At 45.6% G+C, this 1153433-nt stretch overlaps 3 protein-coding genes, 1 long non-coding RNA gene and 1 pseudogene across 7 annotated transcripts; 2 read left to right on the top strand and 3 right to left on the bottom strand.

Moving 5' to 3' along the window:
- Window positions 1–272343: 272343 nt before the first annotated feature.
- CD151 (CD151 molecule (Raph blood group)) lies at window positions 272344–449565 on the bottom strand. 2 transcript variants are annotated; one of them, XM_085644883.1, is made up of 9 exons: window positions 449401–449565; window positions 378181–378263; window positions 328891–328993; window positions 325513–325704; window positions 310538–310612; window positions 306508–306612; window positions 305699–305857; window positions 304549–304635; window positions 272344–276383 (listed from the first exon to the last, which is right to left on the bottom strand). In XM_085644883.1, exons 3-9 carry the CDS (start codon window positions 328969–328971, stop codon window positions 276324–276326), a joined length of 759 nt encoding a protein of 252 aa, XP_085501009.1. In that variant the 5' UTR covers window positions 328972–328993; window positions 378181–378263; window positions 449401–449565; the 3' UTR covers window positions 272344–276323. The 2 variants fall into 2 exon arrangements, with proteins under 2 accessions (XP_085501009.1, XP_085501010.1); XM_085644884.1 differs by lacking the exon at window positions 449401–449565 and adding an exon at window positions 413810–414057.
- Window positions 413964–674058, top strand: LOC146860885 (uncharacterized). The gene is made up of 3 exons (XR_014978885.1): window positions 413964–414076; window positions 438124–438199; window positions 673103–674058. It is a non-coding gene; the product is annotated as an uncharacterized LOC146860885 (long non-coding RNA).
- On the bottom strand, window positions 616844–968264 carry CRACR2B (calcium release activated channel regulator 2B). 3 transcript variants are annotated; one of them, XM_085644882.1, is made up of 11 exons: window positions 968129–968225; window positions 792267–792370; window positions 739646–739902; window positions 733788–733899; window positions 717736–717904; window positions 688733–688879; window positions 687841–687931; window positions 685936–686031; window positions 628513–628700; window positions 627924–627995; window positions 616844–620256 (listed from the first exon to the last, which is right to left on the bottom strand). In XM_085644882.1, exons 3-11 carry the CDS (start codon window positions 739850–739852, stop codon window positions 620103–620105), a joined length of 1236 nt encoding a protein of 411 aa, XP_085501008.1. In that variant the 5' UTR covers window positions 739853–739902; window positions 792267–792370; window positions 968129–968225; the 3' UTR covers window positions 616844–620102. The 3 variants fall into 3 exon arrangements, with proteins under 3 accessions (XP_085501008.1, XP_085501006.1, XP_085501007.1); XM_085644880.1 differs by lacking the exon at window positions 792267–792370 and having other exon boundaries at window positions 968129–968264; XM_085644881.1 differs by lacking the exons at window positions 792267–792370; window positions 968129–968225 and adding an exon at window positions 753855–754312.
- On the bottom strand, window positions 888756–890481 carry LOC146860884 (18S ribosomal RNA; annotated as a pseudogene).
- On the top strand, window positions 904152–905492 carry LOC146860883 (uncharacterized). The gene has a single exon (XM_085646177.1). The coding sequence runs from the start codon at window positions 904152–904154 to the stop codon at window positions 905490–905492; it is 1341 nt and encodes a 446-aa protein (XP_085502303.1).
- Window positions 968265–1153433: the final 185169 nt, after the last annotated feature.

Here is a 1153433-nt window from a genome sequence, read left to right as displayed (position 1 = left end):
GAGTGTGGGGGGCTGGTCTTCGGTGCAGATGGTGCTTGGGGTTGGGGCTTCTCAATCCCCGGTGCACAACTTCGAGGGTACCTCAGAAGCTGCGCTGTAAGTTACTAGCCACTTTTCCCAGGTAGCCGGTCCCACGTCGCTCGTCGCCTCCACGGATCTCAGCTCTGCTGCAGATGTGGATGAGGGTCGGAGAAGTCTGGAAATCAAGGCTCTGGTCGGGCTCTGCAGTCGGTTCCTCGTCGAACGTTTCACAAAGCAAAGGGTAGTCACTTGATGGTGCCTGTTTGCACAGGGTAGCCACTCCTTGGCTACAAGGGAGATTCTTCAGTCTTCTTCTTTCGTCGAATGTCGAAGGTCCAGAGTTTCTGTTCAGTTTTGCAGGTTCAGGATAATCTAAAGTCTTGAGGCCCAACTCCCACTCTTATACTAATCTGGGGGGCTGGGATACCTGCTAGGTCACGCCTTATGGGTGGGACCTGGGAGGGGGTGGTTACACCCACTTCCCTTTGTCCAGTTTCGCGCCAGAGCTGGGGCTGGAGTGCCCCAGCGCCGGTTTGAACTGGACTATGCAAGGAACACCTTGTGTGCCCCAGGCATGTCTCATTCCTTTCAGCCCACCCTGCCCCAATACACTAAAGGCTGTCTGGGGAGGTGCTAGCACCTCCCCAAGCAGGAAACCTATTGTCCAGGCCTCCCTGGCTGGGATCCCTCCCAGCAGCAGGAGGTCAGACTTGTGTCGTGGCAGCAGCATCCATTTTGTGATGCTGAGGCTTTGGTCAGAGGCTAACAGTTGAAGTATGATTTTAACATGTCTTTCCCTCTAGAAGGGGGGAATAATATTCTCATGTCCAGAAATGGCATGGGGGTATTATTCCCGAGTGTTAGACACCTTACACGACATGCTTTGATAAAGCCAAACCATAGTTACCATAACCGTCTAAGATTATAAGGCACTTTAAGAGTATATGGTAGGCTATATCATAGAACAGCTATAAGGACATGGTTCCGAAAGCTGCAGACAGGCTCAGCTCATGCTAGAGCACCATCTCACATGGTACCAAGCACTCTGCCTCCAGGATTGTCAAGGCCTGCCATAGGAGTGACTGATAGGTACACATGTGTCTATATGTAAGTTAGGTATAGGAATACTACACCTAAGCAAGGGGTGATTACACGACCTTGCCCCAGCTGAGTGATCAGCCAGTTGTGTCAAAATGGAAGGCCAGGCCAGGGGTGGCACAATACATGCTGCAGCCCCTGGTAGGCCTAGGGTACACCTATGCCCTGGGTACCTAGGGTACACTGTACAGGGGCCAATAAGGTGATCCTATCCAAATGGGTTATGCACCTAAAGTACATAGTAGTAATTTAGAGAGAGAACAGCAGGGCTGTGGGTCTGATTAGCAGGCCCACAGCCACATCTAAGTCGTAAACCAGTAAAGCAAAAGCAAAAAGTGGGGGTGAACATAGAAAGCAGACCCTACTCTCCTACACAACCCCCCCCCAAACTTAGGGACATTAAACTAACCTTGACCAGTTGAGTCTTCATGTTCTAAGTGGAAATATCTGGAGAGTCCATCTGCATTGGCATGGTCAGTCCCAGGTCTATGTTCCACTGTGAAGTCCATCCCCTGTAGGGAAATGGACCACCTAAGAAGTTTGGGATTTTCACCCTTCATCTGATTTAGCCACAAGAGGGGCTTATGGTCTGTCTGAATCTTGAAGTGAGTGCCAAACAAGTATGGCCTCAGCTTCTTCAGGGCCCAAACCACAGCAAAGGCCTCCCTCTCAATAGCTGACCAACGTTTCTCTCTAGGGGTCAGCCTTCTACTTATAAAAGCAATGGGCTGGTCTTGACCATCTACATTCAGTTGTGAAAGAACAGCTCCCACACCTAACTCAGAAGCATCTGTCTGGACAATGAACTCTTTGGAGTAGTCTGGACTTTTCAGAATAGGTGCACTGCACATGGCCTGCTTCAGGTCATCAAATGCTTTTTGACAGCTTGCTGTCCACTGAACTTTCTTTGGCATCTTCTTGGAGGTCAAGTCATTAAGTGGTGTCACTATGGACCCATAGTTCTTAACAAACTTTCTGTAGTACCCAGACAGGCCCAAGAAAGCTCTGACCTGAGTCTGGGTAGTTGGAGGAGCCCAGTCCTTTATGGTCTGGATCTTGCTCTCCAGTGGTTGAACCTGACCCCCACCAACTAGGTGGCCCAGGTATACAACCTTGCTCTGCCCTATCTGGCACTTAGTGGCCTTGATAGTGAGGCCTGCCTTTTGCAGGGCCTCTAAAACATTCCTCAGGTGGACCAGGTGATCCTCCCAGGTGGAGCTAAAGACAGCAATATCATCAAGATAAGCTGCACAATAATCATCCAACCCAGTAAGGACTTGATTCACCAGCCTTTGGAAAGTGGCAGGTGCATTCTTCAAACCAAAGGGCATTACCACAAATTGATAATGTCCTCCTGGGGTCGAGAAAGCAGTTTTGGCCTTTGCACTCTCAGCTAGTCTGATTTGCCAGTAGCCTGCTGTTAGGTCAAATGTGCTCAAAAACTTAGCAGCTGCCAGTCTGTCAATGAGCTCATCTGCCCTAGGTATTGGGTGGGCATCTGTCCTAGTGACAGCATTGAGACCTCTGTAATCCACGCAAAACCTCATCTCTCTCTTACCATCTTGGGTGTGAGGTTTTGGCACAAGGACTACAGGACTAGCCCAAGGGCTCTCTGAAGGTTCAATGACTCCCAGCTCCAACATCTTTTGTACCTCAACTTTTATGCAGTCCCTGACATGGTCAGGTTGCCTGTAGATTTTACTCTTCACAGGCAGACTGTCACCAGTGTCCACCTCATGGGTGCACCAGTTTGTCTGACTTGGGGTCAGAGAGAACATATGTCTGTAGGCCTGCAGAACTTGTCTGCAGTCCTGTTGCTGATGGACAGTGAGGCTGTCAGAAAAGACCACACCATCAACTGAGCCATCATCAGGGTTCTGAGTCAACAGGTCTGGGAGAGGGTCACTCTCTTCCTCCTGCCCCTCATCTGTAGCCATGAGTAGCCCCATGTCTGCCCTGTCAACATATGCCTTCAATCTGTTGACATGAAGCACCCTGTGGGGGCTTCTGGGAGTCCCAAGGTCCACCAAGTAGGTGACTTCTCCCTTTTTCTCAACAATAGTGTGGGGTCCAGACCATTTGTCTTGGAGTGCTGCTGGGGCCACTGGCTCCAACACCCACACTTTCTGTCCTGGCTGGTAAACAGTCAGTACAGCCTTTTGGTCATGCCAAGCTTTTTGGAGTTCTTGGCTTGCCTCAAGGTTTTTAGAAGCCTTCTTCATATACTCTGCCATCCTGGAGCGGAGACCAAGTACATAATCCACTATGTCTAGTTTGGGTTGTCTGAGAGGTCTCTCCCATCCTTCCTTCACCAAACACAGGGGTCCTCTTACAGGATGCCCAAACAAAAGCTCAAAAGGGCTGTAGCCAACCCCCTTTTGTGGGACCTCTCTGTAAGCAAACAGAAGGCAGGGTAAAAGGATGTCCCATCTTCGCCTAAGCTTGTCTGGTAATCCTTTTATCATTCCCTTTAGGGTCTTGTTGAATCTCTCAACAAGCCCATTGCACTGTGGGTGATAGGGTGTGGTGAACTTATAGTTAACACCACACTCCTTCCACATTGCAGTCAAGTATCCTGACATAAAGTTGGCACCTCTGTCAGAAATGACCTCCTTTGGAAAGCCCACTCTGGAGAATACTCCAAGCAGGGCCCTTGCCACAACAGGAGCTGTTGTGGTCCTCAGGGGAATTGCTTCTGGGTACCTGGTGGCATGGTCCACTATCACCAGTATGAATCTGTGCCCAGATGCTGTTTGTGGGTCCATTGGTCCTACAATATCTATGCCCACTCTTTCAAAGGGGACCCCCACCACAGGTAGTGGTATGAGGGGGGCCTTTGTGGTGCCACCTGATTTGCCACTGGCTTGGCAGGTGACACAGGAGCGACAAAACTCCTTAGTATCTTCTGACATATGGGGCCAGTGAAAGTGAGGGACAAGCCTGTCCCAAGTCTTGTTCTGGCCTAAATGTCCTGCAAGGGGAATATCATGGGCCAAGGTTAGAAGGAAGCCCCTGAACTTCAGTGGTATGACCAACCTCCTGGATGCACCAGGCTTGGGGTCTCTAGCCTCTGAGTACAGTAGCCCTTCATCCCAATACACTCTATGGGTACCTTGAGCATTCCCTGCAGCCTCAGCAGCAGCCAGCTGTCTGAGGGGTTCAAGAGAGGGGCAGTCTAATTGAGCCTGCCTCAGATCTGCCCTGGAAGGTCCCCCTGTCCCAAGAAACTCAACCTGATCAGGTTCAAGTTCTTCTAGGACAGTTCCTTCAGGGCTCTCAGAATCATCCTCCTGGGAGGGCTGATCCACCACCTGAGGCAGGGGGGAAGGCACAGCCTTAACCCTACTGCTCTTTCTCTTGGAGTGTGACTGGTCCATAGTTTCAGGATCCAGCACTTGTTCAGTGTTGCACTTTTTGGCCTGTGACCTGGTCACAGCAAGGACATGTGCATCTATCCCCAGCATTTCTGCATGGGTCCTATACTCCACTTCAGACCAAACTGAAGTTTCAAGATCATTGCCCAGTAAACACTCTACAGGAAGGTCTGAACTAACAACAACTTTCTTGAGGCCAGTTACCCCTCCCCAGGAGAAGTTAACAATAGCCACACTATGGGAGGTAGTGGCATTGCTAGCGTTGGTCACTAGGTAATTCTCACCTAGTATGATCTGTCCAGGGTCCACAAAAGCAGGTGTCACCATTGTGACACTAGCCCCAGTGTCCCTGTAGGCCTGAGCCATTCTTTGGTTGATAAAAGGTGTCTGTCTGTACTTGCCCAGGTTACTGGGGCCTACAGTAGAGGACAAAGCTAAGTCCCCATCACAGATCAGGACAGCCTGAGTAGGCACTCTGACTAGGCCAGAATCCTCCTCAGTTCCCAGGGTTAACCCTACTACACCCTTTTGCTGGGAACCACCACTTACAGCTGAACTAGGGGGTACAGTTGCCTTAGGGGCAATGGTGGCTGGGGGCTTATCCTTTTTGGTGCACTCACTAAACCAATGTGAGGTAGACTTACAATAGTTGCACCATGGTTTCTTTTGGCCTTCTTTCTTCTTATCCTTTTTGGAACCACCCTCCCCCTGAGCCTTTTGGGGGCCTGGTGAAGACTTCTGGTCTTTTTGTTTCTGCTCATTACCCTTCTGGTCTGCCTTTTTCTGATCACCGCCCTGGTTCTGGTTGTTCTGCTTAACTCTAGTCCTGACCCATCTATCTGCCTTCTTTCCCAATTCTTGGGGAGAAGTCAGATCAGAATCAATCAGGTGTTGATGCAATAGCTGGTTTTGACAGTTGTTAAGTATTTGTTCTCTCATGATCAAATTATACAATCCTGTATAGTCCTTAACCTTACTTCCCAATAGCCAGCCTTCCAGAGCCTTAGTGGCACAATCTACAAAGTCAGTCCAGTCCTGAGTCTGTGTCTTCTGGGTATCCCTGAACAACAACCTGTATTGTTCAGTGGTTAGGCCAAACCCATCAATCAGAGCACTCTTCAGGACAGTGTAATTATCTGCATCCTCATCACTAACTGTGAGGAGCTTGTCTCTTCCTTTCTCAGAGAAGGAGAGCCACAAGATAGCTGCCCACTGACTTTGGGGTACCTGCTGTACTTTGCAAGCTCTCTCCAAAGCAGTTATCCATTTGTGGATGTCATCCCCACACTTGTAGGGAGGGACAATCTTGCTCAGGTTTCTATTATCATAGTGCCTGTCTCTATCTCTAGGAATGTTGCTGCCACCAGTGGGTTCTAACCCACTTAACTTTTGTTCTCTAGCCAGAGCAAGCTTCTCTTTGGCAAGGGCAAGTTCTTCCCTCTGAATCCTCAGATTAGCCTCCCTCATTCTGGCTGCATGCTCCTTTCTCTCAGGTGAAGTCATTCCCCTGTGAGAGGAAGCATTAGAGGTGTTAGAGACATGGGAGTGGATGGATTCCCTTGAAGGGGATCTGTCCCTCCTGCTTCTCTGTGAATGTCTACTTGTGGGTCTGTATGGGGGGACCCCATGCAAACTCCCATGTAAACTTAAGTTAGCCTGGCTAAGTCTCCTTACTTGGCTCTGGCTGTCTACCTCCCCATCTGAAGGCCCATCTGACTCCTCTGTGGTGGGTAGACCCTCCTCTGCGCCTAGGGCACCTTCCTGTGATGCCCTCTGAGCATCATACTCCTCTAGGAGTTGTCTTAACTGAAGGAGGGTAGGGTTTGCACCCTGTTTTATTCCTCTGGAGGTACACAATTGTCTCATCTCCTGGAATGTTAAGGTATCATACCTAGAGGGGGTCTTCTGCAGACCTGCCCCTCCTGAGAGAGCATCTACTTGATCTCCTCCCAGAGGCATGATCTAGTGAGGGTGTGGTGTGTGCACCTACCTACACTAGTTGTATCTACTAAACCTTTCTAGTAGTTGTAGTCAGGGTGTGTTATTCCCTTCAACCTACAACTACAAAGTCCAGTAGGACTTAAGTATAATAATCTATGTTATATGTACCTAGACAATATCTGTGTGATCTTTCAATTTAGTATCTCAAGATTACAATGGTATTACAACAGCAAGCTCAGATCCCAACCGCTGCTCACCAATGTGAGAAGTTGGCCTGATGTATGATGTCACTAGTTATAGTGTACACCCTATATCAGTCCAAATACCCTTATGGTGATTGGTTGTAAAGTCAACCTTATAGACCAGCTATCCTAGTGGTAGCATGGACAAGAGCAGTCTTAGGCTAAACTCTGAATGGCATGTGAAGCCAGCTGTGATACCATATATAATCCCTCGAATACCAAATGAAAGGACACCACAACAGATATATATATAAAATAAAGTGTATTTATTCTAAGCAAACCCTCAGCACTCTTTATGAGTTTAGAGGTAAGTACAACACAGTCTTATTAATGCATACAGTAAGTCACACAGGTAAGTAATACAGTTAGGCCCTAGGGGCCACGCAAACCATATACTAAATAAGTGGTATAAGAACCACTGTCACGGAAATAGAATAGGCCTAGGCCTAGGGAATCGCTGGGGCTACACTACACTAGCGTTAGTTAGGGAGTGGGAGGCCCACGGGATTCGTGTGCAGAGTGGAAACACTCACGCGTAATGCGTAAAAGTCAATAGCGATGTTACAGTTTAGAAATAGATAGATTTAGGACACTTCCGGAGTAGCTAGGAAGTTGAGACTTGAAAACTAGACACTAGGATAGTCACTATCCTGATGAGCACCGGAGTACCCAAGTTACCTAGCCCACAGGCTGCGGGTGCATAGGGGTGAAGATGCGTCGTTTTCGTCGTCGACTCCTATGGATGCCTGAAGAAAGATGCTGACAGGCAGTCAGGGGAGAGTGTCCGGTGGATCCCAAGGCTGGGATCACGAAGAGAAGAAACCTGCAAGCAGAAGGGACAGAGTCAAGGTCACTAGCCAGTGACCCCGTGGAACCAGGAAGGAACCAGGCGATGTCGTGAAGAGTTGCAGGTGAAGGTGAAGCTTGTCGCTGGAGCCAGGAGGACCAGGAAGCGTCGAGGACGACCAGGACCAGGAGGCGAGCTGTCCCACGAAGGCTCTTGCTGTCGGCGGCGTCGAAGTTGGACTAGGACTCACCAAGCCTTGGCAAGCGGAACCCACGAAGAACAAGGGACTTGCTTCTGGTGCAGACCAGGAAGGTCTGGGGTGCTTCTTCTTTGCAGAGAAGCGGGAGCCAGTCTGGAGGAGCCAAACCAGCGCAGAAGATTTTAGGGAGCGTCGTCACAAAGGCCACTAGCCAGCGGGCAAGCAACCGGACAGACGCGGCAAGCAGGAAAATGCTGAAGGGCCCCACGCAGGACTCGTGGAGTGTGGGGGGCTGGTCTTCGGTGCAGATGGTGCTTGGGGTTGGGGCTTCTCAATCCCCGGTGCACAACTTCGAGGGTACCTCAGAAGCTGCGCTGTAAGTTACTAGCCACTTTTCCCAGGTAGCCGGTCCCACGTCGCTCGTCGCCTCCACGGATCTCAGCTCTGCTGCAGATGTGGATGAGGGTCGGAGAAGTCTGGAAATCAAGGCTCTGGTCGGGCTCTGCAGTCGGTTCCTCGTCGAACGTTTCACAAAGCAAAGGGTAGTCACTTGATGGTGCCTGTTTGCACAGGGTAGCCACTCCTTGGCTACAAGGGAGATTCTTCAGTCTTCTTCTTTCGTCGAATGTCGAAGGTCCAGAGTTTCTGTTCAGTTTTGCAGGTTCAGGATAATCTAAAGTCTTGAGGCCCAACTCCCACTCTTATACTAATCTGGGGGGCTGGGATACCTGCTAGGTCACGCCTTATGGGTGGGACCTGGGAGGGGGTGGTTACACCCACTTCCCTTTGTCCAGTTTCGCGCCAGAGCTGGGGCTGGAGTGCCCCAGCGCCGGTTTGAACTGGACTATGCAAGGAACACCTTGTGTGCCCCAGGCATGTCTCATTCCTTTCAGCCCACCCTGCCCCAATACACTAAAGGCTGTCTGGGGAGGTGCTAGCACCTCCCCAAGCAGGAAACCTATTGTCCAGGCCTCCCTGGCTGGGATCCCTCCCAGCAGCAGGAGGTCAGACTTGTGTCGTGGCAGCAGCATCCATTTTGTGATGCTGAGGCTTTGGTCAGAGGCTAACAGTTGAAGTATGATTTTAACATGTCTTTCCCTCTAGAAGGGGGGAATAATATTCTCATGTCCAGAAATGGCATGGGGGTATTATTCCCGAGTGTTAGACACCTTACACGACATGCTTTGATAAAGCCAAACCATAGTTACCATAACCGTCTAAGATTATAAGGCACTTTAAGAGTATATGGTAGGCTATATCATAGAACAGCTATAAGGACATGGTTCCGAAAGCTGCAGACAGGCTCAGCTCATGCTAGAGCACCATCTCACATGGTACCAAGCACTCTGCCTCCAGGATTGTCAAGGCCTGCCATAGGAGTGACTGATAGGTACACATGTGTCTATATGTAAGTTAGGTATAGGAATACTACACCTAAGCAAGGGGTGATTACACGACCTTGCCCCAGCTGAGTGATCAGCCAGTTGTGTCAAAATGGAAGGCCAGGCCAGGGGTGGCACAATACATGCTGCAGCCCCTGGTAGGCCTAGGGTACACCTATGCCCTGGGTACCTAGGGTACACTGTACAGGGGCCAATAAGGTGATCCTATCCAAATGGGTTATGCACCTAAAGTACATAGTAGTAATTTAGAGAGAGAACAGCAGGGCTGTGGGTCTGATTAGCAGGCCCACAGCCACATCTAAGTCGTAAACCAGTAAAGCAAAAGCAAAAAGTGGGGGTGAACATAGAAAGCAGACCCTACTCTCCTACAGCTCCAAGCTGAGAAGATGAGAAAAAACTGAGCAAAGATTAAAAAACAGACTAATTGCCATTTAGATTAAGCAGGCAGAGTAAAAAAGGTGAAAACTTGCTGAATAAAGTATTTTAAGTCTAAAGAAATGCACTGTGAGGCGACATACCGTGCATAGATTACCACAGGACGTGCGGGTAGCTGGAGGTGCATAAAATGGCGGCCGCGACTCGGGGACGAGCCGCGATTATAACGAGGGCCGAAAAAATTGTTGGGAGCTCACCCCGCATCACCGCATCAATGCTGAACCATGGTAGAGGAATTCCGTAGCCAGGGGATACGGCGTCAATGTCCACACAGCGCCGGTATGCGCCCGGAGGAGTCCTGCCGCTCTACGCTCTTCCGGAGCTTCCCAAAGCGGAGGCCATTCCCTACGGCGCCTAAGCCACGCCCCTTCTGGGGATGTTTTTTAAGGAAAAAGTTGTGTAGTAAAAGTTGTGTAAAAAAAGTTGAAAGACTTGCTAGTGCGTAAGGAAGCACAGTGACCCCGAGTCCTGGTTGAACCAGTCAGTCGAAGAACACGTAGCAGGAGCAACGTAAATGTTTAAATGAGGTGCAGTCAATGTGCAGTTTGCTGCACAGCAGAATACATTTTCAGTACACGAGGCAACACAAAACGTCCATAAGCAGCATGTGTGATGATGGGGAGTTCCAAATACCCACACAGTGAACAATGAATAACAGCCAGTTGAATGAACTCCCCTCAATACTGGGGGACCCCTCATTGATGTCCAAAGGGATGTTGAACCCAATGGTGTGAAAGTGCGTCTGGCACCAGAACAAATGTCTCGCTGCTGGTGGTTAAAGCGTTTGAGAGCTCAAACATTATAAAATGCAATAGCACTTCAAAAGTGTTGTTCTGAAGAATAAAGCAAATTCATTGTCTTACAGGTATGATTAGTATGACAGCACCTTAAATGACAAGAACAGGTGACAATCTGCTGAATACATTATTCCCCATTAAAGTGGTCCCCGAAATGATGGAATACCCCCAAAGCACAGATTTATAGGTAGTAAAAACATGGGCTAAACATGTACTATTGGAAGCTTTGAAAATGGCACCAAGTGGATCAGCAAAATGAGTTGGAACTGCATTTTTAAGAGATGCTGCATTATATATATATAATTTTTTAATTCATTTTTTATAAAACAAAAATATTGAATTTTAAAACGATTTAGCTGTAACTGCCATCAAAGAGGGACAGAAAGACTAGGTAAAGGTAAGAAATTAGGCTGCACAAAGAGACTGAGGAGAATATTTGCATAAATGCAATCCTTTGAACATAAACATAATTTTGTTTCTTTAGTTTTGTTGATGCCTCTAAGTTATTGACAGAGTAAATATCTGCACACGTTATCCTTTTCATGATAAAACACATTTAGACCACTAATTGTGTAGGGCATCTTAGCCTTGAATTTGGAGCATATTCTAGACAACTGTATTTCACCCTTGTTGAGCTTCCGACGGAAGAGACTGCAGAATACCAGCGGTCTGTCTCTCTCATCTGATTGAGTCATGAGCACTTTGAAATGCTAGTGATATCACACACATTAGAAGATATAGTTGATGCAACTGATCAACTGGAAAACCCTGGACACAGATGGGATTCATCCTGAATTTGACATCACGGCGACATCTAAACTGGCCCTGAAACTCTCGAAATGTCTGAAAATTCATATGAGATTGGAATATTACTAACAACTACCAGGAAAGCCTCTATTGTGGTCTTACCGAGAATGGGAAGGGATCTTCTTGATGTATGTTCTCACAGACTTCCCTCTCATCTAAATAAAGACTATAAAATTCTTGGTAAATTTATCGCTGATTGGCCGCTGCCAATGATGCAACACCTAGTACAATCAATCAGAGTGGGTTTATCCCAGGCTGTAGTACTCATATCAATTTGAGATGTCATGGAAAGGGCTCTACATGAGCACGAATTTATAGAGGTAGTATCGTTAGACCTAGAGAAGTCTTTCGACATGCTCCGTGGGCATTGCGATATTAAGTAAGTGAAACATATGGGAATGGATGCATGGTTTTGGAGGTGGATCGCTCTACTGTAAGCTCAGACATTGGCCATGGTCAGTGGAGGACATACCTCCTCAGAACAATGGCCTACTCATATGGGCATGATGCAGATATATACCTCTCGTTGTTACTTGTTGCGTTACCAATGGACCGCTAGCATGTATCCTTGGAGCGAGGGAATGAGGAATACATCTGATAAGTTGAGTACATATAATCTCGCTCAATGCAGACGACTCATTGCTATTCCTGAGAGACCTATCACAGGACCTACCTCTGCAAATGTATTGGAACTATACATTTATTGTATGCTCTATGATTCCTGAGTGAGGAGCTTGGCTTAGGTGCAGAATTGTTTATGACATAACGAACTGAGAAGAGCAGTGAAACTTGCATGGGAAAAGAAGGCAATGAGCTGCCTAAAGCATAATCATTAGCCATAGTATTGGCTCATGGAAGGGTCAGATCTGCGATTACCAGATTCTATACAGCATTGGCAAAGCCCATCATGCGGACATTTCTGCGCTAAAAATGAAATGGGATGAAAAAATAGGACAGGCACTCACGGTGAAAGAGAGATTCACAGCACTAGAATATATGCAAAAGGTCACTAGAAATTGATGTTTTAAGTTTAATTATTTAAATTAGACATATCTACATCCATATCTATCTCGGAGCATCTCATGATTGCCCCAGATAACGTGTCACAGGGGGAATTTGTTCACACAGTATGGGAATGTGATTTATTTAAACGATTTTTGGGAAATGTTCTGTTAACAGAGATAACAGATAAGTGATTGGAACTATCTTCCATGCTATGTATGTTTGGCCTCATGCATAAGATTAAAAATGTTAGGCAAATTTGTAAGCTTATTGACAGGGCCCTAGATTTCAAATAATGGCTACAAGATTTGTTAAAAGGGGCAATGGCTGAAGCAGTGGTTCTGAAGATCCTATGTAATCAACGAAGTAATGGCAAAGACTACAATGACTGAAGCACCATCATATTAGCTTTTTAAAGCAGAGGTCCGGCCACCTTGAAGATGCTCTTATTGATTGCAATTGTTTAGTTGCTAATGCTTACGTTAGTATGTTATTAATGATAAACCTACTGTGGGATTGTATGTAGAGGCATTCATCTGAAGAACTGGCGAACCTGTTAGTGCGATGGTTAACTCAAAGATGTTTTAAAGCATGGGCAAAGTGGCCGCTGGCCCAGGCCCCTAGCTTTTCAGGGGGTCCCCTGATAGAGTTTGCTCTGTTCTCCAGAGAACCTTGCCCTGATGACCTTGAATAATCCTTCAAGAATTGTTTTTAAATACTGTTTTCCTTTAATTGATTTTCAATGTGGGTGATCTGTGGGAGTCTATTACAGACATTTTACAGAGAAATGTTGTGCTTATGCTTCCTGCAACATCCATAAAAAAGCTTCTTTTAGAGCACAACCGGAACTCACGTAGAAGAAATGGGAGGGGGTTCACAAATATTATTTGCAATAATTTTAGTGAGCTGTTGCAGTATTACAATATTGAAAACACACATCACTACCCCTGAATATTAGATCTGAACACATTTAGAATTTGGATCAATGTGCCTGTGCTCTGTCAGTGATCTGCCCAAAGAGGGCATGAAAGAACTGAAATTGGATCATAAATTCAAAGCTGTTCCGAACAGGGCCCCCCCATAACATGTTTGGTCCATTGCCCCCAAAATCCTTAAGATGTCCCTGCTCAGGAAGTGATAATATGACTTGACAAGTCAAAACTAGTCTATATGCAGATGCAGCTTTGTATAAGAATATATGATGATGTACTGGCTGATTGCAGAATGTTGTTACCATTCTAGTTTAATGATGTGTGGGGTTTAAAGATGTTAAATTCCAGTGTGCTCTGATGTAATTGTACTAGTGCCAATATCGGCCACACTCACCAGCCCTCTTGCAGCAACATACAGGTAGCATACATAAGCAGACAAGACAATTTTTTGGTGGAGAAAATTGCTGCAGGTTTATTAGCATACCAAATATGCCAACATGGTGGGTTATCTTACAGGCGATCCAAAGGCCAGCCGCCCCTTGCGGCCTACCACCTGATGGGCCAACTTGCATCGTGGTCTTAGCCAATCGGTGCTTAGCGGTTGTGGTGAGGGGATAGCCCCTCCCCCTTCCGGTGAAACATTGATCCACCATATAACTCATGCCCCCCCTACGAGGGGCCGAGCGTTCAAGCGACCCCCGGTTGTACAGGTTTCCAACCGCCCGTAGGACAGATGGGGCGCTGTCGCACCCCAGGGTCCACCGCACAGACTTCCTGGGGATATTCGGCCTCAGCACCCTTTGTACTCCTGAAGAGGGTACCCCTGAGTACCTTTCCACCTCTGGATCGCCATGTAACTCCGCCTGCAACACAAATAAAGATATTAGAGCATCCTTCCTCCCCTCACCCTGACACGCCGGGTAAGCGGTAGGGAGGGTGTTGGCGTCAGAGCGAGGGAACAAAGAGGCCGCCAGGGGGGTGGGGGAGGACTATATACCTCACCCTGACCCCCCACCGGCCGGAAATGACGCACAGTGGACCCCAAACGGGGTCTGTGGAAAACACTAGGCTGCCCAGTGTGCCATCTTGTGGCACTAAAGGGGCTGCCCACTTATGAGGGTCCCCTGTGGGGACAGTCAGTCAGCCCGCATAGTGCCAATATCGGCCACACTCACCAGCCCTCTTGCAGCAACATACAGGTAGCATAAATAAGCAGACAAGACAATTTTTTGGTGGAGAAAATTGCTGCAGGTTTATTAGCATACCAAATATGCCAACATGGTGGGTTATCTTACAGGCGATCCAAAGGCAAGCCGCCCCTTGCGGCCTACCACCTGATGGGCCAACTTGCATCGTGGTCTTAGCCAATCGGTGCTTAGCGGTTGTGGTGAGGGGATAGCCCCTCCCCCTTCCGGTGAAACATTGGTCCACCATATAACTCACGCCCCCCCAGGAGGGGCGGAGCGTTCAAGCGACCCCCGGTTGTACAGGTTTCCAACCGCCCGTAGGACAGATGGGGCGCCATCGCACCCCAGGGTCCACCGCACAGACTTCCTGGGGATATTCGGCCTCAGCACCCTTTGTGCTCCTGAAGAGGGTACCCCTGAGTACCTTTCCACCTCTGGATCGCCATGTAACTCCACCACAGCCCTGGGTGTGGCGACCGTCGCAGCCAGGGCCCCCACCAAGGCCTGCGCTCCTATTTGCATCCCGCTGTTTCCAGGGCCTCCCCTAGGTCAAGGAGGAACAAGTCCATGCCTATTCTGGAGAGATGTTCCCCATCATCCTAGAAACACCCTATGGATTTAGCATGAAGCAAATCATGCCTTATGAATCCGAACCCCATTTGTTCGGTGAATTTACGCATCGCGCAATTGACTCTCCTGCGCGCAGCCTCCATTGCTTCCCCAGATCGAGCTCCCTGCCACAGGAGCCGTGGGGTGATCTCCGACCACCACAGTTCACATGTCCCTAACTTATGGCTTAATATGCAAAGAGTGGCTTTCATATTTTGAAGCAATGTCCTCTTGCCCAGTGCCATCAGGTCGTTGCCCCCCAGGTGAATGACCAGCACGTTTGGGGCACTCGTCACTCCCCCCAGTCTCTGCTGCAGTTTGTCCAACAACCCATTCCATCGCATGCCCTGGTACCCCAGCCAAGTTACCTCGGCGTTTGAAAAGCCATGCCTCCACTTCCTGCTCGCAGCCCACTGTGCCAACCTGCGGACGCCAGAATGGCCAATCACCCAGACCTTTGTTCCTGGTAAATAAAGAAATGTGATGTTGCAAAACGTTTATTACCAACACAGCACGCCATAATGAAACATTTAAAATACACTAACACCACACTTCCGTCAGTACCCGGAATACCGGTTCCTGCGGGCAAACCAAATAACGTGGCTCAAGGACATGCAAATTGTACACAGTAATTTAAAACACAAAGCCCCCCATCACATACCATGACCGGGCTGCAGAAAAAGGCCCTTAAAGTTTGTGGGCTCATGGACATATGTACCTTTTGAAACAGTGGGATTGCCAGCGCCCCACTTGTTTGATGCCCTCTGCTGGCAAGCCTTCCTTAAATGCTGTAGTTGCTGCCCCTATGCGGAAGGAGTGGCTGCAGAAACGTTTGCTAGGGTCCTTGTTACCAGATAGCGACAGGCACGCATGCATGATGTGTTCCACCTGGTACCTAGTAAGGGGCGAGCAGTCTGCATGTATGAAAAGATAAGCGTCGGCTGCTGGACGCAGGGCCGCATAGGCGGAGAACAGCCTAACTGGGCAATACCTCCCGTCCCCCAAACTGTGCAGCCAGAACACCCTGCCCTTGCCGCTCTGATCTGTCTTTGACCTTCGTAGTGTTACTTTGAGGGAATCCCCAGCGAGAACCACATCCTGCCAGTTCAGAGCCACCCCAGACTTATCATTCTTCGCTCTGGCCACCAACTCACTAATGCGAAGTGCCCCAAAGAGAGCCAGGCTGAACGCGGCAGCAAACAGTGCTGCCTCAAACTGTGAGTGGGTGGCCTTGTGCATCCAATCTAGCAACCCTTGGAGTGTCTCAAAGTCTATAGGGGACCTGTTGTCCGGTGCCTTTGGTTCGCTCCTGGCCCACCCTTTTAATGCCGCTCTGATTACAAAAGAACTCGTTGGGTCTGACTCCCCCTTGAGTCTAGCGTGGTGGCTGATTGCTGCAAGGTAGCCCGATGTCCAGGAATGACTCTTCCCATTGTCTTTAGCCCACAAAATGAAGGACTGCACTCTGGCTGCTAAAGATAGATCGCCTCCATCCCATGGGCCCGTCACTGAGCAGAATTTATTCACACAGGATTTATATCTCTTGTTAGTCCCCGGCGCTAGGGATAACTCGCCCAGGCCCCTCATACGTTTCGCCACTTCAAAAGGAACCACAGGTGCGCTGGGAAAGGTGTCCCCTCCTCTCTCGCTCTCGGCCATGCCTCCCGGAACCGGTGCCACTGAAAACGAGAGACAGCATCAGCCGCTGTGTTCTGCACACCCTGAATGTGTCGCGCCCTGCATTCAACTTTGTTGTAAAGACAAGCCCGCACCAACTCCCTCAAGAGGCACAGAACCAGGGGACAACTTGCTGACTGGGAATTGATGGTCTGCACTACCGCTAGATTGTCAGACCAGAAAAGGACCCTTTTGGCAGACAGAATTGTGGGCCATAAATGGAAAGCCACCACAATGGGGAATAACTCCAGCACTGTGATGTTGGTCGTGATCCTTTTCTTGTGCCAGGCACTGGGCCATTTCTCCGCACACCATTCCCTGTCTAGAATGGCTCCGAATCCTTCCCTACCTGATGCATCTGTGTGTAAGGCTAGGTCCGGGCTGCCTGCCCAGGGGGCCCTTCAAATTACTGAACCATTAAAGTTGGCCAAAAAATCCGCCCACATGGCCAGGTCAAGTCTCATGCCTTTGCTTAGCTTGACCATGTGGTGCTTTTTTAAGACCCTGGCTGTTGCCCTGGCTAGCCTTCTGCCAAATACTCTTCCAGCTGGAATGACCCGCGCTGCAAAGTTCAGTTTCCCTAAGAGTCCTTGAATGCATTCTAGAGTGGCCTTGCCCTGCGCAACCACAGACTGAATGTGTTGTGCGAGGTCGCGTACCTTGTCTGTAGGTAATCTGGATTCCCCCGAGATGGTGTCTAGCTCTATCCCTAAAAAGGTTAAGACCTGTGCTGGACCCGCCGTTTTACCTGGTGCAAGGGGGGACCCCCAAGTGCCTGGCCAGCTGTTCAAAATCCTCAAGGGCTTGCTTACAGTCCTGCGTGCCCTCACTCCCAATGAACAGGAAGTCATCTAGATAATGGGTCACCCCTGCCACCCCGTAGGTATCCTGGAGGGCCCATTGCATGAAGCAACTGAACGCCTCAAAATAGGCACATGACACCGCGCAGCTCATGGGCATGCATCTGTCAAAAAAGTACCTGCCGTCTAGCCTGAAACCCAGCAGGTGATGGCTGCTCGGGTGGACTGGTAGCAAGCGAAACGCAGATTCTATGTCCGCCTTTGCTAACCAGGCCCCTCTGCCTGCCCTCCTGACTAGGTCCAATGCCACGTCCAGAGTACAATAAGCCACAGAGCAGGTGCCCTCCTGTAGCCCATGGTTAACTGATGCCCCTTCAGGGTAAGAGAGGTGGTGAATCAGTCTAAAAGCCCCTGGGTCCTTCTTGGGCACCACCCCCAGGGGAGAGACTACAAAGTTGTCGAGCGGGGGTTGCAGAAATGGACCTGCCACCCTGCCCAAAACCCTCTCCTTCTCCACCTTTGCCCTAACTACCTCCGGATGCTCTCTCGCAGACCTGAGGTTGTCGGCCTCTCTCCTGCCCAGGGGGCCCACGTAGGGGATTTTAAAACCTTCATTGAACCCCAAAAGCAGTGTGTGGCTATCTGTTGTGTTGGGGTATCGTCCAAGAAGGGGCGTGATGTTAGCCAGGCTGACAGGGGAAGGGCCTTTGGAGAAGAGCCCGTGGGAAGTTGGACTGACTGCGGGGAGAAGACAAGTGGGGAGGGGGGGGGCATTGTGATGTTGGACTCGGTTGTGTTCCTGCCTCAACTTTGTTGCCCACCTTTGTCGGCTGGCTGCTTATCCCGCTTGGTATGGCAGGAAACCACTGTGTGGGGCCCGCCACATGTGCTACACGCATGCTGGAACTTGCACGTCTAACCCCAGGAGCAAGATCCATTGTTAAAAAGGCGGCATGTACCCGGGGGGGGGGGAGGGGACCTCCTGAAACCTCCCCTCTGTCCCCCTCCCCTACGTGCCCCACGAAAGGACTGTTTGCCCCTTCTGTTTGTTGGAAATGACCCCTTGGAAGATGATTGTCCACCCTGTGTATTTCCCTGGGTGCCTACACTTTGCTGTGAACGGGAACCCATATGGTCCATCCAAAGCTGGACCTCTTTTTGGTCCCAACCCATCTCCGGGCATTGAGACATCTTCCTCCTGAACTCCCTGTCGTAGTTCAACCATCCATATCTACCCCACCTCATAGCCTTGTTATGTATGGTCCTGGAGTATTGCACCAACCCTAGTCCCTGCTCCGGAAATTTCTCCGTAGTGACAGATGCTAGGATGGAGAAAGCCTCTAGCCAGTTAGCTATGTTCTTCTCCGGCCAAGGCTGGTACTTCACTTTTTTATCATCCTCCTTCGCCCCCATTTTCCTGGCGTCAAGCCCCTCTTGTCCCAGCATCAGCAGGGTAAAAAAGTCCACAAAATCCCTCCTCCAAATTCCTTCTTTGGCTGCCTGGGGCACTTGACAGGCTAGTGAAGAACGCCCAGACAGCAGGGGTGCCGTCGTGACTTGCTGTACCAAGTTGGGCAAGGGAGCGGCTGTGAGAGCAGTCGTAGGTTGTAGTATCAAGGTGGGCAAGGGAGCGGGCGTGATGGAAGACAAAACAGCTGTGGCCCCCGAACTTATATTGACTGTGATAGTACTCGGGCTGGCCGCTATGGGGGGGAGCGAGACGGGAGTTGGTGCTGTGGTAAGCACCCCAGACGTAGGTGTAGGACAGTGGTTCCCAAACTTTTTCGACCCATGGCTCCCTTGACCTATTGGCCGTTGGCCACGGCTCCCCATTATTTTACTTTTTTTGTGGGTGAAGGGATGTAAGCCCAGCTTTGGGGCTACTTCCGTTTTTCACCCTGAAAATAATTGGGATGAAGCAGATGAAGGCCTTATAAATCATAGATGTAACAAATTAAAAATATGACAGCTGTTTAATGAAAAACTTGAATTGGTTAAGTAAGCCAGAAACATTAATCTGAGGTCTGCATATGAAATTTCTAAAAACTAACTTTCGTTTAAAAAAATTGCCTCTAAAGGGTCTCATTCCAGGGAGCCAAGGGTGGAGGACGACTTAAATATTTCTCATTTACACCTTTCGCAAGATTGCGTTAATCTGCCAATGCAGCATGCCAGCAGCAGTAGAGTGAACGTAGAGTAGTTAGTCAGCAAATTATTTGTCATCCAGTTCAATGCAAGCACTCAAGTGGACATGAATAAATATACCCAAAAAGCCAATGGATGAACACTCCACTGGGCAGAGCCAAGACACGAAATGACACCTTTGTGCAATGCCGCAAGCGCACTGAAGGTCCCAAACTAGCACTATGTTAGTAATGATGAAATGTTATGTTGTAAGAAAGAGATCACACTCCAAAATTTTCATCAGAAAATTGTTAAGTAAAGGTGCCTAAAATGTGTGTTGTGCTGCAGTTCAGGACACCACTTACACAACCGGCGCATGACCTACATTTCCGATGGGGCGCTTTATGACAAACTGCATGATGGAGGTGGAAGCTCAGTGTCTGCAGACAGACTGGGCCAAGAAAGAGAATCCACAAAGTAAATTTTTCACCGAGATACATATTGGTCAGAAATAAATTGAGTGCTATCAAGTCAAAGTACAAATGCCAGCGTGTGTTACAGATACTGGGAGAAAGATCGAATCACTTGTTCCTGGAGAAAGTAACTGCATCTGACCCCTTTGGGTTGATAGTTCAATTTGGACACAGGTCACTATTCATCTAAATCGGTCAGAAGTAGTACAGTACTTGGTGGTCTGTGTGCAGTGCACAAAAGCAAAAGTGGCAAAACTTGGCACACTCAGAAGAGAAGGTAAGAGACTGAGCAAAAGAGCATTTGCCTCTCAAAAAGCTATTAACTTTACGGGGTGTTTATTTCCAGTGGCTCTGAACAAAAGCATTTTTTTAAAGATACAAAACCCACACCAAAGTTCACATAGTGCCAAGAAGTAACTCAGTTCCGTGAGTGTGCTGTACAGACTGCTCACTCAGAGTTACTAGCATCCACCTAAAGAGCTGTAGCTTTAGGCTCGCTGGACCAATGCTGCTAAATTTCACACCAGATGAAACTCGTTTTAGCAAACCGCCTTCTGTCCAGTCCACTACACAGCTCCAGGCCCTGCTGTTCATATACAATCCTTGAGACAATTAGGAGCTTAGCAGGGAAGTGTCTGTTCTTTTGTGCAGTGTATCATACCCAAATCCCCCTCAACATGCACAGCTACCAAATAAAACACTGATACCATCTATGGTGGGAATGACTTGACTCTGATGTTAAGATAAAATAATTGGTGCGTTTCATAGTACGTGAATCACACCCCGAATTTGTGATACATGCTGAGACGTTTGCTGGAATCTCCCATCCACCCCAACCCAGGCCTTCAAACGCCCCCCTTGGTCCACGAGGCCTGCTGCAACATCTGTAGCTCGATTGGCTCCTGTAAGACACAGCCCTCTACTGACGGAAACAATTTCACTCAGCCATCAACAAAAATCAGGAATTTGGGTGCAGCTGGAGTTAAAATGACTAACAAACAGCAGCAGTAATCTGTGCGTGTGAGTAATGCAACCTACATTCTATTGGTGTCTATTCAAGGCAATTGGTTTCATGTTGCGAGGTAAAAAAACTTAACGTGTATTTTGCAGTGAAATACTGAAATACTCCTTACCAATGTGCTGCAGCTTCTGCCTCAGAGTTCAAACAGCCTTTCACACTGTTGCATTTGTTGGTATCTCAGCGCGCCCGGGATGATGGGAACTGTAATTTGAGCTTAAAGTTTGCCCGAGACTTTGACTGAGAGGACGCACATTATTAATATTTACAGCATCTGTTCGTGGCGCCCCTGTTTACTTTTAAAGGCGCACCAGGGTGCCGTGGCGCACAGATTGGGAACCCCTGGTGTAGGAGGAAAGCCCACTGCCGGAGTAGGTCTAACCTGCCCCTCTGGCTCCCCCACACCTCCTGCCCATACACTTGTTGCTGCTAATGTGGCTCCTTCCTTAGTGCCCCCACTGGGGCACAAAAGTGCGGGGCTGGTGGACACAGAACCTGCTTGAAGCTGAGACATGAAACTGTTCATGGTGTCCAAGAGTTTGGCAAGCTTATCCCTAGTGGCGTAGTTACCTTGGGCCGCGGTACTGTCCAATGGGGTAAGTGGCCCTGGGGGCGTGGGCGCACCCAGCGCTGAAACTACCTCCTTGGGGGCCTGAACTGCTCTGCTCCTGGGTGGTGGCAGCGGATCTGCCGGGAAATCCCTGGACGTGGGTTTGCAGACCCGCTTGGGCCTAGATGGGCCTGCCTCTGCACCGGGCTGTTGTTCCGTAGGAGGAGAATCGCCGACGATCCCAGAGTCCTCCTGATCGGGGGCGTTCAGGATGCCATTGGCCCATGCCAGGCCTTTGATCTTGGCCATCTCAAAGAAATTGGCCCACTGTGCGTCCTGCGAATTGCCCGGCATCGTCTCGTCCACCTGGGATCTCTCCGGGAAAAGGGGGGGTGAGCCCTGGCTATCCATGGCGACCTTCGACTCCACACGGGCCCCTGATCTGAGGAGATAAATTTATGGGATCAAAACATGATAATGCTTGGTTGTTTATTGCGGACACCTCAAGCCCCCTGCTTCCCCAGACGCTCCTTGCCCCCCAAATCCCCTATACTTACTTATTGAGCGATAGCGGGAGTGGACCTGGGGCGTGACGCGCCTGAAGGCTGCTCAAAGATAGCCTTGCGTGTGCTGAAGAAGTGGGAGTGCTGAGGGGAGAAAAGGAAACGTTAGCGGGGGACCCTGGTGCGCGAACGAAACCCTAAACGCACGCCCCCATAGGTCCCGGTGGTCCCCCGTGGGACCCGGACCCGTCTCTCCTGTTTCCACCCGAAGATGTGATCCCTGACCAATACCTTGTTTCTCAAGCTGTCCAACCTCTTGTGTCAGACTCCTTGTGACGTCGCCTCCAACCTGACTTTCTGACCTGGAATGAAGAAAAGATTTATTAATGCGCCCTGGACGAGGCCACCGTCAATGACCCCTCGCGCCCTGTCACATCTTCGCTGCAGGCCCCTATGTCCCCTGGACACCGCTGCGGCCGTGGAGCCATCGTACCACCGTGCAACTGTACCCAAACGAACGACACAGCACCTGAAAAGGAGACACGTTAATCATTCCCATAAAATATGTAAATATGTGCTATTGCGTCCAACCACTATGTCCAAGCTGGGGGGGGGGGGGGATGATGGGAGGAAAGCCAGGCGAGCGTATTAGCCCTGCCCCCCACCACCTGCGTTAGCCCCCTCCCATAACTGCCCTAGAACAAGCACATGGCATAGCGTTCCTAAATTATTATTATTTTTTTTTAACTTTACTTACAAATTGCGCTAAAATAGCAAACTTCGCAATTATAGGGGAGACCCCAAGATCCGGCGCTGCCTGCTATAAGATCTTAATTTGCCCGCATAAAATGGGCCTAAACTCATAGCAAAGGCTCCAGCATCCTGTAGATCCCATTCAGGCCTCCCATCCAAGTGCTAACCAGTCCCGACCCTGCTTAACTTCCAAAACGGACCCTGAACGTCCGACTTCCTGAGGATACGGTAGCGTGTGCAAAGCTGCACAACTGAACTTAAAACACAATCCACCACAAACGTCGAGGGCCTGAAGGGCAACACAGGAGGTTGCTTCACAAACACAGCAAAACACACTCCGCTGCGCATCATGCCTGCTGTGCGTCATGATGAGAGAAGCGGAGAAGTCGGGTGATCGAACCTGAGGCGTCATGCATGCATAGCATGCGCTCTAACACTGAGCTACAGCATCCCAATATAGCTCCCGCCGGGCCGCGCACACCCACAACATATAGAAGAGAAAAGTTGCCTCCTTGCCGGCGCGGCAAGCGGAGCTCGAGGCCTGAATGGCAGAGAAGCCCCCGGGGGGGTGGGGGCGGGGGGGGGCGGGAGGGTATGGCCTGTTGACGATCCGGCTCCCTGCCTCGCGCAACTCGGCTCCAAGATATTGGAGCGCGGGGGGCTTACATTCTAGCGCGACTCGACTCCAAGGTATTGGAGCGCGTGGGGGCTCACATACTAGCGTGACTCGACTCCGGTATTGGAGCGCGGGGGGCTCACAGTCTGGCGCGACTCGACTCCAAGGAATTTGAGCGCGGGGGGCTCACATTCTAGCGCGACTCCACTCCAAGGTATTGTAGCGCGGGGGGGCTTACATGTAGCGCGACTCGACACAAAGGTATTGGAGCGCGGGGGCTAAAAGTCTAGCGCGACTCGAAGGTATATTGCGTTTACAAAGCACCATATTTACATTGCATATTCCGGCCCCGAGGGGACTTTAGATAATTGCCCAGAATGTTACAGGATGAGGACGCGACCTCGAGGCTCGAGCCCTGGTATACAGCCCCAAAGACGGCAGACTAGCCGTTGGGCTGCCGAGGCATATACACAGAAACCTTGATCCACTACTACCCCTTCGGTACATGGCCTGTTTGGCTCGCTCGGCCGCCGAATCTCCGCCCCCTGGGAAAACTCGCTAGACTCCTCACAAGCGGTGCACAACACTGCCTAGGCCCCCACCGTGCATGCAACCACGAGCCCCGGGAGGCCTATCCCGCAAAGGGGGGGGAGCTGCGCGGCCCTCCGGGAGACAGACCCAGGTTAGCGACGCTGCTGGGCCTTGCCTCGCCACCTTGTCACACCAGAGGGGGCAAGCCTCCCTCCACCACCCGTGACGCCGAGAGCTGCCCCGACCCCCTTCCCACGGGCCGCCACCGGGCCGTTCAGCCCAAGGAGCTAAACGGGACTTGGGAGACCGGGCGGGGGGGAGAAGGGGGGTTGATTTGCACTCATCACGCTGGAGATGCCGCAGCTCAGGGGACACGACCGAGTTGGTGTCAGGGCGAGGGAACAAAGAGGCCGCCAGGGGGGCGGGGGAGGACTATATACCTCACCCTGACTCCCCACCGGCCGGAAATGACACGCAGTGGACCCCAAACGGGGTCTGTGGAAAACACTAGGCTGCCCAGTGTGCCATCTTGTGGCACTAAAGGGGCTGCCCTCTTATGGGGGTCCCCTGTGGGGACAGTCGGTCAGCCCACATTTCTCATGAAATTTCAAAAACTCAGTAAAGAGCTATTTAAAAAAATCTGTGGGGGGACAAACACACAGTACTTCAACGTTCAGTGTTTATATGCCATTTAACAGCTGCCAAAGCTGTACTAATGTTCCTTTTATTAAAAAAAAATCTCCGCAGTGGAGTGTTGCATTATGGTCCCACATGATACTTACCTTGCAAAAAGTTTTACGCCATCTCCTGCTCAGCACCAACAGGTAAGCTGGGAGAGTGCACATACATGCAGATTAGAGTGAGCCTTTGACTCCTGTGGTCATTGGGCACAAACAGAACGGTTAAAGCACAATGCAGAGCATAAAACAATGTCCCCTGGCTAAACATAATATCTCATGCTTATGCGTTTCCATTGTTCGTGAATGCTAATGTTGCAAACCTCGAAACAAATAACAACCCGAAGCAAGAAATGGACAACATCATGAAATATGGATGGGGCCGTTTTTTCTTAAATGAGTCCAACTGCTGTATAAGAACCCTGGATTCGGGCTAGAGGAATGGTGTCGGAACAGTTTGCATTGAACCGGGGTACCCAATAGGGTTACCCTTTGTTGCTGCTTCTTATTGGGGTGGCAGTGGAGCCTCTGGTGGCGATTATAAGAGGACGGATGAGCGAATGGGTTATATCGCTTGGGGACACCAATCATGTGGTTTCATTATATGCCGATGACACATTGCTATATCTGCCAACCAGCACAGTCGATACCGGTTCTTCTCACGGTGCTGAAGAGATTTTGTGCAGCCTCCAGACCAAGATTAAATCCAACAAAAGCCAAGCTGATCCCGTTCCCCCACCTCTCCTCTGCCCCCACACCGCAGATATGGGCTATGGACGGCCCCATCAAACATTTTGGTCTATACATTAATTCTATGCCAAATAAACACCAGTAACTCCCAGGATATTGCCATCTAAACCCTTAACCGTAATCATCTGCCTACTGGCTGCCACCAAACCGCAGTGCCACCCGCTATATCAATCCTCCATACATCGTGGGCCTGCGAGTCCCCCAAAATCTGCCAGCATAGCCACCCATACCCCCATATCATCCTCGAGCTTGTCATCCTTCCGGACTTGTTTCATGTGGATCAACTCCTAGTTGCCCATTCACACAAGTCCCATTGCCATGCCTTAATCCCTGGCGGTTTAGAGCCCATCCATTGCAATATGTCTTTTTGCCAAGACTAACCCCAAAAGGACGAACCATTTACTCAATTTCTTTGTTTTGGGAGTAGGCAACAATCCCAGCAAAACTGATCTAATCTCCCTGGGGATTGACCATCCAGTAGCTTTTTGCAAACATGCAAGTACAGCATCCCAATATTGAGTTAGGGTTGGGCATGTCCATACCATATGTAGAAAGGTTGCGTCCGCCTCTCCGCACCGGGGGCACGCACCTTAACCGCCTGGGTAAAGTTTACATAAGGTCCACGGAGTGAGATAGACCTGATGTACAATATTGTATTGTATTAACTTGAATCATGCATTAGAACTCACCTCCCGGACCCCCTCATGAATTTTCGCCCATAATTGCTCCGAGAGAGGCTCCCCAATCACCTCTTCCCATCGCGTCTGCACCGGGATAGTCCACCCAAAGAGGTAATCTCGGAGCACCCTATAAAGATGGGATAGTGAACGCCGCCCCTGTGCTGTATAGAGCATCACAGTTAATCTATTAGTGTTGGAGGGCTCCTCGGGAAAGAACAGCCATAACTGTCGGGCCACCTGTGATATCTTCCATATTGCCCTGTTCCTAGGTTAAAGACAGGCTCTGCAGCTTCTTGTGTTAGAAATTGACCATTGTCGTAGAGTTCTCCCATCGTGAGGCATCCGCCCTCTTTCAACCTCCGTATCGACATGGACGCGTGTCGCATCACCCTTCTTACCACGGGCTCCCAGATTGCGATCACATTCACAAACAGGATGAGATTCGCTTAAATACAAGCATATGTAATGTATAGATGAAGTATAATGATAATATTTACCTGTGGATATAATGTTTTGTTATATTTGGCTGCTTAATTTGCTAAAACTCGACAGGCATCAAAGTGCGAGTGCGTGTTCATCAGTTAAATAAATATGGAAATGTACCATTTTACAACTCCATGTATTCTCAAAACACAAAACAAATATGGATAAATACCAATAAGATGGCCCAAAAATAAATATGGATAAATACAGACGGAAATCTTAAAAAAAGAAATACCATAAAACCGGGAGCCCTACCTATGAATTAAGGGCACAGTTTCTCAGAGGTTGTATGTGAGAGCATAGTTGTGGTAAATCAACCTAAGGGTGCCATATGGCACACTGGACAGCTACCCAAGAGCATGGAATCTAAGGGAGGACCAAAAAGGTATAGATGCAGGGGGTCAAGTAGGAGCAACCAACTCTTTAGTCAAGCTCAAATGTGCAGGTCTCTTTGAAGAAAAAAAATCTTTGGTTATAGGACAAAAAATCTTCACTAACCCTTAGGTGACATTCTTCATCATCTGGTTCCTTTTCCCACCAGTAACCCCAGTGGTAGTATTTTGGGCTACAGCTCTCCCAAAACTGGAGAGGAGCACTTGTATGATGTACATGAGGTTACACCAATGTGAGCTGTTTGGTGTTAATGATGGTAGACAGAGTAAAATGCAAAGACAGTGATACTATTGTTATCATTCCCTGAGATTTACTGTGCATACAAAGATCTATGTAGCAGGTGCCTTAACCCCATAAGATATATTAACAATACAGACTTGGCAACAAAGTAAGCAGAAAAGATTTCCTGCAACGTCTATCCGTGTTGATAATTTCTTTATTGCAGAGTTTTAAAATAATCTATACATTGAAGCCCAGATTTTGTGTCCGGATTGCATTACTTTTTCAGCACAACTCCAATGCAAAATTTAACTTGCATACTACCTAACTTGGTTAATCCCCCACTTATTTTTTCTAGGACTTGTGCCCTGGTTCTAGGGACGCCAATTAGCATCCAAACATCGAGACCACCCTCGAAATTATGTGAATTGAAATCCCAAATATAAAACGATCTCCAACTGCCAAAAGGTAAATACACTGCATAACTTAGTAGTGGTTTAAGGAACCATGGGGCATATGTACAAGCCCCTATCGCCACGCGAACGTCACTTTTTGTGACGATTCTGTGACGATAGGGGCTTTGCCTTCTTTACAAGGTAGTGTTAAGCCACTTAATGTGAGTTAACGCTGCCTTGTAAATAAGGCCCCCTTTCACGCAATTCTTAGCGGGAAAGGTGTGGGCAGTGGGTTTTGCAGTGGGCGTTCCACCACAACACCCATTGATTTTGACGCTGCCCCCTATTTACAAGGGCAGCGTAAATAGGAGGCAGCGCCAAAATTAAGACCAGGGAAAATCTGGTCTTTAGTTGGCCAAATGAGGAGAAATGCTTTATTTCTCCACGATTTCGCTTTTTTCATGTGTGCTGCCTTGTGTAGCACAAATGGGAAAAGCAAAAAGGCTTGGATTGTTTATGTACAGGAAGGCCCCCTTCCTGCACACAAGCAATCTTTAAAAAGAAATGAAATGTTGTGACTTCCATGTGTGCTGCATTAAGCAGCACACATAGAAGTGACAAAATGTCATTTAAAGATTGTTCATGTGCAGGAAGGGGGACCTTCCTGCATATAGAACTATCTTCCCCTGCACGCAGACACCTTTGCACTATGGTGCAAGGGTGCCTGCGTTGGCGCTACATGGCTAAGTGTAGCACCAGCGCAGGGGGAAATGCAAGGCTGTACCATATTGTTGCAAATATGGTGCAGCTTTGCATTTCTAAAGTGGCAGAGTGAGGCGTTGAGCCATGACGGCTAACGCTTCACTCCGCCACTTCCTTGTACATAAAAAGTTGGGTAAAGTCACTTAATTTTCATTTGCTGAAGCCTGCTGGTCACTGGAAAACAAAATGGTGAGGCATGAGTATATCTGATGTCTCAAATGAAGCCCAACATCATGACCTTCCTCAGAATGCTGGGAAGTGTAGTCCCTAATGTCAAACAGTCTCCAAATGGCAAAAAGTTAAAAAAAATCACTTAATTTCTGTTCGCCCAGCATGTTAGTCACTGTTAAGTAAAGTGAACGGAGATGAATAAATTAGATGTCTCAAAACGAAACTGATATAATAATGCCTGAGCCACTTGCCAGTACGGTAATGATTGACACACTCGGCTATAAAGGCACTAAAAAGGTTCCTAACATTAAAGCAGTCATATTGTTCACATCGAGAGTCAACGATTATCAAAGGTATACAGATAAATGGAAGAGCTTCCACTGGTACAAACCATGTTGAAAGGAGCAGAGGCAACACAGAGGAGTATTAGGTTCATACCAGGATGTTTCACGGGATATCATCATTGATCACTCTGACGTGGGTCTTAAACCTGTAAAACCATTGTTGCTCTGTTATATAGGGAGTGCTGTCCCTCAGAACCTGCAGAATTTCGACAGGACTTATCGTGTGATCTGGCCGGCTGTGAGGTCCACCAGTCATTTCAGGTCAAAGTGGGTGAGTTGGTCTAGAGGGCAACCAGTCTTTATCACTTGCACAGGGCTCAGCAGATGTTTGTGAATAATGCTAGACAATGACTTCATTTATCTCATTCCCCTGTGCCATGTACAGTATTGCTATCTAAGGGGGCCAAGAACATCAAGCATGCAGGGCGCTTACACCGTTCTGATTATACTACATACCTTTGACCTGGTCACACAATGCTCTCATGCAGGGGACCACCTAAAATTAAGGAGAGATGCATTCATGCTCATAAATCAATGCAGAGGACCACCTAAAATTAAGGAGATATGCATTCATGCTAATAAACCAATGCAGAGGACCACTTAAAATGGAGGATAGGTGCATCCATGCTCATAAATCAATGCAGAGGACCACCTACAATGGAGGAGAGATGCATTCATGCTTATAACTCAATGCAGAGGACCACCTACAATGGAGGAGGGATGCATCCATGCTCATAACACAATGCAGAGGACCACCTACAATGGAGGAGAGATGCATTCATGCTCATAACTCAATGCAGAGGACCACCTACAATGGAGGAGAGATGCATCCATGCTCATAACTCAATGCAGAGGACCACCTAAAATGGCGGAGAGATGCATTCATGCTCATAACTCAATGCAGAGGACCACCTAAAATGGAGGAGAGATGCATTCATGCTCATAACACTATGCAGAGGACCACCTAAAATTAAGGAGATATGCATTCATGCTCATAAATCAATGCAGAGGATCACTTAAAATGGAGGAGGGATGCATCCATGCTCATAACTCAATGCAGAGGACCACCTACAATGGAGGAGAGATGCATTCAGCAACATATGCAATACGTTTACAGATAAATTGATAAAGAGAGAGAAAAGGAGCTGCTTGGGAGAACTAGGAGGGTAGAGGGGATAACAGGATGAGCGGAGGACAAGTAAAGTTGGGGAAACAGTGGCGTAACGAAAATTGAGGGGGCCCCCCTGCAAGGTACATGGAGGGGCCCCCTCTGAGCACAACAGGAGCTCTCCGGCCGGAGTACTCTGCTGAGGGGGCTCCCTGGAGCTTGAGAGACCCCCACTGAGGGGGCTGCGGGGGCCTGTGTACGCCCCTGTGGCAAACATGTTAGCTAAAAGTAAGAGTTGTATAATTTACATGTTTTGTGATGTGGCAAGATTGTTCAGTGTCTTCTGGTAAATTGGTTATTATATATTGTTTGGATCTTTATAACAATCTATTTTAACAAAAAGATTAAGAGAGAGGGGTAAACCAATGTCCAGATTACTTAGAGCTAACGTTAATCACACTAACTCATATCTTTCCCGTTAAGCAATGAGCTAAATCCACTAGGATGTATCCGGAATAACTGTTTCACCGTAAGAAAATGGTGAACTAATAGGTGATCGAACTGTGGGTGATAATAAGAACATGTTCCTTTATAAACTATGCCTAGGTGGACTGAGATGCACCTTATGAGGAAAGGGATGAGCATTTGTCCTGTAGCTAAGACCATAGATTCCCTCATTTTATCATCATATTGTCTTTCTACAGCTGTCCTCTACACAGTAGCTGAGTGACAAAAATACATCAGCCTGTAACACTGCTGAGAGCTCCTTCCAGTTGCAAGATTGATTTGACTTGATTCCTCACCAGAGACCCCCTTTTTATCCATGTTTGTATGCATGGGGATTTCCAGTATGTGAACTTAGCTACAAATCAATGGATTGCTGTGCAAACATGGAGTTAGAGGGATGGTGCATAGACAAAGGGATGTGAAGGAAGGGGTGCAGGTAGAACACTGTGATAAGCAGGTAGAGGGCTTCATCCACATGGATGTTCGGGTACGAAGTGTTGCTTGAAGAGGAAGATCTTCAGTTTCTTCATGAAAAGCAGGAGTGAGGAATCATACCTAATCTTGGTGCAAGTTCCCTTTCCTATGAGTGCAGCAAGAGAAGGATTGGGATTGTATTTCTTGCGTCATGCATTTCACTTTATCTTGAATCTCATGAGATTACAGCTGTGAGGGCTACGTAATCCTCCATATAGTCTATTTGTGAAGTACGGTGGAATGCTTGAGTTTATCATGTATGGTGGAGCAGATTCTGAAGGATGTAATGACTAGTGGAGGGAGCCAGCAGAGGTCTTTGAAGATGCAGCGTGAAGACCACTCCCCATGGGAGTGAGATGTGGTTTGCGAAGCTGTGATGAGATGGGACCATGTCATGTGAAGATGTTACGAAATATTTACCAGTAGTGCCAGTTCTCCATCTATTCATGCATTTCCCTAGCCCTGCGTTGAGATGACATTCCAAAGAATCCCTGTTCTACTTACTGTATCTTAGACTCAAAAAACTAGTGCCCAGGCAACAAAAGTAGGACTTAAGCAAGCATCCCATGTCTATACATTCATGCCTGGTGACAGTAATGAAATAGCTTTACAAACCCCACTGATCGCCACTGCCAAGCACACTAAAGCCACTGTTTTTTACTGCCAGTCTCCCAGTGCTCTCCTGCTCTCCGTAACTCCCCAGCATGAGGCCCAGGCACCAAAGAAAATAGTGAAAATAGAGGTAGAGGTGCAGGTAGGGGCTTCTCAGCCTAACCCTTCAAAATTGACTGCTACCTTCCAATGTCTTTTAGCTCCTTATTATTTCAGCTGCCCTATGTGTGTCCCGCCATATAATTTAAGGCCACCAGTAACCACGTCTAAGCCCACCCAGTCTCCTCACCTCGTAATGCAACGTGGCTCCCAGGCACCATGGGCCTTAGAAGGCCAAGAAGTGTGTAAAGTGCTTTGAAGAGCACTGCAAGGTCCTCGTGGCTCTCTGCACTACTTGTCAAAACACTTCACATTCAAGGGAATTGTTCTAAGTCTATAAAACATGAGCCCACAAACAAAGTACACAAAATGCACCTTGGTCTAGGTTAAATACCTGCTCCAATCTATGTAAAAAAAATATTACCATGAGTTTCTCACAGCAGGACTAGTCCACTAAGATGCCGTAGATGATTATGGAGGGTGCAAACAAAATCGCAGGGAAACACATAACACTTTTACACCAAAATAAACACAATTGGGGCTGAGTAACAAGAAACTGATGCATCTATAGACATGCGTCAGTTTCCCTGCGCCAGCCTGCTATACCCTTGCGCCACCATGGATGTGCCGTATTTGCAATACGGCGCACCATGGCGCAAGGCTTGACAGATGCATCAGAAATTCTGATGCACCTGTTCGCCCAAAAGTCACGCTTTGCTGGAGTCATGTTGTAAGCATGATGCAACTCCAGCAATGCATGTTGAGGCCTATACTTAATGTACTGGGGCTTCAAGCAGGCAAAAGGTTTTGAATCAGTGGTGTCCTAGAAGTGGCGCAGTGAACTCTTTTAGATTTCACTGTGTCACTTTTACGAAGCTTTCCTGCGTGGGAACGCCCACCCTGCTACATTACCTCACACAGGGCTTTACATCGTGACGCTTCTCCCTAGATGCGTCACGTTGTAAATTGGCCGTATTGTTTAAGCTGCCACTGCATCACAAAAGTGACGTAACTGTGCACAAAAGTATCGCAAGGGGCTTGTAAATCTGCCCCATTTGAGTTTATTGCCTTAAAGGTGACAATTTGGATGTATGGTTCGATCGTTTTTAATGTCACATTTTGGGTTTAATGTTCAATGTCTATTAGCTGACCCTTGTACCAAGATAAATAACTGTGACGTTTCTTCCTAAGTGTTCTGTTTTTTCTTTTTTATATTGCATGTTTTCCAGATAAGATTGATGGTGTATAAAATAAAGGGGCCATATAATAAAAAGTGGATTACCCATGCAGAGATATCTATACCGTCGATAAGGAATCAGGTGCTGTGAGATATATTGTTATAAAACCTTCCTAGGCAAACGTTAACACAGTGCGAGACTACATCCCCTTTAAAGACAACAGCATCCAGGCAGTCAAGTCCTCCTTTTATGAGTAATTACAAGAATCCGGAAGTCATGCAGGATCAGATGCTGCAATGCCAGATGCTGTCCCTCTCAGGGTACCATCAGCATAGATGCAATTTGTGTAATGCAAGTCACAGCCCAAACATATCGGTAAATATGCATTTACACTCTTGCATGGGTAGCACATATTTGTAAACTTTAATTTAAACATTTCCTAGACTACTCCCGAAACCAGTGACAGTTGTAGGTTTCCATGAGTACCTCAGGTAAGGTTTTAACCAATTTACTCCTGTCCTTGATAGAAGATCATCTGTGGCTGCTTCCATGGAGGGTTGGAACATGCACACTTTTGTGAATACCTACAAACTCGTGAATACTCGTGAGTTTGACGGTGTTTCCGAAATTTTCAGAACATCCCATCGCTGAAACATCCACTCCTCTGATAGGATATCTACACATGCACCACATTACTTTTTACTGTGGACATTTTATGTATGTGTAATTCAATTTCACCTTTTGTGGATTTTTTACATTTGTAAATTAAGCCATTTCACAGGTAAGCTGAATGTGTGTGTGAAAAGTTTTGTGTATAGGACTGCCTACAGGAAAGACATCACATATTTTTCCAACCTCTGCTACGTGCTGCAAAAACACACTTGTGGTTTCAGTGCACTTGTACGGTCTATTCGGCTTGAAATAAACATGCACTCTTAGTACTAATCTTGGATTCTCATGCACCAGAGTGAAGGACGTCTTCTGCCATTGTGCCGTTCAGGGGCGTAGCTTCTACTGGTGCAGCAGGTGCAGTGGCACCGGGGCCCACATGCCTGGGGAGGGGCACAGAACCCTGATTATTGCTGTAGGTATTCCACAGTTCAAACAGAGGCTGGGGACCAATTCCTTCTTTGCACATGACACACAACACACTGGCTACGCCAGATTATGTTTGGTTATTAAATATTCATCTGTCTAGGGTGTGTTTATGAAGGACTTGTATTTGTTAGCATACAATCCCTGTGAGAGATCTATGCCATGTACCATGGGTATACGCGTATCAACCTAAGGATTTTGCAGATTTAAATTGACTGCCATGATGAGGCTGCTTTGTTGTGCGACATCTTGAGTCAAATATTTATATATAGCTTTTAGCCAGTAGAACATGTGTAGATGTGGTTTATGGGAGAAAACGTGTTCAGCATAGTCTGCTACGTATGTTAATGTTAGAAAAAGAGTGTACTGCTGACGAGGCTATGTTTGCAGCAGCTGCAGATGTGCTGCGAATGTTCTTGAGGCAGCCAGAAACCCCTCTGCAGCATAATGAAAGGGGCTGTATGTCAAAATATTGAGCCACTCACTCACCCATACTTCCAATCCCAAAGACACTCACTCTTCAATAAAGCCACTCACACACCAACTCACTCAACCAAATACTCAAACAGCCACTCATTCACCCATACAGCCACTTAGACACCCACTCACTCACTCATACAGCCATTCAGACACCCATTCACTCACCCATACAGTCACACACACCCATACAGTCACTGACACACTCACTCATTCAGTTACTGACACACCCACTCACCCATCCACACATCCACTCACTCACCCACCCATAAGGCCACTGAGACACCCACTCACTCACCAATACAGCCACTCACCCAGCCACTATGTCATCCACACAGACACCCAGGTATACACCCATACAGCCACTCAAACACCTGTACAGTCACTCAGACTCTCACTCACAGATACACACAGTCACAGAGCGACTCACATAAACTATTTTAAAAAAGGAATCACTCATTAGTAGTACACAATGTATACTAATTTAACTTTTGTGGTACCTTAGTATATACGTTTAACACAAAAACATTTAGAAAACACAATCACTGGATGATGTCATCAGTGATGTAATTTGAGATGCTATCAGTGATTTCATCTGTATGACCATGTCATGAGTGATGTAATATGTGAGGTCATAAGCAGTTCATTGCAGGGGCGTAAGTTACAGTTAGCTCAGGTAACTATAACTGTTGTATTTCACTGGTTTCGTACAAGTGAAATCTGAGCCTAACTAGAATGTCCCTGTAACCTTTGTTATTTTTCAGGGAATATCTGTTTCTTAAAATTCTATATACTAACTTTAATGTCCCTGTAACCTTTGTTTTTGCCTGTGAATATTTACTAAACTACACACACACAAGAGCGCGCGCGTGCGTGTAGTTTAGTACAGTAAATCGATGCTTCCCTATTTAAACATACCTTCACAATATTTGTGTAGCCAATATTCTTGCTACAATATTTATGTTGCACTATATTTAAATTCGATATTCTAGAAGTGCAGATGCAATCCCCTTTGGGTGAGAGAGGGAGAGTACGATTTGAGTTTATTTTCTAACTCCTTTTGAAATGGTGTTTTCTCAAGTCTTTAGCCTCAGTACATAATGTTTATCCTAGCCTCCTGCCACGGCAACAAGGCACTTAAAAGGACATTACTGTCCTGGCCCTGTTAAATATGCCTGGAAAGGACTCCATGGCAGGCCCGAAAAGCTCATTAAACTTGTGTTTGGAATCTGCATTGGCAAGAGCTGCATTCATCTCTTTAAAGCAAACTCTCTCCTCTGGCCTCGAGACAAAAATAACAACCGCGGCTGGTGCGCTCTCTGCCTTCACCCTGCGCTGCGAGGCAACGTTTCTGCAATAAATACGTCTCATTCCAACGAGAAGAAAAGTATGCCTGGCCTGGGAGGCATGCTCAGATTTACTGATGCCTCCCACGCCCCTTTGCCTGCCTCGGAAGGTTTGTGGGGCAGGGGGAAGGCGTGGGCAAGGCTCGCACTTTCCCACACCACAGTTGGGCCCAGAGAGCAGTTTCAGGGGGGTTGAACCCCCCAATAAATGTATTTTCTGATGAATAGTTGGGCACAGGTGCTTTCAGCCGGGAATGGTGAGGTTTCTGTCGGATGTCACCTGGTATTTTTGCATGCACACACTGACAAACACCCCCCCCCCCCCACACACACACTCATCTCTGTTTTGAAAGCCCTAAAAAATGATGATTATTTTATCAAATATTGTGTTTTTCTAACTACTCCTACCAGCCTGCATTCCTCTCCCTTTTCACTGCCTCCTAGGCTCCTCTCTTGTTTTTTAATGTATTTTAACATTATATGCCAGCATAATTGTCAGTAAATATGAAGCTCACATGCCGAAATCGTACTGACCAAGCTATGCCCCCGGTTGGGCCAAAAGTAGGACAGCATGAGTGTGCCTACACCTGGGCTGATTCCAGGCGTGTCATTCATTGTGCTGATCTAGGCAGCCATGATGCCTCCGTGGCTGTCTTTTCAAGTGCAAGAGACACCGTCATGAGTGAGGGAAAACCCACTCCCCACTTAATAGCAATGGTAAATGGGGACTACCATGGGTTCATACTCTCTCAGCATGGGTTTCAGTGTAGGGCCGGACAGTTCTGGCCTAATTTCTCACCAGGGATTTCCCCAATAGGCTGGAGCCCCTGGAGAATGGTTTATATGGCAGTGGGACGCCCCGGCAGCTTCTGTCATTTTCCACAGCTCCCCCAGGTTATAATTGCAGCAGACATAGGGAGGTTTCAAGAGGGAGAGAGAAAGTGATCAGAGAGGGAGAAGAGAGAGAAGAAAGGAGAGAGAAAGATTAGATTGATGGAAAGAGAGAGATTGAGCGAGGAGATGAAGAGAGCATTTTAGGCTTTTCCTGCACAGCGCTTACGCTGTGCTTGTGAAATCTCTTGTATACAATATATCTTAAAAGGGGGCTCTTATCAGTTCCCAATACCGAATTACTGTGTTCATTCGCTTTTGTGAGGAACTTTTTGTTGTTAACTTCCCCTGGCTGTACGCATTTATGATACTGATACTAAAGCTATTCAGACTGTTTAAGCCCCATTCACTGTCAAGATATGATCTCACGGAAAAGGCAGACAGCTTCTAACAGTGTGCTGGAATGCTTGCTTTTTATTACGCAGGGGCATATCAGCAACGAGGCGATATAAAACTATCGCCGCTTTTGCGTCCGTTTTCGGGCGAAAAGCAGCGATAATTGTATCACCTAATTAGCAAGGTCATGCTATTGCGTGAAACCTTGCATTAGCGCCCGGATTCTTAACGCCCACCTTTGCATCTCTAATGAGATGCAAAGTGGGCGTTCCTGACATGACTGGAGAAATAGTCGCTAAGCGACATTTCTCCTATCATCAAGCCCCACGCTATGAAGCATAGCGGCAAGAAAAGTAGCGATAACCCCTGTTATCGCTACTTTCCTTACGCCTGCTTCAGGACTGACTTAGCCATGATATCCTATGGAAGGTGGATATTATGGCTAAGTATGTGAGGCCCTATCATCAAGCTAACGCCAAACTTCGTCAGAATATCGCTGGGTTTCCAGCGATAATCTCACGTTTGGCAGTTAGCGCTAGGATTTTTATCGCTTTTGAGATAAGCTTTGCTAATAGCACGCTATCTCAGCAATAAAAATACACGTTAGCCGGCGATAATTATCCTAGCGCTAAGTGCGCTTAGCGATAATTATCGCCGGTTGTTGCTGATATGCCCCCAAGTTGTGTAAAGCAGATGCTTTAGCCTTAGAACATTTGTGGCATTTCTTATTCACGCCTCAGTACATTTCTTTGCACTTTGTAGGCAATATCGTATTGATTTTTTCAACTTAATCTATTTGCTCATTATGATCAAATTCTAAATGTTGTAATACACATTGCACGTTAAAAAGAAAGTTAATATACAAGAGCTATGCTATAGTTTACAACTAAACAGGCAACCACAAGTGCAGTTACCTTGCAGACAACAAGGGTCATGCTTTGATTGGTGCAGCAGGTGCAGTAGCAAGGGGCCCAGAAGTTGTTAGAACTCCTCAAAACACATAATATTGCTATATTTGACTACTAAACAGGCAGTCACAATTGCTGTTAACTTGCAGTTAAAAGGGACTTGATTTGAATGGGGCAGCAGGTGCAGTGGCACCGGGGTCAAAAGCTCCAGGGATCCCACTAAACCCAGATTATTGCTAAAATTTAAAACTAAACAGGCAGTCACAGGTGCAGTTACCTTGTAGACAACAGGGTCATGATTTCAACAGTGCAGCAGGTGTAGTGACAGCAGGACCAAAAGCTCTAGACATCCCACTAAACACCTAAAATTGCTACATTTTACTACTAAATAGGCAGTCACATCTGCAGTTACCTTGAAGACAACAGGGTCATGATTTGAATGGTGCAGCAGGTGCAGTGGCACCGGGCCCAAAAGTTGTCCAAACTCCTCTAAACACCTATTATTGCTATATTTTACTTCTAAACAGGCAGTCACAATTGCAGTTACCTTGCAGTTAAAAGGTGCTTGATTTAAATGCTGCAGCAGGTGGCCCAAAGTTGCCATAACTCCACTAAACGCCATATTTGCAATATTTTACTATTAATCAGGCAGCACAAGTGCAGTTATCTATCAATCGCTAGGGTCATGATTTTAATAGTGCAGTAGGTGCAGTGGCACCAGGACCAAAAGCTTCAGGCACCCACTAAACACCAATTATTGCTATACTTTACAACTAAACAGGAAGTCACAAGTGAAATTATCTTTCGAGCAACAGGGTCATTATTTGAATGGTGCAGCGGGTGCAGTGGCACAGGACCCAAAGGTTGTCAGAGCGCCTCTAAACACCTAATATTGTAATATTTTACAACTAAAAAGGCATTCATAAATGCTGTTATCTAGCAAGCACCAGGGTCATGATTTCAATAGTGCAGCAGGTGCAGTGGCACCAGAACCAAAAACTCCAGGCACCGCCGTAAACACCTAACACTACTATATTTTATTCCTAAACAGGCAACCACAAGTGCAGATAATTTGTAGACAACAGGGTCATGATTTGGAAAGTGCAGCATGTGCAGTAGCACCGGACCCAAAAGTTGTCAGAACTCCTCTAAATACCAAATATTGGTATATTTTATCACTAAACAGGCAGCCACAAATGCAGTTATTGTGCAGGCACTAGGGGCATGATTTGAATTGTGCCGTGGCACCGGGCCCAAAAGTTGTCAGAACTCCCCATAACACATAATATTGCTATTACATCAATTAATTCTAGTATCTCTCTCATTTTCATTTTTAAAATGTTGCTATTACCCTCCCACATTACACGATTAGTAACAACATAATATATTGCCTTTTTGTACATAAACAAGTCATAACACTTTAACAGACTTTCTGTAACTTATATTGTACAACTACTCAGCAAGCTACAACTTACAACAAAAAACAGCTTATTATTAATCTCAAAAGCAAAACCTAATGCATTTACCAATGCATGTTACAGGGGCTGCTTCGGGTCCTCAGCCAGGCTCTAGTCAGCTGCTTATCTGTCCTCTGATAGCCAGTTTGTCTGTAAGTTTACCAAACCTGTATATTGAATAAACTTGAAACACAATATTTTTCACCACAATGTGTTTGTGTGTTATTGATGGTGCATTACAAAATAACCATGTTTTTGTTCTAGTCCTCTCAAGAGCTCAGGACATCAATATTATGCAGCCAGCCAGGCCACCCAAAATGTGTCTATAGAGGGGGACGCAATACGGAGCTGCTCCTTCACTGCAAGGGATCTTGTGCCGCCCTCCAATGCCACAGAGAAGCACAGGTTTGGTGTATGCCTCCCTCCCTTAGTGAGGTTGTGAATACGGAGGGATAGTGGACACTACGAGGAGACAGAGGCGGCTCCTCCGCTAGAGTGGAGGAGCGCTGACCAACTGCTTTTTTAGCAGTAAAAAAAGAAAAAGAAAATGATAATAACATTATGTTATTATCATTTTATTTTTCTGTTCTTAGGCAGGTTTACAGGGAAGGGCTTAGCTGTGTCACATCCAGCAAGGGGAGGAGTGGTGGACACTTAAGTGCGCATGACGGTTTGGCCGTTTGTCTTGGGCCAGCCAAACAGTAATGCGAACTTTGGATGCTCCCCACCAGGCTGTAATACAGAGCATGGTGAGGAATATGCACAGGCTCCCTCTGACTGTCGCTCAGACCAATCACAATGCTGCATTGCAGAGTTGTGATTGGGTTTGGGGAGCCTAGGTGTGCTTCCTGCTTCAAGCAGGAACAGAAGAGGAAGAGGCGGGGTGAAGCGGCAGTCCGGCAGCAAGGTAAGTAATTTTTAATTTATTTTTCTTCCTTCTCCCCCTCCCCGCTCCACCCGTGCTTTTAGGTGGCAGCCACCACTGCTAGGAGAATGGCCTCTTTGCGGGTAGTGTTTTCCTACCATGCCAACTAGAGAATGCTGGAAAATGTTCTGCTTGTCTAACAATCTTGCCAATTCAGGTCCCAGAGAGTCATTACAGAGGAGTCCTGATGTAAACTTGGCAGAGCTCCTTAAATCTGTAGTCCTTAACATATGTGAAGCTGGCCTGGGCACACTCTGGCTAGCTGAGGAGCATTATCACATACATTTTGGAAACGTTTAGAACCTCTTATATTTAGCAAGCTTTGCATTAATGACAGCACTAAACGATGGTTACTACAGGCTAATGCTGCCTCAGAATGGGTGTCAGCAGTTTAGTCTCTTTGGTGACTCCCGGAATACCTCTAAGTTTTTCAAAACTGTGAACTTACTTTCCACAACAATGAGTTTCTGTCACTGTACAGTTTATAGATCTCACAGCAGAGTATAACCATGATTATAGTTCTAAGCTTCTCACAAGCCAAGAACAACTATGCTATGAAAGACATTCACCAGCTTTGCCACAAAATGCTGGCAGTGTGACAGGCTGGTATGTGCTTTGGGATGAAAGGACCGTCTCGGATGAGAGGTCATCGTGGTGAGGATAAGGGTGTTATAGGGAAGAGAAACGCAGTGAAGGCCTCTCACCCCCAAAGTTAGGCTCTGCTTTCCCCGACACTACATCATTGCCACTCACATACTTTCTAACTCTTCCTGGGAAGAGTGTGGAGGAAAAAAATCAAACCTTCTATGTCTGTATGTATGTGATATTTGTGTAGCACAACCTATCCAAATGCAAGTGTAGAGCTGCACATGGTTAAAGGCCAGCAACAAGTGGTAAGAGAGGTAGCTGCATTTTGGGTACTGTATTGGACTGAACTCTACTCTAAAACAGAGGTCATTTTATTCGGGAAAAACACCTCCTTTTGGAATCCCTCATGGTGGCCTGACAAATTGGGTTCACTCACGGTCTCAGTGACAAAGGTGAGAAGTCTGGGTATCCTGATTGACGATAAATTAACATATAAAAAACAAGTCACTAAAGTAACCTCTACAACATTTTTTATTCTGCAGAGTATCAGAAAAATTGCACCGCTTCCCCCCCCCCAAACTTGCAGAAAACAGTGGTCCTCTGCCTTGAAATGTCCAAATTAGACTATTGCAATGGACTATATGTAAGTTTACACAAAGCTCCTTTGAAAAAGCTGCAGACTTTGCAAAATACAGCAGCAAGGCTGCTGCTGAAAATCCTGTGGTATCTGTCGGCCTCTCACGCTCTGGTGAACCTTCCTTTGCTACCTGTGCACCAAAGGATTAAGTTGAAAATACTTTGTATTGCGTATAAGGCGCTACTGAGGCAAGGTCCAACCTTTTTCAAAGAAAATTCAGATGCTACTCCCCTAACAGAATGCTTAGGTCCTGCTCAGCCAGGAATTTGATTGTACCATCTTACAAGCTCCACTCTTGGGGAGGTAGAAGCTTTATGCTCTGCACAACCAACAACTGGAATTGCCTTCCCTTAGAGATAAAATCTGCCCCTTCTCTTTGGAGCTTTCGTAAATTAATAAAAACTTGGCTCTTTTCCAATCCCAAACTGACATCACTTCCCTGGTTCTTTTTAGCGCCGAGACGCCATAGGGTAATTGTTTGCACTTTAAAAAATCAAATCAAATCAAAAGTGTACTGTTACTGCATTATGGTGATGTATTCTTTAAAGAGGTGTGGCTTCAACTTGTTCCTTAATTGAAACAGCATGGAGGCATCTCTGACAAATAGGTGAATGTTGTTACAAATACTGGGTGCTTAGAAGAAAAGGCCTTTTTCTTTTTCAAATTTCTTAGTCTCCAGTCTGATGGTGTCCTATCTGCTGGGGTGTCGAGAGCCACAGGAGATGGTGGCTGAATACAAGATAAGCGGAGTGACAATTGTTATGGTTTTGTAAATGATGCAGCTGGTTTTAAAGACGGCAAGGAAGCCAATGTAGTTCCTTCAGGATGAGGGTGATGTGATTACATTTGTTCAGGCCCTGGATGAGAGGGACTGCAGTGTGTAGGATGTCCTTGGTGGGGAGGCAGTCTGGGAGGATATGGAGCAGAGTGTTACCACCATCCAGATATAAGAGTAGGCGGGCTTGGACATAAGTTCTGAAGTAGCTTCTGGAAGAAATGGTTTCACGTTCTTTAGAAGATTGAGCTGGCACTATACTATCTTTGTTTTTTTGTTGATCTGTTCCTTTAAGGTGAGGTTGGTGTAGAGAGTGCATCTAAGTGACTTAGTATTCAGTGAAAGTTTGGGCTCAAAGCCATCAAGGTTCATGTCATTGATCCAGGTTTGTACTATTTCTTGCTTCTTGTTCTTGGCAAATAACAGAAATCCTGTCCTGGTGGGATTGAGCTTGGGATAGAGGCTGGATGGACATCCATGTCTGGGTGAAATGCACACAGTGTTTGAGGCATCTGATATCTGGAGTGGAGACGACTTTCAAGTACAGTTTTGTTTCATTGGCATATTGTTGAATTTTGATCCTGTTATCTCTAAGTAGGGCCCCAAAGATCTCCATGTAATGACTGCAGATAACAGGGGACACTATAGACCCCTTTGGGACTCCCCCAGGGATTGGGATCTTTTGGTACCTGGAGGAGTCCATGGGAATGAACTGGTGTTGGTTGTAAAGGTAGGAGGAGAACCAGTGAATGGCATCACCAGTGATTCCCACTTTCATCCACTCTGTGGATGAGAGTGGGAAGGTTGACTGTGTTGAAGGCCGCTCAGAGGTCCAGCAATATGAGCAGCATGAGTCATCTTTATCTGTGGTCAGGAGCGCATCATTTACAATGTGGAATGTAGCGTACTCCATGTTACAGCATGATTGGTAGCCATACGGAGATGGCTAGCAGAAATGCTTGGTTAGTTTGTGAGCCTGTATAGAACACACAAAGTGAAAGAGCTAACACATCAAAATTCACCAAGCTTGACATGTCGCTATAATTCACTAGGACAATGAATGCACTTTAAAGAAAGTCAAAACTTGATACTGCATGCAATGTCTCACCATGAGAATTTGTACAAAACTTCAAAGGTTCACTTAAAATAGTGAAAATGTGTGTTTTACACTTAAATCTGAATAGTCTAACTAAATATGGCAGTTCAACAAACTGCCGTCCTGAAAACCTTTTACTCACAAAACCCACCATATATTATCACTTTTAAAAATAAGAGTTTACTTTTCAATGTGCCCTTTTTCTCATTGAAATTACAAAAATCAGAAACAGCAATTAACAATTTACACTCACAACACAGTGTTATGATAAAAAAATGTTCATTAACCCGTATAGTCATCTGAAGTAATTGCAGTATAGAGTGCAATATCAAAACAACAGTTTATAATTGTATGTATAAAACTAAAGCAGTACAATAGTGAATCAGGAAAAAAATCAGGCAAATCTTATTGAACATATCATGTGATATGCTTTGTAATAAAGTAGACATACATTTTTTAAATCTGATATTAGGTTTTTTATGATACTGTGGGTTCTTTTATGTTCCAATTTAGGTTTATGCATATAGCTATGCAAATTTTTGATGTAAGTAACATACCTGAAACAAAATAGCAAACTGTAAAAGAGGAAAATAAATTCACCTGTGGATAACTACTTTGTATTCATACAGCAAACTACACATCTTAAAAAAAACACAACACAAAAATTAAACAAACTTTTAAAATAATATGAAGGTATAAAGCACAGAACAATGGCAATATTAATCACACAGACAGCCTTTTTTTGTTTACAGTACAACTACAAACAACAAGCCAAATTATACAAAACAAAGCAGCACATTAAAAAAACTCAAATACTCATAACTAACTTCACAATAAATTTAAAACACTATAAATAATTATACACAATATTCTAGCAATATACCATAATACAGCATGACATTAAAAATGACCTCTGTTTTACAGTACCTTTATATGTCACGTAACACAATGAAATGGCCTGGGGAGGGGGAACACGAGCATCATACTAAACAGGGCATCGGGGCAAGTGCGATAAATTTGAGCAGTATGCAACCAAAAGACGCTTTCCTTTGTCTACCAAATGCCACTGAAGAAAGGATTAGGTTCCTGAAACGCGTCTGGCCCAAGATTTGATGTTGATTCCTGCAATGTTCCTGCTGGCAAGCTGTCATTAAATTGATACGAGCTTAACCTACCTCCGTGTGGCTTTATTCCAAATGGGTTCCTGTTAGATGTGGATATATATATATATATATATATATATATATACATATATATATATATATATATATCACCTACTGTCAGTCGCCAGTAGGCAGCTATAGTTAGGATCTAGTTTACATAGGAAAAGCATTTTTTATTTTGCTAATAAAAGTGGGTCTCTTTGACGAATCTTCACGAACGAAACTAGTTTGCCACTCACTTCAAGTGCTGTTTGAAAAGTTTCGGGGTGATTCGTCAAGCGGGGGCAAAGAAAAAGGGGTGCCCCAAAACAAGTTTCCCTCATGGAATTTTCCATAGGGATTTTGGACACGACTATAGTCCGAACCTTAGAACGGCAGTACACTTTATTTGGCAGAAAACTTGACCTTGGTCCAGAAAGAGTGCTTTTTGTAATTTGGTGTAAATCCATTCAATAGTTTTGAAGTTATTAAAGAAAAAAGATGTATGTATGTCTTTGGATGCAAATTCTCAGTGGCTCCAAAACATCTCATTGTGAGATCTGATTGACTACCACCACTTCAACCAGGAAGTGTTGCTATCCATCTTGGGACTCTGTACCCAGCCCGAGTCCCCAACAAAATGTTTTTAAAAAAACACAAGGGGGCAGGGTAGACTACCCTGGCCCCCTAGACCTAGTGGTGGGGTCCCACAGGGACTCCACCTAGGGCCCAAAACACTTTTTAATATTTTTCCCGCAAATTCACAGAGATGCAGCGAATCTGCGTAAAAAAAAAACACAAGCACAATCTCCCACACTTGTTTTCTTAAAATCCCCCTAGGCGGGCCAGGTTCTGAGGGATTATAATAAATAAAATTAGGGGAGAGTGTGATGCTCGTGTTCCCCCTCCCCAGGCCATTTTGACCCAGGGGACCCCATCCCCTCGGGGTCCGGCCTACTAGAAGGGGAAGAGGGGCCATGCTGCCCCCCTCCCGGGCTGATTACAGCTCAGAGGAACCCATCTTCCAGGGCCTGGTCAGATCAATAAGTGGGAGGGGGCATGCAGCCCCCCTCTCATGCCTATTTTGGCTTTAGGGAACCCATTTCCTGGGGCCCGGTCTCACACATTAACTGAGAGGGGGGTACGCGTTTGCACAGATATCTTCCCCCCCTTTTTTAAAACAAAATCCCCATAGTATTTTTTTTATTTCTACTATAAACTGCTATAAGTGGCCCCTCCCCTCCAACCCTCCTCCTGTCACATTACCAAGTTATAAGGAGCATTGGCGTAGCCAATAGGTCTTGCCTAAGCAAGAGCTCTTGGCTTTGCCAATATGTTTTAGCAATGTTGTACATCAGAGTGGCTGCTGTTCAGCATGACTAAAAGTTTGTGGGGTGAAAGAGAGTGGCGTGGAGCACAGTGTCATAAAATGGAGTGTTATGGAGTGGCATACAGTAGATTTGAGTGGAGTGGAGAGGAGTGAAGTTGAGTTTCATGGAGGAGAGTACAGTGTTGTGGAGTGTCGTGGAGGAGGTAGAGTGTCATAGAGTGGAAGGGTATAGATTTGAGTGACATAGAGTGGAGTGCCGTGTCAGAGTAGAGGTTTGTAGAGTGGAGTGGCATAGAGGGTGTTGCGTAGAGTGGAGCAGAGTGTTGTAGAGAAGAGTGGTTTAGAGCACAGTGGATTTTCATATTGTGTAGTGCTACAGAGTGGAGTAGTGTGCCGTAGAATAGAATGGAGTAAAGTAGCATGGAGTGTCGGAGGGAGTTGCATAGAGCATCGTAGAGTGGAGTAGTATCATAGAATATTATAGAGTGGAGTAGAGTGCTGTATAGAGTAGTGGAGAAGTGTAGAGTTTATTGGAGTAGAGCATCAAAGAGTGGACTATCATAGAGAGGAGTGTCGTACAGTGTAGTGGAGTAGAGTGAAATAGAGCGGTCTAGAGTGAAGTGGTGTAAAGTGCATTGAAGTAGAGTGCAGTGACATAAAGTAGCGTAGAGGGCAGGGGTATAGAGTAGAGCTGTGCAGAGTAGATTTCAGTGGCGTAGAGTGCAATGGCACAGAGTTGTGTAGAGTGGCATAGCGTGTAGTGGCATAAAGTGGAGAAGTGCAGGGTAGACTTGAGTGATGCATAGTAGAGTGCAGTTATGCAGAGTGCAGTCATGCAGAGCGCAGGGTCATTGAGTGCAGTCATGGAGTGCAGTGGTGCGGAGTGCAGTAGAATTGAGTGGTGCAGCACAGAGTGCAGTCATGCAGAGAGCAGGGTTGTAGAGTGCCATCATTCAGAGTGTATTCTTGTAGAGTGCAGGTTCATAGAGTGTAGCCATGCATAGTGCAGTCATGCAGGGGGACAGGGTGCAGAGTAGAGTGATGCAGAGTAGAGTGGTACAGAATAGAGTGGCATAGAGTGCAGTGGCAACAAGTGTATTGGTTTAGAGTAAAGTGGGGTTGTGTAGTGGCACAGAGTGCAGTGATGTAGATTGCAGTGGTGTGGTATGGAATAGAGTGGTGTAGCCTGCAGTGGCATAAAGTAGAGTGTATCAGAGTACAGTGAAGTGGTGTTGTGTGCAATGGTTTAGAGTAGAGTGTTGTAGAGTCCAGTGGTGCAGAGTAGATTAGAGTTGATTGGCAGAGTGCAGTGGTGTAGAGTGGAGTGATGCAGAGTGCGGTGGCGTAGAGTTGAGCGATGCAGAGTTCAAGTGGCATAGAGGTCACTGGCGTAGAGTGGCCGAGTGAAGTGTTGCAGAGAATACTGTCATAGAGTGCAGTTGTGTGGTGTATAGTAGAGTGGCATAGAGTGCAGTGGTGCAGAGTAGAGTGGCTTAGAGTGCAGAGGCACAGAGCAGAGTAGTGTAGAGAGTAGTGGGGAGGAGTACAATGGTGAAGAGTAAAAAAGAGTGTTAAAGAGTGCTCTGACGCAAAGTAGAATCGAGAGGTGTAGAGTGCAATGATACAGTACAATGGCATATAGTGCAGGGTTGCAGAGTAGGTTGGCATAGAGTGCAGTGGCGTAGAGTGGTGCACAGTAGAGTGGATTGGCCATGAGTGCAATGGCACCGAGTGCAGTGGCGTAGAGTAGATTGCTTCAGAGTAGAGTGCGGTGGTGCAGAGTAGAGTAGTGTGAGGTAGGGTGTATTGGCATAGAGTGGAGTGGTGTAGAGAAGAGTGCAGTGACACAGCGTGGAGTGGAGTGGCGTGGTGTGGAGTGGTTCAGAGTAGAGTGGGGGTAAGAATGGTATGGTAATGTACCGCTATTATAAACAACACATCTTCAATTGAAATTACCATTACATTTGCAAACACATACAGTTTTACTGATTAAACTATACAGCGCACAAACGATAATATGTGGAAACTTCATCACCCAAAGTATTGATTAGATCATCAGCACAGTTCATTGACAAACATTTAAATTTTATTGTGTGCTAGGAAAAAAAAGAACATTGTACAGCCTTCCTTAAGCAGATCCCCAGTAGCCAGCATGACTGTCACATAAATCCTCTCACTTTGAAGGCAATGAAAGAAAAATAAACACCAAGCTCCCTGGAAGATACAGCCTGATATTCGACCTCTGTCTTTCAATGCACAGCAAATGTGACAAGAAAATAACAAGATTTAAAAGGCCTGTTTACAGAAACCAAGTTCATAGAAGAACACAGTAAAGAAGATTCAGGCAACGGGAGGGACAAACTCGAGCTGGACAGCCCAAAGCGAATAAAGGCAGCAAATAGAAACCCAGAAAATGTGAGTTACAAACCGCAAATCCTTTGGTAAGCAACAGGTGGAATGCATTCCTAGGCCAACTTTCTGAATGTCCCCAAGATGTCTTTAGCTAACCGGACATCTGTGCCATCTGGTAGGCTGCAAGATAACAAGCTGAGTCTGGGCTGTTCTCTCCATCCTTCCTGAAGAAGGTGTTCTACCCAGCACTGCCCTCTAATCTTTTTGCAGAAGGGGAGAGGATGTAGCCTTATGGCTAGAGCGGTCGACCTCGAAGCTGGGGAACCGGGTTTGAGTCTCGGCAACGACACTCAACATCCTGTGATTCTGGGCACATCACTTAATCTCCCAGTGCCTAACAAAAATGAATATGTCCATCTGTAACGAAACTGGTGCTCATGTAAATCGCTCTGATACCCGATGTCTACGGTGTAGTTTGCGCTATATAAAACTCTAAAAAGAAAATATACAAAAATATGCTGACGCCCAGTGGAGTGCTCGGAAATTGTTTGTTATGCTGATGATCTTTTTCAGTTTGTTGTGAAATTGGCAGTTGTCATCCTAGAGCACTTTCGCTGCAATTTGGAAGGTCTTGATCTGATCCTCCGCCACTTCCATAGTAAAAAAAAAAAATGCAAAAAATCCCGCATAATATGAGCTCTAAGTGAGTCTTTCTACAGTTGTCTCTGTCTCTCATTCACTGCACCTCCTGCACCAATGAAATGTATGCCCCTGCTGCTTTGTTTGTAATTTTAGAAACCTCTCTAGTGATTCAGAATGTCTGGGCCCTGGAGTAAAGGCTGCTAATGCAGTATTGATTGTGGGGTGTTTAGGGCTCTGGTCCCTGGCACCATAACTGCGAAGCACAAAAAATAACAATGTAGAAGAGACCTGCCCACCCATACCAGAGTTGCCTGTAATCAATACACGGGAGGGCGTAAAACTGAATTAGCAGCACAATGATGACATTAGTGGTTCCATGAAGTTATCTCCCAAATAGGAACCTCAGCTCTTCTTTGTTCCCAGGCACAGGACGCCACACTAATTTGATCTGTTTCAGGCAAGAAAAATATTCGGGAGGTGGGGGCCGGGCGGACCCTGAGCAGAGCTGTACATCCAACGCCGAGGAAGAAACACTGAAAATGGGAGAGGAGGATAGATAAATTGTGCAAGTCTCAATGCTCTCAGTTTGGAGAACATATGAGGTTGTGTGGGATGAGGATGAGAAAGGTCTGCCTTGGGGGATAGGAAGAAGCGGCGTTGCAGAAATATATTTTTTAAAGCACATCAGCCAGACATCTTGATCCATACTCATATTTATGGAAGTGGTTGAGTTTCACACGAACGAGAGACAAGCAAAACGAGTTGGAGAGGGCACTGTAATGAAATGGTACAACTACAACTGAAAGGAAAATCAAAATGCTGGAAGTGAGGTTTCAGCCGGCCAGAAAGAAAAAAAAAGTAGTACCTGAATCACGTGGGGAGCAGCGGATGGGCACTAATTAAATTCAGTTGTGGCATGAATGACTCGTGGGTGGGGGTTGCGTGAGAGTTCTCGCGGGGGGGGCAGTTTAAAGAAAAAAACTTACATTACCGGGTCCCGCGCCGCCTCCGCTCCTGGCCGGGTCCCGCTTTCAGCAGTAACAGGGTGCATGCATCCTCCCTCCCCTCCCCTAAGCCAATCACAACGCTGCAATGGCAGCATTGTGATTGGTGCGGACAGCGCCCAGCTTGGCACCTGTAGGGAGGCCATTTTCTCTATGTCCTGCATGCAGCCTGCATAGAGAAAATGTAGAGTGAGCATGACTGATTGGGTCGGCCCTGGAGGGCCGACCAAACAGTCAGGGCCCACAACAGTGGGCAAGCCACTACTCCTGGACCCGCCCACCCGCCCGCCCCTGACCAAGCATATCCTCCCGCCCGCCTCCAGCTAGGCATACCCTGTCTTCTGCTTTCTTGCAGCACAAGAAGCAGAAACATAAAATGGTATTTAAAATACCATTTTATGTTTCTGCGTCTCGCACAGCGAGAAAGCAGTGGGGTGACGCTCCTCCGTCCTAATGGAGGAGCCACTCCTGATTAAATTGAGTCAATCTGTGCTTGGTCCCTGCTCCACAGCAAATGGCAGAAGTGACATTCCGGCAGCACTGTTGAATTAAAACAGCTGCAGAGAAGAGTGATACAGAAGCAGACAAATGGTAAGCATGGGTGGGCTCCAAGCCCTTTACTGCATACAACTACATCTCACAAGCTAGATGCATGCACTCATAGGCTCGACCCTAAAAATGGAGTTGTAATCTGGGAGGCGGGGGGGGGGGAGTGGACTGGGATGAAGAGGATTCCTAATTGGGGTAATGAAGATTACCGGTAAGTAATCGGTTCATTAAACCCTCATGGATTCCTCCACATCACAGCCCTAATTAAATGAGAAAATCACAAGTTGATGACTTGCACCAACATCTCTAGATGCAGAATATTTTATTTTCCTTTCAGCAACTGCAGTCGTGGTGTAATGCTGTGGGGTCTAGGAGAATGTTTACCTCACCTGGGGCTCACAGCGCTGATTCATGGCTGTAATAATTACTTGTGTACGGGAGCCCCCTTTTCTGGTCCTAGGTGCCAAGTCCAGGGGTAGGAGGTGCTTTGTCTATCATAGCTCTACGTAGTGGCTGAAAGTCGCAGGGTGGGGAGGGTTATTCATTGAGGGGCAGGGCTGTACCAAGGCAAAGTGTGCATCATGGGCTCAGTATCCTGGCTTTCAGTGGGGCAGGTCCCTCCAGGTCTTGGGCCCAGTAGTGGTTGAAGCCTGACTTTGAAAGGGGTCCCTCCTACTCTTTAATGGTATCCTATAAGTGGCACAGCACCGATGCAAATATAGAACGATTAGAAGAACCCCAGCAGTGAAGCATTTCTAGATCAAAGGGGGCCTGGTCCACAACATATAGTGCAGCCAACACACCCAGCTTTCCCCAGGCTGAGTTTAAGTTCTTAAAATGTCCCTTGTACAGCCTTCAGAATTCTTAAGATGCTTTTGACTAACACTCATAAATGTTTTTATCACCCTCTCAGGGCCATGCTTTATCTGCTGCTCCAGTCCGGATTTTTTTTTTAATTCTGAGATTTGTAATCCTATTTTATAATGGAATAAACGTGACTGGACGTTCCAGAATTTAGAGACATGGACTAGACCGGCGCATCCTGCATGGACCCAGGAAACATGGCAGGGCTGACCTCTTAGTGGCCATCAACCAAAATCCATGCCACCCTGTTCTTACTCCCCTGAGCCCATTTGTATGTGTTTAGATTTTGTTGTGTGTTCAGAAACAAATGTACCCTATAGCCATCCCTTTCTTACCAGCAAGATTGTCACATAGTTCAATCTCCATGTTAAAAGAATAAGCATCAATTTATCTGAAGACATATTCTGACATTTGACGTCAGCCTTTCAACGCAGCAAATATGACAAGATATAAGCAAAAGTTCAAGGAATCATTTTGCTCTGAGAAAACCGGTATCAGCGTGAACAAGGACGCGACAGGCCTGGATGGTGCTGCTAAACTAAGCACTCTTACCTATGTGACTACGGTTTCCAAAATAAACATGCAGAACTTTGGTTGAAAATTAACACAATGATTGGTTAAGGAACTAAGGCTACCTAAGGCGTGTAATTGGACCGAGAACAGCTTTCGGACGATACATGGAAGCACGCAATGAAGCGTTTGGAATGGAAACAGTCTCTTAATTGTTCTCTATGTGGTATATGATCTAACTCAAGAGTTGCGGTGCCCTAAAGAAGCCCTTGTGTTGGGGCGAAATGCATTGGCTGCATCGTTTTGCTATTGAAATTTCGAGTGTGAAAAGAAGAAAAAGGAACAATAAATTATGAATGTTCTAACAAAAATGGAAACCATGGACTAACTTGTATATTGTATGGAAATTTGACCGACACCAAAACAAATTTGGTTTGGGATTGTGTTGCCTCTCATCTTTATGAAGGAATCATGTTGCTCCTTCACTTTGGAACTGCAGCATGGTTATTAGCACAGTTGTGTTTGGGGTGCTGTAGCACACCCCACGGCTGTACTTCAAGCACCTGTGGAAACTCCTCTGTACTGCCTACTCCATAAATGTGCAGAGAAATTAAATCCTCTGCTGTGTTTCCCAGTGACCGCTCGGTATGGACTCTGGAAGCAACAGTGCCAGAACATGAGTTGATTGTTACATTCCTTGCAGGTTTTTAAAATATATTTTAAAGTTTATATTGCACAAATTCAGCTCAGGGTCTTTGGAGCCTTTTTCATGGGCACTAGTTACATTGCAAAAAGTCAGAATGTTTTTTCCAGACATGGGGATTTGGATGATTTGCCAAGAATCACAGGATGTTAAGCCGACGCCAGGACTTGAATCTGATTCCCAGTTCCATAGTATAGCACTGCAGGGCCAAGGAGAGGGGCCCCCTCCCGTGGCCTCACAGCACAACATAATGGCTTTGAAGCCCAGAGAAGAGGGTGGCGCACACCTGAACCTTGCAGCCTGAAAGAGTGCTGAGAGGCCTAGGGACAGGGGCCCATCTGCTCTAAGCCTTGCAGCACTGGATAATGCCTGCAAGGCCCAGGGAACAGGCCCCATACCTGGACCTTCCATCCTTGTCTAGTGCTTTGAGGCCAAGGTGATGGGGACCACCTCCACGTGCCTTGAAGCAGTAAAAGGAACTTTGCTAAATACTGCCCTACCATGCCAGTTTGATCTGGCTGCTCCTTCGTCCCCTAACCCACCTCTCCTTCAAGAATTCACGTCAGGTATTTTAAAAGAGGCGCTGACCCACACCTGACATTGGTAGCCAGCATAATTGCTGGCCTTGCTGCGGTCACGTCCCTCACCCATGCTTTACCTTCCCCACCCCTTCTTTCTCTTTCCTCAACCCCTGCACACTCATGAATGCCTCCACGCCCTGACCAGCGAGGTAAGGACACCTAACTTAAGCAGTGCAGTGCGCGATTGTCTTCCCCCATGGGGACATCAGAAGCCGGTGTCACGTCCAGTGGTTGTTTGAAGTCATGGGAAACAGTTTGTTTACTTATGACACAGTTCTGGGTGTGTCTAAGGCAGGCCCCAAACTGTAAACAAAGCAGTGCAGTTACTATCTGCTCCACGATACATGGCGAGTTCTGAGAAGAGCCAGGATGGTCTCATTAAACATACCTCAGCTCTGTTGAGAACTGCTTGTCCCAGAAGCAGGTGCCTCATTGAGCAGCGTTGGTACTTCACTAATAAATAAAAATTAAATGAAAAAAAGTACAAGTGATCTGCTGACACTATCATAGGAAGTGTAGTAGCCTTGCCAATATGTGCCTTTATCACCAATGAAGACCAAACTTAAAATACAAGTGCCAATCCCCTCGTAAAAAAGCCAAAAACAAGTATGTATTCTACCAAAAGAAACCCAAACCACCCCTAACCATTGAATATCACTAAACATTGCCCGTAAAAGAACTCAAAATTAAAATACATTACTTCTGTAAATATTACTAATGATGTGATTGCGGCACCGACTGTAAGAAGACGATTTACAGGCTTGTTTGAGAATTGCTTGGAGCAAACATGAACAATAGTGCCCGTGTAAAGCAGTATTAAGCAATTAAAAAAGTAATCCATTAATTTGTACCTATAATATCTGCTGTGTATACAGATTAGTAATTGGCCGGTGCTCTCAAGAAAGGCTCAACACAGGAAGAGATCTGACACATGCATGCCATTGACAAATGGAGATAAAGATTTGAAGAGTGATGAAAGTGGCAGAAAACGGGAAGCCTATGGACGGGCTGAGGACCACAAAGCAGATACAGCATGTCTCGGTGCAAGAAAGCTCATGCTCACCGCCTAGAGCCAAGACCTAAACATACAATATTAATACGTCCGGTGAAAGGGGCCCTGTGGAAGCAGGTGGGCTGATTACGAACGTGCAACCTTTCACACGGAAGCGTGCCCATTAATGTTCAGCTTAGCATGGGGCCCTGGGCAGCTGCCCACACTCCCCGTGCCTAATGTCGGGCCTGTTGGGGCTGGCATGTCATTCATATTTTTAAGCAGCGACATTGGAGACTTTAAATGTGGCATAATAGGGTTCACATTTGGTGTCTGTCTTTCACTCAATTTGGAATAATGCTTTCTTGCATTGTGACTGCATTAGACAAATGCATATGTTCGAACAACAGGTAGCAGGAATGGAATTTCCCAGATCTGTGGGCGTTCATCAGGAGGCATTTTCCAGATGGTTATGATATAATGTGACGTGGCTGAATCTATACAAATTGACATTTGTAATGATCATCATTTGTGGCCATCTAGTGGTTTGTAAGACACAAAATAACCTCGGGTCTGAACAAGAAAGAGTATGACTGTAGAGAGACATATGCAGACTAGAGAAGGAGTCCTATATTAAGGACGTAATCCCATCACCCACCGAGGTGGCATGCTTCATCATCTGGGATTCTCCTCTTGACGAGGACCCCTAGCCCCATCAAGGGCTACAACCCCTTCACTGTGAGGGAGGAGCTAGGGATGTTTTAATCCTAATGGGGATGTGCTAAATCCCGATGATAACTAGAACTTTCAATTCGAGTGATTGGCGCAGCGCAAAATCAAAAATAGAAATAGTGATAACGTGATGGGAATTAAAACTAGCTATCAGGAGCGACAAGACCTTTATTACTTCGCTACAGGTGCCAAGATTAACAACAGAGCATATTGCAGTTTGAAAAAATAACTGCATATGGTAGACGCACTCTGGTCAACATGCTTCAGCCGAAAAAGACCCAGAACGGTGTCATGGCTTTCGTCAAGACCATAAAAGGATACTGCTGCGTTGTAAAACAATGTTATAAGGAAAAGAGAAGAAATATTCGCAATACAAAACCAGTAATCTCCCAGTGGTTGTGGTCGATATACTGGGTGTACCCGTAGTTTACGGATACACTACCTCACCTCAACCTGGCAACGGCTCAGGGGAGAGGCACCGCTCTATCCGTCGGTACCCCGGGTTGCAAATGAGTTGTGACCGTCTAGTGGTTTGCTCATTGACCGGTGTAGGTGCAATTGCCCATATGCTGACTATCATGTAAGAGAAAGTCTGACCTATCCTCCACCTTGATTTGAATAAGGCTCCCAGGTGTGCTTTTAATATTGCTCCATTATGAATGACACAGTGAGCGCCTGTTTTTCTTTCTCCACTGGGAGTAGACACTCAGGCGCTCCACTTTCATGCACGAGCAAAGGTTTGTACTTTTTTCCATAGTGCACAATTTGAACTGTGTAATCAGTTTCACAAAAGCCTGTGCATGTACAATCACAAATATTCAAAATATTTAAATTCCATTAATTCCACAAACAGTGTCAGTGTTCTCGGATTTCAGCATAAAGTGATTCGTTCAGTTTAAAAACAGAATGTCTAGTTGACTGCAACTACAAGCACTGTCTCATGGTTCAGAACCGATTTGGGATGAACCTCCTTTCAAATGTATTTTGGGAAGAGGGGGCAGCACAGACCACTGACATAAGGATTGTGTGAAAAAGGCCATTTTATTTTTACAGGTGCACATTACAACATACCGTGGGCTTTTTGCCTTGCAAAACTATAACATCTCTATACATCTTTATTTATCTATGATCAACTACCCCCACCACTAAATTAAACCTCCCTCATACGAACTTCAAACGTCAATAACATACTTGCATCAGAGCTGATCAACTGTAAGTGGGACCTCTAAAATACTTTCCCATTTCCTACCTCAACTAACCTTTGAAAAGCATTCAACTTTCTACCTAACCTTGAACTTCCTATGTCGTCCCGGCGTGAACTTCCTATACCTCCCCCTTCATCCTGAACTGCAGTTGACAAACAATAAACTTCTGTAAATCATGGTAACTTCTGAGCCAACCGCCACCCAGAGAAAGATGGAGAGGAGAGTGAGGGGATTCCCATCATTGGTGAGAATACAGACCTCTCCTGCGCTACCAGGACAAAATGATGGCCCCCAAAATGGCAGTAATATATATATATATTATCTACTGGCGGTCGCCAGTAGATAGTTATAGTTAGGACCGAGTTTCCATAGGAAATCTGAAAATTCTATTTTGAATAACTTTGGCGCCGGTTGTCGAATCCTCGTGAAATTTTCAAAACTAATGGGGCGCTCCGCTCAGCTCCTACCCTGAAAGTCTCGGGGTGATTCGTCAAGCGGGGGCTGAGAAAAAAGGGGGGTCCCAAAACGCGTTTTCCCCATGCATTTTCCCATAGGACCTTTAGTCGAAGGTACAGCCCGAACGGCTGAACAGAATTACTTGAAATTTGGCAAAGAGGTAGTCCTCAGGTCAGGCATGTGCCTTTTGCATATATGGTGTCAATCTGTTCAGTAGTTCCTGAGAAAATTGCAGTTAAAAGCACATAAATATCTATAAGCGCGCACCGTGCGTGCACGGTGCGCGCACCCTAACGTGCGCGAGCGTAATTCTGATTGGTGGTTACATGTCAGTCAACGTTCGAATCGGTCAAAATCAGGAAGTGTCGGCCGCCATTTTGTGTGTTTTGTGTGTGACAGTGAAACAGAAAGGTGGAGAACGTGAAAAGGGGGCAGGGTACAGAGTTCCTGACCCCCTGCGCGCGTATAGATATTGATATGCTTTTAAATGCTATTTTCTCAGGAAATACTGAACAGATTTACACCAGACCTGCAAAAGGCACTTCCTTGACCTTATGGCTACCTCTCTGCCAAATTTCACATAATTCTGTTCAGCCGTTCGGGCTGTAGCTGCGACTAAAGTCCCTATGGAAAAATCCATGGGGAAAACGTGTTTTGGGACCCCCCCTTTTTCTCTGCCCCCGCTTGACGAATCACCCCGAGACTTTCAGGGTAGGAGCTGAACGGAGCGCCCCATTAGTTTTGAAAATTTCGCAAAAATTCGTCAACCGGCGCCAAAGTTATTCAAAATAGAATTTTGAGATTTCCTATGGAAACACGGTCCTAACTGTAACTATCTACTGGCGATAATATATATATATATATATATATATATTCACTTAAAAAACCATAGGTTTCACACACGTTATAGTTAGGTGGATATTTCACTCGTAAAAAACCAATGAAGTTCCCCTGTTATAGTTAGTTCAGATAACTATAACTCGCGCGTGTAGTGTGTCTAACTGCATAGGTGAGTAAATGGGAGTGTGATTAATTATTTGCATGACTGACTAGGTGTGAGAGTACCTCTATGGATGATTGGTGGTGTGTGAGTGTCTATGTAGGTGTATAAATGCATATGATAGTCCTGTACTTAGTGACTGTAAGTATGAGTGACTGTACAGGTGAGTGACTGTATGTGTGTGTAGATATAAGAGTCAATGAGTGGGTATGTAGTTATTGGTATTGGCGTATCTATGGTTTTGAGAATGGACGTCGGAAATTTTGATTGAGTATATCAAAGGGTGTGAGAAGATGCACTAATTTATCACATGGATGACGTCATCAGTGATGTCATTTCAGATGTCATCAGTGATGTCATCAGTGATGTCACTGACCATGTCATCAGTGATGTAATATGTGATGTCATCAGCAGTGCATTGCGGGGGCGCGAGTTATAGTTAGCTGAACTAACTATAACGGGGGGATTTCTAGGGTTTTGTACGAGGGAAATGTCCAGCTAACTATAACGCCCCTGAAACCTATGGTTTTTTCAGTGAATATATATATATATATATATATATATAAATATATATATATATATATATATATCTACACACACCACTTTTAAAATAACCCCAAAGACAACTAAAGCTGAACTTGAAGAGCTCTGCCCTCCAGCCATAAAAGAAGATATAAATAGCATAGTACAAGAACCAATCACTGGATTGGTAAAGCTATGACTCAATTAGCTCCTCTTAAGTAGGTGAAGTTGTTTTATAGGATATCTTCAGCTCGCTTATACAAAGAAAACCTTAAAGCACTTAAACGTGAATCCAAGGGTCTAGGGAGGGCGTGACACAAGAATATCAATGTAGGATGTAATGGTAATTATGTGGAGAAATATCAAAAATGGTTAAGGAAACAAAAGCAGCATTTTATGCTTATAGAATGAACACAGCAAATAACAGAGTGAAAGAGGTTTTTAAAACTAACAAAGAACTTTCTAACCCTAGCTGCTGCAGACCCCTGGCTACATGAATGTTCATAATTATGTGAATAATTAACTCAGTATTTTCCAGTTAGATCAAAATAATATGTTACTCTCTTAATCAGTACCAAGTCATCTTCAATCAGTTACCTGATTGCAAATCCCATGTGACATCAGAAGACCCAAAGGCTTCGCTGACAGAATTTGACACAGTTTCAGTAAAGGAGGTGGAACATGTAACGTTAAGAGTAACGTCTGGCTTTCTACTGGATCCCTGTCATGTTAAAATATTTCATCTAGCTATGGAGTCAAAAGCCTCTCTACTAACAGAGATACATATTTCAAGATGGCAGAAGACTGGACAATATTTGGCCAATCTATTTATGTCCAAAGTGGCAGAAATGCTGATGAATAACAAACTTTCAGAGTTCAAAAGTGAGTAAGTGTTTCTCAACTCATCTGCCCCTAATACCTAACAAGAGAGATTTCTGATTACTTTTCTAGATTGTATTCAGGATGTACATGCAGGTAAACTGATGTGGGTTGGTAATTTAATTATTAGATAGCAGACAGGTATGGATAGGCACCCACATGGCAGATACTCGATATATGGAGGAGTATGATTTTGTTGGAGATGGAGTGTCCCTACAGCTCACATAGGCATCACCCTTTTTACAGAATTGATTTGATTTAGGGTAGTAGTGAATTGCTGTTCTTGGCCGATAAGGCTGATTACCTACCCAGATCATGACCCTGTGTGCTGGAATGGAAATCTGGGGCACATGCATAGGAATTATATATGGTTAAAGTCATCATTGCTAAAAAAAACAAAAGGCTGAATGAATAGGATTTTAGTGTGGGATAGACGAGTAATTTAAGCTGAATAAGGTGGATGGGTTCTGTCAGGCAGTGTTATGGTATGACTTTAAGATGGTCATTAGGGGAAAGTGGCTTGCATAGCAGATCAACTGGAAGTCTACTTTGGTGCATCACTGTGGAGATACTCTGGGTTGATCTAGTGGAGGCTGAGAAGAAATATCGAGAGAGGGGTTCTGTTAGGATTCTTAAAGATTTGAGAACTCTGAGAGGATTGATCAACTTGTTGTCATAGAGCATAAAAGGCCTCTTTTGTGACTCAAATAGCACTTTTATGAAAATGCAAATACAATTATCAAAACCTTGGTGTTGAGGCTTAGAACAGCATGGGAGAAATCCAGGAACCCCAATGTTTTATCTAGCAAAGCGAAATTATCAACATGAGAGGAAAAGAGAGGCATTGGGTGGTTGTACAGAGGTGAACCGTTCAAAACTAGCGATCTTAGGTTTTTTTCTGGATATTAATTTCCATAAACTAGGTCACAGTGAAAGAGACTGCCTGGAACAGAAAATTACACCAGATAAGTTTGAAAGATCCATTAAAGGCCTCTCAGCGTACAAAGCACTGGGCCTAGATTGGCTGACAAACAGGTTCTACAAGAAATATCTTTTGAAGTTAGCTACCAAATGGCCAAATTATACAATGCATTTGGGATTCTACATTAATCACAGAGTTTATGCTGGAAGCTGATAAAGCATTAGAGAAACCAAGAGACTCATGTACCATTTATAGGCCAATATCATTGTTAAATACTGATTCAGAAATGTATACGACAGTATTAGTATCACAATTGGAGTCACTGATTCATTATTTGATTGACCCAGATTAATTGTGATTCATAAAAAATAGGCAAACCTTCAATAGCATTAGCAGAGCATTGCAGTTCATTGAAAGTAAACATGAAGAAAGTCTTGCTGGTGATGATCATTTTTGCCACAGATAAAGCCTTTGACCGAATCAACTGGACCTTTTTTTTAAATACTTCTCAGATAGGATGTGAGTCACACTGGTCATGCAGGCATTGATTTGTTTAAGCTACAGAGAACTTAGGACAAGAACTATAACCAATGTATAACAAATGGGGTCCCTATGGCTAGGCAGAAGCACAAGACAGTGATGCCCTTTGTTACCAATTGTTTTGTCCATCTCTATTGAGCCCTAGGTACAAACAATTAGTCAGACAAGGAAGATTGAAAACTTCACCTTTTGGCGGCCTCAACATAACATTTATTTATTTGTGAATCATATTCTGCTAACATTGGTCAAGCTGAAAGAATCCATCACACTGGTACTGACCATGTTGAGGAACTATTTGTCCAAATTAGATTTTAAGCAAACTTTGATAAATCTGAGATACTGGGTGGGTCTGAGGGCCCTAGCCTGTGTGAAAGGCTAGAGGGACGGTTTCCTTTTGGGAGGGTGAAGGAATATATCATATCTTAGGTGGTTAATATCACAGTGCTGTTACAGGGGCTATAAAGGGCCAGTTACACTCCACCATGAGAGATTTAACTAGATGATGCCCACTAAACGATGGGTTTTTTCAAAATAATAAAGATTAATGTGTTACCATGACTGGCATATTTTTCAGGTGTTACCGGATCTAATTTCCAAAACAAAATTATGCAATTTTGCGGCAGGATTGTGAGAATTTTACTTGGGGAAGTTGGAAATGGCCATCCATATGTGGCTCAAAAGCTTCTAGATTGAGAGTTGGACTGTGTGTTCTGAAGGTGGAGAATGTCAAAATTTTGAGGCATTACGAAAAAGATTTGTAGTTCAAAGAATTTGCTAGCCTAAAGTATCTTATGGTTACAACCAGAAATATTATACCCCATGCACAGTACCTCCTTTTAAATTCTATTTTCCATATACGATATCACTAGGAGGGACATCTTGAACATCTATCCCACACTGATGTAATTCCCAATGCCACTGAGGTGGCCATTTATATCTACTTGGAGTGCTGCCCTGAATAGACAGATGATTCTCAAGGAATGGCAGAACCCTTGGTTGACTATACCTATGGCCTGTAGGAGTATCAAAAATGCTCTACATCCAAGCAATGCACATGCCTAGCCCTCTCACTATCCTGGGTGGACAGCTGCTCAATTGAGGACATTCATGACCCTTATCCTCTATTGATAATTTCATTTCTTTGCTCCTACTCAGCCAAATCCAATTACTATGGCAACTATACTTCAGGGTTCCACTGTGCCTCCAGCACAATTTGGACCACTCTAGCAGGGCACAGCAGGGTTCTTTAAGTGGGTGAGGGGCTTGGAGTTCTGGTAAAACTATCTAGAAACATTTTGCAGTGTCAATTATTTTAATCATTGGTGTCCCCCTTCCTAATCTATTATGTCCTCAGATAAATTGGGCAACATGAACTGAAGGATTCATGATGCAAACATAACCTTAATCAGAATAAGTGATTGCTGGTATACACCATGATGAGCAATGAAAATTAAAATAATATAAAATTAGTTTAAAAAAAGTCCATCAACCATGTGTGTGCAGCTGCTACCTCCAGAATCTAACTGTTTTACACAGCATGTTTCATGGAAAGCTGATCACTCCTGCTATGCCCAATGTCCTACATTCACCTACTTGTTATATATCTCTTGTTCCTATGTGCATTAAATACCCTTTTGAGACACCAGACTCAATGTACCCCTGAGCCTCCCAATTTTGCCCTCTTAAGAGCCTCAGTGCCAACTATTTTTATGATTTTGTGCATGCTCAACTCAGCTGTGCTTCATTCCCATTTCTGTGAGCGCTGCTGATTACAGATGTTTTGGTTGAGTCTGTATCCACTGTATAAAATTCCAGACCGCAAATCAATGTATTACCTCTTGATCGGTCCCAAAGGCATTGTGGAACTGCTTGATAACACACTGCTCTCAAATTTGCCTTCCCAAACCTCTCAGCCTAGGTACAAACATATATTCTATTTTCATGCATGAAGGACTGTGTCCTCTATCATCGAACATAGTCTTAGGTTTTAATGCAATTGGTCCATGTGATGATAACAAGCTTGACTCTGCAAAGATATTTGACTGTATGTTCAAAGAGGAAATGTTAAACCACACATGTTGCTTTGATATACATCAACGGGACAAGGTAGACATGCACCTTGATGAGAGGTAAGTTGATGGTTTCTGGCAAATGTTGGGGAGCCTAGTCAGTTACCTTTCTGAAATTAGCTAAATATATTGATTTTCTAGTGGGAAACCCATGAACATTAATACACAGTACCACTACCAACCTGGAATGATAAATGGAATATAATGTGTGCAACAGCTGCAATATATGAGACTTACAAAGTTCATGTTGCTCAATAAGCATGGCATTCAATGATGCATTTGGGAGGCATGCTTTAAAGTATTTTCCTGAAGATCCACCATGGTTTGGTGTGTTAGAGTCAGACCTGCTTTTGATGCTGCTGAATGATGTATGTAGAGCTGAATAAATAGTACATTTCAGTTTCACAGATAGTTCCACCTTGCACTAAGGTATGCCATCATGTAAGACAGCCAAAGTCAGACTGGTGTACTGAACTAGTGATACACTTGAGTGCCAAGACAACCAGTGTACTGCTGTAGAGATACTAAAGCACACAACACATAAAAACTGTCCTCTGGATATGGTCTCATGAATGGAATTTGGTTTTCAGGACCCTCAAAGTGAAGCATGGACATACACACACCATCCCCACTTCAAATAAGTGTCTCAAATATCAGGAACACAAATGATACATGATGCTAATCTTCCTAGAATGCTCGATAGTAAATCTATCATGTTTTGTATGGTCATAACTTTTGCAGCACCACTTGGATGTGACAGCGAGAACTCCACTTCTCACCTCTGCAATTAAGCCTTCTTGCCCTCACATCTTTGTAGTTAAATAAAGAGCTGACAACAGATCATTCATTTTTATGTGTTTTTGATCTGTTTTGAAATTGGAAATTCCCCCTCTTTTTCTAGATAAAATCTGAATGTTGAAACGTCTTCCTTGGCTGTAATGATACTTGACACTTTTGATGCAATACCAGTAGCCTTCCTTGACTTTCTCGCTCTCTGTATGAGTAATTTCTGTATGGTAGTCTCATCTCATTGCATTTGATATTTAAAAGAGTTCAGCACTTCTGTTGCTGAACTTTTGTGAATATTGCCATGATGTGTGTCTGTGAGTGGATACAGTTTGTTTTATCCCAAAACCTGCAGTGTGTGACTAAAGGGAAGCCACCTCCTACCACTCCTTGTGGGGCACGAGCGAGCTCACTTAAAAGTACTTTTGGCATGGTTTGCGGAGTTGAGCACTGTATAGACTCACAAACACACTTCTTGGCAATATTTACAGCCATGTTTTTGACTTTTGCACTCTTAAAGTTAGGATGTAGACTGTTATATAATGCTCACATGTTCCAGCTATTTCTTATCGACACGGAGAGTCCAGAAATGTACTCATTTACCAGCAAACTAGACTTCACAAGTGAGATCGCGTTGATCTAGGTTTCACAGATTTTGATCCACTTTAGACAGAAGTAATGCAACTCTTTACTTCTCCCCCCAGACTGCATTTGTCTATTTAAACATGAGTCCATGGGAGTACAGGACAACAGTCACATCCAATGACCACATATTAACTTGTCTGTACCTGCCCTCCATGGGCTCTAAATTTTAACAAAAATGTTTTTGTACACAGTACCATGATCACTTCACTTTTGGTAACAAGCATTACACTTAGGATCAACATGGTGCACACTGGGTCAGGACATATAGTGTCCTTTTACATAGCAAGCAAATAACTTTATTTTGGTTTATTGAACCATAAAAGTACAGATACAAATATTAAAGCATAATAAGATGCAATCTATGCTGTTTGATTTAAAAATCAGAACTAATCAAACAAATAAAATGAATTTACAAGCATTACGGCCTTTGGTACCTAGGCATGTACCTGCTGTGGCAACCCTGACAAACCTCAGCAAAAAAAAACCTGTAGGTGCACTAGAAGAGGGTCCATTGTGCTATCTGCAAAGTCTGGGCTGGTAACAAATTATTTTAGCCTTAGGCCAGCATGTGACACTTGAGATGGACAGATCAAAAATACCTAATCATTTTTCTGGCGGTTTGCCATGAAACACAGTTAAAAAACACAGTTGAATACATTTATTGGGAGCTAAGGTGCCTTTGGTAAGATGCATGAAATTATTAAACACATTTTAAATAATTATAACATTTTTATACAATATGTCATAACCATATGATCAGTATACTCTAACCTCCTCTAGAAGTAAAGTGCTGTACAAATCAGGTTGGACAAAGAGCCTCAAGAGTGTCATGGGATTGGCTGCGGTCTCATCTTTTGCCTAATCTTCCACACAATTCACTAATATCATGATATAGCAAAAACAAGGCTTTGCCTCACATCTGATTTTAAAGTACAAAAGGCCTCTGCAAATTTTGTGACTCCTAGGTTCCTACAAACAGGGACTAACCATTTTCTCCTTCCATTCAAGTACAAAAGTACAAAGCATGCTCTTCTGTTTCCTTATTATATCCACAAGAGGGGCATGCCAACCTGGCTGGCTCATGAATATTGGCCTTTTTGGCAGTGAAGGAGACAAGCAGTAGTGCACTGTAGTGAAATTGGAGATATACCTTCCTGGATGTTGGAGGTTCAACTTCTTCCAGAAACTGTTCTAACTTAAATCCGTCCTTCATCAAAAAAAATAATCGGTCAGGGTGACAAATGAAGGATGAGCCTGCAGTTGAGTCAATTTACTCTGCCCATAAGTCCTCTTTCAAATTAATTTACTGGTTGAGGCAGCTACCTGCAGATCATCCCACAGGTTCCTACACCCCATCTTAACCAGTGTCTCTCCACGTACTTGATCCAGGATATGCTTTCCTACCCAGGGATTCTTAAGACTTTCTTTAACCCTTCATAATAGGAGTGGAGCTCAGGAATAGCCCAGATACATCTCAAAAAAGGATTGGTCTCACTCCAGCCCCGTCTGAGATGTGCCTGAGCCCCATATCTAGCCTTAGAGGAAGCAGAGGGACACTCGTTGGTAAACCCTTCAGCTGTAGTCGAAATTGATTTTCCACTATTACCATTTTTGTCATATCCTTATGACCCCAAAGCTCCGCCCCATAAAAAGCTGATCCTACGGCCTGCTGTTTATATATTTGGATTACTGGTGAAATTGGGCAAAAGGGGGATCCTTGTTGCACTTTAGCCAACCTCCCGGTGATTTGATCTAGTTTAAGCCTACACCTTTCGATAGGGCGCTGCCAATCTAGCTGTTCTGTGAGGGTCAGTCCTAGGTATTTAAAGGTATGCACACATTCCAGAAGGGACCCTTTGAGTTTAGGATTAGACTTCGTAGAGTGTCAGGGGTTTTGGACAATGTATTTGTATTTTGCTATGTTTATTTCCTAGCCACTTTTGCTGCAAAAGTTCTCAAAATAGTCTAAGATGTTTTGAAGCCCTATTGGTGATTTGGACAGTAGCAATGTGTTGTCAGCAAACATTAAGGCATGAACCCTAATGCCTGACAAATGTGGGATATCACCATTACAATGGCTCAGATATGTGGCCAGGCCAAGGACATATAGAGTAAACAGGGTAGTGGCATGAACGCAACCCTGTCTTACACCTCTGTTTAGAGGGAATTTCTCAGTCAGCTCACCCAGTTGGCCACAGTGGACCTGGGCATAGTTATGTTCATGGAGCTTCATTAGGATAGCTAGGAGCTCATTGGGTGTGCCCATTTCGGCCAGAACCTGCCAGAGTGTGGACCTAGGGACCAGGTAGAATGCAGACTGCAAGTCACCAAATACAACACCTAAAGTGCTGGGGGAAACAGTGGAGGTGAAAATGTGGGACCAGGCAAGAAGAATGGATGGGGACAGTGCTGAATTTAAGGTGGTGGTTGCCACTGGGGGAACCAGCACTTATTTTTGGGTGTCAGCACTTCTTTTTCCATATCATTTATTTACGGAGGACAAGAGAGGGAAATCTCACAGATCGGAAAGACAGACGCTTAGAAAGAGAAAGCTGGAAACCTCTGGATTAAGAATAAGTGGGAGGGAGTGCCTGACAGTGGATTAAAGAAGTATGAGATGGTTTTAGAACTAACAGCCTTGGTATTCCACCTGTTGACATTTAATTCTACTGGCCACTGGCTTCTGAGAAGAGTTTTAGGCACTGGCACTCTTTCTTTCAGACATTAAGCACTGGGGACAAGATTGAAAGAATTTGTAAGGTCATTCTGAATGCTATTATGTCATGGATGCTAGCGCAATTTGGCTTATAGCATTGGTTGGGTACAAGAACATATATGTGAACATTTTGATTTTATTGACAGGAGAGGAATATAGTGAATTTCACTACTGCATTTCTATAACATTACTAAACTCATTGTCCATTATAAACTCAAATGTCTGCAGTGTCCCAACCCACAGATCGGGGAATTTTCTCAACAGGCAAAAGTTCATAGATGTTTCATTTACAAATGTGGACCACTTTTTAGTACCCAATTCAGAGATTATCTTGAATTCCCCTTTTCTGAAAAAAAGAACATGGTGTGCTTTGTGAGCTACATTTAGAAATGTGATATAGTTATTCAGCAGGTGGAAATGTTGGTCGCTTTGTCACACCACACTTCACTTATCAAAATCTTCAAAGCCACGGTCATTCCAACATTATCTGCTGATGATGATGTACCTCTACCTGCAGGTTCAAATTGACGGTATTACAAAAAAAGTATATACCTTTCACAGATTCTACAATGGCAATTTTCCCCATACTAAAAATTGCTACACTGTAATTTCTGTTTACTGTAAGCTTTTTCATTGCAGATGCATACTTAGGACATGTTAATCTTAGTACATGTCATCCTATTGACAACTTCATGTGCTGACTTTGACTGTAGAACTATCAGTCATTCCCTTGAGGAATATGCAATTTAGAATCTTGGTAAATGTTCAGGTGAAACCCTGTCTGGAGGCCAGCAAATCACCAAGGTGGTCAAGAACATGAATTTGTACCTAATGTTTCTAAGAAGTAAAATTCATCTGCTCCAAGTAACTCATCAACATTTGACTAACAAGGCCATTGGTACTTTGAAGTCCTGATTACTGTAACACTGTGTATGAAGGAACACTTCAGAGCTTGCAGAATCAGGAGTTGGGTCACTAAAGGGAGGTAGAACCACAGAAGCCCAAATGGCTCTTACTTTCAAACAATGTGGCTGAAATATTAGGTTGATATGCTGTGATTTTTTTTTACCTGCCTCCTACAAAATATTCAAGAGTTGAGCCAGAATTTAAAACCCGAATACTGGCTGCAACACCCAACTGCAGCATGTGATCAGGAAAGCAGGCCCGATACTGGATGCATTGTTGCTTCATAGCAAGTGAAGAATGATTCAAGTCCTAAGATTGAAATGTATCCTTCTTGGTGTTGGTTCAATAAACTTTTAAATTGCAAACTCTTTGTATGCTCAAGACTTTTAAATGAAAATGGGAATTTAGTTGTTGACTTCATTTTTGGCAAAATAAAATGGGGTGGTTTATCCTAGTTGCCACCTTAGACAGCAAGGCAACAATGAGCTTCTACAGTGTACCACTAAAATAGAAATCATATGTATACTAACAGCACTCAATTACAATTAAATAGCTTTTGCAAAAACCCTCTCACTACCCAGAGCAATGTACAGCCTCAAACTACAGAATTTCATTGTAGGCAAAGAAATACAGCATGCCTGACTTTTTATGTTATATGTAACTTTCATGAAAATCAGATATATCATGAAAGTAGTGAGCCGAATCTAAAAGGTATTCCCAGAAGTCTTTCATAAAATGTACATCTTTTAAGCTGTATATACTATTTTTCCTCTATCCAAAGAATTAAACTAACATTTATAAATAAAATAAAATACAACATATGTCAGTGCTAAAAAATATTAGCATGCAAGTGAAGAGAAACAACTATCCAAAGTATTTACATTAGGGGCTTGTTTATATCTTGGTGGATGGAATAATTATCATCACCATGGTGGGGTTCTTTACTCCTGCCATGGCGAGGCTATTCCACCAACTGTATTTAGAGATTTCTGCTGCCTCTGCATATATCTCTTGCATTTGGATACGCAACAGTGATGGAGTACCCTTTCTGCCAACATCTAAATCAGGCCCTTAATTATTTTCCAAACAAAGCCCAATACACATATGGCTGGTGACATTCCAGTGGTGACCAATGCTATTGAAGCTTTACCACATGCATTCTTGAACCAAAAAGTGGAAACTGTAGGTAAATTGAGATCAGAAACATGTGACAGCATCTCTCCAATTGGTGAACTCTTGATGTAAACTAATGTTTTAAATTAATGAAAATCCTAACAGTAATGACTCATTGTTGTCCTTAAGAATTTTGACATCTTTTCATTAGAGGTCAGACTAAGCTCACTGGTAAGTCAAAAAGGATTAGGAGGCCAACATTACATTGTAGACAGTGGATTAGTGCCCTGGTTAGTGAGGAACACCGGCAGCCTCTACATTGGCGGCTACTGTGGAAAGGTGGTGGCAGGGGGATGAAGAATAAAAATAAGGATCATTTACCTGTTCATGCCACACGCTTCTTGTCATCCTCTGCTCTTCCTTGCTGCCAGAAGCAGGAAGCACTCAGACTCCCCTAGGTCAATCAGGACGTTGCTGTCACCATGACAGCAGCGTTGTGATTAGTCTGAGCGTCCTGGTTCAGCGCTCAGATGGGGACTGCGAGCCTGTGCATGATCTCCGCCCAGGCTGTGCATTACAGCCCGGTGGAGAACATGCTAAGTGTGCATGACTGTTTGGCCGGCACAAGACAGCTGGCCAAATTATCATGCGCAATTAAGGGGCAAATACCACTCCTTCTCCTGCACTGTGACAGAATCCCTGCCCGCCCCGTCCATCCTGGCTCCATAGAGACAAATCAAATGATAATAACATCCTGTTATTATCATTTAATTTTCCTTTGTTGCACTGCTCAGAAGTAGTGCGGTGAGTCTACTCTGCTTTAGCGGAGGAGCCAGAGCTGAGTCTCTCCATTGTTATTGCCAGGTTTCCATTCCAAGAGTAAAGGTTGGGGGAAAAGTCTGACACTTACAGTTGCTTACATCTTCACTTGCTCTCTGAGGTGAAAGAGATTGCTAACTGAGGGCCCAATTCACAAAGGTAACCTCAGAACTCAAGTCTAAGTTTAGACCTGAAGTCAAAGGGCCTGATTCACAAATGTAAAGTTACATTTTTGTTTACATTTCGTTTGTTTTGAAACTGACAAAAGTGCATTTCAATAGTAAATTTAGGAGAGCGGAGACTCCGCAGTTGGGGCTGAGAACTCCACACATAAAAAGATGCAACATGCCTATGTTTTTATGTGCGAAGTTCTCTTTCCCGACTGCGGAGTCTCCGCAGTTATAAACTTTTCAAATAAAATGTTGACGCTTTCATAACAAATGTAAACTTACACAATAGTGTAACTTTATCTTTGTAAATCAGGCCATGAATGCCTAATAGCTGTTTACACACCAATAAGAATCTGGCGGAACATAACTGCCTGTAACATGTCGATTCTTGCGAATCAATGAGCTTGAGGTGATTAGAAGGAACTGTTTTCCAAACAGTCAATGAATGCAAAATGGTGTACACAACATTTTTTATATAAAATAGTTTATGCCAAAGAAGTGTAGACTTAAAAAAATACAGCGTCAATCGTGTAAAATGTCCATTAAACTATTTGAACAAACGTACAAATTACTGCATTATTTTGAAACACTGAATGCAGTATTGTGGTAATTTATCCAACTACCTGAGTAGCAATACTGATGTCTTTGTGTTTACATACACATTGTTAATCAAACATGTAAGTTGTTTAATGAATTAATATGATTTACATACACAAAAACAAACCATGCTCAGCCCATCCTTCTGTTTTTGTACAGGCACAGTAACAGTGATTGTGAGAGTAACTCGTGTCAATGAATTTAAACCGGTGCCAGGGAACAATGTATTCACCGTTGTGGAAAATAGTGCACTGGGGACTCTGGTGGGGACGGTCAAATTCACAGACGACGACTGGCCTTTTAACAATCTGAAGTACACCGTTGTAGCAGGCGACATTGGAACCCCTCCGAAGTTTTACATCGAACCGAACACAGGTACTTATGTGCGAATTATATTGGGCGAATGAAATTTCTTATCATCTCTGCAGTTTGGTGCAATTAACAACATTGTTTAATATTCTTTAATGTTTTCAGAGTTTGCATAGTTCTTAATTTTACACAAAATGCAAGAATAGGGATAAATTAAGAACCATTTGTGCTTCCACCTCAACCACTTTCGGCCTCACATGTAGAAAGTGTGTCTCTGATCACTGCAATCTTAACCTCTCAAATGTAGAATGCGAATACATGTAGAACCCTAGAGTAAAGACATTTTTAATCTTACATATCTGATTTTATCATGCACAGCCACAAAAATAAAGAATTGTTTGTAATATCCTATTTGGCTCCATAAATCAAAGCTAGATCAAAGTGTCTTCTCTGCTGATCATTTTAAATGGCAAGTGCTATAAGAAACTATATTTACTTTATTTTTTTATTAAAATATAATTATTGTTTTACAAACCAATACTCAATTATTCAGGCATTTCATTTTAGAGGAACAATAGTAAAATATTTAGAAAGTCTGTAACGTACATTAATCATAACAGGATTATACAATACAATAATAGCCTATGAAATTGTCACAGTAAGTAAAAAAAAAAGCACACAAAACAATACATGAATCAAGTACAACATAGACACATAAGGAAGTCTCTGTCTCGATAGTGTTAACCCCAACATTCCATTACATTTTCTTAATAGATAAACCGCACATTTTAAAATTCAAACTTCGGTGTCCAAATTGGCACGAAGACAAAACTGCATCTTCTCTTACTTGGCAACAAAACAAACTGTTAGAATCCTCTAACTATAGGAACAATAATAGATGTAAAGATCTTTTACTTACTTATTTTATCCAACATATTTTTAACTGTGCATGTGATGTCATTTATTGAGTGTCAATAATAGCAAGTTCCACCTTAAACCATACACTAATTTATAATTGTCTGCTCTAATTGCAGTAATTTCTAGTTGAGAGATATATATTGTAAAGTACCAGAAGGCATTTGAGATATTTCATACCAATATTGAATGATTTGTACATAGAGCTGCAGACTTTGAAGAGGGCTGGCATGTTTCTTTTGCCCATAACCTTAAAAAAATGATATATCCCTATACCTATCACTACAGCTTCTGAAATGTTTGTTTGAACATTGGAACATATAGAAAAGTAATTTGTAAATAATTCTAGTAGATGTGTATGAGCTGGATGTATTAAGGATTTTTCCCCTTGCAAACCACATGATTTGCAAAATCTCTTTCTCTGATGTATCAACTAATTTTGCTATTTGGAAGTTAAATATTATCTACTAGTAATTCTAGCATTAAAGTCCTACAAATCATAGACAAAATTGCAATTGTAATTCCAGTATCAAATTAAGTACAAGATCCACAACTGTCATTTGACCCACTCCCGGAGGGAAATAAACACTACAAATCAAAACAGTAACTACTCACTGAAGCCAAGACATAGTTAATTTAATCACCATTAAGGGTCCGATTACGACGTCGTTAGGAAACTGTCCCGGATGAATCGGTTCCAGAATAGTTTCCATACGAATCGGGTCCTGTGAGTCCGGATAACCAATTATGATGCTTCCCAAAATCGTTCGGTCGGACTCGCATTGACTTCAATGGGAGCATGAATTCCAAACGAAAACACAGGCTTACATTGAAAAAAGGGGTAGTTGGGGAAATCCTTGCACCCTGTTGCGGGCACCCTATGTTGCCTGCCACATTGTGAATGGATGGAAAGAGGGGTCCCTTGGGTAACCCCACGGGCCCCATTTGGACTCCTCCGGGTGAAGGGGGGCCTGCAACAGGCCCCCAAAGACATATTCCAGCAGCCATTTGGTCTTAGGTAAACCGAATCGGAACGACTCTCCAAATCAATCATCGTAATCGCTTGTTCGTAAACCGTGTCCATAGATCTGTAAAATCATCTCTGAAAGAATGGGGCTGTCCGGATGCCTTTCGGAACAGATTCGGACTGCTCAATGGTTTCCAGGCATTGTAATCGGTTGTTGGGAAATCTGTACGATTCGGTAGGAAACAAGGGTTCCGAATTGGATTCTGCAATACCGAATCCCCTCCGGAGCCTTTCCTAACAACATCGGAATCGGCCCCTAAGTGGTTACAAGAGAGGAGAGAAGGACTGGCTCCCAATTAAATCCCACTCTTAGTGATATAGCTAACCCCCCTTTTTTATAGCTCTTATTTCATTTTATTCATTAAAAGAGTAAACCATATACTTTACTAAATGTAAATCAACCAATGGTCAAGTTTTCACCCCCTTTTTACATTGTGTTTCTACGATGTTAGTCTCCTTTATGAAATACAAAAATCCTTCAGAAAATCAAACAATTCTGCTTAGAAACTCTTTCCGTGTATAAGTAGCAATGCTCAATTTCCGTCATCAAGAAAGTCCTTTTGATCATATTTCTATAAATTTGTATTTTTGGTGGCCCATGCTACTCTAAGCATGGAAGCATATTTTCCCATTTCTTCAACTAGAGTATAACCATAACATCGGATGAGCTTCTGACTTGGTAGATTTACAAACATTATCCATCTGTTTGGTGTTCCCTTAGTTAATTGCATGGATATTACATCCAGCATCAGCTTGAAAGAAGATCGACCAGTGCCACTGCACCGGGCTACAAGCTATAGTTTTGCCATTTTCGCTCTGATCGAAATAAGCCCTTTTGTCCATCTTCCATCTCTTTGACATTGGTAATCCTGGAACCAAAGGTTGGGCAATGGTGCTCACACGGTTGCTCATAGCATTTGAATTGACAGTTTCTACATGAGAGATCAAAATTTGGAGACAGTGACTTATCGAATGGGTCCTGGGGATGCCCCTGAGAATCAGCACACTCAAATATCATGTCTGTTTATTAAAGCAGCATTCAAATGTATCTGTTTGTTCCACTGACAGAGATAAGCCCTTCTGACAGCTGTTATAGAGGTACGAGGGCCATATTGTTTTGATCCAGACCCTTGCTGTCTTCCAAAAAACCCAATAGTTATAACTTCACTGTATAGGGGTCAGTTGCACCTCACCCTTCAGCCAAATACCCCCCATGCTCTGGTGTATAACAATGTGCTCAGCTCATATTGTAGTTTACACTGTGCAACTGCTCCTTTTGTTGCTTTTGTTGCTATGATTATCACCCACACAGAGCCATCACATTTGTCATTTCTTAGGTCTTTTCCATTTAAACTTTCTTTCTGCAAAGTCTCAGATGAGCTCTTTCTAACGCATAAAGCATTTGGAAGTCTTGGGATGAAGCTCTCAACAATGTTCTGTGCAGTAGCTTGTGCAGAGGCTGGATGATAAAATAAAGAAAGTTAGGAAAATGTACATGTAGCTACACAGTAAAAGCATGGTAATACCACTTTAAAATCTTTATCTTCAATGGAATCTTCCTTATTCATGAGTTAAAAGGCTCAGTTTCTTCAGAACTATTCCCTTGCGTTATAGTTACTTCTAAGACCCTCATTGCAAGTCATTTTTTACGACGTGTAGTCAATTTGCATGGACCAATAAAAATACTGTGTCTTAAATCTGTGGTGGGAATCGCAGATTGTGACTTTTTACCAGGTCCCACAATATTGGATTTATCATGTGGGCACCGTATACATATTATTCAGTGTTCGCACAAAATATTGATTAAAAAACATCGAGAGACAGAAAGATCTGAGTTGAAATGTTGCGACACACAAATATCATGATGCAGAAATATCGTTGACCATATTTTTGAGATAAGTAATATGGCTGTAAATACTATAGATGGTTTTTATATAGTTTCCACTAATATAGTGGTTAGAAATACAGTTTACTAATTATTTGAATGAATTTTCGTTGATTTATTAATTGTATGTGTTACTATTGTTTATATACATGCTATTAATTCTTTTCAAAACATAGCTTGTAATTTTAAGTGATTTAGAAGCTCTTATAATTTTTGATGGTAATTTATATTGTTGTAGTGGGTTGTTGGGTTTGTAGGGGATCGGGTGGGAAGTTAATTAGGTGATAAATATTTAAGAATTATTTAATAACTTGTATTTAATTATATGATTGATCTTTATTAAGTGAATTATGTAACACTAATTTACTTTCAATGTATGTTATTTGTGGGCTGTTAGGTTTGTAGGGGTATAGGGTGGAAAGTTAAGTAAGTAATAGCTCATTAACAATTAATTCATCATTATTTAATCAAATTTAATTATGTAATTTACGGAATAATTATTTTACTCATATTTTAGTTGCCGGACGATAGGTTTGTAGGGTGGAAAGTTGATTAAGTACTAAGTAATTAACAATTTATTATTAATTGCTAATTATTTAATTGATTTTTTTTACAATAAAATGCGGAAAATTGATTTATTTTACTTATATTTTATTTGTGGGATGTTACGTATGTAGGGGTATAGAGTGGGAAATTAATAAAAAAAATAGTTAACTATTAATTGTTATTTGTAAACTAATCATTTGATTGAATATTAAATATGTAAATTGTGGAATACGGATTTAATTTCAGCCTATTTTAGTCATGGGAGGCTGGGTTTGTAGGGGTCTAGTGTGGGTGGTTTATTAAGTAATGAATATTGAACAATTAACTATTATTTAATATATGTTACATATGTAAGTTATGCAACAGTTATTTTTGTAGCTATACTTTAGGTGTTGACGGCTATGTTTCTAGGAGTACAGGGTGGGAAATTAATGAATTAATAACTAAACAACAATTATTTACGAATTGATAATTCATTTTGTATCGAATAATATGTAAATTGATTCATTGTTTTTAGGTATATATATATATATGTATTCACTTTAAAAACCATAGGTTTCACACATGTTATAGTTAGTTGGATATTTCACTCGTAAAAAACCAATGAAATTCCCCCGTTATAGTTAGTTCAGATAACTATAACTCGCGCACCACCAATCCACTGCTCATGACGTTACATATTACATCACTCATGACATGGTCAGTGGCATCACTCATGAAATCACTGATGACATCATCCTTGTGATAGAGTGGCGGTCGCGGGAGTTATAGTTATCTGAACTAACTATAACGGGGGAATTTCATTGGTTTTTTATGAGTGAAATATCCACCTAACTATAACATGTGTGAAACCTATGGTTTTTTAAGTGAATTTGCAAGGTTTTTTAAATGCTAATTCCTAACTATAACGTGTGTGAAACCTATGGTTTTTTCAGTGAATTTGTACGGTTTTTTAAATGCTAATTTCTTTATGTGTTTTTTTTAAATATATTTATTTTACAATAAACTACGTATTAAAAAAATGTTTTGGGGGGTTTTCACCGTGCGCGCATGGTGCGCGCACCCCCGTGATTTAAAAAAAAAACGGAGAAAGTACAGCAATGTCTCGCAGGCCGCGGATCCATCATTGAGGTTCCGCGGGGTTGGAGGTCCATCTATTGCGGGTGAGGATTACATTTGCGAGACATTGCTGTACTTTCTCCGTGCCAGCCCACTTGGGGAATTCAGTTTTTATCACAGAACAGACGGCTACCACTAAGGCAAAGAATCTCACTTTGGGAATAAAACTCGCTCACCCAGAATGCACTAATCATTGAAGGTGGAGTTATAAAATGCAAGCAGCTGTGAGACTCTGTGTGTTTGCCAGTGATCAAGGGACATTTCACCCGAAACATGTTTGGCGCTTTTTTGACTCGGAGTAATTGTACGCTATCTGGCATTTCCTGCAATAAAGAAAAGGATAATCCTCCTATCGTCTAGGCATTCTCAAGCAGGGAAACCTTTTTGTGTGGATTTGAATAGCGGCGCTCCTCGTCGCGAGAATGCCCCCCGCATATCCCGCAGGCCGCGGATCCATCATTGAGGTTCCGCGGGGTTGGAGGTCCATCTATTGCGGGTGAGGATTACTGCGTGACATTGCTGTACTTTCTCCGTGCCAGCCCACTTGGGGAATTCAGTTTTTATCACAGAACAGACTGCTACCACTAAGGCAAAGAATTTCACTTTGGGAATAAAACTCGCTCACCCAGAATGCACTAATCATTGAAGGTGGAGTTATAAAATGCAAGCAGCTGTGAGACTCTGTGTGTTTGCCAGTGATCAAGGGACATTTCACCCGAAGCATGTTTGGCGCTTTTTTGACTCGGAGTAATTGTACGCTATCTGGCATTTCCTGCAATAAAGAAAAGGATATACCTCCTATCGTGTAGGCATTCTCAAGCAGGGAAACCTTTTTGTGTGGATTTGAATAGCGGCGCTCCTCGTTGCGAGAATGCCCCCCGCATATCCTGCAGGCAGCGGATCCATCATTGAGGTTCCGCGGGGTTGGAGGTCCTTCTATTGCGGGTGAGGATTACATTTGCGAGACATTGCTGTACTTTCTCCGTGCCAGCCCACTTGGGGAATTCAGTTTTTATCACAGAACAGACTGCTACCACTAAGGCAAAGAATCTCACTTTGGGAATAAAACTCGCTCACTCAGAATGCACTGATCATTGAAGGTGGAGTTATAAAATGCAAGCAGCTATGAGACTCTGTTTGTTTGCCAGTGGTCAAGGGACATTTCACCCGAAACATGTTTGGCGCTTTTTTGACTCGGAGTAATTGTACGCTAGCTGGCATTTCCTGCAATAAAGAAAAGGATATACCTCCTATCGTGTAGGCATTCTCAAGCAGGGAAACCTTTTTGTGTGGATTTGAATAGCGGCGCTCCTCGTCGCGAGAATGCCCCCCGCATATCCCGCAGGCCGCGGATCAATCATTGAGGTTCCGCGGGGTTGGAGGTCCATCTATTGCGGGTGAGGATTACATTTGCGAGACATTGCTGTACTTTCTCCGTGCCAGCCCACTTGGGGAATTCAGTTTTTATCACAGAACAGACTGCTACCACTAAGGCAAAGAATCTCACTTTGGGAATAAAACTCGCTCACCCAGAATGCACTAATCATTGAATGTGGAGTTATAAAATGCAAGCAGCTGTGAGACTCTGTGTGTTTGCCAGTGATCAAGGGACATTTCACCCAAAACATGTTTGGCGCTTTTTTGACTCGGAGTAATTGTACGCTATCTGGCATTTCCTGCAATAAAGAAAAGGATATACCTCCTATCGTGTAGGCATTCTCAGGCAGGGAAACCTTTTTGTGTGGATTTGAATAGCGGCGCTCCTCGTCGCGAGAATGCCCCCCGCATACCCCGCAGGCCGCGGATCCATCATTGAGGTTCCGCGGGGTTGGAGGTCCATCTATTGCGGGTGAGGATTACATTTGCGAGACATTGCTGAACTTTCTCTGTGCCAGCCCACTTGGGGAATTCAGTTTTTATCACAGAACAGACTGCTACCACTAAGGCAAAGAATCTCACTTTGGGAATAAAACTCGCTCACCCAGAATGCACTAATCATTGAAGGTGGAGTTATAAAATGCAAGCAGCTGTGAGACTCTGTGTGTTTGCCAGTGATCAAGGGACATATCACCCGAAACATGTTTGGTGCTTTTTTGACTCGGAGTAATTGTACGCTATCTGGTATTTCCTGCAATAAAGAAAAGGATATACCTCCTATCGTGTAGGCATTCTCAAGCAGGGAAACCTTTTTGTGACGATTTGAATAGCGGCGCTCCTCGTCACGAGAATGCCCCCCGCATATCCCGCAGGCTGCGGATCCATCATTGAGGTTCCGCGGGGTTGGAGGTCCATCTATTGCGGGTGAGGATTACATTTGCGAGACATTGCTGTACTTTCTCCGTGCCAGCCCACTTGGGGAATTCAGTTTTTATCACAGAACAGACTGCTACCACTAAGGCAAAGAATCTCACTTTGGGAATAAAACTCGCTCACCCAGAATGCACTAATCATTGAAGGTGGAGTTATAAAATGCAAGCAGCTGTGAGACTCTGTGTGTTTGCCAGTGATCAAGGGACATTTCACCCGAAACATGTTTGGCGCTTTTTTGACTCGGAGTAATTGTACGCTATCTGTATTTCCTGCAATAAAGAAAAGGATATACCTCCTATCGTGTAGGCATTCTCAAGCAGGGAAACGTTTTTGTGTGGATTTGAATAGCGGCGCTCCTCGTCGCGAGAATGCCCCCCGCATATCCTGCAGGCCGCAGATCCATCATTGAGGTTCCGCGGGGTTGGAGGTCCATCTATTGCGGGTGAGGATTACATTTGCGAGACATTGCTGTACTTTCTCCGTGCCAGCCCACTTGGGGAATTCAGTTTTTATCACAGAACAGACTGCTACCACTAAGGCAAAGAATCTCACTTTGGGAATAAAACTCGCACACCCAGAATGCACTAATCATTGAAGGTGGAGTTATAAAATGCAAGCAGCTGTGAGACTCTGTGTGTTTGCCAGTGATCAAGGGACATTTCACCCGTAACATGTTTGGCGCTTTTTTGACTCGGAGTAATTGTACGCTATCTGGCATTTCCTGCAATAAAGAAAAGGATATACCTCCTATCGTGTAGGCATTCTCAAGCAGGGAAACCTTTTTGTGTGGATACACATATATGTATATATATTTTTTTTTTGTGCTCTCTGTTTTTTACAGCTGCGGAAAGGCTGCTGAGTTGTAGAATATATATATATATATATATATATATATATATATATATATATATATTCACTTAAAAAACCATAGGTTTTACACAGGTTATAGTTAGGTGGATATTTCACTCGTAAAAAACCAATGAAATTCTCCCGTTATAGTTAGTTCAGATAACTATAACTCGCACGCCCGCAATCCACTGCTCATGACGTCACATATTACATCACTCATGACATGGTCAGTGGCATCACTCATGACATCACTGATGACATCATCCTTGTGATAGAGTGGCGGTCGCGCGAGTTATAGTTATCTGAACTAACTATAACGGGGGAATTTCATTGGTTTTTTGCGAGTGAAATATCCACCTAACTATAACCTGTGTCAAACCTATGGTTTTTTAAGTGAATTTGCAAGGTTTTTTAAATGCTAATTCCTAACTATAACGTGTGTGAAACCTATGGTTTTTTAAGTGAATTTGTACGTTTTTTTAAATGCTAAGTTATGTATTTACAAAATTTTTTTTTTTCAAGGTTTTTCACCGTGCGCGTGCTTTGGGTGCACGGTGCGCTGCACGCACCGTGTGCGCGCTTTGGGTGCACGGTGCGCTGCACGCACCGTGCGCGCACCCCGCAATTTTTTTGGGAAAAAAATTAAATGTTCTTTTCCCCCTTGGGGGTCCTTCTGTGACCCCCTGACAAAGGCTAGGGGGTCAGGAACTCTCTTCCCTGCCCCCTTTTCACGTTTTCCACCTTTTTTCCCCCTTTCCTTTTCAGAGACAAAATGGCGGCCGACACTTCCTGATTTTGACCGATTCCAATGTTTACCGACATCTAACAACCAATCAGAATTTCGCTTGCGCACGGCATCGTGCGCGCACGGTGCGCGCGTATAGATATTTATATGCTTTTAAATGCTAGTTTCTCAGGAAATACTGAACAGATTGACACCAGACCTGCAAAAGGCACTTCTCTGACCTGAGGACTACCTCTCTGCCAAATTTCAAGTAATTCTGTTCAGCAGTTAGGGCTGTACCTTCGACTAAAGCTCCTATGGAAAAATGCTCGGGGAAAACGCGTTTTGGGACCCCCCTTTTTTCTCGGCCCCCGCTTGACGAATCACCCCGAGACTTTCAGGGTAGGAGCTGAGCAGAGCGCCCCATTTGTTTTGAAAATTTCGCGAGGATTTGTCAACCGGCGCCAAAGTTATTCAAAATAGAATTTTGAGATTTCCTATGGAAACACGATCCTAACTATAACTATCTACTGGCGACCGCCAGTAGATTATATATATATATATATATATATATATATATATATATATATATATATATATATATATATATATATATATATATATATATATGTGTTGGGCTACAACCACAGTCCAAAAAGAGCACCAACCCTCATGCAGTCCCATGGACTGCACCACTTCCCCAAAACCCCTGGAGGGCAGACCTCTCTGTTGTCAGCTGCCCCCCAAGACCCCATTCCAGGCTGCTCTCCAGGCACACCTTGGAGTGCCCTTTCCTCTAAATCATCTTTTATTTCCACCAACCATGTACCTGACCGCCCACTAATGGCCACAACTAAGACCCTATTTATTATTTCCATCATAAAAAAAACTGGAACAACTACGTGGAATGGTTTGCTTGAGCCCACAAGGCTAATGCCAATAACTAATAGTAACCAATATCACTGGACTAACCATTAACCTTGGGTTCCAGACCAGTGTGCTGCCCAGCATAAAGCACTCCAACACCTTATCAGGGGTAGTAAGCGCTATATGAGTGTAATTACAACTATCCTATGATTTGCACATGCATCATTATTAGTTCAGAAGTGTGCTAAGTGTCTATGAACCCAAATGCCCCACAGCAGTGATGTAGACCTAAAATGGCTGCTATATCTGGCCCCCTTAAGCCACTACAGTGGCATGTTGCAGCTTATAAGCTATTTTACAAACACTATATATATATGTCTGGGCACGCTGCTGCCGGAATCACTTAAAGCTAGGAGTTTCAGTATGGTGTCTGGTTGCAGTTGCCACTACTGCCTGGCTATGCTAAACAATAACAAGACATGGCGTCCCGAGGGACTCCATATATTACCATAACCAGCTTTCTGTCTAAATCATGTCTGCATCCCTCTTGAAGCTGCACAATCCTACACCGACTCCAAGAATAGAAGGACGCGAAAATCTGGGTTGATTATTCTTACTGAGGACAAAGATTTCCAATATAAAGGGATTGCTAAGGTCTCAAAGAGGCTCAGGGTGGAAAGAAATGTGAGACAGAGGTCGAGTGACGTAGTCCCTGCAGGAAGAGAGCATGCTCGCGTTTAGATAGAATATTTCAGTTTTGGAGGGCTGAGCTACACAGCCACAGGGCGTTTTGGATGTAAGAAAGAGCTACAAAAAGCGCGCTTGAAGGGGGGTGTTGTTTGACAGTAGAGCGTTTGGAATGGCGGGCGCGCGGCAGCTGCAGCTCTGATCGTTCATACACCGTGTTTTCTGCGACCATTTTACGTCGTCATAGAAGAGTAAACAACAGGTGTTATTATTACCCAACCTTCATTTTCCTTTCCTCGCCGCAAGGGGTGGAATGCTGAATCGGTCCATTAAACCACAGAGCTATCTTACCAGCTTTGCAATGCAGCATCTACCAGGGGGCAATTAAAGAGTTTATTCGTCAGATGCTCTCATAATTGATCCAGTCACTGCACAAATGCACTTGATTGTTGCTGCTCCAGGTTTTTCCATTTGTGTGGAGAATCAGTGACGTATTGTTAACATGAATAACCACTGGCAAAGCCAATATGCCTGGCTTTGGAAAGCCTGCAGTCTTTTTTGTTGTGGTAGTTTTTATTTATTCTGCTTACACATGCAAAAGGCATTAACAGTTTAGTAATAAGAACAAGTAATAACAATGTTGTCCTCTAGAGGTGGCGTGCCTAGCTTTTCCAAACTATTTTTTTAAAACGATGATCATAACAAATACGTGAAAAAAGCACAAGCCTGAACGCTGAGGTGGACTACTTTTTAGGTGGATGTGCATATGTGCAAGTGGAAAATGCTGTCACTCACAGTCAAGAGAGCCAATCGGTGTTAGGGGCTGACTTATTGACCCATGTTGTAGGCCACAGTGGGTAGAAGCAAAATATGAATGGCACTTGAGCAGACAAATAGATGAAAGGGCTGACAGAAAGAATATATAATATTTGATTATTGTGATGTTGTTTAGAAAATTCAACCCTGGCAACACAGCTAAACCTACCTCGAAGCAACACCTTAAACACATCGGGGCAGATTTATGACGTCTGGCGCATCTCTGCTAATCAGCAGAGATGCGCCAGAAGAGTTGCGACGCATCTGCCCACCCGTGCGCCACCATTGATGCGCCGCATTTACAATGCGTGGAGAGGTGTGGCTCACTAGTTAGAGGCGGCAGACCCGTAAGCAGAGAATCGGCCAGGGACCAGGGTTCAATTCCCGACGCGGCAGGGTCGTGGACCAGGGTCAAAACGGACTCGATAATTCTCGCCTCGGTACCTACTCTAACCAGGAACACACTCGGCAACTCTGGGCATTAAGCTTGCCTCATCTCTACAACGGCCCCCCACAGACGCCGGGGATGCCTGGTTTCACCTTGGAGATACCCAGAAAGGGACCATCTCACAGGGATAGCCAGGACGGGTTCCCCAGCGGTCTACAGCGCCGGGACGCCCTGTTGCTGGGGTAGCTGTGCGCTTTACAAGTCTACAACATTTAATGCGGCGCACCGTGGCACTTGGATGGGCAGATGCGTGCGCATCTCCTGTCGGAAAGGCGGCGCATTGCTGGAGTTGCGTCGCAAGCGCGACGCAGCTCCAGCAAGGCTCGGGGTGCCCTATCCCTTACATGCTGCGTCAATCCTTACACCTGCTTCAAGCAGGCGCAGGGTTTGGGACGCAGCATGGCCTTAAAAGTGACTGAGTGAAATCTTGTAGATTTCCCTCAGCCACTTTTAGGAGGCGTTCCTGCGTTGGAACGCCCCCCCCTGCTCCAGAACGCCTACATGTGGCGCAGGGCTTTACAACGTGACGCATCTGCCAGATGCGTCACGTTGTAAATACCCCGCAGCATGGTGCAGGATTTGCGCCGCCGCTGCGTCACAAAAGTGACGCAACGGCGGCGTAAATGAGGCGCAAGGGGCTCATAAATCTGCCCCATCATTGTCATTCTGCCAATCATATGGCATTTGACTGGGCGTGTATCAGAGTTACTCCAACGCCTTGTCAATAACTTTGGCTGCGGTGCAGTGGCAGACGAGGGCTGTTCCAGACTCTTCATTTTATACTATTTATTTTATTGTAGGCATTTTATATGGTGTTCACCTACAACCCCATATATGAGTAGCCGCACATGCTACGGCTCAAGAGGTCCTATTAAGAGCAGATTACAGAAACCAGGAATACAATGGGGAGGAAAGAATGTAATTGAAACGTACTGTACAGCACTGGGTAGCGGTGGATTTATAATGCATTTATTTACCCACACTTATTTACATCGCAAATATTTTCAGTTTACAGTTACACTACAGATATTTACCCACGGGGCAGCACATTATTAAAAAAAAGACAACAATGGCTACAATGCATTTTGATGAAACAAATGGTGATTTAATTATCGCATCTTCTGAATTGGCTGATCGTATTAATAAAGCTGATAAACTTGTGATCCTGATTAATTCATCCTTCTAAGCTGCTGATCATGTTAAGATATTGATTTGTGTTCTCGTTAATGTTTTTGTACTTGAGTAGTCCTTTAATGCAGCTCTTGAGACTACTGTTCATGCAGTCGACACTTGGCAAACACTCTTCACTGTCACAAGAGATAATTACTTCTCGTGTAAGTAGCACCTCCTTTTATATTTAAAGTTACCTCACTAATTAAAAATACTATTTCTGTTGGGTCAAGAAACACGCTCTAATCAGGAGAGAAAATACATCCTCTACATCGAGAGCGTCTGCGTAGCCGCAAACGCTGCTCTGGATCAGACTTTTGCCAAAACAATAGAGAAAAAGTGAATTTAGTTCATAATCTCTGGAGTGCTTTTTCCTAACACACAGCAGCATTTGCATCACAGCCCTCCTGATATTTGCCAGCACGTCAGTACACATCAAATGAGGGAGTACACATGCTCTACCACCAGCACACAATGCTGATTGAAGGGCAGATTTCCCTTGGTGTCCATGCCAGAAAACCATTCACTGAAGAGAAGTGAGCCACTTATTAAGAGCCATAAATATGTGTTAAAAAAAAATAGCTTATAGAAACAAAATTATGAGGCAATATTGGTGTTAATAAAATAAAAGGGGTTAATAAAATAAAAACAAAACTTTTGAGACATTGATATATGTTGGCGGACCATCAAAGCAGTGAGAATGGGTTGGGGCGGTGCAATTGCGGCATTACACTGAAACAGGACAAATATTTATACCTCAATAGGCTAATGATAAAAAGTAACATGAAACTGAGATATATAAATCCCAAAATATGAAGACATGAGGTTAGAGAAGATGATACCCGAATGACCACCAAGCCAGGGGATGCGAGTGTGATATGGATTCCGGAGTAGCGTGCTACTCGCCGACAAAGCGCTTTGACGCCTCGTCAGGGGTAGTAAGCACTATATAAATGCACTTACAATACAATACAATACAATACAATATGTGTTTCTTCTATAATATAGAGATTAACTACAATTCGAGAGAACCTGTACCATGCAGAAGTCTGACTTTCTTCATCTATTGCCACCAGGGCATATACCAGTTCAGCCTGATCACATTGCGAAACACAACTGCAATGCGGCACTGATCATCTGAAGACCTCTACGCAAGTAGAAAATGATATCGGGGTGTCAATCTTCAAACAGAACTACGGTCATTCATTTTAAAGTGACTGTAATCCCAAAGAATTCCGGTATCTAATAATAATGTGGGGACAGTTTTGCAAAGTTCCTTATTTGCAATACGCCTAGGAAGGCTCTTACTAGCTAGCAGGTATGACATGGATATCCTCAAATCCTTATGGCTGACAGAATACATCTACACTGCAGTGGCGGTTTCTCTGTGTGGGCGTCGGGGCTCCGCCCCAGGTAATTTCCCAGTTAATTAATTTAACAAGTTTCCTTTGATTAAAAAAATAAATAAATACCAGTACGTTTCTTTTTTATTAAGAAAATAAAAAAACGCAAAGAAAAAGAACACATCGCCGCAAACTTTAACATGGGGCACTGTCGTCAGTCTGCTGCCTCCCACTGTCAATACCCCCGCGCTGCACCACCTGCTATGTCTTTGCCGGCTGAGAACCTCACAGCCCTGAAGGCTGTGACGCCATCAGCAGGCAAAGACATAGCCTGGAGGCCCAGTCTCCACCCCCTGATGGCGTGGAGATTAAGTTAGCCCCGGGCGTTTTTTACACAAGCCCGGGATTGCTAACATCTCCACGTCAATCAGAGAGTGGAGGAGACAGGAGAGTGTGAGATTCACCCCCACCCCCTCCCAACTCGTCACAGGGCGTGGTGAGAAGTGAACCACCTGTCCCTGTGACGAGTGGATAGGACCCTCTGCGCAGACTCGGAGTAGTTCTTCCCGCGCATGTAGCAGCAGCCGCCATTTTCGGGACGGACTGTGTCGTGTCAGGAGCGGTGGAGACTGACTAGTGAGTCAAGGTCGGGGCCTTTGAAAAAAGAAAGCGGACCGGTCGTGCTCTGTAGCAGCAGCCAGCCTAGTCCACCATCCATCCATTTGGTTGCACTTGCAGGAGGTTGCTGTCAGGAGGACCGAGAGTGAGACGTGTGTGAACTCGGGCAGGTAGGGCCTACCGGACCGTTCTCTAATGACATCAGAGATTAATCTAAGCCTACCCTAGGGGAGCAGGGCGGAAGAACCAGCACAGAGCATACGAATCACCGCGGGGTATGAGAAGGAGACTGTGAGCGATGCTAGCACGCTGCATTACAGAGACATTTATGAGGCCTTCCTTCCCGCGCGAAACGTAATTAAATACAGCTGCGAGGTTTCGCTAGCATGGAATCCAGCCTAATTGAGGGTTCTCACTGGTAACCTACAGTAACATTCTATACATTTTTGTTTAGGGAGTATTTTAACGTTTGTATGAGGCATATTATGTTACATTTGTTTCCAGGAATTTAGACATAAGTATGTTGTGAGGCTGGAGCAGTAACATATTGTATTTCACAAGTAGTGCGTTTGTGTGCATGTGTGCTTTTCAACCCTCCTCCTTCGCTTGAGTGTCTGTTTTTTGGTCGCGTTCCGTTGGAAGCCTCTGCTAGGTAATCTTTTTAAGTCTGGCAAAACAAGTCGGTTTCTATGGGTGAGCCTAGGGGCATTGTCGTTATCGGTATGAAGTGACTTGGCGGCTGCCTTGACTCCTAAAGCAAATTGATACATCTAGGTGTGACATCGTTTCGAATTCAACTAGGAGTCCTACAAGAGTAACATAAAACAGAGCCGGACTCAGACAGAAAATTGGGCGGGGCACCAAAAACAAAGTAGTCCTTTCTAGCGAATCCGATATCTAAAAAAAAAGTAGTCCACATTTGCAACTGAAGCCAGTTTTGAACTTGTAGCTGTATATGTGTTTTTCCAAGATATCTGTAATTGCATTCACATGTGCTTGCTGCAGGCAATGTTTGTGGTATTACCAAATAACAATTCAGCCACAAGACTATTAAAACAGGCAACCCACAAACAGCCAATGAAACGGCCAGCCCATCTGGCGCTGACAGAGTTCGCTATAGGCCAGTCCGACTGTGACATACAATGAAACCCACACTGGAACTTTTAGATGCATCAAAACCTTTTACAATCAGGTTTTAAATCCATTCATGCTGTGGTAGGAATGTACATCTGTGTTTGGGTCCCATAGCCTTCACAAACGTTCTTGAAATAATTGTTTTACAAGATATAAGATTGGATTATTTTTTTCTTCAAATGAATATTTCTATCTGTAGCCAATTATATCATATGAAGATTTCATTCACCTCCTGTGTACTTGGCTTTGAACAAATGATTCATAAAGGAAACAGACAAGCACAGGTAGGGGAAACATTTTATGTGTTGCATGCATGTATATATTTTATCTCTGTATGCTTATGTGTTTTTTGTTTATACATGGTGCCTTTATGCATGCTATTGAGTTCCAAAAAATGAACACTAACCAATATGAGATTCAATTCTATATGGAAAAAGAAGGCATTTTACTCTGATGGGCTACCTTGAATGCAATTTTATCTCAAGTAGCCACTTGGTCAGTAGGCAGATCCAACCTATTTATGCAACATTGTTAAAATTAATTGTGGTTTATTGCAATTTAGAATGGTTTATTCATGAGGCCTTGGAACTGATGATAGTTTTAGGGGAGGCAGTGGCCTGTTTCTGTTAAGCACAATGGCTTCCGAAAGTCTTGAAAATCCACCATTTGGCTGCTAATTTTTCAAAATTTTCTCGGGGGGGGAACCCCCCCGAACCCTCCGTAGGTGGTTCGGGCTCGCTCGCTGCGCTCGCTCGCGCGCCATTCGACACCAAAAATTTTCAGCCCACCACTTTAAAATCTCACCAGCCGCCACTGCTACACTGTACATTGACCTCAATGACCAACAGAAGAGGTGGTATCAAAAACATTATTTAGGGACCAAACCATACAGCATGGATAACATTAAAGCACAATAATGTTATGTGTTTAACTGAACAGGTATTCAAATATGTTGTGTTTCATTAAGAGAAGATAAATGTCTTAAAGGTATTCTCAATAGGGCTGATTTACAAAGTTGAACTTAAGTGCTCGAATACCTCAATTTACAAATTCAAAGTTATATTTTGTGTTAAAAAACATAAATATATACAATAGATTTGCAAACACATATCACCTCAAGCTTGTGTAATTATACATGTGAACAAATTGGCACCCAGGGGTGGATTGTGGATGCTCAAACCAAGGCTGACGAGCAGCCACTAACATACAGATTTGTGGGTGTTTACAAACGTTTGACAGGGACATCACAACTCAGTGGGAGGACTCCAACGGTGAGGTGCAGAAGTCAGCTTGTGCCAACGGTGGCAATGAAGAGGACACACCCAAATATTGGGGTGGTGTAGGGGAAAGGGGTTTTCCGTGGGAAAACAGTCTCCTCATGGAGAAAAAATAGAAAGCATAGTAAATAAAGTTACAGTTGAGCGCCACATTTACATAGAGATACATATGCACCTGCTACATATATATATGAGAAAATGATTTTGAGAAAGCGTATCTGGAAATTCACAAAGTAATTCCAGAGCTACTATTGAGAAACAGCGACTGTTGCAGCTTTCCATCACTGCTCCTGAAACCCACTGTGAACTTCAAAACGTTGGACATTTACTGGAAGCATAGGTGTGAGACTACAGAAAGACATCTCAGACTTATTTTGAGAATCATGCCTAAAATGATGCAGCAACGTAATCCAGTCTACGTTTTATATGTTACTGCATGTGATGTACAAGTTACTTCCCTCCTGGAACATTTTCACGATGGGCATGATAGCTCTCACCGATTCCTTACATTAATTCATTTTCCCAGTTGCCAAATTGGATAGAAAATGTTCTGAAGCAGTGGCTAATCCCCAGCGCTAGGAGGCGCTGTTCTGTTCAGCATCATGCTTCTCTAGGGAAGTTACATACAGAAGATAGTTGAGTGGCAGTAACATCAGCTCCATTTAGGTTTTCCCACATCCTCCACAGGGACAACACCAAGCAACCCCTTTTCCACCAAAAACACGCGAAAGTGCAGGATGTGACTCTGGGTCGACTGCAAGGAGGTCAGTGATTTTGTACAGCCCCAGGATCCACACACAGCCCATCTGCAGGAATAGACAGTCCTTCTGAGTGATTGCCTAGACAACAGCAGAACATCTAAGACGTCCTCTGGAAAGTTGTTGGAAGAGATAGCCACTCAGGGTACATGCATGTAATTTGAGAGTTGTGAGATTGGGGTGAATGATCTGTCATTGTTCTTAGAAAGGAAGTCCTTGGAGACGCATTCAGGGACCGGACTGGCTGCCTGCAGAAAATCGGGCTACCCTGAGCATCTGGCACGGTTGAGAGTTATCAAAATCACTCACACTTTGTGCTCTCTGAATTTTTATAAATCACAATTGCAGACATTTTCAAAACCAACCCACAGATGGGGTGGGAAAGCCCACATATGGACCCTGTACGCAATTGCCCTAGTACATTGTAAGCGCTACGCATGTGCCAGGAAAGAGTCCTTCAGGTTTATGTGGAATCCAAGATAGTGACTGTAGTGGAGAGATTGTCCTGCAGAAATTGTTGTGGGGTATCTTCAATCTAGAAGCAAGGGTAGATAGCAGTTTATACGAGCTGCCGCTACAGCAATTGTCTAAGACTTGCCAGGGCCAAACCGAAGCAAGAAATACAAACTGGAAATGTAAATTCTCCCTTGGCTCTGAGAGAGGAACTCTTAGGGGCATATTTACAAGAAAATGGCGCAGTGCAGCAAGCAATTTCGCTTCGCCGAGCTGCGTCATTTTCAAAGTACAGGAATGAGCTGTATTTACAACAATGAGGTGCATTCCTATACTCACCCCTGTGCCTGCCCAAAAAAGCAGCCTAGCACCAGGACAGGCACCCTTAACCATGGTGCAAGGGTGCCTTACTCCTTCTATGTGTAGAAAGAGCAAAAAACGAGGATAAATAAAAGTTTTTCTCCTCAATGTGAACAAGGAGGCGTACGTTTTTTTCATGCTTCAGCTTTACAGATCCTTGTAAATCTGGGAGGTGTCAAAAAGCAATGGGTGTTGCATGGGAACGCCCACAGCAACACCCATTGCTCGCCCCTTTGCTGCAGAAGACGGCATCAAGGAGGACCATGGTTACAAGGTCTCTCTAAGCCAGGCAATGTGGCTTAGCGCCACCTTGTAAATATGGAGCAAGGCACAGCACCACTGGAGCGTCGCAATATGTGACGCTCTGGTGGCTCAATGTCCTTGTAAATATGCCCCACAGTCATCAAAATGTTTATGTGTGAGTGGAACAAGAGAAACTCGGTGGTCTCCACATGAACGGCAGAGAATAAACCAAAGTTATCAACAGAAGGACCCACTGGTCTGAGGTAATTCTCTGCCAGTCTGAAAGAAATGGAGACCACTAGCTCCCCACAGGCATCTCCAGATGCAGCACAGAGAAGTCCAAGATGCTTATTCAGAAGTGAATGAAGCGGAATTCCACTGATGTTCTCTGCCTAAGACCCTTCCTGTGAAGAGATGGAAAGACTGCTGTTACAAAACTGTATCTGTATCTGTTGATGGCCAACCTGATGGCTGTACCCGTAGAATGTCCACTCCTGGTGGTAAAAGCGCTTCACATGGAATAATGGCATAAAGGCCCGGCAGCTACCTTGCTTTCCATCTCCCACACGGGGAATGAGTCTTTCTTATCACTGAAGAGGTGATGTCCATTGAAGGACATGTCCAGTAATTGTCCCTGGGCACTCTCCAAAAAGCTGTGGTCCTCACCAATGTGCAGATCGTCTCTGAGCCCATTGTGTTTGAGACAGAAGCCAGAGCGTCCAGCCCTGTTTGCAAGGACTGTTTCACAGCCATCGCTGCAGAGTTTTGCAAATGTTTTTCTTATTTACTTGAGAAAACTGGGGACAGTGAGCGCAGCCATGTTTCAGATGGTATGCCATTATCTGACTCGAGGACATGCAGTTTAAGAGGATTTTAGTGCCAGACCGCTAGAGATGTAGATCATGTGTCCAAGATAACTGTGGGCCTAATTTGTGAGGCACCTTGCGCCATCGGAACGTCCTTTTTGTGAAGTTCCGTGGCACAGGAGCCTGCTCCATATTTATGAGGCAGCATTGAGCCACTTTTTTTGGCTTAATGCTGTCTCGTAAATATTGTCCCCTTTAACGCCAGTGTTCTGTGTTAAAGGGGTATGCAATGGGTGTTGCTGGGGGCGTTCCCAGCAACAACCATGCAATTTTGACACAGTCGCAGATTTACGGGAAAACATGATTCTGAGGCAGCGCCAAAAACCTACACCACCCCAGGGGAGGCACACATAGAAAAAGGAAAAAGCCTATTGTGATTGTTAAAGACATAAATGAAGCCCCAAGCATCTTGGATTCCCTTTTTACATTTGATAGAGGAAGCCTGCACCAGCAGGTTCTCTGGAGTCCTTCCTCAAATCTACATGGGAGACTTCTGGAATAGACTGTGGTTTGTCTCAGGCTGAGGTCACATGGTCTGTGAAGGCTTCTGTAAATTACAGAATGCCCTCTGCAGTGTGTTTCCCAGATCAAATCTCCACAAAGAGAAAGGTTCTGGGTTCTACATGGCGATGTAAAGTGTATTGGTTGTCTTGTTTATCACTGTTGAAAAAATATCTTGCTCCTCAGAGGCTGGTACTTCTCAGATGGGAATGGGGTTTCGGTGGCAACTGGCAGGGAGGCTCACAACCCCGGGGTTTTTGGGCTGGGTGGTGTGGTCCGAGCCCAATTGGGCTTGGGTTGGGCTCCCGTTGGGCTTCGGGGCGGGGGGTATTTAGGCGGGCATTACAGGAGCCGTGGCACCATTCTGGAAGGTGACACAGCTGCCGTTTTACCGCCAGATCAGGGAATTTTTTTGATAGTTCAGAGACATTTTCTCAGTTTCAGTTCTCTGTCCGGATTTAGTAGTTGTTGGTCTAGCATTGCACGCAACGCCGCGTGGGTTCAGGAGGCCATGAGGCTCCTGGCAGAAGCCGGCCGCATGGACCTCATCCGAGGCGTGGTAGAGCGCACGGCCTGGCCGCCGCAGCCACAATTTTGGCATGTTCGCCACCGCGAGGCAGCAATAAGAGCAAGACTGAGGAGGTATGTGGGGGGCCACAGAGTGGGGAAAAAGGGGGAGGAGCGCCACGAGGCACCCCCTCTGGCATTTTTGGACAAATACTAGGATCCTGGGGGGATAGAGCCTGTGGGGGTTATCTCTGATCTGGGGGGCCAGGAGAGGTGTGGTGGGAAGGTAGAGAGGGGCATACAGGCAGCTCCTGGGCTTGAGGAGGGGGGCGGGGAGAAGAAGGGTTAAGGGCAGGCAGGTGGATGTCGGGGGGAGGCTGGGGTGCCCCAGGTGTTTAGAGGGGAGGAGGAAGGAGAGAAGGGGGGTCCAGGGAGGAAGCTGTGGCGGCCCTGGACTTTAGAGGGTGGTTAGACAGGGCCCCATGGGGGGTGAGAGACAAGTGGTCAGTGGAAGGGGGTGGGTGCAAAGGGCCTGGGGGGGGTGGGGGGTGCCTGGGGGGGAGGGAGGGAAGCCGTGGGGTCCAGACTGGGGAGGAGGAGGCCAGTTTCCCTGTTAGAATGGAGTGAGGGGGAAGAGGAGGGGCCAGGGAGGAGGAGGGAGAGATCCCCGCCGTCCCGGGTATACGGGCGTAAAGAGGACAGGAGGGGGGTGGGCCTGGCAACAAGGGGGGGGTCACTCGGCAGGGCCAGGCAGGTGAGGGATCGGAGTAAGGGGGGTGAGGGGACGCATGGGGGTTGGCACAGTGGTGCCCGGACCAGGAGCAAATAAGGACACTAACCATGGCATGCCGGACCTTCCATTTCCTTTGAAGGATCAGCAAGCGCAGGGTGCGCACACTGCGGGCGAGTCGCATGCGGCTCCTCGCTACCGGGAAGAAGTGAAGGCAGGGTCCAGGGCGGCTAACTTGAGCACTTCGAGGAACCATAGTGGCAAGGATGAACGGAGGTCGGAAAGGGTCACGGCTAGGCGACAGCCTAGTGGGGCGGAGGTGCCCACTAGGGCGGCAGTGACAGTGGGCGGGTAAAAAGGGAAGGCTGCGGCAGGCAGCACTGCGGAAAAGTTGGTAACTGAAAAGGTGGTACATGGTGAAATGGTCACGTCTGGGCGACAGCCCGGAGGGGCAGAGGTTCCATCTAGCGCGGCAGTGACAGAGTATGGGCAGAAAAGAAAAGCCCAGGCCACGATAGACAGATTGTTGCACGAGGCAAGGCACACGTGGGTAATAATAATTTTGTGCTTAGTGTGTTACAGGAGGTAGGACCGGATGCAGAGTACACGGCTAATCCTTGGATGACTCAACCCTCTGCGACACTGGTTAGGCGGTTGGATCCGGTGAGGACACCGACCTTGACGCCAGGTAAGAAAGTTGGGCGGGGTAGTGCGGCTAGACCAAAACTAAGGGTTTCCATGGGGATGGATGCCAGAGGGGATGAGGGGGGCAGCGGGTTAAAATTATGCAAGGGAAGATACGATAGAGACACGGGGTGGAAGAATGAAAAGGAGACAGAGAAGGGCAAGTCGCAGGGGGACGACGGACGACAAGGCACAGAAGGACTCTGTAGCGAATAAGGGTGCAGGGGAAGACAAAAGCGAAGGGGGGTTTGGTCAGTTGACGGAGGGAACAGAGAGTTAGGAGGTCATATTGCCAAAGCTGCCGTACATGGGGGTGACAAAACCATTGGGAGCTCACCTCATGTTAGCCCGAAGGAAAAAATATGGAAGGGCGAGTATGTAGACAATTTGAAGCTGCTGCATAGGGAATTGCGATCCAAGGAGGGAACGAAAGAAGAGGAGCTAGAGTTATCCCAATGACCTAGGATGCCCAAGACAATAGAGAACTGGACGGCAGCCTTTTTAATTTTTGCAAGTGTGTACTGCGAGAAATACCCAGATAGGACCGTGGCTTTGTTTAAATACATGGATGTAGTTAGGGGGGCACATCTGACATACGGGGGTTACGCTTGGTCACAATATGATGAGGAGTTCTGTGCCAGATTAGCATGGGACCTCGAGACAAAATGGGGTGAGATTGACTGGGATCTGTACCAGCAGACAATGGGGGCAGTAACATTTGTGAAGACACTGTACATGGCCAGTGGGTTGCCGTTAGTCTATTGCCCCTTTCAAAGCCGTCCCACCCGGGGGAGGTGGGATACACTCCAAAGCCCACAGGGGGAGGTCCAGGGGCCTGTTGAGACTACAACAAAGGCACATGTGTCTGGGACTATTGAAGATTTCGGCACAAATGCTCAAAATGCTCTGGAAGGCACTCACTGGTACAGTGCTTCGGGCCAGGGTATGCAGGACTGGGCCAGGCAGGGGGGCAGGAACTGCAACATCAGAATACCAATAGCGGACAGCAGGGAATGGGAGGCAGGGGATGAGGAGGGGCGCAGGGTTATATGGGCACAGGCTCATACACCTATTAAGCTGGATTAATTAGAGGCCTGGCTAGTACATTACCCACAAAAACAGGAAGCACAAATTCTCAGTGTGGGTTTCAGAGAAGGCTTTAAATTGGGGTATGAGGGACCGAGGTTGGCAAGATAGGCAGAGAACCTGAAATCAGTGGCGGCTCACAAATCAGTCAGGTGGAAAAAATTTAATAAAGAGATAAGGGAGGAACGCATGGAGGGGCCATTTGCAGTTAGCCCGAGGACTTACAGTTGCTGGGCATTCAAGTGGATGGACACACCTTTGTGGATAAGGCTTTACCCTTGGGGTGTTCAATGTCAAGTGCGCAGTTTGAGAAGTTCAGTTCATTCGTGCAGTGGGGTTTTTCTTGGAAACTGGGAAAAGAGACAGTAACACACTACCTAGACGGCTTCTTCTTGGTGGGCCGTCCTGGTTCGATGGACTGCCAGCAGCAGTTGGACAGTTTCCAGAAGCTCATGGTGACACTGGGTGTCCCCTTAGCACTGGAGAAGACACAAGGTCCAAGCAAAGTGTTGTCATTTCTGGGGATTGAACTAGATTCCGTGGCTATGGAGGCCAGTCTGCCGGAGGATAAAAAACTGCACATGAAGTTGTTGATCGATGACATGCTGACCAGAAAGAAAGTGACAGTAAGGATGGTACAAGTGTTACTGGGGCATTTGAATTTTGCATGCAGAGTAGTGAGAGCGGGACGGACATTTTGCAGGAGACTGAGCAGGTCACTGGCAGGCCTCACGCTACCACACCACCACATGCATTTGTCGGCAGGCACAAAGGAAGACTTAAGAATGTGGTGCAGATTCTTGGAGGAATTCAATGGGATACCCATGTCTGCTCCAGATGAGTGGGAATGGGATGGTCAGATATTCTGAGCAGGCGGATTTGGTTTGTACTGGCGGAAAAGTGGCCGCATCATTGGAAGAATGGGGGCAGGAGAATTGCTTTCCTTGAATTGTTTCCACTAGTAGTTGCGGTCACACTGTGGGAGTGGAGGCTAGTGCACAAAAGGGTCACTTTCAGGGTAGACAACATAGCAGTGGTACAGGTGGTCAACAGGCAGTCTGCAAGGGATGAGTAGGTTTTAAAGTTATTGTGAATATTCATGTGGAGTTGCTTAAAGTACAACATTCAGTTCAGAGCAAAGCACATCCCGGGCGTAGACATTGCAGATGCTTTGTCTCGTTTGCAGTAGGAGAGGTTCCATGGGCTGGCCACAGAGGCGGAAACTCACAAGATGCCAGTGCCCGAAGGGACGTAGTCTGTAGGAGAAAAAGGATGCTGCAACTGGTGGTAGGGTGGTCGTTAGCGCTTTCCATGAGGAAGGCCTACAGACTAGCGTGGCAGGAATTTCTGCAGGGAGGTGCGAAGAGGAGGCCCGGGTCGTGGGCAAGGGAAGAGGACGTAATTCAGTTAATCTTAGACTTGATCGAGAAGGGTTTGTCGAAACTTACCATAGTGGCAAAGGTGGCAGGAATAGCCTTCATGGGCAAGTTAGTGTGGGGATATGCCCCAACGGCAGGTGAGCTGGGTAAGAGGTTTCTAGAGGATTGGGCCAGGGAGACGGGTAGGGGACAGTGGGTTAGGTTACTGGTGAATAATGTGCCGTTGGGCAGAATGATAGAGGTGTTGCCAAATGCATGCTGCTGCCTGCAGGAGGCGATATTGTTTGCGGCGTTAATGTTTTGGTTATATTGCAGAGCATTCCGGGTTTCGGAGTTGGGACGGAATAGGGCGCCAGGGCTGCAATGGAGGGAAGTACAGGGATGCGAAATAGGAAGTGATGCAGTCTCCATCTTCCTCGGGTGCTTGAAGACAGATCAAAAGGGGATGGGGAAGCCAGTGGCACTATGGGCTAGAGAGGATACCATGATCTGCCCGGTACGATGGGGGTGCCTTTGGCGGGGGGGGGCTTTCCCGGAGAGCTGGAAGCACGCCGAACTCAGCGCTCTGCTGAAGAAACCAACAGCGGACCCGACCGACCTCAAGAACTTCCGCCCCATCTCGCTCCTTCCTTTCCCCGCCAAAGTCATCGAGAAGGTCGTCAACAAGCAACTGGCAGCCTTCCTCGAGACGAACGGATCCCTCGACCCATCACAGTCCGGATTCAGAGCCAACCACAGCACCGAGACCGCCCTCATCGCAGCCACCGACGACATCCGAGCCCTGCTCGACAACGGCGAAACAGCGGCACTCATCCTCCTAGACCTCTCCGCAGCATTTGACACTGTCTGCCACCGCACACTAGTCCAACGCCTCAACGACACCGGCATCCAAGGGAAGGCTCTGGAATGGATCATCTCATACCTCTCCGGCAGAACACAGAGAGTACGCCTCCCTCCGTTCCGCTCCGAGGCCACCGAAGTCATCTGCGGCGTCCCGCAAGGATCGTCGCTCAGCCCCACTCTCTTCAACATCTACATGAAACCCCTCGCTGCCATCGCACGCCAACACAACCTCAACATCATTTCCTACGCCGATGACACCCAGCTAATTCTCTCCCTCACCAGAGACCCCGACACCGCCAAAGCCAGCCTGCACGAAGGGATGACAGACGTCGCTGAATGGATGAACATCAGCCGCCTGAAACTGAACACGGACAAGACAGAAGTCCTCATCCTGGGACCATCACCCTCCGCATGGGACGACTCCTGGTGGCCCCCGGCACTAGGCACCGCACCTGAACCGACGGACCACGCACGCAACTTGGGCGTCATACTGGACTCCTCCCTATCGATGACCAGACAAGTCAACGCCGTCTCCTCAGCTTGCTTCCACAACCTCCGCATGCTCCGAAAGATCTTCCGATGGATCCCAACCGAGACCAGGAAGACGGTCACCCACGCTCTCGTCACCAGCAGACTAGACTACGGAAACACCCTCTACGCCGGTACTACGGCCAAGCTTCAGAAAAGACTTCAGCGTATTCAGAACGCCTCCGCCCGACTCATCCTGGACGTCCCCCGACGCAGCCACATCTCGTGCCACCTGAGAGACCTGCACTGGCTCCCGGTCAACAAGAGGATCACGTTCAGACTCCTCACCCACGCACACAAGTCCCTCCACGACCTAGGCCCAGGGTACCTCAACAGCCGCCTCACCTTCTACACGCCCACCCGCCGGCTACGTTCCGCTAACCTCGCCCTCGCCGTCGTCCCTCGCATCCAGAGAGCCACCGCTGGAGGAAGGTCATTCTCCTACCTGGCAGCTAAGACTTGGAACTCCCTACCCGTCCACCTGCGGATGACCCAGGACCACCTGGCCTTCAGGAAACAGCTCAAGACCTGGCTGTTCGAGCAGTAGCAGACCCCCTTCCCCAAGCGCCTTGAGACCCTTACGGGTGAGTAGTGCGCGATATAAGTTCCATGATTGATTGATTGATTGAATGAAGGAGGTGGGGGACGTTTTTTACAGAACCTCAGGGCGGAAAGTCACGATGGCACAGCTTCTATGGGTCATGAGGTGGGCGTTAAAATTACTTGGAAAGGTGCCTGAGGCGTTTGGCACTCATTCTTTCAGGATTGGGGTGACTTCTGAAACGGCGAAGATGGGGTGGGGCCCACAGAGGTTGAAGCAACTGGGACAGTGGTCATCAGATTGGTATAAATGCTATATTAAGACGGGGAGGGGTGAGTTGGGAGGAAGTTGGGAATGTGAATTTTATCTCACACATGTATCTTTTCAGGTGCAGTGGCGGGGACAGAGTCAGAGGCGCTCGCTATCTGGATAGTCGGGCACTCTTTTGTGACATGGGTGGAAAGACACAAACAGAAAAAAGGAAAAGGCGTAAATCTAAGTTTGTACCCGGGATTGTCTGAAGTCAGTTGGCACGGAAAAGGGGGCATTCGTTGGCACAAGCTTTTTTCCCCTTTTAAATAAGTTACTTTGTCGCCATGTTTGTCCGGATGTGCTATTAAGTCACTTGGGGGAGAATGATTTAGTGGTGTGTAAGGGGTTGTCTCTTCTGAAGCAGATGAAAAGGGATTTGCAGGAAATCAAGAGGCAGTGGTCTGGGTGCTTTGTGGTTTGGAGTGAATTCATTCCCAGAAGGCATTGGTGGGGGGCCGAGAGGCCTGTTGACATTGATAAGGCCAGGAGGAAGGTAAACAGGGAAATGAGGGTGTTTAGCAGAGAGGCAGGTTTTGGCAGGGTGGAGCACCCAGAGCTAAAGTATTCGGCGGTGGATCAGCCAGAGCAGAAGTATTCGGCAAGACATTTTTTCAGGGATGATGGGGTGCATTTGTCTTGCTTCAGGATGGAGCTATACTTGATTCAAATAAAGGAAGTTTTAGATTTAGCCCCGGATATCAGACGTTATCCTAGAAGGGGCCTGGAGGTTGGGGGGTCAGAAAAGTCAGAAGGATTATTTCAGAGTGGAGTTGGTTACCTAGTTTTGGCCAGTTTTTACTGTTTCATTTTATGGTTGGGGACAAGTAGGTCATGAGGTTAGGATAGGTTATACTTAGTAGATAGATTTTTAGACAGGTAGAGAAGTGGGTACAGGGTTCAAACGGTTAACAGTTATTGATCGAGTAGATACATCTTTAGACAGGTTGAGAAAAGTGTTGTGATCTGTACAGGATGACACTTGTAGCCATGTTGTAGGTTTCAAAGCCTTCTTTATTAGGTCCAGTTCCAGATCACTTCAGACAAGGTTCAGCCACGTACCAGCTTCATCATTAGCCTATCTTAGGCCCTTGTTACAGCCTCTATGTCAGCCCATGTAACAGCCCATATCACGGCCCCACCAGGAGCAGCCTGCCTAGCTGCTCAGCCCATCTCCAACTGTCATCACTCACCCACACAGGCACCCAGGCATTCCATTCATCACAGTCACACCAACATTCCGTTACCATCTCTCATTCTGGCTGAGCAGCTAGGAAGACCTAGGCTGATTACAATAAATGTAACACTCAGGATATAACAAAAAGGTTACAAGGTTTTAAAGGGGTGAAAGTTATTGATCAAGTTGGGGTCTGTTAAATAAATTGGAATTGTGTTTGGGGAAACCTTAGGGGTGGGGGAGGAGGATACGTAGATGAAGTTTGTATAGTTAGCTATAGTTTTGTGAGGCAAAGGCCAAGGTTATGTTTTGTAAGGTGCACCTGTCTTCAATAAAGTGGCCTTTTTCACACTTATGGTGAGTCAATTGTGGTTTGTTCCGTGCACTGCGGCCCAATGGGGCTGGGGGGGGGGGCACTGGCTGGGAGGCTCGCACCCCCGGGGTTTTTGGGCCTGGTGGTGCAGTCCGAGCCAGATTGGGCTCGGGTTGGGCTCCCTTTGGGCTTCGGGGCAGGGGGTATTTAGGAGGCCATTTCGGGAGCCGTGTCAATATTTTGGAGGGTGACATGGCTGCCATTTTACCAGCAGATACGGGAACGTTTTTACAGCCCTCCCACCCATTTTAAAGGAGGAGGGGGAGGGTTTTTTCTGTTTTGTTTGACAAATGTGCTGGCATGTTTTTCATTGGGGACAGGTGCAGCAGGGTTAAAAATTATATGTACTTTGGTTGTCGCTGGAAGCAGGTGCGTGGCGTCTGTTACCTAGTTTTGGCCAGTTTTTACTGTTTCATTTTATGGTTGGGGACAAGTAGGTAATGAGGTTAGGATAGGTTATACTTAGTAGATAGATTTTAGACCGGTAGAGAAGAGTTTACAGGGTTTGAAGGGGTAACAGTTATTGATCGAGTAGATACATCTCTAGACAGGTTGAGAAGAGGTTACAAGGTTTTAAAGGGGCAACAGTTATTGATCAAGTTGGGTTCTGTTAAATAAATTGCAGTTGTGTTTGGGGAAACCTTATGGGTGGGGGGAGGAGGATACATAAATGACGTTTGTACAGTTAGCTATAGTTTTGTGAGGCAAATGCCAAGGTTATGTTTTGTAAGGTGCACCTGTCTTCAATAAAGCAGCCTTTTTCACACTTATGGTGAGTCAATTGTGGTTTGTTCTGTGCACTGCGGCCAAAATCACCGAATGTATTAAGGTGGCTGGCATCTTGTAGGTCAGTGAGTAATTTTGGACTAGAGTCAATTGGAGATAGGAGAGTATCTCCTTCACTGTCTTCATATACCTCAGTGCTGCGAGAATGTGATGGAACCTGGATGGCAACAGAAGTCAAGCATTTGAAGTATCACTTGTAGCTTTGAATTGGGAGGCAGCTCAAGGAACTGTCTCTCCTGCAAGTAGGAAACTGTCCTAGCCCTAGCCGTGTCCAAAATCTATCAATGTACTAGACAATTCCCGAATCACAACAGGATCACTATTACCATCAGTCATCTAAAGGCTTTTTGGGGCCCTGGGAAAGACATCACTTGGGGGCCCCTGTTTGTAATTTTACCTTCCATTCTCTGCTAACTGGATCCCCGCATGATGGCAAAAAAGGTTTCAGAAACGAGGTTAACACAAAAACAGTTTAAATAGGTCTTTCCAAGGCCCCCAAACATCCTTAATATACCACTTGTTAAAGCAGGAGAGACTCAGAGGTGGAGGTAGGCAGATAGGAGAGAGGCTGAGATCTGGAAATAGGATGAGATAAGATAGATAAAGAAAAAGTTTACTTTTCAGGGAGTCCTGGGCAATTGCCCACTTTGCCCATGCCTTAAAACATCTCTGATTACCGGTGTTGTGGAGAGTATTATGTAATGTCTAGAAGGAAACCTCAATAGCAATGCAAAAAGCGGCTTTGCAAGCGGTGGGCAGGAGAAGTTAGTGGAGCTAGCACCTGAGCCGGAGTCAGATACGGAAAATGAGCTGAAGTGTAGGTGTTGTGGAGGCCAGTGGAGGTGCATCAGAGGAGGTGGGCGAATATAAATGTCGTGGCCTTTTTAAAAGCTTCAGCCTTCTGATGAGCCATACTTACCATCAGAAATATAATGTTAGGCAAAAACTGGCTCCAAAATTGGAAAGTGGTTGGAAGAGGAAGAAGAGCTCCCCATGGAATGATTCCTCTTCTTACCATGATGAGATGAGGAAAGAAACCACACACGCTCTTCATTAGTTTTATAACTTTGTGGGCGGGAGAGTTGCTCTGGGTACCGGATCAAGTGACTTCTTCACCTGGAGGGAATCTAGACATGCTCTCCAAGGATACAGTCATTAATTTGAACATATGCTCTTGAACGGCCTTCGAGAATATCTGACCACATGGGATATGTGAGGTGAGAAACCACCTTCGGGTCTCTCACCAATATCTGGCTGCAAAAGGTGATGCAGGGCTTACAGCTCAAAGATTTAGGTTAACAGATGCCCCAAACTTAAATGGAAAAAAACTTTGTAAAATAACCAAGGACAACATCAGCGGCTCCGGATCCCACGTTTGTGAAACTGATGTCACTAGCGTTTAAAGGCCATGTATACACTTACCTCTCTGCCAGTGGAATTGAATGAAGTTGAGCAGAATGCTGCATAGTGCCAACTGGTGCTAGTGGCCTGTCACTCCTTTAAAAATCCAGTCTGGCTCCAGTGGAAAGGGGTTTATTTAGGAACTCTGCAGGAGAGGCTGCCCATTAGAAAAAATCTTTGTTAAAGTTTAAAAAGATTGAGGGAGGAACATACAAATGCAGAAAGAAGAGGAGCGGTAGTGACGTTAATCTCAGGCAATTTATCCTTTTCAGTGCCCTAAATAGAGGTGTGGTACAAATTGGGCTCCAGGATGGGCACATCTCTGCCAGGCTCCTACACTCCTGCAACACTGGGCCTTTGACAGCAGCAGGTGGTGACTGAGGTCTGACATTCTCACAATCTTGATCATTAGAGACTTCTGAGCTCTAGTCAGTCCAGGCCAGATGATCTGTCTTTCTCTTTCTTTGTCTAGAATCTGCTGTGCAGCAGACCCCTCACCCAACCAGCCTAACATCTTCATCCCAAATCTTGCACCATGCCGCACCAGAGTCTGATGAGAGGCCATCTTGCAGCATCTATATAAACATTATGCCAGATGTGAGCACCATGAGCCAGAAAGATAGGAAAGGACTCCAGCAGTTTTATTGATGTGGATCCTAGATAACTGGATACAGGGGTGGTCACGTCTTCCTACCAGGGACCCAGTGTAGCGATGGTGTTAGTCTAGGGAGCAGAAGAGTATGTCGGTATAAGGCTATGATGGGGCTGGAAGGCACTTGTGAACCAGACCTGCCTAGGCCTTGAATAAAAGTGCCTCAGTAATTAACAATCGCAACAAAACCATTGTCTATGGGATCACAACTACCAGGCGGAAGAAAGGGAACACCTTTGGATTTCTCTCCTCAATAATTTTCAGTTGTTCAAACCTATGGAGATTTAACAGGGGAAAAAGCCAGGAAAATACAGTGCAACCTGACTTTGATGCAGGAAACACAAAAATCTGCATTTTATGAGACCTCAGCTTGTAGTCTTGTAATGGTATTGTTTACATCTGTTACATTCCTTAAACCCCGATCCCCTGTACTAGTTTTTGAAAGGTGTGATAAATAACACACTACTCTTTAGCTCTCTTTATTGAGGCCATAGTGTTTGCCGTTGGTCGGTTCGCGCTGGACTGTTTCTATTGGAGCAGGGCCAAGACTGATGTACATAGGGCAGATCTCTGACTAGAATGGCACAGTGGGAGTAAACTAATGGTCTGGAATGCAGCCCGAGCGATTGCGAGTGGCTGAGATTAGTTCAAGCATTCCTATCATCACCTGGTTGTTTTTGCATCTTAAATAGTGAGGCCTGTTGGATGTTTCACTTTGGAGTTGAGGGCTCACTGATTATTCCAGGTGTGCCGAATGTATCAAGGCACAACACATGCCATTACAACGCATGCCATTACTACGTGGTTGCAACAATGCTAGTGATGTTCCAATGCATTACCATTACAACGTAAAACTTTACCACGCATATGCCTTTACAACGCATGCCTTTACAAGGAATTGCATTGTAAAGGCATGATGGTGAACGCATATGCATGATCAAGGTTACGTTTGAAAATATAAGTATTTTACAGGTAAATATAAACACATTATATATGCATAATAGGTTTATATTTCCCCATAAAATACTTAAATGTCCGTGGTAAAGGCATGAATGGTAACGGCATATGTATTCTTTACACTTTACAGGTACGTAGAAACCCTTTTTTAATATATATACACATAATTTCATAAAAATGTGTGAAATATATATATATATATATATATATATATATATATATATATATATATATATATATATATATATATATATATATATATATATATAATGGCTCCAACTGCACCTCAGACCAGCGCACTCATGGACGGGTGCTTCGTAACGCGGAGGTGCATCCACGTCTAATGTACGCGCTCACTCCCTTCTCCTTTACGGTATAAAGAAAGCACTCGCAGGGGTCTTTGCCTTTCAAAGTTACTTTTAATTCATCCGCTTCCCTGTCAACATGACGCGTTTCGGCTAACGCCTTAGTCTAATGTTTACAGATTACGCGCCAAAATGCGGCAAACTTTAAAATATACGTGTAGGGTCACATGATACATTCCTCATTGGAAGTAAAGGAAGGACCACTCAAATTTTACATTCAGGCGCCATATTGGGGTATATAACCTCAAAGCAAATCCCTATGACAAAAAGCAACAGTTTTAAACATTGCTAAGTTATTTAAACCATATAATATGTAATTTTGTCAAAAAGCGTGTCAATTTCATTATTTGGAATCAAAATTGAAATCCATAACACACAATTTTCAATTTTCACGGGATCAAACAAATTAATTACGCCATATATCGGCTGCGATTCCTGAAATGAAGTCCTTCACATTATGCCGTGTATCGGCTTAAACTTCTAAATAATAAATTTCTCAAATTGCACTGTGGACCATAACATAAAAAAAGGCCATAAAAAGGTACATAAATCTGACTTCATGGTTATATTGGGTAATCATAGAATCACTTACTCCAAATGAATTTAATCACCTAGATGAACTGCTAATTCTCCCCCTCCATTCATTCCTTTAGGTATCTTAGTTCCCAGATCAATGATGTATCTCAATTCCAATCTACGCAACTGCTTAATCCTATCGCCTCCCCTTATATTCATGAGGATCTGGTCCACCCCATAATATCGTAACAGCTCCCTGTTACTATCATGCTTCTCAGAAAAGTGTCTTGCCACTGAATAAGTGGCATCGTTTTTTGCTATTGCCCTCATGTGTTCTAAAATCCGTACTTTTACGGGATGAATAGTGCTGCCGATATAACGCAGTCCACATGGGCATTCAAGACAATATACCACATAGGCGCTGTTACATGTGAGAAACTTTTTTATATATTTAGGCTTCTTAAGACCGGTTACCTGATATGTGAATGTCCTTTTGCTACCTACACAGGCCTTGCATTTGCCGCAAGGGTAGAAACCTTTAAGCTCCCTTAGGGTCCCCCCTGTGTTAGGTTTGGTGTGTAGATGGCTTTGGACGAGGCTATCTCTTAAAGATCTGGCCTTTCTGAAAGTTAGCAAGGGGGCAGGTGGAATGTCCGAACCTATGATGTTATCTGTTTTCAAGATATGCCAGTTTTTCTTCATAATTTTTCTCAATTCATTGGCATCACTTGAAAAAGTAGTTATCATCCTAAATTTACTTACCCCCATCTCATCATTCGTCTTCTTCTCTTTGGTAAGAAGGGTTTCTCTGGACATATTCCTAACCTTATTAAGGGTTACATCCAGGAAATCCCTATTATAGCCTCTGATCGAAAATCTAATAACACTGGCTTGTGCGGCTTCTTCAAAATCTAATTCCCTAGTGCTGTTGCGTTTCAATCTCAAAAACTCCCCGTAGGGGATGCTCCTGACCAACCTGGGTGGATGGTTGCTTGCCGCATGCAATAAAGAATTGCCGGCCGTTGGTATGCTCAAACCCGTATTGACCTTTTCAAACTGACCCGCAAGTTGAAACTTCACAAGTACTTCAAGTCCAAACCTAACTTTTTAAAACAAAGGAAACAACTGAGTAAACCAAGAACAACGGATGCTCTGACTGGTGAAGATCTGGCTGCCTTAGAAATAATGGAGCGATGTGGTTAACAAGGGGGACCCGATAAAGGTAGCTTAGGACCACGGGTATTCATGTATTTTAAGAACAATGGTCCTTAGCATAATCTAAATTAAGGTAACTTGTTTCAGCATAGACTTCAATGAGACCTATGTGTATTCCTCCAGTGTCCAGCCGGACAAAGGAACATTTATTCTTGAATTTCACAAAGTTTGAAAATAGGATAGTGAAGAGTGATGAAACAAGGGCACAATCCTGTACCAAGTTTTCACCAAAAGAAAAGAAAGTCAGATAAAAGTAGAAAGAAATGGCAGGCAAAAGGCTTTGGGAGCAAACATGGGGGCTTACAATATGAAATGTGAAAATGTATTGTGGTTTCTGTTGGTCTGAGCTTACTTAAAGTCGATTATTGTATTGTAAGCCCCCATGTTTGCTCCCAAAGCCTTTTGCCTGCCATTTCTTTCTACTTTTATCTGACTTTCTTTTCTTTTGGTGAAAACTTGGTACAGGATTGTGCCCTTGTTTCATCACTCTTCACTATCCTATTTTCAAACTTTGTGAAATTCAAGAATAAATGTTCCTTTGTCCGGCTGGACACTGGAGGAATACACATAGGTCTCATTGAAGTCTATGCTGAAACAAGTTACCTTAATTTAGATTATGCTAAGGACCATTGTTCTTAAAATATTAGAAATAATGGAGACAGTGGTCCCTGAGAAATTAAAGAATATTAATACAATGAATATAGCCTCAATCAGTGCTATATTTGAGCCAGTGTCCAGCCGGACAAAGGCACCTTTAATATATAATATTTCAACAATAGTACATAGAATGTAAGTTAATTGACAGTGGCATACAAGCCTGTATCCGAGGACTTACATATCACACAAACAGTGAGGTACAAAAGGCTCAGGCAGTTTCGTGGTTGTTTCAGTCAGTAAATACTTAAATAGCGAAACAACTAATATACAAGGGGTCACCTTCACATTAAATTATGTACAATGAATAATGTGTGTAAGGCTGACAACTGTGTCGACGGTGTTTCGATCCTAATCAAGAGGATATCGGATCATCATCAGGACTATCAAATAAAATTGCCCGTAAACAATTGCCTTGGATAACAAAACATAGAGAGCAAAATAGGTACAAAAGGGAAATAAGAAGGGGGAGAGAAGAAAGCCATAATTATGGAATTAGTTTTTGGGTAGTATACATTAAAAACAATACAATGTGACTGATTAAATAGAAACAGAAATAGGAGTCAGATACGTATGTGCTGAGACGAAATGATAACATTTTGAATTTAAGAGGTGGTATACACTGTGGGATGTAAAAGAGAACTTAGCGTGAATACCAGAACTTAAAAATTAACAAATGGTCTAAATTGCGGGATGTAGAGTAAAAAAATGTTTGGTTGACAAGCATTACATCAAAAGCTGTTCGAGATTATTATGCGATGGTGAGGTGGAAAGATACTAGAAGGATATAGCAAGAGACGAAAGTAAAGCCTGGAAAGTCCGTGAATGTGCGGGAAGATAAGGCATACGAACTGCGAGCAGCGATGTGAACGGGGTGAGCGAGGAGCAGAAGTATACTAAATAGTTACCTCAGACGGCGTAGTATTTGAGTAATGAACACGAGAGCTGGCGGTAACGGAAAAGGGACATTTTAGCCCGGTCGGGTGCGAAGCATCCCGAGTGAGGGGTGATAGTCGGAGGATAGAAGGTCCGGGACCTGCGGGGAAAGAAAGCGGGAGTGAGGGGGAGAATTATCGCGGGGGTGGGTGAGTCGAGTGTTTGCGGTGATGGCACTTACCTTGAAGGTGGAGGGTGGGTAGATCGTAGATGACCAAACCTCGCGGTGGAGGGACACGTCTGAAAAAACGAATGACGGTAGAGTCAAGGCAAAAGGGAGACGATGTGCCCGAGGCTGGTGAAGGGATCAGGCGGGTAGTGAAGGCGCTTACCTCATGCAATGGAGAGAGTGATTTCCGGCAGCTGAGTTCAAGTGGAGTTAGATGGAAATGAAAGTAATGTTGGGTTAAGCGTCATAAGATCGCGAGTGTGGAGTCATGTGACCAAGTGGGTGGAGTCATGTAACCAAGTGGGTGGAGTCATGTAACCAAGTGGGTGGAGGGATGAATGCAGCGGCCATCTCGGAGTGGCTTAATACATGCAGTGAGCCCAATAGGGAGAATTTGTAGAAAGGAGAGAAGTCGTAAGGATAAAAGACATAATAGTAGTATGACAGTCGTATTCAATTTAAGAAACGAACGTACCAATGAAATGAGATACTTAGCATAAAGGGCAAGTATTGAAACCATGGAGGATCTTCATTAAGCAGTTAAGGTGGAGAACAATGCATTGCCAGATAACCAAAGGTGGGGCACAATTCATAGTGGCACAATATCATGATTACAGCAGTGTTGTCCAATCTTCAAGACGGTTTAACCCTGTGTGAATACTGCCCGTTTTAAGGATCCATTTCAATTCCTCTTTGTTTAGTAATTGCGAGAGGTCAGCTCCCCTTGGTGGCATTTTGACCACGCTTATCACTGTCCAACGTATGTCATCTTCAGTGTGACCAAAAATTTCAAAATGTTCAACCAAAGGGGCATTGGGCGTTTTGCAGCGGAGTCTGCTCCTGTGCTGGCAAATTCTGATCCGAATCTTTTGCGTTGTCTGACCTATGTAGATCTTCTCACAGGGACATAGAATGGCATAAATAACAATGCTTGTATTACAATTGGAGAATTCTCTGTGTACATGTTTTATAGTGCCAAACACAAATTCCTTACAATCAGAAGTAAATCTACATGCTGTGCAATTTCCGCACTTTGTGTGTCCGGTTAAGCGTGCTAGAAGGCACTCTCTTGGGCGTATCAGTCTCTTAGGGTACCCTCTAGTTGTGAGTTTAACCAGACACACAAAGTGCGGAAATTGCACGGCATGTAGATTTACTTCTGATTGTAAGGAATTTGTGTTTGGCACTATAAAACATGTACACAGAGAATTCTCCAATTGTAATACAAGCAATGTTATTTATGCCATTCTATGTCCCTGTGAGAAGATCTACATAGGTCAGACAACGCAAAAGATTCGGATCAGAATTTGCCAGCACAGGAGCAGACTCTGCTGCAAAACGCCCAATGCCCCTTTGGTTGAACATTTTGAAATTTTTGGTCACACTGAAGATGACATACGTTGGACAGTGATAAGCGTGGTCAAAATGCCACCAAGGGGAGCTGACCTCTCGCAATTACTAAACTAAGAGGAATTTAAATGGATCCTTAAAACGGGCAGTATTCACACAGGGTTAAACCGTCTTGAAGATTGGACAACACTGCTGTAATCATAATATTGTGCCAATATGAATTATGCCCCACTTTTGGTTATCTGGCAATAAAATTGTAAAAAAATAAAAATTGTAAATTGATACTTGTATAGCGCACTACTCACCCGCAAGGGTCTCAAGGCGCTTGTACGAATACCGCTGTGGAACCCATCCTGGCTTTCCCTGTGAGGCGTCCACTCCTGGGCACCCCCAAGGTGGAGGCCAGGCATCCTTAGCGTTGTGGGGGCCGTTGTGGAGATTAAGCAAGCTATTGCCCAGAGTTGCAGAGTGGGACTCCATGATTGGAATAGGCACCAAGGTGAGAATTATCAGGTCCGTGGAATTTTTTGAGCCCAAGACCCGCCGAGGCGGGGAATTGAACCCTGGTCCCGGGCTAGACCTCTGCATCAGGGTCTGCCGCTCTAATCATTGAGCCACACTTCTCCACAATGCATTGTTCTCCACCTTAACTGCTTAATGAAGATCCTCCATGGTTTCAATACTTGCCCTTTATGCTAAGTATCTCATTTCATTGGTACGTTTGTTTCTTAAATTGAATACGACTGTCATACTACTATTATGTCTTTTATCCTTATGACTTCTCTCCTTTCTACAAATTCTCCCTATTGGGCTCACTGCATGTATTAAGCCACTCCAAGATGGCCGCTGCATTCATCCCTCCACCCACTTGGTCACATGACTCCACCCACTTGGTCACATGACTCCACACTCGCGATCTTATGACGCCCCACCCAACATTACTTTCATTTCCATCTCGCTCCACTTGAACTCAGCTGCCGGAAATCACTCTCTCCATTGAATGAGGTAAGCGCCTTCACTACCCGCCAGATCCCTTCACCAGCCTCGAGCACATCGATTCCCTTTTGCCTTGACTCTACTGTCATTCGTTTTTTCAGACGTGCCCCTCCACCGTGAGGTTTGATCATCTACGATCTACCCACCCTCCACCTTCAAGGTAAGAGCCATCACCGCAAACACTCGACTCGCCCACCCCCGCGATAATTCTCCCCCTCACTCCCGCTTTCTTTCCCTGCAGGTCCCGGACCTTCTATCCTCCGACTATCACCCCTCACTCGGTATGCTTCGCACCCGACCGGGCTATAATGTCCCTTTTCCGTCACCGCGAGCTCTCGTGTTCATTACTCGAATACTACGCCGTCTGAGGTAACTATTTAGTATACTTCTGCTCCTCGCTCACCCCGTTCACATCGCCGCTCGCAGTTCGTATGCCTTATCTTCCCGCACATTCACGGACTTTCCATGCTTTACTTTCGTCTCTTGCTATATCCTTCTAGTATCTTTCCGCCTCACCAACGCATAATACTCTCGAACAGCTTTTGATGTAATGCTTGTCAACCAAAAAGTTTTTTACTCTACATCCCGCAATTTAGACCATTTGTTAATTTTTAAGTTCTGGCATTCACGCTAAGTTCTCTTTTACATACCACAGTGTATACCACCTTTTAAATTCAAAATGTTATCATTTCGTCTCAGCACATACGTATCTGACTCCTATTTCTGTTTCTATTTGATCAGTCACATTGTATTGTTTTTAATGTATACTACCCAAAAACTAATTCCATAATTATGGCTTTCTTCTCTCCCCCTTCTTATTTCCCTTTTGTACCTATGTTGCTCTCTATGTATTGTTATCCCAGGCAATTGTTTACGGGCAATTTTATTTGATAGTCCTGATGATGATCCGATATCCTCTTGATAAGGATCGAAACGCCGTCGACACAGTTGTCAGCCTTACACACATTTTTCATTGTACATAATTTAATGTGACGGTGACCCCTTGTATATTAGTTGTTTTGCTATTTAAGTATTTACTGACTGAAACAACCACGAAACTGCGTGAGCCTTTTGTACCTCACTGTTTGTGTGATATGTAAGTCCTCGGATACAGGCTTGGATCCCACTGTCAATTAACTTACATTCTATGTACTATTGTTGAAATATTATATATTAAAGGTGCCTTTGTCCGGCTGGACACTGGCTCAAATATAGCACTGATTGAGGCTATATTCATTGTATTAATATTCTTTAATTTCTCAGGGACCACTGTCTCCTGTAACAAATCAGTTCCCAAGGTTCCTGACCGATTTCCTTTGGGTGCCCTTGTTCTTTATATATATTAGAAATAATGGAATCACTTAGACTAGACAATCAAGATGAGAATAACCAAAAGGGGGATCAAGTACAAAGAACGTTCCAATTAGGATTTGATCAAGAAAAAGCTGTGAGTCACTTTAAAACAACTTCACAGTTTTTGCCTCAGTTACCCCCAGATGCAATTGATGTATTTGCAGAGGCAGTAAATAAAGATCTTCTAATGTTGCGAGGCAAACAATCACGATTGCAAAAAACCCAAAATATAACTAAAGAACAACGGGAGGCTATTGAAAGTTTAAGTAAGGACAATACGATAATTTGTAAACCCTCCGACAAATGGGGCAACATAGTCCTACAAACTAGAGAGAACTATAGTGCTGAAGCACTAAGACAATTGTCTGATATTAATTGCTATCAAAAGATTTCTAAAGATGTTTACCTTGACAGCATACAAAGATATCATGAGTTGATTAAGTTATGGTTTGACAAATCTATGCCTGATATGGAAGAATATCTATTCCTTCGATGCTTTAAACCCAGTGGTACCTACTTTTTATCATATTCCGAAAATACATAAAGACAGTGCAAAACCGCCGGGGAGACCAATTGTCTCCTCGCAGGGGGGACTCACGGAACATTTATCTACTTTCATTGATTTTTTTCTTTTTCCTTTGGTTAAGACTTTGCCCGCATATATTAGAGACTCACGGGATTTCCTTATGCGTATTGAAAAACAACAATGGGATCCGAAGTACAAATTAATTGTGCTAGATATTACGAGCTTATATACTCGGATCTAGCATGAACATGGTCTTGAAGCAGTAGCACATTTCTTGAAGAAGAAACCTTTGAAGTTCACTGAACATAATGAAATGATTCTTCAATTCACAGAATTCTGTTTAAAAAATAACATCTTTGTCTTTGGCGAGGACTTTTACCGTCAGATCTCTGGCACTGTGATGGGCACCTGCTTCGCCCCCAGCTACGCGAATTTATTCGTGGGCTGGTGGGAGGAGCAGGTGTCCAGGACGCCTGGTGACATCAATATGGGAAGAGTTATCTCATGGTATCGTTACATAGATGATCTATGTATAATTTGGGATGGATCATTAGAATTGGCCAAAGAATTTATTAGTAGTTTGAATAGGAATGTAGTGAATTTGGAATTTAGTGGTGAAATCAGTTCTGAAACAGTGAATTTCTTGTATCTTAAAGTGAATGTAACTGACAACAAATTACATGTGTCACTGTATCGTAAACCAACGGCCGGCAATTGTTTATTGCATGCGGCAAGCAACCATCCACCCAGGTTGGTCAAGAGCATCCCCTACGGGCAGTTTTTGAGATTGAAACGCAACAGCACTAAGGAATTAGATTTTGAAGAAGCCGCACAAGCCAGTGTTATTAGATTTTCGATCAGAGGCTATAATAGGGATTTCCTGGATGTAACCCTTAATAAGGTTAGGAAGATGTCCAGAGAAACCCTTCTTACCAAAGAGAAGAAGAAGAATGATGAGATGGGGGCAAGTAAATTTAGGATGATAACTACTTTTTCAAGTGATGCCAATGAATTGAGAAAAATTATGAAGAAAAACTGGCATATCTTGAAAACAGATAACATCATAGATTCGGACATTCCACCTGCCCCCTTGCTAACTTTCAGAAAGGCCAGATCATTAAGAGATAGCCTCGTCCAAAGCCATCTACACACCAAACCTAACACAGGGGGGACCCTAAGGGAGCTTAAAGGTTTCTACCCTTGCGGCAAATGCAAGGCCTGTGTAGGTAGCAAAAGGACATTCACATATCAGGTAACAGGTCTTAAGAAGCCTAAATATATAAAAAAGTTTCTCACATGTAACAGCGCCTATGTGGTATGTTGTCTTGAATGCCCATGTGGACTGTGTTATATCGGCAGCACTATTCATCCCGTAAAAGTACGGATTTTAGAACACATGAGGGCAATAGCAAAAAACGATGCCACTTATTCAGTGGCAAGACACTTTTCTGAGAAGCATGATAGTAACAGGGAGCTGTTACGATATTATGGGCTGGACTAGATCCTCATGAATATAAGGGGAGGCGATAGGATTAAGCAGTTGCGTAGATTGCAATCGAGATGCATCATTGATCTGGGAACTAAGATACCTAAAGGAATTAATGTAGGGGAAGAATTAGCAGTTCATCTAGGTGATTAAATTCATTTGGAGTAAGTGATTCTATGATTACCCAATATAACCATGAAGTCAGATTTATGTACCTTTTTATGGCCTTTTGTATGTTATGGTCCACAGTGCAATTTAGGAAATGTATTATTTAGAAGTTTAAGCCGATACAGGGCATAATGTGAAGGACTTCATTTTAGTAATCGCAGCCGATATACGGCGTAATTAATTTGTTTGATCCCGTGAAAATTGAAAATTGTGTGTTATGGATTTCAATTTTGATTCCAAATAATGAAATTGACACGCTTTTTGACAAAATTACATATTATATGGTTTGAATAACTTAGCAATGCTTAAAACTGTTGCTTTTTGTCATAGGGATTTGCTTTGAGGTTATATACCCCAATATGGCGCCTGAATATAAAGTTTGAGTGGTCCTTCCTTTACTTCCAATGAGGAATGCATCATGTGACCCAACACGTATATTTTAAAGTTTGCCACATTTTGGCCCGTAATCTGTAAACATTAGACTAAGGTGTTAGCCGAAACGCGTCATGTTGACAGGGAAGCGGATGAATTAAAAGTAACTTTGAAAGGCAAAGACCCCTGCGAGTGCTTTCTTTATACCGTAAAGGAGAAGGGAGTGAGCGCGTATATATATATATATATATATATATATACACATATATATAGTTAGAACCTAGTTTCCATAGGAAAAGCATTTTTTTGATTTGCTTATAACTTTGGCGTCGTTTGACGAATCTTTATGAAATTTTCCAAAAAGTTCCTCATTTTAGGTCAGCTCCTATCCTGAAAGTTTGGGGGTGATTCGTGAAGGGCGGCTGAGAAAAAAGGGGGTCACAAAACGTGTTTTCTCAATGCAATTTCCATAGGAAACTTTAGACAAGGCTACAGGTCAAACTGCTGAACTCCAAATTTGGCTGGGAGAAAGGTCTTGGTCCAGAAAGCACGCTTTTGTTTAAATGGTGTAAATTTGTTCAGTAGTTTTAGAAAAATATAAAAATTTACAGATATCGATATTTGAGAATTCTGACATTTGATTGGACGAGGCGTTACGAGCACGAGCGTGTGGCTCATTGGCTGCGAACTGTTGAAACTAGGAAGTGTTGGCAGCCATTTTGTGACTGAGTTGAAAGGCGTAGGGCGGAAAAAAAGAGAATAATTGTATAAGAGGGTATAGTAGGAACACTGTGGTCTTAGTTTAAGCAGTCTGTACGGTGCAGAGGCAGGGAGTTAGAATGTTGCTTAGGCCTTGGAAATTACGTCCGCAGAACAACGGTGCGCGGTATTGCGGCAAGGTTGCGTAGGCTCTGGAAATCCCGTCGGGAAAACAATGCGCCGTATTGTGGCAAGCAGTGTGTAGGGTGCACACACAGGTAGTGTGAATGTGCGATATTGCGGCAATGTTCAGTAGGCTGAGTAACGGTGCATACACAGGTAGTGTGAAAGTGCGGTATTGCGGCAATGTTCAGTAGGCTGTGTAGCGGTGCACACACAGGTAGTGTGAATGTGCGGTATTGCGGCAATGTTCAGTAGGCTGTGTAACGTGCACACACAGGTAGTGTGAATGTGCAGTATTGCGGCAATGTTCAGTAGGCGTGTAAATCATATCGGGAAAATAACAATGCGCCGTATTTCAGCTTTCCTTTAATATAATGCGCAGTAATGTTTACTTAGAATGCGGTGTTCACTTTTATGACGGACAGTGTAACTTTCTTAGACGAAATTTAATATTATGTGGGAGGGCGTGTTCTGTCCCTGTGCACGGAACAAAATTAACGTTTAATTGGCTGAGGTGTTCCAACAACGAGCTCAATGTTCATTGGCTGCAAACCTTTGAAAGTAGAAGTGTTGCCAGCCATTTCCTCCCCCTCCGCGGAGCATCAGGGACATCTGATTGGGTAACGTGTTCCAAGCAGGACCTTCCCAAGCTTAATGTTCATTGGCTGTAAACCTTTGAAAGTAGAAGTGTTGGCAGCGATTCCCTCCCCCTCTCCGGAACACCATGGACATTTTATTGGCTACAGTGTTCCGAGTACAAGTTTGCTCATTATTGGCTGGGAACAGTTCACTGTTGTGAACCATTTTGTGACGCACTTCAATGGAGTACGGGAAAACAAAGTAGTAGTGGGGAGGGTAGGAAGACTATTAACTCGATATATTTTAAGGGCCATTTATATAATTGGCGTTGTGTGTACAAATCACGGTGGCAAAATAACAGAGTCTGTTGCAGTCTTCTTTTTATTGAGTTTGCAGGTGTGATACTTCCCAGGAGCACTATTTACTTATAATGTGGTGTTTACTTTTCTGACAGGGCGCTGTGGTTGCACAACAAAAATTTCAGTCTAGGTTTGAAACAGTTTTTACTAAGCAATTACAAATATACTATCTTCGGAAACTGAAGCTGTATATATCAAAGGGGTGACAAATAAAAATGCAAGTCATAAAACATCCCTTAAGCGTAGCCACACCCTCCCTTTTTTTCTGCTATAGTTTTTAAACGTGTTGCCCCATATTCTTGATAATATAAGAGGGCATGAGTTACTTTTAGATAAAGTAGAAAAGAAGTGCTACAAGAAACACTCCCGCACTACATCATCTCAGGTCAAACAATAACAAGTAAAAACAGTTAAACACAAATGACTGTATATTACATACAAATGTACGCTTTATCATTTTTTAATATTTCTATTCTGTAGAATTCGGGAAAGTTCTGTCGTAGTGCTTAGAGGTCGCTCACTGCTCCGCTAACAAATGAATATGTTCAGAGCTTCTTTTCTCCTGGACTTCGAAATCTTTCATCTTCGCGCCAACGGGTCATAAACTCCTCTGAGATCACAATGACTGTTGATATTATAATATATATATTCACAGTATATGATCTCAAGGGGTAATCAGACTGAGACCAAGAGGCTGCTGACGTTACATATACATCTTTATTCTTCGCGTCGACGGGTCATAAACTCCTCTGAGATCATAATGACTGTGAATATTATAATATACATATTCACAGTATATGATCCCAAAGGGGGAAACAGACGAAGAACCAGAAGCTGTGGACTTTGCATATAAATCTGGAGTCTTCGCGCCAACGGGTCACCAACACCTCTGACGTCAAGTTCAGTGCCAATATTATAATATACAAAGTCACACTGTATGAGCTCAAAGGAGCCAAAAAAGGAACAATGTTTGCTGTAGTCTGTCTGTTTCTGAAAACAAGCTGCTGATGTTACATATTAATGGCAAAAACAATCAATAACACTATTTTCTAAATACAAGTGTTTAAGTATTGACATATAGCTACGTATAATAAATACCTACTATGCTATAATCAAACAATTTACTACTCTGGATTATGTTTTGTGGCCGCAAAAGAAGAATTCGACTCTAGAAAAGAGCACCTGCATCACTGAATGGACACGCGTAAATAACTCGGAAAAAAGAAACAAATTAATCAACAGGTGTGGTTTATATACTTTTTGGTTATTGGAAGGAAGATGCGGCTCCGCCCATTTAGATGTCACGTTTTACATTTGACACGTGCTCACGTTTTAACTGTTTAACTTGTGCACGTGTTGGGAAAAGTTACAAAATGTGAAGCGGTAAAGGTTTCGATTTCGATCCTAACACGTATAAGGTCCTTAATATGTACATACGTTGGAGAGCTTAAAAACTGACACCCAGCAAACCGTGTCATTTCCATTCTCATGACTAAATACATCTATTAACTGCCATAATTCTAAATAGAAGACACAAAAAAAATATCTTTCAAAATAGGAGAAAAAGAACCGTGGTAATATTTCTCATCACTATGGTTTTAAATTAAAAAAATGTGAGCATTTGTAAAGCGTACAGCTACCCCTGGAAAGGTGTGCCGGCGCTCTGGGGCGTCGGAAAGATTAAGCAAGATTTTGCCCATAGTGACATAGTGGTGGGCTAACGTGCCGCTGGAGCCGGGAATCCAACTGTGAATGCTGTTGTTCGAAGTCAGGTATCATAGCTACTGCTTCACATTTTTCCACACTTAAATGTTAATTACTGCTAATTACGTTTCAAGCATTATTAAATTATAACTTATAACAGACTACTGTTGCAGTTAGTTTTTCACTTCAAAAAGTATACACGTCTTTTTAAATTTTACTTAAAAACAATATAGGTTTCAGGGACATTGTAGTTAGAAATTAGCATTTATAAAACCTGTGAAATTCACTGAAAAAACCATAGGTTTTACAGTCTTTATAGATAGAAATTAGCTTTTAAAAAATCTTTGAAATTCACTGAAAAAACCATAGGTTTCAGGGGCGTTATAGTTAGCTACACATTTTACATGTACAAAACCATAGAAATTCCACCGTTATAGTTAGTTCAGCTAACTATAACTCGTGCCCCCAAAATGCACTGCTCATGACGTCACATATTACATCATTCATGGCATGGTCAGTGACATCACTGATGACACCACTGATGACATCATCCACATGAAAATCAGATGCACCTCCTCACAGTCTGATATAACCTTTGATACACCCACTGTAAAATACAGACTACTATTTTCTAAACCATCGAGACACCAATACTAGTTACTACATACGCACTCACTGATTCCTAGGTATACACACACATCCACTCATTCACCCATACAATCACTTATACATGCAGTCACTCATCAATACAACACTATCATAGGCACCCCCTTATACACCCATACAGCCACTCACACACCTGTACAGTCATTCAGACACTCACACACTGCCATTCATCCATAGAGTTACTCACACACCTAGTCAGTCATGCAAATAATCAATCACACTCCCATTTACTCACCTATACAGTTATACACACACCACCTCACTAATTCAGACAGATATTAATGCATACTTACTCTCTTATATAATCACTGATACAAGTAGACACTCATCCATACAGCCACTCTCACAATCACTCACTCTCACGGACAGTTATTTATATACACCATCACTCACATATACTGCCTTTTACATATGTAGTTACTTACACATGTACCACTGAGACATCCATTCACTCACCAACACACCCATACACACACTTACTCACCCATACAGCTGTTTCCACATGTACTCTTGAACCCATACACACAGTGAATGAACCACTCACACATCTATGCACAGAGTCACACTCCTCAAACCCATCCACACACACACTCACTCTCCGATACAAATACTCAGTCAAACAATCAATAACCCATATAGACACTCATGTAGCTACTGACCAACCCATGTAGCAGCTTACACAACAACAGACAGACTGATACAGACATTCGCACAGTTTAGTCACTAACCCATGCATTCAGTAAGACACGTTTAATCACTCACTTATACAATCAGTCACACACCTGCTAAATCCTCCATCCAGACACTTATACTCCCACTCATTCTTCAATATACCTTGGCATATATATAAAACATACTTTAACTTTACAGAAACACACAGTCACTGGATGATGTCATCAGTGATGTCATCAGTGATGTCATTTGAGATGTCTTCAGTGATGTCATCAGTGATGTCACTGACCATGCCATGAATTATGTAATATGTGACGTCATGAGCAGTGCATTGCGGGGGCGCGAATTATAGTTAGCTGAACTAACTATAACGGTGGAATTTCTATGGTTTTCTTCATGTGAAATGTGCAGCTAACTATAACGCCCCTGAAACCTATTGTTTTTTAGATGGTAATTTCTAACTATAACGTACCTGAAACCTATTGTTTTTTCAATGAATATATATATATATATATATATATAAACAATCACAGTCGGGTTCTTCCGGGATAAAGCCCTTGTCAGGTGGTGCGTTGTCCGACGAACCCAAAGCCGGATAATCCAATAACAGTTCTGTGAAGAAAAACGCACTCTCGGAGGTCAATCGTTATTTAATAAACATTCGCTATGCGTTTCGACACAAACTAGTGTCTTGCTCACACGATGTATGCATTGTGTCCAAACGTACATATATACAAATAAACATGAAAGAAGTACTAGCGTATTCCTCAATCTACATTGTCGATGCATCGGCCATTTTGGAACGGGTTACAAACTCATACTCCTGAGTCAGTACATACATATTACCTTGATGATTAGTATACAACAGAATGTAAAACAAGGTAATAATTACCATTACTTGTTATAGTAATGTATAAACACATTGCTTATTAAAGTAAACAGTCCGAGTTTTCTCAACATAACACCCGATATATTGCATGTAAGAACGCATTGACTTTGTAAAACTTTATCGATTGCATACCAGCACACAAGGAATTACAAAAAAGAGGGTTTTACAGCCTCATACTAAGCTATACACAAACCAAGCGGACTAGTGCCGCGTGTGGGTACATTTTACGTGCTGCTATGTAAGGGTAAATATCAGGAAAACATGCTTATTAGACATTTATATAAGCATGTGAACAAAACCCAAAAGGGGTTCTCGGACTCCGAACCCGAATAATGACTCGTACCAGGACTAGTGCCCCCACGTCTCTTGCCGACATGTAGGAACAGGAAATACCTCTGCATAAATACCTCAAAATGCCAAATGGCAAAATAAAACTAGGAGCAGTTAGTACTTCTAAATTAAGACCACAACGTGCCACACTAGAAGGAATTGGCAATACAGTCTGTCCGGTTGCTTGCCCGCTGGCTAGTGGCCTCTGTGACGACGCACCCTGAAATCTTCTGCGCTGGTTTGGCTCCTCCAGACTGGCTCCCGCTTCTCTGCAAAGAAGAAGCACCCCAGACCTTCCTGGTCTGCACCAGAAGCAAGTCCTTCGTTCTTCGTGGGTTCCGCTTGCCAAGGCTTGGTGAGTCCTAGTCCAACTTCGACGCCGCCGACAGCAAGAGCCTTCGTGGGACAGCTCGCCTCCTGGTCCTGGTCGTCCTCGACGCTTCCTGGTCCTCCTGGCTGCAGCGACAAGCTTCACCTTCACCTGCAATCTTCACGACATCGCCTGGTTCCTTCCTGGTTCCACGTGGTCACTGGCTAGTGACCTTGACTCTGTCCCTTCTGCTTGCAGGTTTCCTTTCTTCTTGATCCCAGCCTTGGGATCCACCGGACACTCTTCACTGACTGCCTGTCAGCATCTTTCTTCAGGCATCCATTGGAGTCGACGACGAAAACGACGCATCTTCACCCCTATGCACCCGCAGCCTGTGGGCTAGGTAACTTGGGTACTCCGGTGCTCATCAGGATAGTGACTATCCTAGTGTCTAGTTTTCAAGTCTCAACTTCCTAGCTACTCCGGAAGTGTCCTAAATCTACCGTTTTCTAAACTGTACTATTGCTATTGACTTTTACGCATTACGCGTGAGTGTTTCCACTCTGCACACGAATCCCGTGGGCCTCCCACTTCCTAACTAACGCTAGTGTAGTGTAGCCCCAGCGATTCCCTAGGCCTAGGCCTATTCTATTTCCGTGACAGTGGTTCTTATACCACTTCCTTAGTATATGGTTTGCGTGGCCCCTAGGGCCTAACTGTATTACTTACCTGTGTGACTTAATGTATGCTTAAATAAGACTGTGTTGTACTTACCTCTAATCTCATAAAGAGTGCTGAGGGTTTGCTTAGAATAAATACACTTTATTTTATATATATATCTGTTGTGGTGTCCTTTCATTTGGTATTCAAGGGATTATATATGGTATCACAGCTGGCTTCACATGCCATTCAGAGTTTAGCCTAAGACTGCTCTTGTCCATGCTACCATAAGGGTATTTGGACTGATATAAGGTGTACACTAGAACTAGTGACATCATACATCAGGCCAACTTCTCACATTGGTGAGCAGCGGTTGGGATCTGAGCTTGCTGTTGTAATACCATTGTAATCTTAAGATACTAAATTGAAAGATCACACAGATATTGTCTAGGTACATATAACATAGTTTATAATACTTAAGTCCTACTGGACTTTGTAGTTGTAGGTTGAAGGGAGTAACACACCCTGACTACAACTACTAGAGAGGTTTAGTAGATACAACTAGTGTAGGTAGGTGCACACACCACACCCTCACTAGATCATGTCTCTGAGAGGAGATCAAGTGGATGCTCTCTCAGGAGGATCAGGTCTGCAAAAGACCCCCTCTAGATATGATACCTTAACATTCCAGGAGATGAGACACTTGTGTACCTCCAGAGGAATAAAACAGGGTGCAAACCCTACCCTCCTTCAGTTAAGACAACTCCTAGAGGAGTATGACATTCTTAAGGCATCTCAGGCAGGTGCCCTAGGCACAGAGGAGGGTCTACCCACCACAGAGGAGTCAGAGGAGACTTCAGATGAAGAGGTAGACAGCCAGGGCCAAGTAGGAAGACTTAGCCAGGCTAACCTAAGTTTACATGGGAGTTTGCATGGGGTCCCCCCATACAGACCCACAAGTAGGCTTACACAGAGAAGCAGGAGGGACAGATCCCCTTCAAGGGAATCCATCCACTCCCATGTCTCTAACATCTCTAATGCTTCCTCTCACAGGGGAATGACTTCACCTGAGAGAAAGGAGCATGCAGCCATAATGAGGGAGGCTAATCTGAGGATCCAGAGGGAAGAACTTGCCCTTGCCAAAGAGAAGCTTGCTCTGGCTAGAGAACAAAAGTTAAGTGGGTTAGAACCCACTGGTGGCAGCAACATTCCTAGAGATAGAGACAGGCACTATGATAATAGAAACCTGAGCAAGATTGTCCCTCCCTACAAGTGTGGGGATGACATCCACAAATGGATAACTGCTTTGGAGAGAGCTTGCAAAGTACAGCAGGTACCCCAAAGTCAGTGGGCAGCTATCTTGTGGCTCTCCTTCTCTGAGAAAGGAAGAGACAAGCTCCTCACAGTTAGTGATGAGGATGCAGATAATTACACTGTCCTGAAGAGTGCTCTGATTGATGGGTTTGGCCTAACCACTGAACAATACAGGTTGTTGTTCAGGGATACCCAGAAGACACAGACTCAGGACTGGACTGACTTTGTAGATTGTGCCACTAAGGCTCTGGAAGGCTGGCTAATGGGAAGTAAGGTTAAGGACTATACAGGATTGTATAATTTGATCATGAGAGAGCAAATACTTAACAACTGTCAAAACCAGCTATTGCATCAACACCTGATTGATTCTGATCTGACTTCTCCCCAAGAATTGGGAAAGAAGGCAGATAGATGGGTCAGGACTAGAGTTAAGCAGAAAAACCAGAACCAGGGCGGTGATCAGAAAAAGGCAGACCAGAAGGGTAATGAGCAGAAACAAAAAGACCAGAAGTCTTCACCAGGCCCCCAAAAGGCTCAGGGGGAGGGTGGTTCCAAGAAGGATAAAAAGAAAGATGGCCAAAAGAAACCATGGTGCAACTATTGTAAGTCCAACTCACATTGGTTTAGTGAGTGCACCAAAAAGGATAAGCCCCCAGCCACCATTGCCCCTAAGGCAACTGTACCCCCTAGTTCAGCTGTAAGTGGTGGTTCCCAGCAAAAGGGTGTAGTAGGGTTAACCCTGGGAACTGAGGAGGATTCTGGCCTAGTCAGAGTACCTACTCAGGCTGTTCTGATCTGTGATGGGGACTTAGCTTTGTCCTCTACTGTAGGTCCCAGTAACCTGGGCAAGTACAGACAGACACCTTTTATCAACCAAAGAATGGCTCAGGCCTACAGGGACACTGGAGCTAGTGTCACAATGGTGACACCTGCTTTTGTGGACCCTGGACAGATCATACTAGGTGAGAATTACCTAGTGACCAACGCTAGCAATGCCACTACCTCCCATAGTGTGGCTATTGTTAACTTCTCCTGGGGAGGGGTAACTGGCCTCAAGAAAGTTGTTGTTAGTTCAGACCTTCCTGTAGAGTGTTTACTGGGCAATGATCTTGAAACTTCAGTTTGGTCTGAAGTGGAGTATAGGACCCATGCAGAAATGCTGGGGATAGATGCACATGTCCTTGCTGTGACCAGGTCACAGGCCAAAAAGTGAACCACTGAACAAGTGCTGGATCCTGAAACTATGGACCAGTCACAACCCAAGAGAAAGAGCAGTAGGGTTAAGGCTGTGCCTTCCCCCCTGCCTCAGGTGGTGGATCAGCCCTCCCAGGAGGATGATTCTGAGAGCCCTGAAGGAACTGTCCTAGAAGAACTTGAACCTGATCAGGTTGAGTTTCTTGGGACAGGGGGACCTTCAAGGGCAGATCTGAGGCAGGCTCAATTAGACTGCCCCTCTCTTGAACCCCTCAGACAGCTGGCTGCTGCTGAGGCTGCAGGGAATGCTCAAGGTACCCATAGAGTGTATTGGGATGAAGGGCTACTGTATTCAGAGGCTAGAGACCCCAAGCCTGGTGCATCCAGGAGGTTGGTCATACCACTGAAGTTCAGAGGCTTCCTTCTAACCTTGGCCCATGATATTCCCCTTGCAGGACATTTAGGCCAGAACAAGACTTGGGACAGGCTTGTCCCTCACTTTCACTGGCCCCATATGTCAGAAGATACTAAGGAGTTTTGTCGCTCCTGTGTCACCTGCCAAGCCAGTGGCAAATCAGGTGGCACCACAAAGGCCCCCCTCATACCACTACCAGTGGTGGGGGTCCCCTTTGAAAGAGTGGGCATAGATATTGTAGGACCAATGGACCCACAAACAGCATCTGGGCACAGATTCATACTGGTGATAGTGGACCATGCCACCAGGTACCCAGAAGCAATTCCCCTGAGGACCACAACAGCTCCTGTTGTGGCAAGGGCCCTGCTTGGAGTATTCTCCAGAGTGGGCTTTCCAAAGGAGGTCATTTCTGACAGAGGTACCAACTTTATGTCAGGATACTTGACTGCAATGTGGAAGGAGTGTGGTGTCAACTATAAGTTCACCACACCCTATCACCCACAGTGCAATGGGCTTGTTGAGAGATTCAACAAGACCCTAAAGGGAATGATAAAAGGATTACCAGATAAGCTTAGGCGAAGATGGGACATCCTTTTACCCTGCCTTCTGTTTGCTTACAGAGAGGTCCCACAAAAGGGGGTTGGCTACAGCCCTTTTGAGCTTTTGTTTGGGCATCCTGTAAGAGGACCCCTGTGTTTGGTGAAGGAAGGATGGGAGAGACCTCTCAGACAACCCAAACTAGACATAGTGGATTATGTACTTGGTCTCCGCTCCAGGATGGCAGAGTATATGAAGAAGGCTTCTAAAAACCTTGAGGCAAGCCAAGAACTCCAAAAAGCTTGGCATGACCAAAAGGCTGTACTGACTGTTTACCAGCCAGGACAGAAAGTGTGGGTGTTGGAGCCAGTGGCCCCAGCAGCACTCCAAGACAAATGGCCTGGACCCCACACTATTGTTGAGAAAAAGGGAGAAGTCACCTACTTGGTGGACCTTGGGACTCCCAGAAGCCCCCACAGGGTGCTTCATGTCAACAGATTGAAGGCATATGTTGACAGGGCAGACATGGGGCTACTCATGGCTACAGATGAGGGGCAGGAGGAAGAGAGTGACCCTCTCCCAGACCTGTTGACTCAGAACCCTGATGATGGCTCAGTTGATGGTGTGGTCTTTTCTGACAGCCTCACTGTCCATCAGCAACAGGACTGCAGACAAGTTCTGCAATCCTACAGACATATGTTCTCTCTGACCCCAAGTCAGACAAACTGGTGCACCCATGAGGTGGACACTGGTGACAGTCTGCCTGTGAAGAGTAAAATCTACAGGCAACCTGACCATGTCAGGGACTGCATAAAAGTTGAGGTACAAAAGATATTGGAGCTGGGAGTCATTGAACCTTCAGAGAGCCCTTGGGCTAGTCCTGTAGTCCTTGTGCCAAAACCTCACACCCAAGATGGTAAGAGAGAGATGAGGTTTTGCGTGGATTACAGAGGTCTCAATGCTGTCACTAGGACAGATGCCCACCCAATACCTAGGGCAGATGAGCTCATTGACAGACTGGCAGCTGCTAAATTTTTGAGCACATTTGACCTAACAGCAGGCTACTGGCAAATCAGACTAGCTGAGAGTGCAAAGGCCAAAACTGCTTTCTCGACCCCAGGAGGACATTATCAATTTGTGGTAATGCCCTTTGGTTTGAAGAATGCACCTGCCACTTTCCAAAGGTTGGTGAATCAAGTCCTTACTGGGTTGGATGATTATTGTGCAGCTTATCTTGATGATATTGCTGTCTTTAGCTCCACCTGGGAGGATCACCTGGTCCACCTGAGGAATGTTTTAGAGGCCCTGCAAAAGGCAGGCCTCACTATCAAGGCCACTAAGTGCCAGATAGGGCAGAGCAAGGTTGTATACCTGGGCCACCTAGTTGGTGGGGGTCAGGTTCAACCACTGGAGAGCAAGATCCAGACCATAAAGGACTGGGCTCCTCCAACTACCCAGACTCAGGTCAGAGCTTTCTTGGGCCTGACTGGGTACTACAGAAAGTTTGTTAAGAACTATGGGTCCATAGTGACACCACTTAATGACTTGACCTCCAAGAAGATGCCAAAGAAAGTTCAGTGGACAGTAAGCTGTCAAAAAGCATTTGATGACCTGAAGCAGGCCATGTGCAGTGCACATATTCTGAAAAGTCCAGACTACTCCAAAGAGTTCATTGTCCAGACAGATGCTTCTGAGTTAGGTGTGGGAGCTGTTCTTTCACAACTGAATGTAGATGGTCAAGACCAGCCCATTGCTTTTATAAGTAGAAGGCTGACCCCTAGAGAGAAACGTTGGTCAGCTATTGAGAGGGAGGCCTTTGCTGTGGTTTGGGCCCTGAAGAAGCTGAGGCCATACTTGTTTGGCACTCACTTCAAGATTCAGACAGACCATAAGCCCCTCTTGTGGCTAAATCAGATGAAGGGTGAAAATCCCAAACTTCTTAGGTGGTCCATTTCCCTACAGGGGATGGACTTCACAGTGGAACATAGACCTGGGACTGACCATGCCAATGCAGATGGACTCTCCAGATATTTCCACTTAGAACATGAAGACTCAACTGGTCAAGGTTAGTTTAATGTCCCTAAGTTTGGGGGGGGGGGTTGTGTAGGAGAGTAGGGTCTGCTTTCTATGTTCACCCCCACTTTTTGCTTTTGCTTTACTGGTTTTCGACTTAGATGTGGCTGTGGGCCTGCTAATCAGACCCACAGCCCTGCTGTTCTCTCTCTAAATTAATACTATGTACTTTAGGTGCATAACCCATTTGGATAGGATCACCTTATTGGCCCCTGTACAGTGTACCCTAGGTACCCAGGGCATAGGTGTACCCTAGGCCTACCAGGGGCTGCATGTATTATGCCACCCCTGGCCTGGCCTTCCATTTTGACACAACTGGCTGATCACTCAGCTGGGGCAAGGTCGTGTAATCACCCCTTGCTTAGGTGTAGTATTCCTATACCTAACTTACATATAGACACATGTGTACCTATCAGTCACTCCTATGGCAGGCCTTAACAATCCTGGAGGCAGAGTGCTTGGTAACATGTGAGATGGGGCTCTAGCATGAGCTGAGCCTGTCTGCAGCTTTCGGAACCATGTCCTTATAGCTGTTCTATGATATAGCCTACCATATACTCTTAAAGTGCCTTATAATCTTAGACGGTTATGGTAACTATGGTTTGGCTTTATCGAAACATGTCGTGTAAGGTGTCTAACACTGTGGAATAATACCCCCATGCCATTTCTGGACATGAGAATATTATTCCCCCCTTCTAGAGGGAAAGACATGTTAAAATCATACTTCAACTGTTAGCCTCTGACCAAAGCCTCAGCATCACAAAATGGATGCTGCTGCCACGACACAAGTCTGGCCTCCTGCAGCTGGGAGTGATCCCAGCCAGGGAGGCCTGGACAATAGGTTTCCTGCTTGGGGAGGTGCTAGCACCTCCCCAGACAGCCTGTAGTGTATTGGGGCAGGGTGGGCTGAAAGGAATGAGACATGCCTGGGGCACACAAGGTGTTCCTTGCATAGTCCAGTTCAAACCGGCGCTGGGGCACTCCAGCCCCAGCTCTGGCGCGAAACTGGACAAAGGGAAGTGGGTGTAACCACCCCCTCCCAGGTCCCACCCATAAGGCGTGACCTAGCAGGTATCCCAGCCCCCCAGATTAGTATAAGAGTGGGAGTTGGGCCTCAAGACTTTAGATTATCCTGAACCTGCAAAACTGAACAGAAACTCTGGACCTTCGACATTCGACGAAAGAAGAAGACTGAAGAATCTCCCTTGTAGCCAAGGAGTGGCTACCCTGTGCAAACAGGCACCATCAAGAGACTACCCTTTGCTTTGCGACCGTTCTACGAGGAACCGACTGCAGAGCCCGACCAGAGCCTTGACTTCCAGACTTCTCCGACCCTCATCCACATCTGCAGCAGAGCTGAGATCCGTGGAGGCGACGAGCGACGTGGGACCGGCTACCTGGAAAAAGTGGCTAGTAACTTACAGCGCAGCTTCTGAGGTACCCTCGAAGTTGTGCACCGGGGATTGAGAAGCCCCAACCCCAAGCACCATCTGCACCGAAGATCAGCCCCCCACACTCCACGAGTCCTGCGTGGGGCCCTTCAGCATTTTCCTGCTTGCCGCGTCTGTCCGGTTGCTTGCCCGCTGGCTAGTGGCCTCTGTGACGACGCACCCTGAAATCTTCTGCGCTGGTTTGGCTCCTCCAGACTGGCTCCCGCTTCTCTGCAAAGAAGAAGCACCCCAGACCTTCCTGGTCTGCACCAGAAGCAAGTCCTTCGTTCTTCGTGGGTTCCGCTTGCCAAGGCTTGGTGAGTCCTAGTCTAACTTCAACGCCGCCGACAGCAAGAGCCTTTGTGGGACAGCTCGCCTCCTGGTCCTGGTCGTCCTCGACGCTTCCTGGTCCTCCTGGCTGCAGCGACAAGCTTCACCTTCACCTGCAATCTTCACAACATCGCCTGGTTCCTTCCTGGTTCCACGTGGTCACTGGCTAGTGACCTTGACTCTGTCCCTTCTGCTTGCAGGTTTCCTTTCTTCTTGATCCCAGCCTTGGGATCCACCGGACACTCTTCACTGACTGCCTGTCAGCATCTTTCTTCAGGCATCCATCGGAGTCGACGACGAAAACGACGCATCTTCACCCCTATGCACCCGCAGCCTGTGGGCTAGGTAACTTGGGTACTCCGGTGCTCATCAGGATAGTGACTATCCTAGTGTCTAGTTTTCAAGTCTCAACTTCCTAGCTACTCCGGAAGTGTCCTAAATCTACCGTTTTCTAAACTGTACTATTGCTATTGACTTTTACGCATTACGCGTGAGTGTTTCCACTCTGCACACGAATCCCGTGGGCCTCCCACTTCCTAACTAACGCTAGTGTAGTGTAGCCCCAGCGATTCCCTAGGCCTAGGCCTATTCTATTTCCGTGACAGTGGTTCTTATACCACTTACTTAGTATATGGTTTGCGTGGCCCCTAGGGCCTAACTGTATTACTTACCTGTGTGACTTAATGTATGCTTAAATAAGACTGTGTTGTACTTACCTCTAATCTCATAAAGAGTGCTGAGGGTTTGCTTAGAATAAATACACTTTATTTTATATATATATCTGTTGTGGTGTCCTTTCATTTGGTAGTCAAGGGATTATATATGGTATCACAGCTGGCTTCACATGCCATTCAGAGTTTAGCCTAAGACTGCTCTTGTCCATGCTACCACTAGGATAGCTGGTCTATAAGGTTGACTTTACAACCAATCACCATAAGGGTATTTGGACTGATATAAGGTGTACACTAGAACTAGTGACATCATACATCAGGCCAACTTCTCACACAATCGATAAAGTTTTACAAAGTCAATGCGTTCTTACATGCAATATATCGGGTGTTATGTTGAGAAAACTCGGACTGTCTGTTACTTTAATAAGCAATGTGTTTCTACATTACTATAACAAGTAATGGTAATTATTACCTTGTTTTACATTCTGTTGTATACTAATCATCAAGGTAATATGTATGTACTGACTCAGGAGTAGGAGTTTGTAACCCGTTCCAAAATGGCGGATGCATCGACAATATAGATTGAGGAATACGCTAGTACTTCTTTCATGTTTATTTGTATATATGTACGTTTGGACACAATGCATACATCGTGTGAGCAAGACACTAGTTTGTGTCGAAACGCGTAGCGAATGTTTATTAAATAACGATTGACCTCCGAGAGTGCGTTTTTCTTCACAGAACTGTTATATATATATATATATATATATATATATATATATGTATACATAATCGCATGATAATCAACAGCAGCTGTTTCTTTCCCCTACGAGCTTGCCATTGAGAAAGGGAGAATCGCTCCAGAAACGCGTCTGGCATGAAGCTTTTAAAGACTATGCAGGGATTAGTGCGCTGTGATTTCCTGCTGCCTTCCGATAAATAAAGGTTTAAATACAACATTGTGTGTGGCGCTTCACTCTTCGAGCACCTTTCATTTGGATGTATAGTGGCTTGCTCAGGCCACGAAGCTGCCCCCCTGCTGACAGTGCGGGTCTGGTTACTCTCACGCTGGGAGCACCATGAAGAACGATGTTGCCTAATCGGACGGCATGAAAAGAGCATGAAATGCGGCACAACGAATATCCAGCAACCTGAAGAAATTCATATTTGGGAAGGTACGAGTCACTACTGCTGCCACTTAAGGATTTCTACTCACCTGAAAACTACGTTAACCAGAATGCACTCTATGCACACGCCCATTGGGGCGGGATGACGAACTTTAAAAATCGCATGATAATCAACAGCAGCTGTTTCATTCCCCCACGAGCTTGCCATTGAGAAAGGGAGAATCGCTCCAGAAACGCGTCTGGCATGAAGCTTTTAAAGACTATGCAGGGATTAGTGCGCTGTGATTTCCTGCTGCCTTCCGATAAATAAAGGTTTAAATACAACATTGTGTGAGGCGCTTCACTCTTCGAGCACCTTTCATTTGGATGTATAGTGGCTTGCTCAGGCCACAAAGCTGCCCCCCTGCTGACAGTGCGGGTCTGGTTACTCTCACGCTGGGAGCACCACGAAGAACGATGTTGCCTAATCGGACGGCATGAAAAGAGCATGAAATGCGGCACAACGAATATCCAGCAACCTGAAGAAATTCATATTTGGGAAGGTACGAGTCACTACTGCTGCCACTTAAGGATTTCTACTCACCTGAAAACTACGTTAACCAGAATGCACTCTATGCACACGCCCATTGGGGCGGGATGACGAACTTTAAAAATCGCATGATAATCAACAGCAGCTGTTTCATTCCCCCACGAGCTTGCCATTGAGAAAGGGAGAATCGCTCCAGAAACGCGTCTGGCATGAAGCTTTTAAAGACTATGCAGGGATTAGTGCGCTGTGATTTACTGCTGCCTTCCGATAAATAAAGGTTTAAATACAACATTGTGTGAGGCGCTTCACTCTTCGAGCACCTTTCATTTGGATATATATATATATATATATATATATATATATATATATATATATATATATATCGAGCACGATCCAGCATTAATCCAGTGAACGAAAGAGCAGGAACGGACCACCACACAGCCAAGTATTTTTTCAAATTACAGTGCTTTATTCCCTATTTTCAGCCAGCATGACGCGTTTCGACCGGGGAACCCGGTCTCGATCACATGACATGCCCCGATCACCTACGTGTTTAAATACAGGTGTAATTGAACATTAGCCCCTCCCAGGAGTAAATAGAGACAACAGACTAAAAACTCTCGAGTTTTCTTGTTGCATAGTCGCTGTTATGTGTACACATCTAATCCAATATATATTTTTTGTAATTGCAGGAATAGATGTGTGAATACAGACAATTATAAATATAATTATAAACATAATGGTTTTTAAGTTTTAAAGTTTTAAAGTTTTAAAGTTCTAGTGGGCAAGTGCCCATAATTCAACATATATATATTTGTTTGAATCAAAAAGGAAGCATAAATATGCATATCAAAACAAATATAAACGTAATAACAATTATGTTATAATGGGCAAGTGCCCAATATTTAACATATGTATCCTCGTCTGTACACAGGAAGGGGAGCATGTATATTTATATACCTGCATTTTCTCTCTCAATTGCTTTTCTGATATAAAGTGCCAAGTGCAAAAACCAAAAATTATCTAAGTACAACACATTAAGAGTTTCTTCATAGGGGTTTAGCATTAATACTAAGATACCTGTGATTAAATTTATAACTGATTATTTCAGCGAAAATCATGTCTCATGTTCAGTTTCGCTAATTCTTTTAGAGCTCCTTAACAGTACAGTGCATGAAAATGGTAAATAAATAAGGATAAAAAACCGTGTGCAAACAGCAATTAACAAAGCCACCCACCTCATAAATATCAGATAAAAACCAGTAAAAACAAGTAAAACTAGTTAAAATCCAATAAAATGAAGATCGTAGCTCATATAAAAATCATTCTTACACGATTAAAACATCAATCCTAAAAACCATTATCATAAATAATTATTAATAGACTTCTAATTCTTTGATCAGGTCATTTGCAGCAGGTTTAAAATACAACGTTCAAAGACCAAATTTTTGCCCTCTCACGAAGTCCTTAAATAAAATTGTACAAAAGATACTCCATAAATTATCTACAAGAAGTTGTGCAGGTCTTCCCCAGTGTTTAAACCGTTTGGCATTTTAGTATCTAATTGTATTATATACTGGCTTTCTAATCTGCGTAATTGTTTCTCTCTGTTACCACCCCTGATGGATTTTGGTACGGCATCTATGACAAAATACTTAAGGTCATTTAAATTGTTCTGATGCACTAGTTTAAAATGTCGAGCCACAGGGTAGTTGGAATCAGAGTTGACAATAGCCCGTAAATGCTGAAGAATGCGGTTAAAAACTTGAAGTTTTGTACTGCCCACATATTTTAATTGACAAGTGCATTCCAGGACATAGACCGCATAGTCAGTTTTACATGTAAACTGCCCTTTAATTTTACATGTGTTTGTGGAGAAAGCGTCTAAAAACTCAGTTTTATTAATGCCAAATTTGCAAGCCCTGCATGAGCTACATCTATAAAAACCTGTCTTATTCGTTAACCAGTTTGTTTTTTCTTTTTGTACTTCTGGGCTAGTCTTTACAAGTGCATCCCTCATAGAGGGTGCTCTTCTAAATGTGATAGATGGTGAATCCTGTATTTCTGATGATAATGAAATGTCAGATTTTAAAATAGGCCAATTTCTTGTAATAATACCTCTGAATCGTTTATGATGACAACTATACATGGTTATTAATCTGACTAATGATTTCTCTTTATTGGATTCATCATTGGTGCTCGGAGGAATCACATCTTTTTCAATATTTGTTGTTGTGTCTGGAGGGCTTTGTATTTTGGCTAAAGCAGTTTGAAGATCATGCATTTTATAACCTCTTGTTAAGAATCTCTCTACTGATTCATTTAGGCAAATAGTTAGGTCTTGTTCATTACTGCAAATTCTTTTAATTCTAAGAAATTCCCCATAGGGAATACTTTTGATCAAATGTCCAGGGTGGGTGCTGCTAGCATGGAGAATCGAGTTCCCCGCAGTTGTTTTTCTATGAAGTGTTGTGCCAATAATATTGTTAGTAATATATATCTCAACATCCAGGAACTCAACTCTCTCTTTGCTAATGTTTGCTGTAAATTCCAGGTTAAGATTGTTGATATTGATAGTATCAACAAATTTTTGTGCGGATTCAGTGGTGCCATGCCATATTATGCAGACATCATCAATGAAACGCCACCATCTTACTATGTTAGATATGTCTGAATTTTCCAAGATGTGTTTTAGGACATGCTCCTCCCACCAGCCTACATGGAGACATGCATAGCTGGGGGAGAAGCACGCTCCCATCGCCACGCCCCGTAGTTGTTGATAAACTTCTTTGTTGAACAAAAAATAATTGTTATTTAGGCATATATGTATCATAGTCAATAACATTTTGTTATGTTCATTGAATTTTACATCCCTGCTTTCGAGATATTGTTTTGTGGCTTTAAGGCCATCTTCATGATTAATGCTGGTGTAAAGGGAGCATATATCCATCACAATAAAACAATATTCACTGTTCCATGTAATCTCCCTAAGTTTGTTTAAAAAGTGGCCAGTATCCTTTATATATGAAGGAAGCATTTCTACAAAATCTCTAAGAAAAAAATCAACATACTTGGACATAGTTTCTAATAATCCACGTTGGGCAGATATTATAGGTCGCCCAGGTACTGGGTTTATTTGTTTATGTACTTTAGGTATGAAGTACAATGTCGGAGTATATGGGTGATCAGTTTTCAGGAAATTATATTCTTCTTTGCTAATAAGACCCATTCTTTTCCACTGTGCTAGTTCCCTAAAGACCAGATCTTTTACTGCTCTTAATTCAGAAAAAGTTGCCTTCCGATAACATAATGGATCCCCAAGATGTCTATAGGCTTCTTTAATATAGGCATCACGTGGCCAGAGCACAATATTGCCCCCTTTATCTGCATTTTTCACAATTATGTTGTTATGCTCATTGATTTTCTTAATTAATCTCGAATATTGTTGTTCATTATAACTTCTGTGTTTATTTTCACATAATATATTTCTGTTCAACGTTTTCAATTCATCAACAACACAGTCACTGAAAATGTCTATAGCATCCCGTGGCATAATTGGAATGAAAGTTGATGGGGGACGGAAAGGGCTGGTGGCTGGGCTGGTACTGATAATCCCCATTTCACGAAGCTCCTCCTGTGTATTCCCCATTGTTTCATCTGCATGGCCTGCTAATGAATAGACATTTCTCAACATAGGCACATCTGATACCTGGAATTGATTACTCGGTTGATTCTCTATATTAATCGCTGTAGCTGTATTGGTTGCTCTCCTAAGTTTGTGAAATTTTACAAGTTTCAGTTTTCGTATAAATTTAAAAACATCAATTCGCGATTGTATATATTTAAATCCTGATTTGGGGCAAAATGAAAGTCCTAAGGCTAAGAGTTGAGTTTCTGCCTTGTCCAGGTTCAAGTCAGTCAGGTTAATTACAGTGTTATTATTTTCTTGATTTTCTTTACTTTTTACTTCTGGAGAGGTCTCCCCCTTCCTCTTTTGCCTCCCCAATTGCCTCTTCCGCTTGCGCCTCTCATTGCGGCGCTTGTTTCGTTTAATCCTTTTGGTTTCTGTTGTAACCTGGGCCTTAGGGTATTTTTCCGGTCCTCTATGATAAACCCCAATTCTTCAGATGGAGTAAAACTGGCAGAATTGGTTATTCCTTCATTTGAAAGACTGCCTTCATCTGATTCACCACTGCTTACCAGAGAACTTGCATCTGTATCAGACAAAACAATAGCATTGTCTTCATTTTGTGTTTGGGTTGTTGGTACTTTTTGACCCAAAGCTTGTTTTTTCACAGATTCAAATTTTTGGGAGAAAGTGAATATTTTTCCCATCTCATAATCTTTTTTGTCCCTGGCGAATTTAAAATTTTTTCGCTCCTTGATGACAGTCTCATGTTTATCTAAACGTTTCTTAATGTCCTCTTTTCCTTTTTTGATTACATCTTGTTGATCCATGGTTTCGAGTTCCTGATTTAGTTTATCTATTTGTTTAACTATTTCCGCTCTATCAATTTCCGCGTATTTTATCAGTATGCATACCATGTTCATTGATGCATCAAGATTGTTTGTGGCCCATTCTTGTAGCATTAGGGGGTTGGGGTTCTCAAACGATGGTGCAATTAGGACCCGCAACCCCCTTGGAACTCTTCCTGCCTCTTTAAATTTCTGCAGGGATTTTCCTTCCCACCATTTTGTTAGTTCCGTACGTTGTAGTTTCTCTAATTTCCTCAAAAGTACTTGGACATTTTGTTTCTCCCCATTGTCGGTATTCGGATTGCTCTTAGTGTTCATATTACTACTTTCCGGTACATTTAAATACAATGCGTCCGCAGCTGCCTCGCGGTCACGGAGCACGTCTGCTGCTGTAGCCATCGCGGCGTTCTTCGTATGGAACTTAAATTGTGCACTATTCGCCGAAGAGTATATGTGCTTTTACTCCGCTCGGCTCGTGTTACTTGTTTTGGACTGTGTTGAGTCTCTTCACCCTCTCAAATGTCAATGTTTATAGACACTGTTCAATGCAATTGCATGCGCGCGGCTCACCTCAGAACATCCCGGTTTCACTTCGGTCAGTCCGCCCGACTCCAAAGCAATTCCCGCGTTGCTCCTGCGAGGTTTTATATATATATATACACATACATTATATATATATATATATATATATAAATATGTATTCACTGAAAAACCATAGGTTTCAGAGACGTTATAGTTAGTTGGACATTTGACTCATATAAAACCAAAGAAATTCGCCTGTTATAGTTAGTTGAGCTAACTATAACTCGCGCGCCTGCAATGCACTGCTGATGACGTCACATATTACATCACTCATGACATGGTCAGTGACATCACTCATGACACCACTGATGACATCTCAAATGATATCACTGATGACATCATCCAGTGAATGTGTGTTTCTGTAAAGTTTAAATATTTTTCATATATATCTATGCTAAGACTGGGCATCGTGCTTCGCTTCGCCCACGGAGTGCACGTAGCGCTGCCTGCTTCGCCGTTTACGAAGTAGGCGTAGCAGGCAGCGCTACGCACACGCCGCTGCGAAACAGAGCTGCCCACCACCCACTGTGATGCACCTCAACACACAAACTTCTGAAAAAAGCAAGCAGCAGGTAATATCGGACATCATCCATTGTGGGATCAAGACACCGTTCCACAGTTGGGACCTAAAGTTGGATGAACCTGATCGAAGAGCGTACCTTCATCTCCACCGTTCTACTTTTGGAACCTAGAGTTGGTTGCAGCTGGTAGAAGGGAATACCTCCATCTCCACTCTCAGATACAGTTCTAACATCATCCATTGTGGGATCAACACACCATTCCACTGTTGGGAGCTAGAGTTGCTTGCACCTCATTGGAGGGGGTACACAGAAATCATAACAAACTGTAATCATATAATTAAGACCCCATTTCACTGTTTGGACCTGTATTCCAGCAATACCAGTCAACTAAGCCCAATAACCATGTGCAGCACTTACTACAGAAGCACAGAATCTGATGCACCTCAACAGACGGAGTTGTGTGAAAACCAGCAACAGCTAATATCGGACATCGTCCATTGTGTGATCAAGACACCATTCCACTGTTGGTACCTAGAGTTAGATGCGCCTCATCAGAAGCTCTACACAAAAATCATCACACACTTTAACTTCTGACATCCTAAATCATAGAATTAAGACCTCGTTTCACTGTTCGAACATGCTGTACCGCTGTGTACTCCAGCAACTGCAATAAACCATGCCTAATAATCATGTGCAGCAGTTAACTACAGAAGCACAGAGTCTAATCCACCTCAACGGAAGGAGTTCTGTAAAAATTAAGCAGAATGTAATATCGGACATCTTCCATTGTGGAATCAAGACAACATTCCACTGTTGCAACCTAGAATTGGTTCCACCTGGTCAAAGGGAGTACCTTCATCTCCACTCGCAGATGCAGTTCTAACATCATCCATTATGGCATCAAGACACCGTTCCATTGATGTGACCCAGAGTTGGTTGCAGCTGGTTAAAGGGAGTACCTCCATCTCCACTCGCAGATACAGTTCTAACATCGTCCACTATGGTATCAAAACACAGTTCCACTGTCGCTACCTGTCAGACTACTGTGTTACTATTATACAGAGCACTCCACACTCCTGGGCCTCAGGCTGGGCTCTGTGTGCCTGTGTCGCGGTAGCCAGCGTTAATCTCAGGAGCCTTCCGAGCTCGCAGACCTCGGCCCAGGACCTTCCACCGGCACGTGGTCGACCCTCTTTCACATACAGCGGTGTCGAAAGGTGACCTGTGGGGCATATATGCATCACAGCGGCCATGACGGTTTCTGAGTATCAGCAGGCTGAGAGCATCATTCACACACCCACCTTCGCTCACAGCATCAGCCTCGTGGTGGTGTAAGCTGCGCATACCTGGCAGACACATTCACCAATCCGGAAGAGAACCACACCCAAAGAAACGTGCCTTTTATTCATACGCCTACACTAGCCTTACGTACGGCGAGCCAGCCCACTTCCCTAAACATTTGGGGTGGGGGGAAGGCACGTACGCACTACCATTCCGTAATCTTCCCTACTGACTGTACTATCATGGTTGCGTCCACTGTCCACTTCACTCAATAGACCATCAGTGTATGTTGACATGTCTGTGCTCTGCATCCTCAAGTCTGTCCGGCACATCCCCTCAAGACTTTGCATTGTATACTTTTACAATCGAGAATTACTTGCCACCTTCGCACATACTTTGCTCTCATCTCTCCCCACATTCTTCATAGTTAGGCAGAGGTGCCATGCCATGTTTAGTTTGTATACATGGCTAGCCACGGTTCCTACAGTATTTAGTGTCATTGAGTCTGCTACGTGCACATGTTGAATGTCATTATATAAGGTAGCGCGTTTATTCACGGGCTTATTCCATATATATATCGCTGTCTTAAAGAGCATACAAAAGTTTTTCTCACAGGTGAATAGTGCGACCACAATGGCAGTCAGTCATTACTATCCAAGTATGTCCAACTACACGGCGCCTCTAAGCTTACAGCCACCAATCTTGTGTCCTTTCTTAAAAGGACGCCAACTCCCACAATCACACCAACATTCACACAGTTTTCTAACAACAGTTATCTGCTTCTCAATAACATACACTCCTATGGAATATGAGCTGGCATACCACATGTCCTTACTGTTTCAAACACAGTAACTTCCTGTGGCAATATCTATTCCCACCCACACAAACTAACTCCCAAACTTCAACTTGGCCTTCAGTTCCTAGTTTGAAAACACATTTCAAGAAACAAACCAAACTAAAAGCACCTTTGTTCAGAATGGAACTCTCCCTCACTTCTGCAAAAGAAATGTATCGACTGCAGATACCACGAACTTCAAATAAAATACACTCCCTTTTAAATACGAACTGCCAATTACACTTTGTGACTTGTTACAAAATTTTCAACACATGTCACACTCAAGGTCTGGCACACTTTTTTAACACAGTCTCCTACAGCCTTCTAACACGCTTTCAAACTGTTCTTCTTTTAATACCAGACTACATTCAGACATTCTTTCGAGCATCTCTGGAATAACAGGAACAGTGCTCATAATTCCCACCCTCTTTGCGGCCATCCTACTACTAATTCTACTTCTAGAAATGGCTATGCTCTCTATGGTAACAACTATGTCCAACAGAATACGCCTCTATGCCAAGCTACATCAATACTGTAAAAAAATGGAAAAACTTTTCGGTGACCTGCCTCTATCTATTATCGGAGCTAGCTACAACATAACATTTATCTACACTTATGCAATATGCATACAACCATCGTTTGATTGCAAAACTCGCCCATTCTACTGGCGAATGGATGTATGCCTTGCCAACATCTCAACAATCGCTCCAGATATCCAGCAGGTAATGGAGTATCTTGAAAACCATGAACGTGATTGTTCTGGCAGCAGAGCAATGGCGAATGTAATGCAAAAAGGAATCGCAGCGCAATGGGATTTCTGCGCAGCTACGAAAGATCTCCTGCAACGTGCGACCTTTCACAACATCGCAGATTGCCTGCCCATTCAAATTACCACTCCAACATTCGAGGAACATTACTGTCCCTTCGAGGATATGAATTGGATCGCTTCGCTTTTCTCACACGATGGCAACAATAGCCTCTTGGAACATTACGCATCTAAAGGAGCTGAAGAACTTCTGGACTGGAATCTCCAAAACTTGTAAGAAACTCACATTATTCTTGAATGGATTTTTTGACTTTTTGCTTTACATTTTTTATAATACACTTCAATCCTACTACTTTGATATAATAACTTTCTAAGTATACTCAGACATTTGAACTCTATCCTCATTATTCCCCCTTACGTCACCAGTCTAACCAGGAATCGGTGATGTATGGCCTATGCAAATACGCTATTTACTTCCAAAATTAGCCTAAACCCGACACCCATTTAGAAACCACGTCTATTCGTTGTGCACACACCTCTCTGCCTGCCTGTTATTCACAACGCCCTTTCACACAATTTTACTCAAAGTCAGCCTCTGCTCAGAACGTCACGATAAAAATGTAAAAAGACGACTTTGTTTAGGAACTGGTTGGCACAGTGTGGTAATCGTAAACTACCTTTATTTTCATAATTCAATGTATTTATTCATGTCTAATAGCTATTCTGTAGGTCACTTAGAACTGTAACATATAATGTGCAATTCACTAATGCAGGAGCTTCGATTTGACTACAGCAGAAGCAATTGGAGTTTGTCTAAACTCGATGCCTTAGCTCTCTACATAAGAATGTTTTTTTGAAACAGCTGAAGACAATAATGTACGGTTTGACTACAGGTACTGAATGTGCTTCTTAGAAGCAAAATGTTTGTATTCATCCTCAAAGTTCCAATGTAGGTAGAACTAGTACCAATTCTGACACGCACCACATTGAATCTACTGTACAACAGATTGCTAACCATTCTACTGTTGTTAATTTTCTGTTACAAAAAGCACTGCCAAGGTACATAAAAAGTTTGATGACTACATTTTGCAATTTCTTTTTTATTTATTTCTTTTCTTAAATGATACATGTGGTAATCGTATCCTACCTTTATTTTCTTTATAGAATGTAGAGTCATTCAAGTGTAATAGCTATTGTTTATTTCACATGCAACTGTAACATGTAATATACAATTCACTGATGCCGGAGCTTACGTTTGAATACAGCAGAAGTGGTTCAACTTTGCATCAGCTGGATACCCTAGCTCTTGCACCAGTGGGTCCAATTATGGCACTTAAATAAAGAGACTTTCTATATAATTTTCAAACTCCATCCCTTTATTACACACAACCACTTTCTTAGACACAACTCATTTTACCATTTTCCTTCTCTGGCATTGCAACCTTCTGCATTATATTCTTCACGATTATTCCTTTATTCCTGCTTCCTAAACAACTACATTCGACTCTTCAGATCAATAGGGATAAGTAGTTTGTTTCACACTCCCTGTATAGAATAAACGCACACTAACACTACTTACACAGGTATGCTACAGCGGCCAGTATCCTACAGCGCCCACAGCACATCACTTCACAGCAATAAACTCACGACTTACACTCACAGTTTCATCCCGAGTCTTCATACCGATACCACTAAGTACTTTGCTTCCCACTGTCGCTATACTCTAAACGCATACTAACACCACCTGCACAGATATGCTACAGTGCCCACTATGCTACAGCACCCAGAGCACATCACTTTACAGCACTCAGCTCACAGTTTAGATGCACAGTTTCATCCCAGAGTGTACCGGCACCTCACCCCAGCACCATCTCACAGTGGGCAAAACAGCACTTTCACACCAGTAGGGATAAATAATTCACTTCACACTCCCTCTATGGCGCACCCTACCCACCCTACAAACCTCACAGCGCTCCTACCTTCCTCTTTCCCACTTTTTTCTCCCTTGTTTCCCCTTACTCGCTTCAACGGAATCACAAAATGGTGGCCAACACTTCCTAGTTGCAACTGCTCGCACCGCTCGCAGCCAATCACCAGCAAGCTCTTGCTCGTAATGCCTCAGCCAATCAGATGGTAGAATTCCCAAATATCGATATCTGTAAATTTCGATATTTCTCAAAAACTACTGAACGGATTTACACCAAATAAACAAAAGCGTGCTTTCTAGACCAAGACCCTTCTCCCTTCCAAATTTGGGGCAATTCCGTTTACCCGTTCGACCTGTAGCCTTGTCTAAAGTTTCCCATGGAAATTAACATTGAAAAAACACGTTTTGGGACCCCCCTTTTTTCTCGGCCCCCTTCACGAATCACCCCCAAACGTTCAACATAGGAGCTGATCTCAACAAAGAGTTAGTTTTGAAAATTTCACGAAGATTCATCAATCGGCGCCAAAGTTATTGTGAATAGAATGTTGCCATTTTCCTATAGTAACCAGGTCTTAACTATCACTATATATATATATATATATACTGTTAAACCACACAGCCCTTCAAGCTATACCCACCCTAATACCCTGAAATTACCCTTGCCACCCAAAAACCCATACTCCACTATTAAAAAAATATATAGACAGGAAACACATTTTTGAAAAACTGGGAGACTAAATCAGGGTTTAGGTCCTGTTAGATTCTTAGCCTTAATAAAGAAGCATGTGCCCATTTACACCGGCATCATGACATACACATGCATGCGTATCAGCAGCCAGGTTAGAATTAGGTTTCCTGAAGGGAACTAGTGGCCCAACACACAAGTAGTGTTGGGTCCATTGTGCGTTTTCCCTCTGCGGGACTGCCATGCATGCATTTTGGTCTCAAGGCAATGATGATTATGGAAAACAAGTGATGCTTATCCCACCCTAAGTAGAGCGTGGTCACTGTCACCATGAAATGACCACCCTGAGGCAGAAGGGCCACTAGGCCATCAGGATTACACTGCCTCCATCGCTTCTTTAAATCAATTGTCCATCTGTTATAGTCAAGCAAGATCCCAACATTAACAAACTATACGCAAAACACTCCAACTGATCATTCTCATTGCTCATTTTGGATACATACAAGGCACTTGTCTACAAATATGCCTTGTTTCATTTTGATAGGTGTAGCTGAAACATTCAAGCACTTAGCACTAATCTTTCAACCTAATTCTAATAAGATTGCTCCCACCCAACAACCTTTGAAGCAGCTTCACGTCATTACTGCCAATGTGCCACAGATGGCAATGGAACATAAGTGCATATTATCAACCAAATTGTCTGTATGATGTGGAAAACAATATATAGCAGAACTCAGATTTTGTTCTCTATGGTCCTCAACACGAGGAAAGAACATTCTTGGTCGTATCTGCATGTAATGCTTTTAATAAATGAACTCAAACATGGTCTCATATTTTCACTCAAGCTCTTTCCACATGAATGTATATTAAATCTGGCTACTCTGTCCACTCCCAGGTATGTGAAAATCAGATGCAGATTTAATATTCCTTCTTCTGCAAGATTCTGGTTCGCTACATTTGGGTAGCCCTGTCACAGGAGAAGATTTGTGGATCCCATCTCTCCCACGTTTAGCTGCTGAAATCCAGTTATGTATGTTCTAATTGGAATTCCAACAGTTGAAAGGCAGTAGGCCCTTCGCATCTCATATGTCTTTACCACATGTCTCTACCAAACATTATGGTAAGTATGTTTTTTAAATTGAATAATTAAACATTTTTTAAACAATTTTAAACATAGCTAAAAGAATTTAAAAATGATGTTATAGGAGAGGATGAAACCGACATAGGGGTAATGAGTGAGGCAGTGTTTTAATACTCGTGTTCTATTAAAAAGACCTATGTATTAAATCATTAATTAGAATTAATTGCACGTTAAACGGTAATGCTTATTAATTTAAAATATGCTGTAACATACTTTGGGGGAGGGGTGTTAGGGATATAGGGGTTTTGGGTGGGAAGTGTTATAATACTCGGGTATTAATTAAAATACGTGTGCATTAAATATTTTAATTAAATTATTATTCATTTTTTTAAACAAACTTTATTGGTTTTATTGATGCACAGTACTTTTTGTGCCCACTATTGCTTAAGACATACAATTAATCCCACCTGTTGCAAAGCATTTATGCTTCTCCATAGATAAGTTTACAGGAGTAAAGTCCATGAGCAGATGTGTTTTTGCAACAACTAGTACATGCTTAATGCAATATGACATATTCATGCATATTCAACAATAACAGACCCCGCTAATCCACCCCTTCCCTCCGATAAATTAAATTATTATTCATTTGAAGTAATATTATTGTTTTTTTTTTAACTAATATAAATTTATGGGATGGGATGTAAGATATATAGGGTAATGGGTGGCGAAGTGTATAGATACTCAGGTATTAATTAAATATCTGTATTAAATTATTATTTATAATTATTTTTAAATACAAAAATTATGCACATTAATTTAAAACATGCAGTAACACTCTTGAGGGGCAGGATGTAAGGATATAGGGGTATTGGGTGGGGAAATGTATTAATACTCCGCTATTAATCACACTACCTGTGTATTAAATATTTAAATTCAATTAATATTAAGTAACACAAACAATGGCATTTATTGTTTTAAAAACCTAATATATAAGTTTTAGGGTAAGTATGTAAGGAATATAAGGGGAATGGATGGGCCAGTGTGTCAATACTCAGAAATTAATTTAAATAGCTGTGTATTAAATAATTAATTATAATTATTTTTAAATAAAAAAATTATTCATATTAATTTCAAATATGCAGTTACATACTTTAGCAGCGAGATGATAGCGATACAGTGGTACAAGGTGGAAAAGTGTTTTGATACTCGGGTATTAGGGGACCTCAACTTACACCTGAACAATGCAAAGGATCCCTCAGTGCTATCTCTTACCTCACTCCTGGAAGCAAATGAGCTAACCCAGCACTGCAAGGAACAAACCCATGACAAGGGAGCCACCCTTGACGTAATCCTCTCCAAACACAACGTACTCGCCCTGCAGTCTATCCTACCATCAGACTGGTCTGATCATCATCTAATACTATTCCAGCTCAATACCTTCCAGTCAAAGGCCCGTCCCAGACACGGTTGTCCCAGGCGATGGGTGAGGAACTTCCAGTAAATCCCCCAAGCAGAGTTAGGATCTCTCATCAACTCCCAAATCCGACCTCCACCAGGTCTCTCCTCCACCAATGGCCTTACCGACTACAACAACAAAAAAATTACAGAACTCGTTGGAGCAATCGCCCCTCTGAAACTCAAGAAGTCAAGAAGTATCCCCTCCAGATCAAGGTTTAATAATAACTTAAAGATTGAGAGACGTCAACTCCGTGCAACAGAAAGAAACTGGAGACAGCAGCCGTCTGAAGCTAAACTCTCGAACCTCCAGGGTGAGCGCCAAAAATACAAAAAACATATCATCAGAGAAAAATCCTCCTTCTTCCAGGAACAACTGAACCAGTCCAAAAAGAGACCAAAAGATCTTTTCAACATTATAAAGCAACAAACATCCTCTTTCCCTCAACCTGCAACTAACAACATAACCGTATTCTGTGAAGAATTTGCAAACGTTTCTCTGAAAAAGAATCCATCATCAATCTCACCCTTGAGCCGCCACTTAACACAAAGGATGCCCTCTATAGAAAAGGCACTCCTGAACCCCATCTACTAAATGCAGCTCATATCCCCTCCCTCTCAACACAGCTCTTCCCTTCATCATCACAGCTCCCCAACTTCAAATGCCTACAATTGAAACACAATGCCACCTAGTCTGAATTCAATAATGTCCATGATGAAAATGTCCAAAAACTACTTGCAAACATGAAGCCGGCATCTCACATCTCAGACCCTGTCTGGGCACTACTTGTAAAAAGGCTCAGTCACATCATCAATCCTATATGGGCCAACATCATTAACTCCTTCCTTTTGAGTGGCTCTATGCCGGCACCCCTTAAACACAGGCAAGTAACACACCTCATCAAAAAAATGGATGCCGACCTGAATGCCCTTAATAACTACAGACCCATAACTAACCTCCCTCTCCCCGTGAAAACCACAGAGAAATACATGCTGGAACAACTCAACAACCACATTGAAAATTGCAACTTACATGACACCTTCCAGTCAGATTTCAGGAAAGACTGAAGTACAGAGACTGCCATACTGAACATCATAGACGATCTTTACAGGACTCTTGACGAAGGTCAGGCTTGCCTCTTAGTCCTCCTGGATTTATCAGCCGCCTTCAACACTGTCAACCATGACATACTCCTAAACACCCTCTCTAAGAGAGAAGGCATCAATGGAACTGTCCTTTAGTGGTTCGCCTCCTACCTGAACAAGCGCACACAGCCAATCAAATTCAACAACAAAATCTCAAATGCATTGCCAGTCCTGCAAGGGTCAACCCTGTCACCTGCCCTATTCAACCTCTATATGAAACCTCTCGCAGTGATCCTAAAAGAAGCTAGAATTGCCCATCACCTCTAGGCGAATGACGCCCAACTCTACATCAAAATCTCATCCAACACGTAAATAGTATTCTTCACACAGTTCAGTCCTAACTAGCAACCACCTCAAACTCAGCCCCAACAAAACAGAACTCCTCCTCATTCAACCCAAAGAAAAATCCTTTTCAGCAGCAGACTGTTCATCTCCAACTTGGTCAAATCACTGTGAATCACACTCGATAGTCTCTTAACTATGAAGGATCATATTACCACCTCTACGAAAAGTGCATTCTACTCAGTTAAAAATCTAAAAAAATTCAAACCCTTCATACCCAGTGAAGACTTAAGGGCCGTAGTACAAGCCCTTGTCCTCCCCAAGCTGGACTATGGTAACGAATCGTTGACAGGCATTCCAACAACATACGTACACCCCCTGAAATAAACACTCCATGCTGTGGCCAGGCTTCTATTGGGAGAGAGGCGACATGACCACATCACACCCACTCTGAACCAGCTTAACTGGCTCCAATTAGAAGCAAGGACCATATTCAAAACTGCATGCATAACCCTCAAAGCTATCCACAAGGATAAACCATCCTACCTCTCAAATAAGCTCTCAAAGGCTGGGCAAAAGAGAACTCTATGAAACTCTCACAGCCTTCTGATTCCACCTAAATTCAAGAAAGAGAAATCTTTTGCCTGCTTCTCCTCTGAAAATGCCCCCAGAATCTGGAACGCTCTTCTATAAGACTTATGTGAAAATCATTCTACTCACTTCAAGACTAAACTGAATTTCCTTCTCATTAACAAATATTTAAGCACACCATACTAAGCTCCTGCGGCCAATCTCAAAGCCAAGTCTAGCCTTAGTAGCATTCTCTCTGGGAAAACACTTATGCCTCCACACCACTAAGAAGTCCGTCCATAGCTACCTGTGAAATATCTCACCCATTCAACTCTATTGCACTTCGCAGCTCACTCTGAATTATAGGTCTTATCTATGGCTACTTAGTCCCCGGATAACCTGGGCAAAATGTATCTATGCTTTGCTACCTCAAAAACGCTTGCGATATTGTTCCTAATGTCTTCCTATAATTTGCCTACATGCAATGCAGCCCAAAGTTAATAGTTGACCAATTGTTTGTTTACTTACTCCTCATGTTACCCATTGCAAATGTATCCAAGTATTGCCATATCCTTATATATTCATTTATGCTTTCACTACCTCATTACTGTATCGGCCACTGACACTGATACATTTATTTATTTCTCTTACGTACTGCCATTGTGTCCACCTCAGAAATGCATTGCTACTGATCCTTGTGCCCTCTTATGTATCACCTATGTACTGCAATTTTGCTTGTATGTCTACCCTAATATGTTTTATGTAAACTACATATATCAGTACCATGTATACCCTATGAAGCACTTGAGTGCCTTATGCACTCAAGCCGAGCTAAATCTATATAAAACTCTACTAATAAAATAAAAATAAAAAATAAAACAATACTCCTGTATTAAATATTTAAATTGAATTAATATCAATTTTTAATAACATTAATAATTGTGTTTATTGTTTTGAAAATCTAATATAAGTTTTAGGGATGAGATGTAATAGGTGGGTAAGTTTATTAATACTCAGGTATTATATAACATATCTGTGTTTTAGATAATTATATTTATTTTTAAATTGAAAGGTGAGGCATAAGAACTTAAAATATGTCAAAACATGCTTAAGAAGGTGGATGTATGGGATATATGGGTATTGGGTGGGAAAATGTGTTAATACTCAGGTATTTATTAAAATACCTCTGCATTAAATACTTAAATTAAATTAATATGAAAGTTAATATTAATTGTGTTTACTGTTTAAAAAATGAGTATGCGAACGTTGTTGTGGGACGGGCGGCCGCGAATAGCAATCGCTAAGTTGACGCTTCCATGGTATGATGGGGGTATTGCGCTTCCAGACATCCAACGCTACTATTGGGCCACCCAGCTGAGTGCGATTAATCATGGTCTCTATGGCCCTGCCCTCAGCCCTGGTTTTGCCATGGATAGGTGGTTGCTGCGTGGTGGTAACTATCACAGGGCGTTGTACTCGCGGCCCTTGGACTCGTCCCTCACGGGGCCCACTGGGGTGGCGGTGCGTGTGTGGAAGATGGCAACTGACTCGCTGGGCTGGAAGGATAGGCTCACCCTCGCTACCCCGCTGTTTGAATCTGAAAGATTGGGTAGGCTTTGGCATACAAAAGGTTTTGATAAATGGGACCTGATCGGCATCTCCAGGGTCGGAGATGTGCTGATTAAGGGGAGGGTGAAGTCCTTTGAAGAGTTACAGAAGGAGTATGAGCTGGGGACTTCCGAGTTTTTCCGCTATGTTCAGGTGCGTCATGCCCTCCGGTCAGTCCTAGTGGAGGGTGAGAAGGTGCCTGAGTCTTCTCCTTTGGAGGACCGGATCCTTGATGGCCATATGCCTGAGAGCACGATCTCGCTCATCTACAAGAAATTGATAAACGTCCGGGCGGATGCGCTTCTGGGGCTGCGGGACCAGTGGACTAGGGATGGACTCGAGTTGGATGACGAGGATTGGCAGTCTGCTGTTTCCTCTCCCAAGGAGGTTGCGATCCCGTCGCGTCTGAGACTGGTGCAGCTCAAAATACTGCATCGAGTGTATGTGACGGGGCCAAGGCTGGTTCATATGGGATTCTCTGAGGAAGGGGATGTGGTATGGTGGGTACTTTCCTGCATATCATCTGGGAATATGGTGTCATCGCGGAATTCTGGAGGAAAGTCCATGTAGTGATGGGGGAGGTGACGGGCATTGCTATGCAGCCGGAAGCGCGGTGTTGTCTCCTGAATGTCTGGGGGCCCACAGATCACGATGCGGCACAGACCCAATGGGTGACTCTGGGTAACATGGTCGCTAAGAGAGATATCGCGCAATTGTGGGGCTCCGCGGGGCCCCCCACGTTGACCGCGTGGAAAGAAAATATGGATTGGAGTATGCTCAGGGGGAAGACAGTATATTGCGCTAGAGGCCGCCCTCGGAAGTGGCACGCCATCTGGGGGCGGTGGAATCAATACAGGGGGGGAATATGTCTTGCCCCTGATTTGGATCCCCCCGAGGAACAGCTTTCTTCTTGACATTCTTTCCAGCTCAGTATATAAGATGTGATGATTAATTGACTTCTTGGGCCTATGCTGTCCCCCTTCTTCCTCTTATCACAGTACTGTGACTGTTAGATGATTGGGGTCCGGCCTCCCCTGGGGGGCTTTCACCATGGGCATTCAGTGTTTTTGCCTTGCTGGGGTTTGTTGTGTGTTTGTGTTTATTTAAAAATGGAATCTTTTCACTGCTCCTTTAATGCAATGTGGACGCTTCTTTGTCCTTCTCTATCGAAGCTGCCGAACCTCCGGGTTGTCGGCTGAATAGCTGTGTCCAGACTCTTGAAGAAATAAAGGTTTTTTAAAAAAAAAAAAAAAAAATGAGTATGCGCTTTAGGGCTGGGATGTAAGAGATATACGGATAATGGGCGGGGAAGTGTATTGGACGTGTATTAATAATTAATTAAAGTACTTGTGTATTAATTATGTAATGTAATTGAAAATTACAAAAAATAAATAAAAGATACAAAATGTTGAACTTCTACTTTGTAATAGTTAAAATATATTTTCCCATATTTTAATTTGAATAATAACACATTAATGAATACAAAACTATGTTAAATAATAATCAAAACACATCGTTTTTGAAAATTAAAAATAATTGTATTTAAATCTAGTTTAAAAATATAAACATATTTATTAATTTGTATTATTGAAAAGATATGATTTATTATTATAAATCTATTAAGCATGTTTAAACACACAAAACTACTATTGAAGAACACTATTGATACATTTTCCCATGATATCTTATTCATTTCAATGGAAGAAATTGTCAATTTTTAGTTTTTACATTTTTGAGGTTGATGTTTTTGGTTGTGTATCTGTTTCTACAGGCAGTGGAGTGTTACGGTCAAGATTAGAAGCTCGGAGGAGCTGCGGTCAGGTAAGGTCAATTTAATTGACTAAAAGCAACATATAGATTAGGCACTTTATTGTAAGGAGAGAGGGGGAGGTAGTTAGATGTTAAATGTGGTTAAAATTGTTATTTTTAACCAGTTTTACATCCCTGTGCAGGTTGTATTTGAATATGCACAACAGACCAATTGTTATTTTTTTATTTATGATTAACAAGAAGAAGAATCAAATTTAAAATACTTATTTTAAAACCTAAATGAAAAACGTAACTTTTTAATTTTTTCGTTGTGTTTTTTAATCATTGTTCCCCTTTTAATGAAGAAGACATCGATCAAGAAGAGAGAAGACTATATCTTTGGATTGGATTTATTTTTTATTTTTGGGGGTATAGATGATGTTTTTGTATAAACTTCAGACATTTTTCAAACTTGCTTGGAGAGATTTTTGGTGCATTGAAGAAGGCACTGTATATATTTTTGTGCGGTTTTAATTTTTGTGGGGGTTTTTGGATAGGTATTACATTTTATGGACTATTGGATTAACTGAGACTCTTGAGGGTTTTTTTCAGATATCGCCCAGAGTAGAAGAAAGAAGAGAGCTTCAGAGTAGTAATGACTGTGGGTACCGCTGACAGGTAAGAAGAAATGTTTATTCAAGATACCATCTGGGAGCTGCCCAAGAGGTACGCGTAGGTACCGAGCCACTCCTAGGACAAGTCAACAAGTTACTGCTAGATTCGAACGTAAATATTCTACTTGTCAATAACTATTGTAGAAGCAACCAGAACTGTGCAAGGCTGAATATTCTATTCAGAAACTATACAGTACTTATAAAACTCACAATGAGATATATCACATCTTCCCTTCTCAGGACATGAAAGACTATGACCTAACAACACACCACATTAGCACAAGACACAAAGACAATTTAAAGGACTAACACAACATAACAACACTAGGAACACCCACAACACCTACCACCACAAAAAAACGCCCAGAACCACAATACAACCACACCAGCACATGAACACAAATATTCACATGAATAAATGAGAACAAATAATGGATCAGCAACAAAGCTGAATTTCAAGAACTCCTATGTAGAGGAGGAAGAATCAATTCACCCACTGGATTATCAGAAGCAAAAATTGCCACTAGAAAAAACCTGGGAAAATCCTTTTTCCTTTGGGAAACACCTACAACTTTAACTCTTTCCCCACCTTCACCTCACATGAGAGATTCCACAAATGACGTCCAGCCACTCTAATTGCACTGTCACTCTTACAGGGTCACTAAACTTGTTTCTTCCTTTCTGTCCATGACCGGCGGACTTAATGCGCCTCCAGTCCCCCACTTATATCTTCACAGTCTTCACACCTTTCTTCAGATCGTACCAACTTTTCTGTTTATTTTGGGCATGGCCAACACTCTCTCTGAGCAACACCCTCAGGCTTTCAACATCAAATTCACTCTTCAACTACTGGGACATACATGCTGGACAAAAGATGGTTTTGGCCTTACTACCTCTCAACAACTCAAACGGAGAAAACTTTGTGGTACATTGAGGACTAGTTCTGTTAAACCACAACATGCTTCTGCTTGAGACCAGCCCTCAAACACACCTTACTGGCATCCACAATGATTCAACAAGGTAGTGAAGGATCAAAAGTTTTAAGAGCTTTTCTTTCACCCAACTGAGCCTTGATCCAATCAAATGCCTCAGAAAACGCTTTGTCCCAGCGCATTTTTTAACCTTTCCTGAGAAAATTACTTATAGGCCTAACTCTAGATGCATAATCAGGAATAAATTGTGAGTAAAACTAACATAGGTTTAGAAAAGATTTAACTCCACACTTGCCAGTCAGAGGCAACGCATCTACAATGGAATTTGTCAACCCCAGTCTGGATTTGATGACTTCTTTGGAAACATGTTCTAAATACTCTACTTCGTTACACAAGAATTGACATTTCTCCATTTTAAGCACAGTCCCATGATCTTTGAAGATATTCAGAACTCTTTCAAGGATCGCATTGTGCATAACCACATCTTCTGTAAAATTCAGTATGTCGTCTTGGAAAACAAAGACCCCTTCAACCTCTTTCAGTAAGTTGTACATTATCCTCTCAAATACCAAGGCTGCTGAGGCAAGCCAAAAAGCCATGTGGCGATACTGAAAGGTACCTATTGGAAAAATGAATGCTGTAAAGTGTTTTGACTCTGGATGCAATTCCACTTGACGATCTGCAGAGGCAAGATGACGTTTTGAAAATAAACTTTCCCCTTGTTCATACAATGTTTTAATCTCGTTTTCTAAATCATCCCTAATACTAAAGGATACAAAGAATATACAGATGGGTGATTTGATGGGTACTGGTGTTAGGGAACTTATCTCACTTGGGGGGAGATTTACTAAGCTTTCGCGCCGTGTTTGCATCACAAAAGTGAAGCGAAATGATGCAAAATCTTTTTGAAATTTACTTTCCAGCGCTAAACTTGTTTAGCAATGGAAATAACGTAAAAGTAATGCGAAGCAGCGTATTGCGCTGCTTCCCATTACTTTGCGCCATAGGGTCATACCAAGTGTGGTGCATGGGGGTTCCCATGCAACCACCCAAGGTTTCTCACGCTAAACCCAATTTACTAAAAACAGTAGATTGGGTTTAGCGTGAGAAAACTGCGCCCTTTTCAACTAGGCTCAAGGAAGGAGAAATGCGTTCATTGCGCCTTCCTTTTCCAACTTTGCATGCGTGCTGCACTGTACAGCATGCATACAAAGTGGGTAAAGCTTTCCCTTGTGTCTAGCATAGTATTTTGTACCGGAAGGGTACCCTTCCTGTGCAAAACCTATTCTAGACTCATGCACACACCCTGGCCCTGCGGCGCCGAGGTGTGTGCATGGCACACGGCAGCTGTAATCAGTGCCGGTGCAAGGGAAAGGGGAGGAGATAGCCATATCTTTGAAGATAAGGCACTCTCCTGCTCCCTCCCTGTCACACAACGCAGCGCAGCCTCGCGGGGGGCTGCGCTGCGTGACTTTTTCGTAAATCTCCATATTGGTGTGTTGACAGATTGCGTGATATTCACATGCGGTGCTTGAAGAGGAGGAAGCGATTCACCCTACTTCCCCAATCCCGATTCACAAGGATCGTACCATGAACATGAAAATGCTAGTAAATGCAATAGTGAGTACAAATATTATATAATCAGTCCAGTGGTAGACATTGAAAACAATGTTTTCCTTCACTTTTGTTATATTTCTTTTTTATTTTCGGCCCACTGGCCTCTTTTCTTGTTTCTATAGCCAGCCAACATGTGTTTCGTCCTAGAGGGAGTACCCCAAGTCTTATTCAGGGCATCAGACATAACAGTGCATAAATAAGCAATTTGAAGATTTCTTTTGCGTCCGTCAAAATAAACTAATCCTCGCCACCTGAAGTGGCTGATCATCAAGCAGTTTGTGTTTGACCGGAAGGGCTCCCTCTTTGACCCTGATTTTATGTTTGCAACCTTTGATCTTGCTTAGGGTCCCAGAAAAACTTCTAGAAACTTGTGACACCACTCTTTTGCAACATTGTCACACTCAAGTACTAGAACCTCTGCTTGAGCCAGGTCTAAGTACCATCCCAAGCAACCCCTGGTAAAACCACACCAGAATCTTCAAACCTTTGAACACAGAATAGATATTTCCTTCCATTCTCCTCTACTTGAATTCAAGAACATCTTCTCTGTACCCTAAAAGATCAATTTTCCGTCCCTCACAGGAAACAGTAGAGCAATCACGTGGCAATAAATTCCTATGACCCCCATGCACCCTTGAATAATCATTTGGTAATCATTGTGATTCTGTCTTCAGTATCTACCAAAAGTTCTGAAGTTTCATCTCCCAGTTGAGTTTCAAGAATGGAATCAACACACTCTGAAGGGTCTCCAGCAACAGGCTCACCCATTTTATGGTTCATAATGGTATCATGGATGGTGTCTTCTTTCCCCACCGTAAGTACCAGATAATTTAGGCTGTCAACAACTGAGTCAGAATTGTCATCACCCTCTATTCAACAACATACGCTACAGACTTACTGACATTTTCCCTTTTCTGACAAACCTTTGCAAAATGACCCAACTTTAGCAAGGATTACATATGTCATTGTTAGCTGGACATGTTTTTGCATTTCTACCACTCTCAGAATTTTGGGGGAATTTTCCTGAATTGACTGCATTCATGGATTCTGTAGGTTTATCTCCCAATTGCTTGACTGAAATTTGAGAAATGTCTATACTTTTTGTGATTTATATTGTACATCTAGAGACGGAGTTCCCAAAGATAAAAGTTATTGATGAATTGTTTTGTTGTTACAGTGGCTAACAAACTGGGACCTAATCAACTGATCAGTGAAATTATCAAACTGACACACTGAAATTAATCTGCATAAAGCTGTGATATAGGTATCCAGATCATCACCTGTCTTTTGTGGGCGAATATAGAACTTATGTTGTTTATCAAACCTGGCTTAAAGTTTTTTTTACTACAACTTAGAACTCGTCAAGATCTTCACCCTCTTCCAATACTAATTCTGGTAAGTAATTGAAAGTAGATCTCCCTTCGAAATCTAAAGAATGTAAAAGGAAAAGTTTTCTTCTTTCTGGTCTGAATATTAGCACCCCAATTACACAAGGATGGTGAGGGATTTGTTCAGAAATCACCAAGATTTGTAAAAAGAAGACAGCTTCAGGTAGGAGATACAAAAAAGACTTTATAAAAATCATTTACAAAATGGCAATTTAATTTAACAGTTTCGCCAAAACAGTAGAGCAATGCAAGTTAAGGTCTAAGAGATTAATACTGTTATATTTTGAAATTAGTCTGAACCTCCCAGCCTAAAAAACATTTTGATTTTGTCCAATAGTCTTCCTTACATTTGTTTTACATTTTTTTTTAACTTGTTGTTTCAGACTACCTGTTAATGATTACACCTGTCACATTTCCTGAAAACCGTGTTCCTTTTTCAGAATTTCCAGAAAATTATTCAGGTTGGGGTGATGTTTACCAATAGAACTGGTAAAAGAATTATGCCAACCCTTGATAGTATTGTTTGTCTTTGCACCGCTCTCTATGCAGGTCAAATAAGTGTTCCACCATTCAATTGGAAAGCGTGGTTTCCTCTTGTGACACTGACCTGCTTGGATGGCCAATCCATATGTCTTCAATGTAATTTAGACGGGGTATCAATTTGTCTTCATTTTGTGTAAAATCATCAAATTGTATAAATGATGTGTAGAAGTCATCTATATAATCAGGAGGTACAAAACACAAAGCTATGAGTTTTCCAAGCTCAAATTGAAGTTTACTGCTTGACATGTAATCCTCAGCTAAGGATGCCTCTGATTTTCTTTCCAATATGCCTGCGAAAAAAGAAAAACAAACATCCTTGAAATTGTGCATCTTGATATGTTTTAATCATAGTGTTTATCATTTGTAATTCAAAGTCAAGTATTATTTTCCTTGAAGTATTGTTTACAGTTTTAGATTTTGAAACTGGTAAAAATTTAGTATATGTGGAGGAATGCTTTTCAGGGAGTAAATTTAGTGGGATAGGAGTGTTATATATGTTGGCACGTATGGTGTAAATTTGTGTGAATGGATGGGGTGTGGATTTAAAGTTGCCATCTATCATCTAAATTTCAATATTTTCAAGAGACACAATGTTAGGAAGGGTATTAAATATCAGTATACACTTTTTAGGGTGTTTGTTATTATACAGAACGAAAGATTCATGGAAAAAGATTCAGTTAGTTCTGAGGCAATGTTATTATCAGAATAGGTATAAGGGGTTCTTAGCTGAGGACTACACACCCGTTTTTCATCATTGCACCAGTCTTCATATATTTGGGATTGTTTTTCTACTACTAGCAACATGCATGGCGATGTCCGGTGCTACCTCTCTCAATATTGAGCCTCAGTGTTCATTGGAGGTGGCACCAAGTGATTTATATGCTGGACATTTTCTCTTACGTCCAACTTCATTGTAGTGGCAGGTGGTTATGCTTGGTAGTCTTTTCCACCACATCATCTAGTGTAACAGCTCTACTTTTGCATTCGTTCAAGAAGTAGCCCATACACCTCCAATGACTCATGAGCTCAGTAAGTCACTCCTTACAGTAAAGGTACCAGTGCCGGCTTTATTATTATTCAGCATTTATTAAGCGCATAGCTACCCTATGACATCCCATCACTAGCGGCCGAACAGGAGGGAGACAGAGAAAATTATACGGTCGAATGTTGAAATAACCATGTTTTAAGACGTTTTCGAAAGGGGAGATGGCAGGATTCTGAGTGAAGGTGAGGGGGCAGGGTGTTCCAGAGTCTAGCTACATTAAAAGAGAAGGATCTACCTCCACTTCTTACCCTCTTGATTTTGGAAATGACACACTTTAGGGCAGTGTGACTAGTGCTGCCGCACTGGCCGCTGACCTGGAGGGGAGGTATGGACCTTGGGGGAATGGGTGGTGCTATGTGTAGCAATAAGTAAAGATTTGATAGCACCTGCTGCATAGTTCGTTGTGCATCCAGCTTTCAGGCAGCAATAAAAATGTCTATATAAATCTTGTGATTAATGTTCCTGCTAGAGAGAGAGATCTTAGTTTTGTCTAGTGGCAGGTTTGACTTGCCATAAAGTAGCGCAGAGGGTTAATGTGCCTGCTGTGAAGAACAGATCTACATTTTATGATGCTAGTGGAGTGGATTAGGAAAGCCAGCCTTTATCAGTGCTTTAAAACAAATGAAATGTCTGCAAGAGAAGAGTTATGGAGGGATGAGGGGCACTTTTGCAGGGGCACTAGAGAGGGAATGCGAGGAGGTGGTCAAGGGGGAGGCTAAAAAATATTGTTGCACCGGGCGCCACAAGTGCTAAAGCCGGCCATGAAAGATGCCCACCATATTTACGTAGTCTACTTCCTCTTTTGGATCTTTATATATTGTGTTGGCGTTGATTCTCCATGTTTTGCTGTTCTGAAAGAAAAAAAAAAGGAAGTCATCATATACAATGTTTAGAAACTTTCTTGCTGTGCATAATCATGGTAAAAAAAAGAAAATCTTGTTCATTTTTAACACCTAATAAAAGTAAAATGCTAGTGGCTTGAATTCTGCTGGAGGAAAGATAGAAATTATATTTATTTCCCCATCTGGGAAAATTCATTAATGTTTTTCTTCTGCAGGCAATGTGAACATGTTTTTCTATTGGTCTTGAGTACTGGTACATTTAAAGAGCACACAGAGAGGCAACACAAAAATATGCACAAAATGCACAGTGAGTGACTCAGTCCAGACTCTTCAATAATATGCGGTGTATTCTTTTTTATGTTGCAAGATGATCAAACACAGCAGCCGCAATACAGCCAACGCGTTTCGCCCCAATGGGGCTTCCTCAGGGCAATAGTAGATATCCAATCTTACTCAGATCGCTGACGTACCACGATCACTACTTGATTCACTTAGCAATGGTACGGAAATCTTTCATCAGTCCCCAATGATAAATATGAAAGATTCCTCAATTTGTTGGACACTTGAAGTTAGTGGTTCGCAATTGCTTAAAATATATAAAATCCTCAATTTATGTTGCAAAATCCAGATTTCAATATCTCTTGTGTTCACTATGATAGGTGAAACTCCAAAACATTGAAAGTTACTTCATCAATGACCCCCGTAAGACGCCGTGTCCCTCGACCCGCCGCCGGCCTTCAAACATATAGCGGAAACGCTACATATTTTAAGCAATTGTGAACCACTAACTTCAAGTGTCCAACAAATTGAGGAATCTTTTTTGAATTGTTGATTAGAATTCCTTTTGGCTTCTCGAGATTGCCCCCTGCACTGCCCAGCACCTTCCCCAAGTTGGTCCTAATCGGAGTTGGGAATAATAAATCTGTCCCTTTCCCCCCTCCCTTTCAGTGTCTAGCAGATACCCCGAGTTGGCACTGACTGGAGCTGGAAATAGTAAATCTTCCCTGCTTGAGTGTCCTTTGCCTTCCAAGAGCTGGCCATGACTTAGGGGATGATTACGATTGCGGAAGGCCCGTCACCGCCAGTCATGCGGTGGCGGTCCTACCGCAATCGGACCGCAATATTCCCCCGCCACATTACAATGGCGGAGGGAATCGCGCTCGGTCCATGGTGGACGCAAAGACCGTCTGCCATGGGACTGCCAAAAGCAATCTTACAGATTGCCTGGCGGACGGTCCAGATAGCCTAAAATGGTGGCGGTGCCTAGCAGGCACCGTCCACCAATTTAGGATGCTGGCCATGGAAAGGCTAGTGGGAATTTGTTGCGGGGGCTTGTTGCGGGCCCCCCTTGTGTTGGGGGTAGGTGAGGGTGCACTTGTACATTTCAAAGCACTACGTGGCAGGCACCGTGTGGTGTGTGCCACGTATTGCAGTGAAATGCACAACATGGCATTTTAACATCGCGGCACCCGCCACAATGTCAAAAAGCAAAATCCGGAGGAGCCAAGATGGCGACTGGGACGGCAGCGTAGACTCCCGGCTCCGTGAACCTCCGCACCCCGCACGGATATCCTGCCTGAGATCCTCAACTTGTGCTACGTGATCGTGTTTCTGAAGGAGAGGGGCTCCCGACTGTGTGCCTCCGAGGTTTCTAGCCGTGCTATCGCCGGAGAAAACTGCATCTGAACGTTGCGGCCTGTGCGGCCCTAGAGCCGGGACATCGAGTGGGCGCCGTGGCCGGGTGGCAGTGCGACAACAGCGGCCGGTGGTGACTGGGTGGAGTCGGCCCCCCGAAGCGGTGTTAAACTCGGCCTACCTTTCGGCGTGGTCACTTCTACTTCCCAGTGTAGCTGACCGAGTGCATGACCGGGGGTGCAAATCTTAGATCCTCCGGTGACTGCCCCTGCCTTGCTGGTGAGCTGCCCGGCCGCCGTCCGTATCCTGCCCCGATCATTGCGGGCCGCCCCCAGATTTCCACGGGAGCTGGTCCGTGGTGGGGACGACTGTTGCCCGTGACCGCGGATAGTTTTTTGCCTGCCCCCGGAACCCGATCACCCGCGACGTGGACATCGCGACGCTTGTCCCGGGGTCCCGGCCCCGGTGAGGGTCGGGCATACTTGGCGGCCATTTTGGGTCGATGAAGCCTACCATCCTGTCCGCTGGGCCGCAGCGGGCCTGTGAGCGTACGATTCTTGGGAGTGTGGCGGCGAGATCACAGAGAGCTGAGCTGGGGTACGGCGACCTCCTCGAGGCTCTTGGTGCTCTTCACTCCTCCTTGGTTCATGGTTTCGTGATCTTGGGGAGTAAGCTCGATGGTGTGGCGTCGGAGTTGGGGCAGTGGCGGCCCGCCTGTCTGCACGAACACAGAGTCTACCCACACTGCGCGCAGGAGGACGCTGTGGCGGCCCCCCCTGAGGTTAGTACACGACTGGACGCCCCGGCCAGGATGCTACAGTGTGTTCGACCTTCTGAGGGCCTGATCTGTCCCGGAGGCGTTGGACCTGAGTGGGATGTGGTGGCCTCATCCCGTGCATGCCCTCCTGCGACCCACAGACAACTCCAGCAACTAATGTCTGTTTTGGCTGCTTCTGCCTTCCTGAGCCTTGCGTGCAGTGCAGACCCTAGGGCAGCACTGGGAAGCCTGTTTCCTCACGCGGCGGACTGTGTTGATGCTCAGAGACTTCCACCCCACCTGTGTGCGTCGCTTCTCTGTCATTGTTGGACATTCCTCTGCCTAGGAACATTGGGTATGGTGCTGGGTCGAGGGGTTGGCATGGGCAGCATTCCACAGAGTGGTCAGGGATGAGGCTGGCCCCTCGGGGGTGGTCGCCTAGTGGACGGGCGGGCTTGGGGTGGTGTGCTCTCCTGACATGGCTGCTGGCACAATAGGTGCATAATGCTCCCCATTGTGGTTTGAGAAGATTGTTTTTGTGCTGTTCCTTGTTCACTTTAGGGGAACCTTACCGTGCGGGAGGGAGAAGCCGGGGGTCTGTTATGAAGGCCCTCCTCCAGTTTATAAATGCTTTCTCAACCCCCCCGTCTGGTGGGGGTCCTTTCCTACTTCTTTTTCCCTATTCTCCTACATTTCGGGTCTGGTTCCAGGGCGACAGGCACACTGCTGGGGGGGGGGGGCCGTACTCATCTGCAGAGGTGCAGGGGGGGGGGTTGGGGGAGGGGACTCTGTATTCCTTCATCTTTTTCCATGGCCTCCTTTTTCTTCTCTGATTCTTTTTGTCTTTCTTTTTCTGGGATCAGCGTGATACACCTCCTTTTGCTATGCCTTGTTGCCGTTCCATGTGTTCACAACTTCCGGGGTGTTCTTGGGGAGTTCTGGCGGGGGAATGCGGGCGCAGCTGTAGACTATGTTTTTCCCCATCCTGATGTTCTTGTATTTGCGCCATTGACCGAATAGATTGCTGTAAATCGCCAACGTTCATTACTCTGCATATCCGTGATCGTTGTTTCAAAATTGCTTGTCACCTGATCCTTCTGCCTTGTTTCATCATAAAATGAAAACCTCTTTCTCCTGGTGCCCTACTTACGCTGTCCACAGTATAAGCAGTACGATTTTGCTCCCCGAAGTGCTGCCTGTGTTTATACTTGTCGTTCTTGCTCTGATTGCTTAGCGGCCGGCCCTGGGGGGTTGTAGGCCCATACTTGTTCTTCTTGAACTGTCAATAAAGGTTTTCAAAAAAAAAAAAAAAAAAAGCAAAATCCAACGCCATGGTGGCGGTTGCATCCTGATCATGTGTGCGGGACTGCCGCATGCATGGCAGACGGTCCCGGGTCCCACCAGGATGAGCAATCCTAATGACCCCCTTAGTTGGAAACAGTGGGGCAGATTTACAAGGAACTGACGCATCTGCATAGATGCGTCAGTTGCCTTGTGCCAGCACCGAATGTCCTTGCGCCACTATGGATTCGCTGTATTTACAATGCAGTGCTCCATGGCGCAAGGATTAACAGATGTTTCAGAAATTCTGACCCATCTGTTGGCACAAAAGTGAAGCATTGCTGGAGTTGCTCATGAAAATGACGCAACTCCAGTAATGCGCCACAATAGATGGGTGAGTCCCATTCAAAAAGCCCTGCGTCATTCCTTACGCCTGCTCTGAGCAGGCGTAGGGATTTTGATGTAGCAAAGGCATAGAGTGTCGCAGTGAAATCTTGTCGATTTCACTGCGTCAGTTCTACATGACTTTTTGCGTGTGAACGCCCACTCTGCATACATTATACCTGACGCAGGTATAATGTGACGCAGGGCTTTAGAACATGACGCATCTCCCTAGATGCCTCACGTTGTAAATGGGCCGCAACATATACGCCACGATCTGCGTCACAAAAGTGAAGTAACTGTAGCAAAAAAGTCACGCGAGGGGCTTGTAAATCTGCCCTCCTTCAGTGTCCAGCACCATACTCAAGTTGACTGAGATAGCAATTACAAGTTAGCTACGTTCATTGACATTCTTCATTTATTTTTATGAGATTTTTTTTTAAATAGGTATAACCAGGTAATTTTATTTCAGAAATATAATTGAAAATATTTACATTGTTCTACTTACTTCTTACAGATATTTTAAGCAGAACTGTGATAACTGAACACTGAAGTGCAAATTAATTTATTCTCCTTAGATTAGATGACGATTTAGCCTGTTTTAAAACAAAAACAATAGTTTTCTTACTTATTAATAGTGTGAGATTCTATCATACACATCATATTGAAGCATTACTTATTTTGGAATGTCGGAGGCTCTGTTTTTAGATGTAGTGTCTCTCATAAGGCAACACTCAGGAGTAGGTTTGGTCATGTCAGATATCAGTGCACCACTAAACACAAAGGTGCCGATTCCAATCCTGGAAAAAGGCTGTACGAATCGTTGTACGGAGCGTTTTCTCCGTACGACTCGTACCCGGTAAACTTTCTGTACAACCTAGGAAGTACGATTCGTACAGAAAGCCTATTTCCGTATTTTTCGCACAAAAGCCTGCACGGGTAAAAAAAACCTACGATTCTGATCCGGAACAGCTTGTACGCGACGTCCGGACGTATTCAGGCAGCGGTTTCTGGCCCAGCAAGTACGATTCGTCCCTACGTCACTCCGTACGGCTCTTTTTTTATGGGAGCCAAACACAGCCGGAAAAGCAGAGTCCTACGCAAACTGCTACGCAACGGAGCCCCGGTACGCGACGTACACGCCATGAACCCCATCGTACGTGTCATCCCGGTCCTCCTAGCCTACGACCTGGTGCATCGGACCCGACGCACACGACGCAGAAGGTGAGAACAACACCCAGGGGCCAGGGTGGGGATGAGGGGCAGGAAACATACCCCATACCCAAAGCCAAACCTATAATATGGAGCCCATATATTACCACCAGGGTCTGGTCACTTGGGGGGGCGTGGCCAGCAACCCCTGCGTACCGCAACAACGGAAGTGGACGTGTACGGTGCGTTGCACACGTACCCCTACGGCACCAGTACAATAGTGATACGGACGATACACACGCAATGAATGCGGGGTACGGTGCATTTCACACGCACCCCTACGGCACCAGTACAATAGTGATACGGACCGTACACACGCAATGAATGCGTGGGTATGGTGCGTTTCACACATACCCCTACGGCACCAGTACAATAGTGATACGGACCGTACACACGCAATGAATGCGTGGGTGCGGTGCGTTTCACACGTACCCCTACGGCACCAGTACAATAGTGATACAGACCGTACACACGCAATGAATGCGTGGGTACGGTGCGTTTCACACGTACCCCTACGGCACCAGTAAAATAGTGATACGGACCGTACACACGAAATGAATGCGTGGGTACGGTGCGTTTCACACGTACCCCTACGGCACCACTACAATAGTGATACAGACCGTACACACGCAATGAATGCGGGGGTAAGGTGTATTTCACCCGTACCCCTACGGCACCAGTACATTTGGGATACGAAGAGTACACACACCAGGAATGTGGGGTTACGGTCTGGCCCTGCATGATACCTTCATATTGGTGTGTGTGTAGGTCCAGGACAGCAGTGTACTGCTCCAAGGGGGTGGGTGGGTGGGTGGGTGGGTGCAGAGGATTCCCAGCAGTGGCCAGCCATATGGGGGGGCTGCAGATCAATACCAGCAGTGTCCAGACATGTAGGGGTGGCTGTAGAGGACTCCCAGCAGTGGTCAGCCATATAGGGGTGGCTGTAGATGAATACCTGCAGTGTCCAGACATATGGGGGTGGGTGCATATGACTACCAGCAGCGGACAGAGACATGGGGGTGGGTGCATATGACTACCAGCAGTGGACAGAGACATGGGGGTGGGTGCATATGACTCCCAGCAGTAGACAGAGACATGGGGGTGGGTGCATATGACTCCCAGCAGTGGCATGCAATATGAGGGGTGGGTGCAGAGGACTCCCACCAGTGGACAGAGATATGAGGGGTGGGTGCAGAGGACTCCCAGCAGTGGACAGAGATATGGGGGTGGGTGCATATGACTACCAGCAGTGGCATGCAGTATGAGGGGTGGGTGCAGAGGACTCCCAGCAGTAGACAGAGACATGGGGGTGGGTGCATATGACTCCCAGCAGTGGACAGAGACAAGGGGGTGGGTGCAGAGGATTACCAGCAGTGGTATGCAATATGAGGGGTGGGTGCAGAGGACTCCCAGCAGTGGACAGAGATATGGGGGTGGGTACATATGACTCCCAGCAGTGGCATGCAAAATGAGGGGTGGGTGCAGAGGACTCCCAGCAGTAGACAGAGATATGGGGGTGGGTGCAGAGGACTCCCAGCAGTGGACAGAGACATGGGGGTGGGTGCAGAGGACTACCAGCAGTGGACAGAGACATGGGGGTGGGTGCATATGACTCCCAGCAGTGGCATGCAATATGAGGGGTGGGTGCAGAGGACTCACAGCAGTGGACAGAGATATGAGGGGTGGGTGCAGAGGACTCCCAGCAGTGGACAGAGATATGGGGGTGGGTGCATATGACTACCAGCAGTGGCATGCAGTATGAGGGGTGGGTGCAGAGGACTCCCAGCAGTAGACAGAGACATGGGGGTGGGTGCATATGACTCCCAGCAGTGGACAGAGACAAGGGGGTGGGTGCAGAGGACTACCAGCAGTGGTATGCAATATGAGGGGTGGGTGCAGAGGACTCCCAGCAGTGGACAGAGATATGGGGGTGGGTACATATGACTCCCAGCAGTGGCATGCAATATGAGGGGTGGGTGCGGAGGACTCCCAGCAGTGGACAGAGACATGGGGGTGGGTGCATATGACTCCCAGCAGTGGAAAGAGACATGGGGGTGGGTGCAGAGGACTACCAGCAGTGGCATGCAATATGAGGTGTGGGTGCAGAGGACTCCCAGCAGTGAACAGAGATATGGGGGTGGATGCAGAGGACTCCCAGCAATGGCATGCAATATGAGGGTGGGTGCAGAGGACTCCCAGCAGTGGACAGAGATATGGGGGTGGGTGCATATGACTCCCAGAAGTGGCATGCAATATGAGGGGTGGGTGCAGAGGACTCCCAACAGTGGACAGAGACATGGGGGTGGGTGGATTTGACTCCCAGCAGTGGACAGAGACATGGGGGTGGGTGCAGAGGACTACCAGCAGTGGACAGAGATATGGGGGTGGGTGCATATGACTACCAGCAGTGGACAGAGACATGGGGGTGGGTGCAGAGGACTACCTGCAGTGGACAGAGACATGGGGGTGGGTGCATATGACTGCCAGCAGTGGCATGCAATATGAGGGGTGGGTGCAGAGGACTCCCAGCAGTGGACAGAGATATGGGGGTGGGTGCAGAGGACTCCCAGCAGTGGACAGAGACATGGGGGTGGGTGCAGAGGACATCCCCAGCAGTGGACAGAGACATGGGGGTGGGTGCATATGACTACCAGCAGTGGACAGAGACATGGGGGTGGGTGCATATGACTACCAGCAGTGGCATGCAATATGAGGGGTGGGTGCAGAGGACTCCCAGCAGTGGACATAGATATGGGGGTGGGTGCAGAGAACTCCTAGCAGTGGACAGAGACATGGGGGTGGGTGTAGAGGACTCCCAGCAGTGGACAGAGATATGGGGGTGGGTGCAGAGGACTCCCAGCAGTGGCATGCAATATGAGGGGTGGGTGCAGAGGACTTCCAGCAGTGGACAGAGTCATGGGGTGGGTGCATATGACTCCTAGCAGTGGACAGAGACATGGGGGTGGGTGCATATGACTCACAGCAGTGGACAGAGACATGGGGGTGGGTGCATATGACTACCAGCAGTGGACAGAGATATGGGGGTGGGTGCAGAGGACTACCAGCAGTGGACAGAGACATGGGGGTGGGTGCATATGACTCCCAGCAGTGGACAGAGACATGGGGGTGGGTGCATATGACTACCAGCAGTGGACAGAGATATGGGGGTGGGTGCAGAGGACTACCAGCAGTGGACAGAGACATGGGGGTGGGTGCATATGACTCCCAGCAGTGGGCAGAGACATGGGGGTGGGTGCATATGACTCCCAGCAGTGGACAGATACATGGGGGTGGGTGCAGAGGACTACCAGCAGTGGACAGAGACATGGGGGTGGGTGCATAGGACTACCAGCAGTGGACAGAGACATGGGGGTGGGTGCATCAGACTCCCAGCAGTGGCATGCAATATGAGGGGTGGGTGCAGAGGACTCCCAGCAGTGGACAGAGATGTGAGGGGTGGGTGCAGAGGACTCCCAGCAGTGGACAGAGATATGAGGGGTGGGTGCAGAGGACAACCAGCAGTGGACAGAGATATGGGGGTGGGTGCAGAGGACTCCCAGCAGTGGACAGAGACATGGGGGTGGGTGCAGAGGACTCCCAGCAGTGGACAGAGATATGGGGGTGGGTGCAGAGGACTCCCAGCAGTGGCATGCAATATGAGGGGTGGGTGCAGAGGACTCCCAGCAGTGGACAGAGATATGAGGGGTGGGTGCAGAGGACACCCACCAGTGGACAGAGATATGGGGGTGGGTGCAGAGGACTCCCAGCAGTGGACAGAGACATGGGGGTGGGTGCAGAGGACTCCCAGCAGTGGACAGAGATATGGGGGTGGGTGCAGAGGACTCCCAGCAGTGGCATGCAATATGAGGGGTGGGTGCAGAGGACTCCCAGCAGTAGACAGAGTCATGGGGTGGGTGCATATGACTCCTAGCAGTGGACAGAGACATGGGGGTGGGTGCATATGACTCACAGCAGTGGACAGAGACATGGGGGTGGGTGCATATGACTACCAGCAGTGGACAGAGATATGGGGGTGGGTGCAGAGGACTACCAGCAGTGGACAGAGACATGGGGGTGGGTGCATATGACTCCCAGCAGTGGATAGAGACATGGGGGTGGGTGCATATGACTCCCAGCAGTGGACAGAGACATGGGGGTGGGTGCATATGACTACCAGCAGTGGACAGAGATATGGGGGTGGGTGCAGAGGACTACCAGCAGTGGACAGAGACATGGGGGTGGGTGCATATGACTCCCAGCAGTGGGCAGAGACATGGGGGTGGGTGCATATGACTCCCAGCAGTGGACAGATACATGGGTGTGGGTGCAGAGGACTACCACCAGTGGACAGAGACATGGGGGGGTGGGTGCATAGGACTACCAGCAGTGGACAGAGACATGGGGGTGGGTGCATAAGACTCCCAGCAGTGGCATGCAATATGAGGGGTGGGTGCAGAGGACTCCCAGCAGTGGACAGAGATGTGAGGGGTGGGTGCAGAGGACTCCCAGCAGTGGACAGAGATATGAGGGGTGGGTGCAGAGGACACCCAGCAGTGGACAGAGTCATGGGGTGGGTGCATATGACTCCTAGCAGTGGACAGAGACATGGGGGTGGGTGCATATGACTCACAGCAGTGGACAGAGACATGGGGGTGGGTGCATATGACTACCAGCAGTGGACAGAGATATGGGGGTGGGTGCAGAGGACTACCAGCAGTGGACAGAGACATGGGGGTGGGTGCATATGACTCCCAGCAGTGGACAAAGACATGGGGGTGGGTGCATATGACTACCAGCAGTGGACAGAGATATGGGGGTGGGTGCAGAGGACTACCAGCAGTGGACAGAGACATGGGGGTGGGTGCATATGACTCCCAGCAGTGGGCAGAGACATGGGGGTGGGTGCATATGACTCCCAGCAGTGGACAGATACATGGGGGTGGGTGCAGAGGACTACCAGCAGTGGACAGAGACATGGGGGTGGGTGCATAGGACTACCAGCAGTGGACAGAGACATGGGGGTGGGTGCATCAGACTCCCAGCAGTGGCATGCAATATGAGGGGTGGGTGCAGAGGACTCCCAGCAGTGGACAGAGATGTGAGGGGTGGGTGCAGAGGACTCCCAGCAGTGGACAGAGATATGAGGGGTGGGTGCAGAGGACACCCAGCAGTGGACAGAGATATGGGGGTGGGTGCAGAGGACTCCCAGCAGTGGACAGAGACATGGGGGTGGGTGCAGAGGACTCCCAGCAGTGGACAGAGATATGGGGGTGGGTGCAGAGGACTCCCAGCAGTGGCATGCAATATGAGGGGTGGGTGCAGAGGACTCCCAGCAGTGGACAGAGATATGAGGGGTGGGTGCAGAGGACACCCAGCAGTGGACAGAGATATGGGGGTGGGTGCAGAGGACTCCCAGCAGTGGACAGAGACATGTGGGTGGGTGCAGAGGACTCCCAGCAGTGGACAGAGATATGGGGGTGGGTGCAGAGGACTCCCAGCAGTGGCATGCAATATGAGGGGTGGGTGCAGAGGACTCCCAGCAGTGGACAGAGTCATGGGGTGGGTGCATATGACTCCTAGCAGTGGACAGAGACATGGGGGTGGGTGCATATGACTCACAGCAGTGGACAGAGACATGGGGGTGGGTGCATATGACTACCAGCAGTGGACAGAGATATGGGGGTGGGTGCAGAGGACTACCAGCAGTGGACAGAGACATGGGGGTGGGTGCATATGACTCCCAGCAGTGGATAGAGACATGGGGGTGGGTGCATATGACTCCCAGCAGTGGACAGAGACATGGGGGTGGGTGCATATGACTACCAGCAGTGGACAGAGATATGGGGGTGGGTGCAGAGGACTACCAGCAGTGGACAGAGACATGGGGGTGGGTGCATATGACTCCCAGCAGTGGGCAGAGACATGGGGGTGGGTGCATATGACTCCCAGCAGTGGACAGATACATGGGGGTGGGTGCAGAGGACTACCAGCAGTGGACAGAGACATGGGGGTGGGTGCATAGGACTACCAGCAGTGGACAGAGACGTGGGGGTGGGTGCATCAGACTCCCAGCAGTGGCATGCAATATGAGGGGTGGGTGCAGAGGACTCCCAGCAGTGGACAGAGATGTGAGGGGTTGGTGCAGAGGACTCCCAGCAGTGGACAGAGATATGAGGGGTGGGTGCAGAGGACACCCAGCAGTGGACAGAGATATGGGGGCGGGTGCATATGACTCCCAGCAGTGGCATGCAATATGAGGGGTGGGTGCAGAGGACTCCCAGCAGTGGACAGAGATATGGGGGTGGGTGCATATGACTACCAGCAGTGGACAGAGACATGGGGGTGGGTGCAGAGGACTACCAGCAGTGGCATGCAATATGAGGGGTGGGTGCATTGGACTCCCAGCAGTGGACAGAGTCATGGGGTGGGTGCATATGACTCCTAGCAGTGGACAGAGACATGGGGGTGGGTGCATATGACTCACAGCAGTGGACAGAGACATGGGGGTGGGTGCATATGACTACCAGCAGTGGACAGAGATATGGGGGTGGGTGCAGAGGACTACCAGCAGTGGACAGAGACATGGGGGTGGGTGCATATGACTCCCAGCAGTGGACAGAGACATGGGGGTGGGTGCATATGACTACCAGCAGTGGACAGAGATATGGGGGTGGGTGCAGAGGACTACCAGCAGTGGACAGAGACATGGGGGTGGGTGCATATGACTCCCAGCAGTGGGCAGAGACATGGGGGTGGGTGCATATGACTCCCAGCAGTGGACAGATACATGGGGGTGGGTGCAGAGGACTACCAGCAGGGGACAGAGACATGGGGGTGGGTGCATAGGACTACCAGCAGTGGACAGAGACATGGGGGTGGGTGCATCAGACTCCCAGCAGTGGCATGCAATATGAGGGGTGGGTGCAGAGGACTCCCAGCAGTGGACAGAGATGTGAGGGGTGGGTGCAGAGGACTCCCAGCAGTGGACAGAGATATGAGGGGTGGGTGCAGAGGACACCCAGCAGTGGACAGAGATATGGGGGTGGGTGCAGAGGACTCCCAGCAGTGGACAGAGACATGGGGGTGGGTGCAGAGGACTCCCAGCAGTGGACAGAGATATGGGGGTGGGTGCAGAGGACTCCCAGCAGTGGCATGCAATATGAGGGGTGGGTGCAGAGGACTCCCAGCAGTGGACAGAGATATGAGGGGTGGGTGCAGAGGACACCCACCAGTGGACAGAGATATGGGGGTGGGTGCAGAGGACTCCCAGCAGTGGACAGAGACATGGGGGTGGGTGCAGAGGACTCCCAGCAGTGGACAGAGATATGGGGGTGGGTGCAGAGGACTCCCAGCAGTGGCATGCAATATGAGGGGTGGGTGCAGAGGACTCCCAGCAGTAGACAGAGTCATGGGGTGGGTGCATATGACTCCTAGCAGTGGACAGAGACATGGGGGTGGGTGCATATGACTCACAGCAGTGGACAGAGACATGGGGGTGGGTGCATATGACTACCAGCAGTGGACAGAGATATGGGGGTGGGTGCAGAGGACTACCAGCAGTGGACAGAGACATGGGGGTGGGTGCATATGACTCCCAGCAGTGGATAGAGACATGGGGGTGGGTGCATATGACTCCCAGTAGTGGACAGAGACATGGGGGTGGGTGCATATGACTACCAGCAGTGGACAGAGATATGGGGGTGGGTGCAGAGGACTACCAGCAGTGGACAGAGACATGGGGGTGGGTGCATATGACTCCCAGCAGTGGGCAGAGACATGGGGGTGGGTGCATATGACTCCCAGCAGTGGACAGATACATAGGTGTGGGTGCAGAGGACTACCAGCAGTGGACAGAGACATGGGGGTGGGTGCATAGGACTACCAGCAGTGGACAGAGACATGGGGGTGGGTGCATAAGACTCCCAGCAGTGGCATGCAATATGAGGGGTGGGTGCAGAGGACTCCCAGCAGTGGACAGAGATGTGAGGGGTGGGTGCAGAGGACTCCCAGCAGTGGACAGAGATATGAGGGGTGGGTGCATATGACTCCCAGCAGTGAACAGAGACATGGGGGTGGGTGCATATGACTACCAGCAGTGGACAGAGATATGGGGGTGGGTGCAGAGGACTACCAGCAGTGGACAGAGACATGGGGGTGGGTGCATATGACTCCCAGCAGTGGGCAGAGACATGGGGGTGGGTGCATATGACTCCCAGCAGTGGACAGATACATGGGGGTGGGTGCAGAGGACTACCAGCAGTGGACAGAGACATGGGGGTGGGTGCATAGGACTACCAGCAGTGGACAGAGACATGGGGGTGGGTGCATCAGACTCCCAGCAGTGGCATGCAATATGAGGGGTGGGTGCAGAGGACTCCCAGCAGTGGACAGAGATGTGAGGGGTGGGTGCAGAGGACTCCCAGCAGTGGACAGAAATATGAGGGGTGGGTGCAGAGGACAACCAGCAGTGGACAGAGATATGGGGGTGGGTGCAGAGGACTCCCAGCAGTGGACAGAGACATGGGGGTGGGTGCAGAGGACTCCCAGCAGTGGACAGAGATATGGGGGTGGGTGCAGAGGACTCCCAGCAGTGGCATGCAATATGAGGGGTGGGTGCAGAGGACTCCCAGCAGTGGACAGAGATGTGAGGGGTGGGTGCAGAGGACTCCCAGCAGTGGACAGAGATATGAGGGGTGGGTGCAGAGGACACCCAGCAGTGGACAGAGTCATGGGGTGGGTGCATATGACTCCTAGCAGTGGACAGAGACATGGGGGTGGGTGCATATGACTCACAGCAGTGGACAGAGACATGGGGGTGGGTGCATATGACTACCAGCAGTGGACAGAGATATGGGGGTGGGTGCAGAGGACTACCAGCAGTGGACAGAGACATGGGGGTGGGTGCATATGACTCCCAGCAGTGGACAAAGACATGGGGGTGGGTGCATATGACTACCAGCAGTGGACAGAGATATGGGGGTGGGTGCAGAGGACTACCAGCAGTGGACAGAGACATGGGGGTGGGTGCATATGACTCCCAGCAGTGGGCAGAGACATGGGGGTGGGTGCATATGACTCCCAGCAGTGGACAGATACATGGGGGTGGGTGCAGAGGACTACCAGCAGTGGACAGAGACATGGGGGTGGGTGCATAGGACTACCAGCAGTGGACAGAGACATGGGGGTGGGTGCATCAGACTCCCAGCAGTGGCATGCAATATGAGGGGTGGGTGCAGAGGACTCCCAGCAGTGGACAGAGATGTGAGGGGTGGGTGCAGAGGACTCCCAGCAGTGGACAGAGATATGAGGGGTGGGTGCAGAGGACACCCAGCAGTGGACAGAGATATGGGGGTGGGTGCAGAGGACTCCCAGCAGTGGACAGAGACATGGGGGTGGGTGCAGAGGACTCCCAGCAGTGGACAGAGATATGGGGGTGGGTGCAGAGGACTCCCAGCAGTGGCATGCAATATGAGGGGTGGGTGCAGAGGACTCCCAGCAGTGGACAGAGATATGAGGGGTGGGTGCAGAGGACACCCAGCAGTGGACAGAGATATGGGGGTGGGTGCAGAGGACTCCCAGCAGTGGACAGAGACATGGGGGTGGGTGCAGAGGACTCCCAGCAGTGGACAGAGATATGGGGGTGGGTGCAGAGGACTCCCAGCAGTGGCATGCAATATGAGGGGTGGGTGCAGAGGACTCCCAGCAGTGGACAGAGTCATGGGGTGGGTGCATATGACTCCTAGCAGTGGACAGAGACATGGGGGTGGGTGCATATGACTCACAGCAGTGGACAGAGACATGGGGGTGGGTGCATATGACTACCAGCAGTGGACAGAGATATGGGGGTGGGTGCAGAGGACTACCAGCAGTGGACAGAGACATGGGGGTGGGTGCATATGACTCCCAGCAGTGGATAGAGACATGGGGGTGGGTGCATATGACTCCCAGCAGTGGACAGAGACATGGGGGTGGGTGCATATGACTACCAGCAGTGGACAGAGATATGGGGGTGGGTGCAGAGGACTACCAGCAGTGGACAGAGACATGGGGGTGGGTGCATATGACTCCCAGCAGTGGGCAGAGACATGGGGGTGGGTGCATATGACTCCCAGCAGTGGACAGATACATGGGGGTGGGTGCAGAGGACTACCAGCAGTGGACAGAGACATGGGGGTGGGTGCATAGGACTACCAGCAGTGGACAGAGACGTGGGGGTGGGTGCATCAGACTCCCAGCAGTGGCATGCAATATGAGGGGTGGGTGCAGAGGACTCCCAGCAGTGGACAGAGATGTGAGGGGTTGGTGCAGAGGACTCCCAGCAGTGGACAGAGATATGAGGGGTGGGTGCAGAGGACACCCAGCAGTGGACAGAGATATGGGGGCGGGTGCATATGACTCCCAGCAGTGGCATGCAATATGAGGGGTGGGTGCAGAGGACTCCCAGCAGTGGACAGAGATATGGGGGTGGGTGCATATGACTACCAGCAGTGGACAGAGACATGGGGGTGGGTGCAGAGGACTACCAGCAGTGGCATGCAATATGAGGGGTGGGTGCATTGGACTCCCAGCAGTGGACAGAGTCATGGGGTGGGTGCATATGACTCCTAGCAGTGGACAGAGACATGGGGGTGGGTGCATATGACTCACAGCAGTGGACAGAGACATGGGGGTGGGTGCATATGACTACCAGCAGTGGACAGAGATATGGGGGTGGGTGCAGAGGACTACCAGCAGTGGACAGAGACATGGGGGTGGGTGCATATGACTCCCAGCAGTGGACAGAGACATGGGGGTGGGTGCATATGACTACCAGCAGTGGACAGAGATATGGGGGTGGGTGCAGAGGACTACCAGCAGTGGACAGAGACATGGGGGTGGGTGCATATGACTCCCAGCAGTGGGCAGAGACATGGGGGTGGGTGCATATGACTCCCAGCAGTGGACAGATACATGGGGGTGGGTGCAGAGGACTACCAGCAGTGGACAGAGACATGGGGGTGGGTGCATAGGACTACCAGCAGTGGACAGAGACATGGGGGTGGGTGCATCAGACTCCCAGCAGTGGCATGCAATATGAGGGGTGGGTGCAGAGGACTCCCAGCAGTGGACAGAGATGTGAGGGGTGGGTGCAGAGGACTCCCAGCAGTGGACAGAGATATGAGGGGTGGGTGCAGAGGACACCCAGCAGTGGACAGAGATATGGGGGTGGGTGCAGAGGACTCCCAGCAGTGGACAGAGACATGGGGGTGGGTGCAGAGGACTCCCAGCAGTGGACAGAGATATGGGGGTGGGTGCAGAGGACTCCCAGCAGTGGCATGCAATATGAGGGGTGGGTGCAGAGGACTCCCAGCAGTGGACAGAGATATGAGGGGTGGGTGCAGAGGACACCCACCAGTGGACAGAGATATGGGGGTGGGTGCAGAGGACTCCCAGCAGTGGACAGAGACATGGGGGTGGGTGCAGAGGACTCCCAGCAGTGGACAGAGATATGGGGGTGGGTGCAGAGGACTCCCAGCAGTGGCATGCAATATGAGGGGTGGGTGCAGAGGACTCCCAGCAGTAGACAGAGTCATGGGGTGGGTGCATATGACTCCTAGCAGTGGACAGAGACATGGGGGTGGGTGCATATGACTCACAGCAGTGGACAGAGACATGGGGGTGGGTGCATATGACTACCAGCAGTGGACAGAGATATGGGGGTGGGTGCAGAGGACTACCAGCAGTGGACAGAGACATGGGGGTGGGTGCATATGACTCCCAGCAGTGGATAGAGACATGGGGGTGGGTGCATATGACTCCCAGTAGTGGACAGAGACATGGGGGTGGGTGCATATGACTACCAGCAGTGGACAGAGATATGGGGGTGGGTGCAGAGGACTACCAGCAGTGGACAGAGACATGGGGGTGGGTGCATATGACTCCCAGCAGTGGGCAGAGACATGGGGGTGGGTGCATATGACTCCCAGCAGTGGACAGATACATGGGTGTGGGTGCAGAGGACTACCAGCAGTGGACAGAGACATGGGGGTGGGTGCATAGGACTACCAGCAGTGGACAGAGACATGGGGGTGGGTGCATAAGACTCCCAGCAGTGGCATGCAATATGAGGGGTGGGTGCAGAGGACTCCCAGCAGTGGACAGAGATGTGAGGGGTGGGTGCAGAGGACTCCCAGCAGTGGACAGAGATATGAGGGGTGGGTGCAGAGGACACCCAGCAGTGGACAGAGTCATGGGGTGGGTGCATATGACTCCTAGCAGTGGACAGAGACATGGGGGTGGGTGCATATGACTCACAGCAGTGGACAGAGACATGGGGGTGGGTGCATATGACTACCAGCAGTGGACAGAGATATGGGGGTGGGTGCAGAGGACTACCAGCAGTGGACAGAGACATGGGGGTGGGTGCATATGACTCCCAGCAGTGGACAGAGACATGGGGGTGGGTGCATATGACTACCAGCAGTGGACAGAGATATGGGGGTGGGTGCAGAGGACTACCAGCAGTGGACAGAGACATGGGGGTGGGTGCATATGACTCCCAGCAGTGGGCAGAGACATGGGGGTGGGTGCATATGACTCCCAGCAGTGGACAGATACATGGGGGTGGGTGCAGAGGACTACCAGCAGTGGACAGAGACATGGGGGTGGGTGCATAGGACTACCAGCAGTGGACAGAGACATGGGGGTGGGTGCATCAGACTCCCAGCAGTGGCATGCAATATGAGGGGTGGGTGCAGAGGACTCCCAGCAGTGGACAGAGATGTGAGGGGTGGGTGCAGAGGACTCCCAGCAGTGGACAGAGATATGAGGGGTGGGTGCAGAGGACACCCAGCAGTGGACAGAGATATGGGGGTGGGTGCAGAGGACTCCCAGCAGTGGACAGAGACATGGGGGTGGGTGCAGAGGACTCCCAGCAGTGGACAGAGATATGGGGGTGGGTGCAGAGGACTCCCAGCAGTGGCATGCAATATGAGGGGTGGGTGCAGAGGACTCCCAGCAGTGGACAGAGATATGAGGGGTGGGTGCAGAGGACACCCAGCAGTGGACAGAGATATGGGGGTGGGTGCAGAGGACTCCCAGCAGTGGACAGAGACATGGGGGTGGGTGCAGAGGACTCCCAGCAGTGGACAGAGATATGGGGGTGGGTGCAGAGGACTCCCAGCAGTGGCATGCAATATGAGGGGTGGGTGCAGAGGACTCCCAGCAGTGGACAGAGTCATGGGGTGGGTGCATATGACTCCTAGCAGTGGACAGAGACATGGGGGTGGGTGCATATGACTCACAGCAGTGGACAGAGACATGGGGGTGGGTGCATATGACTACCAGCAGTGGACAGAGATATGGGGGTGGGTGCAGAGGACTACCAGCAGTGGACAGAGACATGGGGGTGGGTGCATATGACTCCCAGCAGTGGATAGAGACATGGGGGTGGGTGCATATGACTCCCAGCAGTGGACAGAGACATGGGGGTGGGTGCATATGACTACCAGCAGTGGACAGAGATATGGGGGTGGGTGCAGAGGACTACCAGCAGTGGACAGAGACATGGGGGTGGGTGCATATGACTCCCAGCAGTGGGCAGAGACATGGGGGTGGGTGCATATGACTCCCAGCAGTGGACAGATACATGGGGGTGGGTGCAGAGGACTACCAGCAGTGGACAGAGACATGGGGGTGGGTGCATAGGACTACCAGCAGTGGACAGAGACATGGGGGTGGGTGCATCAGACTCCCAGCAGTGGCATGCAATATGAGGGGTGGGTGCAGAGGACTCCCAGCAGTGGACAGAGATGTGAGGGGTGGGTGCAGAGGACTCCCAGCAGTGGACAGAGATATGAGGGGTGGGTGCAGAGGACACCCAGCAGTGGACAGAGATATGGGGGTGGGTGCAGAGGACTCCCAGCAGTGGACAGAGACATGGGGGTGGGTGCAGAGGACTCCCAGCAGTGGACAGAGATATGGGGGTGGGTGCAGAGGACTCCCAGCAGTGGCATGCAATATGAGGGGTGGGTGCAGAGGACTCCCAGCAGTGGACAGAGATATGAGGGGTGGGTGCAGAGGACACCCACCAGTGGACAGAGATATGGGGGTGGGTGCAGAGGACTCCCAGCAGTGGACAGAGACATGGGGGTGGGTGCAGAGGACTCCCAGCAGTGGACAGAGATATGGGGGTGGGTGCAGAGGACTCCCAGCAGTGGCATGCAATATGAGGGGTGGGTGCAGAGGACTCCCAGCAGTAGACAGAGTCATGGGGTGGGTGCATATGACTCCTAGCAGTGGACAGAGACATGGGGGTGGGTGCATATGACTCACAGCAGTGGACAGAGACATGGGGGTGGGTGCATATGACTACCAGCAGTGGACAGAGATATGGGGGTGGGTGCAGAGGACTACCAGCAGTGGACAGAGACATGGGGGTGGGTGCATATGACTCCCAGCAGTGGATAGAGACATGGGGGTGGGTGCATATGACTCCCAGTAGTGGACAGAGACATGGGGGTGGGTGCATATGACTACCAGCAGTGGACAGAGATATGGGGGTGGGTGCAGAGGACTACCAGCAGTGGACAGAGACATGGGGGTGGGTGCATATGACTCCCAGCAGTGGGCAGAGACATGGGGGTGGGTGCATATGACTCCCAGCAGTGGACAGATACATGGGTGTGGGTGCAGAGGACTACCAGCAGTGGACAGAGACATGGGGGTGGGTGCATAGGACTACCAGCAGTGGACAGAGACATGGGGGTGGGTGCATAAGACTCCCAGCAGTGGCATGCAATATGAGGGGTGGGTGCAGAGGACTCCCAGCAGTGGACAGAGATGTGAGGGGTGGGTGCAGAGGACTCCCAGCAGTGGACAGAGATATGAGGGGTGGGTGCAGAGGACACCCAGCAGTGGACAGAGTCATGGGGTGGGTGCATATGACTCCTAGCAGTGGACAGAGACATGGGGGTGGGTGCATATGACTCACAGCAGTGGACAGAGACATGGGGGTGGGTGCATATGACTACCAGCAGTGGACAGAGATATGGGGGTGGGTGCAGAGGACTACCAGCAGTGGACAGAGACATGGGGGTGGGTGCATATGACTCCCAGCAGTGGACAGAGACATGGGGGTGGGTGCATATGACTACCAGCAGTGGACAGAGATATGGGGGTGGGTGCAGAGGACTACCAGCAGTGGACAGAGACATGGGGGTGGGTGCATATGACTCCCAGCAGTGGGCAGAGACATGGGGGTGGGTGCATATGACTCCCAGCAGTGGACAGATACATGGGGGTGGGTGCAGAGGACTACCAGCAGTGGACAGAGACATGGGGGTGGGTGCATAGGACTACCAGCAGTGGACAGAGACATGGGGGTGGGTGCATCAGACTCCCAGCAGTGGCATGCAATATGAGGGGTGGGTGCAGAGGACTCCCAGCAGTGGACAGAGATGTGAGGGGTGGGTGCAGAGGACTCCCAGCAGTGGACAGAGATATGAGGGGTGGGTGCAGAGGACACCCAGCAGTGGACAGAGATATGGGGGTGGGTGCAGAGGACTCCCAGCAGTGGACAGAGACATGGGGGTGGGTGCAGAGGACTCCCAGCAGTGGACAGAGATATGGGGGTGGGTGCAGAGGACTCCCAGCAGTGGCATGCAATATGAGGGGTGGGTGCAGAGGACTCCCAGCAGTGGACAGAGATATGAGGGGTGGGTGCAGAGGACACCCAGCAGTGGACAGAGATATGGGGGTGGGTGCAGAGGACTCCCAGCAGTGGACAGAGACATGGGGGTGGGTGCAGAGGACTCCCAGCAGTGGACAGAGATATGGGGGTGGGTGCAGAGGACTCCCAGCAGTGGCATGCAATATGAGGGGTGGGTGCAGAGGACTCCCAGCAGTGGACAGAGTCATGGGGTGGGTGCATATGACTCCTAGCAGTGGACAGAGACATGGGGGTGGGTGCATATGACTCACAGCAGTGGACAGAGACATGGGGGTGGGTGCATATGACTACCAGCAGTGGACAGAGATATGGGGGTGGGTGCAGAGGACTACCAGCAGTGGACAGAGACATGGGGGTGGGTGCATATGACTCCCAGCAGTGGATAGAGACATGGGGGTGGGTGCATATGACTCCCAGCAGTGGACAGAGACATGGGGGTGGGTGCATATGACTACCAGCAGTGGACAGAGATATGGGGGTGGGTGCAGAGGACTACCAGCAGTGGACAGAGACATGGGGGTGGGTGCATATGACTCCCAGCAGTGGGCAGAGACATGGGGGTGGGTGCATATGACTCCCAGCAGTGGACAGATACATGGGGGTGGGTGCAGAGGACTACCAGCAGTGGACAGAGACATGGGGGTGGGTGCATAGGACTACCAGCAGTGGACAGAGACGTGGGGGTGGGTGCATCAGACTCCCAGCAGTGGCATGCAATATGAGGGGTGGGTGCAGAGGACTCCCAGCAGTGGACAGAGATGTGAGGGGTTGGTGCAGAGGACTCCCAGCAGTGGACAGAGATATGAGGGGTGGGTGCAGAGGACACCCAGCAGTGGACAGAGATATGGGGGCGGGTGCATATGACTCCCAGCAGTGGCATGCAATATGAGGGGTGGGTGCAGAGGACTCCCAGCAGTGGACAGAGATATGGGGGTGGGTGCATATGACTACCAGCAGTGGACAGAGACATGGGGGTGGGTGCAGAGGACTACCAGCAGTGGCATGCAATATGAGGGGTGGGTGCATTGGACTCCCAGCAGTGGACAGAGATATGGGGGTGGGTGCAGAGGACTCCCAGCAGTGGACAGAGACATGGGGGTGGGTGCAGAGGACTCCCAGCAGTGGACAGAGATATGGGGGTGGGTGCAGAGGACTCCCAGCAGTGGCATGCAATATAAGGGGTGGGTGCAGAGGACTCCCAGTAGTGGACAGAGATATGGGGGGGTGTACATCATTATCAGATGACCACACCTACATGGTGGTATGTACGCATCCCTAACTTTGGACTATGATGACAGTGCCATAACAACACATCACTGAAAGCAGTGTCCCACTCCCAGGAGGATGGATGTCTTTCACCCACTGCATGACACACCACATGTGGGTGTGAGGACAAGTAACACATGCATACCCACCCATGGCGGATGCAGCACCATACACACCCTGATATCATGCCACAAGACTGTATAGTCATTTAACTGCCTACAAAACGAAGATAGCCAAAGGGAACACACACTGTCACGCACATCCCAGGACTGATAGGAATGTCCAGGTGCTTGTCCAGCCACCAAGATGTTGTCTCTCATGGAAGGAATAGGGTGGAAGACCCCTAGATACACACAATTGTGAGTCACGTGCCCAAATACCCTGCATAACAAGTACCATTTGTGTGGTAGGCTGTGATTACACACATGCATAGTGCTGAAAATTGTGAATTTGTCCCTGAAGGCATTTCGACATACTCAAAAGACAAGTACAGTGACAAGCAAGGATGGCACCGACGATTCAGCAGGAGACATCGGTGAGCAGGGATGGCCATTGTTGAAGGGATCCGTCACCAACAAAGGAAATGTTGACACAGGTCAGCACAACAATAGTGCAACTGTTTGCAGGGAGGATGTCAGGTGCCACAGAGGAAGGAACACTCCTTGGGACAATGTCTCAAAACAAAATGAACACTCACTACCAATGATTCTTTGCAGAGACAATGTGATGGCACACAGATACCATGGTCCACCTCATGACCATCATACAAAAACATTTCTCAGAACCCTAACACATTACCAGGACACCAACTCTAGGAGCCTCAGCACCAACATCAAGTACCTGAAATGCAATAGTGTTGAAAGTAAAAATAAAGGCTTTATTCAGCACAAATTGTTTTTACCAAAAATAGACTATTTACAGAGGCCAATGGCCAGTCCATACGGAAAGTCCAAGGGGGGACGTAGGGGACCGCGTCTATCTCTAGCTTGCCTGCACAAATGAACCTCCAAGTTCGTCAGCCGGGGGTGGGGGGCATCATCTGTGGCAGTACCAGGCACCTCAGGGACAGGAGGGAGAAGGGTAGGTGTGGTGGGTGCAGGGGTGGATGTCTCCACCACAGGGGGTGGGGCAGCGCCAAAGGTGGAGGTGAGCTCGGCGCTGCACACCGCTGCCAGTGCCTCCATCCGAACCCCTGCACCTGAGGATTCCCCTAGGTCAAGGGAGGGTGTGGTGGGTGAGGTGATGGGGTGCAGCGCTCCTGGGGGAGGGGGTTGATGTGGTGGGGGACACAACTCCCGTGCCCCGGGACTTCCTCTCCCGCTTGTGGGGTGGTGGCTCAGCGGGGGCGAGGTCCAGCACACCCAGAAAGTGCTCCTTGGGTGACCGTTTCTCAGGGGAGCCAAGGGGAGTGGTTTTGGAGGGACAGGGTTGTGAGGACTGCGGACTGCGACTGTGGCTGAGTGTATGTCGTCTGTCCCCAGACCCTGTGGGTGTGCCTACATCCCCCTGAGTGTGCGTGCCAGGAGGTGTGCGCTTTGCCTTACTTAGGGGTGTGCTGCCTGTGTCTGGTGAGGTGCGTGATCGTGAATGTCTGGGTGTGCGTTGGACAGGTATGGGAGAGGGAAGTGTGGATGGGTCCGGGGTAGGGGGGGGGCGGAGCACTGCAGGAGAGTAACTGCTGCCATCAGGGAAGAGTCCATGGATCGCAGAATCCTGCATTGGTCAGACATCGTTGCTGACATGCCCTCCATGAACGACACCATCTGTGTAAGCAGTTTAGTGTGGCCATGGAGGACATTCAGCACCGATGCCTGCCCAACCTGCAACTGCCGCAGTATATCCACAGACTCTTCACTGAGGGCAGCAGGGGTGACAGGGGCACGGGGTGCGGTGCCTGGGCCGTAGGAGACATGGTGGGCCTTTGCACGGACAGAAGGGATGGGAGCAACTGGGAGGGCGGAGATGGTAACGGAGGAGGCGGGGACAGATGTGGGGATGCTGCCAGGTGGTGTTGCAGCCTCCACCTCCTCGAGGAGGTCAGCTTCGGACCCGTCGGCGTCGTAGCTGGTATCGCCTCCAGACAGGTCCTCGGACTGACTCCCCTCGCCCTCTGTGCCACTGCCTCCTTCTGACTCTACAGCACTGGTGGCACTGTCGCTGGGTCCCTCCTCCAGGTCCATGCAGGTGTCTCCTTCGGTTTCCGATGATGATGCTGGTGGCAAGGAGAAGAAATAGAAATGCATCAGTCACCTGTATACATCTGACACATGAGCACAAAAACGATAGGTCACAGTGCATATCAGGCAATGCATCATGAGTAACAGCTAGATTACTCCGCACATATGTAAGCCCTGTACTGCCCAGTTGGTAGACCCACTATGCCACTTGGACACAAGGAAAAAAAGAACACACCAGGCCACAACTTGAATGAGAAATACTCTGAGAAGCTAGTGTCTGTGAACAGGTGAGCACAGCAATACAATGAAGTCATGCTACCTCTTGTTTACCCTGAAAGAAACAGTAGTGGTGCACCCAACGTAAACTAACACACCTCACTACTCAAGGTGTCACCACACTCAGAGACCTGTAAGTACTTTGGAAACAAAACGGAAAAATGTTGTTAACTTGGGACTCTCAATACTTTACACAATCGACATGTATTGAATGTGACAATTTGCCATTTCGTGAAAAGAACACTCATGTGCCTGCATGAAAGATGTCTCCCAAGGAAGTGCACACAAAACTACATTTACACTGTCATTGAAGAAGCTGGCACCTTTTTCAAAGAAGCCACTGTTAGAAATAAATGGTGTTGCAGAAAGTACATATACATGGGCCCACGGAGGTCTTGATGTCTTGACACACGTTAGTTTGTATCACCAACAACAAAGGAGTTTCACAAAATCAAGACCACTGTGGGAACATGTACACAGAGAATCTGCAACACCATTTAATTCTAACAGTGGCTTCTTTGAAAAGGTGCCAGTGTGTTCCATGAAAGTGGAAATGTCGTTTGGTGTGCATTTCCTTGGGAGACATCTTTCATGCAGGCACATTAGTGTTTTTAACACAAATCATCAAATTACCACATTTAAAACATGAAGAACTGTCGACAAGTGCTGTGAGCGCCAAGGTACAAACATTTTTGACTAACAACTTGAATTATGTCAGTTGTCACATGGCCATCCGTTACCTGATGACACAGTTGGCTACACATATGACCCACTGCCTGTCATGTAGAGTGGCACACATGTCCAAACCCAGGACAATGCATAAGCTAATGGGCCTGCAATTGGGTTGTAAAAAAACATAGCTGTACTGTGGAGACACTCTCATGGCAAGCCAGAATGTCCACACAGATGTCAGCACACAAAGACCAAACTGCGTTGCATCTGAACCACACACATGTGCCAATAATTTATGAGCAGTATTCATGTTGTTAAAAAAATTACATAGGCTGCAAAGCACAAACATTAAGCACTGGCCACCACCACAGGGGCACTGCACGGTGATTCTTTGTACAGCCAATTCTCACACACAGGTCAGACCTGGCAAGGAGACATCTGGGGTGCCCATGTAGGCCTCTTCCGCACAACCCCCCATACCTGAGTCAATGTGATTGATACAGATCAAGAAGTGACACCTCCTAATCAGGGTTTCAAAAACTGTGCAGCAACAATTGGTAAATTGACACAACATCACCTCGTGGGGCTGCCAACACATATTTGTGACAAACAACCATCAACAGATAGTTGTGAATAGCCACACAGGCACTACCCAGTGTGAGTATGCACAAGCCAAATGGTGTATCCCTGTCCAGTGGACACATGTAGCACACATTGGAAATCTACAAACTAGGCCAGGGAACAATGCCACAGAGGCAGACCTATGCTGAACCCACAGAGAATGTGCACAGTGTTGGATGACACACATGATTAGGAGGCCAGGGTGTCTCAGGGGACTGTAGTGGGCACACTGCTCCGTGTTCCTGGAATGAGCTGACTGTGCCATGAGCAACCGTCATGGCACTATGCATATCTCCCACTCATGCACATCATGTCTGAGGCCACAACATTGGTCATTTATGCTGCAAGGGTGTTCAGTTGAAACCTCACACTCCTATGTTGAGACTCGTCATCAGTGCCAACAAATATGGACCCCCAACATAGTGAACAGGTCATGGCACAGGCAAGGTACCAACACATGTCACAGACCACCCTCCCACATGATGCGGAAAGCAATGTGCACTTTGATTTTCTGGCACCCTAGATGACCATGTGCAAATGTGATTATACACAGACCCGGGGACATATGTCAAGGAGGGGAAGGGATGAAAAAGAGCACCAGGTGACATTGGGGAAAAGAAAATGCACTGCACATATAAACTATGGGAGGTATCCAGGCTACAGAGCACTTCCAAAAGCTGGTGACACATAACACAACAAACAGCCATGTACCTACCCCCTCGTTGCTGCAGTCTCTCCTGTAACTGCCTATCGAGGTCAGAGAAGACCACCGCCAGGACGAGGGTAAATGTAAAATGTAAATTTGATACTTGTATAGCGCACTACTCACCCGCAAGGGTCTCAAGACGCTTGTACGAATACCGCTGTGGAACCCATCCTGGCTTTCCCTGTGAGGCGTCCACTCCTGGGCACCCCCAAGGTGGAGGCCAGGCATCCTTAGCGTTGTGGGGGCCGTTGTGGAAATTAAGCAAGCTATTGCCCAGAGTTGCAGAGTGGGACTCCATGATTGGAATAGGCACCGAGGCAAGAATTATCAGGTCCGTGGAATTTTTTAGCCCAAGGCCCACCGAGGCAGGGATTGAACCCTGGTCCCGGGCTAGGCCTCTGCATCAGGGTCTGCCGCTCTAATCATTGAGCCACACTTCTCCACCATTGAGCCACACTTCTCCACAGGTCATGTGGGAGGTCAGGCGTCGGCGCCCGCCGTAGGGGCGAGGAGGGTCCAGCCCCAGCTGGACCCGGGCGATCCGCCGGGTCCAGCACCGGATGTCCTGCCACCGTTTTCGGACCTGTGGTAGGCGTTGACTGCGATCCCCCGCCGATCTCACGGCCCTGACGATGTCCTGTCAGATCCCCATCTTCTCGTAGGCAGTTACCTGTCAGGATGACAAAGTGAGATAACATCACTACACCTGCTCCATGTCCCAGAGACACACATTTGAACATCTTTGATATGTTGAACAGTGCATAGGATGCTGACAGGAATGGCATCATTCTCAATGAGAAATTGGCCTGTGTGCAAGCCCCAATGCACTACATGCATTGAAAGTCAACAGGTGGCATAAGGGGTGCGACACACTCACTGATCATGGCACACACTGTGCAGCACATGCAACAGCAGGCAGATGGACAGCACGTGCCAAGCAGTCACATGTCCCAATCCACTGATGCACCCTCAGCAGACTAGACAGACACACCCAGGCACAGATCACTCGCCTGTCAGTGACAACAGCGGATACAACCCTCACTCTGCACATGTGCCACTTGCCTGTGGGGTATCACAGGTGTCGTGCTAGCTCTGCAAGTGAGACACACAGCACGGCTTACTTGTCACATCAGATGGGTAGAGCTGTTTCCTCCTCCATGCAGCTGTGTTGCAACACTTCACATAGACACTCACCCACATGACAAGGAACATTCACACACATCAATGTCCATGAGGTCGTACACATAATTTAGACACTCTCACCACAGGTCCACTCAACTCATACACATCTGTGGGTACAGTCACCTGTCACACCGGGGGGGACCACTGAATCACCTCAGGACAATAGGAAAAAAAGACACCAAGGATTTGCCAGGCTGAATGTGTCATGCACTCTGCAGTGAATGTCACAGTAAGCACAATGCAAGTGAGGAGTGCACACAGGAACTACCTCATGCTCTGCCTGAGAGACATAAGCATGTCCCCCCCCCCGGGACCCACTCTAAACAACATTGCATGTCTGTTACACCTGGACACAATGCCAGAAGTGCAGTCACACAACAGGTGCATAGGGAAAGGTAGTGGAGTCAGCACTCACCTGCTACCCTGGTCCCCCATACAGCTTGGGGTACTGTGGGAGGAGGACTTCCAGCAACGCCTCATTCTCCTCTAGGGTGAATGGCTGGGCCCTCTCCACAGTACGGTCCAGAGGAAGCAGAGACAGCAGCAGTGTGGTCGACTGGAAAGTTGTGCAGGCAAGTGCCCTCTTATGGGTTCTGGCTGCCTTATATCTGTCTTGCTGAGGGGCATTCATTTAGAGGAGTACATAGTGATTGGTCAGACTCATTCGCATCATACGTTTACTCCAATCCCTTTAAACATACACCAATGACTTTAAACATACACCAATGACACGCATTTGCATCGTTCAAATTTTGAGCATCATGTCAAGTCAACAACCACTTTGCAACATTGTATTATTTGGCCAACTGACTGTTCCAGGACACCTGATGGACACATTGCAAATGAAAAATCTGTATCCATGACAACCAGCATGCATTTTGGGCCTAATACTTGTCCCCTATGTGTCCCCTATGTAATTTTGAAATCCACACACATGTACGGTGCATTTCACACGTACCCATACGGCACCACTACAATAGTGATACGGACCGTACACACGCAATGAATGCGGGTGTACGGTGCGTTTCACACACATCCCTACGGCCCCAGTAGAACAGTGATACAGACCGTACACACGCAATGAATGCGTGGGTACGGTGCGTTTCACACGTACCCGTACGGCATCACTACAATAGTGATACGGACCGTACACACGCAATGAATGCGGGTGTACGGTGCATTTCACACGCTTACAATGGTGATACGAGGCGTACACATGCCAGGAATGGAGGGCTACGAGTTGCACAAGGATGTCCATCAAGTACTTGTCATTGCATACTTTCATGTGCAGGCCCTAGGTGTGGCAGCCAGTGATATTGCACAGGTCATCTCATCTAGTTGCACAATTGATGTGTGATGACCTGTGGACACATGTCATGTGTGATGGGGCACTATGTGGCACGCATCACCTTGACACTTGCCACATGTGTGTCTGTAGTCCAACTGTGTCATGCACAGCAGCAGTGGGATGGCACAGTCATCAACACCCGCACCTGTCTCCTGATGCCAGGGACAGGGACACTCTATCAACTGACATGTCACGATCAGCGTGCCCCTATGTGACTATGTCAGGTGTGTGTCACGTGTTCCCATGAGCTTGCTGTTAGTGTTCCGTCAACTGCATCTGCTGTTGGTGCATCCAACATGGGTCTGTGTGGAGATGGGCATGGCACACATCTACGCACACCATGCCACATGTGGATTCCCACAGCTGTAGGGTCTGTGTGCATTGGACATCATATTTTCCCAGGCATACATGTCTGCGTCGTCTCAATGGCTGTGTTTATTTGTTGTCACGTGTACCCCTTCATCGCAATGTGTTTCATATGTACATATGATATTCCATGTGACCTGTGCGTGTGCCTTGCAGTCAACTGTCTGAATGAGATGACACCCTTCCAATGCTGCTATGTGGATGTGTGTCACTTCGGTGATATCACTGGCTGTTCACTCAGACTTGCCCCCAGCTCATTTCAGAGCATGTCATGTAGACTTGACAATCAAAAGGTGTATCCGGCTTTTCGTAGGAGTGCCAGCAAGCTGGCATATGTGTCCTGGATGTATTGCACACACCAGACTGCATAGTTACCTGATGTTTAGTAGCAGTTTAGCATGTGCTATGTTCATTGACATTGATGTTGGCAGACTCTCAATCTTCATTATTCCTACCAATGTCTTGCAGGGCACCACCTGTCCCAAGAACAATGCCAGACTTGGCTGCCATGAGGGAACGTGCCTGCATCCGACGTTACAGATTCACTCAACAGTTGATTGAGGACTTGACCGACAAGCTGGCACCACACCTCCAACCTCGACACAGGTATCCTACTGCGCCCACCCCAAAGATGAAGGTGATGGCAGCCCTACATTTTTTTTGCCACAGGTACGCTTCAATTGACCATAGCTGATGTTGGTGGGATGTCACATACAATGTTCAGCCGTGTCCTGCGTGATGTTTTGGCAGCCATGTTGGAGCACCTTGATGAATTCATCAAATTTCCTACTCCTGAGGAGTTGCCAGATGTGAAGGGTGAGTTCTATGCCCTGGGAGGGATGCCCATGTCAGTGGGTCCATTGATGGGACACATGTGGCTTTGGTGCCACCACAGGCACAGGAGCAAGCCTATCGCATCCGTAAAAATTACCACTCAATAAATGCCCTTGTGGTGTGTCTTGCTAACATGCTGATTTCCCATGTCTGTGCACGTTTTCCAGGATCAGCACATGATGCCTACATCATGAGGCGTAGCAGGGTGCCACAAATGATGCTGCGGCTGCACAACGAACGAGCATGTCTTGTTGGTGGGTATACTCTGTTGGTCCTGTGTGTTGCGGTATCTTTGGCTCTTACCGCATCTCCTGACCCACTTATTTACATGATGTTTCCATGTAGGGACTCTGGATATCCCAACATGCCATGGCTAATGACACCTCTCCGCAACCCAAGAACAGCTGCAGATCACAGGTACAACAATGCACACGGGCAGACCAGGCGAGTGATTGAGAGGACGTTTGGCCTCCTGAAGAGCAGATTCCGGTGCCTTGACAAGACAGGCGGGTCCCTCCCATATGCACCGGAGAAGGTCTGAAAAATCTTCATTGTGTGCTGCATGCTGCACAACATGGCCGTTGAGAAGGCAGTGCCACTAATCCTTGATCCTGATGAGCAGCAACACCCACCCGTGGAGGATCCAGGGCTTGGTCACGAGTTAAGTGATGAGGAGGAGGAGGATGATATCCAGAGTCATCTAATACGCAACTTCACCTCATAATGGTGAGTCACTGGGTATGAGTGTGCGAGCTTGTAGCATTGAGTGGCATGTGTTGCAATGTGTGTGTCCAGCTGACTGAATGCAAAGTGACTTTGATGTGTGTACTGATGTGTCACTCGAGTGATGATGTCATGCCACACAGTTTTGCGGAGAGACTTTCTTTGAAATTTGCATGTGTCCAACATTGTTCATGTTTCGTAACTGACCATGTGTGCGGCGAGATTTGTTTTAGGTGACTTCTTGTGTGTCTGTCATTCCCAGGTTTTTGCGCCTGTTGTCTGCTCGTGTCATCTTTGTCCTCCTGCTATTCCTCATGAGGATTGCAACGTGTGCTGAATCAGCGTTCCATGCACGAACATGTGGAAATGTCAGTTTGGGTAAGGATTGCAGCAAGGCTTTTTGGTGGTGGTACGGGTTGGGAATGTGTGGGGACTGCTTCTGTGCATGTTGTGGTACCATGCATACATGTCGTCTCACCATGGAGCATATAACATGTAGCATCACTCCCATGACATGTTAGTCACCCTTCTTGACAGTCATCTGTAGTGGAGAGTGGAGTCTGATGAAGGCATCAATGTGCGTAAACCTTTCCTCTGAAACATTGTTGATGCTACGAGAATGAATGTCCCCAGCCCTCGTAAACACTTTTCTATAAACAATAATGTCATAGCATTTAGTGAGCAATGTTAGAAAACAGTCAAATAAAGATTGGTGTCTTTCTTTCTTCGTTTTTCCCTTTTATTATCACGTTCTTCTGGGGCTTTTGATACAAGTGACTCATTTGCTTTGTATCAGTATACTCGCTAAATCTCTAATCTTACCCATTGATAATGTTCAACTGTTGCAAATACCTTCTCATTATTATTGAGCATGGGTACAGAATAGGACAGCTTATTGTGCAAGCTTTGCCACACACATTTGAATTTGATTAACCTTGCATTTGGAATCTGGATATTGGGTGTTCTTATTTAATGTGCAAACGCGTCCTGTGACACATCTTTGAAACACTTATCCAACATTGATTCCAGGACACACGCAAGTCTTTTCCAGGGACACAATTGGACCCATGGTCATTTCGCCGTACAATAGTGTGACGTCGCGGGGAACAGAACCCATTATTGTGGGTTGGAATTATCACCACAATACAAGTAGGTTTTAGGTGCTTAATTTGGGCTTCACAAGCTAACACATGACCTCACTACGCACGACCTTCATTCTAATTAACTTATTATTCATAAATTTTAGATCACTGTCAAGCAAGACAGAGGTATTTATATTTGCAAAAAAACTTTTCCCTGCACTTCTCTCACTGAATCTTGGGCTTAAGGGTCGACGTTGTCTTTTCTTGACTCCATCTTCAGTTGCACCATCCAAGATCCTCTCACTTTTATATAGTCCCATTTGCGAACGTGTCACGGTGTAATCACAAACTCACGCCTTTTACTTTGGGATTCTCTCTTCCGTCGCTAGCATAGCCGGTCAGTTTGCCCAAATTGTTAATTTGGTTTTTTGGCCTATCACGCATTCTCCGCCATTTTGCTTGTGGTTGATTTTGAACACATTACTATGGTGTTAGTTTGATGTACACCTGTAATATTGTAAGGTGGTAAATTGTTTGTTTTGTTTATTTATACAGCCTTGATAAAGTCACGGGAGATTGCCCATTAGCGACGAAACAAGTGTTGGCTGTGGCTGTCAGGCTGCCAGAAGAACGTGACAATAAAAGGGAAAAACGAAGAAAGAAAGACACCAATCTTTATTTGACTGTTTTCTAACATTGCTCACTAAATGCTATGATATTATTGTTTATAGAAAAGTGTTTACGAGTGCTGGGGACAATCATTCTTGTTGCTGCTGGCTACGGCTGGCAAACCGTAAAGGGATTAGTGGTGTCCCTCACCCTACAGCACCGGTATTAATCTAGATCAAACCGACACACATGTATGATAATCTCCTGAGTGGCGCCATTTTTCCTAAATCTTCAACCACTACCATTGAATTACAATTGCTGATGCTACGGGTGGACATAGTGTGGGACATCACAACAACAGGCTCTATGGTGATTTGCAGCCTCTCTGTGTGCAGCAGGATGTGCTTGGCTCATCCCCTTAACTTGTGTGCCAGTTCATTGGGATTTACAACATCCGTGTTGTGAAGGGGGTGTCCAGCGTATGTCCCACATGTTCTGTCAACTAACCTGTGAGTCTGTTCGTATGGATGCATTTCCCTTTGTGTGAGTTTGTGCAATAAAGGTGTTCAGCACAATCCAAAGTGCCTCATCTCTGTCACTGCAGATCTCTTGCTAGTTTGCATGCGTCATCTATGGCATAATTGTCAAAGATTGAGCATATGAGTGTATGTGTACTTCGGCAACATGCATGCATTTCTTCATGGCTAATAATCTCTATTGTGCATTAAGTACCTGGTTGTGTATGTATTTGTGCAGGTTGCTCCCCACAACGGGACGGCAACGCCTGCTGACGGTGTGTCTCCTGTGCGCAGCTCCGCATTTTGTTGCCTGATCCTGTGGCCGTCATTTTTGTTGATTCTTCATCCATTTTCTCGGAGTGACCCATGAGTAACCTGACACTCCTTCCTTTACATACACCAGTTGCACTGTGCCTTTCTGGCCTCCTTGTTTTTGTGTGCTACTTTTTGCCTAGTTTTTCACCCCTTCCGCCTGCTGCTGCCTCACCTGCGGCACCGCCCCACCGAGTGCCCTGATTCTGCAACCCACAGGCCTCCAAAATGCTCCTCCATTCCCCCCTCCACCCATTCTTAATGCAGCCAGCAGCTTGTCTGTGCCACTGTTGCGCCAACGCCGTGCCAAAGGCAGGACCGTCTGCGCCTGCAACGTGCACAGTGCATGACCCTCTGGTCCTTGCATGACCCACGTCACACAACAGGCTCATGCTGCAGCCATCCCTCAAAGCAATGTCCACCAGACAAGCAACCGCCTGCTATCAGGCAACCCCTAAGCGCACACATGACACCTTTGCATGCTGAGTGTGCAACTCCAACTGCCTACACAGCGCTGCCCCGCCTACCAGACCCTGTCAGAACAACCAGGTCATGTGCCTCCTACTCCACACCCGCTCCGTCCACCAGCATGCCATTGGACTCTGTTATCTCCTCAACACAACAGCCCCACACATCACCTTTATGACAGTAACCTGGATAAAAGCATCCTCAGCACACAACTTCTTCATTGCCATCTCTGATGGATACAAGATCACCCGCAGGGACAGCCCCAACAATCCTGGCGTACATCTGCACGCACGCCCTCACCTCCACAGGCTACATGTGGCTGGGGGCCAGTAACTTCTTGCTGGAGGAGAACCACACCACCATCCATCATTGGTCCATCAACATTTGCATCCACGTCTCCGACAAGCAACACACTGCCCCACACCCCGCTACCAATCCCCCAAAGATTCTTGATGTAAGTCACTACAGACAAGCTGTGTGGGACACTCGAACCAACACCCCCGCCACACCCTGCAACCTCACACACTGGATCAGCAACTGATCCAACAATCTTGCCACATTGACGGACTTTCCTGTGAAGCACAACAGCAGTTAAGCCACCTGAGACAAGGCAGACCTACTGGACACATACACATCTAGCCGGACTCTTGTGCAAACCATGCAACACAAAGACCCATCAGTTACCTTACAGCCCTGGAAAACGCCACACACAGCCATCACCATATCACAAGTGGAGATCCTTCAGATAGGGCCGAGGCACCACAACACACGACATAAAGGAGCTCATCAGCATTGTGAGTGGACTGACAGCAGCTCTCTATCCAAAAGACACCCCACCCTTGCAAGGCAGATCAAATCCCTTGCAGATTTCTACCACTGCAAGCTCATGGACATACACGACAGCCTTGGCACACAGAGGCAGACAGCACTATTATCCGCAGGACAAACCCCCCTCAGGTTCTGGACTCCCGTCAGCAGCAAATACACCACCTGGCTCATGTGCACCATCCACTCTGGCTCTACATCAGGCCCCTTCCCACACAACATCTCAACCACATCATTCCCCATCCTTGAAGCCCACATCCAGCACGCCATGAATGTCTCCTTTGAGTTTGCAACATTCCATGGGAGCTGGAGGCATGCAGAGACCCAGGCTCTTCTTAAACAACGGACGGTAGTACCGCCGGAACTCCTGGAACATCACCCTGCTTCCCTACCCAGCAAATGTAATCAGGAAGACACTCAACGAGCAACTGACAAACTTCCTTCACGCAAACAGCTCCAGGCAACCGGCACCAGACCATCTTCCACAGTAATCACACCACTGCAACCGTCATAATTGCCACCACCAACGACAACATTGGCCTGCTCAACAATGGTGAGACCACCCCCCTTGACCTCTCAACGGCATTGTACACCATGTGCTACCACACTGTCAGCTCACACATCTCCAACACTGGTATCCAGAGGAGGGCCCAGGATTAAATCAACAAGTAGCTCACCAGCAAGGCCCAGGGAGTCTGCCTCCACCCTTCCGCTTGTGGTACACTGGGGTCATCTGGCCCATGCCCCAGGGCTCATCTCTCAGCGTGACGATATTCAATGTCTCCATGACCCCCCTCTCCACCATCACATGTGCACACGTCCTCATCATCATCTCGTATGCCATTGACACCCAGCTGATCCTCACCCTCACAAAGACCCAGCCATTGGCAGATCCAACCTTCAAGAAGGCATGAGATCCGTTGACAAATGGCTGAACACCAACCCCCTGAGGCTGGACTTGGACAGGACTGAGGTCATCATGTGAGGATTGTCCCCTTACGGCTGGGTCAACTCCTTGTGTCCCGCCGGCCTGGGCACCGCACCAGCACCCAGTGGCTAGGCACGCAAGCTGGTGTTCATCATGGACTCATCGCTCACAATTATTATGCAACTCAACACCATCTGTACCTCATGCTGCAACACCCACCTCATGCTGCAACACCCTCCGCATGCTGCAAATGATCCACAGATAGATCCACTCCAAGGCAAGACAGACTGTCCCCCAGGTCCACGACACCAGCCGGGTCAACTACAGCACCGCCCAGTACGGAGGGACAACAGCAAAACTGCAGGAGAACTTGCCCACATCCAGGGTGCATCCGCACACCTCATCTTCAACATCCCCCGCCCCAGCCACATCACCATCCACCTGAGATAGCTACAATGGCTCACTGTCTGCTGCAGGATCACCTTCAGACTCCTCATCCACACTCAGGAGGCAGTCCACAACCCCAAACCCAAAACCGACCTTGGACGTCTGTCATCCAACACCCCGTTGGCCCAACTCCGTGCAGACAACCTTGCCCTGGCCACCATTTATCACATCCACAGAACAACTGGATGCAGGTGATAGTTCTCCCACCTCGCCAAATAGACCTGGGACTCCCTCCCGGGCACCTCCACATGACCCATGACATTTACGCCTTCATGATACTCTTCCAAATTGGTCTGTCCGAGCAGTATTGCAAGCCCCCCCTCAGCAGCTTGAGGCCATCACGGGTGAGTATTGGGCTCCATGTCTGTATTTGATGATACATTGTGACCCATGTGTGTCCTCGACCGGACTCAGATACCAGTGTATGGATGGCTGGAGTTAGTTCCACACTCAGGCATACTTTGACATATCCCCACACTTATGTTGTGGACTCATGCGAAATGACTGCAACATCAAATTATTTTTTTTTGTTTTTATTATAGGTCTGGGCCGTGATTTGTGCAAGAAAAAGGTGCAATACAGGGACCATAGAATCCAAAGTTCCCAGGGGGAGATGGGATCCTTGGCATTTGAAAGCAGCAGAGTCCAGACCACAGTGTTTGGCATCATTGGTCAGACTGTGACCAGCAAGTCCATGTGGCAGAGAATGTCTGTCAATGAGGTGATGCTGTTGCACATGAAGGCCAGGTGCCAGGCCAGGTGACCTGGGAGATGTGGATGGGCCGCTGCCTCTCACGGTCTTTTCCGTGGACGACCCATCTTCCTCAGGGGACCCTCAGATGCAGGCCTTGACGATGCTTGGGACGCTCCATCGGACAAATCCTCCTCCTCCTCCCTCCCTGTGGCTGGTGGTTGTCTTCGCCTGGTGGCACAGGGAGGGTTGCCCATGTTGTCTGCGATCCGACGGAGTGAATGGCTTATGTCCCTTTGCACCGCTAGGAGCTCAGCCAGTCTTGCCTCCATCCGTCCTTGGTGTTCTTGTTGACTGGCGTGTTGCTCGGCCTGCTGGTTCTTCATCTCTGTGATGATCCCCTTTATCTCTGTGAGTGTCCCAACTACCTGGCTGATCTCCCTGGTGTCACGCCGGTATGCCTCCATGATGTTGTGTATGTGTGACATACCGGTCTCTTCAGCTGGCTGGTCAGGTTCTCGCCTCCGCCTGCCTCCACTCCCACCACCCCTGCCCACACGAGCCTGGCCTGTCGTTGTGGGCACATCGGGTCTATGGGACCCCTGAGGGATGGCAGTGGTGGTGTTGTCTGCTTCCTCCTGAGTGCCCGGCGAACCTTGTCCCTCCTGGTCAGACTGGCTCAGTTGTTCACTGCGGGCAGGGCTCCTCGGTGTCTGTTGGGATGTGGCAGGAATGGGGGTGGTGGTTGGCACAGATGTTCCTGAACCAGGTGCTGCAGGGGCTTGGACAGCAGAGGGTCCAGGTCGGTCGGGGTCATCCGTGGAGTGTTGAGAGGCGTCGCTGCCGGTGGGATCAGGTTCCTCCCGAGCCTGGAACTGTGATTCTTCACCCCCATTGTTGGGGGGAGATTACTCACATTGCCCTGTGTGTGAGAGACATTCAATGATGCTGTTTCATGCAACATCCATGTTTCATACACATTCTAGTTGGCACTGTTCCTCCAGGTAGTTGTATGTGCCTAGCATTCTCCTCAATGTTCACTTGTGGATGGGTTTGTTGCGGGGGACAGATTGATATGTGTTCCTGAGTCTTTGAATTGTTGATTTTTGGCTTGGATGCTTCTTCGGCTATGTATTGGTCTTGTTGTGTTACATGTCCATTGTGACAGTGGGTAAATCCATTGCCTGTCCCGGGGGTGTCTGCTTGTGTAAGGGGTGTGTGTGACAGGGCCTGCTGGTGGGTGTAGTGTGATTTTGCACTGGGGCTCCCAGGTGATGTAGCTGTCCCCCATGGAGCATGCTGCCATGACAGTGAGTGTGAGTTCCTGTCCTAGATGTCTGACCTTGTTGTCTTGGTGTTTGTGTTTGCACTGGTCATAGGAGGGCCTTGTGCTGCCTACACCAGGGCCCAGTGTCAGCTATCTTATCAGTACTTTCACAGTCCCTGTGCATTGAGCATGGTGCATGGGTATGTACCTGGGCCATATGGGATGAGGGCAATTGTGTCTGGTTTGGAGTTCAACAATGCGTTTTGTGACACCCACCCTCCCAGCATACCGGACATCCATTCTTGGGTTAGTGCTTCGTGTAGCATGGAACATAGCATGGCCTTGCTTTCTCAATGGGGCATACACATGTTAGTGGCATTGGTGTTGTTTTTGACTATGGTTCTGGCCAGTGAGTGTTTGGAGGTAGTTGCGTGCATTTTGTGTAGTTGGGGTGTGGATGCCATTACCCCCATGTTACATAAGTTGTTTGTGTACTCACCAGGCTCTGGAACTCCTTGAAGTCCATGTACTCCCACCGGCGGAAGCAGGGCCATCACCTTCTCCTCCCAGAGATGGAAATGTACAGGTCTGCGGGGCCCACCACCTCCAGTGATGTTGCTCTGGGCGTAGTCGTCATTCATTTTTTCGCTTGACTGCCCTCCGCAGATCGTACCACCTGGCTTGGCATTCAGTCCTGGTCCTTCTGATGGGTGCAACAGCATTCACCCTATCGACGATCCTCTGCCATAGGCGTGTTTTTTCGGCTATGCTGGTCTGTCTGACCAATGTTCCAAACAGCTGTGGCTCGACTCTGATGACTTCATTGACAAGGATGTCCAGCTCCTCCCTTGTGAACTTTGGATTATTGTCTGTGGGCATGGTGTGGGGTGAGGGTGTGGATGGTTGTGGGTGTGTGGGTCTGAATGTGAAGTTGTGTGTCTGAATGTGAAGAGGGGGGTATGTGTGAAGGAGGTTGTGTGAAGGTGTATATGTTAAGGTGGATGGGTGCAATTGTTGGTGTGTGCTCTCTAGCTGCAGTGAGTCTGTTGCAAAGGCTCATGGTTTGTGTGTGTGGGCCCTTTTTATTGGTCCATTTGTGGGTGGGCCTCAGTTTGAATTTTTGGTGGGTGTGTTATAAGGGGTGGTTGTGAGTTTGGCCCGCTGTTTGCCTGTTTTGATGTGGTCAGGTCAGTCATTTCCATGTTTTGTGCACTGTAGACGTGTTTTGTGGAGTTGTGCGAGTCGAATAGACCCTCCTTGTGCTGTTTTACATTGCCTATATATGGTGCGTACATACGCGATGTTGGGGTACGCACCGTACAGACGCGATGATGTTGTTGTGAGGTGCATACATACGCGATGTTGGTGTACGCACTGTACATACGCGATGATGTTGTTGTAAGGTGCATACATACGTGATGTTGGGGTACGCACCGTACATACACGATGATGTTGTTGTAAGGTGTGTACATATGCGATGTTGTTGTGAGGTGCGTACATACGCGATGTTGGGGTACGCACCATACATACGCGATGTTGGGGTACGCACCGTACATACGCGATGATGTTGTTGTAAGGTGTGTACATACGCGATGATGTTGTTGTAAGGTGCGTACATACGCGATGTTGGGGTACGCACCGTACATACGCGATGATGTTGTTGTAAGGTGCGTACATACGCGATGTTGTTGTGAGGTGCGTACATATGCATGGGGGGCCTGTACGACTCGTACCCCTGTACGACTCACACCCCGGAACTACTTATCCCGGGATACGAGTCGTACAATGTTTTTTTTGTAGCAGGTGAAGTCATTTCCCATGTACGGGACGTTTTCCGTACGAATCCTAAATCGGTAAGCCGGTCCCGATCGTACTTGTACGGTCATAATGTATTTTTAGGCTTCGTACGGAAAAGTGTCCGGGTCCGTCTCGTACAACTTTTCCCGATCGAATTCGTACGGATCGGGCCGATCCGTATGTATTTTTCCCGTACGAATCGTACTTCACGAGTGGAACGGGACTTGTACAATTCGTACGGGAAAAATTACGGATACGAGTCGTATGGAAAAAAAAAAAATACAGGATCGGAATCGACCCCAAAATGGTGGTCACCTCTTTTTATATATTTTTGAAGGGTTTACTACAATTTACAAGAAAATCATTGTTAAAATCTTTATTTAAATGTAAAAAAAATATTTGACTAAACATTTATTTTTATTCAAAGTGCATTTATCGTGCTTTGTGATCTTCACTATGGAAGGTGTTCATTAAGTTTTTCTCTTCAAAATGAGTCTTGTGTGACTTTTATTATATTAATGTTGTTTTTGCACAGTGTTTCACAACATGATTGTACACAGGATTTAAAAATGATGGTTAGTGTGATAGGAGAAAAGGTTGTTAAACGTGTTTACTGAAGTAGTATCAAGTTTTAAATGTCAACATACACAAATATCGAGGTGGAAATATCATGATACAGAAATATCGACAGTAAGAATATCGTGGTCAGGAAAATCGACTTTAAGGAAAGAAATATTGGTTTTGAAAACATCGAAGTCATTAATATCGTTTGCAAAAATATAGTTGCTTAAAATATCGATTTTTTAATTAATGTGATTTCTATTAGTATGTATTTTAAAAGTATGTGTTCTATCTTTTTGTAAAAGTATTGCTTTTGTTTTTTAATATATGTGTTACATTTTTAGCAGTTATTAATTTTATGTTAATAAATTATGCGTTTTTTAAGTTCTGTAGTGGGTTGTGAGTTTATAGGGGGCTAGGGTGGGAAGTAATTTAATTATAATATATTTATTAATATTTTTTATTTGTAAATATTTATTGAAGTTATATTTTATAGTGTTAATTGTTGGAATTAATGTATTGTTATTTATTTATTAATTAGTTGTTAATTATCATTAATTAATTAACTGGTAATTATGTTACTTGTGTAATTTGTTTAGGAGCTGGTTGTGGGTTTATAGGGGAATAGGGTGTGAATTAAATTATTTTTAAATAATTAATAATTATTTGTCAATTAATGCTAATTAATTAATTACATTTTAAATATGTTTAAATTAATATTGTTTAATTAATTAAATTGAAATTGTTTAATTAATTTTAGATGTCAGTTGTGGGGTTTATAGTGGTAAAGGGTGGGAAGTAAATCATTTTAAATTAATTAATAAGTTGTTGTTAATTGATATTAATTTATTAATTTAAAATTGGCCATGGAAGTTGTGTAATGATTTTTAGGTGTGGGTTGCGGTGTTTATTGGGGTAGAGGGTGGAAGGTAATTTATGTTTAATTAACTAATAATTAGTTGACCATTAATATTAATTAATCAATTGATAGATAATTTGATAATTGTTTATTTTTATTTTGTGTGTGGGTTTTGGTGTTATAGGGGTAACGTTTGGGAAGTAAATTAATTTTTATCTGTTTTTATTTGTTTTTTATTCAATAATATTTCTTTAACTGATAGTTAATTATGTTAATTATGGAGGTACTATTTTTATTTGGATGTGTGTTGTACATTGTGTGGTGTTATAGGCTAGGAAATAAAAAAGATCAAATTTATGTAATAATTAATGTTTTTGTTCATAAATAGTTTCTATTTAAAAATAGTTGTTTGTTTGTAAATTATTTATAAATTGTTTTAATATAATCTTTCTAGGTATTTGTTAGATCTTTTTAGCATTATAATATGTTTCTATCTTTGGTAATTGTTCATATTTTTATATATGTTTTGTTTTTTTGTTTTTTTAAATCTTTTGTGTTGATGTTGATATTTTGTTTGTTTTTAATTTTGAATTGACTCTAGTGGAAGTATTCATTTTTACCCCTCAGCTATCTGACACTTTCCCTATTATTGCACTCACTGGAGTAGGAATAGTATTTTTTACCTCTTTGCTAGCAATCACTTTCCCTACTGTTGCAATCACTGGAGTGGAAATAGTACATTTTACTCCTCCGCTATCCAATACTTTCCCTACTGTTGCATTCACTGGAGTGGGAATAGTAATTTTTACCCCTCCACTATCTAACATTTTCCCTACTGTTGCACTCACTGGAGTGGGAATATTAAGTTATATCCTTCCGCTATCCAACACTTTTCCTACTGTTGCAGTCACTGGAGTGGGAATATTAATTTTCACCCCTCCGCAATCCAACACTTTCCCTACTGTTGCACACACTGGAGTGGGAAAAGTAATTTTTACCCCTACACTATCCAACACTTTCCCTACTGTTGCACTCATTGGAGTGGGAATAGTAATTCTTACCCCTCCGCTATCCAACATTTTCCCTACTGTTGCACTCACTTGAGTGGGAATAGTAAGTTTTAACCCTCCGCTATCCAACATTTTCCCTACTGTTGCACTCACTGGGGTGGGAATAGTCATTTTTACTACTCCGCTATCCAACATTTTCCCAACTGTTGCACTAACTAGAGTGGGAATAGTAATTTTGACCCCTCCACTATCCAAAAATGTCCCTATTGTTGCACTCACTGGAGTGGGAACAGTAATTATTACCCCTCCGCTATCCAACATTTTCCCTACTGTTGCACTCACTGGAGTGGGAATATTAGGTTTTACCCCTCCGTTATCCAACACTTTCCCTACTAGTGCAGTCACTGGAGTGGAAATATTAATTTTCACCCCTCCGCTATCCCACCCTTTCCCTACTGTTGCACTCACTGGAGTGTGAATAGTAATTCTTACCCCTCCGCTATCCAACACTTTCCCTACTGTTGCACTCCCTCCGCTATCCAACATTTTCTCTACTGTTGCACTCACTGGAGTGGGAATAGTATTTTTACCCCTCCGTTATCCAACACTTTCCCTACTAGTGCAGTCACTGGAGTGGAAATATTAATTTTCACCCCTCCGCTATCCAACCCTTTCCCTACTGTTGCACTCACTGGAGTGTGAATAGTAATTCTTACCCCTCCGCTATCCAACACTTTCCCTACTGTTGCACTCCCTCCGCTATCCAACATTTTCTCTACTGTTGCACTCACTGGAGTGGGAATAGTATTTTTACCCCTCCGCTTTCCAATAGTTTCCCGACTGTTGCACTCCATTGAGTGCAACATTTAAGTTTAGATACTATTAAATAGTTTATTGTTTTAAGTTTTAATTTATAATATAATATTTCTTTAATTAGATTTTGGGGCCGATTCCGATCTCGGTCGGAAGGGCACCGAATAGGGTTCGGCCGGAAAAACTACGAGCCGTACGCGTGTTTTCTGGCCGACACGTACAGCTGTACGAGCAAGCAAGTACGATCCGAGCTACATGAAATTCACCGACCGAGTCGTTTCCGGGTCCGAACCGCTCCGTACGTCCCGGTCGGAAGCTAACCGCGGCGTGCAATGGATGCGATTTACAACCGAGCCAGTACAATGCACGCGTCGGACAGCCTGTGCGAGCCGGAGTGTCCGGACTTTGGGGGTCCGCGTCGGACCCCCTGACACCCACAGCCCTACGACTCGGACACAGGGGGAGACCTATGGGTCTCCCCAACACAGGCATGTACGGTGCGGGGATGTATGACGTTACAACGCATACATTTACATCGCGGTACATTACATTGCGGTTTTGACAACGCAAGTCGTTACAAGGACTTGCGTTGGAGGGCGCTGGACTTAGGAGTAGTATAATTTACTATTCCAACTCCAGTCTACGTACAGTAGGGAAGGTGCTGGATAGTAAATTATACTATTCCTTGTCCTAGAGCGCCATCTAGCGCAAGTCGTTGTAACGACTTGCGTTGTAAAAACCGCGATTTAATGGCATCGCGATGTAATCCCCGCGTTGTAAACGATGTTTCCCACGGTGCGGGTGGCACCGACGCGTACCCACTGTAGGGGGCGCACTTGTTCGAGACGTACCCATTCAGTCAATGGGAGCCCATGTATGCGTCGTACGACCGGCTCCCATTGACTTCTATGGGAGTCCAACCGAACCGAGTCCGACAGCATACATGCGCATCGTACTCGCTCGGTCAGACTGTAGGGGTCCGGCTCGGTCGGAAAACACTCCAGATCCGACTCGATATTTATATATAAATATGTAAATTAATTTTAATGTATTTTATAATGTTATAAATATATACAAATTTACACATATATATAATATATATATATATATATATATATACACAGACATCTATAACATAAAATCTAATTAAAGAAATGTATTTATATTTATTTATTTATATTTATTAATTTAATTGTTTTAACCCCTTCGCTGCTAGGCCTTTTCCATCCCTGTGCTAAGCCTTTTTGTGGCTATTTGGGGTAGTTCGCGCTTAGGCCCCTGTAACTTTTTGACCACATAAGTTATCCACGCCAAATTTGCGTCCTTTTCTTCGATCATCATGAGGATTCTAAAGGTACCCAGGGTTTGTGGATTCCACTGGAGGGGAACCAGAAATGAGCCAAAATACAGCTACATATATTTTTTTTAAAAATGGGAAAAAAGTGCTGCAAATGAAAGCGGCTGTTTTTTTCCCTGCAAATGGTATCAACAAAGGGTGTGTGGGGCTGAAATCACCGATTTCCCAGCTTTCAGGGACTGACAGACTTTTGTCAGAAAACCAACATTTTTTACACAGTTTTGGCATTTCACTGGGAAATAGCCTATTTTTGCTATTTCTTGTGCTTTCAACCTTCTTCCAGTTAATGGTAAAAATGGATATGAAGGCAATAATAGATCCTGGAAAGCTATACATTTTACAAACGTAGACAAAATTCTAAATTCAGCAAGGGGTCATTTGTGTAGATCCTTCTAGGTTTCTTTATAGAAACTAACAGTTGAATATAGGAAAAATTGAAACTTAGTTGAAAAAAACAGCCATTTGTGCCAACGTTTTCACCTGTAACTTCTTCTAATTACGACAGATATTTGAAACCAATATACTGTTACATCCAATAGACCGTTCTGGTTGTGGGGATATATAGGACTTGTAGGTTCACCAAGAACCCATCGAACCCAGAGCCAATAACTGAGCAGCGTCTTGCAATGTTTTTTTATTATGTACTGGGTATATAACAATTAATTTGGGAAAAAATTGGGATGAAAGACACGTATGTATTTCTGAAATTGGAACAAAATATAGAGTTTAGAAACAGTAGCTATTTGCACATTTCCGAAATTGTGAGTACCCATACTAGCATGAGAATTATAGGACATTTTTCAAAGTGACTTCCTTTTTACACATTGTCTTTCATTTGGAAGGCAGAAATGCATCGAAAGTCAATAGATAATAACAGTTGCTCTACAATTCTGTGTTACCCTAAGTGTTCCGATAAAAATGGTACCTCACTTGTGTGGGTAGGCCTAGTTCCCACAACAGGAAACGGCTCAAAACGCAACGTGGACACACTTTATTTTTACAGTGAAAACTGACCCTTTTTTGCAAAGTGCCTAGCTGTAGATTTTGAAACCTAGCTCTGCCGGCACCTAGGGACACCTAGCAAACCTATACATTTTTTAAAACTAGACTCCCAGGGAAATCCAGGATGGGGTGACTTGACTGGCTCTCACCATGTTCTGTGACACAGAAACCCTTGCAAACCTCACACTTTGTTAAAAAAACACATTTTCCTCACATTTCTGTGGAGGAAAGTTCTGTAATCTGCATGGATCCACAAAATTCTACCCACCCCGCATTCCCCAAAGGCTTCCGAGAAAATTGGTACCTCATATGTGTGGGTAGGCCTAGTGCCAGTGACAGGAAACGGCCCAAAACGCAACGTGGACACACCACATTTTCACAGTAAAAACTGAACCTTTTTTGCAAACCTCTAACTTTGTAAAAAAAACACAGTTTCCTCACATTTCTGTGTGGAAAGTTCTGGAATCTGCGTAGAGCTACAAAATTCCACCCACCCTGCAAAGTGTCCAAGAAAAATGGTACCATGGGTAGGCGTAGTTCCCATGACAGGAAACAGCCCAAAACGCAACGTGGACACACCACATTTTCACTGTGAAAACTGACCCTTTTTCTGCTAAGTGCCTACCTATAGATTTTGTGAACCCTAACTCTGCCGGAACCTAGGGAAACCTAACAAACCTATACATTTTTGAAAACTAGACACCCAGGGAAATCCAAGATGGGGTGACTGACTGGCTCTCACCAGGTTCTGTTACCCAGAATCCCTTGTAAACCTCAAACTTTGTAAAAAAAAAAAAAAACAACATATTTTCCTCACATTTCTGTGGTGGAATGTTCTGGAATCTGCGTAGATCCACAAATTTCCTACCACCCAGCGTTCCTCCAGGTCTCCCGATAAAAATGGTACCTCACTCATGTGGGTGCCCCAAGTACCCGTGATAAACATGGGCCCAACACGTATTGAGGAGACATCAGAATGACCTATTTCAAAACAACCTGGTTTTGCAAGGGGAGTCACCTGGGTTTTTGTACCTAGGCTCGGTAACCATCTTGGGAAATCTACCAAACACACATATTTCTAAAAACTAGACACCCGGGGGAGTCCAGCAAGGTAAGGCGTATGTGGGTCTCCCAACATTGTCCTACCCAGAATCCCCTGCAAACCTCAAATTTAACTGAAAAAAGCACTTTTTTCTCAGAATTCTGTGTGGGAAAGTTCTGTAATCTGCGTGGATCCACAAATTTCCTACCACTCAGCGTTCCCCTAGGTCTCCTAATAAAAATGGTACCTCACTCGCATGGGTGATTCAAGTACCCGCGACAGGCAAGGGCCCAAAACGTATTGAGGAGACATCAAAATGACCTATCACAAAACAACCTGGTTTTGCAAGGGGAGTCATCTTGATGTATTGCCCCGGGCTTGGTGGCCATCTTGGGAAACTACCAAACCCACACATTTCTGAAAACTAGACAACCAGGGGAGTCCAGCGAGGTGCCATTTTTATTGGGAGACCTGGTGGAACACTGGGTGGTAGAAAATGTGTGGATCCATGCAGGGTTCAGAACTTTCCCACACAGATATTTGAGAAAAATTAGATTTGTTCTGCTAAATCTGAGGTTTGCAGGGGATTGTGAGTAGGAAAACGTTGCGGGGCCCACGCAAGCTATACCTCGCTGGACTCCCCTTGTGTCTAGTTTTCAGAAATGTGTGGTTTTGGTAGGTTTCCCAAGATGGCCGCTGAGCCCGGGGCCAAAAACCCAGGTGACTCCCCTTGCAAAACCAGGTTGTTTTGTGATAGGTCATTCTGATATCTCCTCAATACGTTTTGGCCCTTGTCTGTCGCGGGTACTTGACCCACCAACACAAGTGAAGTACCATTTTTATCGGTAGACATTAGAGAATGCAGGGTGCATGTAAGTTTGTGGTCCCACGTAGATTCCAGAACTTTCCATCACATAAATGTGGGGAAGCTAGCATCACACTTCATTAATGATATTTGTAGTTCACCCAGGCACATCCCTTCCCTCTTCCCAAGTAAGTAGTTCAATCAATCAATCAAATGATCTTTATTCGGAATTTTGATACATCCATAAAAGTGCATACAGAATAAAACACATAAAATGCATAGTACATAATAAGGATATACATTATCCTTCCAAAATAATCATACAGATCCAAACACACATATAATTGATTCTATATACAATTAATATCAGAATGGTAAGGTGCAATGTGCATTCAATGACCGTTATGCGTGTTCCATACTTGCCCTAGATCTCACACAGACTTTTATAAAACAATTTACAGTATGTATAACCTCGTCTGTTGGCAACATTTGTAAAAATCTCAATGCCAGATTAAAGTCCCTTAGATTATATTTACGGAAAATCGGCATTAAATATTGACGGGTATACAACTTATAATGCCCACAGAAGAGAAAAAAGCAACAGACTTTGTTTTCCACCCTCTGCACAGGGGCAATCCAGCTCTTCTAAGCTTTTGTTATAGCCAAGAGGGAAGCTTAGTAAATTGACAATGCTTCCTTCCCGGAACCTAAATAAAAGGCTCTGGTTCCATCTTCCTATTGGGATTGACAGGTATCTACAGGGCTTATTTAGGTTATCAATGCCTGGATCAGTTAATGGCAAATATTTAATGACAGTAGATTTTACCAATTCGGATCTCCTTCGTTCCTCCTTATATAAATCAAACAGTGCCCGTTTTACACTGTTCTTGTGAGCAGGGGCAATGGTATTAGGGAAGCTAAACAAAGAACCATGTCCCACGCTCAACAGGCTATTATTGACTGCATTTAACCAGGGTATGAGGTGGAATTTTTCATACAATAAACAATCAGATATTATACTGCGTGTTAAGGATGCAGCTGGATTGGACCATATTTTTATCCAAAAAAGCACGGGCCTTGACCTAATAAAATCAGCAATATATGGCAGCCTAAGTTCATTGTGACAAATAAATGTGGGCGCACAGGGAACTCCCCCCAGCACCCTTCTACAAAATCTATTTTCCTCCAACTGGAGAGATGTGCTGTTACAATAACCCCACACTTCTGCTCCATATGTCCCAGTTGGTTGGCATTGGGTGCGATAAATATTGAGCAGGGGAGAAATGACATCAGCCAGTTTGGGTTGACGGAGAGATAAAATTGAATTGATTGATTTGCCAATTTTATTTCTCGCATAGGCAGCATGTGGCTGCCATGAGCCTGTATTAGAAAATAGTAACCCTAGATAAGGGAAAGTGCTGGTGCATTTTAATAAATTGTCCCCTGTTTTAATTGAAGTAATGTTGTACTTTTTAGGTCCACAGTTCATAATAAAAGATTTATTAAAATTGGTACTTAAGCCCAAATCGGACATAAAAGCAACAAACCCAGTAATTAAAGTACGTAAAGCATTCGGGGTACGCCCCATTAATACCGCGTCATCCGCATAAAGTAGGGTAGAAATGGAGGAACCATTTATAATTGGTACATCCTTAGTGTTCTTGCTCAAGGAGCAGCTCAACCCATTAATATATAAAATAAAAAGCAGTGGGGCGAGTACGCAGCCCTGTCTAACTCCTCTGCTAATAAAAATATCCTCAGATAATTCACCATCATTATTAATACGTACTCTTGCCTTTAAATCCCTGTGTAAATAGGAAAGAAAATATACCAGTGAGTCATCCAAACCATAATCAAGCAAAAGTGACCACAACCTAGAACGATTAACAAAATCAAACGCGGAACTCAGATCCATAAAACCTAAATAAAGTGGGGACTTTTTAACAATAGTATATTTGGCCATAATCAAATTCAAATTAAGGCATTGTTCGACAGTGCCCACATGGCTTCTGAATCCCAATTGACTGCAATGTAAAACATTATTATCCTCAGCCCAATTCCTTATCCTTTTAAAAATTACCCTTCCAAGAACTTTGAGTGTATTATCGATCAGTGAAATCGGGCGGTAACAGGCAGGATCCGACCTGTCACCTTTTTTGAATATCGGTACGATGACACTGTTCGACCAGGAATCGGGAATTGAGCTGTCAGCCAAATTATTAAATAGGTTACATAATAAAGGGGCCCAAAAATTGATTTCAGATTTAATCTGGTCAATAGAAAGACCATCCGGGCCGGGGGCTTTATTACTAGCGCTCTCAAATATAGCATCCTCGACCTCGGATATTGAAAAGTTCAATCGGTCAACGGTGTTGGATAGGGGGACAGTGTCTAGAGAAGTGGGTGATATAGCATAAATTTTGGAAAAGTGCTCTGCCCACACCTCGCCAGTTATATTGCAATTGATTGGTTTGATGTTAGAACCAAAGGATCTGAGGGACTTGACTTCTCTCCAGAAACCTGTTGTGTCTTTTAATGAGGCAGTGCGCGTGAGAGATTCCCAGTGATTAATCACTAGGGCCTCAGATCTAATGCGTAACACGGATTTATATTTTAATCTAAATTCTCTCACAAATTGGGCGTCCCTAGGATTGGTTTTTAAGGCCGCCCTCAGGTCCCTATTGGCCTTAGAGCAGGAGGAGTCAAACCAGCGAGGGCCATGATCTATATTAGGCCTAGCTGGTTTAGAAGATTCTCTTTTAATAGCCCCACAAAGATTACCAAAGGCAATAACCACATCGTCGCCTGGGCTAATATGCGACAGACAAGTCTCTACTATCTTAGGGTGTTTTTTAATTACTCTAGCTAAAATATCTTTATTGTCCACCCCTTTCCATATTAATCTTAGTCTATCAGTAGATAAAACCAGATTTTGTGCCCCAAACTCTGCTCTCGATGCAACCTTCGTGATCTGTGGATTATCTAAATATATTCTAAGCGGGTAGTGATCACTGTATGCGGAACAGATGACTTCTGCTTTTAAAATTATATCACACAAAGTCGGGCAGATAAATATATAATCTATCGTAGAAGCGCAGCCCTGGCCAATATATGTAGGTGTTAATATATTGTTTGCACTAGAACCAGCGATTTCCATTGCGTTTACTAAATCATGGGAGGCTAGATGGTTTTTCAACTCTTCGCCGTTTCTACATGGAGGACTATTGCGGTACATATGAGCATTAAAATCCCCTCCGATGCAAATGCCATCAAAGGGCCCATACTTCTGCCCCTCCATAATTTCATCAATAAAATTAAACAGTGACAAAAAATTGTCATTGGGACGAGTAACAAAATCATTATTATAAAAGTTGATTATACATAGTTTCATCCTGTTAGTGTACTTCATAGCCATAAAACATTTACCCGGTGTAGGGATCAATTTGGTTTGTACCCAAGTAAGTAGTTGTTTACCACCTAGAATAATTTTAGATGAAAAGGGTAAGCAGCATGTACAAGGGTCACCGTGATCCTAGGAGCTACATGCCAGTTATGATTCATTTTTAACAGCTAAATGGTACAGTGGTTTTACTGCAGCAAGAAACGTTATTGTAATGCCTTTCTAACCCTCAAAGATTACAATAACCAAAATGTGGTAAACGTTTGTTACACGCTTTGGAAACTATTAATTGTGTCCTTTATTTAAGTTTGTGGAAAACTCAAATCATTTTTTTAGGTTGCAATAGTATGTGGTAACTATAGCTTGCAATATAATTTCATGTATTGATATATGCAGGGCAATATGCCTTCCAACCCGGCCTATAGGTCACCTAGGATGAAATGGCTCAAGCCCACTTGTTACAGCCTAGGCACAAGATCAGCCATGGAGGCCCTTAGAATCCTGCAGACATGTACCCAGGAACCCATTGTTGTTGCCATGGCTAAATTCTTGAGTTGGGCATGGGCGATTCGGGCTAACAAATTAAGGGAACACTGATTTGTTTCAACCCTTTTTATACCAACTTTAAGAGATGTGTGGTAGATTGAATATGCTACCCTGTCTAGTCTTGATGCAGGGCTTAGTGATTTCACCAAAGACCGGGGTAGTTATCTGCCTAAACCACTGCCATAGGTGCTTTGGCCTTATATCACCGTTTTGCCAACAAACCACTGCTGGGTGGATATATCTCATATCACATCTCTCTAAATTTATGGCCTTTTATAGTGTATTAGAGTATGTTGATCTGCTGTATTAATACTTAAACTCCTGTATCTTATTGTGGCCACCTCACATTAATGTCAGCTCTGTCTTGACCTGATCTTTTACAATTTTGTATTTTTATCTGTTTTAATTTTTAACTGACTGTAATGTCTTTTATGATTTTTAAAATCGAAATAAAGACTAATGAACTGAACTGCCTAACAACCATGTTAGATAAGTTGGTGCAGTGGTCTCACATTTGGGCGGAGCTCGAAAGAGAGACACTGGGGGGATACTCCATGCTGCCACATTCAGGATGATCATCCAGTTTGCACCATCACAGAGTGGTCAATATCCTAAGGGGCACACGCATCAAGATAAGGAATTGCGATTCCTTAATAGTGATTTTCAAGGAGTCGCAATTCCTTATGCATGTAGGAATCGCAAGAAAAATTGTGATTCGCTATTAGGGAATACATTCCTATGCATTCCTGTGGGCCTAGAGGAATGAATGGGAAAGCATTCTCAATTTGCAATTACCATTGCGAATGCAATATCAAGGATGCTAGGGGGCCTAAGCCCCCCTGATGCACTTCCAAAACAGGTAAGTGTGTGCCACATGGCACTTTGAAAAATGCAATTTTGTGCATTTTTCTAAGGATTTGCAAGTTACCATCAACTTGAAGTTGATTGTAATTTGCGAATCCTTAATGCAAAGTCGCATTTTTTGCTGCCTACATTGCATTTAGGAAATCGCAATTTGCGATTCCCTAAATGCATTAGCAAAATAGGTAATCACAAAAATTGCAATTACCTATTTTGTGAATGCGTTTTGGTTTGATGCATTAGAAATGCCTTTTCACCGGTCGCAAACGGGCCGATTCTGCTGATCGGCCGGTTTGAAACCAATAAAAAACTTGATGCATGTGCCCCTATGAATTTTGTAATGGACTGTGTTGGTTTTGGCGTGCTAATAGTGAATTTTTAAACAGTTCTTTTGTTTCCCCACAGTTCCAAATACTCCTTCCTGCTGGTCTCATCCTCCAATCCTGGACTTCCCTGCCACCCAGGTCTGCTGGACTTTGTCCCTGGCTCCTCCCTGCCCACCTACCCTCCAATCCTGGACTTCCCTACCACCGAGGTCTGCTGGACTTTTCCCCGGCACTTCCCCTTCCATGCACCCTTTTTTCTTTCACTTTCCTGGATCATCATGTGCGGGCATCTGCACCTCACCTTTCCCCCACCTCATCTTCCTAAACCAACCTTCAAAGGCATTGTGCCTGTGCATTCAGGTGAATGGCAGAAAGATTAAGGGGCTCCTCCTTTTTTGGTCATATAAAGTCCCGTCAAGGCTGAGGGCTAGTGTTCCTACTGCTTTTCTGTCCATGTCCAGGTAACACCTTATCAAGTCTAACTACTACTTGTTAAAGGACTATCATTCTCACCTCCCCTGTAGGTATCCCTAACAGCACTATCTGCTGTGGTACTATGGCCTACCTTGAGTTTTGTGTGGACACAATACCCCAACTAGTGCGGTGAGTGCAATTGTCCTTTGATTGTACCATCCTAGCTTATGGATGCAACTTTTAGACTCCCTACTGCAGTGTCTCTGGATGACCTTGGGGTGAGCCATCTCTGCTTCTGGGTGACCTTCTCACTGTCGCGTTTATGGTTGTCCATGGGTTGCACTATGTCTTCTTCTGGGTTCACCCCAAGGACCCACTACTGTGGTGTCTCTGGTTATCATTGGGTTGTTGCACCTCCTCTTGTGACCCACCACCTTTGTGTCTGTGGTGATTCCTGAGCTGCAACCAGTGCTGTGGTGTCTACGATTGTCTTTTGAAAGCTGTACTGGTGATCCTGGATGAGCCTAGCCCTGTTCTCATAAACACATACCCAGTTGCCAGAAGAAGTAATTTATATGGGGTAACCATGGTAGGTATACGCAAATCCGACTATCTCACACACATTCTTGACTACAGACCATGCACCTCCAAGACTCCGGCGCCTAAATTGTTCCACACTGATCACTCCGAAAAAACAACACATTACTAACTATGCATAATAAATGCGGAAGGTACTTACTCGTCGACCCGGAAAGCACTACTAGCTAAATATAGGGTAGGAAAGCAATGTAATATGCAAAAAGCCATTCACATTAAAATACACGATTGGTTAAATATGTGCTTTATGAAAATGTAAACAAGTAAGGTGTACCTTTTTTTTTATAATAGTGCTTCCAAGATCAGTTTTCCAGTTGTGATGTGGAAGAAGAGTAAAGTCTCGATTGCATATGCCACATTTTCTTTTAACGATTTCTGTTGTTTGGCAGTTATTGCAACTGACAATTACATTTTGTGGGCGAAACTCGGAAAATGTGCTATTTTTCACTCCTGATCAGTTCTGAACCCCATGAGGGGTCAGATTTTATGGGCTGTGATAAATACCGCACACATCAGCAACTCCTAATCCAGGCCTGACACACTTCCAAACATAGCCGAGTTTCTATTTTCACGTTATAAATTCAACTGCTTTGCACATCCTGCCATCTAGTGGCCATCTTAATTCAGAATAGTCTTTACAAGTTTTGAAAATAAACCTGTAAAGATATCCCACATTCTCCTCTTTTCAGTTCATTTCCTGGTTGATACATTGACCTCATGGTGAGTTTGGGTGAGTCGTTGACGAGTTTGTAAGACACATTACACTGCTCCGCTTCCTTCAGGCAATGACTGGTTACCCAATAGTGTAACCCTTGTATTTCATGCAGTTTTCATGCTACACTGTAGGTTGAAACAATGTTAGATTTTAGTGTGGTTTATTTAAAAAACATTGTTGTATGTAGAAAGTGTTTTTTGTGTCATCTGCTGTGACCTGAGTGGTGATCTTATCATGTTATCTGTTGCTGCTCCTGGACCAGAGGACTGAGAGACAGAATGCGCTTTATATTATTTTTGGCCAAAAGGGGGCGCAGCACAGACCACAAAAAGCTCTATATGTGTAGAAAAGGCTGCTTTATTGAAGACAGGTGCACCTTACAACAAACATTTCCCTTAGCCTTTGCCATACAAAACTAAACCTCACTAAATATGTTTCCTCCTACCTTGCCTCTCACTCCCACCCCTAACGTTTCCCCTTTTCCCTTTGCAACAATTTATAACCCCCAACTCGGTCATTCCATGCTGCCACATTAACCCTGTAACCTCTTCCTACTTCCTAAGCTAACTATCCAACTAAACATTTCCTATGCTACCTTCCCCTTCCTGCCTGCTCCCGGAGTAACTTTTTCCAAACCTAAACATAACCTGTAAACAAAATAAACAACTAGTTACCAAGAAAAACACCAGCACCTGCTTCAAGCGACACCCAATGTACACATTTCCCCCCTAGAGCACCTGTGTCCAATGAAAAGCAGCCTCCTGAAGAAGAGGGGAACCCCCCCCCCCCTTCAAACAGAAAGGGAGGGCGGGAGAAAAAACCTTGCCACCCACGCTCCCAGCTAGCCCCAACTGGCCGCCGTGTCACCTTACTGAAATGGTGACACGGCACCCTAAAATAGCCGTTTTTATCCCTAACAGCCCAAATGTCGCCCAACGAGTCCAATTGGGCTCTGGGCTGCACCAAGGTCCAAAAGTCACCGGTGGGGCAAACCTCCCGGTGGTTGGCCACCCCCCCAAGCCCTATTGGGCCAAAGGGGGTGCAGCATAGACCACAAAAAGCTCTATATGTGTGGAAAAGGCCGCTTTATTGAAGACAGGTGCACCTTACAACAAACATTACCCTTGGCCTTTGCCTTACAAAACTAAACCTCACTAAATATTTTTCCTCCTACATTGCCTCCTGCCCCCACCCCTAACGTTTCCCCTTTTCCCTTCCTTTGCAAAAATTTATAACCCCTAACTCGGTCAATCCATGCTGTCATATTAACCCTGTAACCTCTTCCCACTTCCTAAGATAACTATCTAACTAAAAGTTTCCTATGCTACCTTCCCCTTCTTGCCTGCTCCCGGAGCAACTTTTTCCAAACCTAAACTTAACCTGTAAACAAAATAAACAACTAGTTACCAAGAAAAAAGCCACTCCAAAAAGTCCCTGCCTTTTAGACATTTTTGACCCCCCCCCAACTCGGGCCTAGGACTTCTTCGGATACCTTCTAATGTCCAATGCTCCGTCTAGTACCTCCTTAATTTGGATGATGTACAATTCCCAACCAAAATGTGACAAGTGCACCCCATCCTGTCTGAAAAAATAGATTGCTGGGTATCTAAGTTTGGGGTGTTCCACTCTCCTGATGCCCTCCTTTTTGCAAAACAGTCTCATTTCCCTGTTCATTTTCCTCCTGGCTTTATCTATTGCTGCAGGTCTCTTCGCTCCCCTCCAGTGCCTTCTCGGGATGAATTCTGACCATATGACATAACACCCGGACCATTGCTGCTTAATTTCCAATAAGTCCCTCTTCATTTGCTTCAACAGGGCCAAGCCCTTACACACACCAAATCGTTCTCACCCAAGTGAATGATCAAAACATCTGGGCAAATGCTATCTCTAACTAGTTTATTCAACACCGAAACAACTCATGCCATCTAATGCCCCCCTTCCCGTGCCAAGAACACTTAAACAAAGCTGTGTCGAGACCGAAGCTCAAACCTTTCCCTTTATCCCACTCGTGACGCTCGGCCCATTTAACGAAGGAATGGCCAACAATCCAAATGTACGACTTCGCTGACACTGGCCCAGCCACCGCACCTAAAAAGACACATGTGAGAAAAAACACTGGAAAATGTTATGCCTCTTCATCCCTGCCTCCAAATGCCGCAAATTAATGTATTTTTTAAAGTAATCCGACTTCCATCCTCCCAAGTGCATAATCCTGTCCCTCTCCCAACCTTGCTTGGCTGCATCCCTTGTTACTCCTATGGGGAAAAAGTGAGTACCAAATTCGCTTGGCGACTCACCTATGCACAATAGCGCTTGTCTCATTATCCACAGCCGCTGTGTCGCTGTAACCCAATTGCCTATTCCCCTACAGAAAATCGCCCCATTGCCTGGCACTTGCCCCCTACTCAAAGCCCTTCCCCAAAGAACTGGACATACCTCTCTGTCATCTGTGGCACCCATAACCACCCACCTCCCCGTTCTTCTTTGGTCTGTCTTGGATTGTTCGATCCTTAATGCCACCTTCTCTTCCCTCAAGTCTACTTCACCCCACTGCACTCCCTGCACGCCCTGCCTACCCAAAAGTTCTGACACCCGGAAACCCCCGAAATACATCCAAGACATTAGAGTGGAAAACATAACGGCCTCCTCCTGGTTCCGGCAGATCCCAGGCAGCCGGGCAACAAAACCTTAGACACCGGTCTCCTCACCTGTGGCCTGATGCCCTTTTCTCTCACCCAACCCTCTAGTGTGTGGCTGCCTAACTCCCCTGCTGAAGGAGCATAGCCCAACCACAGTTTCCCCATAAAAGCGATGCCTGACAACTTGCCTGCGATAGTAACCTTCGACAAACCTCTGTCAATCAGTGACAAAATAAACTAGACCACCTCCTCCTCCCTTGCCCATTGTTCTGATCCTCTCTTTGCCCCCCCCCCTTTCAGCAATTCCCTCCATGCCTGAGTATATGCACTCCACGTGGATGCTGCCAGAGACCCTTACACCAGGTGGAGCATTTAACATTCATCAAGCATAATACCCAAAAATTGTATAAATTCCCTATACAGATACAACATAGCAGAATTTTTTTTATATCTATATATATATATATCCTTTCATCAATCAATTAGATTCCTGGTACATGATCCACCATTATTAAGGATTGACATTAAAGGTCACACAATGGCTTGGATAAGTGAGTAAGAGAAGGTGATCAAATCAATGTGGATATATGATACTTGATTCAAACAATAAGATGCATAGGGAACAGGGGCTTTTATTTCCCAGTTCCTCGTGGGCGTTCGCGGATTGCCGGCTCTGCCGATCGTTTTACTGACATCCATTATCCTGGTTTCTCGGAGCATCCAAATCAGTTATATAGACTGTTTGTATTATCGAATTGTTCTTCTATTATCCAAACATCAAAAACCAAGAATTACAGGCCACTGCTGAACACAAGGTGCCAGCAGGCTCGACAATGAATGTTAAATGTGTTTTCACAGTTAGAATGGGTTATGTGAGTGCGAGGGTGTATGAATGAATTGAATGTAAGGTAGTCCATGGGAATTTTCATCACTGAGGCCTAATGCTATTTTGTTGTATATATTTTATGATGAGAATAGCAAAACTAAAATAAAATGTTTTGATCAATCAACCATCTTTTCTTCGTTGGCTTGAGCACATGGTATAGCTGGAGTGGTATATTTGACGACTTAATTGCGTTTTTTTGAAAATAGACAGGTAGTGCAGACTTATTTGTTGATACTTTTGATTTTCCCCCATTGCTCTACCTTGATCGTCTCAGGGGTCCCCCCTTCTCTTAGTGGTTGCTCCACATGGTGTCTGGCCACTTCTCCCCAATCATGCTGCTTGTAGCTGCCCCCTAAGCTACCTGGGCACGCGGATCGAAACCAGCCCAGCCCCCGGTCCCCCTGCTGGTAGCTCCCTGCTGCCTTCCTTTTACCCTCCCAGCTCTCGCCCTGGAGTAGGACCCACCCCCCCCTTCTGCACATCTTGACGGTCACGCGTGGCTGCCTCGACCTCCCCTGACTCTTTTGTGACCCTGCCCGCTCCAGCCATGAAAGCACGAGCGGATGCCGTGAGGCGCCCCGCCCCCCCCCCTACCGACGCCATCCCTGCACCTAAGCTCCAAACCAAATACAGAAAAAACCTTGCCACCCACGCTCCCAGCTAGCCCCAACCGGCTGCCATGTCACCCTACTGAAATGGTGGCACAGCACCCTAAAATGGCCGGTTTTATCCCTAACCGCCCCAATGTAGCCCATCGAGCCCAAGTGGGCTCTGGGCTGCACCAAGGCCCAAAACACCCCGGGGGGCAAGCCTCCGGCCGGCCCATCAAAGTCCTATTGTGTCGCTTGTAAGGTTTTTTTTTTGTTGCAGATTTATATAGTGCGAACTCGACTCGAAGGTATTGGAGCTCTTTGCATGAGCACCAGTTTTGCGTTACACAAGGTCACATTCATGTTTTTGGTAGGCCCCGGGAGATTAAGGGCCAGATATATCAAAGTGTTTCACCCATCCTGTGTCTATGGTAAAATGTGTTGGTACATACAGCCCTAAGTGATTTGGCCAGAATCACAGGATGCGGAGTCAACCCCGAGGCTCGAACCTTGTTTTCAAAGCTCCACCGGCAGGCTAGCCATCAGACCACATCCTCTGCCCTAAAGTTGAGTGTTAACTATTTGAAGTGTTTTGATGTCACAAGAGCAGAGTATTGGATCGCTCTTATCATGTCCCTATGATCGCGTAGATCCGCCAATGGCTTGAGTGAGGAGGAAGTACTGAGACATAACTGCGCACGTGATTGTGTGTTGTGAATAGACTCAGGTTCAGCATTCACTTCTTTAGGCTACTTGTGTGCTCGTTTGGATATGTTTATTCATCAGTGTAACCTTACACCCTCTGTTAGACAAAGCCAGGCTTTTTGTCCTTTCTGAATTCCAAGTGATTGAGGATATCTTTCGTCTTATGCAGGAGGGACTTCCATAATGTCACTACTTGTCTGGAGATTGAGGTTCCAACAATAGATTCCCTCTGATAGGTGGCGATGATGAGCCAAGGCTCCTGTCTTGAGTGGAGCTCACTGTAGGATCTTTACTTGAAGCATGGAGCCTCCCTGTGGATGGTCCGGTTGGCCATGCAGTGCCTTGAAGTTAGAATGACTGGTAGTATGAGTCCATTGGCGCACTGGTGAGAAGGGTTCCGAAGGGGGAAGGTGTAAGAATGGTCTCACTGTCATGTTAACCCAGCCGCGGCGAGCGGCGCCCCACAGGAAAAATAAAATGGTAATAACACCATGTTATTTTCATTTTATTTTCAGTGCTGGCTCTGTAGGTGCAGGGGTGGGCTGCCAACAGAGCAGGGGGAGGAGGGGTGGGCATTTTCTAAGTGTGCATGATGGTTTGGCCAGCCGTCTTGGGCCGGTCAAATAGGCATGCATTCTTAGCAAGTTCTCCACCCAGCTGTTTGCACAGCAGAGTGGAGAACATGCACAGGCTCTTGCTACCTGTCTGAGCGCCAAAACAGGCTGATCAGACCAATCACAACACTATTGGCATGCTGATGACAGCTGCACCGTAATTGGCTTAGGGGAGTCTGTGTGATTCCTGAATCAACCGAAGAGGACGGAGGAGAGGCAGCGTAGGCAGGTAAGTGAAATGTAATTTTCTTTCCCTTTTCTTCTTTTTTTTATTTTTTAAACCCACCCTACCACCTCTGCCCCGTACCAGCCGCTACTGTGATAACCATTTGTACGAGGAGAACACCACTAGGTAGAGACTATTTGGATAGTCTAGAAGAGTCATACTTTTGTTACCTTTCCTGGTTATCAGTAATCCCCCAGCAGTGGCGTGAGAAAGGACAGCTATGCCATCTCTATTTGTTAAACTGCTGTCTCATTTGCCATCTGTCAAGCACTGCATAGTTACCTGCTAGAATAGCAAGGGGGACACCATTTGTAGGTGGACACCAGGGAAGTGTTCTGAACATATTTTGTGGACTGTGGTGAAGGTTAATGGTAATGTCAAGCTGCCTCGGATTCCTACTCGGCTAGAATTCGCATATAGAACGTACGGCCCCAGTGCAGCCAAGCACTTTACATATCCTGTGCAGATAAATAAACAGAGGGCCCGATTCACAAAGGGTCTCCGCACTCACGGCTTGGCCCTCACCCATGGCAGGTCCTCTGCAATGAGAAACTGCAGTTCAGAGTTCCCACCACTAGACTGACCCCCCTCCCCCCCCCCCCCCCCCCCCCCCACCCCCCAAGCCCCCTCTCCACGAGCACGGAGGCCCTTTGTGAAGCGGGCACAGAGTCTAAACAGCAATAAAATGGCAAAATAAGATTAAACGGGGTGAAGGTTCAAAATGTGCAGACGTCAGCGCGTGCCCAGTCCTACGTCAATCTAAGCTCTATCCAGGAGCACCTTGTCATAAACAGCGACAGAACACATAATCCCAGGTGCAAAACGCTGGACGACATTGCGAAGTCAAGAGCGATAAAAGAAAACAATTGTCATTCATCTGCGTTTTGGTCTCTACTATGAGCATATTTATCAAGCATGAATGATGCGTAAAGGACAGACCAGGGCACGATCACCAAGGAGTCCTTCAACTAGGAGGAAGGCAGAACTGATCAAGATGACAATGTGTCAGCTAAGTTTTCACGATAACAGTGCAGATTGCAGGAGGAATGGAGACTGGGTGAGCAGCCAGACAAAGGGTGGTTGGAGGAATAGTTTATATTTTAAGCAGGGGCTTCAAGTAGAGTCCTAGATATAGAGTTGGCCAGAGCCCCAGAGATCTTCAGTTTCTACTTCTGGTGGCGCTTCTCTTCAAGGAGCTTTTGTTCTCCTTATTGAGTTCCCTTGTATAGCAAGACACAGAGCATCTACGCTTTGTGCTTTTGGCCTTTAGAGGGGAAAAGTCATTAAGGATTTTAGTCATTTTAGTCATACCACCAAAGCTGTCAATAGCTCCATTAACCGCTTGATATTTTGCAGGTCTCAGAAGACAGGACACAAGTCAAGCCGCAATATCAGTGTGATTGCCGTTTTTGGGGAGTTCAGGCTCTGGGGTTTAAAGACAATTTCATCCAGCAGCGGTTTTAAACAAGTAGCTCAAAATTGCAATGAGTGTCCAAATGACTCTCCTTAAATGTATGGAGAAACTGGCAACAGGTTCAGAGTGAAACCAACTTTTCAGGCATGGGCCTCACATGCTGGCTAAGGGTGTCCATTTTTTGTTTGTTTTTTAACAGCATGGGTTTTGTGAAGTTCTTGAATCTTTCCTTGCATCAAATTTCCTATTATACCTTACCCCAAACAGTTTTTTTTCCTGCACTGCACTATAACCTTCACCACTAAGCAAGATCATTTTTACCCCAAGCGAATTCAATCAAGCTAGAAAATGTATGCATCTTTTTTCTCAGCAAGTACATTTTTCTAACATTTTCTATGTACAATGGTAATTGTTTACAATATTTTCTATGCAAATTTACGTTTTACAAATTGTAGGGGGTGCTGTGGAGACCGGTTGTCGAAGCTGCAGGGCAACCTACATCCTGATTAAACCCAACCACAGGGTGAGGCCAAGAGATGTGATAAATAACCAAATCGAAATCTTGCCAATAAAAATCTGTCTTTCTTGTTGGAGACCTGTACTAAATAGTGCTCCATGCCCTGGGCCTATTATTAGGAGCATATGGTCTCTCAGCGAGGGTTTTTTAGTTCAGCCTCTTCACAGGTTAACAGTGCCTACTCAAGAAACAACCCTTTTACAACCTTTAAATCTTGGGATGTCAAAGAATGGGGATTTAGAAATATATGTCCACTCTTCCTAAGGAGGCAAAAGCTGCCTTCACATTGGCTAACCAAGTGATGCTGTGCGCAGCATCAAGAGACCAACTATCGGATAAAATCAGCCCATTAAGCTGTAGATCCTCCCTAGCCCAGATCTTTATCGAGCAAAGTAAGGGACTAAGGGCCTCATGTAGGTGGCCTGGCATTTACCACTTCACAAATACCGAATCATACCGATTCGGTATTTATGAAGTGGTAAATGCTATGTAGGTATTCATTCGGTAAAAATTACCGAATCGTAGAAATTCGGTAATTACCGAATCGGTATTTACCGATTCGGTAATGAGGCATACCTTCCCATTGATTGAATCAATGGGAAGGTATGCCTCATTACCGAATCGGTAAATACCGATTCGGTAATGGGGGGGTCACAATCAAGGGTGGCAGGGTGTCACATTGACACCCTGTTGCACCCCTGATTCCTGCATGTGTGCACATGTGGCACACATACATGCCCTAAGGGCATGTATGTCTACCACATTGCACACTTCTAAGCACTTGAAGATGCTTTTACAGAGCCATTCTTCATTTACCACCAACTATTAGTTGGTGGTAAATACCGACTCCACACGACACCCACACACTCCCCCTACATATCATTACAGGATTCGGTAAATTACCGAATCCTGTAATGTGCCCCCTACATTGCAAAAGCCTAAATACCGGTCGGTAACGGTATAATTACCGAAAATCGGCCGTTACCGACCGGTATTGGGCTACCTACATGAGGCCCTAAGAGAGACTGGTTCATCGATGCGATGGCAACCCAGCTCTAGATGGACTGAAAAAGCCATGGTGCATTGGGGAACCTAGACCAGTTGCCTTAAAAACTTTTTTCTAATACCTGGATTGTGTTTTTTTTTGCACACCCCTCCAGATCTCGCCACCCTATCGAGTCTGAGACATGCATTTAGCTTGGTAGATCTTAAGTAAGATCTGGGGTTACGATGAGAACCACCCTGGTTGCAAAACTGGTCAGAGCCCCGATGGTTTTGGCAAGATCAGCAGGCTTTCCCTCCAAAAGGGTCTTCTTACTTTTGTCATCAAAAAGAACCCCTAAATAGGGGAATGACGAAAATCTGCCTAGAATGTGCAGGCCCACTTTAAAGGACTATAAGCATATAACAATTCCAGTGGTGACCTGGTGCCTACCCTTGGGCATTGCGCCTTAACCGAAAGAAGGGGAATTCTCAAGCTCATCAACATAGAGGGTGAACAAGAATGGGGCAAGGATACAGCCCTGCCGGACTTTCCTGCTGGTCGGGGAAGACAGAGTATGAAAAGTTATGAAAACAACGAGAGAGGAAGGGAACACAACACGACTACTCCCCTCAAGGGAATGAACTCAGAAACAACAAAGTCAGTGTAATAAACCACAGGGGGCTTCTTTAGGTCAAAAGAGCATAGATCTACGAGCTCAAAACAAACACATATGTTGTTGAGAGGAAAAACCATCTACACAAATCATGCAGGTTTTGTATAAAGCCCTCACTCGCCAATCTTCGTGGCCTGAATGATAATATACCCTGGACTACCATATTATAAGTCCCTGCCACCTCTTTCAGAAACAGTTATGTTGAGCCTCTCATTCTTGTTGAGCCTCTCGTATATCTTTTTCCTTTACCCAGTACAGGCAATACAGTTTACACACTTGCGTGCCTGATATGCTATTCTAGATGAACCCCACCTTGGAGGTCCCCACTATGCTCCATCAGACTTAGCACTCGCAATATTTTTGCCCATGATTTAAACATTATTTCATTTACAGCGTCCTCGCCTTTGGTGAGAACGCATCGGTGTGTGGTGAGGGGTGATTTCCCTTTATCTCCTTAGTTGGTTTTCCTTCTCTGCCTTTGCCTGCGATCCCCTTTCCACTCATGTATAACCTATGAGTTGATCGGCGTCTATTTCCCACGCCTAATAAAGTTTTCCTTTAAAAAATTTCCGCTCGCTATTTTGCACGGCTTCGCCGTCTCCTTATTCGAGATCTGATTGGCCCTTGATCCGCCATTCCAACCTATCACGTCATAGTGGTTACTGAGTCTGTCCAGTCTCCATGGTTTTCTCGTTTCGCGGTCTCCTCGCAAAGTGACACTCCCTCTTTACTACTTATACTAGCCCCGCGCTACGGACTTCCACACCCTGGACCCGGGTGCAAGAGGCGCTGTAGGTTCACCACGGGTGCTGAGCAGCGAGGGCGTGAGTAACCTTCCCTTTTCCCTCCCGTTTCCCACGGTAAGCGGTCTAAGTGTTGTTACGCTCGTGTTTGTCATTTCCTTTTTTCTTCTGCAGGGTGTGCCATATTGCTCCCACCCCCTCCCGGGATCCCTGAGGCTTCAAACGGATATGCCTCTTAGTAAGATTGGTTTTCCATTCTTTTTGTAGTATAAGTCGATCTTTGACTTACACAGGGGCTCGTTTTGCCGCGCTCCAGCCAATATGCTATTCTAGCATTCCACACAGAGTACATCTTTCACGTGTGTCTCGATATTTGCTTTTAGACACGCTATTCAGGTGAAGCCCCAACGAGCTTACCTGTCACCTATATCCAAGTACTTTTAGGTGCACTGTTCTCACATTTTTTTGCACCTGAGGTACACGCTAAGGGCACTTCTTCTATTGAGCACCAAGCTGTCTGTTTGGTTGATTCTACAAAGTCTGTTTTACGAGTTGACCATCAACATTTACAACTCTTTCATGTTTTGTCTTTTGTTTGTGTGTCCTTTTTAAACCAGAATAAACTCGTTTCTCTCCACCATGAAATCTCCTGGCGGATTTTCACTGTATATATATTTTTTCACACAGTAGTCCACGGTAGGGTGAACCTTAGCGCGTTCACACCGCCGGGACTCTGCACGTCCACTCTGGTCCTGACGAAAGCCTGTTGAACATACATTTAGGCAGAAACATGTTGACCGCCACTGAGTGGTAATATTCCCAATTAGCAAAACTAAAAAATTCACTTTTTGACTCAATTGGAAGTTTTTAAATTCACTGTCACCTCACACGAACCCCGCTCCGCAGTAACCTGGCGTTGCAGCACACTGGAATGGCATTCGGCCATACCCAGTGGAGCCCGATGATGAAGCATGTCACCAACCAGGTTGGCGAGTGAGGGCTTTATACAAAACCTGCATGATTTGTGTAGATGGTTTTTCCTCTCAACAACATATGTGTTTGTTTTGAGCTCGTAGATCTATGCTCTTTTGACCTAAAGAAGCCCCCTGTTGTTTATTACACTGACTTTGTTGTTTCTGAGAGTATGAAAAGTGCCATTGGAAAAACGTACTGAAGCAGAAGTGTCAGCGTGAAGAACAGCTCATAAAACCACAATGCTTGTATCTACCTCTAGCTCAGTTAACAGGGACCATAATTTCCCATGATTCACCAGGTCAAATGTGGACATTAAGTCCATGAATGCCAGGTGGAGGGATTCTGACCGAGTTACTGTAAACTTATTGATTACTAGGTAAAGGTTCATATACTGGTCAGAGGTGGACCCACCTGTCCTAAAACCATGTCGCTATCTTCCACCCACAGCAATAACCTACTGGCAATAACCCTCCTGAGGACCTTAACTATTGCATCAATCAGGGAGCTAGGGCGGTAGCACTGGGGGTTGTCCTTTCCACCCATTTTAAACACAGGTGTAATGACAACTGTCAACCAGGAGCGCAGCACCCCTCCTCATGCTGCTGCATTCAGAACCTGTGTCAGTAGGGGGCCCCAGAGTTCAATGTCATTCTGGAGCAGGTTGGGGGGATGCCGTCATGACCAGGGGCCTTATGAGCAAGCATGCTAATACCCGCCATTACTTTGTACAGGGTGAAGACCATGGGGTCCCTTGCCAACACGGCATCGATTCTGGCCTTTCTCACCGCTACCTCACCAGAATTATAGGTCCCTGAAAAATGATCAACGCAATGGAGTTCGCAGATATGAGTGCATATTGATGGGCCTGTGCCTTCCTCAAAGCAAGGCCTATTTACAAACCTCCAAAAAAGAGCTGTCTCCACTCTCTCTAATGGGTAAGGCCTTCCCAGGCTAGTTCCTGCAAGGTGGGTTTAAGATTGCTTATCGCCCGCCGATAGGCCTGCCTGCAGGGTTCTAGGACACTCCTATCTCTTGGTATCTGCTTCAGAGCAGCCTTCAACTGCTGAAGATCCCTATAGCGGTCTCTGTTAAACCATATGGGTATGGAGTACTGACAGTAAATCCAGAACTTGGTGGACAATACCCTCAAACGATGTCCGGACAACCTTATCCGGGGCATCTGCTTCTTAATATGTGGCAAACTCCTGGGCACAACCCGAAACTAAAGACTATTTAAAGTGCAATGGGTCCACCTGGGACCACTTAAGTCTCCAGCCTTGAACAACAAGAGAAAGCCCATTGTGAACCCGAACACTTGAATTAGTAGTAAACATAACCCTCTCTAAAGCTAAGGACAAGGAATTATGATCACTGAATGATCTGTGAATAATACTGAAATCAGCAATAAGCAAGAAAAGGGGAGCATAAACTACCCTTAAAAGTTGGGACAATGCAGAGATTAGCGAGTTGAGCAATTTATCCAGCGCAAACACAAGGTTGTGAGATTCAAAAATCGCACCAAGCTCCAAGCCAGCTTGAGAGTGAACAAAATTAAGCCTTTTGGGTAACATACATTTAGATATAGGTACATCAGATGCTAAGGGGCTATCACACAGATGGCAATTAAAGTCCCCCACTAGCATGATCAGCTCACTCCCTTTGCCCACCCCAATATCCATCTTGGATGTCAATGTCATATTTAGACCTTGGAGGCCCCATCAAAACCTGTCAAGAATTCCAGTCATGCGAGGGGAGGAAAACGGTAACCAGCGAAAAAGGACTACATCTCCCAGGATGCTTAGCGGTTGAGAGGTTATGTAAACAGGAGAGCTGTTACATAACTCAAGGAAAACACGCCCTTATGTAAACAGGAGAGCTGTTACATAACTCAAGGAAAACACGCCCTTATGTAAACAGGAGAGCTGTTACATAACTCAAGGAAAACACGCCCTATAAAGGGAGGAACCGGGAGGTACAACGCTGTCGGATATTGTGTTTTACACCGACGTACCTGCTTAGTGAAGAGCAGTGTTCCGGAGTGGTGCTCCAGTAAGGCAAGAACGGAGGTAGGTCGAGTCGTTACTCCCTGGGCCGTGTCTTGCCCCATCGTCACCTGGGAAGGACCCGGAAGCTCTACCGGATAACCATTGAGCTTCGCTTTTTGACTCGGCTGAGTCAAAGCGCAGTTGCGCTTTTGCTGGTTGGAGTCGTAACTCCCAGCCCGACCAGAGATACAGGGACTGCCAGCTGTAACGCACACCAGGAGGTGTTTGCCGCGTTACAGACTCGGAAGTCCACAGGATCGATCGAGCGGCTGCTCTCGGTTCAGTCTTCTTTGCTTGTGATTGGGGTATCGGTGACGCATCACCAGGAGGTGACTCCGCGTCCCGGTGCAGTCTGAGGAAGAGGTTGAGCGGCTGCTCCCTTCAGGTAGAGACCCCGGCTGGGTGTTTCCCTGACTCCTCGATTCTCCCCAATACTCTTCGTGCCCCTCACAGCCTACCGATTGGCATTGTCGGCCATTTCATTTCTGCCCTCTGTTGGCATACGCCGGGATCGGCGTATATGCAGAGGACGGCTAGGACCATCCGTGCTGTGGGCTGGTAACGTACTTAGCCTGGAGGATTCCAGTGACTATAACCTTTGTTTATTCCTTGTATTATTTTTGCCTTCATTAAAATAACTAAACCGTCACAAGTGGTTGCGTTCTCATTATCGTGTCTGTTAAACGATCCTGAGACGTTCAGGGCGTTACAAAATATCCGACCTTAATAACACTAACTGTCTCCCGGTCGATAACAGACATGGCAACACTTGATGATGTGCTGGCTGCTTTAGCGACCGTGCAAATTGAATTGGCTGCCTCCAGGCAAGAAACAGCCGATGTAAAAGCCAGACTGGATGCTATCCAATTGGACCCGCTCACGCCCAGCACCTCCCTCACGAACCAGACCCCTGCGGAAGTAGTGGAAATGCCGGTAGCCGTCCCCTTGGCAACACCAGAGAGGTACAGTGGGGATCCTAACACAGTGCAGGTATTCCTCACACAAGTGGCGCTACATTTATCGTGCACACCAAGGGCGTTCCCCACGAGTCAGGCTCGTGTGGCTTTCCTTATATCCTATTTGGCTGGAAACGCGGCACAATGGGCCGTACCTCTGGTGAGCAGGGACGACCCCATCTTATGTGATTGGGGTGCTTTTCGCGAGGAATTCCTGAAAGTCTTCGACAGAAGGGCTGACTCGTACACGGCGGACCGTGAAATGCTTGAGTTGAGACAGGGATCCAACGACCTGGTGCAGTATCTCAACGCGTTCCGAAGGCTGGTTGCGGAAACCAAGTGGCCTGTTGCAAAACAGACGGCGCTCTTCCATCACGGGCTGTGCGATGAGCTCAAGGACGCCGTGGCTCGTATTGACCCACAACCCAAGACATGTGAGGGCCTTATCAACCTGGTATTACGGCTGGAACATAGGCTAAGTGAAAGAAAGGGGGATCATGGGAGAAAAGGAAACTCCCTTCCATCCTATGTGACAGTGGGAAGTCCTGAAACTTCCACCGCATCCAAGGGGGAACCCATGGACATCGGCGCAATACGAGCGAGCCTCACAGCCACGGAGAAAGAGTCACGCCGTAAACAAGGATTGTGCCTATATTGTGGCAAAAAAGGCCACTACGTACGTGAATGCCCTGCCAAACTGAAGACGTCACGTTATCGGGCCAACCGGTCGGTAACAGCCGTGGTGGACGTACCGGCGGAAAACTAGAGGACTCCCAGACCAAAGAAGGGGCATCTCGGAGTCACTCATCCATCCCTTCACTTTCCAACTCGGTCACTAAGGGACAACGACACCTGTTTCTCACGGTGCACGTGGGAGTGCATGACCAGTGGATACCCGTTGTGGCCATGGTGGATTCAGGGGCCACTGGCATGTTTATGGACCACAACGAGGCATGCAGGCTAGGGCTAGTGCTTCTTCCCAAAGCTGTACCCGAAGACGTCTATGCTGTAGACGGAAGGCGATTGGTGACGGGGCCCATCGGGCAGCACACGGGGGTCCTTCCGATGAGATGTGGGAGGAACCATTTGGAACAAATCGATTTTAACATCATCCGAGCGCCCCAATATGGCGTCATATTGGGATTGCCGTGGCTACAGAAACACAACCCCTCTGTGGATTGGCCAACACATCGCATCGAACTGACGTCACCGTATTGCATCCTGCATTGTGGAATAAGAACGGAATCCCTTGACGCAGATGAGAGCGGGAGTCAGACGGTGGCTACAGCGGCAGAAAAAGATGTGGCTCTCCCCCAGGCTTATCACAGTTTTGAGGATGTATTTGATGAGGTGAAGGCGGAAGTGCTACCACCACATAGACAGTTTGACTGCCAGATCGACCTGGTGCCAGGGGCCAGCGTTCCCAGCGGCAGGCTGTATGCCCTGACGGAGCCTGAAAACGTGCATCTCCGGGGGTACCTGGATAAACTCCTCAAGCTAGGATTCATCCGCCCGTCCAAGTCTCCGGCCGCCTCGCCACTCTTCTTCATCCCGAAGGCTAATGGGGAGCTGAGAGCCTGTGTGGACTTTAGGGCATTGAATGCGATAACCGTAAAGAATCGGTACCCCTTGCCTCTCATCAGTGTACTTCTGGAACAGGTCAAGAAAGCTCGTATCTACACCAAGTTGGATTTGAAAGGGGCATACCATCTGGTGCGCATGAGGGACGGAGACGAGTGGAAGACCGCCTTTGAGACCAGGTTCGGCCTTTTTGAGTACCTCGTCATGCCGTTCGGTCTGTGCAACGCCCCGGCAGCCTTTCAGTACTTTTTGAATGAGGTATTCAGAGAGGAGTTGGATATATACGTGGTCGTATATATCGACGACATCCTCATCTATTCGTCCAGTGTGGAGGAGCACGTACACCACGTCAAAGCTGTGCTCCAAAAGCTGAGGGAAAACATGCTGTTTTGTAAACTCAGCAAGTGTGACTTCCACGTCACATCCGTGGAATTCCTCGGAGTGATGCTGAGTCCAGAGGGACAGGAGATGGCAGAACGAAAGATCAAGGCGGTGAAAGAATGGCCGGTGCCCCAAAGCGTGAAGGACGTCCAAAGTTTCATTGGCTTCGCCAACTTTTACAGGCGGTTTATAGATGGATTTTCAGGATTGGTGGCCCCAATCACACAGCTACTGAGGAAGTCCAAGGAGTTTGTCTGGTCCCCTGAAGCGAACAAAGCCTTTGAGGCCCTGAAAAGCGCCTTTGGTAAGGCGCCGGTGTTGGCTCACCCCGATCCGGATCTCCCCTACGTGGTGGAAGCGGACGCATCGGATGTGGCGCTGGGGGCTATCTTGTCCCAACGCAACCACGACACAGGGGTGCTTCATCCCGTTGCGTACATGTCCCGCAAACTCAACGACGCCGAACGCAACTACCATATTGCGGAGAAGGAGCTTCTCGCAATCAAGGACGCCTTCACCGAATGGAGGCATTGGTTGATGGGGGCAAGACATGTGGTATCGGTGTACACGGACCATCGGAACCTACAGTTCATGACGGCCACAAGACACCTTTCTCCCAGACAGCTGCGGTGGATGATCTTCTTTGCGGGGTTCAACTTCCGCATCACATATCGGCCGGGGACGGAAAACCGGAAGGCGGACGCCCTGTCCCGTCAATCTGCAGTTAAGGAACCATTGCCTGCGACCGAGCATTCCATCATTTCCCCGAGGATGGTATTGGGGGTTATCCAACCGGATACTTTCCTGAGGGGAATAAAGAGAGGGATCAGGTCATTCGCATGGCGGAGGTGGCTCCTCAGTCACAGAGAATGGCAGCTGAAGGACGGGATACCCCTGAAGGGTAGGTGCCTATTGATACCCACGCCTAGGCTAAGGAAACAAGCATTCATCTGGTGCCATGACTCTCCATGCGCAGGTCATTTGGGCTTTGAAAAAACGGTGGCTAGCATGGGACGGCATTTCTGGTGGCCAACCATGAGAGTGGATGTCAGGAGGTGGGGACAGGAGTGTCCTACGTGTGCTACCATGAAGGCCGACCATGGCCGATCCCAAGGGCTCTTACATCCACTTCCGACCCCGGATAGACCATGGGATAGCATATCACTGGACTTCGTGGTGGGCCTACCGGTAGACCAGGGGATGACGGCAATACTGGTGGTGGTGGATTACTTGACGAAAATGGGGCACTTCATCCCCTGCAAGAGAGTCCCTACGGCCGGGGAATTGGCGTCACTACTCCTAAAGAATGTGGTACGACTGCATGGATTACCTGGGGTGATCGTGTCGGACTGGGGGTCGCAGTTTACTGCGCAATTCTGGAAGACTTGGTGCACTGCGCTGCATGTTAAGACCGCCCTGTCCACCAGCTACCACCCTCAAACGGACGGCCAAACCGAGCGCCTGAACCAAACGCTCAAACAGTATCTGCGATGTTTTGTGGACCAGGGCACGGAAGAATGGGTCGACTTGCTATGGGTTGCAGAGATAGCCTATAACAACGCCACTCACAGCTCCACACAGGCATCTCCGTTCTATAGCAACTATGGCCAACATCCCAGGTTCTTGCCATTTCTACATCCGTTCAGAGAGGACAGGATTCCCGCCACAGCGGACAGGGTGGCACACATAAAAGACACGTTCATGCGCTCAAGGGCTGTCCTAATAGAGGCCAAGAGAAGATACAAGGCTGCGGCAGACAGAAAGAGAAGGCCCGGGCCACTGTACCGCACTGGAGACTACGTCTGGATATCCACAAGAAACATGAGGTTTCGAAAGAACAGTGTGTTCCATCCCAAGTACATGGGCCCCTGTCGAATTACCAAGTGTATGGGTCCCGTGAACGTGAAGGTGTGCTTGCCCCAGTCATTGCGGATACACCCTGTCTTTCATGTATCATTGCTCAAACCAGCGCCCTCCAAGCCGTCTGGGACACCTAGGCCGGTATGCGTGGAGTCGGAGGTGGAGTATGAAGTGTCGGGCATACGGGCGTCCAAATGGCGCAGGGGGAAGCTGTGGTACCTGGTTGCATGGAAAGGCTATGGCCCGGAGGAGCAGTCATGGGAACCGGCTGAAGGGGTTCATGCTCCGCGCTTGGTCTCCTTGTTCCATCGGCGTTTTCCTGCCAGCGCTGGACCCGTGGGGAGCCGCTGAGAGGGAGGATGTACTGTCAAGAATTCCTGTCATGCGAGGGGAGGAAAACGGTAACCAGCGAAAACGGACTACATCTCCCAGGATGCTTAGCGGTTGAGAGGTTATGTAAACAGGAGAGCTGTTACATAACTCAAGGAAAACACGCCCTTATGTAAACAGGAGAGCTGTTACATAACTCAAGGAAAACACGCCCTTATGTAAACAGGAGAGCTGTTACATAACTCAAGGAAAACACGCCCTATAAAGGGAGGAACCGGGAGGTACAACGCTGTCGGATATTGTGTTTTACACCGACGTACCTGCTTAGTGAAGAGCAGTGTTCCGGAGTGGTGCTCCAGTAAGGCAAGAACGGAGGTAGGTCGAGTCGTTACTCCCTGGGCCGTGTCTTGCCCCATCGTCACCTGTGAAGGACCCGGAAGCTCTACCGGATAACCATTGAGCTTCGCTTTTTGACTCGGCTGAGTCAAAGCGCAGTGGCGCTTTTGCTGGTTGGAGTCGTAACTCCCAGCCCGACCAGAGATACAGGGACTGCCAGCTGTAACGCACACCAGGAGGTGTTTGCCGCGTTACAGACTCGGAAGTCCACAGGATCGATCGAGCGGCTGCTCTCGGTTCAGTCTTCTTTGCTTGTGATTGGGGTATCGGTGACGCATCACCAGGAGGTGACTCCGCGTCCCGGTGCAGTCTGAGGAAGAGGTTGAGCGGCTGCTCCCTTCAGGTAGAGACCCCGGCTGGGTGTTTCCCTGACTCCTCGATTCTCCCCAATACTCTTCGTGCCCCTCACAGCCTACCGATTGGCATTGTCGGCCATTTCATTTCTGCCCTCTGTTGGCATACGCCGGGATCGGCGTATATGCAGAGGACGGCTAGGACCATCCGTGCTGTGGGCTGGTAACGTACTTAGCCTGGAGGATTCCAGTGACTATAACCTTTGTTTATTCCTTGTATTATTTTTGCCTTCATTAAAATAACTAAACCGTCACAAGTGGTTGCGTTCTCATTATCGTGTCTGTTAAACGATCCTGAGACGTTCAGGGCGTTACAAAACCAACGTTAACATTGTAAATGTTTACCAGTAAAATATTAGCAAATCCTGGAAGCGAAATCCTTAAACCCTGCATCGTCTGCACCCCCTCCCCCCCCCAGTGCAGGTCGACAACAAGCCTACTCAGTTCCACAGCTACGAAGGTTATCAGTCCTCTGCAAGCCCTCCTGTGAGAAGCTGGCCTGGTATATGATGTATACTTATGTAAGTGGACACCTTGCACCAGTCCAGACAACCATTATGGTGATTTAAGAGGTTTTAGACACCCTTAGAAAGCTCAGTAAGTGGTAGATGTGGAGAGCAGCCTTGAGGCTTAGTCCAGAAGGAGTGTAAAACAGCTTCTTTTACCAGAATGCAATCTTATAGTATAGATAAAATGAAAAAGAAATACACCAGGTATTTATAAAAATATGTATTTTTTATAGAATACTCTCTAGAATGTTCAAATATCTCCAACATGGAGATAAACACAATGCATAGAATATTTTAGTTAGAAATGCAGTGAATAGCACGATCTACACAGTGGACCCTGTGGGAAACCCAAACTATATCTATCTATCAATATATATATGTTATAGGTAGGGAATATGTAAGTTGATGTAATACACCTGTATTAATTTTGGAACAAGTGGTCAGAAATCCCAGGGGGGGCAATAGAAATCTGAAACTCAGACAGAGAGAGTCTAAATTGATTGTGGAGTTCCAAACAAAACATCCAGGAGGTTTAAATTACGATGAGGAATTGGCAATCCATTTGAAAGATGACTAACATCATGATGCATTCTGTTATGATATCCCCGTAGAAATTTGATGTTGCATACACTTAACTTTAGGTCGCTCTTGTTTCTCCCTCTTTCTGTGTACTTATAGAAAAGTTTTACTCTATTTTAATGCTATTTTATTATGATATGTCACTAACAGTATGCTCCTTGTTTCTTTTCTTTTATTTACAGGAGGAAAGGAAGGGGCCCACTTACCGGTACGCACCTTCACGGGCCTCCTACCCTTTCCCCCTGTTATCCCACTATCACAATCCAGGAACAGGCAACCCAAAGGACACGTCCGTATTATAATAAGGGACATGGTAGGATAATTTATGTGCAACCCTTCTTAGGCCTCAGTCATTTGGGATATTGCCCTCAGATTCTCGGAGGGACTCCTGGGCACTGGCCCAAGAGCTCGTCATTCCCACATGCCTTTTATCTACCCTTTGATGCACGCCGACTTTAGGCACACTTGTGCACTATTAACTTTCAATTTTGAATGTCGAACTATCTTTGGTCTTGTATGCATTTATACGTGACATATGTTTAGGTATTTGATCACATTATCAGTTGCTATTTTTATCATGTTTCATTTTATTTTATTTTAACCATGTTGGAGCTGTCAGCCCATTCGCATTTTGCGATTGAATACAAGCACTATTCTCTGCATAATCCGTAACATTCTTTGTTAGGCATGATTGTTGAAGGTTACTGTCAGAGGCTTGAATGCCTGAGCTTTTCTGTGTTTCCATGTGCATCACGATATGCTGCCTGCCAGTGTCGTATATTGCAGCATTTGAATCTGCAGACACGCATTGTAACATTGTCAACAATTCAGACTGATAAAGTTATCAAGTTTGTATGTATTTACACGCATTATGATATGTTGCGTGCTAGCGTTTCGCATTGTCTGTCAGTGTTTCACTATATTAGACTGCACTGTTGCATGCCTCTTATTCTGGGGGACAGTGGATTTCAAGACTTGTGCTTACACACAAGACTCTTATGAGCGGCAGTCCATTACGATATACGATGCTCATTATAAGATGGCCGCCATATGACTTTACCTACCTATGTCCCTCATTTATGTTCATGACTTGACATATGCTTTATTTGTTGCCTGGTAACTTGTGCACGTTTCATGTGATCAAGGCCTCGCTGTAAGCCGAAACGCGTTGTGGTGAAATAAACACCTTGTGGAGACTATATGGTTACGGAGTCCGTCTTTACTGAGAGAGCACATATGTTGTGGACTTATATATATCTATATATTCATACGGGTGTATTACATCAACTTACATATTCCCTACCTCTGCACAGCAGAGGTACAAATTTCACTTCTCATAGGCTATTGTTTACATCTCTTCCTCTGTTCGAACATTATCACACAAATTACATATATCACTGTCACGTTTTTCAACTGTGAATAACAATAACTTTTAACTCATTTGCACTACCCCGTTCATGAGATGCTATGCTTTCACCGGAAATAGAGAACTATATCCTTATTAGATACCTCATCTTTCTATGCTATTCTCAGGTACAGGAGAGACTTCAGGCGCCACCAATATATCACTTCTTTCCTGCCCTGACTGCAGTGGGTCTACTTCCCCCTCCGGGGGGGTCTTTCCCCTTAAGTATATCTGCTATCATAAGGTACCAGGCCCTCGCATCTTCTTCAAGCTTGTCATCACGTCTAACTCTTTTCATTTGAACTAGTTCTGCTGTGGCCAATTCCTGCATGTCCCTGGGCCACCTCTCAACTGTGGGGGGATCTGGGCTCAACCATCTAATTGCTATCCTTCTTTTTGCTAATACCAAACCCAGTTGGAAAAAATTTTATACTGCGTTTTTTGGTTTTTGGCCTGGGGTGAAGCCCCAGCACCACCCCTTTGATAGTGGCTGGTATTTTCCATCCTGTGGCAGTTTGCAGGTTATCTATCACTTTCCCCCAATAGTATGTAAATTTGGGACAGTTCCATACCATGTGAAAGAAGTGTGCATCCGTGTACCTACATCTGGGGAAAATGGTTTGTGTGCTCCGGATAGATTTTATGGATTACTAGAGGGGTTAAGTATGCCTGATGTATTACATTATATTCTATAAGTTTGAACCTTGTGTTGGAGCTTATCCGTTTGACCCCTTCATGTACTTTCTTCCATTCTGTCGCTGTATGGGGCTCGTCCAGTACATTGTCCCATTTTGTGTGAATTGGGAGGGGACTGGTAGGAAGATCCTCCTGGAGCACTCTGTATATATGCAAGACCAATCAGCGCCCTCCTGCCAAGGTCGTTATCATCTGTAGGACTGTTGTGATGGGTGGTTCCTGCGGGAATGCCGGCCACAGTTTCCGGCCCACTGCAGAAATCTTCACATTTTGCAAGAATTGCCCCCTGCCTAGCTCAAATGTATTCTCTGCCTCCTCTCTCGTTTATGAACCACTCAGCAATATATAGATTCCCCCATCGTATGACAGCCTCCTTCCGTCCACTTATTGAGGTTCATTGTTTGCCCTATCTTTTTGAAGGGTTTTACTACCCATAGCGGTGTATCTGGGGCATAGGGTGCTCGCTTAACTGCCTTCTGTACAGCTAGTTCCCAAAGCGAGGCGACATGTCTTATGATATATGGAAAAGATTCAGGCCCTCTGGATCCCAGCATGAGGAACTCCGGGAGAGGGGTCCTCTCGTGCGTGCCCGCCAACAACCGCTTCTCCCAATTGTCCTGTTCATCATACCAGTGTACCGCGTGTTGGAGTTGTGTGGCTATATAGTGTAATTCAAGCCGTGGGACCTCCAGTCCCGCCTGCCCCCACCCCCTCTGCAAGGTGCTCAACTTTATCCTCTTCCATTTTTGTCCCCACATTAATTCCACTATCAGACTTTCAAGTTGAGAGAAATACCTGTGTGGGACTCTATACAGGGAATTTTGAAGGGTGTAGAATCGCAGTAGAATGACCATTTTTGTCAGTGCTACTCTACCCATTAGGTACGCCAAACCATATAATAAGAAAGGGGTATAGGAACCACGACTCGAGTCAGGACGATGTCTAGAGGATGTAGAATTGCTGGGGACCCACAGAACCACCCAAGGTAAGTAGATAGGGACCCCACGGAGGAAGTGTGCAGTGTGGCAACACAACCGCGTGCTCCGTACAAGTTTATGTAGACGTCGCGGATGGTTTTTTAAAGATTAGGGACCCTTCCCAACGGACCCTGAAGAAACCCAATCGAAGTCAGAAGGTTGGAGAGCCACCCCACTGTGGATACCCTAGTACCCACGTTACCTACAAAAGGGACGACGGGTGCACAGGGATGAAGTGGTGTCGGAAACCGCCGCCAAACCCAATGGAGGACTTCAAGAAAGTGCCGCTGCTGGAAGAGGAGAAAGTGTCCGTGGGAATCCCAATGTAAATTCTTGAAGATGAGTACCTGAAAGCAGAGCGGACAGAGTCTATGTCACTCGGGAGTGACCAGGAGACCTGGAAGACAAATGCCCTCCGATGTTGGGTGCTTCAGAGACGATGACCTTTAACTCTGCAGCTGCAAGGACCAGGCGACGCTAAGGACAACCAGGATCCGGGTACAAGCTGTCCCACGAAGGATGCTGAGGGGTCAGTGCCTGGCGGGAGCACCAACAAGCCTTGCAAATGCTACCCACGCAGGAAGTCCAGAAGGTGCAAAGTTAGGACCAGCAAGGTCCAGGGGACTCACCACAAGCAGGGGAGTCAGGGCGGGCCTCAAGCAATCAGGGGAGCCCAAAGGAAACAAAGGTGACCCTCAAATGGACCCACAGGCCGGAGGCACTGGAGTCACGAGAGGACCTCGAGCAGCTCACCAAAGGAGCAGGCCACGGTGCCCACATGGTGGTGTGGCTGAAGATCTGGTGGAAGAAGTTGCCAGAGGTTGAAGCTACTTGCAGCCCAATGCACTTGTCCCAAAGTTGCCAACATCCTTTGCACTTGCAAAAGCATGCAGTGCACAGGGGTTCGGTTATTACAGCCCCCACGGGGGATACTGGCCTCAAACTCAGTTAGAGGACAACTCGGGCCTCGAGAGACATAGGAAACGACCACCTGTTTTGTTGAACCCTTCAGAGTCCGCTGGAGCTCAAGATCAGCAGACCAGTCAGAAGACCAGTCAGCAGTGTTAAGGTGCCTGCTTATGCAGGGAAGTGGCTCCTTCACTTCAAGGGAGATTCCTTCAAGTGTCTTGGATGCTCCACAGGTCCTGTACGGATCCTGTATGGTGCACAGGCACAGACGATGCAGCAGACTGGGAGGAAGATTAAGTCAGGCCCAAACGAAGTCCAGAGTGCCCAGACGGTAGAAGTGCAGTGATGTGAGTTTAAATCTTATCCCACAACGAATCTAGGCCCCAAAACCCTGGTAAGCCCATAAGTACCATAGGGTAAGGTTTGGGAAGATGCAGGGGACCCTCCCAGGGGAGGGTCTGGACAGGGGGAGGATACTCCAATGTCCTTTGTCCAGTTTCGAGTCAGAGCGGGAGCCAACGGCACCCAGAAATGGTTTGAGCTGGACTATGCACAGGGACTCAAAATGTGCCCCTCACGCAGACTTTCTGGCGCTGGCAAGCGCACCCACCGGGTCCCCATACACTAAATCCTGTCTGGGAGGTAGTCACACCTCCCTGTGAGAGTATGCCTATTGTTCCACCTTCCTTTGCTTGAGCTTGGCTCAGCAGCAGGAGGGCAGACATGTGTCACTGGTGGGCAGCAACCATTTTGTGCTGTCCGCGGCTAGAAGGTTGGCACCGGGAATACTGAGAGCCTAACGGAGGGCTCTGCGACTGCCTGGAATCATACCTCCCACACTGTTTACGGTGTGGGGGTATGATTCCAACATGTTTGATACCAAACCTGATGGAGTTCGTTGCAGCCAGTTTCGAAATGGTCATCACATAATTACGCGATGTCCCTCCATATAGTATATGGCTGCTTCCCGGAAAACCCGGGAGAACGGACTCTGTAGACTGCAGGGGTGTCCTGCTCATGCAGGGGCACCCTCTTTATTAGAACCAAGCACCCTGCCTTCAGGATTGCAAAGGCCTGCTATAGTGGTGACTTATAGGTTTTAAGTGCAGTGAGCCAAGATATAGTAAACCTATATCTTTAGTAAGTAGTGTAAGCACCAACTTACACAGGCAGCAATGACAAGCCTGTAGTTTCATTTTTAATGGTCTCTCATGGGTGGGATAATACATGCTTGAGCCCATGGGAGACTTCTGGGATACCTATGCCCTGGGTACCTTAGTACCATATACTAGGGACTGATAAGGGTACACGAGTATCCAATCTGGGATGTACCCAAGTACAGAACACAACAATTTAGGGAGAAAGCAGATAGACTGGGGTCCTGATTAGCAGGATCCCAGTCAGACTAGTCAAAACACAGCTTAATACCAGGCAAACAGTGGGGGTAACCATGCAGAAGGATCTTACCTACCTCCTCCCTACCACCGAGGGCCGCGCAGGTGATAAATAGGTTAGCCCTCTAAAAAGAAGGTGTTCTTAACTTCCCACGTCTCCTGGAGACAAATAATTTGAAATTATTTAACAAATATCACCCATTCAGCATCCAGAACTTGGTGAATATCCCAGCAACATTCCATGACAATACACCTAAATGAGAATCAGCCAGGGGCATCAGGCTGGGAGCACCTGTGGAGGTGGAAGGCCACGGGGCAGCTGCCAAATGCCTGAGGGAAAGAGACAAAGAGCAGGATAACTCACTAGCTCCCAGTCAACCACACTGCTCCATGTTGCCCAAAGGGGCAAATCGATTTGCTGCACGATTGGCATTCAAAACTTATCCTGGGATCCCTGCCTCTGCCACCCCATGACACTAAAGGACGGCACGCCTTCTCAGGATTATTTTTTTTAAACAATGGGAGAGCTACAATGCCATGTGGCTCAAGAGGCCTGTGTTTAGAAGAGATATCCAAAATGTATGACACAAACAAGGGACTATCAAAGTTAAACACCACACAGTCCCCGCCCATTTCTTGCTGTCCACGCCCACCCAGGTGACTACCAGCCATGATAATGACCTTGGAAATCCCCGTGCCAACATGGAGGTGCCAGTAAAACCAATGCACCGCCTTATTTTGCAGCTCATGAAAAGATTCAGGTGGCAAACTAGTACGAGAGGGGACAATCCCGAAACCACGACATATGGGGGTCACCACTGGAGGCAAATTGAGCACATCCCCATTAGGCACTCGAGGGGAAACTGGGCCTCGAGGGGATCGAGCCCGCCTCTCCATGAGACACGTGGGTTTGGGGAACCAAAGAGGCATTTTTAAGGCCTCTGGGGGGCTCAGTGGTGCCCGCCTCAGCGATAGTTACACCCCGGGCCCCATTAGAACTATGGGCATTTCCCTCTAAGACGGGGACCACGTGGGGTGGTGGGGTGGTGGGGAGGGATTGGGTGGCTAACTCTGAAACAGGGGTCGTCCCAGACATCAAAGCCCTCCCAGAGTAAGAGCGTGCCAAAATTTCACAAACTCGGCAGTCAATGACATTAAGCCTGGACACAATTGGGTCAAGCATTAAAGTTAATGCTGCCGTAAACTTGAGCAGCACAACTGTGGAAAAGAGACCACCCCCCCCCCCCCCAAGTGGCAAAAGGGGAGGGGTTTGGCCCGAGCCTCCCCCTGGAGTCAGGGCCTACTAGGAGCCTCCACTCCGCCTCGCTTCCTCCTTTTACAACTAGGACTAATGTGGCTGGTGGAGCAGGGAGAGATTATAGCCTGGTCCGTAGCTCACCCTTCCCCCACCCCAGAGCAGGCCTCGATCCTCAGGGGCCCTCCCCCATTCCCCCGCCCTTCGATGCACACAGAACATTCAATCCCTCCACCCCTCTTGAATCTACAGGAAAGAAAGTGGGCAAGAAATGGCAGCAAAAATTGGTAGGAGAACTACCCCTTGGCAATGATAACCTTCTTTCTGCCAGCTCGGTTTCTTTAGAAACCCCCGACACGGCTCGTGTGAAAAGCCCTCTATTGTGGAGACTCTGGGTGCAGGGAACAGGATGGATGGTTTAGATGTGGGAACGTTTCTCTTCCCCTATAATAATGACTCATCATCTATGTAACGTCTTTTACAAAAGAAAAACTAGCCAATACTGCCTCAGTACACCCTGACCTCTATTTTGTACCCTACCCCGCGTACCTGGATGTGGTCTTAAATCATAGGTAAAAAGACAATCCGAGCCCCCATGTCTATATGTAAACCCAGGGTCACATGGCAATGTTGTGCAACATGCTACAACACGCTTGCAGATACCTTCTGCGAAGGGCACCAGCATACCCAGATCCCAGAAATGTAATCACAACTTAAGGACCCCAATATTGCGTTCAGTAATGGCTTGTGTAAATGTGTGTACAGACTGCACCTCTGTTGAGGTTATGTGGTTGGACATCTTTAAGGTGTGAGGAAGAGGGGGAGGGGAGAGAGGAGAGAGAGACTGACATTACCTGCAACAAAGACTGGATATCTCTTCAAGAACAAGTTACACACCTTTGGTTACTCTCTTTCTGGTGAATACTCCTATCTAATCACAGATTCCTCACCTTAGAATATCCCACAGGATTTTTTATAGCAGTGCTCTCACGTGCTACTAGGTGGTGCTGTACAGCGTAGCACGGATTCCATACTGCCCCAGAAGTGACAGAGCAGATCTGCATATAAACACCACCCCTGTGTGCTTGTCAGTTTCTTGCCTTTTTCTTTTCACACCTTCAGATGTAAAGTGTGAGCAAATCTTGGCAAACGCGTCATGAACACTAAATTGGAACCTTTTCAGATGTTAAAAAGAGGTCATTCAACAGAATGGAGGGATGGGAAGGCAGTGAGAAATGCGTAGTTAGGTAGAATATCCACCAGAAAGGGCGTTACAGAAGGGAAGTAATTTGTTCTTCCGGTGGATGCTTCTAACCACTGATACTTCATCCTAGAATAGAAGCCAAAGCAGTACCTTTCCAAGGTGGACAGTTTGTGGAGTGGACTCAAACTAAAATGTCTTGCCAAACCAAGTGGGTGAAGTGTTCTTCTCACCAGTCCAGGCTGTAGTGCTTCCTAAACATATGCACTCCATTCTACTGTAGGCCAATGCAATCTACCCCATACTACTCTACTATGCACCATTGCACTCTACACCACTCCGCACCACTCTACTCTATGCCACCCTACTCTGCAACACTGCACTCTACATCACTTTACTCAAAGCCAATGCACTCAATGCCAATCTACTCTGCACCAAATCACTCTACGTCACTATACTCTATGCCACTGCACTCTACGCCACTCTATTCTAATTTGCATCACTGTACTCTGTGTGCCACTACACTCTAGACCGCCCTACTCTGTGCCACTGCACTCTATTCCAATGCAATCCACGCCACTCTACTACACACGACTGCACTCTACGACAGTATACTCTGCAATACTGCACTCTCTGCCACTCTACACCAATTTACTCAATACCACAACACTCTACGCTACTGCACTCTATGCCAATATGCTCTGCACCACTGCACATCACTATACTCTAAGCCAATGCACTCTACACCATTACACTTTACGTCACTGTACGCCACTGCACTCTACACAAATTCACTCTACTCTGCACCACTGTATTCTAAACCACTCTATTCTCTGTGCCACTGCACTCCACACCACTCTACTATACATCACTGCACTCTACGACAGTATACTCTACAACACTGCACTCTCTGGCACGCTAAGCCAATGCACTCTGGCACGCTAAAATGCACTCTATGGCAATCTGTTCTGCACCACTGTATTCTATGTCACTTTACTCTGCACCACTGTACACCACTACACTCTACTCTACACCACTGCACTTTACGCCATTCAGCACTGCACTCTATTCTATGTCAATGCACTCTATGCCACTCTATTATGCACCACTGCACTCCACACCATGCACTCTATGCCATTACTCTATACTACTCCTCTCTACCCTACACCACTGAACTCTACTCTACACCACTGCACTGTAAGCCACAAGGAAGTGGATCGGTCACCCCAGCGGGATCTGCAAATCCTGGGAAACTGTAGTAGGTGGGCTGACAAAGATCTGAGGGTTCTCCCAGGGAGAAATGGGGAGGCTAAAGATCCTGATAAGGAGGAGCCCTTTCTATTGATTGCCAAGTGCATGATGCAGAGGGTCTTAAATTGCACTCGGCATTCCATGCCACATTAAACTACTGTGCACTACTGCACTCTACCCCACTCCCGTCTAGGAAACTCCACTCTGCACCACTCTGCAACACTACTCTATACCACTCCACCCTACCCTGCATCACTCAAACAATCTACTCTACGCCACTCCAATCAATGCTGCACCACTCTATGCTACTGCGCTCTTTCCTGCATCACTCCACTCTACAACATTCTACTCTGAGCCACTGCACGCTGTCACTCTACACCACTCTCTTCTACTCTGCACCATTACACTCTATGTCACAGCTCTCTGCACCACTCTACAACCCTGCACTCTATGACCCGCACTGTAACACTCTACATGACCGCATTCTACGCCACTTTAATCTATGCCACTCCACACCATTCTGTAACACTGTGCTCTATGCCACTCCACACTACCCTCTAGACTCTGAAACAATCTACTCAACGCCACTGCATGCTATGCCACTGCGCTCTACACCACAACACTGCAATCAATGCCGTGCCACTCTATGCTGTGCCACTCTATGCTACACCACTCTACTCTATGCCATTGGGCTCTATCCTGCACCACTCCACTCTATTCTGAAACAATCTATTCTATGCAACTGCTGTCTAAACTATGCCACTGTATTCTATGCCATTGTATTCTAAACCACTGCATTCTACACCACTTTACTCAAAACCAGTGCACCCTTTGCCACTGCACCTACATCAACTACTTTGCATCACTATGCTTCATGCCATTTTTCTCTACAACATTCTACTCTGTGGCACTGCATGCTACATCACTCTATTCTACTATGCACCACTGTACGTCACTGCTTTCTGCACCACTCCTCCACCCTGCACTCCGACACGCTACTCTGCATGACTGCACACTATAGCACTACTCAACTCTACGCCACTCCACACCATTGCACTCTCCTCCACAGCAATCTACTCTGCACCACTTTACTTTGCTACTGCACTCTACGCTATTCTACGTCTCTGCACTCTACACCACTTTACTCAAAACCAATGCACTCTACGCCAGTCTACTCTGCAGCACTGTACTGTACACCACTTCACTCAATGGCACTCTACTCCACTCTATAATGCTCTACTCCAGTGGTTCCCAAACATTTCACTCCTGAGGACCCCCATCGAGTCACCACTGGAAGCCGGGGACCCCCAAGCAATTTGTATGATTTGAATATCAATCATTAAAACAGTAATTCGAAAACAATAAACACGTGCGCACACAAAACAAATACTCAAATTACTAAGGATTTTAGTATTTCATATTGAAAGAATTTGCAAAAAACAGGAAGGTTAGTGCTGCATGTCCGTGACTAACTTTTAAATGGTTGGTTTTATTTTGCAGTACGAGGCTCCTGCCAGGGCCAGACTGGAAACCCAAAGCAGCTCTGGCAAATATTTTCAAACCCGGCCCCATACAGTGCACACCAAGTGCAGTGAGTGAGCCTGACCTCTACAAAGGGGGCTTTGGAAGGCTCTCCCCCCAAGAAAATGTAGGAAAAAATTGTGCATTCTACAACAAATGTATCATTATATATTGAATTGTGTCAGCTTTTAAAGAACATTAAATTATGACCTTACTATGCACCAGGATACGACAATCTTTGTTGGGGTTCTTCAATGATTCCCTTATTGTCAACCTCCAACAGTGCCTCTCATCTCTCCATAGCCCCTCTGTCACATGTATTTCATTTGTTTTATAGAATCTCTCATACCATTGAAGGATGTCAGAGCACTTTACATCACACACATATAGGGGCAGATTTACAATCCCCTTGCGTCATGGGTGCATCACAAAAAGTGACGCACCAGTGGCGCATTTTAGTGCCCCATATTTCCAAGGCAGGAAAAGCCACCCTGCGTGACTTTTCCTGGTCTTGTAAATATGGCCCATTTACACACAGCACTTTGCGTGAAAGGGGTGTTCCATGAGTGTTGCTGTGGGTGTTCCCACGCAACACCCATGAAACCAGACACATTTCCAGATATACTAGTAATCGTAAATCTGCAAATGTGTCCGAATGCTACGCCTCCCTAGGGGAGGCGTAGGGAGGCGCAAAGAGGAGAAATGTATTCATTTCTCCTCGTTTTTTTCCTCTTTCTATGCGTGTTGCATTCTGCAGCACGCATAGAAAGAGGATATCACCTCTGGTGATTGTTTATGTACAGGAAGGTGTCCCTTCCTGCACATAAACAATCAGGAAAACAATGACGTTTTGTAAGTTCTATGTGTGCTAATGCAGCACACATATAGGTTGAAAAACGAAATTTCTGATTGTTTATGTAAAAAATCTCCCCACGACTCAGGAATCCTTGCACCATGGTGCAAATGTGCCTGTGCAGGCGCATGGCAGCCGTTTGTGCGATAGCACAGAGATGCAACATATTGTTGTAAATATGTTGCATCCCTGTGCTTTGAAAGTAACTCAGTGCGGCGCAGCCAAATGGCTTGCAGCACACACTGAGTCACTTTCCTTGTAAAACTGCCCCATAGAGACACTGATTTATATGTGTAAATCAGTGTATAGAAAATGTTACATATGGCAAATGCGACTACAAGGTGTGGGATTCACATGTCATTCATACTGGTAGACATTTTTAAAGAGTGCTTGGTCTGGAAAAGCACAAACTCAGGATTTAGAACACAGTGGTTAGCATTGACTAACAATAAAAATGTATTTCCACCCAAATAAACCTTTTTAGCAGCATCAGGATAATGAAAGACTTGGAAAAAAACATATGTTTCTAACTTGTACCATGCAGGTTGCAAGCAGCTCTTTGATGACAGTTTATAGGTCACTGTGCTAGATTACGATCGTCACTTATGAACTGCACAATAACAAAAGAATCTTGGTTACAAAAGCAGTAACCCACTAACCTACGCACATAAAAACAGTTTTTCAAAATGCATGGTACACGTTCTTTGCAGTAGGCATATTGTTACTCTGTGCTACATTAGATAAGTCAAAGCTGCCACTTGACAAAACTCATCTCTCTCCAGCAGGTTCATTAATCACGGACGTTATCTTGACACTTTTATTGTTAATGGAAAACTGCTAATTCTACAAGGATCTTTGTTGTGCTTTTAAAATGTCTGCCTGAGAACCCCCTGGGAATGTGTCACGGACCCCTGGGGGTCCATGGACCACAGTTTGGGAAACATTGCTCTACTCATTTAAACTCAAGTCCTCGCCATTTTACGACACTACTCCACTCTACAAATCTCTATGCAACTTCCTCTAGGCCACTCCATGCCACTTTACTTCACTCTATGACACACTACTCCACTCCATAACAGTCAACTCCGCTGTGCGCCACTCTACTCTACTTTGATCTACAAATACCCTCTACGCCACTCCATTCTGCTCTACACCACACCATAACACTATGCCACTCCACTCAACTCTGACACTGTGCTCCACTACCCCACTCCACTCTATGACACACTACTCCCTCCACAACACTGTATGCTACTCCAGGACACTCCACTTCACTCCTCTCCACACCAATTAACTCCACTGTACGCCACTTCATAACACTCCACTTTAGGACACTCAACATCACACCACTCTCCTTTACCCTACTAACTTTTAGCCATGCTGAGCAGATGCCACTCTGGCATTGCTAAAACATATTGGCAAGGCCAATAGCTCTTGCATGGGCAAGAGGTGTTGGTTTTGCCAATGCTTGTTTTATTTTAATGTACCCTACTTCTCCATGGCTATCACACACGTCACAGTTTGTATATTCTTGCAGGGCCCAGCAGCTCCCACTTCCTGGTGGGCTGCTCCGCTTTTAGAAATGTACTTTTGCGCATGCTGAAATTTATATTTTTGTATTTATTGCTCCATCTTGGATAAGTAAATAAAATAACGCCTTCATCAGTAAGTGCGTCATCACATCCATTTTTTCTGGCACAAATTGGGACCTATTGGCTTTGCCAATGCTTTTATTGTTCATTGGTTTCTTATACTGTGCTTTTCTGAAGGCTTGTACCGTGCGTTGCCTCTGCACGGATGAGCTCGCTATCATGTTTGGTGCAGTCTGGCTTTAGTAAGTTAACTCACTCATACTGCACGTGAAGGCTTCTTGTGAAGGGCTTGAACTTTGACTGGTAATATTTGTGCTGTGTAAAATAATTTAGTACACTGATTTTTTTTTTTAAAGATGCGGCGACCAGTGTTTGGTTAAGCCTGCAGACATTTATTACAAGATAAAGGATTATTCAGCTCAAACATAAGCATTATTACCAAAAACCAAACTATTCATGTGGAGACAGAAAGCGTGCTCTTTCGGACAGACGCGGCATTACCGACAGCAATCCATTATAGGATTCAGATTGTAACAATGCTGCGACTGTTATCCCCTGCTCCTTCGACATCCGAGGGAGTGGCCAGAAAAACGGAATAACTGACTCTTTGAAACGCGCCCCTAATGAAACGGAGGGATGCGGTGCGGCAGGGGAGGCGGGGGCGTGATGAGGTGGCTCCCGAGGGAATTTTGAAAAACATGTGGTGCATTTTATATCTCATCGCCCAAAAAATGTTCAAAGACGCTTTCCGACAAGTTCTGTATGGGGGACTCATGAATGAATCTCTAGTTTTTATCTTTGTCCAATTTTCATATTTCTGTTTTGCCTTTTTCGTCTTCCTTTCCCGATTGCTGCCCTTGTTTCAATCTTTCGTTCCATCATAACTTCTGTCCAACTATTTTCTTCATCTTTAACCCCGTCCAGGCGGCGAGCGCTCCCTCCCCGCTCCCCCCCTGTTTGCTGCCATCTCTGCGCGCTTTTCCCTTAAGTACCACGTGACCACTTCTTGGTGCCTGAAAAGGTCGCAGTTTTATTTACAACAAACATTTTTGTAACATGAAATCTTCATATTTCAAATTTCAACATTCATGGTCTTACTATAGTCCTTCAACGACCATGTTTCACTTTTATCTATTGTTCATTATTTTCTCTATTCCCATTCTGGACCCCAGCCGCCCCAATTGCCTGGGAGAGGAGGGAGGGGCCCCAATCCCTGTGTTTCGATTCGCGGGTCTAGGCTTCAACTTGCTACCGATTAGGAGGGTGTCCCTTTCTGGGCATGCCCGGGCTGCAAGTGCCGTCCCGCTCGTCCTGTATCTTTTCGGGGCCCTCCCTTCTCCCAGGGGTCTCTGCCGTTTGGCATCCCAAGGACCTTACTTGAGCATCTACTCTATTTTCTTGCGGCTGGGTCCTTGTCATCTTCTCCGTCTGTACCCCTGCCGTAAGGCATCCCCGGGGTCCTGCAGGAGTGTCATCTCTGTTCTTTCTCTGGCGGCACGCCGCCCAACGGCTCCCCCAGTGCCCCTGGCGTGAGGCATCCAAGGACACTGTGTGAGCCTTTCATCTATCTCCTAGTACTTTCGTTCTCTACTAGGTTCCTCGTGTCAGCTCCGCTACCCTTCCGCCCCTACGGCTGCGACGCCCGTATCCATAGGTGTGGGTGGGTGGGCTTTTCTTCTTCTTCTTATGCGGCGAGGGGGAGCCTTGAAATTGAATTTTCCTGGGCCGTTGGCCCCTTTTAACCTCCCCCTTGCCTACCTCTCTCGCCCCCTGATTGGGGGGGGGAGCTTCCATTGTTTGTGGGCCTATCATGCCCTCCCCGGCCTAGCCGGGTTTTCTAAATTGCGGGGGCGTGGCGTGGAGGGGTCCCGCCGCCGGCCGGCGTTCCACCCTAGGCCTCTATCGGGTCCGGCTTCGCCTTCCCCGGCCTGGGTCCTAACCCCGTCCAGGCGGCGAGCGCTCCCTCCCCGCTCCCCCCCTGTTTGCTGCCATCTCTGCGCGCTTTTCCCTTAAGTACCACGTGACCACTTCTTGGTGCCTGAAAAGGTCGCAGTTTTATTTACAACAAACATTTTTGTAACATGAAATCTTCATATTTCAAATTTCAACATTCATGGTCTTACTATAGTCCTTCAACGACCATGTTTCACTTTTATCTATTGTTCATTATTTTCTCTATTCCCATTCTGGACCCCAGCCGCCCCAATTGCCTGGGAGAGGAGGGAGGGGCCCCAATCCCTGTGTTTCGATTCGCGGGTCTAGGCTTCAACTTGCTACCGATTAGGAGGGTGTCCCTTTCTGGGCATGCCCGGGCTGCAAGTGCCGTCCCGCTCGTCCTGTATCTTTTCGGGGCCCTCCCTTCTCCCAGGGGTCTCTGCCGTTTGGCATCCCAAGGACCTTACTTGAGCATCTACTCTATTTTCTTGCGGCTGGGTCCTTGTCATCTTCTCCGTCTGTACCCCTGCCGTAAGGCATCCCCGGGGTCCTGCAGGAGTGTCATCTCTGTTCTTTCTCTGGCGGCACGCCGCCCAACGGCTCCCCCAGTGCCCCTGGCGTGAGGCATCCAAGGACACTGTGTGAGCCTTTCATCTATCTCCTAGTACTTTCGTTCTCTACTAGGTTCCTCGTGTCAGCTCCGCCACGCTCCCTACGGTTTCTCGATCGGAGGGAGCTCCCCCCTTTGCTCGGCCTACCCTCGCTACCTACTCGCCACCTCCTAGCTCGAATATGCCCACGATGTGCCGCCTGAACTTGTCTCTTCCTGTCCTCGTGCGGTCTGCCCTGACTACTACCAGTTTTATGCACCCGTGCTGCTTGACATCCACCCCTGGGCCTTGTAAGCTTTGTCCCCGGAGATGATCAGCTCTCTTCAGGATTTTTTTTTTTTTTTTTTTTTGGCTTTGCCTCCTCTAACTACGCTTGCTGCGTGGCGCCGGTATACTGGGCTAACTTTTCGTAATTGACATTGAGGAAACTGGGGGGGGGGGGGGGGGGGGCTCTCCCCTAGCCGAAAACACGGATTCCCCGGGGCCTGGTCTTGACCAACGCCCTGACCACGGGTGGCTTTTGCACTGCCCTGTCCTGGTTGTGCTCTTACCGAAAATTATAATATGCCACATGCCAACAACACTTGTATTGTCCTACACCCTCGGGGACACATATCTATCATTTTGTTTATGCCCCAATCTTGCTGGTACCACCGCCCGCTATGCGTCTTCGTTTCGTATCGGAAGTGCAGCTGTACCTCACTGGATGCTATACCTCTGGTTTGTTCTAGCTGGGGAAGGTATCTCCATAGCTAAATCTCCCTGTGTACTCCACGTAATTGAGTTTCTCGCTGTAATATGGTGATGCAGGGTGAGACTTTTCTGAATGGTACTTTGTAAGGTATTGGGACTTGTGGGGTGAACCACTGCAGCAGTTCACTACTATTACTGCAAATACTCTCGGTGATTCCCCTCCACTAATCACCATTGGGGGCCCTGTTTGACCCCAAAGAAACCTTTTCTTGAGTGCTGCCTGAAATATTAACCCAACTGTAACACAACACTTCTCTGCCCCGTGTCTAAACTGGACTCCTCTAGACCTGACCTTTAACTAAGCAAAAGGGGCATCCGTATTTAGACAGACTGTTTTTCCGGACCTTGCCCTACCTCTCCTATTACCAGTACTGCCAAGCAATGGGCTCGAACGTGCTCTTGTAGCCTGAACGAAGGGATCATGAAGCTGTGCCTGTGACTGCTGCATTGTGAATGAACCCAGTGTTTTGTCTGACAGCCCTTAAACGTACACCGGTGGGAGCCATTCCGCCCCACCTAGCTTTCAACACCCAATTGCCTTGTAACCGGGCCTACCGACTTTCCTAGGTGTGTAACTCAGCGTATACAAAATGTTAACTTACACACAGGACAACAAGGGGTGAATTTGCGCGGTGTCCACACAGGCAGCCCGTATGGTTGGAAAGTGCTTGGTCTGAACCAGCACAAGGCCTGATTTTCACCTGTAACCCAGGTGAACCTATTTTGCGACATTAGAATAATGAAAGTCCGGGTATTAACGTACCTAAGCTCTACTCCATGCCTTGCAATCTGCATGCTTTTGACTCCGAAAGCAAAGCCAATGCATAGTTCTGTCTGTGACTTTCCGAGCTTGCCTACCCCTAGCCGCCCCTCGCGTGTGGGAAAGGCAAGCACAACCAGTAGGCATGTTTGAAATCAGTGACTTTTTTTTTTTTTTTTTTTTTACAACCTATACATTATTAGAAACTTCAACCATGCTGCAAAAGGAGTAAATTTGGCTATCAAACGATTCCTATTCTCAAAGAAAAACTCCCAACTGCGCTGTTTCTTTTCGCCTCTGCGTGCTTGCTTCCTACGCTTTCCGTCCTTTGGCTTATTTATCCTTTCCTATACCCGTATTCGACCTATGCTTGATTGTCTCTGTGCACTGCATGTAAAGTGCTCGTGTAAAGCGCTCTGATACTTATCGCGCTATATAAAAGAAAAGAAAACATGATATTTATGTCAGTATTCTGTCATGCAATCGCTGCTGCCAGACCCCTGCGCACACACCTACGCCGCATCAGCTTATTGCAGCTTGCCCTGGAAGCCTCTACAAGCATAAGAGCATCCCGGGGGCTTTGGTATGAAGGTCGATCCTTCGGCGGGTAGATCGCCCCCGTCAAACTAGGTCATGGAGAAAATCCACCTTGGAGGGGAAGATGCAGCAAAGATTCTGCAAAACCACTGCCTCTCATTGGAGCCTTTGTGCTCCCAAATGTACAAGATTTATATATATAGCCAAGAAAGTAAAAGGGGTGACGACGAATGCTTGCCCCAGCCTGACACATTACAGGCAGAGGACACCTCTCGATGCTTTAATGGCGTGATTCAACGCCTGTAAAACCTGTTGCGTTTAGATGCCTGCATGTGCGATGCCCAGTGCTCGGCCCCCTACACTGGCCGGAAGGCGCTATATAACAAATTCGGCGCCTCTGCGAGCGTGTGGACCTGGTGACTTGTTCACTGTTACAGGGTGCCAGCGAGTGCGTGGTCATAGGGGCGGGGGGCGCCCACAAACATTATCACCCAGGGCGCCCCCAGCACTACAAACCGGCCCTGTTGTCTCCCCGGCGTTTTACAGCAATCGGGCCCATTCCGTGAAAGCTCGGGTCTGTTTTACCGGGCTCGAACCCCTCTCCACCTTTCGTAACCGCTGTAACATCTCCGTTCCTCGTGAGACGTGTGCGATGGCAGATGCTCGGGCCCCTATCGCGGTATGGTGGTGCGGTGCGACCGGTGCTGCCGCACCGGGTGATGGCTTCCTTAAGGCGAATAAACTTTCTTGAATAAACCTTTTTTGGTTCAAACTGCCTGAATTCAAGCAGGAGTGCCCACCCAATCTTTATAGTGAATCCCTTTTCTGTAACGCAACCATTTGGGGATCGAATACCAAGACCTACCGGACAGCTGAGTATGCTGATTTTTTTTTTTTTTTTTTTTTTTTTATTTTTTTTTTTATAGTCAGTTGCGCCCACCAGACCACGGTGAGTGCATTTTCCTAGGCGAAGATACTGCAGAGGGTTACTATGCCTGCTGCCAAGAACCTGTACCCCGTAGATTACCGCCTGCATATGACGTAAACCGAACCGCAGACTACTGCGTTCAAAAGAGATATCTTTTGCTCCTTGGAATTTACCACTTAACTTTCCACTATAGAATAGTGAGCTCTTAACTTTCATCCCGGAACTGCCTATAAACCGCAGAGCAAACCTTATTAGACCCTTCCTTATTGTTCTAAAAAACGGGGTTACTGTGCTCAATGCCGGGGGCGGGGTCTTAGCGATTGTGAGTAGGCTGGCCGCAACCCTGGCTTACCAACGTGATTCGGCCGTACCCTAGCCTCGCGCAGCCCCGCTCCTTACCTCTTTCACTTAATTACGCGTCCGGGCTCGCCATGGGGGCACCGCCGCCCGCACCAGTCTTCCGCCTTTCGGGGGCACCGCCGCCCGCACCGACCCTCGGTGATTTTCCCCGGTTGCTCGCTCGAAGTCGCCAGTTGCCCAGCTTCGATCCAGCTCTTCGCCAACCCCTGGTCGTTGCCCCTGGTGATCCGGGCACCGCCGTATTGGCTCCAAGTGCCCGTGAGTCTGGATTCTGTTGTGGACCCTGCCCGTCCCTCGACGACAGATGGGGCGGGGGTGATCGCCGCATTCTTTCCCTTCCGACGAAAAAGGCGCGAAATGCCATGTAGCGTCCTTGCGCCCTCCTCACCGGTCCGGTTGGCTTCCCCGGCCTTAAATTCTGCCTTCCATGCGATGGCGCGGCCTTCCTTTCCGTCTTTCCTGCGAAGGCGCGAAACCCCCGATGCCGTTGTTCCCATCATTCTTCTACACCTTACGAAGGCGATTGTGGGGACCTGCTGCAGTGGCTTTCCTCATTGGCTTGCTCAAAGCCATTGTGACTTTCCTAGTCTGGAATCGTAGGTCATGGGATCCCACAAAGTCCTTGGGTCGTCTTATGTGGTACTGGTTTGACCTCCGAGTAATTGCCTGGCATGGTGCCAGGCAGCGCCGGCATCTGGAAGTTGACTCCCAAGACATCCGTTGTGTCGAACACCCGGCCAGAGAGGGACCACGGAGAAAAAGGGGATCCTGTCTCTTTAAGAGGGCGCGTCCCTCGGTCTCTCGCTTCCTCCAATGGCCTGGCTAAGTTGCGCGCTCACGCTCGGGGCTGTTCCCGCTGTTCTCCGAGCGTGCGCCGAACGACCCCTGGTGGTACTCGCGCCTGCTGACTCCCGGTCCGGAAAGGGTGGGTTTCTACGTGAACCTTAGCGCACCACGCAAGGCTCAACCAGCGGCACGTTCCGTAGGGTGTCCGCTCAACTTGCAAGGGCCGCAGGCTTCGTGTCCTTCCCGCGGTCCCCGTCGCCACCTGTTCCTCCCGGTGGCTGTTGCTCCCCTCCTTTCGTGCCCAAGATGGCGGGGGCCGCGCTGTGAAGACGGCGCCGTGCAGGCAATCTGCTGCTGCTACCTCCCCCTGGGCTTCGCTGCTCGCCGTCCCTGCCGCCCCTGGGGACGATGTTCCTTGCCCCGAGTGGGCCCTGTCGCCGCTGGCTCCCGACGAGGTTTTCCGCCGTTCTGTTTGGCGCCAAAAAACTCCGATGGATCTCCGGTCGTCGCTGGCCGCCTCTGCTCGTCGCTGGTTGCCGCAGGTCGCCTCCGGGTAAGCCTTTGCTCCTTGCACCGTCCTCAGCTCGAGGGGGGGGGGGGACTTTTCTTCTTCTTCTTATGCGGCGAGGGGGAGCCTTGAAATTGAATTTTCCTGGGCCGTTGGCCCCTTTTAACCTCCCCCTTGCCTACCTCTCTCGCCCCCTGATTGGGGGGGGGAGCTTCCATTGTTTGTGGGCCTATCATGCCCTCCCCGGCCTAGCCGGGTTTTCTAAATTGCGGGGGCGTGGCGTGGAGGGGTCCCGCCGCCGGCCGGCGTTCCACCCTAGGCCTCTATCGGGTCCGGCTTCGCCTTCCCCGGCCTGGGTCCTTTCTCCTCCTCTTTCCATCTTCATTTTATCTCTTCTCTTACTTTTCCGTCCTTGCTCCTCTTATTTTCCTTCTTTACTTCAATATTCCTGCATTTCGAGCGTTATTTCCTTCATTTTACCTCGTCATCCTTTCTGCCCTTTTAATTACCTTATGTACCTTTCTCTAGCCACGTACAGATATGTTCCGAATTCCTTGCGGATGACGGGTATGAGAGACACGCATTACTCCTTGGCCTTCTGAGCGGAAGGGATAGGGGGCAAATGAACAATTTAGATTTTTTTAATGCATTTAGCTCGCATAATAGCCCAAAGCCCCCCTAGCAAATTGCCCGTCTTGCGTGCCATATCTTTCTGCGCTCCAATGGAAGATGAAAAACTCGTATTAGTTTTATTTCCAGAGAATTCTTTTCCCATTACTTTAACTCCTGTACCTCACTGTATGCGCAATTTTTTAATACTACAGTCCTAGCAGTACCGGTGCTACGGTAAGGCTGCTGCTAGTTGTGGGCGTCCCCGTACTAAGGCTTTCTCTTCATGAGAATGTGTTGAAAAGTAACAGTTTGCTCTGTGAAAACAGACTCCTGTTTTGCAGGGGGCCTTATTTGCTTGGCTGAGCACTTGGGAACCAACTTGTAAGCATAACAGGGGTAGATAGTAAAGCAGAACTTTGAACTAACCGTTTGTTTCAGGGGTGTCATCATTTGTAAGTGGAATCCTCTGGGCAGAAATGGGTTCTTCCACAGGAGGAGGGAGCAGAGTTACAATTGGATCTGAACGCCAAGGCGATTTAGTATTTGAAAGGTTTGTCTGAGGAAACAAACTGTGTGACTGGTGTGAAAGATAGGGGTTTGTACCTAGTTGCTAGTGGAGTGATTTGCTTGAGGTACTTTGCTGGAGAATGTGTCAATCAATCATGTCGGAGTGTACGTATTAATGAACAAGTTACCTTTGGTAACGATATATCTGTAAGAAACATTAGTTAGTGATAGATTCCTTACCTTAGAATTATCCCCAGGCGTCAGACTGGATCCGGAAAGTTTTCATCAGCAGTACCCCTGCACGTCGGAAAGGTGGCGTCGTGCGGCTCTGCGTCCGTTGTTGTTGTTACCGAGATAGATGACGTCGCGGCAGCTACTTAGACGCCACCCTCACGCGCTGACGTCAGTTCTGTACACGACATTCCGTGCCAGGAGCTCAGAGCCATGCAAGATAATGACTGGTGCATTGAAACTAGGCCTCTGGAAAGGATGACCTTAATCAGTTCGCAGAACGGGGAGGATGGGTGGGGCGGTAAGGAATCTATCACTAACTAATGTTACCGAAGGCAAGTAACTTGGTCATCTGAAAGAAACACGTAGTGATAGATTCCTTACCATAGAATAGATACCTCAGCAATATTAACCCCTGTGGTGGGCCGGCAAACCAAGATCACACCAGGATGTCCTAGAGAACGACCAAAGAAGCCGTCTCTCTGGACTTGGCTGTCCAGGTAATAGTGCTTAGTAAAAGTGTGTGTAACTAGGCCCACGTAGCTGCCTGACAGATGTCTTGTAAGTGGACACCATGTCCCAATGCCGTAGTGGCAGCCGTCGCCCTTGTTGAATGGGCGCGCAGCCCCACCGGAGGGTCTTTCTTCACCAGAGAATAACACGTTTTTTTTTTACATAAGACGACCCATCGGGAGATAGTCCGCTTGTGTACGGCCCGACCTTTCTTGGCGCCTACGTAGCCAACAAAAAGCTGGTCATCCACCCGGAACTGTTGTGTGCAATTCAGGTAAAATGAGAGCGCACGTTGTGGGTCCAGATGGTGGAGCCTCTCTTCCTCTCTGGGATGAAGCAGAGGCGGAAAGAAGGTGGGCAAAGTGACGGTCAGCCCGATGTGAAAGGCAGTAACAACCTTTGGTAGAAAGGATGGATGTGTTCAGAGCACAACCTTGTCCGGATGGACAGACAGAAAAGAAGGTTTACATGAAAGAGCCTGGAGCTCACTCACTCTCCTAGTAGAGGTGATAGCAACCAGGAAAGCAGTCTTCAAAGTTAACAGACGAACAGGACAGTTGTGAAGAGGTTTAAAGAGGGCACACATTAAATATGTGGGAACCAGGTTCAAGTCCCACTGTGGCATTACGAAGGGAATAGGAGGGCAAAGATGAGTAATGCCTTTGAGGAATCTATTTACAACAGGGGACTTGAAAAGAGAGGGCTGATCAGGAAGCCTGAGAAAGGCCGAGATAGCAGAAAGGTAGCCCTTGATAGTGCCCAGAGCAGAGCCAAAGAAAGAAGGAACAGTAGGACTTCTGAAAGAGGGGCAGAAAGGGGATCCACAGCCTTTGATGTGCACAAAGCCACAAATTTGTTCCACCTGCAGGCGTATACCAACTTAGTGGAGGGACGCCTGGCTGCCAGAATGACATCACAGGCTTCAGGAGGCAAGTCGAAAGGAATCAACTGCCGCCGCTCAATCCCCATGCAAAGAGGTGGAGACTGGACAGGTTTGGGTGGAGGACCGTCCCCTGCTGCTGCGACAGAAGATCCTCCCGAAGAGGCAGTCCGATCGGGGGATTGATGGTCATACTGAGTAGCTCGGGATACCAAACTTTTCGAGCCCAGTCCAGAGCCACAAGTATGATTTGGGTCCGGTCGCGCCTGATCTTCAGCACTCTGGGCCGAAGTGGTATGGGCAGAAAGGCGTACAACAAACCGCAACTCCACTCGCGACAAAAAGCGTCGCCTAGCGAGTGCCGCCTTGGTAATTCCAATGCACAGAACTGCTGACACTGCGTGTTCTCTTCGGTGGCAAATAGATCTAACCAAGGCTCTCCCCACTGTCGAAAGAGACCTTGCGCCACGTCAGAGTGAAGACGCCATTCGTGATCCATCATGCACCTGCGGCTGAGTTCGTCCGTCCTGGAGTTCAGTGAACCTGCCAGGGGTTGAACCACCAGGGAAATGCCCAGATGTTCCAGCCATGTTCAGAGGCGAAGAGCCTCCTGACATAGGGTCCACGACCCCACCCCGCCCTGTTTGTTGCAGTTCCACATGGCGGTGGTGTTGTCTGTGAACATCTGCACTACTCTCCCCTTGACACAGGGAAGGAATGCCTTCAGTGCAAATCAGATCGCCCAAAGCTCCAGAAGGTTGATATGGAGCCTGACTCCGCCGGAGACCAGAGGCCTCTGATCTCCGCCTCTCCCATGTGGCCGCCCCATCCCAGGAGGGACGCATCCGTCACCACTGTGTGCTCCGGTTGGGGAAGGGAGAGGGATCTGCCATTGACCCAATGCCGGTTCGTGAGCCACCAGTGTCCTCCGAGATCTGGACGTAATCGGACAGGTTCCCCTGATGCTGCGCCCACTGGAACTTCAGGTCCCACTGCAGAGCCCGCATATGCCATCTGGCATGAGTGACTAGCAGGATGCAGGCCATCAGGCCCAACAGCCTCAGGGTCATTCTGACCAAAACCCAGGATAGAGGCTGAAAGATCGTAATCATAGCCTGAATATCCTGGACTCGCGTTCGGGAGGATAGGCCCGAAAGTACGTCATATCCAGAACCGCTACGATGAAGAGAAGCTTCTGAGAGGGAATAGAGTGTGACTTCTGCATATTGATGGAGAACCCCAGAAAATGCAGGTCGGCTGTAGTCTGGAGGTGGGAGACGACTGTCTGGGGCGACCCAGCCTTCAACAGCCAGTCGTCGAGATAGGGGAAGACTGGAACCCCTGATCTGCGCAGATGAGCTGCGACCACCGCCATCACTTTCGTGAACACCTGAGGGGCACTGGTAATGCCAAAGGGGAGCACGGTCAACTGAAAGTGCTCATGGCCTACCGTGAACCACAGGTAATGCCTGTGGGCCGGCAGGACGGGAATGTGGAAATATGCGTCCTGCAGGTCCAACGCTATCATCCAGTCTCCAGGGTCGAGGGCAAACAAGACCTGAGCCAGAGTTAACATCTTGAACTTCTCCTTTCAGAGGAAGCGATTGACGTTCCTGAGGTCCAAGATAGGACGCAGGCCCTTGTCCTTCTTGGGCACCAGAAAGTAGTGGGAATAACAACCACGTCCTACTTCTGCCGCAGGAACGCGCTCGATGGCCCCCTTGGCCAAGAGGGCCCCGACTTCCTTTTGAAGTGCCAAGTGATCCCCGACATGCGGTAGTACTGTGGTGGCATGACTGGAGGGGTAGTCTAGAAGGGGAGGGAGTAGCCCCTTCGGACTATTTGTAAAACCCACCTGTCCGAAGGGATGGTGCACCAGTGGGGGAGGTGATGGCGAATCCTACCACCCACTAGCGTTTGATGGGCCTGAAAAACCGTACTAGGAAGGTTTGGAGGCAGTGGTGGCCGAGGTGGAGAAGTGTGGCTCAATGATTAGAGCGGCAGACCCTGATGCAGAGGTCTAGCCTGGGAGCAGGGTTCAATTCCCCGCCTCGGCGGGTCTTGGGCTCAAAAATTCCATGGACCTGATAATTCTTGCCTCGGTGCCATTCCAATCATGGAGTCCCACTCTGCAACTCTGGGCAATAGCTTGCTTAATCTCCACAACGGCCCCCACAACGCTAAGGATGCCTGGCCTCCACCTTGGGGGTGCCCAGGAGTGGACGCCTCACAGGGAAAGCCAGGATGGGTTCCACAGCGGTATTCGTACAAGCGCCTTGAGACCCTTGCGGGTGAGTAGTGCGCTATACAAGTATCAATTTACATTTACTAACCCTCCCGCTGGCCCCCTGACCCATCTCTGCAGGTCCCACGTCCGCAGCCACGTTGAGACTGTTGCTGCGCAGGCCTGTGGTTCTGAAGCGAACGTGTCGGGGCGCCTCTTCCGTGGCCACGAAAGGAGCGAAAAGCAGAAGGCGGAGGAGGGCACGTGGCGGAAAGGTCCAAGGACCTAGCCGTAGCCTGCAAGTCCTTAAAGCGCTCCAACGCACTATCTGCTTTGTTGCCAAAAAGGCAAATGCCATCAAAGGGCATGTCCATCGGGGTGTTCTGGACAGCCCCAGAGAAGTCCTCAGTCCTCAGCCAGGCGTGGTGACGGAGCGCCACTGTCGTGGAAATCGCCCTGCCCAGCGAGTCGGCGTTGTCAAGGCCACATCGGATCGTTAACTTTGCTGCATCTCTCCCTTCAGCAATAGCTTGAGAGAGCACTGTCCGGGCCTCCTTCGGACACTGAGGCAGCACTTGCGCCACCATATCCCACAGAGAGTGGGAATAACGGCACAAGAGGCATGCGGTGTTCACAGACTGCAGCCCTGAACTGGCGGAAGACAAAATCTTCTTAACGAACTGCTCCAGTTTCTTGGATTCCCTGTCCGGGGGGTGCAGTAGGGAATGCGCTTGGCGACGCAGTGGCTTGGAACACCAAGCTCTCAGGGGTGGGGTGTTGGGAAAGAAAAATAGGGTCCCCCGGGGCCGGTCGATGGGGTCGGGCCACGCTCCTATCCACAGGAGCCCCTGTGTTGGAAAAACAAGGTGCCCAAAAGAACGTCTGAAAGTGCATCATTAAAAGGCAGCAGTGGCTCCGCAGAGGTAGCCGCCAGCTGAAGCACTTCTGTCAGGAGGTTAGTCCTGACAGCCACTGTAGGGAGTTCGAGGTGGAGAGTCTCAGCCGCCTTATGCAACACCACTGCATAACTTGCACCCTCCTCCGTAGCCACGGTAGGAGGAGTTAGCATGCTAAGGTCAGGAGAGGTATCTAGACCACTGGCATCCCCAGCTCCACCGCCCAGTCCGGGTCAAACTCACATTGTGCTGTGAGAGGGTCCTCAGAAACCCTCCCAGTCTTCCCCTTCCTCAGAAGGCTGATAAACAGGCAGAAAATAAGGAGGCTGGACATAGGGGTAGAAAGGCCCCATCGGCTTCGGAATCTGCGTCGTGTCCACATCAGGGCTGAAACCAGGGACGTCGTCGTACGGGGGCACGGGCCACACCAGAGGTAGTGCCGGTGGGGTCAACATCGATGGAGGTGTCACAAAGGTCAACTGGCATCGAACAGGATCCAGGCCTGATCCCTGGAAGCCCTGCGGCGCCAGGGCCGACAGCGATGCTGGAGCAGCCGACCCTGAAGGGCAAAGGCCCACTGTCGTGCCCGCGGGCCCGAAAGCTCGCCGGCAGGGCCCAATGGCCCAAATAGGTGGGCCATGGCTGACAGAAATTCCTGCAGCTGGGCCGGAGTCGCCGACGAACCTGGGAAGGGCGGGTAGGCCGACAGCGACTGCGTAGGCTCCGCCAGAGCCCCAGGGGAGGCACCACCTGTACCCTCAGCTGCGTCGCACGAGGGGAAGTCGGAGAAAGATGACACTTCTTCGACTTCTTGTGATGCTTCGTCTTACCTGACCCCGAGTGCGAAGACTTCGATCCCGTCGAACAATGGTGGTGGCTCCTCGACCTCCCACAGGACCGGGACCTTGAGCGGCGCGGAGCAGAGCAGACTGCCGGACTTCAAGCAACTTTCGGGACCACTCCCGCAAAGTCTTCGGCGCCATGGCCCGGCAGTCGGGGCACGACTTGGGGTCGTGGTCACGCCCCAGGCAGTAGAGACACACGCGGTGCGGGTCCATCAACGACATAATGCGATGACAGTCCCCGCAGGACTTAAAGCCGGGCATCCCTACAGCAACAGGAGTCGATCGACTCGAAAAATAGAGACAAAGGCCTCGAAAAACTCAGTCAAAAAGTGACTGGGGGTACCACTCTCTCCGGATCTGTGCTTTCTGGCGCGGAAAAAGAAAGAACAGACGTCAGCACGCGAGGGCGGCGTCTAAGTAGCTGCTGCGACGTCATCTCTACGACAACGACACCAAAGACGGACGCGGAGCCGCACAGCACCACCTTCCGACGCGCAGGGATACTGCGGACAAAATCTTTGCAGATCCAGTCTGACTCCTGGGGGGTAATTCTAAGGTAAGGAATCTATCACTACATGTTTCTTTCAGATGTCGAGTCTGAACCAGCGAGTGTGAAGAGATGAGCCTGAGGCAGGGCAGATTCTGTGCCCTGCGCTATCAAGAGCTGTTTCTGAGAATGACCCCAAAGAGAGATTGTTTGAGAGGACTCCGCCGGGCACCCTGGGCCTAGCTTGCAGATGGATCCCCCAAGAGCAGAACACTTTGATAATTCTGCCATTATTGGGCCACTAGCAGGAATTCCAGGGGTACAATTCTGGAGGATTGTACCTCCATAAGAAATAACAAAAGTGACACTACTGTAAAAAAGTACATTGAAAACGAGGTCTATCCTTTAAGCTAACGTGAACTAACTATACAAGTCTGAAAATATACACATTAAGACAACGCTGCTACAGCACAAGCTTAGGGACTGATATGCTGCGATGGCTTTCTTATACTCAAATTATAATTTAGAGCCACGGTGTCAGGTAGACTAATATGGCGGGGAAGACCGATGAAGATGATATTTTCAAAACTTGAGAAGCATTCAAGAAATAATGGGTTGTAGATTAGGGACGGTTTTGTATTTTTTTCTTCTTTTAGAGAACGTATAATCCCCACAACTAAGTATTTACAAGTGATACATGAGGGAGGGTTTCCAAGTGGGAATAATTTCACGTACCTCTGCCGTGTGACAGTCCACTTTCTAGTTTCAGTAGGATGCGCTGTGATTATAACATCCGGTATAACACTTTCCTACAAGACATTTTTACTCGAACCAACTCTCCGGTAGGAGCACAAGTTACTTACTTGTGTAACGATATATCTGTAAGAGACATCAGTTAGTGATAGATTCCTTACCTTAGAATATCCCCAGGCGTCAGACTAGATCCGGAAAGTTTTCGGCAGCAGTAACCCTGCGTGTCGGTAGGCGTCGTCGTACGGCTCCGTGTAAGTTGCTGGCGTCGTAGCCGCAGAGATGACATCGTCAGAGCTACTTGGATGCGCCCATGCGCGCTGACGTCAGTTCTGTACACAACTTTTCCGCGCCAGAAGTGCAGAGCCATGCCAGAGACCGACTACTGGTGAAATAGAACTAGGGCCCTGAAAGGGATGACCTGAACCCTAGAGAACAGTTCGCAGAACGGGGAGGATGGCCGGGCGGTAAGAAATCCATCACTAACCAATGTCTCTTACAGATATATCGTTACACAAGTAAGTAACTTGTGCATCTGAAAGAGACACGTTAGTGATAGATTCCTTACCTTAGAATACATACCCAAGCAATACCAACCCTGGTGGAGGGTCTGCGAAGTGAGATTACACCAGAAAGTCACAGAGAACAGAACGGCCAAAGAAGCCATCTCTCCGGACCAGACTGTCAAGGCAATAGCGCTTAGTGAAAGTATGCAACGAGGCCCAAGGGGCCGACTGACAGATGTCTTGCAGGGGGTCACCGCTTCCCAATGCTGTGGTAGCTGCTGTCGCCCTGGTAAAATGGGTGCGCAGCCCAACCGGAGGTTCCTTTTCAGCCAGAGAGTGACAGGCTTTAATGCACAAGACAACCCATCGGGAGATAGTTCGCTTGTGCACAGCCCGGCCTTTCTTAGCACCCAGGTAGCCAACAAAGAGCTGGTCATCCACTCAGAACTGTTGTGTGCGGTTGAGATAGAACGAGAGCGCACGTTTTGGGTCCAGACGGTGGAGCCTCTCCTCTTCTCTTGAAGGGTGCAGAGGCAGAAAGAAAGTGGGCAGAGTTACAGTTTGCCTGAGATGAAGGACAGAGACTACTTTAGGTAGAAAGGAGGGACGAGGTCAAAGCACAACCTTGTCCGGATGAATCGCCAGGAAAGGAGGTTTGCAGGAAAGAGCTTGGAGCTCACTCACCCGCCGAGCGGAGGTGATGGCCACCAGGAAGACAGTTTTCAAAGTCAATAACCGCAAAGGTGAGTTATGAAAAGGCTCAAATGGAGCGCACATCAGATATGTGAGAATCAGGTTCAAGTCCCATTGAGGCATCACAAAAGGAATAGGAGGAAAAAGGTGAGTAATGCCTTTAAGAAATCTATTGACAACCGGGGACTTGAAAAGAGAGGGCTGATCAGGCAACCTAAGAAAGGCTCAAAGAGCAGAAAGGTAGCCCTTGATAGTGTCCAAAGCAGAGCTCTGCTGGGCCAAAGAAAGGAGGAACAATAGGACCTCAGAAAGAGGGGCAGCAAGAGGATCAACAGATTTTGCTTTGCACCATGCCACAAATGTTTTCTACCGACAGGCGTATACCGTTTTAGTGGAGGGACGCCTGGCTGCCAGAATCACATTACAGACTTCGGGAGGCAAGTCAAATGGAATCAGCTGTCACCGCTCAATCTCCAAGCAAGGAGGTGGAGGCTGGACAGGTTTGGGTGGAGGACCGTCCCGTATTGCTGCGACAGGAGATCCTCCCGAAGAGGCAGTCAGATCGGGGGATCCACGCTCATACTGAATAGCTCGGGATACCAAACTCTTCAAGCCCAGTCCGGTGCCACAAGAATGACTTGGGGCCCGGTCGTGCCTGATCATCTTCAGCACTCTGGGCAGAAGTGGTATAGGCGGAAAGGCATACAACAGACCGCAACTCCACTCGTGACTAAAAGCGGCGCCTGGTGAGAGCCGTCTTGCAAACTCCAACGCTCAGAACTGCTGACATTGCGCGTTCTCTTCAGTGGCGAATAGATCTAACCAAGGTTCTCCCCACTGCTGAAAGAGACCTTGCATCACCTCCGAGTGAAGACGCCATTCGTGATACAACATGCACCTTCGACTGAGTTCATCCGCCCTGGCGTTCAGGGTACCTGCCAGGTGTTGAACCACCAAGGAAATGCCTTGACGTTGCAGCCACGTCCAGAGACGTAGAGCCTCCTGACATAGGGTCCACGACCCCACCCCACCCTGTTTGTTGCAGTACCACATGGCAGCGGTGTTGTCTGTGAACACCTGCACTACTCTCCCCTTGACAGAGGGAAGGAATGCTTTGAGTGCAAGTAGGATCGCCTGTGCTCCAAAAGGTTGATATGGAGCTTGGACTCCGCCGGAGACCAGAGGCCTCTGATCTCCGCCTCTGCCATGTGGCCGCCCCATCCCAGGAGGGACGCGTCCGTCACTACTGTGTGCTCCGGTTGGGGAAGGGAGAAGGATCTGCCGCTGACCCAACGCTGGTTCGTGAGCCACCACTGCAAGTCCTGTGCAGTGCCCTCCGAGATCTAGACGTAGTCGGACAGGTTCCCCCGATGCTGCAACCACTGGAACTTCAGGTACCACTGCAGAGCCCGCATATGCCATCTGGCATGATCGATCAACAGGATGCAGGAGGCCATGAGACCCAGCAGCCTCAGGGTCTTCCTGACCAAAACCCAGGACCAGGGCCGAAAGATCGGAATCATAGCCCGAATGTCCCGGACTCGCTGTTCGGGAGGATAAACCCAAAATGGCACCGTATCCAGAAATGCTACGATGAAGAGGAGCTTCTGAGGGGGAATAGGGTGCGACTTCGGCACGTTGATGGAAAACCCCAGCAAATGCAGGAGGTCGGCCGTAGTGTGGAAGTGGGAGACGACTGCCTGGGGCGAGCCGCCTTCAACAGCCAGTCGTCAAGATAGGGGAAGACTGAAACCCCTGATCTGCGCAGATGAGCTGCGACCACCGCCATCACTTTCGTGAACACCCTAGGTGCGCTGGTAAGGCCGAAAGGGAGCACGATGAACTGAAAGTGCTCGTGGCCCACGTGAACCGTAGGTAACGCCGGTGGGCTGGCAGGAGGGGGTTTTAAGAAAATAAGCATCCTGCAAGTCCAACACTACCAGCCAGTCTTGCGGGTCTAGGGCAGACAAGACCTGAACAAGCGTGAGCATCTTGAACTTCTCCTTCCGGAGGAAGCGATTGACGTTCAGGAGGTCTAAGATAGGGCGCAGACCTGTGTCCTTCTTCGGAACCAAGAAGTAGTGGGAGTAACAAGCACAACCTACTTCTGGCGTCGGAATGCTCTCGATGGCCCCCTTTGGCCAAGAGGGCTGTAACTTCCTACTGGAGAAGTGCCAAGTGTTCCCCCGACATGCGATGGTACTGAGGTGGCATGGCTGGAGGGGTAGATTCGAAGGGGAGGGGGTAGCCCCTGCAGACTATTTGCAGAACCCACCTGTCCGAAGTTATGGAGCGCCAGTGGGGAAGGTGATGGCGAATCCTGCCACCCACTGGCGTCAGGTGGGCCTGCAACACAGGACTAGGAAGGTTTAGGGGAGGTGTTGGACTGACCCGTCCGCTGTCCTCGGGATTCACCACGGCGGGTCCCACGTCCGCAGCTGCACTGAGACTGAGGCTGCGCAGCCTTGGGGGTCTGAAAAGAACGTGCCTGGGCGCCCGACCTCGAAAGGACCGAAAAGTGGGCCCCAAGGGAGTACGCGTGGTGGCGAGACCCAAGGACTGGGCCGTAGCCCGAGAGTCCTTAAAACATTCCAGGGTGCCATCTGCCTTATCACCAAAGAGGCATGTACCATCAAAGAGCATGTCCAACAGGGTGTTCTGGAAATCCCCAGAGAAGCCAGTAGTGCGGAGCCAAGCATAACAACGGAGTGCCACAGTTGTGGAAAGTGCCATACCGAGAGAATCAGACGTGTCAAGCCCACAACGAATAGTAAATTTTTCAGCATCTCTCCCTTCGGTAATGGCTTGGGAGAGAACCGCCCGTGCTTCCACAGAGCACTGAGGCAGCACCTGTGCCACAGTGTCCCACACAGAATGAGAATAGCGGCCTAGCAGGCACGCAGTGTTCACTGCCGGCAACCCAGAGCTGGCAGATGTGAAAATCGTTTTCCCAAATAGCTCCAGTTTCCTAGATTCCTTGTCCGGAGGAGCAGAAGGGAACACACTCGGCGAGGCAGAAGCCTGGACAACCAGACTCTCAGGCGTCGGGTGTTGTGTGAGAAAGCTGGGATTGCCCGACGCCGGGCGATGGTGGCGCGCCACATCCTTGCCTACCGGGACTCCTGTGTTAGGTTTAACCCAGGTGCCCAACAGGATATCAGTAAGTGCTTCATTGAAGGGCAGTAATGGCTCCGCAGAGGAGGACTGCGGCTGCAGGACCTCAGTCAGGAGATTGATCCTGATAGGTACAGAAGGGAGCTTGAGGTTAAGGGCCTCAGTTGCCCTGCACAATACCACCGTAAAAGTCCCAACCTCCTCCATGGCCATGGAGGAAGGGGACAGAGTACCATGGTGTGGAGAGAAATCCAGATCCGCCGGACCTTCTACATCGCCTTCCCATTCAGGTTCATCCTCGCATTGAGCTGCAAGAGGGTCCTCAGACACCTCCCAGTACTCCCCTTCGTCCACCAGTTGATGAAGAGGCCGGTAAGGACGAGGTGCCCTGGGAAATGGGATAAACTCCCCTCCAAGAAATGGAATGGGAGGATAAGATACCAGTCTCGGTTCGGCGCCATCCGGCGTCAGTTGCGGCGCAGCGCCTGGCGCCGAAGCTGGATCCAGGGCCGGCGCAGGGGTCGCAGTCGAGGCCCGAACCGAGCCCGGAGCCGGTGGCGCCGCAGGCTATGGTGCCGGCGTAGCCAAGGCCAGAGGCGGCGGCACGGAGGCAAACCCTTCAGACGGATCCACGGGGCCCAAAGGAGCTCCGGAGAGACCCGGCGGGGCAAACAAATGGCGCAAGGCAGACATGAATGCCTGCACCTCGTCCGAATTCGCGTGCAGGTCCACAAAGGGTGGGTGGACCGCAGGCAACAATGGAGGCTCCAATGGAGCCGCTGGGGAGTTGCCACCCGCTCCCTCCACCGCGTCCCGTGACCGGTGAGGGGTAGAGGAAGAGCGACTTTGTTTCTTCGACTTTTTATGGCGCCTAGACTTACCTGTTCCTGATTCAGACGAGCGATGCTGATGACTCCACGGCTGGTCCCATGACCTCCCACGGGATCGGGACCTCGTTCGGCGCGGAACCGATTGCGGGACCTCCAACAACTTTCGGGAACACTCCAGCAAAGCTTTCGGCACCATGGCCCGACAATCGGGGCACGCCTCGGGGTCATGGGCGTGCCCCAAGCAGAAGAGACACGTCGTGAGAGTCCGATACCGACCTGTTTCGACGGCAGGCCCTACAGAACTTCAACCCAGGCATCCCTATTAGACCAGGAGTCATGTATACGACAAAACAAGTTGTCAGAATCCAAGTTAAAACTTTTAACTAGGGGTACCACTCTCTCTCGGATCTGTGCTGCTGCGCGGAAAAAGAAAGAACTGACGTCAGCGCGCGTGGGCGCGTCTAAGTAGCTCTGACGACGTCATCTTGGTAGCTACGACGCCAGCGATGTATGCGGAGCCGTACGACAACGCCTACCGACGCGCAGGGGTACTGCAGACAAAAACTTTCCGAATCCAGTCGGACGCCTGGGGATATTCTAGGGTAAGGAATCTATCACTAACGTGTCTCTTTCAGATGAAAGCTATGCAGCTTGAGTAAGCCAAAGGATAAAACGAAACTATGCAAGCTACATGTAGACCAATAACGAATAGCTTCTAACCGGTCGGTGTAGTTTTGCTGCTTGAAGAATTTTCTGGATTCACTATGCTGTGCATTACTACGCCATCTAGTGGTTGGGTCCAGTTTGTAGTATTTCTTCTCTTTTTTGGGGGGGGCGTTGACATAGTACCATTTGGTGCCCTTCTCCCATCTTTGGTAGACATCTTCAGATTTTTTTTCTTCCTTTATCCTCCTTATAGTTCTCTTCCTTGGCGAAGGAGGGTGGGTTCGCTAGTGAATCCAGAAAATTCTTCAAGCTGCAAAACTACACCGACAGATAAGAAACTATTCGTTTTGCAGCGTGAATCTTTTCTGGATTCACTATGCTGTGCATAGACTTTGTAGCGGTTTGCTAGTCTTGTGGTGGCTGGGTGGAAGATTAACTTTGGTTTGTAAATAGATGCTGTAAGACCTTTTGTCATACTTGTGCTTCTTTGTTCATTTGAATGTCCACACAGTAATGTTTGGTAAATTTGTGTACAAAAGACCATGTTGTTGCCATGCAGATATCTTGAATTGGAGTGTTAGAAAGAAATGCAATAATAGACCCTTTCTTCTTTGTTGAGTGCGCCCGTGGCGCAGCTTGTAAAGTTTGTCCTGCTTGCTTGTGGCACAATTGTATGGTTTGTGGTATCAATCTTGCAATTGTGTTTTTGGTTACAGGTCTTTCAAGAAAACTTTTCGCAAAGGATACAAATAACTTGTTTTTCTGTATTCCTCAGTTCTTTCAACGTAATACACGACTGCTCTTCTTGAGTCAAGTGTGTGCAAATCTCTTTCCGCTTTGCTCTTTGGATCTTGAAAGAAACTTGGTATCTGTATACTCTGATTTATGTGGAATCTTGATACCACCTTTGGTATGAACTGCGGATCTGTTCTCATGACAATCCTGTTACTATGTATTTGGAAGTAGGGTTCCTGTAGTGTTAGTGCCTGTAGTTTGCCAACTCTACGTAGGGATATTATTGCCACTAAAAATGCCATTTTTATTGTGAACATTTGTAGCGTTGCTTTTTGTAGTGGTTCGAAAGGTGCTTTCATCATTTGTGCTAGAACTATGTTCAGATTCCATGTTGGTGCTGGTACCATTTTAGGTGGTTCAATCCTTTTTGCTCCTTCTAAGAATCTTTTGACTACTTGTGAGGTGAAGAAACTCTTCCCTGTTTCCCCCCCTTGTATACGCCACAATTGCTGCTAAGTGTACATTTAGTGATGTAAAACAATTTACTTTGTAGTAAATATGTCGGGTATATTAGCACTGTTCTATCTTTTGTAATCTTCCTCGAAAGACGCTTTTTAAGACACCCATTGTGCTTTCTGGTAGTTTGAGACGTGCAAATTCTAAGTCTTCAGGAGCCATGGCGATAAGCCTAAGCTTTCTGGTTCTGGATGAAGCACTTTCCTGTTTTGCATTGTTAGCATATCCTTCCTTTTTGAAAGTTTGTGCTTTGTTCCTTGAGAAATTTCAATTCGTTCCGAGAACCAAGTCTGTGGTGCGATGAGAATCATTGTAATTTTGCTGATCCTGCATTTGCTGATCACTTTGTTCACTAATGGTAATGGTACTGGGGGAAAAGCGTACGCAAATAACCCTGATCAGTCTATCCATAGCGCATTCCCTAGGGACTGGTTGCAAGGTCACCTGGTTGCGAAGTTTTGGCATTTTGCACTGTGGGGTGTTGCAAATAGGTCTATTTGTGTTGTACCCCATTTCTTGAAAATTCTTTGCACCTCTGTTTGATTCAGTTCCCACTCGTGGGATGATGTTGTTTGCCTGCTCAGTCTGTCTGCTTCTATATTCTTTACCTGGTAGGTGTATTGCTAAAATGTCTATTTGACTTGGGATTGACCATCTCCAAATCTCTGGTGCTAGAGATGAGTGCTACAGACTGATTCCCTCCTTGTTTATGTAAAACATTGTTGTAGTGTTGTCTGTTTGTATCAACACCCTTTTCCAATAGAGCTCTTTCTAAAAGGCTTTTAAGGCTAAAAACACAGTTTTTAGTTTCCAAGATATTGAGGTGTTTCACCGCTTCCTGTGGTGCCACAATCCCCTTACTTTGAGATTGTTCATGTGTGCTCCCCATCCTATTAGGGACACATCTGTTGTTATGGTCACTGTTGGAGTTGGTGGTGTGAAAAGTCTCCCAATGCTATGTTTGTTTTGTTCCACCATGCCATCTATTGATGAACTATGTTTGTGACAACCACCAGATCTTCCCAACTCCCTGTAGCCTGTGACCATTGTGTCTGGAGCCATTCTTGAAATGGTCTCATGTGTAGACGAATGTTGGGAACTAAATGAATGAACAGGACCATCATTCCTAGCAATTTCACCACTGTCCTCAATGTCAGATGATGCCCCCTCTGGTATAGATGAGTCTCCTTCAATAGGGCTGATCTCCTTTTCTCGCTCTGGAATGTTTTCCCTAACAGTGTTAATCTCTGCACCTAAGAACACCTTTATGGATTCTGGTTCTTTTGATGACTTTTCCCAATGTATGGAGAACCCCAGCTGGAATAGTGTCTCCATCACTTGGTGTATATGCTGTTTGCATAGGATGTAAGAATTTGCTCTTACCAGCCAGTCGTCTAAGTAGAGGTAAACATGAATTCCTTGCCTTCTGAAATGTGCTGCTACTGCTGCCAGAAACTTTGTGAACACTCTTGGTGCTGATTTCAGACCGAAAGAGAGTACTTTGAATTAGCAGTGTTGTTTGTCCACGACAAATCGAAACAATTTCTTTAGTTTTTTGTTCATTGGGATGTGTAAATACGCATGCTTTAAGTCTATTGTTGCCATGTAATCTCCCTTTTGCAATTGAGGTAGCACCTCCTGCAGTGTAGTCATTTTGAATCTTTGTGTTTTTATAAACTTGTTTAGAAACCTTAGGTCTAATATGGGCCGTAGTGTTCCATCCACTTTTGGAATTAGGAAGTATGTTGAATATACTCCGTTGCTATTTTCTCTGTGTGGTACGTGCTCTATTGCATGTTTTCCCTGAAGCTCCTGTACTTCTTGGACTAAGTGAGATAATATTTCTGAATGTGTCCTTTGCATTTGCCTCCTGTTTGGGGGCTGTTTTGTTAACTCTATGCAGTAACCGTATTGTATTATGTTTAAAATCCATTTGTCTGTGGTTATTTCCCTCCATTTTTGCAGGACAAATCTTAGTCTGCCTCCTACTGGGGTGGTCTGTTGGAGGAACTGTAAACTGGTTTCGTTATATGCTTCTTTTTTGTTTGTACTCTCACAGCTGTTGTTCGTGAGTGTACCTCTTTGTGAGCGCAGTCATTTAGTAGAGGTTTGTTGTCCACCTCTTTGTGGCGAACCTCTGCCACGGGCACGCCCTCGAAAAGATGATCTTCTTTGGTATTGCCAGCTTTGTTGCTGTCCGTGTTGTGTGCCCTGGTTTCCCGTTTGGTATGTTTGTTGGTAACCTTGATGTGAGGTAGCAGGTTGGTGTGTACCTCTCCCCGCTGGTCTCCTTGATGGTGTGCCTCTATGGATGCCTCGGAACTGTAGAGCCCCCATGGATCTTGCAGTTTTGTTGTCCTTCTTTAGTTGATTTAGCTTTTCATCAACCACACTTCCAAACAACTGTTTCCCATTGAATGGTGAATTAATGATGTTGCTTTGCACTTCTGGCTTGAAGCCTGAGATTCTAAGCCATGCGTTCCTCCTTTCAGTGATGCCAATCATCATTTGTCTGCTAGATGTTTCAGCAGCATTAAAGGCTGATTTCAAACATGTATTTGCAATGTTTTTACCTTCTTCTACCAGGTGGCTAGCTCTTTTCTGGAATTGCTCTGGTAGATTTTGGAACCGTTCTCCTCTTCCTTGGTAAGCATGTCTGTTCAATAATGCATTTGAATTAGCTATGCGCCATTGATTAGCTGTGCTTTTTTGCACCTTCCTTCCTTCAAGGTCCATCCACTTGCTTTCCGTGTTTAGCACATTTAGTCTTTTTCTTGCTGTTGAGGCCATGATAGAGCCAGCTGGCACCGATACCCTGATGTATTTATGATCTTTAGAGGAGTGTTTAACCTTTTTTTCTGCCCTTGATGTTATAGCCTTGAATGTAGCAGGCTCTTTGAATGCCTCTTTCCCCTGGTCTAAGACACTCTGCAGCATTGGGAGGAATTGATTCCTAGATTGTCTAGGCATCAGTGTCTCTAATATAAAACATGATTGAGGTTTTTCTTCCTCTAGCTGAACCCCATAAGTTTCTGCAGCTTTTTTTAATCAAACCAGATTGGTCGCACACTGCTACACCTACCAGGCGTGTTCCCCCAATGAAAATGGTCCCTGAAGGTCAGCGTCGGCGGATACACCTATGCTCGAGTGTGAATGCAAGTATGCGTGGCGTGTGCCATCCCTGGACACGTGTTTCGAGGTAGTTGCCTCTCGTCAGCAGGGAGTAGGAAAATGTGTGGGGTTGCTGTGTAAGCTGCTAAAATCGTATCAGGTCTAGTACCTCTCGTAGCGCGCAGGTGCGTAACCATGAGTCCGTCGACTCCACCGGCTCAAGGGAGCCTGAATATAAAGTTAAACCAGATTGGTCGCACACTGCTACACCTACCAGGCGTGTTCCCCCAATGAAAATGGTCCCTGAAGGTCAGCGTCGGCGGATACACCTATGCTCGAGTGTGAATGCAAGTATGCGTGGCGTGTGCCATCCCTGGACACGTGTTTCGAGGTAGTTGCCTCTCGTCAGCAGGGAGTAGGAAAATGTGTGGGGTTGCTGTGTAAGCTGCTAAAATCGTATCAGGTCTAGTACCTCTCGTAGCGCGCAGATGCGTAACCATGAGTCCGTCGACTCCACCGGCTCAAGGGAGCCTGAATATAAAGTTAAACCAGATTGGTCGCACACTGCTACACCTACCAGGCGTGTTCCCCCAATGAAAATGGTCCCTGAAGGTCAGCGTCGGCGGATACACCTATGCTCGAGTGTGAATGCAAGTATGCGTGGCGTGTGCCATCCCTGGACACGTGTTTCGAGGTAGTTGCCTCTCGTCAGCAGGGAGTAGGAAAATGTGTGGGGTTGCTGTGTAAGCTGCTAAAATCGTATCAGGTCTAGTACCTCTCGTAGCGCGCAGGTGCGTAACCATGAGTCCGTCGACTCCACCGGCTCAAGGGAGCCTGAATATAAAGTTAAACCAGATTGGTCGCACACTGCTACACCTACCAGGCGTGTTCCCCCAATGAAAATGGTCCCTGAAGGTCAGCGTCGGCGGATACACCTATGCTCGAGTGTGAATGCAAGTATGCGTGGCGTGTGCCATCCCTGGACACGTGTTTCGAGGTAGTTGCCTCTCGTCAGCAGGGAGTAGGAAAATGTGTGGGGTTGCTGTGTAAGCTGCTAAAATCGTATCAGGTCTAGTACCTCTCGTAGCGCGCAGGTGCGTAACCATGAGTCCGTCGACTCCACCGGCTCAAGGGAGCCTGAATATAAAGTTAAACCAGATTGGTCGCACACTGCTACACCTACCAGGCGTGTTCCCCCAATGAAAATGGTCCCTGAAGGTCAGCGTCGGCGGATACACCTATGCTCGAGTGTGAATGCAAGTATGCGTGGCGTGTGCCATCCCTGGACACGTGTTTCGAGGTAGTTGTCTCTCGTCAGCAGGGAGTAGGAAAATGTGTGGGGTTGCTGTGTAAGCTGCTAAAATCGTATCAGGTCTAGTACCTCTCGTAGCTTTTTTTAATCACTTGATTATACATGCCAATGTCATCTGGAGGTGATGGCTTTGAAGGATATGATTCCTCAACCTTCTCAGGTGATTCGGTGTCAAGATCTTCCCATTGGAGTGCTTGATTCTCCGAGTTCGCCAATTCTGCACATGTTTGTTAGTCTTCCTTGACGTCTTCCCCGAAGAAGAATGAATCTTCCTCTTCTCCTTCGAACGGTTCGGGGTTTTTGGGCGGAATTGGTATTTCGACAACCTTTTCGCCTTCCGTATTTATTGTTTTCGGCGGTATCTTGAATTGCTTCAAGCTTTCGTCTAAGTCTTTTTTTCCGTTGAAGGATATTAGCCATTTCGGCTTCGAGTCTCTCTATCTCGGCCGCGTTTCGGTGTCGAGATTTTCTGCTTTCCGTTTTTTGACTGTCGACGCCGATCCGGCCGTCGAGGTTTGTTTGGGCCTCTCTTTTTTCGACGCCGAGGCATCCTTTTCCAGACTGTCTTTCAATGTCTGTTTTTTCGAGGGCCTTTGCCGTTACGGAGTCCATATTCAAGGATCCTACGGTCTGTTTTGGTTTAGATGCAGCTGCGGTCGCCGAATGTTTAGACGCCGAGGATCCCTTCGGAGGTCTAGAGTCTGATTTTCGAGACTCTTGTAATTTTTTTCGAGGTCAACAACTCTCTTACCTCCTTTGTAGTCTTCTTCTCGACTGCCACGACCAAAACTTCTCTGTCCTCGTCTTCTGGCCCTTCGGCGACGTAATTTTCCTCCTCACTGGAGAGGCCCAGGTCTTGCAGCGGTGGTCCTTGGCCTTGCATGTTGTCATTTGCTCGTCGCTGCCTTTCTCTCACCCTCAACTTCTTCGGGGTGAAGACGGAACAGGCATTGCAGTCGTCGCTCTGATGGCTCAGCGGTAGGCACAGGTTGCAGACTGGGTGCTGATCCTTTTGAGCGTATTTGTGGGGACAGTTCTTACAAAACTTGAACGGTGTCTTGTCTATTACCGCACAGAGGAAGCCTCCTGCATGCGCATTCTCCGATGGTCGAAGATCTTGTTTTTCTTTCTTCATCTTACTGTGGTCGTCTTTGATTTAAAGTGGTAGTCTTTGATTTAAAGTTGAAAGTGAAAGACACCGACCTACCAATTTTTTCCTTGATTCTTCTCTCCAATCTTGGGAGCTCCTCCGCATCGATCCATACCCAACGGCGGAAAAAATGAATCTGAAATACAGCTACCAAAGGTGGGAGCTTCCAGAGAAAGCCTGTCGACGTCACAGAAGGGCACCAAATGGTACTAGGTCGACGCCCACCCAAAAAAAAAAAGAAAAAAAAAAAAAAAGAAGAAATACTACAATTCCGGACACAACCACTACATGGCGGATTAATGCACAGCATAGTGAATCCAGAAAAGAGTCACGCTGCAAAACTGGTATATACACAAGATTACAAATACATACTAATAATTACACCCACTCCTGCTGTAGATGACATTTATCAAGGCGCAAAATAAAAGAATGAAATATGGTGTTTTAAGCCATCTTCAATTTTAGTAATTTGCCTTTTGTACACTAATCTAAGGGGGCATTTAAAATAAGTATTTGGTTAGATTTTCAATGCACTTATCCAACAAAATAGCTAAAAAACAAATGTATAGTGAACGTGAAATAGCTGGGGAACAACAGGGACTGAGAAGAAAAAAGGCAAGTTTATTAAAAAGATTCTCATATTGCCAATCTCCAACCAAGCTCTGCAGCACCTCAGTGAATTTTTGTTCCCCCCCAAAATATACCCTGTTTATTGTACTCTAATATAGCCTTAGAGCCTGCCGTAGCGGGCTCTACCAGCATTTAAAGGCCCTCTCCAGCGGTAAAGGCCTGAGCTGCAGGCTAGGGCCTCTAATAAGGGAGTGGGCCTTTAATGGCCCGTAGAGCCCACTGTGGAGGACTCAAAGGCTATTAGAACATTCCGCACCTAGAGGGCAGAATGTTCTAATTAGTAAAAACAAACACCTCTCTGAGCCAGAGGTAGTTTAAATTCCATGTTCATGTCAACAGCTGTGAACAAAGTCACACATTGGAATGTTGGAGCTCCAGGCTTCTACCAGCCATTAAAGCCCTGAGCACTCCATTGTTTTCAATGGAGTTCCCATCATTCTAATGTCCTAATACATATGGGGCGGTCGTGCATTTCATCTGTGCTGTAACAGAACTGTACTGTCAATGTACACAATAACATAAAATGAAAAATTGTTACTTTCACTCCAGATTCCCATAGATTTAGAGACAAAAGGCACCCAATGGATCCAAATTGTTTTATTTGTGTGATTTAAAAACAGTAACAGAAATATTAAGCAGGTTATCCACAGTTTCACAAAAAACAAATACACAGAGTTCTCTAAAAAGAGGGGCACATAATCATTTGATGCCATCATCTTCCCTCTTCCTAGAAAGTGAGCAGTTAAGAGACACATCCTTTAAAAAAAATATTTTGTATTATTGTTTTAATGTCTGCTGAAATTCCCATTCAAAAACTTTCCATTTATATTTTTAACTTTTTGTAGAAAGCACCACAAAGCTATTGGTTTGACCACACCTATATAAATGAATGAACGAGTCACTGACTATTCCCCTCAAATCCAACTTTAAGCTTTTCAATTACGTGGATGAACACATGCATGATGAACTTTCTAAAATTTTCAATTTAAAAATAAATCTTTGCCCCAGTCTCTTAAATTACTTGTTTGTATACTGATAAGAAGCACAACATCAGACTCCTAATGAAGAGCTAATTTAATATGCTCCTCCAGGAGGTCGAAACACATACAGATACATGTACTGAGAGATTAGATTAACATATAGAAAAGATAATCTTTAATTGGCCTCATCAACAATTAAACCAGATAGGTAAGGCCATTACTCCTTCAGCTGTAAAACATTTTTGAAAGGATAGAACTGAAAAAAATGCATGATTGATGTTTTATCTACAGATCCTGTGGTCTCCAATCTTTGCCTTTTTAAATCAAAACAAGAATGTGCATACAATGAAAGGTTGAGCACCGTCACGTGGACACTATAAAAAACAAAACAACCCAAAAAAAAAAAAAGGTAAACTATTTTTAAAAACCTATCTTTGGGAGATCTAGAGATGGGTGGGGGTTGTCATGTTGTAGTTCAAAATAACAGTTCAGCAACGGATATCTACATGTTATAATTAACTATTAAGGCATCTTTCTGCTTCCAGTGTGCTCCAATTTAGGAGTTGCTTTCAATCTGTCCTGAAACAGTAGGAACAGCAGAAGGGAATGAGAAATACAGCCTGCAGATCTCCTACAAACTCAAAGGTGCAATGTAAATGACTGCACATCTTTGTTGGTAGAATCTAAAAAAAAAAAACTCTTACTTTCGCTTATTGTGGCTGTTGAATTCAATATGAAAACTGAAATTCCCTATCCTCTTCTGTAATTCCTATCTTCACGGTCTAAGCAAAAAAGCTTACAAAAAGTAAAGAGAACTTAAATGATAACTGTTTTTGATTGGGAAATCCAGTAATAGCTGAAACATTAATAAAATGGAAATATATGTTTTATTTTTGTACTCGCCAATGAATCCATCTCTGACCAACACACATAGGCATTTAAAGACACTGATTACAAGTTCTGGGCTAAATTCCGATCCCTCTGGAAACAGGACGTTATGCAGGCATGAGAATTATGAGCTGTATGATAATCATTACACCCCTTCAGAATTCCACTGAAGGCACAACGTGCAGAATTCTGCGTTTCATATAACGGGTCTGCATGCTACACCCCATTTCGAAGCTGAAAACTCAGATAGGAAGTATTTACCACAACAGTTGGTTAACACCTTGATTCTGCAGATTAATTTCTGGGTGTGGTAAATATCCCACCGAAGCCTGCACTACTTGTAATCAGGGACAAAGTAGCACTATTGCCATTTTGCTAACTTGAACACACTCCTATAAGAAAACATTCTCTATCATTTTATAAAAGTAAAACCGTGATTAGTGTCTGTGATTGTACAAAATGGACCAAGTATTCCGTGTTTGGCAAGCTATTTTTTTTATGAAAAGGCACGGACCATTATGTATAAGTCCCAACACAAAGCAATAATAGACATTTAAAAAAATAATTAAAAATGAAGTTTCAATGTCAGGCACTTCAGTAGTATATACAGGTAAAACATCTCTGGCTGCAGTGATTAGGCTTCATACTCAGTAGTTTATACAGCTGCTGGGCACCCATCAGCTTTAGATGTGTGGCACTTGCTTTGAAATGATTGGGATGAAGGCGCAAAGAGATGACATTTGGTTCAATCCACTAGCTCAAGAGACAGGTTTCTGGATTGGGTTGGCAGGCTGCATGCAAGCACTTGGCAAAACACATTGTATGCTAGGTGAAAGTAGCAATGCTCACTGGTTTGAACTGTTAGGCAGGCAGTGAAGCTTTGTAATAAGGCTGACTGGAAGCTGAGGTTCTGGACCCCAGAGGCGGCCATGGTCATCTTCACTATTCGATCCCCATAAACATAAAAAAGGCACAAGAAAACATTAATAAAGTGACCGCAGCAACACTAGGTGCACATACTCAAAGAAAGATTCTGCAATCCACCTAGCACTGGGACATTTATGGCACATGTTCTTAAACACACAGAGGAACCCAAAGGTTTCCAATGTTTAATGAAGCAGTTAGCACAAAAGGCCACCCTCAGTGTCACACAGGTTAAGTTCAGATCCTCTTTGATTTGAATATTGGATGGAAGAGGTCTTTAACTTAACATACTGTTTGTTCAACCTTTGTACCCCACACCCTAGCATTGTGGATTGATGTTGAGTGTCAGACACCTGAAGACACTTATCCTCACTGTGACATACTGGCTGCATGAGGGGAAACGAAAACCAATATATAAGAAGTGACTGGCTCTGACAAAGTCCAACAGATTTTTTTTAAATATGCCTACAGGGAAATGCCCTCAAAGCTGTAGAGGCCGGCATACCTCTGCACATTTTTTACTCTGGTGAACGGGTCAGGCTTGTTGTCTGTGGATACTGCAACTTGTTTTAGTGGGAGCCTAGTTAAGCGTCAAACCAACTGAAAAATAAATGAAAGGCCCCAAATCCATTCACCTTCATACACTTTTCAAAATGTCACAGATGACGGAAAAGACACCAAACATCTACTGAGAAAGACTAGCCCAACAGTAGAACAGGAGCTCCAGATTGTGTACAATATGAATACACTACAATTGTCCATGCACCAGAGGGCAAAGAAGGGCAGCCATTCTGCCTCCACAGAGCAGCCCATTAGTCAGCATCCAGCAGTTTTCAAAGTGGTAAAAAGATTCACTATAGCCTACCAAAGTACCCCTTCCAAAGGCAACTGAGGGACATACACCATAAATAGTTGCCTTTCTTCTAACTTTGAAGTGTTACCCAGTTGCATCAAGATTTTCATCCTTCCAGAATTGATCGCCTTAACTTTATCTCTAAAGCAAGTACCTTCTTTCGTCTAGCACCTTATAATTAACAATATGAACACTACTTATAGAACATACAATATAGGTTTTAGAATAGGACTTTGGTGTTTTCATCTGAGGTGTTTGTTTTACTAATTTTGTGATTTATTTCTGTGATTTATTCTTGAAGTTTAATTCATTTGATTTAAATATTTGTGTTTTTCCAATAAATACTGCAGTAGATTAACAGATGTATTATTTTTCAGGAAATACGTAAAAAATGTATATCCGACTAAGTGGTGCTCGCGTCTGAGAGATTAAGGAACTACGTGAATGAAAGACTTCCATCCTGTCTCACCGTTGGAAATGATCATAGGAAAAAACCAAGGTTGAATAATACTCTACACAAAGAAGGCAAGCACACAGCTGCACGTGTCCTGCACATCATTGATCTTCAGTCAAGCATAATATCTTAAAGCAAATCCACTCTGCTGTAGTCTTTGCTGGCCCGCGGATACATCAGCGATAAAAGAAGCACTGCAAATAGAAACGCTAGTTATCAGAGCAACTAGCGTACCATTTGTCTACCTGCCACCGATAAGATGAGCACAGGTAGTGTGTCCTGAAAGGGCCTTGGATCCCGATTCTCCACTCTCCAGCAGGGTATGGTTTTGCATAGTAGAAACGGGGGCAAACATAAGAACATAGAGTCCATAAGGAACTGCTGTTCAATACTGTGAGGTGTGGCAGGAAGAAGAAGAAAAGAGTTTGGGGGCCAAGAAGAGCTGCTGTGGTGGTGGAGCTTCTAGTAGCGTTCAGCCTTTAGGCTCTTGTAAAGGCAGCAGGTGAAGATCATCCCGAAAAGCTAAGAAGAAAAGAAACAGAATGGGGTTAGAGCACAATGGTAGCGCACAGATGTTTCCAAGTGCATAACAAGAGGGAACCTATGGAGACAATCCTCGCCATGCACTTCTATTTAAGAATGGCTGCTTAGCTCGCCCCACTTCCTCTTACACAGAGATAGGTGGGACCATATGCCTTACTTCCTCCATTTTCCACAGAATATTATTCCCTCTATTAATTTTATATACATAGCTATGGTCACAATACCTTAAAATAGGTTTTTAAAAACCTCTTTCACTCATAAAAACCGCAATTAAAGTGCAAATGGTTACAAATTAATAACAAAAACATCACTGAAATTTGCGAGATATGATTAGGATGGCAATGCATAACCCATACAACAGCCATGCACACCATAACTCACAGAAAATGCAATTATATTTTCAGGCTTGATGTGTCAGGTGTAATTACAAATGTCTTAAATAATCTTACAGATTAGATTACACATCCTATTACTCATAACACTGTGAAAGAGACGTCCATGAAAGTAGTATCATTTAATGCTTTCAGTATTGTCATTTAATTACGCTGTGCTTCAAAGTAGAGTTACTTATAGGACATTTTAGGAGCACTGTTGTGGGGTCTATGTAACTTCAGGACAAGGGGTTTCCCAGAAGCTGCACAAAAGGAAGAATCACCAACAAATCTCTATTGTCCTTTGCAAGATTCAGGTGAGAAATTTTCCTGTGGCTCAATGCGCGCTTCGTTTCTCTCCGATCTGGCCAGTGCTGCAGGGAAACCTGTGTATGCCCCTAGCCTTGACCAGAGGAGGAGTCATAACATCTTCCTGGGATGTAGAAAGTAAGTCCACAATGCCCCAGTACATGCTCGCCATCTTAACATTTGTTTTCCTTGTTGTGGCAATATTTGGGTTTTATTGCTTTACTCTACTTTTTATGGCCTTGTTCGAGACTAACTTTGAACCCAAGAAGATCTGTATTTTCTGAGGATAAGGGTGCCATTTCTCCATGTTCACCCAAAATCCCAATGCATACATTGTTTTCATCACCTAGTCTATCCTGTTCTGGCACTGCTTGAATGACTTTGCCTTCAACAGACAGTCCTTTAGGTAGGGTACACATGTATTAGCTGTTGCTTCAAGTATGCTGCCACCTCAGTTAGACATTTTGTGAATACTCCTGGTGCTGACCTTATCCCAAAGGGTAATAGTCTGAATTATTAGCGAGGGCTTTCAATTACAAACCTGAGAAATGGTCCGTGATTAATGTTCATGGGGATGTGAAAATTAATGTCTTTCTATATCTTTAATGACCAAGAAGTCTTCTGTAGCAGTGGCATCACTTCCTGAAACATGGACATTTTGAACTTTTGGATCTTGACAAACTTGTTTAGGAACCTTCAGTCCTCTATTGGCCATAAGGGCAGATCTTGCTTTTAAACAGAATGAATCCCCTGGTTGCCATTTCCATTTAGTACATTTTCTATTGCCCCATCTCTTCATGTAACAGCCCAGGTGCTCTGCTTGGCACTTTTAATTTTCTAATTTGATGTTGTGGGTAAATTCTTCAACTCCGTACAATAGCCATGTTTCATATTATTATGACCCACCATTTGTCAGAGGTAATATTTTGCCATTCCTGGAAAATAAACTCCTAATCTGCCCTCTACTGGTGATAAGTCCTGGGGGGGGGCACTCGGTCAAATGTTATTGGTTAGATATGGCTAGATCCTCTTGGGTACTGGTCCTCAGACTTTTTGCTCTGGCCCAAAAGGAGCATCTCCCTTGTGCAAGATACTGCAACTGTGGACCTAACTACCTGTGCTCCTTATCATAGACCAATATGAGTGTGCTGCTGCTGTTAGTAGGTCTATGGATGCCCCTAGCTGGTAGTGCTCCCACTGCTTTCATGGTTTCATTATCCTTTTTGATTTGCTGCATGAATTCATCCACTGTTGGTCCAAATAGATTCCCCCCTGTGAAAGGTGAGTTGATGACAGCTATTTGGACTTCAAGATTGAAACCTGTGACCATGAGCCAAGCAGGTCTCCTTGTTATGGTGCCCATATCTAGTTGTCTGTAGCAGCCAAAGAGTATATTAAACCTATTGTAATGTTTGCAGTCCCCTCTTGAATGACCATGTTTGCCATTTTCTTGAACTGTTCTGGGAGGTGTTGCAGTAGCTCTTCAATCTCATCCCACTCTTAGTGGCCATGTCTCCAAGTAGGGCATTTGTGTTGGTAACACAACATTTTATGACAGTTACCATTTCACTCCTAAAACTTCCTTTTCCAGCCTTTTCATTTCCCTATCAGGCAGTGCTCCAGTGGATGAAGAAGTATTAGCGCTCGTTCGAACTGAGGACACCATTACAGAAACAGCTGGTTTACTAGTTTATATTACAGAGGGGGCTGTGGCTTTAGGACTTGAATTTTTTCTACCCTTTGCATAATTACCTTCAAAGAGGTTAAAGGTTTTCTTTCACTGGTCGATGATGCTAAGGAACATGGTTAAGAATAAACCAGGTACTTGCGTATTATTATGGTTTTGTAGCATGAAACTCTTCTAGATTCACATGCTTTGCACAATCCCTCTATCGAGTGGTTGGGTCCGGAAGTGTTCCCACAGTTTTTCTTAAGTTTAGAGTCGACATGGGCGGAGTTCCTAGGAAATTGACCGTAATCCCAAAATGCCCATGTATGTGACCACCATTTTAGATTCTTTTTTCTTTTCCACAAACCTCCTGCTAAGGTGAAACAGGAAGGGGGTATGTGAATCTAGAGGAGCTTCAAGCTGCAACATCATAAGTAATTGGGTTTTTTTGCAGCATGAACTCTCTTCTAGATTCACATGCAGTGCACAGATTATGTAGGGGTACGGTTTGTTTTGTGGTGGTGAGTAGGAGTGGAAGCAAAAATGTTCCTTTGCACCGCCTAACCCACCTCCATTTCTTTGCGTGAGTAGTAATGTTTAGCAAACGATGCTGCAAGGACCAAGTGGGCCTTTGTATATATATGAGTCGCTCACAAATAATTGTGTTTTTCTGATACTCTGTCACTTGCGTGCATTAGATGATTGCTCGCCTGATGTCTAAGTTATGTCGGGCATTTTCCACAGCATTTGAAGGTTTTTGAAAGAACGCGGATATAGTTATAGTCTGATTTATGTGGAAAGGAAAAATAATCTTCGGTAAGAACTTCGGGTGTGTCCTCAATTATCTTATCGCTGTGTACGACTATTGAGGGTTCCTGCGATGTTAAAGCCTGAAACTAAATAGATCTCCTTAAAGGCTTAATAGTAACCTAGAATACTGTTTTCAGTGTATGGTGTCGGAGCGTGGCTTTATACATTGGCTCAAAAGGAGGCTTCATCAATCCTGTCAACACTAGCTTTAAATTCCACTGAGGAGGGGGAATCTCTCTTGCTGGAAAAAGTATTTTCATTCCTTACATAAACCTTTTAATCAATGAGATTGAGAATAGGTTTGTATGTGTAGGCCCTTTAGGTATGCTGCAATAGCTGATAAATGTACACTTCGCGAGGCATACAAGAGTTTACATTTTGTTAGTTAGGTCAAATACAAGATTATTACAGTGTCCTGATAAATCATATGTTCCAATTTTATTGGATTTACACCAGGTAACATATCTCTTCCATTTCAGGGCATAACCTCATGGCAGTTGACCTATGGGCGTCTCTGATAATCTGTAGCTTGTTCTTTGTCAGATGCAGACGCTCAAATTCGTCTAACACAGGAACAGTGTTGTCAATTGCACCTCCTCTTAGTTTGGATGGAATACCCTGGCTTGTTGCAGGGTTAGGGTGTTTTTGTGTGTTGGGAGCCCCATGTGGCGTTGTTTCAATAGTTGTATTAGATGTGAGAACCATGGTTGGAGGGCCATCGTGGTGCTATGAGGATCATTGTCCTGTTTGAGATTTTGCACGTCTCTAAAACGTCTGGGATCAGTGGTATAGGTGGAAAAGCGTATGCAAAATCTCGCACCAACTTACTGACCAGGCATTCCCCAGTGATTCTGGCTTTTAGCGCCTAGATAAGAAGCAGTGGCATTTCTTGTTTTCTTCTGTTTTGGAGAGATCTAGGGCTGGTGCTCTCCATAGACTAAACATTGTTTCTACTACAGACTGCTTTACCTCCCATTTGTGTGTGCAGTTTGTTTGCCAGCTTAGGCGTTCTGCTTAAAAAATGTCTACTCCTGGGCCATGACTCGCAATGAGTGACATCTGTTCGGCTATGGCCCACTTTCAAATGTTCTGAGCTAATTGTGCGTGCTTGTTGATGTAGAATATTGCTGTGGTATTGCCCATTGATCTGACTTTGGAAGGCTTTCAGAGCTATGATTTTTGTTTTCAGTTCCAGGAAGTTGATGTGTTTCATGGAGTCCTGCTCTGACCATAATCCCCTTACTCTTAGTGTGTTCATGTGTGCTCCCCCAGACAACTAGTCCACTGGTAATGATGGCTTGTGGTAAAGGAGTCTTGAATGACTCCACTTAAGCATGTTCACTGTATTCCACCACCTCAACTCCTTGCTGACCATGTCTGATATAACTGCTAGATAGTCCCAAGCGCCTGAACCCTGGTCCCATTGATTGTGTAACCATTCCTGTACTGGTCACATGTGAAGCCTGGCACTGGGAATGAGGTTGATGCAGGAAGCCATCATCCATAAAAGTGTAATTACTTTTTTCACTCTCAGGTCTTTAGACATCTGGTAGAGGCAAATTTCAGTGAGAAGGGCCTGAATACTGTGTTGTAGGGTAAGCCCTTGCCAGTTGAGTGTTGAGATCTGCTCCCAGGACTGTATTCCTGGTTTGTGGCCCTGTGGACGATTTCTCCAAATTCACTGTAAACCCGAGCGTGTTCAGTAGGGACACTACCCTAGTCACGTTCTCCTGGCAGAGTTCTGCCTTTACATCTAATCATCTGTTTATGGGTAGATATGTTAACCCTGTCTTCTGAGGTGTATGGCTACAACTGCCAGGGTCTTAAAGACTCTTGGTGCGGACTTTATTTCAAAGGGCTGGACACTGAATTGATAATGTTTCCTCTCCAGTACAAATCTGATGTACTTTCTGTGGCTATGTGAATGGGTATATGAAAGTAGGCATCTTTGAGATCTACAGTCGCTAAGTAATCCCCTTCGTCCAGCAGAGGGATTATGGCTTGTAATGTAGTCATTTGAAATCCTTCTATCTTTTTATACCGGTTTACAACGCGCAAGTCTATGATAGGGCGCATGGTTAGGTCTTGCTTTGGCACAAGAAAGTAAACTTGAGTACACCCCTCTGTTTCTCTCCTTTTGTGGTACTTTTTCAACAGCATTCTTTGGAAGAATCTATTGGACCTCTCTGCATAGAATTTGCAATTGGTCCTTCTTGTAGTGTTGGCCTTTTGGTGGCTTTTTTTTAGAGGCTTCTGTATAAAATCTATGCAGTATTCGAAACAAATTATATTTACAGCTCACTTGTCCATGGAAATGGCTTTCCAGATTTTTTAGGAAGTCCTAAATCCCCCCCCCCCCCCCCCACCCCCCGAGCTGTGTTGTGACTGAGGGGATTGAAACTCGAGCAACTTTAAAGTGCCTGAGGCGGAACCACCAGAGTTACCGCACCTCTATTTCCCCCAGCTCGAAAGGGACGTTTTGGCTGTTGTTGCCGCTCTCCATGACCTTGAAACTGACTGTATCACAGGGCCAAAACAGCCAGGATCCAAACATTTGACTTCCCTGTGCACTTTAATCTTGAAAGGTGCCTCTTTTACCCTTTCGGTTTTTAGCCTTTTACCCCTCGAATGCTAAGCCCTGTTTTGGCTATTTGGTGCTTAGGCCTCCATAACCGTTCCCCACATAAAACCATATTTCCATCCTCCTCCCCCACCCCCCAACATGCTGGAGATTACAAAGGTATCCTGGGTTTGTGCATTTTTCTAGAGGTGACTGAGGAAATAGCTAAAATATAACAAAACATTGGTTTTGTTGGGAAAAATAAGAAAAAACTGCTCCACAAAACTTCTGGTTTTCACCCTAACAATCGCATCAGCTAAAGGTTTGCTGTGCTAAAGTCACTATTTTCTCGGCTTTCAGGATCATGCAGAGCTGAATGGAAACAACTAATTTTTTACAACTATCTTGGCATTTTTCAAAGAGGTAGTCTAGCCAGTCTTTCCTAATTTTTGTGCTTTCAATCAACTTCCAGTTTCTGATGGAAACCAGGGGGAAATCCATGGGTGATCCGTGAAAGCTATAGATTTCTGAAATGTAGACAAAATCCTAAATTCAGCCAGGGATCATTTGTGGAGATCTCTCAAGGTTTTGCCAAAGAAGCTAACTGTTAAAATAAAAAATAAAAACGGTCATTTGTGACAGCATTTTTATTTGTAACTTCTTGTCACGATGGACAATTTACAAAAGCAATATACCATTACGTCAGCTAGACCCCTCTGGTTACGGGACTATATAGGGTTTGGATTTTCTCCAAGAACCCGAGGTACCCAAAGCCTACAAGTTAATTGCACCTTACAGTGGTTTTTTTATTGTGCACTGGGTATAGAGCAATTCCTATGGTAAAATATAAAGACTGAAAAATGGGTACTAAAGAAACATGTGTTTCTGAAATAGACACCAAATACAGAGTTTTTGAGCAGTGGTTATTTGTACATCTCTGAATTTGTGGGTACGCATACTACCATGTGATTCAGAGGGCATTTTTCGAAATGTCTTCTTTCTTACACACTGCCTTACATTTGGAAGGCAGAAAAATACAATTGGTAATACCAAATGTTCTCCGATTCTGCATTTCCACATGTATCTCAATAAACTTAGTACCTCACTTGTGTCAGTAGGCCTAGTGCCTGCGACAAGAAAGGGCCCTGAACAAAACAGGACACGCCATTATTTTTTCTTCTGAAAACATACCCTTTTTAACTATGGGAAGCTGTGGATTTTGGACCCTAGCTCAGCAGGCACCTATGGAAACTTAGCAAACCTGTACATTTTGTAAAACTAGACACATAGGGGAATCCAGGGTGGGGCAACTTGTGGAGCTCCTACCAGGTGTTCTTACGCAGAAACATTTGCAAACCTCAAACTTTTATTAAAATACAAGTTTTCCTCACATTTCTGTGAGGTAAAGTTCTGGAATTTGAAGGGAGCCACAAATTTCCTACCATCCCTCGAAGTCTCCTGATTAAAATGTTACCTCACTTGTGTGAATAGGCCTTTCCCCTGCAACAGGAAAAGTCCTAAAATACAATGTGAAATCGACACAAAATACAGAGATTTGAGCAGTGGTTATTTGTACATCTCCGAATGTGTGGGTACCCATGCTACCATGTGATTCAGAGGGCATTTTTCGAAATGTCTTCTTTCTTACATACTGTCTTTCATTTGGAAGGCAGAAATGCAGAGAAATACAATTGGTAATACCAACAGGAAAAGTCCTAAAATACAATGTGGAGACATCAACATTTCCTGCCATCAAAGTGATCTGGTTTAGCAATAGGGTAGCAGTGTCTTTTTTTTATGGTCGGGGATCAACAGCCACCCAGGGAATCCCACCAAACCCGGACATTTCTGAAAACTAGACACCAAGTGGAGTCCATGGTGATATGATTTGCGTGGATCCCACAACGTTTTCTTACCCATAATGCCCTACAAACATCAAACTTTACTTACATTGGAAATTTTCCTTGCATTTCTGCGACATAAACTTTGGGAATCAGCAGGAATCCAAAACATTTCTATCACCTAATGTTCTCCTACCGATAAAAATGCTACTTCACTTGTCTGGGTGGGCCTAGTGCACGTGACAGGCAAGCATCAAACCAAGGTCAAAGCAAGTATGAAACCAAGGTCAACGGGAGTATTGCAGAGAGACTCTAATTGACCCTGGTTTGATTTGTGCCTGTCGAGGGGAATTGGCAAAGTCACAAAAGTGGGACAGCATTTTTATCGGGGCAAGTGGGAGAATGCTGGGTGGTAGGAATTGTGTTGGTTTTATTCTAATTTAGTCTCAAGACCTGTTGTGCTTCCTCCCACAGTCCAAAATACATGAGGGCGCAGGCTCCACATCAGATATTTTTCTACTCAGAGGGTGAGTAGTCTAAGTGAAGTGTCAAGTACAAGTACATGTGTGTTGTGTATTGTGGATGGTAAAAGTAATTGAAAAAGAAGATCAGACACTTGTCATCACAACCCACTTCTGGGAAGAAAGGTGGCCGCATGTTAATCTACAGCACTGCATGCTACAAAGAGATGCTTACTGGGTAATATTTGTCTCTAGAAACTCATGCTCTGCTTGGACTGTAAAGCAGTCCTTCACCCACCCTCAAACCGGTGGCTAGAGGGCAGATGATACAGATGCCTGGAACAAAGTACTTTGTACCAGCTGGACATCCTACGCCTATTGGCAGTCTAGAATAGTAGTGTTTAGTGAACCTGAAAGTGTTTCCCAGGTGGCTGCTTTGCAGGTGTCTGCTAACTGGATTTACCACAGGAAAGCCATGGTGCTAGCCTTCTGGCGGATGGAGAGTGCGGGGCGAGGGGGGGGGGGCGGTCGGGGGACGTGTTGTCGGTTGGCACAGGAGTGTGTACTTTAAATCATCAAGTATGAATGCACTTAACGATCCGTTTCACAATACTTATTTAGAGATGGGGGGCCCATATAGGACTTGTCAAAGGCTACAAACAGATGGTTTGTTTTATGAAAGGACTTGGTTCAATATAGTACATGACTGAGTGTTTTCAACGTCTAGAGTGAGTATTAAGGCTCTTTCTGCTACAGAGTCTGGCTACAAAATGAAGACTGATAGCTCAATGGTTTGATAAATGTGAAAAGGTGAGACTTTTGTAGGCAGAAACTTGGATGAACGGTTCCTAGATTTTTAGAGCTAACTGAACAAGTTACTTACCTTCAGTAACGCCTTATCTAGTAGAGACAGTATCGAGCGGCAGATTCCTTACCTTACAATATCCCTAGGCATCAGCCTGAATCCAGAAGATTTCAGAACCATACTCTTGCGTGCCGTTGTTCGGCTCGGAACAGGAGTCATTCGCACCGGACATGATGTGTGCAGTGCCTATAGAGGTGCCACCCCAGCGTGCTGGCGTCAGTTACTTTTGCGACTTTCTACGCCAGGAGCGTGGAGCCATGATGAAAACTGACCACTGGTGTGGAAAAACTAAGGCCCTGAGAAGGATGTCCCCGGCACTACAATCGGCTCAAAGTGTAGGGAGGATCAGTAAAGAATCTACGGCAAAACAGAGTCCCTGGGGGGCGTGGCCAAGCCGCGGACCGAGATGGCCACTTGGCATTGAAGCTCCGCCAGCCATTCCACCGACACTACTAATATCCCCCATTGAAACGGAGCAGATCGCCATGAGCTCACCACCATGAGACCTGTGAGCGCTTCCTGAGCCCAGCAACCCTTGCTGCGTGCGGATCGGAGCCTTGGTGATCGTGATCTCCGATGTTTGGGACGGCTAGGACGATCCACAAAATGGCAGCGGCGCCAGCCTGAAGCACCCGAGACCCGTGAGTGGAGTGTGAGCACTGTATCTACATCGAGCTGCGACAATGGAGCGGAGGGGCGGTGAGTGCGCTGGGCAAGGGGCTTAATCATCCACCTTTCTTTACAGCATTGATCTGAGCCCAGAATATGCGACGGTCCGTTTGACCGCTTGCGCCCTGGAAAAAGAGCTCTCCTGTATCCCTCTGAGCCTCGCGGGGACTGGGCCCGCGGGATTTTTACAGATGGGCCCCCGGGCCAGAGTGGGCTCCCAGTGTCATATCTACAGAGTAACGCCACAGCCTGCACCCAGCTGACCGCCCCCCCCCCCCCCCCCCCCGGTGCTATTGCCTTCAACGGCTCGCGCGACCGCCTCCAACGGCCCTGCTGAGTGCTTATGACTCCTGCGCCATGTTGGTTCTCCGTCACGGTCTCGCCACCTACACTCGTTGATCTACACAGTTTGCTTACCTCTGCAAGTGGGCCCAGCCACGCCGCAACTGCTGCCTCCTCTTCCCCCACGATCGCATTACGCTCTTCAGCTTGACCTCACTTGCACCCGCTTCCCGAATTGGTGTCTGTACCTGCTGGCCTGCCAGGCTACTGCTGTCCACACTGTCCTTCTGTGCCCACGCAGGTCTCCACAGTTGCTGGACTTCCTCACGCACCCAGCCTGCACTGCCCGCCCTCCCTCTGGACCATCCTCTCGTTACCTACCACTTGTGCTAGGGTGCGGCATGGGCCGCAAAGACCCAAAGCAGAGGACTCTCCCCTTTGAAAAAGTTGTGGAGACGGTCCCCTGAGAACAGTTCTGACATGGCAGAGGGCGGACAAGAAACGATGCGCCTCGATGACCCCCATGGGACAGGTTGGCTCGCTGCTACAAGAGATGAGAGCAGGGTTTAAGGCACTTGATGACAGGTTTGACACTTTAGACAAGAACCATGCGGATCTCGGCGCTAAAATCCAGGTGCATAACAGACGCCCGCATACCGGACATTGAAGACGGCACGCCACAGTCCCTCAAACGGCTTGAAAGGGTAGAACGTATACTAAAGACGTGGCAACGAAGACCTGGAAGCGCGCAGTCGATGGAACAACGTTCGCATTTTGGGAGTGCCTGAGTCGACCGCCACAGGCCGTATGGACGTCTTTGCTGAGACACTTCTGACTGATATGTTTGGGAGGGACTCCTTCACCCCTGGCTCCGTGGTGGAGCGTGCCCACCGTACGCTGGGCCCCCGACCTAACCCAGGCTGCCCACCTAGACCCATCATTGCACGGATTATGAACTTCAGGGATAGACACTGCGCTGCGCCTGGCTCGCGAATGTGGAGACACCACCTGGCAGGACTTCAAACTGACACTCTACGCGGACTTCACCATCATGGTCCAGGAGGCCCGCTGCAAGTTCAATGGCGCCAAAGCTGCACTCAGGAACCTCGGTCTAAAGTATGGCATGCTATATCCAGCACGACTACGCGTGGAGGTCAACGGCAGGGCCCGCATCTATGACAACCCCACTGAAGTTCAGGAATTCTGTCGAACATACAAAAACAACACTAAAACGGACGCAGATGGATCTGGACCTCCTCCCTCTCAACGTGGTTCAGAGGCCAGCATGGAACTTTTCTCGGGAACTGGCCTTGGCTGATCTTACCCTGATGTTTTTTTTCTACCGACTCATGAGAACACTGGGATATCGCATTTCACTACTCACCGTTTCATATCGCTGGTTGACTGTCGTGGCGTTGCCACTCCGTTGGTGTACACCATGATTTTACTTTCTAGCTTACGGATGTACCTCTTTTGGGCTTTATGCATTTTCTTGTTGCCTCGATTGGTACTTTTGACATATTTGGAAATATTATTAGTGCCTTACTTGTGGGTTGTAAGGTTGGGTGGTGGGCGGGGGACGATTGCTATTGTTGAGTCACGTTTGGGTGCTCATATGTTTGTTCACAGTCAAAAGCTGCATTGAAATACTGCCCAATACTGTTTGCATCCTGGTTACGACCCCTCCATGGCCCAGGTAGATTGCGTTAGTGGACCCTCTGACCTATTTTTGATGTCATGGAACGTCCGGGGCCTTAACGATAACCATAAAAAGTGCCATATCTTACATTACTTACTGCGCCATCAAATTGATATTGCCTTTCTGCAGGAGACACTTGCCCATGTCTGACCCCGCCCGCTTTGCTTCCAGTTGGGGCGCGCACAGATATTTGACTAATTTCAGCAACTACGCTAGGGGCACTGCCATCTTAATTCACAAGAGGGTCCCCTTCAAACTCCGCACTGTCATACGCGATAGGGAGGGCAGATATACCATTGTGGTTGGGTCATTGATGGGGCACATGGTGGCACTGGTGTGCGTATATGGCCCGAACACGGATTCCCCCGACTTTTTTCATTCTCGGCTTCTTCTGCTCCTAAAACTGGGTCTGATGGCTTTTCTAGAAGGAGGGGACTTCAACGTTATTCCTGACCTAGCCTTGGATAGCACCTCCACTGCTTCGAATTCCAAGATTCGCGCCTGCCGAGTGCTTATGTCCTTATGTGAACAATTATCTCTGATTGACATATGGCGCACACGCAATCCCACTCTCACGGACTACACTCACTACACAGGTTATCACAACACCTGGACCAGAATTGACTACTGGTTGCTGTCCCCAGGCCTTCCCAATTGGTGCCACTTGATTAAGGCTCTCCCGAGAACATATTCAGGCCACTCCCCTGTAACACTGTTTTTGAAGGTCCCCTGCCCGGAAGGGTTCGAAAGGCACTGGCGCTTCCCGAGCCGTGCTATAGAGGATGACCTGTTTCAACATGAAATTCGGGAAGCAATTGAAGATTACTTTACCATCAATACTGGCCCCGTAAATACAAGGGGTGTTCTTTGGGAGGGATTCAAAGCATACATACGGGGTGTATGTATTCCCAAACATGCTGGGGTGCTCCACGACATACGCACCACACTGTCCCGATTAGAATGCAAGCTAACTGACTTGGACGCCACCCTGGCACGAACCCGCAGCCCAGACACTGAACAGACCAGAGTAGCCCTGCTAGCGAATTATAGAGACACTGCAGAACGTGAGATTCTTTTCATGGGTAAATATCAAACTGCAAAACAGTATGGCGAGGGCGAGCGACCGGGGAGGGTGCTAGCGAAGGTGCTCCGACCCCCATACAGTAAAGCCTATGTCACGGAGTTTCAGATGTCCACCGGCAAGCTACATACCGGTACTACAGGAATTCAAGACAAATTTCTGTCCTATTTTACAACTTTATACACTTCCAGAATAGGAAATGATCACACTGCCCTGGAATCATACCTGTCCGAGATAGCGTTAGTTTACCTCGAGAAAGTTATGCAGGACTTCTTAGCAGAACCCATCTCCGAAAATGATGTATTGGGGGCCATTGACTCCCTACGGTCATCCTCTGCCCCTGGGCTGGACGGGTTTATGGGCGACTTCTACAAGGCCTACAAAGACTTATTGGCGCCGCAACTTATAGAAGCATATGCCGAGGCCCTTGAGAGACAAATCCTACCTCCCACTCTTCATGAAGCGGTCATAATCCTCCTCCCAAAACCTGGCAAAGACCCACAATTACATGGCTCCTACAAGCCTCTGTCATTATTAAATTTAGATTACAGAATCCATGCTAAAATTATCACAGGGCATCTATCTCAATTAATGGTGTTCATCATCTCCCCTCCCCTGCTTTGTTCCCCGCCATTCCACATCCCTGAACCTCAGAACTCTTTTCCGTATTACACAGGATAAATCCTTAACCACCAGCGGCTGCCATTTTACTTGACACGAAAAAGACTTTCGATTCTCTAGAGTGGCCCTTTTTTATGTCAATCATGCGCCGGATGGGAATGCTTATAGGTTTCATTGCTACCACGGCGTTGCTTTACTGCCTCCAAACGACGAGTCTCCGGATAAATGGCACGCTCTCCCGACCCTTTTCACTGTTGCGTGGCACACAAGGCTGCCCGTTGTCACCCTTGCTATTCATTCTTGCTATGGACCCACTTATTAGGCATTTCCAAGAAAAACATCTTCGGAGAGGCCTGCAATTTAATACAGGCCCCCTGCTAGTCTCCCTTTATGCTGACGACACCATTCTCTATGTACGTGAGCCACGTGTCAACCTTGACCCCCCTCATACGAGAGATACTCAGCTTGGGCCAGCACTCAGGCCTGGGCATCAATTGGCACAAGTCCATGATTATTCCCCTAACGCGCAGCACGACCCCCCTGGGACCTTGAGTACCCACTGGAATGGTGTACAGATTCGGTTAAATATTTAGGGATACAGGATAAAACGAGGTGTGGTCCTGCAGTTCTTGAAGCGAATTTCGCCCGATATAGTTTTTCTGCAGGAGACACACCTCATTGGCAACTCCTTTCGTGCTATGAATCGACGGGGCTACCGCCTTGTGGCCCATTCGGGCTTCACGTCTGGTTCAAGGGGTGTGGGCATTATGGTTAAGAACTCGCTCCCGTTGGAGATTGATGAGGTGCTCCATGACGACAGGGGACGTTACACGGTTTTGGTGGGCAGAATGGAGGGCAGAGTGGTCGTTTTTGTGTCAGTATATGTCCCGCCGGGGCTGCAGACGACCACCTTTGCGGACCTGGGGCGCCTCCTCCTTGGCCTTCCGGAGGGGATTCTAGTGGTGGGGGGGGGGGATTTTAATGCTGTGGTTTCCGGAACGGTGGACCGTCACCCCCCTAGGGATCTCCCCCGGGCCCAGGCGTGGTTGCCTGGCCTCTTGGATACCTTGGGGCTGGTGGATTGTTGGCGTTTGAAACATCCCACGCAGCTACAGTACACCTTCCATTCCGGGGCTCATGGTAGTCTCTCACGGCTAGATTATGTCCTGGTTCCGGCGGCTCATGTGGGGAGGGTGGGAGAGGTGAGTCATTTGGCACGGGGTATCTCGGACCACTCCCCGCTCTTGTTGCGCTTTGATATTCTTCCGAGGGGAGAGGGTAGGGTGGCCCCGATTAATCCCTGGTACCTGCGTGACCCCACCATTCGCGCGGAGCTGGTTAAATCCCTTAAGCGCTACTTTGACGAGAATGTGGGGTCTGCGTCATCGGCGGTCTCACTGTGGGAGGTGTTCAAAACGGTACTCCGGGGAGAGGCCCTGTCCCTCATTTCCCACTCCCGGAGGCGCGAGCAGGAGGAGGTGACCCGTGTTGAAGCTGAGATAACAGAGTTGGAGGGTGATCTAGAATATGGGGTGACGGATGATAAATTACATGTTCTCCGACTCAAGCAAGCGGCCTATAAGGCCCTCGTCACGGAGGCGGCCAGGGGCCTCAGTAGAGAGCAACAGGGGAGACTGTATGATGTGGGTGATAAGGCTGGTAAATTGATTGCGTGGCTGGACAAAAAGGAGAGAGCGAGTCGAGTTGTCCCTTTGATTGAGAAACAGAATGGTGTGTGTGTCACTGAACCGGAAGAAATTGTTTCTTGCTTTGCAGACTATTTTCGTGTGGTGTATTCCCCGGTGTCCTCCCGCTCTGAAGAGGATTCCCATGCCCTGCTCAGAGATATCGCGCTGCCTTCCCTTTCGGAGGAGGACAGAGTGTCGTTGGACGCCGCTCCAACTTCTGAAGAAATTGCCCTCGCCATACGCTCGGTCGCTTCCGGCAAGGCCATGGGTCCTAATGGTCTTCCCATCGAGTTGTATAAACTGCGACCGGATACGCTGGCACCACATCTCCGTGCTATGTTCCTTGCGGCCCACTCGACGGGTTCCCTCCCACTAGACCAGCGTCTGGCTACAATTGTGGTTATCCACAAGGAGGGGAGGCCGCGGGACCGAGTCACATCCTATCGGCCCATTTCGTTATTGAATGCGGAGCCCAAAATTCTTGCCAAAGTGTTGGCCAATCGGCTGGTCAGCGTAGTGTGTGACTTGATTCACCAGGATCAGTCCGGCTTCATCCCCCATCGCAACACAGCGCTTAACCTGCGGCGTTTGCATGGGGTGCTCACACGTGTCCCGTACATACGGGAGCCGGCCATCTTGGCGTCCTTGGACGCCACTATGGCGTTTGACACACTGGAATGGCCATATATTTGGGCGACGCTCGCGAAATTTGGGTTTGGCCCTGGGTTTATCAGTTGGGTTAAATTGTTGTACTCTGGCCCGCTGGCACAGGTGGTTGTGAACGGTAGAGTATCGGCTCCGTTCGAGCTGGGCAGAGGCACGCGGCAGGGCTGCCCGTTATCGCCGCTCCTTTTCGCGCTCGCCTTGGAGCCCCTGGCGGAGTGGCTGCGGTGGCATCCTTCTATCCGTGGTCTCCGCTGGACCCCGAGTATGAGGACCGCGTATCCCTATACGCTGATGACATTCTCCTGTACCTGGCTTCCCCACGTAAATCACTGATAGTACTGGTTGATGTACTGCATTCATTTGGCCATAACTCCGGCCTTGTCATCAACTGGGCTAAATCGTGCGTGTATGTTCTCTCCGGGGAGGCTCCTATCCTTCCGCGGGGCTGTCCTATCCAGATCGCCCCGCGGGGATTTAGGTACCTGGGTATCTTCATTACCCTGGATGCGGAGGCCCGATATAGTCAGAACTTGCTTCCCCCCCTCCAGCGCCTGAAGGAGGATGTCGCACGTTGGAGGCGCTTGCCGCTCTCGCCGCTCGGCCGGGCGGCATTGTTTAAGATGATGTCGCTGCCGCGTTTCCTGTACGCTCTGCAGAACACAATGGACGTCGTCCCGGCGCGCTACTTCCGCGAAGTGGAGAGTTTGCAACGCCGCCTGTTCTGGGAAGGGAGACCGCGTATCGCCCTGGCGAAGCCGACGCTCCCGTGGTATGACGGGGGGATTGCCCTCCCGGATATCAAACGGTATTATTGGGCCTCCCAGCTGGCTGCGATTAATCACGGCCTGTACGGGCCCGCTCTAAACCCGGCCTTTGAAATGGATAAGATGTTACTGCCGGGTGGTGATTATAACAGAGCGCTTTACTCCAGCTCGCTCGACGCACGTCTGACGGGCCCCACGCGTGTCATGGTACGAGTGTGGCACGCGGCTAATGTAGCGATGGGGTGGAAAGATCGTTTGACCCGGGCGTCGCCACTATACGCATCTGAGCAGTTGGGCACCCTGTGGACTTCGAAGGGCTTCGAGAGGTGGGACATGATAGGCATCAGCAGGGTGGGTGATCTCTGGACTAGGGGGGGGATTCAAAACGTTCGAGATGCTGCAGACGGAATTCCAGTTGCAGGACAGGGAGTACTTTCGGTATATGCAGATCCGTCATGCGCTATGCTCCGTCTTCCCGGATGTTGCCTCCATCCCGGAGTATTCCCCTCTGGAGGACAGAGTGCTAGATGGACATGTACCGGAAAGCACGATTTCACTAATCTATAAAAAACTTATTAATGACCGCGCGGGATTGCTAACTAGCCTTCGTGAGGCATGGGTTGCCGATGGATTGGAGCTGGACGACGAGGACTGGGTCTCTGCGGTGGCCTCCCCGAAAGAGGTGGCCATACCGGCCCGCCTTCGCTTCGTCCAGCTCAAGATACTCCATAGGGTCTACGTCACGGGGCCAAGGCTATTGCGTATGGGCTATGCTGTGGACGGGCTGTGTAAGCGTGGGTGTGGTTTTTTGGGGACCTTTCTTCATATTTTGTGGGACTGCCCGGAGGTGGAGCGATTCTGGCGTGGTGTGCATGAGGTCCTGCGGGTGGTTACGCGTGTGTCGCTGCTGCCTGAAGTGAGGAGATGCCTTCTGAATGTGTGGGAACCAACCGACTACTCGGCGCCACAGACGTGGTGGGTGACTCTGGGATATATGGTGGCCAAACGCGACATTGCCCAACTGTGGGGTTCCCAGAGGTCGCCGACCGTCTCGGCCTGGAAGGACAACATGGACTGGTGCATGTTTCGGGAAAAGGTGGTGTATGTTGCGAGAGGTAAGCCTGGGACATGGGTGAAAGTATGGGGCCCCTGGAACGCCTACCGCGGGGGAATCTGTACCCCGCCGTTATTGCCCGATCCGTCTCCGGCCCTGTCCCCTTAGCCGGTTCATCGCCCCGGTACCGGGCACTGAGTCCAACTAGTCCCTGTCCTGACCTTTTCCCCCCCTTGATACTCCTATGGATTGGTAGGGTCCCCCTTCTAGGGGAGCACATGTTGCTGTTTCCGATTGTGGGTTGCCTTGTGGATTTGTTTTCTGTTGTTATTTATATCAAAAAGAAACCGTTATGTGGGGTCCGGATGGTGTGGCTATCAACGCTGCTAACTCATGTGCATTTCCCTTTGCCGCAGCATGCGCGCTATTGTTTGTACCATATGCTCCTTCTGTTTGCTAGCGGCCGGCCTGAAGGTTGTAGGCCCATCTTTGTATATTTTTTTAATTTTGTAATAAACGGTTTCAAAAAAAAAAATAATAATAATATTTAGGGATACACATACACTTAGGCACTGAGATGATCGTGCGCCTCAACTATGGGCAGGCTGTCACCAATCTGGAGACACAAATTGACAGATGGCTGAAGCTGCCATTATCTATGGCAGGCAAGGTGGCCATAATCAAGATGGTTGTCCTCCCCAAATTCCTATACCTTTTCAACAATATTCCCACACCCCTGCCAAAGAGTTTTTACTAAATACTCAGATCACACTTGATACGGTTGGTCTGGGGCGATAAACGGGCCAGAGTATGCTGGCAAGTACCCACTCTTCCCTATGACAGTGGCAGCTACGGAGTCCCTGAACTCCATTTATATTATCTCGTAGCTCAATGTAGCTATGCTTACGCTTGGTACCATCCAGATGCCAGGATCCCGTTCCTTCGGCTAGAATCTAACCTTGTCCTCCCCGAACAATTGTCCACAGTCCTCTCCAAGGGCCTCCCTAGAGATCCTAACGATATTCAGACAGTCTCGACAACTAGTTAGGCCTGGGAAAAGTTACAGCGGTTCACCAACACGGCCACTCTATATTCAATAGCCCTACCACTCCCTAATGCCCGCTGGCTACCCATCTCGGGTGAGAAAGTCGTACAGCGCACCTTAACCAAAGTCGCCATCGCAAAAACAGGCGATTTGTTCCCAGATGGCCATGCCTTTGCAGTGAGCGATGACACCCGCTTCCCCAACGCCACATTCATGGACTGGTTTGTGCTCGGGCGAATTCAATCAGCATTGCGCGCCGCACTACCCGGCTTTCCCTTGGAACTGGACTCGTTTGCCCCCTTATCATTAGTTATTGAAAGCGAACTGGGGGCCCACCTCATCTCCAAAGTATACAAAGCTTGCGCGAGACTCGTCCCAGTCAATGATGACAAGATCCGAAGGGACTGGGAAGGGGATTTGGGCAGCACGATAACGGACGACCAATGGGCTGCCTGCTGTGCAGTCACCAAAGATGTCTCCCTCAACAGCAGACACAAACTACTCCACTTTAAGTTCCTGCGCAGAGTCTACATCACACCTGCCAGAGCCCACAGACTGGACCCTTCCAGGCCACATTGCTGACGCAAATGCGAGCCCCCCCAAGCAGACTTCACACACCTAGCATGGACGTGTCCTTGCTTACAACCATATTGGGGAGCGGTGTACAAAACACTGGGCTACATTATCAACTCACCAACTGACCCCTTACCTGAAATCGCTCTCCTAGGCTACTAGGCCAACTTTTCTAAAAAGGTTTGGAAATGTTTGTGGATCTTAGTCTGTTATTGGCCAAGAGAGAGGTGGCTATACACTAGGGCCGAAAGACAGTACCTACGGTTCAGAGTTGGTTGGGCAGCTTGGCTTCCTGTAACACTACTAGTGATATGTACTCCACAACAGTCCCGTCCTCATCACGTCCCTGAGACATATGGGGTCCATTCAGAGCATATCTCGCAGCGCGACAGCGGTACTCGGCCTCACAGCTAGAACAAGGCATAGTTCCGACCGGGGTTGGTTAAAGATGCGCTAACCCGCAACTTGTGGATTGTAGTGTTTGGCTCTTGTTTTTTTTTTTTTCCCCCCAGAACACCCCCTCCTTTAAAACTACAGCTCTTATGTTAGGTTCTCGAATGAGGTAATTACACAATGAGATGTGATGCTGCACTTTTTCAATTTTAAGGCTACTGAGTAATAAGCGTTCCCACTTGGCAAATGACATTGAATACATGGAGATTTATAAATGTGCATTTTCTTTATTTCTTTTACACATTATTAACAACTTTGTATACTAATGCATATGATGCTGCCTTTGTGACAAAATGTTAAATAAAGTCTTTTTTTTTTTTTTTTTAAACAGAGTCCCTACCAGATAAGGAGTTTCTGAATATAAGTAACATCTTCTAATAGATACTTTTGGCTGCAGATTCCTTACCTTAGGATAGATACCCAAGCAATGCCTTACCCCAGAAGTAGTTCTGAGAAGCAAATTCTAAATCAACAGTACTTTATGACCAAACGGTGAAATTGCCTGTCCCAACAAACCAGACTGTCCAGGCAGTAGTGTTTGGTAAACGTGTGCAAGGATGCCTATGTTGCTGCCTGACCGATATCCAGGACACGAACACCGTGGGCCAACACAGTGGTTACAGTCTCAGCTGTGGTGTAAGGAGCACGCAAACCCTCAGGGGTTTGCTTTTTGGTATATGCATAGCAGATCCTTCTGCCGATAGCTGATGTTATGGCCACTAGAAAGACAGCTTTGATGGTCAAGAGCCTAAGAGGTCAATTGTGCAGAGGCTCAAACGGGGTACACATCAAGAAGGTGAGAACCAGATTCAGATCCCACTGGAGCATAATGAATGGGCTGGGGGAAACATGTGCTGCAAGCCTTTAAGAAACCTAGCCACAACAGGTGACATAAATATCGAAGGTTGGTCCAGCAATCACAAAAACAGAAAAGCTGAAATGGCTGAATAATAAGCTTTAACCGTGCCCAGAGCAGAGCCCTGCCAGGCTAAAGAGAGAGCAAATAGCAGAACCTGGGATAGAGGCGAAGAACAGAGGGGGTTGATGTTGAGGGAATCACACTATGTCACAAACTTATCCCATCAGCAGGTGTATACCAAATTGGTGGAGAGACCTCTGGCTGCCAGAATTACATCACCAACTTTGGAAAGAAGCTTGGAAGCTGTCTACTGTCACTGCTCAATCTCCACATATGAAGGTGTAGGGTGCGCACTTTGGGTGTAGAACCCTCCCCTGCAGCTGCGACAGAGGTTACTCTCGAAGGAGAATCCTGATCGGAGGACCAACTGTCATGCTCAACAGCTTTGGATATCAGACATTCCATGCCCAACCCAGTCACAAGAATAACCCGGTCATTCCTGATCTTCTTGAGAATTCTGTGCAGGTATTGGCAGCAGTGGAGGCCGGCATTAATCGCGGGTGGGGGAGGGGAGGGTCGCGTTGCAGGGGTATTAAATTTAATAATAATTTTTTTTTTTTTAAAACAACTTCCCTGTCTGCCGGCCCGGCCAAGCGTTTTAAAAGCTCCAGCTCTGGCGCCTGCTCTCCTCTCCTGCCTCCGGCAGGAACAGGAAGCAGGCAGCCTCCCTCCCCTCCCCGAAGGCAGGAACAGGAAGCAGGCAGCCTCCCTCCCCTCCCCGAAGCCAATCAAAATGTTGCAATGGCAGCGTTGTGATTGGTGGGGACGCCATTTTCTCCATACATGGAGAAATGGCAGAGTGCGCATGACTGGTTTGGTCGGCCCCAGAGGGCCAACCAAACCAATCATGCTCACTCAGGAGTGGACACACCACTCCTCCCCTGCCCAGCCCTGCTCGTACAGCAGCCCTGCCCGCCCGCAACCAAACACTTCTGCTTTCTCATGGAGTTTCCGGGCAGGGTTCCAGGTGTATGCCTCTAGTCTCCGCCCATTCCTTCCAAATCTGATAATGCTTTTTGGGGCACCTTCTCACCTTGTATATGGGGCGTACATAGCCTAGACATCAACTGATGGGACGATATCCTACTTCCAAGCCCTTGCTATATCTCTCTTGGCTACTATTAGGCCCAGCCATAAGAGTGCCCTCTGGGAGCGTGAGCCCCCTAGCTTATCCGTCACATGAAGTAGCGCCAGTCTGGGGTCCCTTGGTATTCCCAAATCCCACACTCTCTCCAGAGTCCCAGAGACCCCTTCCCAAAAGGGAAAAAGAACTGAGCAGTGCCAGAACGTATGCGATAGGTTATCCAGGGTACTCCCGCACCTCAAGCACCCTCCATGGGTATCAATTCCATGCAGCAGAGCTTGGCCCTGGTATAATATACCCGGTGGAACAGTTTAAGCTGTAGGGGTCTAAACTGTGAAGCTATACCTACCTCTATAGGAGCCTCTTGTGCCTCCTTCCTATCATCATCATCAAGTTCTCCTAGCTCCCGTTTCCATGCCCTGCATACTGCCACCATGTGGTCCGGTACATTCCTCAGCAGCATCTTATATGTCTGGGATGCTTATGTTCTTTTATGTTCCTAAGAAGAAGTTTAGCTTCCAATAAGGAGAACATCAGTACCTCGGTTGTGGCCTGGAGTGCTGGCATCAGCGCATGTCAGAGCTGCAGGTATCTGAAAAACTGAGTGATGTAAGGTATATTCCTCCTGTAGTTCCTGGAAGGATTTCAGAATACCCTCATGGAGAACATCCTTTGCACAGCCATAGCAAAAGAGGCTCCCTGCTCCGAAGCGCGGTAGGAGGAAAGAGCAAACCTGTGTCAGGCAAAGTGTTGAGCCCACTAGCCTCCGCCAGTTCCTCCTACTGATAGCCCCAAGGGATGCTGGTAACCATAAGGTTCACAGAACCCTCCCATTTCTCTCCCTCTCCAGGCCTATCAAGACTAAAAGGGACTGGCTCCGCACTGGAGAACATGGCCCTGGCCAGCCTGGAACAGGTGTCAGGCAACCCTCATATGGCTCTGTGTCTAGGATCGGGATGGCGCAGCCATGGGGCAGTGGCACTGGAACGGGTGTCGAGGAAGGTCTTCGTTTCACCAACAGCTCTGATTTGAATGCAGCAAGGGATCCATGGGGCCCAACTTGCACGGAGGGCGAACCTGCTGGCAGGGATTTAGTAAGGGCCTCTATGTGGGGCCTAAGAGTGCTCCAGAGGAGCATGGCCTCAAAGCAAAATGTTACTTACCCTGTAAGCATCTGTTCGTGGCATGAAGGGCTGTAGATTCACATGCTATACATACAGTCACTATTCAGTGTTGGACTTGGATATGTACAACTGTACTTCCTCGAAGTAAGTCTTTTCGAGTCACAGGACCTAGTGATTTCAACTATTAATGGCATTGTGCATGGGCCTCGGCTCCACAGTTTTTCCCGTACAAAGAGCGAGTAGAGATGGGGACTACAAATACAGTAAAGATGCCAATGCAAAACAAAGTATTAATAATGAAAGGAAAGAGCATCTGCTACAATGTCAGCCAACCGGGGATGAGGGGAGATGCATGTGAATCTACCGCACTGTAGGAAAGTGCCCCATTTTAACATACCCGCCCCCACTTTTTGCCTGGTACCGGATGCAATTTTGACAGAAGTGCACTGGGTTCCTGCTATCCAGGTACCCAGTGCCAAATCTGTTTACGTAAAGACTGTACAATTGTTCCCCCAATTGGCCATACCTTTAACTCACTGCAAGTCCCTAGTAAATGGTACCTCGAGCACCCAAGACATGGGTACTAAAGAGGGTCCCCTAAAGGCTGCAGCATGTACTGTGCCACCCTTAGGTGCCACCCCCTTTTAACTCGTCCAGACTGCCATTGCAAGCCGCATGTCTTGGTGCACACAAAAATAAAAACATGACATTGCACACATCCCTGTATGCAGTACAGGTAAGTCACCCCTAAAGCAGGCCATAAAGCCCTACGGTAGGGTGCAATATTCTATATGTGTGGGCATATCTGCGTGAGCAAATATGCCCCTGTGATGTCTACGTCAATTATTAGACCTCACAAGTGAACAGGGAAGCCATTTTAAGTGCATGTGCTGGACACTGGTAAAAACGTGTTCCCCAGCTACACGATGGTTTCACTGAAATCTATTGTGCTTGGTATTAAAAACCTTGCATTAATAAACCCACGCTGATTCAAGTGGTAGATGTATTAATATATGCACCCAGAGGGCACGGCACCTTAGAGGCTGGTAGGTTTTCAGGGGGCACCTCTATCTAGTGTGCTGGCTGACTGGTGTCGACCAGCCTGCCACCACAGATAGGTTTCTCAACCCCTGCAGGTGAGAGTCTACACTATCTGAGGATAGAAACAATACCTGCTCTGGCTAGAAGTGTTGTCACCTCCTCCAAGCAGGATGGCTAAGTAATTAGAATATCAAAGCAGGAGGCTTCAAAGGTCTCTGCTGCCTTTGATATGTGACCACGGCTTCCCCATACAGGAGAAATGCCAGTCCTCTGCGTCTGGCTCATTTAGCACCAGGATAGACGGAAAATCATATATGCAGGGAGGCGTGATGCACTACCAGGCCAGTCACACTCCTAATATGAGCTGTCTGATGTGCCGCCCTTTAGGAAATTCCACCATTTTAGTGATGGCAGAATTAGGAATTCTGGGGCAGCGTAATGCCCACTTCCCACAGGTAACGGTCAAATATGGGATGTAGTGACCCCAAGGGTAAGTAGCCCATTGGCTACCACTCTTCATTCCCCTTAACACCCCCAACTCTAGTATTTAGGGGAGCCCCTGGCACCAGGAAAGCAGATTCTGATGACCTAAGAAGGAGGACTTCGAAGAGCGAGAATTGAGGAGCAGCAACTGACTTGGCGTCAACCCTTCCGGCATGCCTGCTGTCCCCGACAATTTCACCGAAGAGGACTTGTCCTGCAATTGCTCTGCCTCCAAATGCTTGGGAGGACAGCCAGAACTTTAAGGAGCAATCAGCATTTTCGGTGGAATAGCGAAGCTACCTCCCTGCACCCTGCAGGCACCCAAGATGAACCGTAAGGACTCGGGACCGTGAAAACCCGACACCGGAAAGCACCACCAGCCCGAGTCGAAGTGGGCCAGCGAGGTCTCGAGACCCACAAGAGTTGAACCCCACCTTGGGTTTCAGACTTTCAGTTTCTGCCTGCAGCCTCTGTCTGCAGGCCCCCTCAACCGCCTGCAGCACGGACCAGACACCTAAAGACACCACTGCACCCTGGTTTTACAGCCCAAGGAGAATGTGGACCAACAGTGTCCCTACGTGCTCGAGCATCTCAAGGACCGAGCCCCTCTGGAGGTTCAACCAGATTGGCTCCCACAGTCCCAGCTTGCAGTCTCTTTCTCCCAGGACCGTTTCCCATTGTACATTCCCTTTTATTCACCTAACTATCCAGTGCCTTGCAAACATAATCCACAAAATATACCAAGGCAACTTTTGGCTGTCCCTAATTGCTTGCCTACGTTTCTGGAGTGAACCCATACTTTCTGACAAGGGAGTCCTTCTTAAGTGTATATCTCATCCTGTCTCCCTTTCCTAGGGCTAACAGTTCCTCCCTCCCTTCACTGGGAATGTGTCTCTAGAGACTGGCTCCCCAATGCACCCTCAGGGACCTTTTGCATCTCTAAGGCATCCTTCGTAGGCCTCAAAACATTTGTCACTATCCTCCCCCACAATAAAGTTAGGCACCAGGTCCTTCGGGTGTGGATCCTCCTGTCCCCACTGGGGTATCGCTGCTACCACTGCTGCTGGAGTCTGAGGCTTGTTTGGCTTTGATGTCCACCTCTTTAAGGCTCACTTCATGAGTCAATACGAGTTTTCTTTCACACTCCACTTTCTCCTTCTCCAGGGCCAGCTTCCTTTTCTTCCAGGGTCCTGTCAGCCTTAACCTCCTCCTTTGTAAAGGATCTCTGCCTCAGCTATGCTCTCCTCGGCAGCCCTCAGGGCAGCTGCCACCTTCATTTCCAGTTTGGCCATCTTCAGCCTGAAGTCCCTTCTGCTTTCCTGTCAATCTCCTCTGAGGACAGGTTGTGGCAAGAGATACTGCTGCCTGCTCTAGATCTGGTAGGAGACCTCACTCCTGTGGGCCCTCCGCTCTCCTCTGGGGCAACAATTCAAGGGTTGTCACACTCACCTTCCATTTCCTTGTACTGCTCCTCTAAATCCATCGCCTCATCCTCCTGTCCTGTACATTTTAACAGGAGGGCTACCTCCCAGACCCTGAGGGTCTTCTGGAGCACCTACTTTTTGTTTGCTGGAAGCCCCTTTCCCTGCAGAATCCTTTTGAGCGCCCCCTCCCCCCCTTGCAGCTCTCCAGTTTGTTGAGCTCAAACTCCATGCTTTCAGCAGGCAGCGTTCTAGATGCACAAAGTCAGGTAGAACGGAAGTGAATTTGAAAAAAGCAAAGAGGCCAATCAAGGAGAATTTAAAAAGAGTTTGAATCTGGTACCAAGTTATTTATATGGGATGTTAGTATTACACAAAATCACTGAGTAGCAATGCGCAAACACAAGCACTGAATCCCACTACTGAACACCAATGTAAGAAATTGGGTCTTTGAAGGGGGTGAAAACACTTCAAGCAACAACCACAATCAAGAGGGTACAGGGAGGCTTCAAGCAGCGGAGCACGTCTCTGGTAGCAGCACCACAGTTGTTTAAGATACAAAACAGGCATCAAGCAGCAGGGCAGGCCTCTAAAGAGTAAGGCAGTCCTTTTTATGAGCCCTCCGCAGGTCCAGAAGTGAACTGATGAGTGGCACAAGAGGTTTATACCTAGTGCCAACCTCTGCAGTGGGGAATCTTTTAGCTCAACCCCACATCTGGTTCTGGAAAGTTCCTTACTTCCTTCCTTCCCCTGTCCAGGCTCCATGTGGTTCCTAGGGGGACAATGGACTGGTTTAAAGTTATTTTTTTGTATGATGAAGGCCTGTCTTTCAAATGTAAGTGGGGTAGGGCACAGCTCCAACCCTCCCATTCTGGCAGGATGGTCCTCTCCCAGCTACACCCAGGTGCTACTGGTCACTGTGTGGGCCCAATAGGCATTCCTGGTGGGGGAGCAATTAACAGGCCTAGGCAGCAAGAAACTCCTAGGAGTCCTCAGAAAGTTTAGAGAAGGAAAATGCTAACTTTCTAAGTGACATTTTAAAAATGGCCATCTAAAATCAGACTTTACCATTCAAGAAGATTTTAAATTACACTTCATTTGAGCCCAAACATTACACTTCTACCTGCTCCCACTTGTTCAATGAAATAAGGTTACCCAATGTTAACCTAGGAAGAGGTAAGCAATACTGTAGTGAAAAACATATTTAGGAGTTTTTAACTACCAGGAAATGTAAAACTTAAAAACGCATGCCCTACTTTTTAAGTACAATGCACCATGCCCTATGGGCTGTTACGGCCTGCATTACTTTAGGGGTGACATATATATTAAAAAGGAAGGGTTGAACCTTTCAAAAGGTTTATTTTGCCTGGACAAATTAGCAACTTAAAACTGCATTACAGACTGTAGCGGCAGGACTAAGACATTTTAAAAGGCTACTTTAGTGGGTGGCATGATGAGAGCTGCTGCCACTAGTAGCATTTAATTTTCAGGCCTTTGGTACCGGTGGTACCATATACGAGGGACTTACAAGTAACTTAAATGTACCAATCAGGTTTTAACCAATTGTTCCATGTTTTAGAGGGAGAACACAAGCACTGTATTCCCTGGTTAGCAGCGGTAAAGTGCACAGAGTGCTAAAGGCCAACAAAAACAAGTTCAGAAAACAGGAGGGGTGAAGGTAAAAAGCTTCGGAGTGACTGTAGAGAAGACCAAATCCATCAACCTCATTCAGGAATGTGTGCACAAGGTTACATTAACCACCATGTTATGTATCTGGTGGGTTCAGACTAACTACCTGGAGGCTTCTTGCTACTAAAGCCAGATGGAGAAGATTTGAAGGCAGATGCCTGCCTGTTTAGGTTCTAATATGGAAGCAGCTTTTGCTGCACATCTCACTTTCTATACTTCGCCTTCCATTCTGGTTAAGAATCCTCTGATTCCACACTGGCTACCTATTTATTGTCCAGCCGATGAATGACTCGTGCGTGTTCATTAAGGCCATATCATCATCTCAGGGCACAATATTCTACCAATGTTATACCAATAAATGACTCGAGCATACAAGTGAAGACCCACACCCAGGTCCAAATTATTTTATAACCTCCTCACCTCAGTGTGCTGTGGAGCAGGCTGACTCTGCAGTGCATAACTGTCTACATAATAAGTCTGTGTGCTTCCACTTCCCTGGTTTAAGCTCAACCTCTGGCATAAGGCCAGACATAATCATCTCCTCACCAACACTTTATCAACCCGCCCAAGATCTGCAGGCTGAGACTCTAAGCCTACATGGGGACAAAGCTACAACACATGTCATCAGCAAATTTAAGGGCACTGGCTCTGATCACGTACGTAATGTCACCTATAGACCACTCAGTCAATCTTTTCAATTTAAAAACAGGAATGCGCAAATTGATTTGTGAATTAACATTGTTTGCAATACTTAAAAAAGTATCTATATTGTATTCCCGCTGAATATGTACAAGCTACTTCATTTAATTCAGCTTCATAGCAAACAATAGCAACTAATATACAAAGTATACATAAAGTCCTGAACCATTAGATGGCAATCTCTCCTCACGGATCTTACTTACCTGTACAAAAGCAATGCCGAGCCCTACTGCCCCTATGATCTTTAAGTGGGCTTGAATGAAGTTTTCCAGCTTGGCGATGCAGCCGCCCTGTGGAGAGAAGAAAGTCAAGAAAACCTGATAAACTGAGCGTGTAAAGGAAGAACACTGTGCAAATTATACATTCCACACAAGAAGCCTGAGAGAGAGAATATACCTCCCCCCCGCCAAGGACCTCTTGCCTATGGGAGTATGTGTCGTGGGGAAATGTGGGGTTCAGTAGGAGGGTGCATGAGAGTGTCTGCCACCAGACTAATCCCAAGATGCAGCATTACCTTGGAGTGCTGCTAGGTTGCATTACGCCATGTGGCTTAGTAATGTCGCTACGCCCAGCTCATTTACCTGCAGATTATGTCTTTTGGATTGAGGTAGCGGAGCATGTGACAAGCCAAAACAAAGCGGCCAGCGACAATGAGGAAGTTCAGCTAATCGAGCAACTTTTAAAGACGTGGAGTGCAGCAGGTAGAGAATAGTCTACACATGTTTCCCACAATTTCTACCCCACCTGCACCCGTTCCATTCTCGATTAAGATTAAAAATGCATATAGCATGGTTGAGGCATGGTGACGTTTTGGGAGTAACTGCAAAGTTATCACTTTGTAGGGGACCCACTGATTTTTACTTTGCTGGGGAATGGCAAATATGCCTTCTAATGGTGGAACAATTGTACATGTAAAACTGGCTTCCTAAATCAACTAACAGTTCTACCTCAATATTCCATACAAATGCGAGCTTGGCTTATGCATGTAAAATGTTTAGGAGGTCAGACCCTGGTCTGAACTGTCTTCCAGCAATGGCTCTATTGATAAAACTATCCATATCCTTTCACTAGTGGCCTTCTCCTTCATATAACATACAAAATGTTGGGTGAAACATCAACTTCTCTGAGGCTATTATTTCACAAAGCTCTTTGGGATGTGGGTGCGTTCATCATAGCACTTGCTGGTAAATATTTCTTGCAAATGCATAAATGAGACCTGCAGTAAAGTGCTGTGTACAGAACAAGAGATAGTTATAAAAGGAAAGGAAAGCAGACAAAATACAAGTAGAAAAGTCACCTACCACGTTTCCTGCCCTCAAAATCAGAAGTAACAAAAACAGGAGTGATATTTACCTCTGTTTTGTAGATATTCGAGGGATGGTCTCTCATCCCACACTGTGGGGTCAGCGTCTTGCAGCAGCTGTCGGGGACAAAGCGGCCTTCTGCATCTGGTGATTTTATCCAATCGCTGCCACTCCAGTCAGAAGAATTGGCACTACCACAGCACTTAAACTAAGCACACATGAAAAATAAGGCTGTAACTGATATCATCGAAATCAGGACTTTCGAAGCACAAAATTCAAACTGCTAATGTCAACACAAATTTCAGGAAGTTGGTGCACTACAGATACATCTAGTTTAACATCTTATCCATCTCATCAAATGAAGGCCTCTGCTTTACCCTGATCACAAAGGACCTCAAATAGGCACAAAGCCAAACATTCTTGGCTTGTTTGGGACCACAAATCCCTACCTGCCCTTGCTACACATGGCCCCAACCTCACCATATTCCACCCTTAAATGGCCATTCAAGATTCTCGCTAGTTCCAATCACACAAAGAACTGACCTTTTAAGCAAAGAAAATCATTTTTCAGATGTGCAGGCTTAAGGGAACAAAGTAAAGTAATCTGCTAATGTGCTGGATGCAGCAAAGATGGGTGTCAGGGGAGTGATAGGGGCATGCTTGGACACTCAGGATCACACCACAGAGGAATCAAGCAAACGGCCTGATCTGCATCTGAATAATAAGGCCTAGTCATTAAGAAGTAGTTTATGACTTCGGTAGTTGAGGCACATATTCGACGCCTCTGGCTAGCGCTTTTTCTGGCAAGCGTGGATAGCAGTTTCAAACATGCAGTGCACTCTCCATAGTGGCCCCTACCTCCTGTTGCAGTTTGTCAACAGCATTGGTAACCTTTTCCTGCCCACTCTGCTGGTACTTCATGGTCATGGTGTCCTTCAGATTTTGTTTGAGCTCCGTGTTCAGCTGTAAAGGCAATCAGACAATGAGGGAGTGACCAGTAAGAGATGTCAACACTGAGTTTTGTCAGGCCCAATTCATATATCTTAACCAGAAGACATAAGTAGTAAAGGTTTAATCAGGGTACACCCCCAGTGCGGTCTTCATGACTACCATCTCCCTGGAATATCAAAGTCTCAAAACATAGTTGTACATCTGTCTGTAGTCTTCTTAATTTTTACTGCAACACCTACCCATTGGAAGTAGAAGGCGGGCAAAAGCAAGCAACCACATGCAGAGATGTGCAGGCACTGGCAAAGAGAGAGAAACACAGATGCTAACAGAGACATTCATGCAGAGCTACCGACAGAGAGGCATAGCTCAAAGCAGAGACATACAACCAATACCAGAAATATACAGAGAAAAGGAGATACACCAATGTACAGGCAGAACATTCCAGAGAAGACAACGGAAACAGATAGGAAGCACCCAAAATACAATCAGACACACCCCTCTAACAAAGACAAGCCAGCACCCACAAAGCAGAGACCCGGTTCATATATGCATGTTTCCGATGGTTCACAAATTGTCTTACAGATCCTCGGACATAGATTATTTCCCAGAAAGCTTTGCAGCTTTAAGGTTAGCTCCTTTTATCATGAAAAAGATGGAAGAGTTACTATATGCATTCCCCATGCTTGCCTCCTCAGACTAACTGCATAATGAAGGCTGAAAACGGTAGCTCATATATAGCCATGTATGGCAGCTACCATGGCACTCCGCCAAGCCAAAAGGATGAGTTTAAATGACCCAACACCAACCATGCAAACAAATACAAAGTGGAAGATGGCGGCGGAAGTAGGGGAGTGATCCTGAAGCACTAAATGCATTCACTTCTTCTCTCAGTAACAGCCAAAGCACAGCAAGTCAGAAGAGATGCATTGTTACCTGTGCACAAACTGGAAAGCACTGCAGCATTAAAACAGACAGCAAAGTACCCTGGGTTATGCACAAAGCCACACTGAGCAAAGATACGAACCACAGCGAGAGAGAGCGGTAATGCTAGGAAAGTGGAATCATCAGATTTTAGTGCAACTGGAGAGGGAGGCATAAACTGTAGCCTAAGGTCCTGTGAAATCAGTTAAGCGCACATACAGTCTGTGAACATGCAAAGAGGGCTAAGAAGCAGCCTCAACAGATGCTTGAGCATGATTAACTAGGTTGGTTCCTGTGTTTCAAATAGCCAATTTAGAATCCTTGAAAGAGGTCACACTTCGTTTTACTAACTTCCGAATCATCTCTCCAGGCACTTATGGTGCTACTCAATCACCATCACTTACAGCGTCCTCGTTACTAAGGCCTTCAGAAGGCCATACTCTGCAAAATTACGAAACCCTTGAAACATAGATAGCACAATGTCCATACCACTAGCTTTCAGGTGGAGCTTACCTGCTGATAATAGATCCAGTCCAGTAAGCGGAACAGAATCTCCAGCAGCACCCCCACCCCGCCTTCAGTATTACAATTCAAGAGCCTGGTTCAACACACTTCAGAACTAGACCGAGCACATGTGAAGTCTCTATAAAATGCAGTATGCTTGTATAGGGGGTCTCCTCCCAATTGCTCAGCTTTTTAAATACTCAAATGTAATAATTCGGTCACAGTTTTTACAGGTGAACTATGTGAATATTAACTAAGGAATCTAAAGTGTATTTTTTACAAGTGACTCGTTTTTGAGATATTTATACACCTGGCCATGAGTTTCCTGGTTTAAATCTTTACCTGACTAGCACACACGTGTTAAGTGCAATATCACAAAAGGGCATCTAGGGCCAGTACAAATGGTAGTCAACCAAATGGAGAAAATGACATGGTTATACACATTTTATTAAATGGGATTTGAAACAAACGTTCACAGGCTTTCCCAGTTTCTTATAAATGAGCAATATGTGACATAAAATAACTTTTGAATGGATGCCTTCGCTTTCTTTTAGAAAGCCTTCACCAACTATCTATTATCGAGTGAGTCAAAAGTCGAAGCCCACTGCTTGAATTCCCTTCTCTCCCTCCACAGGAAGGATCATAGTGAAATGTTATGCAAGTCCTTTATTTCCATATGCATGTTTTCTATGCATTGCGTGGAATGGATCATGCCTTTTATCGGACCAGTGGAAGTAACATACCAATTTTACAGATAGATATATAAACTTTCAGGCCACAATAGGAGTCTTTTTGGACATGAACAGGACCACTATCCTTTTTTGCTGGAATCCCTACAAGAACTGCTTTACAATGGTTTCACCATTAACCCACAGCTTCCCTAAGCCTATTCTAAAGTAAAACTTGAGTATCTTCAAAGCAAGGCAGAAATGTACTACTCTAGGAAAGGGCAGAATGGTGGTTTCAGAGGTTCAGATATTCTTCTACTGTCTATTTGACTTTCCTCAGTACCCTGAGGAAAGTCAAATAGACACATTCTCTTCAGTGAACAATCTTGTGAAAAAAAGCAGTACTGACAGATACCACACAAACAGTGCCACTGTTCGTAAAGTAGATATTTTGGAAAAACAATAAATAGATCTCAATTTCTGCAGTCGCAACCAGTGACCGACTGGGGCAGAAGTAAACCCCCAAAAAAATGGAAGTTCTTTATGACTTCTGCAAGCTCTCTAAAAAAGCACCTTGGCAACGGCAGTGGCACATGGATGAGATTTTAAAATAGGAAGAGTTCTAGATCATTGCACTGTCTCCAGACTACAGTTTGGAACAACAGTGGGGCGGGTCCAAGTGCTCACGACAATGTGAGACTTAGAAGTGCCAAAGAACCTAGGGCCCAATTTACAAATGGCAGATTGCTGTTGATTTTGGCCCATAACTAGTTTGCAACCTGCCCTTCATTTTCCAATGTGACCGGAAAAGCAATGGGCCATACCTGCTTGTTTTCTTAGAGAACTCACCATATTTTCCACTAAAACTGTTTCAACACAGGGGTATCATTTTTATATTAAGAAGACCCTGTTAAACATTCTGTTCACTTCATGTGAAACAATTTCAGCAAATCTTTTGCTTCCTGTGTGGGCAGCGAGGACTAAATCGGTGTCTCCATGGTCTGTAACAATGTAGCAACCAGCTCAAAAGAATCACGAGTACCCAAGTGGTGGTACCATTACAGAGGTAATATTCAAATTAGGTGCAAGGCTTTAGTGACAGTGCCAGCCTATGAGAATTTAGCCTGCTAATTATTAGAAGTGTATTTGAATTTACAGATTAATTGAACCTTTCTTTGCATTTAGCCCTTGTGAATTATTTATTTATTGATTTCGCACCATGTGAGCTTGGACAGGGGGGTTCTACTTTCCGAGCATTTAATCATCTTACCCGGGGTTGCGTGCAGCATATAATCATCTTACCCGGGGTTGCGTGCAGAAGAGCTAGAACATTTACAATAAGAATTTCTGGAGCCACATTTTGCTTCTATAATCCTGATAGCCTGTTCCCAAGTTGTCTGCATACCCTCAAAATATTACTGAATCTCCCAACCATTCCATCACGTACACCTAATTTCTTAATATTTAGTTTACGATCTGGAAACATCTGCATTATTTTAGCACTTTTTAAAATTTTACTTTTTTCTATAATCTTCCTTTACAATAGAAGCATTGTGCATGGCTACATGCTATCAAGAAAGATGAGTGAGTCAATTGGGTGACTTCAAAGGAACTGAGCTGAATCTAAAAAAAAAAAAAAAAAAGTTGCCCCCACCATGGGTTAGGTCAACAAGACATTAAGGTTACTCTTGGGTTTAGTGGTCTTGGCGAAGAATGTAACATCTCACACAAGTGGAGATATGGAGGCACAAACATGGACATTAGCTAACATGCACTCACAAACAAACTCAGAAGCATAAAACAACATACAATATCCCCTCCCCCCGCCTCTTGCTGGAATGTACCTGCTGGTAGTAGATGTAGGCTAGGATTCCTGCCAGGATCTCCAGCAAGAATATACACAGCAGCAAAATGAAGTACTGTAAAACAAGAAAGACATGCGGCCGGTCACCACTTGAAATCAATATTTATGCTTACTATTAAGGTTTTAGGTTTTTCAAAGAGTGCAATTTACGGATTTGGCTGCAAATATCTCAGCATTCAGGCCCAACACAGGTGTATATTTGGGAGCCCGATACTAGTAGAGCTTCAGGATTAAGGGCTGCTTTTAGAAGATCCACGTGGATTTTGGGTATGCCGGACAGTAGGGAGGTTCCATAGTCAAGCCAGAGAACTAACAATTGTACTATGGTCTTAAAGTGCTCAGCAAGGATCAGAGGCCTATTTTACTATGAGGAATTGGATTGACTAATGTGCTACTTTAGTTAGAATGTATATAGCGGAGTGTAGGCTTGGATTCGCGTCTAAGAATTGGAATGATCCACACTAACGGACTTGTAGTAGAGCAATTTTGAGACAACAAGTGAGACTTGGGTTGGGATGTTACTGTGGGGAGGAAAGAGTAGAAGGAATTCAATCTGTAGGGGGTACAGGTAAAGATGGTGAAGTGCCATTCATGATATTATGTACCCCATGTTTTTTTTTACCAGATCTGCTCTGTCCTTCGGAGACGTGACTTTCAAATACAAATCAGTCATTAGCATACAGATGAAAGGCAATTTTAGTACAACAGGGGTTATACAAGAGGCTCCATGCTCCAGTTTAAACATTTTAAAATTAAATAAAATCACATTTGTATTGCTTGTGTTTTTGATGACTGTCATAGTAAATGTATCAGAGGACAGCCAGAGGATATCTTTAGCAATACGTTTTTTGCTGTCGCTCCCCTTTCTCACCCAGATATGTAGTAAAGAGTAAGGATGCTCCAGTTTAAAACAATCAATAGAAGCAACACCTATCTCTAACTCCTACCTCCATAACATGACTGCGCATCTGTCCTTGATGGGCCTTGTGATCCTACGCGGACACCTTTGCCACCATCATCAAGGCCACCACATATAAAGGCGACATCTTGCCATTTACCATAAGAAAGTACTTCTATGAGAAAGCACTGCACCTTTCTTCAACTAAGTGCCTACTTTTCTTACACAAGGCATCTTTCCTCACACACTACTACATGAATGATCCTTCCAGTTTTAAACAAATCTATCGCATCAGCTGGCGTATCACACATCTAACATTCCTCAGGAAGAGGACTGAGAAAGCAGATAACACTTGACTACAAGTCCAAATCGAAGCACCCACCTTTTATTGGAGTACCAGTACTCATTTGGATCATCCTGCTAAGAGACGCCAATCACCCAAGTTGTGGGTGACACCTCACATCAAAGAAAGGGTTGACCATTGACTTTTAGTCCCACTTGTGCTCTTACTCAACCTTGTCCCTCATCACACCCGGATACCCGGTTTATAACATGCATAGGATTCGTACGGCACTACAGAGATTTTTCCCCTACCTTTCCAACAGACAAAAGTCAGTTTCTCAGCACCTACCTCAAGCTGAACCAGACTAAAATCTAATATATCCTCACAGGCAACAGCACTATGCAAGCACCAATCTAAGATATTCCTCCTACATGGAGCTGGATAGATATATTCTCAGCTATTTACAGGCAACACATCACCCAGATTAGGCCACCCAGGGCTTTTCCTTAAAAACCTGCCTTGCCCAGAAAGCAATACAATGTGATACCAGCATAATCTTCTACAAATAATAAAGATGTACTTTGCTGCTTAAGGCTTTGGAACTATAGTCCAAACATTGGCCCTCTCTGATAAGGACACTGGTCAGCACCTCAACTCTACGATGACCCAACTGCGCATCTTACACAATATCATCTTTCTTAAAGGGGTTAAGACTTATGATAACATCTCTCCCACATGGGTAAAACTCCAGGGGCTACACACGGAGGTCTGATTCATCTTAAGTAACTGCTGCATCACACAAGGCAGGAAGGACGAGCCTACAGGGTCAAAACACTGAACAACTCATGAGTCAATGCAACAAGAAAAATGAGATTAGAAGCTTTGAGGTCAAGATATGCAACCAAAAATACAAGGAGACAAGCTCCTTTAAGCCGCCCACGCAGCATCTGAAATAACATCTCACTTCATGTCATGCATACCTAAACACTTAGGCAGTTCAGAAAATAGACACTTACCCCTTCAAAGCCACCTGAAAAGGCAACCAAAGAGGATACCTTCAAACAGTGCTGTCATATGCATAAACTTGAATGGTTTCTCAACATGCAGTCTTATATTTAACGGTTCGCTAGTTATCCCCGTGAATACAGTTCATAGCTTCCTGACTAAACATCTGTGCAAATAGAAACTGTGCAACATACTCGCCCTGCTGGGTACTGGCCATCCTTGTGTATGGAATCTGCAGCAGTCAACATCTGCCTTCGCTAGGCTATTATACGAAGATCAGGAAAGTGCACCGTTATGGACTTTGGATAAATGTACAAGTAATGACAGAAGCATGCAGTTCATCGCAACAAATCTAAATATTTAGTTGGAAGATTCGCTCTGCAAATCACTTTATCTCCTTAACCCTCATTCCCTTATCTGCAGCAACTGAAACGGTTTAAAACAGGTTATACAAATATCAAGCCAGGATATACTGTAAAATTTTTACTGGAACCAATCTTAGTCAATAATGTTAGTGGGTGATAACCTGATATTTCCCAACAAGCAACAGGGTGTCCCCAACTAAAAAGGACAGGAGGCAGGGTTTGCCCGCACAGGTAGAGTAATTGGCTGGGCTAGAGGAGTAGCTGTGATTTATTTAGCCAGTTTCATCCTTGGTGGCCTTATAATATGGATAGACACAGAAGCCACAGCACAGGTTAACACACCAACTAAATAGATTGGAGCGGTGTCGCATACATAAGGATACCTGCAGTTGTGTCTAATGGGTACTGTTGTCGTGGAGCAATTAATTAGTTTAATCTGATCTGGATGTGTTGCTGAGGTGGGAAACGCTTAAACCTCTGGAGCTGTTTTGTGTGCATGATGGTGCCGGGTATTATGTTGAAAGTACTTTTGGTGTGGTGTAGCTGTTCTGCTTACGAAGAATCTGCTGGTTGTAGGGTTGTCATGTGTAAAGAAGCATAAAGAGAGAAAATGCAATCTCTATGCATGGTCTTAAATGCACAGGTCCCACATCAGTCATTTAGTAGGTCAATACATTAACAAACATATTAAATAAATAACCTGAAATGGGTTGCCCTACTTTTGTTGGTGGACATTCACAAGAAAGAAATTAGACACGCAGGACCAACCTGCTAGGCAAGGGTGTCAAAGACCCTTTCCCAATGGAAGCCCACCTGCTCAGTAACCTCTCATCCCTCCAATGTCCTCAGCAGTGCTGGTAATCTTGCAAGGAGACCAGGATGTACAAAATGTTGAATGTACATAGTGTAGAGATTTCGGCTTAACAGTGCCAGATAGGTGCAGAGACAGACTGTCAACATAAATTAATCAGTAATTCCCTCCCAGGACAATCACCCTCCAAATCTCAGAATTATCGTGTGAGGTCAATAACCCAATAGAGTGTTAAAACATGCCCCCAACCTCATACCGCTAATCCCTCGTCAACCAGCTACAATATCGAATGCACTAGAAATAGGTGGTTCAGAAAATGCCATCAAATGATGGAGACTCATATAGTCTCATACTCGTGGATTCATCAGAGAATGGTACTTTTCCCCATCCACCCATTTATAGCAACCCTACGGACACAGTAAGTAGGCTACTGAATCTTTTCTGGAAGACTATGGAATTTTTTTAGCTATTTTCAGAAGGCTGCAAAGGAAATTTCTAAAAGGATATAGGCGGATACCGGAGCAGAAGGGAATTTGCAAGTAACCTTCTGGAGGCATATATACAGACATGAACACGTGCAGGTAAACTCCTACTGATCTCTTTACACCACGTAATCTCTCTCACTGGAACACCAGAACGATGAAAGCAAGATTTAATGTTCTTCGATTCGTCACTGGCAGGCAATAGAGCATGTATACAATCTGGAGCACTGATTAGCTATTGATAAATCAGGGCTTGAAGGGGATAAGGTAACCAATGGAACATGCACATTAAAAAACAAAATGTAAACACTTAACGGGGTTTACGACTATCAAACAGAATTTTATTTTATAAGCCTTAGAAAAATTAACTATGGAGTACAAATCTGGAAGGATCGAAACTTAAGTATTGCATGATTCATGCTGCACTTTGCAGTTAGTGCACAACACATCATGCAATTTTGCTGTGCTTGTCACTTGAAACCCACAGGTTAGACAAGATCTCTGCAATAAAGGCATTAACGCACTGAGCTATTTTACATATTCTATACACAACTGTGACATAGTGTTTGTGTGACTACCTTAAGTACCTAGGATGGACAAACATCCTGGATTTTCGAGGACCCGCCCAATATTTTGCCATCAGCCCGACAGATTTCGGTAAATTTAACAGCGCATTTTGGAGAGAGAAAGACAGTTTTTGGTTCTTAAAATGTGGTCACCCTACATTAACTACCCAAGTTATCCAGCACCAGTCAGTCATATTATTGTCAGTGTTCCACAATAACACAATGGCGTTCACTAGTTGTGCCACGTTTTCCAGGTCTATGTGTGAATAGCTGCTGCATTCCAAATTTACTCTTGCACTCTGGGCCTTCTAGTCTGGTTTATCCCATTATAATACCAGGACTACAAGCCCCACAATGCAAAGAAAAAAAATTCACATGAGCAGCTTTTCACGCAGATTTTATCACAGCCTTGGTACCACCACACAGGCCCATGGCCCCTCTGTCACGCAGCTTTGTCTCATCCGAAGAGCTAGGTCTTCAGGCTCTTCACGAAGGCTTGCAATGTGGGGGTTTGTCTGATGCGGAGAGGGAGTTCGTCCCAGGTCTCGGCTGCGATGTAGGAGAAGGATCGCCCTCCCGCTTTGGCTCTGCAGATGGTTGGTATTTTGGCTTGGGCAAGATCGGCGGATCGAAGGCTTCTCTTAGGTGCGTAAAAGAAGATTCTTTCGTTGAGGTATTGGGGTCGGATGTTGTGGAGGGACTTGAAGGTGTGAGTGAGGAGCTTGAAGGTCACTCTTTTCGACGGGGAGCCAGTGGAGTTCTCATAAGTGTTGGGTGATGCGGTGTTGTTGAGGGATGCAGAGGTCCAGTCTAACTGCAGCGTTCTCGATAGTCTGGAGTTTGAGGAGTAGAGATTTGTTTATTCCGGCATAGAGGGTGTTCCCATAGTCCAGGTTGTTGCTGGAGTGCGTGGGTGACGATCCTTCTGGATTCAGGGGGTAAGGGGACATACATTTGAAGGTCTTGCGAAGGATGCAGAGGGTGTTGAAGCATATGGGGGATACGGCGTTGATCTGCCGGTGCATGGTGAGCGAGGAGTCGAAAATGATGCAGAGGTTACGAGCATGGTCTGTGGGTGTGGGAGGTTCACCGTGGGTGGTGGGCCACCTGTTGTCCCATGCTGAGGAGGTGGATCCGAGAACGAGGACCTCCGTTTTCCGAGTGGAGCTTTAGGCAGCTGTTGCTCATCAAAGAGAAGACGTCTTTCAGACCTTCCTGGAAGCTGTGACTGGTGACGTTGGGTTCGTTGGTGCGGGAGAGGATGAGCTGGGTGTCGTCTGCGTAGGATACTATGCGGAGTCCGTGTTTTCTGACGGTGGTGGCAAGAGTGGCCATATAAATGTTGAAGAGCGTGGGCCTGAGTGAGGATCCTTAAGGTACTCTGCAGCTGATTTCTGAGGGTTCAGACAGGAAGGGTGGGAGTCTGATTCTTTGGGTTAGGCCAGTGAGGTAAGAGCGAAACCAGTTGAGCAGTTCCCCGGATGCCAGTGTCTTGGAGTCTGGCAGTTAGTGTGTGGTGAGAGACGATGTAGAAGGCTGCTGAGAGGTATAGTAGGATGAGGGCTGCCGTGCGGTCCTGGCCCAGGAGGGTGCGGAGTCGATCGAGTTGGCTTCTATGAAGTTAGTCAGCTGGTTGTTGATGATCTTCTCTGACTTTCGCTGCAAAGTGGAGGAGAGAGATGGGTCGGTAGTTCGTGAGATCCGTTGGGTCTACGGTGGGCTTCCTGAGGAGGGGCTTGACCTCTGCGCGTTTCCAGTTGTCGGGGAAAGTGCCAGTTTTGAGGGAGCAGTTTATGGTATATCGTAGTTCGGGTGCCATGGTGGGGGCGGCTCTGTGGAAGATGTGGGGCGGCAGGGGTCGTTGGGTGCTCCCGAGTGTATACTTCTCATGGTCTTGGCGGTGTCTTCTGTGGTTACGGGGGTCACAAGCAAAGAGGCAATGTCAACATGGCTGAAAGTAAAAAAAAAAAAAAAAAAAACAACAAAACAAAAGCACTATGATAAAGCCAGCGTGTGTCACCCTGAGAATATAATTTAGCAAATGCAACTTTGTGTGTCTGTTAATATATGCAAAAATATATTTTTTCGAAATGCAAACCTGCAAAAAAATTTTTTTTTTTAAAGCTTATCACTTAATTATTTTATTTTGCTGAGGGTAGTCGTTGTTTGGTGGTGCGCCGAAGATCGAAGCCACATCCGGAGGAGATTGTACTTAACAACGTGCAGTGATGACCCTCCGCTTTTCACCAGCAGCCTTCTGTAACTGCAAGCGACCGGTGTCATCCAATCATAAAGTATAGTGGGTAAACTGTTCATTTTGAAAACTGAGCATCCGCGCGCTTCTAATTCCACTGACGGCACTTCACCAAGATGTCTTGTGATTCTCGCCAAATCAGTGTGCTTCAGATTCTCATAGGTGTAGGCGAATATGCCTGTTTTCATGTTACAATTACATGTTTGTAAAACATAGTCATTATTGGAATCTCGTCATTTTCTACATGGTGCTCGATGCATAGCCCCCATCTTTGCGAGCTTCCTTATACCACACAAACAAAAATCCGCAAAAAGATAGTGGCGAAATCTAAAAACGGTCACGTAATATGATTCTTGATGCACCGGCCTAAACAATTACTTTTAGAGAAGGGCTACCCCAAGAAAACAGTGACCAGGGCCATGAAAAGAGCTTGGTTCTGCCCAAGAGAAGCCACACCCACTCCATGGACTAAGGAAACCAATGACAAAATTGTGATGGTCAGTAGCTTTTCACCTAGGAGTCATGCAACAAATTGTTAAAAGGAACTAGCCGTTGGTCAGTGAGACATGCAAGGAGATGCCTCTATTTGTGCTTAAATGCAACAGAACACCAGAGACCACACTGTCAGAGCGCACAGGGAGCCACCAAGGAACAGTGACTTAAGGAGCTTATTGGGCCTGCCCCCACTGGTGGGGCACCATAAATGCGGAGGCTGTGCAGAATGAAATTTCACTGACAATACCAAGGTTTTAGAAACTAAAGTCAGAAAATTCACACTTAAATCATTCTCTAACTGTAACACCAAGAATGTTATTTATTTGGTCAGATGACCATGCATGAAACTGTGTGCTGGACAGATAATGCAAATGATCAAACACTGAATTGCTCAGCACAGGAGCAGAATTTGCTGCAAGGTGGAAGGAGCACCGTTGGTAAGACACTAACAGGAACTGAAGCACACAGAGTATGATCTATACTGGCAACAGTGGCTTAAGACAGGCCCCGCAGCCCCCGCTGTATGGGGCGGGCCCTGGCTGCAGGGGAACCCCCTCAGCACAGTACTTTGGCCGGAGAGCTCCTGATTAAATCCGGAGCGGGCACCTCTATGTACGTTGCAGGGGAGCCCCCTTATGTTTTGTTACACCATTGCCTGGCAAGTGGCGGAGGTTGTAAACCTGGGTATACACCACAGAAATATATAAGATGCTCAACAGTAGAGAATGCAAATGGATTGACATGCTCAAAAGCTCTACCATGGGACTGGATGTTGATGAACTGAGACGTCTCTCAATCCTCCCCATGTAATGGGTTCTAGGTGCGCCTTCACATGATATGGTTCCCTACACACACCCATTGTGGTAGGTCACATTAGCTCGTTTTTGCATTTCCAACGATTGTTGATAGTGTAATCCACATATGTCTGTATATAGGTTGAAGGACAAGTTGACAATCCAGTACGTGTACGATTGCATTTGTATGTGATGCCATGGATATGTACATACATGCCAGTGCACTGTCATACAGAGCGCACACACACTGGACATACCGAGCACTATGATACACCGGAGCCGGTTGGGGTTCTTTAACACATTCGTGAACATATGGTAACCATATAAGTTGCCACATATAACATGACAGATACACAAAATCCTATACAACCTGTATCTCTTCAATGGCAGCTCAAAGTGCTCTGTGGACTGACCGGAAACAATTTAATTTAAGACCAGATATGCCTGTTGCCTTAGCATATTATTTTATTTTTTGTTATTTCTAACCATTATTAACAAAAAATTGGCGCATGATGCTATACATTATCATTTACAAACCCACAGTATTGTGCATTATTTACGCCTTATTTGATTTCTTCAACATCAAAACACATTTTCATAAAGAACACACCATTTTTTGCTTTTTCTTTAAAAAACCTTTACACATTTAGCTGCATTTGGCATGTGTACTTTATTACCGCATCATCCAAACACTTAAGCAACCTGAAAGAAGCCTATGACCTAGGAGGCCTGCTTACCATAAGATAATGAAGAAACCACACAAGGAGAAGTTATACTTGGAGCCTGCAGCACCCCATTTGAAGTACAGAAACTCCATAAAATCACCAAAACGTGCGTTGACTTTTTGTGAGAAATACTGGCCCGCAACACAACTGCAGAAATTGGAGATCTTTTCCCATTGTAACTCACAGGGTATGTGAGGAGCGGCTGGGACGGGTATGAATAGCATGTATGAGAGGATGAGCGTTTCTATGTGAATGAATGAGGGAGTGGCATTGTGTTATGGGGTGAAAAAAGGTATACATGCTAATTGCAGCTAATGTTTAAAGTCTTTGTTTATAGAAAAAGTATTAAAAAATTATGTTTTCTTGTTTCTGAAAATGTGTTATGATTTTGAAGAAATGGAATAAGGCACAAATAATCAACAACCCCACTGTGGATGTGTAAATAATAATATTGATGATTTGAAGCTTACAAAGCACATAGCTACTCCCATAGGAGTGTCCCAGCGCTAGAGGGTCAAAGATCCTAAACAAAATCACGGATAGCACAAGAACAGCAGATACCTATTTAAAAATTCTAGTTTTTAGAGTTTTCCAAAAGAGGAGTTCAGTCTTGGAATGCCTTAACTGCAGAGGGAGAGAGTTCCAAAGCTTGGATGCAAGGAAGCTGAAGGAGCTCCCAGCCATACGAACTCTCTTCACCAACGGAACCTGAGCTAACAATGCCTTGGAAGATCGGTGATGTCTCAAAGGAGAGTAAGGTGTTTACTAAATGACAATGGCTTCAATTATGGCCTTGTCACTCCGTACTTGTAAAGAGGACACCTGTAAATCAGATGTTTTGTGGATACTAAACAAGTGCAAATTTGTGTCTCACTGTGTGATCTGTGGCCTATACATATAGTTTCTCCACGCACACCCGCAGGAATAGCTGCTCCACACCCTGCAACCGGTGAGCAGAGTGGATGTTTCATTTTCTTTTCTTCTGAAAGACCACCATGGAGGAGAACTGGTGCTATGTAAAGCGTTCTGATACCCGATTCGGGTCAAGTTCGTGCTATATAAAACTCAGTAAAATAAAAAAAATAAAAAAAGATAGCAAGGAGCCAGTAAAATTAACAAGACGCAATGTCTGCCTTGCTATATGGAGACCTGCCCTCGGTCCTGGAGCGGTGACAGTGGCAAAGAGCCCTTAATATGGAACAGGAGATCTGAAAAGGGAGAGGGGACTCAAGGTCATAAACAACAGCTAGAAGAGTTCAGAGGAAAATGGTCAGCCAGCAAGTATACGTAAAGTGGTAGTAGCTTAGGACACCCTGATTCCTTGGCAACGCAGCAAAAGGGCTCCTCACCACTGGCCATTGCTGTTCGCCATAAGTTGGCAGGGTATGCTCAGACGTAGAGTCCCTTGCTCACTTTGCCACTAGATTCAAGCAAGCCTGGCTGAAGCCAGCTGAAATGCCAGAAACCGGCCCTAGGAAGCTTGTTTCCGGTCCAGGGAAGACATGGCTTGGCAGTTCGGGCTGGACTGTTCCCATGAGGCACAGGATCAGACTGATTTGCATATGGCCATGTCTGAACTGGGGTGGCAGCGTGGGCTAAAGAACGTTGATGGATCAAACCCAGATCTGTTGACTGGGTGTGAGTGTTTGATTGGTTCTGATGCTCCGTCCATCACCACCCCCTTTTGTACCCCATTGCTGCTTGCAAGGCATACTTGAATTGCTTCCCACACACTAGTTTCAGTCTTCCTCTTTGCCTTTCCCCTGCTCAACCACAACTCCATTAGCGCAGCTTTGTCAGCAGGAGTCTCTCGCCAGACTAGGCTAGCAGTCCCTATAAATAGCTTGACCTGATAACATCTGACTCACCATGTCCGCCTCCCCTGCCTCAATGCTCTATATTGCTCTTCCTCGTGTGCTTTTCTCTAGGGTTGGGGGGTAAACTACACTTCAGCGGAGTTCTGCCCACTACACGCTCTGTTTGGAGTGCAGAGTTTCGGGACAACTCTGCCAACTGCAGCGTGGCAGAGTTTCTTGCCAGTTATCTGCCAACAGAATGTTGGCGAGTGAAAAATCAAGTGCCAGACTGCCTTCCGGCAAGATTTTCACCACAGGTCGCTACCGCTCATGTTCAGAAAGTGGTCGCTCGAGTAGAAAATCTACTTGAGCGCCAGAAAAATGCACTGCCCTCTGGTACAACGCGTGGCGCAGTTCACGCTGATTTTACGGCGCGGGACAAGCTTCCGGTGCCAAATATCAGCACGAGCAGCAGCAAAACTCCACCGCTCGCGTGACTCCGCAGAATCTCGTGGAGTTTTTGGGTAACTCCGCGGAGTAAAACTGAGAGTTCCACCCACCCCTACATTTCACCACCTCACCCCACCCCATTCCCGTAACTCACCCCCACCCCTCTTCCATTGCATGGTGATGCATTCAGAAGTCTATAAAAAGACGTGCAACATCATTCTTTTTTTTTCTTTTTTTCTTTTTGACGGATGGTGCACAGCTTCAGCGAACAGCACTGGCAATGCCATGTGACTTTGCAAATACTTGTTGTTTAGTCTGCCAATCCCTGCTGACTGGAAATATTTGGTTGACCTCCCCTCACCTCTAAAGGACGTTGTGTACCCTGCAGAGCAACTTCCTAACATTGCTTTAGTTTAGCGACTAAGTTACAGGTCTCTCAAACTGCAATGCAACCTTCACAGCACGTTGTGGCGCCAATTCTGTGTGAAAGACTATATATACACCTCATGCTTTGTTAGGCAGCACACAGGCTTCTTATGGCATTTGTCAGAAGAGGAGGGTGTTGAGTTAAGGCAAACTCTTCACCAATCAAGAAGTGTTATTACAGCCCTTGTTAATGACAAGCAGAGACTGAAGTGGTAGTCACTTGGTTCCATCACACAGCGGTTGATTATATACTGAAGTGATGTAGCGCAGCAACTGCTAATGTGTAGAGCTTTCTGCGTACTGCAAAAGAACAGTGGTTGTAAAAGCAACAGAGTAGAACAGATTACTGTAGCAGTAGGAGAACATCTCTGGGAAAAAGAAGACGCTGACCGGGGCTTTTGTGGAGTGGTTAAGATAGAGGGGAGGAGTGTAAAGCAACAAAGGAAATGGGAGGGGGAGCAACACGCAGTGGAAAGGAGGGGGAATGTAATACAAAACAAGCAGAGTGGCAAGAAAGAACACATGCATGCCCTTGGAGTGCGCAAATAAAAAGTAGTTCCCAAAATGGGAGCAGTGAAAGGAAGCAAATCAGCCAGTCAATAGGATGGTGAAGAGGGACAAACATAAGAAGGCAAGCCATTGAAGAGGAAGCTAGTAAATGAGTGCCAATAAAGTCAACCAATGGTGACCAATAAGCAGGCTCTAAGCATACTGTAAGGTTTGGTATGGTCCACAACAGCCTCTTACTTGCAGACAGTTAAAAGCGGTGTGGCAGGGGAGACCTAAAAATATTTTTTCCCTTTATTTATTAGAAAAGGCAATCAGTCTTCAAATAGCCGCCTACAGAATCGAGTTGCATGAGACTTTGATAGGCAGTGGAAGTAGGCGGGACAGAGGAGGAAATATCAAATTCTGACATCATGCTGGGTTTGTGTCAGCTGGCAGTGAGCAGACAAAATGGGCCTGCAAGTCCTTGAATCAGTTGAAACTGGACACCACCTGAAAGAATTTGCAGGAAAAAAAGTTGAATATATAACTGAGAATGTGGCAAAGAGCTTTAACAAACAGAGAGACCTGTAAAAGAGCAGTTTAGGGCTCCAACAGACTAGGCGGCCTGAACGGTCTCTGCGGGTATTTTAGGGCATTATCAACACAGCTTTTGGTGGGGGTGGATCACGTTAAAATTAAGCTGACATTACGAACACAATGTATTCAAACAAACACGTGAAATGGAATAAAGCTGGTGTGACCCGGAGCTAGTCTGGTTTGTGGAGCTGGAGCCATGAGCTGGCTCCACGCATGGCTCCACGCATGGCCCCAGCTCCTTCCCCTTCCTCTAAGTTACATTAGGGTGGTTCAGACAGCAGGCTGACGCACCAGAATGCCCGGCACAGCTCCCAACACATTAAACTGAAAGAGATCGAATAAAACAAAAGCTGCCAGAGCCCAGGATAATGTGATACAGACCTGTCAGGGGCAGCCAGACACCCATTCCACTCTGACCAGGGCCCAGCTGTGCGTCACATGAAGCCAAGCAATGCCACAGAGCTTAGAGGCAAAACTTTGGTGCCTCAATAAGTAGTGTAAATTTAAACTCGGATAAGGCCAGCATTCTTCCGCACTGAATGTGTAATTCCAACTGTTCTGCACAACCAAAATGCGTCCCTCTCTTTCTACATGGTGCACTTTAGGATCCAGAAAAGAATGGTGCCCAGTGTATCCCAACCTGGAAGGGATACTAGTAGCACCCAGGGAAGGTAGGACACCAGAGTGATTGGAAGTACAGGTGGAGGGGTGCAGTGTATAAATAGTGCTGGGGAGCTGGGCACTGGTTCAGCCCTCAATCCAAAACGGAGCACAGTTCGAATTTCAGGGTCCAATCTCAACTACATAAAACCACTTTCAAAGGCAAAATCCTGGGAAAGACACTTCCTAAACTGGGTTATGTATTCCAGATTTTTGCACGACAGAAACAATACATGGGCACGGATAAAATGGCAGGGGCTATGTCTGGAAAGGGTTCAGGTTGACAGTATGGCCTTTAGTGGTCAGCATCCAGAATAAGTAAAAACAGCCCACAAAACGAGATCTCAGTCATTCATTATAGCAAAATTACTACAAACTCAGGTGGAAAGAAAGGTTTTTTTTTTAATTTAAAGCCCAGTGGACTTTACACAGGGTCGCCAGTAGGCCTGCCACCTAAGACACAAAAAAAGGTGATATTCCTCCGATATCGGATTTACAACCAACATCCTAGAAGCCTCTTCATAACAAGGTGAAGTTGATTACAACTTTGAAGAGACAACTGGGGGCACGTTGGATGCCCAGCCACATACAGCCTTAAGTTCTGTTGGCATTCACTATCCGTTTTAACAAGTAGGTTATGTGGGTCACAGACCACATGGAAAAATTTGGAAAAAAGTGAAAAACTGCAGCAGACCGCTTCTACCAACCATTCTGGGCTTTTGTCTTAACAGGAGGGTCTAGGGAGTCTGGACACCTACTCCCCAAAATATGCTGCTTGTTTACAAAGGGTGAAACGGAATTGCGTGTTTAAGTTGTGATTATGAAACGAATTCTGGCTTTACAGACACGAGAACACAGCGGTTTTCCAAATAACAGTTTGTGCAACAATTACCTAACCAAAATTCGAAATGCTCTATAAAAAAAAATATAAAAATGAAAAAAACAGGACTGAAGGCCAACATTTCTCGCTAGATACAAATGTGCACCCTTACTGAACCATGGCTGCATGTCCCATTAAGTACTACAAACCAATGTAACGGAAAAACCGCAGTTTAATGATTAGTTATTACTTTAAATCCTTTCACACAGCAGATGTCTATCTTCGAAGCGCTGCTTTACAGTTCTGAAAGTTAAGGACTGGCCATCATGATATAAAGACGACTGCAGCATATGCTCAGCCCACTGAGCGCTTTCATTGTGTTGATTTAGAAGAGAGCTGCTGGGCTGACCTAAAAGTTTCTCCTCCTCTCGCCTGGAGTGGATACCACCCCATTTTATGGATGGGGATTTTCAGGGCACATTTATATATTATAATGAGCTTAAATCGTAGAATTACTGCATCAACTGCAACATTAAGTTGAATTGATTGTGAAGATTTGTGGTGGCACCATTTCTTTTTTGCTTTTAAACACTCCTACCTGGATAACCATTGAAAATAAAGGACATAAAAACATGTACAGAGAGGAAATGTGGAACGAAACAGGAGGAAATGACGTGTTCTGTGAATTAATAAGTAGGAGGGTCAGGGAAGAACATCCCTTCAAACATATTAATAAAGGTGTATTCCACTTTACTTAAACCCAGATTTAAGCAATTTCATACACTCTTACGTAAAAACAGTAGTCATGTGACGGGAGGATCCACACAAGAGAGGGAGAAAGTAAGCAGATAAAAAAAAGAATAAGAGTGGAAGGAAAAGAAAGCATGGGAGGTAGAGTGGACATAGCATAAAAACAGAGATATGTTGGTACATCATTTATGGGCTCCCAACTTTACAACTCTTTACAACAATAGACAACGTTCTGAACCAGACAAACCATCTCCTAATCTATGAGTTGTGGTGCAAAGGGGTCACTCACCGTTCTCAAAAGGTTCCTCCTCTCCTTGAAGGTAGCGCAGCAGCCCAGGATACCTGTAATCATAACTATGACCCCAGCAATGACAAGGATGTATGCAGTGGCTGCATAGGTGCTGGACGACAGCAGGCTGATATAGTCGCTCTTTTCCACGAGGGTCCAGATGCCCACGGCCATGACGGCACCACCAGCCAGCTGGAAAATAAACAGTGGGCTATGATGCCGAGCTCAGAAAGTAGAAATACACTATAGGAGGAGGTCGGCTGATCGCAGACCATCGTCTTTTCCCAAATGTAACAAAGTGGTATACCATTATGCTTAGCTAGGCTACCACCAGAGATGTGTGTACACTAAATGTAGAGAAGAATAGCTCAAAACTTCACTTCCAGTCCCTCAATGCATCAAGAGAGCTGATTTTACTTCATAAGTTTGAAAACAACTACTACTGTTCACAATTCTTTTGTTTAAGTCACCCATTATGTAGACTAAGCCATGTAAATGATTTCCATCTGTCCTAATCTATGCATACTGTATTGGATGAATATCCAGTCTTCCTGAGTAAGTTTTGGAGGGGGGCAAAGTGTTTCTTTTAAATGGTGATGTGCGTCTTTGGTCTACTGCAGTCAAGCTGGTGTACAAGTCCTACTTTTTACGTGTCCCTGCCTCATCTTTTTATCTTGTGTGCTGGCATGGCTCAGCGAGATAGATGATCCACAAAGTAGTGCTGCAAGTAGAAACCCACTGTGTATCTAGCCCCGACCTCTTCCGCGCCCCCCGCCGGTGCTCCGCCAGTGGCGGCCGCCGGTGAAGGTCAATGAGTCTCCTCCTTTCTGCTCCCACTCCCCCTTGTTTCTCAATGTCTTCCCTCTTCACACGTGGTGCTTTTCACGGTGGTTCCCCTTTATCGTTCTGGTGTTTCCACAAATTATTTCATTTTTTTTTATTTTCAGTGGTACATGTATGAGGTAACCTTCGCTATTCCCTATCGTATAGCTGTGCATATTATTTTGACATGGTGTAATTTTGTAACTTTGCTGTTGTTCAATCCTCAATAAAGTTTTTTGAAGAAAAATAAAATGCTCTTAATACTCAATTTACAGCTTTGTATGTCCTCGATTCACAAAGATTCTGCTCAAAGTATTTGTTAGTAACTTTTAAAGAACTCTTGTCTTACTCCGTAAGTGCTCCTAGCTCACTCCGGAATTTCAGGCTGAGCAGTAGAGGAAAACATTGTGGCTGCTCAGCAAACTCTGGGCCTGATTCTCAAACTGCAATTTGTCGTATGTTTAGTAATATTACAAAATGTACTACAAAATCCAATTTACAAATTACTCCGCACTCCTGTATGCGGAGTTCTCTGCTCTGGCTGTGGAATCTACGGGTGCGGAGAGCTGTGCATGTATGGGTGTGGGGAGTGCGGAGTCATAAAACTGCACACATAGTTTGTGAATACTGAAAAAGAGTAAACTTACTGTAAAGTTTATATTCACCTTTGAGAATCAGGCCCTTTGCGTCTTCACAGGAGCCACCACGGCCACCATGGGGCAAATCACTAAATGTTGAAGGTGGCCATCCACCAGGTTGGCAGAGGTTATAAACTCACATGCTGGAGGGACAGCGGGTCACCCACCAAATGTTAAACAACCCCATAAATTGCAGCAAACTCTTGTGAATTGGGCCCTTGGTGTTTAAAAATATCAGATACGATAAAGTTTTAACACAAATTAGTATTAAAGACACATTTTATGTTTATACAGTTTAAAAAAAAATGGGTTGTTGGCAAATGCACTATGAAAGTTTACCCATGTTTCAAACTCTCAAAAAATGCGTTTTTTTTTTTTTTAATTAACTCGAAAATCAGCTGTATGCGAATTCTCTACAGTGGCCTTATCGTCAAAGAGGGTTCTGGTTGGCATTTTCTTGTTACCCATCTCCCATATCTGAAACATGGGCTACGAGCTCCATGTATCAGGACTAAGTGAGGTTACTACAAAATGGTCACACGGTTGTTACTTCATGGTCTAGCAGGACATGGTTTGGGCAGGCACCCCAAGGTTGCTACATATCATCAAGGGTTTTTTATTTTTTTATTTCCTGATTGTAGTTGAAGTGCAGTTGCTTTCACCCGGATAGTGGGAAAAGAGGCACTGACTAAGAAACTATAATAGTTCATATCCATTATGATTGGAGACTAAAAAGAACGCCTGCCAATCTGCTCCGCTCCTAGACCTGCCACAAAAATGTACTTGCATTAAAGTGGCGCTAGTACTATGAAGAACATCACCTAGTCAGTACGATCTCTGTAGATGGGACACACTGCAGACCAAACTCAGATTACACACCTGTGCTCTTGAATCTCCATTATAAGTAGTCCACCTCTTTAACATATCACTCGTCAACTGTGACCCTCCTCTGTACAATCAAGGCTTGCAGGATGATTGGGGCATCTGATGACAAGACCAGGCCCCACAGAGTAAGTATTGCAGGTGGAGCGGGCTTAGGGATTTACCCACACAGGATGGCTTTCATAAATTAAGCTAGTGGAACAGAGTTCTTCTAACCGGTTGTCCCATCTGGTATGGAGTTGGTATATTTTAGCGTTATTTTCTGCATCGCACGTTGCAATTAAGGTGCAACTGCTTAACGTCTAGCTTGCTTTGGAATCTAGTGCATGTAATCCAGAGTTCTTGTCATCAGAATTTCAGGTACTTGTATTCAATTTCAGAGTAAAAGAGTATTACATATTTCCAATGTATTCCCATTATCAGTGAGCATTGCTCCAAAGGTTTTGGGGTGGATATAAAATGGGTTGAATTTTTGTGGGTTAGGATATACCAACTTTGTTTACAAGTGTGTCGAGAGAAGAGAAGAAAATTAGCTTGCATGCAACACACATGTACAGGTATCGGGTGACAACAAAGGAATAAGTCACCTCTTTTTTGTAACGCAAAATATTTCAACGTGGTTGCGTACAGTGACTAGTGGTTGAGGCATTACTGACCATCTAGTTCTTTCAGTAGTGTCACTTGCTCACAGTCAAATATAAGGCGAGGGAACCTAAAAAAAATATAAAGTGAGTCCTTGAACTGCAGGGAATGCAGCAACAAGAAAACTCAGAGTATAAAATGCAGATCATACACGCTAGAATAAAGACTGTATTGCATTGATCACCGATTAGGGTCAATGGTGTATAGAAACATTCCAAAAATCGCAGCAGCCCAAGTTCTGAGTGGGTAGTCAAACTTCTTCTGTAACAGAGATTTCCTGTGAATGAATTAAGATCTAGTCAAGGTAATATTGTACACGGGAAATGGTGTGGCCTAAGAGGCATAGACATGGTTACAGTAAGGGAAGTCAGGTGTAGGTGATTAAGCGCCTTACCCAGAAGAAAAAGTTGAATGTGAAGAGTAGGTACTTTAGGCAGATGGTACCACAGGTCTCCTTTTCACCGTATTCCCCCATGATTCCTGATTAATGAGCACGTCTGAAATAAAAAGTAGAAGATAAGTTAGTCAGTAAGAGCAGTTGGTCCACCTGACTGTACCACGTCCCCTCCCAGTCACTCGTTACAGACTAATGTGTAGCAGGGTAACAAGGAAAGTTATTGAGAACCTCAAGTACTAAAAGGAAATCGTAAATTGCGACAAATACTGATTTGCAATTTGAGATTTCTTATTTGGAATGTATTATTATGGACATGGTAGACGAGATAGCAATTTGTGCACAGACCTCTACCAAATGCATTGGTATTTTGTATAACCTATGTATTTATAGATTGGTTCACAAAATATCCGAATCATGGTGGGTCACAATTCCTCATTAATATGCATGATGTAGGTTGGAAATTGCGACCCGACCCACTACAATTGGCTAGTGTCACAGGCATGGTGGCCTGCTAGGTTCAGCAGACCACCGTGTCTCTAATTGCTTTTAAATAAAGCATTTTTTTAAAAAAAAAATGCATCCAGTTTTCCTCAAAGGAAATGGAATATGTTTTAAAAAAAATAATAATCGGCAACAGTGTCTAAGGAGTATGCAGCAGTCCCAAGGACTACTGCCTGCGCCTGAAAGAATGTTTTTGTCCACATTCAGAAATGGACCCCATCCAGCTTGCGAATGGTTACCACCTCCTTTGACTGAATAGTAAAATATTAATGTTTTGCGACCGGATTTCAGTCACAAAACATTATACATAGAACATCCACCAAGAAATCAACAATACTTGGTCCATGTCCCATTGAAAAAAACAAAAAACACAGTGAAGCAAAGTGAATCCGACATGCGCTCATGAATGAAAAGGAAGAAAATAGGATCGTCAATGAATCCAACCAATAGCTAGTAATGGGAGAGCTAAAAGTCCCTTATTTTAGTTTTTCTTTGTTTATTGTTGAAGCAATAGATTGTCAGAAATCATTGCACATGCACTTTCTCATGCGAGCCATAAAAAGCTGAAGAAATCAATCATTTACCACAATGTAAATAGAGAAACAACAGTCTTCAATTTGACAGATAAGACATTTTGCCATAAAACTAACAGAAAGCTAACTATTGCCTGGTGTATCCTAGAGATGCAAGGCCCACAAAAAGAACAATTTAGGAGCGTGTAAAGAATTTAGAACAATAGGAGCTTTCCATCCTTTTACTGCAAAAAAAAAAAAATACAATTTATAAAACTCTAATAACCAGGCCTCTTCCAGACAATTGAGTGCAACAGTTTGCCAGAAAGAACTCAGAATAAAGATGGAGGAAAATATGATACCGCCTTTGCTTGCTTTTGAACCAATAGTTGGAAAAGGCATCGCTCAGCTGGTGGATACCATCAAATTCGTAGCCTCTGACACAGACAAGTCAATTAGTAGCATTTTTCAACAAGCAACATTGATATCTGCAGTCAGCTGCATTCTAAATATGGTTAATAAGTCCAAACGAGCTTCTTGACCCCATCATTTCTCCTTTACAAGAAGAAATTATCAAGAGACCTGCTCAGTGTGGCAAAATGTTTGCATAATCTTACATCCTATTTCTAGAAAACTCCCTAGAAATGACTGCAATGTGACAACTGGAACCTTTTATTGCACCTAATAACTTAATTTATCACCAAGACATAGGCTTTACATTGAATTATGCCATTGAATTCAAGTTATTAGCCATTTTAAATCACTTAAAATCAGCCAGAAGTAATGTCATTTCTCTGATGGTAATTCATATGCCAGCAACCTTCGATACAGTGGATCATGATATTGTGACACACTGATTAGCTAGTCAGTTATAGGCAGCCGAAGCTGGTGTCACTCCTTTCTGAATGAACATGACTGTGGTTTATTTTAGATTACTGGGAGATTACAGCTTTCAACTCCCTTTTACTGCGTAACTGCAGGCTTAATTTCTCTCATTGGGTTCTTTGGCTTGCCACCTTCTAATTACACAGAAGATACTCAACCGCTAGTACTCCTATTGACCTTGCATACAAAAAAAACATAATTTAACACAGATATGTTAACTACTGGTTGCAAACCAATAAGGTTAAATTAAACCTGACAAATTATGAAAATGCTTGGGAACGGGCAACATACCAACTTAGTCTTACAACCTCTGGTTTAATTAATGGAGAGAATTTCCATCATCACCTGCTCAGTATGTCTAAAATCTTGGAATTCTTAAAGATGAAGAATAATCTATGGAAGCCTAGATTTTAGAAGTAGTTAATGTCGGCCACTTTCATCTAAGTCTCCAAGGCGATCCTTCCTATATATTTTAGTTACAAAAGAACTTCTGCAGTAATGGTGCCTAGTCATTTGTGGAGGAGTAGGCCAACAGTGTATACATGGGCATACATTTAAAGTCTGACATTCTTTGCCCTCCCGACAAAAAACTATTATATGGAGAAGCCCATATTGGCGGAAGATTTTTCCTGAGCTTGCACCAAAATTGTGGCATAAACAGCCCTCGACTCTGAGCAAGAAGGACAATTTTATAAAGGGACTTAAAATTAGTTTCTTTCAAGACCATGATTCTATGGTTTGTAAACTTCACGAAGCCCGCACTCTCCGCAGATCATAGTAATATTTTCTTTGCAGCATCAAAAGTCTGAAAGCAGATGAGTGATATAATAAAGATGCCTACCATAAATTAACTTGCACGATCTGAGCAGGTGAGATGTGATCATCTGTATTACTTTGAAGTTGTATATAATCGTCTTCAGAGCATTGAAAGCATAGATCTCTCTTTATTAGGAGGTGGTGTTTAATTATTTTCTTTAGAGAATCATGTCTCTTAGGTTCAGTGTTTCAAAAACGTTCAAAGGCACTACACTACAACAAGCACTGGGTGGGCACAGTCTCAAAGTATTGCCAGGGTTGTGTCTCGCTCAACATGCCATAGATGTACAAAGGCTCCTGCACTTCTCTGGTCTCGCTTGCAAGACTTCCACAAGATGCCTGTTGGCAAAGAGACATACTGCAGCTATTTTTCTGATCATCTCTAGAGGAACGAGTCACTAAATGAAAATGATGTGGCCTTGGCCTAAACTGTACGAGCAACACCACCATCGACATTAGGCGATTCATCACCCGGGATTGTGTAACAGTTCACAATACAGGAAATCATCCAATTAAAAGTTCCCAGACTTTCCTTCCTTGGCCAGGGCGAGCATTAAAGGCAACGTCTTTCTCTATGTCCTGAAATACTTTGTACAGTTCAGAGAGAACAATGGAACTCTAACATCAAAAAACAAAGGGTTCTCGAGTGATTAAGAGATTTGGAGAAAACATCCAGTCTCACTAGACAAGCCAAAAACAACAGAAAAAGAGAAAGATCTTTGATCAACGTATTCCCCATGAAGCATCATAATACTGGCTCTTAATACGAGTGAAGCCTGCAATATGATTATACTTGTGGGAGATTCAAATGCAATGTGAAAAGTGGGCATGCCACCAGTTAATGGGCACTGCAGGCCTTGTTTGAAAAGGAGTATGGGGTCTATAAATAAGGGCGGCCCAGCTTATCAAAATTACTTGAACACATTTTTTTTGCTGTGAGAAACATTCTCATGGTGTGAGTCACTGCAGAAAATATCTTAATCATTCCGCTTGAATCCTGACCAGGACACTTGAAAAGAAAAACAAGGGGTGGAATGGATTAATACACTTCTCTAGTGCAGAAGATCAAAATCGGACCCCTTTGGCACATTGCGATAATTGGTAGATTGCTTGGTGGCTGTATTTAAAAATGTAAGTGTCCTTGAACAAGCCCTAGAGTAATGGCTCAGTGTTTCAGAAAACAGGCAGCTACACGGGATTAGGTGGTAACTTAGATTGTTGTCCAAATAGCCCAAAAATATTGTCAATCCCATTCGTGATTACAACAGAAAGAATTGTGGTATTCCCCATGCTTTTACCATACAATCAAGAATCTACCTGGTGCGGAAAAGTTTCATTTCCTTTTGCTCTGCAGAGTAGAATGAGAGCTCTGACATCTTTCATAGTGAGGTATCCAACTGGCCTTACTGTTTTGTCCATAAGTACAAGGAAGAGTCGCATCTTGCTGAACCAGTCTTCCCTCCACCACCTAAAAGTCAACCTCTGAATCTCTTTCTGGAGTACCAAGACTAAAGAGGTGGCAGCCTTACAAGGAACCCATCCACACAAGTGCACTGGATGCTCCAGACAAATCAAATGTCATTTATAAAGCGCCTGGTTACACATACGGTGTTTCCCCATGCTAGAATCAGACCAAGGAGAAGTGAGAACAGGGCCATGGGGTAAAGAATAAAGTACAGGAAGGACACCGAGTTACGCGAATAACCAGGTTTTCAATTGTTTGCGGAAGCTATATTCCACTGAATGAGATTGCAACATCAAGGGTAGGGTTCCACATTTTTGCTGCAAGATAGCTGACAGAGCAGGCATCCATTTTCACTTTACGAAATTTTGGGCACCTTAGATTGAAGGGTTCCACTCGATCTGGGAGTGCCGGAAGGAATATAGGGCGTGATTCAGCTGTTGCGGATCTGGGTGCTGAATTTCTCCATGGTTCTGCGTCAAATGCGCGGGTTTGATCCGCAGCCTTTGATGCGGCACCACGGAAAGTTCCAGAAAGGTGGTGTACCATGGCTGGCGTGCCCATGTTGGAGCAACCAGGATGAGTGTCAGTGAGTGTTGTCGCAGTTTGCGTGCCACCAGCGGTATCAACGGCGCTGGGGGAAAAGCGTACGCAAATCTGCCGGACCAGTTCATCCATATCGCATTGCCCTGCGACTGTGGATGTGGGAACCTGGCGGCAAAGCTTTGGCATTTTGCGATTTCGCTTGTGGCGAATAGGTCTATCTCTGGATGACCCCACTGTTGGAAGTACGGTTGGAGTACTGACGGGTGTAGCTCCCACTCGTGCATCTGGTGGCTGTGTCTGCTGAGCAGATCCGCCATCTGGTTGTCCTTGCCTGGGAGGTGTTCCGCCATGAGGAATATGTTCCTCTGAATGGCCCACTTCCACATGCTCTGAGCCAGATGAGACAACTGTGGAGAGTGCGTTCCTCCCTGCTTCTGTATGTAGTACATGGCAGTCATGTTGTCTGTCCGGATCAACACGACTTTGTTGCACAAGTGTACTTTGAATGCCTTCATGTCTAGGAAGAATGCCATCAGTTCCAGAACGTTGATGTGCATCTTCTTTTGTTGTATTGTCCATAGTCCCTGCACTGTGTAATTGAGTACATGAGCTCCCCATCCCTGGAGAGACGCGTCCGCTGTCAGTATTATTTGTGGAACAGGCTCGTGGAACGGTCGGCCCTAGCAAAGGTTTTGTGGATTCCACCAATGCAGAGAGTTGTATGCCCGACCGCTCACCAACACTAGGTTTTTTTATTGCCCGTGAGCCTGATTTCATTGACGTGCCAAGCACTCCTGAAGCGGGCGCATATGTAGTCTCGCGTGCGGGACTATGAAAATGCAGGAGGCCATCATGCCTATCAACTGCATGAACACTCGCGCAGGAAGGGAGTGTTGGGGTTTGAACTTTGAGATCAGCATTTGCATGCTGTTGATCCTCACTAAATTTGGCTGAGCTGTGGCTGCCAGTGTGTCTATGGTCGCACCTAGGTACTGTTGTACGTGTGCGGGTTGGAGATGTGATTTTGGGTACTTTAGTGAGAATCCCAGACTGTGAAGAAGGTGAATGGTGCGGGACATGTGGCTGGCACATTGCTGGGCTGACTTTGCCTGAACAAGCCAGTCGTCCAGGTAAGGGTAGACGTGAATGTGTTGCCTCCGTAGATGTGCAGCCACAGTAGCTAGGCACTTTGTGAAAACTCTGGGTGCTGTTGTCACGCCGAAGGGAAGAACCTTGAATTGGTACTGCTGCCCCTGAATAGTGAACCTGAGATATTTTCTGTGTGACGGGTGTATGGGTATGTGGAAATACGCATCTTTGAGGTCTAGCGTGGCTAGGAAGTCTCCCTGTCTGAGCAGCGGGAGAACCTGCTGTAGGGTGAGCATGTGGAAATGCTCTGAGAGAATGTAGTGGTTGAGGGGTCTCAGGTCTAGTATAGGTCTGAGTGACCCGTCCTTTTTTGGTATTAAGAAGTACAGAGAGTACACCCCTGTCCCCTGCTGGTGGACGGGCACGACCTCTATTGCGCCTTTTTGCAGCATACTTAGCACTTCCTGCTGTAATAATGCTAAGTGCTCTGAGGACATAGGACGGTGCTTTGGCGGTATTGTGGGTGGAGTGGAGGTTAATTCGAGGCAGTAACCGTGTTGGATAACATCTTTGACCCACCTGTCCGTGGTGATGGTATTCCACGTGGACAGGAACCGCTGGAGTCTTCCCCCGACAGGTGTTATGTGGTCGGGGGGAAGGGAGAGGGCGTCACTGTTTGTTTTTGGGGGAGGACCTGGTATTGCCGTAACCGCGTCCTCTGCCCTTTGTGCTGGAGCCACGATATCCACCTCTGGTGTTTTTAATCATAGGTACTTTCTGTGCCCCCTTTATTGTAGGTTTGCTGTGACCCTTGTCCTCTACCCGCTCCTCTATTTCCGGGGCGACGAAAGGAGCCACTACGAAATGTCTGCGTTTGCAGAGCCCCCATTGACTTTGCAGTGTCTGTGTCTTTTTTTATCTTTTCTAGGGTGGTGTCAACCTCTGGTCCGAATAAGTAGTCGGGGTTGACAGGCTGATTGAGGATGTTATTTTGAACCTCAGGTTTGAATCCGGAGATTCGTAACCAGGCATGTCGTCGTAGCATGACGCTGGTGTTTATTGCTCTCGCAGCTGTGTCGGCGGCATCCAGTGCACACTTAATGGATGCGTTTGTGAGAAGTTGTCCCTCCCTGATGAGGAGCTCCGCTGCCTCTTTGTACTCGTCTGGTAGATGTTGGAGTAGGGTCTCTAACGTGTCATAGTGTGAGCGATCGTAGCGAGCTAGGAGCGCCTGTGTATTGGCAATGCGTCATATGTTTGCCGCCTGGGCTGCAATCCTTTTGCCGGAGGTCTCTAGAACCTTGGACTCTTTGTCCGGGGGAGGTGCATCACCAGTTGTCTGCGAGTGTGCCCGTTTGCGAGCATTAGCAACTACGATGGAGTCCAGAGGTAACTGGCCTCTAATGTACGTAGGGTCCCCAGGTGTGGGCTTGTATTTTTTCTCGATCCTGGGGTTTATTACCCGTGCCCTGGTGGTTTCTTTGAAAATGTCCTTTGCTGGCTTGAGGACACCTTTCAACATGGGCAGAGTCTTTACAGTCCTCTCTGAGGATGCGAAAGTGTCCACCAAGAAATCGTCCTCGATTGTGTCTGAGTGGAGTTGCACTCCATGATTGGCTGCGGCACGTTCAATGAGGGCGTTGAATGCAGCAGTGTCCTCTGTGGGAGACGTTTTTGCGCCATAAAGCTGCGTGTCCTGTGTATCCAGAGCGGCACCTGGGTCTACAGGGTCATCCCAAACTTGATCAGGGTCCTGCTGGCCTTCAGGGTCCATATCCCTGGGGTAGGTGGTGTCGTCACCCATGTAGTCCTCTACTGCATCCGTGTCGGAGTGCGTCGGAGAGAAGGACTGTGGATCTGGGTAAGAGGTGTGGAGGCGTTCATAAAGAACTGGTTCCGATTCCGCCGGCAGTTTTTGCTTTAGCGGGATCCTGTAAGAGTCCAAAGCCTGCTCGGAAGTGATCTTCCGCTTTCGGAGCATGAGCCTGCCGGTGTCGGCGTCGATGAAGTGGGACGGTGATGTCCCAGTAGGAGAGTGTTCAGTAGATGGGGAACTTGTCTGGGTGACACGTGTTCTGATCTCGAATAGTTTCGGCGCCGTGGATGGCGGCAAACCAAAGGTGATGTTGGTTGGTGCCGAAGGTGCCTTTTGAGCCTTTTTCGGCTCGGAGCCCAACGTGGCCTGGAGGGCTGCCTTTTCTCTGATGCATTGCAAGGACGCTGCAACTTGTCGCACCTGGAACGCCAACGGTTCTTTGGCGCCGAGTGGTTCCGTAGAGGTAGGTGTGGACTTCTTTGGAGCCACAGGGTCATCGAGTCGAGGAGAGGTAGTAGCTGTCGACGGCGTCGATGATTGGACCGTAGTCGCTGCTTTCGAGGTGGATTGCGATGCAGCGGCCATTTTAACCTTGGTGGTCGGTGCCGATTGTTTCGGTGCCGGGGGCCGAGGCGCTTTGGCGGTACCGATGGCCTTTCTCTTTGGGTCGGCGCCGACATCGGCTGCAGCGAGTTCGGCACCGAAGTCCCTTTTGGTGCGGTCGGAGCCGACGGGTTTGGCTGGCGTCTAAGGTGTGGTGGTCCTCGAGCCGACCAGTGTTAGTTTCACTTTCGGTTTCTGTTGAACCGGTGCGACGATTGGTTTCGGTTTCGTGGAAGGGAAACCAGTCTTTTTGCGTAATAATGGCTCTCGCTGGATGTCCGAGGCCGGGCCAGAGGGCGGGGCCGAAGAACTGCGGGATTGGTCTTGGGTAAGGCCCGAAGGCGATCCCTCGACTGGAGCCGTAGACTGACGCACTGGGATATCCTCCGTTTGGACGGGTAGGCCCTGCTCGTCACCAGAGCTACCTTCTTCGGCCCCTAAGGCCTCATCGTAGTCTCCTACCTCATCGTCGGCTTCTTCCCTGTGAAAAAGCTCTTCATCTACGTCTTCCGATCTGAAACCGTGTTCGGAAGCGTGGCTGGAGGGTATGTTTTCCACGCTTTCAACATCTTCGTCCTCGGTGCTGAAGATGTTGGTCGGGGCCGGTGCCGCTTGCTGCGCTTCAAGTCTCGCGGCTCGTCGATGCCGGAGAGTCTTCTTGGATCTGAATCGGGCACAGGCCATACATTTCGATTCGTCGTGATCCGGTGAGAGGCATTTGTTGCACACCGGGTGGACGTCGATATGTGGATATTTCGCGTGGCAAACAGGACACCGCTTGAATGGGGTCCTCGATTCCATCGTCGATGTAGGGTCGATGGTCGGATATAATGGATCCGAAAAAGTTGTTAAAGTCGCTAAACTAGCCAGTAAACTGTCTATACCGATCGGGAACAGTACCGACGAAAACTAAAGGCCTTTTGGCCTGAAAACTAAATTTTCCTAACTTGAGTCAAGATAAGCACATCCGAACCCAATGGCGGAAAAAAAACAATCTGAGGATGGAGAGGATGCCCATGCGCACTGTGGTCCAGGGGAGGAGTCACCTATCTCAGGATACTTCGAAGACTCTTCCAGGACAACAACGTGCAAACATCCGAACCCAACACTAGGCGGCGATCTATGCACAGATATGAATTCAGCAGCCCACATGCCTCGAACCAATAAAGATCTTTAAAATTTTAATGATTCCAAAACACTTAGCCGCTACTGTCCTAACTTGATTATCAAAGGAGAGTTCCGAATCAAACCAATCCCCAAGATTTTTGGTTACCGCTTTGGGGGCGGGGGTTTGTCCCAGGGAGTCAGGCCATCAGGCAGAGGTCCAGATAGAGGGTGCCTTCCCTACAATCAGTACCTCAGTTTTATTGCCATTAAGTTGAAGACAATGGTTGGCCATCCACGTAGCTAGCTCTTCTAAGCATAGAGAGAAATGTATTTGCTGAAGATTCAGAATCTTGCCATACAGTGACAATAAGCTGTGTTCATCTGCATAGGACACAAATGTCACATTATGCCTTTCCACAATGTCTGCAAGGTGGCCAATATAAAGATTGAACAAAGAGGGGCTTAAGATGGAGCCCTGCGGAACCCCTTGTGCTAAAGGCAGCTTGTCTGATAGAAAAGGGTTATGGGAGACCTAAAAGCTTCACTCATGGAGGAAAGAGCAAAACAATGGAGAATCCAAAGTCAGTTGAGACACCTGATGCTCAGTGGCCATAGTACAGGTAGGTGTGTGGAATTGGGTGATATTCAAACGGGGCAGCAGTTCTTGGCGAGGAACGAGTGTCATCACAGGAATGCCCCAAGAAATGATTAATTGACTGTATGGAAGAATGAGGACAAAAATTTCATAGTGGCTAAAATTACAAATCAAGAGGATCCGAGATTCATGTTAGTCAACCAATATACACATAACAATGTTCTTAATGCATTGAAATCAAACAGCTCATGAGAATTGGCTGATTTATTGAGAACTCCTCCGGTGAAGTTTTTGAATTTATGTGTAAAATATAATTATGCACATTCCTCAATTCTATTTGACATTGCTAAAAAAAATAATAACTATATGTAAAGTCAACAAGCAATTGAGAAAATCACATTTTGAAAAAAATTACTATCACAGTACAAACATTTCAGGTTGTACCCATCATTGGAACAATTCCATACATGTAGCGTAAACACAAAACCATAAACACACTTGGTTGAAGCATTGAAAAAATATTCTCCTCAAATGAATGCAAAGAACATAAGTGGTAGATTGTTTATTGATTTTTTATTTTCCGTGCCCTGTAATTTAACCAGAAAGATGCCATCGCAGCAGAAGAAGCTTCAAGACTTCTGAAAAATCCACATGCTGCCTCCCATCCCCCAATAGAAATGTCTGGTGAAATCCTTACCTTTAAAAAAAAAAAAATTTCTGCTAGTATCCAGTCAGAAAGATGCTATGCCTTACACAAGAAATACATCCCACTCCCGACTAAAAGCTATGACAGAACTTAACAAGCATTGGCATAGCCAATAGGTCTCGCCTATCGCTTTGCCAGTGTGTTTTAGCTAGGCTGTAAACTAGTGTGGTTGCTATTCAGCATGGCTAAAAGTTATTGGTGTAAAGTGGCGTGGAGTGAAGTGCTCTAAAGTGGAGAGGAGCATAGTGTTATGGAGTGGTTTGCCCCAAAGGAGACGCTGAGGGACCCGTGGGTGGGACACTGTGTGCACACCCCACGGAACACTCACCAACCATTAAGGCCTATACTTTATATAAACAGGAGGGGTAATGCCACGCACACTCAAAGCACCAGTCCCCTTTCGCATGAGTTGGTTAATCCTGAACACCAGCGGTTTCAATGAACGGTAAAGCGCCCACAAAATGGTGGCTCTCTGTGAAGGGCAATTTGAAATGGCGGGTTACCTTAGCAACAGTGTCCAAACATTGCAGCCCCACAAGCGGGAGGTACCCCCTCCATTCAGCCATGGTGGCTGGTGTGAGCGCCCCTGTAGAGTTCTGTGGTGATGCTGATTGACATGGCAACGTACATGACTCGGGCTCGATCGCAGGGGCAGGACTGCCAGGTCTGACATATGAAACAAGCACTATGTCCCTTGAAAACAAGCCTGAAACACGCTTACGTAGCCAAAAGAAGCCCAAAACCAACACCACATAATACAAACATAATGTTAAAAAATATATACTAGATGAATGGAAGGGATCAAAACCAGGAGAACTCAACAGGAGCAGATAGGAACACACACATCTATTGGCTTTAATGTACAATTTAGAACAGGCGAGCGCCATTCAGAAAAGTAAAGGAGCACAGCCTCCCGAGGCGACTGCCATGCTGAAAGATGAAGAGCAGCAGCAATGAAGCGGGCGCCACACTGATCAAGGGCAACGAAACACGAACGCTTGAGTGAAGTGCTTTTTCAGAATTAAAAAAAAGTTCCGGAGCCAGTAACTAAAATGGGACTAATCGAAGGCTACAAGTAATTGGGCGCTGATCTATGGGAGTGATCAACCAACGAAAAGGAGGGACAAATTGGAAAGATTAACCAATTGAAAGCAAGGATTTTTAAATGACACTGAAATAAACAAATAAAAAGCAATGGGCGAGCGGTAAGTCAAAAAAGTATTTACAACAAGTCTCAAACACAGCTCCAGCGCTGTCTAGGCTCAACCTAAAAATGAAAAACACAATGGTAATAAAACCAGAAAATACCAAACAAGCATTGGCATAGCCAATAGGTCTCGCCGTTGGGACCTTATAAGTGTTTAGCCATGCAACACTTGATGTTGTTGCACCAAGGATATTGTGCTGGGTAACTAAACACTTCTAAGGTCCCAAAGGTGAGACCTATTGGTTAAGCCAATGCTTGTTTTGAAACCCGTTGTCCAATAGTTTACAAATTGTTTATCACCTATCACATATACAGTAAAGAGAAAGCTAAACTAAAAAAGGACACAGTAAGTTTAATTACAACAACAAAAAATAAGAAGTGAGGAGGTGTCTTATTTATATTTTGGGTGGTAAAGGAAAGGAAACTACAGTATGAAGTCCTCACATCTACATCATCTCTTCAGTCATTAGAATATGATTGGTAAAGGAAATGCTGCTGCATAAGAAACAGCTAATGAACGCTCTTGCATAGGGCATTCTTTACCTTAAAAGATGTTTATAAGTGGCAAAAAGTGCCACACACTTTTTATAAAAATAAATAAATGAATAAATAAATAAGGAAATATTTAGAAAATTCCATCCGGAGCGCTGGTTGAAATATTATGTTTTCAGACTGCTGTACCAGGAGGAAAATTGCCATTACCATTCTATGCCAGAGAATTAATACCCTTAATAAAGCAGAGGCAGATAACAGTACCTCACAAGGGAGACATGTGCCACAAGAAATAGTGTCTATTTGTTTCTGGACAGCAATAATCTTAATTACTTCCAATGTGATTAGAAACGTTTGCGCGATATTCTGTAATAACTGGTTGTGTACTGCGAAATATTAATGTAAAAGGATCAACTAAACCAAGGAAGCATTCCACGATGGCGCCTATTAGAGTAGATTATGCAATATGCCCCACCAGTAATTGGCAACAGGACTGTAAACCTGTTTGGGTGCAGGCTTCGGGCACCTTAAGTCTGGTCTATTACTCCTGCAATGTAAATTCTAGTAAGTCAGGAATCTTGCAATGAAATTTAGCGATCAGACTGAAAAACACAACACTGTTTTTTCACACAGCATACGATCCTGCACACGATAAAAACATTCAGGGTAACACCTGCTAATGGGTGCAGAAAACTTCTGGGAAATGTGATTACTGTTAGTTATTTCACATTCATATGCAGAAAGACTACACTGTCGCGGCACCGGCGCTTTACTTTTAATGTTAAAAGTAAAGCGCGGGTGCCTCGTACCAAACTTTACTTTTGCTATAATCGTGGCACCCGCGCTTTACTTTTAACATTAAAAGTGAAGCGCGGGTGCCTCGTACAAAACCATAGAAATTGCCCCGTTATAGTTAGTTCAGCTAACTATAAATTGCGCCCCCGCAATGCACTGCTAATGACGTCACATATTAAATCACTCATGACATGGCCAGTGACATCACTGATGACATCTCAAATGACATCACTGATGACATCACGGAGGAATTTCTATGGTTTTGTACGAGTGAAATGTCCAGCTAACTATAACTTTCCCTAAAACCTATGGTTTTTTAAGTGAATTTCTAAGGTTTTTTAAATGCTAATTTCTAACTATGCCTACAGAGGTTGGACATCTGAAGAAAGAAGAAAAAACGCACAGAAAGAAGCAAAAGAAATGCAGAAAGAGGCAACAGAAGTGCAGGAGAGGCTAAACATGTCCAGAAAGAACCAACAGAGGGGCAGAAAGAGGCCTGGTTGCAAAATCATCCTGTACCCACAACTTTTTCAGACGGGTACTGGTGGTAACTGACTGACTAACCAAGCCTAGAGCCAGTGCTATGCTAAAAGACACTTAGAATACAGTGAAAACACCTACATACTCTAGTGAACACTATGCGTTGGGGTACCCCTGTGATTAGCATGACCTCCTCTAAGTCCCTAGCACATAATAGGGCAGGGGGATTAAAACTACCTTTTAAAACACACCACGGGGCGCTTTTGCACAGTGGTTGAGGGAGGGGGGTCCTGAGGTAACATGTGTGCAAACTCGCCCTATGCTGTTTTAAGTTGGGAAATTAAGTCCCCTTGAATCCTGCGGGTCCCTGGGGTCCAACTAGACCACTAGGTACCTCCAGTAAGCGCCACATAGCAGCGTTGCACAGAGGTGTAAAAAGGGGCATGGCCTGGACCACCTCTCTGCAACACAGGCCTGTGGCGCTTACTGGAGGTACCTGGTGGCCTAGTAGGCCCCCAGGGGCCCTCAGGATTGAAGGGGACTTAATTCCCCAACTTAAAAATCGCTCCACAGGGCGTGTTTGCACACGTGACCTCTGGCCCCGCCCCCTCCCTTTACCACTGTGCAGAGGCGCCCTGTGGCACATTTTAAGTTGGTGGATTAAGTCTCCTTGAATCCTGAGTGTCCCTGGGTCCAACTAGCTCACCATGTACCTCCGGTAAGCACCACAGAGCTGCGTTGCAGAGAGGTGGTCCAAGGCCATGCTCCATCTTACACCTCTCTGCAATGCAACTCTGTGGCACCTACTGGACGTACCTGGTGGGTTAGTTGGCCCCCAGGGACGCTCAGGATTGAAGAGGAATTATTTCCCCAACTCAAAACGCGCCACTGGGCGTGTTTGCATACATCACCTCTGGCCCCGCCCCCTCCCTTTACCACTGTGCAGAGGCGCCCTGTGGCACATTTCAAGTTGGGGGATTAAGTCCCCTTGAAACCTGAGGGTCCCTGAGGTCCAACTAGCCCATGAGGTACCTCCAGTAAGCGCCACAGGCCGCGTTTGCAGAGTGTTTTTGTGAGGGGGCGGGGCCTAGACACGATCTTCCAATTTTTTTAAATAAAAAAAACACGCGAGGGGCGGTGTGCCCCCCCCCCCCCCCCTCCTTCCTTTTACTTTTTTGGGGCCCTGGGGACCCTATCCCCCAGGGCCTGACCCCCAAATAAAAAAACAAAAAAATGTTAACGGGAAGGGGGCCGCATGGGCCCCCCTCCCGTGGCCAATTCTGAGCCCCAGGGACCCCATCCCCCGGGGCATGGCCAATTTTTTTTATATCATTATGGAGAGGGGCTGCGTGGTTCCCCTCCTCAGGCAATTTATGGCCCCGGGTACCCCATCCCCTGGGGCCGGCCTTTGCACGTTTCTTTTTCATCTCAAAATTATTATTTGGAGGGGGGCCGCCTAACCCACCCCCCCCCCCCCCTCCCTGGCCACGAGGACCCCATCCCTAAGGGCCTGGCCACCTCGTTGGGGACCATGGGGGGAGCCACAATGCCCTCACGGACCCTGCGGGCTCCCCGCGTCCTGCGGGAACTGGCATTGCTTTTCCACATGGGGAGCTACTAACATGCAGCTCCCCGTGTGGAAAAGCAATCTGCTCTGCTTCATTGAAGCGAGAGCAGGTTTCCCTGCTCTCACTTCAATGAAGCAAAGCTTCCACCCAGTCATTGCAAACAACAGTGTCCCGGGGGTGGGCACCCCGGGACACTGCAGGAGCCGGCCCTGGGAGGTGGCGGTCCACAGGGCCATCACTGGCTCCAGGAGGGGAGCAGTGCGCCCCCCCTCCCACTTAATGCAAAGCCCCGGGGGGTGGTGGTCCCCAGGGCTCAGGGGTCCGCAATGTACCCCCTAATTTGACTAATTAGTGCCCCGGGGAGGTGGCGGTCCCCGGGGCATGTGGTGGGCGGTGTGCCCCCCGCAATCAATTAATGAAAGCCCCGGGGGTGGCGGTCCCCGGGGGGGCGTGAACCCCCCGCAATCAATTAATGAAAGCCCCCGGGGCAGTGGGGTGGGGATTGAGAAACCCCCCCCCCCCAACATTTTTTTCTCTCTGCCCCCGGGACCTGGCCCACCCAGGCGCTAAATATTAACGAAGCGCGGGAGCGCGCGCTTTGTTTCTTTTTTTATTTCGGACAAAATTTGCGCTGGTGTTTTTTTTTTAATGCGTTTTTTGGCCCTGGGGGTCCTTGTGGGACCCCCTGAGCAGGCCGAGGGGGTCAGGGTGTTTCTACCCTGCCCCATTTTCTTGTGTTTCGCGTTTCTTTTCTGTTTTCTTGTGCCGTGGTTCTACCGAGGCACAAGATGGCTGCCAACTTCCTGGTTTGGATTGTTGACATACTACACAATCGTGGATGGTATCTGGGGGAATCTGCAAATTCAGATCGTAATGCCCTCACACACCTGTTAAGGTGTCATGCTTGATCATCGGGCGCTCCTCGTCGGACCGGCGCTGAAATGTCCGACGGGCCTGGTGGCATCTTTATCGGAGATCTTTTTGATCGGAGAACACCGTTTGGTGAGTGAGGTGTGTGGGGCTCTAGGAGAAACAAGGTCTTCTAAAGTGTGCGGAATGTGATTTAAAATATCCCCTGACCTCGTTGTTTCACTTTATTAAGTAATCAAGGTTGGGACTTATTAAAAGGCAGTGAGGCTACGTGTAATAAGTAAGGGTATTCGAGTAGCCTTTAGTTGATTAGGTCAACAGGTTTTGTGTCTGGTGCTCTAAAGTAAAGCGACACTTCTTCAGAACCGAAATAACCTGACCGCTAATGGACAGTCAAGGGATGTGATCTCCCCTTCTTAATGTCAAGATCCTTAGATTAGGGTTCTTGATCTGGCGTTCCACCTAAATAGAAAGAACCAACAAGGAAAGAGGGGGGAATGTAGATACCATCAGAGACTCATAAGGGTGGACTAGTCAGCTAATTTAGAAACCAGTACATCACCCTATATAGACCAGAAAAAAACGGTCTCATCTAGTAACAATTAGTTCGTGGAGAAGAAGATTACAAGCATAATGAACTAACGCTAGGTAAAAGTTAAAACATAACATGACATGACGAAGTTAAAAAACATGACATGGCAGAAGTGAGAGGTAACACCACATTCAAAGGGGAAAGAGTCGTTATCAGGGGGATAGAAACAATTCTTACCTCATAGAGGTTGAATGGAAGGCCTCATAGATGAGGGAAGGCGACCCGACCACTTGAACGGGTATACTACATGACAAGGAGTAAACTAGTTTGTAGGTAACATATGAGAACATGACACTGTCAACTCAGACAACAAACGGATACAGTAGAATTAAACCAGGCGATTGTGAACTAGTAATTCTCATGCCTATGGTGTATATCAACGTTAGTTGTACACGTGTCACCGGTGGGGGGGGGGGGAGGGGGGGGGAGAATTAGTGTCCCACCTACCCGTGGTGCATAGCTCGTGTGGAGGGGGGTAGATAACGTGAATGCCTCTATGCTAAGTGAAGAATGGTACAGATTCGCCGTGCGTGTCTCGTCAAATGACAGAGTGGACGAACTAAGGGTGAGAGTCACAAGTGTGCTGTACCGGGAAAATAAACATTTTATTTATTGTTTACCGTGCTCAAGGTGTAATACATCCCCCGGTCTTGTGTAATGTTAGTGGTAGTATTACAGTCGGAATAATGGGGGACGCGTAGAAACAACGGTCTCAGAGTATAAACCGTGAGCTAACGCGTAGAAGGTGAAATGCACTAAGCCGACATGCTGCGGCTTCATCCTAGCAGTTCGCGTAATATGCCCAGTGGTCTTGTGTATTGTTAGAGGTGGTATTACGGTAGGGAAGTGGCGCGTTTACACAAGGGTCTCAGGGTGTAAGACCATGAGCTGACAACGCGTTGGTGGTGAAAGCAGAAAGCCGACATGCTGCGGCTTCAACCGAGTGGATAGCATAACTAGCGTCTATCGTAAGGGAGCAGGGAGTGCCACGAAGAGTATGCGGGGGCAACAGACTTACCCTAAGAAGGAGGCGGGTACATTGTAGATCCTATTCGTCTTCGTCCCATCCGGATGTTACCATAGAGAGTCGGATCCCGGGATTAAAAGTAACGCTAGAACACCGAGATCTCGTGAGACCTTCCCACCCCTGTGCGCCATCTTGTCCCAAAACGGGATGCCTGACTCAGTGCTGACAAGCTAGCGATTTTCACAGGGCTAAATATCGAGTGCTCATTAATCATAGACCACGAGCAGAGCAATAATATTCTATACTAATCAGAGGTTTCAGTGGTCCCTTGATAAACAATATAGTGATGTTGTAATCACGCCAGTACCTGGTCACGTATATGGCCATAAGTTGGTTGACAACTTCTTAAGAGGGGCTGGAAAAGCAAAGGTTCAAGTCATTATAGTGACGGTATGGGGAGTCATCATGTTGTTGTGCTATTGACTTCTGTCCATGAAATATCGTCGTTAAGGCCCTGTTTATGTGTAGAAAGGTGGAAAATCCACCTTTGTTCGGTTTCAAAAAGTTTTTGACAGGACCAGGCAGGGTTGCTTTCAAGTACTGTCCAGTGTAGTTCATTCGGTCCGTGTGGATTAGCAATAAAGTGGGTACTCATTTTTGTGGTGGTTCTCCCACATCGTACATTGCTCCGATGCTCCAGGATTCTTGTTTTCACTGGACGTGAGGTCATGCCTCTGTAGCGGAGGTTACACGGGCACGTAATCATATAGACACAATTTCTGGAATTACAATTAGTGTGCTTTTTTTGAGTCCAAACTTTGCCTAATTCTAAGTTGAGTTCTTTTGTTGCCTTTGTCAAATTACATACTCCACATTCTCCACAAGGGTAGTGACCTCTTACTGGCGATGATCCCCATAGGGTACCTTGGGCTGCTGCTTTTGTAGTTTTTGGGCGTGTATGTACCAAGATGTCTCTTATGTTACTTGTGCATTGTTTTCTAGCAATTCTTTGAAAATACTTCAAAGTACATTGATTACTTTCTGCGTCCATTTGTTCAAGCTCTTCCTTCGTATTTGAAAGACACTGGAGATTTTTTTAAGACTAATTCAGAATGTATAGTGGGATCAAGACATGTGGCTCATGACTCTAGATGTCAATAGCCTGTATACATGCATACCGCATGAATCAGGTATCAAGGCAAATGAACATTTTCTAAGACAAAGGGATCTCAGTTATTATTTGCATACTGAAATGTTTATCAAACCACTATTTCCTGTTTGACCATGACATCTATTGCCAGACCCAGGGAACGGCGATGGGAACCTGCTTCTCCCCCAGTTATGTGGGTCTGTACCTTGGCTGGTGAGAGGAGTAGGCGGCCAGTAACATCAGGGCCTTTACCCAGAACGTCGTCCTCTGGGCCAGGTACATTAATGACGTGTTCTGCATTTGGAGGGGGGGGGGGGGGGGGGGAGAAAGAAGAAGCTCTGGAATTTGTAAATACATTGAATGACATTGAATGTAATCTGAAATTCACGAGTACTATACACAAAGAAACCATTGAATTTTTGGATGTGGAAGTTAAGGTACATGATGATAAATTGGAAAGCAAGCTGTTTCGCAAAACTACAGCTGGAAACAGCTTGCTACATGCAAAGAGTTGTCATCCTAAAAACCTGATTCACAGTATACCTTACGGCAAGCTCCTTCGAGCAAAAAGAAACTGTAGCTCAGAACAGGCCTTCCAACAAGAAATATTAAACATTAAAAATAGATTCCTTGAGAGAGGGTACCCCCACCAAAGTGATAGAGCACGCCTGCACCAAGATTAAGTTGGTTAAGAGAGCAGAGTTATTAAAACCTAAACCTGCGGTATTGAATGAGGAACAACCTATACAATTTATAACGACATTTAACAATCAATCGTGGCAAGTCAGAAAGAGTTTAGAGAAATACTGGCATGTTTTAAACACGGACTCTATTTTGCGAAAATATGTGGGAAACCAGCCTAAAATAACTTTCAGAAAATGTACAGCTCTTAGAGACATGCTCTGCAGTAGTACACTTCAACAGGTGAGGGATTCCAGAGATAACAGCGCTTCTTCACTTGCAATTCATGCAAAGCATGTAAAAACAGTGTTAACAAAAAAAGAGTTTAGTTTGTCTAAAAATCAGGAGCCGTATGTCATCACTAAACATCTCACGTGCAAATCAGATTACTGCGTCTATGCACTTAGCTGTCGCTGCTCACTAGTATATAAAGGGAGTACCATCCATCAAGTAAAAAAGCAAGTGTTGGAGCATACTAGGGCCATCACAAACGAGGACAAGCAATATCCATTTGCAAGACACTTTAAAGATCTGCACAATAAAAATACCAGTCTTTTACAATTCTGTGCCCTAGACAGAATTCCAAAATCTGAGAGAAGCAGTAACAGAGTGGGAGAACTAAGACGTCTGGAATCAAAATTGATCATTAAGTGTGGCACAGTACATCCTTCAGGATTGTACAAAGATGAAGAGTTGTCAGTCCATTTGGGTTAACTCCGCTTTTGATGATTATTGTTAAAATAATGTGTCATATCACAGAATGATCTTGTGTATATACTGGAAGTCAAGTTTGTGTTTTAACTTTCACCGACATATTGATGATATTATTATGTTTTATTTTTTAGGAGACGAAACTGTCAGCTCACCTTGTTGAAGAAAAGCAAAAGAGTCTATTGATATCGCCTGGCACTCAAAACAATGTGTAAATAATTCCTTCTAGAACTTACTAAATTAGCAGTTTTTAACAAAAGTTGGACAATTATATGGATGCAATACAGTAGCATTACCAATAAGCCCACTAGGGCCGGAAGAGAGAAATGTATTTTTGTCTAAACAGGCATGAAGTAGTATTTTGACATAGTAATGTGTGCCCACTGTAACGCCCTGAACGTCTCAGGATCGTTTAACAGACACGATAATGAGAACGCAACCACTTGTGAAGGTTTAGTTATTTTAATGAAGGCAAAAAGAATACAAGGAATAAACAAAGGTTATAGTCACTGGAATCCTCCAGGCTAAGTACGTTACCAGCCCACAGCACGGATGGTCCTAACCGTCCTCTGCATATACGCCGATCCCGGCGTATGCCAACAGAGGGCAGAAATGAAATGGCCGACAATGCCAATCGGTAGGCTGTGAGGGGCACGAAGAGTGTTGGGGAGAATCGAGGAGTCAGGGAAACACCCAGCCGGGGTCTCTACCTGAAGGGAGCAGCCGCTCAACCTCTTCCTCAGACTGCACCGGGACGCGGAGTCACCTCCTGGTGATGCGTCACCGATACCCCAATCACAAGCAAAGAAGACTGAACCGAGAGCAGCCGCTCGATCGATCCCGTGGACTTCCGAGTCTGTAACGCGGCAAACACCTCCTGGTGTGCGTTACAGCTGGCAGTCCCTGTATCTCTGGTCGGGCTGGGAGTTCCGACTCCAACCAGCAAAAACGCCACTGCGCTTGGACTCAGCCGAGTCAAAAAGCGAAGCTCAATGGTTATCCGGTAGAGCTTCCGGGTCCTTCACAGGTGACGATGGGGCAAGACACGGCCCAGGGAGTAACGACTCGACCTACCTCCGTTCTTGCCTTACTGGAGCACCACTCCGGAACACTGCTCTACACTAAGCAGGTACGTCGGTGTAAACACAATATCCGACAGCGTTGTACCTCCCGGTTCCTCCCTTTATAGGGCGTGTTTTCCTTGAGGTATGTAACAGCTCTCCTGTTTACATAAGGGCGTGTTTTCCTTGAGTGATGTAACAGCTCTCCTGTTTACATAAGGGCGTGTTTTCCTTGAGTGATGTAACAGCTCTCCTGTTTATATAAGGGCGTGTTTTCCTTGAGTTATGTAACAGCTCTCCTGTTTACATAACCTCTCAACCGCTAAGCATCCTGGGAGATGTAGTCCGTTTTCGCTGGTTACCTGTTTTCCTCCCCTCGCATGACAGGAATTCTTGACAGTACATCCTCCCTCTCAGCGGCTCCCCCCGGGTCCAGCGCTGGCAGGAAAACGCCGATGGAACAAGGAGACCAAGCGCGGAGCATGAACCCCTTCAGCCGGTTCCCATGACTGCTCCTCTGGGCCATAGCCTTTCCACGCAACCAGGTACCACAGCTTCCCCCTGCGCCATTTGGACGCCCGTATGCCCGACACTTCATACTCCACCTCCGACTCCACGCATACCGGCCTAGGTGTCCCAGACGGCTTGGAGGGTGCTGGTTTGAGCAATGATACATGAAAGACAGGGTGTATCCGCAATGACTGGGGCAAGCACACCTTCACGGGACCCATACACTTGGTAATTCGATAGGGGCCCATGTACTTGGGATGGAACACACTGTTCTTTCGAAACCTCATGTTTCTTGTGGATATCCAGACGTAGTCTCCAGTGCGGTACAGTGGCCCGGGCCTTCTCTTCCTGTCTGCCGCAGCCTTGTATCTTCTCTTGGCCTCTATTAGGACAGCCCTTGAGCGCATCAACGTGTCTTTTATGTGTGCCACCCTGTCCGCTGTGGCGGGAATCCTGTCCTCTCTGAACGGATGTAGAAATGGCAAGAACCTGGGATGTTGGCCATAGTTGCTATAGAACGGAGATGACTGTGTGGAGCTGTGAGTGGCGTTGTTATAGGCTATCTCTGCAACCCATAGCAAGTCGACCCATTCTTCCCTGCCCTGGTCCACAAAACATCGCAGATACTGTTTGAGCGTTTGGTTCAGACGCTCGGTTTGGCCGTCCGTTTGAGGGTGGTAGCTGGTGGACAGGGCGGTCTTAACATGCAGCGCAGTGCACCAAGTCTTCCAGAATTGCGCAGTAAACTGCGACCCCCGGTCCGACACGATCACCCCAGGTAATCCATGCAGTCGTACCACATTCTTTAGGAGTAGTGACGCCAATTCCCCGGCCGTAGGGACTCTCTTGCAGGGGATGAAGTGCCCCATTTTCGTCAAGTAATCCACCACCACCAGTATTGCCGTCATCCCCTGGTCTATCGGTAGGCCCACCACGAAGTCCAGTGATATGCTATCCCATGGTCTATCCGGGGTCGGAAGTGGATGTAAGAGCCCTTGGGTTCGGCCATGGTCGGCCTTCATGGTAGCACACGTAGGACACTCCTGTCCCCACCTCCTGACATCCACTCTCATGGTTGGCCACCAGAAATGCCGTCCCATGCTAGCCACCGTTTTTTCAAAGCCCAAATGACCTGCGCATGGAGAGTCATGGCACCAGATGAATGCTTGTTTCCTTAGCCTAGGCGTGGGTATCAATAGGCACCTGCCCTTCAGGGGTATCCCGTCCTTCAGCTGCCATTCTCTGTGACTGAGGAGCCACCTCCGCCATGCGAATGACCTGATCCCTCTTTTTATTCCCCTCAGGAAAGTATCCGGTTGGATAACCCCCAATACCATCCTCGGGGAAATGATGGAATGCTCGGTCGCAGGCAATGGTTCCTTAACTGCAGATTGACGGGACAGGGCGTCCGCCTTCCGGTTTTCCGTCCCCGGCCGATATGTGATGCGGAAGTTGAACCCCGCAAAGAAGATCATCCACCGCAGCTGTCTGGGAGAAAGGTGTCTTGTGGCCGTCATGAACTGTAGGTTCCGATGGTCCGTGTACACCGATACCACATGTCTTGCCCCCATCAACCAATGCCTCCATTCGGTGAAGGCATCCTTGATTGCGAGAAGCTCCTTCTCCGCAATATGGTAGTTGCGTTCGGCGTCGTTGAGTTTGCGGGACATGTACGCAACGGGATGAAGCACCCCTGTGTCGTGGTTGCGTTGGGACAAGATAGCCCCCAGCGCCACATCCGATGCGTCCGCTTCCACCACGTAGGGGAGATCCGGATCGGGGTGAGCCAACACCGGCGCCTTACCAAAGGCGCTTTTCAGGGCCTCAAAGGCTTTGTTCGCTTCAGGGGACCAGACAAACTCCTTGGACTTCCTCAGTAGCTGTGTGATTGGGGCCACCAATCCTGAAAATCCATCTATAAACCGCCTGTAAAAGTTGGCGAAGCCAATGAAACTTTGGACGTCCTTCACGCTTTGGGGCACCGGCCATTCTTTCACCGCCTTGATCTTTCGTTCTGCCATCTCCTGTCCCTCTGGACTCAGAATCACTCCGAGGAATTCCACGGATGTGACGTGGAAGTCACACTTGCTGAGTTTACAAAACAGCATGTTTTCCCTCAGCTTTTGGAGCACAGCTTTGACGTGGTGTACGTGCTCCTCCACACTGGACGAATAGATGAGGATGTCGTCGATATATACGACCACGTAGATATCCAACTCCTCTCTGAATACCTCATTCAAAAAGTACTGAAAGACTGCCGGGGCGTTGCACAGACCGAACGGCATGACGAGGTACTCAAAAAGGCCGAACCTGGTCTTAAAGGCGGTCTTCCACTCGTCTCCGTCCCTCATGCGCACCAGATGGTTTGCCCCTTTCAAATCCAACTTGGTGTAGATACGAGCTTTCTTGACCTGTTCCAGAAGTACACTGATGAGAGGCAAGGGGTACCGATTCTTTACGGTTATCGCATTCAATGCCCTAAAGTCCACACAGGCTCTCAGCTCCCCATTAGCCTTCGGGATGAAGAAGAGTGGCGAGGCGGCCGGAGACTTGGACGGGCGGATGAATCCTAGCTTGAGGAGTTTATCCAGGTACCCCCGGAGATGCACGTTTTCAGGCTCCGTCAGGGCATACAGCCTGCCGCTGGGAACGCTGGCCCCTGGCACCAGGTCGATCTGGCAGTCAAACTGTCTATGTGGTGGTAGCACTTCCGCTTTCACCTCATCAAATACATCCTCAAAACTGTGATAAGCCTGGGGGAGAGCCACATCTTTTTCTGCCGCTGTAGCCACCGTCTGACTCCCGCTCTCATCTGCGTCAAGGGATTCCGTTCTTATTCCACAATGCAGGATGCAATACGGGGACGTCAGTTCGATGCGATGTGTTGGCCAATCCACAGAGGGGTTGTGTTTCTGTAGCCACGGCAATCCCAATATGACGCCATATTGGGGCGCTCGGATGATGTTAAAATCGATTTGTTCCAAATGGTTCCTCCCACATCTCATCGGAAGGACCCCCGTGTGCTGCCCGATGGGCCCCGTCACCAATCGCCTTCCGTCTACAGCATAGACGTCTTCGGGTACAGCTTTGGGAAGAAGCACTAGCCCTAGCCTGCATGCCTCGTTGTGGTCCATAAACATGCCAGTGGCCCCTGAATCCACCATGGCCACAACGGGTATCCACTGGTCATGCACTCCCACGTGCACCGTGAGAAACAGGTGTCGTTGTCCCTTAGTGACCGAGTTGGAAAGTGAAGGGATGGATGAGTGACTCCGAGATGCCCCTTCTTTGGTCTGGGAGTCCTCTAATTTTCCGCCGGTACGTCCACCACGGCTGTTACCGACCGGTTGGCCCGATAACGTGACGTCTTCGGTTTGGCAGGGCATTCACGTACGTAGTGGCCTTTTTTGCCACAATATAGGCACAATCCTTGTTTACGGCGTGACTCTTTCTCCGTGGCTGTGAGGCTCGCTCGTATTGCGCCGATGTCCATGGGTTCTCCCTTGGATGCGGTGGAAGTTTCAGGACTTCCCACTGTCACATAGGATGGAAGGGATTTTCCTTTTCTCCCATGATCCCCCTTTCTTTCACTTAGCCTATGTTCCAGCCGTAATACCAGGTTGATAAGGCCCTCACATGTCTTGGGTTGTGGGTCAATATGAGCCACGGCGTCCTTGAGCTCATCGCACAGCCCGTGATGGAAGAGCGCCGTCTGTTTAGCAACAGGCCACTTGGTTTCCGCAACCAGCCTTCGGAACGCGTTGAGATACTGCACCAGGTCGTTGGATCCCTGTCTCAACTCAAGCATTTCACGGTCCGCCGTGTACGAGTCAGCCCTTCTGTCGAAGACCTTCAGGAATTCCTCGCGAAAAGCACCCCAATCACATAAGATGGGGTCGTCCCTGCTCACCAGAGGTACGGCCCATTGTGCCGCGTTTCCAGCCAAATAGGATATAAGGAAAGCCACACGAGCCTGACTCGTGGGGAACGCCCTTGGTTTGCACGATAAATGTAGCGCCACTTGTGTGAGGAATACCTGCACTGTGTTAGGATCCCCACTGTACCTCTCTGGTGTTGCCAAGGGGACGGCTACCGGCATTTCCACTACTACCGCAGGGGTCTGGTTCGTGAGGGAGGTGCTGGGCGTGAGCGGGTCCAATTGGATAGCATCCAGTCTGGCTTTTACATCAGCTGTTTCTTGCCTGGAGGCAGCCAATTCACTTTGCACGGTCGCCAAAGCAGCCAGCACATCATCAAGTGTTGCCATGTCTGTTATCGACCGGGAGACAGTTAGTGTTTTTAGGGTCGGATATTTTGTAACGCCCTGAACGTCTCAGGATCGTTTAACAGACACGATAATGAGAACGCAACCACTTGTGAAGGTTTAGTTATTTTAATGAAGGCAAAAAGAATACAAGGAATAAACAAAGGTTATAGTCACTGGAATCCTCCAGGCTAAGTACGTTACCAGCCCACAGCACGGATGGTCCTAACCGTCCTCTGCATATACGCCGATCCCGGCGTATGCCAACAGAGGGCAGAAATGAAATGGCCGACAATGCCAATCGGTAGGCTGTGAGGGGCACGAAGAGTGTTGGGGAGAATCGAGGAGTCAGGGAAACACCCAGCCGGGGTCTCTACCTGAAGGGAGCAGCCGCTCAACCTCTTCCTCAGACTGCACCGGGACGCGGAGTCACCTCCTGGTGATGCGTCACCGATACCCCAATCACAAGCAAAGAAGACTGAACCGAGAGCAGCCGCTCGATCGATCCCGTGGACTTCCGAGTCTGTAACGCGGCAAACACCTCCTGGTGTGCGTTACAGCTGGCAGTCCCTGTATCTCTGGTCGGGCTGGGAGTTACGACTCCAACCAGCAAAAACGCCACTGCGCTTGGACTCAGCCGAGTCAAAAAGCGAAGCTCAATGGTTATCCGGTAGAGCTTCCGGGTCCTTCACAGGTGACGATGGGGCAAGACACGGCCCAGGGAGTAACGACTCGACCTACCTCCGTTCTTGCCTTACTGGGGCACCACTCCGGAACACTGCTCTACACTAAGCAGGTACGTCGGTGTAAACACAATATCCGACAGCGTTGTACCTCCCGGTTCCTCCCTTTATAGGGCGTGTTTTCCTTGAGTTATGTAACAGCTCTCCTGTTTACATAAGGGCGTGTTTTCCTTGAGTTATGTAACAGCTCTCCTGTTTACATAACCCCTCAACCGCTAAGCATCCTGGGAGATGTAGTCCGTTTTCGCTGGTTACCTGTTTTCCTCCCCTCGCATGACAGGAATTCTTGACACCCACAGGGGCAGAATTGTAATTTGTTGCGAACAAGTTTGTCCGACAATATTGGTTAAAGATACGGATTAAATCTAAGTTATAAAGTGTACAATAACACAGATATTATAAGCTTGCCTAAATTGAGTAACAAAGTTAAACACTATTAGGCGATATCTGAGAGCTTTAAAGTAAGTGAAGATACATCAACTTTACCACTCTAAAATGGATGCCATGTTTGTATGCTTTTCATCATGGTTTGGGACAGGTAGTCCTACTTTAATTTTGATTTGCACTATTTGTTTTCACTATGCACAAACTATCGTTGACCCGTGACCAAGGTGCAGCCGCACCGAAACGCGTCGGGTGCTATGTTTGCCAGCTGTTTGGAATAAACCACGCTATATGGATTTGGGCTCAAGAGTATTTTGTGATAAGCAAAGTAATTTTGGATAAATAAATAAATAAATATATATATATATATATATATATATATATATATATATATATATATATATATAAAATCTTTTCTGAGAAACATAAGGCTCGAGAAAGCTAGAGTTATCTTTAGGGCAGACCTAAAAATTGTAAAAACATTTTTTTCTTTTAACGAAAGAGGATGAACAGGACGGGGCTGGCGGCAACTGGGCGCAAGCTGTACACAGAGTGCAACCAACAAAGCGGGTGTGGGTAGGGGGCCTGAAACACACAGAGGGTGTGGGTCAGGAAAAGCAAACGAAACAAAGCAAAGTGGAGCTAGTGAGAGAAGCGTAAAAACAAGAAAGCAACACGGAGCAGAGGAGTAGGACAGAAGCACAGAAATGAAAAAGTGAAAGAAGAACATGGACCGCTGTGGATGGAGGGGAAGATAAGTAGATTAGGGAGACAACTGGGAAACACATGAGCTCTCATTGAGTGCTTAACTAAAAAGAAACCAGTAGCAGTCAAAAAGCTGGTAGTGAAGAACACAAGTATTGCATCCATGCTCCAGTGGAGGGATAAACACTAGAAGAGTAAGGAAAGCCTACAACAAGCTAACAAATAAGAACTAAGCATATGACAGTGAAACAGACTAATGGTAAACAATGGGTGCGCTCTAAGTCCAATGTTGGCTAACAAAACATCTTGCAACAGACAGCCAATGAACTGTCTTGCAGTGACACCTAACAAGGCAAATAGCAGGGTAAAAAGTCTACCAGAATCAGATAAAGAGACATGAAGTGCAGGATGGTGGAAGAAACAGGAATGAAGTGGAACGAAGATTTGGAGCCTTGGCATTTGGCACCCCGGAATTGGCATAGTCGGCGACAGGCTCCCAAGAAAAACATTAGGTTCATACACTTATCTATTTTTTTATTTTACAAATTATCCACCTGATGGTATAGCGTAGTGTTTAACAATTTGACTTCTGTGAACACCCCCACTTCATTACTAAACCCAGGGACACATAACGGAATCAATATTGGTATTGGGGTATCCCGACTGAGTCATTATTGGAAGCAGGGGTCCACGGCCTGAGCATTTGATGATTTGAACCACAAAACAATACCAAAACAAAACCACAGAAACCAGCATTCATCAAACAAATATAGGAATTCTGAAATTGTGTATTTAATTCGGAAATGTATTTGAAAAAACAAGATTGCAGATATAAATAGGAAAGTTTGAGCTTTTCTACATTCAATTGAGGCCGCCCATCGTCCACACTATGCGCCTGATTACTATGTCGGTTGGACTTTCATACGTCCGGGAACCGTGGCGGTAGCAGGACCGTCCGACTAGCTGTCAGTGGTCCCGCTAACCGCATTAGGCCTTGAAGGCGGTTGCAATCTGGTTTTTTTTATTGCGGTGTGTGCTGCGGGCTGCAGCACATGCTGCAGTCCAAAATATACACTTTTGAAACATCCCTGCACCATGTGGCGGTGACTGCCACATGGTGCCGGGATGTTTGGGGCAGCACCATAGGTGCCCCCAGAACCTATAGCGGAGGACCAGGTGGGAAGGGGGGCCCGCTAGGGGCCCCAAAGTCACTTTTCGCCTACCTATTAATGGCGGGTGAACCGCCATGAAAGAGCAGGAGGAAAGGGACATTGCAGTCCCTACGGTGGTGCCTGAGCAGGCACCACCACTATTGGAGGGATTGCAGTCCCACGCCCATCGGAAGCGTGGTGTGCAGTCTCTATGTCAGCCCACCATCAGCATTCCATCATAATGCAGTGGACGGACCTGCATGGGCAGAAGGTGGTGGGACCACCACCGATGGTCTGTCGGAGGCGGTCCCACCGCCATCGTAATCAGGCCCTATATTCCGTTTGATGCATTTGCCCTGCTCTCTCAAATCAATCTGCGGATACCAACTTAATTTTTAGCCTACAATTTCAAATTAATTCCCATTTACAATGTGTTTAAAATGTTCAATTTACATTCTGTTTATTTATATATATTTTATTAATCAGTTTGTTTTATTAATCAGTTTATATTATTTAATTTGTAAGCATTCACGGTCCCCCGGAGAAGGCGTTGGGGACCCCCAGGGTTCTCTGGACCACATTTTAAAAACTGATGGTATAGATCAGATTAGAGCGTTAGTGGCTTAACTCGAGACCTTTGTAGCTACAACTCCGATTGGTTAACTTTATGCCACAAACTGCTTTCTGTGCCAAAATCAAGGATTCCATCCACCGCCATGTTATTCCCGCTCAGTGAATACAAGCTCCGGGTAGCCAGGGAGGAGGAGTCAGTGTGAAGTGTTACAGGTACCTCTTCACCCCTGGCTCTGCCTGCAGCAACACTGCTGCTCCGGCACTGAACCGCATCACACGGCACTGAACCGCATCACACGGCACTGAACCGCATCACACGGCACTGCCGCGACCTCCTGCACCCCCGATATTTATTGAAGTACCGAGAAACACACAAAACGCTCCTCCGGTGCGCATCTTTTCTGATCTTCGGTACTTCTGCTTTTCCAGTACTGAGACCCATACATACTAGGGTGAGCAACTGGCATTGCTGCAAATTCAGGACGGTGAGTGTAAAAATTCAGGACAAAGGGTCAAAATTCAGGACACAAATTTCGGAGAGGAAGTCAAAATTCAAGACAAAACTTCAGGACAATAGGTAAGTTTTACGGACACATCAGAGGAGGTTGCACAATAGTATATAAGTAAGCCCAACCATATCCAAACATATTCAACCATTTACAAACCTATCCATTATGTATCCTTCCATCTATCATTTCACTCATCCATTCCTTCGTCCATCCGTTCACTCATCTATCCATCATCCACCATTTCACCCTATCCATCTGTACATTCATCCATCCACTCTCCTACCCATCCATCAATTCACTCTCCTACCCATCCATCAATTCACTCACCCACCCATCCACTCACTCATCCATCCAGCCATTTACGCTTTCACCCATCCAGCCATCCTTTCACTTACTCCTCCATCCATCCACCCAGTCACTCATCCTTCCACCCATCCACCCTTTCAGTCATCCATCCATCCTCCCTTTCCCTCTCCATTGACCCTTTCACTTAGCCATCCTCCCTTCCATCCACCCACCCATCCACTCATGAATCCATCCATTGACCCCATCACTCATCCATCCTTTCTCTCATCCATTTATCCTTTCACTCATTTATTCATCCTTTTGTCCATCTACCCTCCCTTTCACTCACTCATCCATCCTTACATTCACCCTTTCACTCATCCATCCATTCATTCATTCTCCCTTGCACTTATCAATTCATCAATCCATCCATCCATCATTTCACTCATCAATCTACCCACTCACTCAATCATCCACCTTTTGACTCATCCACCTTTTCACTCATCCATCCATCCACCCTTCCACCCATCCAGCTACCCTTCCACCCATACATCCAGCTATTTACCTTTTCTCTCATCCATCCTTCCACTCACTCATCAATCCATCCATCCATCCATCCATCCATCCTCTCTCATTATCCATCTATTCAATCTTTCATTAATCCATTCACCCTTTCACAAATTCATCCAGCCATCCACCCATCTCTTCACTTGCCCACCTTTTCATATTAATTTTGAGCTGAGCCTTTTTGAGAAGAGGTCCATCAAGAAATTCATCCTCGCTACAGGAGCAATTCCAGGACTGGGACAGAAGCCACCCAGGGCTGAGACAGGATCCACCACAGGGGGGACAGGAGCCATCACAGGTGGGGGGGCAGGAGCCATCACCAGGGAGGGGGGGGGCAGGAGCCATCACCAGGGGGGGGGGGCAGGAGCCATCACCAGGGGGGGAACAGGATCCACCAGGGTGGGTATGCAGTATTCTAGTATCATCTTGGTCTCTTCCAGGGTGGGGTTGGGGCTCCTCACCCCCTCCTGGACAAGACAACGAGAAGACAGGCTCTCTTTCCAAAATGTTAGTTTTGCCATCCCCCACTGTGATGTACAGTACTTAAAGGAGATACTCCAAGAGAACTGTTTGTCCTCCATACTTTGTTAATCAGTGTGGGTGCGATTGTGCCATTTCTTTATTTTATTACATTTAGACTGCATGTTTGAAGAACAGAGGTTTGCTTACAATTTAGTGACAGTAATTAAGCTCTGTGAAGAGAACCAAGTGCTGCCTCAGGGTAATCAGGGCCGGTTATAGGATGTTTGGGGCCCTGGGCAGAAAGGGAATGTGTGAGGCCCCTCTAAATTGCAGAGACATTACGCATTCAGGGCTGTTTGCATCTGAATTGATGCCCCTGCTCCTGAAGCTGCAGCCCCTTCCTCTCAGTCACCTTCAAACACCTAACAGCTCGTCAAGGGCTGAAGGTGTGAGGGTCGCCATCCCGCTGTGCCTCTCCAATGCTGCTGGGTATCTGAGCTTTGGTACTGCATCGGAGTCTGTTACACCCTACCTCGACAGCATCGGAGTCAAGCAGGCAGGTGGGTGGAAGCTGTGCCGGCTTTAGGGTGATGCGCCGGTGCCCGGTTAAAATTACGGACAAATGGCGTCCGTTAAATAATCATTCACGGACAACGGACAGACGGCCGAAATTCCGGAATGTCCGTGGAATTTACGGACGGTTGGTCACCCTAATACATACTCCGCGCTCTGTCAATGCACCCCCTCACCCCCATTCCGGCCTTCAATACCCCGGCTATGTGATTGCGACCCGCACTCCGTGCTCTTCAAATGTTCTTCGCCCCTGACCCTTACCAGCACTCCCAACCACACTGAACGCCCTACCAGTGTACCTCTTACCCGATCTGCAGCACGGCTGCTTAAGACAGCACGGCTGCAGTACTGAGAACCGCCGTCAGCGCTCCGCCAATGTACCCCATTCCGCAACTCTTCAAGTAGTGAGTACGCCCAGCGCTCGGCAATGTAGCTCACCTCTGCCCTCGGGCACGGCCGCTGAAGGCCAGCACTGCTTCTGCAGTGAAAATCACAAAGAGCTCTGCCAATCAAGCCATTTCTGCCCTCCGCGTCTAATGAAGTCAGCACTTCTGCACTACTGAAACCTGCACTCAACTGTCAAGAGTACCTCTTTCCCGACATGTAGCGCCTCTAGTATGTTGGAATTGAAAACCACACTCCATGAAAAGCCAACTTCCACCCACCATCCAAAGCCCAGGTTACTGGATTCTAGCGGAGGCAGGAGAGCATAGACCGGGTTAGTTCCACTGCAGCTGTATCACTGTGCCATCTCCACAGCATAGTGTGTAAGGCTCCTGCAGTCTTTCTCCGAGGCAATCAATGGACAAGGAGGACCCAGGGGTGGGCTTAGACTGGAGGATAACATGGTTGGAACGAAGGTCCTTTGTCGGAGCAGAGCTGGAGCTACTAGCCCAAGTTCGACCCAAGTGCCTTCTCCAGTGGTTCATGGGGGGGAAGCCCCATCAACCAGACACCCAGCTCCGGCCTTGTTGGTTCGCTTCGAGAGGGTACCGCGCCTACGGCGCTGCCTTTGCTCTCCAGCACTTCAGAATCTTTTTTAAAGCATGATTTTCTGGGAGCCAAGGCAAGTTTAGTGTCATCGAAGGTGCACACACAATATACAGTGATGCGGGGTGTTTGTACAGAACAGATGGGAGTTGTGGGGTGTAAGTAAGGACGCTTTGGTTAAAAGCCTGGTTTTAGGCCTCTGGGACAACTCCAGCGCTAGGACGCCAGAGCCTCCTTTGCGTTACTTCCGAGAGGCATCTTGGGTTCGCCACCGACTGGGTGTAAAAGTGGCGAGGGCTGCAAAGCCCCTGGGACAGCGGATGTCTAGGAAGAATACATTACTTCAGGTCCACAAAGTACTGGAAGTCCTGAAGAAGCACTGGTCGCTCGGACGCGTGGCCATCAGTGACACTCACTCCTGAATCTCCTGCTCGCGGCCGTACTTTAAATGCACAGACTGTGGAGCCAGTAACCGATCGCTGCCACTGGTGGGAAGGGCGTTCTATAGTGAACTGCAAGCGAGGCGGTGCTGGGATGCGCTGGAGTGCCGCCAGTCCAGAGAGTGCGACAAACACACACGAAAATGCAACTCCCCCGAGAGCCCTGTGCATCACTCTGTCTGGGTATTTATTAGCAATGCTCATTTTTAGCAGACCTGATGTCGGTCACAAGGAGCTACGGTTGGCAGCTGCTGCCCCTCATTTGTCCTTTACTGCCCCCGCACTGCCAGCGCTTCCCGGGCCTCGCAGTTCACACAAGGCATCAGCAGGAAGGGAAAGTAAACGGGGCTCTCGAAGCTATATTTGCTTCTGCACTTTCCACTCCCTGCTCTTGCCTTAACTAACCCAGCAGCAAATAGGAGAGTACGGAGGTTCGAAGGGCGGGAAAAGAATGAACCCCTTTTACGTCACAATATTGGGTTCGGGGAGGGGGTAAAGAGTGCACGATGTCACTTCCACTACCCTGACGCTTTTATTTTTAACGTGGGCGTCGATTTACAAAACACAAAGGAGTACACATTGTGCGCAGCTCCTAGGGGCGGCATGGCAGTCCAGGAACAAATCACTCCTTGTGTTTGAGCTATGAAGGAGCGAACACAGTTAAGGCGGGAGCGGAAACCACTGGAAAGGCAGGAAAGGAGGTGAGGTTGCACAACACCGCCTGCCACCGAAGCTATAAACTAGCTTCCCTGTAGTATGGTTCCCTTGCTCATGCCAGACAGGGCCTAGCTGTCCCTTGGAGGCAGGAGGGGTCTGCAAAGCACCATGAGTCAGTCAGGAAGGAAGGAGCAGTGAGTCAGCCTGAGCTATTCATGGCTGAGCTCAGACCTATACAGAGCCCTCACCCAGGGCTGACAAGCACTCCCCTGGAACAGGCATGCCTTCGCGAGATTCATGGCCCCTCCGACGCATCACAAATTCCTGAGTGATTGTTTATCACAACTCCTCTACCACTACCTCACAAGTGACTCATCAGCACAATCCGGCTACCTCACCTTGGCAAGTGATATCTTGACACAACTACTCCACCACCTGACTTATTTTCACAACTCCTCAATCCGTTTCACAAGTGAATTTATCTCAACTCATCTACTACTCCTTCACAAGGGACTTCTTATCACAACTCCCTACTATTCACAAGTAGTACTCCTTTTGCAACACCTCTATCACTCCTTCACTATCACTATCACTCCTTCAATAGTGACTGCATATTACAACCACCGATACCACTGACTTCCCGCCCACCACACCTGATAAACTGTCAACAAGCATTCGATCATCGCCACCACACCTTCCAGAGTGACAGCTAGCAGCCGCAGCCACCACCTATCTTCTGGAGTGACAGATATCCACAAGCACTTAATCACCACCACCACACCTTCCAGAGTGAAAGCTATCCACAAGCACTCAATCATCACCACCACCACCACCACCACCACACCTTCCAGAGTGAAAGCTATCCACAAGCACTCAATCATCACCACCACCACCACCACCACCACCACCACACCTTCCAGAGTGAAAGCTATCCACAAGCACTCAATCATCACCACCACCACCACCACCACCACCACCACACCTTCCAGAGTGAAAGCTATCCACAAGCACTCAATCATCACCACCACCACCACCACCACCACCACCACACCTTCCAGAGTGAAAGCTATCCACAAGCACTCAATCATCACCACCACCACCACCACACCTTCGAGTGAAAGCTATCCACAAGCACTCAATCATCACCACCATCACACCTTCTGCAGGACAGCTATCCATAAGCACTCAAGCACCACGACACCTTCCACAGTTCCAGTAATACAACAAGCACTAAATCGCTGTCACTATTACACCTTCTGGAGTGACAGTTATCCACAAGCACTCGTCCACCCTATCACCAAAATGTCTGGATTGACTGCTTTGCACAAACCTAGACCCCTCCTCTCCATCTCTCCGCAACAAACCTAGAAGACCGGAGACTCCTTCAAGAGGGACTGCGTTTTAAAGGCCCATGTTAAGAATCTATTTTCAAAAACCGTTCAAACCAAATAATGTGCTATGAATCCCATTGAACAAACCTGCCTTTAGACGAATTTAAATGGGGCCTGCTTCTAAAAGCAACCGTATCCGTCACACCCAGGTTGGGTGTTCACTACAGCCACACCCGACTTCTCCCCGAGTGGCTGGTCTGAGCACCCTCTCCAACACATTTGACTCACCAGTTACCATGGAAAATTACTGAGTAACTACAATTAGCAAACACCACCACACCCCCTTCAGTGAGGGCTTACCTCAGTGCTTCGAGAACCCTTTAAAGTCGTCAGCGAACCCTTGGAAAAAAATACTATTGTATCCGACGTTTGTGCCTCAGAAACAAATAAAAACAAAAGCTCAGGTGAGGTGGAAATGCCAGTTTAAGCTACAGAGCGGAAGTACAGATGCATTACTACCGTGTTACTACGTAACAGCCCGGGTTCATCCCACATTGAGTATGGGCACTCTAAACTGTTTTTTTCCAAATACTTCCTGCAAAACCACAAGTACATTTGCCAGAAAGGTGGTACCTTCTATAGCTATTCAAGTAGAGAGGTCAACAAATGAATGGGCACAGAGTCTTCTTTCTCAACGGTTAGAGTTGGTTTGTTTGATTTTCAATAGCAGGGGTGTGGAGAACACACGCCACCCCACTAATTCTATATCTGAAATTCCCCATGGACGTACTGCAAGGTTTACACTGTACAAGGAAACTGTAAAACACACGGGCAGGGCTATAGAAAGGTCGGCACGATGCCAAAACTAAGCACCTGTGATTAAGGCACCAGATAAATGAAGGCTTTCTTGCGGTGCGGCGCCGTTAGTGCAGACACCGCTGGTGTAGGAGAACAAAGGGCGGATTGAGCCAGCCCCGGGAGAACCCCGACCCCGGGGCATGTCTGCTGGGCCGCGCCCTGAAGCCCGGCTGCTGAGGCGGGGCCTGGGCTGCCACTCGGGTGGAGCACAACGCGCATCACGCCTCTTAAAATACAGGATGGCTCGCCAGCAGGTCCCTTAATCTAATTTTCACGATGAGACAGAAGAGAAGGAGCTCAAAGCACTAAAAGGCCTCCTGTGGTGCAGGATACGACAGTGGCCAAGATTCCAAGCTCAGGGTGACTGCAACTGCAGCCAGATAGCCTCAGGCAGAAAATAAAGACATTTTACCCAATTGCTCTTACAAGCATTGGCAAAGCAGATAAATCGCGCATGTTTCGACCAATGGGATTTGCCAATGTTTTACAACAGGTTTCTGCATTTATTTGTGTCACAAAGCCGGAGACCTTCTATTCTTGCAATGGCCCTGAGCGGGAAACAAAGTGACCACAAAGTATTAGCACGTGTGGTGTAATGGCAATGGAGGTACCTGGCTCGAACAAGAGTGATTTTACTCAGTCCCGTCCCATCCCAGGGTTGGATTGGGAGAGAACGTAATATTCCACGTCTTCCCCTGTTGGGAGCTATTAGACTCGGAATCTTCCCCACACAAATTGCACCAGGTTTTACTTTTTCTGTATTGAAAAAAGCAGCGTTAGAGTTAAATCACGGAGTACTTACTCCTTATCCCATTTTGGACACACGCTATAATTTGCACAAGAATCATGTTTATTGGGGCACCTGTAATGAGACCCCGAATGCCCCAAGGCATCAGCGCTGTTCTGATCTCACTAAAAGGACTCTCTCACTTATGCTGGATGCTGGTCAATGCATTTACTACTCTGTGAAAAGCGTTCATTTTGCTCCCCACACATGTGCTCAGTTACTCACAAAAGAAAGGCCACAACGCGTGCTTTAACACTACCCACATCTCTGGAGAAACGTGCGTACTAGTGTGTTAACACAGCCTGTTCATAGCAGCATGGACAGGGAAAGCTTCACAGCAGAAAAGCGAAGAAGCCGACAGTTCTGTGAGGATTGATACAGATGTTGCCTCTGTGGAAGCTGCCTGCAACATAAACCACAGTCTGCAGAGAACAGTCAGGAGCAAGGAAGCACAATACAAACAGTCAATACAGAAGAAGCAGGGAAGCAAGGCAATACAAGGTTACTAAGGATAAAACCCTCCTAGGATCCCATGGCACTATTGGACTAAGTGCACGCCGACACAGAATGCGTCAAAAAGGCCCACGCCCAGGCTGACCCTCAGCCACGCTCTAGGATATCTGGAACTGCGTCAAGAGGCCATGACAACCCCATACAATGTGACATGAGAGAATCAATTAACTTAAAAAAAAAACTAACAAAAAACACATAAAAAATATACTTGTCTCACAGCGTTCCTGAGAACAAACTACACCTGCGTGGCTTTATCTCATGAACTACAAGTAACTTTCAATTGCTCTATCAGGGTACAACCGCATGGCTAAACTAGGTCACACAGTCCACACCCCGAGGCCAGGAATCTTCTAAGCAGACACTTGCAGCATGTGAAACCCAGGTCAAAATCACCCATGTATTTAACCAGACCCGAGGCTGGACTGAGCTCAAACAACCTTCAATCAACCTGCACAAGCAAGGTCCCACCCAATCACCAATAAAGTGACCTGCATGCACCCTGCCCCCAACTCTAGTCAACACAAGGGCTGCATGGAATGTCATTCAGAAGAAAATATCCTAAGTATGTGACTGGGAGGGACCTGACCTCAGGAGATGAGAGGCATTGAGGTTGCTGGGCATAGGCCATTCTGAAGCCGCATTACATTCAGAGCAAGTCAACATCACAAGTTGCAACCACGGAAAAGCCCACCTGATCGGTGAACATCTCCGATAGGTCCACATTTAGCTCACACGTTGATGACTTTCAACCTCTGGAGTAAGAAGCAGACGTGTAGTAGATGACATCTCTATTGCTTCTTTTGTGGTTTGTTTTGTGATTCTAGGTTAAAATTAGGCAGACGGCTGCAAGAAGAATTTGTTGGTTGTGTGAAAAATCACTTGTCAGGTAGCACTACTGCCTGATCAATGAGGAGCCCTTAATATGGATTGCAGATCTCAATAGGGCACTGATTGCAGAACACGTGCTGCTACAAGACAGCACACAAAAGAACCCCACAAGTATTAACTCTCCAGACTGGCAAAAGTATTTAACATACGTATAATCAAAACTCCACCACACCAAACGCAGCACCAATCCTATACAAGATTAATACAACTCCTCAAGCCTGCCACTATTCCCTCCCACCCCCCGACGGACACTAACCGGGGCTGACACGGTTCGACACTTCACATCCTTACCCCACTTCACCCTCAAATCTCCCCCCTTCTAAAACAGGGCGGAAAGCACAGTTTTGCTATACCTGCTCATCGAAATAGCTACACCACGGACTAATTTCTCCCATGCACAAAGAACAGTGACTCGAATCCAGAGCCTCAGTCTTAACTGCCGCGTCTGCAAAGGGCTGGAAGTTGAGACCAACAAGACTTCTGAAACCTGCCAAGAAGGGACTGATGAAGGTGATGCATAAATAGTAGTTTTGAAATGCATCATGTGTACCTTACTAGATGTCGGTACCACATACATAGTCCATACCAGTGAAAGTATGGTTTTGATTACTTATTTAAATTACTTTTACATACACACTTTGAGCAGAGTGACATATAGCTTTGGTCCTGATGAATGCTGAGAACCGTTTGTTTTATATAGGCAGAAACATGTTGACCAGATCATAATGTAGGGGAACATCTATATCCCTATTTCACTTAGCTTGGTTTTAGCCTATCCATTGAGGGTACCAGAATAAAGATTGTTTTCACCCACCAAGAGATAGTTTTGACTCACACATTTTGTTTTGCACCCTGCCTCTCTCAAATCTTAACTTGGATGACAAAAAACACCTCCTGCTACTATCCCAAGGGGGAGTTGTAGCCCACACTGGGTACCTTGCGGTCTCAGTGTAAAGAGGGGACCCAATGATGAAGCATGTCAACCTAGGGCAGAGTTCGTCAATCTGTGGGGCGCGCCTCCCCAGGGGGGCACGACAACATCTCAGGGGGGGCGCGCACTCGAGAATAAGATCTTACCTTTGTTAGTCTTTAACTGTACCGCGTCGCAAGTCCTCACCCATTTCAAATGGGATTTTTTTATTGGAGAACTCCAGTAACAGAGGGCTGGAGGGGGGAGGGGAAATAGAGAAGGCACAACGTGCCCATGCATTTGTCATGTAAAGAGCTGAGTTTACTGTCACAGGAGGAGGTTAATGCTTCAGCTGCAGGGGAGGGCAGGGAGTCTCCTGCTAAAACCGAAAGCAAAGGAACAGACAGTCCTGTTACTGTTCCTTCGCCTTTGATTTCATAGCAGAGTAGACTCCTTGCCTCCCACTGCAGCTAAAATGACTGTTCCTTGCTTTCAGTTTTAGCAGAGACATCCTGCCTCCCACTGCAGCTGAAGCATTTCAGCTCTAGGAGTTTAACCCCATCCTGGGAGGGTTAGCTTTTAGCAGAAAGGAGACAATGTTTCTTTTAAATTTGCACAGGCAGGCGCACAACGCCCACAGGCCTTCAAGTTGCCAAAAGAAAAATGCCAGCCAGCCATGTTTTGTTTAAACAGCCTGGAAATTGCTTGTCTTGACACTAAATATGCTTATAAATAAAGACGTATGTATACATTTCTAATGTGACTTTTCTGTCTTTGTTACATTTTATTATCAGTCATGGATCATTCAGGCAGCCCTATAACACAATTAAAGTGCTTCTATTTATATTTGCTGTTCAAAGTATGCACAGACCAGTGCGGACCATACAGATTTAGGTGACTGATTATTTTTTTATTTTTGTACTGCCTGGGACATCAAAATAATGAGCTGGCAACCCTAATCACAAGACTGTAAGTTTGTTGCAAGGTCAGCACATTTATTTCCTCCACCCTGATCACTGGTTAATGCCATAACAGCAATAGTTTAACTTCTATCTGAAACCCTACGCTGCCGTCAATAACCTACTGAGTCACTTCAAATGTCTGGGAATGCACCTTTCATTCAGACAACTCGCTCCTCATTCTCACCCTTCAGTTACACGCTCATCCTGCACTCACAGCGATCACGATGCACTCACACTATTCACCCGCTTACCCTGTACTCGCAGTGATCACTCTGCACTCACAATGCACTTGCGATGTTCACCCTGTACCTCAACCTGCAGTCACACGAGCAAACTACTCACCCTGCACTCATGTGACACTTCACTCACCTGGCCGCCTTATCTTATCTTAAGTGCCATTTGTAAAGCGCACTGACGCCGAAGCTTCCCGGCGCTAGTAGACAGAGTGGGTAGGGAGGGAGCATAGAAGGCGGAGTTTTAGCTAATGGGGAGGAATAGGTGAGTTTTTAACAATTTTCTGAAGTTCAGAAGGGAAGAGGAGGATTTTATTGGAAGAGGAAGGAGATTCCAAAGCACAGGAGCTAGATAGGAGAAGCGGCGACCGCCGAATTTCTTGGTTTTGCTTTTAGGAGTGATTAACAAATCACGGTGGGCTGATCGGAGGTTACGTGTTGGGCAATGAGGATGGATGAGAGATTTGAGGAACGCAGGGCCAGAGCAGTGAAGGGCTTTGAAAGTGAGGCATACCACCTTGAAGGCAGTCCTTTGGGCTATCGGAAGCCAATGGAGGCTGTGGAGCAGAGGCTTGGCTGATTGCCATCTGGGGGTTCCATGAATCAAGCGGGCTGCTTGATTTTGGACGACTTGTAGGCGATGTAACAGGAATTGTGGAAGACCGTGATAGATGGAGTTAGAAAAGTCCAAACGGGAGAGCACAAGTGAGATGACAGTTTGGGTGAGTGCTGTTGGGGGAAGAAGGTGACGGACTTTGCGGATCCTCCGGAGTTGGTACATACAAGATGAGACTACCGCTCCAACTTGGGCTTTGAGGGAGAGTTCGGCGTCGATGATTACACCCAAGCTCTTTACTGTTTTTGCTGGAATAGGGGGGGAGCCAAGCTCCGGAGGCCAGAACTGTGGGCCCCAGTGGGCATGACTGAGTCCAGGGAGGAGGAGCTCAGTTTTTCCGGGGTTCAGCTTCAATTGGTTCAGATTCATCCAGAGTTGGATATGAATCATGACTGCGTGGAACGTTTTGATGGCATGTGGTGAATTGAGTGAGAGGATAATTTGTAAGTCGTCGGCGTAATTATAGATAATGATGTCCCATTTCCGCAGAGATTGAATCAGGGGCCGGAGGTAAAGATTAAATAGAAGTGGAGAGAGAGAGGAGCCCTGGGGGACTCTGCAGAGCGAGGGTTTTTTTTTGGCAGTGTAGGGACCCAGGCGGACCGCCTGTATTCTTCCAGTGAGGAAGGACCTGACCCACTCGAGAGCAGTGCCCTGGATGCCTGCCTGCTCGACACGGTGGAGAAGGATGTTATGATCCACCGTGTCGAACGGGGCTGACAAGTCCAGGAGGACGAGGGCTTGGGGGAGCCCCGCGTCCGCATTGCTCCGGAGTGTGTCAAGGACTGCCAAGATGACTGTCTCTGTAGAATTGGCGGGTCTGAAGCCGGCTTGGTTAGGCTCGAGATGACAGGAAGATTCGATAAAGTTTGACAGGCACCGGGTGACATGGGCCTCCATTAGTTTTGAGAAGTATGGAAGGAGGGAGATGGGGCGATAATTCGACGGCTACGCGGGGTCGGCGCCGGGTTTTTTGAGGCGGGGCACTAGGATGGCCTCCTTGAAAGAGGTAGGAAAGGTGCCACTGCTAAAGGATCTGTTAAGTAAGTGTAGAATACGATCTGGCAGGTTGAGGCATATACTCCGCAGGACCGACGGTGGACAGCAGTCGTTCGGGGAGCCAGATTTCACGCGGTTGGCAAGTTCCGCTAGAGAGGTAGGATCTAGAGCAGGGAAGGTGGTAAAAGTCAAGGAGTTATTAGAGGAAATAACCGGTGAAGGTGACTGGGGAAGGCGGGGAATAGACTTTTTAATTTTTGTGATCTTTTCCAAGAAAAAAAAGAGTTCAGGGTGTCGCAGGCCTCCTGAGTGGGGGTCTGGGCTGGGAGGGTTCTATCATCTGTGGTTAGCTCGTTCAGGACTCTGAACACCTCCTTAGATTTGTTGACTGCCGAAGAGAGCCTATTGGAGAAGTGTTCCATTTTAGCTGAGCTGATGGCTGTTTTATAATCTTTACGTGCGGCCAGATAGGACTGTCTAGCAGAGTCAGAATAGTCACGTCTCCAAATACGTTCTAGCTGGCGAGTTTTTAATTTCTGAGCCTTAAGGTCGTCAGAAAACCACCTATGGGAGTGCCGATGCCTGGTGCTGGGGAATTTGACTAGGGGAGCAAACAGGTCGCTGGCCGATTCTAACCAGGAACCGATGTCTTGTTCTAGTCTGTCGATGTCATTGGGGGGTGAGAGACTGGGCAGGAGTCGGCCAGGGCAGTGAGGAAGCCCTGAGAGTCGTATGTGCTCCATTTCCGTGAGAGGCCACCGGCCATCAGGGGGGCAGGAATCTGACCGGCGACTGTGATGGTGGTGTCCACCAGGTAATGGTCGGACCAGACACAGGGGAGTATGTCTGGTGAAGATATGGCCAGATTGCAGGTCCAGATCTGGTCGAGGATATGTCCCTTGATGTGGGTGGGTAGGGAGGCGTGTTGAGTAAGATTCAGATTTTTTAGAGTCTCAAAGAGCTCCGTGGCATGGGGGCCGGCATTGGTGTCGTTAAACCAGTAGTTTAAATCGCCGAAGATAGCGAAGCAGGAGTGCAGCGTTAGCAGAGAGGACAGTTGTTCACTCAAGATGGAGGAGAAGGATGGCATAGAATGGGGGGGTCGGTATAGGAGGAGCAAGGTAAGGGGGCCGGTATCAGTTTGTATGCTGATGAGTAAGTTCTCCACCTCGGGGAGGGGAAGAGAGTAAGAGGAAATTGAATTCAAGCGTTTAGATATAATGGCTGCCACCCCACCACCGGGTCGGTCACCAGGGCGATCGGCATGGAGAATATAATAATCAGGGGGAAGGGCAGCCAGGATGTCTGGGAGGGACTCTGGTGTTAACCACGTTTCCGTGAGCTGGAGCATATCAGGATTAGAGTTGGATAGCAAGATGAAGATGTCTTCGGAGTGTTTCACCAACGAGCGGGTGTTCATATACGATACCCTGATGGACGTGGTGTTCCTGATCGGCATAACTGGAGGTGAGAGTCCGTGTAAATGGAGTTGGTCAGGGCGCATAAGGCCAGCAGAGAGTATGCGGCGAATAGCCGTTGGGGATGGCGTGATGGCAGTGTATTGTAGATCTCTGAGTGATTGAGGTGAGTAGCTGATAGGATGGTCAGCGTGGCGTGCCCTAGGGCCCGTCCTGGCGTGGACGGGCGCAGACGGGCTTCCCTTAGGCGCGCCTTCGGCGCACAAACGGCGCTCCCGCTGCGCTCATCCGCTGCGCTTCCGGTAGATGCACATGATTTATGCTGGGAGGAGGGGATTGGATGGGCGTGGCTTAAAAAGGGGCGTGGCCTCTCTCGTGGCCGGTAATGGCGTCAGGGGGGAGTGTTGTAGGAGGCTACGTGGCAGCGCTAGAATCCGCTGTGCGTGCCTGTCCAATTCGAGCGAGTGCTCTGAAGGTGATCTCGCTAGCTGGTGAGTTTTTAAAAGTACAAGTTTATTCGTGACAATCAATTTTAAAAAAGCGTAAGTAAATGCTCCCGGCTTCCGCCTCAGGAGAAAGGTCTGTCTGCTCAATCTGCAATCTCCCTCAAATAAGACCATCACTAACCATACATTCATTCGTCCCACTCTGCACTTACATCCGCACCCAAACTCATATCGTCACATACCTCACCCTGCAGTCACTCCTCTTACCCTACTCTCACACTGTTGCATGGCTCACCCTGCACTCACATGGGTACACCTGCCACCCACACAGCGCAGAGGTTTAATGTGCCTGCTACAAAGAATGTGTACCATGCAGATCAAAGAACTGAGTGAAAGGTAAACGAGTAGTGCTATAAAAAAATGAAATGTTTGCCCATGAAGTGTTTTCCTCACTACCCCTGGTGAGGGGTAGTGAGGAAATTCATGGAGAAGGAGGAAATGGGGGAGGGGGCGCCAAAACAGACTGTTGCACTGTATGCGACCAGTGCTAGGGCAAGCCCTGGCTGGGAGTGTTAGTCCCCACCCGAAGTTCGGGTCTAGTTGTGCCCCTGTACACAAGTATGGGCAGGTCGTGCCCCATCAAGGTTTCCGTCCTAAATTACAAAAGGACTCATTTACATGCACTGCAATCTAGCCTTTCAGGGGGCCCCTTGATAGAGGCAGCTCTGTTTTTGCCCTGATGGCCTGGAATAATTCCTAAACAGATTCTTGAAAATACCGTTTTATTTCATTTCTTTTTAATGTGATTGATGAGAGAGAGCCTATTATTTGCTGAGAAATGTTTTTGTTTCATGCAACAACCATAAAAAGTTTATTTTAGATCAAAACGGGTCCTCACATATGAGAAATTGGAGGATGTCACAGATATTATTCGCTGTAAAATTGGTGGGCTGTTGCTTTGTTACAACACTGAAAACACACATCACTATCTCTGAATATTAGATGTAAATACCTTTAGAATTTCGACCATAGTGCCTGTGCACTGTTAGTTGTCTGGTTAAAGAGTGTATGGCAGAGCTGAAAGTGAATCATTGAATCTTAAAGCTGTTCTGAACAGGGGCCTCCAAAATAGTAGTGGCCCAGGGCACCTAAAATACATAACATGTCCCTGCCACCACAAAGTCTGTCAGACAACATTGCTCGGAAGTAAAATAGGCAACATCATTCATTTATTATCAGTTCTATTTTTTTTTTTAAACATAAGCCAGACGTGTCCTAAAGCCCACCGTTTCAGGCAAGCAACTTATCGTACCACTAAGAAATTCTCAATTAGGTGTTCGCTCAGCGCCCTCTGTGTACTTTTACCTTTATCTTCGGATTCATAACTGGCTGGTGGGCAATTATTCCATTATAATGCTGGCTAAAACGTTTGTTAATGGTTTCTAGAGAAGAATTGTTTCTCGTGTACCAACTCTGAGCTAGGTTGTGCTAGAAAAATCTGATAACACGGTCTCCTTTACAGTCACTGTTTTGGCTGAAAATGTCTGCAGAATATTCAGCTTTGAGAGAAACTGCTATCAAAACTCCCTTGCCTTTCAGCTCGTCCTATTTATGTGAGATTGGGTTCCCAGCTCTTGCTGTATTAACGACTAAGTACTGTTCAAGACTGGATGTAGAGCACAACCGGAGAATGGCAGTAGCAAAAATCCATCCACAGATTGACAGTCTATGTGCTAAAAACTGGCACACCCGTCACATTAATGTTGGTTGTGTTATTATTAATCTATGTCATGTGTAAAACAAAGCATCCTAGTAAAAACAATTTGCGCACATTTTATCTTGGAAAATTGTGTTTTGAGCTGTGTAATAAGCCTCTGTCATTTCACCACACCCACTCACAAACCTGCAGTTTACTAAACACTCTTATTGTGTTGAACGTTATTTGCCGGATATGGTCCATGATATGCGCGTGGCGGTCGATTATGTAGTGTACCAGTTTCTAGAAATTTCTGTCAGGTGGGGGGCCAAACATCTAAAAAAATTCAGCTGGGGAGGGGGGGGGGGGGGGGGGGGCTCAACCTACAAAAGTTTGAAGACCTCGGTCCTAGGGTGAGTGAGGGTTCTTGTTTTAACACAGTAGTGCTCCCAATTTTTACGCTTTCTCTCCCCCCTTCTTGTTATACCATCCGCGTACATATATGAGATTGATTTTGTGGAGTAGTACAGTGGATGGTGATAATCACTCCAATGCGACCCTTTATTGTGAGATATTACTTAATGATCGTAAGCAAGTTCGAACTCAAGTTTGCAATGTTTAATAGTGTTATAACAGAATGTTACATGACTGTCAACAGCTTCATATATGGGACGGATGTGGCAAATGTAATACTGCTTAAGCTGTAGTGACATATTATGCATACCTTCCACTGCCTAACAGGCCACGAGTGCTAAATGGAAGGAAAAAAAAACAATTATCACTATTGAATTTTTGTTAAATTATTATTATTATTATTATTTTTTTTAAAGTCAATGAAGGAGCCCTTTGGGTTCTTCCAAAGATTCAACTGGTTACACCTCCAAGGCAGATGCACTTTAATTCAGCGGTCTGTGCAATGGCAGAACAGAGACAATGCTTGCGTCCAGTAACCTGCTTTTAACAATAGCCCAGACAACCTGTCCCCACTTATTACATGGCCTTGCAGACCTTTCACTCAACACAGACCTTGACAGCAGGACGGCACTCCAGACTCGACTAGACTAGACTGCTCATCTTGCATTCAATTCCCACAGGACGCATCGCATGCCTTTGACAACTGATGGCATCAGACAGTTGTCCTCTTGGCCTATCTATTGCCCATCAATCGCCTTCTATTTCTCACTGTGGGCAATAGGAAGGCCAAGGTGCAGAAACAACAGAAAGTAAACACAGCTCTTTCAGTTCTGTATAACCAACTGGTTTTAGACACAGAGCATATAATCTGTATGCAAGCAGAACTCTGTATTACTGTTAGGAAATCTGCCATGATAAAATTGTGTCTAGAACCAGTTGGTTATACAAGCACACCGCTAATAAAATGTGGACAGTCTATGAGCTTCGGAATAGGCGCACGTATGGCAATTCCAGTTTGACCTTAAGGCCTATGCAGATGCTCGCTTTCCAATAAATATATGTCTACCAAGTAAATAAAACACAGTTGTTGAACTTGGACAGTGTGCAGTTGTTTCTACTATTAACAGGAAGGGACGCTCTCCCCAGTTTACTCCTAATCACTTAGGAATACCATGCTAGATCTCAGATGGTTAATTTCCTTTAACCTAACTTGTACCGCAAGAACATGAGAAGGTAAACATTTTCAATAATGCCACACCTCTTTCTCTTTAATTAGGTCACATGACTTTACAAGATTTGGGTACGTTTGAGCTTCAAATCCTGTGTGTTTTATTCATCTCTGCATACAAGTACCCATTTGGGGGGTAGGGTAATTTTACCCAAAAATTAAATTACTTGTATGACTAATGGAAGGTGTAACTCTCTCTCCGTTCCCTATGGCATTGATGACAAACATATGTTCTCTACAATGCAACGGCTGTTCTTGACTCACCAAATATGTTTCCTGACCCACATTGGTTATTTGAATTCCCCAAATTGGGATAACATGAATAATAACGCCATGCGACCCTTGCTTATCATATGGATATATATGCGAACGGATCAGTTTGACAAAATGTCTTAATCTTAATGTTTTGATGAATATGTCTTGATATTTTGTGTTTCATGTTTCTTACTTGTTCAATGTTGCTCTTTGTTTGTTTTGTTTCCATCTCTGCAATCATCTCTTTCACAAAAGTTTACGCACCTCTTGATTGATTATGTTTTCACACAGTCAATTTGGGTCTACTGCAGTTCACACCTTGCTATATAATTTATCACTTGGTTGTTACTGTGACAAACAGCCTTGAAAAAGCCCTTGGCCTATTTAGCCCATGGGCGAAACACGTGTTGGTTGTTGCCTCAACACTTTATTTTCTTTGGATCTGTTCTGAATACATGAACATGCAAATCAGAGAATGCATTTTAGACTACATTATTACAGGACACTATGACTGAATTTTTGGGCACAATTTCCCCCAACCACATCTCCATTAAATTGCATAACATAGTGGTTCTTGGGTGTATCCACTTGAGAGAGAAGTGCCAACCATAAATTGGGGTCCTGTCTCTGTTTGTTGCCGGAAATTCCAAGCAGTGCCCACCCATTCATCGATAACCAAGTCCTAAAATGGCTGTCAACACCTCCTGGTGGAAGTGTTGGCAGCCAATCAGATCTCTGTTTGAGCTCAAGAGTATTTGCGAATTAGTACCAACCCTACATATACAAATTTGGATTTTCTGGAATATCTCCAAAACTACTGAATGGAGATACGCCAACCAAAAAACATTCTTTCTGGACCAAGAGCTACGTTTCTGCCAAATGTGGTGTAATTCCGCCCAGCAGTTGCGGCTGTAGTCATGTTCAAAATCCCTATGGTAATTAACACGGGAAACACTTTTTTTGAACCACGTCTCTTTTTCTCAGCCCTCGCTTGACAGATCGCCCCGAAAAGTTCCATGTACAACAAGCACATCGAGGATACTTTTTTGTAAAATATCATGAAGATTCAGCAAACAGCACCAAAGAGATAGTCAAGTCCAAAAAGTATTTTATTTTGGAAACTAGGTCTTAACTAGGACTATGTATGCATGTGTGTATTTATATATATATATACACACACACACACACACACACACACACACACACACACATATATATATACAGCCGCAAATTAGGTTCACATTCTGCGCGTTCAACTTTGGGTGCTGGCGTAGGGCTGAACCATGAAGCCACAAAAGAATCCTCAAAATGCAAATACATGCCGCACACAATAAACCATTGATATTACCGATATATATTTTCGAAATTCCTCCAAACCTCCTTTCCACACCTGGAACTCGGCAAAGGACAGCACAACAGCCAGTAAACAATCTAAAGTGCTTTATTTAAACCATTGTGCAATCACGAACGGAAGAGGACAGTCTACGCGTTTCAGCTCCCAGCCTTCTACTGGACCATATATATATATAAAAAAATATAGCACCAGCCACACAAGATGTGAACAAACTAAACCTTTCTACAAAGAACATGGTTATTCTGCTAGGGAACTTGCACAAGAAAAAATTACTCTGAGGCCAGAGGAGGAGCTTTATTGCTTAGGAAAAAGTTGTGTATGGATCGAGGAGTTACAGGCGCTTTACGCACTGACCTTTCACTAGGTATCCTGCAGCAAAGGTGATCTTCAATGGTACCTCCTTCTGACACGCCTGTTCCTGCTTCTTAGGTGTAACACTAGAAAGAAAGAGAAAGAACCATGGATACTCATACTGACCCATCAGACAGACTCCACACAGTTATAGCGTTTGAGTTAGGTCTGAAGTGGCTGCTCCTACCCACAGTTAAAGACTATACCAGAATCCTTCACCCCAATGCAACTAACCCTCTGTAAGGATACTACTGAGACAACTCCAGTTGTGGATCTTAAGTGGGGACTGGTACTACACTCCTCTTGAAGTTACAAGTTGCTGCTGAAGATCCGTGGCTCATGTCACGTGAAGGGGTAGGGGTGGTGGTGAGGGGTGGGGGTAGGGGTGGTGGTGAGGGGTTGGGGTGGGGATGTTGAGATTTGAAATCAATTCACTGTTAATCAGGAACACACAAAAGAGAAGAAGCGTCTTTTGCCCAACAGACAAAATATATGGAGCAGTCTTCGAATCAGTGTGTTCTCCATCTTGATTATAGGGAGAGACCCCTGAAATATGGTTCTCAATCCTCCTTTCCCATCTCCACTACTATTACAGAGTGCATGGACAGGATGTTCAATGCTCTTTTGGTGGCACTGTGACCACAATAGTGCAGCTGCATTTAATCCAAGTGAGGGACATATCACAGTGGCTTTCGGCATGTACAAGGCAAAGCACCAAATCCATCTGGTGGCTCACTGTATTAATGACATGTTGGCACACATCAGATGCTTCATCCTGTTCTGGAATGATTGAACTTGCCTTGAGACGTCAGTACGCTGAAACATACTAAAAGGGTCCTTAGATGCCCTACTTATTCCTTGATGTAAACAAGCCTATCAGTTGTCCAAATATTTGGGCTTTGACTTACTTCTTCTCACAGGGGTCAACTAGGAGACTATCCCTTACCCCCACCTCCAGCTCTTTTTACAGCACAACCTTTATGCCACTACGGAATCAGTGTAACAACAGGGCATCCTCGTAACATATTCTCACCCTAATTCCAGACAACCACTACAGTCCCACCACAGGTCCATTCCTCACAAACTGGTCATCCAGACAAAAGTACTCAACAGACCACAGTAGGTGCCCAGCCAACAACTACTTGAAAGGCCAACACACAACTCTCCTTTACTTACCCTGAGCAACTCACTTTACTGTTATTTCAACCAGGAAGAACTTACATTTTGAGTTTATTACACTTGTTTGTACCTGTACCTCATTTGCTTTGAATGCATATCTTAAATCTTGGCAGAACACCAACCTTCGAACATGAATTGAATGGGCTACCCCAATGCCAAAATGTTAGAGCAGAGGGATTGTTGCAATTCCAGAAAATATAAGTTTAAAAGTAAAGGGCAACAGAAGTGTGAGACTGGATAAAATCTTTAAAGAATTGAGGTTTTCCAATCTGAACGGGCATTTCCAAACGGGACCATCCTACTTGGAGTGCACATATTAAGCTGAAGCACAGGGGCCCTACTGATTAGTTTTACATATCGATGGAACGGTTTTTCAGATTTCAGGTAGAAAGGCAGGATGGGAGGGATCACTTAGCTCAGTAAATAAAAGATAAAGATTATAAAATTGTTTGCCCTGCTGGATTAGCTGCTTTACTAAGAGCTAACGTGAAAATGTATACCACATTATCACATACAGAGTACTTCTTATATATGTTGAGCATAGTCCGCACTCCCTACTTTTGTATTCTTTAATAAATGTTAATCTGTCACCCCCCGTTGTGCCTGAGCAAGGTTCATATGCTTTATTCCCCACATGTATCCCATTTATTACAGGATACTAAAGGTCTCTGCCCTTTCACATTCCCAAGAATCTGGTCAATTCCCACCGCCAAGTCTCTCCGCTGTTTTCCAAATAGAGGGTCATCAGCCTTAGATTCTGCTAGTGTGTTCATCATTTCTGCCCAATCTGTTAGATCCTCTTAGGCTTTCTTGTTCCTCTTACACTACCTCATTTGTAACTCTTCAGCAAGGAACCATTCCAATATCCCCCCCCATACATTTTGTGAGGTTCCTAGGGACACCAATATATTGCCAGCAGCAGGCCTAATGCTGCAAATCTGCGATGCATATTTTGGGAATAGGTAAAGCAGCTAGCAGGCAGTGTCTGGTGGTCACCTCAATATTCATTCCTGCTGAAATATACAGACAGACAGACACACACACACACACAATCTGGCAGCAGATCGGTTATTCACCTGCTTACTGATCCCAGAGTAGTCTTTTTGTGCAATGCTTTCCTTCAGAGCACTGAGAGGTGTGCAGCTAAATAACAGACCAAGACCCCCTCATGGTCTGTCTAGTTTAAAAAGATCTAGTTCTACACTAGTCACTACTTACTCTTCTGGCCCACGCTAGTGAGATCAGAAGACTATCGAGTTCCCTGAAGGTGGATCTTACAATTGGGCACATAGTGTTTTGAAGTATGTACAAGCAACTGGGAGAAATACAATTTATGCCATCACTACCTTCTCCATTATGGAGAGCAGCAAGGTCTTCAGAATCAAACAGAGGTTTCTCAGACTGAGAAGCATATTGCTGTAATGAGTGAGTCACTTACATCCCCAAATAACAAAAGTAATCTATTTTATATTGTAAACTCATTACTGTAAGCTTTTCTAAGAATTTCCCTGCTAGGTTAGATAAGGAATACAGGATGTTCTCATTTCTGTTGACTGTATTGACCGGAGGTGGCTGCACCATTTTCTAGTTCTAGTAGTAGCAGTAGCAGGACGAACGAGGTCTGTGTCTGATCTGAGTAAAGCAGTGCATCATCAGCGTACACGGATACCATACGTGTCAAGAGTTGGTCTTCTTGGCAACGCCTGGAGAGTATTTTTCAAATACAAGAAAGGCCTGCTATCTCCAGAGGCAACACAAGATAAGATACATAAGAATTTTTATTGAACAATTAATTAAAACCATTACAATAGAGCCCCAAGTTCCTTTGCAAGTGCAATATATGTTTAGCTGCTAACAAGTGAGTACTAAAAGGCCACATTTCAATGGGCAGTTAAAAACAACAATAGTTAAAAAATAAACCCTTTAAATACAATGCCTGAAATGTTAGCTTTTCCTCGGGTGTACATTCCAATGCTAAGGCCTAGGTAAGGTGCACTATGGTAAGGTGCACTATGTTAAGGTGCTTTCAGTGCCGAAGATACTAAGTTTACCTCAAGTATTAAGTTCCAATGCTAAGGCCTGTGTGAATGAGGTGTGTGTAAACAGCAATGTTTTAACTGCATGTTAAGTTGGAGGGCCTACCTTGGAGATAGAACTACCTGACCTTCCAGGGTCAGGAATGTTCTATTTGCCTCTGTTGTAAATTCCCATGCTAATGACAAGGTAACGTGCTATATGTTTAAAGTGCACTGGTTTGGACAGCCTGTTCAATTGACCTGCTTTGGAAGTACTAGTGCCTTGCCTCCAAAGGCCAATATTGCCTTATTTGCCCCGAGTAGATGGACAAGACTAAGGCCTACGTGAAGTGCAAAGTGTGTAGCGGTATATTAACTTAAAAGTAAGTTGAAGGCAATTAACCATAATGGGTTCAAAGGCCTACGACGGGGTAATATCTGGACTCATGATCATAAAGACTTCTAGAGGCATGAAAAACTCAAACTGGGAATCTAGTATTGCTGCAGAAAATAATATCCAGTAGGAAGGGGAAAAACTGGAGACCAGAAAAAAGTTTCAGCTGGCCAGGACAAGAAGCAAGGTGAGAGCAAGAACAACCAAAAACTGGAGAAGGTGGAAAATTCACGGAGTCTAGTGAGCGAGCAAATTAAGCAGGAACAATTGTGAAACAACTGGACTGCAAATCTACTCCCCTTTTTCGAGTACAGGTCAGGGTGTGATATCATCAGAAAGTGGTCCCCCTATCATGAATTAGGAATTATAACTGAATTGATATTCAGATAGCTTATAATGTGAAGCAAGACAGGATAAAGAAGCATTAAAAATGCCCCAAGAAAGTAGTAACGTTCTGAGGCAAAAGAAGTAGAAATGCTGGACAGCCCACAGAAAAGAGAACAGAACAGGAGCAAGGAGAGGCTTGGATGGAAGTAAAACCTCCTTGCAGCTGCACAAGTTTAGATAGGCAAGGGGTGGTTGATTAACTCTTACCTCAATTCCCTGCACAAGATGGAAGCTTGTTATTTTCCCAGCTCCTTTGACTGACGAACAGTACAGGAAAAGAGCCCAGAAGAGGACACTTCTCTATGCTGCCCTGATCTTTCAACAGGCATAGGACCTCTAATAAAACCCACTTGCATGGCTCGTCTTCAGGATCAGAGGTCTTGAGCGATGTCTTAAGTGCTGGTTTGGAAGGAGGTTTACACCGAGATGGTTTGTGATGTTCCAATCATCGTTCTTAAAGACAATTGTCGATCTGGATGGTTAGCACAATAAGGTCTAGTAAGATGCTGACCTAATAACTCTCGAAAGTTAATCATTCAAGCCCTTCCAAAGCAAGGAGAATTAAGCGGAGTCAGGCCAGTCAATATCGCTAGCTGAGCTCTTGAACTTGGAGATGAAAGTATGCAATTCAATGGATCCATGGCTAAGTACCAAAATTTCCTTTTGGGCGGAATACTTTAGATCTTGACGGTCAAAAATCTTCTCAAGTTCCTCAGAGAAAGCATAGAAATTATCCAGTAGTGGACTGAATCCGAAACTAAAAGCATAGCCTAGGCAAAGGCATTTCCAGTAGCCTAATTGTTTATAAAGTCTACATTAGATCTATCAGTGGCTTAAAGGTGAAATGGATCTGGCATGTGTCGAGAAAGTACTTTAGTTTTATGAAATTCCCATCAAATTTAAATTCTCCCAAGCCATCCAAAAGAGGGTCTAAAGAGACTTCTTGCAATACAGCAAGAGTTTGATGGCGTGAGGTATTTTTTAGTGGTCAGATTTTGGACTTGAAGAGTCAGGTTATTGACTATTGTCAGTAGATCAATCTTTGGATTCCGCTTTCATCATCATCTGTCAAGAGCTGATCTTCTTGGCCACATACAGACACAGGTCTTGGCTAACTACAAATGCAATCAGGGGCCCAATTAATAATGAAGGTTACAAAACTACGCCCATGATATATATTCTTACATTATTATAGATTTACGACTCTCATGAATAATTCACAAGAATTTACAGAAGTACGCCTGGAACCAATTCTCCTAGAAAAAGTTTGTGAACTGCATTATAACATCAGAAAATATGCATGCGCATGTTTGTCATTTGGAAATCTGATCAATGTTTGCAAGTTCACTTTCCCTACAACCCCTTTTATACCCCAGTCTGGAAAATGCTTTACTTCTGCCCTTGTCATGAGTAAATTTCCAACCTTTCAAAGTGTGGGAAGAGATTAGAGATTTGTCGAAAACTCTTAAATGTGTAATTCTGTAGATGTGCACAGCCTCAAACAGGCATTCCAATCCGGGAAGTACCACTTCTTGCTACTTCTAGCCGCATTAGGTAGATTTGCGGTAAAGTCATGTCATTGCTAGAATCCTGCTATAATAGGAGTCCTGAAATTATCTGAGAGGCTACTATCAGAGCTCTGATATAATGAGAACACGGTCATGTCACCTCACTGCATGCACCATTGGGAAAAGTATTTTATTTTGTTTGTTTTTTTAACAGCACAAGTCGATTTATGTAGTACCTTTTCCGATGGACAAGTACATATTTTATACAATGCAACACTCCTGACTGGGAATCAAAACTGAGAATTCAGAAAATAAACAGTAAGGTGAAAAATAAAAGGAATTTCCACTGAGTTACAGGACATCTAAAGAGATGTAATAAAGGCATATCATGACATTTATAAATATATGATCTGATTGTTTAAATCTTCCTGTATGTGGCATTCTCAAAGCCAGCATGCAGGAATGAAATGGCCTAGAATGTGCAGTGCAACAGGAAGGAGAAGCACTAAAAATGGCTCTAGAATGCTGTTGCGTTCTGAGGCACATAAAGTAGAAACCAGGGCAGAGCAAGGGGAAGAGAAGAGCTGCAGCGTCCATGTCTGATCACAGGCCACAGTAGATGGGAGCTGCACCGGTTGCACCCGACCGTGGCTCGCAGATGGGAGAAACAGTGTTGGCTGCACCAAACCATGATGCTGAATGGTAAGGGAGAAAACCCTTAAAATATGCATCACCTCTCTTATTTTGATCACCAACGGTATGACCACCAGTGCAAAGAGTAGAGGGAATAAAGGGCAGCACTGTCTGGTGATCTGTATGTTCCATTCTTCCGATATTAGAACACCAGATATGAACTGTGTCATAGGCTCTTCGTGTAGTAATTTTACTCCGGTCATCCAGCAAAGCCTAAAGCACATACTGGTGAGGACTTTGAGCATCTATTCTCCATCTAGGGTACCAAATTCTTTTTCAATATTGAGCGCCACCTGGGCACCCTCCACGGTGGTGTTCTCAGTTTCCTGCAATATAGGATTAAGCCTTCAAAGGTTCATGAGGAAGCTGCGGCCTCATACAAATCCACATTGATCCTCCTGTATTAGGTCCCGACTACATTCTGCAATGTATTTGCTAGAATTTTATATAGTAGTTTAGTGTCCACATTTAAACAAGCATTTGCAATGCAATAGGTCTCGCAGCTCCGAGAGAGTTTCAGCTGTTGGCATTGTAAATAACAATGCCTTTTATTTATATTTTTAAAAGCAAAACAAAAAAAAGGCATTATTATTTGCAATGTCAATAGCTCAAACTCGCGTAAATGCGAGACCTATTGCATTGCAAACGCTGGTTTCGCTTCTCTCAGCTCCAGTTAAAGCGATTCCTCAGCGAAGCTCACTACCAAAGCCCGTATTAATTAGAGGGCATGTGTTAACCTCGGCCTTCCTCTCAGCAGTTGCAAATACGCACTGGTACCAGCAAGCAAGCATTGACAAGTTTAAATACTGTTCTCCACGAGAAGCTACAGGTATCACAATAGGGAAATACAAGCATCTCTGTACAAGGAACCACAGACTTCCTTTCTGAGGAACCAGATGCGTCACCGTTACAGACCTCCCCATTCTGAGGCTATATAGGCTGCCCGGCATAACGAACTTGACGAGAAACCAATCACTCCATCCAAAGAACTACAGACACCCCCTCACTACGAAACACAGACATCGATCCTTGAGTAGCTAGCTGCAGGCATTCCACCCGAGGAACCACAGACATCCCCATTTACAGACAATAAAGGTTACCCTCCATGCGGATCTTGCTGAGGAACCAGCCAATCAAAAGAACATCAGACACCCCCGTCACAAGTAAACACAGGTATACCTACTTGAGCAGCTACAGACAACTTACCCTAGGAACCCCGCTGCAGACATATCCATCTGGAGGAAATACAGACATCAAGCACACTCATTCCGAGGAAACGCAAGCATCCCTAACCAGCACCACAATACAGACCTCCCCCAAGGAAATAGAGAAACCCCCACCACAGAGAAACACAGATATTAAAGGCTGCCCTGCAAGCGGATCCTGCCGAGGAACCGATCACTCGAACAAACTTCAGACACCCCCGCCACAGGGAAACAGACCTTCCTTCACGAGCAGCTGCAGGCACACCTACCGAAAAAAATATAGACCCCTGGTACAGACACCACGTCCTGACGAAACAAAGAAGGCAAGGCATCCCTGAGTGAAGAACTACAGACACCATTAAATACGCACTCCTTAGAACAATAAATGCACCTAATCCAGACAACTACAAGTGTCAGATGTGCACTATTAACCAGTCGAAGCTCGCAGTACTCGCTGGGGGGGTCCTGCGGGACGGAGGGAGAATAAAATTAAGAAAACGAAAACTTACCTGACTGCCTCTGCTCCTGGTCCGAGTTGGCAATGGCGCCTCTTCAAACACGAACAGCACTGGATTGGCTTAGGGCATAGTTACTCTTCGCCCGCCGCCTGCCCATTAGGAGACCAAGGGGCTTCTAATGGGCATGCGCAAGCCAGTGGAAACACAAGTGCGCATGACTGGGCACGGGCGAAAAATTCGCTCACCTTCCACACTCATGCGCACTTGTGCTGCTGCCAGTCCCTGGCTGGTCGGACAATGCATGTCAGTCAACACGACGCCGGACCGCCCACCCCCTTCGTCAGACCGCCCACCCCCTTCAGACTCTGAAGGGGGTGGGCGGTCAGACATCATGCTGACTGACATGATTGTCAGTTCTCCCTCGGCGTCTCTGAACTTAAGTAAAATAAGTTCAGAGACGCAGAGGGAGCTGCGGGGGCAACGCCCCAATGGACGCACCGCGCCTGTTCTAAAGAACAAGCCCACCGGAAGTTGTCAAGAAAAAGTGGAGGATTCAAATTAGTTAACGAGCATGAACTGGAACGAGCATGGAGTTGTAATGCAACGAGAAAGGAATTCGACCAGGATGACAAAAAACAAGCTTTTTGTTATAAAAAGGTAAACTTCTTGATACAACAATAACTGAAGTTCAAATGGCAATAGAAAAGTTTACAAATCAGAAACAATGTAAATGGATTATAAATACGTTTCCGAATATAAACAAATCTTGTGAGCCACAAGGGATTGTTGTTATTAAGTGTTGTTTGAGTCACGGTGCAGTATGCTTTTAAATCTATTATCTCCTATTCCCTGGGGAGTGCTCTATTGGAAACGGGTCCTGTCACATAGTCAATTGGAAAGGAAGAGAAGGCTCCTTGGCGTTTTGTATAGACAACTGAAATCCTTGGCCTTTTTAATTTTTACAGGTGGTCGTGTTAGAAGAGGTATTTATTTCATTTGTGTAATAGCATGAATATAGCGCTGCCCCGCTAGGTCGCTGCGGAGCGCTTTACACACTCGCCAAGATGGAATAATTTATCCTCCAGGACGGCACCCGAATAAACAACCGACAGGCAGGAGTCCGCGCCTTTCCTGACAGATGCGGCAGATTAGGCGATGATGACATTCTTTGCCTCTTCTGAAAACAATGAACATTTTTTCCCGTCTGTGTGATTACAGTTTCGACAATTGTTTTAAATGTGTTTCTATGCTTTTACTGCACCCTGGGGACATGCTTCTAAGCACTTCGTCTTTGAATTTTCTTACTTTACCCCATAAAGCAGAACTATTATACTCTTGGAAGAGTGTTTGAAGGAAAAAAAAGACGGTGTGATTATTGCGCTCCCCCTCGCTGTTCATGTTCGCTACAAACCTGGCGTGCTAACCTCAGCCGGGAAGAGAACTCTTTAAAGGGACAGACACTCCATCAGAACAAGCATTTGCAATGCAATAGGTCTCGCATTTACGCGAGTTTGAACTATTGACATTGCAAATGACAATGCATTTATCCGTTTTTAAAACTTGAATAAAAGGCACTCATTTGCAATGTCAATAGCTCAAACTCGCGTAAATGCGAGACCTATTGCATTACACTCTCAGAATCCGGACGTAAACGATAAATGTAGTGCAACCGAACTTTTACGTTAGAGGAATAAAAGCTGAGTGAGTCAAAAGGACTACATTTGCATTTCACGCTGTCTTGACGCGAGTGTGTGTATGATGCGGTTCGGTTTAAAGTGAGGTGAGAGAAGAATGTGCATTTGTTAGAGAACCAGTCCTGCAAATGAAATCCTTCATGCATGCATGTTCCAACTGAAAAATTACATGTATGCACCGGAATTTCATGCACGCTTTCAAGTCTGCGGGCCCAAAAGCAGAACATACGCCGTCCTGTGTGTGGTCTCCCACACTCACTGTCTGAGCGAGTAGTTAGACGTGTTTCTGATGATTTTGTGTGTTTCACTTATAGTGTGCATATATGTGTGCAGTGCAAGGGTGCACAGTTGATATGCAAAGCGCAGTCACATTCCAAAGCAGATAATTCTTCGGCTGGTGTAATATTCACTGTATGTGCACAGCGCAGCAGCCGTCCTACGGCTGTTAATAAGGGATGGCGTTCGTCCGTGCCCTTCCAAGTTAATAAACTGTGCTCTTCAGGGCTGCCCGTGAGAGTGAACCAAGGACCCAGGTCTGCTGAAGGATTTTCTATCGTGCGAACTGCGAGCATGGAAAGACCAGAAGCGAGCAGGGGAAGAGAGATGGTATTAGAATGGGGCTCCTTGTCGGAAGAGCACACACTTTTAACTGCCAGTGGCTTTGGCTACAGTGAAGTGGGCATCACACAGGGGAGCAGCCTTTGGCAGTGGTGTCCTGTTACAGGGCATGGCTGAGCTAAGGTGGGGGATGGCATGCGAAGACGCCTGGGTAGCCCACCGCTGTCGGCAGTATGTCTTGTCAGCACTGTGAGTATTCATCTGATCTGATATGAATGCATACCCAGGTCCTCTCCCTATGGGGTTGTGGTACATGCAAAGACGAAAGAGACACGATGGTTCAAAATTGTAGTGGAGGGCACACAGCAGAGTAAGCCAACAACAGTGTCACTTTAATCTCGCTAAACGCGGGCTTTGAAGCGGCAAGGGGCGGGGGAGCGTATTCCAGGCGGGGGAGCGGACCCTTTGAAGTAGGTGCACGCGCCAGTGGGCTGCAGCGCTTCCCAAAAGTGGATTGCATGGCGGCACGATGCACGTGATTGTGCGCGTGCTCGCCATGCAATCCACTTTTGGGAGCACTTTTGGGAGCCCCTTACTAGAGTCTCGCATAGCGATTGCTACGCAATAGCTAGGCGAGACCTAAAAACGGGTTCTGTAACAGGAACGGGAAGGAAAACAAATCACGCCCTGTAATGTGCAATTGAGACCAGGGTTAACTTTGCATGATTAATAGATGGTGTACTGCTCGATTTTCCCGGCCTTCCGGTGTTGCAGAGCAATCCATATGACTTCAGTCTCTTTCCATCCGAGTCTAAGGACTGGTGTAGTGAGTAGGGCCTATCTATTAGACACTTGTGACATCTTCCCGTGCTCCTACCCTTAGCTCAGGGCCTATATACATAGCCTAGGGAATAGATTCGTTAGCCTTGAGGATAATTTGCCCTATAGTGAGGTTGTTTCATGGAGCTGTGTTGAATTCAGGCCTGGTAGGCCTCAAACGGGAGAGACTCCATCTTTCTTTCTGCTCCGGCAGCCCGGGACCTTTCCAGAGGGAGGGGGATGTTTTAGTTATGAGGTGTTATTCGCTCGGAGAGAACCGGTCCAGGCCGGCCCTTATCGAAGGATTGTATTTTTCTTCATGCCGAAGACACTACATCAGGCCGGCCGGCTGGGAAAGTGTCCTTGGTACGGGGAGGTACAGGAATTTGGTGGGCGGCAGGTTTCGAGCTGGAAATTTCCATGAGGGAATGCACTTCTATATTAGTGAAAGTCTGAGTGAGATAAGGGCACTTGCTTCTAGACCATAGGCGGCATCTGGCCGTTAGCAGAAGAGCTATTACTTATTCCAGGGAAGACTGATGATGAACTTGAATCCAAAGAGGAGAGGGTAGCCGATAAGGACGAGTTTCCAGTGACTCGGAGAGGGAGAAGGGAGCAGACCCACAACTGCAGAGGGGTGACTTCCAGGCTAAGCCGAGGCATAGACGAGAAGGGAACCTAGATGACCATTGAGTACAGGCGACGTACCCTCAAGGTGAAGTCGATCCCTTTTTCTTTGAAGTGTATAACTTAATCTTTTACTTTCCTTGCAGGTTATATATGTATGATGTGTTCCGTAAATGTGCATGTGGCATTTAAATAAAGTATTTAGCTTATTGTACGTTAGCATGTGTTGTGTACTTTTGTATAGGAGGATAGCCTATTCTTTAGTCAGAGTTTCCTTAAAATGAACAGAGGTTAATCCTGGTCAGGTAAGTGGTAACTGGATGAGGGGGAAAACAAGCCCCTCGAACTAGAGAACAGGTTGTGCTCAACTAATAGTCTTTGTGTGATCTGATATATGGTAACCCCGATTCCCCTGTTGTGTACCGCAGTAACAATAGGATGAGCTCGTGCTAAGGCTGCCGGGTAGGTAGGAGATTCTGGGTCTGACTGAGGCCGCGAGATCGTGTGTGTCGCTGCCGAATGGGTAGGAGATTCTGGGTCTGACTGAGACCGCGAGACTTTGTGTGTCGCTGCCGAATGGGTAGGAGATTCTGGACCTGACTGAGGTCGCGAGATCGTGTTTGTGTGTCGCTGCCGAATGGGTAGGAGATTCTGGGTCTGACTGAGACCGCGAGACTTTGTGTGTCGCTGCCGAATGGGTAGGAGATTCTGGGTCTGACTGAGACCGCGAGACTTTGTGTGTCGCTGCCGAATGGGTAGGAGATTCTGGACCTGACTGAGGTCGCGAGATCGTGTGTGTGTGTCGCTGCCGAATGGGTAGGAGATTCTGGGTCTGACTGAGACCGCGAGACTTTGTGTGTCGCTGCCGAATGGGTAGGAGATTCTGGACCTGACTGAGGTCGCGAGATCGTGTGTGTGTGTGTCGCTGCCGAATGGGTAGGAGATTCTGGGTCTGCCTAAGGCCGCGAGACTGTGGTTGCTGAGATTGCGAGGCTGTGAGGTATATAATAGGAATTCCCTGTCCTTAGGTGGTACATATATATGTGGTTATTTGGGTGTAAAAAGACCCTAGGGAGGGGGTAACGTTCTGTTTTGGGCCAGAAGGGCTCTGTAGAGCGGGTTCCACCCGATCCGAAAACCCAAGCAGAACAGATGGCAAATAGTTTTTAGATGTTCAAATGACACGCTGCGGTGACCAAGGTGGTATAACTACTGGAAAAATTAGCCAATCCCTCAGTGTCCTTCCGCGCATCGCACAGCCCATCCCAACAAACCACTTGTAAATTTGGCATGTCACTCGTGATTACTGCCCGATTTCCTAACTTCAGGAATGTAGAAGTAGCATATGTCCGATGTGTTGTAACTAACCACCGGCTGTGCTAAAAGAGAAGCTTTTGAGGGAGCGCCACCTTTCTCCGGGCATTTCTATTATCACGTTGTTGTCTCGCGTGCTAACCTCCTCTTCACCTCGTCACAACCCATGGCCGGAATAGTGTTTACTCTGTGGGGCTGACGTGGTTTCAGTGGCTGCTGAAAGTGAGATTTGGTTCGAGCCGCATCAGACATAACCCGCGGTCGGAATCGCGTTTACTCTGTGGGGCTGACATGGTTTCAGTGGCTGCTGAAAGTGAGATTTGGTTCGAGCCGCATCAGAGACATAAATCGGTGAAACCGGTTCCTGCTCTTTTTTTGTCGCGCTACGGCACACCAGGGCATATGTATTCCTCTTCATGCTTGCAGGATGCGTACAAAGGCCCCGGAGGGGTGGGGGAGCAGGAAGGGCTGGGGCTACGCTGCTTGCAAGCTGATATGATCAAGCAGCTGTATTATTCAGTACGGCTAGTGTCATGGTACAGACAAGCGTTCGCCATGACGCTTGTTTGGCTTTTTCTGCCGTACCACTTGGACGGCCTCGCCTGCTAAAAGGTTTCTTATCTTTATGGGGCCATGTGTTTGGCCCCATAAAGATAAGAAACCTTTTGCGACGCAAGGAAGGCAGACGAGCCCGTCCAGATGGGACGGCTCAAAAAGCCGAACGAAAAAGTCACTACCAACTCTTTTCCAATGGCTGGCCACCGTTTAGCATAAACGGTGACGCCAGCCAATGGAAAAGAGGGGCGGGGCTTAATGCCCTTTTCACAATACACCCAAAATCATTAAATCTCGCCAGCGAGACTGCGCATGTGCGCAGCCTACGCCAGCGAGACCTAAAAAGATAACACGCTGCATGAGCTAGCTTAGTGTCCACATTTAACACAGATAGCTTGTGCGAGTTTGGCCCCACAGGGTCTTTAGCCAGATTCAGTGCCACGACTATTATAGTGTTCCTCATAGTTTCCAGCAATCATCCTCCTGCCTAGCTTCCATGTGAAATTCCAGAAGTATATCCAGGAGCAAGTCTAAAAATTAGCGATTAAACGCTCGAGAGAAGTCAGCCACTCACAGAGATTTATTTTTTTCGGGGGTAGCTTACGTGTTGTTGAAATTTGTTCCTTCTTTTTGAGATCTAGGTTGACTGATCTGCAGCGAATCGCGAAAATGTCACCCTATCTAACAATTTCTTCAAAAAAATCAGTCAAGTTGGTACTCGTCATTTATACAGATTTGCCAAATACTGAGACAGTGTGTCATTAATACTAGCCTGCTTTGTCACTATTGGTCCAGCAGGTTTATTTAGAGTCAATATTATGGAAGAGGGTCGTTCTCTTTTTAATAAGTAGGTTAAGATTCTCTCCAATTTATCTCCCTTATTATGTACTTTTTGTCAATTTGGTAAGGGTGAATCTATCTAATGCATCCCATGTCATCTCTACTTCTCTTTTAGCCTTTATTAGTTCTATTTTATGCTGCGAATCCCAGTGTTCCTGTTTCTGCAATACTGCTAGCTTCCCTTCTTGTTGCGGTAGATTGTGCTGCAGTCGTCACTTTATACCATACAGTTTGGTCATACACTCCCCCCTTACCACAGCTTTTAAGGCTTCCCACTCATTGGCCCTGGGGCTGGTCATTCAAAATTATTTTTCAGGTAAGTATCCAAGGTTGCCCCTATGTCTGTAAGAAAACATGTGTTCAAGGCTTCTGTGTTTTATCTCGAAGTTGGGATTCAGGTGTGCTATCTATCTCAGTATACTTTTTTGGGAGTGGCGAGTGCTCGGAGAGAAACTGATTTATATACTGGGCGGTCTGAATTGAGAGATTGGGATTCTGTCCAGCCTCGTATATGTGAAGGGAGTTGCTGAGCAACAGGAGTATTCTTTGCGCGGGGCATAGTGTTCTCCAGATGTCATTATAGGCGCCTCCGACATTGCACCCATTTCATGTGAAGTTGGGAGGGTATCACCCTACATTTCTGTCCAGTATGCAATTAAACTCTTCTGCCCACACTAGGAGTTTATCTATGTAGGGGAGGACTGAGTACAAAAAACAGATATAGGCCTGGTCATCATTGTTCGGGGCATATGAGTTTAGGAGACATATTTCCACCCCGTCCAGAAGATCATGCACCAGTATGTGCCAACCCTCAATGCCAGCTTGTGGGAACCTGTGTTGGAAGAGCACCCCAGGTTGCACCTATATCGATACCATACCATTCTCGCATATGTTGAATATGTTGAGTAGTATAACTAGCCTCTCCATTTTTTCCGAACTTTGGTCTCCTCTGTGTTTGTCATGGGTTTTTTGAAAGAAGAGTATTCAAAGGGTGTGTCTTCTTAGGTATGTGTTCTGACCTCTTCGTGTAGCCATTAAGGCCCCTTACATTACATGTGGTCAGTTTTATTTTTCGAGTGATATGTCTTGCCAAATAATCACTGTAATGTGGGCGTGTTGTGAATTTCCAGATGTCCTCTTTATCCCTTGCATTTCAGATCTGTCAACCTCAACCCTTCTCCTTATGTAATGCCAGTGTGTATGGTGTGCAGTGGTCCGCGAGCTGGTGGGATGCCCCTCCAGTATGCTATGCCTATAGAATAACCAACATTTATCCATGGGTCCCAGTTAAACACTCTAAAAGCTAAACAATTGGTGTCTTCCCCATTTTGTCCCTTAAAACTGAATATTCAAATTTTTACATCCTATATTAGTCTATCTGCACTTACAGTATGCTATCTTAGATGATACATGCAGAAGGGCAAAGGCTTCCAAAGTGGTCAGGCCTAAAGGGTCTGGCTGTCCAGCAAAGTGAAGCCTATCCTCTCAGCAGACGTACGCTAAAGCACTACCTCTACCGGTGAGGGAAGATAGCCTGCCAGCTCTGTTGTCACTACTTCTAGGGCTTCCATTCACCTTAGTCTCTGGTGTCCTCAGAGCACCCTGCTTGTCAGTGCCTAAAGTGCTAGACCATTATTTAAGAGTCAATGTATGATGATTCACTTGGTTCCTTCTCTATAGTGAGGGAATTGCCAGAGCGAAGGGTCTCTCTTTGGAGTCTTCCTGCTCTGCTAGACGTCAACACCATTCCAGTTTGCTGTCCATTTCCAGCCAGTCCCATACATCATCAGGAGTCTGGACCCCAGTAGGTAAGACCTAAAAAAATGTGAGTGTACTGTGGTGGGGTTTTGGAAGCCCTGAGCTGAAGCACGTTTCCTTGGTTGCACGTGGCTCCGTTTTGTTGCATTAAAATATACTTCACCAGCTTCTTAGTTTACAAAGCTTTTTAAAAATGATTAACACCTTTTGGCCAAAAAACACAGGACTGGCTGGAGGCGCACACGTGATGTTAGTCCTCTTGCAAGCAGAGTATGATAATTTAAAAAATAAAAGGAAAGAATGAATATCAACTGTCCACATTTCTTTCACCCCCTTTAAACTCGCACATTTAGGCTGTATCTACGAAAAACGGGAAGCTGGAACATTGATTTCGGACAAGTCTTCATATGTCCCTCTATCTCAGTTGTTGCTTTTCATATATCACTTGATTCCTAGGTTCTAAAAATTGAAAAAAACTACTGCAAATCAGATTTGCCTATATTAGAGCCTGTGCCCTCGAGCCAAATAAACATCTGTAACATTTTTTGTAGTATTTAACATTTTAAGGATAATTTTGAGTATTTATGTTTATTATTTTGTGAAGTCCCGAATTAAATCGTTTCGTAGGAGGGCTGGCGCATTGAACAGTTTGATGGCCATGCTTTATTCTGTAGTGGGTGAAGGTAAAATGTGAATTACAGTTGAACTGATGAAGAGGGCTGACCCAAAGCCCCTCTATGTATGTGTATGAGCCATATTTTGTATTTACAACTTGGATTATAGGAGTCTGGAGAAACAACTAAATCTCTCTACACCAGATGTAAAAAGAGCCGTGCCAACAGCCAACGTCTAGAAATAGTACGATGCCTACAGTGCAGTCTGTCTGCCTACCCAAACTAACCACATAACACAAGTTCGTGGCAATTGCCCTCTGCGTATCTGGGTACACTTTGGCTAGCATATCATTTAAAACACTGTGCAAAAACGTAGTAGAAAACAGTTTCCTGGTGTATGCTCAGATGCAGCCAGATCATCGGACAGGAGCCTGTCTGATCAGGCACGTACAGGCGCCTCCGGCATGGAGAAAAACGTAATGTCTGAGCGCCCTCCTGGCAGCCCTACCCGTGGAAACCTCAGACATAAGCGGACAAGTCTGTGCAGCTCGCCGTGCAAGGCCTCACCATGTGTAGCGACTGGGATTTCCCTCAATGGCGCGACCTGCGCCGGGGTGCAGCGTGCACACTGGTGAATGGACTTCCGCGTGGGTTCTGCCGCGAGAAGTGCCAAGCGCGAGGACAGGGGTGTTACCTGAGGGGTAATCTCAAACTGGGACCGCACGTGGTGGGAAAGTCACACGTTTTGTGCAGGTAGTCAGAGTCCTGTCGGCATGTCCCTGAACATCACTCTGAGCAGGGCTTCACTGTTGCTAAGGCCCAGGAGGTAGGTCACGGGAGGTAGGCGCGAAATGCAGGACTGGAATATCGGACACTTTCGCAGGCCTTAGCATGGCTTCTGGCGGATTGTTATCTACCGGCAAAACTCACTCATAGGAACACGTCTCAGAAACATGATTTTCAAACAAGTTACCGACCATTAATCAGTTTGATGTTAATCGCACTGGAAGGATTTGCGAGCTCATCTAATGATACTAGCGACATTGAGATCCACACATCTCTGGAAGGAAAGAAAGCAAAGCTCTGAACAAGAAATGTGAAAGGATCGCACATGGTTTGCCGAATCTTTCATAGGAGTAATAAACATTCACAAGGAACGCCAAAGCCAACAGGTCTGGTTTTAATGTGTTAATGCATGTAAAGGTAGGAATTACCAATGAGGAGCGAGCAATCTGTCAGCTGTAATCAGGATCCTTCCGATATTGAATTTGTTAGTTTAATTCAAATTTAACTATTGAAAAATGTCTGCCTGGGTAAGTGACAATTTGAGAGTCACAGCTACAAACATACTTTTGGACTATAAATTACAGTGCAGTTTGGCCAAACCAAAGGCCATACATACCTCACCTCCCCAAAAATAAGGGTAACTTCAGAGCAAGTATGTCACATGCATGGGGCATTGTCCCGCCTCTTCATCCCAGTTATTTTATTGCCAATTTGCACAGCGCACCATCACCCGGGACTGGATCCTGGCGCTGAACAGGTGTGATTCTAGGCACACCTAAAGCCTACTGGGACTACTGGAAAAGCCAGGTCTGAAGCTTCTTGAGGAATTCAGTAAGTGAGGAGGAGGCTCTTATGTGTAGCGGAACGTTAATCCGCGTTTTAAGAGCGATGTAGGAGAAGGCGTGACTGCCAGATCTGGTTTTACGTATGCATGGGATGTGTGCAAGTAGGAGTCCGGACGAACGCAGGTGTCGGGAAGATTTGTAAAAGCACATGCGATTGTTGATGTATGCTGGGCCATTGATAAGTAGTGCTTGGAAAGAGTGGGTGAAGAGTTGGGATTGTGCTAGTTTGTGAATGGGGAATCAGTGGACCTTTGGTTTTTGCTTTGTGCACCTTCAGGTGTGGCATGATGTGAGTGCGGATTAATAAACCAGGGTTGTATTATAATTTAGGCTCCCTGATTACCGTTTTTACAGATAAATAAGGACAGAAAACGATTTATTTTCCTGTCTGTATTTACTCTTAAATGTGGATAAAAACAGAAATTGGGTGCTTTTTGACTGATTCTAACTACACTTTGCCAAGACTGCCAGGCAAATAACTGTGTAGATTGATATGCAAGGGGTTACAAAAAAGGAATTTTAGTAAAGAGGCTTAAACAGCAGTACATATGCACAAGGTGGATGCTGAAATGTGCATATTTTCATTAAAGTGCATAGATTTATCTTCTGCTGGTGTTCATAGGACTGAAACCCGGCAGGCATTCAAGCATGACCATATTTATTGGTTATATAAACGTGGAAATATACCAGTTTCAGCTTTATTTTTTTGACAAAACCCATAATAAATATGGATAAATACAGATATAGTGGACTAAAAATAAATATGGATAAATACAGACGTAAATGTCAAAAAAATAAAAACCATAAAACCAGGAGCCCCAATTATAATGCATCAGTCCAGGACACAAATACACTATACACTGACCACATGTCAAAGTTGTTGCGATGTCGCATCCTGTGAGGTAATTGGGTCAAATACCATTTATATATCACCCTTATGACAAAGGGCCTTTAATGTCACATCTGCCACCCCTAGATTATGGTGAACTGACGTCCATGCTCGTGTGTCAAGTGCGCAGGCTCCAAGGGGCGAAAACGGACTACGGTCTCATTAAATTTTGGCATGTCAGTCACCTATACCTATAGTTAAAGGTTACTTTCTCAGTACTGGTTGGGCTTCCTGAACACATATGTAAAGCATTCAATGTGGATCAGTCTGACGTGTACTGCGTCTGTTGCAACGCTCGGATTTCGCCTCCAGCTCACATGTTTTGTTATTGCTTCAAGTTTTTAGTAAGCACCCAAACTCAGCAATGTAAAACTAACACAAAAAAATGTGTTGTGCAGCATGCTGTCTTCTCTCCCCACACATACATTTATCAAACGGAGTCTGCTGAGCCAGTGAAGCTGCAGTGTAAATTACAGAGTGACTGCAGCATCATCAATTCAATCAGAACCACTGCTTCGAGAAGCAGCACGGTTCACCAGTACCGCTATAGTGATAATTTAGCACAACTGAGGGAAACGTACTGTAGAGGCATTACAGGAGCGGGGCGTGGGGCACAACTGAGATTATGCGTCACACTTACAGTCTGAAAAATGTGTTCATTGCTGCACATTGTGCTCCGGGGCATGCAGGCGTTAAAGTGGCACATGAACGAGTTTTTGGCAATCTAGCTCTAAAAGGCGTTGCTCTGGGACTCTTGTATCATAAATAATTTTTCATAAGGACTATATATGTTGCTCATTCTAACAAAAGATATAAAAGTGTGCAAGCAATCAGCACACATTGTGGAAGCAAGATTAGAGATCATACACACACGACGCCGGTTTCAAGTTCTCCCAAAAATCTTGTCGAAGCCCTGACATGGCTTAGGTTAGGTTCTTAATGACAGACGGTTGGAGCGTTACCATAGAAGGGCACATTTTTTATGGAACCAATCTTTTTATTGGTAAGGAGTCAGAACAAAAGAACACAGCTTCCTGCCTACATCCAAAGGCCGGCAGAGCGCACATCAAACAACGTTACACAGCTATAGGCCTACAACCCTGGGGCCGATAGCGTTATAGAAGGCATGGCCATGCGCAGTAGACAGTGACTTCTTACTTTTACAATGTAAAATACAAAAGAAAAGCAAAAAAGGAGGAACATTCCCAAACCCAAATCCCTCCCAACCCTTCCCCATCCCCTGTCCGCACCAGTCTACCCTCCCCATTCAGCCCCTCATACCTCGGTCGCACGGGCTGCGTGCAAGCCATCCTCAATTAGCTGCTATAGGTGTGGCTTTGGTGATGCCCTTTGGCAATAGTTTAAGAACTTGTAGGTATTTAAGGCACGTGATTTCTCTTAGTTCTTTGGATAAAAGATGTAGCAAAGGGGCCCACAATTCAGCATAGACCTCCCCTCTCTGGCCTACGACTAGGGATAATCGCTCCATAGCTAGAATGTGCCAGAGACGATGTAGCCATGCCATAAATTCTGGGACAGTGCTTGTTCCCCACTGGGCTAAAATGACTTGCCTCGCTGCTAGTAAGGCTAGTGCAATTTGTCTGCCTCTCATGGTGCGTAGAGGGAAAGCACGGGGATGTGACAATCCTAGAAGGGTATAGTCCAGTAATCTGGGCATAGAAGTGTCAAATGCCCCGTCAATGTTATCTAGGACCTCTGGGCCGCACAGTAACCAAAGCCAACAGGCTAGGAGGCTGCTTGCTTCGCCCACTCCTTTGGGTGCCCCAATGGCGGCTTTTGATGCTCATGGCACATCTGGAAGAGACATGTGAGGCCATTAGGTTTCCAGAAACAAGCCATTGAGGTCACCACATGATCAGGTCTCACTGGTCGATGGTACATGGATCTGAGAGACAATATGCGTCTCTAATGTGCAGAATGCGACTATCAGAGAGGGCATTATCTACAGCATGAGACTGCTATGGGCAATCTGGCGCCATTATGGGCTGTCTACTGGCACTATAGACAGTGTGAGGACAACATTGAGGCTAGCACTCGGAGTGTATACCAAAAACTGAGCTGAGGAGTACTACATAGAGCCTGGGAGAAGTATGGGCAGTGATCTAAATAATATATATCACCTAAGAGTATCATTTTTTAGTCTTCGAGTGACATGCAGTCTGAGTGCACTATTTGGCACCTGTGAAATTACGTTAGGCCTTAGTGTACCCTATGTAGCCTAAAGGTATCATACACCGTCTGTATGAAGTGGAGATGGTCTGGGTGTGCTGTAGGAGGTCTGGGTGCACAGAGACGGTTCTACAGACCTACAAACAGTATCCAGAAGCTGGAAGACACCGAGCACTGTAACCCCTCCCAGAAGCAGCAGACAGCCTGAGAGCCCTAGAGAGTCTGTGGACGCTTCAGGGACTCTGAGGATACTCAGTACTGTACACGCTCAGAATACTACACACAGTCCAGGAGATAACTGGCATTCTATAGGACACCTGGGCCATATATTAGATGTGAAAACTATACAAAGTCTAGCAATACCAAACATAGACGGCACTACAGAGAGAACCTTTCGGCCAGGTTCATGCTGTACAAATGCTACATACATAGCGGTGTGGTGCCGCGGTCAGGGCGGCTGACTCCGGAATCTGGGGATCACGATTCGATCCCCAGCGGCAGATTAGCCCAGCACCATGCGACTCTGGGCAATAGCTTGCTTAATCTTCCTGATGGCCCCCCAGCGCCTAGAGACCCTTACGGGTGATTGTTCGCGCTTTACAAATGTGGATTATTATTATTACACACAGGCATACACACAAACACACACATACACACAAACATGCATGCATACATACATACAAACACACACACACACACGCAAACATGAATACATACACACACATACACACAAACATGCATACATAACATACATACATAACATACATACATAACATACATACATTTAAACTGAGACTACTGCTGATTGCCCTGATTACCAAAGACAGCCTGGGACGGAAACAGGCAACGTGAGAGCATTACGTAAAACAGGAGAACACTCTAGACAGCCCTCGAGTACTTTACACAGTGACACCCATAGACTGCACGAGAGTCCCGTACACAATAGAACACCACAGACAGTCTGAGGACACTGCATGCGCTGTCTGTGTGTCGTACACAAAGACAGCTCTGGAGCACCATGCAAGTACCTCTGACCTGCAGCAGAGAAGATACACCCTTGCACACCCGCAGCTTGCACCACCCACACATGTTTACAGAGTTCAGTGGCGAGCACCGCCTACCAATGGAAAGCAGAACTCAAACACCACCCTACAGTGGTGCCGAGGAGAGGACAGGGAAACAGCCGCCCCACCGCACGAGTGTAATATGTGAGCACCACAACACAGTGCACCGACGGAGAACAGCACCCAATGGGGCAAGGAAAACAGCACCCAATGGGGCAAGGAAAACAGTACCCCCTCCCCCCCGGGTCCAGCGCACACGGAACATAGAGCACAGCACCCTCAGATATATGCGCAGGCAAACGTGCACTAAGGAACTAACACTGCACATGTGCATGAGAAAAGACAAGCACTGATTGACAAGCGCGGCCCAGCGGCCGCGAAAGTTAAAGAGTATAAAGGATGAGACACGCACAGCGTTTCCCTTGCGGGAATGCGCAGTGGCACCATCTGTTTCAAAAGCCCAAGCAAGATAATTAATAACAGATGGCGCTGCTGCTCGCTCCCGCAAGGGAAATGCCAAACGTGCACGAGTGCCAATAGAAATCAATGCAAAACATGCACTAGTTTCAAGCAAAGTCCTGAGCAATTACAAAAGGTACGCTCCTAAGCAGCGACTGCGCGCTGCGTCGACGAGACCTAAAAATCTTAAAAGCGGATTCCGCCCCTGCAGTGTTGTGTGCTGTGTGTGGTAAAGTACGTGGATCCCATTCTTTGGCAGTCATTGGCCTCCCCAACTCAGTTTCTCAGCGGCTTTGTGCCTTTGTACGTTGCCCTGTGCGTTTTGCAGTGAGCATAGAGTACAATTCGGAGATAAGGAGTCGGTCGTCTTTTTTGTATACTAACCACTTCTCGAATGTTGTGAGAGGTCGGGACATCCTGTTATAATCGGGTGACATTGGGACCCAGTGATATACCTGGCGGTAAGCAAACTCGTCAGTCACTAAGAGATCGTAGTCTTGTCTAAGCTGGTCAAACGGAATCAGCCCTTCAGTGTCAAAGAGAGATCCAAGTCTCTTGCATCCCTCTTCTCTCCACCATTGGAACACTGTTGAATTCCACCCCGTTGGAAAGTCTGATTGTCTACAATTGGAGTCATCGGCGAGGGAAAAGTGGTCCAGCCATTTTTGAAGGCCACTATATCCCATGCCTTCAATATTGGGGAGGTAACTGGTGAAGTGAAGAGTAAAGCCTCCAGGCTTTGTGCTTGCAGGGCAACCAAATCTCCTGCCGGATTTCGATTCCCGCCACCGTCTGATCCATGAAGTTCCAATGCTTACCAGACAAAGGTCTGTTCCACTCCATGATGTATCGGAGGTATGATGCTTGATAATACCCTCTAATTAAGGGAAGGCTGACTCCCCCATATTTTTTCGGACGGACTATTTGGGCTAGTGACAGGCAAGGTTTCTTCCCCCCTCATACGAATTTGTTGATAAGGGTCTGTAGTTGGGCTAGCGCCTTCGGTCGAGGGGCCATGGGGATTGTTTGGAATATGTTAGGAATGTGGGGGAGCACCATCATTTTGACAGCCCCAATTCTCCCAAACCAAGCCAGTCGTAGTCGTGCCCAGGTGTCCAACGCTTTAGTTGTGTGTTCTAGCAAGGTCGTATAGTTTAGGGCCACCGTACGTACAATGGTTGGTGCGAGGCGACTGCCTAGGTACGATATGTCTTGCTGGGTCTATTGGAATGGGTATTGGTGCTGTAGGCAGTCTACCGTAGCTTGAGGGATCGATAGATTCAGAAGATTTGATTTGGTCAAATTGACTTTAAAACAAGATGTCTCCCCAAATTTGTGAAGTTCCGAGAGAAGAGCAGGCAGGGTCGTTTGAGGGTTGGTGAGGGAGAGAATCACGCCGTCAGCGTATAGGCTGACCTTGTGAATATCCTCCCCGAATTTCAGGCCTTCAATTTGCGGGTCGGCCCATAGGCGTTGGGCCATTGGCTCTATGTAATGAGCGAATAAAAGGGCGAACAGCGGGCAGCCTTGCCGTGTGCCCCGCGATATTGGGAAGGTAGAGGACCTAGTCCCATTAACTCTTACTAAAGCCCTGGGCTCTCTGTAGATGCATTTAATCCATTTGATGTAGTTATCCCCAAACCCAAAGCATCGCAGGGTATCGAACAAGTAAGTCCAGCTCACCCTGTTGAATGCCTTTTCGGCGTCAAGTGATAAAAGAAGGCATGCTTGCATGATCTCTGAACACTGTCCATGAGCTGGAAGAGGCGCTTTGTGTTGTCTTCCCCCCACCTGGTAGGGATAAAACCCGCTTGGTTGGGGTCGATTAAGTCTGCAATTAAGGGATTTAGGCGTGACGCGAGAATCCTGGCGAACATTTTCGCATCAATGTTTAGTAGAGAAATGGGCCGGTCGGATCCACAGTCCCTAGGGTCTTTGGAAGGCTTCAGAATGACCGAGATAGCTGCATCCGACATGGAGTCTTTCACCGCACCCGACTCCAAGAAGAAATGAAATAGTTTTGTTAAAAAGGGTACTAGCTCAAAGCAGCAGGATTTATAGAATAGGGCTGAAAAGCCAGCCGGGACCGGTGACTTACCAAGTTTTAATCAAGATATTGCTGAGATTACTTCCTCAATGCGAATGATGGAATCAAGCTGTTCCGCCGTCCCTTTCTGTAGAGGGGAGATCGCACAGCTCTCTAAATAAAGAAGAGGGTCTAGTGCTGGTGGAGCTTGCTCTATATAGAGAATATGATAAAAGGATCGGAAGGCCTCCACTATTTGCGCGTCTGCGCTACTCACCTCCCCATTCAGATCTCTGATCGCCTGGATCAAAGATGCCTGTCTTTTAGCCCTCAGCCGTTGAGTTAGAAGCTTGCCACACTTGTCGCCACTAAGATAGAATTTATGGCGTAGTCGAAGTGCATGCTCTGCCCTGTCACGATCCAGACGATTCAAGAGACACCTATGGTTCCCCAACTCCCTCCACACCCTTGGCGCCCCTGTTCTTTTATGGATGGACTCCATTTCCGCTACCCCCTTCTAAAATTATTGGCGCTTTTCTTTCCATGCCTTGTTCTCTGCCGCGGAGATCGTGAGGAATTCGCCCCGCATTACCAATTTTAAGGCTGCCCAGCCAGCAGACAGTGACGCAGAATCCACATCGTCAATCTACAGATATTCAACTAGTTTTTGTTTAATGCTCGTCACCGTCTTTGGAGAATGCAGGAGACCCTGCTGCAAACGCCAGCCTGGGGGAGTTGTGTGTACGGGTTGGGCGGGAACACTGACTGCAATGAGTGCATGGTCCGATAGAGACCAAGGTTCAATAATAGCATCTAATAATTGGCGCGCTAAGGAGGTGGAGGCAAGAAAGTGGTCAATTAGTGCATACGATTTGTGGGCCGCTGAGTAGTAAGTGTAATCCTTCACCCCAGGGTGCTAAGCACACCATATGTCCTGTAGCCTATTATCTGTCAGCCAGTCTAAGTCCAGAGAGGAAAATGCCCCAGACTTATTCGGCCTTTGCCCTGATCTGTCTAGGTCCGCATCCATTACCAACTTAAAATCCCCTCCGATCAGTATTGCAGTGTCTTGGGTCGCGAGTACTTGTTAGAGCTTTGATTATAAACGGTTCCTGTTGTGTGTTGGGCGCATAGAGCGAAGCCATTGTGATGCACGTACCATCCCATTGTATCCTAAGCGCCAGCAAGCGACCATTTCCACAACAATCGCTACGACTTTGCCTGGGAAGTGGGCTCTGACTAAGATCGCTACCCCATTTTTCTTGGACGGGCCGGAGGACCAGAATTGTTGTGGGAAGCGCCTAGAGCGCATGCGGGGGGTGTCTTTAGAAAGGAGAGGAGTCTCTTGGAGAAGACAAATATCACGGTCTGAATTTTCCAGCAAAGAAAGGATGGCTGCCCTCTTTACCGGGTTATTTAAACACCGTACATTAAGGCTGTCAATCTTAAGGGTCTTCCCCATGGTGAGTGGGTCGGGATGCTATGACCTGCGGTGCGCTTATCAGACTGTCTTCCTCTAGATCTCCGAGAGCCGCTATACATCGGCGAGGATATATCGGACGAGTACTGACTGGTGCGGAAGCCCCAAAAAAGAAAAACTATAACTTTCAATGACAATAAAAAAACCTTCAGCTACCCAACTACTAGGAACAACGGTAGAGAAAAAACCAGGGGGGTCATGGCACGAGCATCGGGTTGTGTGATGGAGTACCTGGTCTGCATCATGTGGCAAGAGAATATCTTGCTAGCAGGGGTCAGGAAACGTCCTCACGTGCCCCTCCAGCAGCCCTCCAATTCACCCCATCCTGAGCAGACTGATTGCCTAGTTCAGGGGGTGTCCGGGCGCTCCAGGAGCTGAGCACGGGAAGTGAGCACCGCCTCCCGTTCTTTGGCCATCGTTGCTGGATCCGGCTTTAGTTTGGATGCAGGTTTGCCAACCAGCTGCCAGCACGACAATCACCGGGCAGCACGCTCTCTAGGTCCCTCAGTCTGTTCCACTGTTGCAGGGCTCTCCAGGCCCAGTACTTTGAGTACCTCGGTGAGAGAGCAAATCTGTCTCAGTTTTCTTTTGAGTTTAAAGACGATGCGGACGGGATGGCCCCAGGAGTATGGAATCCCTTTCTCGCGAAGATGGTAAGTGACCACCCTAAATTCTCGCTGTTTGGCTAGCGTGGACGTCGCCAAGTCCTGGAAAATAGCAGGAGCATGACCCTGAAACTGGACAGGATGAGACTCCCGGGCTTTACGTATTATCTTTTCTTTGAGCTGAAAGTCATGCATATATACAAGTATGTCTGGTGGCGGAGCTTTGTCTCTGTGAGCAAGGCCCACCCTATAAACCCGGTCCATTTGTATGACCTTTGAGTCTTCTTCACCCAAGACTTGCTGAAAAAGGGCCCTGACACAAGACCGGAGATTGTCTCCTTCCTCCCGCCAAGGCACTCCTCGAATCCGTACGTTATTTCTCCGAGAACGATTCTCAAGATCCTCGGCATGCGCCTGCAGGTCCAAGTGTTGTTCCTGGAGGCGGATTAGGTCTTGTTGCATCTGATGAAACTCCTCTTCTTGGCTAATTTCATGTTCTTCCAGGGTGGCCACTCGCTCTCCCACCTCATCTATGTCGCGCCTGACCTCTTGTAGATCAGCGGAGAGTTGACCCTTCAGGCACTGGATATCTTCCTTGATGGCATAGAACAGTTCCATCATGAAGGCCTTAGTGGCCGGGCCGTCGCCCCCTCCAGTGTCTCAGCCCGTCTCTCATCAACAGGTGCGGTGCTTGTGGCGCTGGCAGTCCCAGGCTGTTTCAGGAGCATCTCTCTCAGGGTCCTATCTTTTTTGGTGCATGCCGCCGCCAAGTTGCGGACTCCGGCCATCCAGTGCTCCTGTCCAGACTAGTCAGTGGTGAGGACCCAGGGCTGACCCAGGGTCACTCTGGCCACCCCATCCGCCCCCACCCCCACCAATTGTTCCCTTGAGGGCGCTTCACCAGAGACCAGCTGCGTCTGTCCTAGCTCTGCAGTCCGCACGTGCGATTTCCAGTGGATGTAGCCACACCTAAGATCCGCTGGGCGTGATTCTTTGCTGGCCAGAGGCGTCCTTCTCCACTAGGCCCGTGCCACCTAGTCGTGGGGCCCTAACGTGTTGCGGGTCACTGCCAGGGCATATACGCTGGCTCCAAAGCCTGTATCTGGACCAGGAGCTAATGTGTGCCGGTTGTGGATTGTCCCTAGTCTGTCCTCTACGCACGGCGGCCTATACGCCTCGGGCCCCTTTGGTGGTACTGTAGTCATGCCTGGGCGCAGCGGAGGGGGGCGGGGGGGCAGGGGGGGGGCGATCAGTCTCTTCGGCTTGAGGCGGTTATCAGCAGCACCCTCTGGCGCCCCGAGCTCCCGCAGTCCTGCGGCTTCTGACTGGGAAGGGCCCTCTGCAGTCCACCCTGTGCCTTGTCCGCCTCCTCTGGATCCCTCCCTGCCGGCCAGCCGCCGTTCAAATCAAGCTCGCCGCGCAGCCCAGCGCCAAGCAGGTAGTCCGTTCAGGAGTAGGCCAGCCGCCGCGCACTGGAGCACCAGACCGCTGATGCTCTGCAGAACAGGATCATCAACGGTCGCTTTCCCGGGCTGGATGCATGCGGAGTACAGTGGGGCACGCACAACCTCAGGGGCTCCCCCACCTCCGAGTGCCCGGGCGCCTTAGGTCTCAAGCCGCCGGCCTCCAGGCAAAGATGGCCGTTCCCCGGCTTCTCGCCGATCGCCCAGTTTGGAGTGCTGCCCCGCTCGGTTTTGTCACTTCCTAGGCTCAGGCAGCGAGACAGTCAGCGCGGGATGTCTACTGTCTACCTATCACGCCGCGGGCGCAGTCTTACAGCAAAATGGCGGGCGCTGTTTAATCACCGATCAGGAAGGCCGACAGGAGTCAGTTCAGCGGCTGCAGGGATCGCAATCCGCAGGTACTCAGCAGTATGCTCTCTGCAGGCTCTCCGCCACCTTTGCAGTGCTGACCCCTCGGCCGCTCCGGGGTACACTGGTGTTCCGATCCAGCCGTCCTGCAATGGACCAGGCGCTGCTCCCACTGAAGTGTGAGTCAGTCCTGTGAGGGCGGTCAATCCACCTAAAAGCCTCAAACTGGCTCCCCGTTACTCTGCACCAGTTTTGGGTACCCCCAGCCGGAGTGTGCAGTCCGGAGAAGGGTTGCAAATCACGGCTAAGCAATGGCGATGCTGGAGGAGCACAATCTTGTGTCCTATCCAGCTGCCATCTTGGCCAGGCCCCCCCCCCCCCCCAGGGCACATTTTTTAGTTTGCCATAAACGATTTCAGCGTTTTGAGCTTGCCACAGTGAAAGTTTGTAGCTATTATCAGCGTTAAAAAAAAAAAACTACATATTTACTCCAAATGAAATAACAAATTGATCTAAATACACTACATTGGAAAAATGTAAAAATAGGTTAACATGCACTCTGGGTGAATTGTACTCTCCAAACAGTTGTTAATGTTTTGGACACCTTAAAACAGAAACCTATGACGTGTGGACTAACGAGGTGCAGTTGCGAGAAGTTGGTCCACCTTTCATTCATAAATCATACAGTGGCTCAATCCCTCATTAATTTGGCTCACATATTTTTGCAATGTTTGCAGTAGTGCGCAGTGTAATATTCCACTAATTTTCAGAGATGAGAGAAGGAAACTGGCCCTACTGATGTATGGATTGGACAATTAGCAGTAAAAGATATTGAAATATACTTTTCATGGACATGCCTATTGCCTGTCTGTTGACTCCACTCGCCCACGCACGCCTCAGTGAAATCGATCAGTACTTCTAACTTTTTTACCGTCCAATCTAACCAGCTTCTAATTTTCCCACCTACATCCCCCTTTATGCCTGCTCTTATCCATTATTCCACTGTCTTCATTAATCAAACCCGTACTTCTGTTTGCTTGCCTCGAACTACATCTATCCTCCTCACTACACCTCCTGTTGCCATCCTACTCGGCCCTCCCTTTAGCTGCTTACTCCTCCATTTCCAGAACATTCGCCTCGCTCACTTCTCCTGCTCATCTTGCACTATCATTCCAAGTTGGTATCTCCCTCCATCTTCCCTATTTCCTTTCCCTTCATTTCTCTTGCTCCAGTGCTCGCTTTCTCTCACCTTCCGCTCTTTTCATTCACACCCCTTGCATCTCCTTCTCTCTGACCTCTTTTTACCCACATTTTTATAATTTATTAAAAAATGTCCTTAATAAATGTTCATCCAGGCTCGCCAATGCATTCCAGTGAAAAGTTTAAGTTGGACCAGCATTTCATTATCATAAAACTACAACACCTTTGACAAGTTGAGAGCTGATGCTCCCAATGATAATGATGCATGGTGTTTAGGAGACCATTCTAAGGAATCAAAAAACTAGCCAAAAGCCGAAACTATTGGATTCAGCACGGACTGTTTGTCCTTCCCACTGCACAGTAGTATCGGCTATGGCATCCTCCGTTTGGATTAAATCCACTATATTGGAAAGTGCCAAAAGGCATGCATTGGCACAGATGGGAAAGTATTAACTCAATGACCATCCACACTCAATGCTTAAAGGTACAACTGGTAGACGCCACAAAGATGCTCAGAAGTTATCAAATATGTTTCAAGCAGGTTACCTGCAGCAGAGACCAGCCAGGTGTGAGTGCCTCCGGAGACCATTGCCATGCTGACCACAATGCTTGCCAGAACCCCAGGGGCAGGACATGGGATGCCTTAGTCAGCCAAGACCTTGTTGGTACCCAATAGAAAATACATTTATCTGCTGCTCCACTATTACAATCCAGATGTAGCCGATGAGGTCCCAGACTTCGAAGAAGGTAGCCAACGAGTGGGGGGAGGTTGAGTGACCCAGGTGCCAAAAAGAGGACTACAACTGCGATGACAAAGCTAGAGCTAGAAAGTTGACATGTTCTGACGCCACTACACTGAGAAAAGTGTTTGGTAAGTCTAAACTGTAGGCAAACCCACCATAGAGCTGTGGTGGAAAGCGAAGTAAACGAGGGCCCAGATGGCCCATTAAGTCCCGTGGGCTGAGGCGGTTTGTCCAGATCGTCCCAGATCCTACAAATGTTTTACATGTGGCAGGAAAAGCCAGTAAGGCTGGTCGAGGGATGCAAGGAATACAGTGAGCTGTGACACCTTACTGAGCCCGCTAAGATAATGAAAATGGAATGGTGAGATAAAAGGCTATTAGGAGGAGGCAATAAGGAGGCTGGAGTTGCTGGACGGAGGAGGTGTAAAGGTGTGCACCACATGGCGTTGACCATCACTGGTGGCAAATGCAATACCAGTTAGCATATTACGATGTATGCTTTGGAAGGAAATATTTAAGAACTTTACTTTACTAAGGTGGAAGAGGACTGCGGTTCCAACCTAGTGGTCTGCTATGACAATCGGACCACAAGAGCACGGGGAGCTGCTGTGGAAGCACTTCTGGCTTACGGTATAATTTGCTAACCCAGAGGTACCGCCTCACCTTCATCACCACGCTAGCAGTCAGGAGGAGGCGGAGGATGAGTGGTGGTGGTGGTAATGGCACACACTCACCCAGACGTCTACCTCTTTCTCCATCACGCTGCTTCTCTCCCCCTAACTTCCGGTCAGATGCCAATGAGGCATTAGTGTTTTAGGGAAAACGTTCAATCCACAAGTCTCAAGAACTCATGTCCACTAATCCTGTACGCTCCCTAACGCTTACTGGTCCCTCTTTTTGCATTTATTCCCCCCCACCGCGTGTTTGGAAGCTTGGAGTGGCTGACAGCGGAACACAAAGAACCAGGTGACATAACACAGTTGTGCAGCAGCTGCACTGTGCGGGTACCGATGTCCCCGCGGCTCAAGAAGCTGCACAAACGCTCCAGGTCAGGTTGAAGCAGCTGCCTTTTTCATCACATATGCTCTAAGTGCTACTGCAAGTGTTCAGGCAGATACACTATTCAACGCTTGCGGAGCAGACTCATGCAGCTGCACGGTGTGCAAGCAAAGCACTGTTCACAAGCTGCAGCGCACTGAAAGAGCTGTTCAACAACAATAGTGCACTTACAAACCACTGTACTGTACAGCAGCAGAATGGAGCACTTGCACTGGTCTGTTGCAATAAAGGTTCGGCCTGTTGCACTCTCCATCCACTGCTCCACAGGCATAAAAAGGTGAAACTGTTGAGCAGCTGCAGTAGCTTTAAACTGCAAAACTGCTCATTTTCAATAAAGGGGGCTGAAAACCCTGAGGCAGAGAAACACCTGGGCAGTGGGCAAGGTAAAGGACACGCCTACAATCATCTATAATAAGAAACAGCAGATTAGCACTAGAAAATCCAAAGTAAACACCTGCTAAAATCTTCTGCTTCAGCACATGGGTCTCAGAGCACCCGTTGGCAGTGTAAACTCTATGAACATTTGACAGGATCTATACCTCCCAGACTAGTGCATTAGTACAAGAGCAGTTAGTTATTCGATCTAGTCACACTCCGTTGAGAAAGCATCACACTCCATCCGCATTCGATCAGTCATAATTATGTGGCATGGGAAGATTAAATTATGTAATAGGGTCTGATAAATTATGCAACAAGAAGAAAAAAAAATAGTGGCATAATGCAGCACATATTGATGGATTGATACTCCACTATTTTGTCATTTGTATGGTCCGGCATGACAGTGCAGCTGTCACCAGAGAATTTATGTGAGCATCACCAGAGAGGGGCTTCGACTACGCTCACAAGGTGGTAGCCAGGAGTACATATTTTGATTGGGCAGAAATTGTGTATTTCCACTACAAAGTGCTTGTCCTACACAGCAGTGAATGTTTGTTTATTTATCCAGATGCCTGAACTTTAACGTTCAGGGAACACATAAGACATTGATTGCATTGCTATTAGGGGGTCTTAGATAACGAGATAATGTATATTAGAACATTGGAATGTTGGCAGCTCCATTGAAAACAATGGAGTGCTCTGGGCTTATAATGGCTGGTATAAGCCTGGAGCGCCAACATTCCAATGTGTCTTTGTTCACAGCTCTGGCTGTGAACAAAGACTTCAGGGAGCCTGAGGGGATTTGAATCCCCTCGCGCTCCCTGAAGGCTTCGTTTTGTTAGAACATTCTGCCCTCTAGTGGCAGAATGTTCTAATAGCCTTATAGCCCTTCGTAGCAGGGCTATACCGGCTTTTAAAGTCCTGCTGCTGTTGTTAAAGTCCCTCGCCTTCGGCTCGGGCCTTTAACGCTGCAGCGGGCCTTTAACAGCCGGTATAGCCCGCTACGGCGGGCTATAAGGCTATAGTGTTTTTCTCTGGAAGCAATACAGATGGGAGGAGGGCAGTCATTAACACACATGATTTTTAGGTCTGGCTTGACAGTGCAAATGGCATCTGACCTTTTAACCTACACCAATATTATTTAATAATTCTTTTCTTCCACATAAATACATATCCATTCCCATGATAATTACTTGCAATGCTTGAAATTACCATACAACCTTATTTAAAGCTGACCTATTGGCATTACCAGTGCTGGTTACACATGTAAACACTATATGGTAAAAGGCTTCACCTTATTAATACCCATTTAGCACCTAAATGCAGCTAACGGCAACTGAAAGGTGGCCTGCCTCCTGTGGTAGCGTTTAACTGGTTTGGCTTGACAGCACAGCTATCACTAATTAAGTGAGAATCACCAGGAGAGGTGCTTTAACTCAGCTCACAAGTTGGGAACCAAGGTTACATGTTTTGATTGGGCAGATGTTGTGTGCTTCCACACAAAAAAAGTGCTTGCCCGGCACACAGCTGTTATGATTGTATTTATTTATCCAGCTGCCTGACTTTGAACTTTGAGGGCCACACACATGACACTGTAATGCTATTTAAAGTCTACGATAACTAGATCATTTATGGGGTGCTTCCCTGGCAGCAGCACAGAAGGATATTCCACACATTGGATGTGCCATGCACTCTACAACATACATAAAAGGTGTGTAATGGTTAAGAATAGTCTAGGCATAGACTTATAATGAAAAACTATGCATCGGGTACAAGTTCTATGCTAAGCAGCAAGCACACACTTTTGCATCATGGTGCAAAGGTTATGTGTGGTGAAAGGCAGCCTGTTTGTGTGCAAGTGCAGTGGTAGTGCGCATCAGTAGTCCATTTATTAATAAATATGGGTCTGCAACACTGTCTCCCTCTTGTGCAATGCAGCGCAGCAACCGACTACTGCGCTGTGCTGCACTGAAAAAAACTAATTTGCCCGTTAGTGTGCAAAACCTTTTCTTGCATTTTATTTAATAAACTATAATGTTGTTTGTGTATAATGGGAACCTAGCCCAAAGAGTGCACTTAACAACTGACTTGTATTTTAGTTCACTATTGGCATTGTTGACAGGGTGGGGGGAGGGGGGGGGGGGGGGGAGAATGAATGTCAGGTTTGAAAAATATTGCTTTAAAAAAAACTAGAAAAAACTCAAAGCACTTTTATAATATGATGTACTAAGCTGAAATGGGTCTGTATGCTAACAAACACACTTTTTGAATTTTCAAGAGATTTAATCATATTTTTACACTTTGGTCCAAGATATCTTTAAAAATAAAGGGGTTTCTAAAGTTAAGCAGTGCAGGATCACCTAGCTACTTCCTATATTTATGTTATTTTGTTTTTGTTGGTCTATTTATAGAGCGCAGCTTATCACACATGAGGGTATCCAGGTGCTGTCCATGGTTTGGGGGAGATTAAGTGATTTGCCCTGAATCACAGGATGTTGCGCCAAAGCCGAGACACTAACCTGGATCCCCAGCTCCTGGATCGGCAGCTCCAGCCGCTATGCCACATCCACTCCCCTACTCTAACTTTAATTAACCTTTACATAAAGGCTTGCCTGTTTATTTAACTCATTTTGCAGTGCTAGTGCAGAGTCCAGTAAACAGCAGCCCAATGCTGCTTTTGACCAGGGGGCCGCTTCAATATCAAGCACTATGTATGTGCATGTCATATGTTGAGATTATGCATTAGTCCACTAAACATCTAACAGGTCACCCTTAGCATGGTTTTCGTACAATGAGAACAAGCTGGTTAGGCATGGACTTTCAGAAACCATGCTGCTGTCCCACGAAAAAATAATTGATGATCCAAACTCGAAAACAAAAGGCTTTAACAAGGCTTCTTCAAGCATCCTTTGGTACTAGCTGGCTGGTGAACAGATTGACCTTATGGCTGTTTATGCGTGCGCGTTTCTGAAGATTTGGCATAGATTTCAGTATTGTTTGGCATCGCGAGGGCTTGAATGAGCCAAGAGGGGGAGATAATTGTAAACAGGTGGTCACAAAATATACACTGCCCGGGCCCCTAAAACACTTAAGATGTCACTGGTGTGCTGAGAAACACATTCCTAAGGACATTCCCCACCCTACAAACGACCCACCCACAGTAACTAGGATTGGGTGGTAATCACCTGCGGAACCACTGCTGGATGAAAACCACTGCCACTAAAAACTTCTCTACAAAGTGCCAGGACTGGAGCCCCATTAACTAGCAATGGCAGTGCTATAAAAACACCGGGTGACGTAACATAACACCCTCCCATAGTAGCAAAAGCAAGCAGAGCTGGCTGCAGTGAACAGCAGGGCATTGGGCTCTGCAGTAGAACAGTCCCGGGGTGTGCTGGCCTCAAATGCTGGCGCGCACATATTTAATTGAGTGAAGTTACCGCAGACAACGTCGCATCGAAAATCCTTTCCATAATTACCTTTCATCCGAGAGTGCAGCGATAGCATTTCCCAAGAGAGGCGGACCAGGCCGGTTCTTTCTACTGAGGAATGTGGGTGGGGCTGCGCGGGGCGTGGGGGGCAGGGCCCTGTGAGACCAGGCGCATACTCCGCATCGCTGCCCCGTGCCCCAGCATTCCCAGAGGTTTAATGCGCTCGGAACGGTGGGTTCCGCATCAGAGGCGGGCTGGCTCGTACCAGAGATATCAAGTTCTCACAAGAGACGGCTGACACCTTTGAACCAAAAGGTAACGTTTTAAACAGAAAAAAGTGGGATTTCCCGGTGGGAGAAACAAATAAATTCGACGTGGACATGGACACTGGTCAGGCGGAGACTGTCAGACAAAGAGAGCTGGAGCTGTCGCCAACTAAAAGAAGTTAATTTCCCTGGCGTACAGTTGGGGCCGAGACTGTCTCATGCAATGCTTATGAATAAAGTAGGGTGATAACAGTATGACAAAGGCGCTGGCGTAGGACACCCCCAGTTCGCCTGGAGCTATGGATTCGCCTCTGTAAACTAAGTGCTTGTGAAAAATGCCACCCCTCTAGCAGTGACCGAGCCCATGCTTATCCGCTCAACAAACAGACTAGGAGGGACGCCCTCTGGGCACAGGCGCCGACCTATTTATTGTTTGCCGACGCTCGCTCTACACTCGCTGAACTGACGCGGTAAGAGGCTCGCTCCAGGCCGACTCAAAACCTATCGAGCTAGAAAAGAATGCCAACAGCGCTGTAGCACAATTTCCATTTTACAGATTTCGTAACAAGCATTGGCAAAGCCAACAGGTTTCGCCTGTGCTATATCTATGGCTGTGTCAATTTTTTTACATGTTGCACAGTTGAGCTGCTGCAACATGGCTTAAAAAAAAAATGAAACAGTAAGTGCTATGACGCGATCAACGCTGGCCGCGTCATAACGCTTTAAAAAAAAAACTTTAAGCCATGTTGCAACAGGTAAAAAACATTGACAAAAGCCAACAAATTTGGCATAGTCGAAACCTATTGGCTTTGCCAATGCTTGCGGTGCTGAAGAGATATAATGGAAGAAGGAGGAGATAAGTCGTAAAGCAGCAGAGTGGTATGTAGAGATGCGGGAGGAAAGAAAGAAACAAATAAGGTGAAGAGAGGGGTAGGGAAGCAAAGAAATATGGCTGAAGTGGGGAAGGGGAAAAAGAGAGAAGAACGTTATGTTCCAAATGTGCACTTGGGCTGCACTCAAACAAGGACAACGGTACTCTGCACAACGAAAACTAAAAGAAAATACAATGCACATGGAAAGACCATCCAGTGACTTAAAGCTTGTCTGATGTCATTGGGAGTTGCAATACATGGAACAAGTATCAGCTGGTATGGCAGCTGGATAAGGATCTCGCACTCAAATGCAAAATGTGCTGAAATTATTTTTCTACATCTGCAGTGCTCTGTGCATGTTATCAATAGCCACTGCTGCTACAAAGAATAAATCAATAATTCTTTAACTGTGGGAATCTTTCCAGAAGACCTAACAAAGGTATACATATGTCCATTATTAAAACAAGCCTTAAACCGCATGACCCAAATAACTGCAGAGCAATTATAAATGGGCCTTTCATGGGCAAGCTGATAGAAAGAGCAGCATTCGCCCAGATGACACAATTCAGTGAAGATAACTCCATACTTTGATTACCAAATAGGATTCCGCCCAGGAAGAGGCTCTGAATCTGCCCTCATGGTCATCTGGGATGACCTTAAAAAACACAGTAGACCGGAACCAGGTTGCTGCACTACTTCTCGGCTGCCTTTGACACAGTTGACCACGACACTAATACAAGGACTCAAGAAGCCGGCAGAGGGGACTGCTCTAGACTAGATTACATCATACCTTCAGAACAAATGTAATCCATACTTCACCTGTCATCCAAACCATACTTCTCAAAAGCAGGGATCCATCAAGACTCATCTCACCCATTGTTTTCAACATCTACATTAATTCATTACCAGCAATGTTAAATCAATTTCAGCTCACATGCTACAACTATGGAGATGACACACAAAGACTCCTTAAACTGGAAATCCCCAAAGACATTGGAAAATCAACAAGCATTGGCATAGCCAATAGGTCTCGCCTTTGGGACCTTATAAGTGTTTAGCCATGCAACAGTTGATGTTTTTGCACCAAGGATATTGTGCTGCATAACTAAATACTTATAAGGTCCCAAAAGCAAGACCTATTGGCTATGCCAATTCTTGTTGATTTTCTTGCTGCAAAAAGTTAACAAAGGGGGCACCAGATTTACACGGTAGAGGCCCTGCTAAATACAAGCTGTAATTTCACTGAGTATTTACGCAACAAGAGCAGCCCTTAAACCCATGGGAACCTGGGAAATGGCAATTATTCATGAGCAGTGGTTCTCATTGGTATCATTCATGCACAATTTTATGTTCAGCAAAATCACTGAATGCAATTAATGCCTCACAACTCAATGAAACACACGACCAACACACTCTTTATTTTACAAGGACAGTCTTTACATTATCCAATAATCATTGTCACAACATAGAAGCACGAAAAACGAAAAATCACAACCAAGACTAACCAAAAAGTAGTGACCATAATGCAAAATGTTGTGTCTATACCAAACAACGTTTCATAGTAAACAATAACTCATAGGTGTACTGTAGTTGGTTATCCTATATTGTTGACGCCGTTTGGACCCTCAAGAGATACCAGGGTCTCATGTTGAAATGACTGTTGCAGGGACATACGGGCCATGTTCATGGTGTGTTAATATGGACTGGTCCGACAGTGGTGACACGCATGGTAGTGCTCACCGGTGATGATTAGTGCATGAAAATACGCACCATGGGGTGCTAATGTGCAACTACTACTGGGTGTTGAGTCGGTTATTTCAACCAGATACTATGATGGATTGACACGTTGTTCGTCATTTGCTTAGGATGATACAGTTCTGCACATATTGGTACCCTTCTGCAGGTGGCAGGTGTGGCCTCCACAAAGGAGTTGGGTTCCTAATGGCTGGAGTTTGACAGTCCATTTTCAGTCAAAATCAAAGGTGCAGTGACTTGGCTTGGTCACAAATCACAAAGGGTCGACACTTTCAACTGCAATTAGCCCACTTCATCAGGACATTGAATGCATTGTTGAGGGGTGCGGGTTACACCGCCTGGAGCAGACAGCAAGGGGTCATTGGATTCAAAAGAAGAATGACATCACATAAATGTCCTGGAGCTCAGATCTGTTAGATTGCAATCCTACAATGCGGTCTGACTAGACTCATTTGACATTTGCAGTGCAGCATATTTGATCTTATCTGTGACTTGGAGCGCCATCAAGGTGTAAACTGCCACTTATCATGCAGTCCCAAACTGCTTCCCTGACCGATCACACCTAATCCTAAACAAACTGACCCTGCCATGAACACTTCTGTCGGCAATGTACAATGTACTGAAATCTTTTAGCGCAGTGTGCGAGTGAAGAGAGCTGCATTACGCCCCGCTTACCTCTTGCCATTAAAGGAGCCAAGGCAGTCTCTGCTCCTTGTCCCGGGATGTGAAAAAACGGCGAGCCGAGCAGAAAGAAAGGTGCGTGCCACCTTTGTTAAACTGAAAGCGCGCTGAAAATAAACAAAAGAAGTGCCCGCCATTGCTCAGGCAGCAGCGCCACTGCTGAAGTGCGAGTGCGGAGCTGGTGGAAATAAAACATGATTAATTCAAATACAAGGAAGCCTACTGTAAGGAAAAAAAGCTGTGGCCGCCATTGTTTGTATTGCGCCCGTGTTAGTGGCGTGTGGTGCTTTAGAAAAGCGGGCTCCAGCTGTGAAGGCAAGCAGCAGCTGTTTTGAAGCACTCATGCTTCTGCTGGCATCCGCCTTGCGGGATAGAGCAGCGGCGGCGCGAGAGCCATATGTTTTCAATTAACACGCGCACCGCTGCTCGCTCCCGCAAGGTGGATGCCAGCACAACCACGAGTGTGCTTGAAAAGGAGCAGACTGATTTCTGAAGGTCACCTCCTAGAGCAGCGAGACCTACAAATCTTCAATTGCCTCAAAGCCGTTGATCAGTGGATGATATGGACCCATCTCAAATTGAATCCTTCCAAAATTTAAATACTCACATGTGGCGACTGGAAAAATTATGACTCACTCTGCACCTGGCCCGACGATCTGGGACCACCTCCTGAAGTATCAAAGGAAGTAAGAAACCTTGAAATTACCATGGACTCCAAGTTATCAATGAATGCCCATGTGGAAAAATTAACAAGATCAAGCTTCAATACTATGAAAACTCTGCAAAACATACTTCCCTCACCTCATAACCCTACCACACAAAAAAAAACATAGGTGGTACATCTTGCTCTGTAACCAAACTATGGAAATCATGAACCCCCAACACAAGGTCCACGAATAACTATCTAATCTTCAGAGACCTACTCAACAGTCAGCTCTTTCCTACATAACCACCATACTAAACAAGCATTGGCATAGCCAATAGGTCTCACCTTTGGGACCTTATAAGTGTTTAGCCAGAGCTTTTGGCTTTGCCATCGTGTTCAAGCTGTTGTGGAGTATGTCGAAAAGTTAGTATAAAAAAGTGTTAAGCATATTTGTAAATTTATATTAAGATATTATGTACAACTGAACAACCCTATTAAAAAATAATTAACATAAAAATGTTTTCTAGTTTTGTGATGATTGTCCTACTACGTCGCCAGCGAAATTAAGATTTATTTTAATGGATGTGTGTTTTCAGTGGCAGATGAGTTATTATAATGTAGCTCACGTTTTCAAATAGGGATACATGTTTTAATGAAAAAACAGATATATGATTAAAATCCAAAGAAAAATGGGATAGTGTGTATAATATGGACAACAATGTTTCTTAGAAGGGCTGGTGGTGTTGGTGTAGTAAGTTTCTTTTTACAACTGTTTAGTAACACAAACAATCCGTTAGGGAAAACAGAGAAGCTTTGCACAAAACCAGAACTTCAACAGCAGTTGTAAACAGGCAACTATGAGATGTCATTTTAAAAATATAATTGGTGTGCTGATGACTAAAATGGCAATATAGTCACTTATAATGTAGGGCGTTTTTAGGGGCTTCGAAAGTTTCTAAGTAGGATGACAAAACTGGGGGGAGGGGGTCTCTCACCGGGGCGTGGCCGATGTACGGTGCTGAGCACTGGTCAGACCCGCCCCACATAAAGCCCTGCTTGTAGCAAACACACCTAGATACGTTTTTTTTATGCCTGAGCAGTAAAAGCCATTTGTACTGTGAAGAATCCCAAACGCTTATTTATGTTGAGCTGCATTGTATTCCCTCGCAATACTTCTGTGAAAAGAAACATGTGTGCCAAGAAACCCAGAGTGAGTGTACATTTCCAGAGACTCTTTTTTACCTTTTTTTTTTTATTTTACACAAAGTTTTAACTGTAAAACGGGTGGGTCGGGGAGGGTTTGAAGCAAAGTGGCAGACAAGGAGAAGCACACATTCAAGGCAGGAATACTAGGGGCACAAAGAATAACAGTGTAGAAGGCTGTATGGGTGTAGGAAAGTTATGGGGCAGAATTGCTAACGCGTTCATAAATCAGACTTTTTCATTTGTGGTAAACATTGTATTTTGACCAGGGGCAGACAATGTCAAATTCCACCACTTGTGAAGCAGCGACACCACAATCCCGCTATCCACCAAGTGGAGTAGCAAGGGTGCAGTGGGCCCTAAGGCGGGCAAGGAAAATGGCCGCTGTGCTTAAATTGAGCCGGTGGTTTCCGGTGCTTGTCACCATCACCGCGCACTGACCGCTGGATGGGTAGTAAAATACAGCAATAATTAAGGATCAGTTGGCTCCATGCATCTGATCCCGGTGCCACTGCACCTGCCTTCGTCCCAAAGTACGCAGAGGCTTTTGCCATTCCAGTTTCTTTTGCATATGTCGCCCTAAGTGGAAAGAGTATGCCCAGACGTGGGTCCTGTGCTCACTACACATCTGGATTCAAACTAGCCCGGCTGATGAAGGGTGATGCCCTGAAATCGGTCCCAAGATGCTTGTTTCCAGTCCAGGGAAGACCTGGCTTGGCAGTTCGGGCAGGACTGTTCCCACAAGGAACAGGGTCAAGACTGATTTGCATATAGCTGGGTCCAAACTGCAGTGGCGTGGCGAGTAAAAGAATGATGGATTTAACCCAGATCATAGTGACTGGGGATGAATGTTTGCATTGTCCAGCATTCCGTCCATCAACTGTTTCTTTGCATAACATATATAGGTCACGGCATAGTTTTTATACAAGTTATTTGATTAGATGCTTATGGGTAGCTGTTTATCACAATATGCAAATATTATCATAACTATTTTATCTACAAGTGCTTCACTATTGAAATTGAGGAAAATATACAATCAAAATAAAATAAAGAAAATTAGTTATAAAAGTAACAAATACATTAGCTTTAACCCCTTCAGCGTGGCGCGGATTACCACGCTGAAGGGTTCGTGCGCAGGCGGGGCCATGACGCAGCGGTTCCGTCATCCGCACAGTGCAACCGATGCGCATGACGGAACCGCTCTGTCATGCGCATCGAAGGGGTTAAGTATGGCAACACTCGAAAGTCTGGGTTTATACAATACAGCCTTAAATCTCAATATATTATCTTTCTTAAACATGTATACCCTTTCTATGTAATTATGTACTTATATATTTGTTATTTTACTCCTAATGTAGAAAAAAAAACGTTGGCTCTCTCCAATGCACTACTCTATGTCTCGCCCTATACCTCTCTCAATATATCCTCTACCTCTGTTCTACAACTCATACCAAAACTCATTCTACAACTATAAACTCCAAAATGATCCTTTCTAGACTGTTCCCTCCTCTATCCCTCTGTAGCTCACCCCAAACTTTATTTTACTACTATGATCTCCCAAACAACCCCGTCTAAATTCTTCCCTCATTTATCCCTTCTTGGACTCCTCCCAAACCTCATTTATTACCATGATCGCACTAATCCCTTTTTAGAGACTCTGCTTTCCTCCATCTCTCTATTTACTCACCCCAAACCTTATATTCCTACTATGATCTCCCAAATAACATTTTGTAGACTCTGGCCTCTTCTATTCCTCCATTATCCTATTCAATCCAACGAACAGGCTTGCATGCCCACTGCTCAAATTAACTCCTATTTCCCTATACAAATGCACCGCTAATCCCTTTTGGGTCCCGAAGTAGCGTGCTACTCACTGAAGAGCGATCCAATGCTGATCAGGGGTAGTAAGAGCTATATAAAAATAAATTCTAACACTTCTAGAGCTAGCGCATTGTCTCTGCCAAGGTAAACGGTGCCAGGTCCCTGAGAGCGTTGTGAAGAGGGAAACTGTATGTGATGCAGAGCTTACCGGCAGAACGTTGCACATTCTTCGTGCACAAACAGTAAACGCAGACCGATGATTATAAAACCCCGCGAGCGTGACAGGACGCTCTGTTCTAGGACAGCCTCAGAAGTACCTTACTAAACATGCAGATCCTTACCAACATGGCATTGCCTACATGAGAACTGATGCACATGCAAATGGATTATACAAGAACTCTAGTTTAAAGAGCTGTGGGAGTCGTTTAACATGTTTCAGATATTTGAATGCTATTGTTAATGGCTCATGCATAAGCCTCAATCCACTGCAGTCTGTTCACTAAAGGCTTCACTAAATAACAACAAGGTTAGAGGCACTCTGTGGATACCACTCGGACAAACAAGATGAGAGAAGTCGATATGGTGTTGTCATTTATGGCGTTAGGCCAGCAGTAAACGCACACTGAAACAATAAAATAGCAAGCATTGGCAAAGCCATCAATAGAAGATGCACTTGTAGATAAAAAAAAAAAAAAAAAAAAAAAAAAAAAGTACCTTCAGAGAGTGTAGCCAGTGGAAGGCCATTGGCCACTAGCCAGTGACCGAAAGCTGTACGTGGGGCAACCTGCAAGCCTCTGCAGTGACAGGCAAAGCAGAGCAGGAAGACGTACAAACTGAAAGCAAACGAAGTGCTGACCAATCACAAGCAAGGAAAAGAGTGACGTCGGAACCAACCAATAGTATGTATAGGTAAGTAAGGGATGGGCTTGAAGCTCGTTTTTAGCTTTTTCTTTTAATTTACAAGAGATTTCGCAACTGCTATGCAAGTGAAACCTAAATATCAGTTGTATGAGGTGTGGGGTCTGATCGTACTGTACAGTAGACAACATACCATAAAATAAAACCCACAAACGAGTAGGGCAAAAATACAGGTCCACAAAATTACGAGACACACTGCCAACAAATCACTGATGTTGAGCTTGAAGATGTGACGTTTTATTCTACTTTCTATTATCCTTCCATTTTTCGCTCTTCATAAACACCAATTCCTTCTTTGCACACTGACAGAAGGCCAACAAACAGAACACACTTCACCCCTTTAAACAACTGAACCACACAAACATGGGCAGAGGAACGACAGAACACTGCATAATGCAGCCTTTCCCACTAAGCACAAGAATAACAATCTGACCCTAGTGAAAACTGAACATGACCAAGTGCCACTGTTCAATTAATGAATGGTAGGTAGCCAGGGGATAAAAGCAGGCTGACTTCTCAGCTCAACCCCTTTGGCTCTGCCCCAATTTTGGGAACAAGGAGGACATGTTTTGATTGGGCAGAAGTCATGTGCCTCCACAAAATAGTGCTTACTCTCCACGTAGCTGCGATAATTTTGTGTATTTATCCAGTAGCCCGAGGTTGAACTTTCAGGGGAATTTTGTAATGCTATTAAAGTGTCTTAAGATAACTAGATAATTCATGGTGTTTGTCTTTCTCTGGCAGGAGCACAGATAGGAGGAGGGTATTAACCTATATGGATTTTTAGACCTGGCTTGGCAATGCAACTGTCCCCTGAGCTTTTAACCTATACCAATATTATTCTACAGGTCTTTGCTTCCACACAAATTCATATTATGCCACAAAATATTCGCTCACTGGCACCAGACCATGTTATAATATAAAGGTAGGTGGCAAACATGGTCCTATGGCAAATATTTCAATGACAGATTTGGCATTATCTAAACAGCCTTCTTAACATCGCTGAGTCAGAATTCTTGGCCTGCCAGAAGAGATATTTGTAGCAAGGATGACCTCAAGTCAAGCTGAAAAAGGTATACGAGGATTTCTATTGAAGACTAAAGACCTGTTGCAAAGCAGCAGCATATCTTAACTAAAGCAATCAAATCTATCACTCTTTTCACTATCCCACTCAAATACCACCACCTTTGCCCCCTGAAAGAATGAGTATCAATAGTCAGGGAATCTGTGCTTTTCCTACAGACACAAACACACATTTGACTCAGTTCTTGGGGCCATGGAGAAAACAGGGAATGCTGGGCTACAAAACTGGAAGGACACAAGTAGGACCTCATACAGAGGCTAGGTCAACTGGGTTACACATCTCAGAGGGGCAGATAACATTGCACTACAGAAGTCAGCCTGGAGGCCAGCAACCAGGGGGATGTGGAAGTCACTCGACCCGTACCTAGACTCTTACGAACCCCCATGAAACCATTTCCTCTTGGCGACACCACCACCCCCACCCCCCCCCCCTCGGTAGCAAGAGAAGATAAAGCGCTACTACCATGGCCCTACGGGGAGACGGGTGGGCTGACTCGACTACCAATCTCGCCACAAGCAACCCAGCGGGGTGATGGCTTTGTCACGCAACTAAGTCCAATTACTCTCATTATTACAGAACCTTTCTTGTATCCTTCTTCACTTCCTCTTCTGCTTCTTTCTTTCTTTCACCCTTTTCCTAATTTTCAGCAAGTCAAGTGAGAGGGGATTAGCTAAACACATATTTCAAAGCGCCTGTAAACACTGCTCTACAAACTACGCTTGGCTAACCTTGTAACAGAAATGCTAATGTACTTGCTTTAAAATTAATAAAATACTTTGAAATCAAATGTAACAGCTGAGGTGGCTGGACTCTAACATCCAGGGTACAGTCTCAAACCAAAAGCACAGGTGCACCACACATTAAGAAAATGGGAAAGATAATAATATAATTCATTCCCGACGTCAAAGTTATTCAAAAAAGTTCATTTTTTATTCAAAAGATTTATAATAGTTCTCATTTTAAAACAACGGATTGTAAATACAGTCTGTTCTTGACAACACAGCCGACGCGTTTCGTCCTTGAAGCGGACTTCTTCAGGGCATGTAATAAGGTGCACGAGTTATTCAATTCTATTCTGCAAGGAAAGGAGCAATGCCAATCCAAAAGGTACCCGTGGTGAGATTCCCCGGATTCTTATATGTGCCGAAACTGTATATGAGCGTAATATTCTTATACGATCACCATAGAGTTTAAAAAAGGATGACCAGGTCACATCATTCCAAGTTCTTTCAAGTATATTCTTGTTATGTGAAAAGAGAACAGTCTTCACAGTCAGAATACGGCTGTGATGAACTCCCGACGGTCTCGATAATAACGGCTGGCGGGCAGCAGGAAGTGTGGAGAACACTTCCTGCTGTGAAGACTGTTCTCTTTTCACATAACAAGAATATACTTGAAAGAACTTGGAATGATGTGACATGGTCATCCTTTTTTAAACTCTATGGTGATCGTATAAGAATATTACGCTCATATACAGTTTCGGCACATATAAGAATCCGGGGAATCTCACCACGGGTACCTTTGGATTGGCATTGCTCCTTTCCTTGCAGAATAGAATTGAATAACTCGTGCACCGTATTACATGCCCTGAAGAAGTCCGCTTCAAGGACGAAACGCGTTGGCTGTGTTGTCAAGAACAGACTGTATTTACAATCCGTTGTTTTAAAATGAGAACTATTATAAATCTTTTGAATAAAAAATGAACTTTTTTGAATAACTTTGACGTCGGGAATGAATTATATTATTATCTTTCCCATTTTCTTAATGTGTGGTGCACCTGTGCTTTTGGTTTGAAATTGTTAGGTCCGCTTGGACTTGCATTGTATCAGTGGGTGCGATTCAGTGTGCACACTGACCCCTAGCAACTACATAGGGACATGAATACAGAAGGGATAGCAGCTTAGGTGCTGGCCTATAGAGGGCTCCACTGATCTGGTATGCTTCATACCTTTCTTTTGCATATATCCAGGGTACAGTCCTACTGGGGTTTTGTAAAATAGGTCAAGGACAACCACTTCAGCACTTGACTCTCCACTGTAATGTTGGCGAGCAAGCACAGGCTTCTCAGCAATAAGTGTGGGGGTGCTCAGAAGTCAACAATCAACCAGCAGCAATATAATGGATTGACCAACCCAGTGCTTCTCGGATAATGGCTGCGTCAAACTGGTGTTTGGTGATAGATGTGGGAGGACAGTAGGATTACCCTAGCACAGTCCCCAGCACTCAGAGTCCACGTTTAATGTGACCGAAGACTTTCACCATTTGAAAATGTCCATAGTGGGTAGGAGTGGCTCCAGGAACTTTTACTGCCTTGGTAAGGGTGTCCCTGTTAGAAAGTGGTTCTGACACTATGGGCCGCCCGGATTTTTCGCTTTTCGAGCACCTTATTGTTGAGCTTTTACTGTGGGGGAGCCTCATAAGTTGGGACTCACCCACAGTGAACTCAGGATGGAAGAGACATGCCAGGGAAAGTCAGTGTGTTTTACTGTGTTTTCACTTCCTTATTCCCCTATGGGAATGTGGAGCCAGGGGCTAGATTAACTTCAATTAGGCCTACAGATTCCAGACACACACTTAAGTCAAATGTAGCAAATGTAAAAAAGAAGTATTCTACAGAGTCCAAAGTCATATTTGTACTGCTTTTGGGTCATCCAGAACTGTCATATTTCTCTGAGCCAGCCATGACCAGACCCAGGCTGAGGGCTGACATCAGCTGGAGGGATTGATAACCTTTCTTCCACAAGCTAGGGCCTCCTCTCCACGAAGAGAAGATGGGAGGGGCTACAGGCTCATCAATTAGCAGCTGTCACTGGGTGCCAGGCACCAGGCTGCACCAAGGAGGGAAGGCAGCATGGAAGGAGTTGGGTTTCAGAGCCATGTGGCCAGAGACACTGGACGCCGCCATTTTGAACAAACCCAGAGGCTGGACAAGAAGGAGGGAGCAGGGGCAGGAAAGTGATGTGTCTCTGTTTGATAGGACCAACAGGGACTTCCTGCCAGCCCCCTACTCAACTTTTAAAAAGTGCTTGCACAGGAAGAGAAGCTCTCTGGGGTGTGGTCAGAGGAGGCTGAAGGTGCTGGAGCCTGGCGTAATGGGCAGTTGGAAGGAGAGACCCCCTGACTGCCCCCAGAACCCAAACAGCACCAGAAGAAGAGTCCAGGACTGCTGCGCAGGAGCAGTGGCCTCTGCGCAGGGAGAAGTGAGGCCCCGAAGGAGAGCCAGGCGAAAGGCTGGCGCAAGGAGCCAGTGAAGACCGTTCCCTGCAGAAGGCACCCTCTTGGAGACCCGGAGGGCGAAGGAGAGTGCTCTCAGTGGCTGGGGGGCGCCACCAGGAGCAAGATGACGCGAAAATGGAGTAGCTAGGGCCCCTGGGGGCTGAGATATGCCCCCCAGAAGGTACACGACCTTTGATGGGACCGACGACGAAGCACGTGGGGCTCCGCCACCGGTCTGGAAACTGCCCCCGGGGTGGGTCAGGTCCCAGGGGCTGCCCCCCAAGGAAGGAAAGTCGGGGTGCGCCGTCGCGCACCCCGTGAAGAAACCCCCGCGGGGTGCCAGGAACCCACCCTGGCCCCCGCCGAAAAAGGAGGATGGGGAGCGCCGTCGCGCTCCCCGTGAAGGTGGCCCTTGGCAGGGGGCCAGGAGCCCACCCTGGCACCCACCGATGCAGAGTGAGGGGGAGCACTGTCGCGCCCCCCCCCCGAAGATGTTCGGGGGCTCGGGACCCCATCCCTGGGCCCAGAGTGTGGAGAAGGTGGGGGGGAAGTGCCGTCGGACTCCCCCCGAAGAACCGCTCCCGGAGAATGATGCGTGTCTGCCCGCTGGAGCGGGCAGACGAGAAGAGTCGTGCCGGCTCCTGCGGCAGCACGCGAGGGTGGTGGGCTCCCCGGGCTGCCCTCCATCACGTAGGCAGGCATGGGGCTCCCGGGTGGGACCGGGACCCCGAAGAGGAAGTCAGAAGGTGCGAGGGGCCTGGGTGGGACCGGGCCCCAGGAACCGGAAGGAGCGGCTGGGGGTGGGCTCCCCGAGCCGTCGAACATCACCTGGGGGTCTGGGTGGGACCGGGCCCCCCACCGGAGGGAGAAGAAGCGGCGAAGCTGCCAGCACCACCAGCGCGGCTCTCCCCGGCACAGCGGGAGAGCCGCACATCGATTATGCGTAGGAAGGAGCTCAAAGCGCCCCATAATGCCTTGCAAGGCATGGGGGAACATCGTTTTTTTGCGCCTGGTGGCCCCCAGAGGAGGGGGTCACCCTCATGTGTGGAAAGAAGGGCAGGGGGGGCTGCCGGAGCACTGAGGTCTCCCCCTGCATAAAGGAGGACAGTCCCCCCATAAGTTTCATGGGGCATCTGAAAGAATAACCCCTCAAGGGCTCAGCCAGCATTTATCACTTTCTGGGCTGGAACTTATGTTCTACAGCTGAGGGTGTACGACGATGTGCATCATGGACTGAAGGGCTGAGTTGGGGATGTCTGGAGAAGGGCATCCCCTGGAGGTGAAGTGGTGAACTGCACCGAAATGCATTTACTAATAGTTATTCTTTCAGATGGACTGAAGTTCATTTGTTTAATGTGATGTGCTGGTGTAAGGTGATGTCATAAGCCAAGTGGGGTTATGTTGTCAGACAGTCCTGCTAGGGTGTCTGGCTGTATATGCGTAATCCTGTGATTTCATCTGTGATGCCTTTAGGGGCTGTAATTGCAATGCATTCAAATGATCAACTAAGGTAATGAGTACTGTCATTCTAAAGTGTGCGTAAACATGGATTCTTGCTGCTGCGCTTAGGTGAAGACCCCAGACTGCTAGCCCTTAAGATATAGAGGTGCATACCTTATGGTCAGTAGGAGATGCTCAGTCAGGGTCATGTGTCACCAAGGCAGGTGTACCCTTTTTTAATGCTTGTTGAGGTAATGGGGTGGGTCGCCACTGGGATGGTGCCAGTGCGCAGGGCCCTCGCTCTAGGTTGTGTTCAACTATCTGCATTGGGGGCAAGTTGATGTGGATACATGGGAGTGGTGGTACTAGACCCCACCCCCCCTTTGCGGGAGGGGTGGAGAGGTTATGCAATGTCACAAAGTAATTCCAACAGCTTATGTATATTTGTAAATTGGTGCATAGTATTGCGTAGTGTGTGTGTTTAATAAATGTACTCTTACTTTTATAAAGCAAAGTACAGACTGGACAATCAATTATTGAGTGTTATTTTTGTGCACCTGCAAATGGCGATTACTAGCCCACACCACCTCTCTTGAGTAAGCCTCAGACTGCTCTGCAATGCTACCCTCTGAGAGTCAGGTGCTACAATTGGGCGTTTGGTTCCCAGTGAAGGACAAATGTAGTCATGTTATTTGTGCAGGCCTCACAGATGCTGCCTCGTTTTCCAACAGTCCCCAGGAGTCATTCCCACCCAATAGCTCGAGTCAGGCATAAATGTGGCATCTCCAGGCACCCACTTCAGAACACGGCTGACCTGAGGAAAGTAGAAGGGGACTGGACCTGCTGTCTGTTACTTGAAAGGAGCCCTGAAGGACTGGACCTGTTCCTTCTTGAATCCAGGACAAAGAAGGGGACTCCAAGGGTCATAAGTCTGACCACCTGTTAAAGCTACAGGGATACAAGCTACAAGAGGCCTTTCCTGCAACAGCCCATCAGACCAGTGACAAGTGGACCTGTACTGGACCTTGCTGTTGGCCTCTGCCTGACACCCTGTGAGTCTCTAAGTGCCTCCCATGAGGTGCTGAGAGCTTCAGAAGTTCTCTCTAGGATTTTAAAAACTAAAGTCAGAAGGTAAAATCTTTGACCAGAACAAACCTGGTTGGTGTATTAGGCCCGTGTTCCTTCGCGGGCAGCATCAAATTGTATCTACAGCGACCACTGACTATCATTGGCGCTTCTTGGTGCTATTGTCACTTAAAAACTTTAACGATCCATACATATTGGATTGCTATAAAATTGCTCATTTTTCTATGGGGGTTCTTAGCACTATGGGTAGATTGTTCTGATGGATGTTGCCTGCTCACCCAAAGCTGGCCATTCTGTAAAAGTATTGGTGGGGGGAGACTTCCATCTCAACATATTTTTTACATATATTTTCTGTTCACCAACGTTCCCAGTAATATGAATGAAAAGTTGCATTGTAGGCACTGCCCATAACCTCCCATTCCTGCTTTGCATATTTTGCCACAGAGAGAAGTCCGTACAGAAGAAATAAAGACCCATGTGCAAGTGCAAATTTTGCTGCTGCACGGGGCAAATATTTTACCCACAGACAATGCCCTTCTACACTCAACAAATCTGGAAGGCAATAGGTTTCCTTTTGAGGAGGGAAAAATACACCACCAGCCTTCCACAGGAGTCGATCTATGATCATTTCCATTTCAGAATATCCAAAAAATGTATGTGGCGGTTCCTAAATTTCCTAGGCAAACCATGCCTTAGAACATCACCTTTGACTAGGATTTATTAGTGTGGAACTCACAAATCTTCACACTCTCGGTGGAGATCTCCGCCGTCGTAAAATCATTTACTGGGCATCCCTTTGAGAATTCCTGGGAACAGTGCTTAATTTAAGTCAGTCGTTGCAAGTGGGGCTCCCCTGCATTCATTGTGAAGACTGACAATTATTTTCTTCCTTATGAGACTTTGAACAAGAGAAAGAAAGAGAAAACTGCAAGAGTGAGCTAAAGGAGCAGGAGCTTTTAGCCACAGATTAAAGAGGCATGAGGTGAATCAAGACTACGGAGCCATGATATTCCACACGCTGACACGCAATAGTGCCAGCCACGGCTTCGAGGCACAATTTTGGGCCCCAGCACTTATTCTTTTACAAATTAAATGGGTAAACAATTGTAAAAATATAATTAAAGGGGAAAATAACAAAAGCACCTAGTTCAAGAGACTGTGAAAAAGTCTGAAGGAATGAGAGACTAAGATAGACAATGAAAAGACATACATACAGAAGGAATGTGATGGCAAACTAGGAGAAAGAAACAGTGAAAGAAACCATGAGAAAAAGGAACAAATCTGACAGATGGCTAGGAAAGAGAGAAATAAGAGACCTTTTGGCACTGTGAGTCATGGAGTGGTCTGGCACGGTGTGGTGTGGCATGGCATAATGTGGTGCGAAGTGGCACTGTGTGGTGTGAAGTGGCATTCGGTGGAGTGGCATTGTGTGTGGCATGCAATGGCATTGTGCGGCGTGGAATTGCATTGTGCGGTGTGGAATGGCATTGTTTGGTGTGGAATGGCATTGTTTGGTGTGGACCGGAGCGGTACGGAGTGGAATAGAATCCTGCAAAGAACTTCAACGCATTCTCAGGGATAGTAAGACCTATGCAAATACAATTGAGTGGAGTGGCATTGAGTGGTGTGGAGTGGCACGGTCTGGCATGGCATGGAGTGGAATTGTGTGGTGTGGAATGCAAGCCTCGAAAATCATAAACATTTTACCAGATCAGCAGATCTACGGACTTCAATAATCTACTCAACCTGGGGAGGAGCCTAGCGCGCATCCAAGATGGTCGCGTGAGCACAGGGCTTCCCGGACCCTCGCTGCTCCTCGGAATTTATCCTGACTTTATCCTGACTTGGTCGATGGAATCTGGGAGACGAATGCTGGCTGAACACTAAACTCCTTTCGGAAATCAAATCGGACCTGGCAATCCTGAGTTATGGTGGTTTGAACTTTTGAGGCCCAACCGATGGCTGTGCCCGATGCGAAGGTGATCTGTGGAGCCGGGGCGTAGTTGAACAACAACGGCAGCGGGGCTGTGCCAGTGGCCGTCACATCACTTTCGGTTTCACTTTTGGATCTCTGAGGGGCTGGACAGTGGACTTGCTTGGTGCGACTGGGCTTTCTCTTTGCCTTCGCTTGATGCCTGTGTCTTCGCCTGCTACCAGTGTGCCCATCGACGGTGGTCCCTTCGCTCCGCCACATTGCGGCCTCTGGTGCGGCCCGCGTCTGCTTGGCCTGTGCCCCCTCGACGCTTCCTCGGTGGTCCCCTTCGGCGAACGTGGTTCTCATGGGAGGCAAGGGAGACCCCGAGAGGCGTAAGACCAAGACATCCCTACGTGGGGGACCGGTCCAGACGAACAACATGGACCGCTACACTCAGGGTAAAGGATCCCCTGGGACGGCCAGTGTCCCCCCGGGTGATGCCAGGGGTGGCCCGTCCGTTTCTCCGGATCTGTCCCTGCAGGACATCATGGGCGCCATTAATGGCATCAGGGAGACCATCGCTACGCAGTACGAGGCCTTGGCCCGTAAAATCGACACGGTGGCCATTGATGTTACGCTAATCCGGGCGGATCTCTCTAAGACCAACGAGAGGGTTCAATCGCTGGATGTGCGGACGTCCTCCCTTGGTACGGACGTGTCGGACCTGCAGACTACTCTCGGCGATCTCAAGTCGGCCAACGATCTGATGGCCCGGCGGCTGGAGGACTTCGAGGGACGGGCTCGACGCAATAACATCCGCGTCATAGGCGTTCCGGAGACCTTGACAACCGCCCGGTTGATCTCATGGTTGAGGAGCTCATCCTCGAACAGCTTGCCCCCGCTGGCCTGAGTAAGTTCTTCGCCGTGGAGCGGGCCCATCGAGTTCCAGGTGGTCGGCCGCGACCGGGGGCCCCCCCGAGGCCTATTGTAGCGAAACTTTTTCATTACAGAGACCGAGATGCGATTCTGCAGGCCTCACGGGTCCATGGCCCGGTCCGATATGAGAACTCGTCCATTAACTTTTTCCCGGACTTCACCCAACTTGTCCAGAAACAGCGGATGGGCTTCCAGGGGGTGAAGCGTCGTCTCCGGGACCTCGGTCTCAAGTACTCTATGCTTTTTCCTGCAAGGCTCCGAGTGGAATATGAAGATCGGACTACCTTTTTTGACTCTCCTGCGACTGTGAGTGACTGGCTGGATTCGCGGCCGGACCGGGGTGACCGGACTGGGCCCTCTGCCGGTACCGAGGGTGGCGGGTCTCCTTCGGAGTGACTTTTGGTCCTTGACTTTGCCATTTTGTACTGTTCGGCTGGGTTCTACTTCTTTTGTGCATTTTGTTTCATTATGATCTGTGTGGGGGGCGGGCGGGGACGGGTCCCTTTCCTCCTCCGGGGTCTTTTCGTAGAATGGGGTTTGTAGGGCGACAGGCACACTGCAAGTTGGGGTGGTTTTTTGGACCGCAGGGGTGCAGGGTGGGGGGGGTTGGATTCGGGGGGGGGTTGTTTGGATTTGTGTTTTTTGTTTTCAAGGCGAAGTATTGGCTATGGTTCAGTTTCGGGTGTTGCGCTATTTGCTAGGGGACCTTTGATCTACTGGAGGGGATGGGGGGGGACGGGTTGAGATTGATGTCTTGGAACGTCAATGGATTGGGGGACCGTATCAAACGGGGTGTTGTGCTGCAATATTTGCGTCGTCTGACTCCTGATGTGGTGTTCTTACAGGAGACGCATCTGGTTGGTAAGGTTTGTCATGCCATGAACAGGGGGGGATACCGACTCGTGGCCCATTCTGGTTTCACCACTGGTTCGAGAGGGGTAGGCATTCTCCTGCGATCTTCACTTCCGTTAGAGATCACCAGGGCAGTCCTAGACGATAGAGGGCGCTATGTGGCTCTGACTGGGAGGTGGGAGGGGCAGTCCCTTTCCTTGATCTCGGTCTATGTTCCCCCGGGCCTCCAGAACTCCACCTTCTCAGACTTAGGTCGTATGCTGCTTGGGCTTCCTGACAGTCTTTTGCTTATGGGTGGGGACTTTAATTCGGTTGACTCGGGTGACCTGGATCGCCACCCGCCCAGGGCCCTCCCTGCTGCCCAGGCGTGGCTCGGCGGACTCCTGGAGACCTTCGGTCTGGTGGATTGTTGGAGGTTAATGCATCCGACACAGTGTCAGTACACATTTCACTCTGGGGCCCATGGGAGTCTCTCCAGATTGTATTATTTCCTTATGCCCGCGGCCCAGGCTGCTCGGATTCGAGAGGTTAAACACCTGGCCCGGGGTATCTCTGATCATTCCCCACTGTGGTTGCTTTTTGACACTGGGACGCGGTCCGCTGGGCGGATCGCTCCTATTAACCCTTGGTACCTGCGAGACCCCAAGATCCGTGATAGCCTGATTAAGTCGATTGATCAATATTTTCTTGAGAATGAGGGGGTCGGTGTTGTCCTCGGTATCCCTGTGGGAAGCTTTTAAAGCAGTGCTCCGCGGGCATGCCCTGTCCCAGATAGTGGAGGCTAAGAGGGTTAAGAGAGAGGCGGTGGTGACACTGGAGACTGAAATATCGGGGCTGGAGGCAGCCTTGGAGGCGGGTGTCACTCCGGATGGGCTGCATGCCCTCAGCCTGAAGCAGTTTGAATATAAGTCTCTTGTTACGGACGCTGCCAAGACCATGTATAGGGAGCAGCAGGGTAGGTTGTATGATGCCGGAGACAAGGCGGGTAAGCTGATTGCCTGGTTGGACAAGAAGGAGAGAGTGAATCGTGTGGTCCCGGAGCTTCGGGCTTCGGATGGAGTGTGTGTGACTGAACCTGGTGAGATTGTGGAGTGTTTTGCTGACCACCTCCGGGCTGTGTACTCCCCGGTGTCTGATAGAGATGAGGACGACTCTCGTCTTCTGCTGCGGGATATTGCCCTGCCCGGCTTATCCGTCGAGGACCGCGAGCTGATGGATGCCCCTTTGTCTGTCGACGAGATTGCTACTGCGATTCGCTCCCTTCGCTCGGGCAAGGCTATGGGCCCCAACGGCCTGCCGATTGAACTGTATAAATTACGCCCGGATAAAATCGCGCCTTTCCTCCGTCATATGTTTCAGGAGTCGCTCGAGAGGGGTTCCCTTCCCGACGACCAGCGTCTGGCTACTATAGTGGTGACTCCCAAGGATGGTAAGCCACGTGACCGCTGTGCCTCATATAGGCCTATTTCCCTACTAAATGCCGAACCCAAAATCCTTGCTAAGGTCCTTGCTAATCGCTTGCTGAGCGTTATATGTGACTTGATACATCCGGATCAATGCGGCTTCATCCCACATCGTAATACCGCTCTCAACTTACGGCGTCTGCACGGCGTCCTCGCTAGGGCGGAGTACTTCTCTGAACCGGCCATATTGGTTTCCTTAGATGCCACGATGGCCTTTGATACCATTGAGTGGCCATTCCTTTGGGCCGTCTTGGCGAAGTTTGGTTTTTGGGAGGGGTTCCTTAGCTGGGTGAAGCTCCTTTATGCTGGACCAATGGCTCAGGTTGTTGTCAATGGGCGGGTTTCTCGGCCTTTCGCTCTCGGGAGGGGAACTAGGCAGGGATGCCCGTTGTCCCCGCTGCTCTTTGCTCTCGCCGTTGGGAGCCCTCGATTAGGGGGCTCCGGTGGGCCCCGGGCTTCGAGGATCGGGTCTCATTGTACGCGGATGATATTCTCTTGTATCTCACCTCTCCGCGGAAGTCGCTCAATGTTCTCTTTGATGTCCTTACTTCCTTCGGGAAAAATTCGGGTCTGATTATTAATTGGTCCAAATCTTGTGTGTATCCTATCTCTGGTGGCCTTCCTCTCTTGCCGCCTCGGCTTCCGCTCCAAATATCTCAGTCCGGCTTTAAATACCTGGGGGTGTACGTTTCGTTGGATCCGGCGGTCCGCTATGAGCAGAATCTCCTGTCTCCACTCCGGCGTTTGAGGGCGGATACGGCTCGGTGGTGTAAGTTGCCCTTGTCTCCACTTGGTCGCGCGGCGCTGTTTAAAATGATGTCCCTTCCCAGATTTCTTTATGCACTCCAGAACTCCTTCGATGTCATTCCGGCGGCCTACTTTAGGGAAGTGGAGAGTTTGCAGAGGAGACTGGTTTGGGACGGGCGAGCGCGTATCGCTTTGGCAAAGCTGACTCTCCCCTGGTATGACGGGGGCATCGCGCTTCCTGATATTAGACGGTACTATTGGGCCTCCCAGCTGTCTGCCATTAACCATGCTACGTACGCTCCTGGTTTGAACCCGGCATATGAGATGGATAAATTCCTGCTTCCCGGCGGTAACTATAACAGAGCGCTTTACTCTCGATCCGCTGGTAGGACCCTTACGGGCCCTACTAGGATTGCGGTACGTGTGTGGAAGGCGGCGAACGTAGCGATGGGCTGGAGTGAGCGTTTAACGTGTGCCACTCCTTTATTCGCCTCAGAACGCTTGGGAAGCCTCTGGACAACGAAAGGCTTCGAGCGCTGGGACACGATCGGCATCAGCAGAGTGGGGGACCTGTGGGTTAAAGGTGCGGTTAAATCCTTCGCGGTGCTCCAGAGCGAGCACGAGCTTAGTGAAAGAGAGTTCTTCCGTTATGCACAGGTTCGGCACGCCCTGCTCTCGGTCTTTGGGGAGGGGACCACGGTCCCTGCTTCTTCGCCTCTCGAGGACCGCATACTCGATGGTCACGTCCCCGACAGTACTATCTCCTTGATTTAGAAAAAACTGATTAACAATCGGGCTGACCTCTTGGTGCGTCTTCGGGAGGCATGGACGGGAGATGGGGTGGAGTTGGACGACGAGGACTGGCAGACTGCACTGTCATCCCCTAAGGAGGTGGCCATCCCGGCCCGTCTCCGTCTGGTCCAGCTTAAGATTCTCCATCGTGTATATGTGACGGGCCCCCGCTTGGTCTCGATGGGGTTCTCTGACGACGGACTCTGTAAACGTGGCTGCGGGCTCAGTGCCACCTTTCTCCACATTCTATGGGAATGCCGCGAGGTGGCGGAATATTGGCGCCAGGTGCATGATATTATGAGACGAGTCACCGGGGTCGCTCTGCTGCCGGAGGTGCGTCGCTGTGTTCTGAATGTATGGGAGCCCAATGACTATAATGCGGCTCACGCTCGGTGGGCGGCCTTGGGGAACATGATCGCAAAGAGAGATATAGCGCAGCTTTGGGGTTCCCAACGGCCTCCCACCGTGTCCGTATGGAAGGAGAACATGGACTGGTGCATGTTCAGGGAGAAAACTGTATGTGGCTCGTGGTAAACCGGGGGCTTGGGGTAGAATTTGGGAGCAGTGGAACGTGTATCGCGGGTCTATCTGTGCTCCCCCCCTGGTGGATACGTCTGGGGTTGCCTCGTCCCCCTGATCCTTGAGGGTTCCTTGCTTATCTCGTACTTCGGAATACAGATTTGGTTCTCCCGTGGCCCCCCCCTCCCTCTCAGGCCTTCTTTTATTGACCGCCCTCGGGTGGTCGGGTGTGGACTCCCCCGGCTGTGTTTCGACGCCCATTTCAAGTCGTTTCGCCTTGCTTTTTGTTTTTCTTTATTTTTGTTGTTATTTATATTAAAAGTGTGTATCCTGACTTCCCTTATGTGCAGTCTGATCTACTGTGATATAGCGGAGCCCCTGTGGGCCAGTCATTGTTTTTTGATCTGCTTGACCACTTTAACTACTAGCAGCCGGCCCTGGCGGTTGTAGGCCCGTGCTTGTAACCTTTTCTCTGCACAATAAAACTTTTTTCAAAAAAAAAAAAATAATAATAATAATAATCTACTCAACCTAACTGTAATGTACTTGACCCGAAAACTGGTTTCAAATAGTATGATCCTAGGCATATATTTTATTTTACAGAGCTGCCTTTTTAGTTTATCACATATGAGTCGAGAGCACCTTCAAAAATATGCGAGTTCATCATCTCTACTGTACAAAAATAGTCTTTTGTTTGGCTAAATAGTTTGAATGTTTGCTCCATGTTTTATAAGAATCTAGCCCACATATAGGGTACAAATAACGCCTGACTTGCCTATTGGGTCACAATTAGCATTCTCATCTGGGCGGGGCAGGAATGTTTCTCAGTTCATGTTTAAAAACTCACTTGTAATAAAGATATTACTAAAGCATGACGTGATAGCAGACTGTCATTTACAAACAGCACATTTTCCACTGAAATGGCCACAATCTTTCCCAGTAACATGCCATTTTACACAGAAAACTATATAGCATATTGAAAATAAGATGTGGAAATTGGGTTTCAGCGAAAACATTTATCGTTTGCCCATCACCAAGTAAAATGTTCCCATTTGTTATTATCCTATTAAAATCTTTTTTAATAGGGGGGGAGAAGGACAAACAACACGGAGATGGGGGCAGGTAGGAAGGCTGGGAACAAGCAGCACAGAGAAGGGGCGGGCGAACAAGCAGCACAGAGAAGGGGCGGGCGAACAAGCAGCACAGAGAAGGGGCGGGCGAACAAGCAGCACAGAGAAGGGGCGGGCGAACAAGCAGCACAGAGAAGGGGCGGGCGAACAAGCAGCACAGAGAAGGGGCGGGCGAACAAGCAGCACAGAGAAGGGGCGGGCGAACAAGCAGCACGGAGAAGGGGCGGGCAAACAAGCAGCACGGATTAGGGGCGGGCGAACAGGCAACACGGAGAAGGGGCGGGCGAACAGGCAACACGGAGAAGGGGCGGGCGAACAGGCAACACGGAGAAGGGGCGGTGGTGGGGAATAGTGTGGAACTGTGTGCTGTAGTGATGAGTGGCATTGTATAGAGTGGAATTGTGTGGTATTGGGTGGAACTGTATTGAGTGAAGTGGAATTGTGTAGCATGGAGTGTAATTGAGTGGCAATGAGTAGAGTAGAATGGTGTACCGTAGAATTGTATGAGTGGAGTACAATTGTGTCACATGGAGTTGACTTGTGTGCCGTGGAGTGGAAATGTTTGATGTGGAGCTGAGTGGAATTATGTGGAGAGGAACTGTGGGACATGGAGTGATGTAGAGAGGAAAATGTGTGGAATGGAACTGTGTGGCTTGGAATGGAATTGTATGGAGTGGAATTGCGTGGAGTCAAGAGGAATGGAGTGGAGTGTAATGTAATTGTGTGGAGTGGAATTTTGTGGTATGGACTGTTGCCTGAGTTGCCACTGAATTTAACTATAGCGCTTAAAAGACTCGTGCTATATAAATGCAATTATTAAAGGGTGGGACAAACAACCCGGAGAGGGGGTGGGTGGGAGAGGGAAGAAGCAACCCGGAGAAGGGGTGGTTGGGAGAGGGAAATAGGAGACGGCCAAGTGGAGTGGGAGGGGAATAAGAAACAGTACCTCAATCACAGAGCAAAGCAGCAGATGGATGCTAATTAAGATTAACCAATCTATGCTTGGGCCATTTTCCACAGAAAGAAAAAGAAGCAACGCCCAGCATGCACTTGCAAATTAGGAGGCAGCAAAGAGTGACGATGATGCCAACCAATGGTAAGCAATGGACAAGCTCCAAGCCTTTCATATTTATTTATGGAGTTTTGTAGAGCGCAAACTCGAGCGAAGGCATCAGAGCGCTTTATATATTTGGCAGAGAGACAGTTACCCAGGTTACATATAGATAGTAACACTTACATGAAGTAACAGAAAATACAGTGTAACAATAAACACAGAATTGTACCATAAGCAATCTTGGCTGAGTGAGTTACATATGGAGTAGACACAGTTACATGAAATAATCAGAGATATACGACAGGGTATACAATGGGTATATGTTCAGCATATATATTACGTTCAGAGGTAGTTACTATAGGGAGTGCCAATTTAGGAAGCAGTGTGTGCCTAGTCTAGTCGTGTTGCTATAAGATGAGCAAGGGAGCATAAGCATTAAAAAAACATATAGGCATGTAATAATGATGTAGACCAGTGCAGGAGCAAAAGAACATATAGGCCTCAAATAACCTAAAAGCCTATCAGTGAAGTAGTAAACAGTATTCCTCCCAGAGGTCAGCAGGCGAGACTTAAAAAGCAATGCGAAAGAGCAAGAGAAACAAGCATTGGCATTGCCAATAGGTCTTGCCTTTGGGACCTTATAAGTGATTAGCCATGCAACACTTGATGTTGTTGCACCAAGGATATTGTGCTGGATAACTAAACACTTCTGCGGTCCCAAAGACAAGACCTATTTAGCTATGCCAATGCTTGTTTTTCAAGGGAACAAGTACCAGAAATGTTCGTATCTGATAACGGTGTGCAGCTCACGTCTGGTAAAATGCAATAGTTCCTAGAACGGTGTGGGATCAAGAATGTGAGGGCGTCATTGTATTATACCGAAAGTAATGGCCAGGTTGAGCGAGTCAGAGATGTAATACAATTTGCACTTAACCTGGGTTGTCATGGAAGAAAGCTCTACAAAGTATGTTATCATATAGGAAGACACTGCCCCCTGTAACGGATAGAACGCCGTTTGATGTATTAAGAGGGAGGAACCCTTCTTCAAAACTTGTACCATTGTGGTTGAGACTTAATAAGGGAGATTAAAGGAAGTCATAGGTTGAGCTTTGGATGAAGAGTAAGGTGGAAAAGTATCAAACTCTATGGTTAAGGACAAGGTCAATGTGGGCAAAAAGATACAGAGTATTTCGGTAGGTCAGTAGGAGAGAGTGAGGAAACCAGGCCTGGTGTAAAAGGGAGCACCTCGTTGTCGAATCTGTTGGGATTGTTAGTGTGTTGGAAGGCGCGGTAAGACTTACGGCTGGAAGTGTGCAGAACTGGAGCCCGGGCCGGGGAAGGCGAAGCCGGACCCGATGGGGGCCCGGGACAAACATCACCCAGAGGTGGGAAGATGCCCCGTCCCCACGTCCCCCACCCCCACCCTGGGTGTGCAAGCCTGCGAACATGGGGCGACCGTTATTGGTCGCCATAGGGCAGGCTCGGCCCCCCCAATCAGGGGGCGAGCTTCCAAGCCGCGATGGAGGTTAAGAAGGGAGCGACTGGCCCCACAAGGCACATACTCCCCCATCGCTCAAGCAGAGTAGCAGTCGGTAGCAAGTTGAAGCCTAGCACTGTGAAGGCAGCGGCACAGGTATTTTGGGCCCCTCCTCAGATAAACAAGAACGGACTAAGGAACTATAATTGCAAGGACAATAAATGTGTTAGTGGGTTGTTATGCATGACCATGAAGATTGCAATATGTATAACCTATGTTTTTAATAAACTGCAACCTTTTAAGGCACCAAACAGGTTGTCACTGGTGAGTTTGAAGGCTACGAGGGACACAGTAGGTAAGGTCTATGGGAGGGGGAGGGGACTCGCCTCTTGGGAGGGGTTTAAGCCATGCGAGTTAGTGTACGGGGGCTAGAGCACATGGTGGTCAGGAGTGGAATTTTCAGGAGGATGTGAGTGGATACTTGATGGAAAAGGACAACACTTGTCTTAATACTGCCCTCACACACTTTGCAGTGTCATGCTTCATCATAGGGCCGCATCAGACGTCCAGGTACAGACCAACACACTGGACGGAGCGCAAATAATTTTCGTTTTTATGAAGATTCGTGGTGAGGGTACAGAAAATGTGAAGAAAAAAAAAAAAAAAAACAAACTTTACTAGAAGGTATAAAGGAAAATATATATTCTCCCTTGAAACGGGACCAAAGAGGGACCAAAGAGTGCAGACATCGACGGTGGACTGGGGTGAGGAACCGAGAACGTGTGGTTCTTTGGAGTAAGTGTGACTACAAGACCACGGTCCCACAAAGGTCCCGGGTTTAGAGAATTGCTAGTAAACCCTTAAAAGTGTTTCCTCTCGGAAATTTTCCAGAGTACACGTGGTGGCGGCACTGTCCGATTTGATGAAGTAAGGTAAACAATTCCCAATAAGGGGCTAAGACCATTCAAAGTGGGACTAACACCCTGACGAATGCCAGAGCGACCCTGTTGGGCGTGAAATAAGTGGCTGAAATATGTTGGTAAACGCAGCAGGGATATAGGGGTCTTTACCTCCCCTGATTATCCCGATCTTTGATTTTTAATCCTACCATGGGGTTACATGAATAAAGAGAGATGATGGTTTCCTCTTAGGTAGTTTTAATTGCGCAAGTCTGCACTCTTTGGTCCCGTTTCAAGGGAGAATATATATTTTCCTTTATACCTTCTAGTAAGGATTGTTTGTTTTCTTCACATTTTCTGTACCCTCACCACTAATCTTCATACAAACGAAAATAATTTGCGCTCCGTCCAGTGTGTTGGTCTGCACCTGAACGTCTGATGCGGCCCCATGATGAAGCAAACTTTCCGTTGGCGAGCGGGGGAAAAAAAACGTTGCTGCGCTACGCAGGAGCTTCTGCACTCCGCGAGCTCTGCGGAGTGCAGAAACCTCCGCGAACAAAGCGGAGTTCCCTGCGCAAGCCTAGAAATAACTACAGGGAAGTGCATAAGTGAAACAGGATTGATAAAGAGTGAGACTCAGTGAAAGAGAAGCACTGAGAGACAGAGGGTAAAACAGTCAGATAGAGGAAAATGGATCTGCATATCCTTTTCATACATTTCAAGCGCTGGTGATGGGAATAGGCATAGGAATTTGTCATTGTGTCAGTCTTAGTTTAATCTTTCTGCAACTGAATACCAAATGCCACCACATTTTCTTAAACTCAATCCTAATAAACTCTAATTTTATTCTTTGCTGCAAGTTCTTCCACACATGTAACATCATCCTTTCCGTGTCCTCCAACTTCTTTTGCTTTTGCCTCTTCAATCTGAGTTTTCAGACTGGATGCTTTACTGTGTCCTTACTCTGCTAGTTGTTTTTGGTGCTACTTTTTACTCTTTGGAGAAGCACTCTACGAGAGTGCGTGTATTCTCCAACTATCTTCTTCATGTGCTTCTCGACCTCCCCACGTCTCCATGTGGCTCTGCCTCTTTATGTGCTTCTCCCATCCATCTCCGCTTTGCTCCGTCACTGTGTACTTCTTTACTCCCTTCTCCGTGTTGCTTTGTCTGTGCTTCTTTGCCGTCGACTCCGATCTTCAGATTGTTCTGTCTTGCCGTGTGCTTCTGGGCTCACCCCCGAAACCTTCTCCCAGTTTTCGTTTTGCTTTCTCGCTGTGCGCATCTCTACCCCTTCCATGCTGCTTACTCATCTCCTTGTTTCCCTCTCGCCACGTGCTTTTATGCTTTCTGCCTCTGTCTTCTCACTGCGCCAGATCCTCCCTGCACGTTGTGTCATTTCTGTTCTTATGCACTATTGGCTCCAATTTATGGAAAGAGCTTCCACTTTCTGTATGATCAAGTTTTTTTTAAAACGTTAAGAATTAATCCTATTTCAAAGCTTTATGCAGCTCTCCTTCACCTGTACCATTAAGGTAGTTTGTCAAATTATTTGGATAAAAACACTATAATCAGTAAATAAATATACAAATAAATTAAGGTCGAGGGTAAGACAATACAAGAATGGCACAACTCTAAGGCTATTCGGCATTAGGTTAATCCCAGGAAGTGTTTCCAGCGTTTAAAGAAGTCTGTTTTATTCTAAACTCTCCATGCTTTGCTCTTTGGGGAACACAGTAAATTTGCAGCACATCCCTTAAAATGACAAGAAAGTAAGCAGTTCCAGGGCGATCAACTGCTACCAGAGGGCCCTTCGGGAGTCTGTTTACACTAACCCAGCTACAGCATGTGCAGGTTTCCCTTAGACTGCACTGGCCTTAAAAATTAAATCGGCACAGCAGTATCTGCTTCTAACCCAGTGCCAACCACGCCTTTCCAAGGCCAATCTGCAGGAAAAACCAGACGGAGAGCGTCGAGTACCTGCAGGGGCAGGGAGCCAGGCAACCGATGATGCCAGCATGAGGCAAAGCTAATGTGGAGTCCCACGCGGAACCCGAAGAGGAAAACGTGTACCTTCAAGCAGGGGTAGTCTCGATTCCATGGAAAAATGTAAGAGATAAGTTCCTCAGCCTCTCCTCCCACGTCAACTTTGCATAATGACTGTGTGCAAAGCAAGCACAAAGGACACAAGAAAAAGTGCTCAAAGTTGTCCAGGCTGCAAAAGCCTCAAAAGTAAGCTGCAACTTTTGGCAACAGCTGAGACTCTTATTTTCCCGATTTGTAATTGGTTTTAACCCCTTCGACGCGCATGACGGAACGGTTCCGTCATGCACGTCGGTTGGGCTGTGCTTATGACGGAACCGTTCCGTCATGGCCCCGCCCGCGCTCAGAACCTTCAGCGTGGCGCGGAAATCCACGCCGCGCTGAATGGGTTAAACAAAGATTAACTATCGTCTTGTGTTTCTGTTTTGTACAGTCACTGGATCGCCTTCGGTTATATTATTGTGTAGGGTCTAATCCTGTATCACTTCCACCATATCTGTTTACTTCACTATTTTCCAGACATTTTTTTATGAACCATATATTTCCGTGTTCTTTTTTTAACCAATTAGATTCATTTTCATTGTGCCACAGAATGTACAATCCTGTATTAGGTAATAACATTCATATGCAGAGACCATTCTTTCAACAGCAGCATTTTTGACGGTAGCAGCAGGTTCAGTTCTTAAGCGTAAAGGAAAAAAAACATTAACAACCTGCAGATCACAACAATGAGAGGTGCACTCTTTAACCATATATCCTGATTATAACAATATATAAAACAAAAAACCGATATAGTCCTACTTTCAAACCCACTGCATGAAGTCTATTCCCAAGTACGTATTGAGTCTCAAACCAGCAGTACGCTTACTAATGACCGATCAAACCATGGTGGCCACTTCGGCTAGGGCGACCAACAACACTGGGAAATAATACAGCGCTATCCAGGAACACAAAAGTAACAGCCATCTGTTCTGGAAGGTAAGTATGCCTCCAAGAACTCCAAAAAAGGATCTTAGATGAGGATGTGGGCCCAGGAATGTTGATTATCTGCCCAAAATTTGCCTGCAGCAAATAGGAGTAGTACCCATCCATCCATTCTTGGCAGCCTATGAACACCAAGCCTCGTGCTCCCCCAACGTTGAGTGGACTGAACACACATCCTCTGCCCAGCACACATTGAAATGTGTAGCTGAAGATTTACAATGCGACGAAAAACAGCAGTGCCCAAAACTTCAAATAATTAGAAGATGCTATAACTTTCAGTCGCAGACATGCATTTTTTGGACCAGTGTATATTTAAAACAAAGTCTGTGATATTTATTCCATTCACCGTTTATTAACAGCCATATGATAACCATACCATTAAGAATGAAAATTAGTACTTTACTACTTCCATCGTCACAGGGCATAAAAACAAAGTTCAAATTGATGCCCTACTCTGGTTCTCAACCTCTTCAACTATACCAACCTTTATATTCACAATTTATTTATTTATTTATTTTTCACATTTATAGAGCGCACTATTACCCTGAGGTGTCCTGGCGCTGATTGCCAAGGTGTGAGGGCAGAAGGATTACTGTGTGAAGAGCCACGTCTTGAGTGCTCTCCTGAAAGACAGGAGGTCGGGGAGTTGTCTGATGTTGAGTGGCAGTGCGTTCCATGCCTTTGCTGCGCCCAGAGAGAAACTCCTACCTCCCCACCGAGCCTTCCTAACTCTGGGGACAACTACCAGGCTCTGTTCAGCAGACCTCAGCAATCTAGTCAGTCTATGCCATTGGAAAAGTTGGGTCATGCAACGGGGCCCTAAGCCATGCAAAGCTTTAAATGTTACGCATAACGATTCAAAAGTAATTCTTTTGCGAACAGGTAGCCAGTGCAGCTTCGCCAAATCTCGCGATACCGAGGCAAATTTGGGTGTGTCTGTAATCAGACGAGCTGCTGCATTTTGCAGAATTTGGAGCCTGTTGAGGAGCCCCTTTTGGGCATTCAGCAGAAGGCTGTTGCAATAGTCCAGACGGGGCATCACTAGTCCGGTCACCACTGTCTTCTTGTACTCGTTGGCCAGAAACGGCAGCACTTTCCGGATCGTTTTTAGGACGAAATGGGTAGCTGAGGTGAGAGCATTGACATGAGGCCTAAAGGACAGTGAATCGTCCATTAGTACGCCCAGGTTTCTAACCTTCGAGACCGGAATTGGGGGGGAGCCCATTTCCTCCGGCCACCAGCGTGGAGACCAGAAGTTGTCTCTGGATCCAAAGAGTAACACCTCTGTTTTAGCTGTATTTAATTTAAGACAGTTTTCCGCCATCCAGTTACTGACTTCCCGCATGCAGCCTCTGAACCTTTCTGCCGTGCTGTCTGTTTCCCCCGGCATCAGTGATACCACTATCTGAGTGTCATCTGCGTACGATGTTAAGTTGAAGCCAAAGGATCTAATAATAGGTGCCAGGGTAGAGACATATACGTTAAAAAGAGTAGGGCTCAGGGAAGACCCCTGAGGAACTCCACAGGGGAGCACGAATGGGTCTGATTCAAAATCACCTAGTGCCACCTTCTGCGTCCTGCCGGAAAGGAAGGCGTGAAGGATTTTAAGCGCCTTTCCTTGAATCCCACAGGCCCTTAGCCGGTCCAGTGGATATATGCCACTCTCCCACCTTTCCCCTTCCAACCAACATAGAACACCAGATTGCCACATTTCACAATTTCATACTACATCTTCTCCTACTCTACCAAACCTGCAGCACTCCATGCTACTTAGCCCGGACGTCAAATACTCTTAGCCACAAGATCAACCTTGTCCTTTCCAATCAACCTCCATACTGAATCTGCTATGCATAATCTACTGCACAAAGGGCCTCCATATTTCCCATATGAATTGCATCATTCTGTAAGGTCCTTATTTGTACTCTCGATGTACCACTTTAACCACACCTCTTGCTCCACTGGCATCCCTGGGAAATGTCTTACTTGCCACTTAGCCTGACACAGACTTCCACTACATCGCCCAAACATTCTGATATTTCTTATCTGCGAGGACCCCTCAATCAGTATCACTATAGCGCTTCTTATAAACAGGTCTTTCCCTCCCATATCTGTACAACTCCTACCACTTACACCGCCTGCAGCAAGTTGCCTAAATCGTTGTGCCAGCTAACCCCCTACAACTCAAATCAACACTACTCTGTATCTAGCATTAGAATTCTCTAGATGTTGGTTTGCTTTGTCACATGTCCTCATATTTCTTCTCCATGTTCCTCACTGGATTCTTCCCTCAAATGTTCACACTTTGCACAGCAGCTGGTATGTTCACAACACCTGTGTTTATAAACTGCATGCATAGAGGCCAAACTTCTTAGGGGGAACTTAGGAAAGGGAGGAGAGGGGGGGGGGGGGAGGAATATCCCAAATTTACAGCTCCCCGATTAACAATACCCCATCGACAATAGAACCCTGAAAGCCCGTTGGGATCGTTGGCATGATCCTCTCGAAGAGGAAGATTGGAGAGATGCCCTGAAGGCCCCTAGGACACTCACTATATCTGCTAGGCTCTGCCTCATTCAGATCTACTACCTTCACTGTGCATATCTAACCCCAGTGCGACTAGAGCAGGCTTCCTCCCAACCCCACAATGTCTGCGCTGTAAAGGAGAAACAGCTGACTTCTATCACATGGTCTGATCCTGTACTATCCTCTCTAAATATTGGGCGTCCATTGTGACGGAGTTAAGTGGCGTATTGGGATGGGAGGTCCCCCTCAACCCACGTGCCCTTCTCCTGGGGGTGGAGGAGGGACTAGATGATTCCCAGGCCGATAAATTAATCATACGAACAGCCATTCTCATAGCCAAGAGAGACATAGCAGCGGCCTGGAAGGACTCAGCATCTCCCTCCTTAGCTAAATGGCGCAAGGGTGTAGATTGGTGCACCATCCAAGAAAAAGACATCTACGAAGCAAGAGGGTGCCCAGCTAAGCAGGAGCGTATATGTGGCAAATGGATGGCACCATTGGACTGATTATCCGCTGCACAGGTGGACTCACACCTCACGTGAACAGAAAAGGGAGCTCACTTGTAACTGTACTGTAATATTTGATATGTAAAATTGGTGCTGTGTTTACTTTGTTGATTTAAAAAATGCCAATACAATTATCCAAAAAAAACTGCATGCGGAAGCATGAAGGATTAACAATATAAATAAATATTAACTCATGCTGGATTAATGCAAATAATCCAGGAGCTTTTTGAATTTTAGGGAGGTTTTAATTTATAATTAGAGATGTGGACACAGATAAATCAACATGTGTATACTTGTAAGTGGAAGAACTTGCAGAAACAGAACTATACAAGCACCAAATATTAATCAGCATTAATGCCACAATTTTACTACCAAGGAAATGTGCCTCGTTCTGCTTTTATTACGTTTATCAATGTTAGGATAAAAAAAAGTATTTACAAAATTTTCCACAACGCCAGAATAATGTGGGTTTTTAAAGCGGTGTTATCTCACAGATCATTGCATCCTCCAATTAGTCTCCACCAACCTCAGTTTTAAAATGTTCAAAGCTAATACAATTGGAACATCACACAATACCAAACAATAAATAAATAAAAGCTTAAAATAGATATATTTACCATGTGACTATGCTGCACGTATCTTTATTTAAACATTGGGAATCATACTGCAAAAAGAACAGGGCATAGGAACATGAAACATATGGACACGGTGTAGGTGAATTGGGTGTTCCAAACCCCCCAATGCACGCTAAGAAGGTATTGCAAGTGTGGAAAAAGATTGGCACAACTCAGCCTATAGTGCTGTTGACTAAATTAAAAGCATGAATGAAAAGCTATTAAAGAAAACACCCAAACTGCCAATTCTCCTCTTTCAATAAATCAATTAGAACACTTTTCAAATAAATCCATTTAAAGTTCCTGTCCTCTGATAAAACATCTCTTGCGCCATCTATCAACCACTGTAGTGTTCTACTTCACAAAGGAAAAGCCTTCTTCACAAAGAAAAAGCCATTAGAGACAAAATGAGTACTTTACATTGGTCAAGATAGCATATTCCATCGTAAAACTTTCGCCACATCGAACACTTTCTCGACCATGCCTTCAGGTGAGCTATCAAAAACAAATGGTAGCTAGCTGCATGTACTACACCAATTCTGGGTACCTATGGGGATGTGCATTTGCGAAGTGAACTTCCTCTACTACTACCTATGTGTTTATCTGTTCCATATGCATGAAGACGTTTGTATATGATACCTCGAACTGAGTACAGTAATTGTTAGCCATGCTTAAACTGAGTCTGTGGTTGAAGGTGGGGCCACCAACCTCTTTTGGGGACCAAGACATATTTTTCCATTATTAGACTTCGGCCCAGAAGAAGAGAGAGAAAGACCGAAAAGGAGGGAAAAAAAGAAATCGCAAGTTTGAGATAAAGAGGAAGGGGGCGTATGATGGTAGATGAAGGAGGCATGAGGTGGAGTCAAGACTAGACATGGAAAGTGATCTCAGAAAAAAGAAATGCTTAAAAAAAGAAAAGAAAAAAAAAAAATGTATGTAAAACGCAATAACATTGTTGCGACTGAAGGAATCTGTAGGATAGCTTCCATGAGGTGGGATTGCTTCGTGAAGCCTCTACAGTTCTGGGAACTGCTCTGAACACAACAGAAACACGAATAGAGTTGAATTTAAATCCCTACTCACCAGGCGTCACACTTAGTCCATAGTGAGCGATGGGGTTGATCCAAACTACAACGTGCGAGTATGGCGCACAAGTTTGAAACAAGTTGTGGTCTCTGCCTAAAACAGTTGATCGGAGTGATTATGCTCCCTAGTTGGTCCTCTGATCTATAAAGCTCAAACCGTGTCCCCCAGCACCTCCCATCACGGCTACAGCGAACACATAGTGCGACATCTTGAGAAGGCTTTAGGCCAGCATTTCCTAAACTGTAGGCCGCAAGCCAATTGTGGGTGGGGGGCGGTGAAACAAAGCAATAAATAAAGATACCTTTAAATTCTGTATTTATCTTGTCACATCTGCTGCACTTCAAAGACAGAGTTCAAATGTCAAGTTATGTCTTCTGCTGCTTATGTTTTTTTTAACAAGGAGACTGGTATTTACACTCATCACTTTGCAGTCAGAGAAAAAAATGTACAGCGAATTATGGGACAGTATTGAAAGGTTCATCAAGTGTGAAAGGAAAGGCTGTAGGATGTCATTATTCGTAATGCACAACAAAATGTTAATACCTGCAAATGAACTGTGCACATTCTGCAGTAAGGAAAGCAACAATTAAACACATTTGTTTGTAATTCTTAAGATTTGAACAGGATCAGAACAAATCAAGACACTGTTTTTGGTGATGCACAATATACATTCACTGAAATCCGAATTCCAGACATTAGTATTCACGCCACAAATTAGTATTCACGTGCAATATAGTGTCATCAGTAAAACTGTATGTCTGTAGAAATGTAGTTACCATTTCAATGGGAGATGTGCCGTATGTAAATGACAACGTGCTACCACACGATGCTTTGCTTACATGTAAAATCGCCAGCATCATGTCAATTAAAGTTAGGTGGATCGCGAAAGTTTGCCGTACTAAAAAGTGTGTCGTGGTTCTAAAAAGTCTGAGAACCACTGCTTTACTCTAATATTTAGAGCACTAGGATCGCCAGCTGTGCGTGTTAGGATACTTTTTCTTTGGCTAAAAAATATCGAGGCATCTTATTTTAAAAGAAAACCTTAACTCCCCCTTGAATACACGCCAACCCTCAAGAAACCGATGGCATGTCCTTCTAAGTAAATAAACCTTACCTCCCGTCTGCCAGCAGACACCACCACCAGCTACTATTCCGCTCCCGGCTGTGATATGCGAATCCCAGGGAGAGGTTTACTGGCAAAAGCTGTTCCACAATGATTGACAGTCTAAAGAGCCGTACTAAGATCGTCTTTGGAGCTATTCTTGCCAGTATGCCTTGCGATTGGTTAGATCCAGCGACCCGCCCTGCCAAAGATGCCCCACCCATTGTCGAAGAAACCTTGCTGCACCGGAAGAAACCTTCCTACTGCTGCACCGGAAGAAACACATTTGCTGCCCCGCCTCCGGAAAACAAGTCCCCGGCTCGGTGCTCCAGCTTACCTGTGCCCCAAGTCTTTGACAGTTACGCACAGATAGATTGTCCTGGACCTGGATAAGCTTCTCGTCTTGTAGCACCGGGGTAATCTGTCTGTGCGTCTATCTTAAAATATATTAAAAAAACATAATGCAGAAAGGTGTTGGCTAAAAGAAACAGGACTGGCAGATGGAGTCGCATGACTTGGGGCACTCAGCAGCAAGGAGAACGGCCAGTGTCATGGAGCGTGCCTCTTAATGTCATGCCGGGTGAGGGGTTCTGTAGTACCCCATAAGCGTCACCGAGTCTTTGCTAGACCATGCGCTTCAAAGGCTTTTACGAGGAGTTCTTCTATGTGTGAGAGGCTCACCCAGTCCAGAATTATATTTTTTTTGCATTTGGAAACTAGTTTAGCTCACCCCATTATAAAATCAAACCTACAATTCACACAATGCAAGACCCTGAACTGAAGGAGCTACACATGCTGGGAAAAGTAGAGCTCTGCTCTCTGTAGTTGAAGCAGACGGCAACTCACCCAAGAACAGAAGAGTCACGTAAACAGGTCAGTGTAGAGACAATTCTGCAATTAGGCTTATGGGATGGATCGCATGTAGTCCAGTGAGTAGGTCAGCTGTGGGATGGAGCGAAGGGGTTAGAGGTATGGCATCAACCCATAAGTGTAAGGCTTATGACAGGGGCACTGCAGGAACGCTCTGCTGCAGCCTGCGTGCTGCCAGTTTGTGTTGCAACACTGATGATGTCCAGCTTCATACACGGTAATGTAGCGATCCAGCACCTGCTTGGAGATTGCCAAGAAGGGAACAGGAAGAGGACAGCTGCTTAGCTGAGGATAATTAGCACATCAACCTCTGAGCTGCCAAGACAGGCAATAGAATAGGTCTGAGCACAAGTCGAGGGGTGCACTTGGGTAGGCTGCGTCCACCCACTATTCACAGGGTGGACACTGCCCCGCCCCCACAAGAAGATGGCCCCAAGTAAAATATGCTGAACGTGTCCTGGCGTGATTTTTCGGCACTGGGACACATACAGCAGTGCCTGTATGTTGCCTGCTCTGTTCTGAGGCGGTGAAGGAGCTTTCATATTTTAGATTCCAGCTGGGCACAAAACAAACCACATCAAAAACAAGGTGATGGATGGAATGCTTGAATTAATCTTGGCCACTGGCAATCTCTCGTGACCACATCCCAGTTTATCTTTTTTCTCCCTCCATGCCTCCTCAATTTGGACCCAGCCATAGGCAAATCAGTCTTGTCCCTGCTGGGAACAGTTCAGGACAATTAATCATACTAGTGTGTTAATCAATGTACAGGGTGTGTTACTTAAAACAATTAGGGTTGTAAGGTGTCAGAGTCACATATTGTCCTTCATGTCTCACTTTGCAAGGTGTAGGAGTCCCACATCATCCTTCATGGATCATCCTGCTATATTAGAAGAACAGCAATTTATGAACTGCAAGTAACAAAAGTATCTCCGTGTTAAAAGCAGTAATCCACTTATCTATCTACATAAAATAAAAATCTATAATCTGCATTTTATACCAAGTGCTTTGCAGGAGGAACAGAAACCCTGTATTTTACTTTTAGTCAAAATTGTGCCTATACAAACACAGATCTAGATCTCTCCAGCATATGCTTAAACACCAGAGTTATCTTACCATTATTTTTATTCTCTGACATTTTCTGGGCACACAAAGATATCGTTTTAAGCACAAACGTAAGTAGGAAGGGGTTCCAAACTGACAGGGGGGCTGAGAGGAACTAAAAGGAGGAGTACACCCTCCCAGGTTTTACACTATTATACCAGAAGTACTCCCCATTAGCAACTCAAAATGAGATTGCGAGTTGTATTTGAACAGACCTAGAGTTCCCAGATGTTGAGGTCCCTAAATGAAGTCAGGATAGAACACCACTACTAAGTGGGGAAGGAGGCAACTCCTTTTGTTTTATATTCCCTCACACACCCTAGTGGTGTCATGCTTCATCATTGGGACACCTCGACGCCTACAAGTCGAGGTTGGCTCGACCATATCTCAGGGAGCTCTTAAGAAGATGTTTTTGGCCAAGGGGATAAAGATTAAAAACCCACAGCAGTTCCCAGTATCCCTTTTATTCTTGGAACTGCCAGGGGTGATAATAAAATAAAGTTTAAGGGTCAGTTGGGATATTATGGTCCTAAGACCCTATAGCCAACATGTTTCAGTCCTGCTAAGCCCCATGAAGGGTGCTGGACGTTCTTCAGGGCGGAAAATAATGCCTCCTGGAATGGGTAGGGCAGAAGATTTCCCTGCACTATTGGGGATAAGGGCAACTAATGCTCCTTATCAATTCAAGTAGACTGATTAGTCTTGTATGTCACTCCATCCCGTTTTGAGAGGGGTATCGACTCCAAGTGGAAAACTACCATCTACGGGGTAGCCCAGTAGTCAAACAGCCATCAAGGGTCCTGCCCCTCGTATCAACCTGTTCGGAGGTGGTTCCACTGCTTGGGGTTTCAGGGGGCATTAGAAGAAAGTCCAGCACCCTTCATGGGGCTTAGCAGGACTGAAACATGTTGGCTATAGGGTCTTAGGACCATAATATCCCAACTGACCTTTAAACTTTATTTTATTATCACCCCTGGCAGTTCCAAGAATAAAAGGGATACTGGGAACTGCTGTGGGTTTTTAATCTTTATCCCCCTGGCCAAAAACATCTTCTTAAGAGCTCCCTGAGATATGGTCGAGCCCACCTCGACTTGTAGGCGTCGAGGTGTCCCAATGATGAAGCATGACACCACTAGGGTGTGTGAGGGAATATAAAACAAAAGGAGTTGCCTCCTTCCCCCCTTAGTAGTGGTGTTCTATCCTGACTTCATTTAGGGACCTCAACATCTGGGAACTCTAGGTCTGTTCAAATACAACTCGCAATCTCATTTTGAGTTGCTAATGGGGAGTACTTCGCGTATAATAATATAATAACACACAAAGATATCTGCATTAGGTGCCCTAACCCCATACAATATTTTAAAATACAGCATTTACAACCAATTAAGCCAGCACAGATTTACTGCCATATTTCTTCTTGTCCATTTCTTTGTGGCAGTATTTTAAAAAATGTAGAAGTTGAGGCCTAGATTCACTAAGATTTTGAGTCTGGGTTGCATCACTTTTTTGTCACAGCCACAAAGCAAATCTATTTTTTGATTTACAAAGCCACACAATTCCCTATTTGCACTGCCTTCCCTTGCATCAGATAGGTATTTATGAGTGCTGTATGGGTCCATCCACCTGTGTATTTTGTTACAAACCCATATTTACAAAGACTTGTAAACATGAGCTTTTGCCATAATGATGCAACTACCTGAGGCTGACGTAATGAGGATAAATATCTTTATTTCTCCTCGTTATTTCCTTCTTGAATATGTGCTGCATTCTGTAGCACACATTAAAAGAGGAAAGAACCTCAAAGGATAGTTTTTTGTGCAGGAAGGTCTCCCTTCTTGCACAAAAACGATCATGACCACAACACAGGCACACTTGCACCATGATGCAAGGGTGCCTGCGTTGGATCTAGGCAGCCACAAGTGCGTCTACATTAGAATAGAGAAAAAGTGCACCATATCTTTGAAAATATGTCTTGCACTGTTCTCCCTTTCACGCATTGCAGGTCAGCAACTTCAGTTGCTCTGCTGTGCTGCACTGCGTGAAATCTTTGTAAACCTGGGCCCCAATATCAGACTACTTTTCATGTCTCCGCTCCTCGTGACTCTACCCTATTTTTCTTGCTACACCTTGGCCCCTAGTTCATTGGTTGCCAGAGTAAAGTTTTTCCAATTCCAGCACTGTTGTAAGGATCAAACACAAGGCAGTAGCAACGGTAGAAAGCAGTTTTAAGCCTGCCATGTGTCCTCCCTTTGATTTTTTCCCAGCATGCCTAGTGCCAGAAGTCCAGAAGAATTCAGCATGTAAGAGACCTCCTCCTTGATTCTGATCCTCATCTTATCTGACAGCCTGTACATTTTGTTTTTGACCGGCATAGTGGCCCCAGTATCTATATCATGGGTACATAAATGTGTAAGCCCAGGGGAGCGGAACAACAGAGAGGAAAACTGCTCCAAAAACTGGCGAAAGTCACTCTGTTATCTGGCGTCAGAGTGGAGGTGTTAACCCCTTCTACTGACCTATTGTGCTTTTGAGCAGACAGGATCTCAGGGAGACATTCACTTTCATCTTCCATCCCTTCTTCTGTCACCAGGAGCATGTTGACTTCAGACCTCTCAAAGTGGGGTTTGAGGGAGTTTATATGGTACACCCCTAAGGTGTTTCCAGGGGTCTTGAGAACCACCAGGTAGGTGGACCCCCCTTTCCTCTTCTTCACCTCATATGGACCTATCCAGCGACACTGGAGAGCTCTGGGCTTCACATGCTCCATAACCCATACATGGCCATACTGAAACTCTACTCGAGTGGCCTACCGGTCATACCAGAGTTTCATTCCTTCCTGACTGGCCTCAAGATTCTCCACCGTTTTCCAGAAGCACTGCACCTGGTTGCAGAGTGTCAGCATGTAGCTGACTGCATCATGAGGGTGTTTCCTAGAAGCCTGCTCCCACAACTCTCTCACAAGGCTGAGAGGTCTCCTAACAGGGTGTCCATAGAGGAGCTTGAAAGGGCAAAACCCAACCCCCTTCTGTAGCACTTCTCTGTAGACAAACAGGCATGGCAGGAGGAGGTCTAACTTATGCCTCATGGGCACAGGTAGACCCGTTTTCATGCCTTTAAGGGTCTTGTTAAATCTCTCCACAAGCCTGTTGGTTTGGGGGTGACACAGTATGGAGAACTTGTAAGTCACTCCACACTGATCCCACATGAACTTCATTTACACTGACATGAAGTTAGTGCCTCTGTTAGACACTGTCTCTTTGGGGAACCCCACATGGGTAAAAATTCCCACCAGGGCCCTGTCCACTGCAGGTACATTCAACCAACCTCAGAGGTATGGCCTCTGGGTAAAGGGTGGCGTGGTCAACCAAGACCAGGATGAACCTGTTGCCTAAAGCTGTCTTGGGGTCCAAGAGACCAACGATGTCAATGCCATCCCTCTCAAAAGGAGTGCCAATGACAGGTAATGGGGTCGGGGAGCCATGGGCTTTTTCCCTAACTACCCATTGGTTTAGTCTCTATGTGGACCAGGAATGGGCACATTCTTCAGCTATGCGTATTTAGCCTAGGAACAGTTTGTAGGTTCATGGTTTGTAGCTTCCCTTGAGCTAATGCCCTCACTGAGGTGCTTTTGCTTGCAGGAGACCCACAGCACCACTTTGTACAGTTGGTTCAAGGCAACCTCTGTCTCATATCTCCTGGCTGTACCAATATTATTTAGTGTATTTTGTTGTGCGACTTTTCAAAACATTGGGATCTACTACTAGTCAAATATTATAATAACTGTTTTGATGGGCAAGCTCCCAGGGGGTGTTGATCTAGATTTGTGTATTGAGACGATATGTAATGATCACCACAAACCTCTAAGGGTGCCCTGTGTGGGGGATCTCAATGCTCGCCATTGTCCAAAGTTGATAAAATCAGTGTGTGGCTTGACAGTTAACAAGGAGGATACATTTCTACACTTCAGACACATTGCATATGGTAATGCTTTAAACAATTTCCTGATTAAGTATAACCTCATGATCCTTAATGAGCTGAGGGACCCAGTAGTTGGCCCTGTACCCACTTTTATGGGCATTGAACACATATTAATTATAGACTATATTCGAATCTGAGGAGCTGACTGCATTGGCTATAGAGTTTGAGTCCAAATTTACAGGGTATAGGGATCATGCTAAGCTATGCTGTAGGATGAAGTTTGAAGGTGTAAAAAAACCTCATTCTAGTGAAGGATTCATCTCAGATTTGGCTAGGGATAATGGCTTTACTATTAAATGGGATAGGGTGGACAAGCTGAATGTTCTTACGAGCGTCCTTCATGATAGTCAGGAGGAGTTCACATTGTGTCTGGATCCAGTTGCTGACTTTATTATGATCAAGTCGACATTTGTTAGTATTATGGCATGGATCAGGTAGGTCTTGACACCTGAAATCCTTTAGGTAAAGTCATATTCTCGGGCTTGTTTGACTCAACCCGTACTAAAGCCCTTGCAAAGTTGCATATAGCCTTACGCACCAAACCAAGAGATAGAGACCTTATTAGAAATGCACAGGCAATTTTTAAGAAGGCTATGGAGGCTAGGACTAAGCAGATTAAGGAGGAAGTGTGAGAGACCCTCCGGATAACTAGTACTCAGAATGATAGCACAGCCTTTTGGAGGGTGTTTAAAGCCCCTTATTTTAGGGAAGCTGTAGATCCTACAACGGATAGTCATGTCCATCAAGTAAAATTGGTGAATCATTTCTCCACTATGTACTCAAGCAAGTCTCTGATGACTGCTGACATGGATCTTGCTGAGCCACAATCTGACCCAAATCCCTTAACTTTTAATCTAGAGGAGGTACAAAAGGCAGTAATTGAAAGTAGTAGAGGAAAGGCTCCTGGCCCAGACGAGCTGCTTGTGAATGTTTAATTAGATTGTCAGTGTCTTTGGGCACACTTTATTAATAAGTTCAGGTTGTGTGAGACTACTTCCTTTTCATACTTGGGTGTCCTTTTTGATAGTAGCCATTCCTGGAAACTGGTGATATCTAGTAGAACAACCAGGGTGAAAAAGGTCAACCCTGGGGTTGCATAATTTCTGTAAAAAACTAGGCTCTAAATCACTGAAAGAGCTCATATTAATCTATGCAGCTAAAGCTGTGGTGATAGCCACTTATGGGGCACGCATATGGGGTAAGGCTAATGTGCAAGACTTAAAACTAGTAGAAAATGTTTTTAAAAAAAAACTTTTGGCAGTTCCCGGAAATTTTGTAAATTCCATCTGCCATTATGAATTAGCTGCTCCCTATATTGTGTCCTAAAGGATTGCCTGAATTTGCATGCAGTCCTCAATATACCATGGCTAGCATACGTGAAGTTGATATGTGAAGAGATTGGGGTTCCTGGCTTATTTCTTTCTCCCACCTTATGCCCTGGTTATACTAAGACTAAATTGAAGCAACTGTTCTTAACCAAGGCTGTGGCAAAAAGGCTGGCGTCTGATAGACACAAAACATCTGCGACTTCCCACAGTCTGGTATACATGGAAGAAGGTGGGCTATCCCACCCATTTTCAAATCAAAGCCAGCAACATCGTTTTGTTTTCACTAGATTTCGTTTTAATTACCTACCTCTTATGGTAGGTTTTCCAGCAAACAGTAGTACTCTATCAGATTTAAGTTACTGCCCATGTGATTGTGGATCTACGCATTCTAACCTCCATATTCTCTTTTTTTGCACATTTTATGATGGTCCCAGAAGAGATCTTATTTTCCCACCTTTTAAACAGTTTAAGTTTAGACAATGTAGAACAGCTTTGTTGTTTCTGCAGCTATTACATTGCCTTCTAGTCCGTTATTCAATGTCATTTTATATATGGCGGATTTTTTAATAAGAAGTTTAATATGCTGAAAGCTGTGTTGTTGGAAATAGTATTTAAATTCTCTTGGAGTATATTATCTGGGTATTCCAGAGTTATGAAAGAGAAATCTTAACTATGTCATTTTATTGTAAGGATCTCTTTGGCGCTATGCCTTCTTTTATTTGATGCATATTTTTTATTTGGGTGGGAAGGGTTATGTATAGTTGGGAAAGGATAATGAATGTATGTATATGTGTTCTTATGTTTACTTTCATGCTGCAGAAATGTAGCGAATAAAGATCCTTTGACTGACTCACTTATTTAGTGTAAGCACAGTTTGTAGGCACACTTTTTCTCTTTTTTCCTCTAGGTAAACCAGGAACTTTAAAAACCTTCAACTACATGTTTTGCATAGGGACAGTTTATAGATTCATGGTGTGTAGCTTGCCTTGAGCTAATGCCCTCACTGAGGTGCTTTTGCTGGCAAGACACCCACAGCACCACTTTGTACATTTTCACAGTCATATGTCGGCCATCTTGAATTGTGTCATATGTCTTTGGAGTGTTTTGTTATATAAATGTATATTTTATATAAATTGATAGTACTAGAAGTGCTGAAAATAAAAATATATAGTTTTCCAGCAGAATCCCAATTACACAAACTACAGCACATGAAAGCAAAGCACTCCAAAAAGTCATTAAATATCTTGCGGCGGAAGGATTTTCAATGGCCACTGATAGGGTTAAGATATTTTCAGGGTGGGGTAAAGTAGAAATGTTCTGTGATATGTTCTTAAGAAGTGTTCTAAAATTTGTGGAAGGAATGTTCTGTAAATAGTGTTTTCCTATAAACATTTTATCAGACAAAGAAGGAAACCCGAATTAAGCCGAGATTCAATAGGGACAGATTGAAGGCACTATGTGTAAGTAGTTCTTTATTGTATGATTACTTAAAATCCTTTACAAAAGCGGAGCAAATGGATACAAGTTAAAAAGGTAAAGGTAAAATTGATAAACCTCTAAAAAGGGGAATAAAATGCAGAGATGCTACAATGTACCAGTACATAAATAAATTGGTGCAAAAAAAGAAAACGGTGCATTTAGAATTAAAACACATGAAAGATTTGACATGTAGAGGGTATACAAAGCTACGTCACCACGGAGGGCTCAGTCTATTGGATATCCTGTTACTAGTAAAAATTAGTGTAGGCAGTAATAGTATTAAAAGTGCGATGCTAAGCGAATGCAAGTACTGGTAATCCGTGAATCGTAATTTATTTAACTGTCAATTCTCGGGCTGATCGTAAAGTCATTCCAGCAACCGCATAAAACTTCCAAATACGTGCCAGCTCCATCGGGACTATAGTGGTGTAAATGTGCCTTAAGGCCTCCTTGCATGTTCTTAGGCTGTGCCGAGTGAGCATGGATCTTAAGTACAAATGCCTTGGGGACAGCAAAGCTGGGCAACAGCAGATGACATGTTCCGCGGATTCTGTGTGGTATTGGCACAGACAACATTCAGTCCCACTTGACAACCGTTTTTTCCAGTGAGCTCTATAGTCTTGTATTGGCAAAGTTAAGAGCCTCACCATCATGACGTTTTGTAGGAATTGCCTTCCGAGTCCTGCTTTTAGGGAGGGCTGGCATGTGGTGGTTTCATATGAGCTAATAAGACCTTCTGCACCCTGAACAGGTCTGATCCGTTCAACGTCTTGTTGCCTCAAGATGTTCTTGCCACGCTTTTTTTTATCAGGTTCTTTAGACTAAGCTTTGTTAATGGTGTGTTTGTTAAGAGATCAGTTAGCAGTCCCAATTTTTTTTGGCCATCAGAAAATACCTCGCCCAGCGACTGTTAGTGTCTGTAAAGACTACCTGTAGCGCTGCCCTAATTGTGCCCGGGCATGCATTAAACACATCGTGATGAAATTTGACTATATCTTTTTTGCATTCAATGTCCATTGCTGTGATGTTAAACACTAGTCGGATCAGTGAACGCCTAGTCGAATATGGGAGCTTGAAAGCTTTTCTGTAAGCCATTGTGTATAGGCCCTCCAATTTTTTGGTCAGCAGACCAGGGAAGGCTGGTTGGCCATAGCTGAGTGTAGACATTAGCTTGGCTTGCATTACTCTACGGATCCCTTCCGTCGAGTGGCTTACAAGCTTGTGATGTAATTTGCACAAGCCCAGTGCTTAATTTGTAAAATATTAAGTCCAGGTGCTCAAATTTTTGTAAGAGGCCACTCCCACTTTCCTGGCTCCACCCACTTCCTCCACTGGCCCCACCCTCTTACTCTATCGGCTCCACCCACATCCTCAACTGGCACTGCTGAAAGGCAGATGTAATAACCGATCTGAATTTCAGCAAGGGAGCCTTCCTCAAATAAGGTTTTGATAGGAGGTTCCTCTAACCCATGACCACTTTTGAAAATGATGAAAACAAAAGTGCTTATAAAGTACAATTTTGGAACAAATTGGCTAAAGTGACAATGACATCACTAAAGAGGTAGGATTGTGAAAAATCCAAGCATCATACAAAGAACAACCATAGCAAATGAGCCTTGCGCAGGTGGTGAGGGTGTGGTATGTAAGCAGGGGGGCATTTTGGGAACCACTGTTGCAAAAATATTACTAAAACATGCTGTGGCAGCGCTGTGTCAATTACTGACAGCACATTTTCCATTCAAATTGCCAAAAAATCCCACTGACATGCAGTTTTACTGATAAAACGATGTGCCATTCTCATTTTCATTAAGTCTTTATTTCGATTAAAATAATCATGAAAGACAATTCATACAAGAAAGCTAAAAAGAGACTTTTTGAGTAAAAACACAGTGCCATATGAATAATCAAAACCAAATATCAAATCAGTAATTAATACAGTGTGTATATCAGATGAAAATAATTAACATCCAAGGACCACTATAAAACCATGTAAGTACAAAAATACAATATAAAACCAATTAGTCATATAGCTAAAAATTAATTAATTAATTAAAAAAACCGTACTGAAGTTAGAACACATTGTTGTGGCTACAGCTAGGCCTGCTTTTCTCCTAGTTTTTTGCAGCGAATAAGCCATGCCCATCTCAGGAATTTAGCCAGAGCTACAACTATAGGAACATCAATAGATGTCCGCAAAATGCTTAATGCCACTATGGCCGATCTAGTACCCATGTTCATACAAATTGGTTTGAGCCATTAGAGCCTGGGGGATTTGTAAGCCGGGCACACCAACAAGAAATGGGATATGGATTCCAACGAGGCTGGACAGAAGGGACAATGGTCAGACCCATTCAACCGCCAATTGGAAGAAAAGGCGTTGATTGGGAGAGAACCAACCCTAAACTGGTGGTATAGTTTTCAATCCACCCGTCTAGAAATGATATCCCAGTATGCTTCAAATACAAAATCCTGTTTGAGCATCAGATAGTCCGAGGATAAGGTAGACCTAGTGGAAGAGAAAAACTACTTGTTCTTGACCATATCCCAATAGGCGGCCTTGAGTTCATTTTTGGACGGAAATGGATTTTCATCGGGATGCGTCCACAGGCCACTCATCCCCATCCCACACAGGGAGTTTTTTACATCCTGTAACCATTTAATCTTCCCAGTACAGCCAACCCCCCTGAAATCCATAAGGGATTTCGCATATTGGGAAAGCTCAGGAATAACCGAAAGACGCCGCCAAAACGCTATTGGTCTAAAGCGAGCTAAATCCTCGATTCGAAAGCAACCCAGATCTAAAAAGAGTGGCAATAGTGGAGTGGATTGCGGGAGACTCGTGATTGCTCTGACAAATTTATTCTGGGCTAGTGCCAAGGTGGAAATGTTCTCGAAACCCCATAATTCCGCTCCATAAAGAATTGAGGTAATAACCTTGGTATTATATAACTTTAAAACAGGGACCATAGGCTTGGTAAATTAAAGCTTGTGTTCTTTAACAAGGGCTCCTGCCAGCTGGGCATGTTTCAAAGCTAAAAGATCAATATGTGGTTTCCAGCTAAGTTTCTTACCCAGAGTAATCTCCAGGTATGCAAAAGCTTCGGTCTGTTCTAAAAGGGCATTGTTCATGAATACAGAGCTTTGAATGGTCTTATGATGGTGAAAGACCATAAACTTGGTCTTGTCCACATTAACCACAAGCCCATGATCGCGGCAGAACTCCTCGAACCTGAACAATGCAGCCTGTAGTCCCTTCTGCGTCTTGGATAGGACCACGGTATTGTCCGCGAACATGAGCAGAGGCATCCTAAGCCCCCCCAGGCAAGGGGCGTTTGTGTGATAAGTGGAATAGTATTGAACCACCCTTTTAATAAACAGGGAGAACAATGTCGGCGCCAGGACTCATCCTTGGCGCACACCCTTTAGGACGGGGAAACTAGCTGTAATCTCTCCCTTTGAGCCCCATCGCACCTGAGCATAATTCATATTGTGCAACTTAATTATCAAGGCTAATAGCTCCTGGGGCATCCCTACCTCCAAAAAGGCGTGCCACATCTTGTTACGATGAGGCACAGGGTCAAGACTGATTTGCATATGGCTGGGTTCAAGCTGGAACGGCATGGTGAGCAAAAAAAAACAATGGATTTAGGCCCAGATCTCTGTACTGGGGTGAATGTATGACATTGTTCTGCATTCTGTCCATCACTGTTTTTTTGCATTTGTCCCCCCGAGTGGGAAGGGTATGCCCTGACGTGGGTCCCGTGCTCTCCATGCCACTGGAATCAAGCTATCCTGGCTGAAGAGGGGTGAAACCCCGAAACCGGTCCTAGGATGCTTGTTTCCAGTCCAGGGAGGACCTGGCTTGGCAGTTCGGGCTGGACTGTACCCATGAGGCACAGGGTCAAGACTGATTTGCATATGGCTGGGTTCAAGCTGGAACGGCATGGTGAGCAAAAAAAATGATGGATTTATGCCCAGATCTCTGTACTGGGGTGAATGTATGACATTGTTCTGCATTCTGTCCATCACTGTGTTTTTTTTGCATTTTTTGTTGTTTTTTTTGCATTTTTTGTTTTTTACATCTTGTTACGAGGCACCAGATCAAAAGCAGACTTAAGGTCAATAAAGGCTGCATATAGGGACCCTCCTCCTATAATGACTACCTTCCAGTAAATCATAGTGAACCTAAAAACCTGGTCAATGGTGCTGGTAAAAGGGCGAAAGCCTGCCTGCAACGGTGACAAAATCTCATTCCCCTCAATCCACGCTTGGATTTGACAAAGGACCAATCTAGCGATTATTTTCTGCATAGAGTCAATGAGGCTAATCGGCCTATAGTTGGCAGGAGATGAGCGATCACCCTTTTTATATATCGGTAATATAATAGCTCCAGACCAGGTATCGGGGAGAGGTGCACCACCAGCTATGGCATTGGCTATGTATGTAATATATTTGACCCAATTCTCTTTGACATACTGGAACAAATCAGCCGGTATACAGTCCGGACCAGGAGCCCTCCCTTTAGGCAACAAAGAGAGCACCTTCTCAACCTCGAGGTTGTCAAACAGTAAGGTGTTAGGCGTTAAACCTGGTAGCTGGTAAATATCAACAGTATTTGCAATAGGGAATTTGGCTTTAAAGAACTCAACCCACGAGTCTGGTGCTACATGGTTCACCGGTATATGTGGTGTCCCGTTACTACCCCACTTGACTAACTGCCAAAATGTTGTCATGTGTCTCTCGAGACTAGCATCAAGTAGGTCGAGCCAACGTTTTTCCTCCCAATCCTTCTTAGCTACTTTTAGAGCTGCTTTGTACCTGGACCTAGCCAATCTTACCATGCCCACATTTCTTGATCTAATAGCTTTTGTTAACTCACGATATGACTCTCTACAAGGCTTATTATACCAGGTAGTCATCTTGGCACTTGGATTACTTTTTCTAGAGTTACATTTGATAAAAAATGGTTTTAGACTAGTAAATAGTTCCCTATGTACAATCGGAGCAGTGCGATTCATGGCCTCCTGAGAGTGACAACTATTAAGAATAGCAACCGAGTGGCCAACCATAGACTTTATCTCGTCAAGATCCCCCTCTCTTTCGATAAGCCTGGCCCATCTAACTCTTCTTTCATCATTCGTGACAGCGGCTTCCACTAGGATGTGTTCCTCAGCCATATTGGGATTGACTATTAACCCTGATGCCAATAAAGCCTAAAGCAGCATCTAGCCACAAAGCTATAGTGACTAGTCGACCGATCAAAGGCTCACCTCGGGTGCCTCTAGATGCCAAGCAAGAGCCCTGGCCCAGCCTCTTCCGGGCAAGGACGGGCCCGCCCTTGGCCCGGGCACGGCTCGCGCGAGTCCCACGCCTCGTTGTGGGCTCGCGCTGTTTAGCGCTGCAGTTAGGAAGCTCCTCCCTCTTGGAGGAGGCGCTGGATACACAGGTTGCTGATGGAACAGGTAGTCCCCACCGGAAGCAAGAGTTAGTGGCGTCCCGCGCCGCGTTGTGGGCTTGCGCTATTTAGCGCTGGAGTCAGGAAGCTGGAGGAGGCGCTGGACACACAGGTTGCTGCTGTCTGCAGAGACAGGGGGGCTACGTCGGCGGGCTAGCCTAGGATAGAATAATTAAATTATGGCCGCCCAAGATCAAGAAGTGCGCACCTCTGCTCGAATGTGCCATTCTAACAATAATGAATGGAAATTGGGCTTTAGAAAATATTTACAATTTGCACATCACCAAGTAAGGTGTCTTGATTAATTTTGCTCCTATTAAAATCATTGTTTTTATCACACTTCAGAATTACAGAATAATGTGCTTCACTTCTCGAAATGCTGATATACTTTTGAAATATTTATGCAGTTCCTTTACAGATAGTTTGTTTTACAAAAGCCACTAACTTTACAGTCACAAAAATAGTAAACACCACTATCCATTTAAAAAGAATAAACAGCACTTTGTCAGATGAAATAGCCTGCCATTTGACTTGTCTTTGAACACACAGCAAATGTGACAAGATGAAAAGAAAACAACGTAAAGGCATTATATTGTCCATTCCCCTATTTGAACTCTACCCCGATTATTTTGGAGTTGCTGCAGCATCCACACCCCTATTTCCAGTACCTATGGCCCAGGCCAGAAAGCATTGAAATGGCACACACTAAGTTCAGACATTGCAAACTTAGCAGGTTATACTCACCACCACCAGTATGCGCTGCCTGTGCCGACCTCTACCCTCCTGGCGCGACGACACTGGAGAAAGTGCCACACAGTCTTGGTCCAAAACTTGAGATCACTCTGCCGCAGAACAGAAGCACCCATGGAGCCCTGTACACGTGCATGGCAAGGGGTGGCCAGCAAGGGATTTTATATCGGAAGGGAGGGGCTCCTGCATATTGCATAAAGGAAATACTGGGGACTCCAGCTATGCATTTGTATATTATTTAAAGCTTACTCTCTGTGCGAGCATAAGCATTATATAATATGCAAATGTGTGCCATGGTGATGGTGAGGGCAGAGACCACAGGGACAAGAAAGACCAACCACACTAGAGCACTCAGCACTCAAATTTGTAGCGCTTTCGTGCTACCCAATTGAATGACGCCCCATAGGGATGGGGGTGATGTTTATTTTAAAAAGGAAAAAAAGCAATGCAAGGTCAGCACGTGTGAAGCGTGTGCACGCTGAGCCTGCGCTCTACCATTTGCTCGCTGCTGGTGCTGGCAGGGAAGGAGAAAGGGAGGCTGGCAGCATCATGTGCTTAGTGCAGACTGCAGAGTACAGCCTGTCACAGTGGCCCTTAGATTTTGTCACTGTGGGCCGATTTTTGCTGAAAAACATAGGCCGCCAGTAACCAAGCCAGCTCCCTGTTCCAGAAACGGCCCCGACCTTCCAGCTTCCTGGGGGTCTGCCCGGTACCCTGCATTCAAGTGTGATTGCTTGTCAGTCACAAGTTTCAATACCAGCAGCCTCACTAGATGTGCTCATTGCTGCACGGCCTCCCAGGCGCCTTCCCTCAGCTCTACTGGTTCCTCCTCACTGAACTCTGCACCCAGACATGGCACACTTTAAATAAATCACCTTCTTTATCAACAGTTTAAACCAGCCCCGCAGGGGCACGCTGCTGGCTGGATATTCACACAGGCTGCACCACGACCCCTTACTTCTGCACTCAAAACGTTTTTTGAGGCAGCAAAACAACTATTCAGGCAATTCAGAACATTTGTAAACTGCTGATCTTAAAGCTTGAGCTACAACATCATAAAACGAGAATCTCTAGTCTCTGCTGGTTAGGCGTCATATAAATGTATGGATTAGTAGGGAGGGATACCAACATATTAATTCCTACAGATTAAACTATCAGTAGTAATTTACCTGCCTCCCACCCGATCAAGGATTGGTCTCACTCTGATTCAATTTCAAGAGAAGCACATACAAAATTAAACAAACTGTTTTGGAGGGGCACACAGTATCCAAACTATATTAACATAACGTAATGTTTCTCGGCAATACTTGGTTTAGAACATCAGAAGCCAAAACAAGCATATAGTAAAAAAATATTCCTGAGTAGAGCCCGGAAGTGAGGATCAGTTGGAGGGTCGTCTCTAGGGCACGACAAAACTCGTTGTCTCCAAGGAAATCTCCCACATTTCAGCTTAGCTGCTATGAATGACGGGGCATTATTCCTAGGAGGAGCGACGTGGGTACAAAGTAATTTCACTTCACCTGGCTGGCATAAAACTGTAATGGTCGGCAAGCTCAAGAAAAAGCAGAATTACTTACTGCTTTTATTAATCTGATTCCGAGGACTGCAGCCTGCTGCTGCACTGCACAACACGCTGCTGTCTGATTCAACTGAACTGACTGACTTAATAGTGCCGGTGCGTAGTGCGTGTGTGCGTCATGAAAAGGAGGGAAGCGTTGAATTTTTAAAACGTTACGCTGCCGCACACAGGACCAAATCCTGCCCAGTCAGAGGCCCACCCAGCGCAACACTGACTGAAGGCATGTATTTATTTTATTGTCTGATATATTGACTGCCTCTAAACCGGAGACTACAATGTGATTAGACTATGTGAGTTGGCGTTCAGGTATGTCTAGACCCGGCCCTGATAAAGAAGTGCCGGTGCTAAGCACCGGCAAGCACCGGCACAAATTAAGCACTGCACAAGCCGTATGTTAGCTTGGCTGCTTTTGGCTCCAGTGTTTTAACCTGTAGTACTGGTCTGCAGGTGTCTGCAAATTGTACTCCCAGGTAGGTGTACTTATTGGTTGTGTCTATCCTTAGAGGGCCCAGCTGCCATACCAATGATAGTTTATTTGACTTTTGGCCAAAGATCAATACTTTTGTCTTTGATGCATTAGCTATAAGTTTGTTTACCATATTGTAGTTGTGTAGTGTCTCTAATGCCCTTTTCATACCTATTCTTGTTTGATCCAATAAAACAAGATCATCCGCATACTGCATGATTGGCAATCTGAGGTGGCCCAATTTTGGAGGAAAGATGTTAGTTTTTAGAAGTGCCTCTCCCAGGTCTGCGGTGTATAAGTTGAACAGGGTGGGGGTGATCACGCAGCCCTGTTTTAGCCCCCTGTTCGTGGAGATCTTGGCAGTTGCACAGGTGCTGGTGAGCTTAACACGCACCCAGGTGCCAGTGTAGAGTGATAAAATGGCTGCGAGGAGTTTCCTCGGTATACCCCTATTAGCCAATTTTGCCCACAGTATGTTTTGATCGACCCCATCGAAGGCGGCACTATAGTCCACAAACACGCATATAATGGAGGGGTGGTGGCCCCAGTTGCCTTAGTTGCCAGGTATGAAAGGGCAATGGCGTTGTCCATGGTCGACGAGTTCGGCCGAATGCTGGTCTGGTATTATATGTTTTTTTATAATCCATGACTGTAGCTCTTTCAAGAGCACTTTAGCGAATGCCTTCCCTTCCACGTCCAGTAATGCAATCAATCTATAATTCCCCGGGTCGGAGGCATCCCCCTTTTTATGAATGAGATGTAGGATGGAGCCTTTCCATGAGTCCGGTACTGCGGAAATGTTATAACAATGATTGAATAGGCCCTGGATGTGGGGTGCCCAGTAATCACGATCATCCCTGAAAATGTGCCCCGGCAGCCCATTGGGCCCTGGCGCCCCGTCCTTCCTGATTCCCTGGAGGATAGTTAGAATTTCCCTTTCTCTTTGGCAAGGATTCGTCTTGCTGCTCTCTTCATATTGATTGTCTTCTACATCCACAATGCTTGCCATAGTTGTTTTTTGGTCAACATATAGGCTGGTTGCGTGCGCTGCCCATTTGTTGGCAGGTACGGCATTGTGGGTGTGGTGGCCGCCATTTAGACCATTGACATGGCTCCAGAATTCCTTGCTCCTTGAAGGCACTAGGTCATACAGAATAGATAATCAAAGTTAGCAGGACCTCACCTTAATGAAGTAGATGTGTAGGTACCACATCCCCACCAGGAACGGGGGAAGGGAGGATGGGGCGGAATGTTCAGGTATTGCAATACAAATTTATTTCTCTGTTTTGGTTGGTGTGTATTTCAAACTCAAATAAAATATATATTTTTTCAAAATGACTGAGGTGTTCAATCAATTTCTTCTAAGGAAATGAAACTATTCTTTAAATTAAGTGTTATCAACCACAATAAATGTGCTTTAAACTATCCAGAAACTAATGGCATATTTGAAAGATATAACTAGACAGAATCAGTTATTACCACACAGATATTTACACTGCGGTACACTGCAATGCTTATAATACAACGCATAGATCTTGGCAACACATTGTATTGCAAGGTTGTACTGTTACCACAGAAAATATATATAGTATGTATGTGTATATATATATATCTATATATCTATATATTGATTCAACAATGCACTGTGGTATTTGTATTTCGAGCATTCAGTCACGTGATGAACATTTTAAAAGCACGCACTAACGCACTTTGCAATTTATTTGGTGGAACTTCCAGCTGTGAACAAGGCAATCGCCGAAACGTTAGCGAATGGAAGTTTGCTGTGCTGCCTGAATAAAAGCCTTGTTTCCAGCATTGGGCCTCACTTTTGTGTTCACTGGATGGTTTTTTCATGGGTTACTCCGAGCCCATTCCCGTGAGGCCGCCCTGAAGGGTCGGGGACTCCAGAAGCGGGGAAATGTTTTCGTGTATTCTAATTGAGGAGTTCGACCCACTCACTCGCGCAGGCCACGCCCCCTTCGCCAGGATTGCTTTTAAGCGCTGATTACTAGCGCCACCCCCAGACTCACTTTGCTCTCCTGAGGCACAGCCGGGAGTAGCGCGCTTCGCTGCATTTCTTTTTAAAAACTGTATATTGTGTGTATCTTACCTGTGTGTTGGGACTCCCCCCTGGCATATCTCATCCAGTTGGCTCATACACCCCCGCACAGCGCTGCTTTCGCTGCCTCGGGTGAGGTGCTTGAACCACTCTTGCCGCCATTCTGCCGTGAGCCTTAGGCCACGCCCACTCACGCAGGCCACGCCCCCTCCCAACCCTTTCCTTCACTGGTATATAAATGTGTCACCCCCGGCAGCGCAGCGGACGAGCGCAGCGGGCGTGACGAATGCGCGCCGGAGGCGCGCCTAAGGCAAGCCCGTCTGCGCCCGTCCGCGGCCGGCAGGGGCCCGGGGCCCGTCACTCTGCCCTAATTACCTCCTATGCCCCTAGGGACTTGATTGCATTACACTCTCATTTGCCGCTAGACCTCTCCAGCCATTCAAAACTCCTCCAACTGGGGATTCTTAACGCTCGTAGTGTTTTTCCTGAGCTCAGGGCCCTTCCATCCTCCATCATCCAGCCTGTCCAGTTACCTGTTAACATGGAGCTAGCAGTTGCATACCTCAACGCCCGGTCTCTTATCAGCCACCAACACGACATATACCACCTTCTGGACTCAGACCGCCCCAACATCCTGTTCCTAACTGAGACCTGGTTGAAAGAGGACTCCTCTCCTGACATCTTGGCAGCTATTCCTCCTGGGTATTACATTCTTCAAGCCAACCGTCCAGCTGGCAAATCCGGAGGTGGCGTAGCCGCTATTATTAAACTTCCTCTCAGATTCTCTTCCCTCTCGCTACTCACCATTCCCCAGGCTGACTGCCTGGTTATTAGACTCGAATCCTCGGTGTCCCCGCTCACCTGTGTCCTGGTATACCGCCCCCCTCAACCCATGCCCAATTTCCTCTCCCTTTTTGGCGACCTTCTATCCCAGCTCACACTCAACAACTCCAAACTCCTGGTTTTAGGAGACTTTAATTACTGGCCATCTGACCCACTTGAAAGCCCCCATTCTCTGGCTTTCACCGATTTATTAAGTAGCCTCAATGGCCGTCAGCACGTCCACACAGCGCCCCATTCTAAAGGCCACACCCTAGATCAGGTCTGGACTTACAACCTTGAAATCACATCACTCACAATCCTCCCTTGCCTCTGGTCGTACCATTCCTTAATTTCTTTCCTTCTTTTGGTCCCCCCACCGCCCTCCCGCAGCCGTGGCGCTAGCCTCCTGGCCCGTAACTGGAATAAAGCCAACCTTGACCTTTTTCCTCTCCTCCCTAACATCCTCCGTTCCACCCGGCTTAGGCCCTCCAGACTCTCAGGAAGCCGCTCTCGTCGATTGGTTGGAATCTGCCAGCAACATAGTCGCCCCCCTTAAGTCCATCCGAACTAAGCGCCCTCATGACGCTCATCGCTGGTTCTCCGATAGCCTCAAATCCCTTAAACTGGGACTTCGCCAAGCTGAGCGCCGCTGGCGTCGTAACTACGACCCCTTAGAAAAAGTCCATTTCCTCCAACTATCCGGAGAATACAAACATGCAATCTCAACTGCAAAATCTGTCTATTTTTCCACAAAAATTCTCAACTCTGTGAATAAATCTAAAGACATTTTTGCGATTGTGGAGGAACTCTCACACCCGGATAGAGTGACCATCAAACCCCTCCCCTCTCAGGCACTCTGCGATTCCCTTAACCAATTTTTCATAGACAAAATCAGTAAAATCAAAAATAGTATTTCCTCCAGCTCTCCAGCAATGTCTCCCCCAGAGGCTGCTCCCTTTTTCAACTCTCACTCCTTGTCACAGCTGCCTCCTATATCCGATGAAGTCTTTTTCCCCCTGCTCCACAAAATCTCATCCGGTTCCCCCACAGACTGCTGCCCCCCAGCAATTCTCCGGACCGCTTTTTCGACCTGCCCTGGCCCCCCACTGGCCCTTTTGAATAACTCTCTGCTGCTCGGCGTGGTCCCCAGCCAATTCAAGAACGCCGAAGTTATCCCCATATTAAAAAAAACCAACGCTGACCCCACGGTCCTGGGCAACTTCCGCCCCATTTCTCTCCTGCCTTACCTAAGCAAGGTACTCGAGACGCATGTGACCGGCGTCCTCAGTTCCTTTATCGAGGACTCCAACTTCTTAGACTCACAGCAAGCTGGGTTTAGACCTGCCCACTCGACAGAGTCGGTTATCCTCTCTGTTATGGAGGAACTCCGTAGAGGCGCCGACTCCAACACCAGTCAAGCCCTGGTGCTTTTAGATCTGTCAGCGGCCTTCGACACGGTCGATCATTCCATCTTAGTCGACCGTGTCAAAGAGGCAGGCATTAGCGGGACGGCCCTTAACTGGGTTCGTTCCTTCCTTGCAGACCGCCATCAATCGGTCCGTCTCTCTCAGTTTACGGCAAACCAGACGAGAGTCACCTGCGGTGTTCCGCAGGGTTCATCCCTGTCACCCCTTCTCTTTAACCTTTACCTCACCCCCCTGATCCGCTCCCTCCGCGGTAGGAATGTCACTGCATTTAACTATGCAGATGACATACAGCTCGTTTTCAATCTCGACTCCTCGGACGAAGCGGCTCTAGATTTCCAGTCCACCCTTTGTCACATCAGTAATTGGATGGGCACTCACCATCTTAAACTTAATCCCGACAAGACGGAGCTCGTTTTTGTCGGAGGCCCTTCCAATCCCTGGAATTCCACCTTCTGGCCCTCTTCCCTTGGCCCTCCCCCCCACCCTGCTGACAAAGTGAAAAGCCTCGGGGTCTACATCTCCCAAGACCTCTCAATGCAGCATCAGGTCAGTGCCACTGTGTCCTCCTGCTTCTTCCAGCTCCGGAAGATTCGGAAAATTGCCCACTTTCTGACCACTAAAGCACTCACCTTGGTACTACTGGCATTAGTCATCTCCCGAATCGACTACGCCAACGCCCTGTACGTTGGCATCCCACAATATCAAATCAACAGACTACAACTTATTCAGAACCAAGCAGCTCGCCTTATCTATCACCAACCGAAACACCACCACGTCCGTCCTCTCCTCAAGGCCCTCCATTGGCTTCCTATTTCGGAGCGCTGCAAGTTTAAACTTGGTTGCCTGACCCATAAATCTCTGGCAGGCACCGGTCCCTCCTTTATTTCCTCCCTCTTGCATCCCTATACCCCCTCTAGGAATCTCCGCTCCTCTCATCTTGCGCTCCTCCAGACTCCCCGCTTCAAGCGCAAAAAACACGGCGGTCTCAGATTCTCCTTTTTGGCACCCTCTTTCTGGAACTCTCTACCTCTGGAATTGAGACTTTCTTCCTCTCATCTTCACTTCAGGTCCCTCCTAAAAACCTACCTTTTTCTCGGTATTTATTCATAAATCTTTCTCCTCGTTTTTTGCTTCTGCCTCTCGTTGATTAAAGTGAATAGCGCCAAGAAACCGTCCGGTGAATGCCGCGCTTTATAAATAATTTTTACATTACATTACATGCGCCCAGCCTACTGAGGAAAGCTATTGCAGCAAATAAACGAGCGCATGTTGGAAGGGATTCGTGAGGGATTTCTCCTTCTACGATCGTGCTCGACAATGAGGCTTGCTTTCAGACAAACCGAACATTAAGAGCAACATCGCCTGGCTACTCTGATTAATGATTCCAAACTAACCACAGTGTCATTGTCAAGTAAGAACTCTAAATTTACAACTTTGGTGAAATATTAACGAGAATCTTCATGACATTTATTCAAAATTGATTCAACAATGCACTGTGGGATTTGTATTTCGAGCATTGAGTCACGTGATGAACATTTTAAAAGCACGCACTAACGCACTTTGCAATTTATTTGGTGGAACTTCCAGCTGTGAACAAGGCAATCGCCGAAACGCTAGCGAATGGAAGTTTGCTGTGCTGCCTGAATAAAAGCCTTGTTTCCAGCATTGGGCCTCACTTTTGTGTTCACTGGATGGTTTTTTCATGGGTTACTCCGAGCCCATTCCCGTGAGGCCGCCCTGAAGGGTCGGGGACTCCAGAATCGGGGAAATGTTTTCGTGTATTCTAATTGAGGAGTTCGGCCCACTCATGCGCCCAGCCTACTGAGGAAAGCTATTGCAGCAAATAAACGAGCGCATGTTGGAAGGGATTCGTGAGGGATTTCTCCTTCTACGATCGTGCTCGACAATGAGGCTTGCTTTCAGACAAAACGAACATTAAGAGCAACATCGCCTGGCTACTCTGATTAATGATTCCAAACTAACCACAGTGTCATTGTCAAGTAAGAACTCTAAATTTACAACTTTGGTGAAATATTAACGATAATCTTCATGACATTTATTCAAAATTGATTCAACAATGCACTGTGGTATTTGTATTTCGAGCATTCAGTCACGTGATGAACATTTTAAAAGCACGCACTAACGCACTTTGCAATTTATTTGGTGGAACTTCCAGCTGTGAACAAGGCAATCGCCGAAACGTTAGCGAATGGAAGTTTGCTGTGCTGCCTGAATAAAAGCCTTGTTTCCAGCATTGAGCCTCACTTTTGTGTTCACTGGATGGTTTTTTCATGGGTTACTCCGAGCCCATTCCTGTGAGGCCGCCCTGAAGGGTCGGGGACTCCAGAATCGGGGAAATGTTTTTGTGTGTATATATATATATGTGTGTGTGTGTAAATTCACTGAAAAAAACAGAGGTTTAAATGCCGTTATAGTCTGGTGAATATGTCAGTGCCAAGTTGAAATAAAAAAGAAAACAAAGAAATTTACCAGTCATAGTTAGCAGAGCTAACTATAACTTTTGCCCCCGTCATGCACTGCTTATGACCACACATATTTTTTTTGTTTTTGCTGCAGTCTCACAGTAATCCCATGGAATCGCAGCAACATTTGCCAATTGTTTTTTATTTGGGCCCCAGAGGAGTTCTCTTTGGGTCCCCCCAACAGGGCCTCGGGGGAGAGAATATCCCTACCCTGCCTCATTATATATTTTTTTTTTCAAATTCAGGGAAGAGGACTAAGTCCCAGAGTTCTGTAATGGCTGCCAGCAACGTTTTTCACATGTTGCTGACAGACAATCCAAGCACTTGCTCTCGTGGGAGTATGACTACTGCAGGAGCGAATTGGCCCAGGGGCAAATAAGCTTCCTGGGCCAATCAGATCGCTCTATTTTTTAATTGGCGCATCCGCAAGACTCTCACTGGAGTCCCTCGGATCCAACCATCCAGATATACAATTTTTTTTTAAACCTTAATTTCTCAAAAACTACTGAAGGAATTTACACCCAAGCCCAAAAAGCACAGTCTGTGAACCAAGATCTAGCTTTCTGCTAAATATGGTGTAATTGTGTACAGCTTTTGCGAAAACACTCACGACAAAGGTCAATGGAAAATGCTTTGGGAACTTTGCTGTAAGGACACCCCTCCTCCCCTTATTTCTTGACCCGCTTGACAATTAACCCTAAAACATTCCAGGAAGGAGGTGAAAGGTGAATTCGATTTTCCACCTGCTTAAATTGACAGAACCCCCCTCCCCCTTTTATATATACAAAATGTAATTTTCATTTTAAAATTGCGGGAACCCCATATCTATATATATATATATATATATATATATATATATATATATATATATATATATATGTGTGTATATATATCCTCCAATTCTGCTTCCCAGTTAAGGCTGCCTACTCGTGGCATCTGCCCCAGATAGTACAGACACGGACCGTATTCTTTGTGCAAAAATTTATTAGCTTGTTCGCATGCTAGTCGCCATAACGTTTCGGCTTCACTTGAGCCTTGTTCACATGACAACATGAAACTTCAAAACACTTCCTTAAATAGGAAACAAGATACTCTGCACGTGATACCAGAGCAAACGGCATGGACATAGAAGACAGACTAGAAAAGATGGATCCCCATATGAATAACATCGTATTCCATAAAAATGCCTTGTAAATTGCTATGCTAAAATCATAATACAATTTAGAAATGGGGAGATATCTTCGTAATATACATGTATGAGTTTGTACAATATAAACAAAAACAAACAATTGTTTATGTTATAAATAAACCTTCATAAAGACAATGGCCATGCAAAATTGCTGCATCATACAGTGGTCCATCATAGATATTTGAACATTCAAGTACCTATTGAAATATCGGTTAAATACTTAAATGGCCAAATGACTCCTTTATGCATATTAAACCATCAAATGTCTGTCCTGATTTTCAATTACGGGATGAATCCCAATAGAGTCCATGTCTAGCCACATATACCCTATTTTGTGCTGCAGATCCCTGCAGCTGTGCAAAAAATGCGAGGGAGTGTACTAAAGTGCAAAAGTGCCAATAAATAATCATATCACCCAACAATTCGATAAACATTCAATACTCATAAAAACAATTGTGTTAAACATATGTAAACAACATTTGTAATATTCAAAGTGCGAAAGTGCATAGAAAGTGCAAAGTAAGTAGAGATCGGCCGACTGATCCCAGTCATGTACACCGGTTCAGATTACCTAAAACAATCCTGAAATGAATCATTACTAAAGTAGCTAATAAGCTACTGCCAATAATATATTTGAAGATGGTAAACCTATGAAAGGACATAATAGAAGCATGACCGGATACTGATTTGAGACAATGTGTGGTATCCAAACAGAGGGTTTTAACCTAAAACAATGCAAATATTCATGGGGTGTCATTATGTTCAAGGCTTTCCTATATTTTCGCCTAGTACTTGTGTAATTGGGATGTATAATACTAAGCAAATCATCAAACTCATCAAAAACATCATAAACAGTATATCTGGTAAAATGTATCTGTTATAAAACAATAAATAGTGCACAAATTGGTTAAAATTATTATCCCACAATAATAAAAACCATTAGTAAAATCGATTGTATAAAAGGCTAAATTGGTAAATATACCTAAAATTGATGTGTTTGCTTCTTGTATTAAGTACTAACCCAAAATGGAATATACAGAAAATGAGGAATGTGCTCCTAACCTAAGATGGTATGTAAATCCTCAGTGACGTTAAGTCCACCCGGGAATTTGGAATCAAGTCGGAGTATGTATTTTGTTTCCAACTGTCTTAACATGGCTTCCCTATTCCCTCCGCGTCTGCTAGCCGGTACTGAATCAATAACAAAGAACGTCAATTCCTTGTTGTTGCTGTGATGTATCTCCTTAAAGTGGCGAGCAACTGGGTAGGTATTGTCCTGGTTTACATTTGACCTTAGATGCTGTAGGATTCGTTTGTGTACCTCTAGTTTAGTGCTACCTACATATCTAAGTGCACACGGACATTGGAGCACATATACGGCATATTCTGTTTTGCATGTTAAAAGCTTCTCTATTTTATGTTTTCTATCGCTAAAACCATCTTTATAGTGTTTGGTGTTAACCCCATGTGTACATGCTTTGCATATTTTGCATTTGAAAAATCCACCATTAGTTTGGAGCCAACTTGTTTTCTCCATAATTTTAGGGTTAGTATTTACTAGACAGTCTCTCATGGAGAGTGCTCGACTGAAAGTTAAGGTTGCTCTACGAGGAAGGGTTGGGCCTAAAATAGAGTCACTTGTTAAAATAGGCCAATTACGGTTGAAAATACGATATAGTTCACGATGCTGTTTATTGAACCCAGTTATAATTCTAAATTCATTCTGTGGTTTAGAAACTTCTTCGGTTACTAAATTACTACTAATCGTATTGTCATATTTATTCAGTAACTCCTGTCTAGTTTTTAATCGGGATTTCTTGATGGCTCTATCAATTGTCTCTTCTGAGTATCCCCGTTGAAGAAATCTGTTTTTACTGGAGATTTGGGCCACATTTAATTCAGCCTCATTGCTGCATACCCGGCGCAGACGTAACATCTCACCATACGGGATACTGGTGATTAGATGTTGTGGATGGGCACTTGCCGTATGTAAAATAGTGTTTCCAGCTGTTTCTTTTCTGAATAATTTTGTTTCGATGGAACCATTAGAAATATACACCTCTGTGTCCAAAAATGTAACATTGGACTGGCTCATAGTGACTGTAAAACTGAGATTAAAATTGTTAATATTGATGGTCCTAACAAATTCCTCGGCTGCCTCCTTGCTTACCCTCCCATACTACAAACAGATCATCTATGTAGCGATACCACGCAATTACATGCGAATCCATTATGTTGCTGTATTCAGTTTTGAGGACCAGTTCCTCCCAAGCTCCCATGTCCAAACATGCGTAGCTTGGAGAGAAACTGGCCCCCATGGCAATTCCTTGTAGCTGACGATACACCAGATTGTTATACATAAAAACATTATTGTATAGACAAATTTTCAGCATTTCCATAAGCATGGTTGTATGATCTTTAAATTGTTCTTCCCTCTTAGATAAATAATATTCAACCGCTGCCATACCATCTTTGTGTAGTATATTGGTGTGTAATGATGATACGTCTAATGCTAACATCCAAAATCCCTCTCTCCATTCAATCCTCTGTAATTTCAACAAAAAGTCACCAGTATCCTGGATATACGATTCCAATGCTTTCACAGCTCCCTGTAAAAATAATCGATATAAACTGATGTTTTTTCCAGGAGACCACCTCTGGCCGTAATAATAGGCCTGCCAGGGGGGTTTGCCATGTCTTTGTGAACTTTGGGAATGAAATAGATGAATGGAACTTTGGGGTAATCAGTCTTTAAAAATGCATATTCGTCGTTAGTCAGCATAGACTTGTTTTTCCATTTTAATAGTTTTTTGTGGTATTCAACTTGCATAGTTTTTATCGTTGCCATATTGCTTCGTTCATAATGCTGCCTGTTGTTAAGTTGGGAGTAGGCCTCTTTATCATATAAAGATCTGGTCATTAATACAATATTGCCTCCTTTGTCACTGCCCCTTATAATGGTATTTTTATCTTTGCTCAGCTTTTGAATTAGAGAGTGATATTTAGTATTTCTCAGATCGTAATTCGGTTTTTTGTTGCTGTTCTTTCTATGCAGTTCTTTAATCTGGGACGTGACATTTTCATTAAAGATGTCAATAGAGTCACGTAACAATATCGGAACAAACATTGAGACAGGTTTAAATGGTGTAGTTGGTGATATTTGCTTCCTGACTTCTTCCTTGCCTATATCACCAATCCTTGTCTGTGTGCCAACTAGGGAATCCATGCCGTCATTGAGCCACAGATCGATGATCCCACTGGATATACACGGGTCCGAGTCAGAAATCATGTCAGACCTCCCAATTGTCGCCGATGTTTGCAGGTCTTTATCTTTCATTGCATGGAATTTGCGGAGTTTTAGCTTACGTATGGCTTTGTAAGTGTCAAATCTGGTGTTAGTGTAGCTCATGTTGGTTTGGGGAGCATAAGAGAGGCCAAGTTTTAGTATATCTTCCTCGTCTTTGGTAAGCACGATGTTCGTAAGATTGATGATCGTAGTATCGTCAATGGTTGAGATCACTGATTTTTTGCTTTCCACTGACCTCTGCCTCTCTTCCTGTAAAAGGTGCCGCCTCCTCGTCCTGTGCCTCTGCCTACGCTTGTAGTTGGCGTGTTTTCTCCGTAATTCCTTTGAACCCGGGGCCGTAGAGATTGCATCCTTTCCTGACATAAAAAATGTATCTCCTCACCCGGGTGTGGTTTAGCTGTGGTGCTTGTTACATTGACACGTTGATCCGATTCAGATTCGCTACTGGTATAGGAGCTGACATCCGATCTGATTGTGTCAGATTGGTCCTTGTTACTTGCTGTCGCCTTGGGTGGGCCCTGAAACTTATTTTTAGAGCCTCGATAAGGATCATATTTCTTAGAAAAAGTGAAAATCTGTCCCAGCTCATAATCGTTACGATCTCGTTGAAACTTGTACGCTTTCCTGTCCATTATTTTTGTTTGTTCTTTTCTTAATCTCTCTTTCATTTCCTCAATTAGTTTTTTCTTTTCGTCATTGTCCTCCATGGTTTCCAGTTTGTCTTGTATAGTGGCTATCTTTTTTAACAATTGTGCCCTGTCGATTTCTGCGTACTTGACCAAAATCTGTACTAGTCGTCGTGACGCTTCAAGGTTACTATCCGCCCACCCTTTCATCATCTCTGGGTTGGGATTCTCATAACTTGGCGCCGTCAAGATGCGTAAACCTCTGGGTATCCGATTCACCTCAAGGTAACTTTGTAGGGACTTAGCCTCCCACCACTTATTTTGTTCACTACGCATCTTTTTTTCCTAGTATTTTAATTTTTTCTTTAATTGTACTGTTGTTCATTGCGGGTTCATTGCTGCCTTTATCCCGTATGTTAGATAGTAATTGGGGACTGTCTGAAAACATTTTCAGTGCGGCTGCCTCGCGTTCATTCACGTTGTCGGTCGACATAGTAGTAATGTACTGAATGCGTTTATAGCAAAATTACACGTCAGGAGAATGCTCAAATGATTATTATAATCCTCTTCGCTAAGCGTATCTCCGACTGCACTTAAACTCTCCTCCCCCGTTATTCGGAATGCTGCTTAATGACAAGCTCGCTAGAGTAATTACCTCCGGTGTGACGTATCCTCCGACTCGGCACCTCCCGAGGGTTACTCCTTCGCAATTCTCGTCAAAGCCTGCTACTCCGTTGCTCATGGGGGGACCAACGCCGTTCCTCTTCCAATGATTCGAAATGCCCAGAAAACCAGGTAATGGCTCCGTAACTGGCGTTGTCCGTTGTGGAAAGGGTCCCGTGTGATGGCCGTACGTCGCCACCCGGCCAATAATATCCTCCAATTCTGCTTCCCAGTTAAGGCTGCCTCCTCGTGGCATCTGCCCCAGATAGTACAGACACGGACCGTATTCTTTGTGCAAAAATTTATTAGCTTGTTCGCATGCTAGTCGCCATAACGTTTCGGCTTCACTTGAGCCTTGTTCACATGACAACATGAAACTTCAAAACACTTCCTTAAATAGGAAACAAGATACTCTGCACGTGATACCAGAGCAAACGGCATGGACATAGAAGACAGACTAGAAAAGATGGATCCCCATATGAATAACATCGTATTCCATAAAAATGCCTTGTAAATTGCTATGCTAAAATCATAATACAATTTAGAAATGGGGAGATATCTTCGTAATATACATGTATGAGTTTGTACAATATAAACAAAAACAAACAATTGTTTATGTTATAAATAAACCTTCATAAAGACAATGGCCATGCAAAATTGCTGCATCATACAGTGGTCCATCATAGATATTTGATATGTGTATATATATATATATATATATATATATATATATATATATATATATATATATATATATATATATATATATATATATACATATATATTTCTTTCTCTCTCTCTCTCTCTCTCTCTCTCTCTCTCTCTCTCTCTCTCTCTCTCTCTCCCCCAGTTCTAATTCAAGATTACTGCAATAACCCCATAATGGTAGTTTGGTGAAATATATATTCAATTTAAAAACATCCATAAAACCTTACTAACCCTTACCCGACCCTAAAGCCCCCTTACTACACCTTATCCAACCCTATCACACATTGCTACTGTGAGAACAAGCTGCAGCCTTGAACATGAGCAAAAGGTTTCTAAGGAGATGACTCAAGAGGAAAAGCTTACAATAATTGTGGAGCGCATTGGAGCACCCCTAGCTCACCGGAGAAAAGCGAACAGTGCGGTAAGGGCCAGAGTACCAAAGGGAACTTGGGAGAGAAGCATACAAATATGGCCCTAATAGATATAAGGGAGGTAAGGGAAAGTCTTACAGAGCAGGGAAAAAAATTCAAAATACATGCTGAGAAGCAATTATAAGTCCCTTCTCAAATCATCACCTCAAAGCAAACGGCAGAGGTGAAGGCTGAGTAAGCAAATATAGGGGTGTAAGGCAAGGGAGTCAGTCCATCTAGAAAACCAAATCACTGTTAAAAAGCCTGGTCCTACTGTTACATCAAATTTCTATAAGGGGAGGCTTTTAAGAACAAGAGACACAGCACCAAAAATACAAATTACCCCCTCATTGTGCACATATTTTAAAATATTGCCAAATACACTTGTTCTGAGTGAGGGGTCTAGGGGCAGGGAGAGTGGGGAAGAGGGGAGATTGCAGAAGGTATAGCCTAAATTAGGACAATTTTATAAGTTCTCCAAAGCTGATTGCATGACCTCAGAGGGTATTTTGAGTTACACCAGCCCGAACAAGTTTCAAGCCCTAGAAGATAACACTTTGGAAGAGGGCACTACTATTATGCAGCGGTCAAGCATGTCCTCCCGAAACCAGTCTATAGGAGCTATGATGCATGCCCTCTCAATGGAGATTAGGATTAGATTTGAAATTTCAGAGGGGAATCAAAAGGAGATTCAAGGAAAGTGTGAAACGTTGGAGAAAAAACTCAATGACCTGGCAAGTAGGACTGTCATCCTGGAGGGAGTGGTAAAATATCTAAAGTCTTCTGTTAAGGCAAATAAGAAAAGCATTTGTCTTTTAAAGGCAAGTAAAGAGGGGTGTCAAGCAAAATTAGAATCTTTGGAAAACAATCAGAGGAGGGATAACCTGAAGATATTAAATGTTCCGGAAGGATTAGAGGGTGACGATTTGAAAGTGTTTGTGGTAAGATTAACCAAAGGTGGGACATATTCAGAACAAACAATTTCAAAGACATCCAAAGAGCACATTATGACCTTTTGAGGAAAACCCCAAATAAAACCAAGTTTAGGAAGATTCTGGTGAACTTTCAGACTTACACCTTATAGGAGCATATTCTTTCGAGCGTGTTGAAGCAAAAGTCGCTGAAAGTAGACAGGGTCATTTTTTAAATCAGGTCAGGCATTTCTTGGATAATGTTAAATAGACAGTGGGAGTTCGTTAAGAGGATAGATCCTCTAAAAAAGCTACGAGCCACAGTACAGTTAACATTCCCAGCCACCCTCAAAGTCATGCACAATACCAAGATGTATAACTTTGCGGGACATAAAGTGGTTGATGATTCGAACAAGGATATCAGTAAAAATAGTGCTAGCAAAGAATAGGAGGTAGAAGCCAAAAATGTTACCAGTATGTTTTTTTTGTTGTTTCTTGGTCTTTCTGTCTCTTAGGTGTTTTGAATCTCCAGTTGTTTCTCCCTGTCTCGATTTTTAGATTGTTTATGCTCTTGATAGAATGTGCATCCTGGTGTAGAGTTTCCAAAGGCATAGGCCATGAGGAAGACAGGGAGGGTTCTTTCGGGTGTGGGTGGGTGGAGAGGGGACGTCAAGGGCACAGTGTGGAAAGCATGGGGGAAACAGTTAAAAACAGTCCTTAATCACCTCCTTTTTTATTTAGAGCCATTAGAAATCATAAGGTAAAAAAGGGTTGGCTACAATTGCGAAGTAAAAGGGGGAGGAGAACCATGATATGACAGACCCCATAAAAATTCTGTCATGGAATATAAACGGCCTGAGGGTGAAAGGGAGGTGGGAAAGACTGCTCCAATATTTAAGGAATTCCCCAGCCCAGATCATTATCTTTCAAGAGGCACACTTGACCGAGGAAGACTGATTGATCAATTTAAATCAAGGAGATGAGTACAACAACTGGTTTGTACGAGTCATAAAGTTAGCACGAAAGGCAAGGCTATTCTAATTAAAAGCCACCCGAAAATGTCCATCAAGGAAAGTGTGATGGATAAGGCATGGAAATTGGGTCATTGCTAAACTAGTTGTATATGATAAAAGTTTTACACTCTGGTGGGTTATTATGGCCCCAATATAGATGACACAGAACCACTTACGGCTATGGTCGCAAATGAACTACTTTTCTCTGATCTCATTATCTTGGCGGGTGATTTTAATGTAGTCTTAAATTACTCTTTGGACAGGTCAATAAGGAGCAGATCAAGTATCAATACAAAAATGTCATCATTGATTTAAAACTTGATGAAACAGCTAAGGTTTTGTGATGTATGGAGAGAGATGGTAGGAGAAAAATGAGGTTTTACCTTTAACAACAAAAAATATGGCCATCAGTCAAGAATCAATTATGTTTTAGTCGCCCAGGGTCTAAGGAAGCAGGTTCAAGATATTTCCCATGTTGGGGCACTTATGTCAGATCATTCGGCGATTTGTGTGGTTCTGAATCCTGCCGTTAGGTCGGCGCAAAAGAGGTGGAGTTTAGATCGTACACTTTTGTGTTTTCTGTTGGAGAATGCGTGGTGCTCCAATTAGAAACAAAGGAGTTTTCCGCATTAATCTGGGTTCAACATCATTAGATGTGGTTTGGGAAGCCTTTCAGGCTTTTTCAAGGGGCAAAATGACTAGACTACTTTCTTTTAAGAGGAAAGAAAATAATAAGGAAGTCAATGAGTTAGAGGCTGGAGGTAGAAGGAAAATTAACACAGCGGGAACTAGATCTCAATGAGGTAGCAGTACTGCAGGAGTCACTGCAGATTTTAAAAGGAACGCTGACAGGAATAATAGATGGTAGAGTTAGAAAGAGATGGGAGACTAGTATGCTAACCCACTTCAAATATGAAGAAAATTGTGGGAAGTTATTAGTGTGGAAAATAAAATCAGACTTTACAAGAAAACAAATTAATGAAATAAAATGCAGTGACATTGGGCTGATTCATAGAGCTGGTGCAGGAATAGAAAATGCTTTTCATCAATTCTTTGAGGATTTATAGTCAGAAGACCTGGAAGTTACAGAAGAGAAGGTTATGAGTTGGGTGGAAGAAGCAGACCTAGGCAAACTCAATGCAGAAAAGAATAGATACCTTAATTGTAGCATCACTGTTTTTTATGTTAAACGGGCTATTACATCTAGTAAATCCAGAAAAGCAGCAGGCCCCTATGGTCTTCCACCGGAGGAATATAAGGTGGTTGGAGATAGTATTCTACTAATTATGTTCAAGCTATTTGGGGAGATTTTTGAGAAAGGGCTATCGTCAAGGGTGGATTCTCCATTAGGGCTCTGGGGCTCCACCCCCCTGATATTATTTCCTTCACATTCCTGTACAAATATTAAATACATCGATTTATTTAGAGATATGATCGGATCTCTAAACAAATCATTGCATTTAAGTCTGGGCTGTCTTTCCCAGGCTGCCTGCCCGCCTCCCTCTGAATCAGGAGACGGAAGATGGGCAGTAAATCAACTTTCTGGACTGTGACACACGACGCAGGGCTTACAGTTCTAAAGCCTTTCATAATGAATCATTGCCATTGTAGTCTATGGCAGTGTTCTCTATAGGCCAGTGACGCTGTCACCATCAATCACATGCATTGATCCCACCCTTTATTATTCGTCACAGACAGGAGTGGATGCAAGCACCATGGCGTGCACGTGTGTTTTGGTGTCTTATCCTCGGTAATGGTAAGTGTTAGAATGCTACTCTTCTATTATGTATTTTGTTCTGAGACCCCTCACCACACTAACCTACCCCACTGTGACACCCCAGGCCCTGGCTGCATGTTGCTGGCTCCGTTAGGAGTGGAGCTGCAGCATTTTTTCCCCTGTGAAATGGATGCCAAAGATGAACAGGCCAGTGTTCTTGTTCCCTTGTGAAGTTGATATAAATATTCGAGTCAAGGGCAAAGACGAGATATTGGCCTACAATATCTCCTGTATGGCATTAAAATTGGCCCAATCTTCATTCCCTTAACAACATTAATGCCAAAAATATTGATTGGTTTATGAACAATAAGTGTTACAAACATTAAGGCAATGCATGTCAGTGATTTAGTTCTCTTATTTCATGTTTTACTTAATCTTGCCTCCCTCGAGAGTTGGCTATTAAATCATGTTGTATTTCTTTCTGTATTTTTTTCATGCATACTTTGAGATGTGCAGGTGTTTATGTAGGGCTTTGATTGAGACCTCTGGCGCTGAAGCCAAAGCAAAGTGCCTGTCAGTGGTTTGGCCCCTCTGCATACCACACAGAACAATGGTTATGTATTCCAGTTGTAATTGCGATTTTGTGACAATGTGTGTGAAGGGGGTGCACAGATGACAAAATATTTACAGGGCAAAAGCAAAAGTAAAATAAATTGCTTAAATGTGAATGAGTGCAGTGTATGTTTTGACGTGGTGAAGTGAGGGAGATGCAAGGAAGTGCATTAGGGGAAGAGTGAAAAGAGTGCGCTGAAGAGGATCGAGAGGTGGTTGAACATGTACAGATCTTTTTTTCAATTTTTTCTTCTGGAGAAGGATCCAACATGGACCCAACGTTTATCTATTAAGCTTGCCCACGTCGCTCACTACATGATAGTCATACCAAACTTTTATGCCCCAGCACTTTCAAATGTCACCCACCGCCACTGGCTATCCTTACTTCCACCTTGGGAAAAAACACTGTCACGTTAATCCTGAAGCCAAGGAAACGCCCCAGAAGCTCTGCCACATAGACCAAATTCGCTCTTAAATTGCGATTACAAAATCTTTGCAAAACTGTTGTCTGACATGTTGAATGGTGTGATTGGGACATGACCATACATGCCTTTTAAGGAGAAGAGCACTCCACAAATTGACCTGTGGCTTAATTCACTCCACTGCTTTTAAGCAGTGGGAAGCAGAAACCTTAAAACGATAATAACTTTGCGTTATTATCATTTTAGGCTGTTCCTGCTACTTTGCGTGCAGGTGAGTGGCTGGGGCTGCTCTATTCTTTGAGCAGGGCTGGGGCAGAGTGGTTTGCCCACTCAAGTACGCAATGACTGTTTGGTTGGCCCTCTCAGGTCGGCCAAACCAGTCATGCGCACTTTCTTCTTCTCTATGCAGGCTGCATTGCAGCCTGCATGGAGAACAAGCCCAGGCCCCCATTTCCTGGTTGAGCGTCAAACCAGGACGCTCAAAACCAATCACAACGCTGCTGCAGGGTTGTGATTGGTCAGGGGAGCGTGGGTACCCGCCAATCAAAATGCTGCACTGCAGCGTTGCGATTGGTTAGTGGGGCCTGCTTCCTGTTCCAAGATGTGTTCAAGGAGAGCAGGAGCAGAGACGCGGAACCGCCCGGCGGCAAGGTAAGTTTATTTTGATTTTAATTTACCCATGCTTGACTTCCCTGCAGGACCCCCCTGTGCGATTTCCCCGCGACCTCTCTGCCACCCCACCCGCGAACCATGCCGGCCGCCTATGCATATAAAGCACCATTGGCAGTGGTAACATTGGATGCCACAAAACCCTTTGATAGAGTGAATTGGAAGTATCTACAAGCCATGCTCAAGTTTTTTAATATAGGAGAACATTTCCGAGTTGGCGATACCCCGACCCCACCCCACCAAGCTTACCTACATGGGCTGCCACTGGAAATAGGATTTGGTTGCCTCTGGTGAAATGGCTACATTATGAGGGCAGTGGAAAGAGAAAGGTTGAATTATCTGGTTTTTGAGAAATGAGGAATCAAAACTAGTCCAATGATTATGCCTAGCTGCTGTTCCCTGTGCTTTGATACCGGGTGTAAGCCATGGTAAAACGAAGAATCAGCAAATCATGATTTGAGTATGGTGAGTTTTTATCTTCTGCCCTCCCTGTCTCTAGGATATGGGCACGAAAAGATCTGGGAGGGCTGATATGAGGTGAATGAGGCCAGTTTAAAAAAAAGAATTAAAAAAAGGAAAAAAAAGAAATCAGAATAATTTTAAGTATCAGTAACCAGCAAATATCATAAGCAAAAGGGAGAGTATACCTAGCTAATGGATATTCAGGAAAATCTCTGGTTCATCCCCAGAATCAAGAGTCAACAATCAAGAGATTTTCATACACATTTTATGAATAGATAATAAACAAAGACGGCAAATTCAGCATAGCATATCTAGTGAGCAAAAGAACGATGGATTGCAGTTCTATCCAAAGTGATTGCCAGTGGTTAGACTTATTGCAAACAGCCTCCCATTACCATTTCTGTGTTATGGATGGGCCCAGACGTGAGTCCTATGCTCACTGTGACCATGGAACTAAGCTGTACCTGGCTGATGAGCCCATAACTAGGACGAACCTGGTCGTGCGTAGCTTGTGCTCTGGTTCAAGGAGAAACTGGCTTGGCAGTTCGGGCTGGACTGTTCCTTCAAGGAACAGGGTAAAGACTGATTTGCATATGGCTGGTTGCAAACTGAGATGGCATGTTGAGCAAAAGAACAATGGGTTGGAGTGCTACTGAGCAATTGCCAGTAGTTAGACTTACCGCATGCAACCTCATATCAACCTTTCGCCTAGTGATAACACATATTGGACAAGTAAGAGGTTAAGGCATCACAAGTGATTTTATTGCACAAACCCGTTTTAAGGAAAATTCCAGTAGCTTCTATGCTATTGCTGTCCCCGAGATACACAATACAATATGAAACATTTTTCAAACAATAACCCATATACTAATGTATTCTATCAGGCCCACAACTGGCCTGCAATGGAAATGTCCTTAGGATTGCAACATTCATTATATAAAGAAAGTTTTGTTCACAATACATGCACTTTAAGGTTAATAGCTAGTTACGTCACAATGTCCTGTGCTATGAAGACTTGGGGGACAAAAGACACATAGGGGAACATTGATTCAGAGGAGGAATGAACAGGAGTATGATGAACAGCGCATCAGAAAAACATCCATAGTAATAAAGTAGTGCCATTGTGAAAATGTGACACAACTAAATCTAATTAATAAATACACTTCTAATTGTGGTATTAAGATCGTTTTAATTTCAATGTTTTGACTTCATCATGTACGACAAAAATTCTTCATAACATGTTTTAGTATCCAAAATAATTTGTCACCCAAAATTGTGCTTTGAAAAAAAACCTTAACACTACCCTTCACCCCTACCTATCCCTAAACCCTAAAAACCGCATATCCTTACCCATCCCTGAATCCTGAACACTCCTTCCTGAACTAATCCCTAACCCTATCCATCCCTAAACATTAAAATGTCCATACTACTAGTTACCCCCACAAAACTCTGCAAACCCCTTAGTACCTGTTAACCCTACTTATCCGTGACACATAATAACCCTTAAATATTTTAGTGACATAAGTAGTTTATATATACATGTATAGAGATATATATATATATCTATATATATAGGTGTATGTGTGTGTCTATATATATATAGTCTAGGTAGTCATAGTTAGGTCTGCGTTTCCATAGAAAATGCCTTCTTTAGTTTGCTGATAAATATGGTGCCATTTGACGAATCTTCACAAAATTTGGCAAAAAGTGCGCTTTTTTGCTTATCTCTTTGAGGAAAAGTTTCGGGATTGGGGGGTCTGTCTTGTGGGGTCTCAAAAAAAGGGGGGTCCCAAAATGCACAATCCCTGTGCAATTTCCATAGTGATTTTTTAGATCAGTTATACAGCCCAAACTGCATAATGGATTGACACCAAATTTGACAGGAAGCTAGATCATGGTCCACAAAGTGTGCTTTTCCTGATTTGGTGTATATATCTTTTCAGTAGTTTTGGGGAAATTAAGGTATAACAATATTTATGTATTTGGACACTTTACATTTGAGGGACTCTCGCAAAGTCCCATGGGCACAACTCCAAAACATAGAGTGTTCTGATTAGCCAAGGGGGCTATTTTCCCATGGGCCATCTCGCTTCAGCAGGAGGGAAGGTTCTGCGGGAGTGAGCGCTGTTATTGGCTGGCCACAACATGAGCAAAAATGTTGCAGCAGCCAGTACTCCGGGACTTAGTCCCGTTTCCTGAAAATGTGAAAAAAATATGTAAGGGAACAGGGTAAAGATAGGTATTTTGTGCCCCCAGTAGTTTATCCGTAATCCCATAGGGATCCCCCTGAGAGCCAATTACAGCCCCGGGGGCCCCATCCCCTGGAGCATAGTAAAATTGTGAAAGGGAGGGGGCCATGCCGCCCCCTCTACAAGCCGATTATGGCCCTAGTACAGCTTGATATGGTAACACTGATATACAAACACATGCCCATAAACATGATGAAAGCTTTGTTTGTTTTTGCTGTATAGAATTTGTGTATATTTGATTCAGGTCGCATTCCTTACAACTCATTGATGTATTTCAAACTTTTTTGACTGTGATGATGAACACTAGTATGTTTTCTATATTTATTGCCCAACACGAGCACTTGTTGCTTTAAAAGAAACTGATGATACACTAATCCTTGCCCGTGAGAAAGGAGTAACGCAACTCCGAAACGCGCCGGGACCTAGTGGTGATAATAAACACGCTTGAATCCGTGGCTCCAGTGTTTCTTTCTGCCTAACCAGCACGTTGCACATTGGATTGTTGTGGATATTTGGGGGTGGCTACCCCTGCCGTGTGCCCACCGTGAAAGTAGCTTGGGCAAAGCCAAACTGAACTGTGGATATATATATATATATATATATCAATCCACACAAAGTACCCTGCCGACTACGCCAGTATTATATTCCAAAGAAAAAGGCTTAGGCATGATGTAGATGTTTGAATGGTTTAATCCTTGAAGAAAGATCCTATCCACCAGTAAGCAGAACAACAGCACAACTCCAACTGTCTTCTCCAAGAACTTTCTCCTCCCAACCTTCCACCCAATAGATTCTACAACTCCTGTACATGTCATACATAGCAACATTAGAATAAAGAATCTAACTATGTCATACCTAGCAACCAGCTAGAGAAGGAAGATACCACACACACACAAGAGAGCTTTGACTCCTTTATTCAGCAGGTTGGCAGACAGAAGCGACTCACTCCTCACGTGCAAATAATACGGTAGCCAAACGCGTTTAAGGCAGTCCTCTGCCCTTGATCACTGGCAACAATGTCCCGGCTACCACGAGGAGCACAGGCAAGCATCGGGATTCATGGCGGTGGGGTGAAGGACCCAGGATACTGCTACCCTGCTTACATTTACACCGAAGCCTTCACAAACTAGGCGGCCATGGGGAGATGGGAGCAGACACCGCCCACTGGGGCAAGTACTTACGTTGGTGTCTGCTCCGCTTGGACCCGGACTCTTGGGTTCGGCCTTTCCCGGTGGCATGACGTCAGCACTACATCAACCAATCGAAATGAGGCAGGCAGCTTAAAGGGAGGGTGGGAGAATCGTGAAATGTTTGGCAGCATTTGAGACAGCTAATACAGCGAAACGCGTCATGCAAAGCCAATTGGAGAATAAAAGCTGTTTGAACTGAAGTCCTGCGTGTGCTCGTCTTCCTTCGCAAAGAGGGGAGTTTTCATGGTTGTTATTGGTGCGAGCCACGAGCACCTTGAGAGTACCAACCCCTAATTGTCCAGCAGTTATGTGGCAAAACCTTTGGTGAAACTACACACTTTGTGGTAGACGCTGGAACACCGCTTACCTTTTCAGTGCCTGGCTGTCAACGATGGACGGCGACTTCACATGTGACACACTGCTTACTTAGGCAGTGTGCACAGGTAAGCATCGGGATTCATGGCGGTGGGGTGAAGGACCCAGGATACTGCTACCCCGCTCACATTTACACCGAAGCCTTCACAAACTAGGCGGCCATGGGGAGTTGGGAGCAGACACCGCCCACTGGGGCAAGTACTTACGTTGGTGTCTGCTCCGCTTGGACCCGGACTCTTGGGTTCGCCCTTTCCCGGTGGCATGACGTCCGCACTGCATCAACCAATCCAAATGAGGCAGGCAGCTTAAAGGGAGGGCGGGAGATCCGTGAAATGTTTGCCAGCATTTGAGAAAGCTAATACAGCGAAACGCCTCATGCAAAGCCAATTGGAGAATAAAAGCAGTTTGGACTGAAGTCCTGTGTGTGCTCGTCTTCCTTCGCAAAGAGGGGAGTTTTGGTGGATATATATATATATATATATATCAATCCACACAAAGTTACCCCTTTAGAAATGCCACACACAAGAGAGCTTTGACTCCTTTATTCAGCAGGTTGGCAGACAGAAGCGACTCACTCCTCCCGTGCAAATAATACGGTAGCCAAACACGTTTCGGGCAGTCCTGTGCCCTAGAGCACAGGACTGCCCGAGCATATATATATATATATTTCCACAGTTCAGTTTGGCTTTGCCCAAGCCACTTTCACAGCGGGCACACGGCAGGGGTAGCCACCCCCAAATATCCACAACAATCCAATGTGCAACATGCAGGTTAGGCAGAAAGAAACACTGGAGCCACGGATTCAAGCGTGTTTATTATCACCACTAGGCCCCGACGCGTTTTTGGAGTTGCGTTACTCCTTTCTCACGGGCAAGGATTAGTGTATCATCAGTTTCTTTTACTTCAATTTATGTAGACTTTTTTCTACAGGAACATGTCCATAAATTAGCCTCTTACATTAAAGATACTGGGGACTGTTTAGCCAAAATGATAAACTTTCCTTGGCAAGATGACTACTTGTTGATTACCCTTGATGTGGCCTCACTGTATACCTCTATCAAGCACAGGGATGGATTAAGAGAGCTCTACAGTACTATTTGTCTAGAAGAGGGGCACAATATTCTGAGCATACCAAGATGATAGTCAACTTGGTGGAAATGTGCATAGTGAATAACATCTTCATGTTCCAAAACGCTATGTTTCAACAATTGCAAGGAGTAGCCATGGGAGCCAGCTTCTCCCCTAGCTATGCATGTTTACACATGGGCTGGTGGGAGGAGCTGGTTCTCATGAACAAATATTTGGAAATTCTAAATAACCATGTCAAATGTTGGTGCAGATTTATTGATGACTTATTTTTGGTATGGCAGGGTACAGAAGATGAAGCAATCAGGTTTATTGACACAATCAACATCAATGATCTGAATCTCAGCTTCACTGCAAATATTAGCAAAATCAACGTAGTATTTCTAGACGTTGAGCTCATTGTCAATCAGGGTAAACTGGATACCAAATTACTTAGGAAACCCACGGCAGGAAATGCCATCCTACATGCAAGCAGTGCACACCCAAAGCACTTAGTGCAAAGCATTCCATATGGCGAGTTACGGCGTGTTAAACGCATATGCAGTAACAATAAAGACCTAGAATTAGCACAATTGGAATGCTTAACTAGATTCAAAGAAAGAGGATACAGCAATAAGTGTCTGGCTAAGGCACTCAATAAAAGCAACCTTAAACCAAGGGAAATTCTGTTAAAACAGAAGATGCAAGAAGTTGAGCCTGATGTATTACCTTGTAGCTGTAGATTTATTTTGGAATTTAATCAACAAGAGTCAGCAGTGCGTAAGATCATTAACAAACATTGGTATCTGATTAAACAGGACCCAATAATTGGCAATACAGTTCCCAAAAGACCCTCCATAACCTATAGGAGGAATGTTTCAATGAAAGATACTTTGGTGGACAATGATCCCTGCGGCCCTCCAGTTAAGGGATCGTGGCTAACTCAAAGATTAGGATTTTACAGATGTAAAACCTGCAAGGCTTGCAAGTATGGAGTGTCAACCACCGACTATTCGACCCCCTTCGGAGGATCGGATAGAAAAATTACAAAGGCCTTAAATTGCAAAACAGACCATGTGGTATATGTGCTGGAGTGTCCCTGCAAACTGAGATATATCGGTAGTACCATCTTACAGGGACACAAGCGGATACTCCAGCACATACGGGCCATTAAAAATAATGATCAGGCTTATCCGGTGGCTCGTCACTTTCATGAACGACATGACAATGATCCAAAGGATCCTAAATATTTCCTATTGGACTCAGTCCCGAAAAACGAAAGAGGAGGGAACAGGGAAAAGATCCTCCGTATTCTGGAAATGAATTATATTTTAAATCTAGATACGAAGCAACCTAATGGATTAAATAGTTCAGAAGAACTCCATGCCAGTGTATAAAAACAAGGGCTCGCAGACTTGTCAGCACTATTACTAAACAGATTTTAATTATATTTTGACTTTATAAAATATATGAAATTTAAATAATTTGCAAGTCCGACTGTGACTTAAAATTACAAAAAAATCATTTAGATACTTTGTATTTGAGTGACGGCACGATGCAGCGTTGGGGAACCACGCCTCCACGCTGCTAGGCGCGTTCGGGGTCCCTCCCCCTTTCCTTGCTGGATGCCGCTGATGGCGGGAGCCTGATGAGAACACTGCACGGATTTGAGTGAGAACAGAGCACTGATGTGGAGCGGGAAACCGGTGTCTTCTCTGCCGCTGTCTACGGAGAAAAAAAACAGAGAATTGAAACCGGGTGACGACGCTGTTTGGGAAAAATAAAGCAGCTACTCTTTTGGTCCTGTTCTCGAGCCCGAAGTAATAGCTCAAACTACCAGCTCAACTACCAGCTGCTGCTGCAGAGGCGTACCCGGATGGATTTATAAAGAAAAGAGACCTCTTATCTGACCTGTCTTATTCATATGGGATTAATCTCTTATATGCTACACAAACCCCCAATAAGTGCAAAGTTACTCACAAAACATTTTCATTTCTTTATATAGAATATTTATTATTTACTTTTTTAAAAAAATGGAGACAAAGATATACATGACAGTGTATTCATGGTTGTCAAGTAAACATCTGATTCATATGTTAAACATACACTTTGTTTCCTCATAAATTAGAATAAGTGCTTATAAACATGAGTCAAAAATTATATAGAGACAAACTTTTGTGTAGAGACCCCAAAAGAGAAATTTTTTTTTCAAAAAAACCGTCACATCCACATTCTCACCTCTCATTCACTCCTGCATACTAACAGACATTCTACATAAATCAATTTTCATTAAAAACCAACAAACCATCTCTAGAAGAGAGATCCTACTACAGTTCTACTGCAAGCAGAACTAATGTCTATCCATAAGATTTTGACAGTTATTGTTATATCCTAAAATTCTGAAATCATGACTTTTAACACAGGTTCTTCTGAGGATCTCCCAGAGTATGGTTGTTTTTTCTGGTCGACGTACGTTTCGGAGACTGACTATGAGTACCACGTCTCCTTCTTCAGGACCAATGTATTCTTCCAGATATCACATAATATCTGAACGGTGAAAGATAGGGGTTCTCTCTGTGTGAAAATGCAGAGAAAGAAATTTTTATATAGAGGTCAAAATTGCAATTGGGGGTAAGTTTTATCTAAGTTGGTGCTCTAGCTTAGTTAGAGCCAAAGCAGCTGAAAACTATTTTTAGGAGCATCACTATATCGTTTCTAGCGGTATTGCAAACCAAAAAAGAAAGGGATAGTGCCCAAGTTGTGATTAACCCAATAGTGCTTGAAATACAATAAAACGTGCTATAGGAAAAGTTAGAAACTTCCATGAGCTTGCTATCTGTCACTAGACTGGATAGAATGTCTGTTAGTATGCAGGAGTGAATGAGAGGTGAGAATGTGGATGTGACGGTTTTTTTGAATTTTTTTTTTCTCTTTTGGGGTCTCTACACGAAAGTTTGTCTCTATATAATTTTTGACTCATGTTTATAAGCACTTATTCTAATTTATGAGGAAACAAAGTGTATGTTTAACATATGAATCAGATGTTTACTTGACAACCATGAATACACTGTCATGTATATCTTTGTCTCCATTTTTTTAAAAAAAAGTAAATAATAAATATTCTATATAAAGAAATGAAAATGTTTTGTGAGTAACTTTGCACTTATTGGGGGTTTGTGTAGCATATAAGAGATTAATCCCATATGAATAAGACAGGTCAGATAAGAGGTCTCTTTTCTTTATTTGTTGTTTTCCCCTCCTCTTAGACCTAAACGTATTTAGGGGTAACCTTCCGCTTACATGTCCCTTTAGCGGTTTTCACCGCAGGTTGTCTTGCTTTCAATCCCTTTACATGCAGCTGAGCATCACTACTCGTTCCTAATTTTGTTTAGTTAATAATTTTTCCCTTTGAGTATATCTTTTTTTCCACCATTTTTTTCAATCTTTTCACTTACAGTAATCGTAGCAAAATGGAAGGTCTAAAAACGTTCGGCTTCTCTGATGATGATTTCGCCACTATGATTGGACAAATATCTGGTAGCAATAGTACAAATATAAGTACCTTTGACAATAGCAATGGTGAATGGACCAAACTACTGAATCTGAGAAAGAAAGCCAAAAGGATGGAGTCCCACGCTTTCTTTATGCTAGAATACCTCAAGGCAGGAACTATACCATCTGGTCTTAGAGTGAGAAATGTACCAGCACTTTTTGTTGAGGTACGTAAATTTCTGGAGCGTTGGTCTCATATCGCCAATCGATGCTCCAGAGATTGGATGCTACTCATTGTAGAAACGGTACGAGAAATGATCCTAGTCCTCAACCAGGAAATTACTGACTTAGAAAACAAACTAAAGACAAGCACAGCGTTAGATGATGCTAAGGCTAAACTGTTGAACATAAATCAGGAAATACAGGAGTTTGAAGAATATCTAATAAAGAAAAAAACAGACAAGCTCAAAAAAGATATTAGGTGGTTTTCGCAAGAAAAAATATACCCCTATCTAGCCAGTAATTATTATCAGGAAGGACCATCAGAACAAGATCATTACAATCCACCACCAGCAAGACGAGTCAAAAGAGTAACTTTCTCGGATACTAATTCATCTGACTCAGATCCTGAAACACAAGGGATGGGAGAGGGATATAATTACGATGATAGGAACCAACGAGGACATTTCTCTAACCAGTACCCTCGGTCTCAGTCCAATTCTCCTTTTTTATCCAGGGGCAGAGGGAGAGCCAGGATGAGATATCCGAGGCCAGATCGGAACTTTTACCAACCGATGGAGCCTCCACATCCACAGCCGTACATGCGTACGAGAAATCAACAGTACTGGAGAGCATAAATCACCATCTAAAAACAACGAACAGATACCTATCTTTAACCTATCGGAACATATCCTGTCCCAAGATGAAATCAAACTTCTTAGTAGGGGACTTTCGTTTGTTCCAAGTACGCAGCTCAATCGGTTCAGACTTAACCATGATATGTTCTCTTTTTTTCGTAAGATAAGACTAGCGAAGTTTTTTGCCTCTACCACCACGATGGAGCCAGAACTTAATTATTCTGGCTGTAAACTTCCATCCACTTTCACACCGACCTTAGATATGGTGGGACCTGAAGTAAATATTTTTGAGAAAACTGTCATCAAAGAACTTCAGAGGATAACTAAATTTATCCCTAAACCCAATTCCAATTTGACTACCAATGAAAAGGAGGCCCTAAAGAACCTGCAGAATAACTCTAATATCACAATAAAACCGTGTGACAAAGCAGGAGGCATTGTGGTAATGGATACAACCAAGTATGTTGACAAAATCAACAACATGCTAAGAGAGCCAGAACACTACCAGCAATCCAACATGAGGTCATTAGATCAACTCAAGACCTTGATAAACACCGTCACGACTAAAGCCTTTGCTGATGGATATATTTGCCAGAAAGAATTAGCCTATCTTAACAGAACTAACACTGTGACACCAGCAATTTATGGAGTCCCGAAAACTCATAAAGACATCCTGGACCCACCACTAAGACCCATCATCTCCTCTATAAACTCATGTACAGAACCACTGTCAAAATATGTAGATACCTTTCTTTGCCCTCTAACCACCCAGTATACTTCATATATCAAAGATACAGGACATATGATCGCTACATTGGAACATAAACCATTCAACTGTAACACACAACTACTTGTTACCCTGGACATCGAGTCTTTATACACCAATATTCCCCAGGACCTGGCTATAGAGGCGGTGGCAGCCCTCTTGGCCAGGACACCTGGGGACAGACCCGATGAGTTTATTTTGGAATGTCTCAAAATTGTGTTACAACACAACTATTTTGAGTTCAGACAAGACCTTTACCAACAAATCAAAGGTACAAGTATGGGGGCTTCCTGTGCCCCAAGTGTAGCGAATATCTTTATGGGGGAATTTGAGCGCAAACATATCTTCAATGAGATCGCACCTTTTTTTGAGAACATCACACAGTGGCACCGGTTTATAGACAATATCTTTTTCATTTGGACAGGCCCAGAATCTGATCTTCTGGACTTCATATCCTGGCTAAATCTAAATGATCACAATTTGAAATTTACTGGCAAATACTCCTCAGACAAAGTTGAATTTCTAGACATATGGATTACAGGCAACCAAGGGCACTTGGAAGTCAGCCTATACAGGAAACCTACAGCCAAAAATACCATTTTAGAGCATACAAGCTACCATCCATCATGCCAAAAAGATTCCATCCCCTTTGGGGAGTTTCTTAGAATCAGGAGAAACTGTACCAATATCACAGAGTTCATGGAACATGCTAAATCTCTCCAAGAACGTCTCCTGCTCAGAGGCTACCCGAGAAGACTGATACGTCAGTCACTCAAACGGGCTAAATACTACAACAGAGATGCCCTAATCAGCAATGAACCCAAAGAGAAAATAGACAAACTTGTATGCGTGGTAGATCATTCAAATATCAATTACAAAATGAAACAGATTTTGGACAAAAATTGGAAAATTTTGAACACCAACGAAGATACCAACATCATACACAAACCCATAGTTGCCTTCAGGAGGAAGGCCAACCTCAAAGATAAATTGGTGCATAGTAGGTTCCAACCACACAACAAGACGAGACAAACCACTCTGGATGGCAAACCATTACCAACAGGTAACCACAGATGTGGCAATTGCCACGCATGTGAACACGCCATAGTTGCACAAACCTGGACATATGGTGGAAAATCTGGTAAACTACACCAAATGACCAATTGTAGGAGCTCAAATGTTATTTATCTGATATTATGCCCATGCGGGCTGGGCTACATAGGGGAAACATCTAGAGAGTTTCGTTTGAGTCTCTCGGAACACAAATCAGCAATAAGAACAAAAAAGCTACAAGCTCCCTTGGTCAAACATTACCTTGATTGCCACCATAAGGAAACAGAAATAACATGGATCATTATAGAAAAGGTCAAGACAGTACCAGGAAAGGACCCAGCAAAAAACAGAAAACAGCGCGAAACATTCTGGACCTTCCATCTGGACACTGTACGCAAAGGTCTGAACGAGGAAATAATATGTCTAGTTACAGAATAATTGGTATATTGGTCATAACCCTCAGATTCTTGTCATATGTCTACCAATTTGATTTTCTCAATCCTACTGTGCCTTTAATTAATTAATTCTGTCTCTGGTGGTTAGATGTTGCTTGGCTCAGCATCATCACACTCCATAACACTATCTTACAGAATATAGACAACGAGAAATAGTCATGTTGTTCATTGCCAAACATTTATTTCAGACCATCTTCTGATGGCTCTGTTATGTATTTTCTCTAGTTATAGCACCAGCAGTACAGCAACTTTAGCAATGGCACGTCGCACTGTGAGGATCTGCTGTTTAATCTAGATCATCTGAGACCATTCCAAGATGGCGTCCACACTAGCTCCCGGAGAATGATTTGTCGGTCTTGTCTGTGTACGCCATGTAGAGGCAGGATCATCACAATGTTAGCGCATACTATGACTGCCTACTATCCTAATACCGAACTCGCTTTTGCCGTCCCTCTAAGTCAGGACTCGCATTAACAAACATATGTCTCATACGAGTAAGTGTTCGGCTGAATATACTCTTTAGATCAAGCCATAACAACATATGTATGTAAGCAACTACCTTGGATCCATAAAGTTTGGTATCTGTCCAGTTTAACCATCATGTATTTGATAAGTACCACGTTCTTTGATCACTTTAAACACCATCAAAAGATGGCGCTGTTTGTGACACTCGGGTTGTTCTCATTATACGAACGCGTATGCCATATGACCCTCACGTTGTAACACGTGATCGCAGTGCCTATCAAATAAATACACGGCTTCAATCTTTTTCCTATTTTTCAAACTCGGCGATGAAGAATAAGACAAGCGACGCTAGCTAGGAGGTAAGGACAGGGCCAGGTCCTACAACTTAACCAATTGAGACAAATAGATAGTAGACATTATAATATCGAGGAGTCTCATTTTAATGACTTTGCCTAGTTTTTACTCCGCGATCGCAGGGATCCTACCAAACTATCTTGCGCGTGCACTCTCACGTATGATTGCTTAATCTAAACTGTTTTTCTGTGCAACAACTAACCACTTTGGAAATATAACCAACTAGGAATTGGAAATACGAGTCTTTATAAGAAATAGAAACTGTATTAAAAATACACAACTCAATAGACAACTTTGACCTCGCGAGTATAGTAGTACCAGCGTGGTATATTCACTAAGAGTTACGTTGTATGCGTGTACATACATGTGATTGCAGGTATAAGTTGTTACTACCCTTTTTTGATTACATGATGTGACCACATGATTTAGACACAGTTGCTATTAATTCATGTGCATTCTAGACCAGCATATGGCGTGTGCAATGCCTAGTATGAGAACCCACGTTCTAAGCGCTATTTATAAGCTCAGTAGAAAGACCAGCTTTAAAAACCGGCAGTTGCCGCCAAGCGGGTCGTAACCAGCGTAACCCCAGCTTGAGTACTTATGTCATCAAAGATATCACCAGGTCACTCTCTATATAGAATTCCGGTAGTAATAACATCACTGACTGTATTTCCATTCAACCAATAAGACTACAATAGCGATCCCGTGGTTTCTCTCCATTTTTTTAGATTGAACTACTGAACACAACGAGCTAAACTGTGCAAGTAAACACGACTGATACGCAGTATATCTGTCTAAGGTCTCATGCACCGTAACAATTTGGGTAAGTATCGCTAAGTACCCCACTCTAAACTGTGTTGTCGGATTTCTGTGGGATTGTATCCCTGAGACATATATACCTTCATCTTTTATTTTTAGATGAAATTGAAATAAACCATCAAACACAGTGGAATTAATCGTTCACGTTGTGTTTTCGAACATACAACATGCAAGAATGAGCAATGGCCTCACGTGCTAAGATAGACGTAATATTCTCATAAAGGGTGAGACAATCCTAAATCTGTGTTCCCTTATAACTAATATCAGCTCAGAACTGTAAGGTATAACTCTGCCCTCTTTGCATCTCATAGACTGTTAGAATACCTCCGTACCCATCATATCAGTGGCAGCCCGGAACAGATGTCGGGATAACAGAGGCATAGTCGACCAATACATGTAGGCGAACATTACGTCTATACCTCCTTTTTCACATTTTCCACCTTTCCTTCTTTCTATCCAGTCTAGTGACAGATAGCAAGCTCATGGAAGTTTCTAACTTTTCCTATAGCACGTTTTATTGTATTTCAAGCACTATTGGGTTAATCACAACTTGGGCACTATCCCTTTCTTTTTTGGTTTGCAATACCGCTAGAAACGATATAGTGATGCTCCTAAAAATAGTTTTCAGCTGCTTTGGCTCTAACTAAGCTAGAGCACCAACTTAGATAAAACTTACCCCCAATTGCAATTTTGACCTCTATATAAAAATTTCTTTCTCTGCATTTTCACACAGAGAGAACCCCTATCTTTCACCGTTCAGATATTATGTGATATCTGGAAGAATACATTGGTCCTGAAGAAGGAGACGTGGTACTCATAGTCAGTCTCCGAAACGTACGTCGATCAGAAAAAACAACCATACTCTGGGAGATCCTCAGAAGAACCTGTGTTAAAAGTCATGATTTCAGAATTTTAGGATATAACAATAACTGTCAAAATCTTATGGATAGACATTAGTTCTGCTTGCAGTAGAACTGTAGTAGGATCTCTCTTCTAGAGATGGTTTGTTGGTTTTTAATGAAAATTGATTTATGTAGAATGTCTGTTAGTATGCAGGAGTGAATGAGAGGTGAGAATGTGGATGTGACGGTTTTTTTGAAATTTTTTTTTCTCTTTTGGGGTCTCTACACAAAAGTTTGTCTCTATATAATTTTTGACTCATGTTTATAAGCACTTATTCTAATTTATGAGGAAACAAAGTGTATGTTTAACATATGAATCAGATGTTTACTTGACAACCATGAATACACTGTCATGTATATCTTTGTCTCCATTTTTTAAAAAAAAAGTAAATAATAAATATTCTATATAAAGAAATGAAAATGTTTTGTGAGTAACTTTGCACTTATTGGGGGTTTGTGTAGCATATAAGAGATTAATCCCATATGAATAAGACAGGTCAGATAAGAGGTCTCTTTTCTTTATTTGTTGTTTTCCCCTCCTCTTAGACCTAAACGTATTTAGGGGTAAACTTCCGCTTACATGTACCCGGATGGATTTGCCTTGAGTTGAGGGAAGCTGCTGAGCACACCCTGGCCCCGTATAAAATGTAAGGAGAAACAAAAAAAGGGGTTGTTGGTTGGTGAGCTGGACTGTGCAGGCAGAGGAACATTTTTACAGGGGGTGTTTCCAGTCTGCTCGGTTTTGAGACTTTGCCGGGGGGGAAAGTAAGCCTCCTTGACTCCTAGAAGAGAATGGTGCGACCTCAGAGAGAGGGTGCTGCAAATTTTAAAGCGGCCAGAACTGAAGCGCAAAAAGTGAAGAAAACCCGTCGCGCTCTTACTAAGCGCGTCAAGCAGTCCGCAAAAGTGACAGAGGGACTGTGCTATCTTCACCGGACAGTCACAGTTCGCCTGTCAGCTCAGATGAGGATATATCCCTTACTAGGGCTGTCGATAGTGAGGAGGGTAGAACCTCGCGAAAGGATATGCAAGGGGTACAATTGAACACCTGTCTGGAAGGGGCTATCCCTGTAGGTCAGAACAACCAAGACCTCAGCACTGGGGGGAATGTGCAAAAGGAGGTGAAAGAATTCCCTTTATTTGCTAAAAAACTAATTTTATTACCTCCTCACTCCCCCACACTCTCACAGCCTATTGATCTCGGCGTGTTTTCAGCAGCTGGATTGGATCCCATTGGGCGAGATGTATTTGGCCTTGAGCACCCAAAATTGGTATCAAAATCCAAAAGTCTTGAACCTCGTCCCATAGGGGAAATTGGGACTGGTGGACAGGCGAATATTCCAGTGCCGGTCCACGACTTGCCAGACTTGCCAGAATTAAGACGAACTTTGGATAATCCACAGGCTTCTGTGCCGCTATCACTAGATCAGTCTCCGAAATCGCGAGAATCACTCTTAACTTTATCATCATGCAGCGCTGCAACCTTACCGTTAGTGAAATCTGGCATGGAGAATCCTGAAAATTTTCAAATTGATATCAGAGATATGCTGAATTTAATTTTGGGAGAGATAAGGGAAATGAAAAAGCTTCAGCAAATAGAGATTAATACCCTTAATCTGAGGCTAGATAAAATCGAAGAGGCCATCACGGGCCTCCCCTCCAGATTTTCTGAAGTAGAGGCCAGAATTTCCACCATTGAAGATCAACTGGTGACGGTGATGGCTGAGTCAAAGGATGTGGCTAAGAAGAAAAGATATCTTGAGACTAAGGTTGAGGAACTGGAAAGTCACTCTAGGAGATCTAATCTACGCCTAGTGGGGGTGCCCGAAGGGATTGAGGGTCCCCAGACCCTCCTCTGGGTAAACACGTTTATCAAGCAGCAAGTGTTGCCGGATTATGAAGGAGATTTGTCCATCACTAGGGCACATCGTATTCCAGCCCAGCCCTTTCCAAACTCCCCTTACCCGAGAACAATTCTTCTCAACTTTGCTGACTTTAGAATAAAAGAGAAAGTTCTGGCAAAAGCTATTCAACAACGACAATTCCCCATTAACGAGACACAGAAATGTAGAATCTTTTCCGATATGACAGCTGTCGCAGCTCGAAGAAGAAAAGAGTTTGTTAAGATGCTACATCTCTTTAAAGCTCATGTGGCTCAGGCCTCCATCGTACAGCAATCGAAATTAAGGGTGTTGGCGAAGGGGAGATTTTTTATGTTCTCGGATATTGAGGAGGCCCAGCTTTGTTTGAAGGAGATATCTGGTCCCTCATGTGAAGCATGACCCCTAGTACTATTTAAGCTTGGGTTGGCCGCTCTCGACAAGTAATGTTTTTCATTTTCTTTTTTTTTTTTCTCTTTTTTCTTCTCTTATTCTCTTTTCTATCTTTTTTCTCTCTGCTCCGTAGGGCTCAGTTTGTTTTGATCAGGGGACAGGAGGGGTGAGGGGAGGCGTGACCACGATCGCCCCATGGGGTGTAACAACATGACACCCAGGAACAATTGTGGGAGGTGGGAGATGTGGTCTGCGTGGTGTAGGGGGGGGGTTTCCACATTTCCAGGGAAGGGGTTTTTGTCAGGGTGGTGGGGGGTTGGGTGTTAGCAGGAAAAAGAGCAGTAGTAGTAAGAAGGCCGGGATTGATTTATAGAGCAAAGAAATATGGCAAATGGTAGTTGCAAGATTCTGTCGTTGAACACCAATGGGTTATTAAATAAAAAGAAATATGGTGCACTTATAAGATGGACTTCCTTTCTGGACCCCCACGTTCTCTTCCTCCAGGAAACCCATCTTAAGTCTAATTCCCCTAACTTGTTTATCCCTAAAAAATTCTCAAAGGCCTTTTTTTGCCTCTTCTGGGGCAGCAATGAGGGGGGTTGCAATTTTTTTGTCTAGCAGAATGGATTGGGAATTTCTTCAAGTACACAGAGATATTTTGGGAAGATGGATCTGGGTAATAACTAAAATTAGGGGTCGGATAATAAACTTCATCAACTATTATGGCCCAATATCCGATAATGCCTTACCCTTGACCCAGATTCATGAAAGGTTGACTAGCTCTCCTGGACAAATTGTTCTAGGGGGGATTTTAACTATATTATGGATATTAGGAAGGATACCACTAATAAAAACAAAAGACAGTTGAAGCCCAACACCAAAAAAATAATGGGGACAATTATGGAGCAGTGTGGGCTAGTAGATTCATGGTGGCATCTCCATCAAGAAATTGAATCTTTTACCTTCTACTCCCATCACTTCTCTTCGGCCTCTCGACTAGATTATTTATTAACTTCAAGGTCTATACAGGTGACAAATGCATGGATCAGTAGTAATTCTTTTTCTGACCATGCGCTTGTAGGGGTTTCCTTGGTTTTGGGGGGGAGAGACAAGGAACGGTCAAGGTGGCAGATGGATCGCCTCCTCCTTCAAAACGTAGATTGGATTACTGGATTTAGGGAGTGGATTCTACAATATTTTCAGATCAACAATAATACCGCCATCCCCTTTGCTGTCTGGGGAGGTTTTAAGGCTGCGGCCCGGGCACAAATAATAGCTGTAATGGCCGGTCAGTCCAAAACTCGGAGGTTGTAAATTGAGAACCTTCAGAATAAGGTGGATCAAGAATATGCTTTAATGCTACAGCATTCCCCCAACTGCTTTAATAAAGCTAGTAGGGAACTAAGAGATTTTTTTATCCTGGAGGAAATATGTAACTCTAAAATCTTTCAGCAAAAAATCTATGAAGAGAGTCAGTTGATGGGGAAGCTGTTAGCCAATTCCACCAGGAAAAAATGGAATCCTCCCTAATCACCTCCATCAGGGACCCGGTTACAGGACTAGTTGTATCAGATAGGGATAATGTTTCACGGATTTTTCTCCATCACTACGGGCAGCTCTATTCAACAGAGTATCCGGTTAATGATGAACAAATTCAGGAGTATTTGATGGATTTAGATATTCCCAGGCTTTCAGAGGACAGAATCAGAGAATTAGACGATGAAATAATGGATCAAGAAATTATAAGTGCAATCAACTCCATGGCAGGGGGTAAGGCATGTGGCCAGAATGGATTTCCCATTAAATTTTATAAGGTTTTTATTAAAGAGTTGGTATTTCCCTTAAAGAGACTTTTTAATGACATCGGAAAGGGTGGAACTGTATCGAGTGAGTTCAAGGAATCTATAATAATATCTTTTGTGAAAAAGTTAAGAACCCATTAGATGTGAACTCTTTTAGGCCAATCAGCCTACTTAATTCTGATTACAAGATTTTGATGAAAGTATGGGCTCAGCGCTTCCTTCCTGCTGCGCAAGAAATAATCCATAAAGATCAGACAGGTTTTATAGCAGGTCGATCTATGGCTACAAATACTCAATTTTTGATTCATGCCTTAGACTTTTTTAATATCAACGAAATCCCTGCTGCATTTATTATGGTTGATGCTGAAAAAGCCTTTGATCTTGTGAATTGGCAAACATTGTTTCTAACTTTAGGTCGTATTGGTCTTTCACAACAGATTATTAATATGTTATGGAATATTTATCAGAGTGCTAGTGCTAAGGTGGTTATTAATCAAGAACAAATAGGGGAAGTTACAATAAAACGGGGAACCAGGCAGGGTTGCCCGCTTTCCCCGCTACTTTTTACCTTTTTTATTGAACCCCTGGTTTTAAAAATTCGTAATAATGCTGCTATTCTTTCTCCTATACCAGGGATGTCAAAAGTTAAGTTATTCGCTGATGACATCATACTATATTTAGCCCCAACGAAAGAGAACTTAGAGTTAGCGCTTAAAGAGTTTTTCCTTTTTCAACAAATCGGTGGATACAAAATAAATGAAAAATAGACCGAGATACTGCCTCTTAATATTGATCCCAACGTTTTTCCTAACAATTTGAGGGCCCAAGCCATGAAAACCGACCCGATAAGATATTTGGGTATCTATGTTACTAGCCAGTATCAGAAATTATTTGAATTAAATTATCTTAGAACTAAGCAGAAGATAAAAAGCTCTCTCGAACAATGGTCTGCACTTCCCCTCACTATTATAGGGAGAGTTTCTCTGGTTAAAATGTCCATTCTTCCCCTATTGATTTTTTTATTCTTAAACGTCCCTATTCGTCTCAATCAATCTTATTTTAATGAGCTAGATACATTGTTTAGGGAATTTATTTGGGCGAAAAAGGTCCCCAGAGTAAAATTAGCTACAGTTCAGCTGCCCATAAATCAAGGGGGTCTAGCATTTCCGCAGGTGCGGACATATTATGAGGCAGCCCTATTGAATTTAGTGGTGGAACTAATACATCATAAGTGCATCTATGACAGTTTTTTTCTGACAAAATGATAGTAGAAGGGGGAACGCAAACGCCTGTCTTTCTAAAAACTGCTAAATTACCAAAGAAAACCCGCTACAAGTCTCTACGAGAAGTCCAATTCAGGCTTCAAGCAGTCTTTAAAAAAAATAGCTCCTCCGGCTTTCAATATTTGGGTTTGGGTGTAATGGCATTGGTCTACATCTGCAATTAAGACACATTGAGATTTGGGGTGAGTGTGGGTTCTCTCAACTCAAACATTTCATTGCCCATAACAAAATAGTATCTTGGCAAGTAACTATGGCCAGGGCAGAAGGCTGTAGAAAACCCAAATCTCTCGAATATTTGCGGATAGTCCATTTCATTTCCAATACCGAGGGCGCATTTTGAATACTCCACATAATACCATGGTAGAACTTTATGATTTCAAGCGTTCGGGACTTGGGAAATGGTATTCTGTATTGTGGAAGGACGAACAGGCAAAGGGTATAGAGTCCCACATTGAAAAAATAGCTAGGGACACTGGATGTAGATTCAGTCTTAAGGAATGGGAAAAAATGTGCCTTTTAGGGCATAAGTCCCTACGTGCTGCTAATTTTAAAAGAATGTCCTTTCTATCAAGGTGGCTCGCTTATTGGACCCCGGCTAAGATTCAGAAAAGATACCCCGACCATCTTAATAGGTGTTTTCGCTGCCACCAGGAGGAGGAAGGAGGATGGCTGCATATTTTTTTTTCCTGCCCGCAACTTGAGCAGTTCTGGGGGGAAATTTGTAATGATATGGGAGTAGTTACAGGTATGAGTGTTCTTCCCCAGGTTGAAACTGCATTATTCGGGTTTTCAAGGGACGAGGCCAACTTATCTAGTTCTGATAAGGTTTTTTTAGCTATATCTTGTATGGTGGCTCGTTCCTTGATACTTCAAAATTGGAAATCTAAGGAGATCCCAAATCATTTAAATTGGTTTAATAAAATGAAAAGGATTTGGATATTTGAAGAGGCTTATGCCAAGAGAGTAGGGGGTATAAGGAAATATGAGAAAAATTGGAAAAAATTTGAAGAACTTCTTCTACTTAAGGATAGGACGTAGAGTTGTCGCGGGTTTTTTAATTCTGGAAGAGTATTATATATTTTTTATTGGTGTTTAATCTGACAGGTTCAATCGTAAAACCACTATTGATCTCCAAGGGGACTGGGGCAATGATTTTGTACTTTCCTAAGTTGTATATGATTTATAACGCACAATTTCAGGGGTCCGATGAAGAAAAATTTTGTTTATTGAATGTGATTTTATTATGCTATTTATTGGCTGCTATTTGCATTTGCACTTTATCTTGTTAATCTTATATTCTGCATTTTATGATTTAAATACTGTGTTTTTCTTTTAAGTGAATTTTTGCTGCTATTATACTTCCACTTTATGTGGTGATAATATTTGCACGTGATGTTAATAGTACTGTTTTTTACTAAGGTAATTATTGGCTGCTATTGCATTTGCACTTTAAATGTAGGAATTAATTTTTGTTTTAAATGACCCAAGATGGATCTTATATCACAGTTGAGATACATGTGATTTTGTTGCTACATTCTGCATTTGCACTTTATTTGTTGGTTTGTTAATATCATGATAGAATGGCATGACATAGCATATATAAACACACAGCACCCTGAATGTTGCTTAGTAAGCAGGTGTTTTTATTTTTTTTTTTATTTTATTTTTTTTAGCCCCAGTTTGTGTTAATACACCAAGCATTAATGGTTTGTCCAATCGTGGTGGTCCATATGTTGTGTTTGTAAATGTGTATCTTGGCACCCTTCTGCTCTGCTCAATAAAAAAATAAAAAAAATAGATACTTTGTATTTAGTAAGACCAGCATACTTGTTACAACCCTCCCTATATTTCAAATTTTTAATCACCATTTTATCATTTCGGCACTTAGCACTTTTTTAACAAACACTTATTTTTGCACTTAATTAATGGACACATAAAACAAACAAATAATTTTGTATGTGATCACATAGAACATGACTTAGATTTCAATCTAAAGTTTAGACCTAGGCTTGATATGCAATTTATTGAATAAGCACAATACCCATATAAATTGCCGTAAGGTAATTAAAAATGAGGCAGCTTAGGGAGGTTAAAAATATGATCAATAAATTTTCATATAATACTGAAAATGTAAGGATGACAGCATTTATGTAGCAATAATGCTAATGGATTTATCCTTATACTTAGATTTTATATATTTATTTATTTATTTATATGGTTTTATATATTTAAATATGAAATACGTTTACCCACTATTTAAGCTACTATATTGGTTATTTAATGGATGTATTTATACAGCTATTGTGTATTCAAGTAGATAAGCATTTAATTATTTATTTATTTGTAAATTTGTACACAGAGGTATGCACCCAAATGTGGTAAAATGAACAATTTGAAATCAAGTTCTAAGATATCAGGTCTAATGTCAACATGAACTAATGTTAGTCCTATCTTTGTGATCAACACTTGCTTTTATTTAGCACTGATGTCTTTAAGATTTAAACACGTGGTTTACACACACACAAAAAAAACAGGAAATAGAAAAAAAGTGTAACCTTTAAAAAGCAATACTAATGGTTGATGCGCGTCATGTGATCAAGTCCCCAGGGAGGGACGAAACGCGTAATGGCTGCCGTTTTGTTTGTGAGATGATTTGAATAAACAGAGCGGAATTTCAAGAATTATGTGGTCCGTGCTTTTTTCGTCCGCTTACCAGAGGAGAGGTGCGGCAGTGGAAGAGTGTTTTGCGATATATATGTGTATATATATATATATATATATATATATTACCTACTGGCGGTCGCCAGTAGGTAGTTATAGTTAGGACCCTGTTTCCATAGGAAATCCGCAGCATTCTATTTGGAATAACTTTGGCGCCGGTCGACGAATCCTCGCGAAATTTTCAAAACTAATGGGGCGCTACGCTCCGCTCCTACCCTGAAAGTCTCGGGGGGATTCGTCAAGCGGGGGCTGAGAAAAAAGGGGGGTCCCAAAACGCGTTTTCCCCATGCATTTTTCCATAGGACCTTTAGACACAGCTACAGCCCGAACGGCTGAACAGAATTACTTGTAATTTGGCAGAGAGGTAGTCCTCAGGTCAAGGAAGTGCCTTTTGTAGGTCTGGTGTAAATCTGTTCAGTAGTTCCTGAGAAAATAGCATTTAAATCAATATATATATCTGTAAGCGCGATCCGAGCGCGCACCGTAAGCTTACCGTACGCGTACGGTGCCGTGCGCAAGTGCGATTCTGATTGGCTGTTAGATCTTAGTAAACATTCAAATCGGTCGAAACCAGGAATTGTCGGCCGCCATTTTCTCTCTCGCACTCTGAGGGGGAGATGAAAAACAAAGTTGGATATCATTAAAAGGGGGCAGGCTAGACAGCTCCTAACCACCTAGCCTTGGTTATGGTGTGCCAGAAGGCCATCCAAGGCCAAAAAATTATTTTATTTTTTTTTCGAAAAAACGCCGAATAAGCTTACCGTACGCGTACGGTAAAAAATAAATTTAAAAAAAAAAAATCTATATTTCCCCCCCCCCCCGTGTGCAAAAGTTGCCCGCAGGGCACCTGTTGTGCATGGCATTTAGAGATTATGAACATTTAATAAAAAACCTTTCACAACGAAGCGCATAATATGTCCTCCGTGTGCGGACGGTGCGCGAAGGGCATCGTGCGTACATGGCCCATCCAAAGTAACGTGGGCACGCGGTGCGCGTAGCCCACCGCGTGCCCACCGTGCGTGCACGGCACTAACTGCGTTAAGTGGGCGCGCGGTGCGCGAAGCGCACCGCGCACGGAACGAACTGCGTGAAGTGGGCGCGCACGGCACGGACGGCGTAAAGTAACTTAGCATTTAAAAAAACGTACAAATTCACTGAAAAAACCATAGGTTTCACACACGTTATAGTTAGGAATTAGCATTTAAAAAACCTTGCAAATTCACTGAAAAAACCATAGGTTTCACACAAGTTATAGTTAGCTGTACATTTCACTCGTAAAAAACCAATGAAATTCCACGTTATAGTTAGTGCAGGCAACTATAACTCACGCGACCGCAATCCTCTGCTGATGACATATGTGTGTTTATGAAAAAAAAATATTTGTAATATATGTATAGCTAAAATTTAATGGAAGAAGACATGGGCAAATAAGTGTCTAAATACAGTATTAGCATCAGCAGAGGATTGCGGTCGCGTGAGTTATAGTTGCCTGCACTAACTATAACGTGGAATTTCATTGGTTTTTTACGAGTGAAATGTACAGCTAACTATAACTTGTGTGAAACCTATGGTTTTTTCAGTGAATATATATATATATATATATATATATATCACTCTTCACCGTTCTCTGTAGCTTCCCTTCCCGGGAAAAGACAGAAACAAACCCAATTCTTGTGCTTGAAATTTTTCAGTTTTTTATTGCATATCACAATATGTGTATATATATATGTGAGCAAGGGCTTCTGAAGCCCGAAACGAGTCAGGTTCGAGGTTCCAGAAAATAAAGAACTCCATTTAAACCTCACTTCGCTGGGTTCGCGTCTCTGTTCGCCATTGCCGTGGAGGTGCAGAGAAACCATTGCCTTTCTATATATATATATAAATATATATATATATATATATATATATACCCTTCCGTGATTAGCTCCTTCTGTCTCCTCACGCCAATGCAGAGGATGCCGGCGGTAGTATTCATCCAGTCCCAATTATTGCGATCACTCAAAGGCTAAGTCAACAGCAGTTGTTTTTTTCACAGTTACGCATTTCGCTCGCACAGCGAGCTTGTTCACACACTGATTACATGGAAACACTGCAATACATAAGGGTCTCTAGAAAGGAAAAAGGGTCTAGTGGCACAGTACAGATGCGTAAATTGCATCCATTTTGAAGTATTAGATTCTAGTTTCTAGCGATTGAATTACTGAGCTTGCAGGAATATAGACATGTAAAGCTTGATGTTTAATATTACAATGTTAAGCATTCAACTGTATACACACAACAGTTACGTTTAGCAGTCGAAAGAGATTCTTCAAAATAGCTAAACCACAAGATATATTCTGTTACCATTTCTGTTGTTATTAAAGTTATGTGCATTACATTAGTACAGGCTATTAACAAACAGTGTAATCAATGTTGCAAAATACTGCCTATGATTGACTGAATGGCTCTGAACTGGTTAGCTAACGCTGTCAATGACAGGTGACTATTTGTGCAAGGAAACTTATAAAGACATAGTGTCCCCAGGAAATACCAGTTTATTGACAGGGGCTGATGAAAATGTACCCTGCTGGTGTGTCCCCCAGGTGTCTGTATCTCACTAGTCTACGTGTTGCTGGTAAATAGTAAGCAAAAGACACACAATTGATGGACGGAATGCAGAACAAATCAAAACATTCACCCCCAGTCAAGAGATCTGGGTTAAATCCATCATTCTTTTGCTCACCATGCCACCCCAGTTTAGACCTGGCCATATGCAAATCAGTCTTGACCCTGTTCCTCATGGGAACAGTCCAGCCCGAACTGTCAAGCCAGGTCCTCCCTGGACCAGACACAAGCATCCTAGGACCGGTTTTGGGGTTTCACCCCTCTTCAGCCAGGATAGCTTGATTCCAGTGGCACAGTGAGCCCAGGACCCACGTCTGGGCATACCTGGCGCACTTAGGGCGAGAAAGCAAAAGATACACAATTGATGGACGGAATGCAGAACAAATAGTAAATAGTAAGGCACCAACCAAATTGTGCAGACATGGTTTCAGGGTGTTAGATGTGCCAACATGTTGCCTGCTACTCTGTAATTACTCTGATACGAGTAAGTGAAGTAAGTGTGTTCTATGTACCCGAAAGTGGGTTTAGATCTGTACATAGTAGGGCCTAGGGTTCCAATGCGTGTAACCTAATGTACAATGCAGGGTCTCATGAGAAGAGTACTATATTCTGGTACCTCGCGCACTGTAGTGGTGGTGCTACGGCTATACTCTGCCAGTGCAGTAACGTACTGTGAATACACTGTCAAACGATTCTATTGCAATAGTAACAAGGGTTCTGTTCCTTTGAAAGATCTCCCCTTCAGTATGCCTTCCATGCCCAAATCCATCAGCTGTAGAATCCTCAACAGGTGAATACGTGAAACAAAGATTAGTTGGAACAAAATACGTGGAACAACATCGTTCTGCATGATGCCTCTCCACATAACAAATAGTATAATGAACAAATGTTAAAAAAAGACAAAGAGGTGTCTATTTTCTGTCTTGTGCTACCCTTCACCCAGTTGCAGATGTGGGTGAAGAAAAGGGTAGGGGGTTGAATCGACGTATCCAATCCTGGAGTCGGCCACTTCCTTTTCTCCTGTGATTAAAAAGAGAGAAAACCATAAATGTATTACTGTAAGATTAAAAACATTAAATACATTTTCACAGTAGAACAAGTTTTTCCCTGTGAAAAAGTGTGTTATTTTAAAACTCTGTGTATTACTCACTGGATTTTCAACTCCCAATCCCCAGAAATTCTTTCAGATCTTCTTACACCGTACACGCCATCCCATCTCTTGCGCTCCTTTAATCAACACCTGGTGGTTATACCGCAGGCTATATATATATATATATATATATATATATATATATATATATATATATATATATATATATATATATATACACACATATATTCCGATACGTGTGCTCTGCATCTGAAGGTGCACTCCGTGAACTGCAATCTGTTCGTTAGGGCAACGCCAGCACTTCAACCTCGAGTGTTCGCCTGACGCGTTTCGGATGGTTCCTTACTCATAGGCTCACTCCAATAATTTGCATATCAGCTGACACTCATTTGAATTCTCCAATGAGCTTCTTTCACCTTTTCCCAACGCCTGCTGGGACTTGTAGTGTCAGCCGCCGCCTCTTCCTCAAATGAGATTAGGTAAGTGTATAGTCCTTCGGCGCTGATTGCGCCTTGATGTGCCGCTGGTGTCTATATTAAATTCAGTTCCCCACAGATGGCGACGACATGTATTGCGCACCGTGGCCCCCTTTAGCAACCCTGGGGTGGTGCTACCTTCCTACGCCTGAGCAGGCGCGACAATATTCCGATACGTGTGCTCTGCACTTGAAGGTGCACTCTGTGAACTGCAATCTGTTCGTTAGGGCAACGCCAGCACTTCAACCTCGAGTGTTCGCCTGACGCGTTTCGGATGGTTCCTTACTCATAGGCTCACTCCAATAATTTGCATATCAGCTGACACTCATTTGAATTCTCCAATGAGCTTCTTTCACCTTTTCCCAACGCCTGCTGGGACTTGTAGTGTCAGCCGCCGCCTCTTGCTCAAATGAGATTAGGTAAGTGTATAGTCCTTCGGCGCTGATTGCGCCGTGATGTGCCGCTGGTGTCCATATTAAATTCAGTTCCCCACAGATGGCGACGACATGTATTGCGCGCCGTGGCCCCCTTTGGCAATCCTGGGGTGGTGCTACCTTCCTACGCCTGAGCAGGCGTGACAATATTCCGATACGTGTGCTCTGCACTTGAAGGTGCACTCTGTGAACTGCAATCTGTTTGTTAGGGCAACGCCAGCACTTCAACCTCGAGTGTTCGCCTGACGCGTTTCGGATGGTTCCTTACTCATAGGCTCACATAGGCTCTCTGCACGACCCACAAGATCATGCACGGCAAGGCCCCTCCCATACTCCAAAATCTCATCTCACCCCACACCACCTCTAAAACTCTGCGCTCCTCCAACTGTAACCTAGCCTCAGTCCCCAGGATCAGAAAAGCCCGCTCAGGCGGCCGACTGTTCTCCCTCAACGCTGCCAAACTTTGGAACTCGCTCCCCCCTAACCTCAGAGCTCCACCCAACCTTTTTTCATTTCGTAGAGCTCTCAAAACACGGCTGTTTCCATAAACTCCTCTCACTAGGTTTTTGTCTATCAGCGCTGGGACGCCTATGGGCAGCCATGCGCTCTACAAATCTGTTAAATAAATAAATAAAAAATAAATAAACTCCAATAATTTGCATATCAGCTGACACTCATTTGAATTCTCCAATGAGCTTCTTTCACCTTTTCCCAACGCCTGCTGGGACTTGTAGTGTCAGCCGCCGCCTCTTGCTCAAATGAGATTAGGTAAGTGTATAGTCCTTCGGCGCTGATTGCGCCGTGATGTGCCGCTGGTGTCCATATTAAATTCAGTTCCCCACAGATGGCGACGACATGTATTGCGCGCCGTGGCCCCCTTTGGCAATCCTGGGGTGGTGCTACCTTCCTACGCCTGAGCAGGCGCGACAATATTCCGATACGTGTGCTCTGCACTTGAAGGTGCAATCTGTTCGTTAGGGCAACGCCAGCACTTCAACCTCGAGTGTTCGCCTGACGCGTTTCGGATGGTTCCTTACTCATAGGCTCACTCCAATAATTTGCATATCAGCTGACACTCATTTGAATTCTCCAATGAGCTTCTTTCACCTTTTCCCAATGCCTGCTGGGACTTGTAGTGTCAGCCGCCGCCTCTTGCTCAAATGAGATTAGGTAAGTGTATAGTCCTTCGGCGCTGATTGCGCCGTGATGTGCCGCTGGTGTCCATATTAAATTCAGTTCCCCACAGATGGCGACGACATGTATTGCGCGCCGTGGCCCCCTTTGGCAATCCTGGGGTGGTGCTACCTTCCTACGCCTGAGCAGGCGCGACAATATTCCGATACGTGTGCTCTGCACTTGAAGGTGCACTCTGTGAACTGCAATCTGTTTGTTAGGGCAACGCCAGCACTTCAACCTCGAGTGTTCGCCTGACGCGTTTCGGATGGTTCCTTACTCATAGGCTCACTCCAATAATTTGCATATCAGCTGACACTCATTTGAATTCTCCAATGAGCTTCTTTCACCTTTTCCCAACGCCTGCTGGGACTTGTAGTGTCAGCCGCCGCATCTTGCTCAAATGAGATTAGGTAAGTGTATAGTCCTTCGGCGCTGATTGCGCCGTGAAGTGCCGCTGGTGTCCATATTAAATTCAGTTCCCCACAGATGGCGACGACATGTATTGCGTGCCGTGGCCCCCTTTGGCAATCCTGGGGTGGTGCTACCTTCCTACGCCTGAGCAGGTGCGACAATATTCCGATACGTGTGCTCTGCACTTGAAGGTGCACTCTGTGAACTGCAATCTGTTCGTTAGGGCAACGCCAGCACTTCAACCTCTGGTGAATCCATCTGTTTGAGTCACTTCTTTCTTGGATATTTTATTTCTTTGTGACTCATTGTATCCTTTGGGATCCAGATTTTTGCCCTGGCTGGCTGTTGTTTTCTTGTGATCCTTCATCTTCAAGTATATATATATATATATATATATATATATATATATATATATATATATATATATATATATATATATATATATATATATATATATATATATATTATCTACTGGCGGTCGTCAGTAGATAGTTATAGTTACAACCTAGTTTCCATAGGAAATCTCAAAATTCTATTTTGAATAACGTTGGCGCCGGTTGACGAATCCTCGCGAAATTTTCAAAACTAATGGGTCGCTCCGTTCAGCTCCTACCCTGAAAGTCACGGGGTGATTCGTCAAGCGGGGGCCGAGAAAAAAGGGGGTCCCAAAACGTGTTTTCCCCATGCATTTTTCCATAGGACCTTTAGACACAGCTACAGCCAGAACGGCTGAACAGAATTACTTGAAATTTGGCAAAGAGGTAGTCCTCAGGTCAGGCATGTGCCTTTTGCATATATGGTGTAAATCCGTTCAGTAGTTCCTGAGAAAATCAAAAGTAAAATCATATACATATCTGGGCGGAGCCTAACCACACATCTCATTGTGAGATCTGATTGGCTGTCAGCACTTCATCCAAGAAGTGTTGGCAGCCATCTTGGGACCAATATACATGATAGCACCTCATTAAAAAGCATTGCAGTTAATAGAAGGTTTTAAGACTTTAGTTACATTATAAATCATTTGTTGATGGTACCATACTCATTTTAGGAATTGTAGTATGTTCTAAGATGATTTTACCATGTGAAAAAGCCTTCTGCTGGGATATCATGAATCATGTTTGAGAGAAAACTATTTTCACATGCTTTTCCCACAGAGGTTTGGAAGGTGATCTATAAGCTAAACTGAGAGCATATTTTCTGTAAATTCACATTATCTTTCTCAGTCATGTGAGAATGAAGTCTGACATTCTCAGTAAAACATGTACATCCAACAAGGGCAGAGACTGTCAGTTGATTCCTTTGTGTTCTACTGCAGCTTCCCAGAGTGTTCAAAAGAACAACTAGAGCGCTAACAGTCTTACTTATGACAAAGGTATGGCACACCTGAAGCCATCTTGATTGGAATAAAGTGGTAACATTTTAAACATTTAATTTAAAAAGGAACAAAATGAGAGGGTTCATTTTGCCATAGAATGTATGATTAGTGCTGCAGAAAGAAAAATTAGGGCACATTTTGAGTGACTTCTCAAATCCTCTTCTATTTCATTAAAGAATTCTGACATGCAGACTGAAATATGCACTTTCAATACCAGCAGCAGACTTCCCTGGTGAGCAGTAGCTTTACTACAGTGATCTAATGAGCAACTAGAGTGCTAACATTCTGACTTTATGGCAAATGTGTGACACATCTGAATGCCTTCTTCATTGAATCAAAGTAAAAAAACTGACAGTATGCCTACTGAGGAGACTGCAGTAAATTAGGAAATTAGGAAACTTCATAACAAGTCTCCCAAGATGGCCACCAGAGACAAAAGAGCCCAAATGTAGCACAAATATCACCGAGATGTAGCCCAAGTATAGCCCAATGACAGAAATCCCAGAGTGTTTTAAAGAACAACTAGAGCGCTAACAGTCTTACTTATGACAAAGGTATGGCACACCTGCAGCCATCTTGATTGGAATAAAGTGGCAACATTTAAAACATTTAATTTGCAAAGGAACAAAATGAGGGGGTTCATTTTGCCATAGAAATTATGACTAGTGCTGCAGAAAGAAAACTTAGGGCACATTTTGACTTCTCAAATCCTCTTCTATTTCATTAAAAAGTTCTGACATGCAGACTGAAACATGCACTTTGAATACCAGCAGCAGACTTCCCTGGTGAGCAGTAGCTTTACTACAGTGATCTAATGAGGAACTAGAGTGCTACCATTCAGAATTTATGGCAAATGTGTCACATCTGAATGCCTTCTTGATGGAACCAAAGTAAACAAGCATTGAAAATGCAATAGGTCTCGCCCTCGTTTAAGTTAAAGCAATTCTGTTTGTAATTAGGTGGCTTTTTAGCTTTGCTTTTATTAGTGTTTTTCAAAATGTCATGTAAATAACATGCATATCTGTATATGTATGCATGCATTTATATTTGTATTTATATAGATATGCAGATTATATATATGTTTATATATGTATGTATATACATATATATACACATACATATATATAAATGCATATATGTGCATATGTGTGCGTGTAGAGAAAGGTAGAGAGAGGTAGAGAGGTAGAGATGTAGAGGTAGAGACGTAGAGGTAGAGAGGTAGAGGTAGAGAGGTAGAGGTAGAGAGGTAGTGCTAGAGAGGTAGAGAGTAGTAGAGAGAGAGGTATAGAAAGGTAGAGAGGTAGAGAGTAGAGGATGAGTAATAGAGAGTAGAGAGTAGAGAGAGAGTAGTAGAGAGTAGTAGAGAGAGTAGCAGAGAGTGAGTAGGAGAGAATAGTAGTGAGTAGTAGAGAGTGAGTAGTAGAGAGTAGTAGCGAGTGAGAAGTAGAGAGTAGTAGAGAGTGAGTAGTAGAGGGTGTAGTAGAGAGTAGTAGAGAGTGAGTAGTAGAGGGAGTAGTAGAGAGTGAGAATTAGAGAGTGAGTATTAGAGAGTAGTAGAGAGTGAGTAGTGGAGACTGAGTAGCAGAGAGAGAGTAGTAGAGAATGAGTAGTAGAGAATGAGTAGTAGAGTGAGTAGTAGAGAGTAGTAGAGAGTGAGTAGTAGAGAGTAGTAGAGAGAGAGTAGTAGAGAGTGAGTAGTAGAGAATGAGTAGTAGAGAGTGAGTAGTAGAGAGTAGTAGAGAGTGAGTAGTAGAGAGTGAGTAGTAGAGAGTGAGTAGTAGAGAGTAGTAGAAAGTAGTAGAGAGAGAGTAGTAGAGAGTGAGTAGTAGAGAGTGAGTAGTAGAGAGAGAGTAGTAGAGAGAGTGGGTAGTAGAGAGAGTGAGTAATAGAGAGTAGTAGAGTGTAGTACAGAGTGAGTAGTAGAGAGTGATTAGTAGAGAGTAGTGGAGAAGTAGAGAGTGAGTAGTAGAGAGTAGTAGAGAGTGAGTAGTAGAGTGAGTAGTAGGGAGTAGTAGGGAGTAGTAGAGAGTGAGTAGCAGAGTGAGTAGTAGAGTGAGTAGTAGAGAGCAAGTAGTAGAGAGTGTGTAGTAGAGAGAGAGTAGTAGAGAGTAGTAGAGGGTGAGTAGTAGAGAGTGAGTAGTAGAGAGAGTAGTAGAGTGTAGTAGAGTAGTAGAGAGTGAGTAGTAGAGAGTGAGTAGTAGAGAGTGAGTAGTAGAGAGTAGTAGAAAGTGAGTAGCAGAGAGAGTAGTAGAGAGTAGTAGAGAGTAGTAGAGTGAGTAGTAGAGAGTGAGTAGTAGAGATAGAGAGTAGTAGAGAGTGAGTGGTAGAGAGTAGTAGAGTGAGTAGTAGAGTGAGTAGTAGAGAGAGTAGTAGAGTGAGTAGTTGAGAGTGAGTAGTAGAGAGTAGTAGAGAGTAGTAGAGAGTAGTAGAGAGTGAGTAGTAGAGAGTGTAGTAGAGAGGGAGTAGTAGAGAGAGAGTAGTAGAGAGAGAGTAGTAGAGAGTGAGTGGTATAGAGTAGTAGAGTGAGTAGTAGAGTGAGTAGTAGAGAGAGTAGTAGAGTGAGTAGTTGAGAGTGAGTAGTAGAGAGTAGTAGAGAGTAGTAGAGAGTAGTAGAGAGTGAGTAGTAGAGAGTGTAGTAGAGAGTGAGTAGTAGAGAGTGAGTAGTAGAGAGTAGTAGAGAGTAGTAGAAAGTGAGTAGTAGAGAGTGAGTAGTAGAAAGTAGTAGCGAGTGAGTAGTAGAGAGTGAGTAGTTTAATTTAAAAGGAACACAATGAGGAGGTTCATTTTGCCATAGAAATTATGATTAGTGAGGAAAAAAGAAAAATTAGGGCACATTTTGAGTGACTTATCAAATCCTCTTCTATTTCATTAAAAAATTCTGACATGCAGACTGAAACATGCACTTTCAATACCAGCAGCAGACTTCCCTGGTGAGCAGTAGCTTTACTACAGTGATCTAATGAGCAACTAGAGTGCTACCATTCAGAATTTATGGAAAATGTGGGACACATCTGAATGCCTTCTTGATGGAATCAAAGTAAACAAGCATTGAAAATGTAATAGGTCTCGCCCTCGTTTAAGTTAAAGCAATTCTGTTTGTAATTAGGTGGCTTTTTAGCTTTGCTTGTATTAGAGTTTTTCAAACTTTCATGTACATACCATGCATATGTATGCATATATGTATATGTTTGCATGAATTTGTATTTATATAGATATGCAGATTATATTTATATGTTTATATATTCACTGAAAAAACCATAGGTTTCACACACGTTATAGTTACGAATTAGCATTTAAAAAACCTTGCAAATTCACTTAAAAAACCATAGGTTTCACACATGTTATAGTTAGCTGGACATTTCACTCGTAAAAAACCAATGAAATTCCCCCGTTATAGTTAGTGCAGGCAACTATAACTCACGCGACCGCAATCCTCTGCTGATGACGTCAGATATTACATCACTGTATTTAGACACTTATTTACCCATGTCTTCTTCCATTAATCTTTAGCTATACATATATTACAAATATTTATTTTTCATAAAGACACATATGTCATCAGTGATGTAATATCTGACGTCATCAGCAGAGGATTGCGGTCGCGTGAGTTATAGTTGCCTGCACTAACTATAACGGGGGAATTTCATTGGTTTTTTACGAGTGAAATGTCCAGCTAACTAAAACATGTGTGAAACCTATGGTTTTTTAAGTGAATATATATATATATATAGTCCTCGTTAGCTACCAATCTCCACCGGAAGATAAAAATGAGCGTAGACCCAGCTTGCGTGCAAAATTCGTTTTTATTTATCTCACATTGAGTCTGCCATGATGCGTTTCAGCCGATGACCGGCCTTGATCACATGACATCACTAAGACTGTGCTTCACCAATTTAAAGTAAAAGTGCTCGCAGTCAAAGTAATAGGCATAGACAACATACTTATGCATGGTTCCAATTAACTGCTTCAATGCATTATAATATGAAATAAATCCATACATACAATGTTTTTGTGTTTAGGCCGCCTGGTTGTTTTGAATCAAATTCTAGAATATAGCTGGTCTCTAGGCGCCTTAGTTTTGCTTCCCGGTTACCGCCTCTTTTCTGAGGTGGTATTGCATCTATAGCATAGTATTTAAGATGCTTAAGGTCACTATTGTGCCATTCCTTAAAATGCCTTGCCACCGTGTAGCTTGTATCATTGTTAACATTGGCCCTTATATGCTGGAGTATTCTCTTGTGCACGGCTAACTTCATACTGCCAATGTATTTGAGATTGCAGCTACATTCAAGGATATATACAACATACTCAGATTTACAGGTAAGATGTTATTTAATAACCTGTATTCTGGTATTGAATGCAGTTTGGTACAAAATTTTGTTAATGCCGTGTTGACAGGCTTTACAGGTAGAACATTTATAAAAACCCTTCCTAGCTGTGAGCCACATCTCCCTGTCTTGATCCTCTGAGCTACTTTAACCAACGCATTCCCCATGCTCGCAGTTTTTCCATATGTAATGGATGGTTGAGTTGGTAAAAATGTTCCTATTATGGGGTCGTCCAGTACTATAGGCCAATTGCGTCTTACTATGGCCCTCAATTGCTTTTCCTGCCTAGAGTAAGATAAAATTAATCAAGTAGGTCCTTGGGCATCATCTGTTGATCCGCTTGTCACACCTCTTGATTTAACACTATATTACAACAGGTCATCCCTTGCTCGCACTGTGGAACTTGCAATGGCTGCATCCACTGTCTCAGTTCTATATCCTCCGGCTAGAAAGCGAGCTCTACTTTCTGATTGCTTAACTACAGCGTCTTGCTTACCATTACATATGCGTCTAATGCGTAACATTTCCCCATATGGGATGCTGTAAATAAGATGGGGAGGATGTGCACTGGACGCATGCAGCACTGTGTTGCCAGCTGTTGATTTGCTGTACAGGGATGTAGACAAGCGGTTATTAATGATTTCGACTTGCACATTCAAAAACGTAACTTGATCTTTGCTAATAACTGATGTGAATTTCAAGTTAATGTCATTGATATTGATTTGAGCAATTAAGTCTATAGCACTTTGCTCATTGCCGCACCACACAATAAACAGATCGTCTATGAATCTAAGCCAGGAAATTACATTGGAATTGTAAGTATGCTCAAATTGCTTTCTGAGGACCAGCTCCTCCCACCAGCCCATAAATAAACAGGCATAGCTGAGGGAGAAGCTGGCTCCCATCGCCACCCCTTGAATTTGCTGGTACATTTGATTCCTAAATAAGAATAGGCTATTTTCCAAGCAAAAGAGCAGCATACTAAGTAACATTTTGTTGTGTTGAGCATACTTAAGGGGTCTGTTAGCCAGAAAATATTCCACAGCCCTAATGTCGTCCTGGTTGATAATGCATGTATATAATGAATATACATCCAGGGCGCTTAGGAGATATTCTGGCTTCCATTGTATGTCTTTAACTTTTCGGAGGAAATCACATGTGTCCTGCACATAGGACTTTAAATTCTTAACATGGTCTTACAAAAAATAGTCAATATATTTTGACATGTTTTCCAAGGGTCTATCACATGCTGCAATAATGGGTCTTCCCGGTGGTCTATGTATGTTCTTATGTACTTTTGGAACAAAGTAGATCACCAGGATGGTGGCATGTTCCTTCTTAAGATATTTGTATTCCTCCAAATTAATAAGACCTAAACTTTTTTCATGCCAACAGTTTGGAGAAAAAAAGGTCTTGAGTACTTTAACATTTTTGTGGTGAACTCTTTCTGTAGCATTCCTGGTTATTAAGTTGACTGCATACTTCCATCAAATATTCCTCCAAGGGCCATAAGACAATTTTCCCACCCTTGTCTGAGTTCCTCACCACCACTTTTTTTTGTCTTTTTTGAGTTTGTCAATAAGCTGATAATATTTCCTTTCCTGGTTTGTAATTTTCATCTTGGATCTGTTTATATTCATATTAAGTTTCTTGACCCGTGCCACCACCTGCTCATTAAACACATCAAGTGAGTCTCAAGGCATTATGGGTATAAATTTTGATTTGATTTTGAAGGGAGTTACTGGTTTTGCACAAGTTTCTGATGTTAACGACTCCTCTGCATGACGATCTTTTTGATTGGATTAATCTTCTCCCGTGCTGGCCATGCTCTCTTTGCTTTGTTCCAATTCATGTAGGTCTTGCAATATCCCAAAATCTGCTGCTGTTAAATTACAGGTGTCTGGGTTGATATTGGCTGGCATGGTGTTATTCCTTTGTATGGGATTGGTTTGAAGTAAAAATTGATGATCATATTGGCTTCCTCGAGGTTGGGGGAGTCGCAGGTGGGTTACCATCTACTTGCGTTTCCCCTGTCTTCTTTCCCGTTTCTTGATTCCTGCGTTTTCTGCAGGCTTGCCTTCTCCCCCTTCTCCTCTGAGTGTTACTGTTTTTGCCGGCCCTGTATTCTTCGGTCGCAGCGTTTCTCTTCTGCTTCTTATTATAAACCCCAATTCTTCCCCCAATGTTAGCCTCACAGAGCTCTGGTCAGGTCTTTTCCTTGTGGCCTCTGTTTAGGATTCACTCTCGAGTGCTGAACTTAAATCAGACACTGATGTGGATTCAACTTGCTGCTAATTTCTAGCTGCTTGGCTGGAGACCTGCAGTTGTTTACTGGCAGTTGCTGTTCTCACTGAGTCGTACTTTCGGGCAAAAGTAAAGATTTGCCCATTGGCATAATCATCTCTATTTCTTCTGAATTTGTACGTTTTCCTCGTTTTGATTTTTTCCTTCTTCTTTGTGTAACCTCACGGTCATTTCATCATATAACTTCTGTCTCATTTGGGAATCTCCTTGTTGCTTGATTTCATTGTGTAGAGTGTCAATTTTCACTTGCAGGTAGGTCCTGTCAATCTCTGCATACTTGACCAGTATCTGTACCAGCCTACGTGATGACTCGAGATTACACTCCGCCCACTCAGCCATCATCTGGGGATTGGGTGTCTCGTAGATGGGACCGATCATTATCCTGAGGCCCCTAGGAATTCTCCCGACATCCCGGTACCTTTGGAGCGACCTCGACGCCCACCATTGTGACTGCTCGTCATGCATGAGCTTCTCAAGCATACGAAAATTGTCTTTTAATCCTTTCACTTTCCCACTTGTTTCCTCATTGGCACCTTGCGGTTGCGGGGGAGAGTCAGTGAACATCTCCTCTGCGGCAACCTCGCGGTTTCTTAGCGTGTCAGCGGACATAGTGAGTATATTTAAATAACTTCGTTCCAATATGTACTCCTCGCTTGTTAAATCCTGCTGGGCGTTCTTTGAATGCACACCTCCCCACCTGCTTGTAACAATATTTTAAGTGCCGTACCTTTAGCGATGGATCGCTCACAATGCGGTTTCTTCACCTGATCTCTGCTCCACCGAACAGCGTCCTCGAGCCAAGCACCGCTCCGCGCTGTCCTCCACAGTCCGGCACGTCTTGTGTGTCCGCAGGGGGCTTCCGTCCTTACCGTTGCCGGAGAATGCCTTGGTGCCCCCCGGGTTCTCGGCCGATGCAACACCACGAGCCCGCGATGTTGCAGACCAGAACAAACGGCAGCTTAACTTTCCTGCTACGGAGCCAACTTCCGAGGAGGGGGTCCACGAACCGGAGAAAGTTAATCCGGTAAATATCAAGAGTCCTCGTTAGCTACCAATCTCCTCCTGGAGATAAAAACGAGCGTAGACCCAGCTTGCATGCAAAATTCGTTTTTATTTATCTCACATTGAGTCGGCCATGACGCGTTTCAGCCGATGACCGGCCTTGTTCACATGACATCAATAAGACTGTGCTTCACCAATTTAAAGTGCAAATGCTGACAATCAAAGTAATAGGCATAGACAACATACTTATGGATGGTTCCAATTAACTGCTTCAATGCATTATAATATTAAATAAATCAATACATACAATGTAATAAGAATAATGAAATCATTTTTGCCATGGTCAGTGTGTTTATAGAATTATCACGTAGATCAGTGGTAACCCAGACATTATGACCTATCATAATTTACTAAATAGCACCACACTGGGTAAAGTAGTGTATAGTAATGAAAAACTTCTTAGCTAATGAGAAGGGAAGTTTCAATTCTATTAAGGACAAGGAGGCAAGGATTATGCATTTCTTTCTCCACTTTAATGAATCAACAGCCTTTACAGTACATATTAAAAGAAAAAACAACACAGACTACATATCCCATGAACCATAGGGGAATGAGTCTCCATAGTAACCATGGTCCAATCATAGTCTAATCGGGTGTATATAATTGCATGATGTCCATTCCTGTTCCTCTTCTTCAATGGAGAAAGTTAACCGTGAACGCTAGTCCAGAGAGGTAACTCACGTTATCCAATTCTCTGTAATATTATGATTCTTTATTCACAACCATGGTTTTAACACCTTCATTTCTTTACATTTTTGAGAAAATATTTCCCTCAATTCCATGAAAATTCAATTAAATAGAAATATGATATTAACTGTATTTACTGATAATGAAGTACCCTTGGGTGTGTCCGAAAATCATTTCATTATGACCCTGGGTGGGATAATCCTCGCCACCTTGTCCTTAATAGAGTTGAAACTTTCCTTCTCGTTAGCTGGGTAATTTTTCATTCTATGTCAGGACCGGAGGCGAGGATTATGCATGTTCAAAGCGTACTTGCTACCAGAGTGGCGGCCTCCGAAATGGGTTTGAAGATAAAAGTCTTGAAGGTCTACTCGGATGACCAGCATGAAATAAGGCATAGTAAGATGGCCAATTTTGCAGACCGTTCCTTTCTTGAAAGGTGCTGGTTATCCTGCCAGGATTAGTCGTAAGACATCATTAATGTCCCCATAGGCCTGAATATCTGGCTCCAGGGGCTTAGAGAATCTGATACCCTTGATTAGATTAGAGACCCAGGGGTGTTCTCTGTCCACTTTGTTATCAGTAATGTTATGTCTGGCTGATATGGCTAACCTAAAGGAATTGACTGGACAGTATGCAGCCCTGACTGTGCCAATTCTGCCCCAAAATTTAGAACGTGAGTAACTTCTACCCCAAAGGGATCCAGATGTCTCTCCAAACACCATCAATTCCATCGTCTCCACGCCGAGCAATATTTCTTGATGGTGCCTGAAGCTCACAACTTCTGGATAAAGGTTGCAGCGTCCACTGAAAGTTAGTCATCTTTCCAGCATCCCCTGAAGTCTTGCATGCCATGGGGAAAAGGTGTCCCTGTAGGACCAGAGGGTGCAGGCAACCCTGTGGGTCCCGGAGTACCGAAAGGAATGAAGACAGTTTGCAGTGTCTTGTATATGTATTTATGATTCGCCCTTGTTCCTTTGGCCCTAGCTGCTCAGCCAGTGTGAATGTGCTGCTTGGAATGTTGGTGAATGGAATGTTCGGGTGCCTGCGAGGTGAGGTACGACAGTTGGAGTATGGGCTGAGCAGCAGGCAGGCTTCTCCTGGTGGGGCTTCTGTACATGGATTACCAACCTGCAACTAAGACTGAATAAATAAGTTAAAGCAACACTTCGGCTACCTGATCTTCATTACTACACAGTTCTATTGGTAGGTGCGATGGCAGCTCCATCAGCATCGAGAACCATGCCTGTGACTTCCAGATCAGCATGACTAACACCAGGGATGTTGTCTGTCCCCTGACTTGAGTCGCTACCCTGGGAATCATCATGAATGGTGGGAAGGCGTATGAGAGATCCTGCACCCAGTCTTGGAGGAAGACATCCACCACTATGGCTTCCAGATCTGATCTCCAGCTCACATATTGTGGAAGGTAATGGTTCAACTGGGATGCAAAAAAAAAAAACCCGCAGGGACCCCATCTGTCCATCAGTGCCAGGAAGATCGTGCGATCCAGCTGCCAGTCACTGCTGTCCGATAAGTTCCTGGAATTCCAGCCCACTACCATATTCTGTACTCCTGGGAGGTCACCTAAATCTGTTTCTGTAGGCAGTATTGCCAGAAATCCTTTGCCAGATTAAAAAGTGTCTTCGAGCGGGTGCCCTCCAGCCAAATGATATAGTGGACCTCCCAGATGTTGTTCATCCATAACAGAATGTAACGGGATACTCTATCTCTGGTGGGGGATTTGAACACAAAGGATCTGGCAGGAGTTTCAGGCAGTGTAACTGTAGCTCTTTCTCCGAACAATGTTCTCACATCAACACATCCCCGCATCTGGCTCCCCAGCCCAACCGGCTAGTGTCTGATTCTATGACTATTTCTGGCGTCATCCCAAAGATTGCTCTCCTGTTCCAAGCATCCATGTGGTCGACCTACCACTGGAGTTCTGCTCTGGCTTTGTGCGTCAGGGACATTAGTTCCAAGTAGGTGAGTACTATTTATAGGTGTTTCGCCTAAGTCTTTGTAGGGCCCGGCACTGCAAGGGGCCTGGGAAGATAGCTCATATGTAGTCCTACTATCTGGGCCAATTGCTGCAGGGAGATCCTGTCCCGTCTTAGGACTGTTCTGTGTTCCTTTCGATTTTTGGAGACCTTCGAGGATAGTAGGCTCAAGGAAGCCGAGGTTGATTCGATGAGAAACCCCAGGAAGGTAATTTGCTCAGTGGTTATAAGTTCGGACTTCTGTTCGTTGATAATTAACCCTAGGTCCTATTAGTGCATTAGTCACGTTCAGAGTGCGTCTGAGTTGCGGTTCAGTGATAGAATATCAATGTAAAAAACATCGATGTAAAAAATATCCCCCCAAAAATATCGACTCCCATACCTACACAGATAAGTACAAAAATATTGAATCAAAAATATCGATGTTAAAGGGTATGAGATATCTCTCGGACAGCCCCCGGGGGAACCCTCACAAGAGTTCACCTCTCCCCCTACAAAGGTACCTTGTAATGGCATTTAGGCGCTCTGCAAAGTTGGGGTGGCGGGTAGTTCTAAATCCGTCTTACAGGAAGGCAGGGAGGGGAGAGGGACTTTGAATTTTCTGGGACTTTCTTTTTTCTATTAACTGCAATGTTTATTGTTATCTGTACATTGGCACACTATATACTCACGCACACGACTCAGTTATGACTGTAGAAATCTCCGTGACACGCAACATTCATCCTCCATGTTGTCAATGACCAGACCGTCTGACTCCTCTGCTATGGCCACTCCGCGCCCACAGCACTTGCCTATAATCTCCTGGAATGTCAACAGTCTCCGGGATAAGCTCAAGCGGGGGCTGGTCCTGCAATATTTAAAGTGAAGTGACCTCTTTGACGGCCTATATTTCTTTCTATTACTGGCAAATGCTCTCATTAAGTTTTAACAAACATGCGCACCTACAGTGATGTCCTCCAAGATACAATGTATACACACACGAGAATATTTACTTTTTATCTTTGTTTATTTTTCATTTAGTAAGCAAAAGCATTTTTTGTATCAAAAAGGTGATTGTGAACATTTCATTTACAGTGTTATAATTTCCAATAATTCTCAAATATACTGAAAAACAAATTATTACAATTGGACATTTTTAAAATGACCAAGACACAGAATACTTAGCCCCTCGAAAGGCTAATTGATTCCCTACATTCAGATCTTGCATACTAATCTTGCATCCCGCGCCATATAATCCATCGTCGTCGAACCTCGAACTTCGACGACGATGGATTATATGGCGCGGGATGCTGACAACTAAGATACAATATTGCTACAAACAGATTCGGACCTGTTAAACATCACGTACAAAGGCCGTCACTACAGTTTATATTGAAGATTATTAATAACTTCTGTCAATATATCTTCTTTTGAAGGTTTTCCCAAATGCCACACAACTCTATGTGGATAGAAGATATATAGACCTGGCCATACCTACAGTTCGTGGCAAACTTGCAGTCTGCATGATTAATCTTACAAGAGATCTCCACGACCAACTAGGATAGTTGCTGAGGATAGCAACAGAATTGCATCAGCTTGAAAACACAACTCACCTCTAAGATCTGTCCCCTCGTTTGTGCACAGAAAAGTTTTCAATCTTTATTGGTCCTGATGAAGGTGAATTTAAACCATTGCTCACCGAAACGTGCGTAGACCAGCATCGCTACAACTGGACAAAAAAAGGCTATCTGGACATACTCAGAATAAAGAATAAGAGTATAGTAAATTTAGTACTATAAAATGTACAGACAAATATGAAAACTCTCTGATTGTTTTTAGACAAATTGAATCATCCAGTTGTACACTTTCTTACTGTTGTTTTTCTTTTGTTAGTGTGTTGTATGTGGCATGAGTGTCTGTATGCAAGATTAGTATGCAAGATCTGAATGTAGGGAATCAATTAGCCTTTCGAGGGGCTAAGTATTCTGTGTCTTGGTCATTTTAAAAATGTCCAATTGTAATAATTTGTTTTTCAGTATATTTGAGAATTATTGGAAATTATAACACTGTAAATGAAATGTTCACAATCACCTTTTTGATACAAAAAATGCTTTTGCTTACTAAATGAAAAATAAACAAAGATAAAAAGTAAATATTCTCGTGTGTGTATACATTGTATCTTGGAGGACATCACTGTAGGTGCGCATGTTTGTTAAAACTTAATGAGAGCATTTGCCAGTAATAGAAAGAAATATAGGCCGTCAAAGAGGTCACTTCACTTTAATTCTTGTTTTTTTCCCCCCTCTTGAGCCTAACAATCCTGTTTTTGGGAAAAACCTTTTCTTAGATATGGTCCTGCAATATTTAAAGCGAAAGGCGCTGGCGGTAGCTTTGATACAAGAAACCCACTTAACAGGAACGACCTGTAAAGCTCTTGATAGATGGGGCTTCAGACTAGCGGTACATTCAGAATTTACGTCTGGTTCTAGGGGGGTAGGGATCCTAATCCCAAAACAACACCTGAATATTATAAACCGCACCTACACAGACGGTCAGGGCCGTTTTGCGGCACTCTCATGTCAATGGGAAGGTCGGATTACAAATATAGTCTCGGTGTACATCCCCCCGCACTCCACTCACTGGCGCTTCCAGCGCTCAGCGCGTTCCTGCTTCAGCTCCCGCAGGGTAATTTAATAATAGGCTGTGAGCTCAATGCAACACTGGATGATACACTAGATCACACCCCCCCGACAACAGCACCAACCGCGCACTGCCTTTGCAGATTTTCTAGACACATTGGGCCTGATAGATATTTGGCGACTCCGTTATCCACAGACACGACGGTACACATACCACTCTGGAGCACACAACAGTTTGTCTCAGATAGATCACAAATTGATACCGGCGGGGGGAAACGGACACATCCTTGAGGTTACACACCTACCGAGAGGCGTCTTGGACCATTCCCCCATAAGCGCTCTATACACGTGGCACACTATCACACAGCAACGCATATTTCCTATCTATCTGGGATACCTTAAGTATGCACAGATTGGAAAGGGGCTGACTGACGCTACCAAACTATACTTTAGCGAGAATGCGTCCTCGGTTACATCTCCACTAGTCCTATGGAAAGCCTGTAAAACGGTGATCCGTGGACAAGCTATCCCCCTAATTGCACACCATAAAAGGGAAAAAGCCCAGACAGTGACGACACTTGAGAAAGAGATTGACGACCGAGAAAAGGCCCACGGACTAGACCCCTCTAATGAAGCCGCCCACATGCTGCTGCTTAAGAAACAGGAATATAGGGACTATTTATGGGAGGAGGCGAAGCTGCGAACTTCTGCAACTCAACACACTGTTTACGAGGTCGGCGACAAAGCCGGTAAACTTCTGGCATGGCTCGATAAATGAGGCAGAGCAGATAGGGGGATTGCTGAACTGCAGCTCCCTACGGGACAAACGGTAATGAACCCACAAATGTGGTAGACCTTTTAGCACAACATTATGAACAGGTCTATACCTCGGCACTTACCATAACACAGGCGGACACCGAGGACTTCCTCTGTGATATCCGACTTCCCAAACTTACGGAGGTGGAGTCTCAATTATTAGAAGTGTTACTCTCCATGGATAAAATAGCTATTGCCATCGGGCATCTCCAGTCAGGGAAGGCCATGGGCCCGAACGGTATACCCATAGTGTGGTACAAATGAAATGCGACAGTACTCACCCCCCACCTCTTGGCTATGTACGAGGCTGCTCTGGATAGAGGAGAACTCCCACGTGATCAGCGAATAGCGACGATAGTGGCCATGAAAAAACCCGGCAAACCGGCTTAAGAGTGCACCTCCTACAGACCTATATCCCTGATTAATGCCGAAGCCAAAATTCTGGCTAAATTTCTGGTCAATAGACCTATGCCACACCTGACCACATTGATTCATGCCAGGTAGAAATACAGCCCTCAATCTGAGATGCCTCCACAGCGTACTGGGACGTAAACACACTATACAAGAGGACGCCATTGTAGTCTCCCTAGATGCCCAAATGGCCTTTGACACGGTCGAGTGGCCTTTCCTATTTGCTGTCCTAGTGAAGTGAGGGTGTGGGCCTAAATTCATTGCCTGGGTGAAACTGCTTTACACTGCCCCTCGCATATGTCGTAGCTAATGGACATATTTCCAAAGAGTTCCCACTCCATCGCGGCATTAGGCAGGGTTGCCCGTTGTCCCCACTCCTATTCGCCCTCATCCTGGATCCCCTGGCGGCCTGGGTGCGACAGGACCCTGTCATTCGTGGACTCCACTGGACGGAGAGCTGCGAGGACCGGATTTCCTTATATGCTGACGATGTCCTCCTTTACCTGGCCTCTCCTAAACGATCCCTAACATGTTTGTTGGATATCTGTGACTCGTATGGTAGACACTCAGGATACACAATCAATTGGACCAAGTCAGTGATATATGTTCTGAGGGGATCTCCACCAGCACTCTTAGCTAGATGTCCTATAACGCTGGCGGGAGACATTTTTAAGTATTTGGGAATTCATATCACCATGACCCAGGGATTTTCATGGCTCTAAACCTCCAAGCTCCTCTCCGTAAACTACAAACAGACACAAAACAATAGCAAACACTCCCAATAACACTATTAGGGAAAGCGGCCCTTTTTAAGATGATAGCACTGGCAAGATTTTTATATGCCCTCCAAAACACCCCTTTCCTGGTCCCCTAATCCTACTTCCCCGCAATAGACACAGAACTCGCGAAACTTCGGTGGAATAATAAGCCACCACGCATAGCCATGGCAAAGTTGTGCTAGTAACGCTTGTGGCAAACACCCTCTGTGTAAGAGTTTTAAAGTTCTTCTATGAGTCCGTATATTTTCACTATTTAATAATAGAAGGACAGGATGAGTGGGATCTGCTGTTTATCAACTTCTATAATAATACATTTGAGGGGAGGTTGGAAACTGTGATGGAAGATCTAGAAAAAGCAAATGTGAATGTCTTTGCTGTCCATCTGAAAACATTAAGGATTTATTGGGTGGATGAATTTAATACTAGGGTGTGTCATTTAATTGATAGTGCAGCCTGTGGGGTAACAAATGCCTGCGGAGACCAAATTGTCCATTTTACCCACTCTATTTATGGGGAGGCATTGAACAGGATCTTAGTAGAATGGGACATAGGGTTGAAAATAGTGCAAACGACTCCACAGGAACTTTGGATAAGACTTTTGGTTGTGCCTATTTAGGTTCCACAATTGATTTTATTATTGCATTGGAACCCTTAAGTGGTAGGCTTAACAACAAAAGTGTGGAGTTCACTGTTTTTGGCGATCATACTTACCTGTCCTGTAACATCCGGTGGGAGATTAAGACCCACAGCAAATTAGACCTTGTACCAAAGCCGATTCTGACAAGAAACATGCATTGTGGGTTTTAATGTAAACCTGTGGCTGGGAGAAAGGGAGGGAAGCGTACCAGAGCAGTACCATTACCACTCAGCGCACCATAGTGTGCTTCAGTGAAAAAGGTGATTAGGCAATGCATTTACTAGGTAAATAAATTCTTTTTAGCCCATGTTTAAGTCAGTAAGTGAAATGAACACAGTGGCTCAGCTATGCACAAAGGCTGAGATGGGTATACCTATTACTTGGAAGAGGTCCTGGGAGGTGAGGGCTTGTTACATGGACACGCTGCAGTTGCTTTTAAAATAGTAGGTTGCTAATTAGAAGATCATCTGCATTTCTAGTGAGTACATTGGGGTTTAAAATGGTGAGATTGTCTAAGGCTCTAGACTCGAGACCATGGCTACAGATAGAACTGGAAATGTTTTTGCAAGGAGGAGGTTGAAAAGCTATGAACTGGTTTAAAAACAAGCAACCAGCACAGGTTCGTGGCGCATATCCTGCGCCCATCTTCCTCTGGTCTGAAGGGATGAAGTGGCCCAGGAGTGGCGACACCTTACGAGGATGCTGGTGACAATGTTCAAAACTTTAAATAAGAAAACTGATATTGATTAAGTGGTATCGGGCAAAAGATGACATTGGGATGAAGGAAACCAGAAGTGTGCAGCAAGGGTTGAAGCCCCGGGGAAAGAAATGCAGGCACTGATATTTTTTCATTGCAAACGTAGACAGGAACCTAATGATTTCAATCATAGAGTGGATGAACAGTTGGTCGAAGGCATGCAGTACAGGAAGTCCCTTGTTTGGACTTACAGAAAGTTTGAGAAGCAGTGAGGAGATGCAGATTTGGTTTAACTGCCATGAGCGTGTCAAAGAAGCTAAGAGTAGTGGTACTGGAATAAAAGTAGGAACCAATGAAAAAGCCCCAGAGCATGCCCACTGGCAGTGTGTACTTTTAGTGAGTTGAGCACCAGGTCATATAGTAGGATAGTTCATCAATGTATGGACAGATAAAAGAGAGTAGACCTTGTGATAATCAAGTCAGTCATACTTTTCTGGAGCTGTCATGTGAATTGCCCTTTTATATAAGTAGTATAAGACAGCCAAATTCTACAATTGATCAGCGTGTTCTACAAACTCAGTATGCATGGGATGAAAATGGAGGCATCAGCCATAGAAAACGCAGTCTGTCTGTAAAGATCACTTTTCACACATTACCACATACATTGACTTCATTTATTAACGAAATGCAGCTTAGCCAGTCTCCTACGTGCACCCCACGTGACACCTGCTTAAACGTTTTCACACATTGAACACCCTGACATCATACACTGCTTCACTTACCAGGCAGTTAATAGCTGCAGTGCAGGCATGTCATTCATAGGGCAACCAGGCACTATAGAGCCTCCACAGAAGATCAGTAAATGGGCAAAGATCATCGCTGCCTAGCCTCGACCTAAAAATGTAGTTGAGGTTTCCTTATACAAAACATCTATCTTGTTGGGTACCTCATTGGGTGGTTACTGCTGTTGAATTTCTGGAACGCTTAGTTACACAAAAACATTAATTTCAGTAATTAATTTGTTTATGCAACATAACTGCGATGTAACTCACCTAGTGCCACCTCAAAAGTACTTAAATGTCAGACACTGAAAAATTGCAAAGGTGGAAATGTCATACAGTGTAGGTAATTGAAAACCAGACAGTCAGAAGCATATAAAAATTAAGCACACGCACCCTGCTGGTGATGCACCTAGAAATCGTCTCCTGAACCCAGCTCACCATATGCCGGGACTGAGAGCCATCGAAGAAGGACTACCAAATTATGAACGCCATAAACGAGAGAATGTGAGCAGCAGTGGGCAGAGAAGAAGGACCTCTTACTTTGTAATGAGAACAGAGATGGTACTACATAATTCGATTAAAAGTATCAAGTGAAACAATGACTAAAGGACAGTTTCTGCCACTGGGGGTACCATGGACAAAACAACTGAAAGACAATATCTTGTTGGGTCTTTGGTCGCTGCGCTATTAATAAAGGTGCCTAGAAACACAGAAGTCTCATCTGTAAAAACATTTCAACCAAGTGTTCGATACAGAAAATAATCGAAGCACGCTCTATAGAGGGTTAGGTGCAGCATTAAGAAGGCATGTACACACCTACTTTGGGTGCTTTCTTGCTGCTCCACGGCAACCACAATAACAGTAAACCTCTTCTAAAATGGCGGCACAGATGACTGGCACGTCGCAGGTGTGTGACCAGACAGTCCGCATCCAACCAAATCGGCTCATTGATATGTGTCAATTAATCGCCCTGAGACTGATGTTTGACACCCAAAGCAGGATAAAACAAGAACGGAGGCAAAAGTGAAAGCGAATTGCATGGCAAATTAATTAAATAAACAAGCGCGGTCCCCAAAGTGAAAGCGGCCTGCGCTGCAAATACAAAATAATATAGTGTTTACCGACTAACTGAAGGAGACAGTATAACGCCGCAAGTAAAAAATCCAGTCCTGATGGGCGGTCCCAAAAGGAGACAGGGCGGAAACAAGGAGGGACTAAGAAGCCTCATTATCAATCAGGAAGCCAGCATTTACCATGGACGATGATGCCAGCCAATGAAAAATATGGGGAGGGCTTCCACACCACATCTAAAAAATACCCTAATACAGCATGCCTCGCAAAGCGAGTAGCGCATGCGCTACAACGCTATGCTCGACCTGAAACAATACTAACAGTGAATTGGCTAGATGGACAAAGGAATTTATCAACTGATTTGGGGGTAAAAAAATAGGAGAACTTTAGAACGCACATTTGATTAAGAGTTTAGAAAGGTTCAAACAGTTGTTGCTTTTCGTATAGAAATGTGGTGTGGGTGAACACTGGAAGCCCACACACAGCTCTTATAGTTTCCCTCTGGGACTGATTGCTCTATATTACTTAATTCCTTCTTGGGTTGAGGTTAAGCTACCCTTTAATTTTATGGCAATTTACGTGGCCAAGGATGTTAAGTTGGTTAATGGGACGATCTTGGAACCTCGTGACCAGGTCTATCCTTTTCCCGATCACTTGGAAATGTACTGTTTGGCACAGAGGTACGAGTGGTTGATGTGCTTAAGTTATCCACTGCGACAGTGAGTCATCCATAATTCATCCGCGTATGTATGATGCAAAACACTGTTGCTCCTTTGAAGCCTCTTTTATTTCATACTTTGTGCCTTGTGAGCCACATGGTCATGATGGTAAAGCTAGCACGGTTCTTTTTGCCATGTCTTGCTTCTCTCCCCCAGGCAACGATCTTGAGGTATAATTGACAGCACTGAGGCCTTGCTGTCACCCTCCAAGGTGCCAGAAACTCTGGAAGATTAGGAGATGTAAATTCATTTTAGAATTTGGGACTTAATCCTGGCTTAGAGTGGTACACACTGTACAAGGGAGTCTATCTCTAGTGACTGGACCCCACTTTAGTTAGGCATTTACCATCTCCTGATCAAGACCCGGAAAGACGACCCAGTCTTACCCTCATTGTTTTCTCTTATATACTAGTGTCCTACTGATATGCAGTAGTCCTTCACTTTCCAACCAAGATCAGGCTCTAAATATAGGCTTGCATGCAGCCACTTTCGTTGCTTTCCTATAGTAATAATGCACTCGTCGTTTGGGCCTCGGACTGCAGAAACTTTTCTAGATCTGTTTCACGATTTCAGATTTTGAGGAACTGCTTCAAAGCCTGCTTCCAAGTCAGGCTCGGGTTAGTAGTGATAAAAGGCTCATTGCTCAGTGATGTACCTTTGCAGTCCTTGCATGGAAGATCAGGATGGTCCTAATTTCCTTTCTGCTATACAGCAATCTTTTATGTGGCAATTCTCTCCTATCTGCCCTCTTATACTTTAATATATTTTCTTGAAATAAAACTTCTATCCATCTCAGTCCAGCTGAACCATTCGTAAAAAACACTTTGCAGACAGCAGCTTCTTGCTTACTCAATGTGACCCCGTATATACAGAGGCTAGAAGGTATCTCGATGGCCTGGATGCTGGATTTTGCTTTGCTTGTTTCATTCGATTGGTTGATTAGATGGTTGGTAGCAGTATCCCATCTGGCTGCCATATCCAAGCTCAGAGGATTCAGAGGAAACGTAGGTGCTTCGTAGGTAGCTTGCCCCGTATTAGTGATGGCGATATTTCAGCTGGTCAGACCCTCCATGAACGAGTCCACTGGTGTGAGGCTGGGGCTCCTTTCAATTGAATAACACACAGCCTTATCAACTTATTTTCTGGCATATGGGTTGAAGTGGCAATTTCACTACGGGGGCATGCGTTTTTTTGCCATCAATTAACATTTTAACCAGTCGGGATCCAGCTGTGTGCTAATTTAAAAGGACTTTCCAATGAACTTTCAAAGAAGTTTAGTAAAAAGGGAGCTTCAAGGAAATTAGCGTCAAAGAACCCACCTGTTAAATACATGGTATACCTGTCCCTAAGCGTGTCATGGGCAGTAAAGATCTTTGAGTCACGGATGGAATATATAATATCGAAGCAGATGGATTCTCTTAGCATGCTGGTCCTAAGGCAACCCGAATGACAATAGGCTGAACCTCCACTCAAAGTGAACCTCCATAATGATTCTGCTTCTGCTGAATTCCCTCAGCCGCTCGTCCCTACAGAAGACCAGGTTTTCTCAATATCTGAACCGTGGAAGCAGGAGAGTGACTTCAACAAGTGAATGGCAGGGGTGGAACAGCTGTCCCCTTTCACATCCTGGCGAGTTGTGTATTGACCCCTGCTATGTGAAGAAGGACAAAGACTCAGCCTCAGTGGAATTAAACAGGCAATTGGCTTGGGATCATATTGCCAGAATTCCAGGCAAATCACCTTCATTTAAGTCCACTGGATATAGCTATAGGATGTCTCTGTGCCGCTGGGGGCGTGGACAGAAAAGAACTTGTTCTTTAAGCGTGTTATATATCGACAATGATAAGTTTGCTGTTAAATAATATTTACAGAAGTAATGTTTGCTACATGTGTGTTATTATACTTTATTAAGGCAATTAGTTGACAGCCGCAGCTTAAACTTGTGTCAAGATTTTTGGTTGTTTGGATGCGGTGGTGGGAACCAGCCATGGGGTGGTGGAATGAGTTCAACTGATCATGTTGGCAGCCAGGACATAGGTGGCCGGGGGGGGCGTCTGGGCCCTCAGGGATGTATGGGGGTTGAAGATTGAAGTGGGTAGGTTCATAAAGGGACAAGATGGGGTTGCACATAGAAAAAACAGTTACCATTATATGAGGTTGGCTTAGAGGCTTTCAGCACCAGTTATGTTTTCGACCTGCTTTTCCGCACCCTCATTTTAAGATGTTGGATGCGAGGGTCAAGCATGCAAAGGCTATGACTGACATGAGTTCCCACCTACCAGACACCAACCATGTCCAGGCTTTCATGGATCAGAAGATGTTTGCTGTATTGGGCTGTTAAAGTTTTGTGCCACCACGTAAGGGGCTTCTGTATTAGATCCCTTATTATTTGTTCTCACTAATAACAATGACCTACGTTGGTGCCGAGTAATAGCTAAAATTAGCTGTAAGTCTTATTCAGTATATATACCATGTGCTCCATTAACGGGTCCAAGCAGGATCTCCCACGGGTGTTGGGAGGACTTCACCCTAAGGTTAGCTGAGGTTAGGGATGCATCCATCACAGCGGGGATCCAGCAGGTAAAACCCTTGTACTTTACGGTAGAGGGTATGGATCTGTCAGGTGCAGAGCATCATCAACGAAATCTTGGAAGGTTTTTGGTGTAAGTGATGGTTAGAAGTTTCTGGCCATGTGTGCGTCACTTTATTGTGCCTCTACAAACATTTCCAGCATGTCATTTTTAATCAGTAAAGCAGTGGTTAATCATCCAGCATGCATCAACACTCATGAAATATCCCTGGCTTTGGATCTTACAGTGCCTGCAGTTCTCCACCCAGGCACACCTCAATGGGCTTTCAATGCACTCTTGTCTGATGTCTTGTCAGACAATGCAATGTTTGGTTATCCAGCCCAAAAGCCCAGCTCTCCTAAGGGTGGAACTTTACTCTCGCTTACCGATTAGCGGACGACCAAGAAATAGTGATTAGGAACCGTTCCCAAGAAAGAGTGGCAACGATATGTTATCCATTAACTCATCCCAACCATTTCTACAAATTGAGGCTATAGTTTCAAGTATTGTGAATTCAGAAATTATTATTATAGGATCAAACCTGCACTTGTTTCCACTGCTAAAGAAAGCAATTGTCTCACTATAACTGGAATGTAAGGTGATGAGGGGAATTTGAGACACGGCATACCTGAGATATTGACAGCATTTCATTGCTTGAAGGATTATACGTTGGGACAGTCAATCCTACCCAAGCCCGAGGCAATTCTTTCTTGAGCAGACCTGTATGCATGAGGTTCTTTACCCACCACAATCGCGTGTGTCTGGCTCCTGCACTTTGCACTAGAAGGGCACCTGGGACATGGTTCTTCTGGTGCTCCTTCACCTTCTCAATTTGCTCTCTTGCTACAGTGTTTCCATTTTTTTCAGCTTTTGTGTGCAAAGGTCTAAATGACCGATTTTGAAGTAAAGATGAAGATCAATGACAAACATATTCCTTCCATGAAGTCCCAATGGAAAGGCCTATAAGTGATCAGACTAGTTATCTTGAGTTGTATATGACATTTACTTACCTGAGAGAGCTAGGAAGAGATAATGCAAACCAAACCCAATTTTAATTCAGGTAGAATAAAAGAAAATGCATCAAAAAAGTGGCACAATCCCGATGCAAAATCTGGGGCTCAACTAATATTTTTGTTTTTGTAACTATATCACAAAGAAATTGCAACAAGGAGAAGCATGGCAGTAGATCTGTTCTGCTTAATTGGTTGCAAAGTCTGCATTTTAAAATATTTTATAGGTTAAGGCATCTGCTGTAGAGGTGCCCAGTAAATCTCAGGGAATAATAATAATGGTGCGATAACTTTGGAGGTGAACGTGTTTGTTGGAGAGATCTGTGTTTTGAGTAGCCCCAGATTTTAATAAAAGTAGCATAGAGGGTTAATGTGTCTCCTGCAAATCACATCACATACCATGCAGATGCCAGATTTTTATTTTATGTAGATAGTAAAGTGGGTTACTGCTTTTAACACAGAGATTCTTTTGTTACCGGCAGTTCATAAATTGAAATCCAGTGACAGTGGCGTAACGATAATGAAGGGGACCCCCCTGCAAGGTACATGGAGGGGCCCCCACCGGACTCAATCAAGAGCTCTCTGGACGAAGAGCAGTGCTGAGGGGGCCCCCTGGAGCTTGGGGGCCCCCGCACTGCGGGGGATGCGGGGGCCTGTGTTACGCCCCTGCACAGCGAGAGTCAGCTATGAAGGACGTGACTCCTACACCTTGTAACCCTGTCTCATGTAACTCACCTTGTACATTGATTTACACATGTACATGATTTATTGTCAATGTATAATGTGTGTAGAGCTCTGACATCCTGCATTGGGTTGCGTAGCGCCATAAAAGAAATAAAATAGTGCTATTGAAATTATTTGTGTAAATACTGGGACAGACCAACACACCTGGCAGTCTTACAGTGCATGCATCTATTATATACAGGGACTGAACAAAGGCAAAAGATGCCTCTCTTAAGTACCTGTGAAGAGACAATAAGCTGTGTGCCTATGTTTTCCCTCTGTGGCATTTACATTTGAGTGTGAGGGTGTGAGGTTCCAGGCCGCCTCCAGTCAGGATATGCAAACAAAAGGAAGCCTGATGGCCCTTAACTTCGGCCCAGCAGGAGGTGAAAAAAAAGCCCCCTCGCTGCCTGCACGTTACTGCTGGGAATGGAAAGCAGACAACGAACAGGCGCTGCTGAACGTGTCCCTGTGTCTGAAAATTACACCGGGACAAGTTCAGCATTTTTTGTGGGGCCCAAGTCCGTGACAGGGAGAAGGAGTCCACCCTGTGAAAATAGTGGGTGGACGGCATGTACCTGCATGTACCCCCGACTTGTGCCCAGGACTTGCGTATGTTTAGTGCTACGAGGTCCCAGTCTGTGGCAGACAGCATTGGGATTATGTAAACCATTAAACACACAGTATAAAATAGGCTACTACGAAATTAGCAAAAAGGTTTAAAATAATCTGGCTACAGGTGGCAGCAATGGCTGCAAAGAGGAATGTTGTAGAGGTGTGGGGGGCAATTCCACCGCCTAAAGTCTCCCAATGGAAAAGGGACTTGGACTGGTGTTGTGCGGCAGAGAAGACAATTTACGACAGCAGGGGATGCCCCAAGAAATGGGAGAACATTTGGCAGCCATGGGAAGTTTACAGGGGATTGGGGGGCTTCTCGACTAGTTAGGCAGGGTGCGCACAGGGACCAACGGGGTGGGACGGGCTGTTTTAATAAAAAAAAGTTTTTTTAAAAAAGGGTTTAAGATGAAAAAGGACTTTCAAAATATTTATTTTAGTAATACCCAGACTATGTAGTGCAAATTTGTTTTAAAGCTGTCTTTTGAACGCACACACTTCACAGCTTAACTGGTAGTTCCCTTACAATACCTCTCAAAAAGAATATATCTGTGTTAGCAGGAATCTTCAAATGATTCCAGTACTTAAACCCAATACTGACTTCCAAGCAGTCTTTACATATTCAGATTGACCAGTTACACACATTTACATTTCTTTCAGGCAGCAGGCCTTATCAGCCTTACATTTCATCCAGAATGAACCGTCCCAGGACAGCTTCCTTTTCACAAAAGCAAAGGAACAGTTTTTCTAAAATAAAAAAGTACAGGCAACTCAAGGCCGTCAGATTTCCCCCACCTCGACCACTGGGCAATGCCAAGAAGTTAAAGGTAACAATAATAATAATAATACTTTATTCGGTATAAAAAAATACCATAAAAGGGCAGATCAAATACATCATAATATAAAAACAAAAGAATCAACAGCTTAAAATAATACATATTCGATCCTTCAATGAGTGGGAACCCCTTATCACATGAAATTCATATTAAAGACCAATTAGAGGCTAACATCACGAAGTTAAAGGTGGAAAAAATGTGGCTGCCTGCTTTAACAACATTAATCCCACTTTGCAAAAAATACAGCAAGCGGAAAGGATCTGGGTTGTCCACTTGATAGCAGCAAATATGCATCCATGAAGTATCCATGCAATGACACATTTAATATAGTCCACTAAACATATACGGAGCAAACAAACCATAAGTAAGCCCATATTAATTAAGGAAAAATATAATGTAGCATGAATATGCTCTACTAGACAGGATACATATTCCGACTGGACAACTGTGCACTACCTAACTCCTTGTAGTCACTGTCATCCACTTACTAAGATGTAAATAAATGAAACGCAGAATGGGCGCAAATAGAAACTGTGCAAGATTATTGGCACTAATTGAAAAGAATGTGATTTTGAAGAAAGCAAAGTGTAAGCAAACCAATGCACTGTTTCTGGAAAATTACTAATACTCTGCAACTATTGACATAACTCCATGCATCAGTCTGGAAAAGTTAAGATACTCAAATACTGTTGTGATGCGCTTTTGTTTAAAACACCTTAGATAACAGATGTGTTTCAGAACTTCTAACAGAGTGTTACTTTTTAGGTCTGGATGCACATCGGAGCAGCCACCTGACTATATGTGATCAATAGAAAAAGAGCTTTAAAAAGTACACCTAAGATAGGGGCTTTGTCTCCATCCACATGTTGGCTGCCTTGAGTACAATATTTGATTGGGCAGAAGGCGTGTGCTGCCATTAAGAAACAGTGCTTGTCATACTCGTGTTAGATATAGAGGGGAGTTCAGTCACCTAAAAAAACATATTGATATGGCAATGTACAATGGGATTGTCTAATAGTATTGGCTAATAGTAATCTTAAACCATCAGGAAATGCTCACTGTGTGCATTAACTACACTGTGGACCATGTTTTTATTGATAGGCCAATCCTATTGGTGGATAGAGGTTTCCATTGAGAATGCTCCCTCATTCATAATGGCTGTGTCATCCACATTAATGCTGCAAAGGCATCTGTGCAGGTTTTTTTTCTTCTCCATTTAAGTGTGTGCTATGAATAATAAGCAATTGGTTCTGCCCTTCCATCCTATTATTCCGACGGGCAAGCCTGTCGCTGCAGCCCCAAGTATGTCTCATGATGATCCTTCCTGCTGCATCAATGCACTGTCTCAGTTTGCTCTTCCAACTCAGCCGTTCCCTGAAGCCATGGGAGCCAGATTCACAGGTATTGGGAAAGCCCGGATCCCATGGCTCACTTTTGACTATAAATTGGGGGAAAATACAGATAGCTTAACAGAGTGACATGCTTAGTCACTTTCAAATGTAAGCTATTCTATTCATTTTACGATTAGACAGTGCTTTTATTATATTACGCAATATCTGCTCCTGTCCTTTCTGCAGAGACTGTGCACACTCGACTCTTAAACTGTCCCCCCTGTGCCCTGCAAACTCTGCTCACTACTGCAGGGTAAAGATCTATGTAAGTGCTGGGGTGTGATACTTCTCTCAAATTCCAGCAAGCAAAACAAGTTAACAGGTTTCTTGTAGGTGGTTTAAAGGAGAGTGGGCCTCTCCCCTGAGAATGTTTTGAAACTTTTAGGGTCAAATTTGCTAAAACTCTGCAGACCCTTATAGGGCATTCATGCAATATTTCAGTTCTTTCGTGGTGCACCAGGAAGATTGTTCTTTCCTAGGGGTAGATCCTGTTTTTTTCAAATGTCATAAGTCAGAAATTACTTCCACTATACCAAGGTCAGCATTTTTTCATGGGTGATTCCCTTATGCCAAGGAGTACATTAAATATGACAGTGCCAGAAATTTACCATGGATCCTTCAGCCATAGTCATGGGTACCTGTAAAAATGACTTCCGGTATACAAGGGTCAGCATTTTGCTATTGACACCCCCTATTAAATGAGTACAGGAAAACGTATTACAAGAATTACCGCACATATCAGTTCCAACATTTTGCTATGGATCCACAGCATATGCTAAGAATTACATGTATCATGTCTGGGTCTTCCTCCAGGAGTGGCGGTGCGTGTTATGTGTCCCTGCTGCTGTATATACATCCATCATCTAGCTCTGGGAATAGGTTGGATTGCTCCATCTCATCTCTGACCCATAAATTGGACGCCATTTTCTCTGGCCCATAATCCAAGGAAATTGTAAGTCTCATCATCTTCTCGGAAGTGACCCGTTTTCCATTTCCTTTATCAGGGGCGGCTCCCCTGTAATGGCGGAGGAGCGTCGGCCCACTGCCCAGAGCCAGCAGATGATAAATATAATGATAATAACACAATGTTATTATTATTTTATTTATCACCATCCTGAGCCACGCAATAAATATAGGGAGGGCAAGGCATGGCAGGGAGGAGCAGAAGGCGGAGGAGTATTGTGCAATTATAAGTAAGCATGTCTGTTTGGCCGGCCGTCTCAGGCCGGTCAAACAGACATGCGCACTTATGTTTCTGCAACCCAGCTGTGTTGCACTGCTGGGTTGGGCAAACCGCACTCCCAGGCACTGTCTGAGCAACAAACCAAGCCGCTCAGACCAATTCTGGTGCTTTTCTCATAGCATGAGAGCAGCATCTGGATTGGGTGGGGAGACTGTGCTTTGAGGCACATCCGCTTCGGAGGAGCAACAGGCGGCCGGCAGCCTCAGTGGGAGTGGAGCGGCAAGTACGTTTTTTTTTTTATAAATCTTTTTATTGATGACGTAGTAAACATAATATCAATCTGATCACATTTCTGAAAACAGAGCATACTTTGATTAGGATGCATATCTCATTCCCTCCCACCTCTGTCTGACCCATATCTGGCCTAAGGATCTGGGATGTTCTGCTCAATCTGTAACTGGGGGAGTATGGCGGGTCGATTGCGGCGGTTCACAGATGTTTACCCTGTATTAGTTCCATTTGCCCCATATTTGTGTCCACTTCTTCGGACAACCCCTTGATTCGTATACTGTTCTTTCTACCAACATACACCAGTCTAGGTCTTTCTTCCATGCCATAAGTGTTGGCGCTTACTGTGTGCCCCACAGCCTGGCTATATTTTGTTTTGCAACTGTCATTCCCAATGTTGCCCACAACTTTTCTTTACTGCCTAGGTCGGTGGGCTCCCAGATATTTAGGAGGCACAGCCTGTCTTTTTCTCAGTCCCTGTCCCCAGAACCTCTCTCATGCATTGAGTCACCGCAGACCAGTAGCGTTGGATGTGGATGCATTCCCAGATGATGTGAATAAATGTACCCTCCCGTCCATATTTTCTTACACAGCCGGAATCCAGTCCATATCCCATTTTTACAAGCGATGGGCCCGATAAGTACACTCTGTGCAGAACTTTGAGCTGTACAAGTCTAAGTCTTGAGGAAATCACCAGTTCCCGGGGGGGATGCCAGGGCTTCCAGCCAGTCCTCATCCTCCATGCCCTCCACATCTATGTCCCAATGTTCCCGCAATCGCAAGAGGGGGTCAGGCATATTGTTAATTAACTTCTGGTAAGTAAGTGAAATGGCTTTCCTAGGCATCTTTCCTACGAGGATGCTGTCCTCCAATGGGGTTGATTCAGCTAGGGACTCTCCAAATGGGATGACTGCTAACAGTGCACGTTGTTTTTGTAAGTACCTGTAGTATTCTGTATGTGCAAGTTCAAATTCTTTTTGCAGCTGCACCAAGGGGACAACTTCTCCCCTCTTCTACAGGTCTTCCACCCTCGAGATTCCAATCAAGTCCCATTTATCGAAGCCCTTGGTATTTCTCAGAGTGCCTAATCTATCTGAGTCCCACAACAAGGTCATCTGTGTAATTGTCCCAGTCCCTCCCAAACTCTTGTTTGTGGTGTGCCATATTCGGACAGCATGATCAGTGGGGCCCGTCAATTGTAACTTTGTCAATTTGGTATATAGCGCTTTCACTTAGCTTCCATCTGGGAGACGCCATCAGTCCATATTGTACCCGGGGTCATCACGGGGACTGTATATACCCCAATTGGCAAGTACGTTTTTTATATGTTTATTTTATTACGCAACACCCCCCATTCCCCTTGTTGCTATTGGATTGGAAGAGAGAAGGCAGAACCTTGGTGTTTTGTTCTCTCTGTGTTGATGCAGAAACTGTCCAGGAGACAGGCACCGGAGCCCCTCTATTACTAAAATCCCTTATTCACATGCATGCCAGCGCAGTGCACTGAAATGCAGACCTTCTCAGACAGAGGAAGTGTATTGTCAGCATTCCCATGACATTAGAGTGGAGATCACACACATAATTCAGAAAGACTGGAGACAGGATTCCCCTTAGAAATATAATGAGGGCCTTGTTAGAAAGGGGCTGCCAACTACTTGATTTCCTGAGTACTACAGGTTTGGTAGATGATAAGTGCGAAGGATGGGACTGCAGTCTCTTTTGTTTATGTACGGAAGTTTCTAGGCAAGGTTTTTTCTTTTGCGGATCTGATCACTGCTACAAAAAGTTTGAATTAACGCCAGAGAGAAGATCTCATCTCTTCAATGTGCCTTTGTTGTGAGAGATTCTGGGGATTGGAGACAACTCCGGTGCTACCTTCACTGAAAACCATTGCTCACGCAAACCCTAAAACAGATCCCGTTCTCCTTAATCCTGCCCTGATCATCAGAGGGAAAGGAGAGGAGTATCTCTAGCACAAACATTTAAAACACAACATTCCTGTTTCTTCGTAAAAGCATTTTTATCTTAATTCTATTTACTCATTTGTGATGGTCATGTGTGTGCACACTTGGGGATCTCATGGCCTACAGTGATATTGCAAAAGCGGCAAATAATGTTTACTTCCTACAGTTTTGCATGCAAACTCAAAAAGCCTAAACAATAATCCTAAAAATCCAGCATAAGAACTGATTTATGACTTAAAACATCCAGTTGGGGACTCTCCTTTTCCCTTCTGTAGCAGATTGATCTCTGTTGTTTAACATTTATTGTGCACAGTCCATATCTGAAGAGAGGCAGCAAGCCAGCCAGCTGTTCCTCAACCCCCCAGAGACCACAGAATCTACAGCAACTACAAAATCATCAAACCTTTGGTGTCAGTGTTCCTTAAAGCATCATGGCACAATATATGATAACTTATAATACATAAGATGATAACGTACAACATATCTCAATTTTTCCCAAAACAACAACAACAACAATGAACAGCAAAATAACAATGAAAGAGAAGAAAAGATGGTTGGAAAAGTGAGAAATGCCTCACTTGGAAATCATGAAAGAAACACAAGCAATGGTAACATATTTGCAAAAATGCAATAACACATTGCATATAAGGATAACAAATAATATTGAACCAACTGCTCACAGAATTCTTTCAACCAAGTTGGCACCAGTTTTGATTGACTGACCTGGCTTCTCATCAAGGAAAATGTGTCTTTCCAGTTATTCCATGAACAAAATCATGATGTGCTGCTACTGCTTCCAACACAGTTATTTCTACATCCAAGCCACTCTTGACTTTCAACCACTCCTTTAACCATACAGTTTATCCTTTCCGCAATGCTGTTAGATAAGGGATTGTATACTGAACTTCCACAATGTCTTATCTCCCAAGAGTTTTTACTCTTCCTCGGAAGTGAGTTGGGTGCAATTATCCATGACCAGGTATGAAGGAATCCCTTTAGGAGCAAACATTTTCCACAATACTCTAATATTGTACAAGGTACAAACTTATCATCCCTCATCAACAAACCCTCCACCACAGTCAACTCATCTGCAACCTTTAGAAATGGTTTTAAACTAGGATCAATATTTATTTCTCTAGGCCAACCAGATCTAATGAAGTCCAAAAATGTGCACAGGGTGGAATCTTCACTTGAAACCGTTCACCAAACCTCTTCAGTGGATGCACTAACTTGCAGCTGTTCTACAGCTGCTTCAATACAGTCCTTACCAATATATTCTCTACTTTCATCCATGGATTCCAAGGAATCACCGCTAACCGGAAAACAAGAAAGATAATCAGCAGACACATTCTTACCACCTTGAATGTATTCTGTCACAAAAATAAACTGAAGCAGTTTAGTGGAAAGCCTGGCTCTCCTGGGGGTGAAACCACAAACAATCTTTCCACTTTGGATGAATGCCAATGTTTTATGATCAGTTTGAATAACAAATGATTTTCTCCACAGGCAATTGTGAAATTTAGTAATAGCCCAAAAAAACAGGCTAAGTCTTTCTTTTAAATGACAGAGTAATCTGCTTCCACAGCAGGAAGAACAAGAGAAACATGCCAAATAGTATTGACATGGTCACCACTCTTTGGTGTGAAAACCGCTCATTGCTAGCATCAAGCGTTAAAATACATGGTAGAATAAGGTCATAGTGTTTCAGTGCTTTTGAGGAAGTCAGTTGCTTTGTCACCCATTCAAAAATCTGTTGTAATTTAGTATTTCATTCAAATGGAACACTCCTCATAATCCTAGATGAAGTGTGAATAATGTTTACACAGACCTAAAAAACAATTAAAACCAGTCTTATCTACAGGTGATCAGGTGTCTGTGATACTCTTTACCAAGCTGATTTTTGGCTTCACATATCCATAAGAAACCAAATGACCCAAGTACTCAACTTAATTATTCAAAAATACACATTTGTCCTGCCTCAGAATTACTCCATGTTCCTGAAATCTTTTCACATCTCATCCAAAGTTCATCATGAGATTCATGGTCCCATGCAAAAATCAGGACATCATCATGAAAGCTGGAAAGACATTGAATCCTCATGAGCATTTCACACCTCGCCCTCTGGAACACCGATGCTGCTGATTCAAAAAGCAAGTGGCATGCAACAATATTGGTATGCTCCAAAAGGTGACACAAAGTACTCGATTTGGTGGTAAGCTGAGCCAACTTCTAACTTCGGTTAATCATTATGCTTCTGTCAAACTGGGTAACAATTCAGTAATATTTGGTAGTGGATGTGAATCTGTCCAGATCTCTCTATTAAGACAGGAAAGATCCACACAAACTCTTAGCTCACAGTTATGCTTACGTGCAACTAGGTTGGAAATAATCACAAGGATGATTCAACAGGTTCTGTTATTGCTTGTTTACACACTGAATTCAATTTTTTTAACTAAATCTCTGAATACTAAATGGGACTCCTCTCATCTTGTGTTTCTCTGGTTGAGCATCCTCTTTTACTTTGATTTTATGTGAGAAGTGATTAATCCTACACAACTCACCGGAAGATACATAAGGATATTTATTCATTGTCTCATCCATCCCCTCACTACATCATATTGCTACATATGAGTAAGCCTTTGTAAACTCCATTGATATTCCCTGTTGTTTTCCTTCCTTTAAATTCCCAAATAACCTCTATAAAGTCTGTCAATTACATTTTCCATCCCTCATATAGACAGCTGAGCGATCAGGTGGCAGCAACAGTCTACTTCTCCACAAGGTCTTATACAAATCATAAGTTATCATGGTGATACCTGCGCTTGAATCCATCAATAGGCACAAAATTCTACCTCCAACCGCAATATCTGCATATGGATCCACACACTCTTCTGGGTAACCTACTCTTACTTCTTCACTGGTTACAACAATAATCATGTCATGTAAATCATTTTCAATATCGTCCTCAACTCCATAACACACATTACATTCGAGGTATTGTTTTATTTCATACATTGACAAACTTTAGCGAAGTTACTCCATTTGTTTCAAGCTCTATGAACCACATTCTTTGCTGGATGTTGTCTCCCCCTTTACTGTGTGATGGATTGCCACACCTAAAACAAAAATTCTGCTGTGAAAACCTTTTCAGCATTTAGTTTTACAGCTCCAAAAATATCAGAATTTTTATTATTTAACTCTTTGGCAGAAATTTGTCAAGTCCCAATAATTTCAGCTGTTTTGTGGTAGTCTCTAATGATGACTTGCCCATGGACAACAATTTCTGCCTGATAGATTTATTATTACACTAACAAATACATTGATCTCTGGCCAACTGATTTCAAACTTTTCAAATTGACAGTCTGCAACCAATCTCCTTAAGTCAATGATGTAAGAGTCGACATCTTGTCCTGGCCTTTGTATCCTTTAAAAATCTGTAAGTTTTAGAACTACTAGACTTGGCTGATAATCAAATCTATATTCAGGTCTTTTCACAATCTCCTGATATTCGTCAAGTTATTCGCCATCTTCTATTACTAAATCAGGCAGGTGTTTAAGAATAGCTCTGCCTTCAAAACCAAGAAGTGGAGTAACAAGTATTTTTTTCTTTCTGCTCTAAAATGTGCACCTATTGCACCCAAATGATACTCAAACTAATCAAACCACTGTTTCTAGGCAATAGGAGGGTCACCTGATGTTTTCAAAAAGTGAGGTGGTGGATTGACCACTTGCATAGTTAAATGCTGGTACCACTAACAATACCAAAATATATTTGCATACAGAGTTTTCCAATTTAATATAAACGATTAGCCAATCCACATCATTATAAATGATATGCACTAGTTAAACTGCAAACTTGGTTTTCCCTTCAACGCATTCAGACAAATAATTCAAAAGGAAAAATTACAGAAGATGTGCTGCTGTCCCTTTAAACAGCAAGTAACATTGGTATATACATCACAATTTAGGTCCTACTGGTAGAATTGAAAGAAAATTTGTCTTACCCTAAGAAATGTGCTGTTAAAAATGCTTGTTTAAACTCCAGGTAATTTTTCTGCACTAGTGGTGAAGTCAAATGTGAATTTACATGTTACCGTTCTCTTTGATACTTCAAATACATTTGAATATTTAGGACGTTGCTCACTACAACTAGCATGTGCATGTCTTCACAACAGTTCTTGCCTCTTCATGCATGCATGTGCGCTCCACGTCTGCATCAGCACTAGTGCTTTTAATGGAAATGAAAAAGTGCAGGTACTCATTATTCAGAGTACCTATTTGCTCCTGTAAAGTGCTGGCATTCTCTCTTTAAATATATTGCAACAGTAATGAGAAGTGCAGGTACTATCTCTTGCAAATTGAAGAAGTGCAGGTACTCAGTACTGGACAGTACCTGCCTACTTAAAGCACTGGTCAGCACTGAAATGCAAATGACTTGCTGAGAAAGAAAATGCCATAGTCACAGCATGCACTATGGGTGAAAATCATCGGACAGCTTATGTGCTTGGATGCTCAAATCCACCAAACTTAGGTAGCCAAAACAGATTCCTTGCTCGGGTTGAGTCACCACATTTTCCAGTGGATCCTGTGGAGTGGGAACTCCCCGGAATACGTTCGGATGCATGCCGGTCCTTTGCAGCAGCTCACTTGTTGCCACAAAGATATTGTGGGTTTTCCAACAAAACGAAAAAAAACTGTGAGTTCTATTGGAGAATCAGCTCTGCGCTGCTAGCAGCACCAGGCCCACTTCCAACTGCTGTTGGTCCAACTAGAACATTCTAATTAGAACATTCCTCACACACATAGAGCATGATAGAATACTACAAAGTGTTTACATGTCCTGCGTGCATAAATGTTGTATGATGTCATTATAAGTGTGCAGACATGTGGTGGTAGGTCCTAATGTCAGAGGAGGCCTCAAGATGTGCACGTCTTGGACCGTTGTTCTAGCTGTTGTCTTATTTTTAGGTCTCGCCTGAGCCAGCGCTTTAGCGCTGCTCTGGCGAGAGCTTTAGTAAACGGGGGATTTGGAAGTGCAAACTAGTGCTTTTCAGGCCTCCAAATACAGTGCATGTGCGCCGGGCGCGCGCTACATTTGTCAGCCTGCTGATCACTTTCGCGGCCGCTTTGATGTTCTCAGTGAGCTGCGCGGCCACTGAGAACATCAAAGCGGCTGCGAAAGTGCTCACCATATGCCAGTCTTCCCTGTGTTGCTTTAGCACTCACCGCCCCCCCCCCCCTTCCATGTTACCCGTGTGGGTCACTTTCTCTTTCATGGCCGCGCGGCGTTAATTTCATCGCACTGTTTTAATTGTATCTTGCGTATCACTTTGGTACATTTTTCACAGCATTGCTAATTTCTGCTCACAAGTCGTTGCTGTGAATGAATATTCACACTGCCTTCAATTTCGGCCAGTGCGATATGTCCGGTGTTATATTTTTTCCAGCTATCCTTGAAGCAGTGTGGCATGCCATCCCCACAGTGCCTATAATGCTTATAAGTAAACAGAAAACAAACAAGCGACTGAAGTCAGATTAAAAAACAAAAAACCCTCATCCCTTCCAGCACCACAATGCATGGATTGGTTTTATTTACTTTCAAGGGACCGACATAGTCATGCGTTGTGCTGCACGTTACCACCTCAGACATCATGGAATGCACTTTAGCGTTGCAATAAGAAAAGCAAACCTACAAGACCAAAAATCCAAAGTGCTGTTGGTGAAAACAGCTGGCTATGTGATGGTGAATATTATCAACAGGCATTGGCATAGCCAATAGGTCTCGCTTTTTGGACCGTATAACTATTTAGTTATGCAGCAGAATATCATTGGTGCAACAACACCAACTGTTGCATGGCTAAACACTTATAAGGTCCCAAAAGCGAGACCTATTGGCTATGCCAATGCTTGTTTTCTTTTGACATGAGGTGTGTGGAGCCTTATGCCTTCTGTGACTGCTGATTGTTGTCTTTGTGGGTCTGCATAGGTATTGGAGAGTTTAACAGGTTGTTGTTGGGTGAAAGTGTAAGCTTGACATGTTGGAGACTGAGTGACGGTGAATGGTTTTCCCTGTAGTTTATATGTAAGGAAATGGCTGTTCTTTGCTTTATTGTTTGTAAGAAAGGGAGGCATGTATTATTCTATGTGTCTCAATTCTCTGTATGTCTGAGCTGGTGTCTGAAACGTTGACTGTGGATGATATCATAGAATGCTGGTGTGTGGCGTGGAGCGGTGTAACCAAGAGATATGGGCAGTTGGAGGGAGGATGGAGCCCTAGCAGGACATACCTCCTGTTGCTGTAACCTAAGGGCCTGAAATAAAGAACTTCAATCCGATATTGAACCGCTCCAGACTCTTGTATGAAGATCCTTGGCACCCCCCAAAATAAAAATTTTAAAAACACACCTGATTCCGTCCTTTAAAGAAAAAGATGTGGTGGCAATCGGCGTTGTTAGAGGAAACGGAAGGACACTTCCGCTTCCTCTTAACGACGTGCAACGTCACCTCAGAAGATCAAGGAGAGGAGAGGTAAGGAGGAATGAGGGGGTGGTGTCGCGCAGGGGTAAATTTAAAGGGTACATTTTTAGGGTGATATCCTTTAACATGAAAACGCCATTAACATGCATATTTTAACAACGAAAATCGTTGTAAAAGTATGTGTGTAAAAGGCATTTTCGTGGTAAAGGATATACGTGGTGATGGCATTTGCGTTGTAACGCATGAGTGGTAAAGGCATGCGTTACAACGGAATGCGTTGTAAGGTCATACAACCCACTCATTTGCACCATGATGGAAAGGTGTGTACATGGTGCTAGGCAACCTGTTTAGTCGCCAGTGCAGAAGAGAGCAGCAGCAGGATAAGTATAGTCAATACTGCTCTGCACTGCCTTCTCTCTCTAGTACAACACAGTACAGCAACTTTGGTAACTGTGCTGCATTGCACTATAATTTAACAAATCTGTCCCAAGGTGTTCCAGAGCAGACAGAGGTAATCAGGTCATGCCCCGATATACTATTCAGTATGGTTGCCCGATCTGTGATTCTCTGGAGCAGTCTCGCTGATGTATTTTTTTAAAACGTCACGTGGGAACGTGTCCCATGTACACAGGGTCACCAAAGCTCTGCAACAGCAATTTCTGCTGTATGATGCCCACCCCAACGTGCGGAGGTTCAGAAATCTGTTTCAAAAGTCACTTAGCTGAATGGGTTTTTTGGATGCAATGCCCAGGAAAGCTCTTTTCAGCGTACATTGACCACGTGGTCTGCAATGGAGCCACTGCGTGTTCTAGGACTACAATTCCCAGACTCTCCTGCCACACCGACATGGCACTGGAGCAGCTATGGGGGAAAGGACGAAGGCCTGGCTCCCCCGCATCAGTACCTTGACAGCACCGGAGCATCTTGATGAGTCTCCTTCACGGGTGCCGTGGAATATTCTGGATCTTTAGGACCTCGGGCCTCGAGGCACTGCTTCCAGTCACGGTCAACAAAATAATATCACACCCCACCCCCTAGAACTCTCTTTTGGTTGAAACTCTGCTGGAAGTTATATGCCGAAAGCTCGTATTTCACAAGACCACTTCTGCAGGACATTGTGTGGCAATAACTTGTATTACCAAGCTCGTGCTTTTGAACCCCTCCGCGTCAACACTCGTCATGCACAAAATGCCTGCATTGTCCATAGAGCTGAGCACAGATAGACATGAGAGACCCTCAAGTGTGGTGTAACTTGACTTCTTGACTCGGTGTAGCTATGAGTTAGTGGACGGTGGAGCATTCCTTTGATGAGATCTCCGAAGAATAGAGGGAACGGCAAAAGGGTCATTGAACTTCAAACTAAATATTGAGATTACCTTGAATGAATGGCTAAAGAAGTTTGGCAGAAAGCCATGGATTGGATGGGTTAAAAGGCAGGTTTACAAAAACGTACATGGACTAGATATGAAAAGGAGGATTATGGATTATGGTGTGGTTAGGGCCGATTTATTAAATTGCCTGTAGAGGAATCAAAGCGTCCTTTCCGTTCCGCAAAGAGCTTCAGTCTCGACAGGTGCAGAGGAATAATACTGTGGGGGAGGCCCATGTCTGGTCCCAAACGCTGCACCTACCACCCACAGCGGCTCCCCTTGTATTGGTTCTTGGAAATATTCCCACCCTGAGGGTGGACAGACTGAAACTACTACTCAGCTAATTGATAAAATCTCTTCACTGGCTGACCGCCCATACAACAGGCTTGACGGGGGGGATCTTGACTAGCCAATCATACCATTATGGCAAGAAGGGTAGGGTGGGTGGGTCCGTCCCTTAAAAAATCCTGGAGGGCAACTGTGTGGTACTCAATTTCAATAATCCTTCAACACTGAGATCCCTTTTGTTCCAATTACACAGACTTCCACCTAAGGGTACCCAGATCCGCGCACTGAGGCTTGGTCACTTCTATTCCCCCCTCCCCTTTGGATCGAATGGGCCTGGAACCACTCTGAACCATAGGGTGCGTTACGCAAATTCTATTTCTCTTGGATGTCCGGGTTTACCCCTTATAAACAGATTTGCTCCTCTTTCTGGTATGGACCTTTGTGATTGACTATCCCTACGCCCAGTTGAGGGCCCCTCCTTATCTGAAGTCGCACTGCTCTAAACCATTGAATCCTCTAGATCTTCCAAACGGAAGATGGAGCAGGTTAGCTCATTTATATTAGCATCTGGTACAGCAAATAAAGTGGGCAATGAACAATGTGTAAAAATCTGGCAGGAATGCAATATAATCTCCCTCCAGGAAACCTGGGCAACAGATTTCATTTTTGTAAATGGCTACCGTTCCTTTCAATCGAGGGCACCACCATCGTCATCAGGGAGGGCTAAGGAAGGGTCTGCTAACACTGATTCCAAATACATCGGCCCTGAAAATAAAAAAGTTTATAGAAAATAGCCTCTTCTTCCATATTCTCATCCTTGAGTCGGCCAAACAAAGCTCTTGGCTCTTAATAAACTTTTACAACAACAATTTTGGGCCTAATATGCACCTGACCGTAGATGAGGTAAATAAGGAACTGGATGCTATTTTAAAATCACAAAGGATAAAAGAACCCATACATGTCATCTGTCTTGGAGATTTTAACATCCACCCCTGCAAACACAACCTAGAGAAAGTATGCGGTTTGACAGACCTTATGGGTAACCTGCTATATCACTTTTCTCACAGCACCTATGGTAATAGTCTTAATCGGACACTCTCGGTTAGGGATATGGTGATTGTGAACAAGTATTCCTCCACTTCTGACTTCCTGCCAAAAACCTTCCGACCGTTTTGAACATGACTTTTTCCTGGTGTCAAACTCCCTCAATGAGAGCTGTACCCACGTTGAGGCCCAATTTACATCTTTTAGCGATTTCGCCATTTTAACTTGTGAGATATGTTCTGCCCCCAGAGAAGTGCCTAGTCAACAGGAAATAGCCCCAGCATCAATCGCAAGGAGAAACGGATATCAATTAAAGTGGGCCAAAATTGACAGTGCTAAAACTCTTTCTGTAACGGTCAGTAACTCTCTAGCTAGAATTGAAACATGTTTGGATCTAAATAGCTCCCCCTGTGTAACATTACTAAGTTTCACAAATTTACTGGAAAATATAAAAAGCGCATTAACACAGTATAAGTCTGCAAGATCCAAAAAGACCAATGGCTGGCTCGACTCCCCCTGTTCCAAATCCAGAAAGGCTCTGGTAACAGCACTAAGCACACAACCCAGGGATGCAATACTAATTGCCTCTTTGCGTAGGGATTATAAACTAGCAAGAAAGTCTAGGGAGAGGGTAATGAGGGAGGAAATCTGGACCAGCTTAGAGGGAGCCTCAGAATCAGGAAACAGTAAAGATTTTTGTGATATTATTAATGCTCCTTATTTTAAGACCCTGTTTTAGACCCGTATATAGGTGAAGATGATTCGGTGGCACACTGCTCAAGCATTTTCTCCCTCACTTCTCCCTTCCCCAGTCCTCCCAATCCAATAGGCACTAATCCCTAAGAAAACCTAGTGTTCTTTCTTCCAGAGATAAAGTGCGGTCTAGAGGCCTGTAGCACGGGGAGAGCGCCGGGCCCGGATGGGGTCCCAATAGACTTTTTCCAGGAGGATCAGGATCCTTGGATCCCCCTGTTGACAAATGTTTTCAACGTCTATTTGGTCCCCCACCATCGTGGAAGAAGAGTTTAATTGTCCCAATTTGTAAAAAGGGAGATAAAGGTCATCCCAAAAACTGCAGACCCATCTCCCTTATTGACACAACTGCCAAACTGATGGGTCGTCTCCTCTTGTCTAGGCTCGAATCCTGGGCGAGTGACAGGAATCTTTTAATGCAGACCCAGTATGGATTCCAACAGGGTAAGGGCACTGTTGATCAGTGCCTGAATCTCTCTCTTATCATGGATAAATATGTGTGGGCTAAGGGTGGGAAACTTTATCTAGCTTTTATGGATTTAACTGCAGCGTTTGACTGCGTCTCCCACCCAAAGCTCTGGAACATTATGGCAGAGATGGGAATCGACCAGCCCTTATTCAACTTCATTCGTCAACTGTATTCTGATGCCTCTGCTGTAGTTTGGTATGGGAGGAATGGGGAGCGCACCCGCCCCTTTACGATCTTAAGAGGGGAAGACAAGGCTGCGTCCCGCACTATTTCTTTTCTCAATCTATACAAATGGTATGGAGGATGAGCTGGCGGGTGCATCCCTGGATGTTCCCAAATTTGACTCCCATCGGCTCCCTATCTTGGCATATACCGATGATGCTGTACCGCTTTCTAGAACTGGTGTGGGTCTCCAGCATCTGATAACAGCAATATGCCGCTTTTATGAGTACGTTGGACCTAAAAGTCAATCAGGCAAAGTCATTTATGCTAATTGCAGGAGCAGGGAAAAAAGAAAATAAATCCACCCTTCCACATGGATTCAATAATAATCGAGGTGGTTAACCCCTTCAGCGCGGCGCGGATTTCCGCGCCACGCTGAAGGTTCTGAGCGCGGGCGGGGCCATGACGGAACGGTTCCGTCATAAGCACAGCCCAACCGACGTGCATGACGGAACCGTTCCGTCATGCGCGTCAAAGGGGTTAATTCATTTTCATATTTAGGAGTCCTTTTTTGATAAGAACCAATCTTGGACACAGTTGGTGGAAGGAAGGGCTATAGTCATGGATAGGAGCTAAGCGGCACTAAAAACGTTTACTAGGAGGTTGGGTGCTAGACCTCTTGGCCCTATAAAAAAGATCTATCATGCCAAGACAGTATCAGCTCCGGCATATGGGGCAGGCGTATAGGGCATGGCCCCAAGTCAAACTACTCCACATAATTGAAAATACATTCTTCAAATCGCTAACCTCTCTTCCACAGTCCTATTCAAATTATATTTACCATATAGAATTGGGCATTCCCCACATCACCGACTCAATTCACTTGGCTCCCCTCATGTTGTTGTTGTCGATTTGGCGTAGGGACACTGTCCCCCTTAACCAAAGGATTATTATAGACTTACTAATAATCGTTTAAAGGATCCAATGACATGTCAAAATTTTCCTAGGCTGAGGTTGGTCGAGATTTTTAAGCTGAGGGCTCAATACGACCGTAGAGAGAAGAACCACGGTGCGCAGATGGTTTGGATGTACCAACCAACACCCCCATTAGCCGAGGGAGAGTTTTATCATCTAGCAGAGGTCCCACTCTCACACCGCAAGTTTATCCTCCTGATTTTTTGCCTAAATCTGATCCCGTTGATGGTGGGGTATCCAGGTAGAAGATTCAGGCACTCTGATTTATCCTTGTGCCCATGTGATCTTAACTCACCACAAAATGATTTGCACAATTTTTCTGTGGCATGTATGCTCAGGAAAGAAAGAAATTTATTGTACCGATTTTAATGAGACGCAATTTTCGTCTATGCCGCGTTGCATTATATTTTTTAAAATCTCTTCCTAGCCTGTTTGTCTCTTTTGCAGTAGCATCTTTTTTATGGGCATACATGCGTAAAAGGAAATATGCGGTCCATAAATTAATTCTGAGGATCTTTTATTGTACACTGTTTTTATTACCTTAAAAAAAACCGATGTATGTTCTATGATCTTGAGTGTGTATTATATGGATATGCTTCGTAAATTTGATCCGGGGAGGGGGGGGGGGACTCTTTTATAAAAAGAACTGTGATTGGTTGTGATTTGATATACCTCCTTTCAACTACTTTTAAGGTACTTTTATGATCAGAACAAAAAAGATCGAATGAAGTTTTTGATGATGATGATAACAGGTGCAATAAACGTTTAAAAGAGAGAGTTCTTGTCTAGGGTATGTACCACGAATCTGCCGAATATGTATCTGCTTGTGTTTTGGCCAATTGGCATAACATTCATATTAAAAATCATCGGTGAAAATTACTTCTTTCCAGGACACAATGGGAAAGTGTCTTGTGTTATCACTTAGAAACAGCATTGCCTACAAAAGTGAGAGAGACTTGCACACCGGCCAGGAGCAAAATGAATTTACAGTCAGTTAGTACTACGGTAGTTTATAATATTTTGCTGCCATCTAGCGGACAACATAGAGTCTTTCTAGGCTGGCAGCATATTTTGCAACGTGGGAGTAATGTTGCTATGCGATAGACACATTGTTCCACTTTTAACTTCTTGGCATGGCCTTATTGATGTGTCATTAACTTCAGAAACATCGAAAATCTTCGCTTTAAGGCAAATCCCACAGCTGTGCCCCGGGGCTGGCCACCCTTCCTGAAGGGGAGGAGATATGGCTAGACCGAGGGCCTTCGTGGAGACCACCCAGGGGAGGAAAGCCCGGGATGGAAATGGTGGGAGCAAAATAATGACTGGAATGTACTTGATTTCATTAGCAGGAGTCGTAGTCCAGCCCAGTCATAAATTGGGAGAGTTATTTGGGCCTCTTGGGGGCGGTGAGGAGATTTAACCCCTGGATGCAGGCCAGCGCACTCTCCTTCTCTGGGGATTCAGGCAGGTTAATATTGAGCAACATTAAACTCTATTAAACCAAATAAAATGCTCAAGGTTTTGATACAACTAGTATTCTGAACTAATTTATTTGAAAGCCTCTCATATGCAAAAAGGAAGAAAAAAGAGTTTATTTAAATAACATATTTGAGTAAGATTACACAATTTAAGCTATGAAGCCACGTTTTATCCTGATATTCTGGATTCACTTTGGGCAAATCTACCACTAAATGGATATCTATTTGCCTTTCCTTATGTCAAGGCTTTGTGTTTACCTTTGTGCAATTTCCTCAGGTTTTTATATATAGCGCTAACTTAGAGCAGAATACCTTAGCACCGGTTGCAGTACACATTCGCTGTTTGTAGGCAGGGGAAGATTGATTGACTTGCCCAGAATTACAGCATGTTGCACAGATGCAAAGTCCTGAACGTTGATCCCAGGTTCCAAAGTCGGCAGCTCTGGCCATAACGACACATCCTGGGTGGAGTAAGGGAGGCAGGCAGGGCTGGACTCGCCATAGCAGGCATCAGGCATTTGCCCGGGAGGCTGGAAGGGTAACCGCTGGTTTTGAAGCAGTGGGGGCTGGTTTTGTTATGGGGGGCCAGTTTTGCAGCGATGCTGCAATATTTGTCCTCAGTAACAAATGCAGAAGTGCTGGGAGGTGGTTTTGTTAAGCAGCAGTGCTTCATGCTTTACCCCTCCTGACACCCGAGGGTGGGGGCATCCAACAAAATTGCCAGGGCTGCTTTGGGTTCCCAGTTTTGCTCTGTTGGAGCCTGTGACCCACAAGAATTTAGTACATGGGTTACTGGGTCACCTTGCGGGTTGGAAGCAGACACTTGCCAGGAAGTAGTGGTTAAAAGGTTATGCCGGAAGTGAGAGGTCAACTGGCAGGCTGGAACGGCTGGAAGCAGACGGCTGCTTAGAACATGAAGGTAAAATAGTACACCGGGAGTGCATGGGCACCCGGTAGGCTGGAAGCAGACACTTGTCCGGGAATAGAAAGTAAAAAGGTACACCGGATGTAAATGGTCACCCAGCGGGCTGAAAGCAGACACTTGCCCGGAAGTAAGAGGAAAATGGCACACTGGAGTGAATGATCACCTGGTGGTTTGGAAGCAGATGCTTACCAGGGAGTAGAAGGTAACAAGCATTTACAATGCAATGGTCTCGGCAATATTATAGGTAGAGCTATTGGTATTGCTCATTATTTTTCTATTTTTTTTGTATCCCTAAATAAATGTCATTGTCATTTCTATTGGCATTAGCTTTTTTTGCATATGTGATACCTATTGCATTAGCAGAGAGAGAGTGAGGTAGTGAGATAGAGAGAGAGAGTGAGGTATTTAAATAGAGAGTGAGGTAGTGAGAGAGAGTGAGGTAGATAGAGAGTGAGGTAGTGAGATAGAGAGTGAGGTAGATAGAGAGTGAGGTAGTGAGGGAGAGGGATGTTGTGAGGTAGTGATATATAAGCATAGAGTGATGTTGTGATGTAGTGAGATAGAGAGAGGTAGTGAAAGAGAGAGTGAAAGTGAGTTAGTGAGATAGAAAGAGTGAGGTAGTGAGATAGAGAGTGATTGAGGTAGTGAGTGAGTGAGAGTGAAGTTGTGAGGTTGTGAGCTAGAGAGTGAGGTAGTGATGTTTTGAGAGAGAGAAGTTGTGAGGTAGTGAGATAGAGTGGAGTAGTGAGGTAGAGAGAGTTATGTAGTGAGAAAGAGTGAGGTAGTGAAACAGTGATGTAGTGAGGGAGAGGGATGTTGTGAGGTAGTGAGATGTAAGCAGAGTGGTGTTGTGATGTAGTGAGATAGTGAAAGAGACAGTGAAAGTGAGTTAGTGAGATGTTGCAGAGTTCTGATCCCGTGATGAGGAGCACACACGCTGCTGAACTTGGCTCCGGTGGGAGTATAACTTTTGCTTGTTTTCGTGTGCAGTGTTTGTGCAAGGTAAGTTTGCACATTCACGCTGGAGCAGTTTAAGGCAGCAGGCATGAACCTTGGATACTTTGTGTTTCTGACACTTTAAGCTTCACATTTCGAGCCAGGTGGAGAGGATTGTTCAAATTTAGAAGGACACCTAAAAATTCTAAAATGTACAGACCTGCAAGAGCTGGTATCCATTTGCAAGAGAGGAGAAAAGTCGAGCAATGGCCTACGATTGGATTTTCGCTAAAAACGGAAGTATCATAAACGAAAATAATAAAAAGTAAAAGAAATGTGGTCAGCCGAGAGGAGCTGGAATGGCACACGTCAGTATGATAGCTGAGCTCTTGAATACCATTGATTTAGGTTTTAGAGCAATATGAATCGAAAATACAAGCCTGATAAATGACACAACGATTCTGAAAGTTTAAATGTCCGCACTCCAATTAAACTGAAGGGCAATCTTGGAAAAGAAGATATCGGTGTAAGTTATTTTTAAAACTACATTGATTTACTCGCTGGAAACTGACACGCTGCCAACATAACGTGGATGGCACACTGGGTTAAGTTTGCTGCTAAAACACGAGTTTATTGGGTCACAAGTTCCAGCCACATCAAGGACCACCCATCCGTCTTAGATTGGTAAATGGGAGAACAAAGCCCCGAACACTATGGGACTGGCAATCTCGTTCTGTGTTCAAACCCAAATTTGTGCCCAAAACGGGATTACAATCTGGGTGCAAACCCTGGATGTTTGTGGCCACTATTTGCTGTAAATCGTAGAAGTAAATAGTACACACATTTGAAACTAATAGGACATAAGTTCTGTTTGCACATGTCCGAATGGGGGATAACTTGTGCTATTAGCATTTTATTATCCTTTCGAGGGTGTCATACTCGGAATGGGGCAAAATGCACAGCTGCAAAACTGCACCAAGCGCTCATGCAGGTTAGGAAGTGAAAAATGTTACCTATATTTTGCAGACACAGTATGACCCAGAACTAAACGGATCTGTAATCTCCTTCCATATTCCCCACCATGACCATACATATTTTTGTCTGCACGCCCCTTTTTACAGCATGGAGTAAAGATCTGTGAAGGGTTGAAGCCTACTGAGATCCGTGTATGCAATCACATGGAAGCTTGCTGATCGAAACGACTAAAGGGTTCTGTACAATGCAATTTGACTTGATAGGGCTCCAGTAGCATTGAGTCAATGACCTCTCACACTTGTACTTAGCAGTAAATAACACAAGCATTTAATAGCTAAAGTGGACCGCAAACATGCGGTATTTATTACAAGTGATAAACAGCACTTTTTTAAAACACATTATCATATATAAGTCAGTAAATTAATGCTCTATTTACCCTGACATGTAGTAATTACCACTACATAATAACTCATTTCAGGGCTCTGACTACATCTAGATAAGTGCATCGGGAGAGACGTGAATGCTCTGCCAAGGGAGTGGGGGAGAGTGTAGATCAGTTAGACTCGCAGGGCTAAGGATGTGGAATTTGAACATATAATAAGCGAGCGAACAGCACGAGTCAGCTGCCAGCTTTACAATTACTATATGGAAAGTTTGATACTGTGAGCTGCGAGCAAGGCACGTTGGCAACCCAAACCGATTTCATAAAGCAATGCACGCGGTATTAAAAGCAACAAGTAAGGAGTTTTTAGAAAGAAGTAACACAGTGAGTGCAAGCAGCGGGACAGCCCTGCACACTCCGAAAAGCCTGGCACAGAAGTAAATAGACGACATACAGTAAGCACATTTCGAGCCAGGTGGAGAGGATTGTTCAAATTTAGAAAGACACCTAAAAATTCTAAAATGTACAGACCTGCAAGAGCTGGTATCCATTTGCAAGAGAGGAGAAAAGTCGAGCAATGGCCTACGATTGGATTTTCGCTAAAAACTGAAGTATCATAAACGAAAATAATAAAAAGTAAAAGAAATGTGGTCAGCAGAGAGGAGCTGGAATGGCATACGTCAGTATGATAGCTGAGCTCTTGAATACCATTGATTTAGGTTTTAGAGCAATATGAATCGAAAATACAAGCCTGATAAATGACACAACGATTCTGAAAGTTTAAATGTCCGCACTCCAATTAAACTGAAGGGCAATCTTGGAAAAGAAGATATCGGTGTAAGTTATTTTTAAAACTACATTGATTTACTCGCTCGAAACTGACACGCTGCCAACATAACATGGATGGCACACTGGGTTAAGTTTGCTGCTAAAACACGAGTTTCTTTGGGTCACAAGTTCCAGCCACATCAAGGACCACCCATCCGTCTTAGTTTGGTAAATGGGAGAACAAATGCATTGGGTAATAGCACTCCATTATTTACAGCGCTCAAACGGTAATAAAGCAGTATGGAGCGCTATATGAAAAACAAGTTAACATTAGATATAGCTTACACCACGCAGAAGCCAGCGTGGGAGTCTGTAACCAACACCATCTCCGGCGGGATCACTGCGAGTCCAGGGAAATGCCAGCTCCGGAGGCACAAGGGGGAAAGGCGTCCAAAGCACGGTGCGGATCCCTGCTCGTCGAACTGGAGCCTGCCCCGGCAGCGCCGCCACCAGCACAACAACACGGCGCCGGACGGATGGATCCTCACGGCCAGACGACAGCAAAAAAATGGCAGATGGAAGCTTCTAAATTTTTTCGGATTCGGGGGCGTGTTCCTGCTGTTCGAAAAAGGGCGTGGCTAAAAAGTGGAAAGAACAGCACGGAACACGCCCCCGAATCTGAAAAAGACGGAGCCTATTTGGAGGGACGGCTCTCTCCTCCAATGGCTGGCCTCCATTTAGGAAGCCAGCCAATGGAGGAGAGACAAAAAGAGAGGCGGGCTAAAGAGCCACTCTCAGAAACATAAGACCTCCGGACTTCCGGTTCTGCCTTCGGCAGACCGGATGGTCCCTCGACCTAAAAAGGTTATACCGGAAGTAAAAGGTCTCCAGGCTAGGCTGGAAGCAGATAATACGCTTGCCCCTGACAAGAGAGCTGCGGCAATTACAGAGCACTGAATGTAGGGCATATTGCTCGCGGGTATGTTGAGGAAGGCGCAGGCTCAGGGAATAAAGTAAAGAAATGGCATGTAAGGATTGCTTGTAACTTGGAAATTCCCAAAATAACTGCAGCCTCAATTCTGCCTTAAAGAATAACCAGCGTGATCTGAGTTTGTGGGATCCTTGAAGGCGACCAAGTTGGGGTGCCTCTGCTATGCCCACCTGGTATGCAGTGCCTCTTGCTTGCCAGATGATGCAACCAGGATTCTGCTGCCCGCAATCTGTGCTGGCGCCCGAGGAAGCCAGAGCTCACTATAAAGCGACCTGCATGACACACAACGGCTTCTTGTCTATAAAACCCACTTAGCTAACAGATGAGCCCACCCAAACTGAAAGCGACAGACCGTCCGACACACAATAAAAACCTCCTTCATAGCTGTCAAGTTTTCAGACTGCTAATGTGTGACATTTCGATGATTTTGGTGTAAGTACGAGTTACATTCTACTGTTAAATATGTACACTGAGTGACATTTTCTCGCAAGTAAAACTAAGCAATAAATTACATGTAAAGAGATTAATATCAGAAATTATCCCATTTTGAGCAAAGAGATACTCTAAAAAGGCATTGAATCTCCTGCAAAACCCCTGAAATTAGATCACCAAAATACAGGCTACTGATCAACTTCTTCTGAAGCAGAGTAGTGACTTAATAACAACAGGAGCAGCACATTAGATTCACAGAAATATATCTCAGGGGTGACAGGAGTATCTGAGGCACAGGAGGTCAGTCATAAACAGGCTACCATATCATTTTTACAGAGGGCATACTGCTGATTGCACACATGACACACTAAAGCAGACATGAGGGCTGCATGGGCTAGCCGAGAAGGCTCTCTTGCGTGGGCTTCGAGGCGCAGAGCTAAAGGATTGCATAGCTCCTCGTCTTCATGGCTTATCTACATGAGGCTAAATAATCTGGGATTAGAGATTTTACAATCAGGCGTCCAGTTCATACCGTACAATATAACATTGTCCACGAAGAGGGAGAGTGAAAAGGTGCCCAGAGGGACTACACATTCAAGCAGAATACAAAAACCCTTCCTTTCATCATAAGGTGGAATCTCAGGCACCTACAATAAGCAAATACGTGTTCCATTGCGCTCGAGAAACAAGTTTGCCGAGTTAAAAAAAAGGAATGTTAAAAAATAATTTCTTAGTCATCATGTAGTGCAAACCCCTCACTCCTCCATGCCGAGTAAGCTTGTCTCTACGGTAAAGAGCTGCCTTGCAAAAAGAAACCTCCCCCATTGTTGGACTCGCCCGGGCCAATGTAATTGTATTAGGGGCGAAGTCTCCAGACAGCCCCCTCATGGCGTGCTTGTGAGGAGAGCAGGGCGGGCTGGGCCGGAGATGGCAGCTGACCGTTACTGTGTGACGGTTTCTCTATAGTAAACAACTTACCCGGGCGCACGTCGACATGGCGTCCATTGGAACTCACCTCCCCTTGACATAACATAGGCCTGGCTCACTGACTGCACTGACCAGAGGCGCAACTAGAGACAAACTTAGGGAGGAAGGGGGGAAGGCTACTAAAAATGTTTGGGGTTGGCTGATTCTTCCAGCAATATGCAGAGTGGAGATGCAGGGGGTGTAGGAAGGGGTGAAAACACAACAAAGCCTTATTGGCAGGTAAATGGTCTTTTAAAGACCTGTGAAGTCCTTGGTGCGGCTGTATGTGTGCCTAGGAAACTGTCTCAGCCCAGGCTGACACACTCGACCGGCGAGGGGGGGGGGGGGGGGGGAGGGGGAGGCTGAGGCTGAAGCCCTTTGAGCCCAATGGGCGTTGCGCGCCTGGCACTGACTGCCTTTTAGAGAACGTACACTGTAACCCAGTAGGTGCAGCGCCTCATTGAGCGTGTTGGAAGCTAGATTTGTAAAGCGTGACATAGCATTTAGTGCAGTGACGCGGACACCAGCATTACCATGCATTACTCTAACCTGTGATGCGTGGTACTTGGCAGTGCTGCTACTGCAAATACCCTGGAAGAGACTCCAAATAACGGTTCAATGGCCATATTTCATCAGGTTTGCACTGGAAACCCACATTTATTGCATGGTCTCTGCCATTGTTTTGGGCTGGCTGTTGTCCTAACTAGATAAAGAGCTGGAGCAGCAGTGTGCTGTGTGTCACTGCAACTCAAAATCAGAAAAAAGGCGGAGGAAGAGGTTTCCACTAGGTTCACCCTCCTTCTTTAGTAATGAACACACAAAAAACCGGGATACTGGAAATTTGAACCTAGCTATGGGAGAGAGATTTACGCTCAAGTCGAGAGGAAAGATCTACTGGTTTGGAAAGAAAACTTTCTTTCTATAGTCCCCTCACTCACCAGGGTTTCCCCTTGGTGACATGATTCATCATACAGTTCCTCTCAATCCGCTGCGGATTGAGGCGTGCTACGACTTGCGGAGTTACCTAGAAGCACTTATTTGAAATAAATGTGAGGTGCAGTGAAGTGGAGTAGAAAAATGGGTTAAAAATACCTAACTAGTGGGCGAATTACTTTAACCCCTTGGCAGCGGCGTGAATTCTGCCGCGGCGCTGGGGCGGTGCGGGGTGAGCGTAGTGCCGCCATGCTCGCGACGGAACCACTCCGTCATGAGTCACGGGCGAGCTGTGCTCATGACGGAGTGGTTCTGTCACGACTCCACCCACTCGTTAATTCGCCCGCACAGGCGGGGAATCAGCGACGCGTGGGCGGAGCGGCTGCAGCGGCCGCAGCATGATGGAACCACTCCGTCATGAGCACACGCCGCCCGTGGCTCATGACGGAGTGGATCCGTCATGAGCACGCAAGGGGTTAATCTTGCTCCCAGTTGGTATGTTTAAAAACAGGGGTAACTACTAGGAAAAAACAACATAACCATGATGAGTTAGGTGTTCCCAGTGTAAGTCGACATGTTTCGAGCCTCCCCAAAGCTCTTCATCAGGACTACACAGGGGCCAGCCGTGTGTGTACCACTCCTAGGTGACCTATAAATAAGGTGATATGTGAAATAAAAAGGGGTGCCACACCTACTGTGTGTGCCCTAAATACATACGGTTAACACAAAGGTACATCGTTTTTTTATAAGGCTCAAATGTGCCCCATGGTCTGGAGGGGTTGAGGGGCTCGTAGTCACACTTTGGTCAGAGTGCCCCTCACCGGCAATACACCTACTCGCTCCCCTGGAGACCGCATTTTGTCACTGCAAATCTAAAGGAATGTGCTGAGTAAGGTTGGTAACCTACCAACATTTTTGACCTCTAAATTAACTATAGAGCAATACACAACAGCATACAAAAAAGCAAATTAACGGCACAAAAGCATAACAAGGCAGAATGTACCAGAACAGTCAAAACAGAGCGCAATGCAGCAATCACAGTAAAACACATAAACTACACAATTTGTAATACAACGCAACAGAACAAAACAACAATACATCACTACCACAGGAAAATTCAACACAACACATTTGCATTGTCTTGCCACACATTTCTACTGAGCTTTCCTGCTTTCTGCCTCTCACGCAGTGTGGCCTGTATTATTAGTAAATGTCCCGTTTGTTTCTGTTCTACTGTGTCTACATTGCAACTCTCAGCTGCGGGTGCCCATCAGTACCCTCCATGAGCCAGATGCATAAAACTTTGAAATAGTGAGTTCTAATTAAAATTTCTTGCAAATTGCAATTAGGAAATCAGTATCTCAAATGTATGAAACGCTTTTGAGCTTCATTTGTGATTCCCATTGCTTTGGAAACAGACCTATTATGAATATTAATGAGGTAGGTCTCGGTTTGCGACCCATTGTAAAGCGCTAAAATCACAGGGATGGTGGCCCACCATGTTTGTAAAGAGCTTTTTCAATAAAGCAATCTTTTTTTTTTAAATGCAGCCCATTGTTCTTAATGGAAAATGGGTTGCATTTCAAAAAATAAAACAAAAAGTTTCCTTTTCCTTTTTTAACCCCTTCGGTGCTCATGACGGAATGGTTCCATCATGAGCACCAGTGCTCCTGTGCTCATGACGGAACCATTCCGTCATGAGGACTGGGGAACGGAATCCCTGTGCTGCAAACAGCAGAGGGATTTCCATTTGTGTTTTTTGGGGCCTCGGGAGGTGGGGAAGAGCTTCCCCAACCTCCCGAGGCCCTTCCCAGGTTTTCAACCTAATGATGATCGCGCGCATGGCGCGCTGTCGTCATTAGATTGAAAACGAAACTGAAACTTAGTTTCAGTTTTAGTGTTTCAGTGCTCGTGGGACTATCTCAGCCCCCGAACACAGAAACACTTGGGAGAGGTATCGTTGGAAAGGGGAGAATCTCCCCTTTCCAATGGTATCATTCCCTAGTGGATCCCTGCTTGGGGATCACCCCAGGAGGGCGATCCCCAAGCAGGGATCCACCCACTAGAACCAGGTAGGGGGGAGCGGCCCCTTGGGCAAGGGCCTTTGCTTCCCTCATATTTGTTTGGGTACAACAGTCTTTCTGCCCCCCCTGGGGGGCAGATGGGGGCAGTAGCACCCAATCTGCCCCCTGGGGAGGCAGAAAGGCCACTAGAAACCAGGATTTTTTTTATTAATGTTGGGGTGGGGGCTGCCCAAAAGGGCATGACAATGCCCCCAACCACCCCCAGAGAAATGTCAGTATTTCTGCCCCCCTGGGGGGCAGAAAGCCCACTAGAAATCAGGTATTTCTTTTTTTTATTGACGTTGTTGTGGGGGCTGCCCAAAAATGGCATGGCAATGCCCCCCAGAGAAATGTCAGTCATTCTGCCCCCACAGGGGACAGAGGGGCAGTAGCCCCTGATCTGCCCCCGGAGGGGCAGATAGCCCACTAGGCTCCAGGGATTTTTTATATAATGTAGGGGTGGGGGCTTCCCAGAATGGGCATGATAATTCCCTCATCCCAAAAACAATTACCACAGTCTTTCTGCCCCTCCCCGGAGGCATATTGGGGCAATAGTCCCTTATCTGCCCCTCCTGGGGGGGCAAAAAGCCCAATAGGCCTCAGTTTAAAAAAAAAATGTATTCAGGGTTGAGGTCAGCCCAGAATGGGCATTTCAATGCCCACACCTCCCTACAAAAATGCCATAGTCTTTCTGCCCCCCTGAGGGGGTCCAATGCAGAATTGGCTAAAAACGTATTTTAAAAAAAATGTAGCCCTTACAATTCTCTGTGCTATACCCTTATTCCCTATGTTTTGGGCTCTTCCCAGTCACAGGCCCTTTCCCCACCCACACAAGTGAGGTGTCATTTTACTTGGGAGACTGAGGCGAACGCTGTGGGGTAGGACATTTGTGCCGGTACGGTGATTCCACCCAAAAAATATGTGGCAAATTTGTATTTTTCAGCTAAATTGGGGGTTTGCAGGTCATTCTGGGTAGGGAAACGTTGGGGGATCCACGCAAGTCATACCTCATTGGACTCCCCAGGGTGTCTAGTTTTCAGAAATGTGTGGGATCGGTAGGTTTCCCTAGATGGAGGCGAGCCCGGGGCTAAAACCCCAGGTGTTCCCCCACCCCCATAACCAGGTAGTTTTGTTATAGGTAATTTTGAAGTCTCCTCAGTACGTTTTGGGCCATTTCCTGTTGCAGCCACTATGCCTACCCACACAAGTGAGGTACCATTTTTATCGGCGACCTGGGGAAACGCTGGGTGGTAGGAAATTTGTGTCAGCTCGGTGATCCTACAACCTTCCCACACAGAAATGAGAGAAAAAAAAAGATTTTTTGAACAAAATGTGAGGTTTGTAGGGGATTCTAGGTAGGGAAATGTTGGGGGGGGGGCATGCAAGCCATACCTTGCTGGACTCCCCCGGATGTCTAGTTTTCAGAAATGTGTGGGATTGGTAGGTTTCCCTAGATGGCCGTCGAACCCGGGGCCAAAAACTCATGGGACCCCCCTTGCAAAACCAGGTTGTTTCGTGATAGGTAATTTTGATGTCGCTTCAATAGGTTTTGGGCCCTTGCCTGTCTTGGGTACTTGACCCACCCACACAAGTGAGGTCCCATTTTTTCGGGAGACTTTGGGGAATGCGGGGTGGGTGGAATTTTGTGGATCCACATAGATTCCAGAACTTTCCATCAGAAAAATTTGAGGAAATTGTGTTTTTTGGGACAAATTTTGAGATTTGAAACGTATTCTGGATAACAGAACCTAGTGACAGCCAGACAAGTCACCCCATCCTGGATTCCTCTAGGTGCTAGTCTTTAAAAATGTATAGGTTTACTAGGTTTCCCTAGGCGCCGGCAGAGCTAGGGTTCAATATCTACAGCTGGGCACTTTGTAAAAAAAAAGGGTCCGTTTTCACTGTTAAAATGTGGTGTGTCTACTTTGCGTTTTGGGCCATTTCCTGTCGCAGGCGCAGGCCTACCCACACAAGTGAGGTACCATTTTTTGCGGAAGAATTTGGGGAATGCGGGGTGGGTGGAATTTGTTTGGATCCACGCAGATTCCAGAACGTTCCACCACAGAAATGTGAGGAAAATTTATTTTTTGGACACATTTTGAAGTTCGCAAGGGAGTCTGGGTAACAGAACCTGGTGAGAGCCAAACAAGTCATCCCATTCTGGATTTCCCTGGGCGTCTAGTTTTAAAAAATGGATAGGTTTGCTAGGTTTCCCTAGGTGCCGGCAGAGCTAGGGCTCAAAATCTACAGCTAGGCACTTTGCAAAATAGTGTCAGCTTTCACTGTAAAATGTGGTATGTCCCTGTTGCGTTTTGGGCTGTTTCTTGTCGCAGGCACTAGGCCTACCCACACAAGTGAGGTACCATTTTTCTCTGAAAACTTTGGGGAATACGGGGTGGGTGTAATTTTGTGGATTCACGCAGATTACAGAACTTACCACCACAGCAATGTGAGGAAAATGTGTTTTTTGGACAAATTCTTAGGTTTGCGAGGGATTCTGGGTAACAGAACCTGGTGAGAGCCAGTCAAGTCACCCCATCCTGGATTCCCCTGGGTGTCTAATTTTCAAAGATGTATAGGTTTGATAGGTTACCCTAGGTGCCGGCAGAGCTAGGGTTCAAAATCTACAGCTAGGCACTTTGCAAAAAAAGGGTCCATTTTCACTGTGAAAATGTGGTGTGTCCACGTTGTATTTTGGGCCATTTCCTGTCGCGGGCACTAGGCCTACCCACACAAGTGAGGTACCATTTTTCTCAGAAGACTTGGAGGAACGCTGGGTGGGTGGAATTTTGTGGATCCACGCAGATTACAGAACTTTCCACCATAGAAATGTGAGGAAAAAGTGTCTTTTTTTTTTTTTTACAAATGTTTAGGTTTGCATGGGATTCTGGGTAACAAAACGTGAGAGCCAGTCAAGCCACCCCATCCTGGATTCCCCTGGGCATCTAGTTTTCTAAAATGTATAGGTTTGCTAGGATTCCCTAGGTGGTGGCAGAGTTAGGGTTCAAAATCTACAGCTAGGCACTTTCCAAAAAAAGGGTCAGTTTTCACTTTGAAAATGTGGTGGGTCCACATTGTGTTTTGGGCCATTTCGTGTCACGGGCACTAGGCCTATCCACACACGTCAGGTACCATTATTCTTGAGGACTTTGGGGAACGCGGGGTAGGTGGAATTTTGTGGATCCACGCCGATTCCAAAACTTTCAACCACAGAAATGTGAGGAAAATGTTGGATTTCTTACTAATATTTAGGTTTGCAAGGGATTCTGGGTAATAGAACCTGGTGAGAGCCAGTCAAGACATCCCATCCTGGATTCTTCTGTGTGTCTAGTTTTCAAAAATGTATAGGTTTGCTAGGTGTCCCTAGGTGCTGTCAGAGCTAGGGTTCAAAATCTACAGCTAGGCACTTTGCAAAAAAAGGGTCAGTTTTCACTGTAAAAATAAAGTGTGTCCATGTTGTGTTTTGTGCCGTTTCCTGTCGAGGGCACTAGGCCTACCCACACAAGTGAGATACCATTTTTATCGGGAGAGTTACACTCAATTGTAGAGCAGCTGTTATTACCTATTGACTTTCGATGAATTTCTGCCTTCCAAATGAAAGACAATGTGTAAAAAATAAGTCATTTTGAAAAATGACCTATAATTCTCATGCTAGTATGGGCACTCACAATTTCGGAAGTATGCAAGTTATCTACTGTTTCAAAACTCTATATTTTGTTCCAATTTCAGAAATACATAGGTGTCTTTCATACCAATTTTCCCATGTATATATTTTTACCAAAATAATTGCTATATACCTGGTACATAATAAAAAAACCATTGCAAGACGCTGCTCAGTTATTGGCTGTTGGTTCGTCTGGTTCTTGCTGAACCTACAAGTCCTATATATCTTCATAACCAGAAAGGTCCAGCGGATGTAATAGTATATTGCTTTCAAACAGCTGTCACAATTAGAAGAAGTTACAGGTGAAAACGTTGGCACAAATGGCTGTTTTTTTCAACAAATTTTCACTTTTTTCCTATATTCAACTGTTAGTTTCTATAAAGAAACCTTGAAGGATCTACACAAATGACCACTTGCTTTAATTCAGAATGTTGTCTACTTTTCCAAAATGTATAGCTTGCCAGGATCCATTATTGCTTTCATACCCATTTCTACCATTAATTGGAAGAAGGTTGAAAGCACAAAAAAAAGCACAAATATGCTATATCCCAGTAAAATGCCAAAACTGTGTTAAAAATGTTGGTTTTCTGACGTAAGTCTGTCAGTCCCTAAAAGCTGAGGAAATGGTGATTTCAGCCCCACAAACGAAGGGGTTAAGAGTAAGCAGTTGTCTGTGGGACCACTGTCTGCTCTTAAAAATAATCTTGCCAACCATTCTCAAAGGGCAAAGGGTCTCTTGGGGACCCTTTCCCATTTGCGAATGGGTTACCACCGTTTTTCAAATGGCGGTAAAATGCGAATGTTTTGCAACTGCATTACGGTGGCAACACATTCATACATACCATTTGAATTCGATAATAGGAAGGGACGCCCTCAACACGCCCCTTCCGGATATGGAATCGCAACACCCAAATTGCAATTTGGTATCAAGTTACCAAATCATTATTTGGGTTTTGTAAATGCCAAAAAGCATTTCTGTGTTCGCATATGGGGTCGGCCTATTGGCAACCAGCAAATAGGTTTGTACATTTGGCCCTTAAAGGCAAGAACAATATTGATACATTCATTTCCATAGTTTGTGTAATCCTTTCCTCATCTACGTTTTCATGTATTTAAAGAAGTACCACTGCCTGCTTGAACTATGTGACAGGGAAATTTGTTGTTTTGACAATAACCCTACTATGCTTGTCCTGTATCTAAGCAGAGAAAACCTTATTTTAGTTCAAGTTCATTCAAGGTATCCTTAACATTGTTGGAGTCCTGCTAAAGGTAGGTTAGAAAGTCAGGCAGTTGCTAGCTTTTTGTTGTACCATCTTGTACCATCTTGTCCTATGTATTTCTTTCATAGTTCTTACTGCCTTCCTTAGGAATACCTGCAGCATTTTGACCTTCCCTGGGACAGCATAGTTTTGTCAGAAGGTAATTGTTGTCTGGATCCAATGAAAGCAGTGCACTTTTCTGCCTCCACCAATAAATACATTCAACAAGAATATGTTTGCCAGTTATAGAAATGGGGTAAGGGAATGGGATAAGAGAGAAAATAGAGACCCTGACACCACCACTCTGAATCCACAATTCTGCTGGGCACTGATAACACATTAACATTGTGTCTTGAAAAGAAGGCATTTTCACCAATGATGTGGACATCTAAAGGAAATAGAAGGCATTTTAGTAACCGGCCACTGAAGTCCTGCATCCAAACATAACACTGAAAGGGATTCACATTAGCTGTATCTCTGTGTAATCAACTTTCTGTGTTCTGAAACGAAGCTTGTTATTCATGAAAGTAAAGCATGCTAGAGATGAGTATCTCATATACATGTGCATCAGACCTTTTCTGCAATTACTAAGATACCTACCTCAAACTTTGTTACCATGCACTCTCTTGTGATAAAAAAACTCGGTTACCAGCATTATCATTTAGTGGTGCCTATTATTTCCATTTAACATATATCACTTGATAAGAACTCAATACCTTACACATAATCATTTTAAAATGTCATGTGAAACATATCTTCTCCTTAGAGTTTTTCCTGTTGTCACAGGATCTAAACTATAAGTTTATCTAATACAATCTTTCAATCAATCGGTCGATTTATGTAGCACGACTAATTGCATGAGAGGGTATCTAGGCGCTTGAGGGGCATGATGGTTCAGGCGACTCAATCAAATAGTCAGGTCTTAAGAGCTCTCTGGAACTCCATTATAGAGGTAGAGGTCCGTAGCTGCAGAGGGAGGACATTCAAGGTTTTCGCTGCGAGTTAGGAGAAGGAGCGGCCTCCACTGTTGCTTTAGTGGATGCAAGAGGTGAGGGCAAGTGAGAGGAAGGTAGAGCATGGTTGTCTGGTAGGCTCGTGGAAGTTCAGGCGGCAGTTAATATAGGCTGGTCCTTGGTTCTACAGTGATTTGTTGGCATGGATCATCAGCTTGAGCTGGCATCTCTTCTGTATAGGGAGACAATGGAATTTTCTGAGGTGTGGAGTGATGTTGGTCCATCTGGGGAGGTTGAGGATGAGTCCGGCGGTGGAGTTCTGTATGGTCTGGAGTCTCTGCAGAAGGTGTGTGGTGATCCCTGCGTAGAGTGTGTTGCCGTAGTCTAATTGGTGTGATCAGGGCCTGATTGATGGTACGTCTGGTGTTCAGTGGGAGACATTTGAAGACTTTTCGTAACATGTGAAGTGTAAGAAAGCAGGTAGAGAAGTCTGCGTTGATCTGGGACTTCATGGTCAGCTTACTATCCAGGATTATGCTGAGGTTTCTGGCATGGTCTTCAGTTTGGGTGACGGTTCTGGTTTTGAGGGCCGCTAGGAGTCGTTCCAAGGGGTGGTGTTGTTGCCAAAGATAAGCACTTCCGTTTTGTCCGTGTTGAGCTTCAGCCAGTTTTCCTTCATCCTGTTGGCGATGCTCTTCCTGCAACTGTGGTAGATGGTTCTTGTGTTGGTGGGATCTTCTGAGAGTGAGAGGATGAGCTGAGTGTCGTCTGTGTAGGATATGGTATTTAGCCCGTGGGATCTGATGATGTTGGTATTGAAGAGGGAGGGGCTGGGGGGTTCCTTGAAGGACACCCTAGATGATGTCCTTGGTTTCGGAGGTGAATGGGAATTAGGCGGATCTTCTGCGTTCTTTTGGTGAGGAAGGAGACAATTCATTTGAGGGTGTGACCTTGGATACCGATGTGATTCCTTCTTCTGATCAGGGTGTGATGAGATACAGTGCCAAATGCTGCTGAGAGGTTGAGGCGAATCAGAGTCGCTTTTTCTCCCTGGTCGAGGAGGCCTCTGATGTTATCTGTGGTATGATCAAGGCATTCTCGGTGCTGTGGTTGGCGTGGAATCTGGATTGGAAGGTGTCTAGGAGAAGGTTCTGTTCTAGATATTTTGTGCATTGTCAGTTGATGGATTTTTCCAGGACTTTGATGGGGAAGGGGTGGGGGAGAAGGGAATTGGGGCAGTAGTTCTTGAGTTCACTCGGGTCGGCAAATGGTTTCTTGAGGAGTGATCTAACTTCTGCATTTTCCAGTATTTGGGAAAGGTGGCAGTAGCGAGGGAGGAGTTGAAGAAGGTGGTGAGCTTGCTGTTAATCCTGCGTCTTCTGAGGTTAAAAATGTGGTGCATGCAGGGGTCTCTGGGGGCTACTGAGTGAATGGAGTTCATGATTTGTGGTGGTGTCCTGGGGGCTGAGCTGGTCCTATGTGGTCCATGTTAATTTCGGTGAGTGCGTGAAGGTGAAAGAAGTCTGAAGACTTGGGATGTGGCTCAAAGTTCTTATAGATGGTGGTGATCTTGTCATGGGAAAAGTCGGCGAGTCAGTCACATAGATTTTGGGAGGAGGTGGTGCTGTTTTCTGAGGCTGCGGGGTTGGCGTACTCTCTGATGATGTTGATGAGATCTTTGATATGGTTGGAGCGGGGGTTGGTTAAGGCTTTCCTCTTTGTCTCTTTCAGTAGCTGGTGGTAGAGGTTGAGGGGGATCTTGATGGTGGGTCTGTTTGAGGTGTCCTTGCTTGGGTGCCATCTTCTTTCCAGTTGCTTGCAGTGGCGTTTTGCTGTCCTCAGTTCCTTGGTGCACCATCTTGTTTGCTTGGTGCAGCTCCTGTGTCTGCTGATCTTGATGGGAGCAATGATGTTGACGCAGTTGGTGATCCAGGAGTTGAAGTTTTTGACATCTTGGTCCAGGTTTGATACAGTGTTGGGGCATGATGTGTTGAGAGTGTCAGCCTTTTGGCTGTCTGATATTTTTCTGCAGTGGGGATGCTAGGTGGCTTAGTAGTGAAGGTGTGGGGCTGGAGATGTTGAAGTGTATGATGGAGTGGTCGGTCCAGGTGAGTTCGGTGATATGGCTGTACTTGACTCTGTTGCTGGAGTTGAAGATGGGGTCCAGTGTATGTCCTGCGATGTAGGTGGGTTAGGTGATGAGTTGGGTGAGTCTGATGTCATTCATCCTGTAGATGAGGGTGGTGGTTATGTTGTCAGCAAGGTCATCAACCTGAAAATTCAGATATCTGAGGAAGATATAGTCTTCGGAGTCAATGGCAAAAGGGGTGATGAAGTCTGGTATGATGGTGCATAAGCTGGGATGCGGTCCAGGTGGTCTAAAGGTGAGGGTGCCTCTCATGGTGGTTTTTCCATCTGTTTGGAGTTTGAAGTTGAGGTATTCCATGGTCTGGATGGTGTCTTCTGTCTCATGGTGCAGTGGATGTTTTTTCTTTCTGAAAGAAGGCAATCCCTCCTCCTGGTTTGTTGCTGTGGTCTCGGTGTGCAAATTTGTATCTGTTGGGTGTTGCTGTGACGATGTTGGGAGCAGACGTGGGGGTGAGCCAGGTTTTGATGAGGAAGATGTCATCGGGGGTAAGGGTGGTGATGAGGTCCAGATCTCAATGGCATGTTTGCAAAGCAAGGGTTTGTTTAGGAGGAGGCAGGCAAGTTAATGTGAAGTAGGTGCATTGTGTTGGTTGGTCCGAGTGGTGGTGAATGGCGTGTTGGTGTGCGATCTGATGGTGAAGGAGTAGGAGGGGTGGATGCAGGAGAACGGACCTACTGTGGATTGTGGGCGAGGTCCGGCAGCATCAGTTGTTGTGGTGTCCACGGTCCAGGGCTAGGAGTTCTGTGCCTGGACAACACTTGGTGTGGTCCAGGCACAGACGGGTACAGACAGGCTTGCCTTTGACACTCCTTCAGCATGCCAGTGGCGAGCCCCTCGCTGCAGCGGCCATTAAGTAGGTCCTGGGAGAAGGAATCTTTAAAGTAATGTTCAAAGTCAAGTGTTCAAAGTTTTTTTTTCCAACATGACTTTATTTTCATGGTGCTTCTCTATATCCTCATCTTTCCACCCACAAGCTTGAAGGGAAACAACTGTTCTTTGCACAAGGAAATCAAGAATCCCTGTAGTACCCTGGCTGCAGCAACATTGTGCTAGGATTGCACAGTACGAACTCAATGAAACTAAAGGAAATATATACCTAATGACCCAAATTAGTACATTAAAATTAAATTAGTGTCTACATACAAAGAATCATAATTGAGTGTTTTTTTTTTTTTTTTTTATTAAGTAAAATATTTCAGTGTTTGAACATTTGTGTAGTGTATACTTGTTTCTATGTCTTTGTGTATTGTTTGGAGGTTCAACTCATTGAAATTTCTTTAGGCCAGGGGTTCCCACCTTCCATTAATGTTTCTCTGTGGGTCCCCAGATTCCAGAAATGACTCAGTGAGTGTCCACAGAAGTAAAAGGGTAAGAATGTTTGGGATAAAAGATTAGGTAGTAAAGTGGTTCACCTCTTATCAATTCCAGCTAAGGCTGCAGCATGGGATTATGGGCCAGATGTACGACCTTCAGTGTCACTGATGTACAACAGTGTCAAAAAGGACCTGCCTCATTAATATTCATGAGGCAGGTCGCATTTTGCGACCCGCTGGGAATGACCGGCACTCACCGGGATGGTGGCCTGCTGGGGTCAGTAGACCACCATATCTGTGGCCGCTTTTTCAATAAAGCAGTGTTTTTTTTAAAAAGTGCAACCCGGTTGCCTTAAATTAAAATAGGATGCATTTGAAAAATAAAAATGAAACGTTTCAGTTTCAAGTTTTTAAGAGCAGGCAGTGGTCTGTGGGACCATTGTCTGCTCTTAAAACAGATTTTTGCTGCCAATCACAAAGGGGAAGGGGTCCCCTGGGGGAACCAATCCCGCTTGCGACTGGCTTACCACCAATTTGAAATTGATGCTAAATGTGCTTACTTTGCGATCGCATCTGCGGTGGCAACACAATCTTACATCCGCTTGCGACTCGCTATTAGGAAGGGATGCCCTTTGCAAACCCCTTCCTAATAGCAACTCGCAAAACCTATTTTGCGAGTCAGTAACAGGTTACCGACTTGCAAAATAGGTTTGGTGCATGCTACCAGCAGTGGCCCGTGTAGGTAAGAGCGGTGGGGGGGAATCAACAGATGACGAGGAGGGAAATCGAAATATAAAATTTTCCCTCATCATCGTCTGTCGACTCTCCCCTACCGCGCCCCACCGCTCTTACCTGCAGGGGCCGCTCCTGGTAGCATGCACCAAACCTATTTTGCGAATCGCAAACGGGCCCTGGAACAACTTTCAGTGTACTGATGCAGTCATTAGCTTTCTTGAGAATAAAGTAGGGAAATTCACTAAAAAAGCACCTAGCCCGCCTTGAAGGTGACATACACACTGTGGCGTGTTTAGTCCTGGGTTTCTCAAGTTCTTATGCTATCACTCTTGTTCTTTCTACACTCTGGTGGCTACCTATCAAGGCCGGATACATCTTCAAAATTCTGTTGTAGGAAGTCTCTCCACATTATCTGACAAGGAAACTGAAAATATAAGGAAGACTTCTACCCCTTTGAACGTCTGAAACCCTTCTTCTTGTGTCTCTTCCTTTGTAGCAAGGCTCAATCTTTCTCTAGTTGTGCTCCCAAAACATGGACCTCCATGCACCTGAAATCTGGATTCATATCTACTTTTTATCTTCTGACTGTTTCTTTTCTGTGGACTGCTGGTGTTTTGATTCTGTGCATTGATATTTCACTAATTGGGTTCTTATTGCATGTGTTTTACTGAAAATGTGCACACAGAGATTGCAAGAGTCAACATTTGATTGCTTATTTATGAGTGTAAATGCATGTGCATAGTTTCTCGGATGCAGGAGCGGAGTGCTGAAAAGAGGTTCCAGTCTTTCCTCTTTACAAGAATCATTACCCTTGCAGGCTAGAGATGTGGATGTCTAATGGACATAGACTGAGACAGGATAGCAAAAGAGTGTTTAGGGATGGGGCATCCCATGGTGTAGCAAGGCTTGAAAGGCATATATCAAGAGGGAATGCACAGTAATTCAACTTGGGTCTATTTTTTCCAATAGGAGACCTGTTCTTTAGAGTGGGCCTATAATAAGAGGTCACTCTACCACTTTAGGTGGGAAATATGCTATCTTACTCGAATGATGGAGAGTGCAAATGTGTTTTTCCCAGAACACTCCCTCTTAAACTGTTATGGTTGTGATATTTTGAAGGGCCTCAAACTGACCACTTACTGGACCAGATTTTAGCCGTAAGTGGTATATCTGTTTTAGGTAGGAGTTGGGCACATGTCCATCTCACATCAAAGAGCTGTATATGATTGTGTCAAGGGGTGGAAGGGGCAAGAGCAAGAAAGCTTCCCCTCTCGGGAAGACTTGCCAAGAATACACCTGAAATCCTCACATGCTGTGGTGAATGTCCGCCTGCAAATTTGTGGAGCAAAAGTATTGGACATACCAGCCAGACAATGTCTACTGCGATCTGCATTTCAGGAGGCTTGACTACGCATAATTAAATCTTGAATGTTGTTCTTGAAAGGGAATTCACCTCAAATCTTCACCCGTAATGGTGATTTGCCAGCCCATGGAGTGCATGGTAAAGGAAGGAGAGCAGAACAGCCCAAGTGACTGGGCTGAAGGAATGCTGTGTGAGAGAGGGCCAACAACCGTTCACATTTCCAGGACCATGAGTGCTTCTAAAGATGATCAGAGTGAGCGGATCTCCTGGCGACTCTGTGGGACATAGAAAGGGCATGAAAAGGACTCTTCTTGTGAAATGACCAATAAGCAGTTGGCAATGGGTGGACTATACTGTGTGATGAATATTTGCTGGAACTGCAGCATGTTGGACAGTGCAGACTCTCCCTTACTATGAGCTGACTACCAGTGAGAGTACTCATTGGACCAATGATCTTGGGGCAGCACCAGAGATTGAACTTGCACCTTTGAAGATGAAGAATATCTAGTGGCCCAGGAAGACGTGGGAGGACCAGAATAGAACCTGCATGCGGTGGAGATGCAAGCTAGAAACACTCTGTGAGACATTGTGTTGTTGGTTGACTGGGGTATTAGCCCTGGTCAAGCAACAGTCACAATCCCTTGCAGTAAGCCACAAAAAGTAAGTGAATTAACCTGTGCTTAAACCTGGGTAGTTTGTCCTAAAAAGCAGTCAGGCATAACTTAGAGGCAATGTGTAAAGTATTTATGCAGCACAAAAACAGCTATAAAAAGAAAAAAACAACAGAAGAAAAATCCCAAACCAATTTAGAAAAATAGAGCAAATTTAAATAAATTATTTGACACCAAAATGCCAAAAACCCAATCAGCAGAACTGGAGTTATGAATTTTTACATTTTTTAGTGAAAAGATCAAAGCACCAACCATGGACATCTAGTCATGTAAAACCAGGTCAAAGTCGAAAATATGGCTGACCGTGTGCGGTTTGGATGCAGGAAGTGGATTGGGTCCGGTCAGAGCTTACCTTCGGACTTAGAAGAAATTATGGGAAAAAGTGTTGCAAAAGGTAAAGTTCAGCGGGGCAAGGCTGTAGGAGGTGTCCAAGGAGGGAACTTTGGCATCGGATGGCCTTAGGTCAAAGCCGTAGTGAATATTTCTATGCTCTGACTTAATCATTGAATTGGAATTTGAAAAACTCCAGCGGGACAAGGCAGAGGACTGTAGCTGAAGACAGTTCAATTAGGTTTGATACCCCTTTGGTGAAGGACCGCTGGAAAGGATTTGCTTCTACGGTGAAGAATATAGCAGGAGAAGCCGTGAAGTCAATCTGACCAGTGATGTACCTTGGAAGGATAGGTGAGCAGGCTGGGCCCGGTCTCCTCCTGGTTCTCAGAGCAGTCTTTGGTTTGGGAATTGACTAACCTGGGCACCTTTAGCACTACAACGAAGGGGCCAGGACTGGTGGGACAACTATTGGGGATTCAGGACTCACTCAGGAAGGGAGCCTATTATGGCCCTGTGGCTCTGAACAGGAAGCCAGCAAACTAGTCCTTTGAATCACTTCTGGTAGTCCTGTGTGAAGATGAAGATGTAGGGCTCAACAGCAGGGCTGGCCTCTGAGGGTTCAAGGCAGGATCCAGGCAGCAAAAAGTATTCCTTCCAAGTACAGCAGCAATCTGGTGGAGTTCACAGTGTAATGTCATGTAAATATGTATAGCTGGTCCCTGACGGACTCCATAGAAGAATGTCGGAATCATTTGGGTGCGTCTGGTGTGGTTAATAAAGTTCATGACGCAATGCATACAGTTAATTAATGGTTGCACTCTGAGGAATAACGATGTGCGCTATAGAATTCCATGTGTGGCGTGGTCATTTGCATGCTACCGGACTGGGGAGTATGCTACACACAGCATGTCACAGCAGCAGGCAGTCCTCTGAGAGTCCTTCCTCAAGTCAAGTAGTGAACTGAAGAGTGGGTCTGAAGGTCCTGTTTTTATACCCTGTGCCATTCTTCTGGAAGGTGGGAGAAGCTTCTGGAAAGGTTCTTTGAAGTGCATGGAATTTCCTGACTCCCCTGTCCTGGCTCCAAGTTGACTGCAGTGACAATACAGTGTTGTTAGGCCCTTTGTATGAATGCAGAGCACAGGCTATTCAGGAGTAAGTGGGCTGTGCTAAGCTCCACACTTCCCATCCTTTCAGCGGATGACTCATTGAGGCACACCTAATCCTTTTATTTTGTGACTTTCTGAAAGGAATTCACAAAGTTTAACTGTCAGCAACTCCCAGTCATGTGACCCAAGAAAGGTTGCAGGCACAAAAGGGCTCTGGGCAGGAAAATTCCATCTTTCAAAAAATGCCATTTTCTAAATTGTGATGAAAGATCCAACTTTACTTTTAAAGAGAGGTGATCGTTACAATTTTATAGGTATCAAATATGATATATCCACCTGCTCCCAGTTAGGAATTACAGTTTATGAAATGTAATAAGGAATCCCCAATATTAGCATATAGCAGGGGTATGCCGCACAGTAGTGAAAAATAAATTTAGAAGATTTTCACAACCAGGACATGTAAAATTTAAAAGTATATGTCCATCCTTTTAATTTCACAGCACCTTGCCCTATGGGCTACCTAGGGCCTAAATCAGGGGTGGCATATATGTAATGAAAGGGGAGTTTAAGGCTTGGTAAGGGGATTTAAACGCTAAGTCGACATGGCAGTTTAAAACTGTATTCAGACTGCAAAAGCTAGCCTGGGACAAGTTCTGAAGTGCAACTTAGGTGGGTGGCACAATAAGTGTGGCAGGCCCACTGGTAGCATTTAATTTACAGAACCTGGGTATATGGTATACTGCTCTACACAGGACTTATAAGTAAATTATAGATGTCAATTGGGTAAATGCCAATTTAACCATGTTTTAGGGAAGTGAGCACAAGAACTTTAGCATTGGTCGGCAGTGGTAAAATGTGCAGAGTCCTAAGGCCAACAAAAATGAATTCAGAAAAATAGTGGAGGGTCAAAGCCAAAACGTTTTGAGTGACCCTGCAGAGATGGCCAGGTACAACACACTCTCTTAGGAACTACATTAGGTTGGAAAGCTGTGAACTGTGCTCACTTTTAAGAGACAACTGATTCTTAACAAGCCCCTATGGCTTGACTGAAAGCAAGAGGCAGCCTACGACTGAAACTCGTAATTCATTCCTGGAGAGAGAGGAAGCCTCCAGTGCCCACTTGTGAGCAATGCACAGGAACATTCACTGACTGTCCATGCAGAATATAGATGTTTGCATGGGGATGATTACTTTGAAATTCTGTATCTTTCAAATGACTAACCCAATGTTTTTGTTGTTTTGGTCTTAATTGTAATCATAAACTACTATTTAATTGTACTAAATTGGTTTGGAAGCTTTACTGAGTGGTTTCTTGACTCAAGTGATATGCTGGTGCTGTTTTCATCCTTAGTAGGCCAGATATGATAAATCCTACAATCGAGGACCACATCACAAACAAAAGGCAGATGAAGTTATCTCATAGCCCTTGCTTGCCTGAGTGGGAGCTAGATTATAGTGTTTGGGAGAGACTTTTTTGAAATAACTATTTTTTTGACCTTTGTACAGTGAAAAGGTTTATACCATGCATCACTAATACAACAACATAGGCCCAACTATGGGAGCAGCAGAGCAAACTTTCCTAACGCGAGAGGAGGAACAGGACAAGTGTCAGCCTCATGAGCAGCAGTACAATGATATGTCACAGAACTGGTACAACACAGGTAACAACAGTGCCAGCTTCCCTTCCTTACAGAATGGATATAACTCAAGCATTGGTTTAGCAAGTGTGTCTCCCTTACAGAACAGGAATAGATTGTATCATAGTGGTACTTATATAGCACTGTTCATACCCCTTGCGAGATCTAAAGCACTTAGGGGTATGAACAGTGAAAACTCCCCTTCTTCAAAGGCCAGATACAGCAAGGCAGCAACAGTGCACATGTCCATCTTACAGTATAAATACAGGTTGTGCAAAAACAGTGCAAGCTTCTCACATAAAAGGTACAGCAGTGCAGAAATATTACAAACTTCCCTGTCTCATAGAACAGGTACTGCTTGGGCATTAGCAGTGAATACTTGCCATCCTTACGTGTCAGGTACAAACTGGGCAGCAGAGGTGCAAGCTTCAGTTCCTCACAGAACAGATACAGATTGATAACAACCGTTAGAAGGTGGTTCTGACACTATGGGCCGCCCGGATTTTTCGCTATTTGAGCACCTAATTGTTGAGCTTTTACTGTGGGGGAGCCTCATAAGTTGGGACTCACCCACAGTGAACTCAGGATGTAAGAGACTGCATGGGGATTTTACTGGTGTTCCCCTGGCTTGACCAGGCCACTGTGCAGCAGCTGGAGTAAGGGACACCGGGCTGGTTACATGCAGACACATGTGTACATGCGTGTGCACACGTGTACGGGCTGCGCAGGGGAGATTTCTAGTGTGCGCAGTCCAGGAGCAGCTACAAAGTGAGTGGTGTGGCAGGACTTATGCAGTATTGGGTGGTGACATAGAATAGGCTTTATACACTGAAAAGAAACATGCCAGGGAACGTCAGTGTGTTTTACTGTGTTTTCACGTCATTATTCCCCTATGGGGATGTGGGGCCCACGGCTAGATTAACTTCCGTTAGGCCTACAGATTCCAGACACGCACTTAAGTCCAATGTAGCGAATGTGAAAATAAGTATTCTGCAGAGTCCAAAGTCATATTTGTACTGCTTTTGGGTCATCCAGATCTGTCATATTTCTCTGAGCCAGCCATGACCAGACCCAGGCTGAGGGTTGACCTCAGCTGGATGGATTGATAACCTTTCTTCCACAAGCGAGGGCCTCCTCTCCATGAAGAGATGATGGGTGGGACTACAGACTCATCCATCACTAGGTGCCAGGCTGCACCAAGGAGGGAAGGAGTTGGGTGTCAGAGGCCATGTGGCCAGAGACAATGGACGACGCCATTTTTAACAAACCCAGAGGCTGGACAAGAAGGAGGGAGCAGGGGCAGGAAAGTGATGTGTCGCGGTTTGATAGGACCAACAGGGACTTCCTGTAAGCACCCTACTCCACTTTTAAAAAGTGCTTGCACAGGAAGAGAAGCTCTCTCTGGGGTGTGATCTGCGGAGGCTGAAGGTGATGGAGCCTGGCGCAATGGGCAGTTGGAAGGAGAGACCCCCTGACTGCCCCCAGGACCCTAACAGCACCAGAAGAAGAGTCCAGGACCGGTGCGCAGGAGCAGTGGCGTCTGCGCAGGGAGAAAAGAGGCCCCGAAGGAGAGCCAGGCGAAAGGCTGGTGCAGGGAGCCAGTGAAGACCTTTCCCTGCAGAAGGCACCCTCTTGGAGACCCAGTGGCTGGGGGGGCACCACCAGGAGCAAGAGGACGCAAAAATGGAGGAGATCGGACCCCTGGGGGCTGAGATATGCCCCCCAGAAGGTACACGACCTTTGACCTTTGATGGGACCAACGACGAAGCACGTGGGGCTCCGCCGCCAGTCTGGAAACTGCCCCCGGGGTGGGTCAGGTCCCGGGGGCTGCCCCCCAAGGAAGGAAGTCGGGGTGCGCCGTCGCGCACCCCGTGAAGGTACCCCCGCGGGGTGCCATGAGCCCACCCTGGCCCACGCCAAAAAAGGAAGATGGGGAGCGCCGTCGCGCTCCTCATGAAGGTGGCCCTATGCAGGGGGCCAGGAGCCCACCCTGGCCCTCACCGATGCGGAGTGAGGGGGAGCGCCGTCGCGCTCCCCCCGAAGATGTTCGGGCCCGGGACCCCATACCCGGGACCCGAGTGTGGAGAAGGTGGGGGGAAGTGCCGTCGCACTCCCCCCTGAAGAACCGCTTCATAGTGGATGATGCGTGTCTGCCCGCTGGAGCGGGCAGACGAGAAGAGTCGTGACGGTTCCCGCGGCAGCACGCGAGGGTGCTGGCCAGGCGGGGAGCCGGCGGGGGCAGCTGGGGGTGGGCTCCCCGGGCTGCCCTCCATCACGGAAGCATGCGGGGGTCCCGGGTGGAACCGGGACACCGACCATGAAGAGTTGAGGTGCGAGGGGCCCTAGTACAAGATTCCATTTACAAAACAACAGATACAGCACAGCATCAGTAGTACAAGCTTCCACTGCTGACACAAAATGTACATTGAATGCATCAGTTACATGTAGGATATACACAGATCTCTAGATCAGGTGCTTAACCCACTAAGGGACAGGTATAGGTGGGTAAGTGATTGTACTCCTGTACAACATAATTGTGAAAAATGAGTTTCACCCCATTAAAGCCCCCTGGATTTCTGGACTAGCTAGCTTAAGGTCTTCTGCCGTGAATGAGTCTAACTACCTGAGCCTATCTCACTTTAAGCTTGGTTATAATAGATTGGAAGTGCTAATCACCAGCGCTTGCCTTACAAGATAAGATCAACTGCCGCATAACTAGGGTAAAAGGCTCTGGGCTAGTTGTACATGAATACATGCGGCATCTGCTCATGTGTGCGGGCTGAGTGTGTGAGACTACCATCTAACCCAGCCAAATATCTAAGCACAATTAGCCTGCCGCAGAGGTGACCCTTCATTTATTGGTGCTGACCAGTTCATGGCTTATAATTAAAGCTCCCTGGTTTCCATTTTTTCAAATAAATACAATTAGATACAGTTCTAGTCTGTATTGATTCATAAACGCGGTTAAAAAACGAAATTAGGTAATTTCATGAGTGGTTCTAAATGTTCCCCTTCATTACAGGCAGGCCAATAGCAGCGCCGATTATCAGTTACGGGAGTTTAAAAAAAAGAAATTTTAGTAATGAGGCTTAGATAGCTCCAGACGTGTGCAATGTTGATTCTAAAATGTGCATATTTTCAAACAACTATCTTTATTTATCGCATATGGGTGTTTTATAAGTGGTGTACATTTAGGGTTAAATAAATGTAGAAATATACTAGTTTCAGCTTCATCTTTCCACAAAACCCAAAATAAATGGGGATAAAAAAACTTTACATCGCTAATGAGATGCAAAGTAGGCGTGGCTGTGAAACCAACCAGGGAAAATATCGCGAAGGCAGCTTCGCGATATTATCAAGGAAGGGTAGCGATTTTTTTAATTGCGTTAGGTATGCCTTAACGCAGGAATTTAACGTCTGTTAAATTCCTGACTAAGGCATACTTAACCTGAGGGGTGGATTGTGTGGCTAAGACCACAGCCCCCTATCATCAAGGGTATCGCCGTTTTCCATGGAAAATTGCTGGAAAACCAGCGATGTTCCATGGAAAACATCGCTATTGCTAGGATTATTATCGCCATTGCGCTGAGCGTTGTTAATACAGCGCTAGCATGGCGATAATTATCCGCGATAGACGGCGTTAAACATTTTAACGCTAAGAGCGGCCAGCGATAATTATCGCTGGCTGTTGAGAATATGCTCCCTAAATCGGACAATAGTTTCCACATATCTGTAGTCTTTGTGGCACTTCAATATTCAACACCCCTAAGTATGAGTGAGAAGTATTTCCTAGGGTAAACCCTCAGCTTCCCAAACTATAATCTAAAACCTACTCAAAGGAGGGAAAACCCAATTCTCCTAAACCCCGTCTCATATACGGTTGTATATCCCCTGCAATTTCACCTTCTAAGAACTCCACTTACAAACGTGTAGAGCACACTTACTCATACTAGGTGAGTTGGGTGTGGGTCCAATGATGACGCAAGTCACATGTGGTGCCTGTGTCTAAGGACCCAACAAATATATCCAAGAAATGTGGCGTGGGCTCTAATTTACCTGGGTGCCATCCGGTCACTCACTTGGGATATTGGAGCAGTCATGCATACAACAGTATATGAAACAGGATTTGGGAGAATTGGGTTTTCCCTCCTTGGAGTAGATTCTAGATTACAGTTTGGGAAGCTGAGGGTTTACTCCAAGAAATACTTATCACTCCTTGTTAGTGTTGCTGTACTATGAGCAGCGTACAGCTGTAGGAGATGCTTGGTTGCCCACAATACCTCAATATCAATGGAAATACCAGTTGTTCGAGCTGTACTTTATAAAGACAATAAAACACGTAGCAGTCACGTTTGAAGCTATCACCCTTACTTTTTAGAACAAAGACACACAGTTTTTAAGCCACACTAACAGAATTAGAACAAACATGGCAGGCAGAGAATATCGGACTAACATTCACAGACGATTATGTGAATCAAATCCTGGCAGGACCATCTCTCTTGTCTGATATTAATGTTGCACAAACTCATGATTACAATTGTAATATTACACTGTGTTATAATGACCGAGAACTTGAGAATAAATGCGGCACCAAGAGGACTAATTGTTAACAACGCACCAAGGATATTTCTAGAGGATGCAACATTCCACAAGGATGGGCACAGATGGCCTTGCACTGCACCAGAGATTGGTTAAATGTAATAATTGAAAGAGCACAGAGATTATCAGAGATCATCCTGGTGGACATACAAGCCAGTGAATGTGAGCAACAGTAACGACTTTTAAGAAAAGTCTAGATTAAATTAACAAGGAAAGAAATGGGTTCAAGGAATACCTAACCATCTAAAATAAAAAAGCTCTCAAAAGCTGTTACATGGTTTCCTTTAGCAAAACATACCCGTATTCAACCATGGAATACAACGTCCCAACAGATTTTAATTGAGATGCACCTGGCACACAGTCTTCAGATGATAGATCTACTGATTCATAATCATGGGGTAGTGACAATGAGCACAAATGGGGCAACAAAATGAGAAACAGGAGACGACCATGGGCAGGACCCTAGCAAGGGACAACTACCCAATACCATCTTTTTATCAACCACCCTTTCCTCGGCAATGTCAACACATGCTACCTCGGGGTTACCCTTTCAATCCAATGATTCCCTCGCAGTTCCAATTCAATCAATGCCCGCCTTTTCTAGGCAGAGGCCAGGGTCAGAGAGGAAGAAGAAGAAAGGACAACAGAGTCCAATGGAACTTGAGGACACCCGAGTACACACCAGGAGCATGTCACAAGCACAACTGGGACCAAGCACATCAACAACTTAGTCACTAACCTGACCAATGAAACTCTCACACCAACCCAAAATCAAGTACTTAATTAAAGTCTGTGGTTCGCGCCAACACCAGTATTTGACAAAGTTAACCTTTACTGTGAATTGGCATGGTGTTTTTGGTAAGCTATACTTCAAGGCCCATTTGGTGACCAAGACTACAAAGAGGAGACCTCCACCAAAGGGCTACTGAAAAAATCCACATACTGCCCTCCGACTCACACCACCCCAGTGGAATTACTGGCGTTGGAAAAAGCAGTGTATTCAGAAACTGAGAAGCTAGACCCAAACACAATAAGGAAATTCCAAAATCTAAACAACACAGAACAGGTCGCACTCACTGAACTACTAAATGACAGTAATTATAGTAAAACCTGCTGACAAAGGCAATGGTATTGTTTTACAAACTACCACTACATACAGAATAGAATGACAGAGGCTACTGAGTGATGAACAAAATTACAAGATCCTGGAACGTGATCCCACTCCAACACTGAGGGTAGAAATTGCCTCTATGGTTGAAGAAGCTGAATGTGAGGGATGGATTAGTAAACAGGAGGGGCAGTTCTTGAAAAAAACACTAATCCAAGAACCCTGTATTTCTATAAACTCTAATATACAAAAACCGGGACTCCACCACCAGAACGACCAATAGTATGAAGGATTGGCTTATTATTGGAGCCCTTATCTCAATTTTGTGACTTTTTCTTAAAACCAATTCTACAAAAGATGCAGCCATACATAAAAGACGCAAAAGGCTTTCTGGTACAAATGAAAGACCTAGAATTCAATTTACAGGACAACTTGCTAATGAGTTTGGATGTAGAGAGTTTATATACGAGCCTTCCCCAAAATGACACACTACACTAGAAGTAATAAGGGAAGTCTTAGAAAGGAAGAATTGGACATATACGACACCCAGGGAATTTGTTTTGGAATGTGCAAGACTTGCTCTAAAAAACACATGAAGAACGCTTTTGCTCCAAGTGTGGCGGGGCTGTATGTATACAACCTAGAAATGAACTGCATTTTACAGGACAGGAACCCCTACCGCAAGCATTGCTCTATGTGGAAGCGCTATAAAGACGATGTCTTAGTAGTAAGGAAAGGGAATGAGATCCCAGAACTAGCCTTTGCCGCTTGGCTATATGACCAGGATATGTATTTGAAGTTTACACATACTTTGAACAAGAACATACGAACATTCCTTGATGTAACAGTTTTCCACTAAGGAGGGAGACTCCAAACTGATACTTTCCACAAACCCACTGCAAAAAATAATCTTTTTGAGAGTTGTTAGTTTCCACCCACAGACATTATAGGAGACCCTACCCTATGGGCAGTTCCTCCATCTCCAAAGGAACTGTAGCCAGATTAGGGACTTCTAAGGCCAAGCCAACAAACTGTCAAACAAATTGAGGGCATGCATCTACCCTGAACATGTAATTAAAAAAAACAAAAAAGAGAGCAAGGAATCAAAATCCAGATGCATTAATAGAAACCCCCACATGCCAAAAAACAGACCCATCCCTAGTATGTGTGACTACATATAATGTGGAGTTTATTCATATCAAGAACATTTTTAAAGGTAATTGACGTATACTAAACACAGCCACAAGACAATGGGATCACCCCATGTTTCTCCCACAAAAGGGCAAAAAGTTTAGGTGTCACTTTGGTACACACTAGACCTAGACAGAATCAGAAACCAGTGCACACCATACACACAGCACTGGGCTTACCACAAGTCACAGGGCATTACCCCTGTGGTCAGTTCAGTGTATGTCATCTCACTACACCAACTAAAGAGATCTATCTTGGCCACGTACCCCTTGGCCACTAAATAAACATACAAACTAATACTAAGCAAGTAGTTTACATGATCAGCTGTATGTGTAATCTCCGGTATGTAGAAATGATAACCAGGAAAGCAGCACCAGAAACAGCGAACACAGGAGTAATATACGCTGTAGAATCAGTAGCACCAAACTGGCGGAACAATTTATCACTTCAAACTTTAACAGTAAATAATCTGTGATGGAACAAGTCATAGCAGAGACAAGGAATCTGGAAAGAATCCTCTATGATAAGAGCAAAGGTGGATTTACAAATTGCCCACCCATGTAAAGGGCCTTAACGATGAAATCCCATGGTGGAGCATTTTATAACCCGGTGATAGTTCTCTTCCCCTTTATAATCTTACTGAATGGCGTGCAATCAAGGTGACACCCGATGAATTCAAGAGCTCCTGAAATTACACAAATAAAAAACCCTTTTTTATATTGTGTGCTAATAAAGTAACGCCCTGCATGAGTAAGAAAGCTGTGCTGCGAAAAGATAAGAGTAATAGGGAAAGGCATAGTGCCAGTATACCATTGCATACATCTCTGAGTCTGACAGTACCTCCATTCATTAAAAATATTTAAAATATTTTATGTATCCAATAGAGAGGTTCTCTGACTTAAAAGATGCTTTTTAAATCACTTTAATCTCTAGCAAAATCACTAATGAACTACTAGGACTATTGTCTCTAGTAGATACTTTGTATGTGATGCAGACTTGCGTACCATCAAACCTGTTCTACATTAAAGCAGGCAGCGGGACTACATTTCCCAGCCTCCATGTTGGGTCGTGCGGAGGACGCATCACGATATAGATGTCCTCAGAGACGACAGGCCGACTTCCTCGAGCCCTACACCTCTTCACTCTAAACGATTAGCTTTTTAATCTGCTCAATAATGGAGCGCTATGAGTCGTGCCCCCAAATCAAAATGCTGTGTTATATTAAGGAATCCGAATAGCGAAATTAAACATTTGGCACACACGATCACGTGACATGCAGGTCATCACATGACGTAACTTGCCCCTTTTATTCGCTGAGTAGAACAAGACTAACTAACATTCAGGTTGTTGCAGGGACCGATGGAGGTCACAATATGGACCCCCTCCCTTAACTAAGTAAGTGCTGTAATTTCCTGGACCCAAACACTCAGCAAGACCAGTTAACTAGGTTTACAAAAAGCAAACTACTGCTAGTTTTTTTTCTGTGTTGGACAACAGGACCAGCCCCTCGCCCCCCCCCCCCCTGCAAACCTAAGATAGCTTATGAGTAGAGAAGGCTGAAACCACTACCACTCTGTGTGTGTATGTCATACACTGTTGGTTTAAGTTTATTCTTAACTTTATTTCTCTGAGTATTGTGTCTTTTTATAGTTTTGTGACTGTGGTGATTGATATTCAACGCATTGAGGGATAACACACTAGTTTTGGCATGCTTCACCATACTTGTGGGCAGTTACACAGCTGAAACATGTCAACTTTCTGATATCAAGGACCACTGAACCTTCACGACATCTCACTGCTTTTAATCTTGCCCTAAACTTTATTTATTAAAACACTGTGATAGGGTCTGAGAGGCAATTTTAAAACACTCACATAATCCCCTGCAATTTCACCTTCTACGTGCTCCTCCCACAAATGCTAAGAGCCCACCCATTCACACTAGGTGAATTGGGTGTGGGTCGAATGATGAAGCAAGCCACAGGTGGTTCCTGTGGGTGAGGACCTAACAAATACACCCAAGAAATGTGTTGTTGGCTCTAATTTACCTGGGTGCCATCCGCTCCCGAACATGAGATATTTGAGCAGTCATGCATACAACCGTATAAGAGACGGTTTTAGGAGAATTGGGTTTTCCTTTCTTTGAGTAGGTTCTAGCAGTTCAAGATTCGCCATTTATTTCTGACTCAGCTCCTAATTTGATTTAACCTTAGAATCACCTCGATCACCCAAGTTAATTACCCTGCTGGCCAACTGGAGGATCAAAGGCCTCCCCACTCCTCAGTAATTAGGCTTAATCCTGTATGTGCTGTTTACTTTTCCTAGTCGACCTGGCCTGGGAAAGCTCAGCCCCACAGAAAAAACAGGAGAGCAGCAACTAGCAAGACCTCTGGAGCCAATCACAGGAGTTGAAATTTTGGAGGGAAGGGACTAGACAACTGTGGCAATTATAGGTTGTGCTTAGGATCTCAGAAAAGGTTTCTGAAGAGTCCACTTGAATACACCATTTTGAAATTCACAAAATCCTGTGCCCGATGGTTGGACTGACGATGATTAGGGGTGGGCGATAAATTCCGCTCTGCCGGCATAGTTAGCAGAGTTTTGGCCACTCCTCGTTACGCATGTATTGCAGAGTTCTGGCCAAAGTCTGCCAACTGCTGTGTAGCAGAGCTTTTTCTCACACAAGACTTGCCAACAGTAAGTTGGCAAGCGTGAGTGAGAACTGGCATCCCTTAAGGCGATTTTCAGGTGCCATGAGGGTACCCGGTGAGATTTTCTCAACGAGGGCAGTTGCGGGCGATCGCAGGCAGTTGGGACCGTTCGTGGTCAGAAAGCTTGAAAGAAGCAGCACCTTCTTGTGCACCATGTGATGCAGTTTGTGCTGATTTTGCAGCGTGGAACAAGCTCTTGGCACTGAAAATCAGTGTTAGCAGCATGATGTGCTGATTTACGCCCGTATGCAGAATTCCGTGGACTCATGCAGAGTTTTCATGTAACTTAGCGGAATTCCGTGGAGGAAAACTTTGCGAGTTCTGCCCACCTCTAGTGATGATGTGTCACGCAATGGTTGGATGAAGGTGGGAGCGTCTGGAACTTTCCACACCACTTAAAAATCCCTGCATGAGGGAGAAAAGTTTGAGAACAGTCTGGACCTGGGGGAAGGGACGCCAGATGAAATCCTAAATGGAAGGAAGACCCCTGACTCCTGCACAGATGGACTCCAGGAATTTCTGAATTTAGCTGGGTGCCTTGACTAGGGTTTGTTTTTCAATGGGATTTGTTTCTCTATCTGGGGGACAGTAACGGGAGGGACCTTCTGGATGGACCCTGGAGGGTTCTCCTGGATCCTCTGTTAACTAGTCTTGCAGGAGTGAGGCATCCAGAAGGAGGGGCATCCTACTTTCTCTGTCCCTTGTGCTCTGCAAGTGACCAAAGAAGGCCTTCAGACCTGGAGGGTGCAGACAAAGGGGGAACTCTACCTCTGGGTCGTCTTGCTGCTAAGGAAGGTGCTGGGCCCAGGAGAAGTGCAAAAGCCTAGACTGGTCCTGTGTGAGGAAGGAGAGCATTACAAGTTAGGCTTCCCAAGCATTGCAAAATTTAGAGGCTGGTGGCTGAATAATGCCAAAAGGACAAAACACATTTTCCCTGATGCAGTGAATCATTACAGTTATAATGAATATCGTTGTAATGAGTACGGGGAACAACCTTTACAACGCAACTTTTACAACGCACTACCTTTACAACGCATTTTTTACAACGCATAATCCATTACAGCGCATGACATTACAACGCATGACACTACAACGCATTTTTAAAAACTACCTTTACAACGCATTCCATTACAACGCATACTACCATTACAACGCATACCATTACAACGCATAATATTACACTAAACTATCCAACACTTACCCTACTGTTGCACCCCCTGGAGTTAGAATAGTAATTTTTACCCCTATACTATCCAACACTTACCCTACTGATGCACCCCCTGGAGTTAGAATAGTAATTTTTACCCCTATACTATCCAACACTTACCCTACTGATGCACCCCCTGGAGTTAGAATAGTAATTTTTACCCCTATACTATCCAACACTTACCCTACTGATGCACCCCCTGGAGTTAGAATAGTAATTTTTACCCCTATACTATCCAACACTTACCCTACTGATGCACCCCCTGGAGTTAGAATAGTAATTTTTACCCCTATACTATCCAACACTTACCCTACTGATGCACCCCCTGGAGTTAGAATAGTAATTTTTACCCCTATACTATCCAACACTTACCCTACTGTTGCACCCCCTGGAGTTAGAATAGTAATTTTTACCCCTATACTATCCAACACTTACCCTACTGATGCACCCCCTGGAGTTAGAATAGTAATTTTTACCCCTATACTATCCAACACTTACCCTACTGATGCACCCCCTGGAGTTAGAATAGTAATTTTTACCCCTATACTATCCAACACTTACCCTACTGATGCACCCCCTGGAGTTAGAATAGTAATTTTTACCCCTATACTATCCAACACTTACCCTACTGATGCACCCCCTGGAGTTAGAATAGTAATTTTTACCCCTATACTATCCAACACTTACCCTACTGATGCACCCCCTGGAGTTAGAATAGTAATTTTTACCCCTATACTATCCAACACTTACCCTACTGTTGCACCCCCTGGAGTTAGAATAGTAATTTTTACCCCTATACTATCTAATACTTACCTTAAATGTAATTTAATATAATGCGTTGTAATGGTATGCGTTGTAAAGGTAGTATGCGTTGTAATGGCAATGCGTTGTAAAGGTATTTTTTAAAAATGCGTTGTAGTGTCATGCGTTGTAATGTCATGCGTTGTAATGGATTATGCGTTGTAAAAAATGCGTTGTAAGTGCATGCGTTGTAAAAGTGTGCGTTGTAACGTCATACATCCAATGAGTACTATCCTTGGAGTTTTTAATGGTGTTGCATTGGTTTATCATGACATATATCAGTATGTCACCTTGACAAAGCCACTAGGTATATCTTTTAATAACTAAACCCCATTGTATTGTGTCTAGTGAATGTGGGGTTATGATGGTCATATGGTTCGGGGCTCGCTAGGGGTGTGAACTTTCAGAAGTGTTAACATAGGTAGTTCCACCTGCCATTATGTATACATTTGTAAATTAATGTAGTGTGTGCTTAATAAGGTGTCATTCCCTTTCATAGGTAAAAGCACTGACTGGGCAACGATATCTTTGATGGCGTTTGTTGCATGCCTGCAGAGTAGGGTGCTAACCCACACCACCTCCCCTGAGAAGGCCTTGGACTGCTTTGCCTCGCTACTCCTAGAGACTCTAGAGCCAAGTGCTATAATGGGGTTCTTGGTTTTCAGTAGATGGAAGGTTGCAGACATATTACTTTTGAAGGACCTACATCCTTCACAACTAATTACCCACTTTCTTACATTCATTCTCTGTCAGCACCATTGTTGCCACTCTCTTCCACACAGCCTTCTGTCACTCACAGTATTGTCGGGGATTTCTCTATCATGCCCGGTAAGTCGTGTCATGGTCACTGATCTCTACTGTCGCTGCTAAACTCCTGTTGTTGTCACATTCTGCAGTCTTTCTGAGTTGTTTCTGAGTAGCTCCATGTAGATCCTACTGTTGCCATTGGTCCTTACTCCTAGTGCTGTTATCACTGCATGTAAACTTTGCTGCTATCATGTCCTGTCAGTCTTACTGCATTCACGTCCTATAGATCCTACTACTGCTCCTCACTTGGACACCTATCAATGAATCTTAGATCACAGAGGCTGTCGCCGCTCCTATACAGAGAACCTCCCTACTTGTGGTGTGAAAGGGGCAATAGTGAGAAGCCACTGTAATAGCCTAGTAAGGACATTGAAAGAAAACAGTTTTAACAAGGCAAACGCAAATAAAAGCACTTTTATACTTCATTTTCTCACTCTTTTTGCCATATTTGGACTCCATATGGACCCTCTATGTATTTGATTTCCCCTCCATCTATCCATTTTCGGTCTGTATCTATTCTCCCCTTCCCTCAATGTTTTCCTTTCTTTTTCCCTCCATGTCTCACTCTTCTGTAAACTGCTTTGCTTTCATTTCTATTTCTTCACGGTCTCTTCTCATCTTTCTTTTATTTCACCTTCAATTCTCTTTCCACACTCTCATCTTACCCTCATGTTAATCACACACTTTGTTCATGCCTGCCTCTCTCTCTTCTCGCCACCCAACTCTTTTACCATACTCTATATCACACTCTTCTCATTATACCCACTCTATCACCTCCTATGTCGCACCTACCTTCTACTACTCTCCTGAATCATCCTCCTCTCTCACTTTCTTCAACCTCCTACTTCGTGCTCTGTCTTTACCATCTTTGTAGTGCAGGTATTGTTGCCACCCAGGGTGAATGCACATTTTTTGAACCACCCCTTCTAGAATTCTAGCAATGGTGCCACAATTGCTGCTTGTAGTAGTAATCTGACATTCCTCTACTGTTGGCTGCCTAGGCAGCCACCTGGTAACCTCGACCCCAAAATTAACCTTGCCCTCTTCTGTATTTCACATTGTCCTCTCTTTCATACACCTCCTCTCTTAGCTTTCCTATCTTTTATCCTTTCTTTTGGACTCTTGCTCCTAATACCTTCCCAGTTCTTTCTTTCTCATATCTCTTTTTCGTGTTCACATCCTCCTCTCTAACTTACTATCTCATACTTTTAATTTGAGTGTTCGGTCTCTCTCCAACCTCTAAAACCCTACTCCCCTACCTCTCAATTTCTCCAGCTTACGTAAACTCTTCCTGACCACCATCTCACATCCTCTCTCACAACTTCATTTTCATGTCTTCTAGTCTTTCCTTCTTCTCACACCCTTCTAAGATCATCCACTCTCAATGACACATTCCTCGTATTAGCCCACTCTTATACACACTCTCACACACTTATATCTATCTCCTGGAAATGTCCTCCCCAAATAACACACACACATAGCTGTTAATCACACATAGTTTTTTCCTTTGCACACCCCTCTTGCTTTCATTTATCAAAGACTCTTGCTCCCTCCCCTCTCACACTTTTACCTCCCTAAAACTGCCTTCTTCTTTTCATGCTCATTTCTCACCTCACTTGCACTCTCATATTAAAGCACACACACACCAAGGATGGTCATGTATTTTAGTTAAGGCTCCCGGTTTCCCATTTTTACAGATAAATACAGACAGAAAACAATGTGTTTTCTGTCTGCATTTATTTTTAAAAGTGGCTAAATACAGAAAATTGGGGTTCTTTTAAGGGACTCAGTGCTGTCTTTCATGAACTATAGGCAAACAGCTGAGCAGATGGACAGCATGGGAAATTAAAAAAAACAGGATTCAATTTCATTAAATAATGCCATGTGCCAACATACATTTGTGGTATAATGCTAGTATTTACCAGTGGATGTTTTGTTATATAATATTTGGCAGGTGAAATAGCTAAAACTGACAGATATCAAAGTATGAGTGCACGTCTATCAGTTAAATAAATATGGAAATGTGCAGTTTTGCAACTTCATTTATCTGCGAAACTCAAAATAAATATGGATAAATACAGATAAAGTGCGCAAAAAATAAACATGGATATATACAGATGGAAATGCAAACAAATTAAATACCATAAAACCGGGAGCCCTAATTTTAATACTCCCTATCATCAGTGCAAATATTGAATAATAATCTTTCAAACTAAACATGGTAACACCAAAGCTGCAATCCACAATTAAGCAATATCGACTCAGAGGCCTCTTAATGCTGTGGGAAGAGAAAATCCTAGGCAGGATTCACTGGTGGCAGGTGAACTTTGAAGAGGAAGGGAGTAAATGCCGGCCTCGAGTTTAACAGAGCAAGGAAAGCAAGTAAACCTAACTTCCTCTTGAAGCGTTAGGGAGAAGGTGCTCTACCCCATCCTTACAAAAACCTATGAAATGCGGAAATATGGCTTCAAATTGCACATTTTATAGCACAATTTCCACTCAAATTGGTTTAAAAGCCAGAGATTCTGAAGAGACACTAAGGAAATATTACAATACTTTCATGGTGTGACAGCAAAGCCCTACACTTCCTAGGACTGTTTGTGGTTCACAATCCCTTAGAAAAATGGTGGCAAGGGATTGTGTTTTCAGCACAGTCTCTCTATGTACTAGATTTCTGAAGATTATCCAGCTGCCACTACCATCTTTTTTTTTAAGAACAAATTTTATTGAAGTTTTGTGGTACATTACGGCCAAAGCCGATTACATAGAAAAACAGGAAACCAGGATGAAAAATGTTACAGATTCGTACCAGTATATCAGAACAACAGCAAAATCCTGTGAATAATCAGACCAACAAAACAACCTTGGCACAGGCTACATATTTCGCTCCCCCATTGTGAGAAGTGTCCTTTACATTTGCGTACATGGCCGGGGTCTACCCGTCATATGGATATACATAATTCAGTGAATGTACTGCCTGATTATGGAGGGTCTAGGGATGGTGGGGGATATGTCTATACCCCTATAGACTGCGCAACAACACCAAATCTTCCTATGTTTTTGCGGACAACCTTGGGCTTGAAACACATCTGTTTCTGTCCCCATGCATCTTTCCATGGCCCTCCTCCACCCAGCTATTGATGGCAGAGAGGTCCCCTTCCAGGATTGGGCGATATCCAGGTTGGCAATTGTGAGGCCTAGGAATAAGAGATGTTGCTTATAGCGGTTTCCCCCAATCCCCTCTTTACTGTGTAATAGAAATAGTTTGGGTTCCAGGTCTAAACGCCAGGATAAGACCTGTTCCGGACTGGAGGCTATCTTCCGCCAGAATGGCTGAAGTGCCCCACAGCTCCAAACTGTGTTCAGGAAGGCCCCCTCTGCTTTGCCACATCTAAGGCAGCTAGGGGACGGGATGACACACATACGCCAAAGGCGAGAGCGTGTATAATATGCTCTGTGTCAATACTTAAATTGAATTAAACAGTATTGTGTGGCTATGGTGGTACCGTGGGGACTGGCTAGGGCTTCAGTCCAATTGTCATCTGTGAGGTCTGGGATGTCTACCTCCCATGCTGCATGTGTTGTGTTTAATGTAGTTTGGTTAAGGGTGATCAATATTTGGTAGATTTTCCAGATTTTGTGGGCGCCGAGGTCACCTATCAATAAGCGTCCCTCAAGTGGGTGGAATTCCGGCATTCCTTCCATAGAGGAGATTGATGGAGTTAGGGCGTGCCTAAGCTGTAGGTATCTGTAGAATTGTGTGCGGTGAAGGTGGTATTCTGTTTGCAGCTGCTGGAAGGACTTAAGTGTTGTCCCATGCATTATGTCACCTAGCGTTGAGATCCCGATCAGATCCCAGGCCCGGTACCCTGGGAGTGCGGCGACTGATCGTAGGTAGGTCCCATTCCATAGCGGGGTTGTCTGTGTCAGGCTCCCACTCCACTATGTGGCTCCGAAGCTGTATGACTACTTTACAAGCTGGGGGTAAATGTTTGAGATTCGTTTGACTGTAGAGGAGGTCTAGGAGAGGGGTATTGCACATCGCAAGTCTCTCCACCTTGAAAGCCGGGTCCATCTGCGAGCTGTACCACCACTCGTTAATGTTTAGTAAATGGGAGGCTGCATAATAAGAATATATGTAAGCTGTGGCAATCCCTTCACAATATGTAGATTGGGTACAGGTTCGCAGCACGACTCGAAAAGCTCCACCATCCCCACAGAAAATAATTGAGGAGTACGTTTACTTGTTGAAACCATGCTTGTGGGCTGGTATAGGGAAAATCTTGGAGCTTACATCGAATGTGTGGCAGAGAGACCATTTTGAAGATTGCTGACATCCCAAACAGTGAAAAAGGTAGGGGTGACCAACCCTTTGTTTCCTCTTGGAGGCAAGGTAGTAGTGGGTGAATGTTATGCAACCAAGATGTCAATGGACATGGCGAGATGTATACACCTATGTATTGAAAGCCCTCCATGGCATGGGACAGCTGAGACGCCCATGTACCTCGCCCCTGGTCTCTGCATACTGGGAACAGCACCGACTTCGGCAGGTTAGTTCTGAGACCTGAAGATTCCCCGAATACACGAAGTATCTGTAATATTCATGGGCCACAGAACCCAGGGTCTATTGGGAAGAACAACGCATCATCAGCGTATAACAGAGGCATCTGCTGACCAATCATATCCCCGCACCAGGGGTCCCGCCTCACCCAAGCCGCCAGTGTTCTATTGCTAACGCCAATAATAGTGGGGAAAGTGGGCAGCCCTGTCTTGTACCTCGATTGATTGGAAATTGCTCTGACCGTACTCCTGCCACCCATACGGAGGCAGAGAGATCTGTACATAATAGCTGTATATAGGACAGAAACGCCGTCCATAGTTGAGGACTCAGAGGAGCTGGAATAAATAAGTCCAACTCAGGGAGTCCAACGCCTTGTTGATGTCGGCCAACAAAAGGGCCGCAGGGCAGCCAAGTTCTGGAGCCTTCGCAATGACGTTATGGACTCACCTGATATTGTGTCGGTGGATCAGTGTGGCATGAAGCTGGCTTGGTCGGGGTGGACAAGCTCATTGCTGTATGTCCGAAGGCGATCAGTGAGAACCTTGCCTAAAAGTTTGGATTGAAAGTTCAGAAGAGAAATTGGGCGCTAGGGTGAGGGTTCTTTTGGGGGGGCGTCCTGGTTTGAGGAATACTACAATTTCGGCATGACGCCAGTCAGGAGGAAGAATGTGTTGTTCTAAAGCTTCGTGGAGTGCATCCAGGAGGTGCGGGCCTAGCTGGGACATATGAGAACGTAAGAATTCACTTGGAAATCCATTGGGACCCAGTGCACGACCAGGGCGTATGTCCGATAGGGCCGCACCAAGCCCTTCCACGGTGATGGGTGTGTCTAGTTGATTTCGGATATGATGAGGTAACACTTTAGGTGGTATATCTTTTAGGAATTCTCCTATTTGATCAGACGATATAATTTCCCTTTTAGCATAGAGAGATGATTAATAGGATGCGAACGCTTGGGCGACCCTGTCGGGTAGGTGTAAAGAATTCCTTCTGCATTTTACAGCACAGGCACTGGGGCGGGTAACTGTACAGCTTGACAAAGGTGATGAAGCATCTTACTTGACTTATCACCCCATTGGTAAATTCTAGATTGGGTCGCTTGCCACACCTCTTGGGCTTCGTTAGTGAGGTGTTGGTGTAGCTGCTGTTGTGCCAGGAGGAGGCAGCGCTTCGCCGTGGGGCCTTTAGCCCTCCCTCACCTCAGCTTCCATAGCCCGCTGGTGATTTTCCATGTCCACCACCTGTGCCAGGTGGCGGCGTTTTTCGCCTGCGTGATAACTCATGTCTATACCTCGGATCGTGGGCTTAAGGGTATCCCACAGTTTATATGCCTGAAGGGGCGGTATCTGCATTAGATACCAGATTGTCTGTGATTGCCTGCCGGTTTGATACGTTGGATCACTTAGGTGCCAGGGTTCATTCGCCATCTGAAGGGGGTTTGTGTGGCCAGATACGCATCTTTACGGTGACTGGGGAATGATCATAGAGACCCCTAGGGAGAACGGAAACAGACGAGGGCCTGTGATTGTAGGCGAGTGGGAGAAAAAAGTAGTCTAACCTGGATAGGGATACATTTACTGATGAGAGGAAGGTGAAGCCTGATTCTGCTGGGTGATACACTTGCCATGCATCTGACCACTCCAGGGTAGAGGCCAAATTGGGCAGCTTGGATTCTCCTATTTGGGGGCTGCGGCCAGTCCCATGCCATCGGCAATGGACCCCATAGTGTTGTTCCAATCACCACCCATCACTGATAGACCATCTGGGATTTCCCCCATAGCTGTGTGACTCTGTCTATGAAGGTGTGTCCCGGGGGGGAGGAGCATAGAAGCTACCCCGCGTCGATGATTCTCCATATAGTGTGCCTGTCACTATGGTGTAGCGACCACAGTGATCAGACCAGGTTTTGGACGGGCTTCATGGGACCCTTCGGTGTATAATGATGGCAGTACCGCGGGACCCACAAGCAAACTCTGAATGGTAACCCTTGTCATAGCTGAAGCGGGCCAGACATGGGGCTTAGTTACCCATCATGTGTGTTTTCTGTAAAAGGAGAATGTCAGCCTCTAATCGTTTGGCTTGCCTGAGGACGGCACCCCGTTGAATTTGTCCAGTACCCCACGAACATTCCAATAAAAATATTGAGCCCTCCAGGCAAGGAATCGGTAGTGTTCACGGCCATCTATCTCTCAGGGGTGTACCACATGGAGAGAACATGCAGAGAAGTGGCTGAGTCGCTGTGCCTGTGCCTAAACTGGAGTCACTTTTGTGAAACCGAGCATGAAGCTCTGTCCCCCCACCCCAATACTTCCACCAACAGAGAGTATCTGTCACGGCCGGAGGGCACCCAAGACCACAACAGGGGACCCTGGGATGCTCCCACCAATGGTTCCCCAACTTCCCATTGTCATTAACCAGGATTTTTCAGGGCATGCAAAAAGCACCGTTCAAAGACCCCCGAGCCGGATATTGTTCCACAGACGAACCATATACATCGGGCAAGTGAGTGTTTGTATTAGGAGCCTGTTTAGAGGTTTCAGCGGAATCTATGTTGCAATCATGACTCATCACCCTGCGTCTGGGAGCGCCAGTTTGACCTCGATCTCTGTTGTCTTTTGGTGGTGGGCTTTCCCGAATGGTTTCTGTGGGTATCTTGTGAGGAGTCAGATTCTAGTGCTGGCGGGGTATATGGTTTCAGGTGAACCGCCTCCTCAGTCCATGCGAAAATCACCTTTGGGATGTCGAAGAAGAGGGACTTGGATTTGTAAATGACTCTCATGTGTGCTGGATACAGTAGCATATATTGAATATTTAATTCTCTGAGCCGGGGCTTAGCTTCGGTGAATGATTGTCGTTGTTGTTGAACAAGTCAGGTGTATTCTGGAAAAATCATGATGGCGTGTGAAATGTTTAACAAATTATCCTTGTGGCTTCTAGCAAATTGAAGGATGGTGTCCCGATCCATTTAGTTCAACAATTTGGCTATGACTGGCCGGGGGCATTCTCCCGGAGGGGGCTTCCTTCTCAGAGCTCTGTGGGCTCTTTCCACAACAAAGCAGGAGGACAGGGAGTCCTCTGGTAGAGGGATTTCAACTATTGTGTGAGTAATTGTTCCATAAAGGTACCTTCAGACCCCTCCGCAAACCTAATAAAGTGCAGGTTACCTCGCCTGGACCGACCCTCTATATCTTTCACTCGAGAAGCGAGCTCTTGCGTTACGACGGTGAGTTTGTTTACTTTCGGATGTAGTTTTATGACCATGTCTTCAACAGATGACAGCCGAGTCTTTGCCTCCGTAATGCGGTCAACGGCCTTTCTGAGGTCTTGTCTTAAGAAGGAGACCTCTGATCCCACTGCGCTTATCTTCGAGTCCAGTGTGTCACGGGCCTGGGTTATAGTGGCGAGCAAGGCAGCAATATCAGGAACAGGGGCCCCACTTTCAACATTACTTGCCCCGCTGGGGCCAGTGGTATATTGGTCCAATGTACTCTGCTTTGAGGTGGGACCCGACGATTTGTCCTTTGTCACGGTGGCCGAGAGGGGGGGGGGGTCAGAGGCAACATGCAGACTTTTTCTCCACCCCTAACAGGAGCAGCCCCCCGTGGATCTCCCCGCGGGGCACTCGCCACCTCAGGTGCTCCTCGATGTGTGCGGCTGAATGAACCACTGCGGACCGGCCACGCAGAAATAGACTGCCCCAGGCCGCACTGGGCCTAGGCCAGCCGCCTCCGCAACCTTGGGACTGACTGCCAAGTAGGCCCCCTAAAGGGACCAGACTCGCCAGACCCCCAGCCCTCAGCTCCACCTGTGCGATCACTGTCTGTCGCTAGCACCAAGACTACTAGCATTCCCAGGATATGGTTTAGGGAAGGAGTCCAGGCAGGAAACTGATCCGGGGCCCAGCTCCAGGTGCCCACAGCACTTTGGTGTGAGCGGGGGCCAACCCGCACTCTCTGCATCCCAGGGAAGGGTCCCGCATTTCGGGCCTTCCTTACTTTCGCTGCTGATGATGAGAGAATATGCCCAAAGGGACAATGGCCTGCACTGTCTGTGTGAAGGGTGCGGTGTCACATGTGGATGCCGCTGCTGATGAGGCACCCGCCTTCTCCACAGGGGTCTCCAAGGGCTGCCGCTGGGCTGACTTTAATGGCGACGGCCTCGCCGTGCAGGCCCCCACAATCGGGGCCGGATCTCTGCCTCTCCTCACTGCCTCTCCGGGTGTCCTAGGCTCTCCACAGGGTTTCGAGGCGAACAACGGCAATTATTGCCTCCGTTGGTGCCGAACTTGCCAGGCAGCACCACCGACACTCGCTTTCTTCACCTGCCGGGCTCCTCGGGGCAGTGTAGGCCTCGACTGCAAGGCTGTGGGGCCTCCCCTGCAGAAACGGGACACCTCGTCCCAGAGCGCTCTGCCACCCCGGGACCAGATTCTCAGGATCCCACCGGGCCACTCCGGGACAGGGCTCCCTGGAGCTCGTCGGGCCAAACCTCCGGCTCCGAATTTTTACGGCCGCTGGGCTCTCATAGGTTGCCTCCATCACAAAGCCGTAGCTCCTCCCCTGCAGAAATGGATCGTCTCGTCCCACAATTCACTGCCGCTCCGAGACAAGAACATCAATCGGGGACTCCTCTGTAAGGGGTACTGTTTCCCAGTCCTTTGAGTGGGATTTTATGGAGGATTTCGTCAGATCATGGGCTTGGATGGTCAGAGCTAAACTAAGTTGCATCCGCCATGATGGCTGTCCAAGCAACGCCCCCGCCACTACTACCTTTGATTATGTATCATGTGTATTGCTGCAAATATGGTCAAATGAGTACTTCTCTGTACTATTAAGTAGATGTTGGCAAGTCAACAGACTAAAAGGGGGAGCTGAGCCAGAGCTGAGCCAATACCCTGGCTTGGCTCCAAGAGCCTGTTCATAGCTATGAAACTATTTGGCATGTAAACTGTGCAAGAAACATCAAATAAAAATGTGATAAAGTCCCTTCAAAGTTCAAGCAAGTGTATTTCTTTAACAAAGGGAAGGGTTTCACCATAGTATTTTAGATTACATCATTACATTGAGAGGCATTTATTAGAAGTGATAGTTTTTAAAAATACATTCATTCCCCTTCCTCCTCATCAACGATGATGCCAGTGGTGAACCAAGAGGCGCCAGTTGTCATGTGCAGCCTAAATGTGACATAAGTTGTTATTATACATGGAGCAACATTGTGCAATAAAGAGAGGTTTCTGTATAGCACACACCCTGAACTCGAGTATTTGAAGATGCTCTCATATTTGACAATGAAGACAAAGGAGGCATGGCAACATAAAATAATTCGTAAACACACTGAGAGGGGGGGACCAGGAGCAGGAGTTAAGAAGGAGGTCCTGTACCAGCGCTCCTAAGTTAGCTAAATACACAAAATGGTACCAGTTCCTATGGTGGGCAGTCCCAAAGTGGTGAACTGCTGAGGGGTTGGGAAGATAATGGTGATTGTAAAGGTTCGCGGTGATGTCTAACGTGTAGGCCAGATACTCCTGGGTGGATTTCCAAGTGCCCTCACACACCCTTGCGGGTGCAAAGCATCATCATCGGGCGTTGCTCCTCGTGGGGGTGGCGCTGCAGTCCCTCACGGGCCCTTCAGGAGGGCTCTCTGTCGGAGATCTTTTTACTGGAGTAGCCGTAGTTGTGCGTGCGGGTGTGTGGGGAAGGTGGGTGGTGTGGTGAGGCTAAAAAGACCTGTAGGAACCCCAAACGGTTTATTAATGGGTCCTGCGGGTCTGGTTAAAAACTAACGGGGAGTGGTGCCTAAATAGCACTCTAAAAAGGTAGGGGGAAGGTAGATAGTTCTGTAACTCTCGACCCGTATGTGATAAAGTTAGAGTGAGAACGTGAGGTGGGTGGTCAACATGTTTCGCGCTTCCCAGCGGTCCCTAACGGATCCGTAGCGCTTCGTCAGGACCAAAAGGAAAGTGGTAACAAAATTAGATATAGGTCAGAATGTGTCCTATATGTCCATAGTGTAGGGATCACGTTTTATACGAGTCCCTATAAGCGAACCTAAAAGGAAAGGGAGGAGAAAAAGGGGGACAGGGAGACAAAAAAGGGAAGGCAAAATGAAGTGGTCAACAACATCTCCAGGGGGCGTAATACATGTCCCTGGTATCAAAACGAGTCGGTGCGGAGAATTACTCGCATCATGGTTGTGCCACATGCCAGGGGAGGGGGGCGGATGCAAGAAAGACTAGTGGCTCTATCAACTCTGTCGGTATATGGGTCACGCAAGGTAAATCAGTGCGGGACGCATGCATAGTGGACAGCTCCACAGTGCAAAGTTCATGCAGGGTATCAGGAGGAGGCATAACTGCATCCGTTGAGCTGGTATCTCAAAGTTGACTAGTGACCAGTGAGACTATTTCTTGACGACATGCCTCGTGGTCTGCCCTCGTACATGGTGAGTCATGCAGGGTGTCAGATTTAGGTATGATTGGATCGGTATCTGAAAAATGACTTGTGTCGACTATGATAGCTTATTAACGACATGTCTAGAGGTCTATCTGGTGAGTGAGGATAACGGAGCCGGTGAAATTATTCAGCAGAATCCCGTGATCACGACTATTCTACATAGTGGTGGTGTGGCAATATACTGTTTATAGACAAGCTGGTACACCTACCCAATGTATAATGGGTCCAGGCTATACCGGATAAGGATCGGCTGGGGCGGGGGGCGCCAGCTAAAAAAGACAACCAGCGTAGTTTTACAATAAGCACTTCAAGGGGAGCGGGAAATTGTTAAAAACGCCAGTAAGACTAATCTTGGTAGAGTAGAGATGACACAAACAAACAAATTGAAAAACAAGCCAGTAGGGCTCACTGGACAGAGTAAGGATAATTCAAACAGGACTAGTAAAGTGGCTGCAAAAAAGTACTTACTCACGCCCCGGGTATTCTGCTCTGAACACCTACGTGCCTCCAGGATCGCCGGTAGTTGACACGGTTTTGGAGGCACTATTTATGTCCAAAGTTGATTGGGTGTTCAACCCGGAACAGCTGCGAGTGTCGTGGAAACAGAGGAGGGACTGTGTTTCACGAAGTTCTGGTTGGCGGCCATGTTTGAATGGTCTCGAAATGTCAAGGAGTAAGAATCTCCGTATCGACGATTAAGACGGGGGGAACACATGAGTGTGTCTCGAGGGTGTGCGTGGCGTATGGACCCAAACATAAAAAATAATAATAATAAATAATAAAAGTACCTCAGGGTCACGCAGTGAGTTGGTTGACTGGTAGCACCTCTAGCTACTGTGGTTAGCACGTCGGCCATATTGGAACGGGTCTGAAAGATATCCCAAAGTGTGTGTATTATAGAAAGATTGCATGGTCTGGATACAGGCACATGGGTTGGTACAATAGTGTCCGTTCCTAATTAACGTGTCATCGTAAGGGTGTCTCTGTGTCATAGATCTTCGAAGACACGTGTTGACATGGTGATGCATAAATTCAGCAACCGTATGGTGGTCCCAAAAGCCGGGCAGTCGAGTGAGGTACTATCATCCCATACACTTCTGGGGTGGGAGCGTCGGCCCTGGTGGGTCCGGGACACTGTTCATGTGTGTGTGTGTGTCAGCAGAATGACTGGATAAGTTAGGTCATACATAGATATGGTAGTATCTGGGTGTAATTGACCTGAGAGGTACAAGTGATCTGACATTCAGTGCTGGAGGTGGGGATACACAATTAATAAGGGTCCGTAGACTACAGATATATGTGCACAAAAACTCTCATGTGTCCGTACAATTAAAAGCTGTGGTAATCTAATTGTAAACGGGAAGAGACCCGCTGTTATCGTCAGGAGATAGAAACACATATAGTGACTGTCCGTAGGGTACAGGTGTCAGTACACAAACCCTCTCAAGTGTCCATACATTAAACTGCAGTAATCTAGATCCAGATGATTAGAGAACCGAAAAAGTAGTCTGGAGATGGAACACAGGGATGGAGCTACATCCGCACTGATGTCACAGGTCTCAACGACGACATCCCATGGAGTTCCCTCAATCCATAACACCAGCTATCATATCTTTACTCCACCACCTACTGCAGACCTGACACCTACCTGCTTTGACTGTAGCTCCATCCCTGTGTTCCATCTCCAGACTACTTTTTCGGTTCTCTAATCATCTGGATCTAGATTACTGCAGTTTAATGTATGGACACTTGAGAGGGTTTGTGTACTGACACCTGTACCCTACGGACAGTCACTATATGTGTTTCTATCTCCTGACGATAACAGCGGGTCTCTTCCCGTTTACAATTAGATTACCACAGCTTTTAATTGTACGGACACATGAGAGTTTTTGTGCACATATATCTGTAGTCTACGGACCCTTATTAATTGTGTATCCCCACCTCCAGCACTGAATGTCAGATCACTTGTACCTCTCAGGTCAATTACACCCAGATACTACCATATCTATGTATGACCTAACTTATCCAGTCATTCTGCTGACACACACACACACATGAACAGTGTCCCGGACCCACCAGGGCCGACGCTCCCACCCCAGAAGTGTATGGGATGATAGTACCTCACTCGACTGCCCGGCTTTTGGGACCACCATACGGTTGCTGAATTTATGCATCACCATGTCAACACGTGTCTTCGAAGATCTATGACACAGAGACACCCTTACGATGACACGTTAATTAGGAACGGACACTATTGTACCAACCCATGTGCCTGTATCCAGACCATGCAATCTTTCTATAATACACACACTTTGGGATATCTTTCAGACCCGTTCCAATATGGCCGACGTGCTAACCACAGTAGCTAGAGGTGCTACCAGTCAACCAACTCACTGCGTGACCCTGAGGTACTTTTATTATTTATTATTATTATTTTTTATGTTTGGGTCCATACGCCACGCACACCCTCGAGACACACTCATGTGTTCCCCCCGTCTTAATCGTCGATACGGAGATTCTTACTCCTTGACATTTCGAGACCATTCAAACATGGCCGCCAACCAGAACTTCGTGAAACACAGTCCCTCCTCTGTTTCCACGACACTCGCAGCTGTTCCGGGTTGAACACCCAATCAACTTTGGACATAAATAGTGCCTCCAAAACCGTGTCAACTACCGGCGATCCTGGAGGCACGTAGGTGTTCAGAGCAGAATACCCGGGGCGTGAGTAAGTACTTTTTTGCAGCCACTTTACTAGTCCTGTTTGAATTATCCTTACTCTGTCCAGTGAGCCCTACTGGCTTGTTTTTCAATTTGTTTGTTTGTGTAATCTCTACTCTACCAAGATTAGTCTTACTGGCGTTTTTAACAATTTCCCGCTCCCCTTGAAGTGCTTATTGTAAAACTACGCTGGTTGTCTTTTTTAGCTGGCGCCCCCCGCCCCAGCCGATCCTTATCCGGTATAGCCTGGACCCATTATACATTGGGTAGGTGTACCAGCTTGTCTATAAACAGTATATTGCCACACCACCACTATGTAGAATAGTCGTGATCACGGGATTCTGCTGAATAATTTCACCGGCTCCGTTATCCTCACTCACCAGATAGACCTCTAGACATGTCGTTAATAAGCTATCATAGTCGACACAAGTCATTTTTCAGATACCGATCCAATCATACCTAAATCTGACACCCTGCATGACTCACCATGTACGAGGGCAGACCACGAGGCATGTCGTCAAGAAATAGTCTCACTGGTCACTAGTCAACTTTGAGATACCAGCTCAACGGATGCAGTTATGCCTCCCCCTGATACCCTGCATGAACTTTGCACTGTGGAGCTGTCCACTATGCATGCGTCCCGCACTGATTTACCTTGCGTGACCCATATACCGACAGAGTTGATAGAGCCACTAGTCTTTCTTGCACCCGCCCCCCTCCCCTGGCATGTGGCACAACCATGATGCGAGTAATTCTCCGCACCGACTCGTTTTGATACCAGGGACATGTATTACGCCCCCTGGAGATGTTGTTGACCACTTCATTTTGCCTTCCCTTTTTTGTCTCCCTGTCCCCCTTTTTCTCCTCCCTTTCCTTTTAGGTTCGCTTATAGGGACTCGTATAAAACGTGATCCCTACACTATGAACATATAGGACACATTCTGACCTATATCTAATTTTGTTACCACTTTCCTTTTGGTCCTGACGAAGCGCTACGGATCCGTTAGGGACCGCTGGGAAGCGCGAAACATGTTGACCACCCACCTCATGTTCTCACTCTCACTCTAACTTTATCACATACGGGTCGAGAGTTACAGAACTATCTACCTTCCCCCTACCTTTTTAGAGTGCTATTTAGGCACCACTCCCCGTTAGTTTTTAACCAGACCCGCAGGACCCATTAATAAACCGTTTGGGGTTCCTACAGGTCTTTTTAGCCTCACCACACCACCCACCTTCCCCACACACCCGCACGCACAACTACGGCTACTCCAGTAAAAAGATCTCCGACAGAGAGCCCTCCTGAAGGGCCCGTGAGGGACTGCAGCGCCACCCCCACGAGGAGCAACGCCCGATGATGATGCTTTGCACCCGCAAGGGTGTGTGAGGACACTTGGAAATCCACCCAGGAGTATCTGGCCTACACGTTAGACATCACCGCGAACCTTTACAATCACCATTATCTTCCCAACCCCTCAGCAGTTCACCACTTTGGGACTGCCCACCATAGGAACTGGTACCATTTTGTGTATTTAACATAAAATAATTGCCTGAGATCACCCAGTTTGGTCAAGTAGGGAAGCCGGGTTTGAGAACAATGTTTCAGGTCATATCCATTTGCGGTGGTTCCTGTGGATTTCTTTGGATCGTATCTTCTCTGCTTCCAGGTGATCTCACCGACTCATTCACTGGTGTATGGATTTCATGGGGCTGTAATGTCTCCACAAGTGGGTGAACCCCATTGACCCATTCATTGTGGTGTCTGTGGATTTCTTGGGTTGTCCCTTCTTCACTTCTGTGTGGACCCTACAGGCCCATATATAGGGGTGTCTGTAGATTTCAGTGGGGTGTGCCTTCTTCACTTCTGTGTGGACCCTACAGGCCCATATATAGGGGTGTCTGTAGATTTCAGTGGGGTGTGCCTTCTTCACTTCTGTGTGGACCCTACAGGCCCATGTATAGTGGTGTCTGTAGATTTCAGTGGGGTGTGCCTTCTTCACTTCTGTGTGGACCCTACAGGCCCATATATATGGGTGTCTGTAGATTTCAGTGGGGTGTGCCTTCTTCACTTCTGTGTGGACCCTACAGGCCCATCTATAGTGGTGTGTGTAGATTTCAGTGGGGTGTGCCTTCTTCACTTCTGTGTGGACCCTACAGGCCCATATATAGTGGTGTGTGTAGATTTCAGTGGGGTGTGCCTTCTTGAGTGGACCACTAGACCCATTTACTATAGTGTTTCTTTAGTCCTCAAGTGCCACAATTGCTGCTTCTGTTTGGCCTCCGCTGTGTGGACCTCAGACACCCCTATGATGTGGCCCTTGGGTACTCCTTCCGGTCGCACCACCATTGCTAAAGATGAATGTTTGGCACCCGCATGCAATAAAATAAATACCACACGAGACTCACAGCATGCCTCTCACATACATCTATAAACCTTTGCACACATGCATTCAGGTCCACGTGTAACCATCCAGCGCATGTGCACTTTACAAATGCTAGACAAGGTAACATGGGCACAGCGGAAGGACTCCCTTTCGCATTTTAAGACGGAAGTCACAGGCCAAAGACACGGCTTCATCAAGCTGCTCTCGATTGGCGGATGCCTGATCTGTCTGTGGGCCGAAGATCGCCATCTCGGTTAGTGAAATTGCTGGTAGTCGCTCCCCGCCCTTCCCATTAAATGCCTCTCCCTGCTGGCTTCAAATATTGACCTGTTCGTGCGTTTCATGCCGCGCAGTGTTTGCGCTCTGCAGCGGCCTCCCCGGGGCTCGTTGACCGAGGTGCCCACACCCAGGCCCGGCGCCCATCGATTACTGCTGCGCAAACAGTGAGGTCATGTGCCGAGTAAATAATAATTCCACATTCAAAGAAAAGACGAACAAACTCGTGTTTTTCCTTCTCTCATCTAGCTTGTGCGGTCGCTGACTTTTATTGAATAATTGTATTCTCTTAACTAGCTTTGTAACTTTGGTTTTTCACATTCGAAAGATAACAAAAAGAAAATACACTTTACCGAAAATGTGCACAAAAGAAATTGGAAGACTTTGAACAAAAAAGGAATAGTGTACAGAGGGTGTGCGTGAATGAAAAGCGAAAATTACTGTTTGCTTCAACGATTTAGCAGGTGGGGCAGTGACGCCCCTCTCTTGTTTGGCTTTTCCTTGCCTTGGCCAACGCGCCATTTCTCTTGGAGGCCTAAAATGGGCTGGTACGCGGTTGATGGTAGGTGAGTGTTTTGAGGCCAGGGAACAGTGGGGTGGTACTTGTGCGCACAACAACATCCCAGAGTCGCAGCCTTCCTCCGTTCCTCCATGACGCAGGCTCATTCCTTGAGAAACAACACATTTATTATCGAGTTCGCCTAACCCTGCGGTTTCACTGCACGTCTCATAGGTTTGTACCATGCATTTAGTAAAGTGAACCCTTCAGTTTATTTTGAACACCTCTATTTCATTTCTCCCCCACAATATTTTCAATGAAGCAACGGTGAATGACGAGACACACACTTCAGTCCACCAACCAGGACCAACTTTAGCGCTGGTGGAGCCTGGTGCGACAATGTTTGCTGGCGCCCACCTCAATGACCACCTCTGCCACGGATTCCCTCACTACCACCATTTAACAGTGCCCCTCAAGACCCCATAACCACATTCTATCAGATGCATTTAATTTGTTTTATAGCACCACTCATACCTTTGTAGGGTGTCAGAGCACTTTACATCACACACTACACAGAGACAATCAATCATACGTGTGTAAATCGGTGTATAGGAAATGCTACATAAAACAAAGGACTACACGTGTAAGAGTCACATGTCATCCATACTGGTGGGCAGAATAGTTAGAGTGCCTGGTCTGGAGAAGCACCAAGTCGAATTTAAAAGGCTAACACAATTAATAATAAGAATTGATTTCTACCCAAAAGAACCCTTTTTGCAACATCAGGATAATAAAAGACTGGGGAAAAATCATATTGCTCTAATCTATACCTTGCAGTTTGCATGAAGCTCTTTGAGGACAGTCAATAGCTCACTGTTCTATGTTATGATTATTGGGTATTTTCACAGAGGGCTTTTGCGGTCACACAGAAGGCCAGCTGGAACCTAACATTCAAACCGGGACTTTCTCTTGAAGGCTTATTGGCATAAAGCAAAGCTGTATGCCAAGGTGATGAAACAAGCCGACTAGATGGGTCTCCGGCCTGCCCTGCCCTCCCATGCTCTTGGGAAAACCACGAAGCCACCCACCCTTCCTGTGCACCTCCCTAAAGGGTCAAGAGAAGCACATTGTAAGAGAAGTAAATTGTTTCTCCTCTCCATTTTGCAAAGCCCATTCTTGGACATGCCACTCCACCTACTTCCTGTCTGGCCCCTCTGGGTCTGATTCTATTCCGCACCAGGAAGAGGCAAGGGAGGTTCTGACATTGATACTAGTTTGCAGAAGTAATCGCACTATTTTAGTATTTCAGTGCCCGCTTCATCAGTGCAGCAGTCTCCAGAATGAACCAAATGTTACAATTAGTGAGACAGAGAAAATAATGAAAATGTGGAGAAAAAGAAAAGAGGAGGCAAGGTGAGCGACACGGAAACTGAAGTTGAAGAAAAGAGAAAACAAGCATTGGCATAGCTGACAGGTCTGGGATTAATCTGCCCATGCATTCAACGTAAGTATATTTACACCAAAAGAGGACTGTACCGAAAGCTCCCTTGCCATTGATGCAGCCCTGCTTTTCTATCTATTTTAAAATAATGTTGGCTGCCAAGGGAACCTTCATTATAGCCCTCCTTTTTTCTATGATAGAAAGAAAGGCCTCTGACAAAGCTGCCTTGCCAAACCAGTTTTTATACAGAAACAAAAAAAAGGAGTTATTGAAGGCGAGGCATCCTTCAGCCCAACCCGCCTTTAGTTTATATGAAAAAAATATATATTTATAAAAACACTAGGTCCTAGCAACACTAACGAGAAAATGGATATAGGGGGGTGGGGGCGGGGAAAGATAGGAACGAGCCCATAGGGAAAAGAGGGAAGAGCTATTAGAGAGTGGCAGCCAGGAGGATCAAGGCACACACAGGGGAAAGACAGGTGGACAGGAGGGAACAGAGAGGTGACTCAGAATAGGGACAGTCAGAGTGAGAACCGCAAAACAGAAAACATAAATGTAGACAGGATGACAAAAGACAAGCACACATATTAACCCCCCCCCCCGCGTGTTATAGGACGTTACAGTCAAGTTATGAAGACTAAGCACCTATAAATTATCTGCTTAAGTTAAAAAATTCAACCAAAAATATCTTCCCCCAATGCAATGCTTGTAACACAAGGGTTAAAGAACAAGCGTGATATTATGGTGGTCTCAATCATAAATCCCATTTTCAGCTTTTGAGATTTATAACTTTTACATAAGGTACTTTATCCTACCTTACATGGCATTATGGTTATAGCTATACACAAATAAATATACAATAAACACACATACACTCATGTATATACCTAACTATACATATGTGCTACAGAGGCTTTTACTAGAGTATCATATATTACAATCTCACTGCTCAAGGGTTGCTTCAAAACCCTTGTGTTCAAACATTGACAATGGTAGCTGAAATGACAGCCTGGTGCCGGCTAATAGAAAGCAACTATACAATGGGTGCGCTTTCAGCACCCTATGGAACTCCAGAAGCGATTCAAAGTCCACAACAGCTAGTGGAAGACTGTTCCAGAGCAGAGAGTCCTGGACTGTCGAGTCATGCACCACACTACTTTGTGAGTCACTCCAGATGTGACTGGCTGGCCCTGACAAGTCCAAGGAGTCTCCATGGCTGCCATTGTGCTCACACTCCTTGGAAGAGTTAAGCGCTGGCCAATAAGCAAGCAGGTAACAAGAATGAATCCAATGGCCCTGACCTGGAATGATGTCTAGGGCAGAACACTACGACTAGGTCACTGCCCTGTTTGAGAAGAGCAGCGATCTATGAATTTCATATTGTGGGAGATGAATTCTGGAGAACAAGGGCGGTACTTAGTGAATGATGGTATGAGGGGGCGGGCATGAGGAAGGCTGTGATGTAGCTATTGCTGATTTGACTTTGGTAAATATTTGATCGCTGAAATATAGCAAATGATGAAGTAATGTTGATCAAAGTGAAACCTTGCCTGAGGTGAAGACCCTTCTGAGAATGTCTCAATCTTTGCTGCGTGTTAGAGAGAAAAAAACCTTTGTGTGTGTTTCTGTGTATGGGTATGTGTACTTGTATATTGAGCTTACAAAGATATATACAAAAACATTTTCCTCTTTTTTTCTAATCCTTTCTAGTGTGAGACTGCTGATACAATTTCTTCCGTGATGCTCACCTTGAATTCTGGGGAATTCCGCACCTCTTGCTGAGATATGTTTGCTGCACTGAACTAATTTGATTAACCGCTCTTCTCTAACGGGGTTGTTATACATTTCCTCATGCGAGTCCTAGAGGTACATAGAGAGTTCCAGAAGTACTAGCTCATTTGCATGCAGTGTTTGACTTTCTTTTGGAGGCAAGGACCATTGCTCGTGGTATATCTATTCAGTTGTACTTACAGACTGCCTATAGCAATCTGTTGGTCCTGCACTAGTTTGGCTTCCAGTGGGGTCGTACTACAGGGATAGCCACCCTCCAGGTCAAGCACATTATCTGCTTCCTGGATGGAGTAATTCCTGTCTTCTGGCACTGTGGCATTTGATAAATTATTAGCTTCTTCTCGGCATCCTGGAAGCCCATATAGATATTTTGGGTGTAGTGTTGAGGTGGAATGCTCCATTCATTGGTGATTGGTTTCAGCAGGAGGAAGGAGCTGGAGAGCCTGGATGACTAGTCCATTCCCATATCATTTGGTGGCCCAACTCCAACGCTGTTCATTTAGTATGTGGAGCTGCTGTAACTGGTACTCAATTCCAATCACCTCTGAGACCACCAGTATGCTGGAGATATTCAATTCAACCCCGGAAAATGTGGTTAGTTTATTCCCCATTCTGTGCTCCACTTGGGATGCTCTGGCTTCAGGAGCTCTTAAAGGGCAGTATAACTCTTAGGATGTTTGTATGTACTGTGGCGGCATAGATGGAGAACAACAGAATGCCGAACAAACAAAGAAGAGAAAACAGATTGTTGTTAACAATGGGAGCTTTAGGCCTTCTTGCAAAATATTGTCTCAGTTTGGGATCTAGTACCTGTCAAATGTGAATGACAGGTTCTTGAAAAGATGGGTTTTCGTCTTCCTTCTTAAGCGTGTTGGTGATGTGGCGATTCAGTTAGGGTGGCAAGATATTTTCCCAGATTCTGGGAGGATTCATGGGAATGTTTTATTTCTGGTCTTTTATGTTTTACACTACTTTGTTTTCTGTAAAATGATTTTAGGATTCCTATGTTTTAAAGTCCACCACAGATGTTTATATTTTTCTGTTAGATTTAATAAGGTGTTGGATTCCACTGCCTCATAGAGTGTGCAAGAAAATGCACCAGGTCGTTAATGCAAATTGGTTGGGTCAATCTTTTTCTTGTTCGCTCACTCTCGGGTTTTCCTTTTTGCCTACAGTTTGAACTGATGCGCTCCTTTTACTTTTCTCTTTTGTTGGAAATAGAGCTGTTTATCACCATTCATGTGGGTTAATTTTTAAATGTTTTAACATTTGTTTTATAGTTGGATACTGGCCTGGTGACTCAAATTAAATAAAGTCAGTGGCCAGCACATATTGACCTACCCCTCTGTTACTTTGGCAAATAAACCTTCAGGTGTAATGAAGAGCTCGTGCTTGCTTATATAACAGGGAGACATTGAAGGAGCATTTGACATTGCAGCCATATTACACCAGGCCAGAGTTATTTCACATGCCTCTGGACATGCTTGAACTGACTGAAGAGTTACACATCACTAGGAGCCGAACCACATTATGAAGGGATTCTTGTCAAGACATCAGTTCACAGAAATGTACACTGGCCCAGTCAAAACAATGCCAATTCCACACCCCAAACAATGGCAAATCCGAGCTAAAGTGTGAATTTTTAATTCCCTTCCATGTAACAGTTCAGCACCCTAATTCATCAGTCTTTAAAAACATTCCTAACAAAAACTCTTTCCATTGCCATTCCTCTCAAATTTAAAAACTGTATACTTTGTGATGGATTTTGGACTCGTCGCGTTGTAGTTTTATAGCATTTCACCTTTTTACCTGAAAAAAGTAGTAATAAGTTTATGCAATAATTTTGAAATCTCAAGCATTTTTTGCTGTTTCATTTTCAATTTCTCCATCATATCACTGTCCAAGCTTGAAAATTGCTATCCTTACCGACTTCAGTGTGGACTCCTACATCCTGTTCAAGATGCCTGCTTTGTAGTGCCAATTATTATCAATTGCATGCTGTGTAAATTGTGAAATAAATGTCTTACATGTCTGGCATATTGTGAAGATTTTGAAATGCGAGGACCAACGTTTCTGGAACTCTCACTATTTTTAAGAAAGATGTCTCCCACAATATTCTGTGTGGATTATAAAATAAAGTTACTAATTTTGCGCATTAGGCTTAATATGAAATAAAAAGAGAGACTGTAGTTAATATGTCTTTTGTGCGGGGTGACCCTGTATTTTTCATCTTTTGCAGGACACTATATTTTTGCTGGCTTTAGAATCCTGTTAACCAGTAGTAAAGTGCCTGTGCTCCCCCCGAATTGGCATATTCCTAACTGGTATGTTTAACTTCCCTATAAGCATAAAACATGACTTCAGGCCTACCAGTGTAGCCTGAAGGTTGCAGTGTAAAAACTGCAATTCAACCTATTAAAAAACACCCTTTTGACAGGCCAAAACAACGATTTTCAATATTAAAAAATCACTATTATATTGGTCTTGTGGGCCACAAAGCATGGTACATGTTTATAAGTAGGACATGCAGAAATGTAATGTTTTCATGTCATTAATGTGACTAGAACCCAAAATCAATGTTTCACTGTGGGAGGCCTAGCAGTCCCACGTAGAAAACTAGAGTACAGATAAAACATCCTAATACTGTATCTCAGGGATGGAACTAGCTAGAAAAATAATGGACAAGCTATTATTAATAGTTAGTAAAAATGAAATTCAATGGTAAAGTCGTATTTTAATAAATAATAAGCAAATGTAACTTTTAGAAAGTTACTTTTTCCCTTCCTGAAGTTCCTGGAGAGTACTTTGCATTTGCTCTCAAACTTCTCCCAAGCAGGGACTAGTATCTGAATTGGTGTGGAATCCCTCCCAGGAGCAAACAATGGTCTGAACCTCAATGGGCAGAGATGACTCCTCTGAACCTCCCAATATGCAGGGTGGGGACTGCGAGCATCCGTTTTGACATTACAATTTCAAATCTTGCTTGAATGTCAAATCCATTCTTGCCAGGTACAAATGTGACATCTCCATACACCCACTTCAGAACCTTCTTGGACCTGAGGAAGATCAGCAGAGGACTGAGTCTGCTGTCTGCGACCTGAGATAAACTGAGAAGGGGTGGACCAGCTCTCTCGCATCTGGGACAAAGATGTGGACTACAAGGGTCATGAGGCTGACCTCCTGTTAAAGCTACAGGGAAACATCATGTTACTGGGATGCAACAAGCTACAAGAGCCCTTTCCTGCAACTAACCAGCTGATCATTGGCAACTGGACCAGGACTAGAGCCTGCTGTTGGCCTCTACCTGACACCGCAGTGAGTTTCTAAGTGGCTCCCCTCAGGTCCTGGGGATTTAGAATTGTACTCCTGTGGGAGATTGGAACTTAAAAGTATAACGTCAGAAGGTAAAATCTTTTATGAAGATGAACATGGTTGGTGTATCCGAGACACGATCCATCACAGTCAGCATCAAATTGCACCTAGATCCCAGTCTACCATGACCATTAACTATTAATGGCTCTTTATGCTTCTTGGCACTATTTCTACATGAACATTAAAAAAATCATATCTCTGGTTCCCTCGTTGTATTTTTGTCTTTTTGGTGTCACTTTGTTTATTAAATTTCACTCTAATTTTCTAATTCAGATTTGGGATTTTTCTTGTTCTATATTTCAAATTTATTACTGCTTTGGTACTGCATAAATACTTTAAACATTGCATCTAAGTTAATCCTGTCTACTCTGTGCCGTAGCTATCAAGGGGTTGAGCTCATGTTTATTTAGTGAATTAGTGGTTAACCCCAACAAGGACTGTGATTATTACTTGTTGAGTAGCCACCTGCTCCAATTGTTAATCCAGTTTCTTACAGAAATAATTATAGATTGCTGTGAAGGTTATGAAATATATATGGAAGACATATGTGACAAAGTGCAGAATATAAAATAAAATGGCAGACCTGCTTTACATTCTTATCACATTCTGGAATAACACAGCAGAGGTATGTCTTGTGCAGGGCCTGGAAAGAAGATAGTTGAAAAGTCTGCCATATTCTAAAGTAAAATAGCTGGCATGCCTGGAATATTATGCAGATAGTGGCAAGAGATGCATTATGTGTCCAAATTCTAAAACAAAATTGTGAACTTGACCAGCATTATTTCCAGATTTAAAACAAATGGAATATCATGTCTGGTATTCTGTGCAAATTCTAAATGAAGTGGTCTGATGGTCCTGCATGTCATCGTCTTCATACCATGATCCATACAAGCTGAGTTATCAGACGTATTACAACACGACCCTTCGAGGCAAAGGATAAAGAAAACAGTTTTGTAATGTTTCGGGTATGCCTGCAAAAAGTTCCAAACATATCTTTGAGCACAAAGGAATGTGGGAGCAATCACTAAAATTATCTTTGGAGGTACCCTGAATGTCCATATCTTTTAACTGCAAACCCACATTCAAGCATAAATCAAAAAAATCAAGAAAAGGCGCCTGGTTCCAAGAATGTGGGGATGTACTGGCCTGCATAAAAGTCTCTTCCAGTATCATTAAGCCCTATTTCTTCATGTTACCTGCTTTTCCACTTCTCGAGACTACCCGCTTATGAATACCACTGCTGCACAAAAGAAAACCTCTTGTTCCATTATCATCCAGGGAGACCAGCCCTCGAAAGCAGGGGTTCATGTAAAGATGGAGGTCTTGTCTTAGAAGGAAAAGACTTCTATTGCACTCTTTTTTGGCAAGGACGGAAAGTTCACTGACTTCTGTGCCTTTTATCCTGGATTCCAGTTACATGTGCAGCATTTAGATATATATTACAGTCTCTTACAATATACATATCTGTGTACATTCATGTGTCTATATCATCTTAGCGGTTACTGGATAGCACAGCTAATGTCCTGCATGACAGTGCAGTGATTCCACATGTTTGTGACAGCAGCAGCAATTGGAAAGGTGCACAGGCATCACAGGGGTCTTCCTGAGACTAACCAGCTTCTTGGCTTCAAAGGCGTCACGATCATCCCGGAGCTTCTTGTTCATCTCCCTGCAGACAAGAATGACAGGAAGAAGTGATTGGACTGCTGGCCGTATGTTCAGAATCTGCATCGAACCCTTTATTTACTGAACAAGTGTACCCTGAGGTATGAGGCTACTGTTATTTTTCTTTCTCTTTTCCCATGAAAGCACTTACACTTATTAGTACTCCACTAGAAGAAGACCTCCTGGACTCTTGGTTAATTTGGACTGAAGAATAACCTCTCCCAGTTAACCTAAGGAGATTAAACCAAAGCCTAACAGCGCTTCTTTTCCCATTTCTTAGTGCAGCCCCTTCATACATCACCTTTTCCACCAGCATACACCGGTCCATATCCCGCTTCCAGGTTTCCGGATTCGGAAAGATTCCGGCTCCCTGGGCTTTCACAATATTTATTTTGGCTACCACTAATACCAGCATGATCCATACCTTCTGAAGTCTAGTCTCCTCTGTCTCCCCCAAACATTAAGCACATTCCTCTCCCATAAACTACCAGAGGCTATGAAATAATAAGCTTTCTGGCCCACATCTCCGCAGTCATAGTTTGCCCTGCCCATTCTCAGCAGGACCGTTCGTGAGCAGTATGATCGATGTAGCATACATAGCTGTACCAATTGAAACCCTGACTTTACCACAACCTCTCTAGAGGCGTCTAGGGTCTCCTCACACTCCCCATCCTTAAAGTCACCCACATTCATTTTCCACTGTTGCTCAAGAGCATTGGGGTGTGGTTTAGGATTTTTTCATGTCAGGTTTGTGACTCTTTTATGCATTGGTTTGTGTAGTATTCTATCTTCCAGGGGGAAGGCTTACTCCAGCTCCCTGCCTTTCTCTAATACTGATGTCAGGGCATGTCTCACCTGCAGATATAGTAGGTCTTGGAGGCTGCTAATTGTTAGTCTCTCGTTAATTCCACTAGGTGAATGACATCTCCCTTAGCCCATACATACCCCTCTGTGGATATGGCAATTAGGCTCCACCTATCCAAGCCCTCCAATCTCCCTATTACTGCCAACATCTACACATCCCAGAGTGGGGTGGCCTGTGTTATTCTTCTCCCCCACCCTAAGTATGATGTTACTACTTTCCAAATTTTAATCATTGTTCTGGTGAGGTGGGTAGCCTGCCTAGCGTCCACCCTCCATAGAGCGCCACCGGGTATACCCTGGCACCCATCGCATGTGTGTCCATTTGTAACGCTGGTTCAGTCTGTGTCATAAATGGCCAGTCATTAATCATAATCAATTGCGACGCCCAGTAGTATTTTTGGATACCTGAAAGGGCAATTCCCCCATCATACGAGCCCTTCATCAGTTTGGGCAAGGCGATCGGTGCTGGGCCACCGTCCATAGTAGAAGACGAACTTCTGCCTCTAGTGCCTTACCCTTTAGGAACCTCATGGGGCGTATTTTGTAACACATGTAAGAAACACAGCAAGGACATCATTTTAAATAAAGCCGGACTGCCCAGAAGGGAGAGCAGCAGGGCACACCAGTGATGCACATCGGCTTTGAGTCGGTCCACCAGCGGGGTCAGAACCCGCTGGTAAAAGAGTTCTGCTTCTGGGGTTATGTAAATACCTAAGTAGTGAATGGTGGAAGGAATATTTCAGATTTCATTCTCAAAGAATGGCGTTAGGGTTTCATATAGCTGGTTAGATACAGTGGGCTACTTGTTCAGTACCTCTGGGTCAAATATGTCTCAGTAGATTTTAAATAGTTTTTAGTTTGGTTGTAGCTTTGTTGATTCAGTTTGCATAGCATGACTTCTTTGCTTTCTGGTCGTAATTTCTCATGTGCGCTTTACAGTTTTATTTGTCAGTGGCGTCCATCATTTTCCTTCCTTGTCATTCCAGTATGCAACTTTTTCTTTTTATGTTCGAGAGATTATTGTCAAACCACTTGTTGAGAGATTAGTGTGTCAAATCAGTGTTGGAGGATTTGTCATCCAGTTTGGGTTTTATGAGTTAAATAGGAAACATGATGATCCTGAGGTGAAGGGTATTGAAGAGGGTGACTGGGCTGGTATTTTATCTGATGATGGCGGGGGGGCGAGTTTCACTGAGGGACCTAGAAATCAGGATAGCGGACCTTTCTCAAGATTTTACAAGGTGAATGCATGGATCTCCTTGATTACTGGCCTTTTGATTTGTGCAACCCATTCCTGTCATGAATATACCCAAGACACTGTATGACCATGAGATTGGCATACCTATTGGTTTTTGGATGGACAGTCCGTGTGTAAAGACTAGGTCAAAAATGTGTTCTGCTCTGTGGTTTGGACCTGATACCAGTTCAGTGACCCCTAGTCTAGCTTTTCCCCAACTTTTGTTACTTGGTTATCGTTCGGCTGTCTCCAAGTAATAGGATTTGTTTTAAATGTGGATTAAATGGATAGGGTTAGATCTAAGATTTCTTTAAGGAATGCAAAGGAAAACCCTTTTTTTCAGTATATCAGGGTTAAAGAAAAGGGAGAATTTGTACAGGTGGAAAGGTGTGCTGTTAAATGGTTGAGGGAGGAACAGTTGGGCTTTTTGATCACCTTTCAGACCAGTGAGTCATGGTAAATGATGGCCAATTAGTTAGATTTAAAGTAAGATCCTGCAGTTGGTTGGAACAATTGTGTTTATGGCAGTCAGGGCATCAAAAGTGAACCAAGTTTCTGTGATCTCTAGAATCAGAATTGCACTGTTCTCATTTTCAGTTATGTTTTTAAATTCTGTTGAGTGTTTGGCACACAGCGGGCATTTATGAGGCCAATTTGGAAAGGTATGCACCTGAAATTGAGGTACCTCAGTTGTTTGGTGTCAGATGACTTTAATACCGGTAGAGGAGTAGTTGTAGAAGGTAGGTTATGTGGTGAGATTGCTACTTCGTCTGACACACTGAGTGTTATGAGGGCTATTTGGGGTATTAAGGTATGTATGGCTAATGTGTCCAGTCTCTATATGTGTTGAGGAGATTGTGATTGGGTAAATGAACTGGTGTTGTTTGCTTAGTGTCATGCTCTATATTCTTATGACCTGAGACATAGAATTTGGTGGGTTCTCCTCTTAGTTTCACTTTCTGCGTTTTCAAGCGGTGGTAGTAAGAGTTAAATAAGAAGAGATTTCTCTGGTCTGCTTGAAACATGACTGTACTTGTGTCATACAGATTGATGGCAAAATTCCTTTCCTTGGAATTTAATGTCACACCTCTGGGATTCTTTGAGTTTCAGTGATTCTTAGTAGGTTGTTGAATGTCTGCTATATGTAATAGATGAGTGGTTGTATGTTTCTTCATTCTGGATGACAGGAATAATCGACCAGAAGTACATCTGTGTGAAAGACTTATGATATTTGCATCTGGCTTTGTTCGCGATGATATTGCTTGGGTAAGAAATCTCCCAGGAATTTGGACCTGACTTGGTTAAAACATTTGGTGTGTCTGTTTGCTGCATGTTGACTACATTCTGATGCTCCATGGAAACACAAATGCTCTGAGAAACTAATGCTGGGGGTAGGGTGGGGGTCACTGGCTTAAGAGATATAGCAGGCTTATTCGAGACTTCTCCTTCATCAACAGCTGACAATTTGTCATCTTAGATTGAAGCCTTGTGAAACATTCCTATGTGTTTGGAGAACTGGATAATTAATTTGAACACAGTTGGGTATGTATCTGGATACAGAGGAGTTGTTTTCACTTTATTTGGATCACTTTGGGAGCCTAGGAAAACTAATGATTAAATAAATCAGCTTTAAAATGAATATTTACTATATTTATTGTTTTGCTTTCTGGTCTCTGTGATCAGCGACCCCGCTCTCTTCCTGTATGATGTCTGTGGATTTTCTCTCTCCATGGTTTCACCATTGTGGTCCTCCGCTATCCTGAGTGGTTTCTGTTTTCACTGTAGGCCCTCTTCACTGCGGTGGCCTGGCCTCCATCCCTCTATCCAGTACCAGGCTTCATCCGGAGACGAGAAGTGCCACATCTTTCCCGCTGCCACAACTCGTAATTTCGCTGGACACATCATCATGCCTTTGAGATTCTTTTGTCATAACACTTTTTACCTGCATCAAAGCTGCGTCTGAGCTGCTGCACACGGAGTGTAAAATCCAGGAAGATGTTGGCATTTTCATATTTTATAGATGGGCTTTGTCAGGCAGGTTGCAGCATTGAAGGTTGAAGATGGCGCAATAATAACCCTGGGTGGGGCTTCCAGTCGGGCAGTGTGATTGGGGGCCTAAGAAGAACTTAAGGTTTCAGCGTATTCATAATCAGGCCCTCCAGAAACAGGTCTACATTAGGGTCTTCTGCCCTCTTAGGGATTCCAACAACTCTGATATTATTCCTTCTGAAGCAGACTTCACAGTCTTTGAGCTTAGCCCCTATTAAATCGGCGTCTGTCAGGAGGTGATTAATTTGAGCTCTGAAAGTCTTTGTTTCAGTTTGTAGTGTGGCCAGCAAGGCCTTGTTTTCTGTGACCCTGTCACCCATCTTCCAAATATCTGCTGGCAAAAGTGTGACCTCTAGTGAACCTCTCACTCCGTGAATTGCCTCCATTATGTTTTTTAGGGTGAGCTCCAAGCCTCCCTGTGAGCTCTGGACTTGTATGATGGACCTCCAGGCAAGCGACTGTTTTCGCCGACATCTTTTACATTTATTTATTTTAAACACAATGTTTTCATTTGGTCTGTTGTGCCCCCTTCTTGACCTATCTGCCAGTCATTTCGGTAGTGGAGCCTGTTCCCCACCGTCTTGCTTTTCAGCACCAAGGAGCGTGGAAGCGGTGCTCACTGTCACCTGCCAGGGGCCTCCGCAGCTAGTACACTGCGCCCCCGCCGCTTCCCAGTTTTTCCTGTGACTTCCTGCTCTCTCCTGGGTCATTAAAAGCACAGGATTTTCAGACCTCGCACTCATGGTGCTCTTCACTCAGCATTGGTGCTTCTTGTTTGCTGAGTAGATATCTGCTCCCTCAGATTTTGGAGCTGGTCACCCCGGCAGGGTTTGCAGCTCCCTCACTCGTACTAGTCGCCCTGCACTGCGCCGCCCATGCTGGTTGGGGTGCCCAGTGCCAGGTGTCGCCTGTACCTCTGTGGTGCCCTGCATGCTCAGGCTATCTGGAGGTTGCCGATGGGGAGTGCTGTGCTTCAGCAACCACCCCGCTTCCTCCTGATGCTCCAGCTTTCTCTACTCAGCCTATGGACGCACACACTAGAGTAAGCTGTGACCCACTGCCGCTTCCTGCAGTTGTATCACTGTCAGGCACCAGTGCAGAGCAGATAGGTGGACGGAATACAGGGGATATTGGAGATAAGTTACCAGAGCCGCTTAGGTGAGCGGACATTTTCCTTGCCAGTTGACCATCCCCCTCACTCCCCCATATTTATTCTTTTACTTTAACCCCTTTTGCTGTGTGCAGGGAGGCTTGGTTTTCAAGATTTTTCAGGATAGTCATGGTCTTTCCGCGTCTCTTTGGGCCACTTTCAATAGATTTGGCACATGTTTACAGATAGGTCAAATTAATAAAGAGGGAGGCAAGTTTTCATGTATTCCTATTCAGAATTAGTTACAGCTCATATTCAAGGGTAATTTAATTATGCACAAAGAGATTTTTTTTAAGGTTTAATAATTCCCTTTGTTCCACAATGACTGTACTTTGATGTTAGAGAGTGCTACTGTTTATGACATATTGGCCCAGATTCTGAACCCTGTCATGCTATGCAGCGCAGCCTCCGAAGAGGCTACACTGTGTTGTGAGACAGGGAGAGAGCAGGAGAGCGCTATTTTCACAGAGAAATGGCACTCTCCTCTAGCTAGCGCCGGTGAAGAATTCAGCTGCCATGCACACACCAGAGCACCAAGGCGCTAGGGTGCGTGCCTGAGTCTAGAATAGGATTTGTACTGGAAGGGTACCCTTCCTGTACAAAATACTATACCTAGACATTCCAAAACCATTTCCTACTTTGCATGTGTGCTGCACAGTGCTGCACACATGCAAAGTCGGAAAGGCTCTGAGAAATGTAAACATTTTTTTCAGCTGAGTTAATTTTTGGCGCTAAACCCATTCCACTAGTTAATGAATCAGGTTTAGCGTCAAAAGGCATGGGTGGTTGTATGGGGCTGCCCATGTACCACCCATGTAACACTCACTTAATGCAAAGTATTGCAAAGCAGTGTTTCGCGCTGCTTTGCATTACTTTTCTGCACAAACCAATGCACATATTTATTTGCGTTGGATCGTGAATCCCAAAACAGGATTAGAGTCGGGTTAACGTAAAAAAAGTAACGCTAACCCAATTCTAAACCTTCCAGAATTTGGGACTTTGTGCCCCAGATTCTGTGCTGGCTTATGTTGTTATTTCTGCATTTGTAGTTTATTTAGACTGGGCACCCTGTTTGTATGGGGATTAGCATACGGCCACAGAGTAAGGGAAGATCTAGAGTGGCTGTAGAAGTCAGCAGTCTAGTTGTGATCCTACCTTCCTATTTCAAAGATGGTGGCTCTCTGTGTTTTGCAGTTGTGTAGAACCAAGGCCAGTGCATTTAGGCTGCTACAACCTCCTCTGACACGTTGCCGTTGAGTGTCTTTAATCACCTGTGGCATAGCCGGGCCCAGAGGCCTCCCTGCAGTTGGGTGTCCTATGTCCAATCAACCTAACATCTTTAGGGCAGGATGGTGGCTGCCAGTCTTGGGGACCACACCGTGCCATGCCTACGAAACAGTCTCCAGCCTCATCAGAGGTACTCCGCAGTGGTGTGCCACTTTAGTTTCTTTTCTTGCTGGGCAAGAGGTTCGAGGCTGGACTACACCGGCTCTCTGGGTCAGAACATAGCTGCCAGGGTCATGACAGTGTGTCACCTACAACAGTGCCCGTTGCGGGTAGGATGTATGGCACAATCATGCTCTACCTTGTCATCCATGACTCTAGATCACCATGGATGTCCGTGAAGGGTGAATGGTCGTGCTGGGCAGGTGTGGATGCACTCACTGAACTAGCATCTGGAGGACCTCTGTGGTGTTGCTGCTGTCCCCGCCACCATCTTGTGTAACATTTACAATTAGCACCCTAACCCATTTCTAAGCTTTATTTAATGGGCACTGCCCAGTCCCCAGTTTAAATTATGGATGCTTCTATGCACCCTACAGCTGAAGACCTTTGCATTCTTGGTCCATGGCACATACACATGGACAGCTATGGTGTATTCCAGCTTCCCTTCTCATGGGGATGCTTGGCAAGTCCAGAGAAAAAAATCTTCTTCCCTTAGAGATAGTCTTTTTTTTCTATGAGTAGGAGCTGAAGCAGGATCTCCCTGAATATGCTAGCAGCAGACTCCTCTTCGCTCTGTTGTGGTAACATTACTGTTGCCAGTGCTAATGTGGTCCTCCTTCCGTCTGTGCCGGTAGTAGGTTCCTTGTTGTATTGTCCCTGATGATGACAAGTGGCTTCCATGACTCATTTGCAAGATTGGGTACTGAAGGGTTCCTTGAGCCCCTTCAACGTGGGCTAAAGGAGTCCAGGGGTTCTCGTCCATTTCGCATGCCATAGTCTTTACTGAAGGAGTCCCACTCACCCACTATTACATTTGTAAACACTACCTGGACATAGGTACACCCATATGTATGCACAGGGTTTCCCCCTGTGGTCTCATTTAATCCTACATCTTAATGCTATTCTCCTGCCATAGTCCCCTTACCTGAGAAGTTCCAGTTGCCGCAGAAGGCTCTGTTTTTCTTTCTGCATGTTCTTTGAGACTTTGAACACAACCCTGTAGGGACACAGAACATATTATATGATCTAAAAGAAGCCTTCCATGTACATCATCAACATGATTGCCGGCCTCTGAGTTCAGCACAGATACCGTTTGCACAAACACGCCTTGAGTTACCAGAGTTGAAAAATGTCTTTTTCTGAATGGTAAACAAAAAAAATGCTTTTGGTAGGAACTCACTAACCAATAAAAGCCCAGATCTCTGTATGAAAGCAGACACCTGTATTTTCATTGGTCTGTATCTGGTCCATAACGAATGGCATTTAAAACCTGACCAAGCATCAAAATGGAGCATGTTTCACGTTGGAAGAGCATTTCAAGCTAAAGAATGTCAAAAGCTGCCTTCCTCCTTACAGTCAATCAATATATGCATACCACACTTCATAGCAGAACATTGTACCAACACTAGGACGAGCCAGTGATGAGCAGGCAAGCATAACTTGTTGCTTGAAGTTGTGTGGAATGATGTTGAGGTGCTGTTGCTCTAGACCCTCCCAGCCCTCCCTAGCTCTACCTGTCCTTCAGGTCCTGTTCAAGGTCGGCCTGCTTCTGGAGGGTCTGCAGCTGGCCACGTGCCGCCTCGAGACTGCACCTGCTCTGCTCCAGCTGCTCGAGGAGGTCTTGATTCAGCTGACGTAGTTGTTCATTCCTGACACGGGTCTCCACCTGCTCCGAGTTCAGTTCCTGCAGCCTTCGTTCCAGCTGTCAATGAGAAGACACACATGCCAGAGCAGAAGGCATTAGCTGCAGAAGTTCACATAGAGCACCGGAGCCAACGGCGGACACACAGCTTAGCTTTGATTAGAAAGGGGGACTAGATTCCAGTGGTGTGAGAGACAGAGATGTCACACAAACCCAGGGGCTGCCATAATCCGCACACCCTGACTGTCTGGGCCTTGGACAGCCTACACGTCAGGCTGGGTCAGTGCACCAGTGACCGAGGCCACTGAATCTAGCTATAATTCTTTGGGAGTTGCACATCCCGTTTCCTGAAACACAAGGATGAGGCACTTGATACATGATTACAGTTTGGAACAGTAAGTACACGATGCAGCATACAAAACACTTCTTCAGCTGTCCCAGAGGAAGAAATTGTGCTGCTTCTTAGACAGTGGGGGCTGTTGACATTTGAAAGTGGTGTGTCGTAAAATAATAGTCGTACTGCACTGTGGCGAGCGAGCGTAGCGAGCGAGCCTGAAGAACCTACAGGGGATTCTCCCCCCGAGAAAATTTTGAAAAAAGAGTGGACAAATGGTGCATTTTAAAGCAAATTTGAGAAATTAAAATAATAATAATACATTTAAATGACCTAACACATGAAGTCAAGTTGGAATAAAATAATTAGATGTAGCAATGAGACGTAGGACTTAAAACATGTCAAATAAATTACAGCATGGGTTTTAGTGAAATGTAAGGTGTAATATAATGACAGTAACTAGACATATTTTCCATTTATGATTAATATAAAACACACACACAAAACTGGTCACTTAAATGCACAAATCAGAAAAATCATAGTGAACCAAATAAACATAGTGCAAAATGTATACACACAAAACAGCAATGCATCAGAAAATGCTAATTTCACAACCCCTACACGTACTTTCCAGTCTGGAGGGGGTGAGGGTCTATTGTTAACATAAACACCACAACACCTCCTCACCTGCATCTTACCATCAAACCAGTCAATCACACACTGGTCACACCATACGTTAGCCAGCTACAAAAACTTTTACACAGTATCAGCTGCAGTTTTTTTGCACTGCCACCCACCCAGACAAATACCAACTTTATAATACACATTCAGAGGAACACTCTCTTTAGTATGCCTGGGGAAAATGTGTTAGGGAAATACTGCTTCCTTCCAGACTCAAGCCTGAGTGGGTTAAGGATTTCCCATGGCCCTTCTGAGGCCCCCTGTAGTGTCATCCTTGGTGTCATGGTCAACTTAAGAAAGTTTCTTTAGTTTGGATGTATGCTGTAAATTACAGCACGCATGCAAAGTTATTAACCTTTTGAGAAAAGAAACCTTTTCTCACAGGTTACTACATGTGGCTTTCGAATGCAAATCCCCGTTTAACCCATTTTAGTAGATATCGATTGGGTAGCTGCATAGGAACTCCTGTGTTCCACCCTTGGTATGCCCACTTGACACAACGTAGCACAAAGCGGTATTTAGCTTACTTTAGGACTGGAAAGTAAATATAAATATAACCCTTTGCTGCAGCTGTAACGCAAATCAGAAGCAAAGTATTTGTAAATCTGTGCCATAGTGTTATGTGTAGTAGAATCATATCCATGGTTTCCCATGTACGTGTACACTTCATGTGATGTGCATAGTACTAAAGGAGCGTCTCAGCGTACGTCTACACTCAAGCAGAAATGTGTGTGTATCCTTTGTTTATACTTCCATTAACTGCATTTTAAGTATATGAACTCCGTTTGGGTATCTGTGCCTGTATCAGGAACACAGCTTATAGACTTCTGCTTATATGACACCGAGATCCTGTGTTGCTTATAAAACTTAAGATTTACTATATGCCCCAGAGCACACTATCCTGCACAAAGAAAACTCACAGGAAATGCATGCGAAATTACACACACGATTCGAAAATACGCACACATCCGTTATAGCACATGAAGCATCATTACAGGCCTTCTTACACACTGGTCGCTATTTGTAGATTTTTTTTGTGTGTGAATGCTTTCCTTACACATGAAGCACGTGTCATTAATTTATATTATTTTAACTTGCATATTGTGTTGATAATTAGAATTTGGATCTCTGTAATGCTTCGAGTGTGAATCGGAGGTGTGCAACTATATGTGTCCAGATAAGGGCCTTTTTCCTTGTAGTGTAATTTTTTCCTCACAGGAAATATGCACCCAAAGAGCAGACCCTGCTGATCTCAAGTCACACGGGTGTGCATCCGCTGCCAAGCTATTCCTCACACTCCCTTTACATGCCTCTTCTTGCATAAGTTCATGCTAAGTCTCTACTACACGCTGCAAACCCAACAGCAAAACCCAACACTGATGTCTCTGCAGTCAACACCTTTCCCTTATCCATGCGCTAGAAAATGGGAAACTCCCCACTCCACAAGTCTGCTGCTTCAACAAGATGTTGAATAGTGCTATAGAAATGCTGTAGCAGAATAGAAAGCAACACTTGTTGTCATGGGTAAATAACAGTTTAACACATGATGGTTGGTCTACTCTAACTGTTGGAGGATTGGCATGCCATAAGCAATAACGTGCTTTATCCAATGTCACACATGATGTTTGTAAACTGCTGTAGATAAACAGTGTCACTCACAGTTTTTGGACCTGCCAGGATTCAACGCACTGAGCCATTGCGGGTTCCTGAAACAGCCGGTACGACAGAACAATTGGCCCAGTCATACGGGCATCAAAATGGCGACCTCGGCAGCACTAGCCCTCGCTCCAACCCAAAGGGACTCTCCAGTCAAGCTCTAACGACCACTCTTGCCCCCAGTGCATGTCCACACACAAAGAAAACATGCTCCTTAAACAGTAACTGCTGTACACGATAGCGCTGAAGCCAGGCGCAATCCAAAACACCCAGAAGGCAGGGGCATTCAGGCCAAAAGCGCCGCCAGGAGGCGATATAAACCACCCTACAGGGCCCAGACGCACCCCAGTCAACCATCGACGCCGCCTCCTGGCTCAAAAGCACAACGCGGAACCAAGGGGCTACCTGCGGACAGTGGACAGCGGGATGAAACTGGATCGGCAAAAGATACATACACTTTGATCTTTGCAGGCCGACTGACATTGCACTGTCCAGCCTTTCCTTGCTGAAAGACTATTTGCCGTTGCACTTCCCCCAACCCTCTACTGACCCGCACAGACCGTGAACACCACTGCGGGTACTGAACCCTTGGAAGAGAAAATGAACAGTACGATGTGCCCTCACACCAGTCAGTTTTAGAAAGCGGGCACCAGTCGCGGCCGACAAGAAGGGGGGCGGGAAGCGGGACGGAGTATAAAATAAAAAAAGGTACCTTCCTCCACGCGCCGCCGCCTCTGCTCCTGCCCGGTCTGCTTTTTACCTAGGTAGCCTCCCTCCCCTCCCCTAAGCCAATCACAACGCTGCAATGGCAGCGTTGTGATTGGTAGGGTGCAGCGGAGTGCGCCCCAGCTGGGTGTCTGTATGGAGGCCATTTTCTCTATGTAGGCCATGCAGCCTACATAGAGGAAAAGGGAGAGTGCACATGACTGGGTTGGTCGGCCCTGGGGCTGACCAAACAGTCAGTACCCACAACAGTGGGCAAGCCACTCCCCCCTGCCCTCGAGCAGGACCGCCGCCCCAAACCAGGCACTTCTGCTTCCTCGCAGTGCGAGAAGCAGAAACATAAAACGGTAGTTTTACCATTTTATGTTTCTGCTTCCCGCACTGCGAGAAAGCAGTGGGGCGACGCCTTTATGGAGGAACCGCCACTGTTCTTAGAAAAAGTTAGTGCACTCTTATCTTCCAGATATCATTCTTAATAGCAGGTGGATGAAAGATTCTAAAGAACTGATAAAAGAATAACCTGTCCTTCAGTGCGAAGAGTATGATCGTAGCTGGAAGGGTGCTAGCGAGCTTACAGCACACCCGGGGCGGCAGAAAAGGGTTCTCGTACCTCATTCTTAACTACTGTGGAAGGAGAGATTAGCACCCTTCCAGCACAGAAATACTTACAAACTATGCAGCGCGCATAGAAAGAGGGAAAAAACGAGGCGAAAAAAAGTAAAACAGTATTTTACGCAGTGTGACATTCATTACGTGGCCTTGAAAATATGGGCAAGCCCATTGCACCGCTGGTGCGTTAAAAAAAAGTGACGCACTTGCTGCGCAATGGGCTTGTAAATGAGGCCCTTTGAGAGGCCAACGCAGGGGTTGTTGGAATGTGAAAACACCTTCCACTAGATTAAACACAAGGCACAGTTGGAATGCGATGAATGAACATTTCAGGGGCCCTGCACATTATCCGAAATTGTACGCCCCCACCTTGCACTTTACTTATCAGGACTGTGGCAGGAACACGGCTGTGCTGGAGGGCTGGCACTCTGCCTGGATACCTTTCTGAGCCTGCTGCCAATGGAGAGCAACTCCACACAATACCCAAGGCCCTCCTACCGTAAACATCCTACGAGCAGCAGGTGGCCTGGGTACTTCCCTACCTGATTTTTAATTTGTATTTAGCACTGTGCTGCTACTCGCTTCTCTAATATCTGCTTAAAGTGGAATTTGGCTCTCCAGTCCCCCATGTCAGCAGAGGATGTGCACCTCACGTTTGACCACCCATAGGTACAATATGAAAAGGTAGCTTGGTGGGTCAATGCAACTGTTGCAGCGATCTCTGTGCTACCCAGTAGCAGCAATCTCTGTGTTACCTACAATTCACAAATCCATGCGCTGAATATAAAAACGCACATCCTCCCCGCCCCCTTCTAAGACCCTTAAATTGAAGCCAACGAAGTTGGGAAGTGTCACTTGTTACAGCAGCATTAAGCCTCTAAGCCACAGCAGTAAGCAACATCCAAAGAAAAAGTGCCTACATACACTACATGCATTCACCCAACATGGCCCAAACCTACCACAAATCAGCTAAAACCCTGCGTACTAAGACAGCTTGTGTCAAAAAAGAGCTGGTACAAACACAGGAGACGTCCCAGCCCGCTCCTGAAAAAAAGCACTGCTTGATGACACCTACGAAGCTTTACTACCCTTCTTCAGCTACCGTGATCAAAAACCTACACTTTTGACAGGGCAGCCAATCCTGCAAACAAACGTCACAGACTGGAAGTGAATTGACCGGGTCAGGTGTGGTTGTCGAAGAAACAAATTATTCTGAAACCATGTAGGGGAGGAGACACCCTATTACAAAGGTTGATTACACATAATTAGGGCCACTAGAATTATGCGGCAAGAAAAGCTAAGTTATGCGGCATAATGCTGCACATTTTTTATAGTATTACTTACTTACTTTGTAATTTACCACATTAATACCAATTTAACAACCAAATGCAGAAATAAACAACTGAAAGATGACCTGTTAACGTTTACGAAAAGCCTTCCACTGCGCATGAACACGCTGCTTGATTTTTTGTAACTTTTAATCCGTACGAGCTAGAAAAACAAAAAAAACATGTTTTCCTAAAATATGCAGATAGTGCAGCAGATGATGGACTATGTGGCAAATGCATAATTATGTGAAAAAGGTTGTAGCCGCACAATTGCATAATTCCAGTGGCCCTGCACATAACGAAAGACGTGTGTGCTGGCGAGGAAATGCCATTTTACTTTGCCCTGCCTAAGGCCTCTGAAAAGCAAACTCATATCTGAAGCTGTCAACTGTGGTTTTGCACGTTTTGCATCGTCAACATGGCGCCGGGTAGGATCAATGCTCCAATTAAGATAACGTCATTGTTTTGATAAGAGTTATTTGCCTAAGGCCCAGTGCTCTTTAAAATCTGAGACGGCCTGCTCAGACTTGTTATTCTTGGAATAAGCTGTAAATTGAGCATGAACTAATATTAGAAGATTTGTTCTCGGTTACACACTAGGTGTGGGCATCATTTTGTCACAAATGACAGCACTGGAACTTGTGCCCGGAGAACAAGAGTCTGGGGCATATTTACAAGGTATTATCAGCTCAGGAAAGTCACTTTTTATGACGTTCCTGAGTCGAAAAACCGTTTGTCTTATTTACAAGGTGACGCCACCTTGTAAATAAGGCCTCCTTTCACACAGCACTTAGAGTGAAAGGGGCAGGCAATAGGTGTTGCATGGGTGTTCCGCTGCAACACCCATTGCTTTTTGACGCTGCTGCTTATATACAAGGGTGGCATAAATAGGAGGCAGCGTCAAAAATAAGACCAGGGAAAAACTGGTCTTAACGTGGCGAAACGAGAAGAAATGTTTCATTTCTCCTCGTTTTTGCTGTTTCTATGTGTGCTGCGTTCTGCAGCACACATAGAAACAGCAAATCGCCACTAGTGATGGTTCATGTGCAGGAAGGTGTCCCTTCCTGCACATCAACAATCTTTGAAAAAGTGATGAGTTGCAACTTCTGTGTGCTGCATAAAGCAGTACACATAGAATTACAAATCGGCATTGCTGATTGTTTATGTGCAGGAAGGGATACCTTCCTGCACATAAACAATCAGTCCTCGCAACGCAGTCACCCTAGGACGATGGTACAAGGGTGCCTGCCTTGGCACTAGGCAGCTAAATTTAGGACCAGCGCAAGGGGAAACGCAGGGGTGCACCGCATTCTTGTAAATACGGCACATGCCTGCGTTTGGAAACTGTCAGAGCGCGGCATTAGCTATCTTGGCTTAACGAAGGGCTCCGACAATTTCCTTGTACATATGCCTCTCTGCTCTGTGACGTGGGTGCAGTGGGTTTCATGTTTTCATTCTCCGACCTGTGCCACACGGTGAAGGCCCAATAGTCATCGCTTGACTTCCTGAAATAAACAGCGTCACAGTGTAGCCTATGAAAACGGAGATTTTTAGATTTTCAAAGTCTTGCACTGTAATATTCAGGCTCTCTTTAATATATTATCCCAGCCTTGATGGTTTAATAGTCAGACAGCACCCAGTGCCAGCAATGGCAACTCTCAGGCCACTGATTTGCTCAACCAATCCTGTAACAAAGGGTGGATATTTTCAGGCTGCTGTTTCAGGAATCACGCTCTGTTTCTTTGCTCTTTCTGCAGAACACATACCTAGAAGAAATATCTTCAAAGGGTAGTTTTTGTGCAGGAGAACGCAGGCACTCTTGCCCTTTAGTACAAGGCTGCCCGTGTTGGCACTAGGCAGCTATAGGTGCGCCAGCACATGGAGAGAGCAAAACCGTGCCATTTCTTTGAAGCTATGGCACACTTCTACTCTCTCCCATTCAGAAAATGCAGCGCACCAACTCCATTTACTGCGCTGCACTTCGTGATCTCTTCGAAAATATGCTCCTTAATTCAAAACTCCCTCAATTGGGGTTCAAGGTGTGGTAACAGAAACGGGGTGGAGTCACAAGGGGTAGAGTCACAAAAGCAGAGTCTGGCAGTCAATGTATATATTCATTTTAAAAAAATGTGCAGCAAAGAAATTGGCAACAAGGACAAATGTAACAGTAAATCTGATCTGGCTTACTTAAATGGTCACACACAGGCTGCATTTTGAAATATCTTAAGGGGTTAAAGAACCTGCAGCAGACATCTTTGTGTGCCCAGCAATTTTCAGGGAATAATAATAATGGCAAGATAGCTCTTGTGGTTAATGCCCTTGCTGGAGAGATCTGTGTTTTGTCTAGTCACAGTTTTAACTCATCATAAAGTGCACAGAGAGTTAATGTACCCTCTCCAAAGCTTGTGTATAATGCAGTTCACACATTTGTATTTTACGTGGATAGCTTAGTGGGTTAATCCTTTCACCACAGAGGTCATTGTGTTCCTTTCAGTTAATAAGTTACAATCCTTCAAATATAGCAAAGTGACATAAGGACCGGTATCAAGGAGCTGCATGCAAACTGCAAGATATAGGTTTAGAACCTTGTGTATTTTTGCTCAATCTTTCATTATTGCAAAGCTGATCAAAAAGTTCATTTGGGTAGTTATAAAGTCTTAATAGCAGAGATAGACTCAAACATGTGCGTTTCTCCAGACCAATCACTAATAAAATATAATGCCTACCAGAATGGACGATAGGTGACTCTTTCCTCCACCTTGTAGCCTTAATTGTTTAGTGTAACATTTCTTGTCAACTGATTTACAAACTTTTATGATTCATTGTCTCTGCATAATGTATGTTTGATGTAAAGTGCTCTAACACCCTATATTAGGATAAATACCGCTATCAAATACATTTAATGAAGTAATTTTGATTTAAATTATTATTTGAATAATTAGTCCGTCAATCATTTTTTTGGGCTAAGAATAGCCATAAAAGTACAAATCGAAAAGTACAAAACAATAAATACATGACATGATATAAGATATATGATCAAAATAAGTTAAAAACATTAAAATGTACAATCAGAACAAATTAATCTACTAGTTACTGTAGGAATGTATATTCAACAATTGTGCAGGCAATTAACCCCACCATATATTTTCCTGACATTCAAAGTGCATCTAATGAAACTGATCACCGCACAGCAAGTTTGTATTGACCCCAGTTGCTGGAAAAGATCATGTCAACTTTATGTTGTCTGAAATTGTCAGAAAGTAAAATTGGGGCTAAAAAGCGTATTTGATAAGAACTATACAAAGTAATAAAAAGTGTAAAATGAGAGGTGCTTTGTTCAAATACATTATCACAATGGCATTTGGGGATCTGAAAAACAAGAACCGTACATAGGAAATGTGAACAAAAAATGAAGGGTATTAAATTGAAGGCACATGAGATAAAAACTATATTGACAGTTTTTTATTAGAGTTAAGTAAAGCTTCGGCCCAAGAGTGATCTTCAAAGCAGAATATGAATCAACCAACTGCATCGTATGAGCCTTCACACCGAGCTTCTTGACATAATGGCTAAAAAACGGGTGTTTGACAAGATCTTGTGAATTTCCATCAACACTCTTGAGATTGGTAAAGAGCTCAGGAACCCCAATAGCAGTAAGGATAAGTTACTGATCTGTAATCCTAGTTCTCTTCCAGGGGTATCCTCATCAAAGTCATAAGCACTGAATATTCTCCCCCATGCGCGGGGACCCCAGAATATATAAAAAAAATATATGAAAACCTATATATACAGCTCAATATATACATATATTACTTTTTAACCAACCAATGCAGCCTCCCAGTAAAAACCAAGGCTCCGAGACCTTGTTTTTGCAACAAACACAAAAAAAAGAGGACAAAGAGACACTTGAACTCTCTTTAATGAACAGCAGAAAAGTTGTCCTGAGGAGGAGCCTAGCGCGCAACCAACATGGCCGCGTAGGTGCGAGGCTCCCGAGGACCTCCGCGACCTCCTGCATAAATCCTGACCATATCCTGTCCTAGACGAGGGGACTGTGTTCGTGAGACCGAGCTGAGGTGCCACCCGTTTTCCGTTTCCAAATCGGACCTCGGACACCGGCGGGAGCATCGATTGAGGTTTGCGGCCTTCTCCACGCCGGCCCCCCGGATTGGAGTTGTGGGGCGATCCGGAGACAAAGTGAACAACAGCGGCGGGCGAGGCTGGGCGATTCGCGTACCCCGCACTTTCACTTTCGCTTTCGCGCCCTCCTTGCTGCCAAGCGAGGTAGGGTCGCGAGGCGGCGTGCTGTGGTGTGGCTTCATCGGGGTGCCCTGCCGGCCCGCCAGCTGTGATCCGCCCTTCGGAGCTGTGGTCGCCCTCCCCCGGAGCCCGTGAACTGGTCTGTCAGCCCCTTTCAAGGAGGTTGGCATGATTTGGGGACTGGAGCCATGTCCACGAAACAAGATGGCGACCGGGCAAAGGTGAAATCGACCCGCCGTGGCGCAGCCCCTCAGTCTAACAGCATGGACCGCTACACCCTCCAGAAGGGATCTCCAGAGGCGCCGCGTAGGTCCCCTGTTGGCCCGACTGATGCTCCTGCTCTGCCCGCGGATCTGACCCTCCGGGACGTCATGGGCGCCATCGCCGAGATGAAGGCCTCAGTGGACCAGCGCTTTGACACTCTGGCGCAAAAGATTGACTCGGTCCTCGTGGATGTGGGCCTGGTGAGGGCCGATCTGTCCAAGACGAATGACCGGGTCGACTCTTTGGCCCACACCACCTCGGGCCTCACAACGGACGTGGCGGCCCTCCAAAAGGAGGTGCGCCGACTGGGCCAGGCGAGCGCCCTGATGGATCGTCGACTGGAAGATTCCGAGGGTCGGGCCCGGAGGAACAATGTTCGCATTGTCGGGGTGCCGGAGGGACGTGAGGAGGAGGCGGCGGATCTGTTTGTGGAGGACCTGATCCTCACCCGTCTCCAGCCCCGGGGGCTGAGTAAACTCTTCGCAGTGGAACGTGCCCACAGGGTCCCCGGAGGGAGACCTAAGATCGGAGCCCCTCCGAGGCCTCTCATTGCCCGGATCTTCAACTTTCGGGACAGAGACGCTATCCTGCAGACTTCTAGGCAACAAGGACCGGTCAGACTCGACAATATGGACGTAAACTTCTATCCTGATTTTACTCCGGCGGTCCAGAAGCAGAGACTGAGTTTTCTCGGAGTCAAACGTCGCCTACGGGACCTGAACCTCAAGTATGCGATGCTTTTTCCAGCGAAGTTGAGGGTAGAGGTGGATGGCCGCACGCACTTTTTTGATCGTCCCGAGGCGGCCGGGGACTGGTTGGACACTTTGCCCGGGGATCGGGGCCGGGGGGGTGGGGGGGGCGCGGTTGGTGGGGAGGGCTTGCCGGATCAGGACTGAGGGACTAATAGTAGGCCTTGGTCTGGACAACATTATTGCCATCATTGACTGATTATGTAAGTTCCCCTCCCGTGGAGGTCGTACGGGGTCTCTTGGGGGCTTTCCCTCCTCCTCTGGGGGACTAGTTAGTGTTTTCATCTATGGGGCGACAGGCACACTGCACTTTGGGGGGGCTGTTTGGGCTCATGCAGGGGTGCAGGGAGGGGGGAGTTCTGTTGGGACGGGTGGGGTGGGGTGGGGTGTTGTTCGTTTTTACCGCAAGGCAAACCCTCTACTGTATTGGTGTTTTTGAGGTGCTCTCGGGGGGACGAATGATGGCTTCTGTATGTGATGGGGGGTAGGAACTTGACTTTGTTGTCTTGGAACGTTAATGGACTGGGGGATAGGATTAAGCGAGGTGTGGTCCTGCAGTATCTGAAACGAATTTCGCCAGATGTGGTCTTTCTGCAGGAGACACACCTTATTGGTAATTCCTTTTGTGCCATGAATCGGCGTGGCTATCGTTTGGTGGCCCACTCGGGCTTCACGTCTGGCTCGCGGGGGGTGGGCATCATGGTTAAGAACTCGCTCCCGCTGGAAATAGATGAGGTGCGCCATGATGAGAGGGGACGCTACACTGCCTTGGTGGGGAGAATGGAGGGCAAAGTGGTTGTCTTTGTTTCAGTGTATGTCCCACCGGGGCTACAGTCTACCACTTTTGCGGACCTGGGGCGCCTCCTCCTTGACCTACCGGGGGGGCTTCTGGTGGTTGGGGGGGATTTCAATGCGGTGGTTTCTGGGACTATGGATCGTCACCCCCCTAGGGACCTCCCCCGGGCGCGGGCGTGGCTGTCCGGCCTCTTAGATACATTGGGATTGGTGGACTGCTGGCGCTTAAAACATCCCACGCAGCTGCAATACACCTTCCATTCGGGTGCCCATGGTAGCCTCTCCCGGCTTGATCATATCCTTGTCCCTGCGGCTTATGCTGGGAGGGTGGGAGAGGTGCGCCATCTGGCGCGGGGTATTTCAGACCACTCCCCGCTCCTGTTGCACTTTGGTGTCCTCCCGAGGGGGGAGGGCAGGGTAGCTCCAATCAATGCCTGGTACCTGCGCGACCCCACTATTCGTGCTGACCTGATTAAATCCTTGCAGCGGTATTTTGAGGAGAATGTGGGGTCTGTCCCTTCGGCTATCTCCCTTTGGGAGGCCTTCAAGACAGTTATTAGGGGGGAGGCCCTCTCCTTCATATCCCATGCCCGGAGGCGCGAGCAGGAGGAGGTGACCCGAGTGGAGGCCGAAATTACTGAACTAGAGGGTGATTTGGGGAGTGGGGTGACGGATGCTGCACTGCATGTTCTACACCTTAAGCAAGCGGCCTATAGGGCCCTCGTCACGGAGGCAGCCAGGGGCCTCAGTAGAGAGCAACAGGGGCGACTGTATGATGTGGGTGATAAGGCTGGTAAATTGATTGCGTGGTTGGATAAAAAGGAGAGAGCGAGTCGTGTGGTTCCGCTGATTGAGAGGATGGATGGTGTACGTGTCACCGAGCCAGAAGACATTGTCTCCTGCTTCGCGGATTATTTCCGCGAGGTGTATTCCCCGGTCTCTCCCTGCTCGGAGGCGGATTCTCATGCCCTGCTTCGAGATATCGCGCTGCCCTCCCTTTCGGTGGAGGACAGGGAGTCGTTGGATGCTGCTCCTACCTCGGACGAAATTGCCCTCGCTATACGCTCGGTCGCATCTGGCAAGGCCATGGGCCCGAACGGCATCCCTATCGAGTTGTATAAGCTGCGACCGGACGTACTGGCACCCCACCTCCGCGCGATGTTCCTGGCGGCCCACTCGCGGGGCTCCCTCCCGCCGGACCAACGTCTGGCTACAATCGTGGTGATCCACAAGGAGGGGAAACCCCGAGACCGGGTTACCTCCTATCGGCCTATCTCGCTCTTGAATGCGGAGCCCAAAATCCTTGCCAAGGTGCTCGCCAACCGGCTGGTCGGCGTGGTGGGCGATTTGGTCCACCAAGACCAGTCTGGCTTTATCCCCCATCGCAACACGGCCCTCAATCTGCGGCGCTTGCACGGGGTGCTCGCGCGTGTTCCGTTTGTGCGGGAGCCGGCCATCTTGGCGTCCTTAGACGCCACCATGGCGTTTGACACGCTCGAATGGCCATACATTTGGGCGATGCTGGCGAAATTTGGATTTGGACCGGGATTCATCAGCTGGGTCAAATTGTTGTACTCGGGCCCGTTAGCGCGGGTGGTAGTGAATGGGCGAGTCTCGGCCCCGTTCGCGCTGGGACGGGGCACGCGACAGGGTTGCCCCTTGTCGCCGCTCCTGTTTGCATTGGCCTTGGAACCCCTGGCGGAGTGGCTGCGGTGGCACCCTTCCATCCGTGGTCTCCGTTGGACCCCCGAGTATGAGGACCGCGTGTCCCTCTACGCTGACGATATCCTTTTGTACCTAGCCTCCCCGCGCAAATCACTGATTGTCCTGGTTGATGTCCTGCGCTCCTTTGGCCGTAACTCAGGCCTTGTCATCAACTGGGCTAAATCATGTGTCTATGTGCTTTCCGGGGAGGCTCCCGTCCTCCCGCGGGGATGTCCGATCCAGATTGCCTCGCAGGGGTTTCGGTACCTGGGTGTCTATATCACGCTGGACCCGGAGGCCCGCTACGAGCGAAACCTGCTTCCCCCCCTCCAGCGCTTGAAGGAGGACGTCGCGCGCTGGCGGCGCCTGCCGCTTTCGCCGCTCGGCCGGGCGGCATTGTTTAAGATGATGTCGTTGCCGCGCTTCCTGTACGCTCTCCAGAACACTATGGACCTAGTCCCGGCGCGCTACTTCCGTGAGGTGGAGAGTCTACAGCGCCGCCTGTTCTGGGACGGGAGGCCGCGTATAGCCCTGGCGAAGTTGACGCTCCCGTGGTATGACGGGGGGATCGCCCTCCCGGACATTAAGCGGTATTACTGGGCCTCCCAGCTAGCTGCAATTAATCACGGCCTCTATGGGCCAGCCTTGAACCCGGCATTTGAAATGGACAAGATGCTCCTGCCCGGTGGCGACTACAATCGAGCACTCTACTCTGGCGCGCCGGATCCCCGCTTGACGGGGCCCACGCGTGTCATGGTGCGGGTGTGGCACGCGGCCAATGCAGCTATGGGGTGGAAGGACCGTTTGACCCGGGCGTCGCCGTTGTATGCGCCTCAGCGGTTGGGCTCCCTGTGGACCTCGAAGGGCTTCGAGAAGTGGGACACGATTGGCATCAGTAAAGTGGGGGACCTCTGGACGAGAGAGGGATTTAAAACATTCGAGACGCTGCAGACGGAGTTTCAGCTGCAGGGCAGTGAATACTTTCGGTACTTGCAGGTCCGTCATGCGCTGGGCTCCGTCTTCCCAGACGTTGCCTCCATCCCGGAGTCTTCCCCCCTGGAGGATAGAGTGCTGGATGGCCACGTTCCGGATAGCACGATCTCCCTCATTTACAAAAAATTGATTAATGACCGCTCGGGCCTGCTGACCGGCCTCCGTGAGGCTTGGGTTGCCGACGGGCTGGAGTTGGACGACGAAGACTGGATTTCCGCGGTGGCCTCTCCGAAGGAGGTGGCCATACCGGCTCGCCTTCGCTTCGTCCAGCTTAAGATACTCCACCGGGTTTACATGACGGGGCCAAGGCTTCTGCGTATGGGTTATGCTGAGGATGGGTTGTGTAAGCGTGGGTGTGGTGCTTTGGCGACTTTTTTGCATATTTTGTGGGAATGCCCGAAGGTGGAGCGATTCTGGCGTGGTGTGCATGAGGTCCTGCGTCTGGTTACGCATGTCGCACTGTTGCCTGAAGCGAGGAGATGCTTGCTGAATGTGTGGGAACCAACTGATTACTCGGTTCCGCAGACGCGATGGGTGACTCTGGGATATATGATAGCTAAGCGTGACATCGCTCAACTGTGGGGATCCCAGCGGCCCCCGGCGGTGTCGGCCTGGAAAGAACATATGGATTGGTGCATGTTCCGAGAAAAGGTGGTGTATGTGGCGAGGGGCAAGCCTGGGGCGTGGGTGAAAATATGGGGCCCCTGGAACGCCTACCGCGGGGGTATCTGCGAGCCACCACTGCTGCCTGCTGCCTCACCGGCTCCGTCCCCCTAGTTGACCCCCTCCCCCAGCCCCGGGCACAGAGTTCCCCCAGTCCTGGACTTGTTTCCCTTCCCCCTCTTCAGATTCCTGTGGATGGTCGGGGTCCCTCATTTGAGGAGCACGTGTGGTTACCTTCGATTGCGGGTTGCCTTGCGGGTGTGGTTTTTCTATGTTGTTGTGTGTGTATAAAATGAAACCGTATTGTGGGCTTAGAGTCATGTGGCCCACGTCGTTGATGCCTCCTGATTTACTTCTCTGCAACGCCAAGTGCCCTTTTGTAAGTTTGTCAGGTGCTCCTGTCACTCTAGCGGCCGGCCGGAAGGTTGTAGGCCCATACTTGTATATACTTGAGATTGCAATAAACGGTTTCAAAAAAAAAAAAAAAAAAAAAAAGAAAAGTTGTCCTGAAAAGAACACAGGAATTGTTAGCCCATAAGCTGCATTGAAAACTTAACAGCATAGAAAATTAAAGTAATTGCAAGCATAAACTGGCACTGTGCCGCTAAGGCAGCTATGACCCCCAGATTCCCATCATGCCTCAGGGGTAACAGGTCAATTGTTCTTTGCGGAGACCTGGAGGTCAGGGCACAAAGAGACAATATAATTATGGATCATTTGCCCGGGGAGGTGGGTGGGTTGCTTATGACTTTGATGAGGATACCCCTGGAAGAGAACTAGGATTACAGGTAAGTATTCCAGGGGATACTCATTAATAGTCATAAGCACTGAATTGAATAGCAAGCTCATCCTCCACTTCTGCAGGCAAATGACAACCGGCAAATGACAGTAGCAGTGAAATAACATCAAATGACTTTAACATTGAAATAAATTCCTCAAGGAGGCTTAGCCTACTTGAGTGTCTGCTCTAGTATCCGAGACAAGACAATAATGTATCATGAATGTATGTAATGACTTCCAAGTGGCTGCCTTGCAGATCTCAGCAATTGGTACATTGTGTAGGAAAGCTATCGTAGCTGCCTTACCCCTAGTGGAATGAGCCTTGGGAGAAGACAAAAGGGAACGCTTGGAGGCTGGGAAACCTGTTGTGATGGAACCATAGTTTACAAACAAATAATCAGACTTTGTAATAGCCTTGGACTTAAGAATCTTAAAACTCTTTTTAGATCTAAAGAGTGGAGAGACCTCTCAGCTGGCGTAGAAGGCTTGGGAAAGAAAGTAGGCAGTGAGATGGTTTGATTAACATGAAAATCCAACACCAACTTCGGAAGGCAGGAGGGGTGGGTTCTCAGAACCATTCTGTTGTGGTGAAATACAGTGTACGGTTCCTTGGAGCAGAGTGCCTGAATCTCGCTCACCCTACGAGCGGAAGTGATTGCTATCAAAAAGGCAGCTTTCCATTTAAGGGGCTGAAGGGTCGCTTTGTGACTTGGCTCAAAGGGGGAACCCATGAGCTTGAAACGGACCAAGTTTAGATCCCAGAGAGGTGAAGGAGGCCAGATTGGGGGAAAAACTTTCTTTAATCCCTGTAGGAAATCCTTAACCACCCGAAGCTGAAAGAAAGAAGGTTGAGTAGGTGACTTTATGTATGCCGTAATGGCATCCAGGTGTACTTTTATGGAAGCAAATTTTAGACCGGACTTTGCCAAGTGTAGGAGATAAGGCAAAATTACCTACTCTTGCCCTCTGGTAGGTTAGAAACCATTTTGCACACACCACATATAGAAGCTTTTCCATTTAAAAGAATAGGAATGCCTTGTGGAAGTCCTTCTAGACTCTCTCAAGATGTTCATGCAGTCCTGAGGAAGCCCTAGGTGACCATACTGGAAGACCTTAGGAGCCATGCTGCAAAGTTCAGCAAGGGAAGGTTGGGGTAATGGATCCTCCTGTCCATCTTGGACAGCAGTTCCACTAGGAAGGGGGACCCCCGACTATTGATAAAGGGCAGGTTCGCTGGGGAAAGTCAAGAACCAAACAACAAGGAGAGAGCCTGCCCAAATTAGTTTTAGAGGGTCCTCAAAAGGATCCCAGAGTAATAAAAGACAGTCCGGAACAGACAGTAGCAATTAGTCAATCATTTTATTTTTTATATATTTTGAATAGATTAAATATAGTATATAGTAAAAGATATTTTCTCATATTCAATCATACAAATACGGAATCAATATCAACAGATAGAACAAACAAATAGGAGAAACATATAACATTGGTATCATCAGTACATATTATCAATATACAAGGTCCCACACAATCAGTCACGCAAAATATTATTCAACCATGCTAGCAACCATTCAAATTCACACATTCACAATTGAAACAATCCAGGACAGCATCAGTGAAAATCATAAGCCACATGATGGTAGGATGGGAAGATTACATAAACCATCCAAGAAGTGTCAGGTGGTGAGATCCAACAACCTAACAACTTAAGCGCCAACGCGCGTTTCGGTGTCTAGCCCCAGCCGGGGCCACACCTTCATCAGGGCGAAGATGGTCAAACAGCACTGGGACCAACAGACAAATCTAAGGTCATAAAAAGATATATTGTCAAAAATACGGCAATTTGCTAAAACATTAATTGGTTGACTTTGAATTAATAATTTGAAAGCAAGTGTCGGAACCGGAAACATCAAAATATATAATAATATTTCTTTTTAATTAAATAATAAGGAAACAGCCAACCGGCCCAATAAAATGTGGAATAGGGTGCACCCAAGGTTTAGAAGGTCAGGTACCAAGAAATAGAACATCGCAGAGGGTCCGATCATATTTCCTAAGGACAGGATTCAGTGCCAAGGTGAAGCCATCCAAAGCAATAAGAAACCCAATGTGATAAAGTTCAGATATATATAGAGATGAAACAGAAAAAATTCCATATAGAACCCTGGATATAGAACCTTTTTAGTGAGTTTCACCAATGGGTGAGTGAGGATACAGGAGAAACATTAGGTAGGCAAAAAGGCGGAGGATCAATACCTATCGGGAGAGAGCCAAGGAGTTATTTATATATATATATATCGATATCGTCGAGAGGATAGGCAGGGAGTGACGAACTCGTTCCGCTCCACAGGTAGGTAAACTATGTAAAATGAAATAATACACAAAAGAAAAATACCATTAAATTTAATTTGAGTATGAGACAGGACAATGTCCATATTATTTGGTAAAGTCTAAAGAAACGAAGTGGGGCGAGCCACGGAGCGCTAATAAAGGACATCCATACCTACCAGAAAAGGATTTATCGTAATGGGTGTCCAAAGTTCCTTCCAAGGGTCTACGACCATATGCCGCGTCCGCAGACAACTGCAGAGTAAGGGATAAGGCTAGTTCAAAGGCACAGGATGCACAGATATTCTAAAGTGGCCGGCAAGAGTTTCTCAGGATCAAGGCTTCCTCATTCGGTCGTTAATAGGTCAGTCCATACATCGGAAACTGAAACTAAACAGGAAAGACAATAGATGCTAACCAATAACAATAACCAGCAGACTCAAAGTAATTGCAAGCTTAAAAGGATGAGCGTGAAAATGACACACGTATCGGAAGGGCAGAAGTTGAAAGCAACACAACTTTCTAGCAGGGCATAATTGGCAGGATAAGAAGTGCAAAGCACGTTTAAGGCGTGAGAGCGATACATTCATAACATGGGGAACAATTACGATATTTAGATAACGGCTCGCCATAAGTATGTTGAAAAATTATAGTACTAAAGACTGCCAGTACAGTGAAATGCGCCTCAAAACTACGGAAAGAGAGTCCGGGCATGCTCAGGGGGAACCTACCCGGTGGGCTTCTGATCAGGATCGTTTTCCGGCGCGCGTCGCTCGTCAAGTCGAACGGCAGGAAGAAACTGGCTGAAATATGTCTGCAGGGGGCGGGACAAATAAACGAGTTTTCGTCGGAAGCCAGGGCCAATCATCCATAGGACAAAATAAAGGAAGGAATAAAAAAGGGGAAGGAGGAGGAATCCCTGTCAATGATGTGGTAGCCATAATGTGTAGACCGGGTAAAAAAATAAGATGTGGAGAAAGGGAAAAGAGGGAGGAGGGGGGGAAAAGAAGTTTTTTTGACAAACGGAGGATCAAAACTGTCCGCAGGAGGCTGGATAGATGGACGTATTTTAGACTGAAAATACGATCAAACTTAAATGAAATTTCAAAAAAATATTTCAAAAAAATAATAAAAGCATCAATAAACATCGTGATCCAGATAAGAGTAAGAAAATATAAAAAATGAAAAATGAAGGTGGAAAAAATCGTGAACATAGATAAAACTGAAGTAGGACTAAGGGAAGGTCCCTGAGTGAACTATGACAGTCATGACATGGTCAGGTAACATAGGATGAAGGGTTCTGAGAGAGTGATATATTTTCTTTTTTCACCCCCGCGGAACATCTACACCGAGTTACCGGGCTACGGTTAAACAGGAAAACAGCCAAAATTTTCCAGAGTGGATAGATTCAAATTTAGGTAATGGCATTCTCCCATGGGCAATGTTCATTCAGGCCTTTTTTGACTGAGTTAAGGAGAAATATCCAAAACACCTCTCTTTTTTTGCGAATCGAGTTGGGGTCTTTTCCAGGGCTGGTGCGAATTTTTTCCATGATCGACCATTTAAGGGAATTCTCAGAATGTTTGAAATTCTGCCAATGGGAAACAAGGGGTGCCGTGAGTTTCTTGATTCGAATATTTGACTTGTGTTCCCCAATCCGAGTTCTACACTCACGTCCTGTTTCTCCCACATAAATCAATTTGCACGGGCAGATGATTATGTAGATAATGTTTGACGTTCGACAGTTTGTCATACTCGAAAGAGAGACAATCCGATCGGGGTTATGAATGGTGTCGCCCACGATGGCATTAGGGCATGCATGACACGTAACACAGCGGTGGTTGCCTTGTATCGGCCCCATTCCACAAATGGATGTTTGGCTCAATGGAGACAACTCCTCACATTTTCCTCTTACTAGATGGTTTCTCAGGTTTTTGTTTCTTTTAAATGCAAAAAGAGGCTTGGGAAGTATATGATCATCATTACCCAAGTTGAGGAGGTGCCAACAAGAATTAATAGTTTGTCTTAGTTTGTGATTCACGTTGGAGTGTTTAGTGATACAAACCAGTTTATCCATGGGTTTCTTTTCATTCAATGAAAACATTGCTTCTCGATTGAAGTATCTGGCCCTCTTGAAAGAGTCCTTGACCAGCTTACGGCGATATCCTCGATTCAGGAGTTTTTCCTTAAGGAGATCTGCTTGTGTCAAAAAATCCTTCATGTTTGTACAGTTTCTCCGAATACGGAGAAATTGACTGAATGGGATGCTATCCCTTAGGCAGCGAGGATGATAGCTGCCATACTGTAGAAGGGTGTTTCTCGCAGTGGGTTTGGTAAATAGGGAAACAAAAAGTTCATCCTGATTGTTTTCTATCCAAACATCCAGAAATTCGAGCTTGCAATCACTAGAGTGGGCCGTGAATTTTAAATTTATGTCGGCAGCATTGAGCCAATCGATGTATTCATCTAGGGAGGTATGATCCCCCTTAAAGATGTCATCTATAAAACAGACCCATGACCGAACATTCTCGTAGAAAGGGGCCATATCATTGAAGATGTTAATTTGTTTGAAATGTCCCATGTATAGGCATGCTATGCTTGGGGCACAAGAGGCCCCCATACTGACTCCCTGAATTTGTTGAAAGTAGGTGTTATTAAACTCAAAGTAGTTCTGATTAAGAACTACCTTGAGACATTCCATGATAAAGGGGGCATTGGTGATCCCTGGGTCCACCGATAGAATCTCTTGTAACATGGCCAGTGCTCCTTCCTGTGGAATGTTGGTGTATAGAGATTCCAGGTCTAATGTCACCAACAATTCCCTGTCAGCCTGGTAATGGATGCCCTCAACTTTAGAGATAAGGTGGCCCGTGTCTTTGATGAAAGAGGGAAGTTTATTGACAAGGGTTTAAGAAATCGATCAATATATTGGGACAGAGGTTCCGTGGCGGATCCGATAGTGGATACAATTGATCTGAGAGGGGGGTCAAGAACGTTCTTATGTATCTTGGGAACCCCATAGATAATAGGTATGCGGGTATAGGTAGGCGTCAGAAATTCCGCTTCCTTTGGACAAATGTATCCCATGTCAACTGCATTTTGCACCAGTGTCAAGATCCACTGTTTCAGAACGGATTCTGGATTCTTACCTATGCGTTTGTAGAATCTGGTCATTGAAAGAAGCTGGTTAACTTTCTTGATGTATGAGGGAGTATCAAAAATAACAATACCACCTCCCTTGTCACAGGGCTTGATGGTAAGCAACTTATTCTCTTTAAGAGACCTGAGAGTGGTATTTTCCATTTTGGAAAGATTGTCAGGAGGTTTGGGTATATATTTGATAATTTTTTGTATTTTGGTGGTTACAGCCCTCTCAAATATGCCAACCTCAGGTCCTACAGAATCTAACGTAGGAGTGAATTCGGAGGGGGGTCTCAATCCGGAAAGATTTTCAGTACATTCAAGGGAAGGTCTGGATAGAAAAAACTTTTTGAGGCGAATCTTTCGAAAAAACAAGTGAAGATCTTTCATAAATTCAAACTTGTTAAAGTTAGCAATGGGGACAAAGGAAAGGCCCCTCGACAGAAGCGGGATGGCTTCAGGATTAACGACAGATGTCAATAAATCAAACACAGGGATCGAGGTTATGTTTTCCAGTACTGTTGATGTCGGGTCTGGATGTACATCTGAGGTTGTCCCTGACCCTGATGGTAATTCCTCTGTTGTGGGGTCCGAATTCTGGACCGGAAATTCCCCCGGCGGTTCCCTAAAAAACGGTTCGGCATGGGGGGTCTGTCAACCGATTCCGATCTAGTCTGGTGGTTGGGATTATAGATAGGGTCAAAGTTGATTGGGCCCTCTTCTTCAGAGTCTGTGGTATCAGAAAACGTCGTAATTCGTCTGTTGCCCCAATGTGGGGCAGCCCCGTGCGGACCATGGTCGGGGGGGAAGTATAAAACGTCGCAGTCAGGTATGGATATGCGCGTTTTTGCGAAAATAGTCTAACGTCTTTTCTGAGTTTCTCTGTTTTCCGTTTAAGGAGATATTCAGAGAAGGAATCTAATTCATGACAAATTTCTTCCAGCTTTTTCTTTCCATTTTCAACAGAGTTGTCTTTTTTAAGTTTTTCCTCCAGTTTTTCTATCTCTTTTTTGAGTAGGAGGATGACTTCTCTCGCTGTCTCAATGATCAACATCATCCAATCCCTTGAGCACCTGTTGGAAATGAGGGCCCATCTCTCAAGGAATTGTCTGATGTCTACGAAAAGTCCAGGAATGTTACGGACCCTTAACCCAATGGGTATAGTTCTCGCCTTCAAATATTCCAGCATAAACTGGGCATGAAGTTCAGTTCGTTTAGATTTTGTCCTCAAATTGAGTAATTTGGTCCATTCACCTTCCAGGCCTTTAGAAAGAGTGAACTGTTTGTCACTTCCAGCAGAAAGACCGATCATTTTAGCAAAGTCCTTATCCGAGAATCCAAAAGTTTTAATGCATTCCATCTTGATGGAATGGCAATAACCCAGTTGTCAACAACAGGTATGCACGGAAGGGGGTTCAAAGAGGAAAGATCCACGCAGACACCACCCCTAGGTGTCAGAGAAAACTCATCGGAGCAACCAAAAGGTGTCAGAATGGTGAGGAACAGAAAGAAATGAAGAAAGTAATTATAATTAAATAAGGAGCGAGGAACAGGGAAAGCAAACTAGAATAGAGGAGGGTACAACCTATTCCAAAAAGAGAAACAAGGCCCCCACAGCAACAGGGCTGTGACACAAATTTCACTAAGAAGGGGGACCCCCGACTATTGATAAAGGGCAGGTTCGCGGGGGAAAGTCAAGAACCAAACAACAAGAAGAGAGCCTGCCCAAATTAGTTTTAGAGGGTCCTCAAAAGGATCCCAGAGTAATAAAAGACAGTCCGGAACAGACAGTAGCAATTAGTCAATCATTTTATTTTTTATATATTTTGAATAGATTAAATATAGTATATAGTAAAAGATATTTTCTCATATTCAATCATACAAATACGGAATCAATATCAACATATAGAACAAACAAATAGGAGAAACATATAACATTGGTATCATCAGTACATATTATCAAGATACAAGGTCCCACACAATCAGTCACGCAAAATATTATTCAACCATGCTAGCAACCATTCAAATTCACACATTCACAATTGAAACAATCCAGGACAGCATCAGTGAAAATTATAAGCCACATGATGGTAGGATGGGAAGATTACATAAACCATCCAAGAAGTGTCAGGTGGTGAGATCCAACAACCTAACAACTTAAGCGCCAACGCGCGTTTCGGTGTCTAGCCCCAGCAGGGGCCACACCTTCATCAGGGCGAAGATGGTCAAACAGCACTGGGACCAACAGACAAACCTAAGGTCATAAAAAGATATATTGTTAAAAATACGGCAATTTGCTAAAACATTAATTGGTTGACTTTGAATTAATAATTTGAAAGCAAGTGTCGGAACCGGAAACAACAAAATATATAATAATATTTCTTTTTAATTAAATAATAAGGAAACGGCCAACCGGCCCAATAAAATGTGGAATAGGGTGCACCCAAGGTTTAGAAGGTCAGGTACCAAGAAATAGAACATCGCAGAGGGTCCGATCATATTTCCTAAGGACAGGATTCAGTGCCAAGGTGAAGCCATCCAAAGCAATAAGAAACCCAATGTGATAAAGTTCAGATATATATAGAGATGAAACAGAAAAAATTCCATATAGAACCCTGGATATAGAACCTTTTTAGTGAGTTTCACCAATGGGTGAGTGAGGATACATAAGAAACATTAGGTAGGCAAAAAGGCGGAGGATCAATACCTATCAGGAGAGAGCCAAGGAGTTATTTATATATATATATATATATATATCGATATCGTCGAGAGGATAGGCAGGGAGTGACAAACTCGTTCCGCTCCACAGGTAGGTAAACTATGTAAAATGAAATAATACACAAAAGAAAAATAACATTAAATTTAATTTGAGTATGAGACAGGACAATGTCCATATTATTTGGTAAAGTCTAAAGAAACGAAGTGGGGCGAGCCACGGAGCGCTAATAAAGGACATCCATACCTACCAGAAATGGATTTATCGTAATGGGTGTCCAAAGTTCCTTCCAAGGGTCTACGACCATATGCCGCGTCCGCAGACAACTGCAGAGTAAGGGATAAGGCTAGTTCAAAGGCACAGGATGCACAGATATTCTAAAGTGGCCGGCAAGAGTTTCTCAGGACCAAGGCTTCCTCATTGGGTCGTTAATAGGTCAGTCCATACATCGGATACTGAAACTAAACAGGAAAGACAATAGATGCTAACCAATAACAATAACCAGCAGACTCAAAGTAATTGCAAGCTTAAAAGGATGAGCGTGAAAATGACACACGTATCGGAAGGGCAGAAGTTGAAAGCAACACAACTTTCTATCAGGGCATAATTGGCAGGATAAGAAGTGCAAAACACGTTTAAGGCGTGAGAGCGATACATTCATAACATGGGGAACAATTACGATATTTAGATAACGGCTCGCCACAAGTATGTTGAAAAATTATAGTACTAAAGACTGCCAGTACAGTGAAATGCGCCTCAAAACTACGGAAAGAGAGTCCGGGCATGCTCAGGGGGAACCTACCCGGCAGGCTTCTGATCAGGATCGTTTTCCGGCGCGCGTCGCTCGTCAAGTCGAACGGCAGGAAGAAACTGGCTGAAATACGTCTGCGGGGGGCGGGACAAATAAACGAGTTTTCGTCGGAAGCCAGGGCCAATCATCCATAGGACAAAATAAAGGAAGGACTAAAAAAGGGGAAGGAGGAGGAATCCCTGTCAATGATGTGGTAGCCATAATGTGTACTACGATAGTCATGACATGGTCAGGTAACATAGGATGAAGGGTTCTGAGAGAGTGATATATTTTCTTTTTTCACCCCCGCGGAACATCTACACTGAGTTACCGGGCTACGGTTAAACAGGAAAACAGCCAAAAATTTCCAGAGTGGATAGATTCAAATTTAGGTAATGGCGTTCTCCCATGGGCAATGTTCATTCAGGCCTTTTTTGACTGAGTTAAGGAGAAATATCCAAAACACCTCTCTTTTTTTGCGAATCAAGTTGGGGTCTTTTCCAGGGCTGGTGTGAATGGTTGCTAGCATGGTTGAATAATATTTTGCGTGACTGATTGTGTGGGACCTTGTATCTTGATAATATGTACTGATGATACCAATGTTATATGTTTGTCCTATTTGTTTGTTCTATCTGTTGATATTGATTCCGTATTTGTATGATTGAATATCTTTTACTATATACTATATTTAATCTATTCAAAATATATAAAAAATAAAATGATTGACTAATTGCTACTGTCTGTTCCGGACTGTCTTTTATTACTCTGGGATCCTTTTGAGGACCCTCTAAAACTAATTTGGGCAGGCTCTCTACTTGTTGTTTGCATCTTGGACAGCAGGTCCGGTCTGCACGGAAGCCTCCTGTGTGGACACTCCAAGAGATGCAGAAGGTCCGGGTACCACCACAGCAGTGGCCAGTCTGGTGCTATCAGTATCATCCTCGCTCTGGAGTGTGAGAGCTTGGTTATGACCTTCGGGATGAGAGGAAGAGGAGGGAAAGCGTACACAAAGTCCCCTGACCAGTTGATCAAAGGGGCATTCCCTTTCAACCCTGGCCGGTAAAACCTTGACACGAAGTTGTGGCATTTCGTTTTGTATCGTCCGCAAAGAGATTGATGCTTGGCTGACCCCATTGTTGAAAAATGCCTGCCACCACTTCGTCGTGCATAACCCATTCTTGCTGATTTTCAAAGTGACTTAGGGAGTCTGCTTGAGAGTTTTGTTCTCTTGGCAGATGGACTGCTGTGATTGAAAGCTGCCTAGCCATGAGCCAATTCCAGATCGCCTGAGACTCCAGAGACAAGGGGCAAGAGCCAGTCCCTCCCTGCTCATTTAGATAGTACATCGTGGTCGTGGTGTCCGTCTGGACCAATATGGATTGGGACAGAATGGAAGGGTAAAAGGCTTTGAGGGCTAGATGCACTGTCTGTAGCTCCAGCATGTTGATGTGATATGCTTGTTCCCTGCTCAACCACTGGCCCTGAGCTTGCAGAGGGCCCATGTGCGCTTCCCAACCCTCATTGGAGGCATCTGTAATCAGAGATTGTGTTGGAGGAGGTTGGTGGAAGGGAACTCCCACCAAGAGATTTTTCAGATGAGACCACCATGGGATGGATGATCTCGCAGCATTGGAAAGTAGAATATTGTTGTCCCATCATGCGGTTTTCTGATCTCAATTATCTTCCAGGTCCAGCTGCAGAGGCCTCATCTTCAGCCTGCCATTGGGGACAAGGAAAATTCAAGATGCCATCGACCCAGGAGTGATGCAACCTGCCGAACTGAGGGCTGGGGAGTTTGAAGTAGACAATCGCATTTCATCCGGATTGATAATAGTCTCTCCTTCGAAGGATATACTCTTCCTGTGCTGGAGTCCAGAGTAGCACCCAGCTCATTTATTCTTTGAGTGGGCTGATGAGCTGATTCCTCCAAACTGACCTCAAGGCCCAGCCAATGTTGCAAATTCAGAGAGATTTGATAATGGTCTTTCACACTCTGAGTAGGAGAGGTCTTTAGGAGCCAATCGTCGAGGTACGGATAGATAAACAGTCCTTGGTGACGTATAGCAGCGGCTACTACTGCCATGTACGAGGTGAACACTTGAAGGGGCTGACTTCAGGCCAAACGGCAGGACTTTGTACTGATAGTGTTTGGAACCTACCATGAAGAGTAGGAACTTCTGGTGGCGTAAAGTAATTGGAACATGGAAGTACGCAACCTGAAGGTCTATCAAGCACATCCAGTCCCCTTGTTGGAGATGAGGATATATTTGATGGAGCGCCAGCATACGAGATTTCTCTTTTCGGATGGCTTTGTTGACGATGCAAAGGTCCAATATAGAGCTGAATCCTGATTTTTGGCCTTTCTTTTGTACCAGGAAGGAAGTATCTGGAGTAAGCCCCCTTTCCTCGTTGTGAGGGAGGAACTTCTTCTATGGCAGCTTTTTGTAAGAGAGTGGATACCTCCTGCCTTAACTGCGACAGTTGGTGACAGCTTGTTTTTACAGGAGAGGTGGACTGCAGTGGAAAGCCGAAATGTAGAGCATATCCATTTTGCAGTATGTTCAGTACCCATTGATCTTTTGTAATGCTGCACCACTCTTTCAACTGGTAGACAATACTTCCTCCCACCGGAGTGGGTAACGGCGACAGAGGAAGCGATTACTAATTTTTTTGGCAGTGTTCTCGGGGGTGGAGGAGGGTTGTCGAGGTGCACCTCTACCATGGGAAGGCCGACATCCTTGGTAGTACGTTTTGGGCTGGTGATACTGCCTCTGAGACCACTGAGCGGTTTGTAGCTTCTGCTGGAAAGGCCTGCGATCATAAGGCTTGTACCAGTGCCAGAATTACTTCCTCTACTCTAGACCCACCTCTTTGAGTGTCCAGTTCTGTTTTCATCCTGGCCATCTCTTCATCTGTATGCGAGCCAAAGAGGGAATTCCCTGAAAACAGGAGGTTTAAAATGCACTGCTGGGCCTCCAGTTTCAGGGCCGTAAGACGTAACCAGGAGGATCTTCTGCCATGGGAGTAAGAGTGAGCAGCCAGAGATGCTCCATCTGCTGCCGCACTGATCATCTGGTTCGCCACAAGTGCTCCCTCCTGGAGGAGCTCTCTGAAATCCTGGCAATCCTAACTTGGGCAGTTTGTCCTTGAAGTGCTCTAATGAATCCCACAATGCCCTGTCATAGTGCCCCAATAGGGCTGCAGCGCTAGATACCTTCAAAGATGCAGCTGCAGAACTACATGCTTTCCTTCTCCATGAATACTGCGCTCTGCTCTCCTTGTCTGGAGGAAACGTTGAAGAAGAGGCTACTGCGTGAGTCTTCTTCGCAGCAGCAATGATCACAGAGTCTGGTGGAGGATCCGCCCTGAGGAAAAGAGGATTCTGCTCTGATGGTCTGTATTTCTTTCTGATCCTCGCAGGAGTCGCTTTGAGCGATGCTGGGGTGAGAAAGATATCCATGACCGGTTGTAGAAGGCCCGGAACCAAAGGCAGTAGAGGTCTTGACACTGATCTCTTGTGAAGAGTCTCAAAGATGACTGACTTTGATGTCTGAGGGGCTGACATTTCAATATTTAATTTTAGCGCTACTCTTGCCAGTACATCGTGAAAGGTATTAATGTCATCCACAGGCGATAATTTGGAGGGTGGACTGTGTGTTAGTGTGGGAGAGTAGTCTCTCTTGGAACAGTGCGTAGAGCAGGAAGACCAAGAAGGTGACCTACACATCTTGCAGCGGCTACGTGAGTGGACCTCCAAACTGATGGAGATTGAGTCCGGTTATGTTGATGACCCCTGGAAGGCGTGGTACGAGAACGATCCACTGCCTGCACCAAACTAGCCAGAGGATATCTGTGGAGAGGGCTAGAATAGTCCAGAGGCTGTTGGATCTGTGTAGAGGTAGTCACTGCAAGTGGTGTTCTGGAAGGAGCACTCTGGGAGATAGATGAATGGAAGAGATCTCTGACCTTCTTCCCATTGCACAGAAGGAACAGTAGCCTGAGGGGTGCTCTTTTGTGCTCTCCATTCTGGAGACAGAGAAACGGAGCTTCTCGACGTAGAGAGCGGTAACTGAGGAGATCCTGCCTCCGAAACTGAAGACTCAGAGAGACCCTTCGATGCTGAGCGGTGCCTCACTGATGGCGAGCGGTGCGTCGACATCGACAGATGGGAGTGTCTCGACGTCGAGCGCTATGCACTACGAAGACTTGAGAAAGCACTGATGGAGTTCTAGGTCTCGACGTCGGGGCGTGAGGCGCCGACAGAGTTTGAAGTGCTGACTTTGAGAGAGACTTCTGCTTTGACGTCGAATGATGCCCCACCAACGGGGACTGGTGCTTCGACGTCGGGAGTGAACTGGCCAACAGAGACCAAAGCCTCAACGTCGTGCGAGGAGCGTCTTCTTGACGTCGAACTTCCTCTGGACGCCGTCGTGGTTGACCGACGCCTCGACGTTGACCACAGCCTTGTTGACGGCAATGGAGAGCTATGTCTCGACATCGAACGCCATAACGACGACGATGACGGGAAGCGATGTCTCGACGTTGGGCGATGAGCCGGCACCAATGGAGATCGACTCCTCGATGTTGACTGTCGTCTGGTTCACAGTAACGGTGGATTCGACGTTGAAGCATGACGTCGATAGGTCGATGTAACTCCATGTTTCTGCAAAGTTTTCGATGACAATTGATGCTACGATGCTCTCGACGGTGATCTCGTCGACGGAGGGGCTGCCGAAGCCGATTTCTTCGTTGTTGGAGGCATTTTCTATGCCGAGCACGACGCCGAAGAAGAACAGACCAGGCTCTTACGTTTGGCATTTGACCTGGGCCATTTCTTCTTGTGCCTCACAGGAGTTCTGCCTCTGGAGGTAGTCGACTTTTCTTCTCAGATAGACCATAAAGATGGATTCTTTCTCTCGCCTTGAGAGTGCGTCTTGACAGATTCTGGCAGTGTTGGCAGGTCTCAGGGGAATGAGACTCAAGAAGGAGGAGGATACAAACACAATGGGAATCTGTCTTGGCCTTCTTTTTACCACAGGAGGGGCAAGGATCAGAAAGAGAAGACATCCTCTTACTGACAAAAGCCAAATCTCTGCAAAAAAAAGGCAACTCCCTACTTCAACAGATGTAAAATGTAAAAATAAAAGAAGTTACAGCAATAAAAGAGAACGTTTTTGACAGAAAAGTCAAAAAAATGTAGAGCTGAAAAACCAGGGTCCTGACTGAAGGAGCCAGAAAGAACAACTGACCTAACTGTCACCCCTGAGGCATGATGGGAATCTGGGGGTCATGGCTGCCTTAAAGGCACGGTGCCAGTTTATGCTTGCAATTAATTTAATTTTCGATGCTGTTATGTTTTCAATGCAGCTCGTGGGCTAACAATGCCTGTGTTCTTTGCAGGACAACATTTCTGCTGTTCATTAAAGAGAGTTCAAGTGTCTCTTTGTCCTCCTGTTTTTTGTGTTTGCTGCAAAAACATGGTCTCAGAGCATTGGTTAGCCTTGTTTTTTTCTGGGAGCCAGCACTGGTGGGTGAAAAAAGAATCTATGTATATATATTGAGCTGTGTATATATATATATTCACAGAAAAAACCATAGGTTTCACACACGTTATAGTTAGGAATTAGCATTTAAAAAACCTTGCAAATTCACTGAAAAAACCATAGGTTTCACACAAGTTATAGTTAGCTGTACATTTCACTCGTAAAAAACCAATGAAATTCCACGTTATAGTTAGTGCAGGCAACTATAACTCACGCGACCGCAATCCTCTGCTGATGCTAATACTGTATTTAGACACTTATTAGCCCATGTCTTCTTCCATTAAATTTTAGCTATACATATATTACAAATATTTTTTTTTCATAAAGACACATATGTCATCAGCAGAGGATTGCGGTCGCGTGAGTTATAGTTATAGTTTTGAGAATTTGTGTTATTTTGCATTTATTACCATATATATAGTATATTCTTATATATGGTATTGGGTATTTTACACTCTTTTGAGTGGATTTGTATACTAGGCTAAGATGGCCGCCACCTTTACCATTTCCTCACTTTGTTTATCCTTTGTTGCTAAGAGTCTGTTGTTTATTTTTGCGCTCATGAAATGTTTTTAACTTTACTCAAAAAAAACGTGGATGTAACGTGAGCAAGGCGAAAGCTGAAACGCGTTGTTTGTTTGTGCATTAAACCGATTTGAATACTGCAATCTTTCTGGTGTCCGTGTATACTTCGAGGAGAAGAAGTGTGTGGAGTTTTATATATATATATATATATATATATATATATATATATATATATATATATATATATTTTCCTGTCACACCGTTTACCGCAACTTCCTATCCTCAGGAACAAACGGAGACAAACCCAAACTTCGTGCAAGTATTTTAGTTTATTTGTCCTTCACCACAACCACCATGACGAGTTTCGGCCTCACTCGGCATTTATCACATGACGCGCTCAAGGAGTTACATCATTTCTTTTAAGGTGCTAAGTGCCTCACTGGTGCATAGAAAAATAGGATAAACAGAGAGAAAATACATTCATATATATCCTACATAGGATCTGTGCAAATTCAGCACATAATGATATTTTATTAAAAACATTATAAGGGATTGCATCTTGTATTGATGTTCATGCTAAAACCAATTTATATAAATATAAAATACATAAAAAGGTATAGTGTAGATAATTTCAACAATAGTAAAAGGCATATTAAACATTTTAAATCCTGTAAAAAAGCCAATAATTATACTAGTAAAATACGTGGCTCATATCAAAAATACAATATTTATTTGTTGGAAAAGCCATATCCCTTTTGCTGATTATGACGATTAATATTCTGGTCTAATTCATTTACATTTGGCCAGTTAATATTTCCTCAAAGTTTATTCTAAAAAGTGCTTAAGTGCTTAACTAAAATAACGTGTGTTACCAGGAACAGCCCCTGGCGCAAGGTTTATTATTAACGAACTGTGTTAAAATCAACATATACCAAGTTTTTAATATAAATCCAGTTTTCCTTCAATTTATAGCATAAATGCTGATAGGCAGACGGATAAATGTTTATAATGATAATTCGAATGGTTTAAAAAAAAGTTCAAATATATAAAAGAGAGAGAGTATGTACAGGTGGGCAAACATAGGGAGCCTGAGGTACATTGGCTATATTATACGTATCTCATTTAATATAACCAGGTATGGAAATCCTCATTCGAGTTGTGTCCATTAGGAGTCTTGGTATCCAGTTCTAAAATATACTAGGTTTCCAAGCGTCTTAATTTAGCTTCCCTATTTCCACCTCTTCTTAAAACTGGGATCGAGTCAATCAAGAAGTATGATAAATGTTCCAAATTGCTGGCATGTTTCTCTTTTAAATGCCGTGCAATGGGGTATGTGTGGTCATTGTTAGTAATTGCCCTCATGTGCTGCAGTATGCGTTTATGAGCCTGTAATTTTGTACTGCCCACATACTGCAGCCCACAAGAGCAAACCAACACATACACCACATATTCTGTACGGCAAGTCAAGAACTTTGTAATTTTCTTAGGGACATTCGAAAATGGAGTTGTGTACATTGTTTTGTTTGTCCCGTACATGCATGCTCTACATGTTTGGCATTTGACAAATCCTTTGCGTTTACTGAGCCAACTTGTGTTGTTGATGACTTCTGGACTCCTTTTTGCAAGACATTCTCTCATAGATTTAGATTTAAGAAATGTAATACTGGGATTCTTAGGCAACAATTTGCCAATAATAGGGTCACTTCTGACCACTGGCCAATTATTTTTGATTATTTTACGTAGGGTACTTTGTTCCCTGCTGTAAGTGAGAATTAGTCTTGTTTCAGTGTCATTTTTCACAGGTTCTCGAGGGGCCTTTTTTGTCAACAGTTCCTTTCTATTGATTTTATTGGCTTTATCGATAGCTAGATCTATGGTATTTTCCTTATAACCTCGATCAAAAAACCTCAGTTTGCTAATTTTTTGGGCTTTTATAAGGTCTTCTTCTCTACTACATGCCTGGCCAATCCTCAACATTTCTCCATAGGGTATGCTATGGATAAGGTGACGTGGATGTTGGCTCGACACGTGTAGAGTGCTATTTCCTGCAGTTTTTCTTTTGGTGGAGTTTGGTTTCCATTTTGTTGTTTTTAATATATACTTCCACATCTAGAAAACATAGACTGGTGTTACTGATGTTAGAGGTAAAGTGTAAATTGATGTTATTATGATTGATACTGTTGACAAACTTTTGTGCTGACTCTTTAGTGCCCTGCCGTATTACGAATAAATCGTCTATATACCGTAGCCAAATCCTGACATGATTGTCTACGTCTATCTTGTGTTCTCTATTTAATACCATTTCCTCCCACCAACCCATGTGAAGGCAGGAGTAGCTAGGGGAAAAACAAGCCCCCATAGCTACTCCTCTTGTTTGTTGCTATACTTGATTAGAAAACAAAAAATAGTTGTTGTTTAGGCAGTAAAGGATCATCGCACTGAGCATTTTGTTGTGCTGTGCTAAGTGTAGAGGTCTAGAATTTAAATGAAACTCAATAGCTCTCATACCATATGTACGTTTTCATATTTGTTTTTTATATATTCCGGGGCCTCACACATGGGAGGGAATATTCAGTGCTTATGACTATTGACGAGGATCCCCTTGAAGAGAAAAAGCTGCTTCACATAAGTGATCCAGGAGATTGCTAGCACGTTATCTAGAGTTAAACAACATTTAATGGTAACAGGTGTATTCCAGTCGACCCAGGCTGTGGGGCAGGTTTGCTCAGACAGACAAGAAAAGTTCCTCATCTACAGTAAAATCAGAATTTGAGAACTGATGCCTCTGGAGCTAATATGTTTGCATTTTGGTGAATGAAGTCTGCAGACATTGCATAAAAAAGCCCATATTAAATACATCAACCCCTCTGATGCCATTTCGACTAATCATTAGGCACCAACATGGTTTTCCAGATGTTGGAGCCAGCAGTGGCAGTGCCTTCTGGAAAAGATCTATCTGAAATGGAGGATGCAACAGGAGGCCAGTTGGAAACCTGTTAGCTTTTACCATTCTTTCCCTTTATGGCCAACTCCTAAAGGATAACAATATAACAGCGTCTCAACTGGGGAACATTTAGCAAGGACAGTTAGAAAAAAGTCTCTATCATAAACCAGGGGAAGAGAACAAAGGGAAACCACGAGGAAGTGACAAATGGTCACGTAAATTACAGCTCAGGACGCTTCATTCGTCTCTGGATATCACTTATCGGATCCGTCCCGCATCATGCCGAAATCGATCACCGTCCCGCAAAATTAGACGCGGACCTTGTTGCAACTTATCTGCGCGTGTGGCCTTAATAAGATTGCTACATCTATTCACGCTCCAGGATTCACCCGCCCTCTCCCCTACGATCAGCTGCCCCGTGATACATTCCTACGCTGACCCATGTGGACATATTTATGGTGCTTACAAATAGGTGCCGGTGCTGAGCAGCAGAAAACACTGGCACAAATTAAGCACTGACAGCTGCAAAATAAATTGAGTATTGAGTTGGATGATGAATATTTAGTCAATTTTTTGGTACTTTTGTTTTAAATAACAAGTGACTAAGCCTCAGAATGAGTAAAGCCACAGCCGCATCAGTTGGTATCTTCAGCTGTGACGTCCCCGGGTTATATAATGGTCTCAGCAGTGAACACCTTTCTCGTTGAGCTATTTTCCCCACCAGAGCTACTTTGCTGGCTCACACATCATTGCATTATTCTACACTATGCAGAGAAAAAAGCACTATGTATAATAGTCGATGTCTCTCCACACCTCTCTTCCCTCAGGTGCATGTCACACCCACGGGAAATTGTACTGCTTCGCTGATGGCAAGAAGTGTTACTTGAATACCTGTCTAACTGTAAATTGCTATTGTAACTGGACAAATTGCTTGTTGGCTGGATAGAATATCTATAAACATGTTTGAAAAAATGTGTAACACAAAAATATAAAATGAATAAAAAGAAGGAGTTTGCTTATCCCGTATCATGCTGCAGGGTTCCTGATTATTTATTGTGGGCGAGTATCTGAGCATGCAATTAAATCCTCGGTGCCTCCATTGCAAATCTTGTTGATTCCATACATAATATATTAAAGATGCTAATCAGTACTGTCACACATGACGGATCTTCACCATAATTGTCAATGTTGTAGTCTTAGAGCCTTATTTAGAGTGTGCCAGAGGTGATACTCCGTCACAAACATGGCTGATAGTCTGTCCGCCATATTACAAGTGCCATACGCGATAACGCACTCTTAAAAAGGCGGAAAGGATATTCATCATGTTTGTGTCCCATCTGCCAAACGCGAAACTAGGGCCTTAATCCTTTCTCTTTTACCACTTTCCAGCCCACTCCTCTAGATGTCACACCCCTGATTCCACTGTTTAAAGCATATCAGAGCCAGTAAGTATTCTGGTTAGTAAGGAACTTAATAGTTAATTACAATTGAAGAGAGACAGAAACCCCCTTAAATGAAAAGTTCTGCTGCAGATGATGAGGGCTAGATTGGTATGAAAGGGGGTAGCCGAGACGCATCAGCGAGAGAGTACCATCACTGATGCTACTTGGAAGCTCACATATGGACCCCATCACTCATCACAACTAAAACGGAATCAATGTGGATGCAGCACGTGGCTCTCTGAACCTCTGAACCAAATACTGGTTGAAACTTGTATAATAATTCCAGGCATGTTGAGAGCTGAGCTGGTCCCCTATGCCTTACTTCATCTCTTTGAATCTTGCACGACTGAGGGTGCCCAGTGAACAAAAGGCTGCACCTTTCCCTGACCACTCTCACGGCTCGTAGTAGAAAGGAGCTATGCATGGATTCTCAGTTTGTCTTGCAAGATGCACATTTCCTCTGTCTCCCAGCCCCCTGGAAGGTGTAATCCAATTTGTTTTTTTCATTGGGGGCTACCAAAAACTATCCTAATACCTTTTTCTTTTGGGATGTGAACAGGTTCCCGTGTAGTTAGGGAAAGTATAAACTGTGAAGATTGCTGGCTGCTGGTCTTTTGTCACTAATGACCTCTTGCAGCAGCGTATGCCACTATATCCACTTACGGGAAGCACAGCTGCCTTTTGATGTGCTGGTTTTTAGAACTCACAAGCCCCTCAATATGCCTGTAATTCTGAGCGGGGCAACAGCAAGATTTGCTGTCTTTCACTCAAAGAACCCACATATAAAAGCAGGTGAAGTCTCCAGGTGAGATATAGAGGGCACAGGTGGAGTGAATGAGCACCAGAGCTACAGATTGCCCCATTAATTCCTCATTTATCGTGCTCCCACAGATAATACAGGTAGATCTGCCACCTCAGGATTATTGCTGCCACTGGTATTGGTAACTTCATGGGGATGGAAATAATGGGCATAACTCCAGGGACCTAAGAATGTGGCTCATAATTGATACTGGGCCTTAGTTGAAGTTGGTTGGAAGTGGGACACCTCTAAAAAGTGGCGGATGCCCCGTCTACTGTACCCGCGTCCATTGATGTCAAATATGCTCAACAGACGACAAAGGGGGGTATCCACCACCTTTTGCCAGATATCCTGCTCCTACAAACTCTAAATAAGGCCCACTGGCCCATATGTATGAACACATTTTCCCATAGACACAGGAAAGGTAAAACCATTTGATACATATGGCCCACTGTCTGTTCTTTTTCTTAAGAAGACATACATAGAATAAAGGGCCCAAAGACAGTGGAAAGTGCTATTCGGCGAGTGCGCACAGTCACAAATGAGGACCCTTATCTGAATCAAGGGTGTCACTTTAACATCTGCATGATTTGGAACTGACAACTGGCTGTCATACGTTAGGAACAGCAAAGACGTCAGCAGGAGAGGATTATCATTGAAACATCAGGGTTATTATAGATTACATAAGGAGAGACCTGTCTGCCTTACATCTCCGATGTCCCAGATACCCACAGTGGACACCGCGCTGTCCAACATGCGGGATACGCACAATCCAGCAGGAGACGTCTGACCATTAGCTACAAACCAGAGGATGCTCCTGGCACATAAAAGACAACAGAGATAGATAACAAGAGGGACTTAGCAGTCAAAAAGGGATACGAGATACAGGGTTGGTGTGGCTGTCAGACTTCATGGTTATCCAGGTGCCCACCTCACCCCACTTTTATTCTTTATAGATGTGTTTAAGCTAAACGAACAAGCCTTATTTTTTATGTCAATATATATTGAGGATTTGGAAGATATATTGAAGATTTTGATGTTTTAACACTTTTTTTGCCAATAAATACATCAATGTGAGAATTGGGGCTTTCCATAAATAGAAAGCAATAAGATCCAAGATGTGGGACATAGGGGTACCCAGTCACTCCTATAGAAGAGACCTGCCTTCTGACGTCAGAGTCCTTCAGCATTACCAGCTGGTATTCAGACACCAGGTATATCCAGGATTTCAGCAGCAGAGAACTGGCCATCGGACAGCTCACCTGGAGGCGCCTGCAGAGACTTTGCACAGAAGAGCAACAGGTTCCTCCAGGTCAGCGGTGGGATATTTACACTTGCTGTTTAAAGAGTCAGAATTGAGCACGGTGTCTATAAACTAACATGTGCGCAATGGCGATGAATTCAGAAGGCCTGACTCACTGCACCTTATCTGATGCTCCATAAGCCAATCAAGGGAAGTACAGGGGCACACAGCTGTCCGTAAAAACAGGATTATGACAGGTACAGCCCTCCACACACCTCCCACACACCTGAGTGTGTGTGGCTGGAGGGAGACGAGTGGGCACAGGGAATGGGTCATTTCATAACAGCGTGTAGTGCTCTGTACTAACATAGAAAATGTATCAGTAAATAGTGTAATCAGTAAATAGTCTAGGCCACGGCTCCCTTGAGTGGAATGAGGACCACAAGCAGGGATTAGATTTCTAGGCAAGAACTGACAATCCTAAACTTGGAAGAGTTCAATGCACAAATTGTCCTGGTAAACAAGCAATAGCCTTCCAAAGTGAACAAACAAGTCTTTGCAAGGCACCATAGATACAGGAATGGTGTGCCAAACTCTTTATTATTACACCAAACAAATGATTGGCGGAATGCTGACAATGCAGACATTCTCCCCCAGTCAAGAGATCTGGGTTAAATCCATCATTCTTTTGCCCACTACACCACCCCAGTTTAGACATGGCCATATGCAAATCAGTCTTGACCCTGTGCCTCATGGGAACAGTCCAGCCGAACTGCCAAGCCATGTCTTCCCTGGACCGGAATCAAGCGTCCTAGGACCGGTTTCTGGCTATCAGCCGTCATCAGCCAGGATAGCTTGACTCCAGTGGCGTAGTGAGCACGGGTCCCACGTCTGGGAATACCCATCCCAGTTAGGGCGAAAAGCGTTACAACAAACAAATGATGGACGGAATTCTGACAATGCAGACATTCTCCCCCAGTCAAGAGATCTGGGTAAAATCATCGTTCTTTTGCCCACTACACCACCCCAGTTTAGACATGGCCATATGCAAATCAGTCTTGACCCTGTGCCTCATGGGAACAGTCCAGCCCGAACTGCCAAGCCATGTCTTCCCTGGACCGGAATCAAGCGTCCTAGGACCGGTTTCTGGCTATCAGCCGTCATCAGCCAGGATAGCTTGACTCCAGTGGCGTAGTGAGCACGGGTCCCACGTCTGGGAATACCCATCCCAGTTAGGGCGAAAAGCGTTACAACAAACAAATGATGGACGGAATGCTGACAATGCAGACATTCTCCCCCAGTCAAGAGATCTGGGTTAAATCCATCGTTCTTTTGCCCACTACACCACCCCAGTTTAGACATGGCCATATGCAAATCAGTCTTGACCCTGTGCCTCATGGGAACAGTCCAGCCCGAACTGCCAAGCCATGTCTTCCCTGGACCGGAATCAAGCGTCCTAGGACCGGTTTCTGGCTATCAGCCGTCATCAGCCAGGATAGCTTGACTCCAGTGGCGTAGTGAGCACGGGTCCCACGTCTGGGAATACCCATCCCAGTTAGGGCGAAAAGCGTTACAACAAACAAATGATGGACGGAATGCTGACAATGCAGACATTCTCCCCCAGTCAAGAGATCTGGGTTAAATCCATCGTTCTTTTGCCCACTACACCACCCCAGTTTAGACATGGCCATATGCAAATCAGTCTTGACCCTGTGCCTCATGGGAACAGTCCAGCCCGAACTGCCAAGCCATGTCTTCCCTGGACCGGAATCAAGCATCCTAGGACCGGTTCCTGGCTATCAGCCGTCATCAGCCAGGATAGCTTGACTCCAGTGGCGTAGTGAGCACGGGTCCCACGTCTGGGAATACCCATCCCAGTTAGGGCGAAAAGCGTTACAACAAACAAATGATGGACGGAATGCTGACAATGCAGACATTCTCCCCCAGTCAAGAGATCTGGGTTAAATCCATCGTTCTTTTGCCCACTACACCACCCCAGTTTAGACATGGCCATATGCAAATCAGTCTTGACCCTGTGCCTCATGGGAACAGTCCAGCCCGAACTGCCAAGCCATGTCTTCCCTGGACCGGAATCAAGCGTCCTAGGACCGGTTTCTGGCTATCAGCCGTCATCAGCCAGGAAAGCTTGACTCCAGTGGCGTAGTGAGCACGGGTCCCACGTCTGGGAATACCCATCCCAGTTAGGGCGAAAAGCGTTACAACAAACAAATGATGGACGGAATGCTGACAATGCAGACATTCTCCCCCAGTCAAGAGATCTTGGCAGTTCGGGCTGGACTGTTCCCATGAGGCACAGGGTCAAGACTGATTTGCATATGGCCATGTCTAAACTGGGGTGGCGTAGTGGGCAAAAGAACGATGGATTTAACCCAGATCTCTTGACTGGGGGAGAATGTCTGCATTGTCAGCATTCCGTTCATCATTTGTTTGTTGTAACGCTTCTCGCCCTAAGTGGGATGGGTATTCCCAGACGTGGGACCCGTGCTCACTACGCCACTGGAGTTAAGCTATCCTGGCTGATGACGGCTGATAGCCAGAAACCGGTCCTAGGATGCTTGATTCTGGTCCAGGGAAGACATGGCTTGGCAGTTCGGGCTGGACTGTTCCCATGAGGCACAGGGTCAAGACTGATTTGCATATGGCCATGTCTAAACTGGGGTGGCGTAGTGGGCAAAAGAACGATGGATTTAACCCAGATCTCTTGACTGGGGGAGAATGTCTGCATTGTCAGCATTCCGTCCATCATTTGTTTGTTGTAACGCTTCTCGCCCTAAGTGGGATGGGTATTCCCAGACGTGGGACCCGTGCTCACTACGCCACTGGAGTTAAGCTATCCTGGCTGATGACGGCTGATAGCCAGAAACCGGTCCTAGGATGCTTGATTCCGGTCCAGGGAAGACATGGCTTGGCAGTTCGGGCTGGACTGTTCCCATGAGGCACAGGGTCAAGACTGATTTGCATATGGCCATGTCTAAACTGGGGTGGCGTAGTGGGCAAAAGAACGATGGATTTAACCCAGATCTCTTGACTGGGGGAGAATGTCTGCATTGTCAGCATTCCATCCATCATTTGTTTGTTGTAACGCTTCTCGCCCTAAGTGGGATGGGTATTCCCAGACGTGGGACCCGTGCTCACTACGCCACTGGAGTTAAGCTATCCTGGCTGATGACGGCTGATAGCCAGAAACCGGTCCTAGGATGCTTGATTCCGGTCCAGGGAAGACATGGCTTGGCAGTTCGGGCTGGACTGTTCCCATGAGGCACAGGGTCAAGACTGATTTGCATATGGCCATGTCTAAACTGGGGTGGCGTAGTGGGCAAAAGAACGATGGATTTAACCCAGATCTCTTGACTGGGGGAGAATGTCTGCATTGTCAGCATTCCGCCCATCATTTGTTTGTTGTAACGCTTCTCGCCCTAAGTGGGATGGGTATTCCCAGACGTGGGACCCGTGCTCACTAAGCCACTGGAGTTAAGCTATCCTGGCTGATGACGGCTGATAGCCAGAAACCGGTCCTAGGATGCTTGATTCCGGTCCAGGGAAGACATGGTTTGGCAGTTCGGGCTGGACTGTTCCCATGAGGCACAGGGTCAAGACTGATTTGCATATGGCCATGTCTAAACTGGGGTGGCGTAGTGGGCAAAAGAACGATGGATTTAACCCAGATCTCTTGACTGGGGGAGAATGTCTGCATTGTCAGCATTCCGTCCATCATTTGTTTGTTGTAACGCTTCTCGCCCTAAGTGGGATGGGTATTCCCAGACGTGGGACCCGTGCTCACTACGCCACTGGAGTTAAGCTATCCTGGCTGATGACGGCTGATAGCCAGAAACCGGTCCTAGGATGCTTGATTCCGGTCCAGGGAAGACATGGCTTGGCAGTTCGGGCTGGACTGTTCCCATGAGGCACAGGGTCAAGACTGATTTGCATATGGCCATGTCTAAACTGGGGTGGCGTAGTGGGCAAAAGAACGATGGATTTAACCCAGATCTCTTGACTGGGGGAGAATGTCTGCATTGTCAGCATTCCGTCCATCATTTGTTTGTTGTAACGAAACTCTTTATTATGGCAGCACATTTTTAGGTGCAGTCTGCTATAGCGCTGGGGGGAATAACATAAATGGGAACCTTGTTGGAGAGATCAGGCCCAACCAGACCAATCCAGATAGGATCCTAACGTCAAACCTGCTCTCGTACAGGGAATAATGTACACTTTCCCTCAGGCAGTCCTAATAGCTATAACACACATGAGGCGCTGTGCAGTAAAATAGGGTATCACCTGACTCCCTGGTATCTTCTTTCATCAAGTGACTTGGACTACCCACAACCTAGTCCCATACCATTCTTACCATATGGGCTTATTCGCTCACTACAGGAATGGGTACACTCCTTGTGGAGAGCCAGTCCCTCCATTCCTAGTCTAAAATAACTAATATGATGGTCGGGTTCCCCACAATTCTCAAGCTGGGGTGCCCAGATTCAATCTTGGCAAGGAAGGAAGGCAGACCTCACCAAGGACTAGAAGAGAGGTGACTGCCTAGGCGCCTGAACAACTCACAGACTTGGTAGCCCGTGTGGTGACCTGAATATCTGGACATTGATTCTCACACCATGCTTCTGCTCTGTATTGCCTCCCTGGTCTAGAGCCATCCTTTCTTCAGAAATGATTCTGAGGGGTAAGGTAAACTTGAGGTATCACCAGCCAGCAACTAATTTATTTTAGTGGTAATGCCCAACTGTCCTACACTGGGGTTCCTCCTGAGCATGTTCCATCCTAGCATGCTTTCGCTAGACCAAGTTCCACACCACAGGTTCCTGAGCATATGCCACATTAGTGGCTACTGCATACTCCAATGTGCTCTCTTTGACCTAGTCATAGCCGCAGAACTTTTTGCCCCAGACAAGATTCAGAGATGCCCATGTTCTGCCCTGGCCAATCACAAATTTACACCTGGGATATTGTCAGCTGTGCTCTGTTCGTGTAGAAAATGATTTATAGATCATACCCACCAGGCCATTTGCAGCAGTGACACCAAAAGGGATCAATGGAAACATGCACCAGCTCACATTCACCCTCTTAATAACTTTAGCCACTAAAGTGACCTACCATTCAATAGATAAGGACCGCTGTAGTAGTAAAATAGGGCTATCAAATAACAAATGGAAAGGTCTAGAACAGTGCAACTAATTATATTATCAAGAACACCAGAGAGCAACAAACATTAGCAAAGCCAATAGATCTTGCCTTCAAAGGGCCCTTCCTGAGCTATTGGTTTTGCCAATGATTGTTTGCATTACTATTATGAAAACAAACAAAAAACTAAAATGGCGGCCGGAGTGTCACAATGCATGCACATACATGCATCATGACACACTGACGGCCATGTAGCAATGACATTTCTCAAAAAGAAAAATCATTCCAAGATGGCAACAGCTGTGATACAACACATGCATGCATGGGTGGCCATCTTGGAATGTTTCTTCTTTATGAGAAAAATGATTTCTAGATCACCACTTGGTATGGCATTGTACATGTGCACATGTGAGCGACCATCTTGGAATGGCTTTTCCAAAAACAAAAAAGCATGCCAATATGGGCGCTTGTTCATACACTTGCACCCACTTGGGCAGAATGACAATTGTAAATTAAAACAGCAAAAGCATGAGCCCTAAAAGAAAGATGTAAGCAGCCTGGTAGCCTTGTGCAGAGGCTGGCTCTTTGTCGAAATATTAAAAATAAAGGGGGAAAAGGAGAGGTGAGGAGCAACAGACAGTGAAGCAAACAAAAGACAGCAGTGTGCAGCTCTTGGACCCTAGCACAATTAGGGCCAGATGTACTACTATTGAATTATGCAACTCGCAATTTGCGACAAATTGCACAATTTAATGTACAACAGTGTCTCAAACACTGTTTGCGATTCCCAATGGGGTTGCAAATTGCATGCCTCATGAATATTAATGGGGCTGTCGCAATTTGCTACCCCATCAGGAATGGCTAGCACTCATAGGGATGGTGGCCTGCTGGGGTCAGCAGACGGCCATGTCTGGGACTGCTTTGTCAATAAAGCAGTTTTTTTTTAAATGCAGCCCTCTTTCCTTAAAGGAAAACGGGATGCATTTAAATAGGAAAAATTTTACTTTTCAGTTTCATTTTTTAAGGACAGGCAGTGATCCCTGGGACTACTGCCTGCGCTTGAAAAATATTTGTGCACCCATTCTCAAAGGGAAAGGGGTCCCCTGGGGACCCATTTGCAAACAGGAAGAGTTTACCGCCTACTTGATGTAGGTGGTAAACTGCGAGTTTTTTGCGACTGCAAATGCGGTTGCAAAACACTCATACATGGTATTTGCTTTCGCTATTAGGAAGGGATGAACTTGGCACGCCCCTTCCCGATAGTGAGTCGCGAACCCTATTTTGGGAGTTGCTAATAGGTTAGCAACTAGCAAAATAGGGTTAGTACATTGTGCATCTCTTTTTTGCAGTCGCAAACGGGCCAAATGCCCCTTTGCGACCGCAAAAAATGGTCATACATCTGGCCCTTAATGCCTTTTTTGACAATTTTTTACCAAAAACAGTTAAAGGGGTGGTGATGGAGCAATGGATGAGCAGGTGGGTAAGGGAAGTCGAGCAGATGGACACCGAGTGAAGAAAGTGATGCACGCTCACATGGAGTGATGAAAGACAATAAAAAAGTAGTCTCCTCACTGCAGCAGTGGAATGATACAAGATATCCAGTCAGAAATTCTGTAAAGAAGTAACGCTCCAGGGACAGGTCAAACACAAGATTAGGGAGGAAACTGTTAAATAAGGTGCAAGGAACTTAGATAGATAAAAAAAAGCTATCCCTCTATTTATGAGCAATGGACTGAACGAAGCCTACCCTGTACAAAATACATCTAAAAATGCCAATCATTAGACAAGTACGAAGTAGGGTAGTCAAACATATTTTCTCTTAGCACTGCTCATAGAAGATTAGACTGGCCAGATCTCAGTATGAAACTGTTATATTGTTTTACTGTGGAATACTTGGTGTGTATTGTCTTACCCTGGAATAAGTACTATGTAATGGGGTCCCAGGTGCCTGTGTCACTGGATTCCATACTTGTCATGGCGTGAAATGTTATTTTCCAAATAAAGTGCCGTTTGTTAATAATGCGCAAAGCCTACCTTTAAATAAGTACATATACTTAACACTTAATTTATAGTAGGTACTCATACTTAATAATTTAAGGCCAAAGCATGAAGTAAAAGGGCTGATGTAAGTTACCCCTTCGAGCACCCGAGAACAGAAAATAATGCATTACATTCAAAGGCCAGTTTTCATGTTGAATCTTTATTTGCAAGAGATATGTTTTTTTGGCTTTTCTGCAGATGTTGTACTTTTCCAGAAGCCTTCTGCTAGTTAGTGACTAATGACTTGTTTTGTATTAGGCAACTGATAGTGAGCTTGGCACCGGGAGAAGAGGAGGTAACAGGAAGAATGAGTCATGAGAAGAACAGTATGGACTACAGGATATCAACGCTGTAACTTTTCAATGTCTAAAGACTATTCTGCCAGTCTTGGAAAATGGGGAGTTTGCCTATTCCCAGAAGTTTGCGAAAATTCTATTGGAGTATGTCGAAGATGAAAGAAAATAATGTTGCAACATAGACTATTGTGTGTTTATATTAGTGCATGTTCTTAAATTAACAGCCGGATTCCTTCCTCTCTGACTGGAGACTCATCTTTGAGTTTCTGATATTTCTCTTAATGAGAGGTTGCCTAACTTATTTTCATTGATAGTCTGCTGATTAAGAGCTGAGAATACTTTCAAGCTAATTATGCAAAGGTTTTATACCTGCACATTGATTTCTCTCATCAGAACTCTTTATCGTGTATCTGAACTGACACCTTTTCTCTCATTATTCCAATTTAATTTAGATTAGGGAATTTCCTTTATAGAACTCGCTTGCTGCATTATAACGATCATTACTATTGTTTTGACTATTATATTATCTTACTTTATAGTGAAATATCAATTTTAGGACTATGTTCATTTCTAATGATGATGCTCATAAAATTAATTCTTGCTGAATAACATTAAGAAGCCTGAAACAGACATTAAAACCCTTTAACTTACACTAATTCTATTTACTGACTGCACTAAAAGTCATTTACAAGTTAACATGTTATTGGACTGATGTAGATGATTGCTCCTTACTTCCTTGGCGATGAACAAAGGTCCATACGACCAGTGGTAGGGTTTAATTAATGATTACATACGACGATTAAGGTATAAAATACCCTGCTCCCTCACTTGTTTATCTTAGAGTTGAATTTGCCAGTTGCAGCTGTGGTGCCTGGCATTAAGGTGTCACAGGCTTTTTGCCCAATAAACTACTTCTTCAAACTAGACTCTGCTTCAACTAATTACAACAATCTTTCGGCGATTATTTGGTCTGGCACATCCCCAGGAGAACAGCCCTGATGACTCTGTTCTCAAGCTACTAAAAATTGGTAGGAATTAACCTCTTTTTTACCCTACTCTGCACAAAATTTATTTCAAGCTTGCTAAGACACAAGTTTCAGGACTGTCGATTTATGAACTGTACCAGCCCTTCCCTACTTGCTTTGAAATCTTCAACTGTTGTTAGAAACAGTGTTTGGATAACCCTTCATTTTTCAATTACTGCACGAATGAATGCTCTGTTTTAAAAGAGTCATGAATCTGCCTTTGACTGCCTATTATTGTAAATCCAACTTTCTTTTGGTGATTCATTGGGGAAATACAGCAGCAACCACATGGTATAGTAACACCTTCATCTGTCAACTAAAGCAATGATGACTGCTCTGTTTTAAAAGCGTCCTACGTCTACCTCTCACCGCAACCACTTACATGTGCTCCCTTTCAATGTGGCCTTACTCAGTGTTCAGTGTTCACTCAGAGCACCAGCTCTCAAGCACTGCCATAGCCATCTAACAACTCCTTCTTAGCCTGGATCCATCAATATGACCTTTGCATCATGGTCAATTGTAGGCCAAAAGACCAAGTTAAGATTTTTGATGATTCAGAGATAAATTCCCTTCTATCAAATTTTACCCCTGTTTTTGTGGACCCCACATAGGTATAAGCGCAAAATCATTTCGAGGAAAGTTGCCCCACATAGGTATAAGCACAAAATCATTCGGAGGAAAGTTGCCCCACATAGGTATAAGCACAAAATCATTCCGAGGAAAGTTGGTTGCCCCACATAGGTATAAGCACAAAATCATTCCGAGGAAAGTTGCCCCACATAGGTATAAGCACAAAATCATTCAGAGGAAAGGTGCAGAGCCTGTCTCACATACAGCCGCACAGTTTCCAATGCCATCATGGACGATGTTCAAGCTGCTTTAAATCAGATGGCCAAGGACTGAGTGATTGAGCCAGTGGAGGCTGGATAGTGGATATCTCTGTGGTCAACACAAGGAAATCTGGAGGCTGACTCAGGTTCTGCGTACCCCGTATTGGGAATATTGTTTTGGACTGTTTTCCACTCCCTAACATTAACCAGTTGATACTGATATTGTTTGGGGGGAAATTGTTTACGAAAATAGACCTACGGAGTGTGCACAATCAAATAAAGCTCCTGCCTCAAAGGCCTTGACTGCATTCATCACAACAGATTGGGCACTCCAATTCACACGGCTGCCATTTAGATTGGTTTTAGCGGCCAGTGCCTTCCAAAAACGTATGGCCTCTGATTTGGCAGGGGTTAAGAACGTCCTCTTCTTCCAAGATGCCATACAAGTCTTTTGGGCCACTGTACCTATGCACAATGATGTTTTACAGCAGGTTTTGAGAAGAATCAGGGACTTGTTGTTGACATTTCACAAAGATAAGTGTAGGCTCATAATGCAAAAGGTAGAGTATTTAGGATATCTCATTACAGGTGATGAGATTAAAGCAAAAGTTGCCATTTTCAACACGAGTCTACCTGATGACAAAGATAAACTGTGTTTTTTCATGGGGTTAGTAGAATACTGCTCCAAATTTGAAAAACGTTTTGCCCCCAAGACAGAACCCTTGGGATTATTACTCAGGGAAGGCAAGAACATTGAATGGGGAGAAAGTCAACAGGTAGCTTTCATAGAGTTAAAGTCTAATATTGCCAATGCTGAGGTTTTGGTTCCTTTTCAAACAAGGTTGAAGACCATCCTCAGTCTTAATGTGGAATACATACTATTTAATGGAGTTTCAGGAGCCTGTGTCAAGGGATTCAGCACTTGTTTATCTTAGAATTTTATTTGCCAGTGGCAGTTGTGCTGCATGGCCTTAAGATGTCACCCAATAAACTACTTCTAAAAACAGTTGGATATATGATTTACCAACTACTACTTTAACAACGAATTCCTAAACTACGAATGCTAAATCACGAGCATTTCCAAACCACTACATTCTTATCAACGACTTCCTAAACAACAAAAAATTTTCATTTGGCTCATTTCCTGAATATACCATTCTACTCTAAATTAAAACGCATGTTTGAAACACGGAATAAAATCAACTAATTAAATTAAACATGTATTTTATATTAAGGTTGTTTCCCGGTTACACAAGCTCTTTTTTTTTATTGTGTTAATAAAGGCTGTTCAGCAAACTTCCCCCTGACTGAGCGCACATCTGTGAAGATAACATACAAAGTGGTGATAGAAAGTCAAAAACTTGTATGCGTGCACCTTAAATTTTACGAAACCAGCAGAGCCTCTAACACAATGGTGGTAGACTATATTGGAAACTACAGAGGAAGAGGGGCGTAGGGTAAGTGGAGACACAGCAGGAGGGGCAGGGGGTTTACAGAGGAGATGAAAGGTGAGGCTTACAGGCATGCTCAGAGAAATGGGGGCGTGTCCGAGCTCTGGATGATAAAATAGGCAGACTGGGTCTCTTCAGACAATCGAGTACTAGTATAAAGTGTCTGCTCATATCTCTAAGTCACCCTTGAAGGTTCACCATGTGAGTCGTGGTATTAATTATTAAACACGTTGTGCTGCTCTACATTGTTGCAGGGCCATTTTTGTCATTTAAAACAATGACGTGTTACGTGTCCTATTTAGCTGAACTGGGTCCTCTACTTGGCATTCTTTTAGACCATTCTAAAGAGGCAGAACATAGACAGTAGGCCACAAGGAACTTGTATTTAATCATTTAGTAAATTACACCGTTAGCTAAAACGGCAATTTTATTATCATTTAAATCCTCCGCCACCACAGTTTTTAGATTCTGCAGAACGCATTAAAACTTTTTTTTTGTGAGGTAGGTACAGTGTAAGCCAATCTTAATTGGGCAACCCTTACTGAACACAAACTCTCCCTCCTTGACGCAAGGCCACTATCACGGCAGCTGCGGCTCTCGCTGATCACGCCTTTCCCTTTGTGATAGTGCCATCTATTGCCAGCTAGGAGGTCGTTTAATTCGTGGTTTAGGGAAGTCGTTGTTCGTGGAAATCGTAGTTAATGATATGGTTCATAAAAAAGGTCGTTATTTGGGATTAGTTGTTCAGGTCAGTCGTTGTAAAGGATTCGTTATTAAGGCTGTTTCCCAACTAGAAGATGGTCGCTGCTTCAATCATTTACAACAGAAAAGATATTAAGATCCAAGAAAAACCCGACTAACAACAGATGTGTCAGGGTGACATGTTGATTCATCAAGGTAAAAACAAAAATGTCCATGAAACCAGATGGCAAAATGGATCTGACTTTCAGCCCTAATCCAAGAATCCCACATCACTGAGTGCCACTGCTTGGTATCACGGCATACCAGAAGAAATACAATCTATACCATATCCAACAAGAAATATAGCTGTATAGGGCCTTACTACAAAAACAATTGAGAGGATGATTACTGGGGTTCTGCGCAGCAACTACCTCTTGCAACAAACGTATCCCATATGAGATTGCAAGAAACAAACTTTCAACTTTTCTTCATTTTCTGCTGAAGGACAGTTAGTAGTGAAGGGTATAGCAGGTTAATAGGTGTTTAAGGATTCAGTATTTCACTAACAGCCAGTGGGATGCTGATGAGCAGCCTTCGTATGACTGCATTTCCCAAGACTGTATGCTAGCCATCCTGCCTGATTCTGGGCCTGTTGAAAGACCGCACTCTCCTATTCCTGTCCCTATGAGAACTTATGGGAGATTTTAAATGCCTCACAAGTCATCACAGCAGAGCAAAAAAATGCTCCTGTTGAGACCTAGCAACCGCAAACCCTTCTCACACAGAAGTATGTTTTCTCTCCCCACAGCCATGCATTACTCTGACACATGAAGCATTCCTCTCCTGGACCCTTCTATTGAAACTCATCCAGCCCCAAACCTAGCTTCTTACACTACTAATTGCCTTCCTGATATAGCTCGTAGGTTACCGCTCTCATTTTCGATTTTACTGGTGGGTTTAATGCTATCAGAAAGACATGCCAGGATGGATTTGGAGCCATCTCCAGAAAATAAATTTTATTCTAGGTGAGGTGATGTAGCGTCAAAGTGGTGTTGAGAACCAAGTTTGAATCTCGGCGTTGGCTCAACATCCAGTGATTCTGGGCAAATCACTTATAATCTCACTGTACCCCCAGAAAATGTGACCTAGTATAATGTAACTAGTGCCTATGTAAAGTTCGCCAATACTTTCAGGTCGTGTTTGCGCTATATGAAGCTGCAAAAAAGGCCTACTCCCTACCCATTTATATCTCACCTAATTATTCATCTTGTATTATAAAGTCGATCACGCTAATCACCATTTTCATACCTCTCTCCCCTAATGCAATCCATCAACGAAGCAGCCAATACTTTTAGATAATGAAAACCAGATGACTGTCAGCCTATACCTCATTGAGTCATACTCAGACACATTCTGACATCCTGCCCTAGCAAGCCCACCGGAGATTTCTCCTGCTCTCTTTATAGGAGCATGCTTAAAGACTCGCAATGCCTCCAATTTTTGTCTTGATGCCTCCTACCAACTTAACTCGATGTGACAACACCCTCTCAGGCCTACCTTTTAAAGAGTCCTTTTTTTTCTCCACCATCTAGAGCATAGGCGAGCCAGAACTATTATATGTCACAACATACCCAACCAATCTCACACATATCAGCCTAGCCCAAGTCTGGGATATCAACTAGTTTCTAATGTCTCTATTTTCTGCCTAACTAAATTACAGATCAGCTCTGCAACACAAAGTGTTCTCTCAATGAAACATGGTGCAACCCTTTCTCCCAACCACTGCTTGACCTTATTATTCCTGTCAGTTCCTGCTGGTTATAGATTCTATGTCAAAACAGACTGAACAAAACTGTTGGTGGGAAAGCTGTAATTTTTAAACAAACCCTATCAAAACTGGCAGTGGGCTAGCACTCATATTTTAAGACTCTGGGACTGATTTATATATTGTCGGACAAGGTACTCCTCGCAACGGCCATAGAGTACCTATACTGCCCACATAATGGTCCGCGCGCCCGATTTTGGTTTGGTTATGGCGGTGATTACTTACTCCGCTGGGCCGCCAAAAAGTGGCTATATGTCCACCCACCTAATTAGGATGACTGGACATATAGCCATTATTTTACTGTCCATCACTGCAAAGCACACACTGGTGGTAAGGGACAGTAAAAAAGGAATAATGCCCCTTGCCATGGGAGATCTCTCCCATGGCGAGGGGGCATTCCTTTTGTATTTTCAAAAAGAAAATCCTGTTTCGGTATTTTCTTTTTTGAAAGTAAAAATATAAAACTGTTTGGTAAAGAGCTGTGTGATGTTGTTGTATCCCTGCACTAAACAGCGGAATGCATTGGCAGGAACAACCGTGACAGCAATTCCTGCCAATGCATTATAAATGACTGAATGCTTGGGGGTCATTTCTAACTTTGGCGGGCGGTCCCTCCACCAGGGGGACGGAGTAGTCTACCCTGTCACCCTGGCAAAACAATGGGCCATCTGCGGAATAATAAATCGGGCTCTCTCTGCCTTTAAAATTAAGTCCAACACATGTAATTTATTCCAATGCATGACAAATGAACTAAATAACAAACACTCACACCCCTGGAAACTTAAGTTCATATGTCATTCTACTGAGAAAAAGAAAAGGTTATTTGCTTGTAGTACTAGTTCTGCTAACCTGCTGTGAGAATGGACCCTGGAACACTTCATTTTAATGTATTTGCCCATATAATTATAATCATAAGGTGAAAAAGTCCATATGTCCCAGCAATGATCAGCACCCTTTTGTAAGCCCATCCAATCCAAGGTTTTTCCAAAATGTAGGCTGTCACACTCCAGAGAGACAACTTCATTGCAGCATCTGAGGTGCAAAAAGCTTAAAACCTGTCAAACGTTGTTATGCTGAAGAGCAACTCACTGTGTGGGTTGCTGTCTACCTGTGCTTACCTAACTAGTTTACTGGTCCCCCCTGGGTACTCCGCGTTCGACAGCACAGCATGGGAGTTGGAGAGATTTCCATGTGTTCTTTGTTCACACATCAACCTTGGTGTGGGCTTGCAGTCGGGCTCCGCCTCACGTCCTTCTCGAGCTTTTAGGCTGTAGAGGGGCTTCCCCTGCTTGTGATGCATTCTACTAGAAATTGACTTTTATGGTGACTACCTGGCAGACGGTGTTTCTACTGTTCAAAGGCACCTAGTCAATTAGGCAGGTGGATCGGTTTTGACTTCAATGAAGGTTTCTAAAATACAGAACTAGAACTACAAGAAAGTAACCTGGTACCTCAGTTGTGTGGATAGGCCTAGTGCCCACAACAGTAAACGGCCCAAAACACAGCATGGATCATCACATTTTTCCTCTCAGAACTCACCCTTTCTATGCAAAGTGGGTAACTGGATTTTGAGCCCCAACTCAGCTGGCACCTGGGAAGACCTACCAAACGTGTACATTTTTACTAACTAGACCAGGGTGGGGTGACCTACTTGGCTCTCACCAGGTTTTTTTTACCCATAATCCCTATCAAACCTCAAACTTAAAATAAAACATTTTCCTCATATTTATGTGATGGAAAGTTGTGGAATTCTTTGAAGAGCCACAAATGTCCTTCCACCCAGCATTTCCCAAGTCTCCCGATAAGAACAGTACCTCAATTGTGTGGGTAGGCCTAGTGCCCGTGGCAGGAAACAGCCTAAAACGCAATATGGATACATCACATTTTTCCACTCACAACTGACCCTTTCTTTGCAAAGTGTGTAGCTGTGGTTTTTGGGCATTCACTCAGCCGGCACACTGGGGAAACCTAGCAAACTTGCACATTTTTAAAACTAGCCATTTTTAAAACTAGCCACTAAAACTAGGTGACTTGTGTGGCTCTCACCAGGTTTTTTTTTACCCAAAATCTTTTGCAAACCTTAAACTTTGACCAAAGAAACACATTTTCTCACATTTCTGTGACAGAAAGTTCTGGAATCTGCAGGGAGCCACAAACTTCCTTCCTCCCAGCATTCCCCAACTCTCCCAATAAAAATGGTACCTCAATTGTGTGGGTAGGTCTAGTGCAAACTGACCCTTTCTTTGCAAAGTGTGTAACTATGACTTTTGGGCCCTAACTTAGTCGGCACCAGGGAAAACCTAGCAAACATGCACATTTTTGAAAACTAGACACCTGGGGGAATCCAGGATGGAGTAACTTCTGTGGCTTCACCATATTTTTTATAAGAATATGATGTAAAGCATCCCGAAGGCATGCTTCCAAGAATTAAGCTGGATAAAAAGTTGCCAATAGGAAGTATTAGGACAAATTCTTGTGACCCACTAATTTCAGACTCAAATGCATTTTCAAATCAATTTTATAATTGCCCAGATCGATTGGGGTTTTTAGTCACAATCCTAAATTGTATGTCTTGATGAAGACCTAGGTAATTGTTCTGATGTGACCAAAATAACTATTGACTGTGTAACTATTCTTGCACCTTGTCACATTCATCAAGTTTTTTGCACTGATATTTATTAAAAATCTCCTTTTAACTCAACCTGGCCATTTTGATGGACTTTATCATAGGACTACACAATCATGTGTGCAGAATTGTGTTTTTCTTTTCTGTGTCTGATGGTTGTTGATACAAATGTTTTACAAAAGGTTTTTGAATATCAAAGATGCAATGTAATCATTGTTAGAAAAAGGAGTCCCATGTAAACAATCATGAATTTCAAATATGTATATTACAACTAGTGATGTTTGATTAGTGACGTCCATAACACCAATCTATCTTAATTTATGAAAATATTACACTCACTACCTACATCCCAAGGGTCCAAATACTGGTTCCCACAGACAGCTGTAGCAGATGCTTAATACCTGATACTTCCTCACTTAAATATCAATGTAACAAAAAAATTGAAGATGGTACAAAAGTAATAACAAGCACTGGGAAAGCCAATATGTTTCGTCTTTGTGACCTACTGGCTTTGGCAATGTTTTTTTAAACTTGCTGCACAGCATCTAAGATGCTGTGGAGCAATGCTGTGCAGCGTAGCTAAAGTGAAAAAAAAAAAGCCTTTAAAAAGGATAGCCCTTTAAGCGGACGATGTCTTGTTCTTTATGTCGGATCCCTGGGTATCTGGGCCACGGGTGCTGTAGATCCTGCGGATCTTCGGGGAAACCTCCGGGCTCTACGCTAATCCGTCCAAGTCCACTCTGTTTCCTATTTGCGGAGACCAGCGATCTCAGGCCTAGGCCTCGCAGCTGATCATTGCGGAGGCGAGTTTCCGATATCTCGGGGTGCATATTGCGTGATGCCTTACTGAAGCTTGGGCCTGTAATATTGCCCCACTGTTTCCAACAGTTCGAGATGAGACGACGGTCTGGTCTCAGCTCCCCCTCTCGTTATACGGCAGATCCGCCATATTCAAAATGGTATCTCTGCCGCGCGTGCTTTATCGGCTACAAAATGATCCCTTTACGATTCCCCTGTCGTGGTTTCGTCAAATCAATGCGCTGTTGAATCGGTTTCTCTGGGGGGAAAGTGCGGTCATGGTGGCACTGGCCACGTGTATCCAATCTACGTACTGCAGCGGGATCGCCGCAGCCGATGTCCAGGCTTATTATTGGGCATCGCATCTTCTTGTGATAAACGACTGGTGGTGTGGCTCCTGGGCGGATACTGCCTACGCAGTAGAACGAATCTTCCTGGATGAAACACCACTGCTTCATTTCTTATACAGTTCCTCGTCACTAGCGGACCTTCCCCCGGCTTATCGGCTCGTCATTCAGATCTGGAGGCGAGTGGTCAGACAAATGGGGTGGTGGGGCAGACTGACCGCGGCGATGCCCCTGTGGCATGGCTCACGCCTTAGATCAGTCTCAACACTTGAGGGGTTCCGTAGATGGGATGATATCGGGATCTCTGCGTTGGGTGACATAACGCAGGGGTCTACTCTCAAATCCTTCAAAAAGCTGCAAAACGATTTTCACCTCCATAAAACGCAATTCCACAAATACCTGCAGCTCCGACATGCTATTCCCCTCTCCTACCAGGCCTCACAACTCTTCCAGAGTTTCACCCGCTGGAAGGTCGATGGCTCATGGGGGACTTAGGTGCGCATAAAATCCGACAGATTTACCAAACGATCACTACACACTCCACCACCACTTTACACCGTACTTGGGCGACATGGGAGGCGGATGTTCCCACACTTACAGACGATGATTGGGCTGAGGCGTTGGCAGTCCCCGGTATTCAGCTGTTTCTACCCGATACAGGTTGATTCAGTTTAAGTACCTTCATAGAGTATATTAGACTCGTTCATGCCTGTATAAAATGAGTGCCGTTTCATCCCCCGTGTGTCTCCGCTGTGAGTCGGAGGAGGGATCCTTTCTTCATGCAGCACTTCTGGTCAGGTGTACGGTCTTGTCTAGGGCAGGTTTTGGCGTGGGATATTCCCGCTGAACCTAGGCTGATCCTTCGGCATGGCACCGACGATATAGGGGGAAACAGATCTAAGCGCCATTTATTGTTTCTGGGACTCACACTTGCCAAACGTGACATTGCTCAACACTGGAAAGATACATCCCCGCCCAGTATAGGGGTCTGGAAGAGGGTGATGGACCGCTGTATGTCGGCTGAGGTTGTGGTCTTTTAGGCACATGGCTGCCCGCAGAAGCATAAGAATATTTGGGCACGCTGGGCCACCTGCAGGGGTATTGACTTGTCACTATTGGGGCCCACGCCATCCAGAGATCCCTTAGATAGATTGGTTGTGAGTAATTCACTGGTTTGAGGAAATCAAGGTGTGCAGGGGAGGGAGGGCATATCTGCTTGTAGTTCATGTGCTGTGGTATATAGGGTGTGTGGTGTGTGGGTGGGGGGTGGGGGATTGGGTCTGATGTTCAGCAGACCTTTCTGGTGCCTTGGATTTGTACGATTGGTGCCTTGGATTTGTACGATTTGATTATTGCGTGTTTGATGCTCACTGGGCTTCGCCCATTTGGTACCTTGGAAGATTTGTTGTAAAAAAAAAAAGCCTTTAATGAGGCTATATGAGTCATTTCGCAGAATCGCATAACACAAACATAAGATTGGCAAGCAGGGTCACAAATAAGAAGTCGGCAAATGAGATTGACAAGCCAACCAGTGGTAAGCAATAAGTGGGCTTCAAGCCCCTCTATTTTCTGGGTAAGCAAAATATGCCTCGCAATAGACAGCCCATACACTGCCAAGTAGGCTCGACCTAAAGCGGACAGAAATGTTGGTGCCTCAAACTTACCTACAGTTGCCATCTATTTGTAAGAAATTCTCAAACAACAGTGTATTAAGCTTCCTTTTATGCCAGGACACGTTTTGGCAAGACCTGTTTTCTCTGATTAAAGCACTTCCATCCAGACCCATATGCATGCATTCCCTCTGACATAATTTTGAAAACTGAACTGGATGTTGGCAGATGGTAACCCTACCAATATGCAGCACATAGTGATGGATACACAAATGTATATATTTTTTCTGCTAGATTATGCCAGCTTTAGTTGAGCAGCAAAAAACATTGCTAGATATTTTCTTGAACTTGGTTATATCTGGTGATATTTTTCTAATAAAATTATCATTTCACGTTGTTCTTTCATCTTCTAGGATTAAATGAGGAGGGGGCTTTCTTTGGTAAAAAATAAACATAAAACACACACACACAGGGACTAATTCACAAACATTCATGTGGACCAAAAGGCAAAAAATGCTATCTGCAGAGGAAAATGGCAAATTGTGATTCGCACAATCCGCTTCTTTGCCCATTTGACGTATTTTCAGCCGTAGTAAGGTTTAGTGTTCAAAGCGTATTACTAGGGTAGTGGCTACAATCTGTAACTTGATGGATATTAACAAACGTTCCCATTTGTCTTCACTTCCAATATGTACACTTAACTTTAGTGATATTAAACAGGCTCTGAAGGCAGCTTCTTCCCACCTGGGAAAACCACTCCTTAGGATGTAGGTGACAGAAAACAAAGTTGTGATGAATTATCTCTTAAAAACGTGCCCTTTCATGGCGCGCTAACTGCTGGTGTAAAATCTGCCAAACTGGAGAATAATTAGAAATCTATGATTTTTCTACCTATTGCTTGAATTAAATAAGAAATTGGAAATCTCAATTTTTAAGAGGGATCCTATGATGGGTATATTTTCAACGTTTAAAATTAACTTTGTCAAACAGCCCCCACCTGGTCGGTGAAGGCAAGAGAGGAGCCTCCCATCCAGGGGCGCCCCACCGCTCTCGGAGCAGTTCGAAAACTGAAAAATAAAATGTTAATAACCCAATGTTATCATCATTTTATTTTCCTGTACTGGCTCAGTTGGCTTACATTCTAGGGGTGGGGCGGGCCTCAGCTGGACTGGCCAGAGCAGGGGGAGGGGGGAATGGTGGGCATTCTCTTGTGTGAATGACGGTTTGGCAATCCATCTTGGGCCGCCATACAGTCATGAGCACTTAGCATTTTCTCCACCTGGCTGTAATGCACAGCTGGGTGGAGAACATGCACAGGCTCCCACTCCCCGTCTGAGCGCTTAACCAGGGTACACAGACCAATCATGATGCTGCTGGCATGCTGGAGACAGCAGTGTTGTGATTGGCTGTGGGAGTCTGGGAGCTTCCGTGATGCTGGAAGTCAGAAGAGAAGAGGACGGAGGAGAGGCGGCAGCAGTACCCAGGTAAGTGCTATATCTTTTTTTCATTCCTCTCCCTCCACCTCACCACCCCCATTCGGTAGCAGCCGCCATTGATCCTATCAACCAGACAACAATGTTTTACACGCTCAATCCAGCATACCTGCTTCTGGCGGGAGACGATGTTCTCCAGCTCCTGCTCCTTGCTCCTCAACTCCTTCTGTAGTAATGTGTTTCTACCATTGTGCTTTGAAGAATCCTGTGGGAGAGGGGCAGAGACACACATCCATATTGTCAACATGATTGAGGAGCAAGAGTGAAGCATTCAGGACATGTGAGGCCAGTGCCGGGCGCGACACCTTTTTGATCAGCCTGGCTTCCTGGAAGTAGGGAGCAAAAGGTGATACCGAGATGGCAACTGAGAACCTGCACATCAGGTGCCAGCAAAAGAGTTGAGCAGCAGCAGAAAATACCCAGAATCTAAAAATGCCTTGGCATGCTGGTGCAGTGCTATTTTATGACCTTTTATCGTAAGCATGTGCAACAAAAAGAAAAACAGGAAAAAAAGAAAACATTCTGTCACCCGAACATGGCCGCTTCAAAATAACAATTTAAATTTTTCAAAAACATTCACATATAGCTATGTTTTTCTGACAATGAGCCTGTCAGTTGTTCCATGCATTTTATTATTATTTTTATTACTATTGGAGGCAAGAATAAATCACTACCTAAGCAAGCAAAGGAGTCATAGTTAGCTGTACTGTTGCAATGTCACTTAAATACTTTATAACATGAACTTTAAAAAGAAGTGCAGTCAAAATAAATAGCCAGTATTTAAAGTTAATATAAAAAAACACAGTTTGAACCAGCTTTGTAACAAAAGAGAAAGGAACTATTTTAGTCGGACGTGAACAATGTGCACAGGCTTTGTGCAGTCACTCAAAGAGAACGGAGCCAATAGGCAAAGTGGGCTGACCACTGCCCTCTGCTGAATACTATTGTTGGTAAATTTAACAGATCAATGGATGAAGCCCACTGTTTAAAAACTCCTCTATGTTTGTATGTATGTTATGGGTGATTCTTCAGGAAAAACATATAGTCTGTGGAAGAGCTCAAGCGGTCTCAAAGGTCAGACCTAAAAAGTCGTGAATCACCAAAAACTGGGGTATTGGCGCATTTGACAATACCCTGGTGCACATGCCCTTGTATCACCGACCCACATTTACCTTTTGCAGAATGATGATTGGCCTCATGGTCTGAAACGCACAATTTACCTGCTGGGCAATAAGGGGGGGTTAAGTGACAGAGATCACTTATGAAAAAGATTAATGCCAGTGAAGTGATGATCCCTGAGACTGGGGACAGAGAGTAGGTTAGCGCATAATGACATGTATTAGATGAGGAGACGGCGAATAAGGGAGCCGCTGGCAGGAAAGCACACGATGCAAAAACAACAGTTGATGGACAGAATGCAGAACAATGTCATACATTCACCCCAGTACGTAGATCTGGGCCTAAATCCATCGTTTTTTTGCTCACCATGCCATTCCAGTTTGAACCCAGCCATATGCATATCAGTCTTGACCCTGTGCCTCATGGGAACAGTCCAGCCCGAACTGCCAAGCCAGGTCCTCCCTGGACTGGAAACAAGCATCCTGGGACCGGTTTCAGGGTTTCACGAGACAGGAAGCATAGCTACACACATGGGCCTTACAGGGTTCTTGCGGGCCTTCCCAACTCGGAGAGGCCCTGCATTGATTATTTGACTTTGACGTTTGCTTGCATTGGGATAGACAGTATGTCACTCAACATCGCCTGGACCTAGGATCAGGAAGTAATGGAAATATCATGGGAAATTAGGATTAGGCACAGGAAGCATCTGCAGTGAAAAGAGGAAGTATTGGCAGAATAAGGGGTTAGGGAAGAAGATGGAAAGCAAAGTGGGAATGAATGGATAAAGGAACAAAACACGACCTGTCCATTCTGGTCAATCATGACCTTTCCCCTGGTACTGTCTCCCCAGTGGTGACTGTGTTTATCAGAATCAGCCTGGGTGGAGTTACCTTACCTTGCCCAGTAAACGCTCCTTCTCGATTTTAATCTGCTGCTCCATCTCTTCATAAAGGCTGCGCACTTCTCGCCCATGGTCTGTCTCTTTTCTGAAAAGGGGAAGAATGGCCATCAGGCGGGTTTTCATAGGGTTCAGGAGAAGAAAAAATTAAAAACACTCCTACACTAGAGAAATGAAAGTTGAAAATGATGGGAAAGATAGGAAGTAAGTGTAACCCTTCATGAAGAATTAACACCGTTGTCTTCCAGTTGCATCTTACCCTTTAACTTCCCCGCCACAATTATTGCAGTGCGCACATCCGAAGATTTCATGGCAAAGTGCATGTTGTGATTTCAGTAATGTTGTCACACACATGACTACCTCATGTAAGCAGTTATTCTAAATTACATCACTGATGCCAACAAATGTATTTCTATGCTATGATGTTGATTGACTGTAGGCAGAAATGGATGACTTACATAGATTGAGAAGGTCTACGCGTAGGACACAGTAACTGTGCTGCAGTAAATAAATCACAGATGAATTGAATGTCTGACCATAAAGAGAGTGGCTTGATGAATGCAGTATGGCAGTGGCAGTAGTTGGGTGATTGCTGGGTTACAGCTAATGGAGTCAGGGAGAATTCGTTCACAGTGGATGTGCTGCAGGAATGCACCGGGAATCTGGGTCACAAACACTGTTGTGATGATGTAAAGTTAATCATTAACTGAAAACGGCATAACAAAACATAGGATGACATAACCTGGCATGCTATGAATGCACCCAGTGATTGAAGTTGATAGTCAATGTTCCATTGCATAACACATGGAGACCTGGCTGTTTCATTTGGACATGATTTTTGTATTTGAAACTTCAGTCAAATATTTCATCCCCCTCCAAAGCTCCTCACCGTTTCAGAGCCTGCTCCATGGTTTCCTTCTCGTGATGCACTTCCCTGATATAGGAGGAAACTCGATACAGAAATTCTTCAAAATTGGCAAGAAGCTCCGGTCGATCCTTCCGAAGCCGGGCCCAAAGCTCCCTCACTTCTCTCTGACTAGGAACAAAACGAAAAAGGCAAGGTGGGCTCATTTGAATTAGCAGATTCTTACAGTACACTTACCTAGACCTTGAACTGAAGCTGGGGTCATGTAATGACCCTCCATTGGAAAATTACAATAGAGGTTTGAGAGATGTCTTATTGTGTATGGTTTAAGGTCAAGCAGCATCTGCACATTTAGAACCTCTAACCCTATTCCCATTGATCAGTGACTTGAAACAAGCCTTTGGTTGCAAGGTCAAATGCATTCTTGAGCTATCATGGTGCTGGAATCACCAAGAGTGCTGACATGCTCTATAACTTCTTAGGGCTTGATTACAAGTCTAGCAGACCACAGACCCCCAGACTTGAAGGTGGCACGGTGGTGGTGGTCCCCTGACTGCCCTATTATAATTAGGATAGTCGGGCTGTCTTATCACCACTGCAGGCCCCATTCCCTGGCGGTTGTGCAGTGGTGTAGAGGCAGAAATATGCTTGGCAGGACCACCGTGGTCCTGCCAAGCATATTACAAGTTTCTTCTCCTCCACGGTTTTCATGGTGGTTCCATGCCTCACGCCATATGGATGCACATGTTGTGCCCCCCTTGTGTGCATGAACTCCAGCAAATTCAATAACCAATCAATTAAACATTCTGGTATCCTTAGTAAAACTGGTCGTGGTTCATAGTGGCGCCAGTTTTACAGATAGACCTGTTCCTTATGGATTTACAAATATTCATTTCATGATTTTCTGATGACACAGAGAACATTCATCTGTGAAAAGGCAGGGCTGGGATGATATCGGGTACAGGCCCACTGGGGAAGAGTGTCTACGTTTCGACCCTGGTGCAATGAGGGTAATTTATATCCTCTGCAGGCGGGTCTTCCTCAGAACGGGGGGAGGGGAGGCAACCTAGGGTGAGGTACAGTCAGGATACAGCCCCTGAGGTGCCACTATGAACCACAACCAGTTGTACTAAGGATACCAGAATGTGTAATTGATTGATTTATTGAATTTGCCATTTGGATTCCCCTCCTTTATATCTGTCCTACTTCACGAGCACTTTCCTTTTCCACACTCCCTTTGGAGTAACTTCTTTCTCTATTCGGAGCATTGAATATGGTGATGTGTTATAAAAGTAACTAAATAATAAACAGTCACTATTGGAGCGATATTTTGTGCCTTTGTGTCTTTTGAGGATATACTTGTTTGCATTGTAAAGAAAATGGTGGTACATTAATGACACAATGCTAATTCTATATGTACCAGATGCCCTTTGACTAATGAATGTTTTTCATAACTGAATTGTGGCTTAAAAGAAGTCTAGGACTGTTGTTTCCTATACCAATCGTTACCCAGGTCCGTGGACAATTGTGGGTTACCCCATTATATCATAATGGATGCTCACCATAGCACCACGGATGCCTGGATTATGCCAGTAATGCCCACCATTATACTAGGGCCACAGTTGTGCCAAGGCTGGAAACCAGAAGGATCAGGGATAAGACCACATATCAGTCATAACCATTAATATGCCAGGAATAGGTACATACAGGCCAGTCATGCTCAGAGTAAGAATATGATGGCTGCCAGCATACCACAACTAGACCAAAAATACTAAAATAGTCAAGGATGACCATAATGATGCCATTGGCACTATTATGTCAGGAATGGACACAATTATGCCAAATATAACACTCTTATGATGGGGCTAGCATATATATTTGGCGGTCCTTGGCACCAGGCATAGTTTCAGGAAGCAATAGTGTTTATTATGGGCAAACACATAAATGTTGATGAATCTCTTAATTTTCTCTGATCTGGATCATACCCTGTTCTCCCCAGGTCTTGAGCTGATCATGCATCTAACTGACACATTTTCACTCTGACTCCTGCAGTCCCGCACTTTGGTGGGTCAGCACTGATTACAGCTCAGGCTACTGCTGCCATACTTTTTTGATGGTGCACTGTTCACACACATGTTGTGAGTGATAAAGGAGAGACTTCAACATGGTCAATCTCCTTGTGGCTTAATTATATTGAGATTGGATACAGACTGTCATGTAGCAGGTCCTATAAGCTGGCACAGTGTGAGTTTGAGTGTTAGTATGAGTTACTATGATAAGTTTGGCTGGCTGTCACTCTTAGGGTCTTGAGATGATCAGTGCTGCCTTCTTTAATATGCACCTACTCTGAAATTGATACTGGGCTTGACTTCACCTCAGAGAGCTACTTTGAAGGTACTGGCGAGCTGCCAGTAGCTCCCGAGCTACTCGTTGGAGACCCCTGGTCTGGAGGAAACGCATGGGCTAGACCTGGCACTCTTCCGTCTCTCTCATGTGAGCCATGGCACTGACTGAAATTAGAGCACCTAAAACAATACTTCTTTCAGCACGTCCTACTGTTCTTCTCAGGAATGTCTTGGCCATAAGCTGCCAACACTGCTGAAAAGTGCTAATTAATATCGGCTTACAAAAATCCTCTTATTCTCAGGTGCGAGGATTTTGCACTTTAACACAGGTGGATTGTTGGCAGTGTTTGGAACTCAATGAGGTATGGCTGGACACTAATCCCAGGTGCTTACTAACAGGGTTTATAGGAATGTGAATTTAAACTCTCTTCTCCATCACTGAGTGGCTACATGAACTTCAGTCGTATTGATGACGAAAGAAACAGACTAGAGGTACCCTAATGCACTGGCACTAAGACTGAAAGCATACGAGCAACTTATCCAGTAGATAGCTTCTTGTATTTAAGCATATGCAGTAGCCTCAGGGAAATTTCTTTTCTGTGCTAGTCATTTCCGCTTGGCAATTTTATCTTTTTACTGGAGACAGATGTGCACAACTGCTCGTTTTGTGTTGTACCAACTCCTGAGTTTTTACCAAACTTCACCAACAGCTCCCTAAATCCTAAATCCTTCACAGGTAGGATATCCGGCATTCCATCTGCTGATCCCTGAGACTTTGATATCGCAAACATCCTTTTTGTAACTTACTCTACTTTTAAGGTTTAATGGTGAACTGATCGCAACAGTAGTTGTCAAGTGTTCACATTCCTAAAACACAGCAACTGTTCCAGAAGACAAAGGTACTATACAACAGACGAAAAAATTCACAAGGTCTAAAGTGTCTTAAAAAAAATAAAAAGCTTACTCAACCTAATCCTTTTTATGTCAGCGAAAGCTGCCTCCCTGTTAAATACCTATTGTGAACTTACAGTGGACTTCGAGCCACACACTGCTTACCATTGCTTGGTTTTACTGTCACTCACATTTGGTTGTTTCTTATTCGATGACTTGCTGGAATTTAATGTACACTTTTGAGATACAGTAAGATATAGGTTTGCTTTTTCTCCAGTTTTTTTTAAATGTGTTCTTCTTTGACTTTTCTTTAAACAACATTTTACAAACAAATATTGGCAAAGGCAACAGCTCTAACATAATATAGCTGAGATCTACCGCCTTTCCTGATGCTTGCTATCTCAGGCAGACCTCTTCAAAGTCTTCCCTTTTTTGTAACTTGTGGATTGAATACTAGCATGGGATTCAAATCCACAAATTCGGACCAGTAGAACGAAGTAAGTAAACTTTCAACACTGCAAGTTCTGGTATTTGGACTTTGTTTCGCCTTTTTTTTGGCGGATGGACATTTGCACTGCCACAGCTAATTGAACAGTGATGTTGTGGGGGGGGGGGGCAAAGTGCCTATGGTCAGCGGGAGGGGAGAAGTGGGGACACTTGTAGGGGGGGCACCTTCGTAATACAGAAAAAATACAAATGCAATCACTGTGGGGCAAACACCATCACTCGCAGAGAGTGTGTTGGTGTTTGCACCGCAGTGAAATATCCACAAATCGCCAGTTCTGCACAGGCATGCCAATGGAAACAATGCCATTATGCCTGGCTTTAAAGGAATACTGAATGGTAATGGGAAGCCATACAAGTAAATAGTAAGGGAATTAATATGCATTTGTGTGGAAACAAAGCACGGTCCAATAATATTAGTGTAGGTTAAAAGGTTAGGTGAAAATTGCACTGTCCAGCCATACCTACAAATCTATGTAAGTTAATGAATGACTTCCTCCCATCTGTGCTGCTGCCAGAAAAAGGCAAACACCATAAAGTATCTAGTTATGTAAGACACTTTTACAGCATTACAATGACATGTGTGTGCCCATGAAAGTTCTTGCTAAGGCAGCTGGATAAATAAATATAATGATCTCAGCTGGTGGAGGGCAAGCACTTCTTTGTGGAAGCGGACAACTTCTACCCAATCAAAACGTACTCCTGGCACTCAACAGCTGAGTGAAGCCAAAGGCCTTCTCCAGTGTTACTCACATCATTGTGTGACGACAGCTGCACTGTCAAGCCAGACCGTAAAAACCTAACATGGTTCGAGTAGCAAGAATGTGAAAGTAACAGCAATATCCTGTAGGAAAGGATGGACATTAAAAGTGAAAAACCCTACTGTTCATGGAGGCAATGCCGAGTGATACGCCAAAAACCCTTAATTACTTAAAAAGCAAGGAGGTAGAAGGTATCCGGCTGGAAAAAGGCAGATAAAAGTAACAAACATGATGAATTGGAAAAGGCAACCTGAAAACATGGCACATAAGCCATGGATTGTCATTTTGCTCGAAGATTTTAGATAGCTTGCTAAAACTATAGATGCACAGATACCTGGACACATGACACAGACCTCTTGAAGTCTATCTAAACCCACCATTATGACGAAGGCCAAAATAAGAAAGCAGATTCTGGTGCAATCTGGGTAGTCCCTCCACATGTGAGCCTGATGTCTCAGTCCCTCCATGTGGGAGAGCTTCCTAGGTAAGCGTCAACTTGACAACATGAGTATAATAAGTTGAAGCCCCAAAAACAGTACAGAACCAAGCTACTTGTACGTTAATATGAGAACCAGCATCCTGCACATTTGTTTGGGAACAAAGGGCAGGTGTAGGGATACTCCCAATGCCAGGGAGATGAGTGACCCCTGGTTAAGACCTCGATAGACTCTTAGGCTACTCTCATCTGAACACTTTAGGTGCACAATGTACCTGCAGTATGAGTATAAATCAAATTTAATGTCCACAGATTTCCCCGTGAGCTCACACCTAACAACTCTTGAGAATTCACCAACATCATCTTATTATTTATGTAATTCTATCACTTTCACTCTACTCTTCATGCTCCTAGAATTTAACGCTAAGAACAGACCACTCTGTAGCGTCCAGGCCTGGCTGGACACTAGCTGCGCGGAGGCTAGGCCTCAGGCGTGGCTATGCAGCAGGAACGGACACTGACACACAGTTCTGGGTACTGAGCTAAGACCCCGAGTGGTCTTACGCCCCTTTTATTTAACCCCTCGGGCGAGCCCACCCTCCGGGTTGCATGCGTGCGTTATGTGAACGGGCCGGGTGGCACCGTTACTACATCCCTCCAATCTTTTAGATACTAAGGTCCTTCACATTTGCAACCTCAGTCCTTCTTTACGCACCACACAAAGTCCTTTAGCCTTCTGCTGGGGACAGGGTTCAGCCGGAGACCATACCTCTGGCTCCGGGAGTTCTCTTCAGTCCCTGACCCCGTGGCTCCTTCTCCTGCCTAAGGGGACAAGGCCCCAGGGTTCTGCTGTTCTCCTCCTGTTCCTGACTCCTCTTCTTCTTGACATGGCACCGGCGCAGGGCTGCTGAAGGGAGTGCTTGTTGGTGCCATTCCTTCTTCTTCTTCGGACCCTGCGGTGGCACCATCAGCTGGCACCATTTCACGCTCCACTCTCTGGAACCAAGATGTGTTCCGGGTAACCACCGGAGTCCCACGCATGGCCGACACCATGGTCCCCTGCACATTGATGACCTCCCACACCTCCGGCTCATACGGGGTGCGGTACTTCCAGCCGGGGTAGCGGTCCTTCACAATGACCCTGTCACCAACTTGGATGTTTATCGGCCGTGCTCTGCGATCCAAACTTGCTTTATCATTGGTCATCTTTTGCCGGGCCTGGGCAGCTTCAAGATTCATCGCTGGGGGCTCTACAATGGGTCCACAGGGACGCTGTCCCTTGGCGCTCTTCTGAACATGAGGTAAGCCGGTGCACACTGGGTGGTGCAGTGCGGCGTCTGGCGATAGGCACTTAGGAATTGCTGAAGGCACTGTTCAACCTCCTCTCCTCTTTCCACTCCAATCTAGAGAGCTCGATTCATGGTTCTCATGAACCGCTCCACCTCACCAGTAGCCTGAGGCCACTGCGGTGTGATCTTGTGATGTCAAATGGTCCGGGAGGCCAAGTACTTCTGAAATTCTCTCCCTTGAAATGGTGGGCCATTGTCTGACCTGATTTCTTCCAGCAGCCCCATCATGGCGAAAACGCGCTCAAGCGCGGTCCGAACGTCTTGAAACGCTGTTGATGACACCACTTCTATCACCTGGAACTTGGAATGCGAGTCAATGAGAACCAAAGTGCTTCTGCCATCGAGAAATGACCCAAAATCGAGACTCACTTTGGTCCAGGGCTCCTGGCATGGGTCCTCAGTGATCACTGGATGGGGCACCGGATCGCAGCTCGTTATGTTACAAGAGTGGCAGGTGCGGATGACTTTCTCGACCATGGCATCCATGCCCGGAAACCAGACCTTGCTTCTTAACCTGGCCTTCGTTTTGGAAATGCCTTGATGCCCTTGGTGCGCCAGATGAACCACTCTCTCCTGAAGGCTCTTTGGATTACGAGGGTGGTGATCCAAAGGGCCTTACGAGGGTGGTTTCGCCCAGTACAACTCCATGTAGACCCTCGCTGAGTTCGCTCTGAGCTTTCCACATCTGTTGCCGAAATAGCCTTTCATCCGCTGTTAGTGCACTGATTCTATCAAGGAAATGTCGCCAGTTCCTGTTGGCTAACGTGGTCTTGACCTTGACAAGGCACTCATCAGACTCAGTCGCCTTCCCAATGTCTTCAAGCGTGAGGGCAACTGGGCACACTTCAAGGGATACCATTCGGACATACTCTTCGGTGCAGTCTTCATCAGCTTGTGGTCTGGATAGCACAGACAGTCCGGGGTGCCTCGACAGGAAGTCATCCGGGTTGTTGATCTCCGGACGAAAAACCACCTCGAAGTGATATGCCTGCAGGTGAACTGCCCACCACTCGATCCGTGGAGGAGCCAGCCGAGATGTGCCGGCAAAGAGGGGGACAAGCGGCGTGTGATCCGAGACCACCCGAAATTCGTGTCCATACAAGTAGAGGTGGAAATGCTGGCACGCCCATTTGATGGCCAGGGCCTCACTCTCTACCTGTGCATAGCGCATCTCCGTTCCGGTCAGTGCCCAGCTGGCGTATGCAGTTGAGACCCACTTCCTGGATTCTGTCTCTTGCATCAGGACTGTGCCCAGCCCTACAGGGCTCGCGTCTACCACCACTTCGGTGCGCCGATGGGGACGAAAATACGCCATCACTTGGTCATCGATGAGGGCCTCCTTGATAGCATGGAATGCCAGGTCTTCATTCGCGGACCAAACCCACGGTTGCCCAGACTTTGTAAGAGTGCGGAGTTGCTCGGAGAGGGACGCCAGATTGGGATGAATCGGCCACAATACGTGGCCATTCCGAGGAAGCTGCGGACTTTGGTAGGCAACGTAGGCCTCGGAGCAGCCCGTATGGCTGCTGCTTTCTTTGGATCAACCCGCAGGCCATCTCTGGAGAAAATGTAGCCGAAGAAATCCACCGACTCTTGATATAACGAGCACTTGGCTCTGTGCAGGGTGAGTCCGTTCTCCGCTAGCCGTTGAAGAGTGGCCCTAAGATGCACGTGGTGCTCCTCCAATGTGTTAGAGAATACGAGGATGTCGTTGCTCAAATTTATAATACCCTGCAGCCCGGTGAGAGTCTCCTCTGAAACTCCTCGGCTGCCGAGGACACTCCGAAACTCAGTCCCTTATACCGACGCAGCCCCACGTGAGTGGAGAAGGTCATGATGTTCCTACTGTCGCGATGGAGTTCCAGCTGATGATAGCCGGCATTGAGATCTAGTATGGTGAAACCCTTGGAGCCACTGAGGTCGGCCACGATGTCATCCATGGTGGGTGTAAGATGACGTTCCCTCTTAACGGCTTTGTTCGGAAGGCGCATGTCGACACAGAGTCAAATGGCTTCTGGCTGCTTTGGTTTAGGAGCTACGACCAAAGGCGACACCCACGGGGAGGGACCCGACACCTTCTCTATCACGCCAAGCTGTTCCTGCTTCTTCAGCTCCTCCTCTACTTGATGGCGTAGGTGGAATGGCACCCGTCGGTGTCTTAAAGCCACAGGCTTGACTGTTGGGTCAATGTGCAGCTTGAACGTCATTCCTTTGAGGCATCCCAGGCCTTCGAATAACATGGGGAATTCTTTGAGAATCTCACGAGCGTGCAGATCGTGCACCTGGTTCGCGAAAAAAACTAACTCCATGTCCTCCGCCGTGTGACAACTGAGGAGGGTTCCTCGCTTTCCTTCTGTAACATGAAACCTTGTGTTGAGACGATGCCCTCGTTGGCAACTTCAACCTCCATTACTCCTCGTAGGGGAAGCGGCTTATTCCCATCGTATGTGTATATTCTCGCCTTGGACGGTAGGAGCGGAGGACGTGGAGAGAGCCTTTCGTACTGATCACTGTCCATTACGTTTACTGATGCCCCAATAGCTATGAGGGCACTCACGGGGGAACCAGCCACAGTGATGGTACACATGGGTGGCGGCCAGCGCCTTGTGCCTTCTCGACCAACGAATGACATGAAGAACACATCATCATCTTCTGCTCCGAGTCCAAACCCTGACGGGGTGGTGTCTGTCTGGTCCAGAGAGTCTTCAAGCATCATCTGCCTCACTGCTGCCGTTGGTCCACACTGACTTGGAGCGTTCGTTCTTCCTCTGCCACTTCCACAGACCTTCGCGAAGTGGTTGGGTTTTCCGCATTGGGAGCAGGCCTTTCCCTTCGCAAAACACCGCCCTGCTGGAGGGTGATCCAATCCACAATTCCCACATGCGCTTCTTTGGGGCTGTCTCGTGGGTCTTCTTGACGATGCCGGTCGTCTCTGAATAGCGTCCACTCTCTCCTCCTTGATCACCGGGGGTCGTGACGGTGTGGGCTGTGGCGTGGGCTGGTTGAGCGCCGCCTCCATCTCATCCGCGAGAGCGTTGGACAACTCGTGGGACCTGGCGAGCACAAGGATTTCATCCAGGCTGATGCCCGGTTGATGTAGTATCAGGCAGCGTAGCATCACTGAACGATATCCTTGAATTACTTGTGCCCTGATCTGCTCCCTCTGGTCTGGCAGTGTGTAGGAACTCGCCAACTTCCGTAGACCAGCGTAGAAAACATCTATGGTCTCAGCCTCCCCTTGTCGCGCTTGTCTGAGCTTGAAACGCTCGAAGTCAGGGTTTATCTGGGGGTCGAAGTGCCTGTTCAAGGCCACAACCTCTCCGTTGTTGTCGTCATCCGGCCCTGTGTTGGGTAATGTCTCGAACAAGTCATACAGCTCACCCCCACCGTAGCACATGAGAAGCGACCTCTTCACTCTTCAGTCCGTCTCTCGGACACCCACGAAGTAATGGTCTAGGTGGCCGATCCAGGATTTCCAGCGTGCTGCAGCAGTGGCGGGTTCTGAGAGTTCACTTAACGGTGGTAGGGGGGCAGCCATGGCCTGACCAGGCCGAGGGTGATCCGGGACAGCTGCCTGCTGCAGAGCCAGTGGCTGTGCCGCAGGGGCGTCGCCTCCCCACGCATCAGGCGCGTTCATCACTGGGCCCTTGCGCACACTGCCGAATCCACGGGGCGCAAACTGCAGAGCAGGTTATTGGGTGTGTGGTGCTGTGCCGCTGATCTAGGGTGTGGGGCGCTGTACTGCTGATCTTAGGGCATCCCTCCAACCACCGCCAGTGGTGGTGCGCGTGGATGAATGCCAGCCGACGCCTAGTGGTGAGAGTGCAGGCAGGCTTGCAGCTCCAGCGTTGTGAGCAACGTACTGGACACACCGCAGGGACCGGGTGTGTGTGTGCCACTGCTGCGTAGATGAGACAATTGTCCTTAGAGCATCAGGTGCCAGCAGGCGGCGACCTTGGAGCAACCTTCAGGTGGGGGGCAGGTGAAAGGCACTCGCTCATGGATGCGCTCTGCAGCTGCCCAGTGCTCACATGGGATGAGAGACCAGGATGGAGCAGCATGTGCGTGGAGGAGTTGGTGTGGGCCTCAGGCTGCTGCGTCACTCTGAACGTACGAGGAGCAGGTCTTCAGCCCGGTGGCCGCGAGCTTAACCACATGGTTGTGGGAGCACCACGTGTGGCTGGGCCATGTTTACGCTGGTCACAGGCTCTATCACACTGACGTAGGGGCAGCATGTCTGGCGCGCGCAGACACGCGGAGCGCAGGGCTGGTCTCACCTCATTGCGGCTGTCTCCGGTGCCTCCAGTCTTCCTTCTGCACAAAGCCAGGCATTGGGGCAGGCCGCCAGGCACCCGGACAGCGCGGGGTGGGAACCCACTTCCGAGGCGCACGACGGCGAAACCTCCTCCGGTGAGAGGCAGCAAAGAGCGGGGTGGGCACCCGCAGAGGCCGAATCACGTCGGCCAGTGGGCGAGCTACACACGCCTTGTGGGATTCTCTTCGGCGGCAGCCCGGCGCGACCTCCAGCACCAGGATTGGTACAGGTCAGTGGGGCACGACTGAGGCATGGATGAGACCCGCCTCCTCGCCAATGTAGCGTCCAGACCTGGCTGGACGCTCACTGCGCGGAGGCTAGGCCTCAGGCGTGGCTACGCAGCAGGAACGGACACTGACACACAGTTCTGGGTACTGGGCTAAGACCCCGAGCGGTCTTACGCCCCTTTTATTTAACCCCTCGGGCAAGCCCGCCCTCCGGGGTGCATGCATGCGAGCGTTATGTGAACGGGCCGGGTGGCACCGTCACTACACACTCTACCTTTGAATTTAAATCTGTGGCAACATAGAGAACACTACAAAAGGCCCTGTAGGTGTTATCAACTTCATTACTATTTTTTTTGTACCAACAAACACATAAACTATGTCTCTGTAACGACATATTTGAAGGTAGAGTCCATGGGCCAGATGTGCAAAGTATTTTTGAAGTCAGAAATGGCCTGAAAAATGCTTTTTTTTACAACACTCAATTTGCGGTTTGGTTAGCAAGTTACCGAATTGCAGTTTGGGTTTGCGGCTCAATACCAATCCGGTATTTGGAAAGGGCGTGTTTCCAAATTCTGAAAAGTAGTTGTGCTATGTATTAATGTTTTGCAACCAAATTCCGGTCGCAAAACATTAATATTTTACCACCTCTTCAAAGGAGTTGGTAACCCATTCCCAAATATGAAGGTGTCCCTATATTTTTAAGAGCAGGCAGTGATCTCATGACCTACGGCCTACTCTTAAAAAATGAAAGTTAAACGTTTCATATTTTGTTATTGAAACACATACCGTTTTCCTTTAAAGAAAATGTGCTGCATTACAAAAACACAAGAAAATAATTGCTTTATTTATAAGCAATAATAGACATGGTGGTCTGCTGACCCCAGCTGGCCACCATCGCCACCTCCAAATTTTGTACATCTGGCCTCCAGGTTATTAGGGATACTTGCTCACTCACTAAACGCTCACTAAACGCTAGGCCCCAGAGTACCAGAGCTTAAATTGCCTCCAGTTTTTAGCATCAAGAAGCTTGGCAATGAGATTTTCTAAAGTGTGACTGAGAGGATTGAAACAATCTTGGTATGCCTGGGACACGACACTGAACCCTTATATATGGCGTGATATCAAATTGGCTTAAGTCTTGCTTTTTCATTATTATACATTACCAATGTGAACTTCTGGTAATTTAACCATCTAGACCTCCTATATTTGGAACATTTAATTCAAGTGTTTAATTGTTATTTCCTTACATTTGTATTTTTTTACAGCTGAAATGTGTTTGATTTTCCCTATTTCTGTCTATTTTAGAGTTCATTATAAACATTTCTGAGATATTTGGGTATACTACATTATTTTACATGGACCGTTTCATGCTAACTTATAGATATATTTAATAGAGACAGTACATTAAAGGTACTATACGTTGCCTTTCCTACCACCTCCCTTATACTTCGTTCAAGAGCACCGGCAGAATTCATGCACAATTAAAGTCCTTCGGCCTGCAGGCCAAGAATCCACCTTTAGCCTGAAAGAAGTTTCTGGGTATGAGTGACCATTGTGCTGAAACTGGCTATGAAGCCAAGTACCTGTGGGATGAGCGGATGAAGGGCGATAAGCAGGGCCAGCCCGGCAACTTACAGCTGTGTGTGAAGATGTACAGTGAAGGCTTGGGACCAGCAGAGGTTTCTGAGCATGTTGCCTCCCACTGGTCAGCAGGCCATAGCATTTAAGCTGTTTTTTGGTCTCAGCTGCAACTGTCTGTTGGCAGACCTATTATTTTCAATACTTATCATATACATAGAGGGAGTTTGGCCCACCCCTTGCCCATGATTTGATGGCTTTGTGGTCTACCTCTAGTATTTGCTCTCGGTTTATGGCCTTCCTCCCTATCCTTGGGTTCATCTTGGTCTGGAACGTTTTGGCGTCACAGTGTTCTGATTGGATGAGTGGTATCCTTCCACTGCTGCCTCGAGGGGATTCTTTCCTTCGAGTGAAGCATATGATTGCACTCTCCCACGCTCTCTGTAGTCCTGTGTGTTGGCTTCCCTTGCTTCCTTCTGTTGGTGCACCCTAGCTTACTATTCACCACTTCTCCCTGACACACACCATATCACTCAGCCACAAAACATGAAGCATATATAAACACAAATAGATTATGTACAGGTAGTACGGAACATAAAAAACAAATGTAGTATTTACAATTTATGTATGAGCTTAGTTAAAAAATTGTGTAAAAGAATATATTTACTGATGATATTAAGTAACATCTAGCACTTAACTAGATGCATCAGGAACTAAATGTAATTTAAATAAAGTGTCAATAAAAATATTTTAAACAGACATTTGTGCATTATAAAATAGACTTTACACAATTACATCCTGCAAATATATGTCAAAAAATGTTGGAACTGCAAAAGTGTTGTGTACGTTTTTCATCACATGGAATCCACTCCCTTTGTAGTCACAGGTAGTCTAACATAAGCTATTGGTATGAAGCAAAAAGGTATAATGTTTTCTTTTGCTTGGACTGTTTACGGCCAGGGTCGTGGGCCAGGAGTCCTAGACCCCTCATTCTTATAGGTGCAACAGCATCAGCCAAAAGTCCACTCCCTCAGCACCCATACTGAGAAAGAGGGCCACTGCCTGAATCCCTCTACCTCACTACACACTACTATTATACGTACAACGAATGATCCCAAAACATTCCATATTTAAATTTGACAAATGCACCAGCAATACCTGTGCTTCTTATCAGGATCATCACACAGCGGAACACCTGAGGCCTCAATGTCATGCTAACTGTCAGACACACTATGCTCGTTTGGCAGCTAGCCTCACCTCCTCTAACGTGTAGGCCCTCCCCATCATGGTTCACCCACAACCATTTCACTAGACTTGAGAAACTACTTCCCATCTGCAATACCTTTAAAATAGGATTCTACTAGACATTTCCTTTATAGGTATTTCTCCATTATGCATCATGTTTGCTCTCCTACCTCTTCACTTTAACCTACAGGAGACCCAACAACAACAAAACATGAAATATATTATTCACTGAACACTTGAACTCAACAGAACTCGCCCAACACTGCCATGTCCCCTTTCACCTCAAGGACAGTATTCTTGACCACATCCCACATTTCCATCGCTACTATTGATATATCTTGCTTACCTGGTCAGACCACTGAACCACGTCATTCAAAATCCCACATAACAAAGTACACCACACACACCAACCAGTTCAAGTCATTCAAAAAACTCCCCATCAAACTACTCAAAGAATCTAGTGCCTTGCGATAAACCCCCCGAATCACTACAAAATCTAATACCTAACTCCACATATACAATCATGCTATCTTTATGCAACTGCTAGACACATATAGTAAAAACACAAAGGCAATATACAAACGTGGAAGTATCGGCAGTCAGTTTATCTGCAGCTCTAAGCACACCCACTGTAGACATTCAGAATTCAGAAAAAATAAATCCAGTTTGCTAAATTCGTCTTTTACCTCAAGACCATTATCCAATAAAAAGGCAAGATTAAAACTTTATTCAAAACTGCCTTTCTTTGCCTTAATCTCTTTAAGAGTCCCATACCATATTTCATTAACTGTCTATCAGAAATAATCTTGTTTTTTATGCTCAGACCTCATTTGCTCCTTCTTCAGAGTTAAAAAGCTGTTATTTATCACCCGCTGGCCCAGAACAATTCTTTCTACTTCAGTTTCTCTAAATTCCTCATGGCGCATTACCAGATGGCTCAGAATCCTGCTGTGCAGGCAGGGCCGGCTTTAGCCCTCATAGCACACAATGCAACAAGCTTTGTTGACGCCTCTCCCCCAAAAACCACTTCTCCACTAATTCCCTCACTACCGTGCTCTACCAGTTACCCTCATATCTCCATAGCCCATCTCCAACATGCATTTCTTTTTTTTTTATAGTGCTACTAATACCAGTATATGGTGTCAGAGCACTTTACATCACACACACATTATGCATAGCCAATGAATCATACATGGGTAAATCAGTCTATCGGAAATGTTACATAAATCGATGAGGATTACAAGGTGTAGGAGTCACGTCAACAATAGTAGTAGGCAGTATAATGCAGGAGTGTTTTGTCTGGAGAAGCACAAGCTCAGGATTTAAAACGTAACACAGTGGTTAGCTTTTCCAATAAGACATTGGCAAAGGATAAAGCTCATGCATAGGCGAGAACTATTGGATTTTACCAATGCTTGTTAAATCATGTTATTTGTAAACATGGTGCCCTTCCCACCCCCAAGGTCACTAGCCCCTCTGAGGTTGCACCGGTCGCACTGCCCTAGAGCCGCCCTGTGTGCAGGTGAACCCTCAAGCTGAAACGTCAGGGTAATGTTCTTGGCCACCTTAAGGTCCAGCATCGGTTGCCAGTGGTGAAAATATATGTTTTAGTTCACACCCTGCATCAACTTTTGCGAGGTCAGTAGAAAAGATTCGGTACTAGTGCAATTTGAATACATACACTCACTTCTATAGCTTTTGTGTATCAGCAAACCACTTTCCTAGTAGCACTATATCTGTTATATTTTGCCCTAAAATGGGTCGCCATACATTTGCTTACCTTGCCCTACGTGAAACACTGTGCCTCTTTCGCTGAGGCTTCGGCCTCATTATGGCATTGGATGTTTGTTCGGCTCTATCGGGCTGCTCCTGTATCTCAGCTCTCAAACCTCTAGCACTCTCTAGGGTTGTAGCTAAGCTTTACAAACCCATCAAGGATAAGACGTAATATCAGCCTAATCATACAAATCATCACCCAGTCGGCTTCAATCTTGCATCTGTCCAAGCCCCACCTATAAGGATTACAATCTCTGATCCTCCATTATTAGGCACTCAGTAAATTCCTTAGCATCTCACAGCAGTCGTTGTCAATGGCTTCTGAAGCTGAGCTGCATGCCTCTACTTCCTCACAGCCAGTAAACAGTGCTTCTATCAAGCACTTCCTGCTCCTACACCTGATTTCATCATCCCTGCCCTTCCAAAGGTAGCGGTCCATCTTGGATTGGTACAGTAATGGATCATTATACACAGTACCATCTCAAAATGGCCACTCAGTGCTATGCTAAATTTTTCACTTATCCTTGATTGAAGGCACATTCCAGCAACGTTTATGCAGTAGCATTTGTTTTCCACTTTTTATTTATGTTGCCTATGCTTATTGAGTTTGCTTGTGTGTGTTTTATGGTGACTGGTGAAGGGGTAAATGTAAGAATGAGTTAGTGGATGAATGGATAGACACTTGAGTGCAAAGATGAGTGATACAGTGCATTGATGATAAGTTATTGAGTACCTAAACACACCAGTAGCTGAAAAGGCAATTTCAGTTATAAGCAAGACCTCTACAGGCCTTGACAATGCTTGTTTGACATTATGGATAGCCCCGGTATAACAATGGCCTACTGTTTACATACATGGACATTCTGTGTTTTTTATGATCCTGTTCACTGACATTTAAAGGATGGCAGTGAAACAAGGACCATACGCATCATATCATCCAGTAGTGACATAAATCCAAAAGAAACTGCGGAGAGAGATTGGCAACTGAACAGTAGATGCTAAATAACACGTCACCAAGTACATAATGGCTTAGGTAGCCAAACTAGGTGTGTGACTTCCACTGAGATATGAAAATGGTTCCACCAAGGGCCCCAGATTTATTCAATGTTTGTGCAGCTAACCCAGAGCACGCTAAATAAGTGTCTAAATTGCTGAACGCCTGTCCATTCTTTTACTCCAATCTAATACTATTGGTGCAGATGCTAATGTCCAGTCCTGGTCTGATTCTCTCTTGGGAAGGAGAATTCTAGGGTTAATTAAGGCTGTGGCTTGATATGCATACCTTAACTCCTCACCCGGGGCCTACAGTGCTACCATAGGGGATCTCTGAACAGCTCAGCACTGCCTAGTGGCACTGCAGTCCAGAACTGCTGTGCCACTAGGCAGCCCTAGTCAGTATGGAGAAAATATCTGGTATGTGGGTGCCATCGCAGAAATTTGGTTATGGATAGGCGTTCGGGAGTGTAATACACTCTATTAAATAATTAAAATTCTATAAGATGGAACTTGGCTGAGATAGCCACCTCCTGCTTCACCATCTATGAAATTTGCCAATCCTCTTCAGATAAAGGCCCCATGTCCTCTCCCCAACATGCCTGTAAGGCAACTGATGAGTTTGTCCCCTTGACAATTAGGATACACTAGACCTGCAACAAACATTTCCTGCACATCACCCACACTGTGTTAGCTTAAAAAATCTGGAAACAATGCCAGTGAATACTTGAGTGTTTCAAGTACATATCTCAGATGGAGGTGTTTTCAATAGTAGGACCTATGTAAGGCAAAATTACCACTAAGTTCAGAGAAGAGTCTCCACCCACACATCTCCCAACTTTCAAATCCCAATCAAATTTCAGGGCCTGGTACCACCACAGTTTGGGTCAATCAAGCACCCTCACACAGGGGCGTGTCTTTAGTGGGGATCTCCTTCCTTAGTCAGTCTGCTCTTCCACAGGATCTATTTCACAGACCCACACCAGCAGCACAGCTTGACTTTAGTAACAGCAAGAATATCCTGATGGACCTGTGCACCACAGAGCAATCCCAGTAAGTCTGTGCTGTTAAACACATCACACTCAAGCCTCAGCAGCGGCCCTTCCCCTGCCATAGTGGTGGGCAGGCCGGAGGAGGAGGGAGCTGGGGAGGGAGGGAGGTCGGGGGACAACATAATAATACAAAAATTAAAAAATAACTTACCTGATCGCCACCGCCTCTGTCGTCCGCTCCATCGTGCTCTTCCTGCTTCTGGGACAGGCTCCCAGACTGCACTGCGGCCAATCATGATGCTGCATGAAAGCAGCATAACGATTGGCCTGAGCGATGTGACTTTGTGCTCCCAGGCAGACTGGGAGCCTGTGCCTGCTTCCTCCAGCCCCAGCTTCACTGCACATGAGGGTTTGGCCGGCCTGAAACAGCTGGCCAAACACCTCATGCGCAGTGAAGGAACAAGGGAGTGCACTACCGCTCCTCCACCACAGTGTCAACCCCCTGAACCCACCCCCAAAATTCGTTAGAGTCCTGGGGCGGGCCCAGGGGGATTAAAATAAAATGATAATAAAACGGGTTTAAAACCTGTTTTATTATCATTTTATGTGCGGGTGGTGGCGTGGGTGCGGCGCTCATCCTCCCTAATGGAGGGGCCGCCGCTGTCAAGCCTGATAGCAGGGCCATTCTGACAGCCAAAGTGCCAATCATTCACCACAGTACGGTGAGCTGCCCTGTAATAAAATTAACCAAGTGGACTCACTCATCTAGAGAGACTGTGCACACCCTCCAGACCATTAAAAAATATAAAAGAAATAAAATGCAAATTGGGTGTCCGCAGGGCATATGGGCACAGGGTCTGGACAGAGTGCAGACACTGCAGCAAATTTTCTGCTGCACATTGGCAGAGACCATGCACAGAGGGAGCTAACTGCCCACGGCGGGCTTGAGTGCAGGGCTTGGCCTCTTGCCACCTGCTGTTGTTTTGGGCACACGGCAAGACCGGAAGTCACGCACTGCTGCCAATTGCTATCTGTAGGTTGCCTGAGGGGGGTGGTTGTGTACGAAGATTGAATATGATTTTTAAAAAAATAGAAATTCACTGAAAAAACACATAGGTTAAACTGACATTATAGTTAGGTATGGTAATAAGATCTTAACTTATGTTTTAAAAAAATCTGTAAATCACTGGGGGGAAAAATAACGTTATAGTTAAGTGTTGAAATGAGATATAAATAGGGCAGGTTGATGTGGGATTTGGATTTAGTTTCATATCGCTAATTTATTTTGAGAATGCTGATAGGAAAGGGCTAGTGAAGGGAATTGCAAACATTCAAGAATAAGATCCAAGAGCTAACTCATCAAAGTTCCATAGAGCCAGGGACTCCCCAGAAATACCTTCAAAATGATGACAAGATGTGTAAGCATTATCTGGATACAATCGGTACATGGTTCTCTGAGGCATGCGCATACACCTGCAGACAGATCTTACAGAATTTTCCCTGGGCTAAAAGAATGATTAAAAAGTCAGACGAAAGATAGAGTGTGCAGAGACTTAGATGACGATTTAACAGTGAAACAGAAAATTTTAAATCAGTTGAGACCACCTAACCCAGAAAGTCTGCCCATTCGCTCCTTGCACCTGGCACAGATGTAGACATGATTTTGAAGTAAAAGAGAGGAGGCAAATAGATGAGTTGTATGTCATCATATTGTGATCATAAATATCAGCCTACAAAAATATTGCATCGACAGTATCAACTCCCACAATCTTGTTCAGGTAAGTATATATATATCAGCTCCAATCCACCTCCATACAGGACGAATTATCGCACTCTCAGGGACGTAGAAGAAAAAACGTTTTTTTTCAAATGGCCAGCAACAAACGCGTTTCGGCGGACTGCCTTCTTCGGTGTTGATGACATTTTACCTAATTATTAGCACACCAACAACCAATATATGGATAATGATATGTGTTTGGAATTTTTTTTTTTAAACACAAATAAGAAATTAATTTTATGTATTTTAGGGTGAATATATGTAATTATGTCTATTCACAATTGAAATCTATTCATGAGTGTGCATAATTGTGGTGTAATAGCATGATTTCATGCCAAGAATAAAGTAAACATGATATGTCGGTTCATATAGAACCTTTTTAAAGATGGCGTGTCTAGTAGCACAAGCACGCTGGTCCCTTTTCTGTTTCGCTGATTTTATAAACATGGCCCTCTCCAGTGTGTCATCAACACCGAAGAAGGCAGTCCGCCGAAACGCGTTTGTTGCTGGCCATTTGAAAAAATAAAGTTTTTTCTTCTACGTCCCTGAGAGTGCGATAATTCGTTCTGTATGGAGGTGGATTGGAGCTGATGTAAAGTGCGGCGTCCACAGCCGCAACCTCGCACCCGCCCGAGAGTGCTTCGCTTTGAAAGTGGAATCGGAGCGTAAGTATATATATATATATATGGAAGAATCGAGTCTCTATTCTTACCTCTGCATCTACTTACCTTTATGAAATAGGGCCTGATTTATTCAGTGGACAGTGGCGGCCAGTTCAGGTTAGCATAGTGGGCGGGGGTGAAAGTGACATATTACGGAATAGGGAATATAAAATAAATAAATAACTAAAACCACTTACCTTGTGCATCGCAATATCGGTTTTCTTTATTTATTTTATATTTCCTATTCCGTCGTATGTCACTTTTACCCCCACCCCCGCCTCTGCCCTTCCTCACCTTTGCTTACCTGCATGGGACACCACTGACTTTGGCAGATGGTTGTATGTCTTTTAATGCAAAAGAGTAACATACTCCGATGCCCTGATGGACATACCATCCATCGAAGTTAGAGATGTCCATCGGGCCCACAACGTCTCTTAACATGGGCAGGGACTGCCATCATAGCAGTTCCTGTCAATATTGTCAAAGTTTTATGGACTGCTCCATAAAAAACGACGGCACTCTGTCAAAGGTTTACAAAGTTTTACATTTTTGAAAAACAAACTCCCAAAGAGGGCGTTTGATATTGAAAACTGTTGACCACCTCCACACCATGGGACATTTCTCCCATAGTGTGGCGGTCATTATATTTTTTTGAGCTGACAGCAAAAAAAGCCATCTGACTGTCTACTCTAAGTAGGGCGGGCGGTCAGATGCCTAACCTCTGGTGGTCCATACTCCATCAGGTCATTGGAGGAATATGTCAAAGACAAAGCCAGAGTAGGCTCCATCGCTGACATACTTTCCGTCCACCCATCTCTAAATGAGGCCGGTGGACGAGCAGATTGATGGAGACTGAAGTCCATTGCTTTTGCAACAAAGTACCCTCTTCATCATGCTTAAAATCTGAGGCATAGTGTTAGTCAAATTTTGTAGACTCAATATTTTTGTATGGCAATATTTCGACCATGACAAAGTGACCCCCACAGATAAAAGGGAGAAAAGAGAGGTAGCGAGCCAAAGAAAATAATAGAACAAAGTGGTTAAAGGTGCAGTGAGTGACAGAGAGAGATCCTTGCCTTCTGTAACGTCTTTGATAAAGGCTGCAGAGCAGATAGTGGATGTTTCTCTCTTTTTCAAGCACTCAAAACAGTGCAGTTAGATTTGGCTTCCACTGGATAAATAGGCATTAAGGGGTCTATTACAATGGCGGGCGGGCAAAGTCCGCCTGCCACCGTAACGGCAAATGGGACCGCCTGCTATATATTCAAATTAGGATGCGCCCGCCACACTGGCGGGCGCATCCCGCATTTGTTACATTGTGGTGGGCGATGCTGTCAGCAGCACCCGCCGCAATGTAAAAAAGGCATGTTGTGCTTTTGCATGCACAACGTGCCTGCCACCTTGTGCATACAAATGCAGGGGGGTACCATAGGTACCCCCCATGTGCCCCCCCCAACACCCCAACATCCTGGGGGCCCGCAACGGGCCCCCGAAAGTGAAATCCGCCTGGCTTGCCATGGCGGGATCTCCGCCATGTAAAGCCCTGCACTGCCGCACATCATGATATGGATGGCGGTGTCCCGCAGACACCGCCACCATATCTGAGCCCTTTTCCACACGGTCGCCTGTCTGACCGGCGGAAAACCGGCGGACGGTACTTCCGTCTGCCAGCGTCCCCACTGCCAACATGATTTGGCGGGGGGAAATGGTAGGCGGGCGGTGGGAATTGGCAGGCGGATCACCACCGCCATACAGGCGGTGGCGATCCACCCGCCAACCTAATCGATCCCTTAGTCACTCTACCTCCAGAGACTCAATGAGTGAACACAGAACAAAATAGGAACATGAGAATAAAAAGAAACTCACCAGCCAGGTTTATCATAGACCCGGCCCAATGCACAAGGGAGCAAGACTCAGAAACTAATTGAGGAAATAGAAAGCCAAAAAGAGGGAATTGTGCTGCTGGAATGATATAAATCCCTGCTAACACACCTTGCTCAAGAGATACACCCAATTTTCGCCGGGTCCCACAACACACTTAGACGATAAGCAAATACAAAAGTATTAATCACAAATGAGAACATTAAACAGATCTGCGTAAAAGAAGTGGTAATCCAGAGAGACCAGGAAGTGGAGTCTTAATGACAGTGGTTAAACTTTGATCTGAGAGTAAACCTCCAAGAAAATAGTATTGGAACCCGGAATTATTTAAGTTCTGAAAGTAAATAATTTTACCTATTAAGCAATAAATATGATGAAACTACTTGTTATACTTCCAAATGAAATTGGCATCGACTTTCTTGGTCTTACACAAAGACTAGTGCTGGTACACTTCACCGGTCAGGCATTACTTACTATTCATGAAGTAGATTGAATTGCGACCCACAGGGAATCGCTAATTTAAAAAGAAAGGTTTCATACATTAAGAGTAGCGATTACCAAATAGCGATTAGAAAAAATAGCTATTCTAAATGTTTTTACCTCTGACCCCAAGTGACATTCCTGGAAAAGGTGAAGTGGAAAACTGTGTGTCATCCTAGGAGGCTTAAGAGAAATGTCGTCCAAATGCTGTATTTTACATCCCATCAACAAGCTAAATGTGAAATATGTCATCAAGCATGTCTACCTATGGTTATATATATATATATATATATATATCCTTGGGGGACGGGGTCCCAAAAAGTGCTTCAAGAAGAGCAATGTGGTTGAAAACAGAAAGGCACTAAGCACGAAGGTTCCAAAATTCTGCATAAGGGGTACTCGGTATTTTCAATGGCTGCATTGCATGAATTTAGGCCATGCCATCTAGGCACTGCATATGTAGGTTTTGTGTTTCGAAAGCAATGCCCATGCACTGCTGGCACTGGTTACCTGGTACAGGACATAGTAAAGGCTAGCACATGCGGACAAGTGCCCCTTTGGCATAAGCAGCAGGTAGGAGCACTAGGCACTAAGCATGGTTGAAGGCAATGCTATGCGCGCAGGGTCTGCTGTGCCTAACGCTCAGCAGGCAGCACAGCCACAGATGTCCTTAGGGCAAGGGTACTGAGCACAGAGAATGACTGAAGAATGTATCCCATACCCACCGGACACTGCCACAGGCCATGCTCAACGGATACCGATGACAGTGGCTCTGTACCCAGTGACTCCAGGGCAAGGCCACATGACCTCTCCAGCAGGAACTGGGGCAGGTGTACAGGGCAAAGGTTATGACAGAAAGACACACCGTGTGCTCAGAGCATATTGTGGGTAGTGGGCCAAGTATATAAGTAGAACATTGACAATTACTGAAAAATCTTTTTATGAATTAAATCTGTAGATTTATGTTGCACGACTTATCACCCATGAGGGTATCCATGCGCTGTCCATAGGCAAGTGGAGATTAAGTGATTTACCCAGTATCACTAGCTGTTGATTTGACGCCGAGACTCGAACCCGGATCCCCAGCGCCAGAGTCAGTAGCTCTGGCCACTGCGCCACATCCTGTCCTACAATGGACTTTTACTGCTGCATGCCAAATTCATATACACGTGACTAATGTAAAATTCATTGAAATGGTATGAAAAACATAATTAAGTAGTTACGATTACTGTTTAATAATCAGCTCATGATACGGATTATATCTCCAACGTACTGATCGTGACCTTACTATTGACAACACAAAAGACATAACTCATAACATGACTCAATAAATCACATATGACATCACCATCCAGTTTTGTTTGGGACCTACATTTTGTATTGAATAATTTAATATATGATCCAAGCAGACGACCAGCACGCCCCTTTAAGTAAGTTTTGTGGTGAATATAGATAGATAGATAGATAGATAGATAGATAGAAAGATAGATAGATAGATAGATAGATAGATAGATAGATAGATAGATAGATAGATAGATAGATAGATAGATAGATAGATAGATAGATAGATAGATAGATAGATAGATAGATAGATAGATAGATAGATAGATAGATAGATAGATAGATACACGCTGACCCCACTTGGGCACAAAACTAAAAAGTCAAACCAGTTTGGTGTGTGTTATACATGTCAAATGTTAACTTCTAGTATGGCTTGCTATGACAATAAATACAATTTCATGATCAATGTGTGAGAGAGAAAAAGAGTGAGATGTGGGAGAGAGTGAGCGAAAGAGAGAGGGACCAAGAGAGGAGAGACGAGACATTGCGCGATGGTGTCTTGGAGGGTGTCTGTGTGTTGTGCGGGAGGAGTGAGCTGAGGATATGTGAGTGGGTGTAAAATTTATAGAAGGAGAAAAGGCATTTGAGGGCGGGGAGGGGAGAGTCGTGGGTGGGGTGCGCGCACTGCTCTTAGGAATGCCACGTCACTGAGCTCGTCACCCAGAGGGCCTGTGAAATATGCATCTGACACGAGACTCTGCCAACTGGAACAGCATGAACAGGTTGCTCCACCTCGGGCTTTTATTGCTGGCACAGTGAGGGATCATAAAGCAACCCCCCCTCCGGGGATCCTTTACCTTTGTGCAGTAAAGGGCTTTGCGCTGCTGCCTTCACTTCTTCTCTCTGCTCCAACAGCTCTTAAGCAGTCAATGCTTCACACTCCAGTTCAGCACATTGCAGCTTCCAATTTAGGAAGCTGTGGCTTCTGAGGCACAGAGAGACGAACGGATTAGACAAGATCACACAACTGTTTGAGCGCGCTGGAGGGCTCTTGTCCTCGCGTGGATGAAGCGGCTCTGCACAGATGGGTGTTGGTAGGTGACATTCTGTGTACGAGTTCGGGGTGTGCCATGGTGTGTCTATGTGGTGTGCCAGGCTCTTCCCATACTGTTTGAGAACAGCCTGGATCTACACAAAAACAGATGTGGCAACTAGGTCCAACATCCTTGTGGCTTTTATAACAGATAATGCCTGCATTAGGGCCATCTGAAGGGGCAGAGGATGAAATACAGGGAGGAAGCTGCTGCAGGAAAGAAACCTGAAACCCTGGGTGGGGGGGGGGGGGGGGGGGCTTACCAATGTACTGCCTGTGCCCAGGTGGTGGCATAGAAAACAGTATATATCACAGCCCTCAGTTTGCTGTGACAAGCAGCCCAAGTTTGGGAAGTCAACTTCAGTGCAAACTTGGCAGGTGAGGGTTACAACCAAATATATATACTTTCTTTAATGTGTCAGTTCATTTACCTTTTTTTTTACCAGAGGCTGCCCCCAAACGCTGAACCCCCGGACAGAACTGTTTTTTTGGCGCGTTTGGACACCCAGAAGCAGGAAAAATGCAACACCCCCCCCGCACCGGCCACCAGATAGGCGCCGGCCCCCCCCCCCCGGCCAATGGGGGCGCAAGCGGGGTACGGACCCGTCAGCAAGGCGGGAAAGTCGCAGGGGGGGATAAAAAGCGTCGCTTCCCCAGGTAAGCTCCTATCTTCGTGGAGCAGGGAGCAGCGTCGGCACTATGAAGCAACAGCAAGTGTTGGAGGGAAACATAGACCTGAGAGCACGCCACGTACCAGGGGTGGAGAAAGAGGTAGCAGATGCCCTTTCAAGAGCACGGATGGACAAATTCAGGGAACTAGCACCTGGGGCGGAACAGACAATGACCCCCTTCCTGGTCCAACTATGGGGCCTGGCGGGGTAGATCTGTCAGTACTGGTCAACCAGGCCCTTGCCCCGGAAGCAGCCAGGAGATATAAAAAGTATATTGGGACGGTTATGCGGGTAGGGGGCATACAGACCCTGGGAGATGTGGGGGCCACACGTAAGGCAGTGGAGCAATTCATTCAGTGGGCATTTAACTGCAGGAAGTCCAGGTCATGGGCACAAGCCCATCTGTCCGCCATGGCGCATTACACAAAGCTGGAGACAGGGCAGGATCCAGTGGCATCTCACTATCTCAAAGCAACGATGAAAGGGTGGAAACGTGCAGAGGGCACGAAGAGGGACAACAGGCGCCCAATAGACTACACGAAGCTGGGTTTAACACTGGGTAGCATAACAAAGGACAACTTTGAGCACCTCCAGTTTAGGGCCGCATTTTCCATAGCATTCTTCGGGGCATTCCGCCTCAGCGTATTAGTGGCGCCCTCAAGGGCGGGACCAGCCACACACTGCTTACAGGCAAGCGATGTGACACCCAGAATAAAGGAGCTGGAGATACTACTGAGGCGGTCAAAGACAGACCAGACCGGCAAAGGGGCGATAGTGAGGCTACAATGCATAGAGGATAAGAGTTGCTACACAGTGTGTTGCATTCTAGCATTCATGGCGATACGGCCGGCCGGCGAAGGCCCCCTTTTCAAACACAGAGACGGCACACAATTGAGCAAATTCCAGTTCACAGCGGTCATGCGCCTCGGCCTCAGCAAAGCAGGGCTGCCGCCGGTGGGTTTTTGGTCACATTCATTCAGGATAGGAGCTGCAACAACAGTCGCGCAGCACAGGATGGCCGAGGCTGGGATACAAGCGGTAGGTAGATGTCGGTCACGGGCATACCGGACCTACGTGAGGCCACAGTTAGTATAGATACACCAGGACAGCCGTGGGAGGACGGGGGCTCCGCTCCCAAAGGGCAAACCAGGGATTGATAATTTTATCATTGCCTCGGCAGGAAGGAGACCACGGCTGGCGTGGGTGGTGGGCCAGTCCTTCATAACGCGGATGCAATCCTGGTGGCGGCGAGGGGGCCACAGGTGGGAGGGACGACCAGTGGACATATGCATACGGTGGTTCAGCCGGCCAGGAATTAAATGGGACCAGCTGACGGCGACCCTCGCGGAATTGCAAGTGGACACGGCATGGCACCCGGACATTCTAATCATACATTTGGGGGGGAATGATTTGGCCCAACGGGGGAGGAAAGCACTCCTCCACTATATATACAGAGAGACCTCACGGTCACAGCCAGGGCTTTCGGGAGCCCACCATCATATGATCTGAACTGATCAGCAGAAGGGATTGGCGCGGGGCTGACTCGCAAAAAGCGGTTGAGAACTCGAGGAAAAAACTGAACCTCACGGTGAGCAAATTCTGCAGAGCCAATGGTTTTGAAACAGTCAGACAAGGGCTCATCCACACCGAGCGCCCGGAATTCCATGCGAGGGATGGAGTGCACCTGTCAGAAGAAGGCATGCAGGTGTTCTGGGATAACCTGTGGGGTGCCATAAAAAAAATTAAAAAAGAAGAAAAAAAGGAGGAGTGTGGGGGGAGCTGCAGGAAGACGGAAGCCTCCCAGACGGCATGGCGGAGATCTACGGGGACAATGGTTGGTACGGAGGCACACCGGAGGGCGGTGTGCCGGAATAGGACCACTCACCTTGGGATGTCTTGGGGCTGGGTGAGTTAGCCTAAGGGCGGTGTGTAGGACCACTCACTTCGGGATGCCTCACGGCTGGGTGAGTGAGCCTACCAAAAGGGGCTAGCAAACAGAGATGGCGCTTGGAGCCCAGCCCCCGCCGGATGGCAGGGCACAAAAGGAGTACAAGGTAGCGAGTTGTGGCCTAACTCTGGGACAGAAGCTACCCCCCCCCCCGCGCAAAGGGAGTGCAAACCCAACCAAACAAAGACATGACCCAGAAGGGGCAAGAATCAAGACAAAGCCTGCAAATGAGCTAACCAACGAACTGTCAGTCTAATTTCTATTTTGTGATGTACACATGATTTATGGCAGTGATAATGTATGCCAAATGCATTTGATTTATGACGCAAATATGACAGTTCACCAATAATGATTTATGACCAGGGACATGCAAATTATGACAAGTATATACCTGTATCCCTAAGAAAACTGCAGCCAACAAATGACCACTACCAGATACGATTGCACGTTGGCTTATTCATTCTAAGGAATACCGAAGGGGAAGGTGGCATTTACTCTGGAGTGGGCACAGTGTGGGGGTTATAAACATTCCGATGGTGTATAAGAACATCTGGGGCGAATCAAATTGATTCAAAGGAAATTTAGTCAAAATCGGCATCCTACAGTTTGCTAATCAGTACATTGCTAATCAGTTAAGAAGCTTTCTCAAATTCAGAAGATTAAGTAGATGAGGCACAATTGAACAAAAGGACTAGCGTTTGGGGTGTCTCGGTGTGCAAGCGTACTGAGCGCAGGAGGCTTAAGCCATGCCAAGACATCCACAATGATACGTTGGCCAGCAAGTGAAGTCAACACACCCTAAGGAACACTTTAATAGTATCAGGATTTCAGATGCATGGGAGCCTCTCTGCTTCTGATAGAGCAGATGGTATCAGGTGGTTTGCAGTTTCTGTCTAACAGCACTACACTCAGATGGTCGTGCCTAAGAAACAAACAGATAGTAGCATGGTTCCTTAAGTCCAGTCACTCTCATCGGTCCTGGGCCACCTCGATGAAAGACACTAGGTCTCCTTTCATATCGTCTCAGTGAGTGGTTCTGTGGACACGCTCTGGGAATCTCCATGTAATGGCTTGTTCATAGTGGGTTGTCAGGGATCCTACAGCTCTGCCTTCTGTCATCCACATGCACTACATGGAAAGTAATCCTGCAGGACCGCATGCCACATGCCATCACATAATTTTCACAGTGCACGACGGGGGCGCCTCAAGATGTTCTCTCTCAAGGTCTCCATATAGGCAGAATTTAGACAACTACATAGGTTGAACGGGCACATAGTGCTGTTTCTTTCTACAAAAGAGAGCTTTTATGGAGAAACATCTGTGTGCATCATGATTATTCCCTTGGAAGCCTGGTTAGGAGTGGTGCTCCACAGCAGGGTGTAGTAACAGAAAACGTGTGAAAATAATTTCTGGATTGTGCAATTTTAACTGAAAGACGGTCACAATATCAAAAGCACCACTTTCTACTTCTACTTGCTGCATACACTTTAGAAGCAAATCAACTGCCAGCCACAAACCCCAGCTTACCCAAGTGGCAAAAAAAAATGTCTTTCTTAAAGCAGCACTAGCTAAATATTTAGGACAAGAAGACATGCAGTGTGCGGGCCCAGCTCCAACATGATATATCGGTCTGCGTCAAATCCCTACTAATGCTAACCGGCTTCAGAAAAACACTCAAAAGCTGTCCTTTCCTTAGGCCCTATCTGTGTCTGACCAAGGTGTCAGCCCATGCCAACAAGAGTTTTGTTTCATAATGTGCTCATTGTAGGAGTAGAGTGAAAAAGTTTGACAATTGGTCACGAACACATCTTAGAATACTCACCCTTCGAAGACCTGGGCAGCTCCCAGCTGCTCCATCATGGAACAGAAACGTCGCTCTTCACTGTCAGCATCATCCAGCTCGTCTGACCAGCCTGACTCAAAGGTCTCCTCAATCCCAGAGTTCTCCACTTTTTCAATCACTGGAAACAGCTCGACCCCAAAAAGCTTTCCTGTTGGCGAGGGTGGAGGTGAAGGAAAGAATATACAAACATACTTATGTATATTGAAAATGATATGATCAATGCTCCTATAGTCACGCTGTGTAACAGACAGCTTATCTTCAAAGTGGTCCATCCTTTTGAGGTATTTGCAAATGTTTGTCACCTTAATACTGCCCACCAGGGAGCCTGGTGACATCTGCAAGGGGACTACAGGAGACACAAGAATTAGACCCACCCCATTTGTACTGGTAAACTAGAGCTGGCGGCTGGTTGAGGCAGAACACACATACAGATGTACAAACACTCACATCCATGCTGTATAGGCTTATGACAAGTAAAAGATTCCACTCATGCTAGTTTACAAACTTGGAACCATGACAAGCGTTTGGGTATGATGCCTTATTGGGTATGTTGTGGAGGTCATATTAATAGGTCAAAAGAGCAGGTATGGTGCATAATTTAAATTGTACGGGTTCCCATTTTACAATTCAAGACAACAAGAACTGAATGTGAAAATGGCCCATGGTGTCACAATATCTACATACCAGAAAAGACTGCAATTAAAACCTTGAGTTAAAATGAAGTTATTTGGCTCTCGACATCATCTTGGATAGCATATAATAAAGAAACATTTAACTAGAGGTATGTGCAGAAGGTGTGTCTTTAGATGCCTCAAATGAAAATGTCAGTGCCTGGAAACAGACAAAGCAATCCAATCAACAGAAGTACAAGTGAAAATGGGGATCACATGCGGAGCAGGAAGAATGCTGCTGCCTGTGTCTCACGCAGTGTGGAAAGTAGGTAGGCAGCTGCGTAGCAAGGCATTCCCATGCTAAGACCCCCACATCACACTTTTCCACAGGGGGAACTCTCAAGGAGGATACAAGAACTGGATCTGTGCCTGTTGGGTCCTACTCATCCATCCATCCAATGAGATCACCTCCAGGGCTAGGAGACCTCAGTCCTTTTTTGCGGGCCACAATGAAAAGCTACAGAGCAAGCCAATGCATTTGCGCTTGAAATCAAACGCGGAAAAGGGCCCCAAAGAGGGGGCTTTGTGAAATTCGCTCGGGCCCAGGCTGAAGATGACAGTGGACCTCTATTCCCTGGGGTTGCAAAACCGAGAAGGTGAGGGGGCTGTCATGTGGTCACTCCACTTTGGGAGGGAGCTATGAGCTGTGTTCTGCTGGACTATGGTTTCCAGATGTGGGTAACCCCTCTGAAGCTGTGGAAGTACTGAATCAGTTGTCATGTAGCCATGATGGTTGTTGATTATTCAAGCTGGCAGCCAGCTTGAATTGCATCAACAATGGCTGGCTTTGGATCGCCTGTAAGCTAACACAATACCTCATTTAATAAACCTGTGACATACATTTATTCCAAAAATGTGTCCCGAGTAGAGGTGTGAGTAATGTCGTGGGCTCAGAAAAAGATTGCTCAGGAGAATGAAGAAGGATGTAAGTGCATTGCAAGCAGAACACTGTAAAAGGGCGGAGGGTAAAATAGGTGAAGAGAGACAAACATATTTAGGGTGAAGTACAACAAATGCCCAAATCCGCTACAACAGTCGGCACCCCGAAGCTGCTGAAAGGCAGCATAAGTGTCATACAAAACATTTAAATTAGGCAGAATAAAAAATATAGGGGCATATTATCAAGACAGGCGATACAATTATCGCCGCTTTAGCGGCAGAAAACTGCCATTAAAACGGCGATAATGGGCTTGATAATATGCTCTATGGAATTCCAATTGAAGCCCATGTTAGATGTGAAGGACATCTTAGATGGGCTTCAATTGGAATTCCATAGAGCATATTATCAAGCCCATTATCGCCGTTTTAGTGGCAGTTTTCTGCCGCTAAAGCGGCGATAATTGTATCGCCTGTCTTGATAATATGCCCCATATATTCTCTTTAAAAACTGAACGGTTCTTCTGGAAAGAACATGGCCGCCGACCGGAAGTGTGAGACTGGGAATAAGCGGGATGCCAGGATGGCGTTAGTTGTGCAATGAAAGCAGTTTATATTGCTTCAGGAAGCTCTCCGGATATTGTTGATTGGGGCTCTTGGGACTCCTCAACGGGTCACACAGACCCAAGCGCTGGTGCAACACACGCACATAAAAGGTTCGTCCCCTGCTTCTGCACTAGCGCGTGATGAGCCGGCAGCAAAGTGGGCTCACTTGTTTGCTGTTACTATCATTTTTTTATTTAATGGCAAAGCGCAAGAAGCATATAAACAGACAATAAAAAGGGAAAATTAATGTACACAAAACAAATATACATTTATTTTTATTACTTTTAATTTTTTCACACCAAAGTGTAAACTAGATGCAAAAAGGCGCTCTGTGCTGAATGCAGAGGTGAGAGCTTTTAAAATCAAGCTGTAAATGACAGTGCAGTGTCTGCATGAAGAAGGCATGGGTCAGAGGAGGTGAACCAGTTTTTGCTTGAATGGCTTTTTCAAAGCCAGCAGAGGTGAGATGTAAAGGCCGAGATAAAAAGTTTAGTGGTTGCCACGTGGCCATCTCTCAGATTTCTATAAACCACTGAATGAGAAAAGAAACGACAAGCTCAATAGTTTTCACTTGCTTAGAGACAATTGACGTCATACCACATAGATGGTGAGGAAACAATATGGGGAAGAACTGCCGGAGGCTGAGCTAGAAAATCCAAAACATGAACAAAGTATTTTTTCCTATTAAAGATTCTGTTGGCAAAGTACTCTTTCTTGGCTGATGATGTAAGCACAAAGCGGCCAGCCCTCGGCGGAGTACCAGGACGGAGCTTATCCTGGGGCAGGGCAGCCGCGGTGTCTGTCCCAGCATCCATTTTTCTCTTTTCCATTGCCAACTTCTAGGTGAACAATTTTGCATGAGGCGCAATAGCAGCCTCAGAGGATATGTGTTAATGTGGATGACTCTATTAAAGCCCTCGTGAAGTCAGCCATTACATAAATGTAAATGCAGATGGGGCCTGCTGCAGAAGATGGCTCTGAAAATTTGAGTAAGAGGGTGGTCGTGAAAGTCAAATATCTTCCCAGGCGGTGACATCCCTTGCACTGGGAGGGGTGCTGAATCTGAGGGGCACCTCACATCTCGGGCCAAAGGGATGCCAAGGTTATGTAATCCAGCAAGCGGAGATAGCACAGTAACAGGAAGCAAATAATGTATTCAGAACTACATTTAGAAAAAAAAGAACTATATTTGGGTTCACCTTGAAGATGCAATCAGCAGCAAGCTGAGGCAAGCCTATGTAATCCACGACTGATGGACAAAAAACTCCGAATATTGAAGTGTCTTGCTAGCCTGGGCCACACGTAATAATGTCAAACCTGTCGGCAGAGGCTGGGGAGTGGCCAGGGGGCCTGTATACGACACTACCAGTAAAGTGGTCTAGCTCAAACAAAGCATCAGACCAAACCTTGTATCACCGAGAAGGATTGAGGTCAAGGGAGGAGTTCGTGGATTGGGAAGTACTGACCTTCCAGAAAAGTCTCCCTCTGTTTAGAGCCCCAGATCAGGGGACACAAGCATACACGTGCACCCACTCCGCTTCCATGCTCGTAACAGGCTGCGTCATGTTTGAAACCATCACGTCTCTGCATGCGGCAAAAGGCAGAAAGCATTCCCTCTGTGGCCCAGTTAGGCGACAGGGGCAGGAGGCCTTCCTGGGATGGATAACACATCTTCTAGGTGCCCGATGGCATTTTGCCATCAGTTGTTTTGCAGAGGTCAAAGGTTGATTTGCGGACACATTCTAAAGCTAATTTTAGAAATGTTGGAAACTGGTGCTACATTGCTAATATCCTCAGTGTAAACAGCGAACAAGCCGGAAAGAGCATTACAATGAAGAGCCACATAAATCCTATTCGGTGCCAAGCAATGTACAGAACTGACCTTCTCAAAATGATGCTAAAAATATATTATCCTACAAGGAAATCCTCAGAGATAGGGAGTGTTTGCGAATAAGGGTAAGAAAAGGCTTATGCAGAATCAATCTGAGACGGTAAGACACCTTTCCGAAAACACAAGTATTTCCACTTATTCACTTATAATGCAATACTTACTACCAACTCTGAAGCATTCATCAAAGAAGAGAGAGGAAGTAGGAGTGACAGGAAGAGAGAGTAAAAAACAAGATAAACGGAAAAATAGAGAAAGCACAAGGCAGAGAGCCAGGAAAGGAAAGATAAATAAGGGAACAGGAAAATAGAAAGTGGGGAAATGAGGTTGAGGGGAATAGTGGGCTGTAGGACAAAATATCGGGGGCAAAAATATTGCAATACAATAATAATGTGTCAAAAATAACATCAACAAAAATATTGAGTTTACATACTTTGGCCCTCATTACACATTCGGCGGAATAGGTTAGGTATCTTCCATGTGTGTAGATATCTGCTACTCCACGTTTTCAAGAGGAAAACTGGGCATAATATTTGGAATCATCAGTATTTATTTAACACACCGAATTTCGCATGTTTTGCCTTTTTTCTGGGACTTTCTCCCTGATAAATTTCAGGTTTGACCTTCTACAATTTATTAGGCTTTAATAGAGAGGTGGCGTCTTTTAATTAGAGAGATGGTGGCTTTTAATAGGGCGGTAGCGGTCCCTAGGGCAGCGGGGGAGGCCGGAAGGGCCTCCCCTGCATTTATTGAAAAAGAAGCCCCGGGAGGTAGGGGTCTTCGGGACATTAGTAAGCTCCAGGAGGGGGGCCCATGCGCCCCCACTATAGTATGCAATGCTCCTGGGACCTGGTCCACCAGGTGGCCAATTAGTAATGAAGCGTGGGAGCGTGCGCTTCCTTTTTTTTTCAATTTTGTCCTCCCGCGAATTTGCGGCAAAATGGAATAAGAAAAATGTTTTAATGCGCAGGGAGGGTCCCGGTGGAACCCTCTCACCATATCTGGGAGGGTAGGTTATTCCTACCCTGCCCCCTTTTCTTTATTTTGTACATTTGTCAGGGACTCGGCTTCAAGTTGAGTCTCAAGATGGCAGCCAACACTTACTGGTTGAAGAGTTGGCGGCCAATCACATTTCAGTAGGATCCGCGAGTCCACTGCAAGGATTCGCATCCTCAGAAACCTATATTTTTTAAACTTAAATATCTCTGAAACTACTGAACGGATTTACACCAAATCACAAAAAGCAAATTTTCTGGACCAACATCTAGCTTTCTTCCAAATTTGGTGTAATTCCATTTAGCGGTCCGGGCTGCAGTCGTGTTCAAAAAATGAAAAATCCCCAAGGAAATAACATGGGGAAATAGGACACCCCTTTTTTCGCGGCCCCCAAAATACATATATATATATATATATATATATATATATATGTGTGTGTGTGTGTGTATATATATATATATCGAGGCTCTGCGGGGTGTCCAAACATTCAAGCAGCACTCGAACACGTCATAGCTTTCCCCCTATAAAAGCTTTATTGGTACGCAGACAGCTTTCCTCAGTCGCTATCACAAGGCACACGACCACAGCCTTACGCGTTTCATTTTTTCACTTCCTCAGAGGCATCGGTCGAAAGAGGCATGTCGGGCCACACCCCCCTATTTAAACCATATCATACGCTGATATTCAGTCGCTCTAATGAGAATATATGTGGAGGCTTACTGGGATGTGTAGTCCATATATATATATATATATATATATGCGATCAAAGGTACTCCTTCTGGAGATTGTGGCCCATCGAGGGGTGGCGCGATGCCGGCGGAGAAAACCGGTAATTTAATATCACATTTAGAACGGAGTTCCACTCGCGCACTCAGACCATCAAATTATCAGGATTCCACAAGAGTTTTGACAACATAAAGGGGGTTTATTCAAGTCATAAACCCGCCGTGACGCGTTTCGCCCTCAAACAAGCCCGTTTGAGGGCAAAATGCGTCACGGCAGGTTTATGACTTGAATAAACCCCCTTTATGTTGTCAAAACTCTAGTGGAATCCTGATAATTTGATGGTCTGAGTGCGCAAGTGGAACTCTGTTCTAAATGTGTAAATGTGTAAATGTGTTTGAGCTTATATAGCGCACAGCTACCCGCTGTGGGTTTCCCGGCGCTTGCTTAGGGAACCCGTCCTGGTATTCCCCTGTGAGATAGCAGGGTATCCACAAGGTGAAAGTCAGGCATCCCGCCGCGAGGGGCCGTTGTGGAGATTAAGCAAGCTATTGCCCAGAGTCGCAGAGTGTGAACCCGTGAGTCGAGGAGGCACCGGGGCGAGAATTATCGAGTCCGTGGAATTTTTAGCCCAAGACCCGCCGAGGCAGGGAATTGAACCCTGGTCCAGGACCGATCTCAGCTTCCGGGTCTGCCGCCTCTAACCCCTGAGCCACACTTCTAAATGTGATATATGTATGTATATATATATTATCTACTGGCGGTCGCCAGTAGATAGTTATAGTTAGGACCTATTTTCCATAGGAAATCCGCAACATTCTATTGGGAATATCTTTGGCGCCGATTGACGAATCTTCGCAAAATTTTCCAAACTTTTGGCCAGCTCCTCTCCGCTCCTACCCTGAAAGTTTCGCGGTGATTCATCAAGCGGGGGCCGAGAAAAAAGGGGGGTCCCAAAACGCATTTTCCCCATGCAATTTCCCATAGGATCTGTTGTCGCAGCTACAGCCCGAACCGCTGAACGGAATAACACCAAATTTGGCAAAGAGGTAGTCCTCAGTTCGGATTCGTGCCTTTTGCATATATGGTGTGAATCTGTTCAGTAGTTCCTGAGAAAATTAGGGTAAAAAAGTTAGTGATATCTATGGCCGCGGAGGATCCGCGAACCGTACACGCACCGTACGCGCACCCTCCCCGAACCGAGCGCGCACCCTCCCGATCACGCGCTGAATGCTAATTGGCTGTCAAGTGTCTCTCTACATTCGAAACCAGGAACTGTTGGCGGCCATTTTCTGCCTCGGTAGAAGCGAGGCTGAAGAAGCAAGGGGAAAAAGTGTGTAAAACATATAAAGGGGGCAGAGTGGAAATGCTCTGACCCTCTAGAGGTGCTTAGGGGGTCCTAGAAAGACCCCCTGGGGCCCCCCCTTTTTTTAAAAAAAAACGGCGAAATGCGCGCATGGTGCGCGCATCCTATCGCGTTGGGTGCACAGATTCTCTCGCGTTGGGTGAGCGGTTCCTAACGCGTTGGGTGCGCGGATCCAAAAAACATGGAAAAAATATATAAAATAAAGTTTTGAACATATAGTTAAAAAAATATTTTGAAAAATATAAAAAAAATATGTTTGAAAAACCCATTAAGTTCAAATAATATTTTTTAATTTTTAAAAGAATTAATTGAAAAAATAAGTTTAAAAAATGGTGATAAAAAAGTATTTTAAAAAAATGTAATTAATGAAATTGACACACTGAATTTGAAAAATATAGAAATCCAATCAAAATCATTAAACATGATATCTTCAGAGATAAGTTATAGATAGGAATTAGCATTTAAAAAACCTTTGAAATTCACTGAAAAAACCATAGGTTTCATGCACGTTATCGTTAGGAATTGGCATTTAAAATACCTTTGAAATTCACTGAAAAAACCATAGGTTTCAGGCAGGTTATAGTTAGGAATTAGCATGTAAAAAACCTTAGAAATTCACTGAAAAAAACATAGGTTTCAGGGGCGTTATAGTTAGCTGGACATTTCCCTCGTACAAAACCATAGAAATTCCCCTGTTATAGTTAGTTCAGCTAACTATAACTCGAGCCCCCGCAATGCACTTCTGATGACGTCACATATTACATCACTCATGACATATTAAAACTGTTCAGAAACACATACTCAATGGATGATGTCATCAGTGATGTCATCAGTGATGTCATTTGAGATGTCATCAGTGATGTCACTGACCATGTCATGAGTGATGTAATATGTGACGTCATCAGCAGTGCATTGCGGGGGCTCGAGTTATAGTTAGCTGAACTAACTATAACAGGTGAATTTCTAGGGTTTTGTACGAGGGAAATGTCCAGCTAACTATAACGCCCCTGAAACCTATGGTTTTTTCAGTGAATTTCTAAGGTTTTTTAAATGCTAATTCCCAACTATAAAGTGCCTGAAACCTATGGTTTTTTCAGTGAATATATATATTCACTTAAAAAAACCATAGGTTTCACACATGTTCTAGTTAGCTGGACATTTCACTCGTAAAAAACCATTGAAATTCCCCCGTTATAGTTAGTTCAGATAACTATAACTCGCGCGACCGCAATCCACTGCTGATGACGTCACATATTACATCAGTCATGACATGGTCAGTGACATCACTCATGACATCACTGATGACATCATCCTTGTGATAGAGTGGCGGTCGCGCGAGTTATAGTTATCTGAACTAACTATAACGGGGGAATTTCAATGGTTTTTTACGAGTGAAATGTCCAGCTAACTAGAACATGTGTGAAACCTATGTTTTTTTAAGTAAATTTGCAAGGTTTTTTAAATGCTAATTCCTAACTATAACGTGTGTGAAACCTATGGTTTTTTAAGTGAATTTGTAAGGTTTTTTAAATGCTAATTTATGTATGTATTATTATATTTTTTATATATTTATTTTACAATAAACTACCTATGTATATAGTTATAGATTGACTGTATCAAGTAATATGGAATGGCTCAGGTCTTTTTTTTGTATTTGGATAAAGTTGAACAGCATAGTTAATATCTTCTATAAACTTATAAACAGTTGAAATTTTTTTTTTTAAAGATTTTTCACGGAGCGCACACCGTGCGCGCACGGTGCTCTCAAGGTGCGCGCACCCCGCGATTTTTTGGAAAAAAAATAAATGTTTTTTTCACCCTTCGGGGTCCTTCGGGGTCCTTCAGGGACCCCCTGACAAAGGCTAGGGGGTCAGGAACTCTCTACCCTGCCCCCTTTTCACGTTCTCCACAATTCTTTTACACTGTCACACACAAAATGGCGGCTGACACTTCCTGATTTCGACCGATTCGAATGTTGACTGACATGTAACCACCAATCAGAATTACGCTCGTGCACGTTAAGGTGCGCGCACCGTGCGCGCCTATAGATATTAATGTGCTTTTAACTGCAATTTTCTCAGGAACTACTGAACAGATTGACACCATATATGCAAAAGGCACATGCCTGACCTGAGGACTACCTCTTTGCCAAATTTCAAGCAATTCTGTTCAGCCGTTCGGGCTGTGCCTTCGACTAAAGGTCCTATGGGAAAATGCATGGGGAAAACGCGTTTTGGGACCCCCCTTTTTTCTCAGCCCCCGCTTGACGAATCACCCCGAGACTTTCAGGGTAGGAGCTGAGCGGAGCGCCCCATTAGTTTTGAAAATTTCGCGAGGATTCGTCAACCGGCGCCAAAGTTATTCAAAATAGAATTTTCAGATTTCCTATGGGAACTCGGTCCTAACTATAACTATCTACTGGCGACCGCCAGTAGATAATATATATATATATATATATATATATATATTTTATATATATATATATATATATATATATATATATATATATATATAGCATTATATGTAATTTATATGTCAGTGGGGAGAGGAGTTGGCGTAACGGCTAGGGCGGTTGACCTCCAACCTGGGGAACCGGGTTTGAGTCTCCGCAATTATGCTGAACATCCTGTGATTCTAGGCAAATCACTCCCTGTGCCTAACAAAAAAATGAATGTGTCCTCTTGTAACGCAACTGGTGCTATGTAAAGCGCTCTGATACCCGGTACCGGGTCAAGTTCGCGCTACATAACGCTCCGTGATTTTTTTTCCCATTATTTAAAATCTTAAAGTAAAAAAAAATATAGAATATATAATTAAAAATGAATTATAAAAATGTTTTACATTTCAAAAGGATTTGTACAGTGCTACAGCTACTCCAAGAGTGTCCCAGCGCTAACAGTACACTCGTTGGCAGCCAGATAGGAATAGGAGCAGCACCATTTTTTCCTTCTGAACCGAAAGATGACCACCAGTAAAGTATTGGAGGAACGAAGGGACCCAACCGGTTGGAACTGAATAAATCGGTTGTACAAGTACTGAGGGCCTTTACAGTAAAAAGATCTATGAATAAGAACTAAGCCTTTGAACCTGACACATTCTGTCACCGTGTAGATGTTTTAAAGCTGGCTGAATGTGAGTTCTCCAGGGGAGACGCAGCAAAAGTCGACTGGCAGTGTTCTGCACCAGCTGCAATCTCCTTGGGAGGTAGACAGGCAGCCAACAGTGAGTTGGTATAGCCCAACCTAGAAGTGATCAAAGCGTGGATCATTGTATTTTGCTGCATAAGGGGAGGCAAATACAGGATTTAAAAAAAACATTTTTAAGAGACCAAAACAGGTACCTACTACGCATGCCACCTGAGGCACAAAAGAAACAGTGTTATCAAATGAAATTAATTTAATATAAAATAAATCTAAAATATATAATTCATAAGACTAAAAAATACATAAAAACTATTGATAAGAAAAATATTTTAAAAAACAAACATACATACATCTATAACAAAAACATATATCATATTAATTAACAAGTAAAATGAATGCAAAACAAACAAAATTATAATATAAATAAGAAATAGAAATTATTATTTTTATAAATGATTTAAACTTTGGGGAAAAATAGTAAAATAAATATTAAGAATCCAAACAAAACAATAGTAGGGCAAGTGCTGGACTCTGGATGGAGACCTCTTTACTATTCTAACTACAGTGAAAGCAAAAAGAGGGAAAGTGTTGGACTTTGGAGGGGGTCATACATGTTTTACAAAAAAGTATGCAAAGTGTCAAACTTCTGAAGGGCTACATCTGCTATTGCCATTTCAATATGAACAAAAGCAGGGAAAGTGTTAGACTTTGGAGGGTTAGATATAGTATTCCCACTCCAATCTAAGCAACAATAGAGAAGGTGTTGCACTTTGGAGTGGTTATATTTTACAATTCCCACTACAATCTCAGCAACAGTAGAGAAAATGGAGGGGTTTTATATATTATCCCCACCCTAACATAAGCAAAAGCAGGCAAAGTGTTGGACTCTGGAGGGATTAGATTTACTATTCCCACTCCAGTCTTAGCAACAGTAGGGTAAGAGTTTCACTTATAAGGGGTCATATTTAATATTCGCACTCCAAAGTAAGCAGAAACGGAAAGTGTTGAACTTTGGAAGGGTAAAATGTACTATGCCTCACTCCGTTCTGGACAACAGTACAGAAAGTGTTGGATCATGGAGGGGTTAGAGTTTTTTATTTACCTTTCCTAATCCAAAATGTAAAAAAAAGATAGAAAACAAAATAGAACGACTAGGACATGTCTAAAATAAAAAAATATATTCATTAAAATATTATAGATAAATACAACAACATTTAATTAATATATTGAATATTACAAAATATATAAAAGAGTAAAAATATTTTTAAAATACACTACCAAAAAACACTAAGGGCCTCATTCTGATGTCGGTGGGACCGCCACCGACAAACCGTCGATTGGGGGTGGCGGTTCCACCGACATCTATGCCATTGGTCCGACCCAGGATTACAATTCCATCAGTTGGTGCGAGTTAGGTGGGGGGAAAGGCCACTGCCTCTGACAGGCTCAAGGAGCCCATCAGGATGGCGGTTGGATTCCTAATCTCTACAATGGGGCGGTGCCTGAGCAGGCACCGCCGTAGGGATTAGGGCCCACCGCCATAAACAGGCACCTAGAAATGAACTTTGAGGGCCCTGGTCCCAACTTGGCCTCCACTATGGGGCCAGGGGAGTACATGTGGTGCTCTCCAAACATCCGTGCACCGTGTGCCAGGCACCTCATGGTGCCTGGCACACGGTGCACGGATGTTCGCAAACATGCCCTTTTCTTTTGCGGCTTGTGCTGTGACCCTTTTCCAGGCTGCAGCGCAATCCGCAATAGAAAGGGCATGTTTCCGACTACCTACAGGGCGGTCACATTGGAATATGTCAGGTGGAACCGCCGACTACTGGTAGGGCGGTTACCATCCGCAACAATGGCAGTTGGACCCTCATCCGACTGCCATCATAATAAATACCGCAGAATTAAAGTGAATAAAGAAATTAACAATGAAACAATATTAAATAAAACAATCAGAATTAATAAATATATTAAATATAAAACTCATGTTCAAACTTTTGTAATTAAATAAACTGATCAACCAATTAATAATTAACAAATCATTTTAATTAAAAAGCAAATAATTAATGAGGTACATACCTATCAATTAATAACGTAATTGCCATACAAATTAGTTAAAACCAAAAAATAATAATTTATATTTTAAATAACTTCCTATCCTAATCCCTTAAATCCCAAAAACCCACTACTAAATTAAAAATCCCTATTTAAATTTTAAAAATTCACATAAAAAATTATAAACTGTACTAAAAACACAAATATTATCACAATACTAAATCCTTATAATAATACAAATAACTTATATCTTAAATTAATTAAAAATTATATTTTATACACCTGTATTAAAGAAAACAATATTATATACAACATTTAAAAAAAAGATATTAAATACCTAAACTTTTTTTATTGCCATCTATATTTTGTCCCACAATATTTTTGACAGTATTCTTGTATAGCTTTATGTTTCCTTCAATATTATGGCAGAAAACTGGGGGTGGGAAACTGGAGCAGAGAGTATGAGTGAGTCAAAGAAAGGGCAAATGAAAGACAGAGAGCAGAGTATGACAGAGTACGAAAGAGATAAGAAACTCTGCTGTACTTCTGTGTGCCCTGTTAGCTGTATGTGTCACCGGCACAGCTGTCACTTTCGACTTATGTTTTGCTCTTGCAACATAACCAACGACACTCACATTGTGAGTCTCACTCTACCGGTAGCCACCAGGCCTTCAAAATGATATGTCATACAAAAAAATTCACTGGCTCTGTGTATTATGAATTCAGAGAACAAAATTAATATAACTTGTAAAGTTTTTTCAGATTTACAGAAGGCAATCAGCGCTTTGCAAAAACATAGTTGAACCGAAGGGCTTACTCTTTTGGCCTTTGAAGAACAGGCTTTTGCCCTTCTTTCCATCCCTATCTCGCTTTTGTGTTCAACCCATCCGCAGTGAATTGTTTTTTTCTGCAGTAACGAGCATAGTCTCACTAAACCTCAAAAAGACATCAGCAAGAAAGCGCATTATCAGTCATCCTGAAAGGCTGACCCTTAAAGCTGCATATAACCAAGCCCACCACATACATTCCAGGGTCACTTCCACTATTATCAGATGCAACACAAATAGAGGGTGGCTGTCAATGTTATGTGTCTGTTTTGTGTTTATATGGGGTCTTTTGAGTGTTTTTTTTCACCGGAACTCCTTTTAATTTGCTCTCATTCCTGTTCCACATTGATTTGTACCAAGAAACAAGTCTCTTACAGGACTGCTCCTAAAATGAATTAGTTCAAGTAGTCCCAATTTTTTTATTGTTAAGGTTTCCTTTTCCTTCAGGAACCCTTGCTTAGCAGTGTAAAGATCACATTGGCTTTGCCTTCAAAACTCCACAAAGCTTCAACCTAGCTTGTTGTGGCTGGATCACTAACCTGCTGGTAGGGCGTTGGAGCCAACTCTGCAACTCCAGAAGTTTGACGCATCAAGAGTCTCAGCAGCACTGGGGAACCTGCCCATTATGACATTTACACCTTCTACGTCCCTCATGGGGGAATTGTCATCACAATTATAGATACCAAGATTGAGAGGATGTAGCCTTACGGCTAGATTGGTCGGCTTTGAAGCTGGGGAACCGGGTTCGAGTCTCGGCAACGACGCTCAACATCCTGTGATTCTGGGCAAATCACTTAATCTCCCCATGCCTAACAAAAATGAATGTATCCTTGTGTAACAAAACTGGTGCTATGTAAAATGCTCTGATACCCGATATCTTCGAGTCTAGTTCGCGCTATATAAAACTAAAAAAAAAAAAAGAAATACTGCAATCTAGAGGTATATTTACTGGCATTCTAGGAGTAGTCTCAACAACATCGAAAGGGATTTATCTGCAAGACCAACATGGTCTACATAATGGTTTTGCAGAAAAGGGGCACTGTTGGAAGTGTAGTCAGACCTGCAATCCTAATTTTGGCAGCTGGGTTAACATCACTTCCGGCTGCTCTGCAGCCGCCCACTGGTATTTAGAATAATCGAGCCAGCGGCAACTCCACTACTGGGCACAGCACTACCCGTTACAGTCACAATGAGGGAGGAAACACAGAGGTGGGCAGACAGGGCACTAGCTGTTGTCTGTAGATGCCCCATTGCCGTCATTCTAAAACAGTAAGTTAAAACGTGTAATTGACTCATTTGGCTTCCCAGGGACCCCCAGTCACAGCCTTGCAAGGCCCTCAATGGGGTGTCAACTCCTGGGCACAGAAGACCTGGATTAGAGGAATCCTGACAGGTCATGGTCTGTGGCTCATGGTTTATTGCTGGGCATACCTGCTTTCTTCACAGTACAAGCGAGTCTCAAAGGGCAAATATTGACTCTTTTTTAGAATAATGATCTAAATACTGTACTTGAAGGAGCATGTTACTGGGAATTATAAATCATGTTCCCCTAATGTGCAAGCTGAAAAGAGCAATAGAAAATAGTCTGAGGATGTTAACTCCTGTGCATGATCGTAGGAAATAGAGGATGAGGATGTAGCCTAAGGGCTATAGCGGTCGACCTCAAAGCTGGGGAACCAGGTTCGAGTCTCGAGAACGACGCTCAACATCCTGAGATTCTGGATAAATCACTTAATCTCCCCGTGCCTAACAAAAATGAATGTGCCCTCATGTAACGAAACTGGTTCTCATGTAAAGAGCTCTGATACCTGATGTCTCGGGTCTAGTTCGCGCTATATAAAACTAAAAAAAAAAAAACAACAAAAAACACAACCCAGACCTTAAAAAAAGGTAGAGGATGGATCTCAAGGGGAATGAAGCTGTGGTCTTCTGTCTGCAGTCACCCCTTGTTATGGAAGAGGTCATGATCTAGCTGAGGAGCTTTCCACACTGAGATAGATGGTGTGGAGGGGACTCGCAGTAACTGACTGCATGGTGGTGAAGGCAACATGGGGATGTGAGCGAGGACAGTAAAAAAGGTAAGGGACAGCAAAGGACAATAGAGGGAGCGGTTAAGCAGGTGACATGCTTGTGCTTGGAGACAAAGTTAGCACAGAAAATGTTCTGTTCTGGAACATGGCAAAAGCTCTGGAGAGCAAGCTGCAGAATTCGAGAGACACTGACTTTACCATGGGTTTCTGATCCCTGATTCTGAAGCCTTATGAAAGGGCACCGGCTCAAACAGATTTGCAACAAAGAATACCATTCCTTTAGAGCTGGTGACTTTCTGTTAAGGAAGTTCTTGCATTCAGTGCAGGACCAATATTACAATGATTTTAATCATTCATGCAATTAAAAAATGTCATTCATTCATTCAGTGCAGGACCCTTTCAACTTAACATGTGGCTGTAGTTGAAACCAGTAAAGGAATTCTAGAAAGGGTGTGATGAGAGTGGACTTCCTTGTTCCCATGACAAATGCCAAGAATATGGTGGTCAAGTGGTCAAGCTAAACACAAATGCACAATGTCAAGTCAAGCTGCTACTTGGAAAATCCCTTCATTATCATGCAACATTAAAAGAAAAGTGAAAAGTAGGCGCAGAAACGGTGACCCGAACATAAAGCTAACATACTCCTCATCACATAAACATTCAATGAAAGCAGATTCCCAACAGTGCAATCACCCTTGCCTAAAAATCTGCTTAACTCAAAGGAAAAACTTTAGATCCATTGAAAGACATCCTACATTGGACCAACTCTTGACTAAATGCCTATTGAGCTCAATGGGCATCTTCAGTCCCCTTAGCTTGTTTCCCATTGGTCCTCACAGAGTGCACTTACCTAAGCCCATGCTGAACTCGACAGGTGTCAAGTAACCATTGTTACTCTGGTCCAAGCTCTCGAATACGGCCTCCAGCTGTTCAGGAGTAAGGGGCAGTTCACTCTGGAGCCGCTGTGGACGAGAAGTAATATTGATGAATAACTAAACATTCAGTGATGAGCGTCAGCAGCAGTGCCATGAATGCAACCATGTTGGAACCAATCAATTTAATATGTGATCAATGAAATTTGAACTTACATAATTGGCTATGAATTTGAGCAAACAGTGGATGCGTCCATAAACTAAAAATAGATCAGATTAAATAAAATTGTGCCTTTGGGTATGGATCACTGCTAGGTCACCCATCAAAAGATGAAAGAAAAAACAATATATCTTTTAATGCAGTTGACATTCAGCAGACGTCCATGCCATCACATGCACATCATGTTCCTGTCTGTGATATGTATTTGAAAAACACTTGGCTAAGATGCCTTAGTTATCAGTGAAAGGTTTATAAAGAAGCACAGTATTGTTAGGACAGTTGTTTGTGGTTCTCCATCTACGGAAACACAAAAAACACAAGGGGTAAAGAGATGCCATAAGAGAAGGACAGCTTAGGCAAAGGGGCTGAGGAATAATTCCACTGACAAGGCCTAGCAATTGAACAAGACATGGGGTCTGGTCTTACCCCTCTGTTTCAATATTGCTATTTGTATGGGCGAACCCCCTCGTCATGGTCTGATAGCATTCTAATTCCGCTGTACAAAAAGGGCGAAAGACATCTTCCAGGTAACTACCGGCAAATAGCCTTATTAGATGCAGTGGGGAAAATCTTTGCCCGCAGTGTTCTTGAGAATATTACTGATTGGGAAGTAGAGGAGAAAATAAATTCTCCCCATTGAGCAAGCAGGGTTCAGGAAAAACCACTCCACCTTAGACAACATCTGTTTGTTGAAACTAATAGAAGAGAAATATATGGTCTTTCGCAGGACAAAAGTCTATGTAGAATTTATAGACTTTTCTACTGCTTTCGATAAGGTAGACCGCCCACTTTTCTGGAAAAAGCTATATAAAATGGGGGTGCCTTCAACTCTGTTATCCTTAGTTATTGCCCTACACCCGCAAACATGGTGCCAGGTACTAATGGGGGGAACTCAGGGCCTATCTTCAGTAATCTCTACGGAAAATGGCTTGAAGCAAGGTTGCCTATTAGCACCTCTAATGTTCTCCCTATATGTAAGAGATCTACCTGAATTTTTTTCCTTAACGGAAGCAGACGCGCCAAAGATAGGTGGCCGCTCCTTTCCTTGCCTTATATCGGCAGATGACATTGTAATTATGGACCTGACCCCTATTGGTTTAAACAAAAAAATGCCACAACTACAGAACTATACGTCTGCACAATTTTTGAAGATAAATGTTTCTAAAAGTAAGGCTTTGGTTCTGAAACAAGGAAAAAATAGAAAAGTTTGTCATTTTAATTGGAGAATTGGTCCCGAAAAATTGGAGATTGTAGATTCTTACCTTTATCTGGGAAAAGTTATTTCAAGTAGTACAAGGATTAGTCCCCATATTGAACATACCTCTTCTAAAGCGACATCACATGCAAATAAATGGCCTACGCCTATTTTATAGTGCTATGGGTCGAATACATTTCTCACATCTGCTTTTAGTTTTTAAAGCTAAAATTCCTCTCCCTTTGTTATACGCAATTGAATCTATACCAGTAAGTGAATGGAGCTTCTTGGATAAGATCGAAAGCCAAATCTTCTGTAAATTATGTAACCTTAATACCCTTGTCCTAATAGCCGCCATTAGGCTAGAATTTGGCTTACTAAGTTCCTTTTTACAAGGTTTAGCTAGGGTAATATGTTGGGGTTACCCGCTAAAGAACAGTGAACCTTTTTCACTGAGGAGTTTTATGCGTCAGAAAAGTTTTGCAGGACAAATGTATAAATACTCTTTTTCAAGCAATTTCTTCTTGGCACTGCATATTTTAATGTGCAAGAGGATTTCGTGCTGTCCTTCTCTCTCACAGAATTGAAATCTTTTTTAAGCTATCAGAGAGATGTTATATGTAAAGCAAGGGCCAGACTGGAAACAATAGTCAAGGATTCTTCCCCGATAGTTCCTCAGACGTACCTCTCCTGGAATTTAAGCCACAGTATTCGCCGGTGACTCACCCTCTGTCGTATGAACCTTTTACCACTAAATGACGTAACTGTAAATTGGTCACTTAATAGGAAAGGTGAAAAAAATTGCAACTTCTGTAATCAGGGTATTCAGAACCTTGATCACATCTTGTTTGTATGTCCGGCTTTGACTTCATCGCGATTTAGGTGGCTCCGACCAATGTTTATCCAGAATGGTATTAAAAATGTTTTGGCTGCTCGAGGATTTTTGTTTAGTTCAAAAAATGAAATAGTATGCATAAAACATTGTAACTTTTTTAGGGAGTTTATGAATATATTTTAAATCTTCTTAATTAGTCTCCAAGTATGGTTGGCTATGCATTTAATTAGTTTTCTTATTATATCGCCTCCAAAATTCCAAGCTCTTAAGTCTCCTCAACCTTTTGTATCTAGTTCTCACCTGTGGAAAATATATACTTATGATTGTTGTTAACTTATTGCTGTTTGCACTAAATTAGGTTTTATCTATCTTAAATAGGTCCTAAGGGAAATGATTTTGCTGCTTTATGATGCACTTTATATAAAATATATGGTGCTGCTGTGGTAAGATAATTTTCCAAATTGTACTTATACTTAACAGGATTTCATCCTTTCCCGTCTCAGTATAGGAAGTAACTTTATGATTGCTGCTATGTTGTTGCTGCTATATGATGCACTTTATTTAATAATTTGCCGTTGTTGCTGCTATATGATGCAATATAGATGTAATTGCTTCCTTATGTTATTCTATTAAATTGCACACATTTTAGAATGTTACACTGTGTCATTCTCCGTTTTCCTCAACTGGAGGGCCCCATTGTTGCCTAAAGTATCCCCCAGAGTCGATTTCGGAAATCTTTGATGTCTCTAGATGATCTAAATCTGTATAAATTGATGTAGCAATGTAGATATAAAGGTTTTAATGAAGTGTTTTTTATAATTATTGCTGTTTTTTTTTAATTATATGACTGTCTATGTGCATCTTGAGTGGACCTCATTAGAGATCCAAATTCTTAATAAACATATTAAAAAAAAAAGTACAAGACATGGGGTCTGGTCTATGCTCTGGAAATAGAATTCAGGATGACCCAGTGTCCTAACATTTTCCAAGAAAACAGCATAAGCCAATGTCCCACCTCGAGCGTAATTAGCTAGGACTGATGTGCTCCAACATCTGGACACTGAAGGCTGGACTTCATTTATTCTCATACGCCTGCCTTGTGCGTTCTGCAGACTATACCAAATTGGTTAATATTCAGCTGGAACACAGCTATAAGGTCCACTGCATACAAGTTCCTTTCTGAGGATCTTTTATTGGACTAACAAAGAATGATACACTAATGTATACGACTATAGATGTGCCCCCTCGTTAAGTTATCATATCCTCCCAGCCTGTGAGCCCTACACAGAAGAGAATTTAACTCCAACCTCTCCCCACTGTTCACATTCTTAAATCATATGATGTATATCTTGTACAATTCTCCACTGCTTGCAAGCTAGGCACACACTGTGTAAATCACTATACATAAGTACGTAAATACATACAATCATTGCTTGTGAGTTCTAATATACATGGCTTGCTCCTATGGCTCACCAGTGCTTGCACCACAGCCTCACAAGGGAAAAACACACTGTCAGAGAGGCAAGTCATGAGAAATCATGCCTGTGAGATGTCACCACAATGGTCACAGAGGGAAAACACAAATGTAATGGAAATGCCTCTGTACTGGGAAGCTTTCGGAGACAATATCAGATACTGGTGTCATGGTTTGTATACTTTATTTTAATGTGAATTACCTAAGCATGAGAAATAGATTTGTCATGTATGTGGGTTTGAAATCTGACTCATCAGTGACAGAGGAGGATTTAGCATTTATTCCGTACTCAGGTTGATTTGATTTTGGGCTGGAAGGTGACCTTAACATATGCCAAGCTCAGAAAATCGATTCAAATTGAGTGGTAAACTTGAGGGAGTTTTAATTAAATAGATAACCACCAAACTGCCTCATCCCCGAACAGAGTCTTTTTATTCTTCTGAATGGAGAAAGATTAGAAACAAATTAATAAAAAATAATTTAATGCCTCTTGGAATCAGCTGTGGTTTCGCTGCTGGCACTTATAGATGTTCGGAGTCTGGTTCCTACAACTGGGAGATCACCGTCGAATGACATATATCTATTTATTTGGTCGGTTGATGTTATGAAGTACCATCATCCTGCCCTTCTGCTACTTATGGGTACTTTGCCCACACAACAGCACCTCAGAGTATCCCTTCACAAATGTCACAATCGTGTAACGTGAGAAGCAGGTTGTGATGTGACAGAGGTCTCACCATCACAAAGAACCACCTGGGACGGTCACGGGGAATGTGGGTAAAATAAAGCAACATTTTCCCCCGGGAGGGCGTTCTCTTGGGGCAAAAGAAGAATGTAAACCTCTGTGCAGGTGACAGGTGTCAGGAGCATATACAACGTGCACACGGCTCTATCAACAATGAAATCATTGCAATCAACGCCCAACATGACATTTTGGGTTACGTTCCACAATGTCAGTTCCTCGTTTCGCAACACGACATGAGTAGAATAAGGACCACTGGCCCTACTAAAGATAAAGTGTGGGAGATCCCTGCTTGGGAGGCTGTACAAAGGGCTATTCATTACCGGCATTAGTGGGTGGTAGATGACATGGGAAGTGCACAGCGTGTCCGAACATAAGCTGGTGAGTGGTAGGCTGAAAGGGGATGTGGAATTGAAAGATGAGGACAACAGGCCTTCTGGGTGTTTGGATGGGACGAAAAGAGTGTCCAAAGTAGATACAAAGATTGAGAGAATGGGAGGCCAGATAGCTGGTTAGATTATGCAGTGACGCAGCCATGCATAAAAGAAAGCTTATGTGAGTTGCGGATTTGTTTCTCTAGCTTCTGGTAAGAGGTAGGGACTCAAAAATGCTCGCAATCTTAGAGGAATCATTGAGTGAAACTTATCTGGGAAGGCAGGGCTGGCTGCCTAGAGCACCTCCCAAGAGAACGAGTACTTGTGTGAATGAATGTGTGTCGTATTCGTAAAGCATGCTACACTATGCGATGCAGTTCCGAACACTTTGATACATGCTGAAGGGCTGGCCAGGGTCCCACTGCTGATCGATGGACCAACAAACGTGGGTCCCATATTCAACAGAGTACATGGGAGAGTTTCACGGCTTTCCTCCTCTATTTGTGGGGGTCCAAAGGGGCACATGCTGATGTGATAAGCTTATTTCTTTTGCAGGGATTGGCTATCGAAAGTCCTCCAATGCCTCAATTGTGTTTAGAAGGTAGCGGAACCTCTGAGGAGTGCAGTCATGCTATCTCCTGAGCAAAGCTGACAGTAGGAGGTGGTTGTTGCACATTTGGTGTTTACATGAAGTCTTGATGAAGAATGTACCAGAGATGCAGACAGAAAAGAATGCAAAGGTGGCTTAAATGGGTTGAAGAAAAGGGTAGTTAGTTAATAGCCACAATAAACCACACTCATTTTATCCATGGGTGAAGAAGGACAGAATGAGTCCATCTTGGAACTTGGCATCTTCAAGTTAATGCCATTTTAAAGTTTGATGCTTTGGGAAGCAGGGTTCTATTCCAAGATACCTGGGCCCCGAAGGTATGGTTTTTCTGTGCACCTTATATGTTTATATATTCTGTGCACCAATTATATGTCTATAGATCATACCTGTAAGTCTCGTTTGGTAATCAGACCTTTCTCTTCTTTGTCGCAGAGCTGGAACAGCTCCCGGGCCTTCTCCAACATCTCCTCTTGGGTATCTTCGTTGGCCAGTCCCAGGCCCATGCCGACCCCAGCAGGGCTTCCTTGCACTCCAGTAGATCCCTGTCTCCCCCGCCGCGTACTCCTTGTCCGCTCTTTTCTGTGTGCCTCCATTTCTAACAAGGCGGGCTCCACGAGCCCAATGGCCACAAAGGGCACGCGCTCTGAAAAACAAAAATAATATTTGAGTAGAGAGCACCATGCAAACAAACACAAAAAGTACAGTATATGTATGTACGTATGTATAAGAGTTATTTAGTGCCGACTTAGCAAGTCTCAGTGGAGTGGTGAGAAGGTTAGGGTCAAGTAGGGAAATCCGACAGGCGCCCACAGATGGCAGTAGGGTGTGAGGGAGGTTCTCAAATGTTGAGGTTAACCGTCATCTAAGTATGACATCTGAACTAGAAACCCTCCCACTTTCCCATGCAGCAGAGGACGCAAGGCTTTCTCTTTCTGGGGGAAAAGCCTTGAGCAGACAATATGTCGGCGACCACAGTGGATGACAGTCCTGAATGAAAAGTAGTCAGGTTGTGGTGTAAAGTGACCTAGAGGAAAGTGGAGAGGAGAGTAATAACTAGGCTAAAGATTTGAGGAGTAGGAAATTGTTAGAAATGGGGGTCTCTAGTTGGCAGGCTATTACCCTGTCCAAGTAGGGACACATCTTACTAGTCAGGATAAGGGGGATTCACTTCTTAAAATAACCCCTGTTTACCCCCTTGGTAGCTTGGCATGAGCAGTCAGGTTTATCTCAGAGGCTGAGTGTAAAGCATTTGCACATAACCAGTAGTAACACAGTGAAAACAATACAAAAGGACACCACACCAGTTTTAGAAAAATATCCAATAGTTTATCAGTGCAAAATAAGACAATAAACGATAAAAATCCACCATACAGTTCTTAGATATATCAATAAGCAACAATAGACTTAAAATACAGTTCCTTGAAGTCGATGGCTCCATCAGGGCTATCACAGCCTCGTGAACAACAAATCCAAACAGTTCTGGCTGACCGTGGCACTGCGGGCCAGCTACAGTGTCAAGAAGACCCACAAAACAGTACCTTTACAAATGTTGGGCGTCGAGGACCTCGCGGTGAGCTTCGTAGAGCCGGCGTCAGCAGGTGTCGGTTCCAGAGGTCTGTGCAGGAGTCATCGGGGCCTTGAAGTCACATGCGTTGCAGGTCAAACTCTGTGCTGTTGAAGTCAGGAGTGCTGGTGTTGGTGGGCATCGGGGCTGTGGTACAAAGTGCAGAGGTGCGATGTGCAGTGCCCTCAGGTCGTGGTGCAGGCAGGGGCTCGGTGAGGGCATGCAGCAGCATCGGTGAGACCAGGGCTGCGGTGCAATGTGGTGCTGTGCCCGCAGGTTACGGTGCAAGCAGCGGCATCGTTGCTGAAGCGCCGTCGTCGACTGACAAATCGGAATTGATGGCACCGGCTTCGGTAGTCCAAGGCTGAGGTGTGGGATGGGGCAGTGCATCGTGTAACTTACGAGTGGTGCCCTCAACCACGGTGCAAGCAGCGGCGTCGTTGTCCGCGTGGAGCAGCATTGTCAGGGATACCAGGGAGTTGGTGTGAAGCGAGGCGGTGCAAAGTGCAGTGCCCACAGATTGCAGTGGCTCGGTAGCAGCATCGGTCGTCATCGTCGGAGAGACCAGGGTTGTGGAGCAAAGTGCAGTGGCGCCCTCTGCGCTGTTGACACGGAGCCAGCAGCAGCGTCGTTGATGGAGTTAGGTTGCTTTTTCTTCTGTTGCAGCACAAAACACACAGCGTCCAGTGCTGGTAGCAGATGAACTTGAAGCCTTTGCTGTTCCTGAGACTTCTCGAACAAGAGGCAAGCTCTACCTCAAGCCCTTGAAGAAACTTAAATTAAGAATGTGCGGAAAGTTCAGTCCAGTCCTTTCTCTGCCCAAGACAGAAGCAGCAAATGCAGGACAACACAGCAAAGCAAACCGCAAAGTGGTAGTTCGTCCTCAGAGCTTCTCCAGCTCTTATTCTTGGCAGGTTCTTTTATCCAAAAGACTTCTAAAGTCCTGGGGTCAGGGCCCCAATATTTATACCACATTTTCTCTTTATCCTCTTTGTGGCAAGGGTCTCTGAGCCCAGCCAAACCAGTTCTGCCCTCTCTGGCCCAGCTTCCCTCCAGGAGGTGGAGACAGCATTGTGCAGAAGAGACACTGCATATTAAGGTGCTAGTGAAAACTCCTCCCACCCACTCTAAATGCAGACCAGGCCTATTCAGTCCTACTATGAGTCACACAGGAAAGGCAGGACACACCTCAACCCCCTTGTGACTGTCTACAGTGAATGCACATCCCCAGCCACTGCAAAACCAGACAGTCAATACACAAACCAGCAGAGGCACGCAGAATGATTAAACAAGAAAATGCCTACTTTCTAAAAGAGCCATTTTCCAGCACACAATTTAAAAACCATCTCCCTAAAAAGATGTGTTATTAAATTCTGAATTCAGAGAGCCTAAACCCCATTTCTCTTTCTTATCCCAATGGAGAGTTATGCTTGTAAGATGTTACAAAGCAACTCCCATGTTAGCCTATGGGACAGATAGCCTTGCAATAATGAAAAACAAAATTGGCAGTATTTCACTATCAGGTCATGTCACACACACTCCGACATGTCCTACTGTTCACAAACACTGCACCCTGCCCAGGGGGAACCTTGGACCTACGTAAGGCACCCCTCAGAAAAGGGAAGGTTAGGGCCTGGCAAGTGGGGGCACTTGCCAGGTCCGACATGGCAGTAGACACTGTGCGCAGAATCTGCAGTGGCAGGTCTGACACACCTTTGAAAGACTGCTTGTGGGGGTGGCACAATCAGTGATGCAGGCCCACCAGCAGCATTTGATTCACATGAACTGGGCACACACAGTGCCCTATACAAGGGTCTTAACAATAAATCTAATATGCCAAACATGGAAACACCAATCCTTAAACACAACTTACAGTTCGAGCACTTGCACTTTAACACTGAACAGCAGTATGAAAGTGTACAGACGCACTAACAAGCACAACGAAGTTCAACGTACCATTAACGACAGGCGGCCCAAAAGCAATAAGACAGGGCAAACACCCCAAAAGATGTCAGGTCTACCAGAAATGAAGAGGCAAATTTAATAAATGTGGTTGAATAAATTGGTGACAATATCCTTTGATGATGTGACTTGCAACTGCAGAGCAGTCGTGAGATGTCGTGTCCCCGTAATAGGTGCAGGAGTCTGGGGCGAATACATTCAGTTGTTCTGTCGTTATCTTAGATCTATAAAGTAGACTCCTGCTGTTAGCTAATCACATATGTTGTTGAAAGAGTAACAATTTATACAAGCTGTTTAACTTAGTTACTACTATAGAGTAATATTTAAAATTTACTTCAAGTTGGTCTCCCGTGACTCTTCCATTCTGCTTCTTATCTAATTTCGAGGCCTCTTTCGACTGCCCATTATTTCAGGAGGTAATACCGCAGTCGGTAAATACCGTTCCTGCATGGTACCTTATTTCCTGGGTGCAGTATTACTTTTCCATTCCAAGCTCCATATATTGGAATGAGGAATAACATGTTAATACTCCATGTTATCCCCAATCTGAGCTGCATTATTCGAAATTTGCTATATTTTTCCACATACTTTCTATTTTCACTGTAAAATTCAAGCAGCGGCGAGGTGCGATATTTTCACACGTATTCCCTAATTCCACAGATTGCAGCAATCATGATATGGATGCATTGGCTACTCTGTGCCCAGTATGGGATTACAAGTGATTTAAACATGCCACAGTAATCACCTACACATTCTTAACCAGATATATCCTGGGAGAATGTGTCCATGAATAATACTGCAGTTTTTTGGGTTTTTTTGCAGATTTTTACATAGCGCGAACTTGAACCGAATCCAATCAGGTATCAGAGCGCTTTACATAGCACCAGTTACGTTACATGAGAAGTTGAGAACACACATTCATTACCAAGACTCGAACCCAGTTCCCCCAGGTCGAGCGCCCTAACCCTTAGGCCAACTCCTCTTCCAAGTTTTGAAGCTCCCATTCAGAGGTGTAATACTTGAAGTGGGGAGTTAATCCTGAATCTCTTGTGGCACTGGTAGACTCGGTGCAGTGTGAGGTTTGCTCATTACAGGCTACTCAACATAAGAACATATTTGAAATTCGGATTAGGGGCAGACTCCTGCTCGCTCCTTGAATATCCTTCCTTCTGTCTGTGGAGGGAGGGCCTTCTCCCCTCCAATGGCAGGGAGTGCACGAGCTATGACGTCACGTGGACGGTCTCTTCTGCAGCCTGACCAGAGCTTAACTAGGTTAGCCAAGCATACCGCATAACCTGAGATAAGCATGTCCACCTATAAAGTAATATGGGCTTCTAAAACAAAAGCATCTGCCCATAGTATTTCCGAGCCTCACGTGCGCCCAGTAAGCTAGTATGGAGTTGGCATGGGTGGCTAGTACCGCCCACTCTATTTGGCAGCCTTTGCCATCCACATGTGACGCCTCTAGCTTGTTGTTCCTGCTCCATCGAAAGAGTGCACATACTAATATTACGCACTAGGTAGCAAACCGCTGTTGGCTTGAAATGAAAAATAAAAGTGCAGGTACTCTAACCCAGGGTAAGTATTTGCTTCAGAGATGTGAACTTACTCTCTCATCGTCAGTGCTTGAAATGGAAAAATAGAAGAGTACCTGCTTGCTTCTGAGAAATGCAGGTACTCTCCAATTAAAAGCATTACGTCACTCTTGAGAAGTGCCATACTCTCCCTCTCAAAATAAAAAAGTGCCGGTACTCAGTACCGGAGAGTACCGGCTCATTTAAAGCACTGCTCATCATAAGTCTTGAACTTCTGCTAGGAAGCACTGATACTTTCCCGCTCACATTAACGTGCGGGTACTCTTTTTAGAGCCTGACTGTTGGTAAGAGACGAGCCTGACTGTTGGTAAGAGACCCACATGGGAAGTGCTGAAGAGTCCCACGTTCTGAGGTCTTTAAGTACATCTGTGCAAGGCACCTATATTCTCTGAGGGCAAAGCGTGCATCAACTATTTGTAGCAAAAATACCCTTTTGTCTCAAAAAGTACACATTAATAAAGTAGTCCCGAGCACTTAAGGGACTCCTTTGTGTGTGGATGTGCTCCTTGTGAAAGTGCAGAATGTCATGACTCACGGTGAAGTTAGCCAATGGCTGAAGTGACCCGACCCACTGTCCCATGCTGTACGCTGTAGTGGGCGAAGAAAAATTTATTGACACACTAACAAACCAATAGCTTAAGAGGGCTTTCTTAAAGCCCGAATAAGTAAGTATATTATACATTTAAATTTAGGAAACACCAAAGGTCTTGGCTAACACCATACCTAAAATGTGGCAGCCCTAGAAATGATAAATGCTAGCACAGCACCATGAAACCTTTATTACCATATTCATTTCTGAGTGCCAGTTGTAGTGGAAGCCTGTAGAGATTGTATCAATAAATCAGCAAGTGTTTTCACTGCATGATCCTACAGACATTGGTCATTACATTTATGTAGGTGGGACAGCTTAGGTTTGCACATCAAACAAACAACAAAGTAAATTCACTGGCACTAGCAATGTACACACCCTTTGCATCAACACTGGTGAGGGAAGGTTCCAAACATGGAGGCTAGCCACAACAAGTCTGTTACATAAACAGCATTAGAAAAGTCAATCGAGCTGGCCTTCGCAAAGCGTACAATAGTTTTTTTGTAAGCATATATAATAGAAATCAAAAATCAAAGGTTTATAATAAAATAAATACTACAAATGTCGCCATGTAAAGGTGACAGGCATGTGTTGCAGATGAAAATAGGTCAAAATAAACCACTGGAGAGGGTGAAAATATTTAGTATTTAAAAAAATAATTAAAAGTAAGGCACATTAGCCCCAGCTGTGGAAGACACTCCTTTTTCAGGTGGCTGCACTTGTGATCATGAAAAATGCCATCACTCACAGTGCAAGTGAGAGAATGGCTGAAGCTGGCCGACCCACAGAACTTCGCTGTATGCTGTGGTGGATGGAAGCAATATTCAGATTTCAATTGACCAATGGATGAAGCGGGCTGCCTGAAAGTCACTCAATGGATGCATATGTGCGTTTTTCTTATGATTTTTTTTTTTTTTAAAGAGGCTGGTGAGACCTCTTAAGCAAACTCTGAGTCAGTCTTTAAAAAAGTATTTAAGACTTCCCTGAGGCAGGGGTAACTGCGAATGGGCTTACCGAGTGAGAACCCTGTGCAGCACAATAAGTCTCATATCCTGTGAATAAATGTGCAAACATGCATCACTTGCCTGTTATCCCATAACACAGCTTTAATGAGATTCAATGTACTGAGACTAGAAGACTGTACCATATTGTTTATGTGTATTCTTGGTCTGTATTTGTGCTCGTTGCCAGGCAGATGTATACGTGATGTTGGCAGCAGAAGGTGGCGAGTTGGTGTGTGCCATAATAGCCAGCTAACTGCATGCTTGGTCTGTGTTGCTTGTATGTCCAGTGCTCTGTCTTAACATGTTAGTGTGTGGTATGTCCTGGTGGAGCGTGCTATTGTGAGCCAGTGGGTACAAAGGGGCCCATTACGATGTCAATCAGACGCCTCATTAGGATGCCGTCAGTAGGACCGCATTGGCCCGGGGACTGACCGACAGCTACCGACGGGCCCGTCGTGCGGTTGGTCCGATCGCATTCACCACAATGGAGGGGGTGCCTTCTCAGGCACTGCTGTGGGGATTACGATCCAGCTTTCCGACAGCCATTTCACATTGGTTCTTCTGACGTGACAAGGCTGGTGGAAATCCTTTTTTGGGGGCCCTAGCAGGGCCCCTGTCCTCCGTGGCCCCCCACTATGGGCCCTGCCCCCCTAAACATCCCTGTATTGTGTGGCACAGGGTGCAGGGATGTTTGAAAACATTGCTCTTTTGCACTGGGGATTGTGCTGTGGCTCTTTTGCGGGCCGCAGCAGAAGCCTCAATACAAAGAGGCATGTTTCCGACGCCTCCACGGCGGTCAGATCCTAAGGCGGGCAGGACCACCGACTACCTGTCAGTTGGTCCCGTTCTCGCAACAATGGTGGTCAGACGCTCGTATGACTGCCAAGGTAATCGGCCCAACAGTGTTAAGGCATGTCTGTGCTGAACTGGATGTGTATGTCCTGTTGTATCTGAGGATGTACCCCAGGCCTCGAAGAAAAATCTAATCGCCTGATTGTGAGTAAAGATTTATCAGGTTGAGCTGTTTTTAGCACCTACTAGTTTCATATGGCAAGTAAGCTTAAGCTGGAAAGGAACAGGTAATCTGTTCATTCAGAAAGTGAATGAGCAATAAAGATGCCATTAAATCTTGTTTTTATCTTGACACATTTGCTGTCTGTTCAAGGAAAGAGGTCAGTTTGTTTTTTAACTAATTGCTGCTTGGAAAATGAGGTTTATTTTCTTCTCTTTCAATAGAGGTAGAGGTTTTTGTCAAGTGAGCTGTCTGAAGATGTCATTTATTTTTTCTCTAATGCATAACATTTAAATAAATAGCCTGTAAATTAATATTAAAAATATTTCAAAATATATCAGGAATTACAAAAGTCAGTTATTTTGTAATTAAGAAGTGTGATGCAAACAAAGAGTTAAATAGAGGCAAAACAAACCAGAACACTTTACTTGGTGATGCACAATTGACACATTTGCAGAAACTATATTTCCAAACACTGTACACTATATAGTTTTATCAGTAAAGCCGCAGGCCAATGGGAAAGTTTGTGGCCATTTCAATGTAAAATCTGCTGATTACAAATGAGTGCGCTACCACTTCATGCTTTAGTAATGTATTTATTAAAAGTGATAGCTTTTAAACATGATTTGAGAAACATTCCTGCCCACGCCCTGATGACAATGCTGTTAATGAACTAAGAGGCAAGTCAGGGGTCATGTGTATCCTATATGTAGCTAGATTTGAATTATATATGGAAAAATAGTTTAGTCTATTAAATCACACCAAAAAGTTTTTTGTACAGCAGACATGATGAACTCGCACATTTGGAGATGCTCTCATATGTGATAATGAAGAAAATGGCGGCTCAATGAATGAAAATATTTGTCCACGATCACATAATTTGAAACCAGTTTATGGGTCAAGAGCATTACAAATAGGTTGAGTCGATTATTTAAGTCCCCAGGCCTGCAGGTCTAGTAAACATTTTATGATTTTTCAAGGCCTGTACCCGTATATTTTGTTTTGTGGTGCCTTTAATTCCAAAATTAGACTGCAAAACAGAGAGAGGAATACAATTTACCAACTAGTTTATTATGTTCTAGGACACCGTTCACTTTGTTGTAATGCCATTGTTAACACAGGATAGTTTTGCACAATCAGTTCTGCAACTTATCAGAGAATAAGCAAAAGCATATTTGAACCAGGTCTGGGTGAATTTTTAATTATGCTGGGGTCATTTGAGTAATTTCAATAATTATGCATTACTCTTGTGATGTGAAATTACAGAAATTACGCCAGTTTGAGTAATTAAGAGTAATTTGGGGTAAAAATCCTAACGCAGGAGGACAGGAACAAAGAACCAAAAGACAGCAAGCTGCTGCGTGTTACTGCTGTTCATGTCCTTTAGCATTTAGTGCTATTTTCTTAGCTCAAAATGAATCCTCAGTTCCATTTTGGATGCAAGGGTGCGTGTTGCACTGAGAAAATAGCAATAAATGGTGGATTACGCTTCTGACGTAATCACGCATAATTACAAGTAATTCCGCGGTGATTACAAGTAATTACGCTAGAGAGAATTATGCCAGTTATGCCCACCCCTTATTTGAACAACGCCAATGGCGTGGAGCTTGCTTGAGCAGTCTCCCTTATCCAATTACAGTTTCTCGGTTTACCTCAATTGGCAATGGATTATAATGTTGTGCATTAATAGTGGATTGGCAGGAGTGGAAAAATACCATGGCTACAATGTGTTTCGTGTTGTTTGGATTCCGGATTAATATATAAATCCTATTTTCTAAGGGACATGAAGTGCTGATAATAAGCTCTCTTGTGCCGAGTTAAACTTCTCCTGCCTCTGATAAGCAGCGGTGAATTAAGAATGCATTACGACCTGCTCAAACTGAGAGCCTATTTATGCTAGTCACATTTTTAAAACTTTTTCCGTGACACAGATTGTTCTTGTAGCTTTGTGAAACCTACCTCTCTGTTCCATGGGCGTCATCTGGAAAATTCTACTCCCTGGTAAAATCCAGTTGGTGCTGTGTTCTCAGGTCAGTGTACGGGATGCTAATAGGTTCAATTAATGACCGCTGTAGTACCTCATGTACCCATACTGCAAACGTTCTACTTTACCGGCGAGTGCGAATAGTACAAACTGAAACCTAAGTAGAGCCAAAGGCATTTAAGAATAAATCCAAGCAAAACTTCTTGTGTGTGTAAAATGTATAGGGGGCATGCCTCTTTCCTTCTCACTAGTCCAGCAGGTAAAAAAGAGTTTCAGCAGTTGCAGATGGATGGTGGGGCAATGGGAATGGAAGGATCAAGAGTCCAAACACTACTATACAGGCAACCAATGTCTTACTTTGGATGCATACAAAAATATGTGTTGAAACGCGTCGACACCATACACCAGGGGTCCAGGCTTGCTATGATCAATCAAGTAGTGCACACTTAACACCTACGCAGAACTTGCTTTTGCTCTTCAAGAAAAAAAAAAATCCTATACCACGGGACATATTAGAGAACATTGGAACATCAAAACAACATCACTGGAATGTGTTACAAATCCACTCCAATTTATTTGGATGGGAATTTCACAATATCATCTCAAATTGTGAGATAGTCACACTTATAAGGGAAATACTTGAATTGTGCACATTGATGTCCTTCCTGTTTTCATTGAAGACTCACAATCTATTCACTGGTGATGGTTTTTTCATTACTTCACGTTTTTTGATATGATTGTGATATATTCTTCAAAAAGAGAAACACTAGTGAGAACCTTTCTGTATAAATGAATTTGAGTATGGAATTCATGATATGTTCCTCTTTTGAACATTCTGATTAATGTGATTGTTCTCTGAGGCGCCTGGTAAAAAAGGAATAGGGAGGTGTTTTTGCATCTATTGGTGTCACGGATCCAACTGCTCCTAGCTTCATAAGGACCCAACCCCCCTCTCTTAGCATTATAAAGTTGAGCTTTACCATCCATCTACTGCAATTCCTAATCTGAGAAAAGATTCAAAATCAGGAAAGTGATTGAAGAACATCATGAAATCAGGTGGAGAGCATCCACACTCCCCAATAATGCATTCTGTCCTGCAAGAGGCCAGTGGGTGTCTAGTAAAAGACTGCAGGTGCCGTGTGGAGTAACCCATGTTTCTCTACATTGCAGGTAAGTAAAATAAAAACCTCCAAAAAGCAGCAGATGCTACCTTGCAGGGGGGAAAGTGGGATGGATGACTTATTGAAGATCCCCCTAGAGACAGTGGAGAAAGGAATATTTCGGTATGCACAACACAATCCTGTGGGGACCGAAAGTCAATCTTACAATAACTACCCCTTGCAGACGAATAAATCTAAGGCATTACAGTATCTTTGGAGTGTTCAAATTTGGATTTTACCTAATGTCCCATAGATATAGTGTTCCCAATTTTGAAATATTGGGGACATGAACCCGAAAGAGAGCTTTCCGTTTGCCTTGATAATCAAAGGCCTCTTAAGAAGTACGGGTGGATGCACTTAGAGCAAGACCTTATCCCAGAGACAGCACACGAAAGGCAAAGAGGCCAGCAGAGCTTTATGTTTACTTTGGTATGTTTCAGCTAGAAAACATTATGTTGCTTGTGTAAACACCCTGCAGCCTGCCACCTGGGAACTCCCACTCTATTTTATGACGTCAGTCCCAGCAGGCCACCAAGAGGCCTTGGCAAGGCATGTACCAGTGACAGGCTGAGGCAGACTCCGAGTGTTGTTCAAAAGGCTCGCTTGGCAAACATTTACTTAATTTGCAAACACATTCTTTCGAAAGGTTCCATGTTAACTGATGGCAGCCAAACCCGGCGCTGTGCTACAGACATTCTGACAATCACCAGCAGGCCCAGCCATGAGTCATTCACTCCCAGACCTGCCCTCCAACCCCATGACTAACCACACAGCACAGTAAAGCCCCTAAGGTCTGACTCCATCTTATGTTGGCCTCGCCTCCATCTTGACTAAGGGGGCTGCCATCTTCCCTCTCTCAAACAACAGAAGTCGCTATCTTCTCTGTTTTAGACAGAACCATTCCTATATCTACTATTAGACGCCGATATTGTCTGACCTTATCTTTCTAAGAACTATGAAAGCATCAAGCCCCTCCATCAATGACGCAGCTACAACTAAAAAGGAGACATTTGTCCGGGTCAAATTCCTATTTTCTACCATGTCAAGGTGAATTAAGAACACATACCATCATATAATCAAAATAGTGTAGCAAGAATTGGCGTCCTTTCACCTTATATGTTCATGAGGAAAAATCTAGGACACATACCTTGATGCACATAATCTATGTCAGACACAAAGTTTAGTATATAAGGATGACCACTTGACCACTTGTCAGGAGAGGTCCTCTGTCCAGATTATCACCCGAGATGCTGCCAGAGATGGTCTCACCTACTTCTGGCACACTCCGCACTTCGTGAACGCTACATCCCGTCTGAAATCTGAAGTTGATAACGCTGAGTACCGGGGGAAGACTCACTAACTGCTACCGCAGTGTGTGTTTGCCCTTTGCACGGAATACTGTCTTTGCGCCTCAGCTGATAAAAAAAAAAGCCTTTTCTGTCAACAAGGTATGTAGTGCTCCTTCTCTCCCTAAGAAACTTAGACTGCAAGCTACTCTACCTTCTATGCTCTTACAGCATAACGCATAGAAGTAGACAGTAGGGTGTTAGTTTCTAGATAATATTTTAAATGACATTTTAAATAATGCTAGAATTTTTCATTTTAATCTTGTTATTCATAACGAGCCTTGTTGCTGTTTTTATAATATTCTGTGTAGTTAATTAAGATGTACTGGAAAAAAGACTGTTCCTGTATTGATGAATACTTTTTACTTAAAAATGTTCATTCTTCTTAGTACAGTGTGTGTGATACTGTAAAAAAAGAAATAATGTTTGTTTCTGTTTCCATGGTGGCTCTGACCCCTTTATGGGATTGTTAGTAACCCAAAAGCAATACTTCTATGTCAATTACACATTGAATAGTGTTTTGCGGGGCTCGAATAACCTGTCTTTCGCATTCATTGCTGGTGCGTTACCCTTGTCACCCGTGGTTAGGAAAGCACACCTTGTAGAGTTACACCAAAGCAGTAACTCATGCAAGAAGGGTAGAGGAGTTGGCCTAACAGCTAGGGCACTCAACCTCAGACTTGGGGAACTGGGTTTGAGTCTCTGTAATGACGCTGAACATCCTGTGATTCTGGGCAAATCACTTAATCTCCCCATGCCTAACAAAAAAAAATGAATGTGTGTCCTCATGTAACGTAACTGGTGCTATGTAAAGCGCTCTGATACCCAACTGGATTCGGGTCAAGTTCACGCTATATAAAACTCTGCAAAAAAATTAAAAAAACACTGGGTGCCATGTCAGTGCCAATCTATTGAGCACCAAGCGTAGCACGGGGAGACCTTGGTGACCTTCTCAGTCAGTCATTTTACAACAGCTGCTTGGCAAACAAAAGGCGGTGGCTTCCCCCTATCAGCGGCCAGCAGAATGGGCTTGGCAGAAGAGAGATATTAGTACAGGAGTCTCCATCTTTTTCTTTAGTACAAGCTACTTATGTTCAATGAAAATCATCCTGCGCTACTAATATTAGTAGTATTGTAGTGTTGTAAGAGTCATCATATCACACAAAATGACATTGGTGGTACTGTATGCAAGATCATCTCAGTACATCAAGAAGGGATGGCATCAGGGGCGGCTCCTCCATGTGGGCGGAGGAGCGTCACCCCACTGCTTTCTCATAGTGCGAGAAGCAGAAACAAAAATGGTATTTTAAATACCATTTTATGTTTCTGCTTCTCGCACTGCAAGAGAGCAAAAGGCAGGGTTTGGTTGGGGGTGGGCGTGTCTGCTGGAGGGCAGGGGAGGAGTGGCTTGCCCACTGTCGTGGGCGCTGACTGTTTGATCGGCCCCAGGGCTGACCAAACCAGTCATACGCACTCTGCAATTTCTCTATGTAGGCTGCATGCAGCCTACATAGAGAAAATGGCCTCCCCATAGACGCCTGTGGGGTCGGCGTCCCAGCCAATCACAACGCTGCTATTGCAGCGTTGTGACTGGCTTAGGGGAGGAGAAGGAGGCTGCGTGCGGCTGCTTCCTGTTGACGCAGACCGATGATGCGGGACAGGCTGGCAAAGGTACGTTAACATAACTTTTTTTTTAATTTACTCGCCCCCGCATGCCACCCCGCCCGCCACCCCCCAGTCGCGAGTCATACCGGCCACAACTGGTTGGCATTTTTAACATAAAAAAGGATATGTTGATTTGGAATTGCTTTACATGCATAATAATGCACAGTCATAGCTGCAACGCCCCTGGCATCAAGGTAAGAATAATAATATTAGAAATTCAGCACCAAATACTCAAACATCAGCTTTCATTTCTTGTTTAATTGAACCATTTTTTCTTCAAACATCAGCTTAGAAATTCCAATGATACACACGTTTTCGTCTCGAATACACACTTTTCAATTTTAATATACCGATATTAATTCTGACAAGCAAAGGCTTTTAACTTAAGGTGGGCTACATACAGGAGAGCTACTCACAGGTAGCTGGAGAGCTGCTAGGAGCTCCCGGGCTACTCGTTGGAGAAGCCTACATAGTATATCCACAATTGTAAAAGTTCTCAAACTGGGTTATCGCGCAACCCAGCTCATTTCAAATTACGTGGTGCGAGTTTTTGTCAGAATTCATATCCTGGGCATGAAAATTCAGATTTCGGAGATTATCTATCTCAAAATAATGCTCTCTACCTACAGACCCTTAAACAGCGCGCGCTGACGAAACTCTTCACAGTAAACCTATTTCGAAGATCTTCTAAAAAGGCCGGCACGGCCGTCTTACCAGAAGAAAGTGAAATGTGGGATTTCCCAACTCCCTCCACAGCTTCGGATAGACGAATTTTGGTCGCAGATCGAGCGACTTTTTTAAGTGTTCCAGAAGCAGACCCCGTCCAAACATCATGGCCAGAAAACAGCGCATCCTTCAGCAGTCAAGCTTGAAGCACGGTACCCGGTCCCCGCTCCCGGGGGGCACCGTCCGGGGAGCTGTTCCCCATCTCCCTCAGCACCAGTCTTGCGCAGCTGCACCGAGCCGCCGCGCGCGCAGAAGGCTGGGCAGAGAGCCCACCGTGGAATAACAACAATGTAGCATTTATTTAGCGCTTCGATGCCACGTGATTAACGCTGGGGAGCGCATTATAAAATGGTGTTTTTGTTTAGAGGTGCTCCGACCGGCTGCGGTGCTGGAGTGGCCGTTAGCAGCAGAGCGCTGGGGCGGCCAGCACAGTTCCGGTTTCTCTCGCTGCTCCGGTTTCCACCTCTCGTCACGGCGTTTCCTGACCCTCTTAACCCGTGGTGCGCAGTCACCGATTAAGAAAAAGAAATATGAGAGAGCGGGCATGAAATTCTAGATTTAACATTCTAATTGATTTTGCAAAATGCGCCCTGTGGTGCCGTGCCAATATTTTGAGTATGGGTGCTGTTCAATAAAACGTCACCGCGCTAAAGTATATATTTGACAGGGGTTGTTTTAAAATACAAAAATTCCAGAAGAAAACCTTTGCGGGGCCCCCTTACAGCTCATTCTCTAGCTAAACTCTTTAAAGTTTTATGTGGGTACCGCAGCACCTCCGGCACCCTTAATTCTAGTGCCACTTCATGCATCACTCCTAATCCCAGATTCAAACTGTGTACACGTGGCAACCCAGTAAAGAGTTCAAATCGAGACTGAGCATCCATGCTCGCTGTGCCCAGTATATTCTTGCAAATACTCGAACGCCTCGTGACTCTGAGAGCTCATGTCCTCATCCTGCATCTCCTCCTGGTCCCATTCTGTACTTTGCCTATTAGTAAGATGAGGTCTTACATGTGCATCGCTCTCAAGCGTTCCTCTTTGATTTCCGCTACTCCTGTGAATCTGCCCGCTTTACTATCTAAATAAACTTCACCCATCTAGACGGTCTGTTTTTTGTGTATCCCTCAAACCCGTTCTCTCGTAGAACGCAGTGTTGGGCCTGCCTTTCTAAAATGCAGCGCTTGGAGGTAACTGTTTTTTATGGTCTGGCTTGACAGCGCTGTTGTCACCAGGCAATTATGAGAGAATCACCAGGAGTGGGGCTTTGGCTCCACCTACATGTTGGGTGCCAGGGTACATGTTTTGATTTGGTAGAAGTCATGCACTTCCACCTAAAGTGCTTGCCCTCCACACAGCTGTGATCATTATGTTTATTTACCCAGCTGACAGCTTGAACTTTCAAAGGTGCACGCATGACATTGCAATACTACTAAAGTGTCTTAGATGACTAGATAACTTATGGTATTTTTCTCTGGCGGCAGCGCACATGAATTTTTAGGGCTGGCTGGCACCTGACCTTATGTGATCAGCAAGAAAGAGCTTTCAGAGTCCTACTGGGAGAGGGGCTTAGGCTCACCCTGCATGTTTGTCCCCCTGAGTATAGAATTTGATCGGTCCGAATTGTGTGCTTCCACTGAAAAGACTGCATGTATTGCACTTTTTAGCTTGTGACAAAGTTTATACTCAGTGCAGCAGGACTGAGTTGGTGATGGTGGCAAGTCAGTTATCATGGCTATAGGCCTAATCTGTTTATTCTGAAATGTTATAATGAAGGCGCGAGGCCTGACGTTTCTATTGTGAAAAGCATATGTTACAGTCAATAGGTATTTAGGTGTGGAATGTTATTGCTCTATATTAAAGCCTACAGATAGGGGTTTTGTTACAGTGTTTCACAGATTACCATAGTTGGCAAGGGCTTGATGTAGGCAACCCACTCTGTCAAGCCCTGGGGCATTTCACTGTGATGACTCTTGTTAGGCTGTTGAGCGGGGTGGTATATTGTTTTGCAAGCTGTATTTTTCCTACATATTAGTAATTTTATAATTGAATGCATGATGGTTGCCAGTTAATGTGCAGTTGAATAGGTCGGTGTGGGGTAAAGCGTGAAGCCACTGTTGAAGGGGGCTTCATCAGTTCATTATGAAAATCATGCCAAATTTCATAGGTTTGATCTGTTTATTATGAAAAGTTATGACAGAGCCAGTAGGCCTGATCTGCTTATTGTAAAAAGCATGCATTCAAGTTTTTTAGGATGGATTGTGATAACACAGTGGTAAAGTAGAGAAGTGTGGCTCAATGGTTAGAGCGGCAGACCCTGATGCTGAGGTCCGGCCCGAGACCAGGGTTCAATTCCCGCTTCGGCGGGTCTTGGGCTTAATTTCCTCGGACCTGAAATTTCTCGTCTCGGTGCCTATTGTAATCATGGGTCCCACTCTGCAACTCTGGGCAATAGCTTGCTTAATCTCCACAACGGCCCCAACAGTGCAGGGAATGCCTGGGGGTGCCCAGGAGTGGACACTTCACAGGGAAAGCCAGGATGGGTTCCTCTGCGGTATAAGTACAGCGCCGGGACACCTCCGTTGGTAGGTAGCTGCACGCTTTACAAATGCCAGATTATTATTATTAAAGCCTGTAGGCAGGTATTTTGTAACACAGAATTTCACATATTACTGTAGTAGGCATGGGTTTTGGTGTTGGTGATCCACACAAACAAAGTGAAGGGATAGATATGTACTTTTATGATGCTGGATGATTGCCTTGTGGAAAGCTTATGCTTAGTACAATGGGCTTAAATTGATTATGTTGACAAGCCAAAGATAAACGCTATATGCCTGATTTTTTATCATGAAAAGTTACGATAAAGGCAGTAGGCCAGACATATTGATTGTGAAAAGCATAGGACAAAGTCAATAGGCATTTAAGTGTGAATTGTTATTACTTTAAATTAAAGCCTAGAGGTTGGTTTTTTTGCTCCGTATAATTTCATCGATTACCTTAGAAGGCAAGGGCTTTGGTGTTAGATACCCCCTCTAAAACCCATGAGAATAGAATATTTGCACTGTGACAATTCGTTTTAAGCTCTATTAGGAGATACAGTATTTTGCTTGCCAACTGTATTTGATTCAATTTTTGGGGAATTTAAGATTTTATGACTGTATGTCTGATGGTTGCCTTGTGGGAAAGCTTATGCTCCGTACAGTAGACCCAAGCTGGTTATAGTGACAAGCCAATGATAACAGCTATAGGCTTGATTGGTCTGCAGGGAAATGTAATGCCTGATGCTATAGGCCTGGCCTGTTTAATATGAAAGGTTATTACAAAGGTTGCAGGCCTGGATAATTTTCTGTGAAAAACCTATGGTAAGGCCATCAGGCCTCTAACAGTGGGTTGTTGTCACATTATGTTAGAGGCCATAGATAGGTATTTGGTTACATACAATCTCACAGATTACCATATTAGTCAATGGTAATGGTGTAGGTCACCCACTCTGACAATCCCTTGGAGTAGAATTTCTCTGTGATGTTTCTTGTTAGGCCATATTGAGAGGGTCTTTATATTGTTTTGCACATATTTGTAATTTTATAAATGTATGACTGATAGTTGCAAGCTTCTGCACACTTCCTTAGGCCTGGGTTGTAAATAGTGTCAAGCCATTGTTAACCTCTTCAGTGCCCATGACGAGATAGTCTCGTCATGGAGCACGGTTGCGCTGTGCCTATGACGAGACTATCTCGTCATGAACCCCGCCCACTAATGTAACGCCCGGCACAGGGCGGGGAAAGGGCGTGGCACTGAAGGGGTTAAAGAGTAGAGGCCAGTCAGCTCAACGGGAAAAGTCATGTCAGATTCTTTATGTGCAAGCTTTTATTATAAAAAGTTATGACAAAGCAAGTAGGACTTACTTATTGTGAAAATTATGTTTTAAAGGCAAATAGATTTGTAATTATGCTGTGCTAAATTCTGGAGGCAGGCATTTTGTTAGATGGAGTCTCGTCGTGAATTACTGTAGAGGGCAAGAGGTTTGGTGCTGGTGGCCCACCTGAACAAACTATGGGGAAAGAAGATTTTTGCTATGGTAGTCTTTATTAGCCTCTATTTGGGAGGGCTGTTAACATTTTGACAACTGTATTTTGTACACAGTTGTAATTTTATTACGGTATAAGTGATGTTTGCCTTGCAGGAATCCTATGAACCAAGACAGTAGGTCTAAAATGATTACTGATGGTGGCAAGGCAATGATAAAGATGATAGGTTTGATTGTTTATAATGAAAAGTTACGATAAAGGCAGAAAGCCTATAAGTGTCTAAATACAGTATTAGCATCAGCAGAAGATTGCGGTCGCGTGAGTTATAGTTGCCTGCACTAACTATACCGGGGGAATTTCATTGTTTTTTTATCAGTAAAATTTCCGCTAACTATAACATGTGTGAAACCTATGGTTTTTTCAGTGAATATATACATAGATAGTAATCCATATAGATACACAGAGAGCCTTTGTGTCCACTCTGTCCTGCCATTCAGCTGTCTGAGTGTCAGTTACACTCTGCTTCCATCCATGACAGCGAACTGAAGAGGCTAATGGTTCAGTTCCATCAGTCGTTGGCTCTTTTTGCCCAGTGAATGATGGTATTTTCTGTTCATGTGTGTACATCTTCCTGAAAATGAGTGCCCTTTAGCATCTGCGCTGGTGGGCCAATCCTTTTTGAGGGGGACTTTCTCTTTATATAGTTCCACTTTGATTTGATTGTGAAATTTATATAGCGCTCGAATGCCCTAGGGCGTCTAAGCGCTGTTCTTTGCTTCTTCTCTTTTTATTTTAATGTTTCTTAAGAGACTACAGCTCTCTAAGCAGTGGTAATGGGTTGCTTGCTTACTGGTCATTTAATCTGCAGTGAGCCGCATTCCACGTGTCCGCTTCCTCTAAACCAGGAAATCATTGTGGAATACTGCTGTCCATAGTGTATTATGGTTTTACCATTCCAAAATGGCCAATACATTGGTTCACTCAATCGGTCAATCAATCATTCAACTAGGATTTGTAAAGCACGGCCAATCTTCTGTAAAGTTATCCAGCCTCAGGGCTCCTGCTGCTGGAGGTGGATTCAATCAAACAACCAGGTCTTTATTCCATTTCTGAATTCTGGGAGGGAGGATGAGGTTCAAAGGTGCAGCAGAAGGTCATTATAGGCCTTGGAGGTGAGGTAGGAGAAGGAGCGTCCTCCGCGGTTGCTCTGGTGGATGTGGGGAATGTACGAGAGGGTGACGCAGGGAGGTGTCTGGAGAGTTGGTGGAAGTTCAGGCGGTGGTTGATGTAGGCTGGTCCTTGGTTGTGGAGGGCTTTGTAGGTGTGTACCCGCATCTTGAATTGGCATCTTTTCTGGATGGGGAGCCAGTGGAACGTCTTGAGGTGGGGGTGATATGGGTCCATCTGGGGAGGTCGAGGGTGAGTTTGGCAGATGAGTTCTATATTGTCTAGAGTCTCTTCAGGAGTTGAGTGGTGATTTCTGAATAGAATGCATTGCCATAGTCCAGCCGTCTGGAGACTAAAGCCTGAGTGATGGTTTTCCTGGTGTTGATGGAAAGACATTTGAAGACCTTACGGAGCATGCAAAGAATGTGGAAGCAGGCAGAGAACACTGGATGGATCTGCCTTTGCATGTTGAGTTTGCTGTCAAGGATGATGCCAAGGTTGTGGGCGTGGCTGGTTAGTGTGGGTCTGAGTTCGGCAGGCCACCAGGAGTCGTTCCACGGGGATGAGTTGTTTTTAAAGATCAGCACTTCAATCTTGCCCATGTTGAGCTTTAAGCAGTTAGTCTTCATTCAATCTGGGATGCCTGTCATGCAGTTGTGGAAGTTGGTCCCGGTGGTGGAGGGGTCTTCAGAAAGCGAGAGCATGAGCTGGGTGTCATCAGCGTAGGATATGATGTTGACATTGTTGGTTCTGACGATGTTGGCCTGGGGTGTCATGTAGGAGTTGAAGAGGGTGGAGCTGAGGGATAAACCTTGAGGGACGCCGTTGATTATGTCTTTGGGTCCAGTGGTGAAAGATGGTAGGCAGATTCCCTGGGTTCTTCCTGTGAGGAAGGAGGCAAACTATTTGAGATCGTCTCCCTGGAGCCCGGTGTGATAAAACCTTTTGATGAGGGCGTGGTGGGGATATGGTGTCGAAGGCTGCTGAGATGTTAAGGAGGATCAGGGCGGCTGTTTCTCCCCGGTCATGGAGGGTTCTGATGTCGATGGTGGAAGCGATCAGGGCAGTCTCATTGCTTTGGTTGGCGTGGAAACCGGTTTGAGAGTCGTCCAACAAATTGCTGTTCTACAGGTGTTCGGTGAGTAGAGGTTGATGGCCTTTTCGAGGAAGGGTAGCAGAGAGATGGGGCAGTTATTCTTGAATTTTCTGAAGTCAGCGGAGGGCTTCTTGAGGAAGGATCTGACCGCTGCGTATTTCCATTCCTCAGGGAAGGTGACCGTGGTGATGGATGCATTGAGAATGGCGCTGGGTCTATTTGTGACAGCCATGTTTGAACTTTAAAATAACAATAGACTATTTAAAATACTTTTGAAATATGGACACCGGGTGCTATGTTTAATTTTGTCACAACAAACATATGCCTGCCTTGTTTAGACGGAAAAAGTTTATATTTTTTCTACTTGTATGTTTTTAACATATTTTGTTAAGTTTGTGTGTGTTTTATTGCAGTTGTTATCTAGGAAAAGAGGGGCCCCTTCTAGACCAAAGGAGTAGGGCACTATAAAGTGAATCAAAAGGGATATCCTTTAGAACAAATAATGAGCTTGCAGTAAGATCTAATATAGTGAGTAATCTTACCATGCATATCCTAGTTCAAACCCAGTTGTTTCATTCATTCATCTCAAACTAAGGAGGATTGTATTGCGTGTCAACAGGAACACAAAGAAACACAGTTATAAACTAATAAAAATCTGGTTTGATTGATACATTTATTAATTCTACACAATACATTAAAAACGCAAAATTTGTTTAGTACAGACAGTAAATAGACACAAATCAATAATAAATCACAATAAAAATGAGCAACTTAAGTTCATCGCAATCAATTAAAAACAAACAATTAAAAAAAAAACGAACAAATGAGAGTCACTAGCTAAGACAAACACAATATGTCATCAAAAGTATAACACATCTGTCAAAACCCTATGTGGGACGTAGAACCTGGTACTTTTGTGCTTAGTACTCGTTGACTGTCGTCCCGGTGAACAGATTAGTGTAACAAGGTAAGCGTCGACACGTTTCGATGGCTTGATTATATTTCCATCTTTCTCAAGACCAAATTCATGACTCTCCTTTCATGTATTAAAGAGCACCCGAGAATTTAGCACAATAAAAAGTCTGTACCTTTTTAAAAATATAGGCGGGCTACCATCGATGTAATTAGTCAGTGGTTTACACTGTAACTGTTTGGAAGAATCTTGACAGTGGTCTGCAAGGTCCTAGGAATATTCTTCCATAACATTGAACTACTTTTTCCAGTTAATGCTTTTTTCAAAAAATGCAGTGTTCTGGTTACTTAAAACTCATTTTTCGTTGTCCAATCTGCTTGTAAGGACTGTAATAATATGTATTGGCCAACCTTGGAAAAGGGTGTGCGCGATTTAGAAGCTATTCTTTGTTCTCTTATCATGGATTTTGTGTAGCTTCTTAATAGAGTTGTCGATATATTTGGTCCCTCTTATAATTAGGGTTTGGTAGAAAACCGTCCCTGGTAGAATCGGCGCGGTACGGACCACATAGGGTTTTGACAGATGTGTTATACTTTTGATGACATATTGTGTTTGTCTTAGCTGGTGACTCTCATTTGTTCGTTTTTTTTTAAATTGTTTGTTTTTAATTGATTGCGATGAACTTAAGTTGCTCATTTTTATTGTGATTTATTATTGATTCGTGTCTATTTACTGTCTGTACTAAACAAATTTTGCGTTTTTAATGTATTGTGTAGAATTAATAAATGTATCAATCAAACCAGATTTTTATTAGTTTATAACTGTGTTTCTTTGTGTTCCTGTTGGCACGCAATACAATCCTCCTTAGTTTGAGATGAATGAATGAAACAACTGGGTTTGAACTAGGATATGCATGGTAAGATTACTCACTATATTAGATCTTACTGCAAGCTCATTATTTGTTCCAAAGGATATCCCTTTTGATTCACTTTATTGCAATTGTGTCAGAGTGTGAATGGAAAGATATCAGAGAATTGATGAATTTATGCATGAATGCAAAGGTGAGTGACACTGTGCATGTATGATGGCTTTTTGAGTGCCTACACCCATCAGTGACACAAAAGACACTATCATTCATAAGCCAGACCTATTGGTATTGCTAGTGCTTGTTTATATATTTAATGGCTATATGCAGGCCTGCTTTTCTTGCAGCACAAAGAACACCTTTTGAGGTGTTTGAGCCCACAGCTGTTAATAGGTGGGCAGCAGCGGCAAGCTTATTGCTATACAAAGCTTTGGCATGTTTTTATTACTATTTTACTCTGTTATGTTAAAGAGGCGTGGCACATGAGCCCCAGTTTGTTTGTTTTCTGTTTCCAGTGCACTGCCGTACTTTTTGGTTTTTGAGAGTAACATTGTGCTTGGCCTGTGTTAATTTCAGAAACAAGTACAGAGGTATGCTTCTGATGAGTCACAATAACAATACTATAATATTAGAATATCAATGTGTTTTCTGTTGTAGCACTCACTGAAGGATCCCTCCAGGAGACAAACAGAGGTTTAATATTTAGTTTTTTACAGATAGGTGGGAAAGAACCATCATACAACCTACTAGTTTTAGGATCCGCCTGTGTTTTTGGGAACGTAACACTTGTTCATTTTGTTTTCTAAAAATCACATAAGAATATAAATTATTGGTTTTTAATATTTAAACGGCATTCCTGTTATAATAGAGTGTTTTTACTTTTTGACAGAAAAGAGTGGGAGGTGCTCATCGGACCTGTATGAAAGGGTGAGTCGCTCTCTTTTTTTTTGTCTCTCTTTTTGCTTGGTGGACAGACGAGCACGAGGACACACACGCGCGCATGCACGCGCGCGCATGCACGCACACACACACACACACACACACACACACACACACACAATAGTCACCATTTGTCTCCCTCTCCTCCAGTGGATGGAAGGAGGTATCTGAGGAGTAGAAGGAACTTATCTTCTAGGGACAGAGGTAGCACGAGCAATATTTCAGATAAGGTTTTCAAATGCGGATTTAATATATTTCTGAAGCCTTCAGTAAATAGCAGGAGGATCACTATAGATCACAGAAGTCTCCAAGAACTATTTCTTCTCAAAATTATTTTATAATCACCTTCTTCAATATCCTCATCCTGGCCTTCTCCAAATTATGATGATTGTGATCCCAGGAATTTGTTTCTACTAGTGGGAAGTATATATAAAAGGAGTGGGTGCAAGGATTAGTGTCTTGTATTCAAAACTACAGTTGCCACCCAATGAAGAGCAAACCTCAACAACAGGGTGGAACAGTTTAAAGAATTTAATAAAATGGCTGTGCCTAAGCTTCCAATCAAGACTGTGAGTCAGGGTCTCTTGGAAAGATAGCGTTGAGCTCCAGAAAAAATCCAGTGCCTAGGTTAATCGGCAAATTATACCCTTGACTAAAGGCAATAAGGAGCTTCCACAAAAAAATATTAATTGACCCTTTACTAGCACATCTATCAGACAGATAACTGGGGACATACACCCTTATGCATCAAGCCAAAATCCAGTCGGTAAAATACCGATTCCTTATTAGCTCCCGGTATTAAGTAAAAAATACCCAATCCCAATGCATCAACCCAAAAGCAGAAATCGGTATTTAAGGAATCCTTAAATAGCGATTCTTGAAATAGGGATTCCTTAAATACCGATTCCTTAAATAGCTCTTGCATTTAAGGAATCCCAAAGTGAGATTCCTTAAATGCAATGCATCAAAGTTAAAAAATTAGCGATTTCGCTAATAAGGGGAGCAAATTACCATGAAGATGAACTGCATGGTAATTTGCAATAACTTTGAAAAATGCACTTTTGTGCATTTTTCAAAGTGTCATGTTGCGCACACACATGCCCTTAGAGCATGTGTGTGTGCAACATATGTGCACATATCATTTTCAGGGGTGCAACAGGGTGTCCTTTTGACACCCTGGCACCCTTGAAAGTGCTCCAGCTATTAGCGATTCGGTAATACCGAATCGCTAATACAGAATGGCTTTACATTCATTCCTATGGGCCTCCAAGCCCATAGGAATGAATGGGTAGGTATTCCTTATTACCGATTCGGTATTACCGATTCGGTAATAAGGAATGTTAAGGAATCGCTATTTGAATAGCGATTCCTACATGCATAGCCTTTTGCTATTCCTTATTAGCGATTCCTTATTTTTCGCTAATAAGGAATCGCAAATGCTAATGTTGATGCATATGCCCCATAGTCTTATCTGATCCAGTTGATAAGGCTGAAGCATCATTGAAAAGAGAATACTCTGGTTTCAATTTGGTGGTGAGGACAGGGATATATGCAATATGTACCTCTCAGTCTTTGGTTAAAGATTTTCATGCCTTGTCTGTGGCAAAACAGGAATGTGAAGACACTTCTTGCTTTTTGACAGTAACAGAAGCACAAGCAAAATATTTGTAGGATATCACTTTTGACTATTTGAAGGCTTCGTTAATGACTGCAGGTGGGTTGGTGGCAGCAACAAGATACTTTAAGGGTGTGGAGAGTAGAGTCATCACAGGAAGCGTCTTTATTAAAGATGTTATTTGCAGGATACAGTATGTTTGGCAAGGACTTGAAACCTGTATTATATAAGGCTTTAAGAATCAAAGCAGAAATTAAAGTATTATGACAGGGTGAGGAAGCCATATGAAAGATCAAGGTAAAGAGGATATGAACCACCTTGAAATAAGATATGATCCCAACCCAAGCAGCACATGACAACACATGTCACTAAATGTGAAGAGTTACCAGGACCCTGAGGCCAATCAAAAGCAGATGTCATGAAAGCCATGTCACAGAATTCTCTTGCGGCAGTAGGGGGTAGCAATTTCTACAAAAGAAGGTATGGCAGAGAGACTTCAAGGAAAATTAGGGGATTCAAAATTACAGTCTTAATGCAATGCCCCCGAACTCTCGACTTGTAACAACCCCTATTCCTCTCGGTCTGATAAAATTGAAGACTCTGGAAGACAACATTTTGTTACTGGTGCAGAAGAAAGCCATTATTCCTGTACCACAGGAGGATAAGTCAATGGGAAGATATTCAGTAGTTTTTTGGTGAAAAGGTCGTCAGGTGAGTGCACACTGGTCATAGACTTAAATAATTTGAATTTGTTCATCAAGCCTGTTAATTTCAAAATTAACACATTCTTCAGCATTTTCTCCCTTTAGTGTCAGAAGGGTGTTTTCTAACATTAGCCAACCTGCAGGATGCCTACCCACATAACCCCATTATAAGGTAACATCAAAAGATTTGAGATTTTCCGTGGGGGACATGCATTGGTCATTCCATGTTCTGCAGTTTGGCTCTAAAGCATCTCCCAGGGTGTTCACAAAAGTGGTGGCTCTTGTGATAGCCATCCTACTTTTTTTTTTAACTTATTTTTATTATAATACTAAATTGTGAATCACAAGAATTAGCACATTCTACATTTCTCGTATTCTGCCCATGAGGCCATTAGCAAGCATTACATTGCGGTAAGCGTAGTGTACCAGGGTTTACTCACCCAGGCACCATTTGTGTGAGGTAGGATTAATTACAATCCACATGCAGTAATTACAGTGGTAAGGATCATACAGTATGAAGAAAACAAACCTATAGCATTACGCAGAAGTGACTGGTGACAGAATTTGCTCTAAATATCATGGCTACCAAACCTTTTAATCGTTCATTTCGCTGGACCAGGTATCTGCCTAACATTCAAGGGTTATTTGGTCGGAGGAGGGGGGGGGCACTGCTCAGCAATATCTGACTTCCCTGCGCACGAGTGCCCAGGTTATGCCCCGTCTCTGTATGTGGCAAAGAGGTGTTTGGTTGCGTTCCTGAGTCAGGTTCTAGTTGAGAGTCCGGCCTTCGCAGCTCTTCCAACATGTGTCCCCAGTACTCCAGGTCTCGTTCATAGCCATCCTACTTGAAGAGAAAGTGTAATGGCAAGCTTACTGGCATGATCCCCTGATAGTGTATGAATCCAGGAAGCATACAATACATCTGCAGAGAACAGTGGAAACCTTGGAGAAATTTGGGTTGTTGATAAATGCACACAAATCCCATCTTCAACCAACTCAGGATCTGGAGTACTTTGTGTCATGGTTTCAGCCAGAGGGAAATTGTCACTTCCTTTAGCCAGGAGGTCAACGTTGCATCAAAGAATGCAATGCTTATTACAGATGCTTATTACAGATGGATTGAGCTCCAGCCAGCAAGCTCCAGACAGGCTGTGGCTTCAAGTCTAGGCAGATATGGCATGTAACCACTATCTATAACGTTTTTCTTCTTGTATGCAGCATGTATACATGTGGTGCTGTGGGCACTTCTGTATATTGGTCCCTTGGTGTGTCACATTCTTCACCATTGGAATCCTGAGCCTCAATCCTTCGAGGCAGTCATTCTGATGACGAACATCAACAAACAACAGATGAGGTGGTGGATGAATTCAGGGTACAGGTTATGTTATGTTATGTTAGCAGCACTTGGTACAGTGCAGCAAATCATCCCGAAGGAATATCTCGGCGCTTGGGTGATACAGACAAGTGAACCAACTAATCTGAAGTAGCCAGCTAGAATAACCATGTTTTTAGGAGTTTTTAAAACTTTACAAACTCTGTACATAAAGGGACTTGCAGAGTTAGTTTGTTTCAGTGGAAGGGGGCAAGCTAGGAGAAAGACCTACCGCCGAACCTGACAGTGCGGATTCATGGGATTTCCAAAAAAGGATTTATCAATGGATTTTAACAGTCTGGCCTGATTATAATACCTGAGCCTAATTTGCAGGTAAGATGGAGCATTGCCTTTTAGTGATTCATGGGTAAGGCAGCAGATTTTAAAGATGTGCCTTTTCCTGATTGGTAGCCAATGCACAGAGTTCGGAATTGGAGCAGACGGGAAACCAGATGGAAGATTACAGACTAGTCTGGCTGCCGTATTCTGCACCACCTGCAGTATGGATAGCAGAGTCTCATTTGCAGCAACCAGTAGAGCATTGCCATAGTCTGGGTGACTTGTGCTTAAGGCTTGAACTAGAGTTCTTCTAGCTGTTGGAGGGAGCCAAGAAAATGCTTTTTTCAATAATTGCATGGTGGTAAAGCAGGTTCCAAAAACCATAGATACATGCTCTTTCATACAAAGAGTGAGATCTAACTTTATACCTAGGTTTATTACTATTTACTTTTGGGCAGAGCTGACCCCAGTTCGGCAGGCCACCAAGTTTGCTTCCATAAACCCTGTGCTTTATCAAATAGGAGATTCGTAGTCTTGTCTCTGTTTAGTTGTAGACACTTACTAGACATCCAGAGAGCTATTTTCTTCTTACAGTCAGAGAAGTGTGATTTGACCCCTTCCACTTCCTGACCAAAAGATATAACCAATTGTGTGCCATTGGCATTCGGGACTGTCTTAAAACAACACGCCTTCATGATCTGTGCCAGAGGGGCCACATAGATATTGAATAACGTGGGGCTAAGTATGGAACCTTGCAGTACCCCTTCGTCAACAGGCAGCGTACGAAGCTTAAAGAGATTCAGAGAGATGGTTTGGGTACGATCTTTCAGAAAGTCAGTAAACTATTTGAACGATTTACCATAGACTTCAATGTCATGCAGCCTGTTAATAAGAATCCTATGAGAGACCATATCGAAGGCTGCCGTCAGATCTAGAAGTACTAGCATCGCTGGGGTGTCCACATCCAGGGACAGACTAATGGTGTCGGTGACTGCCACTAGCACTGTCTCTGTGGAATGGGATACTCTAAAATCTGACTGAGAGGGGTCAAGGAGCCTATGCTCTTCCTAGAATGCAGAAAGCTGCTTGTTTATGATGTTCTCCAAAGGTTTGCCAAGTAGAGGGAGCAGCGACATCGGCCGATAATTAGAAAGAATGCTTGTGTCAGCGTTGGGCTTCTTTAAGACAGGGGAGACTCGGGCAGTTTTCCAGACAATGGGAACCGAGGCTAAGTCCATGGGAAAATTGAGGAGGGACATAATGGAGGGAGCAATTAAGCTGGAAATGCTCGCCATAGTGCTGGGAGGGCACAGGTCCAGTGGAGATCCTGATTTGGCTGATTCTAGCAGCGCCTTGGTCTGCTCTAATGTGCATGGTACAACGCTCTCTAAATGAAAAGTGGCCTTAGGAGAAGGTAGATTGAAGTTCAGAGAGTTATCAGGCTGGCTCCAGGTAACAGGAAAGTTCCCATAAATTTTGTTTATTTTCTCCTCAAAGAAATTGGGTAATGTCTCGCTCAATTCTCGAGAAGCCAGGATAGTACGTGCACAGGCATCTGGTTTGATAAAGTCGTTAAGTGTTTTGAAGAGATTGTGGAGTTTCCTGCTTGTTCAATTTTTATTGTTATGAATTTTCTCCAGGCCAATTGAATATTATTATGATCGCTCTTAAGCCACAATTCTTTATCTGAGGGGGATTTAGTCTTATGCCATCGCCTTTCTAGCTTTTGCACTTGCATTTCTCCAGTTTCAGATCAGCCAAAATCCAAAGGGTATTGTTTCTTCTGGAGGTAGGTGGTGACTGTTTGAGGGGGGCGATTTGGTCTAAGGCCTGAGAAAGAAAGTCATGTAAATTACCTAGAGTGACATCCATGTTTGAGTCACTCAGAGGCTCAGGAGGAGTAAATGCCTTAGTAAAAGAGGCCAAAGAGACAGATTTCCATTGTGTCTTAGCCTGCCTAGTCTCTTTTATAGGTATTTCAGATTCATTAGCCTTAGGGGTTTGAAAATGTATCAGGTAGTGATCCTACCAAAGAAACAGTAATGGGGATTCACCCCCGAACTTGTGGAAGTTGGTAAAGAATAAGTCTAGGGTAAGACCCCTATATAGCTGTGTGGCTGCTCTGGTGTATTCGCTACTATACAATCTGTTGTATGCTTAATAAAAAGAAGATTAAAAAACACAAAAGTCCAGGGTATGACCAGCAGAGTGGATGGGACCCACCACAATTTGATTGAGGCCTAACATCACAATGTCAGCTAGAAGATGGGCAACCTCAGCATTTTTAGTATTTTCACCATGGAAGTTAAAATCCCCCAAGAGTAAAAACTGCTTGGAAGCCAGAATGTGGGAAGCGATGAGTTCTGCTAGAAGATGACCAAAGTCTCTCTTTGCTCCAGGTGGACGATAGATCAATGCTCCCTTCCAAAAAGCCATAGCTGAGAGTTCAATTCTAAAGACAACCATTCCTACCCACTCAGCTAACAGATTCTCAACTACTACTAACTTGACTGTGTCTCTGAAAGCGATAGCCACGCCTCCTCCTGGTCGGGTCGCTCTATCCAGATTTAACAGTTGATACGGCTCTGGGAGGACCAATGGAATGCATGGTAACGCGGCTGTATTCACCCAAGTTTAGGTTAGAAAACACTGGTCAGGAGAAAGGGAAGCTAAAAGGTCCGATATATCTGTTGAATGCTTTGACATTGATCTAATATTACAATGTAAGGTATTAGGAGCACATGGGGCAGACGGGAGCATGGAGCTGAGAATAGGGTTGGGTCTGTCAGGCCTCGGCCTCTTATAGGGACTGGGCCCTTGGAAGTGACTGGTGTGGAACTAGTCCTAAAACCACACTAGACGGTGAGGAAATAGAGAAACAGGGGAACCTGCAAGTTAAACTGGAGGCAGGTCATTCAAAGTTAGAGGGGAAATGGCCAGGGCAGTACAAGGGGGGGAGGAGTAGTATAATTTGGTTGTGGAGATAGCCTTTCTAGTCAAAGGAGGAGGGTTCATGGCACCTGGCGATGTTCGAGCATGGACCGGTGCAGACACAAAGCAGCAATATTGGTGACCAAGATAACTTAGACGCTTACCTGTATTCTGCAGCGTGTCCACGCCTCCATTGGCCCTAAGTAGGCATCTCTCACGAGACAGCAGAATGCCTGGACCTCTAAACATTACCAAAATGGTGTCCCACAATGGCAACCAGGAAGTAGGGCATCACTAAGCACTCTCTCCACACAGTCCTGCAGTGGACTAAAGAGTGCAGAAAAGTGCATGTGGAAAATTAGCAGTTTCCCAGAATAACACCCCCCAACAGAATAAAATGGTGTTGCAAGAAGCCCAAAAAGATTAAAAACAGTTAAAATGACACAAAGCAACAATATCTGTGGCTGCGAGAAGTTAGACTCGTGACTGTATTCTGGATTTGTACAATGTATTGCTGCCCCAGTGGTGAAAGTAATAAGGACAGATGCAAGCAAGATAAGTTTGGGCACAGTTTTTGACTGAAAAACAGCTAAAGGGCTTTTGCGAAACAAAGGTATTCCTCCAATTGGAGGGAAAGGATGGCAGTCTGGAGGGCTTTACAAACATTCAAAACAGTCATTATCAACTCAGTGGTAGTAGGAAGGACCAACAATATGGTAACAATTGCATCCCTGAATGCAGTAACAGGTTGAGGTCTCTGAATCATTTCGTACACAAGATTTGTTATGGTCAGAGAATTATCTGCATTCAATCATAACAATGTTTTTAAGGGGGGAGGACAACACAGAGCCAGACTCCCTAAGTAGAATCTTCCCATCTTCACACAATCTCAGACTATCAGCAAAAGATATGGTTATGCAATTATAGACAATTTTGCAGATCAGCGCAATGCTCTTCTTCTGGAGTACTTTACAAGATTCCAAGATCCCTTGGCAATGCAAATAGGTGCACTAACAAGCCAGTGGCCGCAAAATGTTATTTTATGCCTTTCAGATTCAGAGGGAGCAAACCGAAGAAATTCTGGTATGTTCTTACTGGCTGAGAAGACAGTGGTTTCCTTTGTGGAAGCAATATTAGTATGGGGAGTGTTGTTTCTTCCGATAGATCCTTCTTCCCTTTATCACCCACTGCTTCCTCGCCTAACCCTCCAACATCTAAGTTTGTCAGTTTGGAGGTGGGGGGGAGGCGCTTGTGAAGACAGGGTTATTCCTTTCCGTGCCATTGTCTATTCAAGCTTCAAGAGGAAGTCAACCAGAAAGGCTTATAATCAACATTTGAATTCTGTTGATGTTTGGTGTCATAACAATCATTGTTTACTGGCACATTCTATTCCATATGTAATTTTGCAGTTCCTTCAGAAGGTTTTTGATAAGGACTTATCAATAGTAACTTTGAGGTGCAGAGGGACGCTATCAAAGCTTTTTGTTCTCCAGGGGTCTAAAGGACTCTTTTCACTCCAGTTATTTAGATTTTCTTTTTTACTATACAACCATTTTTGCATTAGGGTTATTGCTATCTTTGTTATCCACCTGTTGCTAGCAGAGGGCCCTGGCTTTCATCTGATCCTAATCCTTTTGCAGATACCAACTCTATTCCACTGCCAAACCTCCATTTCTTGCCTTGGTTAAGCAAGTGCTGCTTAGTGAATAGTATATCATGAAAAATGGATTATGTATTACTTTTATTGCATTGATAGAGCCGAGAAGGAGCTGTCGCAAATGGACTCCGTCTTTTCTGACCTTTCTAACCTACCACTGGGAAATCTACCATGGCTGCAAAAGACACTTCAGCAGACGCGGATAAAAAAATAGACGAAACACAGAAAACGAGCTATGCATAGTCATCCTCTTCTAGCTACCAGAGAGAAAATGTATGACATCGATGAATGCTGTCCACATGGCTTTGTATTTTGCCTTAAATGAAGAGGAGGATGGCTCCGAGTAACTAGCATCGATTTAGCAACAGATCTAGTTGATGTGTGATATCTGTCTAGGATATCAAGACATGTGCATTGTCACAAGTGGCAGCAGCAATAATACATATATAGGATCTTGACTGACACACAGATGAATAGTACTGATGTTGTTGTAGACAGAAACCCTCCAAGAGTTGTTTGTAGCTACTAGATTAGGGGACGCTCTTTCTGTTACATTTAATACCCACTTCTGTAGGATTTTGTTTCACACTACGCTTGCCTTCTTTAGCATGCCCTCCCTTGCCCTGCTCCCCTCACAGATCCGGGGATCCCTGAAAACCCAGCTCTAAGTTCCTGGTGCTGATTACAATTTCCCCATGCTGATATACTAAATAAAATAATCATGCACAGCATTATTTACTGGCAGATATCTCTTACTGGAAAAAGAGATGTTTCTTGGATTGACTCTTGATGAAACAATGGCAAAGGATTTGATGATAGAAAGTATGCAACTCTATGTTGAGGTAAATGCAATCCTTTCCTGGCATATGCATCCTGTCAAGGGACAGACGTTTCAGATGAGGAATCAAATTCAAGCTGTTAATCAAAAATGATTGCCTTTTCATTCATTATTGTCCACAACTAAAACAGCTTCTGCAGGTAAGCTTCATCAATATTGCTCACTATGCAAATCCCGGGCTACCACAGGACTGTTCAGCTGTGGATAAATTTCCTGGCAATTTGGAAGTTCTATCACAGACAGCTAGGTGCAAGATACTGATAAATTACTACCATGTGGAATTGAAGGCATATCATACTGACCCATCATCTTCCTCATACTCATAGTTTTTCATATTGTGTTTACAAACCCAGAAAATTGTGCCAAGTACTAAGATGAAGCCAGTTATTGATGCTTTACTCGCATTATGGCCAATAGATCTAGGGACAATGCAGGTTCTTCCACAGACGATTGCAGATTTTTAACTCAGGCAATCAATACATCCATTACAGAGGATCAAATGTAGGAAACGTGTTCATTAACGTTTCGGGAAACTCCCACCATTTTTTCCCCAGGAGAGTCAACACGTTAGTAAAGACACAAGAATCAAGACAGACACATTGGAGAGGGCTACGCCCTGGTACAGGCAGGGAAACACATGCCAGTACTGGGGTGGAGAAGATGCATATCCGCATGATCCCAGCAGCCTGGATCATCAGATCTAATTTGTGTTTACTATGCTCCCCATAGGGTTAAAACGCACACCTAGCATGTTCTTCTAGATGCAGAGGGCATGACTGTTCACCCTGATGTTAATGACTGAATATTCAAAGTCTCCTCTTGTGATCTAGCCAAGAAGGCCTATTTCATCCAGAACAAAGGTGGCTTTGAAACATACAATAAATCTCATCAGGCACAGATGCAGAAGCTGATATTTCTTAAACACTGCCCAAGGCAGATGCTGGACCAGTTTTTTCATGAAGCTCCAGGAGTGGAGGAGGTAGCTTGCTTATCTACTCCAGATACCTGGAGCTTTGGTAAGGTTGTGTTTCAAGTACAGATAGGCATGGCCATGTAGCTTTCATGGTCCCTTGGGCCTCCCTTGGAGCTACTCATGTATAGTATGCTCCTCCCACTGGATTCCGGCTTCACAGTAACTGGAGGTTGTGTTGTTGTCCATGGTGCAGATAACATCAGGATACAACTGTAGAGGGATATGGAAACAGGTCACCTCTTGAAGTGAGTCCTATTTAAACCTTCAGTTCTCAAGATGTTAACAAGTGGCAGGAGTCACGAACAGGGACTAGTGCTGTGGTGATTGTTGGCAGACAGGAGCTGATCAGCTGGTCAATCTTGTCCAGCCTCTGTCAAGAAGGAACTGCTGAAAGCTGGTCATTGTGTACTAAAGACATTCTCCAGTCTGCTGCTAGAGCCACAGTTGACAATACAGCGGCAAAGGCTTTTCACATGAAGCAGGAAGAACATTCTCTGAAAGACTGCATCTTTGATAATGGGAGCAGTGGCATTGGTGGAGTAGAACCTCTTCTTCCTAAAGGCAGGCCACATTACAGGAGCAAACATGACAGCAGCCAGCACAGTGAGCAGGGTATTCCTGTTGCCTCAAGACTGCCGACTGCCCAGAGACGTTTTACATGGGATTTGCAGTGGATTAAGAGACATCTAATTGGACCAATTTCATTCAAAGGAGAACATTTATTACAGATTTTCCGACATGCAGGGTTTTTCCTTGATACATTTCGTCCCCTGAAGAGGCTTTTGAGTTTATTTATTTTCCATTCATCTAAAAATGCTTTTACCTGGCGAGATAGGAAGATGCAAAAGTGAGTCTGGTAGTTTTGAACTGGAGCTTGGTTATTTGCTTTACCCTAGTACTGCAGTTCGCAAGGTACAAGGAATGGATCTTAGATCTATCTGAAAGCACGTTCATGTTTCCACACTTCCCACCTTCCCGCCTGGCTTCAACTCTCATTCAACTGATGAGTGGCTATCACCGTAAAGGATGTGGCCCAGCGAGTTGTCTATCGCTAACAAGCCATTAGGCTTTTGTAGCATATGTCAACCAATGACATTAGGAAGTTAAACTTTGACATGCAAGTCTTTCATAGCTAATGCATTTGGTATGGAAAGTTTCCAAAAGAGGTTGGTCTTTGGTACCCTGAAAGTATAATAAGTTGTAATTCACACTAGATCCATATGGGTGAGACTGAGCCTTTAGCATCACTTAAATGCCTCTTAAGTTTGTTTTTTCCTTAGTTATCTTACAAAATATTAGTATAAATGTGGAATCTGTCTTTAGTGAAACATGTATTGCAAAATCATCTTTTTAAAGATTTGTCAGAGGTTCCCTTGGAAAAGACTAAAGTCCATATCTAATTTATAGCACCGCTACCTCAGTCCCGCATGTAGAGAGAAGTCTACCTGAAATTCATTCCAATGATTTATCTCTTATGATGGGAAGCTTCTTTCTGCCTAAAGTTTCATCCAGCTACCACTCTGCTAAAAATAAAAGCTGGTCCAGCTTTGTTCTTATTGTTTGTTACCCGAAGGCAGTATCTCCTTTCTACTGTGTGTACGTCTGCAGAACATTGTATATTTATTTTTCCAGAACAGCAGAGTTTAGAATGAATGGCTGCTTTTTTGGGTCTCCTTGTTAACTTCAGGAACCATCAGTGTACAAACTTAGCAGATGGATAGAGTTGGTGCTCTCTGAAGATTGAGTGGCTTGGGTTCCTGATCTTTACCCAGTGCTAAGTCATTCTCCTATGGGAGGTTCTAGATTCTGGCTGGAGGGTAAGGTGATTCTGGTGCGGTATATTTCCATGGCAGCTACATGGTTTTTCACTCACACTTTTTTTAGGTTCTTTCATCTGCAGATTTGAAATCTGGCAGTGTCAGCAGTGGATTCACCTGTATTGCCTGGGTTTCCTTCTGAGTGGTGCTTTTAGTGCAGACCAGTGATTTAAACATAATAGAGCACTGAGCAAAAACGTTCATGGATCTTTATTGGTGTTACAAGTTCCAGGCTTTTAGGATTGCCTTTATATTTTCTCATTTTTATGAGGGGCTGTTTTACAACTAAATAGCAAAATGTATTTGCATAGTCTTGCATTTCTTTCTATGTCATAGAGACAGAAGCAGGTCTGTAATGAAAGCTTCCTTGCCATCTGATTTACCTTGCCAAAAAGGGAACTATAAAGAAGGCACGAGAGCTTTTGAAAGAGCGTTTAATGTAGTCTTGCTTTTGTTTCCATCTGACTGGGGCGGAATGTTTGACAAGGCTCAACATTCCATCCGTCATCTTTTTGTGTTGCGCTTTTCACCCTAAGGGGAATGCGTACGCCCAAACGTGGGCCCTGTGCTCGCTACGCCACCGGATTCAAGCCAGCCTGACTGATGAGGGGTGATACTCCAAAACCAGTCTCAGGATGCTTGTTTTCCGGTCCAGGCAGGACCTGGCTTGGTAGTTCAGGCTGAACTGTTCCTATGGGGAGCAGGGTCAAGACTGGTTTGCATATGGCTGAGTCCAAACTGGAATGGCGTGGCGAGCAAAAAAACAATGGACTTAAGCCTAGATCTATGACTGGGGGTGAATGTTTAACAATGTTCAGCATTCCGTCCATCATCTTTTTGTGTTGCAATGTTTGTTTTCATGTAAAGCAGAGTCAAAGGACACTTCAACGAGTCTGGATTTAATATGCAACAGTATGAATGCAAAGGCATGTAGAATTGTCTCCTTCTGCATACCTATGTTTGCACTGTTGCAACATTAAAAACCAGAAATACTGGCATTGTCAGTGTTCATTAAACATGATGATATTTGAAGACACAGACGTACTTCATTTTGTGAAGCAAAGTGACAAAGAAAAAGATTCTGGGCAGCCCACCTTATATGCACATCATTATCAATAGCAGGTATTCAAAGGAATCAAAATTAAGTGCCCAATATTAAAAAATAAAATTTCTAATTGTGATAATAATATCATGAGTGGAATAAGAAGGAAAAATCATACGCTGCATTATCCAAATATTCTCTCATCTTGCATCATCATTTGTTAGGTGGAAAATAATCTTAAGAACACAATATATGACCAAACAAATTGTGCTTAAGTGAAATGGTGGCAGTCAACCTGCGGCAAAATTGGCATTCAACCAAAATACTTTCTTGAGAGACACCTTTAAGAATTGTCCAATACAAAAAAAACTATTTCAGGAAGAGAGGTGCATAATCTTCTCTGGCTGTTTTAAGGTGTGTAGTAGTATTGCCTCTCTTTCTTGACACAACACAACACAAGGAAAAGAGATTCAAGCAGAATATGGGCCATGGCACATTTCACATTTAAACTACATGGACATAGCCCTTTTTAAAAAATCAAAAAATTGGCAAAAATTCCCAAAACGGCAACAAAACAAAACAAATAAGTAAGGAAATATGTATTTTGAACCGATCCACTTAGTAAAATGTTTACCGAGCTCTTTTAACAACTGTTTCTTTTTAGAGACAATTAAGGGCTAATACACATCTGTTAAGGGGGATCCATATCAGAGCTAGTAGCCAGTAAGCCAAAGGTTGCAGTTAGTTTAACTGCTAAGGGGCTGGTTGTAATGTCGGACGGACCGCAACCAACCGACCGTCGGTTGCGGTGTGTCCTACATCTGCCCCTGCAGTCCGCCCACTGCATTACGACGCAGTGGGTAGAGGCATCGGCAGTGGGGCCGTCCGCTGCTGTTCCGACGGGCTTTTATGCCCGCTGCATAAGCTGCAATTATTAAATGGATGTTTCTTACTGCCCAGAGGGCTGTTGCATCCTAATACTGAGGCCGGAACCACCGACCTAGGGTCGGGGAGTTCCAGACCTCTACGGTGTCCGCCCGACATCGTAATGAGCCCCTTTGTATCTTAGAAAGGCCTTTCTGGCACAGCATGGGAAATGGTAGTGTGTTCCAGTTGGAAAAAATAGCAAACTGGTCGTAGACTGGCAAGCGAGATGCTATTCTAAATGGATGGCTCAAACCATCGTATTTGCAGGGACAGCCAGAAATATTTTTATGCACAAACTTTCAAGGGAGTTCCACTTACATCTTAGGCCAAGTGCAAACAGTTCTGCTCCTGATAGGGTTTGGATTAAATAATTTCCCATGACGCTTTTAATAGTGGTTCAAGAGAATAGCTCTCATACGTAGCGTCAAACCTTCTCACAAAGTTAATAGTGCCTAATTAGGGCCGCTCACTTGTTTCCATATGAAATAAGAATTTAAAATAAAATCTGTATTGATAGTCATGCATGTTGTGGGTACTAATGTTATATACATTTAAATAGCACAAACTATACCACTAGCATAGCACTGTAGTACCAATAGTTTTGGTACCATCTTAATGTTGATGTGAATGATTTCAAAAGTACATTAATCAATGGATGCCACAAGGCTATGTGGTGAGAAAGTAGCGATTATCAGGCACATGCATCAATGTAAAAACCGGTCGCAAACAGGCAGATTCTCAGAATCTGCCTCTTTGCGACCGGTATTTTTGCATTTGGGATGCATCATCCCAAATGCAAAAATCGCAATCTAAGGAATCTCTAAATCGCGATTCCTTAAATTGCGATTGCATTTAAGGAATCTCAAATTGAGATTCCTTAAATGCAATGCATGAAAGTGAAAAAATTCGCGATTTCGCTAATAGGGGCAGCAAATTACCATGAAGTTGAACTTCATGGTAATTTGCAAAAACTTTGAAAAATGCACTTTTGTGCATTTTTCAAAGTTTCATGTTGCGCACACACATGCCCTTAGAGCATGTGTGTGTGCAACATCTGTGCACAGATCAATTTCAGGGGTGCAATAGGGTGGCATTTTGACACCCTTGCACCCTTGAAATTGCATGAGCAATTTGCGAGTACCTACTGGTACTCGCAAATTGCTCATGCAATCTCCAATTCATTCCTATGGACCTGGAGGCCCATAGGAATGAATGGGACGGCATTCCTTAGTTGCGACTCGCAATTTGCGAGTCGCAATTAAGGAATTTGTAGGAATCGCTATTTTTATAGCGATTCCTACATGCATAGGCTTTTGCAATTCCTTAATTGCGATTCCTTAAAAATCGCAATTAAGGAATCGCAAAAGTCTTCGTTGATGCATGTGTCAGATTGTTATTTGCCGACAGCGCAGTTCTTTAGACCCTGAATGAGCTTGCAATGCACCAAGCTATCAAGGAATTTTGCTCATATTGTGAGAAAAAGAAGTTGACTCGAGATATACAATTGTAAGGTCCAGGCTGCAGCACTGTATGGATCAGAGTTATGGGGCACAAGTGACATCAGCCAACTAACAACTGGGAAAAATAGGTTTGCGAGGAGAATATTAGGATTACCCCAATCAACACTACTTGTCTCAATGTTCCACAATCTAAATTTGAAGCGAATAGGACATCTCGCAACCCTACGCCCACTGCTCTATTGGATACGGCTATGGACTACGCCGGAATTACTCGCATATAGAGATGGTGCACGCGAATTATTGGATATTGATACATGTCTTACCTTCCCATGGTTAAGATTTGTCCGGAAATGGCTGATAGAGTTAGGCCTTGAATCGTACTGGACTAACCCGCACAGTTTAACGCCAAGCTGCAAAGGCAATCTGAAGGGTATTTATTGGCAACATATATTGAACGCACTCCACTGCGATCCAAGATTAGGAAGGTTAACAACTGAATTCCTTTCTATCAAGCCAAATCCGAATAGCGAGGATTTCCTTGACCAGGTACAACCGTTTCTAGCAAGAATTTTGTACCTAAAGGTAAGATATAACATATTACAGATCAAGAGCCATACTGTAAAATGGGGGAGGAAGGAAGATTTGCCTGTACTCTATGCACTAGACGCACTTTAGGGCCTACAAATAATATCGAAAACATTGCACATATTTATTTTTTTTTGCTCGGCGTATGATAGGACAAGGAGTAAATGGATTCGACCACTATGTAATTTGTTGGGATTTAGAAAACACCAAGAGGCGCTGAGGTTACTGACAACAAGTACCTTACCACACGTCATATTTGCGTTATCAAGATATTTGTTTATAGTGGGTCTAATAAGGAAGAGAATGGGGTTAAAGCTGTGATACACTAAAGATTATGATATCTGTAACCGTGGAACTTACCTTGGACTGTACGAATAATTAGACAACTACTCCATGTATATTTTAAAAAGTTTTTATTGAATGAAACAGTTTTATTGCAATTGCCGATTCTTTTATCGAAATCATGTAACATTTGGCTGGATACATTGTAGATTATCTTATGAATGATGTTTTATAATGAAATCTTTTATGGCCTTTGGCCGAAAAAAAGAATTTGTACAATTTAAGTTGTCAATAAATACAAGCAAAAGCAAATTCACAGATATAAATCAAAAATCTGTGTTGAAACAAATGCTTTTGTGCACAGAGTTCTAACAGAAGAAGCATCATACTTTGACTCCTTAGGGGTCAGATTTGATATCAGATTCTTCTGGGTCCATCAGAAGGAGAAGGTAGGATGTATGATGAAGCAAAATGTGGCAGAAGTTTTACGCTACAAGAGCAACATAGGAGGGGACTCAATAAAACCTATCCCAGATTTTTGTCAAATGAAAGTATATGCAGCATTCATATTCGGTTCAAAAATTGGGCCATAAGAGGATCTGAGTTGCAGAAAATTGAGAACCATTTCCTGAGGAGAATGTTGCTTCCAGGCTAGGCCATGCCGCTGCCGTCCTTAAGACTTGGAGTCGGGCTTAAACCTGGTGATGCAGTTGAGACCCGTCTTTCTGTTGGCTATCAGTCAACTAAATCCCCATACCAAAGTTCGTTCAGTAGCTCTACAGAAAGTTATCACCATGGACTGTTTAAGGAAAGCATGGCTCAGGCATGTAAACGATATTGTTATGTTGTGTTATTTTAATTTATTACTCGCTCGAATCACCCCCGTATCTCGGCGCAGTGCCAAGACATACGAACATGCTGAAAGCGGACATATAATAGGTGGGTCTTAAGCGCTTTCCTGAAAAGGGAATGATTTTCACAGAAGCGTAATTGCGTAGGCAAGTTGTTCCAGAGATGAGGGGCAAGGAAAAAGAAAGATCTGCAGCCTGCTCTGGCCTTCTTAAACCTAGGGACTTTGAGCAAGGCGTTATCATATTCTTCAAGCACTAGACTGCAATGAACTATGGGACAACCCTAATAAATTAAGTGCCACAAGTATTGTAGTGAGAAAAAGAAATGTACGAGACAAAGGCTATCTCTAGTGACGTTTCCTTAGGCCTTGAACCTTACCTTTATGTAATTGTACCAACAGGTAGATGGTCTCTGTATTTAAAATATATAGCAGGAACATTGCCTTTAATATATTTCACAGCAAAATGGTCTTCCACTAACATTGGTGGTGGTTTATGTAATTGTAAATGAAAGACCCAGAAATTATGATTAATTTTCTTCTTTTCTTGCTCAAAATCCGTTGTCCCATGGAAGCAAATATTGGTACCGTGGATTAAGAACTATGCACTAACAACAATTGTGCCATGTGCAATGGTGCTGTGTTATAGAAATGATACGACTCACATCTTTCTATCGATCACAGCCTATACCGATTTGCCAGGAAGATCACCAGGCCTATTTTTAAATGAACAAGTTGACATTTCCCTAATTATTAGGGAGGAAGGAGTCCATTTGGACAACAAAGAAGGGTGCAAAGTCTTTGAAAGGATGCAATTTCCACGTTTTTATCTAAGGTTCTCAAATTGGGGTTCAGTGCTTCTCTCACGTGTATCCAACACCTTCATGGTTTCATCTCTAGATTCTTCTGCTTGGATTTAGCATGGGGGTTGATTCTTGCTTCACTCAGCATAAAGTTCTGGACTAAGTTGTGGTTGTAGTGCAAACTTGTAAAGAAGGTCAAGCCTATGCACTTTTATGTCAAGTGGATGGTTCATTATTTGTGTGTTTCGCACGGAGTCAGAGGAGTAGCATGAGAGATGGAGATGTTTGATCAGTTCTTATGCAGTTCTGGCAGATTCTAACTGCGCAGAACTTCAGAGGTCTCTGCAGATGCACTTTGGAAAGGCTCATAACCTCAGATGTATCAGCAGTGCAACCTGGACTGCACAAGTACTGTTTAGAGATCCACCCGCCTTTATGATCAGATCCGCTGTACTTTTCTAAGCATATCGGTTTGATATTTTGTACCTTTGAGACAACGGCATTAGCCTGTTGGATGCATGTGGAGTTGCAGCTGTATAGGAGTCCCAGGGGTATATTTACAAAAGAAATGGCGCAGCTTGGCACTGCAAGCAATTTCGCTGCAACGCGGTGTCAATTCAAAACGCAGCGATGCGCCGTATTTACAAGAATACGGCGCACACCTGTGTGGACAAAGGAACTGGTTGCAAGGCCTGACAGACAAATTTGAAAAGAGGCGTAAGAAGCCAGTAGTCAACCCTGCCTGGCATGGACAGGTAAAAAGACCAGCTTTGCTACTATGATATGTATCACTGCCCCTACTGTCAGCCCTCTACCCTACGTTGAACTGACAGTAGTCATGCTCCTTATGGAGGCTGCACATAGTAAGACCCCCAGACCGCAGGGCACCGCATGATCTCCTTGTATTTTGAGTTGAGTTTTAAAATTCTACAGCTTGTTATGTTGAACTTGAGGTAGGAACTCTGAAAGCAAACAATGATGCAGAGGAACAAATACACATATATTTAAAAAACAAATTGATTCCTATCACTGAGTCCTTGATCTCTACACTCTGCAGTGGTCTGTATTGATAGTAGCACAGAATACCAACAAAAACAGCGTGCAGACTGTTCTGAACAGGTTAGAAGTCAGAATGATCAAAAAATATCATACAGCTGCCCGAGGCTTGAATGATCATGACAAAATGTGGGTTTTGATCTAATGGTTGTTGAAATGTGATCACCAGTGTTTCTGGATGATCTTTTTGGACATATCTATAATATAGGATCTTTTCCTGATGCCTACTCTAACAAATGGTAGATTGCTGTGTATGTATTTTGCTTCTATCAATGAATTTAATATGTATTTGCTGTAACTAAGCTGACTGTCAGTGATTCAACTGTTATATATTCTTGCATTTTTTATACCATTGTAAAAAAAATTCTCTTTGTCTATAACTACTGTAAAACATCTTTTTTGTCTGCTACTACTTTTTTAAATTGTGTATATACTCTGTTGCGTGGATTGTGCTCTTTTGTGTACTTGATGTTCTTATGTTTGCATACTGGTTGTGGTCTTCGTTTTTCTCCTTAGTCACTCACTGGGGTGAGAGGCTTGATCTTATTGGAGTCCACTCTGTGTGTTCTGGCTCTAGACAAGACATTATGGAGCAGCCTACATAGAAGTTAGGCGCTCCTTAAGTTCCTCTTCAATGTCTATGACTGAAGTAAGAGGCCCGATTAATTCCAGAGTCCTCTTTTTAGGTCTCTCCTGACCCAGCGCATGCGCTAGTCTGGCGAGACTTTTTGTGAGGGCTCAAAAAAGTGCTACCATGGCCAGCCTAGAGCTACAGTGCATGTGCGCGGGCGCGCGCACCGCGCTTGATCACGATCACTTTCACTGTCGCGGCCCCACAGCCGCTTTGATGTTCTCCGTGAGCCAGTTCTTTTTTTTTTCTGTTTATTACTTCTATGTGGTAATGGTGGAACCCGTGCTTTAGCTTAAACATCTTAGGCTAAAGTCGGGTGCTGAGATTGCTTCAAAAGTAAAGAAATAGACAATTCTTTACTTTTGAAGCAATCTCGGCACCCGACTTTAGCTTAAGATGTTTAAGCTAAAGCACGGGTGCCGCCATTACTACAGAGCAGTAATAAGCAGAAACAAGCATTGGCATAGCCAATAAGTCTCGCTTTTGGGACCTTATAAGTATTTAGTTATGCAACTGTTGCATGGCTAAACACTTATAAGGTCCCAAAAGCGAGACATATTGGCTATGCCAATGCTTGTTATGTTTAGGCCTGATACAACACTAAGAGGACATAGGCGAGCGTCCTGCCGCATCACATGATCGGAATCCCGACATGGAGGACGCTGCCGATAGTATCCGCGAGTCCGCGCTGCCACCTGTCGCGAGTTAGGAATAGTAGTACCGCGGTGGAGGATGAGCAGCTTTGAGGATATTCCCTCAGTGCCTGATTAAGTGTGTCGCTCTAGTATGCTGTGTTTCACCTTATTTGAACAATGCAGGACGTTGGTTTTATTTGTATCACTGCTTGCTCTTGTGCATCTTTTGTACACAGGACCTTTGCGCTATAGAAGTGAACCTTCTTCATTCATTGAGCAGGGACCACTATGCATGTACTTACAGGTTAGTCGTTTTTTTCAGCCAGTAATTAAAATTTCATTTTTTTCATTTTTTTGTATTACTTTAGAGTTTAATGTATTTCTATTTCATTGTTTAGCATTTGTGCTAATATGGAGGTTATTAAGAGGATCCCCTTGTGTTATATCTACATGAAGCATTGAATACCCTCTGGATTTGCGGTAGATCTTGTATATCCTTTTGGCTAGTACTTGGGTCTGTGTATTTCAGTCTCTCTACTATACACTGGCGGTTGGAGCGTTGTGATTACACACCGATATATGTTTTGTGGCTTTATTAAATGTATTGATTATGTGTGACATTTGCAGAGCATTTTGGACTTTCACTTAGTTATCCTTTCAAGCACATCACTTTGGTTTGTGTTCTTCTATCCTGTACGCGAAGCGGATTGCTCAAGAGAGGTGTTGAACTGTCATGCACACTTAAGTCTTGTGTTCTTTAATCTTATACAATAGAGATGGTATTGATTTGTATAAATTACTTTGTAGGCGTTGCCATTTCTTTTCTCCCCTGTCCTGATGAGGCCTGAATGTATGGGCCGAAACACGTCGACCCCACACCATGAAGGAGTCTGACAGATTATGATTGACATTCAAAAGATTTTGACTACACACTCCTTGTACTAAGTGAAGGGTTGATGTATCCCCTCAAGTGTGTATTGGACTATCTCTTTCTTTTCCGTATTGCCTTTTGAATTATGCCTCTTGTTTATTATTAACATCCGCATAAAGTAAGAACGGGTAAGAAGGATTTGTTATATGTATATGTATGTATTTATTTATGTATATATCTTGTGTGATTTTTTGCTACATAAAATATATTTTTGACTTCTACTCTTGGAGTTGGTATTGAAGTTGTATGAAAAAGAAAAAAGTGTAGAGATCAAGGACTCAGTGATAGGGATCAATTTGTTTTTTCCCTTTAGAAATATATGTGTATTTCTTCCTCTGCATCATTGTTTGCTTTCAGAGTTTAATCCTTGCCCGGATGCAGTAGGAGTTTCAGGGCAAACCCCCATTTTTTCCGGAATCTTGAGGTAGGAGCACGCACTGTCCAGAGCCAGGCACATGACCTTTCTCCATCCAAACACACCTATTACGAATTTGTTTATCTCTTTGTTTTATATAATTCCCAGTCTGCTGTTGTGTTTCAATGTTTGCAAATGTAGCAGTCTGTAGTGAAAGTAAAAGCACATCTTTGTGGGTGTTTATCTCTCTGCGTGTATCTTAAGCGTCCTCTCAATTTGACTTTGTTCCAACCAGAGATATGATACGGTGAAGAAGCCATCTTTGAGGGGGAACGTTATGGTTCCTCATTCCCTATTATCCATTGTCTCTCTGGTTGTGAATGATTAGCAGCTTGCGAAAAGATAAACTCAGTGATAAAATGACCAAGAATCTAGATGAACTTGGCATTAGATGATTAATCCACAGTGATTTGTGAAGGTTCTGCACTGTTACATAGGGAGAGGATGTGGCACAGCGGCCGGAGCTGCCAACTCGGAAGCTGGGGATCCAGGTTCGAGTCTTGGCATTGCCTCAACTTCCTGTGATTCTGTGCAAATCACTTAATATGCCCATGGACAGCACCTGGATACCCTCACGGGTGATAAGCCGGCCTATATAAATTAACGCATTTATTATAATTAACATCAATCTATCCATTGATCCAACACTCACTCTCAATAATAAATCTGCATAAGCATAACGTTTCTGGATATACACGAAAAATGGCAAAAATATGAATCAGCGACAGCGTTCAGGCATTAGAATGTGGTGGCAAAAGGAGGTGGCGAGAGTAGTAGGTAAGAAGAAACATTAGAGTAAATTTCCAAACAAATCACGACTCTCACAGGGAGCCCACGCACAGCCTATTTAGTGTTTCAAAAGAGTTAAGTGATTTCAGGTACACACTAAGGGGTGTGAGCTTCTAGACAGTACAAACAGCAGAGGAATGTGGAGAGGATTTAGAAAGCATACAAAGTTGTTTTCACTCTCAACTCATTCAAAAGGTCTCTAAACAAATTCTAAAGAGTCACTTTAACGTACCTAGGGCTGCGTGAAAGGGTGGAGGAATGTGACAACACTGAAAACACATAACCATTACACAGCATCATTGCTCTAACCCCCTGCCTAGTGTAACTGTTGTCACTTCAGACATGCACTGCACTGGTAATCCGTCACTGTCTACAAACCAGACTTGCTACAGTAGTGCTGCTCTAAGCCGGGATCCGCACAACTGCTGCACAAAATTATTACAGGGATATTATGGTAGATTAGAAGTAAATCCTGATTTGCGATAAACGTTGAACCCACAGAATTGAATAAATCCACTGACCCTCACAGTTGTCCATTGTTTCATTAACAGTTTATTTACAAAGGGTAAACAAATCGTAAAAATCAGCCGCGGTCCGTACAGGTAACAGCGGTGGTGTGGTGGTGCGGTGGGTCCATGTAAGGGGGGATTCCGAGGGACGATGCAGGGGGAAAGTTAATTATTTATTTTATTTTCCCTCTGCATTGTCCCTCTTAATCCCCCCTTACACGGCCCCACCTCCCCACCGCTGTTACCTGAACAGACCGCGGCTGCTAAAATTCTAATTCCATTCAGTTACTATTGTTGTCTGCATTTTGAACAAACCTAAACAGATTTTTCAAGCTAACTACCCTAAAATAAAAAAATACATAACAGTTAACATATGTAGTATAATGGAATACTTCCATCTCGGGGTTTGGGTAACATTTACAGACCATTCTGCGTTTGGCCTTGTGGTGTGTGATCAGCGCTTAATTTGAGCTGGTATTTTCCGGTGCTCGGCACCTGCACTTGATTGTCAGCACCGGTGCTTAGGACATCGTGCCACAAGGTGGTGCTGTCTAGGTAATTTAGAGATGACCACAACAACAGTTAATTATTAATGCTATATTAATTGAAAATGACTAATTCTTGCTGCCCAAGTCCTTCTTATAGATGTGGGGGCCTTAAATAGTTTGTATTCTCACACTTATAGGAGGGTGACGGTTAGTAGTTGTGTTGTCACTATCATTAGCAGCATAGCAGGTGGTGGAAGCTGCAGTGGCCCCTTGACGAGAGCCCTGGCATTTTTACATATTAAGCACTGTGTGTGATGTCACCGGAATCTCTTGATGACAATCTATCTATCTATCTATCTATCTATCTATCTATCTATCTATCTATCTATCTATCTATCTATCTATCTATCTATCTATCTATCTATCTATCTATCTATCTATCTATCTATCTATCTATCTATCTATCTATCCATCCAGCTATCCATCTGTCCATCTGTCTGTCTCTATTTTAGTTAATATATGTATATGCTTATGTACAAAAAAAAAACGGAATGGGCGCTCACTCTATCTGGCTGGATGTCACTGATGGGTGCCGGTCATGGCTTAAATAGCCTTTTCTTTGTTTCAAGACTTGCATTGGATTGTGGTCCATGTACTTGTATATCATACAATTCATCTTTCCCAACTTCATTAGATTCAGTGTTTTAGCTCATTATCTCATGCCAATGTATTATGGTCACTCTACTAAAATAATTATATATATTGTGTAATTGCAGGTAGGTACTTCTCTCTTTGTAGACCTCCTCAAAGGAATGTAACACAGCTTGTCTGAAAGCTGTACAAATTGTAACTTTTCACAAAATATTTTAACTACGTGTTCAATAGTAGCATCTCTGCAAGGGATCTTCTTCCCCCGGTGGAGGCGCCTTTTGCTTTAGCAAGCCACAATTCTATGTTATGTGTATGTATAAGTTTATGTTTAACTAGCATGCCTTCATGGGGGTAACCTCCTGAATCCCCTTTATTAAAATATTAGATCTTGTCTACCAGACATTGCAAGTTTTCTGGTTGCGAAAGACCTATTGTAAGTTTACGGTGGGCTTCCCCATGCTTGCCGTTGCCCTGAGCTTGTGGTGAGAGTAAGGAAGAGATACAGGGGAGAGAAGGAGAGAGAAAGAGAGAGAGCAGGTAAAGGGAAAAGGCTTTGAGGCGAAATAAGGTTAAAGAATGGAAGAAGACACTACAGAGAGAAGGGGGAGAGATCAAGAAACAAAAACAGGAGGATTTATGTTTGAGGGAGACAAAGAGGGATGAAAGAGACATTAATAATATTACGACATAGAGCAGTGAAAAAGGACAGAAAAGGGAGTAGGAGAGGAGGGAGAAAGGTGAAATAGAGTGGAAAAAGAGACAGAACAAGTAAAAAGGAGATCAGTGAGAGAGGGTAAAATATGTATTATAGGGAGATCAGTGAGAAAGACAGTTAAGATAGACAGGAGGGGTGTACAACAGGTGAGAAAGACGTAACAGATAACAGAAACGTTAGACAGATCACAAACAGCTGAGGGGAGGGTGACAGAGTGTCTAAAGTCATATGGCATCACTTCCTGTGATATAATTGGGGTCAAAATGTATGATGTCACTTCCGTTAACCCTGGCATGTTGGTGAATCTACGCCCATGAGCAGCATGATTAACAAGCATTGGTAATGTATCGGTTTCACCTCTGTAATGAAAAAAGAGCTGATTTCATCAATCATCGTCCGGTAGAAGGAAAGAGCTCCCTCACAGATAACACTGGAGTGGAGAGGATGTGGCGCAGTGGCCAGAGCTGCTAACTAGCGCACTGGGGATCCCGGTTCAAGTATCCGCATCGCCATGCAACATCCTGTGATTCTATGAAAATCACTTAATCTCTCTGGGTGATAAATTATTATGTAAATATGCTGCAAGACTAAAAGGAAAAAAACTTTATGAAAATATAGTTCCCCCAAAGTGGACGTTAAGAGTATTCTGGCGGCGGAAAACTGATAAGAGAGGCAGACAAGAAACAAACATTGGTAAATGCAGGAAAATATGCTTCAGCCAATAGAAATTGAGGAAAGGTAGATGGCACCCACAGGAACCAATGAGAAGCCAGGAAAGAGAGGATGCAGGATGTAAGTCCCTTTTAAGTTTATATTAAAAACAATAGAGTTCTCAAACACCGCGCAAGCGCTGTGCAGGCGAAACCTACAAATGAATATCCTTTGGGCACTAAGTAGACACAAGGATTCTTGCAAATGAGTAAGAAACAATTAAGGGGTGGGCTGTACCACCAGCCCCTCATTCTGTGGTTGTGAAGTGAATGGTATCTGCCACCACAATCACTCCCACTCACAAACTCACCATGACACAAACAAGCAGTGAACAATGCATGCGGAAATCTGTGTTTGACTTGGCAGTTCACAAATTCAGAACCCAAGAGGCTTACTCAGGCGTTCATGTTTCTCAAACAGACAAACTGAGTAAAAAAACAAAAGTGTGCACTCTAGGGACATATAAAATGTCTTCTGACCTTCGCGTACTTGCAACAATAACTATAAAAATAAAAACATATTGGTCATAAAGTTATGAGCAGGTGGATTTTTTGAGTGAAACCTCCTTTTGTGGTGCTTGCGATATCGCTCACCCCCCCCCCCCCCCTGTTCTCGTTTTGTACACAAACGTAATTTAATATACCTTTACCTCGGGAGAGTGGAGTCACCCGCAAGGAAATGCTACACCAGGCATGCACATTCATTAAATGTTATTGCATGTGGGATAGCGCTGCAGACCACTTGTGTGGCGTCACTTCTCTTCATAAAGGATCTGTTCTGCAATGGGAAGTGACGGAGTTTGAGGGGGGCTGTTGGAGGGATGCTCTTGCGACCACGCGCCTCGGGTGAGTGAGAAGTGTAGGATGGGAAGGGTCTTACACTCGGCCGTAACATATTCTTTTGAGCATCCAGACTGGAGACATTTTGGTCTATTGTGGGCACTTCATAAACGGATAAAATGTTACAGCAACGAAAATAAGGAGAACAGTAACAACATGCTTAACGAAACTTGTGAGGGGCCCCTTGCAAAGTACACAAGGAGGGGGCCCTCCCTCCCTGGCCCTCCACCTGCCACTTTAGGAGACCCCCTGGAACTTGGAGCCCCCGCCCCCGGCACCGCAGAGGCTGCGCGTGAGTGAACAATACTTCTCATTGGTGTTAATATTATGATTATCCATCCTACGCGCAAAAAGGAAGGTCAAAGCCAAGCTGGGTGAGTAGGTTTGAAATGGATACACCATCTCCTGCCCTCATCCGCCCCGAGGGCAGGAACTACTCTCAGACGCGGTAGAGCTGCCAACGACCCGCAGACATATGAAGTCCACCCATCGAAGCTGTACACACCGGCGGAAGCAGCCTCTTCCATCGTGGGGGCCCGCGGCACAGTGCAAGTCAGCGGTAACCCAGAGCGGCTCCTGTTCTTCGCCCCCACCCCTCACCCTATTGTGGGCAGCTGTAACCTAAGCTGACGCAGTGATGCTGGTCGCTGGAATTCATTTTTCGTCGCTCGCAGCCATGCAAGACAAAACATTCGTAAACCAAGCTGTGAGTGAGTGAAAGCGCCGCCCGAGGTCTTCGCTGTGACGTCTTAACTCCAGAGTAGACCGCCCCAGTCCCCTGCACACTCCAAGGCCTGACCTGTGGCAGCGCTGGCCTCCTCTGGTACTCCTGGTCTGGTATAAATAGAGCGTTTTCGTGATATGTATGTTTATTTAAACATTTCAGTCTACAATGTATCCGTATTTATTTGTGCACATCTTATAGGCGTTTATCCATATTTATTTTGTGTTATGCAAAAAACTGAAGTTGGAGCTAATGTAGTTGTGCATTTATTTATCTGATCAATACGCCCTCATTCTGAGATGTGTGTCCTGCATGTGCAATAACATTATATCACAAGCCCATACACACATCTCATCCTATGTAAGGAAACCGCCTTACTTTTAAAGTTCTAATGCTGCCGATGTCCAGGGACAGCTGCAAAGGTTAGTCACTCCAAAGAACTCTCTTTTCGTTTTTTCCAGTTTTCAAAAATATGCACAAACAGGGAAGCACTTTATAGGCTCTCTGCATTCATATGGAAGAGTAAGTCAAATGGAAAGCTGAGGGGCCTCCTTCTAAGCTCTCATGATACACTCTCCAAAGATGAAGCTTGTGGCCAAAACCCAGTTACTCTGCTCTCAAAGGCAGAGAGAGGCTCATACAATAGGTCTGTTTGTGTACTCCGTCACCAGACATTTGTTATTTGATTTTCTGTTGTCCCAAGGCAGTGGACAGCACCTCACAATCATGCAACGACATCAGAAATTATATGATGTGCCTTTTGACACCACCGCTAGTCCCATGGCAGTACAGGAAGTGGCGTCGCATGACTTTTGACCCAGGTTATATCATAGTAAGTGATGTTGCATAATCTTTTTGAGCCTGATAACATGTAAGTTAACAAAAGGAAAAGTAGATAAAGCAGATAATCTGGTTTTGATAATACCTTCATACAGAAGAAGTGCTGGTGTTATATAACAGGGATGTATGTGGTCATGATATGAAAGGGGTGCATCTATCGATATAGGCTAGGCATAGCCATTTTACACCCAATCTCAGCCTTATACGTATATTTATTGCGTGAAGCGACCATGGATATTATCACCTGCCTCGCTCAACCTCAAAATGCCATTACAGTCCAGGCACAGATAATGTTATTTTATGATAAAAAGATTTATAGAGTGCTCGTATACTCCGAGGTGTCTTGGTGCTAACTGCACTTGAATAAACAAATTGGACAAGTCATTGGTAGGTGTAAAGGTCGTGGTTCGTGACCTGTACCTACACAAATGGAGCGCAAACAACTGTTTGTTGTTTAAGGAAACCCCTCACCTACCTACCTAGTAGGTGGCATGCTTCATCATTGGGGCCCAGCTGGATTACCGAGTGCAATCCAGCTGTGCTTCAACGCCTGAACTACAGCGGAGCGGGTTCTTGTGTGGAAAGTGTACAGTGCTATGTGAGGTGAAATTATGTGCTAAAAATGTCTCTAGGAAATGCCCTTATGAAAGGTTTAATAAAAGGGTCCTAGGACATGGATAAAACCATCGTCAGGATACACTCTCATATGGTCCTGACGAAAGCCTCTTGAACATTTCTAAAGGCTGAAACTAGTAGACCTAAACCTTTTTAAAGAGATACAGAGGTTCATTTTAAAACCTCTAGTGTATCCTGAATATGGTTTTATCCATGTCCTAGGACCCTTTTATTAAAACTTTCATAAGGGCATTTCCTAGAGACATTTTTGACACATAATTTCATCTCACATAGCACTGTACACTTTCCACACAAGAACCCGCTCCGCTGTAGTTCAGGCGTTGAAGAACAGCTGGATTGCACTCGGTAATCCAGCTGGGCCCCGATGATGAAGCATGCCACCTACTAGGTAGGTGGGTGAGGGGTTTCCTTAAACAACAAACAGTTGTTTGCGTTCCTTTTGCTTAGGTACAGGTCACGAACCACGACCTTTACACCTACCAAGGACTTGTCCAATTTGTTTATTCAATAATTACCCAGGGAACAGGACAAGTAGCCTTTCTATTTTTCCTTACTCTTATTGTTCTGAAGTATTATGACAGCGCGCAGCTGTTTGAGTTGATCCTCTCATTCACAAATATTGTTTGGTATCTAACTCAAGCGTTATTCAAAAGAACCATCTAGCAGCATGGCTGAAAACCCAGGACTTACTTTTACTGACGAAGATGTCAACAACATCCTATCAGCTTCACCACTGATGGCAGACTTCAATGTGGCACAAACCATCTCACAGAGTGCAGATTGGGAAAATTTGACTGAAAAAAAGAAGAACCGCATCAGAACAATCTTACATGGCGTAATATTGACAGAATATTTACGCTCTAATACAGCCCCAAAAGGATTGATTGTGACAAATGCTCCCCGCATATTCCTAGATGATGCAGCCTTCCGAAGAGACTGGGCCCAGATTGCCTGGCACTGCACCAGAGACTGGATTATTCTAATAATTCAGACGGCAAAGAGACTATCTGACGCAATATTGATCGATATCCAGGCAACTGAGACCCATTTTAAAACCACCTTAACTTCATTCAAGAAAAGACTGGATGAAGTAAATAAAGAAATGGCGGAATATAAAGATGAATTGACTCAGTCAAAGATCCATCAGTTCCAAAAGGATTTAAAAAAATGATTTTTTGTCAAAACATACCCATATTCAGACGCTGAATACAAAGCACCAACCAGATCAGCTCACTCAGTCTCCACAGATGATGCATCTTCCATCAGTAGCGGATCCAGCAGTGAGAGCCATGGATCAAGTAATGGGAACTACAGGAATAGACAAAGAGGTAGAGGGCACAACACCTACTGGCAACAACCCTGGCCAAATACATACCAAGGTGGACATATGAATTACCAGGGCCATTTCCCTCCGATACCACCACAGATGGCTCCCCCTATGCTATTTGGCTGGAACCCCCAATTTACTCAACCACCACCACAATACGGGAACCCCAACCAACGGTTTCCTTTTTTAGGATCAGGCCAGAGAGGACGCGGGAGACGACCCCGAAAAGGACAAGTACATTGGGATGAAGACTTGAACCCGAGCGCCAACACACGCAGCAAGACAAAGGAACCACAGGCGGGACCGAGTGGAAACAAACACTAGTCACGAACCTGTCGGATCACATCCTTACAGAAACAGAAGAAAAAGTACTTAACAAAGGCCTAGGATTCTCACCAACTGCTAAACTCGACAAATTCAAACTTCACTGTGAGCTGTCAGAATTCTTTCGGAAGCTAAGACTAAAAGCATTTTTTGATAACCAATCTCCTACACAATCACAGAACGAGGATAAAGGCGATACCACCCTGAAACTCAAATCTACCTTTAACCCGCCACCACATACAACTCCTGTGGAAATATTAACCTTTGAACAGGCTATCTACAATGGGATAGAAAACACCACAGAAAACCACAATTTCAAAAATACAAGTGCCAAGCAGTTTTCCGCCATAAAATAACTGAAAAACAATGATGCCATAATCATAAAACCGGCAGATAAGGGAGGGGGCATAGTTTTACAAAACAAAAGTGCCTTCCACACTGAATGCTTACACCTCCCAGATGACACAAGAAACTACCGCAAATTGGAACAAGATCCAAGCTTCACCCTCAAGACCAAAATACACATACTGGTAAATAAGGCAGAATCTAATGGAGACATCAGCAAACAAGAAACATCGTTCTTGACATCAAGGGGCACCAAGATACCATACTTTTATACAATACCAAAGATTCATAAGAACAAAATTCCTCCATCTGGCAGACCCATCGTGTCTGGAATAGGCTCACTTCTTGAACCACTGTCTCGCTTTTGCGATTTCTTTCTGCAACATGTGGTCCAGGCAACCCCTGCTTACCTGAAAGATACAAAAGACTTGCTAAACCACATAAACAACCTCCAATTCAACCCCATAACATCTATCCTGGTGAGCATGGATAGCGAAAGCTTATACACCAGCCTACCTCAAGACGACACACTTGAGGTACTTCGCACCTCACTTGACAATACAGAATGGAACTCCAGGACCCCAAAGTCATTTGTCCTAGAATGTGCTGAACTAGCACTAAAAGACAATTTTTTTTAGTATGAAGGCACTCTATTTTTACAACAATATGGAACTTCGATGGGCAGCACTTTCGCGCCGAGTGTGGCCGGGCTCTACGTGTCAAATTTTGAAGAAATACACATTCTGAATCCTCAGTCACCATTTGCTAATGACATAACATTCTACAAGAGATACATAGATGACGTCTTCCTAATATGGTCCAACACTGAACATAGACTATATGAATTTCTGGAATGGATTAACACCCTAGACCCCAACTTAAAATTTACGCACGCCATAAGTCGGGAAAGCATCACCTTCCTGGACTTAGACATAGAGGCACAAAACGGCGGCCTAAGCACAAAAATTCATTTCAAATCAACGGCAAAAAACTCCCTGCTACGCTTCGAAAGCTTTCATCCCAGACCACTGAGGGAAAACTTACCTTACGGACAATATCTCAGACTGAGACGCAACTGCTGCGAAATAAAAGTTTTTAAGTCACAATCAGAATCACTCTCTTCAAAATTGAGGAATAGAGGGTATCCTAATCATATAATCAAAAAAGCCCAGAAAACAGCTAGAAATCAGAACCAGGAAAGTCTACTGGAAAGCAGAGAGCAAACAGAATCTACGCTCCCTTTAACGTGCGTGACCACATACAACTCTATCTCAAACAAAGTCACCAAATTGATCCAGAGCAATTGGAAAATTGTCACGTCTGGTAAACTTCAATGGGAAAAAACACTATTCTCCTACAGAAGGTCACAAAACTTACGAGATAGTCTGGTATCCACACACCTCAAAAAACAGACTCCATCAAACAACACTGTGCTGAATGCCTGGGGTCTACCAGATGTCAGGCCATTTCTCATGTGGGAACTGTAGCGTTTGCCATTTAACGAAAACAACTAAAGTCCTACATCTGGAACAAGGGAAAATATGGAACATCAGAAGACACACCAATTGCAACTCTGAAAATGTGGTCTATCTTATTACATGCCCATGTCAACTGAGATACGTAGGCATGACCAGTCGTAAAATAAAGACCAGAATATGTGAACATCGGAGCAACATCCGCTGCAAGCGTAACATCACAAAACTGACAGACCATTTCCTAACTGCAGGACACACTACCAATGACATGACCTGGGTGGTCATAGAACAACTAGACTCAGAAACAGGAAACATACAAATCTATTGCTAGAAAAGGAACAACATTGGGTATATAGACTCTCAACACACAACAATGGGCTAATTGATAATGTGCCATGGAATAGCAACAGCGGAAATAGTCACGCTAATTTACAGGGTGACAAGAAAAATTGCCATGGATAAGCATTCAGCGAGAATTTTTACGCTAATTTACACGCCCATATATAAATTACCACACCATTTAGAAATAGTACTAGCCCCTTACTTAAAATCTCTATATACATCAGAGTACCTTTTTGAATACACTTGCTTGTGGTTCTTATACATAATCACCCTAGAAGCACCTGTTACTGTTCGGCTCGATATTTACAAGAGACCCCGTGGTGCCCAAACCTAACCACCCTATTTCTATTAACTTTAATAGCACCAACTGCTATTATGTAAATATATACTGCAGTTGGTCGCATATGCTCCGTCATCTCTATCTGATCATTAGACTAGATACTAAGCGCGATCGCACCCACAATTTTAGTAGTAACTTCCATTTCGCTTAACATAATTGCGCATTCGCCTTCAGTCACAAATACACCTAGACAGAGTGAGGTCAGCGTACTAGATTCAGGAAGGAGTCTACTTCTTATCGGTATCATTCGGATACAAGAAATGCGCACGCGCAATCACCCATTATGCCATCGAAAGAATAGGGTTAGCGCACTAGTGCCAGGAACGTGCCTGCCTCGCTAACACGCTTCCCCGTGACCGCTACTTCCTACTTGTATCACTTACACCTACGGCATCCCACAAACGGCGGGATCCGGACTGCAACGTAGGTGAAAATGCATTACAGCCCAAAGACACACGTGAGTAAATCCAGGCGCCAGTCTTTCACAGGACACGGCGTTTCCGCGTTTGACCTTCCTTGCCGATTCGCGCTACCATTTCCACGGCACTTATTGTTTTTTTCAGGGTCAAAAACGGGTGTAACATTGTAAACCGGATCCATGAGGCAGCTTGCTTACAGAACCTAAATGAGGCCGCTCTTTTGCTTGTTGTCAGTCAGTACGTCCTGTATGTCTCTCCATGTTAAATGTGTTCTTTGGACATATAACGCGCTATCACGAGATACCTAATTTTAACTAACCCAAGATGTTTCATAATGTGAACACTTCTCTGAGCAAAAACGTAAATGCATTCCGAGAAAATATTGATAAATAACGACAGTCCACCACTGCACAAATCGGCATTTTGTTTAATATTCTCTAATATGCCAGTTTGGTAGTCTTCTAGTCAACCAGACACTACTGGGGCACATCGTAGCCACGCTTGGTTATTTATAGATAGCCATCATGCATGCACTCACAAAGTCACATGCATGATGCCTTCTTCAGACCAGTCCCCACCACTCTACGTACAGAGGAGTGCTACAAAAGTAAGACATGCATGATATACCTACAGATAACTGAAAATGTGACAATATAAGTTGTACTATGTATTTTCTCTTTCACAGGTATTTGCTGCATAGGATCTGTAAGTAACAAGATCCCACGGCACTCACAACGCACTTTAGGGTGTGCGCTGATATTCACACCAACGTGCCCCTTCTTTGGGTCACGCACTCTCATATGGTCCTGACAAAAGCCTCTTGAACATTTCTGAAGGCTAAAACTAGTAGACCTACACCTTTTTAAAGAGATACAGAGGTTCATTTAAAACCTCTAGTGTATCCTGACGAGAAGATGGTTTTATCCATGTCCTAGGACCCTTTTATTAAAACTTTCATAAGGGCATTTCCTAGAGACATTTTTAGCACATAATTTCACCTCACATAGCACTGTACACTTTCCACACAAGAACCCACTCCGCTGTAGTTCAGGCGTTGAAGCACAGCTGGAGTGCACTCGGTAATCCAGCTGGGCCCGATGATGAAGCATACCACCTACTAGGTAGGTGGGTGAGGGCTTTCCTTAAACAACAAACAGTTGTTTGCGCTCCTTTTGCGTAGGTACAGGTCACGAACCACGACCTTTACACCTACCAAGGACTTGTCCAAATTGTTTTTTCAATAATTACCCAGGGAACAGGACAAGTAGCCTTTCTATTTTTCCTTACCCTCTTATTGTTCTGAAGCTAACTGCACTTGAACATGATTGAAAAGGAGCCTCATTAAAAAAAAACATGTTTTCAGCTCCTTTCTAAAGTATATCAGGGTGGGCAAGGCTGTTCCAGAGCTTGGTTGTTCCTGTGATGAAGCTTCTTGCTCCCCAGTTCATCTTTCGGAATCTAGGGACCACTAATTTCTTAGCTGCTAAGGACCACAGAAGCCTGCTAGGTTTGTACCACTCAAAAACGTCGCTGGAACTCTGGGCCAGTATTTTACAAAGACTTGTGTGTGATGCAAAGGGCTTTGAACTTGGTGAGACTTCTGACTGGAAGCCAGTGTAACTTATGGTTTTCCTGAGAAAAGATTCAAATTTGGGAATTCCTAGGAGAAGCCTGGCAGCCGCATTTTGCAGCATCTGAAGGCTGTTAGTATGCTTTTGCTGTATGTTCATATATAAGCTGTTACAGTAGTCCATTTTTGATAAGACGGTGGTGATTATGTGGTTTTTTTTGGTGTTGGCTGGGATAAAAGGGAGAATGTTTTTGATTATCCTAAGAGCATAGAAGGAGGAGGAGACAGATGTATTAACCTGGCTTCCAACTTTCAGCTAGTCAATTTAAACTCCTAGGTTCGGGCCTTAGATGGGATGGGGGACTAGTTCTTCTGACCACCAGGAAGGGGCCCATGCTGGAGAGAGGTTACCAAACATACCACATCTGTTTTCCCTGAGTTTAGCATCAGGCAGTGTTTGTTCATCCATGCACTGATTGCACGCATGCAGTCATGGAAGCGGGTGGAAACTTTGGCACTATTATCAAACGCTGACAAATTAAGTTACATCAGGCACGTTTGGAAACTCTAGGATTTATTTTTTTGTCTTTAACTTTCAATATTCAAACATTACATGATTGTGAAGCTCTAATACAGTGTCACATTTGTATATAATGTTCTGTTTGCAGACTTGGTAAGCAGTGGAACCCCCACCAATGAATGAATGAATAAACAAATTAAAATAGTTTATAAAACACACAGTATCCATGAGGCGCTAAAGAATCAGAAGATAGAAAATTAGAAAGAGATGCTAATTATCTATATGCATATAATTCTGAACAGTTACATCTTGGACGAATGGAAATTCTTAGATCCAGGTACTTCTTTTTTTAATTTATTCTAACAATGCTGAGACAGACAAGAAATGAACAGGCCTGTACCAGTGGCATTTTCTGTATTGCTTTTTAGGTCTCGCACAGACAGCGCATGCGCTGCCTCTTCGAGATATTTTGTTTACTATTATTGGGATAACAGCCCACCCACTGCTTACCACTGGTTGGCTCCTTTGTCATTCTCATTCTGCTGCTTCTATTTGGTAAGCGCATGCCAACTTGACTTCCTTTTCGCCTTGTTAACTCTCCTGTGGAGGATGGGCCAAGTACTTATGTCCTTCCACTGCTTCTCTTGTGGGAGTTACTTCTTCAGACAGTCCATGCGAGTGCACATTTTTCATTTATAATACTCAATCGCCTGCTTAGTTTTATCTTTCTTTTCAGACATTGCCTCAATACTTTACTCTTTCGATTTTCTTTATTTCTTTTCCAATATATGTTTTATTGAAGTGTGTGTGTGCTCATCTGTTTTTGGCACTTTTCCTAGCATTTTTTATTCCTTTGTTGCCTTTCCAACAAGTGTTCTAAATCAGCGTTACAGCACAAATGACTTTACTGTGCCAATAAAGTACCTTCAAACTTTTGGTGTCACTTGGGAAAGGATAAGCATATATTGTTGTCTCGCTCACACATGCGCTTAAATTTGTGAATGCACTGAAAAAATTGCCTTCATTTTCGTGATCATTGGGCTTCCATTTTCTTACTAGTAGCCCTCTGTGTATATATGTATTGTTAGACCTGGTACCATTTGCATGAGTCTCCCTTCCATATTTTCTGATTGCCTCCTCTGTTTTGATATGTTTTGCTGGTTTAGATGCTTTGGGCACTGTGCCACTGCTATTCAGTGCCACAGTGCAAGTGCTCCCTATGTTAAATTGCTGTATTGCTTAGTGACTCCATGATTGGTTTATTTGATTTACTTGTCAGACCTTAGTATAGTGCACCATGGGTGCCCAGGGCCTGTAAATCAATTAATGCTGGTGGGCTTGCAGCACTGATTGTGCCACCCACAGAAGCAGTCTGTAAAGTGTGTCTCAGGCCTGCCATTGCACAGCCTGTGTTCAGTCTTGTACTGCCATACTGACTTGGTAAGTGCACCCACTCACCAGTCCCTAAACCTTCCCTTTTCTTCATATCAGACACCCCTAAGGTAGGCCAAAGGGCAGGGTGCATTGTAAGTATAAGGTAGGACATGCCCTGGTGTGTGTGGCATGTCCTAATAGTGAATTACATCCATTTTCGTTTTTCACTATTGCAAGGCTACCAGTCCCCATAGGCCAGAATGGGCAGTTTGATTATAAAACCTTATAATCCTAACTGACCCAGGGAACATGGTAGAAATTCGAGTTTAGTATGCCTGAACTCAGAATGATAAAATACATCTTTTAGTGAAGTTGGTTTTAACATTCTGTGTTTTAAAATACCACTTTTAGAAAGTAGGTATTTTCTTACCTAACCATCCAGCCTGCCTCTGCTAGCTTGTGTATTGGGTGTCTGGTTTTGTGAGTGACAGGGGCTGGGGGATTCCTGGAGACAGGGTGAGTCAGCACAGGGCTGAATAAACCTCTCTGCATGTAGAGTGGTGGGAGGAGTAGCACCTGGGTCTGAATAGGGCTGTGCCTGCCTTTCACAATGCTGGCTTGTGGTGTGTCTGAGGACCCTGGCCCACCCTGCCAAAGGAAGAAAGGAAGTCCTGTAAACAAAGTGCTCCAGGACTGCACAGAACTGGTTTGCAGTAGGTACAGGCCCCTCTGCCTTCGGAGGACCATGGATTTAGTAGTATAAATATGGGGACCTAGACCCCAAGACTTGATGTTAATGTTAATGTTACTGGGTATTTGTAAAGCGCATGGCTACTCCCAGGAGTGTCCCGGCGCTAACAGCAGGGGGGACCAGTGACAAAAACACATCTGTGGCATCTCAGAGCCGCCGATCATGCAAACAGCCATGTTTTTAGCTTGTCACGGAAGCACAGAAGATCCTCTTCTCGACGCAACTCAAGGGGTAAGTTGTTCCAAAGCCCGGAGGCCACCACCTGGAAGGAGCGACCACCCAAACGGGAGCGAGAGTTCCTTGGGATCCGTGACAAACATGAGGTGGAGGACCGTAGATTACGAGATGGAACATAGAGCTGACATCTGTTTCTCAAATACGGAGCCCCGATATTGTGAAATGCCTTGAAGGCCAATACCAGGGCCTTAAAAAACACCCTCTTGCGTACTGGGAGCCAGTGTAAAGATCTCAGGTGTGGGGTCATATGGGTCCTACGATCGACCATAAGTATAGCTCTGGCTGCAGCATTCTGAATCACCTGTAGACGGCTAATCAGGTAGTCTGGTAGGCCAAGATAGAGGGCGTTCACATAGTCAAGACGTGACAATATCAAAGCTTGCACAACTATCTTTCTATGAGAAACTGAAAGTAAGGGAAGAAAGTTGCGCATCATCCTCAGGAGACCAAAACAGGTACCAACCACAGATTGGACATGGGATTTCATGGCCATATCTTTATCCAGTTTGACCCCTAAAGTTTTGACCGTGGTGGCCAGGGTGGTGGGAGGAGACATATTAGATGGCCACCGTTCTCGCCATTCGTCCCCCGGGTTGCAGCCAAAGAAAATCATTTCAGATTTTTCGGAGTTGCAGAGAAGTTGGTTCGGATTAAACCATCCAAATACTGCAGATAGGCAAAGGTTTATCCTCTTCCCATCAAGAACTTCGCCCTTACCGCATGTAAACAATAGTTGTGTATCATCGGCATAGGAAACGATCCTAGCGCCAAAAGGTTCAACCAGTAATGCCAAGGGGGCCATAAACACATTAAACAAGGTCGGGCTCAAAATGGATCCCTGAGGGGCACCCACATTTATAGATTGAGTAGGTGCCGCAAAAGGGGGGACCAGACTGTTTGCTGACGGTTTACTAAGTAAGACCGGAACCACTGCAGAACAGTACCGCCAATACCGCATCCACAAAGGCGATCAAGGAGAAGGTCATGCGGGACGGTATCGAAAGCCGCAGATAGGTCGAGCAGTATCAGAACTGCCTTCGCACCTTTGTCCAATGTGGACTTAATAGATTCGGATATCTCAAGGAGAGCTGTTTCAGTGCTAAAATTAGCACGGAACCCAGATTGGCTCGGATGTAAGATGCCACTGGATTCGACAAACTCCCCCATGACCTGATTCATAAATTTCTCCAAAGCCTTAGAGAAAACCGGGAGCAGTGAGATGGGTCTGTAATTACTTGCTATCAAAGGGTCAGCAGATGGTTTTTTTAAGAGTGGGAGAATTTTCCCATGTTTCCAGCTATCAGGCACCGTCTCTTCAGTTAATGATAGGTTCAGAACCTTATTAACCGCCGGGTTTATCACCTCGGCAATAGATGCAAGAACCTTCGCCGGACACAAATCCACAGGAGAACCTGATTTAAGAGACCGAAGGATTTTTAAAGAATGATCTAAGGCGATCGTCGGAAAATGCAGCAGACAACTCTCGGCCTTAAGGAGCAGAGAAAGGGACTTATCCGAGTTGACCGACTTGGGACTTGAGATCACTTCTGGAACAACAAGACGAACCTCTGCCTTGGAGAAGAACCAAGGAAGCTGTAGGAGTTGGACTGCCCCCCTGCCAGTGTGCTGTGTTGCTAGGTTCGCCTACAGTGGTGTCTTCAGTGCCAAGGAGAGGAGAAGGAACTTTTAAAGAACTTTCATCATCTTGCAGAATATTACTCCAAGGGCTTGAACTTGTGCTTGCCTCCTGCTGAAGTCTCAGGGACAAAAGACTTCACCACCAGCTCCCCTCTAAATTTCCTTGCTGGGAATTCTGTCTGCAGAAGTCTGCGTGTCGCTGGGAGCTGGAAGCGCGACTCAAAGAAAAGAAGCGTGTCGCAGTCGCAGCTGTTGCCGTCGCATCGCCAGAGAAGGGTGTCGCCGCCGCAGAGGTCACCACGGCATCACCAGAGAAGCGTGCCTTCATCAAAGCTGTTTACCAACGCATCACAGGAGAAGCGTTTCGCCGCCGCAGAGGTCGCCGTCGCATCACCGGAGAAGCGTGTCGCAGGGCCTGTCGCGGCTCCAAAGTTACAGAGCTCGTCGCACAGCCGCCGGGCATGCACGCATCGTCTTCACGTCGTCGAATCAAGGGCGCCATCTTATCGCACCAGATTGTCGCATCGCATCGAGGCGCCATCTTGCCGCATCGTAACCGGAACGCAGTACGAGAATCAACGCATCACCTCCTCTCCGTTCAGGAACAAGACGCATCCCCTACTCTGCGCAAGCATTGAGGAGCGACGAATCGCCTCACCCTAAACAAGGAACCGACGCATCTCCCTCCCTGCAAACCTTTTGTTTATTTTGCGTTACGCATCCAGGTACTTTTGTGAGAAACTTGTCGCATTTATCATCAACTTGAACTAAGTGACTTCTACCATCTTTAAGTCTATTTTGAGTACAGTATTGTGGATTTTTGTCGTTTGTGGTCTTGTGTTAAGTCTATATAAAGAATACCTATTTTTTATAAAACCTGTGTGGTGTCCATCTGTAGTGTTTTCACTGAATTACTGTATGTGTTCACAAATGCTTAACACACTGCCTCTGAGATAAGCCTGTCTGCTCGTGCCAAGCTACCAAGAGGGTGATTAGGGGCTATCCAGTAGTGTAATTCCCTTTCCCTGACTTAGAAGCAAGGATCCCTATTTGGTCAAAGGTACCTACCTCTGCCAACTAGAGACCCCCACCAGAATCACAGAATGCTGAACGGCGCCGCCGGGCACTCAAACATGGTTCATCCAGCTTCAAAGTCGTCAGGTCTGTTCGTGAGGATATACATAAAAAAAGCTTTATTGCTCAGAAAGCATACACCGTGAGTGCCTGTTTGCCTTATAGCCGCATGGTACTCTGGAATATGTTAATTAAGGACGTTGCCCCTTTACTTCACAATGGCAATTTACTATATTTCAATTTTCAACATACTTTTCTTTTACGTGAGTGTTTGTATGAACTTTTGGTGTCGCTTGGGACAAGTTAATCATTTATTGTTGTCTCAATCACACAAGAGCTTACATGTGTGCAAACAATTACAAATATTGCTTTCGTGTTCCTGCTCTGTAGGTTTCATTTTTTTCCCATTTGTCCCCTTTAAGTACATGGCGTACACCCTTACCAAGGCCGGCTTTAGCGTTGGTGGCGCCCAGTGTAGCAATCACTTTTAGTGCCCCCATACCCTGGGACCGCCTCCTCGGATTCTTTCACTACCACCTGCAAAAGTTCCCCTCATCTCTCCAATCATAAGATATTGCTAAACACAGCGACTCCCTTGAGGTCACAGTATCCCCTCCACAGGTCAGCGCCCTGTGCGGCGGTATCAGTCTTACTGTCCTAAAGCTGGCCCTGATCCTTACATTTCAATGTTCTACAAGAGGTCAAATTGATGTTGTAGGCATGGGCAGAGTTTGTGACTTGCTGAAGAAATCACAGGATGTTGAGATGGTGCAGGGTCTCGAACATGGTTCTCCAGCTCCAAAGTCGGCAGCTCCGCCCCTACAGATACACATAACAATGCTGAGGAGGTCACTGCACTTTGCATACTAAATTACTGATAAGGAAGGGTGTTGCCTTTCTTGTTCCAGCATTTAACCATGAAAAAAGACTCACGCATACATTTTTGATACTTAAACTGCCACGGTTCTCCCTATGGATTGCTGTCTCATTCGTGAACCCTTTTACATATTTCCACACACGGGTACTGTTTTCCACATGACAGATCTCACACTAGCTTCACTATATCTAACATGATACAATGCGGACGTTATGTGAAGATTGTTGAGAATTAAATGTGTATTGATGTTCTCTCATTTAAGTCTGTACATGGACATGTCTAAGCTTCTATATTATGATTATGGTTGGTCTAACATGCAAACTTTTATGTCTTCAATTATATGTTTAACATGAAACCCTACGATTGTCCTGTACAACAATGTCAATAACGAAAACAGTGCGCGATTAACCTGATTGCACATCCAAATGCCATGTGAATATGTTGCCTCTCTGCAATTCCTCCGCCTTTTTGTTTTCCATTGATTTAATTACATATTTATTATTTATGTATTTACTATTTATTCATTTGTTGTTATCATTTACAATCACATCTGTAACTGTATTTCAACTCATGCCATTCTGTGATTTTTAGTTTGTACATCTATTTTCCTGTTTTTCATGAAAAGTCAATAAAAATTATCTAAAAAAATAAATAAACTGCCACAGTTATCCTTCATGTCCTGGTGGGCGCCTCTGTGTTTAAAACATCCACTTTCTACCTTTAAAACAGCAGGCTCTACTAAAAAACACTACACCCTACTATGGTGATCCATTCACTTTCTTTACCTCATGGGTAAATGGCACTAAAGCAGACTTTTTCAGCTACCAACAAGACCAGGCAAAACATCATCACCAAAAACGTTTTGAATTAATCAAAACTCAATCTAATCGTCTGCAAGAGCATGCCCACAACTCAACTGTGAAGAATTTGCTTCCTTCTTCACTCAGGAGACTGAGAGCATCAAGAAGGACCTTCTCAATGATCTAATCTCACACTCTGGCTCACATATGAAAACCTCCCCATCCCTTCCAATTGCACCACACCAAATCCCATCAAAGTTTGACCTAAAAAATGATGCATCCTAGTCCTCCTTTGCTACTTACAGTGTAGAATCTATTCGCAAAATGCTTAGTGCCCTGAATCCGGCCAATCACTTCACCGATCCTCTCCCCGCAAACGCTGTTAAAGACTTGACCCCACTGCTTCTACCTCTCTGGACCAAGATCATAAATAGCTCACTACGACAAGGTTGCATCCCGGACACCCTCAAAGCCGGGCAGGTATCCCCCATTCTAAAGAAACCCACGGCTGACCCCACGGACTTAAACAACTACCGCCCTATATCCAACATTCCTACCCTAGCCAAACTATTAGAAAAATGTGTACACCTCCAGCTGATAAGACATATTGATCACTTTGACCTACTTAACAAATACCAATCAGGTTTCCGAGCAGGCCACAGCGCTGAATCAGCCATGACACATATAATTGACGATGCTCTACAAATCCTAGATCAGAATGGAGCATGCCTACTGATCTTGCAAGACCTCTCCTCAGCCTTTGATACTGTCAAACGCGAGAACCTGATAGATCTTTTGAAACACAGAATGGGATTATCGGGGTCAGTGCTAAACTGGTTTACCTCGTTCCTCCAAAACAGGTCATAACAATTCAAGGTCAACAACTCCCTGTCCAAACCCGTCCCAGTAACTTTAGGAGTCCCGCAAGGGTCCTCACTATCCCCAACACTGTTCAATCCTTTCATGGAATCACTCACCAAAATTCTCTACGCGTCTAACGTGCAATATCACATGTACGCTGATGATACACAACTATACCTTAAGATCCATACCCTAGAAGACATCAAATCGCTTAACAGAACGCTTGGAAAAACCCAGACATAGTTGGCAGAAAACCATCTCAAATTGAATGCCCTAAAAACCGAATTCCTCCTAATCGCTCCACCCGCCCAAGTTCCCATAATGCAAGACTGAATCAAACACCTTACTGCACTCAACGGCCAACCAACCATCATGGACGCAGCGAAATCACTGGGAATAACACTTGATAGAAACCTCAATATGCAAAAACACATCAGCAACGCAACAAAAGGAGCAAACTTTCAGATAAATACATTGAGGAAGCTGAAACCTTTCCTGCCGGAAAACGACTTAAAGCAGGCAGTACAAGCTCTAGTTATCCCTAGAAGTGTCTCTCTCTGTGGCCTGCCCAAAGCTACAACGGCCCCTCTAAGAGCTTCAATCAATGCTGCAGCGAGACTCATCACTGGTTCTAAAAGAAGCTCCCACATCTCCCCGGACCTAAAATCCTTGAATTGGCTACCTTTTGAAGTCAGAATTCATTTGTAAATAGCATGTATAACTCATAAAGCCATGCATCACAAGGCACCCAGCTATTTAGCACAGAAACTGACACTCTCTGGTGGGGTCAGATCCTCAAGAAGTGCGGAAAACTTGTTACTGAAACCGCAAAGATTCAACAAGAAGAAAACAGAAAAGGAAACCTTTTCAGGGATGGCGCCCAGAATCTGGAATGCCCTACCCCCAGAAACCAGACTTAATTCCTCTACTGCATCTTTAAAAAAAGAAGTAAAATCGATTCTCATGGCTAAATTTACCTGAGCATAGATTAAAGAAATTTTGAGACCAAACGCACCCTAGCTACTGAACTTTATTATGCCAATGGACCATCCAGGCATCCTAGACAGTATATCTACCCTTTGCCTGACTCACCGGGAAAGCTTTGTGATGTACCTTATTACTTTGCTTTTACGAGATGCTATGTATATGCGCTTTGACTTGCATTTCACTGATGTGTAAAGAACTGTACTTTGTAACATAGACATTCACCTTGTAAAGTGCTCTGATATCCGCAAGGGTTTTGTTCGCGCTGTATAAAACTTTCAAAATAAATAAATGGGTGTCCAACATTGGCACAAGGCCCATCACCAGAAGCATAATAGTAATCACCTGAAAACATTTCCCTGTTATGCTTCTTCCACTTCAATTACAAACAAACTTATTCGGACTCTTTCATTTGTTTAGGTGTCTACTTTTTCTACTACGATTAGAAACGTCTTTCTTTTGTATTCAAAAGGACGTGTTCATTACTCTTCTACTTATATTTACTTTCCTATTAATGCAATGACAGAAACTGCCTTCATGTTTGTCCTTTACATTTCATTTTTTTGGATGAGTCCTCGTTAGGTACACAGCATTACTCTTTGTTTTCATGCACAAAGCTTTATTTTTCAGAAAACATTCCGTGCCACTCCGTGGTTTTTGTTGTTGTTGTTGAAGCACTCCTTAGGATGGCATGTGTTTTCAGGCTGTCTCCCTCATGTGCTTTTCTCTCTCACCTCTATGTCACTCTCTCTTACCTGTGTGATTTTGTCCCTCTCCATGTTGTTGCTTGCCTGTCCTCCTCCCTCTGTCCATGTTGTTGCTTGCCTGAACCCACTGCCCATGTTGTTGCTTGCCCCCACCCTCTTTCCATGATAATGCTTGCCCTGCTCTCTGTGTTGTTGCCTACCCTCATCTGCTCTCTGTGTTGTTTCTTTCCCCACCCACTCTCCGTTTTGTTGCTTGTCCCACTCAATCTCAGCGTTGTTGCTTGCCATACCCACTTTCCGTGTTGTTCCTTGCCACCACCCCAGGGCACGAGTTGGGGGTAGATGCGGGTACACGGCGCCTTCCCACTATTTTCACAGGTTTGACGCCATCCAACTTGCCAAGAAGTTGAACCCCACAGAAATATGTTGAAATTATACTAGTGTAATTTTCAGACACTGGGACACGTTCAGCAGCTCCTGCACGCTGTCTGCTTTTTATTCTCAGCAGCAACGTTCAAGGCAGCTAAGGTGCATTTTTTTCACCTCTAGCTGGCCAAAGATAAAGGCAGAAGTTAAGAGGCCATCAGGCCTCCTTTTGATCGAGTATCAGACTGGAGGCGGCCTGGAACCTCTCACTTAAATGCAAATGCACAGGAGAGGAAACAAGAGAACACAACTTGTTATATCTTTTCAAATGCTTAAGAGATGCGTGCTTTTTACTTTTTTCAGTCCCTGTATATAAGTGCGTGCACTGTAACAATGTCAGATGGGTTTATCTGTCCCAGTATTTACATAAATAACAATATAAATAGCACTATTTTATTTATTTTATAGCGCTACTCATCCTAATACAGAGACTTCCAGTGAGGTCACTTCATGTGATACTTACATGAGATGTCACGCGTCATGACTTCATGTGCTGTGTTGGCACACGTCATGATGTCACTTGCATACTGTCTAACTTAGTCAGTGCTCCCACTTCTTTTTGTTCACCTTGTTGCTCATCTCCTACCACCCTCTGTTTTGTGCTTTGCTGTCTCCTGCCCTCCCTGTTGAGCTTTCCCCTCCTGCACTCCCTGTTGTTGCTTGGCCCCCTTCTGCCCCTTTTGTTGGTTGGCCTCTCCTGCTGTCCAGTCTAGTTGCTTGCCCCTTCCTGCCCTCCTCTTGCTGTCCATTTCATTGCTTAGCCCCTGCTGAAAAGAAATCAAACACTACAACACAGCCAACTGTAGCCACATCATAGCCATTTAAAACATTTTTTTTTAAATCTTTCAGCCATATTGCATAGCAGCTGTGCAGCAATCCAATTGTTTTGAGGTCTAGTAACAAGCATGGAGACAAACTCTTTCACCTAAAGGTTCTCAGATCCTAAGGAAACTGCTGAGGATGAAAGGCAGTGAAGTCTGTCGACCGCCGCCTTATATGGGTCATAATGTGATTTTAACATGCGCTGGGAGCTATCGTTAAATAAAGTCAAATAGGCATCTGATAGATGTCTTTACTTACTGATATAAAACTGTATTTGTTAAAAGATAGAGGACATGCAAGAGACAGCATAAGATAGCTACCCTTCCAGGTCCGTGATATTTAGCTCGGTCTCTGGCCATTTTCAGAGGCTGTTTCCTGCTCGCCACACACAAGGTTACTTCATTGGTGACCTCCCTCCCTTATCAGTCGCAATAGATCTAGGTCATGATCTACTTCTCTGCCGCAACGCTACCCTCGCCATCGACGGCCACCGTTAATGGTTTCCTGCCATCACGCTCACCTCCCAGTGATGCCAAACTCCAACGATCGCTTGGCTGTGTTGGAGGCCTTACTGTTTTTTTTGTTCTTCCTCCTGAATTTGCCTCATGTGTTCTTGGGCCTGAATTTCTCCCCCAGCCACAGGGCAGCTCTTGACCTCCCGGGCATCTGTGAAGTGTGCCACGGCTGCCAGGCCGGATTACCTAAATTGATTCAGCTGAGCTCTGTCCTTGACCGTCTTATGACGTATTTCATGGTGTCCATCCTGAACAGCCTCAACAGTTCTAGATCAGGTTCTTCGACCTTGCCGCCGCATGATCCTCGCCATAGCTGGCCGCTATGAGGGGCAACTATGTCTCACCTGATGACCATCTAACCACTTAGCGTAATCAACGTCCCCCTTTCTAAGTTGTACTCGAGTCCCACGATCCCCCGGCCGAGCCCCTCCTGATGGTCAAGAACTGATTCCCAATTCAAAATACCACCTTCCATCCTGTCCATACAATTTTGATGTCAGACCGACGCCCCATCCCCCCGCCTTCATCGCGCACTGAGCTGCCGAGCTCCCGCTACTAACTTTTCATTTTTTAACTTTATTTACCATTTTAGTACATCGACGAGATACAGTCATGAGTGGTAACTGTCATTGAATTGCAATTGTGATGGATGACATTGAGCGTGAAACGTCATAGCAATGACCAACATGAGTAGCAACTAGCGATGTAAACATACTAGCAAAGTATAAAAGAAATACAGTCCCGAGGGCACCTCTCACCACATCGAGAGTGATCTCACCTCCCCCCCCCCTCTCTGCAGCAGCACCACGTGCTAGAACATTCCCAGCTGCCTAGAATCAAGTAACATAATAAAAAAATAAGAAACCTTCGAGGTGTCATGAAGCAAAGGAAATCAATCAGTCGGAAAGAGTGAAGTTAATTATCCCTACCCCTGTAGGGACAATGCCCTGTTCCAGTTGGGAGTCAGTGGCCCATCTAGCTTTTACCACATAGGTCATGTATGGACCCCAGATGTCCTTAGGGCGGGAAGAGCCCGTCAGTGCACTTGAATATATTTCGCGGTTGATGTTGCAATAGGCCAGACTGTTCAGCCATCCTTGTAAAGTAGGAGTTGACCGATGGCCCCAGGGGATAGCTATTTCCCTCTTGGCTAGCAACAGGCTGAGAGATGCAAACCTTCGGATTATTTTAGGAAAATTAACCACATACCCCAGTAGAGCCACTTCAGGAGTGGGGACGAGGGACAGCTCGGTCATGTTACCCAGTGTACTATGCACCCCCTCCCAGTATGACTGTAGTTTTGGGCAGGTCCAAGAGATGTGTGCAAAATCAGCATGAGGGGCATCGCATTTACAGCAAGTATAGGGTCTGGAAGGGTCCAGTCTGTGGGTCTTGGCGGGGTGATGTATATCCTGCGTAGGAACTTGAAGTGTAGTAGTTTATGCCTGCTGTTGAGAGACACTTCCTTCGTTACCTCACAGCATTTAGCCCACTGGTCGTCAGTAATGGGGCGGCCTAAATCTTCCTCCCAAAGTTTGCGGATCTTGTCATTAATCGGGATCATCGCAGAGCATGTCTTATATAATTTAGATATGAGATGAACCCCGCTCTCGTTTTCAATGATAAGTGAGAGTGGTGTGAACGAGTCTGGTTCAATCGGGAAACCAGGTAGCACGAAGCGCCAAACTAATCCGGCCTAGAACAAAGCTGTCCTTAAATGTGGGATCGTGGAAGGGGATATCCTCTGTTGCCAAAAAGATGTGGCCATTCGGGTATAAATCACTGAGTTTGGAGATGTCGAATTTTGCCAAAGTGCGCTGCACCAGCTTTTCACCGGTGATTGGCAACCAATGGGCGTTGGGGACAGGGAGAGCTGAGAAATACAGCGTGGAGGCGCGGACGACGCGTCGCAGCTTATCACAGGCCCAGCTGGTGGAGGAGACGGTCTGAATATCGTTAGGGTCTCTGAGTATGCCCTTAGGTAACACAGTGGCTAACTGCTCGGGAATGACGAAATCAGCCTCTGGGCGGAGGAAGGGAATCCTGGCTTCAAGGTGGTAACATGCAAAGACATAGCTGCATTGGGCTACCAAATAGTACAAGTGAAAATCCGGAATGCCAAATCCTCCCCTCTTGTATGGTAGAGTGAGCACCTGCCAGCACCTGCGGGCATGTTTGTCCCACCAGACCAATCTGATAATGTGGGACTGTAACGTTGAAAAGAAACTGTTCGGTAGGGGTATGGGAATATTGTTGAAAAGATATAGAAATGTAGGGAGCACAACCACCTTAATGATTGCCACCCTGCCGACAATAGACAATGGAAGCCACAGCCATCTTTCCACTCGAGCCTCGAGGGCACTGATTGCCCGCCCGTAGTTAAGGAGGAGGATCTGAGCGGTCTCCAGATGGATGTGAATGCCCAAATACTTGACTAAGTCAGAACACCATTCGAGGGGGAATTCGCAGTCCCAAGAAGTCGTGTTGGATGTTAAGGGAAAAATAACCGACTTACGCCAGTTGATTCCCAGGCCAGAGTGTTGACCGAATTGGATGATCTCTCTAATGAGAGGCTCTAAGTTCACCTGGGGCTCTCTGGCATAAAGGATGGTGTCGTCTGTGTAGAGCGAGACCAGGAGAGGGTCGGTGTTAAACAGTAGGCCTCTCTGCAGATGCCTTTCCTGAAAATGTCGGATTAAGGGGTCCATAGCTAGGAGCTCCCGCTACTAACTTTTGTACTTGACCTTGTGCCTTCTCTAATTTCTCTTTGTTGATGTTCTATCACCATAATTATCGTAATATGTGTTTAATATGACAAATGTTGTGCCGTCCCAGAAGTAAGCATTGCTGCTGTTCTATCATTGTAATTATCGAACACTGGGTTTAATTTTATACATTTGTTGCTATCTGGCTGTTCTCTCACTGCTATACTCTCTTCCACCTAATATTTAGACTCTCTTTTCCCTTCTTTCCACCTCTCTTTTCTCTCCTCTCACCCTAATACTCTCTCACTACAATACTCAACCACCCCCTTATTCCTTCTTCTTTCCCTTCTCCTCTCTACATTTCCCCCAGTCACATCGAGCCTCCTAATATGTCCTGGTGTCTTAATGCTGTTGTTCTCTCCCTATATATTTTGTAATCTATATCTACTTTGAAATACCCTCCCGCCATCCCCCCCAAACACCTACTCTACTCTCCCTCTGACGTTTCTTTCCCTCTGTTTACTCCCCCCTAACCACTTACTCCCCTCTCTCTCTTGTGATTCTCCCCTCTGGTTTCCACTCTCATCTTCTGCCTATTTCTCATTTCTTTTATGCCCCTCTCCCCTCTTTTCTCTTCCTCCCAGTCCCCTTTTAAATATCTATCATGTCCCCCCAATATCCCGTCCTCACCCCAGATCCCCCCTCTCCAGACATGGTCCCAATTCCTAGAACATTGTATTCCCTCCAATCCTTCCAAAAATGCCAATAAAAACTTTTAACTTAAATTACTTACTCGCCACCCCGAAACTTTTATAGTTGATACTTACCTGAGCCTCACCTCTCCTATAAAAACAAATCTTACTTTCTATTCCAAACGCCCCTCCAAATATTAAAGCATCTTCCTGGCCCATCTTACAGTCACTAAGTCCGGCAAAATCCCATATGGTTTCAAATTATCTACCTCCCCATCCCCAGCTTTTCTCAGAGAAATTGACATCTCCATATTCAAAACCGGTAACATCCTCATTCAAGCAACTGAATTCCACCTCAACATCTTTGACCACCATTATAGTTCCCTGATAGACCATTCATCTAAACCAGACCCCAACCCCTCTTCCTCCCAATTGCCTGACACCCTCTTGATATCCCCCTCCCCCGGCTCTGAGCCCACACCCCCATGGCACCCCAACTACACACACCATCATCCAAACTCACACTTTATCTAATGACCGACACCCACAAACCCTTCTCATTACCGCTAACCTCTCTACAACTCCCGGACCCCTTCTCCCTGAACTTCCACCATCACCCCCCATTGCACCTATAGCTCCCTCTCTGAACTGCACTCTACCCCTGCAATCGTATGTTAGTACGTCCCGGCCCCTTCACCTAGAGCTTCCCTCTCCGAACTACACTCTCCCCATGAAATCGGATGTTATTACATCTCTGCCCCCTTCACCCAAAACTTACGACTCTTCCCCCCTGTGCCAATATCTTCACCCCTGAATTTCACTCTTCCCTCATACTGATGTAACTTCCCCTTCCTTCCCTCTCTCCATCATATCTTCAACTCCGTCTACTCGGCCGATCTATATGATTGACCCCGGCATCTTCTCGTCCAACAACCTTAGCTCTCCTCTGACTCTCCCCTACGGCATCTCCTTCCCTCCACCCATCAGGCTTCCTACTCCAACCGACACTGAACCCTCTTTCTCCCCGCTCGTTGCACGAGCACCCCCTCAATCTTATCGCTCTGACACTGTCTAACACTGAACGTAATCTCTCAACCGTTCAGACTGAACTCATGCGACTCAGAGAGAATCTCATGAAACCCCTTACCCTCATACTGAAACAAGCTGGAATCAATTATCACCTCTATGCTGACGACACCCAACTTCACTATAAGATTAGGTCCCACTCTGATGTACTTCATCTTAACCATACCTTGAGCAAGATCCAATCCTGGTTCTACTCTAATCATCTCAAACTTAACCCAAAGAAAACTGAAGTCATCCTCTTTTCTCCTAAAAACAACAGGCTCCCCATTCAATCCTGGATCTCTGACCTTAATGCCCTCAACTGTTCGCTCTCTTTGTCCAATTCAGTGAAATCACTTGGTATTATCATTGTAAAAAATGTTACCTGTAACGACCACATAAACAACTCTGCTCAAGGAGCTCTCTTCACTCTCCGTAATCTGAAGAAAATCAAACCCTTCATCCCTCCTGAAGACTTCAAATGGGTTGTCCAATCCCTGGTACTCTCAAAAATTGACTATGGTAACGCTATCCTTACAGGAACCCCCAAAGTTTAACTAGCCCCACTCAGATCCGTGCTCCACTTAGCAGCCAGGCTAATCACTGACTATAAACGTTTTGACCACATCTCCCCAGCCCTGAAGGCCCTTAACTGGCTTCCCATTGAAGGTAGATCCTCCTACAAGACAGTATGCACCACGCATAAAGCTCTACACCAGAATACCCTGACTATCACCTCATCCTGTTCAAGATCAAAGCCACTCCCCTCCCTCCACTAAAAATGTAAAAACCCATGAAATGGACCAGAAATCTCAAGCAAATCCCTCCTAGCGAACTTGAGTCTAAACTCCAAGCTCAACTTCTTCTCTCCACCCTCTCCTAAGATGCCAATGAGCTCACTGAGCTTTTCAACAAGACCGGCAATGAGGTCGTAGACCTTCTAGCCCCCCAAACTAAAAAAACAAAGAACCATTCCATCCACATCTTGGTTTAACTCTGACCCCATGACTGAAAGAACATGGAGGCAACACCCCTCCCCTGCCCACCTTGCCTGTCTCCGTGCCACTAGATCTACTTATAAAAAACAAATTTTCAAGGAAAAGGCTACCTTCTTCCGAACACAACTAGATAGTGCCAAAAATAGACCCAGAGAACTGTTTAACATAGTTCGCAAGCAAACATCTCCAGCCCCCCTTAAACGTACCGCCTCAACTAATAGATGTGAGGAAATTGTCAGCTTCTTCTCTGATAAAATCGCCAAAATCGATCAGTCCTTCCATCTAACTCAGATTCCACCCAATCCCCCTTTTGCCGCTGCCATTACTTTTGACGATCCTCCCGTATTGACTCTACCCCCTTACTCTTCCACTCACCTACACGCTACAACCCCTCCAGAATCTAGCCTTTCCCTTTTTGCAACTGAAAAATAATGCATCCTGGACTAACTTCCACCCGTGACTAAGCTCGAAGTCTTTAACATCATCACCAAACTTAAGCCGACCTCACACACCAAAGACCCTCTCCCCTCTAGTCTTATTCAGGAACTTACCACATTATTGCCCCTTATTGGACCACTATCATCAACACCTCCCTCTCCACAGGATGTGTCCCTGACTCACTTCAACTTGGATAATTCACACCCATTCCTAAAAACATCTCTGCAGACCCTAATGACCTGAACACTCTCAGCCCTATCTCTAACCTACCACTTCTTACCAAAGCCCTTGAAAAATGTGCTTTGCTACAATTGGATAAACACATTAACAATTTCGATCTTCTTGACTCCTTGCAATCCGGCTTCAGGAAAGGGCTGCAGCACTTAAACCGCCATGCTAAATATAGTTGATGACATCCACTGTTCCCTTGACAATGGTGAGTCCTGCCTACTCATTCTCCTTGACCTCTTGGCTGCCTTTGATACAGTCAACCACAATTCCCTGCTCAACTCGCTCAAGACCCGCTTTGGCCTTAACGGTCAGGTTTTTAAATGGTTCGCCTAATTTCGCCAACACAGAACACAAGGAATCAAAATCAATGACTGCCTATCTAACCCCTCACCTGTCTCCCTAGGTGTCACTCAAGGCTCTATTCTCATCTCCTCTCTCTTTAACCTCTTCATGAAACCCCTTACCTTCATACTGAAACAAGCTGGAATCAATTATCACCTCCATGCTGACGAAGCCCAACTTTACTATAAGATTGAGCAAGATCCAGTCCTGGTTCTACTCTAATCATCTCAAACTTAACCCAAAGAAAACTGAAGTCATCCTCTTTTCTCCTAAAAACAACAGGCTCCCCATTCAATTCTGGATTTCAGACCTTATTGCCCTCAACTGTTCGCTCTCTTTGTCCAATTCAGTGAAATCACTTGGTATTCTCATTGACAAAAATCTTACCCGTAACGACCACATTAAAAACTCTGCTAAAGGAGCTCTCTTCACTCTCCGTCATCTGAAGAAACCCTTCATCCCTCCTGAAAACTTCAAATGGGTTGTCCAATCCCTGGTACTCTCAAAAATTGACTATGGTAACGCTTACAGGAACCCCCAAAGTTCACCTAGCCCCACTCAGATCCATGCTCCACTTAGCAGCCAGGCTAATCACTGACTATAAACATTTTGACCACATCTCCCCAGCCCTGAAGGCCCTTAACTGGCTTCCCATTGAAGGTAGATCCTCCTACAAGACAGCATGCATCACGCATAAAGCTCTACACCAGAATACCCCGTTGTACCTCACGAATAAATTCCAGACTGTTGAGGAGCACTAACACTCTCCTCCTCGTCCCCCCCTTATTAAAAAAGAAAACCACACAATCTCGCTCCTTCTCAGGAAACGCGCCAAACATCTGGAATACCCTCCCCAAGGCATTGAGTTGTAACCCCTCCTACCTCAGCTTTAAAAAAGAAATCAAACTGCACCTTCTCAATAAATACTTGTATCCTTAACCTGGCATCTGACCCTGCACGCTGCCTCCCCTGCCCTTATCCTCCTCTACTTCACTCCTATGTCTCACCTCTCCCCTCTCCATCTTTATTCTCTCTCCCTTGTGCACTCCCCCTATACCACCTCCTTCTATTCCCCTCCCCATCTACTTCCCTTACCACCTCTTGGTCGACCCTTCCCCCCTCTTCCCCAGTTTGTTTCCTCACGCCTATTCTTATCTAATTATGCCTCACCCGCAGCCTAGCCCAGAATCTCTTCTTTTCTCCCGCTGTCACTCTCTATGTAAATTTAACTGTGATGGTTGTTACTATGTTTCATAGACCTCCGTTGAGCGCCTTTTTCATGTATATTGCCCTCTGCCCATTCTGTTTGATTTTATTTGCTTTTATATTTCCGGTCTAATGCTCTGCTATTGAACAATCCGTTCTTTGTCCTGTAATCTTGTATGTGCACTTGTGAAGCGGTCTGATACCCCCGGGTCAAGCAAGCGCTAAATAAAACCTCTCAAATAAATAAATAAATCACTCATGGAGGTACATAGCGCGGTAGGTAAGTGTAGGCCCAGACATAACTCCAGCAAAAAGACTACAGCGGGTAAACAAAGGGACAATATAATAACTTTAGTAAGAGGGTCTCCATTCAGCGGAGATCACCATTGATGATAAGCCCGGGTCACAGTAACAAAGTGTCTGTGCAGCCTTTAGTTGCCCCATATCTTTATATGAACACTGTACTGTCCTTAGGCCACAGAAAAAAGACTTACTTTGTCAAAAAAATAGGAATAGGTGCAAGCGCCCAACATGTTTCCTAGTTGGGCTCTGCCACCTGCCACTTGCTACTGTGGGAGCAGCCCCCTCCCACCACTGGTGCCGCGCAACGCACCATGAGCGCTGCCCACCGGTTTTGGTGTTTGCACCAGATCTGTCTGCAAGCAGTAAAACCAAATGCAGTTCTACTGGTCAGTTACTGGTGGTGCATAAGTATGTTCCTCAAAGAGGACTGACTGTGTCTGACGCAAGCGAGCCCAACTTTTTCATAGGGATGGCCTTTGGGTGCGTTTCTCTATTTTTAAAAGAAAGTTTGTAAAAAGTGCCAAAACTTGTGTTTTACAGCATCATTTTCACAAACATGGACTAGAAACCCAGACACTATTGAAATATTCCAATAATTTTGCATCATTTGGTAAAAGCAAGTGTGAGAGACCAACATTTTTGTTAAAAAGTCAAGCGCCACCACCACAATTGCCAGGAATAAACACTACAATCACTGGCACCATCCACTGCCACAATTTACTCCCATAAACTAGCAAAATAATGGCGTGAACCAAGAGTTTGACAAACCATACATCTCATTTGTTTGGCCAGAGGCATGGGACAAACTAGGAGCAGTAGCTGGACCCTATCTCCTGCTCTTGCAAATGATTTTAGTGATTTAATGACAGACTGGTGCACTCGAATCTTCCCAGTACAAAAACAGTACCACGCACACACAACAGCTACTGTAAGCTGTGTCTATAAGTCATACTGCAAAGTGGAAGAACACCGCATAACTGATGATTCATGAATTCACTGATTTCCGACAAAAATACATGGTCTAAGACGTGTCAACTGGCCAAAACTCAGCAGCGGTTTCTGCGTGAGGGCAGGGGAGAATCCCCCCCCCCCCCCCGCCCACTGCAGCCGCGCCTAACATGCATTAAAAAAATGGCAATTAAATTCTTTCATTGCCATTTTATGTTTCATGTGGCGTGCCACAGCCGCCTGCCTGCACCCAGCTGGGAGAAAATGGGGCAAGCGCTCTTCTGCTGCCGATTGGCAGCATAGAGAGCTGGAGGAGCTAGCGGGATGCTCCAAAGCAAGCATGTCAGGTTGGCTGGCTCTCCTGCACCGGTCAAAGTGGCATCTGTACTTTGCAGCTCTCCGCCCAGCTGGGTGGAGACCAAGCACAGGCCTTCAGGCCCTGAAGGAGCGTCCATCCAGCCCACTCCAACCAATCCTGGCTCTTCTCTCATGCTGGTTACCAGCATGAGAGTAGTGCCAGGATTGGGTAATGGAATTGGCTGGAGCAAGAGCACATGGAGCAGAGGAACCGGAGCGAGGAGGACTTCAGACGTGCAGCAAGCAAGGTAAGTGACTTTGTTTTTTATTCATAACCACTCACCATGCCTGCATGTACACACCCACTCCACCGCCCATTTGCCCGTCCCACCAATATATGTACCTGCCAGCCGCCCATGCCAAAACTGACAAAATAGCTATTCAGAAAGTTCTAAAGACAAATCCAATCAGTCAAAAGCTCTAGAACTCAGCAAAAGCAAAGCACTTGAGACAGGGGATTTTCAAAGATGCGATTTAAAGTACTGTCAGTGGTGAGAAAACAACTTAAAAAGGCAAAGGGCTGCCCTCTAACCACAGAGGAGAACCCAGGGGGCTGGACAGTGTACAGCGAGCCGTGGAATGTGCTCTGAGGAGTCCACACAGGAGCTGCAATGCATGACCCCTATGTAACAATATTGTATGACCAGCGATGCTATATGGGCAGAGGAGCCGACACTGAGCAGGAAGAGAGAGAGATATGTAAACTATGATGTGATGGAAGAAATGTCACAGTTTGGTGGGATGGAATATTTATTTACATATCCTAACAAATATTGTATTCTATTTTTATATAGTGTCACTGTGTATTTTTCTTTTCTCCACGTGTATCTCATGTGATTGCTGCTGTGATATCTCTGTAAAGCGATCTGATGATACCTTTGGCTCTAGTTCGCGCTTTATAACACTCGATCAATATATAAATAAACAGAGAGATGGTGCAGAGGGGGATTGGGAAGAATATCACGCTGACGAGAGAGCGATGGATGGGATGTCATTGACTAAAGGCCGACATTTTATAAACGTACTGTAGAGGGATGACGTGCAGACGTGATGCCAGTAAGATAGCTCAGCAGGTGGAGCCTCAGCTGCAGAGATGTGTGCATTACCTGCAGGTCACAGGTTCCGAGCCTAGAAAAGGGAACTTCTATGGATGCAGGGTTTGCAAAGAGCTTAGAGAACGCATGGTTGAAAGGGGTTCCTTCTTGGCCTCTCGAAGTAAATCAGGTTTTAAGAGAAGGACTAAGACTGAGGTAACAGCCAGATCTGAGCTTAGTAACAGTCTCCCTGCAGCTGCGCCCAGTGGCATTTATTGCTGAAGATTCTGGGGATTACAGGCATTTACTTTTGAAGACACAGTCACACAACACACAGAACTACACAGTAATTAGGAGGATCTGAAGCCACACAATGTTGTTAGCTGGTATTTTCAATCTCAAAAGAAGCCCAGAATAGAAAGGTGCACTCACAGATTTCATGTTTGTAGAAATACAATCAAGTGGTCGTATACACACCATCCAATATATTTCAGCAACAGCGTGCCTCAGCAGAATTGTGGAACTAAAAGGAAGTTGCCACACCCCAGCACCTGCGGCCATCATGAACTTTCTCATTCACTGTCTACTGTAAGTGAATCCAGTTAGATTGTAGACAAGGAGCTTCTCGATAATACACACTGTAGTACGCGAGATTTGATAAAGTCCACTTCTGTACAATTACTTTACATGTTTTCAGATCGTTACAAATAAAAATGTATTTTACCTAACCAGCTATTTTGGGGCATGAAGAAAAAAACGCATTTCAATTAAATACCCCAAAGTTAACATTCTGAGTTCACTCAAATAGTGATAAGAAAGTGGAAAGTCAATCATAAAATCCCACAGGAAACCCCACCCAACTCCAGGAAACTTTAGGACAAAGCAAAGGCGAGGAAGAGACAGGCAATAACCGAATGAGAGCGGGATTCAGTGAGAGCGCGCAGTTGGGCTTCAGGCGGCAAGAATGGCATTTGCAATGAGAGTTTAGAGATGAACAGAGGAAGGTCTCCAGTGAGTCCTGTGGATGCGCGTTTACGGTGACGAGGGCTTTGGAGCACAGATGCATAGAATGCGGATAAAGAAGTGAAATATTCAGAGAAGAAAAATTGAGGATGTAAATCATGGGGAAGGTAAAAAAATGAGGCGAGGAGAGAAACATAGGCACGGTAGAGAAGAGGACATCAGAGGAGAGAATAAGCACAGAGGAGAATACCGAACACGGACCGGGCAGCGGGAGGGGTGAGTATGGGGAGATGGTAAGGAGTTTGAGACCAATACCAATGAATTCCATTGGGTAATGAAAGATCGAAATATTTTGGCTAGCAAGAAGAGAATGTGAAATGAAGTGGGAAATGGGATAGGTAGGGAGAGGGCTGGAGAAGGAGAGAGCAAAATAGGAGTGAGAGGTAAACATTGGGGTGAGAAATACTTCCAGGGTATGTGGGTAATGACGTGGAAAGAGTGAATAGAGAAAAAAGGGAGAGCAACAGGTGGGGTATTGTTCAGCCAAAGACAGAGATAGCACCAGCGATGACACCAGAAAAGAGGCAGGAGTAACACAGAGAAGGAAGGGGCAGTAGAGAGGATCAGATTGAATAATGAAAAATAAACTACAAACAAAGACAACACAGGAACAGGTGGATTGGAAAAAGAAGGCGTGACAAGGATGAGTTGACCATTTAAAAAGAGGAGTCAGTGAGTGATAGAGTTCAAGTGCATATATGGGTGTGATGAGATCGTTGGGGTTACATGCTTGCTACAAAAGAAACATTTTGGGTGTAATATTACATTGGCATATTTAAATTATTGCACAGAGAGATAAGCGCCAAGGAGGAATCAAAAGAAGAAGAAGGAAAGTTGGCAAAGAGACCAAAAGTGCCAGTATCTGTAGAGAACTGAACTATGACTTTCATGAGCTACACAAGCGTGGTGCTTAAGAAGGAGCCAACTCGAAGCATATCTTTGTGGAAATATATGGATGTGATGATGGAAGCCCACACCAGTTTTGGGGGATCGGCATTTATATGGTACATGAACAAGACTGATAACAAAACGGAGAGGAGAGGAATATGGCTTGGGTGAGTTCGACATGACCTGTGGTTCCAGTTGATGGGACCCGCAAGGCCTGTGGCAATAAGACACATGGTGAGTGGGCACCTGATGATTGTATACCATCCTCCCCTTTCAGGACGTACCACTCATGGTGGGGTCATTAAGAAGAATGCAAGTACTGAGAAGCAAAAATACTTAGTTTTAAGAACAAAAACGAGAGCAGTGGAATAAACCAGAATGTGCAGGTCATTTAATTTTATACTGTTGAAAGAACTATACAGTTCCCAATTGTATCCCTATTCAGTATGATACCGAAAAGAGAAAAGGGAGTTTTGAATAATCCAAACCTTATCATGGCCCAAGCGTGGCTAAATAAATGTCTTAATTGACGGTGACATGCAAAAGCATTGATAAGGCCACTGCAATGATGAGAAACTGTGTGATGGAATCAAACATTGCAAAATGTGACATTTAAACTACACATAGACTTTTGCCAAATTGCGTTTCTTGGAAAGCAAGGAGATTGGTCATTTATGCTGACAAAGCTATGCCAATGGGTACTCAGCTTCGTGCACAGTCTTTAAAAGATTAGCACATTCCTTTAATGGGCAGTGAAATAGAGAACAGGGATGGATACTTCCTGACTCTGTTTGGAAGACATTCTGTTTGCGGGAATGATGGAAAAGGATAGTGTGATAGAATGTTGCAGGAATTTGTAAAGGATGTCAGGAGAAATGGGGGTAGAGGGACCACTGTCCAGTGGAAAGACAGAAGGACCAGCAAAGGTGTTGGTATTCCTAAGAACTGAATTAGATTAATTGAGAATAGAGAGTAGATTACCCGATTAGAAATTGATGAAGCTGAAAGAAATGATAGAAGCAATGAAAGGAATGAATTGGATGTGCTGAGGAAAGTGTAGCAACTATCAGGTCACTTACAGTTAGTATGACAGGTTTTGGTGGTGGGAAACAACCTTAACAATGCAGTCATTACATCGCAACATCCTTAACATCGCATGCCATTACAACGCAGCAATTACAACACATGTCACTACAACGCATGCCAATACAATGCATACCATTACAATGCATAGTTTTTACCACTACACTATCCAACACTTACCCTACTGTTGCACTCAATGGAGTGAGAATAGTAATTTTTACCCCTACACCATCCAACACTTACCCTACTGTTGCACTCACTGTAGTGGGAATAGTAATTTGTACCCCTACACTATTCACCACTTACATTTCTGTTACCCGAAAAAAATTATGCGATGTAATGGTATGCGTTGTAATGGTATGCGTTGTAATGGCATGCGTTGTAAATGTTTGCGTTGCAACGTCATATATTCGTTGGTAGTGCCAGGTAAAGCATTCTGCAGGAGACCTGAAAATGTGACAATGGAAAAAGAAGTACAAAAACCCCCAGTACAAAGTACAATATAATAAATGGCTGAGAGAAGATTTAGAGAGGCGGGAGAGGTTTTTAGGAGATTTCAATGGTAAGAACATTTGGTTGGAGGAGGAGATGAGAAGCTGGCAATTCAAAGTGAGCTCCGACACGACAGGTGCTGCTAGTTTTGGAATGTATGGTGGTGTGCAGAACAGTGGCCTGAAGTATATTTGCAGAAGAAACAAAGCATAGCTCTCTCAGAATGTTTCCCAGTAATAGTAGCTTTGGAGTTGTGAGGACACAAGTTTAATAGTATATGCTATAAACAAATTGTTAGCAAAAGAGAAATGGATGAGGGAACTGTTGAAAAAATAGTTTTGAGGTGCTTGGAATTAGATGTGGTGTTGCAAGTGAAGCATGTGGCTAGATTTAACAACAGAGCCACTAAAGTGCAGTCTCGTTCACAGTGGATGAGATTCCATGGGCTGGTCCATCATTATGCTATTGAAGCTGGATGCATGATGACTAGGACGTTAATAGAAGCATCTTTATCACATTAAGCGCTGGGTACTTACAAAACAGCATGATGAAGATCCGTGTCTGGGGAAGCAATTGTAGAATCAGTGGTGAAGAGATAAAAAGAAGAAATAGAAAATATGTAAGAGAATTGTTCAACATAAGATAGAGAATTGCTGGAAAGTTGAAAGGAGTAAGATTAAAAAAAAAAAAACAATCCTGGGATTAGGAACCAGTGGGGGGAGAAATATGTAGGAGAATTTGCGAAGGATGGGCAAGGCTGAATGGGAGAGAAAAAGATGGGGAAGACTGTTAATGCTGGGTATACTAATAGAATGATTAATAGAAATATGTTACAGAAAAAAGTACGAGCCATTTTGAAAAAAAGGTTGGCATGTTGTGGATTGTATGGACCAGAATTTGGAATGCATTTCTTCAGGATTGGAGCGGATAAGATTGATTAGAAAAGAGGTGCTGAGACTGGATGGATGGAAATCGGACAAATAAAAGGTATACTTGAGAGAGAGCAAGAAATAAGAATGTGGAGATAAAGGAGCAACAAAAGAAACAGTGTCAGAAATTTGGATTTGTGGACATTCCACTGTAAAATGGACGGGAAATAGCTCAGCGACAGGGGATTTGATGGACAGATGGGGTTATGCCTTATAGAGGTTGAAAGGACATGGGCTGGGAGTGGCGGGATGAGATGGCCTCATGGTCTAGGAAGGATGAGAGGATGGTCTCAATTGATGTCAATGGTATGGAAATTGAGGGAAAGTAAGAAAAACGTAGACATGTTACTCGTATATTTTCAAGATGAAGAAACCACTGCCGAAATGCAGGGCATGGTGGACGAAATTGCTGCTAAGGAGATTAGGCGAGGGGAGAGAAAAGCATCAGCAGTGCACGGGAAACAGCAGAACAGAAAGATGAGGTAGTTCTGTAAAATGTTGGGAGTGGGAGCGACTGACCTCACACTATTAAAAGACGATTCAACCGAGATGTTTTGACAAGATGCAGTTCATTTATCAATTGGCAGGATGGAGATATGTGTCCATGCTGATGAAGATGGTAGGCAAATTTGTTCAAATGAAGAGAAAACTAAGGGTGTAGGTAGAAAGAAAGGGAAAGTTGTTAATGGCTACTTGTTAATGTGGAATTGGGGAAAAAACGTAGACTGAAGTGCACAGAAAGAGCGCACTGGTCCCAAAGGAGCAAAGAGGCAACAGAGAAGAAGAAAAATTGACTCTTAAAGAAAGAAGAAAAGGACAAGCAAGAGGGGCAATCGCAGAAGCAAACACACAGGGACCCAAGATGTATGGTTAAACAGGTGAAAAATCGTTTTTAGGTCTCACCTGAGCCAGCGCATGCGCTGCTCTGCGAGGCTTCTAGTAAGGACTTCCAACTCCCACAGCTTTTCCTTGTGTGGCTCAGACTCCTCCCCCACGCATTTGGTTGGCTGTTGCCTGTGTCATTGTGTTTTTGTAGCCTGCCAATGGCTAAACGTGGGTGCATGTCACACCTTTTAGGCAAATGTTCACTCCCACAGCCTATGCCTAGGGAGCGAGCAGAGCGCCAGCTGCATTCCGGGAGCGAGCAGCGGCGCGCAGGGTGCCATCTGTTGTGGATGAAGTTACTTTGATGTCACTTTCACTTTCGCGGCCGCGTGGCCGCGCTTGTTTTATAAATGTAAATGAAGACTGTCAGACCCTTCTTTTCAAACTTGGTCCCTCATGACTCCACCTTCCCTTTGCCACAACTCGATCCCTTATTTATGGATTAGATAATCACCCGAGTAATTTTTGTTCAATTCCGCAATGAGTGGGGTCACAGTGGGGAGAGGATGGGACATAACGGCCAGCGTTGTCGACCTTTGGGCTGGGGAACCACCTAGTTCTAGTCTGGGCGCGACACAACATCCTGTGATTCTGGGCGAAACTCTTAATCCTACTTCGCCTACAAGAAGCATGAATTTGTCCTTGTTTAGATATGTAACTGGTGCTCAGGCAAAGGGTTCCAATGCCTTCGCAGTCAAATTCGATCCCTTAGTTCTGTCCAATGGTCTGTGCCGGGCTGCTAATTTGCATCTCCTTGGGGGCTGGGGGCGTGTTGCTGCGAGGAGTGTTTGTGTAACGTGTAGTGATGCGCCAATGACAGTTTGCCCGCTTCCTCCAAGGCTGCCTTGGCTGACGGTCATGTAGGCTGAGTCTCTCACTATCACTAACTAACTAACTAACTAACTAACTAATTAACTAAGCTTCACCCTCCTATTATTTATCCCCCATTACAATAAAAACCATAATAAGCAACCATTGGGACAGGCAGATACAAGTTGCCAGCATTCAAAAGACAAAAAAAACCTCAAGACATTATTTATTATTAATACATTTTTATTATGGTCTTTCAGTTCTACATAATACTTTCTTGGTCAAATCTAAAGTAACAAAAATGCTTCTCACACTTCTTTATTATAACTTTTCAGCATGCTGCAGACTTCTGTACAGCACAACTTAAAAACATACGCAAAGTCAATATCTATGGCTAAACACTTATAAGTCCCCAAAGGCGAGACCTATTGGCTATGCCAATGCTTGTTAATGTTGTATTAAAGGAAGAAAATGCTTTGAATATATCAAACTTTTCCCAACTAATTGAGATTGTTTTTGTGTGGCTGATCACTGTCCCCTCCAAGGATAATGACAAGGCCCCGGCAGGCAAAGATGTACTGGCTCTGCCTATGTATGGCCCACTCGGCCCATATTGATCCTGCCACCCCCGCCTAATATGGAAAACTGAGTGACAGGCAAAGCGCCCTGATTTCAGGAACACCTTGAGGATTTTGGGGGCCCTGGGCCAAACATAATTTGGGGCCTCTGCTCACAACTCAGAATTTGTTATTAGTTTGATGATCATTCACACCCTCGGGGGACTATGGTCGAATCATTGATAACGCTCTCACTTGGCCAGCCTACACCTGGGCCCAACCCGTGAACAAACAGTCTATCTCTTGCTGGCGGCCACAGAGAAGCAGAAAGATAAGCATCCTGAGCAAGCCTGCTGCATGGGGTACAGTGGACTGGCGCCTCACCTTTCGGGTCTGTGCAAATGGAGTGTTTTTTATATTTACTGTACTCCAGTCCCTGCCATGTAAGGAACAGGGACCTCTGAGACAGATGGGTCTAGGTTTTGATCGCACCGGCCCAGCAGCAGCTCCAGATAGACAGTCAGTAATGGAGGGAACATATAATGCTGCTCTGCACTGCATAGCGACACGCGGCCCACCCCCAGGCCCGACATTGACACAAGAGGTCTCAAGATGAACTGCACCATGAAAGCAGAAAGACTAGTGATACAACCAAGCCTTCTAATCACAATGTGTGGTGTCGCTCATCTGTCGGCATCATTCGGGCATGCGGTGCTGCTGGGTGCTCTTGTTTACTGCACTGCCTGTGCTACTTGGGCCTGGTATTGAGAGTCAGGAGGCAGAAGGCTGTGATCACACCTCTGGCAGCAGCTCCAGAAGGATGATGGAGTCAGAGGGATCACACAATTCGAGTCTTTACTGACGGGTAAGTGGCACATCTGTATAAAGGCAAAGGCCTGGGTAATGTGGATGGGCCTGAGAATTTTAAAAAGTTAAAGGGGCTGAGAGTGGCACATCTGTATAAAGGCAAAGGCCTGGGCAATGTGGATGGGCCTGAGAATTTTAAAAGGTTAAAGGGCCTGAGAAATTTAAAACGTTAAAGCGCTTACTGGATCTAACCGGAGTATAATAGGTATTTTTCTTTATCCATCACTATCTCTCCAGTAAGGGCTGGGCTGGCTTTAATAAAAAGAAAGTAAGTAAACAAACTGGTCATTTTAAAACGTTAGACAGACTGATGGGGGCCCTGGGGCACATCTACACCTGATTTAATCACGGTTGGCTTCAGCTGTCCAGCTGTTTTACACCACAGGCATATAATGCCATAACCTAGTGCGATTCAATAGGCAGCCAGGAACTTTTTTTTTATTGATTATATGGACCAACCCCCTCAGGAGAAAAAAACACTCCTGGTATCCATAAGGAAGTGTCAATGGCACCCAGTGACAACCACCTGCTCAAATTAAGCGTTGCATAGAGGTACATGTCACATAAATTCCAGCAATTTCAAGTACAGATGTAGCTTTTCAGATTACACGAAAGATTTCTGTGGTTGAGAAAGAAACACACTACTAGTAGAACAACACCTCTGATAGCAACTGGATTGGATAGGGGCTTGTGATGAGTCGTGCATACGTTGAGTAGACCCAAGCCAGCCTAGAACCCTCTTACTTCGTTGATAGAGAGTGTGGCAGATAGTAACCGAGACAGCTCTTAAGTGACAAAGGCATTTCCTTTGGTTATGAATACACTGTAGAATGTAAAGTCAACCCTCATCGTGTGAACCCCTGGAGCATCCATTGCAGATTAAGCACGCCTGGGCATTCTCCACCGTACGCACCATCAACACCAACCTGGTAGACAGTTATAGGAGAATGAATGATGGAAAGCTGGCCGCTTACCGGTTAATCTGGCAATCCCCCACATCCCCTTACCATTGTTTTTGGGGCATTGATGGCTCTCTCACTCTTTGTTGGTCGCGTATCTTTATTATTTTAATTTTCTCCTTCCCCTCTCATGGTATTTCTCATAATATGGTACCGTTTCTTGTAGAACGTGCAGGTGTCCAAAGAGTTTCTTAGCACTGAGGCCAGTTACTACAGGGTCAGCCCCATCCCCAGGCTTTTTGGCAGAAGAAGGCAGTGAGCGTGAATGCATTAGTACTCCTGGACGCACGCTGTTTGGTTTATGGGCACAGCTGAGCATGGGCGCCTCAAGAATGAATGTATGGGAAGTGCAAATTAGTCTGCAGCTCGAAATTAAGTGAAAGATAACACATCAAAATCCTCTGCATGACAGGAGCCCTACAGCTAGTTATATGCTTGTGCGCGGGCCTTGGTGGGAGTGCCTACTTTCCATGCTTCTTGTACGAGTGTCTTTGACTATGTTAAATAATATGGCAATTCCATGTTGTTGTCGCATTTGGATCAGCTGATCTAGCTGGTCCTGGAAGCATGCCCTGTCCTCTGGGTTTCTGGAAGGCGGTCATATTGCTGTGTGTAGCAAAGGACAAAATGGAGGATGTAGGAGGTGAGATGACGTCACTTTCTGAAGAGGAACAGTTAACTTCCTCTTCTCAGTTTCCCCCTGGGCAGCATGATCTCCCAACGCCACAATGAGGGGACCCTGATGGAGCTAGGCATGAGCCGGTCTCCCCCTGGGTAACTTCGCACGATGGTACGGGCCACGAATTGAGATAGGTTTAGGTAGGTAGTGTGGGCAGGGCGTAGTGGTAGGTTACATAAGGCAGTTTGTTTGGCGGGAAGGCATTCGTTGAGGTAGTGCCAAGGGTGGCGAGGACGTTTTTTGTGACCCACCCTCTGTCTGTGATAGTTAGGAAATGTATCTTTATTTTCAATTTTATGTTTAATAATTTTAAGTGAGCTGGCCATTTTGTGCAGGCCTGAGTATTCGAAAGTTGATGAAGAAAGGTTATTCTGCCGCTGTAAGACAGGTTGCAGCTTTTGAGTCTAGCTAGGCGGTTTTTTGGGGGGTGGACAGTCTGGACCGGGCTTATCCATCTCTCGGGGGGAGTACAGATCTGAGGGGAGGTGAAGAATAAATGATGTGCCTTTGAACAACACTAGAGCAGATCGCTCGAGGATGCTTGATCGGGGGAGATCATGAGATAGGGATATGTAAGAAAAAGGCGGGGAAGGAAGGAAGGAAGGAAAGGGAAGAGGTGGAAGACCATGGGGCTTTTATTGAAGCAATGTTGAGCAATTTGGGGAGTTTAAGGGTGGAGGGAATGGTTAGAATTTTTCATGTATTACTGAGGCTGATTTGTGTACCATTGAAGTCTATGTTATATACCTGTCTTAATAAAGTGGCCTTTTTTGCTAAATGACGGAAGTAGTGGTATGTGACTTATTGTGCGATACCCTTTACTTTCCAATAGGTCAGGGTGATGCTTCAGCCTAGGGGAGCGTCCAGTCAATTGCGAGCATGCAGCTGTGGAGTGTGGCACATGCAGGTGCGAGCATGTAGCTGTGGAGAGTGGCACGTGCATTACTACCGTGTGGCCAGGTGTCAGCCTGCACCCTCAATTCCACCCCCCTGTAAGAGTAAAGAAGTATTAGCACTAGGAAGGGCGCGGTGCCCCAGCTGCGTGTGTTTATGTGATGCCCCATGTACATGTAATTACTCCTTGCATGAATGGCATCTGCACCTGTATATTTTAACCTTCAAATAAAGGAGTTCGACATCCCGTGTCTGTGACGGGGGAGAGGGGAGGATCGCTCTGCAGCTTATGCCCTTTCACAATACCCGGTGGAAGCCACATACAAATGGTGTAGTTACTCGAGGCACCTGATATGGGCACTCTGCACTGCAAACTGAGACACTCAGGTGAGGGAGTCCAGTCCATTTCTGTGCTAAAGGTTGCACCTGCCTTGGTCCAAAGTAAATATTTCTATAGATTCGCCAGGCTTTGCTGCTGAGAGTATTTAAACAGTACTCTCATAGGTAGCTATAGTTCTAGGACCACTATATGCACAAAAGCTATGAAGCACTCACTGGCGCCTAGAAGCAAGGTTCAGCATTTGAGGATCACTCAAAGGTCGAGAATTGGTTCAGAAAGGGTTACAGCTCAATGGTCCAACCAACAGTGGAATACATTACCCACCGCCTATGCTATATTATGGTAATTAGGTTTGCTGACGGCCATATGTAGTGCATACATCAAATTGATGCTTGAGCTCTAGTTATCTGCAATAAAAAAAGAAATTGGGAGGGACAGATAAAAAATAAAGAACTTTTTATGACAAAGCCAGTCTGAATAGGTGGGAGTTTAGGTGCTACTGAATTTGCTTAAATTGTACTGTATTCTGTGTAATGGGGACCTGAACCGCTACACTGTGCTGCATTGTCTTACTTTGGAATGTGGCTCCCTGTAGGGATGAATCTTTTTTTGCTTATTAGAGGCATGCACATATTGCATTTTTTTTTTTACATTTGCTTGAAGCTGATGGAGATTGGAGGTGTAAAGGGCGATTTACTCTCTTGGATGGGGATCCAAAATAAGGCAGATCATTCTTTTCTGAATTGTTGTAAAATTAAACTAATATTTGGTTGGCATCACAGCTGATCAGCAGGCCAAATCGGTAAGTTTGAATACCTGATAATCAAGAGTATACTATTTTTGGTTATCTTTTGATGGAATATCAAGGGTCAAGATGGCCCCTGGGTAGGAGCTTTGTACGGGAGCTCCTGGGTTTGAGATTACCTTTTTGGTATTAATCCCTAACGTAACCGTGATTTCCATCTTCTAGAATAGCTCTTACCTGCACTTTCACTTACCGGAGCTGCTGTCGCCTGTGAAAGAACCGTCACCTAGGACTAAAGTGGTATCAACTCGTTGCCCCGTGGGACCCGCTATGGATGGGTTGTGGAGAGGACTTGGAATCGAGCCGGCACCGGGCAGGAGGGACCTTAGAACGACTGGCTCCTTGCGGACCTGGCGACGAGCTGGTGCACAGCAGGTCATCCCGGTGAGTGCCCAGCAATTTACCGCCCAGTCACCGATGTCAGGTTTCAAACTTCTGGGCTTGCTGAGGTCTTGCAGCTGGCACCAGGCATCAGGGATCGAAGAGCGTCTGGCTCCTTGCAGACCTGGCGATGAGCTGGTGCAGAGCGGGTCATCCCGGTGAGTGCCCAGCAACTTACCACCCAGTCGCCGACATCCCGTTTCAAACTTCTGAGCCTCGCTGAGGTCGAGCAGCATCGCAGTCCCAACACGAGCAAAGCGACCACAGGGGAGCTGTGCTCATTCCGTTCCAACTTGAGGAGTGGCTATCTTTGTGGGAGCCTCCGCTCCGTCTCATCGTCTCTTATGTGCAGAAAAGCTGTCCCCGAGTGCCTGGAGGCCCAGACCTCCATTTTGTAGAGATACTCCTTTACCAGCTCCCTCTTCGAGGATGGCGCTCCCCTCCCTACTCAAAATGGATATCAAAATAGGACCAACAAACTAAGCCTGAAAAAGCGGCGGTCATCTTTGAATGGTATCAACCTCCACCAGTGCCTTCAACAGACAAAAAATGAATAAAGAAGAAGAAACTAGCGAATAGGAGAAGGAAGTTATAACGTAAGGCAGAAAGGGAGACTTAGAGAAATATGGAAAGAAAGAAGAGCAAAAAGAAAAAAATTGATCAGAACCTAGAACCCTCAGGTCTACATGCCTTCTCCATTAAATATCCACCCAATCTATCCAAAAATGCTGCAGAAAAGTTCAAACACAGGCTAATCAAAACTCACCCGAGACCCTTATATCAGATTCTTATTTCTGCATTAACAAAGGCATACTAAATACTAACTAATGACCTAATCTTCAACACCAAAAAACGTGCACAATGGAGGAATATCTTCTACTCCATGTTTCAATTATCCGATTCCAGAAAAACCCAACATGCCCTCAAATTGTCGGTATCTGTCTCGGACTTCTGCAATGCAAATGCTGCTATATCCCTGTACAACAATGTTAATATCCTTATACAAGCTTCAAATGCCAATCTCACTATTATAGACAAGATCTTCCCTGTTCTCAAGAAAGCATTGAACAAGAAAAACTCACTCCCCACCATTAATCATCCAGATTACCCTGATACCTAAATCTCACTATACCCCCAATGATTGCTAGCCATTCGTCACAACGGACCCAACCACTCCAGGGTCCCCAGGCCCAAAACGGACAAGGATCCACTTAGCTACAGGCCAACCCAGTGCATAGACCCCCTGAAATCCTTGAAGACCAATGGAGAATCCTTCAACTCTGAATAAACTCCCAATAACCCACTCGTCTCACCTACAGATGAACCGACCCGCAAAGCTCCCCATGACCTGCCAACAACTCTGGTCTATGATCGGCTCCTCTCCCTCTTGAAACTTTTACCCCCCAATCTGATTCACCACTCTTCGATTATACCCCTCTTGCATGCAATTGTCCCTACCAGGCTATCACCTATCAGGCCATCACTGATACACATATGGATCCTCCCCCAATCCGCCCTGATCAACTAACCCCATTGGAATCTAATAATGCTATCCCCACTCACCCATACCGAACATGCGGACTCCCCCCTCTTATAGAACGCACACCTCAACACATAACTAGCTTTCCTAACTCTGATTGGATCGCATGCTTCAACAAGATATCCCTCGGCCTTTCCCATCTCAAGAACGAAATGCAAAGTCTTTCAACCATCACAAAAGAACTCCTAAACTCGCGCAGGGCCACTAATGCCACTGTGAAACGAATCAGTTACCACACTAGCAGATATATCACCAGAAATCCACGCTCTGAGTATACTATTCAGAATAATATACCTTCCCCAACTACCCTTGTCGTCCCAAGAGACTAATTGCTGAGTTATCTGACAATGAAATACGTGACCTCCTCCTACCATATGCCAGTCCAATAGACAACAGCAAGCCTCTACATGGTAGTATTCAAACCATTCAAGCTAACCCTTACAGAGAACCTACTCACAACTACAGATTTATAAATAGCGAAAACCTCCAAATATCAACATAGTGCAGACAGCCCTCACCCACTCTACTAGCAAACTGAAGTGCTTACTCCTCAACTGTAGATCAGCTAGCAAACATGCGCCGGACATTTACGATCTCATCCTCTCAAATGAGCTTGACATTGTTATCCTTACTGAAACATGGTTGAATAGATCCTCTTCTCCAATCCTGGACCTACTGGTCCCTCCTAGTCATGACATAATCCGTCTAGACGGAACCGTGAAACCTGGCGGTGGGTTAGCCTGCTTTTACCGAAACACAATCTCAGTTAAACAAACAGACACCGTCTCTTTATCCACCTGTGAATATCTTTGCATCAATATCACGAACAAAAAATGCCTCATTAGCAAACTTCACATAATATACCACCCCCTGGTGATATTCTGCCATTCATTGAACAGATAATGGAAGTCATTACATCCAAAGACAACTCACAAGTGTCGCAGATTTTTCTAAGAGATTTCAATCTCCACTGGAATAATACGAACAATCATGCTGCAAGCTGTCTTAAATCCTTCCTGTCAGATCAGAATCTGACCCAATTCTGTGACAGTCCAACCCACAACAAGGGAGAGACATTAGACCTCATCATAGCTAAAACGAACAATGTCTCATTAGATTCCATTATCCCCTGTGATTGGTCTGACCATTACAGCATCTTCTTCTCTATCAATATTGAGGTGACTCCCAAAAGATGCCAACCTACAAAAACAAAACAATGGAAAAGGAAGATCCAAAATATCAACCCTATCAGCCTAGCAAACCAATGCAACACTGACCTGATCCCCCAAACAGGCATGGTAGATGTTCATGACCTCACAGACTTTTACAATTCAACTATTCTTGAAATACTTGACTCAAGAGCCCCCCTCCAACAAAACAACGTTTCCACCAAAATCTCCAAACAATGTTTCAACGAGAACCTGAATTCTGACCGGCGCAAGCTAAGATCAGCTGTATTGAACACCTAAATCACCTTAGAGCACTGAGGAATCCATACAACAGGAACATCTTAAAGGCTAAGGCAGACTTCTTTAGAAACCAGCTGAACCAAGCCATTAATTGTCCCAAATAACTATTTGAAATAGTCAAACAACAATCGCTCAACTCACCAAACGCTATGGAACTCAGAGAATCGGCTAACCGTAGCTGCGAGGAGCTTGGCAATTTTTTCCTAGAAAAAACCATTGAATACGACATACAATCTAAGAATGCCCCTCCTCCAACTACCGACCATGAGTCTACATTTTACTCCCAGGTCAAGGACCAATTTAGTACACCGATGGGAACTCCAAAAAACAATGCCTCTTGGCACACCTCCACGCCCTACACTAAAAATGGCATCTATAACACTCTTCTAGCGATTAATCCCTCCAATCACTTCACTGATCCACTACCTCCTTCCTTATTCAAAATGATAAAAACTTCTATTCTACCCTTATGGTCAAAGATTGTAAACGCCTCTCTTAGGCAAGGCACCATACCTGACTGCCTTAATGTAGGGCAGGTAACACCCATACTAAAGAAAACCAATTCCCTCTCCTCAGATCTCAACATCTACCGCCCTATATCCAACATCCCCACTCATAGAAAAATGTGTTCAAATGCAATTATGCAACCACATTGAGAATTTCAACCTCCTAGACCAACACCACTCTGGATTCCGTCAAGGACACAGCACTGAATCATCACTCATCCACATAATGGACAACAGATTAAAATGCTAGACCATAACGAATCATGTCTTTTTGACTTATCCTCCGCTTTTGACACGGTTAAACATGACAACATCCTGTCCCAATTGGAACGAAGGATGGGCTTATCTGGTCCCGTGCTACAATGGTTTACCTCTTTCCTAAAGAACAGAACCCAAAGAATCAAGATGAAGCAATCACTCTCTCAACCCTCCATAGTCCCCCTAGGGGTTCCACAGGGCTCAGCACTATCACCCATTCTTTTCAATCTACTCATGGACCGCCTGGCAAACGTGTTGAACTCTGCGAACATTCTATATCACCTGTATGCAGACGACAGAGAATTGTATATGAAAATCTCGTCCCCAGAAGACATCATCTCCCTCAACGCTATTCTGCATAATACACTGGCAACCACCTCATGCTCAACACCCCAAAAATTGAATTCCTCCTCATCTCCCCCCCAACCACACACTCAAGATAGACCTCTGGCTGAAGCATCTAACTACCTTTGACTGCTCTCCCCACATCATTGACGCTAAATCCTTGGGAATCACCTTAGACAAACACTTGAACATGCAGGCGCATATCAGTAATGCCACTAAAGGAGCTAATAATCAGTTGAGTATCCTAAGGAAACTTAAACCCTTCCTCTCACAGGCCGACTTAAAAATCGCGGTACAAGCCCTAGTGTTGCCAAGATTGGACTACGGAAGCACCACTCTATGCGGACTTCCCAAATACAAACTGGCCCCGCTGAGGGCATCTCTTAACGCTGCAGCCAGGCTTGTCTCTGGAACAAAAATAAATAACCACATTTCTCCGACCTTAAAAGAACTAAATTGGCTACCATATGAGGCAAGAATACAACTAAAGATCACCTGCATGACCCATAAAGCCTTTCATTTAAAACCCCCCAGTTACTTAGCACAAAAGCTAGAGCCATCTGGAGGTTGCAGTCATCCACGAAGAGCGAGCTCACTACTACTGAAACCACAATCCTTCCACAAAAAGAGAACGTGCTGCAGAACCTTCTCTGGTATAGCACCGAAGATTTGGAACTCCTTCCCACCAGATGTACGCAGAATCCCTTCCTCCTCCTTCTTCAAAAAAGAAGTGAAAATGCTTCTAATGATCAAATTCACATCCTAAGACTTTAAATCATATGTTACTGTTAGCAACATATGTTACATTATCTACCACTGTGTACCTCCTTTTCCATTGAAAGTCGAATATTGAATGAATGCATATTACCCCCTCAACCATCTAACGTTTCCGAATGGTGTAATGTAAAGCACTCTGATACCCTTTAGGGTCATGTTCGCGATATATAAAACTTTATAAATACAAATAAAATTAATACAAATATGATGTCCAGTTTTTCGACCTTCGTTGGCAAGGGGTGTGTGAAACCTACAGAAGTTGGCAATTGGAACTGAAGACCAATGGCTGGTAGAATGGTCATCTATCAGTGGCTCAGTTTTGGCATAGTTCGAAGTCAGAGAGTCACTAACCTACACACTGCGGGGTTGTAGCATCTTTTGAAGGATATTTAGGGTTGGTCTAGCTTCTTTTGATGCTAATTATTAGTTGAGTGTTTTGGACGTTCAAATTGGCTTACAATTTCATAGTGTTTCATGATTTTGGTTAGTGGAGACACGCACAAGTAAAACACACGGTTGAAATATAGGAGCACTGTGATACACCATGCTGTCTGTGGTTGGACAGTAAGAAGAAAGTACTCATTTTGACGGGTTGAGATCTGTCAAGGTTTTAACCTGTCCAAGAAAGAGTTTCTGATACAGATTCGGAGATGCAAGTCTTCTAGGGGTGAGGTCAGTGGTGCTGTTGGTCAGTGGTGCTGTAGAACGCAACAGGGCTGTAAGATGAGGTCTGTTAAGCCTCCATCCGTCGAGCAGTAACTCTAGATGTACTTCTTTTAGGCTGGCTCATGGCTGCAGGAGTGGTATAAGCTGTCTCTCTGCTGTGATTTGGTGTTCATTGAGGTGTTAAATTCCATTAAATTCCAACAGTGTTTAGGTTTCCAGTCTCTCGGCCTGAATACTGGAAACGCAATGGGCATAAGGATTTTGGGCTGTTTCCAGCTTGCCCAGGGGGTGGGATTTTGAAAAACAGGCGTTCTTAACAATGCCCGGTGGGCACTACATTCCGCAGTAAACCCACATTGGAAGGTTCTGCTTTTCTCTCCCTTCTCTACTGATTTTGATATTATCGAAAAGTGTTTTGATTGGCTGTTGGATGGACTCATTGAGCACTAATGTACCTGCATGTAATGTGGGTGAATTTTGATATTCCTCACCCATTGCCCCACATCCAAAGGCTTCTATTATTTTACTCTCTCGCCATCTGCACATGACGTAAGTGAACAGGGAACATTATGAGATGCTGTCTCAACCTCTGGTGCCCGCCTGTGTTATGGTGGACAGTATCTTAACACTTCCAGGGTCTTTCAGATTTATATGACGGTCCTTTCCGTTTCAGTCATTCAGGAGACATCACTTAAGAAAAGTTAGATTATTGTTGATTGCATTTTGGGGTGGGGTGGGGTAGAGGAATCTTTTTCTTGACTGTCTCATACTGTGGTTTCAAATTGTTTTAGGGCTGGTCTAGTTGACACAGGGGATTTTAAAATTACCTTGGGTTTAAAATAAAACATAACAAATGTGCGAACAATCTCCATTAAGCTTCAATACATGCAAATGTACCTTATACCGATTTTTAGGTCTCGTGAGCCAAAGGGTCGAAGAGACATTTTATATGTGGGATTTTCAAAGTGCTACCCACAGTCTTTTGGCTGGCCTAAACCTTGAGTGCACGATCACATGCACGTGCACAGCTGCTCCCACTCCCCCCTCCCTTCTCTATAGCTTTCTTTCACTTTAGCCGCTTTGACCCTTGCATTCCCCCCTCCCTTCTCACCCAGCCCTTTGATGCTCTGCTTGATTACTTTCACTTTCGCCGCTACAAACTTTTCAAGCCTTTTACCGCCACCGGGCTTGTTACACTAGGCAAAGGACTTTAAACGTGTTCTCTGCTGCCATCGTCAACCTAGCTTACAGCCACACTTGGTGCCTGCACTCAATTTGCACACCACTCCTCGAAAACTCAGCAACACTGTGAATACACCTATTCTTTCTTAGTCTGACCGCTTTTACTAAGGTAGTTACTATCAAATAGAAATTGATTGTGTTATGCCCATGCAAACACGTGGCTGTGCGCAGTTTGAATCTCCTAACTGTCGTTAGCATTAACACATTTCTTTTGCCGTTTACAGGTAAGTCACTTAAGGGTGCATATTCAGTCACTGGTGCCTCTAGCTGACATACTGTTTCAAAGTTAGAACCCTCCTCTTGCGTGTATTGAGCCTCTCCCCTACGCGTGCATGGGCGGATTTACCACGCTTTGTCTATTTGAATTGATCAAAGGCGGAGGCCCGACAGAGAATGCGGCCATAAATTTCTTATGAAGGGGAGGGCGCGCACTGCTCAAAAGGCTGCAATTTGGTGGCTGTTCTAGAAATCTAGAGCATGCAAACTTTAGAGGAAAAAACACAGAATGAAGTGCATACCAAACACACCTTATGAAGGAAGTCAGGCAATTTTTCACTTACGTAGAGTAATTATGAACATTGAGCAATGACTCATCAGAACCGGGATTGCCCCAGGGCCAAAAGTACTCGACACAGTGAGAGTTCACGGCGTCTGTGCAGGTGGAAAGATAGCTGCTCGGAATAAATGTGTGACGGAGATGTTAATGTACATGTGTATATGTGTATATGCGAGCATTCATCAGGACTGCATGGTTGAATGGCTGCATTCGTAAGTGTGTGTGCGTGAAACTGAACGTGTTCCACATAGTTGTCACACTGAATTCTTGAGTGAGGTGTGAGACTGAATGATGAGCACAGCACTGATGACTCTGACTGCCTTCATAGGTGTCTGTATCTACGTGAGGCTGCATGAGTACAGCATGGTTGAGTCACTGACTTCGTAAGCGTGTGTTTGTGAGGTACTTTGTGTATTTTGCACAGTTGAGTCACACTGCGTTCACAACATGAGTGAGACTGCATAAGTACTGCATGACTGAGGCGAATTGCCTTCATAAGTGTCTGTATGTAAATAAGACAGCATGAGTACAGTATGGCTGAGTCTGACTGGAATGGTGATTGTCGGAGACTCTATGAGTGCAGCATGGCTGAGTCTAGCTGCATTGGTATGCATGTGAGACTGTATGAGTGCAGTATGGCTGAGTCTGGCTGCATTGTTATGTGTGTTAGTAGACTGCATGAGTACAGGATGGCTGAGTGGGTGATTGCATTGATAAGCGTGTTTGTGTGAGACAGCATGTGTTCAGCATAGTTAAGTCACATTGCATTCATAAGTGATGCGTTTGAGTGCATGAGTAAAGCATGGCTGACTATTATTGCATTGGTGTGTGTGTGAGACTGTATGAGCAAGCATGACTGAGTCTGACTAGAATGGTATGTGTGTGAGGCTAGCTGCAAGAGCACAGCATGACTGAGTCTGACTGGAATAGTATGTGTTTGAGACTGCAGCATTGCTGAGTCTGGCTGCATTGGTATGTGTGTGAGGCTGCATGAGCACAGCATGACTAGGTCTGACTGGAATGGTATGTTATTATAGTGTTTGTATGTGCTGTAACTGCTTAGCTGCAGGCGGCCTGGCATTGTTTTTTATTATAGTGTGTGTATGTGCTGTACTTAGCTGTAGGCCGCCCACCGTACTTTTTATAGTGTTTGTATGTGCTGTACTTCCGGGCAGCCGCCGCTGCCTCAGGGCCCCGTCAGCGCCGCAGCGGCATGGGCTAAAGCTCCTAGAAGTCCATCTTTTGGCAGACAAAGTGGGTTGGAGCCATGCCGGAACCTGGCTGCCACAGTTGGACTTCAACAGTGTTCTCTGCTCTCTCTGGAGCAGGTGACATGCGAGCAGCAGGATCAGTTAAACTTTCAGTGCCCAAACCCTTTGGAATTCGATAACAAAAGGAGCGTTGTCATGAAGCTGAGATTGCGCTCCACAAGTTCCTTGAGTGCAACAGATGGCGCTTGGTGAGTTCCTCTTTACATACCTTAAGTTCATTTTGTATCATGTCTTATTATTTCTCTCAAATGAAACAACTAATTGAACCGGGGAACAGAGCGATAAGGTGACGTGCCCAGGATCACACCATTTCCTGAAGCGAGGAAATGAGTATGAGAGTTTGGTGCAGCTTTTCAGTGTGAGGCCCTGCCTTCTGTTAATGGCACGAAGTGTTTGTAGCTCCTGTTTGCACTTTGGCAACACTTTTTCAGTCTAACGTATATTGGAATGCACATAAACGTCCTAAATTTGCTTTTGACTCAGAACAATATTGCTTTTAATGTCAGGCCTCAAGGACAAAGCGCCTTCCTTGCTATTTTCCCGTCACCTTCACACTACATAGCATACCCATTTTCTTTGCGTTGGAGTCTGCTGATGTAAACCAAGTTGTTGTCAAATATAAAGCACTAGATTACTGTTAGCAACGAGAGCACAATCTAAAAAACTATATATTATATGTGTGCTCAATGCTGAAAATCATTAGACTGGAATTAGCTTTAATGGAAGCAACCACAGCTGCTCTCTGCGATTCTGGGATGATTGCTTTATCTTATGCATTCTGTGGGTCCACCTCTTGGGCTATTGGCCTTTGCTGAATGGATTAACCTGATGGGGCAATATGGTTATCTTGGCGCATGGGCAATCACGATTAATGCAAAGCTGATGGGGAATTATGAAGCTTATATTTTCAAAATTATTTGCATCAAAGCCATAGTTGTTGCTTATTTGTCTAATGCAACTAACAACCATTGACAAAGCCAACAGTCCTGGTTTGTTGTAGGTGTAATGCTACTTGTTGTATCTGGATGGAATGACGAAGCAGCAAAAAATCAGCGGGGCAACGCACTATGCTAAGCATGGGTTTTCAGTTCGTGGTTTTAAGCAACGCCCTTCATTACATCGACCACGTCCCTTTCAGAGCCCCCCCACAAAGCCTTTCCATTCCACTGAAAGCCCTGCCTCCGTTATAGTGACTTCCTGCTGTAGAGGGAGAACAAGTTCACTCAGGCCATCATACCTGCCAACTTTTTATGAATATTACAATTAATATTTTAACAACAAACATAACACTAAACAATTTCTTACTAATGAAAAGATTACACAACTATTACCATACCCAATACGTATCATCTTCATATTCTAAAAAGTATTGCATAACTTTTACAGTATTCAAATTAAAACTAATTTCATTTTTTTTCAGATATTTAATATCATCTGCATAACCTGCTATATCTAATTGCATTTCTGACAATTTTTAACAGGTTGCTTTGCTTATAAGTACTTAATTTCTTAATGCACGTACAAATACCCCCCAAAAAATATTTTCATTTTCAGTGCCAACAACTCAAACTTTAATAATGCGAGACCTATTGCATTGAAAATGCTTGTTTGTGGCTGTCTTGAAAACATGAAAACATTCTACTATTCATTGGCTCGAGGAGACCTTTCATAGATTTTATTAAGAATTACCAGTTCTGTCATTCAGTCTTGTGACCTGCAGCAGGGTAGCCGGTTGTTCGAGTTCTGATTTTGAGTATAAACAGTCCTTGCAGCACTAACAACAATAACAAAGCAATTAAGGCTGAGCACACTCAGAGAAAATTCACTGTAAAACCCTTTTATAAATCCGTTTCACCCAGTGAGCTCGATTTGCGCATGTATCAGGATAACCTTCCCTTCACAATGATGAATTAAGAAAAAATAGAAAGAAACTATTTCGTGTCTGTTGCTCTGCATGGAAGAAACTGCTTAGCTGACACTGGATGACGAGCCACCGGGTGACGGCACAAGTGTTACTAGCCACATTGTACAAACAGATATATTTCAAGGTGCCTGTGCATAATTGTGTGTAATCACACATGACTGTGGAGGGATAGAGGGCATTGGAATATGGAAAGTAAGGAGGGGGCATTGTAGGGGTAGAGTTTATCGTCTTCACTGCAGCACCCAAAATCCCAACCTCCTAATGGGAAAAGAAAAACTGCTATTACTAAAATACAAAGAACAAAAACAATGCTTCAACTGATGGCACCTATCATTGGCCAAATGGAAAATGGTAATACAAAAAACGGTAGTGGGAGGGTCCACAGGAAAATATTTAAAGACCTACAAAGACAATTTCCAGAGAGACTGTAAAGAAACACCAACTTGTCTAGAGGTCTGCAATATTGTTTGGCGCCCAACGGTGTCCCCTGCTGCTCACCAGTATCTATACACGCCTAACTAGAGCCCTCACGTGGGCAACCCATTAAGGGAAACGGAATCCCATCACTCACCAGAGGTGACATGCTTCATCATCTGGGATCTCCTCCCGGCTGTAACCCCTAGTACAGCCGAGGGCTACAACCCCCTCCCTGTGAGGGAGGAGCACAGGGATGTTTTACAGGATCTCCTAGGATATACTAAAATCCAGAGTATGATGAGCTATGATGTATTATTCGGTGATAGGCGCAGTGCAAAAAGTGAAAGAAGTGAATTTAAAACTGGCTTTCTGTGTGGAAAAATCACACAGAAAAATGGCTCTCTTTCTCACTAGCATTATTCTCAATATTGAGGCCCTATCAGAGTTAGTGATGTCTGGAGACCTTGCTGCATCTCTGGATGAAGTCAAAATAATCAATGAATCTACATCTACAAAGCTGCAGGAGACGTTTTGGTCAATGTGCACCAAGGGCCGTGGGAGGACGCCAAGGCAATCCTGGTTTAATGAGGACTGTCGGGCGGCCAAAAAGGCACTAATAGAGGCCATAAAAACAAAGAGCAACACCACAGTAAAAGCAGCTAGATATGACTATAAAACCACCAGTGCAGCTGCTAAACTCTCATGGGAAACAGATCAGTGGGATAGTCTGAAATCGGCTCTGGACTCTAAAGACATGAAATTATTCTGGAGCATTGTAACCACTGGTAGTAACAAAGGCCATGCGGCACTTGAGCCAAACATTGCGGCTGACAATTGGAGAGAGCACTTCTTAGCCCTCTATGCCTCACTAGATGACGCAGAGGGAGGCCAGACCCTAGAAACCCTGACTCCGCCGGGGCCTGAGACAGTCACTCCCGAGATATCCCTGTTAGAAGTCCATAAAGCCCTAAATAAAATAATACCAGGCAAGGCAGCCGGACTGGACAAGATCCCAGGGGATCTTTATCGGGCTGAACCCAGGATCTGGGGCCCATACTTCTGGGTGATCTTCAACGCCATCCTGCAGGGAATGGCTCTTCCCGCAACTTGGTTAGGTGCTGAGATCGTCCCTGTGTATAAGAAGGGATCTCCTTTGTCACCGGCAAATTATAGACCGATCAGCTTGATCGATGTCTCGCAGAAAATCTTTGCCAGGATCCTCTTAGACAGGCTGCAATCCTGGCTCGAAGAACAAAGGATCCTGACCCACTTGCAGGCTGGTTTTAGGGAGAAAACATCAACAATAGACCAGATCTTCAGGCTCCAGCTTCTCTATTGGAAAACAGTCCATTTAGAAGTGGGTAGCCTGTATCTGATTTTTGTTGACCTGAAGAGTGCTTTTGATTTGATACCCAGAGATGCTCCATGGAGGGTTTTAAAAGAGTTGGGACGTCCCTCTTACCTCTTAAATATACTCAGAAGGCTACATAATGGAAATTATGCCCAAATCAGATACGGGAAAAATGGGGAACTAACGCAGCCCATCCCTGTAAATAGGGGAGTCAGGCAGGGATGTGTGCTTGCCCCCACCTTGTTCTGCATATACATCAATGGATTGATTGATGCACTGAGAGTATGCAAGGATACAGATGCTCCAAAAATCGCGCAAAAGCACTTTCCTGCCATGATGTTTGCAGACGATACTCTCCTCCTCTCTAAGTCGCCAGTGGGTATCCAAAGAATCTTAGATGGGTTTTGTGAGTTTTGTAGGACCAGGGCATTAGAGATTAACATCAACAAAACAAAATGTATGATCTTCAACCCTAACAAATCCACACGCCCTAACCCGCACATGAATGGAATCCCTTTGGAGCAGGTCTCTGTATTCGATTATCTGGGCCTAACCCTCACTGAAAACATGACCTGGGGGGCTCAAATCAATAAGTCTAACCTTAAATTGACACAAACTACAGGCGGCCTGGCAAGGTTTTTTAGAAAGACTTTTCACAAACCAGTGAGTCCGGTTATGCAGATATATATAAGCCAGGCGAGGAGTGCTGCCCTATATGGGGTTGAACTCTGGGGGCGCTCTAACCATAGGTCTCTGGCCATTACAGAGAACAACTTCCTCAGACAATTACTCGCACTACCGGCAAGCTCCCCTTTGGTCCCATTGCGTATGGACCTAGGGGCGAGATCCATTGCTGAGGAAATTGGCTGCAGGCCACTACTCTTTTGGCGGCTCCTTTGGGCAACTCCGGAACTGTCTGAGTATAGATCGGAGCTATTGGAAATCCTGAGACTCCCCAGCTCAGGGAAGCTGCCATGGCTTCTATTTATCAGGGAGAGCCTCTACGAAATAGGCCTAAAAGAATGATGGGATAACCCTGATACAGCTTGCATGAGTACATCATGTAAGTTACTAAGCACCAGCTATTGGGGCAGACTATCCGCAAAACTCCATGCAGAACCCGCACATGGCACCCTCACTTCACTCTTCCTGGAAGTAAAAGACACCTGCAGGTTGGAGGCATGTCTTGACGAAATCCGCCCAGCATTAGGCAGGAAATTATATGTCCAGTTTCGCCATGGCTGTCTCCCCCTGCGTGCTTTTACGTGTAAATGGTCGGGCGGAAATCCAAGTAGGTGTCCACCATGTAACATGTGTTTGAGTCCGAAGTACATGTATTCTTATTTTTCTCGGGGTATCAACTAATAAGACAAAGATGGTTTGTTCAGCTGTGTAAAAACCTAGGCACAACCCATTGCATGGAAGCATTTAGAATCTTAAAATATAACACAGATTCCCACATAGTTTTTGCAGTTTCACGTTTTTTGAATTCCATGTGGTGGGTCAGGAGAAACTTCCATAAGATGCCAAACCAAGGACCTGATTGTGTCTGATTTTCCTATCATCTTCTTAACCTGAAAATGTATTATTCCAGATGAATTGTTTTTATCTCTTTTATAACTTTATAACTATTTTAACCTGTTTGTACATATCTGTGTTTGTTCTTTTATGGTGAAAACTGAAATAAAGAAATATTGGAATTGGAATTGGCTACTGAGAGAAAAAACCTTTTAATTATATATCTCTGAGTGTCAGGGTTAAAAACAGTGCTAAGGCAGTCTGGAAAAAATAAACTGCTACTGTCAAGTTTAGAGGGTCAGTCTACATGTTTCAGCTATTTGTGACCTAAAGAGTGTCTAGCCTTCCTCAGGACCTAAAAAGTAAAAGCTACTGCGTTATATGTGCAATGAAACAAATGCAATCGTGAAAAGTAAATGAAAAAAAGGGGAAGATACAACTTATCGCACCACTTATTTCATTTCAAGATGCGTGATACAACCTGTGTGAAAAAACAAACATCGGCTCGGCAGATTGTTCTTGGTGCCCCATCATTACTCAGAGCAAAAAGTTGCCAAAATGTTTCTAAGTTCCAGGTTTCAGGATACTACAGGAGAAGTACATTTTGATACCAGGCAAGGGTCCAGAACCTTGTTGCACTATACTTGGGCATCAAGACTCACTCCAGTAGAGGCCAGCAGCAGGGTCCTGGTGAAGTCTAATTGCAACTGGTCAGCTGGGAATGCAGTAAAAAGACCGCTTGGAACTTGTTGGGTGACTGTAGTCCAAACAGGTCTGCCTTATGACCTCTAGAGTCCACGTCTTTGTCCTGGTTACAAGAGGGAGAGAAGTTCCAGTCTTCAAGGCACTTCTCAGGTCACAGACAGTAAGTTCAGTCCCCAGCTGTTCTTTCAGAGGTCCAGAAGTGCTCTGAGGAGGAAATGTGGCACCTCTAGGGGGTGTCACATTTCGGCACAGTGCCAGCCTGTGGGCAAGGAAAACTCCTGGCCACTCCATAACCAATGGGGTAAGGGTTCCCAGAGAGACCCCACCCACTATTGCAGCACGTCCTGCATGTTTTCCTATAAACTTTCCCACAGTGTCCTTCTCTAATTAAAATGCTTCTTCCCCTGTGCAGAGCTTCCGGCGCCCATCCAGAGATGTGGCTATGATAATTGGCAAACCCTCCCTTGTGGTCACTCCAAACCAGTTCTGGGGCAGCTCCTCTCACACTTGGATATGTGCCTGGCTGGTTAGCAGGACAATAGAGGAGGCAGGCCCAGGTGTGAGCTACATCTGCCTGTGACAGGGTAGACATCCATCTTGTCAGGAGAAGATCAACCGCTTTCCCTTTGTCTCAGCTTTGGTAGTTACTTCACACGTAATCGAGAAGCCATTCAGCTACTGGGTGACAGTGAACACTGGCAGAAAGGCACATTTGGTTCGGACAGGAAAATGACAACTTTATAAAAGCGTCATTTTCAAAAAAGTAATATAAAATCCAACTTGACCATTTAGTTAGATTTAAATTACTATTGAGATGAGTAATTGAACCATATTTCTAGCTGCTCCCAAACTGAAATTAAGCATTAAAAGTAGTTGTAGTGTTACCCAGTGTTTTCTTATGGGAAAACCAGCCTTCCCACAGTGAAAAATGGCTGACTTTGGAGGTTATTCTCTGCCAGTATATGTAAAACATTAAATATACATGTCATGCTTTTTAAATATCATGCACCCTGCCCTATATGCATTTAGAAACTACCTCAGGGGTAGCTTAAAAGTATTAAAAAGGAAGGTTTAGGCCAGGTTGAAATGACAATTTAAAACTGCATATCCAGGCTGCAAGGGCAAGCCTACATACTTTTACAGTGCTACTTTATGGGGTAGCACAATGAGTGCTACGGCCCACTAGTAACATTTAATTTTACTGGCTTTGGGTATATGTGGTACTATATACTAGGAAGTTATACGTAAATTAAATGTACCAATTTGGAATATGTCAATTTTATCATATATAAATGGAGAGCACAATCACTTAAAAAAAATTTACTAGGACTAAATTGTGCAGAGTCCTATGGCCAACAAAACTAGTTCTGCAACAGAAGGCAAAATCTGGGATTACACAAAAGATGGTCATTTCGAACAAGCACCTATCACAAGTCTTAGGGGAAGACAACATTTAAACAAACCCATGACAGTAATTTCTTCATTCTTAGTGATTAAGGAAAACAACCCCACATTTGTATGAGATATAGAAGGTTGTATTACAGGTATATTTTTTTATGAGCTCCCCATTTAATAATCCTTTCTTTATTATTTGCTTGTACTGGGGCATTTCCATTGTGCGGGCCTGGTCTGAAAGACAATAAAGTGGTCCACTTATGCCTATGAATCTGAGGGCTGCATGCAGAGTCACAGAGCGCATGCGCGGCTGTAGAACGGGACGGTTAGAGATATAGAGAGAGGACTGAGAGAGGGAGGGGTCAATGAGATGAGAACGAGGCAAAAAGGAAGTCAGTCAGTGGGCGACAGGATGATGCTAACTAGATTACTTTTAGGCTTTTCATAAAGTGAATAAGGGATGGGGACATCTAACTAAAGATTAAGTCTTATACAGGGAGTTGCTCCATTTAAATCATGAGTATTAACAAGAGAAGCGTGATGCTTTGATCACCCAAACCTGCAATATTTTTTAAAAATCTTTTTTACACTTTGTCTAGCATTTGAAATTACATATATACACCATGTTTTGCTGGAGAGTCTGTTACATCCTCTGAGCTCTCTTGAAAGCTCACAAGCCATACACCACGAAGACCTATGAGTGTGTGTTGTTCCACTTAAGTGGTTAATTCACTCATGGATATAGGGTCGTAAGTATCAATCGTAGGAGCACAGTACACCACATAATGGTTGTTTTTATTTTTTACTACAAAACCCTGCAGACACAGAGCACCCAAGCCTTGCTTGCATTACAGCACATTAAGCCGATGCTACACCACTGCACAGATAAACCAGTCTTTTAATTTGGAAGCTAATAAAACATATAAATTACAAAAAGGGTGGGGGAGGGTCCAAGGGAATCAGTTTTAAGACCAGCGAGGAGCATATCCCCTAATCACAAATACTAATATCACAAAACAACCTCGGGTCTAGTTGAACACACAAATGTGCATCAGCAGGCGTGTATGAACAATGAGAGGACTGAAGGAATACAAAGTTTCCCCTTTAAACAGGGGGATAATCCCTTTTAGGACGATAACCCTCACACACCATAGGTGGCATGCTTCATCATATGGGTTTCTCCTCCCAGTAGGAAACCCTAGTCCGACTGAGGGCTACAGCTCCCTCACTGTGAGGCAGGAGCTCTGGGATATTTTTTTGAGATGATAACTAAAGGATGCTAAATTCCTATATGTTGAAGAGTAGTTGTGGTGAGCTTGCAGCGCGATAGTGCGTGATAAAGTGTATGTGCAGTGGTGTGGTTAAAACTACCTAATGATTGCAAAAATTATTCTTTATTGACTTGCTCACATTGGTAGGACTAAAAAGGCAGTGCAAAGGAGTGGTATTGATTTAAAACCGCTCAACTAAATCATAGGTTGACATGTATCAGCCCTATATTGATCAAAAGTGTATCCGGGCTTTCTTCAGGACCACAAAGTTACAACTAGAAATGCTGCTGCTAAGTGAAATAAGTGAAAAAATCAGAAAAAAGTATACAACACCAGTAATCCCTTTTTAGTCCTACCAATGCGAGCAAGTCAATAAAGAATCCTTTTTGCATCCATTGGGTAGTTTTAACCACACCACTGCACATACACTTTATCACGCACTATCGCACTGCACGCTCACCACACCTACTCTTCAACATATGGGATTTTAGCATCCTTTTGTTATCATCTCAAAAAAACATCCCAGTGCTCCTGCCTCACAGTGAGGGAGCTGTAGCCCTCAGTAGGACTAGGGTTTCCTACTGGGAGGAGAAACCCATATGATGAAGCATGCCACCTATGGTGTGTGAGGGTTATCATCCTAAAAGGGATTATCCCCCTGTTTAAAGGGGAGATTTTGTGTTCCTTCAGTCCACTCATTGTTCATGCACGCCTGCCGATGCACATTTGTGTGTTCACCTCACATGAAAGTACCACATGCCAGCCCTACTTAAAAGCCGGCTTTGGTACCGAGCCACTGGCACAGGTGGTGGTCAACGGACATATCTCGGACCCCTTCCCGTTGGGGCGGGGGACGCGACAGGGCTGCCCTCTTTCCCCGCTCCTTTTTGCTCTGGCTCTGGAGCCGCTCGCGGCCTGGATGCGGCAGGACCCGGTGATCCGGGGACTAAAATGGACCATGGGGTGGGAGGACCGCGTCTCCCTCTATGCTGATGACATCCTGCTGTACCTAGCCTCACCGGCGCGCTCGATCGCCTGTCTCCTGGACATCTGTGCGTCGTACGGGAGGGTGTCCGGCCATGAGATTAACTGGGAGAAGTCAATTGTATATATGCTCCGAGGCTCCCCGCCTCGGCTCCCGAGGGGATGCGAGATCCGGGTGGTGGAGGACGGGTTCAAATACTTAGGAATCTATGTGACCGCTGACAGGGAAAGATTTGTGGCTGAAAATCTAATGAAGCCCCTACATAGGTTCCGCAGCGACGTCAAGCACTGGCGTTCCTTACCCTTGACACTGCTGGGGAGAGCCGCCCTCTTCAAAATGATGGCTCTCCCTAGATTTTTGTACATGCTTCAAAATACTCCCTTCCCGGTGCCGCCAACGTATTTCGCCGCCATCAACGCAGAGGTCACCAGCCTATTGTGGGAGGATAAGACGCCGCGGATCGCACTCCATAAGCTCACCAGGGGGTGGTACGACGGAGGCATATCCCTCCCAGACATAAGACTGTATTATTGGGCATTGCAACTTATGGTGATAAATCAGTGGCTTCATGTACCTGGGGAGGACCCGGCGTATCGTATGGATCGGCAGCTGCTGGGGGCTGGGGGGGTCATGGGAGCGCTCTACAACCACAGGAGGGGCCGCTGCCCCTCGGGCCCCACGCCGCATACCCTCCAGATATGGTTTGCGGCGCAGCGGGCTCTGGGCTGGGCCGGAAAAATAACCCAGGCCACACCCTTATGGGAGGCGAAACAGTTGGGGGTGCTGCGCACTACCAAGGGGTTCCATCAATGGGATCTAATCGGCATCTCCAGGGTTGGTGACCTTTGGAAGAAGGGAGAGCTGGTCACATTCGCCCAATTACAAGCAGATTACGACCTGGCCGACACCGAACGTTTCAGGTACATGCAAATCCGTCACGCACTCCGGGCGGTGGTCCCGCCCGGGACCCGGCTTTCGAAGTCGTCGCCATTGGAAGACCGGCTCCTCACGGAACATCTGACACAAAGGGCGACCTCCCTGACATACCGAAAAATTATACACAATCGGCCAGAACCCTTTGCAGCCCTTAAGTGTAGATGGGAGACTGAGCTGGGGGACTTTGACGAAGCGGAATGGCAGGCGGCGCTCTCCTCCCCTAGGGAGGTGGGCATATCATCCAAACTGCGGCTGGTCCAACTAAAAATTTTGCACTGCACATACTACACCCGTACACGCCTATTTAGACTTAACCGAGCTGACTCCCCCCTATGTCTCAGGCAGTGTGGTATGGAGGGAACCCTCTTACATACCCTCTGGGAATGCCCTGTCATAACTCTGTACTGGAAGGGAATAATGCGCACACTCTCCCAGGTGACCAAGGTTCAGACGCTCCCGGAGCCGCGGAGGTGTCTCCTCAACGTCTGGGAACTGACAGATCTCAATAGAGTGACACGACTCTGGGTAACACTGGGACTCATGTTGGCAAAACGCAATATAGCCCAGGGATGGGGATCTAGGCAAACACCGACCCTCGCTCAATGGTCCCGGGATATGGACTCCACAATGGTTGTCGAAAAAACTGTATATATTCATAGAGGTTGCCCCAAAAAATGGACCCAGGTGTGGGGTGGGTGGAATGCCTATAGAGGAAATTTATGTGAACCCCCACGTGATTCTTCAGACTCTGAATTAAGTGACCATGAATAGACGATCTGTCGCTGGTTTGCAGAATGAGATGGACACTGTCATGCGAAGCCGAAGGGGAACCATTGTTTTTCGAGAATGTCCTGAAAGCTTAGTTGCACTCTCGATGGGTCAGTATACTGCTGAACTTGATGCCAATGTATGTTGCTTTATGTTTAAAAAACTCAATAAAAATATTTACAAAAAAAAAAAGCCGGCCTTGGAAGAAAAGCCTTACAAATTGGTATGAGAGTGAGGCTCTTAACCCTTCCAATACAAGACTATAGAGCCCACTGGAAAAACTGGTCATCAAGTGGCTCCGGCTGCTGCCTGTGTCAATATCACACAGAATCTGCAGAGCATGTTATTTGTTGTTGCCCAGTCTTGCTTTCTACAAGGCGCTTGTATCTAAGAACTATGTTCATACATCACAGCGTTAGATCATGTAAGGAGGCCTTAAGACATATCTACACCACCATTGTCCCGATGGAGCTGGCACTAATCGAGAAGTTTTATGCGGCTGCTGAAATGCTCATACGAACAGCCAGAGAAGAGTCAGCTGAATAAACTACGTCCCAGCACCTTCGATATTTGTACTTTGCACACCCCCCATGTCAAATTCTGCACATGCTGCCACTAAATGGACTGTTTTTAGTCACTGTATAGTACTTCTGCTTTTTATACATGTCGTTTTAATCAGATCTTACGCTTTTAACTTGCACTTTTGTTGTTTTTGTAAAAGATTTTAAATAATCATACAATAAAGTGATTGAACAGACATTTGTGTGTTCAACTAGACCCGAGGTTGTTTTATGATATTAGCTAATAAAACATGCCAATATTCTTCAGCACATTGTACAGATACCTTCTACAATTTATAGGGGTGCAGCAAACATGTGCAGGAGATCAAGAGCAGGCTTGCAGGAAATGAAACACATTTTTTAAAAAGTGGGTTATGAAGGAAAACTAGCGCCCGAACAAATTCCATTTCACACCTCAGTAACAATAAAAATTTGCAGTAGTTCCAACATGCCACAGCTGATTAGGAACGGCCTGTATGTACTTCACAGTCAGTTGCTGCACAACAATGGCGGCTAAAACAGCACTCAATGTTTTTGTAACGGAATAGAAGGTTGCAGTCTGCATCTGAACTCCACAACACAATAACTCTACAAATGGCCTCCAGTCTTAACTTTCAGCAAATCCAGCAAAAAAAAAACTAAAAAGTGGAGAAGACTGGCGACGCATTGAAAACTAGGCCTAGATCGAAATCCATGTTCTTTTGCATGAGAATGCATGCTCTTTATGCACGTTCTCAGCTAGAATTCAATGTACACACGTTCTAAATTAGAAGAATAAACCATGGCTAAGGACTTTGGCAGCAGAACATAAAGGTCCATAGTATAGTTCAAAAGAGGATAATATTATTTTTTTTCTAATGAAATGATCTTTATTTGAATTTTTGAAACTACAAAATAATCAAACATCAAAAACAGTGCTTCCTAAGGAGACATATTGAAAAATAGTAAGCTTGCAGCACCCAATACATCAAATTCAATAAATTATCAGTAAGGGGGTAGAAAGTCCTCCTGAGACCACCATCCCAGCAATGACCACAGTACAGAGCGCCCAACAACAAGGCAAGCCAATCTGGACAGGTTAGTCCACTATATGCACCCTGCTATCCAGCTATCACAGACTCGGCCACCTTTCTTTTGTTTGATCTGTTTATTAAAGATTTTGTCGTTGTGAACATAGATAGAAAGAGGTACATCATCGTAGAAAACACCATACAAAGCTAGTAGGTAAATAACAAGTCCATATCACAAATTAGCTGTACATTAGCATAGTTACAACGTCAATTTTGCATGTCTGAGCTTTACACAAGGCATTTCCCATCATCCATCATATAACCTCCATCCACCTTTCAGACTCAGACTCAGCCACCTAATTTTCCGGTCTCAGTTTACCAACCTCATCGGTCTCAGGCCAAGTAACTGATCCAGGGTCACCTTATTTCGCTATGTTTGCGAGGGCACCCCCTGCCTTTATACGTAACTCTCTCAGCCGCCATGTACATGTCCATACCCTCCTTCCATTCGCAGAGTGAGGACCTCCTGTACTCCCCCAATATCTGGCCATGTCCTTCTTTGCTACAATCAATCACAACCTACAGAACAGGAGTTGGGCCCTCTGAACATCCATCTCTTTTGATATCGCCAGGAGAATGCACTTAAGGTCCAGTGGGACAACAACCTCAAGGATAGCATGGATTTCCTGGAAAACCTCAGTCCAATAAATCTGAACTGTGGGGCAACTCCAAAGTGTGTGCGGAAAGTCTCCTTTAACACCCATGCATCTCAAGAAATCCAGTGGAGCAACTCTCCCCATCCTAAGCAGCCTGGCTCGGTCGTAATAAACCCAATGAAAGACTTTAAACAAGATTGGCTGGAGCTGCGACTCTATGGCGACTTCACAGGGATTCATCAATGCAGCCACCCAGTCAGTATCATCGAGCACCCCAATATCAGTCAGTCACCCACCTCTCTCGCAGTGTGCCTAATGTGTTGGGGATATTATTGTTTATAGCTTTATAGATATACAAGATGGTCTTGCCTCCCAGCTCTTGCATAATCAAAAGTTATAACCGTGTTTCAACAGGGTTATAACTTTTAACAGCCTAGTTGCCAGAATAGTGGCCACCTTAGGCTCAACATTTATAATTGAAATTGGTCAGTATGAGTCGCAACTGGTCCTGGGTTTGCCCTCTTTCTGTATAGCGGCAATAGTTGCGCATTGCAAGTCTGATGGAAATGCCCCCTGGCCCCTCGCTTCGCGAAACAGGTTCAGGAGATGGGACCTGGCATGCCAGTATATCTCTTAAACAATTCAGTGGGGAGACCATTAGGCCCGTGGGTCTTCCCGGGTTTAAGTCTAGCTACGGCTGTCTGGACCTCGGAGAGGTCTATGTTCCCCTCCAGAGCCATACGGTCGTCCATGGAGAGGACCGAGGTCATCACTGTAGCGAGAAAGTCTTGGATTTAGTCGGCTCCCAGGAGTGAATGTGCACCATAGAACTCAAAATAAAAGTGGGTTCATTCCCCATCTATTTGGGTGTCAGTAGAATAGGACTCTCTCGTAGACACCAAGCTGGACCCCACTCAGCGCCTATGCCTCTTTTCTGCTGAGCCACACAAGCAGTTTGCCTGTCTTATCACATGTATCATAGAGGCAGTGATAGGTGGCCAACTGACTCTGTCCCACCTCTCCCGTGCCATTTCCCGGTATCCTGTGAGCAGCACCTCAAGTTGCAAAAGAGTCTGCGAAGTAGGATGGCCCAGGTGTGTATCGTCCAGGGCTTGCAACTGGCGCTCAAGCTCCTCCACCCGTTCCACCTTGTGCATCTTTTTACGTGCAAGGATGTTCTGAGTATGGTCCTGGAGATACGCCTTGTATGCCTCCCAGAGCATCAGAGCAGACTCCACTGAGCCCTCGTTTCACAGAAGCAGAGCTCTGTATCATTCTGTATCTCTTGCGCCACGTCTGCAGCTCTCTGGTCCCAGGCATTTAGCTTCCACTCCGCAAACCCCCCTCATTTCGTCGTGCCCACTGAGACCCAAAGCTGGGAATGACCTGATAGTCCCTGTGTTGAATAGTCTGCGTTGGACACTTCTCCCACCAGAACAAAGACATAGTCGAGCCTAGAAAATACTCCATGTGCTCCTGATAAGTATGAGTAACAATGGATGTCATTTAAGGGTCACCAGGGGTCACAGCTGCAACCTCTAGCTTGCCCCTGGAAACCCCTGGCACTACATGTGTGACACCTGGACTCAGAAAGGGCCAAATCAGTGTCAGAAACACAGGGGGCACCTTCTACTTATGAACATCGGTTGGAGCTCCAAGCTCCTTGTTTTTGTCACTTTTTTCTACACTAATAGTGATTAACAGTATATTATTCACTATTAGTGTAATAAACTTTTTTGTACAATTAGCTAGAATATAACCCTCCCTGGCAGCTGAGGTAAGTAGAAAATGCGCTTAAATGTATGTTTTGTGCAGGTGTGCAGGTGAAAGTGTGTTTATGCGAGAGAGAGTGTGTGTTTGAGTGAGTGTATGTGTAAGCATCTGTGTGAATGTGTAGGTCAAATGGTGTGTGATGTCATTTCCGCTACCTCAAACCTTTCTGTGAATTGACGTTCATGCAAATAACCTCTCACGCTATTATGACAACCCCTCCAGAGATCAGAGAGCCCCAGCACAGGCGTAAAGCACGTCAAGGGTGTATCACAGGTCCCGATAGCCACCTGCCTGGAACAATCCAGGTTGGGTGTCATAACATCATTAAAGTCCCCTCCTATAATATGCACAGAGGAGGACAATCTCCACAAGCATGGTAGCCACCTTGTCCAGTGTGGGAGCTTGCAATCCTGGGGGTGCATAAACGCTAACTAGGGTGATATCGGTCTGTCCCCACAGCACTTGAACTCCAAGGTATGTGCCATTTGAATCTATTGAGGACATAAAGGATTACCATTTGACAAAACCAAGGACAATAAAACATTCTGAAAGGCCTGTGCTATAGGTAAATCCACATGAGTAAAACCTTCTTAATGGCCTTTGCCAGCCCAGCACTAGCCCTGTGCTACTTCTGTGCTAGGCTGGTGCATTAGGGTATTTACATCTTCACAATTCAACCGGAGTAAAGCGTTAAAGTATTGGCAATAACCTACAAGTGATTAACATCTTTTAAAAAGGATTTAAAAAAAAAACTTTTTCACTAGCCTCTACTATGTAGGGTTGATATTCTCCTAAACCCTCATCTCCACAGTACCTTCTCAAGAGTGTGTGTTGTATCCGTGGTATGGAGGATTAACATTTGGTAGACCCACAAGTCTAAAACCTTTTCAAGAGATTGTGCTGTACTGAGGTAAAATCCTGGTAAAAGCTTTTTGTCTGGAACATGATCTGATTTCGAATGTTAGTGCACTGGGCCCCTGCTAACAAGGTTCCCAGTGCCAGAGCACTTTTCCAAAACTGTACCATGATTGGCACAATTTCAGCAATCCCTATAGGTCCCCATTAAAAGGGACCCCTGACACCTGGGGCGTTGGGACTGAAGAGGGCCCACTAGGGCTGCAACGCAAATTGTGCTACTCTAGGGATCCCTCAACAAGACCAAGCAAACTGCCATTGCATGCTGCGTGTCTTGGTGCAGAGAAAACTGAAGAGTCGACATGGCACACATCCCTGTGTGCCATGCCTACAGATACTGCATGGGTATAGGTGAGTCACCCCTACTGCAGGCCTTACTGCTCTAAGGCAGGGTGCACTACATCACATGTGTGGTCATATCTGCTTCAGCAGATATGACCCTAAAATATCTAAATCCATTCTTGGATATTGTAAGAACACAGGGAAGCCGTAGAGAGTACATGGGGTGGACGCCCATCATTACGAGTTCCCCAGCATCATGATGGCTTCACTGTACCCAGGGATGTTTGGTACCATACATCTCGTCTTACTATTGTCTTAATAAATCCACACTGATGCCAGTGTTTCATTTATTAATAAATGCACATAGAGGTCACCTTAGAGGTGCCCCTTGAAAACATACCAAACACTGGTGTGATCTCTGACTAGTCTTAGCCAGACTGCCACCACCAGACATGTTTCTGATCTCATGGAGTGAGAGCCTGCGCTCACAAAGGCCGGTAAAAATGCCTGCTCTGGAGGAGGTGCTTCACACCTCCCAAAGGCCGGAATGGCATTCCAAGGTGGGAAGCTTTACAGGCGATGTCGCCTTTGAAATGCAACCCAGGCATCTCCAGTTAGTGGAGGATGCCAACCCCCCTGTCCTGCTCCATTTTTGGTGGGAGGACAGGCGGGAAAATCAGTTAGATTAGGAGGTTTGCCCAAATTCAGCCAGCACAACCCGTAAGGTGGGGCTGGTGATGTGGATCCCACTTTACCAATTCCTCCATCTTGGGATGGAGAGAATTTGCCCATCAGGGTCAGGTTTGTATCCTTTCCCACAGGAAGTGGTCACATAGAGTGTGTAGATACCCTAAAGGGAGGTAGCCTATTGGCAACTACCTGTCACCCCCTTTAATGCCCCAAAATGTAGTATTAAGATGGCACCCCTGGACCCCGAACTTCAGTTTCGGTGGACCTACGAAGAAAACAGACAAAGAATAGCTGCTGACCCAAGAACAGAGTACCCACTGCAGAACATTGGTGTGAAATCCTGCCTGCTGCTTTAAAGGACTCGACTATTGTGGTGGGCTGACTCATCCTGCTGCTGTGAGGCCTCCAAGAACCCTGGAGCTCCTCCAGGCCTTCGACAATCGCCTGAGAACTCCCTTGGAGTAGAGGAACTACTTCACTGCAGGCAGTGAACCCGCAGAGTCTGACATACTGACTTGCCGCTCCACAAAGACGCCGACGCATTAATCGAACTAGAAGTGGTACACCAGCTCCCGAGGGTCAGATCTGTCCCTCCACCAAGTGAGAGGACACCAGGACGTACCGGAGCCTTGCTGTAGCAATACCCGAGGTACCAGACCACCTTCAACCAACACCGAGACAAAGAGTCCAATCCAGACTCCAAGTACCCAAGAAGCAAGCACCCATCGTGGGACATTGAGACCCCCGAGACCTACTTTGTGAGGGGCCCGCTGTTCCGGAATCATCTCTACAACTTGCCTGCTCCTTACAGCAAAGACCATCCTGACGCAGAGCGCCCGGCTGACCTATCTGCTCTGCACCCAACCCGCCCGGCCTGGGTACCGACAAACCAGCCATGCTCCTGTGGTCCTGAGGCCCTTCCGGCCCGGTCTCAAGTTTGGGGTCATCCGGACTTACTTGTAAATCCTCTTGTGTAACCTGTTTTGAGGTGAGCCCCTTCTTCGTAGTGCACCAGCTAACAACAACTTCGGCACCCGTCTCCCAGCCGAATCCGGGATGCTCCCGATGATCCGCTGGTGGAACATTGGACCTTAGCCTGCTGCTACTACAAATAGAGTGTTAGTGTTATCTACTTTTGCCTCTGTGTACCAATCTAGGACTCACTAGACTCTCTGCACAGTGTGCTACTTTTTATTACACTATTTAGAGAGCCAGCATCCTACAGCTTGTGAACAATGTCTTCACAAGAATATGTGCCATCAGAGATTAAGAGCCATATACCTCGACAAGAGATGGACATCCCTATGCATTCATAAGATCAAATGTTTCCAGTGCTATACAAGAGTAACATCCTCATGAGTCAACATAAATAAAACCTTCACACTGTAGATGAGTCTCCTTCTGACTCCTTGAAACAAACCATTCCTGAGGAATGAAATAGAAACATTTGCAGTGGCATAGGGGTTCAATAGTCCTGTCAGCATGTAAAAGTAAAACCACCTCAGTGGCCAGTGTTCTGGTGGATTATCATCTCCGTAAACCCATGATCATGGGGTTCTCCTTGTCGGATCCCAAGGGGCACCTGCTCTCTGGCATGGTATGTTATCATCCCCCTGGTTCAGTATACCCTCAATATCAGACTTTTATTAATATTCTCTACAATATCTCCCTCACTCACTCACAAATGGTTATTCTAGGGGATTTTAATCTTTGGGCCAATGGGAGCATAGGGTAGGCTGATAAAGATTTCCTTCAATCCTGTGAGAATTTGAACTTGCAGCAACTGGTAAAGGACCCTACACACCAGGGTGGCAAAACCTTAGATTTCATTTTTGCTGAGGAAAATGTGGCTGAAGTGGAAGCAATTTCTCCTCTTTGCAGGACTGACCACTTCCTTCTCACTTTCTCAGTGGCTATCCCCAACAAGAGCATAGACTCCGCAGTCACGAGTAACTACAGTCGAGGCAGGGAATGGAACAAATTCCCTGATACATCCAAACAACTGCCAGTATTTACTAATATTAATGTTTTTGACGCAAATAAACCTGTGGAGATAAACTACTTGGAATTCTTTAATCAGATCACCAAGGTTCTCGATTTGATCATTCCTGTGAAATTTTTTAAGAATAAGCATAAGTTATCCGCCCCCTGGTTCAATGAGAACCTAAAAAACTTAAGAAAGGGCAGTAAACAGGAAGAAAGAAAATGGAGGAAGCGCTATGATGAAGACGATAAATTAGCTCTGTAGGTTATATTGGGCAACTATAAAAGGGAAATCGCTAAAGCAAAAGCCAAGTATTTTGCCAACACAGTCCTAGAGGCGTCCAACAAAACTCGTAGTGTTTTTAAAATAGTTAATGATTTGTCTAAGCCTGACTGCTTAAAAACAAGACTATTGCGACTCAAGACGTATGCAATGGCCTTGCTACTTTTTTTAAGGAGAAAATCTCTAACATACTTAATGGCTTTACAGTGGACCAGGAAAACATGAGTGGTAATGAATCCAGTGTGTTGACACAGTCGCCAGTCTATCAGAAAGAAGATGGGGCAAGCGAGGTCAAGCTGGTAACTCTAGACTATTTTGAAACCCCTACTGAGGAACAACTCTTTAAACTTGTTATGAGCACCGCATCTGGGTCCCCTATGGACCCCCTCCCTCATAGGGTTTGGAAGGAGTATGGTGTGGAGCTCTTCCCACAGCTCCGTCAGATCTGCTGCCAATCCTTGAGCAGGGGGACAGTCCCTAGCTGTTGGAAACAGGCAATTGTGACACCCCTGCTGAAAAAAGCCACACTGACCCTCAGTGTCCAAATAACTACCAACCTATTTCCCTTCTTCCTTATCCTGTGTAAATGTTAGAACGCCTGGTCAGCAATACCCTTTCGCAATTCTTGGAAACTAATCAGGGGCTTGAAGACGTTCAATTTGGTTTTCGCCCGGGACATGGTACGGAGACCGCATTAGTAACGGTTCTAGATGAGCTTAGAATGCTGGCAGACAGGGGTCAGTCGGCTATCTTGATCCTACTGAATATGTCTGCCGCGTTCGATATGGTCAATCACAAAATCCTATTGAGGCAGCTTGCGGAAATGCGGGTGGAGGGCCTGGCACTGAAATGGCTCCAGTCCTATCTTGGGAATAGGCAGCAAGCAGTGGCCCTTCCCACTTTCTATCGAAACTTGGTACTATTCAGCATGGTGTCCCCCAAGGTTCATCAATCAGTTCGATCCTCATTAATATCTATATGAGACCGTTGATTCCCATCATTAAATCCTATAATATCAAGCTGGTGAACTATGCGGATGACACGCAACTCATTCTGTCTCTAGAGGAGAATCAGTCTATTCTACTAAGTGACTTTCATGAATGCATGCAAAAAACTGCTAGATGGCTTATGGACAATTCCCTGCAGTTCAATGGAGGAAAAACCTAAATCCTGTACTGCACGGCCAAGAAAGTCCCTCACCCGCTTCCGGCTAATTTCTGGCCTACTCCGGCAGACAAGTCCCCCATACCATCTGTGGCAGTGCCCAACCTGGGGGTAGTTTTTGATGACAAGATGAGTCTAGAAAACCATTTAACAAAACGGTTGGAACTTGCTTCTTCCTTATTAAAGCACTGTGGAAAATTCTCCCTGTGCTACCCACGTCAGCTAGGGCTCTCAAGGTGAGAAGTGTTATTCTGAGCCATTTAGACTATTGTAATGCCCTGCTACTCGGTGCACCTAACTTCCTGATTATGAAACTCCAAAGAATACAGACGATAGCCGCAAAGTTAGCCCTAAAGAAGCCACGCAGTGGTTCTGCCTCTGTGGCTCATAATGAGCTCCACTGGCTTCCTCTAGCACAGAGGATACAGTTCAAATCACTTTGTATTGTTTTCAAGGCTCTGCATGGACTTGGACCGGTGCCTCTGCAGGAAAAATGTGTTTGTCATGCCCCCGTAAGAAGTCTTCGATCCTCCACTGCTCATCTGGTTTGTACTGCCAGAATTAGAACCTTTAGGTTTGGAGGTAGAGCTTTTAGGTGTGCGGTCGCTCGTTTATGGAACGAACTCCCGCTCATCCTTAGGCAAACAGAAGAATTCCTCCACTTCAGGAAGAAGCTTAAAACCTGGCTCTTCCCTAGGATGTAGTGCGGGACAATCATCCTTTCGGTAAATATGTGCATATAGGGGAGTCACTGTAACTTCAGCGCCAGGATACCGTGGGGTGATAGTGTGCTTTATAAGTTTGTACTACATTACATTACATTACATCTACTCAATAATAAGAGGCCAGACAACCAATGCCTGAAGTGATCTACAAACCTTCTCTAAGACTAAATACTGTAAAGCATTATAAATTCTTAATATAAAATAACAACTGGCACATTGGGTTTCTTTAATATAGCATATCCAGGCAGGTGTCCCTTCTGCCCCCCACAACCCTCTGCCAGTTGAACATTTTAAAAGCATCAACCCTCTTGTTACAACAGCGTGCACCAGAAACGACAATGCAAACTATCTCAGTGGATCTCTCTTTCGTTCATCCGCTCATCAAGGATCGTACAGAGCTTGTGCCTTGGCTTCTGTATCCAGCACTGGGTGTGGGTTACCAATTCAGAAATAATCTTAAAAAGCATGTTTTCCTGAGATTTTGTATCCATTATTTGCTACCTTATCCTTCCGTAATACCTCCACCCCTAGTTTTTAGATCTCATCTTCCGACACCTCTTAGATGTCTGTTGTTGGAAGATCTCTTGTAGACCACACCGACAACTGAAAGTGGGCTTTGTGACAGCCACTGCTTACCATTGGTTGGCTTTCTCTTCACTCGCATTTGCTTGCTCCCTATTTAATGGCTTTCCTTTTGCATCTTTGCATTGTTTTGATAGGATGACTTGTATCCTACCCCTGCGCACATTCAGGGAAATCCTTTTTTCTTTTTCATGCAGCAGACCATGAGAGGGCATCTATTGTCTTGCTCTCTCCCTCTGGTGCTGCTTCCTTCCTCAAATACCCACCGCCATTCCCCGCACCCCTCTAACTTAAAAGCGCAGAAACTGGTATATTTTTGCCACAGAATGAATAAAGACTGGGCTTTATTGGTTGATTTTGTTTTATTTCCTGCATTCCACATGTTGCATCAAAGCACAGGCCTTGGCATACAAAAGGCTGTTATAAGGAGCTGGCTTCTGCATTCACTCAGTTGACCTTTCAGGCAGAACAATTACTTAGCATGATTGAAAGGAGATGTCTATTCTCCTTAGCTCACAGTTCTGCAGAAAGTAAATTAGGCCTTAGCAAGTATGTTCCTTTAAATTCGACACTTTCTTTTTCATTTTAAAATATGGTCAGATTTTTCTGAGTGAAAAGTATTCGAAAAACAAACCACACCATTAAAAAAGACTGAAAACACTGATATCAATGTACAATTTTGAGATACCTTAAGGTGTGTGTTTACTTTTCCTAAACTGTTTTAAAAAAATTCTGTTTTTACTTTTCCAAGCAGTACTTTACAAACAAACATCTGCAGAGTAACCCACATCAACGGACTTATGTGAACTGAGGGCACCCTATCTGTCTCACTTCTTCTCAGTACCACTCTAGTTAAGCGTAGTACCCCCAACACACTACAGGAGAAGAGCACCCCTCTGGTCACTCAGTCACAACATCAAAGTGCTTTCCAAATAGACCTAATCATGAATACAATACTCCTCCAACCAAGTTCTCCCACTTGGGGTAGCGTGCTACTCGACAAGGTTATGAAGTTTATGAAGCGCTAAACAAATGCAATTACAATACAAAGCTGGGAAATCATCTCAATGGACTATACTATTAAGGATTAATATCCTCCAAAACCAATCAACGTAAAACCTTCTAAATAACCGATGCTATAGGGCATTTAGGGACTATGCTAGTAATATACTAAAATACTCGTAAATGCACAGGAGTAAAATACTAGTAAATGCACAGGAGTAAAATACTCGTAAATGCACAGGATTAAAATACTAGTAAATGAACAGGAGTAAAATATCCGTAAATGCACAGGAGTAAGATATTCGTAAATGCACAGGAGTACAACTTTCTCCTATGCTTTTGATCATTTCTACCCGAGAGGTCCGTGCCCTTAATGTCCGCGGGCCTCTGCCTTGCAGATGAAGCCAGCTCCAGTAAGAGATCGCCATGCCCCAGGAAGGCTTGTTCTCCAGCGCTGGCAGTGGATGCAGGGCACTGACCCGTGGACGGGCAGCCCAGAGCGCAAACATTCTCTCCTGAGGGCATCGACCCGTAAACAGGCAGCCCAGAGCGCAAATGTTCTCTCCTGAGGGCACCGACCCGTGATGGGCAACCCAGAACGCAAATGTTATCTCCTGAGGGCACCGACCCGTGGACGGGCAGTCCATAGCGCAAATGTTCTCTCCTCAGGGCACCTACCCGTGGACGGACAGCCCAGAGCGCAAATGTTCTCTCCTCAGGGCACCTACCCGTGGACGGGCAGCCCAGAGTGCATATGTCCTCTCCTGAGGGCACCGACCCGTGAATGAGCAGCCCAGAGTGCAAATGTTCTCTCCTGAGGGCACCGACCCGTGGACGGGCAGCCCAGAGCGCAAATGTTCTCTCCTGAGGGCACCTACCCATGTACGAGCAGCCCAGAGCGCAAATGTTCTCTCCTGAGGGCCCCGACCCGTGGACGGGCAGCCCAGAGCGCAAATGTTCTCTCCTGAGGGCACCTACCCATGTACGAGCAGCCCAGAGCGCAAATGTTCTCTCCTGAGGGCCCCGACCCGCGGACGGGCAGCCCAGAGTGCAAATGTTATCTCCTGAGGGCACCGGCCCGTGGACCGGCAGCCCAGAGCGCAAATGTTCACTCCTGAGGGCAACGACCCATGGACGGGCAGCCCAAAGTGCAAATGTTCTCGCCTGAGGGCACCGACCTGTGGACGGGCAGCCCAGAGTGCAAATGTTCTCTCCTGAGGGCACCGACCCGTGGACGGGCAGCCCAGAGCGCAAATGTTCTCTCCTGGGGGCACCGACCCGTGGACGGGCAGCCCAGAGCGCAAATGTTCTCTCCTGAGGGCACCGACCCGTGGACAGGCAGCCCAGAGCGCATATGTTCACTCCTGAGGGCACCGACCCATGGTCAGCCAGCCCAGAGCCTCCATCTTCGCTCCATAGGAACAACAAAGATTTCACAACTCCACCTCTGTGTAAGCCAGCGTTTCAACAGCACCCGTAATAACACAACTATTCACTGGAAAGTTGTTAAATCATTCGTTTCAGGATCATTAAACCCCCATTTTTAATTCACTTTATTGCTCCGCATTCTGCCTTGGCATTATACTTTCAGCTTCAGTAATAATGATTATAATAAATCCTCTTCTGGTCCTCCATCTCTGGGCTCTTCTCCCTTTCACCATCTTCAGAGTGGTGATCAGGCCAGCTGTCAAAGAACTTTACGCACCGACACAGGAGCCATCTTTTGCGCCTTTTAATTGTGTGTGCAAAAAGCCCAGTGGCTGAATGAGTATAAATTACCTGGACATGTTAATAATAATAAAAATTACAATTAGAAGAGAAAAAAAGAACTCCAAAACAATAAGACTGTAGTAACTATTTCTATAGTAAACCCAACAAACTAAACTATCTATAGGCCTACAGCCGTCCAACTGAACAGTGGCCAATTTTGACCACGAGAGGACAGAGTAGCTATGGACTGAAACCTGTGACTATGGGCCGCAACTCGGACCACTGACATATTTTTCCGGATTTTTGGTGTTAAATTCCATTAAAAAGCAGCTTACCATTGAACGCAGTTTTACTAAAAAACTGAGATAGCTTCTCGCTTTGGCTTGTCCACAGCCCAGCCACTTGTTGACCATCCCCGGCTAACCAATACTCAGCCTAACCCAGAAGCCAACCTACAGCTACAGCCCAACTCAGGAGCCAAGCTACAGCTACAGCCCAACCCAGGAGCCAAGCTACAGCCCAACCCAGGAGCCAAGCTACAGCTACAGCCCAACACAGGAGCCAAGCTACAGCTAAAGCCCAACCCAGGAGTCAAGCTACAGCTACAGCCCAACCCAGGAGCCAAGCTACAGCTACAGCCCAACTCAGGAGCCAAGCTACAGCCCAACTCAGGAGCCAAGCTACAGCTACAGCCCAACTCAGGAGCCAAGTTACAGCTGCAGCCCAACCCAGGAGCCAAGCTACAGCTCAACTCAGGAGCCAAGCTACAGCTACAGCCCAACTCAGGAGCCAAGCTACAGCTACAGCCCAACTCAGGAGCCAAGCTACAGCTACCGCCCAACCCAGGAGACAAGCTACAGCTACAGCCCAACCCAGGAGACAAGCTACAGCTACAGCCCAACCCAGGAGACAAGATACAGCTACAGCCCAACCCAGGAGACAAGCTACAGCTACAGCCCAACCCAGGAGCCAAGCTACAGCTCAACTCAGGAGCCAAGCTACAGCTACAGCCCAACCCAGGAGCCAAGCTACAGCTACAGCCCAACCCAGGAGCCAAGTTACAGCTACAGCCCAACCCAGGAGCCAAGTTACAGCTACAGCCTAACTCAGGAGCCAAGCTACAGCTACAGCCCAACTCAGGAGCCAAGCTCCAGCTACAGCCCAACTCAGGAGCCAAGCTACAGCTACAGCCCAACCCAGGAGCCAAGCTACAGCTACAGCCCAACCCAGGAGCCAAGCTACAGCTACAGCCAAACACAGGAGCCAAGCTACAGCTAAAGCCCAACCCAGGAGTCAAGCTACAGCTACAGCCCAACCCAGGAGCCAAGCTACAGCTACAGCCCAACTCAGGAGCCAAGCTACAGCTACAGCCCAACTCAGGAGCCAAGTTACAGCTGCAGCCCAACCCAGGAGCCAAGCTACAGCTCAACTCAGGAGCCAAGCTACAGCTACAGCCCAACTCAGGAGCCAAACTACAGCTACAGCCCAACTCAGGAGCCAAGCTACAGCTACCGCCCAACCCAGGAGACAAGCTACAGCTACAGCCCAACCCAGGAGACAAGCTACAGCTACAGCCCAACCCAGGGTACAAGCTACAGCTACAGCCCAACCCAGGAGACAAGCTACAGCTACAGCCCAACCCAGGAGCCAAGCTACAGCTACAGCTCAACTCAGGAGCCAAGCTACAGCTACAGCCCAACCCAGGAGCCAAGTTACAGCTACAGCCCAACCCAGGAGCCAAGTTACAGCTACAGCCTAACTCAGGAGCCAAGCTACAGCTACAGCCCAACTCAGGAGCCAAGCTACAGCTACAGCCCAACCCAGGAGACAAGCTACAGCTACAGCCCAACCCAGGAGCCAAGCTACAGCTACAGCCCAACCCAGGAGCCAAGCTACAGCTACAGCCCACCTCAGGAGCCAAGCTACAGCTACAGCCTAACTCAGGAGCCAAGCTACAGCTACAGCCCAACTCAGGAGCCAGGCTACAGCTACAGCCCAACTCAGGAGCCAAGTTACAGCTACAGCCCAACTCAGGAGCCAAGCTACAGCCCAACTCAGGAGCCAAGCTACAGCCCAACTCAGGAGCCAAGCTACAGCTACAGCCCAAAGCTCACTGCAGAGATCAGCCAAGCACAGAGACCCGGCCACCTCACCCCCAGGAGCCCAGCACTAGCCCAGTGTACAACTCTGAACAAGCCCAGCACTATCACACTCCAGCAGTCAACACAGCTTAGTACTAACAGAGCTCAGTAATCAGCCCAGCACTAAAACAACCCAGCATTCTGCCCAGCACAACACTCAGCACTTAGCCCAGCACTAACACAACGCAGCACTCAGTGCAGCTCAGCACTAACAGAGTTCAGCACTGAGTCCAGCTCAGCCCTCAGCCCAGTACAGGCCAATTGCATTACTCAGACGAGACATGCCCAGAGTCCAGCTCAACCCGATGTGTTATCACTGTGCCTCAGTTTGCACTTTTTTTGTGCAGATTTATATAGTGCAAACTCGACCCAAGGTATTGGAGCACTTTACATGAGCACCAGTTACGTTACAGAAGGCACGGGGAGATTAGGTGATTTGCCCAGAATCACAGGATGTGGAGTCGACCCCGAGACTCGAACCTTGGTTTCCAGCTCCAAAGTCGTCAGTCTAGCCGTCAGACCACCTCCTCTCCCTGATACACATCTGTGTACCAGGCGCTTAGACAGGCGCTACTGAGAACTATATAAGTAATATAAACAAGCTTCCATATGTGTATTTTGAATGCCGGTACTACCATGCAAATGGGGGCTGTGAGTGATAGGCATTGGGTGGACTGCGGACGATAAGGACCTAAAACTTGACTCCCAGCTCAAGTGACCTTGTGTGTTGAGCCAAGCACACTGGAAGTGGGTAAACTGAGTTTTTAGGTGAACTAGAATTTTGCAGCAAGGTGCCTTGGGATAGGTAAAAACACAGCATCCTTCAGACTTCCCTGCTGAGTACCAGAGGAAGTACCCACATCCTACTGACTCCCTAAAGGGGAATCCACTGAAGAGGATCCTTTGTCACATTTCCCTCTTTGAAGTACGTCTGAAGGCCGCCCTGCTGGACATTAGTGGATACGTATTACATGTGGCGGGTTTCAGTATCAGATGTTGCAGCTTTGTTTGTTAACACTTCACTGGTAGTAGGTCCTCCCTGTGATTTCTGAGCCCTGTCTGATCATTTAAAATGGATATCGGACCCGTGAAACAGTGTTTCCCAGGCTGATTTTAAAGCCCGTCTGTGGCTGTGCTTGGAGATGGATGGGTTGTGCCCCGGACAGGAAGGGCACCCTGGCACGGGAGGAGACTCGCCTGTGGTTTCCATCCACCGCATCTTCTTACCAACAGGCACCTGGAGATTACAGCAGCGCCCACAAAAGCTGTAAATAACCTGCCCATCGGCTGGCTGCGCTTTGCATGCGGTCGGGACACACGTGTCCTTAGGTTTTACATGAGCATGTTTGTGTGGATGGCAGCTCCTGTGGACTCAAAGCCATGTACCCACGCGCCTGCACTAGAAAACCCACTCCGCAGGTAGGGCGCGGGGCAGGCGGCTTCTGCAGGTACGGGCGATGCCCCCACTGCTTGTACGGGCTGAAATGACAAAGACTTCTGAAATCTGAGGATTTATATATTGAGTATATAGCAAACACCATTAAAAGGTTACCACCTAAGGAGCCAAGATGGCGGACGGACAGGACGTCTGAGCTCCCGGCTCCGCAGCCCGTCTGCTGTTTGCATGATATCCTGATCTTTAATCCTGCCTACGGCGCGAGCAATTGTCACCACGGATGCGCTGATACTTTCCGCATTCCTCCGATGTTCCCGCCGGCTTTTTTGGTCGAGGAATCATAGAGTTTGCCGACTTTGGACTTTGCCCACGCAATCTGGCCCGACCACCGCCACCGGACACCGCTTATCACGTACGGTGAGACGACCTGGGGCTGGACCGGCGACTGGGGAAATGTGACTGGACGTGGAGTGGGCGGCCCGGCGGAGCCTTCTTCGCGACGGAGAGAATTCCGGTACGATTGGGTCCTGGCCGGTGTATTTTCCTTTGTCCTCCCGCCAGCGGTCAGAGCGGTGTCCGTTCGAGGGCGCCCACCACCCGCATTGCAACACAGCCTAGGGCTCTCCCATCGTGGGAGCCCCGTCTAGCAAGCAGTAACCCCTCTTGCCGTAACTACTGTCCCTCCATCCCGTGGTGTCGCCCTCACCCCTCCGAGGTGGGCTAACGGCAAAACTGGTACCGGTGCCGGTCTACCTCGCCGGATAGGCGGAAGCCGCCATATCCCTGACGCAAGCTTCCCTGCCTACTGTCGAGCTGGAGGGTGTCCCGGTGGCGCCTCTACATACTGTCGGCATGCTGAAGCAGGGGGCAGACCTAACCTATGGTGATATCCTTCTAGCCCTGGGGGACTTGCGGGCGACATGGTGCCAACGCACTCGAGAACTGGAGCGGAAGTTCGATACCGCTATGCCACCCAGGGAGCTGCAGCGGTTGTCTGACCCCCCAAGGCCTCTCATTCCCTTCGAGGCGGATACAAATTGGCGACAGGGGGATACTGTGGAACGTCCTCTCCCTGGTAACAGTGTCGAGGGTTCTTTTAAGGACAAAGTTGCAGATACAAAGCTCCCTTCCACTTTCCAAGCCGAGACTCTGCCTCTGCAAGTGTTGCCATGTCTGCCTCAACATCGCCGGAGTGTGAGCCGTTCTGTGGGGAAAACTGTGTTTGTCACTATCGATGTGGTGATGGTCTCTGACTGGGAACTCTCGCTTCTTCCCCCTCTGTGTCATCGTTGCCGGGAGCGGCCATCTTGCTCCTTTGTTCTGCCTGAGGTACACTCCCAGCGGCGGCCATGTTTGGTGGGGTCTCCGCGTTCAGGCCAGGGTTGAAGTTGCCACCCTTGATGATCCTGCCTGACCGCCTGGCATGACCCGGACTAGAATATCTGTTTATGTATCGGTTGTGCCGCATGTGTGTAATTTGCTATTGTTTCTTGCGGGGGTGGATCTGTGGGGCCGCTTAGGATCGGGCCGGGTCTGGGCGATTCCCTTTAGTTTACTGTACGTATTGGCGGGCGGGGACTAGGACGGGACTGCTAATTGTTTGCTTTACTCACACATTTGGAATGGAGTCTCCCCACCTGCCGTCTTGCTTGCTATTTCAGTAGTGCTGACGATATACAGGGTGGGGGACGCTTAAGGGGCTGTGGTGACCGGGAGTATGTGAAAATTCCTCCTCCTGCTTTCTCTGGGAGTCGGCGGCTGGGAGGTTCTTTCCCACTCTCCAGACTCCCTTTCCTACTTGGGGTTCATCTGGGGCGACAGGCATGCCTATTGGGGGGGGGTGGGCCGTGGCCTTCCGCTGGTATGCAGGGTGGGGGGACGGGATGTGTTCTATGTCTTCTTTGTCTCTATGGCCCTCTTTCTCTTCTGATCTCTCTGCCTCTTTGGTTTCTTTCTTTTTTTTATGTTTCTTTGTTTCTTCGGAGTCGGGGCTCAGTGTTAGTAGGGAGTTTCTTGAGTTCTATCATTCTGTGATATAGTGTATGCTCTTAGTTCCTGGATGGTGGCCACCTGCTCTCTTACTAATGCCTTCCTATATAACGCCACCTTCTGGGTGCTCCTTGAACAGTGATGTCTCTCCTGGTCAGTGATTAGCTTCGACTCCTTTCGATGTTCACTACATCGTACTCGACTACACCATAAAATTAAACCTTTTCTTATCCTGACATTATTGTTCTATGTTTACGAATGTCATTGCAGCCGGCCCCGAGGGGTTGTAGGCAGACGCTGTGTATTTTGCATCTACCGAAATAAAGGTTTTTAAAAAAAAAAAAAAAAAAAAAAAAAAAAGGTTACCACCTTCCCAGTAGTGTTAGGATCTACTGAAGCAAGGTTTGGCAAATCCGATAGGTCTGGCCTTGGCAAGTTGTTGCATTAGTAATTTACATTTATGTTTTGTTGCACCATAAGGCAGAAAAAATTGAAAGAAAATAAAAGAACACGGAACCGCGCCGACATGCTAGTAATACAATCTTTACATTAAAAAAATAGCCATTGCATGTAATGTTAATACAACAGGACAGGTGTTTCGTAGCAGGCAGGTACAGAAACACCTTTTTAGTTTTAATTACAGGAAAATATGATAGTCATTGGTGTGATGAAATGGTACTGTTGGCATAGAACTACTGTAACTTGAAGGCATAGCTTACGCACACAAGAATGAGAAAAAAATAAAAATTGATAACAAACAGAAAGAAACAAGCATTGGCACAAGGGCCAGCCTAGAAAAATAAACCTAGCCTTTTCAAAAGTGTGCAAACCAGACCCACTCTGCTGGAGATTGAAAATGGAATTGGGCATGAGTTTTTCATGGTTGGGTCATGGTAGCCCATTCACCTCTGAAAGCAGCCCAAACCTGCAGCCTGCTGGGAAAATGGCAGAGTGGCTGAATGGCCAGCCGTGTCTTGTCTAACACTGAAGTACATGTCTCTTTCGGCAGATGTGCACATGTGATGAGGAAAAGTACCGTGACTCGCTGCACGAGAGCCAGTGCTTGAAGTGGACTAACCACTGCCTCATGCTGTATACATGTGGGCGGAAGCAGAATGTGACTCACAGTACAATAGACCACTGGATGAAGAGGGTTAACCCTAAACCCCTCTATGTATGTATTAATCTAACTTATTTTATTAGATGAGGCTGGCAAGACAGCTATGAATGTCTCAAGGCAAAATCTGAAAACAGCTTACTGGGTACCCTTCTCCCGAGTACATTGTGCATTCCACATTCTAATAATGTGGAAGGCTGGCAGGAGAAAAAATAATAAAAGGTTTATCTATAAAGCAAAAAGGAACTTTATGGCATGGCTTTTTTTCAGAACAAACTAAAATATAATTTTCTCTTTTAACCTCTTTGCCAGTTTGAGGGGCCTCTTTACTTTTGTGTCCCTGCTTGACTTATCATCTTAGTTATTGCGAACCATTAGTTGACTCTTCCCAGGCCTAAGGGAAAACTGGCACCTAGTACAACCTTGCCATGGTCAATGTTTGCCTATTCTCTAAAATAACTACCTTTATTAATTTGCACTTCTTCCTTAAATCTAGACAAGACTTCCTTAAGCCTAGGCCATCTGACCAACATCACCACTCCATGTTCCAGTGACACTCCTTCACTTTGTAAATGCAGCAGTTACTGAGGTTATGGTTCTCCTGGTTCTGTGTTACTCTCTCTGTGGTCCATATAGTATGTACATCAGTCGCAGCCACCCAGAAAGCACACGCAATGTCCTCGCTTGCCTCTCCTCTCGCACTCCACCGGCCACCTTGAGGCATTGCTTTACCACACAACTGACTTTCTTGAAAAAACCTTGGCCTTGCCACCTGTACAAAGCTGTCCTTATATACCCCACTACTATTTCAATAAAGAATATTTCATTACCTGTGAAATAATCTGCACCTCTTTTTCATCAAACGTCTCGCTGAAAAACCATCCTGCAAAGCTCCTCCCCCAAGAAATCCGTCATGTCCTCAGAGGAAACTGAACTTCACCATTGTGGGTAAAATCCAAATCAAATGATCATATTTTACTACAAGGAAAATGTTCCACTCACCACCAGACCAGAACCCTGATCCCTAATGCCCGGTGCCAGATGAACCCAGAGTCCGTCGGGTGCTCCCACTGGGGCAAACTAATAGGTCAAAGACTCAAAGTTCTCTATAATATTTTCTTCCTAAGTGCCCCTCTTGAGTTGAATGTACACTCTTTTGATGAAGATCCTCTGAGGGAAGCAACCTGTCACCTCCCAGTACCTCCCAGTCCCACAGCCGTAGCTTCTTGTAACCTTCCATATGTCCTCTGGCCCGTATTCACGCTATGTTTTTGGGTCATCCGTGAACCACTTCTACTTTAATGCCTGCAAGCAATATGTCTTCCTCGCATACTTCTTTTCAATCTTTCTAGAAAAGCCTCTTTTTTTCACCAGCGATATAGACTCTGATGACTTCTATCCGCTTGTACCTGGATATGGTTGCTGCAGTGGTACCCTGGACATCTACTGCTGTATTCAGTACCTTCGGTAAATACGGACTTTGTAATTATAGTCACTCACTACTTACAGCCAACAGGTAGACCGAGTATTGGTGCAATCTGAACTACACTAAAAATAATTACAAATAAATAAAATAATTTGAATACTAAAATGAATAAAACCGTATACAAATAAAAAACATATATTGTATACATTGATATTTCATTAAACAATATTATAAAGTTTATATTTTTAACATAGTAAAACAATGTTCTTCTCTATATATACATGTCTGTATTGGTATTTAAAAAGGGCAAACCTAGCTATGAAGCAACAGAGCGCTGTACATTTGAGCGGTTTGGAGACAATCTATAAGGTTTTGTACATCAAGTGGGAAATTACACAAACACATTTCACACATTACATTTACAGGTACAAGCGTATTCTTACCTGCAAAATTATGTCCCATGACATTATTGTCATTACAATATGTTTTAAGATTTTAATTTACCACAATATTGTTACAGCATGTGCTTAAGGAGTGAACCTGGTGCTCGATTGTGTGAGTCCAGTAGTATGCTGACACTAGGACAATGAGGTCACACGGCCCCAAAGGTCAGAAAAGGAGCCTATTAGCCGCTGGCTGCCCTGTGACTCCCCAAACTAGTTCTTACACTGAACATATACAATTGTAGATCAAATGCTTGTTTTCTTTACGCCCAATCAATTGACAACAAACTAGGGAAAAAATTAAGATGATCAATGACCAAGTAACAAGACAATAACTTATACGTTTACACTCATAAAGGGCCTGTGATGTAAAGGCTACCACCCTTCCTTGCCATCCAACACCTGGGTTAATTCTGTACCCCAACCCGAGGTGTTTGCATCTGTGGTGAGAACTGTTCACGGCATCACCCTAAACCGATGGTGAAATGAGGCCGCTTTCATTTTTTTCACAGACTAGGAATGATCCTAAACAGATCCTAAACAGTCCCTAAGAAAATAAACCCCTTCATGTACCAACAAACGAATAGGTTATTATTTGCTGAAAATCTTCACACAAACTTATGATAATAACCAAGGGCCCGATTAGGATGGCGGGCGAACTCACGTCTGCCCACCATCCTATCGGGAATCGGGACCGCCCGACAGGCTGTCGGCGGTCCTGACATAGGCATAATGATGCGACAGCCACCACTGCAGTCGCAATGCCTGCTTGGCGTCTTGACTACACGGAGTAAGGGATTTCGCTAGCGGAGGGGTCTACTTAGAGACATACTGCCCAGGAGTTGTTTGACCTGGCAGAAGAGTGTTTAGTCACTCCTTGGATAAATTGAGCAAAGATTGACTTCTTTCTAACCTTCTTTCATCAACTTCAGATTCGAAGTTTATCCCAACTATGACCCGCCTGGCTGAGCATTGAGACTTCCGCTCCAACACAGAAGCAGTCCTACTGGCAAGGTTTCCTTTGGCCCCCAGTCTTGATGAGGCCCAAATTAAACGGGCTGAAACGCGTCGACCTGACATAGAAAGAAGCCCTATACCATTCGAATTAATGTATAAAGAAAAATGTACAACACCAGTAGATAGTAGAATAGGGTGTAATGCACAAATACCCTAAGAGATGTTGACATGAGGGCGTTCTTGATTAATGTGAACTGCGAATCGTATTCTTGGGATTTATAAGTGTGTTTCGCAGCACAACAAATATTAGGGCTCCAAGGATTCTGTTTTTCGATACATAAGTGCATCAACCGTATGTATTTTTCCCAGAAAAAACTTTTTCTATGCTATGTAAGTAAATGTTTGCTGGATAAAGAAATTCACATATATATATAAAAAATTGGATGTATAATGACATACATTGAACCCACAATCTAGTGTGAGTGTATCTTTGAATTAAGACAACTGGTTTGCAAGAGAATATACTCTCATTGATGGATTAATTTAGGTTCCCATCAACTACATAATTAATTGTTGTCATATTCATTCCTCTGTATTATACTTGTTTTTTCCTTGGTACAGTTTGCATTGCGGTGGGTGCTGCTGGCTGCAGCACCCGCCGCAATGCAGAATAGGGACACTGCACATATCCCTGCACTACGTGGAAGGCACCATGCAGTGCCTGCCACGTGGTGCAGGGACATGTTGGGGGGCACCATAAGGGTCCCCCAGTGCCCATATTGTAGGCATTACTCCGCCTCCAATGGACCAACGGGCTCCTTGAGCCCATCGGATCTGTGGCGGTTGGTCTTTCTGACCACCACACAGCCTCCCGCCATCAAAATGTGGGGGGCGGAAAACTTGTTTGCAATGACGTGGGACCCCCATTAACGGGCTGTTGGTGGTGGGCCCACTGTCATCATAATCGGGCCCCTAAATATGAGAACGTTGCATGTCAGTAAGGAGCATTCCGCAGTGGTTTCAGCATGTCAACTTCTGACAAACATTATAAACTTCCATATCTATCAGCAACAAAATGAGTGGCTGGGATCATAATGGAGTACCATCCGCTGGGAAGTAAATGATAAATAAATCACGTAGAGATCAACGCCATCTCCTACAGTTCCCAAAATGTCACCAATATACAACTCCAAATGCAAAGAAGATAAATCATTTTAAAACATCCCCATCTCACACAGTTCCTAAAACTTTGGCTGTCTCCCACTTGGGATGCCACTCCACCCATATACTTCGGTTCAATTAACTGAACGTTCCACAATCCGAAGGCCACCCCAGCCTTTGATGCAAAACACACTAGAGCTAACCAGTCTGAAGGGTTACTGCGTACCAAAATACCAGGGCCTACCTTATCAAACTTCACTCTCAGGGATTACTTCATCATGTGTGATACCCCCACAGCTTGAGTGTAACAGGGAGCCTTATTTTGCCATATGGTCTGAAATCTAGCATTTCCTCCTTATCTAGCAAAGAGTTCAGAGAATGAAAACCAGTATTCCTGCACCCTTCCATGTAGCACACCATGACAGCTCCACCTCCTTTTCAGCCTTTACCTGTAACACCGTCACACTATCTATATCCTTGTACAAGTCATCCAGGATTGGCATGCTCTTGGCTCCAAATTCTCTAGATACCTGGGCAAACTGACAAAACCTGTGACATGAGTTCCTCACTAACATATTTACTCACTCTCCTGTCTCTCCTCTTCATCATCCCTACCCAAGCTTATGAGTACCCCAGCTTTGACTCAGTTCCGGTTGTTTACAGTGTGTTCCACCCACTTGACGGCAGCAACGTATCCTCTACAGTCACCATATTGTTCCCCTAACATCCTCAATGGCATTCGTACACATTGCCTGCACCCCCTTCTTCCTCCCTCCATTAAGATGGACTTTCATAATGTCTTCTTTCATGTATACTCAAGAAGCACAAAGGCAAGCTTGTTTTCAAGCAGGATGGAACGTTTACCCGCTATGCAGGTTTCTATACATTTCCACAATAGGCTTTACAGTATCACCGGGTTTACAGTACACCATCTGACAGACATATTAGGCGTTGTCATAGGGCAGTTGTTGCCATGCTGACAAGCATCATGGTTCTCACAACACAAAGGCAACCCTACTCAAAAAGAACCAGGGCTATCAATCATTGGAAACAGATATATGTGTACTCAAATCAGCACAAACACATTCGCATAAATCAAAAATACCGTAGGACGCAATTTAGGAACGATTCAACACCTGGAACACACATTAATAATAATTCACCACATCAGAGCACCTGTGTAAGTATTTAGTATAAATAATTCAAAAACACATACACAATATAACATGTCCCACGTGAAACAGAATCCAAAGGGAACACATACAAAGATCCCTTTTACAAAAGAACAATGTACACTAATAATATAAAGAAACGAAAAACATGGGTTTCCAACACCAAAAACAAACGACCGAAATGTAGTTATAACAAGAGCCTGCAAACAATCCTTCTGTGCATAGGATTTGGATGCACAGTTCGTTTGGTGCTTGTCGACGACATTTCGACCCACTATAGAATATGGGGTCTCACCAGGACCATGCAATGTGAGGGACACCTAGTGAGGGAACACAACCAAAGCTTGAAATGGGAGCCGTAGAATCAGGGCTAATTTGTAGCACAAGGCATTAGAATAGGCCTACCTTATAAAACCAGGACGAACACCAAAAGGGCACACCAGCCAAACATGATGAAAATATTGTTTTTACTTACATGGGGACCCAAAAAGGAACTGAATGTAAAGAAAAGAAGCCAATTATATTCCTGTAATATGACCCAGTACAAAAAATGAGAATAATACAACCTTTAGAGCTTCTTACCCCATGCAGGGAAGTCCAGAAATAATAATATGTTATGATCCGCGTGCCACCGAATTATATGCCATCACAGCAGACCGATTGTGACTCCGATCCGGCAGTACCAATTTGAGAGTGCCTGCAGAGGCATTTACAGTCAGGAATGGGGCCAAATACAAGTCAACTGGATAAATGCAGATGAGCTATTGAAAAAAAATAGAGAGACCTGGTGTTGTGAGACTATTTCAAACCCACTAGGATGCTGTCTAGAAGTGTTTCAGGGGCTCTATGAAGGAATGAACAATCACCTGAGAGTGAGACACGAGACTGAGCTACCTGGTAACCTAAAAGAAATCAAGACGTATGCAAGACACAGACACATAAAACACAATTCTTGATAAAATCAAGAAATTTGATGAGGGTGCCCATTATTTTCTTAGTGTTGGTATCACCAAGTTAGCTATATGTCTGTATACGTATAATGGCAGACATTCAAAGGGACTAGAATGACCTATGTTGGAAATGTTGGTTAATGTGTGTGGGGGTCAGTGACATATTCCAGAGATGGTGCCTCGCAGTGCTTAAACATGCAGTGTTGCAGAGTGTGAGGGGAGATGCCACTACTCAAATTGTGGGACTGGAAGCAGTGCTGGTCTCACAATAAGACAATATCAAGCAGCTCTGTAGGGCAAAAGATGGGCACCAGGAGCAACAAGAATAAAACTGTCGCTGGAGACAATGGCAGGAAAATGTCATTTGGTCAAAGTTACCGAAAGATCTGCGTACTGGCGCTGCTTCTCTGCGTTTTGGTGGACCAGAAAGTGCGTTGGTAGCCATAAATTCCTATTTCCCCTGTGATGACCACATCTGTTATGAGTGGACACCAACCACGTGAATTCTGGTAACGTGTCCTCAAGTGCCCTGCTGGGGCCCAGGTGCTGCGTGTGTTGGTACTGATAACAGCACCAGAGGGAAAGTGAAGCTGCTGACACCGCAAAAATGCCAGAGGCGCCAAGGCTGAGTATACCAAGCTGACCTCTACCATGTACAAGGGGAGGATGCAGTGGCTATCAACTCTGTTAAGAGAGGTAAAGTTGGGAACCTTCCAAAAGATGGATGACACTAGAATGTAATCTATATAAATCCTACAGATGTACCGTGCTACTCACAAGCCTACATGATGGCACCATTATTAGCAAAGTTACCATGACAGACATCTGTCTTATAAGGCACAGAGCACTCAGACACTGTTATCACATCGAAACAAGTGTCATGTGAGTTTGTTCTAAGATGGCGCCCACGTGGAAGGAATCTTCTAATGACCGAGGGAGACACAACATCACTCACGCTCTCATGTGACATTATTACAAGATGGCACCCACATATACTTGTTATTATGAGGAAGAAGCGCACCACCGGCAATGTCAAATGTGCTGGTAATAATCCGCACCAGTGAAACACTATGTGAATTTGGACAGATATTTAATATTAGTATAACTTAAGGATATAATGATTTAAATAAACAGATTTCTTAAAAGGTTTATGTGAATGCATTCACCTGCACTGCACATTACCATTACTTTGAACACCATCAATAAAGCACTATATATTATACAGACCCACAATAATTTGAGTTCATATGTGATCATGTGGGAATTATTTCTCCTAGAAATATTGGAAACAACCATTTCCGAAACAAAGTTTTAAAACAATTTTGTTAGAAGCAAATAATCTTTCATTCCTCTTGTTTCATGTTTTGTTTTTCGTTTTCTCTCTTACTATAACTGCAGGGTGATGTATAGCCAAGAAACGCCTCGGTGCTAGTTCTTAGATACAACCTGCGCTCACAAATAACTGAGTCAGGCTCTCTAATTTCGGAAAGTGGTAATAAAGCCTTCACGGTCACAAGAGGCCCTTGAATAGGCCATTATATTTAATCTCGGTCACATATGGCTTTTAGGGCCTTAGTGACACACTGGGCGAAATCTGCAGACACGCAAATAGCCTGAGTGCGGATTTAATAGATTCCGATGCTCTGGAAACCTCTTGATCTTCTGGGTGTTTGGGTCCGCTGCAGCACGACCCATGGATACAGCACCGCATCTTTATTATCATGTGCTGTCCTACTGTGTACTAATCAAACTCACCCACTAAACAAGAGTTAACCCCTTGATGCCGCTGCCATCCAGGAAACACAGGCACTCAGCTTGTTGTCACTTCACAAGTGCCCAAGAGATAAGCAGTGATTTCAAGCCAGGTAGTTTACGTCTCAAAGCTTTGCAGGTAAGTGAAACGAATGTAATGTAAGAATGTCAGATGTATCTCAATATAGGAGTGATTATACCGGTAACCATTTACATAGCACTGGCAAAAAGTATTTATCACTACCCAAAGAAATCATTTTTGGTAACGTTTGCAAACCGAAGATTAAGAAAAAAAGCTATACATTTTGTAAACTTACGTCTTGCAGCATTTATGCAAGTTCCTGGTACCAGTTCGTAATTCACTATGCTCACTAAGCTACAGTACAAGAATTGTAACTTGTGACCTGCAGGTAGCACGAGGGTTTCTGCAACTAAAGCAGTGACCCATTAGTCGTTCTACACAAAACACCAATCTGTGACTTCAATGTTACATCCTATTCTTTGCAGCAGGTGCGTTAACCCTGGGGTACAGAGTCCACGTGCGGATTGTGGTGAGGGGCCCCTGCATCTAATTCTTGTGGATATTCATAGCTCTAGGATGACTGGGGGCACCTGCAGTGTGCCCCCCCCCCCTTTGCACGGCAGGGGCCTGTGCTAGGTCCCTGCACATTAATCCTCTATACTGTTTCATGATGAGTCAAACCCGTGACTAGATGCACACAGATCTCTCAAGCAAGTGCATTAACTACCAGAGTCAACGCACTGCTCTTATGTACAAATACCGTTCAAGGTGGGCTCAAAAGCATGAATGGGCGAGCCCCTACATTCGTGGCTAGTAGGATTTACAGCCCCACACCACGTAATTTGAGATCATACCATGCAAATCAGCTGAAAGTTCCTCCATTTTGGAAGAGTTGATCCGGGGTAGGCGTTCCTTATTAAAGGTAGACACCATGTAGAACTCGCCTTCTGCGGTCCGTGAAGGTAAGAGCGGTGGGGCCGTGTGGGGGGCGATTTCGACAGACGATGAGGGAAAATTAATTAATTATATAATTTCCCCTCGTGGTAGTCTGTCAAATCCCACCCCAATCCGGCCCCACCGCTCTTACCTGCATGGGCCTGGTTGTGTAAACAGGCATAATTGAATCAGCAGGTTAGCTTTGGTCCCATCAGAGAAGATACTACTATCAGCGCCAAGAGACCGTTAATGAACGTGCGCTCTACTAGTACTACAAACATAACACATCATAACGTAACATAACGTATCAGTAATCTTATTAGGTACATTAAGATCTCTGCAGCAGGTGCCTTAGCCCAGTAAACTATTTTAAGTCTGTTTGTGACAAATGATATAATCCAGAACATATACACTATCACATTTGTCCTTGTTGCTAATTTCTTTTAAGTGCAGATTTAAAAAAAAAACTAAAATATGTATGTAAACTTACTGTCAGTCTCCACCATACATGACTCCACCTCTAGTGACTGCCCCCGTTTGTTTCCATCACATTGTTCACAATGTATGGGATCCTGGAGCAATGTTTCTCACTTTCTGGCACTCATTTAGCTGTTAATGATTAAGGACACTGTTTGTATTCAGAGATTTTCGAAGCCATCGGAGTAATGTTTCCGACACAAGAAACAGAAAGAAAGAAAAGGCCATCTAGGACAGACGGTCTAATTTTGATTCTGGGAGACACCAGTATATGCACAATAGTGGCGAGGGTCAAGAGGTCAATTTCGAGATCTAATCTGTCTGACAGGGATCTCAGTGCTGTGGAAAGAGCCACTCCATAACCAGGATTTTTTTCTTTCTAAAAAACAAATGGCAAGATGCACAGGAAGAAGTCTCCCTATGGACGGGGCCATTTTGCCTTTCCTGGGTGGTGTGCACCATGCATTGCATGGAGGACCCAGCAGGGAAAATGGCTGACAGTCAACAGGGTGGGCAGACCATCACTGGGATCTGGCCGCTCCTTGGTGGATGGGCTTGCAGGTCTAAAGTTCACACTGGTGGACCCAGAGGAGGCTCTGCCAGCGTAAATGGGGTGCTTCCCTCAATTCTAAACAGAGTGGGAGAACCACAAGGTTTGTGGGTCAGAAGTATTGCCGGTTTTTGGTGGTGCTTCTGCTCTGCCAAACTCTAACTAAGGCCCAGAGTTTTAAGGATCTTGTACTGGTAGCAGTGCCGTAGCAAGGTCAGGTGGTACCCGGTGCAGAAAATTTCTTGTCACCCCCGGCTTGACAAACTGGCAAAAATATGTGTTTAAAACATATATTTTGCCATTTTGTCACCCCCCTCAGTGATGACACTTGTCACCCCCGGCTTGACAAACTGGCAAAAATATGTGTTTAAAACATATATTCTGCCATTTTGACACCCCCCTCAGTGATGACACTTGTCATCCCCGGCTTGACAAAATGGCAAAAATATGTGTTTAAATAACACATATTTTTGCCATTTTGTCACCCCCCTCAGTGATGACACCAGGGGGCGGCCCACACCCTTCCTACACCCTTGACTGGTACAGGTTAGATGCCTGAAGAGGTACAAGCATATGGATTCAAATCTAACAGATAAGAGCATAGAAAAATATTAAATTGCGGTGGTAGAAATGCCAAAAGAAGGCATGGATGCAAAAATGAATGACGTGAATAAGCAATATAATTTCATAAAACCTCACTGATACACTCATTGCAAGTTCAGAAAAGTGCAACGAACAATATAATTTCAGAGAAACCAATTAGTTTAAGCAACATAATTATTTTTAAAAGTACGGACATGAGCAACACATGTTCAGAAAATCCCACTTGACCAAGCAATATAATTTCTGAAAATACTATCTACACAAGCCATATGGGTACAAAAAGCTCTGCCAGAACAAGAAATGTAAGTTCAAAACAGTCTAATGCTGACTTTTTGGGGCTGTGCGAAGTTTAAACTTCCCAAGTGAATTCAGGCAAAGGCGAGAAGTAACACACTTGGTAAAATAGGCAAAGTTTCCTGATTTTGACACACATCATCCAAAGTGAAGTTGAGCCGGTGGTTGCAGTTACGGCCTACGGCACTTTTTTTGTGGAATGGCACTTCTTTTTATTCATTAGACTTTGCTGCCTTTATCTGGGTCAAACAGGGGAAGGAGGAAGAGAAAAACATTGACAAAGAAAGAAAGCAAGGCTGAAAAAGAACCTACAAGAGAGAGATAAAGAGACAGCGGGAGTATAAAGAAAGAGTCACAAGGGGAAATCAAGACTACACATCCTTGTCATTCAGCAATCCCGAGATTCAGCAGTGCCCCCTGCAGATTTCTGCATTAGTTTTGGGCCCCAGCACTTATTCTTTTACAAATCAAGCTCTTCTGAGATGTATCTCACACAGCAGTATGTGCCACGAGACATCGGGCCGAAGAGAATTGACTCCAGAGTTTTACCCACTACTGCCACCCTTTGCCCCGAGTACCAGCAGAGAAAAGTTGTGACGAATGCTGCCACCCTTTCTCCACCTGCCAGAAGTCCTGTGACTTAGGTCTGGGCATCGGGTAGCTAAGGACTGCAGCCTTGCGCCATCCATTCCTGGTCTGATGATGTCTGATGCTGAGGGGCGTGACTCCCAGAGGTGGGCATGGCAAGCAACTGTGACCAGGGGAGCTGTGGCCAATTCATAGCCCTGTGAGGTAGCAGGAACAAATTCCAGCCGTGTTTGTTTGATTTTTAAACACGTGCTAGCTCCATACTTTACAAGATTGCTAAAGGTTTTTTTCAAATAGCTTGAACTTGTGGTGGGTGCAAATTCAAACAAACCAATTCACCCTTTGACTGCCATTGCCTTCGTACTGGCTTGCTCTTCCGTTGGTTTTGAGATGGTGCTTAAAAAGACCTCTCAGCCACAATGATTGGCAACTTGCCAACAACAAAAGGTACATACCTCCCTACAATCCTCGGGGTAAAAATATTGAGCCACATCACATCACCATCTGAAGCTGCTCCATTCATTGCCAGTGGAATTGAGAACTCTTGAACCATTACCCAAGGCCCCCCAAAGCCTCACCCCCGGCACCCAACCTGGCACCAAAGGTAAACATTCCAAAAACTGCCTCTCGCTTCACCTGAGGCTCAAATGTTTGCAGGTGAGATCTCTGCACTCACCTGACATCCCATTTGACTCTCTACCTTGCCCCTACTTTATGGTCTCAGCTGAAGACTCTCTATTCATCTTCCACACTGTCCCGCTGTAAACCAGGCTCACGTCACCAAGCTCTCTGAATCACTCAACTGGTAATTTAAGCATGAGATAATAAAAACAGCACATAGGATAAATGGAACAGCAGAAACAACAGTGGTTTTGAAAACCTCATAATTACAAGCAATATACCTTCCAAAACTCCTTTGGCATTAGCAATGCAAGAAAGCAGTAGGCCTGTGCATAATTCAAATTGGCTGATAATGTTGTTCACCGAGTTGGCACACCCATACTTGTCCATTGGCTGGATCGGCCTTGAGAATGAGACATCACTGGTGGTGTTTTTGCCAACACGAGCAAACTGGTGGACATCTTAAAACCTGGCAAACCCTTAAGGGTGGGGTGCAACCCTATGCCTTGCAGGTCATTTTGGCTGGCACAACCAGCCTTCAGTGACTGGTCCTCCCAGGTGCCAGCCATGACTTTGCTACCTCTCACAGGGATTATGGGAGCTGTTCAGCCCGCAAGAGCCCTAGATATCTCCTTGGAATAAACGCCACCCCGTCCCAGGTAGGGAAGATGACCCTGCCTGGTGCCTGAAGCCCTGGCCAGTGAGGACAAGGCCTCCCAGGTGAAAGCCATGACTTTGCCCACCTCTCATTGGGGATTTCTGGAACTGTCCAGCCTGCATGAGCCCCAGACTCCTCCTAGGTCTGATGCCACCCTGCACCAGAATCTGCCTGGTGGCTGGACCTTCACGGGTATCCCATCTTCAATCCACACCATGAAGGGACCAATGCATGGGATTCTGGAGCAACTTCTTCCTTTTCCAACACTTATTTAGCTGTTATTGAATAAGGATATTGTTTGTTTCCAGAGAAATTTCCTAGTGATTGGAGAGTTGTACTCAAGACAATCAGCGTAAAGTGAGAAAAGTAAATCTAGGACTGAAGGCCTCATCTAGACTCTGTGGATTGTTTGACGGTCCACAAGGGAAGGACCCTGAGCATCCACTATGCTGGCAGGGGACCAAGAGCCCTATTGAGAGATATCGTTTGCCTGACAAGGATGTCAGTGCTGTGAAAAGAGCCACACCAAAAGCAGGATCTTGTTTCTCTATATAAAACAAATGGCCACAATGTCTCCCTAGTCTGCAGCCACCATGCCCTGGATATGGACTGTCACCCCAGTACATTGGCTAAGGGTCCCCAGGCCAGGTCAATGTCTTCTACATTCCTGGTGGCCTAGCCTGGGGATCTAAGTGGGGTTAAGCCCCCACCCAACCAACCTCTCTCCTTGGGCCTGCCTGGGAAACCGTTTTTACTTGAAAGAACCTGGGGGGGAGATGCAAGTCAGAGTTAGCAGTCTGACGGATCACCAGTCATCTGGTAGCCCAGCCACTGACTAGTCATCTGGTCGGCCATCCCAGTGAGCAGACGGCTCAGACTGGCCTAGCACCCTGAGTGCCCAGACAGCAGCTGATGATGAGGCCAGTGCTCAGGAGGCTCTTTTCTGGAATCACCCATTGGCTTCTTGCCTCCAGGCAACTCCATTGTCAGCCGCTGTGGCCATCTGGTCATCCTGCTGACCTGCGAGGGATCGTGCCCCTATATCCGCACTTGGTAGCGCAGGGTAGGAGAAGGAGGCACCCGTGTTGCACTGAGCGTGCTTGAGGCAATCTCCCACAGGCCCTCACCCAGTCCCTCCCGCAGGTCTGGCAGCAGAGAGATCCCACGAGAGCACGGGCTCCCACAGTGGAGACAAAAGCTTAGCTCAGAGGATGGCTTTCAATAGATCGCAGCGAGGTAGCTGCTCTGCTACTTACGAAACCCTGACCCAGAATCAGGTAATCTATGAATAATTTAGCACCAGGTGCTCCACAAACATTTTGTGCACTAAAGGCGACGGAGGCAGCCTCCTTCAGTCCATGCTGTGGTTCCCAACCAAGCGGCTCTATACAAAGGCCCAGAGGCTGGCTATCCAAGTTCAACCCAGGCTCAGCAGAACTGTGCATTGTTAAGGTTTAGAGGAAATTCTCACTTACAGGCATTTAGTCATAATCCCACAGATGGTAGCTTCGCCACATTGGCTCATTTGCCGAGCATATACACCACATTTTGTTAACTTGCGGTTCTACTCATATTGAGCAGGAATACTATTGCAACAACACATCATCAGTAGGGTAAAACTAACTTGTCTCACGGTCTAAACCATCTCACATTCCCTATTAGTGTGTGAACAATCTAACGCTTGGTAAATTCTGCTTCACTATGACAGGAAGAGTCGACATCAAAGGACAAAAAAGCTCCCACAGTGGAGACAAAAGCTTAGCTCAGAGGATGGCTTTCAATAGATCGCAGCGAGGTAGCTGCTCTGCTACTTACGAAACCCTGACCCAGAATCAGGTAATCTACGAATAATTTAGCACCAGGTGCTCCACAAACATTTTGTGCACTAAAGGCGACGGAGGCAGCCTCCTTCAGTCCATGCTGTGGTTCCCAACCAAGCGGCTCTATACAAAGGCCCAGAGGCTGGCTATCCAAGTTCAACCCAGGCTCAGCAGAACTGTGCATTGTTAAGGTTTAGAGGAAATTCTCACTTACAGGCATTTAGTCATAATCCCACAGATGGTAGCTTCGCCACTTTGGCTCATTTGCCGAGCATATACACCACATTTTGTTAACTTGCGGTTCTACTCATATTGAGCAGGAATACTATTGCAACAACACATCATCAGTAGGGTAAAACTAACTTGTCTCACGGTCTAAACCATCTCACATTCCCTATTAGTGGGTGAACAATCTAACGCTTGGTAAATTCTGCTTCACTATGACAGGAAGAGTCGACATCAAAGGACAAAAAAGCAACGTTGCTATGAACACTTTTCTGCCACAAGTCATTTATCCCTATGTTTACTTTTCTGACATCTCCTGCTTGACACCCAAAAAGTAAGAAGGATTGTGAGGCCACGCTTGATGGTCTGTATTCATATCGAGAATTGAGATCAAGAGAGGTGTCTGTCCTCCCTGAGCCCGCCTTCAGACACCTGCGTTATTGTTTGACAGGTTTACCACCCCAGGCAAACTCACCACCTGCCACTGTCCCCAGACAGGATTGACCCACCCCCCCAGGTGGCTACCAAGTGCTTGGAGCCAGAAGCGAGAGCCCCATGGGGCTTGTCCCTGCACCTTACCAGGTAAGCTCCATCTTCCCAACAGAGTGGGCTAGACCGCCCAGTGGTGCGCCAGCAACAATAGGATCCCACCTCAGTGGGCTCACGCTGGTTCACACCTTCATTGCGCCACAGGGTTTAAATCGGCCCTATGACTAGTGCACATATTAGATTCCATGGTCCATGTTTCAAGATGGGTCAGGTGGGAAACCAACACTTGCCGCAGACTTCTGGTGCCTGGCGTGGGCCTCCATGCCTGGCAGCGCAATGCAGCCGGGGCACCATGAGCACAGTCTGTCCCAGTCAACAGTCCTGAGGATTTAAGGCAGCATGGAAGTCGGTCACTCGGTAAGGCTGATTCCTGCTATGCAGGTTCACTGCCAGGGCACACCCGGCCCCATCAGGCTTCCCCGCTGGAAGTCAGCCTCCAAGATTTAAACTGTATTTCCAGTGACTTGGCTTGGCAGCCCTACCCCACCACCACAGCAGGCAGGCAGGTGAGAGGCTGCCATGGCACCAAGGGAGGCAGCTCCACCACCGGCCCTCCAGGACAGGGCCACACAATTCTTGAAATACCACATTGGCCACATGAGACTAGGACACCAGGTACCTGGTAACAAGGGAGGGTTGTCTCTCCTGCACATCAGACATCCACCACACGCTGAGGCCTGTGCGATACAGGACTCAACCCCTTCATGGAAAAAGTTTCCAGCTTGATGGCAGCCCCGAGCCATGCTCGAGGGCTGAGGGCATCTAAGGGAGAGTCACCAGGTTCCCGCACACCATCAAGGTGACTGATGTGCTTCTGCTACACACACAGAAGCTTGAGCAGCTAGGGCAGCTTCTCCTCCCACCCCTCAAAGCAATTCACACTGTCTTCGAGCGGCACTGCATCGCCACCAAGAGGATCCAGGTTCCCTCATGGCCCCAGCTCCTTCTTATCCAGGCTGGCCTCTTCCCAAGATAGGTCACTCCCGCTCACTCAGGCAGGCCAGAATTGGGCACAAGCATCCTAAGTGGCAGGCCCTTTAGGGGCCCCAGTCCAGGGAGACACTGCAATTCAGTTGCCCCCCGTTGCTGTGTCAGGATAGGTTTCATCTTGGGAGGGCTATCTCTTGCATCATCACCCTCCCAGAGGGGCAACGGGGGAGGGCGTCCACACCAGTTTCTCTTGTGTTGGTTGGGTCCTCACGGGTGGAGCAGCCTGCCCCATGCCCAGTACTCATCCAGCTGATCGGTGGCAGTGGACCGCTTCGTTTGTCCGGAAGCATAAAGGGAGGGCTAGACCCATTGACTTGTGTTTTGTCTAGGACATGGGTACTCTCAAACATTTTCTCACGGGCCAAAAGTACAGTAAGGTTTTGTGGCCGAGGGCCGCACCGATGGGCCTGTGGGTGGGAGCATGGCTATTGGAGTAAAAAAAAATTTTTAAGTCGCCATCTTTTTAAAACATTAACTGGATACAGAGCAGGGAGCCTGATTTCACCCTTTAAAAAGAGACGTGCAGTGGCATTGGGGCATTAGGGACAGGGCCAAACTACGACACAAAATAGGCCTAGTACCAAAATAAAAGTGTCCACTTTGGTGAATTTGAAAGACGTGGCCCACGTCAACAAATTGAGAGCGTTTTTATTTTGTATAAACATGGTGTATACGTTTTTGCAAGGTATGGAAGAGTGCATGGATTTGAGCTTGCTGCATACAACTTTACTTTTAATATCAAGGAAAGCAACAGAAAAACCTGACCCAGCAGAGTGTAAAACGGGCCTACAAAAAGTCAAAAACAGTCCACACACTGACCTGACCAGCAAGCAGATTTCACAGGGCAGGCAGGCAGGCAGTCTTCCTGATGAGGAGAGCAGGTGGGCTGACGGCATGCAGGCTGCCAAAGTAGTGAAATAAGCTGGTCAGCGAGGAGGAGGGCAGACTGGCATGATCCCCGGGAGACCCCCTGCTGCATGTGCTATCCTCTTGGCAGGTACAGAGAAGTGCCGGAGAGAGCCGCTGCGGGCTGCGTAGACAATGCGGGCAGAGACATCCTCACAAAGGTAGCAGGAATCTTGTTGAAAGGCTCCTTAAAAGTCAGCTGTGAATGCATAACAGTTGACTTTTAAAGGGCCTTTCCTTCCAGCCAGTGCCAAATGTGTGTAGTCACTGCGGATTTCAGTAAACACAACAGAGGGCTCCTGGAGCATGCGCAGTAAAGTTGATATTGCGATGCTCGAGCTGCCCTCTTTTGTGTTTACTGAAACCCTTAGGGGATCCCGCTATGGAGCAGCTGTGCTGTGCTTGCCTAAGCAAGAACTGGGCCATGAAAATGGTCCATGGGCCGCCAAGCTAGGTTTGGCGGGCCGCTGGCGGCCTGCAGACCGTACTCTGAGTACCATGGGTCTAGGAGGTGGGTGAGAATTCGGGCTGGCACCATCAGTCAGTCTGGCTGCTCTGCCAGTAATGATTCTTCCACAGGTTCACCTACGGAAACCTTATTATGACTTTTACTTCCTCTAGATAGTCAAGTCTGGTCTCCTTCTCTGCGTTCAACCAGAGCTATTGCCGAACCCAGAATGGCAGGGACTTAATCAATGCTAGGTTATGACTAGCACATAGTGGGAATTTCTCATTCATGGGAAATAATTTCTATCCCCAATCCCTTTCACAAAAGGGTCTCAGTGGGTTACCTGCACCTGTCAGCAAAGGGTAGACACATGCTGATCCCTTCAGTGTAGCACGTGTGCTGCCCTGGATTTCTAAAGGCACTCAGACCTTTTATTGCTCAATCTTGTGTTGCTTAATGCATCTTGTCCCTCTAAGAAGTTGAACGTTGACCATTGGGGGTCACACTACTAGTTAGCAGAAAGGAGTCTTGTATGTTATCGGAATTAACCAGGTAAATCCCTCCACCAGCTAAGAACGGCCATACACCGCCGCCCAAAAGAATTGAGACAGAGTTATTTATCTGTCAATGTTTTTTGTGTCCAGGTCAGGTGAGGTTTCCTGTGTTAAGTCAAATTAAGCCACAGACTCTTCGCATGGTGGTACTTTTCCATCAATTCCTTAAAGTTACAGCTTTGCAATCATGCTCTGCCAGGAAGTGAAAGACTTTGTATTCCCGGAAGCTGCACAGCGGGTCATGAGAATAATACTGTGGGACCGATAGTGTGCATCATTTATGGATGTTTTTGGACCTCTACCTTTTTTTTCTTGATTAGTTAAAACATTCTTGACAAACACTTTCACTTTGGTTCTTCTTGCGCCAGCAAAATAATTTCATCTCTAGCGGCCCAATAAAAAGGCCCCCGGCTCTCCATCTAATTCACGGCCCTAGGTCCAAAAACCAAAAGACTCAGAGTCATATTCCATTCTTCCTAGTTGAAGTATTCAGGCATTCAGCGTGCTTTGAACACTCAAATTGTTTTTTAAGTAAATGCTTATGACCCCCATGATACTCAGTCAAGAGCATGAAGGGGTCCCCTGACAGGAAGGGGCTGGGACAGGTGGTAGCTCACCTCTCGAAGGACTGCCTAAGATCCAACAGTAAGCTGTTTAACTACAGCAACTTTAACTGGATCTGAAATTACTAATGACTGTGGCTGATGGCACCAGACTTGTAGTTCAATTGATCCTTGTTCAAAGATTTAAAGTGTACTCATTCCAGTTATAGAGCCTCGTACGGGTCCTGTATTGCTATTTTTCGTCACTACTTCCACGAGTCATGAGTGGGTAATTTGAATGCCTGCTGCCAACCTTGGGTATGAAAGTCGTCTCTCAGGCTCCATCACTGGAATTTAACTCTGATTGCCTATTTCCTATGGTGTCCATGGTAGTCACAGAAAGTAAAAGTACCATTAAAAGTTGATAGGGCTGAGATCCGTATGTTCCATCACCATTTAGGGGACGTGCGAGTGACCCGAGGTTATCTAGAGTCAATGAGTGGCCAAACTAGCTCGGAATGGTCTTAGTCTGATAAATGCACTCATCCCAAGAAGTAAGCTCTCATTGACATGTATTAGCTCTAGAATTACCACAGTTATCCAAGTAACAGATGAGGAGATCAAAGGAACCATAACTGATTTAATGAGCCATTTCACGGTTTCACTGTACGAGCCCTGTATACTTACATGTGCATGGCTTAATCTTTAAGACAGGCATATATTATTAGCAGGCTCAAGCAGGTAGCCACATCTGTTGGATGGGAAGAGGAGCCTAGTGTCTGTCCCAAACCAACCCCTATACTCTGAAGGGGTAAGAAAGTTGGTTTGGGACAGGCATGAGGCTCCTCTTCCAGAGCCTGCTGCTGAAGCCCCGGCTTGCCTGCAAGGAGATGGGGGACAGGTCAAGCACACGGACACTGGTGGGCCCAGCCTGCTCCACTACAACAGAATGGAGAGGTAGGTGGCGGGCAGCCTGAACGAGGCATAGCATTGCTGGCCTGGGCAGCCATGACACTCCACAGAACTGAAATGAAGCGTAATATTAACAACCATTGCAAAGTGCCTTGGCAGGGTCTGACAGACCCAAGCAAGATTCCTCTACTTGGCAGGGACAGAAAGCTTTGACCAGGGCCCGGACTGGCCGGAGCGGGCACCGGGCATTTTCCCGGTGGGCTGCTAGGGTGGGGGCCGGTTTTGGCCCTCTGGGGGGCCGGTTTTGTTACAGGGGGCCTGCAATATCGGCCCCCTGTAACAAAATCGGCGGAACCGGCCTGAGCAAACAGCTCGGCCGAAACCTCACTCCCACACCCCCAGGGGGCCAGGCCAAGCAGATTGCCAGGGCCGGTTTCGGTGCCCAGTCCTTCCTGGCTTTGATCTGGGGACTGGTCAGAGCTTCTTAATCTGAGCAAGCAGGGGAGACCGTCTTGGGCCTGCACGACCCTATCGAGGGCACTTTGCAGCACAGTGGGCTGGGAAAGAGAACCCAGGGCTGGGGCTGTCATTCCCGGGCCCGACTGGAGCTCTGGCCTGAGGACCGGTCAGAGATTCTTAATCCAGGCAGACAGGGGAGGTTTTCCTGGACTTGATGTACCCAGTATCAGGCACTTTGAGACACAGAAGGCTTGGGAATGGCACCCAGGGCCGGAGGATTCCACCCAAGGGCCTGGCAGAGCTCTGACCCAGGGCCCAATCAGAGCTTCTTAACCCAGGTAGGCAGGAGAGGCCTTCCCGGGCCTGTGTGACCACTTCCCTGGCATTTTGTGACACAGCGGGCGGGGGAACAGATCTGGAGAAGGTAGCCCAGGGTCAAAGAAGGGAGCCCAGAGCTGGGGGCTTCCACCATAGGGCCCACCTGAGAAATGACCTGAGACCCAGTCAGAGGTTCTTAACCTGGGCAGGCAGGGTAGGCCTTCCCAGACCTGTGGGATTCTGTCCCGAGCACTTTGGGACACTGCATGCTGGAGAACGGAGCCCAGGGAGGGGGGTTTCCTGTGTCCTCACCCTTCGCTTGCCAGAGCATAACCCAATATTGTAATCCATGCACACCGAGTGACAGAGGGAGACATACGAGAGAATGTATCCGGCCTCCTGAAGCCCTTATTGGGTTGAAGCTTTAAATGAAACCTCACTGAGACTTCCAAGGCACCTCCGAATTCTGAACATGGAATCACCTGAAGGAAGTGACATGTTTTTTATATTTTATGTTAAGTACAAAACATCACCAGTGACATTGGCATGATACATTTTGCACCACCCATGTAGGCATGGTAAATGACTTCTAATTATATTTTTGCCCAGCCCTAGTCAGAACTCCCTATCGACACCAGCTGTTTAATAGAGATTTTCCCTGTTTTTTTCTACTTTGTCATGAAGCACGCAATTATTTTGGAGGATAACACACAATGTTTCTAAACACTGTACAAAGATTAGGCATTATTATTATTAATGAGTTATTTTATAGTGCGTAGCTACGCATAGGGTTTCCCAGTGCTTAGAGGACAAGCAAGATAGCTTAGCAGGAGACTAAGAATAACGAGATTTTCATCTCCCTGCGGAAGGTAAGTGGAGAGTTGCAACATCTCAGGGACTCCAGGAGAGCGTTCATTAACTTAGGGCCCAGATATGAGAAGGAGCGGCCACCCATGTGGGTGTGACTAACTCTGGGCACTGAAAAGAGAGATTGATTGCCTGAGCACAGAGTCCGAGGGGGTGGTAGGGAGTAGCTTGATTTTGCAAATATTGTTGTCCCGAGCGTGACTTGATTTTGTACATATAGCATAGTGCCTTAAAATTGATACACTTCTCCACTGTGAGCCACGAAGCAGACCTGATGCACTAGAATGTTTGGGAAGCTGGAAAAGTAGCCTGGTGGCAGAGTTCTGAACCACCAGGAGGCATCTGATCACAGTTTTGTCAGCTCCTAGGGTAGGATTTTACCATAATCTAACCTGGACAGAATCGTGGCTTGAATGACGTTTCTTTGAGCTGGGAAGGCAAGTACCCACAGGATCATTTTTAGTCACTTCATGATGGCAAAACACGAGGAGGTTACCTCATCTGCCTGTGGCTTCATAGACTGAGTGGAGTCTAACCAAAAGCAGAGGTTCTTCACTTTGTGAGTAGACGTGGGAAGAGCCCCAATGGGTAGGCCAGCGTTGGGGCCCCCAGAGATGGGGATACCTACCCAATACCATGTCCTGAGAAGTGTAGGGTGCTGAACTATTCATAACAGATTTCTTCAGCCCGAGGAATGCAAATCTAGAAAACTACATCAAACAGTTCTGTAGCATTGCAGGACATATCGGATCAGAACTGGACATGGCTCAGATATTTCATGTCACTCGGCTGCTAATAGAGAGGCTTCCACAGACTGCTACTGCAATAAGTCAGCGGTCACACTGTGCTGGGCCACGACCCGGCTGCCAGCCTGACACACATTCTTGGCATTAAGCCTATGATTTGTCGAACAACTACTTCAGTTCAAGGTTTATCTTGTACTTTTTTCTGCTCCTAATCAGCATTTGTTGTGATGCAGTGTTGTTGGTTAGTAATAGAGTGCATGTTTGCTCTATCTACTACCCCAATACTGCAGATGGATGCTTTGATATTCACTGATGTATACTGACCTCTAATGAAATTGTGAGATTTAGTGACAGCCTGGAAGGGTAAGGGCAGATGCACTCTCTTACAATGCTTTTCCTACATTTTTTACAGAATGATTCAGGTTGCTCCTTTGTAGCATAGCCAACTCAAATTTACATATGATTGCACTTACCTTTTCCCTGCGTCCCTCCTCGGTTGTCTCTCGGCGTCTCTTCCGGCCCGAACCAAGCAGGAAGCACACAGGCTCCCCTAAGCCAATCACAATACTGCAACGCAGCATTGTGCTTGGTCTGAGTGCCGTGGTTTGGCACTCAGACAGCAGTGTGAGCCTGGGCATGTTCTCCAGCCAGGCTGTAATACACCGTAGGCGGAGAACATGCAAAGTGCACATGACTGTTTGGTCACCCAAGATATCCAGCCAAAAAGTCATGCACTCTTACAAAGTGCTCACCAATCCTCCCCTGCTCTGTGAGCTGAGCAGAGCAGCCCAGCCCCACCCCGCAAAACTGCTTTAGCAGGGGGAAATAAAATGATAATAACATTGTGTTATCATTTTATTTTTCCTTTCTTACGCTACTGAAAAGCAGTGGGGCCACTGGTGCCACTCATGGTTGAGATCAGGGAAGAGGAGCATGTCAGCTTCCCCAGTCCCCAGTCCATTCCATGGTGCATCAGTCTTCCAAGGAGAGCTACCATTGCAATGCTTGGACATTCAAGAGTCCTTGTTTGAGCCAGCCCCCTCCAGCCACTGGTTTGTTTTTGTAAGCCCCTCAGCCATTGTTTGAAGGAAGTGTCATTCACATCTGCATTGCCTCAGAGGAGTACTACTTTTTCACCATTATGCTACTGGGTAGTAGGTGTAGTAGTACGCCAGGGTCCATGGGCACTAAATGCGCTGGCAGTTGTGACATTTCTAGTTGGCAACCATCATAGGAGTGGGTGAACCTACCCATCCTTTCCTCATTATACAGAAACAACCCCGCAAAACAAATGTATTTCATTTTAATTGAATATGCTGTTGTCCTGGTTCAAGCACCGTTGTAGCCTAAGAGATGCAGCCAGGCTGGCCTCTGATGAAGGTTTCTGGAGATGTCTTCACTTCTTAGGTGAGTCCCGGGCTTTAAGTGGGATGAAACAACTGGGGGTCTCTCAAAGGAGTGTGGCTGATGTAATTTGGGCGTGGCTTTAAACATGTAAGCTGAGAATCTGTGCTCAGCATAGTGTGCCACCCGACTAGCATTTTGCTGCTTCTGTCATTAAAGCCAGATATATAATACATGAAGCCAGGGGTATTGGCGTTGTCGATGGTTTTTAGTTGCATAAGATAAATAAGCAGAAACTATGGCTTTGTTGTCTAGAATATTGGAAATGCTTCAGTTCTGAAATGATGAGACTGTGAAAGAGCTATAACAAGCCTTGAAGTTACTTCAAAGGCAGTGAAGGGTGATACTGAGGAAGAGTTAAGATTTTTGTTTTCCACCCTGAGGGTGAGGGCAAAAATGGAGAGCCTGATAGGACCCATCTTGACACCTGCTTTTGAGAACTGCTGGTGCTGAGCACCAGCAGGACCAGGCCCACTTAAAGCCCTGGGTGGGTCTCAAGAGCAGCAGCATCAGGAGGGCGGGCACAGCCATTCCTCACAGAAAATCAGTCCTGCACAGCCAGCGCACACGGATCCAAGCACCAGCAACTCCAGCATGTCTCCTCACAGCCCATCATCTGCATGCTAATAACAAGATGGCTGCAGTCCCTGCGTGCATGTGTTGTGGTGCATGGTAGCCAGTTTGGAATGGGTTTTGCTTAGTAGGAAACCCATTCTGAAATTGCCGAACATGCGTACACATGCGCTGTGACACATGCATTCACTTGCTGGTCCAACAAGCTCTGGCAAAGTCAATAGCTTGTCTGTTTGAAGTTGAGACCTATTGGCTTTGTCAGTGCCTGCTTTTTTATTGTCTGTAACTTGCTACAGATTACTCCAGGAGTACAACCCACGACTGGTTAGCGTCACTAGTGTCTCTCTGTCCTATTGATTATACTGTTGCCACACGGACATAATACAACCTGAATCACATAATCTCACATACGTAAGGGTTAAAATTGCTCCAGTAGAGTTCAGAGTTCTCTTGTGATCCCTGGGGCAGGCCAGCTCTGAAGTTTTGTTTCCCTTTCTACCAATAACAGCACTCCCCGCTTAGCATCTTTTTAAAGCCAGTGATAACTGCTGGAGACTAGGCACAGGCCCAAGCCTGGGGCTTGAGCATTATTGATTAGCTGCAGTCCCTGGCAGTGTCACCCTCTCTGCACACCCTGGAAGTGTCACCCTCTCTGACGTCCCTGACAGTGTCACCCTCTCATCAGTCGCTGGCAGAGTCACTCTCACTGCAGTCCCTGGCAGTGTCACCCTCTCTGCAGACACTGGCAGTGTCACCCTCTCTGCAGCCCTTGGCAGTGTCACCCTCTCTGCCGTCCCTAGCAGTGTCACCCTGTCTGCAGCCCTTGGCAGTTTCACCCTCTCTGCAGCCCCTAGCCATGTCACCCTCTCTGCAGTGCCCGGAAGTGTCCCTGGCAGTGTTACCCTCTCTGTAGACACTGGCAGTGTCACCCTCTCTGCAGTCCCCAGCAGTGTCACCCTCTCTGCAGTGCCTGGCAGTGTCTTCTCTCTGCAGTGCCTGGAGGTGTCACCCTCTCCGCAGTCCCTGGCGGTGTCACCCTCTCTGCAGTCCCTGGCAGTGTCACCCTCTCTGCAGCCCCTGGCAGTGTCACCCTCTCTGCAGTCTATGGCAGTGTCACCCTCTCTGAAGTCCTGGCAGTGTAACCCTCTCTGCAGACCCTGACAGTGTCACCCTCTCTGCAGTCCCTGGCAGTGTCACCCCGTCTGCAGCACGTGGCAGTGTCCCCCTCTCTGCAGACCTTGGCAGTGTCACCCTCTCTGCAGTCCCTGGCCTGGTCACCCTGTCTGCATTCCTTGGGAGTGTCACCCTTTCTGCAGCCCCTGGCAGTGTCACCCTCTCTGCAGTCTATGGCAGTGTCACCCTCTCTGAAGTCCTGGCAGTGTAACCCTCTCTGCAGACGCTGATAGTGTCACCCTCTCTGACGTCCCTGGCAGTGTCACCCTCTCATCAGTCGCTGGCAGAGTCACTCTCACTGCAGTCCCTGGCAGTGTCACCCTGTCTGCAGTCACTGGCAGTGTCACCCTCTCTGCAGCCCCTGACCGTGTCACCCTCTCTGCCGTCCCTAGCAGTGTCACCCTCTCTGCAGCCCCTGGCAGTTTCACCCTCTCAGCAGCACCTAGCCATGTCACCCTCTCTGCAGTGCTCGGCAGTGTCACCCTCTCTGCAGTCCCCTGGCAGTGTCACCCTCTCTGCAGTGCCTGGCAGTGTCTTCTCTCTGCAGTGCCTGGAGGTGTCACTCTCTCCGCAGTCCCTGGCGGTGTCACCCTCTCTGCAGTCCCTGGCAGTGTCACCCTCTCTGCAGCCCCTGGCAGTGTCACCCTCCCTGCAGTCCCTGGCAGTGTCACCCTCTCTGCAGACCCTGGCAGTGTCACCCTCTCTGACGTCCCTGGCAGTGTCACCCTCTCATCAGTCGCTGGCAGAGTCACTCTCACTGCAGTCCCTGGCAGTGTCACCCTCTCTGCAGTCACTGGCAGTGTCACCCTCTCTGCAGCCCCTGGCAGTGTCACCCTCTCTGCCGTCCCTAGCAGTGTCACCCTCTCTGCAGCCCCTGGCAGTTTCACCCTCTCAGCTGCACCTAGCCATGTCACCCTCTCTGCAGTGCTCGGCAGTGTCACCCTCTCTGCAGTCCCAGGCAGTGTCACCCTCTCTGCAGTGCCTGGCAGTGTCACCCTCTCTGCAGTCCTTGGCAGTGTCACCCTCTCTGCAGTTCCTGGCAGTGTCCCCCTCTCTGCAGTCCCTGGTATTGTCACCCTCTCTGCAGCCCCTGGCTATGTCACCCTCTCTGCCGTCTCTGGCAGTGTCATCCTCTCTGCAGTCCCTAGCAGTGTCACCCTCTCGGCCGTCTTTGGCAGTGTCACCCTCTCTGCCGTCTCTGGCAGTGTCACCCTCTCTGCCGTCTCTGGCAGTGTCACCCTTTTTGCAGTACCTGGCAGTGTCACCCTCTCTGCAGTCCTTGGAAGTGTCACCCTCTCTGCAGGCCCTGACAGTGTCACCCTCTCTGCAGTCCTTGGCAGTGTCACCATCTCTGCCGTCTCTGGCAGTGTCACCCTCTCCGCAGTCCTTGGCAGTGTCACCCTCTCTGCAGTACCTGGCAGTGTCTTCTCTCTGCTGTGCCTGGCAGTGTCACCCTCTCTGCAGTGCCTGGCCTCATACTTCCACAACAAGATCGCGGACATACACAACAGCTTCAACAACCAACCAACGCACACCACGACCGAACCACCACCCCCCACCACCACCCTCCGCGCCTGGACTCCGATCAGCACCGAAGACACCGTCCGCACGATGAACTCCATCCACTCAGGATCTCCGACCGACCCCTGCCCCCACCACGTCTACAACAAAGCCGACGCTGTCATCGCACCCCACCTGCGAGACATCATCAACACATCCTTCGACACCGTCACCTTCCCTGAGAGCTGGAAGCACGCCGAACTCAGCGCTCTACTCAAGAAACCCACAGCGGACCCCACCGAACTCAAGAATTACCGCCCCATTTCGCTCCTCCCGTTTCCAGCCAAAGTCATCGAGAAGACCGTCAACAAGCAGCTGGCCGCCTTCCTTGAGATGAATGGATCCCTCGACCCCTCACAGTCTGGCTTCCGAGCCAACCACAGCACCGAGACCGCCCTCATCGCCGCCACCGATGACATCCGAGCCCTGATGGACAACGGAGAAACAGCGGCCCTCATCCTCCTAGACCTCTCCGCGGCATTCGACACTGTCTGCCACCGCACCCTAGTACAGCGCCTCAGCAACGTCGGAATCCAGGAGAAGGCTCTGGAATGGATCATCTCCTTCCTCGACGGAAGAACACAGAGAGTCCGCCTACCACCGTACAAGTCAGAGGCCACCGAAGTCATCTGCGGCGTCCCTCAAGGATCCTCGCTGAGCCCCACCCTCTTCAACATCTACATGAGCCCCCTCGCGGCCATCGCACGCCAACACAACCTCAACATAATCTCCTACGCCGACGACACCCAGCTGATCCTCTCCCTGACCAACGACCCCGCCGCCGCCAGAGCCAATCTGCACGAAGGGATGAAAGAGGTAGCCGAGTGGATGACGACCAGCCGCCTGAAACTGAACTCAGACAAGACGGAGGTCCTCATCCTAGGCTCTTCACCCTCCGCCTGGGACGACTCCTGGTGGCCCCCCGCCCTGGGCACCGCACCCAAACCGACAGACCACGCACGCAACCTGGGCTTCATCCTGGACTCCTCTCTCTCCATGACCAGGCAAGTCAACACCGTCTCCTCGGCGTGCTTCAACATCCTACGCATGCTACGGAAGATCTTCTGGTGGATCCCCACCGAGACCAGGAAGACCGTCACCCAGGCCCTCGTCACCAGTCGACTGGACTACGGCAACGCCCTCTACGCCGGCACCACCGCCAAGCTCCAGAAGAGACTCCAGCGGATCCAGAACGCCTCAGCCAGACTCATCCTCGACATCCCGCGAACCAGCCACATCTCCGGACATCTCAGAGACCTGCATTGGCTCCCCGTCAACAAAAGAATCACCTTCCGCCTCCTCATCACCCACGCACACAAAGCCCTACACGACCAAGGCCCGAGCTACCTCAACAACCGAATCAACTTCTACGCTCCCAAACGCCACCTCCGCTCAGCCAACCACGCCCTCGCCGCCGTCCCCCGCATCCGAAGAGCGACAACAGGAGGAAGGTCCTTCTCCTACCTGGCCGCCAAGACCTGGAACTCCCTCCCGACCGACCTGCGCCTGACCCAAGACCACCTCTCCTTCAGGAAGAAGCTGAAGACCTGGCTGTTCGAGCAGTAACGGCACCCCCCTCCCCCCAGCGCCTTGAGACCCTATGGGTAGGTAGTGCGCTCTATAAATGTCCTTGATTGATTGATTGATTGTCACCCTCTCTGCAGTGCCTGGCAGTGTCACCCTCTCTGCAGTTCCTGGCAGTGTCTTCTCTCTGCAGTGCCTGGAGGTGTCACCCTCTCGGCAGGCCTTAGCAGTGTCACCCTCTCCGCAGTCCCTGGCAGTGTCACCCTCTCTGCCGTCTCTGGCAGTGTCACCCTCTCTGCAGTCCCTAGCAGTGTCACTCTCTCGGCCGTCTTTGGCAGTGTCACCCTCTTTGCAGTCCCTGGCAGTTTCACCCTTTCTGCAGTCCTTGGCAGTGTCACCCTCTCTACAGCCCAAGGCAGTGTCCACCTCTCTGCCGTCTCTGGCAGTGTCACCCTCTCCGCAGTCCCTGGCAGTGTCACCCTCTCGGCCGTCTTTGGCAGTTTCACCCTATTTGCAGTCCCTGGCAGTGTCATCCTCTCTGCAGTCCTTGGCATTGTCACCCTCTCTGCAGGCCCTGGCAGTGTCACCCTCTCTGCAGGCCTTGGCAGTGTCACCCTCTCTGTAGTCCTTGGCAGTGTCACCCTCTTTGCAGTCCCTGGCAGTTTCACCCTTTCTGCAGTCCTTGGCAGTGTCACCCTCTCTACAGCCCCTGGCAGTGTCCCCCTCTCTGCCGTCTCTGGCAGTGTCACCCTCTCCACAGTCCCTGGCAGTGTCACCCTCTCGGCCGTCTTTGGCAGTGTCACCCTCTTTGCAGTCCCTGGCAGTGTCATCCTCTCTGCAGTCCTTGGCATTGTCACCCTCTCTGCAGGTCCTGGCAGTGTCACCCTCTCTGTAGTCCTTGGCAGTGTCACCCTCTCTGCAGTCCCTGGCAGTGTCACCCTCTCGGCCGTCTTTGGCAGTGTCACCCTCTTTGCAGTCCCTGGCAGTTTCACCCTTTCTGCAGTCCTTGGCAGTGTCACCCTCTCTGCAGCCCCTGGCAGTGTCCCCCTCTCTGCCGTCTCTGGCAGTGTCACCCTCTCTGCAGGCCCTGGCAGTGTCAACCTCTCTGCAGCCCCTGGTAGTGTCACCCTCTCTGCAGCCCCTGGCAGTGTCCCCCTCTCTGCCGCCTCTGGCAGTGTCACCCTCTCATCAGTCGCTGGCAGAGTCACTCTCACTGCAGTCCCTGGCAGTGTCCCCCTCTCTGCAGGCCCTGGCAGTGTCCCCCTCTCTGCAGTCCTTGGCAGTGTCACCCTCCCTGCAGCCCCTGGTAGTGTCACCCTCTCTGCCGTCTCTGGCAGTGTCACCCTTTCTGCAGTCCCTGGCAGTGTCACCCTCTCTGCAGTCCCTGGCAGTGTCACCCTCTCTGCAGGCCCTGGCAGTGTCACCCTCTCTGCAGTCCCTGGCAGTGTCACCCTCACTGCAGGCATCCCTTCGAAGGCGGAGCTCTATGTTCTGCTCTTGGAGTCAGCCGCGCGCTCCTCTTCATTTCCTTTCGCTTGCCATGGATGCCCTTGTAGGACAAGTAGCGCGTCAGCCTTGGGTACTCAGTGTTCGCTATCAGTCACAGGAAGAGATGGGGATTAGTCCGCTTATCCCGGGGTATGCAATTTAAACCGGTTTCTTATTCAAGTTTGACAAGTTAGTGTTATTGGTAATCAAGGCTGGTTATGTGTGCTGACCTATAGATAAGAACACTGACATACGCGTAATTACTCAAAGCTGTTATTAATGAACCTGTCTATGACAGGATGATGGTCTGAAAAGAAGGTCTTGCAAGGAGAAGTTGGGCCATATGCAGTGCTGAATTTTAGCCTGTGGTTTCCGGTGCTCAGCACCAGCACTTAATCATCAACACCAGCGCTTTTCATGGGCACTAGTTAAGGACACATTCTTTTACGAGGAGATTAGGTGATGTGCCCAGCATCACAGGACGTTGAGCTGAGGCCAGACTCAAACCCGATTCCCCGGCACCAAAGTCAGCAGCTCTGGCCATTATGCCACACTCTCTACCCACTTTCAGGGTTATTGGTTGGTTCTGTTTCAGGCGGTGCTAACAGGAGAAATGGGGTGGGGCAAGCTGCCTCCTGACGAGAGCCCCTGCACTTATTTTATTTGACAAATTAGAACCCGGGCCGGGGAGGCGAAGCCGGACCAAGTAGAGGCCCGGGCAAAACGCCGTCCGGGGGCGGCGCCCCTCCCCCGGCCACCCCCTCTCAGGCATTTACATAGGGGCTAGGCCGACGGGGGCCAGGATTGGCCCCCGATGGCCCAAGCAACCCCTCCCAATCAGGGAGCAAGCTCAGGGGCCAAGGGGGGGGATAAAAGGGGGGACACCCGGGCCAGTAGCCACAAATCCCCTCCCCGGGCCAAGGGAGAAAGAAGAGGAAGAATCGTGGGCTTACCTGGACGACCGGCGGCGGAAAATCGGATTTTGGCGCCTAAATCGTGGCGCGTCGAGGACTCGGATGCTCCAGCATCGGCTCAGCCCACGCTTCACAAAGGAACAACGGGAAAGGATCGGGGGTGCTGGATGCTTCGAAGGAGCCTCGCTGTCGACTGAGCAGCAGGACGGAAGCAGAGCAGGGGCCGCCCCCATCACAGGCAGCGGGAGGAGGTATACACGGCGTCTGCGCACCGAGGGAGCCCGGGAAGCAGCGGAGGTAACGGCGGAATCAGCCGCGACCTGCTTGGCGGCACACAGGATCCCAGGCAGCTTCCCTCACTAGCGTCCCCGCCTTCACTTCCGCCCAGGGGTTTTTGAACGCGCTCGAGAAAGGCGCGCCCCCTTAAAGGGGCAGTACACGGTAGTGGATCAGTGGAGGTGAGCTGCCCAGCGCGAAAGGAGAGGATACACGGTGCGGAGGATGGCAAACAGGAAAGGGGCTACAGGGAGGAAGAAGCAGCCCCCGGCTCGCTTCAGGGAGCTACAGGAGCAGCCAGCCGCAAAGAAGGCAGACGCAAGGAAGCACAAGGAGGACGATCTGGACGAGGATCTGCGGGACATGCTAGAGCAGGCGAGGGCACTGGTGGCGCTGAAGGGCAGGAGCTGGATGGAGCAGCAAATCAGGGAAGCCCCCCCCGGGAAAGGGAAACGGCAGGGCCAGGCTTCACCGCCGCCACCACCACCAAAGAAAACGAAAAAGGGGGGGTCTGCAGCCAACACAGCGCCCCCCCGCAGGAGCAGATCACAGGCAAATACCGAGGGGACCCCTCCTCAGGCGTCCAGGAGAAAGGCCCATGCAGCAGCAGTGCAGGTGGACAGCTCGGATTCAGAAGAGGGCAGCGAAGGCGAGGGGTCTGTGGCCAGCACGGCGGCCCCTCAGGAAGGACCCAAGAAAAGCACCCTGGGTAAGCATGGACAACCACGCAGCGCACAGGGGCGAACAAGGGGGCTGGGGCCACAGGACAGACAGGGGCCACAGGCTAACACAGGTATGGAACACAACACGACAGCCCAGGGGCCGTGGCACACGCCACCCCCCTGGCAAACAGGCGCGGGCTCAGGGGGAAGGAGCTTCCAGGGGGAGGCCTGGCCGGAGGGGGTGATGCAACCACCGCCATGGTTACCCTGGTGGCAATGGCCAGGGAGTGGGGTCCCATTCCCGGGAAATGCACCTTGGGCCACAGGGGGCCCAACTAGGAGCCTTGCGGGAGACAAAGCAGCCAACCCAGGGGCACAAGGGGAGCCTCCAAGGGGCAGCCAGGGAGAAGGGACAGGTGCGGAGCTAGCTCAACAGGAGCGCACAGGGGCCACAACGGGGGAGGGCGCGGGTACAGCCGGGGCAGTCGAGGGTAAGCCAGCCTGCGAATATATGCGCCCATCCCCAAGCGAACCGCCCACGACAACAAGGTTGTAGGGTCTGGCAAACCTCATCCCACTACCAGTTAAGGAGAGAATCTGGAGGAAGGAGTTTATTGACATATTCTCCCTGCTCGAAGTAAGGCAGGCAGGCTTAGATCTCACCACGCAAGACAGGAAGGACGAGGACAGGAGGGGCCCCAGGAAACCCAGGGTGGACAGAAATATAGAAAACTGGTTGAAAGCCTTTAGGACATTAGCTTGCGTGTTTATTGAGAAATTCCCGCAGAGTGCAGCATCACTGATCCTATATGAGCAGAAGGTGCATGAGGCGCAGCAGCAGTTCCAGGGGAATGCATGGCTACAGTACGACGAAGGGTTCAGGGAAAAAATGCAGGTATGGCCAACGATAGGCTGGGACTGCCAGGACATGGAGGGCTATTCCAAACACATGGTGGCAGCCAGAGAAGGGGTGGGGTTAAAGGAGCTTAATTTTCGTCCCTACGGGAGTAAGGGCAGATTTGAAGGGCACGGGAAAGATCCCAAGGCACGGGGCCAACCAGCCACAAAATCCAACAAGGCGTGCTGGAAGTTTGACAAAGACGAGTGTAAATGGGGGACCGCGTGCAAGTTCAAGCATGAATGCGGGTCCTGTGGGGGGAACCACCCTGCGATACGATGCCGGCGAACTACAGGGCAAGCGGCAGAGAAACCAAAGCCAGAACCAAAGAAATGAGAAGCAGGCCCCAGCAGGAGGGGCCAGGGGGAGAGGGGGCGGAGGACAGGCGCTCCCAACACCCATAAGAGCAGGCAGACTATTGCAACTGTTGCACAGGTACCATAAATCAACAGACAAGGAATTATTGGCGGAGGGGTTTACGCAGGGTTTCCCCATACCATATAACAGCCCCGTTGGAACACGGGAAAGCAATAATTTGAAGTCAGTCAAAGACAACCCCGAGGCAGCTAGGCTAAAGGTGGAAAAGGAAGTTGGGTTGGGCCGGGTGGCGGGTCCTTTCCCCTCCCCACCGCTAGAGGACATGGTGATATCCCCGTTGGGCTTAGTCCCCAAGAAAGAGCCTGGTAAATTCCGTTTGATTCACCACCTGTCATACCCGGAGGGGGAGTCAGTCAACGACTGGTTGGAGCAGGGAGCATGCTCGGTGGCCTACGCCTCGGTTGACGATGCGGTGGACCTGGTTAGACAGGAGGGGGCGGGGGCCCTCATGGCCAAGTGTGATATAGAATCAGCATTCAGACTGCTGCCAGTGCACCCGGACAGCTATCATTTATTGGGCTTTAAACTGGAGGGGGGTTACTACTACGATAGGTGCCTCCCCATGGGCTGCTCAATCTCGTGCGCACATTTCGAAGCCTTTAGCAGTTTCTTAGAGTGGGAGCTGGGCCAACGGACACCGAGAGGGGGGCGGGTCCACTACCTGGACGACTTCTTGTTCGTGGGAAGGGCAGGCACAGAGGACTGCGCCAACCTCCTCAATAGCTTCGGGGCTTTGACGCAGGAGCTAGGCATCCCTCTGGCTCACGAGAAAACCGAGGGCCCCACAACGAAACTGACGTTCCTGGGGATAGAGCTGGATTCATTAGCAGGGCCATGCAGGCTGCCAACCGATAAAATAGCGGACATGCTTAGCGACATACGTAGGTTGAGGCAGCAGAAGAAGGCGACTCTGGGAGAGTTACAACAGCTACTGGGGAAATTGAATTTTGCCATGAGGGTAATTCCCGCAGGGCGCGCATTCGCCCGGCGGATAGCCTGGAGTACGAGGGGCTTGACACAGAGGCATCACAAGGTCCGCATTACACAGGGAGTGAGGGACGACCTGGTCCAATGGGAGAGTTTTCTGGCAGAGTTCAACGGCACCCTGATCTGGCGGGCCCCCTGGGTCCTGGCCAGCGAGTTAGAACTCTACACTGACGCAGCAGGGGGGTACGGCTTCGGGGCTCTCTTGGGGTCGGCGTGGTCGGCAGGGGCATGGCCGGAGGCGTGGCACGCAGCCGGGCTAACCGCGAATATATCACTGCTAGAACTTTTCCCCATAGTTGTAGCTTTCCACATCTGGGCCCCCCAACTAGCGAATAGGCAGATCACACTGTGGTCGGATAACCACGCAGTGGTGCAGGCAATCAACACAGGAGCGGCGCGTTGCCCAGCTGTAGCGACCTTGCTGAGGTTATTAGTGGGCTGCCAATTGAAAGGTAACATTGCACTGAGGGCAAGGCACATTCCGGGGGCGGAAAACTTAGTGGCGGATGCTATTTCTCGTTTCCAGTGGGAAAGATTCAGGAAGCTGGCCCCGGGAGCAGACAGGAAGATGACCCCGATGCCGGAGGAAGCGTGGGCATGGGTGGAAGCGGTTTGAGATGGCTGCTGGATAATGCACTGGCCCCAAAAACCAACAGCCGGTACCGGAAGTGCTGGAAGACTTTCAGGGCCAAAGTTGGCCTACACATGGGGCAATGGGCCAGGAAAAGGGACATCCTAGAATTCATCGACTGGGCCTTCAAGGAAGGGAAGTCAAAATTGTGGGCACAAGCACATTTAAGTGCAATAGCATATTACACAAAGATGGCAGGGCGCGACGACCAAACAAGGGCGTTTGAATGTCGGATGGCCATGAAAGGGTGGGGTAGGTTACAGCGGGCACCAGATGACGTGAGGCGCCCCATCCACTTCAGATTACTCCAGGCGATGCTGGGGGCCCTGGCCGGGATATGCTCCTCGAGGCATGAAACCTCATTGTTCCGGGCGGCATTTGCAGTAGCATTCTTCGGGGCATACAGGGTCAGCGAGTTGGTAGCACCCTCAGTGGTGGACGCGGGAACAGCGTGCATACGGAGAGAAGGGGTGGTCATACAGGATAGCCACATGGACATACTGCTAAGAAGGTCCAAGACGGACCAGGCGGGCAAGGGTGTATGGACCAGACTGCATTGCACGAACAATGCAGAGCATTGCCCAGTATGTCTACTAAGATTGCATCTAGAGGGCAATCAGGGGAAGACGGGGCCGCTATTTCAGCATAGGGATGGGTCTTTCCTCAGCCGTTTTCAGTTTATAGCGGTAATGAAGAAGGTGTTAGAATCCCTGGATCTCCCCGCACGGGAATATGGGTCGCACTCATTTCGGATTGGGGCGGCTACCACGGCGGCGGGGCTGGGCATGGGCGGGGGCGCAATTAAGGGGATAGGGCGGTGGGCATCCGGCGCTTACAAGCGTTACATACGCCCATCAATATGCTAAGCCCCCCCCCCTCTCTTCCAGATCCGGACGCTGCACACAGGAAGGTGTGGATCGTGGGGCACTCGTACGTTACGCGGGCACAACGGTGGGCAGCGGCCAGACGGGACTTTGGCGGGATCTGGCTACGAAACACCGACATAGAATGGTGGGGGCGCCCCGGGATGAGATGGGGAGAGCTGCTGTCCACGGTGCGGGATGCATTACAGCGGGGCAGCAAGCCAGACGCAGTGGTGGTCCACTTGGGCGGGAATGACTTGGCAGCAATGGGGCGGAAGGCACTCCTGGAAGACATGCAGAAGGGCCTCACGGCAGTAGCACGCATGGTACGCCCCGCAGACGTAATCTTTTCCGAAATCATAGTGAGGAACGCCTGGAGGGGGGCGATCAACATAGGGGCGGTAGAAAAGTCTAGGAGGAAACTCAACATTACTATGGCAAAAGTATGCAAGGCGAATGGCTGGGGTTTCGTACGTCACGGGTTCATAAACTTAAGATCCCCGGGGTATCACAGGGAGGACGGAGTTCACCTCACAGGGGTAGGGATGGATATGTTTCTGCTGAATATTGTAGGGGTTCTGGAGCAGAGGGGTTTCCTATGACAGTCAGGCTGAGGAGGGGTCGGCAGGGGGGGAGCTCCCTCTGATCGAGAAACCATAGGGAGCGTGGCGGAGCTAGACAGACTAAATTAACAAACTAGAGGGGAGAACCCATTAGAAGATAGATGAGAGGCTCTCGCAGTGCCTTGGGGATGCCGCACGGCAGGGGCGCTGAGGGAGCCAAAAGGGCGGCACGCCGCCAGCAAAGACTAGAGACAATACTCTCCCCATGACCCTTGGGATGCCTCACGGCAGGGGCTCAGAAGGAGAAAAAAGGCAAAGGACCCAGTCATAAGAAATTAAGTAGATACGCAAGAAAGGCACTTGGGATGCCAGCCGGCAGGGGCCTCTGGGAGAAGGAAGGGCCCACGCAGGGCGAGTGGGACGGCACTTGCGGCCCAGACAGGTCCAAACGGAGACCCGCCTAATCGGTAGCAAGCTGAAGCCTAAACCCGATAGCAGGAAACACAGAGAGGGCTCCCTCCTCTCCCAGGTGATTGATAAAGCTGGGGCAAGAATAACAATGCAACATGTACATAACCATGAGCAATGTGTGACAAATGTAGAAAGTTGTATGATGCGAATAAACTGCGACCTTTTCAGGCACCCAACAAAGTTGTCAGTGGTGATTTAAGGTAGCAGAGCATAGCGGGATGGTACGACGGGGTGAAGCAGGGAGGGGAGGTCCGCCGCCTGGATGGGGTTAACCACTGGTCATATGTCTGCCCTATCAACACTCCTTTCAACAGCAAATGTACAGCGAAGACATCTGGTGACATGTTCACCAGCATCCTGCTCCACCCTGCCATCTTGGATTCGATAGACCAGGCTGTATCAAGGTGGCAGATACCAGAACCACCCAAGAACAAATGCCCTGGAGCATGGATGTGGGCGCCACAAAATAGCGTAAAGAATTATGCTGACCATCATCACTGGGAGTATGGCCTGCAGTTACACCTGTGCACCTGACTCCAGCCTGCACCTGCCTAGCACTACTACCGGGGCAGTTCCCTACATCTACAGGCAGTGTCTCGGAAGCGTGCAAACGACATTAGCACCTTAGAGGGTAAAAGTGAAAATTCAGCATATATAAAAATAGTGGCAACAAAGAAACTGCATTTCGAAAAAGCCTACAACTAACAAAGAGCTGTAAGGGTGACACTGAGGGACCGATTCACGAAGGGACTTGCGACTCGTAAAGTTACGGCTGCAGTCTCCGCACTCGGTGCAGAATGTCTGCACTTGGGGCGAAACCCCCGCACTGAGCACTGCAATGCGCAGATTCTGCCGTGTGCAGAGATTCCCGCCACAGCCTGCTAACCTTTTTCTGTCATCACTTTCTATTTAACCAATGGAAAGAAGCAGCATATGCGAACGTGCGCAAATGGTGTTCTGTTTACATCAGCACTCTTTTCTGTGACTGACTGTTTCCTGACTGCCGCTGCCGTTTTTTAAGGGAATTAGTTTAGTCTGAGGTCTGAAAAAGTGCTTTAAAGTGCTAAAAAGGGGATATGTTGGCGCTATCTTACACCTAGTCATTTATTTACCCAATTAGGTGCCACATAGAGTGGTGGCTTTTCACTGTAAAGGGTTTTAGGCTCTCCAGGTGCGTGGCTATCAATCCACCAAAATACCTGGGGTAGCAGAAGTGACATCACACACCCATAATGACATCACAAGAAGTGACATCATATAACCTTATGTCTTCAACGGACGTGATGTTGTATGACTGAAACCCTATTGACCTCCCAAAAATTGACATTACTGAAGTTTCATAATAACTGCATGACTAATATAACAACAGGAGACAGACAAATGTTTATTAGGGTGCTGACATGACCTTTGGAACTGTGGGCCAGAGGGAGTTCTCCTGCGGAGAAAATGTAGGGAAAAAACGGGGTAAACAGTTCATTTTAAAAAACTATTTTCACATAAATTTGTAAAAAGCCATGGGATCTAAAAATACACTTGTTAAATATTCAGGTCCTTTCATAGTGTGCCAAGTCAATGAAACCTCTGTATCTATAGCATAGTGCCTCCCAGACCATGAATTAGATTTTTGTTTTTGAATAGGAATCTACATAAGTCTCCCCACTCGGGTTCAAGTGATGAACTTTTTGCCTTGTGTTAACTTTTCAATAAGGTATGATGCCCCGTACTCAAATAAGCACTCTCGTACCGGGAGATTGCCTGATTTGATGTTTATCTTTTTTCTTTTAGATTTTGTATCACATTTTCACATATACATAGGATATTTACATACTGCACCGTGACAATACAAAATAATTAGTGTATAACAACGTTTAGGCCAATGTGTGACACTGTAACTTGCACATGAAATATCTTTACACAGGGTGACATATAGTTCAACAGTACATATATACAACATGTATTTACAGGTACTTTACACCTCAAGACTTCTGAGGATGAATTCTAAGTGTGGCCAGGCTTCTATTGATGGGACGTGTGTCCTTCTACTATCCGTTGTTGGGACCTGATTCCCTTAGGTCCTCTCTCTTTGTTGTATATTGACACTATTCTATGGCCCTTGGGATGAATAAGAAACAAGCAGATGAGAGTGACAATAAAGTCAATCGCTGTGCATAACAGTGTGTTCTAAGCCCACGGCAAGTTTTTGGAATGGTCCAAAAGAGGCTGTTGACTACAGACAGCTGAAAGGTGTATGATAGGTGAGGCATAAAAAATAACTCCGTTGTGTCATGGGTACCCTGAAAATGTCAAGAGTGCCTACAATGACATACAATGTGCCAGTGCCAGAATTGTGCCATTAATTGTGTCCATATGCCATGTGCAACCCTTATATCAAAAAATACCTCTAGTATGTCACTGACAGCATTTTATCATGGTTGCTGCCACCCTTATCCTTCGTTATGCCAAGAATTTCCTCCAGTATGTTAGTGACAGCATTTTGCCACAGGTGTCACAAATGCCAGCAATTACATCTAGTATAGCAGTACCAGTATTTTACCATTAGCCCAAAGTTACCTTTAGTATGCTAATGCCAGAACTTGGTTGCAGATGCCTGTCCTGCTAAGAATTATATGCCCAGTGTGACAGCGCCAGTATTTCGCAACAGGTGCATCTATAAGCCAAAAATCACCTTCAGTATGCCAGAGCAAATGGCAGGCTTGCAAGCATAGCACCAGAGTATCACTTATGTTCGTTTACATTCACTCATTCTCTCTCACTCAGTCTCAATCACTAATTTTCACTCACTTGCACTCACACATTCATTCTCATTCACTTTCACTAATCTTATTCTCACTGATTCTCGCTCATTGTTACGATTCACTCAAACTTTCTTGTACTTACTCTCACTTCCTTCACTTATTCTTACTCAGCTCTGCTTACTCTGACTCATTCTTGCGCATTCATTCACACTCACCCTTTCTCTCACACATTCATGCTTTCTCACTCTTACTCTCATTCACGCATTCTCACTTTTTCTCACCCCCTCAGATGTACTAATTTTTACCGAAAGTTGCGCTCACTGCTACTCATTCTCATTCACGCTTACTCTCACCCACATTCTCTATCATGCCCTCACACTCATTCTTGCTCATTCATTCTCATTCATCCACTCTCACTCACTTGCAGTTACTTTTATTCTCACTTGCTCCGACATACTCATACTCACTTACTGACAGTCAGTTTCATTAATTCTTATTCCCTACTTGTCACTCAGTCTCACTCTCACTCACACACACGCACGTGTTCACACATACAGACACAACACATACTTTAAAGTATTTTTTATACCTATCCCTGCTGCCAGTTAAGATCCCGTTCCAGCTCCTAGTCCCAGCTCCTAGTTCCAATTTGTATTACACTATCAGGAAATAATAAGATATTATTCACTAATACTGTGATAAAAAATGGACAGAAATAAAGCAGGGCAGAATCCTGATGCCCATAAGGGCTCACCACCCCTGTGTTCTTGGCACTGATTTGCCACTTGAGGGGACAGGGATCCCAAAGGCCATGTTAGGAGTCGCAAGAGGAAAGCCAGTGGTCACAGCTGCAGCCCCTGGTAGCCCCTAAATATCTTAGACTTGGTGTTCTTGGCACTCTGGACTGATTTCCAGAAGGTGTGTTTAAAGGGTTTTTCGTGGGCTGGTGGGACATTCTGAGGCGCTTAGCAGCTGAAACCGAGCAGCAAGGTCTGCGAGTGGTGTGCTTGCTGAGTGGGCGGGCCCGATTCTTTAAAGAGGAAATGCGAGGTTGGAGTGTGGAAGGCAGGAATGGTGGATGCTGGCGACTGAAAATTGTCTGAAAACAACCATTTTCCGGTTCCAATAAATGACCTGGTTCTGTTGCTCTCTTCGACAGTCATGGGTCAGGAGAGTTCCACTGAGAGGTGGGTCCGGTAGCCTCAGGGCCCAGGCTAGGTGTGGCTGCCCTTTGACCTGGCCGGATTATATAAGTGTCAGGTGGTAGGCCCTTTAAGTGCAGCACGTACACTTTTCTGAATGGTATTCTTTCCTCTGATTGCTCCCAGAGGAGGCAGGTCGTTATGTTAAATTCACAGATGTTCAGCAGCATTTTGTTATAGAACTTTAACAGGAGGCAACATGCAATAAAAATACATTTGCGGAGTTGCAGGAAATCAATGAATGTGAATGAAACTGGCGAAAGATCATCGGAATGCAGTTATCTCATCATCCTTATTTGTTTTAAAAGCCATAGAAAAGACCTTCCATGTGATTCCATTTGAGCTATTAGAGATAGTAGTCCTTGCATTAGCCCTTCCTCATAGCGGCTACTGCAATGGGCTGCACTTAAATCTACACAAGGGACCGGTGACTGTGCTGCAGACAGTGTAGTATAGGGGCACTTGGGGTGGACGGAAATTGCATGGCTGCGCCAAGCAACTGTGAGTTGAAGTCCCCAGAATGGGTCCTTTTTAGTACGAATATCCCTGGCTCGCGGTCTTTTCTGGGGTCTTCTGGTCCCATTCACCACCAGCTTTATGCCAGGGATGCAGGTTGAGGCATGTTAGCTCTCCCTGTGTTTAAGGAAGGATTCAGGTGGGGGCCGGGCTGTGCTTGTGCCCTCTGCCCCTGCTATTTATCGGGTCTGGCATTGTGGCAATAGCTCATTTCACCGGGCAACTACAAGAGTAGTGCCATCTCCCTCTGGGTATAGGACTGCAGCCGACTTCTACTCAGCGCCTTGTCGGGCATAGAAGTCTCATAGGTTCAGACACAGGAGTAGATAAAGGGAAAGGGACTGCAGCGCCAGGCTCTCTAAAAAGCAGACTCCAGGCTGCTTTTTCCCAAAGACAAACTGCTGACTAAAGCTGAGAGTAAAAAAACAGAGAAAAGATCCTTGCATCACGTGTGCACTCCTTTTGCCTATCATACAACCTCCGGCTTCTCTGGCACCAGCTCCGTCAATCCATATGGGTTCCACACTCTTTGAGCGGTTTGCTATATATATTTTGACATGGGGTATAATTACATTATTATAATTACATTAGATATTTTTTCATATCCAAGCTAAATTTACTTTAATGTTCATATTTGAGTTCTAGTACTCCTGTAGCTCTTGTGTTTTTTCTTTCTGAAGATCCATTTCCTCACAGGGCTTAGGCTATCCTCTCATGTCTTCACTGAGCCAGGAGAGTGGCCTTCAGTGTCTCTGCTCCTCCATCCCATTCTTTTGGTTTCTGCTCTCTCTTCTTCTCTGCTGGGCACGCCAGGGCTTCCAACTTTGCATCCAGGTAAAGGACGGACAGGTTCAATGTGTCTTCCTATGGCATCTTCAACGTTTGAAGATCAATGTTAAGTGACCAAATGCATACCTTAAGACCTTTTATGTGAATGAAAGAAGCAAAAAGAAACTTTGAAATGAAGCATGTAGACAAATGGATTAAAACGGATGATTGAACTCATGGTGGAGTCTTTTGGATATTTCCTGAACTGGCTCTGCGACTGATGGATGGAGAGTCACGTCGCTCCACCTGTTATGAAGTATCTTCAACGTTTGGGCATACAAGGGTTAGGTCGGGACTAGGGCAGACCACCTGCCATGATTCAGCCCCTCTCTCATCCTTCTGTGAACCCCGCCCCTCGGCCCCTTTCTCCCCTCTCTTGTTCTGTAATCCGAATTCTTGCATTCCACAGAATCTCTGATTCTACCTTCATTCTTCGGGTTCCCTAACATCACCCACCTCTATGAGTTGGATCGCACCTCTTCTGGGTGCAACTCATAGCATACACTACAAGGGTGAATATAGAAAGCTCGTTGTTAAAAGCTGCCCTCTGCCCCTCCTGAATGGACTCTTCAGAGCTTATCCTATGATGGTGATACTAAGGTTTCTCTTCTGGCACGTATGAGTGTACTCCGTATGGGGTTTACTGGTTGCTTAGGAGTTCCTACAGTGCTTGGGCTTCTGGAGTTTATGGGTGGACGTCCATATAATATTCACTTGCCACTTCAATATCTCTCCAAGGGTGGGGTTCTGTCACCCTTAGATGGATTCCCTAAAGTATTCCCTGGTTGCCTAGTCATACTGCCAGGACCTTGGCTTCTGTCACTCCTAGGCGGACTCTAGGTAGAACTCTAAAGTGCCAAATCCTCTCGCAGTGAGTCGTTCATCTGTTACTAAGCAGATTCAATACAGGATTTTCTGGTTGCTTTGCTGTGCCTCCAGAAGTGTGGCTTTTGTCAGTACTGGATTGACTCCACATAGAACCTTCTTCAGGGGTTAGGATTCTGATGCTCCTGGGTGGACCAAATATTTGTTGACCTGATGATTTAACAGTTCCTATGCCTGTCACACCTGTATAGACACTTATATTATATAATCCCTTTGATTCATATTAAGGGTGGCTTCTACTTTATCATAACTGCCATCCTATAAACCCACATGCACAATGGCTTCTATTCTCTATACACTGCATAATTAAGCATGGCAATGCTACCGCACCACGTTTAGAGCGTTCCTCCAAATCTCATGCACCATCATATACTCTGAAAGAGCGCGCAGAAATCTGCTTCATGAACCCCGTCCAGGTTATGAAGCAATATGTGAATGCTACAGTAAAATATTACATTAAGGACAGGATAGCAATTTCATATTTCTACTCTAAGACCCAGAAGGTAGTACTTTTGAGTAGGTTTCTTTCAAAAACTTTTATCTGAGCTTTCTTTCACAGATCAATTTAGCGAAAATAGCAAATTAAGACCACCAACCGGAAAAAAGATACAAAAACTTGATTTTCACACCAACCCATTCAAGAAACAAGCATTGGCAAAACCAATAGGTCCGGCCTTAACCGGCGTGTTTTTTTCCCCCAAACATATTCAATAGACATTAAAAGTGCAAAAGTAATACAAAGTGAACCTATAGAAATGCATAAAAGTGGTGTTCATATGTTTGCAAAAGAAGTCAATAACAAATGCCCCATCATAAAAATACGTTTGAAAAAAACTAAGAAAAATCAGAAATGGTAACAGAGACTAGCTTGCCATCCTTAGCACTGAAGTGGACTCCTTTGAATGTGGATGTGCACATGTGCATGAACAAAATAATGTCACTCACAGTAAAGAAAGCCAGTGGCTGAATTGGACTGACCCATTGCCCCATGCTATAGTCTGTGGTCGGCAGAATCATATTGTGAAAGGCACTTAAACAGACCACTGTATGAAGGACTGACCAAAAGCCCTTCAGGGGATGGATGTATGTCATTTTTATTAGGTTTTGTAAAAATGAGACTGGTGACAAAGTTATAGCTGTCTCTATGCTAGGCCTAAAAAACACGTGCACTAACATTCCCTGAAAAAAGCGGTATACTAGGGCTGTATTGGTCATTCTGCCACTCTGAAATTTTCCCTGTAGACTGCAGGCTTGGATGCGAGCAGGATGAGCGGCCATGATCCATAAATGTCCCTGTGGCTCCATGCCAGTCACTAGCGAGGCCAGTTCGAACAATTTTACTAGGGCTTCTTTAGGTTTAGAACATTTTTATCAGGGCTGATTTAGGTTTTGAACAATTTTATCAGGGCAGATTTACGTTTTCAGTCTAGCTGCTAAAATCCACCCGAAATAAACAAAGGAAAATTTCGGAATACAAATACCATAGCATGTAGATTAATGATAGTTTCAGTAACAAATATCAACTTTGTCCTACCTCCTAAGCTCACATTTTTTTAAAATAAATATTTATGTTATTCAAAATCCATATGATAAAGAAACAACACTGCATGCTGCGAAATGGAATGTGAAAAGATATGTACTACTTTTATTTTCTTCCTAGTGGTACAAGAACTAGTGCATCATTCAGATTCCAAGCTTACTGGCCAAGATGTTCTCCTTTGATGTGAGTATGACTGGTTAGAGGAGCTTGAGCTGGTGGAAGTGTGCTCGAGTTTGGTTGCGCCCAATGGAGATAGAGGTTGCTTTGACACTTCGGGGGCACTGGCCTGTCCTAAACATGTTCCCTTCCTGAACCCTACTCAGAATTTGATATTGTGAAATCTTCCAGGTCCTGTCCAATGCAAACAGCTCTCTTATGCATATTTACTCACAGGTTGTACAGAAGCCACTCCGGATAACTAGATATTTCCTGGTACGGAGGAAGTTGGGTGTGGCTTCCTGGTGCTCTTAATATGTCTGAATCAAGGCGTGAGCTAACATAATAATCCAGCTCTTGACGTGAATGATTATTTCCATTTAGGAGCTAATCCCTCTGACCTGTTGTACTCTCCTAAGGGAATCCTTACTCTAACTCAGTGATACTCAAAGTACGGCCTGGGGGCCGCATGCGGCCCTCCTGAGATTTCCATGCGGCCTCCTGGGCAGCAGCAGCACTGGGCTGCTGTTGACTTGATCACCACTAACATGGAAACAAATGTTACATTTACAGCAATCCCTTATTTAAAGGTTAATTGCAGGTAGGGAAAGGAAGCAGCTTGGCCCTTAAGTTTAGGAACACCTTCATTATTAAAGACAGCCACTAGATATACAGGGTTTGCTTTCCCTACATCCTCTTCACATCCCCCGCAGCCCCCGATGGCATTAGTGCAGCCCTCGGACACACCATAGACCAAACTTTGCGGCCCCTGGGAAAATGTTTATGAGTACCCATGCTCTTGTTGAAGCCATCTCAAGAGGTGCATTCTTAAATAAAACACCAATTAACAAGAAATGTCTCCTTGGCACAGGACTTCACAGTAGGGCGTAGCAGCTGCTCGCAGATGTAGAACGTATACTTATCACCAGGACTTGCAATAAGGGTTTAACAGTCACTTGTAGATGATGTGTTCATAAGAGAGTCGAGCATATTTGCGATCCCATTGGCTGAGTGATGGCAGTGAGAGCAAGTGTTATTGGCCTCTGCTGATGGCCAGATGGTATAAACATGCCACAAGGACACCCTGAGTGGGGAATTCCGGGTCACACACTCAGCCCACTTTGCTTATCTGAGGTGTGGCCATGTCTCACAGCAGCAGGGAGTTTCAAGCCCCAGAGTGACTGATCTTTCTGACCACAGCCGCCTGCCTGGTGTTTTACTGCCTTCAGATGAGTCCTCTGAAACCTGCATTCATGTTAACTTCTCCTTTCCAATGCAATTAAGACAGAATAATAAAATGAACCACAAGTGAACTCACAAGAGGGTCATACAAAGCCGTTTTCATCTAGTAAATAACCAAAGCAGGAGGAATTAATTCTCCTGTGGAAAGTTCATACTACTCCACAGGACACTCATGCCCACTGTCCGCAGGGTCGAAACACAGGGAGTCTCCTTAGATTCCCAATCAACAATGGAGAACGAGGTTGTGAAAGTCACCATAATCCACCTACCCCATACATCCATGTGGCAGCGATCTTCAGTTATTTTGCACCATTCACAAAGGCACCACGTTGCAATTTGGGTCGTGTATTCAGTGCCTTAATGTTCTTGTGGGTAAATATTCTGCATACATTTTTGTTTGAGGATAGCAATACTCCGCAAAATTATAAAATTGCACAGAAAAATTATGCATACATGATCAAGCTTGACTTGTTTTAATTTAGGTGAAAATTCCCTTCCCAATGCCCTATTATGAGCTGAGTGAAGCAGAATTCGCTTGTGGAATTCATGTTTGGGCCGTTGGCTTGCTCCTGAATTTGCCTGGGGCAGTAATAAGGGAACCAATTTTACCAGCCTGAAAATTTGGTTGGTTAAATCGCCTTGGTAATAACTGCATTACAGACCAGGGGTGTACTTTTGGCTGTTTGGTACCCCTGGAGACCTACTGTAGGCGCAATGTGTATTCCCAACACCAGAAGATACTTCAATGAACACCAAATTTCAAGACCCTGTGAGTTGTAACCGGCCACTCTTTAAACTACACCCAGTGCCTCTCAGCAGCTGCCAGATTACAAGTAACTGGCTACTGGAACTTTGAACCCAGTCTTTTCACCTGAAAACGAGAATATTTTGTAGGTTGTGCATTATAGTTTGTCTGGTGGCTTTAAGGAAGTTAACATGTTTTTCCAGGTACTCAAGCCCACTGAGTTATCCTTCCTTGCACCATGGCCACTGAAAACTAGGATGCAGAGTAGACTATCATAGCAGAATGGATGCATTTGCTGCATTCTGACATCACTAATTCTGTCTTGAGAAGGGCAAGTTGTTCAAGCAAAAACAAAGGGTCTGATTTATATGGTTTGACGGACTACTGTGTTGTGGTCATGAAACGACATCAGGCTCCAGGTATGGAACCTTAGGTCATGGTTGCTCGGGTTTGGGGAATCGAATGTGGGATGCAGGAGGACTGGAGTATTGCAGAGAGCGCTAACGGCTAGAAGACGTATTTCTCAACTGTTGTACACCTCCAGGCAAGATTGATGAATAAAGCAACTATTGATTGCATTTCCGAGTGTTTTCATCTTTTACACACTGTCTAACACTTTTAGGGATGATCACTAGCGCAGCCGTCATCTTTATACCTTGAAGAGAACCACTGTCACATCGAGTTCCTTCAAGGTACAAAAAAATCAGATAGACGTCCGCCATCAGTTTTGAACGCCATCCACCAAACCTTAGACATTTTTTTTTGCTTTACATAATCAGTTTTGAAAAACACAAAACTAATCGGTCCCACACCTTTGGAGGTTTCTCCAAGGACGTGGGGGGGGGGGGGTGTCATTTTTTTTCTTCTGTCCCTTACCGACCGTATTTCCTGGCAGCGACAGACAGTAAGAAAACAAGCATTGGCATAGCCAATAGGTCTCGCTTTTGGGTCCTTATAAGTATTTAATTATGCAGCACAATATCCTTGGTGCAACAACATCAACTGTTGCATAGCTAAACACTTATAAGGTCCCAAAGGCGAGACCTATTGGCTATGCCAATGCTTGTTAATCTTTCCTATGCTGCAACCCAACATAAACTAGTCGCGTATTCACTCTTCTACAAGCCTTCAAACTTGTAAGTAACACCCCACTTACACAAGGTTGTGACATAAGACTTATTGAATTCCTGTGCCCTTTGCATACGTCTACCGAAATGGTAGTGCTCCGAGATCGTAATCACTTTTGGTAGATAGTCCCTAAACCAATTTAGCCAATCATATCTCAAACTCATTAAGATTGTCAGTATCACTTCCACTTAGGTCAGGTAAATGTTCGAGGACCTCTTGACCTTCAGGTCCATAGCAGTGCAGTAACAAATAAGTCTTTCTCCCAGCACTTAGTGAGACACTACACACAAATGCGTAATTCATAAAGACCATTTTACACATAGACCACCTAATGGGTGGTTTTCCTGGATTAGACAAAAAGAAGGGTGGAGGCATAACAATCTGCATCTTTAAGAGGAGCACAGTAAATAGATACCAGAAGCAAAGCCCAGGACCTAAATATCAGAACACCAATGTGTGACTTTCACACCTTAGACAATAAACATACCCATCACCCCGGAGTGCAGTTCACACCCGAAAATGACCTAAAAAATTTCAGCTTACTGTCCTAACACTAAGAGATAAAAGTACATTCTTTTTAACTAGGTATTTTTGAAGCTAAGCAATTATGAAAAATTAGCCACTCAAACATTAAGCGATTAAAAATGTTTTAAAAGAAATGGTGCGCGCTTCACCATTGTAAATCCACCAGCAGACACGCAGAAGAAAGATCACATAATATTACCATTCACCATAGTTCATAAACAAAGACCAAAATGATATGCAGTAATGCGCCTTGAAGACTCTGTTTATATTTACCTGCATTCAGTCTGAGTACAGAGATGGCAGGGGGAAGAGGATAGACACCTAGCAAGATCGAAGGAAGAGAGAAAGTGGGAGGGGGAAGAGGAGGTGCCATGCAGAGAGAGGAAGAGGAGGTGCAAGAAGAGGCAACGATAGGCAGAGGTAGGCGCTGAAGTCGAGAACATGGACTAAGTAGGCAAGAGATATGTAGGAAGAGGAAAGTATTAGCAGAAGGGGAACAGTCAGGTGATGGAGGGATGCAGGGAGAGAGTAGTAGTGGATTTAAGGTGGGGACAGGGTGGTAGAGAGCAAGAAAAGGGAATGAAGCACAGATGAGAACACAGGAGAGGGCAGAAAGAAGGCAGGTAAGTTAAGGCTCAGAAACGAAGGGGGTGTCAGTGGATGAGCCAGGAGGAGGTTGCAAGATGAGAGAGAGGGGGAGACAAGACAGGGAGAGTGAAGGAGAGAGGCAGGGAGTGACTCAGTGCTCACAAAGCTCAGAAAGACACTGATCCGCTCCTACCTGAACAAGACGTGCGGCCGCCAGACGCGATCTCTGGTGGGGGAGGGGGAGGAGGAGGAATGTTGAAGGTGAGGAAGATGGAACGTTGGAGGCGGAGCAAGGCTCGCGTGCTTGTGCGCGTAACCGCACGCTCTATGCCTCACTTAAAACTGTGGTCGGGCTTTTTGAAGCCCACTAACTAAAAGTTTCGTCAGAGCAGCGCATGTGCTCGCTCTGGCGAGACCTAAAAACAAACATTACACTGTTGCCCTCATGCCCTCAAATAGGGCCTACAAGCAGTGTAACTCATCAGACGACCCAACAGGGCTCCATCGACAGAAAATTTAAGGGCCATCTATCTTTAAATGAGGCCGGTGGACCAAGGGTTTGGCAGACAGGATACTCTGTTGTGTTTACACTGCAGTACCCTGTCCGTCAAACTCTAAATTGGGCTGTGCATCTGAGTCCAAAAAATAATTTTCTATAGCTGAATATCAGAGGAATATTAAACATGAAGCCATTCCAAAGAATAATTTTGCTGCATTTTTTCAAAAAATGAAAGGCAGGTTTTTGTGGCAACTGTACATAACAAATGCTCAAAATAAAATGAAAACAATAGCCTGCACATGGGTTAGCAGGAGCATGCTAACAGGCCACACAAGGAACTTAGTAAACCTCTCTCGTAGAAGAGACATGGTTCCTACGTGGGGAGTGGAGCGTGAGCTCTTCTGAGTCAAATGCATCTGATCTCCTGATCACCAAATAATGTTGTACTTCATATGCCATGTATAGACTAGGTTGCAATAAACCACTTCGTGAGCACGCTCTATGGAACCCTAAAGTTGTGAGGCTGCTTGGCTTTGGTATTCCTTAATGTCCTTTAATAGTTGGGTCCAATTCGAAGACCACACTTTGGTTTGGTCTGTTTTGGTTGGTCAAATTGTTGTGCCACTCTCCCGGATGTCTTGTGTATTTTCGTGTAGAGTTCAGCCCTTGTAACTGTTTTGTTTCATACTTGTCTTAAGTACCCTTTGTCTGATTTAGAGTAGATAGCATCTCCAACCTAGATTAGGTGTTTGGCAGAGCACAGGTTGCTATTTTGTTTGGGCTTCGTCAAGCACCTTTTTATCCGCTTATGTCTGCTGGAAGCACACGTGACCAGGGCCGTTTCTACCATTAGGCAAGACTAGGCAGCCGCCTAGGGCGGCAAAAGGCAGAGGGCAGCAAAAAACATGAGTTTGGGAATATCTGATGCATTAATTCTTCTAGCCTGGATGAAAGGGGGATAGAGTGATGGTAGTGAAGGGAGGGGGCGGCATTTTTCAATTCTCGCCTAGGGCGGCAAAACACCTAGAAACGGCCCTGCACGTGACACCCATTCAGCTGCCAAGAGCAGCATGTATAGGCTAACTGCTATGCCTCTGGCTCTATACTCTGTTTTTAGTCCGATGTAATAATTGAAGTTAGAATTATGATGAGGGTTAAGGCTTTGCTTAGAGTTTGGCTGCGCTTAGAATGAAAGTTTTTCCTCATAAAACTATTTAGGCTTTAATGTTTCCTATTGTACTTGCAAAGTTTCAATTGATTTTCTATAAGTAGAAATGTAAGATTCTCTGTATGTCTGCTTTTCACAACCCCTTTTAATTAAAGACAGCTCATTGGTATCTTTTTTGGAAATCAGTCACTACAATCAGTGTTTCTTTGGTGACTGATTTAGTTCTACTGGGATTTCTCTTCTATTTAAGCTTTGCAATTTTATTTAGCAATTGGTTGATGAGTAATATTTGATGCATCTGAAGTTGGTCTCTGCTGCACCTTGGAAATTATTTTCTCCGTCTGCCAGTCTTGAATAGAGGTATCAGTCATTGCCTCAGCCTTATTGGTTGAATTCTGATTTCTGTCTTATACATCTATTAATTTTTCATTGTATGTGACTTTGAAGTTTTATAAAGTGTGGAACATTCTAACGTTGACTCAGGGTGCTTTACAAATATGGAGAAATATATACAATATATCATGAAAGCAGCTGAGATATTTGTGACATAATGTGGGAGAAAATGAGGAATGACCAGTGAAAACAGGCCTGGAATTACAGATTACCTCAGTAATTCCTCATTTTTTAGAAGACCCGCAGGGTCCAACAGTAACTGCATGGATTTTACCCACCACGGAATGCGAAAGTGGTGAGGAAATCCAAGTCATTTTCTGGGTCACTCATAATGCGGACGCATATAGGTGTGGAAACGAATGCAATGGAACAAAATTGATTAAGGGTTTTTCCTATCCTGCTTTCATATTGGATTCCATGTCTTTGCTGTTACAATGTTTGACTTTGACTACTCATGTTTTACTGTTGCAGAGGATTCTTTTTGTGGCCACCTTCTCACGACTTTATAATCAAACAAAAACTTCACAGTATAGAAACTACCCAAAGTAAGTAGCAGAATTCAACAAAAGAAGCTGCAGGGCTTTTCATAGGTGGCATTTTTCAGCAAAAATACTGTATTGTTTTATATATTATTCAATATGAAACTGGCCTAATGTCACTGCACACAATTACATGTACATGCCACTGACTTGATTTTTGCCCAAACAATTTAAGGCACCTATACAACTCTACTAGCCAGTTTCACATACAAATATTTACATAAAATATTTTCCACAAGGATCTACCATTCTGAACTTTACATTGTGCATTTTTGTTATTTAAAAGATATTTGTCTTTTTGTGGCATAATCGAGCATTATGTCAAGATATGCGAAAATACTACTTTGAATGCAAAAATATACTGATTTTTTTAAATACTAGACAGGCCCTGCGGTTAAACAATAATATGAATCCACTGCCCAGCTCCATGACTTTAGGAAGTATTGTGAGGACAGTTTAACTGTCAACAATCCTGTCTTGCAACATTGTACACAATTGAGATATTGGTATTGCAGTCTTCCACTACTGTGTCACCGTGCTTAGTCTGACAGATTGTAAAATGAAGCATAAATGTGTGATTTGAAGGTGCCTGGGGGCCTTACATTGAGTATCCTGAATAAATACTGGGGAAGGTCTCAACCATGGTGGGGCAGACTTAATGCTGCACTTGTATGTGCAGGTATCACAAGATTGCGTTCAAACGTAGAGGCGTAATTCATTTAAAACATACCTTGCAAAGACATTTATAAAGTCAATTTTAGCAGTGAGGGCCAAGTAAGTCAAAGCCAGGGAAGTGGAAACACTTAGATGTGCTCATAAACGGCATTGGAGATGAAAAACGCGTGCACGCAAGCAGTGTTCCACCACACGATGGAAGAAGAAGAACCAGGTTCCTACGGCTCTCCAGAATAAGAGGTGCCTGTGTATTTTCCACTTGTAAACTGCTGAAGAGTTCCACATTTTATAGGTTGGACCACAATAATGTATATTCCAAGTGATGTTTGTAGAAATCCGAGCTTGGTCTTTGAGTGAAGGATGCTGGTGGTTGGACAATCACATTTTGATAACAATGGATGCATTCCTTAGAGAGCTCCCGTGCAAGGACCAGAGTATTAAATGAAGATTTATTTTACAAAAGAAAGTACTACAAATATAGCAAAGTACAGTTGCTGGAATCATTTGTCATCACTATTACTGACTGAGTGAGGGGTAGAGAGATGCATGCAATGACCAAACTGCAAGAATGTATTCATAGATGTAAAAACCCTCAAGACAATTTTGAAGTGGATTGGGTTACATGAATATTCTCTCAAGGACATGCATTTTTGGTAGTCTGTTTTCAAGACTTCAACAAAATGCGGCAGAAGAGCCTGATTAAGTAACAAGATGAGGAGGAAAGGTCTTTTAAGGATTGCAATCCTAGTGAATGTCCCACATTAGCCATTCTATACTCTGCTTTCCAGCAGCGAGAGCCCACAAAAGTAACTCTGGAGGTCAAATGAATCAAGCTCAAACTTTAGAGCATGCTATCAAATGTTTCACTGTTTACAAAGTGTTGCAGAGTCGGGCACTGATATGTTGAACAGATCAGCCTGAAAACTAACGAAGAGCTGCTAGTGGGACTCATCGCAGGAGACTAGCCGGTCTTGGGAGCATTGTGCTTGTAGCGGGTACATCTCTATGAGTGTGCTACGAGAGCGCCTCTCGTTCAGAGCCAGGAGGTGCTTTCACTTCAAGTGCAAGAAGGAAATGAACCTATGAAAACCCAGAGAGCAAACACCATGACTCTGTGCGAAGGCCTGAGTAGCTCCTGAGAACCGATGAGTCAGCCAAAGCTGCTCTTAAAGGCGGCTGAAAGTTATTGAGTCAACAGATTGATGGACAGCGCTATGTACAGGTCCAGTGACGGCACTTCAGTGAGTCGCCCCAATGGGACCTTTCATGGGGTCGCAGGGTGCACAATATAGTAGTAATCCCGCCCCACACATGCTGAAGTAGATCTTCAGGTTCTTGATCACTCTTGAAGACTCTGACTGCATCTTCACGTACGTTGTGCGGCTGCCGGCAGGCACTCCGCTGCTACCAGCACGCATGTGCTCAAAAACAGCAATGAATGAATACATATGACTAAAATGAACTTCTGTGTTAAAAAATCTTGTTGGGGGGGAGGAGCCTAGTGCGCAACCAAGATGCCCGCGTAGGTGCGAGGCTCCCGAGGACCTCTGCAACCTCCTACGTCTATCCTGACTTCATCCTGCATCGGTTGAGGGAACTGTGTCGGTGAGCCTGAGCCGAGGTGGTACCCGTTCCCCGTTCCCCGTTTTCGAATCGGACCTCGGGTGCCGGAGTGAGCACCGATTGAAGTTTGCGGCCTACCTCTCTCCTGACCCCGGATTCGCGTTTGGGGGCGACCCGGTGACAAAGTGAACAACAACTGCGGGCTGGGCCTGGCGAGTCGCGTACCCCGCACTTTCACTTTCACTTTCGCGCCCCCTTGCTGTCTTCGCAAGTGGGATCGCGGCGCTCTTGGTGTTGGGGTGGCCTCGCTGGGAGACCTTGCCTGCCTACCTGCTGTGGCCCGCTCCGCAGTCCTGGGGTGGCCCCCCGGAGCTCGTGGCCTTGATTACTCGCTTTCTACTGCGTGGCTGGTGAGGGTGTGAGACCCGCGACGATGGCCACTAAACAAGATGGAGATCGGTTGAAGGCCAAGTCGACCCGGCGTGGCGCCGCACATCAGGCCAACATCATGGACCGCTACACCCTCCCGAAGGGATCTCCCGGTGGACCGCACAAGTCCTCTGAGTGCCCCCCGGATGCCCCGTACTTGCCCACAGATCTGACTCTGCAAGACGTCATGGGCGCCATTGCTGAGATGAAGGCCACGGTGGGCCAGCGGTTTGACACGTTAGCGTATAAAATCGACGCGGTTCTTGTTGATGTCAACCTGGTGAGAGCTGATCTCTCGAAGACCAACGATCGGGTCGATTCTTTGGCCCATACCGCGTCGGGCCTCACGACTGAGGTGGCGGCCCTTCAGACGGAGGTACACCGGCTTCGTCAGGCGAGTGCGCTCATGGATCGGCGCCTGGAGGATTCCGAAAGCCGGGCCCGGAGGAATAATATCCGCATCATCGGAGTACCTGAGGGACGGGAGGAGTCGGCGGCGGATCTTTTTGTGGAGGACCTGATCACTACCCATCTCCAGCCTCGGGGACTGAGTAAATTTTTTGCTGTGGAGAGGGCCCATAGAGTTCCCGTGGGACGGCCGAAGGTCGGAGCCCCTCCGCGGCCTCTTATTGCCCGTATCTTTAATTTTCGGGACAGGGATGCAATTCTGCAAGCCTCCAGACTGCAAGGGCCGATTAAGTTGGAGAACATGGAGGTGAACTTTTATCCTGACTTCACCCAAGCGGTCCAGAAGCAGAGACTGAGCTTCTTGGGCATCAAGCGGCGGCTTCGGGACATGAACTTAAAATACGCCATGCTCTTCCCGGCCAGGCTGCGGGTGGAGGTGGATGGTCGCACTCACTTTTTTGACCGTCCTGAAGCGGCCGGGGACTGGCTGGACACTTTGTCTGGGGGTCGGGATCGGGATGGCGGGGGGGGGGCTGCGGGAGGAGAAGGCCCACTGGACCGGGACTGAGGTGCTGATACTGGGACTCACTCTGGACGCAGATGCTGCCGCTTTCGGCCAAGCTTAGGGTCTCTCGTTTTTTGTATTCGTTCTCCCTCTTTTGTAGGTGGTGCGGGGTCTCGAAGGGGTACTCTTTCCTCCTCCAGGGGGTTTATCTAGTTTCATCTATATAGGGGCGACAGGCACACTGCAAGTTGAGGGGGCTGTTTGGGCTCATGCAGGGGTGCAGGGAGGGGGGGAGTTTTGTTGGGGCGGTTGGGTTGGGGTGGGGTGTTGTTCATTTGTACCACAAGGCAAAAGTATTGTTGTGCTATTCCCCAAGTGCCCTCGGGGGGACGAGTGATTGCTTTCGTTTATGATGGGGGGTAGGGGACTGAGTCTTTTGTCCTGGAACGTTAATGGACTGGGGGACAGGATAAAACGAGGTGTGGTCCTGCAGTTCCTGAAACGAATATCACCTGACATAGTTTTTCTGCAGGAGACGCACCTCATTGGCAACTCCTTTCGTGCTATGAACCGGCGGGGCTACCGCCTTCTGGCCCATTCGGGCTTCACGTCGGGTTCAAGGGGTGTGGGCATCATGGCCAAGACCTCGCTCCCGTTGGAGGTTGATGACTTACTCCATGATGACAGGGGACGTTACACGGTTCTGGTGGGTAGAATGGAGGGCAGAGTGAATTTTTTTGTTTCTATCTATGTCCCGCCAGGGTTGCAGACGACCACCTTTGCGGATCTGGGGCGCCTCCTCCTTGGCCTTCCGGAGGGGATCCTGGTGGTTGGGGGGGATTTTAACGCTGTGGTTTCCGGAATTGAGGACCGTCACCCCCCTAGGGATCTCCCCCGTGCCCAAGCGTGGTTGTCTGGCCTATTGGATGCCCTGGGGCTGGTGGATTGTTGGCGTTTGAAACATCCTACGCAGAAACAGTACACTCTTCATTCCGGGGCCCACGGCAGTCTATCAAGACTAGACTATGTCCTGGTGCCGGCGGCGCATGCGGGGAGGATCGGGGAGGTGCGCCATTTGGCGCGGGGTATTTCAGACCATTCCCCGCTCTTATTGCACTTCGATATTCTCCCGAGGGGAGAGGGTAGGGTGGCCCCGATTAATCCCTGGTACCTGCGTGACCCCACCATTCGCGCAGAGTTGGTTAAGTCCCTTAAGCGATATTTTGATGAGAATGTGGGGTCGGTGTCATCTGCGGTCTCGCTATGGGAGGCATTTAAAACGGTGATTCGGGGGGATGCCCTGTCCCTTATTTCCCATTCCCGGAGGCGCGAGCAGGAGGAGGTGATCCGTGTTGAAACTGAAATAACTGAGTTGGAGGGTGGCCTCGAATGTGGGGTGACGGATGACAAATTACATGTCCTCCGACTCAAGCAGGCGGCCTATAAGGCCCTCGTGACGGAGGTGGCCAGGGGCCTCAGTAGAGAGCAACAGGGGAGACTGTATGATGTGGGTGATAAGGCTGGGAAATTGATTGCGTGGCTGGATAAAAAGGAGAGGGCGAGTCGAGTTGTCCCGTTGATTGAGAAACTGGATGGTGTGTGTGTCACGGAACCGGAAGAAATAGTTGATTGCTTTGCAGAATATCTCCGTGGGGTCTATTCCCCGGTGTCCTCCCGCTCGGAAGAGGATTCCCATGCCCTGCTCAGGGATATAGCGCTGCCTTCCCTTTCGGAGGAGGATAGAGTGTCGTTGGACGCCGCCCCAACCTCTGAAGAAATTGCTCTCGCCATACGCTCGGTCGCTTCCGGCAAGGCCATGGGTCCCAATGGTCTTCCCATTGAATTGTACAAGCTGCGACCGGATACGCTGGCGCCGCATCTCCGTGCGATGTTCCTCGCGGCCCGTTCGGCGGGTTCCCTCCCGCTAGACCAGCGTCTGGCTACTATTGTGGTCATTCACAAGGAGGGGAGGCCGCGGGACCGGGTCGCGTCCTACCGGCCTATTTCGCTGCTGAATGCGGAGCCCAAAATTCTCGCCAAGGTATTGGCCAATCGGCTGGTTGGCGTGGTGTGCGATTTGGTTCACCAGGATCAGTCCGGCTTTATCCCCCATCGCAACACTGCGCTTAACCTGCGGCGCTTGCATGGGGTGCTAGCGCGAGTCCCGTTTATACGGGAACCGGCCATTTTGGCATCCCTGGACGCCACTATGGCGTTTGACACACTTGAGTGGCCATATATTTGGGTGACACTGGCGAAGTTTGGGTTTGGCCCGGGATTCATTGGTTGGGTGAAATTGTTGTACTCGGGACCGCTAGCGCAGGTGGTTGTGAATGGTAGAGTGTCGGCTCCATTTGAGCTCGGCAGGGGCACGCGGCAGGGCTGTCCATTATCACCGCTCCTCTTCGCGCTTGCCCTGGAGCCCCTGGCGGAGTGGCTGCGGTGGGAACCTTCTATTCGTGTCCTCCGCTGGACCCCCGAGTATGAGGACCGCGTATCTCTTTACGCTGATGATATTCTTCTGTACCTGGCTTCCCCACGTAAATCACTGATAGTACTGGTTGATGTATTGCACTCCTTTGGCCTCAACTCCGGCCTGGTCATCAACTGGGCTAAATCGTGTGTATATGTCCTCTCTGGGGAGGATCCTATCCTTCCGCGGGGTTGTCCTATTCAGATCGCCCCGCGGGGTTTTAGGTACCTGGGTATCTTCATTACCCTGGACGCGGAGGCCCGATATAGCCAGAACTTGCTTCCCCCCCTCCAGCGCCTGAAGGAGGACGTCGCGCGTTGGAAGCGCTTGCCGCTCTCGCCGCTCGGTCGGGCGGCATTGTTTAAGATGATGTCGCTGCCACGTTTCCTGTATGCTTTGCAGAATACAATGGACGTTGTCCCGGCGCGCTACTTCCGCGAGGTGGAGAGTTTGCAGCGCCGACTGTTTTGGGAGGGTCGGCCGCGTATCGCCCTGGCGAAGCTGACGCTCCCGTGGTACGACGGGGGGGTTGCCCTCCCAGATATCAAGCGATATTACTGGGCCTCCCAGCTGCCTGCGATCAATCACGGCCTTTACGGGCCTGCCCTAAACCCGGCCTTTGAGATGGATAAAATGTTACTGCCGGGCGGTGACTATAATCGGGCGCTTTATTCTAGCTCACATGACGCGCGGCTGATGGGCCCCACGGGGGTTATGGTACGGGTGTGGCACACAGCTAACGTGGCGATGGGGTGGAAGGACCGCTTGACCCGGGCGACGCCACTATACGCATCTGAGCGGCTGGGCTCCCTGTGGACCTCGAAGGGCTTTGAGAAGTGGGACATGATAGGCATCAGCAGGGTGGGCGATCTCTGGACGAGGGGGGGATTTAAAACGTTCGATGTGCTGCGGACAGAATTCCAGCTGCAGGACAGGGAGTACTTTCATTATATGCAAATCCGTCATGCGTTGTGCTCCGTATTTCCGGACGTTGCCTCCATCCCGGAGTGCTCCCCTCTGGAGGATAGAGTGCTAGATAGGCATGTCCCGGACGCCACGATTTCATTAATTTACAAAAAACTCATCAATGATCGCTCGGGACTGCTGACTGGCCTTCGCGAGGCCTGGGGGGCTGATGGATTGGAGCTGGATGACGAGGACTGGGTGTCTGCGGTGGCCTCCCCGAAAGAGGTGGCCATACCGGCTCGCCTTCGCTTCGTCCAGCTCAAGATACTCCATAGGGTCTATGTTACGGGGCCGAGTCTGATGCGTATGGGCTATGCTGTGGACGGGTTGTGTAAGCGTGGGTGTGGTTCTTTGGGGACCTTTCTCCATATTCTGTGGGAATGCCCAGAGGTGGTGCGATTCTGGCGTGGTGTGCATGAGGTTCTACAGGTAGTTACGCATGTGCCGCTGTTGCCTGAGGCGAGGAGATGTCTTTTGACTGTATGGGAGCCAACCGATTATTCAGTGCCGCAGACGTGGTGGGCGACTCTGGGATATATGGTGGCCAAACGTGATATTGCGCAACTGTGGGGTTCCCAGAGGTCGCCGACTGTCTCGGCGTGGAAGGACAACATGGATTGGTGTATGTTTCGGGAAAAGGTGGTGTATGTTGCGAGAGGTAAGCCTGGGACGTGGGTGAAAGTATGGGGCCCCTGGAACGCTTACCGTGGGGGAATCTGTACCCCGCCGCTACTGCCGGATCCGTCACCGGCTCCGTCTCCTTAGCCTGTTTGTCTTCCCGGTTCTGGGAAATGAGTTTACTTAGTCCCCGTCCTGACCTATTCCCCCCCTCGATATTCCTATGAATCAGTGGGGTCCCCCCCCTAGGGGAGCACATGCTGTTGTTTCTGACTGTGGGTTGCCTTGTGGATTTGTCTTTTTTGTTGTTATTTATATAAAAATGAAACCGTCATGTGGGGTCCGGAAGGTGTGGCTACCAACGCTTCTTTCAACTCCTGTGAATTCCCTTGTGCCGCAGCGTGCGTTCTATTGTCTGTATTACATGCTCCTTCTGTTTGCTAGCGGCCGGCCTAAAGGTTGTAGGCCCATCTTTGTATATTTTTTGGATTCTGTAATAAACGGTTTAAAAAAAAAAAAAAAAAAAAAAAATCTTGTTGGTAGCGGCTCCTCAGTGTGATGTTGCCAAGACGTTGAAAGAGACGATGGCATTACATCTTAATACTATTCTCTGCTTTGCTTTAATTGCTGTCCTCCCACAGTCTACGGCTCACGTTTTTCGTGCAAGCAATTTTAAATTGACCCAGGAAAGTATGATTAAGTTCTCAGGTCCTCTTCTTTCCTCTCTTCTCCTTCTCTGACCTATACGATTAATTGAGTCCAAGATTGTAAATAACGACAGTTCCACCAAATGGGAGAAAAGCTCCTCCTACTTTAACATGATATATGACTTGATAAATGAGGGAAACTTTTGAGGGATTTCAAGCCTTCCAGAAAAAAAACTGTGCCCATCTCTACTGTCATCCAAGAAACGACTGTTACAGGCCTTTCAGATGCACATATTGCATGTGACTGACTATGCACTGCACTGTCTTCATTTCCTAAGTGTCGGTCAGGTGTTGCACTGACTTTGACAGTGTCTTACCAGCCTCTCAGAGCAATGGTTGGGTTTGGATGACTCTGTTCCATCGGTAGCAACCTTTCAGAACCTGGCTAGCAGGTTTGTTTGGGATTTCATGGCCCTGCTGCTCCTACACACCAAATGTCCGGCATCTTCCTGACACATTTGTTTGACAAAATTCAGGAAAGTTGTGAAGAGCAAAGTTGTGCATCTATAACAAATGTGCCCTTTTTAGGTCTCGCCTACGCAGCGCGCATGCGCTACATAGACAAAAAGACCTTTTGCAATGGCTTCGGCTTTTCAGCCGAAAACGTGCACGTGTTCCATTGCCTTCAATGGCAACGCGTGCATGTGTGGTGATTGCCTTGCGGGAGCGAGCTTGACACCATATGTTTGTAATTAACTTACAAACACATGGTTCCCCTGGCTCGCTCCCGCAAGGGAAACACTTTGTGTGCTGTCCCACTCCCCCCACCCCTCCCACTTTCAGCACGAGGCGCGCTATTTTTTTCTAATGTTTTGGCAATATATTTACATTTTAATCTTTAGTGTACCAGTGTGGGTTTATGGTCCGGGTTTGCCCTGTTTTCAATGTTTTGCTCTTCGAAATCTACTTCACTTTTCATGTGACTGTGACAGGCTTTGTAGCCGTTTCCTCTTCTGCAGAATGCCTTTCTGTACCTGAGCTATTTAACATAAGTGTCCGAACACCCGTCCCTCCCTTGTGTCCCGAGAGACTTGGGTTACGGCTTGCTCATGCCCCGTGTTATGCCCCCCGCCCCTGCAGCGTGTATTAAGTGACAGTATGACTCCCAGCTGCTCTTGAAGTGTTCTCTTTGACTTTCATAGGGAACCGTTCTTCATGAATGAGATTCGAAGCCCTGTATTTTCTTTGCAGTGCATCACATCGGTAAAATGCAAAACCTTGCTTCGGTACCCGTGTCTGTCCGTCACTTCGGAGGGTATCCGAAGGTACGGGGGAAGCCTGGGGGTGCAAGGGCACTCTATCATTTTGTATCACTCACTCAGATGGTAAAATTAGACAGACATACATTCAACATTGTGGCCAGAGCACAGAGTGAGTGTCTGCTGTTGTACGTGTGATGCAACAGATATAAACCGGTCCTGCTGCCGCTTCCTCCTTTTGTCTTCTTTTCCCCTTCCCATCTCCTGCACTACTCTGCTAGCTACCCCATGTCCCTCCGCTTCGCTCTTCCTTTTCTCCTTTTTTCTGTGGCTTCCCTCGTCTTTGTCCTGCATTCTCACCCTGCTTACTTTCTTCTCTCTCCTTCCTTCTTTCTCTGTTTGTTTCGTGCAAACCTGCTCTCCCAGTTAGATAACCGGCTCACAGGTTACACAAGCATGTTTCTTTTTTATCACACTTTTCAATTTTTTTTGGATAACATGACAAACATTACTAATGTGCCGAACCAGTGCGCTTTCGAGAAATAAGTCCTAATAGCATAAAAGGATAAGGAGGAGAGTCAAAGATGAGCCTCAGTTGTGTGGGGGAAGGGGTGGGGGGGTAGGAGCATATCACTAAATATAGCGCTGTACCATGATACACAACAAACAATAGAGCCATTTAGCCAGGGCACAAGTCCTAAACAAGCATTGGCATAGCCAATAGGTCCCGCTTTTGGGACCTTATGATTATTTAGTTATGCAGCACAATATCCTTGGTGCAACAACATCAACTGTTGCATGGCTAAACACACATATAAGGTCCCAAAGGCGAGACCTATTGGCTATGCCAATGCTTGTTAAATTTGGTTTGACATCAATAAATATTAGACACAATCATTTCAAACAGATATACAAAAGTACAATAGGTTGTCTTATGTGCTTTTCTCATGATTTACAGTGTTGCCACGTTTAGCTTCTGATTAAAAAACGTTCCCGTGTCACATTTTTTAGTAACTGCCAACCCGTGTTTCGCTGAATATTTCACTGTACCAAGGCTACAGAAAAAACGAATTGCCTTCCTAATTGGACACTGATTCATTCTCATTCAAAATGTTTGCGCACTACCCCTAATCAGTGGTCACGGTGCCCTTTGCAAGCCTTGTCATTAGGAAATACTTTCAAAACCGGTGAACATCACAGCCATATGGCTGAACAATCAACCAAGTTAATCGTCTACCATCACAAGCCTTTTGACATGTGCCTCGGAGCGAACAGACATTCACGGACGCTACGCTGCTCTAGGGGGAAGGCTGCTGCCTTGCTCAGCTCTGGGACTGCGAGGACCAAGGGGCCCTGCGCCAATCAGATCCGCCTCACCTGGTTGCTCTTCCCGTTGCCGCCTCCCAGCATCAATTAACTGCTCGCGGCCCCCGCTTCGCGGGAGCCGCTCGCCGGCCCTGACAGCATAAAATCCTGGTTGGGTCTTCATTCTTGTTGTGTGCCTCGGAGCGAACAGACATTCACGGATGCTACGCTGCTCTAGGGGGAAGGCTGCTGCCTTGCTCAGCTCTGGGACTGCGAGGACCAAGGGGCCCTGCGCCAATCAGATCCGCCTCACCTGGTTGCTCTTCCGGTTGCCGCCTCCCAGCATCAATCAACTGCTCGCGGCCCCCGCTTCGCAGGAGCCGCTCGCCGGCCCTGACAGCATAAAATCCTGGTTGGGTCTTCATTCTTGTTGTGTGCCTCGGAGCGAACAGACATTCACGGACGCTACGCTGCTCTAGGGGGAAGGCTGCTGCCTTGCTCAGCTCTGGGACTGCGAGGACCAAGGGGCCCTGCGCCAATCAGATCCGCCTCACCTGGTTGCTCTTCCCGTTGCCGCCTCCCAGCATCAATCAACTGCTCGCGGCCCCCGCTTCGCGGGCCGTTGACCGGGGCGAAGACCGGGCAAAGAGCGGGCCGTTTGTGGCCGTTCGTGGTCGGTTGAGGACGGGGCGGGCCACCCCCCTGAAAAAGGGTCTCTCCGAACGAGTTATAAACATTGTTGCTATCGTGAGTACATGTTTCACTGCTGATTGATGGACAGCCTTATTCAGTATTTGTTGTTTATACTTAGCATATCAATAATTAATTGTGATTTAGATATTTACATCTATTGTTTCTTTTTAATCCCAGAGGTTCATTCTTTTATTCTTATTGGTTACCCCCCCCCCATTGCCTGTCTGCCCCGCCCTAAACATGACCTCTTTAAGGTCTGGTAGGAAGGTGGCGCGGGGTAGCTTAGGGGGTCAAGTAACAGGGACTCTCGACAATTTTATCACAAGAGCTGCTCGTGTTCTCGAACACGAGATTTTATTAACTGAAAAAAGATTGTCCCTCGAATTGTCCGCTAAACGATCATCTCTCGGTAACATTATGACAGCCGTCTCGCCCGAAAACAGCCAGCCCCAACCAATCTCCAACATATTATGTAATACCCCACAAGTACCCTCAGACACACCTGCTCATTGTCCATTGGTTGACTTGCACGAGATAATTAGCACTCCTGAGCCCAGTGGTGATTCAACTGTTGTTAGCACCAGCCTCCCACAGTCTTTATCTGACCAACTACCTACTGAAGCATTGACTCAGGCCCACAAGTCTAGGCTTATTCCGAGCAAAAGAAAACGTATGGGAGCTCCTCCCAAGGGGAAACGTGCAAAAACCTCAAAAGCGTCCAAACCACTCAAATCCGCAAACATTTGTGACGCTTCCAACTTTACTATGTCTGATAGCTCCCTCTTGGAAACTGGAAGTCCGAGGTCTCTGCACCCTCCTACCCCCCAACCTAATGCTGACTCCACCTCCCCTGATTTTCTCAAGCCTGTAGAGAAGTTATTTAAATCCCTTCTCCTTCCTTTATTAGAGAGAGTTATCCGACTCTCCACCTCGCTTGAGAAGATAGAGGGTATGGTACTCACTAACACGTCTCTGTTGGAGAAGATTGCAGTGTCTCCTATTTGTCCCAAGATCCCTTCGAATCTTGATAAAGTTGACAAAATTAGGCCTGGTTCCACTGCTAATGTATTTATGGCCAGAGCACCGCCCAATATCCCAGCTCTTAACGATCAGGCTGTGGAAGTACCCCGCCCTCATGTCAATATTGATGTCCCGAAAGAACCAGGTTGCACTATTAACACTGCTACCAATTCGAATAATATCTCTACCAGCAAGCCCAACTTAGAGGATGTTGACCCCTTTCAAAAATTCCCATGTATTAACCTTCCACCCGAGTCCCAACCATATACAGTTATAATGGCTGGTGTTCCTCGGCTCCTACAGGCAAAGCCCGAGTCTCATAGTGAGCTGAAGAACAAAGACACACATTGGTTAAATGGTAACAGGCCTTTACCTGCTAGACTACGGGCTGAAATTTTGACTGTTCGCAGGGTTTGTTGGTTGGGTACTAGAGCTAAACAAGTGGAGGGTGATTGTGTGATTATAAATTTTCGTGACCCAAGGGTGGTGAGCCATATTCGCTCTTTTCCTAACATCTCGAGAGCGACAGGCATATCCACTTTGGATTTGTCATATTTCTATCCCCACAACCCCCTCGCATCAACATGTGATACGTCCACTGTTTGGGAAAGGGTTAACAGGTGCTCTCACCGACTGACAAGACCGGACTTTCATCTCCCACTGACAAATTTCTATGCCCCCCTGAACTCTCTAGATGGGGTTGATTGACAGTCACCAAACAAGAAAAATGTGGGCAATGTGCGTAAGGTCTGTCCCGGTCCAGATATCTCGGGATTAACAGGGAGAGGTGATTTAAGGGGGGCACAAGTAGGTCTGGGTACCATGGTTCCCAGTACCTTGCCCATTCTACCAACCAGCCCATCCCTCATCCCCATTGATCCCCGTCCCCCCGAGAGTGAGTGCAATGGCCCCAATAACTTTGCAACCCATCTAGCTACTATGGGCCCCGCCCCCGTTTCCCCGTGTATTACCCCATCTAGTTCTCTCCCCCTGACTTTGGTCTCGTGGAATGTTGCGGGTCTCAGTAGTAGGGTAACCTCGGAAGACTGGTCAGTCTGGGCAAATACCCACGACATCCTGGTTTTCCAGGAAACCTGGGCTGTGGATCCCATCTATTTTTCCGGGTATGTAAATTTCTCCAAGGGGGCCACTCGTGGCACCAGGGGCCGTCCGTCCGGCGGCCTCTGTATATGGGTTAAGCAAACTCTTGGGTACTCCCTTAAAGAATTGGTCATTGACAGCCTCGATTTATTGATCATCTCTCTGCAACACCACGATGAACCCGAATTTCTGATTATAAATGTCTATAATAGAGGCCTCCCAGGTGGACGTGGTACTAATACCTTCCTACAACTGGATGGGTTTTTGGACACTATTAATACAGGCACTAATGTCTTCATTGTGGGTGATCTAAATTGCTGTTTCGAACCCCTGCTCTTTGCCTCCGATTCACTTACATGGGAGGTGGACGCGATTCTAAATATCCCTCCTCTCGATCTTCCACCTATCAAGAAGTGGACCGAGTCTGTCACCCAGTGGATGGGTTTATTTATGGAGCCGGGTTTCAGGGCTGCCAATGGGCGGACCGCCTCTGATAAGGGTGGTAAGATGACTTTTTCTGATGGCCGACGTTGTAATAGCAGAATTGACTATGCCCTTGTTAAAGTGGAGTTTTGGTCCACATTATGCGATATGGTGGTTTTTGACCGCCCCGAGAGTGACCATAACCCATTGGTTTTGAGTCTCTCACTTTGTCCAGCATATAGAATCAAACCCTCTGAAATAGTGACTGCAGAAGCGGTCTTATCTAATGATCAACGGCGAGTACGCTGGGACAAGGTTGCTGTTGATAGTGCGCTATTATCAGAAATCGGCTTCAAGGTCTCCTGTGCCTTGGACGATTTACAGTCTCTCCAGAGCACTGAGGATGTTGTTGGTAAAGCCACACTTGTACATGACCACCTATTCTCTGACCTTAAATCTCTTTTCTCTAAACCCTGTAAGGCAAAGAAATCTATTATCTTAAAACCATCTACCTGGTACAATAAAGCATGCCGAGACTCATATAGCAAATTAAAACTTGCTATTACCATCAAAGATCCGGTTAATATCAGATTGGCTAGAAAAGATTATAACAAGGCCAAAGTTAAGGCCAAACAAGAGTGGGACAACGATCACTGGAACGACCTCTTGGCTGCCAGTAAACACCGGAACCTAACCTTGTTTTGGCACATTGTTAAGTGGGGCAATTCACAGAACAGCAAGGTCCCCACCAACTATGTACCCCCGGATGCCTGGGTGACGCACTTTGAATCCCAGTTCTCTGATCCCTCACAGGTCGAGGGGCCTGCCCTAGTAACATACAGGGACTTGTCCACCTCCTCGACCTTAATCTTCGACTGTGTTGAGGTAGAAAAGGCCTTAAGTAAGGTTCCAAGTGGTAAAGCACCGGGTATGGATTGTGTTCCCACGGACCTTTTTAAATCTGACCTTGGGAATTGGGTGCCTTACATTGTTCATTTTGCTAATGCCATAGTCAGAGGGGCCGACATTCCTGATTCTTGGGGGGGGGGGGCTGAGATTCTTCCTATTTTTAAGAAAGGAGACCGCTCCTGCCCGGGGAACTACCGCCCGATAAGTCTAATTGACTCTGTCCAGAAAATCATCGCTAGAATGATCCTGGCAAGAATCCAGATTTGGATTGAGCGGGAGGACATCATCTCTCCTTTGCAAGCCGGTTTCAGACCGTGTACCAGCACCATCGACCAGGCTTTCAAGTTCCAATTGATTGTCTGGAAAACGGTTTATCTGTGTGGTGGCACACTATATGCTGCATTTGTAGATTTTCGGTCAGCATTTGACTTAGTCAATAGGACTAAACTCTGGAGTGTATTGGCGGAGCAAGGGATCCCAGTTGATCTCCTGAATATCATCATTAGGCTCCATGATAATAACTTTGCACAAGTTCGTTGGGGGAAACAGGGCCAGGTTACAGATAGATTTAGGGTCAATAGGGGTGTCAGGCAGGGGTGCGTCCTTGCGCCCACTCTGTTTTTACTGTTTATTAACAGAGTTGTCCAGTATTTTTCTTCCATCTCTACGGACGCCCCAACGTTGGGCGGTATTAAAATTCCACTCCTTATGTTTGCCGATGACACCCTACTCCTTTCCCAGACTTTGTCTGGATTACAGGTGGCTCTGAATGTTTTTACCAACTTTTGCTCTGATTTTGACCTGTCTGTTAACGTGTCCAAAACCAAATATATGGTTTTCAACAAAGGGAGAGGTGTGAAGGGCCATGTCTCCATGGACAACGTCTTGCTCGAACAAACTAATGTCATGACCTATCTGGGGGTAGTATTTGAAAACAAGCTGGATTGGAGGCCGCAAATTGATGTTCTAACTCTTAAATTTGCCCAGCTTTCTGGTTGCCTAGTTAAAGAACAAAAGCAATCCCAGTCGAGAATGATAGGCCCCCCCATTAAAATCTTTAATGTTAGGATAAATTCGGCGATCCTTTACGGCGCCGAACTTTGGGGTTTTGCCGATCTCTCTCCCCTGGTTAAGGCACAACATAAATTTCTCAGAATGCTCACGGGCCTTCCTTGTTCTACCCCAGTAAAACCGCTCCTGCTGGATCTTGGCTGTCACTCTTTTGATGACATTGCTAGGTTCAAGCCATTGGCTTTCTGGAGGCGATTATGGACAGTCCCCGAGTTAGGCCTCTATGCCAAGGCATTTCTTGACGTTCGATCCATCTTGGGGGCTGGTAACATCCCTTGGTTTAGACAGACTAAACAACTCCTGGATTCCATGGGGTTGGGTAATCTCTGGACCGACCCGGCCAATAATCCCTTTCCCTCCAAGAAAGATTTTAAGGTCCTTTATTGGACAATGGTCCAGCAAAATCATCTAATCTCAGCTTCTGCAGAGTCCTTGACTGGCAGGTTCTTGGCTCATAAAAAAATTCCCCATCTTGAGGCGTACTGGGATATCATCACCAGACCTCGAGACAGGAAACTCTACCACCAATTTAGAGTAGGCAGTCTTCCTACTAATTCTTTTACAAAAAAATGGAAGGGTGTTTCCTGTGATTCTTGTAAAAGGTGTACTGACTGTGTTGATTCTGTTGGTCATATCTTTTTTGTCTGCCCTGCCTATGCTGCACCCCGAGCTAAATGGCTCAAACCAACATGTCATACCTTGGGAACAAGACAAGGGTCAGAAGCACTTGAAATTTTGCGTTTTGACCCTAGTGAATTTGCTGCTATTGCTGTTGCTAAATTTTTGGCTTGGGTTTGGTACATTAGAAACAAGAGGCATTAGGTTACCGTAATTTACCTATATGATTATTTTATGGTGTGTTTTCCTGGATTTGGTATTATCATGTATTCTGTTTTATTTTTTTCTTTGTATTGTAACTGTCTTTTATGATGAAATACATCGATAATAAAGACTAATGAATGGAATGGACAATGCAATACTTGCGAGCCATGTCAATCCAGGAATCAATCTCCAATTGAGAAGCCAATTATCATATTCTGTAGCCTTGAGAAAGTGGAGTGTTCAATGACGTGTGTTGGCTGTCACTACACATTATGACATGCAAACTTTTTTAATCTGAAGAATAAAACCATGACTCTACAACTCACGAGAAAAATAACACAAAGCACTATGTTGGACTTTTTGTGCATCTGTGTGAACCTATTGTGTGAAATATTTTTTGATGTCATGTCAAACATAATTAGGACAAATTAGTTGCAGGTGCACGTAAATTTTCTCTCCGCAACCATTCTGAATTTTGTTGAATAAGTATGTGGGCTACTCCATTCCACATACTAGCTTTTCACATTGGGGGACAGCATTCCCTCCGCGTGCACACATTTCAACCTTCCCTCCTGCACATTCCTCGGTATGTGCCGGGCACAGCTGTCGATGGACTATAAAACGGTGATGCTAGTGAAGGGAATGTGCTCAGATTGTGTAAGGATGGGCCTCTCACACAAACCATCTGTCGGGTTATCACACTGACACATCAATCCACTGGGGGTAGAGTGCACGTGGGAGTGGTTATAGATTCCTCCATCTTTTGTTGATAGACGTCCTTTGGGTGGGGAAGGCGTGGCTTCAGATAAGCACAGTTTAACATTAAACCTCCGCCTGACTCAGAGAAATGTCCACTACAATGCGCGCCACTGGGCCTCAGACATTCTGGAGACAAGCCAATCCCAGTGGAGAGATGGCTCCCATAATTTATCGACTGTTTAGAAAAGGCATGAAGAGCGCTGTGCTTCGCCAAGAACGCTTTCAGGTGAATATTTTGCTAGCGTAATTATTATTGGCTGTTTTCCTTGGACGAATTCTATTTAATATTACTCTCCACTAACCTTCATAAAGATGTCAAACAAGCATTTGCGATGCAATAGATCTTGAATTACTGACAGTTTGAGGTATTGGTGTTGCAAATGATAATGCAAAGCCAATAGCTCATACTTTCAGTAACGCGTGACCTAGTGCATTGCAAAGATTGCATAGTGAGCCAGAAACCAGCACTGCATGTCTCAGTGCATTACCGCAAGCTGCTCCTAGAGCTCCCTATTGAGCAAGGCACCAGCACTGCATGTCTAGTTGCAGTACCGCAAGCTGTTCCTAGAGGTCCCTAGTGAGCAAGGCACCAGCACTGCTTGTCTAGGTGCAGCACCGCGAGCTGCTCCTAGAGGCCTCTAGTGAGCATCATAAACTTTGAAGATATGGTAAATCCCCCCTACCCATAATGCATTGCATGGAAGACAGTGCCACAGTTCATTCAAAATATTCAATTAGGAGCTTTGAAATGTGACAAAATAATTATTATATTAATTTCTGATTAGGTTGTACTCTATGTGGAGCTGATGAAGGGAAATTTATAGAAGGTCTAACATAGATGTGTAGATGCAGTACCGCAAGCTGCTCCTAGATTTCCCTAGTGAGCATCATAAACTTTGAAGATATGGTAAATCCACCTTACCCTTAATGCATTGCATGGAAGATAGTACCACAGTACATTCAATGTATACAATTAGTAGCTTTGAAATGTGACAAAAGAATTATTATATCAATTCGGGATTAGGTTGTACTCTATGTGGAGCTGATGAAGGGAAATTTATAGACGGTCTAATATAAATGTGAGATGTGCTAGAGAGTAAAGTAATCACTGCTAACCCTGTTTAGGACCAAGTGAGTGTTCTGTCTGAAGGCCTTTAAGAAAATAGTACCTTGAGGTTGTAATTAAAACCTAGGGTGTAACAACACATGTAATGGGGAGTCCACATGGGAGGTTACAAAAAGAGACATGGGTTACTAAGGAGGGGATACAAAGCCTAATAACCAATGAAAAGCCACTTTTACAAAGGACAGGGACAGGAGCCAATTAAAAAGATGGGTGGGAATTAGGCAGAGCTTTATTCATATATCCTGAATAGAGTATGTCTCGTAGAGACAGTGCAAGCGCTGCCTAGGCGAGACCTAAAAAGGGGGTCCAGCACATGGTTTACACATACAAGCAAGAGATGAAAGAAAGGTCCCTCCATAATATGCAGAAAGATAGTTGCTTAATTAGAAAGCATGCTTTTTATGATTTGGTGTAAATTAGTTCAGCCATTAATGGGAAATTAGGGTTGAAAAAACAGAAATATATAGAGGTTTGTAGAATGAGAGGCTTTTTTTCCCATCATTTGTCTCGGTACCGCAATACGGGAGCAGTCACATGGAGCCAAGCAGTCTCATTGGCTGGCCACAACCCAAACACAGAGGTTGTGGCTGCCATTACAGAACACAGGACTCAGTCCCAGTGTTTTGAATGTTGAAAGAAAAAATCCAAGGGGGAAATTTAGGGGCACCCAAGCCCCCTTGCAGTTATGGGGTGTTCATAAAGTGAGCCCCTAGGTGTCGGAAGAACATTTTTGGCCAGTCGCGCGGTACTTCTGCAGGCGCCAGTGTGAACCCCTCGTGTGCTTTCACAGGATTTCCGCAAGAGCACACAGGGTCTGCACTGGCTCCAATGAGAGTACTCCTGGACCAGAGAAAAAAAGTTTTTAGAAAACAAAAAAACAACACAAGCCTCAGATATGCACATCCAAGGATGTACAGATATCTTCACAGACAACATACTTCCTCCGAACCCCAAGACACATTTAGTGGCCATCTTCATACTATGCACACGCTTGTACAGAAGTCTTCACGGAGTGGCCACTCCCTTCTGACACCCAAGCTCTGTTAGGTAGCTTTGCCCTCACTACGGACACCCATCGCCATATCCAGAAGTCTTCCTGGGGAGCCGACTCCCTACAGACACCAAAGCCCCATTAGGCGGCCAAGCCTTTACTATGCACACGCTTTGCCTTGCACAGAGGTCTTCAGGGAAAGCCCACTACCTCAAGAAACCAATACGCTTTATGTTACTGTGATGGTTTGCCACCATCGGACGACGCCGACCAACCCAACATGGGCGCCGCCGCTGAGAAACCCAGAAGTGCCATTAGCGGACTAGTGGATGAAAGCCGGGTGGACGCGGCCGTTGAAGAGGACTGGTGGCGTCTGAAAAAGTCATCAGGAGTTACGGATTGGTTTGCGGGAGAGGAGGACGCTGAGCAACCCGAAGGCGAGGACGAACGGAGAGCGAGAAACGCGAATCCGAAGGAGGAAGACGTTGGCTTCGTCAGCGGAGGACGGACATCGCGGGACCCATACACCGGTCGGGTGGAAGAAAGGAAAGAGCATGACCGCTCAAGGAGCACTGCCCTCGGGACCACTGTTCTCCCCAACGGCGAGGAGGTTGGTTCTCCCATCACCACAGCCCAGGAGGGTCATGGGAGCAGGCAAGTGCTGGGTGCATGCTCTGGGCTGGTTAAGGGGCTGTGGGCATGCCTAAAGGGGCACCAGTGAGAGAGCACTATTGTTCCCTGAGCACTAGACACTTCACACACATTCGACTCTGGTGACGGTCAACGTTCTTTCCCTTCCCCTACGTTTTAGGCCTGTGATAGAAAACAGTAGCCTGAGCCCTCTTTTCTTTGTTTTTGCTTTCTGGGTCAACGCTTGCCTGACTGTGAGGAGGAACCTGGGACCAGGAGAACCAAAGAAGCCCTCAGTTGTTGACCCTAAAAGCGACAAACCAGTTGTTCCCTCTGTTCGCATTCTAGAAGACCTCTTGCCCTATGTGACATTAACATACCGCGAGTAATAAAAAGAAGAGTAAACCGCTTTTAGTGTTGTAGTGATTTCCCACTAAGGGAGGGGAGCAAAGAGATAGTCCCGGAGGCCCCAACCACAGTAGTGTCAGAAGTGGGATTCGCAGTCTGGAAAAGGACAGTACCCCACCATGGAGGCAATTATCACCCAATTCGCGGAAGGGCAACGCCATCTGCAGCTGGTCTTTGAAGAGCAAACCAAACAGGCACAAAAGGAAAGAGAGGCTCTACAGACCGCTCTCAAGAATCAAGCAGCTCTCCTGACCGCAAATCAACAGGTGCAAGACACTGCTGTTATGCGCCTCACAGATGCCATTTCAAGTGCCCGGGTACATCCAAATGTACTAGGTTCAGTACTCCAGAAATTCCAACAAGGGGATGACCCCTTCGAAAGGGTAGCCTCCACAGCCACACCAGAAAGGTGGGGACAGTACATTGCGCCATTGTTGTCAGGAGAACTACAGGCCGCCTATCAAGCCGCCAACCCGGCAGGTGTCACTAGTTATGCTGACATAAAAAGGGCCATTCTAGAACTTTTAGGCTGTGACCAGGAATACTATCGTTCTCGTTTCACAAAGGAAAAATGGACTGTGGGAGACAACCCGAGGGTCCTGTACTATCGAATAAGGGACTTGGGGAATCGTTGGTTGCAGCCTGCCACCTCCTCTGTGGATGAGCTCATAGAGAAAGTATATTTAGAACAGTATTTGGAAGCACTACCTTTTAATACCAGGGTTTGGATTAAACAACACCCTAATCTATCAGTTACGGTAGCGGTGGACCTTGCTTGTGCATACCACTGATCCCCTGAGTTCAAAGCTCCTTCCCATAGAACTCCAGCGGGACCCCTAAGGATGCCGAACAAACCCGCCACAACCCCCATAGAGCAAAGAGGTCAGGCCTTCTCAAGACCCCCACCCAGGCCACCCATGTCAGGTCCCGCCCTACCAGGACCACAGTGTTTCCACTGCGCAGAGTGGGGACACATAGCCCGGCACTGCCCTTCCCGCCTTCCCCCTCAGGAGCCTATGGAGGTGGGGTACACCCAGGGGCGGGTATTGGTGACAGGAAAACCCCCAGAAAGGTACCAAAAACAAATACATGTGAATGGGAAACCGGTTCTGGCTTTTCTAGACACAGGGTATCATCATACTGTAGTCGACAAGACCCTAATACGTGACTCCCAGATAGTGGAAGATGAATGTACACAGGTGACATGTGTTCATGGAGAAAAGAAACTATACCCCTTGGCTGAGGTCCTATTGGATATAGAGGGGGAGTCACAGTTGAGGAAGGTGGGGGTGGTACCAGACCTTCCTGAGGCAGTCTTGTTAGGAACAGACCTCCCAAGATTCCACGAGTACTTACAGGCTTATACTTCCTCCCCTTCTCCGGTGACCTGGATGAACAGTGCCCCCTTCCATGATGAGGAGATAGAGAAAAATACCCCTACAGTACAAAAAACTCGGAGGGAGAAAAGTAAAGAGCGGGCCATGTACCTACAGACTGAGCCGGTCTTATCCACTCATATCTTTGCTTCCTCAGAGATATCACAAGAAGCAGGACATAGCTTCTGAGCAGCCCAAAGAGATGACACTACCCTACAAAATGCATGGGAACAGGTTCAGGAAGACCAACCAGACAAGGTAGGCCCCTTCTTTTGTGTCAAAAAGGGACTCTTATATAGGATATCGCAAGAAGGGGGTAACAGGAAAGAACAATTACTGGTACCACGACCTTTTAGAGAGCAGGTATTGTGTCTAGCTCACAGCCAGACTGGGGTGGACATTATGGTAAAGAACATACCCTGAAATATTTACTGCCCCGGTTTTATTGGCCAGGGGTATACCAGGAGGTAGCCAGGTATTGTGCTACCTGCTCCCGTTGTCAATTGGTCAACGCGCCTGCTATTCCCAAAGCACCACTCCAGCCTCTTCCTATCATAGATATTCCTTTCAAAAGAGTAGGGAAGGATCTGGTGGGACCACTAATTCCTTCTGCCCGGGGACATCAGTACATTTTGGTACTAGTTGATTATGCAACGAGATACCCAGAGGCCATACCCCTATCCTCCACCACTACCACAGCAGTTGCCCATGCCATGGTCACCTTCTTTTCTTGGGTGGGGTTTCCTCATGAATTGTTAACGGACCAGGGAACCCCGTTCATGTCCCGATTAATGAAACAGGTGTGTGCCATACTCAAGGTAAAGCAAATACGCACCTCAGTCTACCATCCCCAAACAGACGGGTTGGTGGAACGGTACAACCGCACAATAAAGACCATCTTAAGGAAAAGCATAGACAAGGCATGGAGGGATTGAGACAGACAACTACCCCTTGTCATGTTTGCTATCAGGACACATGAACAGAGGTCAACAGGGTTTTCACCTTTCGAACTCCTGTTCGGGAGAAGACCCAGAACGCTCCTAGGCATGGCTGTAGAACAATGGACGGAGGAAGAGGATGAGGGCAAACCTCTACTCCAATATTCCACCTCCTTAAAGCACACCTTGTTCTCCCTGTGGGAGGAGGTACATGTCAACATGGAAAGTGCTCAAAACAGACAAAAACGTCAGTACGACAGGCACACTAGGCTCAGGGAATTCAATACCGGGGATCGGGTACTTATTCTTCTACCTAGCTCCGGAAAAAAACTCTTAACCACATGCCAAGGTCCTTACAAGATATTAAGCCGAGTAACCCCTGCAACATACAGAGTAGACGTCCCACATAAACAGGATAAGGGTCAAATCTACCACGTGAACCTACTTAAGGCCTGGGAGGAACCTGTTTCTGTACACACAACCCCAGACACCTCCATACACCACATATCTGTAGACAAACCTCTGGAAGTAGCCTTCATCCCTCAAGGACATGAAGAAGTGACCCTCATACAAGTAGGACCACAAGTGACGGAAGAACAAAGGCGACACATGGTGTCCCTTTGTGAGAAATACTCCCCTGTCTTATCTGGGACCCCTGGGCGGACAACTTTAGTGGAACACGAAATTATAACAATGACAGCCCAACCAGTTAAGTTAAAACCCTACCGTATTCCCGTGGCCAGGAGGCAGGCAGTGGACCAGGAAATACAAGCCATGTTGGAAGCCGACATAATCGAGCCTTCTCATAGTGCTTGTCCCTGTACCGAAACCTGATGGTAGTATTCGTTTTGCATAGATTTCTGCCAGGTAAATTCTGTGTAAAAATCCGATGCCTACCCTATGCCAAGAGTAGACGAATTAATTGAACGCTTAGGAGAAGCCAGAGTGATGTCTACCACAGACTTAACGAAAGGCTATTGGCAAATCCCTTTGACCCCGGCAGCCAAAGAAAAAACAGCCTTTTCAACACCCTCAGGTCTGTATCAATTTAAGGTTCTGCCCTTTGGCCTCCATGGGGCTCCCGCTACTTTTCAGCGATTGATGGATGCTATATTAGCTCCATACCAAGCATTCATGGTTGCTTATCTAGATGACATTGTAGTCTAAAGTCCCGATTGGAACACACACCTGTTGCATCTAGAAACTGTTTTAAAAGCACTGGAACAAGCAAGCCTTACCCTCAATCCCAAGAAAACTACCTTTGGAACCGAACATATAGAGTATTTAGGATACAACATCAGGGGAGGGTGCATAAGACCCCAAATCAACAAAATAGAGGTTATCTCCAAAATACCCCGACCCTCCTGTAAGAAGGATATTCGCTCCTTCCTCGGGTTGGTTGGCTATTATAGGAGATTCATACCAACTTTCTCTGACATCGCCAGTCCCCTCACTGATTTGCTTACAAAAACTCACACAGGAAAACACCTCCCTTGGTTGTGTCCCCAAGAGGAAAGCTTCCAAAGGTTAAAAAGAGCCTTGTGTTCCTCCCCTGTCCTTACCTGTCCTGATTTCAAGAAGACCTTTGTTCTCCAAACCGATGCCTCAGGCAGAGGCCTTGGGGCCATACTGTCCCAAACAGACGACGTCGGAGACCTACGCCCCATCCTATACCTCAGTAGAAAACTGTTCCCCAGAGAAGCTTGATACGCTACGATTGAGAAAGAGTGTTTTGCCCTCAAGTGGGCTATGGAAGCTCTGCAATATTATCTTTTGGGACGTTAATTTCTTTTATTGACCGACCATGCTCCTCTTACGTGGCTGTCGCTACATAAAGACTCTAACCCCAAGGTCTTACGATGGTTTCTTGCATTACAGCCCTTCACTTTTGAGGCCATACACATACCAGGAAAACTCCAAATGAATGTGGACTACCTCTCCAGGTTTCCAGTCCTGGAATGGCCCGACCGTCCATTCCGGAGGGGAAGGCAGTGTGATGGTTTGCCACCATCGGACGACGCCGACCAACCCAACATAGCCGCCGCCGCCGAGAAACCCGGAAGTGCAGTTAGCGGACTAGTGGATGAAAGCCGGGTGGACGCAGCCATTGAAGAGGACTGGTGGCGTCCGAAATGTCGTCAGGTGTTGCGGAGTGGTTTGCAGGAGAGGAGGACGCCGAGCAACCCGAAGGAGAGGACGAACGGAGAGCGAGGAACCCGAATCCGAAGGAGGAAGACGTCGGCTTCATCAGCGGAGGACGGACAACGCGGGACCCATACACCGGTCGGGTGGAAGAAAGGAAAGAGCACGACCGCTCAAGGAGCACTGCCCTCGGGACCACTGTTCGCCCAAACGGTGAGGAGGCTGGGTCTCCCATTACCACGGCCCAGGAGGGTAGTGGGAGCAGGTAAGTGCTGGGTGCATGCTCTGGGCTGGTTAAGGGGCTGTGGGCACGCCTAAAGGGGCACCAGTGAGAGAGCACTATTGTTCCCTGAGCACTAGACACGCCACACACATTTGGCTCTGGTGACAGTGCACGTTTTTTCCCTTCCCTACGTTTTAGGCCTGTGATAGAAAACAGTAGCCTGAGCCCTCTTTTCTTTGTTTTTGCTTTCTGGGTCAATGCTTGCCTGACTGTGAGGAGGAACCTGGGACCAGGAGAACCAAAGAAGTCCTCAGTTGTGGACCCTAAAAGCGACAAACCAGTTGTTCCCTCGGTTCGCGTTCTAGAAGACCTCTTGCCCTATATGACATTAACATACCGCTAGTAACAAAAAGAAGAGTAAACCGCTTTTAGTGTTGCAGTGATTTCCCACTAAGGGGGGGGCAAGGAGATAGTCCCTGAGGCCCCAACCGCAGTTACCAAACCCCTTTTATGCACCCCCTTCACATTGTACAGAGAGACACTGAAGCCCCGTTAGATGCCATGCCCCTACTGCACACACTCTTCACCTTGTACAGAAGTATTCGCAGAAAGTCCACTCCCTCCAGACACCCTAGCCCTATTAGTTTGCCACACCCCTACAGCGCACACCCTTTGCCTTGTACAGACGTCTTCAGTGAGAGTCCACTACTTTAAAAAACCCAAACCCCATTAGGTGACCAAGCCCCTACTACGCACATCCCCCCTTGTACAGACGTCTTCATGGAGAGCCCACTCCCACCAGGCACCCAAGTCCTGCTTGGTAGCCATGCCCCTACTGCATGCACTCTTTACCTTGCACAGAAGTATTTACAGACAGTCCACTCCCTCCAGACACCCAAGCCCCTTAGGTGTATAATCCCCTATTATGAACACAGTTCACCTTCTACAGAAGTCTTCATGAAGAGCCTACTCCCTCCAGACGCCGAAGCCCATTTGGTGACCTGGACCCTATTAGGCACACCATTCCCTTTGTACAGAAGTCTTCATGGAGAGCTTGGACCGTCCAGACAGCCAAGCCCCATTAGGTGGCCATGCCCCTACTGCGCACACTCTTTGCCTTGAACAGACGTTTTCATGAAGAGCCCACTCCCTCAGAAACCCAAGTTCCATTAGATGAATAAGCCCCTACCAAGCATCAATTATGCCCTATGCACAGCTTTTCATGAAGAGCCCACTACCTCTAGACATCCAAACCCCCCCTAGTTGGCAATGGCAATGCCCCTACTACACACACTCCTTGCCTCATACAAAAGTATTCACAGAGAGTTCACTCCCTCCAGACACTCTAGCCCCATTAGTTGGCCAAGCCCCTACTGCGAACACTCTTCACCTTGTAGAGAAGTCTTCCGAGAGAGTCCACTCCCTGCAGACACCCAAGCTCCATTCAGTGGACAAGGCCCAACTATGCATCGACTTCACCCTGTTCACAACTCAAGGAGAGCCCGCTTCCTTCAGGCAATCAAGGTCCATTAGGTGGCCAAGACCCTACTACACACATTCTTCCACTTATACAGAAGTAGTCACAGAGTGCCCACTCCCTCTAGACACCAAGGCCCATTAGGTGGCCATGGCCTTAATACAAGCACAAGATAGGTGGCTGTGGAAGGAGGACGCATACACTTAAATGTCAACAAAGTTCCAAATATCCCAATCAGCACATAACATTAAGTAAGCGGTGCTCAAGAAGGAGGAAGAGCCACCACTTCTTTTCTGTTGGATCAGGTCCAGGTCATAAGCAATAAACATTGAGCACTGTGAAATAAACAACGTTGAGTTCCATAGTATGTTTCACCAACAGCCTTTATTTCTCTCAAATCGTCTTTCAATTCTCTGCCAACATGTGTTTCATCTTTGCCGCAGATTTGGCAGCAGACTTCATCAAGGCTACCATGATAAAATTGTTATACAGAGATGAACATTTCCCTAGATGTATAGTATTTAGGAGATATCGGGGTTTATGTGGTGAAATAGGATTACCAGTTGTGGCAAATGATGATAAAGGGTATTGTCTAGATAGTAAACTCTTGTGTAAAATATTTAGTGGATAGCATTTTGATGAATTGGTTTTAATATTGAATACATTGTAATTGTTTCATTGTTTTTATTTGATAATACTGTGTCGTCTCATTGTGTCAAATTTGAGAAATAAATTGTTTTTATGAATTTTCAACTATTATTGTACTATTTTTAAATATTTGTGCCAATATATAACAAATTCAGAGGGGGGTCAGTTTGGTTTATTGGACCTGGATGAATGAGATTCAGAGTGTAAGTGAGAACTAAGGTGTGGATAATTAATCCCCCCAGAGGACATCTCTGTATAACAATTTTGTTTGAACCCCAGTCCTTTGGGTTGCCAAGGGTTACTCTCTCTTTTTATATATACCATGATAAACATGCATGCCTTAGGAGTCATCCTTGGACATGAAGTGGTCAGAAAATTGTCACCTGGGTGCCACTGACCCACTCACCACGTGTACAAGAGATATTATCGTGAACTATCAAGAAAGACAGTATTTGTTATACATTATATCTATAGAAGGTCTAGTCGCCAGTGGCACAAACCAATCAAGTGTCCGAGAGGACAGAAACTGAGTATACCATAGGAGTGTCAAAGGTTGAAAATGAGGTGATCAGTATTATAGATCTCCCACCAATGAACAACTGACTGTCACGATATCTGCTCCCCTCGTCAGGTGTAAATCGAGGCTGCATCTGTTATCCCAAAGTCTCCAAATATCCAGTACTTCAGTCCTGCAATATATATCATACCCTTCACTACTAATACATGCCAGGGAAGGAGTCAATCAGCAACATCATACATATCTATCTCAGCTCACCTTCAGCGCTTGCAAGATGTGTAGGCGCAAGGTCCCTTCTCTAAAATCAATTGTCAAGTCACTGAAAATAATATATATGTGTGTGAGACACTGTTTCCTTTCCTTCTCTGCTGGTTTACATAAGTACTATCAAGCTACGTGGCTATTTCTCAGCATTTGTTTCAGTGTGCATCATCCCACAATGCACTTCCCAAGTGGCATCCAGTACGGAGCACACTCCCGGAAGCATCAGATGGTCCTGCGTACATGCGTACACGCGAGAGACCTGACCTGTAGGCTGACCTCAGCCTGAACAGATCTTTGAGGTGGTTCACACGGGACTCAAGATTCGTGAACTACATAAGAAACGCCCACTTTGGCTTTTATTTGTACGGAAGTGTATAACTCGGCATTTGGGTGTGATTTTCTTTTGATGCCCTGAGTACAAGACTCACGACATAGAGAAGATTACAATTACCCTCTAAATAAAGTGCTTGGGACTATGTATGACCCGCCGGGTTGGAATTATCACGGGTATTAAGGTCTAAGATAGCAATTATTTTGTTACAGCCCTGAAGAAGAAAAGGGTTAACTCCCTATTGACGAAACACGTGTTGGCTGGTGTTTTGTGCAATATCAAATTAAAGAAGAAGAAATTATTCTTAAAGGACACCATTTGTTTTCATCTTTACCGACAGAAATTTTTTTAACTGTATTTTATTTATATGCGTGTGCATAGGAACTGTTGTTATCTTGTTCGGATCCTAGGGTCCCAAATTTGAGGGTTTAGGGGTTTTTTCCCTCACCTGTGGCACCACACTTACTTGTATCAATTTGCTTACATTACGTTAACTTGGCAAGCGCCACCGTAATATCATGTGGTAATTAATACCCCCACTTGGTCACAAACCAATCAAGTATCTGAGAGGACAGAAACTGAGTATAGCATACGAATGTCAAAGGTTGAAAATGAGGTGATCAGTATTATAGATCTCCCACCAATGAACAACTGACTGTCACCATATCTGCTCCCCTCGTCAGGTGTAAATCGAGGCTGCATCTGTTATCATAAAGTCTCCAAATATCTAGTACTTCAGTCCTGCAATATCTATCATACCCTTCACTACTAATACATGCCAGGGAAGTAGTCAATCAACATCATCATACAAATCTATCTAAGCTCACCTTCAGAACTTGCATGATGTGTAGGCGCAAGGTCGCTTCTCTAAAATCAATTGTCCAGTCACTGAAAATAACATATATGTGTGTGAGACAATGTTTCCTTTCCTTCTCTGGTAGTTTACATAAGTACTATCAATCTACGTGACTGTTACCCAGCATTTGTTTCAGTGTGCGTCATCCCCGCACTTCCCAAGTGTGCAACTTGCGTCCACAAGTAATTAGTACCTAATATTGTGTGTTGTGGCAAATTCTCCACATTGTGGCAAGACGTATTTGAACATGATAAGTAACTTATCACAGGGGTAGCAGAGATTTAATGTTTTGAAATATTTCATCTGCATGTCATTGTCAGCCTACTGACAGGACATTGTTCTTGATTAGTGCCCAAAGTATAAACAAGCCTTCTACGCATCACATGTATCAGTACGCGCAGCAGTGATTCTGTGTCTTTAGTAGTTGTAATTCATCTGCATGTCACTACCAGCGTCATGACAGGACAAAGTGTATTGATAATGCCCATCTGTAAATAAACCATGTAAGCATTGCGAATGGCAACAATATAAGTGCCCAAGTCTTGACTAACCGTACATGTGTGGTAACCATAACCTGGTGCGTGCAACATTAGTATATTCATATTCGTGTTGCGTGCTTCATCAATCTATATGATTCATCAATCTATATGTCCAAGTTTAAACATGCCGTATATGCATGCATCTGGATCGGCATACATCTGGGTAATGTGGTACGCGCCACATGTAAAATTTTCAAAAACAATACGACCCGATTCCTGGGAAGAGTGCTCCAGATGTGCATATCACTTGGGGTGTATCACGGGGTTCTCACTGGCTGCCATCTTGTTGCTCATATTTATACCAGTATCCAAGTACTACACAGCTGTTTATAGAGGACGGACTCGCAAGTGAGCATAATCACTGTGGTCGCCATATTGAAATGGGGCTCTGACCCATTATAATGATAATAATCACCTAGTATGTTATTCAGAGAGTTTGTGTAGCTGGACAAAGTCTATGTAGTAACACCATGGCCAGCCTGTTTGTAATCTGCTGATAACTATCCACTATGTAAAATAAATTTCTAGTCTTTATATCTTTCAAGCCCCTCCTACACACACCTTTCATCTTGAACAGAAGTCTTCACGGAAAGCCCACTTCCTCTAGAAACCCAAGCTCCCTTAGGGGATGAAGCACCTACAACACTCAGCCTTTGGCCTGTGCACACCTTTTCACGGAAGACCAATTCCTCCAGACACACAATCTTGATTTGGCCACACCCCTATTATGCCTAGCCTTCGTCCTGCACAGAAATGTATTTAAATTATACATCAAAATATTTTTATAGCATAATAAACTTTAATATCTACTTTCCCATAGGGACATCTCTGCCATGATGGTGGAGATCTCTGCCTACATCCGCAAAGTTACTAGTAAATGTTGGCAAAGCCAATAGATCTGGTTTTACACTGCTTATGCATGCAAACACACTTTTTGCCTGGCATAGCACATCAAAGTCAGACCTATTGGCTTTGTCAATGCTATGGCTGCCAAGAGTGTGCAGTACACGAATGCAGTTATTAGCTGTACAAAGTGGGAGTATCACAATCTCGCAATACCAAATGAAATTAATAGGTGTCCTGAAATTTAAAAAAGAGTAGTAGCAGCTTGTAACTATGGCAAAATGTCGATAAATAATAATAAATGTGCCAGTACATATCCTAGCTAGACTGGATTCATTGTTTCTCTAAAAGTACTGTATTTAAGTCCTACAATGGTACACATAACCTGTGACAAAGAAAAAGTACTGCAAAGGCAAACAGAACCACAATGGCACACGGTGGCGTAGCAAGGTCAGGTGGTACCCGGTGCGGAACATTTCTTGTCTCCCCCGGCTTGACTAAATGGCAAAAATGTGTGTTTAAAACATAGCCAACAACCCAGAGCAAGGCGCACAATGATGCAATGAGAGACATCGAATAAGGATCACAATGGCAGATACAACCAATGACACAGAAGAACTGCAGTGGTCCACACAACCAGCAACACTGAAGAAGGACCTCAATTGTACATCGAGTTTTTGTGAGGGGCACACTTACAATGAAAAGAAAAAGGGCAGTTTAACATGGGGAATGAAGCAGGAGACTGGATAAAATACTGAGTCATGTAAAGGCACAGCTCATCAAGAAAAGCATGAAATGCTGAATATTCCTTTGTCAGATTTTAAGCGAAAAATAATTTAGGTGGGGGTTTTTTCTGCACCAAACATATTTTTATTTAAAAATAACACAACCTATAAAAGAGCATTTAGAGATCATATTTTGGATAAACATTTGCATGTAATGCAGAATGTCTTGCTTTTAGAGGGGAAATCATCTTTTCAAGATGGGTCCCACCTTCACCAGACAGCTCCTGCCACATGCTGAAAACAATGCACCTCTTTCTTTGTAAATGGGGTCACATGTTGAGCGGATGCCCACACACTCCCACAGGATTACGAGCACCAGCCCCAGATCGAATACAGCAGGGCAAGAACTTGCAGAAGTTACCTTATAGCTCCAAAACTGGGTCACCTACCAATCCTCAAAGGGAGTCTAGGATAGGGCCTACCAAAAGAGTGGAAGAGGGATTGAGAATAATCTCATGGAACATAGCTGGCCTGGCAGGCAAATTTGATAATGTGGATTGGCAGCAATATATTACTAATTTCCACATAATTTGCCTGCAAGAAACCTGGACCACAGATAATTCCCAATTTCACCTGGCAGGATATAAATGTTTCTTCATACCTGCACAAAAAACCCCCTCAGGTCGTGCCAAAGGAGGCCTGTCAATATACGTCGATTTGACTATTGAAGGCGCCTGGTCCAGCGTAGATTGGTTTGATTGGAACATTCAAGCTTTAAGGCTTAGGAATAAAGGGGCAAGGCTAGTGTTGTTTAATGTGTACAACACTGGCTCTTTAGGAAGTAGCAGTACCACTTTGGGCGAACTAGACCATAGATTAAGTCAAGAATTGGCACCTGTTAATGGCGCTGCGACCCCACTAACAATAGTAGTGGGTGATATGAACTGCCATTTATGCCCCTTATTGTTCCCCATTAACGCTAATTGGTCAAATTGCCCAGTGGAAAGAGGCCCCCATTTTTGTCACTCACCGAATGGCGTAGAATTAGGAAAGCTTATTTCCTCTCACGATCTGGAGCATACGATCGACTTAATCTCATTGGGGCAGGATGGCACTTTACCACCCACCTTTAAAGGCAGAGGGTGCTCTTCCTTTATTGATTATATTTTTGTCCCCAGAGGCCTAAAGCACCGTATTACCTCAGTGGGAATTGAATGGAGCCCCTTTAGCGACCATAACCCTTTGGTTATGGAGTTTTTCTATTTGCCTAAACGAAAGTGGATCCCAGTTGAGGGCATCGCCGAGAAAGTAACAGACCAAGGAAGAAGATTAAGGTGGGCGAAATTGGACGGCGAAAGATTTTACCGATCCTTAATGGACAAAGGTCAATCATGTATTGAGAAATGTTTAGATTTGTCAGTTGAGGGGGTTAGTTTAACTCACGCTTTTGGCCAATTAACTAAACTGGTGGATGGATTGTTGCGCACTAAGGCCCCAGCAAAGACTACCCCAAATTTCCCGAGATGGTTTGATGGGGGTTGTACACGAGCCCTGAGGGAATTAAAAAAAGCTATCAGCAGTAAATCCAGGGACCCATCAAAAGTCCACTTGTGTAGACTCATTTATAAGAAGGAACTTAAAATAAGGAAAGCTGCGCTGCAGGGGGAAGCGTGGGCGGCTTTGAGGGAGGCCTCTGAAAATAGGGACATAACGGAATTTTGGAAAATAATAAATACTCCTTGTTTTCAGGACAAAGCATCTCCCTCAGCTGCCACAAATATCCTCCCGGAACAGTGGACAACGTACTTCGAGGGTTTATATAACCACGGGGAGGGGGACAGTATAGAGGAGAGGTGGGTGGTTATGCAGGGAGAGTCTCTAGAGTTTACCCTCGAAGAAATAGTTTTGGGCATAGAGGGATTAACTAAAAACAAAGCCCCGGGACTTGATGGGACCCCCCCGGACCTGTTTTTGAGCAACGTGGAATTATGGGCCCCCATTTTAACCAGAGTAATAAATGCTGCTATCAGGGTGGGCTTGCCTAGGTCCTGGTCGTCAGCCATTATAGTACCCATTTTTAAGAAGGGCAACAGAGATAACCCCCAATGCTATCGCCCAATCTCCCTGATAGACATCCTGGCTAAAATTCTAGGAAGAGTCATACTGAACCGACTGATCGATTGGGCTGAGGATAATAATGTTATCTCGGATGTCCAGTATGGCTTTCGGTCAGGTAGGTCCACTACCGATCAATGCTTGAACCTTTATATGTTGGTCGCCAAATACACAAAGGCCAGTAAAGAACCCATTTACTTGGGATTTATGGATTTGGCTGCGGCATTTGACCACGTAAATAGGAACAAGCTCTGGTTAATGCTGAGTCATCTAGGGGTTGACCCGGGTATCATTTGCACCCTGAGGGAATTGCATAGAGAGACCTTTGCCAGAGTGCGCTATAATATGGATGGGGGGTTGACCGATCCCTTTAAATGTACTAGTGGCGTCAGGCAGGGTTGCATACTGGCCCCTTTTTTATTTTCTATATATATAAATAGTCTGGAACAGTTCTTAATTAATTTAAAAACAGACTGTCCAAGGGTAGGAACACGCAACATCCCGGTGTTATTGTATGCCGATGATGCGGTCCTTTTGGCACGCACCCCCAAAAGTCTACAGAATTTAATTGACGGGTTTGTTGAATTCATGAGTGCGCTAGACCTGTCCGTCAATCTAAAAAAATCCTATGTGATGACAGCAGGTCATAAACCACGGACCAGCTTTGCCTACAAAATTGGGAATCACACGCTAGATAGGGCGCAATCTTTTTCATATCTAGGAGTGCTGTTTGATGAGTCCCTGAAATTTGCCCCACTGATACAGGAAAGATGCGGCAAATTGGCGGCATCAAGCGGGGCAATAGCAGGATATGGGAGGAGAGTTGGCCGATGGTCCCCGGAACAATCAATGAACCTGTATGGCTCGATGTGTTGTTCCAGAGTCACGTATGGCTCAGAAGTATGGGGTTTCATAAATCTTGACCCGCTGCAGAGGGAAGAAAACTACATTTTTCGCTCTATTTTAAAAGTGCCCAACTGTACACCTGCCTATAAAGCACACAGAGAATTGGGAAGACCCTATCTAGAGGATCTGATTAAACTCAGACCAATCCTGGCGTGGTTAAAAATTTGGTGTAATCCGGAAGCTGCACTAAGCAGACAGATCTTAACAGATTGCCTAGGGAGGGACAAAAGCCTAAACATCCCATGGCTGAATTATGTGAAATCTAGTCTGGATAGTATGGGTCTAAACGATATGTACCTAAACCCGTTAAGGATTACTCCACAGGACAAGACGACCCTAAAGAGAAATTTCTGGGACCAAAGAGCTCGCGCCAGATCCATTGTGGAAGGGGCTAAACCCTCAGTGATTATTTACAGCAGACTTGAAACCAATGATGGGATTGAACCTTACCTTTGTGTTGTGCACAATGCCCAAGACAGGTTTTTAATGTCACGTTTTAGGCTCAATTTTTTACCATTTCTATTAGCTGAACCAGCTGGTTTTAGTCATTCAATTGAGCAGAAGGGTGCCTGCGGCTGCGACAATAAGTCTCCGCAGGACACCCTTCATTTTGTACTTTTATGTCCCTGGTACGCAACCCCTAGACGCAGATTTTTAAAGGAGATTTTAAAAAAGTCTAGGTTCACCCATGCTAAAGAAGCACTGATCTTTCTACAAGGGGCCAGTGACCCGCTAACTTTATGCTCTGTTATTAGTTTCTTGAAATTTGCACTAAGACTTAGGACAACTAGAGGATAGCTCTATTAAAGATTCTCACAGGATTCCTCACTCACCAACTGTGATTAGGTTTTATGATGTTTGTACAGTGATAATGAATTTTATGTTTATAGTTTCATTCAATGTTCTTGTATATTGATTTAATACCTTTTTTTTAAAAATTGTATAATGTACTCTTTTATGATGGTTTTTAACCACCGAATAAAGAACTATTGAATTGAATTGAAAAAAAAAAATGGGGTCACTCCCTAGGAGGTGGAACAACGCACCAAACAGCCAACAGCATGATGTGAGAGAGGTTTACTACTATGCTGCCTCCTGTATACATATTTTCTGAAGAGTAGTACAAAAGTTGTATCGGAGAGTAGCACTGCCCATCTACCCTAAAAACAGACCAATAGCCTCTTCCCACAATTAATAAATTCATGATGAATGGTATGCAGAAATGTTTGCAATCTGCAGTGTTCAGAATTATTGCCAAATTTCTTGTATCACAAAATTAAGTGCTTCTTGTGAAAATACCGACTAATCCTGTGCACAAAGCCCCACTCATTTACATTATGCAAACATCCTGGTTCATGATTTTTCCAACTCCTGGTGTACATAAATATGGTTGGATTCAGGCAATGAAAGGTGGGTAATTAGTTAATTGTACAATTCATGCATGATTCGTTGCATTTCATGTAAATCACAGTATGAAGAAATGTCATGAGAGTCATAAACAAGACATATAATTATTGCTCTATCCTATTCTTTGAAAAATTATGAAATGCACAAATCCTAGCAAGTTTATGTTGTGTCAAAACTGATTTTAAAAACAACATCCTAGCAAATTCTCTGGTAAAAGCACCTTGAGGGCATTCATGGTACACACACATCCTGCCCAAACCATGTGTAAAGCAGAGCGCGTCCTTGGGCCCCTAGGCAGCATCAACCAGGAGCAGAAGGGAGGTGGGCACACCATGTACAAACACCATTTAAACCATGCCGTGCACACACGTAGTGGCATTTGCAATTCGCAAACCATTGATTACCTGCGTAAGCACTAATCATGGTTGCTGCAATGTACACCAAACATGATGGGGTGTTCATGCTATGTACACACCATTGATAATCCGCTGTCTACACAAATCCTCGTTAATAAAGGCGGGCAGACATCCTAATGCACTGGGATGGAAAAATGCTGGTAAATGCAGTTTGCATTAATCTGGAAAAATGAATGACGCACACAGATACTGGCTACTTAATTGGTAGGGAGAAGACCTGGATGTTTTGTGGTTTTCAGGAGTACTGTTGGAGAAGGTGCTGGGCTTTTGTCAATATTAAAATAAATGGCTAAAAGCAAAAATATTTTTTTGCCTCATAAAGCACATCTTGCCATAGTCGTCCCTGGCACTGATGAGAACTACTCTGGGTATGTGCTGCATGTGAAAGGGTCGAATGCCGTCAATCACAGTGGAATTAGCCAATGGCTGAGTGGCTTGACTCATGGTCCCATGTTGTATACAGCAAGGGACAGAAGAAAAATGTGATTGACGCAACAATAGACCAATGGATGAAGAAGGCTGGTTGAATGCCCCTATAAGTAAGTGTATCCTACATATAATTTTAGCAAAATCAAAAGGTCAGACTAATGTCATATCTAACATAAATAGCATCTCCTGCCTTCCCTTACTCTCCCGGCTCACCAGGCTTGACAAAAAATAACAATTTTAGGTGAGGATCACCCTCTCACTGACCATCATTAAATAATTAACACAACTGAGGTCTTGCAGCTTCTCTATAGTTTGCTCCATGGGTTACGATGCTTCAAGTAGACAGGCGATGCACCGCAGTGCTTTATAGGGTCATGTTCCCCAGCTCCCCCACAGTTCCTATGCCAAGGCTCCCCCTGTGAGCGATTTTCCAGTCCGGCCTTTTCCCGCCAAGGGCATCAGTGCCTGTCCGAGCAGTCTAGCACAGAGAGCTTCCATGGATTTCCAGCTGGTGATCTAGCTATACCACTGTTTCCAACCAGACACGTTTGACTGACCCTGACTGGGCCCACGCTTGCGGGCGGCACTGTTCGATGCCAGGACTCAAACCAGGGAATCTTTGTTAGTTTTTGGTGACATGCATAAAATGTCTACGCTCTGGACGTTGAATATCAATTCCTTCGATTTCCCACTTTGTGGAACTGTAAGCGGCCTTCCCTTCCCTGTAAGGACACGTCGCTGCCCCTTATGCTAAAGAGGTGAGCTCCCAGCTCCCTGCAGTGGTGTGGCAAATGGCGCTTTCATGGCTCCCACAGTGGAGAGAACTAGGGTAATACTCTTCTGTGATCCTGTGGAAGATGCCACAAGTTCTCTGAGGGGCTACAGACGAACGAAGTGCAGGCCCTCTGTAGTTGTTATACGAAGGACCCTGGACTCTGCAACAGGCATCACCACAGCTTGGGAATCCGTTAGAAGGTTTGCTCTGACAAAGAGCTTCTCATCAGCCCCGCTCATTCGAGGCGCTATACCACAGGTAGATAGATAATCTGTGCTTAGCGCGGGTTTTACAGCCTCTCATTGCAGTGATTGGCCATATATGCCAGCAGTACACATAACTACCGTAGGTGGCGAGTCGAAACCCTTCCCCAGCGTTCAAACACCTGACCATGTTTAACTCCAGGCAGGGACGGCTGTAGGGCGGTACGATGGGTGCTACTGCACCAGGCGCTGACTTCAGGATGCGCTGTGTTGACACATACATTGTGGATTTAAAAGCACCTGGTGTAGGTTCCTTGACTCCAGCAATTTTCAGAAAACAATAAAAGTGCCAAGATAACTCTGGTGATTAATGGACCTTCGCGTTTTGTCTAGTGGAGGTTTTGACTCATCATAAAGTAGCACCAAGGGTGAATATGCCTGCTGCAAAGAACATGTACCATGCAGATCACAGAAGTGCATACAATGTAAATAGTTCAGTGGATTTCAGCTTTTGTTGGCAAGATCATTTTGTTACTCACAATTTATAAATGAATACCCTAATATAGAACAGTAAGCTATTAACTGTCATCAAAGAGCTGCTTGGAAAACTGTAAGGAATGGGTACTCACAAACAATCTCTTGGGGGCCAAATTTACAGTGTGGTTTGTGGCCGAGGGCCGCACCGGTGGAGGCGAGGTCAGTGGGAGAGGGGGGCGGGGCTAGAGCGGGGGAAAAAACTGTGACCATGAGGTTGAACACAGGCCCCTGCAGCGGACGCCTTCGTCCACTGAGCCACCAGACCCGGCATACACACATCTCTCTCTCTCTCTCTCTCTCTCTCTCCATCTCTCTATCTCTCTCTATCTCTCTCTGTCTCCCTCCCTCTCTCTATCTCTCCCTCCCTCTCTCTGTCTCCCTCTCTCTCTCTCTCTGTCTCCCTCCCTCTCTCTCTCTCTCCCTCCCTCCCTCTGTCTCACTCACTCTGTCTGTCTCCCTCTCTCTCTGTCTGTCTCCCTCTGGCTATCTACCTTCCTCTGGCTCTCTCTATCTGTCTCGCTCCCTTTGTCTCCCTCCCTCTCTCTCTCTCCCTCCCTCCCTCTGTCTCACTCACTCTGTCTGTCTCCCTCTCTCTGTCTCCCTCTCTCTCTGTCTGTCTCCCTCTGGCTATCTACCTTCCTCTGGCTCTCTCTATCTGTCTCGCTCCCTTTGTCTCCCTCTGTCTGTCTCCCTCTGTCTGTCACCCTCTGTCTCTGTCCCTCTGTCTCCCTCTCTCTCTCTGTCTCCCTCATCTGTCTCTCTCCTTCTGTCTCCCTCCCTCTGTCTCCCTCCTCTGTCTCCCTCTCTCCCTGTCTCCCTCTGTCTCCCTCCTTCTGTCTTCCTCCCTATGTCTCCCTTTCTCTGTCTCTCTCCCTCTGTCTCCCTCCCTCTGTCTCCCTCTGTCTGTCTACCTTCCTCTGTCTCTCTCTATCTGTCTCGCTCCCTTTGTCTCCCTCCCTCTGTTGCCCTCCTCCCTCTGTCTTTCTCCCTCCCTCTGTCTGTTTACCTCTGTCTGTCACCCTTTGTCTGTCACCCTCTGTCTCCCTCTGTCTCTGTCCCTCTGTCTCCCTCCCTCTGTCTCCCTCTCTCTGTCTCCCTCCCTCTGTCTCCCTCTCTCCCTGTCTCCCTCCCTCTGTCTCCCTCCGTCTCCCTTCCTATGTCTCCCTCTGTCTGTCTCCCTCCCTCTTTCTCTCTCCCTCTGTCTCCCTCCCTATGTCTCCCTCTCTCCCTGTCTCCCTCCCTCTGTGTCCCTCCATCTCCCTTCCTCTGTCTCCCTCTGTCTGTCTCCCTCTCCCTCCCTCGGTCACCCTCTGTCTCCCTCCCTCCCTCTCCCTCCCTCTGTCACCCTCTGTCTCCCTCCCTCCCGCCCCCTCCCTCTCTCTCCCTCTGTCTCCCTCCGTCTCCCTCTCCGTCTCCCTCTCTGTCTCTCTGCCTCTTTGTCTCTGTCTGTCTCAGTCTCTGCCTCTATCTGTCTGTCCTTGTCTCTGCCTCTATCTGTCTGTCTGTCCCTGTCTCTGTCTGTCCCTGTCTCCCTGCCTCTGTCTCCCTCTCTGTCTCTGTCTGTCTCTGCCTCTATCTGTCTGCCCCTGTCCCTGTCTCTGCCTCTATCTGTCTCTGTCTGTCCTGTCTCTGTCTCTATCTCTGTTTGTCTGTCTCCCTCCCTCTCTCTCTCTGTCTCCCTTCCTCTCCCTCTCTCTCCCTCCCTCTCTCTCTCTGTCTCCCTCTGTCTGTCTCTCTCTCTTTGTCTCCCTCTCTCTGTCTCCCTCCCTCTCTCTCCCTCTGTCTCCCTCTCTCTGTCTCCCTCTGTCTCCATCTCTCTCTGTCTCCCTCCCTCTCTCTCCCTCTGTCACCCTCTGTCTCCCTCCCTCCCTCTGTCACCCTCTGTCTCCCTCCCTCCCGCCCCCTCCCTCTCTCTCCCTCTGTCTCCCTCCGTCTCCCTCTCCGTCTCCCTGTCTCTTTGTCTCTGTCTGTCTCAGTCTCTGCCTCTATCTGTCTGTCCTTGTCTCTGCTTCTATCTGTCTGTCTGTCCCTGTCTCTGTCTGTCCCTGTCTCCCTCCCTCTGTCTCCCTCTCCGTCTCTCTGTCTCTGCCTCTATCTGTCTGCCCCTGTCTCTGCCTCTATCTGTCTCTGTCTGTCCTGTCTCTGTCTGTCTCTGTCTCTGTCTCTATCTCTGTTTGTCTGTCTCCCTCCCTCTCTCTCTCTGTCTTCCTCCCTCTCCCTCTCTCTCCCTCCCTCTCTCTCTCTCCCTCTCTCTGTCTCCCTCCCTCTCTCTCCCTCTCTCTGTCTCCCTCTCTCTGTCTCCCTCCCTCTTCCTCCCTCTCTCTCTCTCCCTCTGTCTCCCTCCCTCTGTCACCCTCCTCCCTCTGTCTGTCTCCCTCTGTATGTCTCCCTCTATCTGTCTCCCTCGCTCTGTCACCCTCCTCCCTCTGTCTGTCTCCCTCTGTCTGTCTCCCTCCCTCTGTCAGTCTCTCTCTGTATGTTGCCCTCTCTCTGTCTCCCTCTCTCTGTCTCCGTCCCTCTGTCTCCCTCCCTCTCTCTCCCTCTGTCTGTCTCCCTCTGTCTGTCTCCCTCCCTCTCTGTCTCCCTCCCTCCCTCTATCTCCCTCCATCTCCCTCCCTCTGTCTCCCTCTCTCTGTCTCCATCTGTCTCTCCCTGACTCCCTCCCTCTGTCTCCCCCCTCTGTCTCCCTCTGTCTTCCTCTGTCTGCCTCTCCCTCTGTCTCCCTCTCCCTCTCTCTCTCCCTCCCTCTCTCTGCTTGTCTCCCTCCCTCTGTCTGTCGTCCTCTGCCTCCCTCTCTGTCTCCCTCTGTCTCTGTTCCTCTGTCTCCTTCCCTCTGCCTCCCTCCCTCTCTCCCTCCCTCTGTCTCACTCTCTCTCTCTGTCTCCCTGTCTTCCTCTCCCTCTGTCTCCCTCTCCCTCTGTCTCCCTCTCTCTCCCTCTCTCTCTCTCCCTCCCTCTCTCTGTCTCCCTCTGTCTGTCTCCCTCTGTCTGTCGCCCTCTGTCTCCATCCCTCTGTCTCCCTCTCTCCCTCTCTCCCTCCGTCTGTCTCCCTCTGTCTCCCTCTCTCTCCGTCTCCCTCTGTCTCCGTCTCCCTCTGTCTCCCTCCCTCCCTCTGTCTCCCTCTTGTCTCCCTCTGTCTGTCACCCTCTGTCACCTCACCCCACGCGTGTGGCAGCCGGGGCTGAGACTGCTTCCCGGACACCCACACAGCCGCACCCGAGTACTCCACAGGTCATTAAAAGACCATTTACTTGTTAACCAGGCTTTGTTGTATTTCACCTCTTCTTAGCGTCTCTGCATCTCCACTCTGACTATTGTTGGAATCGCCCATCCCCCATAGACCAGAGTGTCTCGGAGTCCGCGCTGCTGCGGAGGTGTTTGCTGACACTCTTTAATTATTTTTTTTTAAAACACAGGTACAATGTCAGCAAGGTCCGCGGGCCGCCAAGGAAGGCTTTCCGGGCCGCACTATGAGTACCCGTGCTGTAAGGTATAGGTTCGAGCTCTATGACGTTTTCCCCAGTCTTTCATTATCCAAATGTTGCAAAAAGGGTTCATTTGGATAGAAATCAATTCTTATTAGTAAATACAACCCCAACCATAGTGGTCTGTTTTAAATTCTGAGTTCTTGCCACTCCAGATCAAGCACTCTTAAACTATACGGCCCTCGAGTATGGATGACATGTGACTCCTATACCTTGTAGTCCTCTTTCTTATGTATACACTGATTTACACATGTGAGTCATTGTGTCTGTGTAAGGTGTGAGATGTAAAGTGCTCTGACACCCAACTCTGGTATGAGTAGCGCTATAAAACAAAAGAAAAGCATGTGGGAGAGAGTGGTTATGGAGACTTGAGGGTCACTGTTAAAGGGTGGTACTGAGGGAATTGAAGGAGAAGAGGGTCATGGGGGGAGGGCGCCAATAAACATTGTCGCCCAGGGCGCCACCAGCTCTAAAGCCAGCTCTGACGCCAAGTAACCTGAATGGAACCTGGAAGCGCGTCAGTTGTGGGGATTTCATAAGCCTTTTTCTGATCTTCAGTCACGGGGTGTGTTTCCCGACGTATAAACAAACCACAACCCACTAGAAGAGTTTATTACCCCATTTTCTCAGCTCTAATCATTTTATTTTGAAGAGTAAGATCAGGGAAAAAGTGTGAGATACTAGTCACGTGGCTAAACAATGTATTATGAACCACAAAGCCTGGATATATTTCCGGCCTACCTCACATGACTTCTCTATGTGAACCCGGGAACCTCAATTTATCGCATAGATACAAAATCTGAAGCACATAGAAAGGGGCTCCCAATGGGAACCAGTATTGATCACTGTATAGAAACAGCGGTACAGCAGGTGACCATGCGTGGCACCGATGAAGGAAATCACTGGATGAGGATGGTGGCGCGTTTCTACGCACGCGGCTATTGTGTCAAAAAAGATACTTTGCCGTCCTGTGACAGACAGACAGGCACATTCACCCACTTGTAAAAATCCGTGCACAAAGCATCCGCGTGACAGTCCACGTGCACAGCCAGAAGTTGGCTTGCTGTACTGCATTCAAACTGCACAGATACCGCTCTATAAACATGGATGAAAGGGCCTATTTAGCCTTTGCCTTTTCTTACAGGCATGATTCCAGCAGACGATGCCAGCAGTAAAGCGAATACCTTTGACTAGGCTAATGACAACAGCTGTTATTGAAACTGCAAAAAAATTAATTGAAGGTGTCCAGCATGTAAGTTAATATTGTTATATACATTAAGGAGCTTATTTGTGAGAGGCTTACGCTGTCGGAGCGTCACTTTTTTCCACGCTCTGCAGCACAAGCCCCTCATTGATATCTGTGAGGCAGCGCAAAGTGATGCTGCATGGCTCTGCATGACCTCATAGATATGGAGTATGACATAGCAGCGCAAGTCGCTGCGTTGAGTTACTCTGCGTCAAGGAGGCGTTCCATGGGCATCGCATGGGTTTTCTCAAGCAGTGCCCACGGAGTTTTGGACGCAGCCCAAGATTAACTTAATCACGCAAAACTAGGACAGCACCACAGCCTTACCCCTCCCCAGAACAGGCATATCGTGGAGAAATATTTGCATTTCTCCTTGGTTTTTCCTCTTTCCATGTGTACTGCACTCTGGATTGTTTTTGTGCAAAGCAATCCTGCCTGCAAAGAAGGCACCCTTGCATCGTGGTGCAAGGGTGCCTATGTTGGCGCCAGGCAGCAAAGTATGCACCAGAGCAGGGGGAAAGGGCAAGAATGCACTGTATTTCATAAATAATGGGCATTACTGCCCTTTCACATTGGTCTAGGGCAGTGTAACAAGAAGACTTGAGGCCCTCAGTGCACACGAAGCAATGGTTTAAAAACCCATGTTTCACTGGAATTATTTGAATCTCATGAATTATTTCCATAATACCTGGACATTATCATTCCCATGAATTATGACTTTCATTCTGATTTCATTGTACACATCTAATTGGTCATAAGTATGACAATGCATTTAAATATTGAAAGCACGGAAACAGACTGCTCATATTTACATTTGCTCTTAGTTTGAGACACGTTTTTTCTTTGAAACGTAAATGAAAGTTCAATATTATATTGAAAATACAGCACCTTGTAATTTGAACATCGAAGACAGTAGCGGTGATAGCATTCACTTCTACTTGCAAAGCACGCTTTTACACAGTAACAATGTTGTCTATAAAACCCCACATCATTAACACCATAAGTGAACCCTTTTATTATATAAGACAACAATTTAGCCAGAGGCCCTGGAATTATGTGATTTTGTGGCTGCTGCATTTTCCACATAAATATGGATTCTCCATATTTGTCACATAATTCATCATGTGCTGTATGTACTATCTGCAGATTTCAACGAAAAAAATTATTTCTATCTGAAACAGACCAAAACTTGCTAAAAATGCAGCAACATGTGTTGCCACGCAGTGAAATGCCCCTCGCTCGCAGAGGTTGATTGGTCACTTTTCTGTTGTTTATTTCTGTATTTGTGTGTCAAAGGGGTACTAATCAGGTGAAACCTTTGCATGGATAGTGCCAACAGGTAAAAATGTTACAATCCGAGGTAATACCACTAAATGTGGCACAATACGCCACATTTTGCAGCATAATTTAGTCCACTCTGACACATAATTTGGTCCTTCCCTGAAGCATAATTCCAGTGTCCCTCACAGCAGCCCAGTGCTGGCTCAGGGTTTGCCAGGATCATTCTCCAGTTAAATAAAAAAAGGATCTTTTTTGTGCAACCTGCATCAGTATAAAGAAGATGAAATACTCAACCATGTTGCACTTCATTGTCCATCTATATAATCACTGGATTCTTTTGACATTTATAAAGCACTCGGCCTTCAACCTTGATGGCCCTTGGTGAATGCATTTTATTGGACCACTACAAATTGGCTTTATACGCGACTTTCTACCACATAATAATAGTTTACCCTTCTAAGTCAGTCCAGACAGGATAGGAACCCGTCACATGCAGATTAGACACAGGCCTCAGAAGCTAGCCTTTAATTGGCCGATGGGTTGCAAAGGTTAGAGAATGTTCAATAACCCGGAATGCCTGGGGCAGAAAGGCGCTAAATGTGCCCCTTTGCAGCAGGATTCCCCTTCATCGACAATAGCAGTTCGAGGCTGTCACTGTGCATCTCAACAAGTAGGCGGCCTCCCCTCCCCAGAAAGCACTGGCGCTGACCACCAAGGTCAACCTGTGAATCTGAGGCAGCGCTGAGAAGGCACCAGCAATCGATCATTCGCATCGCCGCCAATGAGCGCTCTCTCTAATCCACCAGGGTAACATTAATGAACCATATGTTTATTATAAGGCACTTGTGTTACCAATCAGTCTCGCGTGGCACTTCAGAGCTTCCTTCCAACAATGTATTCGCAACTGTAGTTAGCGCCCTGTAATTGTAATCAGTCTGTCAGCCAGTCACGCGAAAACGTGAATAAAAAAGTAACATTATTCATATAGCGCTGCGCTGGCATTCCCAGGCGCAACAGCTGTCTTCTCCTGCAACATACGTCTCTATTTCCTACAACCCCTTCAGCTCTAGCGCGGTGTCACCCGAATCACCCTGGCCCTATCACGGCACTAGAAACTTAAATGCACAGGAATGCCACCTGCGTGGCGGTGACGGGTGCCACTGCGCTGTTAGCAGAGGGGCCAAAGTACAGCAGGCGGCCTCTCACTGAGGAATTCTAGAGGGCTCGTGTTATCATCGAGGGAGTTTGAAAAACACGTTCATTCTTCTACGCGCCACCACCAGTAGTACACTGTCTACCGCCACCACCAACCACCAGGATGCGTGTGTGGTATTTACCCACGAAGCAATCAAAAAGCAAAGTGCGCCTCTCTCCACATGTGTTTGGGAGCTATAAGGAGTACAAGGAGGAGGCTACACAAAATCAGCAGGGGGCATAAAAGACATAACAGGCTCAGATGGAAGCGAACACGAGAGAAGGAAGGCAGGTAAGCCCCCCTCCTACCTGGGCTCCCCCCACCCACCACTGCTGCTCACCTGGGGGCTCACATCCACGCGGCGCTGCTGTCACTCAGGGGAGCACCTGCTGCCGCCTGACCCGGATCCTGGTCCCGAGCTCTGGCAGCTTCACAGCGGCAGGACAGGTGGGCAGGGCCGGGAGGCGGGATGGGCCGGGCAGAGGGGCAGGGCACTGGTGCGGGCTCAGAGGCTTCCCCGAGCCACCCGGAAGCTGCACGCTGCTTCCCTCCCTCTTGTTTATTTACGATTTGTATATTCTCCTGACGTGCCAACAAATCTGGTGTCTGAGCGCTTTGTAAACGAGGCAGTAAAGGTGCCTATAAAATACAGCCGGTCACATGCCTTGGTTGCTGACAATGATAGCTGGCTGGGGCAAAAGTAAACCGCGCCCCCCCCTGTGAATGAAAGGAAAGAAAGGGACCGTGCGCGTTCGCAACGAAGAAAGAAACAGCCAGGTGCCTGCAAACACCTCTCTCCGCAACCAGAGAGAAACCAGAGCAGCGGCAGGTGGATCAACAGATATCCCGCATCCAACGACTTAGAAAGCACATCAGGGGCGTTTAGGCAAATAAAACACAAACCTAAAGAGGCGTAAACAGGTCCATGGCAACACAATCTTCCTCGTACCTAGAAGGAAACAAGTGCCGAATTCTTGAGCAACAAGCAGCCACCACATACAGAGCACCCATGGAAAGACGGGAGCAAGAAGAACACACTGAAACTGATCACCAAGCGGCACACGCAAAGGACAACACCCACGTATTACATATTCATAGGTGCACAGGGGAGAAATGACTTCACATTACTGGAGACAAAATAATCAATTTGTACGAGAAAATATAACTTCTGAGGCTATAAATAAGCAAAGGACATTTATTGTTGAATAATGAGACATGCTGCACAAAAAATATAACCAGCAGTGGCAAAGGTAATAGGTCTCGCGTATGTGAGCTATTGGCTTTGGCAATATGTTTTGGATCTATGCTGTACAGCTGCTCAGGTGCTTTGCAGTGTGGCCAAAGCACGTTTAGAGGAGTTATGAGACAGCCAGGGCAAATACGTCTTTTTTAAAGTGCATTAGCACTGGATGCATCACAGTCCTTTTTCTAATAATTATTTTTAGCCATGCTGCACCACATTTTTATAGTTTAGAAAAAGGCATTTTAAGATGTTCCACCATTTGTCCACACCATGTATATGCACTTATATGCGTCTTGGAACGTTTGTTTTCAAAGCATAATATAATTTATTCCAAAATAGTGGATTGTTCATGCACATGCATGGTGATGCGAAGTGGTCCTCTTGTAATGATTTTTTTCTGTCATACTCTATTATTAATTTAGTATTTCAAGATAGTAAATGGCTGATTTGGGACAGAAAATCAAGGAATAAAGTATTCACCTGGATGTTTGCGCAAATACAAGGCAGCCAGCTGCTTGCAAAAATAAGAAAAAACTATTTATAAAGCAGGGTGTGGAAAGGTGTGGTGGAGTAAGGGCCAAGCAGGAAGGCAAGCAGCCTGGAACTAATGTGCCGCTACCAGGCTCTTGCAAAGGCAATAAAAAAATAAAGGAAAAAAACCAATGAAGGACGTGATAAAAAGGGCAGTGGAGAAATGGACAAGTGTGGGAGGTGGTAACTATGAAGAAGAATGCGGATGGGGTGAGAGCAATGAAAGCCATGTGTTCCCATGGAGTGCCAAATCCCAAATGAAAAAAAGAATCCCCTGAAGTTAGCAGTGGAGAGCTATAACTCATCCAGTCAAAATCATGGCAAAGAGGCTGTGCTCCAGGGGCGGGTACAAAACCAGATGAAGGAAGAAAGCCATTAAACTAGGAGCATAGAACTGAGACAGACAAGAAATCCACCGTCATGAGCAAGGCGTGCCCCATACCCTCTGTATGTATTGTAGACAATGGATGTTCAACACGAGGAAGCTAACGGTGTAAGTTGGGGACATCTAAAGAGTGGGTCACTGTCTCTCAACTCCTCATGTAACAGGAGGGCTCTTGGACACACAATGTCACCCTCACCCTGCAAGATTCCCTCTTTAGGCTTTGGAAGAGCGGCTTTGGCAAACTCTGGCAGACAATCACCTCACCCCGGGGACAAGAGGAGATTTTAATGTATTTTTTTATATTTTGCCTTCTATAGCCCGGCCTTCACCCAGCTAGGTTTTAGAGAGCTGAAAGAAATCGAAACTGTTCAGCAGAATGCAGACTGGACTACTGGCAGGGCACAGTTACAACAAGGAAAATAGGGTAACCAAAGAAATAATTGAGAATGTAAAGTATCAGAATAAGATAAACCAAATACGCTGAACTCAGTTGGAAAAGCAGCATAAAAAATCACGTAAATCACATTTAGTTGCAAATGGATTGGCACAGGCAGGTTACAGGTTTGCTGAATAATGATAGCCAAAAAGTGGCGAATCAGCCATTTAGGCCAACAGTAGAAACAGGCATATGTTGACATTAGCATCATCTACAGGATGAAGCATCACAGTAAAATATTATACGGATTTTACAAGTCACGGAGGATTTCCATGACCAGGTAAAGGAACAAAGCCGAAGGCCAAGCTTATAAGGACATGATAATCCGAGGTGATTCGCAACACACTTTTCACATAGGGCATTTTAATCCTTAAAATTCATGATCACACCATCACTCTTCCCACAAACCTCTTAAATCCTTGGTAGTCTTGCTCCTCCAGAAGAAAGAAGGAGTGTGGTTGCAGACATGAAGAATAAAAGTGGGACACGTAGTGTAAATTTAAACGCACAAAAAGCAGTTAGTAATTTTTTGCAAAAACATATTAGAATACATGTTTATGTAAATAATATTAAAAAGTTTGTAGCTCAAAATGAGCTATAATACGCAGAGAGATCTTTCTTTCCTGTAACAAATTATGTTCAAAATATAAGCATTCATTCATTTGATAACCTTATTTCGGTCAAAGACCATAAAAGTGCAGATATAAAGCACACAAATTAAAAACAAGATAAAAAGACAATGTTAAAAAGAAATTAAATTTGAAAGTTATCAAAGGTCGAATTTAGAAAAGAAAAACTTTATCTATCACATATTTGCAACAAGATTTGTCTTCTGCGCCACATACCAAGTAAAAAACGGGATACGGCAAAAACAATGGGGGGGATGGGTATCATAAATCAAAACCCGACAGGCCTGTGCAAAATGGAGAAATCCAAGGATCCTACATATCGGAATTAACCAACATTTCATAATTCGAGCGTATGCGGGGCAAAAAACAAAATGTGAGAAACATCTTCACTTTTGTAATTACATATGGGACAGGCTTCCCCTTCTGATTTGGACCATTTTGAGGTAAAAAGCCTGATGGGCAGGCTACCGTGCCTTAGTTGGAGATACAGCTTCCTCGCTAGAGGCGGTTGTATTGCATCTAAAAGTTCCTCAAATCGGGGTTCCATTTTTACTAAGAGGAACTCAGCAGAGAGCCTACCCAGAGTAGCCGATCTCTGCAGATTTGACAGGTTCTGTCTCCTCATCTGAATTTGAAGGTCTGATTTCGTCATCCCCAAACAGGACAGCTCAGGAGTCTCCCAAATCTGTGGAATACCTAGCCTCTTACTAGAAGCCTTAATGTAGAGCAACCATGGGATATTTTGGTTTTTTAATTGGGGCCAGATCTCCAAAAACTCAGCTCTATAGGGGGCCAACTCGGGAACAGACCACAACCTCTTCCAATATAACATAGGTCTTGCGGTTACGAGCTCATCTATCGGCTCCAGCCCCAGATCGAAACGTAAGGGAATGAGTGGTGTACTTGATGGTAATCCTACCAGAATCCTCATAAAATTCTGCTCCACCCTCAAAAGGTTAGAAATATTTTTATGGCCCCAAAATTCAGCACCATAGATTGAGGCCATTCTAGCTTGTAGTCGGTAAATTTCGAGGGCCGGGGCTACCGGTTTAAGATCGGATATCCTATGGACTTTACTGATACCTCCACTCATTTGCGTTAATTTAAGGGCAGATTTAGAGATTTGGGGGCCCCATTCAAAATTCTCTGTTATGGTTATGCCAAGATAGACAAATATTTTAACCCGCTCCAAAGGGATCCCGTTAAGGACAGGGTTCGGTCGTGTCCGCCTTGGGGGATTGAAGATCATATACTTGGTTTTATCCAAGTTTATCTCCAGTCCCCGCAAGGCGCAAAACGCCACAAAACCGTTCAGGGTACGCTGGAGGCCCGATGATGTTTTGGATAGCAACAAAGTGTCATCCGCAAACATCAGAGCGGGCACTCTCCCAGTCGCTAGTCTAGGAGAATCACTATCTGTAATACCAGACAGATAATCAACCAGACCATTTATATATAGACTAAATAGCGTTGGGGCCAGGACACAACCCTGGCGTACTCCCCTCAGGACAGGAAAACATTTAGATAGATCCCCATTCCTCCCGCACCTAACCCGAGCATAATTGTTAGTATGTAATCTAATTAAGGCTGTCAAAAGGAAGGGCGGGAGACCCAGGTCTGCCAGGACCTCCCATAGCTTAGCCCTGGAAACAAGATCGAATGCCGCCCGCAGGTCAACAAACACAAGGTAGAGGCTGCCACCCTCCACACTTGCAGTTTTCCAAAATAAGACCTGCAGACGGAATATTTGGTCCAGGGTAGAAATGCCTGACCTAAATCCTGCCTGGAGTGTTGTTAATACTTCGTTTTCCTCCATCCAACCCAGGATCCGATCCAGAATAATCCTGCCCATTAGCTTTTGGGTTGTGTCTATAAGGCTAATGGGCCTGTAGTTGGATGGGGTTAGCGGGCAATCCTTTTTATAAATGGGAACCACCTCAGCCCCTAACCATGACCCCGGCAGATCAATTCCAAATAAAATCTCATGGAACAGGGCAGCCAGATACGGTGCCCATATTTTTGGCTGCGTACGAAATAGATCTCCTGGAAGTTTGTCCAGGCCGGGGGCCTTGTTAGGAGGTAGCCTTCCCAATGCTGACTCAACCTCCTTCAGGGTAACAATTTCAAGGCATTCGGGGTACCTCCCATCCTCAATATCATTTCGGTTCTTCTTCCGCCGTTCACCCAAGGCCCCCTCCAATCGATACTCATGGGGGGAGCCCCGGGAGGTCGACGGGTAAAGAACCCCATCTACCCCATGTGGTAGGACAGCCGACCACTTCAATCCCAACTCCTTTGGGGGTTTACTACTTGGATCACTTATAGTATCCAATTCAACACTAGCGTATAGAGCACTAAAGTGTGCCTCCCACACTGATGACGCTATGTTTGGGGCACATGCCCTATCACCCCCATTCGTGGCTGTTACAACGGTAGCCCAAAATGATTTGGTATCCCTACGCTTAAGCACGGATCCCATCTCTTATCCTCCCAATCCTTCTTACCCCTTATAATTGCCTTTTTATAGAGAAGTCGAGATTTCTTTATACATACTCTATCTTGGGCTTTGATGGCAACCAATACATCTTTTTTTGCCTTTCTACATGGGGCATCATACCAGGGATGTAACTTGGCCCGTGGTGGTTTGGCCGCAACCACAGGGCAGAACATATCCACTAAATTCTCTACCAATTGCTCGTGGATTTTCACTGCTCTGCCCTTGTGGGCATCATCCCCCATTTCGAGAATCAAAGGTATGACTATGTTATACATTTTCGCCAATAGAGTGGGGGACTCCTGTAGGTGTGGCCATTTAACCCTACGTCTATTGTTGGTTATTATATAGGGAGGAGTGACACTGGTTGCATCGGGCGATGGGTTTGTCAACCCAAAACTTCCGGATTTTAGTGTTAGTACAAGGGCATTATGATCACTATCGTACCTTGGGACGACCCTAAACTCCAGCAACCTACCCAGTATTTAGTTTCCATCATTATATAATCAATGATGGAAGTTTGGTGTAGTCTGTTGAACGTAGCTGTCCCAGGTCTATCGGGCTCCACCCGTCCATTACACGCCCGCATAGAAGTTGAGAGGGTAAATGATTGTAGTTGCAGGACCAGTGGAGTCCAAGCCTTAACGGGGGTAATCTGTGGTTCGGGGACATGCCACAGTTGGTCTTCATCATCCTGTTCGCCCCACTCAGAACTCACCAAGGGCTCAAACTGGCAGTTGAAGTCTCCTCCAATCACAAATGCCGTTGTTGGGTCAAGTGACTGGATACAGTTTTTGAGTACATCAACTGCAACGGACTCCCGCCCACACTTGGTGGGTCTTGAATAAGTATTCAATATGGCCAACTGTGGCATATTTTCTGGGGTCAGGAGTACACACTGGACGTCTGGGGAATTAGTGTGCATTTGTACAGCCCTGACACCCAAGTGCGTAGCCACCCATGTTGTAAGCCCGCCCGATGGCCTCCCCCTGGCCCCAATTGTAGCCAAGGTATGAAAAGTAGCATACCCAGGCATAACGCTCTCCTCCAATGCCCAGGTTTCCTGCATCAAACAGATATCATGGAGAGCCATAAAGGAGCCCCACTCTGGCAATGGCAATTTATTTTTTAATCCAGCCAAATTCCAGGACAGGATTTTTATGTGGCTCTCGGTTCTTACTGGGTTGCTTTGTACTCTTTCCATACCAGTGTAGTTCCCAACATCCAAGGTCGGATTTCTATGCTCAAATTCCCCTGTGTTGATCTTATTAGGAGATAGTGGATCGTTAAGGGCGGTAATCTCTACAGATTGTATTAATGAACCCGTTGCATCATATCTTCATTAGTTTGAAGATAATTTGTGCTTAAATTCATTTGGGGGGAAGAAGAAGCCCTTCCCTTTGTCTCACCAATTTGTTTATCTATGCCACTAGCCATGGGGGATATGGGGTAATATCCCTCGGCCGTCAATCGACCAGTTCAAGGGGGCTAAACCTATTATTTTGGGGGAATAGCGAAAGCAAGGGAGAGAATGAACTTGTATGCTCCCCGGCTGCTATCCCCTGATGGATACTATAGGGAGAATTGTCGTAAGCCCCCCGTTGTCGGTAATTCGGGTCCCAGCCTAGTCTCCTCTGAACATTTTGGGTAAAGGTATGAGAGGGGCAGGGGGAAGATTTGGGTATTCGACCAGACGGGGAGCCCATTACATATAAACTCCACAGCACTTTTGTGTCTTAAATTTATGATCACACAATTTCCTGTAAGAATTTTAGGTCTAGGCCCAACCCAATCAACTCTTCTAACTGTCAAAATTTTCCCAGAGTTACTAAGGGTGGTGAGGGTCTATTGGTCCTTAGCCAATGTATACATTTATTTTTAAGATCACTGTGGTCCTCACTTTTTCCGTGGGCCAAAGGGGGAACCCCAGTGAGTACCACAACATAAGGCAAGGACTCCGGGGGTAAATTAATAATGGGCAATTTAGTGGAATGTCCCCTTGCTGGGCTATTTCTATTTCCTAGGACTTGTCGGTCCCGGTTTCGTGCCCCGGTACTGGTTCCACCCCTCGGCACTATGCTAGAGCCACCCATTCCTTTCCCGTCATTAAGCAGTGACAGAGCCGGTCCCGGGGGTCAGTTACCTACTGTCTGTGTGACTGCTGAAGCTGTGCTGTTAATGTTGCTGCTAGGCGATACCCGAGCGCCACCAGTTAGTTCTAGGTTGTCCGGAATTAGCCCAGCAGCAAGGAGCGTTTCTACACCATCAGCAACTCGAGTAATAGGGTTGGTAATACTCGGGTTCAGTCCATTAGTTTCTTTTATTCTTTGGCTCACAATTTTCGGCTTCCCTTGGTCTATGTTATTAACCGTAGAAACCAATCTATCCACTTTACATACCAATGGTTTAATAAGGGAGCCGATAACCTGTTCAATTTGGGACTGGAAATCTAGTAATAAATGAGTGACCCAAGTAGGGGTTCCTACTGGGGCTGTAGATGGACCGTCGGTAATCTGTACCGGTACAATCAAAGATGTAGTTTTTTTACTTTGTTTCTTTTGGGTTTTACTAAATTCTATATTTGACCAACCTCCTTAAGATAATACTGAGGGATTCTGGTCTTGGGCTCCGAAAGAGCCGTCACTCATTTCACTGCGAGTCACGGTGAGACTCCTGGCCTGCCTCTCCTGACAGTTTCCTGCAGCAGGATGTATGATGGACTGGACATCCTGGAGCCAGGGGTATTCGGAGCCTGCTGCCCTTCATGGTCACTGTGCTGAGGAGGGATGCAAAGGTCTGTTGCAAGGGACCGGATGGCGTTGGGCGACACGTGGCAGGGCGTGTCCAGGACAGGGTCACACCTCACAGTCAGACTTGCAGGTGGGCAGCCTCTGTATCTGTATAGGGGGGCATGGGAGGGGGACAGTACGGAGCACTGATTGGGGTATGGATAACAGCTTTCAAGTGGCACCAGAGCAGGAACAGATCCTGGTGCTGCAAAGGCCACTGTAGCTGTCCACTCTTAACGAAACCCTTATTGTGAGCTCCACGCTTTGCGAATCTTGCCTGGTTTTCCTTTTTAAAAAAGTTGTACATTTCCACATCTTGAGACTGTGCAGATTGGAATACCAGTACACCTGCACTACACATACAGACCCTGCAACTACCCACGCGTTATATCCTGAATTAGGCATGATGCATTCTCTCCTTAGAAGACTATTATCTTTAAATAACCTTCTTTATACAATCTACGTGACCTGCCTACAGAGGATCATTCTTTGATTGCAACGCCAGGACTAGTAATGAACTCTCACGTGCCTTCTTCACCATGGCCACACCAAGGTTTCTGCTAAGACACGGCAGTGGTGGTGTGTGCACGGCAGCAGCTCGCAAATGTCTCCGCCTCCCACAGCTTCTCTAGTGAACCTGAGCCTCGTGGCACAGCACTGGGTGTCTGTTCATGCTTCTGCCTAGTGTTTGCAACCCTGACCCACCGCAATCACTATAGTAACTCTCTCTGCTCTTGTTGCACAGGGTCCACTAATCACGGCCTGATCTCTGTCTGGGGAGGGTTAATAGTGAAACTGAAAGTGGCGTGATCTGCCACCCTAAGCTGTGGCCATTCAGTTGTTCAGGAACGAGATTGCTGGAGTTGGAGGAATTTTAAAAATCCTTTTGCACTGGTCTTCCCCAGATCTGAGGTGCGGATCCAGATGTTTCCATAGCTGGCTGGGCGAATTGCATGGTTGCAAGGTCCATCCATGGCCAGGGGTGTATATGACTCTCTTAAAGTCTGGACGGTGTCTCAGTGACACTTCAGCTCTGCCAGAGGGGGGTGGACTCAGAAGTCCACATCTCGGTTCTTGCTGCCCGGCATTATTTACTTCTTAAGTGCTGATTGGAGTGCAGGGAAGGCAGGAGCTACAGTAGCAGCTACTGGCAGAAGGGAGATTGAGCACAGCTGGAATGTATATGGTTACATCTCTTTTGATTTTTTTCCTCAGCATTTACTCTTACATAGTGTGCTTTGGTGTGTACAGTTTACTGCCTAGTTTGAGTGATGGCTAAGAGTGTGTCTGCTCAGGGAGAGAATGTTCCAGGATCTGCCGGAGTTAACTCACTGGTGATGTCCCCCTTGGCATGTTGGGTGTCGTTTACGCCTGACTTGGAGAAGTTGGTAGTTGAGCGGAGGGAGTTGACAGAGTGAGCTAACAGAGAGGGGGCGATTGAGTCTGAAGAACAGGAGGCGCCGATGACCCTTTCACCCAGGACGCATCTTTGGGGAAGTAGCTCCACAGTAGGGTTTTATTTAACTAAACATACCTAGCAGCTTCCTCATGCTAGCCATGAGGAAGCTGCTGGAATGTTGTTCTAGATCTTTGTAATTGCTTGTATATAGCGCTTACTACCCCTGGCAAGGCGTTGAAGCACTTTTCCAGAAGCTCTTACAATAATGTGGTGCCATACATTGAGAGGTGGGCCCCTTATTACGGAATAAGGAAGACCACCAGGAGGTTGATTTAAGCAGCATTATTTAAAGCTATACCCCTTTCTTGCATAGGTGGAGGCTACCATGCCCCCGGGGAGGACAGAATGAATGAGAGAAGGAATGCTATTAGGAGTTCAGTCAACTACCTATTTCCCAAGCACCTCAGTGTAGGCGTTTTGTAGGACTGTACTGCATTTGTTCTTTTGGAAAATACAGTTAGAAGGGGAAGTGAGTATACCATTTTCAGAAAAGTCACGTACAGCCCTTGGCTTGGCAAAGGAAGCAAAGCCTGGCTGTCCAGAATATGCCAGAGTATATAACAGAAAGCTACAGTGGAGTATAGGGCAGGAAACCCCTGGAATAGATACACTATTACTACTAATACCATGGACACGACGCCCCAGGCACAGAAACGTGAACGACAATGGGAGAGAGTGATGTGGTTCTTGAGGTTGCCCGCACCCTCACATTATTGGATAAAGTCAGATAAAACATGAACGGCAATGGGAGAGAGTGATGTGGTTTTTGAGGTACCTCATACCCTCACACTATTGGATACAATCAGATAAAACATGTACTCTCATTTTATGATGTTCCCTTAGGACTGCCAGGATGGAAGGTCAACAGTTGCGTAAGATGTTAAAGCAGGTAGCCTCACAGGATTTTGAGGCTCAATAGATACAGACTCCTCGGTGCACGAGATGTTAGGATAAAAAAAACCAAAGGGGCATATTATCAAGGGCCGGCGATAAGTATCGCAAAGTGCGCTTAGCGCTTGCATATTTATCGCCGGTTATCTCTGGAATTTATCGCCCGGTTAGAGCGTTATCAACAACGCGCATCGCCGAGGCGATAAAAATTCCAGAGATAGTGGGGATATCGCCGTTTTCCATATTGGACAACGGCGATATCCTAGATGATAGGGCCTGTGGTTTTAGCCACACAATCCACCCCACATTTTAGGTATGCCTTAGTCAGGAATTTAACAGACGTTAAATTCCTGCGTTAAGGCATACTTAACGTGACTTTAAATATCGCTAATCCTCCTTGCCAATATGACGAAACTGGGTTAGCGATATTTTCCCAAGGGAGTCTTGTCAGGCACGCCTCCTTTGCATCTCATTAGCGATGCAATGGGAGGCGTGCTGACAAGGGGCGCTATTGCAAGGAAACACTCGCTAGCGTGTCCTTGTTGATAATGCGATAATACTATCGCCGCTTTTCGCCCGAAAACGGGCCCTAAAGTGGCGATAATACTATCGCCACCCCTAGTTGATATGCCCCAAAGATTGTTTTACGGATTATGTTAAGGTGCTACTTGTTCGGTTCTTTCATACAATAAACAATGTTCCTAAAGTGGTAGAATTGCTGAGGTGACTGAGAGACAAGAGTGTTTGTTTCCCTGGGCCATAACTATGTCTTTTCCTTGAATACTAAAATATTAGAGGATACCTGTGCTGATGAAACATGTCGTAGTACAACTTTATAAACGAAGGACAGAGGGAAGCCACTTAGGACCCTAAGATGTATAGCATGGGTATGCATTGCTTACGCGTGGAGTGTAGAACTTCCTGGGTATAGGATCACACACTCTTTTATCCGTGGCCCAGGTGAAAGGGCTCAGATCGACTCATACCCGGTAAAAGAGAGAGTCCCTCTCCTGCGGTATTCTAGTTGGGTGTCAATGTCATGAAATTGAAGAAAAGGGGGAAAGGCACCGCGATCCTCCCATGCTGTCACCGAGGGCATCTTCGGAAGAGTGAGGGAGGGATGTAATGGCCATTAGACTCCCCTACAATGACATGTTTGATGTAGAAATCATAGTATGCAGCTACTATTGCCAGATCGATTCATATCCATCAAACACATTGTTTCCAGCCTTGGTTTTTCTTTAACAATCAGTGCAATCTAGGCCTCGTCGTCCTTGTGGTAAGTGACCTAAACTAGACTAATACATTGGCTGAAAAAGATGTGAAAAAGGAAAGCCCAAGTCTGGTGCAGAAGGAGTGACCTGGCGACCAGAATGAAGCCTTTATTAGATATGGAGGGACGCAGTCAACGAAGCGCAGTTCTACATATTTATGATGATAGGAAAGCGACATTCAGTGTCCTACATGCAAGAAGCCGCAGTGACTCCCTCGGGGCCCACGGACTGCTGTCCTCGTGGGATGGTGAGAGCGATGACAACAAGGAGCGCCCGCCCACCTTTCTCCTTCTTGATACCTGAGCCAAGGTGATTTTGGTACCATCACCTTTCTTTTCATCTTGTAGGTAGAAGGCTAGTTACAATGTTGGATTAAAACTATAGTACTATATATAGTATATTAAATTAAGACATTTAATCTACTGTCTTTGTAATGCTTCTGCAAAGAGCACACAGCTGCCGCTCCTCGCCCTGTGTGGCAGCTAGAAAGTCACTGCTGTATCATGTGGCACATTTGTTTAAAAAAAATTCTAGCCAAGTTAAATTGTGTATTTTACAGCCAAAGTTTCCAAATAAATTAATTTAGCGCGATATTTTTTCAGATCAGTTCTATGAAGCCACACTCATTTAATGTTATATTAATTATGGGACTTCTGAATGAGACGAATCTGATTCACAAGGGTGGTTTGGAGGCAAGGTGGAAGTCTTCTCAATATAACTAGGGGTAATATGTGCCAAATATTTTTAAATAGGTTAGTTAAAGGCAATCGAGCAAAAAGATAGATAGATAAGAGAGACAGATAGATCTCTCTCATACCAGTGAGAAAGAGAAGAGAGGTAATTCATGCAGAAAAAGCAGAAGACATCGGCTGCTGTTTCTCTGGATCAGATCTGTTTTGTAGTCAGTTGTGCAGAAACAAGCATGGTGTGGGCTGGTATTTACATATCCCGGAAGTACAGATGCCCACATTTCTCATAATCCAGCCGTTAATGGTCATTACTGGCCACATTTTTACTAATTGGTGGTCATAACCCTATCTCAGCAGAATACCCTTGATGCAGCGCTTCGGGCCAACTCTCTCGCCATTCATCCTCCTATGAACATTTCTTCTCAACTGAGAGATGATGGGAGTTAACATTACATCAATCAAGTTCAATCAGCAGTGTAATCCATTTGGCTACACAATATGGATCAGGAATCAGTGACTATAGTTAAGAAGTTTATTACAAATCAGCAATCATGTTAAGGTACACAAATCTCAACTCCATACTCTAAAGATGCAGAATAACAACTTGGAATCCCAACCTCCTAAAGAAGTTTAGGCGTACCAGTATAACGGAAACAAGAAGTTCAGTCACAGAAGTACAAAAGATCAGTTGTAAGAACTGGTGCTCACAGAAGAGTTTTTGGTCCTCTGTTCCATACATGAGTACATTCTAGAATCATCCAAGTTAAAGTCCAAACTAGAAGGATTGTTTATTAGTCTAAGAAATCTCAACATTCAGGGAAATGCAGAAAAATAGGAAAAACAGGAAATAAAAAGAATAGTGAAGGTGTCCGCATTGCAGAAGCTCAGTCAAGAATCTTCTTGGGTTAGGGAAATTTTGAGTATTAACCTAAGCCACACTGTTGGAATGTGCTTCTTTTGACATGGTTACTTCCCATTTTATGCAAAACCAAAGGGGATGATGGACGGAGCGTTGAACATAGCAAGCACTCATCCCCAGTCAACTGATCTGGGTTTAATCCATCATCATAGTTTAGCTTACTCCGCCACCCCAGTTCAGACATGGCCATATGCAAATCAGTTTGACCCTGTGCCTCATGGGAACAGTCCTGCCCGAACTGCCAAGCCATATCTTCCCTGGACCGGAAACAAGCATCCCGGGACCGGTTTCTGGCTAATCAGCCGTCATCAGCCAGGCTAGCTTGAATCCAGTGGCAAAGTGAGCAAGGGACCCACATCTGGGTATACCTGCCAACTTAGGGCGAACAAAGCAAAACCAAAGGGAATGATGGACGGAGCGTTGAACATTGCAAGCACTCACCCCCAGTCAACTGATCTGGGTTTAATCCATCATCATTGTTTAGCTCACTCCGCCACCCCAGTTCAGAGATGGCCATATGCAAATCAGTTTGACCCTGTGCCTCATGGGAACAGTCCAGCCCGAACTGCCAAGCCATGTCTTCCCTGGACCGGAAACAAGCATCCCGGACCGGTTTCTGGCTAATCAGCCGTCATCAGCCAGACTAGCTTGAATCCAGTGGCAAAGTGAGCAAGGGACCCACATCTGGGCATACCCTGCCAACTTAAGGCGAACAAAGCAAAACCAAAGGGGATGATGGACGGAGCGTTGAACATTGCAAGCACTCACCCGCAGTCAACTGATCTGGGTTTAATCCATCATCATTGTTTAGCTCACTCCTCCACCCCAGTTCAGACATGGCCATATGCAAATCAGTTTGACCCTGAACAGTCCAGCCCGAACTGCCAAGCCGAAACCGGTCCTAGGATGTTTGGTTCCAGTCCAGGGAGGACCTGGCTTAGCAGTTCGGGCTGGACTGTTCCCATGAGGCACAGGGTCAAGACTGATTTGCATATGGCTGGGTTCAAATTGGAATGCATAGTGAGCAAAAAAACGATGGATTTAGGCCCAGATCCCTGTACTGGGGTGAATGTATGACACTGTTCTGCATTCTGTCCATCAACTGTTGTTTCTACTTCCCACTTTATGCCTGGTATCTGATGCAACTTCGACCAAAAGTGTGCTGGTTTCCTGCTCACCAGGACCCCAGCACCAGTGTTCTTTCCCTAAAACTGTACGGTTGTGACACAATTGGCACCCCTTTAGCATCTCTGTAAGCCCCTAGTAGGTGGAGCCTGTGGTTCCTGGGGCCTTGGAACTAAATAGGGTCTCTAAGGGCTGCAACACAAATTGTGCCATCCTAAGGAACCCCTAATCAAGCTCATGCAAACTGCCTTTGCAGCTTGCGTGTCTTGGTACAAAGGAAAATGAAGAATCGATGCGTGCCATGCCTGCAAAACACTGCATGTGATAGAGGTAAGTCACCCCTACATCAGGCCTCACAGCCCTAAGGCAGGGTGCACTACACCCATGTGTGGGCATATCTGTGGGAGTGGATGTATCCCTGTGTTATCTAAGTTCACTCCTAGACCTAAATACTACAAGTGCACAGGAAGCCATACCGATTACATGGGCTAGTAACTCGTCATTACGAGTTTCCCAGCTAATGTTTTCTTCACTGTATCCCAAGGTGTTTTGTACCAAACACATCTTCTTAATAAAACCACACTGGTGCTAGTGCTGGATTCATTAATAAATACACCCTGAGAGCACCTTAGAGGTGCCACCATAACCTACCTATCCCTAGTGTGTTCACTGACTGGTCTCAACCAGCCAGCCACCCTAGACACGTTTCTGACCCTCTGAGGTAGAGCCTTTGCTCTCGGAGGTGAGGAACAAGGCCCGCTATGGGCGGGGGTGTCCTCACCACCTCCAAACAGCAACTTTGTTATGCGACCCAGGTCTCTCCAGATAGTAGAAATGCCTATCCCCCTGTCCTGACCCCACCACTTTTGGGCGGCAAGCCAGGTGGAAGAATTAGTAGGATTAGGGGATGCACCCACTTTCAGCTGGCACCACCCCTAATGTAGACCAGCTGATGTGGACCCCACTTTTCAGATTCCTCATTTTGATTTGGGCGGGATAAGTATTCTAGGGTAAGCGTTATGCTCACTTCCCACAGGAAGTGGTCATATAGAGGGTGTAGTAACCTTAAAGGTAGGTAGCCCATTAGCTACTACCTGTCATTCCCTTTAACACAGCTAAATTGAGTATTTAGGTGGCACCCATGAACCCAAGAATTTAGTCTCAAAGTATCAAGAGAAAAAGGACTGAGAAGAGTCACAGACCGGTCAGAACAGTAGAAGGGCAGAGAATTTTTGGCGTGAAACCCTACCTGCTCTCAACTCCCTTGACAATCGTGACTTGTTCTGCAAGCTGGAAAACTATCAAAGCCTTGGGTAGCCTGCCAGCACTTTGAAAATCACCTACAGTCTCCCATGCATTATAGGAGCTACTCCCCTGCAGTTCGCAGGCACCGGCAAGCAGAGTCTGGTCCACCGCCTTGCAGTTCCCTAGCCCGACCGACGCTGCAGACGACCAGGAAAAGTTACTCATGCTCTGGAAGGTCAGATTTGTCTCCCCACCAAGTGTAAAAACACCAGAACCAAGTGGAGCCATGCAACACCTAACCCCAGGGCACCGGACGCCCTGCACCAAACACTGACAGCAGGAGTCCAGTCCAAATTCCCACTGCACCATGACCGAGCAGCCGTCGAGGGATATCAGCATCACTGAGACCCACTTTGTGAGTGGCCCAACTGTCCCAATTCTGTCCCTGCCAGCTGGTTGCCTCGAACCGCAAGGAACATCTTTGAGCACTAGCCCAGCCTTATTAATCACTCTGCACCAGAGCCGCCCGGCCCGCACACCAAAGAATCAGCTGTGTCCCCTTGTCCCAAGACCCCTTGCGGCCTAAGCCCCCATTTGGGAGCTCTCAGACATGTCCCCAAGTCGCCCTGTGCAGTCTGTTTACAGGTGCCCCTCCTTCACCGTAGCGCGCCCAGCTACAATCTCCCCAGCAGCCTGCTCCAAGTAAAACCCTGGCATCTCCTGAAGATCTGCTGGTAGTACTTTGGATCATGACCCATGACAACTCAGAACCCTGAAGGTGAACCTCTGAAACCGACTGTACCCACTTCATGCATCTCTGACTTTTACTCCCATAAAATTGCATTGTGCATAAAACCGCACAGGTTTGAACGTTTTACTTACCTGTGTACATTTCTAACAAAAACAGTACTTACCTTTGAACGAAGTTCTTAGTTTTGAAACATATATAAAAATAAGTAGTATTTTTCTAATTGGTTTTTGAATTTATTCTTTGAGTGTGTGTCTCATTTTTTGCCTCTGTGAGTACAACAAAAGCTTAGCACTACCCTCGGATAAGCCTACGGGCTCGCCCACACTACCACAAAGAGAGCATTAGTATTATCAACTTTAGCCTCTGTAAGCCAATTGGAGACCTACTGGACTATCAACACAGTATACAATTTTTAGGGCACTATTTAAGGAGCCAGCTGCCTACCCACACCTCAGCAAGAATCCAAGGGAATAAGTATAGCGGTCTAAACCTCTCAACGTCCAAAGAAAGTGACTCTAACATCAGACAGGGTAGACTTTAGTTATTTATACTACCATTTCTCAGGCACCACCCCTGTGTTCGCATCATCAGGGGTTCCATTGTCTTTTTCCATTCTCACATTGTAAACTGCAACCTTCACAAAGTGTCCCACACTGAACATGGGAACGACATCGTCCTTGCGCAACCAAGCCATGTTGTAACATTGCTGAATAGAACTCTCCTGTTCCCGTTCTGGCTCTCCATGTTGCTTTGTCAAGGTCTTCTTTTCAGGCTCTCTCTCTGTCGCTGATACAGTGTTATCCTCAAACTAACAATTTGTGCGGATGCCCCTGCAAGAGAAAAGTCATGTAAGCAGAAATGGAAAGTGGTAATTCATGCAGAATGGAAAACGGGCCTAGTTAGGGCAATTTTAGAATATTAAATCAATGGTGCGCATGTAATATGCATGTGCACTTGCAAACTCCAATGAATATAACTCTTGTCAGTAAATTAGATTCATATTGCATGTGACATACAGTAAGTCTTTAATAAACTTGTGTACGTATGGCGAAGATCTATATTTTATATGAAATATACGTGAAACATTAGTGCACACATTACATAAATCCATTTTAGAGTATTACGCTGTTCCTCCCTCAACACCCATCTCCTTACATGTCACGGATGGACTATTCAGCTAGCAAACATATTGTGACATTCACTGGCATATGCTGGGTCACATGTGTGGGCATATGATGCTGTTACATGACATATGATTGCCTGCACATATGATAGAAATACTGAAGCAATTCTACTGTTAGATTATTATTTGTCATGTCAGTTTCACCATGTCACTTGCAAGGTGCCGCCTTTGTGTTATCCATGCAAGGCATTTACTTACAGGTACGCACCTCTGTATTCTATGAAGTCTGTTGCTTTGTGATCATTTATTATCTACCCGTGACAGCTGATGCACAGAATATGCCTCTTTTTCATGCATGCCTTTACTCCGCATGCAATCACAACACGGTCGTTACACCGCAAGTCGGAACAACGACTTGTGGAGGCGGCGCTGGATGTTGGAATAGTATAATTTGCTATTCCAACTCTAGTCTGTGCGGACAGTAGGGAAGGTGTTGGATTTTAAATCCAACACCTTCTCCCCCCTCCGCAAGTCGTCGTTACGACATGTAGGATAATGGTATGCATTGTTACAACGCGGTCGTTGTAATGACCGCGTTGTCATTGAATGCGGGGTGACGGCTTTGATGTGAGGGCTGTTTACCGATGCACATAATGACAGTCTCTCCTGCTCTGCTAAAGGTAATAAAGACATCTGCAGGCTAAAGTCTTCAATACTGCATACCTTATCTACAGCTACAGCTACATACCTGCACATAAAGTGAAAATACCAGACATGTGACTACATGGTCAGCAGTGGTGGCTCCTCCGCTAAGGCAGAGGAGTGTCGCTCTACTGAGCAGGCAACGAAAGAAAACATAAAATGATAATAACTCATTGTTATTATCATTTTCTTTTCTGTCCTTGCTCAGCTGGGTAGGTGCAGGGCGGGACTGCTCTGCTCACAGAGCAGGGCAGGAGTGGTTTGCCCACTCAAAGTGGGCAAGACGCTTTGGCCAGCCATCTCGTGCCGGCCAAATCGTCATGCGCACATTGCATGTTCTGCACCAGGCTGCATTACAGCCTGAGTGCAGAACATGCCCAGACTCCCATTCCCTGGCTGAGCGCCGAACCACTGTGCTCAGACCAATCACAACGCTGCATTGCAGCGTTGTGAATGGCTATGGGCAGCCTGGGAGCCGGGTGGTTCCCGCCCTGGAAGGGGGCGAAGAGGAACGAGAGGCAGCGGCAACAAGTAAGTGTTTTCATTTTTTCATATTCAATCCTCCCTCGCACCCCCCTCCCCCCACAAAGTTATTAAATACCAGCCGCCACTGATGGTCATACTACTGCAATATATGGTATATGAACAGGGTACCCCTTTGGGAAAATTATGTCAGTACCATTTAAATGTGCCTGTGATAAGACTACTGACATGGGCATGTGACTGCAAAGTCTAGCATATGATTACCTCAAAAGATGATTACATTCACAGCCAGACGATGAGGCACCCCCTCGCCCCCAGTAAATCATTACAATACCCTGCACATGGTGGTAATGGCATGATTGTGAGTACTTTGGAATAAGATTCTAATCACTTGCTCATGATGGGGTTGCGTAAGGGACATATGATGGCAGTACATGGTATTCAGCAAAAGAACGTGCAACGTGGCGCCTACATTGGCACACAATGGAAATACCTGATTTGTGAGTTCTTGGTTATATGCTTTCAGTGTGTGACATATGATGGTCTTATATATATATAGCACGAGTTGTGAATACCTAGGCCCCGATTCACAAAGTTAAACTGAGAGGAAAGTCGAACTTCACGACTTTCGGTATTCACAAAGGGCATTTCTTACTTGTAAAGTCCTTTGTGAATACTGAAAGTCGAACTTTACGACTTTTGGTTTTCAAAAAGGGCATTTCCTACTTATAAATGTCCTTTGTGAATACTGAAAATCAAACTTCACAACTTTCGGTGTTCACAAGGGCATTTCCTACTTGTAAATGTCCTTTGTGAATACTGAAAGTCGAACTTTATGACTTTTGGTATTCACAAAGGGCATTTACGAGTGGCAAATGCCCTTTGTGAATACCGAAAGTCGTAAAGTTCAACATTCCTCTCAGTTTTTCTTTGTGATTTGGGGACTTAGTTTTCGAGTTTGGGGATGTGTGCAGGGTCAGACTGGGATAGAAAGTAGGTCCAGGCACCAAAATACATGTGGCCCCTTTAGTGAATTTGATAGCTAAGAAAAATGGCCCATGTTGGTAAATTGGGGTCGTTTTCTAACAAGTAATAAGATGCAGTATATGTGTTTTGTAAGGTATGGAAGACTGTGTGGATTTCAGCTTGCTGTAGGCAATGTTTGTTTTAATATCAGGAAACCAACAGAATACACCAGCCAAACAAACCATAAAACAGGCCACAAACGGCAAAAACACGGCCCACACACTGACCTTTGACACCAGCCCATCGGGCACTGCCCGATTGCCCTGTAGGCCAACCTGACCCTGCCTGCTTGTGCATCTAAAGCCAAAACATGTCACATTTCAACAGTCTGGATTCCGACCAAATATCTTTATCCTAAACGTCTCATATTACAGAAAGAGTTAATACTGGTACAATTAGTACAGGTCCTGGAAGGAGGGGTGGGGGGGAGTGGCTAGGTACATCCTTCTTCAAATTGTAGAACATCTGAACAGATGGATTTTAAACCAATGACCTGTCAATTTAATACTGGGCTCAAATGGTGGACTCTGTTAAACGTTGTTTGTAAGGGTGGAAATGAAATAAAAACACAAGTGAACCAATCTTGTTATTGTTTTAAACGAACATGCAGGGTCGTGATTACAGCGAGCACATTAATTTCACTATTTGTGGGTAAGAGCTGAGTATGCCTTAAAATGCTAGCCTGTGTTTCTTTTACATGAATGACGCATTTTTAAATGACTGAAACATATTTTATCATTGCAGCAATGAGTTCAGAGCAGGGCATGCTGACATCCATGAAGTTCGCCGAAGGCGGAGGCTCTCAGATTGCTTTAATAAGCCTCACTAGACACCTGTAACTAGAAGAGCCGACTCTTTCATTAGGTAATTACAGGCCTTCGCCCAGGGCGGCAGAGGGCTGGCACAGACACTGGACCTAACAGACACGCTAACTGTGGGGAAGTGTCAGTGAAAGCTGTCAGTGATCTGACCGCACACACAACGCAGTGTGCAGAGTCAAGGAGGCTGATGGGAAGCAGCTAGGAAGCACATTTGGGAGGTGTAGGGAGCAATGGGTCAAGTCACATTGTCCAGGGGAAAAGACATTGGCCCTATTCACCATAAGTTTATAGCCGGAAATACCCCCTTTATGCAGGGTTGGAATGGGATCAAAAATCGTCCCGAGCACACCTAAAATAAGTGGCCCACATTTGCGTATTGCCTTTCCGCAAAACACGGCTTCAGCAAAGTTTTATGAAAAGAAAGGGGGAGGGGGTCATGTTTTAACTTCCCTTAGATAAAAAAAAAATGCTGAGCCACACATGAATGCAAGTGAGACCACAGACAGCCCCAGGCTGCCCAAAAAACCAGCCTACAGCTAGAACTCGGCTGCAGGCCCTTTGCCATTTCCCAAGTGCCCGCCTTAACAATCAGACCCTGCCTTTACACCTACCAGGAATTCAAAAACGGATGCCTGGCACGTGTAAATGCACGCTGCACTTCCTTGCTACTCCCCGCCGGTTCGGTATTAGTTCTGAAACAGTAGCCCATCCAGAGTCACCACTGGGTAGTTCCCCATTTCAGCAACAGGCTCCTATTGTAGCGGTCAAGAGGAAAAGGAAACCTGGAAAGAAGGAGGGCAGCGAAAGGAAACAACCCCCGCTAATAAAGGCCCTAAGAACCGATTGCAGCCATGGATTCAACCAATGCCACATCGCTGCCTCAAAATGCAGAATGCCAGACTGATAAGTTACAACTCCTGGATTCCCTGACCCTTACGGCATTGTGCGATAAAGTTGGGAAAATACTGGAGGACAAACTGAAACCAGTGATGGACCGCCTTGATAATCTTGAAAACCTTGTGCTTCCTGCCGTTAATAAATCCTTGCAAGACCATTCAAAGAGCCCAAGGGTTTGCTCTGTTCCTTGTGATCCACCAACCCTGGTGAACATAGCCCCCAGCGACCATCAACCTGGTACTAGTATCCCCACCCAGTTATCAGAGAAGGTCTTAGACCACCCACAGTTGTTGTACACTAGGACAGTGGAGTAACTCAACCTTGTGCTGGCCCGCAGATCAACACAATCACCACTGCCCTGCCTACCACGGTACCATCCTTACCAGCCCCTGGTGTTGATTGCACACCCCATGCCCCAATAATCTGAGCCTTCCTCCTGCAGCCTTCACCTATGTCTTATTTTATCTGGGGTTCCCCTTTGTAGGTTGGGCAGCAAAAGACTTGAGACAAATTACGTAATAAGTCTGCTGACTGGCTTTTAAGGAACAAGCATTTTAAGTCCTGGAGTTTAAATGAAATCATAAAGACCAGGAGGGTGGAATGGGTAGGACAGTCTTAGAAAGATTTTGAAGGGGACTGTGTTGTATTAAATGAGTGTAGTCAAGCATACGTATGTAATATCTTGAACACTAAGGCATTTTACAACCCTGTTGAAACAAAGGTGGTTGCTCTCCCTCCTGGGTTTTTTATAGGCCATTTCCCCTCCTTCCAGTTCAATGCCAGTAACCTTTGATTACACCGGGTAATGTTGCTTGTTCCAATAAGTTCTCTGTTTTGAGTGATATAGAGGCCGGCGAATGACTTATGGCCAATGAGGTAATGGACAACCAGGTGTCTCGCCCCATAGTTCACTATACTACTCGTAGAAAAAGCACTTCGATGCCTCGTCAAGGGTAGTAAGCGCTATATAAATGCAAACCTTTTTCCCTCTACCCCTCCACTTTCCTTTTCAATCCAAACAACTAACTAACATATCCACCACTCAAATTACTTTCATATTTTCAATATACTATTTCACTAATAATCCTTTATGGGTTCGCAGAAGCAAGCTACTCACTGAGAAAGCACTTCAACACCTTATCACGGATAGCAAGTGCTACTTAAATGCAAACCCTTTCCCTCTTCTATCCTTTCACTATCCTTCTCGATCCAAATAACTAACTAACATGTCCACCACTCAAATTACTTTCATATTTCACTATACTAATTCCCCACTAATCCTTTATGGGTTCCGGAGTAGCGAGCCACTCGCAGAAAAAGCACTTTGACGCCTCGTCAGAGGTAGTAAGCGCTATATAAATGCAATTACAATACAATAGATTGCTCCATACCCTCAACAGTCTTGAAGGCCAACCAGAGAATCTTCCAACGCATTTAACCCCTGTTGCTCTAGGTATTCACAGGAAGGTCCAGCTTATCTCTTTGAATGTAGCAGGCTTGGGAGCCAAATTAGAGACATGGTCCCTCCAACCCCAGTTTCATGTTGGTTATGTCAACTATACCACGGTCGCCACTACGGTAGGCAAGGGTAAGCCGTCTGGGAGTCCTACGATGTAAGTAAGGACTACAGTGAGGGATATGGTAAAAGAAATCATGGCTGATTCCCCAATTTAATGTGTGTATGTCTTAAGGCCCCACAGGGAGAAACCTACCTGAATATAATGAGTACTGTAGACCAGATGGGAGAAATAGGGAAACAATGGTGTGGGGGGTGACCTTAATTGTCAGTTTGAGCCTCTGGGTCTCGATGTCCTGTCCCTTTCAGCCGAAGAGGATGATTTATGGTCAGTTCCAGCCCTCTAAATACCTCCTCTGGGAAAATGGTCCCCGACGGCAAGAAAGACAAATGCCCTTACTTTAAATCAAGGGCTGCGAACCTGTAATGGCAGAACCATTTCAGATCCGTTAGGGGGCCATATATTATTTAATCGCCCAAATTCAACCAGCTTGATTGATTATATTTTTTGGGGCCTGCAGTTATGGCCACTCCTCGAAGACATGCAAGTAGTGCCTCGACAGGATAGTGACCATAATACTTTTGTCCTCAAACTGAACCTAAACCAAATTGAACAGGCTGACCATGGTGGAGAACTATTGGACAGGAGACTCAGGATCTCTAGCAATAGGCGTAGGGTTAAATGATGCAGTATGGAAACTTTGCAAGAGGCCATAAGTCAGATATTCCACATTCTGGATGGAGGGTCTGGTGCCACTCTTTGTGAAAAGTTGGGAAGGATCCCTGGATGCAGTTTCTGGGACTCATATTGGGCTGTTCAGAAAATCAAGGAGTCTTTTCCTTGTTGAAACCAGGTGCACACCCACTAGGAAGCATCTTTCGACCTGGTGCAACAAACGTTGCAGGGATGCCAAGACCAAATTGGTCAAAGCAGATAAGGAGCAAGACAGGTCTCTGATTCAGGTGGCCAGGCATATTCATAAAAAGGCCCTTATAGATGCTCGAAAAAAGGATGGGAAAGTGACAAATGGGAGAGCCTGCTACAATCTGCTAACTATAAGGTCACCATCTGTTTTGGGACATTATCTCTACTGGTACTAAGGAAGGGTCCCACCTAATAGATGTCAATATTTTAGCAAGTGATTGGGTAGCCCATTATTCGACCCTGTGTGTGCAGAAGGGAGAACAGACCCCTGCAGTTAGTAATTCTGTGGGATCGGGCATAGGGGGTCAATAAATTCAGGAGGCTGACATATTAGAAGCACCGGCCCTGAGATGTGCCTTCAATGATCAGGGAATAAGAGAGCAGGAAATATGCCATACACAGTATATTGCCCAATAAAGCACCAGGTCTAGATAAGATTCCCAGGGATGTATTTCGGAGGGAGGCTGACATCTGCTGTGCCTACTTTTCTCCATTATTTACAACTTTTCTCAAAGGGCACCCCTGCCCCCTACTTGGGCTGGGGCTAAAATCCTACCTATCTATAAGCAAGGACCCCACAAGGAACCATCCAACTAAAGACCCATAAGTCTTATTGACAGCTGGCAAAAGCTGTTTTGTAGGGTCATACTCAGTAGATTGCAGGAGTGAATGGCTGAAAGTGACATTCTGTCAACCCTACAGGTGGGCTTTAGAGAGGCTACAAGCACGATTGATCAGGTGTTCCGGCTCCTAATGGTGTACTGGAAGGTGGTCACCTTGGGGGGGGGGTGGATGCCTGTATGTCGTGTTTGTCGACCTTTGTACCGCCTTTGATCTAGTCCCCAGACCCACCTTGTGGTGGCTATTACAAGAGATGTGAGTAACCGCCTACTTGACATTATTGTGAGGTTGCGAATGAACAACTATGCGCAGGTGAGGTGTGGCCAGGCTGGTGAGTTGACGGAGCCGTTCCCCGTTCGTGGAGGGCTAAGACAGGGCTGTGTACTGGCCCCTACACTTTTTCCCTTTATTATAATGGCCTTATAGATTACCTGGGGCTGATTGACAATGATTCTCCCAGATTGACAAACATGAAGATCCCTGCCCTCATGTTTGCTGATGACACCCTCTTGTACTCCAAATCCCCCATGGGCTAACAAAAGCTCCTGGATCGTTATGAACAATTCTGTAGCCATCGGGGCCTGGACATCAATCTAAGCAAGACACAGTACATGATTTTTAACCCAGTGCACTCAACCATGGCAAATCCAGTTCTAGCAGGATCTCCCCTTGAAAGAGAACATTTTCTTTCATGTACTTGGGTATTACAGACACTGAACCCATGGGGTGACAGTCTCACATCACCCAGCATAGGCTTAAACTAGAGCAAATTGAGGGGGGCATTTCTAAGATGGCACATACATCGCCGTTTAGACCAGCAAGCCTGGCCCTGCAAGTTTAACAATCTCAGGCTCTGGTGTCAGCTTCCTATGGTGGAGAGTTGTGGGGCCATATGGATGCGACTATGCTTGATGTAATTGAAAATTGGTTTATTAGGCAACAGGATGAGCCTATTATCAGCCAAAATTGGTGCACACCTTATCCTGTACTGGAAGAGGCTCTGGATTACTCTGGAGCGCCACCAGTACCAGGAAGGCCTAGTAGAGATCCTTAGCCTCTCAGGCTCTATTACAATTTCTTGGATCAGGTATGTGAGATCCCTCCTTGGACGAATTGGGTTTGCAACCCTGTGGAGTACCCCAAATGAGTCAGCAGGGATCTCTAAAAATACCATTAAAAAAGCCTATTCGCAGCACATGGAACTTGCAGTAAGCTCAACAGGAAAGTAGAGGTTCTCTGACCGATGTATTTCTTGCAGTTAAGGATGTTCATAGCAGGGAAAATGTTATGGATGAGATTGAACCTCTTTTGGCGATGCACTTCTTCTTGCAGGTACGCTGCGGGACCCTTCCTCATCGGTCTTTTACAGCTAGATGGGCTAAAGTATCCAGTGCAGATGAGAGGCATGTGATGCTCCCAAGGAGACCTTAGATCACGTCTTGTTTTTCTGCCAGGATGCTTGTTTTCAGTCCAGGGAGGACCGACTTGGCAGTTCAGGCTGGCCTGTTCCATGAGGAGCAGGGTCAAGATGGATTTGCATATGGCTGGGCACAAAATAGGGTGGTGTGGTGAGCAAAAGAACTATGGATTTAACCTAGATCTCTTGACTGGGGGGTGAATGTTTGATTTATTCAGCATTCCGTCCATCATTTGTTGCTGCAGCACGCATTGTTTTTCTGCCAGGCATATGAGAGCAGCAGGCGATGCTGGATATTACCACTGTTCCATTTCCTAGGCCCTAGAGAATATAAAGTTGTCTTAAGGATACTTACATCTGATCTTAGTAAGCCAATAATTTTTGCACTATTTATTGGCTATTAGTAAAGTTATGGCAAAGTACTGAGGACCACCTGGGAACTTACCCATGGTTGATGTAGTGATGTGATACGCTTTATTTCCTACGCCCAGTCCTGGATCTTAATGCTTGACTTTTCTGCGATATTTTTTCATCCTCTGCAGTATGCGCCTATTAACTAACAGTGTTTTAATTATTTAAAATCTGTTGTGTTTAGAACTTTTAAGACCATTGTCAGAACTGTATTGTACTGAATTCTAATCATATTTATGATTTTAACTATTTATGCTTTCATGGCCATTGAGCCAAAATAAAGCTGAATTGAATTGTAAATGCACTCATTACTGTGGCTTCCTCTGCCATGAGTGTGGATAAACCTGCAGTAGTAAATCTAATGTAAAGGGTGGGGAAATTACACTTATTAAATGTAATAGCATTTTAATTAATTACCAAAAGGAAGAAAGTCAGCTTAAGAAAACTTAACTTCAGTGAAAAGTTAAAATGATGAAACACCTTTTCCACAAAAACATAATGTTTTTGAGGAAAAGGAAAGCATACAGACTAAAGAGGACAGCGTGCCAAAGAAGTAAGAAGGGAAAAGGGGTGAGTGTACAGGACAGTGGTAGTGTAAAGGGGTACTAAAGAGGGGGACAAAAAAAAAAGAAATACAGCATAACTAGGTGTAAGTGGATTGTAAAAATAAAAAAGTTGAATGGGAAGGGCAGTGTTTTTTTTTTCTTTTTAAAGAGTACAGTGGGAGGTGGAATGAAGATGTTTGTAAAAAAATTAATGGAAGTAAATCAGGAGGGGTAGAGGAGGTTTATAAAAATGGGAGTAAAGGAGGTGGGGAGTCAGTGGTTTTATAATAAAAGGGAGTAAAGTGGGAGGGGGAGTAAAGGGTTTTTAGGAAGGGGAGTAAAGTAGGAGGGGGTTATGTGGTTTCTTAAAAAAGAGAGTAAAGGAGGAAGGGTAATAAAGGGTTTGAAAAAAATTAGAATAAAGGGTAGTAATACAGGAACAGAGTAAAGGGTTTGAAATTAAATGAAGTAATGCAGGAGTGGGTTTGAAAAAGAGAGCACAGTGGGAGTGGAGTAAGGGGTCTGTAAAAAAAGTGAGTAAAGCAGGATGGGAATAAGGATATATAAACAAGCAATGAAAAGCCAATAGGTCATGCCTATGGCAGTTATTGGATTTACAAAAAGAGGATGATCCTGCACACCAAATAAACACAATAGCTCAAACTATGTTGTTGAACAGTTCAGTAATGTTGATCATTGTAGAGCGTGCTGTCATGTGTAAGGGTTTTAGCCCTAAACTCTGTCTGAAAAAAATCTATGGAAGAGGAATGGGGTGATCCAAACCTGCATGACGCACTGCTGAAAAAGTTATTGGATTTAGCAATGATTATTTTGCCATTGTTAGAAATTGAGGTGTCTGGTTTGCAGAGTATGCACCCTGTCCAAGCATGATCCTCAGTCCCAGTCATGGTAAGTCAGATACTCACCCTCTGGTGGCTTAGCACAGAGCAGTCATGCTTTTTTTTTTTTTTCGTTTTCATGGTGGATGCTTTTATTTAAAGAGTGAATGTTTTTTTTTTTTGACATATAGGAAAAGGACAGGCCAGATCGCCGTGGAATCACATAACAATGGGAGAACCCTACCAACCAGCAGGGCAGTTTAGTTGTCTCTTACACGGCCATTCAGCCGACATCCCGGAGGACCGGCGGCGTCTCAATAAAAACATCATATTCGATAGACCAGTCATGATTGCTTCTGAGAATGGTGGCTGCATTAGTCCCAGGCCACACTACAGCCTTACGTGTATGAATGGCAAGCCTACCATTATCCACCATCGCCTACAAACCTGGCCTAGTTCCTGAGAATTAGTAATCAAGTCACAATCCCCACCCACCCACCCCACCCACCGCACACACACACATGCATACACGTCCACAGTCCTTACATCTAGCCGCAACCAGCTATAGCGCCCCCCCGCATTCAGACCGTTTACAACCTTGCAGTACTCGTTCACATCCCGAGTGACCCCATTTAGAGCGCGCCAGTCATATCCAGGTGGCACCCCTCTACCCCCTCAACGCATAAGCGTCCATCCCGGTTGTCATACCGATATCGCACACCATCATGCGCCCGTAGGGTCTTGATCTAGTCCCGCGCCCCCCTCAGCCTCGCTGTAAGCAATGGATTTGTCACTCTGTGTCTCCCCCTGACCAGCTGTTACGGTGACCCCGGCAGTCAAGTACGTTCTATACAACCCCCAGAAGTTCTTGGGGCGACTTTTCCGGGGTAGCAATTCGCTATATGTCTCCGCCTGTGTGCTGCAATACAGCATATCCCTGGCCCATCGCTTCTTAGTGGGAAGTGGCCCTCTCATCCAACATGCCGCCACAACTCGCCGAGCTATTAACAGCGCCATATCTGTCAGACGTCGCAGTGCCAGCGGGAGAGGCTTGGAATAACCCAGCAACACCAGTGCGGGGTTGGGTTGTATCTCCGTTTCCAATATCTGGCTCAGTTCCCGGAACACCACCCTCCAAAACCGGGCTATACCCGGGCAGTGCCAGGCCATGTGTATGAAGCCCGCCACTGGGAAATGACAGCGCTCACACTCCGCTGTTAGGCGGAGCCCATACCTATGCAGTCTCTCCGGGGTATAATAGACCCGCTGTAGGTACTTAAAATGTATCAGTCTGTGCCGACCATTTAGGGACACCTTCTTGGTGCTAGAGCAACAGTATTTCCACATCTCATCCGTAATATCCATTTGAAGGTCGGTCTGCCAGTCTCGCCTTGCTGCGGAGCACTGGTGTGTCTCGTGCTGGTCTCCAATTTTTTTAAGGGTCGTGACCAGTTTAGACGGCGCCACCGTTTTAATGACATAGGTAAGTTCCAGGATTTCCGGAGGCTCTGCCATGTCTGGCCCCAACAGAGCCGACAGCGCACTACGGACCCTATGAAATTGAAAGCGCTGTAGTAGCGTAGTCTCAGGTCGAGTCGAGCCGATCTGCTCCCATGTCTTAACCACCCCATCCAGAAACAGATCCGCCATCCTAACGATGCCCAAAGCGCTTAACGCCTGCAGCACTCCTGCTTCTCGCAGGTGGGGAGCCAGATCGCCCACTCCACCTGCATCAGTGGGGAATACAATAGTACACGGTCTTGCGCCCTCAGTAGCGCATGCCATGCGTGGTTCGTGGCTTTTATCGAATCCAATGTTCCTACCCTGCGATCAACCGGCTGGAAGACAGTCGCCGGGAGAGGTCGCTCCAATAGCACATGCGAGACATCCGAGTTGGCATGTATCCACGTATGCAGGTGGGCCGCCTGCACTACCCTGTAATACCTTTCCAGGTCAGGGGCTCCAAGCCCTCCCATCTCATAAGGGAGCGTCAACACCTTCCATTGAACTCTGGGCTGTTTACCACCCCAGGCCAGTTTAACAAGGGTTTGGGTCAACTGCGCGAAAAAGGCCTTAGAGAGCACTATGGGGATGTTATTGAAGAGGAACAAAAATCTCGGCAGGACCACCATTTTCATGATGGCTATTCTGCCCATCAGAGACAGAGGGAGCCTATTCCACACCTCTACGTCATCAACGAGGTTGGTGTAAGCCACCCCGTAGTTTTCCCTGAGTAGAACCTCCGGATCCTTGTGGAGCCGAATCCCCAAGTATCGGATTGAGTCTGTCGACCACTGCAGGGGGTATTCCAAAGGGAACGGCAAAGTAACCGGGGTCAGAGGGAATGCCAGCGACTTGTTCCAGTTCACCTTGAGACCAGACAGGGCCCCAAACCTGACCACCTCTCTCAATATGGAAGAGAGATTCTCCTCCGGATCGCGAACGTATAGCAACATGTCATCTGCGTAGGTGGAAATACATATCTTATAGGTGGGAAAGTTAATACCCTCAAATCTATGATATTCTCTCATGACGCATGCTAAGGGTTCCGCCACTAGCGCATATAGGAGGGGGGAAAGGGGACAACCCTGCCGGGTCCCCCTGCCGACTTCGAAGGCCTCCGTAACCTGGTCGCCTATACGCAGCCTGGCAGTAGCTCGATAATACAATGCTTCAAGCATCTGCAGGAAAGGCTCTCCCAGTCCGAGTTTCCTCAAGACCCTCACCATAAAGGGCCATTCCACTGAGTCGAACGCCTTCTCCATGTCTAGGAAGAGAGCCAAGGCCTTGCACTCTGGACGCACATGCTGCATGGCACCTAGAACTGTGCGGATATTATATGTGAGGTTCCTGGACGGGATAAAGCCCGCCTGCTCCGGAGCCACGAGCTCCGGCACCAGCAGCGCCAAGCGCGTAGCCAGGACCTTAGCGTACAACTCAGCATCGACATTTATCAGGGAGAGCGGCCTGTAGGAACCGCACAAGTTAGGGGGTCTACCGAGTTTTAAAATGGTGACTAACAGAGCCTCTCGCATCGTGTCAGGCATGCTACCTTCCTGGCATATATCATCAAAGAGAGTCATAAGGTGCGGGAGGAGCTTATCCTGGAAGGCCTTGTAAAAAGCCACCATAAGCTCGTCCGCTCCCGGGGCACTGCCTGTGTTCATGCCTCCTAGCGCCTTCAGGATCTCATCCTTTTGTACGGGCAACGCCAGAAATTCCCTCTGAGAGTTAGACAAAAAGGGCATTTTAATATAACTGAGGTAGTCATCTATTTCCTCTTCCATTTGAGAGGACTTAGACTTATAAAGTCCAGCATAATAGTCCCTGAATTCGTCTATAATCTCTCTCTCACCGGTAATCACCTCCCCAGAAGCAGTAACAAGTTCGTCAATGACCAGGGGCCGCCTAGCGTTGCGGATTATCCCCGCTAATAATGAGCCCGGGCGCTTGCTCTCCCCATAGGTACGAGCCGTAGCGTACTTGCCCATATGCTGCACCTCCCTATCTGCTTCGCTATTGTATTCAGAAACCAGCTCTTGAATCTGAGCCGCTACCTCGGGATCTGCGGATATCCCATGGCGCTCTTCCAACTGCACAAGTTGCGTCTCCAGGACCCCCAGCCGCTGCCGTATGGACTTAAGAATGCTAGAGTGCTTGGCCATAGCCATACCACGAATATAGGCTTTGAACGAGTCCCACACCGTTTGGAAACTCTGAACCGACCCCGAATTAATCGCGAAAAAGGAGTCTATGTCGTCTGCCAATTCCCCCCTAAACACACCGTCTAACAGTGAGTAGGGCGGCAGCCTCCACGTGAACGGTGGAATTCTTTTGACCGGAGTAGCCAGTGTCAAAAGAAGGGGGGAGTGGTCCGACAGAGTACGTGGTAAGACCTCGCACCCCCTGATAACCACCAGCAGCGACCGTGATGCTAACCAATAGTCGATTCTGGTATGCATGTCATGGTATGCAGAGTAATGCGTATAGCCCCCTTTCCCAGGGTGTCTGTGTCTCCAGACATCCACCATGTCAAGTCTAGCCAGTTCTGCCTGCATATGCAAGGCGGCAGCCGCCGTGCGGCGCATCTGCCCCGAAGAGCGGTCCAAGTTCGAGTTGAATGTGAAATTAAGGTCACCGCCCCACACCATGCCAGCGTGTACGTATTGCCTGCATTGTGCAGCCAGCGCGGCGTAGAACTCTGGGGTATCATAATTGGGGCCATAGACATTGACAACGATTAGATCATGACCTTTCCCGACACACCTAGCGATTGAATAACGCCCGTCCGAGTCGGCAGCCAGCATCGTTAATTTCAAGTGTGATCGTGGGTTTACCCATGTGACCACCCCTCTGGAGTGTGACGTAAAGCCCGCCGCCCCACTGTTACCCGTCAGCCCCTTCGCTGATAGCAATTTACTAGTAAGTGGGAGGTGGGTCTCTTGTATTAGCGCCAGGTCAATGTGGTGCCTGTGGAGATAATTCAACACTTTTCGCAGTTTGCGGAAATCATTCAACCCCCTGACATTCCATGTCAACGCTCTCAGAACCACATCGCCGTTGTCACCATTCACCACTCCGGGAGCAGACATCCCCGCAAGTACATACCTTAGTCTCTGCAGATAAGGGCCCTGCGGGTAGCGCCACCCACCAGTCACCACCGGGCAACATAGGTCGAACATGCAAAGACAGAACAGAAGACGTGCCACTCAGCGCACCGTGCGTATCCCAGTCCCCTACCCCAAAATGTCCCCCTAACCTCCCTTCCCCCCTCCCACAGCCGGCCGCCCCCAACCTGGCCAGACAGGACCCCGTCCCTACCCCCCTCCCCCCATTACAACAAACACTTAGAACCTTCCCCAAACCGGCCCCCGAGGGGTCCATGTGAGCTAACAGCGCTGGGGCAGAGGTCACCAGGCAACAACAACCCCAACCTTTCAAGAGGCCACGGCATAGACGTGTCCCCACACCATTGCCCCCATATAACAGTACAGCGCGAGCTGCTCTCCTCCCTTCTCCAATAGGTCTAGGGGGATCCCCAACACCTCCAGCGGGGTCTAAGTGTCCCGTCTAGCGATGCATACCTGCCAGTCTAAGGGGGTCCCCGTGTAAACATCCAGCCCAGCATCCGATAGACTCCGAAGCGGGCCAGCACAGCAAAGGTAGGGAATCAACCTATTGGGGACCCCTCAGTGACAAAATCCATGTGGCAGTCCAGCCAGTGGCAAGTGAGAGCAAGTGATCCACCCTCCTCATAACCCATGAGTCTAGGGCCACAGTGTCCAGACACCCTCAATATATCAGAAAGGTCTCACCAAATAGCGACTGCGAAGTCCTCAAGTATGACCGCCACATCCTCCGCCGTCACTCCGCTCCAGGAGTCCAAGCCACTGCCAGGGTAGCGGAAGACCCCGTCCAGCCAGCTAACCCAAGCCGTGCGGCAGTCTGCAAATGGAAGCCACAACCAGCAACCTAGTCCTGTTCTTCCAAGCTGGAGGTATCCGCACGAGGGTCAATGTGGCCCCGCAGGCCGCTCCGCTGATCCCTAGACCATTCCTTCAAGGAACGCTGCAGCTCCCTTGGGTCAGTGAAGAAATGCGAGTGGCCTTGCCTGTTGATCCGAAGCTTCGCCGGGTATAACATAGCATAATCCAGGCCCAAGTCGCGAAGCTGTTTTTTGTAGGGTGCAAACTGCCGCCGTTCTTCTTGGACTTTCGCCGTGAAGTCTGGGTAAATGGAGATGTCCATTCCTTCAAATTGCAACTTCCCTTTTTCTCTTGCCACCCGCAGGGCTGTGTCTCTGTCTCTATAGTTCAGCAGCTTTGCTATAATGGGTCTCGCAGGTGCCCCGGGTTTGGGGCGGGGGCCCAGTGAACGATGGGCTCTCTCAACGACAAACATGGGGGAGAACACGTCCTCTCCCAGCAGGGCATGCAACAGTTGTTGCACAAAGGGTTCCATCCGCCCAGTGTGTGTCGACTCAGCCACGCCAGTTATGCGAATATTCGACCTCCTCTAACGGGCCTCCAAATCCTCCGACTTGTCCTGGCTGACCTGTAACAATCTGCTGAATTGTTTGCGGTCCGAATCCCATTCCGTCTGCGCTTCCTCCACTTGCGTTATTCTCTTCTCAGACATATCCAGCCTTTCCGCATTCTTGTCCACCCGCTCCGACATGCGGTCCATGCGGTAGGAGAGCGCATCGAGCTTGGTGCCTATCGCTGTCAGACTGCCCTGCCGACCCTTTTCCATTGTCGCCAACATATCTTTGATGTCTGTGCACATAGAGCTCTCCGAGGCAGCACTGCAGGGTGACGTCTCCGGCATCACGACACCGGTTCCCTTCGGCTTTCGGGGGTCGAAAGATAGTTTGGGCTGGGTCTTGTCACCTTTGCCCATGATGGTTCTTTGGATCAGCGTTCCCGGCAGACCCGCCGCTCTGAGTCAGATTCCAGCTCCAATCCGGGGAACCGCGCGGCGAGCAACCCCAGCGAAGCAGGCCAAGGGGCACACCGCCACGCCCCGCCGAAGGTTCAACAGCTGGGCTCTCCGAGGTAGTCGGGTCTGCAAGGCCACCGGGCCCCCAGCTCAGAGTCACAAGTCTGTTCCCTTTTCTCCTCACGGCACCTATTCCGGGCCAGTCCACTGGGTTCCAAACCGACCTCCGTCACCGGAGGTCCACTAAGACCACGGCAGGTCCAGGCAGGGCGCAGCTCTCCCCGTTCAAGCGGGGCGCTCCACACTCCTCCACGCTATCCGCCTCCGTCCATCACCGGGAGGGCTACAGCCAAGAGCGAGGCCTACCCACGCAGGGCAGACGTCAGAGCTGCACCTGAGTCCAGACAATCACTCCGCAGGACCCCTCCAAACACTCAGCAAGGCCGCAGCCAGGGTCAAGGGATCCAATCCTCCGGGCACTCACCGCAGTCTATAGCTCTGCCTTCTAGTAGTCTGGGCCGCCCTCCGCACAGCCACGAGGCAGAAACTGGCCTCCTGCAGAGAAGGGGGTAGTGTGAGAAGGCACTCCAGCCAAAGCGCGCTCCCAAGGACCAGGCCGGGTGCGGACCAGAGACGAATGGTGATCCCTCCGCGATCCCCGGCGTCCAGGATAGCGACCTCGGGTGGGAAGGGGGAGGACACCACCACCAAGTGAGTCCGTATGGTTCCACGCCAGGCAGACACAAGGCCGTGCCACCGCAACTCCCCCCGCTTGCACTCACCCAGCGGGGAACTCACACGCTTCTGAGGAGCTTGCAGCGGGGCTTTAGGGAAGAGATGCGGCTAGCGCAGTGCCACAGGTGCGCCAAGGGCCTCGTCTCCGTCCACCGGCCCCCAGAGTCCGCTCCGCAGCCCAAGTCAGTGCTCTGCCAGTCCTCCCGGGGCAGAGGGGGTCTCCGGGTGAGACTTCGTGACACTAGCCCCTCACCCCCTATGGGTCCGCACGTGTCCGTCGCTCCCTCCGGAGCCATCAGCGCCCCAGCACCGCCGTCCCTCTGCACTGAGGCCGATGTTCGCGGCCGACCGGGCCTGCCCCTGCCAAGCACGCCGCACGCCAAGTGACGCACTCCGGGGAGGGCCGCAGGATAGCTCGGGGATTGCGGCCTGGTCCGCTAGGCGAGCCGCCGCACGCGCCCCTCCGGGCTCTGCCGACCGCCGCTGGAGATCCCAGACGGACCAGCCAGGTATAGGAGGGAATCCCCCCTCCCGTTCACTTGTCTGCTCTGCCGTGAAGGATAGTTTGAAGGATTGTGTGAGGGCTATTACGGGGAGCTCTGTGCTCACACGTCCGCGATAGTCGCCGGCAAGCTCCGCCCCCCAACAGAGCAGTCATGCTTACCGTAAGCAACCTTGTGTAAAGTATTTGTGCAACACTTAATTACAGGGACACAGTGAGAACACCACAAAAGACTCCACACCAGTTTAGAAAAATAGAGAATATTTATTTGAGTAAAACAAGACCAAAGTGACAAAAATCTAATGAGTAGAACTCAAGATGTGAATTTTCAAAGATTAAATATAAAAACAGTGCTTAGAAGTCAATAGCGCTAAAAAGTTACTTGAGGTTGTGCTAGACTGGGGCAAATCCAAAGTTCCAGGCCGACCGCAATGGCGGGCAAGCCGGCTGGCCACAGGACCCATGCAGTGCCTGCTGAAAACGTACCTTTGGTTGGAGCAAGCGTCAGCATTGAAGACTCAATGCATCGGTTCTGATTCCCACAAGAGCTTGGGTTGGCACTATTTTGCCATTGAACCTCAAAGTCAGGTCTATGCCGCGCAGGGATATCCTCAGATCAGCACTGCATCGGACACGGAGGGTATTGTGTTGTTTTCGATCAGCGCAGTGGTGACAATGCTTCGAATTTTGCAGAATCAGCTGTAGAACCTACTTCCGAGGCTCAGGACTGGAGGAGGGCGCCTCAGGCAAGGGTAGGACTCACAGACAGAGCTCAGTAGCACCAGCAGAATTGCAAGAAGTCTTTTATGACCCTGAGACTTCAGATAACAGGAGGCGAGCCAGCAAGCCCTGGAGAAACTTGGGTACAAGTATGTAGAGAGCAGGTCAAGTCCTTCTCACTCCCAGGCAAGAGGCAGCAGGCCAACACATCAGAGCAGGTAGCAAAGAAGCAGGCCCTCCTATAGCACAGCAATCAGCAGGTAGCAGGACAATACTGCAAAGAAGTTAGCAAAGTGGCAGTCCCTCCTGCTGCACAGCAGCTCTTCTTCCTGGCCGCCTTTGAAGATCACAAGGTCCCTGCAATTCCTGCCCTCATTCTAGACTCACTACAAGAGTGTATAAAGCTCTTTGTGTGGAGATAGGCACATCTCTATACAGCTGCAAGTGTCCGCTCCTCACTCCCAATCTACCTCAGGAAGGCCCATCAGCCTGGGGATGGGCCATCAGGAGTCAAATGTCACACCCCTTTCCCTTTGTGTGACTGCCTAGAGGAAATACACCAAGCCCAGCTGTCACCCAACCCAGATGTGTATTATTCAGAGACAGGCAGAGGTACGGAATGGTTAAAGTAATAAAATGGTAACTTTCTAAGAGTGTCATTTTCAGACTTACAATTTAAAATCCGATTTCACCATAAGTTTTGATTTTAAATTGTGAGTCCAGAGACAATCAAACTCCAAGGGCCATATGTAGGTAATTTCTATATACCGATTCCTAAATATCGAATTTTACCGATTTGGTATTTAAGAATCGGTAAATAGAATGTAGGTAAAAAATCGGTAAATTTTACCGATTCGGTAATATTCGTTATTACCGATTCGATATTTACCGAATCGGTAATAAGGCATACCTTCCTATTCATTCCTATGGGCCCATAGGCCCATAGGAATGAATGGGAAGCCATTCACTATTACCGATTCGGTAAATACTGAATCGGTAATAGGGGGAGCATATTCAAGGGTGGCAGGGTGTCACATTGACACCCTGTTGCACCCCTGAATCGAGCATGTTTGCACATGTGGCGCACATACATGCCCTAAGGGCATGTATGTCTGACACATGGCACTTTTAAAAAAGCACAAAATTGCTTTTTAAAAGGTATTCGGTATTTATCATCAACTTGTAGTTGGTGGTAAATAACGAATCCTTAAACCAATAATGCACTCACTTGAGTGCTCCCTACATAGGATTTAAGGATTCGGTAATTTACCGATTCGGTATTTTACCGATTTCTTAAAATACCGATTCGGTAAATTACCGAATCCTTAAAACCTGCCTCCTACATTAGAAAGGGCTAAATACCGGTCAGTAACTGGAAAATTACCGATTTTCGGCCGTTACCGACCGGTATTTAGCTATCTACTTATAGCCCCAAATCTCTTATCTTTTGCCACTTAGAAATTACACTTAAAACATGTTTTAAGGCACTCCCAATGTCAATCTATGGGAGAGATAGGCCTTTCTGCAGTGAAAAACAAATGTAGCAGTTTTTCACTACCGGGACAGGTAAAACTCAGACGTACATGTCCTACTTTTTAAAGGCACTGCATCCTGCCCTTAGGGCTCCCTAAGGCCCACCTTATGGGTGACCTACATGTAATAGAAGGGAATGTTTGGGCCTGGCAAGTAGGCTAACATTCCCAGGCCGAAATGGCACTTTTAAATGCACACCCAGGCTCTGCAGTGGCAGGCCTGAACCATTTTTAAAGGGCTACAGAGTAGGTGGCAAAATCAGCGCTACATCTCCACTAGTAGCATTTAACTTACTGGCCCTGGGCACATATAGAGCACTTTACTAGGGACATGCAAGTAAATTAAAACATGCCAATTGGAGATAAGCCAATGTTACCATGTTTTGAGTACAGAGCATATGTACTTTAGCACTGGTTAGCAGTGCACAGAATCCTAACGCCAGCAAAATTGAAGTCAGCAAAACAAAAGGTCAGAAAGCAAAAAGTAAAGGGAAACCACACAAAAGTTGCCAGGTCTAACACGTGTCTCACCCTCCCCACCAGCTGAAGTTGGGGAGAGCTACCCAACACCATGGGAGTTTTCTTTACTAAGGCAAGAGACCATCAGCATTGGCGTGGTCTGGTCTGTGCCAGGACTGTGTTCCACCGTAACATCCATTTCCTGTAGGGACAGCCCATGGCTGTCTTGAGATCCATAGACCTCACAATGTTGATGCTAACTTACTCAAAAGGGGTGCTAATGACAGAGAAAGGTTGCAGAGGGGCCTTGCATTTCCCTCCTGACTTGCCACTCACCTGCAGGTAGTACAAGACCTGCAGACCACATCTGAGGCCTTCCTCATTTGAAGCCAAAGTAAGTGGGTGACAAGCCTGTCAAAGGTCTTTTCTTGTCCCAAATGACCTACAGTTGCACATCATGATCCAGCCCCAGTAGGAAGGTCCTGAAGCACTGGGGTACCACCAACACACGTGTTGCACCAGGCTCAGGAGCCTTAGGCTCACTATTCGGGAGATCATTCTTCCAGTAGATCAGGTGCTTGCCAGAGGCGTCACCAGCTGCCTGTGCTTCAGTCTACTGCTGAAGACACACAAGAGTCGGGCACTACTTCTGCTCCTTGCAGAACTCTTACCTGGGGGGACCCCTTCCTGCTGCCAGTTGGACAGTACAGGTAGGTTCCCCAGTTCAGCCACATCTCCTCTAGTTACTGGGGCATCCCTCTCAGCTCCCACCTCCTCTCGGATCATGGGAATTTCAGGAGAGCGTCTCCCGCGCCCATTGCCTGCCTCTTTTTGGCAGGTACCTGGCCCATTTTTCCAGGCTCCACGTCTTTCTGACCGCCCATTTGAGCTGCCTGCCATGGACTGTGTAGTCAGACACACCCACTCAAACAACCCCATCATCTCCAAGTATAAACTGAGCTCCACCTCCTTCCAGATGGTGCGCTCCAGGTTTCCCAGTAGATATTCCACAGGCATGGATGGACTCATAGCTACCTTCAGGAGACCTGAGGACCCCTCCACTCCCACTCAAAGGGAACCAGAGCCACAGAGTAGTGGCTTTCACGGTTGTCAGCAGCAACAACTTGGTGGAACGTGGTAGGGACTACTTGCTCTGAAGACACTGATGATGCCTAGCGGTTGTCATGCTGGCTCCTGTGCCTCTCAGAGCCCCCAATCCTCTGCCCATTGATGTACACCCACTGGCAGTACTTCCTAGTATAATCAGGCATCTGGGTTCTACACTTCCCCCAAAACTATCTGGGGCAATCTCTTCCTCAAGCGCTACACTAGCCAGCACCAGTGACTTGACTGCCCACCGGTGGGGGGGGTTGTGCTGCTTTGGACACTTGGCATCCCCTTTGTAGTGCCTTTCATGTTGGCACCCATGGTACTTCACTGTAGCCTTCAGACTTATTGTCAGGGAACCATTTCTTCTTTTTCTCAGGAACCCTGACCCACAGAACTAGTTTGGGGCAATTCGGGTAACTCCTTACTCTTTGTGACCCCCTCTTCTTCTGGTGAAGACCCTGCCTACCCTTTTGATGAATCCCCCAGATACCATCCTATGGACCCCGGTGCTGACTCAGGGGACTGCTTCCTTAGCAAGCTCTCTGGGGTCAGTGATCTTACTGTCAACATGGTGTTGGCACAGATCTAGAAAGCAAAGACTGAACATATGCTCTGTTGCAAACACATTATACAGCCCCTGATAATATTTTACCTCACTGCCTTTCACCCAACCATTCAGTGCCTTGCAAAAGGAATCCACACAATCCACCCAGGTCTGTTGGGAAATCTTCAGACTATCCCTGAATTTCTATCTATATTTCTCTGGGGTCAAACCAAACTTCCTGATTAGGGCCTCCTTCATGGGGAGAGACGTCATACTTTCACTCTCTTTTAGGGCCAGTAGAGTGTCCCTCGCCTCACTAGGGATATGTCTCCAAAGACTAGCCCCCCAATCTGTCTCATGGACCGTGTGCAATTGGAGTGCAATTTCATAGACCTCAAACAATCTGTCTATGTCTTCTCCCACCACCAAATCAGACACCAGACCCTTGGTTATGTGGACTCTCCTGTCTGAGGGCATCACAGAAATGCTGCCACCACCACTGCTGGACTTCACTTGCCTGGCCTTGATGTCAAGCTCTCTCATACTCAATTATTTTGCCAACATCATCATCTTCTCCTCCAAGGCCAACGTTTTTCTATTTTCCTCCTCCTCTCTGACCAGCTGTTTCTGTTTTTCCTCAAATTCAAGCTTAGCCAGCTCGTGTCTGAACTTTCTCTTCTCCCTCCTGTCATCCAGCTCCTCTGGTGAAAGGCCTTTGGGTGACATACTTCTCCCTCCCCTGGAAGGAACTTCTAGTTCTGGAAGTAAGATGCCCTCCTCCTCCACAGAAAGCAACCCAAAGCCTCCCCTAGACCCTCATCCAAATCATTCTCCACCGTCCTTAGCCTCACCCTCCTCTGGATTTTCATTCATTGCAGGATGAGCTTCTGACCAGGCTCTCTGTGCTGTTTGTAACTCCTACTTCCTAGTGGTCCTTGCAGAAATCCTTGTGTAACCCTCTAGTTTAGCCAGCTCAAACTCAATGCTTGCAGGTGCAGATTCAGAACCTCCAATCAGAGACATGATTTTAGGGAAAAGCAAAAATGCCAATCAAGGAGAATTAATAAATGAAAAATGCCATTGAGTTGGAAACAAAATTGCCATTTAGGATCAGAGATAATTGATTTGAATTGGTCTAGATGGGGGTAGTAGTGTACATCATATTACTGTAAGGTACTTCACAAACACAAGCCCTGTCTTCAACGCTGCTCACCAATGTTGATTTTTCAGGTTGGCGGAGTATGCATTCTGTCCAAGCAAGAGCCAAAATCCTAGTAAAGGTAAGTTAGATACACAATCTAAATGAACCTGTGCTTACCCTCTGGTATCTTGGCACAGACCAGTCAGGTTTAACTTAAGAGGCCATGTGTAAAGTTGTGCAACACTTAAATTACAGTGCCACAGTGAAAACACCACAAAGCCTCCACACCAGTTTAGTAAAATAGAGAATATTTATCTGAGTAAAACAAGACCAAAATGACAAAAACCCAGTAAGTAGAACTTGAGATATGAATTTTTAAAGATTAAATCCCAAAACAGTGCTTAGAAGTCAATAAAGCTAAAAGGTTGCACTAGACCGGGGCAAATCCAAAGTTCCATGCCAACCGCGTTGGCGAGCAGGCAAGTTACAGGATCCACGCAGGGCCTGCTAAAAAAGTACTTTTGGATGGAGCAAACCTCGGCGTTAAAAACTCGATGCATCGGTCCGATTCACACAGTCAAGCCTCACAGAGGTGCCTTCAGATTGGTGCTGCGTCATCATTGAACCTTGCAGTCAGGACCTCGCGTCGGCAATGTGTCATTGTCGAACCTTGCAGTCAGGTCAATGTGTTGTAGCTGAGCTGCACTGAGATATCCTCGGATCGGAACAGCGATGGCGACAGAGGGCACTGTGTCGGTTCCAATTGGCGCAGTGGTGAGGCTGCCTCAAAACAGCTTCAAAACCCACTTCTGAGGCCCAGGACTGGAGGGGGCACATCAGGGAAGGATAGGACTCATAGATGGCATAGTCCAGCAGCACCGACAGAATGCCAAGAACACTTTTATGACCCTGAGACTTCAGAGAACAGGAGGAAAGCCAGCAAGCCTTTGAAAAAACATGGGTTCAAGCATGTAGAGAGCAGGTCCAGTCCTTCTCACTCCCAGGCAAGAAGCAGCAGTCAGCAGGCCAACACAGCAGAGCAGTTAGCAAAGTGGAAGTTCCTCCTGCAGGACCACAGCTCTTCTTCCAGCCAGAATGCCCTTGGTTCCAGCAAAATTGTGATTTGGTGGTGTCAGGTGTTCAGTACGTACACCCAAATGTGCCTTTGAAGTGAGGGAGACTTCAAAGAGGCCAAACTTACTACAGGGGGATGCAGCTCCTTGTGTGGGACAGCCGTTTTCAGGTGCAAGTGTCTTCTCCTCCCTTCCACTCTATCTCAGGAAGGCCCATCAGCCTGGGAATGGACCATCAGGATGCAAATGTCACACCTCTTCTCCGATTGTGTGACTGTCTAAAGGGAATTCACAAAGCCCAGCTGTCACCCAATCCCGACGTGTATTCAGAGGCACTGAATGGTTAAAGTAATAACAATGGAAACTTTCTAAAAGTTGCAGCAAGCTGACAAGGGAAGGCAGAGGGTAGGGGATGGGAAATCAAGCTGCCTATTGAGGGCTGGCAGGAGGGAATGGGGAAGCAATCTGACAATGCAGGGTTGGTGGAAGGGGCTTGGGAAGCAAGCCAACAATGCTGGGGCAGAACACGGACAATGGAGGGAGTCGACCAGGATGGGAAAGCACACAGACAAAGGAGGGTGGGTAGCGAGGATGGGGAAACTCATGGGCAATTTGGGGTAGATAGGTGGGGGTTGAGAAGCCCAGGGGTGGTGGGAAACCAAGAATGGCAAAGAAAGTTGGGTGTAGAGGAAGTAAGACGGCAACTGAGGGAGGACGAGAAAGAAACACGTGTTGGGGAAGTACAAAAAGGAGAAAGCTGGTAAACGCACACACTATTGTAGAGAGCTTAAACAAAAAGAAAAAAGTAGCACTTCAAAAATAATCAGTGGCAGGACTCAAATAATACATCTATGCTTCAGAGGAGGAACAAACACAAGAAGAAAAAGGAAAGTCTACGTGAGCTAACAAATAAGAAGTAAGCAATTGAGAGTGACAATGAAGCCGACTAATGGCAAGCAAAGGGCGGGCTCTAAGCCCATTGTAAACTAACAACATGTCTTACAACAGACAGCACATGCTCTGTCTTAAGCAAGACCTAAAACCTGAATATATTGGGAGGAGGAGTAAGGGGTTTGTAAATAAAAGAGGAGTAAACTGGGATAGGGATTAAAAAGTTTTTTAAACTCAAATAAATTGGGATTGGGAGTATTACAAGGAGCATGGAAGGCAGGGAAGAGGATCTTTGAAAAAAGAGACAGGGAGTTGCTGGGGAGAACCCACCCCCTTAAACACCACAAAACGAAAATCAAATGTGAAGAAACAACACTTTCTTCAAGAATGGCTTTCTGCGAGTTGGATTTGTCTACCAAAAGAAAATTCTGTCAACAATGGTTTGTGGAAATACATTTGTCCGTACCAATATCTACATGTTAGATTTTCATTGAGATCGCCAGCAACCTTACAAAGCGCAGTTGCATTGTAGGTTTGGGAACACCCATACACATGTTCATTTGTGACGATTCACAAACTCCGATCTGACTACTTCCTATGCTAGAAAGATTTGGAGAATTACTCCAATGAAAAGCTGGAATATATCTCCTTCTTCGATGGTAAGCCGAATGGGTCAATGCCAGATTTTTCCAGGGTTGTATGGTAAGGACTTTCTCCAGTGCTTAATTTGTAAAAGAATGAGTAGTGGTGACCAAAGCTCTACGCAGAAGCCTGTGCCTGGTGCTATTAGATGTTAGTGCACTGAAAACTAAGGCTGTGTAGTCTTGAATCCACCACAGTCCTCTTTAATCCACTACCAGACAATGCCTGCCCATTTATCGCACTCCGGCCTGACCCTACTTTCTCCATTTGTGACGGTTTTACTGTCTTGCTTTTCCTCTTTCTTTTCCTATTGTGTGTTTTTCTCTCTCTTGCTCTCAGTCAATGTGCGATGAGGAAAAATAAATATCCATCCGCGATAATTAGTACCGGTGGGCCTCACCGACAACCACCAGCAAAAATTAACTACTGGTTTTCTCCAAGGGGAGAAATGTTTAATATTTGAGAACAAAGTGTGTAGATGCACTGAGGTCTCAATTCCCTCTTTGCATAGTTCAACACCATGTAGAATTATACGCTGTGAGAATAGGAGTCCAAAGATTGAGTCTTGTGACATTCCCAGAAGAAAGCCTGTAGGCATCTGCCTAGCGCAGCTTTCTAGGCAAACTTCTGGGAATGTATGTGAATTAAAAACAAAAACATAACATAAAAGTATGTGCATGCAGAGATGTAAAAGCGGTCCTATACTTTTATGTATTTTTTGCAGGCAGTAAGAAAATAAACATGAGTTTGAATTGTTTTCAAACAAAGGGACTGATTCAGAAAATAAAAAAGAGTGCATGGCAATTGGTAATGCCTGTGCTTTAGAATCAAGAGATGTAATGTGGACAAGCACAGCGCAGCAACTGGAGCGGTGAATACACCTGCTTTTTTGATCGTTTGTGAACTGTGCTGCCTGCAGTTCAGGTTTCTGGGTTAGAACCTGCCATTAAAATAGTGGGGTTTCTTTAATGAAAACGGGCGTACTGATCCATTCTGCACCAGTGAGCAGGTACAGAACTGGTTTGTCATATAGCCACAGGAAGGACATTTACCTCCTTCCATGCGTTTTAGGTCTGGCGTACGCAGTGCGGAGATACCCCTTTGTGGGTGAATCATGTCCTTTACAAACTACTCATTCATTCATTCTTCGAAACATGCTTTATTCAGGTATGGCCTTGAATCTCCATCCATTTTCCGCCCATCTTTTCAATTGGCACCCATTACTGCCCATTGTAAATGGTGGCTTTTGATTCATGAATAGGCTTAGCAGTCCCTCCTTAGTACTTCCCTCTCTCCTGGTGTAGCCTCCCTTGAGGACTGCCCCTTTAACATGTGTTGTTACTCAATATGTTTTATTTACAGTCTGTCAGCACTATTTTCTTAAATGAGTTTCTCCTATTGAAGGCACGATATGCTCTCCTGCAACTACTTGTCTTTTTTAAAGCAGCACTTCAACAATGGCAGCCGTGCCATTAACGCTGCACACGCACTAATATATATTTTTTAAAGCAGTGTGACACTTCTGACTCTTGCATATGTTTTTTTTAAAGACACACTTTTTTTTCCAACAGTGTGACACACTTAGGGTCAACAATGGTGGCCACGCCTTTCTTTTCTTATGTGCGGCTCAACCATAAGACATCGACGCCAACATTTCAATTTTCTTTTTAAATAGCCACGCCGTGCTAGAACTTTAACGATGGTGGCCGCTTTATTAACTTTGTTGTGCATTGCTCCGACTACCGCTTGCAGCTGTTGCCACAGCAAAAATACAGCAAAACAAAGATGACCTTGCGCGCCTAGCACTGGGCTTGCATGATCCGCAAGGCGGGACTTTCCTTCCCAGTTGGTAACAATGCCCATTCCTACCACTAACCTTCTCTTTCACTCCCTTGTTGCTTTCCCCGTGATGTTACCTCATACTAGCCTGCTCTGCACTGGACCCAGAGCTCCACCTGGGCTCCAGGGCCGGCTCTAGGATGGTGCGACCGGTGCCACCACACCGGGTGCTGGCTTCCGGGGCCGCCGACGTGTTTGCAAGTTTATTATTAATTGAAAGCACCTGCTGCAGCGTTTGTTTCCTCCTGCAATTTGCAGGCAACAAAAATATATCAGGATAAATCCTGTGATGAATGTTCTTCCTGAAGAGAGATTGGAGTTTTGTTTAATTGGTGTTTTAACTCACTATAAAGTAGTGCAGAGGGTTAATGTGCCTGTTGCAGAAAACAAATGCCAAGCAGATTACAAAGTGCATATAATGTAAATAGGTCAGTGGGTTACTGCTTTTAAAAGAGACATAATTTTGTTACTTGCAATTTATAAGTTAAACTCCTAATATAGGATTGGATCTTATAAATTGCAAGTAACAAAATGATGTCTCTTTTAGTGCTCTGACACCCTACACTGGTAGGAGTGGAGCTATATATGCATCTGACGGAGAGTACTAAATATGCATCTCAGAGAGAGTGGTAATGGTGACTTGGGCACTATTAAATGGTGGTGGTGAGGGAATCCGTGGTGGAGGTGGTCATTGGGGAGCGCCAACAAACATTGTCGCACCGGGCTTCACCAGCTCTAAAGCCGGCCCTGCTGGGCTCTGACCCCACAACTAAGGATGAGTTGAAGCAGAGCCCAGCCATGGTGCAACCGGTACCTGTGGCTGCAGCTTCAAGCTCTGGTCTATCAGGATGTGCGTCCACCCGCCGACAAGACTCTGAACACTGCAACCCTAGGAGTGTAAGTGTGGAATAATTCTCTTAATCAAAATTCAAATACAGTTATGTTAACCACATTATTTTAGTAGGTTATTTTCGTAGCACCTGCATGTGATAATCTTCAATGAATATGCAGTTTTATGCCACAACACTCATTAATTGTTGATCCTTTCATTACACCAAATAAACCAAACTTTTTTCGCCACAAACTTAAAGCATTCGCAGCCAAAACAGGCGACCTCGACCCTGCATTTCTGCTGCCCAACTTCCTTTCTTTTCACCTCCTACTGCAGTCTTCTATATCACTGTGCTCTTCTGCATAACTATACTTTGTTTAAAAAATGCTTTTCCTCTTTCTTTGAATTTGTGTGGCTCGCACGACATTTTATTAAATTACATCATACTCTTTTAGTAACATTAATGGAGGCCGCAAAAGCACTAAGCTAGTAAAGGGTGCAGTACCATAGGCTATTGCTAGGTGTCCCTGGGGTGTTGTAAAGTGACCTCTATTACCCACATAAGGTACTGCACCCTTAACACAATTAGAAACAGATATATTGCAGTGGAAATTTGCATTAATTATGTGGCTAAAAGAGGTTCCTTTACAACTCCACAGGTGCACCTAGTAACAGCCTCTGATACTACATCCATGCCTTGATTCGTGGATTTTATTTTGTTACTTAATTTTTTTATTTGCAATGGCAATAGGTCTCGCATTACTGAAAGTCTGAACTATTGGTGTTGCAAATAATAATGCTCAAACTTTCACTACTGCGAGACCTATTGCATTACAAATGCATGTTATTGATAATGATATATTGTAAAGAAACAAGGGAACCCAAGTAAGGTCTACCAGGGACCTTGGGAATTAAGCTATTTTTAAGAACAGTGGTCCCTAGCGAAACAACAGTAAAAAGGGGGGAAATGAATACAGACCCAGTCAGTACTATATTTGTATAACTTGTCCAGCCGGACAGAGGTCAGATATTTAATATTTTGAATTCAAATAGGAACAATACAGACAAAACAATTTGTAAGTGGGACACAAGCCTGCATCCAACGAAACCAAGAGGTAAAAACAATGAAGAACACAAAAGACTCAGGCAAAGCTGTAGGTTTGTTAAACATACAATTTTCAATGTAACAAACAAATTGCAAGAGAACACCTTTACACATTAAATGACAATTTAGAGCAGTGTATAAGGTGTATCGGGTGTCAACGGCATTTCGATCCATATATACAATAAATGGATCATCATCAGCACATTTAGAATAAGCATGCCTGTGTGCAATTGCCTGTAATAAATGTTGGCAACTCCCGCATGGATAGTAACAAATATGGAACTGAGGGCACGAATGGTGAACAGCCAGGCCAAGAAAAATACAATCAGAGGTGTAGGGGAACCAGACCGCTTAGAGCGTCAAAGGTAATGGTGCGGTATTAGTGAGACCCATCCAGGGATGGGAAAGGGAAGGCGCGATGGCTTGAGTATCCCAATGGGGGAGGGAACCGCAGTCGCGTGCTCCTAATTCCAGATATAGGGTTGTGCTAGGTCCGTGTTCCTGGGTTGCAGACAGTAAATGCCGGCTTCCCGCATCTCAGAAGCTGGCATTTACTGGATGGGTCTCACTAATACCGCGCCATTACCTTTGACGCTCTAACCAGCTCTCTGCAGCAGGAACCAGGAAGCGAAGCACACAGCCTCCCAGAATCCTCAGACGAATCACAATGCTGGCTTACAGGAGCGTTGTGTTTGGTCCGAGCATCGTGGTTCGGTGCTCAGTCAGGGGCTGGCAGGCTGTGCATGTTCTCCACCCCGTGAGGTGGTAAATATTTTACCACCTTCAGTTTGTCTTATATGTATTCAAGCTAACAATATTTCGTGCCCTTGAAAACTGCTTGTTTGTGTTACATATTTGTGGGCCTTGTGTGCTAGGGGAGTCTGGATTCTTTGCTGTTAGAGAGCAGTAAACAAAGGATACCTGCTGAGGAGGGAGGGCCAGTTGCTATGTTACATTCTTTCACTTTAAATGATTTATTGCTTGAAAGAGAAATAATTCATTGGTTCAACACCCAATTTTGAACTTTTTACTATTGGTGTGTCTCACTGCGTGTGTCTTACTCACAGTAATCACATGGCAAATGGACTGCGCATGTTTACCGCCAGGATCTGCCTTTTATGATAAAGCCGCTGAGATGCAGCTAGGGTAAGGGGCACTTGGCTGTTACACACAAACACATATGCACACGCTTGTGTACACATGTGCAGTCTGCGCGTGGGAGACTATCGTCATATTTAGCCTAGTAACTGCGCACAGGTAGCCTGGTGCAGAGGGGACTCAGCAGGATTTGATATTGACTGCATGGTAGGCCTTATAATGTTAGTGTACACTCAAAGAGAAAGTCAGTGTGATTTACAGTTTTGTCTGTAGTGACACTTTACTATACAAGTAAGAGGAAAAGTGCCTTTGAGTGCAGTTTCACCTACCTTGGGTTACAAAGTCCATTGACTTATCAGAATGGGTGGAACATGTATTCCAAATACAAATCTGAGAGTTGCAAGAAAATATCTGTACAGATTATGGGTCATCCAGGATTGTCATCATTCTATGGCTCAGCTAAGGATCTTAGCTCAGACAAAACAGCCCAATGGGGCTCAAGATACAGGGGGATCAAGGATCTGATATTTTGAACCCCCGGCAAGGACATGGAGCGTTTGATGCTTTGCTGCAGCATCAATAAAAACCCCAAGAATGGACCAAGGCCCAGGGGTCCCCACAAGGAGAAATTGCCATTTTTTACCCTGGGAGTGGGCGTGCGTGGGGCCACCTCCTCAGCATCCCGAGGGCCCGGGGATTCCAACACCCAGGCTGGATTTAATCTGTTAGTGCCGTGGCTGCCCAACTCCGGGCCCCTCACCATGGTGAGAAAGCGGGGAGTGCTGTCGCCCCCAAGAGCCAAGCCAGGGGCCTGCCCCCCCATTTCTGGGACCAAGCAGAGGAGAGGTGCAGGGGGGTCCCTGGGCTGATTCCAGCTCGGAAACCCATGGGGGTGCCCGAGTCGGACCGGGCACCTCCAAGATGAATAAACAATACATAAAGTCCAAGCGTCTCAACAAAGGAAGCGGCCAAGACCACTACAAATCTGAGGGAGTGCCCCATAATGCCCGACAGGGCCAAAATTGACTAAAAACACTATTCTCTGCCTGTGGTGGCCCTAGGACAGTGAGGCCACCAACAACTACATTATAATCTTACTCATACAGAGCTATTACAAAAAATATCAATATTGCAAATAGACGTACAATAAATTGTATTTCATTGCAGTTTATTCTCAAAAAAAGTTTTTTACATCTCCAAAGGATTTTAACATCACTCTCTTATTTCATATCACAGTGTGAAGGAGCTTCAGTACATTTAGATCTGCAATTGCAATGATTCCAAAAAAAGACAATTTCAATGATCTAAAAAAAAAAAAAAAGGGGAAGCAAACTTTTAACCATTTCAATTCAATCAACAGATATTATGTTCAGTCTAATCAGTAGTTGTCAGAATTACAAATTTTCAGGCAACAGATGTTTCTCGTCTTCACGTGCTGCTTGTTCAGAGCTGAAATTTAAGAAATAACAAAAGTTGTATTCACAATATTCGTAGGTATGAATATGCTTACCACTGAACAATTTCAGAAGTTCCAAACTATAAATTTTCATGGTTAAATCCAAGGTGAGGTTTCATGGAAATCATTAAAATTATTGTTCCAAAGGAATTGAGGATATAAGTGCTTATCAGTTAACCACTCAAAGAGAATATATACCACAGAGAAAACATTATACACACATTATGTAGGCATTTTAATAAGGTACAGCACTGTACTGTTTTCCCACCATTCTTATATGCATTTTCTTGAAATACTTGAAAGAAAAGCAATAACCATCAGTGGGATGATTTAAAAAATCCTATTACTGAGATGAATAAGTTCTTGCGGCTTAGGGTTCCTGTGAGTCTACACTATTAGCTCCCGGTATTGAAAACTGTCCCTACTCACCCTACTCTTACAAACAAATAGAGTGTTGCAAAATGTGGTCCTCTGCTAGTGGTGAGAGTAAAATTACCCATAGGGTTTGACAATTTCTTGATTCCAGTATTCTCAACTCCTTAATATTTTCTCTAGCCCTTGAACGCTTTATTTCCTGTGTGTGAAAAGAACTGAGTTCTAAGTTACTCAAACCTTTTGACCCACTATTCACTGGTTATCTCACTCTTCCCACACATATTGTGTAAAGTCAACCGCTCTACTCATAGCATATCAATTCCTCTTAGATATATTTCATTGGTTCATTCATCATGCTTTAACCTCCTTTCAGTTATAAATTGAGACGAGGAGCACTCCTGAACTAGACTCCTGTATACTTTTTTACGCTCTTTTGAAAAAAGCGGCGTGCTGCAAAGGTTGACGTGCTGTCTAAACAGGTCATGAATCAACTACAAATTATATCAAGTATATCAACTTGACCGTTGCGCACTGTATCCTAAAGCTCTTGCTATAAAATTTCTTTTTTTTTTTTTTTTTTTTTTTTTTTTTTGAAACCGTTTATTACAAGACTCAAAAAATTATACAAGTATGGGCCTACAACCTTCCGGCCGGCCGCTAGCAATAAAAGGAGCATACGGTATACATTTATAAAACACATGGTGCTGCGGCCGAGCATTTACAGGAGATAACATCGTTGCGTGCCACACTGTTCAGACCCCATTATACGGTTCTATTTTAAATTTAAAGCACAACAAACACAAACAAACCCACAAGGCAATCCTTAATCGGAATAGCAACACGTGCTCCCCTAGAGGAGGGATTCTAGCCATCCATAGGAATCTCAAGAGGGGGGGGAGAGATCAGAACTAGGATTGGGGACACCCAATGCCCAGGTACCGGGGGGATGAGTTGGCTAAGGGGACGGGGCCGGCGACGGATCAGGCAATAGGGGTGGAGCACAGATTCCCTGCTATAACATTTTTAAACCATAATCTGACATCTTAACTAGATAAACTGCAAACATTAATCAAAGCATTCATAACATAAAACTTCATGCAAAAACAAACACTGTATATGGATCACTTTCATATTCTTGATTTTAATCCGTTGTAATCACAGATATCTTTTCTTGAGGCATAATTTCTTTACATCAGTATATAATGTCCATAAAAACCGGTTCTTTATCTTGCCTTTCTACTAGCATGCCCAATGCATTTCGGGCCCCATCGGCCCTTCCTCAGGGACTAAAAATCTGCAAATCATACAAACAATGCAATTTTAATTCAATACTTTCATGTGATGCGCAGGAGAACATTATAACAAGTTTACATTTCAATTCCTATGATTGATTGAACATCGTGTAATTTGTAACTGCACAAAATATATTCTTTAGAACGTCTCCGTTAGCCGAAGTTGTGGCTGATTATTCAAGAGAACAGTGAAAAAAGTTAAAAGAGTCAGACCTCCATGGTGAAGTGAAACCAAGAACCCACTCGTGTGCTCGAAAAAAGTAAAAAATGAAAAATTAACCGACTTTCTAGCCACACTCTCACCCAGTGCTAGTAGATATGGTGAGAAACCTTATGATATCCAAAGGAACCCAAATAACACCTGTCGTTATTGCAAAAAATAAAAAAACCGAAAGCAACACAAGAACTCGTCTCACCAGGCTTCTTGTATACAACCGGCTTACTTATGAACCGTCACCCTATTGCAAAGGTGGAGCAATAATGGTTATGGATCGGACATTTTATATGTCCAAAGTAAGTGAACACGTGTTAGATCCCAATACCTACTTATCACTAGACCAAGATCCCACTCAACAGATGGCAGCAACTTTGGATTGCATACTTGTTAAAGCCACTGAGATGTGCTGGATTACTCAAACCACCAAAAACTACCTGATAGTCGCTAACCCCAAGAGACCTGGATTATACATGTTACCTAAAATTCACAAAAATCTAAAAAATCCACCTCTAAGACCGATCGTTACAGGGTGTGGGATGATCTTTGAACCTATTGGACAATACATAGATTACTTTTTACAACCTTTCATTCAGAATTGATCATCCTACGTAAAAGACACGACACATTTTCTTCAGAAACTTCGAACAGTCTCATTGGACAAGGAAATTCTCTTCTGCACTTTGGATGTAAAAACATTATACACTTCAATTCCCCATGAGGGGAGTATGGAGGCAGTTGAATGGGCTTTACTTAATCAATCCAATATAGGAGCTGACAAAGTGTTTGTTCTTGAGATGCTACATTTCTGTCTTCATCACAGTTATTTTGAATGGGACAATAAGTATTTCTTGCAATTAAAAGGCACTTCAATGGGTTTTGCTGGGGCCCCAGCTTACGCTAATACTTACATGGCCATGTTTGAGGATAGGTTTATCAATTCAGATAAGGAATGGACAGACAATCTGCTCTTATATTGCAGATACATTGATGATATTTTCCTCATGTGGGGGAACAACAGGCAATTTTTAGAAACTAAAATTGCACAATTGAATCAATGTGATGAACATATAGAACTCACGTATGCCATCGATAAGCAATCATTATCATACCTGGATGTCTTGATAACAGTTGTGGATAATGTCATACAAACGGAGGTGTACCATAAACCCACCAATAAAAACAATGCATTACTTTTCAATAGTTTTCATTCACAGAATCTCATCTATAACCTTCCATATTCTCAGCTTCTTAGAGCCAAGAGGATCTGCTCAAAAGAAAATTCGCTTAAAAAAAATGTGATAATCCTTAAAGAGAGATACCTGTCTAAGGGTTACCCTGAAATTATTTTAGATCAAGCCATTTCTAAGATGACAGCCAAATCCCGGGATTTGCTCTAGGAAGTTCAACCGAAAAAGACATTGAACAGACAAGTGTTTGTTTCAACATTCTCTACGTGTTCAAGTCAACATAAAAGAATCATTAATAAAAGATGGGAAATAATAGAACATGAGAGTGATTTTAAAGAGCTATTCGTGAATAAACCTATATTTGCATACAAGAGATCCAGAAATCTGAAAGAAATTCTTAAAAATCAGTTCACACCATTCACACAAGAGTTCAAAGGAATGCGACGATGTCAAAACTGTATACATTGCAATAATGTGATCTGTGGCAATACCATACAACATCCTCACACTGGTGAAATCATCAAAGCAAGGCATAATGCAGATTGCAATTCAAACAATTTAATCTATGGTATCAAATGTCCATGTGGATTACTATACATAGGAAAAACGGAACGGAAAATCAAAACACGAATTTCAGAACACAAAAGTACCATTCGCAATAAAAATACTAAAAGCAGTTTATTAGTACACTGGATGAAATTTCGTCACACCATAGCTCAACTGAAGTTCCAGGTAATAGAAAGGGTTGAGCCCACACCAGGTGAAGATCCTTCAAAAACTTTACAACAAAGAGAGATTTTTTGGATAAAAAGATTGGAAACTCAGGACCCAAAAGGGATTAACGACAAAGTAGATTTAGGCTGCTTCCTGTAATGTACTTAATGTCAAGGCAGAGAGGCGTTCAAATCAAATAAGTGATATGCACTGAATAACAGCACAAAATGTTATGACTCAAAGTTATTATTCGTACAAATCATTATTGACTGTGTTCATGTTATTATAAAATGGGATAGGGTGAAAAATAATAACACAGATCTTTATATGTCTCCATATTCATTTGTTCACCTTTTATTGGTATCTAATTCTGGTATTCTTTCATCTGTCTGTTCACATTATTTCTTATCACAGTTTTTTATTATAATTTATCATTAGTTTGTGTTGGCCAATAGTAGCGTTTTGGGGTTTTGGTATCCATAATATAGGAGCTTATCGACAGGATTTATTTATGCAGTTTCACATCAGAGCTTTGTATTGTATGAGGTTAAGATGGCCCCCACAAGAGGAGTTTTCGTAGTAGTCCTTTCTTTGTTGTTCTAAACTTGAGCTTCAACATCAGACCTTGGAAGTGTATCATTCCAAGATGGCCCCCATTAAAGTGTAGCCCTCCTTCTTTTAGTAGTGCTTTCTTCCTTTTGTTAAACCACGTTTAGAATTTTTAAACATGTCATTTTCCGGCGTGTTGTGGAAGAACTTATTCCGAAGTCAAACGATGTTGGGACGAAACGCTTCTTCGGCGTGTTAAATACATACTTTTCGAGCGACGTCGGGTTTACACGGTTTGGAATGGAATAGAAGTCTGTTTGTTTGGATGTGAAGGTAAAATAGAGACATGTTCTTGCGATATATTTTTTTAGCTGTAGGCTTAATGTTTAGGTGGTCATGGCATTTTTCCATTTGTTTCAGGATTTTAAGTCGAGGCAATAGGGTGACGGTTTATAAGTAAGCCGGTTGTATACAAGGAGCCTGGTGAGACGAGTTCTTGTGTTGCTTTCGGTTTTTTGATTCTTTGCAATAACGACAGGTGTTATTTGGGTTCCTTTGGATATCATAAGGTTTCTCACTATATCTACTAGCACTGGGTGAGAGTGTGGCTAGAAAGTCGGTTAATTTTTCATTTTTTACTTTTTTCGAGCACACAAGTGTGTTCTTGGTTTCACTTCACCATGGAGGTCTGACTCTTTTAACTTTTTTCACTCTTCTCTTGAATAATCAGCCACAACTTCGGCTAACGGAGACGGTCTAAAGAATATATTTTGGGCAGTTACAAATTACACGATGTTCAATCAATCATAGGAATTGAAATGTAAACTTGTTATAATGTTCTCATGTGCATCATAAGAAAGTATTGAATTAAAATTGCATTGTTTGTATGATTTGCAGATTTTTAGTCCCTGAGGAAGGGCCGATGGGGCCAGAAATGCATTGGGCATGCTAGTAGAAAGGCAACATAAAGAAACGGATCTTATGGACATTATATACTGATGTAAATAAATTATGCCTCAAGAAAAGATATCTGTGATTACAACGGATTAAAATCAAGAATATGAAAGTGATCCATATACAGTGTTTGTTTTTGCATGAAGTTTTATGTTATGAATGCTTTGATTAATGTTTGCATTTTATCTAGTTAACCTCCTTTCAGACCATATGATGGAAAGTTGTGTAGGTAGTTTAAAATCTACAATAAAAAAACACTTAGTCTCTTTCAAAAAACATTTTTCATACAAAAGGAGATCTGATCTGAAAATGAAGTTCTCAAGGTTTATTCTGTCTTACACCCACATAGCTATAGGCAAACGTGAATATCTGACTTCCAACTAAAGATTATCTCTATGTTTGACAAAACCTACAATATTTGATCCTCTAAATCCCTAATAGTCATGGAAGAAATATTTACTAATTCTGAGACCTAAATCATTGTTCTTGGGTTTGAGCAAAAAATATTTGGAATTGTAAAATCCTTGTAAATGTGTAGATATTTGTTTAAATTTCAAACATATCACAGTTTCTAGTGGGGTGAATCACAGCCCCTTGTTAAAGACACTCACTCTTCTTGTTTTCTTAAGGTCGTATCCGATAGGTTAACCATTAGGTCTTGCATTACTTTATGTATCTCTTCATGTGGGATCTTGTTTTGACCCCTGGTTGTTCTTTTTCTAGTATGCTTTGTCCCCCTCTTTTACCTCTTGTCCTTATTCCATGAGTTGAAATCTGTATTCTCTCTTTTTTTCTGTACTGTCTCGGCAAGATGCATCTTTTTGAGTTCCTCTAGAAAAAAACTCGATCTATTGGCACCTTTGTTATTATCGTTAAGAGTTGAATCTCTAGACTCTAAACTGGAAGTATTGGAAGAAGTCACAGGTTCAATGGATGATGCTTTATCCACATGTTTGTGATTCTTAAAAATAAGGTCATACTTCCTGGCATAAGAATAGACCCTTCCAAATGTGTAGTCCCTTTACTGTCTCTGTATTATAGATTTCTTCCTTTCTTTTATCTCTTACTGATATTTTTCTAACTCTTGTTCCAAAATCTCAAACATTTCAGAGTACCTTCCAGTAGTTGTAAATTTGATATATTCAAGTTAGTTGCTTCGGTCTCCTGCTTAAGATTTTTTGATCTTGCTTTCTGCCTATTCAACCAGCATAATTATTAAGTCCTGGGATGTCTGGGACATCTTTTCCTACTGTTCTGCTTGTACAGAGTCTAGGTCCTCAACTGCTGGAAAGATGTTAATGTGATCCCTCTAGGGATCCTATTGACTTCTAAATATTGCCTAAGCATGACGGCATCCCACCATTGTTGTGACTCTTTCCTCATTAGCCTTTCAAGTTTCAAGATTAGATTTCCAAGACCTTTTGGTGCATCACCTTTGTCCTCTTTCTTCCCAGTAGTGGTATTTTTGAATAAGCTGTCTGCTATTTCCTCCAGCTTTTTGACATAATTGCCCATATTTTCTTTTAAGCAGTACCATGCCGTAGTATTCTTAACAAAGCTATATTGAAATATCCAACAGAAATGTACCAGACACAATCAGAAACAAAATATGGGTCTCGACTAAGGTACTAAAACTAAATATGTTAGCAGCAGAGCCTTATCAATAACAACATCAAAAGGTTTGGGCAAAGAATATAATGGCCCTGAGCTAAACTAGGTCTTACCTACTAGACCGGTGACCATTCAGGTCGAACACATCATAATCTTACTCGTAGAGAACTATTACAAATGATATTGATATTACAAATAGACGTACAATGTCCATAAATTGTATTTCGTTGCAGTTAATTCTCAAAAAATATTTATAAGAATGGTGGGAACACAGTACAGTGCTGTATCTTATTATATTCTCTAAATAATTTGTGCATAATGTTTACTCTGTGGTACATATTCTCTCTGAGTGTTTAACTGATAAACAAATTAGACCATCAATTCCTTTGGAAAATGATTTTAATGATTTCCATGAGTCTTCATGTGGTATTTAACCATGAAAGTTTATAGTTTGATACTTCTGAAACTGTTCAATAGTAAGCATATTCATGCCTATGAATATTGTGAATAAAACTTGTTATTTCTTAAATTTCAGACGAAGCAGCATGTGATTCAGAGAAACACTTGGATGAAAATGCGTAATTCTGGCAACTACCGATTAGACTGAACAAGATATCTGTTGATTGAATTGGTTGAATGTTTTTTCAGTTTTTTAGAAATCATTGCAATTGTCTGTTTTTGGAATCCTTGCAATTGTGGATCTATATGTACTGAAGCTCTTTTACACTGAGATATGAAATAAGAGAGTTATTCTAAAATAATTTTGAGATCTAAAAATGTATTTATTTATTTTTAAATGCAATGAAATGCAATGAAATGCAATTTAGGGACATTGCACGTCTATTTGTAATATTTATATCTTTTGCAATAGCTCCCTATGAGTAAGGTTATAATGTGTTTCGGTATCGACCTGGTTGGGCACCGGTCTAGTAGCTAGGAGCTTAGCGCAGGGCCATTATTATCTTTGTTCAAACATTTTGACATAAAATGTATGCGGAAAGCTGCCTGAGTGCTGAAGATTACTTAAGAAGCCCCAAGTAACCTTTACCTAACTGGAGAACTACAGGGTCAAAGAAAGAATTCTCATATATTTTTCAAAGCAGTCTCAAGGCTGGAGCTTTTGCTTGCTCTATGGCTGGGAGTGCAACAATCGCTACAGGCAGGTTCTACCGCTGGGTTTTATGTGGTATGAAGCTGTCTAATGAAGATATATGGAGTGCAGCGTACTTTAGGGCCTGGTTCTATGAAAAAACATTTTATGTGGCCAGAAGGTGTCTAAAGAAGATATATGGAGTGCAGCGCCCTTTAGGGACTGAATGTATGGCTGTATTTTATGTGGTCTGAAAGTGGGTCCCTCTAGGGGTTGTTTTTAATGTTACATTGTATATGGTCTGAAAGTATATAAACATCACACAAACACATGTTAAGTTCATTTAAAAAGTTTTATTGAATCAATAATGCTGACAGAAGGTTGGCATGCTGTATTGACATTAACAATTGCATTTACCCATGGCTATTATTGATCATTAATATGGTGAATGTGAATGCTTGATAATGCCAATAGGCCGGTTTTATCTTAGGTGATACCCCCTACATTGTGATTTGCTCTCTGGCATAGATGGGGGAGTTACTGTGATTTTGATAACTTTTTAGGGGGTAAAATTAGGTGTGGGCGAAAACTCCACTCCACCGGGGAAGTTTTGGTCACTCTGCATTCCGCTTGAAGCGCGATGTTTGGAAAAAACTCCGGAAACTGCAGCGGAGTGGATTTTACTGGCACCGCTGTCCTCACTAGTGGCAAAGTGTGGCTTCAACAGGTGCGTAAATACCACTTCTGTGATGGTAAGTGACAGGAAACGTTGAAGTGATAATACTGTGCCTCTCCCTCACCATAGTTAGCCTCAACTGTTCAACTCTGCTCTCACCTGTGCAGCCTTTCTTGCACCTCTGTTTACGTGTAAGTTAAAAACGCACCGGTCCAGAATGTGTATTGTCCTCAGTATGTAGTCATACATGGCGGTATACGGACGCGGAAATAGAGCATTCCACCAGTTGTAAGTGGACTCCCTGTATGCGGGCCCTAATTATCAATACTGGAGTATTTTGACTCATAGATGTACAGAACGAGTGGACATATATGCCCTAAGTCTTCAAGTTACTGCCCTCACGGTTGGCCGCATTCATCAATTGATTTATGGAGTTTAGTCCCTAACTACTGACCAATAGACCACAATTAACGGTATGTGACTAGGCCCCATACCTTATTGCTAGGTTGCCCCGCCCTGTCCTGATGAAGATCTGCAAGGCCGAGGATCTAATCCCCCCCAAGGCCATAAGACGGGTCGAAACGTCGACGCCCCTTTAATCGAGCCTGGATCTTGAACCTTATTCCCCACGTGCCACTTTAGAACGGAAGTCTATGTGTATTGAATTTGCAGTATCTCTGTGATTGTTTTGTGGCCAGGTTTCTAAGGACGGTGATTTCAACCAGTCCCATTTGTTTTTGATATATTAAACTCTTCTATGTCATCTTTTGAATATCCTCCCCTTTTTTACTATCTTTACACTTGAGCACCCTTATCTCTATGCACGTTCCCTCTGGAGCAACCTTTTTCTATTGAATTGTTAATGTAGATTGAATTATCTGATCCTCACCAATTGACTTGCAAATAAAATGCATGGTGATCCAGATTATGGTTTGTTTGCACTTTTATGTTGGAAATAATGCATTAAGTCTTATGCGCTGTTAGCTCATAAATATCATTGTTTGATTTATAAATGAAGGTCTAGGACCACTGTCTTTTGTATCAGAATGTGTATTGGGCTGTCGTATTGGCAACCAAGTTGATGAGATGCTGCAAACAAAAATTCTTTCCCGTTTTGTTTTCTTCCCTTGCTTTTGTACATTAGTTTAACTTTATTCATGAAGGGATAAGGGTGCCCGCGAGGAATGCACAGGCGCCCGCGCGGGAGCCCGCGCTGTTTTCCAGAAGAAGACACGATGGACACAGAGGGAAGCCCGGAGATGCCGCAGATAAGGTAAGGTGATTTAAATTGTTATTTATAATGTTTTTTAAAGTTTTAATACTGCGGGCGTGAGGCGGGCGTGAGGCCAACTCCACTCCGCACAAGTGTGCGGAGATTTGCCTGTTTCTCCTCCTACATCACGGAACGCGGAAGGGGCAAATCTCCGCACATTCGGTGGTCGGAACGGAATTGTCCGCCCACCCCTAGTGTTTAGTTTCCAGCAATGAGAACTTGTGGACCTATTAATTGCACAGGCCACACATCCTGCACAACTAATAACCTAATTTCCTACAGTAAAGAAGTACTAATTATCCAGGACATTATGAAAAAATGCTAACTAGAGCTAGTGTACCTCTACTGACAGAACAGTTAAGGAAAACAGCATTCAGCAGGCAACTAGTCTTCTTCAAGCTCAGCATCATCCCCAAGACTTTCTGTGTCATACGGCTTCTACTTTCTCAGTAGGAACTGTGCGTTTGTTGTACAACATAAACGTTGGGATGGTGGCAGACTGGTTCTATGCACCCCCTCAGGTTATATTGGCTTATAGTCCTGCTAGCTCACAGTGCAACCATAAGTAACCCTGAAACTAAGAAAGGCAACAAATGGAATGTGCAGCCTCAGAACATGACAATACTGACTTCCTAAGGAATTGTTGTAATGGATCTAGAACCCTTTCACTCAGTCACTTGTGCATACCCAAAGAGATATAAAAGAAGTACACAAGTAGGCGCCTCAATATTCATTGAAGCATTGCGATTCTTGTATAAAATATATGTGCTGCAACGATTAATAGACAGATACAAATGAGAGTATCATGAGAACAATGAAAAGGATACAAATGTCACCATTGTGCTAAAGCAATGTATATATGCTTGCATATAAGAACTGTGTATAGTGTTCTCCTACTATGGGCTCCCTATCCTAGTTGCCTAGGTTGGGAGATCTGCCAAATCCCCTACTGGATGACCTGACTCTCTCTTACCTGAGGATAAGTGTCTTCAGGGGCCTGTCTTTGTCACAAGTTGGACATCCCTCCTCGCAGAGGGAAACAGGAACAGCTGGGCTGGAATTCCGACAAACAGCGACCTAGCAGTGACCGGAGAGTGCTCCTCTGATTTGAATACAGAAATGCTCATGTATCAATTCTACCGTGCCGAGACCTCAGCCAGGTTGTCACTGTTTATCCTCTTATGATAGCTAAGTCGCATACTAGGCGATCACCAAACAACAACATTTGCGCAGTGAACTTAATCTCATATACTAAATGTACAAGTTGTTATAATAATAATGTGTCTGCCAAGGTAATCAAATGTGGTTTCTAAGAACCATATCCCGCACACAAATGTGGGTCAAAAATCAACTTGTGGAAAAGGCCGCCACTTAAGAAACGTGCATGTAAAATGGCAGTGTTTTTCCCCAGTCCTAAACCAGCCATGTGACACTGGAGTACCTGTACATGGCAAAGGCCAGCAGAGAAGAAAGTGGGTATAGACAGCATATGTCTTTATTTAAAACAGCAAAATGTATACCAGTAACAAGTAACACACAAGGTGCAAACAAATGTTTTAGTATCTTCTGATGACTACATTCAAATCCAAATATTATTTTAGAATTGCCCATCTCCAACTCAGAGTTATAAAGACTTTATCATGGAGCTCTGTTGACAATAGTAGCCTCTGAAAAGAACTAGTTAAGACTCAATGATCCTCTGATCTCCTTGTGTCATGCGTTCAGACAATCTCAGCCAATAGCATTAGATTCATCAAGGCTATAATCCGCCTGTCTCTTGTTGTAGTTCCACCACTGTCCTGGTTTCAAGCAAGATAAATTAATGTACTTGGGCAAATCCATTGTTGATCATCCTCAATCAACAAAAAATATCATCCAAAGTGAACTCAGGTCCTTGCCAAGCACTAGCCAAAGTATCTAGTTCATGAAATGTGCTGTATAGTAGGGACTAGGTGCTTCATTGCTACAACAAGAGTTACTAGACACGGCTGGTGGGACACAGTATGGTTCCAACTAGTCTCGCACAAGTTCAGGGTGAATAGACAATCCCAGGAAATTGGATGGGACTTCATGGCTGTGACCAAACCATGTTTCAAATGTTAGGGGTTTGTTTAAACAGCCAGGCATAACTTTTGAGTTTGGAGTGCACCCAGATATCTGGACCAGCCACTGGGCTAGCTAGTTCACACCAACTGGGAATGGTGGACACTCTAGTTAAGGATTTGGATGCTACTGAAGCTTCAAATGATAGCTCAGGAACCATGCACCACTGTAGGATTATGCCAATGGTTTTGAGTTCAGAATGGCTAGTCCTAGACAATGGAGTAAACAATGTATGTTTAGATGGTGAAGAGGTCAATGAAGTTCCACTTAGGCAAGGATGCACGATTCAGGCTCCCACCAAACCAAAAGGGTCTTCGGTGGTTTTCTTTGGTCCACATTCCTGTGACCCCACTTCCATTGAGTCACAGGCACAGATGCTCAATACGACTTGGTATGGCCGGTGTCCAGAATGGCAAGTCATGTGGGCATTCCAGGCACACAAGCAGCTGCCGTTCTCAGGCATCTCATAAGGCAGGTATTGATTGTGTATGTTTGCCACTGTCCTTGTATTGGTGTTGCTTGCATATTATGGGTGGACTGGGTAGCTGTCGTTTCCTGTTTCTGTGCATGTGATGCTCTTTTTTTACATGTTAGTGATGTGTTGAACGGTCTCCCACTGAAAGGTGGACAGTTGCAGATTCTTGAAGTTGACTATGTGGTGGTCTAGTTGTTATACTGATAACATATCGATGCCTCTTTCTGGAAGACTTTCATACCTAGAACGTTCTGCCGTTGCCCTGTAGTGTTCCTGCTTGCATATTGTTGGAAAAGATGGGTAACTCCAGTCCCTGGTACTCTCTGAGTGATATTCCGGCTGCTACATTAATAATACTTAAAGAGATCCTCTCAAAAGGTGGACAGCTGGTGGCGTGGTTACGTGCAGTAGCGTGATGGCCGCGTTTTAAGACAGCTCCGGACCCTCCACCAAAAACCCACTGATCCGCCACATCTATCCGTGTCCTGAAGAAGGGGACTGCCACCTGAAGTGACAGGGACCCTACCGAGCCGCTTTTCTGCCCGACCGCACTCGAACTAATGGAGCGCTGCCCGCCGCAACCTGGGGCCTGCCCACAACTCGAGGCCATGACCTCGAGTGATTCCTGAAGCAGCAGTGGCCGCGCCTACGTGACGGCAGTCCGCAAATCTACATCGCGGCTTGCGGCCCGTTCCGCCACAGAAGCGCTCTCTCTTCCTCCTGAGACCCAGCGGTGCCTGAATTCTGCGACGGTGAGTCCGTTCGCCCTGGGGGGAGCACCGGTGTGACTCGTGCCTCCCTGCAGTTATATAATCTGCCTTACCCCCCCTCCAAATAGACAGGGCTGGCAGCAGGAGACGGTGGGTCCTGAGGGGGCAGGTGCCTAGGACTACTCGGCAGTGGTGTGACCGGACGCTGTGGAACCCGAGGGGGGGTCTCGTTCCTTATCTGCGGTGCCTCCTGCATCTTGGGGGTGAAAATTCCACTGCCAGTGTGGGCCCCCGTCCCCACTTGAACTTGGTGGGACACCCTGTGAAGGGGTTGGTAGAGGCCCTTGAAGCGGAGAGAGACACTAGGCGGCCGAATTCTCCTTGATACAGGCATGATGTCGGGTGGAAAGGGCCCTAAAGTGACGCAGCAGAGCAAGCTGGATAAATATACCTGCCTCAGGGGCCCTGTCCCGGAGCGCCCCTCCCGAGGGAGATCTGCAGGTGGGTCGGAGAGTGAAACCCCCGAGCTGACCCTGAAAGACGTTATGGAGCTATCGCTGGGGTGCAGACCTCGATGGAACAATGCACCAACGCCATCACAGTAGAAATGATTTTGATTAGGGCGGACCTCACCAAAACACATGAAAATGTCAAGCAGCTGGAAGTAACCACAAAAAGCCTGGTGGGCGACGTTTCACAGCTCCAAAACGAAGTTCAGGTCCTCCAAACCTTTAAGAAATTTGCCGAAGACAAGCTGGATGACTACGAAGGGCGCTCTCGGCGCAACAACTTTCACATCCTTGGTGTGCCGGAGAAGCCGGAGGGGCAGACTCCAGACCTGTTTGTCGAGGACCTCGTGCTCAATCATCTTGTTCCTAAGGGTCTTTCGAAGTTCTTTGTGGTTGAGAGGGCCCACAGAGTCCCATTTTGGCCAGACTCCTGAACTTCAGAGACCGGGACGTGATATTGCAGAGTGCCAGAAGCTCACCGCCTCTCAAATATAAAAATTCCACTGTCACTTTCTTCCCGGATTTCACGCAGGCCATGCAGAAGCAGCGACGGTCCTTCTTGGCCATCAAAAAGACTGAGAGACAGAGGGATGAAGTACTCTATGCTCTTCTCCGCCCAACTGCGTGTCGAGGTAAATGGAAAGGCCTGGTTCTTCGAGCATCCGGAGGCGGTGGCAGACTGGCTTGAGGGTTGGAGAGTTGCTGGGGAACACAACCCACGCTGACTCTCGAACTCCCTGGTTACACTTCCCATGCCTGTACTTGTTTTGATTAGCCCCACTTTGGGGTTTCTAGTGCATGCCGATTGTTTAGGCCTCGGATTCTGCCACCGGCGCCTTCGTGCGGAACTGTGCACACTGGGTCCAATGACTTCTTTTCTTGATTGTTAAACGCTGGCAGTCGCCCCTTTGAGGACTAGTTTTTCCTTTTTTATTTTTTTCTCCCTTTTTCAGGGGGTGGGTGGAGGGTCGGAGGGTTGGGGCTTTCTTCCCCACATTTAGCTACTGTTGGTATCTTTTTTGGGGCGACTGGCACTCTGCACAGTTTCTTCTATGGGCTGGTTAATGCCCAGGGTGCAGGGGGGCAGGGAGGGGGGTATTGGATTGGGGGTTGGGGGAATTGGTTGTTAATTGCTGTTTTATTGGCATTACCTGATCAATATGGCTCTGGGAGAAGGACTCCCACATGATCCACCACCATGGGAACGCACTTAAAGCTTCACCTTAATAAGTTGGATTGTAAATGGGCCGGGGGACAAGGTAAAACGCACCATCGTCCTGCAATCAATATATAAAGCGGCACTCCCCAGATGTGGTCTTCCTCCAGGAATCACATCTTGTCGGTAATACGTGTAAAGCTCTAAATAGATGGGGGTACAGGCTCCTGGCCCACTCGGGCTTCACCTCTGGGTCTAGGGGCGTGGGAATTATGGCTGAAAACTCCTTCCCCTTTTCAGTCCAGTCTGCACACACTGATGGACGCGGAGGTATGTCACAATCATTGGACAATGGGAGGGTAAGGCGTTAACTCTAGTGTCGGTATATGTCCCACCCGGGCTGCAAAGTCAAACATTCACGGACCTGGGCACCCAGCCTCTCTCCCTTCCGGAGGGTGTACTGCTAGTGGGAGGCGAATTTAATGCTGTGGCATCTGGTACACTTGACCGCAACCCCCCTCGTGCAGTGGTCCCATCAAGTCGTTGGATCCCCGACTTCCTGGAGGCGTATGGCCTCTCGGACGCTTGGAGGGCGCTTCACCCCGGGGACTTGCAATACACCTTTTTCTCGGGCGCTCACAGTAGCTCCTCCCGCATAGACTTTTTACTCCTGCCTGCCTCTCAACTCATGCAGATACATGAGGTTCGTCACCTTGCACGCAGCATATCCGACCACTCCCCTGTCTGGGCCAGGCTGGTTCTGGGGGACCAGCGGATTGACATGGTGGCGCCCATCAACCCCTAGTACTTGCGAAGCCCCACTGTTCGCAAAGACTTGCTACTCTCAGGAGAACCTTGGCTCCGTTGACTCCCCCCAAACACTCTGGGAAGCGTTCAAATCGGTTGTTAGAGGGACAGTCCTTGCTCAAATAGCGGGGGCCAGGAAAGAAAAATCCAAAGAGCTTGAGACGGTCGAAGGGGAGATCCTACGATTAGAAGCAGACCTTGGTAAGGGGCACGCCCCAGAAACATTGCACCTCTTGCAACTGAAGACAGATGAATATAAAGCCATTGCCATGGACCGGGCCAAATCCTGTGGGAAAGAGAGAGATGGTAGGGTGTACGAATGGGGCGACAAAGCCGGGAAACTAATTGCCTGGTTGGACAAGAAGGAAATGGCCAACCGACTTGTGCCCGAACTGACGGCTGACTCGGGTATGAAGATCACGGATCCCGTTCACATTGCCGGTGTATACCAGAAACAGACTCTGCTGACCTCCTCCGAGACATCCAACTCCCAGTCCTCTCCGAAGACGATAGGAGCTTTTTAGATAGCGACATCACTAACGACAAGATCGCACAGGCGATCAGAAACCTCCGACCAGGAAAGGCGATGGGCCCCAATGGGCTACCCATCGAGCTCTATAAACTGCATCCTGACAAGCTTGCCCCGCATTTGAGGGCTATGTTCGAGGAGAGTAGGAGAGTGGAAGCCTGACCAATGTCTGGCGTCGATAGTGGTCATCCTCAAAGAGGGAAAGCCTAGAGAGAGATGCACCTCCTACCGACCCATCTCCCGGCTCAATGCAGAACCGAAAATCCTTGCCAAACTTTTGGCCACTCGCCTGTCGCGATTTATTAGTGCCTTGGTACACCTGGACCAGTCAGGCTTTAAGCCCCAGCGCAATATGGCCCTGAATTGGAGACGAGTGCATGGAGTAATAGGATGGGCAGATACCATCCGAGAGTATGCTGTGATCTTGTCCTTAGACGCCTCCATGGCGTTCGATACTATTGAATAGCCCTACCTCTTTGCTTTCCTTTTTAACTTGGGGTTTGGACCGCAATTTGTATCATGGGTCAGACTCCTCTATTCCGCGCCTCTGGCTCAGGTGATAGTTAACCACAAATGGTCTGACTCCTTTAGTCGTAGTCGGGGTACCAGACAGGGGTGTCCGCTGTCACCCCTGCTCTTTACCCTTTCCTTGGAGCCTCTCGCTGCCTGGATCCGGCACGACCCGGTCATACGCGGACTGCGATGGTCGGCAGAGTGGGAGGATCGCATCTCGCTTTACGCGGATGACATTCTCCTTTACTTGGCCTCCCCCAAGATGTCTCTCAGATGTGTTTTAGACATTTTCACATCCTTCGGCAGGTTTTCAGGCTATTCTATCAACTGGAACAAATCTCTCCTTTACACACTGGGTAGCGGGGTTCCAGCTCTCCCCAGAGATTGTCCAATACAGGTGGTGGGGGATGGGTTCCGCTACTTGGGGATCTTTGTCATTGTAGACCCCAAACTCTGTTATGAGAAGAATCTGCTCCCGCCCTTGCAACGCCTGCGTCGTGATGTTGCTAACTGGAGAGCGCTACCTCTTTCACTGCTCGTCCGAGCTGCTCTTTTTAAGATGATATCCCTGCCCCGCTTCCTCTACGCCCTACAGAACTATCCGTCCCAGTCCCCACGCTGTATTTTAAAGAATTCAAAGATTTACAGATGCAGTTGTTATGGGATGGGAGACCTAGAATAGCACCTAACAAACTAGTTCTCAACTGGTACGACGGCGGTATAAGCCTCCCCGACAAAAAGAAATAGTATTGGGCAGCCCAACTCGCTGCCATCAATCAAGGTACCTACTGCACACCGGGTGATCTGGGTTATGCCATGGATAGGTGGCTACTGCCGGATGGGACATACAACACAGCCCTCTATGCGAATCCCAAGAAACTCCCCTTAACTGGGCCCACTATGCATTTGGTCCAGGTTTGGCATACAGTAAACAAAAGTTTAGGTTGGGACCGTAGACTGACACTGGCAACCCCCCATGGGATTCGGAGCAACTTGGTAGCCTACATTCCTCCAAGGGTTTCGATAAGTGGGACCTCATTGGTATCTCTTGGATAGGTGATCTCTGGGTGAAGGGTGACATGCTTAGTTTTGACAAGTTACAACAGCAGTTCAAGCTCACAAACGCAGAGTTCTTTCACTACATGCAGGTCCGACATGCACTAACCACTGCCTTAAAGAAGGGTTCCCCCCTCCCCGACTCCTCCCCACTAGAGGACAGGTTAATGGACGGGCTGCTTCCACGGAAGGCCATATCACTAACCTACAAAAAGCTGGTCAATAACACACCGGATCCCCTCGATAAATTGCATGATTCTTGGGAGAGGGACGGCTTGCTGCTTGATGAGGAGGAGTGGAGAGAGGCGGTGGCCTCTCCTCGTGAGGTGGTAATCTCTGCACGTCTCCGCCTGGTGCAATTGAAAATTCTTCACAGAACTTACGTCACCAGGCCCCAGCTGGTCCGTATGGGAAGAGTGTGGATTGCAGACGACAGTGTGGCCAAGTTGCCACCTTCATGCATATTCTTTGGGAGTGTGAACAGATTCAAAGGTATTGGAGGGGGATACATGTGGTCATGAGGGATGTCCTTCACAAAGATATCCGCCCAGAGGTTAAGAGATGTTTACTTAATGTGTGGGAACCTAGTGACTTGACAGGGGCAGAGAAACTATGGGTCACCCTGGAAGCCGCTGTTGCAAAGAGAGACATCGCCCAGCAATGGGTGGGGGGAATGTCACCCCCAACTCTTGCCATGTAGAAAAGAAATCTTGATTGGTGCATGTTTCGGGAGAAAACAGTCTATGTGGCAAGAGGCTGCCTGCAAAAATGGTCCCGCGTATGGGCCAGGGCAGATATATGTGTTGCACCGACGGCTCCCATTGACGACGAACCTAAATCCCCTTAATGCGCTTCCCAACCCATGTGATGTATTACTGTACCTGCCTAGATTCCCAGATGAATTGCCATATGAATCAATGTCTTGTGTTTTTCCATGTGAAATGCCGATTGTTTGTTTCTGTTATTAAAATCAATAAAAAGATATATATATTTTTTTTTTAAGGTGGACAGCTATAGACCTCTGCAGTGGTCCATGTGTATTTTCAACTGAACTCTCTGAGAGGTTTTGCTACTTGTAGACTGTCACCAGCGTCCCTCTGTTGTTCTTGACTTCCTTCAGCTAGGAGAGCGAGAAGAAAAGTTTCCTGTCGGCAGATAGAGGCTGCTCAACGTTTGATGCCAGATGACGTCGCCATATTGAATCCGGGGAAAGAGGGGTTAACTTGCCGCGCTGTGAATTTCAATCTCATTGGAATGTATTTAATTGTAAATCTTGAAAACGTGTTTACTGCGCTTCGTGGCACCACGCGGTTCTGCTGAGTCAGCCCTCTCGTGGGAACTGGGGGGCCGCATATTTGTCCACCTCAACAAAAACTTTCCCTGGTAACGAGGGATTACAGAAGACTAAAATGAATCATAGTTATGTGATTTATACCTGTTTCGACCACCCCCGATCCTTCTTAAAGCTACGGCTTCTGTCCCCACATCGTTGCGAAAACCGCCATATATTAATAGCATCAGGGCACTATTAGAACCAAGGGCGCGCGCGTCACGAATCTGTCAATACTGTCAACAAACGCCTCAGGCGGGAAAAACACCCTCTGCGCTGTCAGCCGCGACGAGGGGCCTTTGAACAGGCCTCAGCCACTTAACTTCTGTTTGTGTTCACGCTCATTTTTCACTGGTTCACTCCTTCGGTTATTCAGATCTATTCAGCCGCTTTATTTGTCCAGCTGAAAACTGACATTTGAAAAAAAAGTGTATTCTTTCATTCTGACTGATGTCAATGTGGCGTGCCTTAGCTCTAGCAGCATATCACGGCTCAGGTGATGACGGGTGCTTCAGCTGTCACTGTCCTCACGCCCAGGTAAACAAACAGCCTCTGCCATTACCATTTCACCCTGACATATGGAGTTGCTCGACTTCCTGCAAGACGGGCTTGGTTTACCTTATTGGAAAATAAAAATGTGAGGGGTTTGCACGTTTTTTAATTATTTTCAAAGATCTATGTAAAGCGTTTTAACTCAACACAGCTTGCAAAGTTTTTTGCTCTGAACCCCCTAAAATTGTAACTTTTGCAGAAACTTATGCCACATATTAGCTCAACGTTTTAAATGTAGTTTTCTACACGGTACAGAGAAATACTTAACAGAAAACAGCATTTGATTCCTCCTCAATGCCATTGCCATTGTGTAAAGAAAAAAACTGCAATAAGCAAACGAGCAGACACCAATTCTTCACACATTACCCCCTTATGGAGTCCTCCTCCTTCCTGTCATAAACTATGAGGCCCCCTCCCTCCGCGACAGCCCATTCACACGCTCAGAATATTTATTATTTTAAAGAGATTCAAAATATCGTCTTTCTATGCCTACTACCTGAGGATATAGTCACTCACGCCAACCCTATCCTGTTGTTGTTTGTTGTTCTCTAGGGCGAAGCCCATCACAGTTACGTTCACGTTTTACTATTTACTAGCTCACCGTGAAAATTTTTTGGGGCAATATATTGAATGTGTAAATCCCCACTGGCTGGGTCAGAGACAGGATTGTACTCTCTGCTTCACACAGTGAGTGGTCAGACTTTATCCCATTCCGTTTGGTTGCGTTCTTGTAATGTCTGTTACTTTTATTAAGTACAGTTTTAATGATATTTTCTGCTGGAATGGTATTGGGTAAAATGGGGCACACTACAGACCACGGACTCTTTGTATGTGTGGAAAAGGCCCCTTTCCTGAAACAGGTGAGTATCACCTAACATCCCCGGCCTAAGGCCTCACAGAACTAAAACTCACTATTCATTCAATAACCTACATTCCTTACCCCCTCCCCTAAATCCGCCCCCCATACACATACCCTTCAAACTCTGACATCATGACATATTGGACTTCAATGATTGTCTTACTTTAAACTTCCCCATCTGTTTAGCAATGAACCAATTAACCAGAGCTCAACTTGACTTCATATTCCTATAATGTAACCTTTTAATCCCAGGTCTTCCGTGTGGGCTTGTTAAGACCCTCCCTTTCGTCTGATTAACCTATAATAACCAAAACAACCTTAGGTAAAGACCTGCAAACTTGTGGGCCAACCACCACCAGAAAAAAGGCATCAACCTGACTTTTTCTGCCCCTCCTCCCCCGGCAACAGCAAGTCAATTCTGTCTCCTCACAGTCTTAACCAAAAACTCCCTCAATTCCAGCAAGTATGGTCTCATCCCATACGCTGACAGGGGGACTCCATCGTCCCTGAAAAACTCAGCCTCTTCAGAACGGAAGGGGAAATGCTCTAGACTACCTAAACCCTCATCCCTACAGAAACTCTGCATTTCTCTATTAACCTTCCTCTTGGCTTTATCTAAGGCTGATGGCTTGGTTGCACTTCTCCAACAACTCCTGGGAAGGAACTCCTTCCAGGCTAGAAAACACCACGACCATGGTGCTTTTATCTTTCTCAAATCTTGCTTCATTGATCCTAAGAGTGCCAGACCTTTCTCCACAACCATGTCACTTTCCAATTTTAGGTTGGAGGCGACAGGACACTCACACACACATACACACTCACTCACACCCATGTATTCACATATGTGTATTCACACACACACATCCAATCACAACACTTATTACTAAATATTCAAACATACACGCATGCACCATACAGTAATTTTAAAAAAATCACACTTACGTGCAGCACTGCCTTGGAGGTCACAGGAGGCCTTCCCTCATTGGCTGACCTAAGGTCAGATTGGGACTGCTGCCCTAACTTGTTGGCTGACCTAAGGTCAGCCAATGAGGACAGGCAGCAGTCCCAACCTCGTCACAGAGTTGGATGGGGTTGGTGAGACTGCTTACCCCACGCCACTCTGTGATGAAGTGTCACTGATTGACACTCAGTCCTTGGCGCTTCAAGGCTTAAAACTGAAGTGCCCAGGTCCGAGGTAATGAGTGACGCGACCCCTTGTCACTGAGGGGGAGGGCCTCATGGACTTTTGCTGAGCTGAGGAGGTCACACCCACAGGAGCTGTGAAATCCTCAGCCCAGCAAAGTTCAGCTCAGTAGCCAGGAGCCTGCGCATTTAGCGCACCTCTAGCTCCTGGCTGCCTGACTTGAAAAAGAAGAGTGTCTGCCAGGCTGACCTTTGCTCAGTCTGATAGACATTGTTCTTGAGGGGCAAATGGTAAGGGGCATGGCCCCTCAGGCCCAATGGACCAGCTGCGGCTGACCAAAAGATCTGGGCAACTATTCCTAATCATCAACTTATTGAGCTTGCGCAACAACTCCCTCACCTAAGACCTTCCTTTCCAAACCACTCTACTGACAATGAGCTATTGTGAAAACCCAGTTCCTGTCCCAAGCACTCTTCCCTGCCATCCGATCCACCCACTTTATGAAGGAATGTCCAACCATCCACACCGTCAAGCCAGCAGCCAAAGGACCTGAAACCCAACCTGAAAGAGAAAATAGTGTAAACACATCATTCTAACTAACAGTCAAACCCTTCCCCTTCATTGCTCCTAACATACCTCTGGTAACACTCAGATGACCACCTGCTTAGCCCTATTATTTGCTCCCTACACCACCCTCTCCTGCCTGCCTCAGTCGCTGCTCTGAGACTAAAGGAAAGAGTACCAAAATCCGTAGCCACCAAACCCAACTGTGTCACCGCCTTCCTCAAAACTGCCAAACGTTGGAAGGAAGTGACCCGGTCCCCTTGTTGATGAGTGAAAACCACCTTCTCATGTCCCCCTGCCTGCATTCTGAGTTTTCTGCCCCACGCCACTGGGCATACTTCCTCCTCAACCTGCAAGAGCTCTGTCGTTCCTCTCGGTCGCTGGTCAGTTTTAGACCTGAGCAAGGGGATTTCCAAACCGTCCTGTCTAAAGATAACATCCTTCCATTTTAAACCTTTGTCACCCTGGGCACCTAACAACCCTGATACCTGAAAAGCCCCAAAAAACATCCATGACATTAGAGTGAAAAACAAAACAGTTTCAACTTGTGAATAACATACTTCTGGCAAAATATGAATCACTCTACCAAAACCTGCCAAGAAAGAGGCTTTCTCTTATGCCCCGCCCTACTTTGTTCTCTAGCCCAACCTTCTAACAAACTCTTACCCAACTCTCCTGCTGATGGTGCATACCCCCACAACAATTTTCCAATAAAGGCAATGCCTGCCAACTTTCCTGTGATCTTTACTTTTGATAAACCTTGCTCTGTCAGTCGTAATATGAACTGCACTACGTCCTCCATTCTCTCCCATTCAGCAGGGTGGCGGCGAGCTCCTGAGCTAAAAAAATGTAACTAAAGCTTGATAATATGCCTTACACGTAGATAGCACCAGGGACCCCACTACCACACATCCTTTGTCTCCCATTGTCCATAACTCCGTTGGCATCCGAGTCTGCCTCCATGGCAAGTCCATGGAACCTCTCCCACTATGAACGAGACAAAGCATCCACAATGTAATTGTCCACACCTGGTACATGCCTGGCTCTAAACAGGTGCCCTGTCACAAACATTTGAGCACAAATACTCTCAGCAACTTAAGGATCTGAGTGTCTCTGACTGATTGCCTGTTAACCACCTGCAGCACAGCCATATTGTCTATTCTATGCTGTACCCAGGTGCCTCACAATGTGACTGCCACCACTAATGGGAACAACTCAAGAAATGCAATACTTCGTCCTCCATTTTTCCAGCAGTAACAGCCATTCCTCTGCACTCCAGCGTCCCTGCCAATACAAACCAAAGCCTATGCCAACTGATGCATCCAAAAAAATCTGGACATCCCAGTCAAGAGTCGGCTGTGTCTGAATGGGAATGCCATTGATTGAGTCCAGGAATCTCCTCCACATCCACAGATCTGCCTTCACTCCCGCAGACAACCTAACATGATTGTGTGGTAGGTAAAGCCCCGAGAGCCCTAAGCCTAGCCTCCTTCAGAATGTCCTACCTGCCCGCACCACCCAACATGCAATGTTTAGGTGACTTTTGTTTTTGCCAGAATCGTGTCCAACAGCAATTGCATTCCTAACTACATTTTTTGTGGAAGGCACGCCATGATTGCACCCAAATCCAACTCAATTCCGGAAAATGAAATAGTGGTCACCGGCCCCACCATTTTTGCATGGGCCATGGGGACCCCTACATCCTCCATGAGCTCCTGAAAACTTACCAGCTGGCGCTGGCAGTTTCCGGAACCGGAGTTTGTGACCATAAAAAAGTAATCGAGGTAATGTGTCACTTTCTCTTGACCCGTTCGTTGCATGAAAAGCCACTGCAGGAAAGTGCTGAATCTCTCAAATAGAGTGTATGAAATCGAGCATCCCATTGGTAGGGCTTTATCCACATACCAGGACCTTTCAAAATGTATACCTAGCAATCGTAAGTTATCCAGATGTACACGTAATAAAAGGAATTATTATTTAATGTCACATTTGGCCATTTAAGCTCCAGGCCTTGCCTGTTCCAAAATGGCATTGCTACATCCACTGAGGAGTTAGAGACTCATACTAATTCTTCCCCAATGAAGTCATTGACTGATTGGCCTTCCGGCCCTGACAGGCGTTAAATTAGCCTAAACTGCCCCATCTCCTTCTTAGGCACTACCCCAATAGGGAAAACAATCAAGTCTTCCAGTGGCCACGTGTCAAAAGGCCTGGCCATCCTCCCTTCCTTCACCTCCCTCCTTAATTTGTCCCACACCACTTGTGGATGTTTCTTGACTGATCTCAAATTCTCTCTCCAAAACCACTCTCTCGGGACAGTGTACCCCAACCTGAAACCCCATGGTAAGCTCTCCTGCAAAGTGTGGGCATCTTCCCTGTTCTGGTAAGATTCCAAATAAAACATGAGTCTGTCTAACCTAACCAGTGTATGAGCTTTTCCCTTGAGCTCCCTTTGCTCCCTCCATAACTCCCTGAGTTGGACGCTCCTGCCCTCCCCCCTTCCACTCCCCCCAATTCTGTTGCCACTGTGAATTGTGTCCACCCTGCTGGGTCCCTGATGTACCTCTGGCATACCCGAAGCAATTGGCGAGAGGGTGCCTCCCCGAGCATTTGGAGCATTTGTGCTCTGCCATTGCAATGCCTGTTAATTTCCTGGAAGTACCAGCTGCACCAAGGGAATGATGGGACAATGGTTAAAAAATTGAAATGCACCTGGTGGCGATTGATGGATTGGAATATAGTGCAGAGCGCAAAACAACTCTGTTATATAATAGTTTAGGCAATAAAGGAAGACATCTTTTCAATAATGTAGGTCCAGATAAAAAACCTGAAGGAGAAGCAAATTGGAATTCATATATAGAAGCAAAGCAAAGAATGGAAGATTAATTTGATACAACCCTCAGCATTATAATGGAGTGCACACCACTTCTATCATAGATACCATGCCAAGAGAGAATCTTTTGAAGCTTGTGCTGCCACCCAACGTATGCTAGCTACTTCATGTGCTTTCAGGTATCCACATGAAATGATTCAGGAGCAATTAGTTATGTGTGAAAGCAAAATAAAATTTATGTCACAAAAATCGTACCTTAGATAAGGTCATACAAAACATTAAAAGTTGTGAATGCTCAGCAAAGGCATCAAAATGTTGAAGAAACCTAATACAATATCAAATGAAATTAATCTGATATGCACGCAGAGTCATGACAAAAATGAGATTTCTAGAACTAAAGGCAGGGTAGACTTGCCAGAACTAACGTGTGATGAACACAACAAGACACAATGCTACTGTTGTGGATATACTAGTCATGTTGCATCTTGTGCTAATTGTCCTGCTTTACGCAAGGACTGTCGCAAATGTGGTAAGAAGGACCATTTTGCCAAGGATTGTCGTACAAATATGCGCCCAAAAAAAGTATTTGTGGTCCAAGAGGAGGACAATGCATGTAACAGTATTGAGGAGCAACTAGAGGATTTAGTTTTGATGGTGGCCCTTCCCAATACGATTAATCAAAATGACCAACTCTTCCCTCTTGGGATTTGCCTCTTGTGTTTGCAATGTGAGCCTTTTGAGCCTTTGGAATCGGACCAGTTGGTTTGATTGTCCGCTAATTTGGTGTTTCTTTCAGCCATCACTACGGCTAGGCATACTGGGGAGTTGGGTTCTCTGGTTATTACTTACCCGTATCTGCACATTTTGCCTGATAGTGTGATTCTCCGTACTGACACTTGTTTTATTTCTAAGATTAGTTCTAAATTTCATTCTGATCAGAAATTCATTTTGCCTGTGTTACAGGGTGAGGATCTGCAGCTGGATCGCTCCTCCCTTGATGTTAAAAGTACTTTTCTGTGTTATTTGGATCGCACTAAGGCATTCAGAGTTTCCAATTCCCTCTTTGTTGCTTTTGGGAGTGTTAACAAGGGTAAACAGGGGTCTGTTTCTACTTTGAGTCGATGGATTCAACAGGCTGTTTCTCAGGCCTATAAGTTGGTTGGTGAGTCCCCTCCTTCTCAGATTCAGGGTCATTCTACTAGGTCTGTCTCCTCTTCCTGGGCTGAGGATGGTGGGGTGACTATTCAGGAGATTTACCGGGCTGCTACCTGGGCTGCCCCTCACACATTCGTTAAACATTACAGGTTGGATGTGTTGACTGACACTTCTGATAACTTTGGATTAAATGTAATGAAGACAGCAATGCGGTAATTGTTCTGCGTGTATTAAACTTATTTTGTATCATCGTAAGTTAGAGTAGCGTGTTTTGTTCATGGCTTGTGACATCCTCACGCTGTATTGACTGGGACAAGGGGGATCAATGAGGGGGTAATGACTCCGTTACTTACCGGTAACCTTCATTCCCTCATCCCAGTCAAAGCCCCTCCCTCCCTCCCTGGTGAGGTATTCTGCACCTCCTTATTCTTGTGTCTTGTTACTAACAGAACGGCGTTGGGAAGGAGCCTTAAGTCCATGTAGGCCATGAACATAAAGGAAGGACTTTGTTTTTTTGAAGCGTGGTAAAAGACTTTTGGTGGGCAGGGCCTCCTCACGTTGTATTGACTGGGACGAGAGGGGCCATATTTGGGGTAATGAAGGTTACCGGTAAGTAATGGAGTCATTAGCTTGACCCTTTAGAGCTGAGACCTATTGATTTTGTGACTGCTTGATAAAAAACAGCCTACTTATGCAACTGGAGCAAGTATCCTATGTAATTTCTGAAAAATTTCCCATTTTACCTTTGCTCATTCTTAGATGACCGTACACATAAATGTGCACTAGAGGGTATCCCTTGAGTATCTAAGAGTACAAATCTCACACATGACATCACCAGCTCGCCTTTGCAACATTTTTAGTTCAACCAATTACATCATCAACACAATTGTTAGTAAATATGGTGTTGCACATTTTTCTCACTCATGCAACCCTGCAGTGCACGATTTAAAATAAATATGGGACCCTCTCTCCCTTTAAGTAGAGCTAAGGTCAAATCCCGTATGGCTGCCATGGTGCTCTTCTGAAATCCCCCTGTCCTAACTTCCAAACTGGTTTATGGTTGTTGTCATGTTTCTGTTTTTCCAACTAGAAAGGTATTTATGTAAATCGAAGTTGAGGAAATGTGAGAATCGGCATGTGTTTACAAATGTGCTAAAAGCCTCTGTCGTTTGAACGCTATTACATTTCTTTGCTACATAACTCTTTCTTGCAAGTGTTTTTTTCTGCTTTCCTTGATACTATTTACAGTAATCATTGTCAAGAATAGTTTGTTTTTCCACAGTGCACCTATTCTTTCTTTCTTTACATCGTGTCCATTTAAATGGTCCGGAACTCGTTTGTGTTCATTCATCCCTGTTATGCGGAGTTGACACATTCATTGTGAAACAGATTAGTATTTGAACTGTCCCTTTAAGGAATGTTATGCTATTCCAGAGCCGGGTTCCAACACTTTCTTATCCAGATGGCAGCTGCAGTTTCAGTGTTGCTGGGACATAGGTTTTTCACACTGCAGCACTTCACCCAACCCTAGAAAATGGCGGCCATATTGCAGCTCATCGGCAGCTTTGAACTCTGGTAAACACCATGACCAATCTCACCAGGGCTCGCTTCAGAACTAAAAGTAGCCATGGCACACATTTTCAAATCAGCCTCACGTTGCACCGAGTAGGTTAAAGCAACTCGCAAGGCAAATGCTCCACAGAAGCGCTGTGGAAGGAAGGGGGAATTGATCCTAGAAATAGTGGATTGTAAAGCACAATTTTCAAATATATTGGTTCCAGTGTCATTGATCTTTCATCAGTTTTGATGGATGGGTCATGAACCAGCCAATACTTTCGAGTCCACTGGTGTTTCCAGGGAGACTCTCTTTACCGATATGAACTGCTAGCTGACTACTGAGGCATTCACGGGATGCTCACCACGCACCGCTATATAGCAAAGGCCGCCCCCGGAGTGGGCCTCGTGGGCCGGCGCCATAACGGCCGCCAGAGCTCACAAAGGAAAAGATCTGGTTGGTGCTGGTTTGTGCCGCCAGGAAAGGATGCACGGCGAAACGCGCCTGAGGCCCTTTCCTCCCTTCCAAGAACAAAGGGAAGAGAGGAAGGGGAGGGGGATACAAGGCAACGCTCCCCCTGGGCAGCTCACCTTAACATCAGGGTGCTGGGGGAGCGGCGTGGAAAACAACAAAGAACAATCTACGAGCTGTCAGGGTGAATTACGACCCTAGGAGATGTAAATGAGCAAATGACAAACCAGTGATCTATGGCCAGCCGATGATTTATGGCTGATGATTTATGATGCTCATGCAGAATGATTTATGACAACATAATGATGACAGATTTGTGACAGAATGATTCATGACATCCGGATGATTTATGACCATGATTTATGGCTGCTAATTTATGATGATCAGGCAGAGTGATTTATGACAACAAAATAACGGCGGTTGCGGCAGAACGGTTTACGATACCCGATGATTTATGGCCCCTGATTTATGATGTCCAAATAACACTGAGTGATACCCAATTTGTGATAATGTATGATAATGATTTATGACCCGAGCCCCAAGAAGGTGTCCAGGGGAGTTGTACAAATATGACAAATGTAATGAGTAATAAAACTGCGGCCAACAACCACCACAAAATACAATGACTGTTGGCTGTGTTTAGTGATGCAGATACACAAGTATGGTACTGTTCCTGGAATGGGCACAGTGCGGCTGTTAATGGCTCTGTTAGACCTGTCAGCCCTAGGGTGGTTTTCCCCTACATTGTTTGCCCTCTTTGCCTCCCACTGAACCCCACATTTTTGTTGGACTTAGGACTCTGGGCCCCTTACCACTGCTAAACAGTGCTGAGGTGCAGGTGCTCTCCCTTGAAAGCATAGAGACACTAGTGTATCAGCCATAGGCCCTGCTACTGCAGTGAGGCCTACCCTTCATTTTTGCATGCTGGTAGTCTGCATGTTCTGGGACTTTTTGCAACTGTAGCCTTTTGTCCCCGGTTGACAGACAGGTAGGAAAGGGAACACCCCAGAGCCTCCTGGATTTTTCCAGAGATCTCCAACCCCTAGATTCTTCCAGAAGGTGCCGCCCCTCTCGGTCACCTGACATTAAGGTATAATAGGGAGGGTTCTGGACACACTTCTCTGTTACACTACTGGACCTGGAGACTCTCTGCTGGAGTGAAGACTGCTGTGCTAGGAGGATTTCTACACTACTGAGGCTGACTGCTCCTAGGAACTGCTGCCCCAAGTTAGCTGAGCTGAGCTGGCCTGCCTGCCTACTGATCTTGCCCTGCCAGAGGGGAACCAGGAATAACATCACCAGAGTGTCTCCAACACAAACTGCTGACTGCTCCCCTACCTGGTGAGGGAATTCATAAGGATCACCACGTTTCTTTACTGCCTGAACTGCCTCTACAACGAAGTCCTGAGAACTGCGACTGTCCCAGGGGCTTCAGATTCGTCACCACCGCTGGCGTGGGTTATTTATCATCCAAACTGCTCCCTGAAATCAACGCCGCTGGCCCGTGGGGAAAAGTGCTTCAAAAACTGTCCTGAAATCAGTGCTGCTGGCCCGTGGCGCAAGCGCTCCAGAAACACTTCTGAAATTAGCCTTGAGTTCACCGCCACGGCCAGAGTTAAGACGCTGCTGAAATTACCCCCGAAGTCACCGCCGCTGCCCGGGACCTGAATGCGCTGTGTAGTGCTGGGACGGGGAGCGCTGTTAGTCAAAACTATGTTAAACCTAAAATCACTGCGGCCGGCCTGGGAACCCGACTACACTGTGCCCTGCTTCCGCTGCTTGGGAGACGAGGAGCGCTAAAGAGAGACACACTGCAAGGTCCCCCTCACCGCCGCGGGCCCTGAGACCTGAAAAGTACTGCCGTGATCAACACTGCCGGCCTGGGAGACCTGGGAATCCCAGGCGCGTCATCGGAAGAGCCGCGCTGGGATTGGTGCTGGCGTCAGGATGGTTGCCCGTAACGAGGGAGCGTCCTCACAAGAGCCGCGCTGGGATTGGTGCCGGTGTGGAGTCGCTCAGCAATGAGGAGCATCACCAAAGAAGCTGTGCTGAGGCCCAAGAAGCGCGAGGCTTCCCGCTCCGTCCCCACGACCTGCTGATGCTGACGGAGGAAGAAGCGAGGGAGAGACGGCGCCCCCACCCCAGGTAACTGCTCGGAGAGCAGGTGCCGGTGCTGTCTGAGACCAGGGTGCGGGACAGCGGGAGAGTGCTCGCGGCCCCCGCCTTTGAGTGACACTGATAGCAGATCCGGGGACTGGGCCTGCCAAGGACTAGCCTCATTTAATAGCGGGCTGCCGGGGACTGCCCTCCAAACCCTGTTTCAGTGATTGCGCAGTTGGGGGCATATTTCCACCGAGTCTGGCCACGGAGCCAACAATTTCCCTGGCAAGGTAAACTAGTGATTAAATAGAGCACGAACCCTACAATTATATGATCATTAGTGGGACATGTCCTGGTAATTTCTCAGCCCCTACCAAACAAGGACATATTTAGTGAGAAACCCTACGTGTGTAATGAACTACTGTTGTTTTTAACCCTGCCAGTTACCTTTGCAACAATCGTCTCAAAGACATTAATGACTGGAAACCTTTACGGGTTTATGACCTACTCCTACCATTTCTCTCATTTGGGATCTTGCATACATTTTCAGATAAAGAATATTCTACCTTTACATTAAACCGGTGTGGTGTCCTTTTGTGAGTGCTTTTACTGTGTTACTGTTGGGGTGTGTTGCACAAATACTTTACACATTGCCTCCTGCGTTTAGCCTACCTGCTCTGCGCCAGGCTACCCTGTCGGAAGCGGTGGTCCCTACTTGGACCAAGGTGCATACCCCTGCCAACTAGAGATCCCATTTCTAACAGGCTCGCACCAGCCACTGCTACATCACCACGTTGACTTCCTCACAGCTCTCACAATGCTGTTCTATCTAGCATGGCCACAAGGGGTGCTATTTCAGTGTAGACATTTGAAGAGTTCCATCCATGGCGGCTGATGTTCTCTGAATGTGAATTGAGTATATGGCCCGAACTGCATCAACTGAGCAGTGGCTGATCTCATTGCCCTCCCGGAGGCAGGTGGTGGGGTCCTATGGAGGCGGCAAAACGAAATGGAGGAAGGGGCGAGTGAGTTCACCCCTGATAAAATTTGTAAAACGTGGAACCATAAGATGTATTTTGCAGAACAGGTTTCGCTCACATCCGCTGGCTCATGAACCATCTTTCAGTATACTTTTATAGTGTGTTGAGCATCCAGAACCCTACGAGTGTGTTAAGAGATCACCCTCTTCAGTACAGTATTTTAACCCAGGTGAGAGGCATTCTCTCACATATAGCAATGGTGGAAGGTCACATCCTGCAATCTTCAATGAGGTTGGCACTCTCGTTAGAAATGTTTATGCCCTGTTGTGTAGGAGTGGAGGTGGACAAGCCAATAAATTAACAGAGAGAGCTGAGCCAGGCCTGAGGCAGGGGTCTGGCTCGGATCTTAAAGCCCCTGCACGAGCTGAGCTCTGAATTCTCCTAGCAAACTACGTAAATATCCTAGTCTCTACAAAGTTCCAAAAAGTGCATTTCTTTAACATGTGGAAGCGTTGACGTTAATAGGGCTCATTATAGCACTGCACTAAGAAGTACTTATTCAAAGTGTTAATTTTGTGCTTTCATACGCAATCATGAAAAAAGAGTTTTGGTGAAATAAAATATTTGCGTATGATCACACAATTTACACAGGTAGCCGAGATTTATCCAGATTTTCTTGCTTCACTCTGTACAAATCAGCCAGTAAATAGGTATCTATTTGGCTTTCCTTATGTTAGGGCTTTGTTTCTACTACTTAGTGCATTCTTCTGCAGTTTTTAAAATATAGCGGACACTCCACCAATAGATAGTGTAGCGCTTTACATAAGCACCAGTTACACTACACAATGTTAACTGCATGGTTTAGAGGAACGCGTAGATTAGTGATTTACCCAAAACCACATGATGTTGAGGTTACGCTGAGACTCAAACCTGTTCCTGAGCTCCATAGTCGGCAGCCCTGGCCCTAACACCACATATCGGGTAGAGGAAGGGAGGCAGAATCCACATGATAGCTCAGCTCGTCTTGGGCTCAAGGTTTCAACGGAACCTCAAGAAAAGCCAGAGCCAGGCTTCAGGCTCGAGCCTGACTCGAGCATTCAGTGATTCGCCCAACTCTATGAAGGAAGAACAATGCTAGGGTGGGGGGGAGGAACGGGGTTGCTAGAAAAAAGCAGCTGCTACCGGACCTGGGTGGTGGGGCGGGGCAACGAAAAAAGCAACAACAAAAAACACTGAGGTGTGACGACAGGCCGGTCGCTGCCTCCCCTCCGTCCTCTTCTTCCTGACTCCAGTCCCCCAACAGGATGCAGGAAGCAGCAGGAAGCACCCAGCTCCCAGCCTCCTGATAACCAATTACAACACTGCAATGCAGCGTTGTGATTGGTCTTAGCGCTGTGGATCGGTGCTCAGCCATGGAATGGGAGGCTGGGCATGTTCTCCACGCAGGCTGTAATGCAGCCTGCATGGAGAAGATGCAAAGTGCGCATGAATGTTTGACCGGCCCAAGAGGGCCGGCCAAACAGTCATGTGCACATAGGAGTGGACAAACCACTCCTCCTCTGCTCCTCTGTCATCGGAGCAGCCCTGCCCAAAATGTATAGCTTCAGCAGAAGGAAACATAAAATGATAATAACACGAGTTATTATCATTTTATGTTTCCTTTACTTCACTGATGCAAAGCAGTGGGTCAACGCTCCTCCATTTTAGCGGAGGAGCCACCTCTGAAAAGTGGAAGGGCATCTTGCTAAATTAGAGAGAGGTAACCTAACATTTATTAGACACAGCTTTCTTCGTTTCTTTGGTAGACAAACAATGCAGTTGTGGCTTGCTGTTCACCATTATTTGTAGTACCAAAGTGATGATGGAGGCGCGCAGTTAGGATTTATCAGCCATTAACGGGATCTCCTGATTTACATGCAGACCAATACAACTGCCTCTTCCCGGTTAGCATACATGGGCCCAAATTAACAAACATTTTGCATTGGGTCACAAAAGTGACGCAAACCTGCAAAAAATGTTTTTGTGTTTACTTTCCAGAGTGAAACTTGTTTTACGCTGAAAGGTTCTCTCAAAGTAACCCGAAGCAATGCCTAGCATTACTCTGCATCAAGGAGACATTCAGTAGGCGGTACATGGGCGTTCCATTGCAACCACCCATGGTTTTGAACGCAAAACCCTATCTACTAAGAACAGTAAAAAGGGGTTTGTACCAAAAATAATGCCACTTTGAAGCAGGCGTTAAACAGGAGAAATGCTTTTATTTCTCCTAACTTTTTCCACGTCGCATATGTGCTGCACTGCAGCGCACGCAAATGTTTTAAAGTTACTTGAAGCATAGTACGTTGTACTGGACGCCCTTGCACGCAGACACCCTTGCATGCGTACTGCTCGGCAGCCTGATTGTGCGCTGGTGCTAGGAGAGAAGAGGAGAGTGCCATTTCTTGGTAGATATGGTGCTTCCCTGCTCTTTCCCTGTCATGCAACGCAGCACAGCTACTTTGGTTTCTATGCTCCGCTGGATGACACTTTTGATAATCTTGGCCTATGTATGCAATATCTACTAATGTTATAAAATGCACAATAAAAATAATTCTTCAGAAAGGCAAGCCGACAATAAGGAATTGGGAGATAAACACATGCTTGGCGAAATATATAAAACTAAAGAGAAAAAACAACAAAGCTAGTGAGAAATAAAATGGCAAAAGGGGAAGATAAAGTGATAAAGAAAGAGGAAACGAGTGAGGAAGACTGATACAAGAAAGAATGCGAAACAGTGAAAAAACAAGCAATGGCATAGCCAATAGATCTCGCCTTTGGGACCTTATAAGTGTTTAGCCATGCAACAGTTGCATAACTAAATACTTATAAGGTCCCAAAAGCAACACCTATTGGCTATGCCAAGCGGCCGCGAAAGTGAAAGTGATCGCGATCATGATCAAACATCAAAGCGGCAGCGAAAGTGAAAGCAATTGCTGTAAAGTGTGGCGCACGCGCCCACGCTCATGCACTGTAGCTCTAGGCTGGCCTGGTAGCACTTTTTGGAGCCCTCTCAATAAGTCTTGCCAGACCAGCGCATGCGCTGGGTCTGGCGAGACCTAAAAGGAAAAAGGAGTAGGAGACAGAGGCAGTACAGGGGAGGCGAGAAAGTTGATTCCATACAATGAAAGGGGCCGAGAAACTTGTTCATAATGCATCATAAAGTGAGATAGATTCTATGATACCATGTATATGATCATCAGAAAAAACCTATTACGTTCTGGAAGATAAAAGCAAAACATTCATAACTTTTCATTAATAAGATACTTTGAGCAAAATGTAGCAACACTTTGCACTGTGCTTGTGTCACAAAATTCATGCAAAGACAGCACAAAATGTTGTATTGGGATTTACTTTCCAATGCAAATCCAGATTTGCATTGGTAAGTTGCTTAGTCATGCAATGTAGAGCTATATACTACTTCATGATAATTTGCGCCAATATGGCATTCCATGGGTGGTACATTGGAGTTCCCATACAACCACTCTTGGGTTTTGACTCAGATTTCAATCAAATAACGGTCGAGAGAGATATGCGCCCAAAATGTACGTCTACTTGAGGCAGGCATAGGGTTTGAGAAAAGTTTTCTTTTCTTAAAACGTTTCAAACCTTGCATGTGTGCTGCACTGGACACCTCACATACATAGTGTGGAAAGTGTTAAAGGATAGTTTTTACACTGGAAATACCCCTTTACACTACAAATCCTATGCTGGACACACTGAAAAGATAAACTCGAAATGGGATTGGGTGATGCAGCTAGCCCACGAGGTTGTTCCTTGGCTTGGACAGTTGATTTTCTTTCACCCCTGGTTTTCTGGAACACACAAACATGAAACACTTGTCTCACAAACCAGGCAAAATCCCCACAAAGTTCTTCAAGTAATATGGACTATCTTAATTATTTTAAAATGCGTTTTCGACTGGAAATGCAGTGAGGTCTCACGCACATCAGTTGTTGGGGTCTTGCACGATTGGTGCTGGTTTTCCACCATCAGTAAACTAGTTAACTATGATATCCTGTATGGTTTAGCATCCTCCTCTGGCCATGGACGTTCTACGTCATCTAGGACTTCTTTTCTTTTACACCAGGTGCCAGGTCCCACCTGCTCTATAAATTGTCTCTAGTAGGTTTGATGCAGTTAGCTTTGTGAGTTCAAACATAAAACTGTCTCTCTCAGTTCTTGAACTCAGGATTCAAGCAGAGTAAGAAACAACTCTTCCCTAGTGCTCACGCGCATAGAGATTCTTCGGCTTAGCAAGTAGGGGAACATTTCCTTTTCTTCTTCTGTTTCGTTTTCTTGCACCTCGCCTTCTGGTTTCACAATTTCATTGCCTTTCAGTCAGTCAGTAATAATAGTTTATTTTCGGTTTAGAAAAACCTTAAAAACACAACAAAAAACAACATTTCCATTACAGCAAACATACTCATAAATCTTTTTAAAAATAATATGAAATTTTAAAATGAAAACACAAATTACTACTATAATTCCCATACATTACATACCTTACATTAATCATTCTGAACAAACTCTCCTTCCAAGTGATCTTATGGGCTTTAATTATTAATCTTTTACCATGAACATTTTTATTGACATAGAGTGCACGAGCAAAAGGGGATCGACCATCACACTCCCCACTCAGGGGATCTTGAAATTGCACCCTTATCGAGTCAACTGTGTATTACATAGTTATGCACAGCACACTGTTCAAGGGGAGTATACGAGTCCATAAATTTAGCCTATTACTTAACAGCTACTGCACACAAATCAAAACCTATTGTCATTAACCATACTTTATTAATCGCACATATAATTGTTTGCAGCCAGTGTGTTTCATTCAAAATGAACTTCTTCAGGGCTACATTCAGAAAATTCACACAAGCAATATTTAAACAGTAATATTAAGAACAATATACAATTTAAAAAGAATAGACTCAACAGTAACATTAATACCGAATATATCAAAGTTAGTGGACTATTTTTTCAATCATCATGAGACTTCCAATAATTATAATAATTCTATATGTCCTTATGGCAAAGAATCATAGCATATATAATGAAACAGTAATTAATTGCGTTGTCTGCTCTTTTTAGATAACTCTATGTAACAATTATTACATAAGTCATGTTAACTAATTTTTTCATCTCAGTATTCATATGGAAATGAAAAATATTTTTGTCTGAAAATAGCCAATGCAGTACACATCTCATATCAAGTATCCACATAGGTTATCAAATGTGAGTTATACATATCAATCACTAAAATAATTCAGAAGAAGGACAAATAAATTAGAATTACCACAAAAGTGGTATATGTAAATATTCTTAGTTTTTGATTAGTCTTTGCTTATGTTTAATTGGCAGATAATTAATCCAACTGTCAGTATCTAAAAAACCCGGGATAAATATATGTATCAACTACAAGTCTAATCAGAATAATATATCGAAGGATCACTTGTATATGATATCATACTAGGAAAATAACAGCTTATTTACCAATAATATGGTTCATGCCACTCCGATAGTCCCACCAGGTACAAGGACTTAATACCATAATGGATACTAATTACAGTTATTTAAAGATATACTATTTCCGTTTATTACTCCAAAATCCATCCGATTAAAAAACTATACAGCCTTAATAAATTGTTACAAGCACAACCATGTGTTGCAAAAACATCATGTCATGTATGTGTTTACATTATCACACAGTTATTATTAGGAGGGGAATATTTTATGGCATATTCTTTGGCGTATCATTGTTCATCCTGTCTGGCACAAATAAGAAATAAAGACCAAATTCTCAAATGTCCTTGAGAGGCCCCATATACAATTGTTTTATAGTATATACAATCATATTTATGGTTTGTGTCATACTTGTTGGTATTGAGATATCCCTGCCATCCAGCCAGTCAAGATATATAGAAAATCAAGCATTTATGGTGTGTGCCATGCTTGTAGGCGCTAGAATGTCCCTGCCACAGTTTACGTAGTGCAACAGTGCTACATCGATCGCTATATGAAAACAGGCCCCAGAGTCAAAATTGTTCAAGCATGCAATAGGACTAGCTATATTGGAAGCTTAGCAGCATATTTAATATGTTGCGGGCCACCTTTGGACACATGCGCTTCAGCAATTAAAATGAGCGCCATCTTGAAAAATGCTTAAACATACATGAGGTGTCACAAGACATACTTAACAAGCAGAAAGAGTAAAGAAGTATAACCCCCATATTAGAGTGGCTTATTGTAATGAAAAAATTAAGAGCAAGAACACTTTTAACCTGGTGGAAAACCTCACTGTATTACAGAAGCCAATTAAGGTTAGTGCATCGATCATTGAAAATGTCGATCCCAATGTCAAATTATTGAAGCAAGGAGGATTTTATTCTTTGATATGAAAACCCCAAGATAGTTACGGAACCCAGGCAGTCGTGAATCCAATAGGGGATAAGATGTGCATATTGCCTGTACCCAATGTGAATGCAATAGGAAAGGATAACTTCCCCTTCTGAATGTCAAAGTATAATTCTTTCTTTTATTTTAAAATACTTTGAATCTGTATATTTATATATGATTTTTGAAGCTCTAACAATACAGGTGCAGTTCTCCATCAATATAAAACAAACAATTCACCCCCAAAATCACTAATTAAGTCCCTTATACCATATTTATTCTATCCCAAACTAGTATCCTTCACTTCCATAATTTCTAAGAAAACAATACAAATTTGGAAATCCATCTTGAATCTGTGACCTGTAGCAGCTTCAGGTATATGTCAAGCCATATTATTATACCCAAAGTATCAAACTGCCAATAAGTACCTTAAACGATTACACTTAACCTCATTTTATCATTAGTTATCACATTTTATCACAGTGGTTTGTTCTTTTTGGCAACTTCCTATCTCATAAAAAAATGTTGCAACTCATTATCGTTATTGTGTCCAAAAATCTCAGTTTACATATCCTAGAGCCTCTGCTTGTGTCAAGCACAATTCTGTTTCCACCCCTCAAATGGGCCTGAATGTATACCAAAGCATGAAACCAGAAAACAAAGTTGTCCGGGTGGGTGAACACCCTAAATATCGATTCAGAAATATCGACTGCCCAGAATATCGAATTCAAAATATAGAGTGGACAGAATATCGAATTATCAAAATATAGATAGGTCAGAATATCGAAATTGGGGTACGAAATATCGATATAGAATTCCATAATATCGAATTTTAAAATATAGATTACCATGATATCAAATTTAAAAATATAGATATCTATAATATCGAAAACAAAAATTAGTGTTATGTATGGTAGTATATGTGTTAAAATTATGTATTATTTTTGTAATGTATGTTTAATTTATTTAACCTAAGAAATGTTATGTAATTTAATTTTTGCGTAATTTAAATCCGTAGCGGGTTGTGGGTTTATAGGGGAATAGGGTGGGAAGTAATTTAATTATGGTTAATTAAATATTAATTATATTGATATGTTAATTAATTTATATTAATTGAATAATTGATAATTATGTTAATTGTATTTAATATTATTAAGAGCGGGTTGTGGGTTTGTAGGGGAATTGGGTGGGAAGTAATTTAATTGTAATAAAGTAAATAATTATTTTTTTATTTATGTGTATTGATAATTAATTGATAATTAATTATTAATTGGTAATTAATTTGTATTAATGGGTAAATAATTTGTATGAATTGCTAATAAATTTTTATTGATTGCAAAATTATTTTGATTAATTGATTAATTGATAATAATGTTAATTGTATTTTTATTATTTGGAGTCGGTTGTGGGTTTATAGGGGAATTGGGTGGGAAGTAAATTAATTGTAATAAAGTAAATATCAATTTTTTTATTTATGTGTATTGATAATTGATAATTATTTATTAATTGGTAATTAATTTGTATTAATTGGTAATTAATTTTTATTAATTGCTAATTATTTTTTTCCAATGGTAATTAATTGTTATTAATTGGTCATTATTTTTAATTAACTTTTTATTGGTATTGATAATTAATGTAATCTTATTTTAAAATTAAATCATTACTTTCCCTACTTTTGCACTCTCAGGAGTGGGAATAGTATTTTTTACCCTCCCGCTATCCAACTCTTTCCATACTGTTGCACTCACTGGAGTGGGAATAGTAATTTTTACCCCTACGCTATCCAACGCTTTCCCTACTGTTGCACTCATTGGAGTGGGAATAGTAATTTGTCTCTTCCTGCTATCCAATGCTTTCTGTACTGTTGCACTCTCTGGAGTGGGAATAGTAATTTTTACCCCTACGCTATCCAATGCTTTCCCTACTGTTGGAGTCACTGGAGTGGGAATAGTAATTTTTCCCTTCCCGCTATCCAACAATTTCCCTACTGTTGCACTCTCTGAAATGGGAATAGTAATTTTAACTCTCCCGCTATCCAATGCTTTCCCTGCTGTTGCACTCTTTGGAGTGGGAATAGCAATTTTTACCCCTACGCTATGCAACGTTTTCCCTACTGTTGCACTCACTGGAGTGGGAATAGTAATTTTTACCCCTGCGCTATCCAACGCTTTCCCTACTGTTGCACTCACTGGAGTGGGAATAGTAATTTTTCCATTCCCACTATCCAACGCTTTCCCTACTGTTGCACTCTTTCGAGTGCGAATAGTACTTTTTACCCTCCCGCTATCCAACGCTTTCCCTACTGTTGCACTCTCTGGAGTGGGAATAGTATTATTTACCCCTACGCTATCCAACGCTTACACTACTGTTGCACTCACTGGAGTGGGAATAGTAATTTTTCCCCCTACGCTATCCAACGTTTTCCCTACTGTTGCACTCACTGGAGTGGGAATAGTAATTTTTACGCTCTCACTATCCAACAAAAGCTCTCTTTTTTTTACATTACTTTTATTATATTTACATTTTAAGCTTTTTTATATTATATTATGTATGTTTTATTTAATTGTTTTTAATATTTAATTACTTTTATATTATTTTTAATACATTTAAAAAATTCGATATTTTAGCTAACTATATCTTAACATTCTATATTTTGGAATCGATATTTTAGTACTTACCTGTTTGTAGATAGGGAGTCGATATTCTGTCCTTCTATATTTTGGTGTCGATATTTTGGGCATTCTATATTATGTCCCTCGATATTTAGTCACTGAACCGTTTGGGTGCACTTCCTGTGCACCTAATATAGTGCAAGGGGATATCTTATGTACTTCCATTCCTAATATCCTAGCATGCTGGTGCAATCCTCATATCACCGTCAGATCTCACAGTTTCCTATTGTTATTCAATCCATCTAATGTCTGACTTTCCTATCTATTGCTGATTTTTCTAGACGGAAGAGATGACAACTTTAGCATTTGCTTTGGCGTAATCATTGGACTGCCAGCTTTGATCCATCCTGCCAAATTATCAGATTTTGCCAATTCTGCTCTCGGCTTTCTGGATCACATTCCATATCAATTTTGCTAGCATAGTTTGTTGATTTGAGCCATTCTGTAACCACAGGAGCAATGGTATTTGTACCCGCTGTATTCATATTTTCCTTCAAGGCAGAACATCAATCCCTTCTGAGAAGTTATAAGGGATTCGTTTTCTAAGGGCTTAGTTAAAAAAATGTTAAAGTCTAGTTGGCATTGATGTTTTGCACAAATATTGCTGATAACATTTTACTACATTTTCCCAGAACTGCCTCAGATCCGAACAGTCAGCAAACATGCGCTCATTGGTGGCATCATGTAAATTGCATATTTTGCATTTCCGGACTTCCTCCGAAAATGGTGACAATTTATGTGACGTCCAGGAAATTCTGCGGAGGGTAAAAATGTGATTCTTCCATAGGGCAGCAGATTTAATACTAGTATTAAGCAAATTCAGACATACTTGCCATAAATCTCTTAGTTCCAATGTTGTATGTAAGTGTATTTTCTAGCTGCTGTATGGCTCCACCTGCTAGGCATGCTCTGCTTTAACTTGCTCCCAATACCAGATCACATTTATTTTCTTTGGTTTCCGATTGTTGCGCATTAGTTGCTCATACTCCTAATTATTTGATCCAGTCCACTTTTGCAAGTTCCATCAGGACAGGAGTTGAAGATATTTGAATTGGGAGAACTTACATGCTGTTGTTTCCAGTATTGTATCCCAATCCGGCTTGTTTTGTTGTTGTCCCCAGGCTTTAATTCCTGGCATTTCTAATGGGAAACTTAGACTATCCATCAACTACACTGGCGTTCCTGGGGAATTCTATATTGGGGCTAGATGTGAGGAGTAATGTACAGCGGCGCAGTGAAGCTTTCTCCAGGCACTTACCTGCGTCTCTGCCGCCTTCCATGTCTGGCTGCTCTCTTTCCTGCTCCTCGCATCTTTCTTCAATAAAAAAAACATGCGCACGCTCAAGACGTACAGCATAGGAGTCTTTTCATTGAAGAAGGACGCGAGGAGCAGGAAGGAGAGCAGCCAGGCCTGGGAGGCGGCAGACACGCAGGTAAGTGCCTTCTTTTTAAATGTTTCAATAATTTGGGAGGGTGGAGGGAGCGGAGCTCCACAGAATCTTTTTCAAACTCTGTGGAGCTCCGCGTAGAGGTACTACGCCAGCTCCGTCCACCCTTAGTCTATTTATCTTGTGTGATTTGTTCGGGTGCCAATCTATCTTTTCTTTCTAACTTTCTCAATACTTTGAATATTGCTTTGACGTTTCCCTACATATCAGTTATATTATGCAAAAAATTGGGGACTTGGCTACAACTACTTCTAGCTCTCACCATCTTACCATTCAGGATGGCGTTGATTGTAGAGTGTGGATGCACACTGGGTGCCTGTAGTAAGCTGATGTACACCGTACCACTCTTTGTGGTACATGTGTTAGACCAGTTAGCCTTAAGGTGGCCTTCCGCTAAGCATTTTGCCTTACTCCTCCATATTTATCTGATATCGTTTTTATTGGCCTTAGACTGCTAACCAGTGCTAAACTGCATGTGCTCACTCCTTAAAATGGTAACATTGGCTTATCCCCAATTGGCATATTTAATGTACTTGTAAGTCCCTAGTAAAGTGGGACCACATGAACCCAGGACTTGTAAATTAACTACTACTTATGGGCCTGCAGCACTTGTTGTGCCATCCACTGAAGTAGCAATGAAACCTGTCTCAGGCTTGACATTGCAGCCTGTGCATGCAGGTTTGAACTTCTATTTCAACCTGGCAAAATCAACCTTTTGCCAAGCCTAAACCTTCCTTTTTAATACATATAAGTCACCCCATAGCTTAGCCCCTAAACGACACACAGGGCAGGGTGCAATGAATTTAAAAAGTAGAACATGTACTTTTAAGTTTTACAAGTCCCCGTAGTGAAAACCTCTTTAAATTCGTTTTCACTACTGCAAGGCCTACCTATCCCATACACATTGGTGCCGATCACGATCCTGCAAAAACCGGGTACGAACCGTCGGACGGAGCACAATCTCCGCCCGACGCGTACCCGGTCGTCAATTTTCACAAACAAGGAATTACGATTCGCACGGGTACACCATTACCGTACGAATCGTAAAAAAGCCCGACCGCACAAAAAAACTCCTATCAATGCGATCCGGGAAAGCGCCGACCTGACGTCGGGACGCTCGCAGCCAACCATTCACGACCCAGGAATCACGATTCGCACCGACGTCACCCCGCACGGTGAATATTTTGCGGCAGCCAAAAACTGCCGGGAAATCAGGACGACGCGAACAAGGACCACCAGTACGCGACGGACAGACGACGACGCGAACAAGGAGGACCAGTACGTGACGGACACACAGGACGACGCCACCAAGGAGGACCCGTACGCGACAGGACGACGCGATCAAGGAGGACTCGTACGCGACAGGACGACGCGAGCAAGGAGCACCAGTACGCGACGGACAGACATGGACCCAAACCTACGAGTCATCCCTGCCCTCATAGCAGTACACCTCCTCTACAGGTTACGACGCAGACGCCGCAGAAGGTCAGAATAACTAAGGGAGGGGGGAAAGTGGGGTGGGGTGGGGGTGGCACGACCAGGGCAGGCCACAAAACAACCACATAAGTCACACACCACACATGGCCTGGACATACCTGACTCCCATGCCCTGGTCACCACGAGGGGGTGGGGGCGTGTCCTGATAAGCCAGCGACCGCCACAACGGAAGTCCGTCACCACGCGAACCGGCAACACAACCAGACAGGTACGTCCCGTACCCACGCCTGAAGAGCGTGGGTACGAGTCGGACCACGCCCACACACGTCACCCCAACAATGGCGGGACGGATCGCACCCACGTGGCAAAGGCCTGGGTACGGGCCGCACAAACATCACATAGCGTGGGGACGGATATGTACGGACCCTACCCCCACCCCGTATGCAAGGAGCGTACCCCCCAGCCCAACAGTGCAAGTACGACCCGTATCCCCACCCGCGGACGTACGGAGCGTACCCCCACCCCAACAGTGTAAGTTCGACCCGTACCCTCACCCGCGTATGCATGGAGCGTACCCCCCATGCCAACAGTGTAAGTACGACTCGAACCCCCACCCACGAATGCAAGGAGCGTACCCCCCAGCCCAACAGTGTAAGTACGACCCGTACCCCCACCCGCGAATGCAAGGAGCGTACCCCCCAGCCCAACAGTGTAAGTACGACCCGTACCCTCACCCGCGTATGCATGGAGCGTACCCCCACCACACCAGTGTAAGTAGACTCGTACCCTCACCTCGAATGCATTGAGCGTACCCCCACCGTGTATGTGCCAAGCGTACATATCCTGAAATCGGAGGTGTGTGTGCAGAGTCCACCCAGCAGTGCCCTGAGACAGGAGGGGTGGGGGCCTATCACTCCCAGCAGTGCCCTGAGACAGGAGGGGTGTGTGCAGAGTCCTCCCAGCAGTGCCCTGAGACAGGAGGGGTGGGGGCCTATCACTCCCAGCAGTGCCCTGAGACAGGAGGGGTGTGTGCAGAGTCCTCCCAGCAGTGCCCTGAGACAGGAGGGGTGGGTGCCTATCACTCCCAGCAGTGCCCTGAGACAGGAGGGGTGGGTGTGGAGTCCTCCCAGCAGTGCCCTGAGACAGGAGGGGTGTGTGCAGAGTCCTCCCAGCAGTGCCCTGAGACAGGAGGGGTGTGTGCAGAGTCCTCCCAGCAGTGCCCTGAGACAGGAGGGGTGGGGGCCTATCACTCCCACAAGTGCCCTGAGACAGGAGGGGTGTAACACATGTGTGTGAGGCCAGAATTATCCACATGCATACTGGCTACAAGGGAACATGTCCCCATGAACTCATGTCAACAGACTCCACACACAAGTACAGTGATCATCAAGGATGCCACGATTGTTGCAGGTGGAGACATGGCCCTGCATGCATGGCCAAAGTAGAAGGGCTCCGTCACACACACAGCTCATGTAGACACAGCTCTGCGCTAAACATTGGGAACACCCTGCAGGGAAGAAAGCTGGGTACACAGAGGAAGGAATACACCCTGGGACAAGTGCACCATGCAGTAACTGCTTACATGAACAAAGAAAGTCAGCCAACACCTTGTGATGGCACACAGATCCCAGGGTCCCACCAATGAGCAGTACACTACTACATATCCCACACACCCAAAACCTTACACACCACCAAAAACCATGTAGCAGCCCCACCAACACCAATACCAGCATAGCAGTAGTGTGATAATGAAAACAAAATTAAGCTTTATTCAGCATGAGCACAATGTCCGTGGATCGCAGGCAGTTCAATATTCACAAAGCCCATAGGGCAGTCAATGATTCTCAGCTGGATGGGGGACACAGTGGGATGCGTGTCCCCTACCTTGCCTGCACAGTCAAATGGCATCGTCTTCCACACTGGTGAGGGCATCAGGGGGGGGGGAAGCAACAGGCACCGCAGGGACATCAGGGCAAAGGGGCGGCGTTGTGGGTGCAGGGATGGAGGACTCCACCACAGGGGGTGGGTCAGTGCCAAAGGCGGAGGCCAGGATGGCACTACACACCTTTGCAAGGTCATCCAGGGAGTCCCCTGCACCCGAAGGGACCTCAGGCCCCAAGGAGGGGGGGGGGGGTCAGAGGGATGGGTCGCAGCGCCACCGGGGGAGGGTGGAGACAGGGGGGGAGACTCAACCACCCTGACCGTGGACCTCCTTGACCGCTTGCGTGGTGGTGTAACTGTGGGGCTCAGGGACAGAGCGGCCATGAAGGAGTCCTTGGGGGAGATGTGGCCAGGAGAGCTGAGGGGAGGGGATTTGGAGGGAGTGGACTGGGTGGAATGCGGACTCCCACTATGGCTGCGTGTCACACGTTTGCCCCCCGACCCAGTGGGTGTGCCTACCTCACCCTGTGTGTGCGTGTCAGGAGGAGTGCGGTGGACCTTCCCTGCTGGTGTGGTGCCCGTGTCCGTTGATGTGGGTGCATGCCGACGTCTGGGTGTACGTGGGACAGGCATGGGAGTGGGAAGTGTGGATGGGGCAGGGGTAGGTGGGGGGAGGTCACGCTGCAGGAGACCCACTGCTGCAGTCAGTGTGGAGTCTATGGACCTCAGCAAGTTGCGTTGGTCAGCCTGCGATGAATGAATGCCCTCCAAGAAAGCCTCGATGTTGGTGAGGGTTTTGCCGTGGGCATGGAGGACATTAAGGATCGCAGCCTGACCAACCTGCAGTTGCCGCTGGATGTCCACAGACTCGGCATTGGCGGCAGCAGTGGAGACAGGGGCAGGGGGTGCGGTGCCTGGCAGGAAGGAGACATGCTGTGACCGGGCACGCTGGGAAGGGACACGAGCAAGTGGGAGGCGGCTGGTGGAAACTGAGGGGGCGGTGCGAGGTGTTGTTCCGCTGTCAGCTGCTGGTGCAGCCTCCGCCCACTCGGAGACATCCTCCTCGGACCTGTCAGCTTCGTATTCTGACGTGCCAGTCGACAGGTCCTCGGCCGCACTATCCTCCACCTCTGTCCCACTCGATGTGCCAGCCCCGATGTCACGGCTGGCACTGGTGCTCGGTCCCTCCGCCTTGCCTGTGTCCATGTCTCCCTCTGTGTCCCCCGACGATGCTGTGGGCAGGGTGGAGAGACAGAAATTAATCAGACAGCTGTACACATCAGTCACATGAGTACAATCGACATAGGTAACACTGCATAGCCTGAAAAGGAAGATCCCTAACATCCACTAAACAAGGTACCGATGTAGGGCATGAAACACACAGTTGGTTGAGCCACCATGCCACTGAAATACCATGGAGAGCATGAGACAATAGCTAAACACAGGAAACGGAGTCTGACATAGCACCCAGGCCCTGGGGACAATCCTGCACTGCATCTGCACCACACAGCGTTGGCGAAAATACCGATGACCAGGGACCATATCCATGAACTTGAGACACATGCTGCATAGGTAATGCTGAAAACATGCCCAACATGACTCGGTCACTGCACATTGCGTGTGTGTCCAGACACATCACACACTGCCCAGACCCAGCAAGTAGAAATCAGGATTTGACACATAGGCATTGCCCGCACCAACAAGACCCTACACGAGGCGAATTGTTGAGACACAGGTGGCACCAACATCTCATAGTCTGGCTGATACACACAGGGGCAGGCAAAAAGCAAGAGTGTACGCCAAACAGCCAAGGTGCGCCTGTACAAATAATGAGGTACCAGTGCCCATCCTCAGATGAGTATAACAAGACACACAGGCACTGGCAACTGTGAGTATGTAGAAGGACAATCAGGTCAGGCTGCACAGTGGACACCTGTACAAAATAGCATGTCTATATACATGGTGACAGGGGACAATGGCACAGAGCACAACCTACGCTGTAGACACTGAGATTGTCCACGTGTATGATGACACATACACCACTGAGGAAAAGGTGCCCCAGGGGACAGTAGTGGGCACGCAACTACATGCTACTGAATGGTAATGACTGCAACACACGTCACCATCCCTGCACTATGTGTATCGCACACTCATGCACATCATGTCACAGGCCACCACATAGGACATGCGCGCTGTAAGGCATGACACATGATAGACCAACTCCCATGTCTGGAGTCAGCATCAGTGCCAACTGACATGGAACCCACATGCAGTGAACTTGACAGTGCACAGGCAAGGTCCCACAACCTGTTACACCCCACCCCCACACATGATGCTACAGTCATTGTTCTCGTGGACAAAGCGCCAGCCTACATCACCTTGTGAAGGAGTGACTACACACAGACCAGGGAACACATTGCAAGGAGGGGAAGGGTGGCAGGGGCACAGCGCTATACTGGGGCAAACAGGATCTGCACAGCACCTTTAAACCCTGCCAGTTAATTCATGCTACTGTGCCCTTACAAATGCCGGTGACACACAACGAACACACATGTACCTACCCCCTTCCGGCTGCTGCATCGCCTGTAAGCGCCTCTCCAGGTCTGGAAAGACCACCGGCAGCACACGCCTCTGGAGGTGGCTCAGACGGCGGCGGCCGCGGTTCTTGTGGCTCTCAGGTGAGTCCCCCAGCAGGACCCGTGCAATCCTCCGCGTCCAGCACCGGATATCCTGCCAGCGTTTTCTCACCTGGGGCAGGCTCCGCCTCCGACCATCCACACCCCTCACGGCACTGACGGCGGTCAGCCAGATCTGCTCCTTGGCAGTGGCGCCTACCTGTGAGGAGGAACAAGTGACACCACATCAATACACCAGCCACATGTCACAGAGAGACATATGGGTACAAATTAGCTGGTTACAACAAGGCATGTCATGCAGCCAACGCATTGCACCTTTGTCATAGGGACATCATCCCCTGGTGAGGGAAAAAGCAGTACGTGCCACAGTGGGTACACAGGTGGAATGATGGCAATGTCACAATCAATGATCAAGGCTCACACTGTGCATCACACCCACCCCTCCTGTCTCAGGGCACTGCTGGGAGTGATAGGCCCCCACCCCTCCTGTCTCAGGGCACTGCTGGGAGTGATAGGCCCCCACCCCTCCTGTCTCAGGGCACTGCTGGGAGTGATAGGCCCCCACCCCTCCTGTCTCAGGGCACTGCTGGGAGTGATAGGCCCCCACCCCTCCTGTCTCAGGGCACTGCTGGGAGTGATAGGCCCCCACCCCTCCTGTCTCAGGGCACTGCTGGGAGACATCAGGCACCCCCCCCCTGGGACCCCCCCCGACAGTACATGGCATGTGTGTTACACCTGGATGCAATGGCAGGAGTCACAGTCACAACATAGGGACAGTCTGTGGCAGTGGCCTATGCACTCACCTGATACCCTGGTCGCCCATACAGCATGGAGTACTGTGGGAGGATCACATCCAGCAGAGCCATGTTCTCCTCCAGGGTGAATGGCTGTGTCCTCTCCACAGCCCTTGACATGGTTCCAGGGAATCAGTAGCAGCAGCTGGGTCGACGAATGCAAAGATGTGCAGGCAAGTGCTCCCTCATGGGACCTGGCTGCCTTATATGTGCCCTCCTGCCCAGTCTCATGCACAGGAGTACAGAGTGATTGGTCACTCACATTTGCATCCTATGTTTCCACCAATCCCTTCAAAGCTAGCAGTCTGTGGGTTCTCTATCGGTTTCATTCTCCTGCATGATGTCAGCCCCACAAACACATTGCAACAAAGTAGAAGAATGCCAACTGACTTCTGCTGTGCACCTTCCAGAACAATTTCGAATTTTGAACTTGGTCTCCATGACAACCAGCATGCATGTAGGCCTTAATACTTGTGCCCTATGTAATTTGGAGCATCACACACAGGTACGGTGCGTTTGGGGGCCCTAGGGCACCCCAAATGCATGGCAACGGTCCGTACATGCATGCCTACGCTCTCCATCACTATGGGTCTGCACGCGTATGCGTACCCGTAGTGTTACGGACCGTACACACGCATGTACGCTCTCTATCACTATGGGTCTGCACGCGTATGCGTACTCGTAGTGATAGTGAGCGTACATGCGAGTGTACGGTCCGTACCACTACGGGTACGCATACGCGTGCAGACCCATAGTGATAGTGAGCGTAGATGCGTGTGTAAGTTCCGTACCACTACGGGTACGCATACGCGTGCAGACCCATAGTGATAGTGAGCGTAGATGCGTGTGTACGTTCCGTACCACTACGGGTACGCATACGCGTGCAGACCCATAGTGATAGTGAGCGTAGATGCGTGTGTACGGTCCGTAACACTACGGGTACGCATACGCGTGCAGACCCATAGTGATAGGGCCGTACACACGCATCTACGCTCACTATCACTATGGGTCTGCACGCGTATGCGTACCCGTAGTGGTACGGAACGTACACACGCATCTACGCTCACTATCACTATGGGTCTGCACGCGTATGCGTACCCGTAGTGCTACGGACCGTACAAATGCCTGTACGCTCGCCATCACGATGGGTACACATACGGCAGCACTCCCACAGTGATTTGGGAACATGCACAGGCCCTCTCAGCAGCAGTATGGCGGTTTTTACACATCACTGTGGTGATAGGCGACACACATGTAGGAATAGGGCGGACATACTTGTCCATGGATGGACATACTTGTCCAGGAATGGACATCAAGGCATCGTCTGTGCATTACTACATGTGTGGGGCACAGGTGTCACAGGCTGTGATGTGGAACATGCCTCCTGAGTGGAGAAGGCACCAGATGTATGATGAGATGTGTACATGTGTACTGTGTGAGGGTGCAATGTGTGCCAGGCATGCCCTTGACTCCTTTGACATGTGTGCATGTGGGACTGCGCACTTGGGGTGAGCGTCACTGCCATGGCACGGACACCAACACACGGAAGTGTCCCATGATGCCCGGTACAGGGGTCATGACACATGACTTGTCACTACCCACAGTGCACAATGTGACTATGCCATATATGTGTCCGGGATTTACATCAGGTTGGTGTTGTAGCACCCTCAAAAGCTGCAGCCGTTGCAGCAACCAACATGTGGCTGTGTGTAGATTGTCATTGCACACTGTTCCCAACACCATGCCACATGTGTTATCGGATGTGAGGTGCACATGTATGCATGGGACACGGAGTAGCGTGACAAGGCCATGTCAGCAAACTCACAAGGAATGTGTGGTGAGTCATGACATGTGCACCTTCATGGCAAGGTGTGTGGGCTGGACTAGTGTAATGTCATGTGACCTGTGGCTCAAGTGTTCCGCTACCAGTCTCTGCAATCGGCATCACACTTCTGCTGATGTGTGGGTGTATGTCACTCCTGTCTTGCGTCGGGCAGTGCACTTGCACTGGGACACAGCTATTTCCATGGCGTGGCATGGGGAGGTTCTCAATCACCGTGTGTAGCTGGGTCTTGGAAGGAGTGTCACCTTGCATCCATACGTGTCCTGGGCATGTAGCACATGCCTGACTCCCTATGTGGCATGTGTGTATTGCCAGATTTACATGTGCTCAGTAGACATGAGTTGTTCTCGTAGTCCACTCACTCTTCCTTGTCACTTCCAAATTACTGCAGAGCGCCTCCTGTTGCCCGAAGAATTCCAGACTTGGCCACCATGCAGGAGAATGACAGGATCCGGCTCTACCGCTTCACCCAACCGTTGATTCTGGAGCTGACGGCGAGACTGGCACCACACCTGCAACCGCAGCACAGGTATCCTACGGCACTGACACCCCAGCTGAAGGTAATGGCTGCCCTACATTTTCTTGCCACGGGTACCTTCCAAAATACCATAGCTCATGTTGGTGGCATGTCCCAGAGCATGTTCAGCGGTGTGCTGCATGATTTCTTGGAGGCCATGTTGATTCACCTGGATGACTTCATCAAGTTCCCAACCCCTGAACAGATGACTGAGGTCAAGCGTGGATTCTATGCCCTGGGAGGGATGCCCCATGTCATTGGGTCCATAGATGGGACACATGTAGGTTTGGTACCACCACACGCACGGGAGGTGGCGTACCGCAATCGGAAGCACTACCACTCCATCAATGCCCTTGTGGTGTGTCTGTCCAATATGGTGATTTCACATGTCTGTGCTCGTTTCCCAGGATCAGCACACGATGCCTACATCATGAGGCGTAGCGGGATGCCTGATATGATGATGCAGCTGCGCAACGAACGGGCATGTGTTGTTGGTGGGTACAGTCTGTCTGTCCTGTATTCTGTATAGCCGACCAGCACGACCGCTACACCAGTTCTAACGATGTCCATGTGCTTCCCATGTAGGGGACGCTGGCTATCCCAACATGCCTTGGCTGCTGACACCTCTCCGCAACCCCATCACGCCGGCCCAGCTCCGCTATAACACCGCCCATGGCCGGACAAGGCGAGTGATAGAGAGGACGTTTGGCATGCTGAAGAGCCGATTCCGGTGCCTCCACAAGACCGGCGGTGCACTCCCTTATGCCCCGGCGAAGGTCTGCAAGATCTTCATGGTCTGCTGCATGCTGCACAACATGGCAGTTGAAAGAGCTGTGCCACTCATCCTGAATCAACATGACGAGGACCATCCACCCGTGGAGGACGAAGGGCTTGGCAATGGGGCTAGTGATGTGGAGGATGTGGAGCCGCAAGAGGACATCCGGACTCGGCTCATACGCGACTTCTTTGCTTAGTGGTGAGTACCAGGGTCTGAGTGTGCACGCATTGGTCCCCGTGTGGCATGCGTTGTGATGTGTGTCTCCACCTGCATGTATGGCACGTGGGTCAGAGGTGTGTGTGGGTGTGTCACTGGAGTGATGGTGGCAGTGATGGTAGTATTTCCCCAGTCATAATTGTGACCTAGCATGTTGTCATCCATACATGTGTCGAGTAACTGCACATGCAAGTGGCTGTGCTTTTTGTGGCTGACTTCTTGTGTGTCTCTCTTCCCCAGGTACCTGCGCATGCCGTTTGCTGGTTGCATTGTTGTGGCACTGCTATTCCTCATGGACATGACATCGTGGGCTGACTCAGCGTTACAGGCACGGACACGTTTGGAAGTCTCCATGGGGTAAGGGATGCATCTGGGGTGTATTGGGTGTGGCAGTTTTTCACGAAGTGTGCACACTGCCCCGGTCGGGGTTTGGTTCCTCTGCAGACATGTGGCATCCCCATGGGACACGACATGCAGCTGGGTACACCTGAATAGATGGGCTGCCTGCTTGTCAGTCATCAGTGATGGGATAGTGGATTGTGATGATGGCATCAATGTGTGTGACACTGCCCTCGGACACATACGGTTAACATTGTCTTGACATGGCGTGGGACTTCCACATCAGATGATGTATGGTGTATGGCAGGCTCTCCGTGAGCAGCTGTGGGTATTTAGCTGTTAGCCGACACTTGTGTGCCAGTTCCATGGCTATCACGCATTTGTGCTGCAGAAGGGGGGTGCCAGTGTTGGAGCCACATGTTACTCCACATGATGTGTTCATGTGTACTTCAAGTTGCCTCTGCAATCCCAAAAACATGACTATTAAAGGTGTCCCTATGCCTCCAAGGTGCCTCTTCTCAGTCAATGCTGGTGTGTTGGCACGGTGCATCCAGCATGTCTGGCATGGTATTCCCTGATTGTGGCTATGTGTCAATGTGTCGAGTGGCAAGATGCAAGCTGTGTGTGTGTGCTGAGACTGTGTATTGTGCATGATGTCCATGACTGTGTGGGTATTGTGACATGTGCCATCCCCATGCATCCAACGTTGTCCATGACCCCATTCTCTGCATCCACCGGACTCAAGCTTGCAGGACATGGTTCTGCCACCTGTCTACACATTATACTCAAAAAAGGAGTTTAAGAGGGACAACTCAACCAGGCCACCCTCCACTCAATCAATAATACACACTACAAGACCTGGAGATATCAAGCACTATATCAAAATAAATGGGATTGGGAGAGGGGCAATATAAACAATTATTATACCCTCAAAAGTGGTTCATATCATGAACTATCAATATCAACCCAAGTGCTTCAAAATTTAACATTTAAAACAGCCCGACATGTGCAAAACATTCCATCAAGAGCATAAACCAGAAAAAATGTGTGGAGAATGAGAAAGCATCTCACGTGCGCAACACCAGAGGAGCTGCTGGCTGGTACTCGCCAGTGTGCTCACGAGTTTCTCATCATCGATGTCTTTCTCATGAAAATAATGTGAAAAATAAATGTGTAAAGAGTTGTATGAAAAAAATACACCAAGGGAGGTATATTAGGCAGCCCAAAAACCAATCGGAAAGAGAAAAATTCTTAGAAAAAAGACCCGTGTGGTCTTACAGATAAGATTAGGTATGACCCACGTCTATATTTTGACCCGTTTTATTCCACTCAGTGAGTCACCCCAAGGTTAAAAACACGGTCATGTTCAATAACCACATTTATGAATGGCCAACATGTTTCATTGCCTACTTAACTTTGCGGCAAATTCATCAGGGCGTCATGGGACTGTAATCACCTCCCTGGGATAAATCTGTTGAGACACAGAAATCGCTGCGTATATGCAGAGAACATAAAAACACATGTCAGGTTGACAGCAACACGAAGGAACCACATTGTACCCCCCTTCAAGCCAACACGACACACCATTTCACAGGGGACAATACCTCGTGAAAGCCAAGGGCCCATGTACCAGCTCTCACGAAGTCAATGTATTAAATGAGCACTGTCCGTTGCTCTATTAGTCCTAATGCCCACACACATCCGTTACTTTGTGGTGCTTAGACCGTCATCTGTCGAGACAAATCAAATACTTTAGGAGGTGCCCATATGTCAAAGCTCAAGCAAACTTGCTAGTGACACTGAGTCTTGTCTTAAATTAAAACCTGTCACTGCCCAGTACTCTATTCATAAAAAATAGTTGGCAAGCATCTATTTCACCCCACCATCCTAGTTTTCCCAGTTAGCTCGTAATTAATAGTGCTCTCTCACTATCATTACACACTAATGGCTCGCATACTCTCTGTCATAAAATTTCCAATGCGCCTCTGCTTTTATAAAAAAAGGTTTGCCAGGGGTCGCCGTGTGGTTGAGAAACTCTCTTTACCGAAGTTCGCCCTGGTTGTCCCAGTTAACTCGACATATTACTGCTCTCTTGCTGTAGCCGCGTGTTGTCACCCCGCATCAAATATTAATGCTAACCAGCCCAGACTCACCGTACGGTTGACGAGCTCACTCCGTAACTCATTCCCGGAACAAACCGGGGACTGCGCGGCTGAGATTTAAGCCGGCGGCTCGACAATGGTACTTCCGGGTTAGGGCTGGTAACCCGGATCATTAAGTGAAAGGCAAGGAAGCGTCCATCAAGGCGGCCATCTTGTAATGGCCAGAATTCAGACTAAATGCATCAGCAGTGCATTAGTCTTTCACCCAGGCAAAGGTGTGTTTAAAGGAAAGGGCATTCGGAATAGAATTCTTTTAAAATTCTTTTAAAAAAACTTATACCAAGGAATCGGATATGGAAAATATTCAATTACTTTACCAAACAATACTCACTGATGAATATCATAGTCCCAAAGGCTATGTCAAGAGTATGTCAAGACACATGGGGACAGATGTTTTAAAAGGAAGCGGGCACACAGTACATACAAGGAGTGTATACACCAAATTGCAGGACCTACATAAGTGACCCCAGTTTTCATCGTCTGGAAATCTTATTCCACTCTATTTGATCATTCAGGCCAACTTGGTCGACCTTTTCGGAATAAATCCAGCGAGCTTCCTTCACTGCAAGCGTATTCTCAATTTGATTCACATTGCCCATCACTCTTTCCAACACCAACCATTTAACAGCCTTGTAGTTGTGCTGGTGGTCCTTGTAATGATGAACCAATTTCGTGGTTAATTTGCCGTTCTTGATGGTACTGAGGTGCTCTTGTATCCTCACCTTGATTTTTCTTGTGGTGAGGCCAATATAGTGAAGCCCACATGGGCAAGTAAGCCTGTAAATCGTATTTGATGAATTGCAATTACTGAACTTGTTTAAGTGCCAAGTCCGTCCATCCTGCAACTGAACACTAGTTGTCTTTTCAGTTAGTTCACAGACAGAGCAGCCTCCACACGGGTAATGTCCCGGGGGAATGGATGTATTGGTCACTTGTGATTGAGGCCTTGTATGGACGAGCCTAATATACCTCCCTTGGTGTATTTTTTTCATACAACTCTTTACACATTTATTTTTCACATTATTTTCATGAGAAAGACATCGATGATGAGAAACTCGTGAGCACACTGGCGAGTACCAGCCAGCAGCTCCTCTGGTGTTGCGCACGTGAGATGCTTTCTCATTCTCCACACATTTTTTCTGGTTTATGCTCTTGATGGAATGTTTTGCACATGTCGGGCTGTTTTAAATGTTAAATTTTGAAGCACTTGGGTTGATATTGATAGTTCATGATATGAACCACTTTTGAGGGTATAATAATTGTTTATATTGCCCCTCTCCCAATCCCATTTATTTTGATATAGTACCTGTCTACACATACCTGGGTGCCCCCCAGGACACGGGCCAGGATCCCTGACCTCTGCGCATGACTGTTGCTGTACTCAATGTGTCTGTCAGCACGGTTGTTCGGCCACCCCCTCAGCTGGTTCTGCCCATCACGGGTGTGTATGGTGCTCCATGTCTGTCTTGCCTAATGAACTGTGACCCATGTGTCCTGTGCCAGACTCAGGCCCCAGGGTGTGGATGGTTGAAGTGAACAGATGACTCAGGCATGTTTAGACTGTACAAGACACATGTTAGGTAATAATGCTACCAGCAGGCATCTACTCTTAATAGTGTGATTTATTATTGGGGGGGGGGGGGGGGACAAAGTGAGGGGCTTTCCGGGATTAGGGAATCCAAAGTTCAGTAGGGGAGTTGGTGTCCTTGCCATTGGAAATCCTCAGAGTCCATGCCACAGTCTTTGTCAACATTGGTCAGCCAGTGACCAGCAGGGCCATGTGGCAGAGAATGTCTCTTGATGCTGTGATGCTGTTGCTCCAGTGGGCCAGGTGCCAGGCCAGGTGTCCTGGGAGATGGTGATGTAGCAGCCACCCTCACGGTCCTTTCCGTGGACGACCCGGCTTCCTGCGGGGAACCTCAGCAGCAGGCCGTGACGACGTCTGGGATGCTCCGTCGGATGTTTCCTCCTCCTCCTCATGATCCCTCCCTGTGGGTGGTGATGTTCTCCGCCTTCTGGCACAGGGAGGGTCGGCCATGGTGTCGGCCATCCGACGGAGTTCAGCGTGAATCCCCTGGGACGCCGTCACTTGCTCAGCCTGTCTGTCCTCCATCCTCCGTTGGTGTACCTGTAGACAGGCTATTAGCTCCGCATGTTGCTGGGCCTGCTGGACCTTGATCCCCTCGAGGACGGACACAACCTGGGCCATGCCCGTGGTGTCCTGCCGGTATGAGTCCAGGATGTTACGGACATGGGAAAATACCGGATCCCCAGCCAACTGGTCAGGCTCGCGCCTCCGCCGTCCTCCACTCCCACCACCCCTGCCCACTTGCGTCTGGCCTGCACTTGTGGGCACATCGGGTCTCCGGGACCCCTGAGGGGTGGCATTGGCGTTGTCGCCTGCCTCCTCCTGGGTGCCCGGGACACCGTGTCCCTCCTGGCGAGCCTGGCTGCATTGTGGTGTTGGGGCAGGGATCCTGGGTGTCTCCTGGGATGTGGCAGGAGTGGGGGTGGTGGTTGGCACGGTTGTACCTGACGCAGGTGCTGCAGGTGGTTGGACACCAGAGGGGCCAGGTCGGTCGGGGTCGTCCGCAGAGTGGTGAGAGTGGTCGCTGCCGGTGGGATCGGTCTCCTGCAGATCCGGGTCCTGTGAGTGTTCCCCCCCAGTGTTGGGGGGTGCAGCACGACGTTGACCTGTGTGTGAGAGAGAAAATGTTAATTTTGATCCATGCAACATCCATGTTTCATCCGTTACAAAGTTGGCACATTTCCTCTTGGAATTAGGATCTGTCTTGCATTCCACTCACAGTGCACTTGTGCATGTGTGTGTCCCTTGGGCACCAATTTGGCCCCTTTAACTATGTGTGGCACAGTCTTACTTGCTGCGTCAAGTGTGACTGCAGTCAGCAGTGGAGTGTGCATGTGTGGCGAGCCATGCATTTGCGCCTTCCTTGTAGCACTGTACATGTGCACATGGAGTGGATCCACAAACTTATATGATGCAGGTGGCTGTCCTTGTGCTCGTGTACAGGTTGTGACATGGCCCTGCGTTTTGCCATGATGAAGAGGGGGGGTTCTGGCACTGGCCACCCTTGTCTACATGCACGCAGTCGACCTGCTGACGAGCAGACATTCCCACACACCAAAGGACTGATTTGCTCTCCCTGTGTCTCCCTCCTTCTCTGTCCCCCTCTCCCTCCCTCTCTGTCCCCCTCTCCCTCCCTCTGTGTGTCAGCCTCCTCCCTCTGTCCGTCTCCCTCCCTCTCAGTCCCCCTCTCCCTCCCTCTGTGTCCCCCTTTCCCTCCCTCCGTGTGTCACCCTCTGTCACCTTGGCCCAGCTTCCTGGGCACACACTGTTAGCAGATCTTTGAGTGGCCCTTGGCCTGTTGATGTGAGTTTGTTTCTGATCTCCAGGCACCCATTTTGTCTGCTGTGTGTCTGTGCGCTGCTGCTGTGGTGGTGTGTGCTGCCACTCTTTCACAATGTTGGCTGTTCATTAGCTGCTGGCATGTGCAAAACAGTGCCTTCACCCCCATGTGTTGATGCAAGGCGTCCGCCATTTGCTGGCAAGTCATTCCTGTGTTGGGACACAGTGTTTGTCTGGCTGTGACCTAGGCCATATGGGCAGAGGGCATTGTTGTCTGCTTTGGAGTCGCACTATGTGATTCTTGGTGCCCAGCCTCCCGCCATCCGGGTTACCGTGTCATGTGTTGTTGTCTTCTGTGGCCTGTGACTTGACATTGTCCAGCTGGGTGCATGGGGCATGGTGGCAGCAGTGGCATGTGCCTGCTCATGGAGTGTGGTTGAGTAATGCGATGGCTTGTGGTGGTTGCGTGCCTGTTATTAATTTTGGTTGTGGTTGCAGTTCCCCCCATGTGAGGTGCGTTGTTTGTGTACTCACCCGGGTCTCGGAGTCCTTCTACTCCTTCAACTGCCTCCACCGGCAGTATGGCCATCACCCTCTCCTCCCAGGGATGGTACTGTACGGCTCTGCGGGAGGGCCCTCCTCCGGTGGCGTTGGCCTGGTCGTGTTCCTCCTGCCTCTTGGCTCTGACCCTCCTCCGCAGATCGTACCACCTGTTCTGGCAATCCTGCTTGGTCCTCCTGGTGTCCGCAACAGCATTCACAGCATCGACGATGGTCTGCCACATGGCTGTTTTGGCTGCCTGGCTGGTGCTTCTGACCAATGTTCCAAAGATCTGTGGCTCGACTCTGAGGATTTGATCAACAAGGACCTCCAACTCTCGGTGACTGAACTTTGGATTCTTGGTAGTGGGCATGGTGAGGGGTGTGGGTGGGGATGGTGTGGGTGTGGGGGGGGTGTGGATGTTGGGGGGGGGTGTGGATGGTTGTGTGTGTGTGTGAATGTGATGAGAGGGTGATTGTGAGGGTGGTCGTGTGAAGGTGTGCAAGTGTAAGATGTGGTGTTGCTTGTAGTCTGGTTCTGTGGTGTCTGGCAGCAGTGAGTCTGTTGCAAAGGCTCATGGTTTGTGTGTGTGGGCCCTTTTCATTGGTCCATGGGTGGGTGTGGCAGTGTTTGAATTTTGGGTGGGTGTGTTATAAGGAGTGGTGGTGTATTGGGCCTCTGTTTGTTTGTTTTTGACAGTTGCAGGTCAGTGATTGTGTTATTTTAGTGGTTGTTGGCCATGTTTAGTGGCTGTGTGCCTTTCGAATGTTGTATTCTTGTGTTGTTTTGTTTTGTCCTTGTTGTGTACGTGCGTTTTGAGCGTGTGTACGGTGTGTACATGGGCCATTTGGTTGTACGATTTTGTCCTTGTGTGTGGCTTTGTACGACTCGTACATGCGGTTGTGATGGTGGGGCATGGGGTGCGCTCCGTACTTAGGAGGTTGTGTTGGGGGTGCGCCAGGAACGTACTGGGGTGGGGGTACGACTGGAACGTACTGGGGTGTACATGGACGGTGGTACGACACTACAGGGGTGGGGGGTGTACATGGACGGTGGTACGACACGTACTGGGGTGGGGGGGGTGTACATTGACGGTGGTACGACACGTACAGGGGTGGGGGGGTGTACATGGACGGTGGTACGACACGTACTGGGGTGGGGGGGTGTACATTGACGGTGGTACGACACGTACTGGGGTGGGGGTACGACTGGAACGTACTGGGGTGTACATGGACGGTGGTACGACACGTACAGGGGTGGGGGGGTGTACATTGACGGTGGTACGACACGTACTGGGGTGGGGGGGTGTACATTGACGGTGGTACGACATGTACTGGGGTGGGGGTACGACTGGAACGTACTGGGGTGTACATGGACGGTGGTACGACACGTACTGGGGTGGGGGGGTGTACATTGACGGTGGTACGACACGTACTGGGGTGGGGGTACGACTGGAACGTACTGGGGTGTACATGGACGGTGGTACGACACGTACAGGGGTGGGGGGGTGTACATTGACGGTGGTACGACACGTACTGGGGTGGGGGGGTGTACATTGACGGTGGTACGACACGTACTGGGGTGGGGGTACGACTGGAACGTACTGGGGTGTACATGGACGGTGGTACGACACGTACTGGGGTGGGGGGGTGTACATTGACGGTGGTACGACAAGTACTGGGGTGGGGGTACGACTGGAACGTACTGGGGTGTACATGGACGGTGGTACGACACGTACAGGGGTGGGGGGGTGTACATTGACGGTGGTACGACACGTACTGGGGTGGGGGGGTGTACATTGACGGTGGTACGACACGTACTGGGGTGGGGGTACGACTGGAACGTACTGGGGTGTACATGGACGGTGGTACGACACGTACTGGGGTGGGGGGGTGTACATTGACGGTGGTACGACACGTACTGGGGTGGGGGTACGACTGGAACGTACTGGGGTGTACATGGACGGTGGTACGACACGTACAGGGGTGGGGGGGTGTACATTGACGGTGGTACGACACGTACTGGGGTGGGGGGTGTACATTGACGGTGGTACGACACGTACTGGGGTGGGGGGGTGTACATTGACGGTGGTACGACACGTACTGGGGTGGGGGTACGACTGGAACGTACTGGGGTGTACATGGACGGTGGTACGACACGTACAGGGGTGGGGGGGTGTACATGGACGGTGGTACGACACGTACTGGGGTGGGGGGGTGTACATTGACAGTGGTACGACACGTACTGGGGTGGGGGTACGACTGGAACGTACTGGGGTGTGGGTAGACGGGGCTATGACACGTACTGGGGTGGGGGTGTGGCTCGCACGTACTGGGGTGTAGGTACACGGGGGGTACGACACGTACTGGGGTGGGGGTACGACTGGAACGTACTGGGGTGTGGGTAGACGGGGCTATGACACGTACTGGGGTGGGGGTGTGGCTCGCACGTACTGGGGTGTAGGTACACGGGGGGTACGACACGTACTGGGGTGGGGGTACGACTGGAACGTACTGGGGTGTGGGTAGACGGGGCTATGACACGTACTGGGGTGGGGGTGTGGCTCGCACGTACTGGGGTGTAGGTACACGGGGGGTACGACACGTACTGGGGTGGGGGTTCGACTGGAACGTACTGGGGTGTGGGTAGACGGGGCTATGACACGTACTGGGGTGGGGGTGTGGCTCGCACGTACTGGGGTGTAGGTACACGGGGGGTACGACACGTACTGGGGTGGGGGTTCGACTGGAACGTACTGGGGTGTGGGTAGACGGGGCTATGACACGTACTGGGGTGGGGGTGTGGCTCGCACGTACTGGGGTGTAGGTACACGGGGGGTACGACACGTACTGGGGTGGGGGTTCGACTGGAACGTACTGGGGTGTGGGTAGACGGGGCTATGACACGTACTGGGGTGGGGGTGTGGCTCGCACGTACTGGGGTGTAGGTACACGGGGGGTACGACACGTACTGGGGTGGGGGTTCGACTGGAACGTACTGGGGTGTGGGTAGACGGGGCTATGACACGTACTGGGGTGGGGGTGTGGCTCGCACGTACTGGGGTGTAGGTACACGGGAGGTACGACACGTACTGGGGTGGGGGTTCGACTGGAACGTACTGGGGTGTACCTAGACGGGTGGGGGTCTACATATACGGGGGGTACGTGTCGGACGTACGGGGGCTGGGGGGAGTGTTGGGCGCGTATGCGGGCACATGTCTCCATGGTTGCTGTAGGAGTTCGGTGCGGACGGTGTTTTTTCCTTACGGTTGTAACCTCGGACGCACGGGATGGATCGTGATTCCTCGGTCGGACTTGGTTTTTCACGTTTGTAAGGTAAATCGTCCGAGGACGTGTCGGACACATTTTCCGACCCGAGGACGTGTGGGGAATGATTCCCAGTGCGGTTCGTATGGACTTTTTACCATGCGAATCGTGATTGCCAGTTCGTACGGCACTTGTACGATTCGTACGGTAAAAAGACCCGATACGAGTCGCACGGGGGAATTTTTTACCGGATCGTGATCGGCACCATAGCCTTTTTATGTATGTCTGCCTGCTCTGTGCCAAGCTACCAGAGGGTGACCACAGGTTATCTTTCAGTGTTTATCGAACGATTGTGGTCCCTACTTGGACAGGGTGCATACCTCTGCCAACTAGAGACCCACTTTCTAACAATAATGAACACCATTTAAAGCATATTGTCTATTAGTTGATATTATAGAACCTCGTATAATCTCCATATATAAAGGACGTTACATGTGCCCCGAGATAGGAGGGATTGAAATGATATTAAGAATCTCACATCGGAGCACAGAAAAACCAGAGATTTTCCTGTATATATATATATATTACCACATATACACACACACATATATATATTTATCTATATAAACACGTCCCTTGTATAGAGATGACTAGGACACTCCGGGCTTCTTAAATAATGTATTATGCTTGATGCATCGTCACAAACGTGTTTCAGCTTTCGCCTTCTCACTGTGTGGTCCGAGAGCCGACACGACTCGTTTCATAACAAATGTCAGGAGAGTTTAGCAAAATAGGCACCATATTAACATGCATATTCTGTCTATTCCAAGCAATACAAATACATTTATTTTGCTCAATATTATTGCAAAATTCACAGGTAATAAATAAGATATTATATATTCAATCACAAATTGATTATTGTTAACATACAATTGTGCAATAAACATTACCTCTTCATTCTTTTCATTTTATTTTCTATCTATTCCTGCAATGTGTAATCATTGCCTTACATACATAACACATTGCTGATGAAAAGTGGTGGCCACAGCATGCATCCATGTAGTACTTGACGGCCCCAATAATAACTAACAAATATATATACAACATTCCTGTTCTATAGACCAGTGGTCTATGACATGCTTATGGCCCAAGTGGGCTGGAGTGGGAATGGAGTCAGATCAATGAAGTTTGCATAGTGGCATCCCCCATACAAAGTACACTGGGTATCTGATCCCATACTATCTAGGTATTATATTACTTACACACAAAGTTATTAAATGGGATTGTCCTACCAGTCTCCACTCACAGGTGCTATATATGCCCCCTCCGCCAACAAAGCAAGCAGGTGTCTAGCCCGAGTTGACTAGTCTCGTAATGTTTTTCTCAGAGCAGAGCTTGATATATATATATATATATATATATATATATATATATATATATATATATATATATATATATATATATATATATATATATATATATATTATCTACTGGCGGTCGCCAGTAGATAGTTATAGTTAGGACCGTGTTTCCATAGGAAATCTGCAACATTCTATTTGGAATAACTTTGGCGCCGGTTGACGAATCCTCGCGAAACTTTCAAAATAGGCGGGGCGCTCCGCTCCGCTCCTACCCTGAAAGTCTCGGGGGGATTCGTCAAGCGGGGGCTGAGAAAAAAGGGGGTCCCAAAACGCGTTTTCCCCATGCAATTTTCCATAGGGACCTTTAGTCCAAGGTACAGCCCAAACGGCTGAACAGAATTACTTGAAATTTGGCAGAGAGGTAGTCCTCAGCTCAGGGAAGTGCCTTTTGCAGGTCTGGTGTCAATCTGTTCGGTAGTTCCTGAGAAAATCAAAAGTAAAATCATATATATATGTGGGCGGAGCCTAACCACACATCTCATCCTGAGATCTGATTGGCTGTCAGCACATCATCCAAGAAGTGTTGGCAGCCATCTTGGGACCAATATACATGATAGCACCTCATTAAAAAGCATTGCAGTTAATAGAAGGTTTTAAGACTTTAGTTACATTATAAATCATTTGTTGATGGTACCATACTCATTTTAGGAATTGTGGTATGTTCTAAGGTGATTTCACCATGTGAAAAAGCCTTCTGCTGGGATATCATGATTGAGAGAAAAATATTTTCTCATGCTTTTCCCACAGAGGTTTGGAAGGTGATCTATAAGCTAAACTGAGAGCTTATTTTCTGTAAATTCACATTATCTTTCTCTGTCATGTGAGAATGAAGTCTGACATTCTCAGTAAAACATGTACATCCAACAAGGGCAGAGACTGTCAGTTGATTCCTTTGTGTTCTACTGCAGCTTCCTAGAGTGTTCCAAAGAACAACTAGAGCGCTAACAGTCCTACTTATGATAAACGTATGGCACACCTGAAGCCATCTTGCTTGGATTAAAGTGGTAACTCTTAAAACGTTTAATTTAAAAAGGAACAAAATGAGGGGGTTCATTTTTCCATAACAAATATGATTAGTGCTGCAGAAAGAAAAACTAGGGCACATTTTGACTTCTGAAATCCTCTTTTATTTCATTAAAAAATTCTGACATGCAGACTGAAACATGCACTTTTAACACCAGCAGCAGTTTTCCCTGGTGAGCAGTAGCTTTACTACAGTGATCTAATGAGCAAAAAGAGTGCTAACATTCTGAATTTATGGGAAATGTGTGACACATCTGAATGCCTTCTTGAAGGAATCAAAGTAAAAAACTGAAAGTATTTCCTACTGAGGAGACTGCAGTAAATGAGGAAATTAGGAAACTTCATAACAAATAAGTCTCCCAAGATGGCCACCAGAGACAAAAGAGCCCAAATGTAGCCCAAATATCACCCAGATGTAGCCCAAGTATAGCCCAATGACAGAATGTCCCAGAGTGTTCTTAAAAACAACTAGAGCGCTTACTGTCTTCATTATGACAAAAGTATGGCACACCTGAAGCCATCTTGATTGGAATAAACTGGTAACACTTAAAACATTTAATTTAAAAAGGAACACAATGAGGGGGTTCATTTTGCCATAGAAATTATGATTAATGCTGAAGAAAGACAATGAGGGCACATTTTGAGTGACTTCTCAAATCCTCTTCTATTTCATTAAAAAATTCTGACATGCAGACTGAAACATGCACTTTTAATACCAGGAGCAGACTTCCATGGTGAACAGTAGTTTTACTACAGTGATCTAATGAGCAACTAGAGTGCTACCTTTCAGAATTCATGGCAAATGTGTGACATATCTGAATACCTTCATGATGGAATCAAAGTAAAAAACTGAAAGCATTTCCTACTGAGGAGACTGCAGTACATGAGGAAATTAGGAAACTTCATAACCAAATAAATCTCCCAAGATGGCCACCGGAGACAAAAGAGCCCAAATGTAGCCCAAAATCACCCAGATGTAGCCCAAATATAGCCCAATGACAGAAGTGTGCAAAACACTTATTATTTTGTGTTTTTGCAGTGTTATATAGTGCAGACTTGTCAGGTATTGGAGTGCTTTACATGAGCATTGGTTACATCACACAAGAACAAATTCATTTTGGTTGTAGACATGGGGAGACTAAGTGATTTGACCAGAATCACAGAATGTCGAGCTGAAGCAGAAACTCCAACCTGGTTCCCCAGTTGCAAAGTCTGCAGTTCTGGAAGTAACACCACATCCTCTCCCCTCAGTGCAACATTTAATCAAGTGGTCAACTGGATAAAAAATCATAAAGATAACAAATAATTTAAAAGTGCTTTGTCGCTATTTGAAAACTCCGAAAATATGTCCTTATTTTAGTCTTTTAGAGCACTAACCATAATTTTGATGCCAATAAGACCCTCTCATATATGTAATTTCTAAAGGAAATGCTCTAGGTATTACAGTTTTGATTACATCAAGATGACGTCAGGTGTTCCACACTTTTGTAATAATTATAGAACGTTAGCAATCTAGTTGTTCATTAGGATACTGTTGAGAGGCAGAGGCCAGGGGCACGGACTCTGAAAATTGAAGGCAGGTAGGAGGGTGCAAAGGCAACAATTTAACCACACTGAGCAGGCAGGAAGGGCCGTGGCAGCACAACAGACTATGGAGGGCAGTGGAAAGGGGGGCAGGGGCAACAAACCAACAATACAGGACTTGCAAGAGAGGCTGTGGCAATGTAATATACCATTGTGGGCAGAAGGAAGAGGCAATGGTAGTACAACCATACATGCCAACAGACCCGATTTAGCCAGGAAACGTCCAATGTTTTTAAGCTCAAATGGGCTTTATTTGAGCTGTCTCCTGTCTACAATCTCCTCTTTTTCAATGTAACTCAAAGGGGAAAATCAATACCCCAGTTTTTTTTCAAAATCTCCCTCTTACCAAGTTCAAAATGTTCGCAAGTATGGTACATTGGATCATGGAAGGAAATGGGGTAGGGACATGGACTTGGATAACAGAGGACAGGAGGGACATGGAGAGGTGCACCAAACTGACCCTGCAGGGCAGGCATCAGGGTTTGCAGCAGCACAATACACCACACAGGGCATGCGGGACGGGAGTGCAGCACAACAATCCATAGAAAGCAAGATGGAGGGGACAGGACCATGCACATGGACAACAGAGAACAGAGGGGCAAGAGGCAATGGTAGCTAGCTGACCATAATGGACAGACAGGAGAGAAAGCTGCAGCATAACAGACCATAAAGGGCAGGAGGGACGGATCAGGGGCATTACAATGGAACAGAGAAGCCAGGAGGGAGGGAGTAGGGGTCTGCACATGTAAACAGAGGGCTGGGGGCAAAGGGGTAGGGCAGGAGCAGCTAGATACCCATGGAGGTCAGGCAGGATGGGCACTAGAAGCAAGACACACCATGAAGAGCAACAGTGAGACTGTGATGGCATACACACAGACCATGGAGGGAAGGTGGGAGGGGGTCAGGGGCAGCTAACTGACCACACAGGGAAGGTGGGAGGGGCCATGGCAGCACAGAAGACCATGCATGGCAAGTGGGAGGGTTAGTGGCAGCACAATGGCTATGATGGGCAAGAAGGAGGGTGCAGGGGTATGCACAAAGGACGATGGAGGATAGAAGGGAGGGTCAGGACCTGTGCACAGACAAGAAAGTTCAGGGGAAGGGGCCTCACAACAGATCGCACGGGGCAGGCAGGAGGAGCAGTTGCAGCACAACAGACCAGGGAGGGCAGAAGGGTGTGGCAGTACAATGGACCATGTAGGACAGGAGGAAGAGGATAGGGGCATGGCATGTGGACAGGCAGGGTGGAGGTGGCAGGGACAGGTTACAGTCATCTGACAATGCTAGGCAGGTGGGAGGGGAGTGGCAGCTCAACAGAACTCTCAGAGTAGATAGGAGTGGCAGGTCCATGGAACATGGTGGGCAAAAAGGATGGAGCAGGGGCATGCACAAAGACATCGGAGGGCAGGGGGAAGGAGAATAGGAGCAGCAAGCTAAGCACAGAGTTTAAGCAGGAGGTCAATGATGGGGCATAGAATTGGGCAATGGAGGGCAGGAGGAGGGGACTGGTACATCATACTAAATTGAGGGCAGTGGCAGCACATCAGACCATGCATGGCAGGAGGGAGGAGGCTAGTCCATGGATTCACACAACAGAGGATAGGGAGGAGGGGGATGGGGCAGCAAGCTAACTGTTCAGAGAAGGCGGGTATTAGGAACTTTATTGTTTTTAAAACGTGTGTCTGTGTGAACTACTTAAAATATGAACAAGTATGCAGCATAATCTCACTTTTATTCAGGAAGAAGAGGACGTTTGTGACTGTGACTCCGGGCTCACTTGGTAGAAACACCCCCTGACCCTCCACCCCCTATCGCAAAATGTAATGCCCGTGAAAAGGGTAGGTGAACACAGTGTTATATAGAACATAGTCCTGAGAGCACGATTGAAAATGAAAACTAGATATAGTGTATGGTGTAAACTATGCACCAAAAAGTGTGATATAAGATGAACCGGGCGTGAAATATAATATGCAATACATTGTGCGCAATGACAGATTCATTGGAGAGCGCGAGATAGCACAGGCACTAGCGCGTGCTATGCGATGTGCGCCTTGGAGTGTAATATGCACAGGGCAGTGTTGTGTAACCTAACTAGTCTCTAAAGTTGTAAAATAAAATATGTGCTGGGGAGTGTAACGTTGCATATGCACTGTGACAAAGATATGGATCCCAGATTGTAATATGTATGGCATAGCACTGTGCATTATAACATAGGCATCGAGGAAGGCACGTTAGATGGGGCAATATAACCCGTGCGAAGACAAGTGTGGCATGACATATTCACGGGGTGGTGTTACAGTGCACATGGGCTAGAGAGTGTCATAGCATATGCACTAGCTGGTGGAATACAACACAGAGGTGTGTGGCACTCGGCAGGCAATAGTGGGTGTAACACAGCATTGGGCTCTGCCAGGAGCGCGCTGTGACTCTCAAGTGATGTTCGTCCCCTTTCCAGAGAGTAAAATAAAAAGTATTACACATCCGGCAGTGGATGTGTGTTTTATTAACCGTGAGGGGGGTTTCTTGCATAGTTTTGGTCGAATTTTTATTGAATCCCCTTTGAATGGCTTGGTGTGCATGTGTATTAAATGTGCCCGTCAATAGCTACCCATGTTTGGATAAATAAACGACAAGGGTGTCTACCGGGATTAGGCACGGTAGAGCATCAGACATGTCAGAGCTTCACTAGTGGTGTAAATACATTCCACGTGGATTAATTGTATGCATAGTCGCCTTTTAATGAATATCACTCAAATCGTCATGGTGATAGGTACGTACGGTTTGTCCAGCATGTCCTAGGTGTGTCTATAAATATATATTTTTAAAAAATAATAAAAAACAGTGGCCGGCCCTGGGGATTGGGGTCAAAAAAATATAATTAGGAGACAGGCCCTGGGGGATGGGGTCATCAGGGCCAATAAATTAGAATAAGAAGGGGAACCACACTGCCCCCCTTCTTAAAAAATTAAAATAAATAAAAGACTGGCATTGTGCCGGAGGCCACGTCCCCTCCTTGCAGCACTCTGCAAACGCGCCCCCTGGCGAGTTGTAAGTTGGGGAATTAATTCCTCTTCAATACTGAGGGTCCCTGAGGGCCAACAAGCCCAACAGGCATCTCCAGTATGCGCCAGGGAGCTGCGCTGCAGACAGGTGTTCTGAGGCCAAGCCCCTTTTTACACCTCTCTGCAACGCAGCTCTGTGGCGCTTACTGGAGGTACCTAGTGGTCTAGTTTGACCCTAGGGACCCTTAGGATTCAAGGGGACTTAATCTCTCAACTTAGAACAGCCACAGGGCGCGTTTCCACAGTGGTGAAGGGAGGGGACGGGGCCTGAGGTGACGTGTGCAAACACGCACTATGGCACGTTTTAAATTGGGGATATAATTTCCCTTCAATACTGAGGGCCCCTGCGGGCTAACTAGCCCACCAAGTGCTTCCAGTAAGTGCCACTGAGCTGCATTGCAGAGAGGTGGTCCAGGCTGTGCCACTTTTTACACCTCTCTGCAACGCAGCTCTGTGGCACTTACTGGAGGTACCTAGTGGGCTAGTTGGACCCTAGGGACCCTCAGGATTCAAATGAACTTAATCTCCCAACTAAAAACGGACACAGGGCGTGTTTACACAGTGAGGGGACGGGGCCTGAGTTAACGTGTGCAAAAACGCCCTGTGGCCTGTTTTAAGAGGTAGTTTTAATCCCCCTGCCCTGTTATATACTAGGGGCTTACAGAGGAGGTCATGCTAATCACAGGGGGACCCCAACGCATAATGTTCCCTAGTGTATGTAGGTGTTTTCACTGTATTCTAAGTGTCTTTTAACATAGCACTGGCTCTAGGACTGGTTAGTCAGACTCAGTTACCACCAGTATCCGTCTGAAAAAGTTGAGGTACAGGATGATTTTGCAACAAGGATTCTTTCTGCTCTTCTTTTTGTTCTTTCTGCACGTTATCCTTCTTCCTGCACTTTTCTTCGTCTTTGAGGACTTCTGTTGCTTCTTTCTGCACTTCTTTTTTTTCTTTCTGTGCATTTTTTCTTCTTTCTTCACATGTCCTATCTCTGTAGGCATAGTTAGAAATTAGCATTTAAAAAACCTTTGAAATTCGCAGAAAAAAACATAGGTTTCAGGCACGTTATAGTTAGGAATTAGCATTTAAAAAACCTCAGAAATTCACTGAAAAAACCACAGGTTTCAGGGGTGTTATAGTTAGCTGGACTTTTCACTTGTACAAAACCATTGAAATTCCCCCGTTATAGTTAGTTCAGCTAACTATAACTCGCGCGCCCGCAATGCACTGCTGATGACATCACATATTACATCACTCATGACATGGTCAGTGACATCACTCATGACATCACTCATGACATCTCAAATGACATCACTGATGACATCACTGATGACATCATCCTTGTGATAGAGTGGCAGACCTCCTCTCACCCTAATATAACCTTTGATACACACATTCAAAAATAGAGACTAAAATTTTCAAAACAATGGACATACCAATACCAGTTACAACAACCTCTTCAGTAAATCTAAGATCCACATACACATCCACTCATTCACCAACAGTCCTATACAGTCACTCATACATGTACTCACTCATCATATGTACTCATACAGCTATACATCCTGTTACACAATGCCACTCATCCATAGAGTTACACACACACATAGTCACTCATGCTAATAAAGAATCAAACATACATTTACTTGCATATACAGTTATACACACACCACCACACTTACTTCTACGGAAACTTACACATACTTAGTCTTTTAAACAATCACTTATAGAAACACATACTTATTCATACAGGAACTCTTTCAATCTCTCACTCTCACATATACTCACTTATATACACTAATAGTCACATATACTAGTTTAAAACATATGTAGTTACTCATAAAGACACTATTGAGACAGTCATTCACTCACTAACACACCCATACACACACTCATCCACCCATACAGTCCTGCACACATGCTGTCTTCAACACATACAAACAGTGAGTCATGCACCTATGCACTACGTAATACCCCCCACCGAACCATGCAGACACTCGGACTGATACTCAAAAAACCAACTAATAACCTATATAGACACCCATGTAGCTACTCACCAACCCATGCAGCCACTTATACACAAAGTGAGAGACTGATACAGATATTTACATATTTAAACATTACTCACTAAGCCATGTATTCACTATGATACACTTAATCAGTCAGTTACACAATCAATTTTTCAAAAACAAATCATCCATTTAGACACTTATATACCCATTTATTCTTCCATCGACCTTGAGATATACATATATAAAACATATTTAATTTTCAGAAAAACAGACATTCACTGGATGATGTCATCAGTGATGTCATCAGTGATGTCACTTGAGATGTCATCAGTGATGTCATGAGTGATGTCACTGACCATGTCATGAGTGATGTAATATGTGACATCATCAGCAGTGCATTGCGGGCGCGCGAGTTATAGTTAGCTGAACTAACTATAACGGGGGAATTTCAATGGTTTTGTACAAGTGAAAAGTCCAGCTAACTATAACACCCCTGAAACCTGTGGTTTTTTCAGTGAATATATATATATATATATATATATATATATATATATATATATATATATATATCACAGGTTTTCTTCTGTTTGCTTGACAGGGATTTCCCAAAAGACGGACACGGACCCAAAGAATCAGTGCGAATTGTTTATTCCTCACACGTCGCCATTACGCATTTCGGCTCGCTTGAGCCTTGATCACATGACAGTGGCAAGTAAGGAAAGTGCCTTATTTAAAGTGACAGTGTATCATTCAAATTATGCCACGTGACCTTGCGCCGTAGATTGCCCAATAGACATAAAAAACATACTGAGTACATTTATGCTTGGTGTTATCGTGCATCTAACATCTTTTGTGCATATCTTTACATGTAAATAGTAAGTAGCAACCAGCATTTGACAGTCCCTATTAATCTGTATGGACATGGCTCACATCCTCTATATTTGTAGTATGGAGATGCTGCTGTCCCAACTGATGCCTCCTATCTTGTTATGAAGGCATGAAATATCGGTAAAATACCATGTGGGACCAACTATATCTGGATCTATATATACAAAACTAGTACGACGCTCACTTCAGCTGCTATCTTGAAAGCTTTGCAGTGATCAGTCAAGTGAGGGCCCACAAAAAAGGGGGGGATCCCCAATGCGTTTCCCCATGTTACTTCCCATAGAGATTTTGGACACGATTACAACCCGAATCGCTGAACGGAATTACACCAAATTTGACAGAAAGCTAGCTGTTGAGCTGGAAAGCGACCTTTTTTGTAAATTAGTGTAAATCCAAATTTGTATATAGGCATGCCAATCCTCCGAGGATCCAACAGCTGCTGTGCTGAAATGTGCTTGGCTGCCAAAACTTCAACCAGGAAGTATTGACAGTCATCTTGGGACTCAACTCGGCTTCAGTCGAGTCCCACAAAAAAGTAACAAAAAAGAGAAAGGGGCAGGGTAGGAGCACCCTGACCCTCTCTAGGCCTCTTAGGGCAGTCCCACAGGGACCCCGTAGGGCAAAAAAACATTACAAAAAGTGGGAGATGCGCAGGATCCATGGCTCCTGCTGGAGAAAAGAAGCATGGCCTCCCGTGCTTCTGTAATGTTTAGCCCCAGGGAGGGCCAGGTCCTGGGGGCAGGGCAATTATATAAAGGAGGGGGACACACCGGGCCCCCTCCTAGGGCTTATGAAAGTCCAGGGGATCACCACCTCCCCGGGGCACTTTAAAAAAGTATGATGGTGTCCTCCACAGTGGAATTGCTGATACATCATCAGAGACCCCACTCCCTTTCTCACCAACTCTGCAAAGGGGCCTCCTGGCACACTACTGGTTGGGGAATGAAGTCCCCTTGGCTGCTGAGGGTCATTTAGGGCCAATAACTCCTATTGTTCCCAAAAGTAAGTCCCCCACAGCAGAATTGCTGAGACATCATCAGAGGCCACACCCCAATTCTCAACCTCTCTGCAAAGTGGCCTCCTGGATCACTAATGGTTGGGGGATGAAGTCCCCTTGGCTGCTGATTGTCATTGGGGGCCTAGAGCTCCTAATGTTGTGACAAGTAAATCCCCCTCATCGGGCTACTGCGGAGACGTTGTCAGAGGCCCGCCCCCTTTTTTCAACCACTGCAAAGGAGCCTCCTGGCACACTACTGGTTGGGGGATGAAGTCCCCTTGGCTGCTGGGGGTCGTTGGGGGCCAAGGACCCCTATTGTTGTCACAAGTAAGAACTCCAAAGCCAGATACTGAGGTGTCGTCAGAGGTCTCATTTCCTTTCTCAACCACTTTGCAAAGGGGCCTCCTGGCACACTACTAGTTGGTGAAGTTCCCTTAGCTGCTGAGAGTTGTTGAGAGCTAAGAACCTTATTGTTGCTACAAGTAAGTTCCCTACAGCCGGAATGCTGAGACTTCGTTGGAGGCCTGCCCCCTTCTCAACCACTCTGCAAAGGGGCCTCCTTGTGCACTACAGGTTGAAGCTGCAGTCTCTCGATCACGCTGGCCTACAGCACAAAAAGTTCAGCTCCGTTGCGGAGTTGCTGAATCCTGCAAACTCCGTGTGCGGAGAGGAATTTTATGCCCAGGCCTGTTAAAAACACCAAAGGTTACAGGGACATTATAGTTAGGAAATAGACTTTAAAAAACCTTAGAAATTCATATAAAAAAACAAAGGTTACAGGGATGTTGTCGGCACTAGGGATCGCCACTTCTCCGGGGCAGGTCCTAGAATAAGAAAGGACGGGGCATCCTGGAGCCATAGATGGCCCTGGGGACTGCCAAACCCGAGGGCCAGCTCCTGCTATGTCCCGGGGTGCCCACCCCTGGGACATAACTGTTTGCTATGGCTTGGTGGGAGCTTTACCATAGCAAATGCTCCACTTTCAGTAAGCGAGAGCATTAAATATGCTCTCGCTTGCTGGAAGGAGCTGAATATTTAGCAGCTCCCTCTCTGTAAAAGCAATGCAGCCTCCTGTAGGATGCCGGGAGCCAGCAGGGACCGGAGGGGCCTTGAAGCTCCCCTGTGGTCCCAAACAGTTGCAAGTTGATGCCCTGGGTGGGACCAGGGCATCCAGATGAAAGGCCAGGCACAGGGATGGGGTCCCCGGGGCTCAAATCAGCCCAGGATGGTGGCTGCTCAGTCCCATTCCCTTTAATTTAAAAAAATGTTTTTAAAAAAAGGCCGGTCCCCGGGTAATGCAGTCCCCAGGGCCAAAATTGGCCCAAGGAAGAGGCCAACATGCCCCACCTCCCCAAATAAATAAATAAGAAAAATTAAAAAGCCAGGACTGGCAAGTCACAGGAGGCCCTGCTCCTTTTCACCACCACTCTGCAAATGCGCCAAGTAAGAGCAAACACTAAGGGCCTGATTACGATCTTGGCAGATGAGTTACTCCATCTCAACTGTGACAGATACCATGTCTGCTGAAATATAAATCCCTTAGGATATAATGGGGATTTATATTTCGGCAAATGGGATATCCGTCGCTGTTGTGATGGAGTAACCCGTTCACCCAGATTGTAATCAGACCACAGTCCACTTCCAATGGACGGAAGCTTTAGAAATGCCTCTGCCCTGTGGGAACTGACTTTTTGCCTGTTTCCATGCCCGCTGTGGAGCGGGCAGGGAAATAGACCCATACAGCCATTTACAAACCCAACCACTGACCCATTCATCTACTCACGCACCCACTCACAGACCCATACAGCCACTCACACACACCTACTCACCGACCCATACAGGCACTCACTCACCCACAAAACCATTCACAGACCCATACAAGTACTCACACACCCACTTCCTGACCTATACAGCCACTCACAGACCCACTCTCAAAGGTTATAGGGTCTCCTCATTGCGCCTCCTTACGCCTCCCCTAGGGAGTCGGAGGAATCTGACCCATTCCCAGGTTTACAAAGCCTTGTAAATCTAGGAATGTGTCAGGATCCATGGATGTTGTGTGGGAACAACCACAGCAACCCCCACGGAATGCCCCTTTCACGCAGAGTAATGTGTCAAAGGGGGCCATATTTACAAGGCCATTAAAAGCTGCACAGGGTTGCTTTAAGTGGCCTTGTAAATATGGGCAGGCACACTGCGCCACCAGAGCATTTTAAAAAAGTGACGCACTTGCGGCGCAATGGGCTTGTAAATGAGTCCCTGTATGCTTTTATTTATCTTTTGTTTTTCAGTACATGGGAGGGATGAAACAGATAAAGCTGACTTTAGGCCACACCTAATTATATAATTAACAGTCACCTTTATGCTTTGAGGTGTGATAATTCTTTACAAATGATCATAAATCAAAACGTGTTAACAATGATAAGAATTAAAACAAGCTAATAACTTTTTTCAAATCCAATCTATAGTATATGGATTTATACTAGTGAGCAGTGCTCCAAAGGGCCATTGCCTACCTCCGAATATATATGACGTTACAACGGAAACAATTACAACGCATGCCTTTACAATGCGGTTTTTACATCGCAACTACCATTACAACACATGATTTTACAATGCATGCTATTACAACACATTTTTAGAAACTACCATTACAACGCATACCATCACAACACATACCATTACAACGCATAATACTTTGGGGGCAACAGTGGTGTAAGTGTTGGATAGTGTAGGGGTAAAAACTACTATTCCCACTCCAGTGAGTGCAACAGTATGGTAAGTGTTGGATAGTGTAGGGGTAAAAATTACTATTACCACTCCAGTGAGTGCAACAATAGGGTAAGTGTTGGATAGTGTAGGGGTAGAAATACTATCCCATGTACCCCAAAACCCATACCCACCCTAAAACTAAAACATCCCCATTACTTACCTTATAATGCGTTGTAATGGTATGCGTTGTAATGGCATGCGTTGTAGTGGCATGCATTGTAATGGCAATGCGTTGTAATAGCATGCGATGTAAAGGCAGTTGCGTTGTAACAGCTGCACTGTAAAGGTAGTGCGTAGTAATGACTGTGTTGTAATGGTTGTTTACCCCTACCTCCGGGCACTGATGTATTACGAAATGGGAATTTTTTTTTTAGATCCAGCACCTGTCTTTTAACAGACACAAACTGCTTTTAAAAAGTAAGGGGCATATTTACAAGCCCCTATCGCCACCACAACGTCACTTTTAAAGACGATGTGTTGGTGAAGCGGGCTTTGCCGTATTTATAAGGCAATGTTAAGCCACTTAACGTAGCTTAACTCTGCCTTGTAAATAAGGCACCCTCTCACACTGTACTCAGCGTGAAAGGGGAGGGCAATGGGTGTTGCTGTGGGCATTCCACTGCAACACCCATTGATTTTGACGAGGTCCCACTTTACAAGGGTGGTGTAAATATGGGGCAGCGCCAGAATTAAGACCAGGCTAAAGATCGTCCTACCCTGGCGAAAGGAGGAGAAATGTTTAATTTCTCCTCGTTTTTGCTGATTCCATGTGTGCTGCGTTGTGCAGCACACATGGAAATAGAAAAATGCCTTTGATTGTTTATGTGCAGGAAGGTGTTTCTTCCTGCACGTAAACAATTATTTAAAAAATATATGTTTTGCAACTCCTATGTGTGCTGCATTGAGCATCACACATAGAAGTTTCAAATGGCCATTTCAGATTGTTTATGTGCAGGAAGGGACACCTTCCTGCACATAAACAATCACTCATCTCAACGCAGGCTCCCTTGCACTGTGGTGCAAAGGTGCCTGGGTTGGTGCTAGGCAGCTAAATTTGGCGCCAGCGCAGGGAGAAACGCAGGGCTGCACCATATCCTTTAAATATGGTGCAGCCCTGCTTTTCAAAAGTGATGTAAACCTTCTTGGCTTAACAACACTCTTCGCCACTTTCCTTGTGAATATGCCCCTACATGTTTCCAGTTTGGAAAAGTGATTGTGAGGTTGTTGGTTTGTTGTCCTTTCAGGCCACAATCCCTGCATCTGCAGATAATCCCTGGGTGTTGCAAATTGGAACCTGGCTAATTAATATTTGGTAGGCGGGTTTTTTATGACCGCAGTGAATGTACAATTTGCGATGCAACCTCTTAGTACATTGTTCGATTCATGAACTTCATACCCATTTACCAACCAGTTGGTGTGTAGATTGCATATCCTGGCTTTTGTACATCAGGATCTACGATCTCATAAAAACGTGTGTGAGCCAAAGCATTAATTTGGAGGTACCAATGATAGTCACTAATCCTCCAGGAACTCGGTATTACCAACTGCTGATAGCGCCTCTGCTACACAAAGGAGGACTGCACTCTCCTCCCAAGGGTTGTGGAGGGTCCTACACAATGGAGAGCTGCTGCCCCTAGCAAGGTAGACTACTTAAACACCAGCCGGGGACAGCCCACTTACACTTTTTCACTGCAGGGTCACACAGAGCCTGAGCAATACCGCGCACCCCCAACACAGGGCTCTTTTGCCTAGGAGTGCAGACACTATTTGACTGGGTTTGATTACAAAGCCTCACGATCTGCATCTCCTGCTTTGCATCATCTGCTGGAGCCCAGCCTGGTTTCCAAGGGCTGCTGGTTTTATTTGCATCTTGTGATGTGCTGTGCATTGCATGTTGGTCTGGTCGTATTTAAAGCATATTGCTGAGGGTAGTCTGAGGTTCATCCGGTTCCCTAGTATTTCTAATTTTAGCAAATCGATCCGGGCGGTGCACAAAACAATTAGTGAGATCCAGAACATGTGTGCAGCTCCATGGAGGTCCCAATGCATGTGCAGCTGGCTGGAATACACAACATGAACTTCAGTCTGATGCAAGAGTCATCACTCCTTCTTAGGCTCCTGGAACCTGCAACAAACGACCACTGCTCGACATTCATGCCTCCATCGCTTGCACTCGCAACTGAAGAAACTGAGATAAATGGGTGCAAACGTGCTGTTTTTGAATATTTTAGCATTTATATATCACTTGCTACTCCCTTGTGTGACAATTACACATTTACCCACCGAGTACCAATCTACACCATGCGTGGTTGAAACAGTGTTATCTTTGTTTTGAGCCTCTGTTGGAAATGTTTTTCTATCCTGCGTGATTTATCAAAGAGGGAGCTCTCATCTTGTCTTGAGACGCAGCGCTTAACGGTGAGATAGATGATGGATGTAAGGCATTGAGGAGTAGGTTAAAGTTGTGTTGAGTGGTGCCACAAATTAGCTCTGCAGATCCTTGGAAGTTAAGACTTTTCATCTGGTTCTCATCTACACTGGTTGCAGCAGAAGGCTCTCCACTTGGGTTAGCCTGATGCAGCAGCGTGAGACAGTTATAGGAGAGAGGATGGTTGGAGATGCTTCTGGGTGACTCAAATTACTGCAATATTATGCATGATTATGGTAGAGAGAGGGAGGTTCATACTATGTCAAGATCTGCAGGGATGGACTAGGATTACAGTTCTCTCACCAGCCGGGAGGAGACTATCAGGGGTTGTATGATAGGGCATGCATGGCTTAACCATGCATGCCCATACAGCGCTGCCCGAACAACAAATGCGTCGTAACAACACATTCCTTTACCATACCATGCATGCCTTTACCACACAATTTCACGTGGTTAAGGCATATGTGTGGTTAAGGCAAGCGTGGTTATGCTTACGGGGAAACGGCACGTGTGGCTTCACCTGCATTGTAAAGGACGTTGCCCCTATCAGGCAGTGAGAGTAATTGCCCACCTAGTTCCTGAGTGTTTCCTAATATGGACTCATAGTAGAAGATGATGTAAAAGTTGTAATTCTAGTGAAGGTATTGGATGGTAATATCTAAGAGTAATAATCCATTATGTGATGAGGCATCTGTACCCAGAGAAAACCAGGGAAATCTGGCAGTGGATTATACCTAGGAGTGATACACCCATAGATTTAGAGGTAGCAATAGCTACTCAGTGGAACTCGCAGTGGCTTGCATCCAGGGTGAAGTTCCCTACTGTTAGCACATCTATTTATTTGAAATTATGATATCAAAAATGAGCCAACGGCTAGGACCGGGAGCGGTGTAGTCCCAAAATGGACTTTTTGCTACCCAATTGGATCCGTCACTAATACCATAAGATCAATTCCAAGAAATCAGTACTGAGGCATTCTCAATGACATGACCAATTGATGTTTGAATATTTATATAAAGGATCAATATGCAAGATATATGAAATATGCCATCTGTAAGTTTAGCAGCTAAACGTACAATTCTTAGGTACAAAGAACTCTGAAAAATACTATATGAAATCCAGCATAGATTTGCCTTCTAAGGGTGGGGAGTAGAGGTCTGTGTACAGAGAAATGTATGGCCTTTTATAGGACTTTAGATAAATCTTGTCACACAATTCTACATCAGTACAAGGTTCTCAGGATATGCACCAATGAGGGACAAACAAGAGGAAACATTTTACTACACGATACATTCGAAGATTCTCTGATAGTAGTATTGGATGGGATAGAGTCATTCTCACAGTTTTATTGAGCAATACTAGTTGCTACAATGTAAGCTAATAGCCTGAGGCAGTTAGAATGTACTTGGTTAAGAGTGATGCTGAGAGAAGTCTCTGGGAACTTTATTTATTCTTCTGCGTAAACTTGCACTTCTAGATTTAGAACAAGGAACAGTAATGCTAGGCATCAAGTGGTGTGCTACGACAGTGATTTCAAAATGGAGGACAGGGTAATGCCATTTAGTTGGACACCAGGTCTCTGTTCCCTGGGGAAAAGCCTTAAGTAGGATGGAAAGGGGAGTGGTGGGAAGCTCTCATCATGTGCTCAAGTCCGATGGCTTCACAATTATGCCTTTAATAGTCGAGGTGGTAGCCTGGTCAGGTAAGAAAAACCCTGGGATTGCTAGGGGTGTGGAACCCAGTACCCATGATTTTGGAGTACTTCAGACAGTAGAGTTTTCTTTATATGACTAGAGCTCCCAAGAGTAGGCAGACTGTTTGGGAATACATGTTTTCCAATGTTAAGTATATCTGGATTTTTAATTTTTTGAACACGACTACAGCCCGAACGGCTGAACGGAATTACACCAAATTACAGAAAGCTAGATGTTGGTCCAGAAAGCTTGATTTTTGGTGTAAATCCGTTCAGTGGTTTCAGAGATATTTAACTTGAAAATATTTAGATATCTGGTAGCCCAAAACCTACTGAAATGCTTTTGGCTGCCAACATTTCAACCCGGAAGTGTTGGCAGCCATCTTGGGACCAATATACATGCTAGCACCCCATTGAAATTCATTGTAGTGAATGGCAGATTTTGAGGGTCACAAAAAGGAGAACGCATAAACGGTGATAGTGGATTTAAGTTACAAAATGTGTCATTTGTTGATGATCCCATACTAATTTTAAGACTAGTGGTGTGTTCTAAGGTGTTCTAAGGCGATTCTACATTTAAAAAAAGCCTTCTGCTGAAATTTCATGAACCATGTTTGCGCGAAAACTGTTTTCTCATGATTTTTCCATAGAGGTTATGGAAGGTGCTCCAGAATCTAAAATGCAGAGCATATTTTTTGTAAATTCACACTATCTTTCTCAGCCATATGAAAATGAAGTCTGACATTCTAATTAAATCATGTACTTCCAACAGGAGCAGCCTGTCAGTTGATTCCCTTGTGTTCTACTGCAGCCTGCCAGAGTGTTCTAAAGAACAACTACAGCACTAACAGTGTTACTTATGACAAACCTATGATACACTTGAAGCCACGTTGATTGAATCAAACTAGTAGAACTTAATACATTTAATTTAGTAAAGAACAATATTAGGGGGTTCAGTTTGTCCTTGAAATTATGGTTTGTGCTGTAGAAATAACAATTAGGACACATTTTAAGTGAATTATCAAATATCTTCCTCTTCTATTTCATTAAAACATTCTGAAATGCAGACTGAAACATGCACTTTCAACACCAGCAGCAGATTGCCAGTTAACTCCCTGGTGATCAGCAGCTTTACTATAGTGTTCTAATGAGCAACTTGAGTGCTAACATTCTGAATTTATGCCAAAAGCATGGCACATCTGAATGCCACCTTGATAGAATGGAAGTAGAAAAATGAAAGCATTTTCTCCTGAGGATTCTGCAGTAAATGCGGAAATTAGGGAATTACATAACAGTTAAGCCTCCCAAGATGGCCACTGGAGAAAGAAGAGCCCAAATATAGCATAAATATGACCAAAATATAGTCCAAGCATAACCCAATGCCAGACGTGTGCAAAAAACATTTTTTCTTGGTGGTGTTTTTTACAGTATTGTATAGCGCAGATTTGACACATAAGTATTGAAGTGCATTACAGGAGCATCATTACTCAAGTTTTGTTTTTAGGCATGGAGAGATTTAGAGATTTGCCCAGAATTCACAAGTTGTTGAGCTGACGCTGAAACTCGAACCTGTTACCCCAGTTGCAAAGTCCGCAGCTCTGGCCGTAACACCACATCCTTTCCCTTAAGTGTAACAAATAATCAAGTGATCAACTATACAAAAAACATGAAGATAGCAAATTATTCAAAAGTGCGTTGTCGCTATTTGAGAACTCAGAAAATATGTCCTCATTTTAGGAGGGTAAAGAGGCAATGAGTTTACCACACTGTGTAGGCGGTAGGGGCAGTGGCAGCACAACGGACCGTGGAGAGTAGAGGAAAGAGGGGCAAGGGCAGGAAACCAACCATGCAGTGCAGGTAAAAGAGGCTCTGGCAACATCAAAGACCATTGAGAGCTAAAGGAAGAGGCAGAGGCAGTACAACCATACATGCCAACAGACCCTATCAGAGCGGTACAAAAGGGGGGTGGTGATGGACGGAGCATCAGAACCAATCAAAACACTCACACCCAGTCAACAGATCTGGGTTTAATCCATCACCGTTCTTTAGCCCACTCTGCCACCCCAGTTCAGACATGGCCATATGCAAATCAGTCTGACCCTGTGCCTCATGGGAACAGTCCAGCCAGAACTGCCAAGCCATGCCTTCCCTGGACCGGAAACAAGCTTCCTAGGACCGGTTTCTGGCATTTCAGCCGTCTTCAGCCAGGCTTGCTTGAATCCAGTGGCAAAGTGAGCAAGGGACTCACGTCTGAGCATACCCTGCCAACTTATGGCGAACAAAGCGGTACAAAAGGGGGGTGGTGATGGACGGAGCATCAGAACCAATCAAACACTCACACCCAGTCAACAGATCTGGGTTTAATCCATCACCGTTCTTTAGCCCACTCTGCCACCCCAGTTCAGACATGGCCATATGCAAATCAGTCTGACCCTGTGCCTCATGGGAACAGTCCAGCCCGAACTGCCAAGCCATGCCTTCCCTGGACCGGAAACAAGCGTCCTAGGACCGGTTTCTGGCATTTCAGCCTTCTTCAGCCAGGCTTGCTTGAATCCAGTGGCAAAGTGAGCAAGGGACTCACGTCTGAGCATACCCTGCCAACTTATGGCAAACAAAGCGGTACAAAAGGGGGGTGGTGATGGACGGAGCATCAGAACCAATCAAACACTCACACCCAGTCAACAGATCTGGGTTTAATCCATCACCGTTCTTTAGCCCACTCTGCGACCCCAGTTCAGACATGGCCATATGCAAATCAGTCTGACCCTGTGCCTCATGGGAACAGTCCAGCCCGAACTGCCAAGCCATGCCTTCCCTGGACCGGAAACAAGCCTCCTAGGACCGGTTTCTGGCATTTCAGCCGTCTTCAGCCAGGCTTGCTTGAATCCAGTGGCAAAGTGAGCAAAGGACTCACATCTGAGCATACCCTGCCAACTTATGGCGAACAAAGCGGTACAAAAGGGGGGTGGTGGTGGACGGAGCATCAGAACCAATCAAACACTCACACCCAGTCAACAGATCTGGGTTTAATCCATCACCGTTCTTTAGCCCACTCTGCCACCCCAGTTCAGACATGGCCATATGCAAATCAGTCTGACCCTGTGCCTCATGGGAACAGTCCAGCCCGAACTGCCAAGCCATGCCTTCCCTGGACCGGAAACAAGCTTCCTAGGACTGGTTTCTGGCATTTCAGCCGTCTTCAGCCAGGGGGAATGGCAGAAGCAGCAAGCTGACCATGGAGGGCAGGAGGGATGGGCACTGGAAGCACAACACACCATGGAGGGCAATAGTGAGACTATAATGGCATACACACAGGCATTGGAGGAAAGATGGGAGGGGGGTCACGGGCAGCAAACTGACTACACAGGGCAGGTGGGAAGGGATGTGGCAGCACAGATGACCATGCATGGCAAGCAGGAGGGTTAGTGGCGGGACAATGACTATGGTGGGCAAGAGGGAGGGGACAGGGGTATGCACAAAGAACCATGGAGGACAGAAGGGAGGGGTAGGGGCTGGACACACACAAAAGAGGGCAGGGGAACGGGATTCCCAACAGACCATACAGGGCGGGCAGGAGAAGCAGTTGCAGAAAAATAGAGTATGGCGGGCAGAAAGGAGTGGCAGCCAAATGGACCAACGAGGACAGGAGAGAGGAAATGAGGCATGACAGGCAGGGTAGATGTGGCAGGGACAGGGGGCAGCCACCTGGCCATGCTAGGCAGATGGAAGGGGCTGTGGCAGCTCAACAGAACACTCAGAGTAGATAGGAGTGTGGCAGATCCGTGGAATATGGTGGGCAGAAAGGAGCAAGCAGGGGCATGCACACAGACATCGGAGGACAAGTGGAAGGAGAGTAGGGGCAGCAAGCTAAGCAGGAGGGTAATGATAAGGCATAGAATTGGGCAACAGGGGGTAGAAGGAGTAAACAGGGACATCAAGCTTGATGGAGGGCAGTGGCAGCACATCAGGTCATGCAGGGCAGGAGGGAGGGAGTTCATGCATGGACTTGGACAACAGAGGGTAGGGAGGAGGTGGATGGAGCAGCAAGTTAATTGTTTAGGGCAGGCAGGGAGGGAAGTGGCAGAACAATAGCCACAAATGGCTATTATGAGAGAGCAGGGTCATGCACTTGGACAATGGATGGCAAGGAGGAGGGGGCAGGAGCAGCAAGCTTGGGTGGTGGCAGCACAATGCCAGGCCCTGTGTTTAACCCCTCACTGTGCATTGCAATGGGCATCTTCCAGTTAAAAAAAACCTTTAGAAATCCACTGAAAAAACCAAAGGTTATAGGGACGTTATAGTTAGGAAATGGAATTAAAAAACCTTAGAAATTCACTGAAAATACCAAAAGTTATAGGGACGTTATAGTTAGGCTCAGGTTCCACTCATACAGAACCAGTGAAATTTAGAAGTTATACTTAGCTGAGCCAACTATAACTCATACTCCGCAATGCACTGCTTATGACCTTACATATTACATCACTTATATACATCAAAGCTCCTTTTTACACCTTAGCCCGTGCACTCGGGGGCGGGTGCCTCTTTGCACGGGGGTGTGCCCCTGCTTTAGATAGATGCTCTGTGATTCAGTGCCCAATGCGCACAAACCGATGCACTCACGGGGGTGATTTCGTACGATATTTTCATTGAACTCCGCAGCAAACAGACACGTTTCGGCAGTTGCCTTCATCAGTATCAAGCATGCTGGAAAAGGTCACTATTTAACATATTTCCATAATCACAGAAAAGGGACTTATTTGCAAAAAAACGTAACTAGTCGGAGCGTATATATGGAGATGTGTAGGTTGTGTCTCACTAATAATCATTTTTTATTTGGAGGTGACACCTACAGGCAACTGAAAGGCACGGCGATGGGCACCTGCTTCGCCCCCAGCTATGCCAACCTACTCATGGGCTGGTGGGAGGAGCAGGTGCTCAGAGTTGAGTACATCAATGAATGGAGAAATCATATCATCAAATGGATTCGTTTCATTGATGATTTATTCATCATATGGAACGGATCCAAAGAATCGGCCCAAAAGTTCATCGACAGCATCAACGTAAACAAGTTAAATCTAAAATTCACTGAGGAAATAAGTACGGAGAGAGTAACTTACCTAGACTTAGAGGTATATATTGCACAAAATTCAATTCAAACCTGTACTTACAGAAAACCAACTGCTGGAAATTCAATTTTACACGCAGCCAGTTTCCATCCAGCCAAACTTATAATGAGTATCCCATATGCAGAGAACTTAAGAATGAAAAGAAACTGCAGTGAACCGGCTGCTCTAGACAAAGCCCAGGGAGCATTAACCCATAGATTCCTTCAGAGAGGATACAGGATGGACACATTAAATCAGGCAAAATTGAAGGTACAAAAGATGGAAAGAAGTGCATTATTAAAACCTGATGGTGAAAAAGTGGAACAAAAGAGGAAGCAGACTGAAAGCCAAATCCGTATGATTACAGGTTTCAGTGCATACCAGGCTAGAGTGAGAGACAGCCTGAGTAAACATTGGCACCTTGTCAGACAGGATCCTGTTCTTCAAGGGAAAATTTCTAGATACCCTTTGGTGACTTTCAATCGCGCCAAATCAATGAGAGATGATTTGTTCAAAACGAATATGGAAACCAAAAAGGGAGGTGGTTGGCTTAAAGTCAGCCCTGGTTTCCATAAATGTTTTAAGTGTAAAGCTTGCAGGTATGGCAAGAACACGCAGCAAATAATATCCCCTCTTTTGAACAGCCCCTGGAAACTAAGAAAACCTCTTAACTGTAAAAGTGACTTTGTTGTTTACGTTTTAAAGTGCTCGTGTCCTAAGATGTATGTAGGCAGTACTATCCACATGGTTCATGTACGTATACTGCAGCATCTTAGGGCAATAAATAATAACGATAAGAACTATGTAGTTGCTCGACACATAAATGAAGTCCACAAGGGTAACACGAATGAACTGGTGTACTTTGCCATTGACCAAGTTCCCAAAGATCAAAGAGGGGGCGACAGAGAAAGCAAACTAAGAAAATTGGAGTCGAAATACATACTTATGTTTAATACAAAGAGCCCTCACGGTATGAATGTCGAAGAAGACTTACATGTACATTTAAAATAGAGGTACCGTTATCAATTGGTTTTGGTTTTTAATCTTCATTGTTATTTTAACTTACATTATGTCACAAACGATTGTTCCTCCTACGTGTTTTTTATTTGTAAATACATCGTCATAAGGAGAGCTTTTTAGAAATGAAAGGACTTTGATAAAAAGCATTGAAAGGATCTATTATTAGTACTGTATTGCACTAGCACTTTATTGTGATAAAATTGCGGTTTTTGCACATAATAAGGCACTTGCACTTTATGATAGACTGAAAACAAGCACTAGCACTTTATCGTTTTAAAACCTGATCCATGCACCATCTTTGAAAGAATAGGCAGTAATATATGTCCTTTGATTTTCTCCTTTATCCCTTTTTCTATCAACAGCGGTTTGAAATGAAATAATCACCGTGGGTTGTTTTACACAAAAACCATGAATTATGGACAAAGATTATCTGACGATGTGTAGTATATAATTTGTAACATGGAATGACAAGGACTATATGTTAATGAAATAATGATTTAAATTATTCTAAATAGTGTCAAATTTTCTCTATATTCAAATTGTGTCTAGATGGATGAGTCGATTAAATTGTAAATATATGAAATAATATGTATCTTTTTAAATCTAATCCATTTGTGACTATGAGTGAATTGTAATTAATGATGTAAAGAGATTATTGGCACTATGTCAAGACAGCTTTTCAGAAAGACGATTGAAAAAACGTCTAATAGTCTGTTTACCATGTCTAGTGAGCAATCAATCATGTGACTCTGCATTTGGTTTTAAAAGAAACTGATTTGTTCGCATGTAATTGTGTGATCAAGGGAGTTGTCCCGAAACGCGTTACGTGAAGAATAAATATCCAAGCCGGATGGCAGAAAGCATCTCCAGTGTCGGTGTCTGATTTTTATATGAAGTCGGATTTGGTTGGAATATATATATATATATATATATATATATATATATATATATATATATATATATATATATTATCTACTGGCGGTCGCCAGTAGATAGTTATAGTTAGGACCGAGTTTCCATAGGAAATCTCAAAATTCTATTTTGAATAACTTTGGCGCCTGTTGACGAATCCTCGCGAAATTTTCAAAACTAATGGGGCGCTCGTTCAGCTCCTACCCTGAAAGTCTCGGGGTGATTCGTCAAGCGGGGGCCGAGAAAAAGGGGGAGTCCCAAAACGCGTTTTCCCCATGTATTTTTCCATAGGTCCTTTAGTCGCAGCTACAGCCCGAACGGCTGAACAGAATTACTTGAAATTTGGCAGAGAGGTAGCCATAAGGTCAAGGAAGTGCCTTTCGCAGGTCTGGTGTAAATCTGTTCAGTATTTCCTGAGAAAATAGCATTTAAAAGCATATCAATATCTATACGCGCGCAGAGTGCGCACTGTGCAAGCCCTGTGCGCGCACTCTGCCGTGCGCGAGCGTAATTCTGATTGGTTGTTAGATGTCAGTAAACATTCGAATCGGTCGAAATCAGGAAGTGTCGGCCGCCATTTTGTCTGTCGCACTGAAAAGGAAAGGTGGAGAACGTGAATAGGGGGCAGAGTAGGGAGTTCTTGACCCCCTAGCCATTGTCAGGGGGTCACAGTAGGACCTCGAAGGGCCAAAAAAAAGATTTTAAATTTTTTAAAAAACATCGCGGGGTGCGCGCACTCTGCGCGCACCCGAAAAAAACCATTAAAAAAAATTGAAATACAAAACAAGTTTAAGTGTTTAGATATTAGGTGGCTCTAAAAAGAGCCCTTGTGTTAATTGAGTGTTTTTCGGTACCTACAAGTAAGTACCGATGCAGAGTCTAAAGTTCAAGAGGAAGACTCTGTTGCCTTCATCATTGAAATGTACACCGTCTCCTCTATAAATGCCTTGCATGTTGTAACGCAAGTTGTTGTGGTATATAGAACCCATACCATAGTCTCTGAGGAAAGCAGAAACAGACTTATTGACGTGCTTTCTTGCTTTGTCAATCTGTGGACAATGTTGGTTGGACCAGTTCCACTTTTGCCTTTGGCATATATTAGAATATACAAAGGCAGTTTGTGGAAAAAGCGACATCAATTGCACAAAGGTGTCCTTAATAAGCATTTCCAGACCTACCCCAGTTAAAGTGCCTAGGTAATTTCCACCACAGTGCACAATAATAAGGTTAGGCTGTGGGAGATGTAGAAAGGTTTTCACCAAAGGCATTAATTGGAGCCACTTTAACCCTCTCTGACCAATCCATTTAATATCTACATTTGACAAAGCAAGGTCTTTCACAATACCTCTTTTTTCTGCAAACTTTTCACTCCAGAAGACATAGCTGTGACCTACAATCCACACTGTGAACATCTTTCAAGGAGAACTGGATGTACTCAGGAGGTGTCTTTCAGTAGAATGGCAATATGAAAAGAAAGACAGTTGAAAAATGGAGGCATACATACTTTTTTTAATAAAAAAAGAACTGATTGGCTGATTCAAACCATTTTACAGTTAAAACTAGGCTGTATGTTTACATTTTTAAAAGCATGTTTTGGATTGGTACAGAAAAATGTGTTCCCACTGAACATTACTTTGGATTTGCTGTTAGGTTTGAAAAGTCAAGCACTCTTGCTCTTTGGATTTGAAACATTGTGTGCTGAACTTCTGACCTCTCTGCTCACACCAGTGTTCCATGACCTGTTGCTATGGTAGCAGGCAGAAGTCATGTTGGGGGAAGGGATGATTTGGAAAGGGGTTGAAAGTTGCAACCAATAGAAATGTGTGATTCCATTTGAAAAAATGTGGGAAGGACTGTGATTTTACATTAAGATGTATATGTGTGAAAAAAGAGAGGGAAACATTGCCATTTACTGGTTGTGGTGAGAGGAGAGAGGTGTACAGCTCTGAGATTCTGGCTCTGATAATCTGCTGTTTGAGTGCCACATTTCTTTCTCAACTAACTAATTTTAAAGGTGAGTTATGAGTTTGAGAGGGGATGTATGTGGTGATTTTTGATATAAATATTAGAATTGTCATTCTTCTTTTAAAGTTGTGTTTTACATTTTGTGTTTTAGGAGATATTTAACTGTCTTGAACTTGTAAGATATTATGGAGTATGTCTTCATTGTAAGTTAAGGTGTACTGGTATCACTGAGGAATACTGTTTTGTGCCTAGAATCACATCATGAGTCTGTCTGCACACAGGATTTGTTGTCAGAGATTTAATTTGTGTTGCTCTTGTTCTGTTAGCCTTGCACTCGCAGAAAAGGGGCAGTTTGTTTTCTTAAAGTGTGATGGTTAGCATTCAGCAGAAATCAGTTACTCACAAATGAGAGGCAAATGCAAACACATTTGAAAATAGCATGGTACATTTTCCTACCACTTTAAAAGTTGTGTTTTACATTTTATGTTAAGGAAGATATTTAAGTGCCTTGAACATGTTAGATATTATGGAGTATGTCTTCACTATAAGTTAAGGTGTACTGGTATCACCCAGGAATATTTTTTTCTGCCTAGAATCACACCATGAGACAGTGTGCACAAAGGAATTGTTATCAGAGATTTAATTCGTGTTGGTCTTGCTCTATTACCCTTGCACTCGCAGGAAAGTGGCAGCTTGTTTTTTGTAACACATGGTCATGGTCTCAAGGAGCTGTTAGGACATGTGCTCTTTTCTGCTTGTCTAAAATATAAGAAAAATGTGTCAGGCTGTCACAGTAATTATCACTTGCTCCACCACAGTACTAAATGTGCTTTCAAATTGCCAAAGAAAATATCGCTTTGTGCCTAGAATCACACCATGAGTCTGTGTGCACACAGGAATTGTTGTCAGAGATTTAATTTGTGTTGCTGTTGTTTTGTAAAACTTGCACTTTTAAGAAAGGGCCAGCTTCTTTTCTTCAACTGTGTTGGTTAGCACTCAGCAGAAATCACTATCTCAAAAATGAGAGGCAAATGCAAACACATTTGAAAATAGCATGGTACATTTTCCTACCACTTTAAAAGTTGTGTTTTACATTTTATGTTAAGGAAGATATTTAAGTGCCTTGAACATGTTAGATATTATGGAGTATGTGTTCAACATAAGTTAAGGTGTACTGGTATCACCCAGGAATACTGTTTTCTGCCTAGAATCACACCATGAGACAGTGTGCACACAGGAATTGTTGTCAGAGATTTAATTTGTGTTGCTGTTGTTCTGTAAAACTTGCACTCGCAGGAAAGGGGCAGCTTGTTTTCTTAAAGTGTGATTTATGTGTACATAAGTTAATAGAACATATTAACTATGCTGTTCAACTTTATCCAAGTTCAAAGTAAAAAAAAAATGAGCCACACCAAATTAAAGGATACAGATAATATATAAATGTATACATAGGGAAATGTTTGTAAAAGAAATATATAAAAAATATATTTAAAAATTCTAAAATTAGCATTTAAAAAACCTTTGAAATTCACTGAAAAAACCATAGGTTTCACACCCGTTATAGTTAGGAATTAGCATTTAAAAAACCTTGCAAATTCACTGAAAAAACCATAGGTTTCACACATGTTATAGTTAGCTGGACATTTTACTCATAAAAAAACAATGAAATTCCCCCGTTATAGTTAGTTCAGCTAACTATAACTCGCGCGCCCGCAATCCACTGCTGATGACGTCACATATTACACCACTCATGACATGGTCAGTGACATCACTCATGACATCACTGATGACATCTCAAATGACATCACTGAGGACATCACGGATGACGTCATCCATGTGATAAATTACCACATCTTCTCACACCCTCATATAACCTTTGATACACCGACTCAAAATTTAAGAGTTCCATTCTCAAAACCATACATACTGCAATACCAATAACTACATACCCACTTATTAACTCTTAGGTCTACATACACCTCCACTCATTCACCTGTACAGTCACTCATACTTACAGTCACTCCTACATAGACACTCACACACTACCAATCATCCATAGAGGTACTCTCACACCTACTCAGTCATGCAAATAATCACACTCCCATTTACTCACCTATGCGGTTATACACACTCAAGTTCACTTACTCATAAAAATAGTATCACATTGTTACGCTCTTATAGAATCATTGATACAAGCACACACTCATCCATACAGTCACTCTCACAATCACACACTCTCACATCTACCCACTTATATACTCTTACACGCATATATACTGCCTTTCACATATGTAGTTAGTCACAAATGTTCCACTGAGATATACATTCAATCCCTAACACACCCATACATACACTCACTCAACCATACAGTCCATCACAGATGCACTCTTAAAACCATGCACCCATAGAATCATCCACTCACACATTTATGCATAGAGTCACACACACCCTACCCACACAAACACTCAGGAACCCATACAGATACTGAGACAAGAAATCAATAACTCATATAGACACTCATATAGCTATTCACAAAACCATGCAGCCACTTATACACCAACATACAGAAACATACAGATATTTACACAGTTTAGTCACTAGTGTGCAGTAAGATACATTTAATGACTCACTTATAGAGTTAGTTACGCACCACAGAAAATCATCCAGTTACACACTTGTACACCCACTCATTCTTCAACAGGCCTTTCCCTATATATATTAAACATATTAAAATTGTTAAGAAACACACACTCAATGGATGATGTCATCAGTGATGTCATTTGAGATGTCATCAGTGATGTCATGAGTGATGTCACTGACCATGTCATGAGTGATGTAATATGTGACATCATCAGCAGTGGATTGCGGGCGCGCGAGTTATAGTTAGCTGAACTAACTATAACGGGGGAATTTCATTGGTTTTTTATGAGTAAAATGTCCAGCTAACTATAACATGTGTGAAACCTATGGTTTTTTCAGTGAATATATATATATATATATATATATATATACATATACATATATATATATTTAATATATTAAAGACTGCTACTGAAGTAAGTGTTATCATGATGCATTGGGCAAATTGAGTGCTGGGATGTGAGGCAGTGTGCTCCTACCCACCTCCTGTTTGAAAAGGCTCCCTTGAGCTACTGCGTTCATGAGTTTCTGTTGATGCACCTGCACCCAGTGAGTAGTACAGAGACTTGAGAAGACTTTGGCCAGCATTTTCAGAACCCCCAAAATGACTTGTTGATTTCTACTGATAAAGGACTTAATCCTGAAACACGCATCTAGAGTTGCACAGCATAGGCTGCACCAACAAGGGTGAAAAATGTAGGACTACTACTGAAGTAAGTACTTTCTATGATGCATTGGGGCAAATTGAGTGCTGGGAAGTGATGCAGTGTGTGTGTGTGTGTGTGTGTGTGTGTGTGTGTGCGTGTGCGTGTGTGTGTGTGTGTTAGTGTGTGTTTGTGTGTGTGTGGGTGTGTGTGTGTGTGTGTGTGTGTGTGTGTGTGTGTGTGTGTGTGTATATATATATATATATGTGGGAGCACCTATATTTATATGTATATATATGTATCAAGTACTGTTCCCCAGGCGTGGCTGAATCCTTGTAGCCTCAGACCCAGAAATCACAGAAACGGACCAGTTCCTTTGTGCAAATTTATTCGCTTGTTCGCAGAATTGTCGCCATAACGTTTCGGCTCCCCTAGAGCCTTGTTCACATGACAACATATACAATCAAATTACTTCCTTAAATAGGTAGATAGGAACTCTGCACGTGATATGGTTCAACATAAACATGGAAAACAGACTTTTAGAGACGGAGGTTTCAAGGGCTGCATAATTGGTACATTTTTCCTAACGTGCATTTGTATTTGCCCGGAGGTTTACCAAAGTCAACATTGACATGATGAGACACTATAATAGCAGAATGCCTACCGAAAACTTAGCAAATAGTAAATTATTAAGCTTCATTTTCAAATAGCTTGCTCAATTATGCTGCAACCCACTCGAAATGCTTCGTTAGCAATAGAGTGTTTAGTATTCATTCTACATTGTCAGTGAATGCTGATATGGCTCAATGAATCCTATACTTGCTTAAAAACCTTATAAAGTCTGTATCATTCATGAATCACGGGATAAATCCCCATATGTTCCTTGTGAAGTCTGTGTCATTATAACTCACGGGATAAATCCCCATATGTTCTATGTTAAGTCGTTCTTACTCTATTATAGACTGCAGATCCCTGCAGTATACGAAAGTGAGGAAATGTATACAGTGCAAAAAGTGCCAATAAATAAACACATCATCAAATAATTTAACACTACATCATACTACACATAATTTAATTCCCATAAAAATATATATGTAAATGCAAATGTTAAAAGCATCGATAATATTGAATTTTGAAAATGCAAGAAATGTAAAAGGTATAACAGAGACCAACAAACTGATCCCAGTCACCAATCTCAGTTGGATATACAAATAATTGTCGTACTACGCGTCCTTTGCAGTAGCAACTATAGGGTTGAAAGCACCTTGTAGCTGAGTGTGACAGGGTCCTCCCATCCCACTAAGAAAAAACATTATTTTGTACCTACGTATCTAAGGACCACCCCTATGTGCATACATAGAGGTGATTTATCACCACTTGTATTTAACATACCTCATCAGGTTGATACCAATCAATTCAATTTGGCGCTGTTCTTTGTGGGGTAAGGTGATGTAAGGAACTGGATAATAACACCTAACCATGTTAAGGAAAGTAGGATGTGCATTGTCTGGCCTTGGTAAAAAGTTATCAGATTAGAAATGTAAACAGTATGACTGATAATAGATGTACTGATGGTAAAACAATAAATAGAATACAATAAGGTTAAAATTGTTTTCCCACAACAATAAAACCATTAGTAAAATCCATTGTTTAAAAGGCTAGAAATAGGTAAATAAAACCACCTAAACAAAGCATCGTTTTCACATCCTACATACCATTAATAGTTGGTAAAACTATTGAGAAGTGTGCCCCTAATATAAAATTGTATGTAAGTCCTCAGTGACATTAAGCCCTCCTGGAGATTTGGAGTCTAGTTGGAGTATATATTTTGTTTCCAACCGCCTTAACTTGGCTTCCCTGTTACCACCTCGTCGACTGGCTGGTACTGCATCAATAACATAGAAGGACAAGTCTTTACTGTTGCTGCGGTGTACATCCTTAAAATGGCGTGCCACTGGGTAAGTATTGTCCTGGTTGACAATAGCCCTAAGGTGCTGTAGGATACGTTTATGTACCTCTAATTTGGTACTGCCTACATATCTGAGTAAACATGGGCATTGGAGCACATAGACAGCGTATTCCGTTTTACATGTTAAAAGCTTCTCAATACGGTGTTTCTTGTCACTAAAACCATCACTATATTGTTTGGTATTAACCCCATGTGTACACGCTTTGCAAGTTTTACATTTAAAAAAACCTCCATTTGTTTGAAGCCAACTAGTCTTTTCCATGATTTCAGGATTGGTATAAACTATATGGTCTTTCATTGAGGGTGCCCTGCTAAAAGTTACAGTTGCTTTTCGTGGTAGGGTGGGACCCAGAATTAGGTCACTCAGTAGGATGGGCCAATTTCGATTAAAAATGCGATACAGTTCACTATGTTGTTTATTAAATCCTGTTATAATCCTGAAATCATTCGTTTGTTTCAGAGTTAATTGGATTACTGTATCACTGTTAATCGATTGATCATATTTATTGAGTAAATCTCTTCTGGGTTTAATTCGGGATTTACTTACGGCCCTATCAATTATCTTTTCTGAGTAGCCCCGTTGTAAGAATCTGATTTTGCTAGCTTCTTGAGCCTCCTCTAGATCAATCTCATTACTGCAGACCCTACGAAGTCGTAGCATCTCACCGTATGGTATACTGGTGATCAGGTGCTGTGGATGAGCACTAGTTGCATGTAGTATAGTGTTACCCGCCGTTTCTTTTCTGAAAAGTTTTGTTTCGATGGCACCATTGGAGATATATACCTCTGTGTCCAAAAAAGTAACACTAGTCTGGCTCATGCTAACTGTGAAACTGAGATTGAGGTTATTGTTGTTGATGGACCTAACAAATTCCTCAGCTGTTTCCTTACTGCCACCCCATACCACAAACAGATCGTCTATGTAACGATACCACGCAATGACAAGGGAGTCCATTATATCACAGTATTGAGTCTTGAGGACCAGCTCCTCCCAAGCTCCCATGTGCAAACATGCGTAGCTTGGAGAGAAGCTGGCCCCCATGGCTACTCTCTGCAGTTGACTGTAAACCAAATTGTTAAACATAAACACATTGTTGTGGAGGCATATTTTTAACATTTCCATTAGCATAGCTGTATGGTCTATGAATTGTTCCTCCCTTTTGGATAGGTAATGTTCAATCGCTGCCATGCCATCCTGATGTACTATGCTGGTATACAATGATGAAACATCTAGCGCAAGCATCCAATATCCAACCTTCCATTTGATCCTCTGCAGTTTGAAAAGGAAATCACCAGTGTCCTTGACGTACGATTAAAGTGCTTTTACAGATCCCTGTAAAAAATAATCAATATACACAGATGTCTTTTCCAGGAGACCCCCTCTGGCAGAAATGATCGGCCTCCCAGGGGGATTGGCCATGTCTTTATGCACTTTTGGGATAAAGTATATGAATGGGACTTGGGGATGATCCGTCTTTAGAAATGTGTATTCATCATTGGTTAACATGGATTTGTTTTTCCATTTTAAAAGTTTCTTATGATATTCAACTTGCATAGTTTTGAGAATAGACATAGTGCTGCGTTCGTAGTGCTATTGTTTAGATGAGAGTAGGCCTCCTTGTCATATAGCGATCTGGGCATAAGTACAATGTTGCCTCCCTTATCACTGCCTCGTGTCACAATACTTTTATCTTTATTTAGTTTCTGAATGAGCGCATGGTATTGAGCATTTTTCAGATCAAAGCTGTTTTTCTGTTTGCTCACTTTCCTGTAAAGATCTTTAATCTGTGATGTAACGTTTTCATTGAAAACATCTATGGAGTCACGTAACAGAATCGGCACAAACGTAGAAGCTGGTTTGAATGGCGTAGCAGGTGAGATCTGTTTCCTGACTGCTACCTGGTCGATGACTTCAGTCCCTGCCTGTGTGCCCAACTGGGAATTGGTTCCGTCATTGCACCATAGCTCAAAGATTTCACTAGGAATGGATAGGTCATAGTCAGATCCCGAGACCATTGGCTCAGGTATTTTAGGTGTTTGTTTGTTAGTCTCACGCATGGCATGGAATTTACGCAGTTTCAGCTTTCGTATAGCTTTGTAGGTATTAAATCTCGTGTCCGTATAATTGAGGTTGGATTGTGCTGCGAAGGAGAGGCCTAGTTTTAGTATCTTCTCTTCTGTCTGTGTGAGAACAATGTTCGTTAGATTGATAATCGTGGTGTCATTAATATTCAAATTTATTGATTTTTGTTTGTTTTCCACTGGCCTCTGCCCCTCTTCCTGTAATAAGTGCCGCCTCCTCGTCCTGAACCTCTGCCTGCGCCTGTAATTGGAGCGTTTTCTCCGTAGCTGTTTTGCGCTCGGGGCCGTAGAGATTGCATCCTTTCCTGACATAAAAAATGTATCTCCTCCCCCGGGTGTGGTTTCGCTGCGCTGCTCGAAATATCGGCACGTTGGTCTGATTCCGATCCACTGCTGGTAAATGAGCTTAAATCTGACCTGGTTGTGTCAGCTTGTTCTTTGTTGCTTGTCGCTGCCTTGCGTGTGTTTAGAGACTTTTTGTTAGGGCCCCGATATGTGTCGTATTTCTTGGAGAAGGTGAAGATTTGCCCCAGCTCATAATCGTTACGGTCCCTTTGAAATTTATAGGCTTTTCTATCCATTATCTTTGTTTGCTCCTTTTTTAGCCTATCTCTCATTTCTTCCATTAGTTTTCTCTTTTCTTCATTATCCTCCATGGTTTCCGGATCTTCTTGTAGGGTAGCAATATCCTTTAACAGTTGTGCCCTATCTATTTCGGCGTATTTAACCAAGATCTGTACTAGACGTCTTGACGCTTCAAGGTTACTGGCCGCCCATTCCTTCATCATCTCGGGGTTGGGGCTTTCATAATTAGGTGCCGTTAAGATACGTAATCCTCGGGGGATCCGGTTTACATCTAAATAGCTTTGAAGGGACTTCGCCTCCCACCATTTACTTTGTTCGCTGCGCATCTTTTTTTCAAGAATTTTAATTTTATCTTTAAACGTACTGTTTCTTGACACGGGTTCACTGCTGCTCTTGTCCCGTGTATTAGTTGATGTTTGGGGATCATCTGAAAACATTTTCAATGCAGCTTCCTCACGTTCGTTCATGTTGTCGGCTGACATGATAAAAATATATATTGCGTCTGATAATAGCTGAATTCGGATGTCGAGGGAATGCACAGCTGATACTTCAATAAGTTCTATATATATATATGTGTGTGTGTAATATAATGATTCCTATTTGTAAAGCACGAACATATCACCCCTTACGGTTTCAAGGCACCGGGGACGTCAGGGAAAGTAAGTGTTATCATGATGCATTGGGCAAATTGAGTGCTGGAATGTGAGGCGGCGTGCTCCCACCCTCCTTCTGTTTGGAAAGGCTTCCTTGAGCTACTGACTGACGAGCTTGTGCTGATGCACCTGTGCCCACTGTGTAGTACAGAGACCCGAGAAGACTTTGGGCAGCATTTCCAGCACTTCCAAAAGTACTTGTTGCTCTCTACTGATGAAAGAATGAATCTAGAAACACACGTCTAGAGTTACACAGCAAAGACTGCACAAACTTGAGTGAAAAGTTAAAGTCCACTACTGAAGTGTTATCTTGCACTGCATTTACCATGATGGGCAAATTAAGTGCTGGGATGTGAAGGTGTGTGTTTGTGTGGGCGTGTGTGAGTGTGTCTCTATATATATATATATTCCATATATATATATGTGGGAGCACCTATGTTTCTATATATAAGTGAGTGTGTGTGTAATATAATATGTGTAAAGCACGAACATATCACCCCTTAAGGTTTCAAGGCACCGGGGGCCGTCAGGGAAACTTCAGTAAGCTATTGCCCAGAGTCACATGGTGCTAAGCTGAGCGGCGGGGATCGAACCATGAGCCATGTGATCCGGAGTCAGTCACTCTGGCTGCTATGCCACACCTCCGTGCGCGTATATACACAGACATACATATATAAAAATGTGTGTATGGTATGTGTGCTATGTCATGTAAAAAAATAATGTATGTGCGTTGTAAAGAGCTGTGTCGTACAGGTACCTTTAAAATAGCCTGTATGGTACTTACCTGCATGGTAAACATTGCATCATTACAACGTAAAGGTAATGTGTGGAAGAGGACACATTGTAAAGGTGACCTACCACTGGGACCAAGAGTATACAACAATGGCATAACACCTTAGTACTGCCTACAGCAACTCCTTTTTTTCAGTACTGGACACACACAAAACTCCACAGTTCGACCTACTCATGGTATGCATCAGGCCTGCTATTTCTTATACTGGAATCCAAGCATAACTCAACCAGTGCACCTCAGTATTGATATGCAAAATAAATCACTATTCTAGTCCAATGGCCCATTCAACTCCCTGCAAATGCCCCTTAATTCTGGCATGCAGCAACCCATCCTTTCCTAATATTGGAACGTATACACATATCTGCCAGTGCGCTCTAATCTTGATGAGCAGCTGCTTCTGCTGGGTTTATACTGCTACTCACATACTGCTGTACCAGTGTACCTCAATCTTGTCATAGAGCACCCCCTGCTCCTCCACTTTTGTGGTTGACACACAGCTTCACAAATGCACCTTAGTTGTGGGATACGGAACGATATGCTATGAATTTTATCTTTTGACGCAACTTTCTCATCTCTAGTTAGGCCACAACTTCTGTCCAGTTCCAACAAACCTCACAGAAATGGTATTGCCATCTCCAGCTGTGGTTTGCTTCTTAGTTCCAGTTTTTTACTAGGGGTAGGTGATAAATTATGCTCTATTGGCAGAGTTTTGGCCAACGGAGAGTTCTGGGCAAATTCTGCCAACCACCACGTGGTGGAGTTTTTTCTCGTGTGTGGCTGGCCAATGGTAATTTGCCATATGCAAGGGAGATTTGGCGTCCCCTAGTGCATTTTTTCCATCACTAGGAGGGCACCCAGCACTATTTCCCTAACGAGGGGGGTCATGACCTTTTGTTGTCAGAAACCTGCAGCTGGAGTTGAAAGTCTGAGAGTTTGCAACTATCATGTAAAGCTCCTATGCAGCCAGTCCAGTTCAGCTGTTCTTTTTCTTTTCTTTCCCATCACGGCTGTCTCTTTCTGATTTTACCAATTCATTATGATTCCTGTCATGTGATGTTTTATGCCACTTCCTATTTCTGCTTTTTGCTATATAAAGGCTTCAGTCTGGTCGGAGATTTTACCGCAACAAAGCCATGTTCTTTTGGTTGTGTTCTCGCTCCCTGCCCTTGCTGATCCTAACTTGCTCTAGAGGAATTCCACAGTTTGATTCCCGATTCCTGATTTTCTTCATCCCTTTGAAGTCTTCTTTTTTCAGCAAGGAAGGTTATTACACCTTTTGCTTTTTCCTTCCGAGAAGATGGCCGCTTCTCACGTTCGCCTGCCTACCACAAATTCTAGGGTGTGGTGGCATTGTGGCTTAAGGAAACATTTGCCCTTACCTCAGGCAGTGGAATACCCGAATCCAGATTGCCATCAGGAGTTCTGACCTGAATGGGTTGCAACACCCAAAATATCCATCTTTTTCCAACATAGATCCTGGTGCAGACCTGGCAACTGTGCTTCAGAAACAAACACTGGAACTGGACTAATTAAGGACTAAGATTACTACCCTTAATCAAACAATCCACTCCAGGTCTTGCAATCTTCCTGCCAACAGTTCCTTAACTACTATGTATTCTGGAGATCCTTCAATGTTAAATGAGTTTTAAACTTCTTGTTAGTTTATTTTGCATTTTGACCTGGTCAATTTACCTATGACTGACAAAAGGTGGGGTATCCCATTGGTTTTCTGACCAGTTCAGCTTTGGTCTGGGCAACTTCTCTGGTTGTAGCTGAACATCCTTGCCTGAAAAAGTATGCCAATAGTTTTGCAAACTTCAAAATGCTGTTTGAGATTCCAAATCATAAAGCTTATGCAGAAGATGACTTGTGTGAAATTTCTCAGGGAAACTCCGATTTACTATCCTATTGTACTCAGTTCTGTGAGCTAGCTGTTGAAACCACTTGGGTGGAATAAACTCAGACGATCTTTTTCCAAAAAGGTTTAAAGGACGAGTGAAATGACGAGCTGTCAAGAGTTCCCTGAGCCTCTTCATTTGATGAAACCCCTGGATCAAGTTCTCCTGATAGAAAGCAAATTTAGGGAGAGGGGAATAGAAAAGCAGAAAGGTCCAACTCTACTCATCCTCCTAGAGTGTTTAGACAGGCTACATTTGCTACTGATGCTCTGAACTGAAAAGTAGTGAAGATATAAGGGCTGCTTGGCTCTATTGTACAAGCGCAAGTCATCTGCTGTGAGATTGTCCAGTAGGACGTTCCAGACCTTTGGGAAACACCAGATCCCATCCTTTATAATGGAGAAAGGAACAGAAGATTCTGCTCTCCCTAAAGTTTTCAATTCCACTGATAGTTCCAGCTCATGCTTCCTCCTGCTGAATTTAACTCTTCAAATTCATCCCGGTCAGACCATCTTTGTTCCAGCTTTGTTATATTCAGGTGCTTCTGCACTATTTATGGTCTTCAATTGTGCCCAGAGACTCCAACGTCTGGTCAAGAAAAAGTCTTCCCCAATCATGTACAAACTATTATTGGTTATTTTTTTACATCAGGGTCTTGTAACCTCCATCACTGTTCCTCAGCTAGTTTCCTTCAGTACTCATAAAGAGATGGTTGCCTTCAATCTGATCACGGCTCCCAATTATACCATTGTGCCTGGGATACCTTGGTTTAAACAACACAATTCCTATGTCAATTCGGCAACTCTGCGTCTCTTTTTACCAGTTCAGTAGAGACAATTGTTATTCTGTTTGGAGCTATTGGACTCTAGTTGTACAGGAACGTACTGAAGATAAGACACATTCTACTATTGCTCAGACCAGGCCCATCCCACTGGCTTAGCAAGAACACCTTCATGTTTTTCAGAATTCTACCTCTGTGTCAGTTTATCCTCCTAGAGATTCGGACCGCGGGATCCCAACTGTTTGTGGAATCATATATCCTTATGGAAGGATATATTCGCTTTCCCAGCATGAGAACAGATACTGAGGGAATATTTGGATAAAAATCTTCATTATGGCCTTATTGCCCATACTCTTTGGCCTGCTAGGGCTCCTCTCTTCTTCGTCCCTGAAACAATTCAATGAGCTAAGACCATGTATTGACTGTCGAGGTTGAATAAAGTCACCATAATGGACCACTACCCACTTCCACTCATCCAAAATATTTTTGAGTTTGTTCTTTAGTGCATCACTAATGGGGTGGTACCTCGGCATGTCAGACCTCTAAGGCCAGGGCTAAGACTTCACCAGCCTTGAACTGTCTGTCAGTTATTGGACAAATTCACTGCCTGAATCTCATGCTGACCCTTGCTGACAGCATATCTCGCTGAATGCCCTCCTAGTGCCTGAAAATCGCACCAAGGTACTCCAATTCTCACTCAAACCAGCCAACTTAGCGTTGACGAGCCACACATGAGAAAAAACTCTGCCACGCAGCTGTTGGCAGAGTTTGGCCGTGAACTCCACGTTACAAGTGCAACGTGGAGTGGCCAAATCTCCACAAATTCTGCTGGCAGAGTGGAATTTATTGCCCAACCCTAGTTACCAGTCACTAGTGTATTTTGGACTGTTAGGGCTCCTTTATCTCTTGCGCTTTGGCGCCAATGGTTAATAAATGCTAACTCCGGGAGGAACCGCATGGCAGGGAGAGAAAAGCCCTATCTGAATGATATGAGGATGGAGCTCACTCTGGAGTGAGAACCCTTGGCTGTCGCACTCCATCAGTGACATGCTATCAGAAATGAAGAAAAGGACAGCGAACATAGAGAAGGCATTGATGTTGGAGGAGTATTAAATGAAGGGTCTGGCTAACAGTGTTCTGGGAATTGAGAAGGAGCAGGTTTTGAAGTCAGAGAATCTGCAAACATCGAAGACCCCTCTGGGTGATGAGTCCACAGCAGTAAAAGATTTGGGGGACTTTTGAATAAGTATGTTTCACTGCTGGAGGCAACCATTAGGAGACTGAACCACCTTCGGTGGGAGACCCTACTATCCCTTCATGGATCCAATGTGTGAACCAAAAGGAGGAATTGTGTAAGTGCTTAGTGGACTCCGCGAGGTGGAATTAGAAGCACGATGAATGAGTGATGAGAGACGGCCTCAAGACGCCTCTGCTCTGCTAGATGGTTTCTGGGGGTGGAATTGGCTGAAGAGGATGCAGCATTCTGGGATAACTTTTAGGGCCTTTGCAGGCCTTTGGCTGTGGGTCGAACAGGAGATGGGGCATTCCCTGGGAGGGATTAAGGGGGGCTTTGAATGAGTAGCAGCGCACTGCCTCGAAGACCATCTCGGGTAATTTGCCACGCTCTATAAATGTTTGATTGATCTGAAACCTGTTTTCACCTCTTTGCCATGTTTTCTCCCCTTCGGGCCTACTTAGTGCAATTGCGTTTAATATTCCCTTTGGTTCAGTGGTGCATTGGTCAACTTTTGAATTTATTGACTAGAACGATGAGTGGTTAGTATTGATTGCTGTTCCTGGTATCAATGCAATTGTTGAAACCTAAAATTATCTTCATGTTCAAATCGCAAATTACTTTCACTTAAAACGCCAGACCTAATTGGTTTGTCAGCGCATGTTCATTTAGGGAGTTATGTACTACGCGTTTGGGGGCATAGGGACGGAATGCATTACTTACAAATAAAACAAGCATTTGCAATGCAATAGGTCTCGCATTCACATGAGTTTGAGCTATTGGCATCGTAAATGAAAATGCCTTTTATTTATTTTTTGAGTTTTAAAACGTAAATAAAAGGCATTGCCATTTACAATCCTAATAGCTTAAACTCTCGCAAATGCGAGACCTATTGTATTGCAAATGCTTGTTTAAACATACTTCGGACGCCGTCGCTGAGTCCATGATCTGTTCCTAGACCTAGAGGATGGAGACCGGATGCGGCTGATTATCTAGCGCCTGGAAAACAGCAACCACCTGTCCTAGGAGCAACTCACCCAACATCAGCATTGAGGAGCTTCTGAAGGCCCATTCGCCTCACCCAAAGAAACGTCCCATTGACCTGCATTTATTTGTCCCTAATGAACTCCATTATGTGCATAATACATAATTAGTCTATTCCCTCTTGTATAGCGCTGCGTTGATTTCTAGCTACGTTTGCACTGTATACATTCAAATACATAAATATGTACAGTTCGATATTGGAGAAAAATGAAGAGCAAAAGCCAACGGAAAACAGTAAAATATTGAAAGTTAAGTGGATAAAATGAGCATAGAAAAAGCATGAGTGACAAATAGGAAAACTGTCAGAAAAAGAAAGCGACGGGGCGAGGTCAGGCACAAAGCAGCTGCAAGAGAAAAGCGGGAAACTATGAGAGATTCAGTGAAAGAAAAAATAGAGAGAAAATGGGCATAACATGGCAGGAAAAAGAGCTGGGAGGCCAGAGTGGAGTTAGGGTACATATGTAGTTCCTGGGTAGAACAAAGGTATGAGAGACAGGAGCTATGGAGCCTGAGGAGACAGGCAGAAACAGAGAAAAACAATAAACCTAGAAAAAGAAAAAAAATAGGAGCAGATCGAAAGAAGGACTTGGAAGATGAGCAGTATCTAATGGGATATTTTATAGACGAAAAATGAGTTATCTCGGTTTTAATGTAGCAATAAAAGAACATGCAGATTTTTATTTGTGAGCTATGTGCCTGCAGGAATGGGCATCCTATGCCTCTACAAGAGATACTGTGAGTAGATATCCAGTCACACACCTTTCTCTTCCACACATGAGCATAGCTGTGAGTGAATCTCGACACTTTCCGGAGCAGAGTTTTGAGAGAATCTATGCTTTTTGCAGAAGTAATATTTGGAGTATTATTTCAACATGATCCGGATATAGGCACTGGAATTAGGGGTGCAGGTGGAGCTGCAGCAACCCAAAATACCTATGCTGGAGTTCAGAACGTGATTGAGCAATAAAGATGTATTTAAAATGTCTTTTATCTTGTTTCATTTGTGTCTGTTCAGTTAATACTGATTACTTGACGCGCACGCACACACACTGCAGACAGCATCTGCACGCACACACACACACACACACCGCAGACAGGCACTGCAAACACCCACACTACAGACAGGCACCACGCACACATACAGCAATGTCATACCATCTACCACTTCCCTACACCTCTGTGCCTCCGGTTTGCCCTGGGTCATGCCCCGAAGAGCTTCTACCGAAAAATGCAACAGCTCTGAGGGCCGCACCTCTAGCAGCTGCACCAGGGCAGGTGCCTCGGTCAGGACAAGAACCTGCTTGGCCATCGTCCCTGCACCGTCACGGCACGGCGCCATTAGCTCCACGGCAACCGGAGCCACGGACCTAAGGAGAGCAGCCTTGACTCTGCCCACACAGTCATCAGGAATTAACAATCCCCGCGCAACTACCAAAAACGAATGTTTTTGTCTGTAACGTATGTGGTGTGCAAAGCACTGCAATACCTACATATCGAGTTTGCACTAAATAAAAAAAAATGCAATTAACTGACAGCGCCATTGGTGCGCACTGGCTACAAACACATAACAGCATATCAGTGCGTGAAGAGAGCCTGTTCCAAGACGCCAAAGGGTGCACGCCACCAGCTCCCTGTCAGGCTGTCCATTCAGAGCTACACATTCCACGACAACATTGTGTGTGCAGAAAAGACACACGAACCAGCAAGTTAGAGCCTGGCTAGTGGCATGCGCCACTGCGGCATGCGATGTACACCGATAACACATTCTTTACCTCAAACATACTGACAGGCTGGAAGTGAAGAGAAACTTCCTCCAAATTACCTTTGTGTGCGACTGTGCACCACAAACGCACGGGATCAGTGAGACAGTGCGTAGAGAAAGCCAAATTTCAGGGAACATGTATACACATACGAAACACGCATGAAAGACCGTGTATTTGGCACTATTGTCTGCACAGCCCAAATGCATGCGGTAGTGCATGAAGAGAGCCTTTCTCCAAGGCACTGTTCTTCACATGCGGACTACACCCGATGCACAAATGTGAGAGTCTGCAAAGCGGCATGTGGAGAAAGCCTCTCCAAGGCACCATTGTGTTATGTCACAAACACACGAGTCACCAACTTATCCACACATCAAGGCATTTTGTGCACACCCGCTCTGCTGTCAGAATGTGTGTGGAGAGCCACACTTGCTGTGAACGGCAGCAATGTGCGCACACTCACCTGGCTGGCATTCTACATCACAAGTACCAGTAGGCAAGCAAGGCCACGGGTTGTGTGCACAATGCACCGCACCCCTCCAGTGCAACACGGACCTGTGTGGATTGAGACATACTCCACAAGCGTACACACGGACATCCCATTCCATTTCACAAGCACTCAGGCATCACAAAGGCAAGGTGTGGCGATGGCGGGAGCGCAATAAACATGGCAATGATCAGCAGAGACCCGCATACAATAATTCCACTGGGCGGAAGTGACCCGGAGCTAGAGACTCGTGTTGTTAAACTGGCGCACAGTGTCGGTTGTAGGCGGGTTGATGACCCGCTTGTCAGTGATGCTGAGACACTTGCTGTTTAACATTTCACAAGATTCACAGACATATATACGGAGCCTCTATGCATCGGCTTCCTCTGGCTGCGAGTGGGAGGAGCGTGCTGACGTGGACCGTTCCAGGGATGTTTATTTTTCCTGCTCAAGTTGCTTTCAAACATGCATTCCTTAGTTTTTAGTGAAAATGAAACGCAGGGTGTGGTGGCAGCTATATACATAACAAGCGCGGTCCCAAAAGTGAAAGAGGACCGCACTGCAGCCGGAGCATGGGGATCTCTTGTCTTTATGGGGCCATGTGTTTCGAAACACATAACCCTATAAAGATAAAAAAGTGCTTTGCGACAGACGCAAAGCAGGCACGCCAGTCCGGGTGGGCCGGCACAAAAAGCCAAAGGGAGGCAACCCAAACACCTAATTTCCAATGGCAGGCCACCGTTTACCATAAACGGTGACGCCAGCCAATAAAATAAGGGGTGGGGCTTAAAGCCCTTTTCTCAAACTCCTCATTAGCAATAAATCTCGCCGAGCGACCTGCGCATGAGCGCAGCAACGCTAGGCGAGACCTAGAAAACTTGTAGGCCCAGCGCCAAATTGCACAGCCCCACACGAGGGCTCGCAAAGCCCCTAGTAAATCTAGGCCTTGATGTCTCCACTCGGGAGCGTCATTTGAAGCAGACCCCGTCTGTCATCTTGCTGTTCCTCTCTGCTTTTTAGCTATGTAATGTAAGAAAACTGGTGCAGCAGCGCCATCCACTGGCATTGTGTGTGCTGTCCACTTTGTTTAGGCAGTTTCTTTTCATCGAATTTTTTCAGTTATATTTTGGTTTTGATCTTTCACACTCAACTGAAATACACTTTATTTGCACGTTTTTATCTCCAGTGGCTGTGGTTTTTCATTGTTTACCATTTGTCTTCTTCCATGTCATTGTTTGCTCTCTTGTGTGGCTGGTGATACAAAAGGAAAAATTATGCAAATACAAGGGGGGGTGGACAGAAAAGAAGGAAAAACATATTACACCTGGGATCATGGAAGGGCAAACGTAAGAGTTATGCCAGTGATTATCACCAATTAGAAAAACTTCAAGGGGGATTAGAAACAAGCATTGGCATAGCCAATAGGTCTCGCCTTTGGGACCTTATAAGTGTTTTGCCATGCAACAGTTGTTGTTGTACCAAGGATATTGTGCTGCATAACTAAATACTTATAAGGTCCCAAAAGCGAGACCTATTGGCTATGCCAATGCTTGTTTTGCCTTTTGATTTGAGGCAGAGTTTTTTTGTGTTGCTAGTTTTCCTACCGTCTTGTATGAATGAATATTGGATACACTTGTGTGCTGGGTCATGGACAGACGGGAGAATGGAATGGACGAAGTGGGACGAGGGAAGTAACATGGAGAGCACGAGGAAAGGAGATGCAACACACAGGAGAGTGGGAGGGCAAGAATACACATACTGTCCCATTCACTGCTAAAAGCAAAATAGAAAAAAAGCAGCACTGAGAATGTAAGCAGTGGAATGAAGTCATCTAATTAAATAGATGGTAAATAAGTTATGCTGCGGGGGCGGGCCAAACACAAGAGGATGGAAAGCCATGAAATCAGAAGCAGGCAAAAGACACCGACAAGAAAGACGTTTTTATGCGAGGGGACAGATGACCTAAAGCTCACTCAAAGTACTGGTGTTGTCCAAAAAAAGTATTTCGCCAACGAATAGCTAAAAGCTGCAAAAGGGTACCAGAGGAGAGAGTGGGGGGATGGCCTGCCGAAGAAGCACATGGCAGATAGAAGAGCGTTGAAACAAAGCAGAGAGAGGGCAGCACACAGGGAAAGCAACATGGGTGGGTTCAGTTAGCTTGGGGGAAAACACATAACAGTGAGAAGCACACTAAGGACAGAGTAACACAAAGCAGGTGGGCAGGTATTTGGCAGGGGCTGGGAGGAGTACACATGGGAGGGAGCTGGAAAACATGCACCCTCTTGGTAGTGCTTAATCGAAAAAGAAACAAGCATTGGCCGCGCGGCCGTAAAAGTAACGGCCGCGCAGCCGTGAAAGCGAAAGTAATCGCGATCGAAGTTGAAAGTGATCGCGATTGCGAGGACGGGCGCGCTGTGTGGTAAGCACACGAGTGGTGCGCGCGCAGCCGTGACTGGCGGCTGTGCGCGTGCACGCTTGCGTGAACGCAAGCGTTAGGCCAGCGCTGGTAGCACTTTGAAATCCCGTATACAAAATGTCTCGCCTGAGACAGTGCATGCGCTGGCTGAGGCAAGACTTAAAAAGGAGACTCTGCTACCAAAACTCTTTGGATTAGGGACAAAGTATCAGTGTGATAAGAATTCTTCATTCCGTTGCCAGTCTTCCTCATCAAAGGTCTTATTTTACTGAGTTGGCTCATCACCACACAAACAGGAAACTCAGGGGTATATTGATTAAAATGCATCGCAACCTAGTAGCCAAAGTTACTACGCTGCGTTGCCTGAGAGGGAGAGTGCAGGAATGTGCCATTTCTACAGAGGTATGGCATTGTCCTGCTCTCGCCCCTGCACTGGCACACAATCAGGCTTCCGGTGCCATACACAAACGCTTGCACATAGTGCAAGGCTGTGTGCAAGATGTCTAGCATACATTTTGTACTGGAAGGTTACCCTAGGAACACAAAATGGTATGCTTAGGCTAACTTTTAAACTTGTCCTACTTTGTATGTGTGCTGTTCAGTACATCACACATGTTGTGATGTCCTCTCAAATAACCACAGGAAGCCAGAATGGAGACAGATGTGCTGCAGTTTATTCAGGAACAGGAAAAGGCCCACAAGGGGAAGAAACATGGAGATTACCTGTCCCACGAGCTACCAGGAGCAATGATTCTTGCTCAAGGCAACCTTTGGGTAACACTGGCATTCCAGGTACCATAATAAGGACAATATAGAGCAATTGTAAGCACTGATAGTAACAAATATCCAGGACCCATACAACATCTCCTTTCCTCAGAAAACAAGTAAAGCACAAAAAGAAAGAAACTTGAAGTTAACAGAAGATTTACACAAACGAATAAATACAAAACACTGGTAACTTAACATTTCTTACATTACTGTTATGTTTTACAGTAGTAGCAATTTCACAGGGCACATCATTGTGATTATCATTTTAAATACCAAATTAAATGGGCACGAGATAGTTCTTTGCAGAGTATACGAATGCCAAACAAATTATAGAAATAAAAATTAGTTAAACTGATTAATTGTGTCATCAATACAATGAAAACGTTTTGTTTGGTGGACTATGTATTGGCTTTGTGACAAATTCGTGCTTTGTACTATGCTATTATCTTTCACATTTTCTGCAGGTCTCTATCTTGCAGTTTCATGGTGAAGGCTATTGGAATAGTCTACCAACTGGTGAAGAGTGGTGGAATTTCAGAGCTAATGAATGAGGATTAATTAAATGTAAATGGATACCAGATTCTGGTAGTATTTAGCAGTTTTGAGACAGTGATAAGGAAATGTCACACTGGCTTGGCTGCATTGCCTTGAGGGTGAGGGAATTTGTCCCTAAAAGGGAATGCTCCACATGCTCTATGCACACCCTTCCTTTCTTCTTCGTCTTGCTCTCTCTCTCTATTAGACCCAGGTGTTTATTTTGTGGTTAATATAAGGATTTGGGGGGGCGTGGCCTAGCGGTCCATCATGGCAAACGCGCGCTAGGTGAGCTCCTGCAGCCCATTACAATATCCTGTTAATTATCCTACCTCATCATCATTCTAGATACGTAAAATACCTCCGCTGGCAGTGTAGAGGCGGACGGCGGTGATCGCGGCCAGTGGAAGCGCCAGAGGAAACCCGGGTGGACTGGCGCGGCGATTGAGGCCTACTAGCGGTGCGGCCTAGCTGAAAACATTGTGGCTGAGACTCTCGGGTGGCTGTTGAAGGTGAGAGCTGCGGTGGAGGATCTGCCGCTGGGGCTGCAGCTGAGAGGGCCCACTGGGCACTGCGGCTGCTCCTGGAGGTCCTGGAGGAGTGTCAGCAGCGGTGGCCGAGGTGCACACAGAGCTGGGAGGATCAACACAGTGGCCCGGTGAGTGCCACCCGGGGCGGGAGACCAGAAGAGGGTTCCATTTTCTTTTTGGTGGCTGGTTCGAGCCACAAGGGGCAGACTGCAGCATGCTGCATGACCGAACCTGCCGTCGGATGGACTCTGGGGCTTCACCTGATCCTGCGGGCCTAGGGGCAGTGGAGGGTGGGCCCGAGGGCCAGATACGGTTCGGTTGCCGTGCCCTATGCCGGGGGAGCCGACTGAGGCCTACTAATATATCTTCTGGCCTCTATCAGGCACCGGCTCGCTGGGACTATGGAGTGGCTGGAGGGGTAAGGGCTCGGCCAGCCCCGACATATACGAAGAAGGAGACCTGCAGGAGGGGGCTAACATATCCAGTAGAGACAGTCCGGCTGAAGAGAAGGGGCCTGCAGATCTAGGGTCGGGTCCCGTGATTGACCAGAAGCAATAATCCGGACCAGCGACCAGACAGGGGTGGCGGGGATCCCTCTAGGGGGAAAGGGAGCCCGACTGCCCACGGAAGCGGCCGGGTTAGATCTTGGTGCGGCTTGTGGGTGGGAGTCCTCATCCCGGGCCTTGGTAACCCGAGAAATAATGGGCCGAACCTGACAGAGTGGGGTGAGAGTGGAGATCCCTGTGCCGCGGTCGGCTCGGGCTGCCTAGGGGAGTGCATCTGAGAGACCTGTACCAGGATTTGCGGCCCAGGCGGGCACGCCAACATGACGAAGGACAAGCTATCTGGGGGACCGTCTAAACGGAGCACACTGGACCGATACATGGGCACCAGGGCCCCGGCATCGGATTAGGGAGCCGCAGCTGGGGCCAAGCCAGATAACACCACATTAATGGCTGCCATAACGCAATCCAGAGATCCCTTAGATGTTAAAATCGGTGCGGGGGGCTCCGGTGTTATGCTTATCAGATAGGACCTGCCTAATGCAGTGAAGCACATCAAGGAGACCGAAACTAGAATATCAGAAGTTGAGGATTCTGTCATTACCCTGAAAAAGAAGGTGGCGTCTCTGGAAACTTTGATGAGAGGACTGGCGTCCCTTGAGGGAGATGCGGAGGTCAGGGCCAGAAGGAACAACTTGCGCTTTGTGGGGTTACCTGAGGGATGTGAAGGTAGTGTTATGGAGCGTTTCCTAACTCAGTGGCTTGCAGACTGGCTCCCCCCAGAGTCGTTGTCCCGCTGCTTGAGGTGCCAGGCCAAGACCCTTCATTGCGAAGATCTTAAACTATCACGACAGAGACACAATACTAAAGCAAGTCAGCCAAAAGATATCCCTGACCTACACCGCCATCCGTATCCTAATATTTCCGGACTACACAAGGCTAGTCCAACAGAAACGACAATCCTTTACAGTGGCAAAAGCCCGCCTCCTGTACTTGAAACTTCCATATTCATTGTTATACCGAGCCAGGTTGAGGGTAGTGTATCAGTCTCGCACACTCTTTTTCGAAACTCCTGAAGACGTCTTTACCTGGATGGACGAAACAGTGAAAGCCTGGCCTAACACGCCACCCCGGCTGGAATCGGACTCATCGTCTAGTGACGTAAACTACAGACCACCAAAGTCCAAAATAAAAGGGACCAGAAGGTCGAGATCAATACGGCGATCCAAGTCCCACAGTCACTCTAACAAAGACACATCGACGTCCCAACATGGGACTACGGCATCCTAGTTGCTGCAAGGGGGGGTCGCTTGAGGAATATGTACAGGCCGATGGGGCAAGGGGGGGGCTAGTACCTGTACCAGACTTCCTATATTAAAGGGGAACGCCCGCTGTTCATGGGCTGGTCAATGGGGAATCCTTAGCGCGGGCGGGCAGAGAGCTCCCGTTGGGGTCCGCGCGCCACCTCCGCTGCAACAGGTACTTCAACAGTTTTGAGGTATGGAGGGAGTTGGGGAACACGTTGGTTATTTGCGCTGCACCAATGACCTACATTGTCTTAGCCCATCTAGTAGTCGCTGCACGCCACACACACCTCCAGTCCCAGATCTACCTATGGTGGTCCCCATAGATAAGGCACAGGCTCGCAGGGGCGACCTCTGGATAGTCAGCTGGAATGTTGGAGGGGCTGAGGATAAAATAAAACGAGGTGCCATAATCCAGCAAGCCAAACTATATAAAGCAGACATCCTGATGCTCCAGGAGACCCACTTGATGGAACCAAAACACTGTGTCTCCTTAGATATGGATACACTCAAGTGTTCCACTCGGGTTTCACTAGGGGGTCACGGGGGTTGCAATTCTAATCCATCGCAGGGTCCCATACAGGCACAATAAATCATGGACGGATACACAGTGTAGATACATTTTCAAAATGGGCACCCTGCACGGGGAATGTTTGGTGCTGGGTTGTGTATATGCCGCCCCGCCGCTGTCGTGGGCTCTAGTGGAGTGGCTCACGACCCTTTGGTCTGAAATACCAGAGGGGCTAGTGGTAGTGGGAGGGGACTGAAACGATGCCATGGATCTGGCAAGGGACAGATGGTGAGCAAAAGGATATTCCTACACACACCAAATCACAAAGCTGGGCTCCCTGGTGGAGGGACAGGGCTGGACGGATCCCTGGAGGAGACTGCCCCGGGAGGAACAGGGGTACACCTACTTTTTGGGGACACACGACTCTTACTCCCGCCTCGATTATATTTTTATGCCTTCTAGTGCTGCATGCAGATTGAGGTCCTCAGAGATCCTGCCAAGGAGTTTGTCGGATCATTCCCCAGTGGTGCTACTGCTACAGATAGGCCCGAGAGGCAGGCCTTTAGATGGCGCCTCTCTCCCTGGCAATTACAGGATGAGAAATATCAGGTGCATATGGATTAAATAGGCAAGACTCCACATACACTGTGGAGCAGTGGCGGATGGGGGATGCAACCCTTCACACTATCTTATATTCAGCATCCCTACGCCGATCGCTGCCATCCACAACGGAGGTGGTATTCAAGCTGTGGAAACAATCCCTTCGCAAGATAGTGTGATGGGGCAGACTGACGGGGGAAACCCGATTGTTGCATAATGGAGGACTAACGCAACAGGCTACGCTAGCTAGCTTTCGTCGTGGGATAACATAGGTATATCTACATTAGGGGATGTCATGCGGGGTTCATCCTTGAAATCTTTCCAAGATCTTCAAAAAGAATATAATATTCCTTGAACGCAATTCTACAAGTATCTCCAACTTAAACATGCCATCTCCCCCAGCATTTCGGAGCTGGAAACCCTCTCTGAATTTTACCCCATCGAAGCCAAGGTGTTTATGGGCGACCTAAATGAGCACAAAATTACAAAAATATAGCAATCCCTTTTGACTAATAGTTCCACCACACTAGACAAACTTAGGGAGGCATGGGCACTCGATCTCGGCCGGTTGGATTGGGATGACTGGGCAGAGGCGCTGGCTTCCCCACCGGGGGCGGCTATAGAAACCCGGCTACGCTTTATCCAATTTCAATATTTACACCGGGTTTACTACACCAGACAAAGGCTATAGAGGGCAGGCTTGGTGTCAACTCCTGTTTGCTTGCGGTGTGGACAATACACAATATGGCACTGAACGGTGCTCGCAAAGTTCTTGCAGGGGGTCATGGCGTGCCTCGCGGAAGTCCTGGGGTGGGATGTCCCTGTTTCACCAAGACTGGCAATTTTACACATCATGGAGGGTATCGGGGGCAATATCTATAAATGGCACTTTCTGTTGCTGGCGCTTACCCTGGCCAAAAGAGATATTGCAAGGCTTTGGAAGGCATCTGCCCCACCATCATTGACAGTCTGGAAAAAGGGGCTAGATTTCTGTATGGGCTTGGAGATACCATTATTCAAGGTCAGGGATTGCCCGCAAAAGCACCCCAAAATCTGGAAGAGATGGGCGGACTACCTGGGCCTATATCTGGAGCCAGTGCCTCCGACTGGAATACATTCATTACCATTGACACTGGGGGTTACCGGGTAGTGGAGGGGGTGGATGGATTGTATATGACTCAATTGTGGTGGCGAGGTAATTTGTGTGAGAGGAGATGCAGTAGTGGAGCAGCGCAAAGGGCTTGGGTTCAAAATGTTCACATTGTTATGTGCTATGTAATTCTTATTTTTGATAAATGTAAACAAATTGTCAACATCAATATAATGTGGTGTACGATATGGCGGCTGACTCCTGCACTGAGGGGCTCGGCACTGCATATGACTGTTGACACAATAAAATTTGTTTATTAACAAAATATATAAGGATTTGGGAAGTCAACTCCTGCTGGTCTTTAAATCTCCCCGGGCCCCCTTTCTGTGTTTTAATATGTCAAAATGAGTGACAGCAGCTTCTGATTTTCCATTAATTTAGTATCCCTAACAGACTGCTTGGTGCTCCTTCTTTTCGCCGTACTCCTCCATACCCCCATATATTCCAGAATGGAATCCTTGACTAAAAAGATGCTTGACTGCACGTAGGCAGCATTCTTTTACACAACATTACGTCTTCCCTTACTTTCAAAAGAAAAGAAAATTAAATCAATAAACAAAAGGAATAAACAATGTGAAATACAAGTCTAATTAGTCGTTGTGGTCGGCGTATGTTCCTGGTGGGGCGTTGTTATTCTTTACCATCTTCCTCTTTACGTTGTTCTGGAATTACTTAATCATTTAGGGGATATTTATTATTTTAGTTGTGTACCTCACCTGATCAGGATATTCTTGGTTCATCATTGTGAGTGATTATTTTCTTGAACTGTGAAACATTCCTGGTGATGGATTTATTCGGAGATGCAGCAGAAATCATAGTTCCTTTTACCTGTGTAACTTGCAAAGGCTTTTTTGAACCAAAGGATCTGTTTTCCTTTCTTGAATTTGTTTTACAATAACCCAGTCACCCAAAACAATATCTGACCTTTTAGCATGCCTCCTCAATCCGCGTCCTCCTTCATTTTGGACTTGGCAAGATGATCTCTTTGTAAAATGCTGTCATGTTCTTTTACTACAGACCTCACCATCTGTGGAGCCTAGTCTGTTGGTATTTCCACTATGTGGAGTTCCTTTGTAGTCTCTAAAAGTTTGAAATTAGGCTTGATGAATTGAAATATGCATTATTTTTGCTCGTTTAACTGTTTTCTTTACGTTACTTATGAATCTTTCAACTATTCTATTTGCTTGTGACCATATGGGTGTGATCTTACTAAGGTTTATTGCTAAATACTGCATGAACAGCTCAAACTATTTTCCAATAAACTGGTGTCCATTATCCATCTTGAGTGTAGTGGGCTTAACCCACTCTGGCAATACCTAGTCTAGCACCGCAAGTTCGGATGTTGATGCCGTAGAGGACACATGTCGGACAATTGAAAAACGTGAATACTCATCTATCACAAAAAGAAAATATTTTCTAGAATTCCTGGGACCATAAAAATCAACCACTACTGTGTCCCATACAGCGTCAGGAAGCTTAGACATAACTAGCTTTTCTGGAGATGGATGTTTCCCAGTACACTGGCACAGTTGACATGATTGAACAATGTTTTCCACAAGCACATCTAAATCAGGAAACCAGACTTTATCCTGTAAAAACATTTTGGCATTGACTACCCAGGTGGATTTCACGTGCTGTCTCAACAATTTTTTCCACAGAGATTGTGGGACTATAATTCGAGTCCCTCTTAGCAGTAGACCACTCGCAGATATTTGAAAGTTCATTTTGGATCCTTTTAAATGCTAAAATATCTTTTGCTATAAAAGGTTTTGTAAATTTGTTAGCATTGACATATTTCCATTTGTTTTCCTTTATTATGTGAATCATTTCTTGAAGTGTGTTGTCTTCCATAGTTGCTTTTACAAGGTCAGGTTCCGAGATTCTATCTGGAGTCGAGTGCTCAATTATAAAGTTGATATACTCTTCGGCCATTGTTATGTTGCTTCCTGTTGTTGGGAGTGGATGTCGAGATATATAATTGTTGAATGCACGTGAGCAGTATTTCTCTTGCGTGTCCTCATCTCGTGCTGTCGGTGGGCAAGAGCGCAACACAGCTTGTTGCGCTCGTGGTCATTTCATAATGACCATGTTGAGGTTCTGCTCTCATGGGGAAAATGTTTGTATGTTATGTTATGTTATTATTACTTCTAGAGCACACGATTACCATACGGTGTCCTGGCGCTGAGCACGGATAACCTAAGATAACAGAGAACTAAAACTGGGAGAGAAACCATGTCTTAAGATTTTTCCTAAAAAAACTAAAATCAGAGACATTTCTCAACATGAAAGGGAGTTCGTTCCAGATTTTGGAGGCACTATTTACAAAACTTCTGCCTCCCCAGTTTACTTTTTTAAAACAGGGAGTTTTCACTAGCTTAGCACCAGTAGATCTGAGAGTTCTGCTAGGGATGTACCAAGAAAACTTATTTTTAAGAAACTCAGGACCAATCCTGTTCAAGGCTCTAAAAACAATACACACCGCTTTGAAACGAGATCTCAGATGAGTTGGGAGCCAGTGCAGTTTCTTTAATTCTCCTTTGACTGAAACAGTCCTGGGAGTACGGGTCAGCAGTCTGGCTGCAGCATTCGGAATGACCTGCAGCCTATTTTGATGTTGTATTTGCATATTTAGATATAGACTATTACAATAGTCAAGGCGTAACAGTATTAATGCAGTCACCACCGTTCTCAGACTCCCTTCAGATAGGAAAAACCTAATTTTCCTGATCTTTCTGAGCACCATTGAGCATCCCGACGTCACCTTACTCACCTGGTCCCCGATAGTGAGTTTGTCATCTATCACCACACCCAGATTTTTGGCTTTCCTAGAGGGTGTAGGACTGAGACCAAGATTATCAGGCCACCAATCAGGTGTCCACATCCGAGGATTATTACCAAATCTCAGAACCTCAGTTTTAGCTGAATTCAATTTGAGGCAATTGGCCAACATCCACATAGAGATGGATCCCATACAATCAGAAAAACGTGCACCTATTTCCTTTTGAGCTCCCTCCATCACCGACAGCACAATTTGTGTGTCGTCAGCGTAGGAGGTGAGCTGGAACCCAAAAGATCTAATAATGCCAGCCAGGGGTGCCACATAGATGTTAAAAAGTGTGGGGCTAAGGGCTGAGCCCTGCGGCCCCCATATGGCAAAGAGAAGGGTTCAGAGATGTTGCCATTTAGTTCAACTGTTTGTGACCTGTCCTTCAAGAAGGAGTTTAACAAATTCCAGGCTCCACAACCTATCCCGATCTCTGATAACCGATTAAGTAATACCTTATGATGAACGGTATCAAAGGCCGCGGAGAGGTCTAATAGGATCAACATCGCATTCCCTCCCTTATCCACAGCCTCTCTGATTTCCTCTGTGGATTTAAGAAGTGCCAGCTCAGTGCTATGAAAAGCTCTGAAACCGTATTGTGAGGAATCCAGAGAGTTGTTAAACTGGAGAAAATCACTAAGTTGCCTACTATAGCTTTTTCTAGTATTTTAGCTAGCAAGGGAAGTATGGAGATAGGACGGTAATTAATTGGGTCCTTGGAATCCAAAGACTGTTTTTTCAGTAACGGGAGCACTGAAGCTTTTTTCCAAAGAATATTTTGAAATGTCGGAGTGGGTATAGGGTTGCATGGCCAACTGTATTTTCATTCTGTAACTGGCACCTGGACGTAACAGTTCTCCTACAATAAAGGTGGACCTCCTTTACCACAATCCAGAGTCTCTCATCCTTTTACTGTTCGTTGAAGAATCCTGCTTTTTGGTTAAACCTTCCAACCTGACCATTCGCCTCTGGGTGGAACACTGTAATTTTCTTATGCGTAATTCCACATTTCTGAAAAAAAACTCCATCTTTTTGCTAACAAATTGAGGCCTATTGTCAGTGATAATTTCTTGGGGAATACCTTCCCTACAAAAAACTTCATCAAAGAATTCTATTACTTTTTCTGAAGTGACATCTTTTACTATCTTGATTTTAGGCCACTTAGAAAAATAATCAATTAAAACAATCCCAAAAGCTTTCTGTCTAGGCAAAACAGAAAATGGTTCAATAATATCCAGACCCAATTTCCGCCAAGGAGCATCCAGAAATTCCACAGGATGGGGCTCAGTGCGTAGAGCTACAGCTGACCTGTCACTAGAAGCACATTCTGCACAAGTCCTAACAAGATGTTCTACAGATAAATCAATACCTGGCCACTAAAAGGATTCTTTGACACGTCTCCTCGTACTTGATATTCCCAGATGTCCTGCATGGGCTATTTCTACAATATTCTTTCTCAAATTGTAAGGAGGAACACATTTGTCGCCTCTTATAACAATGCCATTTTCGACTGCTAATTCCTCCTTAAAACTTTGAAATAACTTATCAAATCGCCTAACAATTTCCTTTCCTCAGGCCATCCTTGCGAAATGTGGTGCATCACCTTTTTCAGTTCCTCATCTTTACTCATTTCACTTAACCACAAATCCTCTTGAACAATGGTTTGTTCACCACAAACTAAGTTAACATCATGGAGAGTGTAAAAGCTACCTCACAATCTTCATTCTCAACTTCCCCCAGGTCAGGTTTGGAGGGGGGAAACCTAGACATGCAATCAGCATGCACGTTAGACCTACCTTGCACATATTACATATGAAACTGAAAACTCTGCAACCTAGACGCCAATTTAGCTAATCTTGCAGACATAGTGCGACCACTGCCTGGTGCCATCATAAATATGAGAGGCTTATGGTCAGTCTTGATAATGAATTTGGTGCCCCATAAAAATGTTCTAAAATGCTCGGCACCCCAAACACAAGCTAAAAGTTCTCTCTCTATCACAGAGTAATGTTTCTCTGAATCACGTAGGGCTCTTGATGCTTAGGCTACAATCCATTCCTTTGCACCATCTCTTTGCATCAGCACACCACCTAAACCACAACTGCTAGCCTCCACCATAACAATACACTTTTTCCCACTTACAAACGGTTTTAGACGTGGTGCATTCACTACAAATCCCTTCAAAGCACTGAAAGCTGCAGACATTTCTTTTGTCCATTCAAACTGCGCATTTTATTAAGTAGGCATCTAAATAGGTCTACCTTGGATGCATAATTGGGAATGAATTATGCATAGAACTTGGTGAGACCAGGGAAAGCCACAAGTTGCTCTTTGTATGAGGGAATTTCAGCATTAGTGATATTCTCCACATGGTTACGTTTGGGTTTAATACCAACACTACTAATAGTATGTCCTAAATATTCCACCTCAGATGCTTTAAATCTGCACTTATCAGCACAAAGGGTGAGTCCTTTGCTAGATAATGCAGAAACTTCATTATTTAAATTGTGATCATGCTCCTCTGTATTTTTTACCATACACAAGAATATTGTCTTGGAAAGCTATTGCACCTGATAGACCCTCCAGAGTTTCCTTCATCAATCTTTGGGAAACTGGAGCAGCACTGGTGAGGCCAAGCGGCATGGGACAGTACCTAACCAATCCTTCAGAAGTTATGAATGCAGTGAGATTTTTCGATTCATCATCCAAAACTACCTGGTGGTAAGCACTGGCTAGGTCAATACAGGAAAATACTTGCGCGCCAGCTAACGTAGAAACCATCTCATGTAGATTGCGGAGGGGGTGGGCATCCACCCAAACGGCATTGTTCAAACTGCGTAAGTTCACACATAATCTAAGTTCCCCTTTGGGTTTTACCAAAATCACAAATGGAGAAACCCATGGAGATGATTCGATGGGTTCAATTATCCTGCTTTCTGGACTTTTCCTACAATAATCAGCTGGGTTACGGTCTTTATCTGGCTTGCGTACAATTTTGTAGTAATATTCCATAAGACAGATTCCCCGTCTTTCTATCCTTGGAGGAATTTTTTCCTTAGGGTTCCCATATATAGTCAAGAGTGCTTGATGATCTGTGACCATTGTAAATAGCTTTCCAAATAGAAACAAATGATAGTGTTCACCGGCCCAAACAATGGCAAGGCTTTCCTTTTCTGAAAATACACTTATTCGATTGCAGTTAGGCTTTGGCTGGCATAGGACACCACACGTCTCAATGAATCTTTTCCTGGTTTGTGTTGTGCTAAAATTGCTCCTAACCCAACTGGGCTTGCATCTACAGTCAATTCAGTGCATAACTTTGAACCAAAATAGGCCATGTTTTCTGCTGATGTCACACATTCTTTAATTTTGTTGAAAGCTTCTTCACAGACTTTTGTCCACCTAAAGCTTTGTCCCTTTTTTGTTATTTCCTTTATGGGTGAGCAAATTGTTGCAAATTGAGGTATATACATTGAACAGTAGCTTGCCATACCTAAGAAGGATCTCACTTCCGAAACATCAGTTGGGTTTGGAGTATTACATATTGAATCTATTTTTGGTGGATCAGGAGGCATTCCTTGCTTTGAAAAAATGTGTCTAAAAAGATTCCACTCAGTTTTGTCAACTCACATTTGTCCATAGCTAAAGTTAACCTTGCTTCAATTAAGCACTTACATACTACTTGAAGTGCTTGATCATGTGTTTTTTGATCTGTGCCTTACACAAGAATGTCCTCACTGTAATTAAAACAGTTTATCACAGATCTAATTACTTTTCTTATGATTTCTTGAAAAATTTCCGCAGCTGAAGATGTTCCAGATTTTTGTCTTTTGTACTGAAATTATCTTATGTGAGTTGAGAACGTAGTAATGTTGGTCTAATTCCAACTGATGGTAACCCTTCCATGAATCTAATTTTGAGAATATTTTAAATAGCAACTGATCATGTTTCCAAAAATTGGACCTTGGTGCCATTCTAGTTCTATTGCTAAATTTGTTTGACGTATATCAATACAGATACAAATTTTATTTGTTCCTTTTTTGGGACCACTATGATGGGAGAAACCCAAGGAGTTGATCCATCAACTAATTTTATATCTTCTTGCAACAAACTCTGAATCTCTTCCTCTATTTGTGTTTGTAAGTGTATTGGTACCCTGCGATGATTTTGAGCTACTGGACATATGGCTTCATTTATACGTAAAGTTATTTGAGTGTCACAACTTGCCAAGACCTGCAAATAATTTGGAAACTCTTTATATATTGGGTGATCTGTTGTTATATTATACATTATGGCTATAAGCCGCATTATTTGCACCAACACATAAACCAAACAGACATCATGCAGGAACATCTCATCTTAAAACATGAATTCCTTCTTCTTCTAACGAGGTTATTCCATATGTGATGATGTCTGTAAAGTGTTCCACCGATTTTCTTGCTCCCCATTGAAAGACATTTATAGTTGATGGTGTGAGTATTGGCTTGTTTTGTCATTTTGTTGTATTCAGACACACACATTATGTTACATGTTGCACCACTGTCTAGCACAAATTTCACATCATGCTGACCCACTTTAAGTTCTACTGAAGATGTTTTGTTTACTCTTTTCCAGCCTAAGAAGTTTACTTGTTCATGATGATTCTAATTTCCTTCAGATTCTTCTTTATGCTCCATCAAATATAGTCTTTCTACAAAGCTCCTGATAGGAGATGTGTCTATCTCATCTTCTCCATTTCGGCATTCCATTTACCTTACAGGCCGAGTTGTTTGCTTTACTGGGTTTTCTTGTTTTGTATAGTTATCATCACCCTCATACTTTATTTCGGTTATGCGATCATTAAAGTGCATATCAATAGAATACATGCAAACAATACAAGAAAATATAACAACCATAATAAAAACACAATTAAAATGTATAATGATAAATGCATGCAGTACGTAAGTATATAACCGCCCAAATAGCTACACAATACAAGATTCGATGGAATTGCAGGATGATCATATACTTTGGCCCCTATATAGTCAATGAACTCGAAACAGCTTGTACCTCTAATTGTCAGATAAGCACTGACAATATGTGCCAGATTTTTTTTAAAGTTCATGACTTGATTTGGGCTATACACAGTAAATTAAAAGCTATCAGGATTAGTAACATAGCCAGAATTGTACATCCAGGAGAGCAAACAAACTCCTATAAATAAAACATGTCAATAGCATACTGTCATATCCTTAAGGTGCTGGGTGTCTCCGAAGGTCATGCAATCCTAAATAGGAATTCCTACAATAACAATCATTTTATCCTGATTATAATTATAGCTCATATCCATAAAGTGCCTCATATGATCAAACAATCCTGGATAGGGATTCCAGCAATATCAATCGTTTCACCCTATCTGAAATTGCAACTCCGATGGAACTAAAACCTCTTGGCTAGCCTGGGACAAAAACTTCTGTTGCCTAAACCAGACGCTCATCAAAAACCTACTTACAGCAAAAACAATAGATGTTGTAGTATCAGAATTTAATATCCTCGGTGCCACCCGATAGCGTCTGATTCCCAAATTACAAAAAATGGGCCGGATCCATTTTTTTTTAGAGAAGATGATATTCTGTACAAAAAAATAATAATATGTTCAGCTGTCTCCGATGCATATCCACAGGCTGGTCATGTGGTTGTATCTGAGTTTGCTGCCCATATGTTTGATGACCTTAGGAGTAAACAACCTAATCTAAATCTCACATAGAGGCTTTTCACCACAGATGGTGAAATCAGATCATAAAAGAGCTCAAACTTAGAAAAAGGTTTAAATCTTAAAAACTCAGTGGTAAGGCGCCCACAGTTCTGCTTGCAACAAACCTTTTTCCACAAAGGCCCAGTACTTGGCTTTCACAATGGCTATATCTTTTTAACGAATGCATTCCGGGCAGTCCCACGGATGGATCAACCCCAGTGATCTACACCAAAATTTGACATGGATTATCCAGGGAATCCTTTTAGCACCTCTAAGGATTAAAACCTCTTTCAGAAATTCACAATATTCTCCTAGCTCCGGAGTGGACCATATTAAAGAACCAAGACCTTAGGGGCCTGGCGGCGCAGGGTACGCCTTAATCTCCTGAGTTCACCTGCTTTGTCGAACAGAGACACGGGACACTCCGTTAGGCGTAGAAGATAGGGTTTATTAGCTGCAGCTAAGTACAGTTGTCCCAGAAGTACACTCGGTATGTTCTTAGGAGACTGCCACTTTACTTCGTGGCGCACAATCTTTTATAACATACATATTCAGAAAGAACACTCCCAATGCATACAGGGTCAACCAATGAGAAGAATGTGAAAACAAGATATTAAGTAACTCAAATAAGCCCCTCTCCCAACTGTGTTTGTCACCCTTCCCCACAAGTTAATCAGTGGTAGTGGTTATAAGTCGACTTGCAGGTGGCAGGACACATTTGTATGGCCTAGAGGACAGTTGTGAAATGAGAGAATACGAGTAAAGAATAGCGAAGGCCAGAGGATAAGATAAAGTCAGGAAAGAATGGTGCGAACCAACAGATAGTTGAAACAGGGATCAGTCAGACCAGACGAGGATTAGTGGAGTCGGCCAGACCCTGACACCAGCTATAAACAGAGGCAGGAGGTTATTTGACACGTTGCAGTAGGATGAGGAAAAACAACTCTTCGTTCACCGTGCCGCCTGAGTGAGGGCAACACAATATGGCAGAAAGACACAAAATGGTGGCTAAATACGAACGAGATCGGAAACTGAATTACCTCAGACCCTCCTTTTGCCATCACTCAGGCAAGTCACACAGACTCATTTTAATCTGAGTCGACGTCAATGGCCATGAGGTCATCAAGCTGTTGCTGCAACATCATTTTAATGCTCTCCGTCTTCCGTGGCACAGGCCTTGGGACACACATAGTGACACAAAGACTACAGATGGCGGGGCCACACTGCATACAGAGACAACAGGAAAAAATGATGGCCAAAATCACTCCAAGGAATGTTAATACCTTCCATCCCCATTTGGACAGTAATCCCCAAAACCATTCCACTAAAGACCAATCTCCTTCGTCCTGATGAATCGACTCGGAGATCACATGTAATTTGGAGATGGCTTGGTATACCGTAGGGGCGTCGTCAGGTATATAAATGCAACAGCTAGATCCGATAAATTTACAAACTCCACCACGATCTGCAAGAATAACATCCAGAGCAATCCGGTTCTGCAATGTCATGAGACGATCCGCCTGAAGTTCAGCTGTGAGATTGCTCAAGGCTCCCACAGTGACATCTATGGTAGTCTCAACAACACAAACCAATTGTCTCATGTTTCTACTGTTGGCCATTGGGCCCCAAAAAGGAAGAAATCCTTTAAGGAAATCACCTCCCTCTTGTCCTGCCGTGTCTTTAGAATCAATAATCCCTCTGCCATATCTGTTTCTGTGATGTCCCGAAGGAGCAGTGTATGTAGGGGGGAGAAGAAAGGCTATATAGCATGTTCCTGAAAAATCCGTCGGTAGCCACGTGTAGGCTCTATCGTGGCAGACAAAATACGTGCCCTGGGATGGCACTAACGGTGGTGAATTCTGAGATGTGTGAATGTACGTATGGGAACAAACACTCTTTCCTTGTCCAGTGTCAGTTGTCTGGCCATTTATTTGTAAACAAAAGTTACCTCGATGAGGCACAGTCCAAATTGGTGGAGATTTTCCCTGTTTACTCCTATCTGTAAGGCTAGTGGCGTAACGAGTCACGTTCCAAGCATTATAGGCCCGTTTCTCATCAACAGGAATCTTACGATTCTCCACAATTCTAGCCATAGCCACTATTCCTTTTATCAGAGAACTATGACTGAAATCTTGTCCACTACCATATGAACCAGCTGGACGTCTAAATCGGTTCTGATATGCATTTGAAAACATTACAAAATAGGCCCAAGCGGAACCTTCATGGAAGGGCTAAATATGGCATCCCTTTTTCGGTGGTATGAGGCATAAGTCCACACACCCAACAGTCGGTTGTGTTGACTACCAATTGGTGTTGGTGCAATAACTGGACAAATGAATTGTTAAAATATTCTGTTCTCCTGATTAGTTCATGTTGGGGAAGCGTATATAATTGGTGTGGGGAGATAGTAGAGTGAAAAGGCAAAGAAATAGAAGTAGGAACAGATTTGTGCTGCAGAACATGAACAATCCAACCTATACAAGCCAATAAGATACTAGAAAACATAAGAACACACAATGTTATGCCACATTGACTGTACACTAATTTACAATATCTCTTTTTCATCTCTTCCTTCTTGTTATTCTTCTGCAATTTGACATCCATCCTCTAAAATTGTTGCTCACGGCAATCTTCCTTACTCACTTAGCTGTGATTATTAGCCGTCCTCTGACACTGCAAGTCCTGGGGGCCTAGCCACTATACAGGTCACGAACCAAGACTCCTACCGTGACCCTGCAACCTGGACAGATGATACATGTCACGAAAGAGATGCAAATTTCAGGTGTCCCTGACCAGTCTAGGCCTTAAATTATATTGAGTTCTGTTCAGTACAGTTTGGTCCTGAAATAGTGTCTGTGGATCTGTAGTGTTCAATCGAAGATATGGCGGTACTGCTTCTTGTAAAACGTCATCTTCTTTCTCTGACCGAGCTCCATCTAGGTGTGCACTACTGAAAGGTACAAACCGAGGGACCCTTTCGCCTTCAAAATCACCTACACCCTTACGGACCCACTGGTCAAAAGGCAAGGGCAAGGGCACCTTTTTGCAGTGCACGCCATGGATCCAGTTCTTTTTCCCTTCGACCTTCACTGCTGTACGCGTGACTAGAAGAACCTGTCGAGGCGCCCTCCAACGAGGCTCCAAATTCCTTGTCCTTTGAAAATTTTTCACACAGACCCAGTCTCCCGGTTGGATAGAATGACCTGGGTCCGTAGAGAACACGTAATTTAGTGGTGAGGTCATGCAAGTAATCAATCAGCATTGGATACGGTATGTCAATACTTTTTAGGGCGAGGTTCTCCCCAAACATTAGCCGGGCGCCCAAAAACAACCTCGAATGGGCTGAGTGCCAAACGAGAATGTACAGCTGTTCTAGTGGATAGGAGAGCCAAAGGTAAAGCATCGGGCCAGGCAAGTCCCGTGCTAGCCTGTACCTTTGCAAGCTTAAGTTTGAGAGTGCCGTTATACCACTCTACCAAACCCGCTGATTGGGGTTGGTTCGCCGCATGGAATTTTTGGACGATACCAAGACCGGCACACACCTTTTTCATAATTTGGCCCACAAATTCACTTCCATTGTCACTCCAGACAATGCGCGGCAAACCAAACCTAGGGAAGAACTCTTTCAGAAGAACTTTGGCAGTGGACAAAGCAGTGTTGTCTTTCAGGGGGTAGGCCTCTATCCATCTGGAGAAGGCACACACCACCACCAAAACATATTTGAGATTGTTGCATCGTTCCATGTGAATATAATCAATTTGCAATACCTCAAAAGGATATGTTGGGGGAGCAAAATGACCTGCTGGAGTTGGGGTTCCCTTTCCTGGATTATGCATCAAGCAAACGATACAATGCTTCACTAAATTATCTGCACATTTTGGAATCCCTTCGTTCAGCCACACTAGAGCCAGAAGCTTACATATTCCTTTCGCACTGATATGGGCTGGACCATGTGCCATAGCAACTACAGGCAGTACATAGGCATCTGGTAACAGCCAACGCTGATGTTCTGACAATTCTATCCAACATCCCATCGCGTCTAACATTCCTGTACTCTCTTTCCACTTACTCAACTCTTTCTCTGTAGCCTCTCCTTGAATCGATCTCACAATTTCTATTGTATCCTCACACATTCCTTTTTCCTTGACCCAATTTGCAGGGCCCGCAACATACATGCGACTCATAGCATCTCTGGCTGTTTCTTTCGCTACCTCATCCGCAAAAGCATTCCCACGACCAACATCATCAGTAATCCTCTTATGCGCACTACACTTTATGATTGCTATCTGGGTAGGCAAAGCAAGTGACTCAAGAAGATCAGTTATCAACTGACCATGCTGTATTTTGGTACCGTGGGAGGTAAAGAATCCTCTTTCCTTCCACAAACGACCAAAGCTATGCGCCACACCAAACGCATACTGGCTGTCGGTATATACATTCACTCTCTTCCCCTTAGATAACACACATGCTCTGGTCAAAGCTATCAGTTCAGCAGCCTGAGCTGAATTATGTTTGATGCGTGCTGTCTCCACAATTGTATGCAAGGTGGTAACAGTGTAAGCTGAAGTTGTTTCACCATTAGGGAGTTTAAAACAAGAGCCATCCACCCATAGGATCCCATCCGGGTCCATTAGTGGTGTATCTTTCAAATCAATCCTACCTTTTGTCTCCTCCTCAGTACGGAGAAAACAATCATGTTGTTCCTGAATACCTTTCTCTTCTGGAAGAGGTAACAATGTGGCTGGATTTAAAGTGTTACATCGTTTGATGTGCACATGACTAGCCAAGAGCATCAGTTCATACCCAGACAAGCGAGCGCTTGTAAGATGCTGCGTTTTTGTCCTATTTAGCAAGGTATCCACTGCATGTGGTACCATGGCAATAAGAGTGTTATCAAGCACCACTCCAGCAGATTGACGAATAGAAATTGCTGCTGCTGTAGCTTTAAGACAACTAGGCAATGCCTTGGCTACTGGATCTAATGTAGCCGAAAAGTAGGCACATGGCCGCTGCTTGTCTTCAAATCGTTGTGTTAAGACTGACAACGCACAACCCTCTCTTTCATGGACATAGAGTGTGAAGGGCTTACTGTAATCCGGAGTACCCAACACAGGAGCAAAGCACAGAGCAGCACGTAAATCAGAAAAACTCTTCTGACATTCATCAGTCCAAGGAAGGAGCTGGGGTGTGTCTTTCAAAGTGAGTGCCAACAAAGGTTTAGCCAACAAAGAAAAATTTGGAATCCACTGTCTACAATAAGAGGTAATGCCCAGAAAGGCACACACTTCTCTTTGTGTGGATGGCACAGACATTTGTGCAATTGCTTGAATACGTTCTGGGGTCAGTCGCCTTCCCTCCTTCGACAAGAGATGACCTAGATAGGTAACCTCTTGGCGGGCATATTGTAATTTAGAAGGTGAAACCTTATGGTGAAGGTCAGACAAGTGACGCAGTAGTGCAATAGTCACGTTTTTGCAAATATCCTCTGAATCAGCAGCAATTAATAAATCATCCACATACTGAATAAGGGTAGCACCTGGCGGCAAAGGAAAAGCATCAAGCTGGCACTTCAGAGCTTGTCTATAGATGGAGGGACTTTCACAATAGCCTTGGGGTGCCCGCTTGAACCGGAAACTTCGGCCTCCTAAAGAGAAGCCAAAAATATCCCTACTCTCTTCAGCAATGGGGATGCTGAAGAAAGCATTTTTCAGATCGATAATAGAAAACCAAGCTGCCGAGGCAGGTATCATAGTTAACAGGGCAGGGATATCTGGAACAACAGGAAACTGCGGTACAACAATTTTATTAACCTCCCGGAGATCAATAACAAAGCGATAAACAGGAGGCTGAGCAGGATCAGTGCGTTTAAGAACCAGAAGAACAGGACTATTGCATACATTTCCCCTTGTCTTCTCGACCACACCCTTCTGAACCAAATCATAAATAATAGCAAAAAGTGCTCTTTCACCATCATTGGGAATTTTGTATTGAGGGATGCGTGGCAATTTAGCATTGGGCTTGAGGGTAACAACATAGGGTGGGATCTCAAGACAACCAACATCATTTGGACCCGTAGCCCAAAGTGTTGCAGGGAGAGAGAGCAATTCAGGTGGAAATTGATCTTTAGACAAATACATTGGAGAAGTCAGTTTCTGCCCCAAAACGAGATGTACACCAGAAGGAGAACAATATATCGTTGCATGCAGTCTTTTCAATAAATCCAAACCCAACAGATTTTTGCCACAACCAGTCGTTAGAAGAAGCGGAGCTTCCAAATCATAAGAACCAATTGAAATAGGCAGAGGACAAGAGACCAGACTATGAACTGGGGCGCCAGAAAATCCTACGGATACGTTTGTTAAGCCAGACAAAGGTGCCCCAGGGAGTTTGGAGTGAATAATAGAACTTCTCATCGCACCAGTATCTAAAAGAAATGGCTCTGAAACACCCATTGTAGTGACATTAACATAAGGCCCATTCTGATCTACTGGAATCGATACAACTCCCTTACTTTGTCTATGGCTGTCCTAGTTAGCGTGAAGACCGTCATTCTCACCTTCAACATAGTAATCATCATTGTAATACTGTGTAGACTGAGTATTTTGTTGATCAAAGTAGTTCATAGAATGTGGAGGTGGAGGGGAACGCTGTGTCTGGGGCGACATACCTCGACCTCTACCCCTGGGCACTAACTGGGAACCACCACGACCTCGTTGAGTAGATAGTCCTCCATTACGCTGTAATAAAACCGGGCAGCCATTCTTAAAATGACCTTCCTCCCTACAATAGGCGCATTGGTTAGGACCTAACAAAGGCCGTGGAATATAGGGCTCAGGCTTTTGAAACACCCTCTGAAACTGGGGAGGCTGTTGAAACTGGCGCTGAGCAGAGCGAGGAGGATAAGCTTGTTGCAGAAGAACCTTCGTTTTTAATTCTTTAGTCTTTTTCTCTTGCTTGTCTTTTTTCTCTTTGTCCCTGTTTTTGTAATATTGAGCAGTAGCCAATATCTGAGCCGAAGAAGAAACAGCCCATGAACTTTCAGAGTCTTTTAATTTATGTGACAACTCGGGGAGCAAATTGAATACGAATTTATCTACAAATAATCACTGTCCACCCTCCGTAGTCATATCCTGACCACTGTGATCAATAAACGTCTCCTCAAAACGAGTGAAGAAATCGGAGACACTCTCATCTTTCTTCTGTTTACACGCGGCTAAATTATCCCAATTAACTCGTAAGGCGGGCATCATTGTTTTCATTAAAGTAATAATCCTACCAGGGAGTTCTGTGATCAAAACATCAGGCTTAGCACCACCCACTTGTGCTCTAGCCGAGGCAGTTATAGCATTCCATGTACCACCCAATTCTTGAGCGTGATCTTCTTTACGAATCCGAGCCCATAACGCTTGTGGAACTACATTTCCCATCAGCATGTCAATATCCGCTAAGTTCATAATACAGGCATCAACAGTCTGAGACAATTCTTTATAGTAACCAGCAAGGTTTTTTTCGGGGATCCGGTAAAGATTGTTTGAGGGCCAAAACATCAGATCTCTTCCAGGGCACATGTACCCATATACGCTGGAAGTGAGCGGGAATAGCTGAATTATTACCTGCTTGCGCAACCTCTTCCCTACATATCGGAGGAACCTCTCTCATTGGGCAATGTTTCAATGTCTGCCGAACAGCAGGAGCAGAATCAAGAAAAGTTTGTGAATAAAATAACGACCTAAAAGTAACAAGTGTCCTTACGGCGTCCTCAACCTTAGAACCCACAATGAGTCCTTTATCGAAATTAGCCTGAACATCCAACAAAGCCTGGGGAAGTAAACCCAAATCCATATCCTCCCATTCTTTAGCGAGAGTGTCACACATAACATTAAATACATATCTCTGCGTGGGCGCCTCCCACTGATGAAAGGTGGCCATGATATCTTTCACACTATACTGGGGACCCTTCTCGATCCATTTGCGAGCGAGAGAGTCCAATACTACCCGTTTGTCAGAACCTGGAAGTTGACTACGAGACTGTCTCCGAGAAAAAGCCGGAGACATGTTCAGAATCTCAAAGAAAGGGGACAAGAAACCAGATATTCGTTTGCGCACAGTAGGAGAATTAGACATAAGGACAGGGGACAAGGTATTAGGCGATACAGGAGAGGAACTGGCAGTTATAAGGGGAGCCGTAGGCAAAGAAGATTGAGGTTCAGGAGATGGAGACAAAGGAATCTGTGGCACGAGAGGTGGGGGTGGCAATACCGGAAGAGGCAAATGTGGAAGAACCGGAACAGGTGGGGGGACAACAGGTAGCTGAACAGGTTGTAACAACGGGGGTGCATTAGCACCTTGTACATAGGGTGGAGGCAATCTCAATAGGTGAGACATCAAAGGGTCTTCCTCCAGATCCTTACTTTTATCAGAAGGGGAATTAGGCAACAACGGATAGCATCTATCTATTGGTGTTGGTACGATCACTGACAAGCAGTGCTTGGGAACCCACTAGGTGTGTAAAAGGCCCCTCACACACCAACCTAGTTGGTGTCATGCTTCATTATAGGGGCCCCAACCGGGTGGCCGAGCGCCTCTTGGACTCCATACCATCCAGGATCCGGGAGACCACAGTAGGTGCCAAGCGGGTGCTGCTTCCTGACCAAGTAAGGTGACGCGCACTTCTTATTGCTGGATTTGCCGGGCCATCCACTTCCCAGTGCTCATGCCTGACATTATTTCGTCTTTTCACAGAATCTGTGTTCCGAGGAGCGCACTCCTCCCTTTCCTGATCAGCGATCAAAATCAGCCATAGTGTAATTCTTCTCATTCCTTATTTTTCTTTTATAGCGCCCCACCCAGGGGATACCTCCCCGCCTTTGTACCCAGCACTCAGTTAGGTACACGCACAGCCATTCGGCATGCTAATCGCACTAGCGTTCACTTCTTGCGACCCAGCCCGACCATTCCAGTCAGTGGCTACACGGTATCACCGCTTAAGTTGCCTGCTACACCAACCAGGCACCCCACGAGGGCAGCCCACACGCTCTCTGCTGGCCTCACCGATAGTTCACACAGGGCGTATCACGCCCGTTCTATCACTTGACATCGATCAGCACCAGACATTAGCCGCATGTCACAGAGTGTGTGTTGCCACAGGTACGACCGTTTGCAAGCATTGATCTTCTCACAGTCAGTAAAAGATTACATTTTATAATTGTTGCGATTCTTAGCACATTTGCTATATGTGTCTGTGTGTTGTGTTCTTCTTTCCCACAGGTCTTTTTTCGCTGCGGTGTCTGCCACTGAGCCGATACCGTTTCCACACACCTTAGAGAGTGTGTAGGTAAATTATCTTTTTAATTTTTTCACTATTCACGTGGCTCTACTTTGCCACTCACTGCACTTCCTGGTCCTGAAGAAAGCCCCGCACACCCTGAGGTGGGCTGAAACATGTAGACCAACCACATAGTCAACTATTAGAAATTAAATTCTTTCGTAGTTGCATCACATAATCTTAATTTTAATATATCCTGAGCCGCCACTAATAAATTTCCCTCGGCAAGGATTCTCAGAGGTATTTTTAAACTTTCACCACATCACACTATTACACCACACCAGCTCCGCTGTAGTCAGGCGTTGCAGCACAACCGGGAGGCGCTCGGCCACCCGGTTGGGGCCCCTATGATGAAGCATGACACCAACTAGGTTGGTGTGTGAGGGGCCTTTTACTCACCTAGTGGGTTCCCAAGCACTGCTTGTCAGTGATCGTACCAACACCATTGGGTTCGTCCAGTTTTGATAAAACTTATATATACTACAGGGGATATGGACGCACCCCTGCCTCCCTAGCTCTCTCATTGTTCTCTCCATCTATCTATTGCCATACGATGATGTCTCTCTGAAATTTCCGTTGCATTATCAATCTCATTATCTTTAAACTGCTGGGCAGCCTGTATAATCGTCATATTTTGTGCTTTCTTATCTCGTTTAGCCTGCTTAATTTCTTTCTGTTTGGCTTCCTTACGCCAGAGGCGAAAAGAGTCAAACATTGCCGGCCGGGCTTGTCTTTTGAACAATATCGCTTCCAAATTGTCTAATATGTCAGGCTCAAAACTACCATTTAGTGGCCACTGTAGAACGCCATCGTTCTTCGTGTATCGGATCCATGCCTTATTAAAGGCGATGGGGCCGACACCATGTTTTGAATAAAGCTCATAGGTGGGAGGGCCAACCGGAGGAATCGGACAAGAGTCCTCCAGCCGGGAATCCCTATTACAACCAAAGCAACAGAACTTCCTAAACTTATTCAGACCAGGCATCGTTATTTCACTGGACTGTTCACAAACATCAAGGGGTTAAATCAAATACTATAGAACAAACGTACTCACCCCTCGGCTTCGGCTTTTGCAATAGCCGAATCAAAGACCCAAATCAAAACAAAAATAGTGGGAGCTACCCACCAATACTTAACTAAGTGTCTTCTTACGCCAACAGAGGCCCGTCTAATGTCTCGCGATACCAAACATCATCAAAGGGACCAAAGCAGGGCGGCAGTCAGGGCAGCAGTCATCAGCAGCCGTCAGAAAGGAGAAACCGCACTGCAAAAGACCTTCGGACCACTTCGACATACAGGGGTCGCTTGACGTGGTTCGCGATTCCTCCAGAATTTTCCTGCGGGGCTCCTCACGATCCTCGGGCAAGAACTGCTACCTCTGAAGCCGGCCCACGTTCGGGCGCCAATTGAAGAACGAAGACCTTAGGGGCCTGGCGGCGCAGGGTACGCCTTAATCTCCTGAGTTCACCTGCTTTGTCGAACAGAGACACGGGACACTCCGTTAGGCGTAGAAGATAGGGTTTATTAGCTGCAGCTAAGTACAGTTGTCCCAGAAGTACACTCGGTATGTTCTTAGGAGACTGCCACTTTACTTCGTGGCGCACAATCTTTTATAACATACATATTCAGAAAGAACACTCCCAATGCATACAGGGTCAACCAATGAGAAGAATGTGAAAACAAGATATTAAGTAACTCAAATAAGCCCCTCTCCCAACTGTGTTTGTCACCCTTCCCCACAAGTTAATCAGTGGTAGTGTTTATAAGTCGACTTGCAGGTGGCAGGACACATTTGTATGGCCTAGAGGACAGTTGTGAAATTAGAGAATACGAGTAAAGAATAGCGAAGGCCAGAGGATAAGATAAAGTCAGGAAAGAATGGTGCGAACCAACAGATAGTTGAAACAGGGATCAGTCAGACCAGACGAGGATTAGTGGACCCTGACACCAGCTATAAACAGAGGCAGGAGGTTATTTGACACGTTGCAGTAGGATGAGGAAAAACAACTCTTCGTTCACCGTGCCGTCTGAGTGAGGGCAACACAAAACGGCAGAAAGACACAAAATGGTGGCTAAATACGAACGAGATCGGAAACTGAATTACCTCAATATCCGTAGCCAATATATCATTGGTTTTATTGTGGCCGCTCCTCCAGTTCTCTTTAACCCTAAATAAAAAAACAACGGAGTTCAGAAAACTAAAGACAGCAAGGGGTTTGAAGTAATGCGGTATGCGATGGCGCCTCCTAAAGTGTACGTGTATGTGGAGCAATGATGTTAGATAAACGGTGCTACAGGTAGGGGGATAACCCTAAACCCCCAAAATGGACCGAAGTCTATGAAACAGTTATACAGGTAGCCTATGCACACGTAATCTGTGTCAATAGTATGATTACTGCAAATAACAATTGTAAACAACAATCACAGTAGTCGGATTGGCGTTTTCTTTCTGTGTAGTTTAATTGTATTTCAGATGCCCAGCCAACACGTGTTTCGTCAGGGTGTGAACCCACTTCTTCAGGGCTATTGGACAGAAGGCTTGCAGGGAGAAATTCTCTCTGCCGGTTGTACTTCCATATCGGCTGTAGCGTGAATAAATACGAAGTAAGAAATTCACTAGTAACGTGGTAAGTACCAAAACTGGAGCAAAAGTTCAGGGACCAGGGATGTGGCGAATATGTTTTCACTCACCACCAACTATGCATATCAACATGACCCCATAGCTCTGCACCATAAAGTGCAGCGTATTGGCCTTTCATCCGATAGACTTCCAAAGCGGGGGTAATCAACCGGGACCAAGCATGTTTATGAAACCGGAGTATAGGTTTGGATTTATTACATAGTGTTAGATAGCTTTCCTCGAGTTGGAGATTCCAGACCAGGGTTTCGGTTAACCTTACTCCTAGGTGATAGAACGTAGTTACCCTCTCAAGGGATTTATCCGCTATCTTCACTGCTCTAGTTTTTACCTTGCATTAGGTTTTCTCCATGTTTAATTCAAGGCCCCTAATCTCACAGAAAGCCAAACATCTGTCTTTTAGCCTCTGGAGTCCCATTGGGTTCCTGGAAATAAGTAATGAGTCGTCAGCAAACAGCTGAATTGGTATTTCGTTCCCATTTAGTAGTGGAGAGTCATTTTCACAATCCTGCAGTTCGTTGACTACCTCGTTTATATTATGGGAGAACAATGTAGGTGCAAGCACGCAACCTTGGTGAACTTCATGCCAAATAGGAATCTTGGCAGTTAGTTAACCAGATTTTCCCCACCTAACCTAAACATATACAGGTATACATGTTGGATATCTGAGTATTTGCTTTTCATGCACTTGCAAAGTGATATCCACATTTACAACACATTTGTCCTATAGATGGACACGTTCTTGAATGTGGAAATGGCATTCCACGTTTGCAACACAAATTTGATTCTTTATTTATTTTCATGTTGTTTTTTTTTTTAAAGTAACTTTATTGGCATTTAGATTTCATAAGGAGCAACATTACAGCCAAGTCTTGAGACTTCGAAGCAGTCCCCTATTCCCCTTTATCCATCATCTCATCGGGTTCAGTCCCACCGTCTGCACCATTGCAAAACATTATCTATACAAGTCATGAGGTCTGAACAGGTATTAATTTTCATGCATAAGTTATTTCTCTGTCTTCATTTCATATTCCTGATATGATCCATCATTTTAGTTCATTCGATCTCCATATTGCTTGTGTGAAGTATTTCTTTGTGGGTCAAAGTCTACCTTTAAACTTTTTTTTATTCCTTCATATGTTTAATATGTTCCTGTGGGTACGTTGTCAGCAACTCTTCCACATCACCTTCTATTAAGTTAAATAAATCTCTTGCTTGTTCATCAGTGTGTATTTTGCATGTCACTTTCAAATAATGCTCATACCACTTGCGCCATTTCTCCCCTTGTGACCCTATCTTTTGTGAATAATGATTTCAGTTGGTAACTACCCAATGTTGTTTTTAAAATGATTATTTTGTGTTCTGTTGCTTCCCCACTAGATGGCA

The sequence above is a fragment of the Triturus cristatus genome, chromosome 3_1 (genome assembly GCF_964204655.1).
Source record: "Triturus cristatus chromosome 3_1, aTriCri1.1, whole genome shotgun sequence".
Taxonomy (NCBI): Eukaryota; Metazoa; Chordata; class Amphibia; order Caudata; family Salamandridae; genus Triturus; species Triturus cristatus.
The sequence above is the reverse complement of the archived record's forward strand: the minus strand, read 5'-3'. Positions and strand labels throughout refer to the sequence as shown.

Excerpts from the sequence above, each read along its gene's own strand:
- CD151 (XM_085644883.1), bottom strand. The coding sequence starts at position 328,971 with ATGGGGGAATACGGTGAAAAGGAGACCTGTGGTACCATCTGCCTAAAG. Across the intron at positions 310,613-325,512 it reads GGAGGAACCTTTTGAGAACG|TACTTCATTTTGCTGCTGTG; the intron begins GTGAGTGACCCC and ends CTTGTTTTACAG. Across the intron at positions 305,858-306,507 it reads TTGACAAACTGCAACAGGAG|TTTAAGTGCTGTGGTAGTGC; the intron begins GTAGGGGCCACT and ends ATGTGTGCTTAG.
- CRACR2B (XM_085644880.1), bottom strand. The coding sequence starts at position 739,852 with ATGGAGGCACACAGAAAAGAGCGGACAAGGAGTACGCGGCGGGGGAGA. Across the intron at positions 733,900-739,645 it reads TTACCAAACGAGACTTACAG|CGGCTCCAGAGTGAACTGCC; the intron begins GTATGATCTATA and ends TCTCGTCCACAG. Across the intron at positions 688,880-717,735 it reads GCTGCCCAGGTCTTCGAAGG|TCAGAGAGAAGTGAGGGAGC; the intron begins GTGAGTATTCTA and ends TTTTGTTCCTAG.
- LOC146860883 (XM_085646177.1), top strand. The coding sequence starts at position 904,152 with ATGGTGATATCCCCGTTGGGCTTAGTCCCCAAGAAAGAGCCTGGTAAA.